The sequence below is a fragment of the Gorilla gorilla genome, chromosome 1, assembly GCF_029281585.2.
Source record: "Gorilla gorilla gorilla isolate KB3781 chromosome 1, NHGRI_mGorGor1-v2.1_pri, whole genome shotgun sequence".
Lineage (NCBI taxonomy): Eukaryota > Metazoa > Chordata > Mammalia > Primates > Hominidae > Gorilla > Gorilla gorilla.
In genome coordinates, this window is record NC_073224.2 from 21,428,343 (window position 1) to 22,581,775 (window position 1,153,433).

General features: G+C 40.6%; 5 protein-coding genes, 4 long non-coding RNA genes, 2 other non-coding genes and 2 pseudogenes across 22 annotated transcripts; 7 read left to right on the top strand and 6 right to left on the bottom strand.

Moving 5' to 3' along the window:
- Window positions 1-1,442: 1,442 nt before the first annotated feature.
- On the top strand, window positions 1,443-1,547 carry LOC115932242 (U6 spliceosomal RNA). The gene has a single exon (XR_004068557.1). It is a non-coding gene; the product is annotated as a U6 spliceosomal RNA (small nuclear RNA).
- A 17,453-nt stretch (window positions 1,548-19,000) lies between these two features.
- LOC115933577 (uncharacterized) lies at window positions 19,001-23,163 on the top strand. Its single transcript, XR_004069452.2, has 3 exons — window positions 19,001-19,022; window positions 19,600-19,818; window positions 23,033-23,163. It is a non-coding gene; the product is annotated as an uncharacterized lncRNA (long non-coding RNA).
- Window positions 23,164-28,004: 4,841 nt separating this feature from the next.
- On the bottom strand, window positions 28,005-43,860 carry LOC109029129 (uncharacterized). The gene is made up of 3 exons (XR_002008156.3): window positions 43,553-43,860; window positions 31,327-31,533; window positions 28,005-29,437 (listed from the first exon to the last, which is right to left on the bottom strand). It is a non-coding gene; the product is annotated as an uncharacterized lncRNA (long non-coding RNA).
- Window positions 43,861-107,534: 63,674 nt separating this feature from the next.
- On the top strand, window positions 107,535-159,176 carry MAP10 (microtubule associated protein 10). 6 transcript variants are annotated; one of them, XR_008674528.2, is made up of 4 exons: window positions 107,554-110,171; window positions 117,710-117,933; window positions 118,255-118,451; window positions 159,016-159,176. XR_008674528.2 is itself a non-coding variant. In XM_055372934.2 (2 exons), the coding sequence occupies exons 1-2, from the start codon at window positions 107,634-107,636 to the stop codon at window positions 118,288-118,290; spliced, it is 2,574 nt and encodes an 857-aa protein (XP_055228909.2). In that variant the 5' UTR covers window positions 107,554-107,633; the 3' UTR covers window positions 118,291-125,004. The 6 variants fall into 6 exon arrangements, 2 of the variants coding, with proteins under 2 accessions (XP_030871888.3, XP_055228909.2); XR_008674527.2 differs by lacking the exon at window positions 159,016-159,176 and adding an exon at window positions 118,994-125,004; XR_008674529.2 differs by lacking the exons at window positions 117,710-117,933; window positions 159,016-159,176 and adding an exon at window positions 118,994-125,004.
- LOC115932655 (U1 spliceosomal RNA) lies at window positions 132,769-132,939 on the bottom strand. Its single transcript, XR_004068880.3, has one exon. It is a non-coding gene; the product is annotated as a U1 spliceosomal RNA (small nuclear RNA).
- A 31,312-nt stretch (window positions 159,177-190,488) lies between the features above and the next one.
- Window positions 190,489-250,002, bottom strand: LOC129529114 (uncharacterized). Of its 3 annotated transcripts, XR_010134369.1 has the most exons (4): window positions 249,771-249,982; window positions 212,546-212,760; window positions 196,170-200,985; window positions 190,489-195,885 (listed from the first exon to the last, which is right to left on the bottom strand). It is a non-coding gene; the product is annotated as an uncharacterized lncRNA (long non-coding RNA). The 3 variants fall into 3 exon arrangements; XR_008674524.2 differs by lacking the exon at window positions 190,489-195,885 and having other exon boundaries at window positions 196,911-200,985; window positions 249,941-250,002; XR_008674523.2 differs by lacking the exon at window positions 190,489-195,885 and having other exon boundaries at window positions 196,911-200,985; window positions 249,771-250,002.
- Window positions 250,003-250,042: 40 nt separating this feature from the next.
- Window positions 250,043-278,328, top strand: NTPCR (nucleoside-triphosphatase, cancer-related). Of its 2 annotated transcripts, XM_004028605.5 has the most exons (5): window positions 250,043-250,243; window positions 255,041-255,203; window positions 255,826-255,922; window positions 269,379-269,588; window positions 277,708-278,328. In XM_004028605.5, the coding sequence occupies exons 1-5, from the start codon at window positions 250,210-250,212 to the stop codon at window positions 277,774-277,776; spliced, it is 573 nt and encodes a 190-aa protein (XP_004028654.2). In that variant the 5' UTR covers window positions 250,043-250,209; the 3' UTR covers window positions 277,777-278,328. The 2 variants fall into 2 exon arrangements, with proteins under 2 accessions (XP_004028654.2, XP_018887490.3); XM_019031945.4 differs by lacking the exon at window positions 269,379-269,588 and having other exon boundaries at window positions 250,072-250,243; window positions 255,826-255,926; window positions 277,708-277,973.
- A 4,643-nt stretch (window positions 278,329-282,971) lies between these two features.
- PCNX2 (pecanex 2) lies at window positions 282,972-627,362 on the bottom strand. 4 transcript variants are annotated; one of them, XM_063707871.1, is made up of 34 exons: window positions 627,230-627,362; window positions 562,801-563,006; window positions 561,887-562,007; window positions 561,127-561,163; window positions 557,866-559,182; window positions 552,476-552,623; window positions 552,189-552,334; window positions 550,574-550,667; window positions 536,820-536,955; window positions 527,216-527,361; window positions 518,011-518,164; window positions 517,879-517,911; window positions 508,508-508,679; window positions 500,146-500,256; window positions 498,942-499,033; window positions 479,118-479,227; window positions 477,858-477,954; window positions 461,650-461,742; window positions 460,660-460,810; window positions 438,716-438,857; window positions 434,029-434,206; window positions 395,093-395,201; window positions 389,402-389,531; window positions 356,701-356,759; window positions 353,735-353,950; window positions 324,627-324,880; window positions 316,379-316,612; window positions 314,132-314,244; window positions 301,025-301,184; window positions 299,800-300,030; window positions 298,609-298,883; window positions 297,767-297,954; window positions 285,621-286,069; window positions 282,972-284,010 (listed from the first exon to the last, which is right to left on the bottom strand). In XM_063707871.1, the coding sequence occupies exons 2-34, from the start codon at window positions 562,908-562,910 to the stop codon at window positions 283,837-283,839; spliced, it is 6,180 nt and encodes a 2,059-aa protein (XP_063563941.1). In that variant the 5' UTR covers window positions 562,911-563,006; window positions 627,230-627,362; the 3' UTR covers window positions 282,972-283,836. The 4 variants fall into 4 exon arrangements, with proteins under 4 accessions (XP_063563941.1, XP_055228859.2, XP_004028655.5 ...); XM_055372884.2 differs by lacking the exon at window positions 627,230-627,362 and adding an exon at window positions 595,209-595,634; XM_004028606.5 differs by lacking the exon at window positions 627,230-627,362 and adding an exon at window positions 595,209-595,633 and having other exon boundaries at window positions 301,025-301,169.
- Window positions 588,659-589,810, bottom strand: LOC101128991 (small ribosomal subunit protein eS7-like; annotated as a pseudogene).
- Window positions 627,363-627,720: 358 nt separating the features above from the next.
- MAP3K21 (mitogen-activated protein kinase kinase kinase 21) lies at window positions 627,721-685,196 on the top strand. The gene is made up of 10 exons (XM_019031947.4): window positions 627,721-628,846; window positions 646,372-646,552; window positions 653,751-653,899; window positions 654,802-654,977; window positions 662,031-662,271; window positions 672,008-672,130; window positions 675,875-676,025; window positions 676,389-676,486; window positions 678,882-679,661; window positions 682,257-685,196. The coding sequence occupies exons 1-10, from the start codon at window positions 628,030-628,032 to the stop codon at window positions 682,661-682,663; spliced, it is 3,123 nt and encodes a 1,040-aa protein (XP_018887492.4). The 5' UTR covers window positions 627,721-628,029; the 3' UTR covers window positions 682,664-685,196.
- Window positions 685,197-748,636: 63,440 nt separating this feature from the next.
- Window positions 748,637-748,702, bottom strand: LOC129530087 (uncharacterized; annotated as a pseudogene).
- Window positions 748,703-843,936: 95,234 nt separating this feature from the next.
- On the top strand, window positions 843,937-850,244 carry LOC134758324 (uncharacterized). The gene is made up of 3 exons (XR_010133384.1): window positions 843,937-844,012; window positions 844,879-845,034; window positions 849,852-850,244. It is a non-coding gene; the product is annotated as an uncharacterized lncRNA (long non-coding RNA).
- Window positions 850,245-918,324: 68,080 nt separating this feature from the next.
- On the top strand, window positions 918,325-980,044 carry KCNK1 (potassium two pore domain channel subfamily K member 1). Its single transcript, XM_031001026.3, has 3 exons — window positions 918,325-918,679; window positions 971,091-971,486; window positions 975,466-980,044. The coding sequence occupies exons 1-3, from the start codon at window positions 918,325-918,327 to the stop codon at window positions 975,723-975,725; spliced, it is 1,011 nt and encodes a 336-aa protein (XP_030856886.1). The 3' UTR covers window positions 975,726-980,044.
- Window positions 980,045-1,153,433: the final 173,389 nt, after the last annotated feature.

The window sequence follows — 1,153,433 nt, forward strand, 5'->3', positions numbered from 1 at the left end:
CGGGAGCAGTGGCTCACGCCTGTAATTCCAGCACTTTGGGAGGCTGAAGCGGGTGGATCACGAGGTCAGGAGATCGAGACCAGCCTGACCAACATGGTGAAACACCGTCTGTACTAAAAATAAAAAAATCAGGCCAGGCGTGGTGGCTCACGCCTGTAATCTCAGCACTTTGGGAGGCTGAGGCGGGCAGATCACAAGGTCAGGAGTTCGAGACCAGCCTGGCCAACATGGTGAAACCCCATCTCTTCTAAAAATTAGCCAGGCATGGCGGCATGTGCCTATAATCCCAGCTACTCGGGAGGCTGAGGCAGAAGAATCGCTTGAGGCAGAAGTTGTGGTAAGCTGAGATCATGCCATTGCACTCCAGCCTGGGCAACAGGGCGAGGCTCCGTAAAAACAAAAGCAAAACAAAACAAAAACACCTAGCCATGTTAAAATTATGACCAAGGCAGGTTTTCTTTCAGAATTTGTTCTATTGTTTATAATGCTTGTCAGAGGAGTGTTGATGGGCAGGGAAAAGGAGGAAGGCCTTCCATGATTTAGTGAATTTTTTGTGTTTATTACTTAGCTCCTGAATTAGCCAGGTTAAGGTTGATTATGCTGTTGTAATGAATAATCCCCAAATCTCAGGGGTTTAAATACTCAAAACCTTATTGCTGCTGTATTACACGCCTACCACTGGGCAGGAGGGGCCTCTGCTCTTTGTAATTGTTAAGGATCCCAGGCTGATGGGGGATCCATCATTTTATGACACCACTAGCTTCACACACGGTTTCAGAGTTGACTGGGGCAAGGTAACTGCTGCCCATATTCCACTGGCCAAGCAAGCCACATGGCCACACCTAGCCTCAAGGGGACGTGGGGATATGCACTTCTCCATGTACCTAGAAGTGAGCCTGTGGATGGTAGTTAATCCCTGAATCCTAACTCAGGCATCCTTTTCTATCCTGAACCGAGTTTTAAAAAGTCATGTGGAATAGAAAGGAAAAAAAAAAAGTATTTCTGCACTTCATCTCAATAACCGTTTTGTTTCTGATCTGGAGTTGAATAACAAATGTTTACAATAGAAAGTTAACACTGCCTCCATAAAGGACTCAGATCTGAGATCTGTGGAAAGAATATATTTGTTTGAGAAGAATTTACTAACACAATGCCTCCAATTAGTCAGGAATAGACCCTATGAGAAAGCACACTGGTGACGACACACCTTAAGTTAGTTGTGGTCGAGTGAAAGACGAAAATGTTCAAGCTATAGTTGTCACAGTAAGATGTGTGTCCACAGAACCCACAGTCGGAGTTTCTGAGGCATGTTTAGCATGCAAAATTGCATGAGGTTTAAAGCTAACTTACTCTGTAAGACAAGTACTTTAATGCTTGTTGCTCGCTTTCAGACCGTCGGCGAACCCCTTTAAAAGGCCAAGGTGTGGTGTTTGTGTGGATAACAAGTAATATTGGAAGTGATACTGAAAATTGGAATGACACAGAGGAAATTAGCATGGGCCCTGTGCAAGGATAACACACAAACTTGCAAAGCGTGTAATATTTTGGGGCAAGATAAAAAATGTTCTGTGGATAGGTGGTGGTCATGGTTGCACATCAATGAGAATCAACTTCATCCTACTTAACAGTACACATAAAAATGGATAAGAGAGTAAATTTTATGTTTCATATATTTTACCATAATAAAAAAATGTAAAATATCTCATCCATTTTTATATTGTTCACATTGAACTGAAAATATTTTGGATATGTTCATTAAATAAAATATATTATTGGCATTTTTAAAAGCCAGCCTGTTGCCTAAACACAACTGGGGCAGATGTCTACTGTTGCTGTCACAGGCAGTACTTTACAATATTTATTTATATCTATTTAAAGGGCAGATGATAACTAGCCAATAATAATACATTTTATTTTGAACACCAAATGCATGGCGAGCACAGGACTAATAATTGCAGATGTAGTAACACATTTATGTCTTGCAAAAACATTGACAGGGTTATTATCTCCATTTTACAGATGAAGAAACACAGCCCTTATGAAGTTGACTGGCCAGGCATGGTGGCTCACGCCTGTAATCCCAGCACTTTGGGAGGCCGAGGCGGGCGGATCATTTGAGGTCAGGAGTTTGAAATCAGCCTGACCAACATGGTGAAACTCTGTCTCTAGTAAAAATACAAAAATTAGCCGGGCGTGGTGGTGGGCATCTGTAATCCCAGCTACTCGGGAGGCTGAGGCAAGAGAATTGCTTGAGCTCAGGAGACGGAAGTTGCCGTGAACAGAGATCACACCACTGCACTCCAGCCTGGGCGACAGAGTGAGACTCCATCTCAAAAAAAAAAAAAAAAAAAAAAAAAAAAGAAAGAAAGAAATTGACTGATTCAAGGTCACATGGCTGATAAAGGCCAGGAAACAAACTCAGGCCAGTTGGCTCCAAAACCTGCCGGGTAAGTCGAGACTACCCATAGAAACAGGAGGAAATGGCAGCCATGAACTCAGGGCCTTGGGCAGGGGCTAGTACGGTGGCTGGATCAGCCAGGGCATGACAAAGCTGAAGTCCCAGAAGATGTGCATCTGCCTGAGCCAGGCTTTGTTACAAAGGCGGGCATCCCAGCTATATTGTCAGGAATGGAGGACAGATACAAAGAGCAGGGAAAAGCTTAAGCCCAAGTCAAAGATTTAGGGAACATGTTGTTTGTTTGTTTACTTCTTTTCTAGAGGAATCCTACCCTCTGGGGCTGCAGTATCAGTGAGCACAGAGCAGCGCCCTTTCCTGTGAGTTCCAGGTGGTGCTCATCCCTGGGCTGTGGGATTTCCTCTTCACGCCTGCAGGCTTGGGGGAGAAGCCACCTGCTGAGGGCAAGTGTCCCGGGTGGTGCAGCCCACCATCAGTCCACAAGTGAGTCCATTCAATGCAGAGGACCCAGTGGACTTGGTGACACTCACAGGCTACCCCTTCAACCACTGGCTGATAGAGGTGGTGAGAGCAATAATAGCTTTGATGGACAACCCACACAGGACTGGGAAGGGCTGGGATTGAGAGAACTCACACCTGCCTGCACTCCCGCACCTGCTCCCTCTCCACACCTGCCTGCGCTCCTCCTGAAATGTAGTTCCCCAGGTAACCACATACTCACTCCCTCACCTCACTCAGGTCTTTTTCTTTTCAAACATGCCTTCCCTAACCACTGATTTTAAATTTGGTCCTCTATCTTCAACCTGCATCCCTGTCTCTATAATTCCAGCTCTTTTTTTCCCTAACGTGCATTTCATTCACATATTTGTTTGTTGCCCCTCTCCTCCTGCTAGAATGTCAGCTCCATGAGGGCAGGGCTTTTTGTCTGTTATGTTTACTACTGTAACCCCAGTGCCTAGAACAGGGCCTGTTGAATGAATGAATGATGATATGCATTGTCTAGCACAGAGCTGAGCCTTAAACAATCTACGTACTTAAATACTTCCATCCGGCCAGGCGCTATGGCTCACACCTGTAATCCCAGCACTTTGGGAGGCCAAGGCAGGTGGATCACCTGAGATAGGGAGTTTGAGACCAGCCTGACCAACATGGAGAAACCCTGTCTCTACTAAAAATACAAAATTAGCCGGGCGTGGTGGTGCATACCTGTAATCCCAGCCAGTCTGGAGGCTGAGGCAAGAGAATCGCTTGAACCTGGGAGGCGGAGGTCGCAGTGAGCTGAGATCATGCCATTGCACCCAGCCTGGGCAACAGGAGTGAAACGCTGTCTCAAAACAAAAAAAAATTTCCATCCCTAATTTTTCCACTGAGCTGCAAACGTAGAGTAGATTCAACTGCCAATCTGACAACCTCACTTGGCTAAGAAGAATGACAAACTAACCTGGCTCCAGGGAAACTCTGACTGCCACTGACCCTCCTCCCCTAATAGCCCTGACTTGGTCTCCCTCATCTTATTTAAAGTTACCACCATCCATCCAGACACCTCACCAAAAATCTAGGCATCATCCTTAATTTCTTTCCTTCCCATCCACTCACATCCAATCCATCAGCAAACCTGTTGGCTTTATCTCCAAGATGAATCCCTGCTGTGTCAACTTCTCCTTATCTCCAGAAACTATTCTAGTCCAAGCCAAGCCACCAGAATTTCCTACCTGGGTTATGCATACTCTATTAACTATTCTTTTTACACTCACTTCTTCCTGTAATCCCCACCCTATAAAGCAGACAGGATGGTCTTTTAAAATGCAACGCAGACGATGTCACTTCCCTGTGGAAAATTCCTCCCAGAGTCACCACTGAATGTAGACTAAGATTTGGGCTCCTTTTATGGTTTCAATGCCCCACATGACTGGCTCTGCCTGTCAGATGAGCTCATCTGCTACCGCACACTGGATCACCTACCTTTCTGAGTCCAACACTCCCCCACGTGTCCTCAGAGCAAGTCAGGCTCATTCCTGCTTAAGGACCTTGGCTCCTGCTCTTTCCGCTACCTGGACTGCTGTGCTTCCACATCTTCACAAGGTGGTCTTCATATCCATGCATCATATCTTCACAATGCACCTTCGCATTGCTTCATATCAAATGCAACCTCCCTGGCTAAATCCTGTCACCTCCACCCTGGTCACTCTTTATCAAATCATTGTATTCTGTATCTTTGTTTCTTAGTTTTTTTAGCCTGTGTTACTATCAAAAATTACGAGGTAAATTTGTTTGCTTTGTTATTTTGTCTCCTCCTGTCCATTCCCACCCTAGGTAACATGTAAATTTCCTTCCATGTGAGAAAGAACCTTATCTGCGTAGTTTACAGTTTGTCACTGTGTCCCTAGTGCCTAGCACAGAGCCAGGCTTGTCAGAGGTGATCAATGAATATTTGTTGCGTAAATGGAGTCTCGTGGAGCTAAATGGAATGGCAGTGGTATTCCCATGTAACTGATGGAGGAATAGACACTTAGGGATTTCAGTCATTTGCCCAAAGGTATGCAGCCAGTAAATGGCAGAAGAAACTAGGGTTCATAGCTGGGAGCCAGTGCTACCTGGCAGAACGTCTTCTCTTGGTAAGGCTAACTTGTCAGGAGCATCTGACTTTAAAGACCTGAGGTTTTCGCCGGGCGTGGTGGCTCATGCCTGTAATCTCAGCACTTTGGGAGGCCAAGGCAGGCGAATCACCTGAGGTCAGGAGTTTGAGACCAGCCTGACCAACATGGAGAAACTCCATCTCTACTAAAAATACAAAATTAGCCGGGCATGGTGACGCATGGCTGTAATCCCAGATACTCAGGAGGCTGAGGCAGTAGAATCGCTTGAACCTGGGAGGCAGAGGTTGTGGTGAGCCGAGGTCATACCATTGCACTCTAGCCTGGGCGACAGGAGCAAAACTCTGTCTCGCAAAAAAAAAAAACAAAAATAGATCTGAGGTTCAGACAGGTGCCCAATTACCTACCAGGCTGGAGCTTCAGAGAGCTAGTGATCAGTCAGGGAAACCTGACCTTGAGAGAGTGGGGGTACCAAGGTAAAGGCAGGACTAGCCAGAGGTCTCACTGAATAATTCATAGCGAAGCCCACCATAGGGGCACCAGATTGGATGAAAGGTAGAAATCAAGTAAATTTGGCCACCAGAGTGAGAAGGATTCCATGGTAGCACTTCCCACTGCTGAAAGCCTGGCGAACACTTCCTGTTTCCTTATCTGGCTTTATGGTAGTCATTTTCCTCTCCCTATTTAGAAGACATCCCAGTCTTATCCTTCTGGGCCATTCATGCTTGGCTAAGTTTCCAGCCCTGTGTCCCCTAGTGACACCTGTGTCTTGGCATGACACAAAGAGCCAATATGTATTAAAACAGCTCTGTTAGTAACCTGTATGGTGTTTAAGGAGCCAAGTGAAATCAGAACTAATAGTATTATCTGTCTGCTTAGTGCATAAATGTAATGGCATAATCTCATACAAGGAGCAAACAGAGACAGACAGAAAAACATCAGTTTAAAGGAGTCTTGTTTGACCTGTATGTAGTGTGCAACAGCTTCCTGGGTGTTCATGTTGCTGGGTTCAAGTCTCCAAAATAGTCAGCAGGCAGAAAGTCTCCTCTGTTTGATAACAGTCCCAGATCTGTCAGTTCGGTTGCCAACCCTAATTTGTAAATTCTCTTCTGTAAAGATTGCACAATTGTGCTCATTTTCTGTTGACTGTGGGCCGGCTAATGGCTGCTAATGAGTCAGCTGCTAAGTGACTCAGCACTGCATCAATAAAACAGATCCCTTCGTCCCTGAATCTGCTGAAGGAAAGTGATGTCTTCCTTTGTCAATGAGTCCCTTTTGGCCCCTGCTGAGAACTCATGACCTGATGTATTGTGTAAAGCGTCCCATCCTTAAAGAGCCCACTCTATCAACTCAATGAAAACCAAGAGGAATATTCCAAGTTTTTGGTGTTTTTTTATGCTGGTTTTTGTTTTCCTCACTGCAGAATGTTCACACTTGCATTCTTTCTAGTAAACTAGAAAGTCTCATCTTTCTTCTCGAGTAAGGTGTACTATTGTTGATGGCACTCTATGGGCTCTGGGTGACTGAAGGTGTGTTAGAATAGATGGGTAAGAGGAAGAGACAATGGCCAGGCTTTGGTGAATCAGGGTCTGGTTTATGCCCAGATGCACAGTTGGCACTAGCAGTAAGACAGAAAATCTGGAAAAACTGAACAATCAGCTAGCCTTGGGGGATCTTTCACAATGTAATGGGTACTCAGCAACATAAGTGTCCTAACTGGCTGCCTCTCAAAGAAAACTAATACTGCATACACAAATATAAATTGGCAACAGCTTAAACACAAGTGCTGTACGTATCACAAATAAGATGTTTCACATAATAAAAGGTATTCTCTAGAGAGGGCCCTTTTCAATAATGTCAAACATCATTTGAAGTGTTCACATATTTCTCAGGATCCATCGGGAACAGGAAATGGGAACAGAGGAAACAGGAGCAGAGGACTCAAAGGAGGCATCAAGTTCTACCTCCAGAATTAGAACAGAAAAGAGAAAGGAAAGCTGCAAACCCAGTCAAGCCTAGCTGTGCGTGCATGAGAACCACACCAGCCTTCCACGTCTGAGATCCCGAGACAAGCTGCCTCTGAACCAGTAAGAGCCTCTTGCTCCTTCCTTCTGAGGAGCTACCCAGTGCCTGAGTACTGACTACATACTCTCCAGAGGCAAGTGTGTCTTCAGACTTTCCACCTTCATAGGCACAGTCCAGACCTAGTCGTGTTATTACTTCTTTGTTATGGGGCACTTTGAAATATAGAACCACGCCTTTATGTTCTAGGACACTGGTCTCTCCCCATTCCCTCTATGTTAGAACAGCACTATTGGTGCTGTGACATAGGTCACCCCCTCTTATGGACTTACACACTCCCTTTTCCATTCCTTTCATTCCACTCAAGAAATTTTGAAACAAGTGATTTCTAATGAAAATATTCACCTACTTTAATAATTTCATAATAGTAACAAATGACTTGTTAAACATTCCAATGTGTTGCAATATGGATGTGGAGAACTGCTCTTCTGGAAAAAACAATGAAGCTCAGAGATGTTTGTGACTTGCAGAGCTGGTAAGGACACCCAGGCCTGCTGACCCCCATCCAAGTGGCTTGTTCCTGAGCCTCACGGATTATACAGGATTTTCAGATTGTGAAAATGCGCAAGTGGTGGTGGACAAGAGCCAGTAGCCTGTACATTTTGTTACATTTTCAGCCTCTGAAAAGTCATTTTTCTGTCTTGCACTTCATTGTCCTTTCTCTCAACTCCAGGCTGCCTTACTTCCTCCTGAATACCCTTGACCTGTCTCTGCGCTTGAATCTTTGTTCACCTCCCTCTCTGGGATGAAAGGCTCTCTTCAATCTTCATTGGCTTCAAGACCTCGCAGGAGCACTACCTGCTCTCCGAAGCCTTTTCCCACTTCACGTCTTCTGGCGATCTCTCCCATCTCTCCTGCAGCTGTACCATCTCCATCACTCATTCAGGGCTTTCAGAATGTCCCTGATGCTGTGAAATCATCTTTAAAAATATTGTCGTGTCCTCTTGTTAGGATATACATTCCTTTTGAGCAAGTATTGTGCCTTGTACCATCAATTATTTTATTTTTTTATTAATTATTAATTTATTAAATAATGTATTATTCCAATCTACCAAAGATTTGAGATATCGTATGAAAATGATATAATCTGAGAAGATAAAATTAGCAGTGAAGGTAGTTCATGTGAAAGGGAAAACAAGAAAAGGAGACATGTTTTCACATCCCTAGCACCCCACAGAGTAACTGATCCAGGAACTCACTACTTTTTTGTTGCTTTTAGAGAATCTCTGGAAGAAACACAAAATCAAAATATTGATCCATTCTATTTGTATATCACTTTATAATTTTAAAGATCTTTACATCATTGGGGCTAAGCATTCTTAGGAATATATTTTTGATCTTTATTTTATAAATAAGAAAATTAAGACTCAGAGATGTGAAGTGACTTGGCCAAGTTCACTAGCTGGTTAATCTGGCAAGCTGCCACTGAAACCCAGTTTTCCTGTTTGAACATGTTGTGCCCTACCTGCTGGAAGAACAAACTTTGTATAGCATTTGTATTTGTATTAAAGACTAAGAGATGTGGAGAACAAGAACATTACTGAACCTGTACAGTGGGGTGATACCAGCCATCCGGGAGAGAGGAAGTAATCAGTTATTGGGTGAGAAACTAAGACGGATACCTCATGTTTTTTCAAAATCAAGTACTCTCCATTAGAACTAATGAGCCCTATAGAGATCATTCATGAAGCAGAATAACAGAGAAACTGAGATATGCCAGAGTGAGGCTGAGGGGCTGAGGACTCTGTGAAGAGTTACAACTTAGGGCCATCATAAATTCAGGCCATTTATTACCACAAGTTTGTAACCCCTTGTCACTATTGGTGTTTGCATTCAATCAATTTTATATTCAATTTTAGAATATAAAAAAGCAATGAAAAGGCTAACCAAAAAAAGGCTAAAAAAAAAAAAAAAAAAAAACAATGAAAAGACTACCAAAGATGCAATTCCTCACAATCCACTCTGAATGAAAGTGAAGTAGAGGACAGACATGGTGGCTTATGCCTGTAATCCCAGCACTTTGGGAGGCCGAGGCAGGCGGATCACTTCAGGTCAGGAGTTCAAGACCAGCTTGGCCAACACAGTGAAACCCTGTCTCTACTAAAAATACAAAAATTAGCCGGGTGTGGTGGCGCATACCTGTAATCCCAGCTACTCAGGAGGCTGAGGCAGGAGAATCACTTGAACCTGGGAGAAGGAGGTTGCAGTGAGCCGAGATCGTGCCACTGCACTCCAGCGTGGGCAATGCAACAAGACTCCATCTCAAAAAAATAAAAAATAAAAATAAAGAAAACAAAAAGAAACAAAAAAGAAAGTGGAGAATGTAAGCTGCATCCATGATCCATCAACATGATATTTTGTTGAGAAAATTGTTGGCAGTACCATGAAAGGGATGTTTCCATTGGTATCTAGAAGAAAACATTACTGCCAATATTGGGGACAAAGATTTTCATAGTTTGATGGAAAACCTTTATCTTTCTTTGGGCATTCTCTCCCCCTAGTCTTATTGGATAAAGGAATGTATCTACTAACCATGTCTACAGGCAGACCAAGCTCCCTTGGGAAGCTCTTTAACTCCCTGTACCCTGGGAACCAGTTGTGTAGCAGGGTAATCATGCACCTAGTACTCCAGACCAGCTTCAAACCCTGCCACCATGCTCAAGTCTTGTCTGTCCATGGAGAAGTGGGCCCTAATGCTACCCACAGGACCACAGTGATCATTCTGAAATACAGCTCTTCAAAAAGCCCAGAAGCTCATTGGGAAATAAAATAACATTTTTGAAATAGTCGATAAAGTTCTTTTTTGAAACTAGAGTATTATTGGAATTTATTTGAATCGAAATCAGAAGAGTATTAGAAGCTGAATGGAGTGGCATGGGCCATCAGTAAGGGGCATGCTCTAGGAATTTAGAGAACTAGGGCATGAGACCGATAAAAGTTATGTTATTTATTTAATTAATTAATTAATTTTGAGACGGAGTTTCGTTCTTGTTGCCCAGGCTGCAGTACAATGGTGTGATCTCGGCTCACCACGACGTGTGCCTCCCGGGTTCAAGCGATTCTCCTGCCTCAGCCTCCCGATTAGCTGGGATTACAGGCATGCACCACCATGCCCGGCTAATTCTGTATTTTTAATAGAGACAGGGTTTCTCCATGTTGGTCAGGCTGGTCTCAAACGCCCGAACTCAGGTGATCCGCCCACCTCAGCCTCCCAAAGTGCTGGCATTACAGGCGTAAGCCACTACGCCCAGCCTAAAAGTTATTAAGAAGGTGGCATGAAGAAATAGGGGCAGAGGCAGACCCGCCTGTGCTAGGATTCCAGCCCCATCCTGACTATATGTATGACCTTGGAAATGTTAAAATGTTACTTGACCATTTTGTGCCTCCATTTCTTGACTAGACACAAATCACAGTTTAATGGCAGTTTCTGAAGAGGTGGCTAAGAGTAGCATATATTTAGAAAACGTTACAAGACAGGAAATTAAAACCAACTTGGGAGTTAGCTTCTAGTGACAGCTCTGGACTGGAGAAGCACTTATTTTTAGGCTTTCTAAACCTTTGCAATTTATTTCAGGGGATTCAGGGAAAGAGCATGGATTTTCCCAAAGGGATGAAATGAGCTGCAAAGCATGAGTCATCACCTGACCTGTGTGATTGTCTTTTGCTGACTCTTCAGTTAAATGTTCCACAGGGCATTTCCTTGCTTCCTGGCAAAGTTTACAGTTTGGGGAGTGGAAGAAACATCAGGGACCTCTTCCAGGAAGACTATTGAGTAACTATGACCAGGTGCATCCCATGGCAACGGCCGCCCTGGGTGGAATGGTTAGGTCTTGCATTAGTGCGGTGTTACTTGATGAGGATCAGGGGCTCCCAGACAGGCATCTGGGTTGGTGACAGAAGATGGTGGCCCTCCCTGGAAGTTTAACAAGGATGTTGGGAAACTGGGAAATGAATTCCCTATTCTCAGCTCATCAGAGATGGTTACTTTAGGCTCTTCATGGAGCTGTCTGCACCTGCAGTTTAACTGTGCATCTGATGTCTGGGGCCCTGAGCTGAAATGGAACCTGCTGGTCCAGCCTACAGTCCATCCCCTGCTCACTCAGATGCTTCAACAGAGGAGCCCATGGGACTGGACAGATGCACATTAACCCACCAGGGCCATAAATATAGTCATAAAATGGTGGTTCAGACCAGATGAATAGCAAGCCTACACAGTGCTTCTCATTCTGTATCTATTAGTACAATATGAGGTTTTTTGTTTTTGTTTTTGTTTTTGAGATGGAGTTTGGCTCCAGTCACCCAGATTGGAGTGCAGTGGCATGATCTTTGCTCACTGCAACTTCTGCCTCCCAGGTTCAAGTGATTCTCCTGCCTTAGACTCCCGAGTAGCTGGGATTACAGGCACCCATCACCATGCCCAGCTAATTTTTGTATTTTTAGTAGAGACGGGGTTTCACCCTGTTGGCCAGGCTGGTCTCGAACTCCTGACCTCTGGTGATCTGCCTGCCTCAGCCTCCCAAAGTGCTGGGATTACAGGCATGAGCCACTGTGCCCTGCCTACAATATGGAATTTTTCATTGACTCAAGTGACCACATATTTCTATTCCTAAATTTTTATATATCACAGAGAAAAGTCAAAGTGCAACAGAAAAACAAAACAACAAACAATGCAAACAGACAAATAACATGAAGAACTTTCCACATATTTTTCTTACTTCAACCACTGCTGTATTATTTGTCCTCATTGAAATGCTCATTGTTTTTCTTATTTCGCTTCAGAATTGTCTCCTTTGGCTAAATTGATGGCAATCATGGCCTTGCCTTTCAATAGCTCAATAATTTTGGCTATTCTTAAGAGATATGGGTGCAATGATACATAGATATTTTTAAGTTATCTAAATTTCTGTTTTTGAAGATTCCATATACTGTGCTTTTATTACTATTGCTTGATAAATTTCTTAGCTAAGGAATTGTTGTCAAATTTCTTTCTCTAATCATGCATCTATGTTTGAAATGTCCTGGTATTTTAATCATATCTCAGATTCCTGGAGCCGCATTCTGTTACCCTTCTTTGAGCCATCAGTGAGTGTCGTAATCTCTCCCATCCCGAAACCAGAGCACCCTCTTGGGCAAACAAATGTTTTCCCAAGTTCTCATGGTGTTCCCAAACTACTTCCTCCCACTCCATGATATGCGTATATTTTATTCTTTAAAAAAACTAATCATCTTGATTTACTAGTTATTAAACACTTTCTATCTTCAGAATTTACCATTTTAATGGTCTTCTCTGCTTTTCTGAAAGCCACATTTCACTGGTATTTTTACTTAAGTAAAAAGCAATGAAAGGATTGTTTGTCAAATATAACTCAAGTATTAATTAAAATTCAGGTAAAAATATCTATTGCCACAAAAATACAGAAGTTACATCAAAATGGCAACCACCAGCTTACACCCTATTTATTTTAAGCAAAAAGTTAGTACTTGAAAATTTTAAGATATGGGCCAGCACCCCATGTGGCAACCCACTGTGGTGAGACTTGATTCACATCACATTAATTATAATTCTTTGTGGAAATAAATATTAACATACACAAGGCATGACCCCCTCCATTCACTTATTTCTTAAAACTGGTTCTGTGAGTTGTAACCAATGATTTAGTTACATTACATCCCTTATTGCAGTGTTCCTAACTTAATGTTCTCTCTCTCTTTTTCACCTGTCTCTTTCTCTCTTCCTCTTCTGTTTTTCAGGCTTAGACTTTCTGTCTTTTTCCTTCGGTGCGAACACAGTTCTGGAAAAGATCAGCTTGGCTTCACAGAATATATTGTCATTATTTCCCATTTTTCTTTCTCTTGGGACATACACAATTCAGATTCTAAAATGCATCACTGTGTACCTCTCCTCATTCAAAATGTCTGAGAATATCAGGGCAAGCTGAACTGCTCATGAGACCCCGCTTAAACGATTTGATACACTGACTGTGACATCTTATTATTTAATTTCCATGTGCTCATATCTTCCCCAGTAAATTGGAACTTTCTTGAGCCTGCAGCCTATTAATCTTTATAAGCACCTCCCACCCAAAGTCTAACACAATGTTTTACACTTAGATGCTCAGTATGTCTTTATTGAAGGAATAGCTGTCCCACTTAGCTGTAATTCTCTTCAAATCCAGGTGGACATTTTCCAGTTTCAAGACCTATATTCTGTGTACGTTTTAATCCATAGCCCTTGCCAAATTCTCTCCTTATAAAATAGTGATAAATCAATGTTTCCCCTGCCAATATTTCACTGGAAAACATGATCTAGGTAGCGACGGGTTAGCAGGCTGTGTGGGTGTGAGACACTGCAGCATTTCCCAGCTACTCTCTAGAAAACCGGCTTCAGAGCTCTCCCAGGATATGCCATTATTACTTCCCTGCCAAAACCTGCTTTTGCTTCTTCACTCTAGAAATTAGAATCATTTTGGATAGATCTTTAGGCTCACGATCTGGATTCATTACCATCCATCCCGCAATTTCATCTAATTGTGATTTTAATTTTTTATCGAAGTAACACAGAAACTGTTGAACAAAAACACTGTTTTATTATAGGACTTATAATAAAAGAGCAGTTCCCTCACCACACTTTTCTATTTCCCAATTCCCACACCTCAAATGGCATCACTTTTCACTCTCTCAGCTATGTCTTGTGATTTATACTTTGTCAAAGACAGATAGCACCTGGTCTTTGTTCCGAATGCTCTAACAAAATACACACCATAGACTGGCTGACTTATAAACGACAGACATTTATTGTCCACCGTTCTGGAGCTGAAAGTCCAAGATCGAGGCTACCTAAGATGGCTGTCATCTTACTCCAGACTCACATGGCTGAAGGAGCTAGCTGGCTCTCTAAGGCCTCCTTTATAAGGGCACTAATTCCCTTCATGAAGGCCTCACCCTCATGACCTAACCTCATCCCAATGATTCCACCTCCTAATCACCTTGGGGGTTAGGATTTCAACATACGAATTTTGTGGGGGGACATAAGCGTTCAAAACATGACAGATTTAAAAAAATAGTTTTTCATATTTCAAATTTAGACATTGTCTTTAACTTTCTATCATAAAAGATGGAATTTGGCTCTTCCCCACGACCCCAAAACACATATACACACTCCCACACCCCCACTGTCCCTGAACCCAGTTATGTTGTTAAAATCAATTGTGGGAGTTTATATTACTTTGATTGCGTAATTATTATTTACAGTTGAATCATGTAAAGCAATATTGTTACATCTCCTTTCTTGTAATTAGTGAAATTAATTCCTGTCTTTTTTGCTCATTTTTCTGTATTATGCTAAATCATCCTTAAAATTTCCCACAGAAATCTAAATCTAAATTTCCTCTCAAGGTATTAAAGCCATCAAGTGATTTTTTTCCATTTCCCTTTCCATTTATTAGTTTAATATTATTATTATTATTATTATTATCATTATTATTCAACATCTCTCTCCTGGAGCTGTCTTTCAGCTTCAGTCTGCCCTGGTTGTTCTCTTGGCCAGATACTCAGCTGACATCCAGGGACTCTCCTTATCCATCATCCTGTGAATTCCCTTTGCCCCTCTCCTGTGTTACATCACTGATTCCTAAACAACAAATCTCCTTTTTTAGTTTACTCTCTCATTTTGGTGGAAGTAATTTTTAATTTCCAGAGCTGTAACAGGAACAAATAGAGATAACTTTTTTGAAGGTCTGAATGTCAGAAAATATCTTTATTATATCCTGACACTTGCTTGATGGTTTGGCTGAATATAGAATTACAAGTTAGAAAATATTTCTCTTAGAATTTTGAAGACATTACTCAATTGTCTTCAAATTCCCTGTGTTCTTTTTGAGAAACCCAGGCCATTCTGATTCTCAATAATTAAATGTGACTTGAGGTTTATGTTTTGTTTTGTTTTTGGAAGATTTTAGGGTCCCCTTTATCCCTAAATTCTACAGGTATGCCTTACTAGTGGGCAAGGTCTCACTTAGGGTGGGTCCTTTCTCATTTCATCCATTATCCTGGAGAATTACTTTTCAGTCTGGAAACTCATATGCTTCTATTTGAGAACTTTTCTTGTATTATTTCTATGATACTTTCTTCCCCTTCACTTTCCATGTTTTCTCTTTCTGGAATGTCTACTAGTCAGATGTTAGATCTCCTGGATGAATCCTCCATTTTATTCATTCTCTCTCACTTTCCTTGTATTTGTCTTTTAGTTCTCACATTCGGAGAGAATTTCTTACTTTATTTTCTAATCCACTTATAATTTAGAAAAACCTATGTTAACATATTTTACTTACCAAAGTTCAGTCTTGTTTTATGAATCTGAAAACATATTTTCTTGCTCTATGGTTGCAATATATTCTCTGCTTTCTTTGAGGATAAAAATTATACACATTTTGAATATTTCTTCTCCTTGTGTTTCTCTGTTTCATATTTTAGATGGTGTCTGTTGCTATGTTGCCCAGGCTGGTCTCAAACTTCTGGGCTCAAGCAATCTGCCTCAGCCTTCCAAGTAGTTCCATTCCATTGTACATGGCTATTTATTGTTATCTTTCATAATAGAGATCTTGATCAAACGTCCAGTAAACCTTGTCTGTCTTTTTATATTTAAGAGAAAGGAATTAAAAAGCTGAAAGCAAACTCTGTATGTGGAGGGAGGATCTGTTGGCAGATGGGTTTTACCGTCAGAAAGCCAACTTTTTCACTGGGAGACACCAAAATGTCCATATATAGAGATTGTTTTCTATTTGACCATCTTTTTTTGCTTCTTTTCTTTCCTGCCTTCTTTTGGATTGATTACATATATGTTATGATTCCATTATGATTGCTCAAGTATTGGCTCAAGGAGTATACTTCTTGTCTTACTTTTCTATAAGTTGCTTTAGGGCTTAAAATATACATCTCTCATTTATTACAGTCTATCTTCAAGTAATATTAGACAACTTCCTAAGCAGAATTTTGTTCTCTTCTTCACATTCTTTCTTTCTTTCTTTTTCCTTCTATTTCATTTTTTTTGAAGAGATGGAGTCTTGTTATATTACCCAGGCTGCAGTGCTGTGGTTATTCACAGATGTGATCACTGTGCACTGTGGCCTCAAACTCCTGTGCTCAAGTGAGCCTCCTGGCTCAGCCTCCCAAGTAGCTGGGACTGTAGGTGCAGGCAATGGTGCTCAGCTGAGTTCATTCGCTCTTACTGAGTTCATTTTTCTCCCTGATAAATGTATGAAAACTATAAAATTCTCTCTAGGTGTGCTTTTATTATGTCCCTTTAATTTTGACAAGTAAATAACTCACAGTAATTCAGTTCTATGTGTTATAGCATTTCTTATGATTTATCTTTATCTCAAGTGTTTGGGATAGTATTTTTTTTAGTTTAGTTTGTACAACTTAGTTTTGGTATTTAATTTAGTTTACTTATTAGCTAAGTCATTTAGTTTTATTTGTTTAGTTCCTTTTAATTTAGTTTAGTTTGTTAGCATAGTTAAATTAGTGCTTACTAGTCAGTTACTAATTTTTAACATTTCAGTCTTTTAAATTATTTTGATCCACTATTTAAACATTTAGCTTATTATTTAGTGTAATATTTAGTATGTTACTGACATTTTTCAGATACCTTCAGTATTGATTTATAGTTATTGTTACTAGTATGATGTTTATTATATTTTATTATTATTATCTTATGATATTTTCATTTGGAATTTCTTGATGCTTATTTTATGGCTTCACACGTGACCAATTTTTCTGACTATTCCATTTTCACTCAAAAGAGAATGTTTTCTACATCTATTGAGGGTGAGTATGTACACATAGTACTTATACATTAATCTTATTGATTGTATTATTTAGATTCATCTATTTGTTAATTTTTTCAATGAATGTTCAGTGCCTGCTTTTTTGCTACACACTGTTCTCAGCATATGAGGTGGTGAGCAAAACTGAATTCCTGCCTTTCATGGAGGCAATATTTTGCTGGTGCTGATAATAAATTAGTAAACAACACATTACATCTTACACACATATATGTGGTAGCGATAACTGCATTGGAGAACAATAAAGCAGAATAAGGGTGAGAGAATTCAGGTCATACGTGGTCAGAGTTAATTCATGAAGGGTAGATTAGGAAAACCTCTCTGAAAAAAATGATAATTAAACAGATCTTTTATAGACGTATTTATTTTCCTTTGCTTGACCTGTTGGTTTGAAATGGTATATTAGAAATCCCCAAAAACAATTAGTGCTGTTTTCACCAGTATCTAATGTCCCTTTTTGATTGGTATGATATGTTTTTTTTGTCTCAAGTTCTATTTTGTCAGATATTAAAATTTGAATACCATGTCTGTTTTGATCCATATTTGTATATCTTTCTCAATCTGGGTCGACCACTTGGGTTTGAATCTCAGCTCTGCCACTTACTACTAGTTTTTTTTTTATCTTGGAATGATTATGTAACCTTTATGCTTCAATTTCCTTATCTAGTAAATGGGGATATTAATAGGAACTACATTATAGTATTGTTATGAGGATTAAATGAGTTAATACTTGGAACAGGCTTAGAACAATGCCTGGCACATAGTAAGTGCTACAAAAGTTAGTAGCTATAAAAAAAACAAAACCTTCGTTTCAAATCTTTGTTTTCTTTTGTTTCAAGTTTGTCTCTTGTAATAACATATTAGGTTCTTCTATTTTTTAAATCCAGTGGGTGCTTTAAAATCCATTTACATCTACTCTGATTACTTTTATTATAATAAAAAATACTTCTGACATCTTATTTAACATTTTCCATTTACTGTACCTTTTGAATTTTTTCCTTCATTTCTTATTTTTCATTGGATAGATGATGTTTTTCTCCCAGCTTGAAACATAAACTATTACCTTTTTGAGAAAATATGTCCTTCCCTTTTCCTAGTATTTCTATTATTTCTTAGTCATTCTCTGGTATACACATTTTGTGTCCTGTCTTATAAGTGGTTATGTATGTTTTGATTTTCATTCTCATAACAAATCCTCTTTGTTTGTCTTCTTATTTCACCTGCAGTACTACACAGTGCCTTTACACATCCATGGCTTTGACTCCCTTTACCCGTTAATGACTTGCACATCTATATATCTGGCTCAGATTTCTATCCCAATCATCTTAAACCAGTGCGTTCACCCAACCTGGGCATCCCATTTGCTTGGCCCTCAAACATTTCACACTCGAAACATCCAAAACTGAACATGTTGCTTGCTCTGTGTTCCCTTTCTCCAAAAATGGTAATGCCATGTTCACAGTTGCCCAAGCCATCACTTTGACCCCTCTTTCTCCTTCTTACTCTATGCCTAGTACATTACCAGGTCCTGTCAATTTTTATTCCTAAATCTGGCTTGAATGTATATGCTATTTTCCCTCCATCATCATGGGTCTAGATTACTGTAACAACCTTCAGTATGACATTTCTATGCCTGGACTTCTCCCCTGCCTACCCCAATACACTCTTCTACCCTACAAACTGAATGATCTTCACAAAACAAAGTTCTGATGATGGCATTACCCACTTAATGCTCTTCGATGTCATCATATTGCACTTTGGGTTTGTTAGAAATGCTTGTTCCCTGGTGCTGTAAAGAAATAGCACTTTAACATAAATTTAATCTCCTCGGCAAGCCCATTTTTTTACTTTCTGCAGAAAGGGTACACTCACCAGCAGTTTTGCCAAGAGAGTACACCGAACAAAGGAGACAGGGTAATTAATAACCTGACATGTCCACCCTATTGCTGTGTCCGGTTTCCATTGGCTGGAACGTGACCTCACATTCTGTGTTTGTCCCAACTGGCTAGCAACTTAGAACTTTTTAAAAGAGGCAAAGGCAGAGGAGAACAAAGAAAGGAGGAAGTAACCTGTGGTATGCTGAGAAAGGTAAAAACACCTTCAAATAAGGAAGAGGAACAGGCTATGACCTAATGCTTGCTTGTACCAGTATAAGCATGCCAGGGCAAATATTTAGGCTAAACTGTGGGAGTTAAGAACATAAAGTATATTAATTTCTTTATTACGGCTAGCAGATATCTAAGAATGTTAGCACAGAAGTTACTATTTATTCCTAATTAGATGGGAGGAAAGTCTTTGAAGAGGAACCTCTACTTTACTTTTTACAGGTTTAATGTTAACAGCTTTATATAGCTTAAAGGTCTGGGTGTGAGCTGAGGTTCCTGTTAACTCTCAGCTTTTCCTCTCCCAAACTTCGTAGAGAAATTTCTTCAGCCCCTCAAACATATCAGGATTTCCTCTTACCGTCATACCTTCTCATGAGTTGTTTCATCTTCCTAGAACACATTTTCCCCTCCTCTTGGTCTGGTGAAATTTAACTCAACCTTCAGAAATTTTACTCAACGTTTCTAATATTTCTACTATTTCTTATTCATTCTCTTGTATACACATTTTGTGTCATCTCTTATGAATTGTTATGTATGTTTTGATTTTCCCTTCCTCTCAGCCTGGTGAAATTGTACTCAGCCTTCACACCTCAGGTTAGATGTCATTTCCTATGAGAAGCCCGCCTCGTTCAGGACGTCCATGATCTCTCACAGCCTTCTGTGTTCCCTCCTCAACACGGTGTTTTATAGCTTTTTTAAAAATTCTGTGATCATATTATGCTCAGCAAACAGAGAGAGACTATTCTTGTTTCCTGTGCCTAGGATGTGCCTGATGTATGGTAAGTTCTCACTAAAATGCTTTGACTTGAATTGCATAACCATGCTGTACTGCAGATTCCTGGGATTCTTTTAACTCTACAAATTTCTCTCAAATTTATCTACTAATTGTCTTCTTAGAGACAACTAATACATTTCTAGTTGTATACTTTATTGTTGATATAGTTGGGAATGGGTGCTCAGTGTCGCAAAAATCAACGCTGAGACAAAAGACCTCTCAGCAAGGCTAGTTTACTTTCTGCAGAAAGAGTGCCGCTCACTAGCAGTTTTGCCATGAGAGCACACACGAACAAAGGAGGCAGGGTCATTTATAACCTGATGTGTCCACCCTACTGCTGTGTCCAGTTTCCATTGGCTGGAACGTGACCTCACATTCTGTACTTGTCCCTATTGGCTAGCAACTTAGAACTTTTTAAAAGAGGCAAAGGCAGAGGAGAACAGAGGAAGGAGGAAGAAACCTGTGGAATTCTGAGAAAGGTAAAAACACCCTCCAAATAAGGAAGAGGAACAGGCTATGACCTAATGCTTGCTTGGACCAGTATAAGCATGCCAAGGCAAATATCTAGGCTACTGTGGGAGCTAAGAACACAAAGTACATTGATTTCTTTATTATGGCTAGCAGATATCTAAGAATGTTAGCACAGATCTTTGAATAAATTTTGCTTCTAAGAGAAGTTACTATTTATTACTAATTAGACAGGGAGGGAAGTCCCTTTGAAGAGGACCTCTACTTCACTTTCTACAATATCTACATTTACAGAAGAATTCTGTATTGTTTACAAAGTAATTTTCCATGGATGATCTCACTGAATTCTCTGTGTTCCTGGGATGTAAATACGAATAATTAGGCTTCTAGTGATAACAGTGAGAGAACTGAATTCCAAAGAAGTTAGTGACATGCATAATAAGGTCAGAGTTGAGACATCTATTCAGGTCCTCTACTGTGCTCATTCTCAAAAAAATGTTTTTGGTAAAATATACATAACATAAATGTACCATCTTGATTTTTTTTTTTGAGACGGAGTCTTGCACTATTGCCCAGACTGGAGTGCAGTGGCATGATCTCGGCTCACTGGAACCTCCACCTCCTGGGTTCAAGTGATTCTCCTTGCCTCAGCCTCCTAAGTAGTGGGGATTACAGGTGCCTACCACCACACCCGGCTAATTATTTTGTATTTTTAGTAGAGACAGGGTTTCACTATGTTGGCCAGGTTGGTCTGAACTCCTTGTGATCTGCCCGCCTCGGCCTCCCAAAGTGCTGGGATTACAGACGTGAGCCATCACGCCTGGCCAATCTTCACTATTTTTAAGTGTACATTTTAGTAGTGTTAAGTACATTAACATTGTTGTGCAACCAATCTCCAGGACTCTTCATATTGCCACACTGAAATGACATTCATCAAACAACTTCCCTTTCCCTTCTCCCTGCAGCTCCATTCTATTTTCTGTCTCTATGAAGTCCCCTATTCTAGATATTTCCCAAAAGTGGAATCATACAGTCTTTTTCTTTTTTGTGAGTGGCTTATTTCACAGCATAATATTTTCTGTAAGTGTCATCCATGTTGTAGCATGTGTAAGAATTTTCTTCTGTTTTACCACTGAATAATTTTCCATTGTATGTATATACTGCATTTTGCTTATCTATTCATCCAACACTTGGGATGTTTTCACCTTTTAGCTGTTGTGAATAATGCTGCTATGAACATGAGTGTACAAATATCTCTTCAAATTCTTTCTTTCAATTCTTTTCAGTATATACCTGAAGTAGAATTGCTGTATCATGTGGTAATTCTATTTTCAATTTTTTGAGGAACTGCTGTACTGTTTTTCATGGCAGCTACACTGTTTTACATTCCCACCAACAGTGTACAAGCGTTCCAATTTCTCCACATCCTTGCCAACACTTATTATTTTATCTTTTTTTATGGTAGCCATTCTAATGGGTGAAAGATGGTTTTAATTGGCATTTCCCTAATGATTAGTGATGTTGAGCATTTTTTATATGCTTATTGACCACTTGTATTTCTTCTTTGGAGAAATCTCTAAGTCCTTTGTCCATTTTTTAATGGGATTTGTTTGCTTTTTTGTTATTGAGTTGTAGCTATGTTTTCTGGATATTAAGCTCTCATGGAATAAGGGCCCACAATCCCACAATATTCACAAATATCTTCTCCCATTCCATAGTTTTTTCACTCTGTTGATTGTGTCCTTTGAGCCAATCTGGTACTCTTGACATTACACTGTCTCTGTTTAGTTACAGAGGTGGTGGAAGGTATAGACGGAGTGATAGCAATAGGACTCCACTCTTGTTATCAGACTAGGTTCACAAGGTCAAAAAGCAGCAGGGAGGGGATAGACCCCGAGCCCCACAGTATGGGAATGTTGTGGGCTGGAGGGATGTGCTTTTATCCTGTCTAACATCAAGATTTATCATAGGGACTAAGGTAGTCCTAGGCCAATAGATGGGAGCCAAGTGATCCCAGCAGTGGTAAAAGAGGGGATGCCAGGCCAGGTATGGTAGCTTATGCCTGAAATCCCAGCACTTTGGGAGCCAGAGGCAGGGGGGTTGCTTGAGGCCATGAGTTTGAGATCAGCCTGGGAAACACAGCGATACTCTGTCTCTACAGAAAATCTAAAAATTAGCAAGGCATGGTGGTGCTCACCTGTAGTCCCAGCCAACTGGGAGGCTGAGATGGGAGGATCACTTGAGCCCAGGAGTTCAAAGTTGCAGTGAGCTATTCTTATACCACACCACTGCACTGCAGCCAGGGCAACAGAGTGAAACTCTGTCTCTAAAAAAAAAGAAGGAAAGAAACTCAAGGAAACTACTAAGAACCATCTAACCAAATGCAGGTCCTGGAAGAACCTGGTGTCCAGGTGAAGTTTATTATCAATTAAATTAATTCTAGCCTTTTACTAAAAGGACACTTGGGACCTCAGGCAAAGACATCACCAGCTTGATTGAGGTTAGGGCTTATTATTTATATACAAAGATGAAGCCAGGAATTGTATGTGTCAATGCCAGATTATTAGTGGAAGATTGGTACCATTCAGATAAAAGCTAAAGCTACCTGAATCAAATTAGGAATAAAACCCAGGTCACCAATGAGCCAGGATTGGTGGATCAAAGCTGGTTTAATTTACAGGAGACTTTAAGGTAAATTGGTTTGGTATCTGAAGTCATAACTACCATTCTTTCCCTATTTGTGTTTAAAGGATCTGTCTCCAGCGGGACCAGAAAACCATATGTAGCAATACTTATAAACTGCCTCTAGCTATATAGATTAATACAGAATCATCTTTCTTTATGAGTTTTCCACCAATAAACATTTGTAGATATAAGCAAAGCTTTCCATAAGAGCAAATTGTTTCAGGTCCCACTGCCACCAACAGATGACATCAGTGGCTGCATACTCAGCTGTCACACTGTTTTTTTTTTTTTTGAGACAGAGTCTCACTCTTGTTGCCCAGGCTGGAGTGCAGTGGCGTGATCTTGGCTCACTGCAACCTTTGCCTCCCAGGTTCAAGTGATTCTCCTGCCTCAGCCTCCTGAGTAGCTGGGATTACAGGCACATGCCACCACGCCTGGCTAATTTTTCTATTTTAGTAGAGATGGGGTTTCACCAGTGGTGGCCAGGCTGGTATCGAACTCCTGACCTCAGGTGATCCACCCACCTCCTTCCTCCCAAAGTGCTGGGATTACAGGCATGAGCATCCGCGCCTGGCCAGCTGTCACACTCTTTATTGGTCTGCGCTTATTATTGAGCTGTTTTAAGGACATTTTTAAATGCATACTATTTGAAAAGTACTATTGAGAAAATATTGAAAGCGTTCATACCTAGAGACTTAAGATTATAAGGAAAACAAAGTAAGTGACTTGTAAAAATTGAAAGTGGTGAGGAAATGACAAATGCGGCATATGCAGCTGAGATGAGTCATTTGACAGTAGGAATGATTCTCAAGGATAAACAGTGAAACATTGGTGAACAAAAAAGTCTATGCAACTGACAATAGTAGGCAAGACAAGGAAAAGAGGTGTACGTAGTTGAAAGATCAACCCTATTATTAGATGAGATAGCTTTTTAGGCTTTAGTTTATTAGACTAAGTATTCTAAAGCCAAGAGTTAGTTAGAGAACTTGAAGACAGAACAAGGTGATGCTACTGCCAAGGAAACTTCTGTCTCGAGCTGTGTATGGTTGAATGGGTTCATGGCCATTTGAATCTGCACGAAATCAAAGTGAGAAGAGACAAATATATGTGGGATGGCATGACATCTAAGGAGTTACCAGAAACTAATTTCAGAGATCCTCAGAGCTTCGGGTCGGGATTAACTGTCTCAAAAACTTTAGATGCTTACAGAACAAACATCAGCTAGGAAAATGTGTCTGGTTTTAACACTTCAAAGTCATGACCCATGTCCATTTTGGTAGGAATGTACCTGGAGGCTGCAGACTGAAAACAGACTCTCTTACTTTGGATTTATGAAAGGCTTTTCAAAGAGCTTTTTAGAACTGGAACATAATTGCATAGGTAGACAGACTTCTGAAAATCTATTGAATTTGTTTTCCCTTTTGCTGTACATTACTGCTGCAAATTCAACATACTTGCTTTCTCTGTTGTCATAGATATCATTAGTAAAATGCTCTACACATGACCAAGGGCAATGCCTACGGATGTGCAACTAGAAAAGCACTTCTCAGGATGTGCTCCATGAGTTCCGTAGAAAAAAAAAAAAAAGATTCCATGATCTAGTAGGTTTGGAAAATGCTAAAATAATCAGCTAATAAAATTTGAATGTGTTTATTTTTGAGGAAGGTACCTGAAAATGATTGTCATTAGAATACACCTACCTGACTTCCAACTACAGGGAGCATCAATGACAGTGGGCACCAGCCACTGCCCTCTAAACCTATCACCCCATTCGTGGTGGGCCAGGTTTCCCAGAGGCTGTTCTCAGGCAATAAACAAGAGCAATAGCATAGTAAGTTAGGCCCATTCCCGGAAGACACAAGACTCTTGGACAGCCAACTTTGGCTCAAGGACTTCCAGACAGCAGTGCTGAATGTTTAGACTTCACAGCAGTTGAAAACACTTCAACTCTATTTTTCTTGTCTCTCTCCTTTTCTTAGGGTCAGTCTTCATTATGATCTGACAGCTCTCCCAGCCTCTCCCAACTCCTTCTCCAATTTATTTCTTAGGCATTTCCCCTAATACAATTCTTCCCTATTCATTTCTATCTCGGTGTCTGCTTCTTAGACAACCCAGACAATTATAACAACTCATAAACCTCTGTGCACACAAAAAATAGCAGCTGAATATATGAGGCAAAACTTATTAGGAATAAAAGAACTGTATACAAGTGTAATATTACTGGGAAATTTTAATATAACTCTTTCATAATCAGTCATAAGTAACAGACAAAAATTAAAAACGTAAAGAAATTTATGAATCTATAATCTCTCAAATAGATAATAAAAATTATTTTCTAGGTTGATGGAACAAAGAAAGGAGAGTTTATTTCTATCATCATCCAATAGAGTTAGAATAGAGTTATAATAAATAATAAAAAGTGATGAAATCAATACTTTGAAATTATGAAATACATCCTTAGACAAACTTTGGAACAAAAAGGCAATCAAAACCGAAACCTAGCATAACTAACCCTCAGAAGACAACGTAGAAACTTAAATGCTTTTATACAAAGAGAAAGATTAAAATTAATGAAAATTAGTCCTGGCGCGTTGGCTCATGCCTGTATTCTCAGTACTTTGAGAGGCCGAGGCAGGTGGATCACTTGAGGTCAGGAGTTTGTGACCAGCCTGGCCAACATGGCGAAACCCCGTCTCTACTAAAAATACAAAAATTAGTCGGGCAATGGTGGCGTACGCCTGTAATCCCAGCTACTTGGGAGGCTGTGGCAGGAGAATCGCTTGAACCTGAGAGGTGGAGGTTGCAGTGAGCAGAGATCACGCCACTGCACTCCAGCCTGGGAGATAGAGACTCTGCCTTAAAAAAAAAAAAAAAAAAAAGTAATGGGCCAGGCACGGTGGCTCACTCCTGTAACCCCAGAACTTTGGGAGGCCGAGGTGGGCGGATCACGAGGTCAGGAATTCGAGACCATCCTGGCTAACACGGTGAAACCCCATCTCTACTAAAAATACAAAAAATTAGCCTGGTGTGGTGGCGGGCACCTGTAGTCCTAGACCCAACTACTCGGGAGGCTGAGGCAGAAGAATGGCACGAACCCGGGAGGCAGAGCTTGCAGTGAGCCGAGATTGCGCCACTGCACTCCAGCCTGGGCGACAAAGCGAGACTCCATCTCAACAAAAAAAAAAAAAAAAAAAAAAAAAGGGAAGGGAAAGGGAGGGGAGGGGAGGGGAGGGAGCCTTGTCAAAGTGCAGGTTAACTACCTCTGCAGTACACCTAGTGGCCACTCAAGTTGCCTTATTCCGCCCCATATCGCCCCTGTATTGCCCCACACACAGTGCAATGCCTAGTATGCAGTAGACGCTCAAAGTTGCTCTCCTCAATGTGTGTACGAAACAACAAGATTTAAACAAACTTTTGGTTTTGTCTTGGGAAAGAACGAATCAAAACTTCTATTATCTGGGGAGAATGCTTTAAAAATTCTCTATTTTCTCTCCCTCACTGAGAACACAGTGATTCCACACACAGTTGTGAAGCCTCTTGGTGTGCTTCCCCTCCTAACCTGCTAAAAGGGGGACTTTGGGCTGTCACTTAGCTTTCAGACTTGTAGGGAAGAATGTGATCCCAGATTAGCAGAACATGTAAGCCATGTTCTCTCCCACCCAAATGCTCAATTGGTCTTGTCTTTCACTATCTCCAGTTCCTAAGATGAGTCATCAGTACTGGGGTGGGGGTGGGTGGAGGGGGCAAGTACCTAGGGGAGGGGCTTGGAGATAGAGCTCCCCAGGCACTTCAGAAAGAGGTTCGTTCAAAGTGACATAGGGTTCTACATGGGAGCATTCCAAGAAAAGGGACACTGAGGACAGATGTCACTTCATGTCTTGCTGCACCTGTGAGCCCATGCCATCCTCTTGTAATTTGCAGGTGTGTGTTTTATAACTGCTCCCTGGGCAGTTCTAAATGACAAAGCATTCGTGCTGGCAGCACCCTCTACTTCTCACTTACTCCTCCAGGCCTCTGGCGAACACAGGGCTCAGAGGAACTACCTTCTTCAAGAATCACGGACGTGGCTGGTTTTCTCAGGAAGGGGTCTCGGTTGAGCATTAAAATAAAATGGTGCTTGGTTTTTGTACAGGAAACCTTCTTTTCCTTCAGTTTCAACAACCCCAGGCATTACCTACTGTAGCTGATGCTTTTGCTTTTACCGTATCCTGCTACCTTTCCTGTCTCCAAAGCCCTAAATAGATTCCTCAAGGAATGTCTTCCTAAATTCCCTCAGGCAAGAGGAGGAAGGGCTGTCTTTATTATGTCTTTACTCTAAAGTGTTTAGCATAAAAAAGCAGCTCTGGATTCATTTCATTAATAAAACAGAGTGAACAAAAGTCCTCCTGCATCAGTTTTACTCATGAGATCAAATTGCGTGATAACCACTCACCCATACCACAGAAACCACACAAAACTGGACCTGCCTAAGGAAGTTAAACTTAGAATCCCGTTTCCCCTTGGGGCTGAGTTTCCATTTTCTCATTTATTAAATAACTTGTAAACTATTTTTTAAATTAACTAGCTCTTCGTCCAGGCGCTGTGGCTCACGCCTGTAATCCCAACACTTTGGGGGGCCGAGGCAGGCAGATTACCTGAGGTCAGGAGTTCGAGGCCAGCCTGCCCAATATGGTGAAACCCAGTTTGTACTAAAAATACAAAAATGAGCTGGGTGTTGTGGCACATGCCAGTAATCCCAGCTACTCGGGAGGCTGAGGCAAGAGAATCACTTGAACCCGGAAGGCGGAGTGAGCTGAGATCACGCCACTGCACCCCAACCTGGGCGACAGAGCAAGACTCCATCTCAAAAAAATAATTAATTAATTAACTAGCTCTCTAAAAGTTCAATAAAACTTATCCTGAGCCGCGTGTTGTGCCTGTGTGGTCTCACCCAAGGGAAGGTGAGCACATTCATATTGGCTGGTGAAAATCCAGGCAATATGTCTGTATGGTTCTTAAAGAACTGAGAAACAGCAAGAATACACACAATATTTGTAAATAACTTGAGCCTTTATAAAATGATCCTTTTTTGGAAAATACACAGAAAAAGTTGTGCGCAGGTTTACCTGGAATGTCAATTGGAATGAAGACTGTGATGGCTTAGCCATCACAGGTCATTCTTATAGAACGAGCATTGTCTGGGAAAGGCTTTCAGGATTCATCCTTAGAAAGGGTTTATTTTCCTCTCACTTTCTCCACTGGTGTAAGATTACAGCTTTCCAGCGTCTCTTGGTGAGAAGGAAATACAACTTGATTCCTCTGTCTGATAAAGTAGGCTTGGGGCTTTTTTGTTTTTTTGAGATGGAGTTTCGCTCTTGTTGCCCAGGCTAGAGTGCAATGGCACGATCTCGGCTCACTGCAACCTCTACCTCCCGGATTCAAGCAATTCTTCTGCCTCAGCCTCCTGCCTAATTTCGTATTTTTAGTAGAGACAGAGTTTCTCCATGTTGGTCAAGCTGGTCTCAAACTCCTGACCTCAGGTGATCCGTCCACCTTGGCTTCCCAAAGTGCCGGGATTAGGAATACAGGCGCGAGCCACCGCGCCTGGCCAGCTTGGGGCTCTTAATGGCTCCCTCCTTGCTTGTAGGCAGGGCTGCAGCATCTGCCTTCCCTTCTTCCGCACTGCACCCTTCTTCCCTCGGACTTGAACTTTGCATCTTGGTTCACTCCTGGGTGTTCACGACTGTCCTTCTGATTGCTACGTCCAGCACCAGCACATGACCATCCAAAGGAAGCCACTGTCCCTTTAGAGTCATGCTGGACTTTGTCAGCAACATTTACTAGGTACCCCCTGCCTCTTTGCCATGAGGTCTTGGCAGGTACATCACTTATGACAAATTGTTTTCAGATTAAGAGAGGTCTTATTGGGAGCAAAGGAATTTAATTAAAGTCAAAGCCCAAATTCTGGCCAAATGAGTGTCCTCTGTATGTATGGCTGATGCCTAGGTTCTCTGTAAATACATCAATACCAGGGAGCTCACCCGTCCTCTTCCTTCCTTCCTGCTAATGGGGACCCTAAGATGTTTAGTGAGGAAAAAAGGGTAACTTTGTTTCTTTCCAAACTACCTTCACTTGGACACATCCATGATGATTACCCTCTCTCAATCATCTCTGAGCTCCAGGTAGAGCTCCCTATGAATGGACATTGCTGTGACCTCATCCAGATCTGGGATATTCCAGAGGATGATGTATGGAAGATGCTGTTTTTCCTCAGAATGCTCATTTGACTTCCAATGTTTGTTCAACTGCATCTTATATGACTTCTGAATCCAAAGAGTCATGGTCAGGAATCCACCAACCCCAGATGGGTCCACGACTAGCAGGGATTCTTCAAACTCCTTAAAGTTGTCTGAACTTTTCTGTATGTGATTTTTATTCTCCAGAGGCGAGAATCCACAGTGCTCATGGTGTATTCAAAGAGGTCTGCAACACTGAAAAGATTGAAAACAGATGTTTACTTGGACTACTTTTCTCATTCTGGTATCCCATGAGACTCTGATGATGTTTGCAGCTCTGACTCCAAACCCAAACCTAAAAAATATTTATCTGAGAGTGTCAGAGTAAAATTTCTGGGTAAAATCTCTGCCTGCTGAAGAAGGCACTTGTACTTCTAAAGAGGGCATGGCACGCCCCTACCTTGATATGATTAATGATTTCCAGCAATATTTGAGGCTTACTGGGCAGTACCACAAATCATTTCCTACTTTTCACAATAATTACCTTGATAAGAGGCTTCCTTAAGAAAGACCAAAAAAATTTATCTGGTCCCTGGACACTATCCTAAGATCTTAGTCAATTCTGTCCCAATCCTGGGCTTCCCCTGGGTCAGCCCTGTCTTCAAAGCTCAGAGTCATACTTACAGGATGGCAGAAGAATCACTTCATCCTAGGAAAGCTTCCTCAGAAAGCTGAGAAGGTGTCCCATGTTTGCAGAACGACAGAACTCACTAGAGGAGCATTGTATTTGCTAGTGTGGCTGGGACTTGGAGGGCCACAGCCTAAGATGGTCAATATGGTGGGTCTTATCAGTTCTGGGGGCTTCTAACTTCAGTTGCCTCTCTCTGTATGATCCCACCCAGTCTTTTAATACTTCCTGCTCTGATCAACATTAGGGGCTATCACCTTTCCACCTTGTGCAAATGCCTGATGATGTTTCTTTCCCCCGCCCATCCCTCCACCTTTTCTGAGATGGAGTCTCGCTCTATTGTCCAAGCTGGAGTCCAATAGCACGATCTCTGCTCACTGCAACAGGGTTCCAGTAATTCCCCTACCTCAGCCTCCCGAGTAGCTGGGATTACAGGCGTGGGCCACTACTCCTGGCTAATTGTATTTTTATTAGAGTTGGCATTTGGCCATGATGGCCAGGCTGGTTTCAAACTCCTGACCTCAGGTGATTCACCCACGTCAGGCTCCCAAAGTGCGGGGATTACAGGTGTGTGCCACCATGCCTGGCCTAAATGCCTGATGATATTTCTTTACTCCAGATGTGCATTCTAACTTCTGTTTATCATCACTGGGATGTCCCTTGGACAGATTAATCAGCATCTCAAACTTAGTATGCTCAAAACTTTATTCTTGATCTCTGGTCACAAATATGCCTGTTTTCTTGCGTTCTTCATTTAGTTATAAATGCATCTCTTCTTCCGGCTGATCATACGAAAAAAGTTGGGCGTTACCTTTGAAACTTCTCTCCGTGATCCTCCTTAACCAATACATCAACAAGTCCTGGCTGGGCGTGGTGGTTCATGCCTGTAATCCCAGCACTTTGGGAGGCTGAGGTGGGCGGATCATGAGGTCATGAGATTGAGACCATCTTGACCAACAGGGTGAAACCCCATCTCTATTAAAATACAAAAATTAACGGAGCATGGTGGCACACGCCTGCAGTCCCAGCTACTCAGGAGGCTGAGGCAGGAGAATCGCTTGAACCTGGGAGGCGGAGGTTGCAGTGAGCCGAGATGGTGCCACTGCACTCCAGCCTGGTGACAGAGGGAGACTCTGTCTCAAAAAAACAGAAACAAAAACAAAACAAACAAACAAAAAACAACAACAAAAAAAACAAGTGCTGTCTATTCTATCTCCAAATTATATCTCATATCTACCTACTTCTCTCCATTTCCACCACCTCCACCAGGTTACCATTGTGCCTGGTGAGAGGGTTACATTTCTGACATGATTCCATGCTTGTCCCTCTCTGATCCTTTTTACCTCATGCAGCCAGAGTGAATTTTTAAAAAGGCAAATCTAGCCACTGCCCTTGCCAGCTTAAAACACCAACAATGGCTTCTTATCGCATGTGGGATGAAGTCCAAACCTCTTACCTGCAGGTGACAGTTCCCATGAGATCTGACTCCTGCCTCTCTTGTCAGCCCCATCTCTTGTTCCCCCTGGCTTTGTGTCTGCATTCCAGCCACACTGGCCTTGCGGGACCTTCAACACGTTCAGTTTGTTCCTCTACAGCAATGGATCTTCATTCTCTCTCTCTCCTGACTTGGGATTAGTGGGAAGATATCACAGATCACTCTATTCTGTAAGGAGAGCAGAAAAAGAGCATCCTTCAGCTTGAGAAAGACCTAAAAATTCTCTCTCCTGTACCACACAGTGGAAGTCATTGATGTTATGACACTTGCTCTATTATGCTACGATACCTGGTCCCACCCCAGCTCTAGCGGCTTAAGGATTGTTGTTTCATCATTTTATATTCACTGAGTATGATCCCCAAAGGCAAGTTATTTTAAGCTACCACTTATTTAAAGAGCTATGTTCACAAATGGAAGGTAGCGCCAACCTATCTTTTCCTTTAGGGTCCAATTTGTGGGTGCACTAGGTCCATCGAGACCTCAATTCTACTTTTAATCATTAAAGAGGCCAAGGAGATGTTATCAAATTTTCTCCCATAATATTTAGAATAAATAAAATGATCTTAGACAATGGGAGAGAAACATGAACAGAATAATGTGTGTATAATTTTAACTTTTGGTAATGTAAGCATTTGAATAACGTTGGTTTTTAGAGCTTTCGTATTTTCCACTCTTTGCTATAAAATTATTAAGCACATACAAAAGTAGAAAATACTATAATAAACTCTCATGTATTTGTTACTTAGTTCAATAATTATTAACTTGTGGTTGATACTGTTGCACAAATGCCTCCTCCAATGTTCCATTGTTTCCCTCCCAAACTCAGTTCTTTTCCAGCAAATCCCTGACACATCATTTCATCTGAAAATATTTTGCTATGTATTTCTGCAAGTTACGGGCTTATTATTATTATTATTATTATTATTATTTGAAACAGAGTCTCGCTTTGTCGCCCAGGCTGGAGTGCAGTGACACAATCTCAGCTCACAGCAACCTCTGCCTCCCAGGTTCAAGCAATTCTCCTGCCTTAGCCTCCTGAGTAGCTTGGACTACAGGTGCGCCACCACGCCCAGCTAATTTTTGTATTTTTAGTAGAGACGGGGTTTCATTATGTTGGCCACGCTGGTCTCAAACTCCTGACCGTAGGTGATTCCCACCTTGGCCTCCCAAAGTGCTGGGATTACAGGTATGAGCCACCACACCTGGCCAAGGGCTCTTTTAAAACATGATCAAAACATAAATATTGCACATAAAATTATTAATAATTTCTTAATATCATAAAATATTCAATCTATTCAAATTTCTAAGATTATCTCAAAGTATTTTACAACAGTTGGCTTATTTGAATCAGGATCAATAGATACACATTGCATTTGGTTGATATAACTCTTAAGTTTCTTTCTTTTTAAAAATCTTTTTGACAGGGTGTCACTTTGTTAACCAGGCTGGAGTGCAGTGGTGTGATTTTGACTCACTGCAGCCTAGACCTCCTGGGATCAAGCAATCCTCCTGCCTCAGGCCCCCAAGTAGCTGGGACCACAGTTGCATGCCACCATGCCTGGCTGATTTTTGTATTTTTTTATAGAGACAGGGTTTTGCCACCTTGCCCAGGTTGGTCTCGAACCCCTGGGCTCAAGTGATCTGTCTGCCTCAGCCTCCCAAAGTGCTGGGATTCCAGGCTTAAGCCACCACGCCAGGCCCCTCTTGTTTATTTTAATCTATAGATTTCCCTCTCTATATTTTTCTTTTCAATGTGTTTGTTGAAGAGATTAAAGAAACAAGGTCATTTTTCCTATGAATTTTACTAATTGCATCTTCATGGTGTCATTTAACATATTCTGTTTTCTTAAAAGCTGGCAATTCGATCTGGAAGATTTATCAGATTAAATTTCTGTTTTTTGGCAGGAATGACTCATAGTTGTGTACTTTCATCAGGAGACACATAATGTCTGATTATCTCCCTTTATGGGATGTTAAGATTGATTGCTGGGTCAAATCTTGTTAGTCTTTCCATAATTTTAAAGTTCCCCATCAGTTTCTCATCTAACAGTTTTAGCAGTCATTGGTGATCACTGCCTACATCCATTACTTTACTAGGAGTTCTGAAATGATGTCATTATATTAATCCTTCTTCATTTAGTAGCTGGAGTGCTGCTATAAAGAAAGACTTTTCTTCATGAGCTATATGATAATCCCTAAGCATAATTTGTAAAGGAAAAGCAGAATAAATGCTTGACTGTTTTCTCAGTTTTAGAATAGTTCCCTAACATCTGCTAAATGTGACCAAAGACCAATGGTGGCTCATTTTCAGTATCGTTTTGAACTCATGAATGATACAATATTAGAAGCCTAAATATTATTTGCAATTACTATCCTTTTTGAGAACCCAACTGTCCCATCTTTAGTGAGGGTGTCTCTTTAATTTGGCTTCTCAACCCTTTTGACATGACCCTAGTGATCTTTAAAAGATTTCTCTTATGTTCTAGTATAATAAGATGCTCTAGCTCATCTTGTCTATTTCCTGAACCAGATCTGACACAGTCATTTCTCCAAAGAGACTTCACGTGCGAAACGACGTTGCGAGATCATAGTCTGAGCACTAGACGTGCTCCTTGCTCCATATTTCTTTGCCCCTTTCAGTGGACAAGGCTATATAAAATATGCACTTTTAAAAGAAAAGGATACCTTACGAGCATAGTGACATAGTCAGCTGAAATAGAAGACAGAGAAATTTTACTTTTTGATTTTATATTTGTGACTCTAATCACTTATCCTGAAATTCTTGGTTCTGGCAAAGTTAACATAATTATTTGTTTTTACCTTACATGTCTTAGTTTCAGAAAAATGATGCCCAAATCATTCAATATAAATATTGAATACAGTTTAAAATTTCTCTGCAGTAGGACACGCCTGTAATACCAGCACTTTGGGAGGCCAAGGCAGGTGGACCACCTGAGGTCAAAAGATCAAGTCCATCCTGGCCAACGTGGTGAAGCCTTGTCTCTACTAAAAATACAAAAATCAGCTGGGCGTGGTGGCGTGCGCCCGTGGTCCCAGGTACTCAGGAGGCTGAGGCAGGAGAATTGCTTGAACCTGGGAGGCGGAGGTTGCAGTGAGCTGAGATCACGCCACTGCACTCCAGCCTGGCGACAGAATGAGACTCCATCTCAAAAAAAAAAAAAAAAAAATTATCTAGAGTTTCTTTTTACCATTAGGATATATCCCACTTGGGACAGTCAGTCAAGTTACTGTATTTTAAATCACCTGAAATACTTTAACCCTTGTGTGGTTAAGTGGCTATTTATTTTTAACCCTCTGAAAAAGAATTGTTTTTGCTTACGTTTTTCTGTTTTCAAATAACTACAAAGATTTTCTTAGCATTATAAGAGTAATATTCTTAGAGGAGTGTAGAGCTGAGAGGAAACACTTTTGTGTTTATAGCGAAAAAAGTATATTGAAGTGGAATAGTTGGTCAGATTACACAGTGGAGACCATGGAGCCTGCTAAGAAGGTAAGACTCCCACACTTGGACTCACTTCAGCCTTCTTGTCAAATTGGCATTGGTAACTATGACACACTTACTGGCCACAGCTGTGGGAGAATATCAGTGCACTAGCAGAGATTTTTCTAATGAAACTCCCTGACGTACACAGAAAAATGGGTGACCATTTACCACTAGATTCCCTTCTAAACAGTCTACAAACATTCTTGTCTTCTACCAACCCCCAGAGTAAATTCACCCCTTTGCTCAAATTTTAGTTCACCCAGAATCTAATAAATGGTTAATATTATCTTTCTTTTATGATGGTGTTTTGTCAACAGATTTCATTATTTTGCCTTTAGTATAGAGCAAGTTTTGCTCTGTTCCCTTTGGGAATCGTAAACAAGGTGTACTAGCCTTCTGGTTAAATGGTGAGCATGCCACCCAGGTGAAGTGCATCCGCATCTGTGTTCTTTAAGAGATGGTAACTGGGATTCGCTGTTTTATATAAGAATCACCAGAATAGCATTTATGTAGCTTTCAATAAAATATTTTCTCAGGGGACAAACAAATAGTAAGTCATTTGGATATTAAACACTAGGAAGAGTTTTTTTTGTTTGTTTGTTTGTTTTTAAGTAATGTACATGGGTAGTGCTCTGCCCATCCTGATTTTTGTGTAAAAATTCTCCTTTCCATCTCTCAGCAATAAAAACTTATTATGGTCATACAGGGACCCTGCAGGGGATAGACACTGTGCACACGTAGCCTTCTTGCATTTTGGTATCATTACTTATTAAGCTGGTAATGTGCTTTGGACCTGCAGGAAGTCAAGTCGTCTTTGAGAGCTGCGGCATGACTCGATTAAGTGATCAAAGTCCTTAAACTCAGGGACTGAGAAGACGCATCTTAGCTCTACTCTGATGTATTGGGTTGTTTTGGACAAGGCACTTAGCCTGTCTATGCCCACCTACTATGAAAGCATGCTGCCTAGTATGAAACCTCCAGGGGCATGGTAAGAAAGTGTCCATGGTACTCCCAGGGTACACTTTTATGGACACTCAAGAGAAACACTTATCTTCCTCACTCTACATAAAGTCTGTTCTCTTGGTTTATGCTAATTTTGTATTTGCAACCCACATTTCTTTTTTCTTCTCCTCTTTGATTCATGATCTATTTGAAGGTTCTGCTCAAGAATCTATTTCTGACACTCCATTCCTGAGTGCCACTGCCAGTTTGGATTGTCTTTTTCTCCCTTCCCTTATTTTACAACTAAGCGATATAGATGTGGAGGGATTTATATCACCCTACAGAGGAGTTTTTTTTGTTTTGTTTTGTTTTGTTTGAGACGGAGTCTTGCTCTGTCGCCCAGGCTGGAGTGCAGTTGCACGATCTCGGCTCACTGCAAGCTCCGCCTCCCGGGTTCACGCCATTCTCCTGCCTCAGCCTCCCAAGTAGCTGGGACCACAGGTGCCCGCCACCACGCCCGGCTAATTTTTTTTTTTTTTGTATTTTTTAGTAGAGATGGGGTTTCACCATATTAGCCAGGATGGTCTCGATCTCCTGACCTCATGATCCACCCACCTCGGCCTCCCAAAGTGCTGGGATTACAGGCGTGAGCCACCGCGCCCGGCCCCAGAGGAGTTTTTGTGTCCTGCTGTGTCCCAGGCCCACGCCCCACTGCGGTGTGCTGCAGTGAGCATTGCTTGCATGTGAGCATGTAGGCTCTTTGGAGTCTTCCTGCGGGTTTCAATTTTGTTTATCATTTCATGTTTGTTGTGGTTTGAACATGACACTGATGGATCTGTTTAAAAACCTCAACCTTTTCCAACAGAATATCACATTTATAACTTGTAACGTTCACTTCAATCAGCAAGGTCAAAAAGTTATACGTTAGGTGTAATGACCATGAATGTACTATCATCCCACACATGTCAAAGGCTTCCTTGAGAGCTCCTATGTTTGCTGTGGCCACATTAATTATTTAGTGGTGTGATAGCTTACTTTCTATTTCTATGCTAATTTGAAACTTTGGAAAGCAACAATCACATTACCTCAGTCCTTTGCTGCCTGTTATTTTTGATGAATGATTGATTGTGGTGCCCTTTTTAAAAAAAAGATTAGCAGTCAGAACAAGATATTGGTTAGAGACAATGCCTACCATCACCTATGCAAGGACTAATTTCATAAATGTTGTGTTCCAAGAAGAGTTTTGTCCTGGCAAATAAATGTGTATGCCTTCTTTTATCACAAATTTTAAAATATTACCTATAAATATTAAAATATATTACAAAATATATGCACATATATTATATTATTCTGTTTTATATGAAAGAAAACTTTGGCTGGGCGCGGTGGCTCATGCCGGTAAATCCCAGCACTTTGGGAGTTCGAGGCAGGCGGATCACGCGGTCAGGAGATTGAGACCACCCTGGCTAACACGGTGAAACCCCATCTCTACTAAAAATACAAAAAATTAGCCGGGCGTGATGGTGGGCGCCTGTAGTCCCAGCTACTTGGGAGGCTGAGGCAGGAGAATGGCGTGAACCCGGGAGGTAGAGCTGGCAGTGAGCCGAGATCACACCACTGCACTCCAGCCTGGGCGACACAGTGAGACTCCATTTCAAAAAAAAAAAAAAAAGAGAGAAAGAAAGAAAACTTTACCTCAAGTTCATTACCAAATGCTGCTTCCTTTAAAGAATGGTGGGGATTTTTATTTTAAGTATCTGCATTTGTTTAAATCCACAAGTGTTTCCAGTCCTTTTGCAAATGACCGCTGCATATATACTGTTTTAATTTTTACTGTGGAACATTAGGTCCAGGGGAGTCATATAGGGTCGGGAAATAAATATCACTCTAGCATCTATTCACTTCCTTCTTGATTTTGGCAATTTTAGTGGTGAAGGAGAAGTTTCTCTATTTAAAAAACAAATTTTGTAGGTCTTCAGCCCTAAATTTTCTCCGTTTCTTCATAGCAATACCCCATACCATTGTTTCAATTCTTCTTCATAACATGATAGAAAAAGTGAACCATCTTTGTCCAAAATCCAACATCCAAATTGTCAAAAATCCAATTTGTGGCAGTTTTCTTGACTCCAGGTCATTGGACAAATGCCTTTAATAATGAAACCACAGTGGCTTGTAATATTTTGCCTTTTTGTTTAGGATCTTTTTCACTTCAAACAACCTCCACAATCCTGCTGTTAGGGTATGTGCAGTAACCAATATCCTGTATTTCCCGACTTGGCTGCAGAGAACAGAACATCCAGTGCACATGCTAGCCTAACGTGACAGCCCCTTAGAGAGACAGGCATTGTCTTTTTTTACTCAGATTTATTCCTTACCCTGCCCCCGAAAACAACAATTTTGCAGACTCTTGTGCCAACTGGTTTCTAACTAGATTCAGAAACAGAGAGGCACTGGCAGGAGCTGGGAGGGTGAGTGGAATAGAGAGGCCAGAATATTTCTCCCTCCTTCCCTGACACTCACCTGCTTCCGTGGCTTCTCCAGCAATGACTGAGTCTCCTCTGCAGTCCCAGATCCTACTAGCTAGGCCCTCCCTCCATGACCCTAGCCTCTTCCTGGGCCATCTCATAAATCCATCTCCCCCAAGTGGTCCTGGGCTTGGATTCTGAATACACTCTTCATATTAGTTTCTCAGGGCTGCTCTAACAATGTGCTACAGACTGGGTATTTTAAAACAACAGAGATGTATTGTCTCACAGCTCTGGAGGCTGAAAGTTCAAAATCAGGGTGTCAGCAGGGCGGTGCTCCCTCTGGGACTCTGCATAGAATCTGTCCTCACCTTTTGCAAGCTTCTGGTGGTGGCCACAATCCCTGGCATTCCCTGGTTTGCAGCTGCGTTATTCTAGTCTGTCTCTGTCATCAGAAGGCCGTCTTGCCCCTATGTCTGTCTCTGTGTCTCTTCTCTTTTCATAAGGACACTAGTCCTATTAGATTAGGGGCCCACTATTCCAGTCTAACCTAATTTTAACTTAAGTCATTACATTTGTGATGACCTAATTTCAATATACCTTTTTGAGGGGATACAGTTTGACCCATAACACTGCCTTCCTGTGTGGTCGCAGCTTGCCTCTATTGCTAATCTGATGTATCAAGTTGTTTGGGGCAAGGCACTTAGTTGAATCTCCTCTGAGATGGCCCTTGTTGGCCATTTCAGCTCTTCCAGCACCTTCCTAACTAGTTCCCCTAATTAAATCCTTAACATTGAACTCTTTCATCTGGGCTTTATTTTTCTGAGTAGACCTTGATGGCTACACCAATAGAAGAGATATTTCTCCTTGTTTGTTTCTTTTGTTTCATATTCCTATTATTCCCTTGTTAGTATTGGTTTAAAGAGCAACAGAGGATAGTGCCAAACCTTCCCACTAGCTGAAGAATTAGAGCAGGTGGCTCTCTCCCCCAAACAAGAGCTGCCAAAAAACATGTATTCACTTCAGAAAAATCCTTCAGCAGACTGATATACACCATGAGGCAATAATCATGATTAGCTTTTCTTTTTAAATTCTGAATGGGTACGACATCAGCTCTGAAACACAAAGGAGTGTCTAACAGATGTCAATCATTTGGCCTCATCAGAACGAGAAACAGAACAAACCAAAACAGTAACTTGGAATGTTTTTAATTTTCTTGGACTCCACTACATCTCCCACATGGCATTATTTCTCAGTGAGTTGCTTTTATTTTCATTTGGTGCAACCCTTTATTTTCCTACAGAAACGTTCATACCTGTGAAAGAGACATCACAGTAGAAACCAGCTATGATGCCCACAGAACAGCTGTGGCCAAGGAATACTGAGATTATCTTCTCTGTCAGTCCCTGCAGGCATGATGGAGATGCTCTCTCTTTAGGTCCACTGGGTTAATTTGGCTCCCTGAAGACCCTGACAAAATGCCTTCTGTGGTGGCATTTTTGTTCCAGGAAAGCATTTTGTTAATTTTGTGCTATAAAATACATCTTGGGGTACATGGGAAGTAAATGATGATCAAAGAATGGGCTATAAAATCTTTCTAAAAAATGGTGGAGGAAACTTTCAAAGGCTGGATCTCAATGCCAATAAAATAAGGGCATATGAAAGGACTTCAGTTTTTTAAACTTATTTTTAATCTATTTAGAGACATGGTCTCACTCTGTCACCCAGGCTGGAGTGCAGGAGTATGATCATAGCTCACTGCAACCTTGAACTCCTGGGCTCAAGTGATCTTCCCATCTCAGCCTCCCAAGTAGCTGTGACTATGAGAGTGTGCCACCACATCTGGCCATCTGACTATTTTGTTGTTGTTGTTTCGTAGAGATGGAGTCTCACTATGCTGCTCAGGCTGTTCTTGAACTCCTGGCCTCAAGTGATCCTCTCACCTTCAGCCTCCCAAAGTGCTGCAATTACAGGAGTGAGCCACCATTCCCAGCCCAGTTTTAAAATTATTAATGTTGTGCAGACATCTAAAGATAGCCCAGAATGGGTAATTTGATTCATTAATTAATTGACCATTCATTCATTCATTCATTCAGCAATGTTTACCCAGTGCCTGTTATATTTGAAGCCTGACTCTAGATAATGGGAATATATAGTGGAAAATAAGAAAGTCAGGGATTTTGCTCTCACAGATCTTAAACTCGAATAAAAGAAAAGACAGTTAATTAGTAAACAAGAAAATGATAGTGAATGATAAGGGCTTTAATAAAATTAAAAGAGGCAATGTGATAGAGATAGCTTGGGTGATTGCCTGGAAATCATCCTGGTTCCTCCCTTTCTCTTTGGGCAGGTGATATGGTTTGGCTTCGTGTCCCCACCCAAATCTCATCTTAAATTGCAGTCCCCAGGTGTTCAGGGAGGAACCTGGTAGGAGGTGATTGGATCATAACAGCAGTTTCCCCCATGCTATTCCCATGATAGTGAGTGAGTTCTCACAAGATCTGATAGTTTTATAAGTGCTTGGCAAGTTCTTCCTTTGCTCATTCTCCTCTTGCCTGCTACCATGTAAGACATGCCTGCTTCCCCTTCTGCCATGACTGTAAGTTTCCTGAGGCCTCCCCAGCCATGTGGAACTTTTGAGTCAATTAAACCTCTTTCCTTTATAAATTTCCCAGTCTTGGGTAGTATTCTTTATAGCAGTGTGAAAACAGACTAATATAGTAGGGCAAGCCTCTCCAAGGACATGTCACTTGGGCTGGGGCTGAATGACAAGGGAGGCACAGCTTTGCAAAAGATCTGGGGAAAGAACATTTCAGGGAGAGAAAATATAAAAATTAAATTCTGAAAAGCAGGAATAAACTCAGGGAGTTGGAGAACCATAAGCAGCTGGCACTCAGAGTATACTGAGTTGTGGAATATGAAATCAGATTAAGTCAGAGGCCAGTAGGCCAGGAAATGTAGGGTCTTGTTGGAATTTCAATTTTATTTTGTCATCAGTGGGAACTTTTTGGAGGGCTTTTAAAGTATGGAAGAGAAATTGTATAATCTAAGTGTGTAGAATATACTTCAGAGAGGAAAGAATGAAACAAAGGAGACCAAAGAATTGTCCAGTGAGAGATGGTCCCTGAATTGGTGATGGTGGCCCTGGCAATGGACAAATATGAACAAATGCAAGGAGCGTTTTGGGAGTAGCGTTCACAAGACTTAGCAATGAACTGGGTGATGGGATGTAGTAGGCAGACATTAGGATGACCTCTGTTTATCCTCACCTCCTGATATTCATGCCCTTGTGAAGTCTCCTGTGTTTGAATATGGAGTGAGCCTATGACTTGTTTCTAACAGAATATAGAAACAGTGATTGCATGGCACTTCTGTGAATGCAGTACATAAGATCCAAACATCCGTTTTGATAGCAGACTCTTTATTAGCTCTCACCCTTGCTGGCATTGATGAAGCAAGTTTCTGTATGGAGAGGCCCTTATGGCAATTAATGATGTCTGACCAATAGCCAGTAAGGACTTCAGGCCTTCAGTCCAGTAACCCACAAAGAACTGAATCTTGCCAATAACTATGAGGAATTAGATAATTCCCCACTTGAGCCTCAGATGAGACTGCAGCCTGGGCAACACCTTGATTGCAGCCTTATGAGAGACCCTGAAGCAGAGGAAGCTATGCCTGCATTCCTGCCCATAGAAACTGAGATCAGAAGTTTGCTTCAAGCCACTAAGTTTCTAGTAATATTGCTACACAGCAACAGATAATGATTATATGGAATAAACAGGAATGAGGAGTCAAGAATGACTTCTTGAACAACTGGATAGAAGGTAGAATAATTTACTGAAATGGGGAGGCTTGGGGAAGAATTCTACTCTTGAGAAATCAAGAGTAGAGGTTTCAAATAAGTGGTTGGATATGCACATAAGGAGCGTAGTAGAGAAAGGTGGTTGTCAGCAGCCTATCACTGGCATTTCCTTTATCCAGATGTGTAAAATCAATAGAGTAATTACCAGATCTCCCCTGCTCAGGAGTGCTGTGTAGGCTGGCCTAGGACATGGGTTCTTCTTTTCTGCTCCTCCCCACTTTGCTGGACTTTATTCCCCTACACAACGCTTTGGTACCTCTGCTATTACCATATTCTCATTCTGCCTGTCTCCCTTTGCTCTTCATATCCTCCTGTCCTAGGTCCAGCTTTCGTAGCATCTTTTACCAAGATTTATTCCAGACAGGGGATCCTTTCAGATCTTTGCATTCTCTCCTCATTTCCCAGCCTAATCAAAACATGCCTTTCGATGCTCATTCACCAAGGATTCTGCTACCACATAGCAAATATACGCTGAGAGGTGGTGCTGTGTACGGAATATGGATTTGGAGAAAGGTTGGAATTTGAACTGAAAATCTACTACTCATGGGCTGAGAAAGACACATAACATCTTCATTTTATCATCTGAAAAATAATGATAGCAATGATAGCAATGCCTACCTCCTAATGTTGTTTAAACATAAAATCACTGGAGACATAAAATGCCCAGTACAGTGCTTGGCACATAGCAGGTATGGTAAATCATACCTATTATAATCAAACTGATTTTTTCTAAAGTGAAAAAAATTATATCTGGCTAACATATTACCTTATAGCTCTTTTAGTCCCAAATTTAAAATAACCACATTCGATTTCTCTCAATGCTCTAGTCTATTTTTATCAGTATTTAAATGTGTTCCAGACACATCTGTCTTTAAAAATAATTTTTTTTCAATCACTCCACTTTCCTCACTAGACAGCCTCATTATCTCTCCCCTTTCCTTCAGAATCATGCATTATGAGCCTTGTCTGCACTGTCTTCATTGCCTCGTGGCTACTTGTTACATTCTGTACAGTGTTCTGCACCTACTGTGCCACTTTTTTTTTGAGACAGAGTCTCGCTCTGTTGCCAGGCTAGAGTGCAGTGGTGCGATCTTGGCTCATTGTAACCTCCACCTCCAGAGTCCAGGCAATCCTCCTGCCTCAGCCTCCTGAGTAGCTGGGACTACAGGTGCACCACAATGCCCAGCTAATTTTTTTGTATTTTTAGTAGAGACAGGATTTCACCATGTTGGCCAGGATGGTCTTAATCTCTTGACCACGTGATGCGCCTGCCTCAGCCTCCCAAAGTGCTGGCATTAGAGGCTTGAGCCACCACGCCCGGCCTACTGTGCCACTTTTAAGGTTGTACTTCCAATGTCACCAAAGGCATTGTTGTTACTAAACCTGATGGCTATTTTTCAGTCCTTATCTTACCTGAGCTCTTTGCAGCAATTAATTGTATAGACCACACTTCATTGTCGTAACATTCGCTTCCATCTGTGTTTCCCATAGGTGATCTTCATTCCCATGGCTTCAGTGACTGACTATCCGTGGGCTTATGTTTTCAATCTGACTCTCTCCTGGACTCCTGAACTGCAAACCTAGCTCTCTTCTGGATCCCCCAAGCTCTTGTTACTCAATCAAATTTACTACTTTCCCATGAAACTGCTTCTTCCCTCATTCCATCTGTATGAATGGCACTACGGAGACTCAGCTTCCTAAGCCAGAGACCCTAAAGCCACACACCCCCCCTACCACCCACTCCTTTTCCACTTCAAAGCCCTGTTGATTGTTGGGTTGCTGTGTTCTATAGATTCTACTTCCACAGCAACTGTGGAATCTCATGACTGATCTCCACTCTCCTGGGGTGATATGGTTTGGCTGTGTCCCCACCCAAATCTCATCTTGAATTGTAACTCCCACAATTCCCATGTGTCATGGGAGGAACCTGGTGGGAAGTAATTGAATAACGGGGACCGTTTTTTCCCCTGCTGTTCTCGTGATAGTGCATAAGTCTCACGAGATCTGATGGTTTTGAAAACGGGAATTTCCCTGCACAAGCTCATTCTCTCTTGCCGTGGCCAGGTAAGAAGTGCCTTTCACCTTCCACCAGGACTGTGAGGCCTCCCCAGCCACATGGAACTGTGAGTCCACTAAACCTATTTTTCTTCCCAGTCTCGGGTGTGTCTTTATCAGCAGCGTGAAAACGGACTAATACATGGGGCCACCTCATCACTGGCTGGATCACTGCACCTGCCCATTCCCTGGTCATCTTGCTTTCGGGTTTGCCCCTTTCCAGTCAGTTCTCTGCATTTAAGTGATCCTATTAAAATACAAGTCCACTCACATACTCCCCTGTTTTCAGCCTTTTCAGTGCTCCCTCACCCTATGTCTGATGTCCAAACTCTTTAGCATGGCATTTGGTGCCCTCATCATGGGGCTACTTAGTGACTGCCCAGCATTTTATTCATATCTTTCTTACCCCCATACTCCCTATTTCAGTCACACTCAACTATTTGCGGTGACCCCATATTTCACACTCTTTTGTGACCTTTCCTTTCTTCTCTTGTCTTCTTTTCTCTTTTCTTTCTTTTGACGGAGTCTCACTCGGTCCCCCAGGCTGGAGTGCAGTGGCGCGATCTCGGCTCACTGCAACCTCCGCCCCCCGGATTCAAGCGATTCTCCTGTCTCAGCCTCCCGAGTAGCTGGGATTACAGGCGCCTGCCACCGTGCCCAGCTAATTTTTATATGTGTAGTAGAGACGGGGTTTCACCATCTTGGCCAGGCTGGTCTTGATTCCCTGACCTGGTGATCCACCCTCCTCGGCCTCCCAAAGTGCTGGGATTACAGGCGTGAGCCACCACGCCCCGCCGACTCTTGCTTTCTTGTAAGTTATTTTCCCTGCCCAGTCTCTTCCCCATTGGCCTCATAATGTTTCTGGTCCTTCTGAACTCAGCACAGATGCTGTCTTCTCTGAGACTCTGCTGAGCCTATGCAGCTCTTCTGTGCACCCTCGCAGCCTCTCTGTAAAGCAATACCTACGTTGAAATTGAGTCCTCCATCATCTGCCTCTCCCACTAGTGTTTCCTGTTCCTTGAAGGAAGGTGCTGCATCTTCTTCACAATTGTATCTCCAGCCTGGTGTCTGGAGGCACTCCGGAAATGGTTGCTCAATGAATACACACTCAATGTGGTACCTTTTCAGTTCCTGGAATATTTCAGGCCTCTTCTCACTTCAGAACTTCTGCACTTGATTTTTCCCTATGTCAGCCAAGTTTTTCCCTGTCTTTTTGTATAACTGGCCCCTTCTAATTCTTCAGGATTCAGCTGAAATTTCACTGTGCTGGAGAAGTTTACTAACCACACTATCTGCTGACCTCTTTCACAACACTAAGCACTGGTTCTTATTATCTTCTATTTGTTTACTTGTTAATTGTATGACATCTCCCAATCCTCTTGCTAAAATATAACCTACGTAAGAATCAAAACAGTATCTGTTTTATTATTCACTGTATCCACAACAGTTAGAAGATGGCTGACATATGATACTTATTTTGAAAATCCTTGATGAATAAATTAATGAAAGCAATTGATGTTGACTAGCAAAGGGAACTGTTTCTAAGGAGGAATGGGAGAGACATGAGCATGTTCATAAAGCAAGGGGAAACTTTGAAAGTGAGCAGGTGAAAATATAACTTAGGGCCGGGTGCGGTAGCTCACGCCTGTAATCCCCATCACTTTGGGAGGCCGAGGCGGGCGGATCATGAGGTCAGTAGTTTGAGACCAGCCTGGCCAACATGGTGAAACCCCGTCTCTACTAAAAATACAAAAATTAGCAGGAAGTGGTGGCACGCGCCTATAGTCCCAGCTACTCAGGAGGCTGCAGCAGGATGATTGCTTGAAGCCGGGAGGCAGAGGTTGCAGTGAGCAGAGACTGCGCTGCTGCACTCCAGCCTGGATGACACAAGACTTTGTCTCAAAAAAAAGAAAAAAAAAAAGAAAGAAAGAAAGAAAAAATATAAGTTAGCAGGAGATTCTCGAGAACACAAAAGGCCACGAAGATAGGGCTATGTGTTGACAACTGAATCTGAAAAGTGAAAACAAAACCAAAAGCTAGGGCTCTTCCCATTTGGAAACTGGACAAAAGAAGGTAAGGTCAGTGTAGCAGATACTGTTTTTGCTCCATCCAGCTCTCTTTGGTCACACCAGGACTTGCACAAGGGGTCCCTGAGCATGGAAGTCACAGTGGTAAAGATGGATGTGACAGATACATGGGCCAAGAGCATGGGCTCCAGTTCACCAGACCTGCCTTGATGCTCTCAGTGCCAAAAATGAGAGACCTGCAGCAAGCCCTAGGTACGGCACCATCCCTTAAGGAGACAAACCATTAGTGCTAAATTAATTCCATGGGACACCTTCCACCCTGAAGTGAGCAGTAATTTGTCTTTATTCTGATACATATTCTGGGTATGGGGTCGCCATCCCTGCCTGCACTGCTTCACTCAGTATCATTAACTGAAGGTTTAAAGAGTCGTTTTCCAACATAGGATCTCACATTAAATTGCCATGAACCATGGGATCCACTTTACATGTGTTAGAAATGCTTGTTCCCTGGTGCCATAAAGAAATAGCACTTGAACATAAATTTAATTTCCTCAGCAAGGCCATTTTTACTTTACTTTCTGGTACACTCGCCAGCAGTTTTGCCACGCGAGGACACCAAACAAAGGAGACAGGGTCATTTATAACCTGACGCATCCACCCTACTGCTGTGTCTGGTTTCCATTGGCTGGAACGGTTCCTCACATTCTGTATTTGTCCTGATTGGCTAGCAACTTAGAACTTTTTAAAAGAGGCAAAGGCAGAGGAGAACAAAGGAAAGAGGAAGTAACTTGTGGAATGCTGAGAAAGGTAAAAACACCTCCAAATAAAGAAGAGGAACAGGCTATGACCTAATGCTTGCTTGGACCAGTATAAGCATGCCAGGGCAAATATTTAGGCTAAACTGCGGGAGCTAAGAACATAAAGTACATTGATTTCTTTATCATGGCTAGCAGATATTTAAGAATGTTAGCACAGGTCTTTGAATAAATTTTGCTTCTAACAGAAGTCACTATTTATTCCTAATTAGTTGGGGAGGAAAGTCTTTGAAGAGGAATCTCTTCTTTTTACACATGGAATGAGGTTTGACAATGGGCATGTTGCCATGAGATCCACTGGTCCTATCAAAAACTGTATTATTCTGGTAAGCTGTCAGCCTGAGAGAATATTGGAATGGCCCCTGAGAGGCTCAGTAAAGATGCCAGTGGTGTGCCATCCCATGTGGTTGGGGCAAGATGTGGTATACATTGAACCAAGAGCAATTATAGGGTGCTGTGTCCCCAGTAGCAAGAATATACAATCCAGAAATCAAGGAGTAGAAGTAATCTCATCATTTTCACTTCCAGAACTTACTTGGGGTTTTTGTGCATCCATTTCTAAAATTTTAAGGTCTATTGTATTAGAAGATGCGGCCTTCAGGGATGGAATGCTTCCACTAGGAGAAACAGGAAGGGTTCCACTGAACCTAAAGTTACACTGTAGCCTCGTTAATTTGAGCCTCCATGCTGATAGACCAGCAGCAAAGAAAGCATTTACTCTACTGGCATGAGTAACTCATGTTGGTTATGAAAATCCAGAGAGGCTCATGCATAAAAGCACAGGGATGACTGTACTTGGAACTCAAGAGATAGATTCTCTGGGGGTACTTCTAGTTGTTTCCATGTCTGCTGGTGACAATGAAAGAACAATTGTACCAACCAGGCCTGACAACAGGGGAAAGTCTCTAGAAGCTCAGACCCTTCAGGGATCAAAGTCTGGGTCACACGTGATACACTAACTAAGACCAGCAAAAAAGTCAGCAAAAGTGAGAAGAATCAAACACAGGTGGTAGAAGAGGGAGTCGACGAGTATTAATTATGGCCTCAGATCCAACTGCAGCATCAGGATATTGGCCCATCCCACTAACCTCCCTGTTATAGGTCTTCTTGGGTTTGCAAGTGGCCACCAATTTGAAGACTCAGTGACAGAACAGAAAGGAATTATTCTGGGGCACAAGTGGATCAGAAGGCTGCACGGTGGACTCCAACAAAGTCCAGGGTCCTCACCATGTTTCTTCCTGTCTGATGGTTTCTTGCCTCTCTCTGCCTGAGAACATATTCTTGCTGCAGAGTATGCTCCACTTGCATACAGGGGAGGCCTGCAGTGATGGAGAATTAATGTCCCCAGAAATGACCCTCGACCAATGAGAAATGGGAACTGTGGATCAATACCCCAACTATCTCACTGCTCAGTGCGGGGATTGGGAAGCATGGTCCACACAGTCTCTTACAGGACTGCCCAGTAGCCCACAGCACAGCGGCCTCTGATGCTCCCTTTGCTCGCTTTCCTTTCTTCTCACCCTTGCTTCTCCAGGCCGTCACAGTGACTCTTGGTGTCACCTCCCATAGAAAACTTGCACTCAAAGCCTTACATTGGAATTAACTTCTGGGCAAGCCCAAATTTTATTCATTTCGTGGGGCTACTGTAATAAATTACACAACCTGGGTGGTTTGAAACAATAGAAATAGGTTATTTTACAGTTTTGGAGAGTTTGCAATCAGTCTGGGCTGAAAGCAAGATGTTGGCAGAGCCATGCTCCCTCCAGAGGCTCTAGGGAGATTCTGCTCCTTGCCTTTTCCAGCTAGCATGGTAGTTACAGTGGCAAAGATGGATGCAATAGGTATGTGGGCCAACAGCATGGTTCCATTTCACCAGATCTGCCTGGATGCTGTCAGTGCCGAAAATGAGAGATCTGCAGCAAGCCCTAGGTACAGCACCATCTCTTAAGGAGACAAACCATTAGCACTAAATTAGCATTGTAGCCACTAATGGAGTTACTACAGTGCTGGCTGCTGGCATTTCTTGGCTTGTGGTTGCATCATTCCAGTCTTTGCATTCATCACATGGTTCCCTTCTCTGTGTCTGAGTGTCAAATCTCCCTCTACCTTATAAGGAAACTTGTGAGGACACGCAGGGCCCACTGTGATAATACAGGATAATCTCCTTATCTTAAAATCCTTAACTTCATATTTGCAAATACGCTTTTATTCAAATAAGGTAACATTTTACAGGTCCTGGGGATTAGACTTGCTCTCTGGGGGGCTGTGGTGGGGTAGGGGAGGGGAGATTATTCTGCCCAATACACAAACTAAGACTGATGGATATAGATGTAGATAAAAGTTGTGCATGGGGTAGCTTGGCAGTAGTGAGTTTACATTAGCTGTAGCAGTAGATATATTAGTGCCAGATTGTATAGACCTTGAATGTCAGACCAAAAAGACTGCCCTATACTCTTTAGATATTACAGAGTACAGTATATCACAGCGAGCATTATCTTCCTAAATTTATACTTGAAAGAATAGGTTGAGAGAGGTCAAGTAACTTAAAGTTTATGAAATTCACATGTGGTGGGTTGGAATCCAAAGCAAGGTCTATTTGGTTCATAAGCAATGCTTTTTTCCACTTTACCACACTGCCTCCTTCGCTTACCGGGCTCAGGCAATTATCCTGCCTCAGCCTCCTGAGTAGCTGGGATTATAGGTCTGTGCCACCATGCCCGGCTAATTTTTGTATTTTTAGTAGAGATGGGGTTTCGCCATGTTGGCCAGGCTGATCTCAAACTGACCTCAGGTGATCTGCCTGCCTCGGTCTCCCAAAGTGGTGGGATTACAGGCGTGAGCCACTGCATCTGGCCTCTTCTGCAGATTTTGTTGAAAGAAGTTAATTTGCAGAAAGAAATAGAAACACCACTAGATGCAGCTCCAGAATTTTCTATTAACATTAGCTTTTAACTGTCAGATACAGTAAGTCCTTTCCAAAGTTCTAATTTCTGACTTCCTCGTTCTTTGTTCTCGAGATCAACTTCTCTGTCCCTTCTCCTAAGCTACCTGCTTTGTAAACAACTTCTCCTGCCAGTCCCACTCTGTAAATCACATCTCTTCCTTATTTGGAAAGAGTCCTCTTTACTCCTGCCTACCCGTTCTGTAAACAGCCCCCTCCCACCGAAACTACCCTTCCTGCCAAAATTACCCTTCCCCCATTTGCCGCACCTGGACGTGCCCAAACATGCCTTGTACCATAACAGACAGCCACTCCCTTCCCACCTAATTAGCCATATTCAATTTTAAACAGTAGCCAGTCGGGTCAGTTTAGCCTGTGCAGTCCTACTGCAGCCAATGTGGACAGGACACCAAAGCAGGGACTAACCACACTGGGGATAAAAACCCCTTCCCTCCTTTGTTCGGTGTCCTCTCACAGTGGCCAGAAGTGCAAGCAGCATCCTTCTGCAGAAGTAAATTTGCCTTGCTGAGAAATCCTTCATTTGAGTGCTTGATTTCCTTGCGACTCCGAGCTCTTGTTTCTAACATAACTCTGGTGGTTTAATGTGCCTGTCACTCACTCACATTTTATAAATAAGTGGGGATTTATATTGAGATTTATACTTATATGCAGAAAATAGTTTTTTTTCCCCTGTAGGTGGTTACTTCGGCAAGAGACACACTATTTTTTGTTTGAGAGAGAAAGTATATGTGTGTGAGAGTATATATGAGAACATTACATGTATTTGAGAGTACAGTTGTGCATAATGATGTTTCAATCAACAATGAGTCACATATGCAATGATGGTCTTGTGGGATTATAACAGAGCTGAAAAATTCCTATCACCTAGAGATGTCATAGCCGTCGTTATGTTGTAGCACAACATGTTACTCATGTGTTTGTGATGATGCTGGTGTAAACAAACCTACTGTACTGCCATCATAAAAAAATCTAGCACATATCATTATTTATTATACATAATAGTTGATAATGATAGTAAACAATTATGTTACTGGTTTATGTATTTATTAGGCTATACTTTTCATCATTATTTTAGAATGTACTTCTACTTATATAAAAAAGTTAACTGTAAACATTACTTAACTGTTAACTGTTTACTGTTAACTGTAACTGTAACTTAACTGTTAACGGTAAACATTACTTAACTGTTAACTGTTTACTGTTAACTGTAACTGTAACTTAACTGTTAACGGTAGAAGCCTCAGGCAGGTCCTTCAGGAGGAATCCAGAAGAAGGCATTGTTATTACAGGAGATGACAACTCCATGCGTGTCATTGTCCCTGAAGACCTTCCAGTGGGACAAGATGTGGAGGCGGAAGACAGTGATATTAATGATCCTGACCTTGGGTAGGCCCAGGCTAATGTGTGTGTTTGTGTCTCAGTTTTTAACAGAAAAGTTTAAAAGTTAAAAATGCTTAAAATAGAAAAAAGCTTATAGGATAAGGATATAAAGAAAGAAAATATTTTTGAAAAGCTGTACAATGTGTTTGTGTTTTAAGCTAAGTCTTTTTAGAAAAGAGTCAAAAGTTAAAAAAATTAAAAAGTTTATAAAGTAAAACAGTTACAGTAAGCTAAGGTTAATTCATTATTGAAGAAAGAAAATTTTTAAATAAATGTAGTGCAGCCTAAGTGTACAGTGTTGATAAAGTCTATGAGAGTGTACAGTAATGTCCTAGACCTTCACATTCACTCACTGATTCACTGGAGCAAACATCCAGTTCTATAAGCTTTATTCATGGTAAGTGCCCTCCAAAGAAATATCTTTTTTGTGTGTGTCATTAATGCTGTATTATTACTGTACTTTTTCTATGTTTATAAATGTTTAGATACACAAACACTTACCATTGTGCTACAATTGCTTACAGTACAGTTCAGTAACATGCCATACAGATTTGCAGCCTGGAGCAATAGTGGGTGCCATGTAGCCTAGGTGTGTAGTAGGCTAGACCACCTAGGTTTGTGTAAGTACACTCTGATGTTCGCACAAAGATGTGTGAACACATTTTCTGCCATTAAGCCACACATGACTATGTGAGTGAAAGTACCTATGTGTGTTTATATGTGTAAATATATATATATACACATACACATAATAGTTTGTATGTATATATAATATGTATTATATGTATATATAATAATTTGTTTATGTATAATAGTTTATATATAATGTGTATACTTTTTTTACTTAATGACAAAACATTAGCACAGAAATATCCCTCTTGGTCAGAGTCAGACTCCTAGTAAACATTCATCTACTTGAATAAAACCTCAGGGTCTAGAAGCACGCAAAAAGCCTCCATGTACCTGAAACAGTTTACAGAAAGACACTTCAGCAAGCCACATTCTTCTTCTTTTAGCCCCCAGTCTTAGTGGCAATTATCCACAGTATATATTTTTGTAATATGCATAGCCCTGTGGTTTCCTGTTCCACAGAAAATTAGAAGTAGAAAGTTCAGCAAGAACACAGGGGAGCATTAGAAGTCATAAATGAAGAGCACAGGAGCTGCTTGATGTGGCCAGGTAAAATCAAGGACCAAGTTCACTCCATTACCACCCAGAAAGGGGAACATATTGTGACGATGATCTTGTGTAAATATGTGGCTAATGATGTTGAGTACCCTCTATTTAAGAAGGCAGAAAAGTGAATAACATAGTTGAAATGCTATTTACATCATAATGGTTAAGTTGTTTAAAGCTTTATTTTTGAATAGATGAGCTTTAGTTAGAAAATTGGCCGGTGGGAAAGAACTTCTTTCCTAAAGCAAGTAGGAGATTGCTACAGATAATGTTTCTCATCTAAAATGCTAAGTAGGTAGGTCAGAGCACACAGGTCTGCCACCCTGTACTTCCCATTTCACCCTGAATCCTTTCCAGTGACAGGAAAAGGGCGTCTTCTAAGACTACGTTCATGATGGCACAGGAAGAATAGAGGTGACATTGAGAGATCCTGAAATTAAAATGAATTTGGAAGATAGAAAGCAGATGGGATTACATTGACAAAAACAGAGAAAACCACAGCCCAACATGTACACAGAAAAAAAAAAAACCTACTAGGAAGACAAGAGCAGTTGTAGAGAAACTCCAAGCTGAGTATTAACAATTACAGAGAGCAGAAGGAGGCCCTTTAGCAATGATCAGGGTAATTAAAGAGCCGTCTGCAGAACGCAGGGCTCCGCTGCCAGTGACTCCCTCCTCAACTGAAGAGAAAACCCACACTGGCCACCTATGTGGTACTAACTCATCCAGTTCTTCATCCTTAGGCATAAACGGACATGCTTAAGGGAGGAAACCATTAAATTAAAAAGGAAGTAAGAGAAAGAGACAGAACATTGACCCTAGAAAAAACAGAAAATCCACAATAGAGAAATGAACTGCCAAACTTTCTATTTAATATCCTCCAGAGGATTCAAGATGATGTTGCCCCCTAAAACAAGAATAGGCTTCTATGGAAAAGAAACAGAGGACAAGCAATAGTTCTTAGGATTATGGAATTACAAAAATAGAGCACTTATTGGAAGGAATGAATAGAAGAACAGGCACAATAAAGGACAAATTAGTGTTCTAAAACAGAGGTCAGAATATTTTTTTTTTCTGTGAAAGGCCAGATTTTAAATATTTTTGGTTTTCCAGACTATGTTGTCTCTGTCACAACTACTCAATCTGCCAGGGTAGTAGGCAAGTAGTCCCTGACAATATACAAAGAGGAAAGGGTTTATTTACAAAATACTATACAAACAAGAAAGGGTTTATTTACAAAATTCACCTTTATTTACAAAAGTAGGTGGTGGACTGGATTCGGCCCATGGACTATAGTTTAGCATAGTTTAGTGACCTGTGACCTAAAAGATAAAGTTAAGGAAATATTCCAAAACATACAGCAAAAAGATAAAAAGATGGGGAAAGAGTTCAAAGACAGGAAAGCTCATTTCAAGAGTTCCAACATATCTAATATGGTTTCAGAAATAGAAAAAAATTAAATGCAGAAAATTATAAAGAAAAATAAAAATTTATCATAGCTGAAGAGAAACATAGATTTTTTTTACATAAAAAGAGCCACCCACATATATTATAAGAGAAATAATAATCCCTAAGCAATATAAATTGATAAGATGCATCTAGAATGTATCTTTTTTTTTTTTTTTTTGAGACATTCTCACTTTGTCATCCAGGCTGGAGTGCAGTGGTACCATCATGGCTCACAGCATTCTCCCACCTCATCCTCCTGAATAGCTGGGAACACAGGTGCATGCCACCATGCATGGCTAATTTTTGTATTTTTTGTAGAGACAGTCTCACTATGTTATCCATGCTGGTCTCATACTTCTAGGCTCCCACAATCTTCCCATCATGGCCTCCCAAACTACTGGAATTACAGGCATGAGCCACCGCACCCAGGCTAGAATGTATCTTTATGAAGTCTTAGAGCTATAGAGAATACAGAGATTTCGAAAAACTCCTAGAGGAAAAATAGATTACCTATGTAGAAATTAGAATTATGTTGTCATCGAAATTCTTATTGGCAAAACTGTATGTTAAAAAAAAATCTGGGCCGGGCGCAGTGGCTCACACCTGTAATCCCAGCACTTTGGGAGGCTGAGGTGGGTGGATCACAAGGTCAAGAGATCAAGACCAGCCTGGCCAACATGGTGAAACCCTGTCTCTACTAAAAATACAAAAATTACCTGGGCATGGTGGCAGGGACCTATAGTCCCAGCTACTTGGGAGGCTGAGGCAGGAGAATTGCTTGAACCCAGGACCAGAGGTTGCAGTGAGCCGAGATTGTGCCACTGTACTCCAGCCTGACGACACAGCGAGATTCCACCTCAAAAACAAAACAAACAAAAAAAAAACAGTCAGGCATGGTGGCTTATGACTGTAATTCCGGCACTTTTGAGGCCAAGGTGGTAGGATCTCTTAAGCTCAGTAGGTTGAGGCTGCAGTGAGCTGTGATTGCACCACTGCACTCCAGCCTGGGCAACGGATTTGGACCCTATCTCAAAAGAAAAACATTCTGAGATGTTCTGAGGAAAAATTGTTTTTAAACCAATTGTTTCATATCCAACCAAAAAGCATTCAAATGGTAGGGCAATGATATAAAAGTATTTGTAAACATTCAAGAACTCAGAAACAGACCTTCTCTAGAGTTAAGATTTGTTCAAAGATTATTTACTACAAAAAGACAATTTGATCTAAGAAAAAAATTACATAAAATATAGTTTAAATAATGGTGTATAAAGTATCCAGGATAATTTATAGGTAAGTTCAATAAAATACATGGTGATGCCATCAAACCCTCAACTTTTTCTTAAGCTCAGGTTGCAATTTTCCTCTCTACCCCACCCTCCCAACAGTTTTATGTCGTGTGTAGACATCGCGCCATTAAATCCAGTAATAAGTCACTGTCAGACATATTACATACGTGCTAGCACTTAGATCAGCATCTCTCTGTCCTGGATCCCCCAGATGATATGGAGGTGATCCTGGCCTGAATAAGGTTTGATGCCTGAAGTGGGCTGAGAATGACCTCAAAGGTATGTTCACATCTTAATTCTGGAAGCCTGTAAATGTGACCTCATTTGGAAATAGGGTCTGTGCAGATATGCCTAAGTTAAAGATCTTTAGGTAAGACAGTCTTCACAAGCATCTTTATAAGGGAGAGACAGACGCAAACAGAGGAGAAGGTGATGTGAAGTTGGAGGCAGAGACGGAAGTGCTAAGGAAGGCTGAGGAGGTGCAGCAATGTTGGCAACACCAGAAGCTGGATATGGTGAACAGAGAACTCCCTTAGACCCTCTGGAGGGAGCCTGGCCCTGCTGGCACATTAATCTCAGACCTGGCTTCCAGCACTCTGAGAGGAAAATTTTTGTTAATTTACCAAATGTGTAGTAATTTGTCATCATAGCCACAGGAAACGAATACAATACCCTTTAACTGACACCACACATAAATACACACTCTACGGAACTGTGTTACTCCCCATCTCCGGCTTTGTTATGCCTGTACTTGGCTATGTTACTGCCCATATCTGGCTATGTTACTCCCCCCATCTCTGGCTATGTTACTTCTCATATCTGGCTATGTTATTCCAACCATCTCTGGCTATGTTACTGCCCCATATCTAGCTATGTTACTCCCCATATCTGGATATGTTACTCCCCCATATGTGGCTATGTCACTCCCCATATCTGGCTGTGTTACTCCTCCCATATTTGGCTAAGTTACTTGCCACCAATGGCTATGTTACTCCCCTGATATCTGGGGAGTTACTTCCCCATATGTGGTTATGTTACTCTCTCCATATCTGGCTATGTTACTCCCCATCTCTGACTATGTTACTACCTCTATATTTGGCTGTTACTCCCGTCACATCTGAGTATGTTACTCATCATCTCTGGCTGTTACTCCCACATATGTGTCAGGGTTTCCCCATATCTGGTTATGTTACTTCCCACATATCTGGCTAAGTTACTATTCCATATGTGGCCATGTTACTCTCCCCATCTATGGCTATGTTACTCCCCTCATATATGGCTGTGTTACTTCCATCATATATGGCTATGTTACTCCCTAATATGAGGCTATGTCACTCTCCCCATATCTGGCAAGTTACTCTCCATCTCTGGTTATGTTACTCCCCCATATGTGGCTATGTTAGTCTCACCATATCCAGCTATGTTACTCCCCATATGTGGCTATGCTACTCTCCCCATAACTCGCTATGTTACTCCCCTTCTATCTAGCTATGTTAGTCTCACCATATCCGGCTATGTTACTCCCCATATGTGGCCATGTTACTCTCCCCATAACTGGCTATGTTACTCCCCTCCTATCTGGCTATGTTACTTCCCTAATATGTGGCTATGTTGCTCCCCAGGTAAGGCTATAACACTCTCCACACATCTGGCTAAGTTACTCAGTGTCTCTGGCTATGTTACTCCCCCATATGTGGCTGTGTTACTCTCCCCAACTTTGGCTATGTTACTCCCCTCACATATGGCTATGTTACTCTCCTCATATATGGCTATGTTACTCTCCCCATAGATGGCTATGTTACTCTCCCCATAACTGGCTATGTTACTCCACCATTTGTGGCTATGTTACTCCACCATTTGTGGCTATGTTACTCTCTCTGCATCTGGCTATGTCACTCCCCTCATATCTGGCTATGTTGCTCCCTACATAGATGGCTATGTTACTCTCCTCATGTCTGCCTATGTTACTCCCCTCATATATGGCTATGTTACTCTCCCCATATCTGGCTATGTTACTCCACCATTTGTGGCAATATTACTCTCCCCGTATCTGGCTATGTTACTCCCCTCATATCTGGCTATGTTGTTCCCTTCATAGATGGCTATGTTACTCTCCCTATATGTGGCTATGTTACTCTCCCCATATCTGGCTATGTTACTCCCCATATGAAGCTATGTCACTTTCCCCATATTTCTAAGTTAATCCCCATCTCTGGCTATGTTACTCTCCCAAATGTGGCTATGTTTTTCTCACCATATCTGGCTATGTTACTCCTTCATATGTGGCTATGTTACTCTCTCCATAACTGGCTATGTTACTCCCTCATATGTGGCTATGTTACTCCCCCATATGAGGCTATGACAATCTCCACATCTCTGGCTATGTTACTCCCCCATATGTACCTATGTTAGTCTCCCCATATGTGGCTAGGTTACTCACCCATATGAGGCTATGTCGCTGTCACCATATCTGGCTAAGTTAGTCCACATCTCTGGCTATGTTACTTCCCCATATGTGGCTAGGTTACTCCCCTCATGTCCGGCTATGTTACTCTCCCATATGTGGCTATGTTACTTTTCCCATCCCTGTCTATGTTACTCCCTTCATATATAGCAATGGTAATTCCACACATGTGGCTATGTTTTTCAATCCATATCTGACTATGTTACTCCCCTCATATATGGCTATGTTACTCCCCCATATGTGGCTATGTTACTCTCCCCATCTCTGGCTATGTTACTCTCCCCATCTCTGGCTGTGTTACTCTCCTAATATCTAGCTATGTTACTTCCCCACATGTTGCCATGTTACTCCCCCATATCTGGCTATGTTACTCCTCCCATATCTGCCTATGTTACTCCCCCGTATCTGGCTATGTTACTTTCCATCTCTGGTTATGTTACTCCCTCTATATTTGGCTATGTTATGCCCCCAATTCTGACTATGTTACTCCCCCCATATCTGGCTATGTTACTCACCCATATCTGACTATGTTTCTCCACCTATATCTGGCTATGTTATTCCCTATCTCTAGCTATGGTACTCCCCTCATATCTGCATGTAACTCCCCCATATGGCTCTGTTACTCTCCCCATATCTGGCTATGTTACTTACCAATCTCTGGATATGTTACTCCCTCTATACTTGGGTCTTTTACTCCCCTCATATCTGGCTATGTTACTCTCCATCTCTAGATATGTTACTTCCCCTATATCTGGCTATGTTACTCCCCCATATGTTATTATGTTACTCTCCCCATATCTGACTATGTTATTCCCCCCATATCTATGTTACTTCCCACCTCTGGCTATGTTACTCCCCCTAATGTGGCTATGTTAGTATCCCCATATCTGGCTATACTATTCTCCCATATGTGGCTTTGTTACTCCCCCATAGGTGGCTGTGTTACTGTCCCCATGTCAGACTATGTTACCCCCCAATATGTGGCTATGTTAGTCTCCCAATATCTGGCTATGTTATTCCCGCATATATGGCTATGTTACTTTTCCATATAAGACTTTGTTACTCCCCCATAGATGACTGTGTTACTCTTCCCAGGTCTGGCTATGTTACTCCCCCATATGTGGCTATGTTAATATCCCCATATCTGCCTATGTTATTACCCCATATATGGCTATGTTACTACACCATAGGAGGCTATGTTACTCTCCCCATAACTGGCTATGTTACTTCCCTCATATATGGCTATGTTAATCCCCCATATGAGGCTATGTTGCTTGCCCCATATCTGGCTATATTACTGTCCTCATATGTGCCTATGTTACTCCCCCATATGAGGCTATGCCCCTCTCTCCATATCTGGCTAAGTACTCCCCATCTCTGGCTATGTTACTCCCTCATATGTGGCTGTGTTAGTCTCCCAATATCTGGCTATGTTACTCCCCATTATGTGCCTATGTTAGTCCCCATCTCTGTTTATGTTACCCCCTCTGTATTTGGCTGTTATTCCCCCATGTGTGACTATGTTACTCTCCCCATATATGGCTATGTTGCTCCCTTCATATATGGCTATGTTACTCCCCCATATGTGGCTATGTTACTCTACCCATCTTTGCCTATGTTACTCCCATCATGTCTAGCTATGGTACTTCCCCATATGGTACTCTGCCCATATCTGGCAATGTTACTCCTCTCATATCTGGCTATGTTACTCATCATCTTTGGTTATGTTACTCCCTGTATATTTGGCTATGTTATTCCCCCCATATCTGGCTATGTGACTCCCCTATATCTGGCTGTGTTACTCCCCCATTTCTGACTATGTTTTTGTACCTTTGGCTATGTTATTCCCCATCTCTAGCTATCTTACACCCTTCATATCTGGCTATGTAACTCCCCCATATGTGGCTATATTATTCTCCCCATATCTGGATATGTTACTTACCAATCTCTGGCCATGTTACTCCCTCTATAATTGGCTCTATTATTCCCCTCCTATCTGGCTAGGTTACTGCTCTCCATATGGCTACGTTACTCCCACATATGATGTTGTGTTACTCTCCCCATAGCTGGCTATGTTATTCCCTTCATATCTGGCTATGTTACTCTCCTATATGAGCCTATGTTGCTCTCCCCATCTCTGGCTATGTTATTCCCTTCATATCTGACTATGTTACTCCCCCAATATGTGGCCCTGCTACTCTCCCTGTGTTTGGCTGTTAAACCCCTCATTTCTGGCTATGATAGTTCCCCATATGTGGCTATGTTACACTCCCCATATCTGACTATGTTACTCCCCTCATATCTAGCTATGTTACTCCCCCATATGTGGCTATGTTATTCCCCTCTTATCTGGCTATGCTACGCTCCCACATGAAGCGACTGCACTCTCCACATATCTGGCAAAGTTACTCACCATCTCTGGCTATGTTATTGTCCCACATGTGGCTATGTTAGTATCCCCATATCTGGCTATGTTACTAGCCCATATGTGGCTATGTTACTTCACCTATATCTGGCTATGTTACTCCCCCCCATATCTATGTTTCTCCACCTATATCTGGTTATGTTATTCCCCATCTCTAGCTGTGTTACTCCCCTCATATCTAGCTATGTAATTCCCCCATATATAGCTATGTTACCCTCCCTCTCTCTGGCTATGTTACTCCCAATCTCTGGCTATGTTACTTCCTCTATACTTGGCTATGTTACTCCCTTCTTATCTGGCTATGTTACTCTCCATTTCTAGCTATGTTACTTTCCCTATATCTGGCTATGTTACTCCCCCATATGTGGTTATGTTACTCTCCCCATATCTGGCTATGTTACCCACCCATATGTGACTGTGTTACCCTCCCCATATCTGGCTATTTTATTCCCCTCATATCTGTGTATGTTACTCCCCTCATATATGGCTATGTTACTCCCCCATATGAGGCTATGTCACTCTTACCATATCTGGCTGAGTTACTTCCCATCTCTGGCTGTGTTACTCCCCCGTATGTGACTATGTTAGTCTCCCCATATCTGGCTATGCAACTCCCCTCATGTATGGCTATGTTACTCCTTCATACGTGGCTCTGTTACTCCTTCATATGAGGCTATGTTACTCTCCCCATTTCTGGCTATGTTACTCCCCTCATATCTAGCTATTTTACTCCCCAATATGTGGCTGTGCTACTCTCCCCATCTCTGGCTGTTTTACTCCCAATCTCTGGCTATGTTACTCCCTCTGTATGTAGCTATGTTACTCCCCTCTTATCTGGCTATGTTACTCTCCATCCCTAGCATGTTGGTTTACCTATATCTGGCTATGTTACTCCCCCATATGTGGCTATATTACTCTCCCCATATCTGGCTATGTTACTCCCCTCATATCCAACTATGTTACTTTTTCATACGTGCCTATGTTACTCTCCCCGTATCTGGTGCTTTTACTCCTCTCGTATATGGCTATGCTACTTTCCCATATGTGGCTGTTACTCTCCCCATATGTGGCAAGGTTACTCCCCTCTTACATAGCTATGTTACTCCCCCATATATGGCTATGTTAGTCTTCTCATATCTCGCTGTGTTACTCCCTTTCTCTGGCTATGTTACTTTTCCTATGTCTGGCTACATTACTCCCCCTAAATCTGGCTACTATAGCTATGTTACTCCTCCCATATATGGTTATGTTACTCTCCCGGTATCTGGCCATGTAACTTATCCAAATGTGGCTATGTTACTCCTCCATATGTGGCTATGTTACTCTCCCCATATCTGGCTGTGTTACTCCCCATCTCTGGCTATGCTACTTTTCCATATGTGGCTATGATACTCTCCCCATATCTGGCTGTGTTACTCCCCATCTCTGGCTATGCTACTTTTCCATATGTGGCTATGATACTCTCCCTACATCTGGCTATGTTACGCTTCATCTCTGGTTATTTTACTTCCTCTGTATTTGGCTATGTTACTCCCATCATATATGGCTATGTTGCTTTCCTCATTACTGGCTATGTTTCTCCCCCATCTCTGGCTCTGTTAATTTCCATATAGTTGGCTATGTCAGTCTCCTATATGTGGTTATGTGACACCCTCTATATCTGGCTATGTTACTCTCTGTATATTTGGCTATGTTTCTCCCCTCATATCTGGCTATCTTACTTCCCTTCTCTGGCTATGTTACTTTCCTATATGTGGCTATATTACACTCTCCATATCTTGCTACGTTACTCTCAATCTCTCCCTATGTTACTCCCTTGATATTTGGCTATGTTACTCCCCATCTCTGGCTATGTTACTTTCCTTATATCTGACTGTGTTACTCCCCTCATATCTGGATATGTTCCTTCCCCTGTCTCTGGCTATGTTACTTTCCTTATATCTGACTGCATTACTCCCCTCATATCTGGCTATGTTCCTTCCCCTGTCTCTGGCTATGTTATTCCCCATCACTGACTATTTTACTTTCTCTATGTCTGGCTATGTTACTTGCCCATAAGTGATTATGTTACTACCCCCATATCTGGCTATGTTACTCCCCATCTCTGGCTATGTTACTCTCTGTTGTTGGCTATGTTACTTTCTGTGTATCTGACTATGTTATTCCCCCTATATCTGGTTATGTTAACCCCAGTCTATAGCTATGTTACTTTCCCTATACCTGGCTTTGTTACTCCCCCATATGTGATTATGTTACTCTCCCCCTATCTCGCTATGTTACTCCCCCATACATGGCTATGTTCCTTTCCCCATATCTGGCTATGTTACCCCCTGTCCCTGGTTGTTATTCCCAATATATTTGGCTGTGTTACTCCCCTCATATATGGCTATGTTACTTTCCTCATATCTGGCTATGTTATTTCCTATCTTTGGCTATGTTAGTTTCCTTATACCTGGCTATGTCACTCCCCCATATGTAGTTATGTGACTCCTGCCATATCTGGCTTTGTTATTCCCCATCTCTGGCAATGTTACTCTCTATATTTGGCTATGTTACTCTTCATCTCTGGCTATGTTACTCCCCCATATCTGGCTATGTTACTCTCCCCATATCTGGCTATGTTACTCCCTGTCTCTGGCTATGTTATTCCCCATATCTCACTATCGCAGTGCTTCTAATATTTTAGATTCTAGAAGAGTAAGATTTCACATGATAATTCTGGCAACTAACATTGGATTGCCCAATTTTTTTATCCTAAAATCACATGGAAGAATAAAAATCATCTACTATCATTGGTTCATAAATGGAAGGACATTTTAACATGATAGGTATTTACAAAAAGCAATTCTTTAACTTGAATACATTTAAATGTATGAGAAACACACACTGTTATCCTTACCGTCATTGTGCAATGGAGCAGTTGGAAACTTTGCGACAGCTGGGTCTTCACCTATAAATGGGCATTTGGCCCTACTGGCTCTGTTGGCTTAAGTCTGACATACCTGTTTCTTTACCTTCTTTACCCTACTATTTGCTATCCCAGCCAGCTGCCAAAGAAAGTGTGCAGAAATTCTAGAACTCTTCTCTATCCAGTTCCCTCTATAAATCAGATTTAGATCAATGGAGACTACAGTCAAGGAGTATCATTGTATATGTTGGTTAGCAAGAAAATCAGGGATTATCACAAAAGAATAACTTTCTAATTTTTTATATATTAAAAAATTATCTTTCCATTACTATGTTAAAAATATAACATTCTTAAGTTTTAAAGATTTATTAACAAAAGGAGAGAAAAACTAAACATATAGCAACAAGAATTAAAATAGAGATAAAGAGAAGTTTAAGAAGAAATAAGATAATATACGGTTGACCCTTGAACAACAAGGGCTTAAACTATATGGGTTCACCTATATGCAGACTTTCTTCCATCTCTGTCACCCCTGAGACCACAAGACCAACCCATCCTTCTTCCTCTTCCTCAGCCTACTCAATGTGAAGACAATGAAGATGAAGACCTTAATAATGATCTACTTACTCTCAATGAATATTAAATATGTTTTCTCTTCCTTATGATTTTCTTTTCTCTAACTTACTTTATTATAAGAATATAGTATGTGGCCGGGCACAGTGGCTCACAGCTGTAATCCCAGCACTTTGGGAGGCCTAGGCTGGTGGATCACGAGGTCAGGAGATCGAAACCATCCTGGCTAACATGGTGAAACCGTGTCTCTACTAAAAATACAAAAATTAGCCAAGTGTGGTGGCACGCACCTATAGTCCCAGCTACTTGGGAGGCTGAGGCAGGAAAATGGCGTGAACCCAGGAGGCAGAGCTTGCAGTGAGCTGAGATGGTGCCACTGCACTCCAGCCTGGGCAATACAGGGAGACTCCATCTCAAAAAAAAAAAAGAATGTAGTATGTAATACATATATCATACAAAATATGTGTTAACTGACTATTTATGTTATCGATAAAGCTTCCAGTCAACAGTAGGCTATTAGTACTTAAATTTTGGGGGATTCAAAATTTATATGTGGACTTTCTATTGCAGGGGGTGTGGTGGGCTGTGTCTATAAACCCCAACTTGTACAAGGGTCAAATGTATTGTGATGAAGATAAAAGGTGGAGATAACAACATAGATTCTGTTCATCTCAGAATCAAACAGCTCTGTTCTGCCTAGGTTTCCAGGTCTGGAACTACACTTCTCATCTCGCTGGGAGAGATGAGATTAAAAAGCCAAACTATTAACTTCCTGAATACCCTAGGCTAGAAGTCTTACTGTTCTTACATATGTTTCTGACAATTGTCATTAAGCCAGTGGGTGGCTTCAAAAACAACCCTCAATCTTAAAGCTATCTTCCCCAACAAGCTTTCCTCTCCCCTTCTTTTTTTCTGTATAAGCTCTAGTAACTTTTCGTGTTCTGCCATCAAGCTGATGAGGTATTTCCAGAGGAAAAAAATTAAAACACTTGCAATACTCTTCAAGAGAGAGGTACCTTGCTTTAGTCCACTGTCTCCTAAGGTGAGGTCTCCTCCTCAGCTCATATAGCTTCTTATATCTTTTTACCTCTCATATTGAAACTGACCCAATAGTCCCATAGATTTTTTTTTTTTGATAAACATAGAAATTGACCCTTCTGTTCTTAAAGCTTGAAACTTAATATTTGATTTATCTGAGTTCCTTCCTCAGGAAATGGTCTTCAGTCCTCTCAAAAAAAAAAAAAAAAAAAAAGAGAAAGAAAAAAAGTATCAAAGAATTGAAACTCACCACATCACCACATCCAGACAATGAGATGCCAGACCCCAGACTTATCATGACTGCTTCCTTGCCCCTCCCTAGTTCTTGTTTTCTTACACATTGATACATTCTTCTCTGCTATATAAATCACTCGGTTTAGCTGCTCAGGGAGATGGATTTGAGACTGAGCTCTCATCTCTTGCCTGCAGCACCCGATTAAAGCCTTCTTCCTTGGCAAAATCATTGTCTCAGTCATAGGCTTTCTGTGCAGCAAGCAGCAGGACCCAGACCAAACCCCTGCTGTTTCTGTAGCAATATTCCTTCAAAAATTCTTAGGTGACCCTGAAATCAACAAGTGGGGACCTCTGTTGTGAGTCAAATATCAAGGCAGATGAGTGACTTTAGATTCGAGAAAAAGGAATTTGGGATAAGGATTTGGTTTATTTGAAAATTTGCCTGTTTGCTTCTGTCATTGCCTTTAAAGACAATGCTTGGAGAACTTTAAAAATAAAAGACTAGAAAAGATTTGGGATTACCTCTTTTTATTATGTTGGAAACACCGAAGTTCAGAGAGGCCATGTGATCAATAGCATGCCTTTCCTCCTCAATCTCTATTTTTCTGTTTCAGGAAGTTGAAACATAGAAAGTTCAAGAACAAAAAAGAATCACTGACTTCAAAATGCTTTACATTGTTACATAATCTTAAAATGTGATTACACTGTCATTTAATCTGCCTACCTGCTCCATAACTGTAAATATCTAGTTACCTTATCCAAGAAGGCAAAGATACATTTACAACCCAAGGCTTCTCCCTTCTCATTTTAGGTAATGAGGTATTTAACAATTTACCAGACTGCTCCTTGTTAAACTGATTCTTAAATGTTGTTGCCAATTTGCCAAATAGCATTATTGTCTGTTTTTGCAACAATGTCAACCAAAACCAGGAGAAAAGCACCCTTGTTAAGAGCTTGGCTTACAGTCATTGATCTTGGTTAAAGTTTCAAAAAAGTAATCTGGGGACAATGGCCAATTTGAAAGTGGAATGGAATAAGACTGAGTGTGTTTGAGGTCCCTGTTTGGTGGTTTCATCTGGTTTAATTTTTAGGTTTATTTTTGCTTTTTAAGTCTCCAAACAAAGCAATTGAACTTTGGGGCTTATTCTGGCAAGATCTGTGTTTGCAGCTCCTTGTTAAATTTCTGTTTTATTGATTGTGGGTTTTACAGCTTTCCCTCCACCCTTTTTATAGCACCTTGGGTAGTTCTAAGCACTGGGACTGGGTTATTAGGATTGGAGCTTTTCTTAGGCACCAACAAGGCATGAAGTGTGAGCATTTTCTTCCATAGTGGGATATTCAGACCTGCTAGTACAGTTACATAACTGGGAACACATTGATACAGTTAAGGTTAATGACCTAATAACAACAGAAGGTACTTTTACGGACAAATGGTTTGTTGTAATTGTTGCAGCAATAACATACTGCACATGGGTGTTCAATCTGCCTTAGCACCACCCAGCCTGAGCATCATCCAATAGGCCGACTGGGGGAGGAAACACTTTGCTTTCAAATAGCTTAAACAACATCACTAGTGAATTCCTGAGTGCCGGAACACCTGTCGTAAAGCCTGCTGAGGCAGAAAATACCAAGTCCACAGTATTTCCCACTTCTCCAAGACTGGGGATATCAGTTTGCCTCAGATTTTATCCTGTGTGCAATTTGCACTGTGGGAGTTAAGTTGACCTTTGCAGAAGCAGCACCTACTCTTTTAGGTCACTTAATGAGCACCAATTAACTAATGGAAACAGGACATTGTGACCTCAGCCATTGTGTGTCATTTGCTACCCAAGTAACACGTTAACTTAAGGGCCCTATGAATACCCGGGAGAGTTGCCTTCTGTAGTCACGGGGAGCACTCTTCTAAATCTCAAGGTGAAATTGATCTTTCCATAAAAATGTTTCTGTTAACTAAAACGGAATGAGAAGGGTTTTCCCGAGAATGCAGTACCTATTTTGGAAAACTATCAGGCTGTCAGGATGCCCTTAAGTACTCTTAAGTAATTCACTTACTGGCACCCTGAGGCCTGGAAGAGTTAACATCCCTTTTGCACTGAGCTAGAGCCACATCTGTGACATTGGTAAAAGGAATTTTTTACTATCCCACTTCCTAGATGGGGAAACTACATTCTGAACATAGGAAATGGTGAAATTCACACCAAAAATTATGTTATAATAAAAACTAATCTAGGCGGGGCACAATGGCTCACGCTTGTAATCCCAGTATTTTGGGAGACTGAGGCAGGAGGATCACTTGAGACCAGGAGTTTGAGACCAGCCTAGGCAATATAGCGAGATCCTATCTCTACAAAAAAAAAAAAATAATGAATGGAAAAGGAATCTTGTTCTCATGAAGCACGGTTTCGGAAAACAAACAAGAAGTGTGGACTGATGCGGTCAGAGGAGTGTCTCACGTGGAAGGGCGGGTATCAGCTCCAGCCATCCCCTTAAAATTCCTTTTTAAATTATCGTTTTCCCCCTCTCCCTTTCTCTTTGTAAGGTTTTATTCTGTCTTCTTGCCCATGACAAGTTCTTTTCTACTTACTGCTTAATGTGAAGTGGTCTGAAGATGAGTCTGTGTTGGAGTAGACGTGGAGAAAAACACTCCTTGTTTGGGAGGTTTAATCATTTACCCGATGTGCTACTGATATTTTAAAATGTCATGCTCTTCTGGTTACAGTTTCCAATCTGGGGCCTGCAATGCGGTGTGACCCAAATCAGCCGTCTCCAGTGTGGTGACACATCACCTCGACATGGGGCAGGAGGCAGGTGGCTGCGTCTGGGCACCCAGCTGGGTGATTCCTCCAGACATGCTCTCCCTGTCTTCCCCTCTGGCCCTCAGCAGGAAGCCAGGGTCTATTTGAGCTGTTGCTGCAGCAGCCATGTGCATACTTTGCCCAAGAGAAAAAAAAAATCCTTGCTCTTAAACTTAGATATATTATTCTAACAAGAGAACACAAAACAGCTTCTTGGCAGGTGAGGACCCTGTTTGCGCGAGATCATGTATTTTTCCTTTTGCTTTTCTCCAACAGTTTACTTAAAGGATACCCACAAATAGAATGTCACAGTCCTGGGAAATTGTTTCACCAGTATTTCACTGAGTACTTGGGAACTGAGAAAGTACAAATGAATCAAACACAGTCCAGACCACAGCGTCAATGAGCAAATTATCTAAAAGAGGAGTTACAAATGCTAATTCTAAAGTCAGATAGAAAGTTCAGACAGAGAGATCCTGGAGTTCAAGAGAAGGAGCAGTGACTTGTAACTTGGAGAGTTCAAGAAGAGGTGGGAAGAGGTGGCCACTTTGAGGGTTCTGGAAGGCTAGTCCTATTTGTGTTTGTCTACTTGGGCAAGATGTCAGACGGTCTGGGCAGAGGAGCAAGAGGAGAACAGAAACGAAAGACCCAACATCTTATTGGGTCCAGAGGGTTTTCATTTCTTCTATCAGTAACACAGGTCCTAAATGGCAAAAAACAGTGACCACAGCTCATTTTCTGCAATATAGACATCACTTTTGCTTTTTCCTGACACATGTAACGAAGTTTGAATCTATTTTTCCTTCCAAAAAGCTCTAAAAAGTTTTCATACTTGTATTGTAAGGAGATTTAGTGAAATTAGTTTTTTTAAGACGGCTTGTTGCTTTGCTCAGCTTCCTGTACTGTTGTAAAGTGCCAACGCATAACCAGGCAGCAATAACAGTTACCAAGAGCATTCCCTCCACAGCAATGTGGCCAGATGGCACTGAGTGATCAGGCACAGCCCGAGGGGAAAGAGGGGCAAGGTCTTGGCATCTGCTTCTTTGTAAAGGTAGATCTGCCGGGAGTACTTGCTGCCGGCCTACAGGAAGTAAGAACTCTGCACCACCAACCCCAGGCACACCTCTGAGTCATAAGTGTTGGAAGACTTCTGAAAGTCATAAGTCATTAGAATTATGCAACAGGCTTTGGGACAAATGAGACGTTGGAGAGAGCTATTCTAAAATCTGAAAGAAAAAAGCTAGTTTTAAGAAAAAAATCACAAATGATAGTTACATCTTTGAATATTGTATTTTTAGGAAAATGCATACCCCATTTGAGAAGGTTAGCGACCTTGGCCTAAAGCATTGTTTATGTTAGACGTGAGGAGTTGACTGAAATGTGCTCTCATAAGCATTTCTAGCACCATATTGACAACGTTGGCCCACAGCCAGAATAAGACGTGATCTTCCTGTTGAACTAGGTTCATAGGAGCGTTTGTTCCTTAAATAACTCTAGTCTAGGCTGGGTGTGGTGGCTCACGCCTGTAATCTCAGCACTTTGGGAGGCCCAGGCAGACAGATAACCTGAGGCCAGGAGTTCGAGACCAGCCGGGCCAACATGGCGAAACCCCATCTCTACTGAAAATACAAAAATTAGCCGGGCAAAGTGGTGGGCATCTGTAATCCCAGTAGTCCCTGTAATCTCAGGAGGCTGAGGCAGGAGAATCGCTTGAACCCAGGAGGCGGAGGTTGCAGTGAGCTGAGATCGCACCACTGCACTCCAGCCTGGGCGACAGAGGGAGACTCCGTTTCAAACAAACAAACAAACACCCTCTAGTCTAGCAGAAGCCCATAATATGTTATTAGTTCTTCAACTCCATCAGTGCTTGGATCCACATATCTTCCAGGATCCTTCCCTCTTGAGTTTGATTCTGGCTGAACTTTCTCAACAAAAGAAGCCACGGAAAAAGAGGCAATGTTTCAATAACTGCCATTTGTTAAGCGAACTTTGTTTCCGGTTGTAATTATTCTGCTTCAAAATAGCATAACAGCACAGGGTGATAAAGTCATCCACAAAATTGTTTTCTCCATCCTCCTGCTTGATGGACAATTGTACTCTCTCTAAGAAAAAAAAAAAAAAAAAAAAACTTATTTAAAATTGCATTTTGCTATTGCTCGAGCCAAGAATGTCTTCCTAACACTTAGCCTATTTTTTTCTGTGGTGGTCAATTCCATAATTCCTTTTCTACACTTAGATGTAAAGGGAGACTCACCACCAATATAATATATCTGTAAAGCTGAAGTGAGCAGCATCTGGAAGCCAGCACATCTATATCTGTTCCAGAGTCAGAGAATCTATCCCTCAGCTACCACCTCATGGTATACAGATGGTCACAAAGGGCAGAGGTCTCTACATGATCTGAACTTTGTCAGCCCTTCCAGCCTTAGCTCCTACTGTATGCTTCTTATCCCCGCCATGCCCTGACAATGCCAGCCAGCACTCTTGAGGCTCTCAGAAGGCACAGGATGTGTCCAGCTTCCATGCCTTTGCTTGTGCTCTTCTCTCCATTCACCGTGGGAGCACTTACATACTGCTGGACACACAAAGCATGCAGCTCAAGAGCATGTGAATGAATTTGCACAAATCCATTATTGGGTGTGGTATGCCAACTCTCGCCAAACGTCAAGTAAATAATATATATTACAGGTTCCATTGTCAATAATATTTCTTGTGGAAATTATTACATATCTGAATATTTTCTACTGTAGATTAAGTATGGCAAAGACTTTCAACTTTTCTGCTAAGAATTAAATTTTAATTTCTTTAGTCACCTCTTGCCTCTCATCTGATCTATCTTTAAATAGATCCATCCAGGTTAAGGTTCAATTCTTCTGACCAACAGCTTTAGGAGACTACCCGATGCTTAACACTATAGTGTTAAGATACTTTATATTTTCTGAAACACAGATCAGGTTGAACAAGGATTTTGTATATCTTTTTTTGTACGTAAGAGGCAGTCTAAATTATACAGTCTAGATGCTATTAGGATTTCTTGAACATTATAAGAATTTGGGGACCACAGTATAATATCGTAATTGGAAATAGGACTGGCCTGGAAATTCTGAGACATATGGTTTCCCTGCCATGTTTCTGAATCTTACTGCTATATTTTCTTTTGTTTTGTTTTGTTTTTAATCTCACTACCTACCACAGAAAGGGGATTTTTTTTTCAATGTACATGGCTACATAAGACGTTTCAAAATCATACTTACAATGTTTCATTGAACAAATATCTAGAAACAAAGCAAGTTTTTTTAGTAGATTCCATACTACTCCAATTCTCTTCTTAGTGGATGAAAATAGTCTCAAGATTTAGGGATCCAGTTACCCAGACACACAGGGGATTTACTGAACCTAAATACCACCCAGGAGCTCTAATGGGATCTCCCAGCCTCAGCACCCCATGCATCAATTGGCAAACAGACTTCTTTTAGTGACTAAGGCACAACTACCTGCTGTTTTCAATTACTTCTTGCTTGACAAATGCAGTGGACGCTACTCGCACAGTTTTTGTAAACTCCACAAAGTGCAGGAAGAAATTTTCAGAAGTCTTCCCACTGTGGGGAGACTTTCAAAGGCATCTGTCATGACTGTAGGGGAGGAAGCTTGGAGGATTTTTTGCGTTAATAAAGACATCTTACAAGGGGACTTGCATTTAGGGCCCCAGAGTTTCTTCAAAGTGGTTTCTATTTTTGACTTCTCGCTCATCTGTGTTAGAGCCAAGACGTACATCAGGGATCTCAGACAGCAAATTTATGTTTCCTAAACCTTCTGTATGCATCAAGAAATGTAGTTTAATGACTTGTCGGGAATGTTCGTATAGGTCGTTTGTTGTTATTTGTTTGTTTGGCCCATTGCATCTTAAACAACACAATAAAACATTTGTATTGCCCTTTCCGAGAATGCACTGCCAGGTGGATAAAAAGTAAAAGAGACTGATTTAAATAACAAAGATACTGACACTCTCCTGTAGACTCTTTGTTAGACTTTAGCAACTTCTATGAGGGGATAATAAGCTATTGATCTCCCATTAGCATGATTTTAAAAGGTCTTATTTATTTAACCATGTGCATTGAAAAAGATTCTCTTTCTATCTTACATAGTAAGTAATACTCAAAACAAAAGAAAAGAAAACATAGCAATAAGATTCAGAAACACGGCAGGGAAACCATATGCCTCAGAATTTCCAGGCCTATTTCTAGTTATGATATTGGATACTGTGGCACTGCCTGGCCTCTCCATATACCATACGGAGCAGGGTCCTGACTTGGCACACACCATGATACTTCATGAGCCTACAAACAGCAAATACAGAGTGAGTTTCCCAGCGTAGAATCCCGGAATGCCAGAGTTGGAAAGGTACTTAGAGATGGCAGAATGCAGTCCTCTTTTGTTTTGTTTTGTTTTTTAAATAAGATCTGGGCCCAGGGAGCTGATGTCACTTGCCCAAAGATAACTGATTAATGGCAGAGTTAAAGCTAGAGACCCAAGTTCCTTACTCTCAGTCCAGACATATTCCACTCAGTGCCGTACATTCATTGCTTCTTTGGTGTTCATTGCTCCCAAGGAGCATGGGAACCAACGTTCTGGCTTCGTCTTATAAAGAAACACAGTGAAAGACAGAAAAGCCTGTCATCAGCTGCCATCTCATCACCAAAATTATCTCCACATCTCTAGGATTTCCTGAGCTACCCACAGGAACTAGGCAGTGGCACTGATCATTGTTATTACCAACAACCCTTCCCCATGAATCTCTGACCCTGCACCCCCAGCAAACAGGATTGCCACATGAAGATGATAAATAGAATTGTTATGAGTAAATGGTAATAATACTTGTAACCGTAATTATGGCTAAAACAATATTGAATATTTAGAACATTTTATATATAATGCCAATCACATGCATTGTCTCATTTAACTCTCATAGCAACTTCATGAAATTAAATACTTGTATTATCCTCATTTCCAGATAAGAAAAATGAGGCCTACACAGATAGGTGAACTTGCCTAAGCTTATATACCTAGGAAGTAACAAAGCAGGGATTTGAACAGAGACCATCCAGCTCCAAAGTTAGCATCTTCCTAACTGTGCTTATGAGATAGACAGGGAGGGGAAGGTAGGTGAAAATTTCAGGGGGAAAAACACAGTGTATGCAAAGATGTACAGGATATGAGAGCAAATGCTGTTCAAGGAACTACAAGGATTCAGTGTGCTGTTCAAGGAGCTACAAGGATTCAGTGTGCCCGCACCCCAGGGTGAGCGCAGTGAATCCAATGGCTGAGGCCTAGTTTGGAAAGGAGGAAGGGAGTCTGATCTTGAGAGCAATGCATGGGAGTTAGATTTTATCTCAGGCAGGAGCATCAGGGAGGAAGAAAAGAAGATCTAGTAAAATATTTGGGAAATAAAGTTACATAGGACCTACTGATTTCCTATTCATCTGTCTAAATCGCCTTCTACGTGACATGAAAAAGGTGACCTACTCCCCATACACATTGGTAGTTTTTCTTTTAAAAGATATCACAGTAAAAAATATCAATAAAGATATGTGACTGACCAGCCTGACCAACATGATGAAACCCTGTCTCTACTAATAATACAAAAAAATTAGCCGGGCGTGGTGGCAGGCGCCTGTAATCCCAGCTACTCAGGAGGCTGAGGCAGAAGAATCTCTTGAACCTGGGAGGCAGAGGTTGCAGTGAGCTGAGATACCACCACTGCACTCCAACCTGGGAAACAAGAGTGAAACTCCATCTCAAAAAAAAAAAAAAAAGTGACTATTGAAGATGGGAATAATTTTTCAGTTTTTTTGTTAGTTTCAAACTTGGTTCTTTTATTCCACTTCAAATTCAACAAATCTTATTAGAACAGACATGTGTTATTCAATTAAATTCAGGTTTCATTTTAACATTGATTAGATTTTGAAGGAGGGATTGTCTACATAGAAGAACCAATGAGTCAGATACAGCTAATAAGCTTCCAAAACTTGGAGCAAAGATGCTGTCTCATCTAGGAGATGTTTCATTCCAACAGGGAGATGGCATTTTCCACATTTTTCTTGATTATTTTCTTTGCAAGATTAACATGAGTAATTGAAAGAGAGTTGGAATTAGCATATTGAGGGGATTGTTTATTATTTATGAGATAGAAATCACACTCCTATATAACCAAACTCATTAAGGCTCACATAATGTTTTTTCCATCTTCTACAGACATAATTCCCATAACAAGTAAGTAGTTTACACATCCCCAAAGTACATGAAACTCTCTGAGATCCAAGTTTATGATCCAGGAGTGGATGGCATCATCCTGACCTGAGCCCTTTCTCCATCCCAGCGGTACTGCCCCAAAACATGCTTCCAGAAATAATACGTGGGAAATAGCTATTGCAAATTGATTTCCACCTGGCCCCAACATACGGGGACTTGGCTGTTCCTGCACATGCAGCTCGGACCCGGTAATCAGCTCTGCATCCTCTCATTGGCTCTGCCTGTCCCTTTTGTGCCCTGTTTGGCATCTCTAGCCGACTTCCCACTGTGTCCCCTCCCCTGGCTTACAATTCTCTCTGCCACCCTTCCCATCATTTAAGCCCTTGCTCTGGTGCTTGAGAATTTCTTCCTCAGTAGGCTCGAAAGACGAAACACAAAAATTTGCCATTCGTCCCCTTCCCTGGGTACTGTTACCTCGCCAGTTTCCTCACCAGTAAGATGCTTCTTCCAGGGTTGAATCAGTGAGCAACCCTGCTGTGCTCATGGAAATGATATGGACAGGAGACAGGGAAACACTGGGTAGAAGAGGGCGGTTCCCTGGCAAAGGCCCCACCCTCAAGCCTGGATACCCGCGGCCCTAAGTGAGAACAGGCATTCCTGTTTTTGCGCTCAAAAAGTTGCCTTTTGTCCCACCATGCCCCCTATCCTGTACCCATATAAACCCTGAACCCCACGCTCCAGAAGCAGACGAGGAAGACAAGACAAACGGCAGAACAGCACGGCAGAGAAGAAGCGAAAAGAAGGAACATCCGGAGGAGTTCGGCCGGGGCCAGTCGGAGAATCGGCTGCTGGACGGCCAAACTGCAGGGGAAGATCATCTTCCCACTCCATCCCCTGTCCAGCTCCCATTCCATCCCACTGTGAACCACCTCCACCAATCAATAAAACCCCCACATTCATCCTTCAAGTCCATGTGTGACTGGGACTCTATACAAGAGCTCAGGGTACAGAAAGCTATCACACTGGCCCCCTGTCCCTGCAAAAAGGCAAAGAGTCCACTGAACTGGTTCACCCTTAAGCCACCCGGGGACGGCAAATCTAAAAGAGTGCACTGTAAGATGCACCGACTTGGGCTTTGGGAGTCGCAGACACCCACCCCTGGATGCTGCCTTGGCGCCGGAGCCCAAAAGCACTTGCCTGGTTCCTGCACCTGCTTGTCTGCATGCATCCCCTCCTGTAAGGGGATTGAGCTCCAGGCAGCCAAACCGACAGCCACACCCCTGCCACATGTCCTGCGAGGTGGGTGCGGGGAACTCCCGTTTCAGTAAGTTCCAGGTGAGTCTTAGCCATCCACCAAAGTATCAGCTCCACAAAGGCAGGGATTTGGGTTTGTTTGGTTGGCAGCGGGGTCCCCAGTATCTAGAACAGTGCTTGGAAGACAGTTGATGTTCAATAAATATTTGTTAAATGAAAAAGTGAATGTATTCGTGTCGTAAGTTCTTAAGAAATAAAAATTTTACATTTAAAATTAATTAAATCTATTTATCTTTTCCCCTCAGGTGCCTGTTTTGGTGACATGATGAGAAAATTATTAACACCTCCAAATTTATGAAACTTTTTTCACAAATGCATGTATCTACTTAAAATCTGTATGTAATATAGCTACACACATATGTGTGTGTGTGTATATAGGGGTGTGTGTGTGTGTGTATACAGCTGATTCTTGAAGGGTTTTAACTGCACTGGTTCACTTATACACAGATTTTCTTCCACTTCTGCCACCCCTGGATAGCAAGACCACCTCCTCCTCCTCAGCCTACTCAATGTGAAGACACCCAGGATGAAGACCTTGATAATGATCCACTTCCACTTAGTGAAAGTAAATCTATTTTCTCTTCCTTATTTTCTTAATAACACTTTCCTTTTTCTAGCTTACTTTATTGTAAGGATGCAGTATATAATACATATAAGGTACAAAATATATATTAGTTGACAGTTTATGTTATCTGTAAGGCTTCTGATCAACTACTACTAATAGTAGGCTATTAGTAGTTAAGTTTTTGAAGAGTCAAAAATTACATGCAAATTAGCCACTGGGCAGGAGGTCGGCACCCTTAACCTCCACATTGTTTTAGGGTCAACCATATACAGAGATGGGGAGAATAAGAAAGAGAAAGAGAAAGAGAGAGGGAGAGGATTCAATTTCACCGAGTATTTTTTAATGTACCAGATCCTGTGAAATACTGTGTATGTATTTTCCCATTTAATCTTCATGATTTTCTTTTCTTTTCTTTTTTTTCTTTTTTTTTTTTTTTGAGATGGAGTCTCGCTCTGTAGCCTAGGCTGGAGTGTAGTGGCACAATCTCGGCTCACTGCAAGCTCCGCCACCCAGGTTTGCGCCATTCTCCTGCCTCAGCCTCCCAAGTAGCTGGGACTACAGGTGCCTGCCACCACATCCGGCTAATTTTTTGTAATTTTAGTAGAGATGGGGTTTCACCATGTTGGCCAGGGTGGTCTCAATCTCCTGACCTCATGATCCGCCAGCCTTGGCCTCCCAAAGTGTTGGGATTACAGGCATGAGCCACTGCGCCCGGCTATCTTCATGATTGTCTAATCATGACAAAACTTTGTGCCAAATATCATTACTCCCAATTTTTTTTCCAGACTAAGAAACAAAGCCTGGAGATTTAGATACCTTATCTACATTCACACAAAGGTGACATTTATATTTAAATTTTAGATTTAAAGTTTTAATCCACCATAAATTTATGTTGATATAAATATAGCTTATCGTGTAGGGTTATTTTCAAGTTCATGGCTTTTTGGCTCCAAAATCCATCAGAACTGCATGGAAGACTACACACACACACACACACACACACACACACGCACACTTGCCTATATGCAGAGAGAGAGAGAGAATGTGTGAAGAGGATCAATATCTCTCATCAGATTCTTTAAATGGTTCATAACCTGAAAATGATTATAGATCATCAGTCTAAGAGATGATTTTGTTCTAAATGGAAAGCCCAGTTTTCCTAATACTGTGTATTAAAAACCATCATTTTCCCTGGTAATTTAAAATGTTATCTTTATAAACAGCTAGAGCTCTGATGTCAGGAAGACCTGGATTTGAATCACAATTCAACCACCTGTGAATTGTGATCGTATGCAAGTGACTTGACCTGTCTGAAGCTATATCCACATCTGTAAAATGGGATAATACAGTATCTCAAAAGCCCAGTTCTGGGATAAATTAGGTAATATATGTAGGGTACTCAGCAATGAGTCTGCTTCATAGTAAACCTTCAATAAAAGTTAGCATTTATTAATATAATTCCCATATATACTGTGTTCTGGTCTTGAATTTTCTATATCACCCACTTGTGTGGATACGTTTGCCTATTACTCCAAGATGCGAATATTTAAAGGGTCTTGGCTATATTGCCACATTGCTTTCAAGGAAGTCTATACCAATTTACATCTGCATCCCCCATAGGCAACCTATCAGTGCCACATCTGCCACTCCTCAGCATAGTGCATTCTGATCTTAAATAATCTTTGCTTATTTGATGGATGAAAAGTCTTATGTTAACTTTAATTCATGGTTTTTAAAAAATTTATTTGTGTTTCTTTTTTTAGATGGAGTCTCCCTCTGTCACTCAGGCTGGTGTGCAGTGGTACAATCATAGCTCACTGCAGCCTCGAACTCCTGGATTCAAGCAATCCTCCCACCTCAGCCTCCCAAGTAGCTGGGACTACAGATACACAAAACCATATCTGGTTAACTTTTTTAATTTTTTCTAGAAACAAGGTCTTTCTAAGTTGCCGAGGCTGGTCTTGAACTCCTAGGCTTGAGCAGTTCTCCCACCATGGCCTCCTAAAGTTCTAGGATTTCAGGAATGAGCCACTGCAAGCAGCCCCATGTTTCTTTGTTTCCTAATGAGGCTTTCTATTTTCCCCAAGTTTATTGACAATGTGTATTTCCTTTAAGTGAATGGCAGAGATGGCTGTTCTCCCCTTTTATGGGAACAGCAAAGCCAGACACGTGGCCACAGGACCCAACACATTTCCCAGTCTCCCTTGCTGAGTGTGCATACGTCACCAAATTCTCAACAAAACAATGTGGGCAACTTTCATCTCACATGAAGAAGAGGAACTGTCTATTTTCTTCCCACTGGCTATGCAGATTTATCCACAGCCCGTCTTCAACCATGCAGATGGGGGAAATGCCTTATGGCAGGGGGAAGCAACAATCTGGAAGTCATCCAGGTTTCTGCCTGTGAGGAAAGGAGCGGCCCCGGGGCACTCCCTGGGACTGTTAGATGGCAGAGATAGAAACTTCTATGCTCTTTACGATATTTAAAAAAAAATTTTGTTACAGCAGCTTATTATTTGTATTATTAATAAATATTCTTTGTCCATTTATTCATTGGAATATTAGCACTTTTTATTGATTTGTGGGAATTCTTTGCTCTATTTGAGGGAAACATCTTTATGTAGTCAATTTCATTATGCTTTCTTGTGTGACATCTTCCTTTGCATTAGCTTAAAAAACTCTTTCTGGCCAGGCACAGTGGCTCATGCCTGTAATCCCAGCACTTTGGGAGGCCAGGGCAGGTGTATCACCTGAGGTCAGGAGTTCAAGAGCAGTCTGGCCAACATGGTGAAACCCCGTCTCCACTAAAAATACAAAAATTAACTGGGTGTGGTGGCAAGTGCCCAGCTACTTGGGAGGCTGAGGCAGGAGAATGGCTTGATCCCGGCCGGCAGAGGTTGCAGTGAGCAGAGGTTGCAGTGAGCCGAGATTGCGCCACTGCACTCCAGCCTGGGTGACAAAGCCAGACTCCGTCTCAAAAATCAAACAAACAAAAAACCTCTTTCCTATATAGACATTATATTTATTCCCTTTTTATGATTTTCAGACTTCTCGTTTAATTCATTGATCTAGCTGTTCTTATTATATTGAATGAGTGGATAAAATATTTCAACATCATTTTCCCAAATAATTAGTTTATTCTCACTTCTCAGCACCATTTATAAAACAATGCCTCCTTTTCCTGATGATTATGATGCTATCGTCATCATACTCTATATATCAGTTATCTATTTTAGGATCTGTTTCAGAATTTTATATTCTGAATCACTCATCAGTCTCTTCTAGCACCGGTTCTACATTGCTTTAATAATTGTAGCATAAATTTGGGCAAATCTCTTTTTATTACTGTGGCAAGGTAAGTCAGGGCATTTGCCACAATGTTGTAAAATTTAAAGAAAGCATTTTATGGAGAAACCATATAAATCAAGGATTAGCAGAGGAAGCACATGGTTCCCTGTTCTCCCATCATTCCACAGAGAAGTGTTCCAGTCCAGGGCACTGCTGGGCACACAGTGAGTGGGGCTGTGATCTAAAAGGGACTCTGCCTTCCCTACTCTACCTGGTTATAGTCAAGCATAATATCTGCTTTACATATGCATGTGCCCTGTACATTCACATTCACTCTTTTTCCTTCTTTACCCTTATATCAACAGAAAATCACATAATATATAATCAATTTAATATATGTTGTAGCCAGGTGTGGTGGCTCACGCCTGTAATCCCAGCACTTTGGGATCACGAGGTCAGGAGATCGAGACCATCCTGGCTAACATGGTGAAACCCCATCTCTACTAAAAAATAATAAAAAAAAAAATTTGCCAGGCGTGGTGGCGGGCGCCTGTGGTCCCAGCTACTTGGGAGGCTGAGGCAGGAGAATGGCGTGAACCCGGGAGGTGGAGGTTGCAGTGAGCCGAGATCGCGCCACTGCACTCCAGCCTGGGCAGCAGAGCGAGACTCCCTCTCAAAAAAAAAAAAAAAAAAAAAAAAAATTATATATATATATGTTGCAAAAAGCCAATCAATTTTAAACTTTCTTTTATTTAAGGAAAATTCTTTAATCAACTGATAGTCCCTAGACATAAAGAATATTTTAAAGCAATAGCTAGTCTCACATTAAACTGCTAAAAAACAAAACAAGGCCGGGAGCTCTGGCTCACGCCTATAATCCCAGCACTTTGGGAGGCCAAGGCAGGCAGATCACCTGAGGTCAGGAGTTCGAGACCAGCCTGGCCAACGTGGTGAAACCCCGTCTCCACTAAAAATACAAAAATAGCCGGGTGATGGCACACGCCTGTAATCCCAGCTACTCAGGAGGCTGAAGCAGGAGAATTGCTTGAACCCGGGAGGCGGAGGTTGCAGTGAGCTGAGATTGCACCACTGCACTTCATCCTGGGCGACAGAGGGAGACTCCATTTAAAAAATAATAATAATAAAAACAAAAGTAAAAGCTGGAGCATTCCAGTTTCAATTGGAAACAAAACAATGATACTTTTTTTCACCATTATTCTTTAACATTGTTCTGGAATTTCTAGTCAATGCAATAAAACCTGACAGAAATAAGACATTATTATTAGAATTGTAATAATACAAAGATATCAATATTTTCAGACAATATTCAGCATTTTCCAGGTATAAAGCTATGCTGTTTAAAGTCTGTCTTAGTCCATTCAGGCTATTATAATAAAATATCTTGGACTGGGTAGTTTATAAAGAACAGGTCTGGTGTAGAGACTCACACCTTTAATCCCAACACTTTCAGATGCTGATACAGGAGGATTGCTTGAGGCCAGGAGTTTGAGACCAGCCTGGGCAATTCAGCGAGATTCCATCTCTACAAAACCAAAACAAGGCCGGGCACAGTGGCTCACACCAGTAATCCCAGCACTTTGGGAGGCTCAAGAGGGAGGATCTCCTGAGGTCAGGAGTTCAAGACCACCCTGGCCAACATGGCGAAACCCCGTCTCTACTAAAATTACAAAAAATTGACTGGGCATGGTGGCAGGTGCCTGTAATCCCAGCTAGTCAGGAGGCTGAGGCAGGAGAATCGCTTGAACCCAGGAGGCGGAGGTTGCAGTGAGCCGAGATCGTGCCACTGCACTCCAGCCTGGGCGAAAAGAGCGAAACTCCGTCTCAAAAAAAAAAAAAAAAAAAAAAACAAAACTAAAAACAAACCAAACCCAAACAAACCAAAACAAAAATCCCTAGAATTTACTTCTTATAGTTCCAGAGGCTGAAAGTCCAAGATCAAGGCACTGGCAGATTGAGTGTCTTGAGAAGGCCACTTCCTCATAAATGATGATCTTCTCACTTTAATCTCACATGGTAGAAAGGGCAAGGCAACTCTCTAGGCCTCTTTCATGAGAACACGAATCCCATTCATGAAAGTGGGCCCCTCATGACTTCATCATCTCCCAGAGGCCCTGTCTTCTAACACCACCACCTTGTTTCAGCATAGGAATTTTGCAGAAGTGGGGGGTGGGACACAAACATTCAGATCACAGCAGTCTTATCAGAAAAGATAAACAGGTAAATGCACATAAGATGATTTTGGAAAAGAAAACTAATTATTAGAAACCAGCAAGATTATCCAGTGAATGATGATTGAAATCCCAGATTGTCAGGCTGTGAGCCAGTCAGAGCTGAAGACACCTCTTCCATCCTGGGAGGGACTGTGGCCAGGACTTGAGCTCTCAAGGTCTGGGTACTGTCTTTCCCCATAGCTCGAAACCACAAGGTGCCTGCAGTTGACCACTCCCTGAAGACCTAGCTTCAAAACACAGACAGCTTTGTGTTTAACTCTGGTAGTAAACATATCCCCCATACAAGATCACTCTCATGCCTGCACTATAAAAAGATAGAGTAGCTGGTGGGGAGAGGAAGTCTTCCCCTGGACACAGCATCTCGGTCGTTTAGCGCTGTGGACCCTGTACACCTCTCTGTGGAATGATGACAGAAGGGAAGATCTTGTGCCTTCTCCTGTTGATCTTTGGTGTGGACATTCCCCAATAAAGCCTGTTCCTTATAGCCATACTTCATGACATTTATTTAGTTAACGTCACCTGCATTTTCACCTTTAGTCCCCAGTACAGGGCAAATTCTGTTCATTCTAGTTAAGGCTTCTGGAATGACCCAGCCCAGGGTGGGAGATCACTCCTTGGGTGCAGGGGCAGGTCACCCGGCTGAGTGTGATTGTGGTACCTACATCACAGATCACAGGAGCCCTTGGTATTGGTTTCCATAGGAATGGGAGACTGAGGGAGATAAGACTGCCTAGGATTCAATCCCTTAGCTTTTCCTCAGGAATCTGTAGTTCTTTTAAGAGGTAAGGGTTAAAAAGGATGGGAGAAAGCCTCAAAACTACACTTCCATCCCATCCTACCCCCAATAGAAGTCCACAGTATCTTATTTAGGGTTCTTACATCATATCCTCTATAAGTAAACTTGGCCTGTGGTTTCATGTCTTTATTTATAATGTTGATATTTTGTTCATTATGGATCTTTTTGCACTAACTTTGAGTTTTTACAACACTTCATTTAAATGGTATTTATTCTGATTACTTCACTCTAGACTCTACACTTCCTGAAATTCTCAATTAGGCCAAGTCCTCTTTACAAATTGGAGCAGCTTTCCATCCCCTCTCTGAGGAGGTGAGTCTCTCCTGACCTGGAGAGACCACAATGGCTTCCCCAGAGAGGGGTGATGATCCCCGTAAGCAGTATCCCCACCTCCTTTCACCATTTCTAGCCCTATGACCAGACTCAAGCCAGAACTCAGACTAACCCATCTGGTGAGTACGTCCTGGTTGTTTAAAGTGGGCATCATGCTAATTGGACTGGCTTCTGTCCTGAATAGCCAGTCTTTGTCTGTTGTTAAATACGTTGGCTCTTACCCAAACATGTCTAATCAATGTCATAATAGTATGTCAAAGTGATCAGCATTTTTCTTTAAAAAGTCTATTTGATGTCATTGATATGTTGAATTCTCCTACAAGAATTGTGTTTCTGTCTATTGCTAATTTGATTTGTAGCAGTTTTGTCTCTAGATAGATAGATAGTTTTTTTTTCACAATTCAGCTTATAAAGTTTAGATGAAGACATTCACGTTTTCATTACCCATTTTTTTAAATTGGAAATTACCTATAAAACTGTCTGGACTGGATGATTGTAGAAAACTTGAAATAAAGAGAAATAAACAAAGAAAACCATAAAAATTCCCTATAATCCCTCAACCAGAGACAGGTCTTATTAACATTTTGGTTGTATATTTTATGAAAACTAAGATTACAAAGAATACAATACTTTGTATCAGCTATTTTCCTTATCCATCACACTGGAGAATCAAAAGAACTATCAGCTATCTGAAGGTGGCAAATTGCTTAAGAGACACATAAGCATATTATCTGAGCTTTGGAGGTAATCACCAGGAGAACCAAAAACAGAAAAGGTCAGGGATGGTGGCCTTTTGGGGTGGGTGTTCTGGAGTGAGATTGAAGGGACAGTTTATTTCTTATTTTGCACCCTTCTGTTGAATTTTGCATTTTATTGTGTTTATATATTTCTTCTTAAACGATAAAACATTTATAATAGATTTTAAAAATATATACATGTTTGAATATTAATAAAAGAGGTACAGGAAAATATGGAGAAAAGATGGGTATGAAGATACTGGACTTCAGCGTTCTACATATTTACATTCATATGTAAAATATGTACATACCACTTTAGAACACATGTCAGGAGCCAAGCTATGGACATAAATGCTTGTTTCATTTTATTCACTAATTCGTTTATTTTATTTTTAGTAACAGTAATACATATAATTGTAGAAAATGTAAAGTATAGAGAAGTATCTGTAATAATCCTATATAGCCACATCTAAAGTCAGATTCTATTAACATTTTATTGTGTATTTTATCAATACTAAGATAACAAAGTATATAATATTTTGCATCATCTTTTTTCACTTAGCAAATACATTAGAAACATTTTTTGCAATGTTCTTAATTATTTTTTTGCATTACCACTAGTAAATGCTTTCACAATAATCTGTATGCTATAACTGACTTAAAAAACTTCTTGTTTATGTGGTTGTTTTTTCCTTTTCTTTTTGCTGTTATATCAGGTTCTGGGGATAGATGGCTTGGATCCGTAACTTACTAATTGCGCATTTGTGAGTAACTCACCTAATGGCTAAGTCTGAGTAGTCTTCTTTGTTTTTTTTTTTTTTTTTTTGAGACAGAATTTCACTCTTGTCCCCCAGGCTGGAGTGCAGTAGTGTGATCTCAGCTCACTGCAACCTTCGCCTCCCGGGTTGAAGTGATTCTCCTATCTCAGCCTCCCGAGTAGCTGGGATTACAGGCGCCCACCACCACGTCTGGCTAATTTTTGTATTTTTAGTAGAGATGGGGTTTCACCATGTTGGCCAGGCTGGTCTCGAACTCCTGACCTCAGGTGATTTGTCCACCTTGGCCTCCCAAAGTGCTGGTATTACAGGCGTGAGCCACCGCACCTGGCCAAGTCTTCTTTGCTAATGAAAATTATAAACAGAGTGCCTCATGAGGTTTTTACAAGGCCGAAATGAGATAATGTATATTACAACTTTAGCATAACACTCGGCACATGGTAAGCACGGAATGAATGACAACTGATTGTATTCAAAGTATTGGCATAAACATATTTGTAGATAAATTTTTGTGCACATTATGAATTGTTTAGATGAAATCTTACAGGTAAAATAGCTGAATCAAAGATGTGTTCATAAAAGTTTTGATAGGTATGGCTAAGCTGTCACTGGGGAACATTAACAATATATCAAAGATTCTTTTGCCTGAAATACAGTAGTTGTAGGTAGCTTTCACTTCCTTTCTTTATCAGCTTGTATAATTGGTTAATTTAAAGTTTGTTATTTATTTATTTATTTTGAGATGGAGTCTTGCTGTGTCGCCCAGGCTGGAGTGCAGTGGTATGATCTCAGCACACTGCAACCTCCACCTCCCAGGTTCAAGCAATTCTCTGCCTCAGGGTCCCGAGTAGATGGGATTACAGGCACCTGCCACCATGCCCGGCTAAATTTTTTTGAATTTTTAGTAGAGACGGGGTTTCACCATGTTGGCCAGGCTGGTCTTGAACTCCTGACCTCATAATCCACCTGCCTCGGCCTCCCAAAGTGGTGGTATTACAGGCGTGAGCCACTGCGCCCGGCCAAGTTTTATTTTATTTTTTTAATTTATTTTTATTTTTATTTTTTATTTATTTAATTTTTTTTGAGATGGAGTCTCGCTCTGTCACCCAGGCTGGAGTGGAGTGGCATGATCTCGACTCACTGCAAGCTCCACCTCCTGGGTTCATGCCATTCTCCTGCCTCAGCCTCCCAAGTAGCAGGGACTACAGGAGACCACCACCACGCCCAGCTAATTTTTTGTATTTTTAGTAGAGATGGGGTTTCACCGTGTTAGCCAGGATGGTCTCGATCTGACCTTGTGATCCACCCGCCTCGGCCTCCCAAAGTGCTGGGATTACAGGTGTGAGCCACCACGCCCGGCCCACATGCTCAAATTTTTAAAATGATTTAATGAAAATAGACATAACTAGAAATTCTGGTATTCCCCTTCCTTACCCCAGTGGGTCATCCCAAACACATGCATGCCCCCACTTTGAAATCACCTACTTAGAGTTAACTAACTCGTCCATGGCCGTATGAGGGGCAGAACAGAACTAGAATTGTGGTCTTCTAGCCCCAAGTTGTATTTACTGCTACTACATTGTCTTGCTTCCTATCAAATATATACCCAACTTAGAACTGGGCCAAGGTGAACTGGGATAATAGTTTTCACTCTTGTAAAGTCTATATTTTGAAATATCTTATAACCACAAATAACTGAACTTTAGATTTAAGGCTAATATTAAAGGCACACTTGTGCTAACTTAGAATCCCCCACATTGACTTTAAGGTTATATCTGAGGAAAAGCTCCAAATTATTAATTTTCTGCCAGTCTAGCATAACCCTGACTTAAACCTGTGGTATATTCTTGGAAAGCTCCTCCACCCCTACCACAATACACTTCCTGAGCCATCTTTAAAAATTCTAAAATTATAACTCAAAGAGATTTCTTTAGGAACACAAGTGTGTCCTCTTGCTCTTGAAGAAAAAAAAAACAGAGGTCATATTTTTCTCAATCCAAATATCCTCACAGTTGCAAATAACTTTACAACTTCATAAACTGAATTTCTGAAAAATGTCTAGTTTGATATGACCAGAATTCTCCTTAACTAATATTATTAACTAAAACTGGAGCTTTTATACTTCAGAAAGAGCTAAGAAAAATAGAAAAGCTACAAGGTATAGATAGCTTCATGGAAAGTCCTGACTTTGTCATTGGGATGAACACGAAAGGTTCATCATTACAGCTCCGGGCACAGCATGTTCTTAGTTACTTAGCTCAAGCGTTTCTCAAACCGGGCTCACATTTATAGTCGTAGGGCTCTGAGTTCTCTTGAAGGATTGTGTGTGCATCTGCATGTGCCTGCGTGTGCATGCACTTTCAAAGCATGGTAATCTGACCTATGCTTGTGTGGGATGCATATCTGGACAGTCTGAATGGTCCTGTTAACCTCAAGTGCTACCATTCAGTTTTCAGGGCTTGGCTTTGCACTTGGGTCTGTGACTGCAGTGGTGCTGAGTAGGGCTGGTCTTATTACCGTGGGCTAAATTTGTCAGGACTCCATTGCCAATCATAAAAACCAAATCCAAACTAGCTGCTTTGCAAAAGAGACAGGGACACCTACACCACAAGCCCTCTGTCCTGCAAAGATCAAATATGGTTAATTGAGGAAAAACCTTTCAAGCCAGAAGTAACAGAATACACCAGTCTCCCAGACTTTCCTTATCCCGGTGAGAGATGTGCCAGGGCCAGGCAGTGCGAGAATGCACGCAGTATGCAGGGACTCCACATCTATAATGTGCTACATTTTTTTTATACTTTAAGTTCTAGGGTACATGTGCACAACGTGCAGATTCGTTACATATGTATATATGTGCAATGTTGGTGTGCTGCACCCGCTAACTTGTCATTTACATTAGGTGTATCTCCTAATGCTATCCCTCCCCCCTCCGCCCACCCCACAACAGGCCCTGGTGTGTGATGTTCCCCACCCTGTGTCCAAGTGCTCTCATTGTTCAATTCCCACCTGTGAGTGAGAACATGCGGTGTTTGGTTTTATGTCCTTGCAATAGTTTGCTCAGAATGATGGTTTCCAGCTTCATCCATGTCCCTACAAAGGACAAGAACTCATCCTTTTTTATGGCTGCATAATATTCCGTGGTGTATATGTGCCACATTTTCTTAATCCAGTCTATCATTGATGGACATTTGGGTTGGTTCCAAGTCTTTGGTATTGTGAATAGTGCCGCAATGAATATACATGTGCATGTGTCTTTATAGCAGCATGATTTATAATCCTTTGGGTATATACCCAGTAATGGGATGTCTGGGTCAAATGGTATTTCTAGTTCTAGATCCTTGAGGAATCACCACACTGTCTTCCACAATGGTTGAACTAGTTTACAGCCCCACCAGGAGTGTAAAAGTGTTCCTATTTCTCCACATCTTCTCGAGCACGTGTTTTTTCCTGACTTTTTAATGATCGCCATTCTAACTGGTGTGAGATGGTATCTATTGTGGTTTTGATTTGCATTTCTCTGATGGCCAGTGATGATGAGCATTTTTTCAAGTGTCTGTTGGCTGCATAAATGTCGTCTTTTGAGAAGTGTCTGTTCATATCCTTTGCCCACTTTTTGATGGGGTTGCTTGATTTTTTCTTGTAAATTTGTTTAAGTTCTTTGTAGATTCTGGATACTAGCCCTGTGTCAGATGGATAGATTGTAAAAATTTTCTCCCATTCTGTAGGTTGCCTATTCACTCTGATGGTAGTTTCTTTTGCTGTGCAGAAGCTCTTTAGGTTTTTTTTTTGAGACGGAGTTTCGCTCTTGTTGTCCAGGCTGGAATGCAATGGCACCATCTCGGCTCACCGCAACCTCCGCCTCAGGTGCAAGCGATTCTCCTGCCTCAGCCTCCCGAGTAGCTAGCATTGCAGGCATGCGCCACCACGGCCGGCTAATTTTTATTATTTTTTTATTATTATTTTTTAATAGAGATGGGGTTTCAGCATGTTGTTCAGGCTGGTCTCCAGCTCCCGACCTCAGGTGACCCGCCCACCTCGGCCTCCCAAAGTGTTGGGATTACAGGCGTGAGACACCGTGCCCAGTAGTGTGCTACATTTTTATAGGAGACATCTATGTGGTGCTGTAATGGTGGCAGCTCCTTGCTCAAGAACTTGGCATTTCTGGAAAGAGAGAGCCTCCGGGGCGCAGCAGCCAGTGTCAGCCAGTTCTATTGAGCTCACGCAGGCCTGCAAAGCCAACTCTTGTGAAGCTACTGAAAAGCTTCCTCCTCCGGAGGTGGAAGTGGGATGAGGGTGAGGTGTGGTGGGGATGGCCATATTAAAGCACAGGGTTTATAACACTCATGTGAAGCAACCTTAAAGGAAAGAAAGAGCTACATTCTTTCAGTAGCCAAGTATATAATACCACGGAAGGGATCTAATTGCACCTGCTGGAGTCACTTGCCTATTTACATGGCCAAAGGGAATGAGTGTTCTGCTTGTCAATTCTAGATCACGTGGGGACTCCTTTGGAGGGTAAGGCAATATGCTTTGCTGCTCATTGGCACAAAGGAGTTGCGAAAGAACAGCTATCCAAAAAAAAAAAAAAGGATGTTTGTGAGAAAAGAATCAATCAATGTCTTATACTTGGGGAAAGCAGAAGAGAACAGAGCAGGCTTAATTCAGAAGTGATGCATTTGAGCTGAATAAATGCCAGATGGCATTGCCTCATGCTATATAATTAAATGATTTAACTATATACCAGCCTATAATTTAAGTAGTAGTTTGAATAGAAGGAAGTGGTGGCAAAATTAAGTGATCTCATGGCACATGGTGGCATGCCAACTCTAAAAACAATAGCTTTATAGCATCAGTACCATATTCATACTGTAGGTTTATTTAGTTCCATCAAAGCAGAATCAGCCACCACGTTAAATTAATGTTATGCATTTTTATTGGCTTTTTTGTATTTAACTAATAGATATTTTATTTTTGCTTTTCAAATGTGTGCTTGGCTTTATGTTTTATGTATTTTGCTAACATTATGGTGAAATTAATCTCAGGCAATACCAGCCTTGACTGTTCTTCCTTTATCCATATATTACTTAATTTTGAGAAGTCTCACTAACATACCTATTTCATCCGAAATCCACCTTCTTTTCTTTTGCAGGCTAAACATTAGAATTTCCTCAACTTATATGGTATAGTTTTAAGTTCCTTCAGACTTGGAATTCTCTTGGGGAGTGATATTCTTTGGCAGGCATATTAGGATTGCCTGAGCAAACAGCACAGGTGCCCCTCACCTTCTGAAATGCTCTTCTGTAAGTGTGCGTGCCCCATTGTTGAGAATCACTGCCATAGAAACTCACTTTAACAATGCAACATCTCATGTGTCTCAAGAGTCCCAGGTGGCAAAAGTCATGGTTTTAGAACATGACTCCCTTAAGTGTAGTACCCAGAACTATAATGGTCTGTGTATGTTATAGTGGCTAAAAAGCAGAGTGAAGTGCTTCAATGAGATCTACAGTTCAATGAATTGCCTATCTAGTTCTCAAGTTTGTCTCTCCCTTTACTTTGAATCTCCTGCTACTGACTGTGGTAAGCAGGGAGTGGGCTGCCCTGATCCTCCTTAAAGGAAGAACGAGCTGCTCTGCTGCCAGCTTCTCCAGGATCTGCCTCTGTCACAGAGGCCACCTGGTCCAAGGTCCATGACCTTCCAGTGGGACTATTTGGCCAGCCAGGGCACACTCTGATGAGCAATCATAGCTCCAGAGCTTCCCACCAAGTCGGCCAAAGATTCACTAGGTCTGTATCACAGTTCAACATCTTCCTCTATTCACTCCTGCTTCCTCCACCTTCTCTTCACAGGTGTTGGTCTCTAATAAACATCTTGCACCTGTAACTCCACTTCAGCATCTGCTCCCGGAGAGCCCAGCTGCAACACCAACTTTGACCCAATACAGGCTGTGCTTTCCTGGCTGCCCTACAGCATGCTAATCTTGCCCAACAGTCTAGACAGTCCTGCCACTTTCTTGGCAACTCAGTGTACTCTGCTGTGACACTCACCTTGAGGATTCCCAGAGCAGATCCCAAGATACAGGGATAGCAAAAAGTATTTTCAAACCAGTAGGCTTGCAAGCATTGTTCTAATACTGAAAGATTCATAGTGACCTATATTTATTGGATATTTATCATGTGGCAGGCACTGTTTAATGTGAATTAATCACAACTGTATCATCCATACTATTAAAGTTTTTTAGGTGAGGAAACTGAGGCATGCTTCAGTCACCAGTTGGTGAGTTGGTGGAGCCGGCATTTAAATTTAGGCATCTTCACAGCCCATGTGTCTTACTCAATTTTCTCTTACTCATATTGAGCTTAAGCTCAAGTTTCTTATAGTTCTGGAGGCTGAGAAGTCCAAGGTCAAGGAGCCACATCTGGTGAGAGCCTTCTTCCTGGTGGGGACTTTACAAGGTCCCAAGGCAGTGCAGGGTATCATATGTTAAAGGTGTGCAAACGTGCTAGCTCAGGTTTCCCATTCTCCTCTTCTAAAGACACCAGTTCCCCTCCCATGATAATCCATTAATCCATTAACCCATTAATCCATGAATGGCTTAGTCCATTTATGAAGACAGAGCCCTGGAGATCTAATCACCTCTTAAAGACCCCACCTCTCGATACTAACATATTGGAGATTAAGTTTCCACATCAGTTTTGGAGGAAATATTCAAACCATAGCAGCATATTAGCCACTATACCAGTGGTTCCCCAGTTTTGGCCTGCACTAGAATCACCTGGAGGGCTTATTAAAACACAAATTGCTGGACCTCACTCTTAGAATTTCTAATGTAGTAGGTCTGAGGTGGAGTCTGAATATTTGCATTTCTAACAAGTTCCCAGGTGATGCTGACGCTGCTGTTTCAAGGACAACATTTTGGGAACCACTGTACATAATACAGCCTCTCAAGTACAATTTCAGTTGACATTATGTGAAAATGCGTTATAGTTTTCCTCATGATAAATAAGAGTTTCCAAGTGCAATAAATTTGGAAACCACTAATTATACAATCTTGTCATTGACTCTCCAGTTTCAGGCTCTCCTCTTCTTCCTAGTGCTAAGTCTTTCTCTGTTGCCCACATGTGTCCAAGGACATCTGGCAAGAGCATCCTGATTACAAAATCCAGTGTTGCTTTCCTTGGATATCAACAGAAACATGGAATTGATTAATAAAGGCTAACATACTTGAGATGCATAGTTAGGCACCATGAATGAGACTTTTAAAATAGAGTTGCCATTATTAGCTCTGTCAATGGTAAGGCCAGAAAATGTACAACATAGCCTCATACAGTTTTTTGTTTTTGTTTTTGTTTGAGACAGGGTCTCAGTCTGTCACCTAGTTTTGACTGCAGTGGTGCAATCACGGTTCACTACAGTCTCAAACTCCTGGGCTCAAGGGATTCTCCCGCTTCAGCCTCCTGAGTAGCTGGGAACACAGGTGCACACTACCACACCTGGGTAATTTTATAGAGACAGAATCTCACTTTGTTGCTCAGTCTGGTCTCAAACTCCCGGGCTCAAGCAATCCTCCTGCCTCAGCCTCCCAAAGTGCTGGGATTACAGGCATGAGCCACTGCGACTGGCCCCTCATACAGTATTTTAGAAATTTTGGGAAATAGATTGTGTGAAAGCACATTTAAAAAACAACAACATTAGGGTTAAAGTTAGGGATAAAAAAATACAACATTTTTTAGTTAAAAAATAAAATAAAAACAGTTAAAATATTTGTAATACTTCTCAATCTTAGAAACATTAAGGTGATTTGTTGAATTATTTTAAAACCATGAATCTTTTATTTGTGCATTAATTCATTTGATTAATATTTAGTAAGCACCCACCGGGCCACAGCATTGCACTTGCAGAATCATATGCTATTATACTTGTTATAGTAACAATCACTAGTGTTTTTATTGTCCTCACTTTCTGAGGTGCTTGAAATCTTTTCCAACCTGAGGTCCTTGGTTTTCACATCATCTCTGTGAAGTAGGATCACCTATTATGTTATTTTGTCCCATGTGTACCCTAGAAAGCTAAGGTCCTGAGGACCAGGGCTGCCTCCAGGTCGACTCTTGGTGGAATCACGGGTGGAACTTACAGAGCTGGACTTTCAGGCATCAACCTGCCAAACAATTTTCTATCTCTGGGGAATTTTCTGTCCTAGGTTTCTATGGCAAAATACTTACCTATCATTTTACTTCTTTAAAAAAGAAAATAATTCTATAAGGAAGTTAAAAATTAAGATTTGTTTTGACTTTCCAGTGATTCCAGACAGGAAATCTACTCCTTGTACTTGAAGCCCCAAGCAAAGGAACTGCACTTTGCCCTCTAAAGAATCTGTAATTTATAACCCTTGGAAAATAATATTCCAGGTTAGGAGAATTGTGAAGGAACTGAAAGGGGGAGTCACATTTATTTGTGGGATTGTAATATTATTATTCTTTTTACCCAGAGTGCAGAGAAACTGAATGGCATTATATTTGGCTTTTTAGAAGACAATGATCCTTCATATGAAATGATATATCCTGATCTCATTTTAATTAGGAAGGTGTCAAATTAAAAAGTTGCATTGACTCTGATGTTGCATAGGTCAGAAATTCAGTTCCTGATCAACAGAAGATGGTACAAAAGAAACCAGGAACTGGAGAACAATTCAATGTTAAAATGTTAAAATCTTTATGAGTGTCTGCAATTCTCAAGTTTTATAAATATGTCCATGATACATTTTTACATTTTGTCTGGGTACATTTTCAATATACTTAATACTTGTTTTCTTTAATTTGTAGTGAGTGCCAAGTTCAGTGATTTTTGCACTGATTATCATTTAAATATAAAAACCTAATAGAGAGCTACTGCTTTGTGAAAAGTCTTTGGGACAGTCCAGTACATGAATATACAATAAATTTTTAGAGCATGCTTATGGAATTCAGAGAAGCCACAATATAAAGGGACCAAGGCTACATGGTTTTTATTCAATTAGGTATTCAGCATTGAAATTATTAGTTAAGCTGATAAAATTAAAGAACATAAAATCCCAAATTATCTCTCTCCGTACCCTGCTTAGTACAAATTCATTAAATTAGTGACTTTTAGGCAATGAGGTTTTATACATCAATCAGTTGTCATCTAAAATCTAAAATCATGGAAAATCTAAATTACAAAATAAATTTACAACAAATGCATTCATATTAACATGTACACCATTGGAAAAAAAACACCCAAAAATGAGTCATACAATTTTCCCTAGGAAAAATCATGAAATCAAAAATCAAAACAGGTCGGGTGTGGTGGCTCACGCCTGTAATCCCAGCACTTTGGGAGGCTGAGGCGGGTGGATCACGAGGTCAGGAGTTCAAGACCAGCCTGGCCAACATTGTGAAACCCCGTCTCTACTAAAAATACAAAAATTAGCCTAGTGTGGCAGCGGGTGCCTATAGTCCCAGCTATTCAAGAGGCTAAGGCAGGAGAATCATTGCTTGAACCCGGGAGGTGGAGGTTGCGGTGAGCCAAGATTGTGCCATTGCACTGAAGCCTGGGGCAACAAGAGTGAAACTCTGTCTCAAAAAAACAAAACAAAACAAAACAAAACACATCTAGGTTTGGAGGATAAAATAAACATTCATAAACAATGTAATTCAAGGATATACAAGAATACTTCTTTAGGCCGGGTGCAGTGGCTCAATCCTGTAATCCCAGCACTTTGGGAGGCCTAGGCAGGTGAATCACCTGAGGTCAGGAGTTCAAGACCAGCCTGGCCAAAACCCTGTCTCTACTAAAAAAAAACAAAAATTAGCCAGGCGTGGTGGTGCACGCCTATAGTCCCAGCTACTCGGGTGTGCTGAGGCACGAGAATCACTTGAACCTGGGAGGCAGAGGCTGCAGTGAGACAGGACTGCGCCATTGCACTCCAGCCTGGGTGACAGAGCGAAACTCCATCTCAAAAAAAAAAAGAAAGAAAAAAAAAGAATACTTCTTTCAATGCCTGCTAGAGTAAATGAAATATAATATTAATTTCATTTTATAGAAGAGGCATTTTAAGAAAACATATTACAGTGTATTTTAATTGTTATTTGACAGCAATAATAGTCATTCACAAACACCCACAAATTAATTATAAGAATTATAAGCTAACTAAAGTAATCTCAAGACATTGATAGATCAAAGGAGCTATGAGTATATTAAAGAAACAAGAAAAAGTAGAGGGAAGATAAAGGTGAGATAAGGAATGGTGCTCTTTCAGCATGAAAGTATGTTCGGGGTGGAGGTGCAGTGTGTGTGAGGGTGATCTATCAACATGGAGGTGCTGTGTGGGTGGAGGGTGATCTATCAGCATGCAGGTGCAGTGTGGGTGGAGGGGGATTTATCAGCATGGTGGTGCAGCGTGGGTGGAAGGTGATCTATAAACATGGAGGTGCAGCGTGGGTGGAAGGTGACTCTCAACATGGAGGTGCAGAGTGTGTGGAGGGTGATCTATCAGCATGCAGGTGCAGTGTGGGTGGAGGGGGATTTATCAGCATGGTGGTGCAGCGTGGGTGGAAGGTGATCTATAAACATGGAGGTGCAGCGTGGGTGGAGGGTGACTCTCAACATGGAGGTGCAGAGTGTGTGGAGGGTGATCTATCAGCATGGTGGTGCAGCGTGGGTGGAGGGTGATCTATCAGGATGGAGGTGCAGAGTGTGTGGAGGGTGATCTATCAGCATGGTGGTGCAGCGTGGGTGGAGGGTGATCTATCAGCATGGTGGTGCAGCGTGGGTGGAGGGTGATCTATAAACATGGAGGTGCAGAGTGTGTGGAGGGTGATCTATCAGCATGGTGGTGCAGCGTGGGTGGAGGGTGATCTATCAGCATGGTGGTGCGGCGTGGGTGGAGGGTGATCTATCAGCATGGAGGTGCAGCGTGGGTGGAGGGTGATCTATCAGCATGGTGGTGCGGCGTGGGTGGAGGGTGATCTATCAGGATGGAGGTGCGGTGTGGGTGGAGGGTGATCTGTTAGGATGGAGGTGCGGTGTGGGTGGAGGGTGATCTATCAGGATGGAGGTGCAGAGTGTGTGGAGGGTGATCTATCAGCATGGTGGTGCAGCGTGGGTGGAGGGTGATCTATAAACATGGAGGTGCAGCGTGGGTGGAGGGTGATCTATCAGGATGGAGGTGCAGTGTGGGTGGAGGCTGACCTGTTAGGATGGAAGTGCAGTTGGGTGGAAGGTGATCTATCAGCATGCAGGTGCAGTGTGGGTGGAGGGGGATTTATCAACATGGAGGTGCAGTGTGTGTGAGAGTGATCTATCAGGATGGAGGTGAGTGTGTGTGAGAGTGATCTATCAGGATGGAGGTGAGTGTGGGTGGAGGGGGATTTATCAGCATGGAGGTGAGTGTGGGTGGAGGGTGACTCTCAACATAGAGGTGCAGTGTGTGTGAGGGTGATCTGTCAGGATGGAGGTGAGTGTGGGTGGAGGGTGATCTATCAGCATGGAGTTATGTGGTGGGTGGTGGACCCACACTTCTAGTAGCTCTTCCTCTTCTTATATGGAAACCCATTCTATTGGGTGTCCGTATAAGAACATAAGCTGAGAAGGACCTATGGTGTGGGGCTCCAATTCAACGTCCTGTTATCTTTGGAAGGCTTCATAGCTAAATACGGTACAGTCATATTAGGTGTTAGGGCTTTAATGTATGAATTTTTGGGGACACAATTCCATGCATGTCACCACCAAACTCATTTCCACAGCAGTTTCACTGTTTTATAATTCCACCAGTGGTACAGCAGGCTTCCAATTTCCCCACATGCTTGGAAACAGTTCTTATCTTCCGTTTTTTCGCTTGTAGCTATCCTAATGGATGGGAGGTATGACCGTGGCCCTTCATGTGGGTCCTGGGACATGTGAGTTGAATAGCCCAGCTCGTATATTAATTCTTTCTATTTATGACAAGTAGCACTGCCCTAATATACCAGGCTACGCAGGTGGGAAGTAGAGAAAAAAAAGAGAAGACTGACATTTCAAAGAAAGGGAGGAACAATTTAAGAAAATCTAAGCTGAGTGAACAGGGAGTCTATTTTTAGCTAGGCTGGATTACAGTTTCATTTGGAGGCTGCATCTTTTAAGAGTAATCATTTAAAAGGGGGCAGAGCTTCCAATTGCATGGTGTCATTTACAACCTCAGCCGTGGTTGCAATAGGGGTCTCATGCCTCCTGCTGTCTTCTGGGCACTGAGCAATCTTCAGAGAATGTTCACTTCTGGTGCTTGCACAGAAAGGAAACCTGCAGAGAAGTCCTGCATGTCATAAAATCAGTATGGAGAGAAGAACACTTAATCCTGTTTACTTTAACTACCTAAGGCTTTGGATTCAGTCAACCATAACTTCAAAATCTAAGGCAAATTGAACACAGTAGGGCCTCTTTGAAAAGTCCTGAACACTCTATGAGCTTCTCTGTGGTTTCGATAAAACACATTCTACACAAAGAACACTGCAAACTGGGAAGCATCATAGCTTTGTTTTAAATATTTGTAAGTTTTTAGCTTATTATATTTTCTGAACTTTGTGTTCTACACAAGCAAGTCCCATAAGGAACTATATTCTTCATGTATTAATTTATCAAGTATTGTATATACAAATACTATGTCTAGAAACAAGGTACTGTGTTCATTGCTGTAAGCATGCAAAAATCTAAAAATAACATTGTCGAGGTGCTTATAGAGAACTACAGGCAATAAACTCATGTGTGTAAGAGTAATAATACAAGACAGAAGTAATAGTTCACAAAGGAGATTAAGTGCAGCAGAGAAAAGAAAAGATCACTTACAGCCAGGACTACCAGGAAAGAATTTTAAAAAGATGTAGCATTTGATTTCGACTTTAAAGAAAGATGATGTTTAAGATCTGTGGAGAAGTAGAGGAGGACAATCAAGGTCAAGGGAATATAAACCATAGATACTAGCACTGAAAATAGGAAAACTGGAGTGTATAAACAAGGAACAGCAAATGGTAGAAATAAAAGTGGATAAGTTGCTTGGGATCTGGTCTTGAAGGTCCGTGTATTGATAAGGAGGTAAATTATTTCATGTTCTTGTTATTTAAAATTTGAAAATACGTTACTATGTATTTTATGCATTTTATGTGAGTTTTTTAATGCTGGCATTTTATGCTACATATATCTTAGTATTTTATGATACATATAAAGCATGGTACCAGCATTTTTCCAGCATTTTATGATACATATAAAGCATGGTACCGGCCAGGCGTGGTGGCTTATGCCTGTAAGCCCAGCACTTTGGGAGGCCGAGGTGAGTGCATCACCCAAGGTCAGGAGTCTGAGACCAGCCTGACCAACATGGTGAAACCCCGTCTCTAATGAAAATACATAAATTAGCCAGACCTGGTGGCACATGCCTCTAATCCCAGCTACTTGGGAGGCTGAGAGAGGAGAATTGCTTGAACCCAGGAGGTGGAGGTTGCAGTGAGCCGAGATCGAGCCACTGCACTCCAGCTCGGGCGACAGACAAGACTCCATCTCAAAAAAAAAAAAAAAAAAAAAAAAAGCGTGGTATCTACTGATCTGAATTTGCTTTTTGAATTTCCAGTTCAAAACATGATAAACACATGTATGTTTTAAAGAAAAATAAACTTGTCAATGTAAATTGTGGCTGTCATCCTAAAATAGCTGGTTGACAGGGAAGTAAATTAAAAGATAATATATACATACAAAAGAAGAGGGGATGAGGGTCCCCTTCCTGCCACCCTGTCCCCCCACCTTGAAGAGGCTGGCATTGAGAAATGAAGCAAGGGCAGAAGGAATTCCAAACATACTTGGCCTTTAAGACCTATAAAAAGGAGGCATGCTATTTATATATGACCTACTTACAAATACCCCTCATTTTAAGTAGCTGCTCAGGACAGCCATCAGAACTTAATTCTGGATATTCTAGATTCTCACAGCTCCAGCAGTAAAAAGCCGTTTCCCCTGGAAACATGATTATACATTGTGGTTAGTTTCTACAGTACTGATATCTGGCGCTATACTCAAGTTCACAGTCTTTCACGGCTAATCTGAAACTTGTGAGAGAAAAATCCACTATTAGTTTATAAAAAGGTTAAAACATCCACTAAAGTACAGAAAAACCATAAGTAACTCCATGTATTCCATATACCTACCCCACAGATTCCATAATTGTCAAGACTTTGCCACATTGGCTTTTCTTATGTCATTTTTCTCTTTCCCTGAGGCATCATAAAGCAAATTCCAGACATTGTCATTTCAGTCCTACTACTTCAGTTTGCAGCTCTTATCTGCATGAGTATTCTCATAGCTGTAAACTAAAAATAAAATCCTAAGCCCTCCAGCAACCAACTGAATGAAACCCTCCCCAATGGGCCAAGGGGACCCCAGAGCAACCTAAAAAACTGAAGCCCCAGCCATGACGGGAAGGGAGGCTGGACATGCCTCATTACACCCCTTCTTTTTGGAGTTTAGGCACCCCTGACCAGCTTTAACATTAAGACAGAGATCATAAGACTGAAAAACTGACTTTGTGGCACTAAGATACCAAATTCCAACCTGACTCTGGTATAGCATCACATGACAGAAAACCCTGAAGGACATAAAAATATTTTACCCCAAAATATATTTCTTTGACATCTTTTGAAATGGCCCTGAAAGCTGTCTTTGCTGGGGGAAATTTGTGTCTGTAGGCAATCTCTATTAATGCAGCCAGGCCATTGCTGGATCTAGGGGAGATGAACTAAGAGTCTGATACATTTTAAGGTCTGGAAAGCAACATTTATTTTCTTTTTTAAAGAAAATATTTTTCCTATTTTAAAGAAAATAGGAAAACATCCTATTTCCTTTAAAGGATGTTACCTGGAGTCTTCATCTACATAACAAGAACCTTCATCTTCACAATCCCCCTTATCATAATTCAAGCATCTCTTTCCACTGACTTCAAGTCCTGAGACAAAGCATAACTCTTTCAACCAACTGCCAGTCAGAAAATCTTTGAATCCACCTGTAAGGTCCCATTCCAAGATATATCCTGCCTCTTTAGGCTGAACCAATGTACACCTTTCATTTATTGACTTATGATTTTCCTACAATTCCAGTTTGCCTTGAATGTATGAAACCAACATGTAACCTGACTGCCTCAGGCACACTTTTCTCAGGACCTCTTGAGCCTGTCCCCCAACCCCTGGCCATGGTCACTCATATTGGCTCAGAATAAACCTCTTTAAATATTTTACAGAGTTTGGTTTTTCCATCAACATAGCTAACCTTCATGAGTTTAACACACCTAACCTTAAACTATAATTATTTTGTGTCATCTAAAAGCAGTCAGTAATGAAATCACGCCTGTTGTCTCAAACATGCCGTTTTGTTCAGATGGTTTATTTAAGAATTCAAAGAAGGTGGACAGGTTACCTTTGATGGTTGTGTCTGTTAAAACTTAATCTGGGCTGGGCTTGGTGGCTAATGCCTGTAATCCTAACACTTTGGGAGGCTGAGGCTGGTGGATCACCTGAGGTCAGGAGTTCAAGACCAGCCTGGCCAACATGGCGAAACCCCATCTGTACTAAATATACAAAAATTAGCCGGGCATGGTGGTGCACGCCTGTAATCCCAGTTACTCAGGAGGCTGAGGTAGGAGAATTGCTTGAACCGGGGAGGCGGAGGTTGCAGTGAGCTGAGATCGCGCCACTGCACTCCAGCCTGTGCAATAAGAGCAAGATTCCATCTCAAAAAAAACAAAAAAAACAAAAAAAAAACTTAATCCGGAGCAACCCCCTTCTCTACCTCCCCCTTTTACATGCTCCTAATTTGTTACTTAAGCTGGTTCTGTTTTCTTACAGAACATAAGATGTTCAGCATTTGCTTCTTTGTTTCCTTGTTGTATTATTAAATTGCTCCTTTGTACCCCCAAATACATGTTCCAATTGGATAGTGTCAGTTTCCTGTACATTAATACTTTCCTTGAGCATAAACAAATAAGATGAAGGAATCTAGTGGGATGAACACAAGCTATTTTTTAAAAGACAAGCAGAAATGTATTTTAATGATACTTTACCACTTTCTTGCTGTGTAACTTTGAATACATTATTTAAGCTCTCCAAGTTAGTTTCATTGGTTTCCTTATGAGTATGCCAATAATTTCATGGAGGTGCTATGAAGATTAAATACAGTCTGTAAGAGACCAAATGCAATGCCAAGCACATATGATAAGCTCGATAAAACTGGCAGCTATTTATAGAGTTATTTCAGTGTACCCCAAGCTCCCGTTTTTGGTAAGGGTCTCCTAAAGGACAAATCTGCTTGCTACAATTATCAAGACTTTTGATTTATTTCCCATATCTTACTAATTATGAAAAGAACAGCTGGCTATCTTTTAGAAGAATCTAAATTATGAGTGAGTAGTGTCAAAAGACAAAATCGCAACAAATTTAGTTTAAAGATCTCAGTTGGCTTTATTTGCTATTCTAGAATCAGAAAAAACTTCATTCCACAAAATAGAATCAGTGTTTCACGGAGCTGAGCCAAAGAGGTCAGCTTTATAGACAGAGAACAGCCCAAGAAAGCAGAACCCAAGAACACAAAGTGAATTGTTCATTTCAAAGTGACTTTCCTTGTAAGGCAGGAGCAGGGAAATGGAACAATAGAGAAATAACCAATTGGTTCACATCACGTTACTTTTTATTGTAAGGATTAAAGCAGTTATCCCTTTCTCCTGATAGAGAGAGTCACATAACTTAGTTTCAGTTTGGTGACCTGTAACTACGGCGCGAATGACAGCATTTTGATTTTTAGTCTAGTCTGTTGGGGCCTAGTGCAGGAGCTTAGTCCAAAACAATGGCCTCCTATAATTTTTATTTAACAAGTAATTTAAAATAAACCCAATTTAAACCTAATTCTATTACATGGGGCAACTATTTACAGAGCCTTGACAAGGTGGTCTAGGCCAAAATACCTAACGGTGTTTATGTGCATGGAAAGAAAAGAATTTATGAGCAAGATTTTATCTTTCAGCCCTCCCTGCTAACTGAAGGCAGGAGGGTACTCTATCCAAGGAACCCATAGTCAGCCTTTCCTGGTGCAGAACAGTGGTTTTGGTGTCTTGGCAGGCAGCGTTCTGCTTATAAGGGGGTTTCTCATAAACTACCTTCCTCTGGGGGCTTTCTGAAGCTTCTTCTGAGTACTTTATGGGAAGCTGTCTCTCTCTTAAGGCTGCTGTTGTTGCTGCTACATTGGCATCTCTTGGCATGGTGGCATGTTGACAGTAATGCTTCATTGCTAAAGGTTACCTACTTCATTTCTTCCATTTCACACTGAAAGTGTGAAAGAAGGAGCTATGATTACATAAATCTTTCATACTATTTTATTGGCATGATTATACTACTTGTTGTATATGATACTACTATATGATCAGCATATACTTGTTACACATGCAGAAGACAGAAATATGGCTATCTGCAATGTGCCAGAAACTAGGATGGTGGTTCTCAGAGAAAAGTCCAGTAACTCCCTGCATCAAACTCATCTGGGATGACAGTTAGAAATGTATATTTCTGGGCCTTGCCTGAGACCTAGGAAATCAAAATCTCTGGAAGATGGACCTAAGATTCTGCATTTTAACATGCACAGCATAGTTTGAAAATCTGTAAGATAACACGGGAGGAAAATTCCCCGAGTTGAAGAACCTGTCCTAGAATTACATGGGTATAAAATGGAGAAGCTGATATTTTAATCGAGGACTGCTCAACTTCAAAGACTATGTTGATTCCACTATGCTACATTTCTTTTCTTTCTTTTCTTTTCTTTTTTTTTTTTTTGAGATGGAGTTTCATTCTTGTCGCCCAGGCTGGAGTGCAGTGGAGTGATCTCAGCTCACTGCAACCTCCGCCTTCCAAGTTCAAGAGATTCTCCTGACTCAGCCTCTCGAGTAGCTGGGATGACAGGCACGCACCACCATGCCCAGCTAATTTTTGTATTTTTAGTAGAGACGGGATTTCACCATATTGGCCAGGTTGGTCTCAATCTCTTGACCTCGTGATCCGCCCGCCTTGGCCTCCCAAAGTGCTGGGATTATAGGCGTGAGCCACCTCACCCGGCCTCCACTATGATACATTTCTAATTGCCAATGACAGTCAAATAATTTTCACTAAACCACTCCTACCAATTGTACATACGATTTTGCTTATTAATGAACTCGTACATTTCCAATACCTTAGGATGCTTCATAATTTGTTTTTCCCCTTCCTTTCTGGTAGAGAGATTTATTGGAGTGGGGTATAGGCCATTCTTTCTCTTTAATCTCTAGTAGTTCCTTTGTTTACTCTCCAACCCCCAGCCCCTCCCTTCCTTCCACCCTCTAAGCTTTCTCCTTGTCCTTCTTCTCAAGTGAATGAATTTCCAATATCAAGTTCTAGCAAGTTTAAAATAAAAACTGAAAATGCAATGCACAGCCTTGGTACCATTTTGCAGAATATTTTTAGATTATTTGCATTTATTTACCACAGCTATTTTGTATCTGTGATATTGGAAATGGTAATCACGTTCTGATCATAACTCTGCCCCTGATTTAATGACAACACATGGAAAAGCTATGATTCCCCCTTTCCAGAAATTTAGAAATAGAAGGGAATGAAAAGACTGGAAAGAAAGAAAAAGATCCACATTCAAACACTGGAGATTTATTCTGAAGACAGAGTCATATCCTCTTTACCCATAATGAAACATGTCAAGGTGAATGTTATTAAAGTTCTGGTCATTTGTGGTGTTGAAGTTGTGTGAGGTCCATTTGTAACCCAGTTAGTAAAGAGGAAGATATCTGGCTTAGATTTCAGGAGCCTATAATCAGGTCTAGAGGCAGGGCAGCTTTCTGCTTAAAACAGGCTTTTATCTGAAGTCCTGAATGAATGACTAGAAATAGGCTTCTCCTGATTGAAATTGTTTTGCTCCAGAAATACAATATGTATCTAGAATCCTGAAATGCAAGTCCTTGGGAGACAACATAAGAGGACCTGAGGGAAAGAGAGCTGCCACAAGAACTCCCAACTTCCCAGTCTGTCTCTCAAGGAACTCTAAGAGCTAAGGTTCCCAGGCTTGCCATGCAAATGAGCATATGCTAGGGATTTTAAACCATGGTCGAGGGAAAAAGACTTTCACTTGGTCTTTTCACATTTCTATTTTCAAGATTGCAGATTACATTTTCTGGTTTTTTTTTTAAAGACATTTTCCTGTAGAATTATTTCTTATTAGGTCTTTCATTATTTTATTAAATGGCGGGTGACTGAGGTTTGGTGTACAAATGATCCCTTCACCCAGGTAGTGAGCATAGTCTCCTATAGGTAGTTTTTCAACCCTCCTTCTCCACCCTCTCCCCTCTAGTAGTCCCCAGTGTCTATTATCCCCATCTTTATGTCCAAGTGTACTCAACGTTTAGCTCCCACTTATAAGTAATATCGTGTGGTATTTGTGTTATATTCTTTTTGTTGGGGAAAGGAAACACTGGTGTAAAGAATTATTCTGAAATAAGGGATGTTGAATTTCATTTCCTCCTAGTTAGAACCACACAGGTTCTTCTTCGCTCAGCTCTGTATGTTCCACCTGGCAGGATAGGACGTCTTCAGTCCCCTCTGTCTCTGCCAATTATGGGTGGTTATACTTGGTTCTAGAGCTAATCCTGATGAAGCAAGGAAGTCTGTAGGCAGCAGGATGTCCCCGATAGTGAGACCTGGAATTAGTATTTGGTGCTTCTAGAGTAAGCCTTGGACATTTTCATGTCAACTAGACACACATTTCTCCTAATCAGTGTTTGTTCAGTGCACGCAACTGGCTAGCCATGTCACTTCCCTCGACAGCCCAGGAGCTCCTTTACATTTTCTGAAGCTAAGTAGATTAGGTTGCATCCATGACATGCACTTGGGTTTTCCAGCCCCCATGACATTTCCTATATATCTGGGCTTCTGCTCCAAACTAGACCAACTGCTCTCCCACTTAACTCCAATGACTGCCATTTTGTTACAACTCTTGCTACAATGATCCATCTGCTGAATCTATTCCTTGGGGTCCACAGCCCTATGAAAACAGGTTTGCCTCTAAAGAGCCAGACTCACACAGCTCAGTGAATTTTACTAATCCGGTTTCTGCTTCCAGCCCAAATTATTAGTCCCATCATGTCTTGAAGCTGTACTACCTTAGTTAATGATGCTGACTTCCTTTGCCCCTTTTCACCCCAAAGTTATTTCCCCTAGAAAAAGTAGTTAACATCATATCTGATCATCAGAGATCAACCCAAAATTCTTGCAACATGCACTGTTTCAAAGTAATTTACATAAAAGAAGAAAATAGTGTCTCATTGCTATACTAATTCAGGTCTTATATGAAGAAATTATGTTGACATCCAACTTTTGATGTATCCTTTCAGCCCAGATCTCTCTTGTAAGTTTCATATCCATATATCTAACTTAGATCTATCTACCTGGATGTATATCATGTATCAAACTCAGCATATCACACACTGAAACTCATACTTTTCACTTGTGTCCTTCCCTACTTCTTTCTCTAATGACAGTAGCTTTTTATAGTTCAATAATCCAGTCTCTTGCCTAGCCTGACCTTGACCTGTGAAAAAGACAGCTAGCTCCTGCATGAAAAATAAAATACAGAGCATAAAACCTTTTACAGATTGAAAATAATGGGCCCATGTTGGATAAATTATTTTTTTGCTAACTACAATAGCAGTGTTTTAAACACTCAGCTAAAAAGTGTGCCATGTGGCAAATAATAAATAAAACAATATTTATTTTAACAAATATTTACTATATGCTAGGCACTGTTCTAAGAGTTTTGTAAGTACTAATTCACTTAACACACATAATATTTTTATGAGGTAGTTACTGTAACTATATTTTTCAAATGAGGATAATGATTCACAGAGAGTTCAGAAACTAGTATAAGGTCACAGAACCAGGATTGGAGCCAGGTAGTTTGCTTCCAGAACCCAGGCGCTCAGCTACTGCACTGTGCTACTTCTCCATGTGTGGTGTAGAAACATGGGGAAAATATTTGTCATAGAAAAATTTTATTTGTTACTTTTAGCATTATTTACAAGTATAAAATATTATTCATATATTATAATACCAGTCATGTAGAGTAGCTGGGTAGAGAAGTTATTATCATTGCAGAAACTACATATTGCAGAAATAATGTCTTTATAGAAGAGGGACTTTGCTTTTTCTATTCATGTGTAAGAGACATACAAGTGCTACTAGTGCACACCATTAACCTTACTCAAAAGGCTAACTACAGGATATCTTCTAAGAGGAATTTTGTCTACTGTATTTCTCTGGTGCACATGGACTGAATACCTCATTGCTTTTCACTTGTGATGATGTCTTTTTTTTATTGCTCTACATCATCTATCCGTTGAGGATGTTGCTTGATATGTGTCCTCTGCAAGTATATAGCAAGATTCTCAAAGCCAAGAGAAGTATCTTGTAATTTTTTTTTTTTTTAGATGGAGTCTCGCTTTGTCACCAGGCTGGAGTGCAGTGGTGCGATCTCGGCTCACTCACTGCAACCTCCAACTCCCTGGTTCAAGCGATTCTCCTGCCTCAGCCTCCCAAGTACCTGGGATTACAGGCATGCACCACCACACCCAGCTGATTTTTGTATTTTTAGTAGAGACGGGGTTTCATCATGTTGGCCAGGATGGCCTCGATCTTCTGACCTCGTGTTCTGCCTGCCTCGGCCTCCCAAAGTGCTGGGATTACAGGCGTGAGCCACCGCATCTGGTCTGAGAAGTATCTTGTATTTATATATTGCAACGAGACTTCTCTCTCACGTCTTCACACTAAAGCATCATATCCCTCCAGTTCTGAATTTCTCTTGAGCTTCACAATGTTCTTCTGAGCACTGAAGCAATATAATTTAACTATAATTTATAAAGCTGAATAAAGCTGTACATATATAATGCGCAGCAGGTACCTCAAGCTCTACATATCTCAAAACTCAAAGTATTTTTTTCCATCAAATCTGTGCCTCCTCAATATTTTCACCTTCAGTAGCAGAAATTTTTCACCCATGACTTTTCTTTCCCATTCACCAAATTTTAAAATTCCTCCATCACAAATGCCTCTTCTGCCACCTCTTTTTAATTTCCACTAGTCCTGACCATGCGCAGGTCATAATTATCTGCCTCTTAGACAACTGCAGTAGTCTTCTAATAGATTGCTCTGAATCCAATTTCTAATTAGTAGAATCCATCCTTTGTATTCCTCCCCATGATACATTTCCAAATATTGCTATGATGTACTTATTCAATCAAAATAATTTGGACAGAATGTAGTCCAAATTCTTTACCATGGCATTCAAGGCTCTCCATATACTGGCCTTGGATTCCTAGCTGGCTAGCTCATTGAGGTTAGGAGTATCTTTCTTAAAATATCTGGATACAGCAGCAAGTTCTCTGTGTCTCCGTAGATGTGTGTATATTTATGTATACACATTTGTTTTATTGATGGAATCATTAACATTACTCTCATGCATCATGATTGCTTAGCTGGAAATGTTGTCAAATAAAAAACAGTAGTTGAAGTGGCAAAAACACTGTATTCAGGAACTACTGCAATAAGAGAAAAGAGACCTCAATACAGAGCTGGGCTGAATTCCAAATACAGCGTGGACAAGTGGGGATTTAAAGCCAAGGGGGCGTCAGGTCAAGTGGATGGAAACTTACTGATAGGGAACATCAGGGGTGGGAGGGTTCTGATTAAGCAGGCCTAATAGGATTCTTGCTGAAGCCAGGCCAGGGTGGTCAGATACCAATGGTAGAAAATGAAGAATTTGATCAGGTCTCGACGGTAATCAGGTATGAAGGGTTGGGGATTCTCTCTCAACAGCCGTAGCGAGACTTTTGCTACAACTCGGTGATTCAGGGTCCACAGGATTGGAAGCCAAGGTCAAAGCCTAGTCGGAAAGAAGGCTTAGATGAGCCTGACCAAAGTTCAGCCAAGGAGAGTTTTTGCCAGTGTATTCACACTCCGTGTGTGTGTGGTGTGTCTGTCTCAGTACTACTGTAATTTATGAGGCAGGGGCTCCCCGGCCATCCCAGCAGTGTCACCATCTTTTGGGTAGAACAGCAGACACAGAGATGGCCCACTGTGGACAGTTAACTAACTGGCTCTGTTTAGCATGGGAAAGGAAGGAGAGTCCTGATTTTCTTTCAATATTCCTCAGGTATATTGATCTGACCCCCAAGTTACATAAGATCTGCAGTGATAAAACCATTACCCAAAAAACTCACTGTCTTTTACCACTTATATCCTCAGCATTATCATCAATTGTCTTAATACAAGTTTGGAGGCAAAAAACGGCTCACAAATATGCATACAAAGGGGCCAAACACATTGAGCAGCAAAACTCCCAAAGCAGACACCGCCCGGGACCTGCTGGAGCGCTTCCGCAAATCTCGCGAGATAGCAGGCAGCGATGCCTTTTGCTCCGGTTTCTCGTGAGAGCCCGGGGCTTCAGCTTCTCGTTTGCGGAGCCCGCGGCGGCGTTTCCTGGGGCAACAGCAATGGCCGCTTCGCTGTCCGAGCGGCTTTTCTCGCTGAAGCTGCTGGTGCACTGGGTGCGTTTGGAAACCCGGCTGCTGCCGCCCCCCGCTGCCGCAGTGGAGCAGGAGGAGGAAGAGGAGGAAAAGGAGCAGGGGGCGGCCTCGTCGCCGCGCGGTCTGTGCCCCGCCGTGGCCTTCCGCCTGCTGGACTTCCCCACGCTGTTGGTTTACCCTCCTGATGGCCCCGGCGCTCCCGCCGCCGAACCGTGGCCCGGTGTCATCCGCTTCGGTCGCGGCAAGTCCTGCCTCTTCCGCCTGCAGCCTGCTACCCTGCACCGCCAGCTCCTGCGGACCCCGCTTGCCACCTTGCTGCTGCAGCTGCCCCCTGGGCGTCCGACGCCCACCCCACAGCTCCTGGGGGCCTGCGACATTTCGCTGGCCACCGCAGCGCACAGGGTCGTGGGGCCGGCCGCCTCCGGATGCTCCCACCGTCACCGGGGACGTTTCCCCCTGCATAATCGAGTGGGCGAGCGGACTGGGGACATTGCACTGGCCTACCGCCTGACTGACCTGGGAAGCCGCCTGCTGAGCCAACTTGAGCGGCCCCTCACCTTCACCCCCACAGGAGGAGGAGCGGAGGTCAGTCCCCAAAGACAGCAGCTGCAGCAGCCAGCCTCACAGCCAAGCCCAAAAGAGGCTGATAGGCCGCTGGGGGAGTTAGAAATCCCAGAGGCACAGAAGGATTTGAAGGAAATGGTTAAAAGTAAGGCCGAATGTGATAATGTGGGTTCTGTGGAGAATGGCAAAACCAATTCTGTTGTTACATGTTCAGGTGCTGGCAGTGGGAGAAATGTTAGCTCCCTAAATGACGAAGTCACAGAATTGGACATGGAGACCAATATATTTTGCCCTCCTCCTTTGTATTACACTAACTTGACCCAAGAAAAACCGCCCCCTGCACAGGCTAAAATCACCATTGAGCCTCAAATGAATGTACCTGAGGAAATGGATGATGCTTCTCCTGAAAAAAAGCGTGTAAATCCCCCAGCACACAGGAGTTGTCTAAAGCATCCAAGTTCTGCAGCACACGAACATCCTCCAATGCTTGTAAATCCTCCACATATTCAGAATATAGGAGCAACTAATCAAACATGTCAAACTGAACAAAATCGAATTAATACAATAAGGCAGTTGCCTTTGTTAAATGCTTTGTTAGTTGAGTTGTCCTTGTTATATGACCAACCTGTGACAAGTCCTGCTCATATACATCCTCACCTAGCCTGGTTATATAGGACTGAGGATAAGAAGTCACCCGAATCTTCTGCCAAATCCACATGCCGGTCTGAATCCAAGAAGGATAAGCGTTCTATGGGGGGATGTGAAAAGTCAGTGAGTCTTCAGTATAAAAAGAACCAAATTGAAAACTATAAGGAAGATAAATATTCTGAAAAGAGCAGTGGTGCCCTCCATAAAAGAGTTCCAAAAGGGAGGCTACTTTATGGCTTAACAAATACACTAAGACTGCGTTTAAAGCTGACAAATCCTGATATGTTGGTGGTACATGAAAAAAGAGAACTATATAGAAAAAGACAATCACAAATGTTGGGTACAAAATTCAGAATTCCGTCATCCAAAGTTAAACTATTAAGCTCTGCAGAACAAAGTCAGAAGCCACAACTGCCTGAAGATAAGTATTTAGATTCAGATGCATCTTTTACTGAAAATAGTGATACCTCAAGACAAATCAGTGGAGTTTTTGATGAGCCCAGCACAAGTAAAGAAACTGAACTGAAATGTGCAACTGAAAAAAAGACAGTTGAATGTAGTAAAAATAGAATCAATAATGTTTCATTGGAAGAAGTTGTGAGTCCTGCAAATTCCATTATTCCAGAAAGGCTTACCCCTACAAATATTCTGGGAGGAAATGTGGAAATGAAAAGCCAAAGTCCATGTGTTTTCCAACAGGACGCTGTTGTTGACAGAATTGTAGATAAGGAAATAGATATTAGACAGGTCAAAACCACAGATAATGACATTCTTATGGCTGATATAAGTGACAAGAGAACAGGTAAAAATAGTTGCTATGAAAACATCTCAGAACTGAAGTATTCAGATGATTTGTCTAGCCCTTGCTATTCTGAAGATTTCTGTACCAGTGAGGACACCAGCAGAAGTTTCAAAGCTCATGATAGCAGTTCAAGGACAGAAAATCCAAAACATAGTCAATATACAAGCAAGTCTAGTGACACAGGAGTGTCCAAAAAGAAAAACAGTAGTGACAGGAGTTCTATCCTTAGCCCACCTTTTTCAGCCGGGTCACCTGTACACTCATACAGAAAATTTCATATTTCAAAGACTCAGGATAAAAGTTTGGAGGAAGCATCTAGTATCTCTGCTAGTGATCTATCTTCAACACATTGGACTGAACAAAAAGAAAACCAGATAGATCAAAATAGTATGCACAATTCTGAAATTACAAAGAGAGGTCAAGACATCTCTGTTAAAACAAGAAGTAGTTGGAAATCTTTAGAAAAAAGCCAGTCACCACAAACATCCCAGGTGAGTTCTTACCTGCCTTCAAATGTGTCCGAACTTAATGTCCTGGATAGCAGTACATCAGATCACTTTGAAGAAGGCAATGATGATGTTGGTTCACTAAATATTTCCAAGCAATGCAAAGATATTTGTGAATTAGTAATAAATAAACTTCCAGGATACACAATGTAAAAATACATGCTTTTAAAAAACTTTCAACGACCTATGTGTACTGTTAGTGAAAAAAATTTTAAAGCTGTTTTAGTTCATGAATTATGTGAATAATTTTTTAAAGAAATAGGAATTAACGTTACTCCTTTGATGTTTAAATGGTATTTTACCATTAAATCTGATAATATTGATTATTAAATCATATAAACAGATTTCTTTTTAAATTGTTTAATCATAAGAATAAAAGTGTATCTTTCTAAATTGTCTCTCTTAAAGTGTCTAGTCTACAGTATTGATCATTCTAAAGCTGACTTCACGCACACCACTGAAAAAGAAGGCTAGTTAGTAAGGACATCCTCAAATTTTAATTGGAACAAATTATTTAACAAATATAGAAGACTTACTGTGTTAGATGCGGAAAGGTGCAGAATCTATTTATGATAGAGCCCTGCTGTTGTAAAAGCTTACAGTTGTATGTAGATAAGAAGTCTTCCTTGACATATACATATCCCATATCCCCAATAGGTGAAGTTGCTTTTATATGCAGTCATAGTGCTCTGCACCTTTTGTTTATAAGCCACAATGTGTGTGATTACTTGATTAAAATTTATCTTCCACTAGGCTTCAGTTGTGTGATGGGATCATATTTGTTTTACACATCAGTACATTTTTGTATCTAGCACAATTCCTGGCATGTGGCTGCAGTGCAATAAAAACATTTGTTGAAAAAAACCAAGCCCAGGCATTTAAAATACCTAATGGGAGGGTTTAGAATTAAGCAGCAAAAATAAGCAGATTCCCTAAAAATAAACCTGCAGAAAATCCTTATCGGAAATATATTTGACTGTAATATTTCTGTTTTGCTTGGTATAAATAGCCTTCAGGTGTTCTCTGAAATATTTGGAAAGGGAAACTTAAGAAGGTATCTTTTATACAGTTTCTGATATAGGAGTTCAGTTTCTTGTCATTTCAGTTTGTTCAATGGTTATTTTTAGTGTATGGAACTTTGTTTTTATGAAATCCAGTGATAATTTATAATTTATTCCATTGGTTTTATATTTAGACTTTATTCTGTGTTCAAATATTTACATATATTTTCTTCTAGCTGTGTTATACTTTAATTTTTAGACTTTTTAATATATCTAATGTTTTTGAATGTATGAAGTGAGGTTCTAATTTCCTTTCTTTAAAGGTAATTAATTATATAGGTATTCTGAATGATCATAATACTAGAATATAGATAGATGGTAAAAAGAGAGAAGAGGATGTTACATTTTGGGGAGCAATATGAATAAAAGAGTGATGGGAATGAGCCTGATATATTTATGGGACAATTTAAAATATTATCTTGAATAGAATGATAGACTCATGCTACAGAGTGGTAGAAAGGACATTTGTTGAGTAAGGAAAATGCCAGATTACAGAGAGCCTCAAATGCTAAGTATAATAATAGAATTCTAAGCAATAGGAATAACAGATTATTTTAGGTTATAAATGAGCACTAGTAAGTAGTCATGACATTTTGAATATTTTAAATTATTGAAAATAATAGGCAGAGAAATTATATCAGTTAAAGTTTTGAAATATGAAAGGTTTCTGTGGCTAGTGGCTATGATCTTAATTTTTCTAAAATATAAAGCATATAGTATAACATTTCACAAAATCAAAATATTGTAATGCCAGGTATTGTAACTAGATGTTTAATGATGTGAACTGTGTAAATTGTTTAATAGCAATTTGTCATTACTATGGAAGAGACAATAAAAATATAAGCAATATCAGAATCATCAAAGAAATAATTCCTTATAGACCAACGTTTTATTTGGTAGAGAGTAAGTCATTGTCTGTGGTAAGAATAGGTAAAATGATTAATTTAGCATGTCTAAGGTACAACAAGACCAAAGAACTAATGCACTTTAAATTACAAAGCTGAGTAGCAGAATCCGCTTCTCTTTGAGTTAATCCATGAATACTTATTTCTAGAATTGTGATAATTGTTTCTTCTAGTCTAATTCTAGTGAAAATATCTGTTTTCATGTATTTAGTCCTTCCTATTACATTCTACAAATTCTACTCCATGTTTTAATTCTACAATCTATAAGCTTATTTTAAAAGAATTTTGTAATAGATACTATTCATGGAGCCTTATTTATCTCCTTAGTTGCTTAAAATTATTGAAACATGAAACAGTATTTCAAGTCATAAATAAGGGAGACTGTCATTTCATTGTAAAACCAAGCTATTGCAAACCTTCCAAAAGGTCTTCTGAATATCATGGGTGTCTAAACTGCTATGGACAAAGCTGAGTGGGAGAGGGTCTAAAATGCAAAGTGAGCCACAGAAAAGATGGTAAGACCTACCTCTATGTAATGTTGAATGTTTACAGCTTAGGAACCAACCACCAATAATAAGTCCTCTGAACTGTTCCCATAAACATTTGCAGAGGGCTGTGCAGATGCATACAGTACGCTGGGTTTTTTCCCTTCACTTATAATGCATGCTATTGATGACATTTTCAGATGCAAAGAACAATGATATTAAAACTTCTATCATGCAATTATTATGGCTTTCTGCTGAGAGCCACTCCTTTACATGTCAATTAATTTAGATTTTTCTTCATGTACAAGCAGTGAATTTAGTATGGAATTACATTTAGGAACCAGACTTTTATTGGTAGCAAAATATAGGTCAAGACTGTTAATTAAAAAACCCAGCTTTTAAATTACCACACTTGTTGGCAAGGCAAATAAATTTCATAACAAAGCAACATATAAATAATATTTAAATTTCCTGCATCAAACTGTCCTTGGGCCTAGAGAAAGACATTCTTCAGTCGGTTTATGTTTTACTTTAGATTTAAATATTTAGGGAGTTGTGAAGAATGACAATATATAGGCCAAAACTTGCTGATTCATTCTTTTCTTATTTTTAACCTAAAACAATACAAGGAAAACTTCACTTGGTCAAGGACCAAGGCTTTCTTAAGTGATTTTCTCTGGAGACCTAACTGTCATGCCTGGAAGTAACAGACTTCAGGAGGATCTTCATTAGCTTGGAGTGCCAAGCCTTAGTGTTAGAAGCATTTCGTTGTTTTTAAAAACTCTTCTCAGATCTCTGTTATACTGAACTATAATAATTCTAGAAAAAAATTAGAAAACTTAGATAAGAGGTTTTGCTTCAAAATTATGTACTAAGGAAAGGTTATAGTGTTTTCCTTCCAAAATTCCACGGAAATGACAGACATAAAAATATGAATGCACCCAAAGTAGCCTTAGAAAACAAGGAAAATGCTGATGGTGGTCAAGACATCCAGTTTGAGGAACTTCTGGAAGACACAAAGCAGTTGAGGTTATGTTGATGAAAAAATTGGTTACAAATCCACTCTTCAGCACAGCCCCATGAGAGTGCTTCTGGAGAAATGAGAAGATGGTATTTTCCAACAGAGCCCCAGAAAAAGTTCAAGCTGGTCGGCAGGGCTTGGGCATAGGAGCAGGTTAAGGGACAACTGAGGGAAAAGCAGAACCCTGAGGACAGGCAAGAAGCTGGGGTGGGCTCAAGGTTACCTATTAGAATAGGTATTGGGACCAAGGAGAAAAACTATTTTTCACCTTTGACACCAAAACATATATTCAAACTGTCTCAATGTTATTGGAGCGACTACTAACCCTAGTGGCAAATTAAAATGGTATAAACCTGGTCATTGGAGACAGACAAATGGCGTTTGCATCCTTGATTATTTTACTCCTTGGAGACTTTCTTCATTATAGAATTGGTTTCAGGATTGAGTCAAATAACATATATAGCATATATGACAATGAGTGTGAGTGAGTATTAGGTGATGTATTTAATGATATTACAAAGAATGCACCGTGGTATCTGTATTCCAGCCTAGGCGGATGCATTTTCAATTAAAACTTCAGTCAAGAAATCAAGTCTTTCTTCCAGAAAGTTTAAACAACTTTCCTATAGCATAGCAAGGCAAAAGAAGTCCATGGTGATAAAAGAGTCAGCACAGACTTCTGGCCAGGCAAGAAGACTTTAGGTCACAGAGCACAGCCACAAAACCAAGCAGAAGAAGGAGCCCTTTTCAGAGTACTAAGCAAAATGGGGCATCTAGCTTTGTGCAGAGTACTTAGGAGAGGGGACTACAAAATGTCCTTACTATACAGAAAGAAAGGAAACACTGATCCAGGTCCCCAGTAAAGACAAAATTTTCTAAAAGAGCAAGAAAGTGGTGTATCAGTGCTGGGAAGCATACGTTTCCCTGCAAATCTAGGTAAGTAGCCCCTCCTATATGAGGTTGTTTTAAAACCTCCTAAACAATTTTTTTTCCTGTTTATATAGTCCATGTTTTTTCATAGTAGGTACACAAAAAATGTTTATTCTTTCCTTTGAATACCTTGAGGTCTGGGGTGGGGATGGGGTGAGTGGGGAAGGAGCTGTCATAATGCATCATAATAAAATAGGTAGAAACTTACAGAACGAGTTGGGAAGGGATGAGACTTAGCTTTCAGGCCAGATACTGTAACTGAGTAGTAGAGCCCTTGGTAGCAGAAATCCATGAAAAGATTTGGGTTTTAAATTGAAAGGAAGTTTGTGTTTTCCAGGAACAGGGCAGCACAGGAGATTAGATGAGCTCCTGAGCAATAGTGAGACAGGGTAACAGCTGAAGGCCATACTCAGAAAGAACATAGAAGAGAAGAGGTCCATGAGTCAGTAAGTCGGTGACTGCAGGATCAGAAACCTATACTTGTAGCTTGACTATTTAGGATACTCTATGTTGTGTCCCTTTCTATGTGCTTCTTGTTTTTAATATCGTTCTTTTTGAAGGATCTTCTAGTTGATCCATACAAGCAGTAGGAAATGACTTTTGTTGTGGCTATAATTGAGCAGAAATCCTAAAGGGAGAGCAGCATATCCCTAGAGTCTACATTATCAAAAGACTGAGAAAAAGTATATAGGGGCTTTTAGAAAGTCCCTTCTTTTTACCCAAAGATTTCTCGTTCAGCTTTTCTTTACTGAAGTCCTTGGAGCACTTCACAATTTGTTTTATTAAGGGAAGCTGTTCAATCACAGAGAGTCTCACACCCATCAGCTGCCTTGAGTACTGTATCTCATTACTTACAATTTCAGCGTCAACCTTGTGGAGTGAATTGGGACTGAATTCTGGACTCAGAATGACATAACAAATAGTGGATTGCTTTAGATACAGAGGAGTCTATTGTCAAAAGTGTTGGCCTGAAAATTGTTTATTGCATATCCAACATTTTTAAGACTATTTCCAAGTACTTTGGGATAGTGTTTATTAACCTGAGGGAAAAGATCTTTGTAATCGCCTGAGAAAGTCCAGCATGGGCGACAAAAGCGAGACTCCATCTCAAAAAAAAAAAAAAAAAAAAAAAGTCCTGAGTAGGAACATGCACGCCTCTTGTTAGCAAAGTACTCTGTATCCCTGATATTCTCTGTAATAGCCAGAAGCCAAGTATGTTGGACGGCAGAGCTTATATTTTCAGGGGAAACTTCCTTCCATTCTAGTGCTTCTTTTCTACAGTGATTTCTTGGTGCCCTCTTCCTACCTCACTGATCACAGTGTGAGTTCCTACTGTCAACCTCTAAAAACCAGTGTGAGAGGCAGGATCTTACTAAAATTATGGCTTCATTTTTCATTGGCAAATAGGATTGTTAATAATTTGTTGATGTGTTGTTGTCATTAATTTTAACACTAACGTCTTCTTATACTGAATAGCACTTTACAGCTTATGAAGGACTTCACTGTTTCACTTCATCTTTACCAGAACCCTGTGAGCTAAGTATTAATATAGATGAGGAAACAGGCTGTTTTCCATATTCATTGCCTTTCTCACTTTCATAGAGAAACTGAAAGACTTTCAGCATACATCTCAGAAAAATAATGTTTCTTCAATCCTTATAATATCATTTCCAGAATCAGATTCTATCATTAGATTAAATTCCAGTTTATTTTATTTTGTTGTGGTAAGAACACTTAATATGAGATTTACGCTTCTAGCAAATTTTTAAGCATACAATTCATTCTTGTTGACTGTGGGCACAGTGTTGCACAGCAGCTCTCTAGAGCTTATTAACCTTGCTTGACTGACACTTTATGCCCAATGATTAATAATTTCCCATATCCCCCTCATCTCAGCCCCTGACAACCACCATCCCATCCTTTGATTTTACACATCTGACTATTTTAGATACCTTGAGCAAAGGACCTACCTAAGCAATGCCTGGACTCCTGACTCATGAACACTATCAGAAAACATGGCTGTTGTTTTAAGCTGCTAATTTGTTATGCAGCAATGGAAAAATAATGCAAGTGGCCATTGAAAAACACCATGGCAAATCAAGAGGGGGAGACTTTGAAAGAAAGGAAAAAGCTTTATATTTTAGGTACTTTAAGAAAGATCTATTTTTATTCCTTTTTTGAGTAATAAGACCTACATTTTCATTTTTGACGGAGTGCCACAAATTGTATAGCTGGCCCTGGTTGTTACTCCAAGCTGGTAGAGGCAAATCCAATTGCTTACAGGTTTTCCATTGTGTTATCCAAGTACATACAGTATTTGGCACTACCTTTGTGGACATAGTTATGTGTATCATACTGGAGCATTCTCTGTTGGGGGCTACACATTTTCTCTTCAGAATCTAGAACATTATCTTTAAAATTTTAATTTTACAGTCTGAACTAAAATGCCTACATTTCACACTACTGACAAATTTGGCTTCTAACACTTGTATACAGGATTACTCATAGCAACTCTTAGGAGGTAGAGCTAATGTGATTCTGCATACAGTATTTTCAGTACGTAACATGAAATTATTGAACAATACATAATCATTTATTAACTGTCTCTGTTCTTGTCAGTTACGGTGATTTCCAAGGATTTTTATAAAGATTGGCTTTCTTTTTTTTTTTTTTTTGTTTGAGACACAGTCTCACTCTGTTGCCCAGGCTGGAGTGCAGTGGCACAATCTTGGCTCACTGCAAGCTCTGCCTCCCAGATTCACGCCATTCTCCTACCTCAGTCTCCTGAGTAGCTGGGACTACAGGCGCCCGCCACGACGCCCTACTAATTTTTTGTATTTTTAGTAAAGATGAGGTTTCATCGTGTTAGCCAGGATGGTCTCGATCTCCTGACCTTGTGATCCACCCGCCTTGGCCTCCCAAAGGACTTTCTTAATAATGTTTCTTTAGCACTAGTTGCAGACTTCTATAGTAGTGCTATGCCCTTCAAATGGGTTGTTTTGCCGATGTTCTTGGGATATGTAAGTGTAACCAGTATGGCCCCCTGCACTAGTGTGGGGTATAACAATCCCCCTTTTACATTCCAGTGGATTATTCTAGCTCCATATATTTATGTTAGCAGGAAATCCAGCACCAAGCTTTTATGAACTCCATCATCCTAAATGGTCCAAGATCCTGAGAAGCTTACTTGGCCTTATTTGCATGGTTGCTCTTGACAAATGCCAGGCCATGTTGCCCACCAACTAGACTTGGTTTTCAACTGCTGTGGCTTCTATTGCTGTGACACAGTGTTGCACCTAAAGACTGGTTGCCTCTCTGGTTCTGATCGCCACACAGATCTCCAAGGTACAAGTGATTATGGTTTTTACTCACGAGCTAACATTTATGGGGTGGCTGGGTCTGAAGTTGTCTTAAAGGCCTTCCTCATAATGATCTATATATTCTGTGTGGAACAAGGATCACTAGTGCAGGTTCTTACTTGCCTTGTTTTCTTGGGTTTTTAAGGTCCTTTCCTACAAGAGAACTTTGACTGACATTATCCTAAAACCTCAGAGTTCCTAATAATTTTAATCATCTAAAGAGAAAGTGTCATGGGCTTTATCTTATTCCTCACTGAAGCCTACTTATCTCCATGTAAATTTACTTTCCCTCTCTCCATTTCCACAGAATCACAAAAAGAATCGGAGATTTGTAGGCCGATAGATGTTGTCTTGGTTCATTTATGCTGCTATAACTGCATGCCACAGACTGGGAATTTAGATGAACTGAAGTTTATTGGCTCACAGTTCTGGAGGCTAAGAAGTACAAGATTGAGGGACTGGCACTTGGAGAGGGACTTCTGCTGCATCATAACATGGCCAAAGGTGAGTGACCGAGAGAGAGTCAAAAAAGGGGGACAAACTCATCTTTTTATAAGGAGCCCATTCCCATGATAATAACATGAATCTATTCATGAGGACAGAGCCCTCATGGCCTAACCACCTCTTAACCGTCCTTCTTCCTGATACCATTCCAATGGCAATTAATTTCAGCCTGAGTTTGGAAGGTGACAAATGTTCAACCCATAACATATGTTATTCTACTTCTATTTACATAACCAAGAGTGACCTTTATAGTGTTATGGGAAGAGTCCAAGAACTTTCCTTGCAGAGTTTTCTGTGTCCCCTTATGGAAAAGCAGTTGGCAGTGCTAACTTAAATAAATAAAATTAGGTTTACCTGTGCCAACTACCTGTACGGATGTGTATGTTGAGAATGTCTTATTCCATTTTTTTCTCCCTAATCACTAGCAAGGAGGCTAGCATAGTGCCTTCATAAAATATATTGTCTCAGTCTGTTTGTGCTGGTATAATAAAATACCACAGACTGGGAAATTTATTTAAAAAACAGAAATTTATTTCTTACAGTTCTGAAGGCTGGGAGTCTAATATCCTGGCACCAGCAGGTTCAGTGTCTGGTGAGGACCCAATCTCCAATTCCAAGATGGTACCATGTTTCTGTATCCTCTGGAGAGGATGAATACTGTGTCCTTACATGGAAGAAGGGACAGAAGAGCAAGAGAGATGAACTCCCTTCATCAGGCCCTTTCATAAGGGCACCGAATTCCATTTATGACATGACTCAATCACCTCCTAAAGGCCACATCTCTTCATATGTTGCATTGGAGATTAAGTTTTAACATGAATTTTGGAGCAGATGAAAGCATTCAAACCATAGCATATATGCTTCATGAATTTAGGTGGAATTGAATAGAAACAATAATCAACACTAGCATAAATTCTTATCTTACCAATTAGGGTGTTTCATACTTTGTCTACCTCACTGCTTAGCTAAGAGTTACTCCGCTATCCAGAAATTTGGAGGTTGGACGCTGGGAATAATCATCCATGAAACTAGCTTGCTTAGTCCCCTGCTATCTCAAGGTGTAAACCAAGACAGAACTATTTTGATAATCCCTCAAACCAATCCACTTGGCTGATAATATTTGGATCCACCTGGCTTAAGAATGGAGATGACCACAGACCAGGGTGATATCACTGCCCATTCTTGATGCTGCCCCATTGTCTGAATTTACTCTTGGATAAGTTATGCAAACTGACTTCCCCCAGAAGGATGCACTTTTGTAGCGGATGTTTTTCTGGCTGACAATGATTCCAACATATGGCACCTCCTAGGAGACACCAGAAGATTGAAACGCTCTGATCTCCATGCTTCAACTGTATTCCTTCAAATAGCTTGGTTATAAAACCCACAACAAATAAAACTTCCTTTAACACTATCAGAGTGTTAGGAAGAGCTAGACTGTGGTGTATATTTAGACCACTTTGTACCTGAATTTAAATTTTAACATTCTCTTTGTAGGCAACCAGTTTCACTATGTGCACTACACAGAACGATAATGCAAATGAATGTGGTCCCAGTAGCTTGTTTTTATTATGTAGCATTTCAAACATTCAGAAGAATAAATAACACAACGAACTCCTATGTACGCATCACCCAGATTTAACTCAGTGATGACACTGTGCTGTGTTTTCAGTCTTTCTTTTTCTCCCTCCCTCCCTTATTTTCTCATGAATAAACAGACACAACTGAAAGTCTTTTGTTTCCCCTCCCCATTGCTTTGGCCTCCCTTCCAAGGAGTAACTCTTGCTCTAGGCTTGCTGTATTTCCTTCCCATTTCTACTGGGGGATGCATAGGTTGTTTCCAGATTTCCCTTAATGGAAACAGTGCTGCAATTCATATTCTTGTCTCTCTGTTCACATGCACTCTAATTTCCTTAGGGTTTTATATGTAGAACTGGAATACCAGGCCCTAAGTTATGCATATCTTCAACATTGCCAAATCACTCTCCATAGCAGTTGAACCATTCACCATGCCACTAGCAGCATGTGAGAGTTCTTGTTTCTTCACCTCCTAGCCCAAAACTGGCAAAGGATAAATGTTTTCATTTTTACTGCTATATATTTAACTACCCTAGCTTTACAGTCAGTCTTGATATTCAGAGAGAAAAGGCTACCCTCTATTTTTCTTCCTTTTTATGCTAAGCCAGAAGTTCTCAAACTTTTGGTCTCAGGAACCCCTTACATTTTTAGAAATTACTGAAAATTCCAAAGAGTTTTTTAAATGTGGATTATATCCATCAATATTTGCTCTATTAGAAATTAAAAATTAAGATATTTAATGCTTATGTATGAATTCATTTAAAAGTAATATTAGCAAACCCATTACATGTTAATATAACATTTTTAAAATAAAGGTAATAAATTTTCCAAAGCAAACATTTAGAAGAATGGCATTGTTTTACAGTTTTGCCATTTTAAAAAATGCCTGGCTTAATAGAAGATAGCTAGATTATCATATCTGTTTAATTGAAGATAGCTAGAGCCTCCTACCCGCTTCTTCATTCACTCTATCATGATATCACATATCATGTAACCTCTGGAAAACTCCACAGTACACTATTGAGAGAGTGAGAGTGAATATGGCAAATAACGTTTCAGCATTATTATGAAAATGGTTTTGACCTCATGGACCCCGTCCTGACCCTTCCCAAAAGGTTCTTGGGAACCCCTAAGAATTTCTAATCACACTTTGAAAAGTGCGTTTCTAGACTCTTTTTGGCCCTTTTTCTTCCATGTGAATTATAGGGTCACTTTATGAAGATCAAGGAAATAGATTTCTTAACATATTGGAGTAATTTGTCCTTTAGGGGTTGGTAAAACTTGCCTATAAACATGTCTGGGCCTTGTGTTTCTTTGTGGTAGAACTTGGTGCTCACATTGTTTGGGGACCTGATTTTATTAATATATGATTAAAAATATCAATTGGACTGCTGTTGTTTCCTAAAGTTTTAAAATTTAGTGTACTTTATATACTTTTATAAAACATGTAAAGTTGTTTAAAGTTTTTTTTGTTTTTGTTTTTTTTTTTGAGAAGGAATTTCACTCTGTCACCCATGCTGGAGTGCAGTGGTGTGATCTTGGCTCACTGCAACCTCTGCCTCCCAGGTTCAAGTGATTCTCCTGCCTCAGCCTCCCGAGTAGCTGGGATTACAGGCATGTGCCACCACGCCCGGCTAACTTTCTGTATCTTTAGTAGAGAAAGGGTTTCACCATGTTGGCCAGGCTGGTCTCGAACTGCAGACCTCGTGATTGACCCACCTCGGCCTCCTAAAGTGCTGGGATTACAGGCGTGAGCCACCATATCTGGCCTAAAGATTTTTAAAAATATGATTTTGAAAAGTAAAAAAGGAGTCAAAGATTGTCTATTACTTTCACTGACTCCAGTGAACACATTCCTGTATTTATTTTACTGACCTCTCAGTTGCATTCAACATACTTACCTACTTACTATATCTTCTGCCACTTTCCATTCTTGCATTTCTTGACATCCCACTCTTCTAATTTTTCCACTACCTTTCTAGACTCTCACTCTACATCCAAATACTGGATTCTAGCTCTTACTCCTGCTTTTTTAAATCTCTCTCTAAACTGTCTCAGTTATCTCATCTCTCCTGTTGCTTTAAAAACAACCTAGATGCTGATAACTTCCCTATTTTAATTTTCAACGCAAATCTCTCTTCCGAGTTGTAGACTCATGTTTCTACCTGAAATATCAATTTATATTTCACAGATGTCTCAAACTTAATGAGTACAAAATGTGACTTTTGATTCCCACTCCCCAAAATAGTTCCTCTACTAGCTATCGGTACTGAGCATTCTCCACTTACACCCTCTATTCTCTCTGTACCTTTCTCCACCCTGTTTTGACCCCAGGATACTGCTATCTGTATAGGCTGCATCAGTGGTCAACTTTGGATTTCGGCTTCTATTTCGGGTTTGTTGGTGGTGAGGTCGGGCAGGAGATTGGAGGGCAGGAGGAGAGAAAAGTTGGGGTATTGAGTTCCCTGGCTCCCTTCCTGCCAGCCTTGAGTTGGTAGTGGCTGCATTTCTACATGAAAGTCACAACTTTCATGGAACTTTTTTTTGTTTTCTTTTTTTTAGCTCTGGCTACAACTACAACTCTCAGTTTCAGGAAGTGACTACTCCACTTGACCTTTCAGGCCTAGGAAGGATAATGGCTCCTTGCATTGGTAGTTCTGGAGTCCTTCACCATCCCTTGTTTGTTTCTCTTAACTCTGTCCACTGCTTTGTAAACAGCGCCTGCCATTAAACTTTCATCAGTGATCTTGTCTGAGTGTACCATCTGTTTCCTGCTAAGATCCTGACTGATGCATCTTCCCAGTTTTGGAGAGCCACCACCTCTCTGATGACTTAAGCCAGAAAACTGGCATCATTGTCCCTTCTATTCACCTTCCACATCCAATCCATCAACCCATCCTGGTGGCACTGCTTCCTACCCACACCTTGAAATAAGCCATGGCTAAGTGTTACAGCAGCCTCTTTACTGTTCTTCCCATTTTCAGCTTTGCCCCATTCAATCTATTCACTGCATGGCAGACAGAGTTATCTTTAAAAATATCTATCGGGCCGTAATTCTTCACTGCTTAAAACACATTAATGGCGTTCTTTTAGTATTTTAGTTCTTTTAGTATTTTAGTTCTTTTAGTTCTTTCTTTTAGTTCTTTTGGATTTTCAGTAAAATCCAAATTCTTGATCATAGGCTTACAAGCCCCCATATGGTCGGATCTCTACTTGCCTCTCCAAATGCACCTCATACCTCACTCCAACTTGCCCTCTGATGTTCCAGGCACACCGTCCCCGCTGTTGTTCCTTAAACATGGAGAACTCATTTACACCCAGGGCCTTTGCTTGAGCTGTTCCCCTTGCAGGGAACTCTCGATCTCCTACACAGAGTACTTATTACTCTGCTTTTCACATCCCCTTCTCATCTTTTAGGTTTCTATTTAAATGTCACCTCTTCAGAGAGGCATTATGAAAATCCTATCAAATCAAGTTTCTCAATCTCACCTTGCCCACACTGCATTATTTTCTATCGTTGCATTTGTTAATTCTTTTATAGTTTATTACAACATATAATATCAATAATATGTTATAATATATAACATATCAATAGCGTTTTCTATTTGTTTATATTTTTTATTTTTTTATTTTGTGTCTTCTTCCCTAGACTATAAACTCTTTGATGATAGAGACTTATGACTGTTTTGTCCACCACTGTATATGCAGCTTTTAGTACAGCTTCTATTAGGCTAGCATATGCTGATGTTTTGCATTCAATAAATGTTCGTTTAATGAATAGATACTTAGGCAATTTAAGAAAAAAAAGTAGTGTTTTTTAAAAAGGGTTCACAAAAAAATGGCAATGGAAACTGAAGACAGAATTTTCTTTACAACAACAACAACAATAACAACAAAGACTTACTCTCCCTATATATGTTTTTCCTCTTTTCCCTTGAGAAAATGATCAACATTTAGATGTTCTTAGCCTGTTAAGGATCCAGAAAAACCACTTAGTGGCAGAGAAAATTTCAATTACACAATGGAGATTAAAATTTCAGTACTTGGGAATAATTATAAAGATGTTTTCCATTATATATGTTCAAGAAAGAAAAAAGAAAGGCATTCAAACTCAATGGAAAAGCATTTCAAATGATAATCAACTTATTATCTTTATTGCAATCACAGGAAAATTATTTCAAAACCTCACATCTTGGGTCTAAGGCCCAAAGACAAATCACTTAACGGCATGGTTAAAACTCAAGAATTCAAAAAAGCCTAGATTGAGCAGGAACATTTTAAAGCATCATGCTATTACCAAAACCATTAAATGAAGGGATAACATTTGGCTAATCATTGAAACACACAGTGATGTTTTCTCCTCTGAGATGCATTTGTTGTTTGTACAACTAACTTACCACTTAGAATTCTGAGTCCTTAATTGCAATTATTTTTCATGTATCTGTAGTTTATTCCTTGCTTCTATGTGATAATTTAGAATTCTGAGTCTTTAATTGCAATTATTTTTCATGTATCTGTAGTTTATTCCCTGCTTCTATGTGATAATTTTGTGGCTAGGAATGCATTTTAAACGTCTTTTTATTCTCTAAATAATCTTCTAGAGGACTGTAGTGAACATCTATTAATTTTATCACCTAGAATCCCTTCACTGTTCTTTAGCTATAACAGTTTACTGTAATTTTCCTCTGGGAAAGCTCCTCAATCACTTCTCTTGAGCATTGTGATTTGAAGAGCTTAATCCCACCTCTAGTTTAAAACAGCAAGCATATTTACTCTTCCAGGAAGGGTAATTGGATGGCACATGATTTCACATCAGGAAATGTTTTAAAACTGTTCTGGGAGGAACACTGTCTTTTTCCCACTGGGTCTGAATGATGAAGTATGTTGGAACCCATCTTGGAAGCAATCACAAGAGAGATTCTTTCCGAGGAGGAGCCAACACCAAAAAATAAAAACACTGAAGCAGTCCTGGTCACGTTGAGTCTTATGTCACACATCTGAAAAGAGTTAATTCTTGGACTCTTAAATTGCATTAGCAAGTAAACTCATTTTTTAAAAAAAGACCATTTTGGATTTATAGGTCTCTCACTTGCAACCAGAATAATTCGTGTACACTGTAGGCATTTGATTAATGTTGTTGATTAATTTGCACAAGTTTCCTCTTTATTTCCAGCCCTCTTACAAAAATATTGAAAGACCCTCTTGATTTGATTAAATGGAAAAACAAATCTGTGTCATGATGAATGTTCTTTAGTTTTTCTGGATCAAACATCTCCGTCTGAAACACCAAAATTTACTGATTAATATAATGCTATTTCCAGGCCATTCTTGATGTATGGGAAACTTTCCCTCTCATATTTACAAAAACAAATAAGGAATCTTTAATTTTTTTTTTTTTTTTGAGACAATCTCACACTGTTGCCCAGGCTGGAGAGGAGTGGCACAATCTTGGCTCACTGCAACCTCTGCCTCCCGGGTTCAAGCAATTCTCATGCGTCAGATGCTCGAGTAGCTGGGACTACAAGCATCCACCACCACACCCAGCTAATTTTTTATATTTTAGTAGAGATGGGATTTCACCATGTTGGCCAGGCTGGTTTTGAACTTCTGAGCTCAGGCAATCCGTCTGCCTGGGCCTCCCAAAGCACTAGGATTATAGGCGTGAGCCACCACGTCTGGCCCCAATTTTATACTCATTTAAAATTAGAACGCATTTCTTTATTCTGAAGAAAGCATTTCCTTGTTTTTGTCAACAACAAAGAAATGCATTCTTCAGAATAAAAACCTGTAATCAAACAGGTCAATTTAGTTTAATGTTGTACCTAATAAAGGAGTTTAAAACCATTGAAAAAGTAGACATAATTTTCCAGAATTTAAGCATGACAAATACTTTTGTTTAAAACTAAATGATTCGGCCCAGTGCGGTGGCTCAGGCCTGTAATCCCAGCTCTTTGGGAGGGAGAAGCGCTTGAACTCAGGTGGCAGAGGTTGCAGTGAGCCATGATGGCGCCACTGCACTCCAGCCTGGGTGACAGAGTGAGACCCTGTCTCAATCAATCAATTAATCAATCAATAGAATTAAGTTATTCAGATGTATAAACAGAAAATGGAAATCACTTATAATCTCATTCCTAGAAATAATAGCTGATATTTCAAAGCATATTGTTCTAAATACTTTCTATTCATAGTTTTTTTGTTAAATGTCAAAAAATAGAAATATCCTATTATTCTAATAATTATTTAATAACAGTGACAATAGTGTGGCAGTCTTTCCATGTCAGCATAAATAAATATCATTTTGAATGACTGCTCAGTACTCTGTTGCATGGATATACCATAATATTTTTTAAAAACACATCGCTTGTTGAAGAACATTCACATTGATTCTCTAACATTAGTGTTATAAATGAGGTTAATAAATCATCACATATTTATATAATTTTTTTTAGAATACTATCCAAGAAGAGTAATAGCTGGCACATTTGAAAATTTAATACATATTGCCAAATTGTCTTCTAAAAAAGTTGCACCTTCCAGCTTTCCATATAATTACAAACTCTGTGAATGAACATCCTTGTTTATTTTCCTCCATCTATTAGACAATAAATGGTCCGACTTTGCTGGTTTAGTTTTAATTTCTTTGACAATGAGTGAATCTTTTTTATGAGTGAACTGGAAAAACACCCAAAAACTTAAGGCAATGATTCATTACTCCAGGGGTCAGCCAAGTGGTTCTGACTTGGTCTGTGTTGCCTGGGCTCACTAGTGAGTCTTCGGCTTGCTGCAGGCAGGCCAGATACTTTTGCTTCCAGAACTGGCTGTGAGCAAGCTGGGGCACCTTGGTTTTCTTCCACATGGCTCCCAGCATCATCAGAAAAAGTCCAAGCTGGTTTAATGGTAGTGGCATGGTTCCAGGAGAATGAACAGAATGTGCGAAGCCTCTTGATACTAGACTTGGAACTGACACAATATCCCATGCGCTTCATTCTACTTGTCAAAGTAAGTCACAAGGCTAGTTGAGATACAATGGGTGGGGAAAAACACACACACACAAAACAACTACACCTCTGTTGCCAGGAGCTACAAACTCACACTGCAAAAGGGCATAGATGCAGGGAGAAAATAATTTGAGCTGTGTTTTCAAACCATTTACCACCACATGTTTTCTTTAGATCAGTAAGTAGACCAAAAGTCTCATTAAGCACCCTTTCTTTCTAAAAAAAAATTATTTCCACAGGTTATTGGAGAACAGGTGGTGCTTGGTTACATGAATAATTTCTACAGGGTGATTTGTGAGATTTTGGCACACCTATCACCGAAGCAGTATACACTGCACCCAATTTGTGATCTTTTATCCCTCACCTCCTTCCAACCCTTTCCCCCTGAGTCTCCAAAATCCATTGTGTCTTTCTTATGCCTTTGCATCCTCATAGCTTAGCCCACACACATGAGTGAGGACATATGATGTTTGTTTTTCCATTCTTGAGTTACTTCACTTAGAATAATAGCCTCCAAACTCATCCAGGTCACTGTGAATGCCATTAACTCATTCCTTTTTATGGCTGAGTAGTATTCCATCGTGTATGTGTGTGTATGTGTATCTATATATATCTCACAGTTTCTTTATCCACTCATTGATTGATGGGATGGGCATTTGAGTTGGTTCCATGGTTTTGCAATTGCAAATTGTGCTGCTATAAACATTCATGCACAAGTATCTTTTTCATATGGTGACTTCTTTTCCTCTTGGTAGATACCCAGCAGTGAGATTGCTGGATCAAATGGTAGATCTACTTTTAGTTCTTTAAGGAATCTCCACACTGTTTTCCATAGTGATTGTACTAGTTTACATTCCCACCAACAGTGTAGAAGTGTTCCCTGTTCACTGCATCCATGACAACATCTATTATTTATTTATTTATTTTTTTGTTTTGTTTTGTTTTTGAGACAGAGTCTTGCTCTGTTGCCCAGGCTGGAGTGCAGTGGCACAATCTTGGCTCACTGCAACCTCTGCGTCCCAGGTTCAAGCGATTCTCCTTCCTCAGCCTCCCGAGTAGCTGGAATTACAGGCATGCACCACCATGCCTGCCTAATTTTTGTATTTTTTAGTAGAGACAGGACAGAGTTTCACCATATTGGTCAGGCTAGTCTCAAATTCCTGACCTCAGGTGATCCACCCACCTCGGCTTCCCAAAGTGCTGGGATTACAGGTGTGGGCCACCATGCCAGGCCTATTTTTTGATTTTTTGGTTGTGGCCATTCTTCCAGGAGTAAGGTGGTATCGTATCGTGGTTTTGATTTGCATTTCCCTGATTATTAGTGATGTCGAGCATTTTTTCATATGTTTGTTGGCCATTTGTATATCCTCTTCTGAGAAATGTCTATTCATGTCCTTAGCCCACTTTTTGATGGGACTGTTTGGTTTTTTCTTGCTAATTTGTTTGAGTTCATTGTAGATTCTGGGTATTAGTCCTTTGTCAGGTGTATGGATTGTGAAGATTTTCTCCCACTCTGTGGGTTGTCTGTTTACTCTGCTGACTGTTCCTTTTGCCGTGCAAACGCTCTTTGGTTTAATTAAGTCCAAACTATTTATCTTTGTTTTTATTGCATTTGCTTAAATGGGTTCTTGGTCATGAAATCCTTGCCTAAGCCAATGTCTAGAAGAGTTTTTCCTATGTCGTCTCTAGAAGTTTTATAGTTCAGGTCTTAGATTTAAGTTCCTGATCCATCTTGAGTTGATTTTTGTATAACCTAAGAGATGCGGATCCAGTTTCATTCTTCCACATGTGACTTGCCATTTTTCCCAGCATCATTTGTTGAATAGGGTGTCTTTCCCCTACTTTACGTTTTTGTTTACTTTGTTGAAGATCAGTTGGCTGTAAGTATTAGGGTTTATTTCTTGGTTCTCTATTCTGTTCCATTGGTCTATGTGCCTATTTTTATGCCAGTATGATACTGTTTTGGTGACTATGGCCTTATAGTATACTTTGAAATCAGGTAATGTGATGTCTCCAGATTTGTTCTTTTTGCTTAATCTTGCTTTGGCTGTGCGGGCTCTTTTTTGGTTCCATATGAATTTTAGGATTTTTTTTTCTAATTCTGTGAAGAATGATAGTGATATTTTGAGGGGAATTGCATTGAATTGTAGATTGCTTTTGGCAGTATGGTCCGTTTCACAATATTGATTCTACCTATCCACGAGCATGAGCTTGGGGGTGTGTTTCCATGTGTTTGTGTTGTCTATGATTTCTTTCAGCAGTGTTTTGTAGTTTTCCTTAAAGATGCCCACTGTCACCACTCCTCTTCAACATAGTACTAGAAGTCCTAGCCAGAGCAATCAGACAAGAGAAAGAAAAAAAGGGCATCCAAATTGGTAAAGAGGAAGTCAAACTGTTGCTGTTTGCCGATGATATGATTGTTTAGCTAGAAAACCCTAAAGGCTCCTTCAGAAAGCTCCTGGAACTGATAAAATAATTCTGCAAAGTTTCTGGATACAAAATCAATGTACACAAATCAGTAGCTCTTCTATACACCAACAGCGACCAAGCTGAGAATGAAATCAACAACTCAGGCCGGGCATTGTCTCTCATGTCTGTAATCTCAGCACTTTGTGAGGCTGAGGTGAGCAGATCACCTGAGGTCAGGAGTTTGAGACCAGTCTGGCCAACACGGTGAAACCCCGTCTCTACTAAAAATACAAAAATTAGCGGGGCTGTGATGGCATGCCTGTAATCGCAGCTACTTGGGAGGCTGAGGCAGGAGAATCACTTGAACCCGGGAGGCGGAGGTTGCAGTGAGCTGAGATCGTGCCACTGCACTCCAGCCTGGGTAACAGAGCGAGCCTCCATCTGAAAACAACAACAACAAAAAAACAACAAAAAAAGCCCACAAAAATCAGTAACTCAACCCCTTTTACAATAGCTGCAAAAAAAAATAAAATAGGAATATACCTAATCATTAAGCACTTTGGAAACAAATTAATATTTTGGAAAGTATTCAGATTTTTTTCCTCTATGTGAAAGGTAAATCATGATAAATTTATTTCTTCTTTTGTCTCTTGGGTCAAGAAAAGCACTAATTTAATGTCTTCTATTCGCTGTATCTTTTTTTCTGTCACTCCAGTTTTCATTTCAGGTTAATTGAAGTGTGGGTTTTCCAAATTGGTTTTTGCTTAGGCTCACTAAAGTTGATCCATTAGCTCTGAATTTCTTTCTGTACATACTTCAAAAGCTAGAATTATTGAAAGGAGTAATTTTTTCCATTTAAATGTACTTTGCTTATTATTTCCCAGGTTCTGATAGCAATATACTGCTCAGTGGGAAAAGATTTCTCCTATGATTGAATGTTCCTAGCATTGTGTTTAGGAAATTTCTTTCAAATTTTTCTCTTAATATTTTTCTAGTGCTGAGATCCTGTGGTTTGAAGGACTTTTATTTCAGAGACATAGGCCATGCTTAGTGGAGACGCATTCACAATGGAAACAAAGCTTAGATGCTGATTATCCAAATACCCTATTTTGAATATGAGACTCTTCTTACTGAAAGGACAATTTGGAGAGATATATGGTCAAATGACCAGGCTAAATTTATCTATATTAATTTCCTAAACAATGTAGGTAAATTGCACATTTTAAAATATTCCAGCATCTCAAAACATGGCACCTACCCTCAATATTTCTAATAATCATTCACTTGTTCAGCACATATACAGCACTTAACCTCATGAATGCTTTGTAAAAGTCTAGGGGAACATGAGAAATAAGTCAGACACAGTCCCTGTTGTCCCCGTTTACAATCTACTGTGAGACACGGATAATTAAGGAGGTGATTATAATCATGTGGGAAAAGCAGTTCTTCCTGTAGATTCAGACAAGAGATTCCAGATTTTGAAGGGATCTACATCTCAAACCCAAAGAAGTAAATCCCTCAAAGCATAATGGGGCAGGGCAAGATGGCTCAAGCCTGTTATCCCAGCACTTTGGGAGGCCGAGGCAGGTGGATCACCTGAGGTCAGGAGTTCGAGGCCAGCCTGGTCAACATGGTGACCAGGTCTCTACTAAAAATACAAAAATTAGCCGGGCCTGGTGGTACACACCTGCAATTCCAGCTACTTAGGAGACTGAGGCAGGAGAATTGCTTGAACCTGGGAGGCAGAGGTTGCAGTGAGCCGAGATTGCACCACTGCACTCCAGCCTGGGCAACAGAGCAAGACTCCGTCTCAAAAAAAAGAAAAGCAAAGAGAAAATAAATTGACCTCAGGTAAGGAGAGATGATATGCAAAAGGATTATTGCAACAAGGGTGGGGAGACTCTTGCTCTAGGAAAGGAAACTGCAGCATTAGGGAAGGAGACTATAGCAATGCAGAGAGTGCCATAACCATGGGATCAGTGTGCATCTCTGAGGTCAGCAGAAAAAGGTCTTTCTTTCATATGGAGTACAGAAGCCTACCAAGAACCATGTGGGGGAGTGGGATGAGGCAGTGGCATGATTAAACAGTGGCTCAGTCTCTGTTTGTGGCCATTGCATTCTCTGGAGCAGGTCTTATAGAGAGGCTGTTCTGCATTCCTACATGCAAGAAAGGACCAAAGTCCAGGGGCCTGGGGGAAGGTGAGGAGACTGAGCAGAGTTTGGTCAAGTCACATTGATGGCATTTTGTCTACACTGGCCAGTGGGGACCAATGGCTAATCATTCATGAGACACAGAATGGGAATTGGAAGGTCCGTGTCTGACCCTGTCATAGGTAAACAAGGAGGTCATCAGTGGGTTTTATCTAAATCTTATGGGGAAGGGGAATTCCTTGCAAGAAGTCATGTTTTGGAACACTGAAGGTGTGTGTTGGGAAGGGGTAGTTTTGTAATCTCCCCTGTTTTCAAGAGGCACAGGACTTGGAGAAAGTTCAGTACCACCAGTGCCTCTGACACAAAGTCACCTATAACCTTGAACACCAGGTGTTAGGATGAATGGAGTCCATGGTAAGTGCCATGACAAAAAGCCATCAGCCAGTAGTGTTGACATTACCTGGAGTCTTGCTAAAAATGCAGATTCTCAGACCTGTTGAATCAGAATCTTCATTTGCAGTTGAGTCCCGGGATGATCCATCCACAGGTGAAAGTTTTTGAAGCACAGCTCTGGGGAAGTCAGGAAAGCATCACTAGAAGAAATGATCCCCTAGTTAACTAATTCTCTTTCTCTGGTAATGCTCTGATTTGAATGTTCACACATTCATTCATTTATAGAAACTAATTGTTTTTCCAAGAAAGTTGTATTAGTATCTACATGTTTTAGTTATATATTGCTCTGTAAACTACCCCTGAATTTAGTGGCTTAAAACAACAACAAGCATTTATTATTCTCACAGTTTCTGTGGGTCAAGAATTTAGGAACAGCTTAGTTGGGTGGTTTGCAGTCAAGATATCAGCCATGGCTGAAATCAACTGAAGACCTGGCTGCAACTAGAGAACTCAAGGTGATCCACTCCCATAGCTGGCAAGTTGGTTCTTCTCCATGCTAGGCTGTCTATCCTGGGGCTTCTCCATCGGGCTGCTTGGGTGTTCTCACAACATGGCAACTAGCCTACCCCAGAGAAAGAGCCAGAGGAAAGCTGTCCTTTTTATGACATAGCCTTGGATGTCACATGGAATCACTTCCAACACAATGTATTCATTAGAAGCAAGTTATTAAGTCCAGCCCCCTTTGGGAGGATGGAGAGAACTAGGCTCCAACTTTTTTTTTTTTTAAACAAGGGAAAGCATGAACACAGTCTCCCACTGCCACACATTATGCAATTGAGTTTCCTACATTTGAGGAAATTGCAGGGGTCAGCACATTTGGAGTGCAATGGATGAGCCTTGCCCTGGGAAAACCACCTTTGTGATCATGGATCATGGTATCTCCCCTGCCAGGTAAGTATAGGCTCCAACTTTTAAAGGAAAGAATATCAGTGGAGTTCCGGACATTACACAGCATTGTACAGGTGGGCTTTGTAAAAGTCAATGATGTTTATCAATTTAATTTATTTGACATTTTGCTGCTGAAGACAGATAACTGATTCTGTTTTTCAGTCTCCAAAACTTACAAGAACATGCTTCATGCTATTTTAATAAGACAGAACATTTCAATTATCAGAATACTTTTGGAGAAAACTGTAGTTGTTGGTGAAAGTCTGTAATTCAAAGGTGGTAAGATAGAACTTTCGTGGGCGACAAGAGGATGACTTTGCAGTTTGCTTTGTGGCAGCATGTGGAGGTGGGAGGGACAAGAAAGAAACATAAAGAGCGGAGGGTAGAAGCCAAGAGATAGTGGAAAATCACCTGTTCTGTCCTGGTACTCCTCGCTGCTCTCCAGATTTTTAGTAAAGTTGTTGAGCTCATGTACAAGGCGAGTGGTGCTTTTTTTCAGACTGTGATAGGGCTAGGCTGTATATCTGGACTGAGTCGAACCAAACTAAGAAACACATGCAGATATGGAAGACCAACAGAGAGAAGCAAGAGGAAGTAAAGTCAGAGGAGTTTGCAAAATGGGGGTGAGAGGTAAGGTGGACCATGGTGGGTGGTGAAGGAAGCCTCTCAAAGGCCACGGAATAGAGGACTGCAGTCATTTTTAGCTAGGTCTCCAAGGGACAGAGGGACCTTAGTTGACATGTGGATGGCACTTGATTTCTGGCAATTCTTCTCTTTTGCTGAGTAAACAGCATGATCAGAATATTATTTACTGAATTTCAGCTTTTGATGCTGACTATTTTAAAATAACATTAGAAAGTAACTATGAAAAATATCTCAAGTTAGAAGAAAATTTTTATTCATTTATTTAGGTTTGGAGTGGCAAGGCGTAGAGCTTGAAATGTAATTTCACTTACCAGCAACATGTTTACATTGCTGCCTTAATGCTCCCTCTGGAATCAGAATGATCTCCAGCATTTAGGGACCTCCTAGTTTATAAATGCTGTGGCCCTTTTTTTTCTGTTTCAGAAGCACACTCTTTTAATCTTATAAAATCCTGGCCAGGAATGAATGAATTATCTAAAACAAAGGGTCAATGTGACCTTTTATCTTGCTTAATAGTTTGAAAATCTGTTTTGCAAAGCAAAATGACTTTCCTCACAAAGCTTTTCCTGTATTTGGGGTTATAAACACATATTTTTTGAGAAGACAGTACATTTCCCTGAATTTCGTTTTCTAAAGGCTTAAATAATTTTCATAGTAAAACAAAATTGCCTCAAGTGCTATTACCTCCCTCTCCTAGACACCCATTAATGTAAAATAAAACTAATCTATAATAAATGCTTGTTGTAAGAACGCTTGGCAGAAGCCAGGTAAAATTTCACATTCTGTACAGCATTCGGTGATGAAGGACACACTATTATTGTTTTGAAGCATTGCAGAAATTCTTTTTAAGCAAATCTTAGCTTTTAAAATTGAAGCTTAGAATTTTGCTCAGCCCATTTTGTTTCTTAGGTCCCAGATATTTGGCATCTGCAAACTCAAAATTGATAAAGTTAGGCATACAGAGACAGAATATTTCTGTTTGTAAATAAAAGCAAGTTTTGCTCAACCCAATAAAAGTACTCCTAAAAAAATTAGTAAAGGAAATAAATAAAAATGTATAATAAATTATTCAATAAAACCAAATCTAATGCATCCAAAGAGTTCACAGTCTAAATTCCTGGAGGGAAGAGTTGGGTGGGTGGGCTTTAAATTTCAAATGATTTTATTTCTTCCAATCCCTGTATTCATCTGTGCTTTGCCAAATTCTGCTTTCATGCTTCTTAATGACCTTTCAGCCCCCTTTTATAAATGGTCCAGCTGAACATTTTGATCTTATCACCAACTTACTGCTCCAACCCAGAATGGAAGCCAATCTCTCCCTTTTTCTGGCACCAGTAGTCTCTGTAGGTAACTTTTCTAGAATAGAGGTCAGAAAATGTTTTTTGTAAAGGAACGGTTAGTAAACATTTTCAGCTTTGTGAGCCATATGGTCTCTGTTTTGACTATTCAGCTTTGAAGTTGTAGTGAGACAGCAGCCACAGACAATATGAAAATGAATGGGCATGGCTGTGTTCCAATAAAACTCTGCACTTGGTCTTAGCCAAAAGGCCGAGAAGTGATTCCAATAAAACTTTATTTACAAAAATAGATGGTGGGCTGGATTTGGCCCACAGGCTGATGTGAAAGTTGTCAGAATCAAAATAGAGTCACTTGTGACAGCTGGAACTGGGAAAGGCCATAATGGGGGGGTTCTCATGCTCGTATGCCTGATAATAAGAACTATCACAAACAAACTCTGCAAAAAAGCACAACCTTGCACAAAGGCCACCAAAACCTTACAGAGAAAATACTTCTGCAAGGACATCTGTCCAGCAACTGCTTGTCCAACCTTGGACTGACACCACCCTTGTTATTGATCCTTACAGCCAAGGATAATTGATTCAAAACAACTTATGTAATTCTTTTCATTTTGCCTTCAAAAACTGTCCCTTGCCTCAACCTTCCTGATGATCTGCATAGTTTACTCTGGCACGTGTATTTCCATTGCAAAGCCATTCCCAAGTAAATATCATTTTCTTTTAGAGTCTCCTTCTCAGTCTGTTATGAAGCTTTGACACTGCATGTCCTACGGCATGTCCCCATTTGGTTTGACATAGGAGCTGGAGGAACTATTCCACGGTGAGGAGAGGGAAAAAGCCCAGCTGTCTTCACGAAGCCATGGATGTTTCTCCTCTCTCTCCCATCATCCTCCTCCTCATCCCACTCTGAGTTTTCTGCTCATGTTGATTGTGGAGGAGCACGGTAGAATGGAGGTTCAGTGAGGAGAGCAGAATTGATTGGAATATCTCTCAGACAGCCCTCCTGTAGATGACACCAGCTCCACTGTTTGCAATTTTTTGGGAATGCAGGGAACTGGAGGCTCCTTTCTGTCAGTTTTAGACCCAAGCCTTGAGCATAAAAGAGCCCTGCTCTACCTTCTGTGACACTCTTTACCACCGTGTTTTATTCCGTGGATCAGTGATTGTAAGGATGGATACAGTTCAGGAATATAGAAGTACAGTAGTAGTTCATCAGTGACAGCTGTTCGTTGACATTGTCCCAATCTCCGTCTGTCACATTCTTGACAAAATTCCAGGACTTTCTACACATTCTAGTGTTGCCTAAAATACGAAGTGTTTAAAAATGTAGTTCATGTTTCTTTTGCTTTACTGAGATAGAGGTTTTTGTTGTTGTTGTTCTTTTGTTTGTTTGTTGAATTTTTGTATGTTTCCAGTTAACTTTAGCTTTCCAGGCTGGAGTGCAGTGGCACAATCATAGCTGACTGCAGCTTTGACCTCCCAGGCTCAAAAGATCCTCCTGTTTCAGCCTCCCTAGTAGCTGGGACTATGCCACCATGCCTGGCTAAGATTTTTGAGATGAGGTCTCACTGTGTTGCCCAAGCTGGTCTCAAATTCCTGGGCTCAAGCAATCCTCCCATCTGTGAAAGCTCTGAGATTACAAGTGTGAGCCACCACACCCAGCTGGCTTGACATTTTTGAGTCTTCTCTTCTATCCCTTCTGACCCTTAATGAGCATTCTTCTCTTCCTTAATCCTGTTTTATTTCAAATACTTTATTTTTATGGCCTCCATAATAACACCTATTAGACTACTTTTGTGATTGTACTTTCTTTAAAGGCATATTTTCCCATCAGCCTAAGAATAACTTCCTTTAGAAATGATTCTTTCCCTTCTCCTGTCTCACTTGGATGTATCCCATGGCCTCACCTGCTGACCCTGGCTGCTCTGCTCTCCTCCTTGACTTAAATGAATTTTCAGCTCCTGCTATAAGCCACACTGTTCCACATCCTGGAGCTACAAAGATGTAGCTTCTGCCTTCAAGGAGCTCACAGTGCAGAGAAGTGAGAAGACAAACATAAAACCAAGCCAGTGACACCAGGGGCAATTCACTCTCTTTGGTGGACTGTAGACACTCATGTCTGTAAACTGGGCACACTCTTAGTTGTATGGGAGAGGTTCGGGCTGTGGTACATTATTGCACTCCAAGACAAGGACAGAGGAGTGGCACCTCTTAAACATGGAGGCTGAGCCAAGGTACTGTTAACTTGTGGCTCATGGTTCAAACCATTCATACCATGGTCATGAAATGTACTCACCCTCCCACCCCACCAAAAGGGCAAAGCTCTCTTGCTATGGGGCTATGCTGCCCCTGTTGGGCCCACTGCAATGAAGAATTTAAGTGGGAAATGATCAGGGTCATGTTGTTCCTAACAGATTCCAGATTCTTCTGATTACCCTATACTAGATCTTATGGGGGAAAAACCCAAAGATCCTGCCTTCAAATTGCATATGGTCTGTTTAGTAGAAAGGATAGTGAGGAGACACAGAAAAGAAACAACCAAATAATTTTTATAGAACAACATATCAGCCAGCACAAATTAGTCTAGCAGAGTGCCCACTGAGAGAACACAGAAGATGAGAGAATAAACAAAGATGGTCGTAGTTGCCTTCCAATTTGTTTCTAATCTTTGCTATTATAAGATATATATTATGATGAACCTGTTGATTCATAAATCTCTTACTATATTTTGGATAATCTTCTCAGGACAAATGCTCCCAAATAGAATTACTAAGTTAAACAGATATCAAGGAAATAAACATTTTTTAAGAGATTTTGATATATTGCCAGATAGATTCCAATTGCTGTCTAGAAAGACTATATAAATGTACGCTCCTCACCCCCAGCAGTGTATAGGCGTATCCATCTCACAAAAACTTGGAAGCATCAATAATTACAATTTTTTAAAATCTCTAATAAAGCAAGTGAAAATATCTAATTTTTTTCTATGCATTTCCTTTGTACTAGTGATGTTGAACATTTTATCATATGTTTATGAGTCATTGTTGTATCCTCTTTTACCAGCTAGCTGTCTTTTTTGTCTTTTGCTCCATGGGTCCTCTGTAGATGAGTTATATAATAGCAGTAGAACAGCATCCAAATCAATATGCTAGGTTATTTTATAACTTTAGACTGATAAGGCATTCAGAGTTGAAAGGTGTGGTTCTTAATACAGCTCAAGGAAGTTATGTCCAGATAAACACTCTCAGGTCAGGAAACAATTCTGTAAGGAGTATGTTAGAGTTCTACTAGAAACACAGTGAGGGTTACAAGTATCAGCTGCTGCCTAAGGTATGTATATATGTTATCCCCAGTTTCGATCAAAACATTTGATGAATAAAGAGGAACAGCAATGAGATACCATCTCACATCAGTTAGAATGGCTATTATTAAAAAGTAAAAAAACAACATGTTGCACGGTTGCAGAGAAAAGGGACTGCTTATACACTGATGGTGGGAATGAAAATTAGTTCAGTGCCCTGTGGAAAAGAGCTTGGAGATTTCTTAAAGAACTAAACACAGAATTACCATTCCACCCAGCAATTCAACGTTACTAGGTATATCCCCAAAGGAAAATAAATTGTTCTACCAAAATGATAACTGCACTTGTTGGCTGGGCTAGGTGGCTCACGCCTGTAATCCCAGCACTTTGGGAGGCCGAGGCAGGCGGATCATGAGGTCAGGAGTTCGAGACCAGCCTGGCCAAGATGGTGAAACCCTGTTTCTATTAAAAAATACAAAAATTAGCTGGGCACGGTGGCACGCACCTGTAGCCCCAGCTACTCGAGAGGCTGAGGCAGAAGAATTGCTTGAACCCGGGAGGTGAAGGTTGCAGTGAGCCAAGATAGTGCCACTGCACTCCAGCCTGGGCAACAGAGTGAGACTCTGTCTCAAAACAAAACAAAAAAAAGATACTTCCACTTGTATGTTCACTGCAGCACTACTCACAATGCAAAGAAATGGACTCAACCTAGATGCCCATCAATGGTGTATTGAATAAAGAAAATGTGGTACATATGCAATATGGAATACAATGCAGCCATAAAAAAGAATGAAATCATATTATTTGCAGCAACATGGATGCAGCTGGAGGCCATAACCCTAGGTGAATTACAGAGAAAACAGAAAACCAAATACTCCAACATGTTCTCACTTATAAGTGGGAGCTGAACATCGGGTACACACAGACACAAAGATGGGAGCAATAAACACTGAGGATTCCAAAAGAGTGGAAGGAGGTGGGGGCAAGGGTTGAATCCTACCTATTAGGTACTATGTTCACTTGGACACTAGAAACCCAAACCTCAGCATCACATAATATACCCATGTAACAAGCTTGCACATGTATTCCCTTAATCTAAATTTTAAAAAGTAAAAAAAAAAAAAAAAAAAAAAAAAAGACTAGTAGAATCAACAAAACGCATTCTAGTATAAAATGATACAGGTCTGTATGCAATTGTGGTTGAGCCCATCTTGCAATCTCAATTTGGAGGAAAAAAAGGAAGAATTTGGAATTGATTTCTTAGCCTCATAACATATTAAAACTGGGTACATTTTTACAAACTTAGCTTCCTGCCAAATCTTGAAATTAGCCTAGATTAACAATTAAGTTAGTTTTCTAGATATTTAGATTTTCCCATTGAAGATATACAGATGTGAAAAATATTTATTTTTTATTTTGTAGAACAAAAGAAGAAAAATGTGTTTGGATTACCAGATCCCTGACCCTCTGTGTTTGCTGTTGTTGATTATTAAGGCATTTTCATATAGGCTTAGATTATTTAAATATTACAGCTATATGCATAAGTATCAGTCATAGTTCTGCTTTTTTCTTATTAATAATTTTTAATTAAAAGAAATATAGAATTTAGCATGAAAAAACAAAAGGATGTAGAGTCTAGGCAGAAAATATCTCTAAGGGTCATGAAATGCGACATTGTAGAAGCAAATCTAACACACACAAAAATGAGTATGTGGAAATGAGTTTTAGAATATGGCACATGATTCAGGTTCTTCTGACTTTGTCTGATGGGGTGACATCAAAAGGTGATCTTTTTAATATTTCGTCATCTCTGCATTTATTTTGTTTTGTATATTTTAACAAGTGCTTTCAGGCTGCAGGTATCTGTTGGAAATATTTAGCTCTCTTCCAGCTAAATGAATAAATAATGATGCTATGCCCTTTGCATTCAAATGAAAGGTTATAAACCACTCTCAGTAGGGTCTAGCTTTGAGTCATTTGGCCAAGGAAAATGACAGGTTCTAATGTGGAGCACTTCATACTGTCTTTGAAAAACCCATGAATGCCAAGAAAGTGGCTCAGGATTTACCATGGAGGAGGGCTGTATGTGATGCAGTAAAGGCCGTGAGAAAGGACAAAGAGATTAGGGCTCATGGTCATCTGTATTGGCTCCATTTCTGATGTGTTCTAATATTGGAATCCTGTGCAAAGTTTGTTTGAAAATAGATATATGATTTTGCAAAAAAAAATTGGGGGCTGGGTGCAGTGGCTCATGCCTGTAATCCCAGCACTTTGGAAGCCAAGGCAAGCAGATCACCAGAGATCAGGTGCTGGGAACAGGCCCTCCAAATCTGGCCATAAACAGGCCCCAAAACTGGCCATAAACAAAATCTCTGCAGCACTGTGACATGCTCATGATGGCTATGATGCCCACGCTGAAGGTTGTTGTTGGTTTACTGGAATGAGATCAAGGAACACCTGGCCCACCCTGGGTGGAAAACCTCTTAAGGCGTTCCTGAACCACAAACAATAGCATGAGCGATCTGTGCCTTATGGACATGCTCCTGCTGCAGATAACTAGCCAGAGCCCATCCCTTTGTTTCCCATTTTAGTTAATCTGTAATCTATAGAAACAATGCTTATCACTGGTTTGCTGTCAATATATGTGTGGGTAAAACTCTGCTCATGGCTCTCAGCTCTGAAGGCTGTCAGCCCCCTGAATCCCACTCTGCACTCTATATTTCTCTGTGTGTGTGTTTAATTCCTCTAGTGCTGCTGGGTTAGGGTCTCCATGACCAAGCTGGTCTCGGCAATCAGGAGTTCCAGGACAGCCTGTCCAACATGGTGAAACCCCATATCTACTAAAAATACAAAAAAAAAAAAATTAGCTGGGCATGGTGGTGTGTGCCTGTAATCCTAGCTACTTGGGAGGCTGAGGCAAGAGAATCGCTTGAACCCAGGAGGTGGAGGTTGCAGTGAGCCAAGATCCTGCCATTGCACTCCATCCTGGGTGACAGAGTAAGACTCAATCTCAAAAAAAAAAATTTTTTTTTTTCAAACTACGCCTCTTATTCCATAATCTGCATTCCGCTGTACAGACATACCATCGTTTATCCAGTCTCCTGTTTATGTACACTTGGGCTGCTTCCAACTTTTCAGTATTACAAATATATCTTCTTTGAACTTTGTTGTATAAGTCATGTTGTGGACATATTTTTTCTTTTCTGTTAAGTCAGACCCAATGGGTCAAAAGGGGAGTCTATGTTTAAGTGTATAAGACATTGTCAAAATATTTTCCAAATTGATTGTACCATTTTAGAGTCTCATTTGCAATGCATTAGAGTTCCAGTTGCTCCAGTCTTACAGTATTTGGTGTTTTGTGGTAGCTCATTGGCAGGTTTTGATTTGCATTTCCCTGAGGCTTAATGATGTTAATTATATTTTCATGAGTTTATTGCCTCTGTGTTTATCTTCTTTTATGGAGTATGAAGTCTGCTCAAGTCCTATGCCCCTATTTTTATGGATTGTATTTTTACTTATTGTGTGGTAGGAATTCTTTATGTATTCTATATATGGGCCCTTTGGCAGATAAATGTGTTAATAATTTCCCCACTCTGGCTTGTCTTTCATTTTCTCAGTGGCATCTTTTACCATTAAATTTATCATTTCTAGCTCTTTCTCTGTAAGAAGTTTAAAAAGTTTTGATAAGGTTGTGTTTATCAAACTTTTGTCCTCTTTTATGAATAGTGCTTTTGCAGTTTAGTTCAGAAATATTTGAATAGTAGTGATGAGAGAGGACATCATTGCCTTGTCCTTGATTATGCCTTGTTCCTTGCTATTGGTTGTTAGTCATTAACAGCAGACATTTGCTGTTAGAAATGAAATTAGTTGCAGGTTTTTCATAGATGTCCTTTGTTAAGTTTAGGAAGTTCCCTTCTATAGTTTCCTAAGGATTTTTCGCCTGGGTGTTAAATTTTTACAATATGTTTACTGTATCTATTGAGATAATCATATGTTTTCCTCTTATTCTGGGACTCTGTTATTATTTACCATACTATTACATTAATTGCTTTTATAATTACATTGAGTAACTTTATAACATTAAAAACCTTGCATTTCTGGGATAAAACTCAAGGTTGTAGAACGTATTACCGTTTTCATTTTGTATTAGTCCGTTCTCACATTGCTATAAGAAAATAACTGAGACTGGGTAATTTATAAAGAAAAGAGGTCTAATCGGCTCAAGGTTCTACAGGCTGTACAGGAAGCATGATGCTGGCATCTGCTCAGCTTCTGCGGAGCCTCAGGAAACTTACATTTCTGGCGGAAGGTGAAGCAGGAGTAGGCATTGCTTACATGGCAGGAGCAGGAGCAAAGGGGCGGGGGGAAGTGCTACACACTTTTAGACAACCAGATCTTTTGATAACTCACACTCACTATCACAAGAACAGCAACAAGGGGATGGTGCTAAACCATTCATGAAGAACAAACCCCATGATCCAATAACCTCCCACCAGGCCCCACCTCCAACGTGAGATTCGGACATGCCCCACTGTTAAAAACCCCCACTGATGTGCAGTTGGTTTCAGGATAAGTGTAAACTCTTTAGCATGTATTAAATCCTTCACAGATATTCGAGGTCGTTTCTGATCATTACTAGTTATGTACCATAGGTTCCAGCCTCCCTGTCTTTTCACTGTTCTCTGGACACCCATCATCCTTCAAGCCTCTCTACATTTGCACATGTTGCTACTTTGTTTAAAATAGTCTTCCTTCTCTTTCTATCTGAAAAATTTCTGCTTATCCCTGTCAGAACCAAAGCTGAAGTTTCCCACCATAGCAAGCCATTCCTTCTAGTCCATTTAAAGTCATATGATCCTGTGCTGTAATTATCTGCTGACAAGTTTATTTCTCTGCTGGACAGTGAGTAGCTTGATGGTCTTACCAATTTTTTTTTTTTGGAGACAGGGTCTTGCTCTGTTGCCCTGGCTGGAAAGCAGTGGTGTGATCACAGCTCACTCTAACCTTGAATTCCTGGGATCAAGCAATCCTCCCACTTCAGCCTCGCAAGTAGCTAAGACTTCAGGGACACATCACCATGCCCAGCTAATTTTTGTTTTTTACTTTTGTAGAAGCAGGGTCTTGATATGTCACCCAGGCTGGTCTGGAACTCTGGACCTCAAGGAATCCTCCTGCAGTGTCTCCCAAAGTGTTGGGATTACAGGCATGAGCCACCTTGCCTGGCGCTGATCTTACCTTTGATCCTCAGCACCTAATAAAGGGCCTGGGATGAGTAGAAACTCAATAAATGTGACCAAATTAACAAAGGAAACAGATGGAGGATGGCATACAAAAGAAAACATGCCATACCTGCACATTTTTTAATGTTTTCCCTAAATGTTTTTATTTCCTTTTATGATAAAGTCAGAAGGAAATAAAACAGGGCCGGGTCACCAAAGATTGTACAGTTCATTTTCATTTCTGGGTTTTTCCAGCAAGAGCAAGATTATGGTTCTCCTATTGGGCTGCATCTGCGTTTAGTTTGAGTTGTCCTGTTTTCAGCAATACATATGATGATTAACTGCTAGAATTCAATAATGGGCAGTAAGATTAAGTGATGATGGAGGATTAACTTAAATACAGTCTGAGGTTAAGTGAGGAAAAGCAAGTATTTTATTTTTGTCAAAATTTGAAGTATTATTAATGCTGGGATCAGTGGTATAACTAGAAATAATAGATTAAAATTAAGAAAGGAAAATTTTTAGAGAAAGATAAAAAGTCTCTAGACAGTGAGACCTACTAGACTGTGAAATAGGCTTTCAAGTAAAGTGATGGAACACAATCCCTGGAGACATTCTAAATAAAGGGACAATGGACTAGAAAGTGTTTTGCAGCGAGGAATTCTGCATTGATGACTGGAGCTAGAAGGAGGCAGGGAAATGGGACGATGACCAGATGTGGCCCATGGCAAGGCCGTGCATTGTGAAGGGAGGAGGAGGGTCTGAGATCCGGGAGCCCTGCAGAGAGTTTGCTGAAGAGTGAAGAAAGGACGGCGTTAGTAATGGGAGGAGGGATACTGGAGTCCAAATTAACATAGCACACAGAGAGATATTCAGGTTGGTAGAAAAGGCTGGCTAGATCCAAACACTGACAAAGAAAAAGAAGCTTGGATGGAGAGAGTAGATCTCGCTCAGAAGATCTTGATAGATTAGAAGCGTTTAATCCTGACATAATTGGTAGCAGGAATAAAGTGCAGACTATTGAACTTGGAATTAGCCCTGTGCAATAGAATACTTATAGTCACTTATAGTCTCTCTCCTTATGTAAGGCAGGTGTAAGGTGGGGATGGGGCAAGATGTAGGGCTCTACATCTGATAGAGAATGGATATTTGCCGAATATTTGTTGAATGAAGGAAAGAATGACTGGATAAAAGTCACCTAATCAAAGTACAGTTGTAAAAAAGATTAGTTTTACAGTCAGGTGCAGGACAGATTAGAAGAGAGAGAAGCTAGAGATAGCACAACCATGGAGAAGCCTCTTGGAGCATGATATAGAGCACTGGCTTTCAAACTTCCTGTCCCAGTAAGAGATAAATGGCGGGGCATCATATCTTTCTCACATCTGTAATCCCAGCACTTTGAGAGGCTGGGGTGGGAGTACCACTTGAGGCCAGGAGTTTGAGATCAGCCCTGGCAACATAGTAAGACCCTGTCTGTACAAAAAATTAAAAAAAAAAAAAAAGAAAGAAAGAAAGCGGGAATGGTGGCTTGTGCCTGTGGTCCTAACTACTCAGGAGGCTGAGGTGGGAGGATCACTTGAGTCCAGGAGGTCAAGGCTGCAGTGAGCTATGATTGCGCTAATGCACTCTAGCCTGGGTAACAGAGACCCTGTCTCAAAAAAATTTTTTAAATAAAAAAAAAGTTATATTGTGACTCAGTGTACACATACACATGCCCACATACACAAGTATGTCACAAAGCAATACATTCACTATTGAGTAAGGAATGATATGAATGTTTTTTGTATTCTATTTTTTTTTTAATGCTGGCTGGGACATACTAAATTGACTTTATAACTGGCTAATGTAAATGCAGTTTGAAAAGCATTGATCTGAAAATAAATAACCAATTACTATAATCAAATGAGACACAATAAACAGGATACTTTTTGAAGACATATTGAAGTACAACTTTTTTGTTTTGTTTGTTTGTTGTTTTGTTTTGTTTTGTTTTTTGAGATGGAGTCTCGCTGTGATGCCCAGGCTGGAGTGCAATGGCGCAATCTTGGCTCACTGCAGCCTCTGCTTCCTGGGATCAAGCTATTCTCCTGCCTCAGCCTCCTGAATAGCTGGGATTACAAGCACACACCACCATACCTGGTTAATTTTTGTATCTTTAGTAGAGACTGGGTTTCACCATATTGGCTAGGCTGGTCTTGAACTCCTGACCTCAAGTGATCCATCTGCCTTGGCCTCCCAAAGTGCTGGGATTGCTTAAAGTGGGAAATTCCTGGCAGCTGACCAGTCATTTAGACCAGGGAGATGTGGTTAGTCATACAGAGGAAAGGTGCAGTGACCTCAGATACACTGTGAAAATTCTCCTTTCGAACCTGCCAGAGCCTTTGTTATACTTATATATCCCTCAACACACAAAACTCAGAGCACTTTTAGGAAACTTACTGGGGACTCTAGGTGTGGGAATCAGTTAAATACCCAATGGGTTGTTTTGATAATTCAGATTAATGTCAACATATGACACAAAGCTCAAAACAAAGTTATTATTATTATTATTTTGGTAGAAAATATGTCATGGACCTTCTAATCTAGGACAGAATTGAATTGAATTTTAAGGTTAAATATTAATCCCACCAAGCTTTTCATCTTCCCAATTTTTTTCTCAATGACACAGATTCATCTTATTTTTACAATTCCTTCCAGTCCAAATCTCTTGGATAAAGATGTTTGTAAGTTGTTCTAATTTCTGTTGCTCTTCCCACTGGCAGACAGAAAACTGTTTTGCTGTCTGAGCTTCCCAATAGGACCGTTGATCTAATTCTCCCTTCATTTCTTAATAGGTTTCGAATGATCCTCTCTGGTATTCATTTCTCTCCTGACACATCAGTAAAAGGCCATCTTTCTTCCCTTGACTCTGGCTGACAGTAATATATTCTTTTCTTTTCTTGGCCTTAATTGACACTGTTTGTACTCACAGGGATCTCTTATCCCTCTTCCTTCCTGGTAGTTTAAAAAACCCACCTATATTCACGCCTCATTTGTCTGAGAGCATTCCCTCGAGAAGCTTCGTTGGCAGTTACTTGGTCTTTTGGAAGTTCTTTTTAAATCTTGGCCTCCCCTCTGGGTCTTAATTACGTGTTTCTGAAAATTCTTCAGCTTTCTCAAAGACTTGTGGAGAGCAATGCAATGGAGTTTCAATTAATGGATCCTCTAGGAAAGAAGACCTTTATAATCCACTGTGTTTGTATTTTTAAAAAGGCAAAACAAAATAATCTTTATAAACTGGTACATGGTGTTGGTTTGCTATCTAGGCTCAAGGAAGATAGATTGCCCTTTGCTACCATTCTTGAAAAAGTGGAGAGAGATAGTGGATCCTTGTAAGGTGGAGCTAAAGGCACCTGAGTTTAGAGGTGGACACATCTGGGTTTTAGTACTGGGTCTGCCACTAATTTGCTTTGTGACTTTGGGCTGGGTATTTAGTCCCTCTGAGCCTTAGTTTCCCCATCAGTAAAATAACTGTAACACTATTTACTTTAGTAAAATAATGGATTAGATAGGAGGATGTATATTAAGTGCCTAGGACAGTGGTTCTTCAACTTTGACAAGTGTCATAATCACCTATAAATTAATAAGGAATACAGAGGCCCACTTGCACTGAGGTCAGCTAAGGTTCTCTGTATTTGTATCAAGATCCCCATGTGATTCCGCTATACACTGACGTTGGAAAACCTAGTCTAGCATCTTGTAGACATTCACTACATATTAGCCCATTGCCCCATTTTAACATTCAGAGCAGTCAAAAAGCAACTTTAAGCAATTTAAAGGAAATTAATTTTGATTTAACCTTGAGTTTCAAAGGCCAGAGAACTGGAGAGAAAAGGAGTAGTGTTGAAGATAAATCTATTTTATGTCTCCCAATCTGTAGCCCTAGAGGCCAGACCCTTCAGCCTCATATTGCAGCTCCCAGCTCTAATTGTCATCTTTTGCATATTGATAGGAAAGCATACTCTAGAAATATGTAGTTTTATACATTTTTAAATCAAAAGGTAAAATTCATCTGAATTTTTAAGTTTTTTCATGTTTGTACTTTTTACTACCTTGCAGTTCCTATTTAATGCTTTTAGGAAAAGGCCTCTATTTTGTTACTTTTTAACCAAGATTATCCTATATTACTTGTACCTCTGGTTGCAGTGTTGTTTTATTTTGTTTATCTCTTTATTTATTTTGTATTATGTTTTATTCCAAAAGCATTTGAGGAGGCTTACAGAAACTTGTTGTGGACCTCTGGCTTCTGCTGAGGATGTAAAAACCTGGAAAGAGAGCCTCTCTTTTTCTAATAACAAGAAAGAGTTAGATAACCTCCCAAATCATAATTTTCTTGAATTTATCAGAGATCTGAGGTCATAGGGCAATCAAATACCTGAAATCTAAGAAAAAACAAGCACTTCTGAGGAGCCATCATAACCCTGGCTTACCTGTGAGAGAGAAAGGAGACACTACCCCTGATATAGTTCAGAAGATTTCAGCCAAAAGTTTTAATAAATTGCTAAAGGTTGAGTATAAGCTCACACAACAGCATAGAATCCCTGGGAGTCTCAGATACAAGGGGAGTTCGCACTGGCTCACAGACTCTTCTCCATGAACCTCACCATGTGCTCACAAGAAAGATTCAGGGCAGACCCAGAAACCCAAGAAGGCTTCCCTCAGTGGTACACACTTGGAAGAAGGGGGTGGCCACCATTGTTGGAAGGCATGAAGTGCCCCTTTCCGCAGACTCGTTTTCTCCATCTCTCCTATAGAACAAAAGCCTTAAGCTATTGGGGGAAAGACGACAATCTTGTTCCCAGGACAGAGAGGAAGACACATCTCAGCTGGGGCAAACCAAGGAACAAAAGCCCTTGACACTTGAGGGAGAGGGAACAACACTCTGTTGTAGATTCTGATCATTAGAAATGTCTTACCACGGAGGATGGTGCAGGAAACTCACATAAGATATGTCAAACATACAAGATAGAGTTTGGCTGCCACAGGAAATAGGCCAGGACCATTTGAATTTTCCACCACTGAGACCCAATGACACAGGGCTTATCTAAGACTCTGGATGAATCAAAACAACAGAAAACATCCCCCTACTCCATGGTTAGCAAACGTCAAGTAACAAATAACAGCAAATCTACCACTGGGGAAGGAGCAAGAGCATGGAACAAAACCCTCTCTGAGGCCGGGCGCGGTGGCTCACGCCTGTAATCCCAGCACTTTGGGAGGACGAGGTGGGTGGATCACGAGGTCAGGAGATCGAGACCATCCTGGCTAACACCGTGAAACCCCGTCTCTACTAAAAATACAGAAAAATTAGTCGGGCGTGGTGGCAGGCGCCTGTAGTCCCAGCTACTAGGGAGGCTGAGGCATGAGAATGACGTGAACCCGGGAGGTGGAGCTTGCAGTGAGCCGAGATCGTGCCACTGCAGTCCAGCCTGGGTGACACAGCCAGACTCCATCCCAAAAAAAGAAAAAAAAAAAAGAAAAAAAACCCTCTCTGAGGTTCAGTTACACAGGTAAAGCTTAAAGATGACAGTGAAATGAGAATGTAGAGAATAATTCTTAAACATAAAATAATACTAGAAAATAATGCCTGTGGTTCATTGACCGTGATCATAGCAACAAAACTCAAATCCAGCTCAACAACTGACTAGATTGTCTCAGCCTTCACTCTAAAGACTAGCAGAAACAGGATGTGGCCAGGCCCAGTAGCTCATGCCTGTAATCCCAGCACTTTGGGAGGCTGAGGTGGGCGGATTGCTTGAGAACAGGAATTCAATATCACCCTGGCCAACAATTTACCAACAAGAGGCAAATTGATCAACAGAACCAGACTTAGAAATGAACGTGATATTGAAACTATCAGACAGAATTGAAAACAACAATGATCAATATAGTAATTAATAAGGTAGACATCATGCACAAAGACATGAGGAATTTCAGTAGAGCAACAGAAATTATAAGAAAGCAGGAAATAAAAATTTTAGAAGTAAAAATAGAGTAACAGAGATGAAGAATGTCTTTAATGGGCTAATCATAAACTTGACACAGATAAGGAAATAATTAGTATATTTAAGATAGGCCATTGGAAATAATGCCAACTAAAAAAAAAAGAATAAAAAAATGCCACATCCAAGAGCTATAGGATAATATTGAATAGTCTAATATTCATGTAATTGGAATCCCAGGGGGAAAAAAACAGAGAAGAGGAAAGAAGATATATTTGAAGAGATAATGAAGAGATAATGGCTGATAATTTTCCAAATCATTGAAAGATACTAAATCCCAAATCCAAGAAGCATAGAGAAAATCAAGCATTATAAATACAACACACACACACATACACACACACTCCTAGATGTGTCATATTCAAATTGCTAACAACAAAAAATAAAGAGGAAAAATGTGAAGATAGCCAAAGAAAATAAATACATATTACATATATACAGAGGAAATATTTTCCCTCATTTCGAGGGTGGCTCTTCACTTTCTTGATGGTATCCTTTGAAACACAAAAGTTTTTCATTTTGATAAGTATGATTTATCCAGCTTTTTCTTAACCTTTTTTTTTTTTTTTTTTTTTTTTTGAGATGGAGTCTCACTCTGTCACCCAGGCTGGAGTGCCAGTGGCTCGATCTCGGCTCACTGCAAGTTCCACCTCCTGGGTTCACGCCATTCTCCTGCCTCAGCCTTCCGAGTAGCTGGGACTACAGGCAAGCACCGCCAGGCCCTGTTAATTTTTTGTATTTTTTAGTAGAGACGGGGTTTCACCGTGTTAGCCAGGATGGTCTCGATCTCCTGACCTCGTGATCCGCCCGCCTCGGCCTCCCAAAGTGCTGGGATTACAGGCGTGAGCCACTGCGCCCAGCCCATAACTTCTACATTTGGTGTTATATCTAGGAAAATGTTACCCAATCCAATTCACAAAGATTTAGTTCTGTTTTCTTCTAAGGGTTTTATAGGCTTAGCTCTTACATTTAGAGTTAAAATTCATTTTGAGTTATTTTTTGTGTATGCTGTAAGGAAGGAGTCCAGCTTTATACTTTTGCATGTGGTTATCCAGTTGTCCCAGTACTATTTGTTGAAAAGACTATTCTTTCCCCCATTGAACTTCCTTGGCATCATTGTCTAAAATCAACTGACCATAAATATAAGTTTTTCTCTATAGGATCTCAATTCAATTTCATTTATCCATATATCTATCTTCATGTCATTAACATACTACCTTGATTATTATAACTTTGTAGTAAGTTTGAATCAGAAAATGTGGGTCGTCCAACTTTGTTCTTTTTCAATAGTGCTTTAGTTATTGTTGGTTCCTTCTATTTCCACATGAAGTTTAGGATCATCTTGTCAATTTCTGCAAAGAATGCAGCTGGGATTTTTTAAGAATTGCTTTGAATTTATAGTTGGATTTGGAGAGCATTGCCATCTTAACTATATCAAATCTTCCAGTTCATGAACATGAAAATGTCTTTCCATTTATTTAGATTTTTAGTTTATTTCAATGATGCTTTGAAGTTTTCAGTGTACAAGTTTTGCATCTGATTTAAAAAATTTATCCCAAAACATTTTATTCTCCTTGAGGATATTTTAAAATAAAATCATTTACTTAGTTTCATTTTTGGATTGTTCATTGCTGACATATAGAAATACAATAGATTTTTATGTATTGATTATATATCTGCATCCTTACAGATCTCACTTATTAGTTCAAATAGTTGGGGTTTTTAAAATTTCCTTAGAATTAGTTGTGTGTGTGTATATATATATGTATATATATGTATGTATATATAAAATTAGTTGTATATATGTGTGTATATATATGTGTATATATGTATTTATGTATATAAAATATTTCATTATCAAGCAAAAATAGTTTTACTTCTTTCTTTGCAATCATGATATCTTTTATTTCATTTTCTTGCCTAATTGTCCTGGATAGAACCTCCAGTATAATGTTTGAATAGAAGTGGCAAGAGCAGGCATCCTTGCCTTCCTGATAATCACAGGAGGAAAGCATTCAGTGTTTTACCACTTAGTATGATGTTAGCTATATTTTTCATAGATACCTTCTATCACATTGAGGAAGTTCTCTTTTATACCTAGTTTTTTGGTATTTTTATTATTATAAGCCATTGTATTTTGTCAAACAATATTTCTGTTTCTATGGAGATGATCATGTAGTTATTATTTTATTATATTAATGTGGTGCATTATATTAACTAATTTTGTATATCAAACCAGCCTTGCCTGTCTTGGATAAATTGTATTTGGTTAGGGTGTGTAATTATTTGTATAATCTTCATATGTTGTTAGCTTTGGTTTACTTATATCTTGTGGCTAATTTTTGCCTCTATATTCATAAAAGGTATCGGTTTGTAGTTTTCTTGTGATGGCTTTATTAGCTTTGTTGTCAGGATACTTCTTCCTTCAGAGAATGACTCAGAAAGAGCTCCCTGCTTTTGTAAATTTTGGAAGCGTTTATGAAAGATTGTTGCTACGTCTATTCTAAACATTTTTAAAATTTACCAGTGAAGCCATCTGAAATTGGGCTTTTCTTTTTTTGGAAAGTATTTTTTGCTGATAACTCACTATCTTTACTTGTTCTAGATCTATTTAGATTTCCTATTTCTTCTTGAGATAGAAGCCCATTGTTCCCTCTCCAGTGACTACTGTTCTTCTGGTTTTCATGAATATCTTGATTGACCATTTGTTGGTTTTTATGGATAGAGGGCTGGGGAGAGGGTTCTGAGAATTGAGCAAGTTATACCACCCCAAAGGTTGTTGTTTTTACTAAGATGTAACTGTTTTTCTTGAATAAATTCTCCTCAGATTTTTGCAAGCCTTTGATTATTTCCAAAGTTCTGAAAAAAAATTATTTGATTTTTTTCCTACAGTCCTTATTTCTTTGATAGAGGAACAGATTTTCAGATGTTCTTATTTGGCCATTCCTACTTACATCACTCCCAAAGATTTATTTGTATGTGCCATAATTAGAAGTGACCTTACAATTTAATCCAGGCCAAGTGTCTAATTTCATAGATATACAGCAGAAGAACAGAAGATGTAATCTTTCTTTTCTGAACTTAGGAGGTCCTAAGAGTGTCTTAACTTTGAGACCCTTAAAAGCAGGGACTTTTTCTTTCTCACCGTTTATCCATAAGAGCCTAGTACTGTTCAGCACGTGCCAAGTGTACAAAAAAAAAGTTGCTCTCTTTGTTTGTTTGTATATTTGAATAGTATCCCCATGTGTATATTTGAATAGTATCCCTATGCCACTGCATGCCTTGCAGTTTATAAATCAACTGGAAAAGTGAAGATCCCTAGGGCCAAGAGTGGGATGTGCCTGAGGTTAAATTCGGTGTCTCTCTCACATAGCAATACCAGACAACTGTCAATTATATGCAGAAGTCTTATAGACTCTGTAGTCTGGAAGTTTAATGTTAATGCCTCAGCCTATACCTGGCATAATATTGATTTAGTTCAATTTTCTAAATCTCTGGCCTGTACATTTACAATAATAATCATTTTAATAGTGGGATTGAAACCCTTGAAAAGCCTGAAGAACATCCCAAAAGATATAAGAACAATAATGAAAGAAAACTATTTCTTTCAAGATACTTTTATTGTGTACAAGTTTTTGACAGCAGCTAAATTATTCACTCATTTCTTTAACAGATAATTATTGAGTACCTACCGTATGCCAGGCCTTATGCTAAGTGCTGGGGTTATAATGGTGACTAAGACAAACATGGCTTCATTCCCTCTTAGAAAGTAAACGCTAACTCCAATCCAAGCAGAAAATGAGAATGGAATCACCAGAGTGCCTCATCCACAGCCATTCTGGATAAACAGATATATACTGAAATAATATCACTAGAATATCTTCTGGCATACTGCAAGCTCATGGGGGGTTGAAACCATTTTCAACTAATTTCCCTGTATTCCTCTCATTTTTCTTCATCACTTGGTATCTTACTTCTCCAAGACTTCTGGTGTGGATTTTCCACACCTTCTGTGGTCTCTTCACTTCCCCCATCTTTTCCATTTATTTTCTTCTTCATCCCCTCACAGAAAAGCCTGATGGCATGTTTCCTTATTTAAATAGTTTGTTCCTTAAATATAGAGTGCAGGGTAAGATGTAGGAATATGTAAAGAAAGTCACCAAGGGGATGGTACAGTTTCAGAGACTCCAGGACTTCTCTACCCCATCAATGCTTGGCACTGCGTAATTGGAGAGTCTTATTTCATTTCAGAAAGCTGTGGGATCTGCCTAAAATGCAAATACCCCTGGGGAAATTGTTGTTTGAGTCTTATAAGTCATTTCTATATTGAAGTGAATGAGCTTATTTAAACCTTTTCTGAGAACAGATTTTGAGTGGGAAAGATAGAAAAATTGTGAGCAGTAGGTAACTGAAATTATTGAGGGAGGAGGTGGAAAAGGGAGGTTGAGGATACCACCATTATGAAGGAGAAGCAAGTCAGCTTTTCACACTAGACTGAATTTCCTGTACTTTCAAACTGGACTGCTAAGTTCCTTTAAAATGCTCTCAGAAATTACATTAACGATTAAAATTATCTTAATGGTAAGTACTCAAGTTGCACTGAATATGACACTTGGGATGGAATGACACTTGGGTTATATGAAAGGATTTGGAATTCTTCCCTATGTATTCGGTGCCTCTGATGTATTTCTTTCCTGCAAACCCTTTCCCACCCCAATTTTAAGGGTGAGAATTCTTGGCTTTCTGAGTACAAAGTACTGAATACTAAGTCAGTGGATTCAAAACTGAGATTAAAGAAGAACATAAATGAGATTTTTAGAATGATCAAAAAAGCACCGAAATTTACAGTCAGAACAGAAACTAAGTGCTTATTTTATAGATGAGGATACAGGCTGAGGTTTGGTTAGATCATTTCTTAAAATATGTCACATTCCTTATCTTCTGCCATGCCTATATGTCAATTTCTGCCTCATATACACAAATCTAGATGTTTCTGTACAAATATTTTCACTCTCTTCAGGAATGCAGTTCAGATCATAATCATTAATTATTCTTTTAGTTTCAGGAGGACTGTTTTAATCATTTTTTCAATTTTAACTAATCAATTTTAATGATATATTTTACAGTAATATTAAACAATAGGGTTTTTAATATGAAAGAAATGTCTTGAATGAACTCAGCATTTAAATGAATAGCAGTTGTGTGAAACTGTGTGTGATACCATCCAATATAAAATATGTGGACATAACAATTACAGACCATCTGTTAAACTGGCATCTTGTTGTACAGGAATGAAATTTCAATTAAATTTTATTATCAGGAAGTGTAAATGACAGATCCCATATGAAAGTCCACAGCCAGTAAACTGTCTAAATAAAGAGTGGGATGTCATACAGTTAATGAGTTGGATCGAGTTTCCTGATTACATACTTTGTAAATAATGTGCTTGTTCACCAGCTTTTGGAAATGAGTACTGCTTGTAAGGATGGTGGTTGTTTTTAAAGTGATGCCCATATGGAAGGTAAATTGGAATGGTCGTGCGACACAGTCCAGTCATCTGGTTAATGTATGATTCACCACTTTAGCTGGAGAGACTGAAATTAAACCATGCATGAGATAAAAGAATGACTTGAAAGTGGAGAAACAAAAATCAGATCTCAACCATCTCTAAAGAATTTTGACTTACTGGAAGCCATGTATCCATGGCTCATAGACCAATTCGCAACTGCAAGGAACTGACGTCATGATCCAACAGCGGGTTCAGATGTGGGTTTGAATCATCACAGAGGGAGAAAGTCTAATATTATCAGCAAGTCTCAGGACAAGGGTCTGGATTATTAATGGGAGAACAAATGAGCTTATAGTTTTTAACAGTGAAATGTGTCTCATAACTCATTGGGCAAGTTCCTCATTTTCTGCTGTCACTGCTATTAATATCTATTGTTGCTTGGGGTAGTCAAGAAAAAAAAGTAATCATACCCAAAAATCCAATTGCTCCAGTGGCAACGTGGAGTGTTGTCAGAAAGAAGCTTAGTTCTCATTCCATAAAACAAGCTAAGAAGAATCTCAAGCCATTTCTCTTTACTATACTTCTGAAAAACACATAATTAAGTAGTGCTCTAATGGATCATAAAATGCATAATCCACAGCTGTGGACCCTTGGAAAGTTATTCAAACTCTTCCAGGACTTATGCTGAGTAATATCTGTGTGATTTAGTAGGCAGGATACAGCACAGGACAGGATTCGCCAGAGGCATCTTCAGCTGGGTGACCCGTCCACTCTGGGCCCTGATACTTCCACATTTCAAGGTTGCTGAAAGGATACCATATCCTAGAAAGGGAGCTCTTCTGTGGACTTTTACTGTTATGTTAGCTCTTCTAGCTTTTAATGGAGAGTGAAAATTTTTTTCTTCTTTGTATTGGCTTTTACTTGGATTAAGGCTATGTAAATCCACATTTTTTGGAGATGGGGTAGAAAAAGTAATATGCTATGGGGTACCTGGCACTAAGGCCAAGGCTAGCCTTGGGGTGACACCAGAATAGCAGGCAAGTGTCAAGATTGCAGATGAGATTTTACTTCATTTTTAAGAATTTTGTTATAGGATATAATTTACAAACAGTGAAAGACGCAGATCTTAAGTCTATGGTTCAATCATTTTTGACAAATTATATACCCATGTAATTCACACTCCTTTCAATATATAGAATATTTCCATGACACCAGAAAGTCTTCTTGTGCCTCTTCCCAGTCAATTCCCCTGCTCCTGACTCTCAGGAAACCACTGATCTGATTTTTATCACCACAGATTCATTTTGCCTATTGTAGAATATCATGTAAGTGGAATCAAACAGTATGCATGCTTTTGTGTAAGGCTTCTTTCACTTGGCATGATGTCTTAGAGATTAATCCATGTTGTATGTGGCATGTTTCAGTAATTTGTTTTTATTGATAAGGAGTATATTCTGTCATATAAATATAGCAGCAGAGAGCTTGTCTGTTTTTTAGTCAATGAACTCTTGTACTGTTTCTAGTTTGGAGCTATTATAAATAAAGCTGCAATGAACATTCTTGGATAATATTTTTGGGACATTTTCTTTTTCTTGAATAAATATCTAGGAGTGGAATTTCTGGGTTATAGGGTAGGTACATATTTAACTTTCTAAGAAGTTTTCTGTGTTCAGAGTCATCGTACCATGTTACATACTCACCAGTTAATCCACATCCTCACCAACATTTGATGTTGTTGTTATTTTCTTATTTCAGTCTGTCTCATGGGAAGGTAAAGGCTGAGTTACTTTCAAGGCATTAAAATACAATAACCACCTGGGTGCGGTGGCTCACGCCTGTAATCCCAGCACTTTGGAAAGCCGAGGCAGGCAGATCACAAGGTCAGGAGTTCGAGACCAGCCTGGCCAACATGGTAAAACCCATCTCTACTAAAAAGACAATGATTAGCCAGGCATGGTGGCACATACCTGTAATCCCAGCTACTCGGGGGGCTGAGGCAGGAGAATCGTTTGAACCCGGGAGGCGGAGGTTGCAGTGAGCCGTGATTGTACCACCGCGTCCAGCCTGGGCAACAGAGCGAGACTCTGTCTCAAAACAAAAAACAAAAAACAAGCAAACCACCCCAGACCTCTAAGGTCTAGAGTCTGGAAATAGAGGACCTGGGTTTGAAGCTTGCTCCAACTCTTCAGGGGTGAGGGCCTGGAAGGCCAAGGATAGAGTGCAGGAAGATTTGATTCATGAGAATTCTGAAGTCTTTACCCACACCTAAGGCAGATCTCTCACACTTCCTTTTACTCACTCTCACTCCCTGCATCTATCTGGGCACCAAATCCCATCGACACTCCCTCCCCACTGCTCCTTTTGCAGTTTCCACTCATCACTCCCCAGCTTTTGTGCTTCATTGTGGTGCTTCATTGTTTTTCCTCTGCACCACTGCAAGTTTCCTAATCACTTGACCTGCCCTGGAGAGGGATCATTCTAAAATGTGGATCTCCTCATAACACAGTCTGGTTTAAACTCCTTCAGTGGCTCCTCATTTCCTGTAAGATTTAAACAAATAACAGCTGATGTGTATTAGGAACTCAGGCTGTGTCAGGCACTGTATTAAGCACTTGATTCTGTTATTGGATATCTCTTTGAAATAACTATTCGTATTAGCACCATTTATATATGATGAACCAAGGCTTAGAGAGTATAAGTGACTCCCCATAGTCACACATCTAGTCAGTGGCAGAGTTTGGAATCAAACCCAGATGCATTAGACTCCCAAACCTGTGACCTTTACAGATACAGGATAAGCCCTTAATCAAGCTTCTTAGGAAACGTCTCAACAGGAAGATATACTTCCCAGACGGCAGCGTAAGAAGCAACTTGGGCCCACTCCCCAGTGAAAAAAAGCAAAACTATTGAAAATGAGAAAAAACAAACAACTATGTAAAATCTCTGAAAATTTTCCTAATGGTATAAACAGCAAATGACAAATAATTATTATCCCAGAAAGTCTACTAAAACTCAGGAAGAACAGTGTGTTTGTGGTATCTGAGCCACAACCACCTGCTCCCTCCCTCTCCCTTTACCTCCTCTCAGCTTGGTGGGTTTGACAGAAGCTGCACTCCAGGCAGGTAGGGACCAAGAAGGCAGGGCCTCCTATACCCTTAGCTCCAGTCAGGCATCACTATATCTCACTGGAAGGGCCAGGCTGCCATCATTTCTCATTCCTTCCAACCTCAAGTTGAAGAGGCTACACTCCTGGTGAAAGCCTAAATTCTCATTCCCCTGAGAGGTCAGGGTCTACCTTCCTCTATCTAGCCAGTCCTCAGGAAATGGAGGCTCTCCCCAAATCAGGGAAGGCTGAAAATACTGGGGTCCTTTTTTCCTCATCTCAACTTGATCATAAAGCAGTGATTCAACATCAGGAGAGGAAAGGTGAGAAGACCAGAGGCTATCTCCCAGCCAGCACAGAGTAGTGGCTCAGAAGTTTTGCTACGAGGAGAGGCAGTCAATAAGAAGAGTGCTCCAGAGCGTTCCAAAGGAACCGACTATTTGAAACAGTGTAGGGAAGTTCAAACCTAAGGGAGCTGTCAAAAACAACAGTTCCTTTTCAACTAAGAGCAACAGGACCAGGCGCAGTGGCTCACGCCTGTAATCCCAGCACTCTGGGAGGCCAAGGTGGGTGGATCACTTGAGGTCAGGAGTTCAAGAGCAGCCTGGCCAATATGGTGAAACCCTATCTCTACTAAAAATACAAAAATTGGCCACGTATGGTGGCATGTGCCTATAATCCCAGCTACTTGGGAGGCTGAGGCAGGAGAATCGCTTGAATGCAGGAGGCGGAGGTTGCAGTGAGCCAAGATCATGTGCCACTGCACTCCAGCCTGGGCAACGGAGCAAGATTTTGTCTCAAAAAAAATAAATAAATAAAAAATTAAGAGCAACAGGTTAGACCATGGGCCAGCTAGCTCACCAGAGCTAGCATAAAATAAACTTTGCTTCAGGATCTTGGGATGGGACGTAGGGGTTGGAGTGGGCAGAATAACTGGATGACTTTTCCCCTTTCTAACTCTAAATTCTCAGGAAAACACATCATATCTTGCACTTGGGTGGAAAAGAGCAGAAATCCTTGGTTAACAGGATTATACGCAATGGTGCAGAAAGCATTCTCTAAAGAAAAATCAGAGAGGAAGAAACACCACATGGAGAATCCAAGAAACACTCTAAGAATTTAAGTTAAAATGTCGGAGGTAAGAAAGTGACAATCCTTGGAGGAATATTTTTGAGCATTAAGCAGGTGAATTAGAAGAAACAGCAATGGCAAGATACAATTAGTTTTTCTTCTTTTCTTCAGAAACACTGAGTATCTATCATGTGCCATATATTGACCTGTAAATGAGGGTGTATAATGATAGCCATTTCTGGGTTGAATTCACACTTGCATGGCAAAGACTATGCGAGGTGTGTAAGCATTTTAGCTTTGCCTAATTCATCTGAAGACCCATTACTTTCCCTAGTGAGATGAACGAAGGTTTTTAACCTTTCAACTATGTGACATGGATATTTCTATTTATCTCAATGAAAATACATTTCTGGAGAATGCTAAAATTCTAGGACAATCGAAATGTAGGCAATCATTAAAAACTGAATTTTATTTTACTGCATATTGCTTATTTTCAGGTTTTGCTAAGTGAGCTTTTCTTTCTTTCCTTCTTTTCTTCTTTCTTTCTCCCTCCCTTCCCTGCTCTCCCTTCCTTCCTTTTTCTCTTTCTTTCTTTCTTTCCTTTCTTCCTTCCTTCCTTCCTTTCTTCTTCCCTGCCTCCCTTCCTCCACAACTATCTACCCAATATTTGGTAAAGAAGAGCAATATTATACAGAAGCTAACTACCTAGAAATCCTTCAGCCTCAGAGACAGAAGGGGTGGTGATACGTACAGTGAAGAAGACTGGACCCTTTTTAACTGAAAAAAAAAAAACCCCAGCAGATAGGGAGAAAGAGAATGATTTTAAATCACAGTTAGCAAATAGACTCAAGAGAACAGTTGGGGTAGGAGCAGGTTATCACTCCAGAAACTTTCTTTCAAACCATTTTGAAGGGAAATGTTTGAAAATGGCAGATAAAGAGCATCAGAGTGAGGGAAGGAGGGCAAAATAGAGGATGAGTACAATCGGGGACAGTGAATTGAGCTATGAAGATTTTTTCTTAACATGTAATTGAATATAGTTGAGAATAAAATGATTACTATACAATTATGTATTTCATTTCATGTTCTGTACTGAATATGCAAGCCCAGTCTTAAACTGGGAATGGAGATATGGATTGTTTAGCTCATACAAAAAATTCGAACAATTGTACCCAAATTATAATGAGATTTACAGAAAAAATTCCCAAAGGACTGTAATTTTATAATTTTCTGCTTTTGTTCTGTTGGGAAGGATTTGAGGACATGTGACAGTATTGTAGGAAATGACTTGCAATGGCACTGGGGAAGGATAATGATGTTCTGGGGTGAATGTGGCCCCTGAATGCACCAAGTCAGCCTGCTGCCCCCACACCTGGACTGCAGCTGCACCAGGGAGTCCTCAGTCCTGAAGGAAAGCCCTAAAGCAGGGGCCAGACGCCACTGAATGGTAGTAGAATCACCTGGTGGGCCTTTGCAGCTATCAACGCCTGCGGCTACTCTACACCAATTAAATAGCATCTTTGGGGATATGGACCAGGCACAGCTATTTTCTCAAACCTCCCCAGGTAATTGCAATTTCAGAAAGAGCTGAGAATTAGAAAGACTTGGGAGAAGTAGAACCACAAATGCAATTGCCTGTGGGACTGACTGGAACTGAATAGAGATAAGGTCTGTGGAAAAGGGGCCAGAGAAGATTAAACACAAGAGAGAAGGGCAAGGGAGGTTTCAGACTGAGTGACTGAGGAATGTTCACATTCTGTCCAAAGTGAGAAAGAGAGCTAAGCACTGCTTTTCCCAACACCCTGAAGCCCAGAAAGACAGCACAGGGCCCTGGATACTGTTAGAATTCCTTGAGCAAAGGAATCCTTAAGAAACTTGGAAATACAGTGGACAGTGGTTCCTCCAGACAAAGAACTTGAGTCTTATCACTTCAAAGAACTCCACATATCCAATAGCAAGAAAAGCTTTGAAGAGCAAGATTTCTCCACAGCATAGAGGTGGCTGCTGGGCAGAGCCAACTCTGTTCTTCCTGGAGGAGGTGTGAGCAAGGTAGTGGAGCGAACGGCCCCAAGCGTTAAGCTTTTAGTAAGAAAACAGACCCCAGAGGCTGCAATCTTCAAAAGGCATCTGTGAACTCAACATGGCATTTCAAATAGAGCTGCCAAGTCAATCACAGGACACCTGGGTAAATTCGTATTTCACATAAACAATGAAGAGCATTTTATAATTGTATGGGATATACTTATATTAAAACCTTATTCATTGTTTATCTTAAATTCAAATTTAACTGGGCATCCTGTACTTTTATTACTAAACCTGGCAACTCTTACTCCCAGTGAGTTTTTAGTAATTTCTAAAATATTTCTGGAAAGTGGGAAATGGCCAAGTCCTGGAACCGGACCCACCTGAGCACCCAGATGAGAGGGACCAGCTGAAAGTGCTGTGAAGTGGTGGTATGATGGGAAAGCATAGTGTCCAGTCAATACAGCCATCCATGCTCAGTGCGAGCAAAGAGTTCAAAATGGCGACAGAAAGACATGATCATGTCTTCCAATAAGAAGTTCTCACAAAGGGAGGGTGCTCTGGAGTGTGCAGTACACAGTCTTTTTGAATGATAGTCAGTGTAGCAGACATCTGTCTATAGGCTGCAGGGCTCTTGTCCCAGAAAGGGGACAGAGATGATATAAGTAGAAACCCAGAATCAGCAGTGTGCTGGGATCCTAGACCAGAACCTAGAAGTAATGCCCAGGAGGGAAGCTTGATTAGAGAAACGGAGTTACCACATCAGGTCAAAGTAGCAGCAACAGCAACAACAAACGTATGTGTATGTATGGGTGTGTCATGCATGTATGAGTGTGTCTGTGTGTATATATATATGTGTGTGTGTATATGTGCATATCCTTTAAATATCACCTTTGGAACTGGCCTAATGCCTCCTGCCTCAGACCAAAATTGATTCCAGGGACAAAGCACATTGCTGAGCCTGCAGTGAGAATTACCTGGTTCCAGCCATGGGGGAGAGAACAATCGCAAAGGCAGGATGGAGACCTGCGGCCTAAGCTGGCTGGGAGAATCTCTATAGGGTTTGTGGGCATCTTCACAAACAGGCTGGGTAAACTGTCATGATTCTTATTTGGCAGTTTATACAGTGGCAAATTGATTTTTTGTTTCTCATGGCTATCCACTGAAAATGCCCAGGGATGCTCAAGGATAACAGAAGAATGTGTGAAATCACTGACTCCTAAGCCTTGTTCTAATGATGATTGGTGACTGCTGGGCAGAGCTGGTGTCGTGCAGAATGGCGCAAGGTTGATTTTGCTTAAACAAGCCAGGGAATATACCTAGATGGCCAATCAAGGAATTTTCTATGTGAGAATGTTATTCTAAAAGCCTAATCTCTGTTTAATTTATAATTGTTTAAGATTTCCAGTAGCACAAGAATCCTGTTCTCTCCACGTTGAATGCAGATTCTTCTCATTGGCCATACCTGTAGAAGTGTCAGAGGTTCAACTCTCAGAAATAGTGAGAATTGGATTTTAACAACACTGTATGGTCTTTTAAACTTTCGTTTGCAAATATTTAAGCAACAATTTCCTTCTTGGTGCTCTGTGAAGCTGGAATAGAACTGAGAGTTCATGCTTTGTTAAGTTGTATATAAAATGTAGTAAGGTCACAATCATTTAGAAAGCAACCCTGGGGTCTCTAAAAACTACTAGGCCGCGCGTAGTGGCTCACACCAGTAATTTCAGCACTCTGGGAGGCTAAGGTGGGCAGGTTGCATGAGTCCAGGAGTTTGAGACCGCCCTGGGCAACATAGATAAACCCCGACTCTACTAAAAATACAAAACATTAACCAAGTGTGGTAGTGTACACCTGTCATCACAGCTACTCGAGGAGTTGGGGTGGGATAATCACCTGAGCCCAGGTGGTCAAGGCTACAGTGAGCCGAGATTGTGCCATTGCACTCCAGCCTGGGCAACCAGAGTGAGACCATGTCTAAAAAAGAAAAGTCTGGGTGTGGTGGCTCATGCCTGTAATCCTAGCACTTTGGGAGGCCGAGGCGGGAGGATTGCCTGAGCTCAGGGGTTCGAGACTAGCCTGGGAAACACGTTGAAACCCCGTCTCTACTAAAATACAAAAATTTAGCCAGGCGTGGTGGTGTGTGCCTGTAGTCCTAGCTTACTCGGGAGGCTGAGGCAGGAGAATTGCTTTAAGCCAGGAGACAGAGGTTGCACAGTGAGCTGAGATCGTGCCACTGCACTCCAGCCTGGGCAACAGAGCAAGACTGTCTCCAAAAAAAAAAAAAAATTTAAAAATTACCCAGGCTTAGTGATGCATGCCTGTAGTCCCAGCTACTCAGGAGGCTGAGGTGGGAGGATTGGTCAAGCTTGAGGCTGCAGTGCGCTGTGATTGTGCCACTGCACTCAGCCTGGGTGACAGAGTGAAACCCTGTCTCAAAGACAAAACAAAACGAAACCAACCAACAAACTCCACCACCAGCAACACAACTCTACTATTTGTGAAGGCTTTTAAGCTGTGTTTGCATCACCCTCCCAAACAGCTCATTTCAATATAAATGATCACTTGGAAGGATCAGTCAAGTTAATTTAACGGCTTGATTTAAATGTAGAACAATCAATGAACTGATTTGAAGTTGTATGCTCAGTGAAATGTCTTGAATAGGGCTTTGACTTCCATCAAAGTTTGGCTTTGTAATGCAATAGAATGGTATTGATTATGTTAGATCTTATTAGCAACTTTTGATATCTTTGACCTCCAGTTAGATAGTTAAACATTAGAAATCTGCCTGAATTAAGTACTAAACATGGATAAATTTTGTTCTAAAGTAGTTTCTATCTTTAAGAAGGTACAGAATGGCATAGTTCTGTTCTTCTTATAATTAATAAGAATTAAATGATCGACTGGTTTCTGAAGTTGGATGCTGGATATATCACAACCTCCTTGAGTATAAGCTAGCAGAATGGCTAGGTAGCAAAGGGCCGTAAAAGGGATGCTTGTAATCCGGGCAAAGGTGGCCTTAGAATTAAGAAAGTCTTTGAGTTCCCTTATCTTCTCTCTCACCTTTATAGTATATACCCAAAGACAAATGTACAGATTATTTTTACTGTTTTTATAATTGAAATACAAAAAAAGAGAAAATTCTGGCAACTTCAGAAACCACCTTGTTAGTTTATTGTGGGTATCCATCATTGTATAAACCAATTTAATAGGGTGCTGTGGTTGCCAAAGAGTCTGATCTCCAGATTTTCTCAGCACTTCCCATCTGCTCACACAATAGCCAGAAGACGTTTGCTTTCTTGGAGATAGCATAATGCTTTAAAACTGCCTGAAGAAATCTACCCACCCAAGCTGTTTTAATAAGGTTAAGTATATAAAATATTCATCCCACAGGATATATGCCCATATGCCATCTTATCATTAGTCATAAAAAACAAACACTTAATTATTCCGATCTCTAAGGTCCATCTTTGTGGTTAGGCTCCGAGGGACTCCATGAACCAGGCGGTCTTATTTATCAGTGACAGTGTCTCTATCCAGACTTACTCCATGTTGTCATGGTATTTTATTTGTCTAGCCATCTTATAAATGCTTATTCCTTGCTGTCAACCATCTCAACATGCTTGGAGGCAGATGGGCCCCTGGCACTCTCCATGGTATTCTTCACATCTCCTCTTGGGCTGTCATATGCTCTCAAACACGCATAGGGAACGCTGAAATTTTGCTCTTTCTTCTAGAGAGTCTAGAGAGCCAAGAAGGAAGTTGTTGCTTACAGACCTGCAATAAGAAGACCATAAACTGTGTCGGGCGCGGTGGCTCACGCCTGTAATCCCAACACTTTGGGAGGCCAAGGCAGGCAGATCACGAGGTCAGGAGTTCAAGACCAGCCTGGCCAACATGAGGAAACCCCATTTCTACTAAAAATACACAAATTAGCTGGGCATGGTGGCCGGTGCCTATAATCCCTGCTACTCGGGAAGCAGAGGCAGGAGAATCATTTGAACCCGGGAGGCAGAGATTGTAGTGAGCTGAGGTCACGCCATTGTACTCCAGCCTGGGCGACAGGCTGAGACTCTGTCTCAAAAAAAAAAAAAAAAAGAAGACCATAAACTGTTCCTTGGAATCCTACTTCCTCGGGCCTCTGAAAGACCATACGGTGATATTTCCCTTATGTCCTTATTCACAGTCATCACCCACATTAGGCACTGAATGGAGAAATAATAGGTGCATGTATCATTAAGATTACATTTTCCCAGAGGCAAAGTTGTCTGCACTTTCTTTTTGCAGTAATTTTAAATCAGCATGCATTTCAAATAGTACATGTATATTTCTACAGCAGACATCTTTATATACCTAGTTAGGTATAATAAAACTATTAGATACCTATTTATATCTTAAATAAAATATATTTATTATTATATATCTATTTAAATTACCTATTAGATACTTTAATATACTATTTATCTATTTTGATCTACTGAAGGTATTATTATATACCTATTTATATACCTAGATACCTATTTAAGTGTCTATCTATATTTGTATCTATACATATAGATCTCAAATGATGCCTACCTAAACATTAAAAGCAGTTCTCTCTAGGTGGTATAATTATAGATGGATTTCATTTCCTTCTATCGGCTTTTTGGTAGTTTTAAATTTTTCAACCAAAAATATGCTTTACTTGTGTAATGATGAAAAAAAAATGTTAAAACAACCCTTTCTAAACTAAAAACAGGATCTTTATGTGAGTGTAAATGATGTATGACTACCCCAATTATAAAAGCCATGGAAATCCAAAGATAGCCTCACGTCTGTCTCTCCCACAGAATGTACATCAGCAATGCACGCATGTGTTCCTTTTGCGCCGCATCACTGCTTCCCTGAAGAAGCCCGGCTCACACAAGGACAACAACAAGCACGCAGGAGAGAGTAGATTGGGGTCAGACAGAGCAATTGCAATCTTCCACTTTGATTTCCTGGGAAAATAGTGGTGGGCAGAAACGTGCTGTCAAAAAAGAGAGTAGGAAGAAACTAATGTTAGTAAGTGCCTGTGTACAGCCTGGGGATTGGATGTGTTTGTTGTATCCTTTTTTCTTTATAATCTGGCATCACTCCTGTTTTGCAGATAAGGAAACTGAGGCTTGGAGAGGTAGATAACTCACTCATTGTGACTCACTAACCTGTTGCAGAGCCAGCACTTGAACTGATTCTAAAAATTGCCACTCTTCCCACTCTACCTCATTGTGTTATGTTTTCCAACTTTAGAGAAGATAAGGCAGATCCATGCGACACAGACACATGTCAGCCACCTGTGACCACACTGCTTCTCTAGTGCTTTCCTACCGTGGGAGATAAACACCCCCCCAGACTCTATCTAAGGCTATGCTTTCATGAGCCTTTTGCTTGCAAACTCACCCAATCAACAAAATTCTTTTGGACTTTTGATAATAAAACCTGTGCATGGAAGATTGAGGTTTTGACATCTACCATAGTACAGTATGTGCTAACTAGGTCACCATCAGTAAAAATTGCCATTTGAAGTGTCACAAAATCTTGCCATGAAATCACTCATGAATCCTTCTAATCCTCCTTTCTTGACCCTGATTGATTACAACTGGAATGAGTGAGTATGGGAGGAATCTTTGATCCACTTTCCAATTGGCCAACTAATTTTGACTTGTACCTTGAATGTGACACTTGACTTGGAAGGAGCCCTAAAAATAGGCTGGTCCTACCTCCCAGGCTACGCCCAGAGGAAGACTGTTAGGGCGACTGAGGCATGTGGTAGGAGCTCTCCATGGGTTTGGGAATCCTCTCTTTTTTCCACCTGCAACCTACTTTCCAGCAGCCACCACTCAACATTGACAGAGGACAGACTCTAATACTGTCTCTTCTCATGTTTGAAGCTCCAATTATCATCTTTTCTCCAGGCAAAACTTGTAGTTACTTGAAGCCTATATAAGATTGAGTGTTTATTACGTGTTTTCCTTGTATTCTCTCTCTCCATTCTCACACATCTTATGGAGAAGGCACCATGGCTTCCAGGCCCCTCTCCATCCTAGTCAGCCTTGTTTAACCATGTTATAATTTGACAAAAGTATCTTAATACATGGGGCCTATCATCTAAAGTTAATCAAGTAAAAGGTTATTAATCTCACCTGTTTCCCTTCAATTTCATCCTTTCACAATGGTATGTATATAAATCTCCCTCTGTTCCTGTCTCTTTCCCTCCCTCCCTCTCTCTCTCTTTTTCTGCCTCTTTTGCCCAAAGTGTAACGTATTCCACATGCACAATATGGAAGTGTTCTTTTTTCACTAAACATATATCATGGATTTTCCTCTTGGTTAATGTATACAGACCTATTTTCAGAAGCTGAACAACAGCCATTATTTGGATGTAACATAATTAACCATTTTCTTCTTGAGGAATATTCCGGTTGCTTGTTGTTTCTTTTTCTTTTTCTTTCCTTGTGTGTGTGTGTATGTACACTTTACCTTCCCTCCTTTTTTCATTCCTTCTGTCAACTGAAAAATCACACAATGTATACATTTAGAAAGGAGACTTTATTTTTTATAAAGGCTTAGAGCCTGCAGGGTCCTGACAGGCTGGGAGGTGTAGCCTCCGGTAGAGGCCATGAGCAAGCACTGTGAAGGCGGAAAGGTGAGACAGGAAGGTATGCCACAGAGAGTTAATTCTGTCAGTCCTATGATCTCTGTGTTAACATTAATTCTGGGCAGTTGTGGCTAAACTGCAAAAGGAAAGGTGCTTAATGAGGCCTGCCTGACCTCCCACCCCATCATGTTTTTAAGATTTTTCTGGGGTCCCCTTGGCCAAGAGAGGGTCTGTCCAGTTGGTTGAGTGGCTTAAGATTTTATTTGTAGTTCTCACTTTCTTCCCTGTCCCCCATTCCCTCTTTCTTTCTTGAAACTCAATATATAAAGTTGCAATAAGCATCTAGCTCTTTTCCTTTTGTCTTTTGGCACTGTTATTTCTATAACACACAAATACTGCCAAGAAGCCAAAGTTTGTACCTCCTTCACCAACGTAAGCAGGTACTAATTTTTTCTACAACCTTAACAGTGACAGACATTATTACAAATTTTAAATTTTACCTAGTAGTTTTTTAAAGTTTGCCAATTTTTTACTGCATTATTTGTCCTTTTTGCATCAATATTTAGAAGGCTTTGACTATGAAGAATATTAACTGTTTGGTTGCCATATGTGTGTTCAATAATTTTTCCTACTATTTGATTTCTGGCATTATCTATGATATCTTTCATTATACAGAATATTTTAAATTCATACAGTTATATATGTCCTATATTTTCTTTATAAATCTTGAATTTCCTGTCACGTGTAAGAATGTTTTACTCATCCCAGGGTTATACAAATATTTGCCTATATTTTCTGATACTTTTATTGGTCAATTGCTGCATTTAGATCTTTCATTTATCTTAGGTTTGTTTTTGCACATGGAGTGAAATTGAAATCTACTGTATTTTATTCCTGACAGATAAACAATTAAACATCTTTTTTCTCACTGAAAATAATGTCACATTGATTATATATTCTTGGTATTCTTTCTTGTCTTTCTGTTCTAGTTCATTGATCTAATCATCCATTTCTTTGTCAACCCCTTACTATTTTGATTAGGGTTATTATAGTTTTATCTGGTAAGGTATGTTCCCCACCCCTCCAAACTAGTTCCAGAAAACACCAAATGCATTGGCATTCTGATTGAGATTACTTTCAAAACACAAATTCATTAAGGGAGATTGTTTTTCAATGGTAAGTTCTCCCATTGGGCACAAGGTAAACTTCCCAGTTCATTTTGGCTCTGGTTTTGTGCCTTTCAATGAGATTTTATAGCTTGCTTCAATGGGTTCTGCCCCCTCTTGCTAAATTTTAAAACTATATATAAAATTAAAACAGCTTTTTGAGATTCTGTTCAAGATTCTAAACTCTCTTCTTTACACTAGTGCCTCTTAAAACCACCTTCATTGGAATCACATTGTAAAACACTTATAAAAATGTATATTCTGGCTGGGCGCAGTGGCTCACGCCTGTAATCCCAGCACTTTGGGAGGCCAAGGCAGGTGGATCCTGAGGTCAAGAGATCGAGACCATGCTGGACAACATGGAGAAACCCCGTCTCTACTAAAAATACAAAAATTAACTGGCACATGCCTGTAGTCCTAGCTACTTGGGAGGCTGAGGCAGGAGAATCACTTGAACCCGGGAGGCAGATGTTGGCAACAGAGTGATACCCCGTCTCAAAAAAAAAAAAAAAGTACGTTCCTATGTCCCCCAAAACTTAAGTCAAAATCTCTAGGTGTGCCCTAGAAACCTGCATTTAAATGAATTCTTACAGGTGTCACCTGTGTACACTGAAGGCCGAGGGCACTGCTTTGTCTACTTTATCCAAATAGGACCAAACATGCAACCTCCCACACTTCCCTGTTTAACTGAGTTGGAATAGATCAGTTTCCAACACCTTCTCCCACTTGAAGTTTTTAACAAGCCCATCCCACTGCTTTGGGGCCATGAGAATTGATGTGTGCTTCTCAGGAGGAGCATACCAGCATCTCTCAGGATACATTTTTAAAATGAGCTGATAATGCCTAAGACCATCATTGTTGATTCTGGCAAGGCTTCAAATAGCAGCAACCAGCAAATATTTCGCCCTTCCTGTGGTTTCTGGCAGTGTTGCAGCTGTTGCCTCATCTAGTGAGCATGCCGGGCCTAAGGGCAAACAGACACTTAATTAGGTTAGGGTGAGCTTCAAAAACTCGAGAGTAGGCATAGCAGTAATGACCACCACACTTTCTCACTAAGAATACTCAATGCATGCAAAGAAATAATTATCCCAAGAAGCCATGGTTTCTTTCCTCTACCCCCCACCTTTTTTGGCTGTTTTATTTGAGATCCATGACCTGATAGAGTTACTCATTCAAAGAATGCAGTGGTGTTCAATCACACAATAGGAGCCATGCACTATGAAATACCTGAAAGCCAGTGTTGGTCTTTAGATGTGAGTTTCAGCATGAGCTGAGTTTCAACAACGCTTGGTATCAACAGCAGAGTCCTATTAACAGAAGAAAAACAGTCCAATCCTGGCCTGACAGAAAAATCAAGGTGAACATGCTCTTTTTCCTTTTTTTTTTGAGACGGAGTCTCTCTCTGTTGCCCAGGCTGGAGTGCTGTGGCGCAATCTCGGCTTACTGCAATCTCCGCCTCCCGGGTTCAAGCAATTCTCTGCCTCAGCCTCCTGAGTAGCTGGGATTATAGGCACCTGCCATCATGCCTGGCTAATTTTGGTATTTTTAATAGAGATGGGGTTTCACCATCTTGGCCAGGCTGGTCTTTAACTCCTGACCTCGTGATCCACCCGCCTCGGCCTCCCAAAGTGCTGGGATTACAGGCATGAGCCACTGCCCCTGGCCCAAAGTGAACATGCTCTAACCAAAAAGAGACTCAGTTTTCTTGAAAAATTCATGCTTGGTTGGTCGGACCATTGTGGACATTTTCAACATAGTTGACTCTATATTTTATTGATTGTTGTTGTACAAAATGACAACCATCTGCTACCTAGAAGCAAGGATCTCATATGGTCAAGCTGGAATTCAGGGGGCATCTTTTGTCTTTTGAGACTGGCCAGAGCAGCAGTACTTCTTTCTGTCCTTCATCTCAGTCACAGACTGAGGGGACCGCTGGTCCATCAAGGGCCAGAGGAAACTAGATCACAAATGCACATGTGTGCACATACATATTCATCTATTCTAGCCTCCATTTATTTGGTTGTCTCATTGCCTATGCTATTTCTTGTTTCATTGTGGTGTGTGTGTGTGTGTGTGTGTGTGCGTGATGCTGTTATGATGGCTTTGTGGTTTGTCAATTCAGCTAGGCTAGGGTACATTCCCCAGAATTTCCCAATATGTGAGAGGGGTGGGCTATACCAGATACTCTCTCATAAAGGGTGGAAGGGAAGAAGCAGGCATTCTGTAGCATGCATGCACTTTCTCCTAGGTGCTTCTGTGAAGAGACTTCACAGATATAAAGTCCTTAATCAGTTGACTTTAAATTAGGGAGATTATCTTGGGTGGACTTTAATCAATTGAAATGCCTTAAAAGAGGACATATGTCTTTCTGTGTCCGGAATTGGTGGGTTCTTGGTCTCACTGACTTCAAGAATGAAGCCGCGGACCCTCGCGGTGAGTGTTACAGCTCTTAAGGTGGCGCGTCTGGAGTCTGTCCCTTCTGATGTTCAGATGTGTTCGGAGTTTCTTCCTTCTGGTGGGTTCGTAGTCTCGCTGGCTCAGGAGTGAAGCTGCAGACCTTCGTGGTGAGTGTTACAGCTCTTAAGGCAGCGTGTCTGGAGTTGTTCATTCCTCCCGGTGGGCTCGTGGTCTCACTGGGCTCAGGAGTGAAGCTGCAGATCTTCGCAGTGAGTGTTACAGCTCATAAAAGCAGAGTGGACCCAAAGAGTGAGCAGTAGCAAGATTTATTGCAAAGAGCGAAAGAACAAAGCTTCCACAGTGTGGAAGGGGACCCGAGCGGGTTGCCAATGCTGGCTCAGGCAGCCTGCTTTTATTCTCTTATCTGGCCCCACCCACATCCTGCTGACTGGTAGAGCCCAGTGGACTGTTTTGTCAGGGCCCTGATTGGTGTGTTTACAATCCCTGAGCTAGATACGAAGGTTCTCCATGTCCCCATCAGATTAGTTAGATACAGAGTTTAGACACACAGGTTCTCCAAGGCCCCACCAGAGCAGCTAGATACAGAGTGTCAATTGGTGCATTCACAAACCTTGAGCTAAACGCAGGGTGCTGATTGGTGTGTTTACAAACCTTGAGCTAGATAAAGAGTGCTAATTGGTGTATTTACAATCCTTGAGCTGGACATAAAGGTTCCCCATGTCCTCACCAGAGCAGCTAGATACAGAGTGTCGATTGGTGCACTCATAAACCTTGAGCTAAACACAGGGTGCTGATTGGTGTATTTACAATCCTTGAGCTAGATATAAAGACTCTCCACGTCATCACCAGAGTCAGGAGCCCAGCTGGCTTCACCCAGTGGATCCCGCACTGGGGCTGCAGGTGGAGCTGCCTGCCAGTCCTGTGCCGTGTGCTCGCATTCTTCAGCCCTTGGGTGGTCGATGGGACTGGGTGCCGTGGAGCAGGGGGTGGTGCTCGTTGGGGAGGCTCGGCCGGCACAGGAGCCCATGGAGTGGGTGGGAGGCTCAGGCATGGCGGGCTGCAGGTCCCGAGCCCTGCCCCGCGGGAAGGCAGCTAAGGCCCAGCGAGAAATCGAGCACAGCGCCAGTGGGCTGGCACTGCTGGGGGACCCAGTACACCCTCCGCAGCTACTGGCCCGGGTGCTAAGTTCCCCATTGCCTGGGGCCAGCGGGGCTGGCTGGCTGCTCCGAGTGCGGGGCCCACCAAGCCCACGCCCACCCGGAACTCCAGCTGGCTCGCAAGCGCCGCACGCAGCCCGGTTCCCGCTCGTGCCTCTCCCTCCACACCTCCCTGCAAGCTGAGGGAGTGGGCTCCGGCCTTGGCCAGCCGAGAAAGGGGCTCCCACAGTGCAGTGGGGGGGCTGAAGGGCTCTCAAATGCTGCCAAAGTGGGAGCCCAGGCAGAGGAGGTGCCAAGAGCAAGTGAGGGCTCTGAGGACTGCCAGCACGCTGTCACCTCTCATTTCCTGGAAAGAGAGCAAGCAGTTCCTCTCTGTGGACAGTAGTTTTAGTCCATGCATGTGGTGTGTGTGCATTGTTTTTGTTTGTGCGTGTGTGTGGGGGGGTGTTGTGTTTGTATGTGATATATGTGTTGTATGGTATGAGTATGCTGTTCGTGTATATGTGTCGTGTCTGGGGGTGTGTGTGGTGTATATGCGCATGCACACTTCACCCTGCACACTAGACCAGAAATAAAACCAGGTTCATTTTCAAGACCTATTCCAGATTGAGCCCAAGGCCTTCCTGGTTCATTCTCAAACTGGGTTTTAGTGAGAGATACCAACATAAAATTGGGGTTGCTTGACCCGATATATCGTTATTCATCTGATGTCCAATTTATCAGTTGCTCAATTTTCCAGTCATTGTGGCATAAAATGCAAAACTATTCATGCAGAAACATTCACTGAATTCAATAGATCTTGGAATATTTGATCCCCTCAGGCCATCACCTGTCACAGATACGACAGATACATTAGGCTGTTTGCAAGTGAGAGAATTATATAGCATTTAAAAAATACCAAGAGAGGATCAAGTTTGTCAGGAATAAATTTTGTGTAATAACTTCTATGAAGAGAAGCTGATGTGTTCAATGGAGATTGACAAAGGAAGCCTAAATTGAAGGGGAAGCCTGACAAAATGACGGGCAGTTGCCCAGTCTATTCTGGAGAATAAGCAGGCCACTGCTCCTAGAATGGCAGCCTGCAGGACTGAGTGGACTGTGAACCTCCAAGAAGATACCCAGGCTGCTCTCTGTGCCTGCTGGAGCTTGCCACTGGAATGAGAGTCTCTGCTTTGTCTCTCTAAATACGTAAAGGAAGGGCTCTGTCTTCCATGACAGCTGACCACACAACAGGGTCATCTTTTCCAGACCAGTAAGATAATGTTGGCAGAAGGTTTTAGTCTCTTAAGAACAAAAGTGATGTGCATATGTAGGAATGGATTAACAACCACAGGGAGCGGATCCCTGCTTCTCAGATCTAACTCATTAAATATTGTGATGTAACTGCTGGCTCCCACTAATAAAACACAGATCCCAGTCAACACAGCCTAATAAGATAATCCTTTCTATTATGATAATATCTTTGAAATGAGTTTTTAATTATTATTTTTACAAAGCATCTGCAGGTGTTTAGCCTGTCACGTTGGCCCATTAGCTGAGCAATCCCAAACTGAGATTTTATTATTATTATTACTACTATTTTTGCTAGAGGACATAGCGCCTTCTTCATTAACTGTAGATCATTTCAACAAGGAATTCTTTTGACTGTATTTAAGTGCAGAGTTTTCTTTTTGCCCCCTTCCTCTTTTCCTAGCTTAAGCCAAAATTTTTAAATATGCAGATAAGACTGCCTCCCCCACCCTACATTAATAGCTGTATCCTCAAATAGTGTCTCTGCTCGTGCCTGTTGAGGCAGCTCTCTGGGCCATTACCCTAGAAGCATGCTGCCACCTGTTCAGTAAGAGGAGGATGGTTCTCACCTTAAGTAGGCTGGGCCCCACTCCATGGCATGGCTCTTGAGAATCGTTAGGAGATGGGGAGATGGGATGGTTAGTGACAGCAACTCCAGTCTGACAAGGTGGTTAGCTCATTGCTCATTCTTTTGTTCCTTTGACAGCTATTGAAGGAATGGAGGGATGAAAGAGGCTTGCTCCAGGCATGTAGGCATGAGCTGGACCATGCCTGGCAGAAGCAGCAATGTGGGGAGAGCCCGAGGTAATGTGAGGGCTGCAGCTTTGCCTCCTCAAGATTGCCACGGGGACCCTTTCTGAAAACCAGCAGGTGTCCGTAGACAGGACTTAAAATGTCAAGATGTCAGTATCACAATTTAGGGATTGGGGAGAGAGGAAAATTATAATAATTGCTGTGGAGTTTAATCCACATGGTACAAACGGGCAGCCTGTGACCTAAGTGTGACCCATGGACATTTTTTGGTTTTCCCCCACAGAGTTGAGCCACATTGTATATTTTTTAAAAAATATATATTCAATTGTGCATTACCACTTAAAGCAGATTTCACATAACATTTTCAAATTCCAGCTGACCTCAAAGAATCAGCAAATGTGGTCACCCTGGGTGCATGCTCCTACATGCAACAATGGCAGGTGCTGGGCTGCAGGAACTCCTTTCCACGGAATTGAATTCTCCGCTGGGGCTGCAGGAACTCCTTTCCACAGAATGGAATTCTCCGCTGGGGTAGTTCCCACTCCTCTCTGCCATCTCCCCAACACGGAGCTCACGCGTCTGCTCTCTGTCCCTGCACATGCACTGTTTATTGCACTGAAGATGAGGAAGACATCACCTTGTAGGAAGTGACAAGCAGTCACACAAGCTTAAAATGCAAACAGAGAATGTTGAAAGAACACAACATAAGGTGCTTTTATGAAACAACTTTGACCACTCTACCCATTTACATTATTATGATTTCCCCAGCCTTGATGGTATTAGGGGTTTTGAACCATATTTTTACTGGATTTGGGGACATCTTTTTTAAATGGCATAGAAGACAGGTGTGTTTTGATAGAGATGGGCATTGTGAGAATGTCCAGGGCAAAAGTTCTGCCAGGCAGGGGCCCTGAGACACCTGGGGAGGGCACGTTTGTGAGCTCACAGAAGAAGGGCTTCTGGAATTCAGGAGGAGGTAGGGTGGCCAACTGTCCCGGTTTTCCTGGATCTGAGGGGTTCCTGGAATGCAGAACTTTCAGTGCTCAATACAGGAAAGTCCCTGCTATATAGGGGTGGTTGGTCAGGCTAGGAGGAGGCTCAGCAAAGTGGCCAAGGGATCACTAGAATGATCCCTGCCTTCTTCACAACTTTGTCCAGAGAGAAACTCAGTGGTTACTCCTCTCACTCTCTTGGGCCTAGACGTGGCTGGTTCCCTGGGACCCTGGAGTCTCACTTGTCACTAAGGACCGTGCATACATAATGCTGGTGTGCCTAATTCCCTTAGTGTTCTGTGGAACAGATCTGGCCTGGGTTTAGGCTTGGAGTTCCTTTGAGGAATTCAAATGGTTAGTCAATTTGGTTTGCTTCTAGCTCATTAGTTCCCTGGAGTCTCCCCTGAGCTGGAGAAAGAGGGGCTGGGAGCCATTGACAGGCATGTTGGGTGCTAAAGAGGACAAGCATAACACTAAAATAAAGTTGCTTGGCCCGAAATATTGTTATTCATCTGGTTTCTAGTTTACCAATCACTCTACCTGAAGATTCCCTGAAGAGTCATTTTAAAGAGAAAACGATTAGTTACCCTTGGCAGAAGAGGATTTGTAGCATCACCTCTTTTCGGGGTCATTTTCTCCATGTCAAATGGCTGTTCCCCAAGCCTCCCCTTGCCAATCCCCATCCTTCCCTATTTGAACACAGCTCAGCATTCGCCTCCCCGGTGATTCCTTCCTAGCCCAACTCCACCTGGCTCAGTCACCGCCATCAACCTCCTGGTCCCCTGGGCTCCCCTGCATCCTGATGACCAAGCACCATGTTCATATGTAATTCAGATTTCACTACATTGGAATATCTGATAAGTCTATCTGGGCTCAGCTGAGTTTTATTGTGGCTTATATTTTATGAAAAAAGCCTTTCACAAAACAAACGAATACTGACAACAAAATTACATGCACGTTTGCTTTAATAAAGAGGACAATCTGCCAAAATTCTCTTCATGCTTTGGGGCCTACTTCAAATCCCTTGACATCTGTGATAAGTCTGGCACACAATGCAGGCTGGATGCCTTCTCTTTCCTCTTCTGGAAACCTTCCCTCATCATCATCCAGGCCTAATTGACCTCTCCCTCCTCTGATCTTCATGGCGGTTTGGGGCCTGGAACTTCTCTGAGTGTGAACTTGCTCCTTCTGTAGTCGATTTTCCCCAGTGTGTACCATACGCCTTTCCCGTGTCACTTCGGATGCCTTGGTTTCACACACCTCTGGTGTCTTCTACCTGCAGAACCGTGAGCCAAACAAACCTCTTTTCTTCATAAGTTACACAGCTTCAGACATTCCTTCATAGCCATGCAAAGGTACTAAGACAGCTTCTGCCTAAGATTTCACTGGGGAAAAGTAACTCTGTTGCTGAATTGTGTCTTTGGCCTCTTTCTGAACCAGTCACCATGTGGTGACCAGCTCTGCACAGGCTGTGACCAACTCCAGTCAGCACAGCCCCACCGTGGCTCACTCATGCCTGGAGCCTATGCCCTGTGTCTCCTTCCCAGTTGATGCTGAGACATGAGCTGTTGCATGACCCACAAGGTGACCACACATGCTCAACCTAAAGTGTGGGGGACACTCTGCAGAACAATTTATGACCAACAGGAAACAACAGCCAAAGGATGAATTCTTCCCGCCTTTCTGTCTTCTGGACCCATTGCTCTGAGGCATATTTAGCCTTATAGCCTCTGAAAAGATGGCCTCGTGTGACCGAGTAGTCAGTAGAGGTTGGTTGGTAGTGCATCCTGCTAGGGGCTCCCCATCTTTCCCTTTGCTCTTTCCTGCATCCTGGTAGGAGAATGCCTAGTAAGACAGTTGCATGTTAACTCTGGCCTCAGGTAGTATTTTTTGGGGAACTCAAGCATATATTTTTCATATACTCCCCCCTTCAGTCACTTTCTTCCTACCTTTTTTGAAAATGTCTTGAAGCCAAGTTAAGATGAAAACATGGAGGTTAATCCCAGGGATCAGTAAATGGGCAACTTGTTGAGTCTGTGTATGGCTTAGTTCAGGAGGAGGAGACACAAGGGCAGGATACAGAGAACAGATGGATGAACTGCGGTGTTCGTGGGTCTCATCACACACGGTACTTAGAGTTTTCTCTGTTTTTGTTTTCAACCAGGCTATTCTGGAAGGTTTAGAGGAGGCTGGGCATCTTCAGCAAAAAGATGATTGCCTGGGGCATCAGTTTCAGTTTTGAAAATGTCACTGGAAGGAAAACCTCAAGTGATACTGTGGCTGTTTCTCCCGCGTGTTTTTCACCAGCTCTTAATTGTAGAATTTTGCCTTATTCTACGATGGGAAAATATACATGCCGCAGAATTTACCACATTAATTATTTTTGGTGTACAGTTCAGTGGCATTAAGTACATTCACATTGTGCTGCGACCATCAGCACCATCCATCTCCAGAACTCATTCATCATCCCGAACAGAAACTCATACCCATTTAAGACCAACTCCCCATTCCCCCTCCCACAGGCCACCACTCTACTTTCTGTCTCTATGAACCTGACTACTCTAGACCTCATATTAGTAGAATCATACAGGATTTGTCTTTTTATGACTGGCTTATTTCACTTTGCGTAATGTCCTCAAGGTTCATCCACGTTATAGCATGTGTCAGAATTTCCTTTTGGTTTAAGGCTGAAAAAATCATAGGATTTCAAAGCTTAAAATTCTAAAAGTTTTCCTCTGGTCACTAAGAGGAAAATCAGTGGGGTGTTGACAATGCCATGCGTGGACTGAAACCCCTCTGAGGCTGCTGCCTGAGTGACAGTAGGGATTTACTGGGCTGGGGGAGGGGGCAGAGCTACTGTCTTCATCCACCCAGTACTGGGTTCCTAATATAGTTTGGATATTTGTCTCCTCCAAGGGTCTTGTTGAAATTCGATCCACCATGTTGGAGGTGGGGCCTGGTGGGAAATGTTTGGGTCCGTAGGGGCAGATCCTTCCTGAATGACTTGGTGCCATCCCCAAGGTCATGAGTGAATTCTCGCTCTATTAGTTCCTATGAGAGCTGCTTGTTAAAAAGAGCCTGGCACCTTCCCCCCAACTTCTCTCTCACTTCCTCTCTCTCTCATCATGTGATCTCTGCACATGCCTCCCCTTTGCTTTCCACCATGAGTGGAAGCAGCCTGAAGCCCTCCCCAGAAGTGGATGCTGGCACCATGCTACCTCTACGGCATGCTGAACCCTGAGCCAAACAAACCTCTTTTCTTTATAAATTTCCCAGCCTCAGATATTCCTTCATAGCAATGCAGATGTACTAACAGAGCTTCTGCCTAAGATTTCACTGGGGAAAAAGAATTCTGCTGCTAAAAATAGCTTGAAAACCTTTAGTCACTTACTTCTTCTCCTTTTGGCCTTTCCTTACATTTCTACATTCTCTGCCATTTCTCTCCCCATCTAATGATAGTTCCTGAGTCTATGTCATCCTGGCTCTGAAAAAAAGCCAAGAACCTACTGCCATTCAGACCTCACCATGGATAAAAAGAGGGATCCCACTCTGCCCTGGTTCAGAATGGGTGTAAACATGGCACCAAGGGTGATTTATGTCAGTTCCAAGCACACCGCACTACTAAAGAAACAGCACTGTTGTGAGATCTGTTCAGTGGACCTGAAAATTAACTTCACAGCTGAAACTGAACCTACTTAACACTTTTCCTCCCAGTGCCTACCTGGACTCCTCTCACACCAGGAAGAAAATCAGAGAGTGTAATAATTACAAATAGAAATGTCACAAGGTCCAAGCTGTCGGAATCAAATCCAGACTTATATCTTCCTTCATAGACCTAGTGGGCTACATAACTATACTCCCTGCCTTTCTTCCAAACACATCCTAAAGTTTCCTACTTTTGTTTACTGGATAAACATGTTTTCTTCATCTGAGAAGGGCTCCGTCTGCAGCATCCACCTACCACAGCCCGGACCAAGGGCCTGAAATGATGTTTTCACCTGGAGGTCCAGCTCCATCTGGGTCCTAAAGCCTGAGAGTCAAGCCTGGTCAGTCATTAGAATTCCTTCCTGACCAGCCGTGTGGGAGCCCCTGGAAATAGTCATCCTCTCTTGTCCCCAGAGTCCAGGGAGCTCCAGGAAGGATCTGGCACCTTGGGTTCCCAAATGGCAAGCAGGCTGCTGCTTGTCAATTCTACACAATCTGGGGGCAGCTTGTCTCCAAACTGGCATTTTGATGCAGAATCCTGGCAATTAGAATCTCTCTCCAGCCTTAATAGGGATGTGTGTTATGCCTGATCAGGAACTGAAGACTGGGGGAATGTAGAAGGATTTGGCCCTAATGTCTAGTTTCTGCTAGTAACTTTCCTTTATACTCTACTTCAGACAAAACTCACTGTTACATCCTGGGATGTCATTGCCATAAACTTTAATGAATGCTCTGCCCATTACAAGACCGTTGTGCATACTTAATTCCAAAGGATACCTTAACAAAGATGGCTCATTTTTTGCATGATTGTGAATGAATGAATGAGTAGGAGGGGCCTCAGCCACAGTCAGTTTAACAGCTCTTTCATCAGAGAATTCCCCTGTCTCCTGGACTTCCAACTGACATCAGCCAGTACTTTTGTGCCCAGGGTCTGATGGCCCAAAATGAATGGACTAAGTGGACATTCAGTAGCGAGGTGTTGCACCACCTACCTGAGTGATAATTTGATTTCAGCTTCTGCCGACCCACATTTCACTTCCAACTCTCTTGTCTCTAGTGATTATCTTTGGCTCTGTTTGGTTCTTCCCCTGGTCACCTGGTAATTGCAGCTGATACTTACATGCTTGAGCTCCAGGATGATTGGGCAGATTTGCAGGGTATCTTGTTATGTGCTTTAAAAAGGCAAATGGTGGGCTCCAGAGGACCTTCCCATTCCCTCCCTAAGAAACCAGCTGCACCTTTCTCCTAATGTCCTGTGTCCCTGTTAACCTCATTTCCCACGCGAAGTCCAAGCCTCCAGGGTCTTCCAACAACACTTAGACTTTTGTCTCCATATGGCTTCTTTGCACATCCCTTAATCTGACCCAAGTTCCCAGCTCTCTTCAATCCTCTAAACCTCTGTGCTGAGTTCTATAAAAGTATTGGTTTGTTATCAGTTTAAATCCTCTATATTCTTTTTTTTTTTTTTTTTTTGAGATGGAGCCTCGCTCTGTTGCCCAGGCTGGAGTGCAGTGGCGAAATCTTGGCTCACTGCAAGCTCCGCCTCCCAGGTTCATGCCATTCTCCTGCCTCAGCCTCCCGAGTAGCTGGGACTACAGGCACCCGCCACCACACCTGGCTAATTTTTTTTTTTTTGTATTGTTAGTAGAGATGGGGTTTCACCATGTTAGCCAGGATGGTCTCGATCTCCTGACCTCATGATCTGCCCGCCTTGGCCTCCCAAAGTGCTGGGATTACAAGTGTGAGCCACCGCGCCTGGCTTAAATCCTCTATATTCTTAACTGCTTCAATAAAAGCTCTCTCCCGTTGCTTTCTCCTTTTTTAGTCTTTATTTTGTTTATAATTGGCATATAATAATTATACTATGGGGTATAGTGTCATTTTCCATACATGTATAAATTGTGTGATGATCAAATCAGAGTATTCATCATATTCATCACCTTAAACATTTATCATTTTCTTATGATGAGAACATTAAAAGGAAGGATGGGGAGAGATTTGTTAATGGGTACAAAGTTATAGTTAGATAAGAGGAATAAGTTCTGGTGTTCAGTATATTGTGAACTATAGATGCCCATGGTTAACAATATTGCATCGCCATCTCTCTCCTGTTTCTTGCTGCAACTGAAACACAGCGCCCCCAGAGGACTCCGCTTCCTCTTCAGCCCTCTTAAACTGTAGCTTGCTTTGTTTCTCCCATACTCCATGCACTTGGACCTGGAGTGACAAGTGCCTTCTTGTTCCTCATTGCTCCTTGCAGACCATTTCTTCTCTCCACTGGAAAACAAAAGCAAACAAAACAAAACAGGAAACAGCCCAGATCCTTGAAGAAAATGCCATCTGATTATGCTGTCTGCCACTACTCCTCCTTTTTTCAGCATTCAACTTGCAGCCATGCACCCTAATGCATTAATGATCTTATACCTATCCCACTGCCTTTGCTCTCCCTCAATTCCTGTCTGCTTCTTGGCAACATCAACGTTCACATCGACAAGCATCCCAAACCCCGAGCCTCTCAGATCCTTCCCCTCCTTAATTCTGCCCCATCCCAGCCTCCCATCTCATGGTCATAGTCTGTCTTGTCATTATTCAGACCAGATCACCTCTAAAACCTTGATTTCCAACATTTCATTCTTTAACCAGAGCCTCTCTCACTTTTAGGCTCACCTGTCCTAGGTTCTCACTCCAAAAATTCTTTGCTTTGCTGGGACCTCTGATCCTTTGGTCCTTCAGACCACTGTCTGTCCAGATCTCTCCTAATAGCGTCACTTCCCTCCCATCTAGTTTAGATTTCATGGCCCATTATTATAATTTCTCTTCCCCTGCCACACTCACTAGTCAAAACCCCAAATATAGTTAATTCTGCCTCTCCACTTCCCCAACCCCTGCATCTGAGCCCCTGACTGTAGCTGCAAAACAATACAAGGGCATGCTGATGGATCTTGCTTTAACATTATGAACACAGAGCCCCAGGAGGTCCTCATCATGCCTCGAGATCCTACTACACTCTCCTGGCCATGCCACCCCTCCTGTCCGTGATGATCTCACTTTAACATTAAGAAAGTAGAAGTTCACAGGAGAAAATGTCTTCATTCACTCATCACCAAATCCTTTCAATGTATTGTTACAGTGGATGACAATAAGAAGAAAAAGAGCTAACATTTATTCACTGTTTCTTAGTCCACATACAGTTCTAAGTGTTTTATATGCATTAATGCACTTAATCCTCATCACAACCTTGTGTAATAGATACAATGATCATTTCTACTTCTCAGGTAAGGAAACTGAGGCATGAGAAGGTTAAGTTACTTGAGTGAATGGTGTATGCTTTTATCTAAAAAGACAACTCCTCCATTTGTTCCCTAAGTTTCCCTTCCTGTTTCTTGGTCATTGCTTCTTTTCTGATAGATCATTCCTATTATACAAATTTCCTGAAATACCTTCTCTGTTAAGTAAAATTATGTCCTTGTACCCCAGTTATTCGTTCATTTCTCTGCTCTCTCTGATAGTTAATGCCCTTGAGGAGAAGTTCACTTTTCCCCTGAACCCACTCTAGCCAGACTTTCCAGACCCATCACTTCAAGGAAACCCTCGTATCAAGATTGCCAATGACCTCCACGTTTCCCAATCCTGTTCTTCTCTGCGTCTCAGTGCTGTTGAACACAGCAACCACCCACTTCTCTCAACTTCCTGGGAGGCTGCTTGATCTTGGTTCTCCTCCCACCTCACTGGTAGCTACTTCTCAGACCCTTTGCAGGTTCCTTCTCATCTTCCTGACCTGGGAATATCACAGTCTTAGGCCTGTTTCTCTTTTCTTTCTATACTCTAAATCCTCTTTCTTCATCGTAGCTGTAAATACCATCTATTCACTCAGGAATGTCAAAGTTATTTCTCTGGCAAAGACCTTTCTAGAGTTCCAGAATCTTACATCTAAGCGTTCATTCAAACTTTCACTTGGATGTTGAGTAGACATCCCAAACTTGACCCATTAAACACTGATGATGCCCCATCTCTTTCTTCCCAGCCCATCTTCTTCACTCCAGTGGAAGATACCATCAGACACTCAGGCCTAAACCCTTGGCATCTTGATCAATTGGTCTTAATTCCCCTCTCTTCTTGCATGCCCACCTTTTATCCCCAATATCCAACCCATCAGCATGTACTGTCATCTCCATCTAAAATATACCACCCTTTCCACCACCTGTTAGTCCAAGCCATCAAACAGGTCAAACAGCCACCTGACAATCTCTCTGCTTTCATTTCTGCCTCCTCCCACCCAATTATAGTCTCATATCTGACAGCAGCCAAAGCATTTCTTTTAAAAAATAGAATAAAGCATGTCTCTCCTTTATTTGGTATTCTGCAATGCCTTCCAATACACTGATTTTTCCCTCCAAATTCTTACCAGGACTTACATGGGCTAGTTGTCTCTTCTGCCCCAGATCCTATATGTCATCTTCTTGCCCACTCCACACCATCCACTCTGGCCTCTTTGCTATTCTTCAAGGACACACAAAGTCATGCTGTCCTCAGGGCCTTCGCATTACTGTTTCTTCCTTCCTACCCCTCACCCCCTCATATTTGTATGGCTAACTCTCTCTCTGCTCAAATCTCAGCACTTTGGAAAAGCCTTCTGTCCAACCTCAAATAGTTCCTTGTTACTGTCTACCTGTTTACGCTGCTTCATTTGTCTCTACAAGCACATTCACTATCTGACATTACATTAGATGCTTGATTGAAAGTTTATTATCTGCCTTTCCCACAGAATGTAAGGTCTATGGGAGGAAGAGAATGCATCTTCTTTTTGCCACTGTATGCCCGGAGCCTAGAACAAACACCTGGCATATAGTGGGCTTCCAATAATACATGCTGATTGATTGAAATGAATGAATGGGAACCACACCCAGCTCTTCTTATATAGTGGGTTTCCCTATAGATCCTTAAGCAGTATAATTAATGCCCTTTTGAAAGATGGACAATTCAGCATCTTTCTGCCTTGAGTTCCCTCAATGTTGAGGGGTCACTCCACACTTTTCTACTTCTCCCTAAGCTGCACCCACTAGCAACTGGAACGTTGCCCAGTGCAGCTGCACCAGCATAGCAATGGCCAAAAGGAAGCTACAACTTGAGTCCAAGCAGCTTTAGGCTTCTCAGATGTCCTGGTCAATGCTGAGCTCACATTGCCTCACTAGGGGTGTGCATCTTGACTGACTCTCCTGTCAGCCTCATCAAGTTTCCTTAAAATTATCCTTAAATTCTGGTGTTAACACCCTGCCTTGGGCTTTGCTCCCACTTTAAAACTGCTTCTACTTCTAGTTTGATGCCCAAGAAATGGCCCATTTGTAGCTGCAGATCTTTATCTTTGAGGCTTCGGCTGGTCATTGTATCTGCTCCTTTAGATGGGCCAGGGACTTAGGTAGCACTCCATCTGAGCCCTCCATCTTTCCCTATTTTTGTCTGTTCTTCATTGCCTGGCACCTCTGCTGGGAGTTGGCATGCAGTTCCTAGAGTCATGCCTTGCACAAAGTAAACACTGAAGAAATAGTAATTGAATTGAATTAGAAGAGTGCTTCAGTCATCGATAACTTCAGAAAAAAACAAAAAAACCCACCCTAAAACAACCACTTACATTTCTCATGACTGTAAGAGTTGACCAGGCAGTTCTTCCCCATGTGATATCCACTAGGGTACTGGGACACAGATGCATGGCCCCAGCCCAGCATGAGCCAGCAGCCACCATCTGGGAGCTGAGGTGGGGCCATGGCCAAAGGCTTGGGTGTTTCTCCATGCAGCCTTCTCCACATGATGATCCAGACTTCCTTACAGCAGAATAGGTGAACTCAAGGCTTGGCTTGTTATGTGCTTCCTGACACCCATTGGCCAAAGCTAGTGACAGTCTGGGTGGGAGGAAGCTCTATAGAGGCAAGATTATTGGAATGTGGGCTCACTGGAATCCCTGAAGTAGCAGTCTACCACAATGACACCCTCTAACCCCTGGGGAAGCTTCCTCTCCTCATCCAACATACACTGCATTCCAGGTCTCTCTGCAAAATGGTTATGAAATCAGACCTGATTCATCTGTGAGCACATACATTGGCCCAGCCACTGCTCTACTGCTGTGTCATTAGTAACATCACATGAGTGGAGTACATGTTCTTCATGCTTGTTTTAGCTTAATCACCATAATTCTTTACATGTCCATTGCCTTCTAAGGATTCCCTAAATCTCCATCTACTCATCCCCATGAGTTGATGTCGTGAAAGATGGAAAGGAGGTAGTTTTCTGCTCTGTTTTACAAATGGAACCTCAGACCCCTTACCTGGGGTGATCACTATAATACTGTCGGGCAAAGAAGAATTTTAATTTTTTCTGGGCAATCTCAGTATATAGACTGTAGGCTAGCAACAGACTGTTGTTAATCATAGCAGTAGAGTAAGCTAGATTGAAAAAAATTAAAAACTCATCAACTAGGAAGAATATTATGGAATTAAAAACATATCATCTCTTATGAGCCCAGAGCCACTCAGCCAGGATGGCAAATAGATAGAAAGTCATTTCAGCTAATGCACTCTCTCGGAGTGGAAGCCAGTTCTGGGAAAGAGTCAAGTGCTTCTTAGCCCAATAATGCTGGGGTCTTTGTTTCACAAGGGGCAAGGTCCCATCTACAAGAATTACAGAAGCATTCTTTCCCCACTGTGAAATTAGATTGTGCTGTCTCCCAGAGAGAATTAATGCAGGCCTTGGCGGCATGTGCTTGCTTCTTAGACTGGTAAGAAAATCAGCCTCCAGACTCGCTGGTCAGGAGGCAGAATTGAAAAGAATTGGTACCTTTGCTCCAACTCCTAAGACTAGAGCCCTTCTTCCTCTCCCTCTCCCTCTCCTAGTACAGAGTGCCTGAAAGGGGAGAGAATTATGTGCATCAAGCCTGGGGCTCAGGGCTTTGGAATGAGCTTCAGAATCCCCCCCAACTTTTAGGAAAGAGTGGAATTTGCTGAGGGAAGGGCTGAAGCCACTAGCCTCAGGGACTTGAAAGAAAGGGCTGTAGAAAAAAGGATGTAGTAGCCTGGGCTTAGTGGTTCTTGCCTGTAATCCTAAGGCTTTAGGAAGCTAGGGAGGACTGCTTCAGACCAGGAGTTTGAGACCAGTCTGGGCAACATAGCGAGACCTCTGTCTCTACCAAAAATTAAAAAAATTAGCCGGGCATGGTGATGTGCTGTAATCCAAGCTACTCAGGAGGCTGATACAGGAGGATCGCTTGAGCCCAGGAGTTCAAGGCTGCAGTGAGCCTTGATTGTGCCATTGCACTCCAGCCTGGGTGACAGAGTGAGACTGTCTCTAAAAAAGAAAAGAAAAGTAAAAGAATGTAACATGGAAAAAAGAAAGAGAGACAGATTCAAGGAGTGCCCTCCATTCTGAACTCAGTCTGTGGTGGGTTCCTGCTGTCATGTGGCATAAGGGGACAACTACATTTGTCCAAGTTACAACCTCTGCTTGGAGATTGACCACTTTGAATTACCTCCATTGTAGTCATCTGGGTATTTGTGATCCTGAGGGTGTAATAGGAGGTCACAGCCATGCCAGGGAGACTGATAAAGCCAGAGGCACCAAGGAAGAGGAAAAGCACTCATAGTCATCTTTACTCTAGAGAACCTTGGCTGGGCTTGGGGGTAAAAACATATTCCTCTCCCAAAAAAGCATTATGCAGTGGTCAAGTCTGCCCTCATTCCAGGGCCTCCACTAACCCATGTAATGCCATTGTGCAAACTGAGAAAATGATGCCCCTCTGGGAAGATGACAAACTCTGGGAGAGGGGTGGGTTGGCTGGACTTCAGCCCCATTTTCAGCTCAGTGAATCAATGTGTAACTTGCACAATGCTCTACCTGATAGTTTCCCACAGAGTACTAAATTACCTGCATGGAGATGGAAAACGAAGGGCCCTGTCCCAGCTAGGTTATGTAACAACCATAATCATAATCATAATCCCCTTTGCTCAGAGTTTCCTAGAGGCCAGGCACTAAGCTAAGGGCTTTACTTTCATGACCTCACTCAATCTTCCCAATAAGCAGGTTGTCAGCCTCATCAGCTTGTTGGCGAGTGAGGATTCCGAGGCTTTGCAAGTTAAGCAACATTGTCCGAGGACAAACAGCTTGAAACCACAGAGCTCTGCTTACCAGCTTCTCTCTCTCTGGATGCTCTTTTTCCTCCAAATCATTCTTAAGTTTGGAAACCTGGCTCCTCTGACCGAATGGATGCCAACAGGTTTTATTTGTTTGTTGTCTGTCACTTATTTCACCAGTTCCCTTCAACTACCCTGCAGATTTCATTAAGTGCTAGGAAGTAGTAGATCCAAAAGGTGGATGTGGGTTGGCCTCCCAAGCCTGGGATCACTCTACAGGTGTCACTCTCTTCCCTCTAGCACCTTGGTTTGTCTTGCACCAGCCCAAGTTTAGTGACTATAGCAAAGGCCACCTATCCTGTGTGGCTGGTGGGGCAAAGCGCAGTGAAGCCATGCCCTCCCCACTCCCCTCGCTGTGGTCTAGCCTGGCTCCCCACTGTGGAGGCTGTGCTGCTCTTTCTTCCGCACAGCCTCCTTCTCTGCCTCCTAACACTTCTCTTGTTAGTAGTTCACTCCGGGGATTGGCTCCAGGGACATCTCAGATGGGCTCCATCTACTTTTCTGATTCTCTCCAGGCTGACTCAGCACTTGCTATGATAGAGCTCAAGGATAACTGCTTTCTCTGCATCACCATTTGCAAAGACATCATCACTAAACCATTTCATTTAATCATCTCTAATTTTTATTGTCAAGAATTCCCTACGTGCCTGTGACTGTAACTTTGTGGATATCGTCCACACCCGAGTGTCCCTCTGCAGGGTGCTGTGTGGCTTCCTCAAGTTCTTATCATCTCTTTGTCTATTGAAAGAACCATCTCAGAAGCAAGTCATACAGATGTATATATGTCTGTGGGTGTGTGCGTGTGCATGTGCGTGTAGTTCTTGATTCCTAAATATTACCAAATTATTGACTGTTTCAATCTTGTTATTTTTAATGAGTAGGTTATGTAGACATTAAGTTGGCAAAAAGCAATGAAATGTCTCAATAATTCGTTCCCTCTAATACAGCAAAGTGATGAGCCTAGTTGTCTTGCAGGCTCTGGTCCAGCCCTCCACACGGGAGTTAAGAGCACGGGGGCCTCTGAGTATGATACTCTCTCCTCTCGTTTTGAGGCTGTGCAACTACGGGTGTTTTGGGCTGTGTGGAAACTATCCTCAGAGGCTGCTGCAGGGTAGAGCAGAGAGCTGCTAGGCACCTCCAAGTGGAAAGACACCAGAAAGGAGACACTCTATATTTCTTTAAAGGCCCAAACACCTTTATTTGTGTGTTCCAATTCAGATTACGGGGGAGGGAGAAACAAAAAGCACGGCGTTAAAAAAAAGTCCAGCCGTGATGATTTATGTGTATCATTATGTAATTTAATGAGATGCAACTCGTATACAAATGCTAATTTTAAAGGGCAGGAAATTCTGCAGGAAAAGCAGGGTGGTAGAAAGGAAAGGTTCTTTCCCCAGATTGGAAGAAACTTTGCCAGGGTTGCAGAACCTCAGGGATGTGGGGAGCCCCTTCAGAGTCTGAGGGTTGGGCGCTGACCGCCCAAAAGCTCCAGATGAGAATCTCAAGGGCGACCCTGACTGCAGCCGCATGAAGTGCAAAGCCTGAAAGCAGAGCTGCCACACAGTAAATCCAAATACAGGATGCCCAGTTCAGTTTGAATTTCCAATAAATGGCAGAGGCCGGGCACAGTGGCTCACACCTGTAATCCCAGCACTTTGGGAGGCCAAGGCGGGTGGATTACCTGAGGCTAGGAATTCAATACCAGCTTGACCAACATGGTGAAACCCCGTCTCTACTAAGAATACAAAAAATTAGCGGGGAATGGTGGCACGTGCTTGTCATCCCAGCTACTCGGGACGCTGAGGCAGGAGAATCATTTGAACCCAGGAGGCGGAGGTTGCAGTGAGCCGAGATCGTGCCACTGCACTCCAGCCTGGGCGACAAAACAAGACTCTGTCTCAAAAAAAAAAAAAAAAAAAAAAAAAATTAGCAGATACTTTTTTAGTATAAATATGCCCCCAAGTAATATTTGGGGTCAACTTATGCTAAAAAAAAAGTATTTGTTGTTGATCAGAAGTTCAAATTGAACTCATTGGCTTATATTTTATCTGGTAACCCTACTTGCATGGCCCTTTCCTCATACCCCAGCTCATAATAATCAAGAGCACAGGATAAGAAAGGAGGTGAATAAGGAAGGCATGCAGGGAAAATCAGTGCTTTCTTTTTGGATAGCTGCAGGTAAGGAGTGAACAAGGCTTTGGTACTAAAGCTACTTAAAATGACTTTGAACAGTAATTAGAAACGGTTATATTTAGGGAGGTAATTCCCCAGTTTCCTTAGTTCTTCCCTCCTTCCCTCTATTCCTTTCTCCCTCCCTTTATCCTTCCCTCCCTTTTCCTTCCTTCTTCTTTATTTTCTTTGCTTTCTCTTGCTCTCCTTTCTAATTTTATTTCATTGAATAAACATTTATTGGTGATTGACTCTGCGCAAAGGAAATCTTCGAAATGTGATCTCACTCTTATCCAAGTGTATCTTTCTTTAAGAGTTTTTGAACAATTATAATCACATAGATAATCTAAAGTTTCAATAGAAACATAGCCTCAAAAAAGATGATTACTTCATTGTAAAATGTACCCTGTTGGACCTGGGAAAGAAGCAGCTAGAAATCAAAAGGCCGATTTGGTTGATTCATGACAACCTTGGGCAAGCTATAAGCTTTCTGCTCCTACAACAATCTAATGGCATTGCTAACTCGAAAAGAAAACGTGATTATTTTCAATGTAAACTCTAAAATGTGCTAAGCTGCTTCTAAACCTCCTTTTGGAAACACTTCAGTAAAAATGAAAAAGGATAACTTGGGTCATAGAAGAGGCAAAAGCCCAGAGCCAAGAAAATATAGGTTGTTTCTATACTTAATTCTTAGGCTAATCTTCCCTTCAGAAATAGTTTCTAATCAACTCTCCATCCTCGGTTGCCATAAGAGATATAGAATGAAATGTAGAAGGAAAATCATAAAAGCTGCTTTGTTTCCCTATTTTCCAATTGATCTTAGCCAAAAGTCTGAAAAGCGATGTTTCCCTATTTTCCAAAATTTTTGTCCAGATATTGGGCAAGTAATTTCTTTTTTTCTTTCTTTCTTTTTTTCTTTTTCTTTTTCTTTCTTTTTTTTTTTTTTGAGATAGAGTCTTGCTCTGTCGCCCAGGCTGGAGTGGCGTGGTGCCATCTCGGCTCACTGCAACTTCTGTCCCCTGGTTCAACCGATTCTTGTGTTGTGTCTCAGCCTCCTGAGTAGCTGGGATTACAGGCCCCTGCCACCATGGCCAACTAATTTTTTCTTTTTTTTTTTTAAGATGGAGTCTCGCTCTGTTGCCCAGGCTGGAGTGCAGTGGCGCAATCTCGGCTCACTGCAAGCTCTGCCTTCCAGGTTCATGCCATTCTCCTGCCTCAGCCTCCCGAGTACCTGGGACTACAGGCGCCCGCCAACACACCTGGCTAATTTTTTGTGTTTTTAGTAGAGATGGGGTTTCACCGTGTTAGCCAGGATGGTCTCGATCTCCTGACCTCGTGATCCGCCCACCTCAGCCTCCCAAATTGCTGGGATGCAGGCATGAGCCACTGCGCCCGGCCATGCCCAGCTAATTTTTGTATTTTTAGTACAGACAGGGTTTCACCATGTTGGCCAGGCTGATCTTGAACTCCTGACCTCAAGTGATCTGCCTGCCTCAGCCTCCCAAAGTGCTGGGATTACAGGCGTGAGCCACCACGCCCAGCTGGGCAGGTAATTTCTGATTCCAGGGCCTCCCAATGGGACACTGAGAGAAAACACAACTGGGTTGACTCAATAAACAGGGACTATTTGCCAGCTAACCTTTATTGTGCATCTCTATCAACTAAGCGCTCTGCATTCTCAAACTGCTGAAATCCCACATGTATGACAACCTCTTCTGTATTTGTGTATATCAGGCATGGACTCTTATTTTCCATGGAGTTTGAGTTTGCTGGCTTTCCCATTAGTACTTACACAAAGAAATGTCAGTCAGCCTCCCCAGGTTCCTCTTCCTGGCCCTTCTCATCCTCTCAGGGAGCTGTCACCATAGGCAGCCTCAAATTCACAGCCTGTCTCTTGTAGCTGTTTCTGGGCTTGATCCTCCTAAGCTTTGTACTTGAGCCCGTCACTTTGCATAAGAGGATGTTCTTGACTACATTGCCACCTTTTGTTCCTTTCATCAAATGGAAATTAGCTTTGTTATGAAATCATTGGTTGACATATAATTTACTCTTGCTGTGATCTGGTAGAAAATTGTACATTAAAAGAGAACCTCAAATACAACAGCACTCAAGTTGAAAATGTCCTATTATTTCCTAAAGAGAAGGACAAAAAGCGAAAGATATCAGAAAATATTGTGAACAAATGGAAGATTTTCATTAGTGTTGGATGACTAACTCAGCACCGATGGCATTCCAGTGGCTATAATTTAGCTCCACACTCAGTTGGCAGTATTAAATGCTTCCCTTTGGTGCACTTTTGTGGCTGAAGCGACGCCCTCCTATGTGTTTTGTGTGCAATTTCTCCTTAAATCAGCTGCCTACCATTTTGTTCCAGTTCACAGTGCCTTTTGGCCCCAGGATACAGTGCAAGTCCAAAGGAGGCACTAAAAGTGATGCGGTTGAATGACAGTTAAGTCATTTGCAAGGTCCTCAGCTCCAGCTATGAGGTTAGCACTAGACGGATCAACTTTTCATTCTTGGCTTGTGCCTCTGAGGTTTCCTACATAGCTAGCATTTTCAGTTGGTTAAATTCCTATTTATTTCATGGGTTAGTCATACGTACCAACAGTGAGGGTGCTTCTTAGCACAACGGAAAGTCGTTGCTGGAGGAAACATTGTGGCTTATCTAATCTAGTTGTTATTTTTTAGATTAGGACATTAAAGCCCAGAAAAAGAAAAAACTGATCAAGATCATATGCCTCCTTTTTTTTTTTTTTTTTTGCTTTAATTGATAATTCTTATCACAATGCCCCAACTGCCTCACATGGCAGGTGTCTTTTGTACCTTTTGTATTCCTCACAGAGGCCAGCTTGGAAGATGGTCCTACTCTGTTGAGTGCACATATATACTTGGAGGATAAATAATCACGACTACTTACTAAACATGAACTACTAGAAGTGTTTTTAAAATATTATCTATAGTCCTCAGAACCACCCTACAATGTATGTAAAAAACACATGTTACAGATGAAGAAACTGAGGTTGAGAAGGCTTAAATAACTGGAAAAAGATTGCACAAATAATGAATCATAGAGATGGGATTTCAACTTAGATCTATTAGCCCCAAAAGTGCATGCTTCTTTCACAATAACAGTCTCACTTGCAAACACTATAGGTTTTAAGATGCAGTTAATACCTATCATGAAATTAAGAAAAAAATAGTAAAGCAAAGTTTTTTAAAAAAATGCAGTTAGAATTCTTAGGATTTCAATAGAAGCAACATGGTTCAATTTGTGACTTTCTGTGGACAGTTATATGACCTGAATCCTAATATTAGCTCAAGAGAGCTGAAGACTCATAGTTTGTAAATAGCTTGCAACAGTCTCAACAAACAAAAGTAAGCTCTACAAGTCCCGGGGCTGAAGGGTTATGAATCTTGGAGGAAGATATGAGTTCATCTATACTTACTTGTACGGGTTGTAATTCTCTTTAATTTACCTTAGAATATGAAAGTCAGAATTACAGGAGCTAAATAATTGAAGGGTCTCGAAGGCTCAGTCGTATCTCCCTTAGAGTACTTTAACAAAAAGGAATAGCTCTCCAACATTAAAATTCCAGGATTCAGTGCACACGAGGAAGAAGTGGTTCTTAGAACAAGGGCATGGTTTGTTCAGAGTGATAGACAGTATACTGGTCCCCAAAGATGTCCCATCCTGGAATCAGTGAATCTGTTAGGTGATATGGCAAAGGAGAATGAAGGCTGCAGATGTAGCTAAAATTATGGATCTGATGACCCTGAGATGGGGGGATTATTCTGTACTATCTGAGTGGGCCCAATGTAGTCACAAGAGTTCATATAAATGGAAGAAGGAGGCAAAAGGGGAGGGTCAGAGGGATCTGTGATGATGGGAGTAAGGTTGGAGTGATGTGATGAGAGTACCCAACCTGGCATTGCTGGCTTTACCAATGGGAGAAGGGGCCATGAGCCAAGGAATGTGAGCAGCCTCTGCAAGCTGGAAAAGGCAAGGGAACAGATTCCTCCCCTAAAGTCCCAGGAGAACCATAGCTCTGTCGATGCCTTGATTTTAGGACCTCTGCCCTCAAGAGTTGAAAGATAATAAATGTGAGTTGTTTTAAGCCACTAAGGTACGGTAAATTATTACAGCAGCAATAGAAAGCTAATGCATCTAGCCTCCCTACTTACTCAAAAAGCTGACATTAGTTATAAGAGCAGTACTGTGTTAGGATATTGGTTTGGCTGACAAAGATGAAAATAACAATGGCTTAAATAAGATAGAGATTTACTTCTCTCATGTAAAAGTCCAAACTGATAGGTGGTGCAAAGTTCCTCTTCGCTCTGCGAGGCTCCACAGGGACCCAAGCTCCTCTTATCTTCTTTTTCTTCCATTTCTCAAGGTGATAGCCCTCATCAGCATGGGTGAAGGTAGTTCACTATTAGACCGTGGACTAGAATATGTGAAGGGGGAAGAAAGGAATTTGTCCTTTTTCGTAAGGGCATGAAGGGGGTATAGATTAAGTAGGGAAATAGTAGTCAGCCCCATTTCTGGAAGTCAGGGATCAGAGGTCAAATCCTGGCATTCTTAAAATTATCCCTGCTCGGCAGGGTGCGGGGTGGCTCACGCCTGTAATCCCAGCACTTTGGGAGGCTGAGGCAGGCGGGTCACGAGGTCAGGAGATAGAGACCATCCGGGCTAACACGGAGAAACCCATCTCTACTAAAAATACAAAAAATTAGCTGGGGGTTGTGGCATGTGCCTGTAATTCCAGCTACTCAGGAGGCTGAGACAGGAGAATTGCTTGAACCCGGAAGGTGGAGATTGTAGTCAGTTGAGATCGCACTCCAGTCTGGGTGACAGAGTGAGACTCTGTCTCAAATAAATAAATAAATAAATAAATAAAATAATCCCTGCTCAATATATCTGGATCAGGCTGATGACACAGTCACCAATTAAGTGGAAGATTCTAAATTGCTGCTACTACCCTGAAAAATGTAGCCATCCACAGGACCCTAAATGTCCCCATTAAAATGTAAGATATAGAGCTATCAGATGGCATCACATAATGCTAAATTGTGGCCAGGACAGGAAGGAATTTATACTGTACAGCCCTGTCACTCAGAATCTAAACCAGCTCTCTGCACATGCTCACCCCTGTCATTTCATTAACCTTGCAAAAACATGGGCCTGTATTTCACATCATCGAATTTTTTAGACATCAATTACTGTGAAATAGCTAGCTTTTTCTGTTTTATCTCCTTTAATCATCACAACAATGTTACAAGGGAGATACATTATTATTCCTATTTAACAAATGAGGAAAGGCAGACACAGAGACATGAATAACTTGCCCAAGTTTACATAGGTAATAAGTAATGAAACGAGATTTGAATCACCAGACAGTCTGGCTCCAGTCTTTGCAAAGGGAAGAATGGATACTGGAGGAAAATTAGCAGTCTCTGCCATAAGTTCTTGGACTAATGTGAGCTAAAGAAGACTGTAGTCACATGTAATTTTGCACCAAAGAAAATGTAAACACAGCCCAAAAGATCATATGCACTTGTTCAGAACTGAAAGCCAATATGAAAACTCTTCTAAGTCACTGTGCTATCAGATAAGCCCCTGAATGACAAGGGCTTATCTGACTATCCTTTAGCATGGGGTTAAGAAATTCATGCCGGAATTTTCCTTTCCATGCACGAGGCTGGATATATTAATCAGTTAATTTTTTCTATGTAATAAACTATGCCAAAACTTAGTAGTTTAAACAATAGCCATCTATTAGCTCATAATGTGGATTACCAATTTGGGTTGGGCTCAGCTGGCTGGTTGTTCGCTGACCTTGGCTGGGCTCACCTTACATGTCTGTGGTCTGCTACCATTCAGCTTGTAGGCTGTGTTTCTGCACATGGGCTGCCATAGGCCAGCAACAGGAATGAAGGGACTACATTCATGACAACCCTCATCCAGTAGGCTAGCTTGGGCTGACTCACGTGGTACAGGAAGGTTCCAAGTACAGCAATAGGACAAGTTCCAGTGGACACGTGCTTCCCCAGTTTCTGCTTACATGCCATTTTCTACTGTTCCATTGGCCAAAGAAGGTCACGCAGACAACCCAGACATAGGGATGGAGGAAGACTTCACCTATGGATGGGAGGAGCTACAAAGCTATGTGTAAGGGTGTGGATAACAGGGAGGAGTAGACTTGATGACCATTTGCACAATCCACCATAGTACTGAAAGTAAAAATAAGTTTGGCCCAAGAAAAAGGAGTGTTTCTCAGCAATATTTCATCTTGAAGGTGAGTTTTATCAATCTGAAATACAAATTGCATCTTAAAATACAATTAAAAGCATTTGTCCCTAAATAACCACCACATGGAACAAAAAAAGCAGAGAGAATGCCTGCAATATCATTATAGTGGGAAGAACTGGGTTCCCATTATCAACAGAAAGTTGAGATACTCTTGAAATAATCAATAACGATAACTGGATCAAGATCTCTATTCTTTATTTTTCCCCATTTAACATGTAGATCCACTATTAAAATCTCAGGGTCACAAGCATACATTCTGAAAATGTACTTCAATGGCAGGCCTACCTGGCAAAGGTGGTGATGCTGCTGGCCTCTTCAGGGTTCAGACTGCAGCAATCCTGTCTGGTACAACTTGCCAGCTCCATTCTAATTGCCTCACCACAGTGGCTGGAGTCACCAGGTGTCAGAAAGGCACCCCACTGATAAAAGAAAAAATGCTGACCTGGGAACCCTGACTGCCAGGCTCTGAATGTTTCAGTTAGATTGAACGAGGAAAATAATTGCCTGTCAAAACAGTTAATTACATTTGAGAAACCTTGTGTCCATCTTTCTTTTTGACAGGAGGCCTCGTATGCCTTCTTCTAGGAGGACTCTCAGCTGATGTCGGTTTTTTTAGTCTGTATGAGCGATGGACAAGCTGTCACTACCTGTTAGATTTTGGGTGGTCCCAGGGGACCATCCCAAGTTTGAGGAAAGTTGGCAATGGAAAAAGGAGCATCTGATAGGAGCAGTCAGTGAAGTCCTTGGGTGAGTGAATTTTTATTTATTTATATACCATTCTCCTCCCCATGAAAAGGAGATTTCAGGTGGCCTCCAAAAATATATGTATAACAGAATTTTACAAATAAATTATAATAAAAGGAAAATAGGGCAGAAAGAATTGTTAAAGTGAAATATTAATTGGGTACCGGGTTTTGTTTTGTTTTGTTTTTTTAAGGCAGGTCACATCAGGAATATATAATGTCAGGAAAGAAAGACTTCTTTTCCTCTTCCATTGTTAGGTTCATGGCTATAACAAAAGACAGATTAACAATAGAAAAGCATACAAATGTATTTAAGTTTTTCATGACATTGAAACCTTCAGAAATGAAGATCCAAAGAAACAGGTGAACTTGTCTATTTTTATATTTAGTTTTGAAAAAGAATGAACAGTTGTGGAGAAGTATAATTGGACAAAGGAGATGACCTAATGGTGATAACTAGGGACAACTTAGGAAGGCCTATTTGTTCTGACTCATCTCTAGCCCTGTGTCTTCACAAATAAGGATGTTCCTTTTCTCTGAGTATAAGGAAGGCACTTCTCAAATGAAGGTTTTCTGACCTGCTCCAGGGGAGAAGGGCAGGAGAAAGTCGAAGAGTGGTTTTCCTGGGTTTTATGACATCCATCAGGGAAGAAGGGTTGAGGGACAGTGAGAGGGACTTTCCTGCTTCTGCTGTTCCCTCAAATGCCAAGGTGCCGTATTCTGGGGTAGCATGTCCTGAACCCCATCAATAACCTATTTCATGAGTCCCAGTGTTCATGAGATAAAATTTAGCTGATTTCTCTGGAGAAGAGCATTTCCTATTACGCTTTGAAATATTCTCCAGAGAGTCCACATAGTGAAGACTCTGTATTACTGAGAACTGGTGCCTCACCACTCTCCTGTTGTAAATACTGGGTGACCAGCTTCACAGGTTAGGAAGCCCCAAGGGTTGGGCCTCTCAGCCCAGTTACCTAATGAGGCCCAGAAAGATAAGGCCCTGTGGGTCTGGATATGCCAGCTCACTCCAGGGGCATAGAAAGATCATCAGTAAGGGTTCAGCTGCCCTCTGGATTCCTGAAGGGTTTTTAGAAACATGCTAAGAATTCTTTTAAGGGAACCTAAAACTGGGTTCTCCTTTAGAAAAGAGACATTTACATGAAAGGCCATATACAAGTGTATGCCACAGGGCTGGTAAAGACACCAGGGAGGCTGCCCCACCTAGGCCTAGCTGGGACTGGGGCATGTGCCTTTCCAGGCTCACACAGACAGGGAGGTACGCCCAGCCAACCCTGATGAGATTCTGGACCAGATTTCTTTACGGGAAGTTGAACTTACAGGACTACTTGGGAAACCGAGAGAGAACAGGTGAAGTGACTGCAGAAGTGTTCTGCGCCCCTGATAACTCCAGATTTCTAGTTCTTACGGAGGCAGAGAGCATGCTGTTCAGGCGCAGATGCTGGAGTTGGACACACCCAGCTGTCAGTGTGAAAAGAAAATAAAATTCCGGGACCCCAAACTCAATACACCAAAGGGAAAAGGAAAGCTTGGAAGCTGAGTCACACAAAAAATCTGTCTTTTGTTTCTAAATAGACAGCTACAAGATAAAAGGACACATGTCTCTCCAGGTGGCCTCCCTCACCTTGACAGTGTGAATTAACAGCTTATCTTCATGGACATGGGACAAGAGGAGACTGGAAATCATCTCCCACACCACCCTCTCCAAGACAAATTCATATTTAACTTCTACTTCTGCTCTGTTGACTTTATCCTATGTAAAGTACAGATTTCCTGAGCACGAGACAAATGCATAATTGACTATTTCTTTACCCTCTCCTTTTCACATGCAATACGCAGATTCAGTGAGCACTAATCGAAATCTCACAAGAATGTGACCATCCTCTCCCTCTTTTTTGTCTTTCCTCCTTTCCTCTCCTGCCAACTTTTTACCCTTTAAATATTAAAACCCTGAAACTCCTCTTTGGAAAAAATGCAGGCCACAGGTCCTACTGTGTGTGGCTTGTGTCTCCCTTTCCTGGGCGCATTCCCAACCTTGGCAAAATGAACCTCTAAACTGATTGAGACTCATCTAAGTCATTTTCTTCAGTGTACACCAGCATTGCCACTGGTGGCCTGAGTGGCACTGAACAAGTGACATAACCTATCTGACATAACCTATGTTGCCCTAGACTCCTTATGATGGCAGGGGTAGCCCATCTGGGGTGGCCGCTGTGAATACGCTGGTTGCAATGGGGGAGGCACAGCTAGGGCTGTGCACTCCATGGAGCCATCCAGAGCCAGCAACAGGTGGGAGCCACACCCTCTTCTGAGTTGAAGGGGTGGGAGCCTCACCCTCCTGGGCATAGCTGCAGCCTCCCAGCTGCAGCTGTGGACCTGGGCATCCCTGTGCTCTGGGGCACCCAGGAAGGCCCCCTGCTCCCGCAGGCTTGGAAGTTCCTGCTCCTGCTGCTTGGCCTTTCCCCGCTCCTGGCGCCCACTCCAATTTTGGAGCAAAGTTGTGGCTGAGCCTGTGTGCTGTCACCACTGACCAGGTGTGTGTGCACTTGAGGTAGTGCTGATATACCAGCTCCCGGCTGCCTCAGCCCCCTCTGGACTTTGGGCACTGAGGAGCACAGGAGGGAGGCCTAGGGGGTGTTGAGGGTGGTTTTGTGTGGGCCTGCAGGCACTCCTCAGCATGAACAGCCTGGGCACCATGGGTGACATGTAGATGGTGGCAGGAGGCAGACAGGTTTCTGGGCAGAAAAGGGCAGGTCTCTGGTGAAGCCCACCTTCAAACAGGGAGGGCCTGAAGCCTGGGGGCTAGGCTGCCAATTCCATGTGGAGTCCACAGCCAGGAATGAAAACCTCTGGTGCTTTTTCTGGGCCACCCACAGACCAATCAGCATGCACTTTCTCCCTTCTGAGCCCATAAAAACCCTTGGACTCAGCTGGACTCAGTCAGACTCAGGGAGATGTCGGGACAACCTGCCTGCAGATAGGAGCTACCCACTGTGGGTCTCCTCTCTGCTGATCTGCTGAGGGCTGCACACTCATTGTGACGACTTGCCTGAGGAAAGGAGCTACCCACTCCAGGTCTCTTCTCTGCTGAGGGCTGCACGCTTGTCGGGATGAGCTGCCTGCAGATAGGAGCTATCCACTTTGGGTCACCTGAGAGCTGTACTGTCATTCAATAAAGCACTTCTTCACCTTGCTCACACTACAGTTCTCTGCACACCTCATTCTTCTTGGATGTCAGACAAGAACTTATGACCTGCTGAATGGCGGGACTGAGAGAGCTGTAACACAACAACACAACAGGGCTGAAACACACCCCTTGCTCGCCATGTTGTGGGCAAAAGGGAGAGAAGGAGAGAGAAGAGCTGCAGCCCCTTGGGGAGCCCAGACCTAGGAGCTCCCCGAGCCAGGGCTGTAATACCCTCTTTGGGGCTCTGCAGTTCCTGGCATCTCCAAGCTTGTGGGTGCCACTCTGTTCCCCAGTGCCTGCAGTGGAAGCCACCTGTGGTACACCTGGTCCAGCTGCAGCCTCTCAGGGAGTCAGGCACCTGCACCTGGAGCTGCCTTCCCTGCCACAGCCAACGTGCCTGGCTGTGCACAGTGGCCAGAGCCTGTGATCATTTACTCACACACCCCTTGCAGCATCACACCACCTGGCTCACCCTTGGCAGGCATGGGATCTGGGCTGGTAGCATGAGCTGGGTGCAGCCTGCCAGGCTAAGTGGGCAGAATGAGTCCAGTGGGCCCTAGCAAAACTTGGGTAAAGGCCACGGAGGTATCTGGTTGGAAAGGCAACACCCGAAGGATCCTGTGACACTTACATGACAAAGAGCTATGCATTTGCTAGTACATGGCTGTAAGTTACGGAGCATTCAACTACCAAACTTAACTAAAAAGGATGATATTCATCTCACACAACCAGGTGTCTGGGGGTCTAAAGTCCAGGGCTCGTGGAATGGCTCAGGAGAGAGATCAAGGACTCAGGTTCTTTTTAAATTCCTTTTCTAAAGAACTTTCTTCCTCATGCTGCTCCTCTGGGCTTTGTGTCTGAGTTCCAGGCAGGTAGAAGGCAGACAAGACCAATCCTTCTGAATAAGGCTTTGCTATTTTCTCCAGAGGAGAAGAAACTTCAGCTTGTATCTCATTGGTCAGAATCTGTCACATGGTCCTCCACAGCTGCAAGGAAGGATGGGAAGGCTGCTCTCCTTGCTCCTCCATTATGGTGGAGGAAGGCAAGGGAATGGGCCATGGCATGTGAAAAGCCATTCTGCACTGCATCTCCCAAGCCAGGAACATTTCTGTCAAAGCCCTTTTGAGGAGTGTCTTTGAAGCATTTAGCCCAGTACCTGGAACATAGAAAGCACATAAATGTTGCTATTATTCATACCACAGGGTAGACGACCCAAAAACACGGACTTGGCTAGCTGGACCTAGGGACTTGTCAACTAAATGTACCAGATTTTCAAGGTCAGTCATAATTTAAGTCATTTATTGTCTGAACATGCATTAGTTAATGAGCCGTGATTTAGGGCTCAGAAAATCTGATTAAAGTACCAAGAAATAGTTCTTGTGGCAAGAGCTGAAGTAAAAGTTGTTTGATACGGTTTTCAGGGAATCAACATATAAGCCTGGGAAATGCAAGAAATAGATCCGTGAGGCATTTCTATACAGAAATGCAGCAGCATAATAACTGTGCTCTGAAAAACAAACAAACAAACAAAACAGAGTTTAAATCTCTTGGGGAAATCCAGGCTTTATGGAATGACTAGGGTGTTTTTTCTTTGCCCGGTAAAAATTATATAGAGAGGAAAAAGGGTTTTCTTACAGAACTTAATATTAATTTACAGGAGCTAGGATTCAGAACTCTCCACTCCCCTCCAGCCTGGAGGAGACTGAATCTATGCCCCAGGCATGCATATTAGGAGCCATTTAGAATGCAGCCCCTGAGGGGTTAGGGTGCTCACCACAATTATTTCTGGAAACTGAGACAGGGGTGAAGTTCCTGGAGCTGCCTCCCTGAGGTCTAGCCCACCCCATTTCGTGGTCGGAAAGCAAGAAGGAAGCAGGGATAGGTAATGTTTTTATCACCCATCTACAAATAGTGTGAGCTGCCAGCCTTGCTATGCGTAGTACATGAACTTCAAAGGAGAGGACACGGGCCACAGAAATTGGCACCGAGGCTTGGCATTCTGGGAATCTCTGTGTGAAGGCGAAGTCGCTGCTAAACTTAGAAATTTGATCTATTTCCTTATTTGCGACAGTGTCCTTTTTAGTTCCCTGTGGAATTCCAGGTCTGCCCTGCTAATTCTAGAAAGCTAAGGGAGGGCTAGGAGGATGTCATATAATTGATACATAATGCACAGGTACTAATTAAAGATCAAACTCACAGGATGTTAAGGCATATTTCATTGTATGGGCCAGCCAAGTGTCACAGCCCAAGGCTTCAGCAAAGTGGGAGAGCCCTTTTCAAGTGCTCTGACCTAGAATCTGCTCTCTTTCTGTCAAATGCCAGAGCAGGCCATGTCACTTTCTCAACTGTTAAAACTATGCAAAGAGAAAGAATGCACAGAACGAAAGCAGGAAGCCAAGTCCTGGTAATAAGCACCTGCAGCTTTCACTTTAGGGAGATGCACCGAGAAAGGCAAATCCTCTTAAATGCCAGGATTGCACTGACTTTATACTGCTAATTTAGGAATAGAAGTCACCAGCGTCTGCCCTTTCTAGGGTCCTTCAAGCCAGCTCAGCCCATCCATTATAATCTGCATGCCTCTAATGGTGAAGTAGGGGCTGCAACATGTCACTTAAAAATACCACAGCCCCCACACCCCTCTCTCTGGAAAATATAGGAAAATATCATTTCAGTGCCTACTTGCACGGACAGGTTTGTCCCAGAGAACACAGAGAAGATTCACTGGGACACAGGCCCGGATTGAGGAGAAATAGGATCTTGAAAGGACTGGACTGGACTTTCTCACATCTTGCTTGAGGTCTCAGTGATTCCTTAGCAAGGAGGTAAGGCTGAGCCTGCTAGCTGTCCTTGTCTATTTTAGCCTGGCCTATATGGCTACCCATGTAACCGCCCAACGGACTCACTTTGCCCACTGCCTGGACATAGCCGATTTATCAAGACAGAGGAATTTCATAGAGACAGAGTAATTCACACAGAGCTGGCTGTATGGGAGACGGGAGTTTTATTATTACTCATATCAGTCTCCCTGAGCATTCGGGGATTGGCGGTTTCAAGAATAACTTGGTGGGTAGGGGGCAACCAGTGGGTAAGGAGTGCTGACTGGTCAGGTCAGAGATGAAATCATAGGTAGTCGAAGCTGTCTTACACTGAGTCAGTTCCTGGGAGGGTCCCACAAGATCAGATGAGCCCGTTTATTGACCTGGGTGGTGCCAGCTGATCCCCCAAGTGCAGGATCTGCAAAGTATCTCAAGCACTGATCTGAGGCTTTACAATAGTGATGTTATCCCCAGGAACAATTTGAGAAGGGTCAGAATCTTGTAGCCTCCAGCTGCATGAGTCCTAAACCATAATCTTTTGGCTAATTTGTTAGTCCTACAAAGTCAGTTTAGTCCCGAGCCAAAAAGGGAGTTTGTTTTGGGAAAGGGCTGTTATCTTCTTTGTTTTACCCTATAAACTATAAACTAAATTCCTCCCAAAGTTAGTTGAGTCTACACCCAGGAATGAATAAGGGCAGCTTGGAGGTTAGAAGCAAGATGGAGTTGGTTAGGTCAGATCTCTTTTTCACCTTCTCAGATATAATTTTGCAATGGCAGTTTCACCCAGAGTTAATTCTCTCCTGTCCCATACAGCTTAGTGTGGTTATATGATTGGATTTCAGCCAATGGGCTACAACAAGAGTAGTGGGAAACTTCTGGAAAGGGTCCTTAAAATGCTGAGGTACCAGTGTAAAGAGTCAAACTCTGTAAAATATTTGAAGAGATTTATTCTGAGCCAAATGTGAGGATCATGACCCATGACACAGCCCCAGGAGGTCCTGAGAACATGTACCCAAGGTGGTTGGTTTACAGCTTGATTGCACCATTTAAGAGAACCGAAGTTACAGGCAAACATCAATCAGTACATATAAGGTGTACATTGGCTCGAAATGGGAAGGGGGTTGGGGGGCAGGGGAGACTTCCTGGTCATAGATGGATTTAAAGATTTTCTGATTCGCAATTGGTTGGAAGAGTTAAGTTATTATCTAAAGATCTGGAAGCAATAGAAAGGAGTGTCTGGGTTAAGATAAGAGGGTGTGGAGATCAAGGTTCTTATGATGAAGCCTCCAGGTAGCAGGCTTCAGTGCTCTTATCAGATCTAAAAGGGGCCAGACTCTTGGTTAATTCTCTCCTGGATCAGGGAAAAGACCTGGAAAGGGAAGGAGATTCTCTACAGAATGTACATTTTCTTCACAAGAGACAGCTTTGCAGGGCCATTGCAAAATACATCAAAGAAATGTATTTTGGGGTAAAATACTTTGATTTCTTTCAGGGCCTGTTCTGTGTTATATGATGTTATGCTAGAGTTAGGTTGGAATTTGGTATCTTATTGCCACAAAGAGTCTGTTTTGTCAGTCTTAAGATATCTTTTAATGATAATTCTGGTCAGTTCTGCCTGAATTCCAAAGGGAGAAGAGTATAATGATGCATGCCTGACTCCCACTGCCCATCAAGGCCTGAACTACCTTTTCAGGTTTACTTTCGAATGCCCTTAGCTGAGAGAGGGATCCATCAGTTGGTTGATGGGCTTAGAATGTTACTTTTGGTTTACAAAGGCATTACCTTATTCTCCTTTCCTTGCTCTTGCTGTCTGAAATGAGCTGGTGATGCGATGACTGGAGCTGGGGCAGCCACATTGGACCATGCAGCGCCTTTGGGATCAAGGCCAGAGCTGATAAAGTGGCAAAATAGAACAAGTCTGGGTCCCTGAGGATTTTAGGAAGTAGAGGAAACATACCAGATCTGGACTGTCTATTTCCAGGTTTAAGTGAGTGAGAGAAAAAAATTCTGTCTTAAATTTAAGTTATTTTTATTTGGAGTTTTGCTGTGCTTGCAATTGAATCTGTTCCTTACTACTATAGAAGGAGGTAGGCTTATTCTAAAATCATGTTGTGGTTTATTGTATGTGCCCAGACATCTACGTAGGGGTATGTAATTAATAGCTTGAGAGCTTCTGTAACTTAAACCTCTAAAACCATAATAAAATTAACGACTGAACTCACTATACATAGTCCTAAACACATATACATGCATGCTGATATTCATATTATATTATACTAGAGTAAGCTACATATATTTTAGTCCATGGTGAGATGTCCTACATTCCTGGCCATTTTGCTGTTTGTAGAATATCAAGGTATCAAGCTCCTTTAGACGTTGATAAGAAGTGGGGTGTGACCTGGACATAGCCACTGCGGAAAGGATCCCACTGCCCCGCCCTGGGGACAGTGGCAAGTAAGGACTGTACTCTGTCTCTCTGGGCACTGCCCTGCTGGGAGACCATGCTTCCTCAGCTACATGGGATCACTTGGATGCCAGTGTGCCCAGGTGCTTGATGGCACTTATGACTAACTGCACCAGCTTTGCATGTCCTCCTTCCACATTTATGGGGTAAGTAAAATAAGGACTATCCCTCTGTATTCAAAGCACTGGTGTCAGGCTTTTTGATACTTGCTTTCAAACCCATTCTTGACAGATAAATCTCTTCTAGTAGAATCTCATTTTATTGAGGCTAAGGACTTCTCACTGGGCATAAGTTTCCCTGGAAACCCAGGCCCATTAGTGCCTCTGCTTCAGCCCCAGCACCTGTGCAGTATCTGCACAGACCAGCTCATGCATGTTGTGTGCTGAGTGAGTTCACGTTGCAGTTAGTAGTGGCAGTGAGGAGAGCTGAGTCATTCCACCACATCATTCTGTTAGCATACAAAGCCCATGAGTGAGCATGGACCCAGGCAGCAGACTTCTGAGCCCTTCTCATGCAATCCAGAAGGTTAGCTTCAAAACACATCCTTAAACTTCTTTCTTCTTCTTTTTCTCCTTTCTCCCTAGTCTCAAGATGAACCCTTGAAGCAAATTACAGAAACCTTTTCTTCCCTTAGTTTTAAAACATAGCCTTGAAATTTACTTTGAAATTCCCCTCTGTTCCCCACCATACACTCTTTTACCCCGTGCACATTTATCTAACTGTATGCTTGTTAAACTCATACCATGCACATTTATCTAACTCTATGCTTGTTAAGAAATTCCAGGGGCAAATTTGAAACAAATCAGGTGTAAAAGCCCCATTGTGGAATTCTCCCCCACTTGAAGACTGGACACTCTAAAGGCTGTCCATTGTTGAGATGGCACCAGCCTATGCTCCAGGTGGACCATAACTCAGGATAGGCATTGAAACAAGATATACATCCCCTATACCCCCACACAACTCCTGCATGCCTCCTATATCAAAGTTCCCTTTTTAAACCCCTGTACTCAGCCCAAACTTTTGAAGTGGTTCCTTTAGAGCATGAGCCTTGGCCATTTCCCTACTCCCAGTGCTAGCTTTGGAACTAAAGTCACTTTCCTTTCACTGCACTTCATCCTTGTTATTGGCTTTGGAAGCAGCGAGCAGCCGAGCCTGTGCTCAGTTACACTCAGACCTGCTGAGTCAGCATCTTCTGTCATGAGTCTTGAACTGAATCAGAGGAAGCTGAATTTGGGAACCACTGATCTCAATGACAGAATGGATATTCCTATTTCCAAGTCAAATGGTCATAATCTGCCTATTAGTAGATACTACTGGTTGCAAACAGAACACGTATTTTCTCTTTCTTCCTTGCAGTCAGAGCCTCAATTGTGCTCAGGTGTCTATCCATTCCCTGCTCAGCCTCCTGCCTCAGGAGGTGCAGATTCCACCACTAGCTCCACAGAAGAGCCAGCTGGGTTTGAGGACAATGATGTCATTTCCTGTTGCCAGGGTTGATTCAGGAGGGGACATGTGACTCCAGCCTCAACAATAAGAAATGAAATAAAGATCTCCAGGGGTTTCTGTCTCCTAAGAAAACACTTCCAGAGGAGACCATAGCTCTTTTTCATCAGCTGTTGGGTCTAGATATGATGTCTGGAATAGCTGCAGCCATATAGCTACTGGATCAAGAGCCGCAGAGAGGAGGCAGGGATATAATTTTGATATAATTGGGCTACTAAATCAAGTAATCCGTGAACTAAAAATAAAATTTGAAGCCCCTCAAATGACCAAATGGACTATCTCCTAGCCAAGAGAACCCCAGAGTAACCTTGAAAACTGAGTTCTCTGCCATGGTGGATGGAGGCTCAGACACTTGTTTTACCTGCTCCCTTACTAACCACAATTAGGCTTTCTTCTCCAAGGGCTTGACAGAAACAAGTCCTTTCCAAAGACTCCACCACTGATATTGACAAACTGCCAGATGCTACCTCTCCTTTTTTGACTGGTAAGAGACCACTGGCCAGGGAATGGTTCTGGCTAGTCTACGAAGAATGCACCACAGTACATGTTTTTGTGCTCTCTGCTTCACTTTTTGACATCAGAGGGCCCACTCCTCCCTCAGGTCATGTTAATGCTGCTATTTTTTGTATCTGGGACCCATGAAGGGGCATGAAGCTCAAAACGCTCACGTGCATGTTTCTCCTCCCATAGATATTCATGACTCTTCCTAGAGCTTATTAAATACGTATATTTGGGCATCCCACTCAGCATAAACTTCTGTTCCCTTTGTCCCTTCCTCACAGTGTCAGGCTGGCCCGCACTGGCCTGGCCGGAGGCTCTGCTTCCCAGCCTGTCAGGGTGGCCACCCTGCAGGCTGCAGCCCTTTATGAGAAATAAATTGCCTGATTTATGAACATCACCATTTTTCAGTTGACAGATCCTTAGGCACCCTTCCCCCACATATACACCTGCTCAGGGTTAGAAAATGTAGTTATCACAGAAGGGCTACATTTCCATCTTGAGCACCTGTGCTTGTCAAAGACCCTGTAACATCTCAAAGCTCTTTTCAAATTGTGCCTCCTCCACCGGTGGGGCCCATCACAATCTCTCTCTCCCTCATTGCACTCTCATTTCCCTTAAAATTTGTATCCCTATTTATGGTCATTCGCACACACATCGATCTTCCCTTCTTCACTGTGAAATTCTGGGAATTAGGGACTCGTCAATCACCTCCACGTCTCCACCCAACATCTACCCCAGGCATGGCAGATTCTTGCAGAGGCGATGAAAACCCAGTGCTGAATGGCACAAGGTGTGTGTGAGGGAACTGCACACTGCCTGTGCTTGTTGACAGGGTTTTGCTTTGCCGTGGTAAAGTCCCAAGTTAACATCCAACCAATTCTCACTAAAGCAGCCATGGAGAGGTATGATGGAGTTGTTCTATTCAGTGTTATTACACCTCCAGTACCCCGCACACCTGAGCAAAGACAATTTCACTAGGTAATTTTGGGGCCAGGGTTTCTTCTTCTTTGTTAATGTCATATTATTTGCTTTTCAGGAATCTGCATTTAAATGGATAAAAACCAGAATTTAATTTGGAACAAACCTGGGTGGAAGAAACATACTAAAAAATAAGAAGAAGAAGAAGAAGGAGAAGAAGTAGTAAGGGGGTGGGAAAAGAATCATCCTGTGGAAAATTTAGTTACAAATTGGATTTTCCTTTTTCTGGTACTTTAATTTGCTCCTTCCATGCTTTTTTTATTTGACTTAAAAAAAAAAAGCAAAAACCTTTAACTGGTAATAATAGTGCCTACAAGTTAAGTATTTCCTTTTAATAGTATCAATCATAATGGCAGCTACAAGTGTAGCTATTTTATTAGCAAATTAAATAATTTCTAATCAATCAAAATGAATTTCTTTTCCAACAGCTATTTTATTATCTTCATATTTTTTCTTTGCAGAGCTTCTAAAAAGCTTTTGCCCCAATCAAACAGATTAACTTACATTTTCTCCTCTCTCTTTCTTTCTCTCCATCCCCCTTGCTCTATTACTTAAAAGAAACATTCTCAAATGCCTTAAACTTTGGGTCTCAATAATGAATAAAAGGATATATTATATATTATCAAGGATAGCCTTTTCTAAAAATGTAATTTGGACACTGTTTCATGTTTTCTGGATGGTAGCCAGCAGTGGTAAGTAGGTTCCGACATGGATCACATCCCTATAGTCTATTTTTTTAAATGGTGCTTTTTAAGTCTCTGACTAAATTTGTCATAGAGGTTTTAATATAGGAAGCAGTTAAAGTTTTATTTTTCTTTAAAATATAAAGTGAAGCCTTCTACCCTGCAATATAACCAACCAGGAGCAAAATGGGGAGCAGTCATCCAGCTTTATGTTTCTTTTCCTCCTTTTTTTTTGTGTGTGTCAAAGGCAATGGCCCTCCAAGCACAATGGGGGGCTACTTTGACTGTTCCTGGCACCCAGGTGACCTGGGCATGCGCTGGCTGAGTGGTAAAGTGCAGGAGAGAATGTCAGTGAGAGGTGCTGCTCCTGGGGGCGTTTACCTGTGCTGCATAAAAAACGTGATGGTGCTGGGTGGGGGCACCTGCTGTTAGCTGAGACTCTGGGCTAGAAGTGTGGGGCCCATGGCACTCTGTGAAAATTTGCTGACTTGGGTTATTAAGTTGAATGAAGTCTTCCTCTAAAACACGCCTTGACAGCACAGAAAGAAAGACAGCACAGAAAGAAAGAAAGAAAGAAATCTGCCACATCAAGCATAAATCCTGTTAATTCATAAAGTAGACAGCAGCAATTTGCAAAGGGCATCAGCAAGAAGGGAACTTTCTGGAAATTGCCAAGTGGTAAAGACTCAACCCAGAAAGACTTGATTTTCAGTAAAGGGAGAAGCAAAGAAACAGTCCTGAAGGAGGAGGGGCCGTGGCAATGTTACGGTTCCCAGGGCTGGCAGGTAGGGTAGGCCTCATGGGACACACAGAGAGACCCTTCCCTTCCTCACTCTCAGCTCTTGTCCTTATTCTGTATTTCCCTGAGAAAAAAAGAAGCACCAGAAGAAGTCCTGCAAATCCCACTATGAAATCCCCCACTTCACCTGCCTGTTTCCAAGACAACATCCTTCAATCTTTCCTGTCATTGGCTTCTCCCTCCCTAGAGAATAAATGGGCAGCAAGAGCTCTCTTCCTAACAGCTATAATGACAGTACAATGATAACGGCAAAACCCTCCAGACCCCGCCACCTCTTCCCACTGCTGTGTCTTTTCTTTGCTTCCCTCAGCTACATTTCTGAAGTGGTAGTTATGACTGACAGCTGCCCATTCCACTGCATCTCCTCCCATCGTTCCATAAACCTGCCCTGACTAGGCCTTCATTCTTCCCGGTCTTCTCAGTGTACTTTTGTCCAGTTATCCGGATCTGTGCATTGCTAAATCCAGGGGTCAGTGTCCCAGTCTTGATGACTGCTGCCTCCTCAAAAGACTTTCTTCTCTGGGCCTCTAGGACACCTGCTCTTTTGGTCTCTGCCATTGTGAAGTGTATATTTGGTCTTTGGCCCACTTCCTGGCATATGAATCCTAATATCCCTGGAGTCTCCAAAGTGATATCTTTTTGTATGCTCATGAGTTGACTAATGGCTGGCGGCCCCTAGGTGGCTTCAGGATGGGTGCTGGTCACCTGAAAGACCACGGCAGGATTAGATGGGTGATTCAGCCCCACCCCAACCTGGGCTTTCTATAGGCATTGGAAACAGGGGGCAGGCTTGTGGACACAGCCCTCAACCTGAGGGATCTGATGCTACCTCTAGGTATTCATCATCAGAATGGAGTTGGATTGGAGGACAACGTGCTGATAACTGCTGCAGAATTGATTTCATGCTTGCTGGTAGGAAGAAATCCTCACATATTGGGTCACAGAAGTCTTCTGTGTTGATTATTTTTGAGTAAGAGAATAGACAAAACACTTCAAGTGTGTTTTTTCACACTCGGTGTCTCCTATAATACTTGATGGGCTACTCCTTCTCAGCCTCAGTCTCATTTGCGGGTTTCCTTCGTCTTTCTAGTTTCCAAAAACTAGCTTCTTAGGAGGTCTTTGATCTTTCCGTGTTCACCCCCTATCCCACAGCCTTAAGGACATCTACAGGAGGAAGACTTCCATACTAATATCCAGACCTGCCTTCCAAATTGCTTGCTCACACACTTAACATCTCCTCTGACATTCTATAGGCTCTCAAATTTTGCATGTCCAGAGCCGAACTCTCCATTTTTACCACAGACATGTTCTTTGCACAGTCCTTCACATCTCAGTTCTCATATCAACCTCATTCTTTCTAGTTGCTCATGTAAAAAAGGAAAAATTCTGGAGTCCATATTCTACATCCCAACCATCAGCAAATCCTTTCCATTCTGCTTCAAGATCTACCCAGAATCCAGTCGCTCCCACTCCCTCTGGCCTGCATTGCTGCAGTGGACTTTCAACCAGTCTCCCTGAGTCCATCCTTGTCCCTACCCACCCCACTCCTGAGAGTGGCTCTTGTTCTCAGCCAATGCTAGCTGGAGAGCTGGGGTACGTTATGGCTGGATTTAATGAGGATGACACGGGGAAATGGAAGGAACACTGTCCCAGCGAATTCCTGACTGCTAGACCAAAAGGAAAGCCACTTCCATGGTGACATTTCCTGCAACAAATAGCTCAAATTCTAGTTCCTTCTTTCTCTCCCATTTGAGTCTCTGACCTGGCAAAGGAAAGTTACCTAAAATGTATCTGTTCTCTCCTTTCTCCTTTTATGTGAGCCTGAAGATTTGAACCGTGAGCCATCCAGATACAGGCTGGGACTGACATACATGCAGACCTCCCTCCAGAAGGAAGACCAAACAGAAAACCACCAGATCTGCTAAATGATAATGTGGTTAATGCTAAGAAGCACATTCCCAGCAGTTAGAAAAAAGGTCTCCTAAAACACTACTTATTATAAAAAACACAAGAACAATTTGGAAATTGTCAAATTCAGGTCCTCAAGATGATTGAGGGGAACTTTACATCTACAAATCTACCAACACAAATTTGTAAACTTTCTTAAACCATTAGGAGATTTTGCATTTTTTTTTTTTGTTAAGCTCATCAGCTATCGTTAGTGTTAGTGTGTTTTATGTGTGGCCCAAGACAATTCTACTTCTTCCAGTGTGGCCCAGGGAAGCCAAAAGATTGGACATCCCTGCTCTAGAGGGACTGTCCCTCCAGGTTAACTAATTCCTAAAGATGGTAAACAACTCACCTGTGAGGACACCCTTCATATGCAAACCACAATACAAAGCCCACACTCGAGCTACTATCCACCCACCTGCCCTATTACCGCAGGGCAAGACATCAGACACTGAGGACATTTCCTATGCCCTAGAGTCTGCTGAAATTTTTCAAACTAGTAAAGCCTAAGCCTGCATGTTCTGCCTCACCCATTCCTCCCTGCAGAAATAATAATAAAAGCTCTGGCCCGCAGTTCCCCGGTCTCCCTGGCCCTCCTGATCCACCTTGGTGCTTCCCTATGGTGTGTGGTGTGTCCCTCCTCCTGGGAACTGTGAATAACAAACTGTCTTTTCAATGGCAAAATCTTACCCTAATCTGTTGGCATTACTATACTTCAGACTTTCTCTCAATACACTACATTTTAAAGCAAACACATCCACACAAAATATATTTAAAAACCGAATAGTAAAATATAAGCAATATAGAGAATCCTGGAAGATAAGAGAGTAGATGTAAGAAATAATAATTGGAAGAAAGTTTAGACAGTAGTGTCAGTTAGAGCACCAGGGAAAAATTTTTTAAAGAGATCAATATTTAATCGTAGCTGGGAGAAGAATTTGAATTTCGAGAATAAACTCAAAATTATGTAGATGTTCAGACAGGGATGCCTACAGAAATATAGAGAATAAAAAGCTACCTACCAAAGAATGAACAGACTTCTCTTCAGCACCCTGCTCCAAAACAGTGAACCGGCAATGGAATACCGTATCCAGCCAAAGTGTCACTTATGTGTGATGTTAACTGAAAGGCATTCTCAAACTATGCAAGGACCCAGAAAGTACATCACCTTCAAGCTCTCCTTAAAACAGTCATCTCTTTCTATACATTGGCCAATTGATGAGTAAATTTAAATGACCTAAAAAAGAGAGAGAGAACTATGTTAAACATAATATAGGTTTGGCCTCCCTTATCCTAGATGCTTGGGACCAGAAGTCTTTCGAACTTTGGATTTTTTTTTCAGATTTTGGAATATTTGCATTATACTTACTGGTTGAGCATCTTTAATCTGAAAATCTGAAATCTGAAATGCTACAATAGCATTTCCTTCGGGCATCATGTTGGTACTCAAAAAGTTTCAGATTTGGGAGCATTTCGGATTAAGCAGATTCAACCTGTGCTACTGAAAGTGAATTATTAAGCCCAACCAATTCCTTTTATTGTGTTATGATTGATGCAAATATCAAATAATCATTGAAAGAGATGTTGCAGAGCAGCCTAAAATTTTATATAATTTTGATCGATTGTATCATATTCCTCAGATTAAATTCAGATAAATAGAGTGAAATACAGGGCAGGGAATGCGGCTAAACCCGGAAAAGGACTATCCACGTCTAAGTAGCTCCGGCCAGATAGCAAGGTCATGTAAACGGCTGCAGTGGCCCCATTGCTGAGTGCACGGTAGCAGGGGTGGGAGGACAGTAGTTACCAGTTTAGGGAAGAGAGACACCTCAAAAAATAACAACTGCATGAGCCGAGATTGCACCACTGCACTCCAACCTGGGCGACAGAGCAAGACTCCATCTCAAAACAAACAAATAAACAAACAAACAAACAACCTGCAGAGGAGATAGAAAATGTTTTATTGCAGATGTTGAAAAGAGGAAAAAGCTAGTTTCTGAGTTTCTAATATACTTCTTGAGTGTCACCACTAGTAGAATAAGAGTAGAATGAATAGTTTCTAAATTTCTAGGCATAAAAATGTTCAGTTGTTTCTCAGGAACCTTTTGTTGACTTCAGAATTACCGAATTTAGGAACCTTTCCGAGAATTGTTAAATGACCGCCTGACCCATGAGGCCACTTTGGGACTCTGACTGTCGTGATTCCAGTACCCAGAATGGACAAAACCAGGTAAGCAGCACCCCTTGCAAAGTATTGTTTTAACAAGATTTATTCCTATCAGGGTCTGCTACAGATGATTGCGCCCAGGACTAATACAAGTACATGGGCTTTTTCTGAGCCTCTGTGGCAGACATTTCCCAGCTTTCTGGAAATTACAACATCCTGTTGTTTATTTGATTCCCTAACTTCCTCTCCAATTCCCTCCACCCAAATTAAATATGGTTTATTTATTTAGTTTTTAATGGATGGGAATTTAAATTGTTATTGTTCTGGAAATTTTTAGAGACTTTTACAATATCCTCTTACATAATGTGAGCTATTACTGGGTGCTGAGAGTCATAGCTTTAAGGCAATATTCAAAAGAAAGAAAGGATGCAGAGCCAGGAGGGGGAAAAAATAAATCAACAGAGAAGGAGTGTGACATGGAATCAGGAAGGGTAGAAATCAACAGAGAACTTAATTAGTAAAAGACAATGGAACTCCCAAATGTCCTCCAACAGAACCTAGGTGGGAGTGGATTTTTATATTCATGTAATTGCCAGGGAGATTGACTTTACTCAGTTCATTAATTCAAATAGAAATATTTCTGAACACACACTTGCAATGGTATAGGCAATTTGGCAGCTATCAAAGAAAAAAATAAAGATCAATAAAATAATGTTTATTCCCTTGAGGAAGTTTCTTATAGATTGTATGAGGGAAAATGAATGGGAAACTGAATCAGAGAACAATAAACAACTTTGTTCATGAAGACAAGACCACAACTCAGGCCCCAGTCATGCCTGTAGACTCTTTTGACCAAATAAGGCTCCTTCTCTTGTTATCAATGTTATTGGGTGTCAGAAGAACAGCTGCCCTGTTAATTACCCTTGTTTTGTCAAACAGCTTGGGAATCTCTCATTAAAACGAATCTCTCAAGGGATGAGCACAGAATACCCAAGGGAGGCCCCTGTTGATTTATCCACATTTATCTAGAAAAGAACTTGATTAAAAGGTGTTGATATTTATAAATTGATATCAATAGTTATATAGTTATATTAGAAATGCTTGTTCCTCGGTGCCGTAAAGAAATAGCAGTTGAACATAAATTTAATTTCTTCAGCAAGGCCATTTTTACTTTCTGCAGAAAGTACACTCGCCAGCAGTTTTGCCACTTTGTTCGAGAGGACACCAAACAAAGGACACGGGGTCATTTATAACTTGACGCGTTCACCTTACTGCTGTGTCTGGTTTCCATTGGCTGGAACCTCACATTCTGTATTTGTCCCAATTGGCTAGCAACTTAGAACTTTTTAAAGGAAGCAAAGGTAGATAGAGGAGGACAAAGGAAGGAGGAAGTAACTTGTGGAATGCTGAGAAAGGTAAAAACACCTTCAAATTAGGAAGAGGAGCAGGCTATGACCTAATGCTTGAGTGGACCAGTATAAGCACGCCAGGGCAAATATTGAGGCTAAATTGTGGGAGCTGAGAACATAAAGTACATTGATTTCTTTATCACGGCTAGCAGATATTTAAGAATGTTAGCACAGGTCTTTGAATAAATTTTGCTTTTAAGAGAAGTTGCTGTTTATTCCTAATTAGATGGGGAGGAAAGCCTTTGAAGAGGAACATCTACTTTACTTTTTTACGGTTATATATTATATATTATATAGTTATAATATTGATGGTGTATAAATATCTTGTCTGTGAAAGTGACTATAACCTGAACTTTTTTTTTTAAGAGGATGTGAAAGTTGTATGGATTTTTTGTTATCTTCACTTTACTGCATAGGAAACAATCCACCTCATCATTTAAAATGACATGGGTATCAGTTTTGCAGACCTTTGGGGTTTTTTTTTCAGGTTTAATTTCAGTTAACAAAATTTAAAACGTGACATCCCCTATGTATGGTTTCTTCTCTTTTTTAAATGTTTTTGACCATCATGTCACAGTTGTCAGAGAGAGTTTATAATACCCGGAATGTGCTGCATATCTTGTCTCAGTAAGTTTTAAGCAACATTTAAAAATATTAAAGCATGTTGCTTGACCTAATTTTTTAACTTTTGAGTTGTTCCATTAAATGGAGTATCTCATACATTTCAACTATTTTATACTTGCAGTTGTTAAGAGTTAAAAGGTAGATGGACTTGTCTCAGACAGTGAGTTAAGGAATCCTTTCACATTTTTCCCAACTTTAAAATTAAGGATTCTCAGGGCTCCGTGTAGAGCAGTGAAAATAAGACCTCGTGTGTGTGTGTGTGTGTGCCTGGAGGAGTATTGGTGTCCCACTTGGGTGAGAGGATTGGCTGTGAGCTTCAGACCAGGAAATGTGTCATCTTGCCAAGCACCTGGCTGAGTGTGCTGGAGTGACGATCTTGAACAGAAACTTCCTTTTATGTTATCATTCACTACAAAGCTAAAATGGCCAAATATATACTGTGAAAATTGGTTTCTTTTAACAAAAGATTAGATCCCTCCTTCAGCTGTACACATTTTAAATAAAATCATATTGAACTAAAAACATGTGTTGATATTGAGCATACTGCTCAGGCAGGTAAAGGAAAAGTAAATATTTAGGAAGGTGAAGGTAAAGGGAAATATGAATTCTCACCATCTCATAGCTCATAGCCTTACATCCTGTAAGAAGATGACACTGGCAGGGTGGAAGGGGAGGGAAGTTTAGAGCTGGGTTTCAAGACTGCCCTTACGTTTCATTTAGCAGGGGCACAGAACTCAGCACGATGTCTGCCCAATAGCTGGGGCTCAAAAATGTTGCATGGCTGGATGGCTGCCTAGATGGACGGGCATGATAGCTTTCTGCTAGTTAGTTCAGGTGTGGGTTAGTAAGTAGATCGCCACCTTCCCAGGAAGAATTCTGTAGCCTGAGTTCTCCAGTGAGCCATTTGCCAAATAAAATAAAGGGCTCCCTTAAGGAAAAGACGCTAACGCAGGCTCTTTTACATAGATTCCTACCTGAGTCTTAGGCTACTTCAAGTTCACTTTCTATGCTAATGATTCCTTCTGATAGAAAGGATCACTTTTGTGATCAAGGGCTCAAGCTTCTTGATCAACGGACAGAGCCCTTCCAGACTTCCTCCCAACTTGCTGTATCTCTGCCTGCATTTGCCACTCTTTCTTGCTATAGCTACTGCCTAAGACTACAACAAAGTAAACTTTCCCAGCAATCTCTCCAATCTAGCACAACCAAGATCACTTTTGTGTATCTCTTCCATAGGCATATGCCTTAAATAATTATACTAGTAGTGCTTCTACCTGCTTGTACCTAGCATTTATATTTTTCAAAATTATAACTGCTCCTAGGTTAAAATATCAAATCATTCTAGAAAGAAAAATAGCAGTTTCCTGCCATGCTCCTCCCCTCCCAATTCTCACTTCTGACTGGCAACATTTTTAACTTTAGCTGTTCCTTACACTGCTGTTTCTTGATAGTTTTAATAGTTTAGAAATCATTGCCATTTACTATTTTAAAAATGGTTTCACGCTCTTACTTCCCATATCTCTCAACATGTTTTTCTTTCCACACTCATATTCCTTTCTACCCAATTAGGTTGCACAGTAATCTTTACATTTAATGTTTATATTATGACCCTATAAATATTTATGGCTGAGCTATTTATTGAACCCTGACTATATTTTCTTTCTTGGACAAATTGCGTTTTTCTGGATGTAATATGTGTCTCTGCTGGAGGCATACCTCTCTCTCAATACTTTAGCAGAGAAAACCTACCAGCTTCTTTCTTATCCATGGAGACCTCCATCTTGCACCCTTCTGCCACCTTGCCCTGTATGAAGAGGTTGCCCTCTGGGCCTGTTGTACAAACACCATCTTCTGAGCTCTCTCACATCATCCTGGAGATGGCTTCACTCTCTCTTGGTGAAGCACCCGGTATATAAGTTAATGCCTTTCTAGATTTACTCCTATGTTTTCAAAGAGTACAAACAGGAGTTTCTTGAGAAAGCATGTGTGGGAGAGTTTTTCTTTTTGTTTTTCAGTATCATGCATACCTAAAAATGTCTTTACTGCAGAGGCCTGACCATGAGGCCAGTTCCATCAAGCCCGCCCTGGGCCAGCAGGAAGATGAGCAAGACTGAGAGGAGCTTTGATTCAAGCTGAAAGAGACCGGGGAGGTGCAGGACTTGAGGAAGAAACTAGACATGTGAGAGCTGTGGCCCTGCAGATGGGAGAGGGGGTACAAGTGGAGGCCACTCTAGTGGGTGATTTCCTTCAGATTAAGACAGGTAGTATGTATGTGGGGCAGGAGGAGAAGGGCATGGATGGGATCAGTAAAGAGGAAGACCTCCAGCCAAGGATGTCATTTTCTGAAGAAACCAACCCAAGGTAGGAAGGCATGAGCGTGATGAAGTACATGGAGACAAAGACAAAGCAAAGGAAAGGGCTCCTGGACCACAGGAACAGAAAATCAAACTGAAGAGTGCAGAGGACTGTCTCTATGAACTTTCAGAAAACACATGTTTGCTCCTCAAAGAAGGCCAAGGAGATGCTTCCCACCCAATGCTGGGTGCATCCCAAGGTGGATGTCTGCACTGATGCTGAAATAGAATGCATTGCCACCAAGGAAGTTAAGCCTGGCTGCTAGCAGAGGATCAGAATAAGAAGAAAGACATTGAGACACCCTGTGTGCACCAACATGTGTGATTATGTGTGGTACCACCCATTTGATCCCAAGGGCTCAATACCCTCATAGGGAGAAACAAAGAAGAGTCCAAGGCCTGACCCTAGAGTGGATGACACCAAGAAGCCTAAGCAGTCCCTTCCAAATCACCAGTGTCCTGCTAAAGAGAAGGCCACCGATGCCCATCACCATGAAGAGTTCAAGAAAAATGAACAGTCCTGAGAGCTGCTGAAGGGAAGATATGCAGGATGGGCTGTAAATAGCACCCCTCCCCTAATAAAAAAAGACTTCCTGGACCAAGGCCTACTGATTGGGAGTAGCAGACAGTCCCCCAAATCCACTCTATTAGTCCTGCTGCTCACCTGCCTGATTTCTCAAGCACTGGATGTGTAATCTTTTGAGACAAAACAATATTCAGTTTTCCTACTTGGAGGCAACTTCATTCTTAGGAGCATTGACATATATTTTGTATATGTATTACATACCATGTTCTTATAATGAAGGAAGCCAGAGAAAAGAAAGTGTTATTAAGAAAATGACAAGGAAGAGAAGATATATTTACTATTGATTAAGTGGAAATGGATCATTACAAGTTCTTCACCCTCGTTGTCTTCACACTGAATAGGCTGAGGAGGAGGAAGAAGATAAAGAGTTGGTCTTGCTGTCTTAGGAGTGGCAGAGGAGAAAGAGGTGAAGCAGGTGGAAGGGGAGGCAGGAGACGCAGGCATACTTGTAACTTTTATTTTTAAAAATCCACATTTAAGGGCCGGGCACAGTGGCTCACGCCTGTAATCACAGCACTTTGGGAGGCCGAGGCGGGCGGATCACGAGCTCAGGAGTTCAAGACCAGCCTGGCCAATATGGTGAAACCCCATCTCTACTAAAAATACAAAAATTAGCTGGGCATGGTGGTGCATGCCTGTAATCCCAGCTACTTGGGAGGCTGAGGCAGGAGAATCGCTTGAACCCAGGAGGCGGAGGTTGTGGTGAGCCAAGACTGTGCCACTGCGCTCCAGCCTGGCAACAGAGCAAGACTCCTCAAAAAAAAAAAAAAAAAAAATCCACATTTAAATAGGCTTGTGCAGTTCAAACCCATGTTGTTCAAGGGTCAACTGTATGTGTGTTTGTGTGTGTGTATACACACATGGTACCACTCTCTTTTAATTTACTGTAGTCTATAATAATTTATGATAACCAGCAGTGAAAATCATCCCACTTTGTTCTTCTCTAAGATTTCCTTGACTGTTATTTGTCGTTTGCATTTTCATACAAATTTTACAATCACCTTGCAAAACTTCATAAAATTCTACTGGAATGTTGACCAGAATTGCATTGAATCTAGAGATTAGTTTGAAAAGAAAGTTCACATATTTGCAAAACTGGGTCTTCTACTTCTTGAACTTGGTTTATTTCTGCATTTATTTATATTATCATTAACTTCTCTTAATGATGTATGCTATGATTTGAATATAGTTTGTCTGGCCTCACCAAGTCTCATGTTGAAATCTGATCCCCAGTGTTGGAGGTGGGGCCTTGGTGACAGGTGTTTGGGTCATTGGGGTGGGATCCTTTGTGAATGACTTGGTGCCACTATAGCAGGAGTGAGTGAGTTCTCACTCAGTTGCTGTGACAACTATTGTTAAAAAGAACCTGGCACCTCTTTTCTCCCTCTCTTCTTCCCTGTCTCTCCACGTAATGGGTGGCTCCCCTTCACATTGCTCTATGAGAAGCAGCTCCCTGAGGCCCTCATTAGAGGCAGATGCTGACATCATGCTTCTTGTACAGACTGCAGAACAGTGAGCCAAATAAACCTCTTATTTGTAAATTACTCAGTCTCAAGTATTCCTTTGTAGCAACACAAATGAACTAAGACAATATGTTTTTTCCTTGATAAAAGTTATGTAAATCTATCATTAAATTTATTCCTTTGTATGTGATGCTTTGATACTGTTGTAAATGATATCTTTTTAAGGTTTTTTTTCAGTTTGTTTACTTCAGTTATATAGAACTACAATTGATTTTTGTGTGTGTGTGTGTTGTTTTCTATTAAAGTTATTTAAGGTCTTTCAGGTGCATCTCCATTACTCTGGGTATGTACAATTGATTTTATATCCAGTCGCCTTGCTAAATTCTCTTTCAATTCTAATATTTTAGTGAAAATTATCTTTGGATTTCCTACATGCATGATCATGTCTCTTGTGAGTAATGACATATTTGTTTCCTCCCAATCTCTAAACCTTTATTTACTTTATCCTTATTCTTTTGCACGGCCTAGGACATCCAGTGCCCTGCTGGCACCTTTTTCCACCCCATCACAGTCCTGTCGATCAACTAAAGGCAAACATTAGGAAGAGCATTCCCAGGAAAGGAGTGGGAAGGGGTTTCTTTCTAAGGCTGAGAGCAGAGCTGGCCTAACCTACACAGTTCAGGCTTTCTGTGGATAATATCTCTAAAGAAAAGATCTAGGGAAAGGTTTGAGTTTTCAGATAGCACTTACCTTTGGAAACTCAAGACCATGAGGAAATTAATTCCAACAAAGAATCTAAAGAGAGAATAGAGAACTCCCCTTTGCCCCAGCTGGACCATGTGTGGAGCTGTAACTCCTTTCCTTGCTCCATTTCCTTACTTACTGAATGTACCTTAGGGACAGCGGTACAACACAATTGTTGCGGACTGAATGGTGTCTTCCTTTAAAATTTATATGTTGGAGTCCTAACCCTCAGTGCCTTAAAATGTGAGCTTATCTGAAAATAGGATTGTTGTAAACATCATTAGTTCAGAGGAGGTCATTACGGTGGGCCCTAATCCAATATAACTGGTGTCCTTATAAAAAGGGGGAAATTTGGACACAGAGACACACACGTGTGCAAACAGAGGACCATGTGAAGATGAAGACAGAGATCAGAGTGATGCATCTACAAGCCAAAAGATGACAAAAATTGCCAGAAAACCAGCAGAAGCCAGGAGAGAAACATGGAACAAATTCTTCCCCACAGCCCTCAGAAGGACTCAATCCTGCCAACACATTGATCTTGGACTTCCAGCCTCTTCCATTCCCAAGGCAGCTGCCACAAATGGGTCTCTTTCTCTCTGCACCTCATGGGAGTGGTCCAAGCAGCCACAATCATTTCATCAGAGAGTTGGTTTGAGTTGAAATATCCTTGTCATCTCTGCCTTAATGAGTATATAAAACTTTTTTTAGTAGAGGATATGAATAAATTTCATAGCTCATCTTTAAAAAGAATCATTAAAGCCCTATGAACTAAGATGTCCTCTTCACTAATAGATTAAGATTGAGGCTCCAAAAGATGGGTAGCTGTTTTTGTTTGTGCAAAAGCCTTGCAGCCTCTAGCAGTTTTCCCAGCACATAGTAGGTATTCAAAATTATTGACAGAATAATTGCGCAGAATTAGTCTTACCAAATAGAGCTAATGATGACAGTAATCAATGATAGGTCCAGCCTTACTCATGGATAACATAGATAGTCATGGGAATGATGTATGTATAAGTTCTCCAGACTTCCAATGAAACAACATTTCATATATATGTGTGTGTGTGTGTGTGTGTGTGTGTATCTTGTATATATATCCAGAGAGAGAGAGACAGAGAGAGAGAGAGATTTATTTTAAGGAATTGCTGCACTGACAGATGTGCCTGTTTTTGCTATCTTGGGATTTCTTTCTGTTATTTTAAGAAAAACTCAGTGAGCTTGATTTTGAAAGCTGCTGCTTTGGCCGTGGCTTAGTGTTTGAGGCTCAAAGTGTTGAAACTTCCTATAAATAGTATCCTTAGCGATGGGTCATCGCCATATGTATTGCTCCAACATTATGTTGGCATACATTTAAATGAAAGATTGATGTTGTTGACTACAGTTGCTTGTATGATTTGTGTTTGTAGTTGGCCTCCTTTTTATTTTTTTGTGAATGGTTGAGACCACAAGAAATGTTGTTTCACTGGAAGAGAAAAAGAAAGGAGAAAATACTCATTACCAAACTCAATTTGATGACTTCTGTTGGCATTCCCTAATGGGCTGCCTAACATGAGAAAGGGGAGAGGAGGTATGTTTTTTTGTCACAAGGTTTCTATTTCATGATTGAAACTATTTATCTTTTGAGGGAAAAAAGATTTATAATGTTTCCAGTAAAGTTGCCTGTATTAATCTATGTGAACTTTCATAACAAAATGTCATAGATTGAGTGGCTTAAACAACAGACATTTATTTTGCATAGTTCTGCGGGCTGAAAATCTATGATCAAAATCCAGCATTGTTTGGTTTCTGGAGAGGGCTCTCTTCCTGGCTTCTAGATTGCCACCTTCTCATGGTGTCCTTAGATGGTCTTTTCTTTGAGTGTACTTGGAGAGAGAGCTCTTTCTCTTCCTCTTAAAAGGCCACCAACCTTGTGTGATTAGGGACCTACACTTATGACCTCATTTAACTTTAATTACCTCCTAAAGGCCCTATCTCAAACTACAGTCATATTAGGGTGAAGGTTTCAATATTTTGGGGGGATAAAATTCAGTCCATGGCAGTTTCGATTACGTTGTAAAATAATACTGTTTTTCAAAGGCATAAGAAACTAGCAAGGGAGAATCATTATGTATTCACAGAGTTGAAGGAAAAGAGGGGTGATGTGGTAAAAATCGAAAATTACTTGCCACTTACCTCTCTCTCTTTTTATAGAGACAGGGTCTTGCTCTGTCACCCAGGCTAGAGTGCAGTGGCACCAACATATTTCACTGGAGCCTCAACCTCCTGCTTCAGCCTCCTGAGTAGCCGGGAGCAGCTATGTGTGCACTACCATGGTTTGTTAATTTTTCAAAAGAAATTTTTGTCGAGACAGGGTCTCACTATGTTGCCTAAGCTAGTCACAAACTTCTGGACGCAAGCAATCCTCCTGGCTTAGTCAGCCTCCCAAAGTGCTGCAATTACAGGCATGAGCCACCACATCTGGCCTACTTTTCTTGCAATAAAATCCAGACACAGTTTTAGGGTTTCTTTCTGTGTATAAAATATTGTGGTAAAATCTTTAGATTAATGACTTAATTTTTCAGGAAGTAAGAAGCATTTTAAGACAATGTACCACACATCTTCTCACACTATGGTATGTGAGGGTTAAAAATGCAGCAAAAAATATGGACCTTTACTTCACGAATTTAGAATTTTACTGGCAATATTGAGGTATGAGTTTGCTAATTCTCAAAGGAATCTTGTATGTGTCTATTCAGGAATAGTAATTTGATTATTTTGAATAAATGTGCCTGATGACAGTGTATTAGTCAATTTTCATGCTGCTGATAAAGACATACCAAGACTGGGAAGAAAAAGAAGTTTAATTGGACTTATAGTTCCACATGGTTGAGGAGGCCTCAGAATCATGGTGGGAGGTGAAAGGCACTTCTTACATAGTGGTGGCAAGAGAAAATGAGGAAGAAGCAAAAGCAGAAAGCCCTGATAAACCCATCAGATCTTGTGAAACTTATTCACTATCATGAGAATAGCATGGGAAAGACTGGCCCCCAAGATTCAATTATCTCCCCCGGGTCCCCCTTCACAACACATGGGAATTCTGGGAGATACAATTCCAGTTGAGATTTGGGTTGGGACACAGCCAAACCATATCACTCAGTAAAGTGAAAAGTATGATTTTCAAAAATTTCTTGTCTTGATTTGTTACAGGCCTAATTGACCAAATGAATTAATCTTTTGTCACAATGATGGCAAATTCTGTCAGTCCAATGATTGGTCACACATTCTATTTGTACTCTATGCAAGCATATTAGCTTTTCTTTCTTGAAAAATCAGTGTCTTCCTTGGCAATAAGAGGATGAAGGGGGAACTTTTATTTCGAATAATGCCATGTTTAAGAACTCGACAAATCTTGGGTCAGATTCATTCTCCCCTCCTGGAAGGCTGAACCAGGAAGTAGAGCCCAGCAATGTTAAATACTCATTAACTCTTCCAGATCACTCTTCCGGTCCCATTCAGTCAATTGCTACTTCAGACCCTTGGTTTCTGGAGAGAACCTGACTCATTTTCACTCTGCTTTAATCATCCTCTGAAAGTGGGCTGTGGGCCTGGAGCAAGGGTGAGTAAGGACATGTCAGCGCTCCTCTCAATCCAAGGGATACTAGGTGCAGCTGAGTTGGTAGCTCACATCCCTGCTGTGGCTATAAAGGGAGGGAAGATGGCACTTTATTGTGAACTTGCAGTAAAGGTGAATGACAGCTCTTCCAAAAGAGGGGCAGCTGCTAATCTCAAGATCAGATTCTGTGACACTGTTGTCACTTTGCTAAGTCAGGCACAGATACAGTTTTATGCATTGATGTGGTTAGAGCTTGCCAGAAACCAACCCAAGGGTGTGCTATCTTGCTTTCTTTTTCTTTGTCTTTTGGGGTAAGTTACATCTACCGTTTCAGTCTCTGGAAGCTGGCGGTCTTAAGCAAAGCCACACTTACTTCCTAAGCTGTTCAACAAATCAAAACCCTGTTCAGAAAGGCAGGAGGAGCCAGGTGCTGTGTGGGGAAGTCTTCCTTCACTGCCTGGCTGGACTCAGAAGCCCTCCAGTGCACTGCAGCAGAGAAGACTTTGATCTCAAAGTAATTTTCATCTTGATCTCATCTATAGGCCCTGAAGACTCTTCCTGGGTGTCTGTCAATGCAAGGAGTGGGCCTTGGCATTTGTTGTAACGAACTGAAAAATGACCACAATGTTGATGGGGACTATTTGTTTAACGGCATTGCTTAGGCCATTAAAAGACCCCTCGGGAATCAGGAAGGGGTGAAGATTTGAAACATTTTCATCCTTGGTTCAAGACAATAGAATTTGGAGATGCCTTTACCCCAGTGATGTGGATATCAAGAGTATCCAAGGTGAGAGGTCACAGAGTCATCCGCCTGACTGCGTCTGCACGAGCAAGGATAGACAAGATGAGACTGAAAATTCTTCGCTTCATTCATTTCTGTATTTCTGGGCCATGCCCTCCAACAATTGCAAAGATGAACTGCAGTGAATTGGAATGACCTAACATTTCTGTGACATCTGATTCTGTTGTACCTGAACATCCCACAGACCACACCACTCAAGGGAAATGTATATTTGGAAAATATCTTGTGAATGTCTCTAAGCCAGAAAATAAAAATGGACTTTTCAGAGGTAGCAGAGATCCACTTTCGAGCCTGATGCAGCCTCTCTGGTGATTTATAATGCATTGATAGTATTTCCCAGATAATTCTTAGAGCCCTCCATTACCACCCAATGAATAGAGGCCATCTCACTGGGGTGTCAGCGAGGTTGAAATTTGCTAAGAATTTACTAGCCCAGAGAAATGCATGAGAGAGAAGTGCCAGATGATACTTCTGGAAGGGACCACTGCTGATTCTACAGATGCAAAATCCCATGCAGTCAGGGTAGTGACTTACCTGGGACCACACAGCTAACCATGGCAATGGAAGACTAGCGTTCAGGTCTCTGAACACCCAGCTTTGTGTTTAAAGACTGCACTGACCACTAGGAAACATATGTCTGGTTAATGCACCATTGGCCATTCTGACAATGCTTTACTAACTGCCTGAGATAGACCAAGACTTCCTTCAGCAGTCAGGAAGTCAGAAGAGCAAGGAAGCAATTTGGCTCTACAGGGTGGAGACAAAATGCCTTCTTTTCAATAGGTTGCTAAGTTCTCCATTTAACAAGAGCCAAAGAAAAAGTTCATACCAAAAACACCTTATAAACAAAATTCATCCTTTATACAGACATCTGCTCTTCTTCAGCGGGGGCTGCGGGCCATTAGGGCCATGTGCTTGTCACGACGCTTGCAGCAGATGTTTGCTGCTACTTTAAGATCTCCCTGTGATGTGGTTATTGTTTAATTCTCCTGTAAGGAGAGTTTCGCTCAAATTAAACAGGAAGGCTTAAATGCGAACTAGGGTGCAATGTCCTGCTGTGCATTTGTTACAGTGGCACATCAAAGCTCTAAGAAAGGGGCTTGGGGTTTCTTCAATTTCACCAGAGGCCCCCAAAGCACTATGCCATGGTGAGTGAGAGAAGCTGTGTCTCATTTTCGTATGCATTTATGTTCAACTACATTGCAGGGTTGTTCTGTTAGCCCTATTGTGCCTTTTGTTTAAAAGGCCAGACTGCTTTGAAGTGAGCTGGCAGAGCATGATGACAGAGGGCCACTCAGGCAGGGCCCGTGGCCAGAGCCTGGAAAGGCAGTAGGAAAAGCTGTATTCTTCATGCCTGACCAGGTCTCTGCACTTCACATGAGCAAATGGAATCACTTTAAGAAAGGACTATTAGAAAGCCAAATGTGAGATGAAAAATGACTGTCCATTGTGACCCATGTGTGCTGAGACTGAGAGAGGAATCAATGGTGAGATCAATAAATATTTTATCAAGCACCTCCCTTGGTCGAGAAGCAAAAGACTGGGCAATGTTTGCTCTCCTGGGGGGATTACAATTTTAAATCCACTCTCTTACCACCTAGGAGCTAGACAGAACATAAACATGTTAGAAATTAAAGCGTGAAGGTTGAAAAAATATTTCAAGAAGAGAACAGAAGAGGGAGAGTGATTCACTAAATGAACAGTCTGTATTTGCCATGGGTCCAGGGAGAAAGAGTCTGGTCTGGCCGGGTAAAGCTTTCCTGGAGAGGAGAAGCTTCTCTAGTGGGAAGCAGTTGGTTTGGACTTTACTGGATGGTATTAGTTTCTGTGTCACATCCATGTTTATGAAAAAGTAAAGCCTTATTACTCTTCGTAAGGAGTTAAGAGCCACCTGACCGCCACAGACATTAATTCCTTTGTGATAGGATCCAGTGCAAATGAAAACACATGATTAATGATGGGATGGTCTTATTCTTAGGTGGCAGCAAGGCTCACAATTTTTCACATTCACACACACGACTGCATGGATTTTCTAACTAATAATTTGCCACCCACAGCAACACCTAGACAATGGATCTCCACTCACTCTCCCTTGTCACTCAGAAAAAAATCCACATGATTCTCAGGTTTAAATCCCATCAAGGTTATGATTCAGGTTCTCTTGGCTCCAGGCCTGATCCTCCTCTTTCCCTTCCAAATAATTATCCAGGTTCACAAAAATGGACATTTGTGGAGCTCTTGCCTTTTTCTCTCTTGGAAGAACCAGCAAGAATCTACCCTTTCCCAAACTTCCATTCACTCATTTATTTTTTTTTTATTGAGCACTAGCTATGTGTCAAGCACTGTACTAGGCACAGGAGATTCCATAATAAAAACATTGGAACATAGTGAAGTGAAGGGATAGAGGTAAGCAAAGAGGTTATGATGATACTGTCTGTGATGTGCAGTGATAAAGGGAGGACACAGCAGGGGGCTCTGGTTCCTGACTTGGGGTGTAAAGAAGGTATCCGTATTAGTCTGTTTTCATGCTGCTGATAAAGACATACCGGAGACAGGGCAATTTACAAAAGAAAGTGGTTTAATTGGACTTACAGTTCAACGTGGCTAGGGAAGCCTCACAATCGTGGTGGAAGGCAAGGAGGAGCAAGTCACGCCTTACATGGATGGCAGCAGGCAGAGAGAGAGAGCGTGTGCAGGGGAACTCCTCTTTTTAAAACCATCGGATCTCATGAGACTTATTTACTCTCATGAGAACAGCAGGGGAAAGACTTGCCCTCATGATTCAATTACCTCCCACTAGGTCCCTCCCACAACACATGGGAATTCAAGATGAGATTTGGGTGGGGACACAGCCAAAGCATATCAGTATCCCAGGAGGTGATGTCAAAGCTGAACCTAAGTGAGCAGAGCAGGAGGTGGTCAGGCAAAGTTGGACGGAGCAGAGGGCGTTCCGACCACACAGGCTTGCATAGGAAACACCTGGAGGCATGGCGGTCCTGTTGTAAAAGCCCAAATGCTGTTTCAGAGGATGGAGCCAAAAATGAGGCCATGGAGAAGAGCAGGGGTCAGTTGCTGAAGGCCGTATAAGAATGTCAAGAGTTTTGGCTCTCATGAGGGGACCAGGGCAATAACAGAGTTAGAAGTGCCGCATTGCAACAAGCTCAGAGTGACTTGCCATTTAACACTTACTGGGTACATTAATCTCTCTCAGCATTTTAAAGAAATGACTGCATCCCAGTGAAGTGTTAGCTGACTCACAGAGGAGCAAAGGTTTTCTCATTTTACAGGTGAGGAAACTCGAGATACATGGAGGTGCCAAGGCTCATGGAGTTCGTACAGGAACCAAGAGTAGAAGGTGAACAATCAGCAAAGTTTGTGACAGGAGAGGGGAAATGTAATAAGGGCACAATTAATGTACTGTCCAAGCTGAACTAAGCTAATGCACAGCATAAATTATTTGAATGATTTTTTTAAACCAAACTCTTTGCTTGAAACTTAATCAGGAATTTACTGCGGGACATTGAAGGTCAAGGTTTTAGAGTGCCACTACAAATAGCTCTTATCCTGAGTCCTAGTAATACAGCCAGACTAGGCAGTGTGTCAAAACCAAGAGCTCCCTTTGCTATGTAGAAATGCAGAAGGGAGAGCCCAGGATCACTTGAAACCAGAGGCAGATAGACAGTAGTCTTTCCCCTTGAGTGTACAAAGAGGTAATAACAGGATCCACCTCCTTACATGAGGACATGTGAGTTAATACATGTTGTAGTGTATTGAGCAGAACCTGGCATATGATAAGTGCTTGATTTGTTAGCTGTTCTTTCCTGTGTGTTCCCTTAAAGATACAGGTATCCAGTTTGAGAAACATGGTGGTACAAGAGTCTTCTAAAAGCACACAGCTTTTCTGTCATCTAGCAGTGCTATAATTGTGTAGTTAGGCAAATGGAATCAAGCTTGACAAGGAAGACGCTGTACCAAGTGTCCCTCAATACCCAGCACTTCTTCATCCCAACAGCATTCACCATGCACCTCCCAAACATTCACTGGTGTTAATGTGGAAGTGCAGAGCATTAGCTTCTGGTGTGGATCATCAGAAACAGGTGGCCAAATAAAAATGGACAGAATCTATCCCATGTGAAGAGGGAGTAAGCTGAAAGTGTGGTGTCCGGAAATTATTGTAAATTTTATTGCATTTGTAATTTCATGTTATATGTGATTTAATTAAACATATAATATCTAATAAAAGTCCCTGGGAATCCAGATATCTGAGTTACACACAAAAAGGAGGAAGAAAATATATTTTTTTACTTAAAAAGCCACCCTTTTCAGTGACTTATGTCAGATTATTATTATTATTATTATTATTATTATTGAGACAGAATGTCGCTCTGTTGCCGAGGCTGGAGTGCAGTGATGCAATCTTGATTCACTGTAACCTCCGCCTCCCAGGTTCAAGCGATTCTTGTGCCTCCGCTTCCTGAGTAGCTGAGATTACAGGTGCACTCCACATGCCTGGCTAATTTTTGTATTTTTAGTAGAGACAGGGTTTCACCATGTTGGCCAGGCTGGTCTCGAACCCCTGACCTCAAGTGATCCACCCACCTTAGCCTCCCAAAGTGCTGAGACTACAGGTGTCAGCTTCTGCGCCTGACCAACTTATGTCAGTTTAACAGGTCCATGCTGGCTGCCCTTCATTTTCTGACTAATCCTTTATAGCAATCTCTGAACCATCAATTCAATGAGGAATTAAGAAATAAGAGACTTCACCATTTTGTAGAAGCCTTTGGCATTTAGATGGGCTCTCCAGGGTGTAACTCACACAAAAACAACACAGATTAATATGAAACATGTTATAAATGGAAACAAACAAACATACACACAAATGTATATACCAGATGACATTCCAGAATAGGCAAAATGAAACTATTTTGGTAAAAATCAGAAGAGGGGCTGTTTGGGGTGTGTGTGGATGAGGGATTGTCTAAGAAGGGGTACAAGGAAACATTCCTGGGTGATAAAAATGCTGTATTGATATGCATTTGTCAAAACGAATTGAAGGGTAGGTATCCTTTATTTTAAAAAGTGGCTATCTCAGTAGGGTTGCTATGTGGATCAACTGAGATAATGCCTGTAATGCGTTAAGCATACAGCCTGACGCATAATAGACGCATTTTCCCAAGCAATATTAGAAGCATCTGGTTCCAAAATAGAAACCATAATAAGCTAAAGAGAAACAGGTATTGTAAAAGTTATCTATCTGTTTAAAACTTCTCCTGAAATCCCAAAGAGTAGAGTTATTATGAAAGCAACTGGGCGGAGAAAAAAGAGCTTCAAAGGAAATGAATTAAGGGGAGCAGGAAGAAGGAAAATAGCCTCTCTCAAAGAGACAGGAAGAAAGGAAAGATTAATTTTCTTTCTAACTTAAAATTGTCTTTTGTTTGTATAATTAAACTACTGCTTATTTGTAAAACCTAGTAGATAGGCAAAATATGCATGTTCTAAGTTTGCAATTTAACAAAACATGTTTTAAATAAAGCAAGAAAAGCATTAATTATAAGTTGTTGTTTTTTAATTGCAGGAGGAGACCATGAGGTAATTTAGTAAAGTGTTTCAGTTTTCTAAAAAGGGCTCAAGGCTTAAATTCATGAGTAGCTTAAAAGTAATTTATAACCATATAAACCTACACAGATGCCTAGATACTCTTGAACCCAGAGACCACTGGAACAATTCAAACCTTCTGGCACAGAGGAGAACTAAGTTAGCCTTTATAATGTGGAAAGGAAACTTGAGAATGTTTGCCTCACCCAAAAAGAAGTGAGATTAGAGCAAAAGTGCAAATTTCTGCCATATTCCTTGGTGTAAAAGTGGTTTTGAAAAGTAATTTGAAATAAACTCACGGAGCTCTTTATTTCTAAACCCTGTGCAACGTCTGCCTATGTCCCTTCTTCCTACTTTTGTTTTCTTTAGTTTTTGTAGGAAGATTTACACAAATGGGCTCCCCAAAGTATACCCAAGACTAGTCCTGGCTCTGAACCAACTGTGGGTTGGTATTAATTTATTGTCTTGCCAACTAGTCCTGGGACAAAGGGTGTCATCATAGGCACATAAGGTGTTCCCTAACCCATCCAGGCATGGATTGCATGCAAAGGCGGAGCCTCTGCAAAGCAGAGTGACAGTAGCAGACAGCAGGCAGACCAGCCACACACAGCCGCCATCAAATGTAAATGAGATGGTGCTCTTTGTGTCAAATATCTGTATGGGTACACTGCTGAGCTGTAAACTTGACTTGTTCTACAAGTGGGAACTCTTGTGACAAAGATGAGTCATTCCACTTACACAAAATATAACGGTTTGTAGACCCTGCGTCTGTCTTTCCTGGCCTGTCCTGGTAGTGGACTTGCTAAAATGACTATTTGTTGGCCCTTGATGGTTAGACACAGAGGAGGTGGTGGTGAAATGTTCTTTAGGCCAGAATGACAGTTGCAACTGTTGTGATGGAACTGGATTCCCTGAATTCACTGAGGATGATGGGATCCTGGTGGATCAGGGAATCAAGCTGAAGCTCTGAATCTCAGACGAGGACAGGTGGTGATGGGGAGCAGAGCCCAAGCAGCCACCAGAGTAGTCTAACCTGTAGTGTCTTTGGTGTTGATAGTGGTGTCCTTGAAACTGAAGTAGTTGAGCAGCTTACTGAAGTCTTCACCTGTATAGGCAAGAAAGCTTTACATCTGGGGAATAGAAGTCTAAATTGGGTCACCATGATAGACTGTTGCAACCTCTTGTCTAACTGTCAGACTCGAGTCAATTCAGGGCCTGGACTAGAGTGAGGCAAGAAGGCACCTGGGGTGCAAAATTTCAGAAGGCGCCCACTCCCAGGGTCATGCAGGTGCCCACAGGCAGGTGCCAACAGTAATCATCTCCTTAAGTTGTGTGCAAGAGTCCCTCTCTTACCTTACCCTAGTCCCAGGCCAAACAGAGCCCCTTGAATGAAAGAGAGGTCAAGCCTTCTGGAGGAAGTCCTGCTTTATGGCAGAAGTTTACACTAAATCTCCCTCCTAGCCTCCTTCAAAAGAACCTAGGGCCATTTACAAGAGTGACTATGTGTTGAGGAAGGGTAAATAATCAAACTTCTCAGGGAATACTGAACACAGGCTCTAAATGGAAATTAATTTCTGGAGCAAAAACATTACTCGTAAGAAGAGGGGCTTGTGAAGGTCAGGTGATCAATTACAATTTTATGTAAGTCCATTTCATCATAGACTTGGTCAGACCCATCCTTTGGTGATTTCCCCAGTTCGGACTGCAAAATTGGGATGCACATACTCTGCAACTGGCAAAACCCTGACATGGGTTCCGTGACCTGTGAAGTGGAGATGCTATGGTAGGAAAGACCAAAAGACAGCCACTAAAGCTGCCTCTACTTAGCAAGTGGTCAACTAACAGCAAAGCTACATTTCTGGAGGAATTTTAAGATTCATGCCACCTAATCAGGGACTTGAAAGATGGAAGATAGTGATTCCTACCATGTTCCATTCCACTCCCCTATTTGACCTATACAGAAAACAGGTGAATCTGTGAGAATGACAGTGATTATTGCAAATCTCATTTACTATGACTTCAAGTGCAGGTATTATTCCAAATGTAGTTTTATTGCCATATCAAATCAATACTTCCCTAGCAAGTGTATGCAGGCATTGATCTGACAAGTGCTTTTTTCTCTACACCTGTTATCAAGGACCATAAAAGCCATTTTCTTTCAACTAGCAAGGTCAGAAACATACCTTCACTATCCTATCTCACAGCTATATCCACTCTCTAGTCCTGTGTCATATTTTAGTCCTCAGGGAACTTTATCAACTTTCCATTCCACAGGACAACAAGCTGGCCCATTACATTTGTAATATCATGCTGATTTTTCCCGGGTGAACAGAAAGTGAACAGAAAGCAACAACTGTTGGGAAATAACTTTTTTTTTCATATTTCTACAGGTCTTGCAAATAGAGGAACTGACTGACTTTGTTCTAAACTACATTTTCAAGGAAGTTTGTATAGTGACTAGACTTGGAAGAAAGACACAGTGTCTCCCTACAAAGCAAAAGTTAGGCATGCATACTGTACAGTATAATAATAATGATGCCTGCTTCTGGAGCAAAGGGCAGATATGCTTACTGCCCGTTATAAAAGACTCAGGTTCCCAAAGCTCAGGGTTTTGTTCCTGTAATGGAATCCAATGTGTGTACATGTGTCGCATGTTCCTCTTTGTGTTGCTCTGTAGGAAGTGGGGCTTGGGGAACTGGTGCATGAAATGCTGATATTCTGGTTACCATTATTGCCATGAGGAATAAAGTCCTTTGTCTCTGATTCGTTAGTCTCATGTCTTCTACTGACCTCCATGAAACTGTGACAAGTAACGTGTTATCTTACAAGGAGGGTGAAATCTCAGAAGCTTCAGAATCCTTGACAGCAATTACTCCAGATATCTCAATATGACACAAAAGATGGGAAACAAATCCCACAAAAATCCAGGGGGTATAACAACCACCCTGAATAAATTTCTAGGAGAACAGTTGTTTCACTCTGTCAAGAAATCCCTTCCAAGAAAAACAAGTGGCTGTATCTGGCCCTTTTTTTTTTTTTTTTTTTTTAGAGGAGTTTCGCTCTTTCACCCAGGCTGGAGTGCAATGGTGCAATCTTGGCTCACCGCAACCTCTGCCTCCTGGGTTCAAGCAATTCTCCTGCCTCAGCCTCCTGAGTAGCTGGGATTACAGGCGTGCACCACCACACTCCGCTAATTTTTGTATTTTTAGTAGAGATGGGGTTTCACCAAATTTTTGTATTTTTAGCAGAGATGGCCAGGATGGTCTCGATCTCTTGACCTCGTGATCGGCCCACCTCAGCCTCCCAAAGTGCTGTGATTACAGGCGTGAGCCACTGCACCCAATCTGGGTGGGTTTTTTTTTTTTTTTTTTTTTTTTTTTTTTTTTTTGTGAGATGGAGTTTTGGTCTGTTGCCAGGCTGGAGTGCAGTGGCACAATCTCGGCTCACTGCAATCTCCACCTCCTGGGTTCAAGTGATTCTCCTGCCTCAGCCTCCCGAGTAGCTGGGATTACAGGCGCCTGCCACCACACCCAGCTAATTTTTGTGTTTTCAGTAGAGATAGATAAAAGGACTTTTTATCCTTTTTGGGGAGGAGGGTTAGCAAGTTTGTTTCCTTTGTACAAGGAATTGCTGCATCATTCTGGGCAGAAGAATGATCTCACCATCATCTTTACTTGGAGCTCCAGTTTGGTTACGTGCAGTGTATGTGGAAGCCGCCTAGACACTGGGAAGGCTGTGATGACTTTGGACTGTCTCAACCTAATGAAGGTGACGTTACATTTTCCAGAATTCCCTCCGCTGTACTTCTGGGTTAGCTTCGGCCACAGGAAGCATCTTGTGTAAGACTTAAAGGCAGCAGTAGAGGAGCAGCTGTGTGTTTCGCCCTTGGAGAGCCAGTTCAATCCCAGGGGCCTGGGGCAGCTCTGCATGTCTTTACTGATCAACCAACCAGCTCTCTTGTTGCTGTGGGGACACCTGGACTCTTGGCTCCTCCTTCAGCTCCTCCAGGCCCTGGGCCCATGTGTGTAGCTTTGAGGCAAAGGTGCCAGAATCTCCCAAAGGCCACCCACATCACCGAAGCAGGAGATGGTGTGAAACAGGCTCCAGTCTGTCCTTGTCCTCATTGTCTCTAACAGTTTCCCTTCCCAACTGCAGTTTGATGGACCTTTAGGGACAGCAGGCTCCACACTGGACACAAGAGGCAAGCTGGCCCCACCAGCTCCCACAACTGTGTAAGGATGAACCTTATGATAAATGCCTGACTCTCTCACCCAGAAACTCAGTTTCTCTGATCAAACTATATCCGGCACAGAAGGCAAGACTATTAGTGGAGTCATCTTTAATTAGAGAGAATTTCTTAAGAGAGGAAATGGACTTGAAGGAGCCAGAGAAGTAACCTGTGTGGCAGTGAGAGGTTTTTCAAGGCCACAGAGGCAGAGCATTGGCTAAGCTCCTTCGCCTGGGCAGGCCCCTCAGCGAGAGTGAGTGAGAGTGTCTGTCCATGGACGTGTGAATGAGTGAAGGGCCATTTACACGAGAGAGAAGGAAGGCCATCTGGCTCTGACCTCAAATGCTCTCCCAACACACAATCACAGCAATCACACAATGACAGGAACTGAAGATGAAGACAGATATCATACAACTTTAACTCAGAACAAGCTACTTGAAATCATTACCAGATCACATCACTCATGGTGATGGTTAATTGTATGTGTCAACTTGGCTGGGCCAAGGTGCTCAGATATTTAGCCAAACGTTTTCCTGAAAGTTTCGGTGTGGGTGTTTTTGAATGAGATTCACATTTAAATTGGTGGACTTTGAGTAAAACAGATTGCCCTTCATAATGCGGGTGGGCTTCATTCAATCAGTTGAAAGCCTGAATACAATGAAGACTTACCTCCTCATTCAAGAAGAAATTATCTAGCCTAACGGCCTACTCTGCAGATTTTGTGTGGGCCAATTTCTTAAAGCAAATCTCTCTCTCTCTCTCTCCCCATCCTATCAGTTTTGCTTCTCAGGAGAACCCTGACTAATGCACTCAGTAAGCTATAAATTAAATTTTGAATAATTGTTGCAATCATTTTGTGAAAAGCATAGTTATATGGGATCCCATTTCTGTTTTAAATTTTAATTTGGGGCCGAGGGTGGTGGCTCACGCCTGTAATACCAGCACTTTGGGAGGTGAGGTGGGTGGATCACTTGAGGTCAGGAGTTCGAGAGGAGCCTGGCCAATGTGGTGAAACTCCATCTCTATTAAAAATACAAAAATCATCCAGGCATGGAGGTGGGCACCTATTATCCCAGCTATTCAGGAGGCTGAGGCAGGAGAATTGCTTGAACACAGGAGGCAGAGGTTGCAGTGAGCCGAGATGGCGCCATGGCGCTCCAGCCTGGGCAACAAAGCAAGACTCCATCTAAATATAAATAAATAAATAAATAAAATAAAATAAATTTTAAACTGCTAAAGGTAATTTAAAAAAAATTACACAATATTTTATAATCCTCTTCTACTACCCTTTCTTTAGCTCACTCTGATCCAGCTATACTAGCTTCCTTCCCATTCCTTAAATATACCTCAAAGACCTTGCATTTGCTATTACTTCTGTTGGGAATACTGTTCCCTCAGCTTACTGCATGACTTGCTCCCTTGCTTTCTTCAGAACTTCAGTCAACTGTATTTGCAGTGAAGCTTTTCCTCCCCTCGACTCATCTTAAGCAGAGTTGCAGATGCAGTGCAGTCTGTGCATGCACATCTGTGCATGAGAGAAGGTCTCCTCTCAGCTCGCCCAGCATCTCCTGTGCCACACGCAGACTTTCAGCTGCTTTCCCAATTCAGTGCACAGAGCCCACATAAAGGGTTATGGCTATGCCTTTTCTTTAGTGACAGCCATTTTCAGGGCAATTACTGATCCGCAGTGGTAATGGATCTAAAGATGCCTCGATACATTTGAATTTCAGCAAAGCACTCGGTAGTCACAAAGGGAAATGAAATCAAATCAAGTTATGCATTAGAACAGGCCAGAAGATGTGCTTCCTTCACCCGATACAATGCACGTGTAGGGCATGAGTGTCCTTATTCCTGGCCATGTCTGAATCCCACAACATAATGTGTTTGTGTGTGTGTGCGTAGGAGTGGGGGTGTATATGTGCATATTTTCAAAAACGTTATTTATAATTTGGAAGACACTACATACAGAAAAGTATTGTGATGAAATTTAACTCATTTTCCCACAATTCACCCACATGACCATTACTCTTTCTGATGACTTTTTTCTGATTATTTTATGCAGCTGTTTTAAATTTTATTTTTATACACTTGTAATTACATTGCACATGTAATATCCTATGCTGTTTCGTGTACTCCACATTATTTCATAAGCATCTTTCCATCCTATCAGACTTTTTTTCTGATTGCCAAGGACTCTAACGATACCAAGACTTTATAATTTCATATGCCCCGAGGCAGGGCTGGCTTTGGGTGAGAGCAATTCGGTGGCTCAAACAATTACAAGGAACTTGGCTCCCTTTGTCTCTCTGCTCTGGCTGGACATGTGCTATCTGGCACAGAAAGAGGCAAACTCTGCCTCCTATTCATAAGGTGGGCAATTCCCCAAACATAGGAAAGAGTTTAGATGCTTGGCGGCTAAAATGAATGTTAAATTTGTACTATGATATTTCATAAGACTATTGTGAAATGTTGAATGAGATAATACGTGTACATGCTCAGCACAGTGTGTGGCATGTAGGAAGTGAGCCTGATAAACTTTCAGTTTTTTGATAATGATGATAAGAGAAGGAGAAGCTACTACTTGAGGATGATTAAACTCTACAAGCCTCACTTGTATCTCGACACATCAGGGAGAGGCAACGAGCACTTAGGCTCAGAAGCAGGTCACTGGGTCAATTTAGAAGAAATACAGGAACAGAGGGACAAGCTAAACAATGCCGTGGTGATATAAACACCAAAAACTGTGTGTTTGTATCTGCTGTGAAAACCGTACAGGACAAACCACTGGTTTCTTTAACAAAGAAACTAAGGAAAAAAGATCAGATGAAGGAGGTCTTTTATATTAACGGGATACAAAATGCATCACCAACTTGCAATGTATGAACCTTAAGCAGATCTAACTCAGTGCACAAGGGTCCTAATTGCTCCATATCCTCATCAACACTTGTTATTTTCTGGGTTTTGTTTGTTTGTTTTGATAGTAGCCACCCTAGTGGGTGTGAGGTATCCATAGTGTTGATTTTTATACAAATTTTACTTGTATCATTAACTAATTGTGTTATGTGCATTGATGTGTTTTTAAAATTAGATTATAAGTATTTTTAGGGTAAAGACCCTGTTGTATACGTCTTTTATTACCCCAAAATGCCTAATAAGCACTCTGTACTTACTAGAGGTGATTGGTATGATTGTTGACACTGCAATTCTATCTGTTCAGAGTGCTAGTGTGTGCAGTAGACTGCTACTATACGTTTGTAATTTTTTCCCCCAAAGACCTTTAACACAAAGGAGGAGTTCAAAAATGTTCCACTGAAAAATGAACTACTGAGTTTAGAAATTCATTTAATTAGCAAGCATTAATTGAACACCTAGATACTGGGAATTGAGTAGTGAATAAACCTCATTTAGTTCCTCTCTCATGAAGGTTTTTTCATTTTAGCAGAAGTGGAAGTCATTAAATAAATTTAAACAACTCATCATTCAATTACAATCATAAGTGAAATGAACTAGAAGTTCAGGAGGCTACAGGACGCTTGGTGTGGACGCAAAAGCAGCTCCATCTTGGATGTTCATCCATCCGCCATGTCGACTTCTGATTAACACTCATTCCAGGAATACCTCTAAGATTTCTACTTCCGGCCGGGCGCGGTGGCTCAAGCCTGTAATCCCAGCACTTTGGGAGGCCGAGGCGGGCGGATCACAAGGTCAGGAGATCGAGACCATCCTGGCTAACACGGTGAAACCCTGTCTCTACTAAAAATACAAAAAATTAGCTGGGCGTGGTGGCGGGCGCCTGTAGTCTCAGCTACTCAGGAGGCTGAGGCAGGAGAATGGCATGAACCCGGGAGGCGGAGCTTGCAGTGAGCCGAGATCACGCCACTGCACTCCAGCCTGGGCCACAGAGCGAAACTCCGTCTCAAAAAAAAAAAAAAAAAAAAAAAGGTTTCTACTTCCACCTACTTACTGTGAATGCTGCTCTTCGGTCAAAACAACCTTGATGTTACCGTAAACACATATTTACCATAAATCCTGTCCTTAGGCAAATTCCTTATGCTATACAAGCCCTGGGTCTGGCAGTAACATGCAGGGATCCACCATCACATCTTGCAGCCACCTAAGACAAGGTTTCTGTTCCTAAGTCCCTAGTAAATGCTTCTTGATGGGAAACTGGATTTGTCAGCCTCTTTCTTTGGCTTCTCAGCTCCCTTGGCCTTTAGGGGTAGGTTTGCACAGACCTGTTCACTATGAAACACTTTGTGTGCTCTAGGGGGTCAGGAATGATAAATATATGTTAGCTAGGGGACAATATATGGGAGAGAGCCTTTAAAGTGGCAGAAACAGCATGTGCAAAGGCCCTGTGACAGAGAGGAGTGTGGTCCCCTTGGGCATATGAGAATAGTTTGCATCTCCCCCATATGGAGCAGGAGCTCTAGGAAAGTCAAAGATTGGCCTATTGCTCCCATACAACAATGCCATCACCTCTATTCTTGTGCACTAAGGTTGTATGGAGACATTCTTAGCACCTTGCTAGACTGCTTCCAAGCACGACACCCAGCAGCCAACTATCCTTAGATATTCAAATGTAAGGGTTCGTGGGGCAGTGAACAGGGTGAGGCACCAGTTGTCTTCTTTTCCCAGCAAAGCTTTATGCTACTCTTGCCTCAGCTTGGACTCTGCTTATGAAATAAGGTGAGGGGTCAGGAGGTTGGGATCTCACGATGGGACAAGTCATTAAATAAGTGACAGACACTTGATTTCTATCTATCCGTCCACACTGGGGTGACAGAAATGAAAAATCTAGAATCCCTGTTTCACTAGCAGTGAACCTGCCCTAAAATGCCACAGGTTATTTATTAGTTAGATGCAAATCAATGTTTCACATATCCACACCACAGGTTTTGAGCCCACACATGGTGTTAAGAGGGGATGATGAAATTCAACCCAGGAGAAGAGTCAGTGCACATTGCCCCCTCTGGGAAGACTGATGATATACAATAAAAGGAAAAAGAAATGATTCCTAAAGTTCTCCCTTAATTTTCAGTCACAAAGCCTTTATCCACTTGTTGGGCAGATGGAGCTGAAACCATTCCCTTAACCAGGAATATACGAGAGGGCAAGTGAGGCTGTGTGGGGTGCCAATGTTGCTGTGGGGATGCACACAGCTAATTAAAACCACAGCCCACTTTCCCCGCACAGCACTCTGCAAACAATGTTGGGGATGATGCAGTCTGACCAAGTTAAAAAGCAATTAGTTTCCCCTGCAGAGGATTTACAGGGCAAGACAATGCACCTTGAATAAATACCATGGAGTTTACACCTACATCTGAAGACAGATACTTCATGATGTAGCAGATTCGGCTTCAGCTCAAGGACAATGACAGGGTCCCTCCAAGGACCTGCAGCCTCACACCCAAAGTGACTTGGGGGTGAGATGGTGAGCCTGCTTGGCCCTCTCAATTACAGATTGACCCAGGATTCTTCAAGTTGGCTTGCGTATGAGGACATACGTGATAGTAATCATTATTCTAGAAAGTCCTGGGGAGAATGAGATTAAAATAAGGCAGAGACGGTCCTCCATTATTTCTGTTCTCATAGCTATTATAAGAACTATTTTAGAACTCTTATCACAACATGATATAATTCTTGTTTTCCTAGAAGAAGGAAGAGCAACCAGTGGACCATGTCTGCAGTCCTTGTGTGACCCTTCTTGTTTTGTGATATTGCCCTCAATTAGTTTTCTGGACAAAAGTTAAAAAGCTGCAACCACGAACAGAAGTACAGTGTAGAGGATGAGAGAAAAGATTCTGGTGCCCAAATTCCTGGGTTTGAAGCAAATGTCAAACACATACACACACACACGCATATAGTCATGTACTGCATAATGGCATTTTGGCCAATGACAGACTACAAATACAAGGGTGATTGGGCATGGTGGCTCATGCCTGTAACCCCAGCACTTTGGGAGGCTGAGATGGGAGGATCGCTTGAGCCCAGGAGTTCAAGACCAGCCTAGGCAGCATGGTGAGACCCTGTCTCTAGTTTTTTTTTTTTTAAAAGATCACCATACTGTGTTTTTGGCATATCTTTTTGTATTTAAATATATTTAGATATACAGATACTTAACATTGTGCTATAATTGCCCATAGTATTCAGTACAGTAACATGCTGTGCAAGTTTGTAGCCCAGGAGCAATAGGCATAGCCTATATCCTGTACCCTGTGGCCTAGCAATAGGCTATACCCTATAGTCTATTACATCCATAGGTATAATAGGCTATAACACCTAGGTTTGTACAAATAGACTCTACCATGTTTGCACAGCAACAAAATCACCAAAGGACACATTTTTCAGAATGTATCCCTGTTGCGAAGCAATGCTTTGTGACGGTGTATGTAAATGCTTGTGCATGGATGGATGGATGAGTGAATGGATACAGCCTGCATCGCTGTGAATGCATACATGGACAAGTCCTTTAATCTCTCTGTACCCTGGTCTCTCCATATATAAAATGAAGAAGTGTTGTGATGATTAAACAAGTCAATAGAAGTTACAATGCTTTTAGAACAGAGCCTGGCACTTAGTAATCTCAGTGTGAATGTTAGCTATTATCATTTGTTAAATACTTGAAAGTATTAAAAGGTGGGTGGTTAAAATGCAACAGCAACTCTCTTGCTACACTTATTCAATAAGGTAGGTAATCTAAAAGGGTGGCAAAATAACTCTTTACCGTGGAGCTCAACTAAAGATATTCTCTTTTGGAATAATAAAAAAAATGGCAGCTCTTGGACATTTACATTTTATTTCAAAAATGGGCCTCAGGTATAAAAGGCAGTGTTGTTTTGTTTATTTGTTTGTTTGTTTTTACTGTCTTAGTCTTCTCATTACAGAAGCTTTGATCTCTACTATTTACCACAGTATCCAGAGCAAAACAGGAGAAGGAAGGAAGGGAGGGAGGGAGGGAGGGAGGGAGGAAGGAAGGAAGGAAGGGAGGGAGGGAGGGAGGGAAGGAGGGAGGAAGGAAGGAGAAAGGAAGGAATAAAAGGATGGAAAGAAAGAAGAGAGGGAAGGAGGCAGGGAGAAAAGGAGAGAGGGAGGAAAGGAGATAGGTATATTCAATATCCAGCTCTCTTTAGATCAGCTGTTGAATATTCATTAGACGCAGTGATTTTTTTTTTTTTTATCTCTACTCATCAGAGGCAGATTCAAACCAGAACAAGTGCCATGTTATTTTGCAAACAATAGATTCTCCACTGATGGGATCCAAGTGGAACGAATGAAAATGAACCTGAACAAAACGTAGCTGCACAGTGTCAGGATTCCTCATGACTATAAAGCCAAACAGAAGCTCTGCCAACAGGCCTCCTTTTCTCCTGTACCTCTCGGCTTGTCCCTCACAGCTCACCCTTATCTTTGTTTCCTGCCATTATTTGTTATGAGGTTAACGAGAATGTCCTTCATTTTGGCTGGTTCACCATTCTTTGTGGACACGTGCAGTGACGCTGATCGACTGTCATCTGCAAGGGTTTTCTGCAACTGCTCTGATAATGGGCCTGCTTTTTAAAAAGTACACACAACACAGCCAAAGGAGCACGCTCAGAGTGTGGCCCAGGGCAAGGGACACTGACCCTAGTCAGAAAGGTGTCTTTTATTTTCACTTATCTTCCTGGTCTTTACTATGAGCCAAAGCTTCCACAAAACTCCATTTTCCCCATCCCTGTACCACAACACAGTATGTGTGAGTGTGAAGCAACTGGTCAAATAAAGTGGGATGTATAAAAATATTTCCCAAACCTGTAAACCTCCATGCACGTGCTTGCATGCGCACACACACATCCGCACAATTATTACTCCTGTTACCTTGGAAGGCACCACATCTTACAGTAGATGCTAAAAGTGAGTTAGCATCTACTATTAGATGCTAAGCGTGAGTTCACGTCTCACCCTTAGCACCTAATACTTCTCTGACTTTTTGGGCAGGATACTCAGTTTTTCCAAGGCTTCACTTATTTATTTATAGAGAGGAGTTTAGGGGGAATTTCCCCTGCAAGGTTTATAAGAATTCAGCAGGTTAAAATACGTAAAGTGCTTCCTTCATGGGAGGTCTATTTTAAGGTGTAGTAGTTTTAAAACATGTTCACCAATTCTTTGATAGTCATCAAGTGCCAGAGCCTGCGGCTGTGCTTGGCTTGGAAAGGTCTCCAGTGGGGGTGCAGTTGTGTAGGTGGGATATTAGATTCTTATTGTTGCATCACCAACGTGAAATAAAGCTGTAAATAAGACCCCAAGCTCTCCAGATGACATGGGCTTCCTGTGGCTGATAGACACACCCACATTTGTAAAACAGAACCAAATGGCCATAGCAGGGTGAGAGAAGAGAGGTCACACACTCCTGTGTTCTCGGAAAGGCAGCTCTTGAAAAACATCCCACTTTCCACCCCTGAGCCAGACGGTTCCTGTAATCAAAGCAAGATAAACTGTGGCCCAAATGCCCCCTCCCCCCAGTCACTGAACCCTAATGTTTAGAAGAAACATCTGTCAGAGACTTCTGGTTTCAGGCTTGAAAACCACCCAATCAGGCCTCAACTATTTCCAACAGTCGGAACTGAGCAAATCTGAATCCTTCATTTGCATAAACAGACTTGATTGAGAACCGAGGCAGGAAACTTTTCTGATGAAGTCGGACCCTTCCTTTGTTCGTGGAAGGGCATACTTTCACTTGAATTAAAGGCTGTGCTTCCCCCAACCTTCACAGTGTTTTTTATTTTTATTTTTTAATGGAAAATGAAACTCTCCCTTTTTCCTCTGAAGAACTCATGGTCTTTTGTTAACACAAGTTACTACTAACGTAACAACTTAAAACTCCATCCCTTTATCAGGTCACAGTTCCGAAGGTCAGAAGCCCAGATATAGTGTGACAGGGTTTTCTGTTTAGAATGGCTGAGTTCTCATCTGAGGGATCTAGGGAAAATTCAGTTTCAAGCTCACCCTCATTCTCTGCTGAATTCAGGTCTCTGTGGTTGATGGATTGATGTCCTCATTTCCTTGCTGAGCTCTCAGCCCGAAGGTCCATCTGCACCCTTGCCACATAGCTCTCTCTCCTTTAAGTCTGCAAAAACGTGTTGAATCTTCAGATTCAAATCTCTGATTTCCTCTGCCGGCACCAGCCAGAGAAAACGCCCAGACTTTATGATAAGGTCAGGCCCATCTCGATGATCTATCTTAAAGTCAAGTTAAGGTCATATAACATAACCTAATCACAAGAGTAGGAATCTTCTATTATATTCACAGTCTTGGGAATTATGCATGGCATGTACAGATTGAAAGGCAAGAAATTTGGAATGCCATTCTAGAAGTTTGCCCAAAACAGGTAAGACTGCTGCTTCTCCCCTCAGCACCCCTGGGGATGCCTTAGAGCAATTCTTTCAGCTGGTCTTCTCTTCCCTAGTCTAGCTCTATAACTTCAGGTGACCTTTGTAAAGAGAGGTTGACAGGACAATGTCTGTGTGCTTGATGTGGCACCACAGAATTGTGACCAGAGACTTCCCAGTGGGGCTCCGCTGTTCCAATATTTAGTATGTTGCACCAACTAATACACAGTTTTTTGTTTTTGTTTTTTTTTTTTTTAACGGAGTTTCACTCTAACACCAGGCTGGAGTACAGTGGTGTGATCTTGGGCTTGGCTGTTCAAATATTTAGTATGTTGCACTAACACACAGTTGTTCTTTTTTTATTATTATTATTTTAGATGGAGTCTCGCCCTAACGCCAGGCTGCAGTACAGTGGCGCCATCTTGGCTCACTGCAACCTCTGCCGCCTCCTGGGCTCAAGCAATTATCCTGCCTCAGCCTCCTGAGTAGCTGGGATTACAAGCACGCGACACAATGCCTGGCTACTTTTTGAATTTTTAGTAGGGACTGGTTTTCACCATGTTGGCCAGGATGGTCTCAATCTCTTGACCTCGTGATCCACTTGCCTCAGCCTCCTAAAGCACTGGGATTACAGGTGTGAGCCACTGCGCCTGGCCCCGTTGTTCTTATTCGAAGGGGAACACCTAGTAGGTGAGTGACCTGCCCAACTTGCTTGGTCAGCAAAGTCTTATGCCTATCTCATGGGGACATCACCCAAGGATGATTATCGGATGGTTACCTCAATGTACCACCTGTCTTTTAAAGCTGGGAAGGCCTGTAGGACTTTCCTGCTGCTCTGCCTCTGCTCTTTGTCTTCCCTGACAGTCCCATGCTGTCTATGGGGATATAATTCATTTATTCACTCATGTGCTTAAGAAAATATCAGTTGAGCACCTATGATAAGCATGTGCCAGTAAATGCACAAACATTATTTCTGTAGCAGCTGGATTATTACAGCAGCATTCAGATTGGTCTTCCTGCTTCTACCCTTGCCTTTCTGTAGCCAATTTCCTACACACACGCCTGATGATCCTTTTAAAAGAATTTACATAATGCCATTCTTCTGGTCAAAACCCTCCAATGGCTTTCCAGCTGTTAACAGTAAAAGCTAGAGTCCTCACCATGGCCTATAAGGCCTGAACCATCTGGCCCCCTGCAGCCCCTCTGACCTTATCTCCTGTGCATCTCTCTCTCCTACTCTGCTCCAGCCACACTGGTTTGCTTGGTTCCTCCTCAGGCCACGTGTTCCCACGTCACGACCTCTGCACATGCCAATGCCTCTCTCTAGACCGCCGTCCCCCCGACACCGGCAGGGCTTGCTTCCTTCAACTCTCTGCTCAGATGCTGTATTCTCAGTAATATCTTCCCTGACCACCTTCTATGGAGTAGCACATCCACTTCCCTTTTCATTTCCCATCCTTTTATTTTTCCTCCATGGCCTTACTACTCTGTGGCATTTTATTTATGTACTTGTCTGTCTGTGTCTCCCACCAGAATATAAGCTATAGCAGCACAGAGGCTGTCTTCTTTGCTGCTGTATCTCCAGGACGTACATTTCCTGGTACACAGTGATGGATGAATGTGTTGTAAGTACCGTGCTATATTATGGGTATAAAGAGATGAATAGCACAAGATTTTTTAGATTCTTTTTTTTTTTTTTTTGAGGTGGAGTCTCACTCTGTTGCCCAGGCTGTAGTGCAGTGGCTCACTGCAACCTCTGCCTCCTGGGTTCAAACGATTCTCCTGCCTCAGCCTCCCGAGTAGCTGGGATTACAGGTGCCGGGCCACCACACCCAGCTAATTTTTGTATTTTTAGCAGAGACGGTGTTTCACCATGTTGGCTAGGCCAGTCATGAACTCCTGACCTCAAGTAATCTGCCCACCTTGGCCTCCCAAAGTGTTGGGATTACAGGTGTAAGCCACCGCACCCAGCCTAGATTTTTACCTTTGGAGGAGTTCATAACTGGGTGGCAGGAGAAGAGGCAGATGCCAGCAATCAGGGGGTGCTGTAAGGGAAGGCCAAGGGAGCAGGGGCTGGGCCTGGAGAATCACAAAAGCCTTGGGGAGCAGTAACAGTTGAGCCCATCCTGGAGGATGAGCAAGGAGTGACTGGGGAGAATGGGGGGGAGGTCTCTCACACCCCCTCTCACTTCCCTTTGTCCCTCTGCTTCAGTCATGGTGGCTGTTGGCTGTCCTCGATCCCCACTGGCTAGGGGTGGATGTGTTGCCCGGGTCACATGCTTCCTCAGAGTCAATCACTGAGGCTGGGAAGATAGAATGATCTCGTTGACCAGGCTTGGGTCATGTATTCCCCTTGGATAATGAGAAAGGGAATGAGGTTCACTCCTATCAATCACAGAGCCTGGGAGAAAGGGGGTTCCTAAAAGGAGAATTTAGCTGCTATTTCCATACAGTGAAATGAACAGTGGGCTGGCCGAACAACACAATGGTCTCTCTTCCCACTTGGTTATTTTCACATCCATACTTTTTCTTTGTTCTGTTTTCAGTTTTCCTGTACTTAGGAAACTGTACCCTAAATATGCCAGAACTCTTGTTCTGTGTCCAGCCAGGAAGATGCCACAGGATGCCAGTAGCAGCTGGGCGTGGGGGACATCCAGGCATGCGGTGTAGGAAGGGGTGGGGTGAGGGTGTAGAGTCATCTCTGCTTCTGTCCTACTGGGTTACTGGCAGGATAGAACATTGTTCTGCACAGAGATTAGAACTCAGGGTATGAATGGCTCAGACTTTAGGTACAGACTGCATTAAACAGTCATTCTATAACCACTGCTGACAAGACAACCAGCTTACAATAAAGTATTATTAGCCTTTGACTTGTTTGTAAGAAGGAAATATCTTGTTTAACCACATGAAACCTTCTGCTTTACTTCCCAAATGTTCCTTTAACTGTTTGATGACCATTCATCCTGGTTTGCTCGGGATTGAGGGGCTTTCTAAGACACAGAATTTGCAGTTTAAAAATTAGGACAGTTCTGGGAAAAGGGTAGATATGAAAACAAAATAAACAGTGTTTTTTGGACTTTAGGGTATTTTATAATTGTAGAGACTGTAGAGTTGTACCTACAAACTCTTTTAATAAAGAACTGTACTGCATCCTGTCATAAGTGAGGCTGCACCCAGGTGTTGCAGAAGAAATCTTTGGAATCACCTGTTCCTTAGATAATTAATTCTACCTTGTGTGTTAGCTCAGGCTACTGTAATAGAGTACCACAGATGAGTGGCTTAAACAAAAAAAAATTTATTTCTTGCAACTCTGGAGGCTGAAGTTTAAGATCAGGGTGCCAACACGACTGGGTTCTTGGGGAAGGCCCTCATCTTGGTTGACAGAGAGCAGTCTTCTCCTTGTATCTTCACATGGCAGAGAGCAGAGAGATAGAAAGCAAGTTTTCTCCTGCCTTTTTGTAAGGGCACTAATCACATTCATGAGGACTCCACTCTCGTGACCTGATTACCTAATTGCTTCTTTAAGGCCCCACACTTTAATACCTTCACCTTATGGGTTAGGATTTCAACAATATGAATTTTGGGGGGATACAAACATCCGTCCATTGGATGTTGATTAGATAGGAAGCAAAAGTTGGATTCAGTATGGTACAGTACTTTAAGATCCCATTTATTTTAAAATTTGTTTCAATTTATGCCATCTTCTTTTGTTGTTAATCTCTAAGAGATATAAGCTATTTAATTTTTTGTTATTGCTACCTAATAACTCATACAGGAAACTGTAGAAATTAAGCATCAAATCAGTGAATTTTCTAACAAGAAGATATCCGTGTAACTACCATCCAAATAATTCATTTTCCATGGATAAAGTACATTCAACTATGGAGTCTTTTTTTCTGTTTTGTGAGATGTTGATTCACCATATCTGAATTCCACGTATCTTTGAGCTACTTAAACTGATGCCAGAATTCCAGGCACAGCAACAAAAGAACCCAACTTCCGGCGAGCCTTGCAAATCCAAACTGCTTTTCAGTAATGGAAAATGCTACGTGATTAACATTTAAAACGAGTACTTTTGATGCAAGAGATACATATACTTTTTTCCTTTTTTTTGGAAGCTCCTCCTATGAATTTACTTTACTATATCAACTTTTCATTGTATTCAACATATATGGACTGCAAAATAAATCAAGGTGGAAGGCCCTACATTAACGGTTGGGATAATAAATAGTATACTGTTATAATAATAGAGCATTACAAATGTTGCAGAAGTGATGGTGATGACAGCTATATTTTACAAATCCGACTTTGTTTTTTTAGATAATCATTGGACTGGCATATGTCTCAGGCTAAAGGGAAACCAAGAGGTCCATGTGTGGGCAGAAACCAATTAAGTTGAGCACTCACTGAATTGCTTTCTCAGCCAGGATGGGGAACGATTGACTACAAATTAAGCTTTACACATGTTAGACTGAAAGAGTTTACAGGTGAATGTTGCCCAAGGCCACTGCCACGTCATTCGTTGGCTGGAACACTTGCAGTGGTAAAGTGAGACGGAGAAGCTATTTAATTCTTTGCAAGAGGAGATCTTTATACACTTTGCTGTGAAAGTAAAGAGGGAAAACTGGGCGTCCTATGCATGGCTGAGGACGGGAAGTCTGCCTACACCAGTGGTTCTCAACCCTAGCGCACTTCAGGAACTTCCTGGAGTTTAGAAAGAAGAAAAAAGAATACAGACGCTCAAGACTCGCTCAAGACCAATTACTCATGTTAAACAAGATTTATGGGAGGCCATTGTTTTGGACTAACCTCCTGCACTAGGTCCTAGCAGACTAGACCAAACCAGAATGGAGTCACTTGTGCCAAGTGCCATGTAACCAAACTGAACTTTGAAACAGGCCCGTTTTCCCAAAAAACAGGAGATTCTAGTTAACCTGAGTCAGTACAATAACGAAGTCCAATCTGTTTTAACCCTATAAGGAAAGTAACTTTGAAATACCCACTCTTTGTTTTGTTCTTCAGCCTTTTTTTGCCCATAAAGCCAACCTCCTCTGCACAACTCATTGGAACACTCTATTTGCTTTATGGAATGATCTATTTCTCGATTCTAGATCCTAAATATAAGCCAACTAGATCTTTAAAGTAAACTTGTTGTAATTTTGTCTTCTGACACTCCCTATTACCGCAGGTGAAACCCAGGCATCAGAGCAAGTTTAAAACTCCCCAGCTGATTCTATTCTGCAGGAACGTTTGAGAACAAAGTTGGAGTCATTAACATGGCATCCCCCTTTGAGGAATGCTTCCAGGTCACAAACCTTCTACAAAAGGGCTGTCCCGGCAGCCTTGGGCAATTTCAGCTCCTAGGTCCGGAGTCAAGGGGCAGAACTTGGGTGATGGCGCTGAGCAATAGTTTAATAATTGACGTTCTCACGCAGTTATCTCTGCAAATACCCCACAAAAGCCCTGAACCCAGAATAAAACTTACAGACCGCACAACCCGCTCCGCCTATAGGAACTGCCGCGGCACAGGCGCAAATGCGGAGGGCTGAATGCGCAGGCGCGGACCGGGGACTCGGGAGAAAGCGCATGCGTGGTCTTGAGGGCGGTGCTTCCGGGCGAAGCACCGCTTGGGGGCGGGGCCTACGACACGCGGTGGGCGGGTCCTGAGTCGCGACCCTGGTCCGGACCTGACCTGAATTGCGACCCCAACCCGGACTGCTCCCCTGACTGCAACCCCTACCCCTGCCCACCAGCATGGCCCGGCACGTGTTCCTAACGGGGCCCCCAGGTAACCCTGCGGGGATCCCCACCTCCGAGAGGTCGAGGGGGTGGGGGCGCGCGGGCTGCGGGCGACCCTGTGCTGTCGGGGAGGGTCTCCGGCTCCAGGGCTCCGGCCTCTGAAGTTCCCAATTTAAATGGCGGGCTTGGTAGTCTGAAGAGTTTGTACTCCTTCCCGGAAAACGTGATTTAAAAGACACAGGGCCTAAAGGATTAGAACACACTTGTGAGGGGGTCCTAGACTGGCTTCTTGATGAAGGGCTGAAACCGCAGGGGCCAGCGGCAGCGGTAACTCCTACTGTAGTGTTGACGATGTGGTCTGCACAAATGGTATTTCAAGAGATCTGCAGCAACCGCGATGTGAAGTGGAGATGTCTAATTTCTGTTGATAGTCACAGGTACTTCCTTACTGTGGGTCTTTGCTACATTGATCGTGCAAAAAAATGGTAAATTTTAGTTGGAGGAGAGCGAAACTGAAGTTGTAACCTTTCTTTCCCATCTAAGTTCATCCCCCCACCCCCATCCCCATCTCCATCCCCACGAATTCCCTCCACAGCTGAGGCCACAGGTGGAGAAGCTTTGGTACCTACAGGAGCCCTTCTCAGACGCTCTTGCTTGTTCCTGTCGCTGTCCCCTCCTGATGTCTGTCAGATCCCTCAACCCTGTGGCCTGTGGAGTTCTCATCTGAGAAGCAGGATGGCGTTGAGGTCAGATGAGAGGTGTAGGAGGAGGTGCTTTTAAATCAAGGCGCTACCCATGTATCAAGCATTACTAAAAAGGACAGTAGGCCGCATCAGATAGGCTAAAAAAAGACAGGTGGGCTAAGAGTGGAGAAAGTGATTTCTTCAGCTCCTTTGCAAGGCAAACCTAATTTTGAAGTTTAGTGTGGGTTCAGATATCAAAGGCTGTAACCCTGGATCTAGAATTCTCTTTCACTTTATTTTAATGATTATGTTTGGTTGTAAGTAGCAAAGGCTACAGCTAATATTGCAGACTTTGGGATTTTATCAGGCATTGGATGGGGGAGATGGGGAGCAGGGGGTGAGGAGGAGGAGGGTGGTTTGAGAAATGCCTGCTATCTAAAGTCACTAAGTATTGCAAAGAACTGTTTTCTGAAAGTTGGTTTGTCAATCCTTTATTTGAAATTTGGAATGCAGTTTGATACTCAGCAGGCTGACCCCAAGACGTCTGTGTGTTTTATAATGGAGGTGTCCTGTTACCGGGATTGTATTGATGGTGGTTCTTGTTTCTGCTTTATCAAAGTCTTATCTACACGTAGTTGAAAGACTCAAATAATTCTACAGTGTAGCTCTCTTAAACCTGTCCTCAAACCCACGCACCTTTGTCTTTTCTCCTTCTCTTCTTAATGTAGTTACAGCGTAATTTTCATTGTCAATGTTTACAGTATTATGGCCATGTAAAGACAATCACAACAGAGCCACATAGTAATCTATGATTTCTTTTCCATTTATTTAATTATTTTAGAGACAGGATCTTGCTCTGTCACCCAGGCTGGAGTGCAGTGAAACAGTTATAGCTCACTGCATTCTCAAACTCCTGGGCTTAAGTGATCCTCCCACTTCAACCTCCTGAATAGCTGGATCTACAAGAGCATGCCACCACACCCGGGTATTTTTTTTTTTTTTTTTTTTGTAGAGACCTGTCTCTTGTTATGTAGCCCAGGCTGATCTCCAACTCCTGGCCTCAAGTGATCCTCCCATCTGGGCCTCCCAAAATACTGGGATTATAAGTGTGAGCCACCTTACCCATCTTTTTTTTCCCTCTTCTTATTGAGACAGGGCCTCTCTCTGTTGCCCAGGTTGGAGTGCAGTGGCACAATCTTGGCTCACTGCAACCTCCACCTTCCAGGCTCAAACCATCTTCCCACCTCAGCCTCCCTAGTAGCTAGTACTACAGGCATGCACCACCGTGCCCTCTAATTTTTTTTTTTTCCTTTTACACATAACTTTTTTCCCCATTAGGAGTTATTGTCTGGTGTTTTTATTTGCCTAGTTTCTTTCTGTTTTCTCAATATGTTCAGACCATCAGGTAAAGTCTCCTCTCAAAGAGGTCACTTTTTGTTGCATATCCTCTTAGTGCCCCTGGCACTTAGCATTTTTTCCGATTTCCAACTGTCTGTACCCATGACTCATCTTGGAGGGCTTTCTCTGGTCCCTGGAGCCCACTTGGCCTGCAAACAGAGCAGGCCAGAAGAGCCAGGGAATTCCTGTGCCCTGGGATTAGCCTTCAACCTGTGATTGGTGAAAGTTAGTTGATAAATTCCCTACTTTCGCACTCCTCAGACAGGATAACTGAGCCACTTGCCCTGACTTGTCCCTTAGGATTCCCCAGTGGGATGAAGCTCCAGCTGCCCCCAGTGGAACTTGCTTGATAGTGCACCTCATGCTGGTGTCCTTCCCTTCCCTTTCTGAATTTCTTCCCTGCCAGTCCATCATGTTGTCACTGCCCAGGTTAAACTACATGCACTTGAATCTTTATCTGAGGATCTGCTTAGGGGAGAACCAGAACCAAAATAATTCCAGAGCTTTCTGATCTGTTTGTGCCTGGTATACAGCTATCATCTCGAGGTCTCCTGAAGCAGAGGTCATTTCTTATCCAGACAGCATTGGGGTAGCAGCTTAACTAATGAAGAAAAAATTAACTGAAAGAAGATTCCTAGAGCTGAAGAAGCCAAAAGGGACTTTGCCCAAATCCTTCCTATTTATTGCTCTACTATGTTCTACATAACATACAGTCCCCACAGTATACCCTTTGTGAACAGGGATAGTTACCGTTGCTCCATTTTATCTTTTTCAAAATATAAACGGCATTTTTTGTTAGGATAAGTGTAAGACCATTCAGTATAAGAATTAAAAAAAACAAGAAAAGTTTAAGGAAGAAAGTGACAATCACAGGGAATTTCAGCATCAGAAATCAACATTGTAAATCTTTGTTCTGTATTCTTCTTGACTTTTTTTTTTTCTGTAGACACATACGTACTTGACCATTTTTTAAAAAAACATAGTGGAATGGTTTCTGCTATTAACCTGCTTTTTTCATATATTATTTTCATACATTGTGGTCTATTTTCCATGCTAATAAATACACATAAGCAGTATATTTTTTAATGGTTGCATGGTATTTCTGTGTATTTATGTGCTATTATATACATGGTGCCATGAGTTAACATTCCCTTACAATCAACATTTAGGTTGTTTTCAGTGTTTTGCTATTATAAAGAATGTTGCAGTGAATGTCCTGTTTCACATTTGTACTGTTGACATTTCCTGAGGATGAATTCCTAGTCATGAACTACAGGGTGCTGTGGCAGGCGCATTGAAATTGCCCTTCAGAAAAGAAGTACCAGCTTACACATTCGGCAATGCCATTACTTGCATGAAACAGATTCTTTAGTGACTTTCCTAAAGCAGTTGTTACTGAGGGCCAGGGCTGGATGAGAATGTCATCATTTTATGTTCTACACAGTTCTACCAGCTGCATGCTCACTGTGGCTTACTGTAGCCAGAATCCTCTTGTGTTGCTGTTCATGTTCCAGAAAGCCAGGTGCCATTATTTTAATGTGAAGTGTGAAGATAGATACATTGAATAAGAATAATGGATCATATTTTATGTCAAGGAGGCTTAAAAGAGTGGGTAGTGTTAGAAATAGCATGATTGCAACTCTGTAGTATCTCAAAATAGCTCACTTGCAGACATGCTAGGAGTTTTCTCTCTCTCCATTGTTGGGTAGTCATGTTGCCACTTACTTAAATCCATATTGGGAACAAGGCTCATATTTTAAAAAGTCATGGTGACAGGTAAAGTCCCCTGTTGAAAGGTATGGTCCTTATGAGGGGTATAGCCTTGAGTAAAATACCTAACCACCACGTACCTCAGTTTCTTCATCTGTAAAACATGCATAAGGATGGTAATTGCCTCAGAGGATGGTTGTGAGGACTTAACCAAGCAAATGCTTCCGAAGTGTGCTGGAACAGTGTCTGGCTCCGTCATGTCAGTGATTACTATATTAGGTAGCACCTGTTGGTGCTTATAAACCAGTGAGTTCATCAGAGTAGTCAGCTGAGCAGGCTGGATGGAAAGGAAGGATCAAGGTGGGGAGGCTGAGGGGGCAGAGGTACATAGGTTCAAATTGGGGAAGGTGTAGGGGATAAAGGTGAAGAAATGCTTAGAGACCCTGGAGAAGATGATGTTGGAAGGAGTTGCCAACCTGATAGGCTTGCTGTTATGAAAAAGTTTGAAAGTGACCATTAACAGGGATGCTAATGATATTTAAGAGACACATTTTCAGGAGTTACAACAATGTAAGTCAAAGGAGGAACAAAGTGATTTTCCCACTGTTAAGTGTAGGTCCGTTTGTAATCTCTTGAAAGCTGAAATCTTAAATTCCCAGCCCCTGACTCAAGTGTGACCAGTGTTACTTCCCGGGCAGAAAAATGGGAACTGTAAACCATTTCACAGGATGCAAATGGCATGGGAGAATATCATCAGGAACCTCTCAGTTGATTCTGGGATTGTGTATGTGACAAAATTAACAATGTTTCACAATTTAAAAATAAACCTCAAGATATCATTCATGTTTTTATTATGCTTGTTTCTACTTGAAATTAAGCATTTTTAGCACCTGGAGCAATCAAAATTAAATTGAAGTTCATATTCATAAATCCATTTACAGCCCATTTCTCTACCCACCATAATTGCTGCCTCAGAGTCTGCAAGTGCTGTGTGTGCTCTAGTAAGGGAATGTTTCCTAATGGGCTTTTCTTCTTTTTTTTTTTTTTAATTTTAGGAGTTGGAAAAACAACATTGATCCATAAAGCCAGTGAGGTTTTAAAATCCTCTGGTGTGCCTGTTGATGGATTTTATACCGAAGAAGTCAGACAGGGAGGGAGAAGAATAGGATTCGATGTCGTCACGTTGTCCGGCACCCGGGGGCCTTTATCGAGAGTTGGGTACTGATATTTCATTTCTGTGGTGTTTTATTATCTAAGCTCCCCTTCCATCTGTGCTTTAGGAGCTTTTCAACAAGAGCTAAATTCACCAAAAGCAGATACTCTGTTGGGTCCTTGGATGCCCAACTGCTTTCCCTTTAGGTTGAGAGTGTCTCCCTGGGCACAGGGTTGAGCCAAATGTTGTCATCTATCCTCAAGAATCTTAGGCCTTTAGGGATTTCTCAGAGAAAGAAAACAGAATGAAACCATCACATGAAAAAAGTATAAGAAAGTGATATTTTACTTAAAACTTGTTCACCAAGTCATAAACTCCTCTCACTTTATAATTCTTAGTCCTGTTTCTGGTGCCACTTTTCAAAGACTGTTGATGCAGTAGCTGCTTGGACCTTAAGAAATAGCCCTGCCATAACTGCAAGGCCGGTTGTTGGAGGTGTGGACACTTAGGGTAGCTCTGTTCAAAGCAGAGAAAACCTGATCAGCTTTACAGACCACCGCATTTTGTGTTGGTCATTTTTAAGGATGATTTAGCATATGTGGAATGCCAGAGGCTCAGTGGAGCAGCTAAAAACCAGAAATCAATACAGGAGTTTTTCAACAAAGAACATAATGTCTTTTCCTTCAGGTTAGAGCCTCCACCTGGAAAACGTGAATGCCGAGTTGGGCAGTATGTGGTCGACCTGACTTCTTTTGAGCAGTTGGCACTACCCGTCTTGAGGAATGTGAGTACGTGGTTTCTGCTTTTTGAACCCATCTGCTCTTAGTGTATTGTGGGAATTGCTAGCCATGGAAACAGAATGCCTTTTGCTCTTAAAGGCCCCAGTTTTGCATTTTACAGTTGAAAAGATTGAGTCTTAATAAAGATAAACAACATAATTTGCTATCACTCTGAGCTACAGATAAATTCCTATAAATTCTGTACATATAAATATTTTATTTTGGAAAGGCTCTTGATGCCCAGGTACCAACATTCCCAAAGATAAGTCTTTCCTCTGTCTTCTCACAGTCATGTCTTAACCTGGTTTCACAGCACAACAAACATTTAGGAAGAGAAAATGTCATTATATGAACATAATAGCCAGTTGTTATTGAATGCCTACCAAGTACTGTAAGCAGTTAATGTATTATATTATTATATTACCTTTTTTAAAAAAGAAAAAAACTTTATTGACATCTTACGGCTTCTTTCTTTCTACTTTGAATGCCTTTTATTTCATTCGCTTGCCTAATTACCCTGGCTAGAACCTCCAGTCCAACATTGAATAAAAGTGGTGAGAGTAGACATCCTTATCTTATTCCTAATCTTAGAAAGAAAGTATTTAGTCTTTCACCATTATGTATGATGTTAACTGTGTCTTATTTGTATAGAGTTTACTCAGGCGTATTTTGTTAAGGATTTCTGCATCTTTAGTCACAAAAGATATGGTCTGTAGCTTTCTTTTCTTGGGATATTGTTGTTTAGTTTTGGTATCAGGTTAATACTGGTCTAATAGAGTTAGGAAGTGTTTCCTTCTTTTCTAATTTTTGGAAGAGTTTGTGAATGATTCGTATTAATTTTTCTTTGAATGATTGATAGAATTCACTAGAGAAGCCATGTGGGCTAGGTTTTTCTTGGTGAGAAGCTTTTAAATTACCAATTAAATCTCTTCTTATAGGTCTGTTGATTTTGTATTTTTTGTTGAATCAGTTGTGGTAATTTGTACCTTTTAGTAATTTGTCCATTTCATCTGAAGTATCTAAGTTATTGGCATATAATTGTTCATAGATTCACCCATAATGCTTTTTATTTTGTAAGATTGGTGGTATTGTCACTTCTTTCTTTATTTTAGTTATTTAAATCTTCTCTTTTTTCCTTGGTCAGTCTAAAAGTTTGTCAATTTAGATGATCTTTTCAAAGAACCAGCTTTTGTTTTATTGATTATGTAGTTTTATGTATCTGTTTATCAGATATTTATCAAGTACTGCATATACAGTCATGAACAAAACAGACATGTTTCTACTCTTTCAAAACTGTTAGTCTAGTGAGAAAGGTAGACACTAAGTAAATTTATACTTGTCATTGTCATTAATGCTGTGAAAGAAAAGAACAAGGTGCTATGAAAGGGAGGGACAGGAAGAACTTACTTTAGACCAAGGGACCAGGAAAGAGTTCTGAGAAGATGACATTTAAACAGAAAGGAACAGGTGAGAGGGCATTGGGGAGAGAGAGTTAGTATTGGGGTATTTGTATGTGTCAGGGTGGGGAGGTCTGGGGAGAATATTCTAAATGGCAGGAACAGATACATTCAGACCTCAGAGCCCTGGAGCAGGAGCAGGTGAAGAAGGTAAGTTTGGTGAGGTGGGGAGCCATGAGATGCAGGGCTCTGTGGACCATGTTAAGGAATGTGAGTGTCATTTAATGTATTACAGACTTACTACTTTGATTTGTGAAAATTAAATGATACAGACCTGTCTCAAAAACCAACTATAAACTATCCAGAGGTTTCCATGGCACCAAGAATAAAGTCCAAAGTCCTTCCAGTGGCCTAGAAGGCCCTGTAGCCCTGTGATATCTGGCCTTACTAACCCCTGACCTCATCTTGCCATTCTTCAGCCACACTGGTTCAATCAGACTTCCCACATATGCCAGGCTGAGGCCCTTGGCACTTGCCATTTTTTTTGGTGAGCATGCTGTCTTCATAGATCTTTACCTCTCTGCTCCTTGACATTCAGAGCTCAGCTGAAGTATGTAGTGATGGTTGCCCAAAGGCTGCTGAAGATTTTAGCTATAGCCTCTGAGGATATCCTCTAATCTCAGAGGGCTGGTGATATCTTATGGTCTGTTTCAGCAGGGGGTTGTGCTTCTTGGAACCCACCAAGTTCTCCTTTTCTTCCTACGCCCTGTTTCCTCCTCCCACCTCGTTCTTCCCCAATTCCTTCCTCTTGGAACTTACCCTCAGTTCCTGTGCTGGGGACTCTCGTGGCCACTGTGTTGTGCGGGAGCAGAGAACATGGTATTTTTCTTTTTAGCTGTTTTCCCATCACATACATTCCTCTCTACTTAAATGTTCAAAAGGCAAGTGAAATACTTCAGATGAAATTCTAAGTGAAGATTCTGGTTTTAGGAACTGACTGGGTCAATACAAAGAATTTTTTACTTACCGTGCTCAGACAGAGTAGACCAAATCCTGGGAGGAGAGTTTGCACAGGTGTTTAGTGTCTAGATGCAAGCTTATATAAGAGATCATATGCTGACCAGATCAGAGCATAAATCTGTTTTTTAATTAAAAGATAAAGAAATACAGACTTCTCCCAGCATTTTGTATTCTGATTGCCAAATGCAGACATGTACATTCCATGTAGAAAAAGTTCCTGGCGGGGGATTTAATATGGTTTGGCTCTGTGTCCCCACCCAAATCTCATCTCGAATTGTAATCCCCATGTGTGGAGGGAGGGACCTGAAGGGAGGTGATTGGATCATGGGGGTGGTTTCCCCCATGCTATTCTCCTGATAGTGAGGGAGTTCTCATGAGATCCAATGGTTTCAAAAGTGGCAGTTTCCCCTGCACTCTCTCTCTCCCGCCGCCACGTGAAGAATATCCTTGCTTCCCTTCTGCCTTCCACCATGATTATAAGTTTCCTGAGGCCTCCCCAACAATGCGGAACTGTGAGTCAATTACACCTCTTTTGTTTATAAATTATCCAGTCTCAGGTAGTTATAGCAGTGTGAAAATGGACTAATACAGGATTCTCACCCAGTCAGGGTCATGGATTTCTTTTCTGGAGCAGAAATTTTTCTCCCATCATACATATTTTATGGGAATGAAGAAAGGAGAAGGAACTAGTGTTTTGTCTTTATACTAAAGAAAAAAATGAAAAGAATATTAATTAAAATAATTAGGCAACAAAACTGGGGAGTATAAACACACCATTTTTGATACTGGCAATGAAAACAACCAAGTAAACTGGAAGTGTTAGAAACCCTTTATAAAGGGACACAGTATTAGTTCATAGTGCTGGAATCTGTGAAAACACAAATTCCGATAATAAGAAATATCCATTGTGTATAAGAAATTTCAATATGTATGAGTGAAAGATAGTTTGAGGGTTGTATGTATGTGTGTGTGTGTGTGTTTTAATACTACAAAAAAATAAGAAAAAAGTACTTCTCTAATTAGGCCAAGCAGGGCTATGCCTATTTGCAGGTGGGGAAGTAAGGATGTGGCTGGGACTGGTTGCAGCGGCTCATGTCTGTAACCCCAGCTCTTTGGGAGTCTGAGGTGAGTGGATAACTTCAGGCCAGGAGTTTGAGACCAGGCTGGCCAATATGGTGAAACCCAGTATCTACTAAAAACAAAAACAAAAATCAGCTGGGTATGGTGGCACACGCCCGTGTCCCAGGTACTCAGGAGGCTGAAGCAGGAGAATCGCTTGAACCCAGGAAGCAGAGGTGGCAGTGAGCTAAGATGGTGCCATTGCATTCCAGCCTGGGTGACAGAGCAAGACTCCATCTCAAAAAAAAAAAAAAAAAAAGTGGCCGGGAGCTGAAGAGCAGCTCCAGGAGAGGCTCAGGAGGCCCAGGCACAACCCAGGTTCACCTTGCAAAACTGCTCTGGTTATGTTTCTTTTTTCTTTTTCTTTTCCTTTTTTTTTTTTTTTTTTGAGACAGAGTCTTGCTCTGTCAGCCAGGCTAGAGTGCAGTGGCGCCATCTCAGCTCACTGCAGCTTCCACCTCCAGGGTTCAAGCGATTCTTGTGCCTCAGCCTCCCGAGTAGCTGGGATTACAGGTGCCTGCCACCGCACCTGGCTAATTTTTGTATTTTTAGTAGAGACGGGGTTTCACCATCATGGTCAGGCTGGTCTCGAACTCCTGACCTCGTGATCCACCCGCCTTGGCCTCCCAAAGTGCTGGGATTACAGGCGTGAACCACTGCGCCTGGCCTGGTTACGTTTCTTTAGGCAGGAATGGAGCCTGAGCATCGTGGTCGCTCGTGAGAAATAAAGAAAAATAGAGTGTGGTAAGTGTTCTAGACTCAGGAAGGTTTTTGGAAAGCCTCTAGTAGGGTTGACTGTTAATTTTTTTCATTCCATGAGTTAACTCTTTCCTTATTTGTCAACATTTGTTATTTTCCTGAGTATTCAAGTTCTAGATATTCACGGTTAAAAAAATTATAAAAAATGTAAAATAAAAATAAAAAACACAATGTGAATAACTCATAATCTTATCACTAAGTTAGCCAATGTTAGCTTATTTTGTTTCTGCCCCTTTTGTATACCTGGTTTATTTATTCAGTCATTCAAGATCAGGGAAAATGTTATGTATAGTTTCATAGGCTTGGTGTGTTTCCCTTAATATGATTGAGGGACAAGGGAATGGTCTCACAACATGCTAATCTTCAAAGCTGGGAGATTTTAGTGGTTTCATCCTATTTCATGGTATGAGTTTTCATCTTTGATTTAACTATTACCCCCTCAGTGTTGGGCATTCAGGTTCCGTATCACCATTGTAAGTAACCTTGCAACAAAGCACCCTTTATACATGAATCTTTTTCTCTAGCCAGGATTGTTTCCCTGGGGAGGGTCTAAAAGGTGAAGTCTGAGATGGTGGGATGTGAACCTTCAAGGTCTTGATGGTGCTGCGTTGACTTTGTGTCCCACTGTCAGGGTGTGAGTGTGCTTGTCTTGCTGCACTGTGCCAGCCCTGAGCGCTCTACTTATTTTCAACACACTGCTTTGTTTTGATTTGCATTTTTCAGTTACTAATGGAGTTAAATGTTTTTCAGTTGTTCATTAAGTTTTCCTTAATTATAGTTGTTCATCCATTGCTCTTCCCATTTATTTTCTTTGGGCTTAAATAGACGTTTTATAAAGCAGATAGCCTTTTTATATTATTGATTCTGTTTTTCTCAGTTTAGCACTTCACTTTGGTGATTGTTTTCCCTTCAACGTAGAGAAAAGTCTGTCCCTATTCCAAATTTATATAAAATTTTACCTATATATTTCTTTTTCTGCATGCTTTTTTTAAACATTTATGTTTTCAATCCATTTGGATTATGTTGAGTGTAATATGCTATGAGATTCTCAACTGATTTTCTTCCAGATGTTTAGCCAGTTTACTAAAACTGTTTGTTAAATAACCCATTTCTAATTAGTTTTTTATGCTTAATTAATTATATTAAAACTATGTGTGCTTGTATATGTAGTGTTTCAGAGTTATCTGTTCTCTTCCATTGATCTGTTTGATCCTTGCATCAGTACCATAGTATTTTAATTACCATGGTAATCGTTTTTCTTTTTCTTCTTCAAAAAATGGCCTTGTTCAGAAACTGTAGTAATGGTGGCACTAGTAGTAGTAAACTATTATTGAGTGCGAACTACGTGCCAGGCATGAACTCACTTAATCCTCAGAACACTATCACTCTATTCCTATTTTACAGATGAGGAAACTGAGGCATAGAGTGGAAAGTTACTTGCCCAGGGACACACTGATTGTGTAAGTGGTAGAGCTGGAGTGAGCTATAGAATCAAGACTTTACTATCCATTAAAAAAAGTGTCTTATATGGAGTGATTGGGACTATAGTTATTTTGACATAAAGGGTGTCTTAATTTTTCAGATAATCTTAATTCTCCACTGCCCAAAGCATGTTTCTCTTTATCCATTTATTTCTTTAAAATTTTTATTGGTGAGGTTATTCATAGGGCTCTCCTATTTTCTGGTGCTACTGGAATTAGGATTGTTTTTTCTGTTTTCTAATGATCAAGGCTGATAAGATAATGCTGACCTTTTTCATAATGGCCTTTTTGATAGCTACCCTGAATGCTTTATTAAAATTTGATGCAATGTAAGATGTAACATTTTATTGATTTTCAACGTATCTCCTACTCACACAAAATGGAGACAATAGATTATAATGTTTTAAAGAACAAAGGACATCTACTTAAAGCCCTGTTTTCCAGGTGAACAGCGTCATTTTTTACAAAGATCTGTGAAAGGAAGAGTAAGCTAAAATCAGAACACCCAGGGAAAACCAACATAGTTTGAACCTTGTATTTTCCTGTTTTGATTAAAATAAGGCTTTAAAGTATATTTGTTTTTGAGAGCAGGATCTACTTTTGATTCTGAAATAGGCTCTGCTTTGGAAAATCTTGGAAACTTCCTTTGAAGGCGAGAGGACTCCTGTCTAGGGAAAAGTATTTTGTTTTTGTTTTTTTTAGACTCTTGACCTGGAAGTGTTCCTTAGGTCACTCTCAGGCCACTTGGCTTTAGAAAGAATGTAGAAAAACCAAGTTCTAGTCAGGATCCATTCTTGAAAGATTGACAAGCTCCTCAGCATTGCTAGAATTTCCGTCATTGCTGTTAGCAAATGTGGCATTTGATTCTTTGTTCTCTCTCAGCTTCTGTTTCTCTACCTCATGTATTACAAGTACGTAATGCAGGATCAGCCAGGGAAATTAAAAGCTATCTGGTGCAAACAGAAAATCAGTTTTTAAACTGTCAGTAAGGACATTCCTGCAGTGAATCAGCATAAGAAAATGAAGTGAAAATTCAGCATGAGGTTGACTCTGCAGTTCATTTTGCAAGATTTGTCATGGCAAATCTTCATAATTTCTATTGAGCAGAGACTGAGACTTTATTATTTCTGATTGTTGGTGAGATTCTGTGGATTTAGATGCTAAGCAGGCTTTTGCCCTGGGTTATGACACCTTCATGTCTTTCTTCTTGCAGTCCACTCTCAAGAAACACAGAAAAGTTGCATGCTCCTTAAGTCACACGTCCCTTAAGCTGGACTGGGGTTGAGTTTGTATAAACTGTTGCCGTTTTTCTTTTTCCCTCTCACTTTGTCCCATTTCCAGCATTTCCTTCTGTCTCGCCTCCTGTGCGTATCAGTCTAAAACCACACTCCATTAGGAGGAAGTTCATACGGGGTGAGTTGGTTGTTTTCTTGAATCTGGTACTGAGCAAGTACATACGTGTGTGTTTTCTTTTTTTGATAATTTTTTTAACTTCATTTGGATAAAATTTTACTCTTAGAGAAAGTTATAAGTGTAAGAATAGTGCAAGAACACCTGTATACTCTCATTATCCAGAGTCACCTATGTTTATCATTTGCCTTGTTTGCTTATTCTCTGTGTGTGTGTGTGTGTGTGTGTGTGTGTGTTTGTGTGTGTGTATAAATATATAAGCTGGAAGGGGGTGACTATTTGAGAATACGTTGCAATCATCAAGGTACTTTACTCCTAAATGTTCAGTATATTTTTCCTAAAAATAAGGATATGCTTTTACATAATCAGTACAGTTATCAACCTCTGTAAATCTTACATTGAAAAAATACTTTAATCTATCGTTAGTGTTCTAGTTTCATCAGTTGACAATATTCTTTGTAACATTTCTTTTCCTCCAGATGTTACACTTAGTTGTCACATCTCCATAGCCTCCGTTAATTTGGAACATTTCCACAGTCATTCTTTGTCTTCCAGGACATTGACATTTGTAAAGAATATAGTTCCAATTTAAAAGAACATTCCTCTTTTGGAGTTTTTCTGATGTTTCCTCATGACCAAATTCAGCTGGAATACTCCGTAAGTCATGAGTGATGATGCATCCTTCTCGAGTATCTCATCTGGAGGTGTGTGATGTTTAGTGATATTAATTTTGATTACCTGATCAAGGAATTGTCCTATTTCTCCGCTGTATAGTTACTATTTTTTTCTTTGACACTAATGAGCAGTGAGTGGGGAGATAGTGTGAGACCATGCGCATCCTCCTCATCAGATTTCCCCTAGCCAATTCTAATTTTATCTAAACTTTATTAGATCATCTTAAGATAAAAATAATTTTCTCTTGAGGCCTTAATTGGCAAGCAGATTTAACTACTCTCTTTTGAAATTGTTTCTCTAGCAAGGTGAGCAGTAATTAACAAACATAAAATTACTATACATTGAAGCTGAACTAAAAAAAAAAGCCATAATGGTTAAGCTTTTTTCCACTCTAAGCTGTACTTCTCTCTATTTGTATCCGGTTACCTCCCCATTAGAAAAGCCATCACCATTTTATTATAGGAAAAACAATCAGTTCTTTCTCCTCAGGCAGTTTCTAATGAAAACGGTGTCAGGTATCAGAGATACTAAATGTTTACCAAAAGCTTAAATATTGATGAAAATTTTTACTAAGCAAGTGAAATTTTTTTTTATTTGGTTTTTGTAAACACTGGCAGGAAGGTGGACATATCAGGATACCTGGTCATAACTCTTCCACCGTCTGCTCGGGGTGTGCTCCTGGTAGAGGAGAGAAGTCCTTTTACTTTATCATATCTGCCTACTGCAGTGGGCCATTCACTATCCATACTTGATGAAATGGTTTTGGTGATATTATTCTCAGACCCAAAATATGAGTTCTTTTCGAGTAATTTAGAGCAATATGATTACTCCAAATAAATTGAGGTTTTGTGCCTATGCCTCCGTAGATCCCTAAACACCAGAGTGCTGTTCTTTCTTATTGGAGAGGAAAGCAGTTTCTTCAGGGTTAGGTCAGTTTCCTAGATGCTATTCTTTATTTCAGAATCAAAGTGTGGAGGCGTATTGCACACAGGGTGTGGAAGAGAGCTTTGAAGTCAGGTGATCTCTGGTTTGACTCCAGCTCTGTCACTGTGCTCTCAGTGAGTTTTGAGTAAATCCCTTAATGCCTAATTTCCTTTCCTCATCTGTGAAACAGATGCTGTTACCTGCTATGTGAAGTTGCTGGGAGGACCGAATGTAATGCTTGTAAAGTGCCTTGGCCCCTGGCTCCTAGGAGGTGCTCAGCAGAGCAATAGCAGTGATTATTTTCTTGAGGAGTTAATTGAGGTGGTGGATGGCAGTACCTTAAGAGGAGCCTCCCATCACAATTTGGTTTGTGTTTGCCAGGGAGCTGGGGTCCGGAGTGGGATAGTAATCTGTCATGGAGTCCCAGGAGCCCAAATGTGCAGGCCAGTCCCACGTGCTCAGAGCATGAGGAGGACAAGGAGTACTGGACCTCCGTCTCACTGGACTGACTGTCAGCCAGGAGGTGTTGTTTCAGTCCCAAGATAGCTTGGAAAACCCCATGGCTACCATTCAAGCGCTCTTCAGTCAGGTGACCATGTGGGTGAGCCCCTGTGAGTCCCGAGAGGCCATTTAGGACATCCAGGAAGAGCCTCAGAGCTAGTCTGTCTGTGTGCTGGGGTGAGGATCTCTGGCATGTCCGGGGGAGCAGCTTCTGCCCAGAGTATTCTTGACTGGGGAAGGGCCGGGTTACCAGGCGCCGTCGGACAGTCTAGACACCTTGTCCTGTCTATGCCCTGGAGACTCACAGTCCATATGCCACCAGACAGCAAAGGGATTATGAGACTTGAAGGCTTGGAATAAACACACATAAAATATGACCGGAGCCCTGCATTTTTAGCTAATAACTTCAGTGGGTGAGGAACTGTGGGCTGGCTCAGAGATGGCTGCTGTTACCACCATTTGCCTTTCTGCTTCCCTAGAACTTGCTGCTGTTTGGGGAAGGGCTGCAGTTTTGCTGCCTAACTTCTGAGAGACACTCCTTATTCACTTTCATGACTTTCAATACTTGCTGTCCCAGATGGGTAAGCTCAGGAGCTAGTCTGTGTGTCTGATATTGAAATAAAACAATCCAAACAGTCCTCCTAAAATTAACATTAATACCACTGGAAATATTTATTATGCAAATAATTCAGAATAAGGCAAAGACCACTTGGATTAGCTTGCTCTCAGTTTGATATTTTGGTTAAATGAAATTATTTTATATTTATATGTTCTTTGTATTTTTAAAAGTACATATAAAAATAAAGGACCCAAAAAAATCACACTATTTTCAGATCTCTGATATAACTGGTACGAAGATATTTGTTGTTCTAATCTTTCTGGAAAGCAAACTAGGTGAGTGTAACCAAAGTTATAAAATTATTCGTAGCTTCTCTTATCCCTGGCTGGTCAATTTTAGGACTCTAAGGAAATATCTTCTCTCCCGGAACAGGGAAACTAAAAGTGCGCTTCATGGCTGAACATTTATAATCAGCTGAAGTGGAAGCCTGTGAGGGGTGTGGCCAGGAAGGCTAGTGTGTTACATAGGACTGAGGTGTGGCACTAGGAAGCAATGCTGCCTGGGTTGTCCTCTGAGGAGAGGCTGTGAGGGGAGGAAAGGGTGCTCCCCAGTTGGTGTGTACACCCCAGATGGTGTGTACATCGTGATTCTGACCACGTGGCTGAGAGCCACCTACAGTTTTTACACACTCCTTACTCCAGCAGCTGTAGGTGGAGTTTCTCTGGGAGCTCATTAGGACTCTCCCCACACCGGGGGTTGGGGAGGGGTTCCTGACCATCTTCAAACCTGGGCCCCTGTTGTTCTAAGTCTGTGTCTCTATCAATTTAGAACAATGTAAAGGGGGTGAATGTTTGTTTACTTACTTATTTCTTTGTTTCCCTCTAAAGTTGCTTGAATTTAGATAGAAATAAAACCATGTTACACGTTATAGTGGTTCTTTTTTTAAGACCTTGAGTGTATGATCTTGTACTATTTAGAAAAGCAAGCTGAGCGTCTACATGCTTCACAGTGGCTCAGCAGCTGACATCTTTCTCTCAACTGAATATGAATAACTTGCATTTTTAATTAAAAATCACAGATTTATTTTTGAGATTCCTGAAGTTCTTGGATTATAAAATTCCCCAATTCTGGACAGATTGAGGATTTTATGTAAGCTAAGGTTTTAAAATGAGGATTTCCAATTGGTAGAAAGTAATGTATACATGTGTGTCCAAATTCTTTTGTGCTGAAACTTAAATAAATGTCGATGAGCTTTCACTGGTGAATGTTCTAGAGGATTGCAGGAAGGCTGGTTGTTGAAGAGCCACACACTTTCTACCTGTACGTGTGTATTTACACATGGCCACGTGCATTTTACTACCCTCATGTATATAGTCAAATAAATACATGTGCATGTGTACACACATTCTTTCATATCACTTCTTGTCTGATTTGGCACCTTCCAAAACTGTCATTTTGAGGTGCCAGAATAAGTTTTATTTTGGCTTTTAGATGACAGCCTCCAGAGGAATGGCATCCACAATTACTCTTCGTCTCTGGGGGCAGCAAAATGTCCACAGCACTTGGGAACAGTCGGGTCAGTTGGAGTGGCATGCCCCCAGGAAGACAGAAACCTTCTTGTACAGTTGTCTGTTTTTATTATCATAGACAGGTGGTTGATAGCTGTTTTATTTCTCCCAAATATGGCTTTCGTTTTGGAGGAAAAACTTGGAATAAGTAGTGACTTACTTCATAGATGCTCTGCCCTTCTCCCCGACCCCACCAGTGGAGGGTGACATTGCTCCTTCAGCTCCCCACTTCTCAGCTCTGGGACATTGGTGAGTTCCCCAGGAAGGATGCGGATGAGGACAACCATGTACCTGCCCTAAGTGGGAAGACCAGGTGTGTGTACAGATAAACTTAATAGAGAGGCAAAAATGAAGCGTGTCAGAAACACGGAAGTGTGGAGATTGTTCAGACCTCTCTTGGGTGATTACAGTGGACTCCTTATTGATCTTTTAGCTAATAAAATGAATGGAAAAATATTTCATAAGTGTACAATATGCAGTAGGAAAATAGAGTACTGTTTACTTAAAAGTCTGAAAAACACTGCTGTACTGCTTCCGTGCAATCACAACTGGGGTTTAGACACCCACTATCTTACCTTGTCTATTCCAAAAGGAGTCTAACATTTGTTTCTGACTCCACAGCCAGCAGTCTTTCTAGCACAACTTGTGATCCTCCCTGGATTAGACTCTTTCGGCTGTGGGAGAAGATTCCCACCTCTGTGTGTGCCATCAAAGGCCTTTAGGATCTGGGCCCGCAGCCCCGTCTGTCACTGGCTGCCCCTGGTTGCCACTGATCCCTACCACCAGCCACACTGTACCATACGCTGCTTTGGCTTTTGGAATTTGAACAAAATCTAGCTTAACTCAGACATGCCCTCCAGGACTATATTGCTGTCATCATTTAAGGAATCAGAACTGTAGTGAAGAATACTTTGTAAATCAGCTTTACATACAGTTTTCAAAATAATCATGTATACAAACATATATAAGGTGTATTTGTCATTCACCATTCATTGAAGTGTTTATTACATGTTCTGTTGTGTCCCTCCCAGGAAAGAATCAACCAAAGTCCTGTCAGCCTTCCCCAGGAAGGCTTTCTATAGAGGACATGTGTGTTAGTTATATGTTGCTATGGAACAAGTTATCTCAAAATTTAGCAGCTTAAAACAACAAACACATTATTGTACACAGTATCTGAGGATCAGGAATCCAGGTACAGCTTAGCTGGGGTTCTGAGGTTGCAGTCAAGCTGTTGGCTGGGGCTGTGGTCATCTGAGGCTTGCCTGGGAGGGCCCTGCCTCTAAGCTTGCTCATGTGGTTGCTGGCAGGTTCATTTCCTCTTGGCTGTTGGCATGAGGCCTCAGTGCCTCACCACGTGGACCTCACCATCAGCTGCCTGAGTATCCTCACAGCATAGCACTTCTCTTCCCCCAGAGTGAGTGATTCGAGAGAGGGGATCCAAGACAGAGATCAAGCTTTATATTTATATACAACCAGAAAATAAGTGTCACCCAAATACCTCAGGCTTAAAAAAAATGAGACAGCAAGCGTGGGAGCCTTTGTTGATAATAATGGCCTCTTTTTTCCATTTTGAGCCATATGAGATTCCCTACGTGCTGGAGGGGGAGATAACTGCTCTAGGCAGATGTTTGTGTATTTCATGATCTGGTTCATAGGCGTTGTTGGAAAAAAGTGAAAATTAAAAGGAAACGAATCTTGGTTAAAGGGGAAAAGAAAGTAAGTACAATTGCATCCTTTAGATCTCAGATTCTCTTTCTCATGACTTTATTCCAATTTATGTCCGTTACTTCCTTGAACATCCCACTGGTAACAGGCATAGCTGCCAGCTTCCAAGAGTCCTAATGATTCCCAGCTCCTGGGACTCACCCTTGTGCAGTCCCCTCCCACACAGTACCAGGGGTGGTCTGTGGGATGCTGTCACTTTTTGAAATCCAGTAAAAAGGTTTCTGTCTTTTTTACCTCATTGGTGAGTGATTGGGGAGTGGGACCCATGGGCCCTTTGATTAATGTGACTCTGATGTCCCAGTGAAAGTCTTTGTCATTCTCAGGCCGACCGCAGCAGTGGCCCAGGGCAAAGAGTGTGCGTCATCGATGAGATTGGGAAGATGGAGCTCTTCAGTCAGCTTTTCATTCAAGCTGTTCGTCAGACGCTGTCTACCCCAGGGACTATAATCCTTGGCACAATCCCAGTTCCTAAAGGAAAGCCACTGGCTCTTGTAGAAGAAATCAGAAACAGAAAGGATGTGAAGGTGTTTAATGTGAGTACAGCCAGTCCTCCATAATCAGTGGAAATGGAGCAGATGATCTAAAATAGCAGGTGGCTCTAAAATATATCTTTGGTTTTGAGTTAACATTTTTTCCCTTCCATGCTGAAATGTAGGTGAGTCTAATTTTCTAGAAATGTATAGAACTTAAATTATACTTCTACTTGATGAAAAAACAAACTCGCTTATGGGGGGGCCTCCTGACGGTTCCAGTTGTTCTGGCTGCTTTTTTCTTCCATCTCCTCACCAGACACTAGGACCTCTCTGGCATCAGAATTGCCTGAGCTAAGGTGCTTGTTCTAAGCTTATCTCTTCTCAGATTGAAAGGCGCCAGGTTGGGATACAGAGGCAAATATTTTTTTGTTTTGTTTTAAAGATTTCCCTTTTAAAGCTGACCCACTTGTGCTTGTGGGGAGAAGAGTCTGTGGATGTGTTTGGAGACACAGCTTCCAGGTGCTGAAGAGCAGCACCGTCCAGTTGAACTTCCCAGTAGTGAGGGAAATGTGCTCTCTGCGTTGCTCAGAACAGTAGCGACTAGCCACATCTGGCTGTTTATGTTTAATAAATTTAATCATATTTAAATTGAATTATTTAATCACATAAATAATCAAATTTAAATTGAATTAAACATTCGGATTCTCAGTCACACTGGCCACATCTGAGGTGCTCTGTGGTCTTGTGTGGCTGCTACATTCACCAGTGCATCTGTAGGGTGTGCTACTCAATGTGAGGCTTGCAGAATGGCAGCACGGGCATCACCTGGGAGTGGGCCTTGCCCTGGTCCAAGGAGTCAAACTCTGGGGGATGGCCCCATGATCTGTTTTGGCAAGTTCTCATGTGGTTTTTAGGTCCCCCGCACTTTGAGAAGCACTGCTATAGACCACATGTGAGAGATGAGGGGCTAGGGCTTGTTGACCAGTGGCAGCGTCTGAGCCAGTCGTAAGGGACTCATGGCATTGCTGGCACTTTGTCTAAATTCTTGCCTTTCTTTCCCTGTTGTCCCTCTGTTTTCCTCTCAGTCAGATATTGCCTCTCCCCAACCCCTGCCCTTAGTTTCTTTGAGTCAGTGGTAGCTGTGCTCTTGGCTGAGCTCTGCTCACACACCTCACTCCCCACCCCCAGTTTAAAAGCTCCCTGGCCCTGCAAGTGCCAAGTGAACAAGTCAGGCAGGCAGGGCCACTCCTATCAGGGGGAGTAGAGAGTGAGTACCCGTGAGCACCTTCCTCATGATCATTTTAATCACTGAGTAAAATGTCACCTTGGCCCACTGGCAGTATCCACATGTTGCCACCAAGAATCCTGGAGTATCCACATGTTGCCACCAAGAATCCTGGAGTATCCACATGTTGCCACCAAGAATCCTGGAGTGTGGTGGTAAATAGCCATTAGGGTTAGACCAGCCAGACTTGGAAAAATGTGTGTGCTTCTTTATTGATTTATTTATTCATTCATTTGGTCAATAGTGATTGAGCACCTACTGTATGCTAGGTGTCATTCTAAGTCTTGGGATACTGTGGTGAACGAGACTGACCAAGGCCCTGCTTTCATGGAGCTTACATTCTAATGGAGGAGCTGAATACCAAAAATGTGAACAGATAAGTTAAGCAATTTCAGATACTGATAAAGGCAAAAATAAAGAAACCAGGCAATGTGGTAGTTGGGGGCAGGAGTAGCAAGGGTGATCAGGGAAGGTCTCTTCAAGGAGGTGACATTTGAGAGCCCTGAAAAGTCTGTGGGGTTCTTCAGAGTTTCATGTCGTCTTCTCTTATTTTACATTTTTGGTTGTGATTATAGAGTTTCCATGGAAATCAAGGCAATGAATAGTGAAAGATCATGAAAGAAAATTAGTTTGGAGGTTAGATAGCTTCTAGGCTGGAAGACCGGGAAATTGCTAGTGTTAGACTCCAGGGATTGGCTAGTTCCACAAACTAATCTAATCTAGCAGTCCTAAGGAAGGATTGAAAGGAGCTGACTGTGATGCCCAGAAACAAACTTTGTGTCTTAGGATCATACCACATTTCTTCCGCTCTCTGAGACTCAAAATTATTCTCCAGGCAAGATAATCATTGCTTCTAATGATCTGTAAATAAAACAATTAGCTTTGAGTTAATTAAGTAAGAGATAGGGGCTGACATACCCTGTTTTTTTTTTATTGTTGTTGCTTTGCGGTTTGTGTGGTCCTTCTGTTTCAGTTTTATTTTATTTTTTATTTAACTTATTTTTTTGAGGGGGAGGGACAGAGTCTTGCTCTGTTGCCCAGAGTAATCTGTGCTGGGATTACAGGTGTGAGCCACTGTGCCTGGACATTTCCAGTTTTATAAATCAAGAACCTCATTTTCTTTTTTTCTGAGACAAGGTTAGTCTCTGTGGCCCATGCTGGAGTGCAGTGGCATGCTCTTGGCTCACTGCATCCTCTGCCTCCTAGGCTGAAGCCATCCTCCACCTCAGCCTCCCAAAAAGCTGGGACTACGGGCATGTGCCACCACACCTGACTCATTTGTGCGTTTTTTGTAGAGATGGGGTTTCACCATGTTGCCCGGGGTTGATCTCGAATTGATGAGCTGAAACAATCTGCCTGCCTCAGCCTCTCAAAGTGTTGGAATTATAGGCATGAGCCACTGTGCCTGGCCAAGAACCTCATTTTCTTTATCTGCAAACTTAGGTGTTGGATTAGATATATTTTTGGGTTCTTTTCATTGCTCACATGCAATAAAGTATCCGAATCCATTTTTGAGAGTGCCCTTCACATTCAGTACTTAGTCCATCGTTTAGGCACCTGTGAGGCATGATCTCTGCCCTCAAGAAAAACAGACCATGGGGCAATCAAAATCTAGGGGCAGGGAAGGGAGAGATCTATGTGAGCAGTGGTAGTGGGGAGAGGTGTCCAAAGGAAGGGGTTCTTGAGTTGGCTCTTGAAGGAGGAAATGGGAAAAAGAAGGGAGAACATTCCAGGTAAGAAAATGAGCTATGAAAAGGGGTCAGAGTCAGCATCCCCTTGCTACCAGCTGAACATGTGTAGTGTGAAGATGAGACTGAGCTCATGATATGGGGGAAATGTACCACACGAATTAGTAATATTATCTAGACTTATTCTTCACAATGTTGGGTGAACAGAGTACTTTCCAATGAATATGCATAGTGTGAAGATGAGACTGAGCTCATGATATGGGGGAAATATACCACACAAATTAGTAATATTATCTTGACTTATTCTTCATAACGTTGGGTGAACAGAGTACTTTCCAAAAACACCCGAGAACTCTTCCAGTTTTAGACAAGATAGAGTAGACACACTTGTGTTTATTTTTCCTGCTAAGGAATGTTATTTATAATACAAGCATAAAAAGACCTGAAAAGTGAAGAGAAAAAGACAGACTGGCTAGGAACCTAAGGACCTAAGGAACAACACAACAGACACAACTGAAAATCATTTGTCATGCCAAGAATCAGGAATACCTAAACCTGAGTGAGGAAAGGCCATCAGCAGATCTCAACAGCAAGGTGACTCAGATAGTGGAATTATAGGGCAAGGATTTGAAAACAGCTATCATAAAAATGCTTCATAAAATTACAGATACACGTGAAACAAATGAAAAATAGTCTCAGCAAGAACTGGAAAGTTTCAGCAAAAACCTAGAAGATAGAAGAATCAAATGAAAATTTTAGAACTATACAATAGCCAAATAAAAAAGTCACTGAATGGGCTCATCAGCAGAATAGAGATGACAGGAGAAAGAATCAGTGAACTTGAAGGTAGAACAATAGAAATTACCTGACAAAAAGCAGACTTAAAAAGTAATGAACAAAATGAACAGAGTTTCTGGGACCTGTGGGTCTATAACAAAAGATGTGACATTCACATCATTGTGGTACCAGGAGATGAGTGTGGGGCTGAAAAAGTGTTTGAAGAAGTAATGGCTGCATTTTTGTCATATTTGGCAAAAGACATAAACCTACATTTTCAGTGAACCCCAAGAGGATAAACTCAAATTCATGCCAAGACATACCATAGTCAAACTTATGAAAATTAAAGTCTTGAAAGCAGTGAAAGGAAAGCAGCACCTTACCTATAGGGTAAAAACAATATGAGTGACAGCAGATTTCTCAGCAGAAACCATGAAGGCCAGAAGGAGGTGGTACATTTTCCAAGTGTTGAAACAACTGTCGACTCATAATTCTATAAGACATTCACAGATGAAGGAAAACTAAGAGAATTTGTCATAATAGAACTGCTCTAAAAGAATGGCCAAAGGAAGTTCTCTTATCAGAAAGGAAATGGTAAAAGGAGACTTGGAACATCAGGAAGGAAGAAAGAACAATGGGAAGAGTAAAACTCTGAGTGAGTGTAGTGGGCTTTTCTTCCTCTGTTGACTTTTGAAGAATTATGTTTGACAGTTGAGGCAAAATGATAACATTCTCTGATGTGTTAAAAAAAAAATAGCTGAAAAAAGAAAAGAAAGAACAGTACCTGAGAAGGAAAATAAAATCTCACTCATACAATCTTTGGCACCTCCTATTACCTGGTAAAGCATCAGTAGAAGAAATTGGTGATGGAGTATTTTTATTCATCTATTTGGTAAATATTGAGCACCCACTGTATGTCAGGTACTGTTCCATCCACTGGAGTTTTAGCAGTGAACAATAGAGAGGGAGAACCAGACATCATTTTATCAGTAACCCAGTCCTGCCATAACTCACTCCCTCCCACTATAATGGCATTAATCCATTCATGAGGGCTGCCCCCATGACCTAATCACCTCTTAAAGGTCCCACCTCTATTTGCATGGGGGTTAAGTTTCCAACACATGAAATGTGGGGGACACAGTCAAATCATAGCAGGTGACTTATGGGTTCTTCAATAATTTGTTTTTCAGAACTCTAAGAGGTTATTACCATTGTATCCCATTGAGTTTTATCCCATTGTATCCCAATGAGTGTGTCATTGATTGATTTTGCTGCCTTCTAGTTAATGTCATAACATTGAAAATGTGATCAACAACTTTAGTTCTTTTTCAAGCTGGCAGCTTCATAGTATGACTAAGCCTCTTGTTTAGACCTTGGGGTGCACATGTTCTTGGCAGCAGTGAGTGGATATTATCTGATCTTCCAGGCTGCTTGCATGCTACCTCACTGCCTTCTAACTTGTTTAATATGATCAGTGTCTGTATGCCCTGCTCAGTCTCCCCTTCCCACTTCTTGATTGTTTAAATAAGAAGTTGAGGTGGTGATATCACAAATTTGTCTTCTCATCTGGTTGGCCTAGGTACCGCGAGAGACAGTACTTGACTCATCTGCTGGGCACCGATGCAGTACCAGATACTGGGTCCTGCTTATGTTCTGACTTTAACAACCCCAGACCTGAAAACATGGATGGAACAGGCAGGGGAAGAAATGCCTCTTAGTATACAACTGTGTGCAAGAAAGCAAAACAAAACCACGTGCATTGCCTTGAAACTGTGGGAAGGGCCCCCAACATTCCTAATAAGCAAGGGATTGGATCTGGAGGTCACAGGATGAATGAGATGTGGCCTCTGACCCCATGGTGCTCACAGTCTTATCTTCACTGTGCCCAGGATAAATTCTTACCAAGGGTCCCCCTACAGCCACTGGGCAGGTGCAAGGGTTCAGGTTCACTCAGCTTCCTTTCTTTCTCTTAAGGCTCCAGTGCAGAAAAAAAGAATGGTTGGGATTACTTTCTTCTTTCTGCAGTCTTCTTTATTTCCTTTTCCTGCTCCCAGCTCCCAGTTCCCTCTTCTAATTAGCTTCTCAGGAAAGGCTTTCTGCAACCAAAATTCTGGCTGTTGAATAAAAAGTAGACTAGAATTTCACATAAGGCAAAGACTCCTGAGGTTGGCAGATGCTGTGATCCTTGTTCTTGCATTTGGGAGTGTGCCTTCCTCAACAGGGAATATCATAAGTGAATACTGCAGAGAGTTGCACATCAACATTTTATTGCATAATTTTCAGAAATAATCTTAGGGAAATCAAAGGGAGTATCAAAATATTAATATTGGAATGTTTGCATTCTGCTCATTAATTTTCAAATTAATTTTTAATTTGTAATTGATATAATGTACATATTTATGGGGTACAGTGTGATGTTTCAGTGCATATATACATTGTATAATGATCCAATCAGGGTAATTTCCATATCTGTCACTTTAAATTATCATTTTCATGGTGATGACATTCAAAATCTTCTCTTCTAGCTATCTTGAAATATACACTACCTTGTTATTTACTCTGTAGTCACCGTACTGTGTCATAGAAGACCAGAGCAAATTCTCCAGGTGTGTTTCACAGTCCACTCTCACAGAGCCTGGCTGGAGGCAGAAGCTACTGCAATCACTGCTGAACTCAGAGTGGAAGAAAAGGGCCCCCGTGGTGCCAACCTCTGTGTTGCCTCCTTTCTACCTCAGGTGGATTCCTTGAATGCAAACAACAGGAATGGACTTTGGCTAATTTAAGTGAAAACAGCATCAAAAAGCCTTAGAGGCTTTGGAGCTGTCCCATGAAGCCAAAGGAAAAGCTGACTGTCCTCATTTCAAGTGGAGCCAGAGCCGCCCAGGATTGACGCAGCCAGGACCAGTAGAAGTGGGATCACGGGATTGACGCAGCCGGGACCAGTAGAAATGGGATCCCGGGACTGACGCAGCCGGGACCAGTAGAAATGGGATCACGGGATTGGCGCAGCCGGGACCAGTAGAAGTGGGATCACAGGATTGGCGCAGCCAGGACCAGTAGAAATGGGATCAGCTTCTGGCACTTGCTGCGTGAGCTCACTCCTCTTGGGGTGCAGATCTCAGTCACTCCTCTTGGGGTACAGATCTCAGAGAAGTTACCAGGGCCTGGCTTGCCCACTTGTTGGCTGCAGGCAAGTTTCCTAGACTGTACAGTCTCCTAGAGACGATCAGAGCACTCTTCCAAGAAGGGTGAGCAGGTGCCAGGAACCAGAATTGACGAGGTCCGCTCTGCATCTCCTCCTTGGACATGTATTGGCACCTACTGTATGCCAGGCCCCCTCTTCAGATACAACCACCCTGAACCTCAGAAGGCTTCCACATGCACTCCCCGCTCTTACCGGGAACCTTGGCTCAGCCCCTTCTCCATGGTTCACCTGTCGAAATTACATCCAGGCTTAAGCACCCCTGGAAGCCTTTCCTGCCCCTGATCCCCACACATGCCCCTGTTCCTGCCTGCCCCCCAGACTCCTTCATTGTCCTTGTTCATGCCTGTCCTGTCCTGGTCTGCGAGCTCCATGAGGTCAGGGTCATGTGGTGCTTCTCTATCCACATCTCTGTGCCTGGCTCCTGTTTGCCCTTCCACCCCATCAGCGTGTGTTGAGTGGATGGATATTATATGGGCCAAGTAGGAAGGCACCGTGATGGGAGCAGAGATGGCCCTTCCTTTACCCTGGGGCACTTGGGATGGTGTGGTAGTGAAAGAAAAATAAACAGATCATCGGGTAAAGCTCTGGTGAACTCTTCGTTGCTTTTGTTTGATTTTGTACTGGTGTAAGTGTTGGAGAACACACTGCGGTCAGGAGGCCTGAGTAACAGTCTGTACGGAGGCACCCTCACGTCTCTGGCTCTCCCACTTCTCCATCTTTCAAATGAGCACTTGATGTTTGTGGAGAGGCGAGTAGATGACTGAGCATCCCAGAATTCTGGGCGCTTCACTGCTGCTCTGCTGGTGCCCTCCTGGGCCCCGCCGGCTCCCAGGCTCTCCTCCTCGCTTCACTCCAACAGTTGAGTTCCTTCCATTCAGGACAGGTCGTGCTCAGGGGTCCTGCCTGGTCCTGCGTGCCCATCATCCGTCCCGGTGTGCCTCGTCGGACTCACTTCACAGCTCTCCCCATGGTTGGCTGAAATCTGTCTGGGCTCCAAACCCGCTTTGACTTTTTGAGCTGTCACTTGGCAGAAAGTGATGCTGGGACTCGGTGATACCTGTCCTGTTTCTGAGTGCTCCTGAAGAGCTGGGCCTCCTGCCTGGGTAACAAAACATACCTCACCCTCTCCCAGCCTTCCAGGCTTTTGTTTTAGAGAGTTACCTAGCACAAGATTGAAGAAGAGGAAAGGAGCTCTGAAGCCTGTTCTCTCACTTCTTCCCACAGGTCACCAAGGAAAACAGAAACCACCTTCTGCCAGATATCGTGACATGGGTGCAGAGCAGCAGGAAGTGAAGACACGTGCGTTCCTGCCTCCCATGAAGGAGTGCCCAGTTCAGGAGGAGCCTGATGGAGCCATGCCTGTCGAGGCTGTATGCCTATGGGGTTATGGAACCTTGTGGGCTTTTCTAGAGAAAACTCAACAGCTGTTTTCCATACAATGTTTAAAAGATCAAATTAGCCTTAGTGCTGGATTGTCTGTACAAGATTAACAATCCATTGTGGCTTATCTATGCTTAAAGATTTCTTGTTTATTTCCTCTTGCAGTCATGCCCATGATTTGGGTAAACTGTGAGATGAGAAATGGTTTTCAGAGTATTAGATGGAATTCACCCCCGTTGAAAGTTTATAAATGTGTTCAGGGGAAGGGGGAGGGAAGAGTTCACTGCCTAATCAGTTTTGCATGTCATGAAAATTAAATTCCTCTCCAGGTGCAGCTTCAGCCTCATGCAACTTAAAGTGATAACAGTTATTTGATTTTTTAAAAAATATTATTCCAAAAGAAAGCCATTTTAGGTCATCTCCCCCAACTCTGTTTGCTTACTGCTTAATAAATATAAAAATAAATCTGATGGTTACAGACAGGAGGCATTGTGTAGGAGGAATACACAACCTTTGGAAGTGTTGATAGCATCTGATATTCAGCCGACCAGATGACAAGAGCTCAGGCCCACGGGTTTGCATAAGAGCACTGCTTTGCCTTAGTTTACTCGGGAGCAATTTTGAATCTTTCTATGCCTAGTTTCCCTTCCAGAAAAGCAGGAAGTGGCTGTCATCTCAGGAGAGTGATGTCACACCACAGAAGGAAACTGTCCACCACTCCACACAACTGTGGAGAGTGCCCAGTGCCAGGGGCTGGGCTTATCAGGAATAATGGTGTAGCAATGCGGAGTTCAGCCCATAACAGGGGTACTATACAAATGAAGTAGAAAAGTAGAAGAGACCACTGAAACCCCAGAACTGATAGAGGATAAAAACTTCCCTCCAAGTGGTAGATGGTACTGGAGTGATACAGTGTTTTTAGGTCATTTTTGGTGAAGATCTATGAATTTCCAGGATTTTTTTTAAACAAATTAGCATTGGCTACAAACCCACTGGCATAAGCAGCAGTGTGCCTTCTCTCTAACTGTGGACAAGTCGGGCATGTGGCAGGTGAGGAGCCCTGGGCTGGGCACTGGGGCACGGTGAATGGGGCGGAAGGGGCTCACGTCAAAACCAAAATGGTGCGCAGCCCAGGACTGGTTCCTCCATCAGTGTCTGTTTCCTCAGCGCTTTTCTTCCAAGGTAACTTTGTGAAGCTTGACCTGGACTTGCCTAGCCTTGGAGGGACCACAACAGGGAGGCCTAATAGATTATGAACTAATCCCTCAAAAGGGCTACTTGCCCAGGAGGAGGAAGTGGGCATCTCCTTCCACAGTCCCTGCCTGGCGGGGCTGTTCAGGGAGACTGAGTTCCGAGCTCAGGACGTCTGGCAGGCTGGTTGTGACTTCCAGCCACCATCACCAGGACACCGGTGTGGGCTGCATGCCTCAGTGGGCCAGGAGAGGCACGACCTCCGAGTTGGGTAGAGGCTTCCCACAAAGGCCTGGGAACCTGATCCTGGCCGTAAATCTGAAAGTACCACAGCCCTCAGGAGAACCAAGAGATAGGGAGGCAGGCTGGGGAAATGTCATCAATGTGCACCCAGGCGTGGTGGAGCTGGTCAGCCCCAGCTGGAGTGAGACCCCATCAAGATGGAGCCTTTCCTGGCACCTCCGGGAGGCCGTTTTGTGTTTCCGCCCTTCATGCATCTGAAATACCAAGGGCCATGTTCCTTCTGGTGCTTGTCCTTTTGAGCTTGGTGTTTCAGCCGTGTCTGTTTTGTAGACTTTGATTTTGTCTTAAATGAGAAAGAAAGCGGTGAAGGTTATTTCAAAGTTAAATAGCTAGTCTGAGGGGCTTATCACTGAAGCCAGTTGTGCTTATGTGGGGTGGGAGTGTCACTGCCTACTTGAAAGTATGCACTTGTGTGGAACAGATTCAGGGTGGCCCCTAGCACTTGGGGCTGCGGGAGCTTCTGCACACTTTCCCTTTAACGGTAAAGAGACAGGCTTGGAGTGTTTAAGTGGTTCGTTCAAGAGCACAGTGATAGTGGTGACAAAGGAGATTTGAACCCACGTCTACGTGGCTCCACAGTTCACTCTTTCATCACTCCCTGCTGCGTCCTTCTGGAGGCTTTAGCATGTTTAGTGCGTTTTGTGCCCCCAGACCTCAGAGTTGACATTTAGCAGTGATAAACTGCTGTGAATCCAAAGAACGTTTAGTGTCTCTTGTGGTGAGGTCCTGAAATGATTATTGTATTAGTCAAACAGAATGATCATGGAGCATGTATGGAGATGTCAGATGCAATCCCTGTATTGTAAGGCAATGACATTTAATGAAGGGTAAGATGAATTCACAGATAACTAGAACTCAGGGCCAAACGCACACAGCCTGTAGCAACAGTGTCATGCTGAGATCTAAAGGAAGAAGAGGTGCTGTGGCAGAACTCCACGTGTGACCGTCCCCTCCCCGCACGCAGCCAGGATGAGAGGAGCAGAGCTGAGCGCCACCTCCCTGTCGGTGCCACGGCTGAGGTGAGGAGCTCTTGCCGGATGGTGGAGTAGGGGCGGCAGGGCAGATTGAAGTCAGGGATTCTCTTATACCTGAGTTTGGAATGCCTCCTATTCAAACAAAGCAAAATATCTAACAGATGGTTGGATATGAGTCTCAAGGAGGAATTCACTTTGAAAAGCACAGAATTAACGTGTATTGCTTATATGAAGAATCTCAGCTAGAATAACAAGGTCGGATGGGAGGAATCAGGACTGATTTGAAGAATGATTTACTAAATCATTCTTTCCTTTTCCTCCTTAGCAGATCATACCGCCAGCTGCTTAACACGTTAATAGTTTAATAAATTGTTTCTTCTTACCTCTGAGTGAGGGTAAGCACATGCAGGGAGATGGGTGAGTCTTTTAAATGGATAGAGTGTCATCTCTGATGATCAGCCTTGACAGGGAGAGATCCTAGTAAAGCTGCAAGTTCAGGCACTCAGTTCCCAGCCCTCCAGTTATCAAGGGGGTGGGAACGCTGGTGGGCTGGAAAATGTGGAACAGACCTGCTCCTCTTCTTTTCCTGCCAATTACCGTATTCATAGAAGGTTGTGTCTGTGTATCACACCTGTGTGTGTGCTGATGGCGGATGCTTGTGTAGCATAGTGACTTGGGACAAAACAGCATGCTAGATGAGGCTGGAGACGGGTGGGCTAAGTAAACAGGCATTGCATCGCACATTTTGTGGGCAAAGAAGTTGAAGCATCGCATGATTTTAACAAATTACTTGCCAGATGATTTCAACACACTGCAAAATTTAGAATCAATAATGCCAAACTGGCCACATGATTTATATAAAACCAAGTGCTATGGTTTTAATATTATCTTTAGAGGAGAAACCATTTTGATCTGTGTCCAAATAACTCTTTTTTTTTTTTTGAGACGGAGTCTCACTCTGTCGCTTGAGCTGGAGTGCAGTGGTGCTATCTCGGCTCACTGTAACCTCCGCCTCCTGGGTTCAAGCAATTCTCCTGCCTCAACCTCCTGAGTAGCTGGGATTACAGGCACCTACCACCACGCCCAGCTAATTTTTTGTATTTTTAGTAGAGACGGGGTTTCACCATGTTGGCCAAGTTGGTCTCGAACTCCTGACCTCATGATTTGCCTGCCTCAGCCTCCAAAAGTGCTGGGATTACAGGCGTGAGCCACCGCGCCCAGCCCCCAAATAACTCTTGAACTGGAAAATAACTCTTTAGCTATATACTGGCAGAATATTTGAACAACTCTAGCAAGAAATGTCAGTTTAGGGATGCCTCCTCTAAATGGGGGCTTAGAATGTAACATTTTGCAGGAAGTCCTTTCTGATACATAGCTGACTAGATGAAGGACCAGATTAACAAGTTCATGAGTTGTAAATACAAAAGTTGTGTACCACGATAAAAAAGAAAAAGAAGTATGGCTGCACTGTTGATGGCTGGTCAAACAGCCCCCAAGAATCCTGGGGTGACTCCAATACTGCCACCTTTTCTCTGTGGGTGCAGTTGCCTGCGGATGTGTGTGCACATCTGTGCCTCGGTATGCACACTCGAGATGCCCGCTCTCATAGACGGTGCAGAGCATCACTGCATTCCTATCTGATTAATGTGGCCTTAGTGTTGTAGATACACTGTGTCACTTTCATCCTCCCTCCTCCCCACAAAAGATGCCACGAGAACTCGTGAACTGTGATAAGCAATGAACAGAATAACCGTTGCAGAAGCACTTCATGAACCTCCCCAGAGAAACGGGATGGAGGAGCACCCAGGGTGCTCTTGCTCTCTTGCCTGCACTGCCATTTCCTTCCAGCCTGGGTTTCTAGCTCTTTGGGGAGATTCCCCGTTTTGTGGAATGCTTTCTGTGTTTCCTACTTCTGGATGCCTAAGGAGTGGCCAGTCATACTCCTGGCTGACCGCTGCCAGGCACCGTGGTTTTCCTCACTGAACTCAAGGAGTCACCCTCCATGGGGAGGCCACACTCACAGCTCCAGGCCTGCCATTTAGCCCTTGGGGCTTGGCTGTAAAGTTGCCCAAGAGGATTACAGGAGCTGCCAGCCAAGTTTAATTTGGCCACCTTAGAGAACTGCAGCAAGGCCCTGTCAGCTTCCCATTAGACAAACAACTGCATTTCAATTAAATAAAGTTTGCGCCTCTAGGGAGTGCTGACCTGAAAATAAGAACCTTCTGTCTGTGATTATAGAGTACACTTGCTTTTATTAATTGCTGATTCTTAGTTTACAAAAAAAAAATTAGAAAAGCATTACCATTTACTTTCCAAGGGGCAAGAGATTCTCTACAATACCCTTCCCCCAACCCTCTCCTCAAATTTCCAAATCCTAAATACTTTGAAGAAATTTGTGTGACTGTTTAAAATTGAGTATTTCCTTCTAACTGTTGTCTTTTGAAAAGGGATGGTTCACCAGGCCAGTGATACTCTATGGACTGCATTTTGGGACCTCTACCCCAGCAAGGATACAGGTTCCTGGGGTCTTGAAGATGGGAAAAGTTGTCTCAGAATTTACCCAAATGTCATTCTCACCATAAAAGATATACTTGTAGAAATGAGAAGCTTCAATATAACTCAAAACACTGGACGCAGCAATAACTATAAACATTTTAATTTCAAAAACAAAGGTGTGTGCGATGTTGTGTGCACAGTAAGGGTTGCGGGGCTTGGAGAACAAGCACGCGTCCCTGTGAAGCCCGCAGGGTGCTGGCGGCCCACAAATCGCTTGGACTACAGTGAGGAGCATTGTGTGACTCCGTGGTGGATTTCCATGCACCAAATGGACTCAGTTTCTAAACTCACATCCTAACGTATCCTGGCTTTTCACAGAATACTGGAGACATGACTGCATGCATGATCACGGTTCTTGTTGTGAAGCTGCCACCATGTTACGCTTAACAGCTGCATAAATATTATAAAGAAATAGGGTTTTCTTGACACTTAGATTTAACCTTAATGCATCTGCCCAGCTGATGGTATCAGACGTGCTGCTGTTCATTTCTTTTTCGTGGTAACTAATGTATAAAGTGCCGATGATGTAACATGCAGTTGTCTTATTTGCATCAGGGCATTTGTTTCATGGCTCTGCTGAGTTGTTTTAAGTTAGTAAATGGCTTTTGTTTGAGATTTCAGCTTCTGGAACATGTGTGGTGCTGTCCGTGGTGTGCCGCTCTGGGCAGCGCTGTGCCTGGCCAGGGAGGTGTGGTGTGGCTTCTTTGTTGCTTTTTTTTGTTTCCCCATCATGTGAGGTTTTTTTGTTGTTGTTGTTTGATTTTTTTTTTTTTTTTTTTTTTTTCAAAAACCTGAGATCAGTTCTGTGTTCTGGAACAGCTCTCCTTTTCCACAGGAGGAGTCCCTCATGGATCGCGGTATTGGTTGGTTGTGATTTGGGGAGCACGAGGGAGAGCAATGCAGGTGGGAGGTGTGGGGGAGCCAGCCTCCCCGCCCGGCCGCATGCCCGTCACTGCTCGTCTGACACACTTTGCTGCGAGGCCGTGTCGTCCAGGCCCATGTCCTCCTGGCTTGCTCTCCTGCAGACAACCCCGAGAGTGTCCGCCACAGCCTCAGCCAGACGTCGGTCACAAAGCTGCCCCTGCTCGGTGGCATCAGGGGGCTCACATGGCTCGGAGAGGTGCTTCCAAAGAGAAGAGAGAAACAGTGAACAGCTCAGCAAATGTTCACTACCCACTTCTAACTGGCATCACCCCCACCCGTGCTGTGGGAGCTAAAGGCTAGCGCTGCCATGTCCTTGAGGTCAGGTTCTAAAGTCAGGTCAAATGATAGAGGGCCAGCACAGTGGCCTCTGAGGACAGGACGGGCAACTGAAGCAGCATCTGAGACACAGGGGCTCTGCACATGGGCCTTTTTGGATGACTGCGCTGGAAAGAGCGGCCCTGGGGGGAAGGGGCATTTGTGCGCCTGGCTTTCTAGCTGTAGTCAGTGTCACTTCATGCACACTTAGCCCCTGTCACGAATGCTGAGTTCTAGCAGGCTTGACCCCAGTAGAACACAGAGGCCATTGTATTCTGGGGGCATGTGGTCCCAATGACAACTGTCCATTTTGGAGAGCAGGAAGGAGAATTTGACAGAATCCCAGAACTACACCCATAGACTGTGACTTTAACACAGATTGGGGCATGGAGAAGGGTGATACTTTGTACATTTTTATTGAGGAAATAAAAGGGAGAGGAAATGTATTCTTTTAGTTATCTAACTAAGGTCAAACTCCTGAAGTAACCAGCTCTTTCCTCTTGGCCAGGACAGCCTGGGGGTTCCAGGAAAGCCCATAAATCTCCCCTTCCATGAAAGGTGGCACCCATGGCTGCAATCCTGTGGCTCCTTGTAGGGCGGCCAGCCCAGCCTTGGCTTCCCCTGGCAGGAAGGTACTTCCCTGGAGAGCTGTTTCCCATGAAGGAGAGGGAGGGTGACACAAGAAATGTTCAGGTGCAGCCCCCCATCTCCACCTGCAAATAACCTCACCCAGAACCAGAGGCCAAGCCACTGCAACTCTGGTGCTTGATGGAAAGCATGAGCCATGGTGAGGAAAACCTGAACACTCAAAAGGAGTGGGGGAACTCTCCAAACCTGACCCATTTTTGCCTTGACACCATCGATTTTCCCTGTCTACCAGGTCACATAGGAGCACTGCTGGGTATTTATTTACTTTTTTCTCACTGATGAAGCTCAAGTATTCATTTCATCTCAGCTGGTTTGGGATTCTGGACAAGTAACAGCTTATTTGGGTGAAGTCCTTAGAACTCTCCTTGTCTAGTATTTAAATACCTAAAAGCAGTGGGCCATCTCAGCAGCTTTAAAGTCAAATCGATTGGCTGAGAAGCAATGAAGCTCTAACTCCAGCATTGACAGGTGTCCTTTCCTCTCCCTCAGGCCAGAATCATGTGAGAAGAGTCCTGCTGTGTGAATGGGTGGAGGGCATTCTCCCTCATGCCCCGGTGTAGGGCAGATGGCCACAGTTCTGCAGAACCTCTGTATCCGGTGACTCCTTTCAGTGCCTGCCTGGGCATTATCGTTTACAGGATATCTGCTCTGTATCTTGTCTGCTTTCAAGAGCAGCTAAGCCACTTCGTGTCTAATCACTGTCCTTTGTCACTCTGGGAGCCCCATAGAGAAGGGGATGGGGTTCTGCAGGCAGAAGGGTGGGAACGCAAGGCAGGTGCCACGCTCAGGCCAGGAGCCCGTGCCACCATCCCAGCCTGTCCTGGTGAGCCCTGCCCAGCCCCTTACCCGAGTGGCCTGGCTGGCAGCCCTGGCTGAGGGGCCCATCACGATGTTGACGCTGCTGGATGACTGGGTGTCACTGGTATTGCCCCCCTCCGCAGCAGAGAGTCCGGAAATGACGAGCGCGCTGGAAAAGCTCCTCTTGCCGAAGAGGAAGCTCAGGGTGGAGCTGGTGGAGGAGCCCAGGCTGGACCTGATGAGCGCCTCGGCCCGCTCACGGACACTCAGATGGCCGGTGGTGGTGACGGGCGGGGGCTGAGAGTGCAGGGACGTGGCCGAGGCGTGCAAGGAGAGCCGGCTGCCCGAGAGCCTCTGGGCCAGCTCGTGCACTGAGGTGGACGTCTGGAGGAATGTTTGGCGGCTCTCTAAGATGGGGCCAGATGAGCTCAGCATGGGCGGCCTTTGGCTTAGCGCTGAGTGTGCCTGCACGGACTGGCTCCTGCCTTTCCTCCTGCCTTTAAAAGAAAGCAGAACACAGAGTTGTAGCGGGTGGGTCATGAACATCGATACCTGTGTGGTGCAGCAGGTGGCCTGCTCTGCCTGGGCCCAAGGACCCCTCCTCAGTGCACCACCTGCAAGGCTGGGACAAGAGGTGGAAGCCTGACCACTGCCTCACCCACTCCCTCCCGCCAAGTCCAGGTCCTGAGAACCAAAGGGCCGACTGAAGGGCACCCAAGGGTGGGGGCTGGGGTTGGGGGTACAGTGTGAGAAGCTGCAGCCAGGGTGACAGATCTGCTCAGTTTGCCAGGACCGTCCTGGTTCTAGCACTGAAAAGTCCCACATCCCTGGAAGCTGCTTACTTCAGGCGAACCAGGACAATGCCAGCAGCAGAACTTGGGCTCATAAAGTAAACCCAAATATGATCCTGGCTCAGGACCTTGGTTCCTATGCTCATCTGATCAGCAGTGATAAAGGAAAACGTGCAGGGTTCTGTCATTTTTATTTGCCATGAAAAAAGAAGAAAGGGGAGGAGAGCTGAAAGCCCATGCCCTCGCTTCTTTTCCAGAATAGCTTTCCCTTACAGGCCCACAACTACTGGCCAGGCCCGGGCCTTGCTTCCCATGCTCTTCTCAGCCAGCCCCTTTGCCCACTGCCTCGCCCCTCAGGGGCCCTGCCACCCCAGCCTTTGCTGAAACTTGTCTAGACAAGGCCATTTTTGACAAAAGGGACTGGACTACCCCCAAAGATGTGGTTGTGTCCATGCTGCTGGAAGCAGGATAACTTCATGGGGTCTTCTGTGCGTGATGGCCCTGTGCAGCCTGTGGTTCAGCTTTGCAGTCTAAGCAGTCTGAGGAAACGGGTGCTGGCTAGAACACCGGGTGGCTTAACTTGAGCATCCATGATCACTAGGGGCTAATTGCAAAATATCATTTTGATGGGAACAGCTAGTGACGTCACGGTTCTATGAACGGCATCATGGGCATATCCCTGCAGCTGCTACAATTAGGCATTAAATAAAGACAAACAAGGGGGCGGAGGCATGAGTATCAGAAAGGACGTCCTATGCATTGCCTTGTGTTCCACCTCACCCCAAATGCCCATTATTCATTATGCATCTGGTGATTCTGAAGCGGGTGTGGCTGCCTCCAGGAGAACCCAAGAACTGACACATCATGTGAGAGGCAATTCCTTAGGGATACACATTACGAAGGGGATTCCAGGGTTCCTTCCAGCCCCACCCCACCCCACCGTGGCCTAGGCTGAAGGGGCCTTTCTGCCTCCTGTTGACCACAGTGCCAGTTTGGATGCTGTGATGGTCAAGTGCCCATTTGCAGAGGGCACTGGTGCTCCCATCTCACTTTCTCCTGCCCGTGTGTTGACAGTAAGGAGCGCTCGCCCCACAGTGCTGTGGGCTTCCGCAGGACGGGGCTGCCCTCCCTGGGACGAGTGTGCTCAGCCCCTCGCGTGGGGCCCACCCGCCTCTGCCGCAGGAGGGGTGCATTCGGGCCGGCCTGAAAGGTCCCGGCTGAGTAGTTGAATATATTCCTCTTACAGAGAAAAAGGAGAGGAGGAAAGGGACCCTGATGAATCAGAATGAAAAATAAGGAGGGCGATTTATTAGTTTATTCAGCATCTGGCAAGGCCGGACGTGTGTTTGTGATTTCTATCGTAAAGCTGATCACTGTCCAAAAATACTCCACATTTATCCACAAGTCAGTGATTGTGATGCTCAATAGACCACCCATACTTGGTGGGGAACTTCCTAGAGAATTCCAGGAACAAGGGGACAAATAACCCACTGTGTGTCAAAGGGAAGTGGCCTGCTGTAGTCTGTGCAAGACAAGGACTCCCCCGCCACCCGATTTCATTGCTTCAGGTTTTCTCATTGCTCTTTTTTTTTTAAATTAATTTTGCAAATGGAACAGCACTAAGGAAGCAAACCATGCTAAATGCATTTGTGCTACTCAAGATCATTATTTTACAATTTAACTTATTTTGCAAATTACTCTATTACCAAGTTATGAATGTTTCTAGGGAAAACCTTTTTAGAACCTGAATGGAAATACCTTACATATAAATCACCCTCCTTGGTTTATTATTGTGGCACTTAATTCCTTTGTCTTTGATGTTATCTGAACAATCGTGGTGTAGCTCCTTAGTAATATGAGAACACAGCCTCCCTCTCCAATCTGGGATTCGGATTAGTTATGAATTCCTAACTGCTCACCGGTAAGTAGGTCACCAGCCTCCACTGCTAGGCCAACTCCCCTTTCAGCTGTGACATATGCTTTTTACCCCAGCAAGACGATTGCAGGTTGTCAGGCCCTAGATGAGGCTGGCGTAGTGAGCGCCTGGCAGCTGGGTGCAAAGTGCTATGTGCACCAGCAGTAGCAGATGCACAGCGTGGCTGGCCTGGGGAGAGGAGTTCTGTCTGTGAGGTCTCAGGCAGGAGGGACCCCAGTCCGCTCAGCCTCTAGCAAGGGCTCAGGATTGGGATACCTGGCCAGAATTGAGGCAAGGACCAACGAAGGGTGGGGGCAGTTGGGTCCCCAGTTATGTGAGTTGAGTCTTGGTGACTTGGTGAGTAAAACAAGACCCTTGTGAGAATTTGTTTCAAAGTCGCCCTTCAAAACTGCTCACTCGGCCGGGCGCAGTGGCTCACGCCTGTAATCCCAGCACTTTGGGAGGCTGAGGTAGGCAGATCACGAGGTCAGGAGATCAAGACCATCTTGGCTAACACGGTGAAACCCCATCTCTACTAAAAATACAAAAAATTAGCCAGGCGTGGTGGCGGGCACCTGTAGTCCCAGCTACTCAGGAGGCTGAGGCAGGAGAATGGCGTGAACCCAGGAGGTGGAGCTTGCAGTGAGCTGAGATATCGCCACTGCAGTCCGGCCTGGGCGACAGAGTGAGACTCCGTCTCAAAAAAAAAAAAACTGCTCACTCTTTGCTACTTGGCTAAGGGTCTCTGTCATGCCCTTCCCAGAGAGGCAGGTCCTCCACTCTGCGAGGTCCCCAACCACCTCTCCAATGGCACTCAGCATACTGTGTTGTCACTGTCTGATGCACGGTCCTCTCCACTATGTGCCCTTTCTGCAGCAAAGGACCCCTGTGTCACTTCTATGAGCTCAGCACCCAGTACACTAACATGTAAGTAAAGGATACACAGGACAAACCTGCAAAACTGACCAGATGCCAAAACCCTGATTAGAAATCCAGTGAGTCTCAGAAAGTTCGGGGTGGGTACAGTGTTTCTTAAACTTGGCCATTAGAAGCATTTCAAAAAATTAATATCTTGACTAGAGGCTGAGACCCATAGGCAAGCACCTGTAGATGGGCCCAAGGGGCTGCCACTGCAGACTGGAGGGCAAGCTAAAGGTTAGGAAAATAGGAAGGTGATTCCTCCATTGTTCCAGGGTCAAGTCCAAAGATCTGGGATCAGGAATGTTCTCCCCATAGCTGGAGACTGGCCTCTAACGCCCCTGCACTGGCCAAGCAGGTCTCTGGCTTCCTTTCTGGGAGCTGTGTGTCTCAACTCGGACGGGCATGGTTGTTTTACTGAACTAGAAGGAGGGTGAGAAGGAGGCCAGAGACTGAAATCAAATCCAGTTATCTTCACATCCCTGAAGGGAATGATGGCCTGCTGGGAATGGCAGGTAGGTGGTTTCCGCAGTGTCCCGGGCAAGGCCAGGCAGAGCCGCCCCTCCCATTGTGGTAGCCTCCTTCTTGGGCTTGCTCTCCTTGGAACCCGGGCTACCTGCACACTGGGTCTCAGGTGCAGTGTCTTGAGGGGAGTGAAAGCTCTGTGCTCCCGGTCGCAGTCAGTGCTAGAGAGCCTTCTGGATAGTTGAATCACATCTTGGAGGGATTCTGGCAGGGGGATTGGGGCACCAAGGTCATGATGGTACATTTCAGGAGAGCCAACAAGATCAGCAGCTCTTGGCTCCACTGCTCTTGGCTGTGACAGAACCTGCCTACAGCTGCAAGTCTGAGACCCGAGGGCCTTGCACCCTCGCCCTCTAGGGAAGCTGTAGTGTAAGTGGCTGAGGCCAGGAGGGGTAACCATCCACTCATTCGTCCAACCTTTGTCTGCTGAGCCAGGATCATGCTTACCACCCAGCCCAGCACCTCAGAGGTTTCCCTTGGTGGCCCCTGCAGCCGTCTCTGTCCCCACAGGGCCAGGAAGCTGTGGAGACAGGAGCATGTCAACCAGCTCCCACCTACTCCTGCTTGGCCATGTGCTGGGTTCCCAGGACTCCGGAACTCCCTGCCCCAAACTGGAGCCTGCACAGGCCTCTTCCCCAGGGTCCTCTCCCAGGGCGGACCTTGGGCCTACTTGCAGGCATGTGCACCCCTAGACGGGCATGTAAATGGGGAGGCTCCAGTGCATGCAGGCAGCCCCTTGCCTGGCAAGATGTGGGAAGAGTGGGGAAGAGGGTGGTGCGGTCTTCACATGTGCTCCTGTCGCAGGCTCTGCAGAAGTTAGGGCTGCCCACCTGAGCGTCCGCCGTGGGCTGCACTGTCCTAGATGCCGGGCAGTGAGCAGCTCATGGGGAATTCCGACCACAGAAAAGGGACATGCATCAGGTAGGGATTGGAGGGGAGGAGAAAGTGGGGCAGGGGGATGGCAGTGCTGTATGGAAGGCTGGCCAGGTTCTCTTGGATAAGCTGGGATTTGATGGGAGGCTGTGTGAGTAAGCGAAGGAGCTACAAGCCTGGGAGAGGGACATTGGGGACAGAGGAGGCAGCAGCTGAGGGGACCCTGGAGAGGAGAATGCTTGCCACTATTGAGGGACAGCAAGAGACCATGTGCTGGGGATGTGGGCTCATAGGAGAGGGCTGAGAGAAGGGAGAGAAGGCATGAGAGAGACAGCAGGCCAGATGGGGGCCTGCGGGGGAGGGGTGCACATGGGATGCACATGGGTGTTCCAGGCTGAATCATGTTCCCTCCCCAGATTCCTCTGTTGAAGCCCTAACCCCCAGGACCTCAGGGTGGGGCCTTACTTTGACACAGGGTCATTGCAAATGTCATTAGTTAAGATGAGGTCATACTGGAGTAGGATGGGCCCTGAGTCCATGATGACCAGTGTCCTTATAAAAAGGGGATGTGTGGACACAGAGAAGTACAGGGAGAGCATGATGTGAAGACCAAGCCAGAGCTCAGTGGTGCTTCTCGAGGCCGGGAGATGCCTAAGATGGCCGGTGAACCACCACAAGCTAGGGAAGGGTCCTGGACCCCACTCCCCTCCAGCCCTCAGGAGGAACCAAGCCTGCCTACACCTGGATCTCAGACTTCCAGCCTCCAGAACTGGCAGACAGTAGCTTCATGCTGTTTAAGCCACCTGAGCCATGGTACTTTGTTATGGCAGCCCAAGCAGACTCACACATTCTGAGCTCAAGCCATCATTCAACAGAAGAACAATGTGAACTGATTTAAGTTTAAATAAAATCACTCTGACTTGCTTTGTGGAGATTTACGATTTTGTGTGTTGTCGGAGCTGCACGAAAGACCAGAGAGAAAAAGCAAGAGAGATGATAGCGAGAGAGAGGTTTTTCCTTCTTTTAAGTGGGAAAGGGGTAGCAGGCCTTGTTCAATCTCCCCTGTCTTCTTCTAGCTCTCTGACCCTCTGCTGGGGATAAAAGCCTTGGCATAGCTTCCTAGGCTGCAGTGCCTTCTTTCCTCAGCATGTCAGCTCCTTGAGCCAGAAAGGAACTTGAGATAGTCCCTTGCTCTGCTCCTGTCCCTCCCTGACCACAGTGAGAAAGTAAAGGAGCCCCTGCTGGCTGCTTCAGAAAGAACTGGGTGTCAGCTTTGCCTGCTCCTGGGGCCAGAAGGAAGATCATTTATAAATGGAACCCTTGCCAGCCAGGGGACAGGACAAAGTCATGCTGGGCAGAGACATGCCAGCTGCACAGATGGAGGGCAGGAAGCAAGGGCGGCACACTCAGTGTTCAGTAGTGCTTGTTTCCATCAACTCATTCCCAGGGCTGGGGACAAGGACACTTGAAGCAGCATCCCTGGGGCCAGGACAATGGGATGGTGCAAGGTGGCTGGGATCACAAGTTCTGGGGCCAGCTCACCTGGGAATGAATCTCAGACTGGCCACTGCCTGGCTGGGTGACACTGGGCAGTGACTTAAGTTTTCTAGGCCTCTGGTCTCCACCCAAATTTGATCTTGAATTGTAATCCCCATGTGTTGAGGGAGAGACCTGCTGGGAAGTGAATGGATCATGGGGGCGTGGTTCCCCCAGGCTGTTCTTGTGATAGTGGGTGAGTTCTCACAAGAGCTGATAGTATTAAAGTGTGGCACTTCCTTGGTCTCACTCTCTCCTGCTGCCATGTAAGACACACCTTGCTTCCCCTTCGCCTTCTGCCATGATTGTAAGTTTCCTGAGGCCTCCCCAGCCATGTGGACCTGTGAGTCATTTAAACCTTTCTCTATAAATTACCCAGTCTCAGGTTGTATCTTTAGAGCAGTGTGAAAATGGACTAATATGGAGAATTGGTACCAGCAGAGTGGGGTATTACTATAAAGATACCTGAAAATGTGGAAGCAACTTTGGAACTGGGTAATAGGCAGAGACTGGAACAGTTTGGAGGGCTCAGAAGAAGACAGGCAGATGAGTGAAAGTTTGGAACTTCCTAGAGACTTGCTGAATGGTTTTGACCAAAATGCTGATAGTAATATGGACAATAAAGTCCAGGCTGAGGAGGTCTCAGATGGAGATGAGAAACTTTTTGGGAACTAGAACAAAGATCACTCTTGCTGTGCTTTAACAAAGAGACTGGCGGCATTTTATCCCATCCTAGAGATCTGTGGAACTTCGAACTTGAGAGAGATGATTTAGGGTATCTGCTGGAAGAAATGTCTAAGCAGCAAAGCATTCACAAGGTGACCTGGCTTATTCTGAAAGCGTTCAGTCATATTTGTTCATGAAGAGATGGTTTGGAAGTACAACTTATGTTTAAAAAGGAAGTAGAGTATAAAGGTTTGGAAAATTTGCAGCCTGATGATGGAGTAGAAAAGAAAAGCCCATTTTCTGGGGAGGAATTCAAGCTCGCTGCAGAAATTTGCATAAGTAACAAGGAGCAGAATGCTAATAGCCAAGACAATGGGGAAAATGTCTCCAGGGCATTTCAGAGATCTTCACGGAAGCCCCTCCCATTACAGGCCTGGAGGCCTAGGAGGGAAAAATGGTTTCATGGGCTGGGCCACGGACCCCACTATTCTGTGCAGCCTCTGGATTTGGTGCACTGCATCCCAACCACTCTAACTCCAATGTGGCTAAAAGGGGCCCAGGTACAGCTTGGGCCATTGCCTCAGAGGGTGCAAACTCCAAGCCTTTGCTGCTTCCATGTGGTGTTGGGCCTAAGAGTGTGCAGAAGACAAGAGTGGAACTTTGGGAACCTCTGCTTAGATTTCAGAGGAGGTATGGAAATGCCTGATGTTCAGGCAAAAGTCTGCTGCAGGGGCGGAGTTCTCATGGAGAACCTCTGCTAGGGCAGTGCAGAAGGGAAATGTGGGGTTGGAGCCCCCAGAGTCCCACTGGGGTACTGCCTAGTGGAGCTATGAGAAGAGGGCCACCATCCTCCAGATCCCAGAAAGGTAGATACACTAACAGCTTGCACTGTGCACTTGGAAAAGCTGCAAACACTCAACACCAGCCCACGAAAGCAGCTGCGGGGACTGTACCCATGCAGAGCTGCCCAAGGCATCGGAAGCCCACCTCTTGCACCAGTGTGACCTGGACATGAGACATGGCATTGAAGGAGATTTTGGAGCTTTAAGATTTAATGACTGCCCAGCTGGGTATTGGACTTGCATGGGGCCTGTGGCCCCTTTGTTTTGGCTAATTCCTTCCATTTGGAATGGGGACATTTACCCAATGCTTGTTCCCCCATTGTATCTTTGAAGTAACTAACTTGTTTTTGATTTTACAGGCTCATAGGTGGAAGGGTCTTGTCTTGTCTCAGATGAGACTTTGGATTTGGACTTTTGAGTTCATGTTGTAATGAGTTAAGACTTTGGGGGATGGTTGGGAAGCATGATTGGTTTTGAAATGTGAAAGGGCATGAGATTTAGGAGGGACTAGGGGCAGAATAATATGGTTTAGCTCTGTATCCCCACCCAAAAAAAATCCCCATGTGTTGAGGGAGGGACCTGGTGGGAGGTGATTGGATCATGGGGGTGGTTTCCCCCAGTCTGTTTTCGTGATAGTGAGTGAGTTCTCATGAGAGCTGGTGGTTTTAAAGTGTGGCACTTCCTCACTCTTGCTCTCTCCTGCCACCATGTAAGATGTGTCTTGCTTCCCCTTCACCTTCCACCATAATTGTAAGTTTCTTGAGGTCCCCCCAGCCATGCAGAACTGTGAGTCAATTAAACCTCCTTCCTTTGTAAATTACATAGTCTCAGGTAGTATCTTTGTAGCAGTGTGAAAACAGACTAATACATTCAGTTTCTTTATCTGCAAGATGAGGAGGGTGAAACCACCTGCATCTCTAAGAGCCATGATGAGGATCCAGTGAATGTGCACATGAAAGTACTCAGGATGGTGTTGGTAGAGTAGAACCTGAGAACTGTTACTGTTATCAAATTTTATCACCCGCAGCAAGGATGCTGTGAATACACCTGGGGGCAGAGAAAGAGCAGGGCGGCAGCAAGGCGGGTGAGTTCAAAGCAGCTGATGCTTGGCCCAGGGCTTCATAAATCTCCCCAACCCTCCATCCCCCTAGCAGGACAACAACTGGTCTCAGAGCCTGGGACAAACTCAGGCTGCAGGTGTGGCCAAGGCATGTGGTGTGTGGGGTATTTCGCCAGGCATGCTCCTTTACTTATAAAATGTAGAAAGTCAGCGGTGGCCTTGGCAGGAAGTTTTAAGAAGCATTCATGAGAAATTAACAGCTGGTTTAGGCTTTAGTAGATCCTGCTCCAGAGTAAGCGTGTCATTTAAATATGTGGAGGTAGATGCCCAAAAAATACAAAGCAGCTGCAAGAGTTGGAAGCAGTAACCTCTGAGAATTAGGAATGTTGCTGGGGGGTGAAGGGGGGAAACCCATTATTTTTGTTTTAATCCAGGCAGTCCTTTTTGAGTTTTAAACTATGCTGATTGTATAGTTTGATTATTAAATTTTAACTTAAAAATCCAATTTAAAAAAAAGATCCTGCTCTGACTTCTTCCACAAACGGGAAGCTGTGATTGCTCCTGTAAATGCGAGGAACGCTCACTGCCTATGGTGTTCGGACTCCAGGGAGTGGAAGGAACACCAGGTCTTCCAGGCAAGGCCAGTTCCAGGTGCTGTTTTATAGGAAGAAAGGGAAGAAGGTGTTTCCAATTTCTTCCCCCTCCTCTCCCCCGACCCAGGCTGGAGTGCTGTGGCATGATCTCGGCTCACTGCGACCTCTGCCTCCTGGGTTCAAGGGATTCTCCTGCCTCAGCCTCCCAAGTAACTGGGATTACAAGCACCCACCACCACACCTGGCTAATTTTTTTTTGTATTTTTAGTAGAGACGGGGTTTCACCATGTTGGCCAGGCTGGTCTTGAACTCCTGACCTCAAGTGATCCTCCCACCTCAGCCTCCCAAAGTGCTGGGATTATAGGTGTGCACCACAGCACCCGGCCTCCAATTTCTTTTCTGCCAAGCTTCAAGAAACCAGGTCTGAAGCACTTCTGGAACCCCCACCTCTGACGCCTGTCTCTGACCCTGCCCACCCCGCAGCCAGACCCCCCTGATTCTGGACTTTCTCCAGTCCACACAAGTCACCTGGAAGTACTGGCAAATGACAGATGCTTAGGCATTTCACCATTTGGAAGCTACTTTGCATTTCCCCACCTGGAAAGTCACTCCCATGATCCTCAAACACATTTTTCATGTGATAAGAAATGTTAACTAAACAATGAGATACCGGAGGCCTGGGAGCTGCATGGGAGGCCTCCAGCAGGTGTCCTGTAGGGCCTCAGAGTAAACAGCATGGGGTGGGTGGGGCAGGGGGAGATCTTTTTTCCTTTCTTTTGAGCAGCTGATACCACCTATTTTATCTATTTACCTATCTATCTACCTACCTACCTTTCTTTCTGTCCTCTATCAATCAGTCCCTATCTACCTATCTAGCATCTGTGAAAGGAAAATAAAATCTCCCCAAACTCATATGCCAAAGGAAAATGTCAAGCCTGGGAACTAAGACATGCAAAACTGTCTCCCTCCCAATTTGCTTGCAGAGAAATTCCTTGTGGGCCCCAAGATCTTTACTCTAAAACAGTTCTGTTAAATTTCACCCTGACAATGTAAATGAACAGCTTATCTTTACAAATGCGGGACAAAGATAGGACTAGGAGTCCTCCATCTGCTCACCTGAGACAAAGGCACACATGACTCCTTCTTCAACTCCATGTTTACTTTATGTAAAAATGCAGATCTGCGGAGCTGGAGATGAATGTACAATTGACTGTTTCTCTACCCACGCTTTTTACATGTAAAATGTGGATTCAGTGAAGGTTGATCAAAGCCTCAAAGGCTGGTCACAGTGGTTGCAAAATACCCCTTTTCCTTATCCCCTGCCCCGCCTTTTTCCCCTATTGCCCATTCTTTCCCCTTTAAATAATGAAGTCCCCAAACCCTCTTTGGAAAAAGTAGCCACAGTTGGGTCTGTCGCTTGTGTCCTTTTTTCCTGGGCACCTCTTTAACCTTGGCAAAATAAACCTCTAAATTAATTGACAGCTGTCTCAGATACTTTTTGATTTATACATATATCCTCTCTCTCTCTCTCTCATATCTTGCTCATGTTTGCATACATCCTACTGTCTCTGTTCAATCCTCTGCCTTGCTCTGGGCACTCCCAGGAGGCAGGGACTGTAACTCCTGGCTCATTTGGTGCAGAGCTGGCAGGAGAAGCATGCACAGAGGCACTTATTAAATGCTTCTGGATGGTGAGGAAGAACTGAGGCCAAAAAGTAAAACCACTAACATGCTCCAGAGGGTAAAGCCAAGGACCAGCAGGAACCAGGGCAGAGCATCCATCTCTCTCACGTTCCCAGGACACTCATCCTCTGGATCTCCTTTTCTAGTCCAGCCACCTCCTCCCCAGTGCAGACCACCAGTGGAGTTTTGGAACTTCATCCATCTGGTGGAGTATAACTATTTGGGTGTTAGTTTAAACATAATTTTAAACTTTAGACTCAGCCAGGCTTGGTTGCAGCCACCTCCTAGGTTCCTATCTGTGGGCACCCTTTCTGCCCTCTTTTCTTCTGCTCTGAAATGTCAAGTCTAAGTGGAGGAAGGTGAGAATCAGTGAGAAGCAGGAGAGGGAAGGCAGGAGGCCTGTTTGTGTGCCCCACGGACACTTGCAGAAGAGGGAGACAGTACATGGGTCAATAGCTACAACACAGCCAGACACAGAAGGCACACCGTCAAACGGTCATAGAGTGAGAGATGGAAAGATGGAATGGAATGGAGCGACCCCTGGACAGGTGGACAGACAGATGAATGGCTGGCCAAGGTCATGGACAGATGGATAGATGGTAAAAGCTGAATCTAACAGATAGAGAATTGTTTTTCTGAGCAGAACCTACAAGAGTCTGCAAATTTCCGGCATCTATTGTCCCAATGCAAGAAGGTGCTCTCAGAGGTTTAAACAACATCATAACTCAGGGCATTGGTCACTGGGACCAAATAGGACTTCATCGATAGTTTGGAGGCCCCTGCTGCACCCACCTGTTCTCTGTGTCCCTTCATAGGATGACACCCCGTGCTGAGCACCGCCTTTTCTGGGCTGTTCTGCGCTGCTCTCCTGGCTGCCACCACTCGGGGCATTGTTGCCACCTGTCCTCGGGGCCCCTCCTCCGTCCACGTCTTCAATGTTGCCGCCACTGTGCTGGCGGGCATTGCAATCCTTCCGCATCCTGCGGGAGGGAGAAGTCCTTTGAGGATTCTCAGCAACACACTTCCAATCCCCTTAAGTACACCACCATGGCCTTGCCTAAATCGGGATCGAAGAGCGTGCTCTCCAGGTGAGTAGCCCACCTGGCATGCTGGTGGGAAGAGGGGCTGTTGTTCCCAAACCTCAGCATCTAATAAATGAACAGACTGCACCAGGATGAATGGGCTTCAGTCTCAACCTTCCATAAGAACACTTAGCACTGAGGCTCGATGGGGAGCTCTGTCGTCTTCAGGCAAAACTTCTTAGAATTCATCCCAACTGATTACTACATCCAGGTAAGAAGAGAAATGTGTGCTGGGGATGTTCTTCCAGTTCTTGCTAACAGATGTGGAATGGTTACTGCTAAAGACTGATAACCTTGGCAGCTCTGCAAGAACTCAGCCTGTGCCGATGTGGGGGAAAGAGATTCTCATCCGTATGAGATTTTCCATGGATTCATAATCTGAGACTGCTTGCTGAAACAAATGATCTGTTCGATGCCACTTGGGGGTAGCAGTTTTAATCATATGAGAAAATGGTGGCTGACAGTGAAATCTGAACCAGGAGTACAGAGCTCCCTGCATCCCCCACGCCTTCCCCCAGCATCTGGACAGAGGCATTTGTTGTAAAAACTTACCTTACCCACTTGGTCCAGAACCAGGTCCTAATTCTGTCCAAAGTGATGGGTCCACCCCAGACGTTCTTCAGCTGCCTGTGTGTCCCTAGGTAGGATGTGGTTAGTGGGGAGACATACATGGGGTACCCCAGGGGCTGATCGCAGGAGGAGTTAATCAAGTTCCGCAGGACCTGCTTATTGTTCTGGATACTGCCGCGCTCTGGATTGCGGTTGCGAAGAAATATAAGCTCCTGCTGCTGCCCGGCCCAAAGTCCTCGGACACATTCTTTGTTAACCTGCAGGTCAGAGAGGGAATGGGAAGAAAGGCAGAAGGCCTGTGTTTTCCAGTCTATTGGTTTTTTCTTTTTCTTTTTTTTTTGAGATGGAGTTTCGCTCTTGTTGCCGAGGCTGGAGTGCAATGGAGCAATCTCAGCTCACTGCAACCTCCGCCTCCCGGATTCAAGCAATTCTCTTGCCTCAGCCTCCCGAGTAGCTGGAATTACAGGCATGTGCCAACACACTTGGCTAATTTTGTATTTTTTAGTAGAGACGGGGTTTCTCCGTGTTGGTCAGGCTGGTCTCGAACTCCTGACCTCAGGTGATCCACACGCCTCGGCCAATCTATTGGTTTTTAACTACAATGAGAGAGCAGGACTCTGGGACTGAATATCTGTGACTACAAAACTTTGGTGTAAAGCTCTTTTCACAGTTAAGCCAGAAGAGCCATCCTGCAAGACGGATATGATGCCATCTTCATGGGGAAACTGAGAGAGAATGCAGAGAAAGTAGTTTTTGTTTTCACTTAGTGATTTGAAGCTATATGAAAAGAGGAGCCATTGGGAATAAGGCCTTCGGATCCAGGAATGGTTTATGAGAGAAAGGTGTGGGTTCTAGAGAATAAAAAGTCTTTACAAATAAGCTATATCCTGACTCTCACCTACATGTGTGTCTACTGGGTCTTCTTGGCAAAGTCTGTGTCTGTGTGCTGGCTCTGTGAGGTGGAGGGTGATCCTGCCAGGGGAACGCAGCACCCAGCCTGGCGCCATGCCCTGCCCCACTTGCCGGCCAGCGCTCCTTCCAGAACATCCCTCTGAACAGAGGATGCTGGCACAGAGACTCCTGTGTCAGTGCCCCCTGCCCACCACCATTCTATTTCTTCTCAGATAGAGAGACACGAGCCAACAGGGGACCCAGAAAGCGTGGCCGCCATACCTTGATCACCTTGAAGCTCAGGAAGCTTCTGTGGAGCATGATGACCTTGTACTCGTCGGCGCCCTCGTCCACCACGTGCCGCAGGGTGAGCAGCTCTTCCTTGTTGGACAGCACTGCGCCCCGCCAGGCCGGGTCACCCTCGTGGCAGATGACCACCTTCTTCTCGAAGGACTCGATGGCCTCGTAGAGGACTGCTGGGTCTTCATACTCATCAGGGCAAGTGAACTGGTCCTGGTGGGAAGAAGTGTGGGTGTGGGCTGGGCAAGGACTAGAGGAACTCACCCCCGGGAAGCATGCAGATGGCAACTGGCCAGTGACCTCCAAAGCTAAGTCCTTTCCTCATCTTCCTCTCTCCTGTTCTTTTTCCAAATCCTGAGCTCGGCACAGAGGACACCTCTTTATCTCATTGCCCTAACCAATGGAATGTGCCTAGAAAAGAGCTTCATGGCTTAGGTTCCTCTGACCTTTAGATATAGTTTTAGATATAGGTTGGGCACTTTTGCCAAGTCATTGTCTCTGCACAATACCCGTCTTTCTTCTAGTGGAATATCACCACCTCCTAGCTGCTCTTGACGGCAAATCACCATTGGCTAAAGTCAAGAATATCTGGACGGCTTCAATGCTTAGTTACCTAAGTAATAAACCCACTTACAGTGCCGTGCAGAGAAAGGGACCATATTTTTAAAGGCCATTTTTTCCCCTAAAGTTTCAGGCTGATCCTTTTTCTTTTTTTTTCCCCGAGAGACAGGGTCTTGCACTGTCACCCAGGCTGGAGTGCAGTGGCGCAATCATAGATCACTGCAGCCTGAAACTCCCGGGCTCGAGCAATCCTCCCACCTTAACCTCCCGAGTAGCTGAGTGATAGTTTTTTAAAAAAAATAGGTTTGGCCAGGTGCAGTGGCTCACGCCTGTAATCCCAGCACTTTGGGAGGCTAAGGCGGGCAGATCACTTAAGGTCAGGAGTTCGAGATCAGCCTGACCAACATGGAGAAACCCCATTTCTACTACAAATACAAAATTAGCTGGGCATGGTGGCACATGCCTGTAATCCCAGCTACTTGGGAGGCTGAGGCAGGAGAATCGCTTGAACCCGGGAGGTGGAGGTTGTGGTGAGCCGAGATTGTGCCATTGCACCCCAGCCTGGGCAACAGGAGTGAAACTCCATGTCATAAATAAATAAATAAATAAATAAATAAATAAATAAATAAAATAAATAGGTTTTTACCTGGTGAAGTTTCAGGGACATCCTGATAGCTGGAGCTACAACTTTATGCAGTAGGTCCATGTCAGCAAATACCCACTCGTCACGTGCTGTAATTCTGAAGTCACCTTTGAAGAGGGCATGGAGGCCATACAGGAAAGAATCCAGGCTGCAAAACAAAGTCCTAACTACTATTAATTCAAATGGAACGAATTTCACAATCCTGTCATTGTGAGCAAAGTTTGAGTCTCCCATTTGTCTAAGAATTATCTTAACATTTAGGCTGATATAGCAAGAAAATGAAGATAACAGGACTCATCCCAGTGCACCTAGTGCCTACCCCTACAGCCCATGTTTGGGCCCTCATAAGTGCTAGTGTCATGGCGTGGGCATTGTCTTCAGTCATTTTAGGAGCCACCAAAGTACTTGATCGCTGAATGTGACACTAGGATTCCAGGTCAGAACTGGCCTCACGTGTCCACTCAAAGTTAGAGTGCTAAAACACAGTTTCATCTACCCCAATGAAACCCCAGAGACAACCAGCTCCCCAGAGATGATGATGCTAACTGTGGAGTAATGCAGGAGACTTTCTTCTTCTTCTTTGCATTTCTGTGTATCATTTTGGGGCTATGTCATTGGATTCAACCACAATATGGAGAGAGGAAATAAAACTAAATGAAATGTTAAATGGGTCATTTAGGTTCTCAGAGAACATGCATTTCCCAATCCCACCATTTTTTTTTAATGATGAGAGGAAGAGGCAGAAGAGTGAGGCTTAAGAGGAAAGATTAAGCAACTTCAACAAAGTCTCAGGATACAAAATCAATGTGCAAAAATCACAAGCATTCATATACACCAATAATAGAGAGCCAAATAATGAGTGAACTCCCATTCACAATTGCTACAAAGAGAATAAAATACCTAGGAATACAACTTACAAGAGATGTGAAGGACCTCTTCAAGGAGAACTACAAACCACTGCTCAAGGAAATAAGAGAGGACACAAACAAATGGAAAAACATTCCATGCTCATGGATAGGAGAATCAATATTGTGAAAATGGCCATACTGCCCAAAGTAATTTATAGATTCAATGCTATCCCCATCAAGCTACCACTGACTTTCTTCACAGAATTAGAAAAAAATATTTTAATTTCATATGGAACCAGAAAAGAGACTGTATAGCCAATACAATCCTAAGCAAAAAGAACAAAGCTGGAGGCATCACGCTACCTGACTTCAAACTATACTACAAGGCTACAGTAACCAAAACAGCATGGTACTGGTACCAAAACAGATACATAGACCAATGGAACAGAACAGAGGCCTCAGAAATAATGCCACACATTTACAACCATCTGATCTTTGACAAACCTGACAAAAACAAGCAATGGGGAAAGGATTCCCTATTTAATAAATGGTATTGGGAAAACTGGCTAGCCATATGCACAAAACTGAAACTGGACCCCTTCCTTACACCTTATACCAAAATTAATTCAAGATGGATTAAAGACTTAAATGTTAGACCTAAAACCATAAAAATCTTAGAAGAAAACCTAGGCAATACCATTCAGGACATAGGCATGGGCAAAGACTTCATGACTAAAACAGCAAAAACAATGGCAACAAAACCCAAAATTGACAAATGGGATCTAATTAAACCAAAGAGCTTCTGCACAGCAAAAGAAACTACCATCAGAGTGAACAGGCAACCTACAGAATGGGAGAAAATTTTTGCAATCTATCTATCTGACAAAGGGCTAATATCCAGAATCTACAAGGAACTTAAACAAATTTATAAGAAAAAAACAAATAACCCCATCAAAAAGTGGGCAAAGGATATGAACAGATACTTCTCAAAAGAAGACATTTATGCGGCCAACAAACATATGAAAAACAGCTCATCATCACTGGTCATCAGAGAAATGCAAATCAAAACCACAATTAGATACCATTTCACACCAGTTAGAATGGCAATCATTAAAAAGTCAGGAAACAACAGATGCTGGAGAGGATATGGAGAAATACGGACGCTTTTACACTGTTAGTGGGAGTTTAAATTAGTTCAACCATCGTGGAAGACAGTGTGGCGATTCCTCAAGGATCTAGAACCAGAAATACCATTTGACCCAGCCATCCCATTACTGGGTATATACCCAAAGGATTATAAATCATTCCACTATAAAGACACATGCACACGTATGTTTACTGCAGCACTATTCACAATAGCAAAGACTTGGAACCAACCCAAATGCCCATCAATGATAGACTGGATAAAGAAAATGTGGCACATATACACCATGGAATACTATGAAGCCATAAAAAAGGATGAGTTCATGTCCTTTGCAGGGACATGGATGAAGCTGGAAACCATCATTCTCAACAAACTAACACAGGAACAGAAAACCAAACACTGCGTGTTCTCACTCGTAAGTGGGAGCTGAACAACGAGAACACATGGACACAGGGAGGGGAACATCACACACTGGGGCCTGTTGGAGGGTTGGGGGGCTAAAGGAGGGATAGCATTAGGAGAAATACCTAATGTAGATGACGGATTGATGGGTGCAGCAAACCACCATGGTACGTGTATACCTGCACGTTCTGCACATGTATCCCAGAACTTAAAGTATAATTAAAAAAAAAAGAATTCAATTCCACTGTCTTTCATATTTGGCCAACACTCAATTATATAAAAATTACAGCTCCACACACTTATGTATTTTTTTAAAAAAGAGGGATCTTTCAAGATTATCCGGGTGTTCAGGTTCCTAGGTTTTTCCTGCCTTGCTTCCATTTCCCACATGTCACTGAGTGTTGCCAGGATGGAGAACAGGGGTATCACCCAAGGGAAATCTCTCAGAGCCTGGGGCCTTTAAATTTTGGATGAACCTGGGGAGGAGGTTTGGGAAAGCAACTCATCCTGCATTCCTAGGAGAGGAAGAACAGTTTCTCCTTTTTTTTTTTTTTGCTTTGTTTTCTTTCTATAAATATTCTCTATCGCGGCCACCTCTTACAACCCTGGCCTCTCACATCCCCAAGAGGTAGTTACGAGGCAAGTACAAGAAACAGCGTCCCTGACAGGGCCGGCCTGGGACAGGATGAACAGGGCATGTGTGTGAAGGGAGTCTCTGAGGACGGCTGCTCCTAAGGATTTAATGAGTTGGCTCACTGAGCAAGGCTTCTGATTCAACACAGCACATTAGACCTGCACATCAGGGAAATAGTTCCACTGATTGCTATTTTAGCATTTCAACGTGAAATGTACCACTATCATTAATATCTAGGACTCCCTTGAGAAAGAGGCCGCCGAGGCTTCACGGCTTCAGAGCAGACTGCGGGAAACGGGAACAGCCAGGGGCTGGTCAGGTGGGGTTTGGGGTGCTGTGGCCTAGAGGAGCCTGGAATCTTCCAGAAAAGGATCCAAGAAGCTATCAAAAGCTTTCTGGGGCCATGAGCTTTAGCAACTGCCTAGGAGGCACCAAGAAGGCTGTTTTACAACAGCAGAGTCAGGCTGCAGGTAGGCCGATGCCGAGAGTGGAGGCTTCTAAACATGAATAATGACCGCTACCTGCTCTCAATAGAAAACATTTGGAAATGCTCACAGCATCAGATAGGAGAGCTAAGTGCTAAAATGAGAAAGCTAACTCCTGAAAAATGGGTGGGATTTATTCAGGAAAGGATTTGGAGGGGCATGATACTTGCTCAGAATGGCCTTGCATATGCATAAGAGAAAAAGCTTTCTCCAGATGTAGAGATGGGGATAGTGGAAAAGGAAGATTAACACCCAGATACCCAGAGCAACATCCACAGACAAAAGAGAAGAGCCAGGAATTGCAGGCATCAGCCTAGTGTTTGCCCAGCTGCGTGTGCCCGGCAGCCGTCAAGTGCTCACTCACCAGCAGGAGAAAGGCAGCCTCCACAGGAGCCTAAGAGGCTTGAGTTCCATTGAAGGCCACCAACAATGGATATTTCCCCTGTCATTTCTATTTTCAGAGAAAATGAGACATTGTGGTGCTTCAGGCTATTCCATTATTGAAATGATTCTCAATGTAGAAAACAAACTCTGAGAATTCCACTAGATCGGGGAAATTATCCACAGCACCTTAGAGATCAAGGCATCCTAAAAGGAAGGTGTTTCATTACCTGGCTTTTTTCCCCCTGAGAGAATGAAGAGGGGAAGGTGGTGAGCTGTGACAAGCCAAGCGGGGGTGGCGGGCAGCAGAGGTCCGCAGGACACCTGCAGCGCATTTCTGTTTTGGAGCTTCACAGGGCTATGTCTTTTCAAAGCTCTATTGAGAAATGACAGGCTCCCACCCTCAGGCCAACAGCTGGAGCTGGGCTTTTATTACTGGGAAATAGTGTTGCATCTGAGTCATTCAAGGTTGGCCTTCCTGGGGACTAAAACAGCCCCCACTCGCACGCCTGTGGAGGATGTCAGTGAAGCAGGTCATCTTATCATAGTCGGTCAGCTGGGAAGTCAGTGGCGTGGGATTACACAGGGGCAGAGAGGGCAGGCAGGGCCCTGAAAAAACTCGGCACATGTGCAATCATGTGTTAGGGGAGCAGGTCCACACATAGAAGACCAAAGACTATATGGCAATGAGATAACCTGGCACCAGCTTCCATGGCACCATGGAAGTGCTAAATACTGTCATAAATAAAAACAGCATTAGAAAAATGTCACGCTTTCTGATGACGATGAGGAGCTAACACTTGAGGACATTTCCTTTTTAACTGAAAAAAGCTGGAGTGTATTGCGTAGGCTGTAACACTGCGCTACTCGGCACAGAATGAATCCATCACTTGCTGTCCTTCTGGTTCCTCACCCACTTCCTATGACATAGCTGATGGCTGTGCGTGTAGAGGGGAGGCTGGGGCCTCAGTGCAAAGCACAATTGTTTACAACCTTCCTGGAAATGGCTGTTCTCTGGCTGGAGGCTGGGGCCATTTCCACGATGCCCAGGACAGCCCCCACCACAAAGAACCATACAGCTCAAAATGTCTACAGTGCCGCTGCTGAGAAACCCTGCTTTTTCAGAGAGACAGAGTAGCAGTGGAGGAGAAGGGCTCCAAGTATTGGACAATGGGGTCCTTATCCTAAGTCTTAATGAACCTTGGGATGCAGAGAGAAACAGCTCTAACGTGGGGATAGTTTCTGCAGGACTCACAGGGGGATCTCCAGCACAATGACTGATTTGTTTAGTTAATTTCCGAACAGGCCTGTACATACTATGTTATTTACAGATTAGCGTTGTGAAGCGCCTTCTGCTGCCACGCACTGCCATAAATGGAATGCTTGTAGAACATATGTAAACAATTAAGTGTGATTTGCAGGCCGGGTGTCCCATGTTTACTGATTAGTAACAGAAATACTCAGAGTGTGTGTGCCCATCTACCTTAGTCACTGTCCCAGGCTCAGATAGCATCTCCACCTTGGGTACTGCAGCAAGCTCTCTTCATGTGTGCCTTATTCCTCTCTGTGGAACCCAGCAACCATACACTGGTTTCACAGTCAATCCCATGCTCCTGACCACACTCTCCTGCTGCAGTTCCCCAAACAAAAACAATGATCCAAAGGCATGTACAGTCGCACATGCCTGTAGTCTCAGCGACGTGGAAGGCTGATGTGGGGAGTTCAAGGATGTAGTGCATTCTGACAGCACCTGCGAGTAGCCGTTGTACTCCAGCTTGGCAACTAGATGACTAGCACCATCTCTGAGCAACTAAAAGTGAAACAGAAGGAGACACCTTCCATTTGTATGGTGACTTGTGGGTCACTAAGCGCTTTCCATTCCATAGGCTCCTCTCATTCTCACGGATGCATGATGTAATTATTACAACCCTTTCATATGAGAAGAAACAGGCCAGAAAAAGTGGAGAAAGACAGTAAGATGGGTGGGAGCAAATACTCAGTATCTGATGCCACACTGAAGAAGCACAGGAGAAAACCCACAGCTGCTTCCAGGCCACCTACCTCTCTAGCAAACATGGAGTTGCTTTTATAATGCGTAACTGGAGTCATCTTCTTCTTTTTTTATTTATTTTTTTGAGACGGAGTCTCTCTCTGTTGCCCAGGCTGGAGTGCCGTGGCGTGATCTCATCTCACTGCAACCTCCACCTCCCAGGTTCAAATGATTCTCGCACCTCAGCCTCCCGAGTAGCTGGGATTACAGGCACCTGCCACCATGCCCGGCTAATTTTTTTTGTATTTTTAGTAGAGACGGGGTTTCACCATGTTGGCCAGGCTAGTCTTGAAATCCTGACCTCAAGAGATCCACCCGCCTCAGCCTCCCTGAGCAGTTGGGATTACAGGCACCTGCCACCATGCCCGGCTATTTTTTTTTTTTTTGTATTTTTAGTAGAGACAGGGTTTCACCACATTGGCCAGGCTAGTCTCAAACTCCTGACCTCAAGAGATCCACCCACCTCAGCCTCCCAAAGTGCTGAGATTACAGGCGTGAGCCACCGTGCAGGCCTTCTCAGCTGTGTGAGAATGAACTCATCCCTTTAAAGGCTTCAGTTGAGCCACAATACTGAAAGCACTGTGAGTATAGTTCTTGAACTCACCCCCATCTCACCCTCCTGATTGGTGTGTACACTCTGCACAGACCCTGAATTGAGTGTATTAATACTGCTTTCATGAACTCTTTATCCAAGAAGTTACTCCATTGGCTCTAAAATCAAGACAACCTCTGGTTGGGATCCCAGCTCTCTCCTACCTGGTAAAGAACATTCAGAAAGAACACTCGGTAAAGAACACCTGATGTCCCCCAAATAGCTCCAAGGTGCTTCACTTCCTCTAGAGTTCAGGTGCTGCACTGAGAAGTGGCATATGGACCTACAGGGTTGGAGGGATGGGAGCCAGGAGCTCCAAACTGAAGCTTAAATCTTGGTTCTGATACTTGTCTCTTGCCCTCATTATCATCAATTTCTTTCTGTGTTCACTCATAAGATCAATTACTGCCAGGCATATTTAGAGGCTTGGTGAGGGTCTTGCTAGGAATTTCTTTCCATGGGGGACCCAGTGTACAAGTGGGTTCTGCAGACAATGGGTGCCTGTTGGTGAGGGGATGGGACAATTCCAAATACACCCCAGTGTCCAGTGTTCACCTTGTCCTATGGGATCAAGCCTGTGTCTTCAATGACACAGTGGATGTGTCCAAGTAAGCTAGGCACGGAGGGTGCACAGTGGCAGCAACTCCTATGGGAAAAGCACTGGGCTGGCAGGAAAGGGCAAGATGCCATCCCAGGGTTGAAGCATCCCTGAGGTCAGGCCACCCAGAGCATCAGAGCCATGACGCCTGTAGCAGGCGCTGTCAGCAGCTCTCAGCATCACAACCTAGCACAGGACAGGTCCACAAGGAAGCGTGCATAGGTGAGAAGGTGGATGCCCTGGAGCAGCTGGGCCACCCCAGGGAAGTGTCCATGCAGAGCTGGGGGGAGTGTGGTGCGTTCCTGCAGAGCAGATGGAGATTAACTGCTGGGAGATGTTGTGGACAGCGGGACAGTGTGGCCAGTAGGAGCGAGGACTCTGGAGTCTGGGCATGACTCTATGGTGAGACTCGCACAAATCACTTCTCTGTGTTTCAGAAATCCCAGCTGCAAAATCGAGCCAATAATACCTATCTCATCATCTCTCATGCCTTCAGAGAAGACGAAATGCATTAACTCTCCTAACTTGCATTAGCACTCTGCCCAGTACCTAGTGGGCACCGCTGTAAGTGTTCACTGATACTGTTATTGTTATTTTCACCCCTGAACTAGTATATTTCAGCAATCAATATCCAGGCCACCTTGGCTTCAGATATAAACTAAGCACATTTGAATTGCAGGATCTCATATAATCACTGGAAATAAATTATGTTGGCTAAAGGATTTCAGTGATATTGGTGATATTGCTTCAAATAAATCGTAAGTGTGAAATAATAATTAACAAAAGAGAAATAACTAAAATGCAAAATTTAATTAAAAATATATTTGTAAAGTATGTTTGACCTCATGATGTTTTAACAGCAATAGTTCTCTGCTCGGAGGCTCCACATCAAGCGGATCAACTACTATTGTCTGGTGCAAAATCCTTCATAAGCCCGGCCTGATGACCAGGGTTGGGCTGGCTGTAGAAGAATCAATCACTCGGCAGCTTGTTGAAAATCACAGATTTCCAAATCCAAGATCTAGAGAGTCCATGTCACTGGTTTGTGATGGAGCTTGGGGTCTGTATTCTGATCAAGCTCCCTCTGTGATTCTGAGGTTTGGACTCACGGGACCAGAGAACCTGGGGTCTCCTAAAGATGGCAAGACGTTTCAGAGAAGCAGGAGCTGGAACCTGGAGGAGAGCCCATACGCCAGGCCCAGGTGGGAGGGGCCTTGCCACACTGCATTAGAATTTAAGGTCCCAGAAACTTCTGCTCCTTTGTAGGCTATCATTTTTTTCCCCTATGCTTTAGACTTACATATTTTTCTCATGTTCCAAGATTGTGATTTTAGCTTGATAATGTGATTTTAATCTCCTAGGTCAGATATTGCATCCTGTTTACTTTATTTATCAGATTCTGATTTCTGAGTTTCCTTAGTCTGGCAAGTGGACCTTAATTTCCCTTTACAAGATGACCCACTGTGACATGACAGCTGGCCCCCGTGCGGGCCTCATCTCCAGTGGAAGCTCAGGAGGAGAAGTTGAGATGATGTCTTGGATTTCTGAAGAGAATATTTCCTCAGCACGCTGTGGGTGGGAGGAGTGGGTAGATGGTAGATGGAGTGACCTCAGACCACAACAGTGACCTCCTGCAACAAGGCAGCTTGGCAGAGCACACTTCGGTCTGGCTTGTTTCCCTATCACTTTTCAAGATCAAATTTGCCTTAAATTTTCTATCCTCTTGGAAGCTTACTCTACTCTGAGTCAGTAACTTTTCTTTTACAAACAAACCTGTTGCTTCTATAAAATGCAGCCATCTTCTCCTAACCTCGAAGGATGGAGCATCAGCTAGAATCCGCCTCATCACCTTTCATGTATTTGAAGACAGTAATCAAACCATCTCATACTCTGTGGTCAGTGAAACTATTTTGACTTCCTACTAAAACATCCCATTATATCTAGATGGCTTTCTTCAGTGGGAGACACAGTTTTCCAAGAAGGTATGTCTCAAACCTTAAATCTAAAAAATATAAGTGTCTTCTTGTCACATCCATATGAACCCATTCCATCTCCATAACATATCAACATTTTATTTAAAGACAATTTATATAAAGGTAGTCTTTTGCTCACTTACATTTGGCATCTCATTTAAGATGAATTTCAATGTACTCATCCTCCCTAATTTTGCATGCATATGTTTTTCTTTCTTGAGGACTATCCATCAAATCTATGTCAGTTTTGTAAAGTCAAGACATTTCCCCCAACAAATTGGTCAAGTGAAGCGTATCTTTAAGACCTACCTGGAGAGTCAGTGTTCACCATCACCTGATGTGCTTTAGCACTAACTATGTAACAATGACTTGTTGGGTCTCCTACAGTACACCTAAGGACATACTCCCCATTTTAAAGTTATACAACCATACAGCACATATGCAAACACACAATTATGAGCCATTCTTACTTTGCACATGAATATAATCATACTAAAAGATTAGCAAATTGAATCCATCATTGTATAAAAACAGTAATATATCATGACCAAGTAGAGCTTATTTTGGAATTGTAAGCATGTTTCAACATGAGGAAGTCTACTAATGTAATACAACATTAATCTATTAAAGAAGAATAATATCATCCGAATTATGCCCCCCAATTCTATACAAATTCAACATCCTTTCTTGATAAAGCTTTAGCAAGCTAGGAAAAGAAGGAAACTCCCTGACTTCATAACAGTGGTTTCATAGAAACCTAAACCAAACCCCATTTTAAAAATTAATTTTAATTTTAAGTTCCGTGGTACATGTGCAGGATGTGCACATGTTCTGGAGAAAAGAATGCTGCACAGAGAGGCCAAGAAGAATCTGAGCAGACTGGCCTTGCTGGTTTTAGGTAATGCCCTTTTTGTCCAATCACATTTCTGCACAGCTGTCCAAGCTTTAATCATGGACAACCAATGACGCTCCATAAAAAGCCCAAAGGACACAGTTCCGGGAGCTTCTAGAGAGCTGAACATGTGCAGATAGATAGGAAGGTGAAGAAGAATTCATCCACCTGCCTGGAGAGTGGCACACCCCAACTTCACAGGGATGGAAGCTCCTGTGCTCAAGACCCTTCCAGACCTGGCCCTATGCATCTCTTCATCTGGCTGTTTATTTGTATCCTTTAAAATATCCTTCATAATAAACTAGTAAACGTGTTTCCCTGGATTCTGTGAACTGCTCTAGCAAATTCATTGACCCCAAAGAGGGAATTGTGGGACCCCTCATGTAGAAGCCAGTCAGAAGTTCAGGTGGCCCAGACTTGTGGGCCTCAACCTTCAACCTGTGGGTTCTGACACCATCTCTGGTTAGTGTCAGAAGTGAACTGGAGGACACCCAGCTAGTGTGCAGAGCTGCTTGCTTGCAGGAAGAAATCCCACATATATTGGGGCCACAGAAGTCTTCTGTGTTGATGACTGTTGTTTTTGTGTGAGAAGAGAGGAAAAACATGGTTTGAGAGTTTCTCCCTAAACAGTATCTATAAAAATTATGTGTAAAATTTGAGCTCTGTAGACTATTTTTTTCAAGTCAAACTATTTATGGCACCCTAGCAGATTCAATAGAAATCCCAGCTGTTGGTTGAAGAGCAGTGGGGCCCTGCCAGGCTCCAACCTCCCCTCCCACTGCATCCTCCACCCCAATCCCCAGGCATATCCAACTAGGTCAGAACTTCATGACTTCAGACCATGGGCTTAGGGTGGGATGTAAAAGAAGTTGTCTTTTGTAAGTGAAAAAACTGAAAGGAAAGCATCTTGGAGGATCTTTCTATGTGGTGGAACCTCTCGGTGAAGTGAACCAGTCCCAAATAGTCAAGTGTTTCCCTAGAATACTGAGAGAATTCTCCCCAGAGTTACCTCATCACCATGTCTGCAGCAAGTAGAGTTGACATTGAGTATGAGAAACTATCTGAAACAAAGGAAATCCCATCAAAACAAACTTTAAAAAAGCAGCTGGTAAGCATGGTGTTTAATTAAAGAAAAAGAAATAAAGCAGACCAAACAAGAAACGCCTGGATCAGGAATATCGGAACAAGTTACACAAAGAACAAGACTGAAAAAGCTTTTGAAAATGCCTTAGATATGAACTGAAATAATATTTGCAACTTGAAGTTTATAAAACATTTCAAATTGATCCAACAAAAGAGCTTATTTTAATCATCTTCCCAGGTGCTACGAATATCTCAAGAGTCATTTTGTGATTTCAAGTGCAAGATCCTATGAAGCCCTTCTCAAACACTGTTCTCTGCTTACAGTTTAATAAGGAGCCCGATCTTAGGGGCCACATCATAATGTTTTATGAAGCCCACAGAGGAGTCATCTGTTAGACCTGCGGCAATCATCAAACTTAGTCCCAGATGGCCACAAAGAGAATGCCCTGAGTCCAGTGTGAGACTGAGTCAGGTAAGAGGACAGGGAGAGACCAGAGGCCAGCCAGCTCCTCCCCAGGAGATTGGCCTAAAATAGGCATTAACATGAGACTTTAAGGGTCAGAGTTTTGGTATTTCTCACCTGTAAAAACGATCATGAAATTCTGAGACGTGGGAGTTGAAAGAGTAGTTGATATCACAAATCCTAACTACCCTCGGTTCTTACTTGTCCCTCTTGGTGACTCCAGGCTACTGCCTCCAGAGGAAAATGAAAAGCGCTGCCAGCCACACACTTTACCCTTTATCAATTCACAACTCTTACTTGATGATACCTCCCAACAACTTGCCACCAGTGTAGACTCACAGCTGCCCCTTTTAAGAAGGACATTTGGAAACACAGTCAACAAGGCTCCCTGGGCTTGGTTACCTGACAGCCCAGAACTGTGACAGTTGCTAAACAAATAGACAGGTGGGTTTTGCCCTTAACAAGCTTACAATCCCACCTAACGTCACAAAACTCACTCAAGTCAATATCAAAAGAACCTCTTTTGTAGAACACCATCAATAATATAATATAGACACAATGAAGCAAGTCCAAGTAGAAACAATCCCAGACGGGCAGAGGCTAAGTAGAGGCCCCCTTTCTTCTCTAAGCTCCCTAGGTTTGTGTTCTCAACCTTGGCTGCCCACTGACATCACCTGGGAGCTTTTGAAACTTGGGATGTGTGGTCCCACCCGCAGAGGTGCTGATGGAATTGATTAAATATCCTGGGAATCAGGATATTTGAAAGCCTGACAGGAGGTTTTAATGTGCACGTGGGGTTGAGAACCACTCATCAAGGTGATTCCACTTTGTGGGCAGACAGAGTTCAGCACCACAGCCCACAGTGCTAAAAAAGGGGACATCTGTGCAATGGCCACTGATTTGGGTGATTTGAAGCTGACTGATGAAATTTTAAGAGCAGTTTGGCATGAGTACTGTTTCTTTGGTGGACAACATCGCCTGAGTGACACAGGGTGCCAAAGAGCCAGCAGAGTTTGATTTTGTTTCTGTTCTTTAAAAAGACAGATGTGAGCTATTTGCCCACTGAGGGGAGAGACCCAGTAGAGAAAGGGTTTGAAAAACAGAAGGGGCATCCAATTCATCAAAGCTCCAAGGAGACGGGGTGAAGTAGGGTCTGGACTAGAGCTCAGATGTGAGGATTTTCTTTTATGAAGACAATTAGGGGAAAGGCACCTAACACTGAGCAGCAACTCTGTTAGGTACTGGGCTAGGCACTTCATAGGCATGATTTCATTGAATCTTCCCAGCAAATCTGCAAGGACCTCTGTAACACAGAAGGTCCTATATCCAGAATCCCTGGGTCTTGACTATTCCATGTGAATGATATTTCCAAATTGAATACTCCAAAAGAGCAGTGATCAAAAAAAATGTTCATGTAGGCCCAACATAATTTATTATGAAAAGAACTATCTGAAAGTAGTATAATAAGTCCAGCTTCAAAATAAAGAAAATGATTGACAAAATCTGTCAAACATGTGAAAGTGGGTGCCTGTACCTAAGAGATTCCAACTTCTCCCCCCAGGTACCTGATGGCCATATTGTGAGCGGCTGTTCCCAGAGCTCTCCTCCCCAGGGTGCACAGGGCGAAGGACAGAGTCACCAAGGGAGAGTCCTCGTCACTGTCCAGGGTCGTTGAAGGCTGCAAGAGCAAGAAGTTAACTCAGCTTTCACACAGGTTCCAATATGTACCAACACACAGGCATAAATGTAGAGTGACATTGGCTTTGTAAGTCAGCCACGTGGTCATCCAGTCCCCTCTAAGATGACCCCACAGACAGGGAATGCTCAGCTTCCTGAAGCAGTTTCTCCTGTGGTTGGACACGGAAAAAAAAATAAAAGTGGAAAAGTTATTTTAGGAGAGAAAAGGGCCTACAACGTGGGCTGATGATCTCCTTTTCTGGGATTTGAAATATGGCACTTCAGGTCATAAAGATGGGCAGTGATTACAGTCAAATGGGTGCCCACCTTAACACTCTCCAATGCAAAGGAGAGGCATGGTCTAGCAGGGAGAGAAAAAGAACTTGGATCCAATGTGAAGGAGAGTCCTCTGTTCTCCCTAAAAGAAGGAGCCCTGTGGGTTGACTGCTAGACTGTAAGTCCACAATCAACAACCAAATTAAAGGAATCTTTTAGCTCGGGCATGGTGGCTCATAACTGTAATCCCAGCAATTTGGGAAGCCAAGGTGTGAGGATCACTTGAGCCCAGGAGTTCAAGACCATCCTGGGCAACATAGCAAAACCCCATCTCCATAAAATTTTTTAAAAAAATTAGCCAGGTGGCCGGGCGCGGTGGCTCACGCCTGTAATCTGAGCACTTTGGGGGGCCGAGGCGGACAGATCACCTGAGGTCAGGAGCTTGAGACCAGCCTGGCCAACATGGCAAAACCCTGTCTCTACTAAAAATACAAAAATTAGCCAGGCATGGTGGTGTGCACCTCCAGCTACCCAGGAGGCTGAGGCAGGAGAGTCGCTGGAACCCGGGGGGCAGAGGCTGCAGTGAGCCGAGATTGCATCACTGCACTCTAGCCTGAGCAACAGAGCAAGACTCTGTCTCAAAAATAAATAAATAAATATAATAAATTAGCCAGGCATTGTGGCATGTGCTTCTAGTCCCAGCTACTAGGGAGGTTAGGACAGGAGGATCACTTGATCCTAGAAGTTTGAGGCTGCAATAAGCTATGATCATTCTGCTGCACTCCAGCCTAAGGAGAGTGAGACTCTGTTTCTTAAAAAGATTGTCCAAAGTCAGCTTTAAAAAAAAAAGGGAGGGAGAGTGGGGAGATGCAGAGGAAATTTAAAGTCAAAATATCTTTTGCAAGGAAAATAAAATAATTCCATGAACCATCTGAGGAATGGACAGAGCCATCATGGAGCTATAGCCGACAACATCAATCAATTCTTTGAATATCTCAACTGCTTAAAGAGGCCTGGCATGAGTTAAGATTATTATCACACCTTCTTTGTGGTTGGTCTGGAGAAAGCAGTTTCTGCCACCTGCTTCTTCTCCCACCTGTTTTTAATCACCCATAAGAAACTCACAGACCTTGGCTAGTGTCGTGGTTTGGTTTACTCTTTCTAGGACGTGCCACAGACTGCATCAGCTGCTGAGGAAGTTGTTTCTAACTTGTACCCACATTTTCCAACAACAACCCATGGACTCAGCTTTTCAAATACTAAGAAGCAAAGTAAACCTGCTCCCTTCATTTGCTCCCTCCCCCTTCTCCTCCTCCCCTGCCCCTTTCTCCTCTTTTTGTAAACTGTCATAATTCTTGATTATATTTCTAAGAGGCAGGATTCACTTCCAGAAGTGTTCTCAGCACATACGCAATAACAGCACAGACACACAAAATAATGATGACAGAAGTTAAGTTGGACCATCTGATTGCTAAATAGAATTTTCATGTCCATGATTCAATATGTTCAGTAAATCCCCCTGATTTCAGCACAGACACACTTGGTAGGGAAATCCCAAAATGTAATTTTAAACGAAGAAGCTTCAAATGTTTAAGTTATAATAGAGGCTTAAAACTTCGCTGGCCCTGAGCACTGCATAAAGGGATCTATATCTTTAAGTGTCGTTCATTGGAGACATGGTATATTGATTCTCCTATTTAATTTTGCTTACCTTCAATAAACATCTATCCAAATAGTGCTTTTTTTCTATCCTCTATGTTAAAAGTCTACCATAGAATATAAGAAAGAGATGGACATGACAATGTTCTTTATTTATTAAACTTACATTCCATGCCTCAGCCCCCACCTCCCTGACATACCTCTTGTCTTTTCCGTGCACAGTGTTGAATCCATTCTAGATAAACATTGCAGAAGCTAGCTCGTGTGATCCCCTGGAGACACGGGACGTAGTCATCATCAATGTTAATGTTGAACATTGCAAGGTCACGCTCAATGTAATGCCACTTGGCAAAGGGCTGCAGGGACTTCAGAAGTGATTCATTTTTGATCCAGGAGAGGAGTTTGGGAGACGTTACCATATAGTATATTATACTCTGCAGAGAAAAAGCAAGATTTTGAGCCCTCACAGCTATTCTAAAGCCAGGAAGATTTTATTTATTAATTTAATCTTAGAAAGTAAATAAACCTCAGGAAAGTAAGAGGCATGAAATCCCTACACGTGGTATCATTTGTATGTTCTGCTGGGTGTAATGCACAGAACTCATTCGAGACATTCTAAAATCTTTTTTTTTTGAGACGGAGTCTTGCTGTGTCACCCAGGCTGGAGTGCAGTGGTTCGATCTCAGCTCACTGCAAGCTCCATCTCCCAGGTTCACGCCATTCTCCTGCCTCAGCCTCCCAAGTAGCTGGGACTACAGGCGCCCGCCACTACGCCCAGCTAATTTTTTCTATTTTAGTGGAGACAGGGTTTCACCATGTTAGCCAGGATGGTCTCGATCTCCTGACCTCGTGATCTGCCCGCCTCGGCCTCCCAAAGTGCTGGGATTACAGGCGTGAGCCACCATGCCTGGCCTAAAACGTCCTCTCTTAAGGGTTATCTTCAACCTCAGGAAAGCAAGAGACATGAAATCCCTACATGTAGTATCACTTGTATTTTCTGCTGGGTGTAATGCACAGAACTCATTTGAGACATTTCTAAAATGTCCTCTCTTAAGGGTTATCTTAGGGAAGAGGAAAGTGAGAAGAACGTAATGCTAACAGAATGTAATGGAACAGAATTTGTATGATGAGGAAGAATGACAGTCAGCCCCATCCTTTCTGAGAAAAGCACACAAAAGCACCCTTTGCTGGGGTTGCTGTAGGCTTTGGTGGTTCCTAGGCTAGGTTGATTCAGCTGAAAGAGATTGGGGTAGACCTGCCTCCAGAGACCTAGCCAATGAGTATTTAATGAACTAAAATAACAGGGTTTTCAGTTTGTTTGTTTGTTTGTTTTTTGAGACAGCAGTGTCTCTCTCTGATGCCCAGGCTGAAGTGCAGTGGCACAGTCATGGCTCACTGAAGCCTTGAACTCCTGGGCTCAAGCGATCCTCCTGCCTCAGCCTCTAGAGTAACTAGGGCTACAGGTGCAAGCCACCATTTCCGGCTAGTATTTTAGTTTTTTTTTTTTTTTTTTTTTTTTGTAGAGACAGGATCTTGTTGCCCAGTCTGGTCTTGAACTCCTGGGCTCAAGCATCCTCCTGCCTCAGCCTCCCAAAGTGCGAGGATTACAGGGGTGATCCACTGTGCCCAGCCAAAACAACACAGTTCTTATGGAAAGCATTGACAATGTGAAATTGTTGTAACCTTCACACACTTAATCCTGAGTGCCCAGACAGTGGACATCTGTGATACGTTCACAAGTAACCCATGTTTCCTTCTTAATCAGACACTGTACTTATGAGTCCCACTTGGGGAAAATGCCTCCCCTGGGCTTGAGTATTATGAGTAACAGCTTTGTGGAAAGCCATTTTGTAGTTTTTGAATAAATTCCTCCATCAAAAAGGCTAGCACCTGGCCTCAAGAAATAGAAATGGGACAGAGGAAATGAAAATCCAAGCCTGATAGGCTTGGATCAGGGTGTGCTGCTGCGGAGTCCCTGCCAGCGTGCACCACAGTTCCATTATAACAGAAAAATGCAGGTGGTGCTCCAGGCTATTGAGGCTGAGGGGCACCCCTGGAATGAGGCTGCACATCTCACTGTGAAATCATGAGGGGCTGGAGGGCTCACAGTGTTTGATGCAAGGAGGCAGGGATGTGTGCTCCTGTTAGAAACAAACGCTTAATTGATGCTCTTCTCTGTTTATAAAAACATATTCTTTTTAAGTGAGAAAGCAGAAAACGAATATTGGGTGGACGGAAACAAAGTCTTCAGTGACTGACGCTTGTAAGTGGAGTGGGCTGAGAAACCCTTTTCTAGGGGAGCCCCCACCTTCCCTCTCTGGCTCTTCCCTCCCTCTGGCTGGGAAATAAAACCCAGAGCTCAAGGCCTCAGTTTACTTGGGTATCTGGTTTCAAGGTTTTTTTTTTAGGACTTTAGCAGGTGAAGAGACAGTCTGTGATTTCCACTAAACAACTGCAAATGCATGACTTAGGCTCTCTGCTGTGAGGACTGAGGACAGCCTGGACTTTGGGGAGGTTCCTCTGTGGTTCATGGCTGATGCTCTTCCTTCTTTTGGGCACACCTTCTATTACTCTCCACAGTCTACCTGTCCCAAAAATGAGGAAGTGGAAAAATGAAATCTGCAGACAATAACTAGAATTCAGTAGTGTGCCTGTTCTCCCATCCTCTGTAACACCCCACCATAACCATCCTGGCCTCAGGAAAGCCCTTCGATATAAGGAGGAAGCAAGAGAGGGAGTGATGGAGAAAGAGGTCAAGGAAGCTGAAGGCAGAGGCGGGAAAGAAAGACATGCTAATGATGCCCACGTTGCATGGCTGTTCTGAGGTTTAGAATGAGACAATGTATATGAGGAACTCAGCACATGGCCTGGCCCATTGATATGTGTATATGTGGAAAAACAGTCATGTCTTTGACATCTGTGACTTACCTACCCAGCAAGCAGGATGAGCGTGGGACTCAGAGGGGAGGCAGGCAGTGGCAGCAGTAGCAGCAGCCCAGGAGAGGTTGAGGCAGAGGGGCGAGGGAACAGGGATGGCATTAGGGGACAGGAGAACCGTTGTGTCTGTGGTGGTCACCAGAGTGCACATCTGATATTCACAAATAGAAACTTTGAATCTGGAGGGTTTTCTCTTGTCTCCTTGCTGGCTGGATCATTTAAAGACAGTTTAAGTCGTCGGCCCAAAGTTGCAAGCAAAAGAGAGTAACGATGCCCATGTCCACGAGCACCGCTTCTCAGCTGAGCGTTACAAAGGGAAGAAAGAAATTTGGTCTCTCTAAACATCTAGCTCTAGTGAACATCTGGTCTAGTTTTTCTGCAACATGGCCTAATCACATACCAGATAGGAATAACAAACAAAGACTGAAAGACAAAAGTTTACGTTTTCATTCATTGCTAGGGAGGAATTAAAACAACCCCACAACCGATGAAGTCAGAATAGTCAATGAGGACTTTGAATCCCAGAGGTTAACACTTCCTCCTCTCCGTCTGGCAAAACCCTGCAGTGCTGACTTCAGAACAGAACCCAGCTTGATGCTCAGTTTTCTAAATCACAGCACCGACACTTCTCACTGGGAGAAAACAGAACCACCCCAAATGCTTGCAAGTCATACCCTATCTCCATTTAATTTAGGCAGAACTTCTGTCACGGAGACACAGTCAATGAACACTGTAAAATCCTTCAGAATCTGTCAGGATGAAGTGGATACAACACTAAGTAAAACATAAATCGGGGCAGTGACAATGAATTGATGGGGTAAACCTAGACTGTGCTGAAAGCAGGACCCCTCCTGAATAAATTCACGATATCTGGCTCTTCCAGCAGGGATTCTCCTGGTTCCTCATTTTAATTGTAGATCAGCATATTCTTTCAGACAACTCATTCTAGGAAGGGGGGCCTGGCAGGCAGGCCAACCTGTCGGGTTGTTTGCGCCTCATTCTGTAAGGCCAGTGATAAGCGTGTCTCCTTTCTAAAAGAGCTGCCCAGAAACAATGACAGCAGGAGAGCCAGGCCCACACAGAAAGCAGCAGATTCCTTGACGGCTAAGCGGGTTTTGAACACTAGTCATTTGAAGAGAGATGGAGGAGACACGAGGGAAAACCTCAAGTCGCCAGGAAGGAAATGATTTCAAATATATTCATACAGGGTGGGGGAACTGACCCCGTTTATTAGGAGATTTCAAAAAATTCCTTTTGTAGTAAAGGAATTATTTCAAATTTGTCTTCCTTTTCAATTTGCCTTTCCAGTAAGAAAATAATAAACAGAATGAAATCAAACTCTTGAAACTTTAAGTCATTCAGAGCTACAAAGGCAACTTTGTTCACCTAGCAACCATGCCAAAGAAGAAAATCATCTTTTTTTTTTAACCCCAAAATGCTGTTTCTTCTGTTCTAATAGGCAGTTAGCCCTCCTGAAATTTCCCTTAACTAGCTGCACCGGGGAATGAGTGCAGGTTCCGAGCCACCCCTTGCTGAAGGGCAGAAAAGCACTGAGTGCTGTATTTGGAGGCAACCTCGCAGGATAGGCCTGGCAGTACCAATGTGAATTAAACACGGGGGCACCGTGTTTTTGGGCATCTGCCCAAAAATCTGAGCCCCATCCTGAGTGCTGACTTGGGAGTTAAGAACATTCTTGTTTCTGTGGGGCACAATTACGTCTGTAGTAGCTCCAAAGCCTACTTGTATATCAAATCACTTAGGAAACTGATTAAACAATATAAGTCCTTGGGTCCCGGGAGGTGGAGGTTGCAGTGAGCCAAGATCACACCACTGCACTCCAGCCTGGGCAACAGAGTGAGACTCTTTCTCAAAAAAAGAAAAAAAAGTCCTTGGGTCCCACCCCAGGCCCATGGAATTCGAATGTGTGGGTAGGACATGGGAATGTGTAGTTAACTAGCTTGCAGGGGAGGAGGGGAGTCTGCTCCAGGTTTGCCCTGGCTCTGGCTTGTGAGAGGCGCCATGCTAGGTAGCACACCCATGCCCTGCCTGCCTCTCCTAGCCCACCTGCAACTCCCATTTTGCCTTCACTCTCCTTTCTTAAAAAACAGAGTGGAGGGCATGGTTTCCTCACAAGCCAGCTATTACCCGGCAGGTTCTGGGGGAGTCTTCCTGAGCCCTTTTCCATTTGCACATGATCCTGGATTTGTCAAATGGCAAATTGTCATCTTAGAAATCATCTAGGGGACTGGGAGGCACATTTCCAGCAGTTAGGAAAAAAGAAAGGTGAGTATCAACTACCAGTCCAAGGAAAGAAGGCATCAAAAAGCTTGTCCAATCATGGAACCTCCAAGGCCTCTGTAAAAGCCAACAGGGTTAGGCCAGGGAGGATGGACCCAGACAGGGCATCTCACTCTCATCCCTCCTCCCTTCTCTCCCACTTACGGTGATCTGCTGGCCCCATGGTGATGGGTTGGGCCTGTCCACGTGTCTGGCTCATGGAAAGGCAGGGATGTGGCTCAGTATTGAACCCCAGTCCCACTACTCATGCCTGCAGCAGGCCACCAGACCCTTGACTGAATTAGGATCTCTTCTGTCCAGACTGTATGGCCCAGACTCCAAATCCATGTTCCCCAGAACCTTTGTCCATTCAGTACAAAAAAACAAATTGGGCCATGCAATTAACAGGTCATCAAGCAGAGCTCTGAGGACCCAAAGAGGACTCAGTTTTGGCTTCTCTGTTTAGCGAATTGCCATAGAGTGAAGTAGGAAAGTTTGCAGAGCAAGGGGAGAGGAATGCTGGGCATGGCCCTGGGCAGTCAGCTGGTGAGGAAGAGCTGTTGAGACTGAGGTTGGAAGAGAAGCTGCGGGCATGTGGAAGGGAGAGGAGAGTCCCTGCAGGAGGAGCAAGCAGTGTGCAAGCATGTGGGGCAGGGAGCACAGGTAGTGTGTGTACACAAAACAGTGAGAGATGGGGGAAGGGGAGTGGGAAACACAGCCAGTGGCAATATTGGAGGTCTCTGGGTAGCAGATGAAAGAGTCTAGCCTAATTCTTTCTTTTTCTTTTTTTTTTTTTTTTTGGGACAGAGTCTCGCTCTGTTGCCCAGGCTGGAGTGCAGTGGTGCGATCTTGGCTCACTGCAACTTCCGCCTCCCTGGTTCAAGTGATTCTCCTGCCTCAGCCTCCCGAATAGCTGGGATTACAGGCTTGTGCCACCACACCCAGTTAATTTTGTATTTTTAGTAGAGATGGGGTTTCTCCATGTTGGTCAGGCTGGTCTTGAACTCCCGACCTCAAGTGATCTGCCTGCCTCGGTCTCCCAAAGTGCTGGGATTACAGGTGTGAACCACTGTGCCCGGATGAGTCTAGCCTAATTCTTGAGGCCACAGGAAGATGTCAACTCCAGGGCTTATCTACGTGGCTGTCTAGACCCACACCGCTGGTCCTCACTGCCCCCTTCCAGCCACTTGTTTCACGGGGACCTGTGAGTCCTCTTGCTCAGTCAGCCCCTGGATCTAGCTGTTCCTGCAACCACCCTGTCCTGCCTCCTGAAAACTAAAGGAAATACTCAAGGGACACTTTCCTTGTTGAGGGAGATAACAGAGATGGCTAGTTACCATTTATCATCTGTTTTCTCCTTCTTCTGTGAACACACGATTTCATTCTGGGCTCATGGCTGCCCAAAGTACACTTTCCAGACCCTCTTCCAGGTGGCATGTGACAATGTTCCGGCTGATGGGATACAACAGGAGGATATTGTGGCAGCTTCCTAGAACCTCATTAACAGACCGCTGATGGATGCCCTTGGTCTTCATTTTCTGTGTCCTTTCCTCTATCCCTTTAAGCCTGTAACTTAAATTGTGGAACTCAAATTTTGGAAGCTACCATACCAACCATCATCAAAGTCCAAGAGAAATAAGCTTCTAACATGCATGCCACTCTTATTTCATGGCTCACTGCCAAATCTAACACAACTGGTATATTGAATTTGCTTAGAGTCTAGAAATAGAAGATAGGCATAACTCCCTGGTATGCTTCCCAAATCTTCCCCCATTTACATTAGGTTGGACAAAACATGTATAGTTTTGTATGAAATTTGAATATAATGTTTTGCATCTCCAGCACACACAAAGATGGTGAGCACAAACGGCTAAATCTGTTGTAAACATGCTGCCACAGAAAAGGGTTTTGCAAACATTTTGTGTAGCAATCACCTAGGGGATGAGATCTAAGAGCTATTTAACCTTCTGACTTTCACAGCCTATCTTCTGCTTCCATGTAGCTTCAGCAGCTATTGTGGATTTCGGGAATCCCCATTACCCAGGCTGGAGTGCAGTGGTGCAATCACAGCTCACTGCAGCCTCAAACTCCTGGGCTCAGGCAATTCTCCTGCCTCAGCCTCCTGAGAAGCTGGAACCACAGGTGTGAACCCCATATCTAGCTAATTTTTCAATTTTTTTGTAGATATGGGGGGTCTTGCTATGTTGCCTAGGCTGGTCTTGAACTTCTGGGCTCAAACAATCCTCCTGCCTTGGCCTCCCAAAGCTCTGGGATTACAGGCGTGAACCACCATGTCTGGATTTATTCCAAATTTCTCAATGCCATTTGTTTGTTAGCTGGTTAAAACTTTAGGTGCCAAGTTATCTTTTCATTCTGTGTTTCCTTATTTCTGCTGGACCACCTGTCTCAGCATGCTGGCAGAGGGCCTTGTGGTCTCCGATGGATGCGCTTCCTCTTTTTGAACAGCATTAAGATGTGACGTTCCTGTGGTCCATCCAGGACTTCCACCATGCCAAATCCCCCCAAACTCCCAGCATAGGACCCACAGGGAAGATTTCCTCTGCCACACGGCTCTCGCCTGCCCCTTCCCCTTCAGAAAACACCTCAGCCCGGATGAACACTACACATCCTCAGTCAGGTCCCACACTTGTTTTCCAGGAGACTTACTCCAAACTGCCATGATTTCTGAGGTTGAATACAGATTGGGCAGATGTAGGCACTAAGCAACTGAAAAAATATGTTATTAGTCTCCATGTGAATTAGGGGGAAAGGCTGTCACAGCCAATTCTGACTGGATGGTTTAGCTACATTTTGAGTTCTCCTTATGAGCTTAAAATATAATTCTGATTCTAAAGTGGACACTGTGCAGAGCATCTAATTTGACCCTTATATCTCAAACATGGAGGCTTAGAAATATTTATAGGGTATTTAAATTTGTCCTCATCATCAGGACAAGCAAATAATGCTGTGGTAGAAGAGACAAAGAAGACCTAGGTAAGAAAACAAACTGCTTATTGGTGCCTAAGCTTAGGATATGACCCAGGGCACAAATCTCAGGTTAAATCAAAGCCCTCTAGGATTTTTCCAAAAGCAATGGTTCCCCAGATGGCTGGGCTTCCAATTCGGAAGCTGAGGATGACAGGCTTCAAAATTTAGCTTTCGACAGAGCTCTTTCGGAGCTTCCTGTGCCATCCTAGCATTTCTGCCTTAGGTGTTTGGGAAACAGAGCAATACCTTGATGTAGTAGCGGATGAGGATCCTTCGGAGGTCAAACACCTGCAGCATGGTGGCCGCGTTGTTGTCCAGGATGCTGTAGCCCTCCAGGATGTACTGGGTCTGCGTGATTTCCCAGGTGAGCCAGCGGAGGTGAAAGGCAGCGTTGCAGGACAGCAGGTGAGGCAAGTGGCCTGGTTTGCAGCAGCAGCAGCCTCTGTCCTCCTCGTCGCCCTCCATGATGGCTTCTACCTCCCTCTGCTGGCAGTAGGTTCCTGGCCGAGCACAAACATGAAGGAAGTTTGAAGAGAAGGCATGCTAGAATGTTTGCTTCAACGGATTTCCCCATGCCTTCATCAGAGGGGAAGAGGCTGAAGGGAGTCGAGGAATCAGGAAGTTTGTTTGTCCTCAAATAAGTCCCCCAAAGAAGTCACAATTCTCATAATCATGAACTCTTTTATTCACTCACATTCAGTCTGAGTCTCTGTAGAAAATATATTTAAACGATTTAAAAATTTTTATGGAGATATGAGCTAAATGTCAACACAGAAGAACATCATTTCAGTGGGAGGCAGTACTTGACAAACAGGTTTTGAAAAAGGTAGTACATACTAGCTACTTGACTTTAGTCCATTTATTTAACTGGTCCAGGCTTGTTTCCTCATCTGTAAAACAGGCTATTGTAAGGATGAAATAAAATGGCATATGCAAAGTGATTAGTCACCATGCAAAAATGGTAGTTGTTCCTATTATTTTTACTAGATTGTGAGCTCCCTAAGGGCAGTGCCTGGCAGGTAGAAATTCAGTAAACACACAAACAAATAAATAAACAAACTGATGAGCTAGTGAATACATTACTTTACTCACCAAATATTGAGTGCATCCAATGCACTGTGAATACAGCAATGAAACAAATATATAAAATCCCTGTCCTTGTATAGCTTATCAGTTTAAGTTAAAGAAGACAGACACAAAAAAATAATAATAAAGCAAAAAAGGTCTGGAATGACAGGGTGGGAATAGCTATTTTAAATAGGGGATTGGAGAAGGCCTCCCTGGGATGTCTGAGTAGAGACCTGAAGGAGGTCGGGGGGAACTCAGCGCAGATAACTGAGAGAAGGGTTTTCCAGGCAGACAGATGACTACGTCCAAGGCCTTGAGGTGGGAACATACTTATTATATGTTCCTAGAGCAGCACGAAAGTCTATAGTGGAGGGCACAAGTGGGAAAGTAGTAGATGAAGCAGAGAGGTAGCCAGGGGCAGATCCAACTTAGAATGAGTTAGAGGAATGGTTGGATGGCTTTAGCTTAAAAGAAACATAGTCTGACTTATGTCTTAGGAGGACCACTCTGGCTTGCTGCCCAGAGAAAGGACTGTCGAGGGAACAAGAGTGGGAGCCAGGTCATCACTTGTGAAGCTGTTAGTGAACCCAGATGCAAGAGAATGATGACTTGGTCCTGGGTGGCTGGAGGAAGTGGTGAGAAATGATTAGATTCTGGATACATTTGAAAGCAGTCTGATGAGAATTGTTGATGAATTTCAACATGGGGTATTGAAAAGATGAGAAAAGAATGATGCTAAGGTTTCTGTCCTGAGCAGGATGAAGAATGAAATTACTATTTACAGAGGAGAGGAAGATTGCAGGAGGACCAGCCTTTGAGTAGGAGTGAAGGGAAGATCAGGGATTTACTTTTACATATGTTAAGTTTTAAGTGCCTAATATATCAAAATGGAGATGTCAGGGAGGCAGCTGGATTAAGGAATCTGAAGCTCTGGAGACAAGCCCTGGCTGGAGATTTATAAAATCTAGGAGAGTTATTAGCATGTAGGGGCTATTTCAAATCACCTATATGCTAATAAGAGAGTGTACAGAGAGTATGGAGAAGAGGTCTGAGAAGTAAACTCTGAGCATTCCGACATTTAAAGTTTGGACAGGTGAAGAGATCCCAATAAAGTGATAGAGCAGAAATGGCAAGTGAGTTAGAAAGAAAAACAAGAAGTCCCAAAAGACAAGTGAAAAAAGAGTTTAAAGGAAGAGGGAACATCAGTTACATCAAATGATGCTTACAGGTCAAATTACGTGAAGAATTAACTGTTATATTTGGCAATATGGAGGTGTATGTTGATCTTTGCAAGACGGGTTGTGGTGGAATGGTGGGGGAGGGGTAGTCTCATGAGAGTGAATTCAAGAAATAACGGGAGGGGAAAAAGCAGAGACGGTGAATGTAGGCAACAATTTCTGGAAGTTTAAAAAATCTTTTTGACTTTATTATCTTTCTTGGCACCTTATTGCACAGGCTAGGATCTCCTGTATGCTGCTGAGCAGAAGTGGTGAAAATTGGCATCCTTGATTTTTCCAAAGAAGCATCACTTAGTTTCATTATTTTTCCTCCAATGTTTCTCTGTTTTCTAGAGAAACCATAGATGTCCAACTCTTATCTCTAAAATTTTCTTCCTTTTACTTGCTTTGGATTTATATTCATCAGTTTTTTCTAGTACGAGGTGAAAACTTATGTCAAGGGTCACTAACGTTTTTCTGTAAAGGGCCAGAGAGTAAATATTTTAAGCATTGTGGGCCACATATGGTCTCTGTTGCAGCTGCCTCTCTTCCTCCTCCTGCTTCTCTTTCTCTTCCCCTTCCCCTCTTCCTTTTAAAAATGTAAAAGCCATTCTAAGCTCATGAACCCTAGTTTGCCAAACCCTGGCTTACATCTCGATTTTAAACCTTTCTTCTTTGCTAATATAAACTTTTACAGCTGCATATTTCTCTCTATGCATTGCTTTAGTTGCATCCCACACATTTTTTATATGCTGCGTTTTGTTTTCATTCAGTTCAGTTATTTTGTGATTAACTTAGTTATTTCTTTCTTGACTCATGAATTTAGAAGTATGTTGCTTATTTTCCAAATATTTGGGAATTTTTATGATGTACATTTTTGTAAGTTTCGAGTTTAATTCCAATGTTACTGGAGAATGAACACTTATTATTTCAGTCTCTTGAAATTTATTGAGAGCTATTTGATGGCTTAGCACATGGCGTATTTCGGTGACTGTTTCAAATGCTCTTGAAAACATCTGTATTCTGCTGTTGCTACATGAAGTGTTCTGTAAATGTCAATTAGTTTGAAATGGTTGACAGTATCATTCAAATATGCTAGATACTAATATTTTTGTGTGAATTTTCTATCACTTACTGAAGCTATAGTGTTGATGTGTTCAACTATAATTGTAGATTTTTCTGTTTTTACTTTTAATTCAGTCAGTTTTTGCTTCTTATAGTTCTGTTATCAGGTGTATGCACATTTAGGACTGTTATGTCTTCTTGATGAATTAACTCTTTGATTATTAAGAAATATACTTCTTTAGTGTGGTGATACACCTCATCTTGAAGTCTGATATTAATAAAGCTAATCCAGGTTTCCTATAATTAGTGTTTGTAAGGAATGCAATTTTCTATCTTTTTATTTTTAAATAGCACAAAACAAAATAGGTGTGAGGGTTCCTAAGACTCTCCAGATCTTTATAGTTAAAACATCTCTTGTAAACAGCATGTAGTTAGGACTTGCTTTTTTATCTAGTCTGATGATCTCCAATTTTTAATTATACTGATTAATCCATTTACATGTGATGTGGTTATTCATAGGACTGGGTGAAAGTCTACGATTTTCCTATTTGTTTCTATTTATCCAACTTTTTAAATTTGTATTCTTTCCAGTCCTTTTTTTTTTTTTTTTTTTTTGAGATGGAGTCTCACTCTGTCGCCCATGCTGGAGTGCAATGGTGTGATCTCAGCTCACTGCAACCTCTGCTTCCCGGGTTCAAGCCATTCTCCTGCCTCAGCCTCCTGAGTAGCTGGGATTACAGGTGCCTGCCACCAGGCCCCACTAATTTTTCATATTTTTAGTAGAGATGGGGTTTCACCATATTGGCCAGGCTGGTCTTGAACTCCTGACCTTGTGATCCACCCACCTTGGCCTCCCAAAGTGCTGGGGTTACAGGTGTGAGCCACCGCGCCTGGCCCAGTCATTAATTTTTAATTGAGCAACTTTTGGTATTTTATTTTTTATTCTCAATCAGCTTTTTAGCCATACCTCTTTTATTTTTGCAGTTTCTCTAAGGGTTATAATCTGTGTGCTTTATCTTATCACAATCTACTATGAATCAATTTCATATGAGTCCTCCAATGATATAAGACATTACAATGGAATATTTATCCTCTCATGTTATTTGTATTATTGTTGTCAAACATTTTACTTCAATATGTAATTTAAACCCAAATATACATTCTTATAATTTTTTGCTTAAACAATCAATTCTAAATGATTTTAAAAAGAAAAAAATCTTTGCTCACATATTTGCCATTTCTCACAATCTTCATTCTTTTGTGTAGAGTCGATTTTTCATCTAATATTGTTTTTTAGCCTGAAGAATGCCTTTTAATGTTTCTTATAGTGCAGGTCAGTTGGTGATTATCTTAGCTTTTTTAATCTGAAAATATATCTTAATTTTGACTTTATTCTTGAAGAATATTTTTCCTAGATGTAGAATTATGAGTTGATAGTTTTTGTTTTTGATTTTTCTTTATGCACTTAAAAATATTATTCCATTGTTTTCTGGCTTGTATGATTTCTTTTGATAAGTCAGAGATAATTCACACTGTTGGTTCTCTCTATATAATGCAAATGTGTTTTTAAACTCATGCTCTTGGTAAGATGACGATTACAAATCTCACATGTGCTTATAATTTTTCTTTACCTTTAATTTTCAGAAATTTGATTATTACACATTTAGGTTTGGTTTTCTTTGTGTTTGTCTTGCTTGGGATGTGTTGAGGGCCTGGGATCTATGGATTGATATTTTTCATCAATTAAAAAAAATCTGGATAATATGTCTTCAGTTGCTTTTCCACCCCTATTTCACACTTCTCCATTTAGGACTTGAATTACACATATGTTAAAATACTTGATATTGTTTCACAAGACATTGGGTCTCTGTAAGTTTTCTTTAGTCTTTTCATTATTTGCATCAGATTGGATAGTCTCTACAGCCTTGAGTTCATGGATCTTTTCTGTTGTTGTTGTTGTTAAGCCCACTTACTGAATTTTCATTTCAGACATTGTATTTTTTTCAGTTCTAGAATTTTAAGTTTTTGGTGTACTTTTCCTATTAATATTCTCCATATGTTCATTCATTATGATCATTTTTCCTTTGAAATCCTAAACATAGTATTACCTGGTGGAAACTTTTTTTCTATTAACTATAAAATCTTTGAGTGTGTTTGTATTTATAGTTTCATTTTTCTGGTTAAGAGTCACTTTTTTCTGCTTCTCTGCATATCTAGAAACTCTTGTTATATGCTAGATATCATTGATATTATAGTCCTGGCAGTGTGGACTTTTTGTCTTCCTTTTTAAAAGAGCCATGTTCTGTCAGGAAGTTAATTTATCTGCCCATCAGGTTGTCAGCTTGATCCTTTTAAAGCTTGTTTTAAATCTTTGGCTGGGAAGGTCCAGAGTAGTCCATATTCCAGGGGGATAATATCTCTACTCCTAAAGCCTGGTCTTTTGGGGGTCTCAACTAAATTCCCAAGATGTTCAGCAAGGTCTCCTCACAGGCTATTTGGAGCTTCTACATTTCTCAGCACTGCGTAGCCTACATAGTCTTTATTTATATCATGTCATTCCAGTTACCATTCTCTGTCAGGCTATGCCTACGCAAGAGCAGGTTAGTATTCATCTAATCACGAAAGGGGATCTCCATGCAGATTTCTGCAGCTCCTGTTTGCAATTCACTCCTGTCTGGTACTCTGACCTACAAAGTCCAGATACTTCAGCAGCCCAGGACTCGGATTCTATCCCCCTAGTTCAATAAGACCACAGTACTTTGTTTGGGCTCCACCTTCCTATACTGTAAACAAGAAAGCACCTCTAGGCAGAAAGCGGAGGCAGTTATGAAGCTCATTTTGTGTATTTCCTTTCTCTCAATGATAAGGGCCCTGCACTGCCTGTTGTCCAATATCTGAAAAGTATTGATTAATGTAATTTTTCAGTTTTATAATTGTTTATGATAGTAAGAATATTTCAGTACTGGTTATTCACTCATGGCCAAAAGAATGTCTTTGAATCTTTCTACATGTCTTTGGAGCCTTAATTAAAACACAAAACATTTCGCTTCACCCACTCCCACCCCTATTCATTATTCACTTTTTCTGGGATCTCATATCATTATTCACAGTGTCTGGTAATTAGTAGGCACTAACAAAGTTGTTGATGCAGTGATTGAATGGACAAATAAAACAGTTCTTATCCAGATCTCTGTCTGAACAGGAACCAATTGAGGAACTCCATAGCAGTATATTGTATTACCTTACATATGGTGGCAGATAAAGAAAGGCTATGTTTAGACCAAGCCTCTATATAGAACCCAGGAGTGAGATGACCATAATATGCCAGAGATTGAAAACTACAACCTTCAAATCATAATGCACATTCAGAGCTATTAGGATAACAGTCTATGAAATAGGAGTCCAGGTCAGGAAGGGGGAAAGCCCAGCCGGTTGCATACATAAAAAGGGAGACAGTTAAAGGCTGATCCCAAATCTTCGGATTCCATTTGTCTTTCTGCCAGACCTCCTTGCTTTGGCTCTTGGCTGAAAGCATTCTTTTTTTTTTTTTTTTAAACATTTCAAGGGTCTCTTAACTCATTCTCCAATATACAACTTTTCTTCCCTCTGGTGAAGATGTATAGAAATGCATACTGGACTATAAACAGTGAGGCATCCAGAGAGTAATGACCACCATAACCTGACTGCTCTGCACACTGGGACCCTTGGACTGCAAACCCTAGGCTCCAGTGGGGGTGGGGTCTCAGCCTGCCACAGTGACACATTAACACTGGCTTGCTGTACATTAATAATATAATTTAGGAAGAAATTCTCTTCCAATGGAGGAAATAAGACAGTTTTCTTTCTTTCTTTCTTTCTTTTTTTTGAGACGGAGTTTCACTCTTGTTGCCCAGGCTGGAGTGCAATGGCGTGATCTTGGCTCACCACAACCTCTGCCTCCCGGGTTCAAGCGATTTTCCTGCCTCAGCCTCCCAAGTAGCTGGGATTACAGGCATGCGCCACCACACCTGGCTAATTTTGTATTTTTAGTAGAGACGGGGGTTTCTCCCTGTTGGTCATGCTGGTCTCAAACTCCCAATCTCAGGTGATGCACCCGCCTCGGCCTCCCAAAGTGCTGGGATGACAGGTGTGAGCCACCGCACCCAGCCGACAGTTTTCAGAAATATATCACACAAGGAAAGAGCATAAAGAAGGATTTTAACTTGAAGAAATTAGCAAAACTGGTTAAACAGCAGACCTCAAAAATGTGAGTTTCATTCCAATTTTCCCCTTCCTTATTCTTCTATCCAGTTCTACCATTTATCACATTGAGCTGAAAGCCAGGGCTTTTTTTTTTTCCCCCTTTTCATTAAACTGGGAGGGCTGATTGCATGAGTATGTGTGTAAGTCTGTGGTCTGTGTATCCATACACATGTGTGTGTCTGTGTATGTGAGAAGATGGCGAATTTGAATTTCTGACCATCTGAGTGAAATAGCACAGTAGACTATGAGGAACACACGGGTATCTCTAAACTGGTGAAAGGGCAGTTGAGGAAACAGTTTGCCATGAAGGATGGCTTAGACTTGACAGATACATCGTAGCTGCCAACAGTTGAAAAGCTTAGTTCAGGTGAGTCTTGGGTAATCTGCTCTTAGGAGTGAAAGAGTCACACTCAGGATCATATTAAAAAAGAATATGAAAATAATAAAACCCAGTAATTTTGGAAAATGCACTAATTGCGTTGTCCAAATGTAAATCAAGGCCCATATTCTCAGGAAGACTCAGAAGGTTCAAGGCATATTCCCTCCAAAGGAAATGCTGAAGGTCAACCCGCCCACACAGTGTGACCTTTCGAAGCCCTGGCAGAGATGAATGTTAAGCTGGCAAGGCTGTCTCTGTCTGGTATTTCCATCGAAACTGACTCTTGGCACTTTTAATTGTGGCTGTGTTTGCATTGTCACACCTTTGTCACACCTACCAATGCAAAGCCCAGCCAGACTTATTTATTCCCACCTAATTTCAAGAAGGAATAAACTTAATCTAAAAGGTATACATAGTATGAAAGCAAATGAAGAAATTTAAGTGCAAATGAGAGGTAAGAAAAATACGAACACAGAAACAATGTCAAGGGTCCTAATTGCATTCTAGGATACCCAGTACATTTACTAAAAGTGATCCACAGATTTCACTCCAGGCTTTCCAGAAGCCAATGTAGAAAGAAAACATAAATGGTTTCTTGTGTCTTTAAGGCAAAAACAAACTAATTCCTTGGAAGGATCATAGCTATTTCTGGCAAAGACACCAGAGAGATGATATCCCCAGGATCCTCATAAAGAGAACATTGTGCAATATGGTGAACAACATCCTTAATAACATTACACAGTAAGTGCAAGCACAAGGTTTGCTGGGCTGTTTTAATATTTCACGGTGCAGGATGCTAGAATATGGTTGAAGTGCAATAGAGCAAAAGTATTTCTGTAGGTAGTCAAAACAAGTCAGCCTTACATATGGGGCTCTCCAGAGGCCTGGCATCATCCAAGAGTAGATTCTAGAAACTCTTGAGGACTGGGAGAACTGGATACCTTTCAGGAAATCTTTGAGATGTATAATTTCTGCAATGGACTGAATGTTTGTGTTTCACCCAAATTAATGTATTGAAACCCTATCCTCCAAGGTGATGGTATTAGAAGGTGGGGCCGGCTGGGTGCAGTGGCTCACACCTGTAATCCCAGCATTTTGGGAGGCCGAGGCAGGTAGATCATGAGGTCAAGAGATCGAGACCATCCTAGCCAACATGGTGAAACTCCATCTCTACTAAAAATACAAAAATTAGCCGGGCATGGTGGCGTGCGCCTGTAGTATCAGCTTCTTGGGGGGCCGAGGCAGGAGAATTGCTTGAACCCGGGAGGCGGAGGTTGCAATGAGCCGAGATCGTGCCACTGCCCTCCAGCCTGGTGACAGAGCAAGAATCCGTCCCAAAAACAAACAAACAAACAAACAAGAAGTTGGGGCCTTTGGGAGGTGATTGGGTTATGAGGGTGCGGCCCTCATGAATGAGAGTAGTGCCCTCAGGAGAATAGACATGAGGGCTTGCTCTCTCTCTGTTATGTGAGGACACTGCAGAAAGATGGCTGTCTGCAGACCAGGAAATGGGCCCTCACCAGACACTAGATCTGCTGGCACCCGATCTTGGGCTTCCCAGCCTCCAGAACTGTGAGAAATAAATGTTTGTTGTCTAAGCCGCCCAGTCTATGGTATAGTTGATGCAGCAGTCTGAACTAAGACAATTTCTCTTCATCTAGTTTTGACAATTCTTATGTATTGAGTGGCAGTGAATTTTAATATATTCTCTCTGAGAGGCACAGGATTGTAGCTAATTTGTGTGGCTGGTAGACACACCTGCCAAGATGGAGGCAGGGTTGGCATTTTCTTGGGAAAGTTGGAAACCGAAGAATGGTTGCCTGAACAGAAGGTCCAGCAACCAAAAATCAAACCAAAATATTCCCTTCTCTTGCATCCCAAAAGGCCTCATGAGAGGTACCTTCCTGGCTGGGAGGCCTGGGCCAGAGGACAGGATCCATGAAGAGTGTGAGAGTGGAAGGGAAAGCTAGAGTTCGATCAAACGGGAAACATTTGAACCTAATTCTGTAGGTAACAGGCAGGCAAAAGAGGTTTTCAAGTCCCAGGGAAACATGAGGAAAGCTGTACTTAAGAAAATTCCCCTGAAGCCTCTGGGATTAAGGGGAACAGACCAGAGATGGGGAAACCAGCCACCCACAGTCTCACTTCAGGGACAAAGTGATGGGGACCAGAACTAAGGTGCAGGCTGTTTACCAAGAGATAAGAGGAAACATGGAGATAATGGGACTTCAAAGGGACGTTAAACATGGTCCCCTGCAACAGAAAAGCTGCTTTGAAAGAAAAGGTTGGGATGATTTATAACCTTCCATTGAGAACACTGCCATTAAAGCCGAAACGCACAACACATTTTCAAGATTGGGCTTCTTGGTCCTTCAATTTCCCTTCTAGTAACTGATATGAGTACTTTGAGAAACAAACTGCAGTTTTTGTTCCCAATAATCAAATTGGATTCTACAAAAAGGAATCTAACTGGATTCATAAAAAAATCCAAAATTTCATCAATATGATTATATTTAAAACATTGTAAATGTTAAAAAATATGCTGAATATGTATTTTAGCTGAGTTTTAAAAGGATCATTGCCTTCATTAGCCATTGCAGCATGCCAGGCACTGAGCTGGCGTTCTGCATATATCTAGCAGTGAGGTGACCAAGGGGGATGTTAGAGAAGGGACAAAGCTCAAACCACCCACCCATAAAGCACAATCATGCTCTGACTCACAAAGTGGACATTCTTAGACATAGACATTGTGCTTTTCAAACTGCAGATGGGACTTATAGGCACAAACGTTGGGATACATATGTTGGATTATTAGAAAATGTATTTCCTTCTGTGGTCACATAAGGTTATTCCTGAATTGATCAGGGCTACAAAAAGGAGACCATCAGATATGGCCATTTCTGAGCTCTGAGCAGTTTACTTCCACAGCCCAGAGTGCGCATTACAGGCTGGGAACACAAGATGTGTGAGACAGGGCTCAGCCCCAGCGAGCTTCCTTGGTAGCCCCTTCTGATATCCTCCTGCATGTATAGTGGTAGAGATATTAACAGGAGGAAGGCCCCCATAACATTTTTCTTAAAGCTAGAATTCTAAATTCGTATTGCCTCTTGACAACTGGTTACATCAAGGGCTGCTTTGTGACCAAATGAAATAATGTCAAAAAAAGACTTTAAAAAGTTTTTGAATGATTGTCATTTTCAAGAAGGTCACAGTGGGATTCTCACCACCCTCCCTCCCTGCCCCACAGACTTCTCCTGCAGCTTCCATGTCATGGCGGGGAGGAACTTTCTCAGCTCCTTTTCTATCCACACTCATTTTCCCGGGACAGAATCCTAGAACATAAGCTTGAAGAAGATTCAGGTCATCTATTCCCAGCCACCTGCTCTTAGAGGACATCTCTGTATTTGTTAGACCTCACTATATTTAATTTGTGGAAAGAAAGAATTGTAAGAATTTTATATTTCAGGCTGGGCATGGTGGCTCATGCCTGTAATCCCAGCACTTTGGGAGGCCGAGGCGGGTGGATCACCTGAGGTCAGGAGTTCAAGACCAGTCTGGCCAACATGGTGAAACCCCATCTCTACCAAAAATACAAAAATTAGCCAGGTGTGGTGGTGCACACCTGTAGTCCCAGCTACTTGGGAGGCTGAGGCAGGAGAATCGCTTGAACCCAGGAGGCAGAAGTTGCAGAGAGCCAAGATCGCAACACTGCACTCCAGCCTGGGCAACAGAGCAAGACTCCATCTCAAAAAAAAAAAATTATATTTCAAGGAGCCTCCTTTTTCTTTAAGATTGCACAATAGAAATAAAATTCATGTAGAGATTTTCTAGGTCTTAAAAGATTTATTTTTCTATCTATTGGATTATAGTTGCAAACTTAAAATTTCTTATTCCAGTTTTAAATACTAGAATTTCTAAGAAATGAGCCCCTAGAGAGAGGTAAAAATGATTTTATTTACTCAAAAAGGAATTCAAGGGAAAATCCTTCTCTCGACTGCTGTTTAATTCTGATTCTGATGAATAGGGCTTTCCCTGCCATAGCAAAGACTCACCTTCCGGAGGTTTCAGCTTCCCTGAAACCATCAGGGCCAGACACAGAAAGACTGAGTCTCTCTTTTTGGGAGACACTCTCCACTGTAGGAGCCATGACTACTGCCATCATTACCATCACTAAGAAGCTGTCCTGGACACTTGCTATTCCCTAAGTGTCACACATCCACTTGGTAATCAATCCAGTTTAGATTAATCCAATCTTAAAGACAGGGAAACAGAGTGCTAATAGTATAGTTACATGACTAAGGCCACAGAGAAGAACCAAAACAATGAATAGGATCGGCTTGTTGAACCACTGAATGGATTCAGTTCTTTATTACCTTAGTGGCAACCTCTCCCCTAGTTCCAGTTTCCAGTCCTTCAGCAACACTGGACCTGTGTGTCTTTTTTATTTTATTTTATGTTTTGTAGAGACGGGGTCTGCCTCTGTCACCCAAGTTGGAGTGCACAGGTGCAATCATAGCTCACTGTCACCTCAAACTCCTGGGTTAAAGTCATTCTCCCACCTCAGCCTCTGGAGTAGCTGGGACCTCAGGCAGGCACAACCACACATATCTAATTGATTTTCTTTCTTTCTTTTTTTTTTTTTTAGAGATGGGGTTTCACTATGTTGCCCAGGCTGGTCTTGAACACCTGGCCTCATATAATCCTCCTGGGATTACAGACATGCACCACCATGCCTGGCCTTGTGTGTCTTTTAAATGTGATACTGGGAACCTAGAAGTGTATTGGCCCAGTATGCAATAGACAAAAAAGACAAAAGTAGGTTCAAATAATTTATAACTTGTTTGATTTTGTGAGCCTAGCACAGATTTTATATAGCAACAGTTTTACATCCCAAGGAGCCTCATATTCTTTAAGATCTGCCCACAGGAATAAAGTATTTTCTGTGAACTGTCTGGCAAGCCAGATTTTAAATGTGTTATAATACCTTTAAATGAAGCAGCATTGGTTTTTCACAGAATTTTTATTTCACAACACTATGTATTTATGTGACACTTATCAATTTAAAAAGGAATGCTTCAGAGTATCTCATTTGATGTACACATCAACCTGGTTATGCAGTTGTAATTTCCAGGGCACTGATTCTCAAAAGAGACTAGTCTTGTGGAAGGGTCTGGTCTTTTGAATTTAAAATCGTATTCTTCTTTTATCACACACTGTCTAATGAGGCTTGACAAATTACAAGCCAAAGTTTCCTGAATTTATTTATTTTCAACCAGCTCATGGGAGAAAATGAAATTAACCAAATCACTAAGTATACATTGTAACTCACATTGGGCAGTTTAGAAGCATAAGGATAAGAAATGTTTAAATAGATGATAGTTATCGCTGTGAGTGATAGATTTCCCCCTACTCCTGCCCCGTTTAAAGATGTGAAAACTAATGCACTCAACTCTACTCAGAAGAGTCCTTAGAATAAATATTCTAATTAAAGAATATTTAATTTGCAGTTGTATTACCTTCTTTTTCTCCCACGAATTTTTGTTTGAGTGCTGAATGTTAAGATATGCAGATCCTGTTCATGTTCAGCAAGAAGCCCTTTTTCTTCCCAGACTTGCTATCTAGACAAACATGGCTTCGTCTCTCCTATTAACAGGTCACACAATATGCAATGAAGAAAAATACGTGGTCAGGGATTCTGAATGGAGGACTCATTATTGTATGCATAAGTTTGGAACCAAGGGATTTGAAAGATTACTCAATTTATACAGACCTAAGAACTAGGCATTTGCTAATGATCTGAATGTTGTCACAGAGCAGAGAAAATTCTAGATAACTCCAAGATTAGTGGGAAAGCTATTGCTCTGCATGGATTAGCCAGCTATGATAAAGGTTTGGGTTGGATTTGCTTTAGATAAGATTCAGTTACACAGATATTTTTAAATGTCCCCACAGGCCAGTGATTATGGGGTGTTAGCCAAACTATGAGATGGCTGATAACATTTCACACAGACAGAAACATAAATCCTATTTTTTGATATTTTCCAGACCTGGTGGTAATGTGTAGCTACATCCTGATAATTGTGCCTTTTGCTTTCAATGTTCATTCTATAAGAGCCGTCTAGGTTTCATGACTTCAATTAAGTCTTGCAGAATGAACATTGAAAGCAAAATTGCTAAGACAGCCAATAATTCAAACAGCTGAGCTGCTAGAAGTGACCTACAAAGGTGCTACCATAATAGCCTTTAAGAATGAATTCTGGTAAAACCAACTGTTATTTGTTTAATTTCAACAACCAAAAATACTTTCTGAAAATGTTTAATCACTTTTTTTCTTTCATATTCTCTCCTTATTTAACCCACCTTCCTCCCTCTGTTCCTTCCCTCTCAAGCAGGGAGTCTACAGATAGGCCGTGGACCTTGGGGTCAGTCACATCTAGGTGTTCATGCTCCTCTACCACTGGTGACTGTGTGGCCATGGGCACCTTACTTAAATTCATTCACTCAGATTTCTCATGTCGACAGTTGGGTAATAGCACCTACTTACTTTATAGAGCTGTTATAAGGAATATTTTGATAATATAAGCAAAGAAACTAATATGGTACCTGGCATGTAATTGGTGTTCAAGAAACTTGCAACTGTCTACCTTCTAATCCAACCAATATTTACTGGGCATCCTACCATGAGCCAGTCAATGCACTGGGGAGAGTTACATGAATAAGCCATGAAGCCCCAGCCTTTGAAAGGCTCACAGTCTAATAGAGTCTGACTTAGTTAATTTTTCATCGTCTGCAGTAATAAAAAAACCTCAGTGCATAAACTTTGTAAGGCTATTGAAAACAAATTGGCTTTGGTTTTCAAATTATTATTTATTATGTTGTTATCAAGAAAACATGTATTGATTGTCAACCATGTGGTCACATACCTGACACTAAGGATAAGGCCCTGACCTCAGAGATTCATGATGAACACAAACACTCAAACACAAATATAACTTTCATCACAACTTTATTTTAAATAAAAGAACAAAGTAATCTCTATTATTTTTTGTTTGAACTATTAGATGAGCAAAAACTGTAAATATTTGATTGATGGAAATGTAGAAAATATATACAAATGCCGTATCACCTATCACAAGGAAATACTGAGAAATGAGTAAGTTGAGGAAAGGTAGTTACATAAATAATTAAAAAGGCAAATGCCCATATAACACCATGCATTTACAGTATCATTGTTTTTCTCCTGCTTTCCAAAAACTTGTCTTATTAGATGACTCTTTTCTATTTCCTAAGACCTACCTCCTCTAAGACGATTTCTGGAAAACAGATCTCACCATGAGAAAAATGTAGCAGCCTTACACTAATAAGGATTGTGCACACATACCTCCATGCCTAGATCAACTTCGTTTCAGTTGCCTCAAAGCTTTCCACGCACATGACCCAGCTTTAGATTACAGGATTGTCTTCATCCTCCCATGAGAGAATGCTGCTTTACCGCATGCAGTTCACGTCATTTGCTATGGGAAGCCCAGGATTTCCTGCAGTCTAATTTCCTTGCCTCTCTATAAATTACATTTTCTGATTCCAACTTAACTGTCCCACCCATCCAAATCTCAAAATCTTTTCACACATGTCTCCCACCACTTGGTCAGCACTGGAAAACATCCTCGTGTTTCTCATTGATGCTCTCAGACCATTCTCTCACCCTAACCCCATGCTCCCTCTCATTGCCATCTCCTATGGCCTCTCTGGTCATTCCCACTCCTTCTGTAAAGATTGTGGCTCTAGCTCAGTCACTCTCTCCACCACGCCTCCTGCCGTCACTCCTGGGGATGTCAATATACATAGAGATGCTCTTTCCAACATCCTGGTGCCCGGTCCAATCTCTACCCCTGCAATGATCTCTACCCCTGCCATGATCTCATCTTCCACTCAACCTCCGCCAGTCATTCCCACAGTGATAACCCTAGACTTCGATTATCAAAAAATTGCTTTCCCTCTAAAGATATCAGTTTGAAATATCCCATTTTCCAGTAACCACTTCATTTTTCCAGCTCATTTCCTCTAATCTTTCAACTTCAACAATCTTTGCACCCTTCCCAGATCCACGATTCATTAGTCCTGTTTCTTCCCTCTTTCACACCCTCACTTCCCTTCATCCTCAGCTTACACTCCATGGCCAAGTATTATAATCATTGTCACAACCTTACATATTAAATACATTCTCAGCTTCTTGACACTCAGTTGGTTCAACCCAGTCTTGGTTAACTCTAAGTCTGCCCTTCCATGCCTACATCCACAATGTTCAATGTGGCTTAGAGAAAACCACACAGTAATTAATCTTTACAGATCTCTCTTTAAAATAATGATCACTAACCTCAAGTGAGTGTTTCATGCTGCCCAGCATTCATACTACAGGTTGAACATCCCAAATTCAAAAATCCAAAATCTTAAATGCTCCAAAATCCAAAACCTTTTGAGCACTGACGTGATGCCACAAGTGAAAAATTCCACACCTGACCTCTCGTGATGGGTCACAGTCAAAATGTGGGTGCACAGCCTACAGTTTCTTCAGCGTCCCCAAGGAGAAAACAACCCTCTCGGCCATTTATAAAAGTCACCCAGCAGAAGGCCTCCTCATCCCTAGAGGACCCACTTCTTGGTCTGTCAACTGCTTCTGATGTTTCTTCCCACCTAAATAAATAAAATTCAGTGCACACTAACCTTTTAATAAAACCCAGCACCCTCGGTGGAGACTGGGAGCCTGCAGCTGTCTGCTGCTGCTCTTGCCTAACAGCAGATCCAGGTATTCTGGTGATGTCACTGAACTGCACAGTTACCCCAGACACAGTATTTATTCACTATATTAATGGTGTGTCACATTTTTTACTGTTAAGTCCTTATGTGTGAATAATTATAAGAAAATAAATGGTTATCAGTAGCACATAAATTCAGAGTCAGGAATGATGGTGATTCCAAACAACCACAGATTGCCCACACAGGTGGCTGAGACAGTGACACCTTTGCTGTCTGATGCTTCATTGTACACAAGTTTTGTTTCCTGCACAGAATTATTAAAAATATTGCATAAAATTGCCTTCATGCTATGGATATAGGGTTTATAAGAAACATAAATGCATTTTGTGTTTAGACTTGGGTCCCGTCCCCAAGATATTTCATTATGTATAGGCAAATATTCCAAATCAAAAAAATTCAAAATCCAAAACACTTCTGGTCCCAAGTATTTCAAATAAAGAATATTCAACTTGTATATTTCCCTACGCCCTTCATTCTTCCCCATTCCATCTCTGTAACATCTGCCCCTACCTGCATCTGTGCCATATTTTCTCTCTTCTCTTCCACTTCTGTGGATGAACAACCATGGGTTTCAACCTGCCAGCCTCATCCCAGCCCTTTGGATTCCCTCACTTGCCACTGTAGCAAGCCCTCCTCTTTCCTTTGCCTGAAATTCCTCCATTCTGCTTCTTCTCTGCAGTGGTCCTTCTGAAGCCCAATCCTATCCCCAGCTGATAGACTAATACTAAGGCGCACTGGCCTTTCTTGTTCTAGCAGGGATCCAGTAGTTGCTCAACTTCTGTGACACCAGCCATGGCCTCCAGTCATGGTATATCTCCCAACCTGGGAGCTATATCAATTATATCCAATCTCCTCCCTGGGAGGGAATTATCTTCACACTGTAACAGGGAGAAGTTCAACTTTCCCCTAAATATGTCCTGTGGTGGAATTCTTTTTTATCTCATGAACTGATGGACTGTCAAAGCTGGGAAGAAACTTAGGAATCACACTGAGGCTCTAAGGAAGAAATCAAGGTTCTGACAGGCCAAGTCCCTAGTGATGCTCTGTATATCCTGATAGAAAGTGAGGAGTTTTCCTAAGTGAAAAAAGATATGGACTTTTCAAGGGGCTATGCAAGTGACAAAATGAATTATACCCCAGTTATTTCACGTTTAATGAACTAAATAAACACTATGATACAAATTCCAAACAAATACCTGAAAGGAGGAATGAAAGAAGAAGGTGAAATCGTGAGGTGGAAGGGGCAGTCCTGGTTAAGAGACAGCCATGCGGGTTTGACTAGCTCTACCTCTAACTTGCTGTAAGCCTCAGGAAAGCCTATTCATTTCTCTGGGTTTGCTTTTCTCACAAGAAACTCCCTCCAACGCCTTCTGCTTTCTGTTCCTATTCTTGATCCTTCACCTCTTCAGACAGTATTTTCAAGTTGCCTGGCTCCTGCTGTTGGCAGCACGGTGATTCCTTATTCATTTTTCTCCTCTTCTCATAGAAATAAACTAACCCATCAGCCTAGGTCACTTGACTGACTAAAGAAGAGCAGAAATGGATAATCAACCCTCACTTTCCCATCTTTCTGTATCTACCTACACAAATGATGGTTAAATGGGATTTATGATCCAACAGATTCCATTTCTTTTGAAAACCCTTGAACTTGATGGCCCCCATTGGCCTTCTAACATGCATTATCTATTAATTTGGCTTAGATTTTTTAAAAATTATTATTATACTTTAAGTTGTAGGGTACATGTGCACAATGTGCAGGTTAGTTACATACTTATACATGTGCCATGCTGGTGTGCTGCACCCATTAACTCGTCATTTAGCATTAGGTATATCTCCTAAAGCTATCCCTCCTCCCTCCCCCCACCCCACAACAGTCCCCAGAGTGTGATGTTCCCCTTCCTGTGTCCATGTGTTCTCATTGTTCAATTCCCACCTATGAGTGAGAATATGCGGTGTTTGGTTTTTTGTTCTTGCGATAGTTTACTGAGAATGATGATTTCCAATTTCATCCATGTCCCTACAAAGGACATGAACTCATCATTTTTTATGGCTGCATAGTATTCCATGGTGTATATGTGCCACATTTTCTTAATCCAGTCTATCATTGTTGGACATTTGGGTTGCTTCCAAGTCTTTGCTATTGTGAATAGTGCTGCAATAAACATAAGTGTGCATGTGTCTTTATAGCAGCATGATTTATAGTCCTTTGGGTATATACCCAGTAATGGGATGGCTGGGTCAAATGGTATTTCTAGTTCTAGATCCCTGAGGAATCCCCACTGACTTCCACAAGGGTTGAACTAGTTTACAGTCCCACCAACAGTGTAAAAGTGTTCCTATTTCTCCACATCCTCTCCAGCACCTGTTGTTGCCTGACTTTTTAATGATTGCCATTCTAACTGGCATGAGATGGTATCTCATTGTGGTTTTGATTTGCATTTCTCTGATGGCCAGTGATGGTGAGCATTTTTTCATGTGTTTTTTGGCTGCATAAATGTCTTCTTTTGAGAAGCGTCTGTTCATGTCCTTCGCCCACTTTTTGATGGGGTTGTTTGTTTTTTTCTTGTAAATTTGTTTGAGTTCATTGTAGATTCTGGATATTAGCCCTTTGTCAGATGAGTAGGTTGTGAAAATCTTCTCCCATTTTGTAGGTTGCCTGTTCACTCTGATGGTAGTTTCTTTTGCTGTGCAGAAGCTCTTTAGTTTAATTAGATCCCATTTATCAATTTTGGCTTTTGTTGTAATTTGGCTTAGATTTAAAGCCAATGATTAATCTTTCCACTCTTGAATGTTTCCCTGACAGGCTCCCCATTTAGGTAGATGCAAGTAATACTCATGAACTCAAGAGCAGTGGGGGCACTACAATCCTGTTTTCTTACGTTAACAAGAAAATAATTTATTTCTATTCTGGAATATATGAGCCAAAAGGATAGAATAGAAAAACGGGGCTTCCTCATTTGTATTCTTTCTTTTTTTTTTTTGAGACGGAGTTTCACTCTTGTCGCCCAGGCTGGGGTGCAATGGCGTGATCTTGGCTCACTGCAACCTCCACTTCTCAGATTCAAGTGATTCTCCTGCCTCAGCCTCCCGAGTAGCTGTGATTACAGGTGCATGCCACCATGCCCAGCTGCTTTTTGTATTTTTAGTAGAGATGGGGTTTCACCATGTTGGCCAGGCTGGTCTTGGACTCCTGACCTCAGGTGATCCACCCGCCTCAGCCTCCCAAAGTGCTAGGATTACAGGCATGAGCCACCACACCCGTCCTATTTGTATTCTTGATATAGAATTTGTATCAGTCATTCATTATGGTACCAGACAACAGAAATAGGATGTGCCATGGACCTTGATCATTCTTTTGGGCTATCCAAGATCTACGTCCCTATTCTAGGTTTGGGCAATTTTGTACTGCACCAGAACTACCCCAGTTATTTTTTGTTCATCAAAGCCTTTTACTTTTTCTCCTGGGTACTCAGCTAGATAGCATTTCCTAGCCTCTTTTGTAGTCATGTCAATCGTGGACAGCAGAATGTACAAGGAAATGATGTATCCCAATCATTGGGAAGATTGTTAGGGCAAGCTCATAACAATCTTCCATGCAATCTTCCACTTTCTGCCAGCTTGGTATTGAAGTCCAAGGTGGTCTTGAAAGCAATGTGCTAGGAAATAGGTGGAGCTTCTATTTGCCTGAATCCTTGGTAGTGCAGAATGAAACCATCCCCTTCCCCACTACCTCCACTCACTGACTGGACTCTACATGAATGTGTAACAGACATCTGTTGCATCAGCCACTGAAATTTGGGGCCTAATAGTTACAGCAGCTAGCATTACTTCAATTAATCTACCCATTTTGTGACTCTCAGGGATAGGCAGTCACCACCTCCCATTATAGAAACTAGAGAGTCAGACACTTTCTTTCCCAGGCTCCCTTCCATCTAGAGCACACAGTGAAATCTTGGCTTTGTGAATCTGTTAAACCCACATCAGACATTGACTAATGAGCTGGAGACACAAAGAAGCAGGGTCATGTGGAATGCATTCTGGAAGGGAGGTGTTCATCCAGTTTCTGGGGGCAGCTGCGGTGGCAGTAGCAGTGTCCAGTGTCCAGGCTCATGGTATCAATGACATGATGCCAGTGTCTGGATTCAACAGCCAAGAAGTGACTCCTTCACAGCTGTGGTGTGATTTTAGACTTGGCCCTTGTCCAATAGCTGCAAAGCCTGCTTTGCTAGCCTTCTCAGAAGTCTGTGCCCTTTGCAACATCTTCCAACAAATCCTTCTTCTACTTAAGTTAGCTAGATTTGATTTTTGTAGCTCACAACCAAGAACTCTTATTGACACAAATGCATACCTTTCAGGGAGAGGAAGACAGGATACTTTCTTGGTCCACAGCCTTGGGGAGCTTGCCTCCTCTCTGGAGTGTATTTCTCATTTTCTGAGAAAAAGTCAGAATCTATCCTGTGAACATTTCATGTTTCCACTGATGGCTTCAGTAGACTTCAGGAGGGAGAACAAGCCCATCTATATATTGACTGCCTCAGGTTGGGGTGAAGTAGATTAAATTTGACCAAAATAAAGCCATTATTTTGGAAAACAGGAAACTGAAAAGGAAAATGCTGAAAAGAAAACTCTAAAAAATATCCATGGAGGTAAAATGAAACAGACCTTCCCTAGGAATACTGTACTATATGTTGCAAAGAGACATAAAACAGAACAGCCATTTTAGGTTAACTGGATTCTTCCCACAATAAAAGCATAATTTAGGTTTTGTCAAGCTATGTGCTCTTTTAAAGTCCCATGTCCCCAACTACAACTGAACTGGGTTTAAAAAAATGTATTGTTTAAGAGTGAGTGGTATTGGAGCAAGGGAACTATCATTTTTTTCTCAAGACATTGCTATGGTGCCAAAGTGGCCCTTATAGCCAGGTTATATTCCTACTGTGGCTGGCAGGAAGAAGGGATATCAATGAGCAATAGCAGAGATCCTCCTGGGCAGTCTAGTCTCACATAATCTCTGCCTCTATCTTGGGGATGGCTACATCTGTCAGTTCTGAGCCTCCTTCTGTATTTCATCTGATGAAGTTCAAGGAGTCTGGTATGTTGTTGTAATATTGACAAATAATGCCTCCCTGTAATCATACCACTGTGCAAATGAGGCAGAACCACTTTTTCTATCACCAGAATCTGAGCTGTCCTTGGGAATGGCTTTTACCACCAGAATGTGGCAGAAATGACATGGTGCCTGTCCAGGAAGCTGGGCTGTAAGAATCCTTGAAGTGTTCAGATATCCCCTTTTCAAACCCGAACACCACCTGGCTGTGAAGATGCCTAGTCTGGCCTCTGGGAGACTGAGTGGTACCATGGAGGAGACACAAGGCTCCAAGTTTGGCAGCCAGCCTCTAGACCTCCCAGCCTGGCTCATCTACCTGCTGAATGAAACTGCTCAAGTGGCCCAGGTGACAGCAGCAGCAGAACCACTGGCCAACCCATGCAACAGTGGGAAATAGTACAGCACTGCTATCCTAAACCACGAAGTTCTGTGGTGGCTGGTTATGCCTCAAGATATAATTGATCTAAGATGAGACCAGAACATTTATTGTGCTAGATTAAGAAGCGCTGCTTGTGATGAGGAGCTGACAGACAGAAAAAGCACTGCAAAATTCTAAGATCTCATTAACTTGGACCCTTTAAACTCAAAGATTGGTTAAGTTTGCTAAAGAAGCTAAAAATGGCACAGAACTTGTGATAGAAACTACCTCTCATAATTCAACTAGGTTAGCTCTAAAAGATTTTACCTTAAATTCCAGAAAAAACTGAAAAGCTTTCATCAAAAAAAGGAGCAGGGGTCACTGTTCTTATATCAGATAAAACAGACTTTAAACCAGCAACAGTAAAACAGGACAAGGAAGGGTATTACATAATGATAAAGTGTTCAATTCAACAAGACTTAACTATCCTAAATATATATGCACCCAACATTGGAGCACCCAGATTCATAAAACAAGTACTTATAGAGCTACGAAAAGACTAAGACAGCCACACAATACACAATTATGGTGGAGGACTTCAACACCCCATTGGCAGCATTAGACAGATCATCGAGGCGGAAAACTAACATAGAAATTCTGGACTTAAATTTGACACTTGACCAATTGGACCTAATAGAAATCTATAGAATACTCCACCCATCAACCACAGAATATACATTCCTCATCTGTAAATGGAACTTACTGCAAGATCAACCACATGCTCAGCCATAAAGCAAATCTCAATAAATTAAAAAAAAATGGAAATAATATCATCCATATTCTTGGACCACAGTGGGATAAAAATAGAAATCAATACCAAGAAGAACTCTTAAAACCACATACTTACATGGAAATTAAACAACTTGTTCCTGAATGACTTTTGGGTAAACAACAAAATTAAGGCAAAAATGAAAAAAAAAATCCTTTTAAATGAATAAAAACAGGCTGCGCATGGTGGCTCACACCTGGAATCCCAGCACTTTGGGAGGCCAAGGCAGGCGGATCACTTGAGGTCAGGAGTTCGAGACCAGCCTGGCCAACATGGTGAAACCCCGTCTCTACTAAAAATATAAAAAATAGCTGAGTGTGGTGGCACACACCTATAAACCCAGTCACTTGGGAGGCTGAGGCAGGAGAATCACTTGAACCTGGGAGGCAGATGTTGCAGTGAGCCAAGATTGTGCCACTGCACTCAGCCTGGCCAACAGAGTGAGACTCTGTCTTATAAACAAATAAATAAATAAAAACAGAGACACAACATACCAAAATTTCTGGGATGTGGTAAAAGCAGTGTTAACAGAAAAGTTCATAGTGCTAAATGCCTACCTCTAAAAGTTAGAAATATCTCAATTTAATGATGTAACATCACACCTAAAGGAACTAGAAAAACAATAACAATCTAACCCCAAAGCTAGCAGAAGAAAGAACTGAAATCAGAGCAGAACTGAACAAAATTGAGACCCCAAAATCCATACAAAGAGTCAACAAAACCAAAAGTTGATTTGAAAGGATAAAGAAGATTGATAGACCACTAACTAGAATAACAAAGAAAAAGAGAGATGATCCAAATAAGCACAATCAATCAAAAATGACAAAGATGACATTACAATTGATCCTAAAAGAATACAAAAGATCTTCAGAGACTATTATGAATACCTCTATGCATACAAACTAGAATATCTAGATGAAATGGCTAAACTCCTGGAAACACACACTCTTCCAAGATTGAATCAGGAAGAAATTGAAACCCTAAACAGACCAATATTGAGTTCTGAAATTGAATATGTAATAAAAAACTTACCAGAGGGATTCACAACTGAATTCTATCAGACATAAGAAGAAGAGCTAGTACCAATTCTACTGAAACTATACCAAAAAACTGAGGAGGAGGGACTCCTCCCTAATGCATTCTATGAAGCTAGCATCACCCTGATACCAAAATCTGGCAGAAACACAACAAAAAAAGAAAATGACAGGCCAATATCCCTGATGAATATAGATGCAAAAATCTTCAGCAAACTACTAGTAAACCAAATTAGGCAGCACATCAGAGTTAATTCACTATGATCAAGTCGGCTTCATTCCTAGGATGCAAGGTTGGGTCAACATACACAAGTCAATATATGTGATTCATCACATAAACAGAATTAAAAACAAAAACCACATGATCATATCACTAGACATGAAAAAAACCTTTCAATAAAATTCAACATCCCTTCATGGTAAAGACCCTCAAGAAATGAAGGATAGAAGGAATACACCTCAAAATAATAAGACTCATCTATGACAAACAAATGGCTGGAAGCATTCCCCTTGAAACCAGAACAAGACAAGGATGCCCACTCTTATCACTCCTATTCAACATAGTACTGGAAGTCCTAGCCAGAGCAGCCAATCCAGAGAAATAAATAAAAGACATCCAAATAGAAAAAGAAGTCAAAATATCTCTCTTCACTGATCATATGATTGTATAGTCAGAGAACCCTTAAAGACTCTGCCAAAAGACTCTGCCAAAAGCCTCCCGGAATTGATAAAATAACTTCAGGAAAGTTTCAGGATACAAAATCAATGTACAAAACTTAGTAGCATTCCTACACACTAGTAACATTCAAGCTGAGAGCCAAATCAAAAACACAATCTCATTTACAATAGACACACACACACACAAATACCTAAGAATACATCTAACCAAAAAGATAAAAGATCTCTACAAAGAGAACTACAAAAACACTGTTGAAAAATATTATGGATGACACAAACAAATGGGAAAACATTCCTTGCTCGTGGATTGGAAGGATCAACATAGGAGCTGAACAATGAGAACACATGGACACAGGGAGGGGAACATCACACACTGGGGCCTGTCATGGGGTGGGGGTCTAGGCAAGGGATAGCATTAGGAGAAATACCTAATGTAGATGATGGGTTGATGGGTGCAGCAAACCATCATGGCATGTGTATATCTATGTAACAAACCTGCATGTTCTGCACATGTATCCCAGAAATTAAAGTATAATAAAAAAAATGACCATACTGCCCAAAGCAGTCTATAGACTCTATTCCCATCAAACTATCAATGTCATTTTTCACAGAGCTAGAAAAAAACTATTCTAAAATCCATATTGAACCAAAAAAAAAAAAGCCCAAGTAACAAAAGCAATCCTAAACAAAAGGAACAAATCCAGAGGCATCAATTACCCAACTTCAAACTATACTCTAAGCCTATAGTAACCAAAACAGCATGGTAGTGGTACAAAAACAGACACATAGACCAATGGAACAGAATAGCAAACCCGGAAATAAAAAGTCACACACCTATAGCCATCTGATCTTTGACAAAGTCAACAAAAATAAGCAATGGGGAAAGGGCTCCCTATTCAATAAATGGTGCTGGGATAGCTGGCTAGCCATGTGCAGAAGAATGAAACAGGACCCCTACCTTTCACCATATACAAAAATTAACCCAAGATTGATTAAAGATTTAAATGTAAGAGCTCAAACTATAGGAGGAAAACCTAGAAAACATTATTCTGGACATGGGCCTTAGGAAAGAATTTATGACTAAGTCTTCAAAAGCAATTGCAAAAAAACAAAAATGGGCAGATGAGACCTAATTAAACTAAAGAGCTTCTGCACAGCAAAAGAAACTATCAATAGAATAAAAGACAGCCTACAGAATGGGAGATAATATTCCCAAACTATGTAACTGACAAAGGTCTAATATCCAGAATGTATAAGGGAATTAAACAATCAAACAAGCAAAAAATAAATAACCCCATTAAAAAATGGGTAAAAGATATGAACAGATACTTCTCAAAAGAAGACATACAAGTGGCCAACTAACACATGAAAAAAATGCTGAACATCACTAATCATCAGAGAAATGAAAATCAAAACCACAATGAGATACCACCTCACATTAATCAGAATAGCTATTATTAAAAAGTAAACAAAAAACACAAAACACAAAACAATAGATGCTGGTGAGGCTGCAGAGAAAAGGGAACATTTATACACTGTTGATGGGAATGTAAATTAGTCTAGCCACTGTGGAAAGCAGTTTGGAGATTTCTCAAAGCACTTTAAATCAGAACTACCTTTCCACTCAGCAATCCCATTGCTGGGTATATATACTCAAATAAAATAAATTGTTATACCAAGCAGACACATGCACTCATATGTTCACTGCAGCACTATTCACTATAGCAATGACATGGAATCAACCTAGGTGCCCATCAACAGTAGACTGGATAAAGAAAATGGGGGTACATATACACCATGGAATACTATGCAGCCATAAAGAAAAATAAAATCATGTCCTTTGCAGCAACGTAGATACAGTTGGATGCCATTATCCTAAGAAAATTAATGCAGGAATAGAAAACCAATACCAGATGTTCTCACTTATAAACGGGAGCTAAACGTTTGGTACTAATGGACATAAAGAAGGCACAATAGACACTGGGGACTAGTAGACATTGTAGGTAGAAAAGGGGACAAAGGTTGAAAAACTGTTGAGTCCTATGAGCAGTACCTCAGTGATGGGACCAGTCATACCTCATATCTCAGCATCACACAATATATCCATGTAACAAACCTGCATATGTACCCCCTAAATCTAAAATGAAAGTTGAAATTATATTTAAAAAGGAATATACTAAAATAAAAGAACTTTTAAGAAAAGCTCTCAAAAGAGCTGAGATTCAGAAATTCAGAGAGCAGGACAGTTCTATTGTATTATTGCACTGAAGACACTTAGTTCCACCATCTCTCGTGACATTTTCTGGCATCTGTGCTAAATGTAGGGGAAATATCCCTTCTGTGATTACTCTATAGAGTTTTATCACTAGTTCCCTGTTCAATAACCTTCTCCAAACTAAGCCCCCTAAATTAGATTCTTAAAATTCAGAAAAGTGCACGGAATGCACACCTAAAACACAGAACCTACCACTCTAGAAAAAAAATATTTCGTATACATTTATTTAGGAATGTGAAAAGGCATGGATATTCACAAAACTAATGCTAGAGATTCTCATCCAAAGAACCGAGATAACTGATCATCTTTAGATAATGGTGTTCAATCTGGGAAAAATTGACAACTTGTTTTTGGTAAAAGATGTCCTTTTGTCACAGTGAGGGTTTGAACAGGTATGAATTGGCTCCTGCTCACCTTTCTAGCATTACCTATAACCACTTCCAAACTACCTGCTGAGAACTACATCGGATGACTTGGTGCTTCTTTGTCATCACATCTGCTGCTCCTTAGCAGGTAAGGCCCTTCCTCTTTCTCCTCCATTGAGCTGACCCAGACTCCAACCTGACACCAGTGCCTCTCCTCTGGTCCTTAACATGGCCCTTGCAGGACACTGTCATAACACTCATTTCATGCCATACTCATTTCACATGAGCTCCTTCCATACCTGTCTTCTCTGTGAGGCTCCCAGCATCTTAAGGTGGGGGCTTCACTTCTGTATTCTTGGTACGTACACTAGCGCATGACATGTAATCAGTGCTAAATAAATGCCTCCTGAATAACTAAGAGACTGCATGTACTAGCTACTTGCACATTCACCTGAATGCCTCCACCACCAGACCAAAAAATCCTTCCAGGCTTCCCTGTTTTAGTAAACACACCTCTGCCCATGCAGACACTCGATCTAGAAACTTGGGGGGCACACAGAGCCTCCCCTCTCACTCACCCCTAACAGCTAGCCCGTCTGATTCCACCTCCCAGTCTCTGGGCACTTCCCTGTCTGTGCCATCATCTGCTTGGGTGTCCACAATGCAGTCCTAAATGGTTTCCCTGCTTCTACTTTTGTCTTCCCCCAGTATATTCTCCACACAGCCACCAGACCAATCTCTTAAAGTGTAGAGAGGGTCAACCATTCCCTCCTCCAGAGTCCCTACATGGTTCCCCATAACACAGAGAATAACATAGAGTCCCTGACACTGGCGGGGAGATCTCACATTACTGGGCTTCCAGCTGCCTCATGTCAAGTTGCCACAAGCGCTGGTCAGCCCTAGTCACTTGAGTCCTCCCAGATGCCAGGAATGCTCTGAGATGCTGCCTGACTCATGCATTTAGCAGGTATCAGTTCCTGCACTGGGGACATTCTTCCTCCTGCTCTCCTCTCGAGGCCTTCCTTGACCATCCCATTGAACGTGGCACCTCCTCACCCTCATCCTCTGCAGTGACTTTGGGTTCCAGAACCCTATTTACTTCTTTCATAGCACTTGCTCCAAGCTATAATAAGTTTGCCTGTTTACTTGTTTACTTTAGGTGTCTCTCACTGGGGGTAAGCTTCATGGTGATAAGACTCTTTTATGTCACGTGTCCATTGCATCTCCAGTATTGAAACACTGCCTGATACAGAGATGTTCAGAAAACATGCAATGAGTAAAGGAATAAACAACATAGGAGAAGGCAACAGGTACATCACTTATGCCACTTTCTGCATCCCGCATAACTCCAGCTCCTCATTTGCGGGAAAACTGGGGTTATACTTTCAAGATTCAGGCAGACTCAATAACCACAAAGCAATGAGGATTCATGAAGTGCCTTCTACATGATCTCATTTAAACCACACAGCAACATTATAAGGCAGCCATTCTCATTATTATTATTTTGCAGATAGGAAAGAAAAGCTCTAAGACCTTAAATGATTTGCACACAACAGATCCCAACACCTGTGACCCACAGAACAAGGTCGGACTGACTCCATTTGGAGCCCCAAATGATGTTCCCCACAACCTCCTGTGGCTTCTGAGTTTTTCCCAGAAGGATTAAAATCAATATCCTGATTTGCTAATAAAACCAATGTCCTGGTTTGCTAATCCACAAGTTTACATGCCATTCTATGTTTTATGTTTTTATTCCTTCAGATGACTGTAGTTTATTTATATCAAGGTAGTGGTGGCAAGCTCTCTTTCAGTAGGAAGACATTAAGTTTTTTCTGTTTAACAGTGACTTCTTCCTAAAGTTTTGCTTGATAATTAACTCAAGCAACCAACTTTCAACAGTTTCTACAATGAAGAAATTCTTACCTCGGAATTCCAGTCCTCGAAGTTGAAAGGTGACAAGACCATTTCCAATTTCAATCAGGTGAACAAAGGCATTGAGGTCATCTGAAGCCAAAATAAAGCAATCGCCAGAGCTGTAGTTGCCCCAACGACCAAGAACTAAGTCTCCACAGAGGGACTCCTGGAGGGTCCTTGTCAAGTGTTCATAAAAAATGGAATTGAGATTGTTGTCATCATTCCCTAAAGGCAGACAAGAAATATGATCAGTGAATGCCTACTCCTTGCTGTGTATCCAGACCTAGGAAACAGTGAGTTGTCATCTGATTAAGGGTAAAATCAGACTCTTTATATACATAAAAGAGGAAAGATCTGTTCTTCCCACATTTTAGTGGATTATATGAGACCCTCCAATTTTTTCCCTCGATATTCTCTCTGTATAATTTATAGGCAATAAGCAGCATCGATTTATATATATGTGCTATAATATATAATACAAACAATCATTGCTAGTATTATTTGTTAAATACAAATACATATTTGACATATTATATAACATATAAGTTATTATACTATATATAAATGGATACCATTTGTTCTTAAACTATATATAAATTAAAAATTCAGGTTTATTGAAGAATAATTTGTGTAGGGTAAAATTCATCCATTTTAGTGTACTATTCTATGAGTCTTGAAAAATGCACATAGTCATATAACCAGCGCTTAGAAGAATGCATTCATCTGTTGTATATATGAGTGTGTTCTGTTTCATCTTTGAGTAGTATCCCTCTGTATGCATGTGCTACAGTTTGTTTATCCATTCATCTGCTGAAGGACACTTGGGTTGTTTCCAGTTTTGGTGATTATGGGTAAAACCACTACCAAGAGTCATGAACAGGAGTTTGTGTGAATATGACTCTCCCCATTTCTCTTGAGTAAATGCTTAGGAGCAGGACTGCTGTTCTCCAAAGTGGCTGTACCCTTTTTGCATTTCCCCAGCAGTGATTGAGAGCTCTAATTCTGCATCCTTGCCAGGACTTGGAATTGTCCATTGTTGCTTGTTTGTTTAACTTTGGCCATTTTAATTGGGTGGATAATGACATCCAAGGAAGGGTGAAGGAGGAAGCAGCAAAGGAGATGGAAGGATGGAATACCTTGCTTCCCAGTGGACAGCCAGGGGTGCGTGTTGAGTGGGGGTGAAATTAGGAGTGCGTAGTGCATTTCCTGTATCCTCCCTGCTGAGCCCTGACTCTTTTCCCTCCTTTCATGGGATCTCTCAAGATGAGGGATATAAGATTTTTTAAAGAGAAGATTGGATAACATGGGAAGTCTTCCTGGTCTGTGGTCCTGTGGGTGGAGTAAGCATTGGGAGAAGCCTAGGAAAAATGTTCACGTTCACGACTTTTATTCTAGGATTAGCTTTTCTTTGGGAGAGGAAATTATGGCTCTGGAAAGCCATAGGCATAGTTGTCCCAAACAGGAAATGCCTAAAGCAAAACCCAATGCTCCCTCCTGGATCGTCTATTTGAGTGGAGACAGACAATCGGGGAGGACAGGGATGAAGACTGCAGATCTGACCGAAGCATCCCTGCTTTGTATCCATGGGAACTGGGGCACAATCAGGGTGCGGAAGGCAGGGAGTGGTACAAGAAGGTGAAGATGCCCCAAGTGCGCTTACATAAGGAAGATCACCAATCCACCTCTAAGAAATCTACAGAATAACACTATCAAATTATGAGTATCTTTGCTGGCCACTCATGACAGTTGAAAGCTGAATCAAAACTAGAGCATTTATAACTTAATTATGATTAATGGAAAGAAACTGTTCTGTGGGCTGACTCATGCCATGTAGTCTAATAAAGTATCAGTATGCTTAATCTTCTATGCAGATGAAGCCTCCTTGACCTGCACTGTATTCATTTTTCTCTGATGAAGCAGCACGCATCCTGAGACACTAATTAAAGACACCTTTCAGTCTCTGGCACTTGGAAAGGAAAGGCCTGAATGAGAGAATTAGCCTTTGCTTAATTGTTCAAACTGTCCAATGTTTAAATAAAACAAAACAATTGAAATCACTAAAAGTAGAGATTCAACTCAGGGCATCTTTTTAGAACACATTGACCACACATTTGCATAATTAGATTAAAATGAGACAGCAATTATGATTAACCAACAGCACAATGTGCTTGGGAAACTGTCCCTCTGCCTTGTATCAATAGGCTTGTAACATCACAGTCCCACAGCTGCACCTCAGAGATATCAGTACCTCTCCTCCCTCATTGTACTGACATAAAGTTCAACAAAAAATAAGCCTCTCTCTCCAGGTATCTCAAATTTTGAATTCTGATTTCAAATTAATCATGTAGATGCAATTCAAATATAGATAATGAGCATGATACAATTGTTCCTAGACAGATTTTGGGTCACAAAGAAGGGAGTGAGGAGGATAAAAATAGAGAACAGTTAAAATTTGCATTCTAATATGAGGAAAGAAGAAATAGAATGGTTAAAAAAGGAGATTGATTATGGAAAGAAAAAAGTAAAATAATTTTCTAGCAGGTACATCCTTTCATAGCTTAATGTTGACCAAAGTTTCTGAAACCTTCTAGATCCTGGATCATGGAATGCTTTGCCTTTAAGGATATTATTATGCTGATGTTTTTCCAAAGAATTTTTTTTTTCCTAAAAGACGAATCTCAAGGTTTATAGTCTGTGTTTGAGGTTTACTGCACACGAACTAAAATGTCTTGATTAACAGGGGTATCCAATACTGAGCAAGGTCCTAATCAATTCTTAACAGCGGAGCAATGCATTGTCAAACCAAATCAGGTTGCTTGATCACTCTACCTGCACAGTTTTATTCCACGGTCAGCATATTAACTAAGATGTGCATTGTCTCCACAATGAGTACAGAGTGAGTATTTAATTCTTCCTTTTGAGAATCCATCCATACAACAATAAATAGTTTAAAAAGAGAGAAGAGATCTTCTTACCTGGATCTCTTTCAATTTGGACTGCCAGTCTTGTGTTGGAATTATCCACTCGCCTTGTACTAGAAGAGGCCACAAAAGGGTAAAAGGTCATGATTAGATCCCCCCAAGTGGAAGAGTTGTTTTACAGAACCAGCTGCATGAGTGGAAAATGCAAAGGTGACAGATCTCACAGGTTAAGACGATTGCTGTAGTTTTACCACACTGCAGGAAGAGAGGAGTCTCATGAAAAGAAATGGAACAGTACAAGAAACACATGGAGGGGAGAGATGAGTAGCTCTCTGATTTGGAGAGAACGGTCTTGTGTCTTAATCAATTTGGAGCACCAGATCTGCAAAATCAAAGCAAGTATTTAGGCTGAGCACGGTGGCTCATGCCTGTAGTCCCAACACTTAGGGAGGCTGAGGCAGGCGGATCCTTTGAAGTCAGGAGCTTGGTACCAGTCTGGCAAACAGTGTGAAACTCCATCTCTACTAAAAATACAAAAAGATTAGCCATGTGTGGTGGCACACTCCTATAATCTCAGCTACTTGGGAGGCTGAACTTGAATCCAGGAGGCCGAGGTCGCAGTGAGCCGAGATTGCACCACTGCACTCCAACCTGGGTGACAGAGCAAGACTCAAAAAAAAAAAAAGCAAGTGTTTAAACTGCCAATGTAATGCCACCCACTTTCAGAACTTAAGAACAGTGTCCACATAGGTATCTTTCTCTTCAAATTGATTTCAGGAAATGGTGGTGAGTAGTCAACGTCTCCACCACGTGCTTTCAAGAGTCGGGTATACTCTTATAGACGTTTCTTAGGTTGAACCATGAGAATGAAAGCTCTCGGATCATCTGCAGCCATGGTAACAAGTGGCCACTAGAACCAGCTTTGAACGTATTCCATCATGTAAACACCCCTCAGTGCACAGCTTTTGTAAGGCAGCCAGTCCATGACAACCCCTGGCTTCTGAGAGTTAGCCGACTCACTGCAGACTTGAGGGGCAACTGATGAATAACAGGCTTTTCAAGTAACCACCTATGCAGATGCCGTCAACCCATGTATGCCTCCAAAACCTCACCAGTCCTTGGACTCCACACATCCCCAAAACCCTTTGTAAGTGCAGCGATCTGCTCTCTTGGAGAGGCTATGCCAGCCTACCTTTGTCCTTTTATTTCCAACAATGAGTGGCGGTCTTTAAAGAATGAAATATGAAATTGACATCAGGCCTATGAAATTGACGATAGTCAACTGTTTATTATCACCTACGAAATGGCAATTTCATATGGTTAAATCTGATATATTCGCCATTAAGAAACGGCTTCCACAAATATATCAGCACCACACATAGGGTTTACTTAAGGATTTGGGCATAATGAAGGTCCCACTGACAATTGTAGAAAGCCTGGTCTTGAACACATCTGGCTCCTGCTTTTTCTTTTTCTTTTCTTTTCTTTTCTTTTTTTTTTTTTTTTTGAGATGGAGTCTCGCTCTGTTGCCAGGATGGAGTGCAGCGGCGCAATCTCGGCTCATGGCAACCTCCACCTCCTGGGTTCAAGCGATTGTCCTGCCTCAGCCTTCCCAGTAGCTGGGATTACAGACACGCGCCACATGCCCAGCTAATTTTTGTATTCTTAGTAGAGACGGGGTTTTACCTGTTGGCCAGGATGGTCTCGCTCTCTCGACCTCATGATCCACCTGCCTTGGCCTCCCAAAGTGCTGGGATTACAGGCGTGAGTCACAGCGCCTGGCCAGCTCCTGCCTTTTCTATCACTCCACCCTTTGCTTTCTTTCCTCCAAGCCTGTTGGTTTTCCTTTTCCACCCCTTCAACATGCCCAGACCTCTCAGTCCCGTCATTCCTTCCTCTCCAGTATCCTTTGCAAATGTTCCCTCTACTTAGGGATCCCTTTCCATTCCCACTCATTTTTCCTCATTGACTCCTCTCATCCTTCAAGTCTCAGCTCAAGTATCACCTTCTCAGGGAAGCTGACTTGACTCCTGTGCTGCTTGAGATTCCTTTGTCATGTTCTCTTTCACGCGTTGTACCTGTACCTCTCTTTTGGAGCACCTGTCAAGGCTAACATCAATCACAACAATGGCAGCTAACATTTATGTAGCACTTGCTTGTGTCATGTGCCTGTTCTAAGTACTTTATATGTATTAGCTTATTATTGCCTCAAAACTACCCTCTGAGGTAGGTACTCATTATACCCATTCTCACAGCGGATGAGGCAGAGGCACAGAGAAATTAAATAGAGTGTTCAAGGTCACAGATCTAACAGGTGGCACAGCCAGAATATGACCTAGGGAGGCTGGCTTAGGAGCCTTTACTTTACACCACATCATACATCTCTTTGTGTAATTATCTGATGATATCTGACTCTTACATCAGTCCCTCCCTAAGTACCATGAGAGTAAGTTTGTTGCTCACAACTGGCACATAGTAGTCACTCAATAAATATTTGCAGAATAAATTATTGAATGGTCAAAGATAAGGCTACTTCTGAAGTTCTTGTCCTTATATTTGCTAAGAAGAAACAAGACTAGCTGCCAGTCAATGCTGCATATGTGGCTTATGTTTAAACATGATCATTGACATATTCTGTATAATTTAATAAATGAAAAGCACTTGTCAGAAATGGTGCTTAAGAAGAAACCTAAGAATGCAGCCTTCTTTTGTGAACTTGTCTTTTGGGAATCAAAACAGATAAAAAGATATTTGGTTGGAACTATAATTTGAATAAATGAAAAGGCTTGTCTTCAGGAAAAAAAAGTATTCTTTCTTTTCGTGTATGTCTTAGACATTTGAGAACCATCTAGGCAAGATCCTGTTGAGTTCTGTGATGCTACGGATGGATTGGAGAGAAGAAATACCGTGTTACATTTCAGAAAGGCTGTGAACCCAAGTATGCTGTTCTATTACAGCTTTAGTTTTCCTTACAAATACTCTCATAGCAGCTTTGAAAAACGAAAGATCTCAGGGTAGCAGAAAATACAGCAAACAACAACATTCTTTCTAATGAAGGCTGAAATCCCACGTCTGCATAGTTAGTCCCTAAATGGAATTTTAATTTCACCTTAAGACCTACCACAAATGGAATTTTCAAGCAGCAGAATAAACAATTTTTAAAGGAGGATTAAGACAAAAGAAAATCATTTACTAAACTCCTTAGGGAACTAAAACACCTTCTAAAACTATGTTCACTGGAAAGCTATCTTTTCAGAAGCCTATAGAACACAGTCTAAATTCTGATGAGCAATAACTAAGTTAAGCTGCCGTGTACCCCCAGGACCTCTGGCTCTCCACACATTCTCTAAGAGGGTGGACTGTCAGCCACACTGGGTAATTTGAGTTTTCTCCAGTGCTTTCCTCCTGTAAATTTGGTGCTTACCCCTCAAAGGTGCTAATTAGCTCAGTAATTGGATTTCTGCCTTAACTGTCCAATCAAATGAACATCAGCTCTGTAGCTCAAAGAGGAAACAGGGCTTATAGCTCACTCCCCAATCTCAGTGGGAACATGCAATCCTGGTACACATTAGGCATGCGTCTGCATGCATGGTCTTCCTAGCACTTGCCTGACAAAGTCACTGTGCATTGCTGGCTAATGCTGTCCTGAGCACTACAGAACAAGAGTCGTGTTACAGGACTCTCCAGAGAAGCTGACTTACTGAGAAGCACCCCTCTTTTATGTTAATAGAAAATGCAGAGAGCAGAGCTGGCTTCTTCCCTTCAAACTTGGCCTTTCCACCCCCTGGCCAGTCTCTCTAGGTCAAGCACCTTCTCTCTCAGTTTCATCTGAACAACTTAAATAATTTAAAAGTAATTTTCTATATTGATAATGCTTCAAATTCCCCTTTGTCAGTACACACAGTCTATGGTAAAAGTTGCCTTATTTTTTGGTGAGGAAATACTGCTGGCCGGAGTGAGAAGTTTGGTGGGAGTCTGTTCATATAGCAAATCCAAGACAGAGTTAAAAATAGACTGTAATTCTATTCATAGGCAGGCCAACCTTAAAGAAATCTGGACAATGAAAAAGCAGCCAGAGTTTAAATACAGGGGTACTGTCTCCTTTAAAATTGATTATATGCACAAGGTACAGCTAGGTTTGTTTTTCCGCCCTTCATTGCTGCTGCTACTAACAATCGTATTAGCTCTTGCAAAGTCAGTGGCACTCTGCTGTCACCACGCAGCTCAGAATGATTTGGCACAAGACATTTCCTGAGGACATACTGCTGTACACCCATCAGGGTGAGCACTGCCTCAGGTCAGGGACTTCAGGTGACCTCCAGCCTTACTGGGCCTGGGTTTTGACTTTTCATACATTTGCCCTACAAGACCACAAACATAGCTCAGTTTGGCTGTTTCTTTTTTCAGGTTTGGCAGATGGTCTTGAATAAAAATGGCTATGAGTGTTGGGTGCTTTCCTTCTACTGGATTTTGATCTGAATTTTCAGTACTTTGAAGGTTTTGAGCAACCAACAACTTTGAGTTTAAAGAAAGTGTTGTTGGTTTTTTCTTTATATTTCTTTTTGTTGTTATTGTTTTGTTTTTTTTTGAGACAGAGTCTTACTCTGTCGCCCAGGCTGGAGTGCAGTGGTGCGATCTTGGCTCACTGCAACCTCCGCCTCCTGGGTTCAAGCAATTCCCCTGCCTCAGCCTCCCGAGTAGCTGGGATCACAGGCATGCACCACCACGCCCAGCTAATTTTTGTATTTTTAGTAGAGATGGGGTTTCACCGTGTTGGCCAGGCTGGTCTCAAACTCCTGACCTCAGGTGATCCACCTGCCTCGGCCTCCCAAAGTGCTGGGATTACGAGCATGAGCCACTGCACCTAGCCCTTTTCTTTGTATTTTACCCAGTTTTCTTTAGCTGCCCTCAGTAGGGAAAATTGGTTGTAAACACCTAGCATGTTATTACTAGAAATTGAACTACTATTGTAGTTTGTAAGAATTATGAAAGTGAGCTCCTTTTTAATTGCCTAATATATAATCAGTGTTTCTTCATATTCCATGGGCACCTGAAAAGGTTGTTTTCATTTTCTATATGTATATGTGTTTGTGCATGTGTGTATATATTCTGTAATATATATTGAAGTTACATTATGTTATTTATTTCTTCTATATGCTTATCTAATTTTTGATCACTTGATGGGTCATGAACTAAGAAAAGTGAGTCACATTTTCTACCACTAATGTGTTTCTATTTTTTAAATAAAATTTCCTTTTTTTTCCATATAAGTTTTGCTATGTGACTTAATGCATTGATATTCATAGCTTATATTTTCATTGTGAATTTTAGTCTTTGGCATTATAAAATGTTTTTAATCCTAATGGCTTTTGCCCCAAATACATCTGTGTTCAATATTAAGCCACAACAGTAGCTTTAATTTGTTTGCACTTGCCTAATGCTTTCACTTATTCTTTGATTTTCAGCTGTTCCAAGTCACCATATTTAAGGTATGTCTTTTCACTGGGTGTCCAGGCAGATGTATTTGGTCATATTCCATCTTCATAGTTTATTATGCTTTCTAATTGTATTGTTTCTTTGATTTTTAAACACATTACACTACAGTCTGATTATAAAATTATAAAGACAATTCTACAGAATCAGAAATAATAAGGCAATACTATGAACAACTTTGTGCCAATAAATTTGAAAACATAAATGAAATAGGTAATCCCCTGTAAAGCTGTAAAATACTAAAAGTAACTCCAGAATAAAAACAAAAGAAGAGGCCGGGCACGGTGGCTCATGCCTGTAATCCCAGCAATTTGGGAGGCTGAGGTGGGTGGATCATTTGAGGTCAGGAGTTTCGAGACCAGCCTGGCCAACACAGTGAAACCCTGTCTCTACTAGAAATATGAAAATTAGCAGGGTGTGGTGGCACACCCTTGTAATCCCAGCTACTCAGAAGGCGGAGGCAGGAGAATCTCTTGAACCTGGGAGGCGAGGCTGCAGTGAGCCAAGATTGTACCACTGTACTCCAGCCTGGGAGACAGAGCAAGACTCTGTCTTCAACAACAACAACAACGAAGAAGAATAGCCCTGTAATTATTAAACAAAAAGAATCAGTAGTTAAATAAATACCAAACATACAAAAATATACACATTTGATGAGAATTATTGTTTTAAAAAAGGGAAAAAAGGTGAAGGAGAAAGAGAGGCAGGGAGAGAGAATGAGAGTAGGGGAGAGAAAAGAGAGCTAATAAAAGTTAACCATACTGAAAAACAGGAGTACAACTACATATTACTCCATTGTTGCTGTGTAGAATTCCATTGGTCATACATACTGTTATTAATTAGTATCCATTCTTTCTGTTGCTTCTGAATACTTTAAAGATCTTTTTTGATATTAGTGCTGTGAAACCTCACTATTTTGTGTAGAAATGTGAATTTATTTTAGTTTATTATGGTCATGACCTAGATTCCTGAAATTGAGGATTCATGTCTTTCATCAATTTTGAAAATTGTCTATTATTTTCTCTTAAAACTGTGCTTCTCCCTATTTGTTTTATGCCTTCTTCCAGGAACTTCTAGACATCTAGTTGACATCTTTCATTTTGTCCTCTAAGTCTCTTAACCTCCCTGGAATATTTCCCATTTCTTTATCTTTCTCTGCTGCATTCTGGCCAGTTTTCTTAGATTGACTGCTTTCTAGTTTAGCTGTGTTTAATTTACTATTTAACTTGTCTATTACAGTATACATTTTAATGACTATATGCATTTATTTTTATAAGCCATTTGTTCCAATTTGTCTTTTTCTTCATAACATCTTGGCCTTTTAGTTTTATTTCTTCTTATACAACTTTTTATTCTAAATATATATATGATTATTTCTTTACTTATCTTTAGTTTTGGAGAGTCGAAATCTGCTATTTATTTTATTTCCTGGTTCTTGTTCACAATGAATATTTTTCTTTTGTATTGCGTAGTACTGGATTGAGAGCTCCTTTCCAGTCAGTTTTTATTGTGGAATTAGTTGAAGATATGTCATGTCCTTTAAGAATAATTTTACACTGGCTTCATCAGCACCTCTAGGGGTTTTACACACCAGTACCATTTTTGTGTTAACTTCTCAATGTGACAATTTCCAAATATGGGTAGTATAGTTTTGAACTCCAAGCCCGCATGTGACAAAAGATTAGTATTGTCCATTCACAATGGAGACTTGTCCCCACTCTTCCCTCTCTCTGACCAGTTGAGATTTCTTGTTCCTTCTCTGTATTGGGTGTTTCACTTCTACACTGATGGGGAAGACCTTCAGGGCTCCAGCTTTATGTGGAAGTCTTAGTTGAAACTTTCTGCTTCTGTAGGACTAACGCTTCATCACCTAGCCTGGCATAGATTTTAAAATGTCAGTCCCTATGTTACTGAGACTCACAGCCCCGACCAACCACCCACCCCATTCTTCCCAGGCAGTGATAATGGGTTTTGCTGTTTTCTGCTCCCTCTTTCTTTCTAGCCCTCGGGAATTTTCTAACTTTATTATTATGCTCAAACATGTATCTAGGAGGAATTTTACCATCTATCATTTTTTGATACTTTTAGCAGGTGTAAAAGTTTTGAGATTATCTAGTCTGCTACATCTCTGGAACTGAAAACTTCTAAACCAGATTTTCATAAAGAAAAGATAATACAAGTCAGCCATACTGAAAAAATAGGAGTACAACCACATATTACTCCACTGTTGCTGTGTAGAAGTCTTCTGATCTTTGTGAATTTTAGTCTTAGTTATACAACTTTTTAGTTTTAGTCTTTTTAATATATACAAATGTATATAACATATACATTTTTAATATAATGTTTAATAATAAAATATAAACATTTTATGTTTATAAAGCTTGCTGAGTTTTATACCACTCTCTCCACAAGGATCTTTTCATGACAGGGTCTGAATCAACATTTTTTCTCTCTGTTTACATTCCCTCAATGCTTTTCTGGTTTCTTCTATTCTCCTATAGATAAACTGTAAAATACACTCGGCAACCACACTGTGTTCAGCCTACCTCAAGGTGAAGTTCCTAAGATTCTGTGTAAACATACATGTGTGCTCACAGGCAGCCATATGGGCATAATGAGGCAATTCTCTTACCTCCTAATGTTATTGTAAAAGTCTATTTCCTGAAAGTCTATTTGAGGCCTGCAATGAAAGAATACCCTATACAGAATACTGGTATCCAAAATATTATGTTTTCATCATACCATATGAAACTGCAGTAGAGAAAGCTAAGCACCAATAAAAACAATGAATACATGCAGATTGGTTGTATTCTTCTGGAAAGATGGAGTTGGTGTATTTTTCCTTATTCCTCTACTTGGTACAACGAAAACCCTGGATTTTACATGTAATAAAAACACCTTCTGAAATGTAAAAGGAAAAAGTAGAGCATCTGGGCATTATGGGATCCAAGGAAAAACACTGTGGTGAGTTTCTCTGTTTTTATTTTTGCCTCATGTAGCCCAGAAACACCTACAGAAGCAAAAGAAAAAAAAAAAAAAGCATCAACAAACCCCTGATCTGTCTAGCCTGAAAGTCAGGAAAGGCACAGCCTAAAAAGACAGAAAATTGTAGGTCATAACCTCTCTGTAACAGCCAAATACCACAGATAAAACCATAGCCCTATGCCTACCTGTACCAGTGATAGCAGCAGAAGGGAGACAAATTCCTAGGCAGATAGGGGTGGGTCCCTGGTGAAACGCAACCTTCAAACCAAAGACAAATTAAAGCCTGAAAACCAAGCTGCCAGTTCTAGATAAAGTCCCCAAACTGCAGTGAGAACTTCCTCCATGCCTTTCAGCCAATTGAATGGTGCTTTTTGACCAATCAGCATGCACTCCCCCATTCCGAGCCCATAAAAACCCTGGACTCAGCCACACTTTGGGACTACCCACCTTTGGGTAGGGGGTACCCACTTAGGGTCCTCTTTCTGCTGAGAGCTGTTCTGTCACTCAGTAAAACTCTTCTCTGCCTTACTCAGTCTCTGATTGTCTACATAAACTCATTCTTCTCAGACACAGGACAAAATCCTGGGACCCGCCAAATGGCAGGTGTGAAAAGCACTGTCACACATCTCTGACCAGCTCACTGAGCTGTGGGCAGTGACATGCTCCTGTTCACTGGACCATGGGAAAGAAGAGCTGTGATCCTTCTGGGGGCCCAGACCTCCAGGCTTCCTGAGCCAGAGCTGTGACAAAGCTATAACACCCCCTTGGGGCTTTTTCTGGTTGCTGGCATCTCTGAGTTTTTAGGTGCCACCATATTCCCCTCATCCAGCGAGGGCACTTAAGGCAGAAGCTGCCTGTGGTATGCCTAGTCCAGCTGCAGCCTCACATGAAGGAGGCATCTGTGCTGGCATCTGGAGCTGCCTGCCCAGCCCCACTGCAGCAGCCTGTGTGCCTGGCTGTGCACTGTGGTCAGACCTCACACCCACTTGCCCACACACCCCTCACCATTCTACCCAGGATATGGGATCCAGGCCAGTAGTGCAAACCAAGCACAGCCTGCTGGGCTGAATGGGCACAGCCTGGTGAAGTGGCCTCCCAAAGAATCCTGTGTCACCAGCAAAGACTGAGTGAGGAACCTAGACTTCCTCCCTTGCCAGGCAATAATGAGGTGCCCCTTCCCCTCCTGCTGAGATGGTGTCAAAAGAGACTGAGTTCAGACTTTCATAATTTTCCGGGGTAAGGAGGCCACATGGGGAGCAGTAATGAGGTACCACTATCCCTCCCATTCAGGAAAGTATCAATAAAGGCTTAGTGGGGAATCTGAACTCCCATCCCCTATCAAGCAATAACAAGAAACTTTCCACCCTCTCCCATCTCAAGAGTCAATAGAGGCTGAGTAGGGAACCTGGACTTCTAACCCCATCTGAAAGTAACAAAGCAGCAACCCCTTTTCTCCTGCCAGAATGGTGTCAGTAACAGCTAGCTGAAACAAAGGTGTAAATATTATCCAGAGGCTCATAATACATAATAGCACCCAAAATGTCCAGAGTTGAATACAAAACTGCTTACAATCAGAAACAAACAGGAAGATCTCAAAATGAATTTTAAAAGACAATAGATGCCAAAATTGAGATGATGAAATTATCTGACAAATATTTTAAATTAGCCGTCATAAAAATGTTTCAATGAGCAATTAAGATCACTTGAAATAAATGAAAAAATAGACCTTCAGCAAAAAAAAAAAAAAAAAAAGCAAGACTTGGCAAAGAAATAGAATAAATAAAGAAGAATCAAATAAAAGTTTTACAACTGAAAAATACAGTAACTAATTTTTCTTTGAGACAGAGTCTTGCTCTGTCATCTGGGCTGAAGTGCAGTGGCACCATCTCAGCTCATTGCAACCTTCACCTCCAGGGTTCAAGTGATTCTCCCACCTCAACCTCCCAAGTAAGTGGGACTATAGGTGCGTGCCACCACACCCAGCTAATTTTTGTATTTTAATAGAGATGGGGTTTCATCATGTTGGCCACACTGGTCTTGAACTCCTGAGCTCAAGTGATCCACCAGCCTCGGCCTCCCAAAGAGCTGGGATTACAGGTGTGAGCTGCAGTGCCCGGCCAATAACTAAAATTTTAAAAATAAAGTCCCCAACAGCAGAATGAAGGGAAGAGAAAAGAATCATTGAACTGGAAGACAGAACAACAGACTGCTGTCTGCAATCTGAACAACAGAGAGAAAACAGACTGAAGAAAACAAATGAACAGAGTCTCCAAAACCCATGGGACTGTAATTAAAGAACCAAAATCAGGGTCCCAGAAGGAGAGAAGTTGGAAGTAAAGTTGAAGAAATTCACACCAAAACACATTATAGTCAAGCTTCCAAAATATAAACACAAAGAAAAGCTCTTGAAAGCAACAAGAAAGAAACACCTTATCTAAAAAGGAACAATTCTGAATTATTGCAGATTTCTTATTAGAAACCATAGAGGTCAGGAAGAAATAGCACAATATGTTTTTAAGTGCTGAAAGAAAATAATTGTCAGCCTAGATTCCTATATACAGTGAAGATATTGTTTTGGAATGAAGAAAATTTCATTCCAAGGCATTCTCAAAGGAAGAAAAACTAACAGAATGTATCAAAGGAAGAAAAACTAAGAGAATGTGTCAACAGATGTTCTACCCTGAAATAATAGGTAAATAATGTCCTCTAAGAAAAGAAAAGAAGAGAAAGAAAGAAAAGAGTGAAACTTAAAACATCAGGAAGGAAGAAAAAACACAGTAAGCAAAAGTATGGGTAAATACAATAGACGTCCTTCTCCTCATGTGTCTTCTAAATTATGCTTAATGTCTGAATCAAAAATTATACAGTTGTCAATATAGTTCTAAGTGTACATACAGAAAATATTCATGACATCATGGTACAAGCAGGGGAAGCTAAAGGGACATGAAAAGACTTCTACACTTCATTTGAACAGGTAAAATGACAGTACCAGTAGATTTTGAACAATTATTTATATATAATGTAATACCTAGAGCAAACACTAAAAGATACACTCAAAAATATATTATTTATTTAATAAATCAAAATAGAATTCTGAAAAATGTTCAAGAAACATACAAGAATCAGGAAAAAACAAACGAAAATTACAAACAGAGCAAACAAAACAAAACATTAGTAACAGATATAAGCCCTAATATGTCAATAATTACACCAAACATAAATACACCAAAACAAATTAGCAAGTAGATTAAAAACTATGACCTATGCTGCCTACAAGAAATTCAAATATTCTTACTTACAAGAAATTCAAATATTACTACTTCAAATATAGTAACACAGCCCAACTGAAAACAAAAAATGAAAAATATATACTACGCAAACATTGATCAAAGAAAAGCAGAAATGGCTGTTAATATCAGATAAAGTAGACTCCGTAACAAAGAAGTTTACCAAAGACAGAAACGAACATTGTATGATAAGAGGGTTAATCGGCCGGGCGCGGTGGCTCACGCCTGTAATCCCAGCACTTTGGGAGGCCGAGGCGGGCGGATCACGAGGTCAGGAGATCGAGACCATCCTGGCTAACACAGTGAAACCCCGTCTCTACTAAAAAATACAAAAAATTAGCCGGGCGTGGTGGCGGGCGCCTGTAGTCCCAGCTACGCGGGAGGCTGAGGCAGGAGAATGGCGTGAACCCGGGAGGCGGAGCTTACAGTGAGCCGAGATCGCGCCACTGCACTCCAGCCTGGGCGACAGAGCGAGACTCCGTCTCAAAAAAAAAAAAAAAAAAAAAAAAAAGAGGGTTAATCCACAAAGAAAACACATCAGTCCTAAATATGCATAAGTCAAACAACTCAATTGCAACATACGTGAACCCAAACCTGATAGAACTGAAAAAGCAGACAAATCCACAATTATAGATGGAGACTTAAACACCCATGTCTTAACAAACTGATAAAAAGGCCAGACAGAAAATCAACGATAATATAGAAGAACTCAGTAACACTATCAACCATCATTACCTATTCAACATTTACTGCACACTCCACCCAACAATGGTAGACTACACATTCTTTTATAGTGCCCACAGAGAGTGTACCAAGATAGACCATTTTTCTGGGACATAAAATGATCTCCACAAATTCTTAAAAAATGAAATCATACAGAGTTTGTTCTCCAACCATAATGGACTTAAACTAGAAATACATAACACAAAGAAAACAGGAAAATATCCAAACATTTGGAAACTGAACAGCACAATTCTAAATAAACCATAGGTCAAAGATAAAGTTTCAATAGAAATGGAAACACACACAAAGAAAAGAAAAAAGAAGAAATAGAAATACATTGAACTGAAAGAAAATGGAAATAAAGATATCAAGATTTGTCGAACATAGCTAAAGCAGTGTTGAAAGACAAATTCACAGCACTAAATATACACATTAAAAAGGTATCAAATTCATAGTCTATGGTCCCACCCAAAAAATCTAGAAAAAGAAGAGCAAAGAAAACCCAAAGCAAGCATAAGAAATGAAATAAAGAGCAAAAATCAGTGAAATTGAAAAATAAATGAAAAAATCAAAGAGCCAAAGAGCTGGTTCTTTGAGAATATCAATCAATAACCTTGAAAAATCTCTAGCCAGACTGACAAAGAAAAGGGGAGAGAAAACACAAATTACAAATAACTGTATACACTACAGACCCTGCCGGTATCAAAAATATAATAGGGAATATTACAAATAATTTTACATGCATGAATTTTACAACCTTGATGAAATGGACCAATTCCTCAAAAAAACCCACTAATTGCCATAACTTGCTCATTATGAAATACATAATTTTAAAAGCCCTATAACTATTAACGCCATTTAATTAGTAACTTAGAAACTCCCCCCAAAATGAATCTCTAAGCTGTGAAGGCTTCATTGAAGAATTCTACCACATGTTTAAAAAATAACAAATAATAATTATACTTAATATCTTTCAGAAATTATAGAAGGAAGAGACACTTTCCTATTTATTTCATGAAGCTAGTATTTACCCTGATACAAAAACCTGACAAAAACAGCATGAAAAAAATAAAATTAAAGATCAATATCTTCCAATAATATAAATCCAAAAATCCTTAAAAATATATTGCAAATAAAATTCAGCAATATATAAAAATAATTATATACCATGACAATGTGGGTTTATTCCAGGGATGCAAGACTGGTTCAATGCACAGAAATCAGTCAGTATAAGCCACCATACTCACATGGGAAAGAAGAAAAATCACATATGCATGTAGATAAACACAGAAAAAGCAAATGACAAGACCCAATACTATTCATGATTTTTTAAAAAAAACTCTCAGAAAAATAGAATTAGATGCAAATTTCCTCACTTGATAAAGATCATCTATAAAAACCTACAGCTGGCCAGGCACAGTGACTCACGCCTGTAATCCCAGCACTTTGGGAGGCCGAGGTGGGCAGATCACGAGGTCTGGAAATCGAGACCATCCTGGCTAACACGGTGAAACCCCACCTCTACTAAAAATACAAAAAAATTAGCCAGGTTTGGTGGCGGGCGCCTGTAATCCCAGCTACTGGGGAGGCTGAGGCAGGAGAATGGGTGAACCCGGGAGGCGGAGCTTGCAGTGAGCCGAGATCATGCCACTGCACTCCAGCCTGGGCGACAGAGCGAGACTCCGCCACAAAAAATAAAAATAAAAAAATAAAATGAAAACCTACAGCAACACTGTACTTAATGGTGGAAAATTGAATTACTTCCCCATAAGATTGGGAAAGCTTCCAGGATATCCACTTTAGCTGCTCTTAATCTCTTTATCTTTTATCTTTTAAGTTCAGGGGTACATATGCAGACTTGTCATATAGGTAAACTTGTGTCATGAGGGTTTGTTGTATAGATTATATCATCATCCAGGTATTAAGCCTAGTACCCATTAGCTATTTTTCCTGATCCTCTCCCTCTTCTTACCCTCCACCCTCTGATAGGTCCCAGTGTGTGTTTTTCCCCGTGTCCATGTGGTCTCATCATTTGCCTCCCACTTATAAGTGAGAATACGAGGTATTTGGTTTTCTGCTTCTGTGTTAGTTTTCTGAGGATAATGGTTTCCAGCTCCATCCATGTTTCTGCAAAGGATATGATCTCATTCTTTTTATGGCTTCATAGTATTCCATGGTGTATATGTACATTTTCTTTATCCAGCCCAACACTGATGGTACCCATGTCTTTGCTACTGTGAATAGTGCTGCAATGAACATACACATGCATGTCTTTAGGACAGAGCGATTTATATTCCTTTGGGTATATACTCAGTAATGGAACTGCTGTGTCCAATGGTATTTCTGTTTTTAGGTCTTTGAAGAATTGCCACACTGATTTCCACATGGTTGAACTAATTTACACTTCCACCAACAGTGTATAAGCATTCCTTTTTCTCTGCAACTTCCCAGCATCTGTTATTCTTTGACTTTTTAGTAATAGCCATTCTGACTAGTGTGAGATGGTACTTCACTGTGGTTTTGATTTGCATTTCTCTAATAATTGATGATGCTGAGCATTTCTTTTATCATATGCTTGGCTGCATGTATGTCTTCTTTTGAAAAGTGTCTGTTCATGTCCTTTGCCCACTTTTTAATGGGGTTGTTTTTCTCTTGTAAATTTGTTTCAGTTCCTTATAGATGCTGGATATTATACCTTTGTCAGATGTATAGTTTGTAAAAATTTTCTTCCATTCTGTAGGTTGTCTGTTTACTCTGTGGATAGTTTCTTTTGCTATGCAGAAACTCTTCAGTTTAGTAAGATTCCATTTGTCAATTTTTGCTTTTGTTGCAATTGCTTTTGATGTCTTCATCATGAAATCTTTGTCTGTTCCTATATCAAAATGGTATTGCCTAGGTTGTCTTCCAGGGTTTTTATAGTTTTGGGTTTTACGTTTAAGTCTTTAATTCAACTTGAGTTAATATTTGCATATGGTGTAAGGAAGGGGTCCAGTTTCAATTTCTGCATATGGCTAGCCAGTTATGCCAGCACCATTTATTGAATAGGGAATCTGTCCCTCATTGCTTGTTTTTGTCAGGTTGTAGGTGTGTGGCCTTATTTCTGGGTTTTATTTTCTGTTCCATTGGTCTATGTGTCTGTTTTTGTACCTGTACTATACTGTTTTAGTTACTGTAGTCTATCACTGATGGCCATTTAGGCTTATCAGATTGAGGACATTCTTTTATCCTAGTTTAATGTTTTTATCACAAGGTAGTGTTGTATTTTGCAAAATGATTTTTCTGGATCAATTGAAATGGTCAAGTGTGGTTTTCTCCCATACTATTAATATAATCTATCATATTAATTGATTGTTATGTGTTAAACCACCCTAGCATTCTCATCTGGTCACAGTGTATAATCCTAATAAGCTGTTGAATTTGGTTCGATAGTATTTTTTGAGGATTTTTGCATCTACATTCATAAGAGAAATTGGTCTGAAGTTTTCTTCTCGCATGATGACACTCTCTGGCTTTGGTGTCAGGATGATACTGGCCCCACAGAATGAGTTAGGAATCGTTCCTTTCTTCAGTATATTTTGAAAGATTTGAGAATAATTGGTGTTAATTCTTCTTTCAACATTTTATACAATTCATCAGTGAAGTCAACTGGTCCTGGGCTTTTTCTTTGTAGGGAGTTTTTAAAAAAATTACTGATTAATTCTTTTTATTATACTTGTTATAGTCTTTAGATGTTCTGTTTATTCTTCAGTCAGCTTTGGTAGTTTGTATGTCTTTAGGAATTTCTCAATTTCATCTAGGTTACCTAATTTGTTGAAATACAAGGGGTCGTAGAATTCTCTTATAGTTTCTTTTAATTATGTAAGGCTAGTAATAATGTCCTCACTTTTATTAGCAATTATAGTACGTTGAGTCTTGTTTTTAACTTGGCCATTCTAGCTAAAGGTTTGTCAATTTATGTTTTCAAAAAACAAACTTTTGATTTTATTTATTCTGTCATTTTTCTACTCTTCATTTTCATTGATCCCTAGTCTAATCATTCTGTCTGCTTGCTTTGGATTTTGTACACTCTTCTTTTTCTAGTTCTTTAGGTGATTTATTTGAGATCTTTAAAAAAATTTTTTTGAGAAGAGGTCTCACTATGTTGCCCAGGCTGGTCATGAATTCCTGACCTCAAGCAATCCTCCTGCCTCAGCCTCTGAGTAGCTAGGATTACAGGCACAGGCCACCATACCTGGTAATATCTTTCTTCTTCTTCTTCTTATTCTTATTTTTAGAGGCAGGGTCTTGCCCCTGTCACCCAGGCTAGAGTGCAGTGGCGTGATCATAGCTCACTGAAGTCTCTAACTTCTAGGCTCAAGCAATCCTCTAACCTCAGCCTCTTCAGTAGCTAAAACTACAGGTGTGCACCACCATATCCAACTAATTTAAAAAATTTTTTTTGAAGAGACCCATCTATCACTATGTTGCCCAGGCTGGTGGTATTAAACTTTTGACCTCGAGTGATCATTCTGTCTTGGTCTCCCAAAGTGCTGCAGTTATAGGCATGAACACCACCATGTCTGGCCTTATTTTAAAGATCTAGGCATTTACAGCTATGAATTTTCCTCTGAGAACTGCTTTTCCTACCTTCCATAAGTTTTAATAAATTATATTTTATTTTCATTCATCTTGGAGTAGTTTTTAATTTTCTTTGAGATTTCTTCTTAGAACCATTGGTTGTTTGTGTGTTTTAATTTATATATATTTGGAAAACTTTCAAATTTGCTCTTGCTATTAATTTTCTATTTTATTCTATTGTGGCCGGAGAACATTCTTTGTATAATTTCAGTTTTTAAAAATTTATCGAGGATTGTTCTATGGTCTAGTAGATGGTCCATTGTGGAGAATAGTTTATGTACGCTTGAAAAGAATGTGTACCTAAAAAACTTTTGCTTTGCAAAACATTTTGTTAAGAGGATGAAAAGGCAAGCTACAGACTGGAATGAAATATTTGCAAAACATATATCTAAGAGAGTACAACTATCTGAAATAGGTAAGAAATTCTCAAAATTCAACAGTAGAAAAAAAGTCCAATTAGAAAATGAGCAAAAGACATGAATAAACATTTCACTGAAGAGACTATAGAGATGGCAAATATGCTCAAGAAAAGATAATCAAAATCATTTGCCATTAAGGAAATGCAAAGTACACCCAATGAGCTGTCTCACTGTATACCCCTCAGAATGGCTAAAATAAAAAATAGTGAAAACATGAAAATACTGCCAAAGATATGAAGAAACTTGATCTCTCATACATTGTTGGTGGAGATGTAAAGTGGTATAGCCCCTCTGGAAGAGTTTTACAGCTTCTTTAAAAAAGAAAAAGAAAACTAAAAAAAATACTACATTATGAGACAGCAATGGCATTCTTGGAAATTATCTCAGAGAAGTGAAGATTTATGTTCACATAAAAACGTATAAACAAGTGTCCAAAGAAGCTTTATTCATAATAGCTCCAAACTGGAAACAACCCAGAAGTCCTTCAATGGATGACTTATTAGACTCTGACACATCCATACCATGGAACTACTCAGCAATATAATAAAATAAACTACTGGCACACACAACTTGGATGAATCTCCACTGAATTATATTGTGTGAAAATAGGCAATCCCAAAAGGTTAAACAGTGTAGGATTCCATTTATATAACATTCTTGGAATGACAAAATTATAAAGATGGAGAACAGATTAGAGGTTGACAGGAGTTATGAAGGGATGGGGACAGGAAGGAAGTATGTGTGCTCTCCAACAGGAGAGGTCTCTGTGGTGATGGAAATCTTCTGGTTTTTTGTTTTTGTTTGTTTGTTTGTTACGTGTCACTAATTTGAAGCTTGGATAGAAATCTTCTGTATCTTGAATGTATCAACATCAATATCTAGGTTGTGATAGTTTTGCAAAATGTTATCCCTGGGGGAAACTGGTAAAGAATACATGGGCTCTGTCTCTATTATTTCATTCAACTGCATTTGAATCTGCAGTTAGCTTAAAACACACACACACACACACACAAAACAGAAAAGAAATCTCCATTGCGAATAGCAGGCCTGAACATAGTGACTACCATGCATTCATCTACAATTTGTATCTCTGATTCTAACGTGCTTACACCTTAAATTAGTATTATTTCTTCCATTTCAGCAAGAAAAATCCAAGACTACTCAATATTTTAAATACAGAATATGAACTTCAACTATTCATTCAGTGGAAAGTCATAAATATTTAGGGGGTGAAAAATGTTTCTTCTCTTTCTGCAAATGCAACTAATAAAAATAGTAATAAAAAAATCCAAGTTGCTTGCTGTTGGGAAAAAAGTCAGCCAACTGGGAAATTGAATAAATGAAGAGGCAGACAGTTTTAAGTGATTCATAAAGATTAAATTATCAGAGTACTGCTGAGTTTTCCCCCAAGTTTAATTTGACTGATTTAAGGTTTCGACTTCTGGCTGTTACATTCTTCTGGTAAAAGGGGAGGTCCAATGCCATTTATTTGAGTGTTTTATTTAGAGTTGTGAGTGAAACTTCTCCTGGGGATGAAGACATGTTTATTTCATTCATAAGTTACCTGTGGTGTATACAGGATTTGGATCAAGATGAACCGGGCTTTTGACATGCATTTCCCCATATAGCAAAAAGAAACTACGATCTTTAGCAATGGAACTGCAGTAATTTGTGCAGTGACACATTCAGCTGTGATGAGTTAACTCAGGACCTTCAGTTTTTGTAGCCACTTGTCTCGGGAGAGGCAGCAACTTGAGAAGACACATTCTCTGAACACAATGCCCATTATACCCGGTGCAGTTTTCTAGTTGAGGGATTTGGCGTTAATAAAATCACACAGCAATGTTTCTTGCTCAGACAGACCTCACTTTTCCTTTGCTATTTCCTTCACTCCTAAAGTGTAACACTGTACTTCGCTCACTTTAAATCTTAAAATCTATTACCAAATCAAATCCAACTAAAATTACACTCCTTATTCTACAATCATCTTGAGACACCTTGTCAAATCATTTACACCTTGACTAAACTTATAAATGAAGAAATTTATTATATGCAAGTTTGACATCTCATGTTTGCATTTTTATTATATGGTACCCCATGTAAAATAATTTGGCTTGGAAACATTGCACTAATGATAAGGTGAGGGGAAGGGGAGTGCCCAAGAACAAGTCTGCAGCTGTAAGTCAACAAACATGATTTCTGGTTTTTCATTTGATTTATGACTTATTAAATTATTTGAGGGGTGTAAAGGAGAGAATCACCTCATTATTCTGACCCCCAGTTTTCTGAATGTCTAAAATAGCAAATAAACATAGCATAGGGCTTTTGGTAGGAAATTAAAACACAGAGCCGCATCTATGACTGCCTACTGCAAAACTAAACAGGTAGTCACTTTAGCCTTGTAACAGACCAGTCACCCAAGGGAAGGATAAGTGACAAAGAATGAATAGGAAATAGTTTTTTGTCACTGCATCAGTACATCTGGGTATAGATTTTATTTTGGTGGGGGGAAGGAATAGTATTTTTCATTCTGACAATATTTTACATTTGTTTTTAAATTAGATTTTTCAAATACTAAGATTATGTCAAATCTTGACTCTAGGAGCACAGGGACAAAATTTGACAGAAAATGAGTTCACTCATCTCTCCTCAACCCTCACCGGCGTTTTTCCTAAAACAGCCTCTTGGAAAACAGTGAAAAACACCCTCAGAAGCCTTCCTCAATGGCTCCTGTTTACCAGTGATAACGTTAACTATCAAGTGAGTGCTCTACTATTCTGCACTACTCCTAGAATTAGGCTTTTTGAAACTTTTCCTACCCAAACAATTTTCTTTAACATCTACTAAGATCTCTCTTTCCTTACTTTCTCCCATATCTGTCCTATGCCTCTCTCACAAAGTCTTCCCTGACTACAGGCAAATAAGCTCCAACTACGCAACCTCTAAAGCCAATAATAATCAATTTAGAAAGCACCCTACTAAGATATTACAAAATATAAAAAGAAATATAAGATATTAAATTGCCCTTATTTTTACTGGGTAATTTTTTTCTAATTCTCATGTATATAATTATTGTGACATTACTGGCCACTTTTCATTTAAAAAATCATGAAAGGGAGCATCTATTTAGTTTAGTTTACAGGGAGAGCCAAACACAGCCATCCATAGGTGAAAGAGCATTATAAGCCGTATGGAGTGGAGATGACGACAGAATGCTTCCAAAGCGACAAGAAAAATGAGAGAATGGTTTTGTATATTCACATTACATATTAATTCCACTCATGAATCAAGAGCACTGTGTACCAAGAAGCAGCAACTCTATGTAAGGCCTGGGCAAGGTCTTTGCTTTCAATAAAGTAGGATTAGAGTCAGTCTTAGAAACATGCTCAGAGTAACAAGATTAAACAAGCACATACATGGCTATCAGAATCCTACAGAATGAGTCTCACAGAGCCTCAAATGCAAAAGCCTCCCAGTACCTACAGTGGTCCGCTGTTATAACACAGAATGAGAACACAGCGTGGAGTGGCCTGTGACAGTCACTTGGAGTATTGGCCGATCTCAGGGAAGACGTTTTAATTAGAAATGCTCAGGATTCTTGGCCTTGGGGATTAAACCCTCACTGTCCAGATGTTTCAAATCTGCCTAAGAAATCTCCTGCATCACATTTATTTGAACCACGTAGTAAAACAGTTTAAGACAATGTAAATTTAAAAGCTGCATATGTCCTGCCTTTCTTTGTTTAGAATAAATCAGTTCCATCTCTAACACTTTCCTAAAAGCTGGACGAACTAAGGATCCTCCTCTCACTTGCTATAGTGATTTAGAACAGGGTTCTGCCCTCCTGCTGTACAAGGCTTACACTCCCTGCGACCATCCATCAACCTGAATCACTCAAAAAGCCTCGCTCCTGGGTGACCTTGAAGCATCAGCAGCAGCAGACAGCTGGGAAGCAGCTGGCACGTTCAACGCTTCCCTGCAGTCGCATGGTCGGCTACACTATTCTGCACTTTTCAAATACTTTAACTGCTCAGCAAAAACTAACAGGACCCTGAGTAAAATTATGCACCACAGCACAATGCATAATAAGCTCAAAGCAATGCTGTTTGAGAAATTCAACATACTGGACTTCCTCAAAAGCATCAGTTTTCTGGAATATATGTGTATAATAGTTCATTTCCATACCTCACGTGTCAAACCTTACATGCAAGAGTTTTTCCATCTGTCAGCAAAACAGTGGGATGGGGTCAAGTTCATAATTTGGCTTCTCAGAAGTAACAGCATTCAGACACAAATTCTAGGTGAGGAAATCTGAGGCAGAGAAGGGAAGCGGAAGGACCGGCCTAAGTCACAGGGCACATTGGTGAATGGGCAAGGGGAGCTTAAAGCTCTTTTGTCTGCCACTCAGCCCTGGAGGTACAATAGAGGATGGATGCCAGCACCTTCTCTGGCATTCTAGGCTACTTAGTGACACAGAATTATGGCAATAAAGGTATGCTTTTGTGCCATCACTCCCTAAAAGTAAAAGGTGGCCGGGCGTGGTGGCTTACACCTGTAATTCCAGCACTTTGGGAGGCCGAGGCGAGCAGATCACGAGGTCAGGAGTTTGAGACCAGACTGGCCAATGTAGTGAAACCCCCGTCTCTACTAAAAATACAAAACATTAGTCAGGCATGGTGGCAGGCACCTGTAATCCCAACTACGTGGGAGGCTGAGGCGGGAGAATCACTTGAAGCTGGGAGGAGGAGGAGGTTGCAATGAGCCGAGATCGTGCCATTACACTCCAGCCTGGGCGACAGTGCAAGACTCCGTCTCAAAAAAAAAGAAAAAGTAAAAGGTAAGGGAGAAGGATTCCTTTGATAAAAGCCATTACTTTTTTTTATTAGGAGTCTTTTGATTTCAAGTGACAGAAAACTCAACTCAAAATGGCTTAAGTGAAATAAAGAATTCAGTGGCTCACAAAGCTGAAAGGCCCTTTTAAGCCTTGGTGGACTCAGGGGATAGGGGAGTGTCATCATTCTCTGTGTCCCTCGGCCCAGCCTTCCTTTGTGTTTGCTGTGTCCTCAGGACAGTTCTTGCTTTGTGGTGCCAAAGGACTGCTAACAGCAATAGGCTTGCACCCCACACCACCAAGTCCACTGGGAAGGAAGGAAATTCCCTTCCCTGCTGGTCCCCAAACACTAAAGTCCCGGAACTCACTCTGGCTAGACAAGAACAATATACCTCTGGGACGCCAGGCTTCACACCTTTTCTTTCTCTGGCTTTGGCCCTCTTGACCATAGTCTCACGAACTCGTTTGTTTCCCACTTGCTTGTGCCCTAATGTAAGTCTTCCCAGAGTGAAATGAAATAGGAGGCAGGCACTACCCTGCTGTCTGTTCCCAGGTTTGTCCCATATGTCCCCAGCCAGTTGGGTGAGATTTACTGACTTCAAACTTTGATCTCTTTTCCAGTACCTCAGTCCATCTTGACATTTCTATGTTATAATACATAACTATGATTTTTTTGGGCGGCTGGTTTCTCCTTATTTCTATTTCTTTTGGAAAGTTCAAGAGTTGGTCCATATTCCTACTTGGGCCGTACCTGTCAATCCCAGTACCTGCTGTCTCCCCAAACATGGTCCTGTAGTAGCTAAACCATGTTAATGCTGAAACAAGTCATTTTCATCCATACGCACACACACACACACACACACACACACATGCACGCATCTTGTCTTAGTCACTTTAGGCTGCTCTTTAAAAAATACCATAAACCAGGTGGCTTATAAACAACAGAAATATGTTGCTCCAGTTCTGGAGGCTGGAAGTCCGAGATTAGGGTGTCAGCATGCTCAGGTTCTATTAAGGGCCTCTTCGAGGTTGCAGAATGCCAAACTCTCACTGTATCCTCCCATGGAGGAAAAAGGGGCTAGAGAGCTCTCTGGGGTCCCTTTTATGAGGGCACTAATTCCATGCATAAGAGCTTCACTCTTATGACCTAATCACCTCCTGAAGGCCCCACCTCCTAATACCATCGCACTGTGGGTCAGCATTCCAACCTATGAATCTGGGGGAGAAGGGACCCAAACATTCAGTCCACTGCAATCCTCAAAGTGAATCTCATGCATTTTCATATTTCCCAAAACTTTCATTTGTGTATCCATCTGGACAACTCTGAGTTCTGCCTGGGGAGGAAGATTCCTGAAGACTCCCTGTTAGCTCCCAGTGAAAATAAAAGCATTTGAAAATCCCTTTCCCAGATGTGTGAAGTTATTTAACACCCTAGAAAATCAAGGGCAGGTCATAGCCTCAAATAGGGATTTCTCAAATCACCCATTTAAAAAGCCACCACATCTGGGCCGGGTGTGGTGGCTCATGCCTGTAATTCCAGCACTTTTGGAGGCCGAGGCGGGTGGATCACGAGGTCAGGAGTTCAAGACCAACCTGGCCAAGATGATGAAACCCCATCTCTATTAAAAATACAAAAATTAGCCAGGCATGGTGGCAGGTGCCTGTAATCCCAGCTACTTGGGAGGCTGAGGCAGAGAATTGCTCAAACCTGGGAGGCAGAGGTTGTAGTGAGCCGAGATCACGCCACTGCACTCCAGCCTGGGCTGTAAAGTGAGACTCCATCTCAAAAATAAAAAAATAAAAATAAATAAAAAGTTGCATCTGTATTAATTAGCTCAACCCCCTTTCTGGGCCTGAGACTGTATTCAGAATCTCAGATGGTCACTTGTTGTCCATGAGGATCATCGAGGCCTCATTCCTGTTCTTATGCATCCCTGCTTAGCATCTGGAGCTGCTAAGAACCAGGCCGGGGCCATGGGGAAGCATCAGGAAGCCTCTCTTCAGGAAAAGGAAAATACAAACATGCAAGCTGATGACTTGCAAAGTGGCCACTCACCATGCTTTCTTGCAGCCTGAAGACAGGGACTCCATTCTTTTGAGCTATGAATGTTTTGTGGTCCAGTGATGAGTATGAAAACTCAAAGCTCAGCCTAATGATTCTAAGGGTGGTCTTGGCAAGCTGCATTGCTTCTGACCTGCAGTGGTTCTGACCTGTCCTACTCTGAGCAAATGCCTCGGGGCTCTGAGCTGCAGCTGCTTTCCTTTCCAGACAGGCCTCTCTGGCCACACAGGGCTCTTGTGATGGTGCCTTCCTTTTAAGGCTCTCATGGGCAAATGCATTAACTGGCATTCTGTGTGTGTTTGTGTGTGTGTGTGTGTGTGTGTCCTCTGAGAGGCTTCAGGATATAACAGGAAGCATGTTATGGGCTTGGAATAAGATCAGCCCTGGGTTAATATCGTGGCTCAGCTGCTCACTTGTTCTGTGACCTTGGGCAAGTTCTTTAACTTCCTTGAGTTTCTTTTTTCTGATGTGTCAAATAAGAAAAATGAAAGTCTACTTCCAGAGTGAATGTTAGGACTGGAATGAATATATTAGAGAAGATGAGCAGATGTTCAATAAATACAAGAAGATGAGGATCGCCATTGTTACTGCTACTACTGCTGCTCCACTCCTACTACTGTTATTATTACCATTAAGAATAATAGATCCAGGGCCCAACGTACAACCTAAGTATGGGTCTGAAAGCTCTAACAGACTTCGGATTCCTGATAAAGGAGATTCATGACATTTATCTCAGCAGTAACTAAAACAAGGGCATCGAACAAATACAAATGTGTTGTGTTCCTTGTCATGGCATATCCAGGCACCTTGCAAACGTATCCAAATAAATTATGGGGTAACTTAACTGCAAGTCAATATATGTAAATCCCTCCCTGGCATAACTTTAAAGGAAGGGCAGCTTTTAATTACAGGGTTGCATTGTACTATTAACCCATAAGCCAGAATAAGCGGCCTGCTTTGTACTTAAGAAAAAAAATTGCCTTTTGAGAAGCTCAGTGCTTTGCAAAGATCTTACAAGTCACCCTTAAAATGCTTAGTGGGTAGGAAGCATTCAGCAATATTCATTTGGAAAAAGTTAAAAAATAAACTGTGAAGTTGAGAACTTCTTTCTTTGATTGCCTGATCAAGCCAGGTATCCCTGGCTCCATCCTGTTCACCATCATTAACAAATCATGAATGAAACTCCAGATGGTGACAGGTAATCCCATCTGCTGCCAAACTGAGGGGGCTGGAGGGGTGAAAGATGACAAGAATGAAACTGACCTCTATGGGCTGGAATATTGAGTTAAAACCAATAAGAGGAGAGTTGATAGCGGAAATGTAAACTTCCTCTTTTCAGTAAACCACACTCACGCATAAGATCAGGATGAAGAAGGGTCAGCTCAGCAAATATTTTGTAAAATAATGAGACATTTTAGATTTTAAGAGGCATGAATGAGAGCAGGACACCTGGTTTGCAGAATAGGTCCTTCTACTGAGAACCAATTAGATGACCTCTGGAGCAAGGTGAAGGTGGGGAGGGTTAGGGGCAATCCACTGAACATCTAGATGAGGCCAACTAGGATTTCCAAGGTCTAGACCATTTCACACAAGGAACAGTTTGTACCATTTGGCCTGAAAAAGAGGGTGGCAAAGGAAGAAGAGCTGCCTCCAAACTGGTAAAGAGCAGCAGGTGTAGGACTCAGCGTCTTGATGCTGTGTCAGCAGGGGTATCCAGGTGATATCACAAGGAGCCGATTCAACTCAATGAAGAGCTCACAGCTGTAACAGCACTCACAAGGGCTGCCGAGCAAGGCACAAGATCTGCTCCACCAGCAGCGAGAAGAGGCTGGATGGTCCAGAGCACAGAGGGGCTACCGTAATTCCTAAGGGTCCGTGCTATACTCATGTCTATATTACAAACCAACAAGGCGCTGGAAAACAACACAGTGAGATTTACGAGAGCTTAAGACTAGTTACAATATTTTTATCATTTATTTTGTTGTTAGATAAACCACAAAACCGTGGGACTTAGAGAGCCTATTATTCCATAAAGGCAGCTGTGATGCTCGAAGAACAGAACTGGAGCTCAGTGACTGGCCCAGGTATCAAAATAAACACGGTGCCTGAAGGGAAAAATAATATTTATAGGGCACCTCACAGCAGGCTGGCTATGGATGTGATGGTACACGATCTATATAATGTGTCATTTCCCCTGTTGATTTGATTGCCTTCTGCCGTTTCAGAAAGGACTTCAGGTAGATTGCAGGGATACATAATATATGTCTAGTTACAACTAGATTAAAAGCTGAATAAGAAAAGATAGAAATTTAGGAAAGGAAAATGAAATGGGGTCAGGAATAAGGATAAGGTATGTTGTACATAGAAATGACTTACACATTTACCACAGCAAACCATGTCTCTTTTGGTGTGTATGACTTCTGAGGAGTGATCGTCTCATTTTACAGATGAGTTAACTGAGGCTCACAAAGTAACATCCCAAACACCTAACCAAGCGTATGTGCTGGGATTTTAACTGTGGTTTGACCAACCACAAAGCACAAAGCCTGTGCTTTCTGATGTTCTACCGCTGCCTCAGTAAGAGATGAGGATTAAGTAGAACCAATTATTCCTTGCTGAGAAAGGCAGGTCCAAGGATACAGATGCAGAGCTGATACTTTTACAGACCAGTCACACAGAGTGATTCCTGCTAGGTAAAGCCTAGCACAGTACACTCGCATAGATGATGCTTAATACACACTTGCCATAAAGGATAGCACCCAGAACAATGTAACATTTTAAAACCGATCTGGATAGAATTCTAGATATGTAACCATCATGAAAGCTTTATTTCCCTTTCATCTAGCGCCGTAGGTCTAATGTATTTTACATTTTATAGAGGGTTTCTGACATATCAAAACAAAATCTCTGTTAATGGGAGTTTTCATTATTTTAGAAAGCTGAAAATAGTCAACTCCTTTAGAACAAAGATGTTTGCTGAGATAATTGGGCACATGTATCATGTAATTTCTGGCCTAAACATTTGTTTCATGTTAATGACAAAGTTTGGTTATTTAGTGACTGTTTATATACAAAGAGCAGGATGATAAATCATAATATCAGAATGTATTTCTAAAGCTTTCTAAAATGCTCTGACATTACGGGGATGTATAAACACAAAGCACTATTATACACTGCATTTGCTATTGTTGCCTGGAATTAAAATAAAGACACCAGGCAGAGCTCATCAAGACAGATTTTTAAAGACCTCGTTAGTCAAGACCACCTCAGTCTAGCAGTGAGTGTTCTCACCCCAGCAAATGTGAAGCCAGATTAGGATTTCTATTTCCTCTGACATAATACTGTTAGACTTAATTCACTTAAGAAATATTTACAGGCCAGGCGTGGTGGCTCACGCCTGTAATCTCAGCACTTTGGGAGGCCGAGGAGGGCGGATCACAGGATCAGGAATTCAAGACTAGCCTGAACAACATGGTGAAACCCCATCTCTACTAAAAACACAAAAATTATCCAGGCGTGGTGGCGGGCCTCTGTAATCCCAGCTACTCGGGAGGCTGAGGTAGAAGAATCAATTGAACCCGGGAGGCGGAGGTTGCAGTGAGCTGAGATTGTGCCACTGCACTCCAGCCTGGGGGACAGAGTGAGACTCCGTCTCAAAAAAAAAAAAAAAAGTACAGAACACCTGCTTTTTGCAGGGCCCCATTAGGCATACAAAAATGAAAACTAAACAAGTTCAGAATTGAAGGTATATATAGACTACACCAATCTTGGGTAGAATTTACTGATGGCCATAGCAGCAAATTTATTTTTCCAAACATGACTGCTACAGTACCTCTCCATCCTACAAACCACCCTTGAATCTTACCATATATCCACCAAGAGGCAGAATATAATTCCCCTTTCTTTGAATCTGGGTGGGTGAGTGACTTACTTGTAGAAAATAGAATGGGAGAGAATCGATGCTGCAGAACTTCTGAGGCTAGGCCAGAAAAATCAATGTAACTTTTATTAATACCTTACTCACTAGAAAACTTTTGCTGAAGCCCTGAGGCCACCATGCTCTCAGGAAGCCAAAATTCTGACTCACCTAGAGATTACACAGAGAGGTTCTGAGGCTACATGAAAAGAGAGAAAGATGTCCAGTTAGTCCCCAGCAGTTCCGATTCCCTATTTCAGTCCCAGTCACCACCTTTATAAGGGTCTTCAAATCACAACCACTCAGCCCAGCCCTTCCCAAATTCCTGACCCATAGAAGCCATGAGATATGATAAATTGTTTCCTGTTGTTTTAAGACAAAAACTAAGGTTTATAGAGATTTGTTATTGAGTAATAGACAACAAGAACATAAAGGCAAACTGTTAGAGGAATTTAGGAAAGGAAAGATAATTTTTAATTGGGGTGATCAGGACAACTTCATGGCAGAGTTGCCATTTAAGTTGGGCTTTGCCGACTAGGTGTGGACAGGAAATGAAAAGGTTGAGGGAGGGAAGGTCATTCTATTTGAAGAGTAAGATCCAAGGAGAGGTTCGGAGTGGAAATTCACAGTATATGATGTGTGGGAAAGTGTTGTGGGAGATGGGCTAGAAAGTTCGAGAAAGAAGGGTCTATATCTGTGCTTTCCAATATGGTAGCCTCCCATGACAGGTGGCTATTTAAATTTAAGTGGATTAAAAGTAAATGGAATTTAAAATTCAGTTCCAGCCGGGTGCAGTGGCTCACGCCTGTAATCCCAGCACTTTGGGAGGCCAAGGCGAGTGGATCACAAGGTCAGGAGATCGAGAACATCCTGGCTAACACGGTGAAACCCCGTCTCTACTAAAAATACAAAAAAAAAAAAAAAAATTAGCCAGGCATGGTGGCAGGCACCTATAGTCCCAGTTACTCGGGAGGCTGAGGCAGGAGAATGGCGTGAACCTGGGAGACAGAGCTTGCAGTGAGCGGAGATCGTGCCACTGCACTCCAGCCTGGGCAACAGAGCAAGACTCCGTCTCAAAATAATAATAATAATAATAAAATAAAAATAAAATAAAATTCAGTTCCTCCATCAGACTAGCCCCATTTCAAGTGCTTGGTAGCCCTATGTGGCTGGTACCTGCCATATTGGAGAGCACAGACATAGAACATTTCCATTATCCAGAACTTCCTATTGGACAGTGCTGGTCTACATGGCATTTCTCCGTTTTCCTCAGGCACAATGAGCCACTGCAGGCTTTTGAGGAGAAGAGTGACAAGCTGAGAGCTGTGTTTTAGGACAGCTATCCTAGAGCTATGTGTGGGCAGAGAGTAGCAAGCAGGTTAGTGAGGAGGCTAGGGTAAAAAGGCAGACAGGGGACACATTTGTCATATGCCCTAGTGAGGCACAGAATCAGGGAACAGGAGGTCTGCAGGTTTCAGGACAGGCCAGTTCGGGGAGAAAAGGGACTAGCCGTGATTATCAGGTCACTGGTGATTTATTTATGACTTCCTTGAAGTATTAAAATGGTTTTGTTACACTGCAACTCTCATTAGAGACCTGCACAAACAAAAGTCAGCTTTAAAAGATCTGTAATAAAAACCAAGGGACTGGAAAGTGAGGGAGCAGAGGTGAAAAGAAAGAGGAAGCCAGGAGAGGGGACTGCTAGGTGGCCTCCAACACACACCCCCAGGCTGGTGGCGGCAGTTCATGGTGGTAAATGTGCTCACTAAAGCTCCAGATGAGAATGTCTTTTCAGGCAGCCCTTTTAAAGTGATGGAACAACTAGTACAAAATTAAACAGGATAAATGACGTTAACTGACTGGTCCTTTGTATCAGACTCAAAAGATGGTAATTAGAATGGCCACATAGAAACTCTGCAGTCAGAACACTAAAACTCATTAATTAGGATTTGAAACTAAAAAAAAGTTTTAAATAGATAGAATGAGCTTTCCAGAGTGTTTGTAAGGACCAGAGGAGATTTCCTGTCACTTCCTTTCCTGGTACCCACCACTCTACTGTTGTGATTTCCCTCGACTGATCTTTTCAGCAGATGGGCCAGAGGACGCTGCGTTCTGATGCCTTCACAAAAGGCAACAATAGACCTTCAGCAGACTGGGTTTTGCACCAAGAACTCTCTCCCGCAGCGGAATTGAAAATTTCCTTCCACTTGGCTCCTTCGGAAAGACCTAGGAAAGGGCAGGTTTCCTTGTACATACCCACAGACCCTGAAGCCCTCTTCCAACCCATGAGAAGGGCAGCCAGAGGCGGACACCCCACACACACATACAGGGAACCTAGTGCTAATATCTGTGTTATTTACTGATGAAAAGAATAAACGTGGCAGAATCACTTCTTTGTGGGACTGAATAAACATAAATCTTGCTCTAGAAGCCCGTATGTTTAAGTAACCCACATAAACTGACAATTCAGACCCAAACATCTCACTCAAAGATGGCTGAATTTTGGAAGTGAGGAGACTAAATAACAAAACACCTAACTCCTTTTGCGCAGGTATTAGAATGCCTCCCTCCAATGTCATCTCTGCAAAAAGATTCCCCTTTCCACTGGGGACACTTAAAATCCTTTCTGACTCAACTGAGAGGTGTTTTACTTCTATTGAATCTTCCCATGCCAGAAAGACGGATTCCCTATCTGAGAATAGGAGGCAAAAAGAAATCTTTTGTACTGAGGACCAAGTTTTAAATATGTTGTACTTTCCTTTCCTGTTTAGGTGAAAGCATGAGAAAATGCCCCTCCTCTTATTTACAAGTATTTGCACTTTCCAGAAGCATGACTTTCAGAGCTCCAAAAAGGTCCCCCAAATTATTTTCTCCTAAAAAAGCTTAAAGAGAAGCCAACTGTGGTAGTTTTTTTTTACTCTCTGGCTCTGTAAATATGCATGTCTCTTTAGACAAATGCAAATGAGCAGCCTTGTTATGTGTGAATTTCAAGACAACTTTACTTTTATTGCAAAATCTACCTCTCTTAGAAGACAAGAAATCTGCCAGAAACCTGAGGACCTCCTTCAACTCCTCACGGGCCCGAAGTAGGGCTCACTGGTTTGGTTAGTTTTCACCAGGGCACCCCTAAATGTGAGATTGTCTGAAGGAGATCCCCCCGAGTCATGGTAAACACCTACTAGCAAGGGTCAAGCTGGGACAGGAACCTCCCTGCGGAGCAGTCAGAGAATAATCATCCTAGCTCAGGCCCACGTGGTGCTTACTTTGTGGCAGGCCCTGTTCTCCGTGTTTTATGTATGTTAATTCATTTTCTCCTCACAAGTCTATGAGGTAGGTCTTATGATTTCACTTCCATTTTACAGATGAGGAAAAGGAGGCCTGAAATGATCAGTGTTAAGTGGGAGAGATGAGGTGTGAACTCAGGCAGGCTGTGTTCTAATCCCTAAGCCACACCACCTGTGCCAGAAGGATGCAAATTTTATAAACCATCTCTCGGGAGAAACATGAAGCCAAAGGTCTAACTTAATGATGGCCTCTGTGAGACATAAAAGACACATTGTAAAATGCTAGCACTCTGCAAAATGTAAACAAATTACGGAAAAAGGATTAGGGTTTAAAAGTAATAAATAGCACAAGTATGGCTAATAAATTAGGGCAGAGGAGATTGAAATGGAAGACCTGCCCCAACACATGGAGCAATGCAAAGGTCTCTGTCCCAGCTGAAGACCTCCAGGTACACATGCTTTCCTTCCCTGCTAGCTATTCTCAAGACCTTCCCCACAAATCATTACGAGGTCTTTACGATTACTTGGTGAACCATTACTTCTCTCTTCTCACCTTCCCGTAAGAATAACACTCCTACTTCATCAATCACCAATTGCTTAAGGAAATTTATGACAGGTCCAAATAGTGAAGAAAAGGTGAAGAAATCATCTTCACTTTTATGCCGCAAGTTTTATGGCACTTAGAAAAGTTGGTGGTCTCTTTTCCATAGAGCTGTGATGGCTGCCCACTTGTACAGGACTGTATATTTAGAATGCTCACAGAAGGGATGCTACAGACAGGAAAAAAGTATGCCATCCAGGGGCCATCTTGGCATATCAAAGGACATTAACAGTGGCTTGTACCTTCCCCTAGGTCACCTACGAAAACTTGGCAGTGATAACTCACTTTTCCTTCACAACTGGTGAAACCTGGACTAGTATTCATTGGCTAATTTGAAATCAGTCATGTTCTTTCCAGATCCCTGAGACCCAAGAGCTGAGTCAATGAACTGAGGAGGTCATCAAGAGAGACAGGTTTGGCCTGGCCCCACAGCAGGGGGAAGCCTGGAGCCAGGGACCTCCTAACAGAGGAAGGCAGAGGAGCCTTCTAAAGTGCAAACTGGAGAAAAGCAATTGAGCACTGATTTTAGGATCTTACTTGTAGTTTTTCTCCCAGAATTTCACTGGCCTGACATACGATGTGATGAAAATGACACTCCCAAGAAATGGGCTCAATGGGGTAGAAAAGATTGATGTGGCAATCGTCTGAAAGAAAAGCATGGCAGAATCTGAGAATGTTGAGTTAAGGCAAAAAAAAATTATGATTCTTAGATTTTTTAAAATATTATTTCAAATTTTGATGAGTTTTCACTGAAGTCATTTTTTCCACCAAAGAAAGAACAAAGAACACACACTTAATCTCTCTATGTATAGATTTATAAATATAAAACTTTCAGTAGTACCCTGCTAGGTCTCATTTCACCACCATGTAAACCAAATGATTCTCATAAAAATCTCAGCAGTCTTAGTCTGATTCATGGCAAAGGTTTAATATCTAAGGATTGAAAAGAACAGTTTCTTTTCACTAAGATTATTAGCTGAACAAAACACACTAGGGTACATTTGCTAAAGTATCAAGTAGCTTTGTAAATAATTAATATTAGATGATACTTTTTGAAAATAAATAATATAATTGTTTGGGAAGGTAGCATCTCTGTTTCTTGAAGAATGTTTTCCCACTGTTTGAAATATCTATCCATCTATCTATCTAGGTAGATGGATACACAGATAAACAGATATCATATATTGAACACCATTGGTTCAATTCAAGTCATATCTAGTTTTTAAGCAAAAAACACCACATGCACATGAAGTAAGTGTTTTGTGGGCCAAGTTGCTTCTTTAGGCATTCTTATATGAGTTTCTCATGTACTGGCATGCATCAATTTCACACACCTTGCTTGATCAAAGAGGTAATTGCTCAATATTAAACTTAGCATGTCTGTTGCTTTTGGCTTAAGCCCAACGGATCTTTGGTGATTAGTCGCGAGGAGCCAGAAGCAACAGTTCTCTGAGCAAGCTGGTCCCTTCAGGTCTCACTCCATCACTGGAGACTCCCAGCTGCCAATCACTCACCATCATTGTGGTGCAGAGGTTCTGTGGGGCCTGTGGTTGGAAGCACAAGAGAGAACTGCTGGCCAGAATCCATGGGGGTGGCAGAAGTCAGTGGAGAGCCAGACTGCCCAGGTCGTATAATATCGACATCCTTCCTGGTCCTAGGGTATTAGGACTTGGATCATTCTACTACAGATCTGATCTGACCTCCTACAAGGCTGATCTTCCTGCTGGGAAGTTGTTGACAGCTGTATCTCTCTCACTGCTGAACTAAGGAGGATCTTATTTCTGTAACCCATGTTCCAAAAATTCTGTCAGAGAGTAAAAAAGAAATGCTTGGCACAGACAGGAAGACTCTGCATTTCATTATCAAGAATATATAAGTAACTCGGACTTCTAAGTGGTTTAACATAACGTTAAACAAATTATGTGATAAAGGGGTGGGGGTGGAATTGGGGATTCCCTAACAGCCCCATTTATATGTAAGATATAAAAAAGGGAGGGACTCTTGTGCTGTCCACACTTTCACGTACATTTTCGTAGATTTAAAATCAGATTAAAAAAACGTAGCCAGGCATTGTGGTGCACACCTGCAGTCCCAGCCACACAGGAGGCTGAGGTGAGAGGATCTCTTGAGCCCAGGAGTTTGAGGCTGCAGTGAGCTAGAAGTGCACTGTTGCACTCCAGCCTGGGCAACAGAGTGAGACCCTCCCTCAAAAAAAAAAAAAAAATCATGATTTTTTTTTTTCAAGAGTGACTTTTTTTTTTTAACTTTCTATTTACTCCCAAGCATTTTCAAGAGTAAAATGTCACATCCTCCATTAATAATCCATTCCAATGTTGAATTGTTTAGGTATCAAAAAGATCTCTATTGTGCTGCAATTTAAATCCAATTCTTTTTATTTTGACCTAGGTTCAAATAGAGAACTACAGAACAATATGCTACTATGATATCTATTATCACCCATCAGTTTCCTCTTCTGAAAGCTGAAAATACCTAAATACTTCTGCCACAAAACACAACAAATTAGCTATTATGCTCCTCATCATTGGAAGAAAAGGGAATTGCATGCAAGATATCATTGAGTGAAGGTATTGAAAAAAATATTAGAAAGCAGAGTCAGGTCAGAGGTGGAGTTTTCTGAGGGGCTGTGTTGAGAAGAAAGGAAGAGGGAGAAGTCTCCACATCAGGGGACAGAGGGTGTGATGGGGCTTGCAGAGGAACCAGGACAAAACCAAGTGGAGCCAGGGCTGGGCAGATGTGCTAATATGTGATCATCTGGCTAAGTCTGTCTAATTTTTAGAAGACAGTAGTCTTGCATGGTCTCTACACATATTAAAAGGGGGGCTGATGTGGCTCTTGTTTTTGATTCTAAAATTTCCCCAGAGATTACATTGTACATTTTTTAAATGCCAGAAACAATTATCCAAAATTTAAGAAGTGAGGAAACTGTGCTAGTCTAAAAATAAAGTTCAATGTGGTAGGAAAGGAAATGACGTTTAACAGGTTAGAGGGAGGGTGGCAGTGAATAGAGAAGATCTTTTTTTGGGGAAAGATCAGTAAAGAATTATAGCACACTCTGGGCAAATATGAAAGGCTGTCACTACTACTGGCAAGGCAGTACCAAGAAAGAAGAGCTACTAAGAGGAGTAGGCACATAAAGCCCTCTTTATTTCTTTCTAAGAGAAATAGCTGAGAGATTAACCTGAGGGGTAGATGATCACTCCTTTAAAAGCACACTTAAAATGAAAACATCAATTATTTGTTTTGTTTGCTTTTTGTTTTTGTTTTTTTTGAAATGAAGTCTCGCTCTGTCACCCAGGCTGGAGTGCGGTGGCACCATCTCAGCTCACTGCAACCTCCGCCTCCCAGGTTCAAGCGATTCTCCTGCCTCAGCCTCCCTAGTAGCTGGGTACACAGGCACCCACTACCATGCCCGGCTAATTTTTTTGTATTTTTAGTAGAGACGGGGTTTCACCGTGTTAGCCAGGACGGTCTCAATCTCCTGACCTCATGATCTGCCCTCCTTGGCCTCCCAAAGTGCTGGGATTACAGGCGTGAGCCACTGTGCCCAGCCAGAAAACATCAATTATTAAAAGATTTTAAAAAATCATTAGAAGCGCAGAAGGATGCACCAAGTAGAAAGCAGCCCTCCCAATCTCCGGGTTTACTATAGAGAATCTGGCTAAGTATTTCTAATTATTAGAAGACAATGGTCTTGCATGGTCTCTACACATATTAAAAGGGTGAATATTCTCATCTTTCCCTGGAGGTTACAAGCTCAGAAGCTAACAGAGGCTATGGAGGGAGAAAACATGCTAGTACTGGAAAAAGCAATTTACCAAACAGTGCCCTGCTGGCCTGAAAGCTAATTCAATTCCAAAACAGAGCAAATTAGTCCCTTTTCAATGCTGAGATGGAGCCCACAGCTTCTTAATAGAGTGATAAAATAATTAACATTTCAAAATAAGCCAAGATCCAGGGCTGACACTTAATAACTTAATAGCTTTGTCTGGGTGGCATGTATATCTAGTTTTTCAACTATTGATCTCATTATATTCTGAACAGCATGATGTTGGACTCCAAGGAACAAATATCTACCTTTACAACTGATGAAGGATGAGGGGGCCGTCCATGGGTACGGGGGAGAGGGTAAAGATCCTGTCAGTGGCCAGCCTCCAGCCTCCAGGGAGGTCAATCTGAAGGCTCTGTATCTTAGCAGAAGGGGTGGAAGTGGGTGTCACTAACAGGGCCAGGCTTAGGAACAAAACAAGGGGATCCACTGAGTGCTGTAAAATGGAACCACCAAATGCCCAATAAAATCTGCATCTCGAATGTTTCCATGTTGTAAGACAATTAGTCTGTATATCGTGAAAGTATGTAAATTTAATGCTCACTGTGCACAAGCTGAGATAAATCCTAACGCTGTCTTTATTCTTATAGGACTTATTAAGTGCCAAATACCATGTGCTCATGTGTGAACCCTCAACACGAATATAGGGCAAGTATTTGAAAATTATGGTTCCCACAACAGTCTTAATTCAGTCGTGGAACTCCAAGGAATAATCAGTAATATTGAACTCACCTAACAAGGCATAAACACCAATAAGAAATGCTACAGACAGATGCAAGTCCAAAGTTATGACATCAGGAATTATAACCTCAAGTTTTAAATTCTTGGTGTAACTCCTCAACAACAAATTTGCATTAATCTAATCATTTTCATTTAATAAACATGCTTTAAATTCTAAATAGGAAACTTTAGAAATACGTCAGAAAGAGATTAAAAATCAACTCAATATTTCACCTGTTTTTGTTTTAAAGGACTCTGGAAAACTGAAATTACTGGCTTTATAGAAAATGATTGCAGCTAAAGGGAAAGGGTGGTGCACAAGCTCAGGCTTTACAAATATGTATATAATTTTCCTTAGCTTGTTCTGCCAAATGACCTTGAAACACTTTAGAAATATCAACGCACATCTAAGAATAGCAACATAGAACAATGTGTATTGTGAGATCCACTCTTCGTATGCTTAACATTTTTTTTTTAAAAAAGTTAGGGCCTGGAAGAAATCATTTTTCAAAATATAAAATATATTATCACTCAAGGATTATCCTAAGTATGTTTCCATTCCTGTACACTAAGTTAAGGTCATAGAGATTCCTTAAGAATTGTCTTAATGAGCCTTATGTAAATATCATATGGAAGAGAGTTCTGAGTGGTCATTCAAGTTAGCTAACAGCAGCCCTGATGGATTGCCAGAGTTTAGAACTGTGGTTCACACACACTGATGGCATAAGAATCACCAAGAAAGCCTGTGGAAAGACAGATTCTAGGATCCCGCCCAGTGAAATTTGATTTAAAAAGTATGAGTTGGGTCCAGGAATCTACTTAGTTAATTAGTTCCTCCAGGGATTCTGATGCAAGTGGTCCCTGTTTCCTGGGAAACACACAGGTTTAAAAACTCTCAATTCACTGGGAAGGAAAACCTTTGAGGACATATTTTAGGCCTGAGTCAAATTTTAATTAATCTCTTTCTTCAAGAGTATTTTTAAAGCAATTTCTCTCTCCACTTCCCCTTACCCACACGTGCACATATATAAAACTTAGCTATCAATGTCAAAGTGATGTTTAGAAGGAGCATCTCAAAATTTGTTATGAAGTAAATTAAAACTATTATGTAAACATTGTAAAACACACATGGAAACCAAGGCTTCTTGGCTAATAGCCACTAAAAGACCATAATTTAATTTTTTAGTCTTCCCAATGCTGTTTGTACCTAATCTTGTGTTTCTGAATATTACTGAAGTATAATATGATAACCATACTATAAAATAATATACACTTGATAAAAATGTATTGAATGCATTAACCCTATCCACAATGCTTAATAACAGCAAGTTTATTTGCACTATTTTGCACAAGGCAACCCAATCATTTAAGCAGTTTAAAAGACAGGGTACCTTAATGCAGATTTGGGCATGGGAAATGGAAGGACCAGAAAAAATAAAAGTAAGTCCTGAATATGCATTAAGAAGCAGGAAGAGTTCAAAATTAAGAAATATCTTTTAAGGCTAAGTGGCCTAAAGGGATCCAAAGTGCCTCTTCATGTCCCCATTAAAATGTAATCTTAAAGAATTTAAAATCTTTTTATTGCCAGGGGTCAATGAAAAGCTTGCTTCCGTAAAATGTGAATCTCAGCTGGAGGGTGAAAATAGAAGCAGAAAGGATACGAGGAATGGCAAAGAGCTGAGCAAACACGTGAAACGAAGAACCCCAAGCCATCTGCCAAGGAGCCACATATGTCAGGACGAACTGTAACTTGTGAAGCAGGTCCCCGAGCTGAAAGTAAAAGAAAAAAAATTCATCAGAGAGGACAATGACAACAGTGGTAACTACATCAAGGTCACTTAAAGGACATTTGTCAAGGTTAGGAAGGGGCAGTGAAACTACTGTCTGCCCTCTTACTCTGATCTTCCTGCATCTCATGTGGAATGCAGCCATTTAATGATATTTTGAAACAGCAATAGGCTGATCAGAAGAAATCTTGCATGGTTAATCTCAACGGATTTATTATTTCGACCTATATATATGGTGTATCTCTTTGCCTTTCTCAGAAGAATAATCACAGCTTGGTCTTTCCTCCTTCATATTGGATCTTTTGGAGGGAGTACACACAGAAACCTATCATCATTTGACATTGTTGAGGTTTTTGCGTGTTAATTTCATTTTACCTCTTCAGCTGCTCCTACTGGAGAAAATAGCTCCATATCATTGAAATGCAAGTTATAAAGTACTTTAGAAAGCTAAGACAGGATATGAAGCTATTGCATTGGCCAGACAAGCGAGCAGAAGGAAAAATCGAGTTTTGGGAAGATATGGAAAATACAGAAGAGAGACCTCACATACGGTGAACAGTTCAGTGGTTTGACTGGAGATGGAGATGATGACTGTGTAGGGAAGGATAGAGAAGGATGGACTACTCTGTCTTTAGATCTCTGCATTGTGGTAAGAAGTGACTAATGAATCCCAGATGCAAAATTCTGCTGCTGTCACTTCTAGATGTGGTCAGTCAGTATCCCACCAGGATTTCTCTCCCCAAAATCCACATCTGATCTTCTTCCATAATGAAAACTTCAAATAGCATGCCATGTTTGTTCCTAGACTGACTAGCATTTGAGACAATAAAATACATTCACCAAGGCCATGATGTGAAATGAGAAGAAAAAATATAATTTTTAATTAGGCTCAATAGCCATTATATAAAACAGAAGGTCACAATGAAAACAGGGCAAGGGTTGGGCAATGGGGCCATTAAGAAAGTATTCAAGGAACCAAGATAACTGAGCCCTTCCGTGAAAAGCCAACCTGGTGATTTTGGAACCCAAAGATGAGGTGACCCTGATTTGTTCCATGAAATGTAATGAGGCAAAAGGAGGTTAATTAGAATCCTCTCCAAATCTCTGCCTCACTTTTCTGGTCTCTACTGATTCTCATAAATATTCTGGTTTAGGAGAAAAACTTTAAAGTAGAATAAAACATTATTGGGTAGGCCATAGTATATGAACCAAGAATAAAAGGTCTCTCAAAGGCACAGCAAACAGAGAGAATCCTTAAGAAGTCACAGGCATCTGGTTATGCATAGAACCCCTGACCTAAAAACATGTCTACCAGAGCCTCTAGTTACAAACCTAGCACTGAGTTTTAGGTGAAAGCTGAAGAATTTTAGATAGAAGAGAATGGAAGAATGATAGGGAGTGTGGCAGACAGTGAGAGGGAAAGAAAAAAATAGGGGAAACAGGGAAGATAAAGGGAGGATTAAAAAAAAAAAGCAAAGAAATGAAAAATGACAGGAAAACTAGATGATGTGATCAGGCTTGGGGAACTATAAGGAAATATCAATTCCAGGAAAGGAAAAGAGGAGTTTGTTTTTTGCTCATAACTTTTCACTTTCTTTACTCTTACTCACTTGCATCAACCATAGAGGACTGATCTCGATTGGTTTCCAAGATCTTTCAGAAAGGCCACTTTTGTTTTAATCCTGGAGTTGATTTCAGCCTCCTGAATCCATTTTAGATGGGACTCCACAGCCCCCAGTGCCTTTGAGAGTATGTCAGTTGAATGAGCAGCCCGTCACTCTGTCAACCTGAGGTCCAGTCTTACAAGTTTACATAAAATATAGTCATTTCCTACCATCTTACTTTTTACCAGTCATTAGGTGACTCCTACAGATCAAGAAACAGATAGTTCTAACACAACTTCAAACTCTTGACTCACTTCTGTGAAGAGACACGATTTGCATTAAAAGTGAATATCATTTCCTTTTATCTCCACCATTAACCCAACTAGAAGGGGAACACATCAAGTGCCCAAGGGAAGACATGACTTCTGGGTTACCAACCAGAGCAAAAGTCTTGAAAAGTGGTGGTGGGCTCTCCTGCACATGTGTACCTAATCAAACTCTATCAGAAAAAATACCTCTGGATTTGAAATCTTCTAGTCACCCCCCTATTAAGAATTCTTAGTCGAGTTATTAAGAATTAATCTTGTGACTCATGTCTAGGTGAAAACTGCAAGCATGAACAAGATTACCTCATATGATGTATTGCCCCCAAATGCCCTAAAAATGAATCATGAGTTATGGAAAGTTACTCCTGTTAGGCTTTCTGTGTATTCTTGTATCCTGAGAGGCATTTAAGCCACCTTTTGAAAAAGCTGATAAGTAGGTCAGCTACAGCAACTACAATCAGACTGGCTGCCCCAGGGAAACCTTCATCTGCAAGTTTGAAGCTCTAACAAGTTAAACTTTGCTGCGTTATGATTAAATGAATCCATTACAATTATTTTCTGCTTAGCACAGCAACTTGTATTTACACATAAGAAAAACCAGTAATCAGACATCTAAGGATTCCAGATATAAGTACTCTCCTGCTCTAATTGCAGCCAAAGCCCCAGGTATCCTTGTTCTTTTCCTATGACTCTCTATGCCTTCTTTTTTTTCCATGAACTTTGTGAAGAATAAAATACATGCTTTGTAAAGCTTTTCAACATGAAGCTCATAAAATAGACTCCACTGTTCTCAATCATTGAAGAAGCCAGATCTCCTGAATGTCATTTCTTTATGTAGTAATGAGTCCTCTACAACACAGTAATTTTAATGCTCCTCTATGAAGCCCACCAGAAAAAGGATGTGTTTTAGATGAGTCAGATGCTAACGCATGCCAATATTTAAAAGCATGGGCTTGAGGGCACGCTGCCTGAGTTTGAATCCCAGCTCTACCTCTGGTCATACATTTCTGGATCTATAAAATGGAGATGATAATAGTACCCCCTCAAAGTGTCATCTGAGGATAAAATGGCTTCATCTTTGTTAAAAGCTTAGAACAGTGCCTGGCAAACATAAATGTTACAAAAGAGTTTGATAAATGTTAGGACAAGTGGATATCTTATTCACAACCTAGTAATTTTAGAGCCCTCTTCTTCCCAAAACTGAAACTTACCAAGTCCAGGTCCTCTCATTTTTCAGAGAAGGAAACCAGGCTCAGAGAGGTTAAGTGGATTGCTTAAGTCAGACAGCAAGTTATTGGCCCATCTGAAACCAGAGATCAAAGTTCCTGATTCTCCACCCAGTGATATTTCTTTCACCCAACTTTACCATGCCTCCTTGAGGCCATGGGCCTTCTGTGAACTACAGCAATAGGAAGAACCTGCCTGACATGCAGCAGCTACAGAAAGGTCCCCTTTATCCAAGATTTCCTGCTGACAGCAGAGGGGCAGGATCACAAGCATGAACATCACACACTATAGCAGCAGCCATGATTCAGGAAAATTATGGCTGCAGCCACGTTCTTTCATGTACACAGTAAAAAAGGACCTGATCTGCCCTGAAACATCCTTTTCAGTAAAAAAGCCTAATTAATAAAATATGATACTACCCAAAAAGCCTGATGACACTCGAGGGATCTCAAAACGGCCGACTGCTGGCTTACTTGTGCTTCTCGAATGTACAACTCCAAGAAGATCGATTTGGCTCATGTATTTTATTCTTACAATGTGGAGAGACATGATCCAGGTTTAAAAAGACTCAACTTCATATTTTCCCTTTACACTTTCCCCTTCTCTTTAAGGGTAAAATCAGGTAAAATAATTTAAAATGAGTGTGTATCAAAACAGCAATTTCTAAGCACAAAAGAAAACCTAAATATTGATCATCAATGAGAAAAGTATATGAAGAGGGACCTCCTGCACCACACTGGCCATTGTGTATAAAATAATGAAACATTTAAGATAAGACTTAATGGAAACAGCCACACCAACACCTTTCCAGTAAGCATGGCCACAAGCATTATAATATTGTATTGAAGTACTTTAAATAGAAATCTCATTTAGATTAGCTATGAACTTGCATCTCCTTAGACAGTTCGAGGTCTTTGTTTTTATGAAGCTTATCTCACTCCTAACATTCTACTTCCAAGATCTTAAATCTCAGCCCTATGAAAATGCATAATAAACTTTACAAGTTACTGGAATATAAGAGAAAACAAAATCATTTGGGTTTTTTTCCACTTAAAACACTAGGAAAAGAGTAAAGAAAATCACAATGAGGGCCGGGCGCGGGGACTCACGCCTGTAATCCCAGCACTTTGGGAGGCCGTGGCAGGCAGATCACCAGAGGTCAGGAGTTCCCGAACAGCCTGGCCAATGGGGTGAAACCCCGTCTCTACTAAAAATACAAAAATTAGCCGAGCGTGGTGGCTCGCACCTATAATCCCATCCCAGCTACTCAGGAGGCTGAGGCAGGAGAATCACTTGAACCTGGGAAGCAGAAGTTTCAGTGCGCTGAGATCGTGCCACTGCACTCCAGCCTGGGTGACAGAGAGAGATTCTGTCTCAAAAAAAAAAAAAAAAAAAAAAAAAGAAAATCACAATGGAGTAATTATGGCTGTTTCCCAAGGAAAGCCACCATAAATACTCTCATTTCAAATGACCTATTTTGGAGATATCTTTTCAATTAGACCTAGACATGCTGTTATATCTCTGCTATAGATAGTAAATACACAAACCAGCTTGAGAGAAATGTCTCCAAATAAAGGTGACCCCAAAACTTTTCTTTGCTAATACACTTGCAGTAAGGCATATGCTATCTTCAGTCTGGAGACACCCCTCCCACACACACTGTCCTTCCCTCAATGAAATAACTGGCTACTTACAGAATTTTCTTATATTTGGGCATTGTCTTAGGAAGCTATACATCCATTTGATTAAAGTGCAATTTTCTCTCCAAATCCCACTCATCACCTTTTCGCCTATTGCTCCATCCTTACTAATCTCCCAGATTCATTCTATCATTTGCCATTTTTTGCATTTTGTTGTATTCAGTAGTTCTTTCTCAGCTTCAGTTAATTTCACCCCAAATATGGAATTACCAATATTTGAACTTAAAAGGGGTATACAAGGCTGAATGGCATCGCAGAAACTGGCTGCTGAGTTAAATATGCATGCAGTTCAAAGTGAGAGAACAGGAAGAAGCTGAGGCTCTCGAGTGCTTGGAAAGGAGCAGACAAGATGAGAAGAAATTTGGAGGTTCACAGGGAACCACGTTAATGAATTGAGGAGGGAGCCCAGCTGAGGGATTAAAAGCCGGGAACAAAGGAATTGTGGAAAACCATCAGATGTTTTGAGGCATAGGTGGTGATATGGGGAAAAGAAAAATGTTCAAGAAGGAATAGAAAAAGTAAAGCTAGTGACATCTCAAATGTAGGCCACCATTTCTGGGGGAGGGGAAGCACCACTATTCCAGAATAACAAGTTGTTAACAGAAAATATGATCATTCAATTTGGGGATATTAAATATTTCCAAATAGTAGCTGACAATATGAGATAGAATTTTGTAAAGTAAAAAACATCTTCAGACAATGGTTATAACTCATTACAAGAGTGACTCCCAGGCCAGAAGCAGATTCTGCCTCAGTAGACAATGTGTGTTGGGAGCCCATTAAATAGCATCCATCAGACTTTGCAAAATATTGATAGGCTTCATGGAGCATGGTAATGCATAAGGGATACCATCCATGATAAAAATAATATAATCAAAAAAGTTGTAAGAAAAAAATAAATTAATAGCTAACTCAAAAAAGGGGGCACTCCCCCAGCCCCTGTAACAGTCAGAAGCAAAGAGGTAATTTGAAATAAGAATGGTTAAGTCTGAACTGACACCATGCCGACCCAAAGGGAACACAGACATGGATATAGGTCTTAGGAGCTGAGGAATTGGGTTTTAGCATACTTGAATAGGTTCCATGTCCATAAAGAGCAAATTATAAAAAACTTCATTTACCAGTGCTGGAAAAAAGCAAAAAGAGTTTGCCTTCTGCCTGCTGTAGAGTAGATAAAAATCTGTCATCCATGATACACCAAAACCTCAAGTCCTCATAATACAGGGCAGTGGGATTTAAATATAAATTCCAGTAAGGTGAAAATTTAAAAACAAGAAACTAATGTAAAAAATAGTGGAGGATGATAAAACTTCCTCACAGGAGTAAATGCATGAGATTCATTTCTCTCTTTTTTTTTTTTTGGCTCCCATGAGTGACAACATACAACATTTGTCTTTCTGTGCCTGGTTTATCTCACTTAACATAATGTCCTCCAGTTCCAATCATGTTGTTGCAAATTGACAGGATTTTATTTGTTTTATGGTTGAATAAATTCCATTGTGTATATATACACGGTTTCTTTATCCATTCATCTGCTGATGGGGACTGAGGTTGATTCCATATTTTGGCTGTTGTGAATAGTGCTATCATAAACATGGGGGCACAGATATCTTTTTAATATGGCGATTTCTTTTCTTTTGGATAGATAGCCAGCCTTGGGATTGCCAGATCACATTTCAGTTCTAGTTTTAGCTTTTTGAGGACCCTGCATACTGTTTTCCATAGTGACTGTATTCATTCACATTCCCGCCAACAGGGTATAAGTGTTTCCCTTACTTGCTAGCCTTTGTAACATTCTGATAACAGCCATTTTAACTGGGGTGAGATGATACCTGACTGTGGTTTTGAGTTTCACTTCTCTGATGATTAGTGATGTAGAGCACTTTTTCATATACTTGTTGCCCATTTGTATGTCTTCTTTTGAGAAATGTCTATTCAGAACTTTTGCCCATTTTTAAATTGTTATTAATTTTTTTTTGCTATTTAGTTGTTTGAGTTCCTTATATATTCTGGTTATTAATCCCTTGTGAGTTGAATATTTTGTAAATATTTATCTCCCATTTTGTGGGTTGTCTCTTCACTTTGTTTATTCTTTCCTTTGCTGTGCAGAAGCTTTTTAGCTTGATATAATCCCATTTCTCAATTTTGGCCTCGGTTGTCTGTGCTTTTGAGGCCTTACTTAATAAATCTTTGCCCAGTCCAAGGTCCTGAAGCATTTCCCCAGTGTTTTCTTCTAGTATTAATTGTTTCATAGTTTCAGGTCTTATATTATTTAAGTCTTTAATCTACTTTGATTTGAGTTTTGTGTATGGTGAGAGATAGGATGAAACTAGATGTTTCATCCCTCTGAATATACATATCCAGTTTTTCCAGCATCATTTATAATGTTTTTAAGTTTTTAACTTTTGTGAGTGCGTGGTAGGGGTATATATTTATGGGATACATGAGATATTTTGGTATAGGCATGCAATACATAATAATCACATCATGGAAAATTGGGTATCTATTCCCTCAAGCATTTATCCTTTGTGTTATAAATAATCCAGTTATATTCTTTTAGTTCCTTTCAAATGTACAATTAATTTATTATTGACTACAGTCTCCTTGTTATGTTATCAAACACAAGGTATTATTCACTTTTTCTTTTATACCCATTAACCATCACCACCTCCTCACAACGTGCCCTTAATACCCGCAACCCAGCCTCTGGTAACCATCCTTCTATTCTCTATCTCTAAGAGTTCAATTGTTTTGATTTGTACATCCCACAAATAGATGAGAATACATAATGTTTATCTTTCTGTGCCCAGCTTTTTTTACTTAACATAATGACCTCCAGTTCCATCCATGTTGTTGCAAATGATAGAATTCTTTTTTATGGCTGAATAGTACTCCATTGTGTATAAGTACCACATTTTAAAAAATCCATTTACCTATTGATGGACACCTCAGTTGCTTCCAAATCTTGGCTATTGTGAATAGTGCTGCAACAAACATAGGAGTGCAGATATCTCTTCAATATACTGATTTCCCTTCGTTGGGGGCATACAGCCAGCAGTGGGATTGCTGGATCATATGGAAACTCTGTTTTTAGTTTTTTGAGGAACTTCCAAACTGTTCTCTACAGTGGTTTACTAATTAACATTCCCACCAATAATGCAAGAGGGTTCTCATTTCTCCACATCCTCACCAGCATTTGTTATCACCTGACTTTTGGATAAAAGCCAGGTGATGCTGATGCTGCCAGTCTGGGGACCACATATTGCAAATCATTGCACTAAAGGGCTAGAAACACAGTATTCAATTTTCAAAGTACTAGAGGAAAAAAAGGACCAAAAAATTTCATTTTGTTCAATAGATAGTAAGAAAGAAAAGGTGGAGAGACAAAGAAAAAGCATCATGAACATAAAGCCAACAAAAAATACCATGGTAGAAAAAAGTCCAAACATATCAGTAATCTCAGTAAATGTAAACAGATAAAATTTGCCTATCAAAATACAGACTCTCAGTCTGCCTTAAAAATAAAAATCTTGTTAGATTTAGAAGAAATATTAAAGTCACCTAAAAATTTTAGGTAAAATAATTTTTAAAAAATCAATACATTTTTACCAAAATAAAGTTTCCTTACCTCTTTTAATAGTAAGCAAAATATTGAGGCTTTTACTCAAAATAGAATACATAGCAGTACATAATGATGAAAGGAGAGTGTCATCAGGAAGATAAAATAATTGAAATGTATACACTTAGCCATGTAGTCTCAAAAATATCTGAAGTAAAAATGGGTAGAATTACAAGGAAAGATTAATAAATCTGTAATCATAGGGGAAGCTTTTAAGATACCTAGCTCAGAAAATGATAGTTCAATTAGACAATAAATAAGCATATGAAATATTTGACCAACAGAATTAACAAGCTTCATCTAAGAGATATGTGTATTAGAACCTTACACCAACCAAAAGAGAAAGAATATAATTTTCAAACATAGGTACATTTAAAACAATTGATGCCTTACTAAAGTACAAAAGTAGTCTGATCCATGCCAAAAATTAATATCATGCACACTGTTTTACAATTAAATTAGAAGTCAATAATAAAAAGTTGGCAAAATAACAACTGTAATAATCACAATCCTTTGGATTTACATGTAATAAAAACAATGGAAATAACAGTTAAGAATAAATTATAATGAAAATTAGAACATATTTAAAAATGAATGACAATGAAAAGCAGTAGTACCAACTAGAACTTTTAGAACCCAGGTAAAGCAATCTGTAGAGGAGAAGATATTGCCTTAAAATGTGCATCTTAGAAAAACTTCACAGTCCATATTGGCAGGCTGTTTCCTAATGTAAAAATTCGACAAGGATATTATGAGAAAGAAAATATATTCTTATCTATGAATATAAATGAAAAAACTCTGAATGAAATATTTACAAAATGAATCTATAAATGTATAAAAACACATCATCATCAAATTTGGTCCACTTCATAATGATATAGTATTAGGAAAAGATGTTAATGTAATTCACAAAATTGAGAAAGTAAAAAAGAAAAACTGTATGTTGCTCAATTGGTGCAGAAAGGATGTTGAAAAATAAATTCAACACCCATTCATAAACATCCCTTACAAACTAGTAATAAAAGAGTTCTTTTTAAACCTCATAGAGGATACCAGAGCTATATTGCAATAAACACTGTATTTAGCAATAGAATTTCAGGATTATTCAGACAAGAGGCATTAAGCAAGATGAATCTGATTAACCTAAAACAGAAGAGTGAAAAGAAAATTCCTAAGGGAGACTGAAATATAAGGAGAGAGAAAGGAACATGGGGCAATAGTTTATCACCTGTGAAATACAGTTTGGGAAATTTTAACTAAAAAGAAAAACAGAAACAATGCAGGGATGATAGTATCCAGCAGGAATAGGCTACTTAGGCAAGTAAATGTGGCGTTAATAAAGGAAACGCAACAAGCCCTGATTCTTTGATTAGCTGACCTTATGCAGCCAGACACATTCAGACCCTTAAGAGAACACAATAGACAGAAAATATTATTTTAAGGTCATATTTCATGACTGCTAATTAGTGTATCCATAAACGCAAATGAAGTCGACATTGCACATTGAAATTTTATAATCTACCAAGATGTAGGAATGCACAAAACTCAAAGGTCTCCTCTGGACTCCTGAGAATTAGGATCTAAATGTAATCCTGTGTCTGTGTGTTTCTGCATGTGTTGGGGTCTGGAGCTTTAGGTTAAGGATGTATGAGGAGGTGGGACATTGAGGAAGGAAGCAAGGGTGGACTTCAATAAAGAAGAAACAGGAGATAATGAAAGTGACTGACGAGGGAGAGATGCTTTTGTTCTCTAAGTATCCTGCTCATTTCACCTTGGAGTGAAGTGGTAGAAACAACACAGTTTATGCACACATTCTGTCTTCCTTTACAATTTCCTGCATCTTTAATTCCATGTTAGCCTTCCTCTAACTATTCCATATATGAAACAGCTTCTCCATCTTTGAGTTGTATTCTATTTAGCTCTCTCTTCCTTGTGGAGAAGAAGCAGCTTCCTGGATTCTGCTTTTGGGGGCTTCCTCTCCTCCCTCTTTTTTTTTTTTTTTTTTGAGATGGAATCTCGCTCTGTCGCCCAGTCTGGAATGCAGTGATGCAATCTTGGCTCGCTGCAACCTCTGCCTCCCACGTTCAAGCGATTCTCCTGCCTCAGCCTCTCGAGTAGCTGGGACTGCAGGCACGTGCCACCACACCTGGCTAACTTTTTGTGTTTTTAGTAGAGACGGGGTTTCACCGTGTTAGTCAGGATGGTCTCGATCTCCTTACCTCGTGATCCGCCCGCCTCAGCCTCCCAAAGTGCAGGGATTACAGGCTTCCTCCCTCTTACAGGTCTTATAATCTTGTGTGTAGCGAATCCTGCCCTTGGGAAATGGGTATGACAGCCAAGTTCATTCACCTCCTATCAGGATACATGCTGCTTGCTTTTACCCACGTGGTATTTCAGCAAGATAAACAATGTTAATGTATGAGCTATAAGGCAACTTTTTGTAACGCCCTCCTGTCCCTCTAATCTTCTGCATACCTCTCTGGATATCTAACTTACACATTGTGCTGAGATTTTTCTATTTGTAATAACATTTCATCAATCTAGTACATATAGGAATAAGATGGTTCATGCAGTGATTTTTCCATATAACTGAAGCTTTCTCTTGTAAACACTGAAACTTTCCACATTTATGCTTTATGCTCTTTAAAACAAAATATAATACGAGTTAACTTAAAAAAAAAGTACAGAATTACACAAAGTGTACAGTGAAAGTTTCTGTTATCTGCTTTACTCTGACCTAACTTCCAGTACCAATCACAGTTAATGACTATTTGAGGAGTTATCCTTCCTGCATTTTCTTCACTTGAATATGTACTATACACACACACACACACACACACAACCATGCACAGCCTTTTTATGTAACTTGAATTAACAAGGTTGGGTGCAGTTTGTAGTCCTAGCTACTCAGAAGACTGAGGAGGAATCACTTGAGCCCTGGAGATCTAGGCTGCAGTGAGCTGTGATCAAGCCACTCCATTCCAGCCTGGGTGCACAGTGAGATCCTGACTCGAAAAACAAACAAACAAACAAACAAACAAACAAACAAACAAAAAAGAGCCCTGCTAACATTGTTTGTCCTGGGTAAGGCTATGTCTCAATCATGATCCACACTGGGACATTCCAGCTATGTGAAGCAATATAGTTTCAATTTTGAGTTGTATTTTTGACATTTGCCAACAAAAACCTCTAATATACCAAATTTATCCAAATTTCATGTAAAATTAAAATACTTCAAAAGGCTTCTGGTTTCTTCTCTGGGATATACAAAGCTGTAAAGCATGTTTCTTCCACCCTTACAATGAAAAAAAAAAAAAACCCATAAACTTTAAATACATGACTTTTCTAAAAATCTCATTACAGAACTGAGTTGTAGAGCAGACAGCTCTCAGAGGCACGTGAACCAGAACAACTGCATGTTGAATAGGAGCTGAGTAAAATGAGGCTGAAACCTACTGGGCTGCATTCCCAGACACTTAAGGCATCCTAAGTCACAGGATGAGATAGGAAGTTGGCACAAATTACAGGTCATAAAGACCTTGCTGATAAAACAGGTTGAGGTAAAGAAGCTGGCCAAAACCAAGATGGCGATGAGCGTGACCTCTGTAGTCCTCACTGCTACACTCCCACCAGCGCCGTGACAGTTTACAAATGCCATGGCAACGTCAGGAAGTTACCCTATATGGTCTAAAAAGAGGAGACATGAATATTCCACCCCTTGTTTAGCATATACTCAAGAAATAACCATAGAAATGGGCCACCAGCAGCCTTCTGGGCTGCGTTGTCTGTGGAGGATTCATTCTTTTATTCCTTCACTTCCTTAATAAACTTGCTTTCACTTTCTACTGCAGACTCACCCTAAATTCTTTCTTGCGCGAGATCCAAGAGCGCTCTTTTGGGGTCTGGATTGGGAATCCTTTCCTGTACCACACCTAGTCCAAAATCTGAGGAGAGAAAGATACCTTCAGGGAGAAAAGAGACAATAAGCACTCACTCACCTGGGGCAGATGCAACCAAAGCTGGTGGGAAGATTTTGGCCAGTGGAATTGATGAGTTGGTGAACACAGCTATGTGTGGGCTGGTGGGACAGTGTAAAGCCTTAGGGAGCCATAGAAATTGCCGGCTCCTTCTCTCAGAATTCTACAGGGTGTTCACAGAAAAGACTGGTGAGCACCCTAAGAACATGTCTGATGTGGCGCAGACCTGAAGGGAGAAAAGGCAGACATGCACAGGAGCACACGGCTCAGCCGGGCCCTTCCGCCAACTCTCCAATGGAACAAAAATTGTAATCTGTGGAGGAAAGGTCAATAAATGCTGTTGTCTTTAGGGCACTGATGAAAACTCACTGCAGCTGGGGGAGAAGGGATTGTTTAAAAACGAGAAACTCTCCTTCTGAGGAAGGGGCAGGAACACCTGCTGGGCCCGGGATTACAGACAGGGGAGAGAGAGGAAAGCTCAGGATGCATCCCTGAGACCAAGGGGTTTCATTAGAAAATTAATCAGAATGTCCTCCGTGTCCCACCCCCTGCCACCAAGGTAACAAGTTTCAAGTAAAGAGTAAAACATATACCAATGGGAGAGGGACAGGAAAGGTATAAGAGCATGCAGCCACTCTGAGGTGCAGCCTGAAAGCTGGGGACCCAGCAGACTTCACTCTGGCAACCCCGCCTCACTCTCCAACCTGAACACAAGTTATCCCTCCAGGAATTCAGGGTCCATGATGCCCTGAGGATAACCACAGCAACAACAAAGCTCAACAGTGTCCCACTCGCCAACCAGGTTCATTCAACTCCTCCCCCCATATCAGAAGTCTAGCAAAGGAAATTTATGCACATTTTCAGGCATAAAAACTATTTACCTCATTCTCTATGGGCCTCCACAGAACATCCAGCTGTCAACCAAAAATTATGAGGCACACAAAAGGGCAAGAAAAAAAATTCACTCCTAGAAGATAAAGCCGTAATCAAAGTAAGACTCAGAGATGACACATATAGTGGAACTATCTGACAGGGCATTTAAAAGAACTGTGATTAATATGTTAAGGGCTGTACTGGAAAACAACGCAGGATGAAAGATTGAATGGGTAATCTCCGCAGAGAGATGGAAACTATAAAATAAAAAGTCAGGTGGAAATGATAGAAGTGAAAAACACAGTCACAGATATAGAAGGCTTTCTTTCCACAGGTTCATCACACTGGACACAGTCGAGGAAATAATCAGTGAACATGAAGACAGGTCAGCAGCAATGGCCCACACTGACACACAAAAATACAACTGAGTTCAAAACTGCAAACATTACTGAGTATCCAAAACCTTCAGAGCAATACCAAATTGTCTAACATAGGCATGTTTTGAACCTCAGAAAGAGAAGAGGAAGAGGGCAGAACAAAAGAAATATTTGAATAAATAATAGCCAAGAAATTTCCAAAATGACAGACACCAAACCACAGATTCAGAAGATCAGGCAGGGCGCAGTGGCTCACGCCTGTAATCCCAGATCTTTGGGAGGCCCAGGCGGGCAAATCACCTGAGGTCGGGAGAAACCCCATCTCTACTAAAAATATAAAAATTAGCCGGGCTGTGGTGGCACATGCCTGTAATCCCAACTACTCAGGGGACTGAGGCGGGAGAATCACTTGAACCCAGGAGGCAGAGGTTATAGTGAGCTGAGATGGTGCCACTGCACTCCAGCCTGGGCGACAGAGGGAGACCCTGTCTCAAAAAATAAAAAAAATCAAAAAAAGGAAGATCAGATAGTACCAAGGAGCATAAATATACAAATGAACAAATGAATAAATAAACAAACAACAAAAACCATATGCAACAACTGCTGGAAACAAAAGACATATATTCAAACTGCTGAAAACAAACGACAAAAAGAAAATCTTGAAGGCAGCCAGAAAAAAGACATATTCCACAGAGAAGAACAAAGGTAAGCCTTGCAGAAGACTCCTCAGAAACCATGCAAGCCAGCAGGTCATAGAGGGACATCTATAAAGTGCTAAGACGGCTGGGAGAACTGCCATCTTGTGGAACTGTCAACATAGAATTCTATTCCCAGCAAAAATATCTTTCAAAAATATAAGAGAAATACTTTCTCATGCAAACAAAACTGACAAAATGTCTTGCCAATAGGCCTACACTCAAGAGCTGTTCAAGAAAGTTCTTCAGGCAGAAGAAAACTTCAGGTCAGAAACTTGGGTCTACACAGAGATAAAGAGCATTGGGAATGAAATAAATAAATTAAAATCACGTTTAGACATTTTTAATTGCTCTAAAAGAGCAATTTTGCTCTAAAGCAAGAATAGTAAACAATGGATTGTGTGTTCTTAGCATATGTAAGAATAAATATATGACAATAATAGCACAAAGGATAGGAAGGAGAAATAATGTTAAAGTTCCTCACACTACATATAAAGTGGTATATTATTTAAATGTAATATTATTTAAATGTAATATATATTTAAATTTATATTATTTAAATAATATACCACTTTCTGTGTAGTGTAACAACACCACACATATACCTTTAAAGGCAGATACTGATGAATTAACTTTTATATTCCTAATATAAGAGAATGACTTTTAAATGGCACAAATAATATGTCAGTAGAAGAAATAAAATGGAATAAAGAAGTAGTTCAAAGTGACATCCCCTCAAAGATTATCCTGTTATCCTTCTCTCCACTGCCCTGATCACTTGCCCCTTCTAGAGACTCTTAAAATATTTGGCATATCATTTTTTATCACACGGAAAGTCGTACAGAATCTTGGCAGCAAGAATGGGCATTGGAGTCAGACCCGGGTTCTGATGCTAGGTCTGCCTCTTATTAGTTGTGAGATGGGTTTCAGTCCACTGAGCCTCAGTTTTCTCATCTGCACAGCAGACTGGTGCCTACCTACCTCAGCAATTTATTGTGAAGATTGAATGAGGTCATCCATGTACATTTTTAGCTCAAGAACCAGAATATTATAAGTACTCATAAATACAGGTTATTTTACTGGTTGCACTTATGAGATTGTTTCAAAATTATTTATTTTTCATTTTTTATTTTTTGAGACAGAGTCTTGCCCTGTTGTCCAGGCTGGAGTGAAGTGGCATAATCACGGCTCACTGCAGCCTCAACCTCCCAGGTTCAAGAGATCCTCCCACCTCAGCCTCCGAAGTACCCTCCCAAGTAGCACCACCACACTTAGCTAATGTTTGAATTTTTTGTAGAGATGGAGTCTCCCTATGTTGTTCAGGGTGGTCTTGAATGCCTGAGCTCAAGCGATCTGCCCACCTCGGCCTCCCAAAGTGCTGGGGTTACAGGTGTGAGCCACCACACCCAGCCCCAAATTATTTTTTATATGTCTGTCTCTCCTGCATCCCCCATTAGAATGCACTGTCATTGGCAGCAGGCACTGGTATTATTTAGTTTTACTTTTATCTTCTAGAAGATTTGTAGGATCATACTAGGTATTTCAGTAAATGCTTTTCAGAAAGTGAAACAAGTGACTGAAGGCCTCAGGTATTGTTCCAGTTCATCACGCGCATAGGCTATAGGAGCTTGGGTTCAATGGAATTTTTCCTATTACTTCATGATTCTCATTTACATGTCACATCTTTGCAATTGCCACTGCTTTTTCTGATAAGACAGGTATTTATCCTCTCTTCCTCCCTGGATGTTTCAAATTTTATAGTAACTATCTCAGTCTCATTCATAGCCTTTCTTCACCTAAGGTAGAAACACCATGGTTTGGACCACTCAAAGTACTTCCAAAACTGCTAGTTCAAGGAAAGAAAGAATGGGAAAATCTGTGACCTTGAAGATCTTGTCCTAAATATGAGCACCTGGTATAGAATTGAAATCTGCAGGTTCTAAATGTACATCCTATAAAACAAGATGCCTACAGCCATCACAGGAAGGCACATGCCTTCCTGTGCAAGGAAAAGGCCTCCCTGGCGCTTCACCAGATTGAGTTCTCTATTCTGGAAGCACTTTAAGGAGGGCCTTTCAGAGGGCACTCCTAGGTGCTGAATGAGGAAGGTTTTCAAAATTCTTTCAGCAAGTGAGTCTAGAGTTGTCACCTGTCTTGAATTCCTGAAGCCACTCAAGTAGCCTTTGTGCCTTAAGCACACCTTACTTCCCTGCTCCTTAGAAGATTTACCAGCTCTGGCTCTTCAATTCTCTCTATTAATGAAGGCACATCACTGCCCAGAGGGACTGCAACATTTAACCAGTGAGCAGGCTCCTTCAGCAGAGAATGCTGCAAACTTTTTAAAAAGATGGGCGTTTGTAAATACTTCTTTGATGTATTAGCGGGATGAATGTGCCTGTGTAGATCTTTGAACAACATAACTAAATTCACATATTTATTATAGTATACTTTGGCATGAGAATTAAGCAAAAATGAAGAAAAAAATTTTAAGTCTTGCATGCTAGGCTTGATGTCCCAAATGGGGAGAAAAAGCTGACTCTTACTTTGAAGGCTGAAGGGCAGAGGAGTTACTAGCGTGTATTTCAGCCCCTCCCATGAGATGAACTGCAGTAACTTGCGTGGTTTGAGTTAAGGGAAATCATCCTCTTTGTGTGTGGGTGCCGTCCTAGGGAGGAGAAGACAAGAAAGTGGATGTGTTAGGCTGTAAATCTTTAAGGGATGTGTAGGGTCTGCGCAGGCACTTTCCTGCAATTACACAATACAACACTAAGAATGCAGCCACAGGCTGTGGTCACAACGCAGTGAGCTGGCCAGTTGGGTGACATCAGCTTGTCATCACCAGGGTAAATTTACAGCTAGAAGCAGATTGTGGTTTATTCTTCTTGGTTTTGCAAGAGGGATTCTGATGACTAGACAGCACAGAGCAACAAACTCACAGCTCTACTGGCCCTGTGCTAACTCCCCACTGTGAACAGGACAGCAGGCAGCAGCTAGACAGCTGAACAAGATTCATAAGAAGCCAAGAAAATCAAAACATACACCTTGAGAAGCCAGAGGAGGAAATCTAAGTAATCCATAGGCTCAGTCTAAAAGCCTTGCTTCTGCCCGTACTCCCTTTCCCCACCACTATGAGTCAGCATCTCTCTAGAATAATAAAACGCCACCCAACCCCTGCATCCAAGCTAAGAGTTTATTTCTCAAAAAACAGTTTTCCATCTCGGAAGCTCTCAAATGAATTCAGTCAATATGTGCTGAGTAATTATTACGAGCCTGCCTCTTGTAAGATGTTGTGTAAGGTAGGAAAGAAAGAAATACAGCAGTGGTCTCACCACTGAGGCATTTCCGGTCTTCCTGGGAACACAGACGCACTAGAGGTGTGTGTTCTTTGTTTTCAGGCATAGTGCAGAGCTTGTGAAATTCTTTCCCTGAACCATCCTGGGTGGCAGCTGAGAGTGAAAATGTATCCCTGAAAGCCCAGAAAATGTGTTTTGCCTATGCAGTGGCTGCATGGAACCTCTGCAAACCAGTGCTTACTCCTGAGCCTGTGCAGACTCGAATAGCACTGAGTTCAAGTCAGCCTCTGTAAGTGACTTAGGATATGCTAATGAACAGTCATTGTAAGAGAGCAATATTCAACATTCCGGAGTTTTATTTCATATCTACTCTGTGCCTGACTGTGTTCTGCAAATTGGGGTTCTATCAGTAACCAAAAGAGACAAAGATCTTTTCCTTCAAGGAACTTAATAATAGTGGGAGATACAATAATATAATAAACAATTATAAAGTATGTTATAAGATGATGACGGCTATGACAAAAAGGTAAAAAGTAGTGTAAGTACTTAAAAGGGTGAAAGGATTGGAAACCTGGGGTGAACGGTGAAGTAGGGTAAAATTACAATATGAAACTGGGTGGGTCAGGGCAAACCTGACTGAAAAGGTGAGATCTGAGCAAAGGCTCAAAAAAGGATCGAGTCCAGTAGATATCAAGGGAGGAACATTTAAAGACAAAGGAAACAGAGCGTGGAGTCTCCAGTGGCAGCACATCTGGCATAGTGGAGGAACTGCAAGTCTACCTGGGTTGGGCATGAGGAAGAACAGAAGAGGAGGTCAGAGTAAGAACGGAGACCAGTTGGTGCTGGGCCAGTGTCATGGGTTTGACTTTTACTCTGTATGAAGTGGTGAGTCATTACAGGGTTTTGGGCAGAGAAGGTACAAAATCTGGCTTGTGATTTGAAAGAAAGACTTGAGAGACGTTTGGTTTCTGCTTGTGGCATGTAAAAAGCTTGGAAGTTATTTTTACAAGAAGAAGAAGCTGGATAAGCAGAAAACTGATGGCTCGTCTTGACCCATCAGATCACTGATATTGCAGCGGTCACAGAAAACTCTGGACTACGGAGCGACAGGCGCATCCAGAAAGTCACAATGGAGATTAGCTTCTGTGGGGCAAAAGTTGCTGTGGCCATAAACTCCTAGGAACATTTAAATGATAACTTTCATGAAGTTATACAGGCTGAGGGTGGCCTAGCATGAGATTAATAAACTCACAGGCACCACGGTCTTAGGGAAGGGCCTACACTTTCAGGGGTTTTACTTCCAGAAACCCCGCTAGGTTCTCATGGTGAAGATCAAGAAACATCCCCTCACGGCTCTGGTAGAAGGTGGGGAAGATTAAACAATGCAAAACACATAGGCTTATCCTCCAGAGCACAGCACTGCACAGGAGCCGATCCCACGTGGGAGAAAGAACTTCCTTCCCTACCAGTTTACTCCAGTTTATCTCACTGGAAAGAGGAAGGGAGGAAGAAACATAGTCATTGGGTGTCAGGGCTTCAAGGAAATAGATTGAGACTACTACAACCAGGGAAGGAAGTCGAGGGCATTAAAAAAAAAAAGTTTACCACTTTGGAAACATTTGTGAAGGTTACAGCCCGGAGACACAGGCCCAATTAAAAACAGATTTAATTGGAAGATAATAGAATGCTCCCCCTACCCCACACCTTACCAGCACACCAACAGGAACTCAATATAATAACACTAGATCCCAGGTAATAGAGCTACAAGACATAAACCGTTTCCGAACAGAAGCTTTAAGGGAAACCAAAAGTCAAGGTGAGACAAAAACAAGGACACTAGAAAAATCTAAAGCCTCTGAGACCCACAGCTAAAGCAACATTAAACATGGTCTAACTCTTAGAGTAACATAAATTCTCAAACTAAATGCTTTCTTACCTCAGTTCCTGTTACCTGATACAACAGGTTCAACTTTGAACAAAAGATTAAGGGCACAGCAAAAGGCAGGAAAAAATGTAGTTTAGAGAACTAAAGGGCCAGCAAGCCTCAGAATCAGAGTCATATATAACATAGATGTTGGAATTATCATACAGGAGATGTATGAGAGTTCTAGTGGAAAATGTAGTTCAAATAATCCATGGCAAAAAGAGAGAAGATAGAGAAAAAACAAAGTGAAAACTATAACAACAAAAAAGACAAACATAAACACTACCATATCAATAATTACATTAAATGAAATGGTCTAAATATACTAAAGACAAATATTGGCAGAATGGAATAACAACCATAACTCAACTATATGCTGTCTATGTAATGATATGAACAGTTTGAAAGTAAAAGGATGAGAAAATATGTATTATGCAAATATCAACCAAAAACAGGAGCAGTGATATCATTATCAAATAAACCTCAGAGAAAGCAAAGAAATTACCAGAAAAGACATTATGTAATGATAAAAGCATCAATCCACCAAGATATAACAATCATAAATGTGTATATAACAAACAATAGAAATGCAAAATATGTGAAGCAGGAACTGATAGAACTGAAAGAAAAAACAGACAAATCACAATTATGATTGGAAACTTCAACACACCACTCTCAACAATTGATAGAATGATTAGACAGAAAAAATAACAATATAGCAGAACTCAACAACATTATAATGCAACAAGATATGATCAACTTTTATTGAATACTCTATCCAAGAACAGGAGAACGCACAGTCTTTTTAACTGTCCATGGACAGATACAAAGATAGACCATATTCTAGGCTACACACACACAAACACATAGACATTAAAACAAACAAACAAAAAAACTCAACAAAATGAAAAGAAATGAAATCATACAGTGTACTCTGACCATAAAGAAATCAACCTAGAAATGAATAATAGAAAGATAACACAAAAATATCCAAACCCTTGGAAAATGACACACTTCTAAATAATCCATGGATCAAAGAGGAAGTCTTAAGGGGAATAAGAAAAATACATTGAATTGAATGAAAATGAATGTATAACACTTGAAAATTTGTGGAGCACAGCTAAAGCAGTGCACAGAAGGAAATTTATAGCACTAAATGCATACATTAGAAAAGAGGAAAAGTCTCAGATTGGTAACAACATCCCACCTCAAGAGCCCCCCGAAAAAGAAGAGCAAAATAAATCCCAAGCAAGAGAAGAAAGAAAATAATAAAGATAAAAGCAGAAATCTATGAAATAAGACAAAAATAAAGAAAATCAATGAAACAAAGAGCTCTTTGAAAAGATAAATAAAATTAAGAAATCCCTAGAAAGACTGACAAAGAAAAACACAAATTAATAATATCAGGAGTGAAGCAGGAGGTATCACTAAGGAAACTGCATATGTAGAAAGGGCAATAAGGGGATACCATGAACAACAACACACAGTACAACAGAACAATAGTAAATTTGTCAATTTAGAAGAAACAGATCATTTCCAAAACACAGCTATCAGAAAACCCAATATGAAATAGGTAATTTAAATATCCCTACAACTATTATGGAAATTTAACTTATAAATTTAAAAACTCCCTCAAAATATTCTCCAGACCAGATGGCTTAATTGGAGAATTCTAACAAAGGTTTAAAGAATTAATGCCAATTCCACAAAATCTCTCCAGAAAATAGGAGAGGATGGGATACTACAATTCATTTTATGAAGCTAGTATTACCCTAATAGCAAAACCAGACAAAGACAATACACACAAAAGACCACAACCCCCGGCCTGGCGCGGTGGCTCACGCCTGTAATCCCAGCACTTTGGGAGGCCGAGGCAGGCAGATCACCAGGTCAGGAGATCTAGACCATCCTGGCTAACACAGTGAAACTCTGTCTGTACTAAAAATACAAAAAATTAGCCGTACTAGGGAGGCTGAGGCAGGAGAAAGGCGTGAACCCGGGAGGCGGAGCTTGCAATGAGCCGAGATCGCGCCACTGGACTACAGCCTGGGCGACAGAGTGAGACTCCATTTAAAGAAAAAAAAAAAAAAAGACCACAACCCCCATACACAAAAATATAGGTCAATATCTCTCATGATATAGACCAAAATTCTTAACAAGATATTAACAAATAGCATTCATAAACAAGAAGAATTATAAACCATAACCAAATGGGTTTTGTTTCAGGGATGCAAGGTTGGTTTAATTTTCAAAAATCAATCAATGTAATCCACTTATTAACAGGTTAAAGAATAAAAATCACAGAATTACATCATCCAATATAGGAAAAGCATTTGACAAAATGGAACTTTCATTATGTAAAAATGCTTAGAAAAATAGGAATAGAAGGGGAACTTTCTCTACTAGATAAAGACCTACAAAAAACTACAACTTACTCATACTTAATGGTGAAAGTTGTATGCCTTCTTTCTAATGTCTGGAAGAAGGTAGGGATCTACTCTCACCACTCTTATCTGACATAGTGCTGGAGGTGTTAGCTAGTGCAATAAGACTGGCAAAGGAAGTAAAATGTAAGCAGATCAGAAAGGAAGAAATAAAATGATCCTTACCTACAGATAGCATAGTTACCTACATAGAAAATCTCAAGGCACCTACAAACAAACAAAAAAAACCCTCCCAAAACTGGTAAGTAAATTCAGGCTTACAAAAATCTATTGTATCTCTATATGCTAGCAATAAAACCATACATTCTGAAATTAAACATACAATTCAATTCATAGTCACTCAAAAAAAGGATCACATAAATTGTAAATCTAACAAAACTTGTGCAGAATTTATAAGCTAAAAGTTACAAAAACTCTAATGAAAGAAATCAAAAGATAAATAAATGGCTACAGTAGTTACAGATTGGAAGACAACATAGAAAAGATGTCAATTCTCTCTAAACTGATATAGAAGCTTACAATTCCTATTAAAATCTCAGCAAGTATGTTTTTTTACAGATGCAATAAAAATTAACCTAAAATTTATAGGAAAGGCAAAGGTAACTAGAATAGCAAAACAATTTTGGGAAAAGATAAAGTGGGAAGAATCCATCTACCCAATTTCAACTCTTTCAGTACAACTAAAGTAATCAAGACTTCTTGGTATTGGTGAAGGGATAAACAGATGGGTCAACAGAATAAAATATAGCACTCAGAAATGTACTCACACAAACATGAGCAACTGATTTTGACCAAGGTGCAAAAGCAATTCGAGGAAGGAAAGACAGTCATTTCAACAAATGGTGCTGGAATAATTAGATATAAATAGGCAAAAAAATTAAAAACAAAAGCAAAACAAATAACCCTTTACCTAAGTCTCATAATTCATATTAGCTCAATAAAGATCACAGACTTAAGTATAAAACGAAAAGTATAAAACTTTTAGGAAAAAAAGGCCAGGCACGGTGGCTCACGCCTGTAATCCCAGCACTTTGGGAGGGCGAGGTGGGCAGAACATGAGGTCAGGAGATCAAGACCATCCTGGCTAACATGGTGAAACCCCGTCTCTACTAAAAATACAAAAAAAAAAAAAAAATTGCCGGGCGTGGTGGTGGGCGCCTGTAGTCCCAGCTACTCAGGAGGCTGAGGAAGGAGAATGCCGTGAACCCGGGAGGCAGAGCTTGCAGTGAACAGAGATCCCGCCACTGCACTCCAGCCTGGGTGACAGAACGAGACCCTGTCTCAAAACAAAAACAAAAACAAAAACAAAAACAAAACAAAACAAAAAAACAAAAAAATGGTTTAGGAAACAAACAAACAAAAAACAGGAGAAAATCTTGGGGTCTAGAACCAGGCAAAGAGTTTTTTGCACTTCACACAAAATTATGATCAATAAAAGAAATTATTGATAAATTAGACTTCACTAAAATGAAAACTTTTTGTACTACGAAAGACCCTATTAAGAGAAGGAAAAAACAAGCTACAGAGTGGGAGAAAGTATTTGCAGATGACATATCCAACAAGGGAATCAAATCTAGAGTACATAGGGCTGGGCGCGGTGGCTAATGCCTGTAATCCCAGCACTTTGGGAGGCCGAGGCGGGTGGATCACCTGAGGTCAGGAGTTCGAGACCAGCCTGGCCAACATGGTGAAATGCTGTCTCTACTAAAAATACAAAAATTAGCCAGGCGTGGTTGCACGCGCCTGTAGTCCCAGCTACTCAGGAGGCTGAGGCAGGAGAATCTCTTGAACCTGGGAGGCAGAGGTTGCAGTGAGCCAAGATCACACCACTGCATTCCAGCCTGGGTGACAGAGTGAGACTCCACTTCAAAAAAAAAAAAAAAAAAAGAAATAAAAAGAAAAAAGAAAAAAACAAAGAGTATAGAGTATATAAAGAATTCTCAAAATTAAACAGTAAAAACCCAAACAATCCAATCTAGACCATACAAAAACTGTATGAAGCCAGTTTACCAAAGAATATATACAAATGGAGAATAAGCACCTAAACAATATTCCACATCACTAACCTTTATGGAAATGTAAATTAAAACCACAATGAGATATCATTACACATCCACCAGAGTGGTTAAAATAAAACAATAGTGAGAATAGAAAATGCTGACAAGGATGCAGAGAAAATGAATCACTCATGCTTTCCTGGTGGAAATATTAAATGGTATAGCCACTCCGGCATTTTCTGTAAAAATTTAGCATGGAACTACCTACGGCAAAAGTAAAAGTACCTACCCATGAAAAGTAATGACTTATCGATCTCCACAACAACCTGGATGAATAATATTGTGTGAAAAAGTCTTAGAAAAGTGAGTGAAAAAGACAATCCCCAAAAGTTATATATTGTATGATTCCACTTATGCAACATTCTTGAAACATCAAAATTATAGTTACAAACATGATAGACATTAATTTAACTTTATCAACAATCAATTTAAATGTGAATGGTCTAGATACACAAATTAAGAAACAAAGTGTTAGAGTAGATGAAAAAATAAAAGAAACAACAACAAAAACAATTTTTTTAAAAAAAGAACCAACTACTAACTATAAGTTTGATACAAAGAAACTACTCTAAACATAAAGATTCAGAACAAACAGTCCAGGAACTAATAAGTCAGCATAGCAAGGCTGCCCTATATGAAGTCAATAAACAAAAGTCAATTGCTTTCTCATATGCCAGCAAGGAACAATTGGAGTTTAAAATTAAAAAAAAAAAAGATACACCCTCCACGATAGCACCAAATAAAACAAAATATGTGTGTATCAATATAATAAAATATGTACAGTATCTATATGCAAAAACCTATAGAAATCTGATGAAAGAAACCAAAGACTATCTAAATAAATGGAATAATATTTCATGTTCATAGACTGGAAGATCGAATATTGTTAAAATGTTGATTCTTTACAACCTGATCTACAGATCCAGCATAAACCCATTCAAAATCCTAACAAGATATTTTGCAGATCTAGAGAACTGATTCTAAAATTTGTATGAAAGGCAAAACAACAACAGTAAACAAAAATGAAATAGCCAACACAATACTGAAGAAGAAAAACAAAGTTGGAAAAATCACACTATTTCAAAGCTCACTATAAAATGATAGTTATCAAGACAACATGGTATTAGCAAAATAGACACATATATTAATTGAACAAAACAGCTCAAGAAAAAGACCCATACAAATATGGTCAACTAGTTGTTGTTAAAGGCATAAAAGAAAGGCAATTCTATGGAGTAGAAGGTTCTAGAACCAATCCCCCACAGATACTAACGGGTGACTGTACATGCGAATTGGAATTGAACAGTTAACTAAATGGATGACAAATGGTAGAAGCTAAGTTTCTCACTATTGGAATGGAAAGTTACACTAAACAAGGGGAAAAGGCTAGAATGATTCATGTAGTAATAGATTAGATTTGAAAACATCAATTTGAACTCATGTTTAGTTTAATGCCGATACAGGTAGTTACAGACATACAGACATATTTCTAGATATGTGTATATACAGATGATATACACACATATATTTCCTTGCTCTTTCAGCTGAGAATGCCTAGATGCAATGACACCCCAGTATCAATAAGTACATCTAGTACCCAGATCAAACTGTTTTCCAATAAAATAGAACAGGGCTTCCTGGAGAAATGGCTTATTCTAGGACTGATTCAGGAAGTATGTGAGGATGAGCCTAGATCATCCTGTAGTGACAGAAAGTTAGAAAGTACACACACACACACACACACACACACAGAGGGAGAGAGAGAGAGAGAGAGACAGCGAGACATGGGATTATATCACAGAAGCTGCCAACTGGAGAGCCCCAAGTAGCCAAAGTTGAAAAAATTGGGGAAACAAGATAAATAAATAATAGATTATAACCTAAGTATAAAATAAATATCTGAGCCCATAGTGATATGAATGAATGAAGAGACAAATCTCCCATGCAGAAGAATTCAAATAATTTAGATACTTTCCCCCAAAGGAAGTGAAACATAACTTCCCATTCCTTCAATGTGGGCTGTGCATAGTGGCTTTCTTCCAAAGAATATAGGATGGAAAGGAGGACAAAAGGGTAACATTGCAGTGGAAAAACCTTATGAACAATACTTAAGCCAGTTAATCATGCTTAACATTAATGGTAATATGATGATTCATGTTAACATTATAAATCTTTTTTTCTTTTTTTGAGATGTAATTTCACTCGTTGCCCAGGCTGGAGTGCAATGGCACGATCTTGGCTCACTGCAACCTCTGCTTCCTGGCTTCAAGCAATTCTCCTGCCTCAGCCACCCAAGTAGCTGGGATTACAGGCGGCTGCCACCATGCCTGGCTAATTTTTTGTATTTAGTAGAGACGGGGTTCCACCATGTTGGTCAGACCGGTCTTGAACTCCTGACCTCAGGTGATCCACCCACCTCAGCCTCCCAAAGTGCTGGGATTACAGGCATGCACCACTGTGCCTGGCCATAAATCTTTGATATAATGTGATGAGAATGATACTTGACCTACATGGTCTTCCTCCCCAAAACACATAACCCTAATATAAATACGAGGAAAGCATCAGACAAATCCCAGTTGAGGGACAGTCAATAAAATACCTGATCAGTACTCCTCAAAACTGTCAAGTCATCACAAACATGGAAAACATGAGAAACTATCACAGCCAAGAGGAGCCTAAGGAAACAGGATAACTCAATGTATTCTGAATGGGATCCTCCATCAGAGAAAGGACGTTAGACCAAACTCAGGATGTCTGAATAAAGTATGAACTTTAATAGTAACACACTATTTGGGCTCATTAATTATGACAAATGTACCATACAAATATAAGATATAAGTAACAGGGAAATAGGGTGTGGGGTGTATGGGAATTCTCTATACTATCTTCATGTCTTTTCTGTAAATCTAGAATTATTCCAAAATACATCTTTTAAAAAACATCTGGCCGGGCGCAGTGGCTCACACCTGTAATCCCAGCACTTTGGGAGGCCGAGGTGGGCGGATCACGAGGTCAGGAGTTCAAGACTAGCCTGGCCAACATGGTGAAACCCCGTCTCTACTAAAAAAATACAAAAATTAGCCAGGCGTGGTGGTGGGTGCCTGTAATCCCAACTACTCAGGAGGCTGAAGCAGGAGAATCACTTGAACCCAGGAGGCAGTTGTTGCAGTGAGCCAAGATTGTTCCATTGCACTCCAGCCTGGGCGACAAGAGCAAGACTCTGTCTCAAAAAAAAAAAAAAAATCTTCTTGTAATACGAATGCAAATGAAAGACAGTTGTGTCTATCACAACTAAGTGGAATGCTTAAGTTAATGACTTGATGAAGGCAAGTCTCTAAAGACATTGTTGTGGACCTAGATATGAATGAGAAGAGATTTGGGAAGAAAGAAAATGTGGACTACTTTCAGACTGTTTCACAAGGAATCTTCATCGTCTCAATTCAAGTAGAATAAAAAACAGAAATGGAAACTGAACACCCTAGAAAATGTATCATGGGCATAGTTCACTGAAAAAGACCATATAGTCATTCTGTAGATTCCCACTCAAAGAGAAGTCCTTGCCCTCCATCAGAATACTGGTAATGGAAGTTAACATTTAGTTTTTAAGTTATTGTAATAAAGACAAGTATATAGAGGTATCATTTATTATTTCTTGCTTAATTTTTTTCAATTAACCAACCAACCACCTGCCAGATTTAGTTGAATATAAAGTTTCTACTGCACTGGTCCTTCTCCTCATTCTCATTCTCGTTTTCTCTCTCATTCTCATTCTCATTTTCTGTCTCATTATTTCTTTATCATCTATACTTTCAAATGACAACCAAGTGGCTAGTATGTAATCCAGACAAATTTTCCATAGAAAGCTGTAGACAATTTTAAGTTTTATCAGAGCAGATGTACTTTCTTAAGGATGGGATGCTGTAGGGTATGAAGAACACTAGGCCTTATGAACTGATGTTATTATGGGGGTTAGTCTCATCCAGCAGACAGCAAACTGTGAAATGACCTTACTGACAATTCCAGAATTATGAAAAAGATCAATAAATCTGACAAGTCCATTCTTCAGTGCAGTGAGGGAAAGTGAGCTAAAAATAAACTGAAAATGGAGCATGAGTCAAAACTATCTCACCAAAAAGATAATGTAGGGATGCTATGACCACCACCTTATTTCAGGATAATGAGAATTAGTCAGTCCACATACTGACTCTGTGAAGGAGGTGGGTGCAGATGTTACCATCCAGAAACTTGGAGGAAGCAGAGGGAAACACGGTAAGATTAATGGCACCAGAGGAAATAACATTTGTTGTTCATGGTTTTCCTGGCTGGGAATGCCTAAGGACTCAATTCTTGTACTAAAAGTGTCAATGCTTGCATTTTAAATGTAGAGATGGCATCATTACATCATTAAGTGCACATTGCAGACTAGTCTTTGCATCACACATATTTAGCATGTTTATTCCTGCAACGGCAGTAGACTAAATCCTTCATAGGTAATAAAAACATCATATTTAACACCATTCACCTCTTCTGGACCAATAAAGAATCAACAGCCCTAAAGTGGTTGTGACTGTAGAGTTTTCCCTGAAAGACAGCCTCATTGAATTCTCCCAAATACCCACATTTAAATACACTGATCTGTGATCAATGAATATACTTGGTCATTTACAAATAGGTATTGAGAGCTCACCCTACTAAGGGCACTAAAGAAAGCACAGAGGATACAAAGAAGGAAGAACAGAGTAACTGACCTTGAAGAACTCACTCTAACTGTTTCAGGACCACCATGCTGTCAACCTCACCAGTGGCTTCTCTGTTGCTAAATCTAGTAGTGGCATTTCAGTGTTTCAATGTTGAGCTTTGATCTCTGAAGGCTCTGGCATTGCTGAACTATTCCTTCTTTCTTAAAACTGTTTTCTTTCTTGCTGTTATACTGTACTTAATTTTGTTTCACGGGTCACTTCTCAATATTTTGTTACATCTTCCTTCCTCTGCCTGTTTCTTAAATGCTGGTCATCCTTGTTAGTAGCAACAGTGTTTTGGAATGATTCTCTATTGAGACCCTTTCAAGAGCATCCTCTTGACCCAGCAAGTCCAATCCTGGCGGTCTATGCTTCTAAAACACTCACATGCACCAGTATGTTAAACATGACCTTCTGTGTAGTCCAATGCAGTGGCCACCAGCCACTTCCATCTGCTTTCCCTGACTTCTAGTCCCTGTGATTTGGTTGAAATTCCAGGGGTGGGCAGGCAGTCCAGGACTCATCAGCTAGGGAACCCATATCCCTCCTGCCATTGTACCTGGTTCAAGAATGAACATGTGACACAAAACGTGAATGAGACTTCTCCCCCACCCCAAGACTTTGGCTGAAACTATCAAGAAAGATACTCTCTCTTTTGGGGGAGGATTATTAGTTATAACAATGCTATAAATGTAGAACTGCTAGTGACCACAATTACCACCACGTAGAGACAGCCAGTCTAACTATGAAGTCAACAGATGGGAGAGAAGGAGAAATAAAAACAGATCTTCAATGCCATCATTAATGCCTTTGGGTCATTCAGTAACTTACGTGAACTGTTTAATTCTCTTTTGTCAGCTGGGCGCAGTGGCTCATGTCTGTAATCCCAGCACTGTGGGAGGCCGAGGCAGGCAGATCACCTGAGGTCAGGAGTTCAAGACCAGCCTGACCAACATGGTGAAACCCCATCTCTAATAAAAATACAAAAATTAGCCAGGTGTGGTGGCGTGCACCTGTAATCCCAGCTACCCATGAGGCTGAGACAGGAGAATCGCTGGAAGTTGGAAGGCAGAGGTTGCAGTGAGCCGAGATCACGCCACTGCACTCCTGCCTGGGTGACAGAGCAAGACTCCGTCTTAAAAAAAAAAAAAATTATCTTTTGTCATTAGGCCAGTTTCATTTGGGGTTCTGTGGTTTGTGACCCAAGAAGTCCCAAGTACCATAGAAAAGCTTGGAAACAAACCAGGTGCCTGTTAATAATGAAATAACTCATCAAATTATGGTACATGCTATAGCATTCTCTGCAGGGGTCAAAAGGAAGAGGCAACATGATACGTACTGTCATGGAAAAGTCTTCTAACACATATTTTAAGCAAAAATGGAGGTAAAAGGCAGGTACAGACTGAACCTATTGATATTTTAAATTTGTATGAGAGTGTGTGTGTGTGTGTGTGTGTGTGTGTGTGTGTGTATGTGTAAATATACTGGAGGACTGGGAGGATTTATTCCAAAATACTTACAATAGTTATCCATAGGAAGAGATTAGGGTTAAGCAGACAGAGATATGCATTAAAACAGACTTTTTTTGTATTTTCCATTGCTTTTCTAATTTTATCATGATAAGAATATATTTAGGTATTACTTAAGTAAATTTAAAAAATTATTATAAAATGAGAAAAATCCTTTTCTCAAGGTTTTTATGTTTGACCTTTATGGCTCTCGTTCCACAATCTAATACATCAAAGCTAACATCCTTTTCCCAAAAACGTCTTTCTCTTCTTTATTATTCCCTAATCTAGTTAATGACACCCCCTTTCATCTAGCCACTGAAGTATACTGAGAGCTCTCCCAGAGGTGGCTTTCACCCGCACTGCACTCTCCCCCATATCTATCTGATCACTAAACGTAATCAATTCTGTCTCAAACGCCTTCTGAATTTGTTCCCTTCTTCCCCTCACTTCTGCCACCTCGGTTCAAGTCCTCATGAGTTGCTTGGATGATTGCAATAATTTCCTATTCAGTTCCACGACTCCATGTCTTCTCATTGTTTATTCACTTCCACAAAGAGATATTTCCAAAATGCAATCCTGATCTGTTTTTCCTCTGCTTAACAGCCGTCAGCTGATATAGGAATGAAGTCCAAACTCTGTAGCACGGCATGCTGGGTCCTTCGAGATCCATCTCATAGACATCTCCAGGTTCATCTCTCACTTTCCCAACCATCCACTCCCATTTCCAGGTTTTCACACTTCCCAAATTTCTCACGGTTTCTGGAATGTGCCAACTCCTCTCTTGCTTCTGTGCCTTTACACATGCAGCTTCCTCTGCGTAACTCACTCCTCCCTGCCTTCTTTGCCTGACTTACTCATTCTTCCTGAAAGCTTAAGGTGAGCACTGTATTTGGTTCTCTCAGGTTAGACTGGGCACTTGTGCTCCTGAAACTCTACCACTATCACCTCCCTTATCATCCTTTCTTGTAATTATCTCTTTACTTGTCTGCCTCTTTTTCCAAACTCTCCAAGCAGGGAAGGCAGTATCACAAAATACAGACTCATAGCCAGACTGCCTGGCTTTGAATCCTGCCCTACACTGTGTAGCTAAGAGACTTTCTGGCAATTCACTTAATTTCTGTGCCTCGTTTTCTCACCTGTAAAATGAGGCGTATCCACCCACAAAGCTGTTGTGAAGATTACATATGTTATTATGCACAAAGTGTTCAGAACAGTTCCTGGCCCACAGAAAGTACCAAAGATTTGGTATCATTTGTAGTACTAATAATCTTTGGATAATACCTAGCGCAGTGCCTGGCAGGCACCCAGTAAGTGCTCAATGAATGAACAATTGCTTTTTTGAACAAAGTATTTTGAACAAGTACTTCTGTATAAGTATGTATTTTTTTAAAAAGTGGCTCAATTTTAATCCAAGACTTTCTATCTGTACTCACAAAATAAGGAAAACGCCATTTAGAAACTTCAATTTCAAATAACTTGAACCCCCAGCATGGTAGTCCATGACAAAGCCACACATCACGGTTCTGGTGCGATCATTCATACAGCTTTATCATAAATACAACCTCATACATTAATTTTCATCTCCTAAGTGGCAAAAGTGTTATGTCCCATGTTGAACTAATGGCCTGTAGAATTTTATGTCTAATGTATTCTGGAAATGCTGGCAGAATGATCCTATGGCAGGATTTTTTCAAGTTCTGCTTTTACATCCTGTGACAACCCAAAGTTACCATGATTTTAAAAACAATGTTTTTTTTTTTTTTTTGAGACAGAGTCGTGCTCTGTCGCCCAGGCTGGAGTGCAATGGGATTATCTTGGCTCATTGTAACCTCCGCCTCTGGGGTGCAAGCAATTCTCCTGCCTCAGCCTCCCGAGTAGCTGGGATTACAGGCATGTGGCACCACACCCAACTAATTTTTGTATTTTCAGTAGAGATGGGGTTTCACCATGTTGACCAGGCTGGTCTCAAACTGCTGACCTCAGGTAATCCACTCACCTCAGCCTCCCGAAGTGCTGGGATTACAGGCGTGAGCCACTGTGCCCGGCCAACTATGGTTTTTAAGAACTTTTTCAGGGCCAGTGGGAGGTCATGAAAGAGTATTTGTCATCTTTGCTCCTGTAACAGTCAATATTCCTTGCAACCAAATATCCTCATCTGCATATTTTACTGTACCCTAAAGACCGAGACAACCAGAAATGTCACCAATGAATAACAAAAGTTCTTAAAAGAATGACTGAAGAAGCAAGATAAAGAGAGGGAAGGGATCGAGGAAATGAAGGAGCAAGGAAGAAGGATGTATGGTTGGAGGGTCCCATGTCTCAGGAAGGGACATGCAGAGACCATTCTTTCTCACTGCCCTCCTGACAGGTGACAGCGTGCTGGCAGCCCTCGCTCACTCTTGGCGCCTCCTCGGCCTTGGCATCCGCTCTGGCCATGCTCGGGGAGCCCTTCAGCCTGCCACTGCGCTGTGGTGGCCCCTCTCTGGGGTGGTTGAGGCCAGAGCCGGCTCCCTCAGCTTGCCGGGAGGTGTGGAGGGAGAGGTGCCGGCGGGAACCTGGGCTGCGCATGGTGCTTGTGGGCCAGCTAGAGTTCCGGATGGGCGTGGGCTTGGCGGGCCCCGCACTCAGAGCAGCCCCGGGCAGTGAGGGGCTTAGCACCCAGGCCAGCAGCTGCAGAGGGTGCGCTGGGTCCCCCAGCAGTGCCGGCCCACTGGCACTGCCCTCGATTTCTCACCGGGCCTTAGCTGCCTCCCCAAGGGGCAGGGCTCCTGACCTGCAGCCCGCCACGCCTAAGCTTCCCCCACCCCGCCCCACCCGCGGTGGGCTCCTGGCAGCCCAAGCCTCCCCGAAGAGCACCGCCCCCTGCTCCACGGCGCCAGGTGTCATCAACCAACCGCCCAAGGGGTGAAGAGTGTGGGTTCACAGTGCGGGACTGGCAGGCAGCTCCACCTGCGGCCTCAGTGCGGGATCCACTGGGTGAAGCCAGCTAGGCTCCTGAGTCTAGTGGGGACTTGGAGAAACTTTATGTCTAGCTAAGGGATTGTAAACACACCAATCAGCACCCTGTGCCTAGCTCTGAGTTTGTGGATGCACCAATGGGCACTCTGTATCTAGCTGATCTGGTGGGGGACTTGGAGAAACTTTGTCTAGCTAAGGGATTGTAAACGCACCAATCAGCACCCTGTCAAACGGACCAATCAGCTCGCCATGAACCAGACCAATCAGCTCTCTGTAAAATGGACCAATCAGCAGGATGTGGGTGGGGCCAGATAAAAGAATAAAAGCAGGCTGCCAGCGCCAGCAGTGGCAACCCGCTGGGGTCCCCTTCCACACTGTGGGAGCTTTGTTCTTTCACTCTTTGCAATAAACCTTGTTGCTGCTCACTGTTTGGGTCCACACAGCCTTTATGAGCTATATAACACTCACTGCGAAGGTCTGCAGCTTCACTCCTGAGGCCAGTGAGACCACGAACCCACCTGGAGGAATGAACAACTCCAGACGCACCGCCTTAAGAGCTGTAACACCGCGAAGGTCTGCAGCCTCACTCCTGAAGCCAGCGAGACCACAAACCCACCAGAAGGAAGAAACTCCGAACACATCCGAACATCGGAAGGAACAAACTCCGGACACGCCGCCTTTAAGAACTGTAACACTCACCATGAGGGTCTGCAGCTTCATTCTTGAAGTCAGTGAGACCAAGAACCCACCAATTCCAGACACACTCCTACCCCCTCAACCCCCCCCCCCACACACACACACACCCACGCATCCACACACATGCAAAGCCAGGCCATTCACTAGGACGTGTCTCACCCACTGTCTCAATACACGGCTGCACTTAATTTGTCTGGTGGGTTCCAGCCTTGGAACTCAATATTTCTGTCCCCTAACTTTTGTGTGTGTGTGTGTGTGTGTGAGAGAGAGACGGAGTCTTCCCTTGTTGCCCAGGCTGGAGTGCAGTGGCGCAATCTCGGCTCACTGCAAGCTCCACCTCCCGGGTTCCTGCCGTTCTCCTGCCCCAGCCTCGTGAGTAGCTGGGAGTACAGATGCCCGCCACTGCGCCCGGCTAATTTTTGTATTTTTAGTAGAGACGGGGTTTCACCATGTTAGCCAGGATGGTCTCAATCTCCTGACCTCATGATCCGCTTGCCTTGGCCTCCCAAAGTGCTGGGATTACAGGTGTGTGCCACTGCGCCTGGCCCCCCCCCCCTTTTTTTTTTTTTCCAGATCTGGCAGACTTAAGAGACTAGGCAATATTCATCCTCCAGACCTCAGGGGGAGTGGGGGATTTGGGGGCTTAGGGAGGTAGAGAATATCATGAGGGCAGGGCCTGGGCCCTCTGGAAGCTGTCTGTTTCCTTCCTTGGCCTCCTGGCGCTTTGATCTCACTCTCTCACTAATCTCTTCTCTCCTCCCTTTCTACCCATAAAGCCCGAAGGATTAGAGGCAACCAACTTAAAACAATACTGTGTCCTATATTTGGGCAGCTCCTTTCTTCCGAGGAAACTGAGTGCCCATCCAAATGTTGCTTCATTAACCTCAGAGCCCTTCTGTGAGGGGGGCTGCCAGGCTAACAGTAATTCTCTATTTAGTGAAACAGGAGCAAGGCTGAGGGAAGGGCTGGGGGACATCTGCAGTGGTCAGAGGACAAGACCTGTCATAAGCAAGACTTCCATGAGTCTAGTGGACAAGTAACATTTCACATTGTGCAAGGAATCGTCCCAGAGAGCCGTACTACCTGTAAGCACAACAATGGGGCCTTCTAGAAAGCCCCTAGGAAATACATTCAAAGAGACTTTTTTTTTGGGAAAAAAAATATTAAAATGAGCAGAATGAAAAGGAGCTGTCAATTAGGACTTTCAGGCAGAATCTTTACAGGGGACCTTAACTGTGAACTTCTCCTTGATATAATCATCTTCTGTCACTAATATCCACTGGCTTTTTTCCAGGAAAATCACAAATACTCTTTCTTTCACTATATTCTTTTTCATCAGAGAATAAAATCTTGTTTCTCATTCCAGAAAACTCATTGTCACCAGCTCTCTGAAGATAAAGAGTGATCCGGCATTAGCGGGAGGTGAGATGGGCCAGGATTCAGAATCCCCAACTTTCCGACTTGCTGCCTACTTTCCTTGCTTTTGTCTCACTAATTTTTCTTTTTTTTGACACTTAGCCATTATCCCAGCCTAAGAGTGGATTATTCAAATAATATGTGCTAATGCTCCCTCAATTAGAGAAAATAAGAAAGCTGCCACTCTGGTTCTATCTGAAATTATTCATATTTTAATTGGTGCTTCAAAAAGATGATGGCAAAGTTAGTCAAATGCCTGCACAACTAAGCTTTTGTGGATTTCGTTTTAGATCTTTTTTTTTTTTGAGATGGAGTCTCGCTCTGTTGCCCAGGCTGGAGTGCAGTGGTGGGATTTCAGCTCACTGCAACCTCTTCCTCCCAGGTTCAAGCGATTCTCCTGCCTCAGCCTCCTGACTAGCTGGGATTACAGACACCCGCCACCACGCCTGGCTAAATTTTTTTTGTATTTTTAGTAGAGATGAGGTTTCACCATGTTGGTCAGGCTGGTCTCGAACTCCTGACCTCGGGTAATCCACCCTCCTGACTTCAGGTAATCTACCCTCCTCGGCATCCCAAAGTACTGGGATTACAGGCGTGAGCCACTGCGCCTAGCCTAGATCATGTCCTTGTCAGGTTCCATCCTCCCCATTCTGCACAGGATGTCGCTGAATGTCTGCACCGACTAGAAGGACGACTGACAGCCATTCTTACTCCCTTTCTTTGTCCCTTGAAAGCCCCTTTGGTGAGATACCCACTTCAAGCCACATATTTTTGTCAGTGGACTGCTGTCAGTGCAGAATGCTGTCAGGATGAGGAAAGGTGGCCTGTGCTCCCATAAATGAAAGCCACTCTTCTTACTACAGGTATGGAATTATTTAGAAGCCACGCCTAGGACTCTTACAGAAAGAAACCTCACTCCTCTTCTGTTCACCTGGGGCCAGTCACTAATACAAGGTGATATGAAACTGACAGTTCAGTGTGGAAAAGTGGCCACATTCCTTCACAAACACAGTGTGTCACTTCCTTTTTCTAATTACATACAGCTTTAAAAACACGACCTTCTATTGGAGAGTATGTTCTACTTAACTTTTTTCAGTTATATTGACAAATCCTCTTAAATGACTTGCCATTATTATTTTCCATTTTATAGGAAACTGAGGCTCAGAAAGGAATATAAACATCATCATGTCAAAATGTAAATAATGCCTGAGTCAGGATTGAACTCCTCTGGCACATTTTACATCTTTTTTTCTTTTTTTTTTTTTTTTTTTAGACAGGGTTTCATTCCTGTTACCCAGGCTGGAGTGCAGTGGCGCAATCCTGGCTCACTGCAACCTCCACCTCCTGGGTTCAAGCAATTCCCCTGCCTCAGCCTCCTGAGTAGCTGAGGCTACAGGGGCATGCCACTACTCTTGGCTAATTTTTGTAGTTTTTGTAGAGACTGGGTTTCGCCATGTTGCCCATCCTGCTCTCGAAATCCTGATCTCAAGCAATCTGCCCATCTCAGCCTCCCAAAGTGCTGGGATTACAGGCGTGAGCCACTGTGCCAGGCCACAATTTACATCTGATGATAAACTCTTATCCCTGCAAGCAGTGAAGTAATTTCTAGTAACTTCACAAATAGTTTAAAGATTATAGGATATAATGTTACATTTATTATGTGAGATAACAGAAATTGATAGTTAATGAAGGAAAATAGCTTATGGAAGCCTGTGATTTGAACAGTAGAAAAATGGGATAAGTTAATCAGAACAGAACAGAACTCAGCAAACAGGAAATAAATGTTTGACCAAGGCCAGGGTCTACAATAAAATACAGAAATTGGGGCAGGCTGCAGAAGTAATAGTGAGAAACCAATGGAAGATGACACAAGAGGGATGTAGGTGACTGAAAATTAGTGCCCAATTGGAGTTATAAGAGGAAATTGGGGCCAGGTGCAGCGGCTCATGCTTGTAATCCCAACACTTTGGGAGGCCAAGGTAGGAGAATCACTTGAGGCCAGGGGTTGGAGACAAGCTTAGGCAACATAGCAAGACCCTATCTTTACAAAAAGTTTTTAAAACAATTAGCCAGGCGTGGTGGTGCATGCCTGTGGTCCTAATTACTCAAGAGGATGGGGCAGGAGGATCACTTGAGCCCAGGAGTTGGAGGCTGCAGTGAGCAATAATTATGCCACTGCACTCCAGCCTGTGAGTGGCACTGTGTTTGTGAAGGAGTGAGACTCTTTCTCTAAAATAAAAAACAAAGAAATTCACGTGCAATGATGGGGTGGTGGCAATTACTTATGAGGCCTCTTTAGTACGATACAAGAGTTTTTGATTTTTGTTACCTAAGAGAATCCAAGAGAAAGGCAGTAGAAGGAAGAGGTAAGTAATAGAAATAAAGATGAACAGAACTGATTAAGAGGTGAAAAAATTTTTTAAATTTAAAATTTAGAAAGACTTACAATTAAAAAAATTATTAACTAAAAGGGGAAAGGTGTTGCTGAAGTCAGTCTCCAGAAGAAACCCCATGGCTGCTCTATTCAACTGCCAGTGTGAGTGTGAACACCACGTGGAAGAGGTTGTATCATCACTGAGTTTATTTACCAAGAGTTGTTCCAAATTTCTTTCTATTTCTGCTTACAAACGTAGGTTTCATTACAGTGATCAGGCTAGATATGGTCATGGAGAACTCCCAAGTATCCAGAGGATTTCATTTCTCTCCCACTGATTAAACATTAGATACGAGCCCCATATATTTGCCTGAATTATAAGTAGGATTTCTCATTGCCCATGTATGAAGTTGCTCAACAGATGAAATCTTGACTTCAGACAAACTAAGCGTATTGGAAATACCCCAAGAGACCCTGCTCTTGGGTACCAGTTCCTTAAATTTATCTCAAGAGGCAAAAAGAAAAGAAAAGAAGAAAGGAAGGAAAGCAGGAAGGCAGAGAGGCGGGAAGGCAGGCAGGGAGGGAGGCAAGAAGGCAGGAAGGCAGGAAGGAAGGTAAGAAGGGAGGGAGAGAGGGAGGGAGAGACGGAGGGAAGCAGGGAGAGACCAGCGAACTTGGTTGCTAATCTTTAATTCATAGCATTTTAAGATCTAGGGAAATCTTATAATGAGATTGTTAACAGAGAAGAAGGTAATAAAATTTCAAGTCACACTAATGGCTAATTCATTTTAATTAGTGATTTTTAGCAAATAACATGGCATACTTACATTCCATGGGCAGTTTTCCCCAAATGGTAGCAAGAGTTTAACATACATGTATAATTCAATTTCATATCCTCCCATAATTTTTTTATAAAGAATAAGTTTTAAACTCTTAAAACATTTGATAAGAACAGCCCCCTTTAAAATGTTAAAATGAAGAAAATAGCTGATTCACTTGCCTTGCTAAATAAAATGGACACCATGAAGAAATCCAGTAAGAAGCTCTCTGAAATATCTTTGTAGTCAAAGTGGAAAAAGATGACAGTGAAGCTCAAGTTAATAAACTGGTAAACCGGGTTGCAGAATGATGTCCGCAACAGCTTCATGCCAGCAATGATCATCAGAAAAATGTCCCAGCTGTTGGAAACAAAAGAAAAGATGCAATCAATGACAGCGTGCACACTGCTGGATGAGTTTCATTCGCTAACACTTCTCCAGGATTGATGGTTCATTAAGCACTTTACAGGCACAAAAAGCCAATCTAAGGGGCCCCATTATTGTCTGCATTTTACAGGGGTATAAACTGAATATCAAGGAATTTGAGGAACTTGTCTAAGGTCTCAAAGGGGCAGAACAAAAATGGAAATTCAGTCCTGAGTGACTCTCAAGCACATTGTCTTTGCCATTACAACAGACATTTTCTTTCCATCACATGCTTTTCAAAGTCCCTCATGTTCTCCAGCAAGGGCACAGAGCTCCTTCTGAGCTTGTCTGAATTCACTACTGCAGTGATGACGGACATTTCCTAGAAATCCTAATGCCAAATGAGAAAACAGGCAACATGCCGCCCCTGCTAGAGTCAGCTCAGTGTATGCCTCTTCATGAGAAAAGAATCCAATTCGAACAGTGACATAACAACAGATAGGAAATTCTGAATAGAGAAAATAATCCAGTATCTTCATAAAGCCTTTTCTATTTCTACATATTAACTTCCAATGTTTCTCAGCATATTTGTCATCCTAGTGAACATAAGGTTTCTGTTCTCCCTTTTTTGTTGTTTAAAATCATATCATCAATGTGTTTTTCCCCCATAGAATGGGCCTTTTCAGTTAAGGAGCTCAGCAAAACAGGCAAAGAAATACCCTTCTAGGATTTTGCTTTGAGGACTGAAGTCCTGAGTGCTCTTGCCTAAGGAGTCAGATTATTATTATTTACCCATGTAGGGAGTATGTGTCATGTGTACAATTCTCCAGATGATAAAGTCAACAATGAACAATCCATCTTGAGATTGGAGGGCAAATGATCACATGCCAGTGTAGCCCAAGAGAGCAGGCAAGTGCCTTCTTGAAGGGCCTGGCTTTCTGAAGAAAGACACTGCACATTTTCACCAGATTCCCTCCAATTCTAACATGCTATGATATTTGGCAACTGCAAGGCAGAAGTGGGAAAATTTCTAGAAAATGGTTGCACTTCTAAGAGAGGCTTTCTTTCCTTGGCTCAGTATAGAAAACTGGCGCCATGCCTCAATTTCCCTAAACCTAGAAGAATCTTGGACTCAGGAACCTTATCAGCATTATGAATATCTTATCTCAGAATGAGGTTATTTAAGAAGTACAAAATTGTCATTTTTGTCATAAAAAATACAATGTTGGAAATTCCGTGTGCCTCAATCTGCTGTTTTTTGTGCCTTCAGACCTAGGACTACAGTTGTTTCCACCTTGCCCCAGGATGTGTGAGGTGAGGTTTGCCCAAGGCCTTGTACCGCAGGCTTGGATTTGCTTCTGAGAAAAACTAGCACTTGATTCCATGCATACATCACATGGGAAAGCCTGTCTTTAGCCTCAACCTAGAGCGCTCTGTGTTCCTGCGGCAAGGCTGAACATTGCTCCATAACTGGCCTTCCTTTTCCAGCGCGCAACTAATGCCCAGGATGAAAATACAGTATGAAAAGATGACGTCAGGTCCAGTTGCCTTTGACAACAGCCCAAGGTACAAAAACCTAAAAACCCCTGTGGGACAGCCAAAGCCCTGTGGAGAAACCCCAATGATAAGGTATCTGAAGACTTAGGGATATTTTGGTTTTCAGGGGAGACTGCTGATTTTCTGGGTTATTCAGGCAAAATCCAGTTGAGAAGCAAATCTAACTTTCTGTTTCTGTGACCAAGGTTCCATGAACTGCATCCATTTTATGTTTAGTAGGGATGACTGGTTCAAACTGTGGGAGATCTTAAGGACTCATGTGCATGGCCTTTATAACACTGCAATAGTAACTGCTACCATTAATGACTCATAGATCATTGTATACAGCAGGTCCTCAAATAACGTTGCTTCATTCAATGTTGTTTCAGTATAACATTGATGGGAAAACAAAACGGATTCCTGGCCAGGACCCCACTGTCGGTGTGGAGTTTGTACATTGTCCTCATATCTGTGTGGGTTTTCCTCTGAGTTCTCCAGTTTCCTCACACATCCCAAAGGTGTGCACAGTAGTTGCACTGATGTGCTGACATGGTCCAGTGTGAGTGAGTGTGAGTGTGGGTGTGAGTGTGTTCTGCGATGGGAGGCATCCTGTCCAGCATGGGTTCCCACTGGGCACCCTGAGCTGCCAGGACAGGCTCCAGCCACTGGATGCACTGAATTGGAATATATGGGTAAATAATTATCTTAATTGTTTGTATTAATCTTTCCTAAATGTATGTATCATTCACATTTATTTCAATGTTTAACATTAAAGGTGTTTTGGTCTTTATTTAGAAGTTCGGTGATGTTTTTGTGACCAGAAATACGCTATGGAACATAATTCTTGTTTCTATCAATTAGCCCACAGTAAACTTTGTTTTATTTGGTTTTGTATTTGTTTTGATTAAAGTCACAGTTTTCAAGAACTTATCCAGCATGTTACGTGAAGATAGACTGCACTTAGCTGAAGGTTTTATAAAGGCTGAGGTAGCAATTGGTGAACAATGCCCTGGAACAGATGGAGAGCATCCTCTTAGATCAGGCTAAGAAACAGAAGCACCTAACAAGATACCCCAGTTCACCGACTCATTGATTTACCAGACTCCTACTTGGTTGTTCATGCATTCATCCTTCTGACACTTACTAGTGGTTTGCTACTGAAAAGTTGAATAAGAAACAGTGCCTGCTGTTGAAAAGTTCACTCTGTGACTATTTAGTACAATGGATCTCAAAAATCACAGGGAGGGGCTGGGCTTCTCTGGTTTAGAAAAGGTCTCAAAGTGATACCAATATAGAGTTTCCTGCTATCCTGTTTGAGAACAGTTGGTCTAGTAGGGTGCCTGAAACCTCGAAAAATGTTTTGTTTTTAATTCTACAGATGCATCAGGAATAGAAAGGAATTTCCACCTTTGGGTTCTGAGTGAAACAATTGCTGATGTTATCATCTGGGAGTTGAGGATATTCACAGCTATACAGATAACGTGCACCTTTCTGACTTTAGTGTCTGGAAAAAAATTACAGGGGATGGAGAATAATATTACTTCCAAATGGACCCTCTCTGAACTATTTATTTGACTCTGCTAGAGTCTTAGCCCTTGCATCTGCCTTCTCTAACAACTTGGCCTCAACCCCACAGGCTTAGCTCAAGGTCCTTGTCCTGAAGTTGAATAGGGAAAACTTTAAATCCTTTAGCTCAATTTCCCAGAGTGGCACTGGTACCTTCTTTGCTATTCTGGCTTTGAATATGTGTTCCCATTCGAGAAACTGAGGCTCTGCCTTGTTCTCAGGGGGAGTTGCAGGGTCAACCAGGACTGTACCATACTGGGAATCCCTGCCCTAGAGAAGCTCACAAAGTTCTAAATTCTGGTCATCTCCTAGATTGGGTCCCACTTAAACTGTATAAGGGGTCTGAAGTCCAATCATCTGCTTTTCTAAATCCAGTGAAACTAATTCTCATCCCTGGATTTGAAGTCTAGAATTTTAAGTATCAAAGAACATAGAATTCTTGCCCTGGTCTGACAGAAACAGGTCTGGACTAGAAGGAAGGCAGAGTTCAATAAGGACAGGTTATGGGATCATTTCATTTAGTGTCTGCTTTGTGTGATTATGAATCTACTCAAAGTCCAACAGAGTATTAAAATGCCTTTTATCTTAGCCTGCTCAATCTTTGGAGAATATTAATTAATTTGTCCTCATGACACCCTGAAAGGAAGAGCAGGTTTGAATTAGCATGTTTGGGATTATGCATCAGGGTTGACTTGGATACATAGTGTTTAAGCAACGTGACTAATGAGCAAATCTGGGAAAGAATCTCTTTTATATCCTCCTACTCTAACAACTTCTTTGACCAGCAACTTTTGCCTTTCATCAGAATGACAAATCTACAGATTATCAAGGAGATTTCCATGTTGTAAATTCAGAATTAATTTTAATATATGAAACCAATAACTCGACTGTACATTGTTAATGCTTTGAAAGACATGGGCATCGTGACAGAATGAAGTCTCTGTGCCAGTCTCTTGATAAATTCAGAGACAGCAGTGACAGTGATTAATTTCCCCCTCCCACAAGCACAAAATGATAGAGTATTTGCTAAATGAAATGACACGAGGCAGTTCATAAAGCTCTAAGCATGATGTTAAGAACTCCAGGAATCCTGGACTCACACTGTGCTTCCGTCTTCTTATTAAGGCTCACTGACTAAGCTTCTGCAGGATGATTTTCAAATCTACTGACATTTATTCACAACATCATTTCAAGCAGATCTAACTTCATTTGCACCCCAGTCACTCTACAATAACTGTCTAGCTCCAGTGGGTTTTGAGTAAAAGACCACCATGGCTTATTTTTACATGGCCAATCACAGTCGGTAAAGGTTGGCTTTTTCTGCAGATTGTTTACAGAAAATTCACTCGATTTTGAAAATGTGACCCAAATCATTATGAAGATAAACCATTAACCACTTACTGGGTACCAAGTCTCCGGTGATTGCTTATTAAAAATGCATCAATAGTGAGGGCATTCAAAATTAGCGCTGGGTACAAGATGTATTTTTCAAAACACTGAAGCCAAACATAGAGTCTTTCGAACCACATTAAATGGGCGACATCTGAAAGAAATATAAAAACCACTTAGAACAACCACTGATCAAAGTATTTTTCTTTAAGTACAGGTAATAATAAGTAATATTCCCCCCCTTTAATTCAAAAGCTGCTAATTAAGAACTCGTGATACTAGACATGATATACCATTTTTTTCCAGGCAGCAACTGTTAGCTTTGCTTCTACACAGTTCATAAATAATAATATACATACAGTAATATAGGCCAGCATCCCAATTGTTCAAGTCAATTGATTTCTTCATATATAATTTACTGAGACCAATGAATGGGCTGTCACATAGCATCAAGTCATCTTAGTGTAGTAAGGGTGGAAGGTGAAGGATGAAGGGTTGGAAAAAAATCCCTTATGTCTGTCTCCTTTTAAGCTAGGGTCCACTTCTGTGGCTGAAGCTAGTTTCTGGGCTTTCTTCTCTCTCTTTTTAATCTTTAAACCACAAACAAATCCCTAGGCAATATATGCAAATAAGACACAGCTGACTCCCAAACCCCAGCCACTATGAATCTATTACCTTCTTCTGAGTGCTTACAACAAAGGAAGTACCATAAAGATTGAAGTCTATTTCCATTAACGGCTAAGGTTTTAAGTTAGACCAACCTGGGTTTGCATTCAGTCTCTACCAACCACTAGTGAATGACCTTGAATTATTAGCTTCATCTTTTTGAGCCTTAGTTTTTTGTGTCCTGCCCATCCTCTGAGTCTGCTGATGGGGAGGAGGTTCTTTCCACCTCCTACTCCTCATGGCAGGAGATGGGGTAATGAGGAATGCATGCTTGCCCATCTGGGGAGCCCGTGCTTTTCTCTCTGGGGAGGAGGAGCAGCTGGTGTGAGTGGTCAGAGCACAAACTTCCTTAGGTCACATTCAGTGGTGGGGAAATGCTTCATCCCTGCCTCTTGGAACTGGAACAAGAGCCAGGACTCTCCTCTGCTTCCCAACTTGAGGAGAGCACAGCAGGTTCAGGCCCAGGGCCCTCGGCTAGGCCCCTCTCATTCCCTGCCCCCTCCTCTCTGTCTGTCAGTAATTGGGAGGCTGCAGTGGGCCCCCATCCACCAGCAAATGAACCAGCTCTGCTGTGGGCTTCATGCTCTCCACAGCAAGCCTCAAAGCTTAAATCTGCAAGGTGCCAGGCAACTCCATTACACCTCTGGAATCACATTCTTCAACAATTTATAGTAAAAAAAAAACTATACCCTACAATGACCGAGAGTTAAAAAGAGAGTTATGTAGTTTTTACATTGGGTTGCACAAGAACAACTCACAAAAGAGAAAAAGTTCAAGCTGACAAAACAGCCTGTTCCTTCCAGGTCTCTTATCCAAGATTAGCATACAAATTGTCTGTTTCCAATCAGCTTCACTGGGGCTCTGCATGACAGATCTCAGGAAGTGCCATAAACACACACACACAAATAGAAACTATTTTACTTTCTTTTTTTTTATTATTATTATTATACTTTAAGTTTTAGGGTACATGTGCACATTGTGCAGGTTAGTTACATATGTATACATGTGCCATGCTGGTGCGCTGCACCCGCTAACTCGTCATCTAGCATTAGGTATATCTCCCAATGCTATCCCTCCCCCCTCCCCCCATCCCACAACAGTCCCCAGAGTGTGATATTCCCCTTCCTGTGTCCATGTGTTCTCATTGTTCAATTCCCACCTATGAGTGAGAATATGCGGTGTTTGCTTTTTTGTTCTTGCGATAGTTTACTGAGAATGATGGTTTCCAATTTCATCCATGTCCCTACAAAGGACATGAACTCATCATTTTTTATGGCTGCATAGTATTCCATGGTGTATATGTGCCACATTTTCTTAATCCAGTCTATCATTGTTGGACATTTGGGTTGGTTCCAAGTCTTTGCTATTGTGAATAATGCCGCAATAAACATACGTGTGCATGTGTCTTTATAGCAGCATGATTTATAGTCCTTTGGGTATATACGATGCAAGGCTGGTTCAATATACGCAAATCAATAAATGCAATCCAGCATATAAACAGAGCCAAAGACAAAAACCACATGATTATCTCAATAGATGCAGAAAAAGCCTTTGACAAAATTCAACAACCCTTCATGCTAAAAACTCTCAATAAATTGGGTATTGATGGGACGTATCTCAAAATAATAAGAGCTATCTATGACAAACCCACAGCCAATATCATACTGAATGGGCAAAAACTGGAAGCATTCCCTTTGAAAACTGGCACAAGACAGGGATGCCCTCTCTCACTGCTCCTATTCAACATAGTGTTGGAAGTTCTGGCCAGGGCAATCAGGCAGGAGAAAGAAATAAAGGGTATTCAATTAGGAAAAGAGGAAGTCAAATTGTCCCTGTTTGCAGACGACATGATTGTTTATCTAGAAAACCCCATTGTCTCAGCCCAAAATCTCCTTAAGCTGATAAGCAACTTCAGCAAAGTCTCAGGATACAAAATCAATGTACAAAAATCACAAGCATTCTTATACACCAACAACAGACAAACAGAGAGTCAAATCATGAGTGAACTCCCATTCACAATTGCTTCAAAGAGAATAAAATACCTAGGAATCCAACTTACAAGGGATGTGAAGGACCTCTTCAAGGAGAACTACAAACCACTGCTCAAGGAAATAAAAGAGGATACAGACAAATGGAAGAACATTCCATGCTCATGGGTAGGAAGAATCAATATCGTGAAAATGGCCATACTGCCCAAGGTCATTTACAGATTCAATGCCATCCCCATCAAGCTACCAATGACTTTCTTCACAGAATTGGAAAAAACTACTTTAAAGTTCATATGGAACCAAAAAAGAAACTATTTTACTTTCTACTTGATATGGCTTATATTTCTATATAAGAATATATCATCTTGGTAACTCAAAAACAAAACTACTTTCATTTGATTAAAAATATGAAGAGAGACCGGGTGCGGTGGCTCATGCCTGTAATCCCAACACTTTGGGAGGCCAAGGTGGACAGATCACTTGAGGTCAGGAGTGGGAGACCAGCCTGGCCAACATGGCGAAATCCCGACTCTACTAAAAATACAAAAGTTAGCTGGGCATGGTGGCATGTGCCTGTAATCCCAGATATTCTGGAGGCTGAGGCAGGAGATTCACTTGAACCCGGGAGGCAGAAGTTGCAGTGAGCCGAGATTGTGCCGCTGCACTCCAGCCTGGGTGGCAGAGAGAGACTCCATCTCAGAAAAAAGAAAAAATATATATAATGTGTGTGTATATATATGTGTGTGTGTGTGTAAATGTGTATATATATAGGTATATATGTGTGTGTATATGTATATGTGTGTGTGTGTATGTGTGTGTGTATATATATATATATGAGGAGAGACTTGGCATTCAGAAATCTTACTTGAAAAGAATTCATTCGAATGGGCTAGGAATGGTGAGAATAGACAGCGTGAAAGTCCTTCAAGATATTGGAAATAAAGTACTATCAGTACAAACACTCCAACAATGAGCTTAATAAATAGAAGAGACAATGAGAAATCATCCAGATAAAAATAAAAAGAAGTTTTAGTGACAGATGAAACAGGGAGGAAGAGTGGGAGGAGAATAAAGTTCAAAGAGCAAGGATGTTGGGCAGGAATTCAATGTTGAATATTCTTAATGGACAAAGTATAATTTTTTCTGGAGTAGATTTGGAAATGTGTTATTTCATAATGAATGTTTTATACACAATAAAGTCTAGACATATTAGACATTTTACATATAGATTAAAGGATTTTAATCTGTTGTGAAAGTATATGGGCTGTCACATAGCATCAAGTCATCTTACAGTAGTAGAGTAGTAAAAAAAAATCTTCAAGACCACTCCTGCATTCCCTCCCAGCAAATGTCTTTGACCTCCACTTTCAGGAGAAAATCAAGTCTATGAGGTACAAATGCCCTCCAACTACAAATTCATTTATACTCATATCTACTACTGGCTCCTCCTGAAGCCAAGCTCCATCCATGTCCTGCATCCTGTGCTCCTGCCATCTTGGTTCAGTAGCCACTCCCTGCCTCATCACTAGCTCTTTCCCAAGGCAAGTGTCAAGATCCCAGTCTTCTCTGTGTGGAAAACTCACCTTCCACCCTGAACCTCCTTCTAGAGCTCACTCTGGCCTTTTCTGTACCTCTCAGCTTCTTGGAAAGCTTGTCAATATCTGATGTTCCCACTTCTGTGTCTCACACTTACTGGGGACACCTCTGCCCCTGAGTATTTGCAGCTACCCTTGCCCTGACATGCATGTGGCAGGACCTCTTGTGACCTCCTGATGGTCAAATAACTGATACTTCTCAGTCTCTCTTACTGGACTTTTCTGAGGCATAAAACGTCACTAAATCCTCCCTTCTTTTGAAAACTCGCTCTGCCCTTAGCTTCCCCATCCCACCATCCCCGGCTTGTGCTCAAACCTTTTGCTCTACTCTTCTCCCATTTCCTCTGTCATCTCCTCTTCCCCTATCCCTGGTCATCTGCTTTCCTTCTCCCCCTATTATTTTTCTTATCTTCTTGAGCTAATATCTTCAACACCCGTAACTTTAATTATTACTTCCATGCTGATGACACTCAAATCTATAACTCAATATCTCATCTTTCTCCTGGACTTCAGATCTAAATAATCAACTGAATAGCTTCATCTGATGTCCCAAAGGAACTTTCAAATACAACATGTCACAAACGTAATGCTGTCAACCTGTACACACCTTCTCTTCCTCATACATTCTTGCATTCACTTAGCCATGCAGACAATATACCCAGAGTCATCCTAAACCAGCTCTTCTCACTTCTCATAGCTGTACGTTGAAATCACTTCGGGGCAAAGCTGAAAAACACTGTCCTAAATGGTGATTCTCAAACGTCAACATGCAAATAAGTCCCTTGTTAAGATGCAGAGTCTGATGCAGTAGGTCTGGAATGGAGCCAGACATTCTACATTTCTAATAAACTTCTAAGTGATGCAAATACTCCTGGACCTCAGGGAATACTTTCAGGAACAGCAGAGCCAGCAGTACCAGCATCCCCTAGGAATGTGTTACAAACGCAAATTCTCAGATTCAATCCTGGACCCACTGAGTCAGAAATTCTGTGGATTGGGCCCTGGGCAAGGCAATCTGTGTTTTGACAAGTCCTACAAATGATTCTGATACATGCTCCAGTTTGAGAACCATTTTCTGGATGATCTTCCTCTATACATGGAGACTAAAGGACTGAAGGACTAAACTCGGTTGATTCCATGTGCTCACTCTCTGCATGTCTATCCCTTCTTTTCTGTCTTCCATGCTCTTAATCACTTTTGACTAAAAAATTATAATTATCTTTTATGCAGATAAACTGTTTCCTAACCCAGCCAGATGTGTACACTGTATTCTAATCCTTCTTATCTGTCTACTTGAGGACTTGTTTCTTGCAATGATCCCCCATTCTCCTGCATTACTTGGATTTTTTTCTCTTTACCGAATCATTCTCATCAGAAAAAAAAATTGCTATAATATCTTCCATTAAAAATATACCCCAAGCCTGGGCAATATAGGGAGACCCTGTCTCTACAAAAAGTTTAAAAATAAGCTGGGCATGGTGGTGCATGCTTGTAGTCGCAGCTACTTGGGAGGCTGAAGTGGGAGGATTGCTTGAACCCGAGAGGTTGAGGCTGTAATAAGCCGTGATTACACCACTGCACCCCAGCCTGGACAACAGAGCATAGACCCTGTCTCAAAAACATGAAAAAAATACCCTCTTTTGGCCTTACATTTTCTTTCAGATTCTGGTTATTTTCCAGGTACTACCCAGAAAATATTTTCATTTTTTAAAAATGTAGCTACACTCATTTTCTCAACAACCTTATCTTCCTTTTCAAGTTTACTTCAGTCAGGTAATTTTTAAGTTTACTCCAGTCATCAAAACCTAGTTATAGAGTACATAACTAGGTGTAGAATTCATAGGTTATCAGGTGTGCATATAGCAAGCTTCAGCAGACAATGACAAATAATTGTCCAAAGGTATTGTGCCAATTTACACTCCCGCAGATGGTACCAGAGAGTTCCTTTTTGTTCCACATCTTTGCCAAAATGTTTTTTCTCTTCTTAATTTTTGCCATGCTGCCCTGTGTAGAGTGGTATCATATTATGGTTTTATTTAACATTTATTTAATGACTCATGCAGACGAGTATCTTTTTACATGTTTACTGGCCATTTGGATACACACTTTTGTGAAGTAGTTCTTCATTCTGTTGCCTGGTTCTTTTTCCTATTGGATTATATGTCTTTTCCTTATTGATTTCTGGGAGTTCTTTATACATCCTAAGTATGAGTCTTTAGCCAGTATATGTATGAAGAAAATCTTCTCCCATTTTATGGTTAGATTTTCACTCTCTTAATAGTATCTTTTATAAAAAAGAAATACATAATTTTAATATATTACAACTTCTCATTTTTTCCCATTTAGGGCCTTTGGTGCTATTTGTTGTTGTTGTTTTGTTTTTTTTTTTGTTTCTTTTTTTTTTTGAGATGGAGTCTTGCTCTGTCATCCAGGCTGAAGTGCAGTGGCTCAATCTCAGCTCACTGCAAGCTCCGTCTCCCGGGTTCAAGCCACTTTCCTGCCTCAGCCTTCCAAGTGGCTGGGACTACAAGCGCCCGCCACCACGCCCGGCTAATTTTTTTGTATTTTTTAGTAGAGACGGGGTTTCACCGTGTTAGCCATAATAGTCTCAATCTCCTGACCTTGTGATTCGCCTGCCTCGGACTCCCAAAGTGTTGGGATTACAGCCATGAGCCACTGCGCCTGGCCGGTGCTATGTTTAAGAGAAAAAGATCATGATCACATTCTCCTATGGTTTTCTCTAAGACCTTTATTGCTTTATCTTTCACATTTAGATCAGCAAACTATCCAACATTGATTATTGTGTATTGTGTAAGACAGGGGCCAAGACTCATTTTTTTCCATGTTAATATCTGATTGACTGCCACCATTTATTGAAAACAACTTCTATTTCCCCCAGCACTGGAGTGAACTGTGATGTTTTATGTGCCTCTACGTGTGCTAGATGCTTTCCTGGAATGACCCTGAGTCTTTCCTGCTTGAGAAATTCCTAATCTGTTTACAGGACCTGGCATCTCGCCTTCTGGAGACCTCAGGCCCCTTTGAGCCCCCTGCTTCCAATACAGTCACTACTGGAGGCTGCCAGGGGCAGGGCATTTGAAGCATCATTCTGGTAGGAGGAGGATTTACCACTGACAGTGTTTAGAATTCTCAGTACATGGTAACAGTAAAAAGGGGTAACTTTTAATTGGTATTTTTATTGTTTTAAAATTCTTTATAAGCCATGCACCCCCTTGCTGACTGCTCCTGGGCAGACCCCACCACTTCCTTACCTTCGGTGCTCTACTGAAGTCCCATGTATGGAATAACCATTAGGTGTCTGCCAGACATTGAGCCAGGTGCTCTGTATATACTGGTCTAGCATCTCAAATCCAAAAACCTGGAATCTGAAATGCTCCAAAATCCAAAGCTTTTTGAGCACTGACATGACACCTAAAGAAATGCTCATACGCCACAATCCAAAAGAAACCATAATCAGAAATACGGTCCCAAGCATTTTAAATAAGAGGTACTCAACCTGTATTATTACTTCTAGCTTCAACGCAAAGAATGTTATTCCTTCATGCCATCACTGTACCCTGTGAATTCTACAATTTAAGTGTCACATCATAGAGTAATTATTCACTTAAATACGAATCTTCCCACTAGATTCTGAATTTGTTAAGGGTAGGTACTATGTACCTACTAGAATGTCTGCCAGAGTTGGGGTTTGGTAAATGTTTATTGCCTTATCATTTTTACTGGTTGAGGGAATTCTGGATAATTACATTTAACAGAGGTTCTAGGGGAAAAAAAGCAGTCTTTTTGAAGTACTTTTCTGATTACGAAATTAAAAAAGTAACTAGCGTATTAAACAACATTTCCTATTTTAATCTCTCATAAAGTACAATCAGTTACAGTTAAGTTTCTTTCTGTACAAAATTACTTTTTCTGATTTCTCAGTTTATAAGAGATCAACAGTGTCAGATTGAGGCCATCACATCAAATGCAATTCAGCCTGCTTATAAAAATACATTTACAGAGTTCTATCAACATTTGTCACCAATTCAGAGAGACATGACAACCTTAGCTATATTCCTGCAAAAAAATGTAAATGAAGAGAAATATAAGCCAATCTCTTCCCAGTGCTATTAGAAAAACATATGAATTAAAGGAAACATTTGAGTGGCTGGGTCACCACTGTAGAATAGCCTGGGCATCATTTGGATGGGGGAGTAAGAACTAGATTTTCAAAAGCTTGTCATATTTACTTTTAGAAAATGACATTTTCCAGTGAGTGGAGATAGATTGATTTGAGTGGAGGGACATAATCCCATTACAGTCTACAAGGATTTACCACAGGTCATGGCAACAAAAGTAGGTTTTTCATAAGAATTTCAGTTTACTCATCTCAGAAACACATAAAACAATGAATTTCAAATAAAAGAGACAGCACTGATAAGCTCTGAATTCACTATCCATGCCTTTCCAAATATTTGAGAGTCAAATACTTATTCAGTGAGATTCTAACCATCTGAACTACCTGGGGGGTGTGTTTGTGAGCACGTGAAACTATGGTTGATCCTTGAACAATGGGGAGGTTAGAGACACCAACGCTTGCACAGTCAAAAGTGCGAATTTAACGTTGACTCCCCCAAAACTTAACTACCATTAGTCTAATGTTGATCAGAAGCCTCACTGGTAACATAAACAGATGATTAACACATATTTAATCTGTTACATGTATTATATACTGCATTCTTATAATAAAGCATGCTAGAGAAAAGAAGGTGTTATTAAGAAAATCGTAAGAAAGAGAAAATATATTTCCTGTTCATTAAGTGGAAGTGGATCACCATAAAGGTCTTCCTCCTCATCATCTTCACGTTGAGTAGGCTGAGGAGGAGAAGGAGGAAGAGGAGGCGGTAGTCCTGCTGGCTCAGGGGTGGCAGAGGTGAAAAGGTGGAGGAAGTGGAAGGGAAGGCAGGAGAGACAGGAGCACTAGGTATAACTTTTACTGAAAAAAAAATCTATGTGTAAGTGGACCACACAGTTCAGACTTGTGTTGTTCAAGGTCAACCGTATATCATAGACACAACTTTAACGCAAGTGATTAAAACATTTAATCTTTAGGAAGACTTGGACTGTAAGTACCATTCTGCTGTCTGACATTAGAACAGCATTTTGTTGGCAGGCCCTGCATTCTATATGGCCACAATAACACATATGGAGATGGGCTGAGGCCAGGGATCTTTAAGAGGTGATAACTGAATCTCTACTTAGAAGCAAAGCAAGATGATAGCTATAAAGGAGCTCTACGCTGGACTTTCGAAGGGAAAAAATCTTTTGGGGAACTGGAAACCAGTTAATTCATAAGTTACAAAACCTTTACTATTATTTTTATAGGAACAGGAGAGTCACAAAAAAAGACTGAGTTAGAAACCAGGTTGAACTGCATAATTCAGCTCTAGTTTACTGCCCACGGTACTTCAAAGGAATGAAAGTGACAGCTTCTGACATCTAAATGTCATATAAAAACTACCACTACTTTCCATGGATTAATTCTGCATCTCTAGATGAGAGGACAGCAAATGTGTTTACACTATGAGCACACACCAGCAAGTGGAAATGAAATAAAACATTTCAGGTAAAGATTCATCCCAAGGCACGGTTTTCCTGGTGGGTGTTGAGTACAACATCTAGTCAAAGCAGAGATGGGAAAAGGTGAGGAAACAAGTTAAAATAAATATCAAGAAATGACAAAGTAGAGAACAAAACCCAGAGATCACCAAGCCCAAACTTTTGACTTCAGGTTCCGTTAACGCTGCATATTGACAAGATATTAATTTCACTTTTTTTTTCTTTTTTTTTGTTTTTTGAGATGGAGTCTCACTCTGTTGCCCAGGCTGGAGTCCAGTGGCGGGATCTTGGCTCACTGCAACCTCTGCCTCCCAAGTAGCTGGGATTACATGAGCGTGCCACTACGCCAGGCTAATTTTTTGTATTTTTAGGAGAGATGGTGTTTCACCATATTGGCCAGGCTGGCCTTGAACTCCTGATCTCAAGTGATCCACCAACCTTGGCCTCCCACAATGCTGGGATTACAGGCCTGAGCCACCATGCCCGGCCTTAATTTCACTTTAATTCTTACTTATCTTAGACTCCTCCTACCAATCTCAGCAATTTATTCTAATGACACGCTTCAATCTCTAGATGAGGAAAACATTTAACAGATAAATGAAACTCATACTGAATGTTTATAGTTGGAAGTAGAAAGGGACACATTGAAAGATGAATAATAATGTAAGAAGAAGCTAAAACAAAAGTGTAAGTCCAGAATTCTGATTCCTCAAAGATTAAACTTACTCCTTTCACATACAACAACAATGAAAAGCTAGAAAAAGGAGGGCTTGCCCATGCAGCAGCATGGCAAATGTGCTTCCTGCATCCCCAGATTGTGTTAGGGTTCACACAAATTAAAGTCAAAAAGAAAATCTTTGCAATGATATTTTGTAACTGCCTTTCTGTAATGTCCCAAATATGCAAAGAGACCATAAAAAAACCAATACTTTAGCATGATTATTTCTCTTTTCTCTGGAATATTAGGCCCTTGAGAAAAAGAATGCAAACTAATTATACCATTTACAAGTTTATATATAACTCATTACAAGTAAAAGCTTTAAATTTTCTTAAAGGGTTTCAGGTTGTGTTTTGTTTAGACTCTTTATGCTACTAAAATAAGTTCTTCTCCATAATTAAAAGTTAATAAAAATCCTCAGGATGTTTTCAGCTTTAGAAAGACAGTCTTCACCAATTCAAATCTTGAATTAGGATTTAAGCTGCAAGGATAGAGGGCTTCCTGCTGTATAAGGGCCAGATGCATTTCAGTGGGGGTACAGCTTGAATCAACTATCCCTGGTGTCACCCCTGAGGCATCTGAGGCAGAGAGACTCTGCAAAGTGGAATGAAGACATCTGTGCTGTTACCATCTCCTTATTACAGACAATTGCTTTTTTCTGTAAGCTTTTCTCACTCTCATCTGTCTTCCTGGGTCAAATCTCAGCTATCATCAAGTTCTTAGCACTAACATGTACACATATTGTTTATTCTCTAGAAATAGGATTCACTTACAAAAGCAGTAGCATGAATGCAGGGTAAAGGAAGTCATATCATCCTTGCTGCTCAAAGACCTTGATCTCCGTTTAGGATGAACCCATGGTCCATCATTTTTTCTTTTTCAATTAAGCGAATTCAGGGCTGCCCATGTCCCAGTCCCATGCCCTCAATCCTCTTCCTCCACTTATCCTTAGGCCTCTCTCTCTATATATATATATGTAAATTTTTTTTCTACTCCATTTCCTTTACTTAGGCCTCAATTTAAACGTCACTTCCTCAAGGAGCCCTTCCTTTCCCCTCAGATCTAAATGAAGACTCCCTTGCACTCCCTCCCAACCCCCTATGTGTTTCTTTCATTGTACTTTCTTCCGTGAGATGAATGACCATTTCTCCAGAGGGCTGCAGCTGCAGCCAGTGGGGCCAGGACCGTCCTTCTCAGTCACAGTCAGCATTCAGACTTTGTCCATAGTGGCCACTCAGGAAATCTCAGGTAACACACCTGATTAACTGATGGATTAATAACTTAATTAAGAAGATGCCTAGCAGAACAAAGTCTGAGGAGAAGCTGGTGCTTCCCCACGGTGGGTACTGCTTCTTTTGGAGGGTACTGGGTTTGCTTCTGGCCAAAGCATTTCATTTTCTCAGAATATCTGCTCTCCAGGTCCCCAGCATCCTACACAGTCCCAGCAACACAATAAATATATTTTGAATGAATTGATAGACATTATTCAGGTTCAACATCATGGTAAATTTCTCAAAGAAATACAAGGTAGGGAAGAGCAACGTGAGAGAATCAGAATATTAAAGTTTATGTTTTGCAAGGAATAAAAACTTTCATTTGTTTAATTAGTGGGTTTTTACTTTGGCATCATGCTTAGAAAATTATTTTTCTTTTCCTCAACCAAGATGATATAACTTGACCTACATTTTCTTGCAGTGCTATTCTGGTCTCTTTCTTCTTCCTTCATTTTAAAAAACATTTTAAATCTTTAATACATCTGGAAATTCATTTGATACAAAGTCTTACTCCAATTTTTTTAATGTTCATTTCCCCAAAACCATCCCATTGATTTTTTTTTCATTAGTTCAGTGGGAATAAAAATGTGTCCTTCACATTTCCTCAAAAAGCGGGAGAAACTCGGCAGAATCAGCGTGAAATGTGCCTTCTCTTCTTGACAGAAAGGTCCTCAATTAACACCAAACCATAATAATAATATTTAAAACTGAAAAAGCGAATAGAACCACTTGTACCTTTTTCACATGAAAAGGTTAGATCAACATTTTTACATGAAGAGGGCTAGGAGAGAATTCCAAATGCTCTCACTGTGGCCACAGTGTAGACAGAGCTTCTCGTTAGAATAACCGTCTTGCCAAGAGCAAGGACAACATGCTTACTTTTGCATCCTCAATGCCCAGGACAGTGTCTAGGACATAGCAGGTGCTCAATAAATGTCCAATTCAGAAGAAATCCTCCCTCAAGTAAAGTGTAATTTGTATGTTATTTAAATTACAAGGTTACTTAAAAACACCATTTCTATTTTCTCCATGGCCTATCCATATATCATCCTATCATAGAGAGCTATGAAGGTTAAGCTACTTCTGATAAGATTCCAACAGACCTACTTTAGGGAGACTGAGTCAGGGCTCAGCACAGTGGCCATACCGACTGCAGCTGAGAACTAACATCATTCTTCAAAATGCTCTCTTTAGCCTTTTCCATGTTTGTTGTGCTAATAGCCCAAAGCCACTGTAGGACCACTGTGCATATATTGCATGCTGCATATTAAAACTTCCTGATTTTTAGTGTTAGTTGTTTAAGTATCCCTCCCACTACTGACCATTCATTTTAGCTCCATATTGCATTAGGTTTATCAGCAATTTAAGAGAATCCTAATGGGTCTTGGATAAACACCCTGTGGCTTGCTGGAGAGCTGGAATCTGAGGCTGGCAGCTAACCATTGAGCTCTGTCCCAAGTCCTGTCTATTTTTTTTTTTTTTTTGAGACAAAGTCTCACTCTTGTTGCCCAGGCTGGAGTGCAATGGCACAATCTCTGCTCACTGCAACCTCCGCCTCCCGGGTTCAAGTGATTCTCCTGCCTCAGCTTCCTGAGTAGCTTGGATTACAGGCACCTGCTACCATGCTCGGCTAATTTTTGTATTTTCAGTAGAGATGGGGTTACAGGCGTGAGCCACTGCGCCCGGCCTTTTTAATGCTAGCCCAGTTTTGCCTGAGCTTCTCCAGACCTCCCTCTGCCTCCCTCTGCTGCAAGCAGAGGTAACTGATTTCCACTTTTCTTTTTCCTCCCGCTGCAGTGTAACTTGGCTTCACTGCCAATCCCCTGCGGCCACCTCCAGCCTTGTGGAGACTGACGCAGGAAGATAAGTTTCCCACTGGACTAGAGGAGATCAGCCAGAGTATGAGAGTGCCTGGCAGGGAGGAAGGGAAAATGAGGGGAAGAGAAGGTGCAGGAAAATAATAGCAACAGAGAGAATAATTAATAAAGCAGGCTTCCAACTGACAGGCTGGTTTCTAAAAACTCAGCTCGAAGTCATTTATTTGGCATTTGAAATGCACTTTCCATACCAGTATCATAGCACATGATGACTATGTTACTTTGCTAGTACTAGTTCAGTTTATGCTTCAAATTATTTTAGTAATTTTGAATTAAAAACACTGGAGAGTTTTCCAAGTCTCTAACTACTTCCTGAAGCTAGCATCTTTCTTATGTGGGGAAAAAGGCTAGGTAAGGAATACATCCTTCCTCCTCTAGCCACAGCAAAGAAAGCCTCTTTCCAAAGACCCCCGCATAGTTTTATGTTCCAAAATCAGACAGTGCCTCTCATGCCATACTCCTTTAACTAACACTAGATACATTTGAAAGCATTTTTACATATATTATTGAGTTTCACTTAATTACTGCGCAAATTCTGTGAAATAAGGCATTCAGATAGCACTATGACCTATTGATGAAAATTTCAAAACTGTATGTATGACGTGTACATCCAGATTATAAAGGGCCACCAACTGCCTAGCACAATGGGTGCCAGGCACCTACCTCAGCCTCCCAAGGCACAAAGTCAGGTGAAAATGATGAGACTTCAGAACCCTGGGAAGAGGAGGAGGATGCACTTAGGGAGCGCTTTCTGTCTGCCAATGACTATGCTAAAGGTGCTACATTTCTTCTTGGATTGATTTTATATTTAATGTAGGAATTCCCAGTTATAGAAGACAAAACTGAATCACAGTGGTGAAGCACTCTTAATATGTGACAGAACCAGGGTTTGAGCCCACCCAGTCTTGTCCAAGGCTGGGCCATAACATTATAATTATCTCCTAAACTTCCCAAAAGCTTTCTGCAGAGAAAAACCTAGTCACATACAAAAGACGAAGAGTCAAAAAACCTCAGACTTTCTAGCAGCAGCAGTGGATGCTGGAAGACAATGGAATAACGCTTACACCCTGGCAGGCTACACACTACAAACTATCTGAAGTATGAAGCAGAATAAAACACTTTGAGCAGAGGAGCTCTCGAAAGTTTCTTCTCATGTGCCTCTTCTCAGGGGCGACTGAGGACAAGCTTCACTCCAAAAAAGGGAGTAAACAACAAACAGAAACTTGCAGCAGGTTCCAGGAGGGAGTCAGGGAGGGAGGACGGAGCTAATAGATTATGTGACAGATTCGTCTGTGTGGAAAGCTGGAATGAGAAATATACTACATAGCTATTGGAATGGTGAGCAAATACAAAAACAAACATTTGAGTAAGAAATATAATCAAGGTCTATACTACCGGACTCAGAGGTGAACAACGTTTAGACTTAAGAGTCAAAAAAGAGCCTGAGTAGAAGTTCAACAAATATATTAAAACTATATTAGGAGAAGGAGGAAAGTGAAAATGCTAATGCATAAGCGAAGATAAGAGAGATAAATTCTTATCTTTTATAATGGAAAGTCAGTAGATAAACAAATCTAAAATACCAAGAAGTAGCAGAACACGCACATGATCATTATTTAGAAGAATACCAGAAGAGATACCTTAAAGAGCAGAAAGTATTTTTTTTCTGTACAGGGAAAATCAGAAATGGGGCAGGAGGGTGGAGTTGACAGGAGTCTGCTGCTTTTCATTACAACTTGTTCTATTTGATTTTTAATACTATGTATTATTTTGATATAAGTGAAAAATACATTATAAAAAGCAAGAGCTCTCAGAATCATGTGTATCACATAGAAACTAGTCTATCTATAAACTGAGAGACAAGATTTGCTAAAATGCAAAGTAAATCTCATTTAAGAATTGCAAATTTGGGACCCATTAGGGAATGTTTTGTAATAGTGGATTTTTTAAAATTACAATTTAAATAGATGTTTAATTGATGTGTTTTTTTGTTTTGTTTTGTTTTGTTTTTTGAGAGGGAGTCTTGCTCTGTCACCCAGGCTGGAGTACAGTGGTGTGGTCTCGGCTCACTGCAACCTCTGCTTCCCGGGTTCAAGCGATTCTCCTGCCTCAGCCTCCAGAGTAGCTGGGACTACAGGCGTGCAACACCAAGTCAAGCTAATTTTTTGTAATTTTTTAGTAGAGACAGGGTTTCACCGTGTTAGCCAGGATGGTCTCGATCTCCTGACCTCATGGTCCACCCACCTCAGCCTCCCAAATTGCTGGGATTACAGGTGTGGGCCACCATACCCGGCCTATGTGTTTTATAATTTATATTATCTTTTTAAATTTATTCTAATGCATCCAAAAAGTATAGCTTAAGCTTTTCAGTATGGTACAGAGGTACATGTGAATCCTCCAAACTACCCTTTACTTCAAGAGGCTTTGTATGCCCTTATCAGCCTATAGAAAACCTTCCTTTAGTGAATTTACAAAGCATTAATCATTAATTTTCTCCTCCAATGTTTATTGACTATCTGCCATGCACCAGATATCAATGCAACATTTAATTATATAATTCCACATATTTTCCATTTTATATGCATATCAATAAGTTGGAAAGATTTAAGCAATGATACATGAAATTAATTGTAAGCTCCTCACTTAGGATATTAGCCTTCTACTTCTTTCTTTTTACTTTGTTTTTTAAGAGAAAGAGTCTCGGCCCGGCACGGTGGCTCACGCCCGTAATCCCAGCACTTTGGGAGGCCGAGGCAGGCAGATCACTTGAGACCAGGATTTAGAGACCAGCCTGGCCAACATAGTGAAACCCTGTCTCTACTAAAACTACAAAAATTAGCAGGGTGTAGTAGCACACGCCTGTAATTCCAGCTAGTAGGGCAGCTGAGGCATGAGAATTGTTTGAACCCAGAGGGTGGAAGTTACGTGAGCTGGGATTGAGCCACTGCATTCCAGCCTGGGCAACAGAGTGAGACTCCATCTCAAAAAAAAAAAAAGATACAGAAACTCGTTATGTGGCTCCAGCTAAAGTGCGAGAGTGCGGTGGCTATTCAACAGGCGCTATCATAGTGCACTACAGCCTCTAACTCCTGGGCTCGAGTGATCTTCCTGCCTCAGCCTCCCAAGTAGCTGGGACTACAGGCACATACCATCATGCCCAGCTACTGTTTCTTTGTCTTTCCTGCAGGGCGGAACCTAGTGTCACGGCCCACATTACTGTATGTGTGTAGCAGTCACAATTCTTCTATGGTGACACAGCCATAGGCTTATTTACCAGATTATAAGCTTTTTGATGACAGGAACTACATCTTAGTCATTCCTACGTCACTGGTTCACAGGGCTGGGCATCTTGTAGGAACTCAATAATTATTTTCTGAATGAGTGAATAGTATATCCATAAGCATTTTCTACATGAATAAACAAGTAAATAAATGAATCTCAATACCGTACTTATTCCTTGTCTCAATCTCTTTTAACTCCATTGTAATCCATTTTTATGGTAAGAGTACAGTCATCAAATCAGGTCACTATTTTTAATTCTTAAAAGCCAAGAATCATAATATTATGGAAACATTACATTGGAGGACCATGTGAAAAGTGACTCAACCCCAATATTTGCTTTTTGAAATAATTCCTTTGGAAAGTTTTAAGATAAAATAAATTTTCAATCAGGTCCAACTTTGTACTTCTTTATGACTGGGATCAATCAATAAAGCCATTTGTCTGGAATCATTATAATTCAGGAAAATTAATTTGCTTTATTTTCTAAAAATATGAGTGCTCCTTTAACATTTAGTCTCAAAAACCCCAAGCTAGAATAATATGCAGTTGCCTATTGTGCTGTCTTCATGTTCAGCATGATTAACTTAGCTTGGTGGGAAATATGGCAATATTTTAAAAGAGCAACTTCACACATACACATTAATATAACTCAGTTGTGTCCCCATGACCATCATGATTCATCTGATGCTGAACTGTACTATAAGTGATAGAATTTTATTCTCCTAATTCAAATATTGGTGAAACAGCACATCAAGGTTGGGAGGAGATAATATTTACTTTCAATAAATTAGTCTCAAAGGTAAAGAACTAAATTGACTAAAAAAGATATGTTTCAACATGCAGTCTTCAACTTCAGTTATAATATCTATTTCCATTTATCATAGTCTGAATTTTATACCAAAATTATTTGTTATCTCCACATTCTACCAAGTAGAAGTACATATTCAAAGTATGTAGAAAGGAAAGTAAGCCAAAAGGAAGTATATGCACCAAGTTTAAAGTTTGTTCCAGCGACTACAGAGTGATGATGGTTACATTAAATGCAGTTCAGCATTTGTGAGCCTCCCTCTCTACACCCAAGCACTGCCGTGAGCACTGGAGGAGGAGTATGCGCTAGCAGACATGGAGCTCAGTCTACCTTAGGCACCAGTGGTTTCAAGTGGTTATGGAAGGGAGGCTCAGGGAGCAGTGGGGAATCTATTCAGGTTTAGGTGGTCGGGGCAAGACTTCTCTGGAGGGGCCGATTTTAAACAGACCTAGGCTGGGCACGGTGGCTCATGCTTGTAATCCCAGCACTTTGGGAGACCAAGGCGCGCAGATCACTTGACGTCAAGAGTTCAAGACTAGACTGGCCAACATGGTGAAACCCCATCTCTACTAAAAATACAAAAATTAGCTGGGTGTGGTGGCGGGCACCTGTAATCCCAGCTACTCAGGAGGCTGAGGCAGGAGAATCACTTGAACCCAGGAGGCAGAGGTTGCAGTGAGCCGAGATTGCGCCACTGCACTCCAGCCTGGGTGATAGAGTGAGACTCAGTCTCAAAACAAACAAACAAACAAACAAACAAACAAACAAACAAAAAACGCAGAGACTTGAAGCATGAGCAGCCTGGTGTCAGTCTAGTGAAGCTGGAGGAATGGCATCCTTAGTCAAGGGAAGAGCAAGGAGAGCAGAGTGTTTGAGAAGCCACAAGAATGCCTAGAATCGATTGTGGAAAGTCTCTATCAAATCAGGGAAGCCTGGTAGTGTTAGCAAGAGAAGATAGCGTGTCAAACTTTACAGGACCTACTGTGACTGTAGCCTTATGGCTCTTCTGGGTAGTGATGATTGCAAAAACAGCCTGACAGCCACATTCAGGCTATACATGATTGCCCACCCAGAATGAGAGCAACATGGGTAGTGAAATGACCTGGGCTCTAGTCACTCACTGGCCACAAAATCAGTGGGACCCAAGTTATGTTTCTGTCCCTAGGCTTCAGTTTCCATCTATGTAAAATGGTGGGATAGGATTATATAATAAACTCTAAGACACAGGCAGCACATATGCTTTATCTTACTGTTCCAGTTGATTAGAAATGTCTGCCACCAGCCCAGTTCTAGGACTCTGTTCTTGGTTAGTGATGTCTGCCTTGGAACCACTGTGTCCCAGCAGTGGGCTACACACTAGCTAGTCCTGCTCTGCCCTGCCTTCTTTCCCAGTGACAATATTCTGTGCTCCTATGAGAAAGAAGATGTGAGCATCACTTTCACATGAAAAGCTGTGTGCCTGGCCTGAGTTTCCTGTACATGTTTTGCTGCTGGTGGAAAAAAAATGAAGAGTCAAAACCTAAGAGGCAGAAGAAGTCCAGGAAGAAGAGGCAAGGAAATTCAGGACACAGATGGCACCAGAATGGGTAACTGGGCTTAAATCATTTTTAAATTTTTTGTCTGTGGGTTTTCCTTCTAATACACCTAATTTTGAAATGGAATCTGTTTTTTGTCATGTGCCTAATTTGTCTAACCTGTGACTCCCGGCTAGATTTCAGGCTGCTTATAAATAGCTAGTGTAGGTAAGTGAGAAACTTCCACAGAGCCTCGCCTGACACTGTGTAAGCAAGTGTGGACCCCTCCCAGCCTACTTCTATGGGATACACAAGGACTCTGTGTCACCCACTCATTTGCCCTCCGAGAGGGGAAGTCAGAAACACAAACACACTCACTTTACTTGTTCTTGAATCTTGTACTAAAAAGAGCCATGGAGGCTTGAAATAGCTAAATGATTTTAATTTAAATGGGGCTGTCTTAGATACAGGAGAGAAAAACAAAACAAAACAAAAAAACCAGAAACCGAGTTGTTAATGGCCCACTCCTATCTTTCACTATTGAATTCTACACTCTGAACTGCCACACACTAAGGGAAGCCCAAGTCTAATCTGTCTCATTTTCCTTTCCTTCAGCTTCACAGGTTCTCTTTGCTTACCCCAAGGTATTTAAATATGTACATTTAACATGGGCATAGGCATAGTTTAAGAATAGGTATAGGGAAAGGCACAGGTATAGGTGCAGATAAAGGTAAAAGTATAGGTATAGTCATTGGTACAGGGAAAGTTATAGATACAAATAAAGGTATAGGTATAGATAAAGGTAAAGGTATAGATACAGGTACAGGTAAAGATTAGGTATAGGTAAAGATAAAGATATATAGAAGTAAAGGTAAAGGTATAGAAGTAAGTATTGGTATGGGTATAGGCAAATGTGTAGGTTACAAACAGGTAAAGGTATAGATATAGACAAAAGTAAAAATATAAGGAAATGTATAGGTAAAGGTATTGGTACAGGTACAGGTACAGATATAAATACAGACATAGATATGCAGTTAAAGCTTCTTACTTCAAATCTTCATCAACTAACTTACCAATAATGTCAAAATAACAAACCCCAAAACACTCCACTAATTTCACCAACACTTAGTCTTTCTGGAGGTTTTTGAATGAAAGGGAAATATAACCTGAAGGCTGCAGAAGTTCTGTAGAAACTGGTCTTTTTCATCAGGGTCCTCTATGTATCCACAAGCAGTCACCTGTTGGGGTAGGGACTTTCCTCTACAAGTGGACTAAAATATACAAACCATTATAGATGGAACCTTCTCTGAGTCTATCTTCTTTCAGTTTTTCTAATACTGATAATAATTTGCATTTAAGTAGCACATGGAATTGTACAGAACATTTAAAACTATGCAGCTCCAACTTTATGCTAGCTCCTGATTCTGCAGGTGGGAAGCGTTAAGTCTCCAAGGGGAGAGAAGTCTGAGTTACCCTCCCTGCACTTCTAAACCCCAGCAGCCCGACGAGGTCATCTTTCTCCACTGAACAAGCCAGTTTTTCTACTTGGGCTGTTTCTAACTAAGGTGGCTCCTTGTGCCCACCCAGAGATGCTCCTTATGGAAGCACTCTCTATTCTGGACAGCATCTTCAGTGACTCTTGCATATTTATTTTAAAAATTATTTTCCCCCTTTTCCTTTTGTCACACCAGTCTACTGAAGTTGCTGGTGACAAATTTGGCTGAGTTCAGTACTTTAAGTCCACAAACCTTGGTGCCCCTCACTTCTCTTTATGCTTGGACATATAGACAATTAGATAACTCGCTAACAACTGAGAAGTTACAATAGGCTAAACAGCTCTGTGCAGAATCAGCAGCATTAGACAGCAGTTATAATCTATGAGCAATAACTTTGATGGGTCTAAAACTGTGGATAAATCAGTCTTCTTCCATCCATTCAAGCACAGAACAGGGAATTACAGAGCAAGGAAAGATCTAGCAGAAAAATTTCTAGAAGACTTCTTATCTAGAAGAAATCTATTTCTTCTCTAAGGCTGTGAAATGGTTGTGATTACCAGGCTATTACATGATCATGGCCAGAGACACCCATGGAAATTGCTAAGTCAACCACGTGTAGATACAGGTGTAGGCCTAGATGAACAAAGCAAGCTAAAGAAAATGCAAGTGTTCAGGAGTGCGTAAAGTTATTGGTCAGGCCCTGCTCCATCCCCGTCATTTCATGAAGGATGGGAGCATGGTCAAGGGATGCTCTTCCTAGGCCCCAGTCCGTTTTTGTGGGAACAGCATAATCTCAACTGTGAATGATATAAGTTTTCCACAATACCAATAGCCAATTAATATTTTTATAAAACATTCTTCTGATTCACCTGGCTTTAACTTTCTTGTTATGGTTGGCTAGAATATCTGGGAACAAATACCATATACTCTAAGGTACACGTTCTCCTTTTTTCTTTTTCATTGTGGTAAAATACACATAATGTACCATCTACCATTTTCAAGTGTACAGTTCTGTGGCATTAAGTACATTCAGACTGTTGCACATGCTCTCCGGTTTAATGTATACCTATCCCTCCTTTTTTGTTTTTTTTTTTTTTTAATGAGGGATATATTACTCACCTCTCACTTCCCGTTGATGATACTCTTTGTTTTTGAGAATGGGGTGTGAAATCCACATCCAGGGATGATGCTTGCGGAGCTGAGGGAGCACGTAATGTGTTACAAACCCGACGGCTCCAGCCAAGGCAAACAGCACGATGCTGAGAAATGGCTGCGATAAAAATGGGCAGAATCTCATTACTTAGCCTAGAGGATGGGGACAGGGATGCCCATGAATAATACATAACATCACTGTCCTTCCACTTTTTTCTCTTAACGGATAGCCAGACTCAGTTCTTGTTTCAGGCCTCTGAAAATGTCTTCTGTATACCATGAAATTGGTTCATGTGTTGGAAACCACTATGAGGGTGAGGGAGAACTAGCCTATGGAAGTACAGAGGCCAACAGAATTATGCCCCTTGGAATACATTTTTAAAATTTTCCAATGAGGAGGTGAAGAATAACCCATGCAGCTCACAGACATTTCCTCATGAAAAGGGGAGTTCATGGATGGACAATATTTTTGTATAGAGAAAGCAACTGTCTGGAAGGACCACAGCCAGGAATCCCATCTGGAGCTCCCCACTTTGTTTTTCTAACTGAAAATCCTTTTCCCATAGTCCTTTTGGCTCTGTGACCTCTGCCTCACCCCTGATACGGTGACTCCTCTTTTCTCTACTCATAGTAGAGCACTGTTAGCCCACCCTATGACTATTAACTGTCCTCACAGTGGATTCCACAAGATGTGCCATCACTCTTGCAAACAAAACAGCTCCCCAGATGCAGGAAAGGGTAAGGATAAAGCAATCGAACCCTATCTGTGATGTGGACCAAGTCACATCTTGGACATAACTGTTCACAGTACATGGATTCATTCCCTAAGCCTCTCAGCGGGCATTTTGTTTTCTTTCACTGGCTCACGTGTCTTGTCAATACCCTGTAGCTCCATGATGGCTTTGTTATTAAGGAGAATAAGGGGGCAGGAAGAGTACAAAGTTGGTGGATACATACTCGCAATGACAGGAATACAGTGCTGGCGCTGACTGCAAATGAGAGGACAGCAACCACTGCGCAGACGATGAGATCCCATTTTAAGACATCCGCCTGGAAAGAGAAAACCAGCGGTAAAGGCGACTCTTCATTTCTCTCAGCAACTCTGTGTGACCAGGTAAATCAAGCAGCAGGACATTGACCCAAGATAAACTGTTTTTCCAGCCCATCACTTACCTGACACACTCATTGGCACATACTGGATGGGCTGTTCATTAGCTCCTGCTTAGGGAATTTCAGGAAGACTAAGGTGGGCAGGAGAGTGGTGGGGGAGAGGAATCACGCACTGCAAGGTTAGTGTATGCGTGCTAACCACAGAAAGAAGAAAGGTTTTCTACACAAGTAAGAGGCATGAGGTTCTTGTAAGGTTCTTGTATCTGATCTGTGTTTCCACAAACATAGATCAGATATGAGATTCCCAGAGAGCTCCCCAAAGGGACTTAGATAAGGTCTGATAAAGGAGGTCAAAGTGCTAATCATCTCTACATGGCTTTAGGGTGTCTTGGATTTTAACATTCCAAAAACCTGGCTAAAACAAACAGAAGCCTCTTATACATTTCTTATTGCTTTGGACTAGACCAGATTTTGCATTTTAATTTACCAGTCAGATCACTGGTGAATTAAAGAAACCACTTCAAAATTATTTTTATATATATATATTTATATATACATATATATTTATATTTTTATATATACATAGATATATGCAAGAGGTACACACATTACATGCAGACAATGAAATGTTCAGTAACTCACTAATACTTTTTCATACAAAATTGTAGTGTAAGCAGTGGCTAGGGAAAACAAAGCAAATTTCAATCTGAGAATGCTGTGAATGCAGATAGATGGAGAATGGCCTGTTAGCTCCAGTGGAGCACAATATTGCTGGCTGAACAATCTAAAGCAAACAGGAGGAACCATCACTTCTTTTCTCTCTGTAGAGGTGGATTAGTTATATTACACAATTATTGATCATTTGAAGGTATCACACTGTTACCTGAAAAGTCTGAAACCTTCAATACATTTATACCTCCCTTTCTCATATTGAAGGGATTTATGCTTTTTAAATCACTGTTTTTTAAATTAAAATGTGGGGTTTCCTGCAAGTCATGCTCCTTCCTGGCTTGCTGACCGTATTATCATCCAAAGTGATAAAAAGAAACAGTGAAAAAGTCGGGATCCTAGATTTATTCATAGTAATTAATGGTATCTGATTTTGGGGCAGGGATAACCATAGGAATTTAATTCTGAATCTATGAAATGTTTGTGATCAGAGAAATTCACCAAAAATTTACTTTAGCAACAGGCCATATATTGCCTCCTATCATTCCAAATGCTTAAGAAAGACCAGACCTTTCTAGAGGAACATTCTGTAATTCACTGCATCTTTTGGCTGTGGGGAGATGTTAATTCTTCTCTCCTATTTTTCATTAACATGGTTTTATGTCATTTAAAAATTACTGAATGTTTATCTGAAAGAAGATAAACATTTTCCCGAATATTCTAATTTAAAATCATGTGTTATGTTTAACTGACTAATCGTCTTTGTCTAAAGGGAAAATAGTCGGCCACCAGTATGACTGCTGGAGTGGGGAGGAAGGAAGGCTGCATTTCTAAGTTTCTTAAAGCAGAAGCAGGAATGAGCTCGAATTATTATTAACCTTTTTTTTCACAGTTGGATGATATATGGGAATTCCACTGTGATTTCTATCAGTGTCATGAGTATCCCGTGTAAATACAGACCATTACACAGCCTTTCTCTATTTATTAAAATGTTCTCTCCACCCATTTCTTTTCTATATTATAATTTCTAAATAGCTTATTGAGATAAAATTGGTACCAAAAAGCCACATATATTTAAAGTGCACAACTTAGGCCGGGCGCTGTGGCTCACACCTGTAATCCCAGCACTCTAAGAGGCCAAGACAGATGGATCACTTGAGGTCAGGAGTTCAAGACCAGCCTGGCCAAACATGATGAAACCTCTGTCTCTACTAAAATACAAAAATTAGCCAGTTGTGGTGGCTCACACCTGTGGTCCCAGCTACTCCGGAGGCTGAGGGAGGAGAATCGCAGAACCCAGGAGGCTGAGGTTGCAGTGAGCCGAGATCACACCACTGCACTCCAGCCTGGGTGACAGAGCGAGACTCTGTCTCAAAAAAATAAAAGTATACAACTTAACAAGTTTATATGTATATTTTACATGTATAAATTATATAACATATATATAATTCTGGTTATGGTTTTATGGGGATATATATAAATTATGGGACTATATATATCCCCATAAAACCATAACCAGAATTAAGATAACTAGCACATCCATTACACCCCAATGTTTCCTCTTTTGCCTCTTCCTAATCTATCCCTTTCCTCACTATAGCCTTGACTTTCTGTCTTTAGCGATCCTTCTGCCTCAGCCTCTTGTTTTCATTTTCTAGAATGTTATATACATAGATTCATAAAATATGTATGGTCTGGCTTCTTTCACTCAGTGTACTTATTCTGAGATTCATCCATGGTGTCGTCTGTGTCAATAGTTCATTCCTTTTCATTGCTGAGTAGTATTCCTCTGTATGGATATACCACAATGTATTTATCTATTCACCTGTGGGTAGATGTTTGAATTTGTTCCCAGTTTTTGGCTATTTGCAGCTAAATAAAGCTGCAACAAATATTCATGAACATTTCCCTGGACATGTTATTTCTTTTCTCTTGTGTAAATACCTAGAAGAATGGCTGGGTTATGTAGTAGGTTTAGTCTTAACTTTTTAAGAAACTGCCATAATCCAATTAAAAACTGGGCAAAGGACGTGAATAGAAATTTCTCAAAAGAAGACATACAAATGGCCAAAAAATATTTTAAAATGTGCAACGTCACTAATCATCAGGAAAATGCAAATCAAAACCACAGTGATATACCATCTCATCCCAATTAGAATGGTTATTATCAACAAATGCTGGTATGGATGTGAAAGAAAAGGAACCTTACACACTGTTGGTGGAAATGTATCTTGATTGCTACAGCCATTATAGAAAGCAGTATGGGGAGTTTCCTCAAAAAATTGAAAACGGAACTACCATATGATCCAGCAATTCCACTACTGTGTATTTTTCGAAGTAAATAAAATCAGTATGTTGAAGAGATATCTGCACTCCTAGGCTTAATACAGCATTATTCACAATAGCCAAGATATGAAATCAATCTAAGTGGCCATAAACCAATAAATATATAATATATATAATCACATTTTATATATGATACCACATTTTTTACATATGATATATATGAAATATATATCATATATAGAAAATATATAGAAAATGTGATATACACAAACACACCCCCATGGAATACTATTCAGCCATAAAAAAGAATGTAATCCTGTCATTTTGCAGCAGCAACATGGATGAACCTGGAAGACATTATGTTAAGTGAAATAAGACAGGCACAGAAAGACAAATACCACTGAGTTCACTTATTTGTAGAATCTAAAAAAGCCAATCTCATAGAAGTACAGAGTGGAATAGTGGTTGGTAGAGGCTGGGGAGGGGAGAAGGAAGGGGGAGGAGAGATTGTTCAATGAATACAAAATTATAGTTAGAAAGAATAAATTCTGGTGTTCTACAGGATAGTAGGAAGACAATAGTAACAATATCATAATGTGTATTTCAAAATAACTAGAAGAGAGGATTCTCAATATTCTTACCACAAAGAAATGATAAATAAGTGAGGTGATATTTTAAATACCATAATTTCATCATTGCAGAATGTATACATGTATGAAAACATCACAGTGTACCCCCATAAATGTGTACAATTATGGTCAATTAAAAGCAAAATTAAAAAAAGAAACTGCCAAGCTGTTTTCAAAGTAGTTGTAACTATTTTACATTCTCAACAGCAGCATGTGTGAGTTCCAGTTGCTCCATAGTCTTGTCAATAGTTTTTAAAATTTTAACCATGCTAGTGAATGTATGCCTCCTAGGGCACATTTTGCAGTATCTGGAGACATTTTGGTTTTTACAATTTGAGGAAGGGAAGAAATAATACTGCCATTTGGTGGCTAGAGACCAGGGATGCAGCCAAACATCCTACAATGCACAAGACAGCACCCCCAACCTCCACTTCCCTGCAACCAGGGAAATATTCTGAGGCTCAAAATGTCAACAGTGCTGAGGTTGAGAAACCTTAATTGAGTGGTATCTAATTGTGGTTTTAATTTGCCTTTTCCAATGACTAATGATGAACATCTTTTCATGTACTTAATTTAAAGTATTATTTATAATAGCACTAAAAGTATATTTAGGGACAAATTTGAGAAAAAAAATGTGCAAGACGGAAACCACCTAACATCAGTAAAGAAATGAGAGAAACTAAACAGATAAACTAAATAAATAAATGGCGAGATATACTGCATTCCTGGATTTGAAGATTCAGTATTGTTAATAAGTCAATTCTCACAAAACTGATTGATAAATTCAATGAAATTGTAATGAAAATTCTAGCAGAATTTTTTTTAGAAATGAACATGCTAATTTAAAAATGTATATGGAAATGCAATAGACCCTAGAATAGCTAAAACGACTTTGAAAAATAAAAAGTTGGAGGACATACAATACCTGGTTTCAAGGTTTATTACAAAGCACAGTAACTATGGTATTGATGGTATTGGTGCAAATACACATCTAGATCAATGGAAAAGAATAAAGTGTCCAGAAATACGCCACAACAGATATATGACCAATTGATTTTCGACAAAAGTGCAATGGTGAAATGACAAATCCCCTAAATGAAGAAAAGGATAATCTTTTCTATGAAAGGTGCTGGAACAATGGAATAGCCATCTATAAAAATAAATAAATAAATAAATTAAATTAAATTAAACAATAACAAAAACATCTTGATACTTACTTTGCTGCACATACAGTAATTAACTCAACATCATGAACCTAACAAACCATCAAACTGCTCAAAGCAACCATAAGAGGAAATCTTAATGATCCTGGATTTGGCAAAGATTTCTTAAATGGAGCACTAAAAGTTGGAACTATAAAAGAAAAAATTAAATAAATTGGACATCACAAAAATGTAAAACTTTTGCTCTTCAAAAGACACTTACAAAAAGGCAAGCCAAAGACTAGGGAAAAAAACATTACTACTCATAAAACCCACATTCAACAAAGGACATTTACCTATAAACAAACAACACGCTCCTACATCCCCAGCTGCACATGATAAAAAGTTCTGAACAGACGCTTCACTGAAGGAGATATACAGACGGCAAATGGTAATTACTGAGCTTTTTACTCTTGATGCTAGTTAATGAAACTAGACTGCTCTCCTAATATTGCTGAAAATACCATCAGCAAAATCAAAAGGAAACAGTTGTTTTTCCCCAAAGCCACCAAAAAGCAGATATTATTCTGCTCCAAAAATTTTATCCTGGAAAATAATATATATATATTTTTTGGTGGGAATGTAGATAGGTGCAACTCATTATGAAAAGAATATGGAAGTTCTAAAGAAATTTAAAAATAGGCCAGGTGTGTTGGTTCCCGCCTGTAATTCCAGCACTTTGGGAGGCCGAGGTGGCAAGATCGCTTGAGGCTGCAAGTTCAAGACCAGCCTGGGCAACATAATGGGAACCCATCTCTATATTTAAAAAAAAAGATATTAAAAACAGAACTACCATGTGCCCCAGCAACCTCTCTTCTAGGCATATACCCAAAGGAAATGAAATCACCATGCCATAAAGACATCTGTGCTACCACGTGTATTGCAGCACTGTTCACAATAGCCAAGATGTGGAAACAACCTGAGTGTCTGTCAACAGATAAATAATGGATAAAGAAATTCTAATATAAACGTAAATGGAATATTTTTCAGCCTTTATAAAAAGAGACATCCTGCCATTTGCCACAACATGGATGAACCTGGAGCACATTTTGCTAAGTGAAATAACCCAGACACAGAAAGACAAATACTGCATGATTTCACTTTTATGTAGAATCTAAAGAGAGAGAGAGAGAGTCAAACATACAGAGATAGAGAATAAAACAGCAATTAACATGGGCATGGGGGAGGTAGAGATGGGGACATGTGTGTTAGAAATTATAAAGTAGCAGATATGTAGGATAAACAACTCCAGCGATCTAATGTACATGAGAACTATAATTAATAAAACTGTACTATATTTGGGATTCCTGCAAAATAAGTAGATTTTAGCTGCTTTTGCCAAAAAACAAATAAAAATGGGTAACTATGCGAGATGATGGATATGTTAACTTACTTCACTATAGTAACCATTTTACTATCTATATGTACCTCATGACATTGTGTTATATACTTTAAATATACACAATAAAATCTCTTTAAAAAATAAAAATATCTTTAAAAGGAATCTTGTAAAACACCTGAACTTCAGAGCTTGCTACTCTGTCCTGTGAAAGCAGCCTTTAATAAGCTCTAACAAGTTTGTAATTTTGGTTGGTTTTCTTGTTAAATAACTTTTTGCTCATTTAAATGTATATACCTTTCCACCTTCTATAAGATATAAATATATGTAGGTTTTTTCAGGTAGGTATATTTTATTTTGATCCTAGTTTTGTAATATAAAAAGAGAATTTACTGGTACTGCCCTCTTCCTTCACGTTTGAAGGTTAAAAAAATCTGGGACTCTGTTAAATTACTTATCTAAAAAACAAGAGCTTAAGTATCTGTTTCCTTTTAATAAATGTCCTATGTCTTAATAGTGAATTCTACTATGTTAGATATTACAAAAATGAGTGTGAAAGGGAATATACTGCAAGATGGAAGCAAAATGCAAATTTAGGTCTTTGTAATATTTATTATTAAGTTTCCCATTATAGAATAACATAACACTGCAGCACCCTAGAACATAGAGAAGAGAGGGGGAAATCATTCACAATCATTATAGCTGACATTAACGGTATTAGCATTTTTGTGTTTTCTGAGCCAGTATTTTTCCTGTTGATGTTAAACCAGGCTCTAGCTATAATCATTATGTATATGAATATTTCTATGCATATTTTATAAGTATCTAATCTTAGTGCAAATAATTTTCTACCTTTTCCACAGTATTTTCTTTTGTAAGCTATATATACATAATTGTATAGGCTCACTAATATCATTTAGTGGTTAAATAATTTTCCATCTTCTGATATCATACACATACAATGCCATAGTGATCACTCAAAACACTAATTTAGTGAATGAAATTGAACGACTCATAGTGCAAACATCCCTTGACTGCTACTATTAGGTTGCCTTCCATTGTTTACCATGATGAATTATGCTGAAATCATTATCTTTATATACTAAATTTTTTTCATATTTTGAATTAATTTCCTAGAAAAACTCTAGCAAATACATTTACTCTATCGTAGGTTGTAAGCATTTCACAATCCTTGATAAATTATGCTTTTCCAGATGATAATAATTTACATAAACACAAATGATGTCTAAGAGATTTCATCTTGACACAATTGGCACCATCACTAATTTTTCCAGTGCTAATGATGTGTACAAAAAAAAATGCCATCTCATTTTAATTTGCATTTTTAAATTCGTAATAATGGTAATTATTTCATACATTTACTTAATTTGTTCCTAAATTTTATATAAAATTTCAAATGGCTTCATTTTGGAGCTCAGATATATACATATTTGTATACAATTATATACAAATGATACATATATAATTTGCCTATAGGGTTTTAAAAATCAAATTATAAGGGTTGTTGGTATTAGAAAGATATTTAACTTTCCTAAGTTTGCCACAAGTACTGTATCAAATTATTTAAATTTTTCCACCTTTTTTTACATACAGAAATTTAAAATTTTTATGTTCTTAAATCTAACTCGGGGTATTGTGTGTGTGTTATTTATTTTATGGATCCTAAGTCTGAAAAATCATTTTCTCTGTATATTTTGGATAAATATTTGATTTTATTTAATATATTTTTTGAAAATTTATTTTACTGTTTTAAAATGTGACACAGGTAACCATAAAGTGCATATAATAAGTATGTACAGTTTAATAATTATAAAGTGAACACCTCTGTAACCACCAACTAGTTCAATTAATCTAACATTTCCAGCATCCTAGAAGCTTCTTGTATGTGGCTATCTGATCAAAAATCCTTCTCTCGCCTCCTGGAGGTTCCCATCAACAATCCTGACTGGTGAAAATCATTTTCTTGCTTGAAAAAAAAATTATTTCACTACTTACGACTTAGGTATGCAACTGTAAGCTGTTTAATTTTGCCCATTTTTACTCAATATATTGTACCATACTATATGCATTATTTTGTGTCTTGCTTCCTTTGCTCAACATTACGTGGTTAAGATTCACTCATGCATTGCATTTAGCTGTAATAAGTTTATTTCCTTTGCTGTAGAATACTCATTTGGCACTTTCATGAAAAGGTGCTATTATGAACAATTTTATATGTGTATTTTGGTGCAAATGTGCAAGACTTGCTCCAGAATAAGTACCTAGGAGTAGAATTGCTGGCTGCAGTCTATTCATGTCTTAAACTTTATGTTATCAAACTTTTGTCCAAAATGTGTATACTAATTCACACTCCCACCAGCAATACATGAGAATTCTCTTGCTCTACACTTGTCAACACTTAGTACTGTGAGAACTTTACATTTTTTTTAGTCTGGTAGTTTTGAAATGGTAAGTCGGTGTGATTTTAATTTGGAGTTTTCTGATTATTAATGAGGTTGCCCATATATTAATGGTTTTTGGCCATTTATATTTCCTCATTTGTGAAGTGTACGTACAAGTCTTCTGCCTATTTTCAATGGAGATATCTGGTTTTCTTATTAATTTAGAGGAATCTTATATTCATCTAGACACTAGTCTCTTTTCTGTAAAATTTAAAATAATAAATCAAAGGTCATAATTTTAATTAATTTGAATCTTTTTGTGTTGTTTTAAAAAATTATTTCCTACACTGCTATCGTAAAAGTAGTTTCCATTATTATGACTCTAAGTGCTTTCAGGTTTTATTTTCTCATATTTAGGCTTATAATTTACCTGGAATTGACTTTTAAGTATAGTATGACATATTAGTCCAATTTCCTTTTGTTATTTGTGAATAACTTCTATTTTTTAGTTTTCTGTTTTTCCCTCTGTTTGGATTTGGAAGCTACATGCTTTGTTTGTATTCCTTTAGTAGTTGCACAAAACATTCCAACATGCATACCTAATTTATCACAGACCAAAGTTAATGGTACAGGCTGAGCAGCCCTCATTTGAAAATCCGAAATGCAAAACACTCCCTTCCTTTGAGCGTCACGTTGGTGCTCAAAATGTTTTGGATTTTGAAGCATTTCAGGTTTTGGATTTTTGAATTAGGGACATTCAATCTGTATCTTTATTCTTCTCTTGGACATTAGTAAGACCTCTGACGACTTGAAGTTCATTTCTCCTCTCGTCTAAACTTGTATATTATCATAGTCATGTATTTTCATTCTACCTTACATTTTTTAAGCCAACTATATAGCCTTATCATGGTTTAATGCAGTTAATATTTACTCAGGTTTGCCAACGTACCTGCCACTTTCTTTTCTTTTTGTTCACTTGCAAATCAGATCTTCCATCCAAGACCACTTTTTTTTAAAAATCTTTTGCTTTTCTCCTCAAATTACTTTTAACACAAGATCACTTTCTACTGAAAAATACCTTCAGAATTACATGTAATGAGGGTCTCTGAGCTTTTGTTTTTCTAAAATTTATTTTGCCTTTATCCTTAAAAGATATTTTCACTAGGAGTAAAGTTCTAGCTTGGTAGTTACTTTCTTTACACATCATTAAGTATATCCAACAACTGTCTTCTGGCTTCCATGAGGGATCTTGATAAGGGAGCTTGCAGCCTCTCATCCATTTGAATGAGATCTGTTCATTCTGTTTACCTGCTTTAAGTTGGTCTGTGTGCTTGGCATGCTGCATTTTCACTATGGCTTGTCTGGTGCGGATTCTTTTTTCTTTAATTTACCCTACTTGTGATTCACTGAAATTCCTGAATCTCAAGATAAGTGTCTTTCATCAATTCTGGTAAACTCTCAGATATTATCTCATCAAATATTGATTATGCTTCGGTCTCTCTTTTTCTAGGAATTCTGATTGGATATGTTTTAGATTTTCTCACTCTATCCTTCAAGTCATTTCTCTTTCATATTTCTTGATTTTTTTTCTTTTGTCAATTAGTGTTACGTTCTGGGTACTTTCTTCTCTCCTTATCTTTCAGTTCACTAATTCTCTCTTCAGAGGTATCTAATCTCCCATGTGTGGGGTGTGTGGTGGTGTATATTTCAATTGATTCATTTGTTTATTTGTTTGTTTAGGAAATTCTATTTGGCTCTCTTTCAAACATGCTGGATTGTTTTAAATATTTTCTATGGTCTATAAATTTTAAAACTTGCCTTTTACTTCTTCAAGCATAATAAGTATAGTTGTTTTAAAATCTGTGTCTGATACTTCCAATATCTGAAATATTTGCAGACCTGTTTCTGCTGGTTCCTTATTTCCATGTGTAGGTTACAATTTTTTTATAGTAAGCTGTGCATTTTCTGTAAAAAAACTGGTTTGGGAAACATTTGGACAAGGCAACCCTCTAGAAAGGATTTATGTTTGTTTCTGCCATGAGGCGTTTCCAATTGGGTACCACGTTAAATGTCTTCATAAATTGAGGGATTTGGTGCCATCTAGTTGTTTGAACTTGTGCTGCAAATCCATGCAAACTTATGACTTCTCAAGGATTCTCTTATTCTGCTCAATCATGAGATGAGTCTGCTTGCACTTCCTGGTGTGGAGGGTGGTAGAGATGACTTCCTGAGGATCATCCTCACTCTGAGAGTGTGGCACTTTGGTGTCCCAGGCTGATGATCCATGGTCTGGCATTGGACACCCACCTGGGCTTCAATTCCTGTTCTCCATAGTTCGAGGTCTGAAAAACAAGGCTTAAGGTCCCCAGGTTGGGCAAATGCTCTTGGGGAAAAAGCAGCTTCCTGCCCTGCTTCCTCCAGGTACTCCTGTTCAGTAAGATTTTTAGCTGATAATTCCTTATTGTTTTGTCAGGTTTTTTTTTGTTACATTCAGGAAGAGTTTTTTTGTATTTTATTCAGAATTTTTAGTTTTAATCAGCAGTAACCTGCCATAATATCAGAAATGAAAAAGTCCCACGTGACTTTCCTCGTTTCCTTTTCCCTCTTCCTCTCTCTCACTTTCTGAAACTCTTAAATCCCTCTCTCATTTACATTGGTGTCTGGCGAGGGACTAGCACATAAGATTCGTTCTTCTTTCCCACTGCTAAACAATTACCTCAACACTAGACTCTGAAAATCAATTTTTGATTGTGACATTTAATTTTGACATAATACATTCATAAAAGAGTCTGTCTCCTTTCTGTGTTTTTCTGATCCACTAATCCCATTCTCTGATCTTGGATAGTCTCATACTTTTCTCTGATTATTCAGTCTTCACTCTTTTTTTTTTTTTTCTTTTTAAAGACAGAGCTTCACTCTTGTTGCCCAGGCTGGAATGCAGTGGCGCGATCTCGGCTCACTGCAACCTCCACCTCCCGGGTTCAAGTGATTCTCCTGCCTCAGCCTCCCAAGTAGCTGAGACTACAGGCATGTGCCACCACACCTGGCTAATTTTGTATTTTTAGTAGAGATGGTGTTTCACCATGTTGGCCAGGCTGGTTTCGAACTCCTGACCTCAGGTGATCCACCCGCCTCGGCCTCCGAAAGTGCTGGCATTATAGGTGTGAGCCACCATGCCCAGCCCAGTCTTCACTCTTAAATCTAAAAGTGCTAAGTTCCTTTTTCTTATGCTTCTTTCTCAAGTTTTTAAAAACTATTAGCTGCTATTCTTCTAAAGGAACCTTAGAATCATTTCTCAATGTTGGGAATATAATGCCTTTGGAACTGTTTTGAATTATATGAAACCTACAAATTCATTACAAAGAATTGGCATTTTGTAAATCTCAGCCTTCCTATCCAAAATCAGGTTATATCTATCTCCACTCATTCAGAACATCATTTACATTTTAATAAACTGCGGTAGTTAGTTTACTTTATTTGTGACACTACTTGTTAAAATCATTTCCATTATCAAATCAGATATTTTGTTGGTATTGTGAGTTGGATCACATTTTCATAGGTTATTTCTGGTATGTTAGAAAGTTCTTGCTTTTCTAAATTTTCTTTTCTCTGGTTGTATTTATGAATCCTGTTTATCATAGTTGATTATATAGTATGCACAGAAAAGTTTTATATACACATATAAATCAGCATTTTTTTCTTTTTCTCTTTGCTCTTTACTCTTTACTATTTTGCTTTCCATTTTATATATACATAAAACATAAATATATAATTTAAATTTTATATATAATATATAAAATTATATATAAATATATTTAATTTATATTTTATATATAATAAATTATATATTATATGTAATATATAACTTATATTTTATATATTATATAGTATTATAATAAATATGTATTTAATTTATATTATATATTATATAAAAATTATGTTATATATTTAATTTATATTTTATATAAATTATATATAATATGTAATAGATAATTTCTATTTTATATAATGTAAAATAGCAAACTATTAATATTATTGAATATTGTTTTAGAAGTTCTGGCCAGTGTAAGTCTGCAAAGAGAAAAAAATGAAAAATTTATATATAAATTTATATATAAATTTTTGGATTTATGGTAAATCCGTGCATGTTTAACTAAGAAATGTATTAGCTTTTCATATACTGAACATTTTAAATTTACTGTGGCATTTTATATAGTACTTCACACTCCAACTCTCAAAGGAAGCTTAAGAACCCCTGTTCCAACATTCCACATCTAGCAGCATGGGACCAGAAAAATCTAGATATTATAACCAATGATTTAGGAAAAGACTGTTTGAATTTTACACATAAGAATTAAATAGGCTTTTTTTTTTTGTTTCTAGGAACTGAAGAAAATTGATACAGTCAAACAAACAAATCTAAACATAATAAAGGGTGTTGAAAATGACAAAGATATGAAAGTTAAAAGAGTCTGTGCTAATAAGACAAACAGAAAAAGACTAACCAGGTAAACCACTAGTGGAAAGTTTATATCTTTATTAAGTAATGAATTTTGGTGATAAACTTTGTGTGCATAACTTATCTTGCTCATATGCAAATGTATAGGCCCATTGGTATATCTCTGTTTCTAGATCAATGTTTCCTGAAGTGCAATCTGTGGATCACCTAAACAGAATCACCTGGGTGAACATTCTTGTTAAAATGAAGATCCTCAGACCCCCTCACAGGCCAGATGAATCAGAATATGGGCAGAGGGCTAGAAAACTGAAATCTAATGAGGCTCCCTGAGGGGTTCTCATACAAACTAAAACTCAAGAAGAGAGACAGACAGATAGAGAAAATAAGAGCTGGAGACACAGAGAAACAAAATCAGAGATAATGGGGGGGGTGGTGTTTATGCTTGCACAGTGTCACAGAAGGTATTATATCAAACTCTAAAAGCTGAATGTGATATTCCCATTAAAATATTATAATTAGGCCAGAGACTTTTCAGAGAAATTAACACAAACATCTTATTAAATCACCTAACAAGTTATGTGCTCCACAATGTACAAAGCATTTCAAAGGGCATGAAAACCAAGGGAGGCAACACCTAGCCCATCACATCTAATTATACCAATGAAATACTATCAACCTCTGCTGGGCAAATTTCTTGTCAAATTTCTGTGTAATTCCTACATTTTTTTTAACAGCAATAAATCAGAAAGTAGAAATGCATCTTCATTAGTCATGAAATCAAGGAAGATTGAAGGGCATAGTTTTTCTCAGATATCCATGGGGAGACTTTTGGGTAGACTCTGGGCCACCCTACGGCTTTTACAGAAAATGCTGTAGGAACGTCAGTTTGACCTTCTCCCTGTAAGTCTCCTGGTATAAATATTAGAGGTCAGGTTGTGGATGCTAGGCTTATGTCTAATATTTCTCTTTTTTTAAAGCTGCCGTCTCATCAGGCCCAGCTGCTTTGACTTTTAACCTGCTTTTAAATGTATCTCTGCTCCTAAAATTCATGAACTATGCCCTTACTCATATTAAGTGATTTGTCCTTTGATTCCCTTGTAGTGGAAAAAAAGCCTTAATACTAGTTTGAATTCTGACCACACTCAAAGGCACAAAAGCTGAGTATGAATTTTTTTAAGGCTATCATGTTGGCTGTGAGTCCTAGACATCGTCTTGAAATGGCGGACTGCAATTAAATTCATCGAAATTCCATGAACTGTACTGAGCACCCACTGTAACACCAGGCACTGGTTCTGTGGATATCAAGACAAATGCGACACAGTCCTGGCTGGATCAACAGACTATTCTCTTTTCCTTTTATCTGTCATTCCTAAGAAAACCAGGAAAAGTGTGAGTCAAGGACATCAGAGGCTCCAAGCTCAATACTCAGATGTATGGGAGCTTACACAATTAATGAGCATTGTGTTTCAAAGTATGAATGTTTGTAAGTTGATACCAAAGAAACTACATCTGCTAAGAGAATTTTTGAAGCTGTCCAGAGCCATTATCCTGGTGAACAAGGAAATGGCATCATTATTTTATAGTTGTAGGATTATCTTGTTCCTTCCTTTCTCTCCTTCTTCCTTTTCTTCTCCCGTGCTCCACCCAGTGTGGTTGCCCCCTTCTCTGTGACCCAGCCATAAGTCTAAAGTCCAAGGGCCCCAAGCAGTGGCTATGCAGACAGCAACTTCGAAAGAATGCTCTGAACTAAGCATGGTGCTTAGGGGAGAAGATGTGGAGAACAGCTGTGTGTGGACCACATCAGGAGGGCAGGCTGGCTAAACGTTTATCTGACAAGCTTTCATTCGTGCAGAGCCCACCTGCTGTTTGGTGCCAGCAATACACAAAACGGACTGAATGTGATTCATGTGACTATCCTGGCAAACTGCAGCCACCTGAGGGCCACCTAAGTGGCCACACCATGTGTGCACAACAGCCACCATCAAGATGCTCTAGGCTGGGGGCAGTGGCTCACGCCTGTAATCCCAGCAATTTGGGAGGCTGAGGCGGGCAGATCACGCGGTCAGGAGATCGAGACCATCCTGGCTAACACGGTGAAACCCCATCTCTACTAAAAAAATACAAAAAATTAGCTGGGCGTGGTGGCGGGCGCCTGTAGTCCCAGCTACTCGGGCTGAGGCAGGAGAATGGTGTGAACCTGGGAGGCGGAGCTTGCAGTGAGCAGAGATCATGCCACTGCACTCCAGCCTGGGAGACAGTGAGATTCTGTCTCTAAAATAAAAAAAAGATGCTCTAAAGGGCTTGTAAAAAAATAAAGCAAAGGTTCCTCTTCAAAGACTTTCCTCCCCATTTAATTAGGAATAAATAGTAACTTCTCTTAGAAGCAAAATTTATTCAAAGACCTGTGCTGACATTCTTAAATATCTGCTAGCCGTGATAAAGAAATCAATGTACTTTATGTTCTTAGCTCCCACAATTTAGCCTAAATACTTGCCCTGGCATGCTTATACTGGTCCAAGCAAGCATTAGGTCATAGCCTGATCCTCTTCCTTATTTAAAGGTGTTTTTACCTTTCTTAGCATTCCACAAGTTACTTCCTCCTTCCTTTGTTCTCCTCTATCTACCTTTGCTTCCTTTAAAAAGTTCTAAGTTGCTAGCCAATCGGGACAAATATAGAATGTGAGGTCCCGTTCCAGCCAATGGAAACCGGACACAGCAGTAAGGTGGATGCGTCAGGTTATAAATGACCCTGTCTCCTTTGTTCGGTGTACTCTCATGGCAAAACTGCTGGCGAGTGTACCCTTTCTGCAGAAAGTATAAAAATGGCCTTGCTGAGTAAGTTAAATTTACGTTCAAGTGCTATTTCTTTACGGCACCGGATAACAAGCATTTCAAATAGGGCTGCACCTGGCAGGCAGCTCAACAGCCCAGTGTGCCAGGTACCAAGCGAGGTGTATCTTTCTGTCCTAGTCCTTCTCATGTCCACCTGCCTAGAGCTCCATTGAGAGCCTGATCTCTGCTGAAAGATGAGGCCCTCCTATGCTACATTACACAATGCAAATGTCTCACCACTGAATCTTTCATCTTCTTGGGGAGAGGGTCGGCAGCTGACTCTTCCAGATTTTGATGTAAAAATTTAGGAAACAGCCTGCATTGGATGAAGGACCTGAAAGTGGAAAAACACAATACTTCATTAAAGATGTTCCTGGGACAGTGTTTTCGGTAAATAACTTCACCTTAGATCTCACACCCACACATGACAAAAACAAGTGCTCTCTTCATTTAAAAATTTATAATAAAAAGAGGTGCATGTTCAAGTGATCATAAAGATAGTGTTTTGATTTGTAAATTTCATCCTAATGAGAGCAGTCAAGTACCTTAGCAGTATCATTGCCCTCTACTGTCAGCAGTGGGACATGGGGAAGGTCCTCCATCTCTGCTAGCCCACTAGGGCTTCATCTTCACAATTAGCAGCAGAAAGTGAACATTGCACTAATACAATTGACACTAAAAATTGTGTGAACCATGTTTAACTTTTCTTTCCCCCATTTTTCATGCCTTTCACACTACTGCACCTAATAGCCTAAAATTATGGTGTCTCTGGTCCTCAAAGAGTTATGGTTATCTTAAAATCTTTCATAAATTTAAACAAATTACATAAGATGCTACTGTCAATATCTTAAACTCACTGTGGCATCACATGAAAGATTTCCAGTTGCCAGAGTACACGTTACCAAAACTTAAAGATATGATTAAAGGGAAGATTGTAATGTATACTTTCACATTACTAAGGATTACGTTAAATACATTTTAACACTTTGGTGCAAATTTCACTTTAAATCCAGAGGACATTGGCCAGATTGGGAACAACAACAACAACAAAACAATAAAATCAAACAAAATCTTTCTTTTCAGAGGTGCTGGTTTAGTCTCCCCAGGGTAACTGCCTAGAGTAAAGGCAGGGATGTAGTTAATGGATCTAGAGAGGGTATTGTTGAGGAGGTAGCTTCTTACCCAGCTCACTCAAGGGAAAGTCACAACAGGGCTTGGGTGCTATCGGCCATCTGTTCCTGCCACTGTGCATTTTACTCCAAAATCAAAAGAGCAAAATTAAAATGTTTGCTAGATGTTCACTTTTAATTGTTATTAGTTTCTGGCTGGTCCTGTATTTCTCCTTCCCTCCTCTAGTGAGTGACCAGTTAGTTTAATAATGAGAGTCAAATCACAATGGGCAGTGAATTGCTGTCTGCCCATCTCAGTCAGGGCACAAAGCTGCAGGAACTATGCCCCCAGCTCAGTGATGAGAGAGCACAGGCATAGACCACTCACATGAGTACAGATGGGTCACTGCTCTGACGGCTCAGATGGTAGGAAAGGGCGACCAAGAGGCCACAGAAGGCCGAAAACAGTGCCGGGATGTGTTGCATGCTCCACGGTTCCTAAAGAAAAGATGTCAGTTAGCCAAGTCACTCCACAGCTGTGTGAATAGCAGGATCTCTATCAGACATTTAGAAATATCCCCAAGGTCCAGCTGGATGGATGAGTTATTCCCATGATCATTCCTGCCCATGGACATATAAGCATCTGGTGGGCACACAAAAAACTCACCTGTTGGTTTATAGACATTGATTTTGATAAGGAACTTTTTGACTAATTATACATACTTATAAGAATAAAACTGAATCTTTCCTGAAATTAAGCTTAGAATGTTCTATAGAATGTAATATTAAACATGTGTCACTCCTCTGAATTCAATATAATAATTAACAATTATAATAATTGTATTTCTCAATGTTTATTAATTGATGGTCTAAATGGCATAAAAAATGTAAAAATGACATGAGATTAAATAGACTAATGAACTGAAAACTTGATAAAGATTGTAGAAAGTAGAAAAGTTCCTCTTCAAAGCTTGTCTTGGTTTAAAAATAAAATAATAGACACTAGGAATAATAGCTTCTTACTCTAAAGCCTCCTATCAACTATCAGTTCTTACGCTTTAGCCCAGTTAGTTGCTTTGGCTTACTCAAGCATGTCTGGACAGGCCCAGGCAAGTCTTAGCTCATAGCTTATGCGCCTTCCCTATTTGGAAATGTTATTGCTTCCTTAAACCTTTCATGAGCAACTTCCTCTTCTTTGTTCTCCCTTGCACTTACCTATTTAGGAAAGTGTTAAGCTATTAGCAAATAGGGTATCTGTTTAAGACTGTGAGGTCCAGCTCCAGCCAATGGATGCCAGACACAGCAGTAAGGACGACCCAAATGTGTAAGGGATAAATATGTCTGCTTTTCCTTTGTTCAAGCATGCTCTCGCCATTGTTCCATCTGCGTAGAGCACCCTTTCTGCAGAAAGTAAAAATGGCCTTGCTGAGAGAATTAAATTTATGTTCAAGTGCTATTTCTTTGTGCCACCAGGGAACAAGCATTTCTAACAAAGATTAAAGATAATCACCTGAGGAAAGAGCAAAGTTATTTGAAATGAAAAGAGGCACTTCAGGTTTAATTTGATAGAAGCACAGATATCAGTTATCAACACATTGTATTCGGCCTGGCAGAGCAGCACATGGGAAATACATGTTACCACCCCAACCAGTGTGGTGGCCTGGGACTGCAGCTCCTCTCCCACACATACCTGCTGCTCCCACCAACACAAACATGTCTCTCATACACCAAGAAGAAAATGTCTACATATTTAATCTTCTCAATCACCATCAGCAGAATCACTGATGCCTTCTGAAAGCTGAATTTAGTCAAGAACTTAAATACTTTTCTGTCAAGATTTTTTTTTAAGATGGGTTAATTGTGGTGCTTATAATGAAATCTACAAATGAATGAGTCAAGTGTGCTTAGCAGTTGTCCACTGTAACTGCTAAAATAGTCTGGAAAAGCAAATGATACACTGGATAGAGCAAGTGATTTTATTTTTACATGCTTCATTTTCCTAGAAATTAAAATGTATTTCTTTTATCTTCCCCATTGTGGAAGTCTAAATGCCTGACAGCAGTACCTGGAAAGCAAATTGCAGGGAGCTGAGTCTTCCTGAGGCTGCTGAGCTGCATGGCTACAAAGTCAGGAAGTAAGACTCACTGCCTCCAGACGCACTCTCCACACAGCTCCCCACACCAGGACACCCTGCATGCCTCTCAGATCAGCTTCCCCGAGGGTGGGGTGCCTTTTCCAGCACTCTAAGGTACCATGTCTGCATTTATTATTTTTCTAATTCTGTGCAGACGTCTTCCCCACCAATTTTGTTGAAAAGCTCCAACCCAGTGATGAGGCATCCTGCACGGACCTCTTCTTTCTTTGGAGTTTTCATCAGCAACGCCTTCCCTTCCAGTGCCCAAGGGAGAGGTGTACTTCCTCCTTCCCTGAGCCCAACTCTCCCCTCACACTAGGATGTCCTACTCTCTTTTCATTGGTCCCCTCTGCCCCGCCTATAAAAATGCTCAAGTTGCTTTTTTATTTTTTTTTTGAGCTGGAGTCACTCTCTATCACCCAGGCTAGAGTGCAGTCATACAATCTCAGCTCACTGCAAACTCTACCTCCCGGGTTCAAGCGATTCTCATACCTCAGCTTCCCAAGTAGCTGGGATTACAGGCACACACCACCACACCCAGCTAATTTTTTATTATAGTAGAGACGGGGTTTCACCATGTTGGTCAGACTGGTTTCGAACTCCTGACCTCAGGTGATCTGCCTGCCTCGGCCTCGCAAAGTGCTGGGATTAAAGGGTGAGCCACCATACCCGGCCAGTTGCTGACATCTTTAACAAATAAAAAAAGTCCTCCTTCCCCTTGATCCAGTTGCCCTTGAAAGCTACTGTACTCTCTTAGTCTGTTCAGGCTGATATAAGAAAATATCATAGACTGGGTGGCTTATAAACCACAGAAATTTATTTCTCACAGTTCTGGGGGCTGAAAGCCCAAGGTCAAGGTGCAGGAAGGAGAAGGTTTGTTGTCTGGGGAGGCCCTGCTTCCTGATTCCTAGATGATGCCTTTTTGTTGTGTTCTCACATGGTAGAAGATGCAAGAGAGCATTCTAGGGCCTCTTTTACAAGGACACTGATCTGATTCATGAGGACTCCTCCCTCAATATCTGTAATCACCTCACAAAGCCCTCGCCTCCAATACCATTACATTGGGGATTAGGTTTCAACATGAATTTTGAGGGACACATTCAGTCTATAGCATAGACTATCCCTCTTTTTTATTTCAGTGCCATCTCAGCCTTTTGAAGGTCTGAGCTCCACATTTCACTCCTGGTCATCAGTGAATGACTCAGTAGTCTCTGTCAAGCCGGGTAACTCCCATGAGTGGAGGTCCTACCATGAGCTGTGTGACACTGGCTAAGTTACTAGACATCTCTGACCATTGGGTTCCTCTTCTTTAACAAGGGAAAACAATACCTACTCAATGGTTGTTGTGAGGGTGCTTTTCTGTAACCCAGGTGATTTAAGTTTTTGACATGGGAGGGGTCAATGCAGCCCCCACTTGATGACAGACACCTGAGAGCTGTTTCTTTCCCACCGTCTCCACAGTCTCCTGATCCTTGTGTGCCATCAATACACCTTTTCAATGCTGCTCCGATCTGCTGCTTCTTTCCATTGCATCCTGTCTGGTTAAGGCCTCCACTGTCTTGTCCTAGGACTACTGTTAATGCTTCCTAATGGGGACTCACCCTTCAGTATCCACACCCTACCCCACCCCACAGATCCCACACTCTGTCCTTTGTATAGTGACAGAGTGGTTCTCCTTTCCAAAAGGCTAATCGGATCATGTCTGTGCCCTTCACTCAGTATCTTTCAATGATTCTTCATTACCAACCAAATGAAATCTACTCCACAGGCAGATGCATAAGCCAACCTTTTCAGCATCCTTCCTCACATTTAGGATATACACAGCAGCAAAACCCAAAAGATGAATTGCTCCCTGCCCTCCTGCCTTTGCCTACATGGTTCCATCTGCACAGACGGCTCTTCTGTCCTGACTCCATTCCATTCCATTCCATTCCCCTCTACCTGGTGAACTCCTACCCATGCTTCAGTGCCCAGTATAAGTTCCACCTGCTCAGTGCTGCCTCCTCTGACTTCCCAGGCAGAACAGAATCCTCCTCCTTTGTGCATCAAAATCACCTTTAAACATTTCTAGGGTAGCATTTAAAGTGTCTCTTTTTTTTTCAGGGGCATAGCTGGGCTCTGACCCTCAGCAGAGAGCACCTGCCCACAGGAGTTGTGCATACACATCTGCTAAGTCACAAGGACAGAGTAGCTCTTCAGCATGTTTCACTGAATTAATGGTGGAAACACTTTTACTATGTTCTTTTATTATGTTTGGTATGAAAACGACCTGCAATAAGACTTGTTAGCTCGAACTCAAAGGCAGCTGGCAACTTTATCCATGTTAGAAAAGACATTCTGGGGCAACCCGATGGCACAATCCCCTTCAAGATGCTACCGGCATCACCATCCCTGAAGCAGCATCTCCTATGTGTGCCCATCCCCCATGACACCTTAGGCACCTCTCACTGAGTCCCACCGTTTACTTGTCTGCCTTCACATTAGATACTGGACTCCCCAACCAGGGGCAACCTTGCATGTTTCTTTCCCCGGTACCTGGCACAAATGTTAGCACCCTGACATATCCTTGCGAGAATGACTACAAGGTCTCGGCTTTCATAATGACTCATGTGGACAAGAATTTTCAGCGAGAAAAGAAGATGAAGGAATTGAGTAGCTTACATCAAATGTGGATCAGACAGTGAAATGCTGCAGAAGTGATGAGATTATCAGAGAAAAGGCAATCTCCTGACTATGTGCTTCTCATTATTCCTTCAAACAGCACCCCCAGCAATAGGAAAGTTATTCTGAAACTTGAGTTTTATACTTTCCTAAGAGTCCACGCATCAAACATTCATTCATTCCTACAATGTGCTGGGTACCCAGAAGCATAACCATGAACAGGACAGAGAGAGTCTTGGAAAGGAAAAACACATGGATAACTGCAGTCAAGTATGACAGATGAGGGGACAATGAGCTGCTCACAGAGCACACGAGGGGCTACACAGCAGGAAGCAGAAGCTCACATGAGTCAAAGGAATGGCATTTAAGTGGATCCCTGCACACAAATGCAGAACGTGGTCCTTCCGCTGCAGGGGCTTCTGGAAGAGCCAAGCAGGGCAGATAGGGCTGGCTCTTCCATCCTTACATCGACTTCACCCTGCTCTGTCCATCCATCTAGGGCTTCTCTTATTTCATTTCATACTTGACCATTACACAATAAACACAAAACGTTTTCGAAAGGAGAAGAACCTGCTAACTTCTATTTCTTGTCATTGATTCATCTGCACTAATCAGCGCTGTGTATTTAATTCATGATTTTGTGAAGGTGCAACCTTTTCTCTCACATGTAGCCCATACATATGAAGACCCTGGAAGAAATTCCTATGAGAAATGAGTAACTAAGACCCTAGAAATAATTCTCATGACATGGATCAGAGAAAAGGTCAAGGGAACAAGTGTTGGCAGAAGTTGGTTCCAGGCTCACTCATCGTTGAAATGAATTGTTCCGTGGAAGGCACTTAATTTCTCGGTGGTTCAGCTTCCTATTCTGTAAAAAGGGGATGACGACACCTTTCTTAATGAGATTTAAAACAGCCTTGTCCCCAGCAAAGTTGAATGTCAGTGTTAGTTTTTCATTAATCGGAAAAGAAAGGGTACCCGTGATGGATGGTCTTTGCTGACAATAAATTAAGTCTAGGCTCCAAATATATTTTGATAATTGAGTTTACCTACTTTTATTCCCTCAATACTCCTTGCCTAAATCTCCTCTCATTTTCTCTCTACTTCGATATTTAATCAAACATTTCCAACAAAAACACCAAGGACAGCTGTTACACTCCTGGTTTCTGTCCTATATTAATAGAAGTCTGTATTCATTCTTCCATTACATATGATTTCTTTTAAGGATAACTAATAGCTTCAGGGTAAATTGTTGAACAGGAGTAAATGGCAATGTGGCCACAGGGGCAGGAAGAAGGATGTTTATGTCCTTCAACAAGAAAAAGCAAAGTGATGCCAGCGGGGCACACTTATTCTTCCAAGAAAAGGGTGGGATACAAGGTGTTATGGAGTCCATATTCCAGGTGCTAATTTTCATGTTTACTTGCCCAACCTCACACTTCCACACAACTCTTTCTCAGAAAAAAAAAACTGACCTTCCCTGAGTTTTGACACATGGTAACAAAGCAAACCACCTGGATCTTCTGAGGCTCTCTCCTGGAAACACCCTCATTCTCCAGGTTACCTGTTCACTTTTTCAACTAATGCAGATGTATACATACATAAACACACACACACACACGCACACCCCTCAGATTGGAGGTTGATTTCTCAAGTAAACAAGGACAAGAGAGATTACTTGATTATCAACATCACGGGTTATCCCTTCATATGCAGACTGCCATTTTCCAAAACCCACTATCTTCAAGAAAGATTACTTTAGAGTTGGAAGGAACTTCATAACTGAGATGGTCTCACCTCAAGTTATTGATCAAGCAAGGAGACAGGAAGAAAGAGACTTGCCCAAGGTGGTAAGACCAGTACCAGCCTCCACAGCCCTGAATTCAGTGCTCCATGTACCCCACCACCTTAAGTGTGTATATAGCTAACTGTGAAAAATATGTAGACATCTCACCACTTTTCATTTAAAAAAAAAGGTTAGGATGTTTTAATAATCACTGTAACTTACAAGTTCCCAGCATTACAGGCTGTTTCATCCATTTATGCATCCATCCACACAACAGTGTTTGGAAATCTATTGAGCTACCTGCCTATTTCAGTGCTTGTTGCCTATTTCAGGGCTTGCTGAAACACATGTAGAGCAACGGCTCAGAGGAAGAAGGGATCAATTTTATAAAGATTTAAAATTTACAAATGTATATCTAAAGATATAAAGATTTTGGAAAGAGATAAAGTTTTAAATGGTCTATTGCCCACAGATAATGAAGCATTTATCATGTGACAGTTTGCTTCAAAATTAACACCTCTAATTGCTCTGAGACACATCTCATGGGCCTCAAAATTGGGAATGATAAGGATTGATGAGTGCTGGTTTCATAAAACTCCCACAGGTTTTGAAATATTTTTGTGAGGTAGTAATAAAACTGTCTAATAGTCCTATAATTCTGTGGTAGATTTCACATGCATTTGGGAATTATCTGACGAGAATGCATAGGGCAGTTCGGCTTTGTACAAAAAAGCACACTCTGAACACAGTCTGAATTCCAGCATTTTTTTCCTTAGAAGTTTTAGACACCTCTTATGTTGGAATTTATGGGACAGACTAACTGAGGGTTTGGTTATAAAGTGAATATCAACAGGCCGGATTCTCGCTTTGCTATGCCTTTCATATCAGGTTTAAATACTTTCTTTTTAAAGAAACTGATTTTTTTATCGCATTAAACATAGGGACATTTTTGAGATTGAGGTTTTATACATCCTAAAATAAGGACGAGATTGTACCATTTTGACTCTGTATAAGTCCTATTTCTAGGTCTATTTTTGACATGAATCCCATCTTTAAGTAAAAGGCGCGCTGGGCCCATAAAGTTCCTGAAATTTAGTAGGGGAAGATGTGTCACCCAGTCCCTGAACTGTGCTCTCTCTTCTTACTTCACACACGGCCTGCGGAGTGTCATGTGGCCGGCACGTGTGGGTGTGCAATGGATACCTTCTAGGCTCTGGCATCCCCGAACCCCTAGAGTGCACCCCTGTAGCAGCTCTTGTCCATATTCCTCATGGACCTTGAACACCCCAGAAGGAGCTCCCCCAGTGCCTCGCACTGACCCTAAATTATAGGTCAATATGTGCCCCACAAATAAATGAACAATTATGTGAACACATATGGCAAGTCAGACTTCACTATCTGCTAAGAGTAGATTCTTCTTATTTCATACTTTTTTTTCATTTTGGTGAAAAACATGATATGTTTATGAATCAAGACAGTATTTCACTTTTAGAGATAGGTACTGAAGAAAAATGAGATTGTTAGCTGGCAAGACAGAATAACGGGTCCCATGTATCCAAGTCTATCTATAGCTACATGGATAAATACATAGAAATGCACACACACACACACACAAATACATGTACTTCAGGGAAAACATTAACATTTACTTTCCTTCTCATTGCCCTTTTGCAAGTTATCTGTAATTATTCAATCCAAGATTTTTTATAGCATACCTTTTATGTGACACACTAATAGGACATAAAAAGAAGCATATATAAACCACAGTCTGTGACTTCAAGGAGCAATGAAAAGTGTGCACAAGCAAGAAGAAACACAGCAACAGCTCCCATGCATTCGGCAGCGACTACCTGACTTGCTGCTTAACATTCACGACCACACGTAGTTTTTAAAACACATCGAAGGTAAAAGTATTGCCCATTTTACACATGAGGAAACAGGCTTTTACTAGTTATTGTGGTTAAGTATCTATATTTTTCACATAGAATTGATTACATACAGAAAAAAGCAAGGATTGAATGAACATCAATAGGACAATGTTGTCCTCAGGATTCTGGAAGAGAGGAGATAAACTTTGGCTGGTGTCACTGAAACAAGTTTTGTCTTCCATCACTACTAGGGTCACAACAGCTCAAATTCTGGGCCTAGAATGCTGTTTTCCACCTACCGTCTCCTCTCTGTATCCCTCACTCCCCATCAGTCACTACACTTCTGGATTTGATCCCAGCATGCTCTCGGGGCTTACTACCAAAACCCCCAAGTCCAAATCTTACTTCACTCAACAATTGCAATTCCATTTTGAACAACTTCTGAGCTATCAATATTCTTCCTGTTTTTTCCCCAAATCAGTGTCAACTGACACCGTCAAGCTTGAGGGTCATAATAATCCAGCAGTAACTAGGTTTGAGGGTCAATTCTACTTTTTTGCTGACCAGGAAGGGAAGCATGGCAGAAAGCACGAGCTGGCTGGCTGAGATCAGTTTCCCCTTCATCCTCAGCAGCAGATACTTCCTTGCAATTTGTTCAGACAGCCAAAAGACTTATTATTCCTGGTCTCTTGCAGCTAGAAATGATACAATTCTAGTCATAAAATATAATGTGAAGTCTGATATAAGTAAAAGTGAGTTAAAACTTAGGTTTTACTTTCAAATTTATTACTATTAGCATTATTAACATTGTGGTTACAGTCATCATAACCACCAACTATTTATGCTAAGAATAGTTATCGTTGGTATTCGCTTTCTATTGCCGTGTAACAAATTACCACAAACTTAGCAGTTTAAAATAACACAAATGTATGATCTCACAGTTTCCTAGGTCAGGTGCCTGAGCAGAGTGTGGTTGGGTCCTCTGCCCAGGGTCTCCTCGACTGAAATGTCAGTGTTGACTGGACCTCTGATCTTATCTCACACTCGGGGCCCTCTTCCATGCTCACTGGTGGTAGGCAGAGCTCAGTCCCCCCTGGCTGTCGGATTGCAGTCCCCATTTCCTGGATGGCTGTCCACTGGGACCTGTTCTAGCTCCTAGAGGCCTTTGCTCCGGGTCTTTGCCATGTTGCTACCTCCATGAGCAGTTAATAACCTGGCCGTTTACTTCTTCTAGGCCAGTAAGGGAGGGTCTCTATTGCTTTTTCTGTCCCTGCCCTCTGGACCCCCTTTTAAAGGGCTCTTCTGATTAGGTCAGACCCATTCAGAATAATCTCCCTTTTTAGGTCAGACCCACTCAGAGAAATCTCCCTTTTTTTGAGACGGAGTCTTGCTCTGCCACCCAGGCTGGAGTGCAGTGGTGTGACCTCGGCTCACTGCAACCTCTGCCTCCTGGGTTCAAGTGATTCTCCTGCCCCAACCTCCCAAGATTACAGGTGCACGCCACCATGCCCAACTAATTTTTGTATTTTTAGTAGAGATAGGGTTTCACCACGTTGGTCAGGCTGGTCTCAAACTCCTGACCTCATGATCCACCCTCCTCAGCCTCCCAAAGTGCTGGGATCCCAGGCATGAGCCACCACACTGGGCAATCTCCCTTTTAAGTTAAATTTTAATTTAAGTTAAAGTTACCTGATTAGGGACCATAACTACATCTGCGAAATCCCTTCAAGTTTGCCAGATAATGTAACTTCATCACAGGAGTGACATCCCATCCCCTTCACAGGTCCTGCCCACATTCAAGGGGAGGAAATTGTACAAGGCATGTATGCCAGGGGATAGGAGTCTCGGGCCATCTTAGAATTCAGCCTCCCACACCACTTAACAGGAACCTTTAGCCAGGCACTTTATAGACATTATTGATTTGATTCTATTTGCTTCTTGAAACATCCACATGCGGTAGGTACTACTAATCCTTTTTACAATGGAAAAAACAATGTGAATTAGTCATGCACCCTTAGGCAAATAAGCATTCTGTGTTTCAGGTTCACCACTGGAAAATAGGAATGTTGATATCTTCCTTATCGATTACATAGAGATATAGTAAGGGGCAAATGAGAAGACACTTTGGAAATTATTTTGTAGATTAAAGAACCATTGATCTGCAACTGTCTTATATGCTGTGAACTGTTCTTTCAACTAGACAAATATATTTATACTTCAAGTGTGGTAGTGAGGATGGCACAAAAGGAAGACTGAAAAGACACAGATCTGGGACCTGGGGTGTGTGATGTGGAGTAAATTACTTAATCTCTCTTTGGATGTTCACTTCCTCATTTTAAATAATAAAATGAAGGAATTGGACTAGGAGGCATCTCAGGTCCACTTCAGCATTAAATAATATCTAGAACTATGAGTTTGTTTTACATTTATGATTAGATTTTAAACCCTGAGTTCCTGTAAAGCAGCATGATGTTAGGCTGCAATCCTGTGGGACCCAGAAGAAATATAGGAAAAGCTCCCCCGCAAGCAGTTGTTAAGGATACGTGGGAAACATTAAATTATAATAATGTGCTTCAACCTCTGGATCCCCTTGCCATCAATAAAAAAGAATCTCTTTGTAAAGGATAATAAAAAATAGAAATCACAGTTTATCCAGACACAGAAAGCCCAGTTAATTAACTACTGAGCTATTTCTCCAAGGAGCAAATATTCTGGTTGTTTCTGTAGATCACTGTCGAATACTATTTAAGTCAATGAGGGAGTCCATTTATATGTTACCTGGTACCATCTTGGACGAGTCAAAGAGAATATGAAATTAAAAGAGGAATCAAATTTTCTTTCCCTAATTAATATTCCAGAGGACAAAATTAACTCATGGTCTCTGAATCTGCTTCTACCAAGTGATAATAATAAAAATTAAGGAAATAAACACATATATCATGACCCATATGGAAAACTGTATTGCTAGCAAGGCAGCTGACATGCTGAAATGGTTCACAAGGATCCATCAATCCATCATGATGCACTAGAGATGAAAGGGAAAAAAAAATCAATTCCAGCAACGCAAAGAGTAAGCATAAAAGGTATAAACAAAAGCATCGTTAAACAAGAAGTAGAATCACAGCTCTGGGTAAGTGGGAGTTAGACTGAAGATGGGTGAGCTTTTCTTGTTTCCTAAGGACCCTCTTGACAATTTGCTAACCATATTCATTCAATTCACAGCATTTAATAGGTGCTGCGTCTTCAAGTGGAGAGTCAGTCTGAGACCATTAGAAAACTCAGGACGTACAAATGAGAAGGAAGAAATTCAAATTGCTCTATTTTTACCAAAAGGTGTTTTAAAATACGGTTAGAACATTAAGGTTTGTTTGTTTTTTGTTTTTTTTTTTACTACAGACTATAGTATTTATTGCAAATGTTCTTTGTTCTATGCTGAGAAAGAGAAGTCAATACCTCCCTGAGATGAAATAAACCTTCCCAAAGCACCCCAGTTTCAATTGGTCAAAGCCTGTTTCAACACCTAAGTAAACCCCAGAGTTCTTGAAATGTTTCTTTCCATCACAGAGTTAACGGCGTGCTTTCAAAATGGAATCTATTTACTCTGATCCAAAAATGACTTACACCTGTAACAAGCCATAAACTGAATAGAAAACAGAAATAAAAGTCTCAACCCAGGATAGAGAATAGAGTTTATCTCTTGGGCTGGCTCTGATCAGTTGGCACTGGCTGACTGTAATATCTCCTGGGCAGCCCAAGGTACTACTGACCTCGGTTAGAAAAAAATGCTGTGATCAATTAGCAATGTCTGACATGAAAATGGAGCCACATTTGGGGAGGTGAGGGAATAACAGTATCTGTCCAGCAACTAGGTAAAAACCCAAGATACTCTATTTTTTGAATACCAGATTCTTCAGTAGTTTCTAAAACCCTTTAAGAATTTTGCAAGAAAAAGTTGTGTAACAATCCATGAATGCACATTACTTTTGAGAGTATCTGAACTGATAATTATGGGTGTTCAGCATTTGTCAAATGCATGTTAAGTTCCTGAGGAGAAAGGAATGTCTTTTCCTCCTCCCATATCTTTACAGTACCTGGCAGAGCTATTGCTGAACAAATAAATATGTGTTGACTATCACAGAATACGAATGTTTCAGCTTCTGCATCAGTTACAGAGAGGGTGCATGTTTCCGTTTCCATTAATCAAGTACAATGATATTTACATCAGATGCTGTTTGCTATTCAGGGTTGCCAAGAAGGGTTAAGTGTGGGGTCCCAGTCCAAATGGCATCAAGAACATCAAGAACAAGATCTCCCTCTCCCTAGAGCTCATTAAGTGTCCAATAAAATATTCAAAAAGAGAAAAGCCTGAACCCACACTGGGAACCAGAGCAAGTTACTCGTGCACAAGTCATAGACCCTGAGGAATTTATGCCAGACCTTATATTATAGATGGGTCTAGACTGAAAGAAGATTGTAAGGTCTGACTCCAACTCCTCTCTCCATTTGAAAGACAGTAGTGCACTGAGGAAGTAAACAGGAAAAGACCTCTGCTAACATCACCTAAATGAGAGGCAGAAGGGCTGGAAGTGAGTATAGACCAAGGGGTTAGCAGACATTTTACCACTTGGCCTTGCACGTCTGTGGATGGGCAGTCTGCAGCAACTCCTGCTGTCGTAGAGGCGGCAGCATTTATTCATTCAGGTCATGGATGTAGAAGTTAGAGCCAAGAGGGTAAAACAGAGATAACCACTGTCCCAGGCATTTCTTTATATCTACTGCCTGTGATGAGCTTCCTGATATAACTACCCCAAACTCCATCAATAAGACATTTTCCCTGGGAAAAATCATCTCTGAACTAGTAGTGTATTACCGAAACATGTTTTGTTTCATTTTCCTCTCTTCCTGTGTTTCAGACATGAGGTACCTCTGAAAAGATCTGACCAAGGAGTCTTACAATTCCCTAACAGAAACCAATTCAATTCTTTCTTGACTATAAGACAAAAGTCATAAAATCTAACATCAATGTGGGCAGCCAAGTGACATAAATACATTATGTGGCTCAGGCATAAAAAATGATAGGACATGATGAGACCTGTGAGTTTGCGGTAGCTGTGAGTTACTATTCAGTGTCAGCAGGTTGTTACCTAATGGGAAGGTCAGCCCAGTGTTGCCGGATCTTCACATTGTTTAAGAGAAGTAGGAGAATCATATTTTTACACTGACTGTCCTAATATTAAATGTTGGCTCGAAAAAAATTTTAAACACTCTACAGGCCAAACACAAAACAGGTCTATGAACTGAACAGAGACGATGCTAGGTTATCAAAGACATATTCTCACTGCGAAATGAGGAAAAAAAGCACATAACAAACAAAAAGCATTCTTAAAATGAGATATTTCTCTAAAGGGACCACTTAAAGAAGCTTTCTAAAGCACATTTACATGAAAAAAAAAAAGAAATTTTTAGAAAATATCTGATTTAAAGTCTCAACTTTAAAGCTAAGCAAGCAATTATGAAGGTCGAATAATATGAATGCCAAATTTCAAACTGCAATTTATCAGTAGACCAAACAGCAAACAATGCAGAAAATAAAATTTATAACTGTAAAATTAGGATAATAGTACTTGTCTCAGTTATGCTATGTGAAGTAAATTATACAAAATATATATAATAGTGCAAAAGAATTCTAGAGATCTGCTGTATAACATTATGCCTGCAGATAACAATACTGAATTGCACACAAAAAGTTAAAAGGATAGATTTCATGTTAAGAGTTCTTACTATAACAATAAATACATTTTAATTTGTATTTATTATTTAGACATATATATAATTATATATTATTTTAATATATTTCAATAATATATAAAATTTATATATTATATTATTATAATTTATCAAATTATTTTACATAATTTATATTTTATAAATTATATTTTATAACTAGTATATATATAAACTAGTATAATTTCTAGTACACAATAACTTCTCAATAAATATTTGTTGGTTTCTTCATTCTTGAAATGAGAAACTCTAGAACTGTACCAGAACTCAAAGGAAAACTATAAGGAGAGGAAAATCATGAAAAAGAAATGAGAGACATGAAAGACAGCCAAAAGTTAAAGTCTGTGAAAAATTAAATCATATTATGTGAACAGAATCAACAATGTCATTAATCAAAACATAACAGGGAAACTTTTCCTCTAGATAAAGTCTTCAATATGAAAAGTGAAAATGGGCATGGTGCTCCAGAAAACTTAAGAGAACCACACCTAATCATAGTCCACTAACTTCTTTTAAACTTCAGACTGTAGGAAAGAATTCTACAAAAATTCAACAAAGAAATTTTAGCCCTATTGTTTTTCTCTTCAAAACTAAACACTGACAAGTGATACCAATTCAGATGTAGAAATCCACAAGTGTCCTGCTCACAGCCTGACAACAAGAAAAAGCCAGATAATTTACAAAAATCTCAACTTTAAAATGACTATGATTGATATGTTGAAGAATCTAGTGACAGAAATGGACATCATTCATGCGCAGATGGGTAATTTCGAAAGAAAAATGAAAACTATCTACAGACATCAAATAGAAATGTTGGTTCTTTGGTGAGTTTATCATCGGACTAGACACAGCAGGAGAAAGAACTGGTGAATTTCAAGATAGGTCAGTAAAATTATTAAAACTAAAACCCAAAGAAGGAAAAAAGAGTGGAAAAAAAGACTATAGCATACAAATGATGTGGGGCAATATTAAATGATCTAACATGTATATAATTGGAGGCCCAAGAAGAATAGAAAAACAGAACAAGGCAGAAGACATATTTGAAATGAGAATGGCTAAAGATTTTCCAAAACAACTCACAAATCAAACAGTTCAGAGAATCCTAAGTAAAATAAAAAATAAACGCCATACACTTAGTCACAGCATTGTCAAATGGCTGAAAACAAAGACAGAGAAAATCTTAAAGGCAGTCAGAGAAAAAAGAAACATTACTAACAGAGAAACAAATATTGGAATAACGGCAGATTTTTTTATCAGAAATTATACAAGACAAAAGAAAACAGAACATGTTGAAAGTACCAGGGGAAAAAAGCTTTTAAGCAGAATTCTGTACCAGTGAAGATATCCTTGAAAAGTGAAGGCAAAATGAGATGTGTTTCAGACAAAGGCTGAAAAGTTTTATTATTAGCAGACCTGCACCATGAGATTTCTTAAAGAAAGTTCTTCAGACAGGAGAAATATGATGGCAAGCAGAAAGATGAATCTACACAAAGAAATGTACATTGCAGAAATTATTTTTTAAAATAATGTAAAGGAAATATAATTTTAAAGATTTTTAAATATCTTTATGAGATAATTGACCACTTAGAGTATAAAAGAATACATTTCATCTAAGAGATCAATAAAACCAAATATTACTATATAAAAAAGTTCAGTAAGAACATAAGCTATTTTATATGAGCTCTTTTATAATATAAAAGGAAACACTTTCCAACTCATTTTATCAAGCCATTACATAATGTCAAAACAAGACAAAGCATTACAAGAAAAGTTAGGCTGGGGGCGGTGGCTCACACCTGTAATCCCAGCACTTTGGGAGGCCGAGGCAGGCGGATCACAAGGTCAGGAGATTGAGATCATCCTAGCTAACATGGTGAAACCCCATCTCTACTAAAAAATACAAAAAATTAGCTGGGCGTGGTGGTGGGCTCCTGTAGTCCCAGCTACTCGGGAGGCTGAGGCAGGAGAATGGCGTGAACCCAGGAGGTGGAGCTTGCAGTGAGCCAAGATCACGCTGCTGCACTCCAGCCTGGGTGACAGAGTGAGATTCCATCTCAAAAAAAAAAAAAAAAAATTAGAGAACTAGAAACTTCATAGACATCAAATTTCTCAACAAAATATTGGTAAATAAAATTGAGCAATATATTTAAAAAGACAATATGGCATGACCAAATGGGGCCCATCCTTTAAATGGAATGTTGGTTCTACACTGAACAATTTATGTAATTCTTCCTAACAATTGCTTTAAAAAAAATCAATATGGTCTTCTCAATAGATGCAGAAAAAAAGTGACAAAATTTAACATCATTTATGATGATAACTCTCAGCAAATTAGAAATCTAAGGGAAATGACTCAGCCCAATAAAGGGCATCTGGAAAATTTCCATAGCTAACTTCATACTTAATGGTGAAAGACTTTTCCCCTAAACTTGGGAGCAAGGCAAAGATGTCTGATTTCAGCACTTTGTCAACATTGCTCTGGAGGTCCTAGCCACTGCAATAAAGCAAGAAAAAGAAATCAAAGGCATACAGGCTGGAAAGGAAAATAAAATTGTGTTTATTGATAGACATGACAATCTATGGTAGACAATCTTAAAGAAATTACTAAAATACTACCAGAACTAATACATTTGTTTAGCAAGCTTGCAAGATAAAGGCTGAAATATAACAAAATAAATTGTATTTAGTATTACTTAACAATTGAAAATTTAAATTATAAAACACAATGCCATTTAAAACAACATATAATGCACAAAAAGGTGCAATAGTTGCAGGTTGAAAGATACAAAATACTCCTGACCTGAGAACGAAGTAACAAAGACAAAGACGGTGGTATATGGAACAATATACCATGTTCATGGATCAAAAAGTTACTGTTAAGATGTCAGTTCTCCCCAAATTGATCTACAAATTCATCATAATCCCAATGAAAATTTTTGTAAATTTTGGTAAGAATTGTCAAACATAGTGTAAAACTTACTTTTAAAGAAATATGACCTTTAATAGCAAAAACAATTTTGAAAAAGAAGAATAAAATTGGGAGACACACTATCTGATTTCAAAGCATATTATATAGCTGCAGTAATAAAAACAATGTAATACTAACATAAAGAAAGGCATGCAGAACAATGAAATGATTAATTTTTGGTTCTAAAGGTTCCATGATAATTCAATGGAGAAAGGTTAGTGTTTTCAACAAATGGTACTAGTAAATCTCAACCTTCACCTCATGTCATACACAAAAATCATCTCAAAAGAGATTTCAAATCTAAGTATAAGTATATTCAAATCAAATCTAAATATAATACAACTATAAAACTTGTAGTACAAAAATATTTGTGACTTAGGGTTAGGTAAATGTTTTCTAGGTAAGACATTTAAAAAACCCATAAAATAAATATTAGATAAATTGGACTTCATTGTAACTAAAAACTTCTGCTTTTCAAAATATACTGTTAAAAAAATGAGAAGACAAGCCACAGCCTGAAAAAAAATGTGTGTAGCATATATCTGTTAAAGGACTTGTATCTAGATTATGTAAAGAACTCTTATGTCTCAATAATATGGCATACATATAATTTTTAAATGGACAAAAGACAAGCAAATTTTTCATCAATGAAGTTATACAAATGTAAAACATACAAAAAGATGTTCAACACTACTCATTATTGGAGAAATGCAAATTAAAACTACAGTCAGATACTGGTTCACACGAGAATGGATTTAAGAAAAACCTGACAGTACTAAGTGTCAGCAAGAACCTGGAACACTTGGAAATCAAAGATTATGTGAGGGTAGGGAAAAGAAAAATGGTATAGAAACTGGACAACAGTTTGGCAATTTCTTATAAAGTTAAATAAAAACTTACCATGTGATCTAGCAATCTCACTCAGGTATTCACTTAGGATAAATAAAAACATTGTGTGGAGAGGGGACTGACTGCAAGTGAACACGAAAACATACTTCTGGATGGGGGAACAGTTTGTGTCATGATTGTGATGGTGGTAACTTGTCTACACACAGTTGTCAAAATACATCTAACTGTACACTTGAAATTAGTGGATTTTATTGTATATACATCATGCCCTGACAGATTTGATTCCAAAGAAGCTTCAAAGACAGAAATCTGATGAATGGTGGCCAGAGGCTGGAGATAGGGGAAGAGACTGACTACAAGGAATTCAAGAACATTTTTTGAGTTGGTGAAAATGCTCTCATAACTTGATTGTAGGATTATTTATTTATTTATTTATTTATTAAAACTAACCAAACTGGACATTTTTAAAAGCTGAACTTTAAACCTGACTTTTAAAAATTAATGAACAAGCAAACAAATAATTCCAGAACACAACAGAGCAATATACTAAGGTGCCTGCAGAAAAACACCTGTGACCCGAGAGTTGTATAGGCAGCCATTTTACCAAAAGACAGTGGAAAGATGTTCTCAGAAATACAAGGACTCAGAAAATACCCATCCAAGTACTTTTCCTAAATGAAGTATACCTGGGATCCTATGATTAAATAAAGGAACATAAGTCAAAAGAAAGAACACCAGAAACAGTGTTTAGATAATTGTTGGTCTACATGACAGGATAAATGTGGTAATAAACGGGCCACTACAAGCACATAAATTACCTTTGTATATTAGATACAGAAACCTTCCTCTCAGGCCCCTCCCCTTTTTTTCTAAAAGAAAATATCTATATGATAGGAATAGAAAGAGCAAGATAATTACTCCATTGATTACTGTGAAATATCGAGAGAGAAAAATGTTGAATTCATTCTCTTTCACAAAGGGAAATAAACAATTATCTTTCTGCCACTGACATTGATCAGTTTAATATGATTTAAGTTAATCTTTTAAAAAAGTGAGTTAAGAAATGTTACGTGATTTATATTAAAAACACTTTGGAACATATATTATTTTTATTTACTCTTTTACATTTAATTTTTGTTTTATCAAAGGAGTACCTGTGGTTTAAACTGTTAAACCGTAAGTCCAGAAATATGTATAATATTAATTTATTTGTTACTGATTGAAGATGCCCCTGAGGACATTATGTATACTGTTATTTTTAGACTTAATGGCCACTCTACAGCTCTACAACACTGAAAACAAACAGTAGTGGTCCCCACCTACACAAACCCCTGCCCTAATTCCTGCTTCCTGAAGGCAATGACTCAGCTATTTCTTCTCCATATTTACTTCCATATTTTCAAATAAAATACTTGCTGTGCTATTTCTTGATTTTTATTTTCAATTTTAGATGTTATTTGCTGATTTTCTAATATGGAAGACAGGATTTGGAACTCCTCCATCACACTTCACGTTCCCCATTCTTCTATTAGTGATATAACATGATGATTACTCAGATTACTATATAAATATGGTTCACAGCTGAGCCAGGTACCTACAATAGATACGTTTCTTGCCTGACACAACTTTGTGTTTTCTGAAGTTAGTGTTTACCTTGTTTTCTCATCATCTTAGGCTTCCCTTGCTGCCAGGTTAGGTTTGCATTTTCCCCTTCTGGGTAAGTCTATAGTCCCTCTGTTTTCTAGATTCTAACATTTTGTGGCTGTCATATCCTCTTCTGTCCTCTTGTCTATCTAGCTTTAAGCAATTGTATTCCTTTATTGTCTTTTGAGTGGTATTTCAGGAAATGAAGGCAGACACATGGGTTCCATTGACCAACATGTTAAGCAGCAGCCCCTCCCAGTGTCACTAACCGATCTTAGCAGAGAGACATCTGCAGAGGGGAGGCCAGGCCAGGAGTGGGGGGCCTTTCACATTAGGGCCAACCACGCATCCTGACCTGTCTTCTAACACTACTGAGGCCTCACTCAGCCACACAGTCACTCCCTGATTTGCACAAATCCAATTTCTCTTGTAATTTTGGAGAAAACATTCATTTGTTTAAAAAAATAAGTTAATTTAATGAATCGAGAAGGATGAGGGCCCATGGTCCTCACACCTACCTTCACTGCACTGAAGCAGACCGCGTGGAGCAGGGCGGCAGCCAAGACGCTCCGGGCCACACTGTAAACAGCCGAGGTTATCCCAGACACAGCTGGAACACAAACATCAACAGTTCTTTTCTAGACCGGCCATTCTTAAAATCAACAAATGTAAAACAGTGAAGAGATGGTTGCACATTCGCATACAAGATGCCTGCTGAAGGGGTAAAGAATACATCTATGGGATCCATCAAAAGGCACTGGGTGACTCACAGGTGCAAGAAAGGGACTACCATTAACTAAAAATTCAAGAGGAAAGTACTCAGAAAGAATGCTTTACAATGTTCTTAAAAGACTATGTGAATGTGTCAGAATGACGGTAGGGAGACCTCATGGCTTACAGTTGAAAGCTGGTGGTCAAGGAAAAGGTCCTAGATAGCAATTCAATAGAATAAATGGGAAGGAGAAGGAGGGAGAAGGCAGGAGGAGAGAGGAGATGGGAAAGGGAATAAGCAAGTGTCCCTATGTAGTGTGTGTGTGTGTGTGTGTGTACGTGTATGTGTTATGGGGGTGGTAACAGTGATTGCATTATGCACATGATTTCATTTACTCTTTATAGCAACCCTATGAGGTCATGATGTTTATTTCCATTTAGAGAAGAGAAGAGTAGGCTGAAAAGTTAAGCAATTTATGTCACGTCGTGAGATTATATCCACCTTGGTCTGAATCTAAAGTATGACATTAAAAGGGTCACAGTGATGGTTTAGGGACACAGGTCACCTGTCTCTATAGGTACACACACAATACACAGCACAGTGTCAACCCACAGGCTCACCACATTGATGCACTCCCAGACTTGAGCATGTATGTGCTCAAATACACACACACACACTTATATCCACTCACACATGCTCACACACATTCACACACATGGAGTGTTTTTTTAGGGAATAGTTTGAAGGGCCTCAAACCTATTCCAAATCACAGAGAATTCTACCCTTCCTTGTCTCTGTGCTTACGCTCAACCAAGCTAAGTGGGCCTCTTCCAATTTGGCTACAGGAAATCTGGACAGGCCCATCATCACCCAGACTGATCCAAACCGAAGTCATTTAAATGCTCAGGACAAAGAAAACCTAACTAGCCTCTCATCTCCTGCCTAAGGCTATTTAGTCTTATCTGAACTCTGAATTCCTTTACAGGAAGAATAGAATGTAAACGACTTACCAGAACCACCAAAAAACAGCATGTCAATTTGCTCCAAAAGATAAGTGCAGAAAGTGTTGATTTGCGGGAAGAGCCCAAGGAGGGAAATAGCAGGGAAGCAATATAAAAATACTGAAAATGAACAAACAAAATTGACGATAAGCATGGGGAACTGTGTTGCCAAGGCTCCTGCTGCAGTGCTGTCTCTCTCCCCTTCCAAACCACCCCACCCAGGAATACTGGAGGCAATCTTTTTTTTTTTTTTTTTGAGATGGAGTCTCGCTCTGTCGCCCAGGCTGGAGTGCAGTGGCGCGATCTCGGCTCACTGCAACCTCCATGGAGGCAATCTTAGACTCCTCTCACCCAGAGGAAACTGGAGGCTGAGACGGAAATGTGTCTGTGGATGCAACAAGGAGCTGATCCTGATGAGAAAGAAGTACCGATGAAAGGAACGCACGCAAGCCCAGGACTGAGCAAAGACTTCAGGGGTGGTGAGTGAGAGTAGAATCATCTTCAGTCTGAAAGAGTAGACTTGGACATGGGGGAGATGAGGGCAAGAGAAAGGAAACTGGGAAAACTACAGGAACATAAAAAAAACACAGGACAGGACAGGCACGGTGGCTCACACCTGTAATTCCAGCACTTTGGGAGGCCAAGGTGGGCGGATCACCTGAGGTCAGGAGTTTGAGACCAGCCTGGCCAACATGGCGAAACCCCACCTTTACTAAAAAAAAATACAAAAATTAGCCAGGCGTGGTGGCGGGCGCCTGTAGTCCCAGCTACTCGGGAGGCTGAGGCAGGAGAATGGCGTGAACCCGGGAGGCGGAGCTTGCAGTGAGCCGAGATTGCACCACTGCACTCCAGCCTGGGCGACAGAGCAAGACTCCGTCTCAAAAAAAAAAAAAAAAAAAGTTGGTATACCTATGTAATGAACCTGCATGTTCTGCACATGGATCCCAGAACTTAAAGTATTTAAAAAAAAAAAAAAAAGTTGGTTAAAATTCACTATGGAACAAAGTACTGAGGAACTGTTCCAAGTCTTTGTGAAAGTAAAATTTTATGTCATGAACATGGCTATCTATAATAATAGGGGCTGTGGTTGGTGTTGGAGCCATGTTTTGATACAGGTGGTGATTTTGTTGTGATAATTTTTGTGGCAAGATTTCAACTATATTGTAAAAAAGTAGAGCATCTGAAAGCAGTTTATTTCTCAACCAAAGCAGACAAAAAGGCACAAATACTGATATGCTAGACATAACTATATAAGACATAATTTCTTTTTCAGTTTCTATAGAAAGGAGAGATACAAGAAATAAATAGAAATTTAATTACAGAACATATAGTCATGAGCATAGAAATTTTAATCCACAAAATTCCATAAAATTTCAAACAAACTGAGAAGAGCTTCTCTTTACTTTGGGGTCAAAATCCAGCAATGACAATTTTGTGCTACGCTATGTCTGCCAATTCCGGATCAGGGCAGAGGGAAGGTCCAATGAGATTTATTATTTGCCTTTCCAAATGCTGTATGTGTATGTGACAAAAACTACTCTGAGAATGAAGAACCACAGGGAAAAGTCTAGGTATGGAATGATATGAAAGGCAAAGCCAGATATTGGGAGCTATTTGGTAAATCAAGGATAAAGAGATATTCTGTATAAGAAATACATTAGCCAGTGCAACAAAACCTAAAGAAATGAAAAGAATTGGAACAAAATGAAAAATGGCATGAGGAAGATAAAATGGTAAGAAATACCAGAAAGTCATCCCTGGAGATGCTCTGGCTGTGGGTGTAGAATTGGAACTTAATGAAACAATACAGGAAGAACAGCAGTCAACAGGGAGGTCCATGCACTAGATCCTCTCCAAAACATCCTGGAGGAGGAAAGCTCTAGTCTTTAAAATAAATGTCGTGGAGGTGGAATGGGAGGAAGAGGGAGTCCATGTGTCTCATCTGTCAGGTTGCAGTGAATGTGAAGGAAAAAGCAGCCAAATGCTTGTTATGTTACCAGGACTTTAGGAAAATGACACTTGAAATTGCTGAAATTATTTTGTCCTTTTTTTTTTCAGAAGTAAAAAAGTCTTTGTGGCTGTTCATAATTTTCCCTGTGAACAAACATTTTCTGTTAGCATACCACTGAGTGGGCCTATAATTTTCTCTCACTTCTTCCTAACTTCTTATTTTCCTTAATAATTATAGTCAATGCAGAAACTTCTGGCACAGTTCCATTTCTTTTTAAGCAAAATTCATAAATAAAAATATAGTAGCTTAAGCTTATTTCTTTTATCAAATGTGAGTGATATAAATTACCATATTTGCAGGTTTGAGGGGCAAGCAGGCAGAATTAAAATGGCACAGAAATAAAACTACAGCCTATGAAGTCAATGTGAATGTATATATTGTGTGTCTTCAATGTGCCCTATCTGTGTATTAAATAAATGTCCTCATATGGACTGACACCAAGAAATGAGCCTTTAAACAAGACATAGGAATGGGACGTCTGGGTGTTTAGGGAAAGGTGAGTACAATCCAGTGATCGGTTCTAAAACCTCCACTTATCTCCAAAGTACAGTCTCCATTACTGAAGATGCATTGTTTTTGGCAGGGATTTATAAACCTAAGGACCAAAAATAAAACATAAAACTCCCAGGTCTGAAAAAAACAAAAACAAAAAAACACACAGCAGAGGCCATTTGATAAACAACCCATCCAGTGCTTGGACCTGGGCTACAACTGATGGACATTTCATCGTGCCTGAAGTTTTTCCATGCCAGAGAACTCATTTCACTAAGCAACCTATTCTACGGTAGGGCAGCTCTAACCGAAACCGTTTTACTGGCTTCTTTGTACTGAGCTGTAACCCATCTTCTATCTGCTGGAACTAGTTATTATGGCTACAAAAGAGAATAAAATCCCTCCCCTGCAACCTGGCAGCATTTTAAGGATCTGAAGCTATTGTGTGTACTAGCACTCAAGTGTTTCTTCCCTGGGTTGGACATTCCCAGTTCCATTACCAAGTTTCCAGACCCCATACAGGCCATGTGGCTACACACTCCTCTGGGCATGCTCTAGTTTTGTTACTGCCCCTTTTGAAATATGGTAGACTAAGATTCAGAGACCTTTTGCCTTTCTCACCCACAGGATAATTTCAAAGCCAGTCTCACTCAGAGGTTTTTGCTCAAGGAAAGTAATGTAAATTCCAGCCAGAGGTCACCAGTCTCAGACTGAGCACAGGAAATGAGTGTGGACTAATAACTTTCACCTTATTCCTGGGGATAAAAATAAAGAATATTTTTTCTTATAATGAAAGGAAAAGTGCACAAAGTAATATTCTGAACATATATGAGGGATCATAAAAGAAAAAGAAATTACATAGGAATATTATTCTGTGCTTCTACCTCCTTATTCACCTGAATTTCTCCTCCTTCAATCATCTGATATTTCCTTCTTCCTTTGAGATGTTTCTCTCCTTGCATTATACATGACAAGGAGTTTCTCCAACCTTCCCACCTGCCCCATGTCTACCTGACTTATCTCATACCACTGGCTCAGGCATTTGATCTCTTCTGCACAAGGAGGCAGAAGGAGATGCTGATACTGGACTGGCCTCGCTCCTTGACTGTCCCTCTCCTCTGCCACCTCCTCCTGCCCTGACAGGGTGATGGTTTAATTGCAGAAACCAGGAGTGGCAGTGGGTAACCCATACATCACCAACAAGACACTGCTCTAGGAAATACTCCATGCTCCCTAGCATCTGCCAGAGGAGGACCACTTGTACCCAACACAGCATGAGAAGCACAATAAATCGATGGGAAACAATGCCACATGGACCTAATTCTTCTCCCTTGTCCTTTTTCTTAAACGCTCCTCGTTACAAGTTGAATTCTGTTCCCACAAAAGATGTTGAAGTTCTAACTCCCAGTAACTCTAAATGTGACCTTGTTTGGAAACAGAGTCTTTGCAGATTATTGAGTTAAGCTGAGGCCCTTAGGGTCCATCTGGACCCTAATTCAATATGACTGGTGTCCTTATGAAAAGGAGAAATTTGGACACAGAGGCACACAGGGGACACCATGTGAATATACAGGAGAAGAATGCCATCTACAAGCCAAGGAGAATGGCCTGGAACAGGTCCTCCTTTAGTGCTTTCAGAGGGAGGATGGCCCGGACAACACCTTGAGTCTGGACTTCTGGCCTCCAGAACTGCAAGACAATAATATTCTGCTGTTCTAAGCCACCCAGTGGGGAGTACTCTGTTACAGCGGCTCTAGGAAGTATTACACTTCCCAGAGCTGTACACTTCTTTTTCCTCCTAATAACCTTTCGTTTTCTCCTAATGTTTTTCTTCTCTCCTTGCTAGTTCCTCCATATAGCAATGACAGCAGCTTTAGACTACTTACATCCCTTGCTAGTTGAGGGAATAGACAGTGAATAAGTTCCACAAGGAAGAAATGACTTTAAGTAGCCCTTGTGTTCCCACATAAAGTCAGAAAAGTAGTGTAAGCCACTATCTCTTTCCTTTCTCTCCCATTTGTTCTAAATTTGTTTCACAACCTTTTCCTGCTCAGTGCAAATTAGTATGTTTAACACATTCATCCCATCGGGATTGCTATTGTTCTATTTTTCTATTTCTCTTTACCCCAGAAGTTATTTAATCGGCTTGCTGGATTATTTATCACCATTTTTACTTGTCACTGTTGACAAGCAAACAAAAATATGTATTAGGCAGAAGCTTTAACGAGAGAAAGGGAATTCCAGTGGAAAAGATAAGAATGTTCCCTCTCCTGTCCCTAATGAAATAGATTTAAAAATAAAATAAAATAAGAATATGCATAGCTAGTAGGATATTCTAGAACAAGGGTTACTGCTAAAAGTAAAATCTTAGGCTTTTAACAATTATTTAAGACATTAAGGTCTTATTTTTTGAGCTTTAATAACACCTCACATCCCAATGCCATTGTAAGTCTGCCACACCAAGACAACTACACTTATTCCAAAGTTGACTTTTTTACAGTAGCAAATAAAAAATTTAAAAACCAGGAATGAGGGAGATACCCACGTACAGAAAAGCAATTTGTAAATGGAAGACACATCATGCTCTTCATGCCCCAAACCTCTTTCTACAGATTATTGGCAAAAGGCACTTTTTAAGTCCCTGCTTATTCTAAGGGCTGAGTTAAACGGTCCAAATGGACTATAGCCTTATCTGACTTATGAATGGGAAGTATTCCAAAAGTTATTTGTACATAAATATCTTTAGTACTTAAAGCAGACTTTCGGCCGGGCATGGTGGCTCATGCCTATAATCCCAGCACTTTGAGAGGCCGAGGCGGGTGGATCACCTGAGGTCAGGAGTTCGAAACTAGCCTGGCCAACATGGTGAAACCCCGTCTCTACTAAAAAATACAAAAATTAGCTAGGTATGATGGCACGCGCCTATAATCCCAGCTACTTGGGAGGCTGAGGCAGGAAGAATCGCTTGAACCCAGGAAGCAGAGGTTGCAGTGAACCTAGATCGTGCCTCTGCACTCTACTGAGCAACAGAGATAGACCCTGTCTCAAAAACAAAAAACAAAAACAAAAACAAAACAAAACAAAAAACACGGACTTTAATGTTCATTAGCTCATCCTTTCAACAAATGTTTATTTAGTGCCTCTAAATGCCAGACACTGCTAAGGATTGAGTGGTAAGAAAGCATGCAGGGTCTCTGCCTTGCCTTTTCTGAGCGAATAAGCTAGTGAGAGGGACAGGCGTTATTTTGGTATTACAAATGTGAGCAGATTGCTACAAAATGGGCTAAGGACTATGAAAGTGTGGGTAGTGAGAGGACAGACAATGGGGCCAAACTCAGGGAAATGAGGTGTTATGAGCCAGCATAATGAAGGACGGGGGAGGCCGCAGAACAGCTTCCAAGTGGAAGGAACACAATGTGTGAGAAGGGGATGAGAAGGGGCCACAATAATTACGGCTCCAGCTCAAGCCACAGATCCCTGGGACCTGTAAGAGGTGGCACTCTATCAACACTAACCCACATTCAAGATCCCAGGAAAAGATGGCTGGGGGTACCCAAGAGGGAGGGTGGAGTGCAGAGAGAGAAAAGGCAGCATTTTGACATAGACAATTGTTTCTTGGACATCTTCCAAAATTATTTTATGCTTTCTCCTTCTCTAATCTCCAGGTCCTCATGTGCCCTTGAGCTGTGGACTCCAACACTGCTATCTGCAAAAAGAAGATGGCAGGAAAGGATGGCCCTGCAAAGTGTGCCATCATGAGTGAGCATCTCTGTCTACTCAAACTCTGATTTTTTCATTGCAGCCGACTTAGTGAGGAATATGGGCGCACTAAGTTATAAAATATAAGAATGACAGAAGGCCTTTCTTGTTGTGTATGTGTTTGTTCCAACTGATAGGACTGAAAAAAAAGTAAAGTAAAAAATGTCAGGAAGGATAGAAGCAAATATTCTTGGACAGGAGGGCACTGACTGGGAGGTCAAATTATGGATCTGTTCTTATTTTTTTTCCAACATGTTTCTGTTTCCTAATTGAGCTCAGAGGTTCTCTGAAGCATGGTGTGTAACCCTTTGGCATTAAGAAGCTATTCTGGCCAGGCACGGTGGCTCACGCCTGTAATCCCAGCACTTTGGGAGGCTGAGGTGGGCGGATCACTTGAGGTCAGACCAGCCTGGCCAACATGGTGAAACCCCGTCTCTACTAAAAATACAAAAATTAGCCGGGCACGGTGGCACATGCCTGTAATCCCAGCTACTTGGGAGGCTGAGGCTGGAGAATTGCTTGAATCCAGGAGGTGGAGGTTGCTGTGAGCCAAGATTGCGTCACTGTACTCCAGCTTGGGAGACAGAGCGAGACTCCATCAAAAAAAAAAAAAAAAAAAAAGAAGAAGCAGCAGCTACTGTGCTTCTCAAATGATGTAACAGGAAAAGATGTGTTGAGGATGCATAGAAAGGTGGGCTTGTGGTGGGTTGGGCACTGGGGGAGTAAGAATGAAGAGTTCACTATCAAAGCAGCAGGAAGAGGAACGGGAAGCCAGAGGGTAGAATGCCTAGCAGGGTTTTCACCTACAAGGAGCACAAACAAAGCTTACACCATACCTGGGCACTCTCCCTAGTTCCACTAGAGAGATTCAGGGGGGCTGTCACAGAGGTTGGGAAAGGATGATGTGGGACCAAAGGCTTTGACAGTCTCTTGAGTAAGATTTCCAGCTGGCAAGCGAGAGATCCAGCTAGTGATGTTGGTAGAAGCTGCCCTTTATCAACTCAGCTGGTCAATGTGATCACAGACAATAACAAGTTGGCAGGTGTGCAAACCCCTGGATGTCTCTGCAAGAATTCTCAGAGCATATGCAGTCGGGTCAATACCGGAGCAATCACTTTGCATAATAGGGACAACAACAGCTGATGCTTGGTGCCCAGCACTGCTCTCTATGTCTAAGTATACCAACTCATTTAAAATTTTCAGTAATTTCTGAGGTGGCCAATATTTTTGCCTTTATATCACAGTTAAGTTTTGCTCAAAGTCATATACCTAGTGAAGTGGCAAAGCTGGGATTCAAACAATCAGCAGTTTGGCTCCAGAGTCAGGGCTCAAAACCATACAGTATGGAGGTGACTTGTTTAAACAGAGCATTTTATATAAAATACTGCCTAAACCTTAAGTCAAGCAAAGGGATTGGTGGAAGACTGGGTGATCTGAGTATTCAGGACTCCACCTGGACTGAGAACCGTGCCCATTCATGCTGCTACCCTGATGGCAAAACCATCCCCAGCAGGCACCATAACAACCATTCTTCAGATGGGCATTTATTTTTATTTTTTTTTTTGAGAAAGAGTTTCACTCTTGTTGCCCAAGCTGGAGAGCAATGGTGTGATCTTGGCTCACCGCAACCTCTGCCTCCCGGGTTCAAGCAATTCTCCTGCCTCAGCCTCCCGAGTAGCTGCGATTACAGGCATGTGCCAACATGCCTGGCTAATTTTTTGTATCTTTTTAGTAGAGACGGGGTTTCACCATGTTGGCCAGGCTGGTCTTGAAATCCTGACCTCAGGTGATCCACCGGCCTCGGCCTCCCGAAGTGCTAGGATTACAGCTGTGAGCCACCGTGCCCAGCCCGGATGGGCATTATTATAATGGACATTATAGTGCTGCAACTTCTTGGTCATAAATATCAAAATCCTTTAAAAATAATTCCATAGTTGGATGCTTTGAGGCTTGGGTTCCCAGACAGTCTTCGGTAGATATGCAAGCCAAGAGGAAAATGCACATCTCTTCACCCAATAATCAAGTAAGAAAGCTTAGAAATTCAGAAGACAAAGGGGAGACATACCCCCAACCCCCATATTCTTCCCCACAACCCCATAATTAACTCACCTATTAAGTAGTCCCTAGCTGATTGTAGAAACACTGGAGAGAAGAGCTTCAGACCATACACAACGTAACTGGGAGGGTGCCTGGCTTTGGCCCCTGTATCAAGAAGCAAAATAAGGCCACACAGCACACAAAAATAGATTGGTCTGCTATATGTTATGATTTGGTTGTGTCCCTAGAAAACAAACACAATTTCTGAATGGTACCTCTTACTTTGATTAAATGAAAAAAGCCTCATAGTCAATAATTTACACTATATCATATAACTTATACATATAACACATTTTCCCCCAACCACCACAATTCATATACAAAAAAAAAAAAAAAAAAAGGAAAAAAAGAAAAGAAAAAAAAAGTCTGATTCTTATTCTGTCAAACCAGAATGAGACTATCAAAAAAAAAATGTTATGCCTATCATTCTCAACAAGAGTTACCTGAAAATTTAATTACCATCCTGAGAGAAAATCTAGATCTAATTCAATGCTTTCCCCAACAGTGAAACTTCCATTCATCTTGTTCATTTCAAGTGCAAAACTAATTTAAACCACTGTTTGCTCTACACTTGGGTGCCACTATTAATAAGAAATAGAATTATCATTTGTGGGCTTTAATTTCCCAGTCTCTTAGAAAGCAAGACAATATGGGTATGAAGTTATACCTGCAGAGATTACATAAAATGTCTTAGTGTGCACAGTGGAATCATTCAGCTTAAAAAAAGTGTTATTTATACTATGTACACAGCATTTTCCTGTGAGGGATACCAAATATTTAGCAGACCTGATCTTATCCCTATGCCTATTGTTATGAGGCAAAGTAGAATTATTTTTTATTCTTCTTGAATTGAGAGAAAAATTAAGGAAAAGATACAACATCAACTTTTCAGGGCAAAAGCCAACAAAAAATTTACATCTTATAAATCAATGCACAATTTATAAGATTCGGGGGAAAAAAACAATGAAAATGAATTGGGAAAAATGTCTTTTGCAATTCATGAACTGCCTTGAGTATAAAAAGGAAGGATTAAAGTGATATGGTTTCAGATGTGAATTTTTAAAGTCACTGCCTTGAACATGTTATATTTAGAAATGCAATTTAAATTGCCACTGCTTCTATAATAGAAATCGTCCTATTCTGAGACCATCTTTTAAGAGGAAGGAAAACACAGTCTGTCCATGGAGGCTGGCTATGCTTGGCCCAGAGTCCAGGTTCAGTCTTAAGAATACTTGTACTCTTATGAAATTTCCTTTTGAATCCAACTAGGTCATAGATTAATGGGTATGGGAATACTTTTGTTGCATTTTTAAAAACTGAAGCTAAAGCCCAAGTTCAATCTAAATGTATTTCTCATCAAGTGAATAGCAAAATAAATTTGTTGGTATAAATAACGATGCAGTATACAAATACACATGTATATGAGACATTTCCTCAAACTGGCATGGTTTAGGAAATATCATTAAATAGCTACTTTCCACTTGCTCTGATTTTTTTTTCTTTGATTAAAAGGTTAAAAATACATTATTCTAAAAATTAAAAGTCTTTGGCCTTTAACAAGTCTGAGATAGTATTTTGAATCTTCCAAGTCAAACTTTACTGGGCATGGGAAGGTTTTCTCTGTATTTGTAATTTATGAAACAAAACTTATAGCACTGTTACAAAAAGCCTGCCCTCATCACCATGTTACTGCTTTACCACATTTTCCCATTCTATGTTTTGGGTCCCCAAACCATACTAAGCATTTTGCTAATACAAGGCACATAAACCACTTTTTTTTTGAGACCGAGTCTCACTCTGTCGCCCAAGGCTGGAGTACAGTGTTATGATCTTGGCTCACTGCAACCTCTATCTCCCAAGTTCAAGTCATTCTCCTGCCTCAGCCTCGCGAGTAGCTGGGACTACAGGCACCCGCCACCATGCCTGGCTAATTTTTTGTATTTTTAGTAGGGATGGGGTTTCACTATGTTGGCCAGACTGGTCTCAAACTCCTGACCTCAGGTGATCCACCCGACTTGGCCTCCCAAAGTGCTGGGATAACAGTTGTTAGCCACTGTGCCTGGCCACTACTTCTATTTGCCTTGATTTCTGAAAACACCTGCTAATAAAATGTCCCTGCTCTTCAATTCCTACTGCCACATATGAATCAATCATCAAATCTTCTAAGGACTGATTTTTTAATTTTTCCAATAGAAAAATTCCAGTAGCTCCGCCAGCTGAAGTCTGATCATAATCTCTTAAAAACTCATTTGACACCATCAGGCCCCATCTGCTTTTAACCTTAAAATACACTGTAGGGAGCACCAGTGGAATTCAGCTGGGGAGCATCTTGCAAGGCTATTGCACAAAAGCAGATCTCTGTGCGCATTTGCGTTTCCCATCAGCGCTACCTCCATAAGCCGTCTCATCACCCAAATGCTAGTCTCAGTGCAGAGAAGGAGCAAGGTTCGAGACTCGAACAAAAACTCCAGGAGTCCTGCCTGTGGCAAGCAGTGGTGCCTGTGGCTAAGTGACGAGGCCATCCTAATTATCCTCTTAGAGACAGTGGAATGGTCAGCTGCTTCGAATGTTCTGTTGTTGTGAAGTGGGGAGAAAGGTTTTTGTTGTAAGGGAGCTGGGGTGTCTGGGAAAATTGTAGAGGCACACGGCTTGGCCTCAAGGGGAATGACCTGAGGTCTGTGCACAGCCTGGCCAGGCTGCCTCCATCCTCTCTCTCAGTTCTGCTGCATGTGCCAGCTCCAGGCTTCATTCCCTGGGACAGAAGAGAGCGCCTGACATCTGCTGAGTTGACAAATGTTCCTGTCTCCCCTACATTCAGATTTTTTTTTTTTTTTTTTTAAAGAAAGGATCTTGCTTTGTCACCCAGGCTGGAGTGCAGTGGCATGATCATAGCTCACTGCTGCCTCCCTCTCCTGACCAGCTGTTCTTTTTGACAACTGATATAAAACAACAACAGCCACAACAGCTAATGTTTGTCTGGCCTTTCCTGCATTCCAGACACGGAGTGTCTTACCTACTTCAAGTGTATTCATGTAGCGAACCCTCAGAATACCCTGAGAAGCATATACTATTCTCATTTTGATAAGAGTAAACTGAGACATAAGGATGAAGAAACTGTCCCAGGCCTCACCAACAGAAAACAGCATGGCAGAGTAAGGACTGGAGCCCCATTTGCCTGGCTTCCTCTACCAACCATGGGGAGGCATGCATGTGGCACTGGATTCTCCAGACCCAAGGACTCAGCCTGACATCACAAAATTTCATTCATACTCACCACTCTTTAAACACAGAATGTGAACATTACTCATGTGAAGCAAATTCGGAGAATGAGGGAAGCATCCATGATAGTCTTAGGGTGTCAGTTTTTTCAAAGGACTCTGGGCAGAGAAAAGGGCTCCTAACTTGCAGAAGGTGTCGAAAACCCAGACATTCTCTGCCCATTTCTCGGCTGTTGCCCTGTGACATTATGGTCACGTACATTGAAGTCTCATCACTGCAACAAGGGTTTGCTGTGTTTTATAGTTTCTCACAGTGGTGTAGGTTAGTTTAATTAAACATTATTTTTTGGTGGCTGTTGATGATTTCGTTTTTACTTTAGCTTTAGCAGTTCACTTGTACATTCAGAGCCATCCTAAATGTTCATAATGCTCTTTGGTTCCCCTTGTATGTGGAGCAAGCAAGGACAGCTGGGGGCGGGCACCCATCACCCCACTGTGACCCTACACAGCAACTATTTTATGATCCACACTTTGTATATACAAGAGAATCCAAAATATTTTAAGGAATTCTCTTCGTATGGAAGACAAGCAGTAGCCAAAGGGTTAAATAATTCTCAACAGGTTACTATTGAGATATTAAGGTACAACGTCAATTTAAATATAGCAGAAATGTGATAGGCTACTTTAAAAATTGAAAAGAAATAGGCAAATAAGATTCTTTAAGCTTAGTTTATCGTTGAATTCTACAGAACAATTTATGTTAGGTCCAACTTCGTAACTTTCAGATCTGTGAATCCTGACAAAATGGCAGATGCAGTTGTCCAGGGAAGAGGGCAGTGAAATGGGTATCAAAGTGTTCATCAAGTGCCGTCCAGGGCACTCCACTCCGCTATCTCCTAGTTCACGTATTTTCCTACTGTCTCAGCACTGCCCTCAAAGGCAGTGAAAGAGAGCAGTAAGAGTGGTGACCTACATGCTGCCTTTAATCAATGGTAGAAATTAAGTATCATTTGAAATGGTTTCTGTTTTAACTACTACTGTTTTAAGCAAAGACACAATTGAATATTATTTGAGAACTTTTCATCAAGATCCATAAAACTAAGTTGACCTTCTTATTTCTTAGGATTGAGTATTGAGAAATTATTTCATGTCATTCAAAATCATTCCTCTGATAAGCACTACATTAGCCAGGTGATCAAGGTCAACATCAACAGAGATAAGTCATATTGATAATTTGTCCCGTTGATGTGATGTGATCCATCATGTTACCTCTGTGGTTTTCCTCCTAAAATCCATAATCCCTATCTTATCGTGAGATAAACATCAAAAAAATCCCAACTGAGAAACAGTGTACAAACTACCTGACCAGTCCTCCTCAAAACTGTCAAGATCATCAAAAACTATTAGTATATTGGCATATTAGTATATATGTTCCTTGGATTTCTTCCAGTATCCACCTCACCCTATATATTTTTTTTAAGTTTCCCAGAAACTGTTTCCTTTTAGAATCAGACTAACAATTTTCAGGCTTAAGGAAAATCTGAGAAATGGTCACAGCCAAAAGGAGCCTACAGAGACAAGACAGCTATTATAATGTAATTTGGTGCCCTGGATGGGAACCTCAAACAGAAAAAGGGCATTAGGTAAAAAACAAGGAAATCTGAATAAAATGTGGACTTCAATAATAATGTATCAATATTGGTCCATTAATTGCAACAAATGTATCACATTGTGACTAATGCTTGAGGTTAATGCAGCGAAACTCGGAATGGGGTATACAGACACTCTTAGTACCACTTTCCCAATTTTTCTGTAGATTTAAAACTACTCTAAAATAAAAGGTTTACTTACAAAAAATAATCTCCAATAATTTCTACATAACCTGAAGTGGATACCAAATGTCTTCCCTGAATAGTAGCAATAGTTAATTGAATAGAATGCATAACAAGCTGTAGCCCTCACTCTTTGGAGTTTGTACTGTAAGGAATCAAGACACATATGTAAAGAGAAAGGAAACATTTACAGAGGACTTAGTATACTTAGTATACGCTAAAGCCTGCACCAGGCATATTACATACATTGCCCAGTGCACTTTTTTTTTTTTTTTTTTTTTGAGACAGAGTCTCACTCTATCGCCCAGGGCTGGAGTGTAGCGGCGCGATCTCGGCTCACTACAACCTTTGCCACCCGGGTTCAAGCGATTCTCCTGCCTCAGCCTCCCGGGTAGCTGGGATTACAGGTGCCTGCCACCGTGCCCGGCTAATTTTTGTATTTTTAGTAGAGACGGGGTTTCACCACCTTGGCCAGCCTGGTCTTGAACTCCTGACCTTGTGATCCACCCTCCTCGGCCTCCCAAAGTGCTGGGATTACAGGCATGAGCCACCATGCCTGGCCACCCAGTGCACTCTTTATTAAATCCAACTGATGTTATTCTGATTATCCGTATTTTGCACAAACACAAAAATACTGCTAACAATTGCTAAGTGCTTCAGGGCCAGATATGGTGCTAAACACTCAGGGACACTGCATTGTTTCATTCTCTTGCAATCCTGTTTTATTATTTATTCCTCTTTTGCAGGCGAAAAACCTACGATTGAGAGAAGTAAGTTTCCCAAGCTCTCACAGCTTACACATGGTAAGGCTGCATTCAGATATGAACCCTGTATGCATTTGGTTACTCCAATGTTTCTCAAAGTGTGATCTGTGATCGCCTCCACCATAATGACCTGGGAGTGTGTAAAAATGCAGATTACCGGGTGCTGTCCCAGCCAGTAGAGGGGAGGGGGGAAATCGAGCTCTGCCTCTGGCTTGCCCAGCTGATCCCGGGCACACTGCTCTAGTTTTTCACTGTCTCTTGGATATTCTACTGAATTTTGCTTTCTGGGTTATTATTAGTGGTTACTGTCAGTTAGACATATATGGACACCCGTGTAAGCAAATTAATATCTTCATTCCCCATTAATATATTGCAATCTCTGATCCTCAAATTGCAAAGTTTCAGTTAGACAGTATCCAACTCCTAATCTTTCTAAGCTCTCCCAGACCTATTTTCTTTTAGAATCAAACTAATTTCTTTTGAGCCAAGGGGCTACTGTATCATACCTGTTGCCATGCTATTATTATTCATTCTGCATTTAAAATTGAAATACACAGTGCTATGCAAAAATTTTATTTTCATCTCGCTATCTTCTGATTTTAACAACTTGCTCAAAATATGCCACCTGTGCTCTTAGAAGCACGCAAAAAAGAAAGGTCTGTCAATCACTCTAAGAGCAAAAATTGGCTGAATTTATTAATAGCTACCCTCCACAAATGTGCAAAATAGTGCCGTCTGAAAAGCAGTTTGGTTCCTTTCACAGCCCCTTATGAATAAAAATCAGCAGCAAGCTTGAGAACCGTCTCTGTGTCCCAAACCTGGGTTCCCGATCCTGACCATCTCCTTTCTAAAGCTTTCTATCTACAAATGGGAGGTAATAAATCTGTCTTCTAAATACCCACATGGTTCAGTCAGATTGCAACAAGAAATATTTTATGGCTACCATATTTTGTTTCTTCATTAGAAGTACTGGAGAAATGCCAACTCAAATCAGAGACTAATCTACTTAGAAATCTGTGTAAGCAAATTAATTACTGCAATAAGCATAGTTAAATGTCTGACTATGTCTTACAAAAGTGATTTCTTACTGTCTCACTATACGACATGCTTGCTCAGATAAAGGAATAGCAGCTTGATTGATTCCTCTGGGAACTAAATAATATAACTCCAACCGAGAGCAGTGGCATAGGGGCCATAGTAACAGACATTACAAATCCACAAGGATTATGCAGCTGTACTTGCCATCCACCTTTACTGGGATGTCCTGCATTATTTCTGAAAGGATATGCAGGAAAGGAATGTTTAACAGCATAGAACACCCCTCCCCAGAGTCATGCAGAAAAACAGCGACACTGAAGTGCAGTTAGGAGTGAGGAGAGTTGACTGAGGCAGGAGAATGGTGATGTGGCATCTAGGGTGGGCTTGAACAAAAAAGCTTCAAAGCTGTACATCTCTCTCACACCACCTAACCCAGATTTCTGACGATAATCACAACAATACATCTCAATACCCTAATTATGCTGCTTCTACTTATCTTGACATTCAGACTCTAGGATAAAAGAAGATGTATTACATGTAAACCAATTATGGGGAACAGAGGAATTTAACAAGATAGCAATGTATGCCATGTGATCGTCCAATTATAAGCTTTTCTTAATTACTATGAGCTAAACAGGAGCTATCACAGATTGAAAAATGGGTCCTAAATCCTGGATATAATTTTTTTTAAAAGCATAATAGAGGGAAAAATCAAGCTTTCTTTCATTGGGAGGGTTTTCCAGGGCTACAGGAGATTGCCACAACAAAGGAAAGCCAGTTGCTTAGCGAGCTGGGGAGTCTACCTGGCGGCGAACTCGGTACAGAGGCATGTGGCTCAGATGCCTGCAAGGGGCACTGCCTGTCCCATAGCACCCACCCCGTAGGCCACCATGGATGAGCAAAGGGGCAGCAGGCTCAGAGGAAAGCACATGTGTGTGTTTCAGAGTTCACAAAATAATGCCAGGGCACCAACAGATCAGCATAGGTGAGCTCAGAGTCTTTGTTATGAATTAGCTCAAAGTTACTGAGATGAAAAGTAACAATATATGTGAAAATGTGGAATAAAGAGATTAGCTTCATGTAAAAAGAATAAACGATTCAGGGAAATGCAAGTTAAAACCACAATGAGCTATTACCTCATGCCTGTTATGATAGCTTTAATCAAAAAGATAAAAGATAACAAGTGTTGGCAAGGATTTGGAGAAAAGGAAACCCTTCTATACTGCTAGGGGGTACAGAAATCGGTACAGCCATTATGGAAAACAGTATGATTTCTCAAGAAAAAAAAAATAAAAATAGAATTTTTAAGTCTATTTGAATATGATCCAGCAACCCCACTTCTGAATATATATCCAAAGGAAATAAAATCAGTATGTCCAAAAGATATATGCATCACCATGTTCATTGCAACACTCTTCACAATAGCCAAGACATGGTATCAACCTAAATGCCATCAACACATGAATGGATAAAGAAGATGTGGTATATACATATAATAGGAATATCATTCAGCCTAAAAAAAGAAGATCATCCTGTCATTTGCAACAACACTGATGAATCTAGAGGACATTATTAGGTTAAGTGAATTAAGTCAGGTGCAAAAAGAAATATACTGCAGGATGTCACTTACATGTGGAATCTTAAAAAGTTGAACCCATAGAAAAAGAGAATAGAATGGTGGTTACCAGGAGGCAGTGGGATGGGGAATGAGGAAAGACTGGCTAAAGGGTACAAAGTTTCAGCTGGACAGGAGGAAGGAATTCTGAAGATCTTCTGTATAGTATGGTGACCATAGTTAATAATAATACACTGTTATACTCAAAAACGGCTAAGAGAGTAGATTTTAAATGTTCTCACCAGAAAAAAAAATGATAACTATATGTGGTTATAGATATGTCAAACAGCTTGGTTTAATAATTCTACAATGTATACATATATCAAAACATCACCCTGTACCCCATAAGTATATACAATAAATTTTAAAAATAAGAATAATCATTCATGCCCATATAATTATATCACTAATAATAAGAGCTAACCTTTATTGAGCAATCTCTATGTGTCAGGTACTGTTATAGCACATTACATGGATTATTTAATCCATGTAGGCATTTCCATTAGACCTATTTACACACAGGGAAACTGAGGCATGCAGAGGCCCAGTATGTTGTTCAGTGCCAAACATTCAGGTGGAGGAATCAGGACACAAAGACAGGCAGTCTGATGGCAACGTCTGCGGTCTTCCCCCAGACTGCTCGGTCTTTGTTGACTTGAATCCAGTGGGATAGGAAAGACTCTGCACACACTCTCCACCCCCTACCCCACACCTTCCCCCATACCACCCACACCATGCTCTCAGATCTAGCTGGAAGCTGGCCACCATGCACTTATTATATATATTTGATGTTTCTATTTTATATTCAGTATAGAGAGCTAGGTACAGACTTGGCCCTTTGACTAGATTTTGGCTTTTTCCCTGTCTTCAACACAGACAGACAAGAAAAGCTACTTGCCTGTATTTGGAAACTTACATGTATTGGTGAGGCGGGGTCAGGCTGAACACTCTAAAACACAAATCAGAAGTGTCTGTGTCATCATCTCATGATTTCAAGGCTACATTAGTGACAGCACACGCTACTGGTAAGAATTAGATGTGGTCTTGCCTTTAGCAGAGAGTACTGGCAGCTGGCCATGACGAGGCAGAAGAGGAGCACCCACATATCTTTGCAAAAGCCTTGGCTCAAGGTCAGAAATCCAAGGAGGGAAACCAGGACAATGAGTAAAATCGCCAGTACATTCTCCTTGATGTCTTCAGTTCTGTGCAAAATATATACATAAGAGCAAAAAAAAAAAAAGAGTAAGTTTTGCCTTTTTTTTTTTTTTTTTTCTGAGACGGAATCTTGCTCTATCGCCCAGGCTGGAGTGCAGTGGCATAATCTCAGCTCACTGCAAGCTCTGCCTCCCCGGTTCAAGCAATTCTCCTGCCTCAGCCTCTGGAGTAGCTGGGACTACAGGCACCCGCCACCAAGCCCGGCTAATTTTTTGTATTTTTTTTAGTAGAGATGGGGTTTCACAATGTTAGTCAGGATGGTCTTGATCTCCTGACCTCATGATCTGCCCTCCTTGGCCTCCCAAAGTGCTGGGATTACAGGCGTGAGCCACTGTGCCCAGCCAGTTTTGCCATTTTTAAACAGAATGCCTTCATGTTTCCAAAAAAATGAACCATGACAACACAGTAGTTACCTTAAGCAAGACTTTATTCCCCTATTAGATTTTAGGGTTTCTTTCTTTCCTTATTCCTCATGCTATATAAACAAAATCCAACTTAATACCAGATTTTTGTTATTGAAGCAAATAAAATCTCATCCCATTGGATCTCCTTGGCCACTAAACTGGGTTTACTGGCAAAACGTAGTTAATGATTCCATCCATGACCATGAAATGTGTTTCAGATAAAGAGCTTCACCGGTTCCTTTCAACGGAAGGGGGTGGTAAGGGGGATGCATTCACACCTGGCCTAAGCAGACAATCATTTCCAGATAAAACTTTTGGTGTCCGAGTTTACTATCAAATTTCAGGAGCCAGGAGAGCTCCAGCAGGAGAGTTGAGGGTGAGCTGCAATTTCCTGACAGTGCAGAGGACCTGCCCTGGGGTGTGTCGGGTCCACACTGTCTCACTGGGTGACTCTTGTATGGACTCCCCATACAAGGTATAGGGTAGAGAGGTGGGGTCATCCAGAGGTGGAGTGTTATCAGGTGGGTATGCAAAGGACAACGTAAGGCTGTTTTAGGATAGAGATAGGAAGGGGCTACAGGGCTGGATCATGTAGCCTAGGTAGAATAGGGAGGAAACTGAAGATGGCAAGGGCTGCAAGGTAAGAGAAATATGGTGGGGCAAATTGCTGGAGAGGACTGAGGAACATTTGAGGAAGTGAGAGAGAGATACAAAGGATGAGCAGAGACAGGATTATAATGTCAGAGGTGGAAGACTTCTGTGAGAGGATAAGATGCAGGGTGAGGCCATGGAAGGAAGTGGCAGAAACGGAGTCACAGGGGATGGCATGGACCACAGGGTCAGGGAACAAGGGGCCTGGGTGTTTGGGTAGGTCATTCACAAGGATTCTGAGTATACTTCTCACCTTTCCAGTTTTTGCTCATATACCTGTTTTTCTACCCCACTAAGCTGATATTTTTTTTTAGACAGGAATATTTGGCTACTTTGTGCCTAGCAAGTAGGCAATTGTGAACATTTAAAAAAAATCAATAGGACATATTGTTGAGAGACATTTGTGATTCACAGCAAAACTGAGGGGAAAGTACAGAGTTCCCACATAGCCCCTCCCCACAGACACATGCACACAGCCTCCCCCACCATCAACATCAACTGATGAACTAAAATTAACACATCATTATCCATCAGTATCACCCAAAGTCCATAGTTTACATCCCAGTTCACTCTTGGTGGTGTACATTGGGTTTTGGCAAACGTATAATGACATGTCTCCACCAAATGAGAACTCTAGTGAAAGTTCCACTGCCCTAAAAATCTGCGCCCCATCTATTCATCGCTCCCCTACCCTAAGCCCTGGCAACAACTGATCTTTTTATTGTCTCCATAGTTCTGCCTTTTCCAGAGGGCCATATAGTTGGAACCATACGGTATGTAGCCTTTGCATATTGGCTCCTTTCTTTAAGTACTATGCATTTAACGTTCCTCCATGTCTCTGTGGCTTGGTGCCTCACTTCTTTTTATCTCTTATAGCATCTCATCGTATGAAGATACCACAGTTTGTTTATCCACTTGCCTTTTGACGGATATCTTGATTGCTTCTGAGTTTTGGCAATTATAAATAAAGCTGTTATAAACATTCATGTGCAGTGTTTTGCATGGACGTAAGTTTTCAACTCATCTGGGTAAACACCAAGGAGCATGATTGTTAGATCGTGTGGTGAACAATATGTTTAGTTTTATAAGAAACTGCTGAATTGTCTTCTAAAGTAGGTGTACCAATTTGCATTCCCACCAGCAGTGAATGAGCGTTCCTGTTGCTCCACATCTTCACCAGCATTTGGTGTTGTCAGTGTTTTGGATTTTGGCCATTCTAACGGGTGTGTAGTGGTATCTCATTGCTGCTTTAATTTGCAGTTCCCTAAGGACTATTGATGTTGAATGTCTTTTCATATGCTTATTTGTCATCTGTATATCTTCTTGGTGGGGTGTTTCTTTAGGCCTTAAGCCCATTTTCGGGTTGTTCCTTTTTCTTACTGTTGAGTTTTAAGTGTTCTTTGTATACTGGATAACAATCCTTTGTTTTTTAAAATATTTTCTTCCATTCTGTGGAACATTTTTTAACGAATGAAAAAATGAGTGAAAAAGAACCCGAATCTAATGCTGACACTTGATGCTCCAATAGCTAACAAAAATGAGAGAAACAGTAAAGAGAAAACATTTGAAGAAATGAACAAATGCATGAATCATTTGATAGGGACTTTCTATATATAATTTCAGATAGATAGCTATAGAGATGATTGATAGATACGTATACAGATTTCACAGATTCAAAGAAATAGAAAAATAAATAACTATAGTAAAATAAGTTTGGAGCTGGGGCTGCCGAGAGGCATAGCCTTGGGCCTCCTAAACAAGGAAGGATGGGAAACTCTGAGGACAACAGCCAGAAGGAAAACAATGGGTGATTTGGTTGACTGAACTGCAGCTGATATATTACAGAATAATAGAATAGGGTAGAAAGATAACATAGAAATATACAGAAAGGCTGAGTATTCAGATAATCATGAGGCTCAAGTTGAATTTTTTTTCAAGTTGAATTTTTTTTTTAATTGGGGGAAACCAAAATATATTTGGCAAAAAGGAAATTGTGGGTATCTTTTATTTTCCACTGTGCACTTTTAATAGTGCTCAATATATTTGGTGTGTTGAGGTCCATGAAATTCATGATCTCATAACATTTTGATGGATACTTAAAAATATCCAAAGGTCTTTGAAATAAAATTTCAAAGAAAAAAAAAACCTTTTTCTGTTTGGGGAGGGCAAAGAATAAGGTTCCTAAAACATATTTTTCCTCCAAATTCTCCTCTGCCAGGATTCAATTCCTCTGCCCCCAGGTTCCCACTCCTCTCTCCCTCAGTTTCTTTTTTATCTATCTTTAAATATCGGGTTAAAAAGTTTACTTGCCAGGCAAAGAGTGACATGACTAAGGCTGTACTTTTGAAAGATTTATCATGCAGAGGTTTACAAAGTGCACTGGATGGGGAAGAGAACAGAGCAAGGATAAACAAAACTCCCAGGAGAGGTAATGAGGGCCTGGGAAGCTCACATGGCTGTGGAATAGGAAAGGACCCCTGACTCGAGGACACAATTCAGAGTGAGGCTGACAGAACTCCAAATGGATTATGGACAACGAAGGACTGATTGAAAGAATAAAGATTACTCCAAGATTTAAAAACCTGAGAAGTAAAGGATCATAGCAGAATCCACGGCAGAAATTAGGAAGGGGAGCCAATTTGCAAAGGAAAATTGGTTTCTTCCTTCATGTAGCAAAAGTGCTCCACACTGCTCTAGCTGCTTTGACATCAGTGAACAAAAGAGATGGGAGCTTCCTTTCCTGTGAGTGGTGCCATAAGTAAGTATCAACAAAAAAGTTCAGTAAAATATACAATATGTAAACATAAATGCAACAGAAAAAAGAATAGAACCAGGCGAGAGAAAAGGTGAGGGAGTTGGCACTGCAAACGTCTGGGAGACGAATGTTCCATGCGCAGGAACTGCCAGTACAAAGATCTTAAGCTGGAGGATTGCCTGGCATGCTTGAAAGACAAAAGGAAGGCCAGTATGGATGGAGAAAAGTCCACAGGGATAGTAGGAGATCAGGCCAGAAAACAAATTAGTGGCTACAGCATGTGGGACTTGAGGGCATTGTGAGCACTTTGATTTTCATTCTGAGTGAAATGGGGAGCAATTGCTGGGCGGTCGGTAAAGCAGTGACTTTGAAAAGACATATTGTGTTGGGTTAAGAATAGTGTACAGGGGCTGAGCATGATGGGCACCTGTGATCCCAGCTACTTGGGAGGCTGGGGCAGGAGGATCACTTGAGCCCAGGAGTTTGTGACCAGCCTAGGCAACGGTCTAGGCAAATGAGTCTAGCAACGTGAGAAGCTAAAAAAAAATACTATACAAAGAGAATGAATGGATAGAAGCAGGGAAGATGCTATTGCAGTAACCAGATGAGAGATGAAATGGCTCAGACCAGGTGATCACATTGACGCTGAAAAGATGCAATAGATACACTTGGAAGGAACAGCGAAAATAACTTCCTACAAGAGACTGAATGCAGGTGTGAAAGGAAAGAAGACTCAAGGACGACTCCAAGATATTTAAGCAGAGAAACCAGAAGGATGGAGTTGTCATCACCTGAGATGGGGAAGACCACAAGTGGAGCAGGCTTGGGTGAGGCTGAGATGAAGAGCTCAGTCTTGGATGTGAGATGTCATCCTGATATCATGAGATGTCAATTTGGTAGTTAGATATACAAGTCTGGAATTCAGGAGATGAGTCCAAGTTGGTGATATAAATCCGAGTGTCACTGGCATATTAAAAGCCATGAGACTGAATGCCATCACCAAAGAAAGGAGGGCAGATAGAGAAAGAATGAAGACCAAGAGCTTTGCAGCCACTGGGGACTTCAACATTAAAGGGTCAGGAGGCAGAAAAACCTGTAAATCTTCCCTTCCTATGTAGCAGTGACCAACAAGGCAGAAGGAAAACCAAGAGAATGCTGAGTCCTGGAAACCAAGAGAACCTCTACCAGGCAGTAGGAGAAATTAACTCTGTCAAATACTCCAAATGAGTCTAGTAACGTGAGAAGAAAAAGATGGAATCAATGGTGACCCTGACAAGGGCAGGTTCAATGGAGTTTTGGGGTTGGGGGAGCCTGAATGGGACAGGATTATTAGAGAATGAAAGAAGAGCAAATGGAAACAAACACAGGCAACCCTTCAAGGAGTTTTGCTGCAAAGAGGAGCAGAGAAACAGGACAGTGGCTGGTAAAAAAGTGGGGTAAGACAGGATTTTTTAAAAAATACTTTAAGTTCTGGGATACATGTGCAGAACGTGCAGGTTTTTTACATAGGTATACATGTGCCATGGTGGTTTGCTGCACCCATCAACCCGTCATCTAGGTTTTCAGCCCCGCGTGCATTAGCTATTTGTCCGAATGCTCTCCCTGCCCTTGTCCCCACCCCCTGACAGGCCCCGGTGTGTGATGTTTGCCTCTCTGTGTCCATGTGTTCTCATTGTTCAACTCCCACTTATGAGTGAGAACATGCGGTGTTTGGTTTTCTGTTCCTGTTAGTTTGCTGAGAATGATGTTTTTAAGACAGGATTTTTAAGGATGAGAGCTATAAGTGTGTGTTCTCATGGTAACTGATGACAATTAGTTTAGTTTGAGAAGCATGAATGATTTCCTCTTTACTTGCCATATAGCTAGCTACCTCTCATTTTATATCTCAGTTTGTGTGTATCTTCCCCAGAAAAGCCTTTGCCAACCACCAGTTCGAACATCAGTGCCCTTCCCTCTCAGGTCTCTCTATCTCAGGCCTTCATGTGCTTCCTTCATGGCACCTATTACAGTTTTCTCTCCTCTCCCAGAAAGTAAGTTCCATGAGGGCAGAGACAATGGCTGTTTTATTTATCACTCCATACCCAGTGCCCAGTACAGATCCTAGCACGGAACAGGTGCTTTGGTTAATATTTGTTGAATGAATGAAATGTTGAAATAATGCACAGAAGGGCAACTTCTTATTTCAGATACTGACCTGATCGACTAGATAAATGAAAATAAACCCTCAGTGTTTTGCAGGAAAGGGTAATGGCAAGATATGAAATCAGAGAATATAAGTAAGGAGAATACGACAAGTCCAGAAACATCTGAGTAGAATAGGTGGAGAACTGCAGGCAAATAGCTGGAACTGCAACGGCAGGAACCATGAAACTACTGCCCAAAGACTAAGAAAACATTTTTAAGGAAGAGCAGCCTGACTCTTTTGAAGAATGTCAGGCAGAATGACTTAATCTATGGGAGTTTATAGCAATGATTAGCGCAATTTTAGTGCTTGTTACCCACTGCTTTCTTCCGCTTCCTGCCTAGCTCTTACAGTTTGTTTCTATTATGCACATTATGCATTTTTACCCAGCTTCCCCAATGATTCTGACCCACAGCCCTGTTTGGGGATTATGCTCTCCTTGCAAAGGTCCCAAACAGCTCAGTTTTTCTAGGTCAGTATTTTGGGTTTCTTCCTCCTTCCTCACTGTGAGCTGTGAGTTCATGTAGTCCCTTTCCTTATTTTAATTGACTCTAAATTATAAAACCAGATCACCAATCCTGCTAACTGATGACTTTTGGTAGGCTTATATGGCTCTGAATTAAAAGTGATGTTGCCTCATTCTCAGCAAAGTAACACAGGAACAGAAAACCAAACACCACATATTCTCACTCATAAGTGGGAGTTGAACAATGAGAACATATAGACACAGGGAGGAGAACATCACACACCGGGGCCTGTCAGGGTTTGGGGGGCAAGGCGGGGGAGAGCATCAGAACAAATACCTAATGAATGTGGGGCTTAAAACCTAGACGACGAGTTGATAGGTGCAGCAAACCACCATGGCACATGTATCCCTGTGTAACAAACCTGCACGTTCTGCACATGTATCCAAGAACTAAAGTAAAAAAAAAAAAATGTTATGTTACCTATGAACTAACAGTTTAAATTTTAGTGTCTGGATTTGACAACATCTACTTTAGCTATCCTAATTTTATTTATTTTTCATTTTTCTTCTTTCTGGGAGCTGGACCACATTCCAAGTAATAATAATAATAATAGGAGCAACTAATATTTAAAGAACTCTTTCAATGACTAAATTGATTTAATCTTTACAACCTCCCTGTGTATAGATTATACCCATCTATACACAGATGGAAACGGATAGGAAACGGACGCACTGAAAGGTTTCATAGCCATCCTAAGATCATAGCACTAATAAGTAGTAGGGACCAGGTTTAATTCCCAAGGCTGACTCGAGTCCAGGGATTCCCCAACCAGCTGAAGGATCTATGGATAAGGGAATGGTGCTATTTCTAGGTCATCCCTAAGCACAACATTTAAAAACCCATTGTAACTTGCCAGAAAGGTGACTAAAATAATGAAAACATAAGCTTTTAAAAAGTGCGGTCATCCTCATCATCCTTCTTAGACCTCCAATGGATTTCCATTGAATTTTTTGTCACCAAGTAGATTTTAAAATAACAGACAAATCTATAGATACATTTATTTTTGTTTTGACATGAAGGGTTAATGCAAGCTAGTCCAACTTTCAATAATTTCTTTTTAACAGAAAATAATTAATATTTCAAAAATGCCTCATTTACCAGAATATACTATCTTGGATTTTTAGTTAAGTATTAAATGTTCCTTCTAAGTGTGTGCCCCTTGGGTAACATAGTGTTGTTAGGAAAACCATTCTAACTCCATTCCCTGACTTGTGGATCCTGAAATTTACTGTTGTAATTTTGCATGACTATAGTTTTTTTCATATGTGATCACACTATTTAAGACATTACTATAAAAACCAGTCACTGGGGGACCAATGACAACAAGACAGGCAACCAGTTTTTCCACTGCCCCCAAGGGCTGGCATTAAACTGTGAAACTCAGCAATTGCTTATGGCAGCATTAGTAATAGCAGCTGAAATTTTCAAGCCAACCGTGTAGTCAGTGCTGCTCAGCCCCTGAACATCATAAATTGTTATGTGCAAATTTTGAGGTAGGAAAAGATACAAATGAGAAGCCCCCGCTCCTTAGGCCCATCTCCATCATGTTTTCTTTTTTCTGGGTGGGGGGGGAGATTAAGTTTTGCTCTTGTTGTGCAGGCTGGAGTGCAGTGGCACAATCTTGGCTCACTGCAGCCTCCGCCTCCTGGGTTCAAGCAATTCTCTAGCCTCGGCCTCCTGAGTAGCTGGAACTACAGGCATGCACCACCACACCCGGCTAATTTTTGTATTTTTAGTAGAGATGGGATTTCACCATGTTGGTCAGGCTGGTCTTGAACTCCTGACCTCAGGTGATCCGCCCACCTCAGCTTCCCAAAGTGCTGGGATTACGGGCTTGACCCACCATGCCCAGCCTCCATCATGTTTTAACTAACCTTAACTTCTCCTCCTCTTTCTCCCTACCCAGTAACCACAGCTCCAACCCCACAATGTTTTGCTGTATAGAACAGTGGTAGGAGGAGGTGAGAAAGGGGAAAGGAGATTAAAGGAAAAATTAACATTCAAGTGAGTGTACATCAGATACAAGTGAGCAATAAGAATCCAAGGTGTCCGGAAAAGAGGCAGAAATCACCCTACTTCATCTTCCCTCCTCTCCCCATGCCCACACCCAGTCAAGCCAGGCCCTGTGCTACAGATGGGCCTCAAGCTTTCCCACAAAAATGGGGCAAGACGTGAGTACACCAAAGCATGCTACTGTGCCCAAACAAACCTTAAATACAAACCATTTCTTATTTCTTATTGTAACTTATTATTTCTCATTATCTCTTATTATTAATTAATATGTTAATTTATTATTAATAAGAGTTACTTATTGTAACTCTCTTATTTCTCATTGTAACTGCTAAACTACAATTTGTTAAGTTGTCAGGATCTTTTTGCTTTAACTTTGGGTTGTTAGCAAAGGAAGCGTACAACTTGAAAATGTGCAAGTGACAATGTTCTCTTTGAAAGCATGCAGTGGGCACTGTCACGTCCCCGGTGTGCCTTCCGACAGTGTGTGTGCATGCTCAGTGGCTTACCGATCAAGTAATGCCAGCAAGGTCAGTCGATCATACCAGACTTTAATCCACTTGCCAGGGAAAATGATAAATTTGTAAAACTGCTCTCGGTTAAATTTTCCTTGTGTTGAAGAACATGACGAGGCTTCCAGATCCTGACTCACATGCTTTTAGATACCAAAAGAAACAACAGAAAAAAGGGCTTTATGTTGTCATGTCATGGCCACAAATATATATATATATATATATACACATACACACACATATATATATGTACACCATAATTTAAAAATACAAAAAGCAGATGTTCAAATTCTGATATGTAAACCAACATATTTCATTTAAACTAAATACTCTAAGAAAAGGATAATGATCAACAAAAAGCGCTTTTCTTACCAACATACTTCAATTTCTTTACAATGTACCATTAAAATTATGCTACTCATCACATCAAAATGCTACTGCTCATTAAGGCCAAGAAACTGCTATAAAAATAGTTCTTATGAAAAGTAGGAATTCAATAAAAGATCTTAAATGACTTCATTTCTGAAAAGTGTGTTAATGTTGAGATACATATTCAAATTTTACTAAGAGTAAAAAGATTTTCATTGGCAATATCTAGGTTATTGGTGAAGCCTGCTATAAGAAAAACTGAAATATTTATTGAAAAACTCTAAATCATTAAAACTAAAATGTGGAGAAATTTAGACCCAGATAGTAAAAGTTTTAACCCCTAATTCATCTCTTATTAGCTCTAATTCAGTGGAAAAGAATTCAATTTTGAAAAAAAAAAATTAGTCTTCATTGATCTGTCTATCAAATACTTAATAAGGGATTCTTAGGAGCCTGGAACAAGGTTGGGAACATGCAGTTTTCCATGCAGTCCCCCTAGTGAAGATGTTGGTAATAGAATGTGTTTAGTTAATCCTAACAGTGAGGTCCCAGATGAAGTGGGGAGCCTCCTATTGGACATCCCCCCTGTGTTTTGTTTCCCGTTCTCCGTGTACAGAAGCTGTTAAAACCAAAGCTCCCATGCAGCTCCTCCTTCACTGTTTGACCGTTTGCTTGTCACTTCTTGCTACTATCTTAAGCCTTCTCTAGATACCCCAGCCCCCTGCAGAGCTTCTATTTCTAACCTCTATATATCTTTAATTGTGGGTGAAAAACAAATATCATAAAATTTACCATCATAACCATTTTAAGTGTAAAATTCAATAGTGTTAACCATATTCACATTGTTGTGCAACAGATCTCTGGAACCTTTCATCCTGCAAAACTGAAACCCCAACTCCCCATTTACCCTCCCCCCAGCCTCTGGTAACCACCTTTAGGTACCTCATGTAAGTGAGATCATACAGTAGTTGAACCTTTTTGTGACTGGCTTATTCCACTCGGCATAGTGTCCTCAAGCTTCATCCATGTTGTAGCATGTGTCAGAATTTCCTTTCTTTTTAAGGCTGAATAATACTCCTTGTATGTCTGTATCACGTTTTGTTAATCCACTAATCTGTCAATGGATATTGAATTTGCTTCCACCCTTTGGCTTTTGTGAATAGTGCTGCTAGGAGCACAGGTGTGCAAATATCTCTTCGAGCTCCTGCTTTCAATTCTTTTGGATATACACTCAGAAATAGAATTGCTGGATTATTCTAATCTGTATTTTTGTTTGGTTTTGCCTTGCACTTTTCCAACATGGATTTAAGGTTATGATTTCCTCTAGGCTGACAAATATAAGACACAGGAGATTAAAAAGAAGGGCAAAGACAAGAAAGGGATGAGTATGGGACAAAGAGCAGTGGTGGAGGTGACATTGGCTTTTAAAGGACTTCTACATTTGTCTTTGGCTTACAAAGCACAAGGTTATACATGGGCAGACAGCACAACTTTTTTCCTAACTTAGGAGAAGTCACTGATGTCAAAGTGCCTGGCATGCATTCATTACAGGCCACAGCAGAACTCTCCAAGAAAGCAAATTTTACCGTCTCTTATTTCCAGATGCTAATCTGCTTACTCAGCCTATGGAAAATGGAGTTACTCCGGATATCAAATATTAATGCAAAAGGCATCTGAAGGGAAAGTTGATCTATCATGAAGGCAATATACAGGATGAGTTGGACTGAATGATAACAGGAAAGTTGAGATTGTAAGTGCTACTTGTGCCTGGAATTCTATTTCAACACAGAAGAGAGCTTTGTGGAAACTGCCTGGTGTCATCTCAGCAGGAACAGCTTCTTTGCATGATGATGAACTTGTGGTTTATAGTAAACCTCCCCCGACAAAGGAGTCCTTTTCCTTGAAGCCACATGGACAAACAGTGTAAATAAGAATCAGGTGCACAGGAGCCCATGGTTTACTGTCCTTGTTATGTAAGAATCCATGTATGAGGCATAAACAGGTCAAGGGTAAGCAACAGCTGAGAGCATTCCTTCCAATAGGAAGAAAAATGCCTTCTTCAAGCGGGGTTTCATATGATACCCTTAGCTGTCAGGAAAAGTCAGTATGTAAAAAATTACATGAAGACTATGCCTGCATCTTTTTAAAAACTTATTAAAGATTCCAGCATACTGTGCTGTTTATTGCTGCTTAAATGAAAATCCTTGCTTAAAAAAAAAAACCTCCTCAAAAATTAATGAAAAAAAGAAATGATTTCACTACTTTTATGGGAAAAAAAGGTTCATAAAATTTTATTTTTTGCCTTAGATATCAAAGAAGCCCAGAGTTACATGTTTTGGTGAGTAACAGCAATTATTCTTGGCCTATTTTCTGGTACCAAATTCAAATTCAAATATTTCTCATCATTTTAATATCATTCATGTTTTCACTCATTGAAGAAAATAGTTATTGTGTAGGTTATATAAACCAAATGCTATATGTAATATATGTTGAAAACTGAAAACTTAACGAGAGAGAGTTTCTACCTTACAGGGGTTTAGAAATTTCTGGGAATAGGCAAGCAAACCAGTCATGATAACATCATCACACATGCATAAACGTATCCACATCTGTACCTATGTATGGAGAGAGAAGTGAGTCACGAGAGAGTGTAGGACTGACATCCTGGGAGAAGGCATGGAGTAAAGGGGTCTTGGGCATTCCCTGGAGTGCATCAACAATTAAGGGGCTTGCGTGAGGACCCTCAGTGGAGTCTGAGAAGGAGTTTCATATTCATCACTTTTATCTTTCACTGTAAGTGATCTAAATAATGAAAAAAAAGAATGCATGGACAAACTGACAAAAAAAAAGATGTTTATGTCTCTGATTCATTAAGCCTTGCCAAAGAATAGGGGCAGTCACTGATGTCAAAGTGCCTGGCATGCATGAGGGCAGTGCAGCTGCTTCATTAAATGCCACTGCAGAACTCTCCAAGAAAGCAAATTTTACCATCTCTCCATTGCCCAGTAAGTCGGGCCTGCAAGTTTAATTCTATTATTCTGAGAAAGAGCTTAGGAAAAGCGAGGACAAAGGAAAGGATAAAAGTTGAACTTAGGTTCTTTTTAAAAAACAAGATAATTGCATTTACACACACTCCCCATATGGATTAGTGTTTATATCATAATATCCAGTGTTCATTTAATGAATTTGAATTATCAAGAACAACTTACATTATTATCAGTATATTCTTCTTAAGAAGGCAGGGCAGGATAGTGTACCTTTTAGAAATATTTTTGGTGGAATTTTTGAAATCTAAGAATAAAAGACTATGTCTTCTGAGATACCTGAGAAATTCTACTGTTCAAATAATGCTACTTTCAAGAGTTCCAGATAACAAATAAGATTTTTTGATGATATTAGTAATTGCCACCAACTAGTAAAGTCATAATTTTGCCACATATTATCTCTAATCCTTAAAAGATCACAATAGCTCAGTTTCCTAAAAGAAACTGAGGCTCTGAGAGGTTAGGCCACTGGCCCAAGGTCCTAGATCAGGAAGAGATTTGCTGGAAGCCAAAGTCTGGGCTCTTTCTACAATCATGCTTAAGGGGGCCCAGGTGAATCAACACATCAAGCAGCGCTCATCAGTAAAGAGAAAGCTACCTTCACAGCAAAACAAATAGAGTTCAAGAGACAATACATATAGTCTCATTGTGAGAGAACAAGTTAACAACACAAATTTGAAAAGCAAACTAGATAATGGAAACTGGCAAAAATAAGATGAGGAATAATGGGTTACAAATAAAAAGTTATTTAAAACAAACAAAGTCAGATTTGTGATTTTGAGAATGAACCATATCTAATAAAAACGAAAACAGATAATAGGCCCTGTTATGTGAAAGAGAGTAAGTGATCAGCTCTATAGAACCTCCCCAAAGTCAGAACAGGCACAGATGGTTTTAAATTATTGGCCTGTTTTCTTGGGGGGTGGATATTGAAAATAATTAGAGGTTCTCAGCTTCTCAGAACGTATCTGTAGATTTTACCTGAAAGGGCAGGGGAAAGGGAGAAGGAGTAGAAGAGTGAACAGTAGACAGAAGAAAAAGTGGTCCTTTGGGGAACTACGTGTAACTCCTAACAGCTATCAAACTCAGCACTGGGAAGGCAGGGTTGGTAGGGACTCTGGTGTCAGAAATCGAATTTTGAGAAATCACAGAGTGGTTGCCAAGGAGGATGTGAGCATTGGAGACCCTAATAGTGACAAAAGGACAACTAGGAAGGAACACTGGGTCAGGGTCCCTTCAATACCCCAAGTTCCAGTACTCTCTGCACTGCAGTTTCCTTAGATATTCAATCCCCAGATGAAATAATGCCTAACCTGAAGACTTCTCTTAAAGCTAAAATGACATCAAATATGAGAGTACCTAGCCCAGTGCCATGCACGTAACTTGTGTTCAAAACATACAAGTGGAATGTGAATTATAACTGGATGTGAGCAAAACTTTGAGGGATAAAACATATTTTTTTAAAAGTAGAATTATCCTATTATAACACTGGCTATGTTTAGCAGCCAAAATTAATAACAAATCATGTAGATTCTAAACCTATTACAGATAGTCTCTGACTTACAACGGTTCAACTTACGATTTTTTAACTTTACAATACTGTGAAAGTGACAAGCATTCAGTAGAACATCAATAAATGATATGAGATATTCAATACTTTATTACAAAATAGGCTTTGTATTTGATGATTTTGCCCAACTGTTGGCTAATGTAAGTGTTCTGAGCATGTTTAAGGCAGGCCAGGGTAAGCTATGATATTCAGTAGGTTAGTTGTATTAAATGCATTTTCAACTTACAATCTTTTCAATTAATGATGGATTTATAGGGACATAAACCCATTCTAAGTTGAGGAACATCCATATTTAAATGAACTTCTGAACATGATAAGTGAAAAAGATGCAAATGTTACTTTTTCTTTTTAAAATATTAATATACTTTCAAATAAATGAATATGTATGATGAAAAATAAATGTTACGATATTATAATTGATGTCTCCTCTTTTTCATCTCTAAAATTATTTCAATTGTTTCATCTTTTAGTAAATGCCAATATTCTTATAAGTTCTTGTTAATGTTTTAATGATAGTAAATTGTGATATAAATGCTACCTTTATATCTACCTAGAATAACAGTCAGCCAGGCCTAGCACTGTGCTTATCTTTGCAATTCTCACCAATTCTCATCAGTTTAGGACCAATGCAATGCTTGACCGTCATGCTATCCATAATGATAATAATAATAATAATGCCACTATCATAGACTTGCATAGAGCTTTAGAGTTTACAAAATACTTTCACATACAATACTATCTCATTTTTTAATGTAAGACAAGCTGAATGAGTTGGAGACCATATCCAGGTGAGAGTAAATGGAAGCGGAAAATGCTGTATTCCTACAGATCCTATGCTGCCCTTGGGTAGACTGCACCTGCCTCTCAACCAGCAGTGTAATAAGCAAAATGTTTCAAGGTGATTACCCAGGTACTGGCCCATAACATATTGGGCCAATGTAAGATTTTAAAAACCATGGTAATGAGTCTACAGAATATACTCTGTGGGGTTAGAAGCACATGATGGATAAACTTAGTGACAGAGAAGTACCAGTTTATAACATGGATTCATGCAACATTTTTAATTGGTAATATTCAAAACCCCTGAATGCCAATCTTGAGTTCAAACAACAAGTTTTCACCAATTCCAACCATGCCCCAAGCTCTGCCCTTTCCTTTGTGCTTGAGAGCTAAACTCTACAGCTATGACGACGAAAAATAACCTCCTCTTCTCCTGTGTGTGTGTGTGTGTGTGTGTGTGTGTGTGTGTGTGTGTGTGTGTATTTTAAGTGAACAGCCCTTCATAAAAGTGACAGCCCTTTCTGGGAGCTCCCCTTTCAGCGACACTTCATTCCCTACACACATACTGTATTTGTACCAGGGAGGAATTTCAGACAAGTCTTCCTCTGGCCTTGGCTCACCTCCTGACCACCCGCCCATTAGAGCCTGCAGAATTCCGTCCTTTACTAGAAAGAGCTTGCAGAAAGTTGCGGGGGAAGCACTCCCAGAGCTCGTGTGCTGCACTTGAAGGAGAGAGGCAGGGAGGATGGGGGAAGGAGGGGATTAAAGTCTTGTCTTCCGAGCCTTATCTCCTGCTTGCTTTTGCTAGTCTCTTCTGAGAAACAGCTCCCCTGTGCCTCCAGGCTCCAGTAACACTGAGCACACCTGCTTTCAGCCTCACCTCCAGGCCCCTTTGGCCAGGTCGTTTCTCTGTCTAGATACTCTTATCTCCTTTTATTTGGTTAACTCCAACTCATCCTCCACATTTCAGCTGAGGTGTCACCTTGCTGAGGAAGCCTCTCTGATCCCCTATTTCCTGGCCTGGAGCTTCTCCTGTGTCCCACACCACCAGAGCCTATTCTAATCAGAATTTCTGCTGTATAGAGTTGAATTGGTTGACTGGCTGTTAAACTTCTTGTAGGCAGGGACTGAGTCTTTTCACCATTGTATACCAAGCTTCTAGCACAAAACTGCAGGCATAGCCCGCCTACAGCAAATATTTGTTGGATAATGACAAGAAAACCTATTTAATTTTTATTTTGTGGCTGAAACATAATTTAATTTCCTGGTGATATCAATTATATTTAGAAATCAAATAGTAGAACTACATTTTTTTCCCAGTATGAGACTCTGTAAATATTTTCTTAGGGTCTAAACATGAGCCTGGTTAGCAATCTTCGTTTTTCCTCCTCCATACCTATATATATTAGAATATAGAACTTTAAAAATTTTTACTTAAAGTTTAAATGGTTGAAGCAATGAATTTGGTTAAGTGTCTAACAATAAAACACTACAGATGAGCTGAGTTTTTATGCATCATCGTGACATTTATAGGATTACAAATGTAAAATAAGGAATGGCAGGACTGTTTCTGATTTATTCTTGCAGTATTTACTTATTTTCAAGTTTCTGCTCTAACGGGGATATTTTTGAGATATTAAATCAATGGATGTATACCTTTGATAATCTAAAGTTTCTAGTTTCCTCTAGCTCTTCTACTCATGAAATCAATGGCATTCACATCTTCCCAAGCTATCCTGATACTTTCATGGAACCTTCTTGAAGGTTCAACACTAATGTTCTGGAGGGTGGTAGGGAGTTAGCGCTTCCGGGCTTATCTCAGGGGAAAATGCAAGTCCCTCAGGAAAGCCCATATTCCACAGGGCCCCCACATACCAGGGCTGTGGTGAGAACTACATACTGGCAGCTGGGGGTGGGGTTGGGCAGAGCTCACAGACCTCATATGGGCTGACAGTGTGTGCAGAACATAGCTAGGGCAAATGGCAAGGTCTCCGGTGGTCAATGAGTGGCAGATCCAGCACCTCACCCAAACCAGGCAGGTACAACACACAGTACACCCGGTGACTGGACTAAGGGGATGCTCCCCTCCTCAGAAGTGCCCCTCTCAGGTCCACTTCCACCTACAGGTTTAGGAATCCTATCCCTAACACACAGAGGCCCTGGAAAGGAGGAGGAGGAGAGCCTGAATACATGGAAGGGAAGAGAATAAACAGTCCCAAAAGACTGATTCTTTGAATAAATTAAACACTTGTTCACACACAAACTCCAAGACTGAAAGGGCTGAGTTACCCTAATTAGCACTTTTTTTGTTTGTTTTGAGAGAGGATCTCACTCTGCCACCCAGGCTAGAGTGCAGTGGTACAGTCATAGCTCACTGCAGCCTTGAACTCCTGGGCTTAAACTGTCTCCCCACTTCAGCTTCCCAAAGTGTTGGGATTACAGGCGTAAGCCACTGTATCTGGCAAGTGGCACTTTTAAGTTAAGTCGTCCCTACACTCCCCACATCAACAGGAATAAGAGCTCAGAGCAATATGTGGTCAGCTAAAAGGTAACTCAACATTTTCTTTGCACAGCTGGGTAATGGTGTATAAATTTCAACCCACTGTATTTTGTGTTTGTTTGTTTGTTTGAGACAGAGTCTTGCTCTGTTGCCCAGGTTGGAGTGCAGTGGCACGACCTTGGCTGATTGCAACCTCCGCCTCCTGAGTTCAAGCAATTCTCGTGCCTCAGCCTCCCAAGTAGCTGGGACTACAGGTACGTGCCACCATGCCAGGCTAATGTTTCTATTTTTAGTAGAGATGGGGTCTTGCCATGTTGGCCAGGCTGGTCTTGAACTCCTGACCTCAGGTGATCCATCCACCTTGGCCTCCCAAAGTGCTGGGATTACAGGCGTGAGCCACTGCAGCCAGCCACATTGTATTGTTGAGCATCCTTTGGAAAAATGTGGCAAAGCAATCATAAAAAAAAATATATATATAATTATATTATTTTTTCAAAGATGAGCTTTTCTAGAATGAACTGAAACATTTCCAGGAAAAAGGTAAACAGAAATAAAGAAACTTGACACTCACATGACATCATCCCATCTACAATCCTCTTCTCTCAATCTGTACCAATGGAAACCAATCTTTCTTCAGGGCCTAACCGAAGTATTTCTTCTTCTAAGAAGCCTTCCCCATTACCCCTCCTCCAAAATGCCCAAAATTGAATCCGCAGCTCTAACTTCATGTCTGCGTGTTTCACTAACCTCCCATGTTATCTCTGGCTTTGAATCCTTGGCTCTGCCTCCCAAGAGTCTCATTAAAGGTCGACTGGATAAATGAATGAACATTAATAAGTTATCTCTTAGTAAAATAATGAAAGGCTTCACATTTTTAGACCTCTTGATGATAATGTTACTTGCCCCAAGAATAAAGTCTCCCTTTAAGTCAAACATTTAAGAATCTTTGAATATTTAATATACAAGGCAATAATACATTAAAAAAAAAAAAAGATACTTTCCAAACCATGGGAGAAAAAGGCAACCTAATCCAGTGAGCTCTTGTGAGACTTATGCATCCTGGCAACCAAAAATCAATGTGCATGAATTTCTAATGCATTTGAAAAGCAACAGAGACAGTGGCAATCCTGTTAATATCAACCCAAGGTTAGCTGCTATCTATCTGATTTCCTTTCACATTCAGTCAGTAGACTGCCTTGCAGTGATATATCAACAACCCGTGATGCAAAATTCAGGGAAAGAGCTGACTAATCCTGTCAAGTAATCCAACCTGGAAAAAGGTTTTAAGATCCCCTGTTTCCAGAACATCCACAAACAGCAATTCTGGAATGTACGTACCCGTGGGGTTTCTGACTGGGTCCTGCGAGCCACCATCAGTAACAGCTGTTGCTGAAGGGCACTGACGGCAGGGTCCCCAGAAGATGGATCTTGACTCTCAGAAGTTGTGGTACTGGAGGAGCTGACCTGCATCTCTCTGAGGATGGGCAAAACAAAAGCTTTGGTTATCTGGTAATATCAGAAGTCATCTATTTATTATACACAAACACAAGGACAATAGGAATGCCCAAAGCAGGTAGTGGATGAGTCTTTACAACCTTACATAAACAGTTAAGAGTTTAAAATTATGTATACAAGGCTACCTTCAGGTAGAAGGTCAATTACCCTGCATACATTGAAATTACTCAGGCTACCCCAGGTTGCAGTGTGTCATAGGGCAGGTAGGTAGATGCCTGGTGTTCTACAGATGACAACCTTAATTTTTAAAAATATTTAATGCCTGGGGAGGCCTTAGCAACAAGTTCTAGCCTCATATTTTATAAAAACAAATAGTGGGCTTGGTAATTCTCCAGACACCAACCAGGAAGAAACAGAGATGAACACCTCTGCTACCTAGCTGCATCTCCTCTCCACCAAACCGCAAAGCAAGGTAAGTACTTATTAGACAAAAGAAATGTCTTGGGTAATTGATCAAGAGGACATTACAGAATTAGTTGTGATCTATATCTAAAATAGTTTTATCTTTAATCACACACAGATTGACAAGACTTAAATTAATAGTAAGCAATCTCATTTTTACAAAGGAAAAAATCCTGGCATTTTTTTCCTTTGCCTCAGAAAGCAAAAACTAGGACATACTTCTCTATCTGATTTTCTAATAGGGTATCTATAACTTTTAGGAGACAATGTTGGCTGCCTACTCAACAGACATTTCTCACAGAATGTCTCCTAACATAACTCCATTTTATTAAGTCATCCAAGACTGTGTGCTTTGGAAGAGACATGAGGTCCTTCCCTAGCCCCAGGGAAAAATCCTGGTCTTTAAGCCATTCGCCCTGGCCAGAGCTTGGCTTTGGAATGAGAAAGAAACACAACTCTAAGAGGTCACTGGGGAGCAAAGAAGAGTTGGCTGGGATTAAGAGAGCTCTCGGACAAATTTTTCTATAGTTCTTAAGTAGTAACAAAAGTAAAAGACAGTCTTTCTCCAGGCCTTAACATGATTCGTGAATAATAAATACTGCTATCGTGATGGACAAACTTGAGTACTGGAGAGCTGAGTGATGGAAGGGAACTAGTTTTTTGATGACAGCATTAAACCTCCGAATTCACCAACCTTGAACAGATCATACCTTTGGGCTTCTTGTGTTCTGACATAATACATCTCATCGTGCAGCCCATTTTGTTACAGAAGGTTACTTGTAGCCCAAATCACACTGTCTAACACAGGCTCCTTAAGAATGCAGATGCTACAGTAACAAAATTCCCTTCTGATTTATAATCTACACCTTTCATGATAAAGTTTCTGACAATCTTTTGGATGTTTCTTTTTCCTAACTCCTTCCTATCATATTCGTAAACACACCAATAGTTATTCTGTGAGAATGGTGTTTAAAATACTGTCATACAGCTGGGCGCAGTGGCTCATGCCTGTAATCCCAACACTTGGAGAGGCTGAGGCTGGAGGATTGCTTGAGCCCAGGAGTTCAAGACCAGCCCTGGCAACACAGTGAGACCTAAGCGCTACAAAAATAGAAAAAAAATTAGCTGGGCATGGTGGCACATGCCTGTAGTCCCGGCTACTTGGGAGGCTGAGGTGGGAGGACCACTTGAGCCTGGGAGGTCTAGGCTGCAGTGAGCCATCATCATGCCACTGCACTACAGCCTATGTGAACAGAGTAAGATCCTGTCTCAAAAACAAAAAAAAAAGCAACTTTCATACACACATGTAAATAAACATAAACTTCAATACATTCAATAAAGTCTTCATATAAAGAACCACTTAGGAAACATAACACGATGAAGTCAGGGTTTAGGACGTAAACTAGGCAGAGTAAGTACATGGAGTTTGAAAACTTAAAAATCCTGTGCTTCCATTATTTAATGTTTGCTCCTAAAATAATGCTTTTCCTTCTTGTCTATATTAGTGGCATAATCTCTGTCATTAACAGAGAAAAAGATTAGTTAGATTTATAAAAACAATGTTCATTCAAAGTCTTCTGCGTTGTACGGAAGCCACTGAGTAATGTAACTCTGTCATTTCACATCGAAATACAATAGAACTGAAATTGCATTGTTGACACAAATTCAGAGATATCTTAAACGGAGCACATGCCAGAACTTCACTAAAACCAAAAGATTAAGCTAACTACATTGTAGGTAATGTAGGTAATGATCATAAATAGGCAAGAGTGGGAAAAGAAATGTATGCTTCTGTGCAAAAAAGTAGAAGGTGTACAGCACCCTCTATCGCCAACTGAAATAAACTAAGAATTGACTACGACATAATGTGTAACGAATGACTGTTTTAGAGCAGTCTTCCTCCTACTAAGGTGTCCTGCTAGGAAACATGATACAAAAGGAAGTGTCAATCAATACATATCAGCTTAATTTTTCCATATTTCTTAGTACATTTCAGATTGTAAAATAATAATAATAATAAACATCACTTTCCTATGTAAGCCATTTAAATATCCTTTAAAAAAATCTATGGGTTGATTTTCTATTTAAAATCTTTTGGGTCAGTTCCAGAATTAAACAGAACTAGGTTAAAGTATACTACTCACTATCTGTGACTATAAGCATGTTGTCTTCCTACCTTAAATCCTCCCTATAAAATCAGGAAGATATTTTCCTCGTAGGGATCATTGTGAAAACTAAACCAGACTATGTATGTAAATCAGTGAACACTGCCTTTCACATATTAGGTACTTCATAACCATCCCTGGCCCTTTTTACTTCCTTTTGTTGATATAGGTCTTGACTTTGCTTTTTCTTATATTAAATAGCAACATAACTCCTATGCTTTTACACAAATGGTATATTAATTTCAGGTGTCTCTGTTAGCAGGCATGGGGGAAGAGTATCTTGCCCTCAAATCACACCTAATCTTCCTTATTTTATAAAGACAGTCTCAAACAGCATATTAACTTCCCTCTTAATTAACCTCTTTTATAAGGGTTGAGTATTCTAGACAAGGCATGGGCATATTAAGAAAGATTCTCTTCTGAGCTTAATGACTGGTATATGTCTGCATCAGAAACCTGTATTGTCATCTGTATTGTCATGTGTATATGGGATCTCCATTTGGCCAGGAGGAAATGGTTACATGCTTACAGTAAGCATTGCTCAAATGGAGACGTTTCCCTTATGTGATATAATTCTCTGGTGTCCTGAGAGTGTAGTTATAATCCACCTTGCCCACCCAAGTACCAAAGAGAAGACGATGTCCACAAAAATCACTGACACGGACAGGTGGACAGAAGCGCAATCTTTGAATAATTCCAAAGTCTATGTTCTTTGCTAGTGTCTCTTCTCCAAGTATTTGCTGCTTATTCTCTCTCATTTTTTTTAAGTTATAGACTGTGAGCAGCATAATCATCTAAAAAGACAGTATCTTAGTAACTTAAAGCCAAAGCGTTTCCCACATTAATACATATAAAGTGAAAGCGTTAAGTTTCAAGAGACATTTTCTCTTTCTTCAAAACAATAATGGAAATGGAAATATCCCAAGCCTGTAGTAACTATTCTGTGAACTACAGTACACGATACTTAGCACATCTGGTCTCAATTATCCCACTCTCTGGTGAATCTTTGGTAAACTAGTTTGGTTCAGGGCTATAGCAGAGATAAGTTTATTTAAGCTAGATTGAGCTCCAAGCAATAGCAGAAATAGTGATTAATGGTGGAAATTTCTAAAAGTGCTGCCACTAGAAGGTAATAAAGATGGGCCTGGGGCTAGGATCTAGTCTGGGCCAGAAGAGTGCACTTCTGTATGGAAGGAGTTGGGCCTCAAATTGACCATGACGATATTCCACCATACTGGACTCCCCAGGTTTCCACCATCTGAGCTTCTACAACAAGCAACAGTCAAAATACATGTGCTTCTTCTACACTGTCTCACTGATATTGGAAAAACATTTCTTGAAATTCTTCATCTTCCCCAGAGTTTAAAGACGATAGCCTATCACTCTCAGAGAGAGGGCCTCCCTTTTTCTGCCTCTTTCCTTGTTTTTCAGGCTTCCTCCAGGGACATGGGCACAAGGCGCACAGAGGGACACAGAAATGAAAGTCGCAGCAACATGTTCAATATGCAGGATGTTTAACTAACGCAGCACTGTTCTGAAAACCATAACCTGTTATTTTGAATTTTAACAGGGATTCTTGTTCAACTCTCCTTTTATGTGACAGTAAAATTTGTGTGAGTATCGGAGAAAAAGGCAGCAACACCGTGGAAGTGAGGCAAGGCTGGGAGCATGGGACCTGACTGCCATCATGTGGCGGCAGTGGCTGTTGCCACCGGAACAGAACCACACTGAGCGGCAGGGCCAATTCTCAAGCTTTCAGAGAAAATGCCCCAGAGAACAAAAGTCTTTCTAGAATCAACCTCACAAACCTTTCGTCCTTATGACTCTATGCCTGGGTGAAAGTACAATCTCTTTCTAATACGTCTAAGGAAACAAGATAAGAATGACAGTGAAAGGAGCAAAGAGTAAAAAGTGAAAGCCAAAAAGAGAGGACATGGAAATTTGGGAGGGCAGACACTATTCCAAGGCAGACCCAGGTGATCATCTGCTTCTTGCCAATCTTTTCCACCTCCATGTGATCAAAGGCACCAAGAACCCACAAAAGTTTTTCAAATTTGAAGCAGCAAATACCTATCTCTCTACTATCCAAATTAAGTGAGGCAGCTATATGCATATCTCAAATATTTGTAATAAAAGACGAAATTTCTAAACTATAATTGAATGGCACATGGTACTGGGTATATCTAATATTCAGAGAAGTCACAACGTTTTACTCTTCATTTTGAATATCTAGTTGACTTGTTTTATTGCCTCACATTCCTGTTCAGCTATTCCAAGTCAGAGTGTCACTATTATTTCTTCTGACTAAAGTTAAAAACACAGTCTAAACAGACATGATTATTTATTGCTGTTTTCTGCCTGCTTATCTTCTTTGGGAACCAGGTAGATAATTAAACATTGTGGCTTTAGAGGACTTTCCTGAAAGTTAATCCCAATAAGTAAGAGGTTTTGTTGAGATAAGGGTCAGAGAAGCTGATAATGTCAACAAAAGAGTAAGAACTCTGAGGAGGTAGTAAAGATTAAGTACAGGGCTTCAATCCACCTTTGGAGTATGGTACAGTGGGTTCAGAGACATATGGCAGCTTTCAAACATAAGCCTAATTTATAAACTAAAAATATCTGCTAGATCTTTGCTACGATAATTCAAAAACAAAAGCCATGAATAAGTGAATTCAGATATTTATATTACCATCCTACTCTTATTTTTTAAATAAAAACAAGTTGAAGTTCCATCCTTGATATAAAAATCCCCCAAAAAAGTACTGCAAACAAATTTGCTACAGAATGACTCTTCCATTCAGTAGACTACCATGCCTACTTTCTGAGTTATAGATCCTCAAAATGAATGTAAATATCATGTCTTTCCAATCAGATTTCACTGGGGAGCAGATGATATGCATTTTGCATGCATTTCCATTAGATTGCTTATGACACTGGAAAAGCCAGATTAATACTTAAACATGGTTATAGATTGTCCATAGAAGAAAGCTCTGCTATATTACTTGGATTAATTTATACACAAAGAAATACAAATATTTGCTGAACAAAAAAGAGAAACTATCAAGCTTTAATTACAAGATCTACTGAGTAGTAATAAAAGTTCACTCTGCAACAAACCCTCTGCACTCAAAAACACATTTCAACTTTCTAAGCAGCTTCACCTCCAACTTCCTAGGCAGATAGCCTACTTCCACTTTGGTTTTCCAGGCAGATTAGCAATTCCAACTTTCTGGGCAAATTAGTTCATTTTGGCTCTGAACTACTGAATCAATCTTGTGTTCTGGGTAATAAAATACTCAAGTGGATTTATCCTCTGGCAGTTTTTCCTACTAGCAGTTCTAAAGGCTGCAATTCAAGCTGTAGTTTCCTCATTCTGGTTTCTGGGGAAAGCAGAACTGTGTTAGGTAATGTTACCAAAGGTACCTGCTCTATGGACAGCTATTGTACAACCGGAAAATGCTGCTTATGTTTCTGCAGCAGTCCACAAGAACCGCACTGGTTCCCACAGTGACAGTGGGGCAAAGGAGAGAAATTTGTTTCCTCTCCCAGTTTCCTTCAGGAATCCCCAAAGAGACATGGAAGTTACATTACTAACAATTCCCTATTCATACTTGGGAGTCAGGGATATAAAACTGTCACATGGTAACAAGGCTCAACAATAGCTAAGAGGAATGGCTTTTTTGCTAATAACAAGAATCAGCCATTTAATGGCCCAGTTGGAGACAGTCCCAGCCACTGAAGTCACCTTATGGGGAAAAGCCTGCTTTTCCAATATATCTTCCATGGCTGAATGGCTTACAGCCCCAAGTAGGCATCCTTCCAAGTTCAAAATCAAAGTTTACGTTTGTTTACTGTAATAGAAAACTTAAAATCTAATTGCATTAAAAGCCAAGGACATAATATTAAAGGACCTACTCTAAAATTATCATACATGCCAAGATGTTGGAATACAACAGGTATTTAAGGGGAATGCCTTAAAATCACATAAACCAACTCATAAAAGCACTAGAGGAAAGGCTTCCACCTGGCCAAAAGTCTCTTTTGTTATATAAAATCAGGTATTTTGTTATAAAAATCAAGAAACAAAAGTCAACATCTTTTGGTATATCAAGTCACAGTGCACTTTACCTGAAGTCCTTCTGCTTCTATCCAAAGACAGTAACAACAGCTAACACTGACTGAGGACCCTCTATGGCAGGCACTGTCCTAAGCACTGCATGTGTACTATCACCTTTAATTTTTTTTTTTTTTTGAGACTGAGTCTTGCTCTGTTGCCCTGGCTGGAGTGCAGTGACATGATCTCGGCTCACCACAACCTCCGCCTCCCAGGTTCAAGCTATTCTCCTGCCTCAGCCTCCCAAGCAGCTGGGACTACAGGCGTGTGCCACCATGCACAGCTAATTTTTGTATTTTTAGTAGAGACGGGGTTTCACTATGTTGATCAGGCTGGTCTTGAACTCCTGACCTTGTGATCTGCTCGCCATGGCCTCCCAAAGTGCTGGGATTACAGGCATGAGCCACCACACCAGGCCCACATTTAATTTTTAAAGCAAACCAGTGAATTAATTACAGAAGTATTATCTGCATTTTTTGGTTAGAAAATGGATACTTAAGATGGTTAAGCAAGTTGCATAACGTCAAACAAAAAGTAAATATCAGTGCTGGAATTTGAACCCAGATAAGTCCGAGACAAAACTTGTGTTCACATAGCTAGATACTAAACCTCTGATTTCAAGGAAGTAAAATTCTCAATGTCAGATTTTCCTCTGTTGTTAGCTTTCATACAGACAGAGAAAATTGTTTCCTTATGAACTAATAAAACACAGGGCTGGACTGGGTGCGGTGGCTCATGCCTATAATCCCAGAACTTTGGGAGGGTGAGGAGGGCAAATCACTTTGAGGCCACGAGTTCGAGACCAGCCTAGCCAACACGACAAAACCCCGTCTCTAGCAAAAATACAAAAAATTAGCCAGGTGTGGTGGTGCATGCCTATAATCCCAGCTACTTGAGAGGATGAGGCAGGAGAATTGTTGAACCCAGGAGGAAGAAGTTGTGGTGAGCCGAGATCACATCAATGCACTCCAGCCTAGGCCACGGAGCAAGACCCTGTCTCAAAAAAATTAAAAATAAAAATAATAAAAACTCAGGACTGGAAAATTTAATTTGAGTCTCCACCTCTGATTTCTATGTAGATTGGTTTTAAAAGGGTCATTTTACATGTTTCATTTTGCTGTACCTTCCCACTTATAAAAGGAGAAGATCACATTCTGTGTTCAAATGCATTGATCTGGCAAACTGCTAGTGCTTCTGGCTCTCCCTCCAACCGTCCCACCAAAGATGAGGGATTTATTTGTTGAGGTCGTTTTGATAATCCCACATTCATCAGGGTTGTTTTGCTCTGCAAATAGATTCCCATCACTCCTGCTGCATAAAGAACAAACCACACTCCTCAACCGGGTTTCATGGGCCCCAGGACCCTACTCCACCCCTCCTGTTTAGCTTCTCCTGCTGTCCCTCACCCCAGAACTCCAACTGGGCCATCTTTGTCATTTCCAATGATTCATTTGATTTAATCCCACATTTATTGAGAACCTACCTATAAAGGGCTAAGCAAAGGCTGGTTATAGATGTATGCAATCTAGAAAAAGAGATGAGAACCCTCTACAAATAAATGAGATACCAGGGAGACTGTGATCAGCATCCTCCTGGCAGCAACTTGAAGAGATGAATTTCAGAGAGGACTAAGAAGGAAAAGAAGCATAACAGAGGCAGATTGTAACTTGAGCTTTCAAAGATGAGAGTTTCAAAAGGGAGCAATGAGTGGAGAACTTGGCAAGGTGGTTTGGAGGAGCCTGCAGTGGGAATCACCTAGGGGCATCTGGATGCCGCACATGTGCGCAAGAAGGGCTGAGGGAGCAGGGCAGAGGCTGCTTTCCCACTGGAGGGGGCAGGGCAGAGGCTGACCACAGGTAGCTCACAGGCCACAGCCAACCACGCACAACCTGTGGTCTGTGGTGTTGTTAAAAAAATTAAAATCGGCTGGGCGTGGTGACTCACGCCTGTAATCCAGCACTTTGAGAGGCCAAGGCAGGCGGATCACGAGGTGAGGAGATTGAGACCATCCTGGCTAACATGTTGAATCCCCGTCTCTACTAAAAATACAAAAAAATTAGCCCGGGTGTGGTGGCGCGCGCCTGTAATCCCAGCTATTCAGGAGGCTGAGGCAGGAGAATCACTTGAACCCGGGAGGCGGAGGTTGCAGTGAGCCGAGATCGTGCCACTGCACTCCAGACTGGGTGACAGACGGAGACTCCATCTCAAAAAACAAAAAAACAAACAAAAAAACAAAAAAAACCTTAAAATCAACAACATGAAACAAAATACACTTTTAGATACAAATATGCATTTCTAGCTCCTTGTGGAAAAAAATGGAAAATCCTATCACCTGGGACTTATGAGCCATCATAAGTAGACTAACAGAGCAGCAGCCCTTCAGATGGGATAAATGTCCTTCAGATGGGATAAATGCCCTTCAGATGGGATGAATGCCCTCTGATTTACTGCAGTCATCACCACTCCTCTCTACCATTCCACACTGGGCCAGCTTCACCTATTTATCACATCTGCCTGGGCTCTGAGAAACCCTGAGCCTGTGACGCCACGGTGGGGGATGGGAGCAGGGAGGGAGACTCACCTGTCCACTGGCCACTTACTATCTACATGAAGCTGAGCACTTTTGGCAATCAGTCTTAGTTTCCTTATTTGTAAAATAGAGCTAGTGTCACCAGCCTTAGTTTTGTTGCGCAGATAAAATTAGATAATTTAACATTTAGCTTAGTGTGTAAGTGTTTAACAAATGGTGGCTGTTACTACCCGAAACTACTGAAGGAAAGTGCCTCGTTCAGGGCCACGAACTGCCATAATATTGCACATGGGAACACAGGGGTAAGGTACAAGCTACTTGGTCCTTCCATGGGGCAAAATCCTGACCTGCTGGCATTTCACTGGCTCTGCTCTGGTTCCATTCTTTACCTCTACCATTAGAGATACAGCGATGACACCCCCAGGTGCACATGAACTCACACGAGTGCACACATGCACTAGTATGTTAATTCAGAAATTCAAAAATCTAAATTGAGCCTGATAGCTGGTTCTTATTCTGCTTTCTGAGAATTCTTCTTTCAGATAGCCAACCCAAAGATTCCCAAATCATCATTACATCATGGGCTTCTGCAAAAGACAAAGCTTATTACAAATCCAAAGAACTTAGCCCCCTGTGAATGGGTAGCACAGTTTTCCATGTGTCAGAATCTGGGGAGATGTTTGAGACAATCGGAATATCCACCCTAAGCCTGTCAGACAGCAGTTTAAATCCAGAAGATCATCTGACTGACATAGGACTGACTCGTTTTTCCTGAGCACGAATTAAACAGATGGTAGTGCCTTAACTGCTTTTCCAGAACTGCCTAGGGAACAGCTTCAATGCTGTAATTTTGCTAAGTGAAGGGACTGGAGTTTTGTGCTCATGCATCTGACACGAAGCACTGTATATGTCCTGTACCCAAATGGGCCGCTGAATGCCACAACACCGCATAACAAAGTCCCCTCTATTTTCTATCTTAAGGACTAACTATACATATGATAGCAAACCGTGTGTATTATTTCACTTTATCTTTGAAGCACAAGAAAGAGAAGTTACACATGGCAATGTGTCCTTCTTTTCTAGAACTCTTCTTGTTTGTTGGTGTTTTTGCTATGTTTTGTTTTGTTTTTTGTAGAGATGGAGTCTTGCCATGTTGCCCAGGCTGGTCTCAAACCCCGGGACTCAAGTGATCTTCCCACCTCAGCCTTCAAAAGTGCTGAGATTGTCAGGTGTGGTGGCTCACGCCTGTAATCCCAACACTTTGGGAGGCCAAGGCTGGCGGATCACGAGGTTAGGAGTTTTGAGACCAGCCTGGCCAACATGGTGAAACCTTGTCTCTACTAAAAATACAAAAATTAGCCAGGCGTGGTGGCAGGCACCTGTAATCCCAGCTACTGGGAAGGTTGAGGCAGGAGAATCACTTGAACCTGGAAGGCAGAGGTTGCAGTGAGCCAAGATTGCATCACTGTACTCCAGCCTAGGTGAGAGAGCAAAACTCCGTCTCAAAAAAAAAAAAAAAGTGCTGAGATTACAGGTGTGAGCCACCATGCCCAGCCCTTTTCTAGAACTTTTAAGACCAACACCCTGTCAAATAATGCTGGAGAAAGAGCAGATAGTCAAAGACCCGGAAGTTGCTATCTGAGACTGGTGGACCAAGACCTTGCCCATTGGAGCATTCACACATGAGAAAAGCTAGGGGTGACTAGGGACATTCAATAAAGATTTTCTTCAAGGGGAAAGTTGCTCGCAAAAAACTTGAACATTTTTCTCTTTACAGGAGCTCAGTAATTAATTCAGTTGCCTTTTCACCAGAAACAGAGTCCTCGGGGTCACCTGTTGATTTTTGCTGCCTGGCTTTTATCCACAGAACTCCAAACATCCCTCGGACAGCCAGCCCCTTCCAGTCTCGGGGGAACCTCGAATCCAACTCTGTGTGTGTACGTAAGCCCAGGCCAAGTGCTTGCCTGGTCTTAGTGACTGGGCTCAGGGAATATGGCTCAGTCAGAACCAATCAGACACAATGAGACCTTCCATGGGATCTATGGGAAAGAAGCATACTGTTCTTGCTGGACTTAGATGAGAGAAGACACAAGATCTAGGGTAACAACAGCCGTCTTTTGACCGCCGGGGTGAGGTGTTTGAGAACGGTGTCAAAACAGAGGAGCAGGAGAGCGATGGAAATGGCAAAACTAGGCCCCAGTGACTCAATCTGAACCTCTTTATCTAGACACTCCTGAAGACAGATGGACCCAAGACTGTTCAGTTACATCACCGCAAAATCCCCACTTTGCTTAAACCTGTTTGAGATGGGTTTCCTTCCTCTGTAACAGAAAGGGGTCTGACTATTCTGTGGACTTGAAAAGGCATGTAAGAAAGGGCCTGGCATTCTGAGACTCTCCACCAAGCCACACGCCTCACAAGAAAGTTCAGCATCAACACATTCAGTTGCCTCTCAGTCCAACACCCCCGCAGCACCCCAACACAACCTCACCAAAAGCCGTTTCACCAAGGCTGAATGCACTGCGGCAAACCTATGTCCAGGCAGCTCTGGAAATGGAAGGCAGGTTAAATATAAAAGAGCTGTAATCTGGAAAGGAAATGCAGAGGAAATGAAAGAAAGCAGAAGCTGGAGGAAGTTTAATAAAGAGAGAGAAATTTAAGGGGAGAAAGCAAGTTAACAGGTCATGCTAGAAGAGGCAGAGCCTAAGGAACTGAGGCTTAATGAAAACACTATAGGTCCTCTCTCTCATTTTTACTTGGATACTATAAATTTTCAGTTCTTTAAGGCTCTGGATATATGGCCTTATTCTAACTACCATTACTGACAAATGCAGTTCAAGTGTCTAACCTAGGGGAAAAATGACATATATTTATCCTGGGGGGAAAAAATTAAAAACAAAAATCTTGTAACTTTACTTTGGGATAAAAGAAGAATTTGTTCTAAATTCAGCTTAGAAAAACTTCAACTTTTAGCTGGGAATTGCAGAATAATATGATAGTTTTCAAAGCTGCGTTCTCATGCAATTACATATTTTGTCTGAGAAAGCTGCCATCTTAGATGACTAAACTCATCAAACCATCATAACGTCTAGAATGTCCTGGAGGTTAGAGTAAAGATGTGGACAGCAAACCTCCCTCTCCTCTTGGGTGTCCACTTGCATGGGGACTTTGCATGCTTGTTGGCTGGAGAAGAAGAAGTTTGTGCCGTTTGGATTGGTCCATGGTACCTGAGGGAAAAGGAGGAAGAGTGGACGGCAAGTGGGGCATGAACAAGATTTCTGTTTCCCCACAGGAGTGACTTTGGGCACATGCAGTCTGCTTTAATGCAAAGCTTGGGAAGGACTGCATGGCGGGAGAGAGCCATCACCTACGGTTCCCATCAGACCTACCTGAATGGCACTAGCATTCCTAAGCAGGTAAGAAACAGTAGTGGCGTTAAAGAGAGAATGCCCTAAGAAGCTGGTACACGACAGCATTCCACCTGGAGGCCAGAATGCAAGGACAAAGACAGCCTTTATTCTAAGCACACAGGACCCTCCCCCTGAATTTCCCATAAACCCTTGGGAACACTTTAAACTTGGAAAGACACATGGGGTCACAGACTCTGAAATTAAGGTTTAGATGTGAAGCACAAGACATTCCAGTTACACCGTGAAAGTCTCCCATAAATCCTCAAATATACATATAATTCTAAAGAAGCATACATGAACAATTTACTTCCACACTTAGAGCAACCAACTGAGACATGGCCATATGGATTATCCACAAAGAATCTTGAAGCCCAGGATGAAGGATGAATTCCATCTGCCACTGACAAGACGTACAGTTTTCCCAACGCACTATTAATCATCGTATGTCCCAGATATGCAAACTAATTTAATATCAACTTCATCAACTAATTTAATATCAGCATAATTAAGAAAGTTATTCAAAGCATTCTGAAGTAAAATAGAAAAGATGTGTATCTATCTGTAAAACAGTTTGCCTTTATTACTGTAAATGAGAATAAATGAGAACTAACCACATTTCTAGTCCACTCCTTGGGACAAATTTAATAATGTGTTTGAGAGCTGCATCACCATCTTTCTTGAAGGGAACATTATTATGTTTATACAGAGTTCCTGTCTATTTATACTACCTACATGTTATCTTCATTTTTGGAAGCAGCAACAATGAAAACGGTTTCATTTATTTTTCATTATTTCACAATGTCAGATTTTCTTTTTCTTTCATACAAAACCACATGCCTTAACAACTACAAAGGGATTAACACATTTCTTCTAAACCAGAATCCTCACTTTATCTTCATCGCTGTGTCTCCCAGCAATGCAACAGCTCTCAAGCCTGGAAACAAAGCTCCACTCACCGAGCCTGAGAGAGACAGTCACTATTTGATGGTAGAGGCTGTAAAGGGCCTTCTTTCTGATTTCCAGATTTTAAATAACAGGATCTAATTTCCCCTGTAAAATCAGAAAATTTCAGCAAAGAATATGACATAATTATTCATATAGAATCGTTTCAACTTATACAATTTTCAAGTTAAAAGGAAACTTATTTTGGTCTGTTATAATAACTGTTGACAATTGGGGTCCATTCTTTATATTTCTGCACAGAACATGTATCATGAGAAGTTGAAGGATGTCTGAAAGGAACTTTACTAAGAAAATTTTCTTCGACCTGCTTCCCTGCTAATATACTTAGACAAGTTTTGACTTGGTTACTTATTATTTAATTGCTTTTGATAGACTTATTTGTATCATCTCTTAATTCACTTTACATACGTTCTCTTCATGTGTCAGCATGATCTGTGCTAGGATATAACCAGATTTTTTGGTATACGAATACCTCAGTATCATGTGCAAAAAGCAGCTTATTAAGAGTACAGTTTTGATTGGTGGACCGCATGAGACCATCTCTGCCTCCAACTGTGCAGATGAGCAAGTGTCACAGCACACTGACTGATGTGTCAGTCTGTTAATGAGGAAAAGCAAGAGATGGAATTAATTTGCAGAGCTCAATTAGCTCCACTAAAGCAGTTCAGGATACTGAGGTGTGAAAATCCGGTTTCTGCCCAGAAGAGCTCCTACTAGTGCCTTCTTCAGTTGACACAGGAAGCATAATTAACCTTGTCTGTTGTGAGCAGCTGGAAGGTGGCCCTCCAACTCAAAGGTGTTTTCCACCAAGAGAAACTGTAATGACAACCGCAGCCCCTGTGGAGGCTTTCATGTAAGTGCTAATGTTGTTCTTTAGGATGTAAAAGTCCCTTATATTTCTGCACATGCAAAAGCATTTAAAACTATAAACTACTGAACTCCAGATAAAGTAACCATATAATTTACTCTCCAAACCAGGATCCTTTTGCGAGTAAAATAACAAGCACTACTGGAGCTATATGATACATAAGCCAAGACCCATCCCAGAAAAACTAGGACCTATATCCCTTATCCTTTGAACTTTGAACTTGCCACTTTATAATTCTCTATGTATACTATTTTAAATCCTTTTTATACCAAGGTGCTGAAAAAATATATCAAGGTCAGGTGTGCAACACAGGTCCAACAAATATTTAGTAAGTACTGGGCATTGCCCTCTTGAAGTTGATAACTGTGAGGGGGAAATGCCATTAATCAAATTATTATACAAGCTGTAATATTATCAAAGAACGAAAGAGATGAGTGTTAAGAGAACAACAAAAACTGATGAAACTGATTAAGTCTGGGGAGTTCAGGAGAGGTGTCCCTGAAAAACTTACCTTAGGACTAAGATCTGAAAAAATCAATAGCACACACTGGGGCACAGCACGTGTAAAGGCCCCGAGATGGGAGGCAGCACACTCCATTCAAAGAACAGTATGTGGGCAACCACAGGGTTAAGTCTTCCAGTTCTCAAGTCTAGCACTCATGCTAAGGTATCACGCTGAGTCCTGAGAAAGCTGACAGTTTTCCCTGCTTGTTCATTAGTAAAGAGCTCCAAAGACTCACCATGTTCATCAATGAAGACATGCATAGCATCCACAGATATCTCTTCTTGTACAGATGTTTCAGGCCCACTGATGACTTGCAAGACAGAACTATCTTGTTGGGAAGTTACCCTGTAGATTATCTGTCTTTGTCTATTGCCCTGGAAACTTAACACATATAAAAGTTTCAAAAAAAATGATTAGAAGTTCCTCCTTATCCTTGATAAAGCATTAAAAGCAGAAGCCAGTAAATGAGGCTGTCTCATGCTTTATGACCAAGTGAAACTAAATTAAGTAACTTATCCTTACAAGGCTGTGGTCTTGGCAGGCTGAGTGCATGCGGGGCCGGTGCTAGTATGGTCTTGACTTTGCAAGTCTGGTTTTCCTTGCTTAGAACTGTGTCCACTGGGCTTTTCATTTTCCAGGATTTCCTCCTTTTTTTCCTGGGAACAGTTATCTGAAAAACATTGCTTTACTTGTTAATTTAATATAAAATAAATCAATGTGAAAGCTCTGGGAAATAAGTTACCAAAACTGAAACAAGAATAGAAAGAAAATCTAAGCAGCTCCTCTGCATGCAAAAGGCTTTTAAATAATTTTTCATTTTTTTAATTATGGAAGTACCTACATATATGTGAAAAACAGAAGTATGTATAAGTTTGAGACGTGTTATTTAGGTGTCTACAAACACCTACTATTTTATATACAGGTTGAGGGACTCCCTTGAAATAACTCGGTGACCACACATGTGCCCAGCTGGAAATCATCCATTTAGGTTACATAGGTCTGAAAGGTTCATATCTCATAAATGAATAACTTCAGATTTTAAAAAATTACAAAAACAAATCTGGCTATTTCAGAACAAGGTCCCCTTTACCATTTATAAATCTTATCAGTCTTTCTTCTCACTCTCCAAAACTGAATTTTCAAGCTAAAGCTAGAATTGTCCCCTTCATAAAGCAAATACTTGTTAAGTATAGCTGGGGGCGGGGGTTGTTTTTGTTTGTTTGTTTGAGACAGGGTCTGGCCCTGTTGCCAAGGCTGGAGGCTGGAGGCTGGAGTGCAACGGTGGAGTCATAGCACGCTGCAGCTTCAACCTCTTGGGCGCAAGTGACTCTCCTATCTCTGCCTCCCAAACAGCTGGGATGACAGGCACATGCCACTACATCCAGCTAATTTTTTAAATTTTATGTAGGTATAGGGGCACGCTATGTTGTTCAGGCTGGTCTTGAACTCCTGTCCTCAAGTGATCCTCCCACCTCAGCCTCCTGAAGTACTGGGATTACAGGCATGAGCCACCACACCCGGCCAAGTATAGCTGATTTTGAACAATATGCTTAGCACTGTGTAGGACACAGAGAGCTACAATACCTATTCCTTGCCCTGAGAACATTTTAAGATGAATGAGAATTCCAAGATCAACAGGTACTGATTGTTTTTATTTTTTGCATTTTTTGAATCCTCTTTAAACAACAAACCACTAAGGGTCTCAGGTTATACCATTATGCCAAATGGACTGCATATGTCCCTGAGGATCAGCCCTTCCTTTTCTGTGGACACATTCCAACAGTCACTTTTAAGATCAAAAGGACCATTGTACTCCCATGACTTACTCTGAGTAAATGATTGGCTCTTAAGCTCAACAGCCTGTGCCTGAGAGAACAGAATTGAGCCTGAACCTACAAGTTCTTTCAAGACACACCATTAGAAAAGTCTATCAAGATCTGCCTAAGCCCTCAGAAAGCAAAACTGTGTTAGTGTCTGTGGGATATAAATCACATCCTTGCATATATAACAAAGTTATTCATCCTTAAACTTCAAGTAATTAGAGGAGCAATGCTGGCTTCTCTGTGAGTCCTGAACATAAACATTTTCAGCACATCTGTGAAACTACCATAAGAATTTCCTTGGTATGAAAATGTTTGCATTTCATGTGACAGCCTGTCAAGATAGAAGTTTTCACAGTTTTCCAGAAACACATTTATAAGAAAGTGCTATCATAACAAATAGCTTTAGCCAGTAATCATGCCTCATAAAAAATCGCAGGAAGGCATATTGACACAGCTCTCCTGCTTCACACTAAGTGTCTTTGAATTCATTTGTTCACATCTCTTTATCATATCTTAGACTCCTTTTCTCTTAAATGGGTACATTACATAAGTCAACATATGGACTTTTTTTTCCTTTTTTCCTTAAAAAATACATTTATAGAAATGTTTCTGTTTATAAAAATAGTACACAGTCATTGTATGTAATTTAAAACTATACAAAAGAAAAAACTTTGAATCACTCTTAATCCTGCCATCATGATATTACCACTGGAGCCAATTTGATATATATCACACCAGTCTCTTTTTCCTAGATATACGCACTTTTTTTTTTTTACAAAAATGAAATCATAATGCAGGTATGGTTTTATACCTATATTTATCTTAAACTATTATAAATATTTAATGTTATTGGATATTCATCTACATCATCTAAAAATAGTAGTTATATAATATTACACTGATAATGGTATAATTTAAATAGACCCTGACTATAAATTTACATCGTTTCAATTTTCCATATTATAGACAATTTTTCAATAAGCATTTCTATATACATTCATGATTCTTTCCCTAGAAATTCTTAGAAGTTAGGAGACTGAATATACAAATGGACAATAGGCAGAAACCATTCATAAAAGTAGAACGCTGACCAATAATCTGCAGCAACCAGGTGAGAAAATCAACCCATTATCCAGAGTAACCAGCCCAGGAAGCCAATATACTATGCACAAGTCAGGCTTGTAGGAAGTCAGACCACTATTTCTGGCAAACAATCCAGGAAGCCAAACAATAACCCCCATAATAATTAGCCCGAAATGGCCAGGACTTGATTCATAACTGACAGCTTCCCTAATGTCTGTCCCTGCTTCCAACTTAGGACCACCCAAAGAAAACCAAACCAAACCAAGCACATAGGATGCCTCACTCCTAGTCCAGCCACCTCCAGCTTCCTAATGCCCATAACCTCCAATCAGGGCACATCCGAAGCCTTTCCTTTTTTTCCACTATAAAGCTTTCTCATTCAAGTTGCCTTTAAGTCTCTGCTGAACCCAAGCGATGACCGCTGACTCCCTTGCTATAAGCAAGCTCTGAATAAATAGACTTTGCTTGTTCTCATGTGGGCGGTCCTCATTTATTTCCACAAAGTAAAATAAAGTTGTGTCAAACAAAAAAGCAAACAAACATGGTTTAAAGGCTTTTCAAAAGTGTGTGGTTTTCCATAGCCTTGAATTCTAGGATATTTCTGAGACCTGAGAATAATCCTAAGGCGCTTTGTGAAGAGAACCTGGGCTGGAAATAAGAGTACATTAGAGAGAACTGGAGAATTGTGTGTCTTTTTCTAGTCAGATCCAAGTTCAAGCACTGTCCTACTAATGAGCAGGAAAAAGATTAGAGACCATTTCCTAAGCTGCTAATATCATTAAACACCATCATGTTGTTTTATAAACACACTCAAAAACTGGGTTTTCAGATTACAATAACAAATACTTTAGTGAAAGAAGAGTAAGAGGATATTACCAGTCTCAAAGATACATGGCATCACTGAAAAACCATCTAATTTGCCACCTTTGACGTTGATGGCCTTCTAAGAGCTAAAAGATTCACTGTCTCTTTCTTCCTTCAATTAAAATCCTCTGTCCTTTCCTAAAAGAAGCATGGAATTCATTCCAACTCCTCCCTTCCTGCTGTACCTTCAAGTTCTTGATAACTAAGCCTATCTCTTCCCATAGAATACCTCATATCTCCCTGCACACAACCTCAATTTCCAATTTAACCCTTCTGATTGAATGTGGCTGGCTGAAAAAATTAAGAAGAGCAAAAACTCAAGTAGGCAAACCAAATAAACTTTACATACAACCTGAGGGGAAAACAAAAATAAAAGACTAAAATTGATCAAATAGCAAAATTTTTCACACATTTTCCTAAGTGAATCCTCACAATAAATCTATAACATATTATGATTCCCACTCTGTAGAAGAAACTCCAACACAGATGGATTTGATCAATTGTCCAAGCTCAACCAGCTGGTGTTACTGAACCAAAATCTGGCCTTGGGCTATCTGGTTCCAAAGTCAGTGCTCTATCCACTGGACACACTGCTTCTGGGAAGGCCTTCATGTGCTCTGGGTTATCACTGGCTAATACAGTAGCCAATAGCCACATGGCTACTTAAATGAATTAAAATCTAATGAAATTAAAAATGCCAGTTCTCATCTGCACAACCCCCTTTTAAAGTATTAAATAGCTACATGTGGCCATTGGCTACCATATTGGACTGCAGATATGGAATATTTCTATCACTGCAGAAAATTTTATTGGACAGTGCTAGCCTAGAGGTATGAATCTTTATATTAGATAGATGATAAACACCCAAATCTTTAAACACAAAAGTTTTTATCTCAGGTTACTCCTGCTTTATATACCGCCCTGTCTGTTAAAAAGTTTAACTGAATCAGAGAAAATTGCTCAGAGCAACCAGTACGGAGCCAGAGGAGCTCCTGGCTGTCCAGAGAGCAGAGGAAAAATCCCAGCACTAAGAAACGTTACTACCTACAGCACAGAAAATGAGCCACCAGATGCAAACACAACTTTCCGTCAGCATTCCTACCATACAGATGCTATCTCAGTACAGATCTATGTAGAAATGATATGCTCAGAAATCACAGCAGTAACAGGATTTAAAGCTAAAAGACCTTATGAAAGCTCTAGTCCAGTAACATCATTTTACCCATGAGGAAACTGAGGCCCAGAGACATTAAGTGACCTGGAAATAAATGTACCTTATCTTCATATAGGAAATATCATTTAATTTTTATGAGCAAGGACTGTGGAACAAGACTGCCTGGAATCAAATCTCAGTTCCAGCACCTCCTGAACTTACTAGATACTTGGGAAGGCAAGTGAAAATGTCTGAGACTCATCCGAAGAACAGGAAGGATGATGGTATATCCATAACGTAAAGTTATATAAGGAGTAAGTGAGTTAACATGAGAGTAACTGTATAATTTACCATCTAAACTGGGGACTCTTTTGAGAGAGAAAGTCAGTGCTCTTAATAATTATGTTGGCAAAACATGTGTAAATGAGGACCCTTCCAGGCAAACCACAAGGTACAGTCACCCTCGTTAATACATGCAAAGTGCTTAGAACACTGCTGGCATAAATTAAGAGCGGCAGAAGTGTTTGTTATTATTATGTGTACAACATGGGATAATTAGCGGATTCTGTATTTTATAATAGAACTCAGCAGGGAAAGTAGATTCACTTCACAGAAATTTGTCTTAGAATCAACTTTCCCAGAAGGCATCTATTCCATAAAGTAAGAAATATCTATTGCGAGTACTTGCCACAGTAGTAAAACATAATTGCTTATTTCTCTGGGAGTAAATAGTCTTGCCTTCTATAGAGAAGCAAAAAAATTATGACAATGCCTTAAGTGTCCTGGTAGAGTAGGACAATATATGTATACATGTTCATCACAGAGCTTAGTATCGGTACATTCAGCAAATATTGATGAGACAGCCAAGCAACAAACAATTGCCCAAGAGTTGTCTCACTATTTGCAAAATCAAATTACACAAGGCAAATGGCAAAAAGGTGTATTGTCCTCTATGTCATCATCAGAACGGAACTGACGTGGAATCGCACCTCGGAGAAGCCCACTTTCTTCATTCTGCTCAGCTGAGCCATTCAGTTGATTGGATGCTGTCATCTTGGAAGTATTAATGGATTCTAACAGGGAGACAAATTCCAGGAAGTTGGACTCATTTGGCATTTGTCCTTCCTTAGCCTCTAGGTCAGATTTGGAAGTTGGCATTGTTTTCTCTGTATCGTTAACAATTTCTGCAGAACTTTTACTCAAGAAGACATCTGTCCCACTGTCCACACTGAGCACCCGGGCATGCCTCTTTTCATGGCTGGACTTACAAGACGATGGGTCAAGGTTAGTCTGGGCTTCCTTCCCCACCTTAGACTTGGAGGCTGTATCAGGTGTAAGCCGGGACACCGATTCCCAGGGTTCCCGTGATGAAGAACTGTGATCCTTGATGGCATTTCCCCCCTCCCCAGATCCGTAGCCACAACACTGATTGGTGGATACCCTCGTCTTCAGTCTCTCTGGAGTCCTTTCACTTCCATTGCCTTTGGGACAGGGAACACCTCCTCCCCCACCCTCAGGCAGGTCCAGGGTGATTACAGGAATTGAGATCTGCTCGGCATTTGGAGAACCGGCCGCCCCTGGGTTAGTGGGCTCAGCGTCAGACTTTACACCGGTTTTCTCTGTTCCCACCACCCTCAGGTGCAGGGAGCTTTCCAAATCTGTCATGGAGTTTGGGGTACTGCTCATCGTGATAACAATTTTTATGGGCTCATGTAGACTCAGTGGGTCTCCGGGTTGAGAAGTATCGATGAGAGTAACAGCTACCTCACTGTCTGAGGAGTCCACTTCCTGGTGCAAGGGCAGGTCCACCTGGCAGGAGGTATCTACCTGACAGGATGTGTCTGCTGGCTCCTCCACAGGCTTGGCCACGATGGTGTCACATTGAGGGCAGCTGCTGCTCAGGCTGTCCTGAGGTGACTTGCTTTGTACCCATTCCCTTACGGAGCCCTGGGGACAACTGACAGGTTCTGGAATCAGGACTGAATTCTCACTCCCCCACGGCTGGAAAGAAACATCTGTTTCTAGTAAGTCATACTGAGACAAAGACAGGTGGGGCAACTTCTTCAAGGGTCCCTTATCCACTAAGCCACCCTCAGATCTGTGGCGCAAAGGAGGCTGCCCCTTGCCTCCTCTTTCCTTTCCTTTACCATTGATGAGAGTTTCTGTGGCAAATGGTTTTACGGGTATTACTGACTTGGGCGTGGTTTCCAGCATGTGTGCTTGAGACGCAGGTAAGCTTTCCATTTTGATACCAGGTGAGGTAGATGACACTGGTGCTATGGGATGGTCTTCTAATAGAATGACACCTGAAATGACACACGGCAACTTTATTAGCATCAGAAATGAATGAGTAATGCCCAAGAGCAAGACCTAATGAATAATAACAAAACTAAAACAGCACCAGCAACTAATGGAATTAGATACTTTTTTTATTTTACTTTTAAGTTCTGGGATACATGTGCAGAACATGCATGTTTGTTACACAGGTATACACGTACCATGGTGGTTTGGTGCGCCTGTCAACCCGTCATCTAGGTTTTCAGCCCTGCATGCATTAGGTATTTGTCCTAATGCTATCTCTCCCCTTGCCCCCCACCTCCGACAGGCCTCAGTGTGTGATGTTCCCCTCCCTGTGTCCATGTGTTCTCATTATTCAACTCCCATTTATGAGTGAGTTTAGTTTTCTGTTCCTGTGTTAGTTTGCTGAGGATGATGGTTTCCAGCTTCATCCATGTCCCTGCAAAGAACATGAACTCATTCTTATTTACGGCTGCATGGATACTTATTTTTTAAAATAACACTCCCACTGTGAAATTATTCTTGAAACACAACAATAAAAATAAAACAAATGAAAAGCAATACAGTATAACAACTATATATATAGCATTTACATTGTATTAGGTATTATAAATAATTTAGAGATAATTTAAAGTATACAGGAGGATGTGTGTAGGTTACAAGCAAATACTATGCTGTTTTATATAAGAGACGTGAGCAACATCCACAGATTTTGTTATCCACGGGGGTCCTGGAACAAAATCCCCTAAAATACTGTAGAACAACACCAACTAGGATGGTATCTTTTATAAGATTTGACTAAGGAAGAAACAGAATTCTTTGCTTTACTGCAGTGTTGCTAAGAAACACTGGATTTAGTAGCCAGGTATGGGTTTAAATGCTACCTGTACATTTTACATACTATGACTCAGAATGAAATAATGTATGTAAAACTTCTACTGCAATTCTTAGTACAAGTAAAAAATATAAAATTATTGTTTTAATTGGAATGGTGAAATTAAAAGGTAAAAATACATACCAGATATTCAAAGTATGTAAGATTATTATAGCACACCTAATCTGGAAGAATATGTTTCATATGAAGAAAAAGGTATGTGCTTGTATATGTGTATATAAAACACATAAAGTAACGTTGTTATGAAGCTGTACGTGCAACTAAAATATTAGAAATCTAACTCGTGGATTTATTTTGATAGCAATAATATAGAAAAAATATGGATAATCCTTTACATATTGTTATAATGGGATACAACTGAATGATGAAAAAAGAAACTTCATTTTAGGGGTTCAGGGCTATGGTGCTAATTTCAGCTGTTTTCTAGAGCGAATTAAATTTTACACTATTTTCAAAATTGAAATAGTGCACAAAATTTGTCTTTGTAGTAGTGGAAAAGAAAATAGAATTATAGAGAAAGAAAGGAATTAATTCAGGCCTCCAAAAGATCTTTTCTAGGCCTTCTGCAGGTAGTCAAAAGAAAAAAAAAAAACTTAGTAAAAATGTAAAACAAAAATTGTTTAAGTTAAAAGAAAGATCCCCCAAAACAAAATCTGTAACTTGAAAGAAAGGCAGATATGCAGAATGCTGTACAATTTATCCTGTCATTTTTTGATGTATATGCTATAATACAAATTTTTATATGGATGATAATTTATCATCAATAAAAAACTTATATGTCTGCTCTTTATAAGCCATATGAAATGAGGCATAGACTGGAGAAATGACAATGAATTATGATCAACAAAATATCACAATTTGAATTAAGACTTGATATACAAATACCGATGAGAAAAAATTAAAATTAAGAGTTAAAGAAACAAAGTCAAAATATAACTATGCAGTCTTAGTTATAGTTCTTATTTTCAGTTAATCCACTGGCATTCTGTTTTATAAAAATATTTTTCACCTCACTGAGGATAGTGCTGTGATAAAATATAAATGATTAACAGTTTACCTTTGAGATCTTCTACGGTTTCCTGTGCTGACAACTCCTACACAAATGAAAGAAACAAAAATCAATAGATGACTCAGCTGATCGTCCATTTCCAGACAGTCGGCAATAACTGACAGCAGTCACTGATTTTCTAAATGGCATGTAGGGGAGAGACAATACAGTGTTCACTCTCCTTAAGCTTCTATAAAATGGGGCCCAGAATGGATACAAACACACGTAAATGTGGACATTCAACCGAGACAACTGTACTGTGACAAAGGGAGATTTGCTACTAAGAAAGTAAACAAAGAAGGAAGAAGCCACTACTTACACTATAGTGAATGGAGCTCAACAAAGTTAATCTAGAAAAAAGGTGATATATTGACTTCCCAAAAAGACAAGTGTGATTTAAAATGGAAAGCAGCGGTGATATCCATTTCAGGTGGACGGCACTGCAGATATGATGATTTAAATGAATGACAACAGAAAGAAGCAAAGGCCTATAAATTGGTTCTCTGCCCAGTGTGGTTGACCCAGCAGCGCAGGTGGACGGCAGAGAAGGCCAGAGAGTGTGCTTTGAACACATGACTGGGCATTTATTTTATGGTCCCAAGGGCACCCTTCAGGCCATTTCCAGACCCTGGGATGTGATATTCCACTGTACACGGGCCAGTGATTACAGCATGCAAGCTACAATCACTGCTGCTGAACACTCCCATTCTAGGTGAGATCAACATCTAAACCACATGAAGAGGGTGAAACAGGAAAAAATACCACTAACCAATGGCCCAGAAGAGTGATGAGAGGTTATGCTTTGCCCTCTGGAGCTGCAGCGGAGGGGAGGCGTGGAGAGGTTTCGACTGGCCTCTTCCTTTTTGCCATTGTGAATCTGCCTATTATTGCTAACCCAACATGAGAAACACAAGAGCAGTGAGCGATATTATCAAACAGAAGCATGACTCTTTTAGTACTCGTCTAAAAACTTTTTTTCCTAGAGTCCATTTTGTTATATTCCTTACATATAAATCTTTTTTTGTTGTTGTTAAGAGACAGGGCTTCGCTCTGTCTGGGTAGACTGGAATGCAGTGGCATGATCATGGCTCACTGCAGCCTCAAGCTCCTGGACTCAAGTGATCCTCCCACCTCAACCTCCCAAAATGCAAGGTTTACAGGCATAAGCCACCATCTGCAGCAGATAAATCTTATAATAAACATTATTTTTAAATTAGAGGACATGCTATCTTAAGGAGCTATAAGAAATAATACAAGAATGGTGAAAAGAATGCTAACTCAAGAATTACTCTTAATATTTCAGTTCTATGTAATGTATTACTTTTATATCAACAAACACAAATGCTGTTCTTTAAAATACTCTGGCATGCTCTAAGCATTTAAATAACAACATTAAAAGCAGTGAAGGGAAATTTTTTGCAGTGCTAAGCCTAAGGCAAATGAATTCTAGATCTTATGAGAAGGTCATATTGACTTCCCAAAAAGACATTTATTGGGAAGCCAGTTAAACCATCTTGATTATGAATATCAATTTTATGCTTAAGTATATGCTGAAATATAAGAAAAATGCATATATTTCTGTCTGCCTGTACTAGTAATTTCATAAACAACTGATAAAAAACTTACTTTAATCAAGAGCAAAACATTTAAATTTTGAAATGTCACATTAATTGAAAATATTACCTTGGATTTTTGTGATTAGTTATGTGTTCACCTTTGGCCTCCTTGTCTTTATTTGGCTTTTCTTCCTTTCTGGAGGGCTTTTGCTGAATTACTTCTCCTTTGTCAAACATGAGGTGTAGGCGATAACTGACCAATTTGATTATTGTGAAGAATATAGTCACTGCACTGCAGTAGAAAAATACAATGATCGCATTTGGAGGAAAAGCCTGAAGAAGGGAAAAGAGAGAGAAAAATCATTTGCTTTTAAGATTTTCTTTCTGTTTTAAATCTGGAAGCATTTTTAGACTATATATTGAATATAAATTAGGCAAGATTTCAAATTAGACTAATTTTGTAAGTTTTCCTGGTTAAAATACTTGAGGAGAAAGAGCTGCTTTTTATTTTTTGAAGTCTTTTTTGTTTCTCAGGTTCTGTAGTAGTTGCACTGATAACCAACATTTGATTTGCAGGCAGGAACCCCACAGAACAAAAGATGTATTCGAGGAAACCTCTCCATTTTTTCTTTTTTTTTTTTTTTTTTTGAGACAGTCTCACTGTATCACCCAGGCTTGAGTGCAGTGGCGAGATCTCGGCTCACTGCAACCTCCGCCTCCCGGGCTCAGACAATTATCCTGCCTCAGCCTCCCGAGGAGCTGGGATTACAGGCATTCGCCACCACGCCCGGCTAATTTTTGTATTTTTAATAGAGACAGGATTTCATTATGTTGGCCAGGCTGGTCTCGAACTCCTGACCTCAGGTGATCCGCCCACTTCGACCTCTTAAAGTGCTGAGATTACAGGTGTGAGCCACTGTACCTGGCCTCCATGTTTGATAAGCTCTTATCTATGGCCTAATCCAATGCATCTTCCTATGCAGCTCATCTTAAAGGCCAGAGATATATTTTGTTTTCATCAACAAAACACAAAAAGCCTTGTGGAGAACAGAAGGAAAAAGAAGGGAGAAAGGTTAGGGTAACCACTCCCCCATTCCCCTCCCTAACCTCCCACTGCGATAACGCCTGCAGGCCATGGATTTCCTAGGGTTGTAATGCACACAGGGAACCACAAAAGGGTACTACTTCCAAAAGGAAGAGGGATATTTCCAGCAGAGACAAATGATCTGAGCATGGCAACCATAGTGAGGTTCAGCTCAATTCTATGCAATCCCCTCAAGAAACAAAACGAAAAGAATCACTGGGACCCGTGGAGTTGTCCCACTCTGTAACATCTCCCATATACCTTCCTAATTCTCTCCAGGACCATGGACTATCACACATTCTCTGGTCTTTCCTAAACTACATTCCTATTCTTTGGGATGGAAAGAGATCCCCAAGTGTCCCAAGGTGATATCCAGGACAGTCTCAATGATTCGCGAGACCATTTTATCAATGGACTGCCCTAAAGAATATCAGAAATCCAGTGATCCGTGTAGCTGGTGCCTCAACCTAAACACAGCTAGGCTTGCAGACAGCAGGGCCCAGTCCATATCTGCGCCTAAGCAGACCCTGTACAGCTTGCCGTGGTCCCATGCAAGAGTCTATCTTCCAGGTTGGACTGTCCCTAAAATGGAATAGCCAAACAGAGCACAAAAAAGAGAGAGGAAGATGATCAACAAGTAAAAGATAAAGTCAGAGATTTTCACCATCACTTAACTCGCTCTTATTATGTCATGGGGGGAAAAGTCCACAAATAAATATAAAGCAAGCAATAAATAAGTGATGGAATAACTATATAAGATGATACGAGCTAGATAATAAAGCCAGGTCCACTACCTGGCAGCAGATAAGGTTTATATTTACAAAAGGTGCATTTGTAAATATAAACCTTATATTTACATACTAAATACTACTAATATGTTAAAACACTACTAATTTAAATACACTAAATTAAATACTACTACTACTACTACTAATAGTTTTTTTTGGGTTTCAAAAATTTAAGTTAAATCTAGAGAGTTAATTTGAAGAAAACTGACAAAAGAAGGAAAAAGAAAACCCGCAGATGTCCATGAGAACAGATTATTGTTATATAAAAATGATATTCCACCAGGCATAGTGGCTCATGCCTGTAATCTCAGCACTTTGGGAAGCCAAGGCAGAAGGATTGCTTGAGCCCAAGAGTTCAAGAGCAGCCTGGGCAACACAGTGAGACCCCCCCCGCATCTCTACAAAATTTTAAAAATTAGCCAGGTGTGGTGGCATGCACCTATAGTCCTTGCTACTGGGGAGGCTGAGTTGGGAGGATCTCTTGAGCCTAGGAGTTCAAGGTTACAGTGAGCTATAATCATGCCACTGTAATCCTGCCTGTGCTACCAAGTGAGACCCTCTCTAAAAAACAAAAAAAAAAGGAATTACATTCAAGAGTTTGTTGAATTTTCATGTAACTAGGGTTTCATAGTACTCTAGTCAGCAAGGGTAGCAAAGAGAGTTAGTGCTCACTAAATAGTCCATCCTCTCCTCTTCATTTCCTAGCTTCTTTTGCAGTGAGGCTGAGGCCATATGACTACTTTTGCCCAATGGACAATGAGCACAAGTGCTGGCTTAGACAATTATGAGCTAGGTGCCTCCCGCATCCCACTCTTTTCCTCTTTACTTGGTGACCTCAGAAGACATGTTTTCCAGATGATATGTCTATAAGATGATGCAGTTTCTTTCAGACTAGGTACCTGAGTAACTCTGCAGAGCAAGGCCCCTATAAACCCAAGATTAGCCCATAACGGAATAAGTAGTAAACTTTTGAGTCATTAAACCACTGAGATTTGGAGTTGTGGCTGCTGTGGAAGCTAGCAATACTTAATTAATAACACGGGGGTCCATTTTCATGAGGAATCTTCCATTCAAATTAGATTAGAGATAAATTGAGAAAACCCTAAGGCATTGAGAAAAGAATGGAAGGGAAGAAGAGTAAGAGATAAAAAATTGTATAGGGCTCTTGGGAAAATTCACTTAGAAAAAAACTGGCATGCCCCAATATTCAGAGAGATATTGCTTTTCAGTTTATCCTCATAAATTTAGGCTATAGTGTAAGCTTGGTAATACTGAAATTAAGTGAGGGCAAGAAGTTAGAATTTGAAGTTACCATGAGTCCTAGCATCTAGCTAGCAACCCAAGTGAGAACAGGCCCTTGCCTCATCCTCTATAAAGGATCACTTGGCACTTTGTCATATCTGCAGCCCATGGACCTGACCAGACCATAGTGGGAGACAGAGATTTTACTGAAAATTTTCTGGAAGAAAGGTTTTACAGCATGCTATGCATGATACGTTGTTTCTCCCCAAACTCCCTGATCTCATAATTCCTTTAAAAACCTCTCCCTAGCCAGGTGCAGCAGCACGTGCCTGTAATCCGAGCTTCTCAAAAGGCTGAGGCAGGAGGATCTCTTGAGCCCAGGAGTTCAAGACCAGCCTAGACAACATAGAGAGACCCTGTCTTATTCATAATTAATTAATTAATTAATACCTCTCCCTTCAGTAGACCCTCCAAATTGAATCTAGCATCTCCAAACACTCCTTTCTTACGCCATGCAATTATGCTCTTCCGAGGCTCCTCCAATTCCACATGCCCAGGGACAACCCTGAAAATCACTTGCAAGGCCATTTGACTGCAGACATCATCATACTCAGGAAACAGAAGACCTCCAGCTTCTAGTATTTTCTCTCCTTAGAGGTGTGAATGCAGGCAGAGAAAGAGGGCTTAGGAAGAGATTCGCCATAGATGAGCAGTTATGAATTGTTCCTAAATTTTCCCCTTGATGTAAGGTATACTCATATTTTTGAATAGCCGTTTTCTTGTTCTAAGGGAAATCATAAGTTCTTATTTCTATGAACTTTTCATTTTAACACATTCTAGTTAACAATGGGAGGCAACATTTTTCAACATCATATCCTTGGCCAAAGAAAAGTTTTATGTTGTTTTCTTACCCATTATTAATATAACTAGTATTATAATGACTCATTTGACCAAGGTTTTATGACAACATTTCATGAAAAACAACACACTGTTACCAACTAAGCAGTTACAGTTCTTCCCATTGGACCAACCTCTGTCTGTTCCTTCAGGCTCATAGCTCTAGCTGCCTCACAGTCACTACTCTGTTTTGTTTCTCTCTTTTCTTTAAAACTTTTGTGGCCAGGCACAGTGGCTCACACCTGTAATCCCAGCACTTTGGGAGGCCAAGGTGGGCGGATCACCTAAGGTCAGGAGTTCAAGACCAGCCTGGCCAACGTGATGAAACCCAGTCTACTAAAAATACAAAAATTAGCCAGGCGTGGTGGTGCATGCTTGAAATCGCAGCTACTCGGGAGGCTAAGGCAGGAGAATCACTTGAACGTGGGAGGCAGAGGTTGCAATGAGCCAAGATCGCACCATTGCGCTCTAGCCTGGGCTACAAGAGCGAAACTCCATCTCACAAAAAACAAACAAAAAAAACTTTTGTTTTACTGTGGTAAAATATATATAATACAAAATTTACCATCGTAACCATTTTAAAATGTAGAGCTGAGGAGTAATAATTACACTTGCCTGTGTGCTACCGTCACCACCATCCATCTCCAGAATTTTCATCTTCCCAAACTGAAACTGTACCCATTAAACACTAACTCCCCATTCTCCCCACCCCCCATCCCCTGGCAACCACTGTTCTACTTTCTGTCTCTATGATTTTGACCACTCTAGATAAATCATGTAATTAGAATCATATAGTACATGACCTTTTGTGACTGTCTTACTTCACTAAGCATAATGTGTTTAAGGCTCATCCACGCTGTAGCCTGTGTCAGAATTTCCTTCTTTTTTAAGGCTGAGTAATATTCCATTGTATGGCTAGACCACATTTTGTTTATTCATTCATCCATTGGTGGACATTTGGGTTGCATCTACCTTTTGGCTACTGTGAATAACGCTGCTCTCAACATGGGTGTACACATATCTGAAGCCCTGCTTTCAGTTCTTTTGAGTATATACCCCAAAAGAGGAATATCTGGATCACATGATAATTCTATGTTTAATTTTTTTTTTCAAGACAGTCTTGCTCTGTTGTTCAGGCTGGAGTGCAGTGGCACAATCTTGACTCACTGCAATCTCTGCGTCCCAAGTTGAAGCGATTCTCCTGCCTCAGCCTCATGAGTAGCTGGGACTACAGGCATGCACCACCAAGCCTAGCTGATTTTTGTATTTTTAGTAGAGACGAGGTTTCACCATGTTGGCCAGGCTGGCAGCAAACTCCCAACCTCAGGTGATCCACTCGCCTTGGCCTCCTAAAGTGCTGGGGTTACAGGCTTGAGCCACCACACCTGGTTTATGTTTAATTTTTGGAGGAACTGCCTCACCGTTTTCCATAGCAGCTGTGCTGTGTTACATCACTCTGGTTTTTAACTACAGGCCAATGGGTTTTGCCTCCCATCTCTTGAATGGCCTGGAGAGATAAAAAATCTGGCTGAGTGAGGATTAGCTATAAGTAATGCCCATGCCCAGTGAGAATCAACCGCTGCTGAGGGTTTCTGTTTGCAGACATAAAGAAGGACACTCTTGGGGACTCATCCTTTACTAATGTGTACCTCATAAGGGTACTTCATCACTCGGCTTTCACAAGCTAATTTTGAAGAGGTCTTCTGGAAATGAATAGATTCATTCTGCACATAAAGAAGCTGGGTGTAAAGTGGGTCATGCTGCAGCGCTGATGAGCTCATAGAACTCCTCCTTTCTGGAAGTTACCTACCTAGCAACTTCAATGACCTGACTGAGAACCAGAGACTCAGGAGAAAGTAATAAAAGTGTGGCCTTCCTGGGCAGTCAGAACACATCACTGTTAGAGGGAGACAATTCCTCCCCACTTCTCGGTTTCAAAAGAGGGGATGATTCTCTCTACATAGCCAGCCTCTCCACCCCAATGACTTGCTCCTCCCTTAGTGACTTCTGATGAGTGATTTGGGAGCCAGAACTGGGCATGTCTTTCTCATGCCCTCCCCTTCTTCTCTCTCAGGAGCCGGTTGGGCCAAGAAGGTGTGTCTGGGTGGCTCCTATACTGCAAGGCCTCCAGTGTCAGGCCCCAAGTAAAGAGGCCCAAGGCTGTGCATGGTGCCCCTGACCAAGTGGGTAAGTCTCTATCACTCTGGGGTCCACAGTGAGGAAGTCCACTTGCCTGCAGATATTAATATCAGTCACATTCCCAAATATCAGTTCATTCACACTAAAGGTGATCTTCTGAATTCCTTATGTTTGACTCTTTTGTCTCCCTTAAGTGCCTCAGAAAAGGATGTGTTATCTATGGGGACACCAAGTCTATGAATAAAGTTCTTGAGCTTAACTGGAAAGGGAGCTGCTCAGAGCTTCACTAGATGTTCTGTGCTCTTGGTCTAAGCATAATTCATTTACCTGGCACATAATAAGCCTAATAAACTCAGTTTCCCAGCCCACAGCAGAAACTAGAAGGGAAAATGAGGAATGAACAGAAGAAGTAGGCACAATAATGTAACAAGACCTAATAAATGGCAGCTGAAGTCTTGGGATAAGTAAAACTAGAAAAAAGAAAACACACCCATAAAAAAGCAAAGGCACTTCTACAATTATTTTCTGAGACACAAATACACCTCAGTTATGTCTGAGGCTATCACTACAATAGCATAATATCTAGGATTACAAAGAAAATGGTCTGTGATATTCAATATACTGTCAGAGAAGGCAGGGACATTTAAAACTATCCCATCAACGTGGTTAAAGTAAATTGAGTTTTCCTGCTTAAAGGTTAAGTTTCAAATAATTTGGAAAATGTTTTTACTCAGAATATGTGGCCTAATAAACGAAGCATTAATCTGCCAAATATAACACTCACACTCAAGTTTGACATTTATATGCCCATCCGAGACTGCTGGGATGATTGTGCTGTATGCCAGAGCATTTCCTCTGGCTGTGGTGAACTGCTTAGTCTGGTTATTTATGCCATCCGTGGGCTTTAGAACCTCCTACTCAAGCTGCTGGAAGACTGACAAGTTCTACAACTATTTGAAAACCACAGGTTCATCCAAAAAGATAGAATTCAGACTGAGCAATATGAGTTGTCTTATCTGCTTCAGAGTCAACAGAGATTCTTTTCTGCTCATCCATTTTATCAAATTAAGAGAGAGCACCTTTGTCCATCTGGTCATCCATCCCCATTCATTCATTCATTCATTCATTCCTTTCACAGGTAAATGTTAGTATCTTGTCTCTGCCATTCGAGTATGACTCTTGGGTCCTATTTAAGTAAGTTATAATTCCTTGAGGGATTGAGGACAGGTGTGTATACAAAAAAAAGCACATGACAGAGAAGTGCTATCATTTCTTTGTGTTTATATATGTGAAGGGAGTTACAAGTTTTCAGATTCAAAATAATATTTCTTACATATTTCATGCATTTCTTTTATGAAAAAATAAACTAAACAAATTTAGTATTTTATCAGAAATTCTGGAACTTGTGATTATATGTTGAAAACTAGAACAAGCCCAGCAGAAGTTTGGATCACAGGAATATAAGCCAAGAACCCCTGGACGTAGATGTGTACAGATGCATCCTGACATACAGGAACCTGCCCCCCAACAGGTTACGGACAGGGGGTCTCCATGCAGCTCCCTTTAGATATAGGCCCCCCTTGCAAATACCTGCTTAAAAATGATGAGGTAGATGGAATCAAAACATTTGACAGTTTCTCAAAATTTAGCTCTATGTGAACGTCTATCCTGCAAAGTAAGATGAACAAAAAAGTAGAATAGAACACTTTCTCTTAGGCCTGCTATTTGACTTTTGTTGGGTTTGCTGTCTGTTTCTTATGAAATCTGCTCTGATTTTGTTGAGCTCCTGGACCTCTTTCTTAGTGTGCAGCTTTGATGAGAGAAATTGATGATAGAGAGGTGGCAAGTGAGTGTCTGGACCGTTAGGATGGTGCTACAGGGAATGGTAAGATGAAAAAAACAGCCAAAGGTTAGAAAGTTAGATTTGACCATATCAGCAGAATCATTAAAATGAGAATCATTGTAGACTTACTCACTTTGAAAATTATTTAAAAAGCTGCACCTTTCTCTCTTCTCTTCTGATAGAGAATATTGAATGGATAACTTAGTAAATGAATGTTTAGTTTAGTCAAGAAATTTGAACTCATGTTGTCGTTTTCATTTTAAATGGCCATGGTAAGAGTTAACATAATACTTATATTTTTAATGTACACTGAGATAAATAGGATGAATCAATAAGTTTATACAAGACAAAGTTATGTCAACTTCAATGCAATGACAAAATCAATCATAAATTTGTACTGAGGTTGTGTTGGAAATTCATGTCACATGTCTCCTAATAGAAATGTGCTATTTAGAATTAAAAATGAAAATTAAATATTATGAATGTTTATAAAATATAACCCATACATGATCAACACCATATTTTATATATAATCTAAATCAAGACTGAATATTTTTCATAAGGAATTTTGGAAATAGTTTTGGCTTGACAAAGTCAAAAACTTACTACTAAAATGTCTTGAGTTCATTACCACCAAGTTCCTTAACTCTGTTTATTAAGTGCCCTCAAACCCAAATGATATAGAAAATGACAAGTGTCATGAACTTTCAAGCCTGTATCAATTAATGTTCAAATTTAATGAAGTATATTACAGTTAATTTTAAGCAACATTCTTCAAATTCAATTTTGTTAAAATATTAAAATCAGGTCTTAGGTTTAAGTCTTTGATCCATCTTGAGTTGATTTTTGTATAAGGTGAGAAATGAGGATCCAGTTTCATTCTTCTACATGTGGCTTGCCAATTATCCCAGCACCATTTGTTGAATAGGGTGTCCTTTCCCCACTTTATGTTTTTGTTTGCTTTGTTGAAGATCAGTTGGCTGTAAGTATTTGGCTTTATTTCTGGGTTCTCTGTTCTATTCCATTGGTTTATGTGCCTATTTTTATACCAGTAGCATGCTGTTTTGGTGACTATGGCCTTATAGCATAGTTTGAAATCAGGTAATGTGATGCCTCCAGATTTGTTCTTTTTGCGTAGTCTTGCTTTGGCTATGCAGGCTCCTTGGTGGTTCCATATGAATTTTAGGATTGTCTTTTCTAGTTCTGTGAAAAAATGAAGACCTGAAATCCTTGAAAATAACATTAGAAAAACCCTTCTAGACACTGGCTTATGCAAAGACTTCATGACCAAGAACCCAAAAGCAAACGCAACAAAAGCAATTGTAAATAAGTAGGACTTAATTAAACTAAAAAAGTTTTTACACAGCAAAACAAACAATCAGCAGAGTAAACAGACAACCCACAGAATCAGAGAAAATCTTCACAATCTATACATCCAAAAGGGACTAACATCCAGAATCTATAGGGAACTCAAACAATTAGCAAGAAAAAAAAAAAACGATCCCATCAAAAAATGGGCTAAGAACATGAATAGACAATTATCAAAAGAAGATATACAAATGGCCAACAAGCATATGAAAAAATGCTCAACATCGCTAATGATCAGGGAGATGCAAATCAAAAACACAATGCAATGCCACCTTACTCCTGCAAGAATGGCCATAATCAAAAAATGAAAAAATAATAGGTGTTGTCAGGGATGCAGTGAAAAGGGAACACTTCTACACTGCTGGTGGGAATGTGAACTAGTACAGTCATTATGGAAAACAGTGTGGAGATTCCTTAAAGAACTAAAAGTAGAACTACCATTTGATCCAGCAGTCCCACTACTGGGTATCTAGCCAGAGGAAAAGAAATCCTTATATGAAAAAGATACTTGCACATGCATGTTTATAGCAGCACAATTCGCAGTTGCAAAAATACGGAACCAGCCCAAATGCCCGTCAATCAATGAGTGGATAAAGAAATCGTGGTGTACATATTTACCATGGAATACTATTCAGCCATAAAAAGGAATGAAATAATTGCATTCACAGCAACCTGGATGGAATTGGAGACCATTATTCTAAGTGAAGTAACTTAGGAATGGAAAACCAAATACCATATGCTCTCACTCATAAGTGGGAGCTAAGCTATAAGGATGCAAAGGCGTAAGAATGATACAATAGACTTTGGGGACTTGGGGGAAAGGGTGGGAGGAGGGTGAGGGATAAAAGATAACAAATTGGGTATAGTGTATACTGCTTGGGTGATGGGTGCACCAAAGTCTCACAAATCACCACTAAAGAACTTACTTATGTAAGCAAACACCACCTGTTCTCCAAAAACCTATGGAAATTTAAAAAATCATTAAAAAAACTAGAGAGAATATAAAAAAATAATAATTTAAAAATAAAATATTAAAATCAGTAATAATCATTTTTAAAGGAACAGTGAGATGAAAATGAGTTGCATTAATAACTTTTTCTTTACACATTCTGCTTAACAAACAAGCAGAAGCTGCAGTGCTGTGTGAGCCATGGAAGGAGCAGTGGCCACAGCTCAAAGTGGGAGGGTCCTTAGAGGCTGGGCTAGAAGGGATCCCTGTGCAAGCTCCATGCCCACCTGCAGATTTTGCATTCCTTCTCTTGCCCAGTCTGCTAGTCAGCATCCTAGTAAGAAGTCAGATGCTGGTATGTCTCAGAATCCTTCTTTCCTTCTATCCAACTGCAAATGTGTTTAGTTTGATTCTTGCAAAGGCCATACCTACCAAGGATTGTCCAATAGGTTTCTGCTGCATCCCATTCAGTGGTTTTCAATAAAATAGAAGTTCTTTTGGCATTTTTTTTTTTTTTTTTGATAGAATCTTACTCTGTCACCAGGGCCGAAGTGCAGTGGCGCAATCTCGGCTCACTACAACTTCCTCCTCTCGGGTTCAAGCGATTCTCCTGCCTCAGCCTCCCAAGTACCTGGGATTACAGGCGCCCGCCACTACGCCCAGCTAATTTTTTGTATTTTTAGTAGAGACAGGGTTTCACCATGTTGGCCAGGCTGGTCTCAAACTCCTGACCCTGTGATTTGCGTGCCTTGGCCTCCCAAAGTGCTGGGATTACAGGCATGAGTCATCGTGCCTGACCTCTTTTGGCATTTTGAGCCTAATAATTTCTCAATTATTGTGTTACAATTACAAATAATGTGTAAGATGTTTAGATTCTCTGGCTCCCATTGTTTTAATACTACTAGGACATTTAACTTAAATTACATTGTGATAAAGTCATTGAGATAAACCCAAAAATGGTCCCAACAAAATCTGTCAATGCCCCTTGGGGGAAGTTGTTGCTCCCAATTTAGAACAAGTGTGCCTACTTCAATATAATATTTACAAGTGGGTATTAACATGCTGCAGCAAAGGTCACTAAAATCATGGACCTCATCCACTAATATTACATAACAGTCACCTTCCTTCTTTAGCCCAGGGCTTCCCAGTCTTGACACTACTGACATCTTGGGCCAGATAGTTTTTTGCTGTGAGGGGCTACGTAGGTGCTATGCACTGCAGGACATTCAATAGCATCCTTAGTTTCTACATACTAGGTGTAGTAGCAATCCCTCCAGTGGTGACAACCAAAAATATCTCTAGACAGTCCCAGAGGGGGTGCAAAATCAACCCTCCCCACAGTTGAAAATCACTGCTTAGCTCAAAAACGTATTAAAGTGTACCAAGCATAAAGACAAAAGAAACATAGTCCCTATACATACCAAGTTCAAAAGTCAAGCATGAGAGTAGATGTGTAGAGTAGAATTCCAAAGTAGAGTGGCAAGTGCTGTCATTCAAGCAAATCAGGTGTGCCTAAATCAGATTGAGGAATGGGGGTAGCAGACCAAGAAAACTATTTCAGAGAAGTCACACATTTGAAAACTATAAAGCATGCTGAGAAAAGCCAGGCAGAGGAAACAGCATGAGAAAAGCAAAGGGCCTTCCAGGAAGAGCAAATAGTTTGGAATCACAGACATGCGGTATTTGAAGTCAGAAGCAAGTGGTAAGAAATGAAAAATCTTGACATTAGGCTTAGGACTTTGATCTTCCTGATGAAGAGCACAGAAGGCTAGCGAAACATAGAAGCAAAAAGTTGGTATCTACATTTTACAAACTCATCCATGTAGATGGACAGATGGAGACAGAAGTAGAACCAGCAATGAGGAGATGACGAAAGGGCAATCTGTTTCATGGAATTGTTGCAGCGTTTGATGAAATCACATTTGTGAATGCACACTGTGAAACATATACTGACTTTCTATAAAATCACTTCAAAAACAGTAAAGTGTGATACAAATGCAGACAGAAACTATTCCCACGGCTCTTTTGCTAGTGTTAGAATTTCAAAAACATTTCTAAAAGGAAGGTCTGAGACCACTAGGATTAATGGCAAGATCGTTCAAATAAATGAATACTGTCTCTTTGATGGAGTCTCGCTCTGTCACCCAGGCTGGAGTGCGTGGTGAGATCTCGGCTCACTGCAACCTCTGCCTCCTGCGTTCAAGTGATTCTCCTGCCTCAGCCTCCTGGGTAGCTGGGATTACAGGTGCATGCCACCATGCCCAGATAATTTTTGTGCTTTTAGTAGAGACGGGGTTTCACCATGTTGGCCAGACTGGTCTCGAACTCCTGACCTCAAGTGATCTGCCTGCCTCGGCCTCCCAAAGTGCTAGGATTACAGGCGTGAGCCACCGCACCCAGCTGGAATAAATGAATACTCTTATAAGGTGATACTGAAAGGAAGTAACACATGTTAAGTTGATATATTGTTATTTTAAAAAGTATTTACACAAAACAGTGTGGGACTTCTTCAAAAAATTAATAGAATTAACATAGGATCTGGCAATTCCACTTTTGGGTATACATGCAAAAGAAATGAAAGCATGGTCTCAAAGAGATACTTGTACCCCCATGTACATAGCAGCATTATTTATAATAGACAAGGGGTGAGGCTGGGCTCAGTGGCTCACGCCTGTAATCCCAGCACTTTGTGAGGCCGAGGTGGGCGGATCATGAGGTCAGGAGATCGAGACCATCCTGGCCAACATGGTGAAACCCCGTCTCTACTAAAAATAGAAAAATTATCTGGGCATGGTAGTGTGTGCCTGTAATCCCAGCTAATCGGAAGGCTGAGGCAGGAGAATCGCTTGGAACCAGGGAGGCAGAGGTTGCAGTGAGCCCAGGTCGTGTCACTGCACTCCAGCCTGATGACTGAGCGAGACTGTCTCCAAAAAAAAAAAAGAAAAAATAGACAAGGGGTGGAAACAACTCTAATGTCCTTCAACAAATCTTTGAATAAACAAAATGTGGTTTATACATACTATGGAATATTATTCACTCTTGAAAAGGAGGGAAATCCTGATATATGCTACAACATGAATGAACCTTGAGGATGTTATATTAAGTGAAATAAGGCAATCACAAACAAGCAAATTCTGCATGGTTCCACTTATATGAGGTAATTAGAGTATTCAAATTCACAGAGACAAAAAGTAGAATGGTGGTTGCCGGGGGCTTGGGGGAGAGAGAAATGGGGAGTTATTGTCTAATGGGAATGGAATTTCAGTTTGGGAAGATAAAAATGTTCTAGAGATGAAACATAGTGATGGTTGTACAACAATGTGAAAGTACTTAATGTTGCTGAACTGTACACTTAAAGGTGGTTATGATGGAACATTTTATGTTATATACATCTTATCACAATTGTTAAAGTAATTATTATTTTATAACACTTTGGATTACACATGACATTTTTCAACTGAGAAATATGAACAACCAAATCACCACACTGGGTCCTGCTGTTTGAATACGGAGGTTAAGAAATAAGCAGAACCAGTTCCTCAGAGAGCTCGCGATTTCCCTTCTAGAATATCTCTCAAGTTCAAATTTCATCCATGCAACGTGTTCACTGCCAAGAGTAAGCTACAAGCAGAAGTCCCACGTTGTTAGCTGGATCATAAAGATGATCAAGCTCCATGTTCATTTAGCCTTTCGGGTGCTCAGCAAGTACTGTTCCATATTCTGTGCCAGGCACTGTGCATGGCACTTTGGGGTAGAACTGTGACTGCAACAGGCAAACATCTGTCTTCAAGTAGCTTCCAATATAGCACACACTAGTGACAACTAATTTTAAAAGTAATTTATTTTTGCCCAGCAAGGGAACCTAACCTAGACTAGAATGTCAGGGAATAATCCTTCAAGGAACTGGTATTGAACTTGAGCAGTGAAGGTGAACTGGAGTTAACTCAGAAAGGTGAGCATGGAGATTCCAGACAATGGGCCAAAGTGTGCAAAGGATACAAATCAGCATTAGAGACACAAAGAAAGCCTGTGCAGCTGACTGCCTGGGTGGGAGGGCAGAAAAGAAGAAAGGAGTGGGATAAGTCTGGGAAGGTGGGACTGTCAGATGACACACCGCTGAGCCCTTGAGGTCCTCCTTCAATCCCTGCTGGGAGGCCTGGCGTGGCCTGCTAGCCAGTCTCCTCTCCTCTGCTCTACAGCTTTCAAGATAGTGTCTCTCAAGCACCATTTTAATCACATCACTGCCCTATCAAAATACCTACAATTAATTTTCTCCAGCACTTCTTATGCTAGTTTCAAAGCTTTTCATTGTCAAGACCCCTTGAGCTTCCAGGGTTCTTGGTCATTGCATCACAGAAGTGTGCTTGCTGTCCTCTACCATGGGCAGGGCCACAAACCAACATGGCCTAAGGGAGTAAACACCTAAATGGGGAGATCAGATTAACATCGGTAAAGTAGTATTTAAACACTACAGAGGGGCACACAACTGAAGGGCTCACTCAGGTAAGCTGTCCTATCTTGGCGTCAAGGCAGTTCAATTAGAGCAGGTGGAGAAAACCAAAGAACAGGGGCTGCTGTTGAAGGCTCCAGAGGTCCCTGGCTTCAACCGTGATGCAGAAGTTGCATAAGACATGGAGGGGAGTGTGGAGGAGGGCACCGATCATTAGCACAGATGCAACAGGCGAAGTCAACACGGTGCCTTGACTCTCCACAGGAGAAAGGAGATCATGAAATATAGAGACAGACTTGAAGAGAAGACCCATATTTAAGGGAAAAGGGGAAATGGAACCAAGCAAAGAACACCAAGAAGCAATGAATGACTACTGAAAGATGAGGAAAGCCTGGATACAAACTTATTTTCAACATTACTGATTATGTTTATCATTCTTTATTGATTAATTAGTAAAGGGTTCAGTGTAAACTATGTGTTAAGCACTCTGATGTCCAAATCAGCTATTATCTGCACCACTCATAGACAGTTATCACACTTTTATGGACTCTGTTTCAAGTAATTATAAACTCCCCAAGTCTACTCTTTGTGTCTACTCTCTGTGTGCGCACAGTACCTGACATGCAGTCAACACTGGGCCCTTTCTTGGCTGCAGCAAGCATGTTAAGCCCTGGCCTCCCACACACCTATTTTCAAGGTCCACAAACAGTGGCAAGGGCAAACTGTGCCTGCCTCAGGAGCCAACAGAGCCAAGAGGAGGGCAAGTCTGCAGAGAAGATGCTGACTCACAGCAAGGCATCAGGGCCCCCAATCTGGGCTGCTGCTTGATAGGCCTGTCTGGGGACTCTTGAGATGTAAAATGCTGGAGGAGAGAGAGGATCCTGCAGCAGTGACATCATGTCAATGGGACAAGCACCTCCTGAGGTGTTTTATCACCATGATGGAAAGGGGGTCACAAGCCCTAATCTCATGGGTCAGAGGGAGGAAATGTCTTGAGAATTATGCCTGCTGATGGGAATGGGCATTTCTGTACAGGGGAGTGGAGATTTCTAGAAAGGTTTTCTGATGAGCAAGGGACAGGAGTCAGATCATATGTCTCTTCCTCAGTGTCAGCTCTGATTCTGCAGTTCTTCATAGCTGGAGACACTTGCCCTCCACTCTGTCCCATGCCAGAGCCCACCACAATCTGGTTGGAGGCCTGTGAGCAAGTCTTGTTGCTAACATACCATCTACTCTGGGTGGCAGAGATGAGCCCTCTGGCATCCAGTTTTAGCTTCCTCTTTACAGTATCATTTCTCCCCTTTCTGTAGGATGCACCCCACTCCTAAATGCATATCATTGTATGATGATCTCACTGGGGCTCAAATTGAACATACTTGGCCAGCATCTATAATCTTACTCTGCTATCTTTTTAACATGACCCTAGTATTCTTCAATAATTCTTCTTTACTTAAAGACTCCTCTTGTTCATTTTCTTGCCCAGACCTGGAATAAACCATTTTTTCCAAAGAGCTCTAGTTTCTTTTAAAAGAAAATGGAATTCAGAGACTAAAATCTGAGTTCTAGATCTGTCTGTTCTCATTGGGTTATCACTGATTCTAGGTTTTTCAGTAGAGCTCAAAAATATATTTTTTTAAGAAATAAATAAGTTATGATTTCAGAATGACATTGCTCTTTTTTTTTTTTTTTTTTTTTTTGTTTGAGACAAGGTCTCACTCTGTTGCCCAGGCTGGAGTGCAGTGGCATGATCATAGCTCACTGCAGCCTCGACCTCCCGGGCTCAAGTGATCCACCTCAGCCTCCCAAGTAGCCGGGATTACAGGCATGTGCCACCATACACAGCTAATTTGTGTGTGTGTGTGTGTGTGTGTGTGTGTGTGTAAAATATTTATATATATGTGTGTGTATATATATATATTTTATTGTAGAGACAGAGTTTCACCATGTTGTTCAGGCTGGATTTGAACTGCTAGGCTCAAGCAATCTGCCTGCCTCAGCCTCCCAAAATTCTGGGATTACAGGTGTGAGCCACCACCCTAGGCTGATATTTATAATTTTAAAGATTACAAGGTTCTATGTAACTCCTTTGATTTTGTATTTGTTTGTTTTCTTTTATTGCTGAAATCCTTATTCCTAAATATTATAACATGATTTATTATTTTCTTTACCCTGTACTACATATATAATAATATCAAAATATGTATCAAATCTTATTAATAAGCTTACTGAATGCAATTTAAGATGTCTTTGTGGCTCTTTTGCCTTTATGTTGTATCAGGAGGCCTAGAAAGTCATTAAAGTCATATGAAACAGATTTTGTTTGGTTATGCCATCAATCGATCAAGGTTCATTCCTCATTTCCAGTCCTACTGCCTTCACCTGTTCTTTACCTCCTTCTGTAGGTAACTATGTTCTTATTAATGTTTTATCTTTTGAATGTGTCTCTTTGAAACAGAATTGCAGGTATGCTTCATCTTTCCCTCCTTTTTAGTCTATATATATCTTCTGCTTTTTTCTCTTAACAGTGTTATCTGGAGATCCCTCTACAGCAGTCTATTTTCTCATTCCTTTTTTACAGCTGTGTACTACTCCACTGTAGGATGTACCTTAATCCATTAAGCCAATTCCTTCTCAATGGATACCTGTTTCTAGTCATCTGCTATAACAAATAGTGCTTCAGTGACTCACTTTGAACATACATCCCTTTGAATTCTTGAGAATGGTTATTTATTTAAACCACATTCTATATTACCTTTTTTTTTTTTTTTTTTTGAGACAAAGTCTCACTCTGTCACCCAGGCTGGAGTGCAGTGGTCTTCTCAGCTCACTGCAACCTCTGCCTCCTGGGTTCAAGCGATTCTCGTGCCTCAACCTTCTGAGTAGCTGGGATTATAGGCATGCGCCACCATGCCTGGCTAATTTTTGTTTTTTTAGTAAAGACGAGGTTTTGCCATGTTAGCCAGACTGGTCTCGAACTCCTGACCTCAGGTGATCCACCCGCCTAGGCCTCCCAAAGTGTTGGGATTACAGGCATGAGCCACCGTGCCTGGTCCTCTTCTACTGATTCTTATTTATTCCTAGAGCCATGTAAAAATGGTAAGTCTTATGAGGATGAGGCCAGGTCTGTCTTATTCTCCATTACACCCTCAGCACCCAACTTGGTATCCAGCAAACAGCTGGTCAAAAATATTGGTCAACAAATAAACATTTATGATAGTAACTTTATATTACATCTTTTTTTCTCAATTTAGCAAATTGTACAACCTTTGGAAGTTATTTAGCCTTTGTAAATCTGTTTCTTCTGTGAAATGAGAAAAATAACTTAATAATATTTTTACAAAGATTAAGCACAATAAGTATAAAATAATTAATACACTGGCACATAAAAAGCACTTAAATGTTCACATCTCTCACGATCATCACCATCATGATCATCATCATTATCTATTCATCATTCATCAACACTACGGAATAATAAATTCAGATATGCTGTTGTAAGAAGGAGCCAAGTGCAACAGAGCAACACAGCAAGTGTTTCATTGCCTGTGTACACAGTCAGAGGGGTTGATATATAGTAAGAAAAAGTATTTCTGAAACAAGCCAGACAACTATTTTCTGAGTGAAATATTTGTGTCAGGGATTACTCAGGGACATTTCTTATATTCAGGAATTTTTCTTCTTCCCTGATTATTAAGTATCTAATTGTAGTCTTGAAAACAGAAATAACAAAAGATAAGTCTAGCCTAGAAAGAGGTGTCTATTGATAGGGAACTATATCCCAATGGGCTACTAGTTATCTGGCATTTCTTCTGAGATGGTAAAGATTTGGGGAAAGAACTGAAACACACAGTAAATCCAATCTAAATGTTTATATCAGAGACTAAGAGATAAGAATAAGAAATGCGTAAGGTCCTTCACAGTCCAAAGCTTCTATACTTCCCTTCTATACTTAATATCAATCAGTAACAAGAAATGAGGTAAAATTTATTTTTGCCTGATTCAATGGTCTATAATTTTTTAAAGTCCAAGTTTCCCATGATAGAAAAAAATTAACTTATTATATAAGTACCACAAGGAAATACATAATTGCTACATAAATAATAAAGGTCATCTTGAAAGCAATGGCAAATTGAACTTCAAGGCAAGCCAATTCCAAGAGTAATGTCTCTGTTTTTCAGCTCCATTTTTAAAGATCTGGATTCTGGCCACAACCTTGTGGTGAGTCTACTGAAATGGGTCTGATCACAGTCTGTAATATGCACTACCAAAACTGTGCCTTCCCTTATGGAGTTAGATTCCATTAATGCAGAGTGATTAGATTATCTGCTATGTATAAAGCACCATTCCAAGGACCAATGGGGATTCAAATCACAGCCCTACTCTCAAGGACCTTCTGATCTTGAGGGAGGAATAAACCCCCTTGACTCCAAACCTCTCTCCAGATAGTGTGCCCTTTTTCTGCTCCCTGCTTGAAAGAACTGTCTTCACCTCCCACTGCCTCTTAAACCCACAGCAGTCTGGCTTCTGCTCCCCAATACACCACTGAAAGTTTCTCGTCAATGTCTCTAAAAACAAAAAATAACCACAATTTCCTGTTTTCTCAGCAGCGAGCAACACAGTTGCTCACAATGGAAATGCTCTCCTTGCTCTTCCCTTGTCTCCCAACGCCTCCTCTTTGCCCTGCCTCTGAGTGTAGCGCTCCTGGGGCCTCACTGTTAGCACTCTTTTCCCGCTCTACACATTCTATTTAGGAAGTGTTACCCAGTCCCTTGGTGGTAAATATCATCTCTATGTTGATGATTTTCAAATCTGTATCCCTAGCTTAGATTGTTCCTTTAAACTCCCCACACCTATATCCAACTATCTACTCAACATCTCCACTTTGATATCTAAAAGGAAACTCCAAACTACTATGTGTAAAACTAGGTGTTCGGTTTCCCTACCAACTATCCTCTTTCATCCTTCATCTCAGTCAATGGCACCTCATACACCTCTGGTTCAAACCAGATAATCAGGCATCTCTCTTGATTCCTCCCCCATCCTTACGCCTCTACCCTAAAAATGAACTGATCATTAAATCCTATCAAAATCTATCCACAATTCTCCATCTTTACTGCCACCACCATCTCTTGACTGGGTGACTGAAATAGACACCGAACCTCTCATTTCTATTTTTGTCCTTTCTTTGATCTACTTTCCATCCAACAGTCAGAGAAACCTTTTGATAAAGTAATTCAGAATATCTTTTTATATGTTTTGTGAACTCTGTTACTGTTTTATACCTCATGTTGGTATAAATTATTAAATCAGCAAGGATGGAGGAAAAGCTAAAATTATATAGCTACAAGTGAACCTAACTATATATCAAATGATAGCATAACCACAAAGATGAACCAAAAAATAATTGGAAAATAATTCATCTAAGTAACTTTCGAGCATGTTACTCTGGCAGTACATTACTGGTGATGCGTATTCTAAAAATAATAATAATAATAATAACTTCTAAACAGTCTTGAACTTTTCCTTAAAGATTTGTCTATGGTGGTGTTATGGGAGTAGTAATTCGTGTGTATATTTTAGGACTGAGCAAATGATATTGTTGTGAGCTAGAGTTCTCACTGTGGGAGAAGGGAGATATAAATATGAAATAATGGAAGGAGAGGAAGAGTCCTTTGATATGGATTGGATTGAAGGTCTCAGAATAAACTTTAACTGATTATTCAATCATTCAATCTATAGATTGATCAATCTTTTAGCTGTATCTACTGAAAGGGGCTAGAGGCAAAGACAACTAGTAGCAACAAATGCAACTACTGCAGCCCTAGATTTTGGTTTCCAAATGTAATTCCCCACCAAAAGGATCATGGCTCCTTGGTGAAATGTCTGATTCTTCCAGGGCTGGGGCAGGGAAAGTACCAGCTAAGCCAGGAATATCTTGTTGGGCAGAAAGCAATAACGTGCTCACAAACTGATGAGGATATATCCAAGAAAACTCAGGATGTGCATGAAAAAGGTCTCACTTGCCAAATTTTTGGTCATTTGAACATCAAAAAGAATGATGATAGGAATAGATTATACTCCCATTGAGTTAAAAAATGAATTTATGGGACCACACTAAAAAGTGCAAAAAAACTACAAGGACAGGGGAAAAAAACTCTTCTTTACAGAAGAGTACCAATTAATAAAGGTAGGAAGAAAATTAGAAAATTACCATTTTGCAACCACCATTGTAATAATTATTTTAGTCCAGAATCATCAATTTATACTATAACTATTGGGTGAAAGACTTTTGGAAATACAATATAAACAGTTTCCAGGTTTCACTCCACAGATTACTCACTAAACTCAAAGGGGAAAATTGGTAATTTTACAATAGGGACATCTGGCTGACACTACCCTTAACCAATGATGCGGGTTGGGGAGAGGTGGGAGAATTCTGTCCCTCTGATGTGATGGATGACAAGGACACAACACTGACAAAGAGGCTTAGATAACTCATTTTAGAATAAGAACAATCAAGATAGGTGGCAACTAAGAGCCATGTTTGATCCTTGTTTGAATCTTGGATACAGAAAAACAAAACCAAAAACCCCAGCTCTCTAAGACATTACTGGCTGGCATAACTGGAAATTTGGATAGGAACGATATATTAGACAATACCATCATATGAATAACTTTTCTGGGTGTGATAATTACATGGGAGAATGTTCTTTTCCTTAAGAGACACCTGTTGAAGTTTTCAGGGGTCATGTGTCTTGATGTCTCCCATATATTCTTAAAGGGTACAGCAAAACTAGCCAGACTCTCACACACCTTAGAGCTTTAATACATGCTGTTCCCCTTGCTTAAAATGCTGTTCCTCCTCTACTCATCTTTGCTTGGCTAACTCCTACTCATTCATCAGACTTCAGATTAGAAGTTACTTCCTCCTCTGGAAAGCCTTCCCTAAGTACTCATGCCAAGATTCCATCTCCCATCTTTACTGTACAGCACCTGCACTTCCCCTATGGTAACAATGATCACTGTGTTATTCATGCCTGTTTATCTGTTAACTGCATGGGAGAAAACATCAATCCACCTTGTTCTCCTGCTGCCTCCACAATATCCAGCAGAACATCTGGCACTCAGTCTGTTGTCATAGACATAAGTGCTCTCCAACAAACATGTCCAGTTAGTCTCTCAGGCACAGGGTAGAATTGCACTCTCCTTCCCCTTTGAAGTGAGGTGTGCTCATGCAACATTCCCTGACAAAGCAGTCTGAAGGCAAGAGGTATTTGCCATTTCCAGGCAGGAGCCTCCAGAGCCACAGCATGACACCCACTCAGTGTCCCTCAACCATAGTGACTGGTATGATCATCCAGGGTCATGGGGGGGGATGATAGCAAGTAATGCTCCCACTCAACCCAAAATGAAGACTCAAACAGTCCGTGTTCCTAACTACCTATAATGAGCAGGACCCCCTGCTAACCATACCCCTGACATCCCAATGGAGCATGTTGGACATGTAGTATAAATAAAAAATAGGGCCGGGTGCAGTGGTTCACGCCTGTAATCCCAACACTTCAGGAGGCCAAAGTGGGAGGATTGCTTGAGGCCAGGAGTTTGACACCAGCCTGGGTAGCAGAGCAAGACCCCGTCTCTACAAAAAATAAGAAATTAGCCAGATGTGGTGGTGCACGCCTGAAGTCCCAGCTACTCAGGAGGCTGAGGTGGGAGGATCATATGAGCCCAAGTGTTTGAGGTTGCAGTGAGTTACAATTACGCCACTGTTCTCCAGCCTGAGTGACAATGAGCCCTATCTCTAAAAAGAAATAATAATAAAATTAAAAATTAAAAATAAACTTGGTGGCCAGGCTCAGTGGCTCACACCTGTTATCCCAGCACTTTGGGAGGCCGAGGTGGGCAGATCACAAGGTCAGGAGTTCGAGACCAGCCTGGCCAATATGGTGAAACCCTGTCTCTACTAAAAATACAAAAAATTAGCTGGGCGTGGTGGTGCATGCCTGTAATCCCAGCTACTCTGGAGGCTGAGGTAGGAGAATTGCTTGAACCTGGGAGGCAGAGGTTGCAGTGACCCGAGATTGTGCCACTGCACTCCAGCCTGGGCAACAGAGAGAGACTCCATCTCAAAAAAAACAAACAAAAAAACTTGGTAAAGCCAAACACATGTTTAGGTTGGTTATTACTTCAGCATAAGGTAGCACATCTTGACTGATCCATATACAACTAATGGCATTAGGTTAAAAATCATCTGAAAACCTAAATATTCTTCAGTAGTGACTAGTCAAATAAGTTGCCCTTTATAGAAATAGTGGAATACCATGCAGACATGAATAATGAGTAGGCTCTTTGGGTCATGATCTCCAAGATGTTCCGTCAAGAGGGGCAACAGGGCTATGTATGCATAAATGATTACATATTTGTATAACACTTTTAATGAAAGTGTTGACCAAGGAACCAAGGTAGGATGGATAAGAGATTCCAATGCAAATTCCTGGGACAAACAACAGACATTTCTAGATAGATTATGAGTTACGTGATCCTAAATTCCTTACTCAAAATGATGTAATAGAATTTAGAAAAAAGGGTATATGAAGATTTTTGGAAAGGCCTGCTGGTGTGCAGCTAGTCCTGTGTCCCATCCTCTTCCTCAGTCAGAAGAGAAGGGCTTCAGTGGGACCACTTAGAAACTTATAAGTCCCCTACCATTTGGGTGGGGGTACAAGGCACCTAATATGAGTCCCTTACCATTTGGGTGGGGGTAGAAGGCACCTAATATGAGTCCCCTACCATTTGGGTGGGGGTAGAAGGCACAGTGGACTGCTGTCTGATTCCCTCCTAGAAAAGGTGAAAGATCAGAGACTGGCTGGCTAGCTGCTCTGATGGAGGTATGAGCTTGGCCTGCCCTCCTAGAGTGTGGTGGGAAAAAGAATATGTGGACATTGACATGGACTATGTATGCAAGAATCTGTATAGATCTGCTTTAGATCATGTCTGAATGGGTTATGGAGCAGAGGAGACTGGAGCAGAAGAAAGCTGGAGGTGGACAGAGTAAGCAACCAGACAGGGCAAAGACACAGCAGCCCTCATCAAGACAAGCGCCAGAGAGACAAGGCTGGCAAGGAGAACGGAGTCTCTGAGGGTGTAGAAAGGCAGCTCTCCAGAGAATCAACCAGGAACACGTGCCACGCTCTGAAAGCCCAAGGCCCCCTTACCACCGTGACAGTCAACAAAGAATCTTCCTGCTCTCCAAAGCCAAGGACATCAGAAACATCAGTCAACGCATGAGGGAGGAGCAGAGCAAGAAAGACTGTGCCATCCTCATGTCCCTTCCTACCTGGAAATGACTGGATGATGGTAGCTTTGGTTATGCCATGGAACTGCACATTCTGTGATCTAAATCAAGTCTGTATTTTGTTGCTAAAAGCCATCATAAAATTTGTATAAGCTGTGATCTGAAGTCATGGGGCTTACCCATATTTTTATCTGGGATATGGGAAGAAAACTCCTGTCCAAGGCAAATTGAAAGGAACAGTGGAAGACAAATAAAGTTGCTTTATGATTACACTCAGGACCCCTTACATTCAAACTTCCACTCACATGTGTATAAAATACCACTGCAAGAAAACACAAGAGGCTGTGTATAGTGGTTCCATCTCAAGTGGGAAACTAGAAATAAGTGTGAGAGGGAAGTTATATTTTTACTATATGTCCTTTTGTACATTTTTAGTGTTTGTATGTCTTCATGCCAATGTGCAAGGAATATATACCCATTGGTATGGTTTGGCTGTGTCCCCACCCAAATCTCACCTTAAACTGCAGCTCCCATAATTCCCACAGGTCATGGCAGGGACCCAATGGGAGGTAATTGAGCCATGAGGCAGGTCTTTCCTATTCTGTTCTCATGATAGTGTATAAGTCTCATGAGATCTGGTGGTTTTATAAAGGGGAGCTCTCCTGCACAAGCTCTCTTGTCTACTACCATGTAAGACGTGACTTTGCTCCTCATTTGCCTTGTGCCATGACTGTGAGGCCTCCCTAGCCATGTGACACTGTGAGACCATTAAACCTCTTTCCTTTATAAACTACCCAGTTTTGGGTATTTCTTCACAGCAGTATGAAAATGGACTAATACGCCCACATTGTAAAATGACCTGTTAGAAGTGATATGGCCGAGCAGGTAAGAACTCCAATGCTTGGGCTTTAATCCTAGTCAGGCCATGACTAGCCATGTATTCATAAGCATGTTAACCTACCTCTCTTTGCTAGTTTCATTGACTGTAAAATGGGAATAATGATGGTGCCTCACTGGGGCACTATGAAGGTGAGATGATTTCTTTCTTGCAAAGCTCTTACAAAAAAAAAGTGTCTGCCTCATATGTGCTCAGAAGCGTTGGCTGTGATTCTTACCTATTCCAATAATAGTAACATAATACAATTGTAAATGCTAAAGGAAGAAAATACACCAGACAAAAAATGTGGAAAAATCTGAATACCATTAAAAGTGAGTCCATTTTCTTCTTGCAGAGGGCATAGGAAGGAGATTTAGAGAAGATGATATAGCAATAAGACACTTAATGTTTAAAATTTACCATTTAGGAGACCAAATGATTAAAGCCAGAAAATAACAATCACCTAGTTAAGTATTAGCTTCTATACAAAAGAAGTAACACCAAGTGAATTAGATTGTTCAATTAAAACAAAAATAATAGGGTATTAAAATATTAGACATTACCCTTGGGAAAAACACCATGTATCTGAGGAGTGAACCATTCAAAATACAACCAGTCACTAATGGGGGGAAATCTCAAGAACCCCTGAGAAAGCTGGGAGTGGGGCAGGAGACATAAGTTTAACTACTAGAAAATTTGTCATGAACTTGTAATACCAGAATGGAAAGAAAAAACAAACACAGAAACACAACCTGAGGACATAAATCCTGACCACAGACATGCATGTATCTAATGGCAGAAGACGAGGATAAATGGGAGGAGCTGTGCAGAAAGAGAGCAACTGACTCAAGAAAAGAATTATCAATTTGAAAAGACTGCTGCCCCAGCAACAAATGAAGGTACTCCAGGAAAGCAGAGCCCTCCACACAGGCAAGCCCTCTGTACATGCCGTCCACAGAGCCATCTGGAGAAGCAAAAATTGAGAGACAACTGCATGGGATGGCATTCAGCCCAAATCTGGAGGGACTGAGTCTGTAGTTCTTTTGGAGGCCCAGGACCCAGGAAAGATGCCTTTTTTTTTTTTTTTTTACTGTGAATATATATTTTTTATTTAGTCATTTTTGTTTACAATTGAAACTCTTGGAATTCAAAATTAACATCCTTGCCCATGAGCTTCTTATAGACACCAGAAAAAGTTTCATCCTTGTGTTCCACATTGTTCTGCTGTGCTTTGTCCAAATGAACCTTCATGAGCCGGCTGCCATCTAGTTTCACGTGGATTCTCTTGCCCACAATTTTGCTTGGGAAGACCAAGTCCTCAAGGATGGCATCGTGCACAGCTGTCAAGAGTATGGCTCCTGGGATGCTTTTGCTTATATTTTGTACAGCTTTTCCGAGTTGGCTTAGGCAGAATTCTCCTCTAAGCGATAAGGACAACATGCTTCCCACTGAAATTTTTCTCCAATTCACGTACTAGCCGGACTTGGATTTTCTGGAAAGATTTCAGTTGAGGAACGGGAACAAAGATTATGATAGCTTTCTGACCACCACCAACCTCAATTTCCTTGGCTGCCATAATATTCAGCTCCCTGAGCTGAGCCTTGAGGTCCGAGTTCATCTCCAGCTCCAGAAGAGCCTGGGAGATGCGGGACTCGAACTCGTCCCGCTTCTCGCCATTAGGCTTCACGATCTTGGCACTCGAACTGAACATGGCCTTCTCCTGGGAGAACTTGCCGAGCGCCGGCTTAGGAAGAGCGGAAGGATGCCTTTTAAGCAACTCCATGCTGCAGGCTCTTCGCCTGAAATACAACTCTGCTTCAGGCAGGTGAGGGCAGGAGGCAGGAAGCCAGACATTCAGGTAAATTATGGAGATAGTGCAAAGGATCAGGCATCTCAATGCAAGAATAAATAAGGCCCCCAGAAGTGGAAGGACCAAATATCAAGGTTCTGGGAGTCAAAGGAAAGAAAGCATGGACTATGTGATCGATTAACACAGACAGCCTTTCTTTTGAGGAAATTGGATATAAATGCTAGGACTGACTAGAACAGAGGTAACCTTTGGAGAACGGCAACATGCCAAGCAGTTCAAGAGAATAACAACAATCATGTGGAATGGGCCAAGCCTGCTATGTGAGGCTGTGCAGGTTGCATGCTGCACAAAGGTCTCCTGCTGACAGGATTAAATGGGCCAGGAAAGGCTGCCTCTTTGGAGAGGCTACCTTTCCATAATTTACACAAAGTCATCTTATATGTTAAAAGTAGGAGAGGAAGTCTAGGTGAAGCCTGGGGGGCGGGGGGAAACAAGTAAAGGAGGAAGGAAGGGTGGTCAAAGAAATGCAAAACCTTAAATTCTACTCTCAAACCTCAATATCCAATTGGACCTTCATTTCTTAGGCCTCAGAAAGGGGGTTAGGGGTGTTAGGGGGTTAGGGGTGTGAAGGAGTAGAATAATCCAAGATGCCTAGAGCATGGGGCCCACAACCAGAGCTCCATGGCAACTTTCTTTAAAATGTATATTTAAATTTCTATCAAACTGTAATTTATTATGCAAGGTGAAATATTTAGGAAGAAATAGACTGATGTGTGCAGTTTACTTTGAAATGCATCAAGAAAATAAAGTAAAATAAGGGATCGCTAGAAGGATGGACAAATGGATAGAAAGGTGATAAAGCAAGTAGAGTAAAATGTTCATGGGGTAAAATCAAAGTGCTATGTATATGGCTGCACACAGTAAAATTATTTCAGCTTTGTTGTATGTTTTAAACTTTTTATAGTAAAATCTTGGGAAAACATTGATTGAAAAAAAGAGGAATCAAGATCTAAGAAAAAATAATGACATACCAGAATGGGAAATGGCTGCAGACTCTCATAGAAATGTCACCAATTAGCTGTAATAACAATTAGAATGTGTTGGGTGCTTACTATTTGCCTAGTGCTATGCTAGTGCTTGACAGATAATCCTATTAATTATAATTATAGCAATTAGAAATGATGTAGGTCTTATCAAAGAAGGTCTCTAAGATTAAATTTTAAAAAGCAGAACTGGAAACAGAACAAGTCTGGCTAAAGTTAAAGGAAAGGAAACAGAAAGCTCCAGCCATAGAATGAAAGACAGGCTTTCTGTCCACAAGCGGAGAAAGGGCTGCCCATCCAAACATATATGCCAGGCCTGGAAAATCAAGTCTAATGTTGCCCTGCATGGGGTCTTGAAGGATGTGAAAGTTCCAACCCATTCTTCCCACCACTCAACTCTTCCTCTCCAGTGGAGTTGACCACGATGCCACTGGCATAATCATAATTCCACTGTAGGTGGCTCCACGGTTTCACAGCCTTCAAAGTGCTCTTATATGTACTATGTCAGGCAGCATAATGTCCTGGAAGGGCCAAAGACTCGGATGCTACAGGACCTCAGCTAAATGCTGAATTTTACCACAGACTATCTAGATGACTGTGGGCAAATAGCTGACTCTCCCTGGACCTCAGTTGCTAAACCTATAAAATGAAAGTGTTGTCCCCATTTTCCAGATGATTAAACTGAGGTCTGGAGAAGTAAGGTGACTTGCACAAGGCCACGCAATTGATAACAGGAAGAACGAGCTGGGCATGGTGGCTCACGCCTGTAATCCCAGCACTTTCGGAGGCCGAGGTGGGCGGATCACCTGATGTCGGGAGTTCACGACCAGCTTGACCAACATGGAGAAACCCCATCTCTACTAAAAATACAAAATTAGCCAGGGTGGTGGCACATGCCTGTAATCCCAGCTACTCGGGAGGCTGAGGCAGGAGAATCGCTTGCACCCGGGAGGTGGAGGTTGCAGTGAGCTGAGATTGCACCATTGCACTCCAGTCTGGGCAACAACAGCGAAACTCTGTCTCAAAAAAAAAAAAAAAAAAAAAAAAGAGGAAGAATGGGAACTGTGTCTTTTGACATGAGGGTAGTGCTCTCAGAACTTACACAGGCCAGAATCATGCCCATATGCCCCTGCTGTAAAGAAAACTCTGCTCTGAATCTCCATTAATTATCATCTCAAAAGAATAAAGACAAAACACACATAATAAGTGACAATTTACATATCTCTCAAGACTAACCATCTTTCAGTTTGTCCAAAAGAAAAGGAGGTTGAATGGGAACTGTGTATTTGACATGAGGCTAGTGCTCTCAGAACTTACACAAGGCCAGAATCATGCCCTTATGCCCCTGCTATAAAGAAAACTCTGCTCTGAATATTCTTTGCAAGTTATCCAAATTGACTTACTGTTTTCAGTTGTACATTTCCAAACATTTCTCACAAATATATACATAGTTTATAAATGCTAATTAATCACTATTTTCCACATTATCACCCAGATCTAAGTACATTCTAGGGATTAGAAATAAATTTGCCTCAATCATTAATAATAAAAATATTTAAAGTACTCAAAGTATCTGTTATATCAAAAAGTGGATCCTTTCAATAGTGAAACTTTCTTTCTTTCTTTCTTTCTTTCTTTTTTTTTTTTTTTTTGAGATGGAGTCTTGCTCTGTCACCCAGGCTGGAGTGCAGGGGCGTGATCTTGGCTCACTGCAACCTCTGCCTCCAGGATTCAAGCGATTCTCCTGCCTCAGCCTCCTGAGTCACTGGGATTGCAGGCATGCACCACCACGCCCAGCTAATTTTTTGTATTTTTAGTAAAGACAGGGTTTCACTATGTTAGCCAAGCTGGTCTTGTGCTCCTAATCTCAAGGGATCCACCCAATTTGGCCTTCCGAAGTGCTGGGATTACAGGCATGAGCCACCGCACCCAACCAAAACTTTCTTAAACATGTTTAAACTAAAATTGTAAACAAAAAAAACCAGAAAAGTTCACAGAACTTTGACTAAGCCCCTGCTGTCAGTAAGCAGTCAGGTATCTTCTTGGAACAAATGATTGTACATGAACAAATTGAAAAAGACTTAACAATCACAGGCAACACTGAAGTGCAGAGGAATATATTTAAGCACGAAGATCTGAAGAACAAAGCCTCCATTTGGGGAAGAGGGCCTTTTATCTCAAGGGCACTTTCAGAAACCAGAAGACCAAGGCAAGAAAAAAATAACCTGTCATGTTTTTAATAACACAGGCTATATATTAAAAAGTAGCATAACAGTAACTGCACCCACATACAATTATTCTATAATAGTTAAAGGCATGCTGGCATAGAGATATAAAAATTTGGGCATATCTGTTTTTTTTTAAAAGTCTGATATAAAAGCAAAATTATTTAAGGTCTCAGACTTTACTTTCTAAAATTTTGAGATTTAGCTGAAAATTACATTTAAATATCACCAAAAAGCAAATTAATGAAGGACAATTTCCTACTCACAAACACAAGATCTAAATCAAGCTACTCAATAAAGCATAGTTAGGTAGAAATTAAGGGTTCTGACCATACGTAGACATCAAATCTTAAGTAGAGTTTTATAAAAATGAGCCCATATGCATAGGAAAAAACATCTGCAGGAACACAACATTAAATGCAAATGTGGTGGTTTCCGAGGAGTGGGATTATAGGTGGAAAATATATTGCTTTTATTCTTAGGAAATATTCAAAAAGTATAGTGAGGTAGACTATTTAATGCTAGTTGGAAAAGAAAGAGACACACAAGTTAATTATACATGAGATCAGTGTTACCAAATGCAGAGCACTCTGCTATGTACAAGGAAAAACCAAGATGAATAAACAACATAAAAATCCATGCCCTCAAAAAAGCTTATGATCTAGACGTAGAAGTGAAATACATGTTCCAACAACTAAGTACCAGACAGAATTCGAAAAGTGCTATTAATGCTAATAGTCTAACTACAGAATGCTGTAAAACTAATAGTAAATACAGAATGGTATAAGGGCAAGGGAGAAGAGAAATTAATTCTAGCTAAATCAGAAAACATAAGGATGGAGAGATTTTAGAAGATGGGGAAGGAAAAAAAGGGCTATCTCTTACTGAGCACTCTCTGTGTGACAGGTACTAAGAAGTACTTTCATCTATTAATTCACTCAGTTCTCATATTCACCCTATAAGGGAGGTACTATAATTATCCCTGCTTTACAAACAAGGAAGGTGAAGCTTGCTCAAGCTCATATTAGGTCTAGTAAGCAGCAGAACCAGGATTTCACCCTGGTGAGGGCTGTGTTCCTCATGACTTTGCTATGCTGTCCCTCTAGGAAAAGAGAAAACACTGGGGCCCATAGGCTAAGGAAAAATGGGTTAAGAAAAATGGTGCAGAGAATCAGAAAGAAGAAATAAACTTGCATTTATTGCAGGGTTTCCAAGCAGTTTCTGTATTTAATGCTTTTTATATACAATTTTGGTTAATTTTTCTGTGAAGTGGTGATTATGATGATCACATCCATTTTAATGATATGAATGCTAAGTTTTAGAAAAGTTCAGTATCAGACCAAACAGCTAATAAGTAGCAGAACAGAATTGTAAACCCAAGGCCTGAGTCCAATCTCAGGTCAAGACAGACCTGTGGCTTTATATGTACTATCTCATTTAATCCCTAAAACAATCTGTAAATCTGGTACTATTACTTTTGCTCATTTTACAGATAAGAAAATGAAAAATGAGATATGGTAAATAACCTCCCCAAGGTCACAGAACTGGTAACCAGTAGACCCAAAATTTAACCCAGGCATCATGACTTCACACCCAGAGTTCTGACCCTTTGGATACACTGCCGGAAAAGGAGTAAAGAGAAACCCAATCACAAATGTCAAACTCGGAATCCATCAGTCATGCAAACTCATTGACGATTTTTGCTGTAAAAAAAATGATCAAATAATGTGTTAGGAATAAAGTCCTCCAACTGACATACCAAAATTAGATTCTTGGCACGTAAAGTTTAATAAGACATGGAACACCTTACCTGTACAGCTTTTCAAAGCAGGTAAACCATTGTTTTAATTACGTATAATTTACCTAAGAAGGCCATCTATGTAGTTCTTCAGCAAGCACTCACTTACCATAACCCCACTAAAATGTCAAGCCCCATCTAATCGTTGTAATACTTTGTTTAGCATAAAGTACATTAGATTTATCCATTATTATATCTTCCTACAGATTTCTATACATAGTGGTGTAGAAATTACAATGTGAGTAATTGATAACTGAACTGCCTTCTCAAAGCAAAACAAGAAAGAAGGTGAGGGGGGAAAAAGAGGCCAATAACTGAAATGAGTCTGCTTTTTACATTTCGTTTTGCCTCTTGGCTACAATCTACAGCATTTCACACCAAACATTATCCCAAGCTACCCAGCTCTAAGGCCTAGAGTTACCCACCTACAAAACAGGCTGCACGCTCCCTGCCACAAGCAGAGTGACTCATCCTAACATCCGGCATCAATTCTTAATGAGTCCCCGAGCCCCCGCAGTCCTGTCTACTTCTTTTCTTTTCCAGTGAATCCTCACAGTCCCCTTTCCCTGCATGTTCTCTGTCCCAAATTTCTGAAGCCCTTCCCTTTCCGTCTCTTAAGAATCTCTACGAACCTGAAAGCCCGTGAGGCTGATGGCACGTCTGTGGTTCCTTTCTCCTTCTTCCCTCCATACCCACAGCTCCCCGGGACCGGACCCTCCCCACTCACCAGGTGCAGGGCCAGGGGCAGCAGCAGGAGGAACAGCCACAGGTAGAGGTGGCAGCTGTTGGTGAACTTGCTCTGCTCCGGGTCGTGGTACCAGCCCCCGGTGAGCGCGGCCCACACGCCCTGCCGGAGCAGCTGCAGCACCTGGGACACCATGCCGGCTGCGCCCCGGGGCTGGTGAGCGCCCCGTTGCACCCTGCGCGCCCCGGCCGGATCTCCAGGCTCCCTCAGGTCTAACACCCGGTCCCGCGGGCCGCGCCCCCGCCGTCGCCGCCGCCGTCGCCCCCGCCGCCTCCTTCCACCCCACGTTTGAAGCTGGAGCTGCTCTTCCGCCCGGACCCGCGAACCGCGGCGCCGGAGCCGGCTGCTGCCGCCGGGCAGGTGAGCGCCATGTCCGAGGGAGGAAGGATTTTCCCGTCGTGCTCAGAGGCGGCTGCTCAGAGGTTGCTTCCGAGGCTCCTCCCAGCGCCCGCCCAGTCCCTCCTTAGCCTTCGCTGGGGGCCAGAAGGATTTCTGTGAGTGCCTCCAGACTTTTCTTTCTCTCTTTCTCTTTTTCTCTCTTTCTTCCTTTTTGCTTCCTCCTCCCTCCCTCTCTCTCTCTCTTTCTTTCTCTCTTTTTCCTTCCTCCTCCCTCCCTCTCTCTCTTTTTTCCTTCCTGCCTTCCTTCCTTTCTCTCTCTCTCTCTCTCTGTTTCTCGCTCTTTTTTTCTTTCTTTTTTTTTTTTTTTTTTTTTTGCCTCTCCCCTCTTCCCTTCCCCTTCTCTCTGATCCTCCTATTAGGGGACGTGCAAGGGTGTTCTCATGCAGAAGGCACAGACCAGGACACGTTCCTTGTCCTTGTCCTTTTTTGCACCCAAGTATTTACCTCATACAAGGTCCTGTCACACAGCACTCAAAGTAATTTCTTCTCCTGAGCACTTCCTGCACGACTTCATTCTCCTTAATTAAGGGCTGACCCCAGACGTTCTATTAATCTAAGTTCTACCTGGTCCTCTGCCACTGATCTTCTGTCCTCCCTGACTGTTTCTCCTCCACTCCCTGTTGTCCAACTTGGTGGAGAAAGAAGATAACCACCTTCCTGATAAAATGTTAGGAGCTTCAGTTAGCCTTAGTTTTTTATCTCTTTCCTAGAACATAATCCCAGGTATTTAACTGGCTATATAGAACATTAGTCTAAATCTCTCTATGCTGTTTAGACAGGAAGACCCACTGGACAAAAAATTAATAATCTTTAAGCTATTATATATTTTATCATTTACAGTGGATACAGTTCAGATTCTCTTTTGAGAGTGGGTTTTGGAAAGGGAAGAGATAAAAAGGAGCTTGTCTTCCTTTGGGATGAGGAGCAGAAGCCCTGTGTGAGCTAGAGCCTTAGGGAGAGACAAAGATTAGAGGGCTCCATGATTCCCAACACGCCTTCCCTGCATCATCCTTACCTGGTCTGTCCCAACACATCACACTCCTCTGACTTGTGTGCCTGCCTGTGTCCTGGCCATGTTCTGGTCTGCAGCAGCACTTACTTGTGGCTGCCCTAGTCAGGCCCAGTAAAGGCACACCAGCCTTCCCAGGCTGAAACGAAGATAAGGACAGGCCCATCATGAGGAGAGGGCCCAGGACATGAAAGGCCACTGAGTTACAGCAAAAGCCTCACTATGGTGTGTCTGCCATCAGCTATAACCACTCTTCCTTCTACTTTACATTCATCAGTAGGAATGAATCATCAAAATGGAATATGGCTGCTTTCTATACTGGAAGAGTAATTTTCTTAAAGACACAGCTTGTAAACCAATGGGCTTTTTTGTATATCTGCTCAAAATGCTTGTAACCTACCAGGTGCTGTATAAATGTTTAATGGGTTAATCAACCAATCAACTCCATACTAAAGAAGCACTGTCACGTGCATGGGTACAGGAGGAAAGGTCGTGCAACAGTCTGTTCCCACATGGAGGTTGTGTCCTTGTTCACTTGTCCTGATTCATCAAATATTTACTCAACACCTTCTGGGTGTCAAGCATTTTGCAGAAGACTAAGAAAGCAAATGTAAGTCAAATATAGTCCCTACCATGAAGGAGTTAATAAACCACAAGAGGAGGCAGGAAAATCAAAGACTTGCAATAAAATGTGCTGCCTGTTATCATATTGTAGAAATGGACACATATCCACATATATGGAAGCACTGGGGCACTGTGGAGTGCAGAAGACATGTGTAAGTCTGTGAGGGAGGGGTGGTGTCAATAAGCACCAGGGAACTGGGTCTTAAAGCTAAATATTAGCTCTCAAGGCATGTAAGTGTGAATAGTTCTCCAGGCACATGTATATGTGGAAAGAGGAGCATGGCAATTTGGGGAAAATGTCAGGATAGTCTAACATGTCTGGAAGGTAGGGCTGGGAATGGGATAAATGGAACAGTAGGAAACTTAATGAGATAAGCAAAGGTCAGTCTCCTGGGCCATACAAAGTTCTTCAGATCTTATCCTAGGCAATGGACAAGAATTGGAAGGCTGAAGCATGCGTGTGACATGATCGATAGTACAGGGGCAAATGCTGAACACCTGAACCAGCAGGAAGGGACAAAATGTTGAGGGATCATATATGATCTTAAGGCTTAGAGATCAATTCAATGTGGAGATAAAGGGATAAGGAATGTAATGATTTTCCATTTTGGGTTGAGATGACTATACTGTAAAACTAATCCATTTATAAGATATAGGAAGATTAGCAGTGAAAGATGACTACACTGAATTTGAGTTGCTGAGGGACTTTGCAAGCCATCAGGGAGAGAATGTTTCTGAAGCTTAGGAGAGGTTTCTGAAATAGGATTTATACTTGAGAGAGATCAGCAGATAGTCCCATAAAACGGGATGATAATGTCCCAGAAAAGAATGAAGCCAAGAGGGCTGTGAATTACAAGGATTAAACACACAAGCAGGACAAAAGAGGGAGGAAAGGAGGAAAATAAGGTGAATCTGATATTAGCAAATAAATGGGGAAAGAACAATTCAAGAAGGACGTGATTAATAGTGTCAAGTGCCATAGAAGAGGCCAAGTACAAAGGTTGTTATTAGGACACAGCCATTAGGAGTGACCTAATGTGACATAGCCTCAGCCATTTTGAGGATTAAAGATGATAAAGTGGGAAGGTGCCTAATTGTGTTGTATTACAAAAGATTGAATGTGTAGTGAATGCAAAAGTAGAGGGAGGCAAAGTCAGCTGCTCCTTAGAGGAGCCTGGCCATGGAGGTGAGCGTGATCTAAATGCAGGTGCAATGGTCAAGAAAGTGTTTGTTTTGACTGATTGGCTTTTAATATTAAAACCTAAGTATGCTGGCCAGTCATGGTGGTTCACGCCTGTAATCCCAGCACTTTGGGAGGCCGAGGCGGGTGGATCACCTGAGGTCAGGAGTTCGAGACCAGCCTGGCCAACATAATGAAACCCCATCTCTACTAAAAATACAAAAACGAGCCGGGTGTGGTGGTGTGCACCTGTAGTCCCAGCTACTAGGGAGGCTGAGAATCGCTTGAACCTGGGAGGCAGAGGTTGCAGTGAGCCAGGATCATGCCACTGCACTCCAGCCTGGGTGACAGAGCGAGACTGCATCTGAAAAACAAACCAACAAACAAAAAACTAAGTATGCTTCTTCTTGACTACTTGTTTCCTGGCATCATTATAGCTTTCACTATAATGCATATGTTGGAGACTCTAAAGTCTTTATCTTCAGCCCTAACTTTTTCCTGAATTTCGATTTAAATCCAGTTGGGTGCCCTTCTGCCCATAGGCCCTCAGCATGTTCAAATGTGAACTCACTGTCTTCTCCCTTACTGCAATTCCTCCCATTGGCCTTTTGTATTTTGATCTCAGCCGATGAAACCACAATCCACCCAGTCACTTAGAACCAGGAGGAAACCTAAATTCCTCCTCCTCTCATCCTCCTTTCTCTCACTACCATATCCAGTCAGTGACCATGTCTTATCGATTTTATTTCCAAATGATAATTAACTACATATGTTTGCTCTATCCCTGTTGCCATGACTTCAAGTCATCCTCAGAATTTCTCTCTTGAACTATCAAAGTGGCTTCCTAACTAATTTTTGTATCTCCAGCTAAACCTTCTATATCAATGAAGGGAAGAAAGGAGCAACTCTAGCTTTCAAAGCATACATAAGTTTACACAGGAAATGAGAAAGCTGAAAAAGCAAACAAGGGATCAGACAAAGCAGAATATGCACCTACCACTCCTAGGACTGGAAGAACAGTGGGAACAAGTAGTATTGGTAGAAGCCACAAGCCAGAGGTTGGTGGCAAGAGATAGATCCATGGCAGGGCAGTCTGGAAAGAGCTGGAGCCTTGAGGACCTGCAGCGGCCACAGGTGGTACGACAGAAAGGGAATGAGGTTGAGTCGGGAATATGCAGAAGGGAGGAGCAAACATGAATACTCTGGTTTCTACTCTTTTCCAATCAGTTACCTGTCTCTTCCATTGGCTAAACCCACCTGGAAGTTATAGTACAGGGAAGCCTGGAAAATGTAGTTACCTATAATACAGATCACAGCATGTGAAAGGGAGGCCAGAGTGCTCTATATAAAATAAAAATCCAACCTGATTATTCCTTCTTAGATTCTTTCCATCACATTCAGAAAACAACAACAACAACAGTCCAAGTGCCCTCTACAGCCCTGCCCTCACCTAATCCCTTTAAACTCATCTCTGAACTCATCTCTGAAAACCCAAAGTGCTTGTACTTCTTTGCATACTGCATGTTTCTTCATGAGTCTACACCTTGGCTGATGATATTCCCTCAGCATGTCAACATATCTATACACATGCACATAATCTGGTGGGATTTGGAGTGGGATTGTATTGACTTTACCAATAACTTTTGAGAGAACTGACATCTTTTCAATATTGAGCCTTTCCATAATGAACAAGATACATCCTTCCTTTATTAAGATTGCTCAATAACGTTTCATAGTGTTCTATGTAGAATTTTTGCACATCATTTTCTGGCACCCAGTGTTAGCCATGATTGAATTGGCTAGGGATGAGAGAAACAATGTAAAAGTTGAAATATTATGCAATTGAGAATAATTGGGATGGAAATGTTGAAATGATATGGGAACTAGAACAGTACTGCTTCGTGTTCAGAGACATATCCAGGCTTCCCTTGATAGGAGTTGCTTGCTAAGCAAAGTGTGTTTACTCTAGTAGCCCCTAGGGTGGGCATTCTGCCTGGAGAGAGAAGGGCAATGACTCAGCTGTGTTCAAGACACCACAACATAAACAGTGGGGTTGGGGTAGAGTAAGGTAGCTTTGCAGAGCAGTAAAATTCCCTAATGTGCCACAACATAAACAGTGGGTTTAGGGTAGAATAAGGTAGCTTTGCAGAGCAGTACAATCCCCTAATGTGCTTGATTTCCCAAGGTCTCCTTCAGTACATCCCCCTGTCAATTACAACTCCAAGTAAACACAGATCTCCTTATGATCGTACTAGCAGAGGACTGAGATATGGCTATGCCAAAGAGCAGACCCTCATGATCATGTGAAGCAGTCTAGAGCCCTGGACAAGGAGTAGCTGACTAAAGTATCCACCCCAGCCTCTGTCTTGGTGTGCCCTGCCCACTGAGACTAGTGAAGAGGTGATCTTGCACCATGTAGCTCAAGAGAAAGCCCTCATCTGCCAGTTTGCTTTTAGTCCATGGGCCCCCATGAACAGCTGGACTGCAAGCCATTCTTGCTCACTAGCTTTATTGTGGATGAAAGGCTCTTTTGTAACCCCCTAGAGGGCTCTGAGTATAAGCAAGTAGGAGAAGTCATACCTGCTAGAGAAGTGAAATAGAGATTTATAAAATGTCTCACAGAGGTAATACTAGCTGCTAATCCTCATATATCTAGACTCTTATTTATAAACATTATACAAGCAAAATATCAAAAATTGAAAAATGTTGAAATAACTAAAAGTTCAAAGCTAAGTACTCTAAAAGAATGGCTCCCACTAAAATAGAAAACATAAAGAAAACAAGAAAGGTCCTTTAAAATTATAATTGATATTCTTCAAGAGATTTGAGGGAAGAATTCATCGAGTAAAATAGCAGGCCAGTATTACAGAGAAGCAATTGGAAAGTAAAAGAGAATGTTGACCATCAACAGAGCTTGTGACTATCATATGCAAATGCTTTCTGAAAATAAAGGGAAAATGCTTGCCAACTCGCTATATAAGGCAAGTATTTCCCTGATACCAAAGCAGATAAAGACATGACAGGAAACGAAAACTTGACCATGTATTATCCTGCCTTAACAAAAGCAAAAATCCTTAAAAACATATTAGCAATCTGAGTCCAGCAACATATAAAAAGGATTACATATTATGACCAAGTAGAATTCATCCCAGGAATTCAACGTTGGCTTAACATCCAAAAATCAATTATATATTTGAGGATAGCCCTAATCTGTGTGATGGAGGGCACCACAAATAGCTGCTACACTCTTGTACACCCTTTCTCAGAGCTACTGGAAAATATGCTTCATTAAAAGGAAAGAATATACTAAGAAAGATAAAGTCACAGGACCAAGGGAACAAGCTTTTTTTTTTTTTTTTTTTTTTTTTCCAGAGTCTTGCTCTGCCACCTAAGCCAGAATGCAGTGGTGCAATCTCAGCTCACTGCAATCTCTGTCTCCTGGGTTCAAGTGATTCTCATGCCTCAGCCTCCTGAGTAGCTGGGATTACAGGCATGCACCACCACCCCCGGCTAATTTTTATATATTTTTTTCTGGTAGAGATGAGGTTTCCATGTTGGCCAGGCTGGTCTCGAACTCCTGACCTCAGGTAATGCCCCCGCCTTGGCCTCCCAAAGTGTTGGGATTACAGTGAACCACTGCGCCCAGCCAAGAACAAGCAATTGAAAAGAGAGAAAGAAAATTAAAAAACAATCTCCAGGACAACAGTTCACAAAACAGCAGGCCTAGAGAATAACGAAATCAGATGAAGCATTGAGATAAATTTTGAATGTAATATCTTTAATAATTTTAGATCTAACTGATTTTTTTACTTCTTTTATCTTTTTGGTAATTATATTTTTTTCTAGGAATTTGTTCATTTGATCTAAGTATTCTACTTTATTGGTATAAAGTTTGTCATACTATCCTCTTGTGATTTAATAAAAATGTCTGTGCATTTTTATGCACAGTGGTCTGTGCCTTTTCATTCTTAAAATGAATTATTTGTGCCATCTCATTCTTTCATGATTATTCATTAGGAATTTCTCATTTTGTTTAGTCTTCTCCAAGAAAAAATTTCAACTTTTTCATCTTCTTTATCAAATGATTTTTTTTAATTTTGTCAATTTATGTTCTTTATGTTTCTCTTGTACTGTGTCTCAGCCTTATTTGTTCTACTTTTTCTATCTTCTTGAGATGTATGCTTCACCTGCATTTTTTTTGCTTCTTCTTCCACCATATATATATATACAGTTAAATCTATACATTTTCCTCTAAGTATGACATTAGTTGCATTCTCCAAATTTCAATATATTTTACTACATTCAGTTCAGAATATTTTCTAATTTCCATTAGGATTCCTTTGACCTATACATTATTTCGAAGTATATTGCTTCTAAGTATGTATAGACATGTATGAGCACTTCCTAATAATCTATATCCTCATTTAATTCCAGAGAACATACTCTTAATAACTGTCAGTCTTGATTTATGGCAAAGAATATGATTAGTTTTGTAAATGTGTGTGTCAGCTTAAAAAGAATGATTTTTCTGCACTCTAAAAGTGCAGTATTCTGTAAATGTCCCCTAGTTAAATCTGCTAATCATTTGCTGAAATATTTTTCATCCTTACAGACTTTTTGTCTGCCTTTCTATCAGTTAATGACAGAGGTGTCATTCTTTTTAAGATTTGTCAAACACAAATGCACACACACACACACAATGGACCATATTCTTTAACATAAATCAAGCCTCAATAAATTTCAAATAATTAAAATTATTTAGAGTTCAGAGTACTTTCTACAGAACTAAGTGAGAAATCAAAGATCATTATAAAATCATATATAGTCCCAGCACTTTGGGAGGCCAAGGCAGGCAGATTGTTTGAGCTCAGGAGTTTGAGACTAGCCTGGGCAACATGGAGAAATCCTGTCTTTACAAAAAAATACAAAAATTTGCTGGGTGTGGTGGCATGTGCCTGTAGTCCCAGCTGCCTGGTGGGCTGAGGAAGGAAGATCCTTTGAGCAGGAGAGGTTAAGGCTTCAGTGAGCCGTGTTCACACCACTGTACTCCAGCTTGGGCAAAAAAGTGGGACCCTGTCTCAAAAAATCATATATGTACATATATATCTATAAAGCCATATATACATATTATATACACACTATGTTAAATTAAGTTTTTATATCTTTCTGAAGAAATGAACCTTTTATAATCATGCAGAATATCTCCAGGAATTTTGTTTTATTATACTTTAAGTTTTAGGGTACGTGTGCACAACGTGCAGGTTAGTTACATATGTATACGTGTGCCATGTGTTGGTGTGCTGCACCCACTCCAGGAATTTTTAAAATTTAAATTCTATTCTATCTGATATTAATGCAGTCACCTCAGGGTTCTTCTGGTTAGTGTTTATATGGTTATACATTTTTGTATCATTTTACTTTTAACTTTTCTGTGTCTTTATGTTCTGTCTTCATGTTTGTTTCTTATAAGCAGCATAGAGTTGGGATACGGTTTTTATTTGATCTGATCATCTTTGACTTTAATTAGAATATTTAGTCTGTTACATTTAATGCAGTTGTAATAGTACTGGATTTAATCATATCATGATTTTCAGTTTGTCTTTTTTCCACTTTGCTTTCTCCTGGCTTCTTTGGAATGATCTATTTTTTATTATTCAATTTTACTAGCTTAAAAGTCATAAACTCTTAAAACTTTTTTAAAGGGGTCAGAAATATAAAGTGATGCATTTCCAATAGAGGTGGAATTATACAGTGGACAGGATGGTGTCAGCACATGGGGGACACATATGAAGAAGTGGCACAGAGGAGCATGAGCATGGGGTAGTATTATTTTGTGTAGCAGTTAGAGGTAAAGCAAAGATTATTTATAATGATATGAGGATCTCACAGAACACAACTGAAAGAATGTGGAGGGGGCAGAGAAAAGGTAGGCTAATCCTCATTCAGTTAGCACAAAAAAAGGAAATACAGACGACAAAAAGACTATGTTAACGAGGAAATGCCTAATAGGTAGAATACTAAACCTTTACTCCAAGATAATTTGATATTTTCCCAAATGTGTTTAACTCTACCCAAGAGTAAGCATAAAAAATAAATTACATCTTTTGGCTCTTTTAAGCACATATTATAATTCAGACAGTGAAATGTGAAATAGAAAATGCCACTTATTATGAGATGAATAAAGGGAGGGAAAGGAAGGAAGGATGGGCAGAGGAGAAAGGGAGAAAAAGAAAAAGCAGAGTGGCTTTTACTCATTTGTAGCACTAGGTGGCACCAGAACACTGCTTAGAATGTAGTAAAATAAAATACGTTATTGGTATTGCAAAGCAAGGAAGGATTTTAACAGGGCAAATTCAATATTGCAGAAAGCTTGTTCCCCCAAATGACAGGTCTGCTTTTCACCTAATTACATTTTGTGAAGATCACCTTCATATCTTGTATGGTCAGTGTATACTGTATGTGTGTTTTGCATGTGACTATTATCATTTATTTTTAGGTTATTTTTCCTTAATCTTCTACACAAATTAGTGTTCCTGAATAACAGAATAGAAATAATGGAATATAAGGAATATTATTTGTTATAATTGAAGAACTTCTTCAGAAACAAAAGAGGACTTTAACTTAACCTAAACATTAAATGGATATATCATTCCTCATCCCCAAAATGACAAAAACAATGATAATAATAACATGAAGAAAGGTTCTAGGGCAACTGAATTCTGTGTAGTAGAACAAGTTTCTTTATGGTATAAAAATATTTTGTATATAGCTCCTTTATTCTCATATTTGTTTTAAAAGACAAATCGTAAAGCAAGAATTACAAAACTATGTTGAAGGACTTATAATGTATAAAGATACAATTTGTATAAAAAAAGCACAAAGGAAATGAGATAAAATGGAGTTATATTGTTAGTTTTTATATAATGTTGAAATGAAGCTAATATTAATCTGAATTAGATTGTTTTAAGATGCTAATTGTAATCTCTACGGCAATCACTAAAATATTAAATTTCATTTTATTTTTCTTTTATTTATTCTTTTGTGACAGGGTCTCACTCCATCACCCAGGCTGGAGTGAAGTGGTGCAATTATGGCTCATGCAGCCTCAACCTCCCAGGCTATAGTGATCCTCCCCCACTCAACCTCCCAAGTAGCTGAGACTACAGGCGTGTGCTCCCACGCCCAGCTAATTTTTATAATTTTTATATTTTTTGTAGAGACAGGATCTCACTAGGTTGCCCAGACTGGTTTCAATCCCCTGGGCTCAAACCATCCACCAATCTTGGCCTCACAAAGTACTGGGATTACAGGCATGAGCCATTATGCCCAGCCTAGAAACTAAATTTTAAAATACAGTAAAAGAAACACAAGAATGAACTAGAAAATATCCACTTAACAATAGAGGAGGCAGTAATGGAGGAAGAGAAAAACAAAAACACACATGACATATAAAAACAAGTATCCAAATGGCAGATGTAAATTCACCTTATCAGCAATTACACTAAATGAAAATGGGTTAAACACTAAAATCAAAAGGCAAAGTTTGCCAGGATGAATTTAGAAACATGATCAAATGCTAGAAAAGACACACTTTAGATTCAAGGATATAAACAGGTGGAAAGTAAAAGGGTAGAAGAAGCAAACCAGGAGAGTTAGAGTGTTTTGTGGGCAGCTATTATTATTTATTTGTACTAATATCAGACAAAATAGACTTTGATACAACAGTTTTTACTAAGAAAAAGAAAAGCATTTTATAATGATTAAAGGGTCAGTTCATTAAGAAGATAAAATAGTTTATAAACCTATATGCACCCAACAACAGAACCTCAAAACGTAAATAACAAAAGCTGACAGAATTAAAGGGATAAGTTAATAATTCAACAACAATAGTTAGAGACTTTAATATCCTGACTTTCAATAATGGATCAAACAACTAGGCAGAAGATTAACAAGGAAAGAGAAATCTTGGGCAACAACATGTAGATATCCTGTACTGGTAGCATGAAGCCCCATCTAAAATTTGGTTTGGATATCAACACTAGTGACATCACACAAACAACACAAGGTTCTGAAAAAGCTTATTACTTAATCAATCTATCTGGGGAAAGCAGGGCACATCTTTAAGCAAGTCTGAAAAGGCTCGAAAGAGGTCAAATATTTTTATTGGGTTGGGAAACATACATGTTAAATGGCTGAATTGTATGGCATGTGAATTATACGTCAATAAAGCTGTATTCAAAAAAACAAATAAACCAAAATATGTGCTTGAAGGTATCTGACCACCTTCACATGATTGTGAAGAATTATTCATTTTAGATTTTGAGATTTGATTTTCCCTTGGTGTGTTTATCAATTCTGAAGGGGCAATTTATTCTGAGAATGTTGTGATTAGGAAGGACACTCAGAGGGCTTCTGGAATATGAAAACATTCTGTATGTTTACCTGGCTCATGATTACAAGAGTATTTGTTCTACAAAAATTTATTAAGCTGTGTATATATGTTTCATGCATTTTTCTCTACAAGTACTCTACCTTAAAATAAAATAGTGATTTTTAAAAAGATATACATTATGGTAAAGTTACCAAAATTTGAAGATAAAGAATCTGTTGGGTAATCCAATAAAAAATAGATAAAGAAATAAAGTTACATATAAAAGGAAAGTGTTAGCTTGACCTCAGAATTTTCTTCAGAATTATATAATGTGAGAAGTTGATGAAATTACGGTTACAAAATCCTCTGTGAAAGATCAATGTACATATTTGCTACTTAATATACTTTGGATATTTGTTCCTTCCAAATCTCATGTTGAAATCTGATCCCCAATGGTGGAGGTGGGCGTGGTGGGAGGTCTTTAGGTCCTGAAGGCAGATCCCTCATGAATGGCTTGGTGCCATTCTCAGAGAGAGTGAGTTCTCACTCTTAGTTCCTGGGAGAATTGATTGTTGAAAATAACCTGGCACCTCCCTCCTCTCTCTCTTGCTCTCTCACGCCATGTGACGCACCAGCTCCCGTTTGCTTTCTGTCATGAGTGGAAGCAGCCTGAAGCCCTCCCCAGAAGCTGATGCTAGCTCCATGCCCCTTGTACAGCCAGCAGAACTGTGAGCCAGATAAACCACTTTTCTTTATAAATTACCCAGCCTCAGGTATTCCTTTACAGCAACACAAAAAGACTAAGGCATTGTTATTATGGTGGATCTAAAAATTTTGTAAGAGATAGTGGTAGCCTCCATTGAATAATCTCTCTGTGTCTGGTACTATTATTAGCATTCCACATCTATTCACTCTTTGAGTCCACAAAACCACTTTTTGAGGAAGGTGCTGTAATCATTCCCGTTTTACAAGCAAGAAAACAAGCACAGAGAGGTTAAGTAAATTGTCTGTGTGCTAAGGGATTGTGGCCAGTTTCAAACCTCAGCAGAATGAGTTCACAGCCCACGCTCCAGAGCTGCATCTGAACCACTGCATTACCTCCAAGCAAAACAGTCACTTAAGCATGAAGGCCACATAACATGTGAGAACTCAGAAGACAACATTCACGTGAGTCTTCTTGGAACAGGTCACCAAAGGATGAACTTCTGTTAACCAAGTAATGAATTGAGAAACTGACAAAAAGCCAGATGTGAGAACTGAGTCCATATAGTATAAAGACTAAAACAAAGTTATGGCTTATGATTATAGAACAAAACACAAATGATACCAAATCCATACATGAAGAAATGATATAACTAACTAAAGTTATCAAAAGACATAGGAGAAGAAGCTGGGCGTAGTGGCTCACGCCTGTAATCCCAGCACTTTGGGAGGCCGAGACGGGCAGATCATTTGAGGTCAGGAGTTTGAAACCAGCCTGGTCAACATGACAAAATCCCGTCTCTTCTAAAAATACAAAAAAATTAGCCAGGCGTGGTGGTGGATGCCTGCAATCCCAGCTACTTGGAAGGCTGAGTCAGGAGAATTGCTTGAACCCAGGAGGCGGAGGTTGCAGTGAGCTGAGATCGTGCCACTGCACTCCGGCCTGGGCGACAGAGCAAGACTCTGTTTAAAAAAAAAAAAAGAAAGAAAGAAAAAGAAAAAGAAATAGGAGAAGAGAAAAGGTAAGAAGCCCCAAAATATTTAATTCTGACACACCAAATAATAGATGTATAAAGATATTTAGTGGTATAAGAGTAAATCTTAAGAAACATAAACTTATCAGATAAAGCTGGGTGGTAGAGAAGAAAAAGAAGTGAAACTAAACTATTTTTAACCCTGTTTATAGTAAGAAATCAATAGAGAACATCTAAAAAGATTAAATTAACATGTTAAATTTAAAAAGATAACTCTAAAGCCAAAAACCATAATCCTTTCAAATTTTCAGAAGCTGCATAAAACAAAATAATAAAAAAACACAAACTACATAGTGAAAGATATTTTTTAAAGTAAAAGAAACGAAGCACAAAATGTGATATAAAATGACACAAAATATGTTGGTAATATCTATAAGTGTAAATGGCTTTAACTTACTTATTAAAGGACAAAAAGAATACAAATGAGTCTTAGAGAAAATCCAAGCATTGGTTATTTATAGGAGATACACCTATGAAAGAGTGTCTCAGAAAAATTGAAAGTAATTAAAAGAGGCAAAAGTTCCTCAGACAAACAGGAAAAAATGTTGGGTGGGTGTGTGATAAGGGAAGCTCAAAATCTTGTTATTAAATAAAATTAATGAAATAAAATTATTAAATGAGATAATCTTCATAAAGAAAGAAATTCACAATACAAAATTTGAAGTTATGAATATCCATGATCAAAAGAAAAGAGCACCAACATTTATCAGCTAAAATATTTGGAATATGGCCGGGCGCGATGGCTCATGCCTATAATCCCATGGCTTTGGGAGGCCAAGGTGGGTGGATCATTTGAGGTCAGGAGTTCAAGACCAGCCTGATCAACATGATAAAACCCCACTTCTACTAAAATACAAAAATCAGCTGGGCGTGGTGGCGGCCTCCTGTAATCTCAGCTACTCTGGAGGCTGAGGCAGGAGAATCCCTTCAACCCAGGAGGTGGAGGATGCAGTGAGCCAAGATCATGCCACTATACTCCAGCCTGGGCAACAGAGTGAGACTCCCTCAAAATAATAATAATAATAATAATAATAAAATTAAAAAATATATACAAAACTTAATTTAGCCAGGCACAGTGGCTCATGCCTGTAATCCTGGCACTTTGGGAGGCTGAGGAGGGCGGATCCCCTGAGGTCAGGAATTCAAGACCAGCCTGGCCAACATGATGAAACCCCGTTTCTACTAAAAATACAGAAATTAGACAGGCATGGTGGTGGGCGCCTGTAGTCCCAGCTACTCAGGAGGCTGAGGTGTGAGAATTGCTTGGGCCTGGGAGGCGGTTGTTGCAGTGAGCTGATTTTGCACCACTGTACTCCAGCCTAGGCGACAGAGTGAGACTCCGTCTCAAAATTAAAAAAGAAATAAAAATAATAAAAATTTTCGGAATAAATAAGAAACAACCAAAAGAAGGATTCAATTCTCCTTTTTCTGCCCATTACACATCAAATAAATAATAAAGTTATTAATAATTCCTAAATAACATAATTGATATGTGTATGTCAACTATGAACTCCACTTATATACAATGTACCATCATTTCAGACATTCTCAGAGCACTCACAGAATCTGAGTCTATATTCATAAAAGAAAATCTCAATGAACTCACAAGAGAAAAAACAATATAAATAGTATTTTCTGATCATAGTTTAATAAAATTAGAGGCTAATAGCCAACTAGGAAATAAACCAATATCTATCATCTAGAATTTTAAAAAATTTTTGCTCAAAACCTGTTGGTTCAAAAAATAAGTAAAGATCAAAATAATGAAATATCTAATGTATCTTATGGAAAACTGATAGTATATCAGTACCAATAGGATCCAAAAAGGGAAAAAATACTAGTGCTCAAAGGAAAATATACAGACCCAAATAATTATGCTATCAAAAATATGTAGAGGAGACCACTGGTTGTCTACCAGAAACCACCGTCCCCTTCTTGAAGAATAATGCGGACCACATTTTCCAGAACATCTTTTGGGGAGTTGCGGCTATGCAACTGAGTTCTGGAACAGTAGTAGGAGAGATGTGTGTATCCTGTCAGGCCCAGCACATTCAGCTTCCTGGATGTTCTTCCAGGTCCTTCTGCTGGCTGGGTGCTCATGACAGTAAAGTTGCTGTGAGGTGTCTGTCCCTGTGTATTGCTGTAAAGGAATACCTGAGGCTGGATCATTTATAAAGAAAAGAGGTTTATTTGGCTCACAATTCTGCAGGCTGAAAAAGAAGCATGATGTCAGTATTTGCTTCTGGTGAGGGCCTCAGGCTGCTTCCACTCATAGTGGAAGGGAAAGGGGAGCTGGTGTGTGCAGGTCACATGGCAGGAGAGAAGGCAAAAGAGAGAGGAGGGAGATCCCCAGCTCTTTCTAACAATCAGCTCTCTCATTACCACAAGGAGTGTACCAGGCTGTTCACCAGGGATCTGCCCTTATGACCCAAATACCTCTGACATCGGGATCAACTTTCAAAATGAGACTTGGTGAAGCCAAAACACATATCCAAACCATAGCAGGAAGCCGCAAGTTATGCTCAGCGTGGGTCTCTGACTATGAGGAGAATATCCACATGGCTGAACTGAGTTCCTGCCCAGGTGTTCTAATAAGCAAGATAAAATTTTTTATTGTGTTAAGCAACTAAATTATAGGGATTTCTTTGTTACCATAGTATTACCTACCATAACTAACCCAGAAGCTATTACCTGGAAATAGTGTACTAATATAATAAAACCTAAAAGAGCCAACATTGCCTGAGCAGTTGTTGAACAACTAAGGAACAAGGAGGCATGGCAGCCTGCCTGGAAAGATGGAGACCCAAGTTATGAGGAGATCAAAGACTTTGCAAAACTCACCTTTGGGAATGTGGAGGACCTACCAACAACTACCAAGCCCGTGGCTCCAGAGGGGGGAGAAATGTTTGTTTATATGTGTTGCCAGTTCTTGGCTCCATTTTGCAAATTATAATAAGAAGAAAGAATTAAAGTTTCAAAGCAGAACACCAAAGCCTTGAATAACTTCAGTATGGAAAAACTGAGTAATACACACAAATACCCGCTTCTTACATGGAAATAAATTACAATAGAAATAAATGAGTTTTTACTGCATTAAGTCACCAAAATTTGGGGGATCCATTTGTTACTGCAGCTTAGCCTATCCTAATTAATACAAGAAACAATAAAAATAAACATATTAGACATTGAAATCAAGAATTAAGAAAAATAATAACAAAAAACCCAGGGAAGGCAGATGGAATGTATTGATAACTATAATTGCAGTAGAAAATACAAAAACAAATAGAACTTAAAAATAATTACAGCCGGGTGTAGTGGCTCACGCCTGTAATCCCAGCACTTTGGGAGGCTGAGGCGGGCAGATCACCTGAGGCCTGAGGTCAGGAGTTCGAGACCAGCCTAGGCAAGATGGTGAAACCCAGTCTCTACTAAATGTACAAAAATTAGCCAGGTGTGGTGGCGGGTGCCTATAGTCCCAGCTACTTGAGAGGCTGAGGCAGGGAGATTTGCTTGAACCCGGGAGGCAGAGGTTGCAGTGAGCCAAGACTGCACCACTGCACTCCAGCCTGGGCTACAGAGCAAAACTCTGTCTCAAAATAACAATAATAATAATAAGTACAAAGCTGGTGGGAGTGGGCATAAGAAACAATAAAATAGATAAATTAATAGCCAACTTAAGCAGAAACAAAGGGCAAAGGACAAATAGACACAAAGGAAATGAAAAGGAGAAAACAAACAGAACAAGAAGAAATATAAACATCGTAAGAGAATACTTTGCTTTTGAGTATTCAAATAAATGTAGAATCTAGATATAATTGGATAATTATCTAGAAAAATATACATTGTCAAATCATACCCCAGAAGATACTAAAAGTCTTTATTTATTGAAATAAGAGAAAAATGATCTGGAGAAGAAATAGAGAATATTATTACAAAACTATAATTTCAAGAAGCACCAGGCCCAAGTTATTTCACAGCAGATTTTTACATCAACGTTTATGAAATATGAAATAGGTAATTCCAATGTAACTTAAGCTATTTCAGAACACTAAACAAGAGGAAAAACCCTTCCAAATTCTCTGTATGAAGGTAGCATAAAACATTCCAAAAATTCAATAAAAATCCATAACTACACTCAATCACAATTATGAATGATGATGTAAAAATCCAAATTAGGTATTAGAAACAAATGTAGCAACACATAAAACTCCAAAGAGAGTTCATTCCCAGAGTACAAAGATGGTCAATATGTAAAGGATGCCTAGTAAAATAGGGAAATTTTGGATGTCCATTAGTAAGACTATTATTTATATTGTTCTGGGCCATCAGTCAATGGATTAGAAAAAAAATTCATATGAAGAAAACCTTAAAATGTAATCGAAAGAAACAAAAAAGACTAAGCAAATAGAAAGGCATAGACACTGTGTACCCAGAAGATTCAGTGTCATACTAACTCTTGCTAAACTGACTTATAACTCTAACATTATCTCAATTTTGAAAACCTAAAGGAAAAAACTAAAATTACACATCACAACACGGATGGATCTTAGAAATAAAATGTTGATCTCAGTAAGCTCAAAGGAGTATATGATTCTGTTTATATGAAATTAGAAAACAGGCAAACTTAATTTGCTCTGACAGGCCAGCAATTAGAAGGAAGCACAGGGAGTTTCTGGGCTTCTGGCAATGCTCCGCTCCTTGATCTGTGAACTGCTCACATGCATGAGTGTAGTTTGTATTCAGTATGAATAAATAAGCAAAGAAGAATTGCCAGGAAAATTCTAGAAAAAAATATTAGCCAAGATTAGTCCTAGCAGACACTATAATATTGTGGCATGGGGGGGATAGGTAGACAGACTAGTCAGTGAGATGGAACAGAGAGCCAGGAAGTGGTATGGAATAGAAGAAAACCTATGGAAAATAATTTTCAGTAAATGGGAAAGACTATTTGTACTACAACTTAGAAACAATAAAGGAACAGATTCAACAACAGATTCAACTATGTAGAAGTAAAAGCAAGAAAACAAGCAAGCAAGACAGAAAAAGAGAAAGTGGGGAGGGAATGAAGAAAGAAAGAGGAAAGAAAGAAAAAGAAAAAATCTAGACAAATCAGGAAAAATATGTGAACCTCATGACCAAGACATATAAGTTAGTATACACAGACCTCCTAAACATCAGTAAGAAAAGACCAACCAAAAATGGACAAAGAAATAACAGGTAGTTCACAGAAAGGGTAATTAAATGACCCAAACATAGGAAAAAATGTGCAATCTCACTCACAATAAGCAACGCACTTTACAACTATGGGAGACCAGCTGCCACTATCAGACTGGGAAAAGACAAGTTGTTGCTGTGTTGAGAAAGGTGCTGGTGGGAGTGTAAAGTGTCCCAGCTCCTGTGGAGGCCCATTTAGCCACCTCTGTCAAAATTACAAATGCATGTGCCCTTTGACTCGGGAATCCCATTCCCAGGAATTTAACCTACTTGTATGCAGGCACTTGTGCAAATGGCAAATTATGAAGATATTTGCTGCAGGGCTGTATGTGATAACAGAAAATTGAAAATAGCCTAAATTTCCATCAAAGGCAGTCATTAAAGAAACGATTATGCAGCAGACAGTGAGTACTACGGAAAAGTTAAAGACAATGAGGCAGCTTTTAATGTCCTGCCTTTAAATTTATATGATACATATATATTTAGAGAGAGAGAGAGAGATGCATACATCTATCTCTGGATGTATTGTGTACATCTATTTCTGGAAAGATACAAATTAAATTCTTAAGCAAGAAAATGGATGGCTGGGAAGTAAAGAGTGTGGGGGAGAATTTTAACTTTTCAAATTATCCTTTTGTGTATATGACCTTTTCAAAATGTGTATTTTATTTCATTTTATTTAAAGATATGTATATAAAAATAACTAAGAGAACACACATACAAGTTTTTCTAGATTACTTCTACGTGGAAAACATTTAAAAATATGGAGGCAACTGATCAAGAGAATAATTAATAGCTAAGAGAATATTAACTTTGCTTTCAAAAGTAGGGTTAGAATCCATCTAAGTAGGAAAAATAAAGTTTTCAGTACCAAAGTTAATATGAAGGAGAATCAATATTCTGTATAAATGGAAGTGTGGCTCAAAACCATAATTTGTCAATATTTTTTCAAGATGTTTAATTTGAAATCTTTGCATTAGGCTGGGGGCTTTTATTAAAAAAAAAAAAAGATATTCTTAGGTTATTACAGAAAACCAGTTTGTCCAAGATAATTTTCAGGTAAGGAAATACCCCTGAAAGGGATACTTACTGGAAACTTTCACTCATTGAACCCTCACCTTTATCAAGTGACGTTGTAAAAGATTAGGAAGACTTCAAATGACCCTGTGATTAAGTAGCAACCACAAATAATACTTCAGATTTATATGGCACATTATAGTTTTCAAAGTACTTCACATTCACCAGTGCCTTCAGGATAACAAAGACGACCCTATAGGGTAACAACAACATCCATACATTCAGGAAGGCCACATCGTAATGCAGATTCTATGTCTTTGGGCACTGAAAATTCTTACAGAGAATAAGTGATAACCATGAGGTTAGATAAAGCAGCAACGGGAATGGATTCAAACAGAGCAGTCACGGCTGGTATGTTCCGCATTCACATATAAGAGAAGAAAAGGTCAGATCAGTTAATTTAAGAGTGCTTTAGAAATGTCAGAAAATATTTTAAAATACTGCAGAAAAAACAGAGATTATTTCATGAAAGAAACCGGAACTACACAGATTGTGCTAAATTAACATATGCTTCATGCATTAACAAAATAAATGACTGGATTTATTTAGTCTTTCTTTTCTGAGAATTTCAAAGGAGCTGTTCAATTTTATCATCTCATTACTTCTCATTGTAGTCATTATATAGTATTCTTAAAGGGGTATGTTAATATTAGTCTAATTTTATATGTGGATGAAAAATTTGGAGAATTGAATAAAATCTCAAGGTCTCTAAAATGGTCAGTGGTGTAAGTTCAGCTTTTAATGAATGTCGCAGTCCGCTTTGAGGGAGTTACACCTCCCAAAAATAGACCTGATATACAGAAAACCATCATTTTCATAGAACAAATAAGATATAAGGCACTACAGAGTAAATCTGCGCAGGGAAGGAAAGTTAACTCACAAAAACAGGTAGTATGACCAACTTTTGGCATTTAAAAAACAAACAAAGCAAGTATAAACCAATTTCTCTATGATTTATTCTCTGTGACCTTAGAAGGATGACTAACCTTTTTTTAAAAAAAAAATCTTTGTCCTCTGTGTCCTTTGTTTAATATTTCTAGCAGGTTGTGAAGAATTAGTCATTATGTTTGAAAAGAGTCCAGTGAATTGTAAATACAATAAAACCAATTTTCATCAGACAAATGTGCAAAAACGGCAACTCAGGGTAAATGGCAGCCGTCCTATCTCAGGTCCAAGGTCATGAGCTTGATAGTTTACTTCAGAAAGGATATCTTCCTGGGTTTACAAAAGATCTGGGCTTTCTGGAACCACTCAGGTTTTTACATTGTTGCATTACTGAATGAAGTAGCTCATTGTCCATTTCAGCGGCCCTTGCTATAATCTGTAACTTTAAGCATGAACAGGCAGGGCTCCAGTCCTGTCCACTGATTAAAGTTACAGAAATTCTAAAAATCACAATTACTCTGTCTAAAGCTGAAAGGTAGCTAAAGCTATGAGAATAAAGAGTAACCTAACACAGACTGAATTCAAAGCTTTGACACTAACAACAGATGCCAATAAATGTTAACTTATTACTGTTACTGTATCATCACCACCATCAGCATTGTTGTCATTATTCTTACTTGTTTAACTGCACTTTTTTTTCACTTGTTTGTTTGTTTTAACCTGTCACTAAACTGAAGCTCAAGACCCCACATCTTTAAATGCATGAAAATGAACCAGAGAAGCAGATTCAAGAGAAAAGGGCTAATTTACAAGCTCACAAGACCTTCAAAAAGAACTTCATGCTACTTTTTACTAACACCTCCTTCATTTATAATTACTCAGCTGTCATACTGACGTAATGAACTGGGCCTTCAGAGAATGTGAAAGTCGAAACACTCCCTTGTAGTATTTGTTCACTTAAACTTTCTCCAGATAATTGCTTGCCAAACCCCTCCTGTCCCTCAAGTCTTTGCTCAAATCTTATCTTCTCAATGAGGCTACTCTGTCCTCCCTACTGAATACCAGGTCAACCCCCTCCCCATTCCTGGCTCATCTTACCCATCTTTTCTAACACTCCTTTTAATTTTTATACAGAAATTATCAAACCTAACATACTACATAATTTACTTATTCATCCTGTCTGTTTTTCATCTAATCCTGCTAAAATATAAGCTCCATGGTAACAGGCAACTTTGTTTTATTCACCATTATATTCCAAATAACTAGAATTAATGCTTGACGTTCAAAAAAATAGGTATCAAATGATGAACCTAATCTTTCTGTATATTCTGTCCAATCTCTGTTACAAACCAAGTGAATATACTTATTACTTGGATTTATTGCAGCATTGTTCATGATGAGTAAGTCAGAATACTGGTGACAACAGGGCTGGGCGCAAAGGCTCAAACCTGTAATCCCAGCACTTTGGGAGGCTGAGGCAGGCGAATCAACTGAGGTCAGAAGTTCAAGACCAGCCTGGCCAACATGGTGAAACCCTGTCTCTACTAAAAATACAAAAATTAGCTGGGCGTGATGATGGGTGCCTGTAATCCCAGCTACTCTGGAGGCTGAGGCAGGAGAATTGCTTGAACCTGGGAGGCAAAGGTTGCAGTGAGCTGAGATCGTGCCACTGCACTCCAGCCTGGGCAACAGTGCGAGACTCCGTCTCAAAAACAAACAAACAAACAAACCAAACCAAAACAAAAAAAAACTGATGACAACAAGATAAAAGTTACAATTAATCTCATATATGTATAATTTGCTTTGCTCAGAAAACATTATGTTTTTAGATGTGATATACTTGAGAGTCTTGGAAGTTACTAATCCAACTTTTAATTCTGACTATCCTAAGGAAAATGTTTAAATTTTTTTGGCACAGTGAAATTGATCTTTGGTGTAGGAAAATATACCAAATGAGGGGCGGGGGGAGAAGGGATAAATATACCTTCTATTGAATTTTCTGTTTCAATAAGTCCTTCATAAACAATACCTAATATTAAATAACAGCTAATATGTATTAGCACTAGTTAAATGCTATGCTTTAATGCATTAGCTCAATGAATCCTCAAAACAACACCACAGGGCAGATACTATTATTCCACCATTTTACAAAGGGGAATAAAGACGAGGTTTCAAGTAACAAAGGCGAAGCCAAGATTGGAGTCCATGTCTTCCTGCATATGCTTGCTGTTAATCGCAGTGTTATATTCCCTTGTATTGCTCAGCAATTGATGGTGGGTTACACCAAATTATACCATCCAGGTAAAACACACACACATACACACTTGCCCTATCTCCCAAGTGTAATCCAAGGTAAGTATGACAGCTGGCATTTCCAAAGTTTCAGGATACCAATCCAGATGCTTTTTGTCTCAAGAAGTTTGGCACGGGGCCTGATATGGGCAATCCTATTGAGCTATTAATAATCTCTAAAATTGTGTGTTTTACCTCTAGAAATGGAAAGGTTTGGGGAAAAATAACTAAAAGTTGGGGAAAACATTTTATATCCCAAAAAGTTTTCCATTTTTTAAAGAATTCACATACAGTTTTTGAGGGACTATTTTTCCTCACCCCTCCCTCTAACCACTGCAGTTTTTCATCTCTCCTCATATCCAGATATCTCAGACCATTTTTAAGGTCTTTCTATTCTTATTTCCTTTCTCAGCTCCTTCCAAGAAAATATCCTTTTCTCTAGTTGAGTGACCTCAATGGCTGGTGAACCCATAATCATTGTTCTGTGTCTCTAGGAATAGTTTCTTCCTCCATCTCCTCATGATTGCATCACTCCCCCACCATCTTTTTCTTTTTCTTTCTTTTTTTTTTTTTTGAGACAAGAGTCTCACTCTTGTTCAGGCTGGAGTGCGGTAATGCAATCTCAGCTCACTGCAACCTCCGCCCCCGCCCAGGTTCAAGTGATTCTCCTGCTTCATCCTCCTGAGCATCTGAGATTACAGGTGTCTGCCATCATGCCTGGCTAAGTTTTGTATTTTTAGTAGAGATGGGGTTTCACCATGTTGACCAGGCTGGTCTCAAACTCCCGACCTGAAGTGATGATCTGTCCACCTCAGCCTCCCAAAGTGCTGGGATTACAGGCGTGAGCCACTGCGCCCAGCCATTCCCATCCCTTTTCACTTACCTACTCCTACCCACCCAGAAGTCCCCACTTACGTTTCATCTGCAAGACTCTCTCATACTGAGGGTGACCAGCCATCCCAAGACTTCAGCACTGAATGTCCTGTGACCAGGAATCCAGGACATTTGTTCACCTCACACAACCCTCCTCACTGATACCCACCGTCTTTCAGCTGCTCCACAACTCCATCCATTCCACAAAGCCTGTCCCTCTCTCGGGTTGCTATCTCCTTATACTGGTTTATCTTGACTCTGTAAGACCCTCGATGGCAAGGACAACTCTGGATTAATGCCCACCATCTCCACTTCCTCATCCCTCATTTTTTCACTGTAAACCACACCCCCCCATCGTTTTGAACTACTGAAGCTGAATTTGTAAACGTCAGAGGTTTCTTCACCACCAATTCCCATGGCAACTTTTTCCTCTTCTTCCTCTCTAGGGTCATGACTGCTCCTGCAGGTAGATTAGATCTCCTATGAAAGGGATTATCTTTTCTGGCATTAGCTACTGAGGCTCCTTTCAGACAGGAAACTGAAGTCAAAGCAGGTGCAAGAGACAGGAAAAGCATAATCATGCTCTGAGCTTATGGTCCTCAGGTCTAAGTGGAAGCCCAAGAGAGAAAGCCAGGTGTTCTGGGTTAATGTGAGGGCTGAATTCCATTTCGTAGTCTCATTTGCCTTTAGTAACATCTTGCTTAAATGACCCAGCTTTGTCTGTACTGCCCGTGTTATCACAAGGTATTGAACAAAGGGTCTTATGCCCTCACTTGAACAAGTGTTTTATCGGCAGAGTTTATTTCCCTTTGTGGACAATTCTCAAATTTTTTTGATCTCAGGATCTCTTAATGTGCTTAAAAATTATTAAAAACCTCAAAGAGTTTTTGTGTATGTGCTTCATAACTATCAATCACTTCTGTATTGGAAATTAAAACAGAGACATCTAAAATATTTATTTATAGCTTTATTTTAAAGATAACATTAATAATTCCATTACATGGTAACATTAAATACATTTTTAGAAATAATTCATTTTCCCCAAACTAAAACATATAGGTAAGTTGACTGGTATTGTTTCATATGTTCATAAATTTCTTTTATGCCTGGGTTAATAGAAGACAGCTGCATTGTCTTATATGTTTCTGCATTCAACGTGTTGCAATATATCATCCTGGCTGAAGTATATGGAGAAATTCTAGCCTCATAAAGATATGTACTTGCAAAAGGCAAAGCATTTTTTTAACTTTTTGTTTGGATGGAGTTGTAGGTTTACATGCAATTGTAAGAAATAATACAGAGGAATCCTAAAACTCTTCACCTGATTTTCTCCAATGGAATTATGCATAATTATTATGCAATAATTATGCAATAATCATGCATAATTACCATACAATATCACAACTAAGAAGTCAACATTGATAAAATCCAATGACTTTATTCAGATTTCACCAGTCCTACATACATTCGTGTGTATGTGTGTGTGTATTTAGTTCTATGTGATTTTATCACATATGCAGATTTATGTAACCATCATCACAGTCAAGACACAGTACAGTTCCATCCCACAGGTCTCTCATGCTACTGTTTTTATACCTGTTCCTTTCCTCCCTTTCTCCTTCCCCACCTCTCTAACTCTTGATAACCACTAATCTTTTCTAAGGCAGATGTATCTTTAACAGCCTTTTCAGGTAACCATGGATATTCTTTGATACCATAAAAAAGTAGTAGTCGCTTAAAGATTAGTTGCAGTGTGGAATGTGAAACCATTGTCAATGAACTTTTCTTTAATACACTTTGAATGGATCTTTTTGCATACTTTGGAGATACCAAAATGACATTGGTCGTTTGGAACATATTGGTTCTCTGAGCTATTTAGATTTTCCAAATGTTGTCACATCTCATTACCCAATATCAAAAATCTCATTAATTGATATCACTACCAATCTTATCAGGAAAGTCTTGTAAGTATTTGAAAAGTTGTTGAGCTCATATTAGCAGCTAAAAGCTTTCTAAAATCCTGGTTGTTGCTTGGAAGCTCAAATTTTAACACTGGTAACAAATACTGCCAGTGGTTTTCCACGGAATAAGAGATTCACTTTGTTCATTTTCAAGAAAATGTCTTCTTTTTTTTTTTTTTTTTTGAGATGGAGTCTCACTCTGTCGCCAGGCTGGAGTGCAGTGGCGCGATCTCTGCTCACTGCAAGCTCCGCCTCCGGGGTTCCCGCCATTCTCCTGCCTCAGCCTCCCGAGTAGCTGGAGCTATAGGTGAAATGTCTTCTTAATATCCAAGTCTGAATAATTATAATTTGTCTATCATTCTTTCAAGTAAAAATGGTGTTCCATTAAAAAAGCAGGTGAGATCAATGTACAACTCAAAGAATTACCCAAGTGCTTTTTCTTTCTTTCTTTTTATTTTTATTTTTTTGAGACAGCGTCTTGCTGTGTCACCCAGGCTGGAGTGCAGTGACGTGATCTCGGCCCACTGCAACCTCTGCCTCCCAGGCTCAAGTGATTCTGCTGCCTCAGCCTCCCAAGTAGCTGGGATTACAGGCGGGAGCCACCACGCCTGCCTAATTTTTGTATTTTTAGTAGGGATGGGGTGTCACCATTTTGGCCAGGCTGGTCTGGAACTCCTGACCTCAAGTGATCCGCCCACCTTGGCCTCCCAAAGTGCTGGGATTATAGGCATGAGCCACCACATCCGGTCAAGTGCTTTTTCTTTAAAATGTCATCATACTTGGGTGTGCAGAAATGCTTTATATGCATTTCTCATTTTGTCATATAGAATATTAATCACCTGTACTGAGGATTTGAGAGTAAATAAAATCGGTATTTTTTACTGCTTTGTCAGGGACATTTTAAAGTGAACCTGGCATTTTTCTTATACTGCATGTGCGTGACACTGAAGAATACTACAGTTTGAAGCCACTACCTTGGTTTGTGCAACTCATCCTTGCTTTTTGCATCATCAGTGCAAATGTCAACAGAGTGAATAAAAGCAAATAACATTTTCCTAGAATTAGGAAAACAGTTTTGACCTTGTAGACCCCCTGAAAAGATCTCAGGGGTCTCTCAGGGGCCTCGGATCACACTAAGAACTGCTGAGCTAAGATAATAAGCGAAGCAGTAATTAGTTAAAGATTCCCAAACAGAAGGTGGTTCTTAAGGGTTGATTCTTCTTTCAAGACCAGCATTGGAGAATCCAAATACATATATAAAGAGAGCAACCCCATACAGCCATTCCTTCTTTCCTGGACACTAACTTTTTGTCCTCTTTGTCTAATTCTTTTAAACTCTTTCCTTTTCTCATTCTTGCCACCATCTGTTTAAATATACATTTGCCACCTGATTTCTGTCTTAGCTCTCTGTTCTTGTGTTGCGATAGATGTCCTTGGTGGATTGTGCTGGGCTCGAAACAGCAGATGTGGTTACAGTACATGCCTATGAGTAGGGCACGACACCAGTGCTTTTCTCCAAATGCCAGATTTGGGGGGTTAAAAATAGCACCGAAGCAACAAATGATACATTTTAGGATAATCAAGCACAAGACAGACTCTCATCTGGGACAGTTTCCTGCTCAGAGGTACCAGATGGGGAACAGGTCCCAGATAATCACACTGGTCTGTGATCAAGGAGGAGGAATCTGAGTTGTGGTGTGGAGGGTTATAGACACTTGGCACTCCTCTTAGTACCAGGCGTTCGACTCAAGAGAGGGGTGAAGTCTACCTAACCCAGAAGATTCTGCAGACTGGATTCCTCTGGAACGTGATGAGATTTGTTTTGGCAGGCAGCAGAAGGGCAGAGCACAAAGAGGCAGCCAGTATGAATGAAACGGATATAGTTTCAGATGGACGTTCTAAGTCAAAGGCACCCCCACCCTGCCCCAGCACTTCCCCACCCTCGATCTCTGCATGACCCAAGAGCGAAGTTTGCTTCAGTACCTGACATGCTGCTTAGGACACTTCTTCCAAAATACGATTTCCTCTACCCTTCTTCGTCTTCCTGAGTTCCTGGTTCTCTCCCATTCCATCTTTATAATCAGTTGCCTCAGAGCAACACACCAATAAATTACCTTTTCTCTAAAACAATATTCCAGGTCATTACATATCATTAATGTCCACCTAGTTTCCCAAGCTCAAAGCCTGGGAAGAAGTATCTTGAACACTTCCCATAAACATCCACAATTCTAAAACCCAGGAAGCTCTGAAAATAAAAACCTGTTTTTGGAAGGTGGCACCAGAACTCATTTGGCATCAAAACTTGACTTGAAATGACATAAGGCTGTTTGTGGTGTTGATTTATCCCACTTGCTGAGAATATTCTTACATTTTAGGACAGAAATATTAATGTGTTTGATTATAGGGTGCTGCCTCATACCCCACTGGGGAAAGTGTTAATGTTTTTTTGTGTACTATCATACTAAAGTCCCCCAAATTCTAAAATCATCAGATGCTCAAGTCCCATATGTAAACTGGTATAGTATTTTCATATAACCTATGCACATCCTCCTGTATACAGGCATGCTTCAAATTATCGTGGTTTGCAGATACTGCATTTTTTACAAATTGAAGGTGTGTGGCAACACTCCAAGAGCAAGTCTCTTGGCGCCATCTTTTCCAACAGCATTTGCTCACTTTGTGTCTCTGTATCACATTTGGCAATTATCACAATATTTCAAACTATTTCATTACTATGATATGTGTTATGGTGATCTGTGATCAGTGATCTTTGATGTTACTAATTGTCATTGTTTTGGAGCACCACAAACCACACCTATATCAGACAGTGGACTTAATAAATGTGATAAATGGCTGGCTCCACTGACTGGCTATTCCCTGTCCCTTTCCCTTCTCCTCAGGCCTCCCTATTCTGAGACAGGACAATATTGAAATTAGGCCAATTAATAACTCTACAATGACCTCTAAGTGTTCAAGTGAAAGGAAAAGTCATACCTATCTCACTTTAAAGCAAAAGCTAGAAATGATTAAGCTTAGTGAGGAAGGCACGTGAAAAGCCAAGATAGGCTGAAAGCTAAGCCTCTTGCACCAGTTACCCAAGTCATGAATGCAAAAGTTCTTGAAGGAAATTAAAAGTGCTACTCCAATAAACACATGAATGATAAGAAAGACAAACAAGCTTATTGCTGATATGAAGAAAATTTTAGCAGTCTGGATAGAAGATCAAGCCAGCTACAACATTCCCTTAAGCCAAAGCCTAATCCAAAGCAAGGCCTTAACTCTCTTCAATTCTAGAAAGGCTGAGAGAGGTGAGAAAGTTAGAAAGCTAGTAGAGGTTGGCTTATGAGGTTTAAGGAAAGAAGTCATCTCAACGTAAAAGTGCACGGTGAAGCAGCAAGTGCTAATATAGAAGCTGCAACTAGTTATCCAGAACATCTAGCTAAGATAATTGATGAAGGTGGATACACTAAACAATAGATTTTCAATGCAGACAAAACAGTCTTCTATTGGAAGAAGATGCCATCTAGGACTTTCATAACTAGAGAGAAGTCCAGACCCGGCTTTAAAGGACAGGCTGACTCCCTTGTTAAGGACTAATGCAGCCAGTAACTAAGTTTAAACCAATGCTCATTTACTATTCTGAAAATCCTAGGGCCCTTAAGAATTATGCTAAATCTACTCTGCTTGTGCCATATCAATGGCACAACAAAGCCTGGATGACGGCACATCTGTTTACAGGATGGTTTACTGAAAAATTTTTTTTTTTTTTTTTTGAGACGGAGTCTTGCTCTGTTGCCCATGCTGGAGTGCACTGGCGTGATCTCGGCTCACTGCAACCTCCACCTCCCAGGTTCAAGTGATTCTCCTGACTCAGCCTACAGAGTAGCTGGGATTACAGGTGTGCACCACCACACCTGGCCAATTTTTGTATTTTTAATAGAGATTGTTGGCCAGGCTGGTCTCAAACTCCTGACCTCAGGTGATCTGCCCACCTCGGCCTCCCAAAGTGCTGGGATTACAGGTGTGAGCCACCACGCCTGGCCAGTTTATTGAATATTTTAAGCCCACTGTTAAGAGCTATTGCTCAGAAAAAAATGATTCTTTTCAAAATATTACTACTCATTGACAATGCATCTGGTCACCCAAGAGCTCTGCTAGAGATGCACAAGGAGATGAATGTTGTTTCCATGCCTGCTAACACAACACCCGTTCAGTAACCCATGGATTACAAAGTCACTTTGACTTTTAAGTCTTATTATTTAAGAAATACATTTTGTAAGGCCATAGGTGCCAAAGATAGCAATTGCTCTGCTATGAGATATGGGCAAGGTAAATAGGATTCACCATTCTAGATGCCATTAAACACACTCATAATTCATGGGAGGAGATCAAAATATCAACATTAACAGGAGTTTGGAAGAAGTTGATTCTAACCCTCGTGAACGACTGAGAAGTTCACGACTTCAGTGGAGAAAGGAACTACAGATGTGGTGAAAATAGCAAGAGAATTGGAATTAGACGTGGAGACTGAGGCCAGGCACGATGGCTCACACCTGTAATCCCAGCACTTTGGGAGGCCGAGGCGGGCGGATCACGAAGTCGGGAGATCGAGACCATCCTGGCTAACACAGTGAAACCCTGTCTCTACTAAAAATACAAAAAAAAAAAAAAAAAAAAAAAAAATTAGCTGGGAGTGGTGGTGGGTGCCTGTAGTCCCAGCTACTCGGGAGGCTGAGGCAGGAGAATGCCGTGAACCCGGGAGGCGGAACTTGCAGTGAGCCGAGAAGTGGAGACTGAAAATGTGACTGAATTGCTACAATCTCATGATCAAACTTGAACAGATGAGGAGTGGAGTTGCTTCTTATGGAGAGGCAAAAAAAGTAGTTTCTTGAGACGGAATCTACTCCCAGAGGAGATGCTATGAACACTTTGAAACGACAAAAAGGATTTTGAATATCACAAACTCGGTTGGTAAAATAGCAGCAGGGTTTGAGAAGGATCACTCCAATTTTGAAAATAGTTCTATTGTTGTTAAAATGGTATCAAACAGCTTCCCATGCTACAGAGAAGTCTTTTGTGAAAGGTAAAGTCAATCCATGTGACAAACTTCATAGTTGCCTTAAGAATTTGCCATAGCCACTCCAACTTTTAGCAACCACTGCCTTGACCAGTCAGCAGCTATCAACATAGAGGCAAGACCTCTGCCAGCTAAAAGATTATGACTTGCTGAAGGTTCAGATGATCATTAGCACATTTTACCTATAAAGTACTTAAAATTAAGGTATAAACATTCTTTAGACACAGTGCTATTGCACACTTTATACACTACAGTATACTGGAAACATAACTTGTATATATATGCACTGGGAAATCAAAAAATTCATGTCACTTGCTTTATTGCAGTGATCTGGAACCATACTTGCAGTATCTCCAAAGTATGCCCATACTTTAAATAGTTAGATTACTTATAATACCTAATATAATGTAAATGCTCTATAAATAGTTGTTATGTTGTATTTTATTTGTATTATTTGTACTGTTATTTTTTGGGTGTTTAAAAAACATTTTTAACCAGCTGTTGGTTGATTCTGTGGATGCAGAAGACCCACTGTAAAACTATTAACTCATTTAGTCTTCCTAAAAACCCTAAAAAGTAGGTGCTATTTATTATATTCCCATTTTAAAGATGAGAAAACTGAGTCATAGAGAAATAAACTTGCTCAAGGTCACACAGCCAATAAATAGTTTGATCTGAGAGACAAAGAAAGCTGAAAAGACAATAAATTTATCTTTATGTAACTCAGAATGTTACTGTATGTCCTATCCTCATAATATCTAAAATTGTCCCTCCTGTTATTGGAAGTACAGGATCCACACGTTAGGAAACTCTGGCCTACTACAGGATAATCTAATATTTTAGAATTTTAATAATTAAACTCTTCTATCTTTTTAGCCTCATCACCTGCCACAGTAACCTGCCAACGTCTGGCACCCAGCCATTGCCAATGCTTCCTAAACCCAAACCTGTGGGTTTCCAGGGAGACTGGGGCATTTTCCATCTGAGTAGACAGTAAAAATAAGCAAGGGATTTACCATCATGGAGCTTCTGGGACTATACTGACCACGGGTCACTCTGCGCTGCGATCTGTAACCTAGTCAGTTCTGAGATGCACGGTGGCTCAAACGCACTTAGCATGGTGACTTGCCACACGCACTGGCCCAGGTCTGGCACCGCGCTACAATTTCTTCTGTAGCCCGTTCTGAGATTCTGTCACTCTCCCTGAACTGCAACTCCCTCTCTTCCCGCCACACCCTAAAGCCCCACATCTTCTCAACCCTCTCCCACCGCTTCTTGGAGAAGCGTCCCCTCCCTCAGTCTTACCTTTGGCTTAATTTAAACTCTCCCGAAAATTTATAGCGGATGACGGCCGATCCCGCCTCCCAGACCATGTGGGCGCGGCTCACCATTGCTCCGGAGCACCTGCGGCGGGGGCGGGGTGGGACCAGCCAGGCGGGCCCAGGGGGCGGGCCCGGCCCAAGGTGGTGGGGGACAGGCCCGGGCGCCAGGGGCGGGACGAGGCTCTGGGGACTGGCACAGAAAAGGGAAGTGAACCTGGCGAGGGCGGGGCGGGATGGTGCAGTTGGTGGGGAAGGGTGGGGCGAACCTAGGAAGGCGGGCCCATAGGGCGGGCGCAGACTGGGCGCCCGGGGCGGGTCAAGGAGGGCGGAATGAACCTGGAGAGGGCGGGGCGGCTGGGGGAGGGGCGGGAAGGCCCTGGGGACTGGCCTAAGGGGCGGGCCCGGGGGGGTGGGGGGCGGTGCGGAATGGAGCCGGAGGGGGCGGGGCGGCCCTGGCGCGGCTAGGGTAGGGTGGGGCGTCCCAGGCTCTGGCTAAGGAGCGCGCGGCGGGCGGGCCGGCCGCAGGGCCTGGGCACAACCATGGTGGGACGTCGCCCGCGGCTGCGGGGACTGCTGCGGCAGCAGAGGCGGCTGGCCAGGAACGCGGGCCGAGGCTGGGCCCTTTGGGCAGCTAGCCCGTGATCTCTGCCGTCACCGATCGCGATTCCTCCCCCCTCGCCTTCCCCCGGCGCCGACGGCCACACCGCCGGACGATGCGCGCCCGCGGCCGCCCGGGAGGCTGAGCCCAGCTTCCCGCTCCGCCTTCCCCGCACAGCTGCCCCCATGGCTTTGCCGGGCGCCGCGGGCGCGGCCGACACCCCGGTGTCCTCGGCCGGGGGAGCCCCCGGCGGCTCAGCGTCCTCGTCGTCCACCTCCTCGGGAGGCTCGGCCTCGGCGGGCGCGGGGCTGTGGGCCGCGCTCTATGACTACGAGGCTCGCGGCGAGGACGAGCTGAGCCTGCGGCGCGGCCAGCTGGTGGAGGTGCTGTCGCAGGACGCCGCCGTGTCGGGCGACGAGGGCTGGTGGGCAGGCCAGGTGCAGCGGCGCCTCGGCATCTTCCCCGCCAACTACGTGGCTCCCTGCCGCCCGGCCGCCAGCCCCGCGCAGCCGCCCGCGCAGCCGCCCCCGCGGCCCAGCTCCCCGGTACACGTCGCCTTCGAGCGGCTGGAGCTGAAGGAGCTCATCGGCGCGGGGGGCTTCGGGCAGGTGTACCGCGCCACCTGGCAGGGCCAGGAGGTGGCCGTGAAGGCGGCGCGCCAGGACCCGGAGCAGGACGCGGCGGCGGCGGCCGAGAGCGTGCGGCGCGAGGCTCGGCTCTTCGCCATGCTGCGGCACCCCAACATCATCGAGCTGCGCGGCGTGTGCCTGCAGCAGCCGCACCTCTGCCTGGTGCTGGAGTTCGCCCGCGGCGGAGCGCTCAACCGCGCGCTGGCCGCTGCCAACGCCGCCCCGGACCCGCGCACGCCCGGCCCCCGCCGCGCGCGCCGCATCCCTCCGCACGTGCTGGTCAACTGGGCCGTGCAGATAGCGCGGGGCATGCTCTACCTGCATGAGGAGGCCTTCGTGCCCATCCTGCACCGGGACCTCAAGTCCAGCAACAGTAAGTAGGGCCAGAGGGAGGTGGGGGAAGACTACCTCCGTGCCGGCCCAGGCGGGCTCCACAGGACATAGCAACAGATGGAAAGAGGTGGGAGTCAGCCTTAGGGCGCCAGCAGCAACTCATGCCCAGGCCTTCAGGGCTCGGAAGTCCAGCTAGTCCTTGGTTACTTGCTTTGGGGCTGGTGACACGCTTAACCTTGACTTGCCTTTGGGTGCTTTTTAAAAAAGTTCAGACCAGACTTGCTTGTAGAGGAAACATTTGTAAAATACCTGGATCTCCTAGAAACCTCAGGGGGCAGTCTGGCCTTTCAATACCAGAGGTGATTCATCTGGGTAGGACTTTGCAAACCGAGGCCTTCTGCAGATTATATGGAACCCATGACCGTCTTCACCCGGTGGTCTTCATCAAAGTCCCCGAATGCACTCGGGGACGTCAACTTTACAAGTGCTGTATTGAGGTTGCTGTTTGCCTATTCAAAATATGACTTTATGTCTCTTACCTTTTCCAAAGACTGTTTTCATTCAAATGTCTCTCTATGGGCCAGGCGCGGTGGCTCATACCTGTAATCCCAGCACTTTGGGAGGCCGAGGCGGGCGGATCACCTGAGGTTAGGAGTTTGAGACCAGCCTGGTCAACATGGCGAAACCCTGTCTCTACTAAAAATACAAAAATTAGCCCGGCGTAGTGGCAGGCGCCTGTAATCCCAGCTACTCGGGAGGCGGAGGCATGAGAATCACTTGAACCCGGGAGGCGGAAGTTGCAGTGAGCCAAGATCGCGCGCCACTGCACTCCAGCCTAGGAGATAGAGTGAGACTCTGTCTCAAAAAAAAAAAAAAAAAAAAAGTGTCTCTACGTGAAATATGATTTTATTATTGGTTCAATGGCTTCTTTTCTCCAGACAAGAGGCACTGGTGTGCACCGTAATGCACTTTTGGGTTAATAACAAGTGCATTGTCCTTGCACAGGTACTTGAAACCTTGAAGACCTGGCCAGTGTCATTGACTTTGTTTATAAATCGGGGTGGATTTTCCAGATGTCAATAAAGAACTGACAAATGACTTAAATGCAAATCCTATGAAACTTTGCTGTATAAAAGAGCATATAGAATTGCTGTTTGATGTTGGTTCTTTAATATTGAAGATCGCTTCATATTCTTAGAATGAGATGAAATCCCAGGGAAGGTTAAAGGATGCAGCCAGACCTGGCATTGGCCTACAACAGCTGGAGGTCTTTCAATCCTGTGAAACCTGCTAGGATAGGAGCTAGCTCAAGTGAAAACATTGTCCCGAAAGAAGAGTGACAAGAAGAAATTTACTTGAAAATTACTAATGTAGCATTTTCACTGGGAATTGTAAATAATTGGAATGTTGTAGCTAAGCATAAGCATTAGGTTTTATTTCATGATCCTCCTTCCCCCCAAGTCTCTCTATAATTTAGATTGCATCTGCTTAGGCGATGAGAGCAAAGTCTAACGAAATATGTTGTTAGTGGTAGTGGTGTATTCTTAGTACTTTGACAGACCACATGAAGGACTATAGGATTGCTTGCTTTTGAACTGTGTTACAGTAAAAACAGAGTGCAATTTCCTAAAATATACTTTTCTTTCGATAATATATATATTTTTTTCAATAAAAGAAATGTCTGACCAGGTGCTGCCATAGAATGGGTGACTTGTCCATGTGTTCCATAAGCCCTATTTCCAGTGGTGTCCTGAAAGCCTGTGTCTGTTAGGAGTTTTCTGCAGAACCAGGTATTTTAAGGACATCAACAGCACCATTCATTCTTTCCCCTGCCTCTTGGCAGTGGCAGCAACTCTGTGACAACACAGAACCCAACATTCTGCAAATGTATCCAAATCATCAACACAAGCAAACACCTGGGTTGTACTGGTCCTTAGGCTAAAAAGTTAAAGGGCCTATAGCTATTACTTTTACACTGTACTTAGTTTTGTTTGGTTGCAATACTTTTCAAAGTTCATACAACACAGGGTAGAGAATGTTTGCTAGTGTTTTTAAAGCATGTTTTAAAGGATGTTTATCCATTCCTATGGGTTAATCCATAGGATTTATGGATTAATGAACAATCCATAGCAATTATTGCAAATAGTAAATTTTTATAAAGTTTTATAAACTTTTATAAAATATAAATGTTTAAAGAACTCCTAATATTATTAAATGGTAAAAAGAAATAACACGACCCTGGAATAATAACTATGGCCGAACAGTTTTTACTGACACCAGAAAAACTTGCATAGTGGAGTATAGACTACTGTGTATTCCGTAGATATTACATAATTTGATGGTGATTACATGCTGCTACTTAGTTTTTGAAAGACTTTTCAGTCTCAGAATAAATTGCCAAACTTCCCGGAGTATTTTAATTTCTATAATTGTCAGGTAGGATTCCCTTTGCTTTAAATTGTTGCACTCTTAGACTTAATTAGCTAGTCACTAGCCTGGCCAAGTATTTGTTACAATATGACCATTATCATAGTTATTTAATTACTATCAAGTGAAAAGTTTGACTGGGGTCTAGAATGTGCAAACCATGGTACCTCACACATGGTCTTTATCCTGAATGTCTGATTTTATTTGTTCAATGAATAAATGCAGATTTGAAATTCTCTGCTGATATATGAAGCTATGACTTCTTGTTTAGACTTTTGAGTATAACAGATACTCTATTGCAGTATGTTTTGTTTGATTTTATTGGATATTTGCTAATGGTGGTAGTGAGTTAGTGATAACGTAAACAAGGTTTTAAAAAATCAATATTGAATTTTATTTTCACTCCGAAATGTACTCATGTACCAAAGAGCTAATAGAAGACTACTTGGAGCCAGTTCAGTGGAAATTACTGTTTTAAACAAATATTTAAATTTGTCTAGAGAATATGTTACTCTTGACAGATTTTCTTTTATCTTTTCTAGTAGATCTTCTCAAGTTTTATCATATCTTGTGAGGGAATGTCTATGTCTAGATAATAGCTGATATGTTGTGAATGATATAAACAACTTTGTCCCTTTTCTAACAGGTAGCAACAGGTTGAAAGTTGTGCCAAGTTAGCAAGCTTTAAGCAACATTTATGTTTTAAATAAATACTAGGCCCTGTAACTCCCTCCTGGATGCAAAATAAGTAGAAAATACTTTATATAAGTCTACCTATAGGCACCCCCCAGAGAACAATACAAGGCAACTTTGAGTTACTGTGAAAATCGCCAGTGTTATACGCATTTACAGAAGAGAGAAACATTGTGGAGAGCTGGAACTCATTCAACACTGTTGGAATGCCCACCCTGTGCCAGTCACTTCTGGGCCTCAGGGACACTGGCAAGCCAGACATCAATGACAACAAATCTGCCATCATAGAGCTTAGTCTAACGGGGAAGATAGATGGCAGTCACGTAATAACAAATAGATTAGAAAGTGCCGTCAAGAAAATTAAGCATGGTAAGGGGTGGAGAGTGGTAGAGTGGAGGATGGGGGTGCTGTTTCACACAGGGCCTCTCCAGGGAAGGCGCTCCGAGGAAGGACCACGAATTCGTCAAGCAAAGACCCAGGCAAAGGAAAGAGGAAGCAAAAATGAGCCTTCCATATTGGAGGCCTAAGGAGAAGGCTGGTGAGGAGAGGCCTGCGTGGGGCAGGCCTGGCAGGCCTCCCTCTGCTGTGCACATGGAGGTTTCACTTGGAGTGATGGCACTGGCTTCTGTGAAGAACGGACTGCAGTGGGCTCAAGTGATGGCTTTCAAGGTTGTCTATATGAGAGGAGGCACCGACTCTGCCCAGAGTGGTAGCAGTGGAAGTAGTTTGCAGGGAGGTTACCAGGGGGCAGTGAAGATAAAATGCTGCAATATAAGAATTACTAAGGATGGTTTGAAATATTAGAATTTTGTTTAAGAGTTTTATTTATCAAATTGCAGAAGTGCAAGATTGAAATAAGATTATGTGGTATCATGTATGGTTTCCTTTTTCTTTTTGTGATATTGCTTATTGTGTTCTATTTTTTTTTTTTCTTAAGAGGAAATAAACTTCCCATGGGGAACTGAGCCACAAATTATGGTAGCTACTTACTTTTATACTTTTTATGTCAGTGATTAAGCATTTATTATCTCAATTTTTTTAGTCTTTTAGGAATAATTATTATCTATCTACAGTATTATTTACAACTACAACTACATCTACAATAGTTGTATTTATTATGAAATGCCATTTGGAGCTCTTACTATGACAAACTGCAAAAGGAATATAAATTTTATTTTAGCTTTTTTCATTAGTACTGTGTAAATAAAAGAACTATCTGAGAAAATTATGGAAAATGTAATCTCCAAATAAGATGTTTAAATAGCTCATCAGAGTGATTTGGGGAAGCTACTAATTTCACTATTATCAGTTATAAGACATAAGTTCCTTCTCTCTTCTGTTCTTATACTCAGGACACGTAGCTTCATGCTATAGCTGCTTCCTGTTCCAGGAGGCACAGAGAAGTCAGTCCAGATGTCCCAATGGTAACTGAGATCTACATCTGCTTTTGAAACAAAGTTAGTGAAAGGTTAGACTTTTAGAAGAATAGCAATCACAAAAGAGTTACCACATCTTCCCCCATCATTTTCATGTTTGCATATTAAAAAGTAAGTAGCTGGCCAGGTGTAGTGGCTCATACCTATCTATCATCCTGGCACTTTGGGAGGCCAAGGTGGGAGGATCGCTTGAGCCCAGGAGTTTGAGACCAGCTTGGGGAACATGGTGAGACCCTGGACTACAAATATTAAAATTAAAAAAAAAAAATAGGCAATGTCTTATTTTTTTTGTAGTTGTGAGGGGTATAGCTAGTTAGTTCTGAATTATGCAAAGTATCCGTATTTGATCAGTTTTGTAATCATTATCAAGTATATCAAAGCAGGGTAAAGGAGACAGAGGAAGGTATTTATCTGCTCTACCCATTTAAGAAGGTCATTTGTAAGCCCTGCTTTTTCACACTAGCATTTAAGTGCTAAACCTACCAGAATAGTGCAGCTAAGGGAAAGAGCATTGGCTTTTTTGTGTGTGTTTTTGTTTTTTTGAGACGGAGTCTCGCTCTGTCCCCAGGCTGGAGTGCAGTGGCACGATCTTGGCTCACTGCAAGCTCCGTCTCCCGGGTTCACGCCATTCTCCTGCCTCAGCCTCCCGAGTAGCTGGGACTACAGGCGCCCGCCACCATGCCCAGCTAATTTTTTTTGTATTTTTAGTAGAGATGGGGTTTCACCGTGTTAGCCAGGATGGTCTCGATCTCCTGACCTCGTGATCCGTCCGCCTCGGCCGCCCAAAGTACTGGGGTTACAGGTGTGAGCCACCGTGCCTGGCCTTTTTTTTTTTTTTTTTTTTTTTAATACAAGGTCTTGCTGTGTAGCCCAGGCTGGTCTCAAACTCCTGGACTCAAGCCATCATCTTTCCTCCTCAGCCTCCCAAAGTGCTGGGATTACATGTAAGAGACACCACCTCTGGCTCTATCTAGCATTGCCTTTAAAGTCAGTCAGATCTGGATTTGAATATCAGTGTCCTCATTTACTAGGTGTGTGACCTTGAGCAAGTTATATAACTTCATTGAGATTGATTGTCTTGATTTCTGATACTGTATTCGTTTCTTGGGAGATTTGTCAGAAGTCCTGTAGGGAAAATCCGTTTAATGTTTCTTAACCCATTAAAGCCAATTAGGTAAATACTGGCATAAAAACATATGGCTTTTTCAGGGAACAATGAGTAGTTAGGTGTAACTAGAATGAAAAGTGGAGAAAGGGTTTTTTTTGGGGGGAAGGAAACAGGCATTTCACATGTGGTCAGGCAGTGAGTGCCATGGATGCCATGCTAAGATGTGTGGACTATTTAAGAGGCAAGGGAGAGCCATTGATGGTTATTGAGGAGTAGTGTAGTATGATCTGCTGCAAGAAAACACATCTACAGAGAGAGAAACATAAGCTTGCGGTCATTGCTTTATGACTGTACTATCATAGATTGTCAGAATGGCAATAATAAAAACTAAAATAATTTACTTAGACATTGGTTTGACCACATTGTTTATCATTTACAATTCAAGCCTAGTTTTTAGCATCACAATTTGTTTACTGAATTAATTTAGACTACATTTTCTCTCTGATTTCTTTTTTTTTTTTTATTATACTTTAAGTTCTAGGGTACATGTGCACAGTGTGCAGGTTTGTTACATTTCTAACTACTTCCAAAATTGGAAAATATTCTCTAGCTTTACCGTGTCAGGCTGATGATCTTAACTCCAAATGTTAATGACTGTCCCCAAACTCTCTGAGGCTCCCCAAACCCTCTGAGGCAATCCAGGGCTCCCGAAAAATAGAAGCACCCCAATGAAGGAATTTTAATGGGCAGAGGGTTTTGTGGGGGACCTGGGAGAGCTGTGATGGCTTTATTTTGGAGCCTGAAACTTAAATTTGTGCAGTTGACCCCTTAGCAGTGTGAATTTAGTTTTTAAAATTCATCTTCTCCAAATATTGCTTCATGTTGAGTGCTTTTAACTAAATAATAGTATTAATAATTGCAAAACCACAATTACTTGTACACCAACCTGATAGTAACAGGATGAGTTTTTAACATTTATTTAGGGCATATTAGATGCCGAGCACTACTCACAATTTATCCTCATTTATTTGTCACTACAACCTTTCGAGGTGGCACTCTAATTATCCCCAATTTACAGGTGAAAAAAAAACTGAACTCAATGATTAATTGATTTGATCAAAGTCATTCAACCCATCAGAGGGGAGTGCTAAGAATTAAATCTGGGACCTCTGATCCTGGAACTTGTGTTTTATTGTCTCCGTATATTGCCTGGATTAACAGTTCTCAAATATTTCCTTTCAGGACTCCCAAAGAGCTTTGGTTTATAGCAATTAATATTTATCATATTAGAAATTTAAAATGATACATTTTAAAAATGTTTAATAATATGAATATAACAGTAGACCCCATTACATCTTAACGTAGCATTTGTAATTGGAAAACCCCCATATTTTCCCAAACAAATTTAATGAGGATGGTGGCATTTCTTTGCACTTGTAGAGTTCACTTTAATGCCAGACTTTGGGAGAAGACAGATCGATGTTCATATCTGCTTCTGCATTCACACTGTCAGCATCTTAGGGAACCCCAGGGATCCCTAGACTATACTTTGAGAACCTCTAGGCTAAATGATTAGTTCTGTTGATCCAGAATGACACTCTTTAGCAGTAGTTCCCACACCTATTGTGGTGTCAGAATCTCTCTGAGAACTTTTTAAAAATTACACGTTCTGCCTCATTTTTGGATATTCTGCTTCAGTGAACCTTAGGATTAAGCAATGCATTTTTTCCCTAATATTTTATTTGGAAAATCTTGGAATATATAGAACTGAAATAGTTTTAAGTGAAAATTAAAATTTTACTTAAGGCTGGATATGGTGGCTCACACCTGTAATTCCAGTACTTTGGGAGGCTGAGGTGGGTGGATCACTTGAGGTCAGGAGTTCAAGATCAGCCTGGCCAACATGGTGAAACCCTGTCTCTACTAAAAATACAGAAATTAGCCGGACGTGGTGGTGGGTGCCTGTAATCTCAGCTACTTGGGAGACTGAGGCAGGAGAATTGCTTGAACCAAGGAGGTGGAGGTTGTAGTGAGCTGAAATTGTGCCACTGCACTCCAGCCTGGGTAACAGAGCCAGATGCTGTCAAATAAATAAATAAATAAATAAATAAATAAATAAATAAATAAATAAATAAAATAAAATAAAAAAATCCCTTAAAATTATTCACTTACAAAAATTATTTCACTTATAATCTCACTGCCTAGATTCTACCATTAACATTTCACTAATTTGCTTTAACATAGATTTAACCCATATGCATTCATTAATCTGTCTTACTTTATGAGGAAACAATAATTTTTCTTTGAAGATTCCAGATGATTCAGCAAATATAGATATACAGCAAAGTTTGAAAGCTACAGTTCTGAGGACCAGATTTATGGATTCCTTCTTATATGTTATCTGGGTTGATACAGAAATTCTTCCATGGCTACAGACTATATCCAAATCAAGTAACTGTCTGCTGATAAATGTATGGTAAGTCATAGCAGGAGCCAGGTGACAGTATGCCTGATGTATTCTGGCATATGACTCTGGGAAAAGGAACATCTCAGGGCGTTTGTTCCTTTCACATTGGAGGACAAATGGTGTTATTTGTGGTAGTAGGTTTGAGCTCTGTCTGACTCCACTAGCTTTTTGAATAGGGTGACGTGAGGATTAAGTGAGATAGTGTATGTCTGGGGTCAGCAAATTTCTCCTGTATAGGGCCAGATAGTAAATCTTTTTGGTTTTGCAGCCCATATGGTCTCTGTTTGCAACTATGTAATTCTGCTGTTGTAGCCAAAAAATCCTTGACAATATGTAAACGAATGTGGCAGTGTTCCAATAAAACTTTATTTACAAAAGTAGCATTGTGCTGGATTTAGCCTGTGGGCTCTAGTTTGCCAATTCCTCATATATGTCAAAGAATTTAGTAAACTGTATGACAAAATTTAAATGCAAGCTGTTGACTATATTCATTTTAATATTTTACTTAGAAACACTTCAAAGTGTTTTACATTTAAAATATTTGTGCTTTAAATATTTCCTAATGTTGGGTGTGTGTGAACTCATTGATACCTAAACATTTTCTACAACTCTTTACAGCCTAATAACGTTATTATTTTTATTCTTTCTGCAAAATCAGGTGTCACTTAATCAGGTATTTGTTCATCTTGGTTGGAGGTGAGGGTCTTTTTAATTTGGCTAACTTGGGTGATTCCAGGCAGCCTGCAGTATGAGGAAACAGTTCTGAGCCTTGTTCCCTGCAGGTGCACTGAGATCTGTACACTTTGGCAGGCCTGCTGGTGACTTGGGTTGATAAGTTGGGTCAAGGTGGAGGCATAAAGTATTAAATTGCTCTTGTAACTGTTTCACTACCATGGTTCATTACTAGTTTGTGCATTTTTTAAGCTATTGGAAAAAGAGCAAATCACATTCCATTTCGGGAAGTATCTTGATGGCATATAGGATGTTTGAGTTGTTACTTCTGAAGATTTGGCTTCACGTGATTTTAAGTGGTTTATTTTGTTTCAGATTTTCTGCAAATAATGCATCTAGTTGTATTAAATATGTTATGTTCTTACTAATATATTAATGTAGAATATTATGAAAGATTTCTGCCTCAGTATGCTTTATTATGTACCTTGACTATTAAAATACTAACATGATAGAAATTTAGAGCTAGACTTTACATACAATGAAATGTAAGTGATTTTCTCATTAAAACTGAGTATACTACATGTCCATGTAAAGGCTTGTCCCATGAAAGATGGATTTTATTTCAGTATATGAGCAATGTGAAGTTCTGTTTTAGCTTATCACATCTGTTTTTTCTTTACAGAAGCCTGTCTTCTTGTATTTGGTATGCTAGCTCTTTCATTTATACAACAGTTACTTGGTGATTCATATATTATATGCGGAACTCTCCTAGGCACTTGGTATTGTGTAGTGAACAAAGCAGACACAAATTCCTCCCTTAAGGATCTTGTATTCTAGTGAGTGAGACAGACATTAAGCAAAATAAATAATGTGTAGTATCTTGGAGAGTGGTAAGTGCTTAGTATACAAACTAAAGTTGCAAAGGAGGATGGAAATGTTGAGGTGAGCAGTCAAAGATTGTGTGTCTAAGCAAAGTCTTGCAGAAAAGATGGATTTTCAGCAGTATCTAAGTAAGTGAGGAAGTGGGTCATCTGGGAAAGAACATGCTTGTTACAGAGAACAGAAATTGCAAGATTTCTAAAATGCTGGGAGAAAAGTGAAGGTGGGCAGAACAGCAGGACATGAGGGAGAAGCAGGGATCCCTCAGACTATGCAGTCTTGGGGGCCCTACAGGGTCTTTGACTTTTACTACGACACAAGAGAGTTCTGAACAGAGGAGAGCTGTGGTCTGATTTACATATTAACAGGACTATACTGGCAGCAGTTTTGAAAGTTGATGAAGGGGAACGGGTTGGAAATATGAATGTGAGAGTCATCAGCATGAGAAGGTATGTAAAGCCCTGAGATTGGCTGAGATTATCTAGGGAGTGAGTGTAAATAAGAAAAAACTAGACAGAGGTCCACAGACTGAGTCCTCGTAGTCTCCAGTCTTTAGAGGTCAGGGAGACAGGGAGGACCCACGAATAGCTAGAAGTAAAGGGGAAAATCAGGAGTGTGGAGACCAGTGAAGAAAGTATTTCAGGGAAGAATGATCAACCGTATCAAATGCCACTGATAGATCAATATTCAAATAACTGTTTTGCTACAATTATTTTTAAAACAATCATTTCTTCTTCTTCTTCTTCTTCCTGTTCTTCTTCCTCTTCTTCTTCCTCTTCTTCTTCTTCTTCCTCTTCTTCTCCCTCTTCTCCCTCTTCTCCTCCTTCTTCTTCTTCTTCTCCTTCTTCTTCTCCTCCTCCTTCTCCTCCTCCTTCTCCTTCTCCTTCTCCTTCTTCTTTTTTTTTTGAGGCAGGGTCTTTCTCTGTTGTCCAGGCTGGAGTGCAGCAGTGCTATCACAGCCCAGGACAGCCTTAACCTCCTGGGCTCAAGTCATAATCCTACCTCAGCCTCCCAAATAGCTGGGACTATATAGGCGAGTACCATGACGCCCAGCCAATTTTTAAGTTCTTTTGTAGGAGTTGGTTCTCACTGTATTGCCCAGATTGGTCTTGAACTCCTGGGCTCAAGTGATCCTCCCGCTTTAGCCTCCGAAAGTGCTGGGATTACAGGCTTGAGGCACCACATCTGGCCAAGAGTCTTCATTTCTTAATGTCCAGATCCTAATACATTTTTAGGAGGATAGAGGTGAATCGATTTTCTGTAATTAGCAGCTGACTTAACATGAAAGAAAAAGCTTATAATAATTCATCTTCTTCATATTCATTCTTCCCCTAAGACTATTCATTATTAATTTCCTCATTCATTCAGCAAACACTTGAGCCTGTTAAAATGCCAGTTGCTGTGCAGTATTAAAAAAAGATTAATTAGGCACAAGTTCTATCCTCAAGCTGCTTACAATTTAATAAGATGAAATTGTAATAAGGAAGATAAGGCAGGATTTAAGTGTAATAGGCAAGGTACAGTCTAAGTGTATTAGAATGCAGAGAAGTAGCTGAGGTTAGGCAAAAGGCAATGGGGAGATGTTGCTTATAGACTCATCTAATATTGGAGCAGGAAGTGTCCAGATTCCAAAGGCCAGTGGACTTGTAAGTGGCTTCACAGTTAATGCCATGGCAGCCTGGACCAAGAGCTCAGTGCTGGTGCCCTGATTGAGTGGGAGGTCCAGTAGGAAGTGTGAGTTTTATAGAGGGTGGAAGAGGAAGGCATTCCATTCTGTAAGGAGGCACAGGGCGGTGGGGAGACAGAAAAAGGCAACGCTGTAGATTTTAGAAATGGCACACGGAATTGTTAGAATACAGGGTTCATTCAGGAGAGTACAAAAGAGAGCTGGAAGGATCATTTAGAGTGAGATTGAGAAGGGACGGAGGCCAAAATGAAAGTGTGGGCTTTACTCCCTAGGCTGGATAGTGAGTGGGGTATGTGTCCGGGGTGGGAGTCAGGGGAAGGGGGAGGCAGATGGTGCTAGGGGTGAAGGGGAACTGGTGCCACTAGGGAATGGGTGGAAAGAAATATGAGAAACATTCTATGCTATGTGATAAATTGAGAAAGTTATCATTCATATAAATATATATGTATATTGATATATGTATATATGATATATATATTCATATCCATATAAATTGTGGATTGTCCTCAAAGTTGAAATTTATAAAGTTTCTTGAAGTTTTTTGTTAATATATTCTTTCACATTATTGCTTTTCTCAACTTGTTTTCTTGCTTATGACTTTTTTTGGATAATACATTTCCAGTTAAAGATTAATCGAAACTCATTTGACTCATTAAATAATTTGGACACAGTGATCCCATCAATGTTGAGAACATGATGTACATAATAATTGCTTTTTTAAAACTATACATTCTATACTATAATTCTGAAAATACCAATGTGAAACTTCAAAGGAGCTGAAAAAATTCTGTGCCTCATGGTTGAATAAGTAGGCTAAGTACAAGGTTGTAGAGGCCAATTGTTAAAGAATGGGGCTAACGAGGGTCAAAAATCTTTACTGAAGTCACAGGAAAGGGTGCTCAAACAGTTGTTGCTAGGATACTCACAAGAATTTACCATTTCTGTGGCCAAAAAGGTTAGTTTGCCTGGTTTGTACATTAAAATCAGTGGTGACCAGCTAGCGCACTGTGGTTCTTCCTGCGTGAATGACAGGAAGCGGAAGTTGGCTGCCAACCGTGTGTCTTTAGGCTGAAACCTGGCAGTGTGCCCCATTATATTACCTGTTGTGAGATGGGCTATTTTTGGTTTCAGTCACTTTGTCCAAAAGATATGGAATTCCAGGAATTCTGCTGAACACCTCTGAGATGGAATCCAAAACAATGGGCCTTTCATGGTACCCTAAAGGGTTGACATTTGGAGTGTGATTTGAACTTGTTTTCTGTGAGCCCGCAGTGTGGAGGTGCCTGGCTCCTATGGAAACTCTGGACCTGGGGAATGGGGGCTGGTGTTCTGAAACTGTCAGAACCAAGTCTGCTAATATCATACGCTGCCATCCGTTTATTTGGGAATGAAGTTTGTTAGTGTTTAGTTTTTAGTTCTCACTTTTGACTCTGTTTTTATTATTTAGAGCAGCCTTTCTTTGACCTTTGCATCGCAAGGGCTGCCAGCCCTTACTTGGGGTCTGGGTGTGGATAAGGAGGCAAGGAAGTGTTTTGAGGCCTATTTTCATCAGTCGTTTCTCATGTCTGCCTGTCTGGAGGTTTGTAAGAATGAGGAGATAATGTGTATAAAAGTGCTTTGAGAAACAAAGTTTTATAGAACTGCAAGCCATTTTGATCATTAATTTGGGGTCTTTTGGTGATAGGAACAATTATTGTTTAAAGGTGAAATTAATGGTATTTCTAGAAGGAAAACATAATGCAGCTGATGAAAAAAAAAAGCTAATTAATTCCCCTGTATTTTGTTGTTGTTGTTGTTTCAGCTTTCTGTGGTTTCAGTATGTAGGGTTTAAAGGATTGGGGATCTAAATCTCTTTTTCTGTAGGTATTTATTTTTCTTTATATTCATAGGGAATAAAGACTGAGAAATAAATATATCCTTAACTGATGTGGATGGAACATTCAAAAATTAATCTCACAGAATGAGATTTCTGGTTGCTTTGCCCTCTTCTTATAACCAATAGCTTCTGAGCAGCACAGAAAAGGGCTGGGGATGAACTCCAGCTCTGTGTTTCAGCCCTTTGATCTTGGATAACATTTCTAGGCTCTGAGCTGGAGATTATATTCCTGCCTCGTAGACTAGTGTCACAATCAAATGAAATATTAAATGTGTGGAAACGACTCTGCATAGCAGAGGGTTGGTAAATGGTGGGCAATATTCTTATTATTTGAATTGGTGATAAGTATCATTAACAAAAGATATTCCATTGAACATTGTGATGTACAAGGAACTATGTTAGGCGATATGGAGGATTCACAGAATGCTATAAAATACATTTCCTGCGATTAAAGTAGCTTGTACATAACTTTGTTAGAGAAGTCTTAGGTAAAAAGATAACTGAGAAAATAATGTCATATGTGAGTAACAAATGATAGGGAAGATAAAATCGTTCACAATTTTGTGGAATGCTTAGGGGGTTTTTCTAAGGAAGCTGGTCCTTGAAAATTGGGACAGTATAGATGGATAGGAAGAATGAAAGGTTATTTCAAATGGAAGTGGGTCTCTGATTTCCCTCCTCCCTGCCTGTCTCACCCTCCTTTTCTCCTTCCCTCCCTATGTAGTATAGCATTAAGAGTAAGAATGGTAGCATGTTGGCCTTACTGTTTAGCCACTGTGTAACCATGGACATATAGCCATCCTAAATCGGATTCTTCGTATCTGTAATGGAAATAAGAATAGAACAGATGGTTCTTGCTCTCTAAATTTCAGTTACAAGATGACACGGGGAAAAAAGTTGTAACATAACAGTATTTATTCAGTATCAATTACTTACCTAGTAAGCCCCTACTCAAATAACCCTCCACATTTAAACCTAGTGTTGGTTTCCTCCAATTGGGTTCCCTCCAATTGCATTAGCTCCTATGACTGCCTGATATTGTAAATGTTTGACAATATAATACAATCAAAATGCACATCCATTGTGAAATCTCAAGCCTTGAAAAAGAGGCAGGATTTCCTGAAGTTCATGAAATTGATTTTGAAGGCTTGCTAAAAACACTTTCAAACCCATTAATAAAAGTGTGTGTGTGTGAAATTCTTATAGAGTGCTTACCATGTCTCAGCCGCTGTTCTGAGCACTTTACATGTATTCATTTACTCCTCCCTACAATCTTATGATGTAGGTACTATGGTAATTCACAAGACAAGCAAGGAAGCAGAAGCACATGGGATCCAAACCAGGCAGGTTGGCCCTAGACTGCATGCAGTTCCTCACCACTCTACACTGCCTCTATTTAGATCAGTTAATAATTGACCAATGGCAGGAAATCAAAAGGGAGGAGAATGGGCACCTGCGTAGAGAGAGATTTCCAAAGGATAAATAAAGATTTTGTGAAAAATTAGTAAAAGCTGTCAACTAAATGAGTACATAGTGGTTAGGACCATAGGCTCTTGAGTCAGACTGCTTGAGCTTCACTGCTCCTTAGCTCTGTGACCCTGGACAAATTACTGAACATCTCGTTCCTCAGTGTCTTTATGTATGAAATGGAGAAAATAGTATCTACCTATAGCATTGTCATATGGGTTATGTAATTAAAATACCTACAACCTCACCTGACAAGTAGAATATACTCAGAAGTGTTAGTTTTTACTAAAACTAACATTTGAAAAAAAATGACCCTCTTTATGATTATGTTCTGCAAACCAGATACCCTCTCCTCTTTCTATAGAAGGGATTATCTAGAGGAGAGGGTGGCAGCCTCCAGCTGCATTAGAGCCTCGTGGACAACCTAGGGAACATTTCTGCGTGGTTCTAGGCAGAGGCAGATCAGCCAAAGGGAGAGGAGCTGAAGGTGCTGGGAAGGGCCAGGTAGGAGGGTGCAGGTGAGGAGTGAATGAAATGCTCATGGATAAGAAGAATCAAAATCATGAAAATGGCCATACTGCCCAAGGTAATTTATAGATTCAATGCCATCCCCATCAAGCTACCAATGACTTTCTTCACAGAATTGGAGAAAACTACTTTAAAGTTCATATGGAACCAAAAAAGAGCCCACATTGCCAAGACAATCCTAAGGAAAAAGAGCAAAACTGGAGGCATCACACTACCTCTCTTCAAACTATACTACAAGCCTACAGTAACCAAAACAGCATGGTACTGGTACCAAAACAGAGAGATAGACCAATGGAACAGAACAGAGGCCTCAGAAATAACACCACACATCTACAACTATCTGATCTTTGACAAATCTGACAAAAATGAGAAATGAGGAAAGGATTCCCTATTTAATAAATGGTGCTGGGAAAACTGGCTAGCCACATGTAGAAAGCTGAAACTGCATCCCTTCCTTACACCTTATACAAAACTTAATTCAAGATGGATTAAAGACTTAAATGTTAGACCTAAAACCATAAAAACCCTAGAAGAAAACCTAGGCAATACCATTCAGGACATAGGCATGGGCAAGGACTTCATGACCAAAACACCAAAAGCAATGGCAACAAAAGCCAAAATAGACAAATGGGATCTAATTAAACTAAAGAGCTTCTGCACAGCAAAAGAAACTACCATCAGTGAACAGACAACCTACAGAATGGGAGAAAATTTTTGCAGTCTACCCATCTGACAAAGGGCTAATATCCAGAGTCTACAAAGAACATAAACAAATTTACAAGAAAAAAACAAACAACCCCATCAAAAAGTGGGCAAAGGATATGAACAGACACTTCTCAAAAGAAGACATTTATGCAGCCAACAGACACATGAAAAAATGCTCATCACTACTGGTCATCAGAGAAATGCAAATCAAAACCACAATGAGATACCATCTCACACCAGTTAGAAGGGCGACCATTAAAAAGTCAGGAAACAACAGATGCTGGAGAGAATGTGGAGAAATAGGAACGGTTTTACACTCCCACTGTTGGTGGGAGTGTAAACTGGTTCAACCATTATGGAAGACAGTGTGGTGATTCCTCAAGGATCTAGAACTAGAAATACCATTTGACCCAGCAATCCCATTTCTGGGTATATACCCAAAGGATTATAAATCATGCTACTATAAAGACACATGCACACATATGTTTATTGCAGTACTATTCACAATAGCAACAACTTGGAACCAACCCAAATGTCCGTCAATGATAGACTGGATTAAGGAAGTGTGGTATATATACACCATGGAATACTATGCAGCCATAAAAAAGGATGAGTTCATGTCCTTTGCAGGGACATGGATGAAGCTGGAAACCATCATTCTGAGCAAACTATCACAAGGACAGAAAACCAAACACTGCATATTCTCACTCATAGGTGGGAATTGAACAATGAGAACATTTGGGCACAGGGTGGGGAACATCACAAACGAGGGACTGTCATGGGGTGGGGGCAGGGGGAGGGATAGCATTAGGAGAAATACCTAATGTAAATGACGAGTTAATGGGTGCAGCAAACTAACATGGCACATGTATACCTGTGTATCAAACCTGCACCTTGTGCACATGTACCCTAGAACTCAAAGTATAATAATAATAATAATAAAAGCACATTTGTTGTAGTTGCAGAGCTACACAAGAGCTCAGGGACAGATGCTGGCATCAGCTTCACTCCCGGGAGTTCCCCTTGTGCATCCTCTACATTGGCAGGAGGCTGGCATTGAGAAAACCAGCAACTGGATGGCCGCTGTGTTTACTTTTTGCTATATTTTGAGCTCCAGTAAAGCAATTGTATCTCCTACATTATCTTTATCAGTTAAAGAATCTATAAGCACTTTGCAAATTTAATGTAAGATAATGTTTGATAATAATGAGCTATGATAATATATCATCTAATTTCAATATTCTCCACTTCAGTAGAAAACATTCTGTACTTAGGTCAGAAAATAATATATTTTTTCATATCAGGTAAATTTTTACAGACTTCTGATCCTACTTGTGATATCTCAGGAAATGTTTCTTGCTCTTAGAAATCATTTACTTTCTCAGAAAGAGAACTACTCATAAAGAGCATTAAGTTGTATCTTAAAATAACTTGTAACTTCAGGCACAAATAACCCACTAAAGACTATAATATCTGTGCTGTAAGTAAAATGGTAAAATGCAAGTTTATTCTTGTTTATTCTGCCAACTACAGTGAAGATTGTGTTTTACATGCCATAGAAAAATTGTGACAGAAAAATTAAAAGAATATGCAAATGTCTCACTTTTGATTTTTCTTTAGTTTTGCTACTTGAGAAGATAGAACATGATGACATCTGCAATAAAACTTTGAAGATTACAGATTTTGGGTTGGCGAGGGAATGGCACAGGACCACCAAAATGAGCGCAGCAGGCACCTATGCCTGGATGGCCCCCGAAGTGATCAAGTCTTCCTTGTTTTCTAAGGGAAGCGACATCTGGAGGTGAGCCTTTCCTTTTGCAAACATCGGCAGAAACTGCTTGCTGTGCTTTATTTCATTAAGTCCCAAAGTATTCAGTAATTCTCAGCATAAATAGTCGAGGCCTTTTTGAATGAATTTTTATGGTTTTGATCAAAATAATTGTAATGACAACGGAACAGATAATTTGATGTTTGCATTGTCATATGACTCCATTTCAGAGGAGAACTTTCTAGTTAAATCACAAGTTTAGTTAAAACTGGTTATAATTTGAATTAACACCAAATTCCCAAGATTTTGTAGGATGCACCAGTAAATTAAAGTGAATTTTCCGTGATGCAATCATGGCTCATTGTAGCCTCAACCTCCCAGGCTCAAGTGATCTTCCCTCCTCAGCTTCCTGAGTAGCTAGGACCACAGGTGTGCACTACCATGCCTGGCTAATTTGTGTGTGTGTGTAGAGGAGCGGGGGTTTAGGAGGGAGGGTGTCCACTATGTTTCCCAGGCTGGTCTTGAACTTCTAGGCTCAAGTGATCCACCCACCTCGGCCTCTCAAAGTGCTGGGATTACAGGTGTGAGCCACTGCACCCAGCCTGAATTGACATTTTTAACAAACTTTTGATTCCTTGTGACTCACAGGCAATATTAGCATGGAAGGAGTTTAAGAAAAAAATGTAGACCTATCCTTCATTTTATAGATTGCATCATCTAAAGATTAAAGTCTCCTATTTGAAGACTGGGAGCTGCACTCAAATGGATTACCTGGTTATTTTGACTTTCCATTCAGCTTTGTCTCATTAGAAGGATGCTAACAATTACAAAATAACAAAGAAAAATCACACTGTTTAATAGTTATGATGCACCTAGAACTTACTTGCCATTGTTTAGTGCTCATAAAATCCTGTTAATAAAGAAAATGTGGTGCACGTACACCATGGAATACTACACAGCCATGAAAAGAGTGAAATCATGTCCTTTGCAACATGGATGCAGCTGGAGGCCATTATCCTAAGTGAATTAATGCAGGAATAGAAAACCAAATATCACATGTTCTCACTTATAAGTAGGAGCTTAACATTGGGTACTCAGGGATATAACGATGGCAACAGTAGACACTGGGGACTGAGAGAAGGTGGAGGGAAGGAGGGGGGGAAGGGCTGAAAAAGTAACTCTTGGATACTATGCTCAGTACCTGGGTGACAGGATCATTTGTATCCCAAACCTCAACATCACACGACATACCCAGGTAATACACCTGCATGTGTACTCTGTGAATCTGAAATAAAAGTTGAGAAAAATTTAAAAAAAAGGATAGATGTAAAAAAACAAAATAAAATCCTGTGTTAATCATTAAAGTTCCATTTTTTCTGTTTTTAACAGCTTTGTTGAGATATGATTCACATACCATGAAACTGATGCATTTAAATTGTACAGTTTGATGGCTTTTTGTATATTAGTAAGTTTTGTGTCCATCATCCCAGTTGATTGTAGAACATTTTCTTTCATGCAGAAAGAAAACCTGTCACCCCTTACCCATCATCCCCAACTCCCCCTTCCCTCTCAGCCCTAGGCAACCACTCATTTATGTTTTGTATCTTGAGATTTGTTTATTCTGGACACTTTATGTCAGTGGAATCTTAGAATATTCCTTTGTGACTGGCTTCTTTCACTGAGCCTAATGATTTGAGGTTCCTCCGTGTCATAGCATGGATCAATACTTCCTTCATTTTTATGGCTTAATCTTAGAGTATTACTGTACCACATCTTGTTTACCCATTTATCTGTGGATGGACATTTGGGTTGTTTCCAATTTTTGGCGATTGCAAATACAACTGATAACAAACATTCCCGAACACATTTTTGTGAGAACGTGTGTTTTCAGTTTCCTTGACTATATATCTAGGAGTAGTGAGATTGCTTGGCCATATGGTAATTCTGTGTTTAATTCTCTGAAGAAGCATTAGACCATTTTCCAAAGTGGCTGCACCTTCTTTTTTTTTATTCCCACCAGTAGAGTGTCAGGGTTCCGATTTCTCTCCATCTTCCTTGTCGCGTGTCATCTGACCTTTTGATTCGGGCCATCCTTGTAGGTGTAAAGTGGTATCTCATGGTTAAAATTACAATTTTAGGATTTTATTATTACTTGTTTTTTTGCTTTTTTTTACATAAAAGAAAAGCTGGGAATGAGAGAGAAAAATACTTGCTAAGAGTCCAGTACTTGTAAGTGCTGGAACCTTTTAAGAACCCAGATCTGCCTGGCTCTCAGATTCATGCTCAACAAAAATTGTTTTTCCTTTTAAATCTTTGGAAACACTAGAAGTTAGTCCCTCAAATTCACACATGAAGTCAGTGGCAGAGACCCCTGTCAGTAAAAGTTCCATAAAACTGCCTTCCATTTAAAGCTTATCTTCTGCATTTAAAAGTATGATTCAATTGTTCTACTTAAAGCTTCTAAGAAATTTATCAGTTGGATCAGGGTTCTATAGTGTCTTAGGGCCAGTCTGAAAAATACAAGTGCTTGAGCCTCACCCCTTGATGAATTAGACTGTCTACTGGTGAAGGCTGAGCATGTGTGTTTTTATAAACCGTTAAATGTGTTTTCATTGAGTTAATGACTAATTTTAGTAATTTAGTAATTTAATTTAGTAATTTTCTAACCATATGAAAATATCAAATTACGTAAGTGACATTGGCTATCTTTTTAAGATATTATACTTCAAGACTCTAAAAACTGTTAAAATACATCGTAAATCAATTTTACATTCAAAGTAATGTATCTTAAGACTATGAGATCTTATTACAAACTATGCTTTTATTAGAAACTATGTAATTACCAGGTATACGAATGCTGTGCGGTCATGCTTTATAGCAACCTTGTCTATCATAAACATAGGGGAGAATCAAGAAGTAAGCAGAAAAGAAAAAAAGGAAAAGGAAGTTGCTAAAACCAACCAAAATATGGGCCTTTAAGCCCCACACACTCTCTAGAGAAGTCACCTCTCAAAACTGATTTATTTACAAAGTGCGATGATCTGATTTTCATTAAAAGCAGAAGATACCAGCCGGGCATGGTGGCTCATGCCTGTAATCCCAACACTTTGGGAGGCCGAGGTGGGCAGATCACAAGGTCGAGAGATCGAGACCATCCTGGTCAACATGGTGAAACCCTGTCTCTACTAAAAATACAAAAATTAGCTGGGTGCAGTGGTGCACGCCTGTAGTCCCAGTTACTTGGGAGGCTGAGGCCGGAGAATCACTTGAACCCTGGAGGCAGAGGTTGCAGGGAGCCGAGATCGTGCCACTGCACTCCAGCCTGATGACAGAGCAAGACTCTGTCTCAAAAAAGAAAAAAAAAAGGCGAAAGATGAAATACAGAAATGGTCCTCTGTATTTAATGTGTTTTTCTTTCCATTACCTACTTTTCACCTGAGGTTTTTTTCCCATTAGTAGCTTGGCATCCCTCTCCCCTCTTCTAATTAGCTCAAGTCCCTGATGTAAAAAGGCATAGTGTTTGCATATAGCCTGTGCACATCCTCCCATGTACTTTAAAGCATCTCTAGATTACTTATTATTACCTAATACAATGTGAATGTGGTGTAAATGGCTGTCGTTCTGTATTGTTTCTAAAGTTGTATTGTTATTTTTTGTTGTTGTTTTTTTCTGAATATTTTCCACACGTGGTTGCTTGAATCTGCAGATGTGGAGAGCTGACTGTATTATGAAAAAAACTGAGAAACTACTGATCCCTGGCGCTGCTTAGTTGTAGGGTCAAACATTTCTGCATATCTCCGGAACCCATTCATATACAAAAGCACATTGTAGGATATCCGGATGGGCAAGAGCAGGGCAGGTCATCTCTCTGAATTATAGATACCATTGCTGTAAAGTCTCTTAACATGATATTTCCATAAAAAAAGTTTCATTCAAAAAGCATGGCTTTACCTATGCAGTGCTAGGGATTGGTGATTTTATATTTCTTGATTTTCTTCTCTTCTCCTCCCTTCCTTCTAACAGTTACTGTACTACAGAGTAATTGTCTTATGCACTTAGATATTGTTATCTAATTTTTACAGCTCTTATTATCCTGGTTTTGCAGGTTAAGTAGCCGAGGCACAGAGAAGTTAAGAAATTTGCTTAGAGTTGTAAAACTACTAAGAAGCAGATTTTAGGTCCAAGGCTGAGATCCATGACTTCCGACACCACAGCCCTGAGTCATTACAATTCTGAGTTCTCAGGAGAGGGCTTCATTATACTATCTTCTACCTGGTTTAAAAGAACAGAAAAATGTGTACTATACTTTAGAAATAGTTCCATTGAAATAGTTACATTTCTTTTCACATTGGTTTTTCATGGGATAAGCCCTCCTCTCTCTGGAAAGATGATCCATCCTAGATTATTCATTTCTTGAAACTTGCAAGAAGCAGAGTTATATTGCTATTTTTTTAGTTTTGTTATTTGTTAATAGGAATTTCTTTGAATTTAGACAATTTTAGTTATTCTATGTAAGTTTTTTTTTGTTTTTGTTGAATGATCTATGAGTTAAGTTTACTTATTTTTGAAATTATGAAGATGTCTCCTATAATTAACTATAATATAGATGATTTTTAAGAAATCAAAAGGAAACACATAAGCTTTGGAAAATAATGATTTTAACTTTAGCTAATAGTTACAGCATTGTATAATTTACAAGTAGTACGTTAAATATGTTATATATTTCCTTTTTGAAATAAAACAATGTTTTGAGATGGTAGAGTGGATCTCACTATTATTTGATAGAAGAGTTCACTGAAGATCAGCTTTAAGGGCCTTGTTAGTGGAGAAATAGCTTGTGAGCAGTAATACCAGCACTTTTGGAAGCCAAGGTAGGTGGATCACAAGGTCAGGAGTTTGAGACCAGCATGGCCAATATGGTGAAACCCCGTCTCTACTAAAAATACAAAAATTAGTTGGGCATGGTGGTGGGTGCCTGTAGTCCCAGCTACTACTCAGGAGGCTGAGGCAGGAGAATCACTTGAACCCAGGACGTGGCGGAGGTTGCAGTGAGCTGAGATCGCGCCATTGCACTCCAGCCTGGGAGACAGAGCGAGATTCCATCTCAAAAAAAAAAAAAAAAAAAAAAAAAGTTATGTATAACCAACACTTACACTTAAGAAATAATTCAGTGGCTTCTAAATTTCACATTTTAAAAAAAGTTAAAGCTAATGAGGTTTTAAAAGATTAGGAAAGTGAATAGAGCTTCACTAGTTATATTAGTAGAATTTAAAAGGAAACCAAATATGACTGTTCCTTTTAATTAATTTTTATTTTATTTATTTAGCTTTGAAACAGGGTCTTGCTCTGCCACCCATGCTGGACTGCAGTGGTGCAATCACAGCGCACTGCAGCCTCATCCACACAGGCCCAAGTGATTTTCCCACCTCAGCCTTCTGAGTAGCTGGGACTATAAGCACCTGCCACAATGGCCAGCTAATTTTTGTATTTTTTTAGAGACGAGTTTTACCATATTGCCCAGGCTGGTCTTGCACTCCTGGGCGCAAGCATTCTGCCCACTTCACCTTCCCCAAATGCTAGAATTACAGGCGTGAACTGCCATGCCCAGCTATTTTTATTTTTTAATTGAAATAATTGTACATATTTATGGGGTACATAGTGATGTTCCAATACATACAATGTGTGGTGATCAGATCAGGGTAATTAGCATATCCTTCATCTCAAACATTTATCATTTGTTTATGTTGGGAACATCCTCTCTTCTAGCTATCTGAAACTATATGATATATTATTGCTAACTGTAGCCATCCTACAGTGCGTTAAAACAGGGGTACTTATTCCTATTATCTGGCTGTAATTTTGTGTCTTTTTTTTTTTGAGTCTTGCTCTGTCACCCAGGCTGGAGTGCAGTGGCGTGATCTCGGCTCACTGCAACCTCTGCCTCTGAGGTTCAAGTGATTCTCCTGCCTCAACCTCCCGAGTAGTTGGGGCTGCAGTCACGCGCCACCATGCCTGCGTCATTTTTGTATTTTTAGTAGAAACAGGGTTTCACCATGCTGGCCAAGCTGGTCTTGTACTTCTGACCTCAGGTGATCCACCCACCTCAGCCTCCCAAGGTGCTGGGATTACAGGTGTGAGCCACTGTACCTGGCAATTTTGTGTCTTTTGACAAGACAGTGTTACTTATATGCTTATGTGTTTCAATTTGAAGTCAAGTGAATCATCTGGAGTGACTCTCATTCTTTAAATTTACTTAACAAAAGATATCTGCGTGTACTTTATGTTTCGAAGAAGAATAAGAGAAAACTAAGGTACTGACTTGGATAGCAGAAGAGAATAAATATATACAATGCAGAAGACTCATGCCTATGTCCCTGTGTACTAAATTGAATTTGGGGTATCAGTCTGTGGTATGGATGTGGTATGGATATGTAGTGAAATTCGGGTCTTCATGGTAAACATTCATGTAGAAATCCTCTTCTGTGCCTTTGCTTGTTCTTGTTTGTGGCTGTATCTGCATCACATGTGATGATGCTTTGGAGAACTCAGGGACTGCAGTTGTGCCTTATTTTTTATTCCCATTTCACCCTGGCTTCCTCCATTACAAAAAAGAGACGTATGTCCTGCCAGCAGGTGTAAGAGGGCCCACACTGATGTCTTTCTGTTCTTTACTGTTCAGCAATATGGTAGAAACATTAGTAACACATCTAAATATAAAGAGAGAGGCAGGAAGATAAACAGTTTCAAAAAGCTATTTAAAAATAGTTAATCAACGTGATTCCATGTCAGCCCTGTGGCATGCACCATGAGATCTCTGTGGGGCTGTGCTCTTTGGTGTCCTAATAATCCTCAAGAGGTTTTATTTAAGTGTGGGAAAAATGAGATAGAAAGAAACAGAAAACAGCCACATTACTCCTAAAGTGTGACCTGGTTCTGGACCCTGTTTAATTCAATTGTGTACTACTCTTACGCTTTCCTATTCATGAAGTAGTTTTAATTCCTATAATGAATGCATACTGGATTTCTGGGATGGAATGTATTTACATGTGTTTGAATTGTTGATGGGAAGAATTCACCTCCCACCTTGGGATGTCAGCCATTTAGGGGCTTTTCTGGAAAAGAGTGTCCTATTAGGAATGGATGAAGGTACTGAAGGGTTTACCTCACTAAGTGTGTCATAAGGAAAAGACACTGTTTAGCCCATTGAACATATGAAATCCTTGCTTTCTAGCTATGGAGTGCTGCTGTGGGAACTGCTCACGGGAGAAGTCCCCTATCGGGGCATTGATGGCCTCGCTGTGGCTTATGGGGTAGCAGTCAATAAACTCACTTTGCCCATTCCATCCACCTGCCCTGAGCCATTTGCCAAGCTCATGAAAGGTATTTTGTGTGTGTGTGTGTGTGTGTCTTTGTGGGGGCAAGAATTTCTCATTAGAATATCATTTTTTAAAAAACAAAAAAAGCATTTTCTGTGACTCTAATTTCCAAGTACTTTTAAGTAACGCTAGTATTTTAAGAATTAGAAACCTAGTCTTTGATCTGGAATGTCTTGTAAAGTTTTGAAGAACTAAGTAGCTTACCTACAATCCAGTTTTATCAGTGACTTATTTATGTATAAAACTCAACTGAAAAGTAGTAACATTTTCACTAGGTACATGAGTAGAGTTCAAATACAGTACTGAATTGGCTCCAAATCTGCTATTTTAAATTTGAATTAGTGATCAGAAATGCCTTATGGTCTTAACAGGCGTGATTTTGCCAGGATCATGTCTATTTTATCCTTATCTTTAAAAATTGTTAACTAACTCTTTTTGTAAGCCGCAAGTTGCCTTCCTTCATTGTTAGGCTATTTTTGTTTTTTAGAACTTCTCATGTGGATATAATATTTTAGAGGCTTTGTTGAGTTACATGACTCCATATCAGTAAATCATCTGGTTATGGTGGCTTAACCCCCTGAAACATGGTATCCACAGTAAAGCATGGGAAGCACACGTCCGTTTATCAAATGTGGTATAATATAGACAGCAACAGCCTTCTCTAATAGTCATTATTATGCATGCCTGTGACATGGACACTATGTAAAATAAACTATTCAAACTATTACCAATGGATTCTTAAAATCTTCAGGAGCAGATACTATAAATGGAAGCTTCCAGTTTGGAATGACAAATGTTAAGTTGAAATACACTTCAGTGTAAAACATTTCTTAGCAACTCTGATGTCTTGGGGATAATCTGAACTGCGTTGAGAGATGGTATTAATGTGATTTTTGTTTATTTTAGAATGCTGGCAACAAGACCCTCATATTCGTCCATCGTTTGCCTTAATTCTTGAACAGTTGACTGCTATTGAAGGGGCAGTGATGACTGAGATGCCTCAAGAATCTTTTCATTCCATGCAAGATGACTGGAAACTAGAAATTCAACAAATGTTTGATGAGCTGAGAACAAAGGAAAAGGTGAGAGAAATTTTTAAATAGCATAATGTACTCAAATTTATGAAAACTATGGAAAATATGAGGCAAGAAGCACTGTTAGCATTATTCAAAAATATCTTTAGATGTCAATATTTGTTGATTCTCACCTTCTTTCAGGTTAAAAATAAAACAAAAATAAAACAGAAGGGTACTCAATATGTATAATTGGGGAAAATACCCTTTTATTAGAGGAATTTTCAAAGTAAAAAAGAGAGAGAGAGCAAATAGCATAGTAGACACTTTGTATGCATTAATCAGCTTCATTTATTGTCATTATTTTATCATTTTATTTGTCTCCCTTCCCCATTATCTCTTGGCATGCTGGCATAGAAATTAATACAAAGTATGTCATAGGCATTCCCTGAAATACAGAATGTTTTCTTAAAAATGCGATTTAAGAATGTGTCTGTTGGAGATTGTTTTGAGTTTCAGCGTTATGCCATTTTTCTTACTACATGCTGGGACAGTGCCAGAGTCCTAGAACTCAGAGATGGATGTGGTGTTTGTACCCTTGAATGATTCTTTGAATGCCAGGCTAGTGATTTGGACCTTGTTGACAAGTTTTTAAAAGGGGCTGCATATAATCTCTTGAAGCCAGACATTGAAGCAGAAGCTCCCCCGACTCCCGCTGTGCCTTCCCTCCTTCTTTCCCTTATTTGTGATAATGGGATCACTGTTCTCCCAGGTACCCAGTCTCAAGGGTCTTTTTGCAGTGTTCCTGTGGTCTTCTGTGTGACAAAGACCATCAGTGGCAATTTTCTGCCCTAATCCCTGCCAACCTCACTCATCACCAGCATGGCTGCTGGACCATCCTTACTGGGCACTCTCTGTGCAGCCTTGCTTCCCTCATCTGTCCCCTTCTCCTTCTAAAATGCAAATCTGATCAGCCTTGCTTCCATTGCCCACTTTTTTGCCATGTTCACTCCCTTTCTCCTCACATATTTTGCCTTACATCTCCACCGCCTCTGTCCCCAGCCATACTGAATTTCTTCCAGTCCCCATGATGTCATGCTCCTGACCTGTAACCTGGGCACATGTTCTTTCCTCTGCTGAGGATCCTGTTTCCTCCCTAGCTTCTGTGCCCACTTCATGAATGGTGGCCCCTCCGTTCTATCAGTCCCTGATAGCTCCCTCCCCTACTCTACTCCATCGGGTAAACTGTGGGTGATCAGAGTATCTTGTGCTTCTCTTATCATGGCATAAGTCATACTGTATTAATACTTGCTGACGTAATTGTTCTTGATCTGTCCTTTCTGCTAGATAATAAGTTTATGAACTATGCTTTTACATTCTTCTTCATTTGCATACACAGCATTGAACATGGGACTCAGCACATGGCAGGCATTAATGAACCTAAGTACAGTTTGTTAATATATGCCTGATGTCTATTTTAATAATCGAGATAGTGGCCATTATCATTATTATTACTGTTTTAATGAGCAATTATTATTATTATTTTTATCGAAAGTGAACAATGAATTTTAAAGTATATACATATTATGATTCCTGTTATGAATCTTATGCTGTAATAGAGGCATATGACTCAGCTGTTCCACTTCCACTTATAGATTCTTCAGAAACTCACACATGTGTCCAAGGAAACGTGCTTAAAGTTGTTCACTTAGGCATCATTTGTAATAGTGCAAAGCTTAAAACAACCTGAATATCTATTAACAGGCGAATAGATGCCTAAACTATTGTATTCTTATGCAATGCGAAAACGTATAGTTCAGTAAGTCCTCACTCAATGTTGTGGATAGGCTCTTGGAAACTGACTATAAATGAAATGATGTATAATGAAACCAATTTTACTATAGGCTGATTGATAGAAACAGTTAAGTTCCCATGGCATATTTCTGGTTGCAAACACATCTCCAAACTTTGAAATAAAGACCAAAGCCCTTCTGATATTAAACATTGAAACAAATGTGAGCTATACATAACATTTAAGAAAGACTAATGGCCGGGTGTGGTGGCTTACGCCTGTAATCCCAGTGCTTTGGGAGGTCGGGGCAGGTGTATCACCTGAGGTCAGGAGTTTGAGACCAGCCTTCTTCTAATCAACTTCTTCTAAAGACATTTTTTAAAGTAGACATAACCATCATTCTCAGCAAACTATTGCAAGGACAAAAAACCAAACACTGCATGTTCTCACTCATAGGTGGGAATTGAACAATGAGAACGCTTGGACACAGGAAGGGGAACATTACACACCAGGGCCTGTCATGGAGTCAGGAGAGGAGGGAGGGATAGCATTAGGAGATATACCTAATGTAAATGACGAGTTAATGGGTGCAGCACACCAACATGGCGCATGTATACATATGTAACAAACCTGCACGTTGTGCACATGTACCCTAGAACTTAAAGTATAATAAAAAAAAAGAAAAAATAAAAATAAAAATAAAAAATAAAGTAGACATACAGGTAATTCACTCTGTCCCTTAGATTTTTCAGTATTTGGTTACATTGAAAAATGCACAACAGGTAAATGCAACATAAGACCATGACACCACTAATGAGTACTTAGAGTTCATCAAGGAGAGGCACCAATCCCATCTGCCCTGTTCTGTTCAAACCCATGGAGTTGCGTCTGACCGCGAGCATCATGTCTTAAGGAGCCTCCCGGCATGCATGGGAGAGGATGGGGAAGCCTGGGAGTCCAAGAACAGGAAGAACACACAGCACACAAGGGGGTGGGGACTGCTGGGGCTGCCCATGCTTGGGGAGGACTTTCAAGTAGGGAGAGAAGAAACCAGTTGCTTGTTATTCCAGAGTTACGCAGTAGGACTTCTGGGTGAATGCTGCAGGGATGGCAATCTGGTCTCCAAGTCAACGACTTGCTAGCCCTTGGAGCTGGCTGACAGAGAAATAGACTGCTTAGGTGACTGCCTGTTTCCTTCTCCAGGACAAGACTGAATGGGAAGTCTTTATGGGATTCTGAAAAATATGATAGACCTCCCTCACCCTCCACCAGGAACTCTGAGCCAGACAGCCCTGTTGGCATTCGGGCTCTTGTGCCTGATGGGGTTTTTTTTTTTTTTTTTTATACTTTAAGTTCTAGGTGTGCCTGATGGTTTTGAGGCCTCTGACTCTGTTACTCTGTACCTCCTCATCATTGGAGCCATCACTGTAACCCTGTGTCCCTCAGGGCTGGGGCGGGGCTTAAGTGAGTCCTGTATGCAAAGCAGCCAGAGCCCTGCCTCTTAGTACCTGCTAAATTAAGTGTTAGTCTCAGGAAAAAAAAAAAAAGAAAGTGGTGACCTTTCACAGAAGCTGAGTTTCCCTAGCCCAGGCGTTCTTGGAAAACTGGCTGGAGCACCACTGACTGGAATAGGTTTGACATCCTGCAGTTCTTTGAAGCATTACTACCAGTGATATCATTGACATGTTTCTTGGAAACTTTTATGCACTTTGTTGACTTAAAATGATACAGGAAAGACTCTAATTTGTTGTTTTTGTTTTTTTTTTTAACACTTCCCCAAATTGTTTTCAGGAATTCTAAAATTAGGTGTTTAATTACAAAAATGAAAAAGATTTTGAAGAGCAGGAAAAGTGTTTGAGAAAGAAATAAAGCTTCAAATCATAGAATCTAAAATTTGGAAATGATGTTACTCACAATTGGTTACTGGCTGGGTGTGATGGCTTGCAGCTGTAGTCCCAGCACTTTGTTGGGGGCCGAGGTGAGAGGATTGCTTGAGCCTGGTAAGTTGAGGCTGCAGTGAGCTATGACTAAACTGCTGCACTCCAGCCTGGGTGACAGAGCAAGACCCTGTCTCAAAAAAAAAAATTATTATTATTGTTATTATCTGGAGACAGAGTCTCACTCTGTTACCCAGGTTGCAGTGCAGTGGTGCGGTCTTGGCTCACTGCAACCTCCACCTCCCGAGTTCAAGTGATTCTCCTGCCTCAGCCTCCCGAGTAGCTGGGATTACAGGCGCCCACCACCACACCCGGCTAATTTTTTTTGTATTTTTAGTAGAGACGGGGTTTCACCATGTTGGCCAGGCTGGTCGCAAACTCCACATCTCAGGTGATCCTCCCACACTGGCCTCCCAAAATGCTGGGATTACAGGCATAAGCCACCAGGCCCGGCCTTATTTTAACGTATTTTAATTATTGACAACTATTTATAAAACTGGAAGATATAGGCATCTCCAGTGAGTTCATAATTATATGTTGTATTAAAATAAAATCATGCTTCAAGGGTGGTTGTCAGCTCTTTCTCTACTTTGCAATTTGTAGTAATTTATTTTTTGGTTGATTTTTGAGCTACCATGTAGTAGTGTCTATTTTTACTTTGTGTTTTATTTTTGTGCATTGTTCCTTGAAATACAGCATTTATGGTACCCTGTAAGCCTTTGGATTTACAATTAAAGAATATATAATACTTTTTTTTTGGCTTAGAAGTTTCCAGCTGCATCTTTTTTGATGAAGTAAAAAGCATAGTGTACGTGCCCTATCTCCCTTTCTTGTCCACAGATTGCTTAAGGTAGGAGGCATCAGACTTGGAATTAATGGTGAGTAACTTGGCTGTGGTCTGTGTTATTCAGTAAGCCGTAGCCTCCGTAGATACTGGGTCCTCCCTAAACTCCTGGCTCCTTATCTCTGTGTGTCTGTATTTGTGCATTTTGTGCACGCACCTGTCTGTGACCCCCACACAGAGGCATGCCACCGTTAATGATTAACAGCCACAGCCAGGGATCTGGATTTGCCATTACCAGAGTGGCCTGTGCCAAGCAATTCAACAAATATTACTGCTAGTAATCTCATCAACTGAAAGAATGTTTTTGTGCTTCATACTTTCGAAGTATTCAAAGGGTTCTAATACCCCAGTTTTAAAATTTACTTTTGAATGTGTTCAAATTTATTCAGAAGGAAGATTACTTTTGCTGCTTTCTCTTCAATCTTATTTTTTTCTCTTCTGAAGTCTTAGGCAAGTGATTTTTTGTTTATTATTCACAAATTTGTTCACAGGGATTCATGATTTAGCTTGGGACCTGGAATTAAAAATTTTTTTTATTCAATTACTATCGTAGCAACACACAATCTACTTGGATTTGCTGTTCTGATCGCTTTCTCATGCCATCTCATTTAACAATAGCTAATTGGATTGATATCAACATCACTGAAAAGTAATATCTTAACAAAAAGTTTTAATGAGTTAGAAATTGAAAGGTGACTGGAAATTATCCTCTGCCTCCAAATACACTATAGTAAAATGTCCAATTTGGACAAACTAGTTGAACAAAAGTCACTAGTTAAAAAATGGATTACAGATTTTTTAACATGTAACATTTTCCCCTTTTTTTCAAGTAGTAAATAATAATTTATATCTGACACGGTGTAATGAAGAAACACCCACCTGGTCTATAAATAAAAACCAACTGATAGGCATATTAGCTGAAGTGATTTAAACATCATTTGGTCTAAAACAAATCATTTCTCCTGCAGTTTTTCTTGTGAAATTTGTTTAAAGAAATAAATTTAAAGAGAGTTTCAAAACTGAATTTCAGTCCACTTTGGTTAGAATCACCCCAAATTCATAATCAGTTTGACCTGAATAAATACATTTCTTTATTATTAGCACTCCCTAGTCTCTTCATGATATTGTCCCATTTATCTGTGGGAGGATGGTCTTCCATGTTTATTTTCTTTACGATAATTGTACTGATAGGCTCAGATTACTCTTTGAGTCCATCTGTAAAAAGTCCAAGTATTAGTAGATTTGAATTGCATTGTAGTCCCTTGGTTTGGGTCTAGTTTCTTCCAGGAGCCCCAATCTTACTGTGTTTTTTCATGGATCAGCATTGTTGAGGTGGGCCTATTTAAAGTGTGGCCTGTTTATATAAAGTAGGAAATGTTTGCACAGTACTCATAGCTCTCAAGGCTCACAGCCCAACGCTCCACCTGAGAAGGCATCTGCAGTTTCTAACAAAGATTGTGGTATTAGGGTATTCTAAGATTAAGTTTATCTGGAACAGTGTAAATAAAAGCTTGCAGATGCGTTGATTTTTATGTGAGTGCTTGATTTCTTAGCAGAGTAATTTAGAATAGAAAGTAGTTCAGCACTGCAAAGAATATTTATGTCTCTGGTAAAGAACAGAACACTTTATGGAAATGAAATAAAAATGGGGATATAATTTTAAAACTTTGTAAAGTCCTCAGTTTTACTGTTTAATAATTTTTCCTAATAGGAATAAAAGTATTTTTAATTCTTAGATTTTCTCTTTCTTAGAAGTTCAGTACTTCAAAAACCAAAACCAAGAGGAGGTCTAACTTTAATCAGTATCATAAGAGGAACTTTTGTTAGCTAACTCCTGAGATGTGTAATGAAGTGATCATTTCCATGTATCAGTGGGATCTGAAAAGTTCTTTGTATACAGAATATATTTTCCTTTGGCTTGCAATTTTAGAGGTGGCTTCATTTTCATTTCCAGCAGGTCTTCAACAGACTCCTAACGCCTTAGCTTGATTTTCTCCCTTACTCTCTCCACCAAGATGTTTTATTCCTTAAGCAAAGTTGTAAATACCCTAAAGAAATTCTAAGTCGTCTGAACTGCAGTCTTGTGTAACTAAAATAATTATGCTTTAATTAATTGAGCTTGAACTTTTGGCTTTATTTTGAAATGGGTCATTCACATCTGCACTTTGTTGCCCTGTGTTAATGCATATTTTATGTGTCAGGTGAGAGATGAAGAGGGAGAAATGTTAAAAACCAAGTGTAGAAAATTTATGATGCCTCTTTTAGGATCATAAAACTAACAGAGGAGACTGGCGTTTGTGCAGAGGCCTGGGCTTTCATCTAAGTGAATAATCCGCTGAAAAGGTTTCGGCTTGGGTTGTCCTGACTGCAAAGACCTTCGTCCCATGAGGACCTGAGCGACCAGGGCTTGAGCAGAGGAAGAGGGAATTTCAGCTTCTCCTTGTGCACAAGAGGAGCCCGTGGCCGAGGGGTCGCCAGTGTAGTGTAATAGACGGAATTCCATTCTTCCTGCTGGGAATGATTCCGGTGGGTGTGAATCTTTGTCGCAGGAGCTGCGATCCCGGGAAGAGGAGCTGACTCGGGCGGCTCTGCAGCAGAAGTCTCAGGAGGAGCTGCTAAAGCGGCGTGAGCAGCAGCTGGCAGAGCGCGAGATCGACGTGCTGGAGCGGGAACTTAACATTCTGATATTCCAGCTAAACCAGGAGAAGCCCAAGGTAAAGAAGAGGAAGGGCAAGTTTAAGAGAAGTCGTTTAAAGCTCAAAGATGGACATCGAATCAGTTTACCTTCAGGTATGATCTTGTTTTTATGTTTTTGAAAGATTTTTGTGTGTCCTCCTTTTAATCAGTTTTCTTTGTTCATCAGAACCAGGAAAGAGATAGGGAAGTAACTTTGTAAAACAGTGAATGAATGAGTATCTTCAGTTGTAGGCTTAGATTCATGGTTCTAATATAATGGCCTAATGAGATTCCATGTAGGAAACAGCATTAGGAGCACATGGTAGTCACAGCACACGAGGATCTAACCCTCAGCGTACTTTCATATTGATGGATTAACTGATTGACTCCTTTTGAAATTGAAGCAGAACCATTTTTTAGCTGAGCGTACTGAACCAATGTCATGTGGCATTGTGAAGATGCAAAACAACGAAACTGTTAATATTTCATCATTACTTTCATTGCTTCCACAAGGATCTAGGATGTCATCTGGTATCTGGGACACTGATATTGTTGTCACACTTTCAACAAAATATATCAAGTACCCTGAGGTACTTTCCCATGAAGGTTTAAAATCCTTCAGACACAAAAATCACCCAGTAAATCTAGGGAAGCTTTTTTAAACATTGTGATAACAACATACAAGGATTACTAAATCATTTTAGTAATGTGTTAGGAGAAACTAAAGGGAATAGAAAATAATCAATCAATACATATAGATATTATTGACTGATAATCAAAATATATCGATCAATATAGCAGACATAGCTTGATTCACTAAATTAAGTTCTTTAATATTATATATTCTACTTGTTGTAAGGAAAAAACAAATACCTCCATGGTATTTTGTGATTCTTTCTAGTACCAGAGCAGGATGATGACAGAGCAATGCAGACTTCACTTTTATATAATCTGTATGAAATATCTCTATGTCTATGTCTATACCTGCCTATGTGTTATATGTATTATATATTAGAGTGCTCGGACGGATCCTAGTGTTTTCCTAAGATGTTTGTTAATGGCATGGTAATTTGGTTTAAAGTGCAACAGTGACAGTTTTGTTTTATGTCGAGTGTGTATAAATTGTCTTATAAAATATGTATTATGAAACACTGGAAAGCTTGCAGAATCCTGTGACTAATTTAGGTTATTGCAGATGTCCTCAGTTGATCAGAAAATTGCTAGTATGACATCTGGGTGCAGTGGCTCATGCCTGTAATCACAGCACTTTGGTAGGCTGAGGTGGGTGGATCACCTTCGGTCAGGAGTTCAAGACTACTCTGGCCAACATGGTGAAACCCCCTCTGTCTCTATGAAAAATACAAAAAGTAGTCGGGCGTGGTGGCAGGTGCCTGTAATCCCAGCTACTCAGGAGGCTGAGGTGGGAGAATCACTTGAACCTGGGAGGTGGAGGTTGCAGTGACCCGAGATCACACCATTGCACTCCAGCCTGGGTGACAAGAGCAAAACTCTGTTTTTTTTTTTAAAAAAAAAGAAGACTGGGCATGGTGGCTCATGCCTGTAATCCTAGCACTTTGGGAGGCTGAAGTGGACGGGTTGCCTGAGATCTGGAGTTCGAGACCAGACTGGGCAACACAGTGAAAGCTTGTCTCTACTAAAATACAAAAAAATAAAAAATAAAAAAATAATTAGCTGGGCATGGGAGCGGGTGCCTGTAATCCCAGCTACTTGGGAGGCTGAGGCAGGGGAATCTCTTGAACCTGGGAGCTGGAAGTTGCAGTGAACCGAAATTGTGCCATTGCACTCCAGCCTGGGCAACAGAATGAGACTCTGTCTCAAAAAAAAAAGAGAAAAAAAGAAAAGTGCTAGTATGAGGTGGTCCTCATGAGAGTCCAGTATATGTTATTGATTATTTGGTTTGATGGGGTGAGAATAGACTGTGGATCCTTATCACTTTTACCTTCAACCTCTCTGGGGTTGGGTGTCGGGGGAAGGTCCCTTTCCAGGCTCTCTTCTGATGTTTTCTCTTAGCTGGAGTGTTGCTTGCAGGGTCACTGACTGGTCTGTCTTACGTGTCAGTCAGCCATAGAGAATAGACTATTTATTTATGATGAGGCTTCTGCCTTCACACATAGATGAAAGAAAAATCCAGAGGTGCACTAGATGTGAGTTTTCTTCTCCATTTTTCAGTTATGTCAGTTTTCTTCTAGCTGTGATTTGATTGTGTTATCCAAATTAGTATTTATTGTTTCCCTTGGGAAACTTTGGGGAAGGTGGAAAGGATTAAGAAGCTGATGGAAAGGGAAGTAAATTTGGGATAAAAAATGAAAATCGTTCCAATGATTCTTTCCTCATCAGTGGTAAAATGATTAAATCAAAATCTTAGCATTCCTGAGGTCAGATTTTCAGTCTTGCTTTTCTTCTCAAATGTTCCTTGGCTAATACCCTGAGTTTATTCAAAGCAGACTGAATATTATTTGACTATTTTTACCAGATTTTTTTTAAATTCCTGTATTGTATTATACAGCTTTTCTTTTCCTGAGAAGAGAGGAGAAAATTTAGTTACACATTTATTTACTTTTTGGCACTTAATGAAAGATTCCAGTTAAAACATAACCAAGAAATCTGCTGCTATAATCCTGACCCATCACCAAGGAATGAAATTTGGTTTCTGGAATTTTTAGCATGACAGTTACCTCTTCTGCCCACAAGATGGCACTACATTATCATCTTAATATTAATAATACTGGTACCAATATGGAAATTTTGATTAGAATGCTCCAACGCTAAACACACACACATGCACACATATTTACTTGTACAATATCCTAGAATGGGACAGACATCCAAAAAGGGAAATGATAACTATAAAAATAATTATTTTTTTCTTGAAGCATTCCGCTTAGTATAGAAGAGAAAGCAAGCATGTGTAACTTAAAATCCAGGGAGTTAGTTGCATTCAATATTATCTGCTAGAAAATTCTTTAAGTTAGTATTGTTTAATAGGGGAAACAATTCAGGACATGGGCCTAGGCAAAAATTTTATGACTTAAGACTTCGAAAGCTCAGGCAACAAAAAACAATAATAGACAATTGGGACTATATTGAACCGAAAAGCTTCTGCACAGCAAAGGAAACAATCAACAGAGTGAAGAGACCACCTGTAGAATGGGAGAAGATATTATCAACTATCCATCTGACAAGGGACTAGCGCAGAATATACACAGAACTCGAATAACTCAATGGCAAAAACACAAATAATTTGATTTAAAATTGGACAAAGGAACTGAATAGACATTTCTCAAAAGAAGACATAAAAATGGCCAGCAAGCATATGAAAAAATGCTTAGCATCGCTAATCCTCAGGGAAATGCTAATGAAAATCACAGTGAGCTAGCTCACCTTAGTTAGAATGGCTGTTATCAAAGAGACGAAAAATAGTAAATGTTGGTGAGGATGTGGAGAAAAGGGAACTCTTACACACATTCTCTTGTAATTTTGTCTTTGAGAATTATTGCTGATCATTTAAAATCTTATGGCTATCTATAGCTAGTGGAAGTGTAAGTTAGTACAGCCATTGTGGAAAACAGTATGGAGGTCTCTCAAAAAAAAAACTAAAAATAGAACTGCTGTATGATCCAGGAATTCCACTACCGGGTATTTACTCAAAGGAAAGAAAATCTGTATATCAAAGGGATGTCTGCAATCCCATGTTTATGGCAACACTATTCACAATGGCGAAGATAAGGAATCAACCTAAGTGTCCATCAATGGATGAATGAATTAAGAAAATGTGGTGTGTTTACCTGATGGAACACTATTCAGCCATAAAAAAGAATAAAATTCTATCTTTTGTGGCAACGTGGATGAGCCTGGATGACATTATGTTAAGTGAAGTAAGTCAGGCACAAGAAAATAAATACTGCATGTTCTCACATATATGTGGGAGGGAAAAAAATTGGAGTCCGTGGAAATAGAGAGTAGAATTGTGGTTATTGGGGTGGGAAGGGCTTGAGGGGAGGGGAGGTTGCAGAGAGGTTAGTTAATGGATACCAAATTACAGCTAGGTAGGAGGAATGAGTTCTGGTATTCTGCAATACTGTAGGGTGAATATGGTTAACTGTAATTTATTGTATATTTTCAAAAAGCCAGAAGAGAGGATATTGAATGTTCACAACACAAAGAAATGATCAATACCCAAAGTAATACATATGCTAATTACTCTGACTTGATCATTATATATTGTAAACAAGTACCAAAATATCACTCTGTACCCCATAAATATGTATAATTTTTATGGGTCAACAAAAAGACGAAGAGAAACAAATTCTAATACTGTTAAATGGCACACTGTTCAGGGAGAAACATGTGATAAGTGGTAGATGGAACAGCGATGCTGTCCTTTCATGGAGTTACCAACTTCTTGAACTCCTTTTGCAGGATTTTTCCCTATGCATAATAAGCTTAGAGAATTTCTCCGAAACATATTCTAGAGTCCTCCAAGCTGACCTTTAATATTTGTGCCTGCAGATCTTTCAAAAATTTGGTATTAAATATGAATCATTACATTCTCTTGTAACTTTGTCCTCGAGAATTACTGCCGATCGTTTTTAATCTTATGGGTATTTATAGCTATGGTGATTTAGCGATAGAAACCTCAAAAGTGATTTTTTTTTCCTCCTGGAATTTCTTCATGGCTGGCTACCAAATAAGGAAGATTAATGCTTAAAAAGTAAGACAGTAATAATCTAGGATAATAATTTTAAAACAATACTTTGTGATTATGTAGTATTTTTCTTGGAATTTGCAAGAGAAAAAAGCATGGTCACAGTGCATCTTTTTATTTTGTGAGTACTCTATATTGATTGCTCCTTCTGTTTATGTTTACTTTTAACTGAAGTTGTGTTTTTTGGACACGTTAATACAAGACAAAAGCTTTAAAGCCTCCAAAAGTTGGTATGTCGCTAAAGCAGTGGCATTCTAACTTTGATTGCTTCAGAAGTGTCCAAAGCCTGCAAAAACCATCTACCTCACAGGTATGCGAGTGAGTAGAAGGGTGGATGGGAGAGAGCATATAACCTCACCTGGATTCTTTAGAGAATACATTGCTTTTCATCTGCAAATGGAAGCCTCCCACTGAGGCAATTAGCTTTGTTAGTGAAATGTTCATATTGCCAGCAAAAATACTAGGATAGGTTTTACTCAAGGCTGTGACTGAACTATAGCTGCTATGACCAGGCATCTTGAGAACCATTATTCTAGTGAGTACAAAGAAAATCTGAGCACAGGCCACAGGCATTTTAACAATTCAGCTTTAGTTTTCCCAAATGTTTAGCTGGCACAGACTCAACCTTTCCCTGCTTCAAAGGGACAAGGATGTTTACGATAAAGAGTGTTGGCTGGGCGTGGTGGCTCACGCCTGTAATCCCAGCACTTTGGGAGGCCAAGGCAGGCAGATCACCTGAGGTCAGGAATTCGAGACCAGCCTGGCCAACATGGAGAAACCCCATCTCTATTAAAAGTACAAATATTAGATGGGCGTGGTGGCAGGCACCTGTAATCCCAGCTACTCAGGAGGCTGAAGCAGGAGAATTGTTTGAACTCAAGAGGCAAGGTTGCAGTGAGCTGAGATCTCGCCACTGCACTCCAGCCTGGGCGACAGGAGCAAGACTCCGTCTCAAAAAAAAAAAAAAAAGAATGTTTTCTTTCTGTTTACAACATAAAGTATGCTTTTCAAGTGGAAGTATTTAGGTGTTTTTGGAAGGTTGGAAGCACTCTGAATCTTAGGTGTTGTTAAAATGCAGCCTTGTATCTTTGCTGCTCTCACCCGTGGCTTTCCACGTGTTCCATGTTGGTTTCCTGATCTGTGCTTAGTATTTATTGTCCCATCATTTGTTCCAAATAACTTGTCAATGAGATCCTGTGGCTTGGTTCTTGGCTTTCTTCTGCTATTGACAGGAGGGCTCCTCTTGCTGTAAAAGTTCTCAGAGCATTTGTTTCTGTCGTGTTGTAACAATCAGGGGGCTAGCTGAACATTTATAAATGACTTTAGTCTAAACTGTTTCCTTTCTATGGTTAAGAATTTTTTTTCTTTGACCACCTCTTTCCCCCAACTACCACCACCTAGTCTAGTCAATTTTTTACCTCAACTGCTCTGCCCTGGTCAAGTCTTTCAAAAGGAATGACTTGGGGCTAGGTGCAGTGACTCACACCTGTCATCCCAAGCACTTTCAGAGGCCAAGGCAGGTGGATTGCTTGAGCCCAGGAGTTCAAGACCAGCCTGGGCAACATGGTGAAACCCCATTTCTACAAAAATATACAAAAATTAGCTGGGCATAGTGGTGCATGCCTGTAGTACCAGCTACTCAGAAGGCTGAGGCAGGAAAATTGCTTGAGCCAGGGGAGGTCAAGGCTGCAGTGGACTGAGATTGCACCACTGCACTCCAGCCTGGATAACAGAGTAAAATCTTGTCTTAAAAAAAAAAAAAAAGTATGACTCAGCAGATGGAGGAGCCTCCCATTTGGTCTTTCCTTTCCGTTTGGTTTGTCTTCCAAATCTCCTCCAGCCTGCTGTGTATTCCTCAGCAACTCACTTCAAGCACCAGCCTGATCCTGTAGACGAACCCTGCATAACTTTCTCCGTCAGCAAACACCTGAGGATCTGCTGTGTCCCCAGTACTAGGGGTGATTATAAAACATATATGCAGTCTCTGCACTCATGTTTCCCACAGAGAAAGTATTCATTCAGCAAAGTTTTCTAAGTACCTGTAATGTGCAAGGCACTGTGCCAGTCTGAAGTCATGGAGACTGTCATGGTCACTGCCCATAGAGCACTTACCTTATATTGAGGGAGGGGGCAGAACTTAAGCTAATAATTCAATACTTATTTGCTTCTATAATCATTAGCTGCTGTGAGGGAAAAGTCACATGACAGTGACTACTGCAGAGATGTAACCTGGTCTAAGGTGATCATAGAAGGCTTCCTAACGGAGTTTGAAACCAGCCTGGGCAACACGGTGAAACCCCGTCTCTAGTAAAATACAAAAAAAAAAAAAAAAAAAAAATTAGCCAGGTGTGGTGGTGTGCACCTGTAATCTCAGCTACTCAGGAGGCTGAGGCAGGAGGATTGCTTGAACCCGGGAGGTGGAGGTTGCAGTGTGCCAAGATCACGCCATTGCACTCCAGCCTGGGCGACAGAGCAAGACTCCATCTCCAAAAAAAGAAGTAACATTTAAATTGAGACATGATATGGGAATTTACCAAATACAGAAGATGAAGAAAGAGAATAGGCTGAGAGCAACTTGATTTCTTCCAGGAATTGAAAAAAGTTCAGTGTGGTTTGAACAGGGTTCAGCACACTGCCCTATGGGCCCAATCCCGCCTCTACCTGCTTTGTACAGCCATGAGCTCAGAATGGTTTTTACACTTTTAAATGCTTGAAAAAAATCAAAGAGGAAGAAGAATACTTCATTGCACCTGACATGATATGAAACTGATATGAAATTTCAATATCCATAAAGATCATTTTACTGGGACACATTCATCTTTGTGTTGAATGTGGCTGCTTTCTCTCACATCAGCAGAGTCAGGCAGTTGTTACAGAGACTGTGCGGCTCACAGAGCCTAAAATGGGGCATTTTGCAGAAGAAGTATGCTGACCCCTCTTCTAGGCTGTGATGAGTGAGAGGAGAATAGGGCAAGATGAGGCTGGAGCAGAAAGAAGAACTCAGACTCAGGTTTGCAGGGACTTCCAGAATGTGTTACAGTTTTAATCTGTAACTTAAGAATCATGAGAGGCCTTTGAAGGATTTTAAGCAGGGGAATGACATGTCAGTCAGGCATATTAAAAATGCATCTGGCTGCTGTGAAGTGGACTTGGGGGGCCAAATGTGGATGCAGGAAGATGGACACAGGGCATTGTAGCAGGCTAGGTATGACATGGTGATGGCCATGCAGATGGAGAGAACAAAAGGAAAAAAACATTTATTGAGCATTTATTATGTCCCAACCCCTGTGGTAAGTACTTTTTATACTTCTTTGCACTGAATTTTTCATAGCAGTCCTGTGAAATAGGAATAATTAGTTCTTTTCCATTTTTGTCAGTAAAGATACTGAGACTTCAAGACCTTAAGTTACTTTCTTGAAATTCATATGTCTGTGGTATAAATGGGATTCAGATCCAAGTTTGCTAACTCCATAACCTGGAATATAAATTTCTCTACTGCAGAAAAATATATAGCACAGAATTTACCTGATGTTTTGTGCTTGGTGGATATGTAGGGTAACAGAAAAGACAATATCAAGAAAAGTATTCAGATTTCTAGTATGACTAATTGGATAGCTGTCTTTGCCTACCAACTTCCAAATCCTCTTCATCTCAAATAGCAGTTCATTCATTAAAGTTCTTTAAAGTATAACTTCCAAAAAGGTAAGTTATAGGTCTCTTGCAAATATGAAATGAACATATGTCAAAGATTTTTATTAAACTCATTAATCATTGAGGAATCAGGTAGAACCAGTTCAAATGAGAATTCGAGGAGTGAGATATTTATGGGCAAATTAATAGAGGAATGCAGGATTAGATTGCTGGGTTAAACGCAGACCTGGTTGATGTCTAATGTGGCAATAAACCGTTTGGGATTGTCTTTTTCTCCAGACAGAAGTTATATGCATCATCACCAGACAAAATCTACAAGTTAACCTCTGCTCTTACCTAGTTATAAAAATAACTCAGTCAACAGAAAAGCAGTCAATCAAAGGTTAAGCTCAGCTCTGCACTGAAAGAATATCCAGTAATGTCTTTTACCTCCTTCCAAGTTGTTAATGATTTTCCTGATAGTTTATAAAGTTTCCCCAGACACACCCCTCTTTCCTCTGGTAATATTGCTTTCTCTTCCATATGAACCTATAGATCTTGGTATATCTCTACCATATTACAGTTAGATAATAAGAGCCAGCATTTGTAGAATGCCTAGAGCACAAAATGCTTTTAATTTACATTTTCTGTTTTATTCACCACCACAACCACCATGCGAAATATTGTTGTTCACTTTAGCAGGTGAAGAAACAGGCTCAGAGCAGTTCCTTACTGGTTTGAGGTCCATAGCGTGTTATGTTATGAGAACCAGGACTCATTTAAATCCAGGGCCATTTCAATTTAATTTTATTTATTTATTTGTGTATTTATTTGAGACAGAGTCTCACTCTGTTGCCCAGGCTGGAGTGCAGTGGCACAATCTCAGCTCACTGTACCCTCCACCTCCCAGGTTCAAGTGATTCTCCTGTCTCAGCCTCCCGAGTAGCTGGGATTACAGATGTGTGCCACCATGCCGGCTAATTTTTGTGTTTTTAGTAGAGATGGGGTTTTGCCATGTTGGCCAGGCTGGTCTCGAACTTCTAGCCTCAAGTGATCTGCCCACCTCAGCCTCCCAAAGTATTGGGATTTCAGGCATGAGCCACCGTGCTCAGACTTAATTTTAACTATCTCAGACTGAATGCAGATAACTCTTTTTTCCCAGGTTATAAATTCTTCAATGATTCGTGGCTTTCATATTTTCGTGTGTGTGTGTGTGTGTGTGTGTGTGTGTGTGTGTGTGTGTGTGTGAGACTATATCCAACATATAAGCTCTGATTCATTATTTGTGTGACTATATCGAACATATAAGCTCAGAATCATTATTTATTGACTTGAACCCCAAGAAGTAAGAAAGCAAAATGAGAAGTCAATCCTGCAATATACTTTGCAGTTAGGGTCTGACCATTTTTGTTTTTATTGCTGAGTGCTAAAGACATGGCTATGAAGATAATGGAAAACTATGAAATATCAGTTCTCCCTTTTTGCCTCCAACAGATTTCCAGCACAAGATAACCGTGCAGGCCTCTCCCAACTTGGACAAACGGCGGAGCCTGAACAGCAGCAGTTCCAGTCCCCCGAGCAGCCCCACAATGATGCCCCGACTCCGAGCCATACAGTGTGAGCTTTCTGCACTGCCACGGGGGCTCCTGTGTTGACTTCTCTCCTTTCACTTGACTTGGATTCAAATTGAGCAGATGTGTTTTCATAGCAGGTTGTAGAAGAGTGTAGGACATTTCGTAGGTGCCACAAGTATTTGAGAAACAAAACTTGAGCATAGGTTCCTTAGTCTAATTTTCTTCTACTCACAAAAAATGAATTTTAGATGCTGTGCAGTTGGTGATGCGACCTGGCCCCGGAGTAGAAAGTGAAACACCACATCTCGAGACATTCTGCAACGTTAGCATAACCTAATTCTATCATCAGCCATTTGTGTCAGGGTACTTTGAAAAATGAAATCAGGAATTCAGGATTACTTCTGTTTCTTTCTTTGTTTCGTGAGGGGAAAAAATTTTTGCTTTTCAGGATTTAACTTTAATTCACTTTAGGTTTGACCAACCTAATACTTAAAAATTCGTTGTAGTGTTTTGGTTTTAGAACAAGCATTCATCCTGGAGGAGACAGTACAGACAGCTGATTTGCCTGGCACCTTTGCATTGTGAGAGTTTCATTTAGGCTATGAATCAGAATGTAGCGGATGAAATAAAATTACTAATTTTTTTCAAAGGTGAGTCCAAATAAACCCCTAAAAGTAGGCTAAGCAAAAGAAGAATGTGATTAATGCGTATGTCTGTAAGTAATGTGGTAATTAGCCTAAGTCTGTGTTAAACCATTCATTTGGATCCTCTCCTTCCTCCACCAAACTTAATTCCCTGCTGTTTACTCATCCTTATTTGGAGAAAAAAAAAATCCAAAAGAAAATTTTGTCTAACGAGGCTTGCATGGAATCTCATTTTTTTTTTTTCTCTTTTGATAATGAAAACCTTGGCACCAGCAGAGATTTCTTTTGCAAGTTCTCGGACACCAGGATCCCCACAGAGAAACTGGATCTAAATGAGGCTGTAGTTTTAGAGCTTAAAGGACTGTCATTTATTATAACTGATTTGGTTTTCTGAGAAGGCATTTTCATAAAACCGTACTTCAAACCTTGCCTTTGCCTAGGCAAAGGCCTAATTAACGGAGAGAGAAAGGCTCCCAGGCTGGTCTCCCAGCTCCACGAAGGGATGAGCAGATGGGACACCGTGCCACCCCTGCTTTTGCCTGGCCACTCCTCTGCCCTCTTTCCTGTGTCTTCACCTTCTGCTCTGGGGAAAACCACCTCACAGAAGCCAGGAAGTGGTACTGGGAAGGCCTGGCTGGGCCCAAGATGTGTACCAGTTAAAGTAAATAATTTGGGACTTCAAATGAATTCCAACCCTCCAAAGTTGAAATGCAGCCAGCTTAGGGAGGCGCATCCTTGGCGCTCCTTCTCAGAAGTAACATGGTGGAAAGGTTCTAATCGGGACAGTCCACACGGCCAGCTTTGTGTGTGGCAGCTGTTGGCTCAAGTTCTCCAGCCTGGATGTTGCTCATCTTCATTGTGACCGTGGGTGCTCCAAGGATGCCTCTTGTCTTCATGTGTGTGCACACCCCTATTCAATTCTGACAGCCTCATTGAGTGGACCCTGTTATGATCCCCAAATGCGGGACAGAGAAGTTACCATTAACCTGACCCAAGTTGGTAGCTACTAACTGGTGAAGCTGGATTCAGACACATCTGAGTGTAGATTTCACCATCCGTTTCTGGCCTCTTAGTACAGGAAAAGTTCAATCAATGTGGAAACAAAAGAGAAACCAGAGGAGCAAATCAAGAGGGGAAGGAAAGTAGGAAGGGACGAAGGTGAGGAAACTAAAGCCGAGAGTGTAGATAGCTCTGGGAGTGTAGATCAGTCAGTCAGTCATATAGCCGAGATGAACTTGGGTCTAATAACCCCCAGCTGAAAGCTTTTCCGGTTCTGCTGCCCTCACTTAAATGAAAACTGCTGATCCGTTTATCTGTCATTCTACTGTAAAACTCTTTTAATAAAAAGAATGAACAGCTCATTCAAGATTGTTACACATGCACACGTACATTTAGGCATGCATCTACATTTTTTTTTTTTTTGAAATGGAGTCTCACTCTGTTGCCTAGGCTGGAGTGGTGCCATCTCGGCTCACTGCAACCTCCGCCTCCTGGGTTCAAGTGATTCTCCTGCCTCAGCCTCCCGAGTAGCTGGGATTACAGGTGCCCGCCACCACGCCCGGCTAATTTTTGTATTTTTAGTAAAGACAGGGTTTCACCACCTTGGCCAGGCTGGTCTCGAACTCCTGACCTCATGATCCACCCGCCTTGGCCTCCTGAAGTGCTGGGATTACAGGCGTGAGCCATCGCACCCAGCCTAAGCACATTTATATGCACAGACACGTGTATATACACACATACATGTGTATTTTAAAATTTGGAAAATATTGAAACACATGTAAGTAACCAAACATCATCCACAATGTGTCCAATTTTACAAAGTGATATAAAGGAGTTAAATTTCCCTCTACATAGCAATCCTCTCTATTAAATTTAAACACTTTAGTAAGTTTGGTATCTGTGTTTAGTAACTTCTCCTCTGTGTATGTATGTGTGTACATACAGGCATCTATAAACACATAATTTTTAATGAAAATGTATTTATTATATGTAATATTAAATATAATATAAACATTATCATCTGTACCTCATTTTTATTATGGTCACAGAGTATTCCATAATATTTCAAACATCATAATATTTCAAACTGTTTTTAGAACATCTAGTATGTTTCAGATATTTTTCCCGTAAGTGTGTAGTAATAACAGCAATTTTCCCCAGTGATTTCCAAATCCCATTTTTTTTTTTGAAACGGAGTCTCGCACTGTCACCTGGGCTGGAGAGTAGTGGCGCGATCTCGGATCACTGCAACTTCTGCTGCCTGGGTTCAAGCAATTCTCCTGCCTCAGCCTCCTGAGTAGCTGGGATTACAGGCGCCCGCCACCATGCCCAGTTAATTTTTTTGTATTTTTAGTGGAGACTGGGTTTCACCGTGTTGGCCAGGCTGGTCTCGAAGTCCTGACCTTGTGTTTTGCCCGCCTCGGCTTCCCAAACTGCTGGGATTACAGGCGTGAGCCATGGCGCCTGGCCCCAAATCACTTTCAGGTGCACTTAAATTAGAGGGACAGCATCTAAGTGTTTAGCAAAATGTGGATATTAAAGAGGAGTATACATCGTCCTGAGAGGTAGTGAAAAAAGCAAGACGTGGAAAACTGTTAAATATTTTCAAGTTTTAAAAGGCAACCGTAACCAAAGTGTTGTCATGACTGGGCAAAATTGTGATGACCAAAAAATAAAGAAAGAAATAAATTGTGACGACTTATGAAAAATTAGTTGAAATTACAATTTAAAAATATATGATGTTTGTGCCTCTAGGTCAAAACTTTAACTGATTTGGTTAAAAAATTAGAGTACTAAGTTCATTTTAAGTTACAGGTTTAGTTTGGTGCTTTCCCCCCCAATTACAATGAAATCCTAATTGTTGCAAAATGCTAAATAAATAGATTAAAAAGTAATCAAATCTTTGCTGCTAATTTACCTCGAATTTGTATCTTTTCTGTTAACTTACTCCATTTTTCTTGACGTTTTTATGATCAGAGAAAGAAACTTACCAGAGATTGGGTGAAATAAATAATTTTCTCATTGTTTTCATGTTTTGAGTAAGGTAGTTTCACAACTGATATGATTCATTTAGCTTTTTTAACGAAGCCAATATTGGTTAATATGATTGTTGCGGTTAATATGGTTAATAATGTTCTCTTTAGTGACTTCAGATGAAAGCAATAAAACTTGGGGAAGGAACACAGTCTTTCGACAAGAAGAATTTGAGGATGTAAAAAGGAATTTTAAGAAAAAAGGTTGTACCTGGGGACCAAATTCCATTCAAATGAAAGAAAGAACAGATTGCAAAGAAAGGTGCGTGTGTGGTATCTGGTGGTATTCATTGTGTAATATGACAAATCCATTCCTGTGTTAATATCACATCAGCCAGACTTTCAAAAAGCAAGTAAATTAATAGAGAGATTTATAAATATCAACAATTTTCTAGGATGAATTTATCATGCTAAATTAACTATTATTTAGTTAAGCAGTTAGAATATTTCTGAGATTTTTCCTGTCTCACTTTCAGGTATTATTTGTACTTTGTCAGCCCTTCAAAACTGAGTACAAATGTGTTCTCTTTACTACCTTAAAAATATTGTTGGTCTGTATCCACCAAAACCTAATTGGTGTGTTGTGTGCTTCTATCTTATGAAAAGAAACATTTTTCTCTTGTAGGATAAGACCTCTCTCCGATGGCAACAGTCCTTGGTCAACTATCTTAATAAAAAATCAGAAAACCATGCCCTTGGCTTCATTGTTTGTGGACCAGCCAGGTAAATGTGTTTCAGGAGGTAGGATTTGCTTGAGCAGTCCTTGGCATCTGATTGTGCTGAAGCTTTGCTTTTACAGTCTTACATGGTCATTAAAGTAGCAGAGGGGAGATTAGCAAGTAATGGCATTTCTTATAGCTTTACTTAAATTCAGAAGTTATTTTCCGTCAAGTATTTATGGCAGGAAGTAATTAGGCTTCACGTGGTTTTGGGAATTTGTGACTCTTCTTCCTTACCAGAAACATTATTATCATCATTAATTATGTAAAACCAAATTATAGGAAATATTAGATGTAAAAATATAGACCCCCCTGAAAGTTCTGCTGAGATTAAGGGGTATGGCTTCTTGCTATAGTGCCACCTGTTGACATGATGAAATCCAATGAAACAGGTTAACTATGAAAAACTCACAAAAACTAGCCGGCGTGGTGGTGCTTGCTTGTAATCCCAGCTGCTCAGGAGGCTGAGGCAAGAGAATCACTTGCACCTGGGAGCCAGAGGTGGCAGTGAGCCAAGATTGCGCCACTGCATGCCAGCCTGGACGATAGAGTGAATGAGACTCCATCTCTAGATAATAAATAAATAAATAAATAAGAAAAATGACTCCTTGGAGAGTTTTACACTGGAATTTCTATTTAATTTAAATGAATCATAATGATTTACTTTCAATATTCAATATTTGTATTCAGTATTTAGTGTTAAAAGATTGAAGAGATGGAAATCATTGAAAAACTTCAAGCACGGTTACTAACACAGAAAATAAAATTGGTCTTTATACTTGACCATTTAGGCAGACTCTTTGGTACTTTGATCAAATTAAAGATGCTTTAGCAAGACACAATGTAAATTTATTGAATTTGTTATTGGTACTGTGCTCAATTTCACAAGCACCTTTGCACTCACTACCTGGGTTCAGCTTCTCCTTCTGAAGGTTCTCCTTTATGAAGGAAAAGGGAGCTTGGGTCAGCAACGTCAGGGAGTGGAAGGAAAACGAGGGTACCCCAAACAAAAGGCACCACAGGGAAGAGCATAAGGTTCTTTGGAGAAAGAAAGCTGGCACCCCAAATTGTCTACATCAGCAGTCCCCAACCTTTATGGCACCAGAGACCAGTTTCATGGAAGACAGTTTTTCCATGGACCAGTGGGGTAGGGATGGTTTCAGGATGATTCAAGTGCATTACATTTATTGTGCACTTTATTATTATTACATTGTAATTCATAATGAAATAATTCTACAACTCACCATAATGTAGAATCAGTGGGAGCCCTGAGCTTGTTTTCCTACAACTAGATGGTCCCATCTGGGAGTGATGGGAGACAGCAACAGATCATCAGATCCTAGATTCTCGTAAGGAGCAACCTAGATCCCTTGTATGTGCAGTTCACAATGGGGTTCATGCTCCTATGAGAATCTAATGCTGCTGCTGAACTGACACAGGGCGGAGCTCAGGTGGTAATGTGAGCAATGGGCACTGGCTGTAAATGCAAAAGAAGCTTCACTCGCTCACCTGCTGCTCACTTCCTGCTGTGCAGCCTGATTCCTAACAGGCCACGGTATCAGTCCATGGCCTGGGGTTCAGGGACCCCTGGTCTAGATCATCAAGCATGTTTAGGTATACTAGGATGTAGTGTTGGAAAAAATTAGAGATGTTATTTGGAAATCAGATTAATGAGTTTGTTGTTTAATTATGCACTGTCACATTTGTGATAAGAATGTTAGCTTCCTCTTAAGCGGGTATAATTTGTAACCTTTGGGATTCTGTAACCTCTTGGGAGAATCTTCTATTTTAATGGTCCCCAAACTTCAGTAAAGGCTTGCTGAAACACAGACTGCTGGACTCCACTCTTCAGAATTTCTGATTCCATAGTCTGGGGTGGGCCAGTCATTTACATTTCTACAAATTCCCAGGGGATGCAGATGCTGCCAGTCCAGGCCACACACTTTGAGAACTGCTGATCTGCTACAGAACAGTTAGTTTATACACAGGAAAGCTGTAGATAAGGAGCCTGATGCATGTATTTAGGTGAAGTGAGGAAAAGAGCACATTTGGTGACATATTTAGTGATTTTGTGCCTATGGTTGTGCATTTTTGTGTTTTGATGGCTGTTTCTACAATAGTGTCTATTATTGAAGCTGATGAAGAACAGCTTCCCGAAGCATAGGAAACAGCAGATGGCTAGCTTGCTGGTTCATCTGCAGGGAACCTTAAGTTGTAGGGCCCTAGACTCTTGCTCCATGGAGCCCTCCTGGATGAATCATTTGCAGAAATGAAAACGGCTGCATGTGTTTTGATTTAAAATATGTATTTATTATATTTTAGCTTTATTTTACAATCTTGTTTAAATGACTTTTGCTGTAAAATGATACTACAGTGTATGTACTTATGCCTTTATTTAGGGTCCTGTGAAGAGCCAAAACTTTCCCCTGATGGATTAGAACACAGAAAACCAAAACAAATAAAATTGCCTAGTCAGGCCTACATTGATCTACCTCTTGGGAAAGATGCTCAGAGAGAGAATCCTGCAGAAGCTGAAAGCTGGGAGGAGGCAACCTCTGCGAATGCTGCCACAGTCTCCATTGAGATGACTCCTACGAATAGTCTGAGTAGATCCCCCCAGAGAAAGAAAACGGAGTCAGCTCTGTATGGGTGCACCGTCCTTCTGGCATCGGTGGCTCTGGGACTGGACCTCAGAGAGCTTCATAAAGCACAGGCTGCTGAAGAACCGTTGCCCAAGGAAGAGAAGAAGAAACGAGAGGGAATCTTCCAGCGGGCTTCCAAGTCCCGCAGAAGCGCCAGTCCTCCCACAAGGCTGCCATCCACCGGTGGGGAGGCCAGCAGCCCACCCTCCCTGCCACTGTCAAGTGCCCTGGGCATCCTCTCCACGCCTTCTCTCTCCACAAAGTGCCTGCTGCAGATGGACAGTGAAGATCCACTGGTGGACAGTGCACCTGTCACTTGTGACTCTGAGATGCTCACTCCGGATTTTTGTCCCACTGCCCCAGGAAGTGGTCGTGAGCCAGCCCTCATGCCAAGACTTGACACTGATTGTAGTGTATCAAGAAACTTGCCGTCTTCCTTCCTACAGCAGACATGTGGGAATGTACCTTACTGTGCTTCTTCAAAACATAGACCGTCACATCACAGACGGACCATGTCTGATGGAAATCCGACCCCAAGTAGGTTGCATTAATTAGGTAAAAGCATAAAACACTGCTGTAGAGATTAGTATGTGAAACAGTATGGATTTATGATTTTATCTTTTCCTGGTGATGACATTTAATAATTTGTTTTTACTGTTCATGTAGATCTTTGAACCTTACCCTTCTCTTATTTGATTTTAACTATGATTTGGATTCTGGGAAAAGTGTAATTGAATTTCAGTTAACTGAAGCCTATAATAGCATATCAAAGCAGAAAGAACACATGGAGAATAACCACTCAGCCCCCTCACGTTACGGGAAAGACAAGCCAGCTGCCCCAGTTAGAACCACGGATGAGTGGGAGGGCTGGAACTGAAAGTGGCCTCTCGCCTCCCTGCGGGCCTTGTCTCCTCTACTGCTGTGCATGTCATTGCTCTGTTTCTGTTGGGACTGTGTGTAGCAGGTGATCAGCCTGCTAGGGCTGCCATAACAGAGTGCCACAGCATGGGGAGATGTTCAGCACAAACTCATTGTCCAGCAGTTCCGGAGGCTGGAAGTCAGATCAAGGTGTCTGCAGGGTTGGTTCCTTCTGAGCTCAGCCTGGCTCCTTGACTTCTAGACGGCCATTTTCTCCCTGTGTTCTCACACAGTCTTCACTGTGAGTGCATCTGTGTCCTAATCATCTGTGTCCTAATCTCTTTTTAGGACATCAGTCACATTGGATTAGGGCCCACCCTAATGACCTCATTTTACCTTAATCACCTCTGTACAGACCCTATTCCACATACAGTCACATCTGAGGGACTGAGGGTTAGGGCTTCTGCTTAGGAATTTTGTGGGGACACAGTTCACCCCATGACAGCAAGTATTACCCTGTTGATGTATGTTATACCAGACAGTTCCATGAGGTTTATATCCAGATGTGGAATCTCTGAAAGAAAAGAAAATCAAATTTTTAAATAGTTTTTTAGTCTATTCAACAAGAGGGGCTTGGGCAGAAGGCAACCAGTGGTATTTCCACGGCACTTTATAGATGTTAAAGCACTTGGACATAAATTGTCTCTTAGTTTTTATGGCAACTCTATTATATGCAAGAGAATTCAAACTTACGGAAAATTAATGTTATTCAAGATCACACAATTAGGAAGTAGTGGTGTCAGAATTTAAACCCAGGATCCTTCTGCTGTATCACAGTGTCTCACTCCTCCTCACTGCGGTATTTTTTCCATTCCTAAAATTCAGTGAGTATTGATGTGACTGGATCATGCTATCATGTGCTAGAATGTACTCAGCTTTGAGATTTCTGGAGTTAAGTGGCACTTAAGTACTGACATTTGAGGAGATAATATGGGTACTTTGGAAGAATGGGGGATTTTGAGTCATAGGACAAAGGTTCAAGTTCTAGTTGTACTATTTGGTAAGTTTGTGATGCTGGGAAAATTACGTAGACTGCTTTCTTGTTTGAATGTCTTAAAAAGCATTGTAGTGTCATGGTTAATAGTATGGAAGCTAGCTGGGCTCATATCTCTGCTTATATGCTGAGTGAATCTGGGCGAATCACTTAAACATTTTGTGCCTCAGTTTCTTCATCTATAAAATGGGGACAGTAACAATATACACACCTAATACTATACTTACTTAATCTGTACAATTGAGATTGTGGTAAAAGTCAGATGGCACACTAAGTGCTCTGTAGAGCTTGAGTATTATTTATTTTGTATGTGAACATAATTGCAATAACCTTATATACCTGTCATGAATATTAAGTGAGGTAATATATACAAAAAATGCTTTCTAAATTGTAAAATGCTATGCTAGCATTGGTTATAAAGCTATATTAAGACAAACTGCTTTCATTCTTTTTATCTTTTCCTTTATTTCTTTTTAAATATTATATCTGGATATGATATTTTCCATATTATTGTTCATTGCCTTTAGATAAATTGGTTTGTTATCTTTCTGTAGGTCAATAAGTATTGGTAATTTATAATTGCACAAGGAGAAATTCTAGCACAGTAATCCCATATGAAAGCATATTTTTCTCTAACTTATAAGCCAATAATTATTTGCTAAAGTGGTAATAACATTATTCAGTTCTTCAGTACAAACAAGAAAAGAGGTGACGTGTAAAAGTCTAACTGCTTTTCCATTTTCATCAGTTTTGGCAAATCATAATCTACAGTGAAGTTTAATCATGTTGACCATCATTTTTAAACCTCTTAAATTTATTCCAATCTAGTCCATTTTGAAAGCTACCCTTATAATATCATTTTAATGACTCATAATTTTTATTGGCCTAAGCACTGTGAGGATTATTTAGCTCTGTTTGCAAATATAATTTCCATAGGTTGAAGTACTCTTTGCAAACTTGCAAGACTTCAGCCAGGTGTGGTGGCACATGCCTGTGGTCCCAGCTACTCTAGAGGCTAAGGCAGAGTTCCTTGGTCCTTAAGGCCGAGAGTTCGAGGCTGCAGTGTGCTATGATCATGCCTGTGAATGCATGTTTTTTGTTGAAGCTCATTTTAAGGCTATCACTTTGTTGAATTGCCATCATAATTATTTTTTTTGATATTCATTGTTTTAGAACTCATTTTCTTTCTAACTGCATACTGTCTTGGCTTTCTCAACCAGCTGGTGCAACTATTATCTCAGCCACTGGAGCCTCTGCACTGCCACTCTGCCCCTCACCTGCTCCTCACGGTCATCTGCCAAGGGAGGTCTCACCCAAGAAGCACAGCACTGTCCACATCGTGCCTCAGCGTCACCCTGCCTCCCTGAGAAGCCGCTCAGGTCTGCCTCAGGCTTACCCACAGACAGCAGTGTCTCAGCTGGCACAGACTGCCTGTGTAGTGGGTCTCCCAGGACCACATCCCACCCAATTCCTCGCTGCCAAGGAGAGAACTAAATCCCATGTGCCTTCATTACTGGATGCTGACGTGGAGGGTCAGAGCAGGGACTACACTGTGCCACTGTGCAGAATGAGGAGCAAAACCAGCCGGCCATCTATATATGAACTGGAGAAAGAATTCCTGTCTTAAACTAAGTGCCTTACTGTTGTTTAAGCATTTTTTTAAGGTGAACAAATGAACACAATGTATCTACCTTTGAACTGTTTCATGCTGCTGTGTTTTCAAAAGCTGTGGCCATGTTCCTAACTTAGTAAGATATATCCAACTTCTCAAAAAATGTATATGATTGCTGTTAGCCATTTCTATTGTTTTTCCTCTGGATTCTTTTCTTATAACTTGGAATACACAAACGTGTAAAACAAGAGATGTGCACCAATGAAAACTATGCTAGGTCGAATTACCTTCAGCACAGTGTTAATGTTTTCGTTCTCATTTATGCCTTTGTCCATTTGCACACAACAGAAATTGTAATGAGCTTCACTATTTTTGTTTCTTTCCTTCCTTTTTTTTCTTTTTTCCTTTCTTTCCTTTTTCTTGTCTTGTTTCTTGTTTTTTTCTCTTTTAGTTTCTTTTCTTGTCATTTTTGCAACAAAAAGCCAAGAAAGAGCTTTAGTTTCTTGGCAAGAATAAAGTGATATTAGTAAGTAAAGGTTTTTAAAAGTCTTATGACTGGAATAGATATAAAGTCCTGTTTAAACTACCTAACCTTGGCTGTGGGCCGATAATGCATAAATATGTCCAGTTCTCACTTAAATTATGCAATGATATTTCTCTCTGAGGAAATTATACGGAATGTAACTTATAAAAGCTTTACTGAATATAAGTTATAAGCATTTTATTCATTAGAACTCCAAAATAGATGTTCAAAGTTCAGTCCTTGCCATTTGACTGAGACCACATGGTGTGCCCCTTGAGCGAGGCTCATCTTTAGGTTTTTCCTATAGGAAACGTTCTTCCTCCATCAGTAGCCCTTTATTTGATATTCAGAAGTGGAAAGCTTTTTCATTCTCCAGTAGAACTTTTAAAAATTGTTACAGATACCTAGCTCTTCACAGATATCATGTATTGTAAACAGTCATGTGTCTTAATTTTATTTTCTCTATTTGAGTGCATAATTATCCTAATAATCCCAAAGACACTGACAACTCAAGGAACAGCAGTACAGTACTATTAGAAGTTAAGTATGTTGTTGTTATTTCACATTTCATTTAATTGTGGATAAATGTTAGACATCTGTTGAAATAAGCTCATATGGTGGAAAGGACAACTATATTATGAATTATTTTCAGAAATGGATCTTTGAAGAGCAGATCAGGATTTCAATAATAAAATTATCTATGAATCACTTTTATGGTCATACATATATGATACAAATCTGGAGTTATTGGTGCAGAAATGGCTACCCGAGAGCTTGGTAAATTTGCCTTGGTTTCTTATGTTAAATGTATTGTGCTTCCCTTCTGTCTCTAGAATGTGGCTCTTCAGAAGACAGACAATCGACATTTAAATTTTTCCAAACAATGAAAAACTAAATTAAAAACATTGCTTGATATTTCATTTAAAATTGCCCCTTGCGTAAGGTTTACTGAATAACTGAAATGTCAGCAATTTAAAATAAATTCAATCGTGTGATAAAATATCTCACCTATAATAGAAGAAAAGGAAAATCATATTATTTGGCAATTTTGCAGCATTGTGGTTGCCTAACAGGTATATCCAGCAGATGAGAAACAGTATGAAAGGATTGTATTAACATGGTAAGTTTTGCCCTAAGGAAAACGATCTTGCATTCTGGATTCTTGCAGCAAAGTCTCGGGTACTTAATACGTTTTCTTGTTTTATCATCCATTCTATGATTCGGCTTCACTTTGGGTGGTTATTGAATTATGTAACAGAGATTTGGTTTTCCCAAAATGTTATCACATTTGAAACTATGATTGCTTTGTGTTCAGTCCTTTTGGAACACGTAGCTTCCAGCTTAAGGGTAGAGGAAATATATACCTAAAATCATCAATACATGAAAGAAAAAGGATGGAAACTATGTCCTCAGTTTTACTTCTACCAAAACATCCCTGTATGTGTGTGCGTGTGTGTTTGCGTGTGTGCGTGTGCATGCATATTAGTAAATGTGTGTTTGCATGTGTGTGTTGGGGAGTGTATGTGATCTGGGTGTTTGTTTATCTCTGTTATTATTCCCCTTTAGCTTTATTTTAGTCAACTCTACATTATGATGAATTTCAAAATGAAGCTGTATTAAAATGATTGTAATATAACAATTCAATCTCACATGTTACTGCAGATAGTAAACTTTTGCTGCAATCTATTGTACATTTGCAATTTTCTGTGTTAGTAAACTTAGCAGAATCTGGTTATTTATTTTTGTGTAGGCTTAATGTTCACTGAAAGATAAGCCAATTACTATTAGTAAAAAAGGTGCTCTCACTGCAGAGATTTAAGGCCTGGGCCTAATGTGCTGTATTATGAAGCCTTGTGACTGAAAAATATGTTTACATATGTTGTCTATTTTTTTAATAAACTTTTATAGCTGGTCTATTTGCTCAGTAGCTTTGATCCTCTCCTGATTATTGTGACTATAGTTTGCAATGGTTTATTTTGTATTCAATAAGAAAAATTATGTTAATAAAGATTATTGTTTAATAAGCCAGGTATTAACCTGCTAAATTTATTAAACTGAAAATCACTAAATGAGTCATTCAATTAAATACATCAAAAAAGGTAGAATGAAATGTTTTATTTCAAATTTTTTTGGTTTACATATGCATTGAAAAGTTATATTTCATGGTGAGCCTTTTGCAAGTCCAGCTTTTCAGAAGACACACTTTTGCAGAGTGAAATGAGTATGAGAAAAAAATCTCAGTGATTAAGGAGACATGTTGATTTTATTGTTTAATTTTATGTTTAAATCAGAAGAATTTAAAACACCAGTTAACATGTAGAAATTCTTACTAAGTGATAAAAGCTTGAGTGAATGAGGAAAGCAGATCGCAGGACTTCATGGAGATCATAGCATTACCCCACCACATGGGAGGGAGCAAAACGTAATGTGCATTGAATATCTGTTAAGTATGGGGAACCCTCCTAGGTGCCTATAGAAGACAACTCCTGTAATTCTCTTTAATAAAAATTGTGAGAGAAAGCCAGGCATGGTGGCTCACGCCTGTAATCCCAGCACTTTGGGAACCTGAGGTGGGTGGATCAAGAGGTCAAGAGATCGAGACCATCCTGGCCAACATGGTGAAACCCCTTCTTTACTAAAAATACAAAAAATTAGTCTGGCATGATGGTGCGTGCCTGTAATCCAAGTTACTCAGGAGGCTGAGGCAGAAGAATTGCTTGAACCTGGGAGGCAGAGGTTGCAGTCAGCCGGGATCGCACCATTGCACTCCAGCCTGGTGACAGAGTGAAACTTAGTCAAAAAAAAAAACAAAAAAAAACTGTGAGATAAGTAATACTACTCCTATCGCATTAGATATGAAACAGACACAGAAAGGTTTGGTAAATTTCCAAAGACCCAGTCTGAGTCAAGTGATCACCATCTACCTGTTCACACCTGTGGTTAATAGTTGTAAGCATGGTGTAGAAGATGAGGACATCTTGCGAAAGAGCTTTGTAAATGTTATCTAAAGCTAAGGTAGTTTCTCTCTCATCGAAAAGTTCAAAAGTCTAAAAATGTGAGTACCACTGAAGTTAAATAAGATATAGAGATAAATATTGAAATTTGAAACGTTTTATTTAGGAAGCAAGAATTGCAATTCAGGACATACACAGAGACCAGGTGATCTTCAGTATGTCCAAAGAACAAAGAGACAGTTAGGAGTTTTATTAAAGAATTGTTACATATTGTTTTGAAAGAAAGCTCATTGGCACTAGAGAAGCTTTTGGACTCTGGCAAGCTCTGGTTGGTGAGTCACGGCAGGAGTTAAAACAAGTCTTAGAGTCACAAATTGTTGCTTCAGCAGCTACCAGGTAAAACTGGCCCTGGGGTGACAGCAGGCCATTTCAGCAGCTGGGCTTGGAGAAAATACATTCGTGGAGTAGGTGCTATGTCCCCCACGTGTGTTTTCCTCTCTGGCCCCTCAGTTCTGATTCAATTGAGTATGTATGACAAGAATTGCCCAATTTGTATTATTAACTTTCACAGTACTTATTTAAAAATAAAACACTATATTAGCTAATAACACTTAATACAATGGAAAATGCAATAGAAAGGAGTAAAATATGCATATCTGATAGATCAACTCAGAGAAATGAGGTATTCTGTTCAATAGGTTCATAAATGCCATGGTCTGAATATGTCCCTCAAAATTCCTATGTTGAAATCGTAACCCTCAAAGTTTTGGAATTAAGAGGTGGGAGGTAATTAGATCATGAATTCTCATGAATGGGGTTAATGCCGTTTTAAAAGAGGCCTGAAGGAAGCTGTTATCCCTTTACACCATGTGAGGACACAGTGAGAAGTTGCTATATATACACTAGGAAACAGGCCCACAGCAGACACGGAGTCTGCCAGCACCATCATCTTGGACTTCCCAGCCTCCAGAACTGTGAGCAATAAATGTGTGTTGTTTAGAAGCCACCTACTTTATGTTATTCTGTTATAACAGCCCAGATGGACTAAGACAATAAATATGGTGAAATTATGTAAGAACTGCAATATACACATAAAATAGTTTAATTGGGCTTAAGCTGTCTCTATTCTTTACTTCTGCAAAGATCAACATGCTGAAACATAGTGAAAGATGAAGTATTTGTGAATGAAACAATGTAATCGGTACCAGACAGTGGAACAAAAACTAGCTATTGTTTGTCGTGGCAGGTGCCTGTAGTCCCAGCTACTCGGGAGGCTGAGGCAGGAGAATGGCATGAACCCAGGAGGTGGAGCTTGCAATGAGCTGAGATTGTGCCACTACACTCCAGCCTGGGCAACAGAGCAAGACTCCATCTCAAAAGGAAACAAACAAACAAACAACAACAAAAAAAAAAACTAGCTATTGTTTTTACAACCAAGCAAAATATAGCAGGTCCACACATAACATTTTTTCATTCAATGTCATTCTGTTATGATATTAACAAGGAAAAAAAATTGATTCCCAGCCAGGGCTGCTGTCTGTGGGGTGTGCACTTTCTCCCCATGTCTGTGTGGGTTTTCTCAGGGGACTCTGGTTTCCTCCCACATCCCAAAGACATGCATGCCAGGTTAACTGGTGTGTCTCAATTGTCTGAGTGTGAGAGTGTGGGGGTGTGTGTGAGTGTGCCCTGCCATAGAATGGGGTTGATTCCCACCTTGTGCCTTGAGCTGCTGGGATGGGCTCTGGCCACCTGCGACCCTGAACCAGAATCACGGGGTATATAATTACCTTAAATTGTTTTTATTAATCTTAGATGTAGGTATAGATAACATTTATTTCAATGTTTAGTGTTAGAAGTGTTTGGGGTCCTTATTTAGCAACTTAGTGGTGTTTTCGTGACCAGAAATATGCCCTAGGAACTTAACTGCTGTTTTTATTAATTCACCTGTAGTGAAATTGGTTTTGTGTTACCTTGTTTTGCTTAAAGTCGCAGTTTCCAAATACCTATAGACAATGTTAAGTGAGGACTTCGTGTAAGTAGTTTAGATTGAGGAGCTTCCACACACTGACAAACTCGTTTAGTGGCTACTGTGTTAGGCACCACGAAAGAGACACCAGATGTAGCGGAGAGCAAGGAAGATGAGGCTTGTCCCCTGCCTGGATGGTTTTAATGAGAAACTGTGCTTAGGGCAACTTCATGGACATCATGTGACTTGTGCAGTCACACAGAGCCTCACACTCAGATGGTCCCTGAGCCTGACTTTCATGCTCTGTGAACGTCATCTTGAAATTCTTAATAATTTTTAAAGAGGGAGCCCTCATTTTTATCTTGCACAGGGCCTCACAAGCTATGCGGCCAATTCTGACAACAAGCGAAGGGAGTGTTAAAAAATGGTGAAGTCACTAGGGCTTTGATAGCATTAAAGGAGTTCATCTAATCTTGGGTGGGTGGGAGGTGTCAGGGAAGTGTCTGAGGAAGCCAGGATGTCCACTGGATGAGGGATGCTCCATGCAGAGTTGCTAGCTTGTGAAAAGTCCTAAGTCATTTTTTTTTGTGCTGCATTCCATATTTTCTCTGTTTTGGGCTCTTAGCATTTTTGCCATGACACATCTAGTTATGGATCTCTTTGCATATATACTTCTTGGAGTTTGTTGAATTTCTTGAATGTGTAGATCCATGTTTTCAGCACATTTGAGAAGTTTTCAGCCATTATATCTTCAAATATTTTTTTCTTCTCCTTTTCCTCTCTTCTTCTGCTACTCCCATTACACATGCTGGTGTACTTAGTGAATCCAGCATTTGTCTGTGGCTCTGCTTATTTTCATTCATTCTTTTTTTTCCGGATTATATGATCTGTATTGATCTGTCTTCAAACTCTGATTCTTTAGTTCAAATTTAGTGTCAAAACATTAGTAAATTTCTCATTTGGGCTATTACATTTTCATCTCCATGATTTCCATATGGTTCTTTTTTTATCTCTGTATTGGTATTTCTCTATTTGATGAGACATTGTCACCAGACCTTCCTGTACTTCTTTAAACATGTTTTCCTCTAGTAAATTGAACAATTGATAATGGCTGCTTGGAAGTCTTTGCTATTAAATCTGAAATCTGGGCCCTCTCACAGGCTATTTGTTTGCTTTTTCTCCTGGTGTATGGGTTTTGCTTTCCCGTTTCTTTGTATGATTCATATTTTTTTGCTGAAAACTGAACAGTTTAGGTAACTGTGATATTGTGAAATATATATTTGTTCCTCATCCCTGTCTCCCTGCATACAACTTTTAAAATCCTTGCAGTCTCCAAAACGTTAACTGCCTTTTTGTATGCTAATGAGTTGACTAGCGGCTGTCAGCCCCTAGATGGCTTCAAGATGGGGCTGGTCACTGGAAAGACCAAGGCATGATTAGAGGGTTGAGGCTTTCAGCCTCAACTAGTGCTGAAGGTTAAGTTGGTTGCCAGTGGTCAATGATTTAATCAATTATGCCTATGTAATGAAGCCTCCTTATAATCCCAAAAGGACAGAGTTTGGGAGCTTCCAGAAAGCTGAACTTGTGGAGGTTTCTGGAGGGTGACACACCCAGGGAGAGCATGGAAGCTCCACAAGCCTCCCCCTTGACCTCCCCTTAAACATGTCTTCATCTCTCTCTTTTGTAATATCCTTTACAGTAAACAAAAAGTGTTTTTCTAAGCTCTGTGAGCAGCTCTAGCAAATTAATTGAACCCAAGGAGGAGGTCCTGGGAACCCTGATTTACAGCTCCTAGGTCAGAAGCACAGGTGAAAAAAACCCTGGGGCTTGCTATTGGCACCAAAATTAGAGAGCAATGTTGTGAGACTGAGCCCTCAACCTATGGGATCTGATGATAGGTATGATAGACTGAGCCCTCAACCTGTGGGATCTGATCTCCAGGTAGATAGTGGCAGAATTGGGTTGAATTAGAGGACACACATCTGGTGTCTGCTGCAGAAATGATTACTTGCTTGATGTGTCAGAAAATCCCCCCAAGCTCCATCTGGTGTCAGAAGCATGTTGTGAGTGCACAGTAGAAAAAATTGAATTTCTTTCTTCAATTCAGTAATACAGTTGACCCTTGAACAACAGAAGTTTGAACTGTGTGGGTCCACTTTAGCTCAGATAGTTTTCAGTAAAGGTTATACCTAGTGCACCTGCCTCTCCTTCCTCCCCTTCCACCTCCTCCACCTCTTCCGCCCCTGCCACCTCCGACACAGCAAGACCAACTGCTCCTCTTCCTCCTCCTTTTCAGCCTATTCAACATGAAGACTATAAGGATGAAGACCTTCATGATGATCTACTGCCACTTAATGAATAGTAAAGACATTTTCTCCGCCTTATGATTTTCTTAATAACATTTTCCTCTAGCTTACTTTATTGTAAGAATATAGTATAAGATACATATAACATACACAATATGTGTTAATTGACTTTTTACGCTATCGATAAGGCTTCCAGTCAACAGTAGGCTATTAGTAGTTAAGTTTTTGAGAAGCCAAAAGTCTTGTGTGGATTTTCAAGAGTGTTGGGTATTGGTGCTCCTAACCTTCATGTTATTCAAGGGTCAACTGTATAATGTAGCAGCTGTGGATGCTAATTCCCTTCACCCTCTCTCCAGGTCTTGTTTTTGTTGCTGTTTGCTCATTTGTATGGTGATTTGCTAGACTATTTTAGTGAAATCTATTTCCTTCACCAAGTGAAGCCTTTGAAGCCTTTGGTGTCACACCTTAGAAGGTTCAGGCTTGGCCTTGCACACAACCCCCTGGGATGACATGGTTTTAGCACAGCTCTCTTTAACTGTCTCTTTCCGTGATCTCTCTGATAAGCTGTCTGCTTCATTTGACATCACACCAAGTAATTGCTGGCTGATTACTCTATTATTTTTGCTTATGCCCTGGGGCATACCTTGCTCCACAGTCTACTCCAATTAATTTCAGGCAGGGGTAGTTTTGGGACTATCTTTAAGGCTTGTTCTGACCCAGGAGGGGTCCTGTTAACTTTCTTTTTTCACAATTCTCTCTGATAAACTCCATGGCCTATGGTTTACCTTGTTGCTCTTAATGAACAGCATGGTTTTGGAGACTCTTCTGAGGCTTGCACGTCACCACACTTTCACATAAAATCAGTTCCTTTGGTGACATCTTTGGAACTCTCTGTTCCTGTGAAATATCTTTCCCTCTGGCCAAAATATTTGAGCCATATGTTGAGTGTTGGGTGGGATGGCAACTTCTAATCTTCTTGGCTTGCCTCTCCCAGAGTGGAATCTCTGCTCTCCAAGTGAGCTCATGTGAGGACAGTCGGGAAACCAGGATTCTTCCTGGGATAGAGCCTCCACCCTGTGAGTAGAGCCTGGATGGAGGAAAGGAGACTTTGACCTCTTGGTCACACTCACCAGAAATTTAGCCTCTTAAATGTGGAGTTGGAAGAGATAAGAAATGCTGGTGTCCTGTGTCACCCAGTGAAATGCCATATCCCATGGTTGTGAGCTGACGGAACAGAAAGTCCTTTTTGTCCAAATCTGTCTGGAGTGGAGTTTCTGCCAAGCTGAGTTGGGATTGGGGGTGGGGATGTAGTGAGGAAGATTGCAAGGATTTTAGGAGTTGTATGCAGGGAGACAGGGAGTAGAACATAGCTCAAATGTCATGGACTCTTGCTGTTTTTACCAAGATTTAGTAGGTTTAAAAAATAAATAAATAAAGATGGCTTCTTTTGCTATATGTCCTTAAGACAATTTCCAGACGCTTTAAATGTGTTTGTTTTTCCAAATAGTTTTTTTTTCTTAACGAGTTATGCTTGTTTCCCAGGAGACTGGGTTCAGAGCTCCTCACACTGCCATCTTGTAAGTTGGTAATATTTCACAAAGCTGATCACAAATTCCTTTTTGAAGTTTTTCTTTCTGATTGGCCCATGTTAACATCACACATCTAAATTCACGTTTTTTATCCCATAGGCTTCAAATACATTTTTTCCCCCAAATTTCTGTCTCTCAACCCATCCTATTCTTAGAACTCCACTTGTATATATCCTGCTGCTTAGCCGTTGCCTCTTCTTGGATATCTAAGAGATATCTCAACTGGACACAGCCCAGATGAAGTTCTGGATTCACTCCCGCCAATGAATTTTCTCTTCCTTCAGTCTTTTTAGTAAAGAGCAACAGCATCTGGAAATTACAGGTCTCCCTTTACCAAGTCACTCTGAAGTTGCAATATCATGAATGTATTTGTATCATTAAGAGTTGTTCAGTAAGTTTTTGTAGAATGATTGAATGAATTACTCCCATTTTATAGATGATGAAATGGAAGCTTAGAGAGATCAGATAAATTGCTGGATTTGAATCCAGCCTGAGAAGCAATTATTATTATTATTTTCTTCCTCTTCTCCTTCTTCTTCCTCTTCTTCTTCTTCTTTTTTCTTCTTCTTCTTCTTCCTCCTTCTTCTTCTTTCTTCTTCTTCTCCTTCTCCTTCCCCTTCCCCTTTTCCTTTTCCTTCTCCTTCAGGGGTTCAAGACCAGCCTGGCCAACATGGTGAAACCCTGTTTCTACTAAAAAATATATATATACAAAAAATTAGCTGGTGTAGTGGCGGGCCCCTGTAATCCCAGCTACTCAGGAGGCTGAGGCAGAGAGCTGCTTGAACCTGGGAGGTGGAAGTTGCAGTGAGCCAAGATCATGCCACTGCACTCCAGCCTGGGCGACAGAGCGTGACTCTGTCTCAAAAAAAAAAAAAAAAAAAAAAAAAAGGAAGGAAGGAAGGAGAAAGAAAGAGAAAGAAAGAAAGAAACAAAGAAAGAAAACAAAGAAGGAGAGAAATTAGCTCACATGTTTGTGGAGCCTGGCAAGTGTGAATTGTGCAGGGCAGGGCAGTAGGCTGCAGACCCAGAGCAGAGCTGCTGTTGCAGATAGAGTCCAAAGGCAGTCTGGAGGTGAGAGATCCAAGATCAACAAGATCAAGGTGTCTGCAGGGCTGGTTTCTCCTGAGGCCTTTCTCCCTGTCTTGTACTGTGTCCTAACATAGTTTTCCCTCTCTATGTGTCTGTGTCTACCTTTACTCTTATGAGGTAATTAAGGTAAAATGAAGTCATATCAGCCCACCCATATGACCTCATTTTTCCTTATCACCTCTGTAAAGGCCCTATCTCCAAATACAGTCCCATTCTGAGGGGCTGGGTATTAGAACTTCAACAGATAAATTTGAGGGGTACAAAACTCAGTCCATAAAAAACAACGCAGCCCATAACAGAGTGCCATATATTTAGTATGTCAAGTAGATCTGAGAAGGGAAAACTGGAGCCATTGAGGAAAAGATTTTTTTTTTTTAATCAGCTTTTCTAGCAAGAATAAAGAGGACTGGGGTATGTGAGAGGAACCGCTCAACCTCCAAACAGCACAACTGGCTGTGGAAAGCAAAGAACAAGAGGTTCATTAGGGCAGAATGCTGAGTCAGCTGGGAGATTCTGGGCCACCCACAGGAAAGGAAACATGAGGAGATTGGTGCTTGGTTTTGGACAGGCAACGTCTGCAGTTCTGAATGGTGGAAAAAGTTACAGGTATCCAACGAGCAAATTCCAGGTGGAGCTGGAATTTGAGACAAAAGTCGGACTTGGACAGAGATTCTGGAGTCATCGGAATTTTGGTGATAGTTGAAGATGTTAAATAGCTCAGGGAAAGAATGTAAAGAGAAAAACACTGAGGAAAGCTCTTTTGGAAAGAGTAAAAAGAACCAGAGGAGATGCAAAGAGGAATGATAACTTGTGGGTAAGAAAGACTCAGAAAGTAGAAAGCAGTGAAGATCACATCAAGCTTCTCAAATACTTTTCTTAATTCATAGCAAAAGTTTTTGGGCTAATATTATCTAAGAATTATGCCACTCCCTGGAGCTATCAGCACTTAATGTCCCCGCTAAGTGGAAGTGGGAAGAGAAGCTAGGTGTGCATCGGGTTTATTAAAAGCAGCAGCCCTGTGGAGCTCCACCTACCTACAAAATCCCAAGGGGGCAATGTCAGTCCAGAAATATGACAGCATGACTTAGATCATGCTATCACTCCTTACTTTTTCTCCTTCCTGTTCTTTTCTCAAGTGTACAGAGAGAGCGAGCATACTGCACACACCATATTTGAAAGTTCCCCATTCCCCAAAACTATAGGTCAGAGAACCAATATTTTATTTGATCATCATTTGACCTCAGACATAGTGATTAATTTTCCAGGCCTCAGTGGCCACCTTGCCCCACCCCATCTGCTGCCTACAGATGGCTGCAGGATCTCTGTCAGCAATGTCATGTCCCTCCTGGTGTTAGTCTAGCCTGGCAGTAGTTGCTTAGTAGCAAGAGATACTGCTACATCACATCTATAAAAATAGCCAAAATCTGGACTACTGACAAGGACCCAGGAGGTACTATTTTATCACTCTAAATGTCAAAAAGCCAGAACATATTCTAATACACCCTCTCCAAAAAGTTTTAGTGTATTCTATTAAGAAATGTTTTCTACAGAAAATACAAATTTAAATGTATTGCATAAATCTATAGGAAAATGTTATTTGTTTGAAAAAAAGATTCTGTCAAAAGACCAATAAGTTTTTTTACTTACATTTGATCATGTGAGCCATAGTGACCCATGGTTGTGTAAAAACTGGAAAAATGTGTAGGTCTTATTGCTTAACAGGTATTGAATTTTTCAAATAGCCAAGTCTTTTTCTCTGAAACAGGTAGGCATTTATAGAACGGCAAACATGATTTCGTGAATTTGGTAATAATTGTTCCTCCCATCTCTTTATCACCCAAACTCAACATATCTGTTTGCAAACATGAAAGACTCCTGTGGAACCCTTTGGGCTGGGTTTCTGCTGTCTTCTTTCTGATCACTAGATGGCACTCTATTCTTATTACTTCACAGACAAGGAAGCCCAACACAGTGGATTATTTGAATTGCAGCCGAATTTATAGCCTTAGAAGAAAAGAGCATAATAACAGTGGAAGTGATTTAGAAAGATACTGGAAAGATGAGGGGAGCAAAGGAAGTGGTTTTTCAGTAACAGTTACACAGAAACAACAGGGAGGTGTTTATAAACGTATCTTTTCTGTACATCTGTTCTGAGTAGGGAAGGAGTTTCCCAGCTAGGTTAGATCTCCAAATTCAGCCTAGGTGGAAGTGAACCAAAATGTTTCAAGTAGTAGGTGGCCCATCACCCTCAGACACAGGATGAAAGCGGACTTCCCTGCTGCACTCAACAACCCATCTAAAAATAGTACCTGCTTAAGAAATGTCCTCTAATAGTCATTCTATAAATGAAAACTGGTCACAGGCTGTGTCTTATACTGGACACTGGGAGCACACAACACACACTCACAACACGCTATTTACTTAGTGGCAATGTGTCTGGAATTGGTTCCTTCCGGTGGGTTCTTGGTCTCTCTGACTTCAAGAACGAAGCAGCAGGCCCTGGCGGTGAGTGTTACACTTCTTAAGGGTGGTGTGTCCGGAGTTTGTTCCTTCAGATGTTCAGATGTGTCCAGAGTTTCCTCCTTCCGGTGGGTTCATGGTCTCGCTCACTTCAGGAATGAAGCCACAGACCTTCGCAGTGAGTGTTGCAGCTCTTAAAGGTGCTGCCTCTGGAGTTGTTTCTTCCTCCCAGCGGGTTCGTGATCTCGCTGACTTGAGAAGTGAAGCTGTAGACCTTCACAGTGAGTGTTACAGCTCATAAAGGTAGTGCGGACCCAAACAGTGAGCAGCAGCGAGATTTACTATGAAGAGTGTAAGAACTAAGCTTCCACAGCATGGAAAAGAACCCGAGCGAGTTGCAGATGCTGGCTCCAGTGGCCAGCTTTTATTCCCTTATTTGGCCCTGCCCACGTCCTGCTGATTGGTCCGTTTTTACAGAGTGCTGATAGGTGCGTTTACAAATCTTTAGCTAGACACAGAGTGCTGATTGGTGCGTTTTTACAGAGTGCTGATTGGTGCGTTTACAAACCTTTAGTGAGACACAGAGCACTGATTGGTGTGTTTACAGTCCTTTAGCTAGACAGAAAAGTTCTCCAAGTCCCCACCCGATCCAGAAGCCCAGCCGGCTTCACCTCCCAGCAAGAGATACCCCTACTTCACATCTATAGACACAGCCAAAAACTGGTTACTGACAAGGACCCAGGAGATACAATTTTATCACTCTAGATATCACACACACATACACACCACACAAACACACAAAAGACACACACAATGCATAATATCCATAACACATATACATAACACACACCTATACACACACTTATGCACACACCATGAAAACACACAGAACACACAATGCACACTTATACACACAACACACTCATAACACACGTAAACACAAACACACACATAATACATACACACTTATATGCACAATGTACACGTAAACATAAACAAAACACTTAAACTTATAACACACTTACACACACCCAGTATACACAATGCATAAATACTCATACGCATACACTCACATACACTCACACCCCAATATCAAGATTATTTAGCTTACCAAAATGATTCACTTTCAAAGGAGGATAGCACTTAAAATGACAGAGGGTGGAGAAGGGACTCCTTAGACAACAAGTCTCCTTCACCTCTGGTCATCATCTCCTGCTTACAGAATATGGAAATTTTTCTCACTAACAGAAGATTAACAAAATTAAAGAATGCATTAATATTTTATGTAGTTTAAAGATGGTAATCTCTCTTGTGCATCGTAAAAATATATGTGAGATAATGGTAGAAATCTCCCTCAATTTGCTTGTTTCACATCACTGCATTTACGATTCTCTTTGGTGCTTTTAATTATTACAAATCATCCTGAAATGTTCTGGGAGGGTGTAGTTCCTTTCCTTCTGAAGTTTCTTTTTTTCTCTCTTTTTTCTTTTTTTTGAGACAGAGTCTCACTCTGTCACCAGGCTGGAGTGCAGTGGAGCGATCTCAGCTCACTGCAGCCTCCACCTCCTGGGTTCAAGAGATTCTCCTGTCTCAGCCTCCCGAGTAGCTGGGACTACAGGTGTGCACCACCACGCCAACTAATTTTTGTATTTTTAGTAGAGACGGGGTTTCATCATGTTAGCCAGGCTGGTCTCGATCTCTTGACCTCGTGATCTTCCCGCCTCGGCCTCCGAAAGTGCTGGGATTACAGGCGTGAGCCACTGCACCTGGCCCTGAAAGTTCTTTATAAAGCGTGTCCAGTGTTATAACAAGACCTATTACATTTGGTGTCCAAGGATGTGTGAATTGATGGCATCACTGTTTTCCATCCCAACACCCCATGTCTTACTGATCCAGGTCTGGCAGTGCATCAGTTCTTTTGATTCCGTTATATGTCATTCGGAATTTCGTAATTATTAACAGTAATGCAAAACGACACAATTCTTCTTTTAAGGTAAAGACAGGTATTGGCTTTATACATGGTTATTATGCCTGAGGATACTCACTTTCCTGGGACCAATATCACATATTAAAGATCCATGAGCACACACTCCCTCCAAAATAAATAAATAAAAAATCGAGAGGAAATGAGGTTACATAAACTACCTTTTATTTTTATTTTATTTTATTGTTTTTTTGAAAAGGAGTCTCGCTCTGTCGCCCAGGCTGGAGTGCGGTGGTGGGATCTCGGCTCACTGCAAGCTCCACCTCCCGGGTTCACGCCGTTCTCCTGCCTCAGCCTCCCCAGCAGCTGGGACTACAGGTGCCCGCCACCACGCCCGGCTAATCTTTTTGTATTTTTAGTAGAGAGGGGGTTTCACTGTGTTAGCCAGGATGGTCTCAATCTCCTGACTTTGTGATCCACCCGCCTCAGCCTCCCGAAGTGCTGGGATTACAGGCGTGAGCCACCGTGCCTGGACAACTACCTTTTAAATGTGACATTTTGTCCACAAATCTCACTAGCCACTGAAATGGACTGAAATAACAGTACTGCTGTGTTCTATACGATAATTACAAAAGAGATAAATCTAAATTGATAAAATATGGACATGGCAGTAAAGCACAAAATAATGTGAAATTATATCACCTAGAGATAAACACTGTTAACATTTTAACATTTTTGTCTACTTTTTTCCATTTTCTTTCTTTATGTATATAGTTACAAGAATAGGCATTTAAAAGCAAAACATACTGCTCTTGTTTTTCATGCAGCCATCTATGGAGAACATTGCCATTGTCAATCAACATTTTTCTACAACTAGAGTTTTAATGGCCATATGGTACCCTATCTTATGGTTGTATCATAACTTAGCATTTATCGCCATTGTATAAAACAGTCTGATAAGCATTCTTTTTCAGCTTCTTGCAATTGTTGAGTCCAGATCTAAGTCAGATTGCCTGGATTCAAATTTTCACAGTGTTATGACCCTACTAACTTCTGTGTCTTTGGGTGAGTTTTATAAACTCCAAAAGCCTCATTTTGCTAAGATGATATAACAATAATAATAGTATATATCTTATACAGTTCAAATGGGGATTAAATAAGAAAATGCATGCCTGGCACAATCCCTGGCACACAGTAAGCCATCAGTCAATATTAACCATTACTCTGATTAAATATCTATCTGCTTACATCAAATATTACCTTTGGATAGATTCCCATGCATGATAATGACTTGGTCAAGGGTATGTGCAGTTATTGATACCTATTTAAAAGTTATCCCTTTAATGTTAAAAAGTGAATGACACCTAACACTTTGGGGGCACTGACTTCTTTGAGTATTCAATGGAATCCATGGGCCTTCTCCCCTAGAGAAAAATATTTATGTACGCAAAATTTCAATATCATTTTGGGTGATCCATGGAACCCCTAAAGTCCATTTATGGGTCATTTAAGATTGCTTGGCTCTCACATTAAGACACACTGATTTCAATGTGTAATCAACTACCTTTTCCATGTTGTAATATATTTATAGGGAATTGTATCTATATTTATTGTCTGAGGACACTTATACAGCATCAACATTTCCTTTGGTCATGCAGTCCCATCAGTGATATTTTCCTCTTAATTTCAGATGGGCTTTTTATGACAATAGAAAATGAGATCAATAACTTTACATTATGTGTAAGTATTCAAATCATGGCACTTAAACTTTTTTTCTATTTGTTTTCCACCAGTTAGGGGTGCCTAGAACCTTTCTTGAAACCAAATGGTCAGAAATTAGAGCTTTCTAAGAAATGAATTGAGGTTCCATATTTTCTAACTTTTTTTTCAGCTGTAAAACCTTTTTATAAAATGAAATCTTTGGTAAGGCAAATAAATTTTTAAATGCTTTTTTTAATCAGTAAAAATATTAGATATGTAAAATTACAACATGTATCTTTTATAAAACTGATGAGTGAGAACTATGTCTTTTTTAAAGAACATAACATTTTAAATTGAATTAGTAAATAAAAGTTGTGGTATTAAATTAGTAATAGCATACAATTAATTTCAGTAGTTTATTTTGGTTAAACCAGAATTGAGAAAATCCTCATTCGAACATAAGTAACAACTAATGGAAAGATTTTGCCAAAAATTAGCTTTGCAATCTCAAAACACATTTTAAGTTGGCTTACCAGCATGAAAAAGGAATAAGAATTATTTTTCTTTAGATTTGATGTATTAATTATATCTCATGATTGATGCATTTCATATCATAAATATAAAAGTCAGCAAGAAACCTAAAACTTACAATAAGTGCTGAAGTTATTATACTTTCTATTTTCTCAAATTGTGCTGCTGAACCTTATCTTTAACGAGAGCATGAGCCATGCAGAGACTCACCTTTCTCTAGCAATTATTTGAGAATAAAGCATGTGTACCAGAGTAATAACTTGCACATGCAATTTTATGTAAGAAGTTATGCAGAAATCTGTTTTTTAGATACAAAGTACAGGACTTTATTCTTCAAATGGTACAACAATTGTAATAAATTCAAGAACAGATACATAGATGACAGGAGACGTTTGCTACCAAGCGCAAAATAAGCTAACTTACATAGGTGGTCTCCAAACTCCTGTTGAGTTTTTGGCTAAATCCCAATTTGCACGTGCATTGGAAAAGTCTCCAAGGAGGCCAGAGGAACAAACAACTTCCAAGGAGATAGCACTTGCTGGGAGCTGAAGGCCTACTCATCCCCAGACACACAAGGTTATGAGCTGTTTACATTCACCAAGCTATAGTAGAGAGACCTTACTGAAAAGAAGACAGTCAGTAGAGACCCCAGAAGGGCCATCTATTAAGAGAGGAGCTAAGCCAGCCCCTGAATAAAGGCTACTATAGATCCACTTTAAAAATGAGTCTCTAAAGGACCAAACAGATCTGTAAATAATGAAGTGGCCTGCCAGGAAAAAGCCCAATATTGCTTAAATAAATGCAACAAAATTTAGAATTCATCAATGTAAAATTCACAATGTCCAGCACCAACAACAAAAATTAGTGGGTATGCTAAGAGCAGGAAAATACAACTCATTATTACCAAGAGAAAACATAATCTCTAGAAATAGATTCATAGATGACAGAGATGATAGAATCAGAAAATGAAAGTTAAAAAGCTGTTATGAAAATGCTCAAATATTTAAAAGAAGACATGAGCATAATGAGAATAGAAATGGCAGATATAAAAAACACAGTGGGGCCGGGCGCAGTGGCTCACACCTGTAATCCCAGCACTTTGGGGGGCTGAGGCGGGTGGATCACCTGAGGTCAGGAGTTCGAGACCAGCCTGCCCAACATGGAGAAACCCCATCTCTACTAAAAATACAAAAAAAAAAATTAGTCGGGCCTGGTGGTGCATGCCTGTAATCCCATCTACTTGGGAGGCTGAGGCAGGAGAATCATTTGAACCCGGGAGGTGGAGGTTGCAGTGAGCTGAGATCGCACTACTGCACTCCAGCCTGGGCAACAAGAGTGAAGCTCTGTCTAAAATAAAATAAAATACACAATAAGTACTATCAACAGAGTATAAAGGTAACCCCAGAATGGGGGAAAATATTTGCAAATCATCTATCTGTTAAGGGGTTAGTACCCAGAATACATAAAGAACTCCTGCACTCAACAATAATATACTGACAATTTATTTTTTATAATGGGCAAAGGAGGAGAATAGACATTTCTCCAAAGAAGAACACAAAAGGCCAACTGGCCAGGTGTGGTGGCTCAGGTTTGTAATCCCAGCACTTTGGGAGTCCAATCCAGGTGGATCAATTGAGTTCAAGACCAGCCTAGGAAACATAGCAAAACCCCATCTCTACCAAAAATACAAATACAAGTTAGCCAGGCCTGGTGGCGTGTGCCTGTGGTCTGAGCTACTTGGGAGCCTGAGGCTACAGCCAGGGAGCTGAGGCTGCAGTGAGCCGTGATTGCACCATTGCACAACAGCCTGGGTGACAGAGCAAGACCCTGTATCAAAATAAATAAATAAACAAAAAACAAATGGTTAATAGGCACATGAAAAGATATCTAATGTCATTAATCATTAAAGAAATATAAATCAAAACCATAAGATATCACTTTGCAACAATTGGGATGGATATTATAAGCAAGCAAACAAAAAATAACAAGTGTTGGCAAGGATGTAGAGAAACTAGGAAACTTGTGCACTGCTGGTAGGCAATGGTGCAGCCACTGTGGAAAACAGTATGGCAATTCTTCAGAAAATTAAAAATAGAATTACTATATGATCCTGCAACTCCACTTCTTGTTATATACACAAAATATTTGAAAGCAGGGACTTGAACAGATATTTGTATACCCATGTTGATGCCAATGTTATTCATGATAGCCAAGGAGTGTAAGCAACCCAAGTGTCCATAGATGGATGAACGTATAAACAAAATGTGATATATCCATACAATGAAATATTATTCAGTCCTAAAAAGGAAGGAAGTTCTGAAACGTGCTCTAACATGGATGAAACTTGAAGACATTTAGTTAAGTAAAAGAAGGCTGTCACAAAATAACAAATACTGTATGATTCCACTCATAAGATATTTCTAAAGTAGTAAAATCCACAGAAACAGAAAGTAGAATGGTGGTTGCCAAAGGCCAGAGGGGAGGAGGAAATGGGGAGTGAGTGTTTAATGAGCATAGAGTTTTAATTTGGGATCATGAAAAAGTTCTGGTGGTGGATAGTGGTGGTGATGATTGGACAGCAATGTTTAAAACCATTGAACTATACTCTTAAAAATGGTTAAAATGCTAACTTTTTTGGTTACGTATATTTTACCACAACTAAAACAAAGTACAACATAAAATGTCTAAAGGTGGAAAATACAATAATCTAACTTGAAAAATATATTGAATTGGATTAACAGTCAATTAGGATGTAGAGAAGAAACGATCAGTGAACTTGTAGTTATGGCAATAGGAGCTATCAAAGAGAGAAAATACCAGAAAAAATGGAGCCTCCATGACAGTATCAAGGAGCCTACCATGTAAATGGAGTCCCAGAAGTAAGAGAAATGAGAGGACGGAAAAAAATATTTGAGAAAAAAATGGGCTGAAATAAAGGCTTTTTCAAACAAACGAAAGCAGAGAGAAATCACTAGCAGATCTGCACTACAAGAAACATTAAAGCAAGTTATTTACCGAAAGGAAACCAGGTGAAAATATGAATCCTTAGAAAGATATGAAAAGCATCAAAGATAGTAAGTCTCTTGCAAATAACCCATATATTAAAAACATTTTTCTCATTCAAAAAAACTTTTGAAAGGTTATTTACCACTTAAAGTAAAAATAATAAAGTTTTATTTTAAAATGTTTTTGTTATACATTTTACTTCTACATGTTTTGTAAAGGTTTCACAAAACACATAGAAGTGACGTATAACAATGATAGTGCAAAGGATTACAAGAAGAAATGGAATTATAAAGTTATAAAGTATTTAGATTAAATGTGAAGGGGTATAATATTATTTAATTATAGACCGTGAAAATTTAAACACGCATATAGCTAACTATGCAGTTATTATTATGAAAGTAAAACAAAGAGGCATAACTAATAAAACAATAGCTGCAATAGTCGAATACTAAATATCAATCAATTAATTCAAAAAAAGGCAGAAAAAGAAAAAAAACAAAAAGGAAGAGAATACAGATTTATTTTAACCATACTGATATTTGCAATAAATAGAAATATTCAAAACGTATTAAAAACAGAGATTGTTAGTCTGGATTTAAAAAAGTAAGTCTTCCTGAAAGGAACCCAGTTGAATAAAGATCTGTTACACAAATATAAGGATGCTGGAGGAACTACAATAATACAAGCAAAGTAAACTTTAAAACAAGGGATGTGGCTGGGTGTGGTGGCTCACATCTGTAATCCCAGAACTTTGGGAGCCCGAGCGGGGGGTGGATCACCTGAGGTCAGGAGTTTCAGACCAGCCTGGACAACATAGTGAAACCCAATCTCTACTAAAAAAAGGAAAAAAAATACAAAAATTAGCCAGGCATGTTGGTGGGCACCTGTAAGCCCAGCTACTCGGGAGGCTGAGGCAGGAGAATCACTTGAACCTGGGAGGTGGTGATTGCAGTGAGCCAAGATCACACCACTGCACTCCAGCCTGAGTGACAAGAGAGAAACTCCATCTCAAAATAAATAAATAAATAAAATGAAACAAGGGATGTTACCAGGAATGAAGGGAGACATTCCATAATAATAAAGGAAACAATTCATGAAAAAGACATAAAAATCCTAATTATGTATGTGTCTTTGATATCCTTTGAATATTTGTCCCCTCCAAAACTTATGTCGATGTTGGATTCCCAGTGTTGGAGTTGGTGCCTGATGGGAGCTGTTTGGGTCATGGGGGTGGATCCCTCAGGAGTAACTTCGTGCCACCTTGTGGTAATGAGTGAGTTCTCACTCAATTCATTTCCACTAGAACAGGTTGTTGAAAAGAACCTGGCACCTCTTCCCCCGTCTCTCTACCTGTCTCTCTCCATATGATGCTTGCTCCCCTTCACCTTCCACCATGAGTGGAAGCAGCCTGAAGCCCTCCCCAGAAGAAGATGCTGGTGCCATGCTTCTTGTACAGCCTGCAGAACTGTGAGCCAAATAAACCTCTTTTCTTCATACATTACCCAGCCTTATGTATTCCTGTATAGCAACACAAACAAACTAAGACAACCTGGTAACAGAACTTCAAACTCATGAAGCAAGAATTGGTAGGATTGAAAGAGAAATAGACAAATCCACAATTATGGTCAGAGATTTCAACCCTCTCTCAATACTTGACAGAAAAAGTAGGCAGAAATTTTATTAAGGATATAGAAGTCTTATCATTTGACTTGGCTTAACATTTATATAAAACTTGATTCCAAACCCAGAAACTACACATTCTTTACAATTGCATGTGAAACATTCATCAACATAGACCATATTCTGTAACATAAAACAAGTCCCAAAATATTTAAAGAATTGAAATTATATATTGATTTCTGACCACAACACAATTTTTTAAAAAATTACAGCAGAAACATATTTAAACAATCCCCAGATATTTGGAAATTAAACAAAACATCCAAATAGTCCATAAATAAATATTATTTATCACAATAAATCACAAAAGAGTGAAAAATAGTTTGAATGGAATGAACGTGAAAATACAATATATGAAAATTTATGGGATGCAGCTACAAAGGGAAATTTGTAGATTTAAATACATAGTATAGGACAAAAAGTCTGAAATCAGTGATCTCAGTTTCTACCACAGGAAGCTAGAATAATAAGAGCCAAGGAAGAAAATAATAAAAAAGAGTGGAAATCAATCACCTAGAAAAGGTCAGAATATGGAAACCAAAGCCAGTTATTTGAAACAATAAATAAAATTGGAGAACTTCTTTAGAATAAGAAAATTACCAATATCATGAATGAACTACAGGATGTTATTATAGTTCTGACAGGTATTAAATGCATAATAAGAAAATATTATGAATGGCTTTATGCCAATGATAAGCTAAATGAAAGGGACAAATTTTTTGAAAGTCACAATTACCAAAATTGACTCAAGGAGAAATTGAAAACCTGCTCTATATAAATTAAATAAATTGAATTCATAGTTAAAACCTTACAACACATTAACTCCAGATTCAGATGGCTTTACTGGTGAATATTATCAAACATTCAAGTATGCAGTATTATCAATTCTACACAAATGTTTTAAAACATAAAACAAAAGAATAAGAAACACTTTCCAGTTCATTTTATATGATCAACATCCTCTCATACAATAGCCAGACAAAGACAAGAAAAGGAAACTATGCACGGATATCCCTCACGAATATCAACACAAAATTCCTTAACGGAGTGTTAGCAAATTTGATCCAGCTAAATATCAATAGGATCATACCTATTCCAGTGGGATCACTTGAATCATGTGGGATTTATATTTAAATTGTAAGGTTAGTAAAACATTCAAAAATCAGTGACTGTAATTCACTGAATAGAAGATTTTTTAAACACACCTATATGATCACCCCAACAGATGCATAAAAAGCATTTGATGAAGTTTAGCACTTCTTAATAATCAAAACTCTAAGCAAGTTAGGAAAAGAAGAGAACTTTCTCAACCTGATAGTGGGAATCTATGCAAAATCTACAGCTCATATCACAGTTAATAGTGAAAGACTGAATCCATGATTCTAAGATCAGTAATAAGAAGACAAAGATGTTCACATTCGTCACTTGTCTAAGAGGTCCAAATTGGGCAATTTGACAAAGAAAGAAAGCAGACTACACCCCTACTGGGAAAAACAAAAAACAAAAAACAAAACCTGTCTGCATTAACATAACATAAACTGAGAGAAAGAAGCCAGGCAGTACATGTTGTATTTGGACCTCAAGAAGAGAGTTAGCAGGTCATTTGAATTGCCTGGGGCTAGAGGTGATATGGAGTTTGACTGGAAAGTGGCAAAAATGGTAGACATGTTCCATTTTTATATTTTGGCGGGGGTTATATAGGTGCATATTTTTGCCAAAATCCATTGAGCTTTATGTTTAAAATATTTGTATTTTGTCAAATGTAAACTGTATCTCCATCAATATCCTCCATCCAGGAACACACATGCAGTTGAAAAAGTTAGTTTTATTGTTCACTGTAGCAAGGGAGAACCCACACCGTAGGGACTGTGGGGTGTCTCTGAATGGCCCTTCTAAGAGGCTGTTAGAAAGTGCATACATGATTTGAGCTTGCATTAGGTGGTTTTGGGGAGGGTTTAAGGAAGCAGGGCTTTGCCCTGGAGAGTATAGTATCAGGCAGCTGGAGTAATTTTATTTTTGTGGCCTGAACAGTGTGCATGCTTTGCACGTGTTCAAACATGATTATGAAATTGTCTGGTTTATGTCTTGATCCACCCCAGTCACAGAATAGCCTTGTCTGATGTTGATGTCAGGCTTAACCAAGGCTTACCTTTGAGTGCATGTCTGCTCACAGCTACACTAAGACCTGTCAGTGAGTACCAGGCTGGCTCCCAGGGTCAAAGGCTGCTTTTCTGCTTCTTATCTCAGTAAAGTGATTTTAAAACTTCATTTTGAAACAAGCAGAACCTTCAAAGCATCCTGAGAATGCAACCTAACACCATACGCTAAACTCTTGATGCTTACTCTGTAGACGAGATCTTGTGCACTGGGCAGACGCATTTGCGGTATTTACTGCTCTAACATCAGATTCTGAATTCCTGCTGATATTTACCAGCTACTGGCTCAAGTTGCCTAGCAATGATGAATATTTCTCTTTCATTGGTGTACACATTGTGAAAAATTCATTCTTTATCTAGCTGTTGTCTATCATAACTCTTGGTGGACTTTTAATACCAAAACATATTTAATTTAGTGACTCTGTGTCTTGAGGGGAAAGATTGTTTTCTGGTATGCAATTTATATTCTCATCACAGAAGGAATCTTTAACAGTTAACGTAGCCAGTGAGTTTCCTGCTGAATAACGAAATGTGTAACACAAGAGCCTGTAGATATATTTGTGACGTCATTCTTTTGAAATTCTACCACATGGTGTTCTGAGTACTTTCATTCTGGCTAATTCAGAGAATTCTCATTCTTTAATGAAATATTCAAATGCTGCTTGTCATTCATGTGGTGGAATGACACATTTTCTTTACAAGGAAATCAGGGTTTTGAACATTTTGTTCTCTTGGTAATTGAAAATAAGTTTCAGAAATTTCCTACTGCTCCAAAAAGCAAAGTGTCCAAAAGTCTATGTTAGCCAGGTGCAATGGCTCATCCCTGTAATCCCAGCATTTTGGGAGGTCGAGGGGGTGAATGACCTGAGGTCAGGAGTTCAAGACCAACGTGGCCAACATGGCAAAACCCCGTCTCTACTAAAAATACAAAAATTAGCTGGGTGTGGTGGCACACACGCCTGTAATCCCAGCTACTCAGAAGGCTGAAGCCGGAGAATCGCTTGAACTCGGGAGGCGGAAGTTTCAGTGAACCAAGATTGCACCTCTGCACTGCAGCCTGAGAGACAGAGTGAGACTCCATCTCAAAAAAAAAAAAAAAAAAAACTCAGAGATTAGCAGGTCTTGTTTTGTGCCCCTGTAATGTACCACCTAAGAATGAGGGGCCAGAGGAGCACTGGTCTTTCTGTCTTATCTACCCCTCATCAAATTCAACTCAAATAAACATGCAATCTAAATAAATGGTGTTCTTGGCTTGGCCTTAGCTGCCCTTGACCCTGGAACTTAATAGTGCCTGGGGAATGGGTAGTTATTTCTACTTTTCCCTACCTTGTCTGAAACCATAACTCAGACTTCCCAATTCATGAATTGTTCTTTGCTCAAACTGTGTTACCTCTAATTTGTCAGAAGTTCTTCTTTTTAGCAATACATAAATGAATACATTTAGACCCCTACCTCACACCATATATGAAAATTGACTAAAAATGAATGACAAACCTAAATGTGAGAGTTAAGATAATAAAATTTAGAGAAAGCTTATGACCTTCGTGAACTTGGGTTAGAAAAGTGCAAAGAGGCCGGGCATGGTGGCTCATGCCTGTAATCCCAGCACTTTGGGAGGCTGAGGCAGACGGATCATGAGGTTAGGAGATCGAGACCGTCCTGGCTAACACAGTGAAGCCCCATCTCTGCTAAAAATACAAAAAATTAGCTGGGCATGGTGGCAGGTGCCCATAGTCCCAGCTACTCAGGAGGTGAGGCAGGAGAATGGCATGAACCTGGGAGGCAGAGATTGCAGTGAGCCAAGATTGCGCCACTGCACTCTAGCCTGGGTGACAGAGTAAGACTCCATCTCAAAAAAAAAAAAAAAAGAAAGAAAAAAAAGAAAAGTGCAAAGAATGTTTTCCTTCCTGCATGAATTAAAATCTTGATGTCTCAGGAATTAAGGAAGGAGATTATAAATAAATACTCAACTATGACAGCCAGGAGCAGCCTTCAAACCAAGTCGTCTCCTCAGAAACATTTTACAATGTACAGGTGTTAAAAGTAACAATATGAAATTAAGGAAACCAGTACAGAAAAAGGTAGCAAGATCTGTTTTTTCTTTTCTTTTCTAGGTATCTGTAGATATTTGTTTTTCTTCTTCTGGCCAGAATTTTTTATTTATAGCATGAATCTTAGTAAAAACCCTGGCTCTTTCAATATATTGCATGCTTTCACAGCAATTTTTGTTACTATAGTTACTTTTTGTTTAGAGTGTGATATGGTTTGCCTCTGTGTCCCCACACAAATCTCATCTAGAATTGTAATCCCATGTGTCAATGAAGGGAGGTCATTGGATCATGGAGATGGTTTCCCCATGCTGTTCTCATGGTAGTGAGTGAGTTCTCACGAGATCTGATGGTTTTATAAGGGGTTCTTCCCACTTTGCTCTTTGCTCGCTCTTGCCTGCTGCCATGTAAGATGTGCCTGCTTTGCCTTCCACCACGATTGTTAAGTTTCCTGAGGCCTTTCCAGCCGTGTGGAACTGTGAGTCAATTAAACCTTTTTTCTTTATAAATTATCCAGTCTCTGGTATTTCTTTAAAGTGGTGTGAAAATGGACTAATACAGAGTGCATTGTTGAGAAGGCAAATACCAAAAGTATTTAAGCTATGCCCCACCCTGAAATTGTATTGTTTCCTTTTTCATTTTCCTTTTTTTATCTTTAATGCCTTTGGTGCTTTTTATTTTAAATATACTGTGATTATAATCTATGTCTTTCTTCTTTTTACATTCATGCTTGCGTTTCACATCCTTGATACATGCAGTCACTTGTGTAGTCATTGATCTTGCTGACAAAGCCCTCACTATATGTGTGTTTCCTGTTTTTGCTTTTAATTGTATAAAACTGTGAACTCTCAGTTTGTAATTTAAAAAATAACACTTGCAGAATGTAAGAATATATTATAAACTACTCTTATTTTAATCTATTCACTTTTTTCTTCTAAAAATGGTCCCAATTCTGTTGGTAAATTTGCTGTGGGATACATAGCTGATTATTTTGAAATAATTCTTCTCAATTGTAAAGTAATTGGGTGAGTAGCTGTGAAAAATTTTCTAGTACCAACTAATTTTCTGCCGTTAATGCTGACTACTACCTCTTTAAAAATCATTTCCTGGTTCCTCTTCTCAGTGTAGTCACACTGTCTGGTAGGAAAATCTATTTGTGTTGATTATAGAAGGAAAAAGTTAAAACAAATATTTGCCAGTTTTCTGTTAGCATTTTCTCACATTTTCCAAGAATGCACCTGTTGTCAGCTTTATATTTACTTCTGCTTGGTTTCTATTTTGGTTGTTTTTCTCTGGGTCCACAGCTCTAGTTTTAGAATCCACCATAGTGGTTTTATTTTTCATCTGAAACTTAATCTCACCTTTCCTACCTGATTGAAAACCCTGGAGTCCAGTCATGTGGACCTACTCCCTGCTGTTTCATAAATTGACCCCAGCCTGCCACCGTGGAGACCGTCTTAATGTTCAGCATGAGTTTGGAAATCAGCATCATAGACAGGTGGTGGAGGTGCAGATGAGATGATACTTTGTTGAAGCCGACTAAAGTTTTACTACCCCAGGAAAAAATAACACAACCTCTTAACTAGGGAATTAGGCTGGAATCTGAGGACACTGAGGGGATCATGACAATATGAAAAATTCTTTTAGAGAAAGAAGGATTAACAGACTCTCTTCTCTTTTAGTCAAAGTTTGCATTGGCACCAAGACAGACTTTATCAAAATGGTGAAGCTATTGATTCAGGCACAGCTGAAAATCAGAAAAAGTGGCAAAAAGGCACATTGGATGTTTGGTAGAAAACACCTTTTATTTCTAACTTCCACTGGAAAATTGTATAAATGTAAGCTGTAGTAGATGTTTGGAGTGGTAAAACCAGAAGCTAAGTTTCGATGTCTTTAGTTTTATAGAAGTTTTTTTGAATGATGGTAATATTTGATATACTCTTATGCACTCAAATCAATATGTTTGTATTTTCTTTTGCTCTCCTCTCCCCACTCACCCCAGCGTATATGCACATGCACACACACACATATGCACAATTTTTAATATGAATAAAGAATTAACATTCTTTATTGGTGAGTATAAGATGGCTAGAAAATCAGGGCTCCAGGTTTCCTTCCAGCTTCTTCCAAACCCTGCATTTGACCACAAATTTTAGTACCACTCTTGGACCCAGGAAAGCTTCCCTCCTGTCCAGGTCTTGTGTCTGAGGACCACCCATCCCCAGTGCATTGGAGTATCTTCCTTGAAGAAATACCCTCTCCAGTGCCTGGGACTGGCGAGGGCATCCAAGCAAGGCACTTGGTCATGTGTGGGTCCCGGTTGCTGAAAGTGTCTTCCTAGAAATTTCCTAAGGCTGCATTCAGTGCCTGCTCTGTACACCTTTCCCTCCTGCCCCAAACAGATAGTTCCTGTTGGCCAGTATGGTATTTCTTTTGTGGGATTGGGTAAGATTGAGCTGTAAGGAACAGTAGTTAGTTTGGGGTGAGTCACATTGGAAGTGAGGAGTGCAGGGATTTGGATTCCAACAGTTCACTGCCTACTTTTGCATTCTGAGCCAAGTTTGGGCCCATCTGTTGACTCCCAACTGACCACAGGCCCTTCTCATCTATAGCTCCAAGGCACTGGGGTGGGGGTGTTGGTAGGTATCCTTTACCCTATGCCCCCACTCCCCCATGGCAGGGACCTAGGGCAGTCACCTTCTGCCCTCTGCAGACTCCATACCATATCAGGCAGTTTTCTGGGGATGGCCTTACCTATCTTTTCTGCACCTTCTCAAGGCTTTCAACGTCATTGTCCATAAGCTAATAGTCCCCTCCAACTGATGTCCTCTCTCACCTCCAATTGATGTAGTGATAGCATGCTCTTCCTGGAAGTCTTAAGGCATTCCAAATAAAAGATGGACATTCCTTGAGTAAATGGTACTGGTCTTCTATACTTCCTTGCTGGTGTTGGTGGGTAAAAGGCAGGGTTTACTCCACACTGAAAGAAATCACAGCCTAGGAATGCACCCAGCCTGGATGGCCTACAGAGTTGAAAAGAAGACACAGTTGGAAGTTGTATTGCTCTACATCTATGCTAAAAAATTCCAAACAGTACATTAACATGACCAAAAAAAAAAAAAAAGAATTTTAATTCAGATTTTCCTGCAGGTAAGAATTGCATTTAGTGGTCATTATTGTGGAGCACGACAACAACCTTAGTGAGAACTACTGACACCCATAATCGTAAGTGACATGGTGGGCAGAGCAGTGTCGGGAATGATGATATACCCAGCATTAAATACATGCTATTAGGGAACTGCAGAAGCAGGAAGGATGATATTGCTTCAACCCAACAACTTCCAAAGAACCATGGCATTGTGAGTAATAACAGCTTTGCTACTTCTTTCTTGTGATTGGAGCTATAAAATGAGCCAGGAATGACACATTTAACAACAAAGAACATAGTGATAAAATGATAGCTATAGACCTGTACAAGAAGAAATGATGGCCGGACACTACAAAGAATCTTCATGTTCATGAATAGAACAATAAACATCATTCTAAATCTTCATTAATAAATCACTATACCTCATATGAGCTCAAGAACTTTGCAATACATTTTTTAAAAATAAAATTGTGTATATAAACAGGGGCCCTACCTCTATATGCTGAGTCTAAACATGCCAATATAAAGATGAGAGACCTGTTCCAGCCCCTGTGGTTTTCATATTCTCTCTGAATTCATTATTCCTCTCAAAACAGTGTTTATTATCTACCCCTAGTCAATAGACAAATACATAAAAATCAAAAGAGAAATAAAGCATAGGCTTCTTTCATAATTGGAAGAGAGCTGTGAGCAAGATGAATGATCTATGGAGACCTCCACTGCAGATTACAGCAGAAGGCTTGCAATTACTTAGAGAAAGAAATTACATGTTTATAGTAATTGAATAGAAAGAAGCGTCTCAGTGCTATGCTCACTCATATTCCATGTGGATAATTTGATAGGATTCTTTAAAGTAGTCTTGGTTATGAACTTTCTCTCTTGTATAAAAATGTTTCTAAGTCTTTCTACCAAAATAAAAAAAGAACATTCACACTTTTACAATCCTTGGTATTAACTTTTTCTGCGGCAGCGATAATCAGGGCACTGGAGTTGTGATTTGTGAATCCTGGATCTGCTTTAGGGATAAATTTTAATAGAAACTTCAGGCTTTAGTTTTAAATAATATTTAATTAAATAAATCATTAAATACAGGTCATGGTTAATACTGAGTGTCAACTTGATTGTATTGAAGGATGCAAAATATTGTTCCTGGGTGTATCTGTGAGGGTGTTGCCAAAGGACATTAACATATGAGTCAGTTGACTGGGAGAGGCAGACCTACCCTTAATCTGGGAGGGTGCCATGTAATCAGTTGCCAGCACAGCTAGAATTAAGCAGGCAGAATAACGTGGAAGGACTAGATTGGCTAAGTCTTCCGGCCTTCATCTTTCTCCTGTGCTGGATGCTTCCTGCCATCGAACATCAGACTCTTTAGCTTTTAGACCGTTGGATTTACACCAGTGATTTGCCAGGGGCTCTCGGGCCTTCAGCCACAGACTGAAGGCTGCACTGTCAGCTTCTCTACTTTTGAGGGTTTGGGACTCGGACTCGCTTCCTTGCTCCTCAGCTTGCAAACAGCCTATTGTGGGACTTAACCTTGTGATTGTGTGAGTCAGTTCTCATTAATAAACTCCCTTTCACATATACAGCTATCCAATTAGTCCTATCCCTCTAGAGAACCCTGACTAATACAATGCATTTAATATAATTTAATAAAATTTGACTAAAATGAAAATGGCAATGTAAGACACAGACTCAAGGAGACCAATAATTTGTTTATTCTTCTTTAGGGTATTCAGACACAGAACAAAATTAAGAAATTTAACAGTTAATTTGTGATTTCCGTAGCCACTTTGCAAATGAATGTTAAAACAAATGCATTTCTTTTTCACTTAGAAGGAATTGGATTTAGTGGGATTCCATCCCTAAAAATACTAATTTTTTTATCTTGAAATATGAAAAGTTATTTATTCCCTTGAATGTGCCATAGCTTCCCACCTCTGTGCTATAATTATCTCTGTGAGTGGCTCCTGTCTTAATAATCTTAACCTCCTGATGCTCACTTCTGTGATTTCCCTTCTCTGCCAAAACTTTGTGTCATCAAACTGATCTTTCTCTCCTTATTCAGTGTATTTCTATCTATTGAGTCTATAATGGTTAATTTCATGTGTCATCTTGACTGGGCCAGGGGGTACCCTAGACATTGGGCTGAACATCATTCTGGGTGTTTCTGTGCAGGTGTTTCTGGATGAGTAAAGCACATTGCCCTCCCTAATGTGGGGGTCGGGGGACGCAATCCAACCAGCTGAGGTCTGAATAGAACAAAAAGGCTGAGAAGTGGGAACTCTTCCTGCATGATGGCCTTCAAGCTGGGGCATTATTTTTATTCCTTCCCTTGAAACTCAAACTAAAACATCACTTTGGGGTAAGTCTCAAGCCTACAGGCCTACGGACTGAAATTATATCATCAGCTCTCCTGGGTCTCTAGCTTGCAACTCAACCTGAAAGTCTTGGGACTTAGCTTCCATAATGTCATGAGCTAATCCCTTATAATAAATCTCTTTTGATTTATCTAATACAGGGTCATTTTCTATATTTAAAAAAATAAAGAAAAGAAAAATGAGTGAGTCTTGTTTCTTCTTACAAAAAGAAAACAAAACAAAAAACCAGAAACAAATTTATAATTTTATTGGACCCCAGTGCCGCCTCTGGTCATCATCTTCATTTTCTGATGTCGTTCTCTATCTTAGGTATCAGTGGTCTGTGGCCACAATCCTATGTCCTAAATGCTGGATTTTGGATCCTTTACAAATCTGGCTTTCCCACTCCACAGAAATTGTAGTTCTGAGGAAATCAGTGACCTCTTGATTGCAAAGACCTGTGTTCCCCTTTCAGTTCTTATTCTTTTGGCCCCTTTTGTGTTAACATTGCTAGTAAAATATTTCTTTAAAATTATAAAAGGCCAGGTGTGGTGACTTGTGGGAAGAGGAAGGCAGAAGGGTCAGAAACAGAGATGGCATCATGATAATGACCTTATGGCCACTGTTTACTCTTTGCTTTGAAGATGAGAGAAAGAGCATGAACCAAGAAATGCAGGCAGACACTAGAAGCTGGAAGTGGCAAGAGAACAGATTTTCCGCATGAACCCCCAGAAAGAAACTCAGAGATGCCTACACCAGCCAGGCATGATGGCTCATGCCTGTAATCTCAGTACTTTGGGAGGCCGAGGCAGGAGGATTGCTGGAGGCCAAGAGCTGGAGACCAGCCTGGATAGCATAGCGAGACCCTGTCTATATAAAACAATTATCCAGGTATGGTGGTGTGCAACTATAGTCTCAGCTACTCAGGAGGCTGAAGCTGGAGGATGGGTTGAGCCCAGGGTTCAAGGTTACAGTGAGCTGTGCTCATACCACTGCACTACAGTGTAGACAGAGTGAGAAACTATCTCTTAAAAAAAAATTACAAAAGTTTCACTTAGGGACATTTGAAAAGTGCAGAAAAGGTAAAACCTCACCTGTAATTACAACACCCAGAGACATTCATTGTTAGTATTTTGGTTCATATTCTTGTGATATCTTTCCCATAATATACACATTGTTTTAAATCAAAATTGGGATCACACTACATATTCTTTGATCATCTGGTTTTTTATGTTTGATGTATTATGGATATTTTCTAGGACATCCTTCACAGGATGTTTAGCAATATCCCTGGCTACTACCTATGACATGGCAGTGGCACCCCTGCTCCCAGTTTGACAACCAAATACGTCTCTAGATATCTCTGGCCAGTAAATACTATTCTTCTGCATCAGCTTTTTTCATGCCAGCAAATGTGATCAAACTGATACATTAAAATCTATTTTTATATCTTTCCCATTGTTAGGCATTTAGGATATTTCCATTTTTAAAGGATATTATCAGTGTGGCTGAAACTTATGTAAGAGTAATATCAACCAATGGGTTTGTAGATGAAAAGAGTCAAACTCTGTAAAATAGTTGAAGATATTTATTCTGAGCCAAATATGAGTGACCATGGCCCATGACACAGCCCTTGGGAGGTCCTGAGAACATGTGCCCAGCGTCTTCAGGGTGCAGCTTGGTTTTATCTATCTTAGGAAGGCATGAGACATCAATCAAATACCTTTAAGAAATACATTGGTTTGGTCCAGAAAGGCTGGAGAATTCGAAGTGAAGATGGGCGGGAGCGGAGGTGGAGGGGCAGGGACTCCGGGTTACAGGTGAATTTAAACATTTTCTGGTTGACAATTTGTTGAGTTTGTATAAAGACTTGGGATTGATACAAGGGAGTGTTCAGGTTAATATAAAAATTGTGGAGACCAAAGTTCTTTTGAAGTCTTATAGTGGCTGCCATTAGACACAATAGATGACAAATGTTTCCTATTCAGATCTTAGTTAATCTCTTTAGGATTCAGAGGGTCTGGAAGAAAAAGATCTAGCTATGTTGATAGAGATTCTTTACAGATGTAAATTTTCCCCCACGAAGAACAGCTTTGCAGGGCCATTTCAAAATATGGCAAATAAACATGTTTGGGGGTAAAATATTTTGATTTTCTTCCTTGTCTCATAATGTTATGCCAGAGTCAGGTTGGAAAGTAAGTCATGATATATAGGGTTGAATAAAACCCATCTGATGAGAATTTATGATTTGTAGGACATGACTTCCCAGACCCCTTAGATAGGAATTTGGGAAAGATAAAAAATTCAGAGTTTAATCCTAGGTTTCTTACAGATTCTCTTGGGAGAAGAGCTGGCAAGGTCCGAATTAGACATTTTAAGCACCTGGCCTTCTCTATCATTCTGTCCTGAGGTGTGTCTAGCCCAAAGAGCATGAAAAACCTACTTCTCAAAGCCAAATTAATCCAGAGTTAAGATGTATTGGGGGTTAGATGACCAGAAGAGTGGGCTTGGCATTGGGAAAAATACCTTTTTCTATCTTTGGTTAAGTATTCTATTCAGGAACATTCTATCCTGGAATAAGGTGGGAGCGTTTACAAGTCCTGTGAATGCTATTAGATAGAATTTTAGCATAGAAATAGATAGCTCTAGCCCACGCCTGTAATCCCAGTACTTTGGGAGGCCGAGGCGGACGGATCACGAGGTCAGGAGATCGAGACCATCCTGGCTAACACGGTGAAACCCCGTCTCTACTAAAAATACAAAAAAAATTAGCCGGGTGCGGTGGTGGGTGCCTGTAGTCCCAGCCATTTGGGAGGCTGAGGCAGGAGAATGGTGTGAACCTGGGAGGCAGAGTTTGCTGTGAGCCAAGATTGCGCTACTGCACTCCAGCCTGGGCGACAGAGCAAGACTCCATCTCAAAAAAAAAAAAAAAAAAAAAAAACAGCTCTGAAGGAGTTAATTTGCCTCTCTGGGTTTCCGTTTTCTAGAATCTAATGTGAGCATGTGAGTTGAGACATTCTCTAAGATTCCTTCCAATCCTGAAATTTTGTGACCCTGTGCACAGAAATAAATAAGTTCTCCTTCTGTCTCGTCTCATCTGCGTGGACTATCCTGGCAGCTGCCCATATCTAATTACCATGTTTCAAAGAAACACGCAGTGATGGGCCATGACATACCTGGTGGAAACTGGGTTTTCACAAGAGGAAAGGATAAACTGATAAGCAGCAAAACTTTCTGGGAATTAGAGGAGCCAAAGTAGTTTTATCAGATATAAAACAAGAAGGAAATGAGTAGTTTGGGTTACTATAGTAAAGGCCAGTGGAAGGGTCCAAGCCTAGAATCAATAAGTATGAGACTATAGAAAGGCATTCTTTAAACCATAGTTTTTCAGCCTTGGCACTATCGACATTCTGGGCCTGATAATCTTTCATTGTAAGGAGCTATCCTGCGCTTCATAGGATGTCTAGCAACATCCCTGGCCACCATCCATGAGATTATCAGTAGCATCTTCACTCCCAGTTTGACAACCAAAAACATCTCCAGGTATTTTTGGGGAGCAATTTCCGCCATCCCCTCCTTGTGAGGACATTGATTTAAAACTCTCATACTTTGCAAAGAGAGGCATTCCTAGAGACCTTAATTTTGTAATGTACCACTAAGTTAAAGTAAAATTATACAAAAAGGTTTTCTTTGTAAGTAAATTGTTAGTTTGTAAAAGCAAACAGAATGGATTAATTCCAACAAATTTAAATTATCTCTTAACAATGTATGATATGTAATCTTAAAAAGAGGTGTTAATATTTAACCTTTTAAAGTAATGTAAATAAACTATCTCTGTTTCAATAAGGATTAGGAAAGGTACATAGAAACCATCCTAGGTGTTTCAAGTAGAAAGAGATTTGGGGTAAGAATTAGGTGCTTATAAGACTGTTGGAAGGGTGAAGGAGTAAAAGTAAGAGGGACTACTACAATTTTTTTTTTTTTTTGAAACGGTGTCTCGCTCTATCGGCCAAGCTGGAGTGCAGTGGCACAATCTCAGTTCACTGTAATCTCCACCTCCCAGGCTCCTGCCTCAGCCTCCCAAGTAGCTGGGACTACAGACACCTGCCAACAGGCCTGGCTGATTTTTGTGTTTTCAGTAGAGATGGGATTTCACCATTGTTGGCCTGGCTGGTCTCGAACTCCTGAGCTCAAGTGATCCCCCCACCTCGGCCTCCCAAAGTGCTGGGATTACAGGCATGAACCCCCGTGCCTGGCCCTAGCTGAAGGCTTTTTAAAATTGTTTTAATCATGTAGGTGAAGGCCATAGACAATAGTGATTACAATTTTTTTATTTCAAAATTAAATTAATTATCTGAAAATTAGCATGATCATTGTTCTGACATAATCAAAGCCTTCTTTTTCTTTTCTTTTCTTTTCTTTTTTTTTTGTTTTTGAGACAGAGTCTTGCTCTGTCATACACGCTGGAATGCAGTGGCTCAATCTCAGCTCGCTCCAACCTCTGCCTCCTGGGTTCAAGTGATTCTCCTGCCTCAGCCTCCCAAGTAGCTGGGACTATAGGTAGGCATGGCTAATTTTTGTATTTTTAGTAGAGACAGGGTTTCCCCATGTTGGCCAGGCTGGTCTTGAACTCTGGACCTCAGGCAATCCACCCACCTCGGCCTCCCAAAGTACTGAGATTACAGGTGTGAGCCACCGCATCCAACCTATTTTCTTTGTGCTAGTAAGTTAACATAAGGAGCAGTTTCCTAGCATACCCTAAAAATAATGCCACCAAGAATATTTTTTGCCAGAGCCTGTTAGTTACCATCATTTATGAAAGAATAAACTGCAGGCTATCAGACTATTGCCCATAATGCTAGTGGATGCAGTTGTGTCTTTGCTGGCTTTGAAGAAACTATGAAGGGGCTGAGGAAAATAATCATATGCAAAGTTGAAATATACAAGTAGAGAGTACATGCAAAGAAATGGTCCAATTTGAATATTTTATACCATAGAGATTTTTCTAGTTAGCTCAAGTGATGGGATAAAATTCACAAATTATTCTCAGAACAAAGACTTATTCAAATTTAAATATATATATATACTCATAATATTTTTTAATGGGAAAAGACTTGTTTCTCCAAAGAAGATACAACAACTCTTGAAAGTTTGGAGGGTCCTTGATTAGTGTAACTCTTATCTGTCTGAATACTTGATGATATTTGAGACAGATACATTAAAGAGACAGCAGTAGTTTTTAAGAGCAACAGTGCACAAAACTGCTGCCATCAAAGCAAATTTTTATCTTGCTGGGTACCTCTAGGTACTCAGAATATTCTACTGACTGTGCTTAAGGAAATTTTTCCTAAGATGAGAAATAGTTAAACTAAATTCCCTACCCATTTTACAGCAAATATATATCAGTTTGAAACAAGCAGAATTCCTGAATTGTATGTTTAGTTTTTTTTTTGTTTTTGTTTTTTTTTTGAGACAGAGTCTTGCTCTGTTGCCAGGCTGGAGTGCGGTGGCGTAATGTCGACTCACTGCAACCTCCAACTCCCTGGTTCAAGTGATTTTCCTGCCTCAGCCTCCTGAGTAGCTGAGATTACAGGCACACACCACCACGCCCAGCTAATTTTTGTATTTTTAGTAGAGACAGGGTTTCACCGTGTGGGCCAGGATGGTCTTGATCCCCTGACCTCATGAGGCACAAGGATTACAGGCACGAGCCACTGCACCCGGCCGTTTAGTTTTTTTTTTTTTTAATTAAGTGTTTTATCTTACTATAATTCTAGATTCACATGCAAACATAAACACCCATGTACTTTTTATCCATTTTCCCCTAGTAGTAACATATTGCAAAACTACAGTATAATATAACAAGCAGGATACTGACATTGACACAGTCAAGAAACAGCATTTCCATCTCTACAAGCATTTTTAATATTGTTCTTTTATAAACACACTCACTGCTCTCTGCATCTCCTCTTCCCTCCAAACTTTCCCCAGCAACCAATAATCTATTTTCCATTTGTACAGTTTTTAAATTTTAAAAATGTAATACAAGTGGAATCATACAATACGATGCTGCCTTTTAGGATTAGCTTTGTTTATACTCAGCATACTTCACTGGTTGTGTGTATCAGGACTTGATTCCTTTTCATTGCTGAGTAGTATTTCATAATATGGTGATACCACAGTTTGTTTAAACATTCACCCATTGAAGGAAATCTAGGTTGTCTCCAGATTTTTTTTTTTTTTTTGAGACAGGGTCTTGCTCTGTCACCCAGGCTGGAGTGCAGTGGCATGATCTCGGCTCACTGCAACCTCCACTTCCCGAGTTCAGGCGATTCTCCCACCTCAGCCTCCTGAGTAGCTGGGATTACAGGCAGCCGCCACCATGCTCAGCTAATTTTTGGACTTTCAGTAGAGACGGGGTTTCACCGTGTTGGCCAGGCTGGTCTCAAACTCCTGACCTCAGATGATCCACCTGCCTTGGCCTCCCTAAGTGTTGGGATTACAGGCGTGAGCCACTGTGCCCGGCCTCCAGGTTTTGACTATTATTAATAAAGCTACTATAAGCAACTGTGTATAGGTTTTTACATGAACATGAGTTTTAATTTTTTTGAGGGGGGGGTAAATATCCAGGAGTGTCATGGCTGAGTCATATGATAGCTGCATATTTAGTGCTTTTAAAAACTGCCAGGTTATTTTCCACAGTGGCTGTACCATTTTACATTCTTATCAGAAAGGTGTTAGCAATCCAGTTTCTTCTCATTCTTACCAACACTTGGTGTTGTTACTCTTCTTTTTTTTTTAACTTTAGACATTCTAATAGGTGTGCAGTGATATCTCATTGTGGCTTCGATTTGCATTTCCATACTGGCTGATGTTGTTTATCATCTTTTCTTGGATTTATTTGTCATCTGTATGTTCCCTTCAGTGAAACATCTCTTCATGTCTTTTGTCTATTTTCTAAACTGATTTTTTTTTCACCATTAAGTTAGGAGGGTTCTTTACAAAGTGAAGATACTAGTCTTTCATTAGATATATGGATTGAAAATATCTTTCCCAGTCTGTAGTTTGTATTTTTATCCTCTTCTCAAGGGTTTACACAAAGCAAAAGTTCTAAATTTTGATGAAGTCCAATTCATCAATTTTTCTTTTTATGAATCATGCTTTTGGTGTTCAGCCTAAGTACTTTGGCCTAGCTCTACAGCCAGAATACTTTCTCATTTTTTTCCTTTAGTTTTACATTTGACATTTAAGTCTATGATCCATTTTCAGTTACTTTTTTTATTAGCTATGAGACTTTGATCAGGGTTCTTTTTTTTTTTTTTCTTTTTGACTGTGAATGCGCACTTGCCCTTTGTGCCTCTGGCAAAAATTCGTTTGGGAATATTTGTGCTGGTCTGTTTCTGAATCCTCTATTCTGTTCCATTCATTTATGTGTCTATCCTCCTTTAATATCACAGTCTTAATTACTGCAGATACATAATAAATTTTGAAATTCGGTAGACTGATTCCTCCAATGTTATTGTTTTTCAAAATTGTTTTACTATTCAAATCCTTTTGCTTTTCATGTAAATTTTGGAATAATCTTGTCTCTATCTACAAAAAATCTTTTTGAGTTTTGATAAAAATTTAATTAAACATGTATAACAATTTGGGGAGAACAGACATCAGTAAAGATGTTGAGTCTTTCAGTCCATGAAAATCCAAGTCTTTCCATTTATTTAGTTCTTGATTTCTTCCATCAGCATGTCATAGTTTTCAACAAACAAGTCCTGTATATATTTCACTAGATTTACATCAAAGTATTTCATTTTTCTGAGCAATTGTAAATTTTATTGTATTTATAATTTTGGTGTCCCTTTGTTTGTTCCTACTATATGGAAATACAATTGATTTTGTATGTTTATCTTATAATTGTGTGATTTTGCTGAATTCACATATTAGACCTGGAAGGATTTTGTACATTGCTTGAGCTTTTCTGCATGAATAATTACATCATTTGCAAATAGAGACAGTTTTCATCTTTTATTTCATTTTTTCATCTTTTCCTGTTCGTATGCCTTTTATTTATTTATTTTTTTTCTTGCCGTATTGCACTGGCCAGGACTTCCAGGACTATGTTGAAATAAGAAGGGTAGGAGCAGACATCCTTGCTTTGTTCCTACCCTTAGAGGAAAGCATTCGGTCTTTCACCATTAAGTATGGTATTAGCTTAGGTTTTATGTATATACTCTTTATCAGGTTGAGACAGCTCCACTTTAGTTCTATACTGCTGAATTCAATTTGCTAATATTTAGAGTCTATAACTACAAGGAATATTAGTCTGCAGTTTTCTTTTGTTGCACTATCTTTGTCTGGTTTTGGTGTCAGGATAAAATTAGCTTCTTAAGATGGATTGGGAAGGTTTCCCTTCTCTTCTATTTTGTAAAAGAGATTGTGTAGAATTAGTGTTAATTATTTAAATATTTGATAGAATTCTCTACAGAACCTATCTTGACTTAAAGATTTCCTTTGTAGGAGTTTACAATTATGAATTTCCTTAGTAATTATAGCATTGTTCAAATTGCTGATTTCATATTTAGCAAGCTGAATAAGTTGTGTGTACATGTTTAGAGATTGATTAATTTTATCTAAGTTATAAAATTTATGTCTGTAGAATTTTTTGCAGCATTTGTCTTTTATCATTTCCATGCTTCAGGGCCTGTAGTTATATCCCTCGTTTTATTCTTGATTTTGGTAATTTGCATCCTCTCCCTCTCTTCCTATCTCTCTCAATCTCTCTCAGTCTTGGTAGGGGTTTGTCAACTTTACCTATCTTTTTAAAGAATTAGCTCTTTGTTCTTTGTTTTTCTCCCGGCTTCTCTGTTTTTAATTGCATGGATTTCTGCTATTATCTTTATTATTTCTTTTCTTCTGCTTGATTTTTGTTTATTTTGCTCCTATTTTGTAGATTCTTGAGATAGATTTAAATGATTGCTTTGAGACTTTTCCTCTTTCGGAATACATGTATTTTAGTGCTGAGACTCTCTTTCTCAGCACAAGTTGAGCTGTGTCCTACAAATTTTGATTTTCATTTTCATTCAGTTCAATGCATTTTTAATTTCTCTTGAAATTTCTTCTATGAATCATTTATTATTTAGAAGTATTTGTTTAGTTTCCAAGTGTTTGGAATTTTTCTATAATTTTTTTATAACAATTGTCTTAGTTCATTTGTGTTGCTATGAAGAAATACCTGAGACTGGGTAATTTACAAAGAAAAGAAGTTTATTTGGCTCACAGTTCTGTAGGATATACAAGAACTATGGTGCTCACCGTTCTGCAGGCTGCTTGTCCTCTGGTGAGGGTGTCAGGCTGCTTCCATTGTGGCAGAAGATGAAGAGGAGCCAGTGTGTGCAGAGGTTACATGGCAAGAGAAGAAGCAAGAGAGAGCTGTTAAAAAAAAAAAAAACAGACAAAAAACCAAAAACAAACAAACAAAAAAAAACAGTTCTCTTGGGAACTAACAGAGTGAGAATTCACTCACTGATGCAAGAAAGGCACCAAGCCATTCATAAGAGATCCACCGCCATGACCCTAACATCTCCCATTAGGTCCCACTTCCAACGTTAGTGATCAAATTTTAACATGAGGTTTGAAGGAGTCAAACATCCAAACTAAAGTAACAATATATCAATAGATCAATAAATCAATTGATGTATTTATCAACAGAAAAATAATAGGTTTCTTATTTGATTCCATTGTGATCAGAGAACTTTTTTATTATTTTAATTCTTTTACAATTTTTGAGGTTTGTTTTATGGCTCAAGATACAATATATATTGGTATATGTTCCATGGGCAATTGAAAATAATGCATATTCTGTTGTTTTGGGTTGGAATATTCTGTAACTGTCAAGTGGAATTTATCTGTTGATGATTTTGTTGAATTTTTCTATGGTTGCTGATTTTCTGTTGCTGTTTTTAAATCAATTATAGAGGGAGGGACATTGAAGTCCCCATCTATACTTATAGATTTGTCTTTTTCTCCTTTCATTTCTATCAGTTTTTGCCTCACATATTTTGCAGTTCCGTTGTTTGGTATATACACACTTAAGATTACTATGTCCAGTTGGTGCATTGATCCCTTTATCATTATATAATGTCTGTCTCTGCCTCTGGTAAATTTTTTTGCTCTGAAGTCAACTTAATCTGATTAGTATAGCCATTCCTACTTTCTTTTGATTAATGTTTGCATAATATACTTTTTTCCATCTTTTTGCTTTCAACCTACCTATATCTTTACACTTAAGGTGAGTTTCTTGCAGATAGTACGTAGTTGAGTCATGTTTTCTCATCCACATTACTAATATGTCTTCTAATGGTATACTTGACTATTTAATTTAAAGTAATTACTGGTATGTCAGGACTTAAGTTTGCCATGTTATTTTTTATTTTCCATTTTTACTTTTTCGTGTAGTTAAATTTACATAACATAAACTTTATTATTTTTAAGTGTACAGTTCTATGGTATTGAGTACATTCACACTTTTGTGTAACTGCTACCACTATCCACCCCCAGAAATGTTTTATCTTCCCCAACTGAAACGCTATACTCGTCAAAGATTAACCCCCATTCCTGAACCCCTCAGCCTCTGGCAACCCCCATTTTACTTTCAGTTTCTATGAATTTGATACTCTAGATATCTCAAGTAATTGGAATCATACAGTGTTTGCCCTTTTGTGACTGACTTATTTCACTTAGCATAACATCATCAAGATTCATCCGTGTTGCAGCATGTGTCAGCATTTTCTTTCTTTTCCTAAAGCTGAATTTCACTGTATGTGTGTATAACATTTTGTTTATCCCTCCATGTGTGGATGGACATGGGTTGCTTCCATCTCTTGGCTATTATGAGTACTGCTGCTGTAAACATGCATGTACAAATATCTATTCTAGTCCCTGCTTTCAATTATTTCGGGTATATACTCAGAAATTGAATTGCTGGGTCATATGATAATTCCATGTTTGATTTTTTTTAGAAACTACCAAACCATTTTCCATAGTGACTGTACTCTCCTACATTCACATCAGCAATGCACAATTCTCCATATCCTTGTCAACTTATTTTCTGTTTTTTAAAACTAATAATCATCTTTCTGCTATTTTTTGTTTCTCTAGTTTTCTTTTACCTGCTTTCTTATATGTTATTTGAATATTTTAAATAATTTCCTTTTTAATTATCTGTGGTGGTTTTGAGTGTATCCTTTTACAGAGCTTATTTAGTGTTTGCTCCAGGTATTACACTGTATAATTTCTCATAGTCTACTGGTGTAGTCATTTTACCAGTTTGAGTAAAGTATAGAAACGTTTCCATACTTTACACATCTTTACTCTTCCCTGTTTATAATTGTTTTAAATATTTCCTCTATATTCATTTAGAACCTCATCAGATAGTGCCATTTTTTTCCCTTACAACTTCAAACATAATTCAGCTAACTAGAGGGAAGAATGAATATCTATCATATTTACCTATATTTTTGCTTACCACATTCCTTTTTCCTGCTGGTTGTCCTGATATGGAGCCGCAGGTTTTTCAGTGATGTTTAGCTAAAATAGGGTGGTTCTTGTCTAAAAGTATTCTAGCTTGATAGGCCCCTCCTTTCCTTCTTTTATTATTTTCTTTGGGTTTACATTATTTTCTTTAGCCATTCTTTTAGAGTAGATCAGTCAACAACAAATTCTGTTTGCTTTCATTTGAGAATGTCTTGATTTTCTGTCATTACTGAACATTATTTGGATATAAGATTCTGAGATTGCAGTTCTTTTCTGTCAGCACTTGCAGAAAAAATTGTGCCACTTCCTCCAGATCTCCAGTATATTTGATGAGGAATTGGCTAGCATTCAAATTGTTTTCACCTATAGGTAATGTATTGCTTTCTCTGATTTCTTTTGGGTTTTTCTTTGTCTTTGTTCTCAGATGTTTAATTATGGTGTCTTGACGTGTATTGGGTTTACCCTGTTGGTGTTTGCTTAGCTTCTGGGTCGGCAGGTTTATATCATTTGCAAAATTTGGGAAATTCTCAGCTATTATTTCTTTGAGAACTTTTTCAGCCTCACTTTCTTTCTTCTCTCTCAAATGGCAATGACATGAATGTTAGATCTTTAGTTATAGCCTTACCTAGCCCTGGGGCTCTTCATGTTTTGTTTTGTTTTGTTTTTTTTCCAGTCTATTTTCTCTCTGTATTTCAGATTGGGGAATTTCTGTTGTTTAACTTCCCATTCACTGATTCTTTCCTCTGTCCCCTCCATTCTGCTATTGATCCTATCCATGAGTCTTTTTTTTGTTTTGAGACAGAGTTTCACTCTTGTTGCCCAGTGCAATGGCACGATCTCGGCTCACCACAACCTCCACCTCCCAGGTTCAAGCAATTCTCCTGCCTCAGCCTCCCAAGTAGCTAGGATTACAGGAATGTGCCACCACGCCCGGCTAATTTTGTATTTTTAGTAGAGACGGGGTTTCTCCATGTTGGATAGGTGGTCTCAAACTCCCAGCCTCAAGTGATCTGCCCGCCTTGGCCTCCCAAAGTGCTGGGATTACAGGCGTGAGCCACCGCACCTGGCTGATCCCATCCATAAGTTTTTAATTTTTTTATGTCTGTATGCTGCTGAAGAGTGTCTAATTTTGATCATTGCATTTTTCAGTCCTAAAATTCTCATTTGATTTTTCTCTATATGTTCTGTTTATTTGGTGAGACTTTCTGTTTCCTTGATGAGGCTCTGTTCTTTGTTTGTTCCAAACATATTTGTAATTATTTATGGAAACATTTTATGATGGCTGCTTTGTTAGATAGTCTATCAGATTTGTTAATTTTGTAGAATCTGCTAGATAATATATTTATCAGATAATTCTAACATACCTGCCATCTTGTTTTTGGTATCTATTGATTACCTTTTTTCCATTCAATTTCAGATCTTCCTGGTTTTTGGTAGAATGAGTGATATTTTTATTGATAATTAAACATTTTGGTTATTACATTGTGAGATTCTAGATCTTATTTATACCTTCTGTTTTAGCTGGTTTCTTCGGACACTGCTTTGACAGGGAAAGTGGGTCACTACCTTGTTATTGCCAAGTGGGGGTAGAAGTCCGTGTTCCCCCTTAGCCTCCTTTGATAGTTAAAAGTCCTGACTCTTCACTAGGCCTCCCCTAATACCAGTCCAGCAGGAAGGAGAGGGGCATCACATTACTGTTGGGTGGGGGTAGACAGCTTCCAACATGGTCTCCACTGACAACTGAAGACAACTTCATTACCATCTGGTGGAGATAAAAGCTCTAGCTCCCTAATAAGCCTTCTCTGACACTATGGCAGTGGGGGAGTTGGGGACCCTCTTTATCACTGGGCAAGGGTAAAAGTCTGAACTCTCTACTTGGTCTTTGCTGGTAGGGATGTGAGTGGAGGTACAGTTTTACCTGTGATATTTGTTGAAGTAGAGTGGTAGTTGTGTAAAAGTTTTCTGGTTTGCTAGATTCCCCTTTTCCTTGGCTTTTCTAGGAACTTTTGTGTCAGCATTTGATGGGAATTCCAGGTTGCTGGCTTCTTCATCTCTAGGTCTGGAGTATATAAAGCAAAAACAAAATGAAACAAAAACAGAAGATGAAGCAAACAACCCCAGGGAACTCACCATCATGTAATCATGTGATCCTTTGGATCTTAAGGTCCCTGGACAGACTGCCTCCTTTTTGTCATTGTTTAGAGTCTTCTGATATTTGTTTTATATATAACTCTTGGAGGGGGGTGGTTAGTGTATCTAGTAGGAGGAATAGGTAAAAGTACATCTACTCCATGGAAACCTCGGCTTAGTTTTAACATCTGTCAGTAGGTAAGAAGGTCTTCCCTCTTTCCTTCTTCTTCATAGGAAGTAAGAGCTGGCATGTTGAGATAGCAGCAAGAATGTGAGCTTAAGTCATGTGCCTCTTATGTTAGATAAGATAAACTTGAATAAGCCTCTTTTCCTCATTTCCTCTATGGTAAATCTTAAAAATAATATTTTAGTTGCAGCAGGGTATTAAACCAAGAGTTAAGGCTACAGGGGCCAAAGTAAATTTTTCCTATTTAACATTTCTACATTGGCAATTCAGAGTTTGTTGCAGGCAGCTTTTGAAATGAATCCCAACAACTCTCCCCTTGGAGTATTCATATCCTTATGCAATTCCCTACCCTTGAATGTGGGCTGGTCTTAGTGACTGACCTAGTGACTGCTCTAATAATAAAGAGAATAGGGCAAAAGTGATTGGATGTTGCTTCTTAGATTGGGTTACAAAAGACCATGTCCCCTTTTGTTTACTCTTTCTTGCCTTGCCCATGCTGATGGAAGCCAGCTGCTATATTGTGAGCTGCTCCATGAACAGGACAAGACACAGAACTAAGGATGGCCTTGGATCAACAGCCAGTGAGGAATTGAGGCCCCGCACACCAACAATCCTAAAGGAACTAGTCTCGCCAACAACCACTTGCGTGGGCTCGGAATCAGGTCTACCCCAATTCAGGTGCGTGTTTCTTAAGGATTCCAGCATTCTAGCTACCTTGGGGCTTATCTGACTGAGTCAACACAATGTCCACAATGTACAACAACAATGTGATGTTCTGCAGGATGTCCAAATGGCCTGGATCTCATCTGACTATATTATGATGGAGGGTGGAAGAGTGAGCACAGCATTAGAGCAAAACTGTAAATCACATGCTGCAAATCAAATCTTAAACCGGAAGTCTGTATACATGTAGACATGTTTCTGAAGTCTAGTTTGTTCTATTTGTTTATCCTTCAACTAGTAAGTGTTAATTACTGTAGTTTAAAATAAGTTTTAATATCTTATAGGAATTATAACTTAGGTTTTGTTCATTTTTTTATTATTCTCAACTCTCTATATTTTCATATAAATATTAGAATCAGCTTCCCAGTTTTGAGACACACACACACACACACACACACACACACACACACACACACACACACACGTTGTGGGATCTTTTAAAGTTGGGATTGCTTTGGATTTACATCAATTTGTGAATAGTTGACATCTTTACAACTTTGAGTCTTCTGATCTACAAACATAATAAGTTCCTATATTTATTTAAGTTTTCTTTAATTTCTATCAATGATGTTTGGAAGTTTTCAGTGTTGAGATTACGTCTATATATTCTTAGGCATTTGATGATATTTTATACTATTGTAAGTGGTATTTAAATTTTTTTCTTTTGTTATTGGTATGCAGAAATAGAATTGCTTTCTATATTGAATAAGAATACAATGATTTATTAACATCATTTGTAAACTATAATTATCTGTAGAATTTTTGGATATGCTATTAAAATGATCATGATAATATTTTTCATTTCCAGTATTTATTCTGTTATATATTTTTGTTGACTTGTTAAAGTCATTAATATTCCAGGACAATGTTGAATAGCAGTGGTGCAGATATGTAATCTTGTCTTGTTCCTGATCAAGGTGCAAAAGGTGGAAAAGTGAAAAGCTCTTAAAAACTCATCTTTATAGCTGGGCATGGTGGCTCATGCCTGTAATCCCAGCACTTTGGGAGGCTGAGGTGGGCAGATCATCACTTGAGGTCGGGAGTTTGAGACCAGCCTGGCCAACATGGTGAAACCCCATCTCTACTAAAAATACGAAAATTCGCCAAGAGTGGTGGCAGGCGCCTGTAATCCCAGCTGCTCAGGAGGCTGAGGCAGGAGAATCGCTTGAACCCGGGAGGCGGAGGTTGCAATGAGCCGAGATCGCACCACTGTACTCCAGCCTGAGCAACAGAGCAAGACTCTGTCTCAAAAACAAACAAACAAAAACAAAAACAAAAAAACCTTCATTATTACAATGATATTCACTGTAAGTTTTTGTTGATATCTTTGATCAGATTAAGGAATTTCCCTTCTTTTCCTAGTTTGATTCCAAAACAGGTGTTGTAGTTTACCAAAAGATTTTTTCTTTATTTAAGATAAATGCACCATTTTTCCTCCTTTTTTTCTGTTAACATGAAAATCACATTGACAGTTTTTTTTAATATTATACCATGTTTGCAACTTCAGAATAAACTAATTTGGTCATGATGTATTTTTCTTTTTATATAGCACTGGGCTTGACTAGCTGATAGTTTATTTAAGATTTTTGCAACAATGTAAGTAAGGGTGATTGGTGTATAATTTTATTTTCAAATCGTTGTTAGGTTTTTAAAATTCCAGTTTGTATTGTTTTCTTAGCCAGACAGTTAATTTCAAACAGGTTAACCCAGCATTGTCATAAGCAGAAAACAAATAGCTCTGATATCTTCCATCTCCCAATAGCTAAAGCATAGCTCCATTACTTGAAGAAATTAACACATCCACTTATCCACAGATAAGTTACTTTTTATCCTTCAAATCATTAACATACAAAGATGGGTTTTGTGGCATAATTTTTCCTCTTCTATACTCAATTATTGAGGTGACATTTTTATTCTAATAATTTTTTTAATTTTACTCATCACTGTGATATTAAAGGAACTAGGAGTTGAAGACAAACCTTGGCAGGGTGTTGTCTATTAAATGCCTGCTTTAGTAGGGAATATTTATAAAAGTATCAAAATGAGAAACCAGAAAGCCTGTCTTTGTCTTAATGTTGATTTTTTTCTTTTTTAAACACCAAAAGCACTATTTAATGAGAGATTAGAATTCCATCACACCTGGCAGGGCACAGTGGCTCATGCCTGTAATCCCAGCCCTTTGGGAGGCTGAGGTAGGTGGATCACCTGAGGTTAGAAATTCGAGACAAGCCTGGCCAACATGGCGAAACCCTGTCTCTATTAAAAATACAAACATTAGCTGGACGTGGCGGTGTGTGCCTGTAATCCCAGCTACTTGGGAGACTGAGATAGGAGAATCGCTTAAACCCAGGAGGCAGAGGTTGCAGTGAGCCGAGATCGTGCCACTGCACTCCAGCCTGAGCGACAGAGTGAGAATCTGTCTCGAAAACAAAGACAAAAACAAAAGCAAAAACAAAAAACAGAATTCCATCACACCCACACTGTTGCTATCATAAAATGTTGCCACTGTAACATAAGACAAAAAAGAAAGGTGAGGTAGAAGAAAGCCAAGTGAGGAAGAGTCTTGCCAAAGAAAATGTCTATGAAGAACTTTAAAGAAGAATGTTATTGAGCAGCAAGTCATAGAGGAAAGAAAAGACAAAGGGAAAGTCGGTGCTGCTGTTCACCAGCTGGTAAATGTTCCAAGTATTGATAACGTGCTGTGAATATCAGGGCTAGCTACAGAATTTTATTTTACATTTTGAGTAAGGAATTTTCTTACGTTTGATAATATATCGAAGCCCAAATTTCATTTATTTATTTATTTTTGACGGTTTTATAATCTTTATTAATGTTTTTTGTATGTTCGTTCATTTGTTTTTTGTTGTTGTTGTTTGTTTGTTTGTTTGTTTGTTTTGAGGCAAGGTCTCACTCTGTCATCCGGGTTGGAGTGCGGTGGCACAGTCATGGCTCCTTGCAGCCTCAACAACCATGGGCTGAATTGATTCCCCCACCTCTGCCTCCTGAGTAGCTGGGACTACAGGTGCACACCACCATGCCTGGCTCATTTTTGTAGAGATGGGGTTTTTGCCATGTTGTCCAGGCTGGTGTCAAATTCCTGGGCTGAAGTGATCCGCCTGTCTCAGCCTCCTGAAGTGCTGGATTATGCACATGAGTCACCGTGCCTGGAAAAAAAATCCAATTTTAGATTCATGGGGTACATGTGCAGGATTCTTATGTGGATATATTGCATAATGGTGAGTTTTGGGCTTTTAGTGAACCGTCTCCCAAATAGTGAACATCGTACCCAATGGGCCACTTTTTAACCCTGAGCCCCTCCCACTTTCCCACTTCTAAAGTCCCCAGTATCTATTATCTCCATCTGCATATTCATTGTTTGCTCCCATTTATAAGAGAGAACACAGAGTATTTGATTTTCTGTTTCTGAGTTATTTCACTTAGGATAATAGCCTCCAGCCTCATCCATTGCTTCAAAGGACATGATTTCATTCTTTTTTATGGCTGCATAGTATTCCTTGGTGTATACATTTTCATTATCCGATCAACCACTGATGAACACTTAGGTTGATTCCATGACTTTGTTATTGTGAATAATGCCGCAATCAACTTATGATTGCAGGTATCTTTTGATAAAATGATTTCTTTTCCTTGGGTAGATACCCAGTAGTGGGATTCCTGGGCCAAATGATAGCTCTATTTTCAGTTCTTTGAGAAATCTCCATGCTGTTTTCCATAAGGGTTGAATTAATTTACATTCCCACCAACAGTGTGTAAGTGTTTCCATTTCTCTGTATCCTCACTGACATATTTATTTTTTTACCTTCTAATAATAGCCAATCTAACTGATATGAGATGGTGCTTTCTTGTACTTGTCTTTGTATTTCTCTGATGATTAGTGATGTTGAGCATTTTTTCATATATTTGTTGGCTGGTTGTATGTCTTCTTTTGAGAAATATCTTCAGATCCTTTGCCCACTTTTTAATGGGGTTGTTTGTTGTTTTTTCTTGTTGATCTGTTTGAATTCCTTATAGATCCTGGATATTAGTCCTTTGTTAGAGGTATAGTTTGCAAATATTTTGTCCCATTCTGTATGGTATCTATTTACTCTGTTGATGGTTTCTTTTGCTGTACAGAAGCTCTTTAGTTTAATTAAGTTCCATTGCCTTTTTTTTTATTGTTGTTATTGCATGTACTTTTGAGGTCTTAGTCATAAATTCTTTGCCTAGGCCAAACTCTAGGCCAAGAGTTTTCCCTAGGTTTTCTTTTAGAATTTTTATGGTTTCAGGACACACATTTAAGTCTTTAATCCATCTTGAGTTAATTTTTGTACATGGTGAGAGATATGGGTCCAGTTTCATTCTTCTGCATATGAGAAAGCCCACATTTTGGCTGAGAATCAAGGTACTATGGTATTTCCTTGTCCCTGTTCCCAGTTTTTCCTTTCTTTAATTATCTAATTCTTGTATTTTTTTTTTCACCGTAAGTAAAAGACTGTCAGAGCCCAAATATCTCTAGTCTCTAATTCCTGGAAATCTGTGCTCATTCAGTCAGTGAACATCAGTTGTCAGCCAGGTCTGTGCTGGCTCCTCATGGAATGATAATAACACTTATTTGTCAATGCCAAGCACAATTTCTCCAGATCATCTGCAAAGCCTTTTATTAGAAAGTTTAAAATTGCCTGAAGTCTGCTATCACAAATAGGTGAGGCATTTATTAGCTGCCAAGATCTTCTTATTTGGGAATCACTGGGCTTTTGAAAAAGAGAAAAAATGTAGCAAATTGCTATGGCCCAATCTATGTTCCAATGTCTTAGAAGTTAAACCCTCCAGATGAGACAGCACTAACCAATTTCACTTATCAGTCTGGTCTGATGTCCTTATCCAAACGAATTCCTTCAAGCTTAGGTTATGCCACTTAAAATAAAGAGTCAATTCTATCAGCTAAAAGCCTATGATGCAGTAAAGTCTGCTTAATAGTTTAGTGTAGACATACTCATTATTACATGTGTAATTGCCTTTTGAAACCAGAAAACATGTCTTCACTGGTTTTTAATTCACATTCAAAAGACTCAAAATTCATAAAATAGATAAAAATCAAGTAGATAATCCTTTGCCTTACAAAAACATTAAGCTTTTGAGTTATTTTAAATAGATATATTTGCTTTTTGGTTCTGGATTGCGTTAAAGATGTTAACCACTGACAGGAAGGCACAAGGCCACTGCAGCTTCCAGGGGGTGGAGAGTCAGAGAAGTTACTGCTGAGGGAAAGTTAATCAACGTGACGACGTAACTGCCCAGATAGAGCTGATTTATCATGACAGGGGAATTGCAATAGAGAAAGAGTTTCGTTCATGCAGAGCCAGCTGAAAGGGAGACCGGAATTCTATAATTACTCAGTCTCTCTGAAATTTCGGAGCCTAGGGTTTTTCAAGGATAGTTTGGCAGGCCAGGGAGTCATGCACACAGGAGTAGAGGGGATGGGGGTGTGGTTGGTGGGGGTTAGTGGGTCCAGGTGGAGCCAATGGTCATCAGAAATGCAAAACCCGAAAAGACATCTCAAAAGCCCAATTCTAGGTTTTACAATAGTGATGTCATTTGCAGTAGTAATTGAGGAAGTTGCATATCCGTGACCTCTGGAATAATGACAGGTCATTGTTTATGTCTACACCTTAGCAGAATTCAGGCTCCTCTCATCCTCCTAGTCTGGTAGTCTCTCATTACAAAGGTGGCTGAATTTTGAGGAAGGGCTATTATCATTTAAACGGTAAACTAAATATCTCCCAAAGTTAGCTTGGCCCAAGCCCAGGAATAATTAACAGCAATTTGAAGGCTAAAGGCATAATGGGGATTGGTTAGGTCAGACCTCTTTCACTGCCATAATTTTCTCACTGTTATAATTTTTTTATTTTTATTTTTTGAGACAGAGTCTCACTGTTTCACCCAGGCTGGAGTGCAGTGGCACAATCATGGTTCACTGCAGCCTCGACCTCCTGGGCTCAATCAGTTCTCCCACCTCAGCCTCTTGAGGAGCTGGGACTACAGGCATGTGCCACCATATCCAGCTAATTAAAAAAATATATTTTATAGTGATGGGATCTCACTACATTGCCCAGGCTGGTCTTGAACTCCTAGACTCAAGCAATTCTTCTGCCTGGGCCTCCCAAAGTTTTAGGATTACAGGCATGAGCCACTGCACCCAGTCTGTTACAGTTTTTGCAAAGGCAGTTTCAAAGATAGAGCAGACTCAAAATCAACTCTTAGGTATATGATGATAAATTTATAATAATAATGGTAACAATGAACCTTCCTAAAACACAGTCTGATCCTGTATCCCTTTGATTTAAAACATATTAGTGTCTTCTATCAGTTACAGAATTTGGCAGTAGTTCCATTGGCTTGGTGTGGAGCTCCTTCATTAGTGGCGGCTGGGGTTTCGAGCCATGCCTTCCACTGCTTTCTTATTCCCCCACATTTCCAACTTGTGGCTCCCTCAAATTGCAATGCGGTTTCGTACCTCTGACTATTGCACAGACTCTCACATCTGCCTGGGCCGCCTCTCCTAACTTTCCTTCATCTCATGTCTCTGTCTCTTCCCTCCTCTACTGCTAAAGTACATCTTGTTCTCGTGGTGAACTCCTACACATTGTAGCCAGTTGTTCTGTCTTTTGTAAGCACCCAATACATGTTTGTTGGATTAACATAAAAAGGCACACAAGTGAATCAATCCCAATTGTATAAACTCTCATAGTCCTGAATTTAAAATTCTCATAACTAGGTATTTAAATATGAAGTCTAATTTAGAGCCTTCAATAAAAAATAATGAAATAAATGTAATTTAATACTGTGTTTTCAGAGCTTATTTGAATTTTCCACAGCAAACCTCTTAAAATGTCTTATTTTGTTAATTGGGGAAGTCAGGCTACCAAGCCCACTATGATTTACTGAAATGCTCCAATTTTATGGCTTTCTCAATACTGACTAGACTCTTTTTTTTTCTTTTTTTAAATACCATTAATTACATAAATCTAGACCTGAGTGAGCTTGGAAAGTTTCCAGGCATATCAACCATCTGGCTTTACTATATACAGTTCCAGAATCTTGGGAAGATTGAAGAGAATGTAAAATAGGGTCACTTTCCAGTAATTTCAAGTTGAGCTGAATCAAGGAGGATAATGCTGTCTTCTTGACCTTGCTCCCTGTGGGTAATTCATAATATGCTGTGCTGGTGATGACCCAAGACTATTTGGAATCCAATATTTCAAGGAATGCGGTTTGAACAATAAGTATATCAGTGCTCCTCTCACAAAGAGAGAAGAAGGGGAGTAGTGATTAAAAAAATTGTTTGTAAAAGAAGAGGGAGAGAAATGAAGACATGCAGGTGGAGATGCTGTAGATCTTATTGCCTACCTAAATTTATATTTTTTAAATTAAATTAAATTTAATTTAATTTTGAGATGGAGTCTTCCTCTGTTGCCAGGCTGGAGTGCAGTGGCGCTATCTCGGCTCACTGCAACCTTTGCCTCCCGGGTTCAAGCGATTCTCCTGCCTCAGCCTCCAGAGTAGATGGGACTACAGGCACCTGCCACCACACCCACCTGGTTTTTGTAGTTTTAGTAGAGACGGGGTTTCACCGTGTTAGCCAGGATGGTCTTGATCTCCTGACGTCATAATCCGCCGTCCTCAGCCTCCCAAAGTGCTGGGATTAAAGGCGTAAGCCACGCGCCCAGCCCCTAAATTTCTATTCTAAAAGCAACCAGATCAATGGCAGCAGTCCTGTACTTGAGTAACCAAGCAAAGAGATCATTTTAGATTAGTAGCATCACAAGCAGCTTGATTAACTCACGGTTTGACTTGGTGAAGGTAAAGGTATGTTTCCTTCTATTACATATCTCTTTGGTATTTCCAGATTACTCTATGCTATAAGTGTTATCCATTCATTGTTTCAGTTGACTGAGCTGTAAAACTTGATGAGATCAGGAATTTGTTCACTCTGGTACCTCCAGCAACTAGCACAGTATTTGGTATATGGTAGGCATTCAGTAAATATCAGTGGGATTAACTGGTGTTTATATGATGTCACGTTATAGTTTTGTCTCTCTCATTTGCTACTGTATCTCTAGCACCTAAAACATCATCAGCAGGTTTGAAGTTCTCAATAAATATTTCTTTCTCTTTTTTTTTGAGACAGAGTTTCACTCTTGTTGCCCAGGCTGGAGTGCAATGGCAGGATATCAGCTCACTGCAACCTCTGCCTCCTGGGTTCAAGCAATTCTCCTGCCTCCGCCTCCCAAGTAGCTGGGATTACAGGCATGGGCCACCATGCCTGGCTAATTTTTGTATTTTTAGTAGAGACAGGGTTTCTCCATGTTGGTCAGGCTGGTCTCGAACTCCTGACCTCAGGTGATTCGCCTGCCTTGGCCTCCCAAAGTGCTGGGATTACAGGCGTGAGCCACCGCGCCCAGCCGATGTTCTCAAGAAATATTTCACAGGTGAGTGAGTACCTATATTAGACATGGTCTTCTCCACCCCTCATCTTTGAAACAAAGACATAATGCACGTGCCTAACACAGTGCCTGGTACATAGGAGCTACTTGCCATGTGTGTTTCTTCTTGCCAGTATGGAAAAGCAAATGAAGGTGGCCAGGTAGGAAAAAATAAATAAATAAAACTCTTTCTTATTAGCATATGGCAGACTCTTGGAGGGAAATGACTTCCATCAAACAAATAGGACATTTATCACCTAAGAGAAAGATCTGTGTTAATAAGATCCTTAAAATTTTTATTGATATTGGATGTTTACAATGATAGAATGGGGAGCTGAAAACACCCTAGGAGATGATGTAATCCATTCCCTCCTTATGTAATCCATGAGAAAATGAAGGCCCTTGGGAGTGAAGCCACAAGTTCACACTGATGGCTGAGCAGGGGACAAAATGCAGGTCTCCTGTCCTCTAATCTGGGGTTCTTCCCATGATACCAAATTGCTCTAATACTAACTTACATAAAATAGAAAGAAAAAGGCCTTCCTATCACCCATGTACTACATCACTTATCACCTGCATAGATGATTCTTACCTAGATATATTTTCCCCTAAAAACCAAGAGAAAAGGACATTACTTCTAAATGCTTTTTTTAATGTGAGTTGTTTTTGGAAGAAATTTGAGAGAGGAAGATAGCTGTGTGATCAACTTATATCTCACATGATCACAGATTTTAACATGATCTCAAAGGTGAAGCATTTAATAATTAGTGGTCCTGAAGCTCTATCTCCAGCATATAAGGTGCTAGTTATCTGATGAGGCTAAAATTTGTACTTTTCTTTAAATATTGTATTAGTCCGTTTCCACACTGTTGATAAAGACAAACCTAAGACTGGTAATTTATAAAGAAAAAGAGGTTTAATGGACTCATGGTTCCATATGGCTGGGGAGGCCTCACACTCATGGCAAAAGGTGAAAGGCACCTCTCACACGGGGCGGGCAAGAGAGAGAATGAGAGCCAAGTGAAAGGGGTTTCTCCTTATAAAACCATCAAATCTCGTGAGACTTCACTACCACGAGAACAGTATGGGGAATATCGCCCCCACGATTCAATTATCTCCCACTGGGTCCCTCCCACAACACATAGGAATTATGGGAGCTACAATTCAAGATGAGATTTGGGTGGGGACAGAGCCAAACCATATCAAACATCCACAAGGGAGCCTGAGGTATGAGAATTGTTTTAGAGCAGAGAACCTCATTTAGGAGTAGGTAGGGAAATGATCTTCAAAGGATTGTAAGCCACTGCCAGGGGAGGGTTAGCCCCAAAAGCTGATAATGCATTTCTGAAATTACGCTTATTGGAGGCAGAGAAGAGTCTTAACAACAGTGAGTTTTCTGGAGTAGGAAAGACTGGAGTCTCAATTCCAGCTCTATGTCATTTACTACTTTATCTTGGGCAATATTTAAAAGCTTCAAAGCTCAAATTTCCAAAATTTTTAAATGACTCTGATAATAACAAAAATTTGTATGAAGTATTCATCTCAGTGCTGGGCATTTAGTGAGGATAAATTGTTGAAAATTTTAGTTGCAAAATATTCCATATGCATAGAAATTTCTAGGAAAAGACCTATTCAGTCAAGTCAAGTTCCACTCAGCAGAAACTAAATTATACATGATCTCCTGGAAGGTAAGGAGCCCTAGAAACTGAGTTTCTGTGTGTAGATGGCTCAACCTGGTGCTGAACACCCAGCAGGTGATTTAAGGACAATTACTGATGTCGTGCGTTCCTCTTATCTTTTCCTCCACAAAACTCTAGTCTCTACCACAAGCAGAACGGACCTCAAGCTCCTTAATTTGACCTTCTAGACTGGCCTCTTCTGACCTTACCTTTGTTTCTTTAACGTCCTTGGAGAGCGTCATGTGTAAAAGCCTCATCTTCCAGGAGTCCTTCTCTACCAGACAAGGGATGAGAAGGTATCATTTCCTCTCAGAATATCAGCACCTCTGGATCTGCACATTCTCCAGTGCCCTCATGGGTGGGAAACATGGCCATATATATATATTTTGAGACAAGGTCTCACTCTGTTGCCCAGGCTGGAGTGCAGTGATGCAGTCATGGCTCACTGTAGCCTTAACATCCTGAGCTCAAGTGATCCTCTCACCTCAGCCTCTCGAGTAGCTGGTTCTACAGGAATGTGCCACCACACCTGGCTAATTAAAAAAAATTTTTTTGTAGAAATGGGGTCTCACTATATTGCCCAGGCTGGTCTCAAACTCCTAAGCTCAAGTGATGCTCCCACCTCAGCCTCCCAAAGTGTTAGGATTACAGGCGTGAGCCACCATGCCTGGCCAGGGCTGTATTTTAAGTACAGTCTCATTTTACTACAGTTAACTTTTCTTTTTAAAAATATGTATATTCCATCTATTACCTGCCATGCCTAAGTAGAAGCTACACATCTCAGGAGGCAGCTCACAGGCCCATGAACATTGGAGACCCCTGTCCTTGCCTTCTGAGCACAGCTGCCAGAAAGGGGAGGGAAAAGAGAAGAAACTCAGTGTCCTATTTTTTGGGATTCTGAAGAAAAATTCCTGGGAAACCCACTTAATGCTGAATATTCTTGGAAAGGGCATCAATGAGTCATATTCACAACATCTGAAGAAAAACTGTTCCGTGAATCCAAAGAATGTACAAGTTGTTCAGAAGGCAAAAGAAAATAAGCATCTAATTTTCACAGATGCTTCATCGGGATGTGTTCCCAGGGGAAATTCTTGGGATTGGACCTGGGCACAATGGGCCATACGTGGTTTGTTTTATTTTTGTGTGTGCTTTTTGTTTGTTTCTTGGGACAGAATCTTGTTCTGTTGCCCATGCTGGAGTGCAGTGGTGCAGTCATAGCTCATTGTAAACTTAAATTCCTGGGCTTAAGCGATTCTCCAGCCTCAGCCTCCGGAGTAACTAGGACTACAGGCATGAGCCACCATACCTGACCAATTTTTAAAAATTTTTTATAGAGATAGGGTCTCACTATGTTGCCCAGGCTGATCTCCAAGTCCTGGCCTCAAGCTATCCTCCTGCCTCAGCCTCCCAAAGCACTGGGATTACAGGCGTGAGCCACCGCACCTGGCCTGTTTTATGTATGTTTTTACTTCCTGACTTTCCACTTTCGTCTCAGAGAACCTGAAAACCAACATTGGCTTAATATCTTTGTTCCCACAAGAAAGAAGCTAATAAATGAGTCTCGGTTGTTTAGGGATTTAAAGCTAAGTCAAGCTTTAAATGGTAGTGGTCTTGCTGGGCACAGTGGCTCATGCCTGTAATCCCAGCACTTTGGGAGGCTGAGGCAGGTGGATTATTTGAGATCAGGAGTTCAAGACCAGCCTGGCCAGCATGGTGAAACCCCATCTCTACTAAAAATACAAAAATTAGCCGGGCGGTAGTGGCGTGCACCTGTAATCCCAGCTGCTAGGGAGGCTGAGGCAGGAGAATTGCTTGAGCCTGGGAGGCAGAGGTTGCGGTGAACTGAGATCGTGCCACTGCACTTCAGTCAGGGCGACAGAGTGAGACCCTGTCTCAAAAAAAAAAAAAAAAAAGGGTAGTGGTCCTGACAGTAACCCCTACACCCTTTTCCATACGCACACACGTTACTTGATGTCTGATCTCAGAGATAAAGACTGTGGACAAAAGCAACTCTAACCCTCTAACTCTTCTCTCTCTCCTTCTCTTTCCTTGTAAAGCAGCTAAACCTTTCTCACTGCTCTGTTAACTCAACAGAGAAATTGGGTTTTTCCGAAACCAAGACTTTTAGATGTGGTCTATAGATGTCGCTGTTGGACTCATCTTACCGGGTTTCTCTGCTTAAATGCAAGGTTTCCTGTGCTTCCTTGAAACAGAGTTGTAGAAGGAATGGCGCCTTTGGCCTCAAGGCTAAGAGCTCTGCTGAATGCTTGCTTCGGAAAGGCTTTTCTCGGGAGGCTGACGTGAGCTTGTGATGAAGGCAAGAATTAGGTTTCTTTCAGTCCATGCTTCCTTAATTTAAAACAAGCTTGGCCCCTGCTGAACTTTCTGGCGTCTCACCCTCTGGGGCTAGAGGAATTACTGTGCAGTTCTCTTAATATGGAAGACCCTCTCTTGCCTCTAGGCCTTCGCCCCTGCTGTTCTGTCTGTGGGGCACCCCTCCTTCCTTTCCCCTGGATGACTCTTGATTGTCTTTTAGCACAAGTGCTCAAAGTATGGTGCACACACCAGCTGCCGGCCAGGACCCTTTGTTACTGGTTTACGACAAGATGAGCTTGCGTCAGAACCTAAGTGAACTAAATCTCTAAGCAGACCATTTATTTCAGTTCGTTCTCTTTTTTAGTGAGATTCTCTTGACGAAGGAAGCGGTGTACTGATTTACGTTTTGACACAAGCTCTTGTCACAGCCTGGCACTTTCAGTGAATCTGCCTTAGTACAGGGCTGAAACACTCTCCTCTGGGAAACCTTGCCCAGTCCTCCCTCGACCCTTCCACCTTGACTATGTTTGTACCCTCATCAAAACACCTGGCACACGGTTTTGGTAACTGTCTGTTTTCCCAAGGAGTTTAGAAGCATCTTTACATCATGGGTCAATTAGCTGCTGAATGGGCGGATGAATACATTTTCAATATCTTAAATTCAGATAATTTATTTAGTATAGGGTGAGAATTGTTCATGTTTTATGCAGTTTTGAATATTGTACTGTCTTCCTAATGTGTTAAAGCTGGAGTCAGGTTTCTGAGATAGAATAGAGGTAGTTCTTTAAATTCAAAACCCTTTCCACAAATACCATACAGAAGCTGGAAGGTTAAGTCACGTTCACTTGAAAAGGAGACACCTACTTATTACCACCATTTTAAGTTGTAAATATGGTTGAACGTGGTGTCCAGGATGCTGGCTGTCTTATCCTAGTTCTTGGCTCTCTCCCATCTGTCTGCCTAGCTCAGCCAATTCTTGCCTCAGGGCTGTGAAAGGAGGTTAAGCAGGAGCAGAGGTTTTATCCTCCCTTAATGTTTCCAGAACATTCCTGGTTTCTTACTAAAGCCTGGATTTCCTTAAAACAATCTGGAGTTTTGGGGGATGTACCAGGGACTTGCCAGAAGCTGTCATTTCAAGAGTGTGTTTGCTTTTCCCATTTTTTCCTTCCCTTGCTGGTGATAAGCCCCCCCTTCTCTAAGACAGTAGGTCACCCCGAGCCCCAAGTTTCAGAATGGTAACACACTCACTACCCATTCTGTCAAAGCAGTATCTCCCCACCAAAACCAAAGTGGGTGAAAGAACATGAAAACTCCCCAAGAGAAAAACATCCATGGCTATAAAGAGGTCCTGATTCATCACATTCCTCAACCTCTGTCTCTTCACACAAATCTACATGCTCATTTCTTCCTCCATGCTGTGTATATTCATCCGAATACTGTGTACGTGTCCATGTGCATGTGCCAGAATGCTTTAGATAAATACTACAGGTGCAGCCACAAAAATTGTTTTAATATTAACTCTCACTATCCCTGACCCTGGTTCACTACTAAGCATTTTTTTTTTTTTGAGGCGGAGTCTCACTCTGTTGCCCAGGCTGGAGCACAGTGGCGTGATCTCGGCTCACTGCAAGCTCCACTTTCCGGGTTCACGCCATTCTCCCGCCTCGGCCTCCCAAGTAGCTGGGACTACAGGTGCCCGCCACCACGCCAGGCTAATTTTTTGTATTTTTAGTAGAGACAGGGTTTCACTGTGTTAGCCAGGATGGTCTCGATCTCCTGACCTTGTGATCCACCTGCCTTGGACTCCCAAAGTGCTGGGATTACAGGTGTGAGCCACCGCACCTGGCCACTACTAAGCATTTTAAGGCTAAAATAATCAGAAAAAAACTTGAGATGGTTGCTCTAGCATGTTAATTGCTTTCTGGGTGGTGTTTCACTCTGCATTACATGACTAATTCAATAAATTTAATTTTCTATTCCAAGTTCCTCAGAGGAAACTCGCTTTCCTTCAGAATCAGCCTTCCAGCCAGGAGGATCCTGGATTAAAGTCAAAAATATTACTCAGTTGTTGGCAGCCTTTGAACTGTTGCCAGAGGGGACTTTCATTGGCAACAATTATACAAATCTGACATTTACAAAGGGATTCAAAAATGCATAAAGTAGTTCCATTTCTATGACTTCACCTGATCCTTCAAAAGAGCATATATTTTCATCATTTTAAGAATGAAGAATTTGAGACTCAGAGATTTCAGGTATTTAGCCCCAAATCTCACAGACAGTAAGTGGCTAGTCAGGACTTAATGGCACACATACTGACTCTGGTTCTGGTGTCTTCCTCCCATGCCTTTGGCCTAGTGAAAGGCCATGAGAGGCAGCCTCCAGAAAGCCTCTTGGAGCCAATGAGGAGTAAATGCCAACCTCATGACAGATGACCTCAACCTGTCCTTTCTTCCCCAGTCAGCCAGGGTGGATTGAAAGAAACTAGCTCCCCTAGGCTGCAAGGGCAGGGTCTGATAAATGTCACTACCATGGGCCTGGTGGACCTTGACATGCACCTGCTTCTCCGGAGCCTAAGCAGCTCTCCGGGGATAGGCCAGAGCACCTGCACCAGCTAAGGCCAAGTCCAAAGCAGCTCTGTCTCTACAGCCTTCCTTTTCTTCCAATGACTAGGATAACAAAATGTGACAAACAGTTACTTCCAATTGTCACTTGTCTTTAGCGTACAAGATGAGTTTAAGGATTTGGAGATGAGACTGGGAGCAGCAGAGACTTAATCACACTTTTTTTTTTCTTTTTCTTTTTTTTTTTTTTGAGATGGGGCCTCACTCTGTTACCCAGGCTGGAGTGTAGTGGTGCCATCTTGGCTCAGTGCAGCCGCAATGCCCTGGGCTCAGGTGATTCTCCCACCTCAGCCTCCTGAGTAGCTGAGACTACAGTCACGTGCCACCATGCCTGGCTCATTTTTTGCATTTTTAGTGGAGACAGTGTTTTGCTATGTTACCCAGGTTAGTCTTGAACTCCTGGACTCAAGTAATCTGCCAGCCTCAGCCTCCCAGAGTACTGGGATTACAGGCGTGAGCCACTACATCTGGCCTTTATCACACATTTGAAAAGTTCTGTGGCTACTATTAAAAACTCAAACAACAACAGATGCTGGTGAGGTTGCAGAGAAAAGGGAACACTTATACACTGATGGTGGAAATATACATTAATTCAGCCACTGTGGAAAGCAGTGTGGAGATTTCTCAAAGAATTCAGAACTTCAATTCAACCTGGTAATGCCATTACTGGATATATATTCAAAGGAAAATAAATTGCTCTCCCAAAAAGACACAACCACTCATATGTTTATTGCAGCACTATTTACAATAGCAAAGACATGGAACCAATCAGAAGCCCATCAGTGGTGGACTGGATAAAGAAAATGTGGTGCATATACACCATGGAATACTATGCAGCCATAAAAAGGAATAAAATCATGTCCTCTGTAGTAACATAGATCCAACTGGAGGCCATTATGCTAAGCAAATTAATGCAGGAATCGAAAACCACATGTACTGCATGTTCTCACTTATAACTGGGAGCTAAACATTGAATAGACATGGAAATAAAGACGGCAAAAATATCACTGGGGACTGCTTGAGAGAAGAGGGTGAGAGGCCTGCAAGCAGTGAAAAACTATTGGGTACTATGCTCACTGCCTGGGGGATGGGATCATTCATACACTAAGCCTCAGTGACACACAATTTACCCATGTAACAAATCTGCACATGTACCCCTGGAACCTAAATTATAAGTAGAAGAAGAAAAAAATTTCTATACTTTCACTTAGAAACGATATGTCTTTGTTATAATTTCCTGTGGAGCTCAGGATTAGCAGCTGAAATTTTCTTAGAATTAAATATACAGATTATGAGTTCTCCATTAACCTTGTCAGTTGGAGGTAATTTCACTGGAGCTATAACACAGCTGAAAAATATTACATCTTTCAACATGGAAAAAAAAAGAGTCTGGAAAAGTCTACTGAAAATTTCATTTGATTTCACAGAATTTGCTTGTGAAGGTTTCGGTGAAAAGGAAACATAATTACAATTAACATCTGAAAATCGCTTATCATTGTGCTTGCCCAAACTACACGGATTTCTGTCTGAAGCTCTGGAAACTGAGTGTTTTTTAAATAATGCGTTTGCTGAAAATGGATAAGGATAAAAGCTTTTGTTTCCCGTTGTGTTTTGATTGATTAGATTCCCAACTGTTGGAAGATTTCAAAATTAGTTTTAGACAGTAGCTGGACCAGCCCATTTCCCTCCCTCTAGGGCAACAGAGGCAAGAGCAGAACTCTCTGCTGTCAGTCCTTTGGCCTCAGGGAGAGTTCAAATACACAGTCTGCAGGAAATAGGGGTCAAAATCAAAATCAAAAACAAAAACAGGTGGAAATGGAAAATAATTTAATTCTAAGAAGATTTCAGCTACTAATATTGAACTTGGTAGAAAATTAGAACAAAGGGATAGTTTGTAAATGAAAGTGTTAGACTAGGTAGTTAGGCAGACATTTGCAAGACAGGAGAGGGCCTCCCCAGGAATGTCAGGCAACCATGAAGAGATGGTCAGCTGGTTGTTAAACTGTCTGTCTGAAATGATAATTGGTCTCAGCCAGCTCCAGAGGAAGATGGTCTCCCAACAGATAGAAAACACCTCAAGATGGTGATCAACAACATCTTGATAATATCTCAAGAGCTGGGTAATCAGGCCCATCCATGCACGCTAAGAGGCAAAATGGTGGATGTATGACCTTCCTCTGAGGGCATTCCACCAGTAAAGGAAAATCGCCCCTAGAAAGCATACATACAACCTCAGTAAATGCAGTACGCATGCAGTCACCATCCCGAATGCTGACTGACACTGCGCATGTGGCAGTTGAGTGACAACACACCTGAAGGGAAGAATGACAGGAGTAGAAAAGAAAACCATGAAACCATGCCAATGTACCAAACCCCAAGCCAAGGGCTGAATGGGGCCCTTGGATCTCAAGTTGCCTGCTTGGCCCTCTTCCAAATGTGCTTTGCTTCCTTTTACTCCTGCTCTAAAACTTTTTAATAAACTCTCACTCCTGCTCCAAAACTTGCCTTGGTGTCTCCCTCTGTCTTAAACCTACTTTTGCCACTTAGCCGAATTCCCTCCTCTGAGGAGGCAAGGATCAAGTTTGCTGCAGGCTCACATGGATTTGCCACTGGTCACAAAAGTACAGCAAGTATAGAAAAATGAGAGACTAAAAGGAAAAATAAGAGGTCCAAACCACAAAGTCAGCAGTCACTGAGGGCAGGAGATTTCCTGCTTCAGCCAGAAGGGTCTGTTTTATGTGTGAGTCTCTCATCTTTATCATTCTGCCACGCGAAGTCACCACTGTAGGAAGGGACAGATGATGGTAATGAAATGGGAAAGATCCACTGTCCCCCTCATAGGGCCTGCGATGGGGGAGTGGCTTAGTTCTTCAGTGCCCCACTGCTCAAACCTCTAGAGGGGCATACAGATGGGCAGGCTGTGGGGCTCCGACCCCACAGCAGTGTTTAGGGGTGAATGCTTACAGCTTCTGAGGCCCCAATGGGTGTGTGTTTCAGGGTGCTTTTTCAGTTTGCCATCTATAGGGAGCTTGTGTTAATCAGCTCAACTAGACCCTGTACCTTGTTGCAAGGACAGAGGGCTTTCTGTATCCTGGGTTCTTGCCTTGGTGTACCAGAAGAATCAGATCACATGTGGGCTTGGAGAATGAATGAAAAGTTTTATTGAGTGGAAGTAGCTCTCCGCCTATGGGGGAGCCAGAAGGGAGATGGTTTCCCCTGGAGTTGGGCCGCTCAGTGGCCCTGGCTCTTCTCCAACTGCTCCAGCCAAACTCCACCTCGTCCCATTGATGGATGGCCTGCCAGCGTGCCGGTGTCTGTCAGTGTGTTCTTCCACTGGTGTGCTCCCTAAACCTCCTCTCACCATCCAGCCACTTGTGTCTTCTTCCGCCAATGTGCTGCTCTCAACATTTGGAAGCCTGTGTGTCTGCCCACTGGCACTTGGGTTTTTATAGGCCCAGGATGGGGGTGTGGTAGGCCAGGGTGGTCTTGGAAAATGCAACATTTTAGCACGAAAGCAGGAGTGCCTGTCCTCACCGAGGTCCATGGGGGTAGAGACTTAGCCAGGGACCCACCTTTCTCTACCTATCATTTCCCTGCCCCACTCTTGTATCGGTGACACAGCAGCCAGGCTCCTGAGCAGGCAGGACTGCTACTGACCAGGGCCACATTAAATTTATAACCTCCAGCCAGAGCCATGCAGACCTGTCAAGGCTTGTGGGCCTCTAATTCTGTCACACAACAGAGGGAGACCAGACTTTTGGACAGGAGATTCCCCTGTGCATTGTAACCAAGGACCCCCTCATTCCCATGAGATACCCTGCAGCTGAGAAAAAGAATAAATAAGTCTGTGTCCTGACAAGGAAGCCTATTCCTAAGAGACTGTTGAGAGCAGCAACCATGTTTGAAAGATTCCCTATTATTTAATGTATTCACAATAATCATATGTTCTTTAACTTCTTAAAAATACACACATATTTTGCAAAGGCTGTTTAAAAAATAAATAAAATAAAAAATAAATCCACACATAGTTGGAGTTTCCCAAACTAAGAGAGGAAAAAAAAAAAATAAGCCATGGGCCTTTATTCAGGTATTACACTTGACTCTGTGATACTTCTGTCTGAATTCTACAGAACTGGGCAGTGAGTGCTGCCTTATGCGGTCAACTCCCAAAAGTAGCTCATCAATATCTCATCTCTACCCCTTTTCTATTTTATGCCATTTCAAAGAGCCCAACTGTCATCTGTGCACACCAAAACCACTCCATAAATGCTAGTGGGATTTGTGGACCTCAGCTCCATACTGATATACAAATTACTGCAGCTGTTTGAGGTTATTTGTATTTACGAGGCCATGTGAACATTTTATTTCTTAGGCCAGTACAGCTAGAAAGACAAAATGTGGTCTCTAGTGAAAACCAATTGCCCATTAGTTAGAATTTAAGCCCACATTTGCACTCAGCATTGTGCGAGATTTACAAGATCCATCAGGGATAATTGCTGCCTTTTGGAAATTTGCACTGTGAAAGAAAAAGCATATAAGTATAAATAGGGAACATAGGTATCTGAAAAAATTTAAACTGCCCTTTGGCAGCTGTCCATTGTCACCAGAGAGGAGAGATTGCCTGATGTTTCCCCAGAGGCCTCACATGGTGGCCCGCCATCTCTTGGCAACTTTCCCCGGCCCAGCCTCAGCCTACAAGCTTGGAAATTTAATTTTGCGCCTGTCTCTTAGAGGCAGACTAATAAGCTCAAAGAACTGATAGTAAAAGGCTGAACACCAACTTATTTATTCATTTGAGAAATTATTAAGGAAACAGAAGACTCACATTTGCATGACCAGTGGATTTTCTGACTATTGAGGGTCTTATGAGGCAAGCCTGCTCAGTTAGCAATAATCGTGCCTTGGATAAACCTCACTGGCTATGATACTGCCACTTCACAAAGCTGCCAGCTTGCTCAGGATGCAAAGGCTGTTGAGGTGGGTAAAATCAGAACAATGGAAATTGATCAGACAAAGATTCGATGGCATCCGGCTGAGCTCCCCTGAGAATTCATCTCCTGTTGGGGATGGCCAAGAACTCACTTGTGAGACCAAATTGCCCACTGAGGAGTGCCCCATGGAGATGAGACATATACTGAGCTGAACTGGTGAAGTAGGTCCTGCTTATTATGGGGTCCAAAAGGAATACATAACCAGGTTACTGGCCTCAAGGGGAAATATCTATTGGTGGAAGAAAGAGAATTGTTTTTATAACATTTTTTCAAATATTGGGCTGAATTCTATTCCTGATGTTGCTGGCTAATAATCATGTCAATGGTAAATCCCCTCACATATTGATGCCTTAGTTTCTCCATCTAGGAATGAGATCTATGTACTACTTGTCGTCTTTGGCTTCCTCAGGAGTGCAGGGTACAAAGTTGCTTATACTGTTACAGTAGGTAGCTAGTCAGGCATGAGTGGGGCAGGAGAGGGCTCCCCTCACCCACCAGGAATGTCAGGTGACCATCAGGTGATGGTCCAGCAGTTGCTACACTTGCCTCTCTAACATGATAATTGGTGGCAGCTGGTGCCAGGGAAAGGCAGTTTCCCAATAGATAAAAACACCTGAAATTGGTACTCGGCAAGTTCCAATAAGATCTCAGGAATTGGGCAAGTGGGCTCGAGCATGCCCATTAAGAGGCAAAATGGCAGCATGCTCACCTTCCAAGTACAAACAGGAAACCATGCCTGTGAGTGGCTCACCCTAAGGGAACAACCAAGGGAAAGGGGCACAAGATGCTGGAAGTGGGCCAGCATATAAAATCCTAGGTTCAAGGTCAAATGGAACACTTGACCTCCAAGACGCCTGCTTGAGCCTGTTCCATGTGTATTTTCCTTTCTTTTGTTCTCCCCACCGCCTTTTTTTTTTTTTTTAAAGATGAAGTCTCACTCTGTTGCCCAGGCTGGAGTGCAGTGGCATGATCTTGGCTCACTGCAACCTTCACCTCCCAGGTTCAAGTGATTCTCCTGCCTCAGTCTCCTGAGTAGCTGGGTCTACAGGCATGCACCACCACGCCTGGCTAATTTTTGTATTTTTAGTAGAGACGGGGTTTCACTATGTTGGTAAGGCTTTCTAATAAACTTCCATTCCTGCTCTGAAACTTGCCTCTGTCTCTTTTTCTGCCCTATTCCCCTTAGTTGAATTCTTTCTTCTGAGGAGGCGAGAATTGAGGTTGCTACAGGCACATAGAGATTCACTACTGCTAACAATATTTGCAATTTACCTTAATCTCAGAGAAAGGATAGAAGGGCACCAAGAACAGGAAGATGTACATCTATCCTTTCTCTGAGATCAAGGTAAAGTACAAGCATTGTAGGCACATCTCAGTCTTTAGGCAACCAATGCTCTGTGAAGCCCAAAATTAAAAAAATAAATAAATTAATAAAGAGAGGAAGTAGCGGAGAAATCTGAGTGATAAAATAATCACCATCAAGAAAAACAAAAAAAGCCCATGCACTTATTCAGCAGGAGAGACTGTTAGGGACTCATTAAAATGAGTCTTTAATTGCCCATTTACATAATACACACATTTAATTGACTAGTTTGCTGGCACAAATAGTATTTGATTGAAAGAGAAAACAACAATCAATTCTTGCTATTGTGGCTTCAAAAAAATAGACAAAAAAAAGATAAGTTAAAACTATGCAATTAGGCACATGAACTGAGATTGTAGTCTGGTGCTGTTTTCTGCAGAGCATGCTGCTCCTTACTGGCCCCAGATTATCCCAGTATTAGTCTGTTCTCATCATGGTGCTAATAAAGACATATCTGAGACTGGGTAATTTATAAAGGAAACAAGTTTAGTGGACTCACAGTTCCACATGGCTTGGGAGACCTCACAGTATGGTGGAAGGCATTGGAGGAGCAAAGTCACATCTTACATGGCGGCAGGCAAAAGAGCGTGTGCAGGGGAACTGCCTTTTATAAAACCATCAGATCTCACGGACTTATTCACTATCATAAGAACAGCACAGGAAAGATTCGCCCCCCATGATTCAATTACCTTCCACCAGGTCCCTCCCTTGACACATGGGGATTATGAGAGCTACAATTCAAGATAAGATTTGGGTGGGGACACAGCCAACCCATATCAATCCCTCTGTCACAGTCTGGGGGCTACCGGCCATCACACTTGGGATGCTGACTCAGGGAGGATAAATATTAAATTAACATTACTATACCTCACCTAAATATTCAAAGGCTGAATTTAAAATACGTTTTTCCTACGGCTCAAGGACATCAGTTAAGAAAAAAAAGGAAATACATTTTTTCCTAACTGATTAGAAATGATTTAAATAAGTACTTAAAGGGTTATGTTTTCATTGACTGCAAAATTCACTTGAGTGAAATGGCTTATTTTCTATGATGCCAAATAAATGCAAGGGAAAATTCTCTTTTTCCTTGACTCCAATCTCAACTATCTTAGCTTTGAACTCGTATTTAGATTTTTTTTGTCTTCAAAGTGTATAAAATTTTCAAAATCTTCTTATGTGCCTTTAAATTTCATCCTCACAGAAGAAAGGGTTGCATACATTTAAAAAAAATAGCAACAACCAAAGGATAAAATCTTAAAGGATATAATGCTACAAGAGCTACAGAATGACTTATTATTTGGGGGAGTTTTTAAAATGGGCTCTCTTTATAGTATCTGTATCAAGTCAACAAGTACCTTTATCTTCAAGGTGTCCTCATTGTTATGTTAAAAAGCATTGCAAGTATCCACACTAGGAACATTACGATGAAGTCTGAGACTAAGAGAGGAGTCCACAGAGAAAAGTCAGGTGCAGCAGGAGGCTGAAGGTCAGGGGATGGAGCTGGGGTGCTCCTAGCAGACGTGGGGAATGGGTATAGGTTGAGGAGGAACGTGGGAAAATGAGATTGATTTAAAGTGAGGACTAAACTCTGATCTTTTATTTTTTCTCTTGCCCAAATTGCTATCTAAGTGGTCTGGGGAGTCATGCCCTACAAATCATAACATCTCTTTAGATGGGATTTTATTAACCCTATATAATGTGGCTTACTTTCCAAGCTGATTCTGGTATAGCATCACATGACTGCAGATCATAAGATAAATCAAAATATTTTACCCTCACATACATTTCTTTGACATATTTTGAAATGACTGCTGCAAGGCCAGCAGACTGAGGTAGGGAAAATTATTATCTATCAATAATCTCCGTTAATGCAGCCATCTTTCTCTTTTCTACGTCTTTCCCAGATCTAGGAGAGATTGAGAGTCTGACACTTTTAAAAGTCTGAAAAGAAACATGTGCCATCCGTTGTCTCTGACGGCCACCACCTATGAGGCTTCACCTACATAATAAGAACCTTGGCCCCCACAACCTCCTTACCTTAACTCAGGCATTCCTTTCTCCTAATTTCAAGCCTTTCAACAATAGCTTAACTCTTTCAACCAATTGTCAACCAAAGATTTCCTAAAACTCACCTATGCCTTGCAAATTTCTGCTTAGGTGTCCTGCCTTTTTCGACCAAACCAAAGTATGTCTTCCACATACTGATTTGTGGTTTTACCTGAAATTCCCATCTCCCTGTAATGTATAAAACCAGGCCATAACCTGACCACTTTGGGGACACTTTCTCAGAACTTCTTGAGATTGTGTAGTCCAGGCCTCTGTCACTCATACTGGCTTAGAATAAACCTCTTTAAGTACATTTTGGCAGAATTTGTTTTTTCCATCATCAAAAGTAGAGGAGGTATAAGCAGACAGGGAGGATCTCCAGCAATTATAGAAATTTAATCAATTTGAGCAATCAGCCTGTTTTACAGCTTCCTGCCCTGCAGTCTGTTTCTTCCTAAGTCCAGTGTGGAATGCAATCACCTACTTGGTGAAAACCAGCTCCTGACAGATTCCAGCAATTTACAGACAAACCTAAGTGAAGTTTCCTCATTACCATGCTAAAGTCTCCACTCCAGGGAGGAGCTATAGCTTCATTATCATAACATGCAACCTATGTGCTGGAGCAATGACTCACTGTGGCTGTGCCACTGGGACACCTCCTCCACATGCAATGACACACCCTCCCCCCTCTCCATCTCCCCATAAGACCCTCCTGTCACTTTCCTTTCGGGAGACACTGCCTTGGAGCATACCCCAGCATCCTCCTGTGAACCAAAAATAAAATTCTAAGCCCCCACAGCCAACTGGATGGACCCCTCTTGGCCAAGGGTATTCCAAAGTTAACCTGAAACACAATTGAGGCTGTGATGGGGATGGGTGATTGGACTTGCCTCATTATACTCTCCTCTCTTTGGAATTTAGGTACAACTGACCAGCATTAACATTAAAACAGAGACTTTAAAAAGGAGACTCTGTAGCAATTAGAAACCAACATGAAAAATAGCAGTCCCTGAAAGAAATCAAAGCATTTTACCCCAAAATATATTTTTTTATATACTTTGAAATGTCCCTGCAAAGATGTCTTTTGTGGGGAAAAATCTACATTCTGTAAAGAATCCCCTTCCCTTTCCAGGTCTTTTTCCTGATCCAGAAGCAAATTAAGGGTCTGGTACCTTTTTAAGTCTGATAACGAGCATTTACAATCTATTCTTTCTGAGGCCTGCTACCTGGAAGCTTCATCTGCAAAATAAGAACTTTGGTCTCCACAACCCCTTATCTTAATCCAGACACTCCCTTCTGTTGATTCCAGGTCTTTTGACACACTCTTTCAACCAATTGTCCATCAGAAAATCTTTGAGTCCACCTATGACCTGAAAGCCTCTGCTTAGAGTTGTTCCACCTTTCCTGACCAAACCAGGTCTTGATTGATATCTTATGTCTCCCTAAAACCCAGCTGCAGCCAGACCACCTTGGGTACATGTTCTGAGAACCTCCCGAGGCTGTGTCATGGGTGTGTCCCTAACCTTGGCAAAATAAACTTCCAAATTGATTGAGACCTGTCTCAGACACTTTTTGGTTTATACTCCTTACTTGTACCAAGTAATAATTATCCTATGGGCCCAGGTGCAGTGGCTCACGCCTGTTATCCCAGCACTTTTGGAGGCCAAGGTGAGAGAATCACTTGAGCCTAGGAGGTCAAGGCTTCAGTGAACTAGTTTGCACCACTGCACTCTAACCTGGTGACAGAATTAGACCTCCTTTCAAACAAACAAAGAAACAACTGATTTAAAAAGACCCTGCATTCTCTTAAGGAGGCATTTGTTACTTGCCAGGCAAATGAACCCCGGTTTTTTTTTGGGTAACAGAGGGAGTGAATCAAGAGGCTACCAAGCAATAAAGCAGGTTAGGGCTTGGATTGATGGCCAGACAGAATGCAAAGGTTTTGCTCTCCTATTCAACCAGCCTTAGGAGGGGTCTGGAGTCACTGGCTCACTGGCAATCTGGCATTTTGAGGCCTGGGGGAGTTCTGAACCGGGGCAGGCACTGACGATACAGGCCACCTGGTCACAGCGCACCTGAGTGGTGGAAACACGGGGGAAGCCGAGTTATCTTTGAGGGAAAGTCAGACATAGAGTGGGTGGCTCAGGACCTGCAGATCCTTACTGAATCCTGACTGATAATTAAAAATGATCATAAATTCTTTGCCATTCCTCCTATGTACAGATGCAACCTCTTGGTCCACCTCTCCATCTGGGCTGGCCCCGTGACCACTGAGACTGACAGAGCACAGGAATGCCGTGTGCATCTTAAGCTGGGGCCTCGAGAGGCATTGCAGCTTCCCTCTTCCCCTCTTGCAATGCTGTTGCCTCCTGAACAAGGTAGGGAAAATTATCATCTGTCAATAATCTCCACTGAGATTATCTCCAGGCTGGCCTCCTTGAGGAAGAGAAATCATGTGCAGACAGAAGCCTGTCTCAGCGGAGGCCCCAAACGTGCAGATGAGTCTGGCTCAAATCAAGCAGCAAATCAGTAATTGTCACTAAATTCTGAGTTGGTTAAATCTTTGATACCCTAAATATTTGGAATGGTCTTTTCCGTTTCTGGCCTGGGGGCTGCCACAAGCTCTGCTACTTCTCCCCGCCCATAATGTGTTTTAAATCTCTTCCCAGACCCATTGCTGCAGCTGGGGCTCTGATGGTCTGTCTTCCAGCTGCATCACTGCAACGGCCTCACAACAGGCTTTTGGCTCTAGTCTTGGGGAACAAACTGCAGTTTGCCCCTGCTTCCTGACACCCCTCTTTGAGAAGACTCCCCTCACCCGCATGTGGGGCACAGCCAGTCTGTGCGCTGGAATCTCCCCTGGGCTGGTTCTCAGCAGCACCTTCCCATAAGGTCAGCTGTCACCTGCGTTCCCCATGGACCCAGTCTCTTTTGTTCGAAGGGTCATAGTCTTTATTGCTCTCGCCCCAGGGCTTGGCATGTAGTAGGTGCTCAACACACACTTATTGGACAAATGAATGGGCTAAGGTTGGCCCTTGCTGCGGGACAGACAGTGATGCCCACATTTTTTTCTGAGGTCCCACTTAGCTGGTTGTAGTCGATTTGTGAAATGCAAGGAAGTGAAAATATGATCTTGTCACATTTTGCTTGTTCTTTGTTAGCTTATTTTTAACAGTGGGAGTTGCCATATATAAATGGAGCAGGGCAGGGTGCAGTGGCCCAAGCCTGTAATTCCAGCACTTGGAAGATGGGAAGATTGCTGGAGGCCAGGAGTTTGAGACCAGCCTGAGCAACATAGTGAGACACCATCTCTACAAAAAATTTTAAAAATTTGCTGTGTGTGGTAGGGTTCACCTGTACTCCCAGGTATGTGAAAGGCTGAGTCAGGAGGATCCCTTGAGCTCTGCAGTTCAAGGCTGCAGTGAGCTATAATCACTCTACTGCATCCCAGCCTGGGCAACAGAATGAGAATCTGTCTAAAAAAAAAAAAAAAAAGCAGGTGGGGGTGGGGCAAGAAGGCATTTTGGGGAGGAAGTCTTTTTGGCTCTTTTGGGGTCAGCCCTGAGCTTCTCTGGGTGTTCAATTTTGTGGGCTGACGTGCTGGTGACTTTGCATGCAGTGCCCTGACTGCCTCGAACCCTCAGTTGTGTTAGAACAGTGTGTGCCTAGACAACCTCATGTGGGAGGTGCATTGTCTCTAACAGCAGAGATGGGAGAGTTGTCTCCACTTAAATGTCGGGTGAAAATGGAGAGAAAAGTGTATCTGCAGACCACACACCACTCCGAGAGGAAAGTACAGAATGAGAGACCTGGCTTCTATCACAAAATAAGTTAGTCTATGTACGTATGTGGGTTTGTATGGAATGTCTTCTAAGTTTTGCTTCACTTTTAACATTGTAAACACCTGTCTACTTCTTTTTTCTTTTCCTCTGCTTCTCCTCCTCTCATCATCCTCCTTCCCCACTGACTCTTTGTATCTCTGCCCAAATTCTATTTCTTCTGATTCCCCTCAGCACGCAATGGACAGAAAGAATAATTTAGTAAAAACAAACAAAAGACAGGCCAAAATAATTAATTGGTAAAAATAAATATTTTCGGTCATTTTTTCATTCTTTGATAACTCTTATGGATTGTGGAGGCTGTTTTTGTCAAATAATTTATGCTTGTAATAACTTTTGTCTACATTTTGGAATTTTCCAGGAGCTTGTTGCTAACTTTGGTGAGATTATCACAGAGTAGTTTTCTTCCTTTTGGCATTGTCCTGTTTGCAGATATTTCTTGATGTGCCTTTGGCAATGTTTTCATGATTTTTTTTTTTTTTGGCCATCTCCAGTCTTATTAGTTTTTTTTTTCTGAGACGGAGTCTCGCTCTGTTGCCCAGACTGGAGTGCAGTGGCGCAATCTTGGCTCACTGCAAGCTCCACCTTCCAGGTTCACGCCATTCTCCTGCCGCAGCCTCCCGAGTAGCTGGGACTACTGGCGCCCGCCACCATTCCCGGCTAATTTTTTGTATTTTTAGCAGAGACAGGGTTTCACCGTGTTAGCCAGGATGGTCTCGATCTCCTGACCTCGTGATCCGCCCGCCTCGGCCTCCCAAAGTGCTGGGATTACAGGCGTGAGCCACCGTGTTTGGCCTGTCTTATTAGTTTTTATGAGTTTTAATGTTGTCTTTGGAGCAAGATAAAAAAATAAATTGGTTGAAAATGCGTGTTTCCTACAACGAGTTGAAGCAGTGATAATTCATGTGGCCCTTAGGTGGTTTTGGGACAACCCAGTGAATTTCAATCTAGTTTTGCCATTTGAAAATTCACTTTAGCTCTCAACTTGATCTTTTAAACAATGAGATATCAGATTAAGGGAGGCATTTTATAAGCTAATTCCTGCCCTCCTGCCCTCCTGTTGGAAGCCACATACCTCTTCTGTGGAACGTTTCCTGACACCCTCAGGGACAAATGGGCTCTCTCGTGTAGCCACCACTCTGGCCTGCAACTGAGGACACTTTATTGCATTTATTTGTTTGTCAGTCTCCACCTTCTAAACTGTCTATCTTTAATTTAGAAATTCTTTCCTTGTTCCTCACACATAGTTGATGTTCAATAAACTTTCGTTGAATGAATGAAATGAACTTCTGTGAAGTTATATCCACCCTCTGTATATAATAATAATATTGCATTATTGTGGCATGTCCACTTTGTGCCAGAGCCTTTTGAGATGTATCTTCCCAGCAGTGCTAGTAGGACGACATTATTATTATCATCTTCGTTTTACAGATAAGGCAAATGAGGCTCAGAGAAAGCAACTCAAAGTCGTGTAATGAGCAAGTGGCAGAGCTGGGATCGGAACCCAGATCTCTCTGGCTTCAAAATTCTTCCAACTAATTTTAAAATCAATTAATTAGCTAATTAATTAAGTTTCCCGATTTATTGAGGCATAATAGATAAATAAAATTGCTTATATCTATGGTGTACAACATGAGGTTTGGATATATGCATACGTTGTGAAATGATCACCACAAGCAAGCTAATTAACATATTCACCCCTTGCATAGTTGCTATTTTTTTATGTGTGTATGTAGGGGTGAGGACACTTAAGATCTACTCTTTTAGCAAATTTTGAGTATACAATACAGTATTGTTAACTAACTACAGTCACCATGCTGTACATTAGATGTCCAAAATGTATTTAACCTGCATAACTAAAACTCTGAACCCTTTGACCAATATCTCTCTAATCACACCTCTCCCCTGCACCCCATGCTAGCCCCTGGCAATCATCATTATCTTCTCTGCTTCTATGAGTTCTACTTTTTTAGATTCTCTATATAAGTGAGATTATGCAGTATCTGTCTTTCTGTGCCTGGCTTATTTCACTTAACATTCTGTCCTTCAAGTTCATCCATGTTGTCATAAATGACAGGATTTCTTCTTCTAAAAGGCTGAATAATATTACACTGTACGTATATACCATATTTTCTTTATACATTTTATCCATTGATGGACACTTAGATTGGTTCCAAATCTTCGCCATTGTGGACAATGCTCCAATGAGTTGTTCTAATTATTATGCCTTTTTAATCCATTGAGGTAAACGAGAGTAGATCAGAAATATGTTCCCTGCAAACAACTGTTTTTGCCCTATTTGTGTTTTCTGAGCAGTGGATTAGTGAAAAGAAGACTGGGTTGGATAAAAACTTGGGTCTTTGCACTGATTGTTACACTAACCAACTGCTAGGCGGCCTTTTATCAGTAACTTTACCTCTCTAAGCTCAGTTTTGTTTTGTTTTGTTTTCTGTAAAGTTTGGATAATGATATTACGTATCTCATGGTTTTTGTAAAGACAGATAACATTAGACAATGTACCATAAAATGATGCTTTTTAAAGTAGAAGTAAAATTAACTAAATATTTTCCCTTGGTATGTAGCAGCGTTTATTTTCTAAATGCTGGTCTGGCATAGCTGTGTGAAAGGAACGGTTTAGATCTGTGTCTGGCCCAATACTATAAAGAGAAATGAATGTGCTGGGGCAGTGCTTGATAGGTGCTCAAAAAATAAAAAATTATATTTTTTTCTATTTGGACTGCAGTAAAGGTATATATAGGAGCTTTAATTTCTCAAGTACATTAGCAAAATCTAGTTTACCTTTTAGTATGAGAGATGATCCTTTAAGAGATCAAGGAATCCAAGACCTTTGCAAAATGGAATAGACTCAAGCCCTGTTTATTTACTTATTTTTTTGAAACAGAATCTTGCTCTGTCACCAGGCTGGAGTGCAGTGGCGCAATCTCGGCTCACCGCAACCTCCACCTCCCAAGTTCAAGTGACTCTCCTGTCTCAGCCCTCCGAGTAGCTAGGACTACAGGAGTGTGCCACCACGCCCAGCTAATTTTTGTATTTTTAGTAGAGACGGGGTTTCACCATGTTGGCCAGGATGGTCTTGATCTCTTGACCTTGTGATCCACCAGCCTTGGCCTCCCAAAGTGCTGGGATTACAGGTGTGAGCCACTGAGCCTGGCCAAGCCCGGAGTTTCGAGTCTCAATGTCAGGGAGATAGTGGACAGGGAAGGCCTGAACTGTGTCCAGTGACAGGAAGAGAAAATAAGGCCCCAGGTGTAAAACAATCTTAAGTAAAGAAAACGTCAACATGGTATGGTAACCATGCATTTTATGGTCTGTGTGCTGGTGCTTTGACATCTGGGGCCTTGCTGACCTTGGGGAGACTGCCATCCCAGGGTTTGCTGATCTCTAGAGAGTGTCAATCATTTTCCCATGAGCATGCTTTTCAAATGCAAATCAACCAAACCAGAGCTCATACCCCTAGCCATATTTTTTTCCCATGGGTTCTCCTACTCTGGGACACTCTCCACCTACCCTAATCACCCCAGACAACTAGGGTCAGCTGCTACAGCCCATAGCCCTCTGAAATTATTCAAACCAGCCAATCATAAGCCCATGTGCCCTGCCTTACCTGTTCCTTCCTGCAGAAACCACAATAAAGTCTTTTACCCACAGTCCCCTGCCCCCTCTGCCTCTGACCAGCCCTGGTACTTCCCCAGGTGGCCTCTCCTCCTGGGAACCTTGAGTAACAAATTCTCTTTTCAACAGTAGTCACCTTGTGATCTGTTGGCCTTACTCGACTTCGAATTTTTAACTAATACACTGTATGTTAAAACACACACTGATGGCCCAGGCTGAAGACAAGGGCTTCAGCAGTCATGGAAAGGGTTGGCTTGTGTACAGAATAGCACTTGGAAGGTGTTAATGATCTTTTGGAACCTGCCCCTGGGCTCAGTGGTTATGTTTCTGTGACTACATGTAGACACGTGAACTAAGAGAGCATCACTTGGTGCCCTGTTGTGCTATTTCATAGCCCCCTGCAGGAATGTCAGGAATGTGGACCAGCAAGGCTGTGCTCAGAGCAGACAAGTGTGGGTCTCGTGGCTCGGGGCCAGTATTCGTCAGCAACACTACGTGGGGGTGATGAGAGGCCACAAATGGCCCCAAAGACACCACTTCTCCTCCCACTTTGGTCAACTTTGCTTGGATCAAACCTCCAGGGTGCTTGGGCAATTTGAGGGAAGAGGGGAGAAAGACTCAAGAGAAGAGTCTTAGATTTCCTTCTAGTAAAGCATGTTTGCTTAAGCAGTTAACAAGCAAGAAGAAGAGTCATGATCATAATAATATAGATCCCATTATTGTTACTCAGTCGCTAGGGCTGGAATATGGTTTTTGTTGTGGAGATTAGTAGGAGGGAGAAGCCTCAGGGAAACCTGAGAAGTGGAGAGGGGCATGGAAGGCTAAAAGATGGGGCAGGCAGGGGGCCTTGTTCAGCATCACACCTCTCTACCCAGAGCTTCTCCTTCTGTACCTTCTCTCTGCTCAGATCACAGACTTTGCAGCCCAGAAGCTGCTTCTTGGCAAGTGCAGCCTGGGGCTCTGCCCCTGAGACTTGCTGCCACGTTTGTTATGCTTGGAGGTCCTGGGGATCCCAGACTGATGAACCTGGTCGTGTCTCACAGTGTACAGAGACACTTTAGAGTGTTACAATTCCAGAAAGGCTGGCCTTTGCCCCACTGGCCCAGCACTGCAATATCACTGTGCTGAGTACTGAGTGTGAAGAGTACTGAGATGCTTCTTTCTACTCAAACATTATAAACATGTAGTTTCTTTCTCTAAGTAATTGCAAGCCTTCTGCTGTAATTTGTAGTGGAGGTCCCCACAGATCATTCATCTTGCTCACAGCTCTCTTCCAATTACAAGAGAAGACTGTTCCTTGTTTTCTTTTTGATTTTTATTTATTTTTGATTGACTAGGGGTGGATAATAGACAGTGTTTTAAGAATAATGAATTCAGAGAGAATGTGAAAACTACAGGGCCTGGAACAGGTCTCTCATCTTTTTTTTTTTTTTTTTTTTTTTTTTTGAGATGAAGCTCTGTCACCCAGGCTCGAGTGCAGTGGTGCAAAAATCTCGGCTCACTGCAAACTCTGCATCCTGGGTTCAAGTGGTTCTCCTGCCTTAGCCTCCCAAGTAGCTGGGATTACAGGCGCCTGCCACCATGCCTGGCTAATTTTTGTGTTTTTAGTAGAGACGAGGTTTCACTCGTCTCTACTAAATTAGATGTCGTCTCTATTAAATTAGATGTTGGCCAAGCCAATTTTGAACTCCTGACCTCAAGTGATCCACCCGCCCTGGCCTCCCAAAGTGTTGGGATTACAGGCGTGAGCCACCGTGCCTGGCAGTCTCTCATTTTTTTATTGGTATGTTTAGACTCAGTATTCAGAGGTAGGGTCATCTCATCAAAAACAAGGTGATATAAATAGAGCAGGAATCATGACCCCAAATCTCCAGTGGCTCATTCAAATAATTAAGGAAGTGATTAATTAGATTCTGAGATGAAAGATAAAACATGAGAAAAATGCTTTGTTACTCTCTCTATTAGTCAGGATTCTCCAGAGAGACAGAACAAATAGGAGATGGATATAGACATAAATTAGATATGGATGTAGATATAGATAGATAGATAGGAGAGGATTTATTAGGGGAATTGGCTCAAATGATTATTGAGGCTGAGAAGTCCCAGGACAGGTTGTCTGCAAGCTGGAGACCTGGGAATTCTGGTAGTGCAGCTCAGTACAAGTCCAAAGGCATCAGAGCCAGGAGGTGATGGTGTAACTCTCATTCCAAGGCCAAAGGCCTGAGAACCCAGGGGTCATTGGTGTAACTCGTGGAGTCCAAAGATCAGAGAGCCTGAAGTTGTCCAAGGACAGGAGAGGGACAGTATATCCCGACTCTAGTAGAGAGATTAACCTATTTGCCCTTTCTGTTTTTGTTTTCTGCAGGTCCCCAGTAGACTAGATGGTGCCTGCCCACATTGAGGGTGGATCTTCCCCGCTTAGTCCTCTCAGACTCACATGCCAATCTCCTTTGGAAACACCCTCACAGACACACTCAGAAAAAAAATGCTTTACCAGATTTCTAGGTATTCCTTATTCTAGTCAAATTAACATCAAAACTTAATCATCACGCTCACTTATTTTTGTTTTCCTAATTGTTTCATGCATGTAAATAGCTCTAAGAGAGTCCATCAAAACCATGAAATCTCTTCCCTCCCAGAACTGGGTGGCACAGAAAGTGGTGGAGGCTGGTGTCACGATGCAGATGAAATACGGACCCATGTAAATACAGACCTGTAGTCTGCCACTGCTACAGAGGCTCCACTTCATTGTGGGATGTAAGATGCAGGTGCAGACCGAAATAGGGAAACTCTGAGCCAGAGGAGGAGACAGTGATTTGGGCCTCCATATGCTCTGCGGGATATAGATCCTGAGCTCCACTGACCCCCATTCCAAACTTAGGAGGCTTCCTGCTTTGGCTGCCATTCAGGGACAAATTCATGAAGACTTCCTCATAGCTCTTCCTCCCAAGACAAATCCATGGACACCCTCCCCTCTGGCTCCCCTCCCAATTGGTGGAGGCTGGGGGAATGGATCTAAAGTAGGAGGGACCTCAAATCTGATAGTTATTCAGGTCTTACTGGAGCTTCCAGAGAGCTGGGCCTTGGGATCTTCATTTATAAAATGAGGGGTTTGCACCAGGCAGTCCCTGCCAGCTCAGATTCTGCAAACATGATTTCCTTTACCTATTTATTTCTAAAGTAACGTGTGGGCCTGCACGATGGCTCATGTCTGTAATCCCAGCACTTTGGGAGACCAAGCAGGAGGATCATTTGAAGTCAGGAGTTCAAGACCAGGCTGGCAAACATGGTGAAACCCTGTCTCTACTAAAAATACAAAGCTAATTGGGTGTGGTGGCATGCACCTGCAGTCCCAGCTACTCAGGAGGCTGAAGCAGGAGAATCGCTTGAACCGAGGAGGCAGAGGTTGCAGTGAGCTGAGATCGTGCCATTGCACTCCAGCTTGGGTAACAGAGGGAGATTCCATCTCATAATAAAATAAAATAATGTGTGCTACTTAAAAAGCCTCAAATAATACAACGTATATAAAATCCCTTCATGTGTTTTGAACTGTGACAATGCAAATATGAAGAATGAGTAGGGCTCATCTGACTATGTCTATGACTACGTCTCCATTTGACGGGGACAATTTCCATTTGCACCTATTGTCTGTCAGTCATTGCTAACAACACTCCTTTTATTCTCAAAATTTCCCAGTTGAAATGATTATTTATATGGACCACACAAGCATGGACAGCCCTGAGTGTGGTGCTATGCCATGGCTGGCTGATGAGAGTAGTTTCCCATAACTATAGAAGACATGGGCAGAGCTTTAGTTAAATAAGAAAAAGAGACTGTATAAGCTGACTTCTATGATGTGTCAAACGCACCAAGGCCTAGAATCCTATGTGATGTCCCCAAAACCCTATGTAAAAAAGAGGGGGATTCTGAGACGAGTGAATGCCCAGTTATAACCCTAAGGTAAGGGGAGAAGGAGGGGCATCTGGGGAGTCAGTGGCCCTTTTAAGACTTGTAGACATCAAACGAACGCCACTCTCTGTGGGATTAAAAAAGTGGCAGAGAAGTTCACACACACACATACACACACACACACACCACACCATACACCATTTCTTGACCCTACCTCCCTCTCCAGTTGTCATTTTATTCCACGCTGTCCCTCATCACCTGGTTTTCTGAAAAATAACCCTGTCCTTATTGTTTCTCCTCTTTTACTTTTGTCAAGCTTCTGTGCCCACTCCTCACTCTCACCAAGATCATTAATGAAGCACTTCAGGTCCTTGTTAGTTGACCTGCCTTCTTGCAGTGCGGGATGCTGATTGCTGTCTTTTTGAAGTCTTCCTTTTCCAACCTCTCTAGTGCTCCTTCTCAGACATCTTTGCTCCATCCTTAGAGTTTGGGTTCCCCAGTGTTCTGCCCTCATCCCATTCAACAATTCTTCCTGAGGCTCTTGTCCACACCAATTCAACTGTTACCTACAAGCTAGTGAGTTGAAATCCCTATCTCCAGACGTTTCTCATGAGTTCCATGCTTACATACCTGACTACCTTGAGACACATTCCTATAGTTTTCCCCAGGCACCCCACTTCACACGCTTAAACCTGAGATCATCAACTGCCTTCACCATTTCCCAAGCCTATCTTGACTCTTGCATCCCTAATCTTGTGGAATCTCACTGCCATCTACCCCGTTCCCAAGGAAGGTCTATATAAACTATCAACTTTATTTTCCTTTTACTCCTTACATCGAAACAGTCAATAGATGCTGTCAATTTTATGCTTTTGACCTATATCATGCTTCTGCCCTCTTCTCCATCCCCACTTCCCTTCTTCAGGCTTCTATTACTTCCCATCTAAAACACTACCTGGGCAACTTCATTGATCTCCCTGCTTCTAGCTGTGTTCCCTTTCGGTCCAACCCTGTGTACTCTGACATCAGAGCAACCTTTTGAAATCCCAAATCTGATCACTGTTGCCACTTTATTGGAGTTCCTCCCTATGTAGCTCTGTTTTCCTTGGGGTCCTGGAATGATATTGGAGAAGGCATGGATCAGACCAATAGCTATAGGAGAAATGGCACATAAAAGCCAAGGTCTTATAGGCTCGGGACACTCTTTATATATTTTTTTTCCTGCACACTGTTTGGATTCGCCCCATTAAGCTGAGCAAACACCAAGATTCTTTTACAATCGGAAAAGGGTCCTAAGAAGGAGACCCTGGGGTTCCAGTTAATTTGACTGTGTCGTGGCTCAAGAAGCTAGTTTGAAAGATAAGTGACCTCATTTGTTTTCCTAAACTGATGAAGGGAGCCTACAGTTACATGTGAATAAGGAACTGTAGCAATGAATAAAGAACTGTAGCAGAGAGAAGAGACAACCTGGCACATGCTGGTTGGACTCCAGTCTTCCAGGGTTGGGAGATGCTCCTCCCGTACTGCATTCTAGTGTTTCCCTCTAAACTTCTGGATTCCATGATGTCTCTGCTAAATACACTTCAAAGCTTCCTTCAGGATTAAAGCAAAATTCTTGAGACTAGCACATGACATTGTACTTGGTCTGGCCTCTGCCTTCCTCGCTAGTCTGCCAACTGTATCTCTTACTCCAATTATGACAAATCATTTTCAAAAGTGCCACACTTTGGTCTTGCTCCATGTTTTCTCTGCTGGGAACCTCTTTATTCTCTCAGGGCTTCTGTGCCTCATTCCTTCTTTGCTGTTTGGATGAGATTTGTTTATCCCCGTCAAACCTCATGCTGACATTTGATCTCCAATATGGTGACCTTGGGAAGTGGAGCCTAGTGGGTGGCGTTTAGGTCATGGAGGGCGGGGAATGAATCCCTCATGAATGGGAGACTGAGGTGGGAAGATCACTTGAGCTCAGGAATTCAGGACCAGCCTGGGCAACATAAGCAAAGTCCCGTCTCTAAAAATAAAATTAAAACAGTTAGCTGGGCATGGTGGCACATGCCTGTAGTCTTAGCTACTTAGGAGGCTGAGGCAGGAAGATCTCTTTGAGAGGTGACAACATGCTAGCAGCCCTCGCTCACTCTCAGCGCCTCCTCGGCCTCGGTGTCCACTCTGGCTGCACTTGAAGAGCACTTCAGCCCACCGCTGCACTGTGGGAGCCCCTCTCTGGGCTGGCCGAGGCCAAATCTGGCTCCCACTGCTTGCCAGGAGGTACGGAGGGTGAGGCCCGGGCAGGAACCAGGGCTGTACATGAGGCTTGTGGGTGAGCCCGGGTTCCGGCTGGGTGCAGGCTCGATGGCCTGCAGTCGGAGCGGCCGGTCGGCGCCGCTGGCCCAGGGCAGTGAGAGGCTTAGCACCCAGGCCAGCAGCTGCGGAGGGTGCGCCAGTTCCCCCAGCACTTTCGGCCCGCCTGCGCCATGCTCGAATTCTTGCCAGGCCTCAGCTGCTTCCCTGCGGGGCAGGGCTCAGGACCTGTAGCCCGCCATGCCTGAGCCTGCCGCTGCCCCTGCCCTGGACCCGGCCCCAGCCCTGGCCCCAGCCCCCTGCCCACCATCTTCTTGCACGCTGTGGAAGCTTTGTTCTTTCCCTCTTTGCAATAAATCTTGCTTTTGCTCACTCTTTGGGTCCGCACTGCGTTTATGAGCTGTAACACTCACTGCGAAGGTCTGCAGCTTCACTCCTGAAGCCAGTGAGACCACGAACCCACCAGAAAGAAGAAACTCCAGACACGTCTGAACAACTGAAGGAACAAACTCTGGACGCACCATCTTTAAGAACTGTAACACTCACCGCGAGGGTCCGCGGCTTCATTCTTGAAGTCAGCGAGACCAAGAACCCACCAATTCTGGACACATCTTGAGCCCAGAAGCTCTAGGCTGCATGGAGCTATGATTATGCCACTGCACTCCAGCCAGGGTGATTGCATCAGATTCCATCTCTTAAAAAAAAATGCCATGGAGGTTATGCAAGACAATGTCAAGGTCAAGGAACCATATTTTGTCACTGAAAATTCATTATCTCCTTCAACAGAAATATTTACAATGTAGCCCAGTGTATGGCTAGATTCCCTTTCCCAGTGTCCTTTGCAATTAGGTGTGTCATGTGACTGGTTTTCAATAGGTTGTGCACAGAAGATACTAACATTTCTGCACCAAGGATTTTAAACAGTGGGTATGATACATCCTTAATTACTCTTCTTTTCTTTCCCAGCTAAGTGCAGAAAATGCCAAGACCCTAGGGGATGGTGGAATGACAAGATTGTAGGAGCTATCTGCCATCCAGAACACATATCTTGAACTGTTGTGGGAGCACGAAACAAACATCTGTTGTATTAGCAACATGGTACATTATGTAGCCTATTAGTTATAGCATCTTGGTCTACTCTAGATAATGTAGAAAGCTATTTAAAGTTGTTGATGATAAAATGGTAGTAAGAATTGGTTGGCAGGGGTGAGACTGATAGAGGATATGGCAATGGTTTGAGATGGCTGAATCCACAAGACTGATTAAGTGACTCCATGCAGAGGGTGAAGGAGAAGGAAAAGGTGATGATGACTCTAAGGTTTTGCATGGGTGATTGGTGATATCATTCACTAAGGAAGGGGTTCTATCAAGGAGGGTGGGAGACAAGGAACGGAAGGTGTCAGGGAGTGGGAAAAGGGCAGTCATGATGTGGTTGAGGTTGAGGTGTCAGTAGAAAATCTATATGGAAAACTCTGGTTTGCAGGTGAACGTTTATATGTGGAGGTCAGGACAATGGGGTCTAAGCTGAAACCCAGGTGTTGATGAGGTAATGACATATAGATGATAATGGTAACAGTTGGAGCATCCAGGGAGACTTAGTGGGCCAGAAGCAGACCAACGGCTGACTATGAAGGAAAATCAGCATTCTAAGAGGGGAGAGCCTTAAAATACCTAGACATAAGCCTGAAAAGGCCCATGTGACAAAAGACCTGAGAAATTCACAAAAAGTTGAGACATACAAGTCTTAAATAAATGGAGACATTTATCATGTTTGTAAATTGGGATATCAAGACTGCAAAGAGATCGATTCTCCTCAAGTGATGTACAAAATCAATGCAAGCATAATACAAATTATAACATGACTTTTTCATGGAATTTGGTGAAGCCATTCTAAAATCCATGTAAGACAGTAAGTATGTAAGAGAGGCCAAGATAATTTTCAAAACAAAAAAAATCCAAAGTGTGTATGTGTGAGAATTGTGTGTGGGGAAGGGATGGGGGGACCATAGCCCACTAGGTGTGAATGTGTTACAAAGCCAGAATGACTAGGACGGTGGCATAGTGGGGGATTAGACAAATGGACATAGGGCCCAGACATACATGAATACATCTAAGGGAATTTAGCATTGGGAAAATGTTTTATTTGTGTAAACAATTTACATGCAATCACTGCTTTGAACCATTCACACAAAACCAAATTGCAGATGGTATAAAGACCAATACATAAAATAAATAAATAAATAAATAAATAAATAAATAAATAAAGGCTATGAAAGCATTGTAGGAAAAAAATCAGAAGATATTTACTGATAACCTTTATTTCTTTATTAGACAAGGCACAAATGCAAAGTCAGAAAGGAAAGACATGTTATTTGGAGTACAATAAAAAAATCTTAATGGCAAAATATATAATAGTTAAAACACATGGACAGGGAGAAACATTTGTAATATCCATAATAAAGAACACATGCCTAGATGAAGGCTGTCTTAAAAATGCCTAAAAATAACAAGGGAAATGCAAATAGCAAAAAAGATAAATAAGCAAAGGACAGAACAGATAATTCACAGAAGCGAGATTACAAGTGGCTTAAAAGCAAATGAAAATGAACTTAATAATTGGCACACAGAGAAATGCAAATGAAAACAACGGGATGCTATTTTACAGCCATCAGAATGGCAAATATTAACAAATTTTATGCTATTTCACATTGGCAAGTAGGTGTTATAAATGAGCATACTCACAAATTGTAGTGTAAATTTGTATGTCTATCTGAAAACCATTTTGGAATATCTATTAAAATGTAAATACCCACCCTAGAGAAACACAAATGTGCACAAAAACTATACACATACAGAGAGCTCAATGCAGCTTTATTTATGATCATGAAATATTAGAAATATCTTACAGGGACATCATATGAGAAATTTTAAACTGACAGTGGAACATAGATGTCATGTAGCAGGTAAGAACAGGAAAGAAAATAGCTTGGTTTATATTAACTGGCATTAAACAATCTTTAAGGAAAAAATTATTACCTAGAAAAAAAATGTACAGTATAATTCCACTTAGAAAAAACAGGACCCAAAGCACTATATATTCCTATAGAAATATGCATTTCATCTATGTATGTGAAGGCAGAAGAAATGTCTGGAAGGAAACAAAGAAAGCATTATCGACTTAAAAGGAAGAGGCTGAGGCATGTAATGTTATTTAGAGAGTTTACTTGAGCCTAAGAGAGGACAACTGCCTGGAAGACATAGGCCCAATTAACCTTGGATATGAGCTCCCTTCTGCCTTTGTTACAAGCAGGTTTTTAGAGGCAAAAAAGAGAGACAGGGAGTGGGCTAATACAAAGTTGTTTGTTAGGAATTTTCATTGGTTTCTAGAAATAACATTGATTAGTGATACACTGCTAAGTTACGGTGTGGGTTATAGTGTCCAGTGCAGCATTATTAGGTTAATTTATAGTAATCTGTGGCAACAGCAAGCAGTTTCAGCAGAAGAATACATAGCTCCAAGGGCACAGTAGGACACAGTTGCTGTCTCATTTTAATGTCTCTCTGGGCCTGATATTTTGTTTTAATTGCATAAATTTAAGGAGTACAAGTGCAGTTTTTTTACATAATATATTGTATAGAGGTAAAGTCTGGACTTTTAGTGTAGCCATCACCTGAATCATGTCCATGATACTAACTGAGTAATTTCTCACCCCTCACCCACCTCACACTCTTCTGAGACACCAGGGCCTATTAGTCCACACTCTACATCCATGTGTGCACATTATTTATTAATAGCTCCCACCTTTATAAGTGAGAACATGTGTTGTTTGGCTTTCTGTTTGTAAGTTGCTTCACTTAAAAATAAATGGCCTCGGCTGGGCCCAGTGGCTCACGCCTGTAATCTCAGCACTTTGGGAGGCCGAGGTGGGCAGATCATCTGAGGTCAGGAGTCTGAGAACAGCCTGGCCAACATGGTGAAACCCCATCTCTACAAAAATACAAAATTAGCCGGGCATGATGGCAGGTGCCTGTAATCTCAGCTACTGGGGAGGCTGAGGTGGAGAATCACTTGAACCTGGGAGGTGGAGGTTGCAGTGAGCAGAGATTGTGCCACTGCACTCTAACCTGGGCAACAGAGCGAGACTCCGTCTCAAAAAAATAAATAAATGAAATAATAAGTAAATAAATAAATGGCCTCCAGTTCCATCCATGTTGTTGCAAAAAAACCCGAAAGTCACATGACTTTATTGCTGAATAGTATTCCATTGTGTATATATACCACATTTTCTTTATCCAACCATTTGTCGAGGACACAGTTTGATTCTGTATCATTGCTGAGTCATTTAAAAGGACTCACATTCCTCAAACGAAAATTATTTTTTCAGCCGATACCAGTGGTTGTCTCTGGGGATGGACCTGGGCAATTGAAATGGCTTGTTAAGGAGAACTTTACCCTTATCTGCAATGTTTAACTTGTACACTTATAGAAATGTATTAATTATATAATTTAAAATTCATCACTTAACATGTGGGTAGAGAAAAGTCAGCATGTGAAGGAGACAGAGCAGAAGCAGATGGGGGCAAGTGGGAGGACGAGTGCTGAGGTAGAGCTTCAAGAAAGAGAAGGGAACCAGCAAGTGCTGCTGGCAGGGAGGGCCAGGTGAGGGGACTCAAAGTGATCCTCAGTTCTGGCAGCTGTGTGCTCACTGAAGACTTTAGCAGGAATTCTTTCCATGGAATATAAAGAATGTAAACCATAAATAAAGTCCTAAGTCCCTCCAATCAAATAAACACACTCCCTCTGGGCCAAGGGTATCCCAGAGAAACCTGGGAAAATTCAGAAAAACTGAATTCCCATCGGTCATGATAGGAAGTGAGGTTAGACACGCCTCGTTATACCCCTCCTTTTTGGAGTTTAGGCACAATGGACCAGCATTAACATTAAAACAGCGATCATAGGACAGGCAAAACAGACTCTTTGTGGCAATAAGATATAGCATATCCAAACCAACTCTGCTATAGCATCACATGACAGACAGCAGACCCTGAAAAAAAATCAAAGTAGTTTACCCTAACAGATATTTCTCTGACATATTTTTAAGTGGCCTTGCAAAGTTGTCTTTTGTGGGGAACATTTTGCATCTGTAGGGAATCTCCATCAATGCAGCCAGGCCTTCCCCTGATCTAGGAGAGATTAACTGAAAGTCTGATACCTTCAGGGTCTGAAAAGAGACAGTTACCATCTATTCTCTCTGAAGCTTGTCACCTATGAGGCTTCATCTACATAACAAAAACCTTGGCCTCTACAATCCCCCTTATCTTAATTCAAGCATTTCTTTCTACTGACTTCAAGTCTTTAGATGAAGCCTCTTTCAACCAATTGCCAATCAGAAAAATCTCTGAATCCACCTGTGACCTATAAGCCCCCACTTCAAGATATTCCACCTCTTTAGGCTAAACCAATGTACACCTTCCATGTATTGATTTGTGGTTTTACCCGCAATTTTTGTCTCCCTAAAATGTGTAAAACCAAACTGTATCCTGACTTTGAGAGGCGTTTGAACCAGAGCAACTCTATCTTGAATAGGAGTTGGGTAAAATGAGGCTGAGACCTACTGGGCTGCATTCCCAGTCGGTTAAGGCATTCTAAGTCACAGGATGAGATAGGAGGTTGGCATAAGATACAGGTCATAAAGACCTTGCTGATAAAACAGGTTGCAGTAAGTAAGTGGCTAAAACCCACCAAAACCAAGATAGTGAAGAGTGTGACCTCTGGTTGTCCTCACTGCTACACTCCCACCCGCACCACGACAGTTTACAAATGCCATGACAATGTCAGGAAGTTACCCTATATGGTCTGAAAAGGGGAGGCATGAATAATCCACCCCTTGTTTAGTATATAATCAAGAAATAACCCTCAAAATGGGCAATCAGCAGCCCTTGGGACTGCTCTGTCTATGGAGGAGCTGTCAGGGCTCTGAGCCCAAGCCTGCACTTATAAATCCAGATAGCCTGAGGCAACTGAAGAACCACAAAAGAAGTGAAAATGGCCAGTTCTTGCCTTAAAGGATGACATTACCTTGTGAAATTCCTTTTCCTGGACAATGAGTCTCAGAAGCTCCCCCCACCGAGCACCTTGTGACCCCTGCCCCTGCACGCCAGAGAACAACCCCCTTTTACTGTAATTTTCCACTACCTACCCAAATTCTATAAAACTGCCGCACCCCATCTCCCTTTGCTGACTCCCTTTTTGGACTCAGCCCGCCTGCACCCAGGTGATTAAAAAGCTTTATTGCTCACACAAAGCCTGTTTGGTGGTCTCTTCACATGGACGTGCGTGACAGTAGCCATTCTTTTATTCCTTTACTTTTCTAATAAACTTGCTTTCTGTTTATGAGACTCGCCCTGAATTCCTTCTTGCATGAGTTCCAAGAACCCTCTCTTGGGGTCTGGATCCAGATTGCTTTCCTGTAAACTCACCACCTCAGACACACTTCCTCAGAACCTGTTGAGATTGTTCTCTGGGCCATGGTCTGTCATATTGCTCAGAATAAATCTCTTTAAAATATTTTACAGAGTTTGGTTTTCCTGTTAATATAACATAAGTCACATTGGAGGAAGTTGAAGAGAGAAAATTGAAGTAAGGAAGTAGAGATAGCAAATATAGACTACATTTCTCAAACTTTCACTGTGCAGGGAAGGAGGTAGAGGTTGGAGAAGAGTCTCTGTTTTGCAAAGATGCTGAAAGTTGAATGCCCTGAGGAGAAGGAGCCAGTGGAAAAGTGTGTCACGTGCGTCTGTGTGAAGAGACCACCAAACAGGCTTTGTGTGAGCAATAAGGCTTTTTAGTCAACTGGGTGCAGGCGGGCTGAGTCCAAAAAGAGAGTCAGTGAAGGGAGACGGGGGTGGGGCCGTTTTATAGGATTTGTGTAGGTAGTGGAAAATCACAGTCAAAGGGGGTTTTTCTCTTACAGGCAGGGACAGCGGTCACAAGGTGCTCAGTGGGGGAGGTTCTGAGCCAGGAGAAGGAATTTCACAAGGTTAATCGCTCAGTTAAGGTGGGGCAGGAACAAATCACAGTGGTGGAATGTCATCAGTTAAGCCAGGAACCGGCCATTTTCACTTCTTTTGTGATTCTTCACTTGCTTCAGGCTGTCTGGATGTATACGTGCAGGTCACAGGCGATATGATGGCTTAGCCTGGGCTCAGAGGCCTGACAAAGTGGGCATGGGAAAGAGGGGGTTAACTGGCAAAATACGGTCATGCGTGAACCCTGTGGGCCTGGGGAGATTGACAAGAAGAGGCAGCCTTCTCTGACAAGAGAGCAAAGAAAGGAAGGACAGGGTCAGTGACATTAGGTTTGTAAGGGTATGGAGTTGAAAGTTTGTGAAGTAAATCCAGGCAAGATTTTCCACCAAAAAACTGTACAATGGAGGAGATAGAATTTCAATATTTACATGAAGATTCACTATTAAGACATTACTTTACAGGTATATAAAAGTATATTATCATGAGTGAGTGATGACTATTGGGCTGCTGGTGTAGGGGTAAAAGAATTTACCAAGACGGTTGTAAGTAAAGAAAGGCAGATTTATTGGAGAAAGAATGAAAATACATTGCGAGGAGGCAACGGGCAGACCAGCAGAAGAGGAGCTGACTGCAAGGAAACAAAGGCTTGCAGGGAATTTTATAGGGTGGCTCTTAGGGTGCAGAGTGCTACGTGCAGCACTGGTAACATCTGAGGCAGGCTCCTTTCGCGGGGGCACTAGCTGCTGGGTGTCTGTTCCTGCAGACCCCTGTTGGCGACAGATGAATAAAGTACACTGACACACAGGTATCCTGCTTTGCCAGTCCAGCTCAGGGTGCCAGCCACTTACAAGCTCCAAGCTGAGTTCTGTAAACAGTTGCAACTTGCCCCATCAGATAGTGAGGCTCGCATTTATTCACCAAGACTAATTAACCAAAGTTGTGAGTAAACACCAGTAGAGGGTAAAGATTAAAGGCCAGGTTCCCGGGCCTAAAGCAAACACCATTTGCGGGTAATAAACTTCTGCCCACCCCCGAGTAGGAGGCAGGAAAGTACCTGCAGTAGGACAAAGGTCAGTCTTAAGCCCATATAAGTAAACAGGTTAGTAAGATAAACTTCCCACATGCCTTTGTACTTGCACCCTAATCTTTCTGGCTCCTATAAAGAGACCCCGGCTGCCTTCAGCCAAGCAATCTGAAGCTTCACAAACTCAGACCTTCAAAGAGAGTTTTGTGTCTATTTCTATAGCTATCTCTAATATTTTTCCCACCAGCCTGATTGAACCCCAACAAACACCAAGGTTGCAGTGAGCTAACTTGCAATGGTGATATCTGGGTGCAGGAAGATTGTGAGTTATTTGCGCAGGTGGGCTATGTGTCCTGAACCATGAAGAAAAGAGGCTTGCAGCTTATCTGCCTTTTCTTTCTGCTTTCCCTTAGTCATACCAGACTAACTCTTTTCCCTTACTTAGGATTACACATATATGTGAAGAGCTTCAACTGCTTCACTTGCAAATTAGAGATGATTCAAATTCATGAAGTAATGACTGACTACCCTCTATCTTTTAAGCAGAATGCTAAACACTAAAAAGGTGAAGATGCATAAGATGTTGCTGAAATGTTTTCTTGTTACAAAAGCAATTCACAATCATTGAAGAGCATTTAAAATATGGAAAGCTACAATGTAAAAAACAGAAATCATCCAAAATCTTAATTCTCAAAAAGGAAAACTTGATATTTTTCTTTCTGTGTTTTTTATGCACATACATTTTTTCTAATAAGATAAGATGACATTATACTTAGAGATTTCCATCCTATTTTCCCCTCCATGTTATTAACTATTTTTGGAAATGCCATTTTAATTTCTGGATAATTATGCATCATGCAGATGCATCATAATTTATTGAGTAAGCATGATCTTAACGAAATACACAATATCTATTTAAATTCAGCGTGAGGATCTTATGCTGTAATACTCCATAGAAAGTAAGAATTAGAAAACTGAAGTAGAGAATCAGCTGGTCAGCCAGTAAATATTGGCCCTATACTTTATGCTAATATTTCTTCACATTTTTCCTATTATTTTTTGACCAAAACAATACCCAAATTCTGTAAAATATTTAAAGGGGGTTTATTCTGAGCCAATATGAGTGACCATGGTCTGGGGAACAGCCCCAAGAGGTCCTGAGAAAGTGTACCCAAGGCAGCTGGATTACTGTTTGGTTTTATACATTTTAGGGAGACAGGAATTGTAGGCAAAAATAATAAATCAACACATGGAAGGTATACATTGGTTTGGAATGAAAAGGAAGGACATCTTGAAGTGGAGGGATACTTCCAGGTCATAGGTGAATTCAAAGATGTTCTGATTAGCAATTCCTTGAAAGAGTTAGGCTTCATCTAAAGACTTGAAGTCAGTGAAAAGAAATGCTTGAATTAAGATAAGGGAGGTTGTGGAGGCCAAGGTTCTTGTTATGCAGAGGAGGGCTCATAGGTAGAAGTCTTCAGAGAGAATAGATAGTAACTATTCTCTGAAGTTATCAGACTTTCAGTTAATCTCTCCTAGATCAGGGAAAGGCCTGACTGCATTAATGGAGATTCCCTACAGATGCAAAATGTTCCCCACAGAAGACAACTTTGCAGGGCCATTTAAAAATATGTCAAAGAAATATCTGTTAGGGTAAACTACTTTGATTTTTTTTCAGGGTCTGCTGTCTGTCATGTGATGCTATAGCAGAGTCGGGTTGGATATGCTATATCTTATTGCCACAAAGAGTCTGTTTTGCCAGTTGTATGATCTCGATTTTAATGTTAATGCTGGTCAGATGTGCCTAAACTCCAAGAATGAGAGAATATAACAAGGCACGTCTAACCTCCCCTTCCCATCATGACCAGAAATTCAGCTTTCCACGTTTCTCTGGGATCCCCTTAGCCAAGAGGGGATCCATGCATTTGGTTGGAGGGCTTAGAATTTTATTTTTGGTTTACATATCTTTTCTCTAAAGTAAAAGATAAATTCTTTAAATCTATTGGTCTGGTCATAATCTTTCTGTTTTCCTATTGACTGATGTAGACAAAGAATTAGAGAAGTAAAAATGCAAAGTGTATACCTCCACAAGTACTTGTCTGCACAGTACCCATCCATATTAAGCAGGGCTGGCTATGGAATTTGTAGGGTCCAGGGCAAAGGAAAAAAGCGAAAGAAAGAACGTACCAGTAAAGGTACTAAAATACACATTTCTTTTCTTTCTTCCACAGTTTCTGTCTCTCGAGTTGTTCTGGTATTTTAAAATTTGTCATTTAATGATGTTCTAAGTAATAAAAATTGTGTTATTGGCGTTAATTTTACCATTCATATTTATGTTGTTGAATGCTAGTTTTAAATGCAAATGTAACAGCATTTAACGGATATGCAAAATCACCAAGATTACACGATTCGTATTTCTTAGCTCATATATGCATATGTATTGAGGGAAATAAAAATACTTCATCCGCAAAAATACTTTTTTTGACACATTTTGAGATGACTATTCAGAGAGACTGCAAAAAAGAAATAAAATCACCTTTGCAAAAATTGTGATAGTGAAAAAATTATGGCAGTGGAAAAATTAGGACAGTGAAAGAGATCTGACCTAACCAACTCCATCTTGTTCCAACCTCCAAGTTGCCTTTGTTCAATCCCAGGCATAGGCAGAACTACCTTTGGGAGGAACTTAGTTTATAGTTTAACTTTGAAACAAAGAGGACAGCCATTGCCTGAAACAAATCTCCTTCTTTCCTGGGGACTAGACTGCCTTTGTAGGACTAACAAATTAGCCACAAGATTTGCAACTTCCCCAATTACTTCTGCAGATAAGTCACTAGTGTAGAATCTAAGATTGGCCTTTTGAGATGTCTTTTCAGGTTTTAGCATTTCTGACTACTGATGGGTCCACCCAGACCCATTAACCTGTCCTGTGGCCCCACCCGGAAGTGGACTCGGTGCACACAAGGACCATTTCCCACACCCCTGTGATTACGCCCCATCCAATCAGCAGCACCCATTCCCCAGGCACCACCTCCCCCCAAACTATGCTTGAAAAACTCTAGCCTTCAAATTTTCAGGGACTGATTCAAGTAATAAAACTCCAGTCTCCCAATTCAGCCAGCTCTGCATGAACTAAACTCTTTCTCTATAGCAATTCCTCTGTCTTGATAAATCAGTTCTATCTGGGCAGTGGGCAAAATGAACCCGTCAGGTGGTTACAGAAGTAGCCTTGAAAGGTGTTTTCTGTGGGGGATATTAGCCTCTTTAGAGAATCTGCATTGATGGCACCAGGCTAGGAAAGATTATCTGAGAGTCTGACACTTTAAAAGTCTGAAAGAAACATTTAGCATCTCTTCTCTCTGAGAGCTGCTACCTGTGAGATCTACCTGTTATCCACATAACAAGAGCACCTTTCCCAGCCACATCTCATCCTCTCTCCCTCTCATAACCTGTTTCACCACCATAACCTGATTTACTAAGCTCCAACCCCCTATTTTTTCCTGTAACCTCAAGATGGCATAAAAGCATCAGCTATCTGCCCATTTCCTTGAGTTCTTTCATTTTGTAGGGCTCTTCTGCATGTTAATTACCTTTCCTCCTATTAATCTGTTTTTTTTTTTCTGTTCAATTTTCAGCCAATCTTCAGAGGGTGTTTGCCCTTCACAAACAGTATTTTGTTCTTAGCAGAACAGTGAAAACTGCACAAAACTTACTCAACTGTTTCTATGTCACTTCTGAATAAGTACAATTGCCACCAGCACTCTTCACTTTTGGCTTACTGATGAGCAAGGAAGGACAGAAAGAAAAAGAGACTATAGTTGCCCTATCTTTCTTTTTCCTTCTACGTCATTTTCGGCATAAGTGGTTGGCTAATATAGGGAAGTTATTACGCAAGTAAGAAAGATTATAAGAGGATTTCTTGGTCATTTGGGTTTCTTAGAACTCCATTGTCTTCTTTCTATGTTCAAAGCAAGCTCTGATTTGAACAGAAAGCATAGCTTCTCATGGCTGTCATAGTCTTTACTTACTCAGGCATAGACATAACATATTCACTTCTTTGAGTCTCCCTGATTCCCACGAATTCCGGGTCCACTAGCATTCTGTACTCATGGAACCTTGGGAATGCTATATGTGAAAGGGGTGGCAAGGAATAGGGGTGGACATGAATGTCTCCTGCCCATATGCATGCTCCATTAACCCATCCACTTTACTTCCAGACACTAGCTGAAAGACAAAATTATTAGGAGTTTCTAGATGATGGCTAACAGTAGAGCAGCAAGCCAAGAAGTGGGCTTGTATTAGTCCATCCTTATGCTGCTAATAAAGACACACCCAAGACTAGGTAATTTATAAAGGAAAGAGGTTTAATTGGCTCACAGTTCAGCATGGCTGGGGAGACCTCAGGAAATTTACAATCATGGAAAAAGGGAAGCAAACATGTCTTTCTTCAAGATGGCAGGAAAGAGAGGAATGAGAGCCGAGTGAAGGGGGAAGCCTCTTACAAAACCATCAGCTCTTGTGATAACTTACTATCATGACAACGGTTGGAGGAAACTACCCCCACGATACAATTATCTCGACCTGGTCCCTCCCATGACACATGGGGATTATAGGAACTACAATTAAAGATGATATTTGTGTGGGGACAGAGCCAAACCATATCAGGGGCTCCTCTGAACATAAGCACTGGACAACTGTACAGGCCACATGCTGATGAAGCCAGCCCTGATGTTAAGGCATGGATGCTGGCCAGGCCTGTCTTGATGATGTGTTTGCTCAGACTAAAAGCAGGTTTCCTGTGAAGCTAGCAAACCTTAAGCTTCAGAGACTCTCATTTGCCCAAGAGCTCACCAGCAGGGAGCCGATGGGAGCCATAGAATGTTCTGGGTGGAAAGGAAAAGCCAGGGTGAAATGAGGAGGCATTTCTCTGTAGATTTCTGGCAAATCTAAAGGGATCTGAGGAGAAAAAGGCCTGGAATTTCTAAATTCCTGTAATTTGTTATGAATTCTTTATGCATTCCTAAAAAAGTCACTTTTGAACTCAATTTTGTATTTTTTTCTTAAAGAGATGTCTTAAATGATATTAGCTTCAGGCCTCACAATACCTAGATCCATTGCTGTGCTTAGCTCCGTAGTGAAAACATATTTGACTAATTTGTTTGTTCTCTTCCTACTAATGAAAAATCCAAACTGCAGGAGCCCTGTATTTCATTAACTTTACACCTGCTGCACTTGCCCTCTAGACACAAAACAACATTTTATTCCCATTCAAGGAATACCCTGCTCCTCTCCTCCCTCATGCCACCATTTCTTATCCACCAGGGGTCCACATTTGCCACTGAAGCCTGTCGCCATTCCTGTAATGATAGTACCACTGTTTACCTCAGTGACACACACTATGTTTACAAGATTGTTCCTGAGTGCCATAGGGCCAAAATTAGCTATTTTTCCAGGGGAAAAGACTTCAAACTCATTATCTTTAGGAAATCCAAAATCTATTTAGCTAGAACAACCTAGGAAATTTAGTAAGTTTCTGAACATTGGCATCAAGTATTAAAAACAGAAACAAGACCTTCACTAGGTAAATAACCAGCCTCACTAAGCAGTGAGTCAACACATCTTTGGACCTACTGAATATGACAAATGAGATCTAGGTAGGGCTGTCAAAGAGAAATGGGCAGAAACGGAAGTCTGGCCACCCAGAAGGCAGAGGGTAGGGTGGGTCTGGTGAATTTCAAAAAGAGCTCAGAAATCTGTTGGATCGAATATTAGACATACAGGTCGATATCAATTTTGATTCTTTAAATCTGTCTGCCTGTGGCAAAAATTCCAGGCAGCTGGGAAGGGACAGACAGACATGATCTAGTCTCTGATGAGAGGAAGAGGCAGGAAATAGTTAAGTTGGTCTAGTATGATCACACTTTCAACAAAACAAGGAGGATTTCTCAGGAACACTGGCAACTGAATTTTGATTTAATGATTTGGACATTTAAGTTTGTAATCTTACCAAAACAGAGCACTGAGGTACATGGAATTTGAGCCCCAACTTCCCACACCTATAGTTGTATTGTAGGTTTACAACCTCACTGTAGTTTCAAGGTAGGGAGAGTGTACTTCCGTACCCCTTAACTTTGAATCTTGCCATTTGACTTCCTTTGGCCAGTAAGATGTTGGTGAACATGGTTCAGACAGAGACATTCAGATATGTTTGTTCCTTTGGGCTTATATCCACACAGCATGGTAGCCTGCCACAAGCAGAACATGCTCCAAGTTCTTCCTTGCCCTCAGCTCGTGTCTGAGAGGGAGGCACATGGAGCCAACCACATGTCCTGGCCGGTTCCTACATTAAGAGGCATGGGAGGCATGTGGAGCCACACTAAACCCTTACGAGCCTGGAGTCGAGCCAAGCTCAACTACATTGCACTCAACCCACAGACCTTAAACTACACATTTTGGCTTTTTCAGCCAATGAGCGTTGAGTATTTTTATGCATCATTATTGTGGAACTTGCTGACTAATACCGAAAATGGGGTACTGCCATAACAAGAACCAAAATTTCTGGAATTAGTTTTGATAATAAGAGGCAGAAATCAAGCCAACTGCCATGGAAGGCTAAACAATGGTAACCCACACACCATGTAGTGGAAAAGCATTTGGTAAAACTGCTTGCTTTTGGGACTCTGGAAAAAGAAAACACACCTAAAAAACTTTTAGTTTTGGGTGAGGAAGTATGAAGGAAGAATGTTGAAAGCAGAAACTGGTTGCTACTAGATGCGCTTCGTGAGGTACTGCAGGTAAGGAGAGAGAAACTCAGCAAAGAACCAGCCAGTTTGCAAACAGAACTGAGAAGGATATTAGTGAGTTCAGAAATTGCAGGGCAGAGTTACACAATGAAATTGTTTCTTACAAAACAAAAGATGTGGCCATTGTAACAGAGCCTCAGGGCGCAGACCAAACCCAAGGTGCTGCTAATATGACACAGCCTTGGGGTGAAAAGTGTGTCAAGGGTAACATCCTTTGTTAAGACATCTGAAAAGGCTTAAGATGGCAGCTAGTAGGTCTCTTCAGGTGGGCAAAGAGGCTCTTAGAAAAGGTTATAAGACTTGTTCCTACAGAAGTCTGATGTCTCAAAAGTACCCATAATTAAGTCAACTCCCAAATGGAGTTGACTAAAATCACTTTCATAGAAAATCCACATTTGTGAGAGAGCTCTATTGGCAAAAACCCTGCCAGCCTGATGAAAAGAGACGAAGACTGTTAGAGATGTAAAAACACCTCTTGGGCAGGTGCTCACACCTCTAATCCTAGTGCTTTGGGAGGCTGAGGCAGGAGAATTGCTTGAGGCCAGGAGTTGGAGACCAGCCTTGAGCAACATAGTGAGACCCTATCTCTACAAAATTTTTTTTAAATTAGCGAAGCATGGTGGCACACACCTGTAGTCCCAGATACTTGGGAGCCTGAGATGGGAGTATCATTTGAGCCCAGAAGTTCCAGGTAAAAGTGAGCTATGATTGTGTCACTGCACTATAGCTTGGGCAACAGGGCAAGACCACGTCTAAAAAATAAAGAACTTTGCCATCCAATTTTCTTTCTTTTTAAAATTTATTTATTTTACAGAAGCATCAGGTTAGTGAAAATTTTGTTAAAGTTATTTGTGTATTTTTACAAAATACCCTCCAACTTTCCATAGTTAGAAAGCCTATACAGAAATCTGCTTATTGCCAAGAAGGGCATATATATATATGTACACTTATATATATTTTTGTATAAAAATATGTGTTTATAAATATAAATGTTTTTATATATAAAACATATCTATAATATATACTTATTTATATATTTATATATAATACATTTGTTTAAATGTGAATGTTTTATATGTTATATAAACATATAAACTATGTAATTATATATTATATATAGTACATATTAAATATATATTACACATATATATTTGTACATAAAATCTGAGGCCGGGCGCGGTGGCTCACGCCTGTAATCCCAGCACTTTGGGAGGCTGAGGCGGGCGGATCACGAGGTCAGGAGATCGAGACCATCCTGGCTAACACGGTGAAACCCCGTCTCTACTAAAAATACAAAAAAAAATTAGCCGGGCGTGGTAGTGGGCGCCTGTAGTCCCAGCTACTCGGGAGGCTGAGGCAGGAGAATGGCGTGAACCCGGGAGGTGGAACTTGCAGTGAGCCGAGATCGCGCCACTGCACTCCAGCCTGGGCGACAAAGCAAGATTCCGTCTCAAAAAAAAAAAAAAAAAAAAATCTGGACCTCATGAGGATCAGATTTGTTGTCAAGTGCTGCGATTGGATGAGATTTTGTGGGTCTAATGATGGAAAGTGAGTGCATTTTGAATGTGGGGGTATATGTTAATAATTGGGGCCTATAGGGCAGACCATGGTAAATTAAATTGCTGGTCCCAATTCTTCACTCCATGGTGGCAATGTCTTATATCTACACACTTGCCATCACCATGGCCTCTAAGAGGGTGGATACACTTCCCTGCATCTTGACTTTAGTCTTTGGCATGTGGCTTGCCTTGGCCAGTGAGATGATCGTTGAAAAAATGTGAGCAGGCATTTGCTCCTATGGTTAGACTTTTACTCGTGTGCTCCAGTGAAAAACATTCCCAAAGTGAACACTTTAGCTGCTCCCTTAGACTGGGCCCAGGACTGAAACCCATGGAGCAGATTATATGCACCGGGATCTGCTGGGTTTAGAGGTATGAGACACTCCATGCCTGAGCTCGGGATGGAGAAAACCTGAGTGCACTAGAAGCTTGGTGCTCAGAACTGAGAGCTCCAAGGCAGGAGTCCAGCCTATCCCAACCTGCTGATCTTTGATTATGTGAAGAAATGAGAGTTTTTTAAGCCACTGAGTTTTGGGTGTTTTGTTATCCAACATTGCTGCAATAATAGCTTGATAATACAAGTAATATTAGAGTACTATATCAAAGCTATTTTTTAGACTAATGGCTTTAATTTCAGTGTGAGTAGCATTATTACAGAAGCATCACACTTCCAAACTATGGTCACCAGAGTGCCCAATCTTTTGGCTTCCCTGATTCACATGGAAAGAGAAGAATTGTCTTGGGCCACACATAAAATACACTTACACTAACGATAGCTGATGCACACACACCCAAAAAATGGCAAAACAGTCTCATAATGTTTTAAGAATGTTTATGAATTTGTGTTGGGCCACATGTGGCCTGTGGGCCATGGGTTGAACAAGCTTGGTCTAGAAGCTTTCATAAGTATCTGGAATTTCTCTGTTTGGGAATTACTATCAAAAGAAGACATGCAGCTGTATCACTAAAGTCGGTTTCAAGTCCGAAACACGAGCACAAATTATCCCAACCTGAGGAAAATTAAGATGACCTTTGCATGTTCTTTTCCTCCATGAGGTTCCTCTCCCAGCACGTGCAGCCAGATGGTGTTTGGTGCAGACAATGGAAGTGGCAACCCAGATATTAACAAAAGACAAAAAGTGTTAAGCACTTAACACTAAGTTGTAGGTTCCACCAGCTTTGGTGACTGGTTACCTCTTTGAAGGCATGGTTGAGAAGCCCCAGTTGCAGCTGTGGTGGTAGGACTTTTTGTTAATCATAGTTTTGATTTCTACAGGCTTTTTTCTTTTTTTCTCTCATTTTTCCTTTTTCTAAGCCAACTGTTTTTATTTTATGGGTGCAATATCTTTCTTGTTTCTCTGGGTATTCATTATCATTTGTTTTGTCGTTTTAGTTTTCTTCTTTTGTCTGTGCTGTCTCTGCTTTCTCCGAGTTACTTTTCTGAGGCTGCTGTGGTGGTTTTTCTCCTTTTTGTTTGAGGCTTTCTTCAAATGCTGCGGTCCTTAACTGTCCACTCCTGTATAAGAGTGAGGCACTAAAAGGCTGATTGGAAGCTCTATGTGTTTGATGGGACTGATTGACTAGTGGGCTTTCTTCCCGGGGATCACCTGGGATGATGGGTCAGTGAACTGAACTTTTCACTGGGGGACCATTACATGACAGTAGGTGGAGAGTTTTTCTCCACAGGAGACCGTTCAGTTTCTCCAGAGAGGAGTTTTCAACATCTTGCCTGGGAGAGTATGTTCTGGCCTGTGTGTCATCATGGAGCAGGGTTAGAGGAAGCAAGTTGATGTGGCCTGGGTTCAATATAGAGATACTCACTGTTCCACCTGCGGTCTCACAGTCTCACCCCACATCCCTCTGCACCCAGTGTCACAGAGTTCTAGATTTCTCCAGTTAAGTTTTTCTAGAAAATGAACCTCTGTTCCCTTGCAGGGAAGAAGAAGGAAAGTTTCTGACAGTAGAGGTTTGGGGAGGGCCAACAGCCCTGGGTACAACCCAAGTTCCCCGTTTTTAGTCTTTTTTGCCCCACATGGCACCTCTAGCTAATAAGCCTGTAGGGCCTTCTGGGGAACCCACAGCCTCACTCCCATGGGATGTCCTTGCTGAAAGGACTGACATGTAGCTCACTCTATCTCTAATTTTCCAAACTTTTTGGAAATTCCAAAAGTAAGTTTGACTCTTTCATATGCTTCTGTCACCTCTCTTATTATTTTTGCTCTTTTGTGATAATAATTTGGAACATTCTCTTTCATTTCCTTCTAGCAGGGCTTTGGCAAAGAAAGGACCTAAACATCCATGGTCCATTTGCCATATTGAAGCAGAAGTCAATTTTCAACTTTTCACATATTCTCTGAAATTTCTAGTACAATAATGTATATAAAATAACCACTCAGAATAAACTTGTCAACAAACATAGGTATGAAAACATGAATATAGCCCTATAGGTTTGTGTGGCTGTGTGTATGCATGTATGTGTGGAAGTATATCTTCTCTAAGTAGTGCCTAGGCTCATCAGGCCATATACATTTATGGAAAAATTGCAATAACTGCAAATTTCCATATATTCAGTAACTCAAGACCATTTTCAAAGTGACTCCTAGTTATTTGTTTCTAGCATTTTAGTTAAGTGTGATATGTGCCTGGAAACAAGACTCTTTTCTATAACCACTATGAGACATGCAGAGTTCCACCGCCCTGTCTGCTGTTCACCACGGCCACTGTGTTCCAATTAAGAGAAGCCAAGGAAATGATCTCATGATACTTGCCAAATGGTCAGCCACTGGTGTGCTGGACCACTTCTGGGTTCTATGTGGGCATGTACAGAAATGCCCTCTTTCCATCTCCATGCCCTATTTTATGTTTTTGTTGTTCTTGTTATTGTTTTGTTTGTTTGTTTTTTGAGATGGAATCTCCTCTGTCACCCAGGCTGGAGTGCAGTGACTCAATCTCAGCTCACTGCAACCTCTGCCTCCCAGGTTCAAGCGATTCTCTTGTCTCAGCCTCCTGAGTAGCTGGGATTACAGGTGCATGCCACCATGCCCAGCTAGTTTTTGTATTTTTAGTAGAGACCGGGTTTCACCATGCTGGTCAGGCTGGTCTCAAACTCTTGAATTCATGATCCACCCGCCTTGGCCTCCCAAAGCGCTTGGATTGCAGGTGTGAGCCACCATGCCCGGCCCCTATTTTATTTTATATAGACTTCAAGTCATCACTGCTTATGCCTGGAGTCTTAAATCATGTATATGAGAACAGTTCCATCTGTCTCAGCCCTTACCTAGAGTTTCCAAAAATCTCTTATGAAAACAGGTTGCTTACCACTGTGGCTCATCTTCTTAATTACAGTTGCTGAAATTCAGTCCAAAGGGAGAGAGCAGATGCCATGGTTCTTGTATCCTCTGCTGTCTTCATTCCTCTTCTCCTTCTGAGATTTACCCATTACTAAACTCTTTCACTTTCCCAGTTTTAAACAAATCCCATTGCATATGAGTGGATGCCACCACAGAAACCACCAATTAGAGGGGTGGTTATTTAAAGTAGGAGAAGCTGAGCCTCCCATCAACCCTCCATATTGCTTGGAAGCATATGTGTGTATGTGTGTGTGTGTATTTGTGTGCACATACATGGGTGTTTCTTTCCAAATTCTCCTATGCTTGGGGCTGGTGGTTAAAGAGATAAAGACTTTCTTTGGTTCATAGTTTTCAGCAGTCTCTTTAGACTGTTGAATAGTATAGTACATTTTCTAGATAACCCTTTTATTATTTAATTAAAATTTTCCTGCAAGGGTAAAGAAGATGATACATAACTAAAGCAAATGTGCATTCCGTTTGCTGAGATTAGAGATTGACATGCCTTTGGTTTGTCCTACAATGTCATGATTGAGCTGTGGGCACATGGTCCAGTTTCTCTTTAGTAATGACACAGTAGGGCCTATAAGAAAACTAGGTATTCTAATTCTTACGAAACCTTGGATCAATTTGAAAGAGAAATAAGAAACCAGAGGGCAAATAGGTATGATTTTCAGTGCACTGAAAACTCTAGCAAGCAAATATTGATTTCAGTGCCTAATCCACAAATGAGTATATCTATCCTATCCTTTTTGTTGAAGGTGCCAAGTTTCATTTTCTACTCAGTTGACGACTATAATTTAGGAGTAGGAGGCCTGATTAAGTGAGCTGGTGCAAGTCTAATGACTTACTTTTAAGATCCCATGGTGTGCTCTGACTTTTGAAAAATCTCAACATCCTTTAGGCCCGGAAGGATAAGGAAACTTCATTGATTCTTTTAACAGTGGTATTAAAACATTACCAGCAATCAAAAGGGACCTCATTAGAAAAAATTTAAATGATGACATCCCTAGGAGGCATTTTTGTTCTCCAAATTGCTGAGCTTTTTTCTCTTGCTTCTCACAGCAATAACTCTGATATTCCAAAGAGGAAAACGAAAAAAGTTGCTCAAACTATCTCATGTTGGCCTTTCATGATATATTGTGACAGTTGTGGGGATAAAGTTGAAACTGCTTTTGGAAAATCATGGCAGTGAGGGAAAGATGACATAGTTGATTCCATCTTGCTTCTGATTTTCAAGCTGTCCTTGGTCCAACCTAACTTTGGGAGGAATTTAGTTTATAGTTTAACTTAAAAGCAAGGATGATAATAGGTCCTCCCTAAAACTGATATCCTCCTTGTTCAGGGACTGAAAACACCTTTGTAAAACTAATGAGAGGTCACAAGATTATGGGAGGAGGAGGGATGCACTTGAATGCAAGTTCCTGATATCTTTGGAAATTGTGTCATTAGAATAGAGGGAAAACTTCCAGGATGCTCACGGAGAGATAATGCATCCGTAAGGACTACTGTCCCAATATCTAGTAGAACAGGAATTAATTGCATGACCTGAACTAATGGAAGACTGAAATAATCTTTTTATAACTTTTTGCTTAAAACGTTGCTGATTCTTGGCTCACGTCTGTAATCTTAGCACTTTGGGAGGGAGAGGCAAGTGGATTGCCTGAGCTCAGGAATTCGAGACCAACCTGGCCAACATGATGAAACCCTGTCTCTACTAAAAATACAAAAAATTAGCCGGGCATGGTGGCATGCGCCTGTAGTCCCAGCAACTTGGGAGGTTGAGGCATGAGAATCACTTGAACTCAGGAGGCAGAGGTTGCAGTAAGCCAGCCAAGATTACACCACTGCACTCCAGCCTGGGTGACAGAGTGAGACCCTGTCTTAAAAAACAAAACAAAACAAAAAACAAATGTTGCTGATTTCTTTTTGTTTTGTTTTCAGAGTCAAGCAAGATTCTTTTGAGTAATTTACAGTTTTTGACAATTGAGTAAATACTCCTGTGAGCAAAATTTGAAGCACATTTTTTCTCTCTACCTGATTTTGAGGCAGGATAGGTAGTCAAAGAAGTGATCATGTCCTCGGGACACAGCAACCATGGTGATTGTACAGTTAACACAACAAGCCTCATCATTCATGTTGTAATAGAGCTCATACAAGCAAAGCGATCTTCAGAAGGGACTTTCCCTTCTAGAGAGCATGAACATTTTGATTTTACCTGTCCTCAAACTGACCCTTTCCTCATTATAATAGTAAAAATCACACCCTAGGTGGAGATTTAAGATACCAATGAGACATGCAACATATGAACAAGCAGGTACAGCTATTGCACATGTGCACCCAGAGGACCACCCAGAACATGCTTACTAGTTACACCTGTTTCCACCTCCTTATGAATAATCATGTAAGACCCCCATAAAGAGAGTATCCCTAGAGCTGGTCTTTGTTGTCTCATCCTTACAAGCAGCCTGCCCTGAATTCTCTCTTTCAGGGTGTACTGTCTATTCTGCACCTAACTTTCAGAATATTCCTTTTCTTTGGCAATAAATTACTCTATGCTGCATTTCTTTTGCTGTGTGTCTCTTGCTTAAATTCTTTTAAACCAGGAGACAAGAACTGAGGTATCACATCCGACATTAAAAATTTCTCCAGAATTTGGAAACGATATGTGAATAATCTTAACTTATGGCAATATAGTTACTTGCAGAAGTTCAATAAGAATCAGTTTTCTTTTGTAGCAGGACACATTTGGAGAGACTGGTTATTTTATCAAGGCTCTGACTGGAATGACATGTCTTCAGATTGCTTTGAGGAATTGAGGTTGACCTATAAAGCCAGCAAAAGCCCTTTGAAAAAACTGGCGTCATACCTTATCCTGTACAGAGTTCCTGACCTGTGGCAACTGTAGCATGTCACTTTTTGACAGACCCCGAAACCCCAAGCTATTTTGAGACCTCAAGAAGAGAGGAACTCACCCAATTCATACAGGTATTTGGAGGCACAAATAAATCCTTGTCTGGGATCAAGACGCTTTTAAAAGGCCTAATTTGAGATTCTTTATTAAAACAATTCCAAAAAAAGCCACTTTTTAAAAAAAAGATCCTATACCGCAAATAATTATTTTTGTTGTACTTTATGCAAATAATCAGGCCACATATAATGGGGTTGGAACTTATTTTGCAAATAAATTTGTCCTACTATGATTTGTCCTTGATAAAAATGGGCGACTGGGGAGAGAAAAATTCTGTAGGAGAAAAACTATAGTATACCTGTTATTAAATTCCAGCTTTGTCCATTGTTGTTGAGTCTCTGCTGATTACCTCATATCTGATTGGTTCTTGGGGGTCATTCACCTGGATCCCTTAAGACTTCATATCAGTTCTGCAGGAATTCCTGAAGCTAGAGTTTTCTCTCTTTATGTTAGGACTCATTATTTGTCTTATAGCCCACTGCTTACTTGAGTGCTGTCCTAAAGCTCTGGATAAGAGCTTTTTGTCATGAAGAACTTGGGACTCCAACCAGCCACCCATGAATACATACAGACAACTACAAGATGGTTTCACTCCTCTTACCCTGGGGGTGACCCATACCCCAACTATGCCTCCTGTCAACAGGAAGAAGTTAGAGAAATTTTTGGCCTTTTCTTATCTCCGTAGCTCACAGCTCTGGATTGAGGTGTGCTGAAGCACAAGCTGGGATTTGAAAACACATTTGCAGAATTATGACAGCAAGAGAAATATGACATTGTTGACTCCATCTTGCTTCTGACCTCCAAGCTGTCCTTGGTTACTCCCGGGTATAGGCAAGCTACTAAATTTGGGAGGAATTTAGTTTATAGTTTAATTTGAAAGCAAAGATGATAATAGTCTCTCCCTAAAATGAACCCCTTCCTTGCTCAGGGACTGAAACTACCTTTGTAAGACTAATGAAAAGCCACAAGAATAGGATCACGGGAGAAGCATGAACTCTGCTAAGACGTAGGTATAGTTTCTATAATCCTTTACTGCTCAGGAATCGTGTGGCCAGAGGTCACAAGATTTGTGACTTCCTCAATTGCTCCTATAGATAACATCACTATTTTAGAACCTAAGATTGTTTTTTTGAGATATCTTTCAGACTGACCCCACCCAGACTCATAACTCATAACTCCACTGCACCTGTGACCTCCACTCTGAAGGGGACTCAACACAGAAGTATTGTTTTCCACAACTCTATGATTTTATCTCCAACCAATTAGCAACACTCATTCCTTAGCCACCTGCCCACCAAATTTTCCATAAAGACCGTAGTCTCTAAATCTTTAGGGCGACTGATTTGAGTGGTAACTCCAGTTCTGTGTGGGCTGGCCTTCTGTCAGTTAACCTCTTTCTCTACTGCCATCCTGCAGTCTCAGTGGATTGATTTTGCCTGTGCAGCAGGCAAGAGGAACCCATTGGGTGATTACAAAGTATTATTCAAAACAACTATTTAGCCAGAAACTAGTCTATGCTAGGTATTCAATACACATACTTTCAATATTTAGGGTGAGAAGAACATATGAAATAAAAAAAGCAATTTTTTGTATATTTCTTTACTTTATTTCAAGGTTACAAAAGCATCCCTTACAAATCAATGGTGATTGCATTTCAGAAATCAGACGAATGCAAAAACTTTGGTCTCATCTGAGAATAGAGGGTGCCATTGCAGAGAGAATAAAATAATGGGGTTCACATGCAAGTGGAAGAATTCAGAAGACCTTTCTTCTAAGGAGGACTCCCAACTAGGCAGTTACCAGGTTTCTTCTGTGAACTCTGTGTTGAAGTTTCCTGGTTTCATAAAGATTTTAAACTCTGGAGGTACAGGAACAGGTATGGAGGAGATTTAGAAAAGGAATCTTTTTTTTTTTTAAAGAATAGCTGAACAGTTACTAGTTAGTTTGGTACTTATGGCCCTGAGCTGCTGGCTGGAGGACGTGGCTTCTGCTTTTAGCTACACTTGCAGTAATAATAATGAGCTGGGTTCCAACATGGGGCACCCTCTCTGGACTCATATACATTTGTTTGAAAGTAGCAGTGGAGAGGAGTGGTTGTCTCCTCCTTCGCTCTTCCTCCTCTCTGCACCACTGTAGCCCTGGGGTGTGCTCAGCAAGGTGCCTGAAGCTAAGGGTGATCAGATAGTCAGGGCTTGGGTCTGTTCCCATGGAGACCCGGCTTTTACTGCACAGACCAGGTGGCTTTTTCTCGGCCACTGCACCAGGCACAGAGGGTGGCAGCCCACACCCCCTTCCCAGGAGCAGAGAAGCAGCAGATGGCCATGTGCTTCTCAAGGACAGAGCCTGTGGGGTTTGCCAGCCAGTTGCAAAAATGAATCTAAATGAAAAAGAGTTTTTAGGATAAAACTGAAAAGATTATGCTCTTTATACTAAAGCAATATGACTTTTTGGACAGAGAAAAAAGTATAGAGCTGAACATTAACGTGATGGGCAGGCTAGAAAGACCAATACAGTCTCTCAGTGTGCATCTTGAAATCCCAAGATGCCCTGAAGTGAGCGAGAAGAAAAAGAGGTTGATTTTCCAGGGTGTATGTTTCTCATCCTTTACACACACAACAAAAACAGAAAACTTTTAAATGGAATACCCCTTCAGCCTTTTCAAATATAATTTCCAAGAAGATACAATAATTAAGATGGGTAGTTAAGAATAAAAATCGTGGTGAAGAAGAAAAATGCTCTTTGAGGAGGGAATAGATTAAAGGCGCATGTATCCAGAACTTAGTACTGCTAAATTTAGGAAGCTGCTTCATACCCCAATAGCGATCACGGCTCACATAGCCTTGATCTTCCAGGCTCAAGCTATACTCCTACCTCAGCCTCCTGAGTAGTTGGGACAAAGGCATACACCACCTTGCCTGGTTAATTATTTTCATTTTTAATAGAGAAGAGGTCTTGCTATGTTGCCCAGGCTGGTCTTGAACTCCTGAGCTCAAGCAATCCTCTTGCCTGGGACTCTCAAAGTGCTAGGATTACAGGCATGAGCCACTGTGCCTGGCCGTGTTTTATTTTTGTAGCTATTGTAAATGGAATTGTTGTCTTGATTTCTTTTTCAGCTACTTCGTTATTGGTGTATAGAAACATGACTGATTTTTGTGTGTTGATTTTGTATCCTAATACAAAATACAATTGATTGATACAATTTGTCAGTTTCAGAAGTGGGGATGAAGAAAGATTGGTTAATAAGTATAAACATACAGTTAGATAGAAGGAATAAGTTCTATTGTTTGATATTATAGTTAACAACAATATATTGCATATTTCAAAATAACTAGAGGAGAAAAATTAAAATGTTCCCAACACAAAGAAATGACAAATATTTGAGGTGATGGATTATATAATACTAATTACTCTGATTTGATCATTACACATTGTATGCATGTATCAAAATACCACATTACCCCATAAATATGTAACAATATTATATATCAATTAAAAACAGAGAAAGAAAGGAAGGTTTGCAGTTGAAGTCTTGAGAACCACCACTGATAAAGTCTTCTGAGCTCGGAGTGAGTTGACTTTGATATTACTCCCATTAGTAACATAGCTGCTTTTAGGGGAAAGGATCCTACTCCGAGCTCACCCCTGTAAGAGCATAAGCTCCCTGTGCTCAGGTAACCAGCAGCTCACACAGGACGTGGCACCTGTACGCATCTGGTAACCATCTGTGGAATGTTGACCTGGCAAGAGATCACCTGTTTTCTCTTTTGTGGGAAAGGAGTGAGGCAGGCATGTAAAGAAGCAGTTTAGTTTAGCTATACTGAATATCTTTATGGGGGAAAATTCAGAAATCAATCCCCAGACCTGCTTCCCATTTAGCATGGCAATCCCCTCTGGCCTCCTTACCCCCACTCTGCAATTCTAATTACTACCGCATGTTGAAACAAAACCTCACTTCTCTTAGCTTTCTAAAGTAGATGCTGCTTCTAACAGCAAACAAATCTGCTGTTTTACCAGACAACTCTCCAAACATTTGAAGGCAATGATCCTATCTGCCTTCAGTTTTCTCTTGTTGGGGGTAAACAAGCTACTTCTGCTTCCTAGATTTCTAACTACACCTTCTCTGAGCATATCATACTGAGCAAATATTTCTCTTAAAATATAGAAATTAAAATGGAACAGGTAATGTTACAGTTACAATAGATGGGCATAGAATTTTGATCTATAATCTTACTTTCTATCCCTTGGACACAAAGGATGACAATATTGGCTTTTTTGGCAGGGAGGGGCAGGGAACAGGGAGGTGGGGGTGAATTAATTACCTCATACAATTGACCCATTTTAAAATTGTGGCCCCAAAAATGTCAGATTCCTTTTAAAATGTATTGCTGCAAAGTCAGATCTCTTTCATTTTGTATTTGTGATTCTAATTTTTTTATATTAAATGCCAGATTATGTTTTCATTTCTATTGAGTATCCTTTCATTGGTTTCAATCTCTTTGGTAGGATGATTTTGACTTTTGAATTAAGAGTTTACCGTAGGAGATATCCGTCCAAACGATGATGCACATCTACATTTATCGACTTTGCTTTGTCTTCAATCAAAAATAAAAATGGCAAAGGACCTAGGTCCAAGAAGTAAGTCTAGGTCAAGCTCGGTGGCTCATGCCTGTAATCCCAGAACTTTGGGAGGCCGAGGCGGGCGAATCACCTGAGGTCAGGAGTTTGAGACCAGCCTGGCCAATATGGTGAAACCCTGTCTCTACTAAAAATACAAAAAATTAGCCAGGCATGGTGGAGGGCACCTGTAATCCCAGCTACTAGGGAGGCTGAGGCAGGAGAATCGGTTGAACCTGGGAGGCAGAGGTTGCAGTGAGCTGAGATCTTGCCACTGTACTCCAGCCTGGGCAACAGAGTAAGACTCTGTCCCAAAAAAAGAAAAAAACAATGAGTCTAGAGATGCTTTGCTAGAGACCTTTTACAGGTTGAAAAGGAGCCATCGGATAATGTCTCTGCCAGTAGCTTTCTTTAACATGATGCATCTAATAAAAACAGCTGTCTTCCTACCCTCCCAGCAACTCCTTAATCAAAGGGATATCACAGGGCTTTCTGTTGAATGGTATGCTGAACTCAAATTGTATAGTAGCCTTGGTATACCTGTAATCTATCCTAAGCCTAATGACAAAGAAATCATTATTTTAAATATCTCGTTCTTAGTAAATCCATATTGGACTCCAGGAACAACCCATTTTTTTTAATGGATCACAATCTGTTTATTTAATAACTTATTCTCAATTTTTCCCAGAGATGAACGTCAGTCTCAAACGTCTTCAGTATCTGAAATCTGGTCATTCTCCCCATTTAGAAAACTAGAATCACATTTGTCTGTCTGTCAGCTTCTCTGAATTTCTCTCTCATGTATCTTTCCTCCTTATTTGCCACCATCTTCTTTCTAGTTCCTCATTAACTCGTCTGTAACTTGCTATACACTTAATTTGTATAAACAAAATTATTCATTATGCTTTGGTTCTAAATATATTAGAAAAATATTTAAACTTTTAATGTTTGCTATAGGGAGGCAACTGTCAAGCTGCTGCGTTGAATATTAAAAATCATACTGAGATTTTTATAGCATTGGGGGAAAATGACAAGATTTTAAGTGAGAAATTATTTTTTAACACCCCATTATGTTTATTAAAGTTTAGCTACATTGGAAAATAGTTAACAGTAAGAACAATCATTGCCTTCTGTCCCTGCCATATTTTATTACTTCTCACAATTGTCTAACCATGTTCACATTTTGGATGAATAATAAAGCAATTCAACAGTAACAGCAATCTGATTCTTGTTTTGCATTGAAGGAGAGGAAAAACAACACAGGAAATCTGCCTTCTATGATCAAAGAGTGGAATTTTAGCCTTATTGGAAATGTGTTTCAACCCAATTACTTAGAAGCCTTGTTTTTTGTTTGGTTTCCTGGGTGGTTAATATGCAGTATCTTTGGCTTCTCCGCTAGAAAAAGAGGAAATGATTTACAACATGGAGCCAAAAATAAATAAAACACTTTTTCACTCCAAGGGACTTGCTTCACTAACTCTTTTCTTTCTTTTTGTTTTTCTTTTTTTTTTTTTTTGAGATGTAATCTCACTCTGTCACCCAGGCTGGAGTGCAGTGGCACGATCTCAGCTCACTGCCAGCTCCACCTCCCAGTTCACGCCATTCTCCTGCCTCAGCCTCCCGAGTAGTTGGGACTACAGGCGCCCGCCACCAGGGCTAATTTTTTGTATTTTTAGTAGAGACGGGGTTTCACCATGTTAGCCAGGATGGTCTCGGTTTCCTGACCTCATGATCCACCCACCCCGGCCTCCCAAAGTGCTGGGACTACAGGCGTGAGCCACCGCGTCTGGCCAACTCTTCTCAATTAAAGCTTATCTGCTGCTTAAAGTAGTATTGGATTATAACCCAAAGTATGAAATAAGCACCTATGAGTCCATACTAACCATGACAAAAATATCAGATACATTCTAATACAGGGCATTCTACACTATACCTGGCCAGTACTTCTTCACACTGTCAAGATCATTGAAAACATGGAAAGTCTCAGAAACTGTCACAAAGACGATCCTAAAAAGTCATGCCAACTAAATGGAAGGTGCTGTCTGCATGGGATTGTTGAACAACAACAAAAATGACATTAGGAAGAAGCCAAGGAAATATGAATACTAGTTCCCAATAATATATCAGTATTGATTCATTAATTATATAAGTTAAAAATTAAAAACTATCAACATTATGCATGCATATTAAAAACCTTAAAGGATGCAAGTCACCAAACTCCCTTAAGAATCTGATAGCAGCCATACTATACATATGAGGATTACAGAGTGGCCTCTGCTCTGGTCTTACATACATATATATATTTGTTTGGTTGTTTGGTTTTTAGATAGAGTCTCACTTTGTCATCCAGGCAGAAAGGCAATGGTGCAATTTCAACTCACTGCAACCTCTTCCTCTTGGGCTCAAGTGATCCTTCCACCTCATCCTCCTGAGTAGCTGGGACTACAGACATTCACCACCACACCTGGCTAATTTGTGTTTTTTATGTTTATCGTTTGTAGAGATGGGGTCTCACTATGTTGCTTGGGCTGGTCTCGAACGCCTCAGCCAAGGGATTCTCCCACCTCAGCCTCCCAAAGTGCTGAGATTACAGGCATGTGCACCATGCCCAGCCTTATATTTTTTTCTGTTGATGCATGCTACACTACTTTATTCCACTCTTCCTCTGCTGGAAAGTCTGCTTCTTGCCTTAAATCTGCAAATAGTCAAAAATTATCCCAACTGATCTTTATAGATCAATGTATTAGTTTCCATTTGCCACTGTAACAAATAGTCACAAAACGTGGCTTAAAGCAACACAAATTTATTATCTACAGTTCTGGAAGTCAGAAGTCCAAGATGGGTCTCACTGGGCTAAAAATCAAGGTGTAGGCAGATCTCTCTGTCTTCTTCTTTCTCTTTTTCTTTTTTATTTTGAGACAGAGTCTGGCTCTGTTGCCCAGGCTGGAGTGCAGTGGTGCTATCACAGCTCACTTCAGCCTTGACCTCCCCAGGTCAAGTGATCCTCTTGCCTCAGCCTTCCAAGTAGCTGGGACTACAAGTGTGCACCACCATGGCTGGCTAATTTTTTCATTTTTTGTAGAGACATGATCTCACTATGTTGCCCAGACTGGTCTCAGACTCCTGGGCTCAAGTGATCCTCCTGCCTCCGCCTTCCAAAGTGCTGGGATTACAAGAGAGAGCCATCATGCCTGGCTGGTATAGGCAGTTCTAGGTTTCTTTCTGGGGGGTCTTGGGGGATAATCTGTTCTTTGACTTTTCCAGCTTCTAGTGTCTGTCTGCATTTCTTGGTTCATGTTCTTTCTCTCATCTTCAAAGCAAACGATGGCCCATAGGGTCATTTTCATGATGCCATCTCTGTTTCTGACACTTCTGCCTCTCTCTTCACCATTTAAGAACTTTGAAATTACAATGTGCCCACCAGCATTTTACAAAATCATCTCTCCAGCCCAAGGCCAGCTGATTAGCAAATGTAATTCCACCTGCAACCTGAACTCCTCTTTTCCATGCAATGTACATATTCACAGGTTCTAGGGATTAAGACATGGATCTCTTCGGGGGGCCTATTATTCTGTCAATGACAAGCAACCTTTTTAGAAGGTTTTGCAGCTCGCCATGTTCTGAAGGAAACTGGCTTAAATTTCTGTTGTCCATATTGCTTTTACTCCACTGCATTTTTTTTCTGAGCACTTTTGGATTATTTTGTTTTTCCTCTGGAATCTCCCTGCCAGCCTTCCCTACTTACTTTGGCGATGGATGGTTGCTTCAACCTTTTTTGGCCAGCAGAATTTAAACTCCCCTTGGAGCCTGAGTCATGGTTGTTATTTGTTTTTGGGTGGGGGGCAGCATCGATTCTCAAAAGACATACCTTAACAAAATGGAAAGAAAAATAAATAGTAAATCAGAATAGTTTGGTATATATTAAAATAACCAGATCTATTATTTAAAATGTTTCTAGGCAAAGCTTTTCACTGTGACGACTTAGGCAAAAAACTTGACTGAAAGCAAAATTACTGGAAGCTGATTCAGTTTTTGAGGAAACAATATTTCCAAAGAAACCCCAGTCTATCTTGTGACACTGTGAAACACAGTCAAATGTTGCTTAATGACAGGGACACATTCTGAGAAATGCATCATTGAGTGATTTTAGCGTTGTGTGAACATCATAGGGTGTACTTACTCAAACCTAGATTGCATAGCCTACTACACACTAGGCTATATGGTAGATAGTCTATTGCTCCTAGGCTACAAACCTGTACAGCATGTTACTGTACTCAATACTGCAGGCAACAGTAACACAATAGTAATTCTTTGTGTATCTAAACATAGAAAAGGTACAGTAAAAATATGGCATTATAATCTTATGGGACCACCTTATTATATGAGATGCATGACTGTATATATTTGTTCTTCATCCCAGTTTCTTGACATATAGATCCTAAAACCCTTGGAATCTCAGGAGTAATAAGAATGTCTTTTGAATGCTAATGAAATAACTATGTGCCCCTAGTCAGCTTCAGGATTAGAAGGTTGAGACTTTCATTCTCATCCCTAACCTCCAGAGCAGGAAGAGGGGCTGAAGATTAAGTTGATCACTGATGACCAATGATAATCACTGGTCATTAATCATTCATGGCTATGTAACTGACCACAGGTTCTTGGCTGTTGTGTTACAGAAACTGACATGAGGTCTAGCAAGTTTCCCAGACAAGGCTTTTATTGGGTTTTATGTTTGAATACAAGGGAGGCAGCACAAGCGAGATAATTATCTGGCTGGCTCCCTGAAGAGAGTACGGAGAGTAATTTTAAAGGAGCTAAAGTGGGCTGGGAGTGATGTTTAAGCATGTAGAGGCTGGAAACTTCCGGCACCTGCACAGTTTGATAATATGCTTCTTCATGCATTGCCTGTCTCATTCACATGTTAAATCTCCACCCCTGGACGTGATTTTTTAGTGTTATAATGAAGCTAAGGTAAAGGATTGGTCATTCTTCTGGTCTTGTACACATGCAGGAGATAGGGCTAATGCCCTTGAGTAAGTTTTAAAGTGGGAGCTGCTTGTTTAAATTTCCTCGAGGTCCCACAGTCAGTGAGTATGGCACCTTGAGTAAGACTTATGGCGGGCCATTTCTTATCTTAGTCTCCTTAAGGCCCCTTGATCAGTGAGCATGGCACATTGAGCAAGATTAATGGTGCAAGATCTGGATGGTCCTTGCTGACCATGGCTCCCCTCCCCACCAGCTTACATTAGGGGTCCTTGGTGGGGTGCAGTGGGTGGGAGGCGAGTCTTGTATCTACTCTGTCTCATCTGTGTAATGAATTCTCTGTAAAAACCCCAAAAGACAAGGTTCAGGAGCTTCTAGGTAGCAGAACACAGGGAGAGTTTTGGAAGGTGGTGTACCCAAGGCGGGCATGGAAGCTCTGTGCCCCTTTCTTCATACCTTACCTTGTGCATCTTGTCATCTGTATCCTTTATAACATTGTTTGTAATAAGCTGATAAGTGTGTTTCCCTGAGTTATGTGAGTCACTCTAACAAATTCATCAAATTCCAGGAGGGAGTTATCGGAACCTTGATTCATAGCCAGCCAGAAGAGTAGTTGACAACCTTGTACTTGTGACTGAGTCTAAGTAGGGAGCATTCTTGTGGGACTGAGCCTCTGACCTGTGGGATCTGATGCCATCTCCAGGTAGATAGAGTCAGAATTGAATTGAATTAGAGGACACCCAGCTTGTGTCTACTGCAGAATCCACTACAGAATCTGCAGGATTGTTTTTTCCAGTGTGTAGGGAAAACCCCCCATACATTTGGTGTCACAAGTGCTATTGAGTGACTATGTGAGAGTGTAGAGTAGAAAAACGTAGTTCAATTTTTCCTATAGCCTATATTTGGTGTCAGGAGTGTGTATAAAAAAAGAAAAAACACTTTGCTTTGGGTTTCTCTTATCTATTAATGCATTAATAGTCTGTCGATAACCAAAGCAATGAATTTGCCCTGCCCCTACCTCTCCTCCCCTTGCACAAAATGTGCTGCAAATCTTGAAGCCTCAAGAAGAGAGTACTCTCCAATGCCTGCCTTGGATACAGACACGGAGGAAAGTGGAAGAGGGTTATGCTGAGGAAGGACCTCACAGAGGGCAAATGAGAAGCCACAGAGAACGATGCCCAAAGGCACTAAAAATCCAAGAAGTGAAGAGACTGCGGCTGGTCTACCCAATATACCTATTTCCCTTCTTCCTTAGAAAACCCTAACTTACTCGGGGCAACTGACATGACTGCAACACTAGCTCCCAAGTTTCAGAAGGATACTGAGAACAGAAGATAAGCTAAGAAGAATGAAACAGAAAGGCAGAAGGAACCTGGGTCCCCAAAGCTCTGAATCTTCCTACCCTCCCTGTTTCTCCTCCCATAGGCTTCTTTTGTGTTCTTGTGTTAGCTGCCTTTCCCCCCATTGTCTGCCAGTAGCAATTAAGACCGATTTAAAAAGATATATTCATTTTCTTTATTAAAGGTACCAACTCTCTCAGAACTCTGAATGTTGTTTGTATTGTGGTGAGCAGATTCAACCTGATAAACCAAGTTGTTTGCTAACAATTTCTGAGCTATAGAAAAGTATAAAGCACCCAGGTGAGGTGTGGCAAAATTAAAAAGAAAAAAAGAAGAAAAGTATAACGCAGTTCATTTCCAAAAGTCCAGATACTTTCTATGATTCACATAGAGATGTAACTATTCCTTCAAATGTATCATTGTGAGGTTATATTTTTCTTCAGTATAAATTCTGCTTTTTAACATAAGAAGGATACCCCATTCTGGTTGCATTCTGTTTAACTAAGAGTTGTCATTTGTTTTGTTATTTAATTACCCAAAGACTTAGAAATCAGTAAAGTACATTGACCATACAAACCTCCCCTAAATTAGCTGGGCATGGTGGCATGTGCCTGTAGTCCCAGCTACGCGGGAGGCTGAGGCAGGAGAATCGCTTGAACCTGGGAAGTAGAGGTTGCAATGAGCCAAAATCGCACCACTGCACTCCAGCTTGGGTGACAGAGGGAGACTCCATCTCAAACAAACAAACAAACAAACAAACAAACAAACAAAAAACCTCCCTGTACACCATTTCAACTCTTGAATAATACACCAGGTCTATAGTAGAATTTTCTCTTCGTTTTGCTCTTTTGGCAGGACTCTGTGTTTATTTGGAGCCAAATGGGCTTTTGATTCAGGAAGGACATACGAATTAGGAATGCACTTGGCTGTGATTAACAGCAAGTCTATCAGCGTTAGATTGTTATGGTTAAAAGTCTGGTTGTAGGAAGTTTAGGCTACTACAGCAGCTCCTCAAGTTTGCAATCAAAGGCACAGGTTCTTTCCAGCTTCTACTCTGCTCTTCCTAACATGTGGCATTTGTCCTCCTAATTGCAAGATAAATGCTTTACATTCAAATTCCTCGCAGAAATAAAGGTGAAAGTTAAAGGCCAATGGGCTTTCTCCAAATCAAATATTACTCAGGAAAGAACATGCTCTCCAGGTAAATCTGCCCATACCTTATGGACCCAAACTGTGCCCCATGGCAAACCCTAGCTGGAAGGAGATCTGAGCAAATAAGTATTTTTAGTTCAGCATATTGACGCCCCCAATAAAATATGGTTCTCTTTTCTCTTAGAAAGTATGTGGAAATTGGATAGCTAGCCAGAATATCTGCCACATAGGATGATTGTATTCTCTTTATCCTAGGAAAGTCTCAGTTGAAGAAGATAGAAAGGCTTTCAAGGAAAAATAGAATGGAAGGAGAAGTGCAATACAAATGTTTTAGCCAAATAAAATTGCTCTAAGTTGAGCTGTTTTGATGACTGTAAACAGTACTATTTCTTTTGTAGATTGTCCTTTTCTGTGACATCACTGATCTGAATTGCAAGAGACACAAGTACACACGCAAGTCACAGCCAACTGAAAGCAAAGCAAGGGTTAAGGACACTGAGTAATTGCTCCTGGACAAGGCTAAGGAGGACTATGCGTCATCCAGGACAGCCCAGTTCTACTGAGCCACCTTAATGAAGAGTAAGGTTGTGGAATCTCATTGGCGCTCATGGATTAAACGAGATTGTTAATGCTTTGGGTGAACGACTTGAATAAAAAATTCTTTTCCATACATTTTCCATATTCTCCAGGCTTAGGGCCCAGCGAGGTAAGGACTATATATTCTTAAGAGACGTAGTCAGCTTTTAGGCAGTGGCTGTTTCTGCATAGCAATTAGAAATAACTTCTCTTTTAGCTATATGGGAATAAATTTAACAAACACCAACAGATGGCCTTTCAGACAGGAAGATTTCTACAGAATTCTAATCTCAACACTAATTGGTCAGATCTTCCAAAGCAAAGAAAACAAGATCAGTTATCTTTATAATTCATACTCAAACCTGATTTCTGCCTGATCAATGTAACAGTGCTTTAGACTAAATTGTCCAAATGAAGTCATCAAGCATTAGCTTATAAACATAAAAGTCTACACTATGTGAAAATTCCTTTACGCACTGAGCATACTGACAACACATATTACCTGTGTTTTGTCTTTTTTAAAAAATTGAAGTCTTTTAAATTCAATACAAATCTCTCCTTTTTTTGGTTTTTGTTTTTAAGACAGGATCTCACTATGCTGCCCAGGCTGGAGTGCACTGGCATGATCACAGTTCACTGTAGCCTCAACCTCCTGGGCTCAAGGGATCCGCCTGCCTCAGCCTCCCTTAGTAGATGAGAATACAGGCACGTGCCACCACATCTGGCTAATTTAAAAAAATTTTTTTGTGTGTGGAAACCTGTCTCCCTGTTCTGCCCAGGTTGAGTTAGAGTTCCTGGGCTACAGCGATTCTCCTTGCCTCGACCTCCAGAAGTGCTGGGATTACAGGCGTGAACCATGGCGCACAGCCAAAAAATGTTCTATTTTAAGAAAACATTGGGGAAATTTCCTTAAAAAGTTGATCCTTTGCAGGTGAACAGTCCTGCCTTTAGACCTGGGTATGAGAGGCTCCCACCCCAGTACTTATGCTTGAAAGGGTCCCACTCCGGCTATCCTCCAGCGAGAACTCCTCTCCATGGGTCCAGGAGTCAGCAGAGCCAAGGACACAACCCCAGTGGCTGCTGTCCCCCTCGAGGCCACACTCCAGGAACCAGAATGCTGGAATTCCCTGCCACCAATCCAGGTGCACTCCTTCAACCTACACAGGACTCTTTCTAGGCCCTTCCATCCAAGTGTTTGAAGAGTAGCCAAGAGGCAGCTTTTATTGGGACCAGAGCTTGGACAAATGAGCTGTGCTACCACACAAGGGTGTGAGGGCCCTCTGATTCTGGACAGCATAGAAGGAAGGTGGGCCAGGGGCCATGTCTCTTCACATCCTGGTGCAAGACTCCATTGGTCCGAAAATTTTACATTTAAATCTAGCCTTCCATGACACTATGTCAAGGTAGAACATATTGCACTTAATGGTTTAAGAGCTTCACTAATCATTTTCAAATATTTAGGCATGCAACATGCCTTCATTTCTATTTCCCCTCCAGGTCCCACTCCTGTCCTGCAATAATCATCATCCTCAATACACATATTTTGAAAATGTAGATTATTATATTAGATCTTGCTGAAAGCAGCACTCAGTTCAATAAAAGTAGCATACACACACTTTTATTCTTTCTTTCTTTTTTTTTTTTTGGACGGAATTTCGCTCATGTTGCCCAGGCTGGAGTGCAATGACACAGTGTTGGCTCACTGCAACCTCCACCTCCCAGGTTCAAGAGATTGTCCTGCCTCAGCCTCCCAAGTAGCTGGGATTACAGGCACGTACCATCACACGCGGCTAATTTTTTTTTTTTATTTTTAGTGGAGACGCGGTTTCACTATGTTGGCCAGGCTGGTCTTGAACTCCTGACCTCAGGTGATCCACCCGCCTCGGCCTCCCAAAGTGCTGGGATTACAGGCGTGAGCCACCGTGCCTGGCCCACACATTTTTATTCTAAACATTTCTTTGAATAGTACCTCTTTATCTTCCTGAATGTAGTAGGGCACACAGGTGAATTGTTTTCTATACCTGTGACAAGGGACAATTTGAAAGTAATGAAGCATAGCACATTAAACGCCTTTCTTCAAAGGAATCTATGAAGCTTGGCCTAAAATCCTGTGGTTCTCTGTTTCAACACAATCTCATATCTTTTAAATTCTGTTTGTAAACTATTTTTTTAATTTTTTGAGAGCATGTCAGTGAATAAATTATTTTAGCCAATTCATAGATAAACTGAGCTTCAAAGAAAGCATAAGGTATTACTCTGTCTCTAACAACATTGTGTCCTGGGCCATGAAGTCAGAACTAGGACATGAAGTATAAATTAAAGATAAAACTCCTCTATGGGAACCTGGCTTTCTGCATGCAGGCTGGACTTCCCAGAGCCATTTCCCTAACTTTCCATGGCTGCTGCATTCTGGAGCCATCTGTGCTCAGCGCCGCTCCAGGTCAAGGGCTGTGTCAGCAGCACGTGACGCTGAGATTCCAAGTGGGGGCAGATCCGCTTGAAACTGGGCTTTGCTGAAATAGATCAATTCTTTCTAATTATATTTTGACCAAGCGTGCATAAATAAATTTCATCATTTTGGCATCCACATCACTCATCTCTGTCAATACCATATTCCCAACACTGGCAGAGCTGCCTGTGACTAAGCTTGAAACATAGGCTCTCTGGACCTTACACCACTGTGGCAGCCATGACATGAATTTTATTTTGTGAAATATTTATAACGTTTCCCACCACCATCATCATTCAATGGGGGCTTTGGCAGCCTGCCACAGAGACAGAACCAAAGGCAAAGTGACTTCTGTGTGAGAACGGCAGGTGCTTTTTGTGTGTATGTTGGGAGGGGGTGCATTTCAGCTTCTTTCTAAAGTCTGAGATTATCTACTATTTAGAATTAGTTATACCATCTCTCACCCACTAACTGAATATGTAAGCGGCTCAGGGAATTAGTAATCAAAGTCCCAGATCTTCATTTCTCTTACCCACATTGAGTTTCAATTGTGTACATTGTGTCAATAGGGACGTCATATTTTTCTGAAGAGTTGTAATGAAGTGGGCTTTGTGAATCTGCACTCATTGAACCTAGATATTTGTAGGGCTTGCCCGTTTTATCACACCACTCCTGCCTTAAGAGGTACTTCCTGACCATCCACTTTAAATTACACCTTTCCGTAGTCAGTGCTACAGCATCACCCTGCTCTGTTGTCTCAGTGGTATTTATCACTATCCAAAATTTCATGGAATACTTATTTGTTTGCTTTTTGTTTTCTCCATTCCAATCCCACTACATTCAGACATTTTAGTTATGGAGTCCTATTATGAAGAAGGACCTCCTGTATCTTCTAAAAAATGTAACAGCTTTATTGAGATATAATTCACATATCGTACAATTCATCCATTTAAAGTGGACACTTCGATGGCCTTTGGTATATTCAGAGTTGTGCAACCATCACCACAGTGAATTTTAGAACATTTTCATCATTCCAGAAGAAAACTCACACATCGGCCCTCTCTCCTCATTCTTCCAACCCCTTTCCCTAATTTCTAACCAACTCTTCATCTACTTACTGTCTCTTTAGATTGGCCTATTCTGGATATCTCACATAAATGGAATACACAATATGGGGTCTTCTGTGTCTGGCTTCTTTTATTTAGTACAATGTTTCAACATCCTAACATGATATCAGTACAGTCATCCCTGGTCCCTAGGTATCCGTGGGGGATTGGTTCTAGGACACCTTGTGGATACCCAAATCCACAGATGCTCAAGCCTGTTATATAAAATGGTATAATATTTGCATATAACCTAAGCACATCCTCCTATTCTCCTATATACTTTAAGTCATCTCTAGATTACTTATAATGCCTAATAAAGCGTAAATGCTATGTAAATAGTTATATCGTATTTTTAAAATTTGTATTATATTTATTGTTGGTTGCTATTTTTTATTGTTTTTTAAAAATATTTTCAATCTGCATTTGGCTGAATCTGTGGATGTGGAACCCACAGAAAGGGAGAGCTGATTGTACTTCATTCCATTGCATGACTGTATCACACTTTATTTATTCAATAATCAGTCAATGACATTTGGATTATTTCCACTTTTTGGCTGTTATGAATAATGTGCTATGAACTTTCATGTACAAGTTTTTGTGTTGACATATGCTTTCATTTCCCTTGGGTATACACCTAAGAGTGAAACTGCTGGGTCACATAGCAACTCCATATTTAACCCTTTAAGGATCTGCCAGATTGCTTTAGAAAGTGGCTGCACCATGTTACAATTTCCCTGCCTCCTTACCAACATTTATTATTATCTGTCTTTTTTATTAGAGCCATCCTCAAGTGTGTGAAGGAGTATCCTACTGTAGTTTTAACTTGCATTTCTCTGATGGTTAATGAGATTGAGCATTTCATCTTGTGCTTATTAGCCATTTGTATATTTTCTTTGCAGAAATATCTGTCAGATCCTTTGTACATTTTTAAATTAGTTTATTTCCAATTTATATGTTATAAGAATTCTTTATATATCAGGATACAAGTCATTTGCCAGACTTATAATTTGGAAATATATTCTTCCATTTTGTGAAGTTTCTTTTCTTTTTTTTTTTCTTCAACTTTTATTTTAAGTTCTTGGGTACATATGCAGGATATGCAGGTTTGTTACATAGGTAAATGTGTGCCATGGTGGTTTGCTGCACAGATCAACCCATCTGTGTATTAAGCCCAGCATCCATTGGCTATTCTTTCTGATACTCTCCCTCCCCCTGCCCCCGACAGGTCCCAGTGTGTGTTGTTCCCCACCACGTGTCCATGGGTTCCCACTGTTCAGCTCCCACTTATAAGTGAGAACGTGTGATGTCTAGTTTTCTGTTCCTGTGTTAGTTTGCTGAGGATAATGACTTCCAGCTCCATCCATCTCTCTGCAAAGGCCATGGTCTCATTTATTTTTATGGCTGCATAGTATTCCATGGTGTATGTGTACCACATTTTCTTTTCTATCATTGATGGGCATTTGGGTTGATTCCATGTCTTTGCTATTGTGACTAATGCTGCAATGAACATATGCATGCATGTATCTTTGTATTAGAATAATTTATATTCTGTTGGGTTTATACCCAGTAATGGGATTGCTGGGTCAAATGGTATTTCTGCTTCTAGATCTTCCACAATGGTTGAATTAATTTACACTCCCACCAACAGTGTACAAGTGTTCCTTTTTCTATGCAACCTCACCAGCATCTGTTGCTTCTTGACTTCTTAATAATTGCCATTCTGACTGGTGTAAGATGGTATCTCATTGTGGTTTCGATTTGCAGTTCTCTAATGATTAGTGTTGTTGAGCTTTTTTCATATTTTTTTTGGCTGCATGAATGTCTTCTTTTGAGAAGTGTCTGTTCATGTGCTTTGCCTAGTTTTTAATGGGGTTGTTTGTTTTTTTCTTGTAAGTTTGTTTAAGTTATTTGTCAACTCGGGATACTAGACCTTAGTCAGATGGATAGATTGTGAAAATGTTCTCCCATCCTGTAGGTTGTTTTCTCTTTCTTGATGATGTTCTTTGAAGCACAACAATTTTTCACTTTGATGAAGTTCAATTTATCTACTTTTTATTTTGTCACTTGTGCTTTTGGTGTCATATATAAGAAGGCTTTGCTTAACCCAAGGGCATGAAGATTTACTCTTATACTTTTTTCTAAGTTTTATAGTTGTAGCCTTTTCATTTAAACCTATTATTTATTTTAAGTTAATTTTTGTGTATGGTATGAGAGGAGTCATTTATCTTTTTTATCATTTCTCAGTGCCTAGAGTGTTTGGAACACAATAGATGCCTTATGAATATTTCGTGAGTGAAAGATTCCATGATGAGAAAAATGGTATTCGCCTCATGACGAATGATGTTCAACATATTTTCATGTGCCTGTTTCTTATTTCTACATACCTTTCTGGGAAGTGTCTTCTAATATTTTGCCCTTTGTTAAACAAATTGTTTGTTTGTTTTTTTTGCTATTGAGTTTTATGAGCTCTTTATATACTCTGGATCCACATTTAGGATCAGATATCTGCATTAAGAATAATTTTCCCAGTATGTAGCTTGCTTTTTATCTCAATGGTTTCTTTAGAAGAGCAGATGTTTTTAAAATTTCTTGAGGGTTTCTCCCCACTGTACCACTCCTGATGCTGGTGAAGGCTTGCAGTGACTCATAAGCATCTTCCTCATGCTCCATAGGTGTACCGTTTCCGGGATGCCTTCCCTGGCACACGGCCAAATATCTTTCAAGACCATGTCCCACATTTCACACAGCGGGCCTTCTGGGTGGATGAGCTGGGCTTGGGACTCACTGTGACTCTCCTTCCACAGAATTCCTCTGCTGAAGGTGCCTCCTAAGCCTCTGTTTCATACCAACAACGAGAGAGTGGGCACATGGCTGAGCTGTAGCACAGGGGGAGAGGCTGACCTCCAACATACTCCTCTGCAAATGGGTTTTACCAGTGGTGGGGGTGCTGAACACAGTGCAGAGGTGGTGCCTAGACTCAGGAAAATCTGACTGCAACTGACAAGCTGGTGTCCAAGGACTGCTAAAGGCATATGTGCATACCTCCAGAGACATTCAGTGTAGGCCAGTGTTTGAGAGCACAGGGGTGGGTTCTGTCCCAGGCCCTTTCTCTGAGGCTGAAGCATGAGATCTCCCTCATATTCAACTTGGGCAACTACATGAGACTTAGAAGATGCAAGTCCCAGTGAGGCCATGGTGCAAAGTTCTCTAGCATCACATCATGGTATAGGAGTCTCTGAGCATCACCGAGGAACCTTCCCTCCTCTTGGGAGAAATACATGGCCATGTCCTCAAAGTAAATGTTTTTACAGAGGTGGAATCCTCTTCTGTGTGCATCAACACGGTTGCTGCCACAGAAATCTACAGGCAGAGTGGGGAAGTGGGAGGCAAGAGACCAGAGTGGAGACTCAACACTGTCATCTTCACAGGGCCTCAGCAGCTGAGCCCTAGACCTGTGTAGGTGCCATGGGGATGATGCTTCCTTTTGTGCCTTCTCCCATTACCTTGGCTTCACTGAGAGTTCCAGAGCCTCTAATGTCAGTGCTGTTGTTTTTATAAATTGCTGGTTTCAATTGGTTGATATTTTGCTAGGGAATTTTGTGTCTATGTCCAAGAGGGAGAGTGAGCTATGGTTTTCTTCTTTTTTTTTTAATAATGTCTTTCTCTGATTTTATAACCATGGTAGCCTTGGTAACATTAAATAAATCTAGAAAGCATTGCCTCCTCTATTTTTTGAAAGAGTTTGTGTAGGATGAATTCTACCTCTCTCTCTCTCTTTTTTTTTTTTGAGATGGAGTCTTGCTCTGTCACCCAGGCTGGAGTGCAGTGGCGAAATCTCAGCTCACTGCAAGCTCCGCCTCCCAGGTTCAAATGATTCTCCTGCCTCAGCCTCCTGAGTAGCTGGGATTACAGACATGCACCACCACACCTGGCTAATTTTTGTTTTCTTAGTACAGATGGGGTTCACCATGTTGGCCAGGCTGATCCCAAACTCTTGACCTCATGATCTGCCCTCCTCGGCCTCCCAAAGTGCTGGGATTACAGGTGTGAGCCTTCGTGCCTGGCCCTCTATCTCTTTTTTTAAATGTTAGAGAGCATGCATCAGTGATGCTGTAGAGGTCTGGAATTTTCTTTTTTGAAAAGTTTTTAGATTACAAATGCAATTTTTAAAAATAGACATAAGGCTATTCAAATGTTCTTTTGCTTGTTGAGTCAGTTTTGGAAATTTGTGTCTGTTAATGCATTGTTCCATTTCTTCTAAGCTATTGAATTTATTGATACAAATTTATTTATAATATTCTATTATCTTTAATAGCTGTACTATCTATGATGATGTCCTTGCATCACTTTAAATTTCTGATATTGGAAAACATGTCTTCCTTCTTTTTTATCAGTCTAAATAGAATTTTATTAATTTTGTTTAATTTTTCAAATAACCAGCTATTGTTTGTATTAGTTTTATCTGTCATGTGCTTTTTATTTCACTGATTACTTCTCTTATCTTTGTTATTCTATTTCTTTCTACTTTTCTAAAGCTTGATTTGCTCATTTCCCCTCAATCTTTAAGGAGGAAGCTTAGCTATTCGAATTTTCTTCCTCCTTAATATATGTATTTTATGCTACAATTTCCCTGTAAGCACTGGGTTACTTGCATCCCAGAAAGTTTGATATTTGTGTTTTTATTTTCATTTAGTTTAAATTTATGTGTGTATTGATTACTGATTGAGTGATTTTCCATATGAATATATATATATACACACACACACACATACAAAGTGATTTCTGACTTAATTTAATTGTGGTTAAAGAACTCTCCCTCTGCCTTTCTTTTCCTTAGCTGTTTGGGAGACAGTATTAGTTTCAGAATAAATAGAGGCATAGATAGCAGAATTAGGGGAGAGGGTAAAAGTCAGTGTGTGTGTGTTCGTGTGTGTGTGTAGAGAGAGCAAGAGAGAGAGTGAGAGGGAAAGCGTGCATCTGTTGCATATATTACTGCAACCTTAGAAGGCATCAAGCACCCCATAGACTTGTGCTGGAGGTTTTCAGCTTACCTCCCTGCATGCACTCTGCCTTTCTTGAGTTTGCTTTGTTCCTGGGAGGCTGATTCATTTGCGCTGCATCAATAGGTTCCTTGTTCTCTGGTTTCTTTTAGAGTTGGACCATTGCAAGCACTGAGAAGAGGTCAGAGAGTGGTAGAAAGGCAAGGTCAAGTGCATTTTCTGGATCCCTCTCTGCCAGGATACCCTGAGTGAGTGCACACCTTCATCAAAGGTCATACTCCCATCAGCTGGCCCTTTCTCCAACCTCAAGTGCCCTCTGAGCTCCTCTGTGGGCTCCCTCTGCTTGTCCCTTGGGTCTAAGGGTGGCAATAGCCCTACAAGGTACAATAAACCCCTTGTTGGTTTTCATCGACCTTCACATAGTTTTGAAGTAGCCCCTTCATTAAAACTCTCCTCAGTGATGCCCCTTGGATGTGCTTTTATATATATATATATATATATATATATTATTATACTTTAAGTTCTAGGGTACATGTGAACAACGTGCAGGTTTGTTACATATGGATACATGTGCCATGTTGGTGTGCTGCACCCATTAACTCGTCATTTACATTAGGTATATCTCCTAATGCTAGCCCTCCCCACTCTCCCCACCCCACTACAGGCCCCGGTGTGTGATGTTCCCCTTCTTGTGTCCAAGTGTTCTCACTGTTCAGTTCCCACCTATGAGTGAGAACGTGCGGTGTTTGGTTTTTTGTCCTTGTGATAGTTTGCTGAGAATGATGGTTTCCAGCTCCATCCGTCTCTTTCATCCTCACATCTTGACTGACATTAGAGAGAAGGCCGCCCCTTTTCTGATGGTTACAGATAATTTGTTCTTAGCCTGGAGGCAGATGTTGGGAGAAGGAAAAAGGCTTTTTCCCTTTTTTTTCAGTCTTCTTGCAGGCAGAAATTCTGTATTAATGTATTATATTTTTCTTTCTATTATCACCAGTTTTTCAAATCCAACATGCCTCACTGTTAACTCCATTTCTCTCCAAAATAAAATAAAGTTACCTACACTTTTGTTACAATGTTAATGTTTTCCCTGTGAGTAGGTTTCACCAGCCGAAGCCCCATTCATTTACACCTGAATTTCTGGAAGGATGGAAATCTCTCTCCTTCACTGGCTCATCAGTTACTCATTTACATTTCAGAATAAGGAGGTTTCAGAAGGAAAATGATGTCTGGTGGTTATTTAAAGAGTAAGGGCTGCAACTAATTGGCTGTTTGGCACCAGCGTCTTTTTCATGACAACATGGGCGCACTTGCTCTTATGACCTGCATCTATTTTATTGTATTGAATGTGATGGTGGTTGTAAACGGAAACATGTTTCCCACTTCTGCTCTAAATAAAAGCATTGTAAAATGCCATGGAATTCCCTGATCCAAAATATTTGGCTCATTAAGAGTTTTCTCACATCTGTTAATGATTTAATTAGCAAAACTCCTCAACTTAAAACCTTTATCAACATTAACTGTTGGCAGAGATACAAAATTCTCATCCTTACCTCTCACCAAAGTTCATATAGTAACATGAGAAGAGCAATTTCCTATAAATGTTAAACAATAAATTTCTTAGGAACTTTCACTTCCACTTAAAGGGCAGCCAGGGGGCAGGAGGAGGGGGTGAAAATATTGCCCACCAGTGACTAGACTCTCTAAATGCACTCCTGTCGACTGCCTACATGCCTGTTTACAATTCTTTTTTTTTTTTTTTTTTTTTGAGATGGAGTCTCGTTCTGTCACCCAGGCTGGAGTGCAGTGGCGCGATCTTGGCTCACTGCAACCTCCAACTATCGGATTCAAGCAGTTCTCCTGCCTCAGCCTCCTAAGTAGCTGGGATTACAGATGCACACCATCACGCCTGGCTAATTTTTGTATTTTTAGTAGAGATGGGGTTTCATCATGTTGGCCAGGCTGGTCTCGAACTCCTGACTTCAGATGATCCGCCCGCCTCGGCCTCCCAAAGTGCTGGGATTACAGGTGGGATTACTGGGCCACCACGCCCAGTCTCTTGTCTACAATTAGTAAAGTGTAAAATCATATCATGTCTATTTGCAGCCCCGTTATTTATTTAGAGATTTGTTCTCTTTAAAATATCCTAGTGCAAGTTGAGCAGTAAAATGCTCCTCAACTCCAGTCAAAAAGGCCTTGTGGGAGGGCAGGGAGTATATTGAGAATAGGGGCAAATTCAATAGTCCATCTCTTCCAAGTAAAATTTTAAAAATATATAAAATTGTGCAAAAAGAAACCACTATGCAGGCAAACAGGGATGACCTTAAAAATCTTTCATCACTGGTACTGCAAGACACTGTCAATCAGAACAGACATCAGCCACCAGCAGCTACTCCTAGACTAGTGCAGATTTGGTAAGACAAGCATCATCCATGACATACCAGGGTATGTGTGTGTGTGCCAATATGTACGGCCTGTGTGATTTGAGAAAGGAATGAGATTCCTTTCTATGTTAAATGGAGTTAGCACAGACCAAGAGGAGAGAGGAAAGAGATGGAAAGGTGACGGAGACTGCGTCCAGCCAAGTTTGGCTACAGGGCATCGCCACGCTTTGCTCATTACAATGATTTCCATATTTTTGATGCATTTAGCTTTTCATGGTGCTTTCATCCCATCTCATTTTATCCTTAAAGACAAATATAGCAATATTCTTACTTTACAGCTTAAGTAGTAGACTGGAAAGGTGAGATTATAAGGGTGTCTTAATTCTCAAGTCAAATACCTTCTTCCTCTGTAAGAGGCCTTGGAAATAAACATGTGTCTCAGATTCTGGATTGAGATATTCTTGCCCTTACACTATGTGAATTCAGTCTTCCATTCAAGGAATTGAAAGAGGCCCTGCTGCAATAAATTTGTCTTTGCTTCTTCTGCCAGCCCCTGTGAGCTCTGTCCTTGGATCAGTCCTCACAGTCTGATTGCCCTGCTTCCTCTAGGTGTTGGCTCTGATCCTGACCTTGGCCCAGCTCAGTTTTAGATGATCCTCCCGAGGATGCAATCTTAGTCCGTACCTGTTTTTAGTACTATTGACATGCCTGTGTCAATCTTATTTGCTCAGTGATTCTTGCCTCTCAACATGACTTAAGAAAAGCACCTTATTCTTCCTTTTATCGTGGGCATGGTTACTTTTTTGTTTTTTGCCAGTAGGGAATGTGAAGCTTTGTGTAATTCATTTTTCTCAGATCTTTTCGTCTGAGAGTCAAAACAGAGTCCCAGGCTGGGCGCGGTGGCTCACGCCTGTAATCCCAGCACTTTGGGAGGCCGAGGCGGGCAGATCACGAGGTCAGGAGATCGAGATCATCCTGGCTAACATGGTGAAAACCCGTCTCTACTAAAAATACAAAAAAAAAAAAAATTAGCCGGGCATGGTGGCGGGTGCCTGTAGTCCCAGCTACTTGAGAGGCTGAGGCAGGAGAATGGCGTGAACCCAGGAGACGGAGCTTGCAGTGAGCCGAGATCGCACCACTGGACTCCAGCCTGGGCGACAGAGTGAGACTCTGTCTCAAAACAAACAAACAAACAAACAAACAAACAAAACAGAGTCCCAGTTACAGTTATAACCACGAAAAAGACTGCTTTCCTTTCAAAGACCTGCTCCTATTTGGATCTATTTGTAGGAGGCCTCAGAGGGTGTCTCACTTAGCCTTCCATATGACATCCATTAATTTTTTTCCTCTCCTTTTCTATACTCTGCCCACCCCTGTTTTAATATGTCTACAACTGGGTACATCAATGATTATATACGTTGTGAGAATTTCCATGTCTGGTCAGCATCAAGGGTGCTATTATATATGTCAAAACATTCTCACCCCCACCCCAACTTCTTTCAAAGCTTCTTTTTACTATTTCTGTCTTAGAATACTCAGGCTGCTATTGCAACATGCTTTAGACTGGGTAAGATTGAGTAACTGCAAGCAATGAAATTTGTTTCTCATAGTTCTGGAGGTTAGGAAGTCCAAGATCAAAGTTATAGCAGATTTGGTGTCTAGTGAGGGTTCATTTCCTAGTTCCTAGATGGTGCTTTCTCTCTGTGTCTTCATGTGGAAGAAGGGGCAAACAAGCTCTCTCAGGCCTCTTTTATAAGGGCATTCATCCTATTAATGAGCACTCTATCCACATAATTTAAAAGTCCCCATCTCTTAAAACTATTATTGCATTGGGGATTAGGTTTCAATATATGAACTTGGGGGTGACACAAACATTCAGACCATAGCAATTTTAACGACATTTGCTGCATCTTGCTAGTACTAAAGCTGTTTTTCCAGATGCCCATTTTCAGGCTCTGACCTGTGACAGTCACGTGCTCTGGATGTGTCCTTGCAGGGATGCAGTTATCAATGTGCTGAGGCACTCGAGGTGCTAGTGGCCGTATCCTATAAAGGCTCCATGGGGCCAGCTATTTTCTGGTATAACAGGAAAAATCTTCTTCCTCCACTGTCTTTTTTTTTTTTTTGAGACGGAGTCTTGCTCTGTCGCCCAGGCTGGAATGCAGTGATGCCATCTAGGCTCACTGCAATCTCTGCCTCCCGGGTTCAAGCAATTGTCCTGCCTCAGCCTCCCAGGTAGCTGGGACTACAGGCATGAGCCACCACACCCAGCTAATTTTCTTTGTATTTTTAAATAAAGATGGGGTTTCACCATATTGGTCAAGCTGATCTCCAACTCCTGACCTCAAATGATCCACCTGCCTCGGCCTCCCAAAGTGCTGGGATTACAGGTGTGAGCCAGTGCACACCTGGCCCTTCCTCCACTTTTATGCTGATCTCTGTTAATTCTCTGGACTTCAGAAACTGGGAAGTTCTTGAATCTTATATAATCAGAAAATCCACAATATGGGTTTAGAATCTTCAGAGCCTCAACAATGTTAGACTCACTTTTGCTCTTTCATTTTCTTCGTTCCTCCCTCACTCCCTCCCTCCTTGGTGTCAATATTTATCTCCACCCATTTCAAAGCCCCACATCTCTCTCTTTCTATTGCTTTCATTCCCACTTGCTATGAAGATATTTCTTTCATGGGGAATGTGATGAGTTTGTTGAGAAATGGCCTGCCATTGACCCAGACTCACATCATCCTAGCTTAGCAACCTTAGAGGAGGGATACTGCTTTTTCTCTTTCAAAGCAATGTGGTTGCCACCATAGGTGGGACCCCTGTGACTCGAGTCCCCTGTGCCTCGAGTCCTGGGGCAGCCGACTGTGCCACCCCCACCCTCACGCAGCCAGGCGGGACCACTCCCAGGCCCGGAGCCTCCACTGCTCCAGACTCTGGCCCTACGTCACTGCTGTCACCCCCTGCCGCTGCAAGGAGAGCATGGGGAGGAGGTGGACAGTCCCCGGAGCCCCCCGTCCTGTGGGCCGCCGTGATGGGGCCGGGCTGAGTCTCCAGCTGGTGGGGGAGCAGAGCAGTCGGGTACGGAAGGGGCGGGCAGAGAGGGGCCCTGAGGCAGAGCTGGGCCTGGAGTGGTGCCACGCTCGCACACGGAGTGTGGGGGCTGTCAGGGGGCGGAGCTGGGGCCATGCTTCAGGGGCCCGGGGTGGGAAGTGAGAGGGGCTCCCACTACAGGAACCAGGGAGCAGCCAGCCACCGTGCCCACAAACCAGTCATGCACCTTGGGAGAAAGCTCTGGTGGGGCCACCCAGGGCCACGTCCTCAGGGTCTGCCCCACATTGAGGTGACTGCCGAGCCTGAAGCTCCCGAAGGCCGGACTGGTGCCCATGATGGGCTCCCAGAGGCACACCCAGGCAGAGTTGCCAGCTGGGTGAGGAGGAACCCCAGGCCTCCCCTAAGCCCGGGGACACAGGAAGAACTCACAGCAACGTCACCCTTCCCCCAGTTGCCAGGCTCCTGCCCCAGGCTGCAAAGAGGTGTGGCGAGGTCACTCCAGGGAGCTGGCAGAGCAGGGGACAAGTGGGAGCCCTGCCCCTTTCTAGTTGGTGGGGTGGGAACTCCCTGGGTGCTGCTGCAGGTGCCCTGCCATGGCTGCTGACCCAGGCATCTCTGTGCTCTTCGGGGTCTGGGAAGACCCCCTGCCTTCCACAGGCTCAGAAGTGGCTGCTCCCACTGCCTGGCCCAGCTGTTGGTGCCTCTCCCAATCTCTGAGCAAAGTTGGGGGCTGAGCCTGCACACTTTTGCACCCCAGCTGTGCTCACACACTCAGGGCAGCACTGACATGCAAGCCCCCTGCCACCTCAGCCCCTGTGGACTTCGGGCACCAATAAGCATGGGAGGAAGGCCAAGGGGGCCCTGGGGACAGTCCCACACTGGCCTTCAGACGCCCCTTGGCATGAACAGCCTGGATGCCATGAACAGCCTGGGTGCCATGAACCATAGTGGAGGCAGATAGCCTCCCGGGCAGAATGGGCTGGTCTCCAGAGAGGCCCCACCTTCAAGCAGGGAGGACCTGAAGCCTGGGAGCCAGGCCATCAGTCTGGTGGACCAGAGGGGGATCTTATGGTGCTTTTCCCTGTGCCCACCCATGGCTGCCCATGGACAAATCAGCATGCACTTCCTCCCCTCTGAGGCCCATAAAATCCTCCAGACTCAGCCAGACTCAAGCAGAGGATGGAGAGACAATGGGGAGATGACAGGAGGACCAGCTGCAGAGATGAGCTACCCTTTCTCCTGAGAGTTGAACACTTGTTGGGACACCCTGGCTAGGGAGAGAAGCTGCCCACTGCCAGTCTCCTCAGAGCTGTTTCATTGCTCAATATAGCTCCTCTTCATTTTGCTCACCCTCCACTTGTTTGCATACCTTATTCTTTCTGGTCAAGGGACAAGAACTTGGGACTTGCCAAATGGTGAGGCTAAAAGAGCTGTAACACAAACAGGGCTGAAACATGCCCCTTGCTTGCTATGTTGCAGGTGAAGAGAAGGAGAGAAAAGATGCAGCCCTTCAGGGATCCCAGCCCTGGAGGCTCCCAAAGCCAGGTCTGTGACTCCCTCTTTGGGGCCCTGTGGTTCCTGATGTCTCCAGGCTTCCGGGCACCACTGCATTCCCTGGTGCCAGCCAGGGAAGCTGCTTGTGGTGCACCTGGTCCAGCTGCAGTCTCACAGAGAGTGGGCACCCATCCCAGCACCTGGAGCTGCCTGTGCCACGGCAGCAGCTGTCGTGTCTGACTGTGTGCAGTGGCTGGACCCCACACTCGTTCACACACCCCTTGCTGTTCCATGCCTGACTCCCACTCGGAGTTGTGGGGTCCAGGCTGGTGGCGTGAGCCGGGTGTGGCCTGCCAGGCCAAGTGGGTGGAATGAGCTCAGTGGGCCCGAGCAACACTCAGGCAAAGGTGCCACCAGCCACAGAGGTTTCTGGCCAGAAAAGCAACGCCCCAAAGATCCTGTAACAATATGTAAAATCTTATCAAAGATACTGTTTGATACAGTTTGGGTCAGGTGCTTTTGCTTGCATCAATCATGGTGGCCAGAGGATAAGATATTGAAATGGAGAGTACCATTAAAGCCTCACAAAAGAGAGGGTAAGAAAAATTCCACAAAGAAGGAAAGGTACTGCTATCGGAATATGAAAGTAAGGGATGCTAGGCAGAAAAAAGCAATAAATGCTCAGTTAAAAAAATAAATATCTTACAGAGCTTTTGGTGAGAAAAATTGTAAGTTTTTATTTGCTGCTCATCTCTCTCTAGAACTCAGTGATGAATCCATGGAGGTACGTCAAAAGAACAGTTTGGTCGCTGACTCTACTGAGTCTCCTGTCCCATACTGTGACCAAGGCTCTAATATTAGACATAGCTGTGTACCAACTCTTTTCCTGGATGTATTCTTTCTCAGGAGACTCTTTCATCTTCCACTCTATAAACCCATGGTAGCCATCCCAACACAGCCCTATAAACAAACATGCTCAATCTGTCTAAATCCTAAAATGAGTACTTCTTAGGACAGTGGAAGATGTGTAATATCTTGCTTTTTCCATAATTATAATGGGAAGAATTATAATATCTATCAATGTCTAGGGTTCCTTTTATTATTAATTACTCAGAGCTTTTGTAAAGTGTTTCAAGGTCATTTCAAATGAGGATGATGTAAGTAGGAAATATCTAATTACTATATATCATATTATTTTTGTCCTGTTAAAGAAATTTATGAATGTCTCAATATTTTGTATAATGCCGCATTTTATTAAAATGCCATGAAAAGAAACATTCTCTCTTTAAATCAAGAAGAATAAAGAGAACAATTATATTTCTGGGATTATTTCTATATAGTGCTTACTGAAAGAAAACACATGGAACAGAGGACATTTAGAGATTCTTCCCCTCATTATGCCAAGCCCTAAATTTATCTTGCCACACTGAAACATTTTATTTGGATCGTCCCATTTCTTTCTAAATCTTTCATTATCAAAATGTTGAGCAAAAAGAAAAATTATCTGTACATAGCCTATGTAAAATCACAATCATAGCATGCTTTTACATAGCTCAGTAAGGAAAGTATTCAGTGTTGATAATTTAGTTTTTAATTCTTAGTTTGGTTTCCTTTGTTTATGGAAACAAATCAAGCATGGTAATTATTGAATCTCAAATTTCTACCCCAGCTTCAACCTCTCCTTCATCTCTTGGTTGTATAACCTGTTCTCTCCCCAGCATCTCCATTCGGCATCACAATAGATCCCTCAAATAGAAGTCTTGATTCTTCCTACCAAAACATGCCCCCGAATCCAAATTCTATCAGCTGTTAAGCTATCTCTCAGCTTGAACCCCACCTGTCTCCTCACATTTGTTTAGCCAGTGGGTCCCTGTTAGGCTTTGCCAGGAGGGGGCGCTAGAGAAAAAAACTTTGACTCTGGAGAAGACAGAAGGAACTTGCTCCTCCTTCCTTTTGGGTTTCTTCCTGGTTTACTTTCTCTTCCTGTTTTGACTTCCTGTTCCTGTCAATCTAACCCTGGCAATGCTTTTCCACCTGGCAGCAGTGGTTTATCCTGATGCCAGTAGTGATCACAGTTTTTCCCAGCTTTTGTTATGTCTTCTTGGAGAAACCAACACCACCAATCGCCTGGGAGGTCTGGGTCCCAGCTCTGCAGTGCTTTTCCTCTAAGCTGAGAGACAATAGCACCAGCTAAGCAGTGCCCCCTTCTCATCGTACTCAGCTACATCGGACCTGCTTCCACGCTTCTGAGTATTCATAATTCCAACCCCTTCTGTTTGTTTTCCCATCCCTGGGAGTGGTGGTTGCTTCCTGCAGTTGCTACCTCAGTGATACCATGGTGTTCACTTTGCCTAGGTTATTTTTTAATATTAAATTTTATATTAAATAATCTCTGTTAAAATAACAGGTATAGTTTCTTCCTCCTAACTGGATCCTGACTGATACAGTCCCCATCTTGGTGAAACAAACGATCATCCCACTTGCTCATGCCAAATACTTAGAAATCATCTTTGATTTATCTTTCTCTTATACCACATTGTCAATCCATTAGCAAATCCTTAAAGATCTACCTCTGGAGTACATGTTGCACTTGAGCACTTCTTGTCACCTCCATTTCTACCACCTTCATCTAAGATGCCATTACTGTTTGCCTGGATTATTGTTTTAGCCCCTACCTGATTTTCTGAATCTGCCCTTGCCCCCAATTGTGCATGTGTCAGTGGAAGTGATCTTTTTTTTTTTTTTTTGAGATGGAGTCTCTTTCTGTCGCCCAGGCTAAAGTGCAGTGGCGCGATCTGGGCTCCCTGCCAGCTCCACCTTCCAGGTTCACGCCATTCTCCTGCCTCAGCCTCCAGAGTAACTGGGACTACAGGTACCCGCCACCATGCCCAACTAATTTTTTTTTTTTTTTTTTTTGGCATTTTTAGTAGAGCCGGGGTTTCACCGTATTAGCTGGGGTGGTCTTGATCTCCTGACCTCGTGATCCACCTGCCTTGGCCTCCCGAAGTGCTGGGATTACAGGTGTGAGCCACTGCACCCAGCCTGGAGTGATCTTTCGAAAACTTAAATCCGATGATGTTACTCTTCTATGCTCAGCTCTCAATGACTTACCATTACACTTTTAAAAATCCAAACTCTCTGCCCAGGCCTGCAGGTCTTAAGTGATCTGGCTCTGACACTCTCTCTGACCTCATCTTCTGGACATCACATAGTGGCTTTATAGCAGTCATTATGCTGCCTCCTAGGTAAAGCTGAGAAAGTTAAGACTCCCAAAGCCCCCCTCCCTTGATTGCCCCCTCAGTGTGCTGGCCTCTCTGCTTCTTGTGCTGCATTTTTCCTGCCCCTCAGGGGCAAAACTTTCCTGTCTCGGACCACTCGCCCTGAAAAATGAGTTTGAGTTGTATCATGTATACATTAGTGGGTTCTACTCCCAACATTACTATTAATCTTAATTCTTTAAAAAAGACATTTTAGAGACAATGCTTTTAATCCCCAAAGTTATTCTAATGGTGGGAATAAAAGGTTTCCAGCAGTACCATGGTGATGAATGTCAATGGTTGTGATCTTTTGACCACTCTCAAATTCATATCATTGAGGGCTATTCCTCATTAGTTCTGGGCTCTAAATAACCAAAGTGTGGCTCATTTGATTACAAGTAACAGAAGCTGACTCCTAGTAGTTTAAGGGACAAAATGTATGTATATATGTATATATATTCTTCGACAGAATAGTAGCATATTCACTGAATTCAGGGAAGAATTGAGCAACTCAGCCCTGTTGGGAAGGGTAAAAGCAGATTCTTCCCGGGAACTCAGCCAGTTTGTGGACTTTTCCTCTCTAGCACTGCTATTTGCATGATTCAGCCCCAGATACCCCATTCTTTATGTGCTTTCTCATGAATTTCCAATTTTCTAGGAGAGAGAATCTGATAGAACCTGTTTCACTAGGACCAGAGACCCAAAGTGACATAGGAAGCTGTGATGGCTAATATTAGGTGTCAACTTGACTGGATTGAGGGATGCCTGGATGGCTGGTGAGGCATTGTTTCTGGGTGTGTCTGTGAGGGCATTTCCAGAGGAGACTGGCATGTGAGTCAGTGGAAAGGCAGGGGAAGACCTGCCCACGTTGTTCAATTGGCTGGGAGCTTGGTTAAACACAGCAGGCAGAAAGAGGACAAGCAGTTTTCTTAGCTGCTTCTCTCTCTCTCTCTCCCTTCTGGAGCAAGACACCTTTCCTCCTCCTGCCCTTGGACATCAGACTCTCCGTTCTTCAGCCTTTGGACCTGAGACTTGCACTAACAACCTCTTGGAGACTCCTGGAGGCTCTCAGGCTTTTGGTCTCAGACTGGGGCCTGCACTGCTGGCTTCCCTGGTTTTGAGGCTTTCAAACTGGGACTGAGCTACCTACTGCCTTCCCTAGGAGCCACACTACCAGCTTCTCTCATTCTCCAGCTTGCAGGTGGCCTATCGTGGGACTTTGCCCTTGTAATCGTGTAAGCCAATTCTCCCTAATACACTGTCTTTCATATATATACATATTCTGTCTCTCTGGAGAACCTTGACTGATGCAGAAGCCATGGCTGATGCAGGACCACTCATGAATGCCAGGAGCAGTTACCAATAGGGAGAATTGCTTCAAAATGCCTCTCTGAAATCACACCTGTGGGCTACCCACCCCAATAAACTTTTCTTCTCATATATCCGAAGGTGTCTTTGCCTAACATAACCTAATTATTGCACATAAAATCACAAGTTTCACATCATCTCCTCAACCTGAGACAACTCAAAGTCACATCCAGCTCTTGCCTCCAGGTGCATCAACGTCACTAGGCTCCTGTGCCCCAGACCAGGATCTCAGTTTGATATGAACTCTGCTAGTTCCATTGTGATTCTGTCTAAAATCACTAGGACTCTGGAATAAAGAGTACATTTAACAGTAAAGGAAAGAGATGAAGATGAAAGAAAAAAATCATGATAATTTTTGCTTAATATAATTTCTGCTTAATATAATTATATTATATGTATAATATAATACAGGCATGGTGGCTCACGCCTGTAACCCCAGCACTTTGGGAGGTCAAGTCTGATGGATCACTTGAGGTCGGGAGTTTAAGACCAGCCTGGCCAACATGGCAAAACCCCATCTCAACTAAAATTACAAAAATTAGCTGGTCATGATGGTGAGTGCCTGTAATCCCAGCTACTTGAGAGGCTGAGGCAAGAGAATTGCTGGAGCCTGGGAGGTGGAATTTGCAGTGAGCAGAGATCATGCCACCGCACTCCAGCCTGGGCAACAGAGGGAGACCCTGTCTCAAAAAATAAATAATTAATTTTAAAAATAAAATAAAATGGAGGTAGTAATTGTTCATGCCTCAGAGACTGCATGAGCAAGCAAAGGAATAGCAGGGGAGGCCAGAAGCAGTCATTTCTTGAATGGGCCATGAGGTCATAGCAGCTGTTTACAATTTCCCTCTTGTACTCTCTGGTCCATGTTGCCAATACCTCTGATCCAGAATCAAGGATTGACAGAAACAACAATTTGGACTAGGTTCACATTTACTTTTCCTTTGATTTACTCCTAATGCAATGCAAGAATACGCATGACATGAGGAATCAAGTGGGAAATCAAGGCTCTCCTTTGCCTCTTTAATATTCTCATGGAGGTGTTACTGAAATTTGGCAGTCTAGATGGTGAATATAGAAGGAAAGTTAGCCATGTTAGATGGTAAGCTTGATGCTTTTATACTCAAGGTCATATACCAGCAACCAAAGTGATTTTTAGTTCAATGTGAAATAAAATATCATATGATGCAAATATGTAACACTAGGACATTCTCCCCTTATCTGCTCCAAAGCAGAGGCCTGCGAGTTTTCCACTTATATTCATAAAAGAGCTTCCTATGGATAGTTCTAACCTTAGTGGGCCTCAGCTTAACTCGTACCTAATTAGTTAGCCTTTTCTGCTAATGGAATTAACCCAAAAATTATTCCCAAGAGATCTGAGCATTTGTTGATTCTGCCTGTGAGTATGGAGTGGTTTTCTACTAACCTGACGTAGAAATACAATGATCACTTCAAGTTTCTTTATTTTTTGTTTTTAGAGACAGAATCTCACTCTGTCACCAGGGTGGAGTGCAGTGAGTTGATCATAGCTCACTGCAGTTATGATCCTTCAACTCCTGGGCTCAAGCAATCCTCCCCTCTCAGCCTCCCAAGTAGCTGAGACCACAGATGTGCACCACCATGGCTGGCTAATTTTAAAATTTTGTAGTGAAAGGGAATTGCCATGTTGCCCAGGCTGGTCTTGAACTCATGGCCTCAAGCAATCCTCGCACCTGGGCATCCCAAAGTGCTGGAATTGTAGGCATGAGCCACTGAGCTCAGCCCACTTCAAGTTTCAACCATACTTCCCAGGGTGGCTTCTCCAATGCTGACTTTAATGACTGATAGTCAAAGGCCAACACCCCATCAAACCAGTAACATTTTTTTTCTGATTCTCTTAGTCATATTAAGATATTAAGAACTTTTAATGATGAGATGGCATTCTCAGCTTCCAGTTCATTGAAACTTTTATATGGAGTGCTTTTTCTTTCTTATTCTTTTATAAATTAAGAGATGGACTCTCACTCTGTTGCCAAGGCTGGAGTACGGTGGCACAATCATGGCTCACCACAGGCTCAAATTCCTGGGCTTAAGTGATCCTCCCACCTCAGCCTCCCACGTAGCTTTGACTACAAGTATGTACCACCATACTTGACTAAATTTTTCCTTAGTTTTTGTAGAGATAGGCTCTCCTTATGTTGACCAGGCTGGTCTTTAACTTCTGGCCTTAAGTGATCCTCCTTCTTTGGCCTCCCAAAATGTTGAGGTTATGGGCGTGAGCCACCACACCCAGCCTTGAGTACTTTTGAATTGTATCCTAGATGTAATGAATGCTGTGTTGTGAAGGCCTGTATTCTGCTACATTCCTTTAAAGAATGTTTTTGTTGTCATTGTTGTTGTTTGAATAGGCAACTAACCGTGTTGGACTCAAGTTGCAAGTTAGGCAGCAGCTCAACTCTTAGTTCAACTCTTTAGTCCTTAACTAAGGAAGTGGAAGTCTGCCACTTTCATGTGTATTCGGGGGTCAACCAAAGGCGTAGAAAAATTTCATATACTTGGTGTCTCCCTCTCTGCCCTTTGCTCTCCAGAGTTTTCTCCTCACTTTCTAGTGAATATGAGTGTCCTGAACTCTGTTCCCTGGTTTCTCAAACCACAAAGACTGTGGGTTTTTATCTGGGTTTTAGTTGCCCTGTGCAGCACCAGCTATAGCCTGACATTAGGCTAAGAGCCATTTCAAAATGAGAAACTGACTCTGTGCCATTTCCTTCTTCCAACTGTTGGCTTCTCTTCAGAAGCTGCCTGATTTTATTTACTCTCCAAAGTACTCAGGTTATTATTTTATTTTATTTTATTTTTTTGAGATGGAGTCTCGCTCTGTCACCCAGGCTAGAGTACAGTGGTGTGATCTCGGCTCACTGCAACCTCCACCTCCCAGGTTCAAGCAATTCTCCTGCCTCAGCCTCCAGAGTAGCTGGGACTACAGGCACCTGCCACCATGCCTGGCTAATTTTTGTATTTTTATTAGAGATGGGGTTTCACCATATTGGCCAGGCTGGTCTCAAACTCCTGACCTCATGATCCACCCGCCTTGGTCTCCCAAAGTGCTGGGATTACAGACATGAACCACTGCACCTGGCCAGTTGTTATTTTTATGTTGCATCTGGTATTGATAATTGCCATCTTTAGGCATAGGAAGTAACTTCCAGACCATCAATAGAGCTGACTGCTTTGGTTCTAATCCTGCTGTATCACTCATTACCTGTGTGAACTTAGGCAATTTACTTAATTTGCCTATGTCTTAGTTTCCTTATTTATAAAATAGAAAAAATATTATCCATATTTAGGGTTATGGAAATAATTATATGACATAATTCATATAAAACACTTGGGAAAATTATCATTGAATATCTGAGAATGTTATTTTTATGCCATTTTTGAGATTTTTCCTAATACATTTAGCTGTTTCCTCAATGAATAATAATTGTGATTCATTTCAAATTTTCAGACGATCTATCATCTTGGATAGCACTAGATGAAATTCACTAATAAATTTTCACAAATGTATTAGGTTGCAAGTTTTAAATCATCATTCTCATTTCAGGTGATGTTTCCCTCATTACTCAAATATTAAATTATATTGTATTTTATTTCCAGTCCCCCAGATATTGTGATGTATAACTACTTTATGAACAGTGGAATTGAATTTATAGTTTTTTTCCCAAGTTACTCTCAAACATTAATTATAGTCCTTATTATTAAATAAAAAAATAATGTTCAAATCGGTGTTTTTACTCCTTTGTGTCATTTGTTGGGAAAATATTTACTGACTGCTTACTATTTCCAAGAACGAAAATGATAAGAAAGTGATGCCTACAAAAACCTTGTAATATTTCAGTTGATGTTCAGAACATTTATTTTATAAATTTGTCTTATTTATATTAGAGAAACTATCACCTAGAATAATATGTAAATATAATTGCATAGCAGTTCATTAGCATTCCCTATAGCATTTAGCAAAATCTTTCAGGCCAGAAATTTAAATCATGTATTCCTCAAGGCATGGATAAGAAAAACATCCCTTGTTTCAGTCAGGATTTGGAGCCAATAAATGAAAACTCTGACAACAAGGGCTTAAACAATGGGGCTTATTTTTCTCATGCATTAAAAATCTGGATGTACCAGCTTGAGGCTGGTGCAGGCTCCTAAGGTGATCAACAAAGACCCAGTCTCCTTGGATTTATCTGTTCTTCCATTATGAACATGTGGTTTTTGTTTTGCTGCTCATGAGATGACTGCTACACCTCCAGAGATTGTTTGCATTCCAGGGAGACAAAGGAGGGAAAGTGAAAGACGAGGGGATGTGCCAGCTGAATTGGTTCCATTTTATCAGAAAAACAATTGCTTCAAAAGACAGGCACTCCATCCCCATCCCAGCAACTCAGTTTAGATTTCATCAGCAATAACTGGGTCATAATGCAAGTCAGTCTTGCAAGGTGAATATTTTAGCTGTGCACAATGCCCCAAAGGAAACTGGGATTCTGTTAATAACAATGGAAAGAAGAGATACTGAGAGGGCCGAAAGGTTTCACCCACTTGTAGGCATAGCTGTGGGACTTTCCAAGAAAATCTTGGAAATCATTTTCCAGTTTTTCAACTTCCATGGATATAGTGTGTTCTAAAAGTGATCTATCTACAAAAGCATCTGAGGCGAAGGCATAACACCAATTCTAATTTACCATCCCCACTTTTTAAGCAGCCCTCTTCCCACCTTGCAAAGGAACTGCATGCCTATCACCACCCTGAATTTTACTGGGGTGTGTTGCCCAGGGGATATAAAAACCTCCAGGATAAAGTCAAAGAGACAAAATAATGGTACGAATAGCCTCAGTAGCCTTCTTTATTTAAAGTTGAATCATCCCGGTTGGACTTCTAGACTTTACACACATTATGCATATTTCTGTTCAGAGCAAATCATGGTATTAGAAATGAGGGTTTTAGGTTTAAAATGTTGTCAATGCTTGGAGTACAGCTATATTATTGAATGGAATAGCAGAATTTTAACAACTTTTATTTGCGTGTGTCCTGATGTCTTCCCTCTTTTGGTCTTGTCAAAGACTGTATTGCTATTGAGGATGAGTCTTTGAGGGCAAAGCAAAGAAAATATCTATAAGGAATATTGAAGGCAAGGGTGTGTCACTTTTATAGCAACAAAGGTGCGTGTCTTCATCTAAATCTATTTATTTACCTATCTATCTTAGAATTATAATTTAGAAGACAGTTATCAAAGGAGTGCATATCAATAATGTTTATTTGAATTAAAAAATAAAGGAATATTTTTCTGACAAAAATTATTCTGCGTTTTGCTCATTAATTTGATAATGGGGGTTGGACTTGGCAATTAGATTATATAGTGAGTATTTTTCACAGTTCCCGTTAGGTCAATCTGTACCAATTTATTTTATGAGTCTAGCAATACCCTGACTCCAAACTTGAGACATCAAAGAGGTAAATTATAGACTATATCTGTCATGAGCATAGATGTATAAGTCTTTAACAAAAATTAGTAAATCACATCCAGCCTTACATAAAAAGGATAACATACCATTTGCATGACACTTAATTCAAGAATGTAAGGCTTACTTACATTCCAAATCTGCATATTTTACTACATTAACTGAATAAAAAATCTTACGAGTAACTTGATAGATACAGAAAAGGCACATGACAAAACTTGACACCTATTCGTGATTTTTTAAAACTCTCAGAAAACTAGGAATAAAAGCAACTTCTTTAATCTATCCTAATATCTATGAAAAACCAATAGCTAACATCATAACTTATGGTGAAATATTGGATATATTTTACATGAAACCAGAAAACAGTAATGACACCAACTCTCATAGCTTTTATTCAACATTATGCTGATAGTCATAGGTAGGATGATAAGGCAAGAAAAAAAAAGCCATATAGGTTGGAAAGAAGAGATAGGCCTATTTTAGTGACCTTAAACAAGATTTACTACAAAACTACAGCAATCAAGGAAATGTAGTATTTGTATAAGGACAAACCAAATAAATCAATGAAAAAGAACAGGGTCTAGACATAGACCTGCAAATTAACCAATAATTATTTTGTGTCCAAGTTGCCAAGGAGTCTTTTCCATGCAAACAGTTAACAGGCATATGAAAAAAAAAATCCAACATCACTAATCATCAGGGAAATGTGAATCAAAATCATAATGAGATATCATCTTACACCAGTTAGAATGGTTACTACTAAGAAGTCAAAAAACAATGGATATCGGTGAGGATGCAGAGAACAGGGAATGCTTATACACTGTTGGTGGGAATGTAAATTAGTACAACCTCTCTGAAAAATGGTATAGAGATTTCTCAAAGAACTAATACTGCAACCTCCATTTGATCCAGCAATTCCACTTCCGAGTATCCACCCAAAGGAAAAGAAATTATGTAAAAAAAATACCTGCACTCATATGTTTATCACAGCTCTATTCACAACAGCAAAGTCATGGAATCAACCTAAGTGATTACATAAAGAAAATGTGATAAAGGTATACAATGGAATACTATTCGGCCATTAAAAAGAATTAAATCATGTCTTTTGCAGCATCATGGGTGGAACTAGAGGCCATTATTTTAAATGAAACAACTCAGAAACAGAAAGCCAAATACCTCCTGTTCTCACTTATAAGTGGGAGCTAAATAATGCGTGCATAGGGACATAGAGTGTAGAATAACAGACACTGGAGATTCAGAAAGGTAGGAAGGTGGGAGGGGCAAGGGATAGAAATTACTTAATGGGTACAATGTACATCATCCAGGTAATGGGTACACCAAAGCCCAGACTTCACCACTACACAATATATTCATGTAGCAAAACTGCACTTGTACCCCTTAAATTTTTATGAAAGAACAAAAACAAAAAGGAGCCTTATAGACAAAATGTATTGGAACAACTGAATACTCTGTTGGGAAAAAGCTGAACATTGTACCCTACTCACTCCGTGTGTAACAACTAACTCAAGATGGATCAGAGCCATGAATGTAAAAGCCTGAATTAAAAAAAAAAAAAACTTCCATAAAGAAACATAAAAGAATATCTTTCCACACTGAGTTTAGCCAGATTTCTTAGAAAAAAAGAAGCCTTAATAATGAAAGAAAAAAATACATAAATTGAATTATGTCAAAATTAAAATTTTTTCTCTTAAAAACATATCATTATGACAATAAGAAGGTAAATCACAGTCTGAAAATATTCATTATATATCTAACAAAACACTCTTACTCATAACATATTTTAAAAATTTCCTGTAAATCAATAATTAAAAGAAAGACCCAGTTTTGAAAAAAAAATGAAACAGACAAGGTCTCAAAAAGACCCTAGTGAGAAGAAGCTAACTCAATGACCAGTAAGCACAAGAAAAGGTGCTCAAAATCACTGCAGTCAGGGAAATTCAAAATAAGCAATAATAAAATACCACTTTACATACACTAGGTCAGCTATAACAGAAAGACTGGGTATAGCACAGGCTGGCAAAGATGTGCAGCAACTGAGCTTCCTATATCTTGCTGTCAGAAGTGAAAAATAATACAACCACTTCAGGGAACGATTTAGCATATATAATGTTAAACGTGTATCTACTCTATGACCCAGAAATTCAACACTTAGGCATTTACCCTGAGTAATATTTAATTTAATATAATAATAATATTTACCCTGAATAATAATAAAAACATATATACAGGCTGGGCACAGTGGCTCATGCCTATAATCCCAGCACTTGGGAGGCCAAGGCAGATGATCACTAGAGGCCAGAAGTTTGAGACCAGCCTGGGCAAGATAGCGAGATTCTGTCTGTGCAAAAAATTTTTAAAAATTAGCCAGGTGGGGTGGTGAGTACCTATAATCTCAGCTACTCAGAAGACTGAAGCTGGAGGATCACTTGAACCCAAGAAGTTGAGGTTGCAGTGAGCTATGATTGCATCACTGCACTCCAGCCTGGGTAACAGAGAGAGAGACTCTTTCTCTGAAAAAAAAAAAAAAAAAAAAAAGAAAAAGAAAGAAAAAGAAAAATAGGAAACATATTTCAACAAAACAACTTGTGCAAGAAAAGAATGTTAGCAGTTTTATTAATAATAGCTTGAAATTAGCAATAATCCAAATGTCAATCAACAGGAAAATAGCTAAATATATTGTAATATATTCATACTTAGCAATCAGAAATCTACTAGCTTAATATATGCAACAATATGGATGATGAGTCTCAAAAACATTAAATTGAGTGAACATGGCAGATGCATAGGATGAGATGTCATATAATTTCATTGATATACCATACAAGACAGGCAAAAGTAATCGATGCTAGATTAAGCTAGAAATCTGCTAGAGTTTAGAAATGATTTTCAATGGGAGGTGGGGAAACTTACTGGAAGGGTACACAAAAAAACTTTCAGGAATGTTGGAAACAATATCTTGTTGTATGAAGTGGGTATACAGGTATATACATTTGTCAGAACTCACTAACTTCAATACCTAAGCATTTCATTTTTATATAAACAATGCCATAATTTATAAAACAAGGAAGTTAAATAATACAGTGTGAAGAGCAAAGGGTGTAATAAGAGTTATGGCTTCTATTTATGCGCCAGGCACTCTGGAAGTGATTTAAAAGCTAAGGGTTACTCTGTGCAACCCTGATAGCAGTGATGTGTTTTAAATATCATTACTACTTTGCAATTGAAGAAACTGAGATTTAGAAAGGTGCAGTGGCTTTCTAAAGTCACAAAGCTAATGAGGTGCAATTTCCTCACTAGAAGAGAAAAGGGACAAAAGCTGGGAGACAAATCTGACTGGCTCTATTCCTAAGTATTTATCCTGGAGCTCAAGTACTTCAACCGGCAAGTGTCTGAGCGGCTTTATATCTTCTTGTGGTAGAGAAATGGAAATGAAAGATTCAAAAGTTTGAAATATACTCTGCTTTAGGGAACAAATGTGGGAAGAATAAGTCTCCACATTGCCGTTGAAGCTGCAATAGCCTGGTAGCAATTTGCAATGCTTATAAGCTTTCCTCCCCCAGATCATCAACATATGGTTGCATGAGTTAGATTGGCAGCCTTGGATGCATTCTATGCCCTTGGGGTATAATGAGGAATTATTTACATTTATATAAACCATATTCTACTGCCAAAGGCAGCAAAATATAAAGGAGAGAGAGAGGAGAGTAGAAAATTCAAAAAAGGAATGAGCCAATTTTGCCAAAAAAAGTTTTTCTTTCACCGTTGAGATTCTCTGAGTCTATGTAATACGTGAATTTGACTTATTCCGTAGATGTTGGGGATAATAAAGTTGCCAGATTAGAGGAAACTTATAACATGTGCAAGGTGGACAAAATACCTCTTCTTTCCAGATTGTTGTTTGCAAGTTAGTGATTATCTACAGTTGTGCCCGTACCATCCACTTTTATCAGTTTATTTGAATTGATCAATCTACCTTAAACAAAATGGATATATTGCAACAGCATCCCACATGAGAAGAAGTACATGCAAGTTCTTCATAAATTGTCCTAAACTTTTTATAATTATTATTCTGTTTCACTTTGCATCCCATTATGATGCTGATACCAAATAGCCTCTACATTTTTAAAAATAAGAATCCTGAGACAAAAAAAATTCTCAAAGTCATCCAAAGTTAGTACAAATGATAAATGGTAGAGTTGGTATTTGAATGCAGACACTTATGTCTCTAAAACAGTAATTATTTCTTTTCTGCTTCTTTAATTTCCCCTCTACCCATGATGCATCTTAATTAGCGCAGTTTCACCCAGCTAAAATACTTTCTACACTGCAAATGCATCTTCCAGTTTTCAGTGACCTGGGTCTTCTGTGAGATCTTACAAAACATACCATGCCCTTGTAAGTTCTCACTGCCTTTTTCAGGACTTAATGATCAGTTCTTTTGCAAGCTCTGCCCTCACCTTGAGTGAGGGGCATCATTCCACCCACTGGGCTCTTCTACGGAAGAACAGGGTAGATTCTTTGTTGAAATCCGCATCCTTTAAAAATCAGTAGGGTTGCCACTGTTCTACTGAGTTCTCGTTTTGTGTGTGTTTTAGCCGTGGTGAAGAGGCCAGGTTAGACATCAAGCTTCTTGAAAGTAAGGAAATGCTGCCTTTGTGAAGGTAAACCAAGGTGAGCACTGTCAACAGATTCCTTGGTCAGAATGGGCACCCAGACTCCAACTACTCCCCAAGATTCAGTGTCTAGTAATTATATTGTTAACACTTTCAGGAAGCCTTCAGGCAGAGAGTGAGAGCACCTTTAATACTGTCCTGCTCACCTTGCTGAGATCATGATGCTAGCACAGACCTTTTTGTTCCTATATAATTTTACTTCACTGATCTGAATATCTCTTCTAGTTCCAGAATGACATGTCTTTATTATTGTCACTTTCTAATGCCCTCATATCTGATGGGAAAACAGCTGACCCTTGAGTGGATTATATTCCTCATGACTGTCTGATATTTTCTGCTCATTGTTAATGAATAAAACATGGTGCCTTTCAATTCTTTAATTTAATTAATGCTCTCCATGTTCATGTCACAAAATCAGGTCAGTTAATCAATTACCAGTAATTAACAGCTTGCTGTGCCCAAAAGTTTAGGGGCACAAAAAAATAGAAAATACAGTTTAAAAAGATGAAGAATCAATTGCTTTACAGCACATACATGAGTATTGCTCCAGCAAGAGCAGAGAGGTGAAAGGTATCCTGTTAGGTACAGGATGTGAGATGCGCTTTGTTCTTACTAAGCACAGCTATGAGGTGGTCAGTGGTAAGGCTGGGTAAGTGGAGAAGCAGTACCATTGACAAAGAGCTCGTGCCCTGGTCCTCACATATTAGGACATGCTTTTCTTGTTGTTCTTCCCCATGGGGAGTATGCTCTGCAGGACCAAGAACACGTGTCCATCTGGAACCCATTGTCCTACCTTCCAGGTCATGCTCTGGGTCCCGGTGTCCCCAGAATTCCTTCTATAATGGCCCTGCATCTGCACCTGTGTCTTGGGCAGCCTCTTCCCTGGGTTCATCCTCCAAGGTCAGGACATTCCACCAACATGTATTCGTAGACATGGTGAGTAGCCAAGGGGTGGCTGTTGGTGAAGGGTTGGAATGGAGTTTGAAGTGGGTTGGCATGATCCCTCATGATATGAAACAGGCCAGGGATAAAGAGAGAAGGGGATCAGGTGCAGATCAGGGACTTAGGACTTGGTACATGAACACAGAGGGCATGGGTACCAGCTTTCCTCATGTAGAAATGTTCTGGCCTGAAACTCTGAGAAGTCTGAGAATTCTAAATTTGGGTCTGGATTTCTAAGGCAGGAGAATATAACATATTTTATTTCTCAGTTTGTTAATGTGACTTATAACACATTTTATGTGGGCCTTAATTTCATTCTTGGCCCTAGTATTCTTTAAGGTGAACCCATGAAACTGTCTCCATATGGTAAGGAAAATTACATGCCAGACTTTAGGCAAAAGTACAGTTAAGCATTAATCAGGTAGCCTTCTGGCCTATGTCCCTATAGCTATTCTAGCATTAGATACTGACCATTTGCTTCCCCATTGTTTCTATAGATAGAATCTCTAACGTTAAAATCATAAGACTGATTTGCTTAAAAATTACTTAAGATGTTTTTCAGATCCTGAGTACCAGCAAAATGGCTGACGCCGGCTAGTCTGAAGACCCCAAAACTAAGTCAACACAAAAATACAGTTTCTTCATCTCCCTGTCCCCTGATTTCACCTTTTACTCTTTCATTAATCCATGACCCCAGGTCCACAACCCATCCTAAACCCCTTAAGATCCCTATCCCCAAACTCCTTGGGAAGACAGATGTGAGATTTCCTCTTACCTCCTTGTTTGAATCCCTGATGATTAAACTTCTTTCTCTGCTACAATTCTTCGTGTCTCCATGTATTGACTTGCCACATATTGGGCAATGGAGCCTGGCACGATTACACCTGGAGAGGATGGCCTTACGTGGAGCATGGGCCCTACCTGGGGCAGTGAACATCTCTGAAGACATTTCCTTCGGGTGGTGAGTCAGGTATACAAGGATCCCCTTCTAAAGTGTGGAGCTTGGCATTGAGCAAGCAAAGCTGGAAGAAGGGAAGCCAGTCAAGGAGCTGTTGAAATAATTTATGTAGATGTCTGTCCCACAGACCCTGACCCAATGATGAATGAATACAGTACACTGACACAGATATTCTGCTTAGCCAGTTTGGCTGAGTGTCTGGGCCACTTACAGACTCCCAGAAGAGTGCTATAAACAGTTGCGACCAAGGTCTCGGCTAGCCAGCGAGACTGGCATTTATTCAGTAAAGATTAATTGACAAAGGCTTGAGTCAACACCACTAGAGTGTAACTGACATTGCGGACTTCCCAAATAGAAAGTAATTAATCACCTGTGATAAATCAAAGGTTAGTCTTAGGACCATATGAGTAAACAAGCTAGCTAGATAAACTCCCCACATTCCTTCGTTTCTACTCTAATTTATTTAACTAAGGGGACAAAGCTGCCTTCAGGCAAGTACTATATGTAATAACCCCCAGGCCTTCCAATAGGGTTTGTGTATATTTTCTATAACTAAAATTTTTCCCACCAGCCTGACTGAACCCCCACAAATTTACACCAAAGATGACAAAGGCTTAGACTGAAATGGTGACAGTGGGAATGGAGAGTCAGAATCTGCAGGCTATTTAGGAGTGGTAGAGAAGGTGCTTCCTCTATCCCATAGGTAGGCACCAAGGGCTAAGCTTGCAGACCATAGCCACAAGTTGCTGGTGGGTGTCTTTCTCAGGGCCTGCATTTCAGACACAGTGGTTCCTATGCAGAACCATTTGCTCCAACACCTATCTGTTTTAGTTTCCCAGGGCTGCTGTAGGAATTTAGTGATTCTCAGTAAATTCTCATGATTTTAATGACTTAAAGCAACATAAACTTATTATCTTGTATTTCTGGAGGTCAGAAGTCTCACATAGTGCTGAGCTAAACTAACATCAAGGTGTTGGCAAAGCTACATTCCTTTCTAGGTTCTATGGGAAAATCATTTTTTTGCCTTTTCCAGCTCCTAGAAGCTTCTCACATTTCTTTTGTTTTGTTTAGTTTAGTTTTGTTTTGTTTGAGAAACGGTCTCACTCTGTCACCCAGGCTGATGTGTGGTGGTGTTATCCTGACTCATTACAGCTTTGACCTCCTTAGGCTCAAGTGATCCTTCTGCCTCAACCTCCCAAGTAGGTGGGGCTTCAGGTGTGCACCACCATGCCCATTTAACTTTTCATTTATTTTTGTAGAGATGAGGTCTTGCCATGTTGCCCAGGCTGGTCTCAAACTCCTGGGCTCAAGCAATCCTCCTGACTCAACCACCCAAGTAGCTGTGATTACATGTGTGAGCAACCATGCCTGGCTAAGTTTTGTATTTTTTGGTAGACAGGTTTCTCCATGTTGCCCAGGCTGGTCCTCAACTCCTGAAGTAAAGTGATCCACCTGTCTCGGCTTCCGAAACTGTTGGGATTAGAGGCGTGAGCCACGTCTCTCAGCTCTTCTCACATTTCTTGAGCCATGATCCCCTTTTGCCATCTTCCCAGCCAGCAATGGTAAATTGAGTCTTTCTCATAGCATATCACTCCAACCTGTTCTGCCTCCTTTTTCCAGTTATAGGGACCCTTATCATTATGTTTGCCTCATCTGGATGAACTATAATAAATCTATGTTAAGGCCAGCTGATTAGCAACGTTAATTGCATCAGCAACCTTAATTCCTCTTTGCCATGTAATGTGAATATATTCCCAGGTTCTGGGAATTAGGACGTGTACAGTTTTCAAGGCCATTACTCTGTCTACCACACCTTCTTATAACTTGTTTTCTGCCAATTTAGTTTCCATTCCTGGGGACACTTATTATGAGTGATTTGGTTAAGCTACTTAGGCAAGATATTTTGACGTTTTATAGAATTTGGTACAAAATCCATTTTAATTATGTTTTAGAACTCAGTATAGTGTTACCTAAAAAGCCTCATTTGCTCCAAGTAATTTGAAGCTGTAGAACCCACGGGACCTGCTGCCTGCTGAATGCATCCCCAGGGCTTGTCTTCCTGTGGCTGAGTAGACAACACTATTTGTAGGGTGATTTGAAGGCACTTTCTTTCTCCAAATCCTTGTTCCTAACCCAGGCCATGATTACAGGTCATTTCTATGAGTTAGGTATCTGTCATTCCAGAAGAGAACACCTGTTAAAATTCAGTCTTCTAAAACTGGTTACCTGATTATTTTATATGCAACACAATGAACATGGCCCTCATAACCATTGCCTGTAGTCAGAAGGAGGGAAGAGGAAGAGGATGTTTAGACTGTGAGGTGGGGTGCTCTGAGAGTTGTGGGGTACGATTCTAGAGAGCACAGGGGTGCACCAACACAGGAGGAGGAGGCGAAACTGGGAGCGCCAAAGGCAAACATGGATGACCTCATCGTTCTGGATCCTGCCCCACTGGTAACCAGAGTCTTTGATTCATTAAATCATTTTCTCCTCTAGGCATTCCCTAGGTAAAAAAAAGTCAGATGCACTATTTTTATTGTTTTTTGATGCTTTTCCTACTGGGGAAGGGGAATAAGGATTTAAAATTCTGTCCAAAGAATTCAGCTGGAATCCCATGGAGTATGAACTGCATGGTCAGGGGAAGCAGCTGAAGGTGATAGGAGCCCACAAGGCAGCCAGCCAGTCACCACACTCTTCTCAGGCCGGGCCCTGACCCCACAGCAGAGCCTCAGGGAGTAACTCACTGCATCATATGCAATAGTTTATGCAGAGCTTTACCGACAAAGCAATACGCGTGGTACAAAGGAAAGACATAGAGCCTTGGACTTTTAGATGTTCATGAATATTTTCATAGTTTGGTTTGGTTCTGGCCCTGTAATTACTAGGCTGCTGAACAACTGGAGATTTATTGTGGAATTACTAATGTTTCAAATGTAGTTTCTATTGATTCCCTCCTCCACGTCTTTCTCTCAAACCTAAAAAATAAAATTGAAAAAAATCTATTCAATGTGTTAAGGGGGTTGCCAATTTAAGTTAACTTGAAACACAGAATGGTAAAAAAAACCTTTCATGGTTTCTTCTTATGCTGAAGACAATTTAACCAAATTGTACATACAAAGTATGATGCTTTAGAGTACTAGTTATGCAATCAAAGGTCAAATTCATTATTTAATATAACAGTGGTGAAAGCAGTAATAAAAGAGTGAAGAAACTTCACTCTTTTATTATTTACTAAATCTCCAACTGATATTTTGAAATTTCAAATGGAATAAATGATCTTTTGACAAATAAACAATCTGTGTTGAATTTCAATAATTTCAATAATTTTCTTTTGCATACCTAAATTAATTTGTTTTACAGATTAGAACCTCCAAAAGTAGTGTTCACTGTTGTTTATACAATGTCATAAAATGTCATAATATTCCCTGATTTAAGTTACCTGATTTGAGATTGGGCTGTGAGAATGATGTTGCCGTCATAAATAATGCTACAAAAATAAAAGACAATTATGTAACCTAATCATAGAAAGTATACCAAAGGGCCCAGTATATGTATAAACACATTGCAGATTTGTCTTATTTTTTTCCATCTTTTTCTAACTTTATTTCATTGCCACTGAAATTCTCTTTGCAAATATTTTAGAATAGAATAACTTAAAATTTTTCTCTTGAAAAATACAGAAGGAAAAACACATTCAGAATGACAGCCTTGTTTTGATTCATTAAACTCTGAGTTTCTCAATGTCAGCATTATTGACATTTTGAGCCTAGTACTTGCTGTGGGGGACTGTCTCATTGATTACAGGATGTTTAGCAGCATCCCTAGCTCCTACTCACTAGATGCTTACTATCAGCAACCTCCAGGCATGACAATTGAACACGTCTCCAGATATTACCAAATGTCCCTTGAGGAACAAAATCAGCCACAGTTGAGAACCATTTATTTAACTTTTTCAAATAACTAAAATAAATGGATATTACTGGATATTGAATGATAACAATTGTTGAAGTGGCTATGTTGTCTGGGGTATATACCTTGGGGTTTGTCATTGCACGCCAGGAAAATTGAGGATGCAGACACACATAAGGAGTTTAGGAGCAGACGTTTAACAGGCAGAAGAGAAGAGAAAGAGAAATAGCTTTCTCTATAGAGAAAGGGGTCTCTGAGAGTAAAGAACCGGTGAGTGATGGATGGGCTGAGTTTTATAGTCAGGTTTGAGGAGGCAATGTCTGATTTACACAGGGCTTATAGATTGGTTCAATCAGGCATGATGTTTACATAGGATTGGGAAGGCTGGCGGCCCCACACTAATCATACTATGCAAATAGGCTTTCCAGTTGATCCCTGCCATCTTGTCTGCTCTTCTTTACTGTACATGTGGCTCACAAAGAGAAGGGAAGCTAGAGCAGCCATCTTGAACATGTCTAGGCCCTAGTTCCTGCCAGCATTCCCCCGTGCAAGCTCCCAGTTTGCTTGTCTTTGACTGCAGCTCAACTTTACAGGCTGCTCCTTGTTAGAAAATGATTTGGGGACAGGCGCGGTGGCTCACGCCTATAATCCCAGCACTTTGGGAGGCTGAGGCGGGTGGATCACAAGGTCAGGAGTTCAGGACCAGCCTGGCCAGGATGGTGAAACCCTGTGTCTACTAAAAATACAAAAATTAGCTGGGCATGGTGGCGGGTGCTGGTAGTCCCAGTTGCTTGGGAGGCTGAGGCAGAGAATTGCTTGAACCCGGGAGGTGGAGGTTGCAGTGAGCCGAGATTGTGCCACTTGCACTCCAGCCTGGGTGACAGAATGAGACTCTGTCTCAAAAAAAAAAAAAAATACTTGGGGCTGCTTTTTATTAAAGAGAAAAGCCTTACTGAGTACTCCCATACCCTTACTATCTGCCTAAATGATTTCTTCTTAACTCCTGTATCATTGTTAGGGATACAGAGAGTATGGGGACCAGAATCCTACATATATTTATCCCTTTTCCTTCTGCACTTTTTGCCTGGGAGAACATGTGAACAGGAAATAACTGCCAAATGAGAAATGAAGTGTCACTTGATCAATATCAGTAAGTTTATCAATCAAGTTTTTTATCTTCTAAGTTGAAAGTTCTGGCTTACGTTTGAAACCAAGGTGAGGTCTCTTTCTTCCTCACTCACTCCATAATCTAAAATGGCCATTGCCTTAACCTCTTAATTGCAAATTTAGAGGACTTGTATCAGAGTTGGGATAGGGAGAGGGGCTTTGGCCAGGTCTGCTGAGGCTCTGCTTACTTTAGAAGCACTAGAGGGAATATGCCTCTCATCAGTCTTTCTAAGGTCCTGTAACTCTGTGCATAGTAAAGTGCTGCTCACAGAATTCCTTAAACACTAGACAAACAGAATAGAAATTCCTTCTCTTGTGGTGAATGTGTTTGAGGTGGGGTGGGGGAGGGGGTAGCCAATAAAAGGAGTGTAGAGAAAGACAGAAGTACAGGAGCGTACAGATGACCCCGGAAAGATGGAGGGAGCAGAAGTAATGTTCTCTTCATTGATGATGCTGATGACACTGATGTAGAGCAAGGCCACTTATTTTCTCAAGGAAGTACAATTAAATTACATGGGCAAGAATTTAAGGGCTTCCCCAGGGTGCACAGGAATCCAGGTGTGTCAGCACCATTCTGACAGCTCGATCTCATGCTGTCCCATAAAAGAAATACTGCACCAGTTAGTGGACATGATCTGCTCTCCATGATATTCTCAGGGAACTGAAGCTGGCCACAGGGACCAGCATGGCCCCATAGGTACAAGCCCCAAACTTTCTTCTGCCATCTGGTCAATCCTATTGTATGATAGGGAGTTACAGAGTTCCTCCAAAAGAGAAATTAGAATCTGTCTCCATGCAGGTCTCAGTCCAAGCTTGAGATAGTTCTCCAAGACAGCACTGGAGAACCCAGCCAGTCCCAAGCACTGAAGGGAGATTTCGAACATTTCAAGGAAAGTACTCTGAAGTGCACGGTCACTTGAAGCACAGGGCTCAAGACAGGGAGCTCAAGACAGGGGGCTCAAGACAGGAAGCTCAAGACAGGAGGCTCAGGACAGGGGTCTCAAGACAGGGGGCTCAAGACAGCCCACTTGGCTGAGTCCGTATGCAATAACTCAAGGAGCCAGGGGAGAATCAAGAGCCAGAAGTCTGAAAGTGTTTATCAGAGATTTCAGCTGATGCCTATCACAGGGGAGATACAGTTTGGGAGTGCTAACATAGAGGGACTTGGTATCACTTTGAATTTACCATTGAACCTAAAAGGACCATGCCTTAACAGTGCAGACGGCATCCAAGGGCTAGGGAATAAATCCTAGGACTAGGGGCAGAACTGAAGCTAATTTTGCCCGAAGAAAACCTCTGCAAGTTTAAGATGATCCATCAGTAATTTAATTGCCTGCTAAAACAAAATTCAACACTTTTCATAAGAAAATAAAAGAATCCAGAGTCTCTACAACACATGATTCAGAATTTCTGTTACACAATAAAAAAATTACTACAAACATAAAGAAAGAGGAAAATGTGTCCAATGGGCAAAAGAAAAAAAAGACAAAATAAACAGACCCATACATGCCTTAGATTTTGCAATCAGCAGCTAAGGACTTTATGCTAAATATATGTAAAAGTCTACAGGAAAATATTGATAAAGTGAGTGAAAAGCCGAGAATGTCAGGAGATGTTTGAACAGTGACAAAGATAACAAAAATTATAATTGGAAAACACATCTGAAATCAATAATTCATTGGCAGCTTAAACAAAACAGAGGAAAGGACTAGTGAACTTGAAAGCAGGTCAACAGAATAATTTAAAGTGAAGCACAGAGAGAGAAAGATTGGGAAAAAATGAATAGAGCATTAGTGACTAGTGGAACAGTATTAAGCAGTCTAATTTATGAGTATGGGTAGTCCCAAAAGGAAACAAGGGCTAAACAGAATGTTTATATACCCCCGAAGTTCTTATGTTGACTCCTAATCTATAATGTGATGGTATTTAGAGATGGAGCCATTTGGAGGTGATTAGGTGATTAGGAATGGGATCAGTGCCTTCATAAAAGAGACCCAGAGAGTTCTCTTGCCTCTTCTCCCATGTGAGGTCACAGCAAGAGGATGGTTGTGTATAAATCAGAAATTGGATCCTCACCAGACACCAAATCTCCTGGCACTTTTGCGTTTGACTTTCAGTCTCTAAGACAGTGAGAAGTAAGTTTCTGTTGTTTATAAGCTGCCCAGTCCATGGTATTTTTGTAATAACATCCCAAACAAACTAAGACAATGAGAGAGAGAATAAGACAGAAAAAATGTTTCAAGAGTTATTGGCTAAATGCTTTTCTTTTCTCCAAATTTGGTAGAAATGCTGACCCATAGATTCAGGAATCCTAGACAGAATAAGGACAAAGAGCACCACAGCTAGATTCATCATAATCATACTCCTGAAAGCCAAAGATACAAAAGCAAACCTTAAAAGCAACAGAGAAGAAAAGACACATTACCTAAAGAGGAACAGCAATAAGGATGCAGTTAACTTCTCATGGGAAATAGTGGAAACTTGATGTTACTGGAATGGTATTTTGAAGTGATAGGAAAAATTTTAACCTAGATTTCTATATGTCTGGCAAAATGACATATTTTCAGATAATCAAAAGCTGAGATAATGTGTCACAAACACACATGCCCTATAAGAAATGCTAAAGCCAAGTTCTTAAAGCTGAAGGGAAATGATACCTGATGAAACAATTGAATTTATTGGAAATTGTGAACATGTGGGTAAATATAAAATGTTATTTATATATATTTTTTAAAAATTTAAAACTTAATTGGCAATTTAAAGTAAAAATAATACAAATATATTAAAGGTTTACAACACTTGTAGAAGAAAGTGTGCTATATTTCACAAATTAGAAGACTCAATAATATTAAGGTACAAATATTTCATGAATTAATTTATAAATTTGACACTACTCAATCAAAAACTCAGCATGCTTTTTGGTAGAAATTGACAAGCTGATTCTAAAATTTATATGGAATCACAAAAAAATTGAGACTAGGCAAAACAATCTTAAAAACAAAAAGTATCATTAAAAGACATTAATTTATTACTATAAGGACATAGACATCAAGACTTTATAATACTGGTAAAAATAGATAAATTGATCATTTGAAAAGATTTACAGAGCCCAGAAGTACATACATACATACATACATACATATATATATATATATATATATATATATATACATATATATATATATATATAGTGGTTGTTTTTAACCAAGGTTCCCAATCAATTCAATTGTGCTATATCAACTGGATATTCACAGGGCAAAAGAATGAGCCCTACCTTATTCTACACAGAAAGAGAAATCATAGTTCTACACATAAAAGCTAGAATCATAAAGCTTCTAGAAGGAAACATAGAAAAATATTGTGAGCTTAAAGTACACAAAAAACTCTTAGGACACAAATAACACTAATCTCAAAAAAATTCTACTTTATTTCTACTTCATGATAAAACAAGGACTTATACTCTTTTTAAAACACTGTTAAGAAAGTTGAAAGGCAAATTAGAGAGTAGAATAAAATATTCTTAATACAAATATCTAACAAAGGACTCATATGGAGAACATATAAGTGACTCATACACCTCAATAATAAAAAAGGCAAACAACCAATATTTTAAAAATAAGCAGAAAACTTGATCAGGAAATTTAAAAAGGATGATATAAAAATATCTAATAAGCATAGGAAAGTATGTTCTAACTGTGTTCTAATATGATGTTCTAAACTAACATCATCAGTTTTCAGGAAAATGCAAATTAAAATTATCATGCAAATTAATATTATCATATCACTTTGTAGAAACTAAGATGACCAAAATTTAAAAGACTGACAAAACCAAATGTTGGCTAAATTATGGAGCAACTGGAAGGCTCCTAGGTTACTAGCAGGAGTATAAAATGTTACAAGTACTTTTTTAAATACTTTGGCAAATACTTATAAAGTTAACATACATCTACCTTATGACACATCAATCTGACTCCTTTCCCAAGAGAAATTAATATTATGCCCACAAACATCTTGTACATGAATAGTCATAGTAATTTTATTCATAATAGCCAAAAAAGGGACAGCGCTGACATGTTCCTCAACAGGATGACGGATAAACAATTATGACATAGCCATGCAATGAAATGCAAATTAGCAATAAAAAAGAATGCATTACTGATATACAAAATGACATAAATCAATCTAAACAATGCACAAAGAAGTCTCACACAAAAGACTGTAAACGAAAAAGTGTCTGAGTGGAGTCTCAATCCGTTAGAGATTTTAATTTGCCAAAGTTGAAGACATGCCTGGGAAAACCACAAATCACAAGAGCATCTGTGATCCATGCTTTTTCTAAAGAGGGTTTCAAGAACTTCAGTACATAAAGGGTAAAAGGCAAGCAGGAGGGGAAAGAGAAAAAAATAAAAGGAAGGAGGGTTGGGTGTATTAGTGCATTTTGCCTTGCTATGAGGGAATACCTGAGGCTGGGTAATTTATATGGAAAAGAGGTTTATTTGGCCCAAGGTTCTGCAGGCTGTACAAGCATGACACTAGCAGCTGCTTCTGGTAAATCCTCAGGATGCTATTACTCACGGCAGAAGGTGAAGAGAGAGCATGTACGTCACATGGTGAGAGAGGGAGTGAGAAAGACACTAGATATTTTACCAATCAGATCTCATGGTAATTAATAGAGTGAGCACTCCCTCATTACCTTGGGTAGGCCGCCAAGCCATTCATGAGGGATCTGTCCCCATGACCCAAACCCCTCCCATCTGGCCCCACCTCCAACATTGAGGATCACATTTTAACATGAGACTTGGAGGGGACAAACATCCAAACTAAATCAATAGGCAATGAGGCAAGCGGTTACAGTCTTGAGAGGCTTTAATTAACAATCAGTAAATCTATATTTTACTTGTGAAAAGAAGGAGTAGAGGAAAAAGTCAATTATGCATTCATTTCCTGCTCTGTAAATCTACATTTTACATGAGATAAAGTAAACATGTGATAAGCCGAGATGTGCGTTCATCTGTGGGGGAGGGGCAGAGGGATGATTTCTACTCTAGTCCTTGTTCCATACTGTGAAGATAAGCTGGTAATTGAAATTGTCAGGGTGAGATTTAACAGAACTCTGTTTCAGGGCTACTTTATAGGGGGATTATGTATCTTGAAAGATCTGGGGGCCCACAAGAAATTTTCTCATGAGCAATTTGTGAGGGAGACCATCTAGGGAGATATGCAACCTTATATTGTTGTGAGAATCTGGTTTATATATGTGAGGCTGTGACATATGGTTGTGAAATTTCAGCTATCTGTTTGGGAACAAAAGGAAGGCAGTTTTTGCTTCACTCTGTTTCCAAGCTTAACTTTCCCGTTGGCATGGTAAGTTTGGAGTCCCAAGATTCTATTTTCCTTTGCAGGAGTACATACTATTTTGTTTTATTTCTCTGAAGTTCTAGAACAAGCAGAACTAAACTATGGTGACAGAAAGACAAATTTCACATGTTCTCATTCATGTGTGGGAGGTAAAAACTGAAACAACTGAACTCATGGAAATAGACAGTAGAATGATGATTACCAGAGGCTGGGAAGGGTATTGGGGAGGGAGGACAAAGTGGGGATGGTTAATGAGTGCAAAAATATAGTTAGATAGAGTAAATATGACCTAGTATCTGACAGCACAAAAAGGTGACTATAGTCAACAATAATTTATTGTATATTTTCAAATAACAAAGAGAGTAGAATTGGAATGTTTCTAGCAAAGAAATGATAAATGCTTGACGTGATGGAAAAATTAAAAAAACAGAAATCAGAATAGTAGTGGCCTCCGTGTGTGGGAATGGGGGTGGAAATTGACTGTAAAGGGTGATGGACATATTCTATACTTTGTTTTGTATATGGTTAAATTTGTGTTCATCAAAATGTACACTTAGATTTGTTTTTGTTTTTGTTTTGTTTTGTTTTTTGAGACGGAGTTTTGCTCTTGTCGCCCAGGCTGCAGTGCAATGGTGCGATCTTAGCTAACTGCAAACTCTGCCTTCTGAGTTCAAGTGATTCTCCTGCCTCAGCCTCCCAAGTAGCTGGCATTACAGGCCCCTGCCACCATGCTTGCTAATTTTTGTGTTTTTAGTCAAGACGGGGTTTCACCATGTTGGCCAGGTTTGTCTCAAACTCCTGACCTCAGGTGATCCACCTGCCTCTGCCTCCCAAAGTGCTGGAATTACAAACGTGAGCCACTGCGCCCAGCCTTAGGTTTGTATTTTATTGTATGTACCTCATGATTCAAAATCTGGGTTAATTTGTTGCTTTATGGTAAACGAAATCTCATGAACAAACCGCCTAACTGCCATTCCCCTCTCCTCTACCTTTTATCTTTTTCATCCGAGTTAAGAAATCTACCATCTTGGCAGCTCTGGCATATCGGGGAATGCCAACTTGAGTTCAACTTCAGAAGACACAATAGGCTTCCTGGAGGGAATATAGAAGACCTCAGGATACACACTTGGTCACTGGATTGAGATTCTTGAATGTTAGAAGAAAGATCCAGGTAATTGCTGTCTTGGATGACTAAGAAACTCAATCTATTGTGTGTTTACCTTCATGGACAAGAAAAAGGAATTCTGTCAAAATTAACTGACAAGCGACAAAAAGAGCAGTTTTGGAATGTGATGCTGTGTATCCCCAGGGAAACACATCATGTGTTCATAAAGAAAAAGCACTGCAAGAAAACTTCAGCAGACAAAGCTAGATGACAGCCAAGATTCTCTGAGCCATTCAGTTTTCTTTGCCTGGTGAAAATGATCCTTAGGGTCCAAGCCATTTACAGGGTATTCGGGGTCAAACACTATTTCCCTATTGTTTTCTCTTGTTATCTCTTTAAGGTCTTGAAGAAGGCATGATAATATCATACTTCTATTCTTCACCAGCATTATGAGCCAATAGAGAAATGGGATAAATATCAGGTGAATTTTTATTGAGTAAATGGCGTTGGTGAATGCAGCTTAGATCTGCAGGCAAGTAGGCTTCCTAATACTTAGCTGCGATCCACTTAGGGGATTTTGGGGCTCAGAAACCAATACTCCAAAATACGGCATTTTGACAAACTGAACTAAAGCAGCCTCAAGGTCCCTCAGACCTCCCCCAGCCTCCACAGTTTCTCCCAAAACATGGGAAAAAGCTGTTCTCTGAAGTTCCTTTATCTGCCTAAAGTCCAGAACCACCAAGGAGAACAATTGGTTTTTCTTCTCTTTCCTGTTATCTCATTATCTACTGCAAGAAAGCAGACCCACATGTGACCACACCTGAACAGATCCTTTATAAGACAATGTCTGTCTCTCCAACTCAAATTCCAAAAAGAACTACTTACCAGTTAATCTCTGTTCCCCCTCCCTTCATTCTCCCTAGTAATCACATATTGCCCTTCAACAGGGTTCCTCTCCTCCCCCTTTCCCATCCTTATTTTGTCAGGATCCAAGCTCCCATTCTTTTGTCACCTCAAGATGCTATATAAGCTTCTGTACCCACTGTGGGGCTGGATCTTCATTCTGAAGCTTCCCATGTATATATATTAGATAGATGTGTATACCTTTTATCCTCTTAATCAGCCTTTTGGGAGTTGATTTTTCAGTGAACCTTCAGGAGGCCCAGGGCCTGGGCCCCTGCAAGGCAGTGCTGGGTCACTCTGCCCTCCACCACCAGGCAAGGCTTCTGTGTGTAAACTTCTGCAGGGCTGACAGTAATCAACAATACGTTCTCTCTGCAGTCAGGTTCCCTTTCAAAAAGGAAAGAATAAGAGGATTAAAATAATGCCTTACTTTTCTTCCAAACTCCCAATCAGGGAAGACTCTCACTTTCCCTGGGTGAGGCTGGGAGTGTTTTGCTGATGGAGCTCCATCTACGTGGGAGTAGGGATGACACATCCCTCCCATTAACATTCTCTGCGATCAGGCTTGACAGTCCTTGACTCTCCACACCCGGGCTTGTTCAGCCTCTGGAAGCAAGGATGACTCATGTGTTGCTCTAGTCATCCCTAGTACTGTCTTCCTGTTGCAAATCCTTTCCATTAAATAACCCTGATTTGATCACCTATCTTCTTGGCACTATGTGTATACCACAGAGACTTTTTTTTTCTCATGTGCCAGGTGGTATCTTCTGCCTCTTGGTAGACCTTAGTGGAACCAGGGAGGCAGTATCCTGGCACAGTTGAGGCTCTGGAGTCAGACCAGGTTTGGATCTCATTTCCAGCACTGCTTATCAACATCAGCTGGGACAAGCGCCTTAACACCCCCTGTGTTTAACTTTCCTCATTTGCACAAATGGGATAATCATAGTCCTTACTTCACAGGTTTGTTCTGGCATATAACAAGTGCTCCATAAATGTGGTCCTCCCCCAACAAACTCTAGTCCCATGCAAGGAACACACTATTTGGCATATTGGTTAGACCCTTCTTTCATCTTTTGCAGTGTTCGAGTTTCTATCTTCCCAGTCCCTAACTCCTTGATACCTTTGGCTTTCCCTAATTTATGTCCTTATGCAAACTGCGACTTCGAGCACCTTGGGCTCTTGGCATCACCTAGCAGCTCCCAGCCTCCTCCTGATACCTCGTGACTCTGATTTTGGACCACAGCCTTGGACCTGGCTGCTGATTTTTTATTTTTAGTATCAACTTCGTGTGCCCTCAGGTTTCACTTTTGTTCTAGGCTGCTCAGCAAGGTACTTGTCTTTTTGTTCTAAGGAAGAGGTACTTCTGTTCTGACTTTTGTTGAAAACTCCTTCCCTCTGCTCCTGATTCACATCCTCCAAGTTTTCCTGGTTCCTTCTCCCTGTGCCGCTGCTTGGAATCTTCAGTTCCTCCCTGTGTCATCTTCTCTTCTCAGCCATTAAGTTGACCACTTCTCCCATAGATGAAAAATAATAACACATCTTCCCTGCCTCTCCCTTACCACTCATCCCCTTCATTGGCAACACACTGAAAATACTTGTCCGAACCTGTGTCTCTCTGGCTGCCTATCCTCTCACACTCAGCTCACACTTGCCCACCTCTAGTTAGGGCTCCGCTAAAAAATATCCTGTGTGACCTTGTGCCATACCCTTCTCTTTGGATATCAGATACTCTGACAGATGATGCTTCCCATCTTCTGATTTTGGTTGGACCAAAAATCTTGTTTTTGTTTTTTTTGAGACCAACTCTTGCTCTGTCACCCAGGCTGGAGTGCAGTGGCGTAATCTTGGCTCACTGCAACCTCTGCCTCCTGGATTCACGTGATTCTCCTGCCTCAGCCTCCCGAGTAGCTGGAATTGCAGGCATGGATGGTCACACCTGGATAATTTTTGTATTTTTAGTAGAGATGGGGTTTCACCATGTTGGCCAGGCTTGTCTAGAACTCCTGAGCTCAGATAATCTGCCCGCCTCTGCCTCCCAAAGTGCTGGGATTACCAGCGTGAGCCACCGCACCCGGCTCTGGACCAACAATCTTTAATGCCCCTTTCAGTTGTGTCTAAGACAGATGAACATGGTAAGGTTGGTTTTTGCTGTTAATCTCATTGCTTCATTTATAGTAATTCTCACTTAGATTAAATTTTTAAAGTAAAAAAATTCTAAAGGAAATTGTTCATAAGAAAAGGAATAAAAATGAGCATCATTTCTTGTAATGGAATGTAATACTATCGTATCTTGCTGTAATACTATGGGGTGCCTAATGCTTTGATATTTAGTATATTTCTGTGCCTGGAAGGCTGAAATTTGTATTCACTTTGTGATTTTAGTCAAATAAGAAAATGACATTTATTGATCTATTGGCCTGTTATAGCTGAATTTAAGGCAATAAAAAGAAAATGGCAATAGTATATATATTGTCTATAGAACAAATAAGAGAAAATGTGCTATCTTATTCTTACTTGAGTCTCAAATTATTTTATATTTTTCTAATTCTGCTCATGTGTATGTAAATATAGCTGATGATCACCAGGAAATAAGCTGGTTCTTAGTAAAAGTAACACATCAAATTTATGTTTGAGAATTATAGGCTAGAAAAATACATAATTCCTATGTTATGTAGAACAGTGACGATTTTGCTTCTACAAGAACAAGTCTAATAGTATTTCTATTCTCTTCTTCCCTATCCCATTCCACTGGCTAAACTAGCTGTTTTCTAGTCAGTACCCCCAGGATGCTCTTCGGATTCTCTCGCTTCTGTCCTGGGGCAAAAGAGCCTTTACCTTTGGAACTTGAATAGGGAACATCTTGCTAACTCTTACAAACACCATCCCTGTAAAAGTGGGGAGAAATCCCAGATGTCTAAAAGGGTAAAAGCTTTATAAGTGAGGAGGAATTCCAGAAACCTAAAACCGGAAGTAGGCAGTGTCGATATTTCTTGTATATAGTCTCTTTCAGAGCCAGTCCAGTGTAGAAATCTTCTCTCTAAAAGATGTCAGACGGGTGGATCACGAGGTCGGGAGTTCAAGACTGGCCTGGCCAAGATCGTGAAACCCTGTCTCTATAAAAAAATACAAAAATCAGCTGGGTATGATGGCGGGCGCCTGTAATCCCAGCTACTTGGGAGGCTGAGGCAGAGAATTGCTTAACCCGAGAAGGGGAGTTTGCAGTGAGCCAAGATCACGCCACTGTACTCCAGCCTGGGTGACAGAGCAAGACTCCATCTCAAAAAAAAAAAAGATGTCAGGAGTAGGCATATATGAGAACAGATTAAAGATGATGAAAATGTTTTACATTTGCATGTTACCTTGTAATTTTATATATCATGTTGACTGCATTTAGTTATTTGACCAGTATGGGCAGTCACTCACCCCAGTTGAAGTTTTTGTTATATTTTGTGTATGGTTGTTTAAGGTGTTTTTTTTTTTTAAATCAAAACAATATGATAGCACTTGAAAGCAGAATATGCCACTTCAGCGTAAGGATTATTTTGAGCTGAAGGCAATTGAGAAGTAGATACAAGAAAAACTCTCTGCTCTGCTCTTATTTGCCTAAAAAAGCAGGACCTAAATTTGTAAAGTCATCCTCCTTTCCCCTCTACCAAGAAGGACAAAGGTTTCTCAATGGAGATGACTTAGGTTCTTAGCCTGAAAACCAGTACCAGAGGAATTTACATAACAAACTTTACTAACCAGCCTTTATCCACCATATTTGCCTTCCCACAATTTGCTGCCTCTAAAGTTTCAAGATCCTTTTCTTTTGTCCTCTAATTTCTTCAAAAATTTCTTGTTCTTTGTGAAGATGTTATATAAGCCAGAGTTCTAAGCCACCTGTTTGAGAACCACTGATTCTCTCTCTCCCATGTATATATGAGATATACATGTTAATAACTTGTTTGTTTTTTTCTTGTTGATCTGTCTTATTACAGCAGTTTCACTGACGATCTCAAAAGGTGATGATGATTCATTAACAAGATGGCTTAAATTGTTTCATCCATCAGCCCTTCTCACTTCTTAGTTTTTGTTCAATCTGCTGCTTCTGTCTAGAATGACTCATTCAGCTTTATCCATCCTTCAAATTTCAATGCAAGCACCACTCTCTTCAAGAACCATTCCAGACACCTTCTCCCTGCACTGTTGTGAGTAATCTCATCTTCCCCTGGAATGATGCTTGATATCCTAGTGGATATGAACTGTGTCTCAGCCATCTCTACTGCTTTCATTACGGCATAGTCTTCTGAACATGATACAAACTCATCCCATGTTTCTGAAATGGATATATTTAAGACAAAAATGTTAATAGCACCTCCAGGATGCTGGTTTCCAGGATGAATAACTGCCAATGCAAAAATTAGCAAAGTCAAGTATAAATTTCCTACAAGAAAAAAACTGAGAAATAAAGGTTATAGCATGCAGAATAAACTGGAATGCAAATAATCAAAGATCAAATACAATGTATTGAAGAAAGTGCATTGTTTATTTAATGTGTTTAATGTTATATTATTTTAGAGACTGCATTTTCTGTATCAGCAGCCACCCAAATGACTTCCACCTCCTCCACTTAGCTTAGTCTTTACGAAGATGACAATGACAGAATTTTCATTTCCAGCCTACCCACTTTCTGTATCCACACAGAATTAAGTGCATGGTGAAATAGTCACCTCCTACACTCACAGTCCTTTTTCCCAGGTGGCTGTGGAACCAGCAAAACAAGAACTTCCTTTAAAGAAATCACAGTGTGGTGGTGATTACAGTTATATTATAGCTTTTTGCCTGTGTGGATAACATTCAAATGATGAATTAACTGTTGATCCATTACTTGAGAATTTTTCTATTAATCCACTTCCCGACAAATCTAAACAGGGGAAAATGTCTTTGCAAATTGCTGTTGAAAGTCCTTATTCTAGCTTCTGTGGATAGACTCACTTTCTAACTCTGCTAGTTCCTCTCAGGTTCCTGACATTTGCTTCCATTCCATCATCCTTGAAAGAAATCAAACCCTGTATCTACCCAACCGAAAGAAGCACGGCACAGTTTTCTTGCTGTAGTTTACAACACTGTTTTATGGATTCATTTGTTTCTTACCAAGCATTGGCCAAGTAGGGAGGCAGGGAAAACGTAGAAGTCCAACCATGTAGCAAAGCCCTGCTCTGTGGCCAGCTGAGACTTTTAGTTGCAAATTATTGAGCATATCATGAGGCCTTAAGCCAGCTCCTATGTTGAAGTTGTTGGCCATCATCACTGGCTACTATTTTGCCTTTGTTATTAGTATCCCTTACTTGCCTGATAATGAATCAGACATTCAGATTGGACGTTTATTGGTTGCTCTCACATCTGTCTGAACATGTCAGTCATCATAGTATTTCTGCAGGGTGGGCATTACTCACCCCTGGGCTCAGAGAAATGAAGTGACTATTCAAAGTCTATTAATGAAAGGAATAGAATTGCAACCTAGGTTTATCTGACTTCAGATGAAACAACTGTATGATCTTGAGCTCAGATCCTTCAAAGTGGAGAAATATGAGCCCACATCTCCTCTGACACTCAGACGTTTCATTGCATTCCATTGTGTCTCTTGGCTATTTTTCACTTTTTTCCCCAACCCTGTGAACTTTTCATTTGCATTCTCTTATGTTGTGAGTACACATCCCAAATTAATCTTGGGAGGAAGGGCAGGTAGAATAGGAGGATGAAAAGGAGGATTAGGAGTGGTCCCACCAACATCCTCCCTTGTACAAGTAAACAAAATGTTTTGCAGATTTCTCCTGCCTAGCTACAGCTTTTTCTTTTTCTATCCATGCTCATGACTAATTCTCCACACAAGCTCCCCAATAATTCATATATTAAGCCATGGGGCAGACACCAAAGTGCTGTAAAATTCATGGGATTTTTGTAGAGTTCCGTTGCCACAGGGTATAATTACCATGAAGACCTTTATGTGATTCACAGCTGTCTTTAGTAGAAAAAAATCTATTGATTGTATTGTTTCCCCATTCATCCTTGCTCTGGTGTTGGTAAATTGAATTCAAGCACAGTCTGTTATCAAAATGTGAAAAATCTACGCAGACATGCAGATTTAGCATTAATCATGCTAAGAACTAGACAATTTTCCTGGATACATAAGGGTTTAATAAGAGTGAAACGTAAAAGATATCTAAGTTCCTCTAAATTTTATGTAGAGTTCACATGTGTGATATTTTATTCTTAGTTAACAGATGCAGAAAGACAAGGTGAAGAAAGGAACTTAATTTAAATGACTGTTTCTCTAGCAAAGGCCATTTCCTCTAGTCAAAATGAAACCTCTTTAAAATTGAATTGGGAATATTTCCAAGTCTTCTATTTATAGGACATGAGAATTGTCCTCTGGAAATGACTCCACCTGGGTACAGTTGTCATTATCCACGAACAGAGGATTTTGCTGTGTGTTATGCACTGAACTGTGTACCCAATCTCCACATTCACATGTTGAAGTCCCAACCCACAGTACCTCAAAATGAGGTCTTATTTGAAAATACGGCCTTTAAAGAGATGATCAAGTTAAGATAAGGTCATTAGGGTAGGACCTAATCCAGTATAACTGGTGTCCTTATAAAAGGGGAAAATTTGGACACAGACAGCCATACAGGAGAACTCCATGTGTACATGAAGACTGCCACCTACAAATCAATGACAGATCCTACCTTCACAGCCCTCAGAAGGAATTAACCCTGCTGACACCTTGATCTGAGACTTCCATCCTCCAGAACTAGGAGAAATAAATTTTTCTTGTGTAAGTCATCCTGAGGCAGGATAGGTAGTCAAAGAAGTGACCACGTCCTTGGCATGCAGCAATGGTAGTGACCATACAGTCAACACGATAAGCCTTATCATTTGCATGGTAATCGAGCTCATTCAAGCAAAACTATCTTCAGTAGGGACTTTCCCTTCTAGAAAGCATGAGCATTTTGATTTTACTTGTCCTCAAACTGACACTTTGCTCATTATAATAGTAAAAAACACACCCTTGCGTGGATATTTAAGATGTTAATGTGACATGCAATCTATGAACAAGCATGTACAGTTACTGCGCAGGTGCACCCCAAGGACCACCCAGAACATGCTTACCAGTTACACCTGTTTCCATCTCCTTGCGAATAATCCATAAAGGGAGTCTCCCTAGAGCCAGTCTCTGCTCTCTCATCTTTATGAGCAGACTGCTCTGAATTCTTTCTCTCTCAGGGTGTGCTGTCTATTCTGCACTTAACTTTCAGAATATTCTTTTTCCTTTTCAATTAATTACTGTATGCTGCACTTCTTTTGCTGTGTGTCTCTGTTTCAATTCCTTTAAACTAAGAGGACAAGAACTGAAGTCTCACAACATTCATCAATAATCTAGCTTGTGGTACATCATTACAGCCACCCTAGCAAACTAATATACCATGTCCCTCAATGTTCACATTCACACAATAATTCCGTGAGGAATTAACAGATGAAAAAACTGAGGCTCACAGGCTCACACAACAAACACCATTTCTTTGTTCTAACATGCTAACAATTATAATGCTGACATTGGTTTAAGAACAGCTATTCCAGAAGAAAAGAAATCTTCCCGGCTGGGCGCGATGGCTCACGCCTATAAACCCAGCATTTTGGGAGGCTGAGGTGGGCGAATCACGAGGTCACGAGTTCGAGACCAGCCTGGCCAACACGGTAAAACCCCATCTCTACTAAAAATACAAAAAAATTAATATGGTGGCAGATGCCTGTAATCCCAACTACTCGGGAGGCTGAGGCAGGAGAATTGCTTGAACCCAGGAGATGGACGTTGCAGTGAGCCAAGATCGTGCCACCAGATTCCAGCCCAGGCAACAGTGTGAGACTCCATCTCAAAAAAAAAAAAAAAAAGAAAAGAAAAGAAAAAGAAAAAGAAATATTCCCATATTAAATATATTAGCAATAATGAGATTTTATGATAGTATTAATTAATATTTTTGAGTGCCAACTGGTGTCAGGCATTGTTCTAAGTGCTTTACATGTTTTCTGGGCTTTTTGGGGTCTTTTTTTTGAGACAGAGTCCTGCTCTGTAACCTAGGCTGGAGTGCCGTGGCATGGTCACGGCTCACTGCAGCCTTGACCACCTAGGCTCAAGCAGTCTTCCTGCCTCAGCCTCCTCAGTAGCTGGGACTACAGGTACACACCACCCCATCTGGTTAAATTTTTAAAAAATTTTTGTGGAGACGGGATCTCCTACTATGCTCAGGCTCATTGTGAATTCCTGGGCTTAAGTGATTCTCCTGTCTTGGCCTCTCAAAGTGCTGGAATTACAGGCATGAGCCACCATGCCCAGCCTAACAAACTTATTATTAAGTAAGCATTAACACAGACTGTGATGCACATCACAGGTAATATGCTAATGAGATTACAAACCAGAAAGTAGTCTGTCTTTTTAATATAGCCAAGTAGATGCAATCTATCACATGCATGTTCCCAGGAATAATGATAAACTGTCCTTATGTAAGAGAACTTGACAAGAGCCATTTGCTTAATATTCACCTGGTAATTGGGGTAGACATCTGTGCTGGTTAATTGCTTTATTTGAAAGAAAATAAAATTTCTCTTATCTCTAGGACAAGTATCAGTCAAAGCTTACAGCAAGCTCCCACAGGAACCAGAAAATAGGGGCACTATCTTCCTTAATGTTTATATTTCCAAGAAATGCCTCTCAGGCCCTTAAGAAAAACATTTATGGGTTATAAAGCTCACAAGAAATTTGTTTAGCCTTTAAAAAGATTTACCTGTATATCAAGGGGACAGGGGAAGGATTTATAAATACTAGTTTTTTTTTTCCTAAGAAAATGTTCTGAAAAAAAAAAAAAAAAGAGGGGGGGAAGTCATTTTCCCTTTTAGCCGCAGGGAAATGTCAATGTTTTTACTCTTGCACAGACAAATGAGAATATCCTTTATATACAGGGAGTTCTTACAAATCAGCAAGAAAGAGATAAGCACAACAATAGAAAAACAGGTAAATGGTTTGAAGAGATGATTCACAAAAGGAGAAACTTAAATGTCCATCAAACATGAAGGCAGATTATTGCATTAATTATCAAAGAAGTGGACAATAGAATACGATTTTATAATCACATGGCAATCTGACAAAAGTTTTGGAGTAAAAGGTAATACTCAATACCGACCCCAGTGTAAAACTTTCATAGTCTTTTCCGGTAGGAGCATAAGTTGGCACCACTTTTCTGGTGGACACTTTAGCAGGGAGTCTCAGAAACATTTTATGAATGTTCAAAATTCTGCCATTATGGGCTGAATGTTTGTGTCCTCACCCCCAAAATTTTGTGTTGAAATCCTAGCTCCCAAGGTAATGGAAGTAGGATTTGGGGGAGGGTTTGGGAGGTGATTAGATCATGAGGGTGGAGGCCCCATGAATCGGATTAGTGCCACTACAGAAGAGGCCCTGGAGGGCTCCCTCACCCCTTCCACCATGTGAGGACACAGCGAGAAGATGCCATCTATGAACCAGGGAGCAGGCCCTCACCAGGCACCGAATCTATCAACACCTTGACCCTGGACTTTCTAGCCTCCAGAACTATGAGAAAGACATTTCTGTTTTTTATAAGCCATCCAATCTGTGGTATGCTGTGATAGCAGCCTGAGCAGATGAAGACATCTGTGTTCAGTGGCTTATCCAAGAAGAGTATCAAAAATGTACATGATTCATGTATATTCTCCAAGGCATTTTTTAAAATATTGAAAAATGAGAGAAACTTTAGTTAAATTTTGGTATATCCATATGACATAATTTTGTGTGCTATTAAAGTCTAATTTTCATAAAAAGCTTAATGACCAAAAAATATTTACAATGCATGTTGGGTGAAAAGGGCATGAAGGCTGGAAACAGTGGCTCACACCTGTAATCCCAGCACTTTTGGGAGGTCAAGGAGGGAGGATTGCTTGAGCCCAGGAGTTCAATACCAGCCTGGGCAACATAGTGAGATCCTGTCTCTACAAAAAATGAAAAAATTAGCCAGGCATGATGGCATATGCCTGTAGTCCCAGCTACTTGGGAGGCTGAGGTGGGAGGACTAATTGAACCCAGGAGGCTGCAGTGAGTGATGGGTGATCACGCCACTGCACTCTAGCCTGGGTGACAGAGCAAGACTCTGTCTATCACTTTAAACAGAGAGAGAGAGCGATAGAGAGAAGAAAACAGCATGAAAAGGAGATAAATAGTTGAATTTATTAATAATCACCATCACTAGGTAATGGAGGTAATTATGATTTTACTTTTGTTTATTTTCCTCTCCAATAAATAGATATTTGTAATTGAGAAAAAACCCACATTTTAAAATAGAGTTATTATGCAGAGACAGGCTCACAAAAGGATTGAACCAGCTCACGCTGCGGTGCTCTTCACCTGAGCTTCTGTCAAATTTAGAATCAGTTAGAGGTCCAGGCAGCATTCTTATGCCCGTGACCCCTCCACAAAGCCTTTTTGACAACTCCAGGCTGTGGTGACCTCTTTTTCTTTCATATTCTTAGAGCACTGCTGTGCAAACCATCTACTTTGCCCCAGTATAATCTTGTGTTGAAATAAAAATTACAGCTGAAAAGAGCTTTGAAGGTCATCTGGCTCAACCCCAAAATGTTGCACTGAGGTGAGTGAGCCCAGAGAGACTGATTAAGTCAGCATTTATTTCTATATTTAGGTTTTCTTTAGCATGCAAGGGAACACAGGGTACTTAGATTACCTCAAAGTAGGAGTCTATGGGTCACCTCAAGGTAAGGACTTGGGAAGTGAGAAATACAGTGGCATAGCTGGGCTTCAGGGACACTGGATATAATTAGGTCATCAGGAGGTAATTAGTGATCAGGTCATCTTGAAGTCTCTTTAATCACCGGTGGTCTCTACTCACTACCCCATTACTTTATTATTACAGTGATTCAATTGCTCTACTGTGACTAATCATTTTTCTCTACTGTCCTTCTCTTTCTCTGCTGGTTGTTTACTTACTCATAGTTTCAACTGCTCTCGGGCTTCCACTGTCTTTCTAGATATCTTTCAGCATCTGTCCATACTATTAGTGATTATGAACTTTCTACAAATCAAATTCAAACTCCTCCACCACCCCAAAAAGTCTGATGGGTTCAGGAAGTTAACACACTGCATAGATGCTCCTCCTTTGCCCATTGAAGGATGCCAGGTCAGGCAAATTCACATTTTCAAAGTACTGAGGCTCTTTGAGGTATACAGAATGTTGGCCAATTTGTCAGAAATTCTTCAGAAGAGGGCTGATGCACACAGGTGCTGAGTCTCCCTGAAGGGGACGATACAAGGTGCAGATTCCTCGTTTAACTTCCTAATACTAGATCCAAACTTTTTCTTTTTCTTTTTTTCTGCTGGAGTCCAATGGTGCAATCTTGGCTCACTGCAACCTCCACCTCCTGGGTTCAAGCGATTCTCCTGCCTCAGCCTCCCAAGTAGCTGGAACACAGGTGCGCTCCACTATGCCCAGATAATTTTTGTATTTTTCTTAAAGACCAGGTTTCACCATGTTGGCTAGGCTAGTCTCAAACTCCTGACCTCAAGTGATCTGCCTACCTCGGCCTCCCAAAGTGCTGAGATTACAGGTTTGAGCCACCGTGCCCGGCCCCAAACCTTTTCTAGCATGTCCTCCCAAGGGAATTCCAAGCACTCTAGCTTTCCCTTCAATTGCACTGGAAATGCAAAACTCAGAGGGTTGCACAGCTCCTCTCATTTACTGATAAAAGCAGTAACACTGCAACTACTATTGGTAACAAATAATTTGGGACCCAGTTGTTAATCATTTTTTTGACATGACTGTGACTCAAGAAATTAATAAATTTTCCCAAAGTCACCTAGCTTGTTAGTGGCAGGACCAAACTAGAACTCCTGATTCTCAGCTCAGAATTCTTCCCTGGGCATCATAATCAGGGAGAAGTCCAATGTATAGCTCTGTGCTACAGGCTATTGATTTCTTTTTATTTTTGATTATTTATTTATTTATTTATTGAGGTAGAGTCTTCCTCTGTCACCCAGGCTGGAGTACAGTGGTGTGATCTCGGCTCACTGCGACCTCTGCCTCCCGGGTTCAAGTGATTCTCATGCCTCAGCCTCCCGAGTAGCTGGGATTGCAGGCACACACCACCACGCCCAGCTAATTTATATATTCTTAGTAGAGACGGGGTTTCACCATGTTGGCCAGGCTGGTTTCGAACTCCTGACTTCAGGTGATTTGCCCGCCTCGGCCTCCCAAAGTGCTGGGATTAGAGGCGTGAGCCACTGTGCCCAGCCTGCTATGTGCTATTGAACTGTGAGTCAAGGTTATTATTAGAACAGATCACTATCTTTAGAGTCTTAGACTCTGTTTGGGGTTACACAATGGAAACAAATGAAATAATTAGGAAATTATGAAATCAAATCTCAAAAGCAAGAGCTGTGGTGTCTAATTCAAGAGATGCTAATTACATGTGTGTATTTAAATTTATTATTAAATTGCATAAAATTTAAAATTCAGTTCCTCAGTTTTGCTAGTCACATTTCAAGTTCTTAATAATCATATGTTGAGGCTAGTTGCTACCACATTGGATAGTGTAGACAGAGAACATTTGTATCATTTCAGATAGTTCTTTTGGATTGTGCTGGGCTGGAGACCAAAAATCCAATGGGAGTTTAAAGATGAGAGAAACCAAACCATATAAAAGTGTCTTAGATTTCTAATTAAATTTCTTCAGAAGTTCTGCATTGCTTTCTGAACTTAGTGTGAAATCCTTGTCAGTGCAAAGGAATCCCCTTGAAATCTTATCTCTTGCCCCTCCTCATTTCCCAACTCCACAGCCAAGCCACTTTTCTCTGAATAGAACATTCTCAGGATTAAACTTTGCTTTGACAATAAAGGTACAGTGAGGTGGTCAGCTAAACATGATAGATTAAAAACAAAAATTTGTCTCTTGAATCATACTAACGTGACAGAAAATGAATTTTTTTTTTGTTTGTTTGGTGGTTTGTTCGTTTTGAGATGGAGTCTCGCTCTGCCACCCAAGCTGGAGTGCAGTGGTGTGATCTTGGTTCACTGCAACCTCCGCCTCCCGGGTTCAAGCAATTCTCCTCCCTCAGCCTCTGGATTAGCTGGGACTACAGGTGCGTGCCACCACATCCAGCTAATTTTTGTATTTTTAGTAGAGACAGGGTTTCACCATGTTGGCCAGGCTGCTCTCAAGCTCCTGACCTCAAGTGATCCACCAGCCTCAGCCCCAGGAAGTGCTGGAATTACAGACGTGAACCACCATACCTGGCCTAATAGTTTTAAATAAACGAATGAATTTAAAAACCAAAGGCATAAACACACAAGGAAAAAAAAGTAAACACGCTTACCAACTTTGGGAAGATGGAGAAGTGATGGACAAGTGGTAACTGAGTGGCAGTCAAGCAAAGATGAATCCTCAGCCTGTGGAGAGTTGGTGTGTGGAAGCCAACAAGAAGCAAGCTGGTTGGAAACACAGAACTCTGGAAAGATCAGGAATGAAGGCACCAGGTAAAGCTGAAAGCATGGGCACATGGTGGATATGAGAACTAGGAGAGCTGTCTAATGTCTTTGGAAAGAAACAATCCGCAGATCCCAGTTCCCACTCTACAGAGTCGGGCTAATATCCCTCTCATGTAACGTAGCTCATGAGTAAACTGTAACACTTGAAGATTAAAGGGGGCACTAGTCATAGTTAATGCAGGAACAACGGAATGATCACATGACAAACAGTGTGCTAGCACCAGAGTCACAGAAGAGATATAAACTATGGTCACTGCTCTCAAAGATCTTTCAATCAAGATCTTTTATTCAAGATCTCCATAGCATTCAACCAATTTTACCATTCATTTATGAGTTCTATTAGGTAGAGAAACAAAAGGGAACACTAGGACCTGAAGTTACTGGAGAAAGATCAGAGACAAAGGGTGATTTGATCTTGAGGGTGGTAAGATTTGGACAATGCATTTCTACCAATTATTTCTAAGAAGTCAGAATTATGTAGTGAATCCCTTTATTTGCACGCTCAAGAGGTCAAAATGAACACCCTCTATTCTGTGGCATGCAGGTGAACTGAATTTATTAAAGAATGATAGCCTGCTTCAAACCTTGCCCTCCTTTGGAGAATTTCACAAATAAATGAAATCTTTAAATTTTGTGAAATTCTTTTATTGCTAAGAATTATTTTGCTGTGGATGTAGTCAGTAACTTGTTTGTACTAAGACACTGAGCTCAGTTAAACCAGAGAAAAGGGGATGGGAAATACAAATGAAACTATTCACATTCACAGAGGCACCAGGAAGCATGTCAATACAGAAAACGGGACCAATTCCTAACCACTGAAGACCAATTGTTTTACCTATGAATTCAATTTCAGGATAAATATCCTAGCTCCAAATGGTTCTATATCAGGGCAAAATATGTGTAAAAATATTCATTTTTTTTAGAGAGTAGAGTTGGGGGCCATTTAAAAGCTATTATTATTTTTAATTGTGGCAAAAAACCACATAACATAAAATTTCCCATCTTAACCATTTCTAACTACACAGTTCAATAGTGTTAAGTATATTTCCATTGCTGAGCAATAGATCTCCAGATGTTTCATCTTGCAAAACTGAAACTTTCTGCCCATTAAACAATCACTCCCTCTTTCCACCACTCTCTAGCCCCAGGCAAACAGTATTCTACCTTTTCTTTGTATGAATTTGGCCACTCTAGATACCTCATATGATTGGAATAATATGGTATTGTCCTTTTGTGATTGACTTATCTCACTTAGCATAATATCTTCAAAGTTCATCCATATTGTAGCATGTGTCAGAATTTCCTTCTTTTTTCTGGCTGATCAGTATTCCATTATATTTATATATCACATTTTGTCATTTATTCATTTGTAGATGAATGCCTGGTTGCTTCCACCATTCAGATACTCTGACGAATGCAGCTATGAACATGAGTGTGCAAATATTTCTTCCAGATTTTGCTATTAATTCTTTTGGATATATACCCAGAAGTAGGATTGCTGGATTACGTGGTAATTCTACCTTTAATTTCTTGAAGGTATATGTTTTCCATAGTGGTTGCAACATTTTATATTCCACTAGCAGTGGGGCAAGGGTTCCAGTTTCTCCATATACTTGCCAACAGTTGTGGGGTTTTTAATTTTGTTTGGCTTTTGATAGCAGCCATGATAATGGATATGAAGTGATAACTCATTGTGGTTTTAATTCACATTTCTTTAATGATTAGTGATGCTGAAAATTTTTTATATGCTTGTGGGAAATTTGTATAACATCTTTGGAGAAATGTCTATTTAAATCCTTTGCTCATTTTAATGGTGCTATTTGGATTTTCTTTGTTCTTTATTAAAAACAAACAAATAAACATACAAACAAACAGGATCTCACTCTGCCACTCAGGGTGCAGTGCAGTGGCATGATCATGGCTCACTGCAGCCTCAACCTCCCAGGTTCAAGTGATCCTCCCACTTCAGCCTCCTGAGTAGCTGAGACGACAGGTGCATGCCACCACAACTAGTGGTATGGTTTGGCTCTGTGGCCCCACCCAAATCTCACCTTGAATTTTAATAATGTCCATGTATCAAGGGCAGGACCAGCTGGAGATAGTTGAATCATGGGGGCAGTTTCCTCCATACTGTTCTAGTGATAGTGAGTGAGTTCTCACGAGATCTGATGGTTTTACAAGGGGCTTACCCCTTTGCTTAGCTCTCACTTCTCTCACCTGCCACCGTGTAATATGTGTCTGTTTTGCCTTCTACCATAATTGTAAGTTTCCTGAGGCCTCCTTAGCCATGCAAAACTGTGAGTCAATCAAACCTCTTTTCTTTATAAATTATCCAGTCTCAGGTACGTCTTCATAGCAGTGTGAAAATGGACTAATACACCTGGCTATTTAAAAAAATTTTTTTTTCTAGAGATGGGGTCTCACTGGGTGGGTCAGGCTTTTCTCAAATCCCTGAACACAAGCAGTTCTCTCACCCAGGCCTCCCAAAGTGCTGGATAATGGGCATGAGCCACCATTCCCAGCTTAATTTTCGGTGTGAGAGTTCTTTATATGTTTTTGGATGTTAACTACTTATCAGATATATTATTTGTAAATATTTTCTTACAATTCATAGATTGCCTATTCACTCTGCTGATTGTGTTATTTGACACACAGAAGTTTTTAAATTTCATACAGTACCATGTGTTCATTTTTGCCTTTGCTGTCGGTGCTTTTGGTATCATTTCCAATAAATCATTACCAAATACAATATTATGAAGATTTCCCCTATGTTTTTTCCTAAATTTTATAGGGGTTTGTCCTACTTGAGCTTTTAAATCCATTTTGAGTTTTTTTCTTTATGTTTTAGGATAAGGGTCCAATTTCATTCTTATGCATGTGGATATCCAGTTTTCCCAGCACCATTTGTTGAAAAAAACTGTCCTTATCTCCAATGAGTATTCTGGTAACCTTGTCGAAAATCATTTGATCACATATGTGAAGGTTTATTTTCTTCATGTTCTTAACTTGCTTAAAATTATTTATTGAATTTCCCTAATACCAAGGAACAAAGAGTATTTTTAAAAATTGTTCAAGTTTGTTCAATGGATGCCTTTTTTCTTCAGCAGTTTTTTTTCTTTTTATGTCACACAAATATAAGACTCATCAAGATGAATAACACCATTTAAAAATTCATTCAGGTACAGATGTAATTATCTTTAACCAGACTCAACGAAAATTTGGATTTCCACAAATGGCAAATCAGAAATGATCATTTATCTTACTGAATCACCTAAATTTCCTTTTAAATATCAAAATTATAAAAAGGAAGAAAAATTATTGAGTTTATATTGTATTCAAGGTACTGTTATCTCATTTAATCTTACTGCAACACAAAGAGGTGGCAACATGGGTTTCTCTTCCAATGGGGAGTGTATATTTGGCTTACATTTGTGCAACTAAAAAGCCTACCTTAATCTGAGAGACGATGGCAAACTAGAGATGCAAAGAAGAACCAGCACAACAAAGAAATAATTGTATTTCTGGCCAGGCGCAGTGGCTCACGCTTATAATCCCAGCACTCTGGGAGGCTGAGGCAGGATAATTACTTGATTCCAGGAGTTCAAGACCAGCCTGGGCATTATGGCGAGACCCCATCTCTACAATTTTTTTTTAAATAACTGCACTTTAAATAGAATGTCTAAGGGAGACCACTGAAGTTCAGCAAGGGAGAGACAAAAATCCTCTGAAACACAGAAATTTGGGATAGCATCACAGAGAGGGAAGTAAAGCACCTATTTGAGATTGGCTTGGAACTAAGAGAGACTCCCCACTGGAGGGAAAGTGTAAGTGTGAAAGCTCCATCAGTCCCCATCTCCAATGTGGATGGCTGCAATTCTAGCTACAGAAGGGCCTTACAGTCTGTGCAGGCCCTGAGATCAGTATAGAGAGCTGTCTGGATCCATGCAGGTGTATTACTCCAGAGAAAGAACTCATGTTTTGTTCCCCCCCACACACACCCCACCAGGACTCAAACTGCTATGGCATGGCACCATTTTAAGAACAGAGCTACTGCTGGAGTGCGTCTTATCCTGGAGCCCAACAGCCTTTACAAAGCTCTGCCATTGTACTACCGTGCCCTCACAAAAGGCTGCAATGCTAAAACCCCAGGTAGACTCAGAGGTACAGCCATGACCCCAGCATGCAAGTCCATGCAGCACTATATACCCCAGGGAATAGGAAGTCCAGTACAGCAGGAAGGCTACCTCCAAGACCAGTGAAGCCTATGTATGTGCTCTCCAGGGCCTGAGAACTGCCAGATCAGCAGACACTGCTGTCAGTGACTGTTTCTTTAGCCAGTGGGGCTGCTACATACCACATGTGCCTCCCAGGGGCCAGGAGGTGGCATACATGGTGCCAGCTGCCACTGGCAACCCAACCCTCACAATAAGCAGAGCCATTGCACCTGATGCACACCCCTCTACCAAGGCTTGAAAACTGACCTGCCTTTGGGCCCTAACCCCCAGTGTATCCACACCACTGTTTCTACAAATATCCAAATTCTAGACCACTGAGGAGTTCATAGATACTGCTGACTTTGATTGCAGCTAAAGAAATGAGAAGGAGACTAAACTACTGCACCTACCCAAAATCAAAACCAAAGCACCTTACCCAACTGACACGATAGGAAACACCTATAAGAACAAGTTTTTCCCTACTAAAGCTACTTCATAAAATTGAAAGAGGTGACTATTTCACCAGATGGGCAGATATCAATGTATGTACACAAGAAGCATGAAAAAGCAAGTAAAAAAGACACCTCCAAAAATTCCTCATTAACAGACTCCAAGGAAAAAAATCTATGAAATTCCTTTGCAGGAATTCAAAATAATGACCTTAAGGAAACTCAGTGACATAGAAGAGAATAAAAATAAATAATTATACAAAATCAGCAAAAACAATTCATGATCTGAATGAGAAATTCAACAAACAGATAGATATCATTGAAAAGGACCAGATAGAAATCTGGAGCTGAAAAACTTAATGAATGAAATAAAAAATAAAGTCAAGAGCTTCAACAACCAACTAGATCAAACGGAAGAAAGAATTTCTGAAATGGAGATAGGGCTTTTGAAATAATAGATAAAAAGAAAATAATAAAAAAATTAAGAAAGCCAACAGAACACCATTAAGTAAACAAATCTTTGTATTGTGGGTTTTCCAGAAGGAGAAAAGATGGGAAAATCATAGAAAGCCTATTTAATGAAATAATAGCTGAAAATTTTCTAAGTCTTCAGAGAGACATGGACATCTAGAGCCAAGAAGCTTAAAGGTCTCCAGATAGATTCAACCAAAAACCTTCTCTCCAAGGCACATTTAATCAAACTTCAAGACAAAGAGAATTCTAGAAGCAGAAAAAGAGAAACTCAAGTGACATATAAGGTAATTTACATTAGACTAATAGCAGATTTCTCAGCAGAAATTTTACAGTCCAGGAGAGAATGAGATGATATATTGATAATGCTGAAAGAAAAAAACTGCCAGCCAATAACACAATATTGCTCAAAATTATCCTTCAGAAATAAAGCAGAAATAAAGCAAAAATTAAGGGAATGTATCACTGCTAGACCAGTATTATAAGAAATGCTAAAAATATTTATACATATAGAAGCAAAAGGAACAATGACTACCATCATAAAAACATGTGAAGCTGTAAAACTCACTGGTAAAGACACCCAAATGAGACAGAGAAAAGAATCAATTCTTATCACTATAGAAAACTACCAAAGCACAAAGATAAACCATAGATAAGGAAGAAAGAAATAAAAATGTGCAAAATAACAATAAAACAATTAATAAAATGGCAGGAGTAGTTTCTTGCCAACAGAAATAACCTTGAATGTAAACAGATTAAGTTATCCAATTAAAAAATATAGACTAGGTGAATAAACAAAAACAAGACCCAACTATATGCTGCCTATGAGAAACTGGACTTTGCCTGTTAAGACATATAGACTGAAAACGAAGAATTGGAAAAATATATTCCACACAAACAGAAACCAAAACAAGTAGGAGTAACTACACTTACATCAGATAAAATAGATTGTAAATCAAAAACTATACAAAGACACAAAGAAGATCATTACATAAAGATAAAGGTATAAATTTAGCAAGAGGACATAATAGTTGTATCTATGTGTATATATGAATTCAACAGTGTAGCACCCAAATAGATAAAGTAAATATTTTTAGATCTAAAGGGAAAGATCATTCTCAATACAATAATATTTGGGAACTTCAACACCCCACGTTTAGCACTGGATAGTTCATCTAGACAGAAAAATCAACACAAGAACATTGGATTTAAATTACACTCTAGACCAAATGGACCTAGCAGACATTTGCAGAACATTTCATGCAACAGCTACAGAATACATATTCTTCTCATCAGCCCATGGAACATTTTCCAGCATAGACTACATGTTAGGCTACAAAACAAGTATCAGTTTTATAAAGTATCTTTTCTGACCACAGAGGAATAAAACTACAAACAAACAAACAAAAACAGTAACATGAGGACCTTTCAAAACCATACAAATACATTGAAATTAAACAACATGCTTCTGAATGACCAATAGGTCACTTTAAAAAGTAATAAAGACATTAAAAATTTTTGAAACAAGTGAAAACAGAAACAAACACACCAAAACCTATGGTGTACAACAAAAGCAGTACTTAAGAGAATAGTTTATAGTAATAAACATCTGCATCAAAGAAGTAGATAGAAAGATTTTAAATTAATGACGTAATGATGCACCTCAAAAAACTAAAAAACCAAGAAAAAATCAAACCCAAAATTAGTAGAAGGAAAGAGATAATAAAGATCAGAGCAAAAGTAAACAAAATATCAACTAAAAATACAAAAGATCAACAAAAGAAAAAGTTGGTTTTTTGAAAAGATAAACAATATCCAAAACTATTAGCTGAACAAAAAAAAATAGGAGGCTCAAATAAAATCAGAAATGAAAAGGAGACATTACAACTAGTACCACAGAAATATTTTAAAAAATCATTAGTTACTGTTAGGAACAACTATATATCAACACTTTCAAAAACTTAGAGGAAATGGATGCATTCCTGGACACATAGAACCTATCAACATTAAACAAAAAATAAATAGAAAACCTAAGTAGACCAATAATGAGTAACAAGATTGAATCGGTAATAGAAAGTCTCCCAATAAAGTAAAGCCCAGAACCAGATGGCTTCACTGCTGAATTCTATCAAACATTTAAAGAAAAACTAACATTAATTCTTCTCAAATTATTCCAAAAATTTGAATGAGAGAAAATTCTTCAAACTCATTCTACAAAGCCAGCATAACCCTGACACTGAAATCAGACAAGAACACAGCAACAAAAGGAAAACTGAAGTACAATATTCCTAGTGAATAGAAATGCAAAAATCCTCAACAAAATACTAGCAAACCAAATCTTAAAACACATCAAAATATTTTTATACTATGATCAAATAGTATTATTCCAGGAATGAAAGGATGGTTCAACCTGTGCAAACAATAAACATAATAGATCAATAGGATGAAGTACACAAACCGTACGATCATTTTAATAGATGCAGAAAATGTAACTATTTCTTTATGATAAAATATCTTAACAAATTAGGTGTAGAAGGAATCTGCCTCAACACAATAAAGGCCACACATGACAAAACCACAGGCAGCATTATAATGAATGGGGAAAAGTTGAAAGGTTTTGCTCTCAGAGCTAGAAGACAATGATGTTCACTTTCAGCACTCCTTTTCAATATAGTACTGGAAGTCCTAACCAGATCGGTTAGGCAGGAGTAACAAAGAGAGGGCACCCAAATTGGATAGGAGAAAGTCAAATTTTCTCTGTTTGTAGATGATATGATCTTATATATAGAAAAACCTAAAGACTCCATTTAAAAACTCTTAGATTTGATAAATAAATTTGGTAAAGTTGCAGGATACCTAATTAACACACAAAAATCAGTAGTGTTTCTATATACCAATAATGAATGAGCTGTAAAAGAAATTTAAAAAGAATCCCATTTACAACAGCTACAGAAAAAAAACCTAAGGATAAATTTAACAAGGGAGATAAAAAAATCTGTATAATATATATATAATACTGATAAAAGAATGTGAAGAGGACACACACATAAATGGAAAGACACCCCATGTTCATGGATTGGAGGAATTAATATTATTAAAATGACCATACTATCTAAAGCAATCTACAGATTCAATGTTATTTCTATCAAAATCCAATAACATTCTTCACAGAAATGGAAAAAAACAATGCTAAAATTTGTATAAAACCACAAAAGACCCCAAATAGCCTAAAGCAATTTTGGGCAAAAAGAATAAAGTGGCAGGCATCACAATATAGTCTTTCAATAATGCTGCTGGGAAAACTAGATATCCATATTCAGAAGATTAAATTAGAGCCCAATCTAGCACCATATTTTTTAAAAAATTGTAAAATGGATTAAAGACCTAAACATAAGACGTACTAGGAGAAAACATAGGGAAGATGCTTCAGGAATTGGTCTAGGCAAAGATTTTATGGACAAAGCCCCAAAAACAAAAGAAACAAAAGTAAAAACAGACAAATAGGATTATATCAAACTAAACAGCTCCTGTACAGCAAAGAAAACAAGCAACAGAGTGAAGAAACAACCTGAGGAATGAGAGAAAATATTTCCGAACTATTCATCTGACAAAGAATTAATATGCAGAATATACAAAGAACTCAAACAATTCATAAGAAAAAAAAACCCACCCTAAATTGTCTAATTTAGAAAGAGGAAAATGATCTGAATAGACATTTCTCAAAAGAACATATACAAATCAACAACAGGTATATTTTAAAATGCTCAACATTACTAAACATCTGAGAAATGCAAATCAAAACCACACTGAGATATCATGTCACTCCAGTTAGAATGGCTATCATCTAAAAGACAAAAAAAAAATTGCTGACAGGGATGTGGAGAAAAGGGAACTCTTTTATACACTTTTGGTCTGAATGTAAATTTGTATGATTATGAAAAATGGTATGGTGTTTCCACAAAACCTGAAAATAGAACTACCATGTGATCCAGCAATCCTACTACTGGGTATATATTCAAAAGAAAGGAAACCAGTATGTCAGAGTGACATCTGCTTTCCCATGTTTATTGCAGCACTCTTCACAATAGTCAAGATATGAAATCAATCTAACTGTCCATCAAGAGATAAATGAATAAAGAAAATGTGATGTATGTGTACAATGGAATACTATTCAGCCATAAAAAATGGAATACTATTCAGCCATAAAATATGAAATCCCATTGTTCATGGTCACATGAATGAGCCTGATGAACATTATGTTAAGTGAAATAAGCCAGGCAAAAAAGGATAAATACTGCATATTCTCTCTCACATGTGAAAGCTAAAAAAATTGATCTAAGTTGATCTCATAGAAGTAGAGAATAGAATAGTGGTTACTAGAGGCTGCAAAAGGTGGAAGGGAGGTGGGGATAGGAAGAAGTTGGTTAATGTATACAGAATTACAGCTAGATAGGAGGAATAATTTCTAGTAGTGTTCTATAGCACTGTAGGGTGACTATAGTTAAGAATAATTTATGGTATATTTTTAAATATCTAGAAGAGAAGATTTTAAATGTTCTCAACACAAAGAAATGACAAATGTTTGAGGTGGTAGATATGCTAATTGCCCTGATTTTATCATTACACATTGTATACATGTATTGAAACATCACACTGTGCCCCATAAATATGTACAATTATTATATAGTAATTAAAAATATTTTTTAAGTCTTTTTTGAAAATTTCCAAACAATACAATAGCAACTCAAAGTGCTATTAAAAAAAGAAGAGAAAATTTCCAAACTAACAGTGTTTGTAACAAAAGAGATGATATCTTTACCACTAAAACCTCAAATTATCAGTAACCTCACACTGATTAGAAATAGATTGACTGTATGGGATAGTACAAAATAACTGGCTTAACCAAGATAAAATGTACTATTCTCTTATATAACAGAAGTCCAGAAATAGATATTCCGGGAATGGTGTTGCATCTCCACAGGGCTGAGAGCCCAGGCTTCCTCTTTCTTGCTGTTCACCATCTGCCTCCCAGCAAGGAGGAAAGAGAGAAATACAAGTACCTTCCCTGAAAACACCATGGCTACTTACAACACGTTGGCCAGAGCTTAGCCCCATGACCCTCCATAATAGAACAGTGTCAGTAGTTAGAAAAGCTTCAACAATGTGATAAACCCCTAATACTTTACTGGACAAACCCTGGCCAGTGTATGTGAGTTATCAACACCTTTTCCCAGTAATCTTTCTGCAGCTTCCTGACTTATAACTACAATCTCCACCTTTTCCTTCCGGTGAGTAGAACCAAGCCTTTTTTGCTTTCTGCTATTAAACACAGGGACCTCTGTCCCTAGGTCATCACAAGCAATTCCTAGAATGGTTCTTAAATTAAACTCCTTACAAAAGAAAGCCTGGAATTTTGATATATTCAGGAACAAATAAAAATCTTAATTTAAAATCTGATTTTTGTATCTTTGTTCACCACAATACCTAGACCCATGCATTATTAAGAAATGTAGTCATTATTCCCTCTGTCCATAGATTCTATTACTAAAGAAGAAAGAAAAGATTAACACTGGGAAGTAACCACCAGTGTTTTCTATATCTACACCCTCATGGCCTTTCCTTGTTATAATTCAAATAAAGGCAACAATAATAGAGTCCTTCCTTGTGATGCATCTGGTGACAAATCCTGTACGATATACCAAATTCAATAGGATATTCAAAAGAGCACAAATCTCAGCATGTCCCTTGCCTGCTTAAATCCTGTCCACACCTCCTCAACGCCCTTCAGAATAAAGAGACATATGACATACAAGGCCATCTTTGAATTGTCTACGTCCACCCCTAACTCAAGTCTCATCACTACTTCCATTCTTTGCTCCAATCTCGTCCCTGTGTCTGTCCTTAGCGTCATCACTTGCAATTCCTCACAACTACCCTGTATTTGGGCCCCTCAGCCCTGGCACATGCTGGGGCCTCTGTCTGGAAGCTCTTTCCTGTTCCTTGGCTGAGTAACCACCATCTCATCACAGACCCTCAGTTGTAGACTACACTCGAATGCTCAAGAAAATCACCCTGCTTTTTTGTATGAGGGGGAAATGGTGCCCTTCACCAAGCTATTGACCCTGGAGAATCGAATCCCATGTGAGCACTTCCTGGGTATAGCAGCCATGAAACGAGAATGTGACTCCTTCATCATTTTGGTGAACTTCTCAGTCATAGCAGGCATAAGGCAGAGGTAGGGCTGGGTAACAAGACATGGTGGGGAGTGGCTGAGCGCTTTATAATCCCTCGCTTGCAAATCCAGAATCCAAAATGATATGAACACCAATTTTTTTTTTTGAGATTCATTGGACAGCAAAATCTCACCTCACCTGAACTCATTTGGCAGCAAAAACTGACTTGAAGTAATATGAGGCTACTTGTAATCTTTATTCCAGTTGGTGTGGATATTATATATGAATGTGTTTGATTTCAGTGTGTTGAATCAGGCATTGCTGCGAGTGAGAGAAGTGTACGCACACATTTTAGAGAAAGCAGCAGGGAAGGAATTGACCCTGTGGGAATGTAAAGTAAGATCTTTGACCAGAAGAATCAAGTCCACCCTTTACTATGTGATTTGGTATCAATGTCCCCTGGCTGCATCTTTGTCTTTTACTCTTCAGAGTGAGTTTGTTTGCCAATCAGACAATGCAAAATGTGTTGAGAAGTGAAACTTATTTTGGGAAATCCTGGGTGTTTTAGCCCCTGGGGGCCAATGCTCAGCTCCAATTCTTTTTTTTTTTTTTTTTTTGAGACAGTTTCGCTCTTGTTGCCCAGGCTGGAGTGCAGGAGTGCAATGGCGCTATCTTGGCTCACTGCAACCTCCGCCTCCCAGGTTCCAGCGATTCTCCTGCCTCAGCCTTCCGAGTAGCTGGGGTTACAGGCACCCGCCACCACGCCTAGCTAATTTTTTGTATTTTTAGTAGAGACGGGATTTCACTATGTTGGCCAGGCTCGAACTCCTGACTTCAGGCGATCCTCCCGCCTTGGCCTCCCAAAGTGCAGGGATTACAGACGTGAGCCACCAGGCCCAGCCCAGCTCCAACTCTTTCAGTTTTCCCTGAGTCCCCATGCCCTGCCCTGGGGGTGCTCCAGCATATCAGGCAGGCATGCGGGTTTGCAATTCCTATAACTTTGCTTGCTTTCTGGGATATGCTCCATACTTGCAAAGAGGGGGGAAAAAGCACCTTTCTAAATATTCACATGGCTAGAGACTTACTTTAGGTCTTGCATGCTTCATTAACAGTGCTCCATTAAATTCATAGAATAAATGATGTGCTAACTGCATTAAAAGCAACCTTATACATTTAAAAATCAATATGATTTCAGTACAGCCTCTAGAAGCAAAAATCTTTTTATAGATTTACTCAAGTGCAGAGACATGGTGTATGTTTTCTTGAACCTGGCAGTATGTGACCAAAGCAAAAACGATTAACATATTATTAAGCTATCACACAAGGACAGCTATGAGATTAAATTAGAGCTGTAATCCTATTTCTTCTGATTTCTGTGATTTCCAGACTTTAATTACTTACTCATCCTAAGGAAATGAGATATTTCAGATAATAAACAATGATTATCACAGTCAAAGATTTGCTAATATTTGGTAATAGTTATTCCCAATTTATTAAGAATAGCTACTTAAAAAGTCAGAGAAAAATTCCAATTCTGCATAAGGCTGGCATAGTGCCCAGGAAATGAGCTGTTTGCTCAGAGGTAGCTTTAGCTTTTTCAAGAAATGTGTTCATTCCTTCAACATACACTTCCTGAATCTTTACCACATACCAAGCACAGAATTCAATATTGGAAATAAAACAATAAACTAGACACTATCTTCTCCCATGAGGAAGTTGAACTTGAAAACATTGAAAACAAGAATAGAAGGAACAAAACACCTTTAGGACTTAATGATGCGCTGTCCTTGTACTATATTTTAATTTTCTATTAAAGGGTGGTGTCCATGCCTTGTATCTTTTCTACTAGTTCCCAGAATAGTTTTGGGCTTACAGAACAGTTGGGATAATTAATTGAAAGGCAAAAAGTGTAATAAATTCACCATTAAGTGAACTACAGGGAAAGCCCCTAAAGGCAGACAACGTTTTTCTTTTTCTTTTTTTCTAACTGTTCATCTCACATAAAACTTGCCTAGTACTCCAGGGAGCTCTCAAAAATACTGATGCTGTGAATGAGCTGGAGTTTTTCTGTTATTTTTTTCTTACAGCTAGATTGCTAAACCCTATCTTTATGCACACAGGGTTCTGTGATGGTACTACTAGATTTTTTATATATGCACTCTGCTGGGTTACCATGGTGATTATAACTTATCACTGCCTTCCCCGTTATTTTGTTTTCTAGCTTCAATATAACCGCTTCTGTGTTCCATATGTGGAAAAAGAGTTGGCAATACAATGACAGGTCACTATTCAAACCCCAGCACCATTTTAAAACTAAGAAATAACATTTTAAATTGTGATGCCATGTCTTTATAATGTCTTTTAATCCCCAAAGTTGGTTTTCATCTATAATTTTACACACAGGCATACCGTCTTTTATTGTGCTTCACAGATACTGCATTTTGTGTGTGTGTGTTTTGCAAATTGAAGGTTTGTGGCCACCCTGCATTGAGCAAGTCTATTGGGGCCATTTTTTTCCAACAGCGTGTGCTCACTTTTCTCTTGCACCTTCAATCATTATGTTGCTTTTAAAACTCCAAAATAGGAGCAAGACAGGATGATAGTGTGTGGTGAAGGGGATTGTCATAAAAGAGAACAAATGGAGTATGCGTTCTTCTTGGATGGCAGCCTGTAAGAAACTAAGATGGCTTGACATGTTTTAATATAAATGGATTCAGATTTGCAAACTTCAAAGGCAAAGCAATTTTCTCTGCAGTAAAATGCAGCCATATTTAAAGTAGATCATTCTTTTTTTATAGTTAAGAATAAGGAAAATAATTTCAAGATAGAACAACAAATTAAAAGTTTAATGTCCTGGTTACAACATCAGACTGACTCCGCTTTTAATATTACCTTTTTGGGAGTTCCTCATTTCTCAGTTTCAGCATAGAAAAACAAATTAGTGTAGATTTAAGAGATTTTAATCAAAGAAATGCAAAAGGAATGGAAGAGGGGAAATGGGGTGAGAAAGTAAGGAGGAGAAAAAATAAAGAAATGCGGAATGAGGAATTTATAGGTTGCATCCCTCAGCTTAATGCCTTCCATTAATAGTGTACCTTAATTAATATTTATTTCTCTGTTGCTTCTTCACAATCAGGAATCAAGCATAAGTTATCTGACATAAATATAGTGACAAACGTTCCCCTAACCCCTGCCCCAGGCTTGCAATATAGAGCTACATAATAAATGTTTCAATACTTTGGAGCAGAGATTTTTCAGATTGTTCCGTTAGATGCTGCAGTTTCCAGGTATAGTAATAATAATAGCTAATACCTGTGTAACTCTTACTGTGTCCAAGTCCTCTTCTAAGAACTTGCAATATATTGTGTCTGTTAATACTGAAACAAGCCTGAGAGAGAGGTATACTAGTAGCATACCCGTTTCATAGATAAGGAAAGCAAAGCACAGAGCAATTAAGGTTAAGTAGTAAGTAGCAGAGTTGGGGGTTCTGCACCAGTATCCTTGCTCTGAACCACAGTGCTACACTCACTCTCAAGGTTTGTCTCAGCACTTTGGGAGGCTGAGGCGGGAGGACGGGCTGAGCTCAAGAGTTTGAGACCAGCCTGGGCAACATGGTGAGACCTCGTCTCCAAAAATTACAATTAAAATTAAAAAACAAATAAAAAAATTAATAAATAAAAGAAGGTTTATTTGATAGGCAGCCCCCAGCTTTGGGTCCCAATATTGTAGTATTGGATTCCAGAATACAAGTATGGTGAAGAAACATAAGAGAACTCAAAGAGGTCTGAAAAGCAAGATTGATCATAAGAAATTTGACTTATATTTATTTAAAAATTTCCACAGTGATTTGGCTTTGCACAGCATGAGGCTCTGACAATGATCTCTCTTTACCTGTCAAGGAAATTGGAGGTATGAGCAGTGTATATAAATATTTAGGAGGAAAGCTGAGGAGAACACCCAGAGCGGACAATCAGGAGTATATTCTGTGAAGGAAAACCTATTTCTCTAGGATCCCTAGGCTCTTTATATCTTGACCATTTTAGTGTGTAACAGTGCTGCTAAATATAATCAGGGGTATTCACAGGACATACTTTTTCACACCAGACAAACACTGTTTTAGGCATTTTAGGGAAATGCTTCACTAAAGATACACACTGTTTTAGGCATTTTAGTGGAATGCATTTAGTGAAAGAATTGTAATTCTTAATTCCCAGAAAGGGTTGATAGAGGGTGAGTTCCAGAAAGGCTTGGGTTTCAGTACTCAATAACTGATGCATGGGCTACTTACTATGTGTAAGGTACAGGTAGAAATTGAGGGACAGAAAACCCAGAGGCTTCAAGGAGCTTATATCCACATATGAGGAACTTATGTACTGTCTAAAATTGTGTACACTGTATAAACATGTATTACTTAAAAAAATTAAACCTGCTTTTGGTTCTATTTTAATATTTGAAAATTTAATCAGCATTTAGAGGGGGTTGGTAGAACAGCCATTTTGCTCAATTGAGACCTCTGCTTACCCCTTGGGTTCTTATAAAAGATATAACTTATTCAAATAACAACAACTGAAGATGAAATGACTCAAATTGCCCTCTTGGATCTTTCTCTCTAAGGTCCTACAGATGTACAGTTTGTATCTTGAAACTTAGCACTCAGTTCTGTATCACATTTTGTTACCTGTTTCTTAGTTTTTCCCCCCAAATAAATTTTAAATGCCCTGATTTCAGAGACCATGTCTCATACTTATGCAATATTTATAAAAGTATGGCTTCTGTGCTTCAGTCTCAGAAAGTATTAGACCTGAAGGTTGTTGTGTAAAGTCCACACACACACAAAAGTCTTTTCTTTTCTCCCTTTCCCTTCCCTTGCTTTCCCTCCCCTCCCCTCCCCTCCCCTCCCCTCCCCTCCCCTCCCCTTCACTGCAATCTCCACCTCCCGGGTTCAAGCGATTCTCACACCTCAGCCTCCCGAGTAGCTGGGATTACAAGCGCACACCGCCACACACAGCTAATTTTTGTATTTTGAGTAGAGACGGCGTTTCACCATGTTGGCCAGGCTGGTCTCAAACTCCTGACCTCAAGTGATCTGCCCACCTTGGCCTCCCAAAGTGCTGGAATTAGAGGCGTGAGCTGGCCACAGAAAGTATTTTCAATTAACTTGTCTTTTGCCTCTGTTGATTAAATACCATGAAGGAAATACAGTCTTCAGCCATTTTTTTTTAATGCTCCCTTTCTTTCTCTCCCATCCCTGCCATCCCACATCACTACAATTTCTGCATCTCTTAAATAAAAGACAAACAAAATTCTTAATTCTAACTCAATTCTAACTTTTGCATACATATGTCAAAAGACTTTTCTTATCTTCTTTTTTTCCCCTTCCTTTTCAAAGTCAAAATAAGATTCACATAACCACAAAACCCACCCTTTTAAAAAGCATACAATTTAGCAGATTTTAATATATTCACAAAGTTGTGCAACTATCACCACTGTCTAATTCCAGGACATTTTCTTTACCCCAAAAAGTAGTCTTGCACCTATCAGCAGTCACTCTGCATTTTCCCTCCTCTAGTCCCTGGCAACCATGATTCTACTTTCTGTCTCTATGCGTATGCCTATTCTGGACATTTTATATACATTGAACTGAATCAAAAACATATGGTCTTTCATGCCTGCCTTATTTCATTCAGCATAAGGTTCTCTTTTCTTTTTTTTAACTTTTATTTTAAGTTCTACATGTGCAGAATGGGCAGAATTGTTACATAAGTAAATGTGTGTCATGGGGGTTTGTTGTTTAGATTATTTCGTGACACAGGCATTAAGCCTAGTACCCATCAGTTATTTTTCCTGATCCTCTCCTTCCTCCCACCCTCCACCCTCCAGTATGCCCCAGTGTGCACTGTTTCCCTCTATGTGTCCATGTGTTCCCATCATTCAGCTCCCACTTATAAGCGAGAGCACAGCCTAATGCTTTCAAAGTTAATCTATCATGCAGTATGTATCACTATCTCATCCCTTTTTATGATTACATAATATTCTATTGTAGAAATATTTTACTTATTCGTGCATCAATGGATGGACATTTGGATCATACTTGCATTATTTTTTAAATAAAATTACTAAATTATATTAGTTGTCTGTTGCCTCATAGCAAATTGCCCCCAAACTTAGGAATTTTAAACAACAAATACTAATTATCTCACATAGTTCTCTGAGGGTCATAAATCTTAGCTAAGTGGTTCTGGCTAAGTGGTTCTGGCTCAGGGTCACTCATGTGGGTTCGGTCAAGTTGTGACCTGGAGCTGAAATCGTCTGAAGAAGTCATCATGAAGCCCCACTCACATGGCTGTTGTCAGATCTCAGTTCCTTGCTGGTGGTTGGACAGAGGCTTCAGTGACTCCCCACATAACCTACTATACTCCACCTCCTGCTCCTCAAATGTTCACATTTGTTCCATGTGCAAAATGTGCTTCCTTTAACACAATATCCCCAAAATTTGCAGCCCATTGCAGCATCAACTTAAAGTCCAAAATCTCATCTAAATTATTTAAGCCAGATATGGGTGAGACTCTGGATATGAGCTATCGTAAGGCAAATTTTTCTCCATTTGTGGGCCTGTGACACTAGAAAATATGAGAAAATATTTGTGGTTTTTTGTTTGTTTTTTGTTTTTGTTTTTGTTTTTGAGACGTAGTCTCACTGTCGCCCAGGCTGCAGTGCAGTGGTGCGATCTCGGCTCACTGCAGGCTCTGCACCCCGGGTTCACGCCATTCTCCTGCCTCAGCCTTCCGAGTGGCTGGGACTACAGGCGCCCGCCACCTCGCCCGGCTGAAAATACGTGTTTTTTTCAAAATACAAAATGGTACAGGTATGAATACCAGTTACAAGCATTCCTGTTCAAAAAGGGGATAAATGGAAAGAAAAAAGGAATCATCAGTCCCAAGCAATTTCAAAATTAAGCTGGGAAAACAACATTAGGTTTAAGTCCTTCAGATAAACCTCTTTGGTTCACAACTCTGCCCTCTGGGCTTAGGGTTTTACTTTCTGGACTATCAGCTCTGCCCTCTGAGTTATCCTTTGCAATGAAGGCTAGCACGTGTTTGCAGCTGAGTAGTTTTACGGCCTTCTTTCTACCTGTAGACTTTTAGGAGTCCAATAGCCTTTCATTTCATGCTGTCTCCTTCAGTCTAAGTTGGCAGTGTTTTTGCTGGTATAAAATTCTCAAGGACAATGTGAGTCACTGGTATATGTCATGGAGATTTACTCATTAGACAAGAGGCTCATCCACACGTCGTTTCTAGATAACCCCATATCTACTTTTGGCTTCTGCTGAGATAGCTAAGGAAATCCATGAATCACATGCCTACTTCCTTCAAAGATGTTTTGTTCCTTCCAAACCACTAGGGAAATGTTGTCCAGCTACTCCCGTGATTTGCCCTCCAGAGCAAGCTTTCCTGTGATTCTTTGAAGTTTAGCATCTTTCATAACCTAGAATGACTGGGAATTTTCCAAATCATCAAGTGTTGATTTCTTTTGGGTTAACAGTTCTCTTTCCTCTCACATTTTATAATGAAAAGCAGAGAGAAACCAGGCTGCATATTCAATACTTTGCTTGGGAATATCCTCAGCTAAATATCCAAGTTTGTAACAAATTCTGTTTTCCACATAACTGTAGAATATAGTTCAGCTTCACATTCTACCACTATATGACAAGGTTGTAATTTCCTCCAGTCTCATTGTATTCATTTCTTCCTGAACCCTTATTAGCAATGCTTTAGCATCCATATTTCCACCGATAGCCTGTTTATGACAATTTATATATTCTATAAGACATCATAGGTTTTCTCCAACATCCTGCTCACTTCTTTCTGAGTCCTCACTAGCAGTCATTACATTAATATTCAGAATGAAGAAACACTTACAAATGTATGTTATCAGGCTAGTATGACTCTGACACAAAACTAGAAAAGGACATTACAATAAAGAAAAATTATAATGCCAATATTCCTCAGAAACACAGATGCAAAATAACAGTAAATCAAATCCAGCAATGCATAAGAGGATAATTTATTATGATCAAGATGCATTTATTCCAGGAATTCATAACATAAAAGAATCAATCAATGCTATTATGTTAGTAAGATAAAGAAAAAAATTATAGGATCATTTTAATATATACAGAAAAGGTATTTCACAAATTCAACACCTTTTCATGATGAAGTTTCAGAATAAACTAGGAATAATTTCCTAACAGCATGGTGAAGGCACTCCAGGCTTTTTCTATAATGTCCCTTAAAATTCCTTCATCCTCTACCCACTGCCTAAGTCCAAAGATCTCTCCATAATTTTAAATATTTGTTACAGCAGCAACAAAAGTATACAGTATAGAGTATTGGTATCAAAAGTATGGAGTATTGGAACCAAGATCTATGTTAGTTTCCTATTGCTGCTGTAACAAATTACCACAAGCATAGTGGCTTAGAACAACAAACGTTTATTATTTTACAGGTTTAGAGGTCAGTAGTCCAAAATAAGTCTTACAGAGTTAAACTCAAGGTAGCAGCTGAATTGCATTCTTTTTGGAAGTTCTAGGCAACAGTTTATTTCAGTGCCTTTTCTGGCTTCTAGCAGCCACCTGAATGCTTTGATTCATGGTCTCCTTTTTCTATCTTAAAAGCCAGCAATGTAACATCTTCCTGACCCTACTTCTACCCTCATATCTCTTTCAGTAACCAGGTTCCCTGATTTTAAGGACTCATGTGACTAGACTGGGACCTTCTGGATAATGTAGAGTAGTCTTTCCATCAAAAAGTCTATAACTTTATCACATCTGCAAAGCCCCTTTTGCCATGTAAGGCATTAACTCACAGGTTCCAGGGATTTTGACATGAACATCTTTAGAAGGCCATTGTTCTTTCTACTATAACATCTTCTATTAAATTTTTGCTAGGCATTTGATGTTCTTTGATGCTACTGGAAATGTTTTTATAATTTCAATTTTAAATTGTTTGTCTCTAGGAAATAGAAATTTAGTTGATGCTTGCATATTAACCCGGTGTCTAATGATCTTTCTAAGTTCATTTACTACTTCAAATATGTGTTGGACTTTTGTATATTCTATGTATATAATTATATTGCCTGTGAATGACAGTTTTAAAGTTCATGTCATTTATAATTTATATGTACTTTGCTTATTATGCTAACTAGAAACTCTAGTACAATGTTAAATAGAAGTGCTTAATAAGGAACATCTTTGTTTACATAACTCAAGAGGAAAGCATTCAATATCTTACTATTACTTATAAAGTTAGTGATGAGTATTTTATAGATAACCTCCACCAGAAGATCTTTCTGGCTGTGTCCTGATATTCCTAGTTTACTCTAAATCTTCATCAGGAGAGGGTGTTGATTTTGTGAATACTTTCTCTGTATGTATTAAATGATCATATAAATTTCTCTTTATCTTATTAACATGGTCAATAAGATTGATTTTCTTATGTTATGAATTCCTGGAATGAATGCATCTTGATCATAAGAAATTATCCTTTTTATACTTTGCTGGATTTGATTTGCTATTATTTTGCATCTGTGTTTCTGAGGAATATTGGCATTATAATTTTTCTTTATTGTTATGTCTTTTCTAGTTTTGTGTCAGAATTATACTAGCCTTATAACATGAGTTGGTAAGCGTTCCTTCATTTTGAATTCTCTCTGAGACAGATAGGCTGAGGAACATCACCTCATTCCAATTAGAGCTTGAGCAGGATTAGGACTGGGCACAGTTTTAGTGAGGCTCAATCCACATCAGTTTCACTTCTATTCATTTCTTTCTTTCTTTTTTTAGAGTTGGGATCTCACTCTATTGCCCAGCCTAGAGTGCAGTGCCATGATCATGGCTTACTATAGCCTTGAACTCATGAGCTCAAGCGATCCTTTCACCTCAGCCTCCTGAGTGGCTAAGGCCACTGTGCCCGGCCTCAAAAAAAATTATTTTTGTAGAGATGGAGTCTCACTATGTTGCCCATGCTGGTCTTGAACTCCTTTCTCAAGCAATCCTCTTGCTTTGGCCTCCGAAAGTACTGGGATTACAGGCATGAGCCTTCATGCCTGGCCCTCACTGCTTTCTCAGGCATGAACCTTACAGAATTTTGATTGAAATACTGGTAGTTCTGTTTCATGAGAATCCTTCATTTCAAAAATTTAGAGCTGACTCTTTAGTCTCTCACCTCATGTAGTACAGAATCAAAATCAGGCAAATGTCTTAAAGGGATGGAGTAGGGAGTTAGTTTTGTTTTGTTCACAGTGGGACATTGTTTCTCAAGCCCAAATGGGGGATATTTTACTCCGCCTTTCCACATCAGGCTCCTAGCTTCCTGTACACCTTGAGACTTCAAGAAGCATTGTGTGTAGGGAAAATAGCCAAGTATTTTTATTTCCTCTAGTGTCCAATCTGTCACACCATCCTGAAGCAACTGTCAAGAGCTTTTCTGTTTTTAATTTCCCTATATGTTGTGTTCCTGCATGGGCTAAATATGACCCTCAGCCCAGGCCCAGACTTGGCAAATGCCACCAGGGAAGGAAACAGCTGGTGGTCATCAGCTCACCTAGAATGGGCTCTTCTCTCCGCAGAATGTTAGTTCACCTGTACTTGTTACTTCCAACATTGCCTGTTGTATTTAACAATTGATTCTTGTAATTTATCCATTTTTAATCAGTTCTTATAGATAGATAAAATGTTAGCCTCCCATGACCGAACACATCTTATCTAGAATCAAAAGTCTTATCTTTAGATATTTTGGAATTTATATACAGTCATGTAATTGTTTAATAGTCAGAAGCATTTCCCAGTTTTAATTTTTATATGTCTTTCTTTTCAATTCTTATACCTTTTATTTATTTTTCTTGTCTTATTGCATTCATAAGACCTCTAGTATAATGCCCTATCTCATTCAGACTATCAGAGGGAAAGTTTTCAATATCTTAAGAAAGTTGCATTGTATTCCTGGTGTCCTAAAATATGTCATCATTCATTTTTTTCTTAATCTTTGCACAGGCTAAGCACAGAGACATTTACAATCACCAAGACAACTCCAAAAATCTTAACACAATGGGTGCAATTTTAACACATGAGTTTTAGAGAGTAATGCGTTTGGAATATCACCTACATAAACAGAAGTGATTTTGGTAATTAAAATCTGCCTTTTATATTTAGATACCGTATTAGTTTGTTTTCACATGGCTATAAAGAACTGCCCTAGACTGGGTACATTATGAAGAAAAAAGGTTTAATTGACTCACAGTTCTGCATGGCTGGGGAGGCCTCAGGAAACTTACAATCATGGCAGAAGGCAAAGGGGAAGTAAGGCAGGTCTTTCATGGCAGCAGGAGAGAGAGCTCGCAAGGAAGTACCACACTTTTAAACCACCAGATCTTTAAACCACCAGATCTTGAGAGATCTCACTCTTACCACAAGAACAGCATGGGGAAACCTCCTGCATGATCCAATCCCCTCCCACCAGGCCCCTCCCCTGACACATGGAGATTAAAATTCCACATGAGATTCGGGTGAGGACACAGAGCCAAACCATGTCAGATAGGTACAAAGTCTATGTAATATTTTCCAAAAATCATGCTCCATGTATACATTAATCTTATGTTTTATTCATAACAAATAATTAGTACAGATCTGCTATTGCTAAAAACAGATAAGGATTCTCCTGCTAATAAATACTGTTAGCGTGCTTCCTAGGTGTTCTGTTATTATCAAGTTTATAAGGGGATATGACTAGGTGAACCCCTTCTTCCCTGGACATACCCCTAGAGAGGGCAAATAGCACAACTGCTGCCTATTTCTTACTTAATTTTCACATATTAAATCAAATGTATATGCCTAGAATAGGCTGCATTTGGCCATGATGTATTGTCATTGTTGTATTTTCCTGGGTTCTGTTTGCTTTTTTTCAGCTTTTATTTTTAAATTAGAAAAGTTTCAAAAATATTACAGAGAGCTCATGTAAACTCTTTCACCCGGCTTCCCCTAATGTTAACAACTTACATAGCCATCATGCAATGATAAAAACCAGGAGATTATCAATTGATATGATCCTACTAAGTAAACTATGGACATTATTTGAATGACACCAGTTTCTCCTTTTGTCCTTTTTCTTTTCCAGCATCTAATCCAGGATCCCCCACTGCATTTGGTGGCTGTGTCTTCTTCGTTCCCTCCAATCCAGGACCCTTCCTCCATCTGTTCTTGTCTTTCATGACCATAACACTTCCGGCAAGCACTGGTCAGCTGTTTTGGAGAATATATCTTAACTTGCATTTTTCTGAAATTTCCTCATTATTATAATGACATTACGCTTTTTGGGCAAAAATAATACAGAAGTGATGTTGTGTTCTTTGGTGTACATGATCTCAATATGTCTCATTACCTTAGTGTTGTCCTTGATAACTTGGTTAAGTGACGTCCATCCAATTTCATTACTGTAGAGTTACCATTTTTTCCTTTTGTGATTGATAAACATTATGAGAAAGAAACTTTGAAACCATCTTAATACCCTGTTTTTCCTCAGATTTTCACTCATTGATTCGAGCATACTTAGGAGGATGTTGCACGCTATTACTTTGGTGTATTTCTAATGGTGATTTTCTTCACTGTTTCCCATCCACTGTAGGAAAAGGAATCCTTATTCTGTAAAGGCAGAAAGTTTAACAGAATTTTTGTGGAAAACAGAATGTGTCATGCTGAATATATAGCTCAGGAAATTTCAAAGCAAAGATTTGAAGGTGCTGCCTGGCTTCTTTTTGGCACTTGTAATATGCAAGAGGAGGAAGATAAATTGAGGAGAGAACAGTTCAACAACAATAAAAAGAAAAAAAACAAGACTAGGAGATTTTGAAAATGCTCAGCCTTTCCAGATGGCATTAGGTGCTAAGTGTCAGAAAAGACTGCTAAAAGTGTGGTGTAGAGAAAAGGCTGGGTGTGTGATTGACAACACAACTTTTTCTAAAACCACAGAAATATCAAGAGATCACACAAAAGGCCCCATCAAGAGATGAAGGGTGTGCCCCTCAGATCCTCTTAATCAACACAGAGGGCCTCTAGCAAACTTACAGGGCTGCCCCTCAGCTATCTCAGCAGAAGCCAAAGGTAAAGAAGGGCTCACATAAAAAAAATATTAGGAGTGCGGGTTTTGTCTAACGGAGTGAATCCCTGTGAAATAAATTCAGGATCCACAATGTTCTTGAGAAAATTGCTTCAGCAGAAACACTACCATCTTAGACAAAAAGGAAAAAAGAAAATATACAACGAAAGGGAATGTGGGATCCCCCCAAATTCTGCTAGCAGGAAGCAGGCTGATAAATAACTCAACTGCAAACACCTGCTACATTTTATGAATAATTAAGGATGATTCAGAGGATGGAGCTATGATTGCGCCACTGCATTCCATCCTGGGTGACAGAATGAGACCCCATCTCTATAAAAATAAAAATAAAAATGAAATTTGTATTCCAGCACAAGTGATGGAGAAGGAGTGAGACGGTGTGCACAGAGCCTAAAGGGTAAAGCCAAGTGCTTAGAGGGCGGGGTTAAGAGCCTAGAGGGTGGAGTCAATCACCAAGAAGGCAGAGCCAAGAAACTGGGGCGTGCGGCCAAACACTACAAATGATTGTTCTCAGGCGATGTTTGTCCATTTGTGTGGCTGTAAAAGAATACCTGAGACTGGGTAATTTATAAAGAAAAGAGGCTTTTTTGGCTCGCAGTTCCACAAGCTTTATAGGAAATGTGGTGCTGGCATCTGCTTTTAGTGAGGGCCTCAGGATGCTTACAATCATGGAGGAGAGCAAAGGGGGAGCAGGGGGGTATCATACGGCAAAAGAGGGAGCAAGAGCCATGCCAGGCTTTTTTAAACAACCAGCTTTCATGTGAACGAATAGAGTGAGAACTCACTCATCACCAAGGGGGTGCTGAAGGGAACCACACCCAGGATCCAACACTTCCCACCAGGTCCCACCTCCAACATGGGGGATTGCATTTCGACATGAGATTTGGAGTGGACACACATCCAAACCACATCACAGGCCTTGAAAAAAAAAATCAACATTTGCTTTGCTCTATTTCAGAATTTTATAAGCTAGTGATTGTTTTTTACCTCCCATTTTTTCACTATTTGTGCTATAATTGTCTATAATTATCCTGCACGAGTCCCATCATATTATTTTCAGTGTGTTGGAGCCAGACAACTTGTCTCTTTAGTTCACAGGTCAGTGGATGGATTATACCCAGGGGACTCATTCACAGCTGGGTTAGATGATTTGAATGAATCTGTGGACTTTGAGATAATGCTATAATGGGATGAGACCCTGGGGAATCTTGGGAGAGTGTGAATGTGTTTTGCATGTGGGAGGAACAGAAATAAAAGTGAAGAGAAGGGAAGATGGCTTCAGAAGGCACTTCAAAGAAAGTGGGAGCAATCCTTTTTGTTAAACTCAGGTGATAAATATATCAGTTTTCATTCTACTATTTTTCTTTATATCTTACACACATAAATGCTTTCTTACTTAATATTTAATGAAGACAATTTATTTTTAAAAAATCAAAAAAATTTAAAACTTCCAGTTCAGTCTCACTACATAGTGGAGACTGCCAGTTGTTTGTCAACATTCAGTCTTTCTTTTCTCCATAGTGGTAGACTGATAGCTGGGTTAGTGTGCCTGTTACTATAAGTTTGCCGGTGGCAGTGGAGTGAAAATGAAGATGTTGCTTTCAGACTTGGGCCTTCTCACTCCTTCACCATCTCTTGTGCTGGAATACAGAATTTTGTTCATTATTAATATTATTTTATAGACACGGGGTCTTGTTCTGCAGCCCAGGCTGGAATGCAGAAGTGCAATCATAGCTCGCTGTAACTATGAACTCCTGGGCTCAAGTGATCCTCCCTCCTCCTCCCACCAAGTGACTAGGACTACAGGCACACACCACCACCCCTGCCTAATTAAAAAAAAAAAAGTCTTTTTAGAGATGGGGTCTCACTATGTTGCCCAGGCTGGTCTAGATCTCCTAGGCTCAAGTGATTCTCCTGCCTCAGTCTCCTGAGTTGCTGGGATTACAGGTGTGAGCCACTGCACCTGGTTGGAATACAGAATTTAATGGAAATTCAATGGTATGGATGAGAACAATGCTAGTGCCTGGCTTTTAAATTCTTCTCCAGTTGGCAGCATCTGCATCAGCAGCAGCTCCTGCTCATTAAAGATGCAGAATACCTGGCACCTCCATAGACCAACTGAATTAGAATCTGCAGTTTAATAAGACCTCCAGCTGATTCCTATGCACATTAACATTTGAGAAGTGCTGCTCTAGGAGATGGTGTAGAAACAAGATAAGAGGACCTCAAGTCCCTGAATGACTTCATGGAGCAGAACTGGACTGTTATGTAAGAGAAATGAAATTCTTGATGTCTAAGGCACTGTATCAATGGGAGACTTTGCAATAGTGATAGGAACAGGAGGCAGAGAAATTCTAGGCAGAAAAGGGCAGGCTCCCTGGCAAAGCCCCACCCCCCAGCCTGGAACCATGGCCCAAAGTGAGAACATGCATTTCTGGTTTTCCCACTCAAATGTTGCCTTTTCCAAAACCACCATGGCCTGCCCTGCTCCCCGTCCTATACCCATAAAACTCCTGACTCGACTGCTAAAGGGCAGAGAAGGGGAGAAAAGGAGAAGCAGCTGGACATTGGAGACTGTGGTTTGACATCAGAGAGAAGCAGCTTGACTTCAGAGAGATGGCTTGATGACGTTGCTTCAGAGAGGAGTCTGGCCGGGACAGCCGGACTCTGGGGGAAGATCACCTTCCCACTCCATCTCCCTTCCAGCTCCTCTTCCTGCTGAGAGCCACGTTCATTGGCAATAAAATACTTTGTATTCATCACCCTTCAATTTGTTTGTGTGACCTGAATTTTCCTGGACGCTAAACAAGAGCTCAGGTGCCACAGGTGCAGACACTGAAGGCTGTCACACTGACCCTCTGCCCTTGTGAAAAGGCATAGGGCTCACTGAGCTATTTAACACTTAACCCATCTGTGGATGGCAAAGCTAAAAGAGCACTGTAACACACACCTTCTGGGGCTTCAGGGATTGCAGGTACCCCTCTAGGCGCTGCCACAGAGCTGCACAAAGTTTTGCTCCTGCCAGCAACCAAAAGCACTCATTGTGGCTCCTGCACCCACTCACCTGTGGTGGGCTGAGTAAGCAAGGCACCCCTGTCGCGAGGCCTGCAAAGGGGTTAAGGAAATTTTCCTGTGTCAATAGCAGATTAGCTTCACTGAGCACAAGTGGTTTGCCTTCCATCCTCAATAGTCCCCAGCTACTCTGGAGGCTGAGGCGCAAGAATCACTTGAACTCTGAAGGTGAAGGTTGCAGTGAGCCGAGATCATGCCACTGCACTTCAGCCTGGGCAACAGAGTGAAGCTGTCTCAAAATAAATAAATTAATTAATTAATAAAAAATAGCCCCCATTAGCGAGTCTAACTGAGAGACTGAACAAAATAAGTGAAAGTTGAGGCTTCCAATGTAGATAATGTTGGTTCTGAAAGTAAATTCCTCTTAGTTTTTGGAATCTTCAGGGACTATAACTCAATAGCTTGCTACCTGTCTTCTTGCCATCAGAAGAAGCCAAGCAAACAGTCCCCATGTTCACATTAAGTTCCCAATCAGTATTTCCCATCAAGAGAGAAGCTTAGGCTGGGGAATCCTGCATACACAATTCATACCCATTATCTCAGGCTTGCTTTCTTCAACTTAAGTAGATAGGTGTATATAAAGAGACCACAGCATGAAGGAGAAAGATTAAAATAAAGATTAAAATGGGCCCTGGAGGAAACAGATAGTGCAGAGCACATAATGTAACTGAATAAAACCTTTTGCTCTGATGCTTAGCAAGAATCAAAAGGATATTTCAGCCATTAAACAATAGCAAGTCTATGAAAACAGAACAATCAGAGAACATAATTTATGTTTTTAGACATCAAGTTTATGCTTTTAAGTTAAAAAATGAGTAAAATAGAAAGCAAAGTAAAAGAAATCTCACAAAACACAGAGCCACAAGGAAAGTGATGAAAAAATTGAGTAAAAAATAGGCCTAGGAAATTCTGGGTTTGAATAATAATGGGATTTCCTATTTTTGTTTTTGTTGCATTTACTTTTGGGGTCTTAGTCAAAACTTTTTTGACTAGGCCAATGTCCAGAAGAGTTTTTCCGAGGTTTTCTTCTAGGATTTCTATAGTTTCAGGTCAAGCATTTATGTTTCTAATTCATCTTAATTTTTATATAATGGTAAGAGGGCTGGAGTTTCATTCTTCTGCATACGGCTAGCTAATTTTCCCAGCACCATTTATTGAATAGGGTGTTCTTTCCCCATTGTTTATTTTTGTTGACTTTGTCAAAGATAAGTTGGTTGTAGGTGTGTGGTTTTATTTTTGGATTCTCTATTCTATTTCATTGATCTATGTGTCTTTTGCACAGCAAAATAAATAATCAACTGAGTAAACACACAACCTACAGAATGGGAGAAAATATTTGCAATCTATGTCTCTGACAAAGAAGTAATAACCAGAATCTGTAAGAAACTTGGACAAAGCAACAAGATAAAAACAAACAATCCCATTAAAAACTGGACAAATGATAGGAACAGACATTTCTCAAAAAAAGGCATGCAAGTGGCCCATAAACATAAAAACAATGCTCAACATCACTAATCATCAGAGAAATGCAAATTAAAATCACAATGAGATGCCATATCACACCATTCAGAAAGGCAATTACTAAAAAGTCAAAAAACAACAGATGTTGATGTGAATGCAGAGAAAAGGAAACACACACTGTTGGTGGGAACATAAATTAGCATAACCTCTATGGGAAACAATATGGAGATTTCTCAACTAAAACTAGGACTATCATTTGACCCAGAAATCCCCACTTTGGTCATCTACCCAGAGGAAATTAAATCATTATATAAAAAAGAAACCTGAGCTTGTATGTTTATCACAGCACTATTCACAAAAGCAAAGTCATGGAATTAACCTATGGGTCCATCAACAGTTGATTGGATAAGTCAACTGGATAAAGAAAATGTGGTGTATTTACAGCATGGAATACTATGCAGCCATAAAAAAGAATAAAATCATGTCCTTTGCAACATTAAGGGTGGAGCCAGAGGCCATTATCCTAAGTAAAATAACTCAGAAACAGGAAATCAAATACCACATGTTCTCACTTACAAATGGGAACTAGACAATGGGGTATACATAGACATAATGATGAAAATTATAGACCCTGAAGACTTCAAAAGGGACAGAGCAGGGGGAGTGAGGGTTGAAAATTTACCTATTTCGTATCATGTTCACAGTTTGAGTGATGAGTATGCTAGAAGCCCAAACCACATTGTTAAAAAATATATCCATGTAATAAACCTGCACATGTACCCCTGAATCTAAAATCATAATCATAATTATAATGGATTTCCAAAAACAGTAGATAGAATGGAGGCAGAAATTATCAAATAAACAGGTGACTTTCATTAGAGCTGAAAAAAGACCTGTCTTCAAATAGAAAGGACTTATTAAGTGCCAAGCAAGATGGATATTTGAAAAGCTATAGACACTGAGAATAAAGAGAAAAATCTTAAAATTTCTCCAAGAGGAAAGCAAGTCACTCAAAACAGAGGAGGAGTGAACCCTGACATCATATTTCTGATCAATTTCACTGTGTGTTGGAGAAATGGAACAATGCCTTCAAAGCTGTAATAGAAAATGATTTTATGCAGCATCGTATGTTTCGGCCACACTAGCAACTCGAAGACTGAACTGAAGATATTTTCACACATTTGAGTTAACCTCTCATTCTTTCCCTTTTCTTTGGGAGCTACCTGAAGATGTACTCTAGAGCACTAGAAAATCACCCCGGAAAGTGGAAGGTATGGGGTACCAGAAACAGGGGTTTCTGCCAGGAAAGCAGCAAAGTCTCAGAGTGAACACTGTGCTGCAGAGCTAAAGATTCACCAGCGCTGTTTGGAGTAGGAAGACCGGAGCACCAGAGGGATTGCCAGGGAAAATGTCACTCCCCAGAACAACACGTAGTGTGATTGAAAGGATAGAAAAACTTTTTATAATAAAGGTACTTAATGCAAGGTGGAAGAATAATGAAAAACTTCAGGATGACAAAAACGATAGTGAAAAAAACCCACTTGTCCAAATAGAAAGCAAACTGAAATGTGGCCTAGTTGTATGTAACTGATGGAGGATAATAAAATAAAATCCACTGATTTAATAAACATTTTTCTTTAAGTGGTTCTGGGATCCTAACATTGGTCTCTTAGAGAATGAAACATGCTAGCATACTCCTTGGCCCTGCCGTGAACAGTATTTACAAAATCATAATAATGTAAATATTATTTACTAGAATTGAACTTCTAGAACCAAGTTATGGACAGAGCACTGAAGATTTGGTCATAGTTTCAGAATGGAATTCTTCCACTGAAGGATGAAGGAACAAGTGGTTACTGTTTGCCATGTACCATCCCAGGCTTTGAGGATACAGCAATGAATAAAGATGGAAGAGAGAGAGGAGGAGGAGGAGGAAAATCCCTAAGTTCATAAAGCTTAAGTATATTAGCAGCTTTGACAGCCTGTTGTTTTAGAGCGCTGCCAAAACCCCCTCCCTCAGCTGGGTGGGTCCTAGAAAGTCCGAGTCCTTCCTGGGACCTACCACTTGACAGCCTTAGCACCGCAAGAGGGGACACAATGATTGCTATCACTCCCCTTAATGAGAAGTACCAATCACAGTGAAATTGACTGTATTTTGAAGGTCTCACTCAGGTGAATGGCTTGTCACTCAGAGGCGGAGAGGGGTAACCTGTGCCTGGAGAGGGGTAACCTGTGCCTGGGGGTGCACTGGATCAGTGCAGAGGCTGAGCAGATCGCAAGAGGGACATCACAGTCTGACTGCCCACTGCGTTAGTGAGGCAGTACCGACAGAGGTCCTGGCACGTTGCCGATAACAATCTCTCTGTGCCGCCTTCGTTTGCTTCATTTGCTTTCTCCCTGACTCTAAGGGACCTTAATTACGACCCTAATTAACTCGCAACAGGGGCCACTCTGGACCACCAGGAGCTCGTCAGGTAAACATCAGAAGAGAGAGGAAAAACATTTTAGCCGCTTCTAAACACAGGCCATTAAGGTTTTATTTAAAAGAAAAAGGAAGAGAAAGGGAGTGATAATCTGGTGTTTACTGGCATCCCAAGAAGAGGCTACTGCCTAGAGGCACCCGGCTGCTTACCACTCTTTTCCTCTCATCAACCAGAGACAGAAACCAAAATTGCTGCTTCCAGATTTAAAAGCCTAAAACAACAGCAATCTCCCAAACAACAACAAAGCTACAAGTCCAAGGATTAAAAAAAAAAAAAAAGGGAAACTTAAAACATTTTCTACCAAGCAAATGCGAGGTCTCGCACATATAATGCAATGCTAACCCTAGATTATTTACTGGTTTGTAAGCAAACCCTTAGATATGGGGGGGAGGATAAAAGGTAATTAAATCAATCATATATACATATACAAAATATTTTAGTATAAATATATGATAAATTCTGTATATGTATATATAATATATAGGTAAATGAAAACAAAGTTCTCTAATTATTAAATCAGAAATCCAAAATTTATATAGTAAATTTATACACTCAATAATTTATGTAACAAAAATGATTTTAAGAAGCTCTGATTGACTTATGTATCTATACAACATAGTTTCTAACTTAACTTCAACATTTGCCAAAATGCACTGATTGACAAAAGTTCGTGGACTTAATCAGTGTTGGAACTTGAGTTATAATTATACCTGCGGATCCCACTAAATGTTTAAACACAGTGCTTAATCTTAATAGGGTAACTAACCGTAATATAGACAAAAGTGGATATGCCTCACTTTACCCGTAGCCTTGCCTAAATTTCTCATAGTCATAGTACCCATTGCTCTAAGATATGCCATATTGGGCAGAGATGTTCTGACATAATGACTAATAAATTAAAATTAACTTTTTGGCATTTACAAATTGGCTTCATAAAACAGGACCCTGTGCACTCCCAATTAAAATAGTTAATACGGCCCAATGTAAGTTAAAACAAGACCTCCAAGGATTAAAACAGTATACATATAAAACTTAATTAATGAAGAGGTAATTATCTCCACTGCTTGTCCATTTGAATTTTGCCTGTTCTCGAACTGGGAAAAATAATAAGTGCCTTAAGATGGATTACTACAACGTTAATGCTGTGGTCCTATCCATTAGGGACCTATACCCAATGTCCAATATTATTAAAATTATTGATTCTATTCAATCAACTACCAGTAAATATTTTGCTCTATAGATTGGCTAACATGTTCTATTCAGTTCAACAGCCTTTCAGCTGCGGTTTGTCTCCACCTCCTAAGGGACATAACACAGCTTTTCCAGACCATCCATGGAGTACTGAGCAGCCTTGCCATTCCACACAATCTTTACAAACAAGATCTCAGTGACATTCACCTTCTCCAAGAGCACAGGCAGGACACTAAGTCGTCGATGACATCCTGTTGCAAGGCGGTATATTTGATGCACTCACTAAAAACATAAGCCCAATATCCCTTAGTACTTTTGGGTTCTGGTGGTAACATCTTCTTTATTTACAAACTTTACTTATAAATTAAGATCAACAGGCACTCCTCTTAGTGCCTTCACAAAAAACACTCCTTCACTGTAGAGGCATTGGTAATCTCTTCTGGGCCTCCTGGAGTCTCTAAACCCTGCATTATGGCCATTAGTGGCCCCAAGGCTCCTGATGCAAAAAAAAAAAAGAAAAGAAAAAAAAGAAAAGAAAAGAAAAGAAAAGTGTCCCTCTCAGCCTCATGCTATGCACCATTAAAATAAATGGATGGCCACTTAGGAGCTTTCCTGGAAATAGAGTTTTTTCACAGACCCTGAGCCTAAGGCCCTCCATGCCTCACTGTCCATTATGCTTTGGGTCATGGAAACAGCACCCCACAAGCCAGGCATGGCCACCAAAACCTTCTTAAGACAGGATGCAGCCAAACCTAGGCTCCAGGACATATTCTACCTGCAGAAGGGTGTAGCTTCCTTTAATTTAGTCTCTTACCAGATGCCAGGGTATTGGAGGGAGTCACCCTTCCCCCAGAGCCCTTGATCACCTGCAAAGCCCCTTGGGATTAACTGAGTGAACAGTAATGGGAATTGGTAGGCAATGCAAATGTCACTGTTAACCATCATACACATGGAGCTTAGTGGAATGTGGCTGCTTTCCATTGCTTAACCAGGATGTCCCTGATAAAGGATGGGATCCAAGAAACAACACATTTGATCAAACTTCAGGCAGTCATCTTAGCACTGGATGCCCTGGTCAACAAATGGCCTATCTTCCCATTTATTATAAACTGTTGAGCTGTTACTTGAAAACTATCCCCTTTAAGGTAAAAAAACTCTGGGAATCTCTTGCCTCACAGATACTAAAAATAGAAAGCAAAATCACATCTCCACATATATTAAGGCCTTCCTAGTGCAAGCCTTATTCCATTCAAAGTTGCAGAAAATACTGGTGGTAACCAAGATCACATTTTACTTCTTGGAAAACTCAATGAATCAATACTGGGCTCTTACAAAAGGTGTTCAATAGAACTTCCATATCCCTAATTGGTCCCAGGTAACCGGTTTAACAGAGGGACATAATAATCTCCTCAAACAACTTTTTCAAATTCCAATACGACAGATAAACTCCCAAAGTTATCTATCTTGCCCCAGGCCTTAACCTATTATTTAAAATGAATTTATATTTTATTCCCATCCCATAAGGCCTGGAGGCCAGATAGAGGGACTCAATAACCACAGATTGTCTCACAGGTCAGACAGCTGCTCATCTCGTATGAGACCCATTTGAACCGAAACTTCCACCAAAAACAAACAAACAAACAAACAAAAATACCTTTTTGGGTGCAGTTACCCACCATTTTATTAACTGTTGGTCTTATTAATACTGGTTTGGGTGCTTTTATTGGTTACAATCCAGAGATCCCAACCCTCCTGAACCCCATTGTTTCAACCAAACATGGCCATTGGTGAGGCCCGTGTCAACTCAAGTGGGTACCCACTTGAAAAGGATACCCCAGTCCCACATCTCAGACAGCGACATCCTGGCCCAAAATCTCACCACTGGAGATGATGGAGATCACCTCAGAAAACATCATCCCAACACAAGATCTCGCCACTGAAGGTGATTTTGCCCCCTGTGTCAGAGACTGTTTTACCCCAGACATTAAAACCTCTGTCCCAGCAAAACTCATGGACTGTCTCTCTTAAGACATGAATTGGACACAGGACATTTTTCTTCCCACAGAAGGCACCATCAGCCTTACATCAGAAAACCCCTTGATCCCCAGGAGAGATAGAAAAATAGAAAGATAAATGTATTCTGCAATAATTCATTCTAACCTGTGATTTGTCTTTTCATTTCCTTTGTAGAAATTGGGTTCCACTATATTGCCCAGGCTGGTCTCAAAATCATGGGCTCAAACAATACTCCTGCCCTGGCCTCCCAGAGTGCTGAGATTGCAGGTGTGAACCACCATGCCAGGTGTGTCTTTTCATTTTCTTAATAGTGTCTTTCACATAGCAGAAGGTTTTGATTCCAGCAAAGTGCAAATGAGCAATTTTTTCTTTCATAGATCCTGCTTTTGGTGTTATAGTAAGAACTATCACCAAACCCAAGGTCCCAGAGGTTTTTCTCCTGTGTTGTCTTCTTGAAGGTTTATATTTTGCTTTGTAATGATCTCAACAGTATTAAAACATTTACATAAATTATCATTATAGATCTATGATCCATTTTGAGAGAATTTTGTGACAGGTATAAGGTCAGTGTCTAGATTAATTTTTTTCTACATGTGGATGTCCAGTTGTTCTTGTACAGAACTAGAAGATTATTCTTTCTCTGGTGCCTTGCCTTTTCTCCTTTGTCAAAGATCAATTGACTTATAATTTTGTGATTTTATTTCTGGACTCTGTTCTGTTCCATTGATTTATTTGTCTATTCTTTCACCAATACCCATATTATCTTGATCATCATAGCTTTATAGTAAGTGTTAAAGTTGGGTAGTGTAACTTCTCCAACTTTTTTCTTTATTCTTTAGTATTACGTTGGCTACTCCAGGTCTTTTGCTTATCCATATAAACTTTAAAATTAGTTTGTTGATGTCCAGAAAATAACTTGCTGGGGATTTGATTGGGGTTGCATTGAATCTATAGATCAAGTTGAGAAAAACTGATCTTAACAATATTGAGTCTTCCTAGCCATGAACATAGAATACCATTTATTCCATTTCTTAGAAATTTGATTCCTTTTAACAATTTTATAGTTTTCCTCATACACAGTGTATACATATTTTGTTTAATTTGTTTCTAAGTATTTCATTCTTGTTGGTTCTAATGTAAATGGTACTGTGTTTATAAATAAATCTCTTTTAGTCAGAATTCATTTACTCATTCATTCATTCATTCATTCATGAAATGCAACAAACAAACACATGTTATGATTTCTTACCTCTCTTTCTATGCCCTGGTGGGACACATTAGAAAACACGAAATAGTGTATTCACTAGTTCTAAAGCAAAACTCTGCATTTTCTCCAATTTAAGTTAAATTAGGAAAATTGTCAGCGTTCTCAAATTCACATTTAAAAACTAAAAGCAATGTTTAATTAATGGGCTAGTGAGGATTAAGAGAGAATTAGGAAAAACAGATAATATTTTCCAATGAAGTGTAATGGGGAGTTTATTTGTTCTTTTTTCATGACCCACCATGCCCAGCCTGCTTTGCTGAGTTTTGACAACCTTATACATGTGTGTAATCTAAACCCCTGTCATGATATAGAAGATTATCATCACCCCAGAAAGTTCTCTCATTCCCTTTCCCTGTCAATTTTCCTTTCGTCTTCCCATGCTGTCCTGTGTATCAGCCATCTCTCTTTTCCTTTACATTGCCGAGTAGTATTCCAGTGTGTGGGAAATTGAGTTTATTTATTCATTCTCTTATTAATGGATACCTGTGTGGTTCCCAATTTTAGCTGTTTTATAAATAAGCCTGCTATGAAGATTCTTACCAAAGTCTTTGGCGGGGGGGCATATATTTTCATTTCTCCTGGAATGAAATGGCTTATGCCTATAGGTTAACTGTGAGTTTAGTTTTATAGGAGACTTCCAGACCTTTTTCCAAAGTGGTTGTGACATTTTAAAGTTCCACCAACAATGTTTGCTTTAGGTTCTTGCCAACATGTGGGTCTTCTTAATTTTAGCCATTCTGGTGGGCGTCAAGTGATAGCTCATTATAGTTGTAATTTGCATTTTCTTGATGACGAATGATATTGAGCATTTTTTCTGTGCTTATTGGCTATCTGTACATCTTCTTTTGTGAAATGTCTGCTACAATCATTTGGATGTTTTTATTGGGTTGTTGTTTTATTATCGATTCGTGGGATTTCTTTACGTATTTTAGATGTCGGTTCTTTGCCAGATATTACATCTTGTGAACATTTTACCCTTATCGGTAGCTTGCCAAGCTTCTCAACAGTGGTAGCTTTCATAGTTTCTTAACAGTGGCTTTTGACGAATGAAAGTTTTAATTTTTATGAAGTATAATTTTAAATTTTTTTAGTTTTTACTTTTATTTTATGGTTATTGCTTTCTATGACCTAGGAAACTTTTGTCTATCCCTGAATGTATTATCTAGATTCTCCAGAGAAACAGAACAAATAGGGTGTGTGTGTGCGTATATGCGCATGTGTGTGTATGCGTGCGTGTGTGTATATATATATGTTGTTTAATTTGTTTCTAAGTACTTCATTCTTGTTGGTTCTAATGTAAATGGTACTGTGTTTATAAATAAATCTCTCTTAGTCAGAATTCATTTATTCTTTCATTCATTCATTCATTCATTCATGAAATGCAACAGACACATGTTATGACTTCTTACCTCTCTTTCTGTGCTTTGGTGGGACACATTTTATGTGTGTCTATATATATATTATGTATATATACATAAATACATATATATATTAATGTATATATACATAAATACATATATATATATTAATGTATACATACATAAATACATATACATACACTATGTATACATACATAAATACATATACATACGCTATGTATACATACATAAATACATATACATACGCTATGTATACATACATAAATACATATACATACGCTATGTATACATACATAAATACATATACATACGCTATGTATACATACATAAATACATATACATACGCTATGTATACATACATAAATACATATACATACGCTATGTATATCTATACATAAATACATATACATACGCTATGTATATCTATACATAAATACATATACATACGCTATGTATATCTATACATAAATACATATACATACGCTATGTATATCTATACATAAATACATATACATACGCTATGTATATCTATACATAAATACATATACATACGCTATGTATATCTATACATAAATACATATACATACGCTATGTATATCTATACATAAATACATATACATACGCTATGTATATCTATACATAAATACATATACATACGCTATGTATATCTATACATAAATACATATACATACGCTATGTATATCTATACATAAATACATATACATACGCTATGTATATCTATACATAAATACATATACATACGCTATGTATATCTATACATAAATACATATACATACGCTATGTATATCTATACATAAATACATATACATACGCTATGTATATCTATACATAAATACATATACATACGCTATGTATATCTATACATAAATACATATACATACGCTATGTATATCTATACATAAATACATATACATACGCTATGTATATCTATACATAAATACATATACATACGCTATGTATATCTATACATAAATACATATACATACGCTATGTATATCTATACATAAATACATATACATACGCTATGTATATCTATACATAAATACATATACATACGCTATGTATATCTATACATAAATACATATACATACGCTATGTATATCTATACATAAATACATATACATACGCTATGTATATCTATACATAAATACATATACATACGCTATGTATATCTATACATAAATACATATACATACGCTATGTATATCTATACATAAATACATATACATACGCTATGTATATCTATACATAAATACATATACATACGCTATGTATATCTATACATAAATACATATACATACGCTATGTATATCTATACATAAATACATATACATACGCTATGTATATCTATACATAAATACATATACATACGCTATGTATATCTATACATAAATACATATACATACGCTATGTATATCTATACATAAATACATATACATACGCTATGTATATCTATACATAAATACATATACATACGCTATGTATATATATACATAAATACATATACATATATTATGTATATATTCTGTATATATACGTAAATACATATACATATATTATACACATAAATTATATTATATACATAAACACATATACATATATTATGTATATGTATATATACATAATACATATACATATATTATGTATATGTATATATACATAATATATATACATTATATATGTATATATACATAATATATGTATATGTACATGTATATATACATAATACATATATACATAAATACATACACATACACTATGTATATATACATAAATACATATACATACACTATGTATATATACATAAATACATATACATACACTATGTATATATACATAAATACATATACATACACTATGTATATATACATAAATACATATACATACACTATGTATATATACATAAATACATATACATACACTATGTATATATACATAAATACATATACATATATTATGTATATATACATAAATACATATACATATATTATGTATATATATACATAAATACATATACATATATTATGTGTATATATACATAAATACATATACATATATAATGTACATGTACATTATATATATACATATATAATGTACATGTACATAATATATATACATATATAATGTACATGTACATAATATATATACATATATAATGTACATGTACATAAATACATATACATATATATTATGTATATATACATAATGTGTGTATATATATATACACACACATATAGGGGGAGAAAGAGAGAGATTTTAAGGGATTGGCTTTCAAGATTGTAGAGGTTGGCAAGTACAAAAATCTGCAGGGTAGACCAGCAGGCTGGAGACCCAAGGAAGGGATTGATGCAGCTCAAGTCCAATGGCAGAATTATTTCTTCTTCAGCGGACCTCAATCTTTTATTCTAAAGGCCTTTAACTGATCTTTAACTGATTGAATGAGGTCTACCACATTATGGAGGGTATCTGCTTTACTCAAAGTCTACTGCTTTAAATCTTAATCTCATCTCAAAATACCTTCACAACAACATCTAGACTAGTGTTTGACTAAATATCTGGGTAAGATACTGTGGCCTAGCCAAGTGGATCCATACAATTAAAGATCACAGCAAGTAATGAAGAGACTCTCCTCTTTTCCTTTGAAAGCATTATGATTTCAGCTTTTATATTTAGGCATATCATCTACCTCAAATCTATTTTTGTATATGGTGAGAGATAGAAGTTGAGCTTCTTTTTTTTTTTTTGAAACAGAGTCTTGCTCTGTCGCCCAGGCTGGAGTGCAGTGGCGTGATCCCACCAGTCTCCTGCCTCAGCCTCCCGAGTAGCTGGGACGACAGGTGCCTGCCACCATGCCCAGCTAATTTTTTTGTATTTTTAGTAGAGGCGGGGTTTCACCGTGTTAGCCAGGAGGGTATTGATCTGCTGACCTCGCGATCCACCCACCTCAGCCTCCCAAAGTGTTGGGATTACAGGCGTGAGCCACCGCACCCGGACTGAGCTTCATTTTTAAAAATATGGATATTGGCTGGGCGCTGTGGCTTACACCTGTAATCCCAGCACTTTGGGAGGCCGTGGTGGGGGGATCACGAGGTCAGGAGTTTGAGACCAGCCTGGCCAACATGTTGAAACCTCGCCTCTACTAAAAATACAAAAAATTAGTCAGGCATGGTGGCACGCACCTGTAATCCCAGCTACTCAGGAGGCTGAGTCAGGAGAGTCGCTTGAACCTGGGAGGGGAGGTGGAGGTTGCAGTGAGCTGAGATCGTGACTCTGCACTCCAGCCTGGGTGACAGAGCAAGACTCTGCCTCAAAAAAAAAAAAAAAAAAAGGATATCTAGATATTTCCGTACCATTTGTTTAATAGTACTTTCTTTTTCCATTGGATTGCTTTGGCTCCTTTGTCAAAAAGCTAATAACTATATACACTTATATACAATCTTTAGTGTAGCTGAAATATATTTGTGCTCCTTAATCAGTTCTGTATTCATGTGTCTTCTGTTTTATTTTGCGTTTTCAAAATGTATTTATTTCAGAGACAAGGTCTTGCTTTGTTTCCCAGGCTGGTCTTGAACTCCTGGCCTCAAGTGAACCTCCCTCCTAAGCCTCCCAAAGTGCTAGGGTGACAGGTGCAACCCACATGCCTGGCTTGTCTTGTGTTTTAGAAGCTTTCTATAATGAAGTTTTGTGGGGAGGGTGGAATGCAGGCTAAAACTTGGAAACTGAACAGATATTAGTAAGCTTCTTATTTATGACTATATCTTTAATGAAAATTTGTATAGGATTCAAAGAAATATTTAATCAATTTGCAATGGACAGCAAGAGGACAACAATAAAAAAGACTGAATTTAGTAAATTGCCTGGCTGAATTTCAACTCAGTTTGGTAGTGACCTAGCTGTCATTTCATTCTTTTTCACTGTTTATATTTCTATCAGATTTCCACAACAGGACATTTACACGTAATAACCATGGGTTGTCTAAATCCAGTTCCTATATAACATTTATTTAAAAATTTCTGTGGACTTGACAAATTCAGACAGGAGTTTATAGATAATAGTGATATGACTATTATTGCAGAATGAATTAAAATCATGTTTAGGACAAATGCACTTTAATGCAATAGATTGTGGTTGGTTGGAATTAAATATTTAGTAGAAGAATTCTGCTTAATATTAGTGTAATTAAAGGGCACTGATGTAGGTAGGTATGCATATATATATACATATCTAAGTTATATAAAGGACTTTATTAACCCTTAATACAGGATATTTGTACATACATAAATACGCTATTATCTTATATGAAAAACTACAAATCCTATTGGTTGTATTTCTGTTTATTGTTAATGTTTCTAAAACATTTGGAGAAAATGATATTACTCTTATAATGCATTCTTTGTAAGCTTCTCATGACAGAGATGTTGTAATCTCTGTCAGTTGGTTGATTATAAAGCACAACCCATGTAAATATCTGTACTAGATGAGTTTGTTGATCATGGGCTGATGAGATTTTGACTTCAGGTCCCCTGTCTTCCTTTCCTCATATCATCATTTAAATTCTTTAAAAGAAAATCGTCAATCGATTGTCAAAGGTGGAATGCCAAAATCTGCTGGAAATCTTGAATGTACACTATTCTGGGATGAAGAATGGAGATTATATATATACATATACAGATAGATATAAAACCACTATTAGGAACACTATAACACGCATTGAGGTGATGCATATTGGCCAAATAATCATGCTTTCATGTGAATTATCTCTGTTAACTTTATAGAAAAATACAGATGTGAGGACGATTGTTATTGTCACTTCAGCTGTGAAAAAAATGACAAATCATACTGACAATTTAGACTAATGTTCAACGTAGGTGGTTAGTAAAATGGGAAGGTGATTCCTTGCTTCTGATGAAGAAGCCCAATTATCTGGACAAAGATACTTGCAACTGTAATCTTGCAAGTGAAAATTTTACACATATAAACTCAGCATCAAAGTTTCCATGGTGATATTTCATCAGTCTCCTGATGCATAACACATGTTTAATCATTTTTTTTTGTTATGTGAACCAGCTAACCACAGTATATATTTATAGCATTTCAGATTATGTAAAGAAATCCCTCAAGCTGGGTATGATATGATGCTGGGGTGGTGGTGGTGGGAGGAGAGGAGTATTTTATTCTTGTTTCCCTTAACTCTAGAAAAAGCAACTAAAGGAGAGGACAGAGTTTGCATTGTTTATTTAACACTTAAATGACTATGGCTGATGAATAAATATAAATCAATAATGCGTTAGTTGATTATAGCTGGATTTAAGAATTTCTTGGGCAGGTTTTTAGGTTTCTTAATTGTTTTCTCCCTTCTCTCTGGATGACAGGTTTCCTCTAGGAAATGAACTGTGGAGCGTGATCTAGATGTGGAGAGGAATGTCAGCCAAAGGATCAAGAGTCCAGGCGCAGGCTGGGCACGTTGGCTCACACCTGTAATCCCAGCACTTTGGAAGGCCGAGGCAGGCATATCACCTGAGGTCAGGAGTTCGAGACCAGCCTGGCCAACATGGCGAAACCCCCGTCTCTACTAAAAATACAAAAATTAGCCAGGCATGGTGATGCCCCTGTAATACTAGCTCCTGAGGAGGCTTAGGCAGGAGAATTGCTTGAACCTAGGAGGCTGAGGTTGCAGTGAGCCTAGATCATGCCATTGCACTCCAGCCTGGGAGACAAGAGAGAAACTCCATCTCAAAAAAAAAAAAAAAAAAAAAAAAGAGTCCAGGTGCAGATCTTTGATGTGTGTTTGTATGAGCCTTACAGATTACCTATCTTGAAAAAAGAATAAAAAATTGAGAAGGAGAACTGAAGATATATTTCAGGTAGCATAGAGGAGTGTGTATCAAAGAATGAGATTTAACTGTCTTATATTTTAGATAAACATTACTTTGAACCGTGTAATTGCAGGTAGACCATCATTCTACCTACAAAAACAACAATATCATGAGTCAGGTGAATATTGTAAAATACAAAATATTTACTAAAAAGCCCAATAAAGATTTGGGATCATTACAAGTTGATCACAATGTATATGCTGAATCCCTAATTGACATCTGTTTTGCTTTAAGGGATGAACACTTTGGGTATTTTTACTTCTTATGATTCTGGCCAAGTATGTTTAGATAAGATTGAAAACAACCATGAAAACCTTCCTTCTTCCCAGATCTCCAAACATGTTAAGTGCCGAGTTCATTCTAAGAGTTGCTCATTCAGGAAGTTTCTAACTTTTTAAAATCTGGATTGAAAAGGCAGTTACTCTCTCAGAATGATAAAAATCTTAGAAGCACTGGCTGAGGTCCATCAACTCCTATTTTTCAGAGACAACTGTCACCTTAAACAGACTTTAAACGTACTCATTGTTTCCAGCGCAGCCACCACACTTTATCATTCTCGTGATTGATTATCTGTCGCTGTCATCTGCATTCATGTGGTTTTCAGAAAAGAACAAATATATTTCTCAGTGATTTAAAAGTCCTTGAAAGATGACAAAGTAATAGTGACAGAAAGCTATTATTACTAAACTCTTAGGTTTCATTTTTAAATATATCACACAACGGCATCATAATCATTTTGCATGTTTCAGAGTAACTCTGTCAGTATGTGCTGTGACTTTGCAGTTCAAAGGACAGGCCCTTCGTGACAACGAAAGAGCATTGAACTAAAGATGCCCTTGAAAAACGATTTCCCAAAGTCTGAGTTTACTCATCTGTGGAAATTGAATAATGCTGCCTGGCCTGCTTAGTTAATGTAATGAAATTACAATAATGAATTTGTCTAATGAATTATTTCATGGAAATGATCTACAAACTTTAAAGCATGAAATAAAAGTGAAGTCATTTAAGAAAAAAAGCAAAGAGACAAGTGAAAGTATTTAAAAGAAAAATAAGTGCTCTGAAATTAAGTGACTGGGACATCCAGAATGAAAATTTCTAGTGTGCAGCCTGCATTAAGGGAATAGTAACAAAGACCAGCCAAGGTTGGCGTTTGGTTTATGGTGACATTATTTCTGAAGTTGAAAGTGACCCTGTTCTTGCATCCAGTGGGGCCTGGGGGAAGACTAGGTGAGGGGGTAGAGGACACCGGATGGGTTAGCAGAAGACACTGCCTGCTAGCCAGGTGGACCGTGGCCAGGGCCACTCAACCTTGAGCCTCAGCTGCACTTCATTCAAGCTACCACAGTTGACTTTGAAACCTCGAGACCAGTTCATTCTGTGCGGCAGCATTTCTCTGTCTTGCTCACCTTGCAAAATGTAAACTCTCCATGTATCCTTCCTCTCCTCTGCTCCCACCTGCAGTTTCTTCTGGGCTTCCTCTCCTGTAACTAGAGTTCCCATGGCTCCTCTCCTATGAAAAGTTTTCCATGTACCCTCTGGGACCCTTTAGTCAAATCCATTTCACCTACTTCTGCACCTACGCCTACACAGAATACCTTCTACCTCTTCGCCTTCCTGAAGCTCGGTTGTCCTGGAATAGTCCTGGCATCCCTTGGAGGAGGATGCTCATTTGACTACCCCTCGGGGCTGCAGATGGGATTCGCATCCTTCTAAAGTCCCTGAATCAATTTTCAAACAATTGCCCTTCGTTTCTTCAGTAAAAGGACCCTCAATTGGCCAGGCACTCCTGACCGCAGTATTTCTTCTTTCAGCCACTGTCTCTATCATCCACTAACCTCCCACTCATTCTTGAGACCCTGAAGATTTCTGCTCTTGCCATGTTGGCTTCCTCTCTCCCGGTCCAGGCATCTTCAACGTGGATAAACAGAACACTAGACTTGCAGCCCCTCTAGTGACTTTCTTCCCTCCACTTTGGCAATAGCTAACTGCTAGAGATGGCCATAACCCAGGACTCACCCCTCTCTTCTGAACTAAGTCTTCTCCCCTATGACTACAGCTTCCTCTGTTTTCATCTTTCATTCCCATCTGCCAACTATAATCAGTCTCCCACCACATGGAATCCAGCAGCTGTGTAATTCTTCCATTTCCTTCTGATTTCTTAGCTCTTCACTGCCTTTATTTCCTTCTCTATGCAGTGTAGACACTGTGGTCCATTATTTTAACTAATCTCCTTTTAAAGAGGCCTTTCAATTCACTAGTTCCTTTACTCTTCCCCTCACCTAGCAAATCTCTATCTTCATGTCACTCAAAGAACTGACAAGTGCTGCAGAAAATGGCAAAACTGGGCTGAGCACGGTGGCTCACGCCTGTAATCCCAGCACTTTGGGAGGCTGAGGCTGGCAGATCACGAGGTCATGAGTTTGAGACCAGCCTGGCCAATATGGTGAAATCTCATATCTACTAAAAAAAAAATACAAAAATTAGCCAGGCATGGTGGTGGGTGCCTGTAGTCCCAGCTACTTGGGAGGCTGAGGCAGGAGAATCGCTTGAACCTGGGAGGCGGAGGTTGCAGTGAGCGGAGATCATGCCACTGCACTCCAGCCTGGGTAACAGAGTGATACTTCGTGTCAAAAAAAAAAAAAAAAAAACAAGAAAATGGCAAAACTGAAGAGATGATTACCACCGCACGTGTGCAGTCTCCGACTCAGTGGTGTTTTCAACACATCTCAACATTCTCTTTTGTTTCTTGTCAGTTTTCTCTCCCATCTATCTTTCCTCAAGCCCGCTACTCAACCTCTTTTTAATCACTCTTAGCAATTATCTCCCCTCCTGTTTCATAGATAAAATGGAAGCTACTGGGCAAATTCCAGGTTCCACTTCCCACTTGTTCTCTGTGGTAGACTTGGCTTGTTTATATTGCCTAAATTTCTTTCCTATTCTTTTTATGAGAGCATCTTGTAAGAGATTTTCAGCCAAGGAGAAGAGATGGAGAGATAAAAAGGTGCCTCACAAGCAAGAGTCATGATGCCAAATGAATGACCGCCCTAAGCACTGCAGGAGTTGAGGTCAGAAGTGGAAGACATATAGGGAAACTTTCCTGGAGGAGTCAGGAGACTTGGACTGGGGTTTACCAGAGGAGAGAAGGACAGTCATTTCAGGCAGAGAGATGCCTCAGCAGGAGGGAGAGTGGGAATGTACATGGAGCTCTTGGAGACAAAGAGGCCATCGCTAAGAAGTGCTTGGCCAGAGGATGAAAGACAGCAAAGGCAGAGGGGAAAACAAAGTAAAGCCAGCTTTGCTCCCACTGAATTCTTTTTAATTTTTTTTTTTTTTTTTTTCAGATGAAGTCTCGCTCTGTCGCCCAGGCTGGAGTGCAATGGCATGATCTTGGCTCACTGCAACCTCTGCCTCTTGGGTTCAAGCGATTCTTCTGCCTCAGCCTCCTGAGCCTGAGTAACTGGGACTACCCTGCCGCCACGCCCAGCTAATTTTTGTGTTTTTAATAGAGACAGGGTTTTCCCATGTTGGCCAGGCTGCTCTTGAACTCCTGAACTCAAGTGATCCGCCCGCCTCAGCCTCCCAAAGTGCTGGGATTACAGGCATGAGCCACCACGCCCGGTGGCTCCCACTGAATTCACACTAAACAGTCCCCCCACCCCAATACCCTCTTCCTACTCTTGGCCTCCTCCTGATCCCTCCATGTATTCATTGCACAAATATTTATTTCTTGCCTGCTCTGTGACAGGCACCACATACAGTGCTGAGATTCCACGCTGGCAAAACAAGGCAGCCCTTCCTGTTTTGTAACTTTACAAGGGAAAAAATTTATAGAGCACTTATTCTGTGTCCAACATTGTGCTAAGTACTTTACAAGCATACCTCGTTTATCTTCCCAATCCTAAATGGTTGGTATGGTTATTATTGCCGTTTTTATAGAAAAAGAAACTGAGGCTTAGAAAGGTTGTTTCATTCTACAAAGGCTGCACTAAGAGTAGGTGGCTGCAAGCGGTAGTTGAGCCTAAATGATCTGGCTTAGAATGCCAAGTTCTCAGTTTTCATATCAGCCTGTTAACTGTCTACAAAGTTTTGCCATTATCAATTGTCTGTTTATATTCTTCAACCTCTATTATTTGTTAAGGACACAGCAGACATTGATAATTAAATGCCTAATGGAGGAATTTTGCCTTCCACTGGGTTAAATAGAACGCAAAAGATCTTTTTTATACAGCTGACCCTTGAATAACATAAGAGTTGGGGTACTGACCCTTTATGTAGTCAAAAATCTACGTATAACTTTTGACTCCCCCAAAACTTAACTATTAATATCCTGCTGTTGACCAGAAGCCTTACCAATAACACAAACAGTCAATTAACACATATTTGGTGTGTTATATGTATTATATACGGTATTTTTACAACAAAATAAGATACAGAAAAAATGTTATTAAGAAAATCATAAGGCAGAGAACATATATTTACTATTCATTAAGTAGGAGTGGATCATTTTCATGTTTAGTAGATTGAGGAGGAAAAGGAAGAGTTGGTCTTGCTGTCTTACAGGTGGCAGAGGTGGAAGACATGAAGGTGGAAGGGGAGGCAGCAGAGGTAGGAACACTTGGTGTAACTTTATGGAAACGTCTCATAATTTCTCTCTGTCTTTCGCTTTTTTATTTCTCAAAAAGTGATTCTATCGCTTGAACCTGGGAGGGTGAGGTTGCAGTGAGCCGAGATTGTGCCACTGCACTTCAGCCTGGGTGACAGAGCGAGACTCCATCTAAAAAAAAAAAAGTCTATATGGTATCAATCCTTCTTCTGCCATTTGCTTTAGTTTCAGTGCCCATATCATAGATGGTTCACGTCATACAAGAAGCCAAAATGGTCTTGAATAATCAGAACGCGCCTGCCAGATTATCTAATGTCAATTTGTTTTCTGGCACTGCACTGTTTTTTCTATGCCTTCTTTCTCATCATCTGGCACTGGTTTGGAAGCATTCATCTGCATCAAGTCATCGTCTGTTAATTCCTCCGGTGTGGTGTCTATTAGCTCTTGAATTCCTCCAAGATCCACATCTGGAAACCCTTCACCCCTGCCCCCCACCTTTTTGCCATCTCCACAGTCTCTTTTATGATTTTTTTGATTGGCTCTATCATAAATCCTGGGAAGTCATGCTCAATATCTGGACAGTTTTCCCCAGCATAAATGTATTATTTCAGACTTGATGGCTTTTGTGGCTTTTTCTGTAATAACAATGGCATCTCTGATGGTGTTATCCTTCCAGACAGAATAGATGATGTTCTGTCTATCAGGGCTCTCTTCCATAGCATTGACAATCCTTCCATAGAGTACTGTGTATAATGAGCCTTAAAGGTCCTTATGATCCCCTAATCTAGGGACTGAATTAGAGACACTGTGTTTGGGGGCAATTAGACCATTTCAATGGCTGCCATGTTGAATTCAGGGGATTCTGGGTGCCCAGGAACATTGTCCAATATCAAAAGAACTTTAAAATGCAGTCCTTTACTGGCAAGGTACTTCCTGAGTTCGGGGACAGCACTGATAAAACCAATCCAGAAAAAGCATTCCCACTTTTCAGGCCTTCTTGTTATATAACCAAAAGACCGGTGACTGGTGTTTATCTTTTCCCTTCAAGGCTCAGGGGCTAGTGCCTTTATAGATAAAGGCAGTCCTGATCATAAACACAATTGTATTTGCACAAAACAGCAGAGTTATTCTATCCCTTCCTGCCTTAAATCCTGGTGCCTGCTTCTCTTCTGTACTAATAAATATTCATCCTTTGCGGCATTATTTTTCCCCAGAATAAGGCACTTTTATTTGCATGAAGATCCTGTTTAGGCAGATATCCTTTCTCCTCCATGATTTCCTTACTGGTGTCTGGGAACTTGTCTGCTGTCTCTTGGCTGGTAGAAGCTGCTTCTCCTATTATCCTGATCTTTTTTAAACCGAAACTCTTTCTAAAATTATCAAACCGTCCTTTGCTGGCATTAAATTCTCCAGCTTTAGATCCTTCACCTTCCTTTTTATTTAAGTTGTCATATAATAACTTTACTTTTTATTAAGTCATATTAGACTCTACAGGTATGCCTTTCTTATAGCAATCCTGCACCCACAAAAAAGCTGCATCTTCCTTCCTTCCTTTCTCTCTTTCTTTCTTTTTTGAAACAGGGTCTCACTCTGTCACCCAGGCTGGAGTGCAGTGGCATGATCTCAGCTCACTGCAACCTCTGCCTCCCATGCTCAAGCAATTCTTTCACCTCAGCCTCTGGAGTAGCTGGGACTACAGGTTTGGCACCATGCTCGGCTAATTTTTGTGGGTTTTTCTGTAGAAAGACTGAGTTTCACCATGTTGCCTAGGCTGGTCTTGAACTCCTGGACTCAAGGGATCCACCTGCCTTGGCCTCCCGAAGTGCCAGGATTACAAGCGTCAGCCACTGCACCCAGCTGCTGCATTTTCAATATAAGATAAAAACATAGTTTGCATAAAATGCAAGATTTTCACACATGGCAGTTTAACTGCAGAAATGGCTTTACACATTTTTTTTTTCTTTTTTTTACAATGGTTCTCAATGCTTGATTCTTTTATCTTGAAATGGTGGGCAAACACAGCTGCAGATCTCATTCTATGGTACATATTAAGCAATTCAGCTTTTTCTGGTAGTATCATGAGCTTTCTCTGCTTCTTGTGAGCACTCCAAGCATCACTAGTGGCAATTTTTATGGGCCCCATGGTGCTAATCAAGGTTTATTATATTGCACTACACATGACGAAAAATATGTGAGACTGTGAGATCACTTTTTACTGCAATATGCCATTTACTGGAGAGATGAACTGCTCACTCAGAGATGATTAGCATCGTATGGCATTTTCAGTGTTTGATACTCCCAACCCTTGAGCTCACTGCAATAGCAACAGGAGGTGGCTACACAATTTTTAACTGCATAAATTTAAGATTTAAACTACAAAATTTTTAATTGCATAAAATTCACTGTAGTGAGTACTACAGTGAATTGTATGAAATTATGATTTAATACTGCATTTTTACATTGGTTTACATTTCTTTCAATTGCAAATGATGCCATATATGGTCTAAGTATTTGTGTGTGCAACTTTTCATAATTTTTAACTCTTAATATAATAGTTTGTATATATTTTAAGGTAGTAAGTGATAAAATAGACTAGTATCTACATGTATGTTATGCATTAATAACATACCTAAATTTTTCTTAATTGAAAAATAATTCTAGACTACGCACCTCATCTGTGAGATTTTTCAAATTGCTGTAGTTCTCTGAAAATTTTTCCAATATACTTATTGAAAAATATCTATGTATAAGTGGACCTGCACAGCTCAAACTCATGTTGTTCAAGGGTCAATCATATATGGAGAATCCTAAAATCCAATAGAGCAGAATCACTCCGCAAATAAATCATTCCCTGTCTAGAACTCCTTGGGCATGTCCTGTGCTAAAAGCAAATTTCCTCACATTAAATACAATAACAAATATTTAGGCATAAGCACTGGGTGGTTAACCATGGTTCTACAGATATTTCCCACTGAACAATACACTGCTGCCTGAGGGAAGTGTAATTATTGTGAATATTTATTAATTAAAAAATGAAAAATATTTACTGTATACATATCACAGGAAAGAATATTATAGAAAATAAAAAGAACTAAGAGATGCAGTAATTAATTGTACAATTCAGCTTTGTTTATTTTTAATGTTTTTCCTGATTATAAAAACAATATATATCCACCATAGAAAATTTGAAAAATATTAAAAGGTACCAGAAAGGAGAGTCATCTATATACTCTACTGTTACCCAAAGACAACTGCTAGGAGCTAGTTTTATTCCTATGCAGTTGATTAATAATGCAGATATTGTTTAATTTTGTAACAAAATACAAATATTTTACGTATTTGAGATTCTACACAATTTTGCTTCAATAGTCTTTAGACACATTTTTAATGTGTTTCCTCCTAAGAGTGTACAATCTAGTGGAGAGACAATACATTTGCTCATAAAAATAACAGGCTGGGTGCGGTGGCTGAGGCTGAGGTGGGGGTGGGGGCAGATCATGAGGTCAGGAGTTCGAGACCAGCCTGGCCAATATGGCGAAACTCCGTCTCTCCTAAATATACCAAAATTAGCCGGGTGTGGTGGGACTACAGTGCCTGTAGTCCCAGCTACTCGGGAGGCTGAGGCAGAAGAATCACTTGAACCCAGGAGGCGGAGGTTGCAGTGAGCCGAGATCATGCCACTGCACTCCAGCCTGGGCTACAGAGTGAGACTCCATCTCAAATAATAATAATAATAATGATAATAATAATAATAATACTAACACTAGGAGGTGCATGTTAGGGACCTAGTGACTAACAACACTAGGAGGTGCATGTTAGGGACCTAGTGACTAACAACACTAGGAGGTGCATGTTAGGGACCCAGTGACTCAAACAGAGAGCATGTGTAGCATGAATTCAGACGGAGAGATGGGTTTTTGCATGTTTACATAGTTAAAGGAGGTTACCTGAAGGGCCAATTCGAATGGGATCTTGAAGTAACGGAAAGTTCCAGTGAAAGTGGCACTGAAGAGGGAAGGAACAGAACTGTTCTAGGATCTAAGGGAGTTGCTAATGTAGCAAACTCAAAACTGTATGGAGTGAATGTTTGCAGATCTCATTCAGGCACTAGAATTCAGCAGGAGGAAGTGGTGAATCCCAGTGTCCCCAGATCTGAAAAATTTTTTTCTGAATATGCAGGTTCCTGAAAAGATAAAAAGCTGACTTTCAGCATCAAACTACTCTCTGCTGGCAAGCTTCCTGATGCCACACAGTGCCCTGTGTTTGTGCTGCTGACACGTGTCACATGCAAATACAGTGGTTTATGAAGTGTATTGTCCAGTGTTGTCAAAGACCTTACAGCTCAGGTGCTGTTCATCCAGGTGTCAGCCCAGTGCCCATAAGACTCAGTGCACAGATAATAACTGGCAGCCAGGGCTAGACTGCTCCAGGAGGCAAAAAAGATCATCCACCTTTTGTGTTCTTTCTCTTTTTCAGCGTCAAGACCACCGCCCCGATATAGTCATGGTCTGAAATCCTGAGAGCAAACAAGTGTGGGTGAGCCCATTCCAAGCGCTGACACATAGGGCCTGTTTGGGAGAAAGCAATGAGGCAGCTGAGTGAATATTGAGATGACCATCTCACTTCAGCACGGGAGTACTCTGAGGACAGGGAGGGTGGGGGAGTGCATGGCTGGGCTGGGGACACCTTCCAAATATGCATGACAGGACAGAGCAGTGGATGGCATTGGAATACCCTCAGCTCCTCCCCCTGTCATTTGATCTGTTTCTCATCCATCTTTCTTCACTTGCTTCTAGGACAGCCCTTTCTTCTTTTCCTTCCTCTCCTTACCTCTCATACCCATGGAGTGTGTGTTGAATGAGAGATGAGCAGGGACCAATTATGATTTAACACTCACAGGCAAAGTGTGATTGGAAGGCATGGGTAAGAGACAGTGATGAAGGCAGGAAAATGATAAGCATCACACAGGCCACCAGTGGTCAGGCCACCATGGGCCTGTGTGGGCAGGAAGAGGATATGAAGGGGCATCATCTGTCACTGCTGCCTCCTGGCAGGCCCTGTCTGGAGGCTGAGCCCTGATCTGCATGCCTCAGAGCATAGCCACCTTACCACAATAAGAGGAGTTGGCAACACCCTCAGCCAAAGGTAACGGAGAAGCTGAGCGCCTGCTCCGTCTGTATTCCCTGACAACTGGACGTGGCACCACTGGGGAGTTAGAGATTCAGGGCTAGAACATTCTGGGCATCCCTGCTTGTGAATCCAAAAATTTTCAGAGGCATCTCAGGGTGACTTTTTGCTTCACCTGGTTCATTCTTTCCCTCCCCCTCCCCTTGACCTTATAGATGCTGGAACCATAACATCTCAGACTTGGAAAGAACCTTAAATGACATCGGCTGAATGCTCTTCATTCTACCTCTCTAATTTGTCATTGTTTGCCTTCGGCTTGAACACTCATGAAAGGGAACTCACTGTTCCTAGAAGCAGCTCATTCCATTGACAGTCAACTCAAATGAATAGAATGTTCTCTCGTACAGTGAATTTTAAATGTTACACTCTGTATCTTCCACCCATTAATCTTAGCACTGCCCTTTGAAGACATACAAAATAAACTCACATTTTTTTTCCATGTGTAGCTACCAGATCCTCCTAAGTTTTCTCTTCTCAGGGAAAGCACCTGGAATCCTTCAGCCACTTCTCTAAGCAGAATTTCCAGACCCATCACCAGCCATGTGCCTCGCATCTGCGTCTGTGCCAGTTCTTTCAGGTTGTTTGTACTGTGCCCCACCTGAACCACCCAGCACTCTCTGGAAACGGTGGCTGTCTGCTTCTTCAAGGGCCCCATGTCACAGATAGGGCCTGGGAGCACATCAGCTGGTGGGAGAGCTTCAGCTTGCTATTAATGCATGTGGCCCCTCTGTCCATCTGAATGCTAACTTTTTTCTTTTTTTAGAATTGCCATAAAATACACATAACATAAAATTTAGCATTTTAACCATTTTTAAGTGTACAATTCAGTGGCATTAAGGACATCCACATTGTTATGCAATCACAACCACCATTTATCTTCAGAATTTTTTCATTTTGAACAATTGAAATTCCATACCCATTAAACGATCAATCCCCCTTCTCTCTTCTGTGTGCAACCACCATTTCACTTTCTGTTTCTGTGAATTTCACTACTCTAGGTACACATACCAGTGGAATCATATAGTATTTGTCTTTTTGTGAATGACTTATTTCACTTAGCATAATGTCCTCAAGGTTCATCAAATGTAGAGCAGGTGTCAGAGTTTCTCTCCTTCTTAAGACTGAATACTATATAGCTGTATGTATGTATCATAATTTTTATCCGTTTTTCTGCGGATGGACGCTTGGGTTGCTTCCACCTTTTAGTTACGGTGAATCATGCTGCTATGAACATGAGTATACAAATATCCGTTCAAGTCCCTGCTTCCAATTATTTTGGGTACATACCCAGAGGTGGAATTGCAAATGCTAACTTTTTGTACTTGTTGCTGATTGACTGGATTTTCCCAACCGTGTATTTGTAAATTTCACTTTTTGATCCCAAGTTCCTATAGAAACACTGTCTCTACAAATTATTCTCATCATCTCCACCTGTTGAGGTCATGAAGCCCATTGATGCCCAAGTATCATACAACACAGTAGTGATCATTTACATCATTAGCTCTACATCAGATTAACTTGCAAGTCTCTGTGCCAAGCCCAGAGTTTGTTTCTCAGAAAGCATGGTCACCAGTCCACAAATTATGTCAGTTAGAGGGGACACTGATGCAGGAAGCAGAAAGAAGCCATGGCCTCTTCCCCCACTCTCTTTACTCCCCCACTCCTACTCCCCTTGATCCCCTCTTTTGTATCTCTGCACTCTTCTCTGAGTTTTCTTCCATATTCCCATTCTCTTCTAAAACATGCTTGGGGATAGCGTGTGGCATGCTAGGTGGGGGTGAGTCAGCAGAAATGTCAGCTTGTATGGTCCCTTTAATCCGTGTTGGGAGGTCCAGAGAGAAGTAGCTAGTCAGCAGTGAGTTACACACAGATCATGTGGGGTAAAGATTTCAAACTTTAGAAGAAAAAATTCTAACATTTCCGAGATTGCTAACTTCTTTGAAGACAGGAGCATCTGTCTAGAGCAGTGGCCCAGGACGAGGAAGGAAGGCAGCCAACCTGTGTTATCAGGATTCCCATCAACTCAGACAGCCAGAACCACAGAAGTCTTTGCATTTCCCAGCCCCACATCCAGGCTCCACTCAACGTATCTCGTCCTGCAGGATGAGATCTATGCCCCCATCAGACCACTTCCATGATATTTCCAGTTTCTACTTGTAGTCTGAGGATAATATGATTTAAAAATATTTGGTATCCTTGGCCTAGTTGTGATGTAGAGCTGGGGCAGAGTCTCAGCCAGAGAAGTGAACTATGGAGAAAATGGCAAATTTGTCTGAAGAAAACTTCTAATAATAATTTTTAAAATTCAATGTAGTCAAGATGCATGTTGTTCCAGTTATCTATTATTGTATAACAAGCTAGCCAAAAACTCAATGGCTTAAGACAGCCATCTGATGATATCTCAGGATTCAGGCAGAACTCAGCTGGGAGTTCTGTTCCTGGGTAGACAGACAGAGGTAAGACACCCAGTGGTATTCAGCAGGTGGATGCCCTGGTTTGAGAGTTGAAGATGGCTACACTCATCTATCTGGTGTCTTGGCGAGAATGATAAGGAAGCTGGGCTCACTGGGCTGTCCCTTGAAACACCTACATGTGGCCTCTCCAGCATGGCAGCCTCAAGTTAATCAGACATCTTATGTGATGGCTCAGGGCTCCAAGAGAGGATTGTTCCAGTGAACAAAGTTGGAGGCTGCTGGTCTATTATCATCTAGCCTTGGAAATTACCTAGTATCATCTCTTATGTACTCTGTCAGTTGAAGTAGTCACAAGTTTCAAGGATAGGGGACAGAAACCGTACCCTCTGGTGAGGGACTGTCAAAGAATTTGCAACCATATTTCAAAGCTGCCATATACATGTTGGGGGAACCAGCCCCACACCAACCGGTGGGTACCCCGAGTCCAGCGGAGACACAGGAGTTAGAAAGAGACAGAATAAGCATTTAAAAGATGGGTCCAGGGGACCGTTGTGTAGGAGGCTTGCTCATGGCCCAGAACTCTTGGGCTCCAACTAATTTACAAGCTCTTTGTTCTTAGGGCAGTTGGGAGGGGGAGGAAGGGATGAGGAAAAGGATTAATCAGTGAAGGAGAACTTGTGAGTCATTCAATAAGATGTACAGCAGTGGCGGTCTCTGTGAATTTCCTTGAGCAAAGGCGTGTGTCTAAACTACTTAAGATCTTTAACTTATTGGGACTGAAACGGGTGGGAGCGGGTTTCAGGAGGAGCCAAGATGTTTGATTATACTCCACTGCTTCAAGGGAGTGTTATCTCCCTGAGCAGCCTGTGGAATGCCCCCGAGCAGTTATGCTCTCAGGGCATAAAGACATGAAGGCAATAAGGAGACTTTTCTCCTCGGAGGTCACCCATGTCTCCCCATGGGTGTCTCACACAGGGGAGACCAACTCAACTGGCACTCCAGAAACTCTTTTTCCCACAATACATGTATGTATATTTGAGTGTGATGATATAACCACACCTGCACCTGCAGTTCATCACAAGTACCCCACACAATCTGGCATTCAAAGGGTTGTATGGCTTGGGAAGAGGAACTCACATCCTGTTGGGGAATCAGAGGTTTCATGAGTGAGCCAGGTCCTGAAGGATATAAACTGTGTTACAGATGGAGATGGAGGAGGAACTGTCCAAGCAGAAGGAATCAGGTGAGCAGAGACATTGGGAGAAAAATGATCATGACAGGCAGGAGGAGAATTCTGAGGGTCTGCTACGGCCGGGGGTAGCCTCATGAATGAAGAGGTCTCTGAACAGGGCAAATAGGCAAAGATCAAGGATAGGATAGGGCAAGCAAGGGTTACAGATCAGGACAGGGAAGGACATTGTAGGATGGAGACTTGAGGGAGAAGGAGGAATTCAAGTTCTAAAAGAGTAGGGCACTTGCTGATGGGGAAGGGTTCCCAGAGGCGGAAGGACTGAGAGTGGTAAGTGCTTCCTTTCACCTTGAAAATAAGGAGGTACATTTTTTCCTTGGGGGTAAGAGCAAAGGGAAGAAATGGATTACCGATGAGTAAATTTTGAAGTACAGAGAAGTAAAGTGGAGGCCTGGCTTCAATCTTTTGAGTAACGTAGGAGGTAAGGCTATTGACTAAAAGTGAAAAATCACTGATATATATGTTAGACATTTGCACAAGTTTCTATGAAAATACAAAATATGACTTGTTTAGAGAACTTCAGTAAAGTAGGCAAATGTTCAGCTAGGTGTTGGAATGATTAATTGTACAATACAGTTTTGTTTATTTTAAATGTTTTTCCTGATTACAAAAATAATATATATCCACTGTAGAAAATCTGAAAAATATTAAAAGGTACAAGAAAGGAAAGTCGTCTATATACTCTACTATTACCCAAAGACAACTGCAAGGAGCTAGTTTTATTCCTATGCAGTTGATTAATAATGCAGATGTCATTTTATTTTGTAACAAAATACAAATATTTTACATATTTGAGATTCTACACAGTTTTGCTTCAATAGTCTTTAGACACAACTTTAATGTGTTTAATGTCTATATGGTGTCCATGCTGTAGAGATGCCATAACTTATTTAACCATTTTCTATTTTGGAATATTTAGATTGTTCTGAGTCTTCATTATTTCATCTACACCGTGTGTGTGTGTGTGTGTGTGTGTGTCCCACATGTGTATGCACTATATTATACAACTACATGTATGTATATATAGATACCGTCTATGACCAGTCTTTGTAAGTAAGTGCCTCTCTGATTGTTTTTTCTTAGGACATATCACTGAATCAGAACAAATAAACCCTTTCAAGGTTCTTGAGACGTATCGCTAAATTGCCTTTCCAGAAAGGGTGTACCAATTTTTATTTTCATCCACAAGCAGGCGGCTCGCTGACCCTCGCCCACATTTTTGTCACTTTAAAGAGAACTGACTGTTGGGAAAGCTCAGTTTCTTCTGGCAGTTGACACATTTGGGATGTTTTTTCACCATAAAACCTAAGGTCACGTTTTAGAAAATTCGAACTCAGAAATAGGACTTCTCTGAGACTCTCCTTTTCCCTCAAGTCCTTTTTGTGAGGGGGATGGGTGGGAGAGAGGAGACTGATTCAAGGTGCCTTCCAACTCTGATGTTCTGGTATTTTCACCATCATTACTGGCACCAGATTGCTCAATCCTTCGACCAATAAGACAAAGCAGGAAAGTACTTCAGCGCTTGCTATTTTGTAATACTGGCTTTGATTGGGAGAAAATAAGTGGGAAGCAAGAGTAGCTTGGACGGGGGCTTGGACGGCCAGCGCATTGACCAGAAGCGGCCCACAATACACGCGCGCGATCACACACACACACACGCACACGCCGCGCGCGGTTAGCTAGAGTTTGGCTACTGGACCCAGGAAGGGAGGGAGCGGGAGGAGCTGGTGGCGGTCGGGTCGGGGTCTGGGCGCCACCGAGCGCCCGCCCCACCTCTGGAGTGCGCAGAAGGCGGTGCGTCCCGGGCCCCGGCAGCCCAGCCCAGGCGCTCTGGCCAAGTTTGCGCGCGGTCTCCGCTGACTCTCGGGTTACCTGAGCCGGCAACCACGTCAGCGCCACATCATCTGGGCTTTTTATATTGCAAGGAAACAGGAAAAGAAGGAAGAAAAACATCGCCCGAGAGAGCCAATCGCAGGAAGACGGCACTGCCCGGAGGAGCAGGGCGGGCGGGCGCACGGGGGAGCGGGCGGCGGGCGGGAGCCAGGCCCGGGCGGGGGCGGGGGCGGCGGGGCCAGAGGAGGCGGCGGGCCGCGCTCCGGCCGGTCTGCGGCGTTGGCCTTGGCTTTGGCTTTGGCGGCGGCGGTGGAGAAGATGCTGCAGTCCCTGGCCGGCAGCTCGTGCGTGCGCCTGGTGGAGCGGCACCGCTCGGCCTGGTGCTTCGGCTTCCTGGTGCTGGGCTACCTGCTCTACCTGGTCTTCGGCGCAGTGGTCTTCTCCTCGGTGGAGCTGCCCTATGAGGACCTGCTGCGCCAGGAGCTGCGCAAGCTGAAGCGACGCTTCTTGGAGGAGCACGAGTGCCTGTCTGAGCAGCAGCTGGAGCAGTTCCTGGGCCGGGTGCTGGAGGCCAGCAACTACGGCGTGTCGGTGCTCAGCAACGCCTCGGGCAACTGGAACTGGGACTTCACCTCCGCGCTCTTCTTCGCCAGCACCGTGCTCTCCACCACAGGTAGGGTATCCTGCGCGCCCCCTGGCCGCCCCGGCCACCTCGCCCACAACCCACACACCACGGCCCCAGCGCCCCGGGCCCCTCTAACCCTCCCACCCCACCCCCCACCTTTCGCCATCCTGGCTCCTCCAGCCCGCCTCCTCTCACTGTCCTCCCGACCCTCCGACCTTCCCCTTACTCGCGTCCCCGGCCTCTGCCTGGGTGACTCGGGAGGGCAAGCCCTGCGGAGCCGGAAATCAGAGAGGTGGCTCCAGACGTGACTTGGTTGTTGCCGTCCGTAACTCTGGGGAAGTGGTCCCTAACTTCGGCCTGGGTGGCTGCAGGTGCTTCCTCCCCTTGAGTTCTTTTTTCGCGACCCACTAAGCCAAACTGTCGGGTTTGAATGTGTAGCAGCACCTGGCCGCCGTGCGGCAAGGCAGCGGGATGATGGAAACTCACCACCTTCCTCCCGACCCCATCCCAGAGGCCGAGGCTGCAGTCTGGTAATAATACCTTCTAAAGGGTCACCTTCCGGAGTCTGCCGTCCCTTTGGACCATGCACAGATATTCCAGCTCTTTTGTACCTTGGAGGCAGTTTTGGGGGTAGCCGAGTGACATCACTCTGCTCTTCCCAGGTGACCTCTGGGCGGACAGGCCGATCCGGTTTCTTTTCAGAGTAGGAGGAAGGGTGAGGGAGAGTAAAGGAACCGTAGGATTGCCTAAGATCTGACTTAATTGGGGCACCCTGATTCAGCAGTTCCTTCAACTTGAGGTGTGCGAGGCTCCCCATAAACTTCGAAGCGCCGCGTCCCCGTACGACTCACCCGCGGGGCGCCCGGCCATGGAGGAGCCTCCTCAGGTGAAAGATGAGGCCGGGCGCATGCCCCAGGGCTCGGTCACTGTGCCAGATCAGATGAATGAAGGCCGAATTTCCCCAGCCGGACCTAGTAAGGCACATACCCAGAGTGGAGATATCAATTGGTATTTGGACAGTGGGAGGAATCTGAAAGAGCGTTCAGCACAGTCCCTTCTTTTGATCTATGAGATCCAATCTTTGAAATAATCCATCTCGTCATGCACAAGGTCACACACTTCCTAGTTACCAGTGTCGTCCTGGAACCTGGGCCTTGTGATTTCTCTGCCAGGACCACTTTGTAACCCCCCACCCTCAACCTTTACAGGTGAATCACATCCCTTTGTGTGACTCCCAACTCTTCCTTCCTCCCCACCCCCCTCCACCACCCAAATTATTGTGTATAATTCCCTTTGGGCTATATCTTGTTGACTATCTTGGTAATTACTTGGTAATGAGTAATAATACACTATTCATGTAGATCACATGAAACAATTATTCAGAGGTCTGGGGTGAATTACTAAACTGATGTAAATCTACCCTGAAATAAACAGAAGTGGAATTCTAGCTTGTATTGTGAGATCTAAAAAACTGTTAAATATAGCGCTAGACAAGACAGACCTGTTATCTCACTTTCCAAAGAATGCCTGCTCCCTTGCCAATACAATTTAATTTTTCTTTCCATAACTCTGCCTCCATTGTCTTTACCTAGTTCTCTGTTCCTCAGATCATTTAGGAGTCACCATGCCTTTCCTTTGGAGTATATTTGTGCTATATTGATAGTCATTCATTCTTCCCAGAAGTAAGTGTTTCCATGGGGCTACAGAAAGTTTACAACTGGGTCACAGTGTTGGGTAAACATTTCGAAGGATGATTATAGCGTGTGGTGTTTTCTTACTAATGATATTGTGAGGATAGAACAAGAATAAGAACAGTTTCGAGGAAAAAGGTTTGCTTTTATCTGGGTGGAATTTTTCGTGACTCATGTATAGTCTTAACATCGTATTGTCTAATTAAATGTTAAAAATTAGTTTATAATCTTGAATAGATGAAATATTCTTCCCAGAGGAGAATTAGAAAAAGGGATAGTTTCTGTTTAAGAAAGAGGTGGGGTGGGAATAGACGTCTTATTATTGGTATTCAGATTGCTTTGTAGTTCCTAAGAAAGTCTGTATTCATGCAAAACAAGTGTTCATTTAAGAAATCAGTGCAAGGGGCACTTAAGGATAAACTAAATGAAAAAGGTGCCTCTTGGTTTGTTAAGTTAGCACATCAATGAATTCTTGTTATATGAATACAACTATTCTAAATGAAAAGTACTCTTCTGTTGGCTTTGTACTGCCCCATTATTTGACACATTTGATATTTCTTAAGGTTTCAAAATTATAATTACCCATTATTTGATTCATTTGATGTTTTTTAAAGTCCTCAAATTATCATAGGTGCCCTGGCCTTGAATCTTATAATGGGTGAGAAATCTTTTCTTCCCTACAAGGGGAAATAAAGAGATGTTAAATTGTGTGCTGGAAACAAACAATATTTTAAATCACTTGCTGGAAACAGACAATTTTTTAGAGTAAAGCTGATGTGCTTCATTACTAGGAAAATATTTTCTGGAGAAGTGCCAACCAAATAAAATGAATTGCAATCGCTTTTCGTTTTTTGGGTGGATATTAGACATGTTGTGCTTTTTTTTTTTCTTTTCTTTTCTTCTTTTCTTAACACTTCTAGTCCTTTTGAAGGCAAATCACTGAGATAATTGTTACCTAATTAATCAGTACAGTCAATCCTTGACTTATTCAGAATACTAACAATGAGCATTACAAAGATGCTGTTATTGGTAGTCATTGTTGTAACACAGGCCCATGAGGGCTTTTATGTCAGAATCTTCTCACCCCAGAATGTACAAACTTCCATTTCTGGAAGGAACTGAGTAAAGTCTTCATGGTCTACTTGGAAGAAGGCTTAGGTTGGTAATTCAGCAATAGTCTTCTCATTCTGTGCTTTGCCAAAGACTCTGAATTATTTCCAGCAAACAATTTAACATCTCTTTATTTGCCTTTGTAGGAAAGAAAAAATTTCTCACCCATCATAAGGTTCATGGCCGGGGAACTTATAATAAAATGCAAATTAACAAGATAAAAGCACACACATTTAGTTAATGTAAGTTTTAGATGACATAGACGCCTTTAGAAATAAAGACCCCAAGAAACAGGGAAGTTTATGTATTTTTAGGGACAGTTGTGTAGACGAATGATTGGAGAACAAAAGGATATGGTCTGACTGAGCGCGGTGGCTCACACAGGTACTCCCAGCATTTTGGGAGGCCAGGGTGGAAGGATTGCTGGAGCTCAGGAGTTCAAGACTGCAGTGAGCTGTGATTGCACCATTGCACTCTAGCCTGGGCAGCAGAGTGAGACCTCATCTCTACTAAAAGTTAATAAAATTAGCCCGGAGTGATGGCGTGTGCCTGTAGTCCCACCTACCTAGAAGGCTGAGGCATTGAGTCTAGGAGTTTGAGGCTGCAGTGAGCTGTGATTGAGCCACTGTGTTTCAGCCTGGACAACAGAGCAAGACTCTGTCTTGGAGGGGGAAAAAAAAAGAACAAAGAGGATATGATCTAAAAAGCTAAATAACTGGAGGAATTTAGCAAGGCCTATTTGTTCAGATTTTTCTTGGAATCTCTGTGTCGTCAAAGACAGAGCATTCCTTTTCTCAAGATATAGGATGGGCTCCCTTGTAATGAGGGTCTTCTTCAAAGGAAGGGCAGAGCTTCAGGGAAGAAGGTTAAGAGGAAGGCGAGAATGATCTTCCTGCTTCTGCTGTTTTCTCAAATGCTAAGGTGCCCTGTTTGGGGGTCGCATGCCCTGAACTCCATCACCCTTCATTCTAAAAGATACAGCAACATCTGCATAGGAATCTTATGAGAATGAGTGAAACACTGCAATACAGTTTTGAGCTTTTCAGAAAGAAGTTGTATACAAAAAAAAAGGAAGTATTATAGACTGCAGAATTTCCCACAGAACTTTTATACTGTGTTTTTTTTTCCCCAAGGATTGAGGAAATAATGTCCAGGTGATATCTGGGGAGTAAGAAATAATTATTAAACTTTGGTAGCCATCTAAAACTTTGGACAGTGTCATTCATTCTTAAGAACAATTTGTGATGTTGATTTACTAAAGTTTACTTCTTTATTCATTCCCCAAAGCAAGGCCATGTTATGATGACAACTGTTGGGTAAAAATACAGTTTTTGCCCAGGTGCGGTGGCTCACGCCTGTAATCCCAGCACTTTGGGAGGCCGAGGCAGGAAGATCACGAGGTCAAGAGATCAAGACCATCCTGGCCAACATGGTGAAACCCCATCTCTACTAAAAATGCAAAAATTAGCTTGATGTGTTGGCATGCACCTGTAGTCCCAGCTACTCAGGAGGCTGAGGCAGGAGAATGGCTTGAACCCGGGAGGCGGAGGTTGCAGTGAGCCGAGATCGCACCACTGTACTCCAGCCTGGCGACAGAGCAAGACTCCATCTCAAAAAAACAAAGAAACATAAAAACAAAACAAAACAAAAAATAATTTTTGTATTCATGCAGTATACAAACTTTTAGTACCTTTTGCTGCTTTGTAAATGTGGGATCCATGTGACAGCTCAGTTCCTGTTCCTTTTTGTTTATTTTTATTTTTTGGAGATAGGGTCTCGCTCTCTCACTCAGTCTGCAGTGCAGTGACACCATCACGGGTCACTTCAGCCTCTAACTCCTGGGCTTAGTTGATCCTCCCACTTCAGCCTCCTGAGGAGCTGGGACTACAGGGGCACACCACTGCACCTGGCCAATCTTTTTATTTTTCTTTAGAGAGGGTGGTCTTGCTTTGTTGCCTGGGTTGGTCTCAAACTTGTTGCTTTAAGGTATCTCCCACCTCAGCCTCTCAAAGTGCTGGGATTACAGGCATGAGCCACCATGCCTGGCCCCTGTTCCTGCCATTGGTAGCCCTGGTGCCTTTAGCCAGGATGCCGCTTTATCCCTATTTATGAAGAGATGCATTGAAACTCTAGTTAAAGTGTTCAGTAAGTGAACTTAATTGGGCTTGGTGTGCAGTGGCTTTTGATTAAGGCAGGTAGGGAGCTGCTACAACATAGGTAGTTTTCAAATAAAGAAGATGGGAAGAGGCAATGGGGGATGCTGGACTGATCCTTAGTTGTCAAATTATTTTCAGTAGTACAAATGTGTTGTTACCATCAACAAATACTTGTGCTTTTAGAATAGAGTGAAGTGGGCCAGACACAGTGGCTTATGCCTGTAATCCCAGCACTTTGGGAAGCCGAGGCAGGCGGATCACGCGGTCAGGAGTTCAAGACCAGCCTGGCCAACATGGTGAAACCCCATCTGTACTAAAAATACCAAAATTAGCCAGGTGTGGTGGTGCACACCTGTAATCCCAGCTACTCGGGAGGCTAAGGCAGAAGAATTGCTTGAACCTGGGAGGTGGAGATTGCAGTGAGCCAAGATCACGCCACTGCACACCAACCTGGGCAGCAGAGCGAGACTCCTCCGTCTCAGCGAGGGGGGCGGGGGGGGCAGGGGGGTGAAGAACAGAACGAAGTAGGCGAACTAGGGCCCCTGGACCTAATCTAGCCTATCACCTGTTTTTGTACTGCCTGAGCTAAGAATGGCTTTATATTTTCAAATGGTTGGGACAAAAAAAAAAAAAAAAAGAAAAAGAAAAAGAAAAATAATGTTTTCTGACACAGTCAAGTTTTATGAAAATCAAATTTCATTGTCCATAAACACAGTTTTATTGGTGTGCAGCCACACCTGTTTGCTTCTGTATCATTTATGACTGCTTAGCGGCTAAGGTGGCAGAGTTGAATAGTTGAACAGAAACCATGTGGCCACAAAACCTGAAATATTTACTGTCTGACAAAAAAAGTTTGCTGACATCTGCTTCAGAATGATACTTGAAAGGTACGCTAAGAGTATTCTGAATATTTCACTTTCTTCTGGGAAACTTTGTGTAAGAAAGTTCAGCTTCTCAGACTTCTTTGTGCTGTTGTTCTAAGTGGTATGCAACATTGAATAAATTATGTATCACCACCAACCACTTTCAAAACAAATGTTTATTTCAGATGCCACTTACTTGTGGTCCAATTTGTGTCACTGCTTTTTTTTTCCTTTAATGATGACAGTCTACACTTCACATTGTGATTATCTTATCTAAAATGTGCAATAAATACTAAATTATATCTACTATAGAATTTACGTAAAATTAAACAAGCAAACTCTGTATCAGCCGGAAGAGAGATCCAAAATCCCATATTCTGATGTTTGTGCTCTATATTCACAGGTCTTGATTTTGAGCCTTTACATTTAATTCTAGAAGTTTTAATTATCTGGTTTTCAAGCCTATAATATAAGAAATTACAGAGGGAAAGGCACAGCTATGGGGAAATACATGGCAAGTTATAAAAAGATAAATAGTTAAAAAATTCCAAACTAAAATTTTATTTTAAAATAACATCTTTATTGAACCCTTTATATGTGCCAGGCAATGTTTACACATATTCGTTTCCATGCATTGCAATAAACTGATGAGATATAGGTATCATTTTCTTCACTTTACAGAGGATGAAACGGAAATTAATAGGTTGAACAACTTCTCTACTTAGGTCCCAAAGCCGGAAGTGACATGGTCTTAATTTGAACGCAGTTATGTCTAAGAACCTGAGCTTTAATAGCATCTGGGCATCGGAGTTTGTTATGGGCCAAATCGTCTCCCTCAAGTTCTTATGTCGCAGTTCTACCCTCAGTATTTCAAAATGTGACTGTATTTATAGGTAACATCTTTAAGGAGGTGATTAAGATAAAATGAGGCCACAGTGAGAAGGTGGCCATCTGCAAGCCAAGAGAGAGGCCTCAGAAGAAATGAAGCTTGTAGACACATTGATCTTGAACTTGAAGCCTCCAGAACTTTGAGAAAATAAATCTCAGTTGTTTAAGCCACCCACTTGTGATATTTCGTTAAGGCAGCCCTAGCAAACTAATATAGAGGTACATGATAGTTTTTATTTAGTTGCACAAAACCCATACAAATAGCGGAGGACAAGAGACAGAATCTTTTAAGTCTTTAGTCTTGTAACAAACAATTTTATATACCTGAATGGGACATCATTGTTTTCGAGCGCAATATAGTAATCCACGTCCTTGAATCATCAAGAAAAATATCTCAACATGTTTCTACTTAAGAAGGCAGGTAAGTGTATAATAAATTCTAGAAACATTTCCACCCAATAATGGTCAAAGAGAAGAGATTCTTAGTGTTTAAATCTGTTAACTCATACCTGTCTATAAAACATACCAGTTTTTAGTATTTTGAAGGTTTGGGGGTTTTTTTAAACTATAAATTTGTTATTATCTATGCCTATTTTATAGCCCCTGGAAGATACTGCTACTATTATCAATAACGTGGAAGAAATGATGTCTTTCCTTTTATGACATAACTGTGAGTCCTATCAAGGACAGAATCTTCGATTGAACCAGTATCCTAAGGGAACTCTGGTGCTCTCAGAACAAGCTATTTTATGACATTGCTCATTGGAGTGTTACTGTGTGTGATTGTCATTTTATAGCCCCCAGAAGATACTGCTACTATTATCAATAACTTGGAAGAAATGATGTCTCTTCTTTTATGACATAACTGTAAGTCCTATCAAGAACAGAATCTTTGATTGAACCAGTAACCTAATGGGAACTCCGGTGCTTTGAGAACAAGTTGTTTTATGACATTGCTCATTGGACTGTTGCTGTGTGTGAGTGTCTATTGTCTTTGGAGCATGTGAATTGCCAACACTCAATTGTTTTGACCCATAAAAATGGCAATTCCACAAGGTTCAGTTTACTACAAGGTTGATTTCAGGGACAGAAATCTCATCTGCCTCATATACTCTGACATACTCAGAGTTGCACTGTGCTGGGTTTTATTCTCCAAAGACATCTTCCAATTGTATTATTGACAAATCTGTGAAATACTAAGGTGCTGAAGTTCTCCATTGACTGTGTCATGCCCAGGTGGCTTATTCAAGGCAGGAGATAAAGGTTGTCACTTTACTGGAAAGCAAGCAACTTTTGGGGTGTTTTATTGACTCTCGTGATACTTCTATCTCTTAGACTCAGTCTGTACTCTGACTTTCTTTGTTTCCTTTGCATGGATCCCTTATTTTTTGTTCAATCCCCAAAGTTGGTGGCCCACTCTCTGTCAGCAGCATATTGCAAGGTGATGCCCCCGATCTGAGGCTGAATGGAGGAAGAAAGAGAATAGGGAGTTGGAGATGTAGGGTTTGTGCACCTGAAAGGACTGTGGGATTGTCTCCTTGAACTTGAGTCAGATCAGAAGGGCTTATCTGTGACTTTCTACTGGTTTTCATGTTTGCATTCTTTAATTTGTAAAACAGCTGATTGTTATATTGATGAGATTAATTTGCTTAGGTTAGACATGGGAGTGTTTTTAATTTGCTACCATCTGCTCGATCCCAGATCAGAGTCTAACTTTTTGCATTAGCTCCTCTGACTGGGATTGACCAACTTTGTGAAATAAAAGCCTGCCCGCTGCTGCCTCTGAGACTCAGTTATTAGTACCCATGGAAGGGCTTTAGGCAGAAAGCTCTCAGGGAACTCAGAGAAAGTCGGTGAAATCATGGCTGATGCATTCAGAGGACAGAAAGCCAGGCACAGAGTGTTAAATACAACATTTTCTCACCCATATGTGGAAGCTAAAAAAAGTTAATCTCAAACAGTTTTTCTAATGTACTAACTTCTGGGATTATCTTTTCAAAAAGAAACAATGGAAGATAATGAAAACAAATGGAAATGGTTAGCAAGAAAAAAAAAGGTTGGCTTTATAGAAGTGAAAAGTAAATGGAGCATACTAGCATCTGGGAAGGGTACGGGGAGGGGGGATGGGGAGAGATTTGTTACAGGATACAAAATTACAGCTAGATAGGAGGAATAAGTTCTGGTTGTCTATACCACTGTAGAATGACTATAGTTAACAGTAATATATAGTTTCAAGTCGCTAAAAGAAAGGTATTAAATGTTCCCAACACAAAGAAATGATAAACATTTGAGATGATGGATATGGTAATTACCCTGATGTGATCACTGTACATTATGTGTATTGAGGTATCACTGTGTACCTCATAAATATGTAAAATTATTACGTGTCAGTTTTAAAAAGAAGAAAGAAACCTTTTGTTTTTTGTTATTGAGACGGAGTCTCGCTCTGTCACCCAGGCTGGAGTGCAGTGGCGTGATCTCAGCTCCCTGCAACCTCCACCTCCCAGGTTCGAGTGATTCTCCTGCCTCAGCCTCCTGAGTAACTGGGACCACAGGCGCATGCCACCACGCCCGGCTAACTTTTGTATTTTTAGTAGGGACAGGGTTTTGCCATGTTGGTGGCCATGCTGGTCTTGAACTCCTGGCCTCAGGTGATCCACCTCAGCCTCCCAAAGTGCTGGGATTACAGGCGTGAGCCACCGCACCTTGCCAAAAAAGCTTTCTTTAAAAAAAAGAAAGTAAACCTGAAACTATTCAAGTCAAAAAACAAAACAAAAGCAGGTAGAATGTTTCTAAGGGATTTAGAGAAAGTAAAACATGTTAGGTTTCATTTCTCTGAGTATGCTCAGTAGAGTTGGAGTGGAGGCTCCAGTTGTTTACGGTCATCCCTTGTTATGTGGGGGGCTCTGTGACCTGAGTTAAGCTATTTACTCAAGTTGATGCCCCAGTTCCCTATTCACTCTGCTTCACTGAAGCCTCCTGGGGCTTATTCAGACAGTGGTTTCATCATTTCATCTGAATAGAGTCTGAAGAGTCTTTGGTGGAAGTATGCACTGAGGATGGAGGCGGCAGAAGTGCCCTATCCCAGGAAAGTGTGCTCCCCAGGGCACGCTGAGCCAGGCACACACAGGACTTGGGGCTACTGAGAAGCAGGTTCTTTTCAGGTTCTGTTGTCCCAGGCACCTCCTCCATTTCTTCCTGCTCTTTCTCTACAGCACTTAGCTTTCTATCTGCTGGTTTCCGTAACATCTGTCTTCACCTGGCCTCACCTGTCTTCACCTGGCCTCACCTGGCACCTGGTTCCCATAGCACCTCTCTTGGCCTCACTTGGCATCCCTAGCACTCAACAGGTGCTCAAAAGGAGCAACTTAAGGCACATTTCTTCACATGTCTGAATCTGTGTCCTTTTCTGAAAAATGAAGAAGGTTCTAAAAATGTTACTTCTATTCAAGAGACCTTAGATATAACTTTATTCTCTTGATGAGGAAACAGAGGCCTGCATTGCCAAAATGGGTTTTGAAGCTATTCATATAGAAACAATGATATCTGGGGGGCCTCATGTGTACTCAGTGCACCACAAAAGGCCCTAAGTGATATAAAGAGAAGAGAGGCATTCATTCCTCTCTGAGTATTTGTGGAGCACTTTGGTTACTAGGTACTACTCCAGGCACTTAGGGATATGTCAGGGAACAAAACCACAAAAATCACTTTTGCCCTCCTGGATGTGTCAGTCTGGGTTGGGATCGGAGATACAATTGTAGGGGCCAAGAGAAAACTTCTCCTTCACCCTCTGAAGGTTCACTGAAAATCACCTGATAAAAGGCAGATTAATAGGAGAAAAGGCATATACAGTTGCTTGATCATAGTTTATGTGACATGGGAGCCTTCAGAATGAAGACCCAAAAACACAGGGGAAACCATTCACTTTTATGCTTAGGTTCAACAAAGTATAAACAGGTGTGTAAAAAATAGGATTGGACCAAAAGGGAATGATCTAAATCTTATAAGACCAAGCGGGGAAGCCCAGCAAGGCCTGTCTGGAATCTTCTCGGCCTCTCTGAGCATGTATTCCTTCCTTCTGGGTGTGGGGCAGCACCCTCTCTGGAATGGGGATTCTTCTGACCTACAGTCAAACAAGATGGGTCATATAATTTCATTGGCCAGTTTTACATAGAAAGGTGGAGGAAAAGTTTTATGGTTTTATGGCTGGCTTTGGGGAAATGGGGTTCTGGTCTCTAGGATCCACCTTGGGGAAGAGGTATTCCAGATTTTATGGCTAGCCTGGGAGAGGATGAGGGGTGAGAGATAGGAGGGCAGGAGAAGGTCAGAGAAAAACTTTTGCTTCTGGGACCTTGATTTTGGGTTATTATTTTCTGAGCTCCAGCATGAACAAAGAGATAACTAAGGGAAATGCACAGGATGTTAGGTGGTGATAGGTGCTCAGGAACAACAATGCAGAGCAAAGGAGATGGGGAGTGTGTGATTAGTGTATGGTGAAGGGGGCAGAGTCCAGGATCGTAGTCTTCCATAAAGTTGCCCGTGAAAGCCTTACTGAGAAGATGGCACTTACGTAAAGAGTGAGAGGAGGTGGGGAGTGCCTTATGCAGTTTTCTGGGGAGCTGTGTTCCAGAACAAAGGCACCTATTGGAGGTGCAGCTAGAAAGTGACTGTGGCTGGAGCTGAGTAAGAGGGGAGTGATGAGGTCAGGAAGAAGGGGAGGGAGCAGATGCTGTAGGATGTCCTAGGCCACTGCAAAACATCTGGCTTTTATCTGAGCTAGGGGGAAAGCACCAGGAGATTTTGAGCAAAGGGTTGACACAATCTGACTGACTGTTCCAACGCGTTCACTCTGGCTGGTGTAGGAGGGCAAGGCTGAGGCTGAGACCTAAAAGGAGGCTCTTCTGATGACCCAGGGGGTCATTGGACCACCGATGCCTCTCGGTGACTCAGAAAAGTGGTGATGAGAAGTGGTCAGATTCTGGATTCATATTGTTGGCCAAACCATCTGGCTTTGCTGATGGATTGGATGTGAGGGGTAAAAAAAAGAAGAGTGAAGAATGACCCCAGGGTTTCTGGCCTGAGCCCCTGGCAATGTGGTTCTTCTTTACAGACCAAAGGAAGGCCATGGAAAGAGAAGGTGTTGGGTAAAGAATCTTGAGCAGGGTCCGGAACCTGCTGAACTTGAGATCCCTTTTGGGTGTCCAGGAGGATCTATCTACACAAGGCACACAGTAAACCCTAATGGGGCGTGATGAGGGCCACACTCGGAGTGTAGGTGACAGTGCCTTCTGTTGGTGCAGCATGCCGTGATGTCATGTTGTATCACATACATCAATTAACTCACTGCAGAGGCTGAAGAAGGCTTTTGGGGGTGATATCTGATTTTGACCTTGAAGGAAAAATAGAATGTCAATAAGTAGAAAAGAAAGAAGAGGTCATTCAGACTGAGAATGTGAATTCCCTGGGCTGATCTGCCATTTAATGAATACATTTAACGACAGCGTTAAATACTTCCAGGCTAAGAAAGAGTACCTAAACTGTAATATTGTTTTCTAATTTAATATTACAAAAGGTTGTTTGGGAAACTGTAGAGAAAGCCCCCAAAAGAAGTATTTGCTTCATATTTTCTTAAAATTAACAGTAGGATATTTAGTATTTGATATAATCGTTTAATAAAAATTATATTTTATATAATTCAAAGAATAAATAAATATCTCCAGTACTCTTTTAAGGAGTAGCTAATATTAAATAAAGCCACCAAGGAATGAATCTAGGTGGTTTCTGTTTTTAGGAAGTAAGTAAGTAAAACATGATTTTTTTTTTCACAAACAATCTAAACATTTTAGGAGTATGTCAGGTTCAAATAAACACATTGACGATTTTTACAGTTTGTAATGATGGGAGGATTTTCATGTGACTCTCAGAAAAACACCTGAGTGATTTTCATTTTTACTGCGTTGTTGCTTTACTGTTTGAAATGATCCCATGAGTATAACAGGGCTGGCTCCTTGCTCATTATTGATCATCTAGACATCTTCTTTACTTCCCTCATATACTGTATTTTTTATGAAGCCACAGCTTGTAAATAACAGGAAGGGAAATAAAGTGTTTTAAACTAGAATTAAAAGGTTAAAATATGGTTGTAACTAACATTCTTCAAATGTTTGAACACGGGTTACCAAGGCACTTAATTATTTAAAGACCATGGTTAGATGGATTAAGTTAATTAAAGAACCTGGAGAGGCTGTTCTGCAGCTGCCTACGTGTCAGACTGACTCAGAAATTCTGACTCAGAAATTCTGAGTAGCAAAGCGCCCACATCGCTACCTACCTGCCACCCAGTGCTCTGACACGAGCCATCTCAGAAAAACAGTCTGTCGCCCACGGGCCAGCTCCAGCAGATGCACCTCGCAGTGGGAGGGTGGGCGGGTGCGGATGAGCTGAGCCGTTTCGCACCCCCAAACAGCAGGGAAGAGCACTGTTGTGTGGATCCACAATCTGTCATCCACTGCTACTCCCATCTCACCCTCCCCTCCACTGCAGAGCAGCTGATGTTTGAAAATCCAACCAACCAAGATGGAATAAAGAAAAAAACCTAAAATTTTAAGAAAGTTGGGGAGCACAAAAAAGCAAATTTCTGTTAGTAGTTGATGGGACGTGACCTAAAGCAATATTTGCTCTTTCAGCAACTCTGGTGGAACACCAGAGTTATTTGTAATCTGAAAGAGGCTAAAAGGACATGTTTGGCACCTGAACTTGCCTGTCTAGATTTTCTGTTTCACTTCACTCAGAACTATGTTTTGTGCGTTGACTTGTGTTAGTCATCTCTACCCAGATGTCTGGGCTGCGTCGCATTGACCCAGTGGCAGTGGAGTATGTGTGCCCTCAGGATTTCTTCTGCCTGTCTTCAGTGTCCCAGTCTCTACACAAGCTCAGCTAAGGGTGGTGCCATCTCACAGGAGCATTCCCTCATAACCATCACTGTCTTGGGAAATGGAGCTGGCAAATCAAATTGTCATTGGTGATATCAGACTGAATGAATACTATTGAAAAGTCCAACCTCGAAGATGGAAACAGTAGGTATTGGAGAATCCAGAAGAGGGAAGGATGGAAGGAGGGCCAGGGTCCAGAAACTACCCATTGGATACTATGTTCACTATTTGAGTGATGAGTTCATGAGAAGCCCAAGCCTCACCATTATGCAACATACCCAAGTAACACACCTGCACACGTACCCCGGAACCTAAAGTACAAAAGAATTGTAACAATTTAAAAAGTCGGCCGGATGTGGTGGCTCACGCCTGGAATCCCAGTACTTTGGGAGGCCGAGGTGGGCAGATCACCTGAGCTCAGGAGTTCGAGACCAGTCTGGCCAACATGGTGAAACCCTCATCTCTACTAAAATTCAAAAATTAGCCAGGCGTGGTGATGGGTGCCTGTAATCCCAGCTACTTGGGAGGCTGAGGTGGAGAATCGCTTGAACTTGGGAGGCAGAGTTTGGAGTGAGCTGAGATTGTACCACTGCACTCCAAGCCTGGGCACAGAGAAAGACTCTGTCTCAAATAATAATAATAATAATAAATTTTAAAAGCCCAACCTAATGTAGTGAAAAGTGAGAATCATGAATTATTTTTAGGGAAAATGTTTATGTTCAGAGATACTGAATGACCTTACATAGACTGAAGTGAATGTGCGGATTGGAAGTGTGAAAGCATTGAACTGGGGATTGGTGGCCTGGGTTCTCTTCAAACAAAAATTCATTGTGGATTTCTCTAGATTTCGGTTGCTTCACCTATACAATGAAAAGGCTAAGTAAGACCCCCTTCTGGCTCTAACATTTTATAATCCTAGGTCTTTGGAATATTTAATGAGTGCATCCCAACATGTGGGGGTGCATTAAAAAATACTGTAAAGGGATAATCACTGAAATTAAAAAGCCCACAGCCAGCTGGGGAGACTCGACTGAAACATCAAAGTCCCAGAAAGCTGCATAGGGTGTAGAGACCTAACTGTTGAATTGTATGGGACCCCATGGTAATTGGGTAATTGGGTAAGTGGGTAACATCTGTAGGACTTTGACAGGGAGATGGCTGACGTGGTCAGGGAAGCTTTATGGAGCAGGCGCATTGAGATAAACAGGCAGTATGGTAAGGTTAGGTAGAGTGGGCCGGGGAAGAGGGCTGTTAAGGAAAGGGACATATACTCAGCACACACATCCAGAAGTGGAAGGCGGCCTCGCCTTAGAGAGACCGTGAGGGTGCCAGCCTCTCAGAGCCAAAGCTCCCTGCTGGCACACAGCAGCAGGCGACAGGCACTGAAGGTGGAGGTGAGACGTGGGAAGCAGATCTGGCACTTGAGTCAGTAGAAAATGGGAGCCTCTGTAGGCTCCTGGTCCTGCACCGTGATAAATAGCCTGTCCTGCAGCCTGGCTTAAAACAGGGAAAGCTGGAGTTAGGCAACAGAGTGCCTAGCTTTCTCAGTCATTCAAACACAAGCACGGAAGAAGAGATTGCACTGACCAGAGGACCGCCAGGGTGTGACGCTCCGTAGTCGCAGGGATGAAGGAAAGCCATGGGCAGAGCTTGTCATGGACAGCTCCTAGGTGGACATAAATGGAAACTCATTGGTTCTGGGGCACGGCGGGAAGAGGGAGATGGCCCTGGACGGCCGCACCAAGAATTTCACAACCCAAACCCGACTAGAAAGCCTGGGTGAGTAGCGAAGTTGTTGCTGTATGTAGGAATATAAGTTTTTTCTGGATGTGTATGTGGCAGGCATATAGAAGGGAACAACCCCAGTTCTGTGTCTCTTCACCTCCTGACACCTGTGTGGGCCGGCCCGAACCCAGACATCAGGTGTTCTTCTGAGAGGTGGGCAATGGGAGCTGGTTCCACCATCCGAATTCTCATGGATTCAGCCGTAAAATGATGAGTAAGCTCTCAAGGGTGTACCTGTAGGATGCTGCTTATAATTAGTGTGTCAGTTAGTTACAAATGGGTACTTCTAAATAGTTTTGAAAGCGTTTGAGTAGTTGCTCCAATCGTGTTTATACTGTTAATTGGCTTTAAATAAATTATTTTTGTCAGAGCAAAACCCCAACTTCAGTTCAGTTCCTACGTCACTGAGTTGTAACTTAACTAAGCTTTAGTTTACTCTCATCTTTAAAAGAAACAGGCATTCTTTGCATTTTGTACAATGCTTTGCATTTTGTAATTGTTCAAGATAACTTCTTAGTACATTGGCCTCAGATTAAGGATGTCTGGCTTCTCTTTAATCTCTTAATATTTTCATTTTTGCTCTAGGGCTCCCAATATTACAAGTCTGTTCTTGACAAGGAAGTTGGGATGACGGAACTACTGTATGAAAACTCAGAAATGCTCAGAAGTGCAGACCTTTGGTTCCGTTTTCTTCCTCATCAGATAGGAATTTTTTTAAACTACGCACAGAATCACACTTGCAAAGTCTTCTTTTCCTTCTTGTTACTTTATTTAGAAGCTGTGAACTCAAGAAGTAGGTCCCATGTTGAATCTACATGTGCGCAGGTGATTCTTTTAGCCAAGTCATTTCCACACTCATGCCCAAGTCTGGAGATATACAGGTATGTGGAAACGTTTGAAAAGCAAAGCCAGGTTGATGAGACTTTCAATCTCTTGATAACCTGTCATCTAACCTCTGAGGGTCCACTCTGGTAAATGTCAATGTCAGACATGCTACCTCTCCAGGTCACCTTGGTCAAGTGCACTCTCAGAGCAGTGAGAGCACCATAGAAACTTGATACATAGCTTGTTTGCAGCAAAAGAGAGAGGTAGATATTAGCATTTCCAAAAGAGCTACTTAAAACAATTATAGTAGGTTGAATATGAGCCCTATAATAATGTCACCCTTCTGTTCTTACATGTTCTAACAAGGAAAAGACCGTGCCTCATCTCTGGCTCTCAAAATTGTCCATCATCCACAGTCTATTTTATTTATACCTACGTGGTAACTGCTAACTCAAATAGGCGTGATGGTGACCGATTATCATTGTGTTTCCCTTTGCCACCAGGTGCGGGATTCTGACAACATCAGGATATGCCTATGAAAAGTTGTCACTCACTGAACCCCTAATACCTGTTTAACTGTTGGGGAAGAATGGGAATCACTGCCCTGAGACACAGAATTTAATTAGGCCTGCTTCTTTATGTTTCTCTTTAATGATAGGATTTTAAGCTCAACGGTTATCAGCTCAAAAGCAGAAAATGTTCATTCCCGTTTGTGCCCTGGTGTCTTGAAGAATGTGCAATAGGTGAGCTCGCCATGAATCTAACTGAATTTCTCCCTGCTTGTAGACATTATGGTTTTGAAAGCAGCCTTCTAAGAGTGCACTAAAGTTACCCTCACTCATCATCTCTACTCTGCAAGTCTAAAAATGTGGCGTGTGTCAGGGTACACAGTAAGACAATTCATTTATTTTTAAGTGTTTCCATTCTCCACTCATTTCCTCATCTGTGCAGTGAGGCTGAGCTAGAATTTAGCTGTGTGTTCCTAAAGAAATGTGCTCACTGTTTTCACACATTAGCCTTGTTCCTATGCTGGGTCTGATTACATGCTGATAGATTCTGCTTTTTTTCTAAGCAAGTAATTCTCCTTTTCCCATTAAATGCAGAGGTAGAGGGAGGAGTTTCATCCGGAAATGTCCCTGATTGAGACTGTCTTCTAGGTTGGTCCTCTTTGGCTCGAACAGAGGGAACCACTGCATTAGGTTTGACAGAGGTCTCATAGTTCAACCTGGCTGTAGCCCTGAAAGTCAGTTGGACAGCAGTTGCCCAAGATGCCATGACAAAATTTACCCATCCTGTTCCCTCTTCCACATGCGTGCTGCTGTGCTTACTGGAACAGGAAAACATTGCGTTGTCTTCTGCTAAGTGGGAATAGAACATTTGGCTGAAATGCTTCTTAGCATTTGCTAATATGTGCTCTGTCCACTCAGGTCAGGGAACTCTCTCATTTTATTCCCACAGGCTGCTGCTTAAGTTAATGATTTCTTTGATGACAGGTTCTGCATGAATTCACTTTAACATCGTTGCTCTGTTTTCTACTCTTTTTTTTCTCCCTAAAAATGTGAGCTCTAATTTGAAGCTAATAAGTTTTGACATGCAAGCAACCAAATTACTGGATAGAGCAAGGAGAATATTTTATTAGTAATTTTGACCAGATAGGATGGTAAGGTCAGTTAATGAACTAATGAACCTCAAGGTTCATTTTTTCGTAACCCTACCGGGACTGGATTTCTTTCTTTCTTTTTTTCTTAAGCTGCCAACAGTTCTGTCAGGATTCAATGTAGATGCTGCTGCTGGCTGTCCTGGTGGTGGTTTGATCTCTGTTGTGTGGGCTTCACAAGGGGCTCTGGTTCAGTGATTCCAGTAATGGCTACCACTCAGTGACCACATAGTGTGTGCTGCACACTGGATGTGACTTCTTTGTCCTTCCCTTCATTGGTGCTTCTGCTGTCCACTCACTGGTCTTAGAGGTCCTGGCTATTCTTCCTGAGGATCGTGGGTTTGTGCCTCTTTTCAGAAGGAGCCCAGTGTGCAACTTCCTGACTGGCAACTCTGCTTTCTTTGTCCTCCTGCTGTTCTCCCTCATCAGGCTCATTAGCAGTTCAGCTCTCAGGACTTAGTTTTTTGGGGCATCCCATCTCTTACGCAGTCTTTTCATGTAAAGACATTCGGAAGGAGAGCATCCTCTATATTCTCAGAAATGTTTTGAAACCTGTTTTCTCAGTGTCTTGTGTCTGCCTGCAGCTCCCAACCAGATCTTCCTCCTTGGCCTTTACAAAGACGAGGTTCATTTTTGTTGACTTGGGTTTGCCTCTGTCTGCCATTTCAATGATAACTGTGTTGATTTTTAGTGAGTGAATCGTATGAAAATAGCAACGAGAGCCTGCAGAAACATGGGGTGGAGAAGAGGAGGTTACAAGCAATACTGTTTTTTTTTGTGACCCTGAGAAATCTATCCCATACTAGATGGATTTGCCATTTGCCTTCTTCTGACAGGTATAAAATTGTCAAAGTATGTAAAAAAACAAACAAACAAACAAAACCACACCACATTTTTAGAAGAAAGCTCCATTGGAGTATGTATTATAGGGTTCTTCTGCAGAGCATTTTCATGTAGGTTATCATGTTAAAATAAGCTAGATTAACATAATGCTCTTGGGAAATGATGATAGCCCAATGAACTTAATGTTTGTTTTTCTGAAGGATTCAAGGAATATTCTTGAATCTGAGAATATGTGATTTCATTACACTCCTAAACCACCAATGCTGTAAGGTGAAATTTGAAGTCCTATTATCAAATAGGCCTATCTCTCTAGAAAAATAAAGTCATGGTGCTAATTTGTCTAAAATCTTGATTAATGCCCTGTAAAATACTAAATTTATTTAGTGTTTAGGAAAACTCTGAAAAGGACACAAGCTTTAGTATTGCAGTTTCCAGTGTCTAAAATTCCATGTTTTTTTTCATTTTAGGAGGGATAGTTTTTGGTGGTTGTTTGGGGTTGGAAGAGAAGATTTTAAAGGAAGAGATACAAACAGCCCATGATTTAAGAAGAAAACATTAAGCCTCGTTAATGGTAGGTGTTAGGGGAAAACTCTAACATTAGCCTTTAGTGTAAGGAGGGAGTGAAATTAACATAGTCGCACATCTGCAACACAGCAGTAGTGTATTCATTTATTAATAGCTGGGTACAAAAAAATTGTGAAGACGTGCTTGGCAATGACTACGATGAGAAGGGGACTATGAGAAATAGACACACACAATAAGAATATTTACATTTTGGGCCGGGTGCAGTGGCTTACACTTGTAATCCCAGCACTTTGGGAGGCCGAGGCGGGCGGATCACAAGGTCAGGAGTTTGAGACCAGCCTGGCCAACACAGTGAAACCCTGTCTCTACTAAAAATACAAAAATTAGCTGGGTGTGGTGGAGGGTGCCTGTAATCCTAGCTACTTGGGAGGCTGAGGCAGGAGAATTGCTTGAACCCAGGAGGTGGAGGTTGAAGTGAACTGAGATCTCGCCACTGCACTCCAGCCTGGGTAACAGAGCTACTTTGTCTCAACAACAAAAAAAAAAAAAAAAAAGAAAAGAAAAAGAAAATACATTTTGGTATAGCTTTTCAGGTTCTTAAACTGCTCTCACAAACTTCACTTCTCTTGGTAGTTAAAATGTTTATGTGTGGACAACAGGGCAGACACTAATGACTCCTGTTTCTCAGATGTGAAATCTGAGGCCAGAAAATGTATCAATAAATGGCTGCTTAATGTGCAGCAGTTGGAAGTGGCAGTACAGGTACTCAAACCCAGGTGCTCAGACAGTCCCGGATGGAGGCTGTTGGAGAGAGTCAACGAGGTTGAAGGCAGAGTTTTTACAAAGCAGGGCTCATGGGATTGTTATGCCCACCAGATGCTCTGCAACAGTGACTTTAGCTTTATTAAGTGCCCTGGTTATTCTTTAGTAATAAGCGTCACTAGGGAAACTTCTGTTGCTAATGCTCATGCACTTACACTTCCTTAGAATCACTTAATGAAAAGCTGAAGGAAAAGCAAGATCATCTGTTGGGAGCAGACAGAAGCCTGATTAAGTTTTTCAATTTGCCAGTATGTCCTGCTGAGGCATACGAGTATGAAGTGGTCATTATGTCCAGACAGAACACTTCATCAAAGAAACAAGTGTTTCTTTTCCAAGTTAAATTGATATATATTATAACCCTCACTGGTACTCAAGGCTTCTACTCCTTGGCCCAGCTCCAAAAGAAAGAAGAGTGTTTACTTATAAATAATTCTCTAGTCCAAACTATGGACCGCTTAGGCCAATTCTTTAAAACAGAATTCTCCTAATAGCCAAAACAGGTAAATATCCAAGTGTTTTTTTCTTTTAGAAACTACTTTAAGATTGTGTTAACAGCAGTTATCAATTTGTGAAAGGAAAAATTATCATCTTTTTTATATAAATGTTTTATGTATGTACTTGGTTGGATGGGGAATATCCCTGAGGGTATAGTCACCACAGAAAAGCACAATAAATAATGATATTTAACTAGAAAATAAAAGCCATATTTAGTGTTTATTCAGGTCACACATATATTTTGAGTTCCACTGTGAGCCTGTCTCTGCTAGGCTTGAAATATGGTAATAAACAACAGATAGTCTTTGTCTAAAGGCAACCTGGAATCTGCCTCCAAGATCACAACATTTTTGTTGCTTTCCATGCTTTTGAATTGTTGAGTAAAAATGGAAGCTTTAAGCCAGTAGGACATCACGACTATATATTTTTTTATTTGAAATTATAATACTTCTTTACATATGATTTGGTTAATAACATGTTAATAAGCCATAAGCCAATAATTTTTTTTTGTTAAAAGCTAAGCTATGAATTTGCTTTTGCCTAATGAAATTTATTCAATCATTTGCTGATCCATTTATCCATACTTGGGCAAAATATCTTGGGGGCACCTACTGTGTGCCAGGCATGTTTTTAGATGCTGAGGAACATCAGGGAACAACAAACTAAAATTCCTGCTATGTAATATCTATTTCAGAAGGCAGGAATGACAATAATATAAATAAATAGAGCATAAAATATTTTACATAAAATAAGTGTGAAGAAAAAATACAATAAAGCATTGAAAGGTGATATAAGGTTTGCATTGAAGAGAACGTTGATATTTTATATACAGTGACTTGGGTAGGCTTCTCTGAGTAGGCGACCTGAAGTTGGTGAGTAAGCCAGCTCTGTGCATAATAGGGGAAAGACCATTCAGGCCATGGGGGCAGCCACGTGCAAAGGCCCTGAGCCAGGAGTATACCTAGTATCGAGCTAAGAGGCGAGTGTGGCTGGAGCTGAATAAACAGTGGGGAGTCGTAGCAGATGAGATTAGGGAAGTAGTGGAGTCAGATCATGTAGGACCTTATGGGCCCTGATAAGGGTGTTAGGTTTTGTTGTAAGCCAGTGAAGTTGAGGAGTAACATGATATCCTTGTTTTCTTAGGTTTGCTGTGGCTCCTGTTTATGGGAGGCTGGGGCCGATCAGGGAGACCAGCTGGGAAGCTATTACTGTAATCCTCAGAGAGATCTCGGTGGCTTGGGCTACAGCAGGAGAGTGAGAGTTGGTGGATTCTGAATGTCATTCAATGGTAGAGCTAGTAAGATTTGCTGGTGGATTGGAAATGAGTGAAAGAGAGAACAAGAGATAAGTGAGGCTGCAGGATTTTGGTTTGAGCAACAGCGAGAAGAAGGTGCCACTGACTGAGAAGAGCTAAACCCCAGTAGAGCCAAGTTGGGAGGTGGTGAAAAAAATCCAGGCGCTCAGCTGTGGATGTGTTAAGTTTAGATGCCTGTGTGATGGCCAAGTGGAGATGCAGAGGAAGAAGTTGGGTGTGTGGGTCTGGTCTCCCTCACATTAGATATCTGAACAGGGAGGAATTGGATCAGAAGACTGGGGGGTGGTTAGTGATGTCACAGGAAAAGCAGGTGATTGCAGTGTCCTGGAGGTCAAGGGATCACGAGAGAGGTGGAGAGGAATTGAAGGCAGCAGGGGGATCATGGTTTCTACATGTTGTCCTGCAAAGGGGCACAGGAGAATGGGCAGTAGGTGGTAGGGAAGTGGAGGATCAAGAGATGGTGTTTAAGATGGTGAGATGGGGCCAGGTGTGGTGGCTCACGCCTGTAATCCCAGCACTTTGGGCGGCCAAGGCAGGAGGATCATGAGATCAGGAGATCGAGACCATCCTGGCTAACATGGTGAAACCCCATCTCTACTAAAAATTCAAAAAATTAGCAGGGAGTGGTGGCGGGCGCCTGTAGTCCCAGCTACTTGGGAGGCTGAGGCAGGAGAATGGCGTGAACCCAGGAGGCGGAGGTTGCAGTGAGCCAAGATCGTGCCACTGCACTCCAGCCTGGGTGACAGAGTGAGACTCTGTCTCAAAAAAAAAAAAAAAAGAGAAAAAAAAAAGATGGTGACATGGAAGAGCAGTAATGGTTATGGAAACAAGGCAGGTTCACTGGGCTGTGTTTTTGAGCCGGTGAATGGGGCTAAGACCCCATACCCAGGAAGAGAGCTGGCATCAGAAACAGAAAACTGAGGTCATTTTTATGGATGGGAGATGTGCTGGTGGGTTTTTAGAAGAGCTCATGTCAGTTGGCATCCATTTCTTCAGTAAGGTGAGAAGGTAAGGAAAATTAGAAACAAAGGACTTTTAAAAACTCACCAATATACATACCAGTTTTTCTGCCTATCTCTCAATTTTCACCGTCCTTTCTTTCAAGCTAGACTCTCAGCTCCTTCAAATTAAAATTTTCCATCTGGCAGTGCAAGTTTATCTTTTCTTGAAGACAGAATGACCAGCCTTTTGATGGAAGCTTTTATGACTCTGGTGTCTTCCAATGACGTGACCAGTGATGAGGTTTGCATCTGTGTAAAACCTACAGATTGGAATTCTGCTTTCTGGTGCAATGGAGTGTTAGAATGTAATGTTGTTTTGGGAACCTCAGGATTGAGAGCAAACCCAATTCAATCATTGGAGGAGCAAGAAACTCATTTTACGTTTTAAATGGTTCTATTCACTGGGCTGAATAGACTCAATATATAAAACCCTTAAGACCAGTGATTCTCAATGGGTTGTGGAGGGAGAGGGATAGGCAATTTGAAGACTCAGTACTGTATTTAATATTTACTATTTATCATGCAATTTACAGAAATGAATGCTTGACAATGTCTTGGGCTGTGGAAAAATGAAAAAAAAAATACAGGGTTGTCCTCTCCTGCTTCTGTTATATTTATTTTTGTTATGTTGTTTATCCAAAGGGGGCATTGATTATAACAGTTAGTAAAATACTGGTGTGGATATTCACCTTTGTTAGCTTATATGTCTTAAGTGGTAAAAACAAAGCCAAGTAAGTGTCTGATGTGAGATCCTTAAAACCGGGAGGCCTGGGCGCTCCTTCTTCCCCTGACTCCAGTATTCCTGCCCTGGACAGTGAGCCCACCTGAAGCTCTTTCCTGAGGTCCCACAGAGAAGGGTCTGATGGTTTTATCAGGAAAAAAAAAATTAATTTTTTAAAATTTTAAATGGAAAAAATTAAATTAATTAAAAATTAAAAATGGCTCTTTTCCTTGTTTCTCTTGTTTTTTGATGACCAATACCTAAAAAAGAGAAAAAAAAAAAAGAATGTAATTGTCAGCTCAAGAAATGAGGGTTTTGCAGAAGGGAGAATGTTTTTCTTCCCCAGGCCTGATTGGACTGGAGCACTGCAGGGTAAACTGTGCTCTGCAGCAGCTTTGTGAAGCAAATCGTTGACCAATTGTGGCGGCTGCAGAGCAGTGATGGCCACGGTGACGCCAGCCTCAGGGCCTCCCCTTGAGGAGGCTCCCTGGGCCATCCTTTTGGGGCTGAGTGACCATATTGCACAGGTGCAGGGCTGTGGGGAGCCAACCGAGGACACACAGCATGTGATGAACACTCCAGCTCTGCATCCATGGGCTCGATGACTAAGTGAGGCCATCCATGTGCAGGAAAATGTTTTATGCCAGAGAGTAATATTTTTGGAAAGGGAGGAACTCATATGATTCTACTGAGCAGCTTGTTCTTCCTCCATTTGGCTCTATGGGGTAGTGTGTATGTCTGGAAGTGGCAGATACATGTTTCCCACTACCTCGGGGTAAATGTCCACAAAGAAATAACACTCACTGTTTGGGAAAATTAAAAAATAAGCCTAGGGATGATTAGGTTCCTCTGATCCAAGTCTTTGGAAGTCTTCTCTCCACATTTGTGCACCCATGTGTGGGTTTGTCCTGGCTGATGGGCTCCAGTCCTAACGCACCCAAAAAACAGATGAATATATAGGGCTTGAGTTTTTCACTCATATGATCCTGAATTACGACAAAGTCCAAAGAAGGGGCTAACTGACCTCACACAGTGCTTGCTCTCCTTTTTCTTTCTTATGTAGCATATTTTTAACGACTCATTTGGCCCCAGTATCCTGTTTTGCATTTTTAAATGTTCTTTGCGTTTTGACTCTACAAGTATATTTTTCATAAGACAAGAACATGGATCTAGTCCTGTGTTTCTTTGAAGAATCTGCAACATTTCAAATTGTTGGATAAATAGTAGATATGTCATAGGGATGTGAATATCAGAACCAAAGTGCATTCCTGTGTATTTTGATTAGATATGAGAAGGGTTGATTTTCTGACTTTTATGTTGCCTAATTGAATCCATTTTTCCCATAAGCAGCACCTTCTTTTTCACTTCTAAGCGTCCTTCTCATTTATCTGGCAAGAGTATTTAAACTAGAAGAATCCTAACGTCTGACAAAGCATTGAACATTCTTTCTATATTTGTATCAAATACTTGATTCTCTTTCTTGTTAATATCATAAGGGAGACAGTTGATGCTTCTTAAGCTGTTCAGTTACAAAAAAACAACAAAGAAAACCACACAGCTGTGAGGCAATTGGTCATCTCGTGAACGTGGCATTGTGGTTTGCATGTTTGCTTATTTTTGCTTTTGTACTCCTGGCATTTATCCGGAGAGCTCCTTCCTGCAGAGTGCCTGAATGCTGGTTCCTTCTTACACATGAGCCACGTCAGAACACACCTGGTGGGACTCCTCTGTGGGGCTCTTCCCATGCCTGTTTCCTCCTCTGGGCAGTTGGTGGTCTGGGGCATTGGGACATATAGAAAAGAAGCTGAGGAGGAAAGGCGTTGTTGCTATTACTTCAATATTCTCATTTTTCAAGTGAGGATTTACAAAGGGGACTGTAAGCGTTCCATCCGAAGAGAGATCTGAGGTAAGAATTCTTTTCTCCAAATGAGAAAGACTGGAATCCCACCAGGTGTGTGGGAAGCTGCAGTGAGAAAACCAAATAATCCTGGTTTGAAGAGTTAAATATTCTTGGTAACATTTGAATAAATTGGAAACATATTCCTCTGAGAATTTTTTTTTTTCACCATAGATAGTTTCTAAAAGGCGTGGAAACATTTATAAGAAATACCAATTATGCAGTGTTGGTGTCAGTGTGGACTTAACTGCTGAGACTGACTTATTGCCAGGTGGGCAGGTGAAGTAATAAAGAAATAATTGGAATTCTTATTGCTGAACTCTAAAGGACTCTCAGGAAACCTAACCTTGCTTTTGACCTACTGATTAGCTTGAATTCAGCGGACTCTTTATATTCTAATTTCATCTCCATTGAAAGATAAAACAGACTTAGAAGTAATTAATTATAGTTAGATATTAATGATCAAGTGAATTGACTTCAAAAGTCATTTTCATGTGAACTGATTTCCCTGTGATGGAACTTTGGTAACATTTTACATTTGTATTTTTAATCTCTTAAGTAAGTACTCCTGTAAATTGTTCCAAAAGAAGTGGTTTTCTGGGATAACATAGAGAATGAAGGTCAGGTCTGGCTCTTGTGCTATGGTTCTGCTTTTCTCTCTCTCTCTCTCTCTCTCTTTTTTTTTTAGACAGGGTCTCGTTGTGTCGCCAGGCTGGAGTGCAGTAGCTCAATCTCAGCTCACTACAGCCTCCACTTCCCAGGTTCAAATGATTCCCAGGCCTCGGCCTCCCATGTAGCTAAGATTAAAGCCTTGTTCCACCACACCCGACTAACTGTTGTGTTTTTAGTAGAAACGGGGTTTTGCCATGTTGGCCAGGCTGGTCTTGAACTCCTGACCTCAGGTGATCTACCCGCCTTGGCCTCCCAGAGCGCTGGGATTGTAGGTGTGAGCCACACTGTCCCTGGCCAACAGGCTCTACTTTTCTCATAGGCGACGCCCGAGGGTGTCGGGCTAAATTGGCATCTCTCTTAAAATCTAGTGAGTTTATCCTGAGATGGTAAGTTTCATCAGCAAATAAATGGAAGCACAAACAAGCCGGAAGACTTTCTATGTAGGACACTCTGTAGGTCCTTACAGTATGGCTCTCACCAGGTGTTTTCACTCTACTTTCTGCCTGTCGGAGGGCTGAGTCACAATGAAGAATCTTCAGCCAGAGCACACCACCTTCTGATTAAAGTGCTGCTTTCCTCTATATTTTGAGTCCTCTCAAATTTCATAGGCTTCTACAAGCTTGCTCCATGCAGAGCCCTATGCCAGGGTTTCAGGGTTAGAGATACAAATAGACTCAGTAATCAAGCAGCCCGTATCTTAGAGAAACATCTAAACTGATTGTTGTAATACAAGTGATGTACAATTAAGATTGCTCGCAGCTGCAGTAAACAAAAATCCCAATTTATAATGGCTTAAATTTATAGGAGGGACACGTAAATCTTCTCACACTGTAAGGTCTGGCAGTAAGCAGATGGGGTGTTATATCCCCACTTAACACGGCAGGGTCCTGTTGGCACTTCCTGGCTTGCCATTCCTTCTTCCTGTGCTGGGGTCAGGGAGGAAATGGAATTTCTCCTCAACCCTCATAAGTTCATAAGTTGAAGAGACAGATCCCTGTAACAAAAGATAGATTAACAAGAGAAAAACAAGCAAGTTTATTAACACAAGTAGTGCATGTCCCATGAGAGAAACCTCATGAATGGTAACTCAAAGCAGTGGCTTAGATAGCATCTTCAACAAAGAACAACAAATTCAAGGCAAGTGACAGGACAAAGGAAAAGGATTTTGAGTGTCTGCAGGGAGCAGCTTGGGCAGAAGATGAACAAATGGCAGGGCAGATAAAAATTAGTGAATAAAATTTGTTGATATCAGTTCCTCTGGTGTCATCTCAAGTTTGATGACGGTCAAAGCTGTCTTCAGTGGTTAGCTTTTGGTGGAGAGGTGGGCAGGATACCTTATGTGTTTGTCAATCATCTGTCTCCTGTTTTTAGGCAAACAGAGGGAGGGCAGAGAGCTCCCCTGTGTCTTCTTCATTGTCTTCAGCTCAGCAATTTTTCCTGCTTTTGGGGAGTCATGTTCTGGTCTCTCACTCTAGGTTTGACCTCATGCTAGTCACTCTACCTCATGAGATGCCTGCTTAGCTGCAGATGTGTTGTTTGTGTTAAAGGCAAGAAGAAACAAAGATTCCCCCAAACCAACTTCCCTCCAGGTTTCCACTTGTATCTCATCAGCCAGAGCTCTGTCATGTGGTCACTGCAACCTTCCCAGGAGGTGAGAAAAGGAACTGTGTAGCTTTCCTCTGCTCCATGGTAGGGACAGACAGGAGACAAGGGCAGGTGAGCAGATACTGGCCCTGAGGGGCTTGAAGACAGGTCAGAAAGATGAAAGGGAGCAGCATGTACAAAATCATGCAAGTGTGAAAGGGCAGGGGGTGTTCTGAGACCACGTCCTGGTTCTCTGATGCAGGCGCAGGCAAACATTGAGGCTGGACAAGTGGGCAGGGCTTGTTTGTGAGGGACACTGAGAGGACCTGCAGGATCTGCCCTTTAGCCTGTGGCCATGGGAAGTGATGCTGTGGGGGATGGACGGGTAGAACAACCCAAACTAAAACACAGCAGCGGTGATAGAGTAAAAGCAATGAATTCGGGAAATCATTCCAAAGTCAGTGGCTCTTGGTGCCATTTTTTTTCGTTTGAGACAGAGTCTCACTCTGTCACCCAGGCTGGAGTGCAGTGGCGTGATCTCGGCTCACTGCAACCACTGCCTCCTGGGCTTGAACGATTCTTCTGCCTCAGCCTCCTGAGTAGCTGGGACTACAGGCATGCGCCACCGCACCCGGCTAATTTTTTTTTTTTTTTTTTTTGCATTTTTAGTAGAGATGGGGTTTCACCATGGTGGCCAGGCTGGTCTCGAACTTTTGACCTCAGGTGATCCACCTGCCTTGGCCTCCCAAATCGCTGGTATACAGGCGTGAGCTGCCGCGCCCAGCCTCTTGGTGCCACTTTAATGTCAGTGATGAGGAAGGAGGAGTCAGGGAAGTAGAGCTGATCTCTGAGCCACAGCAGGTTTGAGGGGAGCTTGCTAGTTCAGTCATGCATATGTGGGGTTATAGGTGGCTATGGCACATCCACAGTGGTTAGGAGTAGAGGACTGGATTTGGTGAGAGAAGTGGGGACTTAGAGTATAAGTAAGGGACTTTGAGCAGAGAGTGGGGAGGCTGTGGGTACTAGTTGAAATAAAATGGCCAATGGGCATGTTCAGGGTGAGCAGCTGGTCCACTCACTACACTCTAACTGGAATCCATGTCTATGTATGAGCTCACGGTTTTGCATTTTCTTTCACAGTAAAACGTTTTCTGTGATGAGCTTCTATTGTGAGTGCAGCACTTTCCCTATGGTCAGTTCTCTTTAAACACTATACCTCCTCCCAGGCAGTGCTTCTCTTTATCTTATCCTCAGGCTGTGTTTCCTGTTGTTTCCTATTTACAGAAGTTAGAAGAAGAGAGATGGAGACTTGGACCTCATAAATGGGTGTGGGCTGCCCACCAGGTCTTAGACCAGGTTGGCAGGAGGAGCCAAAACTGCTTCACTTCTCCTTACTTAGTGCATGAATGTGGTAGGGCTGGATTCACTTATACCACCACTGGCAGCATCTCCAGACAGGGCAGCATTTAAATTCACCTAATTCCTGTCCACCCCTCTACCCAACCCCAAACCCAGCCTCCTGGTCATAGTCAACAAATAATATTTAGAATATGAAAACAGAAACAAAAACAAAAATGGTATAACAAAACAAAAATTACCCGGGGTCCCACAATTCTCAGACAACTGTTGCAGTTCACATTTCTTTGCAATAAAATTGCCACCCATTTCAGGAGGGTTCATGGTGCTTCTTAAACAGACCACTTACTGTCCTGGTCCATTTGAGGTTGCTGTAAGAGAATACCACTGGGTGATTTATAAAGAACAGAAATTTATTTCTCAAAGTTCTGGAGGCTGGGAAGTCCAAGATCAAGGTACCAACTTCTGATGAAGGCCTTCTTGCTGCATCCTCATATGGCAGAAGAGCAGAAGAGCGCTAGAATAAACCGACTCCCACAAGCCCTTTTTATAGCAGCTTTAACCTATTAATGAGGAAAGAGCCCTCATGGCTTACACACCACCCAGAAGGCCCCACCTCCCAACACTGTTGCACTGGGGATTCAGTTTCCAGGACGTGAATTGTGGGGGACACGGTCAGACCATAGTACCTACTAATTCATGTATTCAACTAATATTTGTTAAGCACATACTTCTGACTAAGCAGCTCTTAGCACTTAGGCATACAATGATAAACAAGACAAACAAGTTCCCTGTCCCCATTTTAGTTGAGAAGGCAATCAGTACATAATTCAATTAGATAGTAGTAGGGGCTGCAACAAATTGAAGCAGGATACTGAGCTTGAGCATGACTGGGGAGGGAGTGAGGCTATTTTAGGAAGGGTGACCAGAAAGCCTTCTCTTGGGACAGTGATATTGGTCTGAGGTCTGAGTGAAGAGAAGGTGCCAGTCTTGTGAGACTGAGTGCAGAAGGCATCAAACCAGGGGAACAGTGAGCACAAAGGCCCTGAGCTAGGATCTCAAGCTTTTTGAAGAGTAGACAGAAGGCCCTTCTGTCCAGAGGGATGTGGTAAGAGGAACAGTGGTAAGATATTTGGTCAAAGAGGTTGTTGGGGGCCAGATCTTGTAGAGTTCTGTAACCCATTTCAAGAAATTTAAGATTACATTCTATTTCCAGTATTTGCAATGGGAAATCATTGGAGGATTTTAATTTAAAAAGTAGACTGGGCAAGGTGGCTCACGTCGTAATCCTAGCACTTTGGGAGGCTGAGGTGGGTGGATCACAAGGTCAGGAGATCAAGACCATTCTGGCCAACATGGTGAAACCGCATCTCTACTAAAAATACAAAAAATTAGTTGGGTGTGGTGGCAGGCGCCTGTAGTCCCAGCTACTCAGGAGGCTGAAGCAGGAGAATTGCTGGAACTCAGAAGGCAGAGGTTGCAGTGAGCCGAGATCGTGCCACTGCACTCCAGCCTGGGCGACAGAGTGAGACTTTGTCTCCAAAAAAAAAAAAAAAAAGGAGAGATATGACATCATTTTTATTGTTAAAAGATAAGTCTATAGTGTTGTGTTGGGTTTAATGGTGACTCTAAAAAGATGGGTGCATACCCTAACCTCTGGAAACTGTGAATGTGGCCTTCTTTGGAAAAAGCATCCTTGTGGAAATAATTAAGTTAAGGATCTCCAGATAGGGTTGCCCTGGATTATCCAGATGGGCCCTAAATCCAATGAGAAGTATTCTTATACAAAACAGAAAAGGAGAAGAGACAGAGGGAGAAGGCATGTGGAGACAGAGGCAGAGATTGGAGTTATGCAGTCACAAGCCAAGGAAGCCTGGAGCCACTAGAAATTGGAAGAGGCAAGAAAGCCTTTTCCCCTACAGCCTTCAGAGGGAGCAAGGCACTGCTAGTACCTTTATTTCAGATTTTTGCCCTGCAGAAATCTTGAGACAATACATTTCTGTTGCTTTAAGCCACTAAGTTTATGGTAATTTGTACAGCAGCCACAGGAAACGAATACCAGTGTCTCATAGGCTTGGCATACATTAGGGGGTGGAGGATTGGAATCATGGGGGAAATAACAGAAGCTGATAAATTAATCCAAGAGAAAAATCATGTGGCTTGCATCAACGGCAGTGGGAATAGCGAGAAGTGCTCTATTTAGAATGTTCTGAAAGTAGAACCAACAGGATGTGCTGATAGATCAGATGTTGGAGACAAGGAAAAGAAAAAAAGCTTCTTGGTATTTGGTCTGAAGAACTAAACAGATTGCCTAATACTGTTACCTGAAATGAGGAAGACTAGGGGAGGGACAATTTGGGCTGAGGTTTTCAGGGTGAGAGGTGAGAGGTGATGGTGGGGATGGAGGTTGCCTAGGTCAAGACTTCTTTCATGGACGTATTGATTTTGAGATGCCTACATCACATTCAAGATGGAATTTTGAATAGGATGTCAGGTATGAATTTGGAGCTCAGAAAAGAGGTGAAGGTCAGTAAGTTAGGAGTCATTTGTGTGTCGATCCGTGAATCTCAGCCTTAGCTCTATAATGGAGTCTCTTGAAGAGCTTTCCAAAAAAAGATACCCATACTTGTGCTCCATCCTGGACTGATTAAGATGAAATCTCTGAAGTATTTAAGAACTCTCCAGGTGAGGCTAGGGGCAGCCAGGGTGGAAAAACCACAGATGTAAGCACAGTATTTAAAGGCATGGGTCTGGACGGAATCACGCAGGGAGAGCTGCCTAGAGGATAAGATGCTGCTAATATGTCACAGGTAGACCAGACTGATCCTCCTCAGCTCTCAAGGTGGCCGCAGTTTTAGTGTTGGCACCATTATTATTATTATTATTATTTTGGTAGGCCATGAGGTGAAAGAGATAGGAAAAGCTGAGTGCAGGGAGTGAGAGCAGATGGAAGGTCTGAAGGCCGAGTCCTGGAGGGTTCTAATGTGGTGGGGTCACCAAGAAGAAAGAAGCAACATGGGAAACAGACAGAAATTCTTGAACTGGGAGGTAGCAGTGAAAATGTGGCATGTGTGAAGCCAGAGGAAGAAAGTGTTTCAGGCAGAACAGGGGACTCAGTTTAGTCAAGTGGTCCTTAGAAGTTGAGAAAGATGAGGATAGAATTAATTCAGGGATTTGTGAAGATAGAAGCCACTGGTGGCCTTGAGACGACAGACCTGTTTGAGAAGAGTGGCTTGGATGGAAGCTCACATTGAACCAGCTGAGGGGAAGCGAGTGCATTTTGAGCCCATAGATCTTCCCACCTAACTCGAAGCAGTGAGTGACGCCTCTTATTGGCACATTGCTTCTGCTATTTCCCCTTAAAATCTGGCATTTCTGAGAGTTAGAAAATTTTATTCAAAATGACTTTATTGAACCAGATATTTAATCTTCTGGAATGTAGTACATGGATCCACTTATTAATGTGTCAGTTTTATAAACGGCATGTCATCTGTGCTTCTGTTTCTTTCCTCTAAATCGTTTTCTTCTGACTTTGTTCCAGATGAAATCCTCTTGGTATTTTCCTGGGTGTGTGTGATTGTTTAGCATTGCTAGCCATTCATCTTGAGAGGTTGTTCTGGTTTAATGAATCACAGCTGCTTCAGACATGAATGTCAGTGGTGCTGTCAAACCTCATTGCCTAGTATGTAGTTGGGGCTCAGGAAACATGAGTTGAAGAAACTTAGGGTGAAAGTAACCCTGTGGTGGACACTGCAGCTGCCTTGGGGAGGGTGAGGTGAATGTTTTGAGGTTCCTTCAGAGGAGGGCACAGGAGCCATGGCTGTGGATTGGAGAGTTTCCGCCCTTTACCAACTCCTGTCCTTGTTACCTGCTCATCCTCTGTTCAGTCCTCGGTGCTCTCCTTAGGGCCTCACGATGCTCAACAGGGAGGGAGGGCTGCCTTGTCATTTAAGTTTTGGCTATGAATTGTCTGCTCCACTCTGGCCCTCTGCTCTGGAAGGATCCTGGTGCATCCATGGTAGTTAACAGGATGTTGGAAGTTGGATTCAGCAGGTGTGGGTGAGCTCCTGTAGCCTTAGTGAAATTGCGTTTTCTGGAGCACTGCACACCAGGAACAGGTTGGTAAGACCAGGAGGTGCTCCCTGGTCTGCACCCCTCCAGCCTGGCAGATGAGCCTGGGCTCTTCCAAGAATTCTGTTCCATGTTGCACAAGAGCTGACAGCTGATTTACTTTAAATCTCTGCAAACTGTACTGAGGAAAAAACCCCAAGTATATTCTCCTCCATCCATTTGGCCCCTGTGCTTTTGAATTGCTTATAGCCTGGGAGTTTGTGCTCTCAAAGAACATTCCAAACATTTAATTCTTCCATCTGAAGATATTATGGAATCATCACAGATTTGGAGGGTTTCAAATTAAGAAATCACATTTGACTATTCTTTAATGTTTTGTAAGTGCCATACCTCTGTATTCTAATTCATTTTCTGTTTATGTGGTAAGGTATACTTGTAGTACTGTCTCTATAAAAGCAGAATTTTAAGGAGTAAAGAAAATCTAGAACTTCCTACTGAGGTTGTCCAAATGAAAAACTGTGTTCCTATGTCCATATTTCCAAGCCTCAACTTTTTAACTTTTTATTATGGTTATTTTCAAACATATGCAAAATAAGAGAGAATTAGATAACAAATACACAGTGCATACACAAGCCAGCTGTCAACTGTCTGAATCCTGCCATCCTTGTTTCATCCATCCCACATACCTCACCCACTTTCTTTTTATTTTTTTCTGGCATGTCAGTACATTTTTTTTTTAACCATGAGATGCTGTAGTAACATGGTCCCAAACTCTCCATGGGTTATAATAACAAAGGTCTCTTGCTTGCTTGCTTGCTTGCTTGCTTGCTTTTTTTTTTTTTTTCTTGAGACAGAGTCTCACTCTGTCACCCAGGCTGGAGTGCAGTGGTGTGATCTTGGTTCACTGGGCAACCTCCACCTCCTAGGTTCAAGCCATTCTCCTGCCTCAGCCTCTTGAGTAGCTGGGATTACAGACGCGCACCACCACACCCGGCTGATTTTTGTATTTTTAGTAGAGATGGGGTTTCACCATGTTGGCCAGGCTGGTCTCAAACTCCTAACCTCAGGTGATCCACCTGTCTTGGCCCCCCAAAGTGCTGGGATTACAGGCGTGAACCACCATGCCTGGCCAACAAAGGTCTATTTCTTGCTCAAGTCACATGTCCTTTGTGGGTACAGGGGCCCTTGCTCCATACCTTCTTTATTCTGGGACCAAGCTGGAGAGATGAGTCTCTATCTGTGGAAGACCTTGGAAGACCTCACTCAGGGTTGTTCTGAAAGGGATCTCACATGGATTGAGCCATAACCTAGAGCCAAGAGAAGCCAAATTTGCTAGGAGAAGGTCCTGTCAGCATAGTCAGACACTTAGGAGGAGTAAAAAGGTGTATTTTTCTGCATAGATGGTGTGATCACATTTTTTTCAATTAATCTGCACCCTAGGGACAAAGAGTTAACATTTGAATTTTTCTAAGTAAGAATCTACTCCTCAGGGAAAGTTAGCATTTGAAAGACTCTAACTAGAAATCCACTTTCCAGAGGCTGTCTCAGCAAGTGCTTAAGTATCTAGACTAGAAATTCCCTTCATAAGCATGAGGAGTGCTGGAAGTGATTTTTCATTGGTGAAATGGGTGGTTTTCAAGTTATGTAGATGGACTGGAGATATTTTTCCTCTACTCTTGCATGAAGAAATATGTCTTAATGTAGATAGACTGGAGATATTTCCTCTACTCTTGCATGAAGAAATATGTCTTAATCCCTTTGGATTGCTATAACAAATTACCTTAGACTGAGTAATTTATAAAGAATACATTTGTTTCTTCTGGTTCTGGAGGCTGGGAAGTCCAAGATCAAGGTACTAGAAGCTTTGGTGTCTGATAAGGGCTTGCTCTCTGCTGGTGCCTTGTTGCATCCTCATGTGGTGGAAGGGGCAAATAGGCTCCCTCTGCCCTCTGATATAAGGGCACTAATCTCATTCATGAGGGCAGAATCCTTATGACCTAATCACCTCCCAAAGGCCCTACCTTTTAATACTATTGCATTGGGGATTAGGCTTTAACATATGAATTTGGAAGTTGGGGGAACACAAACATTCAGACTGTAGCAGGGAATGAAATCTTTGGGCACCCAGCAAATGGATATCTTTAAGAACAGGATTCTAGGTCTAGAACACCATCCTCTTCTGTGTTCTGCCACTAAATGATGGGTCCTGAGGGTTTTATCTCCTGATTTGGTTAGAAGATTGTTGAATCTGGCTGTGAGAGCCTTTCAAGTGCCTAAAGGAGAGAGCTTGAACTTCCCTGAGCGTACACCAGGTGATGTGACACTTTCTTGTCCTTGTAATATGCCACCTAGAAGAGAACTTTTAGGAGAGGAGACCTACAGTTCTCACCAACCTTTAATCATTAGAATTTACCAGCATCTACTGATAAGAATGTGATCTTGGTGAGCAGCTATCATAGTGGGTCAGTTTGCAATGAGGGGAGCAAGAATTTGAGAGAGCGCATTTGGATTTTTCTGTTGGGGAGTCATTGTAGTCATTGTAAACTACAGAGTGGCCACACAGTTCCTCTATATCAGATTGATTCCCAAGCACTGTTGTTAAGTCTTTAATTACTGTCAGGGACCACTTTAATAACATCTGTTAGTGTGGAAGAAGGTCTCTTGAAGGACTTGGGGAATATTAAAATGTGTGCAGAGAACAGAGGGGAGCATATAGTTCATTTGTAACTAGTATAGCTAGGAAGAGTGTGGCCAATATGAAAGGGTGTGCCTATTGTGGAGATAATTCAATTAGTTTTTTCTTTCCACAGCAATAGAAAAGTTTACCTTCATGGTACTTCCTATGTGCAGCATCTGTACTAAATGTTTTACATGGATTGTTTCATTTAATCCTCATAACACCTGCGTGAGATAGGAAATAGTCTTCACATTTGACAGATGAGGAAACTAAGGCATCAAATTTTTCAGGGCGACATAGCTAATAAGAAGCAGAACCAGGATTCAAATTTAGCAAATATGATTCCTCAGCCTGTTCCCCTAAATAAAGTCTTTCGAACAATAGAAAAAAAAAAACAAACTGTTGACTTCATTTCAAGAGTGTCTTCCTCCAAAAGATATAGAGATTCCCACCAAGGCAAAATGGACACCATGTTTTCCTCCCGGGGGCACCAGAAGCCTTAGCAAGTGGCTGTTCTGAGTTCCTGTGAATGGAGGCGCAGAGGTTTGGTTTGATTCTACAGAGCATCTAGGGTTCCCGGATCCCTTTACATAATATGAGAATTTAGGACTACTTTGCTTTCTAGTCTCAGTTAAGCTTTGGGACCAAGCAAGAGCTATATTGATTACCTGCAGGTTTGGAGTGTGGAAATTCAGCATCAAGTAAATGGTGTGTCTTCTTGTCATCCAGCATTTGCCCCCATTACCTTTGCAATCTGTCTTCCATTGGGCAAAGTGCACCAACTGTTCTTGAAGGAAAAGAAATCTAATCCTGAGTTGCCTGCACAGCATCTACGCCCCAGCGAAAAATACCTACAGCACGAATTTAAAAACCTCATTCTAAAAGTGCATTACTGAAAAGGCTTCATAGTATAATAACTTTTAAACCTAAGGGTAGTGATGGCTGCAGGATAATTATGTCAAACCTGAAAGCAAACCCAGAGGAGGTGGCATGTGGAAGAAATACCACTTTGGTTAATAGATTTGCAACCTCGTTTAAAATATTGAGGCTTTAGGAAAAACTAGATTTATCCTCTCTGTTAGCTTCTTTATCTAATCTTCACTCTGTTGTCCTGTTGTTAAAATTTCTAAGAAATGGTAAAGAAAGTGAGAGGGGAAAATATCAAAAAGAAAGAAAAAGGGGCATACTAGAACATAGTTTATGATTCTTCCTTTGCTATTCTGTTTTATGCAATAATCAGGGTCAGGTTTCTAACTCTCTCTTCAAATGTCCCAGATAGAAAGGTGGGTCTGTGTTTGATAGACAGGCAGATGGGAGCAGGACGTGTGCAGTGTGCTGACTCCTACACAGAAGTGGAGGTAGGTGCTGTCAAATGCATGGCAGCAGGAGCTGGTGTGAGAACGCCAGGGCACGTTGATGGCATTGCCTCATCTCTGGCAGGCTGCTGTCTCCTACAAGATGTTTATGTGGATTACATTCACATGAGGTTGTATAAACCCTCTTATTCCTATTCTCATGGAATTGGGAACAGGAAGACAAGGGATGACCTGGACATTTCATCTAGATTAGACCAAAGGTGAACAAAGGTGATGAGGCAACAAAGGTAGCCTTTACCTGAGAGTAACCCCAAGGCAGAGGCCACCATGAGTTAAAAGCAAACAGGGCCAAGCAACAATCAGGCTCAGATCCAGGAAGGACTGGACAGGTGTTCTGAAGCTGTAGCCTAATTCTTACTGAAGGCCGTGGGATCATGGAGGCTGAGACCTGTTTTTCCTGGGAGCTCCTGCTTGGGTGGGTTAGATCTTTGGTTGTTGTCTTAGGTCCATTCTATCTCAGAGTAACCCTTTATTCTGGAAACATCCAGGGATTTCTTTCTCCAGCTTTTATTTTCTACATTGGCCATCACCCCTCTTTGATTTTTCCTTGTTCTTCCTTACCGCTACCCCTGAGGCCAGACATAATAGATTGATAAACCCATGGTTCAAATCCTGCCCCCATCATGCATCTGCTTTCAGATCTTTGGAAAACTATTTAACCCCCTAGTCTCTTTATTTGTAAAATAGGGATATGCATGCTTATCTGAAAGAGCTGATGTGAAGATTAAAGGAGGTCATGCCTTTAAAGCATAACATACCAAATGCTTTCCTTTCATTTTCTCATTGGAATGCTCTTCACAGGTCTGGAGTGAGGGGGAACAAGAGTTAACAAGTAACAAACATGGGGGTGATTTAAAGGTTTCAGGAGCTCATGCTGTTCATGCCATAACTATCCATAGACCACATTCCCTGACTTTTTCCTAAATGCTTTCAAGCACGTCTCCCCTATAGCTATCCAGTACACTGGATGCTTCCTGGTTTGGTTACTAGAACAAGCTCCTCAGGGTTGGGTTGGGACTGTTTCTAGGCCATGCTGGTGGACATGCCTTTGCAGAGTTTGGCTCTGGTCACACACTCCTTCCGTATTATCTTTTTATTCTGATGCTTTGACATCTTGGGCTTTGCTGACCCTGAAGGAACTGCCCTTCCCAGGGCTGGCCAATTCCTAAGGATAGTAAAGGACTCACCTGTGAGCATGCCTTTCCTATGCAAACTGAACACTCTGGAGCCCCATCCCCCAGCCATCTTCTTTATCAGGCTTTCACATTCTGAGCCACTAATGCTCTGCCTCAGTCACCCCAGAGCCTGGTACCAGACAACTGGGACAACTCCTATATTCCAAAGCTTGCTGAAATGATTCAAACTAGCTAACCCTAAACCTGCTTATGCTGCTTCACCCATTTATTCCTGCAGAAACCACAGTAAAGTTCCCCCCTTGATTCCTTTGTGTCCTGACCAACTGATGTTTCCCTAGGTGCCCTCTCAGCATGGCATGGCATGCCCCACTTTTGAAACCTGAACAAGCTGTCTTTTCAATTGCAGATATCCCCTGGTCTGTTGGCCTCACTATACCCAGATAATAATAAAACTTACATTTCGAAACCTCTTCCCTGACTGATGGTTAATTGTTGTGTCAACTTGACTGGGCTAGAGGATGCCCAGGTAGCTGGTAAAACATTACATCTGGGTGCATCTGTGAGGGTATTTCTGGAAGAGATTAGCATTTGAATCAGTAGACTGAGTAGAGAAGATCTATCCTCACCAAGGTGGGTAGGCGTTATCTAATTCATGAAGGGCCTGAATAGAACAAAAAGGGAGAGAAAGGGCTATTTGTCTTTTGTTGAGTTGAGACTTCTGTCTTCTCCTGACCTTGGACTGGGAGTTATGTCATTGGCCTCCATGGTTCTCAGGCCTTCAAACTTGGGCAGAATTGCACCACTGGCTTTCCTGGTTCTTCTGCTTGCAGATGGCATGCGAAGGGACTTGCTGGCTTCCGTAATTGGATAAGCCAATTCCCATAATAAATCTCTTCTTATATATCTATATATATCCTATTGCTTCTGTTTCTTCAGAGAGTCCTGACAAATATAAAGATTGATACCAAGAAGTGGGAGTGCTTCTAATGAATACCAAAAAATGTGGAAGTGGCTTTGGAAATGAGTAATGGGTAGAAACTGGAAAGAGTTCGGAGGTGCACACTAGAAAAAGCCTACGTTGCTGTGAATTGACCTTTAAAGGTGATTCTGGTGAAGGCTCAGAAAGAAAAGAGGAGAGCTATAAAGAAAGCCTTAATCCTCCTAGAAAATACCTAAGTGATCGTGAACAGAACGTTGGCAGAAATATGGGTAATAAAGGCCAGTCTGATAAGGTCTCAGAGGGAAATGAGGACTATGTTATTGGACAATGGAGAAAAGGCCATCGGGGTCGGGGGGAAAGGGAAGGGAGAGCATCAGGACAAATACCTAATGCATGCAGGGCTTAAAACCTAGATGACAGGTTGATAGATGCAGTAAACCACATGTATACCTGTGTAACAAACCTGCACGTTCAGCACATATATCCCAGAACTTAAAGTAAAAGAAAAAAAATTTTTTTAAAAAGTGTCAGAGAACTTGGCTGAATTGTGCCTGTATTCCAGTGTTTTGCAGAAGGTAGAGCAGTGAACACTGAAATTACATATTTGGATAAGGAAATTTCTAAGCAAAGTGTGAAAGTTGTGGCTTGGCTTCTCTTGACAGCCTACATTAAAATGTGAAAGGAGAGAAAAGATTTAAAGACAGAATTGTTAATCAAAAAGAAGCAGCACTTAAAGATTTGGAAAATTCTCACCCTAGCCATATTATGGAGAATGAGATAACGGGTACAGTGGTTCATGCCTGTAGTCCTAACTGTTAGAGAAGTGGAGGCAGGAGGATCCCTTAAACCCAGGAGTTTGAGACTTGTCTGAGTAACATAGTGAGAGTCCATCTCTTAAAAATAAATAAATAAATGAGAAGGCACATTGGGAAAGAACACCAAGGGTGTGGCCAAATGACCATCTGATAAGGAGATTAGTCAACCAAGTGGAACCTATTGCTCAAGGTGATTCAGAAGTAATTGGGGCTGCCACCTCCATCACAGCTCCAGTGTGCAAAAGCTTGAGCAGACAAGCATGGGACCTCCACAGAGAGCCCTTACTAGAGCAACATCCAGGATAGCCGAGTGGTAGGACCACCCCAGCAGCCCCAGACCTGTAGAGTCAAAGACACGATTCTAGCTCTTGGAGCCACAAGGGCACAGAGCAACCTTTGGGGAGGGCCACCACCCCCATGGGTTGGGAAAGCAGGACCACAGCCCTAGTGGGCCTGGGGGACAGAGCATTGAGCCAAAGAAGATTATTCTCCAGACACAATTTTGGACTTTGCTTGGGACCTATCCTTTCTTCTTTTCTTTCTTTCTATTCTTTTCTTTCTTTTGAAATGGAAATGTCTATTCTATGCCTGTCCCACCATTGTCTTTTGGAAGCCCCTTGACTTGTTTAATTTCACAGGGTCACAGCTGGAGGGGAAATTGCCTCAGAATGAATCATACCTTGCGTCTCACCCGTATATGATGTAGGTGCTGTTTAAATGAGACTTTGGACTACAGACCTTCAAGTAGATACTGGAATGAGTTAAGATTTTTGGAACCATTGGAATGGACTGAATGCATTTTGCGTGTGAGAAGGACATGAAATTTTGGGATGCCAGGGGTAGAATGTTATGGTCTGAGTGTTTGTGTCTCTCCCAAATTTATATGTTGAAATCCTAACCCCCACCCTCTCAAGGTGATGGTATCAGGAGGTAGAGCCTTTGGGAGGTGATTAGGTTATGAGGGTGGAGGCCTCGTGAATGAGACTCGTGCCTTTATAAAAGAGACATAAGAGGGACTCCTTCCTCCTTCTGCCTTGTGAGATTAGAGTGAGAAGTCTATGAGGAAGCAGCCCTCACCAGACACTGAATCTGCTGGTGCCTTGATCAGAGACTTCCCAGCCACTAAAACTGTGAGAAATACATTTCTGTTGTTTATAAGCCTGTGGTATTCTTTTGTAGCAGCTTGAACAGACTAAGATACCCTTGGATGAGGAGCAACTGAGGTAACAAGTGGGAAAAAAAAAACTGCTCCAATGCCAAGGGCATACTAGACAGCTCTTTAACTTATGCTTGGTGGTTGCTTCTCATCATTTTCAGTTCATCGTAAAGCATTCTACTTTTGTGGATTTCAAGTCCCTAGGAAAGGATGCTGAAGGAAACAACAGTTTTGTGAGACCATCAGTAATTGTAATGTTGACACCTCTGCATTCAAATGGGTTACAGGATTAAACAAGTGTCATCCAAAGGACCATCAGGATGGCTAGATAACAGAAAAGAGAGTTTCACTGGCAATACTGGTTTACAAACCTGGAAGAGAGAGTCTCCGGTGTGAACTGAAAATGCTCTCTCTGAAGAACAAAGAGAAGGTTAGAGGTTTTATAAAAAGGAGAAATGTTGCATATTGCTCATTGAGAAGTTTCACTGGCACCAGTAAGGTTTTGAGGAGCTGGCAGGCTTCAACTGATAAGTGAGGGTGGTGCGTAAACCCAGTCTGAGAGTTGCAGCAGGTCGTCTCAGTAGTCGTTAGACAAAACTGGTTTCGGGTTACTGCAGGCAGTGTCAGCTGCCAGGCCTGCAGAAAATTATGTTTTTTGGAGCAATGTTCTTTACCCTGAGTGCTTTTTCCCCTTGGCTTATTGATTCTGTCTTTGTTGGGTATGACAAGAATGACCCATTTCATGTGATCAGCTTTCACACAAGGGTGACAAAGCTTCAATTATTTATTTCTTTATTATTTATTTATTTAATTTGGGACAGAGTCTCTCTTGTCGTCTAGGCTGGAGTGCAGTGGTGCATGATCATGGCTCACTGCAGCCTCAACCTCCCAGCCTCAAGTGATCCTCCCACCTCAGCCTCCTGAATAGCTGGGACTACTGGCACATGCCACCATGCCCAGCTAATTTATTTAGGTTTTGTATAGACAGAGCTCACTATGTTGACTAGGGTGATCTTGAGCTCCTGGCCTCAAGCGATCCTCTCACCTCAGTCTCCCAAAGTGCTGGGATTACAGGTGTGAGTCACCATGCCCAGCCCAAAGCTTCGTTTTAAGTCTCTTTTATTTACTTTTTTTGGTCCTAGTCATAACACATTGTAAGTATACTCTGTTAGAGAATTAGATAGCATGTTGTTTTTTAAGTCTTTTCTAATTAATCTGTTCATGTAATTTAGTAAGAAAATATTAAAGAGGAATCTTGCCCGAGAGATGGCCAGTACTGAGTAAGAAGCCCATTTGGTTTGTGCCTGGGAGGATGGGCAGTGAGAATGAGTGAGGATGAGTTTAATTTAGCTTTGGTGAGAGGGGGACAAATCCACCTTTTCACAAGAGCTGCTTTCTCATCGCTTTTTGTCCCCCTTCATCTGCAACCCCCGCAACCAAGGCAGTGTCAGTAAATTTTGGGATGGAAAAGCCTTAGGTAGGATTCTTATGTTTTTGAAATGTGACTGCTTGGAATTGGGGGAAAGCTGTATTAAAACTGTGAAGCAATGTGGTTATTACCCATATCCAGTAGTGGGTCATGTTCCTATGCTACGATGATCTGCCCGCAGTAACCTAGCAAGACATCAAATCGCAGTGTTCAGTAGATGGTACCGTTGAACAAGCCAAGCCATATTGTCTGCAGGGATCTGAGATGATAAAGAGATTATTACAGAATTTATTTTCATAAGGAACTGTGTAATTACGATGATTAGCCAAAGAAAGAAAGAAAGAGAGAGAGAAAAAGAAAGAAAAGAAAAGAAAGAAAAAGGAAAGAAGAAAGAAAAGAAAGAGAGAGAAAGAAAGAGAGAGAGAGAGAGAAAGAAAGAGAGAGAGAGAGAAAGACAGCCTGGTCTGTTACCTATGCTGTCCTACTATAGCATTTAATATCTTACTGCAAATTTTACTAAGTTATAACTTAAAAGTGTTAACTTTTTTTTTTTTTATCACTTTGACAAACTTAGCCTCCTACAGCAGAAGGTGACTGATCAAAAGCTGGACTGTAAACCAGGTACTCACCAGCTTAGACAGAATGGAGAAAAGGAGTATAAAGAATTTGAATAATTGTATGTAACATACATGTTTCTTTTGAAATTTCAGTTTTAGGAAGCAAGGCATGATGAGATGATCTTCATTTGTGAGAGTATGCAGAGGGTGGTGTGAAAAGACATGGCAGGGATCCATATTTTTTAAATGGACGGAAAAACAGTTCTAAAAATATGAAAAAATAAGGACAAATAATCATAATTTAAATTCTCAAGCTAAGAAAGGTTCAACACATTTCAAAGTTAAATTGTAAACAGTGTTAGGGAAAAGAAACCATATAGAAATGGGACAACAGGGATCCATTAGAGTTGGATATCATTCATTTACTAGTTTGAGGGGCAAAATAAATAATTATATGTGTTTTAAAATCATAGAGAATGAACTCTGAAAATGTTTAATGCTTAGAAAAGAAAGCATGTATAATAGAAATTTTAATTTGGCCAAATTGCTTACTTTCAAATTAGAAAATTCGATTTTTTGATTGCGTAATTTTGGACATATAATTAATAAGCAGGTAGATTAAAAGGAAAAACTACATATTAAGCAAAAATCATCTAACAAAAACAGTTCCTTATATAAAAGACTGTATGCTAACTCCTAGATGCCAAGAGAGAAAATGAGACTACATGAGACTACAGTCAAGCGTCACCTAACGACAGGGATACGTTCTGAGAAATGCATCCTTAGGTGTTTTTGTCATTGTGTGAACAACGTAGAGTGTACAAACCTGAATGCTATAGCATATTGCTCTAGGTTACAAACTTGTATATCATGTTACCGTACTGAAGACTGTAGGCAAGTGTAACACATGGTATTTGGGTATCTAAATATATCCAAACCTAGAAATGATACAGTAAAAATACAGTATAAAAGATTTTTTTTAAATGGGACACCTGTATGAGACACTTAGCATGAATGGGGCTTGCAGGAATTGAAGTTGCTCTGGGTGAGTGAGTAAGTGGTGAGTGAATGTGATGGCCTCGGAGATTACTGTTCACTACTGTAGACTTTCTAGACACTGGACACTTAGGCTAAGTTCAGTTATTTAAAATTGTTTTCTTTCTTCAATTTATTTTCTTTCTTTAATTTATTATATTAATCTTAGCTTTTGTCACTTGTTTACTTTATAAACTTTTTAATGTTTTTAATTTTGATTCTTTCGTGATAACGTTTAACTTAAAACACGAACATATTCTACTGCTGAAAAAATATTTCCTTTATATTCTTATTTGGTAAGCTTTATTTTTAAATTTTCAGTTTTTTTTTACTTTTTAGATTTTTTTGTTAAAAACTAAGACATGAACACACACACTAGCCTAGGCCTACACAGGGTCAGGATCTTCCACCTGCACATCTGTCCCACTGGAAGGTCTTCAGGGGCAGTAACACGCATGGAGCTGTCATTTCCTATGATAACAATGCTTTCTTCTGAATTCCTCCTGAAGGACTTTCCTGAAGCTGGTTTACATTTGACATTTTTTTATTTTAAATATTTTTTATTAAAAAAAATGTCAAATGTAAACCAGCTTCAGGCAAGTCCTGTAGAAGGAATACAATCTAAAATAATGATAAAAATTAGTAAAAAATTGTAACTATATAAACCAGTAACAGTCATTTATTATCATTGTCAATATATATACATACACTATAATCGTATGTGCTATACTTTTATGCAAATAGCAGCCCAGGAGGTTTGTTTACACCAGCATCACCACAGACACTTGGGGAATGCATCGCCTTATGATGTTACCATGGCTACGACATTGCTAGGGGATGGGAGTTTTTCAGGTCTGGTATAATCTGATGGGACCACTGTCATATATGTGGCCCATTATTGACTGAAACGTCGTTATGTGGTACATTGACTATACTGCCGGCAAGCTCCTATTTAAGTAAACAAACACAATAAACACAAACAAACATGAGAAGTCCAGAAGAAAGGCCAAGGATGATAAGAGAACCTTCTTAGGAAAAGGAAGCTACATCAGGGCAAGGGGCCAGTTCTCACCTGGAAGACACAGTACTGCACATTGCAGCCAGATGAGTGCCATTTGAACATACACCACACAGGCACTGTGTGCGTGTACCCCCTGGGAATGGCCTCTGCCAGGAGCTAGTGGGTTGTTAGAGCTTTAGGGGAGTTATTTTTAACTTTCTGCTAATAAGCTCTATTTTGAGCCAAAAATTTGTGTAGTGCGTAAGGCTAGCAAAGAATATCAGAGATTGTATGGCCCATTCTGTTATACTCTTCTTACCAGTGACTCAGAGGACCTGGCGAGGCTGTCTTTGACTTGTTTCTAACAGTGAATAATTGGAAACACTCTAAATGTCCTTCCATTGGGGGGTGGATAAAATAAGTTATGGTGCTAGTATAGAGTAGAATATTGTGTTTAAAGAACAGGGAGCTTTTCATGTTTCAAAATGGAGCCATCTCCAGGATATACTGTTAAAAGAAAACTCCTAACAGTAACCTCTGGAGAGAACTAGATTTGAAGAGGACATGAGTAGTCAAGGGGACATTTGCTGCATCAGTGTTGTTTGAATATTTTACAATGAAAATATACTTATGTATTGAGTAATTTAGAATCATAATGTACAATTTCGATTTCTACTTTTACCTGATATTTACGTTAATGTCTTTAGAATATAACTCATTCTTTGGGCTGGTGGACATCCTATCTTACTTAGCTGGTATCTCTGCAATTAGATATTTATTTATAAACAGGGATTCCTTGAGAGTTATCATTTACATTAAATAGTTAAATAGGAAGATAAGCATTTTATCAGAATTTAGTTTATGCTTGTATCACTGGTATTAATTATTGCCACAGAAACTCTACTTTTGAAGGTCACCACTAATTTGTTATGTTTCATGTTTGTTTGTCACAATTTAGGGACAGTCTTTATTGATGACCTTACTATTTACCGTAGAAGTTCATCTATGTGGCTCCAAACTCTATTTCAAGAATATGAAAGGCATGTAGATTATGCCTACGTTCTCAGACCCTTGATAGATGTTTTGCTGACCCACCTCCTGATATCTGTAGAGTTACCCTAGGCTCCACCTTCCACCAACCAGTTCTGTGTGTGAGTTGCACGGTCCTTTGTTCATTACTAAACGTTGTTTTTGCGCTCTCCTGTCCTCTCATTTCAGTCTCACTATCTTAGAATCAACTTCATGGAACCACAGGAAAGACATCATTGTTCTTCTTTTGCAGGTAGCGAGTAACACCACCCTCTCACTGAGAGCACCTAAGAAATAATGTTAGGACTTGAGTTGACTTTTGATGCATCCATGTCCTTTGTATCATATAATATATCTGGAGTGGTAGAGTACAAAGATTATGGGCTCAACTTGTTATTTGTATGACTTTGAGCAAATTGTCTAAACTCTCAAATACTCAGTCTTTTTATTTATAGAGTAGAAATCACAACTCTAGGATTTGGAAATTGTTATGAAGATTCACAATTATTCTGCATACACTACAGCTTATACACATATGGCAAGTAGCAAGGTGTGGCTGTTTTTATTGAGTGTTTTGAGCCCGTTTTCCTCCTTTCCAGAACCTACCTCCTCAGACTGATGGATGCATGATGAGTTCCCCTTGCCTAAGTTATTATTTCTAACTGTTCTTTCACTGCGCTGCCATTTTTAGTGGAAACTTCATTGCAAAAAGTGCAAGGTTCTCATCTGTGGCACTTGAGTTGTTTGCTGGCTCCCCTGGCTTTCAGGTGTGGTGTATTAATTTAGTCCTTCTCTCAGATGTCCACTGTAAGGTAAAGAATTGATGCCATGTCCCAATTAGGAATGCCATTGCCTCTCTGTCTTTGCTTGTTAGCAAGAAACCATTCATGAATGAGTAGAAACAACAATAAGTGTTTAGAAAAGTATTAAATGAATGAGGCAGTAAAAAGTGATCCCAAGAAAATCCTAGACCACTTGCACCTGCCATGACTTGTTACCTCTGTGACCTCTTACCATCTGTGCCTCCTTGGTCGTGTGTATTGACTGTAGCCCACTTTCATTCTGTCAGCATTTCTCTTCAGTCTATTCAGAGCTCCCTTGAGCCTTCTCTCTCTGGCAAACTTCTTTTTATAACATAAGCAAAATAACGGAAGATGTACGTTCCTTGTTGTGTGCATGGCATGGATGGGAAGGATGAACAGAGTTTATCCGTGAAAAGTATGGCTGTCAAAAAAGGGAATTATGAAGACCTGTTGTATGCAAGATATCTTGAAGTTAACTTTTTAAAAATATGAAACAACTTATTTCCAGCAAAGTGCAAAATGAAAATCACGGAAAAAGTCAACCTGACCTGAAGCTTATTCATCACCGTGCAATGAGTTTCACCATACAGTGAGTTTCTGACCCATGTGACACTGAAGTCACTAACAGCACCGGTGTTACGGTTCACTGTAGATTGGACAGCACTGTGTTTGGGGATCCTGGAGAAATTTAAAGTAGGAGAGGATGTGGTCTACCTCCAGGGCCACACAGTCCAGCGGGAAAGAGATAATTAATAAGCTGAAGTCGAGGACTGCAAAGTAAATTCTGTTTTACAGAGGGGGAAACATTGCGACTGATTTCAGTATCTCTGCTGAGGTGGAGAGGCTGAGGTTCTTCTTTCGTAGCTGCTGCTGCTCCTGCTTCTTCTTCTTCTCCCTCTTCTTCTTCTTCTTCTTCTTCTTCTTCTTCTTCTTCTTCTTCTTCTTCTTCTTCTTCTTCTTCTTCTTCTCCTCCTCCTCCTCCTCCTCTTCCTCTTCTTCTTCTTCTTTTTGCATGTATCAAGCTAACTTAATGGAGAATGTATACATTGTTCCATATCATACTAAATAATGCAAATAAGTGATACTGTTACAGACTCAGGGTCACAACTTGGGGCCATTGTAAGCTACACCTTTCTCAAAAGCATCTGGTGTATGTGAAGAAGTTGCATATCAGTGACTTGCTCTGATGTACTCAATAGGAGCCCACAAAGGTTCTCTGTCTTGGCCCTCATTAAGGAGCATTTAAATACCAGAAAAATCTAGCGAAGCATAGCCCCTGATTGGATATTAGCCAGCATAGTGTCAGGGCCGTTGTAATTAGAGTAGCCAGATGGGAAGGCAAATTTAGTAGGGGATTGTCATCATTACAACCACCCATTATACGTATACTCATACATGCCTCACAGACGCAAGCTCATAACAGGAAACCCAGCAGTTGTGGAGTCGGAGGCTAGAATACAAGAACATTAGTGAGTGAGAGCTTTGCCTCAGGATTATAACTAATTTTGAGGTCAGTTTTTTCAGCAGTCTTTGTTATGTTCAATCTTTTGGTTCCAAAAATTATGTGATGACTGGCCTTAGAAAAATGTAACCCAAGTAAGCCTGGTCTATTAACATTTTGCTAAATTCTTCGTGGTTTGTAATGGAGTTAAATATGATTATAAGATTTAAAAATATGAATTTTGCTTCATGATCTATCTGAAGGTTCAATTGACTGGACTTGAGTAAATTATTCACGACTTCATTAAAATTCAATAGGACTGAAAGTTTCCGTCAGATGCATTAAGCCGTCTACTGCAAACGAAGCGCTGTGTTGTAGTTGGTGCAGAGGATGGTTTACTCAATGTGGCCTGTGCTAAGTGTATGGAATGCAAATGAGATGTAAATTTTATATTTTACTTTCCATTACCAAAAAATTATTTATGTACACATCAGGAGAGGAAAATTACTTTCAGTAAGGATCTGCGTGGTGGTGATTTTTAATCTCTTAGTTGGAATATATAATATTTTTATAGTACTAGCATAAAAATGCCATTACTGCAGAGAGAGGTCTTAGAGTCTTATAATGATTATCTTTATTGCTTGGAGATAACATTTTAGTAAATGAGATTTAGTTAACATTCTAATGAAAAGAGCTATCATAATTTGAGAGAAAATTCCTAAGCTAAAATATTTTTAAACTAGAAGTTTGTTTACTTTTTTTTCTCTACTAGAACCTAAATTATGTAATTTATTGCAACAGATGGTATGGAAAATTTGGATTGTGTGTTACAGTTTTAGTAAAGCTGATTTATAAAAATTTATAAAAAGGCTACCAAAAAAAGTAATAAAATCATAGACTTAAAGGCCTTCGTGGAGTCCAACTGACTCAGCTGATCTTATGTTTTCTCGACAAAATCAGTGCCAAAGCTAAATTCATCTCTTGCAGTTTCTGTTTGACCTTCTGGTCATGTGAGCACTGTTATTAATATCTCCTAACACTTTCAGTCACAAGCTGGTAACTACATTTGCGAATCGCTTTCCAGTTGGCTTTTTTTGGGGGGTGGGGGTGGGGACAGAGTCTCGCTGTGTCACCCAGGCTGGAGTGCAATGGCGCGATCTCAGCTCACTGCAAGCTCCGCCTCACGGGTTCAAACAATTCTCCGGTCTCAGCCTCCCAAGTAGCTGGGATTACAGGTGCCCGCTACCATGCCCGTCTAATTTTTGTATTTTTAGTAGAGATGGGGTTTCACCATGTTGGCCAGGCTAGTCTCAAACTCCTGACCTCGTGATCCGCCCGCCTCGCCCTCCCAAAGTCCTGGGATTATAGGGGTGAGCCGCCGTGCCCAGCCTTCAGTTGGCTTTTTTATGGTTAAGTAAAGTTCCATTTTTCAGATTCTATTTCCAGATCTCTGCAATCATTGGATCATCCCTCCTTGGTGCCTCGCTGAAGTTGTAGCTCCCATTAGTTCAGGTGGTTCTGTGATATCAGCTGCTTTCCTCAGAACGAGTCTCATTCTTCCTTCACATATTTTTTTTTCTCAAAATGAAACATTCAGAGGCTCCTGCTTCCATATGTAGCATGAACATTATTTGGCACCATCCTTCATGTTATTCTCAAGGCACTCTCCAACTTGCCCATTTCCCTCTTTCAATATCATGCCCAAAATTAGTCACCGCATTCCAGGAGCAGTTGGGTGTGCAGGGACCAGATGGATTCAGGAGCCAACACTCAGAACAAGAGTAGTTCTTAACCATTTGAGGACATGTACCCCTTGTGAGAATCAAAGCCCTGGAATCTCTCCATGGGAAGGTGGATGTACAGTCTCAGAGGATTCCTGGGCCTTGCTGTAGTTCATTCATAAACTGTGTACCTTCTGGGACAGTGGGTCAAGAACCCTGCCTCTGCCGTGGTGAGGCCGTACATGGAATGATCAAGGAAGCTTTTTAATAACCACATACACTTGTATAAGCCTTAAGTATAAGGCAGAGAATTTGGGGGATTTGCAACTAAGGAGTTTGTTTATTTTTAAGCTGAGTGTATTTTAGAGATCAGATTTTGAAACTACTTTTCAATTATAATCACCTATGTGGATTTTTCTCAGAATCCAATTTCATTTAAAAAAATGTATTTAGCTGGCTTTTTCCTGAATTGACTTGTTCAGACATGTTAGTTCTTTTAAGATGAAGTGCTCATGAGATTTTAAAAATAGCCACCAGGCCCCATGCCCAGGTGGGTTCTCTGTTGGCGTTGGTTGGATGAAGAGTCGCCTGATTAGCTAGATTTGGGAAAAACTTCAACCAGGTAGAAAGTAAAACAGACATGTGTTTCAACCGCTGGTCCTAATGTAATTTTTTCGATGTTTGTGGAATTTATGACATCTTTGAAAATACAGAAATGACCGGGGGTGGGTGGGAGAAATGTGTCAGTTTATGAATGTGCCACTTAACCGGATAACTGGGCAAAATATTTTACAAGAAGTATTCTCATGAGTGGTATAGAGTAAGAGATAACCACGTCCATGCACATTTGTGCCTTTCCATAGTGTCACACTTTTACTGATGCTATTTCAGTCACAAAAGCCAGGAGCTGCATGGAATTCCAAGGAGGGAATTCTCCCTAGTACCTTCTGTTCACTCGGTAGTCAGAGCTGCAGGCACACAAGCCACTTCACAAGTCAATTGTATTGCAAACCATACATAATAGTATATTTAATCAATAGATAAGTGTTACAGATCAAACATTTCACAACAAACAAAGTAACATATAACATCAAGAGAAAAGGGACAAGAAGAAGGGTTAACAAACCAGTCAAGGGAGACTGGGAGAGCAACAAAGACCCAAAGAATCCCCTGGTCGGGGCCAGGCAAGTGGTCCACAGGTTTTGCAACGAAGAGTCTTCAGTGGGGGCAGAGCCTTCCCAGCAAATGCCAAGTGCTAATCACAATTGACAGCAAGGCAGTGTCAGTTGAGATGGCCGTTTTGAGCTACCGATGTCCTGCTCTTTTTACGGCCACAGAGTCCTCTGGCGAGGACTGATAGTGACAGAATGTGCTTGTTTTTGCCCTTATCTGGTTGGATGCAGACTTTATTTATTAAGCATAACATCTTGTCCATGTTGGCAAAGTGCCCTATGAAATGTAAGATGGAGTCTTTTTCTAAGATGGAGTTACTCATGTCAAGGGTGCTGTATACAAGTGCTTGATCCTGTGACATGGCATGCTTTAATCTTCATTTTTCTTCTGCTTTTTGATATCTCTATCTTCATTGATTCTACTCCACCCTCTTACTGGACTCATATTATCTTGGTTCTATTCACACACCTTTATTTGTCAGTCATTCCTGTTAGAACATTCTGAGTAGTTTGGGAGGTGAGTGTAGACTGAGGTTTACACACTAATGAGGATCCTTGGGGAAAGTGAACTGAAGGGGTGGAGGGGATAGACTGGCCCTGGTGAAGTGGGTAGCCTCGGATGAGTTTTTCCTGATGGTCTAAGATGAGTGTGGGCCTTAGCTTCTTAGCACACAGAACTTGTATTTGAGCCTGATAGTGAATTCAAGACCAGAGACCCTGATGTGTTGGAATTGCTAGTTGGATTTGACAAAGAATGGTGGATTTTCAAACTTATGGTGACCACTGTTGAATTTTACTGGGACATGACAATTATACTAGAGCCCCTAAAGTGGCAGACCTGAAGTCTCGCTGTTCTCTTTGGTTTGAGGGGAATAAGGGCAGATGATAGGCATATATTGTTTAAAAACGTGTTTGCCACTTTGTCTCTTCCTCTTCGCCTCAGTGACCTTGTTCTCCTTGCAGGTTATGGCCACACCGTGCCCTTGTCAGATGGGGGTAAGGCCTTCTGCATCATCTACTCCGTCATTGGCATTCCCTTTACCCTCCTGTTCCTGACGGCTGTGGTCCAGCGCATCACCGTGCACGTCACCCGCAGGCCGGTCCTCTACTTCCACATCCGCTGGGGCTTCTCCAAGCAGGTGGTGGCCATCGTCCACGCCGTGCTCCTTGGGTTTGTCACAGTGTCCTGCTTCTTCTTCATCCCGGCCGCTGTCTTCTCAGTCCTGGAGGATGACTGGAACTTCCTGGAATCCTTTTATTTTTGTTTTATTTCCCTGAGCACCATTGGCCTGGGGGATTATGTGCCTGGGGAAGGCTACAATCAAAAATTCAGAGAACTCTATAAGATTGGGATCACGTGTGAGTATTACAGCTCCCTGGCTCCTCCTTCTGTCTCCTTTATTTTATTTTATTTTTTTTTTTTTTGAGCCCAGCTCTCACTCTGTTGCCCAGGTTGGAGTGCAGTGGCGCGATCTTGGCTCACTGCAACCTCTGCCTTCTGGGTTCAAGGGATTCTCTGCATCAGCCTTCCAAGTAGCTGGGCTTACAGGCTTCTGTCTCTATTTTGCCATTGAAAGCTCCACTTCACCTCCCAATGAGGGGTCATTCATAAAAGCACTGATTGCTTTCTTCTCATTGAGAAGTTTTCTGAATTTACCACCTTCTCAACCATTTCATTTTATGATTTCCTTCAAAACTCTTTATGCAAAAATCTGATTACTGAGATTTTTTCACAACACCTTAAAATTACAGATGAATTTCTTACTAATAATGTAGGCGTTATAAATGACAGTGTGAAAATACATCATACAGAATGTACTTGATAACCGTTAATTAAAAAAAAAGATTGCTCTACTTTATTAAATATTTTAAGGCCAAGAAAACTAGGCCTCGGATAGAGCGTGTTATCAATCATGCTCTTTAATTTACCAGAAAAGTCTTAAAAGAGCTGCTTACCTCATTTGTCCATCTGGTTCTTTTTAGAAGAAGTTCGCCTCTATTAACTGTTTCCAGAATTTTGTGTGTGGAAAATAAAATGGGCATTCAAATTCAGATGGTCAGGAACTTATAACTTTTTAACAGTTTTCATTTTAAATTCAATGTAATATCATAGAAAACTTAACCATCCATTTTCAAGAAACTGTTCATTTCTGTGTGAGCCCTCCTGTCCTTTTCAGGATGCACACAGTTGCAGTTATAATGTACCTACTGTTTTCATTTCTGTCTTGCCTTCTTAAGAATTTTTCAATTTATGACTTGGCTCAGGTCACGTTTTCTAGGAAATCATAGTAGATACTCAAGCAGCCAGATGCTCTGTCTTGGCCCTGTCTTGTAATTCTTAACCCTACAAAATGCTTAGTTGAATTGTGTGTATTTTGACATTTCCTTTAAACCATGGGCTCAGCCAAAACAGACTTTACTCATAAATCCCTAATGCTTTGAACAGTTCCTGGCTACCATACAAGTTCGATAGACTTTTTTTTGCCAAATGGTTACTTAGGATAATTTTATATTTCCTGTAGCTACCATAGGTATTATTTTTAGAGCCCATATGGTATTCACCAGGTGGCAAAACCATAATCCAATCATGCCTCTATTGCTCACTATTTAGCTTTCTTCTAATTGAGGGGTATTATAAATGACACTGTAGAGAACTTCCTTTTTTTTTCTTTTTTTTTTTTTGAGATGGAGTTTCATTCTTGTTGCCTAGGCTGGAGTGCAATGGCACGATCTCACTGCAACCTCCGCCTCCTGGGTTCAAGAGATTCTCCTGCCTCAGCCTCCCAAATAGCTGGGATTATAGGCACCTGCCACCACACCCGGCTAATTTTTTGTATTTTTAGTAGAGACAGGGTTTCACCATGTTGGCCAGGCTAGTCACGAACTCCTGACTTCGTGATCTGCCCGCCTCAGCCTACCAAAGTGCTGGGATTACAGGCGTGAGCCACCCCACCTGGCCAAGAATATTTTTGTATATATACACATTTCCTCCTCTGATATTCTTCCAAGAAATGAGATTTGCTGGTGCAAAGTGAATACGCCTTTTTGTGACTCATAGAACATAATGACCTGGTGCTTTCCAAATGTTGTTATGAGTTGACACGTCACCAGCATTATCTGAGTGTGACAGTTTCAGCACTCCTGGGGTGGTGATGGCCAGTAGCATTAGAGATGTTTTTTGTGTATGTGAGTTTAATAGCCAAATAAACATTATCTTAACTTTCTTTTCATATAATAGGTGATTGTTTTGTTTTATTTTATTTTATTCTGTGACTTGGAAAGTAGAATGTTTCTGTAATTATGTTTGCTAGCTACAATAATTTTCTCTTATATAAATTGTCTTCTCATAAATTTTGCCCAACCACTTAACTTCTTCAGTGTTTCATATAATACTAAATCCTTGCATAACATTTTATCACTTCTTACAATGTGGATCATTTTTTAAAAAGCAATCTACATAGAATTAGTTTATGTTTTGAGCATCAAGAACTTGAGTATCTAACAAATGAATGTTCCAAAGATATATTAGATGTGAGCAGGATAAAATACCCCTGTTTTTGTCTGAAACCCCATGGATATTTTTGTGAGCATTCAAGAGTTTGACAAAATAATTATAAAGGAGGCTGGGCACGGTGGCTCATGCCTGTAATCATAGTACTTTGGGAGACGAAGGCAGGCAGATCACTTGAGGCCAGGAGTTCGAGACCAACCTGGCCAATATGGTGAAACACGATCTCTACTAAAAATACAAAAATTAGCTGGAAATCACTTGAACCTGGGAGGCGGAGGTTGCAGTAAGCCAACATCATGCCACTGTACTTCAGCTTAGGTGACAGAATGAGGCTCTGTCTCAAAAAATAGTAATAAGAATAATAAAGGAAAAGACACAGAGATCCATCAATTAGTCTAACAATGTCATTACTATTTTTAAAGTACAGGAGAGCACATTGAATGCACGATATTGTTTTCAAAACCTATAGTCAGATTCTGAAGATACTAAAACTTTGTATTCTTGGGTTAATTAGTTTCCTTATTCCTGTTATGCTGCCAATTTTAGCCTCCCTACTTCATACATTTTCGAAAATCCTTCTCAAATGTTTTACCACTGGGACATAAAATCAGAATTTTTGTTATTCTTGGAGTTTTCATCTTCACGTTTCTGTTCCTTTTTATGATTTTTTTTTCTGAAAACTCATTTTTAAAATGATGGAAGGAATTTTAAATCACCATTTCCCATCACAGATTCCAAGCAATACATTTCACTTGAGTCAACAGTTATCCTTTATTTTCCCAGTAAGAAACTGGTAATGTTGGCCAGTGAATAGTCCACATGTCCAAAAACAACTGAGAGATAATGAAGAGCTTGGCTTTGTTGCTGGATTTAGGTGCAAGTGTAGATAGCCATGCACAAGGACCTATTTAGTATCAACATACATTCTTACATTTTTGATTTAGTGTAGTGTATTAGTCTGTTTTCACACTGCTGATAAAGACATACCCAAGACTGGACAATTTACAAAAGAAAGAGGTTTAATTGGACTTACAGTTCCATGTGGCTAGGGAAGCCTCACAATCATGGTGGAAGGCAAGGAGGAGGAAGTCACGTCTTACATGGATGGCAGCAGGCAAAGAGAGAGAGAATGTGTGCAGGGGAAGTCCTCTTTTTAAAACCAACAGATCTCGTGAGACTTATTCACCATCATGAGAACAGCAGGGGAAAGACTTACCCCCATGATTCAACTACCTCCCACCAGGTCCCTCCAACTACACATGGGAATTCAAGATGAGATTTGGGTGGGGACACAGCCAAACCATAGCATTTAGACTGCAATTTCTATTATAAACTCTTATTCTGTAATAGAAATTGTAAGAGTATTGAGTGCTTAAAAAGATATGAAGCTTTCTTCCGAGCACCCCGTGATAAAACAAAAACTTTTCTAAAACATCACTGGCCTTTTGTGAGCCACTGATTATAAAGCAGAGGTGGCAAACCCGCCTTGCATAAAATATCACACTTGGGTAAGTGCAGTATGTTATGTGTCTTTAATAATGCCACATCAGCCCCAAGTATTTTTTTTTTTCTCAAAAATTACAGCCTGTGATTCTAACTAATCCAAGTTCATAGGAGGTTAAATCATTCTTCATTATTTCACTCTTTAATAATGGGTAGTTCCTCTTTGAACCATGAACTTAAAAACACTTCTAAAAATTAAGAAACTGGCAATGAGTTTATTCCTTAACAAACACTGTGTTGGCATGAGGTGGGGAGGTAAATCACTCGCTACTTGATTTATCCATGTTGAGATCACACTAAGACAGTGTCCTGTTTCTCACACAGGTTACCTGCTACTTGGCCTTATTGCCATGTTGGTAGTTCTGGAAACCTTCTGTGAACTCCATGAGCTGAAAAAATTCAGAAAAATGTTCTATGTGAAGAAGGACAAGGACGAGGATCAAGTGCACATCATAGAGCATGACCAGCTGTCCTTCTCCTCGATCACAGACCAGGCAGCTGGCATGAAAGAGGACCAGAAGCAAAATGAGCCTTTTGTGGCCACCCAGTCATCTGCCTGCGTGGATGGCCCTGCAAACCATTGAGCGTAGGATTTGTTGCATTATCCTAGAGCACCAGGGTCAGGGTGCAAGGAAGAGGCTTAAGTATGTTCATTTTTATCAGAATGCAAAAGCGAAAATTATGTCACTTTAAGAAATAGCTACTGTTTGCAATGTCTTATTAAAAAACAACAAAAAAAGACAAATGGAACAAAGAAGCTGTGACCCCAGCAGGATGTCTAATATGTGAGGAAATGAGATGTCCACCTAAAATTCATATGTGACAAAATTATCTAGACCTCACATAGGAGGAGAATACTTGAAGCAGTATGCTGCTATGGTTAGAAGCAGATTTTATACTTTTAACTGGAAACTTTGGGGTTTGCATTTAAATCATTTAGCTGATGGCTAAATAGCAAAATTTATATTTAGAAGCAAAAAAAAAAAGCATAGAGATGTGTTTTATAAATAGGTTTATGTGTACTGGTTTGCATGTACCCACCCAAAATGATTATTTTTGTAGAATCTAAGTTAAACTTACTATTTATAATGCATAGGTAACCATTAACTATGTACATATAAAGTATAAATATGTTTATATTCTGTACATATGGTTTAGGTCACCAGATCCCAGTGTAGGTCTTAAACCAAGACTATAGATATTTTGTTTCTTTTGATTTCTCTTTATACTAAAGAATCCAGAGTTGCTACAATAAAATAAGGGGAATAATAAACTTGAGAGTGAATAACCATAGTATTCTGCTGCAATAAATGTTTCTACCCTCTTGCGATAGAATGGTGTCAGATGTCTAACATGTTTATAAACATTTTTTTGAATTGAACAAGTTATGAAAAGGATTTATTGAAAGGTTAAGATACTTTGTTTTGAAAGTACATTGTGATTTGCAGCCACCTAGCACTAAAGCACAGAACTTAAACACAAATCCCTAAATGAACAGATTATGTTACATTAATCTGAGAATTTTAAATTTAGAAGCTAAAATAAATAAAAATCACAGCTGGTTGTAATCCTATGCTTTCATATATCAGAAGTGTGCCTCTATGTAGAATATATATACATATGTGTGTGTATATACATATGTATATATATACTCCTTCATAGAAAACATAAAGGTCACATTTAGATGATGTACGCAGGATACTATTATATTAAGGATTTTAGAAAAGAAAATGAGAAAGCCCCTGTGTGATAATGAATGTCCACTGACCCCCGCAATGGAGCCTTACCTCCCATGGGTGGCTGCCCAGGAGCTGGTGGTTGAGGGGCTGGTAAAAATCAGTGCAAAATCAGCGCCCTCTGATGAGCCAGCCAAGCACTTTGATTATGGGCCAGTCTCCTGACAGTGGGTCACTCGCTCAGTAACCTCCTACCTTCTGTACCATGTGCTGCCATGAGCAAATTATTACCAGCTGCAGGGCAAAGGGAAAGCGTCCCCTTACCCTTCGGAAGATTTGCTGAAAAATCAACTCACGAAAAGGCAGATTAATGAGAAAAGGCATACACATTTATTAACCACCATGCACACAGAAAGAATTACAGAGTGATTGTCCAATATCTCAATGGGGGTTCACATGCTTAAATATCTTGCTGATTAGAGGACCGGGAGATGGAAAAATGTAGGTGATTTTAGAGGGATAGTATATGATTTTTAAAGGCATCCAAGTGTGCTGCCCTGTAAGCATATTTCGTCCCTGCTGACCATGTCCCTGCAATAGAAGACTGCTGTCATGAGGCCAGATCATTGGTTAAGGGTAGAATAGAGAATCCTTGGAGAATAGAGGCATGCATCCTGCCATAACTGGATCTGCGACATTTCCGATGGTCACAAGGCTTGGTGTGGAGCAGAGTCCTGAGATGCTCATCAATATAAATCACAGAAGCTGGATTACACTTGGAGAGTGTTATTGTATTTTATGCAATGCAGGAAAAAATAATGGCTAGTTTGCTACAGCTGCTTGGCTCTAACATGAGAGGGAAGTTCAAAGTCCAGAAAATGAGGAAGGACATGAAGAAAAACTTCTGAATCAGATGTGATTAATAAGTAATAGAGTGTAGTACTTAATTTTAGGAACTCGTTTGAATCCGCAGAGAACACATTAAACCTTAATGCCCTTCAAATTGTTGTTGTTAATGTGAAGGGCAAAGTAGAAAAGTAGGAGCAAGTTTTGCCTCGGCCCCCACCCTAGCAGGCAGGAAAGTAAGGGAGGATGTCTTCCCCAGGGTTTCTTTTTGTCTTTGGCCGATGATGCTGCCCTTTGGTCCCCAGGGAGAAGCGAGCTTGGTCACCCAGGAGGAGCTCTGGGTCAGCCTCTCAGAGAACAGAAATTCGGCTTGCTGCAGGCCTGACAAGGAGGTGGAAGATGAGCAGTGTAGCTAAGCCAGAACTGACCTTGGGAACACTTTAGTTGGAGGCGAGAGAGTGGGAAGTTGGAGGTAAAAGTGACTACTAGAGAATTCTGGGTGATGAGTACAAGCTGAACTCACTTGCTTAGCTTGAGCCTTCAAGATTGAGTTCCTAAGACGCCTGCGGAATGCCCTCAGGGTAGAACAGCAGCAGAAAGCCTTATCATTCCAGGACATGGTCCTGTGTGTGAACTTAAATGTGACACGTGTCTGGTAGGGATGTTGATTTCAAAGTAGCAGATACACTCCATGTGAGGAGAGAACACAGAGTATCTCAGAGTGGGAGTTCCTAAGCTCTCAGAAATCCAAGGGAAGAGAGACCAAGGGGTGGGAGTAGTCTCTAAATGAATCATGTAAAAGATTCCCAGGACAGATAAAGTTTAGCCCAGATCACTCCATTTATGACACTGGTTTCTTTCTATAGTAATCATGCCACCAAGATATTTTGAAAGTATTTGTTCAAAAGTTGAAGAAGACAAGTGGGAGAAAAAAGAAACATTTTCTGAAGACAGAAATTTGGTCTGACTTCAAAAAAAATCGAGTAATGTTTAGATTACTGACATGGGGTCACTTTTTTTTTACCTGAGAAAAAAATCACACTCATACTTTCTCCAAACCAGCTTTATGGGCCTTTTGGAAAATGAACGAGGAGATATTTACAAATCTGGAGACCTCAAGATAACGGAAATAGGCAATGCAAAACCTTCTTAACTCTTTAAAGTACACTGACCTCTTACTAAAAACAGCTATTTGTTTCAAAGAAGAAAAGTTTTAAATTGGCAGAAGCACATGTTGGAGAATTAGAACAGTATTATCTGTCTCTTATTCAGAATTCAGTGAGAGCAGAGCCTCCTGATTGTCTGGCATAATACATTTATTTTGGTATTTGTTGTTGTTAAAGCCTCCATGCTGGGAAGAGCTGTGATAAATACTGATATCCTCAATTTAGGAAGGCAGTCCCTTCAGGATGTAGTTTCAGCAATGTATATATGGCAAATTTAGAAACAAAAGTTTCTTAGCAACTTATAGTTGAAATTGAAATGAGACAGTATACCATTTACTTTATTTGACTATGCCAAGTAACTTTTTACATCTGTCTCTGTAGCATGTTTAAGATTTTCCTATTGTGACTTTTTTTTTTATTTTGCAAGGGTTTTACATTGTGGAAATTTGGTGCATCCAAACCTTTTGTGTGAGGCAAGATGTAAAATTGCTGAAGTCAATTTTCCTAACATCTCTCTTATCTAATATGTACTGTCAGGCAAACTCAGCTTTTTGGAGTGCAGTAAAGGACCCAGAAGTAAATAAAAATGCTTTTTAAAGTATTTTTCATGCCCTGGTAGGAAAGCACATTTAAAAAGAAGTAAGCCCTCTCTTTGCTTCACTCATGGCATACACATACTTACTTTGCACACAGTTCTAACAAAATTATTACTCTGTTTTTCCAACCCACAGAAAATAAAGGAGAGAGTTGTATTAAAAGGCAAATTTAAGACAAATTAATTCAACAGAGTTTATTTGAAATTAAAGGATTCATGAATTGGACAGCATTCAAAGCCTGAAGAGGTTCAGAGAATTTCACTGTAGCAGCAAGAGGTGTGGGGTTTTATAGGCTGAACATGCAAGCAAAGCAAAGCAATTGCTTGATTGTCTACAGCTACGTATTTGTCTTAATTGAATATGATCTACTGGAAAATCCCTGGGCTTGTTGGTGGTTTCTGACTGGTAAAGGTTTTTTGTTTGTTTGTTTGTTTGTTTGTTTAACTGTTTATGTTGAATTGGGCTTGGCTGGATTTGTTCACCTAGGAAACAAAGGGCTCTGGGGCCATCTCAGCCTAATGGCCTCTCAATTATTTTAACAATTGCTACCCAAATTTTGTGTCAACATAAATGACGTTACAATTTTTGGTGATACAATTAAAGAATTTAAAAGTCTCCATATGCAACTTGGCAATAATTACTGTGCAATCACTTAGGCGGCCTTAAAATAGTAAGCAGTCTCTCAGTTTCTGTAAAAGCATCCACAGTACTTGCACCATTCCCTTAGCATCCTGTGGCACTCAGCATCTGCGTAGAACAGTCTGACCACTCTATTTTATACTGAGAAGGAGAAATGGTCACACCCTCTAGAGACATGACAACCTGTCTTACTGAAAGCAACTTTTGACTAAGTCTGGAGCCTCACTTACATGTTAGCATGGCAGCTAACATGCTGCTCTCAAAGGGGGCGCCACAGTGTACTCAGAGCCACAAACCACACACAGGTGGCCTAGCAAATTTTTGCCAATGTGGAAAACCCACATTTTAAGCCAATGACAGAACGTACTCGGGTCAGTATGATTACAAAGTATGAATACTTAACTTGTGGAAAAAAATGGATTTTCATTATTTCCATAATGATTTCACTACTTTGATAAGATTTTCATTATTTTCATAATGAAATGTTAACACAATTTTCATGACAACATTAAACTATGTTTACAGACATAAAGTAAGTGAATAGTATTTCCATGCAAAATGGTTAAAATTTGCTTTAAGATGTTTCCTTTTTAAGTGGTAATTCTCTTTGCTTAGAAAATTCCCTCAGGCTAAACATCTTATCTTCCACCATGACGTAACTTGCTGTCTACATATGAAGATGACACTACTGCTAAAATCTTGCATAAATAAATGTCTATATTATTTATTTTAGGTGAAGAATTTAGCTTAGTTTTGAGAGTCTTTTTCATCCTCTTGGTTTTATTATTTATATAAATGACTGTAAGCCAAAAAGTATCTGACACAGGTTCAATCAATGCAGAAGTTTATTTTGTCAAGGTTACGGACATGCCTGTGACACAGCCTCAGGAGGTCCTGATGACAGGTGTCCAAGGTGGTTGGGCTGCAGCTTGCTTTTATATGTTTTAGGGAGACATAAGACATCAACCAATACATGTAAGATATACATTCGTTTGGTCTGGAAAGGGAGGACAACTCAAGATGGGCGGGCTCCCAGGTCATAGGTGAATTCAAAGATTTTCTGATTGGTAATGAGTTGAAAGAGTTTATCTAAAGACCCAGAGTCAATAGGAGGGTGTGTTTGGTTTAAAATAAGGGGTGAAGGAGACCAAGGTTCTTATTTTGCAGATAAAGTCTCCAGGTAGCAGGCTTCCGAGAGAACAGCTTGTAAATGGTTTCCTATTAGACTTAAAAAGGTGCCAGACTTAGTTAATTCTCTCCTAGATCAGAAAAAATACCCAGAAAGAGAAGAGGATTCTCTATAAAATGTAGATTTTTCCCACAAGAGACAGCTTTGCAGGGCCATTTCAAAATATATCAAAGAAATATATTTTGGGGTAAAGTATTTCTATTGCTTTCAGGGCCTGCTGTCATATCAGCATCTTATTGCTACAAAGAGTCTGTTTTGTTAGACTTAAGGTCTCTGTTTGAATGTTCATGCTGGTCAGTTGTGTCTGAATTCCTTCCGTGGAGGCATGTCCACCCACTCATTTCCATCACAGCCTGAACTGGTGTTTCAGGTTAACTTTGGAATGCCCTTGGCTGAGAGGAGGGATCCATTTAGTGGTTGGGGGGCTTAGAATTGTATCTTTGGTTTACATTCCATGTGTAAATGCAAACATAAATATTTTCACCCACATAACTCAGCATTTAATTTTCGCTTCTAAGCAATGACGAGACACCCCGAGCCCATCGGCCACCAGATATTCAGACCTTCCAGTGAGCTCATGGGTGTTCAAAGACATCAGCCTAGTTGACCCCAAACTCCTGCCTTACTTTGTTCTTGCCCTGCGTAAACATCTTTGGTTTAAATTGCTGCATTCATTTGGGCTAAGTGCCCTTTTTGATGTTCTCCCTTGCATAACGAAAGCTTTCCTCTAAGCGGTTGTTACCAACTTAGTACATGGTGTGATGCATTGCAAATTAGGACAGTGTGACCTTAAAAACTGGAACCAAGCCTATTCTCACCCATTCAGCAGTGACCAAGCGAGATTTTAAAGGTCACTGTAATTTATGGCACATGCTATAGCTGGCAGAACTCTATTAAAAAGTAAAATAATAGATTGCCTTTTTGTCACAGTCTATCATTTTTCCCTCAGATTTTGGGGAACTGAAAAGGAGATCAGGCTGCCCCAGGGACCCCTGTCTTGGGAGAGTGAAGCAGAGCCCAGGGAATGGGCACAGCCAGACATTGACAGCACACATTTCTGTTGGTGACTCCCTCCAAAAGGGGCACTGGCTGGAGAAGGACGACAAGCACAGTGGGTCAATGTGGAAACCTAGCTGTGCCACCTGGAACACTTCTCGGGTCACTATGGAGGGTCTTAAAGAGCCTAATCACTGCACTCACATTTGTTTTCTTTCCAGCTGATCATCTGTGTTACTTACGTCTGTAGATTTCAAGGTTCCATGGCTATATCTAAGGTAAAAAGAGGAGAAGTATTTTATGAGTGTTACGCAGAATATCTGGCCGAGTGATTATGAAATAGCTTTTCACTCAAGTTGTAAAATGAGAGCATCCTGTGTATTTATTTCCCTTCATACATAATATGTAAAAAGTCCAGTTGCAAGATGCCACTCAGACCCAGTGAAATCCACTGAGAATGGCAAGACCCCATCTTTATGAACAATTTTAAAAATAGCTGGCTGTGGTGGTGCACACTCAGGAGGCTGAGGTGGGAGGACCACTTGAACCCAGAAGGTCAAGTCTACAGTGAGCCGTAATGGTGCCCCTGCACTCTAGCCTGAGCAACAGGGCAAGACTTTGTCTCAAACAACAATAAAATAACCCCACAAATTAAAAAAAATTGACCCAGCATAGTTACATGTGCAGGTAGTCCCAACTAATTGGGAGGCTGAGGCAGGAAGATCGCGTAAGCCCAGGAATTCAAGGTGGAAATGAGCTATGATCATGCCGTTGCACTCCAGCCTTGACAACAAAGCAAGACCCCGTCTCTGAAAAAAAAATAATTAAAACAAACAACCCACTGAGAAGAGATGGATGTGAATATGATTTTCCTGACAATTATACCTGTGAACCAAGGAAAAAGAAAAAGATGCAATCAATGAGGCTAGAGAAAGAATGTAGAGTTCACTGAATAAGTGAACACTTTTTAAGGAACATTCTAAAAAATTCAATTTAAGCTACTACATTCATTTAAAAGCCTGGGCTTATTAAATTTTTTTAATTCTAAGCAATGACTAAAAATCAGTATTCTGAGACAACTATAAATAACATAACTGTGAATCATTATCTTTATGGGTAAATAGAATCTCTGTGCAAACAATTCAGTGTAATATTACACCATTTGCACACTTAAGTTATGGGCTGTCGCTCCCAGTTCCTTTGCATGTGGCTATACATTTCCAGACCCCTCAGATCAGCCATGGAGCCCCTAGTCAGCTGGTGGAGGCCGTGAAGGGGTCCGCGTTAAGCGCTATACCCCCATCTGTTCTACGACAATGGAATTAAATGGTTTCTAAAGGGAGCTTAGTTCTTCTGGAAACAGGTAAATCCAAGCGTTGTCTAAAAGTGTTAGAGCTCAAGTGTTAAAAGAAGGGAGCTTTTCTGGGGGCAGATTGTAATAATGAATGCGAAGCAATCAGTTTGCTAACTGGTGCTTAGCAAACACTTTTCACAATTGTTAGCTGCTACTATTAAAACCAATTTTAGTCATTTTTCTAAAACACAAAATGATACCCGCTGCTGTGGAAGTGAAATGTGGCACAGATCTTCAAGGAAATTGCCCGTGTTTTATTTAGAGTATAAACACACACCAATTAGCAACACAGGGTCATGAAATTCCAGAGCTAGTTGGTGTCCTGCAAGGAGTCAGCGAAACAATAAACTCAAGGGAGGGGGAGGTCCCTGAGGGTTCCGGTGGATAATGTCAAGGCCAAAGGAAAACTTCTCTTTCCGAAGGTTTGTTGAAAATCAGCTGATAAAAGCAGCTTAATAGGAGAAAAGCATACACAATTATTCGATCATAGTTTTATGTGACACAGGAGCCTTCAGAATGGGGACCCAAAGAGACAGGTAAAATTGTCAGTTCTTATGCTTTAGTTCAACGAAGTATGGATGGCTGTATAGAAATATAATTGAACCAGAAGGAAATGATCGAATGCTAGTAGACTAAGAGGGGAAACCCAGCAAGACCTGTCTGTTTAGATTCTTCTCAGCCTCTCTGAGCACGCATTCCTTCCTTGTGGGTGTGAGGCAGCGCCCTCCCTGGAATGGGGGTCTTATGACCTACAATTAAATGAGATAGGTCAGGAAATTTATTTATGTCCAATTTTTACACAGAAAGACTGGAGGGGGACACTAAGTCATATTTTTCGGTTTTATGGCTGGCTGTGGGGAAAAGAAGTTCTGGTTTCTATGACCTGCCTTGGAGAAGAGGGATTCTAGTTTCTATGGCTAGCCTTGGGGGAGTTGGGATTGAGAGACAGGATGGTAGAAGAAGGTCAGAGGATAACTTTTGCTTCTGAGGCCTTCATTTGGGGTATTGTTTTCTGATTCCAACATTAGGAAAGGTTTTGTGGGACACCTGGTCCTTGGAGATTGAGAGTGAGGGCATTTGAGGAGGCCAGTACAAGCCAAAGTGAAGGCCCCAGCCAGGCAGCAGTAGAATGGTCACTTGGGATACAGCATAGTGGCTCAAGGTGGAGATGCCACCACCAGGCACACCTGTGCCAGTCTCCAGATGTGGCACCCTGGGCAAGCTTCTCAACCTCAGCTTCCTCATCTACTAGCCACCCCCTTGGGGGATATAAAGATCATAGTGACTTCTTGGAAAGCGCTTAGCACAGTGCCTGGTCCATTATGTATCATAATACAATTTAATTGCCAGTGTTATCGAATGACCATTCTGAATTTTTTCATTCAGCCTGTTTATTAAATGATAATATTGGCAACTAAAGTATGTTGAGGAGTAGTGACAGATCGCATCAGTTCAGGAGAGTGAGAGATGGGGCTTTTGAAGACTTGACGGAAGTTCCTCAGTTCTTTGACCTGAGGATTGACCTGAGTCCGGAGTGCAGTCAAGTGAGACTGTCATTAGTGTGTAGAAAATGAATATGGAAGGCATGGTGTTAGGAAGGCTGGCCCACCCAGTGATGCACAGGCTGGATCATTGAGCGGGGTACTGGAGCTGGCAAATACAGCTGGGACCCAGTTCTAGTAATGAAAGTCCGAAAGGGAAGCAAAGAAGAGCGGATAGAAGGGGGAAATAATGCTGAGGGCAGTTTTAACGCATAATTAACATGTCTTCCTAACCCGTAATGATTATGATGCAGAAACATACTGAAGTTTCCAACCTGAAACTAAGATAATGGTGCTTTAACAAAAAATGTAGGGAAGGGAAGGGAAGTTTGTTTCATGGTAATGTTGGGTTTGGTATAATGGAAACTTTCACACAGATTAAATTAGATTACCTGGGCTAAATACCTATCACAATGCCTGACCTGACTTTTTTCTTTTTTTTAGTGATGGGATCTTGCTATGTTGCCCATGCTGGCTTTGAACTCCTGGGCTCAAGGGATCCTCCTGCTTCAGCCTCCCAAGTAGTGGAAGCACAGGCATGCACTGCTAGGCCTGGCTACAATGTCTGACATTTGGAAGGAAGATATTAAGACTCAGAAAATGGTCAACGTGTCAACTGCTGAAAAATGTCCAAATAGGTTGATGCAAAGGACATTGGATTTAACTACAAGGTGGACTTGGTGACTTCTGATAGCAGAATTTGAATGAAAAGACTAGGAGAGTCTGTGTAGATACCCAAATTGAAGGGATAGTGACCATAATAATTGCCTACAAGATAATAGGTCTGATAAACATTTCAAATGGTATAATTTAATGCTTACCTGTACTTTCTGAAATTTTTAGCAATAATTCAAACATTGTGTTTGTGTCCTGCATAGAATTCCAGTTTACCCAACACACACACACACACACACACACACACACACACACAAATGTAACATCTAATACCATTCTATTTTATTCTTATGTGGTTATGGTGTTAATTTCAGAAGGCTTATTTGGTAAAATGTTCTCAGCTACTTACAGAACCAATTGCATCTACAGATATTTTATAATAATGCATTATGCAACATATTTTATTTTTATTTCACCTCATTTAACCAGTGAAGGTGATTTGTCAAATGTATCCATTTCCAAAATTATTTGTCTATCCAAGACACCCTGCAGACTGAGCATTTGACACGAGATGCCCTTGATATGAGTTCAGACTATAGAAGTCACCCCCAGGGCCTGCAGTGAGAGCTAGCTCTTCAGTCCTTGAGGTGAAACCTGATCAGAGTGAAGATCACTTTAAAAATCAGTTATCCCAAGGGAAAGATTTCCCCACATAATTCTAAAACATTTCTTTATGCCCCATCAGGATTTAAATGCTGTAGTTTATGAGCTGTATTTCCAGGTAATAACAAACAAGCCGCCAACTCGGAATTTATTTGAACTGGCTCTTGCTGCATACTGATAATTAGTGCTCACAAGTGATCCCGGGACCACACAGAAGATGGCAGTACCTTCTGAAGCATCAAAGAAAGATATCCAGTAGAGTTATAGTCGTGCAGGGACCTCAGTGCACACTGATTCTTTGATAATGAATAGTTTGGGTTACTCTGCTAATTGCATACACTATTCCTTAGCCACGTCTACATAAAATAATGTACAAATATGTACCCGTGAACATTCCTTAAAGTTGCCTAATAGCACTTAAGAACTGCAATGTCTCTGATTTTTCTTTCTTTTATTGGATATCTGTGGGAACATTGCTATGAGAGCCTGGGAGGAAAGAGCCAGCATTATAATTACAGGAAAGCAGACGGTTTTGTATTTTTATACTATCATATCCAAAGAATTTGTTTTGTTTTTAAGGTAAGGAAAAAAGAGAGGGGACATTCTCTGTTCTTTAACATAAATTTACATCTCCAGTAGCCCTTCTATCTTGCACCTCTCTAAAATGAAGGCAGTGTGTTTTCATCTGCAGATATGCCCAGAACTCAGGAGATTTCCACCTTCTCTCTCAATAATACTAGGTCTGTGTGCTGAGTGATGCCAGACTGGCTGCCTATGTCTTCATTAGTTTAATTTATTCTTCCTTAGAATGGAACAAATACCAATAATCTCTGAATTCATCGGGACAACACTGAACAAAATTAATTAAGTAGCCATTTTAGGCATATTCATAAAGATTGAGAAGGGATAGAAAAACAATTTTTTTTTGGTGAAGGAGAGAGATGAAGGAGGTTATTGAAGGGCTACTGCATTTAGGAAGTACAGAAGCACAGCATGCAACGAGCTACGTGGAGGGAAAAAGGGGCTATTTTTATTTTCATTGTTTTGATTTTTAGTGTAAGAATGAAATGTGCCAATGAAGTAAAAAATCATGGTTGCCAGGAAAACCAAGTTCTCTGTGTTTCATATTTTGTCTTAGAATCTTATATTGGGAGTGATTACTTTCATGTGCGTCCGTGTGAAGAGCCCACCAAACAGGCTTTGTGTGAGCAATAAAGCTGTTTATTTCACCTGGGTGCAGGTGGGCTGAGTCTGAAAAGAGAGTCAGCGAAGGGAGATAGAGGTGGAGCCGTTTTATAGGATTTGGGAAGGTAATGGAAAATTACAGTCAAAGGGGGTTGTTCTCTGGTGGGCAGGGGCGGGGGTCACAAGGTGCTCAGTCGGGGAGCTTTTGAGCCAGGAGAAGGAAATTCACAGGGTTAATCACTCAGTTAAGGTGGGGCAGGAACAAATCACAATGGTGGAATGTCATCAGTTAAGGCGGGGCAGGGCCTTTTCACTTCTTTTGTGATTCTTCAGTTACTTCGGGCCATCTGGGCATATATGTGCAAGTCACAGGGGATGCGATGGCTTGGCTTGGGCTCAGAGGCCTGACATTCCTGCCTTCTTATATTAATAAGAAAAATAAAACAAAATAGTGTTGAAGTGTTGGGGCAGTGAAAATTTTTGGGGGGTGGTATGGAGAGAGAATGGGCGATGTTTCTCAGGGCTGCTTCAAGCGGGATTAGGGGCGGCGTGGGAACCTAGAGTGGGAGAGATTAAGCTGAAGGGAGATCTTGTGGTAAGGGGTGATATTGTGCGGTTGTTAGAATAAACATTTGTCGTATAGAATGATTGATGATGGCCTGGATACGGTTTTGTATGAATTGAAAAACTAAATGGAATAAGAGAAGAAGAAAAACAGGTATAAAAGGACTAAGAATTGGGAGGACCTAGGACATCTAATTAGAGAGTGCCTACGGCGGTTCAGCATAGTCCTGCCAGCAAAGATTATTTATTTACTTCAAGAGTTAAGAGTGGCAGTTTGGGGATAGCACGAGGAGATATCAGCTGTGATGGCTTGGAGAAACAGTGTAAACCGGCAGTGTAAACAAGAGCAGGGCATGTATGAGTAGTTGAGAATGGTGAATAGGAGTATGACTAGACAGAAGATAGTAGGGATGACAAGTTATTTGGAGGCACAGTTTAAGTTGGTCTGGTGTCTGGAATGAGACTGGGGCCTAATAAAAAGGAGCTCAAATGGGCTGTACCCTGTAGCATTCTGAGGACAGGCCTGAATTCTGAGAAGGGAAAGTGGTAAAAGTATTGTCCAGTCCTTTTTAAGTTGGTGGCTGAGCTTGGTGAGGTGTGTTTTTAAAAGACCTTTAGTCCGTTCTACTTTTCTTGAAGATGGAGGACCGTAAGGGATATAAAGGTTTCAATGAATACCAAGAGCCTGAAAAACTGCTTGGCTGATTTGACTAATAAAGGCTCGTCTGTTATCAGACTGTATTGAGGTGGGAAGGCTAAACTGAGGAATTATGTCTGACAGAAGGGAAGAAATGACTGCGGTGGCCTTCTCAGACCCTGTAGGAAAGACCTTTACTTATTCAGTGAAAGTGTCTATTTAGGCTAAGAGGTATTTTAGTTTCCTGACTCAGGGCATGTTGAATAAAGCTAATTTGCCAGTCCTGGGTGGGGGCAAATCCTCGAGCTTGATGTGTAGGGAAGGGAGGGGGCCTGAAGAATCCCTGAGGAGTAGTAGAATAGCAGATGGAACACTGAGAAGTTATTTCCTTGAGGATAGATTTCCACGATGGAAAGGAAATGAGAGGTTCTGAGAGGCAGGCTAGTGGCTTGTACTATAGTATAACCTGCCTTTGCTGGTGTGTGGCGATTAGGCTGGATGGAACTGCCATCAATAAATCAAGCGTGATCAGGGTGAGGAACAGGAAAGAAGGAAATATGGGGAAATGGGATGAATGTCAGGTGGATCAGAGAGATACAGTCATGAGGGTCAGGTGTGGTATCAGGAATAATGTGGGAGGCCAGACTGAAGTCTGGGCCAGGAACAATGGTAATTGTGGGACTTAGCAAAGAGTGAGTACAGCTGAAGGAGCCAGGGAGCAGAAAGTATATGCGTCAGGTATGAGGAAGAAAATAGATTTTGGAAGTTATGCGAAATGTAGAGCGTGAGTTGAGCATAGATTGTGATTTTTAGGGCCTCTAAAAGTATTAAAGCTGTGGCAGCTGCTGCACGCAGACATGAGGGCTAGGCTAAAACAGTAAGGTCAAGTTGTTTGGACAGAAAGGCTACAGGGTGTGGTCCTGGCTCTTGTGTAAGAATTCTGAGCGCACTAACCATGCCTAGGAAGGAAAGGAGTTCTTGTTTTGTAAGGCATTGAGGTTTGGGAGATTAATCGGACACGATCAGCAGGGAGAGCACGTGTGTTTTTATGAGAATTATGCCAGGATAGGTAACAGATGAGGATGAAATTTGGACTTGACTGAAGTAATGGGGGTTGTCTGTGAAGCTTTACCGCAATACAGCCCAGGTAATTTGCTGAGCCTAATGGGTGTCAGGGTCAGTCTAAGTGAAAGCAAAGAGAGGCTGGGAGGAAGGGTGCAAAGGAATAGTAAAGAAAGCATGTTTGAGATCCAGAACAGAATAGTGGGTAGTAGAGGGAGGTATTGAGGATAGGAGAGTATATGGGTTTGGCACCCAGGGTGGATAGGCAAAACAATTTGGTTGATAAGGCGCAGATTCTGAACTAACTTGTAAACCTTGTCTGGTTTTAGGACAGGTAAAATGGGGGAATGGTAAGGAGAGTTTATAGGCTTTAAAAGGCCATGCTGTAGCAGGCGAGTGATAACAGGCTTTAATCCTTTTAAAGCGTGCTGCGGGATGGGATATTGGGGTTGAGTGGGGTAAGGGTGATTAGGTTTTAATGAGATGGTAAGGGGTGCACGATCGGTCGCCAAGGAGGGAGTAGAGGTATCTTATACTTGTGGGTTAAGGTGGGGGGATACAAGAGGAGGACACAAAGGAGGCTTTGGATTGGGAAGAAGGGCGGCAATGAGATTCAGCTGTAATCCAGGAATAGTCAGGGAAGCAGATAATTTAGTTAAAGTGTCTCAGCCTAATAAGGGAACTGGGCAGGTGGGGATAAATAAAAAGGAGTGCTTAAAAGAGTATTGTCTAAGTTGGCACCAGAGTTGGGGAGTTTCAAGAGGTTTAGAAGCCTGGCCGTCAATATCTACAACAGTTATGGAGGCAAGGGAAACAGGCCCTTGAAAAGAAGGTAATGTGGAGTGGGTAGCCTCCGTATTGATTAAGAAGGGGACGGGCTTACCTTCCACTGTGAGAGTTACCTGAAGCTCGGCGTCCGTGATGGTTTAGGGGGCTTCCGAGGTGATCGGGCAGTGTCAGTCTTCAGCCGCTAAGCCGAGAAGATCTGGGAAGAAGTCAGAGAGCCTTGGGCCAGAGTTCCAGGGGCTCTGGGAGTGGCTGCCAGGTGAGTTGAACAGTCCGATTTTCACTGGGGTCCCACACAGATGGGACGTGGCTTAGGAGGAATCCCGGGCTGCGGGCATTCCTTGGCCCGGTGGCCAGATTTCTGGCACTTGTAGCAAGCTCCTGGGGGAGGAGGTTCTGGAGGAATGCCTGGCTGCTGCGGTTCAGGCGTTTGGAAGTTCTTGTGTGCTGGAGATGTGGCTGGGGTTTGTCTCACAGTGGAGGCAAGGAATTGCAACTTTTTTCTATTATTGTACACCTTGAAGGTGAGGTTAATTAAGTCCTGTTGTGGGGTTTGAGGGCCAGATTCGAATTTTTGGAGTTTTATTTAATGTCGGGAGCAGATTGGGTAATAAAATGTATATTGAGAATAAGATGGCCTTTTGACCTTTTAGGGTCTAGGGCTGTAAAGTGTCTCAGGGTTGCTGCCAAATGAGCCATGAACTGGGCTGGATTTTTATATTTGATGAAAAAGAGCCTAAACGCTATCTGATTTGGGATAAAGAAAAAGGAGCATTAACCTTGACTATGCCTTTAGCTCCAGCCACCTTTTTAAGAATAAATTGCTGGGCAGGTGGGGAAGGGCTAGTCACGGAACGAAACTGTAAGCCAGACCGGGTGTGAGGAGGGGAGGTGATAAAAGGATTATAGGGTGGAGGAGTGGAGGCTGAGGAAGAATTGGGACCTAGCTCGGCCTGGCGAGGAGGGGAGAGGTCAGATAGGTCTGTAGAAAAGGAAGATTAGAAAGACTCAGCAACACTTGGGGTTGGGACTGAGGGGACAGGCGGGAGGGAAAGAAGGAAGATTTGGGATGAGTTCCATTGGGCACACAGACTAGGAAGGGACTGATGTGTAAAAGAATGCCTGGACGTCAGGCACCTCAGACCGTTTGCCTATTTTATGACAAGAATTATTTAGATCTTGCAGGATGGAAAAATTCAAAGTGCCATTTTCTGGCTATTTGGAACTACTGTCGAGTTTGTATTGGAATCAAGCTGCATTGCAGAAGAAAATAAGGCATTTAGGTTTTAAGTCAGGTGAGAGGTGAAGAGGTTTTAAGTTCTTAAGAACACAGGCTAAGGGAGAAGGAGAAATGGAAGGTGGAAGCTTGCCCATAGTGAAGGAGGCAAGCCCAGAGAAAAGAGTAGAGACACGGAGAAGGGGTGGGGGGTTCTTGCCCTCCAGAAAAGCAGAGAAGCGGTCGGGGCACAAAGATACGAGGTCATGGCGCGGAAATAAGGGATTGGGGCACAGAGATATAAGAGGTTGGGGCACGGAAATAAGGGATCGGGGCGCAGAGATATAAGAGGTTGGGGCGCGGAAATAAGGGATCAGGGTGCAGAGATATAAGAGGTTGGGGCACTTGCCCCACTCCTAGAAAAGCGGGATTTGCCGCTAAGGGTGAAGGAGAAAGAGAGAAGGAGAAAGAGACAATGAGAGAAGGGGTTGGGGTACTTGCCCCTCCCCCAGAAAAGCAGGACTTGCCGCTAAGGGTGAAGGAGAAGGGGTTGAGGGGTTCTTGCCCCTGCCCCAGAAAATCAGAGAAGGGGTAGAGACATGGAGAGAAGGGGTTGGGGTACTCTCCCTTGCGAGATCAATCCCCTGTCCTCCTGCTCTTTGCTCCATGAGAAAGATCCACCTATGACCTCAGGTCCTCAGACCGACCAGCCCAAGAAACATCTCACCAATTTCAAATCCGAGTCAGGGCACCAAATTTCATGTACGTCCGTGTGAAGAGACCACCAAACAGGCTTTGTGTGAGCAATAAAGCTGTTTATTTCACCTGGGTGCAGGTGGGCTGAGTCTGAAAAGAGAGTCAGCGAACGGAGATAGAGGTGGAGCCGTTTTATAGGATTTGGGAAGGTAATGGAAAATTACAGTCAAAGGGGGTTGTTCTCTGGTGGGCAGGGGCGGGGGTCACAAGGTGCTCAGTGGGGGAGCTTTTGAGCCAGGAGAAGGAAATTCACAGGGTTAATCACTCAGTTAAGGTGGGGCAGGAACAAATCACAATGGTGGAATGTCATCAGTTAAGGCGGGGCAGGGCCTTTTCACTTCTTTTGTGATTCTTCAGTTACTTCAGGCCATCTGGGCATATATGTGCAAGTCACAGGGGATGCAATGGCTTGGCTTGGGCTCAAAGGCCTGACAATTACCAAGATCAGAAATATTTGTTGAATGAATAAGTGATCTCCCAGCACTTCATCAAAAGCGAATTAGGAAGACTGATTTGCCATCGGTATCAGAATTCCCAAGGTTTTCTATCTTCCTATCTCTGAATGGATCAGACTCACAATGGAGACACAGATCACAGTGTCCTCTCTATACTGTTGACCTTGCTTCTGATCCAGAAAGCCTGCAATTCCCACTGAGTCTACAGTTTTGAAAAGATAGACAGTCATTCCAACACCTAACAGGAGTCCACAAATCACACCATCTCCATGTTTTCACGTGAATGGGAAAAGAGTGGGAAGAGAATAAGAGGTATGCTGGCGATAACAGGATAGGCCCAATAGAGAGCCCTGAGATCAGGAATCTGAACAGACTTGCAGGGTTAGCAGAAAGGGCTAAGTAGGTCAGAAACCAGAGGATTGATGTTGAAAGAAAGGGAGGATAGGACCTATTTATAGAAAGTAGAAATGCCAAACTAAAGTCAGTATCTGACTCCTTCTTCATAGGCTTAGCCATGTTCCAAACGGGGTTGATACTGGCCCATTTAAGGGTGAGCAGAGTAGTGAAGTAATTCCAGCCAATCCCTGGAAAACGGATTATTAGCAGAGCATGCCAACAGTTTTGGTGAGTTCTGTTCTGGGTCAGTAAACAGTACTTAAGAATATTAAAGGTAGAGTGACCAACTGCCCCAGTTTTCCCTGAACTGAAGGTTTCCTGAAATGTAGGACTTTCAGTGCTAAAACCAGGATAGTTCTGGGCAAACCTGAATAGTTGTTGCCCTAATTAGGGGTCACAGCAAGACTGGATTCATTTTTTTTTTTTTTTTTTGACGAACACTTACTGAGATCCTGCACTGTGCCAAGTACTACACTAAGCCTTTATAAAACAAAAGTTCCTCGAGAAGCTTGCAATATGGTGGTTGAGTAAGGCATTGACTAAATAACACAAATGCTGTAGTGCACCCTGCAGTGGACCCCTTCAGGACTGAGGCCCTTCCTTCCCTAGCTGGTGGGAGTGTTGCCTACTAATGGCTCACTGCTGAGTCTGTTCTAGTAATTACCCTCTACTGAAGAAAGCTTTCCTGCTCAAGGTTGTATCTCCTACCTGGAGAGTCTTGATGCAGTGATGGCCAATGTGAGTTACAAAGGTCCAGCCCTCCTGTTCCATTCCAGGCAACTTCAAGGGCCATTGTAGCTCCAGTGCACCCTATTGGCTCATGAGATGCCTGCTTCAACTGCATCACAGTTCAACTCCTCCTTGTGCCTCTCTCACACACATTGATTGTTCCTAGGATTCCTCACCAACATACCTCTTTTAAACAAACTTCAGAGTCCCAGAGTCAGTCCCCAGGGAAGCCAACCTGTGACCAACATCTAACATTGCAACTGTGCCAGGTGCTCAGAGGGAAAGGTGCCTAGCACTGTGGGAACCTGAGAGAGAAAGAGATCTGACCTAATCAGCAGATCATTAGTGAACAGGAATTAACTAGGCAAACAAGAAAGGCAACGTGTTCTAGGCACAGCCAATGGCATGAACAATGGCCCTGTAGTGGAGAAGACCATTATGGTGATGAGGAGGGACCGAATGTGACCCAAGCATTGACAGTAATAGGAGCAGGCAGGCTAAAAGTTAAGGCCACAGAGGCAGCCCACCAGGTCAAGGGATGGAGGATTGTCTATATCCTAAGAGCAATGAGAGGCCAGTGAAGGGTTTTAGGCAGGGGAGTAACAGGACCCTACAGATCCCCAAGTGTAGGGGATGAAATTTGCAAGATGCCACAGTTACCTTAGAGCCAGTAGCAAGCAAGGATGATAGAAGGCTGGACACTGGCCCAGGTCTTATGCGCCAACCCCCTCCCCCGGCCACTCCCCCAACACCTAGGGCCAGTATCAGTCCAGTTTGGAACATGGCTAAGCCTATAAGCAGGGGGTCAAAGAGCTTCTGCCAAATCAATTAAAGCCTGGAAGGAAAGAGTCAGCATGATAATTACAGGAAAACAGGACTTTACATTTTATACCGTCATATCCAAAGAATGTGTTTTGTTTTTAAGGTAAAGAAAAGAGATGGGGGTGGGGGAATTCTCTATTCTTTGACATCAATTGACACCTCCAATAGCCCTTCTCTTGTCACCTGTCTCTTTTGCTTTGCTATTCCCTCTCACCCTCCATTTCTTCAATTAATATTTATTTTCTGAATGTTATATGCCAATTATGGGGTGATGAGCCTCTGAGGTCCTACCCTTCGTGGCATGAAGCTGCTTTGCCTATTCCCCTGACACCCCATGTAGGGCCACTGCAGAGCTCATGAGCAGGTCTTCCATGGTTTCTCTGCAGCCTCAGGGCTGGGAGCCTCACAAAACATTTTCCTCTTCTGGATGGTGCCCAGGCACGTGCAGTCTGAGTGGACATCACTACTGGTTCCAGTAAATGTTGAATGAGAAAGGGAGCCGTGTGCACTGAGGGTGGGTACAAGGCCTGTTAAATCATCTTGAGCTTGAAAACTCATAATGTGATCCCTGAGACATTGCCTCTAGAGCCCATCACTTTGCGGGCACATAGATGTTTGGGACCTTTTCCAAACCCTCCCTGTGTCAAAAAACCGTGCTGAAATCCCTTACCCAGGAAAGCAGAAAGCCTTGCTGTCAAGAGAGGGCTATTGTGTGTGTGTGTGTGTGTGTGTGTGTGTGTGTGTGACACAGTCTTGCTCTATCTCCCAGGCCGGAGTGCAGTAGCACAATCTCTGCTCACTGCAACCTCCGCCTCCCAGGTTCAAGCAATTCTCGTGCCTCACCCTCCCAAGTAGCTGGAATTACAGGCTCCTGCCCCCACGCCTGGCTAATTTTTGTATTTTTAATAGAGAGGGGGTTTCACCATGTTGGCCAGGCTGGTCTCAAACTCCTGACCTCAGGTGGTCCGCCCCTCTCAGCCTCCTAAAGTGCTGGGATTATAGGCGTGAGCCACCGCGCCTGGTCGAGAGGGCTATTAAGTGAGAAGAAAGGTAAAGTAAGTTTGTCGTTGAACGTTTTGCTAAGAGTACTTTCCACAGAGATGAGTGAATCTGACTTTCTGTTTCTGAAGGGAAAAAGCTGGGAACTTTTACCCTTTGGGTCTGGAAAGATCTTAGTCCTCCTGAGAGAAGAGAGGTGTTGTCAGATTAGGGCACGTAGATGTCAGAGAGACAAAATTGTAGAAAGAAATGCAGGAGCAAAGGATGGTGTGGTTAAAAAATAAGTAGGAATGTTTTTCTGGACCAACCCCGTCAGTATTTAATTGTTCTCATCCTGATATTGCATTTGTTTCTGTGATTTTTTTTCTAGCCATCACCAGGAGATCTCAAAGCAACTTACAAGTATTCGATTTTCAGGTATGAAACAATTGTAACTTAGGAAACCAAGACAAAAAGAAACAAACAATAAAGCAAGAAAATATGTTGTCCAAAATACAATTAGTGACATCAATAAGCAGAACCAAGTTTTCTGACTGACATCTGGTCGTCCTCTATGTAGCACTTGACTTGTCACCTGGCTGATAAAAATCATGTGCAGATGAAGAATTATTTGTTGCCTAAATCACAATTAAAATTGAAGCCATATTACATCACAGAATGCAACTTCTATTATATGAGAATAAGAAAAACAACCTCAGGTCTAGGTCTCCTTGTGGATGATAAGTAAGTACTTCACATACACTTTATTTAAATTAATGCCCACAGGCTGGGTGCGGTGGTTCACTCCTGTAATCCTAGCACTTTGGGAGGCTGAGACAGGCGGATCACCTGAGGTCAGGAGTTTGAGATCAGCCTGGCCAACATGGTGAAACCCTGTCTCTACTAAAAATACCAAAATTAGCTGGGCATAGTGGCACATGCCTGTAATCCCAGCTACTCAGGAGGCTGAGGTAGAAGAATCACTGGAACCCGGGAGGCAGAGGTTACAGTGAGCCGAGATCTTGCCACTGCACTCCAGCCTGGGTGACAGAGTGAGACTCTGCCTCGAAATTAATTAATTAATGCCCACAATCTTTCCATGAGCTAAGTCATTGTCATTATCTCAGGGGTAAAGGCAAAAATGTTCCAAAAAACATAATATGTATTTAGTTTTATCCATAGAGATAAATGCTTGTGTGGTACTGGCTTGTTCCGACATGTTTAGAGTAAGCAACATTTTTCTTGAGAGCTGCTTTCCTTCGGCATCCTTGACCATGTGGCCGTCTCCAGGCTGAAGAAACAGAATCTGACTTTTTAGATCCTCCATTCAGCTACTTCCAACCAACTGCATGAAAAAGCTGTCTCCTTTTGTTCTCTTCAAGTGAGGCATTATTTTATCTCTCTGAGCAGCTCTCTCACCTCGTTACCCTTCATACTTCTTTACAACAACATACTTTGTAATAAAATACAATTAAAACATCATTTGAGTGCTCCTACACTAGGTCTCTCAGCCTTTTTAAATGGATGCTTTCCTTAGGTAAAATTAAAAAATGCATGCCTTTTATTAATTAATTTTTTTTTTTTTTTGAGACAGAGTCTTGCTTTGTCACCAGGCTGGAGTGCAGTGGCGTGATCTCAGCTCACTGCAACCTCTGCCTCCCGAGTTCAAGCAATTCCCCTGCCTCAGCCTCCCAAGTAGCTGGGATTACAGGCATGCGCCACCAAGCCCAGCTAATTTTTTGTATTTTAGTAGAGACGGGGTTTTACCATGTTGGCCAAGATGGTCTTGATCTTCTGACCTAGTGATCTGCCTGCCTCGGCCTCCCAAAGTGCTGGGATTACAGGCATGAGCCACTGCGCCTGGCTAAAAATGCATGCCATTTAAAGTGCAACTTGAAGTTCAAACTGTATTATCAGGTCTAAAGATGAATAAGAGCAATTGGGCAGAGAGCATGTTGGCTTCCCAGCCACAGAAGCTTCTATGAGATTCCAATATACTGCCGAGGGGAAGAGATGTTTTCCCAGCACCACAACCCACTGCTTCACCCCACTTTAGTGAATTCTGAGGAGTACACTTTTCCACAGGGCATTCAAGGAGTGTTTATTGTCATGGTTTTCTATTTTTTTTAAAAAAGAACTTCAGATGTGGCAGGAAGGAAGGCTTAAAGTTCCATCTGTCAGCTCCTGAAACCGCGTCATTTCTATTCTAGGACTAGACTTGGAATGGTCATGGCAGCTGCCAAAGAGCGTTTGATAAGGAGAGCCTATAACCTCAGCTCTTTATTAGCCTGGAAAGCCTGGGGTCTTGGAAGCTGTGAACTCACTTTGTTAGCTAACTGAGGGGACTCCAAACACTGCCTGGTCACCTCAGATATTTCTGCAACCCAGAGATGGGTGCTGCTGGATTGTCCCCCAGATTAATTCTGTTCCTGACTCAAGCCAAAGGGGTCTAACCTGGGGGAGAATCTCCTTAATATTATGAAGATCCAGGGAAGCTTTTGGGAATGATGCGCAGACAATATCTGGGTAGGGAACATGCTTGTGATGTGGCTACAATAACCTAAAAGCTTAAATGTGGAGGAGATGTTGCAGGGCAAAGTCTTTTGAAATGTCCGGGGGCTCCCTCCCCGTGACTTCTGTCTACTCCTCCCTAGTGTTGGCATCTAGTTAAAGAGCTCATTAACCATATATTTGATTTCTCAAACATGAATAAATCCACTTACCAGCTTGCTTCCTCAAAACCTTTTTTGTAACTTTCTTTTCTCAAATTTAGACTGTCTCCTCACCTACTGAGAAGTTGTGACACTTTCATGAGAAGGGTGACTTAAATTTAGAATGAGGCACAATCTTCAGATACAGCAGATTCAATTCAGGCTTTGCCACAAGCTCCATGGGTGGTCTCACTATTTAATTTTTATTTTCCTCATTTCCAGATTTGTCTTCCCCACTGTTTTCTTTGTTATGAACTTTCACAGTCAATTGAGAATTCTGCATCCAGGAACAAAAATTGTATACAAGTACAATCATCCCTGGGTGTGCTCAGAGAAATGGGTCTGTGCAGTTCAAAACTGCTCTTTGAACAACAAAGTGCAACTGTACTTTTCCCTCTGTTCTTCCCTCTAATTACCACCCTGGATGTTAAATATGAAATAAACATAAGAAGATGTCTTAAAGGTGGAGAGAGGAATGCAGACCAGCTATGGAACTCAGGGTCCAAGGAAGACACATCAAGCAAACAGCACAGAAAAAACTATGGTCCTACAGTGTCCATGATAGCAAAGACTGAGTGGGGAGCCTAGACTTTGACCCTCACTAGGCTATAATGAGGTATCCCCAATGTCCCTGTCTGGGTGGTATCAGAGAAGGCCAAATAGAGAGCTGGAAACTACTCACCATGTGGTAGTGAGTCTCCACTTTCACCCCAGCCTACCTCCATACACACACAGTGTCAGTGCAACGTGACTTCAACTCCAGAGGCATCTTTTCCTCCTGCTGCGATGAAGTCAGAGAAGGCCTAGCAGAAAGTCAGGACTTTCAACCCTGCCCAGTGGTAATGGGACCAATCCCACCACAATGTCAGTGGGGAGCCATAATTCTCACCCTCCACTAGCAGTAACAACACCTTCCCCTGGGGAAGTGATGTCAGACATAGCCAACTAAAACAGAAGGTTTAAATAAGATGCAGTTTCATGACACAATATTAAAAAAAATCATACCAAATGCAAGGAAGATCTCAAACAGAATGAAAAAGACAATTGATAGATGCCAACACCAACAAAACAGATGTTAGAATTGTCTGAGAAGGATGTTAAAGCAGCCACTAATTCAAAGTTTTGATGAGCAGTTATGAACATGCCTGGTCATAACTGAAAATGAAAAATAGAAAGTCTTAACCAAGGAGGAAACTGCCTCAACCTGATAAAGAGCATCTATAATAAGCCTACAACTAACAGTATACCTAATGATGAAAGACTGAAAGCTTTCCTCCTAAGATTAGAAACAAAGCAAGGGTGTCTGCTCTCACTGATTTTATTCATCATAGTACTGAAAACTCTAGCCAGTGCAATAAGGCAAGAAAAGGAAAGTAAATTCATACATATACAAAAGGAAGAAATAAACTGTTCATATTTGAAGATGACATGAATGTCTACATAGAAAATCCTAAAGATCACAAATGACCTAGAATCTTCAAACAAAAGAACAAATTTGAGCCCTTGTCTTACCCCATATACTAAAATTAACTCAAAGTGGATCAATCTAAGTGCAAGAGTTAAAACTATAATGCTCTTAGAGGAAAACACAGGGAAAAATCTTCATGACACTGAATTTGGCAATAATTTCTTGGATATGACACCAAAAGCATAAGCAACAAAATAAATACATACGCAAATTAAACTTTATCAAATTTCAAAACTTCTGTGCATCAAAGGACACTATCAAGAGAGTGAAAAGACAACCCAGAGAATGGCAGAAAATATTTGCAAATGACATATCTGATAAGAAATTAATTATTCAGAACATACTTAAAAACTCCTACAACTCAATTACAGAAATATTACAAACAATCCAGTAAAAAGGGAAATGCAGTTAAAACCACAATGAGATACCATGTTACTTGTATTATGATGGCTATTATTTAAAAAAACAGAAAACAATAAGTATTGGTGAAGATGTGAGGAAATTAGAACTCTTAATGGGAATATAAGACAATGTAGCTACTGTGGAAAACATTACGGCAGGTCCTCAAAAAATTAAACATAGAATTACTATATGTTGCAACAATTCCACTTCTGGGTATATACCCACAAGAATTGATAGCAGGGACTCCAGGAGACAGTTGCATACCCATGATAATAGCAGCATTATTCACAGTAGCCAAGAGGTGGAAACAACCCAAATGCCCATCAACAGATGAACAAATAAACAAAATGTGGTATATCCCTACAGAGGAATATTATTTAAGTTTAAAAAGGGATGAAATTCTGACACATGCTGTGACATAGGCGAACCTTGAAGACATCATGCTAAGTGAAATAAACCAGTTACAAAAGGACAAACACTGCATGATTCCACTTATATGAGTTACCTGGGATGGTTAAATTTGTAGAGATAAAAGGTAGGATGGTAATTACCAAGGGCTGGGGTGAGGGCAGAATGGGGAGTTATTGTTTAATGGGCACAGAGTTTCATTTTAGGGTGATGCAAAGGGTCTGGAGATGGATAGAGATGATGGTTGCATAAGGTATTTATGTACTTAATGCAACTGATGTGTAAACTTAATGATTATAATGATGAAATTTATCTCATGTATATTTTATCACAATAAAAAAACTAATGAGCAAGCTCAGCAAAGTCATAGGTTACAAGATAAACATACAAAAATCAATTTTATTTCTATACATTAGGACTGAACACGTAGACAACAAAATTTTTAAACAATACCATTTACAATTGTTCAAAATATAAAATGTAAGTGTATAAGGCTTCTTTTGTTATACATGTATAACAAAACATGTATAAGGCTTCTCTGCTGAAAACTAAAAACCATGATGAAATAAATTAAAGACAATAGCTATAAACCGAGAGATATACCATATTCATTGATTGGAAGATCAACATAATAGTAAAGATGTCAGGTCTTCCCTACATTGATACACAAATTTAAAACAAATTCTATCAAAATCCTAGCAACATATTTTGTAAATATAGATAAGACTACCCTAAAATATATATGGAAATAAAAAGAAACTAGAATAGCTTTAAAATATTTTGAATATGAATAAAGTGGGAAGAATTCTACCTTATTGTAGGATTTATTATCTAGCTAATCAAGAGGGATAGATGCAGTGATCAATAAAACAGAATAGAGAATCCAGAAATAAACTCATACAAAGATGCCAAATTGACTTTTGACAAACTTATAGGAAGAACTCAGCGGAGGAAAGATTGGCTTTTAAACAAATAGTGCTGGAGCAATTGACATTTATAGAGAAAACAACAAAAACAGATAAATCTTGACCTTAACCTAAATCTTACACATGGACTCAAAACAGATTATAGACTTAAGTGTAAAACATAAATAATGCATTTAGAAAAATAATTTTTAAAAGATACTTGGGATCTAGGGCTAGGCAAAGCGTTCTTAAATTCAACCTCAAAAGCATGATTGATCCATAAAATTTAAAAATATTGATAAATTAGATTTTATCAAAGTAAAAAATTTTGCTCTATGAAAGACTGCTAAGAGGTGTCTCTTTTTCATATACAACATTAGAAGGAAATGTGCACACATTTAAATAGAACAGACAAAAGTGGAGTTGAAGATTTTTATACACAGAAAATGGGTGTGGGACTCAAAGAAAAGAGCCCTTTATTTATTATACATCCCAGCTTCCCTAAGAGTTCCATAAAGGATCTTTGCAGAAACTCTAGAGCCCTAGAAAGAAAATGTAGAAAACCTCGGTATGGGGAAAGAGTAAAGTAAATAAAGTGGTGATGTATTAGTCTGTTCTCACACTGCTGCAAAGGAATACAGAGGCTGAGTAATTTGTAAAGGAAAGAGGTTTAATTGACTCACAGCTCTGCATGGCTGGGGAGGCCTCAGGAAACACAATCATGGTGGAAGGGGAAGCAACCACGTCCTTCTTCACAAGGTGGCAGGACACAGAAGTGCAAGCAGTGGAAATGACAGACGCTTATAAAACCATCAGATCTCTTGAGAACTTACTCTCACGGTCATGAGAACAGCATGGGGGAAACCGCCCCCATGATCCAAACACCTCCCTCCAGGTCTCTCCCTAAATACGTGGGGATTATGGCGATTACCATTCAGGATGAGATTTGGATGATGACACAAGGCCTAACCATATCAGGTGGAAAGGCAGGATTGTACAGAAACATTAGAAATGAAGATATATAAAAAGTAGGTGTGATCATAATCAATACAATTAATTCAACTGTTAAAACACATCAATTCTTTAGCATTGGAAAACAACTCTTCATGAATATTTTCACATTCCTGTACAGTCAAAACCTAGTGAGCAAAAATTTCTGGCAACGTGGGTTAAAGCATGATTGAATGGCAAATGTGCCTTAGAAGTTAGACATTGTATATTTCCCTGGCGGAATTTAAAGTCTTGCCTTCTCTGGAGACATCTGCTAGGGACATTCCTCTTCTCTCTCCAGAGAATATTTGTTTACCTTCCAGAGCGGAAATCTTTTTCTCGCTCTTCCCCACACCCTGGAGGAAAGGAAGGGCAGATGTGTCAATCACCTGCAGATGCTCAGAGTTTAATAATTTTGGAGTTCGGCCGGGCGCGGTGACTCACGCCTGTAATCCCAGCACTTTGGGAGGCCGAGGCGGGTGGATCACGAGGTCAGGAGATCAAGACCATCCTGGCTAACACGGTGAAACCCTGTCTCTACTAAAAAAAATACAAAAAAAATTAGCCGGGCGTGGTGGTGGGCGCCTGTAGTCCCAGCTACTCGGGAGGCTGAGGCAGGAGAATGGCGTGAACCCGGAAGGCGGAGCTTGCAGTGAGCCGAGATCACGCCACTGCACTCCAGGCTGGGTGACAGAGTGAGACTCCATCTCAAAAATAATAATAATAATAATAACAATAATAGTAATAATTTTGGAGTTCCTCTTCTGTGCTGCATCCCCTGAACATGCAAGTACATCTGGTCCTCAACCTGCCATCCCCTTGGGCAACGGGGGCATGAGGAACAATGCTATGAAGGTGCTCTGTGAGCAATAGTCTGTTCTTTGATCCAGACACTTCGTGTTTCCTGTCTGAATAAAGATAGAGATTAAAACTTATCTTGTAAGACGAGTCTTACTTTCTGACAGCAATCCTATTTTTTAACATTTCAAAGGTTGAGAGTGCATGTTAAACTTCTCTACCAGGTTGCAGGTTCTCATTGATTATGCACAAACTGAAATCTACTTACTGCAGACCTTCTTCTACCTTCCTCTCATTTCTCTGGAGCACTGGCACACTAATCTCTGACTTATCCCACACAACAGATCTGCTCCTTCAAAAAGTCCTATTATTGATACACAGCTACTTGAGTAGGGGATCCTTGCACTCCTTTAGAAATTGCTTAGTGCTCAAAAAAGCCATAATTTATATTCTTTTGTTTATTCCTTCAAGGTATTTGGGGGAAATAACAAGCATGTTATTGGAGGGGAAAGAAACCTGCCCTGTAAAGACTGTATATATTACTACGGAAGAGTGAATGCAGGGATTAATAAATGGGTCTTAGACTACATGTTCATCTGTCTAATTTTAAATTTACTGCCACTTCAGGTTCTATTTGCTTTCTTCTTTATTTTCTGCCATTATTGGCACCAGCTCAGTGCCCATTTGTCCTGACTGCAATCAGCTGCTGTTCTAATAGCCTAATCCTATTCCAGTGCCAGCTTTCACCTCGCTGTCTGTGCTAGTGCCAGCCCTGTCCCTGCTGTTTCTAATTTTCTCTTCCCCCCGCCTCCTTTCTACCCCACCACCTGCTATGTACCCACATCATAATCATTTCTAGATTCTTTCATTGTTTCAAAGCTGCTCCCTTGAGTCGTGCTGTTCAACTCCAATATTCTCTCTTAACCCCTTCTCCCACAGGGATTGGCTACATCTCACACTATGTCTTTCTTTTTTGTTTTGCCCAGGTGGATTTTAATATTTTTCTATTAGATGATTTGTCAAGCCACTAAACAGGAGCCCTTTCTCCTTATTTCTTGTGTCCAGCAAAGGTGAGCTGAATATACACCAACACAGGCAGGATACATGGTGAGCAGAAGCGTCTCAATGTTAGGTTCATAATGAATGAAATATTTAAAATGGGGATTGGGAATTAGTATTCGTGTTATCAACAAATATGTATTGAGTTCCTACAATGCAGCATACACAGTTTTAGGTGCTTGGGACCCAGTAATGAAGAGAAGAGACAAAATTCTTGTTCTTAGGATGCTTACATTTAAGGGGATACATACTACAGGCTAGGCTCAGCTTAGATAATGTACATGAGTTATCTAATTAAATCCTCACATGAACCCTATAAGGTGGGTGCCACCCCCAAATAACACTGAGAACCTCTTTTGTTGCCTGTTTGAATCTTCACTTTGTCATCTGTGACTGGCGGCCAATGCCTCCCTCATAAGATAAATGTCAGGGGAAGACATTGATAATTGTTGAGCACCTACCATAGCCTGGCGGTTTTTTCCAGGTGTTTTTTAAGCTTTTCCTCATCAGCCCTATGAAATGAATTGGCTTCTCTCAATTTTCAGGTGAAAACCCTAATTATCAGAATAGTAGAATAGCTTGTTTAAAGTCACATAGCTACTAAGCAGCAGAGGTGAATTTAGACTCACTCCTTTCCAATTCTGCTGCTAGCTCAGAAATGAGTTCAGGTGGAAGTTATTGTTTGTTGAGTATCCTTCATGTAAAATGTAATATAACACTACTGAGAAATATTTACACTGAAGAAGATAAAGTTCTTGCCATTAATAACAATATAGTCTAGTCGGGGTGAAATGTTTCATCCCAACTGTTATAATTAAAATGATTTGCTAGACTGCAGAAAGGTGGGATACAGTCCAGGTGAGTTGATTTAGGACACATGGAGATTTGTCTTCCACCTTGGGGCTGATGCATATTGGTTTGGAGCCTTTTGGACACATTTAAAAGTTGATGGCCAAAACACAATGAGGGGCATGGCTGTAGATTCCAGGTATGAGACCCAGCAAATCTGTGGTTATGGGAAATGAAGCTATGGAGTGATGGAATTGTCCCAGACGGGGTTGCAGAATAGTAAGTAAGGAATCTAGCCCAGACAGAAGAACCCAAGGACACCAATATTTAAGGCAGTGGTCCTCAAATTTCATTGTGCATAGCAGTTGCCTAGAGCCTGGCACAGTGGCTCATGCCTGTAGTCCCAGCAACTCAAGAGGCTGAGACAGAAGGATTGCTTGAGGCCCAGGAGTTTGAGGCTGCAGTGTGCTGTGATCGTGTCAGTGCACTCCAGCCTGGGTGACAGAGCGAGATTCCATTTCTAAAAAAAAAAAATTAAAATGAAATAAATTTTTTTAAAAAGTTACCTAGGACAGTGTTTCCTAGACTTTTTCACCTCATGGATATTCACAGAAATGATCCTGTGGGTAAGGTACCTGAGAGAAATGAATGAGGCCGTTCATGCAGGAAGACAATCAGCCCAGGGCTTGTGCCTTTCTTTGCCACAAGCCACTAGAAAGCTGAGGGTGTCTATACTTCTTTAATTCATTTATGGTAAAATCATTGGGAAGTTCTTACCTAAAAAAATGTCTGCTAAAAATTCAGATTCTCAGGCTATCTCCTCAGCAATTCTGGCTTCGTGAGTCCAGGACACTACATTTTTAATTAGCCCTGAAAGTGATTTTGATCCAGATAGAATGAGGATCTTTCTTTAAGAAACCTGATTTTAATAGCTTTAAAACAAAATTAAATTTTAAGAAAAGCAATGCATAATAATCAAACATTATAACTGTATATCTACTTGGTGATATAACCTCATACAGAAGAACCACTTCAAGAAAATTTAAAACATATCAATATTATTGTTCTTACCTAGTAAAATATTCTCTAGGGAAAAAAGTGTACCCCCAATAAGAAAATATTAAAGTGCTTGTAGATATTACCATATAATGCTGATGGTACTGTTTTCCTGAGACTCTTATATGTGTATTGCGGGATAATCAAATGAGTAATTACAATGGTGTCACTGAGAAATGAGTTTTCTGGCAATGCTGAAAGAAAGGAAAGACGTGAGATTGATCAGGTTAATGGGCATGCTTAGCACCCAGAATGTTGCATCTAAATACATTTCTCACTGAATGGTTCCAGAGCTCTTTGGAGAACTGGCTGTTTCCCAGTATGGGACAGGAAATTATAATCCTGGAACATTTTGCCACAAAAAGGATACCATCAAAGACAACTAGAGTCATGTCAAAGTGACCCAGAAATCAACATGAATACGCTGCCGCAAGCCAAAGGCAGGAAAATTTGATTATTAATTGGAATAACTGCAAGGGATTGAAACAGATTGACTATGTTTAATCCCTGAGCTCATAAAATCATCAATAATTTTTTTAAAAGTCTTTTGAAATCTTTAGATAATACTAGGGGGCTACTTTTATTATTTTGAATACTAGTTTAAACAGAAAGTATCAGTAGGTTATCCTGTTTTTCCTATACAATCATAACTCAGGACAACCAAATACATGATGAAAAAAGTTTCTCTTTTGGAATAATACCAGAAAAGAAATTTATTTAATGATTGGAGTAGATTACCATATTCAGTGGCTGCTAGCATCACAAAAGGAGAGAAAACCAGATGGGTATCTTCTGATGGAACTTCACAAAATCACCTATGAAGGAATCTTTTTATAATTCCACCTAAATCTGATCAAACCTCTAGATATAACCAATAATTTCTAGAAAATACAAGGAACAGAGATGCATGTTAAATAATGCCAAAAGGACACCTTCACCAAATTGCAGACCCCATGAACTTTATAAGACAAATGACCCAGAGTTTTCAACTGAATCAAGATAAAATGCAAGAAGAGGCAGGGAATATAGTAGGACAGCCTATAAACTGAAATACTTAAGGGACATGTCAATGAATCTTTATCTCTGTATCTTATTTAGATTTCAATTCAACAAAATTAATTTTTAAAAATCTACAAGAGAAGAAATTGTGAAAACAGGATGGTTATTAGACTGATATTAAGGAATTATAACAACTACATTTGATGAGATTATAATATTGTGATTATCTTTTCTTTGAAAGAAATACTCACTATATATAGTGATAGAGATCTATATATTCCCACATATATATGATGAAATATTCGCAGGTTAAATAATGTAATGTCTGGGATTTGATCCAAATCAGGGAGCGGGGAGAAAATGGATGAAGTACAGAAAAAGTAATATGAGTGTGTATTGCAGTCATGTGTACACCTAGTTCATTATACTGTTCTCTTCACTTTTATGTATGCTTGAAAATCTACCCCTCAAAAGTTAAGATATAAAAAATAAAGAAAGAAACATGATTCTTTCTTGATTCAGGGTCAGCGGGAAAAAGAGGAATGTTAATTCTCTGTAAAGCAGTGTCCAAAACAGGAAAAAGAACTAGAAAAGCATGATATTGTGAAAGCCAAGCAAACAGTGTTCCAGAAAAGGAGATGGCGAGTCATGAGTGCTGTCGAGAAGTCAGGGAATATGCAAACTTAGAAATGTGCTTTCAGTTACCAGCAAGAGGCAGTGACTACAGCTTTCAGAAGCTCAAAGAAGCAGTGCTCACTGCACAGGAAGAAGAGAGCTGAGGGCAGGGTGGTGGGGAGCGGGCTTCCTATGGTTAAATCAAGGGCTGTGCCTTGACTGTTTTTAAAGATGGAAGGCACTTGAACAAGTTAAACGTATGAGAAGAAACCAGTAGCGGGGAAGTGATTATAATACATGAGAAAGATGGGGCAATCTGAGAGAGAGAAGTCTCTGAGAGGATGAGGAATGGGGAGAGTTGGGAGGGGTGCTTAGTCCAAAAAATAGCTGTCCTCATTTTAGGAGGGCCATTCATTGCTGCACTTCCCCAAATGAGTCATCATCAGAATCACTAGGGAGCTTAGAGAAATCCAATTTCTCCTCTTCCTCCCACCTTGAAATTCTAACTTTATATATTTGGAGACCTCAATATAATAAAAATACAGTAACTATATTATTTAAAGGCCTCTGAAGAAGTCTGCTAATTAGCCAGGCTTTCCGACTATTGACTTTAATGAGCATTAAATTCATGAAAAAAGTACTTTTTCTTCATCTTTCTCAGAAAAGAGACATTCAGACTCTTGGAGTGAAAACAGTATGTTCTGGGTCTGAGTACCTGGGGGAGGAGAACAGGCTCAGTTAATCTTTGTTCAAACAACACTTAAATACCAAGATTGATCTGTTTCCAAAACATAGCAACAGCTTTTTTTTATTGTGGGGCACAATGATCCTAAGCATGCTTGTATTTTGTCATTTATGGTTGTGGGAGTATGGGGATTAGAAAAATCTATTTAAGAAAGTACAGCATGCAGATGAGGTTATCCTTAATTTCACTGCACAGAAACCCAAATAGAGCCTGGGGATAGGATAAAGACAACAGGAAAATCAAATAACCAAGGGCTTTAGCATTTGGAGCAAAGAACCAGAGGGGCAACTGTAGAAACCTGGTTCTAATTCCAGTTCTGCCACTACCTACACATGTCACTACAGCCTGACATCAGTTTTCTGATCTACACTATTGTGGGTACTAGTTTCAATCCCTAACTGCCTTCTGGGAAGGTCACAGCATGAACAGGACATAACAGATGCAATGGTATTTGATATAAACATGCTGTGTAGACACAATTATTGTGCTGGTCAACGGCCTCAGTGAAAAATTTATCACACTAAACAATTGGAGAAATTAAGCTGTAAATTTTGAAAGAACTTGGCTTCGTAGATACATGCCATTTCTATCTACTTCCTGTCAGAATGAAAATGATGTAGAAGCATTTTCTGGGACTTTAACAGTTTACTGATTATGGTGACATAGTATGCATATGACATAAAAATACGTGTTAAAAATAGTGTTGACCTTATTCTATTTATTCAGCTATTAATTTCAGGGATTTCTGGTTTCCTGATGGATATGGAGCAAAAGTCTTCATAAACCTTGAGTTTTCACTGAGTCTTAAGTCTCCTCTTAACCCTCCTTCTCTTAATTGTCACTTAACATATATAAAATATGTCTGAAATGGACATCTTGGCAACCTGAAATCTCTCCTATCTCAGTAAATGGTATCATCACCCGTTTTTAATTAAACTAAAACCTCAAGATTTATCCTTTTGCCCCCCTGAAACCTCATATCTTTTTCTCTGTCATTCACCAACTATAAACATATCAGATTCTTTTCAGTTGCTTAGATAAGCACTAAGCTTGTTTAACACCTCTGGGCTTTTGAACTAATATATTGATGCTAAGGCATGTATTTTAACATATTTTAATATCATTGTTATCAAAATGTGTTTTACAATCAATTTTGTAATTTACAATTATAATTACAGTTTTTTTTCTTTTAGAGGTACAATAGTGGCGTCTTAAATCCAATAAAAAACAAAAACAAAATGGTAGTGCCCTCTTCCCCTCTCCAGATCTCCGTGTGGCTGGCTCAGTCCAACAGTCCTTTCTGTTGAGCTCAGCTCACTCACCCTCAGTTCAGCTTCATGCTCTGATGCCACCTTACCTGAAGTTCTCCTCCCCTCATCTCATCCCACTACTTGTTTCCTTTATAGCACTTTTGCCACTTAAAAACATGCATTTGCTTGCTTGTTTATTTTCTGTTTTCTCTACAGCCTAAAGCTCCTCAAAACAGGAGCTTTGTTTTGTTCTCAGCTACACCCCCAGATATGGTGCGTGATCAGTGAGTATTTGTTGAAGGAATTGTATGGCAAAGGCATCTCTTCCATAGACATTTATGTGGCCCATCCCACTATCTCAGTAGTGTCTGAGATGGGCAGCTCCCACCTTATCCTCAATGTTCCCAACCCCAGCCCCGCCACCACCACAAGCAATCGCTGTTTTAATCTCCACCATCTAAGAAGTGGCAGGACTTCCAGTGTAACAGACAAAGGCCATGTATAGAATTTCTACAGCGAAAGGCATTTGGCAAAAAAACCCACTATTTGAAAAGTCTCTAGTCTTAAATCCATCGTTGGGATGAAGGGCAAGTATATTAGTCCATTTTCACACTGCTATAAAGGAATACCAGAGACTGAGTAATTTATAAAGGAAACAGGTTTCATTGACTCACAGTTCCACATGGCTGAGGAGGCCTCAGGAAACTTACAATCACAGCAGAAAGGGAAGCAGGCACCTTCTTCACATAGCAGCAGGAGAGAGAAGAGAAAGCAAAGGAGAAAGAGCCTTTCATGAAACCATCAGATCAAATGAGAACTCACTCACGATCATGAGAACAGCATGGGGGAAACCGCCACCATAATCCAATCACCTCTCAGTAGGTCCCTCCCTAGTGGACCTAGCAGCTGATGGAAGCAGCCTGGAGTTGCATAGTTCCAGGAGGAGGCACTGGTTCCTGTGTATTCTTCACTTTGTCCTTATCTCCACCCTCCGTGTAGTCCAAACTGTCTCTCCAACTGATTGTTCTGCAGTGGTCACATATTGCTGTGCAAGGGGCCAGCCCTGCTGCAGCTTCCAGTGAGATATTTCAGTTATGTGGAGCATAAGCAAGGGAGATAAAGTAAAATCCCTATGCTCCTGACAGCATTGCACGGGGCTTCCAGAATGTCACGAAGCCAGCTGCTGGCACTGTTCTCAGGAGAAAAAGGACTTTTCTCTGGAATGGCTCTCGCGGTGTAAAGCCTGGTGGCACATTAATAAATCATACACTTACGGTTTAGATTAAGTCATATTTGAATGAGTCATTTCTCTACACAAATCTCCACTCCCTGTGTCAGCAAGGCTGATGGGCAGAGGAGGCTGAATGTTGGCAGGTGGTGTTATGTGATCAAGTGTTTTTACTTTAATGCCTAAGGAAGACTCTGCTAGCCAGGTGCACAATAGTCTGCACTGTTGGCCTTGGCTAATCTAATCTTAGATACCCTGTGTAATTGGGAAAGAAGGAGAAACTCTGCAATGAGTCATCCAGCAACTTGATCCCCTGGTTTGTTTTTCATTTTGTCTTAAGATGGGCTCTAAGGTCAGGAGAATTAAGAAGTTGGATGTCTGGAAGGGGAGACGTTTTGCCCCGGAAAGAGCTGCAGAGATGTTTGCTGGGCCTGACAGCCAGCTGTGGTCAGCCAGAGAGACACATGACAAGTAGAACTCAGGCATCCCTGCCTTGGGAGACCAGGGCCAGGGCTTCTGTGACATGCACTCACTTGGAGTCCCATTGATCCCACTGCCCGTCTGGTAGTAGTCCTGTCTTCAGCCCAGATGAGGACTCCCAGAGTTATCCTTGGAAGCTTCCTTCAGTTAGCAATTACTCTGCCTGCTGTCCCGAGACTAGACAATGCCTCCTAACAGGTCACCCCTCTGAGTCCAGCCCCTCCTCACTTCCTGCTCTTTATTAAGAACATTTGTTTGTTCCAAAGCTCTATAAAAGGCGGCTTATAATCTTAAGAGTACCCCTAAATCACTAGCTTTTAATGAAGATAAAATTATCTGTACAGAAAGCAGTGTAACATCACCATTCATTCTGCAATTCCAGATTTCTCCATTGCGTTGTCATTAAATCCATATTACTATGCTAATAAATTTAAACATCTTAGAAGGGGCATAGAAGAAAAGGGAAATGTGTCATAAAATTATTAATAACTTCTTTGTCACCTTGGCTACACAATTTATGGTGGTAATCTCCTGACTACAAAAACAGTGGCTGGCCGGGCATGTTGGCTCATGCCTGTAATCCCAGCATTTTGGGAGGCTGAGTCAGGAGGATCACTTGAGCCCAGCAGTTTCACATCAGCCTGGACAACATGGGGAGACCCTGTCTCTACAAAAAATAAACAAAATTAATCAGGCATGGTGGCATACGCCTGTAGTCTCAGCTATTTGGGAGGCTGTGGAAGGAGGATCGCTTAAGCCTGGGAGGTAGAAGCTTCCACTAACTGAGTTCATGCCACTGCATTCCAGCCTGGGCAACAAAGGAAGATCCTGTATTTAGAAAAAAGAGAGAGAGAGAGAAAAGAACAGTTTTTGCAAAAACTTACCTTAGATACCTACATAATGATAACATCAGGGATGATGACGGAGTTTGCTATGTTTCTATAAAGAAACTAGTTATAGTTGTTATTTGTCACATTCTACACAACATGCGGTACACAGTCATGGAACTCATGCCTGCCCCTTCTCTTTCTCCTTCCCTCCATTCCTCTCCTTTTCCTGTCCTCTCTTCCTTGCTTCTTTTTTCTATCTTACTTTTTATTACAAAATATGACTTTACTAAGTGCTTGTAAGTTCCTCTAAGTAGGGAAGATACCTTTTTTCCACTTCATAATTGTGGCTACCCCCTGCCATTGACAAAGAGAAAACTTGGCACAGGCTGTTCACAGTGGCTCACATCTGTAATCCCAGTTCCTTGGGAGGCTGAGGTGGGAGGATTGCTTGAGGCCAGGAGTTCAAGGACGCAGTGAGCCATGATCGAGCCACTGCACACTAGTGTGGGTGACAGAATAAGACCCTATCTCAAAAAAAAGATAAAGAAGAAAATTTGACAATAAGGCATATTTGCATTTACCCATATATTAAAAACTAAACCTATAGAAGAGTATCCAGTGGGAAGAAGCCAATTTTCCTCCATGTTTCCTGACTCTCCCAATATCACTTACCAGAGATAACCATTATGAACTTTAAAATATATATATATCCTAACATATTATACATATATGTATGTATATATACCAATTATATATACATACATATGTGTATATGTATATATAAGAATATATGTATACATATACATACTTTTAATATGTATATGTTAAATATGTATGTATATGTACATATATGTATAATGTAAGGATAGAGATACGTATTTGTGTGTTTATATGTATATGTAAGGATACACTTATGTATGTGTGTGTACGTATAAGGGTAGATATATATTTTAAAGTTAATGATTATTATATAGCACTGATGTTTTTATCTAAAGCTATATTATGGTTAGATGTATATGTGTATATGTAAGGGTAGATACATATTTTAAATTTAATAATGATTCCATATAGCATTGATGTTTTTATCTAAAGCTATATTTTGGACTTCTTTCCATTCTTCATAATTGCTGCATAGTGTCATTGTATGGATATACCATAATTAGGCTGCTACTCCTTTTTTTAAAAAAAAATTTCCTGTTAACAAGTCACTTATGTTCATCATTGAAAACCTGGTAAACATAGGCAAGAATTATAGAGTAAAATGTATCCATGATGGTGTATTACACTTTGGGACTACTCGATAAGGCTGCCCAATGGAAAGCTGTCTCTAAGAAGACCCATTGTCCAGCCCTCGAGAGAGAGAGCTGTTGATGAGAGCTTATCTCAGGGGCTCAGATGGGCCTCTAAAATACCATTCCACCTCTGAAATCAGTACAAACTGTATGAGTGACAAATGTCAAAAGAAATTGTTAAAAGGCATATCAGGGGATTGAGTATTTCTTTGGTTTAATCAGTAATAAATTCCCTCCCAAGTACTTGAGGTGGTGGCTTGGGTTTTTCAAAGAAATACCGTGGGGTATAACAAAAAATATATCTGGTCTTTGTGGCTGGTTATCAACTTGAGCTTCAAAAACCCTTGAGCTTTCCTGACTGACAGGAGTGCTCTTACTATGCTATGGAAGAAACTCCTGATGGGCCCTCTACATTGCTTCAGGATGGGGGCTGGTCCCCAGAAAGATCAGCCACGTTATTAGAAGACTGACACTTTGGACCAGCTTGATTGATTTAATCATTCCTGCCTCAGTAATGAAACCCCAGTAAAAACTCTGGACACTGGGGCCATTTACCTACATTCCATCTCCAGCACAGACCCCAAAATCCTGTGTATGTAAACTCTCTTATTTCTGGGGTATTTAATATGGGTGCTTTATTACATTTCTGCAATAACACAATCTCTGTGAGGCTAACTACACAAAATTATGCTTCCTGTTAGTGTTAAAAAGTATAATGGGAACTAGTAGACCTAGATTCTAGTCTTTTGCTATTAACAAGGCATGTAATGTATATAATTTACTTAATTTGCCTATGCCTTAGTTTTGTCATTCATAATAAAGGGGGGGGGGGGTTGTACAGTGAAAACTGAGGAACAAAATGAAAGAGTGTGAAAAGTGCTTTGAAATATTAAAAAGTCTCCATCATCTTCAGTACTCAGATTAGCCTAGTGTTGGCTCATTGTGATGGATCTCAGGACATGACAACTGTCTATTATTTGTATTTGTATTAATCTTTTTCTGAATGTACATCTAGCTAAGATTAGTGAGTGCTTAGTTTTGGGTAGGTAATTTGCTGTGGAATTTCTTTTGTAATTTTGTCTTACATTTCACAACAGATCTAAAAAATAGACACCCTTATGTTCTCATTTTATAGAGAGAAAAAATGAAGTTTAGCACAGAGAAAAGTCAATTTCTCAATGATATGTAACCAGGGAGTGACGGAAACCAAGGTTGTCTGCCTCCAGAGCCCTTGTCCTTGGACACAGTCCTCTACACCTTCCAGCTGATGTTCCAACACACCAGATCTCTGCTCTTGTAAATGCTCAAGGAAGACAGAGAAAAACAAGCTGGTTGCCAATCATGCTATCCTGATGTTCTTCATTTTCATATATGTCCCAGCAATAATCTATTATTCACAATATGTTGTCATTTTGCTTTGTTGAAGCACTTGGAAGCTTATTTTTAAGTAGCTTTTCCTTAAGAAGCATTATTAACCATTTTGGTTACCAAATACCTTTTTTCTCAAGGCATCAAAATTATACTTGATTGCACTCATTTTAGTTCATTGCACAGATTACATAATAGTTCATTATCTCCTATTATATCTAAATTCCTCTGCAGAGGCTACGCTCTGTTATTTTCATGGAATGGACTGTATTAAACAGAAAGTCTATCATTTACTTAGTAATTCCTATGCTACCAACAAAATAAAATCTATAAATCCTATACCTATGTGATCTTAGAAATTACCCTTGATTTGTGAAGGAAATTATATAGGATGAAATTTTTCATCATAAACATTTTTTGGCTTGTATATGTCAATGCACTTTCAAACGTTACTAGGCCAATTTTGAGAGAGCATTAGTTTCCAGATGCTGGCTGAGCATACAGTATGCTGGGGAGAGGTGCTGTGGTACACTCAGTAGATCCACATTCATAGTATTTGCATTGTAACAGTGTCATTTGAAATAATATAATTCTTTTCTATTCTTCTGGGATTATAAATCTTCCCACCACAATTATCAGAAGCAGAAAAGAGAAGTAAAAAGTCATTAAGTTTAAGAAGATGAGGGATTTGCTAGGGCCCTGTATTAGTTAAGGTAATGAAAGCTTCTGTGAAAATAAATCTAAAAATCCAGAGGTTTATACAGTAGAAGTTTAAGATGTAACAGTCCAATGTGTGTTGAGTGGGTGGCTTTTCACATAGTGATTCGAGATCTAGGCTCATTCAATTTTGTGACTCCACTTTCATGTAAGGCTGTAGAGTGTTTCATTTCTAACAGAACACAATAGTATTTTAAGGAATATTAAAATTTGTCTTAATGTCAATAGAACTTGAATAATCAGTGGATGGCTTAGGGAGAAAAGAAGGAAAACAAGGGATGTTATTTATGTAATATGAATATTCAATGTCATCAGGCTCTGAAAGCTTGTTATGTTCACCTCCACAGCAGAGATGTATAAAGGTAGAGTGAATCTTCTTTCTGACTGTGATGGTTAATTTTATGTGTCAACTTGATGGAATTAAAGGATGCCCAGATAGCTAGTGAAACATTATTTCTGGGTGTGTCTGCAAGGGTATTTCTGGAAGGTGTTTCAAAATAAGCATTTGAATCAATAGACTGAATAAAGAAGATCCTCCTCACTGCCCAGAGTCAGTGAGCACAATCCACTGAGTGCCCAGATAAACAAAACGGTGGAGAAAGGGTAAATTCTCTCTTTTCTTATCTGGGCTATCCATCTTCTCCTGCACTCAAACCGAATGACTTCCTGGCTTTCCTTGTTCTCCAGCTTACAGACAGCATGTTGTGGGACTTTTCAGTCTCCACAATCATGTGAGCCAATTCTTATAATCTCCTCTTATGTATCTAGACATATCCTATTGGTTTCTCTTTCTCTGACTAATAAGCAGACATTAGTTGAATGGTGATATGGTTTGGCTGTGTCCCCACCCAAATCTCATTATGAATTGTAGCTCCCATAATTCCCACATGTTGCGGGAGGGACCTGGTGGGAGACAACTGAATCATGGGGGCAGTTCCCTCCATACTGTTCTCGTGGTAGTGAATAAGTCTCACGAGATCTGATGTTTTTATAAGGGGCTTCCCCTTTCTCTTGGCTCTCATTCTGTCTTCCCTGCTGCCATGCCTCTTTTTCTTTATCAATTACCCAGTCTTGGGTATGTCTTTTATCAGCAACATGAAAACGGACTAATACAGATGGATACTGCCAACTTTGAGACTCTCCTTTTTCTCTGCATCCTTGCTACCCAACTCCTTCTGACCCAGTCTTTTTTTTTTTTTTTTTTTTTTTTTGGTGTTTGTTAACACAAGCCTGCCATGTTTAGTAGGCTGCATGCAGCATTGATAAAGGATAGAGGTCATCAGCATCACTCTAAAGCAAGCACTAGTTCCATGCCCATCTCTTCCTCCTTGGCAAGGACCCCCCCAACACACTGTGCTCACATTAAGTAGTTAGGGGGATATGGGTCATGTTCTAGAATTAAGTAGATCCATCACAGCTATGGACTGAATGCTTGTGTCCTTCAAAATTAATATGTTGAAATTATAACCCTCTAGGTGATGGCATTAGGAGGTGGAACCTCTTGTAGTTGATTCAGTCCCTGGGATTAGTGTCCTAATAAAAGGGACCCTGGAGACTCCCTCATCCCTTCCACCATGTGATGACACAGTGAGAAGATAGTCATCTGTGAACCAGGAAAAGGCCATCACCAGACACTGAATCTGCTGGTACCTAGATCTTGGACTTCCCCACCTCCAGAACTGTGAGATATAAATTTCCCTTATTTGTGAGCCACCCAGTCTATGGTGCTTTGTTATAGCACCCTGCCCAGATTAAGAGAATCACTAAAACAATTCTAAAGAATGCAGAGAAGATATAGAAATCAGCCAATAAACCTTTAATGGCATTTATATTGTGTATATATATATATGTATATATTGTATATATATGTATATTGTATATACCATATACCATATATATATATACCATATAATAAAATGCTGTAAATATTGTAGATTCACAAGATTTATTAATGTGTATCACGAGTCTGTTTAGCACTGGGTCATTAAGTTTTCTATTTCCAGGACCACATTCCCACTTCTCAGTGATTATGTCAGGATGTGCATTTCACTTTCAATAGGTTCATCAGCCATAGATCTCAGAGCTCTGTCTCCTTAACAGGAGCTTATGTATCCCTGCTGTGATACAGAGGGTTTATTTCTAAGTACTTTAGGCACCTCACTGTTGCCCACTCTCACCCCCACTCTCAAGAGACTACAGGTGACTTTCAGTAATTATTTGTTGTCATCATTAATGATGATTTATTGCAACATTTAATAAGGTATTCTATGCCCAAGAAAAAAAATACTCTATAAATGCTACTAATGGGAAATTAAGCAGTTCTGTGGAAAATGGCTAAATTAAGAGTCATTTTCGATGAAGTTAGTGCCATGGCATTGGACGATGTTTTGGGATGACCCTGGGAGAGTGAACAGCTTCCTGAGTTGAATATTTTGGGAGAAATCAAAAGACCCAGCTGCCTAATCACTTCAAGCTCTGATTAAGCAACTCTCAGTGCCTGAAATCTACCCTATTGAGCTCAGCTCTAACTGACCTAAACTATTAAAGTGTGAGTGTTCTGCATAGTTAATAATAATTGGCAAATCTAACTAACCCCTTAGAGTCCAGCAGAAAAAAGGAGCTGAGATCACAGGCATGACCATTTTGAAGACTAAAGGTGTGGTGAGGAAGAAAGCACTGGGCTTTCGGGAACTGATCCAGTTCATTTGGCTAATTGAGTTGGCATGTGTTTCTGGTAAATGTGGGTATCCTCTAGCAATGAGAGGAAGGTAGGGTTTAAATATCCCTTCCCTGATAATGTTGTTTTCAGACAGTAGATTACAATGAAAGCAAATATTTGATCAAATTATGCCAAGTGTACAAACACTTTCAGCAAGCAGTTGCAGAAACCTCAGACAACCTTTCTTGGAAGCTCAGCAAAGCTCTACTCTGTTTTCAGGCACTCCAACAGGCACCTGGCATAAATTGTTTGCTCCAAAGTCGAGGCAATAATACTCTGAGGGCAAGGTCAGCCAGCCATAGAATCAGATCAGGTGACAGAGTCCTCCAAGGAGTGGAGGGCTCTGACCAATGGGAGCACCAGGAACTTACACTTCAAGCCTGCTTTGAACATATAAGGCTGCTGGGTCTGTCCCTTGTTTAGACCTTGGTCTTCATGTATAAGCAGGGGCTGGAGAATCTTTTTGGTCCACCAAATATTTTCAGCACCACCTATTTATAAATATAAAAATTATTTCTAAAATCCCTTCAAATTATCAAATCCCTGGATATGATAGCCATACTGGGAGGTCCTAAGTAAGCACCTCAAGTCATGATCAGTTGTGACCAGACCATGAGCTTTACTGAGGCAGGTGCTTTAGCCTGTTTTGTCTCCTAGAATAGTGCCTCAACAACTTTAAGCAGTTTGTACATATTTGACAGTTGAATGAATGAACAAGTACATGTCAATGGATGGTTAAGAAACTTTGCATGCTAACTAAGCACCTTTCATGTTCAGATTAAAACTAATTAGCACACACATCACATGTTTATTCTAAAGAATTTTAAAAGTAAGTTACCATACTGACAATGTAACAGGAGCACTATTGGGGAATGGCCACAACATAATTAGGCAGGGAAATGATACTGGAGGTGAGAGAGAAAGCTCTGTGAATTTGCACAAGTATTATAATTTTATTTATGTATTGAATGTCTGATATCGTTCACCAACTGTATATGGATACATTTTAATAGTTTAACAACTAAATGGATACCCTTTAATAATACTTCATTTAATAACTGTACACAGTTCCTTTAAGTACTCTTCAGATTCTAAGAATACCTCTGCCCACCCCAATTAATCACTTCAGCTCTCCATTATCCATGTGTGCTCACATTCAGCAGATGGCCGATAACTATCACTTTCACCATTGTTAGTTGCTAGAAAGTTTGATTCTGCACCTATTTTTAATACAAATGCACTTTATTCCTTATATCCTGTGCTTGTACAAAAAAAAAACTCTTCAAAATCACCTGGGGAGAATAAAGGTGGGGTATGCTTATCACACGTATTTGCTTTTCTCCACCTTCTGCTGCTGGCAATTACTCTGGGTGTCTATCAAAGAACGTTTCTCTACCAAGGGCTCCATCTTTCCACTTGCAGCTGAAAAGCTAGTCTCACTACTCCAATGTTCCAGAGCCACTTATTTTATTATATTTTAATAGGACACACACAAACTGAGCAGCAACAAAGTCACACTGAAAATGAACCGAAGCTTAACCAAAGTGTAACCCAAGAGAAGGCCCCCAAAGGAATAGCAACATCCACTACAAGTAAAATAATGGGTTCCTCTATGCAAGGACTTAGCAATAACCCCTAGGCTCTGGGTCTATGTGAGTCCCAGACTGTCTGGATCTTCTGTCCCAAACCCCATATCTCCCCATTTCATCAGCCAGAAGCCCCCCTCACTAGTAAATTGTTAGAAATGTGCTGACAATAATGAATATTAATAGGTGATCATTGCTTTCACTCATTTATAGGACAAATATTTTTTATCAACTACAGTCATGAATGACATAATGATTTTTGGCTAATGACAGATAGCATATACAATGGTGGTCTCATAAGATTATAATACCATATTTTTGCTGTACCCTTTTTTTTTTTTTTTTTTTGGAGACAGAGTTTATTGCCTGGGTTGGAGTACAGTGGCATGATCATAGCTCACTAGAGCCTTGATCTCCTGGGCTCAAGCCTCCTGAGCAGCTGGGACTACAGGTGCACACTGTTTCACCAAGCTAACTAAAAAACAAAGTTTTTGTAGAGACAAGGTCTTGCTATGTTGCCTTGTTGGCAAGGATGGAGAGAAATCAGAAAGCTTGTGCACTTTTGGGGAATCGGAACCCTTGTGCTCTTGGGGAATGTAAAACAGTGGAAAACAGTATGGAGGTTCCTCAAAAAACTAAACATAGAACTACCTCATGGTCCAGCAATCTCAGGTCTGGATATGTTACCCCAGAGAACTAAAAGCAGCATCTCAAAGAGATACTTGTACATCCATCCTCATAGCAGCATTATTCAGAATAGCCAGTAGGCAGAAAAAAACCTAGATATCTTTGCCTAATACAAGGTCACAAAGATTTTCTCCTAAGTTTTTTCTGTAAGTTTTACTGTCTTAGCTCTTACATTTTGGTCTGTGATCAATTTCAAGTTGATTTTTGCATATTCAGGTAAGTGAGAAGGTTCTATTTTGCATACAAGTTTCTGGTTAGGTCTCAATTTTCTTGTCTACTAAAGAAGAATAACATTAACTACCTTACAAAATTATTGTGAGGATCAAAATAATTGTAGCTCATGGTTACTGAGTTTGAGTTCTTAGAATATTTCACATGTAGTGACTCATTTCATTCTCACAATAACCCTATCAGTTATTATCTTCATTTTAAAGTTTTAAAAATTAAGACACTGAAAAGCTAAGTAAGTTTTCCAGGGTTGTACAAATGACAAGATTTAGGGGTGAAAATTAATTCCAGACAAATAGGCTTCAGAAACTATATTCTTAACCAAAATACTGTATCAAGAAACCACCAGTATGCCGCTAAAAACATTTCTAAGGGCTTGATAATTGCATTCATTATCTATTGCTGTGTCACAAATTATCCGAAAACTTAGTGGCTTAAAAAAACAAAAACATTTATTATCTCACAGTTTTTGTGGGTTGGATATTTGAGTGCAGCTTAGCTGGGTCCTTTGCTCCAGGTTTCTCACAAGGCTGTTGGCTGAAGCTGTGGTCTCATCTGAAAGCTTGCCTGGGGAAAGATGTGCTTCTAACTCACACATTATATTGTGAGTAGTTCTACTGAGAGACCTGCATATCAAGGAATTGATGTCACCAGCCAAATAGCCAGCAGGTGGGCTTCAGTTCCTCACTGGCTATTGGCTGGTGACATCAATTCCTTGATATGCAGGTCTCTCAATGGAACTACTCACAACATAGCAGCTTGGTTTCCATAGAGTGAGGATCAGAGGGATATCTGAGGCAAGTGGGGAGGTGGCAGTTTACACATTAGGTTACACAGTCTTTTTGTAAACTAATGTGAGAAAGGACATCCCCTATGCCTTTTGAATAGTCAGCACTTTTGTCATATTCTGTTTATTACAAGTGAGTCCCTAGGCTCCTGCCCACACTCAAGGAGAGGGTCTTGCTTAAAGGCATAAATGTCCAGAGCCAGGGATAACTGGGAGTCCTTTTAGAGGCTCTCTATCATGATAACCATTGATCTCTTCCCCTACATTTTAAAATTATTTTTATTTATTTTTATTTTATTTTATTTTATTTTATTTTTTTGAGATGGAGTTTCACTCTTGTTGTCCAGGCTGGAGAGCAATGGCGCAATCTCGGCTCACTGCAACCTCTGCTTCCCAGGTTCAAGCTATTCTCCTGACTTGGCCTCCTGAGTAGCTGTGATTACAGGCATGTGCCACCACGCCAGGCTAATTTTGTATTTTTGGTAGAGGGGTTTCCCCATGTTGGTCAGGCTGGTCTCGAACTCCCAACCTCAGGTGATCCACCTGCCTCGGCCTCCGAAAGTGTTGGGATTACAGGTGTGAGCCACTGCGCCCAGCCTCTTCCCCTATTATTATCTCAAAAATAGGGATTAGGTTTTTTAGAATGATTGTTTTCTTTAAACATACTTTTGAGGACTAAGAACTTGATTATCAGTTTTTAGAGACAATTCTTTCCAATTTCCAAGGAACTAAATGTACAGATTTCTACCTCTAGTACTTTTAAAAAAAATATGAAGTATGGAGCACTGAAGGATTTACATGCATAAAGATTTGAGCAAAGTTCTGTGTAGATCTCAGCAGAGTATATTTCTCACATCCCATCACTGAGACTCTGTCACCTTTTGATGTCAAGGCTTTAAAATGACATTTCCAGCTTTTTAGAGGTTAAATAAAATAAAATAAAATAAAATAAAGCCAAAATAAAACTCTTTTGCCAATTAAAGGAATAAAGAAAGAACACTCAACTTCTTGGTGGGATGAAGAAGAAAGCATTTTAATTTGCCTTAATCCTTGAGCCCTCTGAAGAGTCAAGCTTCTTGATGATAATTGATGATAATTCAGCTCCTAAACAACGTTAACAATCCCTCCCTCTTATTTATGATCCTCTTCCAAAGAGAATCTCAGCTAACTTTAGAGGTATGGCAAGAGAAATCACCTGATCAACAGTATTAACAGCTTAAACTTTGGAGTTCTTTCTGTGGATCTCTCAATACTGGCTGGGATGCCTGCTATGCTTCAGTGTATATATTTATTTCAAGTAAATAAGACTATTAAATGGAGATTTTGTGTCCCTAAGAACCACTTTCAAGCAGCTCCAGAGATACCAATCACCATAGAATGTGGGTGGTCCCTTCCATTAGGGGATAGGAGTCACTACTCCAGGACTGCTTGGCTGCTGGCTGTGCCTTTATTGGTGACTGTTTTTAGAGGCTCAATATCTTGCCAAAGAAAATTTGAACCACCTGAGTATCTACCTCAGTGCCTTTTGAATAGTCAGCACTGAATAAGTATTTGTTGGCCGAATGAATGGATGTCCTATGGGTTCATGCAATTGTAATCCTATTCAGGATACTGTATCTAGGTTCCTTATCCTACCTTTCCAGACACTGTTTCAATGAGTTAAAGGAACCTCCTGCCAGGAAGGATCATTAACTACCTTATTTGATCTGATCTTTGTTCTGGAAGGCCCAGAGCTAAGGACAAAACCTACAGCTCCCTCTGCATAAGACTTGGATACCTTTAATTCTGTCTGCCCCGAAGTGCCTACAGTCACATGTCAGCCACACTGTGCTCAATCCAAGGACTCATCTGCACAGCCACACTGCACCTCCTGAGGGCTCCTCTGACTCCCATCACTGCTGTCACTAAAGTGTCTAACACATCAAGGGAAGGACTTGGGACATACTTACGAAAACTGTTCAAACATTTGGCACTTGGTTCAAAGACAGAAACCTGGCAAGTGCCAACCCCTATTCCTTCTGGGCATTCATTAGGCCCTAAATATCTGAGTTTTGGCATCATCTGATTTGCCCACCACAATCTCCTTGAAGTTCTCTAGGAGAGAGGAACCAGGCAATAGCAAGTTATGGTTCAGTATATGAGACAGCCTGTTCCATTCATACAAATAAGAGCAACATTTTGCCAAGTACACGCGGTACACCTGCACCCCACAGAATCTGGTTGTGCTTGCCTGAGGGATGACAGGCTCTCCTGGACAGCTGGCCCTGGCTTCCGGTCACGAGTGAGTGCTGGAATTCATGAGTGAATGCAGATCATGGGTGAATTCTTTCTGTGCCTGTCCCTGTCTGTACAACTCTGCACAGTTAAGGTCTTCAAATTGCCCTATGCTCTGTGCATTTAGAATATCAGCTGTTTATCCATGATTTACCACATGCCAGATACATTTCTGAACACTTTGCACATTATTAACTGACTTAATCTTCAGTGCAACCCTATCTATGAATGAGCATTCTTTTTGCCTCCCTTTTTCAGATGAGTCATAGAACTTAAGCAACTTGCCCAATGCCACCTTGAAAATGAGAAATGGAAATGAATTTGAAACTATTCAGGCACCAGAACTCATGCCATAATAAAATCTTGCCTCTCATGTTTCGTATCTGACTCAGTTATCTTAGAAAGCAAAAATATGGGCCAGGCACAGTGGCTCATGCCTGTAATCCCAGCACTTTGGGAGGCCGAGGTGGGTGGATCACCTGAGGTCAGGAGTTCGAGACCAGCCTGGCCAATGTGGTGAAACCCCATCTCTACTAAAAATACAAAAATTAGCTGAGCGTGGTGGCGGACGCCTGTAATCCCAGCTACTTGGGAGGCTGAGGCAGGAGAATCACCTGAGCCTGGGAGGCGGAGGTTGCAGTGAGCCAAGATCATGACACTGCACTCCAACATGGGCGACAGAGTAAGACCCTGTCTCAAAAACAGAAAAAAAAAAAAAAGAAAGAAAGAAAGAATATGCCTGTGCATATTTCTTTGTACATAATTTAGTACAATGACACAAGGATAGAAGCATGTGGCAGATTTTTATTTTGATGAAAAGCAAGCTTTGTCTATCTTGTTAAAGGCGTTTGGATATGATGCAATTCCAAATCAGGCTGTTCTCTTTATTCATATGCCCAACTCACCTGTGGAGACCTCTGAGGAAGCTCAGCTCATTGGCTTTGATTCAGCAACCAGTTTTCCTGACTTTGGAGTAGGAGTCACATGACAGGCTAGGAGGTAAAAGCTGTATCACAGAGAAATAACTCCTCGTCAATTTCCAGTTTCTGCCATTACCTAAAAGGGACCTGACTGAGTGACACTGTGTGGCCTAGAGTGACTTTAGCTGAAGAGTTCACTTTACTGGCTTCTAGGCAATTTATTACCATTATGAACAATCTGCTCTTTTTTTGTCATGCTCTATCATTTCGTAACACTTTCTCTTCTCATAGCAACATGCTCTTCCCCAGGATGCCCTTATATGGTAGCTATGCCCAGGGCAATGACACTAGCTCACAGCTGTTGTTTACCTTGTGCAGGGGTGAGCAAGGAAAGCTTTCCCCTTCATCCTCTGAAGGTTCATTGAAAATGAACTAAAAAAAGGCAGATTCATAGGAGAAAAAGGCATACACATCTATTTTAACATGTATAGCATGGGAGAATTGCAGGAGAATGATTATTCAATAATCCAATGGGGTCCAGGTGCTTATAAACCTTTCTTCATAGGAGAAGGGGTGAGGGGAATGCAGGAGTAAATAAATTTTAGGGAGAATGAATGCACCCAATATTCAGATAGGGATAACTAAATAATTCTCTTAGGGAATTGAATGGGACTGGAGAACAAACACAGTTCAAAGTTTGTCTGAGCTCTAGGTTTGGTGTTTAATTTTTAGTCTTTTTCTCTGTGATGAGTTTTAATCTTCCCTGCTTAATGAAATTTCAAGGAAGGGATCGCAGGCAATTGGATTTCTCTTTGGAAGTCTGGTTTCTGGGTAGATAAGGGAACTTCAGAGGATAGCCTCGCCATCTGCTTTGGGAGAGACAAAGGTGTGAGAGATGGGGGTCGGGGAAAGGTCAGAGGGATCTTGAGACTTTTTGTTTAGTTCCATATTTTGGGAAGTCATTTCCTGAGCCCCAACACTTTTTTATAAAACCAGATTAGTCACTCCAGCCTGCTTTCGGGGCTGCTGTGAAACAGGGATAAAAACAGTTACATTGGTCACCTGCAGGGAAATTATGCCAGGAGGCAAGATGCACATAATTGGCCATGGCAATTTCCAAAGATACGCTACAAATAATCTTTCTCAATTCCATATAGGTCCTTGAATCCTCAGATAGTCCAGTCAAAGCTGATCCTTTGTCCTTGCCAGTGACCGGCAGGTCTTTCCAGACACTCAGAGCGGCCAAGACAGCATTTTTAAAAGCGCCACTCTATATTTAGCAGTCCAAATTGCCTATGGCTTCACTCTCCCTTTGTACTTGCATCACCTAAAAAAGCTCCCCTTCGCATGCAAGGTCAAAGAGACGAGGCAGACATTGATTTGTGTTGCCTGTAGAACCCAGAATAACTCTACTACTGAAAATGTTGCTCTAGGGTGGAAACTGAAAAGAATGGATGCTATTCAATTCAACTTTGGCAAAGTGCAGAGGCAGGAGAGAATTTTAGCAAGGTTAGTGCGCAGAGGTCCTGGCTTCCCGTGTCCAGAGAATTTCAAGTTCACGTCAGGCCAGGATGATGCCTTGGGATCAGAGGTTTGGCACAATGCCCTGAAGTTCCCACTCTTTCCCTTTTACTTATTTTCTCTTCTTTTGTTCTCCCTTTTCCTCCTCCCTTCTTTCTTTCCTTCCTTCCTTTTTTCCTCCCTTCTTTTCTCTTTCTTCTTCCTCCCTATTTTCCTTTTACTCAGTTCTCAATTAATGAGTTTTTACTGTTTTTGAGCAAATGGGCTCTCTGCCTGATGTAGACAGAAACCAAGAACCATGGCACCAGCTTTTGAGAAAAGGAAGGCTTTACTGCAAAATCATCAAGCAGGAAGACAGGAAGGAGGTTCAAATCTGGCTCCATGACTTGGGGTCTGGGGAAAGTTTTAAGGGATCAGAGGCTAGGGATAGAATTTAGGAATGCTGACGTGACAGGGTCTGATTGGAGGTATGTTGAGACAGATTTTAGCACGAGATCTTCCAGGCCAAGGAACCTTTTGCTTCTGAAAGAGTTCCAGTATTCAGGTTCTGGTCATATCCTAGTCTTGGTTCTGAGAAAATTGGCTGGTTACGGACATTATCAGAGGTCAAAGCTTTTTCCCTTGAGCATCCTTGGGCTATATGACATGCAGTTATTTCGCTCTGTTATACCTACAAGGTAACTTGACATGTTGTTGTCATGAGAGTAGGCCCAGTTTGTTCTGGTCCCACAGTTACATTATTAAATTTTGTGCAGTGTGCAAGGCATCAGGATTATTAAAGTTATTAATAAAAATCACTGACTTAAAAGAGCTCACCTACTAGAGGGCTGGACAAACAAACAGGCCATCATAATACAGTGTCATACTAGGATGACAAAGAAGGAGAAAAGGCATTCAGCTAGCCTGAGAGGTGCCAGGGAAGGCTGCCCAGTTGGGATAACAGGGAGCTGTGTTACTTTTCATCCCACCAGATAAGAGCTGGCCCTGTGAAGAGCATGCCCCTTATTTCTCCTCTTTTAAGCTTGCATGGCAAATAAGAAAGCCATGTCAGTGGCACTTCAGCCTGCTGCATTCTGCATTGAGCTCCTGTCTGATTTACCACCTTAGCCTCCTTTCACCGTTGGCATTCTCATTCCTCTGGCCTATGGTTATAGGGTCACACCATCTTCTTTGAGCTTAAAAAAAGGTCTATAAATAAAATAAAATCTCAAAAGGTAAATAGTAATTCTGCATTACATGAGGCAAATATTTAAAACATGATCTACTTTTTCTTTCTTTTTTTTTTTTTTTTTTGGGGGGGGGACGGAGTTTTGCTCTTATAGCCCAGGCTAGAGTGCAATGGTGCGATCGCAGCTCACTGCAACCTCTGCCTCCTGGGTTCAAGTGATTCTCCTGCCTCAGCCTCTCTAGCAGTGAGAGGTGAAGCCGGCTGGGCTTCTGGGTTGGGTGGGGACTTGGAGAACTTTTCCGTCTAGCTAAAGGATTGTAAATGCACCAGTCAGGGCTCTGTGTCTAGCTATAGGTTTGTAAATGCACCAATCAGCACTCTGTGTCTAGCTAATCGGGTAGGGTACTTGGAGAACTTTTGTGTATAGCTAAAGGATTGTAAATGTACCAATCAGCACTCTGTGTCTAGCTAAAGGTTTGTAAAGGCACCAATCAGCACTTTGTTAAAACGGACCAATCAGCACTCTGTAAAACGGACCAATCAGCACTCTGTAAAATGGACCAATCAGCTCTCTGTAAAATGGACCAATCAGCAGGATATGGGTGGGGCCAAATAAGGGAATAAAAGCAGGCCACCCGTGCGCGCACCAACAATTTGCTGGGGTCCAGTTTCAGTCTGTGGAACGTTTGTTTTTTGGATCTTCTTGGTGAATCTTGCTGTTGCTCACTTTTTGGGCCTGCGCTAATGTTTATGAGCTGTAACACTCACTTGGAAGGTCTGCACTTCACTTCTCTTTAAAGCCAGTGAGACCAGGAGCCCACCGGGAGGGATGAACAACTCTGGAGCACCAGCTTTATGAACTGTAACCCTCACTGCAAAGGTCTGCAGCTTCACTCCTGAAGTCAGCGAGACCACAAACCCAGCAGTAGGAAGAAACTCCAGACACGTCTGAACATCAGAAGGAACAAACTCTAGACACACCATGTTTAAGAACCTCACCGCAAGTGTCCGCGGCTTGATTGTTGAGGTCAGTGAGACCAAGAACCCGCCAATTCCAGACACGGTAGCTGGGGATTACATGTGCTTACCACCACACCCAGGTAACCTTTTGTATTTTTAGTAGAGACGGGGTTTCACCATGTTGGCTAGGCAGGTCTGGAACTCTTGATCTCAGGCAATCCACCCGCTTTAGCCTTCCAAAGTGCTGGGATTACAGGTGTGAGCCACCATGCCCAGCTGCATAATTATTTACATTTTCAGGGAATAAGAGTGTTGGGAGTTAATGGTGTGTCTGGTGGTTGCAATAAGTCAAAAACTGCTGCAGGCTGGGAGTGGTGGCTCACACTTAGCACTTTGGGAGGCTGAGGCGGGTGGGTCACCTGAGGCTAGTGTTGTAGGAAAAAAGCCAGGTTCTTTTCACACGACCAGGAAAAGTTAGGCACACAGACACTTTGAAGGGGAGAGGGAATGGAATTTATTGCGTGAAAAGGAAGAAAACCTCTCAGAAAAGTGAGAGAAGTTCCTGTTAACAGGCACCCATTTCACAGTTTGAATCCCAGGTTCTACCCAGGAACAGAAGGGGCCAGGCTCCTCCAGTGCAAACAGCGCAAATTTCCCGAGACTCCACCCCATCCCTCCATCACGCAGGCTGGTGGGAGATTCTCTGGGGATCTTCACCCTTGTCTTCCTCCTGCAGCAATCAGTCCCCCTTCTGAAGTACATCTCACTGCCATCAGAGTAAGGATAAGGATGAAGATCAATCTTAACTGCTTCCTGCTGACAGGGGGCACTGTTTTGAGGAAATGGTAGTCAGAGCTCCCTCAGAGGCCTATGTAAGGGTCCTTGGCAGAAGGGGCCAGCATCCAAGGCTTCAACTGCATGACTATTTGGAGTGGGATGGCTTGAAGGCACAAGAGACAAACCGGGTTATTAGTAAACATGTATCAAAACGAAAAAAGGTTTGGGCTGGGGGCGGGTAATGACAACTCAAAAATCCCAAGGCCTTTTACCAGTTTGCACAGGGAAAGAGAAGCCAAAGGCCCATTTGGGAGCATGTCAGGTTTCTGGGTTCTCTTCCACTCAGCCCAATCCTAAGGCAACCAGTTTAAGGTTTGGGAAGTTAACCGTTTCCAGGTTAGAGGATGCATCTCAGGGGAGCGTCCTGTAGTACGGAGACACAATTACTTATCAGTAAAGAGGGGACAGAAGAGGAGGAAGGAAAAAAAAAACAACATTCATTTTCAAAGGAGTCCCAGGGGTTCAGGATGCATGTGAAAGCAGTACAGACTGAAGATGAATGGCTACTCCTCTAGAAAGAGTGCAGCAGGTGACCCTGGTTTCTTTCTCTTTCTAGCAAAAACCTGGGGTATGTGAGGGAGGGAAAGTGAGAACTTCCCCTTTCTTTGTTCTGACCTTGTATCCCTGAGTCCTGGTGACTGCGACAGGGTGCCACACATAAGTGTTAAAGCAGCTTTCACCATATTAACAGGGGGCTTAGTAGGTGGGAATATCTGCTCTTACCCACATATGCCCAATATCCTCTGCAGTCAATAGCCTTGAATTCCCTAGACTTCGTTTAAGGATGAAGTGTGATACTAGTGTGAGCTTTATCCATGAAATGGGAAGCTTGGCTTAACTGGCAGGAATCAGCGATGTTCACCTGTGTTGTGCATTTTAATTTCTGTTATTATCTGCGTCTGGATCCCTCAGATCCAGTTTTCTTTCCTAGAGCTTTGACTTGAAGCTTGACATTGAGTTTCAGACAAAAATTTGTCTCGGGGTTTGCGTGGACTCCTTATCGTAATCCAGATGCTAAGGTGAGCTGTGGAATTGAGTCCTCCTCTATCTAACAAGGGAGAAAAAAGGATGTGTTGTGACATGCCCAGTTAACTGGTGGCTATAGTTAATGCTTTCTAACATTTGGGGGTGTGGTGCTTGGCTTTGGTTAACGCTCCTGCTCTTACTTTCCCAAAAAAACAAAAACCTCAAGGGATGGGCATCCTATTTATTCCCATCAGCTGATAGGATTTGCAGGATAATTGTTTAGAACTGGAATATTGATCCATGTTTCTACATTACCCATCCCTTTTGTTCTTTCTGAGCTGCAGCCAGAGATTGCTGGTTAGTTTACACAACCAGGTAGGGTTAGTCTAAAATGCATGCAAAAACTTAACAATAACTAATGAGTTTAGAATTTAATGACAAATGTAAGTTTTGAAACATAATTTCTATCTCTCAGGTCCTCATTTTTGTTTAAAAAAATGATAAGACTATGTTGTTCGCAAAATAAATTTAGGCTTATACTTGGCCTGATTATTTGCATAAAGTGCAGCAAGAATAACTATTTCTACATAGGCCTTTTAGACTGGCTTTGATGAAACTCCGTTCCACAAGGAATCTCAGATAAGACCTTTTAAGCTGAGCCCAGCCATGGGTTTACAAGACCTTTGAAGCCAAGGCCAGCCATGGGTTTGTATCCTCAAATACCTGTGAGTTGGATGATCCTCTCCTCTAAAGGTCCCAAAATAAACGTGGAGCTCCTGGGCCTGTTAGAAAGTGACGTGCTTTACTGACCACAGGCCAGGAACCCTGTACAGGGACTGTGTAGACAAGGGTATGAGGCCAGTTTTCCCAAGGGCCTTTTATTGGCTCTGCAAGTTGAGCTTGACTCCTTAAAGGGAAGCATACCCTTCCAGTCAAAGCCTTGGTAAAACAACCAGTTTCTCTAAATTGAGTTTTTCTCTAAAAAGAGAAAAACCAGTTTTCTCTTGCAAAAGAAAATGGATTCTTAATTGCATTGATGCAAACAACTATATTGCCATAAATTAAGAATACTCACGATAGTTTCCAAATTCTAGAAGAACCAGGCAAAGAGAAACAAACATACTCCAAATTTTGTCCACAGGAGTATAACTTACTCAATTATTAAAGGCCATAAATAGTTCAAAATAAGTTTCCTTGACTCTGAAAAACAAAACAAGGATTAGCAATATTCCAAGCAACAGTTAAAAAGATCGGTTCAGCATTCTGAATTCAGTCTATCATTTAGTTAACTCCTTGTTTTGCTTGATACTTGTCAAGATTTTAGCTCTTCATGAGTCCTGTACATTTTTCTTTTATTCCATTGTCACAATCTCCCTAAGTTATCAGAAACCTGTATTTGAGAGCACCTGTCCGAGTCCTATAGCTTACTATAAACCATCTTTTGAAAAGGATTAAAACAAGACAATGATTTTCTGTGAATAACAAAATGTCCAGGGTAGTTACAGTTGGAAACACAATTGAAAAGGAAGTGTGGTTATCTCTGTAGTTTACAATAAATTAACATAACCTTAATCATGGTTAATAGCATATATTTTAGACATTAGAATTTTAGAAATCCCATACAATTTTGGAACTTACGTTAGTATCATTCACCAAAATTTAACCTAAAGATAATTGAACGCCATTTTGGCAATCCCATGTACCTAAACATGTCAAATAATCCTGTTTACCTCTTTTGGATACTCCAGGGGCCCTCTGAGCATCCAAAAGCCAGGGGTGAGGAAAGACAATTTTGAAACTGAGGTTTGATTTTTGGGAAGCCTGTTAAGTGTTAGAGATTTAAAATACTTGATGTTAGGAAATAGAATTCCAGATTATCATAAATTATTTATTTTGCCAAAATGATGACTCAGAAATTTATAAAAAGCAAAAACTTTCTATAACCTTTTAAAAATTTTGCTAGCACAGATTCGTGTCTTAAGAGTACCTTGTTGTGCCTTTATTTCAATGTTCAATTTACAGAAAAGCCATATAATACCTTTTTGAATTTATCCATATGTTCACACACAGAATTTTTGCAAGATTAATTTTGACAGTCTTGCCACCACTTATTCAAACTTTTAGCTTTATTCTAATTCGAAACAATCCTTTAACCCTAGGCAAGAATTTACATTTCCATGCCTTCTTATAGTCTTACACTAAAACACATTTTACTGTTCCTGCACACCTAGCATATAAATTTATTTCCAGTAGTTTCAATTACATGTTATAATGGTAACTCCTAGCAATTTTTAACTTTAACGTAAAACTTGGCAAGTTGTTTTGATTGTGTGCTAGGTGCAGCGAAGGTTTTACTCCTTCCAGCATAATTAATTGTGTGATTAGTTCTGTATGTCCTCAGGCCTTACCAAATGTGGAGAAGCCAAGTCAAACAGTTCTCAAAATCCAAAAAGCAGCTTATAACCTTAAAACATTTAGCAAACCCGGCATCTGACCTGCATAATTTAACCAATCTATTTATATTTTGACAACATCTGCTTTTAGCCAGTAATCTTTAATACTGTTTTTATTTCTCAAAGATTAAAGTCACATGAACTGAAAGGTACCACAGCTTTTTATCTTCCCTTTAAAAAATATTTGATCTAAGCGGTTATCTTCCTTTAGGTCAATTAGAGGTCTTTTTATAGTCATCACACACAACACATACATAGCTACAGAGACAGGCAGAAGAAAACCTAGTGACCATATGATCTTTCATTTGCCAATCTCCTAATTGGATTATTGGCCTCCGGGTGGAGCCCTTTAAGAAACAGGGCTGGCCGGGCGCGGTGGCTCACACTTGTAATCCCAGCACTTTGGGAGGCCGAGGCAGGTAGATCACGAGATCAGGAGATCGAGATCATCCTGGTTAACACAGTGAAACCCCATCTCTACTAAAAATACAAAAAAAATTAGAGCCTGGCGTGGTGGCGGGCACCTTATGTAGTCCCAGCTACTCGGGAGGCTGAGGCAGGAGAATGGCGTGAATCCGGGAGGCGGAGCTTGTAGTGAGCCGAGATCGCGCCACTGTACTCCAGCTTGGGTGACAGCGCGAGACTCCGTCTCAAAAAAAAAAAAAAAAGAAACAGGGCTAGGAAAACATGCAGCTTCTAAGGCCTAATAAACAGCCATAAATGGGGCAAAAAGATTTTGAGAGGCATCTATCCACTTTTAATTTCTGGGCTTCCGTGAGGAAAACAGAGGTCTCTCTTCTCTCATGTATGCATTGAGAGTGGCAAGGCAAAATGGAGAAAAATAATTCAGTTGACTGAGAAAAAAACCTCTTTCTAGCAAAACAAGATCCAAGAAAAGAAAAACATAAAGGCCTTTTAAATATACTTATGACTTATATCCACTTATAATTAACTTGGGTCTCTTTAAGAAAATCTTTTTAACTCTCTTATAGCCTTAATTTAGCCACGCCAGGAGGCCAATATTTCTGGCTTTCAAACTTTATTAAAGGCTCAGAGAAAAGAAAATTCAAGGCTGTTTGTGGAGGGGAAGAGAACAGATAGCAAAGGTCGCGTAGATACCAAACCAGAAAGGACTCATTCCCTACACCAGGACTGAACCCCAGGCCACCATTGTAAAATGGCGGAGGCCAAAACAAAACCATTGTCACGTGGTTGCAGGCCACACTCCCAAAGATGTGAAACAAGATGGAGGCCTGCCACAGAGTTTGCTGCGGACTATACAGAAAGATACGGAAAGCACACCAGATTGGCTACAACTCAAGACCAACCTCATAAATCCTTTTTCATAATTAAAACTTTACAGAGAATATAAACAGTGATCTCTATTATTTTTGGCACATCAAAATGTCTTCCAAAAGGGAAAAAAAACCTCACTTAAAAGTCAACTGCTGACAGGGTAGGGAAAAGAAAAAAGATGCCTGGGGAAGAACCTTTTATTCTTATGCAAATGAGTTCCTCCACCAGGGAGAGTAACTTAATTGCTGTCCGATGGAGTGGGACCCCTTGGCTGGGGGAGGGGAAGGCTCTGTGGCTGTGTGGCAGGGAGCTGGCCAGCCTGCCATTGGGCACCCTTGGGCCATGCATTCCAGCCCTGGCCGGGAGGGGAGCAGGAGAGCCACCATTCACTGATCTATCCCACGTGAACCTGCAGCTGTTGTGGTGGGGTGGGGTACAGTTTTCTCTATCCTCAGAAGAGGTATGAGGACAAAAAGGCTTAGAAGCAAAAGAAAAAAATGATCTTTTGGTTTGCATGATACTCACCCTCCCTCACGCCCTATGTCTGGATGCCAAAAGTATCATAGAAAAAAAAAAAAAACCTGCGTTCTTGTCACACGACCAGGAAAAGTTAGACACGCAGACAATTTTAAGGGTGAGGGAGAATGGAATTTATTGGGTGAAAAGGAAGATAAACTCTCAGCAAAGTGAGAGAGGTTCCTGCTAACAGGCCCCCATCTCACAGATTGAGAAGGAACCACGCTCCTCCCCCTGCAAATGGCAGGAACTTCCCAAGGCTCCACCCCATCCACCCAGTGGGCAGGCCAGTGGAAGATTCTCCAGGCCCCCTTATCTTCCTTCTGTATCTCAGGAGTTTGAGGCCAGCCTGGCCAACATGGTGAAATCCCGTCATTACTAAAAATACAAAAATTAATAGGGCATGGTGGCACATGACTGTAATCCCAGCCACTCAGGGTGCTGAAGCATGAGAATAGTTTGAACCTGGGAGGTGGAAGTTGCAGTGAGCCAGTGAGCTGAGATCATGCCACTGCATTCCAGCCTGGGTGACAGAGTGAGACTCTGTCTCAAAAACAAAAACAAACAACCAACAAGACACTGCTGTACAAGTGAACTGAGATACCTAGTACAAAATAAGCTTTGGGCCAGGTGCAGTGGCTCACACCTGTAATCCCAGCACTTTGGGAAGCTGAGGCAGGTGGATCACCAGAGATCAGGAGTTCGAGACCAGCTTAGCCAACAGGGTGAAAACCCGTCTCTAGCAAAAAATACAAAAATTAGCTGGGTATGGTGGCATTCATCTGTAATCCCAGTTACTCAGGAGGCTGAGGTGGGAGAATCGCCTGAACTGGGGAGGTGGAGGTTGCAGTGGGCCAAGGTTGTGCCACTGTACTCAGCCTGGGTGACAAAGTGAGACCCTGTCTCAGAAAAAAAAAAAAAAAGAAAAGCAAGCAAGCAAGCTTGTTTATCCTAAGAAAGGCTTTTTAATAAGAGGGTTTGCCTTTTTTCAAAGCTATCTTAAAAATTAGACCTTTTAGTTTATTTGTACAGTCATAGGTTAGCTCTGATACTGGTGAGACTGATCTGGGGCTGAAGTCTCCTGTATCTTATGAATATCTTATGATTCTGTGAGTGAATTCTGTGTGAATGCTGATGTATGTCGATGTCAAAAAAAGAGCCAAACTCTGTAAAACATTTGAAGAGATATATTCTGAGCCAAATATTAGTGGCCATGGCCCAAGGCACAGTCTCAAGAGGTCCTGGGACATGTGCCCAGGGTGGTTGGGTTACAGCTTGGTTTTATACCTTTTAGGAAGACATAAGACATTAATCATTGATACGTGGTTTGGTCCAGAATGGCAGAACAATTTGAAGCGGAGGCTTACAGGTCATAGGTAGATTTAAAGATTTTCTGATTGGCAACTAGGCGCGGTGGCTCATGCCTGTAATCCCAATACTTTGGGAGGCCGAGGTGGGCAGATCCCTTGAGACCAGGAGTTTGAGTCTAGCCTGGCCAACCTGGTGAAACCTGATCTTTACTAAAAATACAAAAATTAGCCCAGCATGGCACATGCCTGTAATTCCAGCTACTCTGGAGGCTAAGGCATGAAAATCACTTGAAACCTAGGAGGCAGAGGTTACAGTGGGCCAAGATGGCACCACTGCACTCCAGCCTGGGCAACACAGCAAGACTGTCTCAAAAAAATAACCAAAAAAACACACACACGCAAAACCAAAGAATTTTCTGATTGTCAATTGGTTGAAAGAATTAAGTTATGATCTGAAAGCCTGGAATCAACAGAAAGAAGTGTCTGTGTTAAGAGAAAGGGTTGTGGAGACCAAGGTACTTATTATGTAGATCAAGTGTCAGAACTGGCCACTCTTAGAGATAATAAGTGGCAAATGTTTCCTATTCAGACCTGTAAAAAGTGCTAGACTCTCAATCTCTTCAGGATTGGGAGGGTCTGGAAGGGAAAATATTTCATTGTGTTAATAGATTCTTTACAGGATGCAAATCTCCCCCCAACAAAAGACAACTCCACAGAATCATTTCAAAATATGGCAAAGAAACATATTTTGTGTTAAAATATTTTGATTTCCTCTTTATTCGTCATGTGATGTTATGCCAGAGTCAGATTGGAAAGTATTGTATAGGGTTAAATGCAACCCATCTGGCAAGATTTTATGGTATGTAGAGTATGACTCCCAGGCCGCTTAGATAGAAATTTGGGCAAAAGGCCGGGCGCGGTGGCTCACGCCTGTAATCCTAGCACTTTGGGAGGCTGAGGCGGGCGGATCCTGAGGTCAGGAGATCAAGACCATCCTGGCTAACACGGTGAAACCCCATCTCTACTAAAAATACAAAAAATTAGCCGAGCATGGTGGCAGGCGCCTGTAATCCCAGCTACTCGGGAGGCTGAGGCAGGAGAATGGCGTGAACCCGGGAGGCGAAGCTTGCAGTGAGCCGAGATCACGCCACTGCACTCCAGCGTGGGCAACAGAGACTCTGTATCAAAAAAAAAAGAAAAAAATTTGGGCAAAAGAGAAAAAAAGGACAGAGTTTAGTTCTCATAGAGATGGGACATTTTTCTGGAAAATGAACTTTTCTTAGCTCCAAAGTTCCCACTTAATTCTGCCTAGGAAGATTTGGTTTCTTTGGTTTAGAAGTACATCCCGTTTTGGGGTAATGACTCACTCCATCCAAGCTTTAAACTTAAAGTTCAGATTCTCTATCAGTTTTGTTGTGTATTGCCTGTCTCCTAGGATGGCATCTGTGTACAGCAGGGTTCACGTCCTGGTGCTGTCCTCTGGGTCCTACCAGCTTTGATCTGCATAAACTCTTGATCTTTGTAAGGTGATCTCTAGTCCTTCCGCACCTGCTGCAGATCTCCTTGGTCCCACCTAGTCTTCCAGAGGGGACAGTGCACCTATTGCTGATATCATTTTTTTTCTGTCAGGTGTGGGACCACAAAGTCTGCACACTCTGCAACATTCTCTTGCCAGCCCCAGGCCTCTTCCAATCCACCAATCCCCTCTACATTCCTTCGACCCTCACTAGACTTGCGGAAACACCTGCCTCTCTCCTCATTCAGGCAGGCCAGAGAGGTACTATTTTGAGCTTTTTTTCTCTGCAACCCTACCAACTACCAATTCTAAGTCACTGTCCCAACCTGTCATAAGTATGGGGAACCTTTTGAGATGGTTTCCTTCCAATAGTTCCAAACAAAAAATAAAAAACAAGCCCTATCAATTCTTTAATCTATCATCTGCTGCCCCATCCCTCATACACACACCTACACATATACACAAGGGCCAGGGTGGCTGAGGCACTGGGTCCCTACTCAGTCTACCATCTGCTCCTTAGCTTCAAATATCTCCTGCATCCTTGTGCAAGTCAGAAAAAGTTTCCATGCCTTCCTTTTGTCAGAGGTGTTTGAACCAGAGCGACTCCATCTTGAATAGAGGTTGGGTAAAATAAGGCTGAGACCTACTGGGCTGCATTCTAAGTCACAAGATGAGGGACAAGGTCAACACAAGAGTGTGTTCCCCTCACTTATGACAGTTTGGGACAGTGACCTAGAATTGGCAACAGGGTAGGTAAAACAGCATGTGGTAAAGAAGTCAGCGAAAACCTACCAAGATGATGAACGTGACCTCTGGTCGTCTTCACTTCGCGATCTCTGGTGGTCTTCACTGCTCATTTTGTGCTAATTATATTGCATTAGCATGCTGAAAAACACTCCCACCAGAGCCATGACAGCTTGCCAATGCCATGGTCAACGTCAGGAAGTTACCCTATATGGTCTAAGAAAGGGAGAACTCTCGGTTCCGGAAATTGCCCACCCCTTTCCCAGAAAACTCATGAAAAATCCACCTGTTGTTTAGCATATAATCAGGAAATAACCATAAAATAGACAACCGGCAGTCCTGAGGGCCGGTGGAGTAGCCATTCCTTATTCCTTCACTTTATTAATAAATAAACTTGCTTTCACTTTACTCTATGGACTCACCTCAAATTCTTTCTTGTGTGGGATCCAAGAACCCTCTGTTGAGGTCCTGATTGAGACCCCTTTCCGGTAACATTTTGAGCCAGGGAAATGTTCGAACATGATATCCTCATCTTTCCTACCTATGTTTAGTTTATAAACCTAGATTCCAGGAAGCTTTGGCTCACTGGGACTTGAAAATCTCTTTTTCTCTCAAAAAAGTCTAGCTCTAGCTTTTTGCAACTATTGTCTCTGAAAAGGGCTTCAAGAGTGCTTTGAATGCCAAAAGGGGGCCATTTAATTCCCTTGCTCTTGTTTAGATTTCATCTTCTTTTGAAGCAAGGAGCATAACTCAGCCTTAATGTCTGGAGAGCCTCAGGACAGCAAAAATGCTAGGAACAGAAAATGCCCTAAGGTTGTACTCCAGAATAGCAGCTCTCAGACTGGACCTTCCCCACCCATGGCCAGCTGACCCCTACCTTTTGTTCCCATACCCTTGTCTCCCCATCTAGGGCTCCTTCGCCACAGGAGCACCCTTCATGAAGTGGGGAGGTGGCTGATGGTGTCAAGATGCCCAATCCAGTACTCGGCAGCACTTCCTCCATCAGAAGAGGGGAAGGGGTATTATACGGCCAACATCATAGCTTTTATCTAGGTCAAAAAATGCATGTGCCTTCCATATGTTAAGGCAACATTCAACCATATTTGATAGAAATACCAAAGTTTAATTGGCGGAACCAACAGAAAGACAAAAGAGCTGCTTAGGAGAATATTTGAGAAACAGAGAATTATATGTTCAGTTGAGAAAGGAATGTCTAAATAAGATTGCTAAGTTAGATACAGGAGCAGTTCCCTTTCTACAATAATGCCTCGGCATAACTTCTCTAACAGGTTATTAACATATATCTTATCTCTTCTGAATCACACTGACTGGAAGCAGTTAAGTGCCTCTATCAGCTGTGAATATTAAGCAAATATGTGGTGACAAAATACAATAAAATGCTACAGGCCTGTCTGATGATGGCTAGTTTACAAAAACAGAGCCCTGTTTTTGTTTGTTTTTTATTTTTTGAGCCAGAGTCTTGCTTTGTCACCAGGCTGGAGTGCAGTGGCATGATCTTGGCAGAGCCCTGTTTTACTGAAACATTAGCATGGTATAAAAACCGAAGCAATGCAAATTTTGTAAGTTTAGTACACATGTATGTATATATATCCATGTATACCTATATATATAAAATGGTATATATATCCATGTATATATACATACATGTGTACACACACACACACACACTTCTTTCCTTTCTCACATATGTAGAAGGTAAATCTCCAAAGTATAGTGGAAGTTACTGTTGAGGAGAAAGAGAAGCAAGTTGCAAGGAGACTGGTGTCATTTACCCCTTTGAACCTGCACATCTCAAAAGGTATCCTTTGATTGGTTCATTTCCAGGTGACGCTGCGTGAATGCATACTGATTTTATAATCCAGCTCTCCTTTCTCCTCTGGGAAATGCACCTTCTTCTGTTCCAAGCATATTGATTTAGTGGGAGCAGCTTTGTCATTAGAGAATACACCTGGGCAAAGGGAAGAAGACGGAAGAGGACTGGTGACCGTCACCAACTCAGAGTCTTGCTTTAAGGATTTCCCAGCTGAAGCCAGAGGAAAAAAAAACAGCGTCTCTCTGGGGCTAAACCTAGGAATCCCAGTTTCACCACTTTTATCTGTGTGACCTTGGGCAACTTATTTTGACTCTCTTTCTCTTAGTTTCCTTCTGTAAAATAGGGATAATAATAGCACTTAACCTGATAAAGTGGTGAAATTTTAGTGAATACATCTAAAAAATTTAGAACAATATTGGGCACACAATAAACTTTCAGTACATTTTGTGAGAAATGGTAGCTGCCATTTCCCATCCCTGTTCGCTGCCCATTGGAGAAAGATAATCAGAGCTAAGAAAAACTACAGTGGAGAAAGTAAGAGGCCAGAGACAGACAAAAACAGATAGCAATGCCTTACTACCACCCTGTATCCCTGGGTTAGCTTCTCCCTGAGGCAAGCCTCATCCCTGACTTTCCTGGGGCTATGTTAGGTACCCCACAAATTTCTTCTTTTGCTCTAGTTTTGTACTTTTCATTCTTTTAACTACTTACAAGTTGTACCTCTTTTAAATATGCTTTAGTATTTAAAGTGGGTATCCCTCAGACACCATATAGTTGGGTCTTGCTTTTTGGGAACATGATAACAATGATGATGATTAATAGCTCTTTTACATTAAATTGTTGTAAGAGCTTACACTTTTACTTCTTCACTTGAGGAGAGGACTGAAGCATAGGCAATTAATTGGTATGCTGAATAACTTGCATGTAGCTGAGTGAAGCTAAGACAAGATCCTCAGGGCTAGAAATACCCCAATTGCTCTTTTGTCTTTCCCAACCACATAGTTGTTATAAAAGATAAGGTGCCAGAACCTTATAAAGCAAAAGTTAATAGGTAAAAACCAATGGTAAAGATTTCAAAAGAGGTTACTGCCGTTAGGAAAAAAGTTACCAATCGCTTTTGTTTCCAACCTTAGGAAAGAAATCTTCACCACTGGCTTCTACTTCTTTCTTAACTTTTGCTTTTTCTAGACCCAGCATATTTGTCAAGCAAAGATCAAGCCACATCCAGAACCTCTAAAGAGTTTTTGGTGCTGCTTATGTTTTGCTGTACTCTTCACTGTCCTTTCCTTCCTTATCTCAGATATGCCCACCAGGATTCCACCAAAGGAGAAGTACAAATAGCTTTCCAGGCCTCCTCAGGGGAGTTCGCTATAGTTGGCATTGCACTTGATCTGGATATTAAAACTATTCAAAGAAGATACAGATATTTTGAATTTCAGCCCTTGCTCTGTAACACTTTTGTGAGAATGACTATTTTTCTTTTATTTATTTTTCCCATGAACAGTAATTGCACATATGCTATATACCAAGCACATTCTGGGCATCAGGGTACAGCAGTGAGTAAGACAGATAGGGTGCTTGCACCTATGGACAACCTTCTTGTACTACCTATGCAAATGTTTAATTACAGTTCACTCAAATGTGTACTGAGTGTCTACACAGGGCGCTGGTTTAAGTACTAGGGACACAGTTGTGAACAAAATAGACCCCTCTGCTCAGTAAGTGATACTTTTAAGTGAAGAAAACCTCATGAAAAAGGCAGCATTTCTTTCCCTGCTAAAGTCCCTGAATATTTTAGCCACTTCATCTCGTCTGAATCCTTGTATGATAACCTAGCCGGAAAAATAGAAATAAAATAATTCCCTTTTAGGGTTTACGCTGTCACCAAAGGTTTCAATAGAGGGGAAAATTCAGAGAATGCTTAGTCCAATTCTTTTGTATTATATTTGTAGACACAGAGATCCAAAAAGGTTGGAAGTCGCCCAAAATCCCTACCTTATAACACAGCCAACACTAGAATCCAGATTTCCAGATTGCCAGCCCCGTATGCATTCTCCTAGGTCCAACTACTCACGTGAGAATAGCTGCTAAGGCCATATTTACCATAAATGCCGAGCGAATGAGCTTTAAAATAAGAATGGACATGATAATTCATAGGAAAAAATGTTTTGAATAGAAATTAATTAAATATAAGAAAATTAGCCAGGAAGTTTCTATCAGAAACACGGTTATTCACAGCAAATGTTAATGATCAAAACTTAAAACTGGAAAATCATCATGGTTTCTCATAAAGACAAAAGGTAGCCAAGAGTCCCTGGCGAAACCCCGCCTCCAAGTCTAAAACAGCCGGAAGGCGGAAAAACCTTACTGCGGGTCCCGGATGACTCCCGCCCTTTCCCGTCTGATTCTAAATAATGCCCACCCACGGGCTGGGAGGATGGGGTGGAGCCTAGGGAAGTTAGCATCGTTTGCCCAGGGGAGGAGCGTGGCCTCTCACATTCCTGCGTGGTGACCTGGGGTTCAATCTGTGAGGCGGGAAACCTGCTAACATGACTCTTTCTCGCTTTGCTGAGAATTACTTTTCCTTTTTTTTGAACAGTACCTTCCATTTTCCTCACCCTTCTATGTGTCCACGAGCCTAACCTTTCCTGGTCGTGTGACAAGAGCCTGGTTTTAGCCGAGTTAAGAAAGTTCTGCAACATTTCCTGAGCGATTGATACTTGGTTGTGAGAAGGATGTTTGGGGATTCTTTGATTCTAGAATTAAGTCATTACCAATAAGCGATCATGCCTAGTATTAAAGATTTGTAAAGCTATGTTCTTGGGTTTGAGAGAGGTTATTATTTGTTTATTTGCTTATTTTAAAAATTACTTTAGGCGATGGACGTGTCACGGAATGCGGAGTTAGTAGACAAACACCTGAAGCTTCCTTAGAGTCACCTAGAATGACAACATTTGCTATCCAGGGTCCAGAATTGTAAGGCCTAACTCAAAACTTGTATAGGAAAGGAAAAGGCTGAAGGAAGATGGATGCTCAGATGTGCGTTTTAGGCTTCAACTCAGTTTCGGGGACACTGGGGAAACCATTCCAAGCAGAGAGCTGCCCCTCTTGGAAAATGGATGGTAAGTGGGGCGAATCTGAGGGATTGTGGAGCTGAACTGCAGACTGACAAGTGAGCATCCATGCCGTGGCCTGTGGTAGAAGCAGCACATGCAGTTGTCCTGAGGACACTACCCTCTTCACTACACCAAAATATCTGTGCCCTTCAAGGGCGTGGCATCCTGCTTTCTCAAGCCATAGAATGCACTTACGCTTCAGGCCAGGCACGGTGGCTCACGCCTGTAATCCCAGCACTTTGGGAAGCCGAGGCAGGTGGATCACCTGAGGTCAGGAGTTCGAGACCAGCCTGGCCAACATGGTGAAACCCTGTCTCTACTAAAAATACAAAAAAAAAAAAAAAAAAATTATCCAGGCGTGGTGGCGTGTGCCTGTAATCCCAGCTATTCGGGAGGCTGAGGCAGGAGAATCACTTGAACCCGGGAGACAGAGGTTGCAATGAGCCAAGATCCTGCCACTCTACTCCAGCCTGGGCAACAAGGCAGAAGCTCTGTCTCAAAAAAAAAAAAAAAAATGCATTTATGCTTCAAGGGAGATGATATGGCAGAAGCATCAGCCATTCATAATTTAATTGTTACATAACTTTTAAGTACTTCATTGGGATAAAATAAAATACACCCATTTAAGCATACTACTTAGTGAATTTTGACACACATGTACACCTGTGCAATCACCACCCATAGAGATATTAAAACATTTCCACTACCCCAGAAAGTTTCCTCACCTGTTCTTTTGGTCAGTCCTCTCATTAGAGTCAATTACTATTCTGTTTCCTAATAATATAGCTTAGTTTTGCCTGATCTAGAACTTACAAAAAATTGAATCAAACGTTACACACTTCTTTGGGGGCCTGGTTTCTTTCACAAAACATAATGCTTTTTACGATGCATTCATGTTGTGTTGATAGTTTATTGCTTTTTTATTGCTGAGTAGGATTCCAAATGAAAGCCATTCACTTGCCCTTTTAGTAGTTTCTAAATTTTTGGCTATTATGAATAAAGCTGCTATGAACCTTCTCTCTGTTTCACAAGGCTTTTCAGAGTCATGTCTTTTCACTTTTTAATTTTTGAAGAAATACGTAAGAGTGGAATTGCTAAGGCATAGAATAGATATATGTTTGACTTTCTTGGGTAAATTGTCAACATTTCCAAAGTGGTTGGGTTAACTTACACTCCCACTAGCAATGTATGAGAATTCCATGTGCTCTGTATCCTACTAAGGTTTGAGGTAGTCAGATTTTTGTTTCTTTTTCTTTTACCATTATACTGGTGGATAGTGGTATCTCATGGGGGTTTTACCAAGCATCCTCATAATAACTAGTAACTCTGAGCATCTTTTCATGTGCTTACAAACATTTCATATTGTTTTTTGTAACGTGTTCATTTTAAGTTCTTTGCTCAATTGACATTGGGTTGCTTGCCTTTTAAATATACATATATCTATGTATATATCTATATGTCTCTATATCTATATCTATGTCTATATCTATTTTTGAGACAAAGTCTCACTCTGTTGCCCAGGCTGGAGTGCAGTAGTGTGATCTTGGCTCACTGCAACCTCTACCTCCTGAGTTCAAGTGATTTTCCTGCCTCAGCCTCCCTAGTAGCTGGGACTACAAGCGTGCACCATCACATGGCTAATTTTTATTTATTTTTTATTTTTTTATTTTTATTTTTATTTTTTTTCAGTAGAGACAGGGTTTCACTATGTTGGCCAGGCTGGTCTCAAACTCCTGACCTCAAGTGATCCGCCCACCTTGGCCTCCCAAAGTGCTAAGATTGCAGATGTGATTCACCCCACCTGGCCTAAATATTGATTTATAGGAGTTCTCTATACATTTTGGATATATAGTCTGGATATATTCCTGAACATATGTCAGATACATGTATTGCAAGAATTTCACTCTGTGTCTCACCTTTTATTTTCTTAATGGTGTCAAAAAAGATATTTTTGATTTGATGAACTGCAATTGACTAATAATTTTTATTTTACAGTTAGTGCTTTTGATGGCCCACCTAAGAAATTTTTGCCTACTCAAAGCTGCATAGATAGTCTCTGCTTTCATCTGTAAGTTTTCCAGCTTCATGTTTAAGCTTATGATCCATCCCCAAGTAATTTTTGTTCATAGTCTAAAATAGAGATCATGGATCACATTTTCCTATATGTTTATTTGATTATTGTAGCTTTGTTTGTTGAAAAGACTTTTGTTTTTGAATTGCCTTGGTGCCTTCTTTTGTTGAAAATTAATTGAATATGTGAGTCTATTTCTGGACTCTTCCAGTAGCATTGATCTACTTGTCTGTCTTATATCAGTATCAAACTATCTTAAATACCGTAGTATTATAATTAGTGCTTAAATCAATTGGAGTAAGTTCTACTGAGTTCTTTTTCAAGATTCTTTTGGCTAATTTAGAACCTTAGCATTTTCATATACATTTTAGAATGAACTTATATCTACCAAAAAAAGCTACTGGGAATAAGGTGGTGATTGTATTGAACCAGTAGCTTTGGGGAAAATTGACATACTAAAAATACTGCCTTTCAATCCATGATGTTATATATGTCCTTTTACTTAGAGCTTTTTAAAATTTCTCTCTACACTTTTTGCATGCATTTTGTACTTTTTAGCATACAGGTCTTGCTTGTCTTTTGTTAATTTTATTCTTAAGCATTTAATTTTTAAATAATTTTATAAAAGGTACCACTTTTAAATCTTAATCTCTAATTGTGCCTATTATGTAGAGTACAATAAATTTTTGTATCTTGACCTTGTATCATGCAATCATGTTAAATTCACTTAATTCTAGTGGTTGCTATGTAGATTTCTTAGCATTACTTATGCAGATGACCATGTCATCTATGAATAAAGTTTATTTCTATTTTCTAATCTTAATGCCTTTTATTTATTTTCCTTCTCTTTTACTGATTAGGATCCCATTACACTGAATAGAAGTTATGGAATTGGATATATGTATCCAAAGATTGTTCCTGGTCTTTGGGCAAAGCATTCAATAGTTCACCATTTTGTATGATGTAGGTTTTCATAGAGGTTCTTTTTTTTTTTTTTTTTTGAGACAAGGTCTCGAGTGTCACCCAGACTGGAGTACAGTGGCATGATTGTGGCTCACTGCAGTCTCAAACTTCTGTACTCAAGCAAACCTTCTGCATCAGCCTCCCGAGTAGCTAGGACAATAGATGCGCACCACCATGGCTGGCTAATTTCTTTTGTAGAGACAGGTCTCGCCGTGTTTCCCAGGCTGGTCTCAAACTCTTAGCCTCAAGTGATTCTCCCAGCTCAGCCTCCCAAAGTGCTGGGATTACAGGTGTGAACCATTGCACCAAGCCTCAAATTATTTTCTAATTGTCTTGTGATTTCTTTTTTGACCTATATCAGTTATTTAAAAAATGTGTTGCTAAATTTCTAAATATTCTTCAATTTTCTAGATATCTTATTATAATTTAATACCACTGTGATCACAGAGCATACTCTGTATTATTTTGATCCTTTGAAATGTATTTCATGATCCAGCATGTAATCTATCTTGGAGAATGTTTCAAGTGAATTTAAAAAGGATGTTTACTCTCCAGTTGTTGGGTGCAATGTTCTATAAATTTCAATCAGATCAGGTCGATTATTAGTGCTGCTAAAATCTTTTATATCCCTATTGGTTTTTCTAGCTAAGTGCTCTATCAATTACTGGATAGGTGGGGTTTTAAAATATCCCATCATAATTGTGTGATTGTTTTTTTCTCCCTTCAGTTCTGCTGATTTCTGCTTTGTGGCACACTTATTAGATGCACAGGCGTGTAGGATTTTTGTCATCTTCTTAATGAGTTCAGCCTTTCATTATTACTGAAGACCCCTCATTGTTTTAAAGTCTATAATGTTAGGTATTAATATAGACACAGCAGTTTTTTTTGCATAGTGTTTTAAATTTTTAAAAATTTTCCTAGTGATTTCCTTCTTTGACCCATGAGCTTCTTTTGAAGACTATTGCTTCCTTTCAAATGTCCTTATTATTGATTTCAAGTATAATTATGTTGTAATCAAAGAATATATGTGTTATATGAATTCAGTACTCTGAAATTTACTGGGACTTATTTCATTGCCCAACATAGGGTCTATCCAAGAGATAGACTGGAAAACACCCTGATCTTGTTGTATGGGCATGGTTTTAAGCTTTGTTAGAATAGGTCTTTATTTTTCCTTTAATGCTGGGGATAGGGCAAATCTTTTAGTCATGAGATGACAGCTTTTCTCGTCTAAGGCATGTCTTTTCTGACGTCTAATAAAAAGCAAGATGCGTTTCCCAAGCCTTTATAACTAAACTGGACACAAACTGAAACTTGGTTTCCAGAAACTACTATTCAGCAACTCAGCCTTTCAGAGTGAATTCTTTGATTTATTCCACAGACATGTAGTTCAGCTGTCAGTCAAGGACTAGGGGCTCCCCTTCCCTTAGTTTTTTTCTATTCTAGGATTTTCTTCCTCTGTTTTCATTTCCTGACTCCTTAGGCCAATGCAAGTGGACTTTTCTACTTGAGTTCTGTTTGTTACAGACTGTACAGACCCAGAAGTGCATTGATATGGTTTGGCTGTGTCCCCACCTAAATCTCATCTTGAATTGTAGCTTCCACAATTCCCACCTGTCATGGGAGGGAACAGGTGGGAGGTAATTGAGTCATGCGGGCGGGTCTTTCTTGTGCCGTTCTCGTGATGGTGAATAAGTCTCACAAGATCTGATGGTTTTATAAAGGGGAGTTTCTCTGCACGATTCTGTTATTGTCTCTTGTCTGCTGCCATGTAAGATGCGTCTTTCACCTTGCGCCATGATTGTGAGGTCTCCCCAGACACGTGGAAATGTGAGTCCGTTAAACCTATTTTTCTTTATAAATTACACAGTCTCGGGTATATTTATCAGCGTACTAATACATGCACTTAGGCAAAAGCTAAATAAATGCGCATCGCAAAAATGTAGTTACCTTCTTCGATCACATCCTCTCTGTTGTCAGCTTGCTTTTCTTTGTCTATTAGTGTCTTCAAGCAGTTTTCAGTATTTTATCCCAGTGTTTATAATTGTTGTTTATAGAAGGGTAGTCAGATACAAGTTATTCCACTATTACTGGAAGTTGGAACCTGTGATTTAATTTAAAAGGCAGATCAGGGGTAGATTCTGCATTTGCAATCTTGACTTAGACCATCTGGGTTTGCATCCTGGCCCTGTCACATTTAGTTATGGGATCTTGGCCAATCTTTCTGTGTTCTAATATTTTCATCTGTAAAATGAAGGTGATAAGAGTTCCTAAGCTACAAGGTTTTTGTGAGAATAAAATAAAATTTTACATGTAAAGCTTTTAGTATAGCACCTGGCTCTGATGTTTCATAAATATCAGTCAGTGTCTACTGGGGACCCCTTCTTTTTCTACTGTGAACAGAAAGCACTGTATCTTTAGCTACTTCTCTGACTGAATTCCAGAATGTGATTCTGGTTAATTAGGGTTATATTGAATTACATAACGTTTGCTAGTTCCTAATCCACTATACTGCCCTTGAGATAAACGGTATTGTATAAATACTTGTGATACCAGAAGTGCTCTTATTCATGGTGTAGATAGTTCAATGAATTCTTCCATAGATCTTTTCCTCCTGAAAACTTACAATTTACTTTCTAATGGAAGGTATATTCAATGTGCTTGTCTCTTCAAAATGCATATTAAAAAATCTTCAAAGCTGACAGTTTGTAAACAACATACTAGAGATAAAGGAATCGTGATTTGCTGCCTCATATACTTTTTAAAATAGAACCAAGGTAATGTTTTTGAACTCTATTATCTCACTGCTAAATTGAAGATTTTAATTTTTTATCTTCAAACAAGCACTTTTGTTTTGGACTAAACTTGAAGTAGCAATAAATCACCACATTAGTAAAAGCAAGTTCCAAATTCAGTCAGAGAAGACAACAAAATACACTGATGTGGTAGGTTAGCATGTAAATTCTGTGAGCTGGCAATCAATATGAAATGTCTTGTGTAAGGTCTGAGATGCATAAAAGTCAATGCTGATAGGAGAGATTATTTGTCCATTTACTTTTCCTGTTGGGGGAGGATGGAGAAGGAAAGCAAGGTAATTCAAAGCCCCTCCAATGTTAGCCATGACAAACGTGAGGCAGGCAGGACATCATATGTGTTACATGAAAGGTGGTAAGGAAAATGCCTGCAAAATTGAAAACTCACCTCTCCATGAGTTTGTGTGGTCACATGGATACAGCACCAGACTGGACATCAGGAAGGAGTCTCTTCACTATGGACTTCAGGATATTCAAATGGACCTACAGGGACCTCAGTGTTGATAACAGAAATCAATGGATGCAGAGTAGCTTCTCACAGCATCTTTGTGAGAAAAAGTAAAACAGATGTAACGGATTCAGAAAAAATGCAAAGCACAGTGTAAAATAAGATAACATAATTGGGGCCAGGCACAGTGGCTCACGCCTATAATCCCAGCACTTTGGGAGGTTGAGGTGGGCAGATCACGAGGTCAAGAGATCGAGACCATCCTGGCCAACACAGTGAAACTCCATCTCTACTAAAAATACAAAAATTAGCTGGGCAGGGTGGCACACACCTGTAGTCCCAGCTACTTAGGAGGCTGAGGCAGGAGAATCACTTGAACCTGGGAGGAGGAGGTTGCAGTGAGCCGAAATCGTGCCATTGCACTCCAGCCTGCTGACAGCCTGGTGACTCCGTCTCTAAAAAAAAGAAAAAAGAAAAAAAAATAACACAATTACTTGTTTATATAAAGCAGGAGTTTCCACGGCCAGGCGTGGTGGCTCACACCTGTGGTCTTAGCACTTTAGGAGGCTGAGGCAGGAAGATAACTTGAGCTCAGCCTGGGCAACATAGTGAGACCTCACCTCTAAAAGAAGAAAAGAGCAGTAGTTTTCAGTTTAGGAATTAGTCTTGTTTTTCTATCTTTCATCACAAACTGTGCATATTAAATGTCTTAATACCTGGAAAAATGTTAATTTTCCTGAGTCATATAAAAATTAACAACAGAATCATATCTACCACTCAAATCTCTTATCAATGTCTAATCCAGGAAATATCATTTTTTTCACAATGTTCTGTCCTTCTAACGATATTATTATTATAATAGAAATTCCGGTCAGTCCCCTATTATTGCTGCCTTAAATGTGTCACTCTCTTCATCAGGGGCTACTTTCCCAATGCCTGTATTTTTCCTCTCTGTCTTTCCTGCTCGTATGGAATAGCGTTGCTGATACAATACAGGATGCTCAGTTGAATTTGAAATTCAGATAAACAATGAATAAGTGTTTAGTGTAAGTAGATTCCGTGCAAAGTTTCGTCCTGTGTTTTCTTAATCTAGCAACCCTAATTTAGAAGCTTTGCTGATCCTGAACAGATGAAGGACAAGGACTTAGACAGTCAAGTCTCAGCACAGGAGCGGCTGAATTTTGTCTTACAGCCAATATTTACTATAATATTTTAAGTTGGAAAAGGACGGTCTATGATAATAACAAATTATGAAGACTGTGTATATAGAAAGAGAGTTTAATGTTTGCATAAAATAAAATGTAGTTGACAGAATCTGGCACAGACCTTGTTATTCTACAATCCAGTAATTAGAGTCTAGTGAAAAATTCTTTTTCATAAATGAGAATTACTAATATTGTATTTATATAGTGAAATGAAGCATGTCTGCACAAGGTTGAAAAAGACAGCCTTTGCAAGGGGATAAGGAAGCTGAGGGTAGAATCACTGAGCTCTGGGTTCTCTCTATAGCATGTGCTTGCTGCACCTGTCTCCCATTTCCAACCATCTGATTTTTTTTTTTTCTTTTTGAGGCAGAGTCTCGCTCTGTTGCCCAGGTTGGAGTGCAGTGGTACAATCTCGGCTCACTGCAACCTCCATCTCCCGGGTTCAAGCGATTCTCCTGCCTCAGCCTCCTGAATAGCTGGGATTACAGGCTTGCACCACCACGCCTGGCTAATTTTTTTTGTGTATTTTTAGTAGTGATGGAGTTTCACCATGTTGGCCAGGCTGATCTTGAACGCCTGACCTCAGGTGATCTACCCACCTCGGCCTCCCAAAGTGCTGTGATTACAGATGTGAGCCACCATACCCAGCCTCCAACCGTCTGAATTTAATGAAGATGTGCTTCTGCTTTTCCTTAAGCTGCACTGACTCTAAGATGTCAGGAACTAACTTGCTATCATTCCAAATATGTGGAAATGGAAGATCTTTAAAAAAAAAAAAATCTCCTTGGAATAAGCTATGTCTCTGGAAAAATTGGGAAATAATTTGCTGTCTCCTCACCCCTTACAATAGCTGCCGTTGTTTCTTTCTCTCTCTCCATATCCCATTGCCATGTGACTTCGCAGCCTATTCTGTCAAGAGCCTATTTTCCACCCCCTGACTCTGGGCTAGAATTTCCTCTTGCTTTGACCAATACAAATGCTGCAGAATTGAAGGCCCCAGAGTTTGATCTCAGAAAGCTTTGGGTGCTTCTGCATGTCTGGCTCATAAGTCTGTCCAGCTGTTGTTTGTTGAGTCTGAACTGGTGTGCTAGAGGGTGAGACCTCATGGATCACAGAAGAACTTTTTTCAGCTGAGGCTTCATTTGACAAGCCCCTTCTAGCTGAACCGGGAGCTGACCGTGGATACATGAGTAAGTCCAGCTGAGACCTGCCAAGCCTGGCCCAATCACCACTCAGACTTGTGGACTAAAGAAATCATTGTGGTGGCTCACACCTGTAATTCCAGCACTTTGGGAGGTCGAGGCGGGCGGATCACCTGAGGTCGGCAGTTTAATAGCAGCCTGAAACATGGAGAAACCCCATCTCTACTAAAAATAAAAAATTAGCCGGGCATGGTGGTGGATGCCGGTAATCCCAGCTACTCAGGAGGCTGAGGCAGGAGAATCACTTGAACCTGGGAGGCGGAGGTTGCAATGAACAGAGATCATGCCACTGCACTCCAGCCTGGGCAACAAGAGCAAAACTCCAACTCAAAACAAAAGAGAAAAAAATCACTGTTCCTTCATCCCACTTATTTTGGTAGTGGTTTGTATAGAAGTAACTAGCTGATATAAAAACTGGTACCTAGAAGTGGGGCGCTGCCATATTAAAAATCCAAAGTATGAGGCATTTGTTTGAAGACCAAATGATAAGCCAGTGATCATTTTGTTATAATTCTTATCGCTTGGAAATACAATAAGCCAGGGCCCAGGGGAGTTGGGAAAATAAGTAGCTGTCTCTCCATCCCTACTTCCCTTCAACAAAGTCTTCTCGAATGTATTATATTCACAGATAGCCCATACTTCTAAGGAATCAGTAGCTGGAAGGATGATGGTATAGTTTGGATGTGTGTCCAGCCCAAATCTCATGTTAAAAGGTAATCTCGGGCCGGGCGCAGTGGCTCACGCCTGTAATCCCAGCACTTTGGGAGGCCAAGGCAGGCGGATCATGAGCTCAGGAGATCGAGACCATCCTGGCTAACACGGTGAAAGCCTGTCTCTACCAAAAATACAAAAAATTAGCCGGGCATGGTGGCGGGCACCTGTAGTCTCAGCTACTTGGGAAGCTGAGGCAGGAGAATGGCGTGAACCCGGGAGGTGGAGCTTGCAGTGAGCCGAGATCGCACCACTGCACTCCAGCCTGGGCGACACAGCAAGACTGTCTCAAAAAAAAAAAAAGTAATCTCCAGTGTTGGAGGAGGGGCCTGGTGGAAGGTGATTAAATCATGGGGGCAGATTTTTCATGAATGGTTTAGCACCATCCCTTTGGTGCTGTCCCTGTGATAGTGAGTGAATTTTCACCAGATCTTGTTGTTTAAAAGAGTGTGGCACCTCTCTCTCTTGTTCCTGCTTTTACTGTGTGACATGCCTGCTTCCACTTCGCCTTCCACCATGAGTAAAAGCTCCCTGAGGCCTCCCAGAAGCTGAGCCATGTTGGTGTCATGCTTGTATATCTCACAGAACCTTGAGTCAATTAAACCTCTTTTCTTATAAATTACCCGGCCTCAGGTCAAGAACTACCTAACACAAATGAATAAGAAGGGACAGGAATTCAAGAGTCATAAGGTTTAAAAAGAACTATATTTTCATGATAGTGTAATAACAGAATTTAATGAGATTGTTGTCCTAACATGCAATGTAAAGGTGCACCGTGGTGAGGCCAATCCTGGAAGGAATGCTGTAGTAAAAGGAGGCTGAGATTAAACAGACAGCAACAGTACTGTGCTGACCTTTAAAAGGGAGAGTATTGAGGGTGCTAGGAAATCTCACACACACACACACACACCAATAAGGACAAGCCATATACTCAGACATTTTTCAGATCCCACCTCCTTCCAACTACCTTAGCCTACTCTTTGTGGAGTGGTGAGGGGCACATATGGGCAGTAGTGGAGCATCATCAGAGAGCTGGCTGTGTATTATTTAACTGGAAACCAAACTGGGAGACACACAGAAGTCATGATCCCAGGCATTCTCTGTGCTGCACTGAACTTGCATGCGTTGGTAGAAACCATGCTTATAAGGATTTACTTTAAGATGAGGTCATCAGAAATTAATTTTCTCTAATATCAAGAATTGCCTAGCTCTTTTAAAAATGACATCCTAGAAATCACTCTCAAAGCTTCTTATTTGTTCTTCCTTTAAGTTTCCATAGAAAATTTAGATTCATCTCTGTAATCTAGAAAGAAAAATATGACTCAACAATTTCATAAAATGTGACCCAAATTGTGCCTTTGTGGAATCTATCCCTGTAAGAGATTCAGAAACAATCACAAAAGGAAATTCCTGAATGACTGGCAATGTATTATGTTCATGTGCCTCAAAGCCCTACAATATGGGAAAATAATAGATCTTACGCAGAATAGAATCAGTTAAGGAATGAAACATCAAACTCAATCAGATACTCCATGTTTCTGGCCTCTGGTCACCATTTTGCAGCAATCCTTTTTATGACCTCACTTCATCCTTCACTTAGCCAGATGAAATTGGCTATTTCCAAAAGAGAGTTAGGCCCAAGCCTGGCACAGTGCTTTAAGAAGGAACCTGCATCAGGATGCAAAAATGAGACACCCTGCTGATCTGTTTTTCATTGACTGCATTTTAAATTGCTTCCATTTTGCATCTAGTCCAAGTGGAGAAGAGCTGAAAATAAAATGTAAATCACTCTGTAATAGTTTTAGGAATTAGAAGAAATAGCAGCAGCCATCTGATTATAGCTCTGTAAGAAGGGCAAATTCTCCCAAAGCAGAGAAACTGTGATGTTGTTGACTCTGTGAAATAATAAATGACAGTAGCCTCAAGAAAAATGTCAGAGTGAAGCTCAGCTATGTTTGTGCATGCTAGAGGATCAATGTGTCCATGTAAAAGCTATACAATGGATTTAAAACCATCAAAGCCATATGAAAAAATGAAACCCAGTGTTATTATTTTAAATATACTTCTTTTGATGAGTTCTATACACATCATAGCCAAATCCAGTCAAAGTTCACATTTGTACAATAGACTTGTGTTTACATATATGTTATCATTCTAATGTTGTCTTGCTTCTGAAGTTTTTGCACATGAAATATTTGACGCAGATTTACCTACCTCTAAAAATTTTTTCCTAATAATGGGAATAAATACAAGTTAAATTTATTATGTTTGTAATGTCAGACAATACTATCTCAATTTTTAACAATATTGAAATGTAATTCACATATTATACAATTCACCCTTTTAAAATATACAATGTGATAATTTTTAGTATATTCAGAGTTGTGTAACCATTACTACAATCTAATTTTAGAACATTTTTGTCACCCCAAAAAGAAATCTCATACTCATTAGCAGTCACTCTACATTCCCCTCCCAAGCTACCTCACCCCAGTCCTAGGAAACCACTAATCTATTTTCTGTCTCTTATAGATTTTCCTATTTTGGACATTTCATATAAATTCAATTATACAACATGTAGTCATTTGTGACTGGCTTCTTTCACTTAACATAATGTATTCAAAGTTCATACATGTGATAGTATAAATCAGAGCTTTATTCTTTTCATGGCTGAATAATCTTTCATTATATGGATATAACACATTTTATTTGTCCATTTATCAGTTTATGTACATCTGAACTGTGTTCACTTTTTAGCTACTATAAATAAATGCCACCATGAACATTTGCATACAAATATTTGTGTGAATATCTGTTTTTAATTCTCTTGGGTATATACCGAGAAGTAGAATTGTTGGCTCATGTGGCTCCTCCATGTTTAACATTCTGAGGAACTGCCAAATTGTTTTCCACAACAGCCGTACCATTTTACATTTCACCAATAGTGTTTGAGGATTCCAGTTTCTCCATATCCTTGACAATTTTGTTGTCTATCTTTTTTATTATAGACATCCTAATGAGAGTAAAATAATACCTAACTGTGCTTTTGATTTTTAGTTCTCTAACGATTAATGATGTTGGGAATTTCTTGTGTACTCATTGGCAATTTGTATATCATCTTTGGAGAAATGTCTGTTGGGATCCTTTATCCATTTTTAAATTGGGTTATTTATTTTTTCATTATTGTGTAAGTTTTTACATATTCTGGTTACAAGTCTTACAAGATATATAGTTTGTAAATATTTTCTCTCATTCTGTAGGTTGTCTTTCACTTTCTTGATAATTATTTGCTGCACAAACGTTTTTAATTTTTATAAAGTTCAGTTTATCTATCTTTTCTTCTGTTACTTCTGCATTTGGTTTCTTGTGCTTTTGCCTAACCCAAGTTTGTGAAGATTCGCTCTTACATTTCTCCTAAGAGTTTTATAGTTTTAGACACTTACATTTATGTCTGTAATCCATTTTGAGTTAATTTTTGTTCATAGTGTGAGGAAAGGGTCCACCTTCATTCTTTTACATGTGGATATTCACTTGTCTCAGCACATTTGTTTCGAAGATTATTCTTTCCTCCATTGAGTTGTCTTGGCACTGTTGTCAAAAATCAATCAACCATAAGTGTAGGGGTTTACTCCTGAACTGTCAATTCTATTCCATTGATATATATGTCTGTCCTTATGCTACACCACAAAGTCTTGTTTACTGTGGCTTTGTAGGAAGTTTTGAAATAAGTAAGCATGAGTCCTTCAACTTTGTTCTTCTTTTAAAATATAGTTTTGATTTTTATGAATTTATTGAATTTCTATATGAATTTTAGGATTAGCTTGTCAATTTCTTCCAAAAAGGCAGCTGAGTTTTTAAAAAATAATACTTGCATAAAATTTGTAGATAAATGTGAGGAGTATTGCCATCTTAATAATATTGTCCTCTCATCCATGAACATGGGATGTATTTCCATTTATTTAAATCTTTTTTAAGCAACATACTTTTTATTAACACAGTTGTTGAGCCTCAGAGAAGTCAGTTAATCTCTCTGGATGTCAGTTTTATGACTTATGAATTAGAAATAAAAATGTCTATTTCATAAGCCTATTGTGAGATTTAGTAATGATTCCCATAAAGACACCCACTAAAGGGTAACATATACATGACGCCTAAAATTAAAATAAGATAATCAAAGTGAAGAAGTTCTCTAATTGCCTAAAAAAATAAATGGAGACAGGAACCCTACTTTTGGAATTTGAAAGTATTCTTATTTAAAAGTACAATCAGTGCTTAATTATCCAAGTGAATATGCTACACAGACAGCAAACAGTATTATTTATTGATATTCTAAAACTATTTTTAGCTAGGAAATTGCAAAGTTTAATCTCACTAAACCATAAACATATGGTAAGTGCAAGTACCAAAGCTGGCAAATTGAATGACATCTTTGATTGATATAAAGGTGAACTCTCCAGAAGATGACTGAGAAAATTGATGGTTGCTAGATAATACTTTTTGTGCATGCTGCATCTTTACAATAGGTTAGGAGAAAGCAGTAGTGACTTGTGATTACTGTACATTTTTTAATGCCTTGAAGTTTTGTTCAACCCATAATTTACTCAAGCTTTTCTTCAGTCCAAGCTCCAAGGGCCTCTACAATGTTCTCATTAAATCTTTATTTGCCATTGCACTCATTTCATAAATGCACTGACATGTGGTGAGGGAAATACCCACACTCTTCACATTCATGCCTATTTCCCCCACTATTTAGCCCTTATCCTAAAATATCTACAGTATATTGTACATAATATATTCATACTGAGCATGTATTACATCAGAGATAAATGTGTGAATGAGAGAGATATATCTTTTCATTCATTATCATTTTATTTGTTCATATGTGCATGTAAATAATTTTTTTTAGAAATGGGTCTCCCTGTGTCACTCAGGCGGAGTAAAGTGGCAACTTCTTAGCTCACTGCAGCCTCAAACTCCTGCGCTCAAGCAATCCTCCCACTTTAGCTTCCTGAGTAGCTGGGACTACAAGTCCTAATTTAAAAAATCAGGTGGACCATCATGTCCAGCTAATTTTTTTAAATTAAAGAGAACCAATGTTGGATTATTTCATTGTATAGCAATTTATATTACAGGTTAAGTGTTGAATAGTTTTTTCACCCAAACCTTTTTATACATTTCTATGTATGTTAGAGGGAGACTACTCTTTGGTTAGAAAACATAATTGTTTTGATTTGATGACAATACAGAAGGAAGTATTCCGTATGTAAAAATATTCTCAAAATACAAAGATTTCTTTTTATTTAATATGTAGACATGCATCAAATCAATGGTTTAAAAGTCTATCTTAAGAAGCTACAAAAAGAAAAGCAATTAAAAACCAAAGTGTATACAAGGAAAGCAATAAAAAAGATTACACAAACCAATGTAATAGAAAATAAAAAATTAACAAAGCCAAAAGACAGTCTTTTAAAAAGATCAACAAAATTGATAAACCCAAAGCAAGACTGATTTAACAAAAGTAAGAAAAAGAAAGGTAAACACAAATCACTAATATCAGAAATGAAAAAAGTTATCTCTACAGACCCCACAAACATCAAAAGAATGTTTAAGAAATATAACTGTTTGAAGTTGACAGTTTGCCAAATTAGATGAAATAGGCAAATTCTTTGAAATCTAAAATTTACAAGATGAGAGAGAATGTCAAAATTGCCTTATGTCTACTAGAGAAACTGAATTATCAAAAACCTTACCTCAAAGAAAACTTCAGGCAAAGAGACTTTCAATAGTAGATTTTATCAAATAGTCAAGGAGAAAACAATACTAATCTTATGAAACTTATTTCAGCAAATAAAGGAAAGAACACAAGGAACACTTTTTAACTAATTTTATGAGACTAGCATAATCCAATAACAAAACTTGGCAGAAATAAATAGAAGAGAAAACAAATACAGACCAATATCACTATGAACAAAGATACAAAATTCCCTAACAAAAAAAATTAGCAAATCAAATCTAGTTGTACATTAAAGGAATAATACATCATGATCATGTAAGGTGTATCTCAGGAATAGGAGCATAATTTAAAATTCAAAATTAGTCATTTAATTTGTCATATTAATAGAATAAAAGAGAAAATCATGATTATTTCAGTAGTGGTAGTAAAAATAATTAGCAAAATTCAGTATCTTTCATAATGTAAGTGCTTTGCAAATCAGGTTGCAGGATACAAGGTTAAATGTATCTTTATATACTAACAGAAAACAACTGAAAAATAAAATTGATAAAAGTTTATTTTTAAGACCACTAAAAAATTATTTAGGAGTAAGTTTAACAGAAGTCACTGCATTGAAGACTCCAAAGAATTGTTGAGAGAAATAAAAAAATAACTAAACTAATGGAGAAGTATGCCGTGTTTATGAATTAGAAGACTTCATGCTGTTAACATCATAATGAATGTCAATTCTTCTTAATATAATTTATAGATTCAGTGCAATCCCAATAAAAATCCCATAGATATTTTTTGTAAAAATTTGCCAACTGAATTCTAAAATTTATATAAAATGCAAAGGACTTAAAATAGCAAAACAGTTTTGAAAACAAATAGAGAAATGGCATCACCTGATTTCAAAACTTACTACAAAGTTTCAGCAATTAAGATAGTGTGCTCAACATTCTTTGTCATTAGAGAACTGCAAAACAAAACAACAATGAGATAACACTATACATCCACCAGAATGGTTAACATAAAACAACAACAACAAAAAAAACCTAACAATATCACACAGGACTCTCATATATTATTGTTGAGCATGTAAAGTGGTATAAACTCTTTGGGTTCTTACAAAACTCAACGTACTCCAAATTCTACTTCTAGGTATTTACCCAAAAGAAGTAAAAACATGTATCCACAAAAAGGCTTATACAAGAATGTTCATAGCAGCTTTATTTATAATTGCCCCAACTGGAAACACTCCAGTATCCACCAATAAGAGAATTGTTGTAAATTCATGCTGTGAAATACTACTCAGCCATAAAATAGAATGGACTACTAACACAAAACCTTATGGATGAATGTCAGAAGTGTTATGCTTAGTGCAAGAGTACATGCTGTCTGATTTCATTTATATGAAATTCTATAATAGGTAAAATTAATGTATAAGAAAAAAATCAGAACTTTGAAGGAATGGGGATGGAGAGTTCATTTCTAAGATAAAGACAATATACTTGATGAGGGTTTGAGGTTCAAGTAACATGCTTAAAAGGTTTCTGCACTTTCTCAAAAGAAAAAAATATATAAGCAAATATTGATTCTCAATACTGATGCAAATGCTGAAGTTTTTGAGGAGGAGAGCTTGATGGTTTTTATTTACTTTGAAATGCATAAAAAATAAGATGGCTTGATGGTTGGATAGAGAAATGGAGAGATGGATAGATACATAGTAAATCAAGTAGAGAAATTTTAATTGTTGAGCCAAGGTGGAGAGTATATAGGTGCTTAATGTAAAATTATTTTGACTTTTCTGTATGTTTGAAATGTTTCATAATAAAATGGAAGGAATTGAATGATGATATCAAACCATTTGGTATTTAGTTTACATAGGACATAGAAGATAAATGCAAAGGTTATGTTTTGAAATCACAATATTGTAAACCAAAAATAAAATCCTAAACCCTCCAATCAGCTGAATGGATATTCTCTACCTTTTGGAGTTTAGACAAAACTAACCAGCATTAATGTTAAAATAGAGATCTGAAGACTGACAAAACAGACTCTTTGACAACAAGAACAAATTCCAACCTGACTCTTGTATAGCATCACATGATCATGAAGGAAATCAAAATATTTTACCCAAAATATATTTCTTTGACATATTTTGAAATAACCTTGCAAAGCCATCTTTTGTGGCTGATATTTTGCATCTGTAGAGAATTTCCACTAATGCAGCTAGGGCTTTCCCCAATCTAAGAGAGATCAACTAAGAAACTTACACCTCTTAAGAGAACAGAATACCATCTGCTCTCTCTGAAGCCTGCTACTTGGAGGCTTCATCTACATAAGAAGAACTTTGGCTTCCACAACCTCCCTTATCTTAAGCATTTCTTTCTACTGACTTCGAATCTTTAGCTCAACTCTTTCAACCAATGCCAATCCAAAAATGTTTGAATCTACCTATGAGCTGTAAACCCCCATTTCAAGATGTCCCACTTTTCTGGGCTGGACCAGTGTATACCTTACATGTATTAATTTATATCTGCCTGTAACTTCTGTCTCCCTGAAATGTATAAAACCAACCTGATCACCTCCGGGACACTTTTTCAGGACTTCTGAGACTGTTCCCTAGGCCATGGTCACTCATACTAGCTCAGAATAAGCCTCTTTAAATATTTTACAAAGTTTTCTTATTATGTTGACACTATGTAAAATACTGTAAAAGTTATACCCCTTGCAACTATATAAACTTATGATAAAAATTTGGGGTGCCAACCTAACATTCTAGGTGATAGATTTTACAAATCTTTCAGGTTTAACAGACAAAGAAGTTTGAAGACGGATGCACTAATACTCACCTGAAGCCAGTCATGTGCATTGAGCATGACATCTGGACTTGGTTCCTCTGCACAGAATTTCTTACTTAGGGTGTTTCCCATCCCCTCCCCACTTCCAGCCCACATCTGAACATTTCCACCCACTTTCTTTCTTTCTTTCTTTTTTTTTTTTTTGAGATGGAGTTTCACTCTTGTTGCCTAGGCTAGAGTGCAATGGCGCAATCTTGGCTCACTGCAAACTCCGCCTCCCAGGTTCAAGCGATTCTCCTGCCTCAGCCTCCTGTGTAGCTGGGATTACAGGCATATGCCGCCATGCCAGGCTAATTTTCTATTTTTAATAGAGACAGGGTTTCTCAATGTTGGTTAGGCTGGTCTTGAACTCCCGACCTCAGGTGATCTGCTCGTCTCAGCCTCCCAAAGTCCTGGGATTACAGGCATGCGCCACTGTGCCCAGCCTTCTGCCCACTTTCTATTACTGCAAAGACAAATTCTCTAATATAACAATTACTGTAGTCAATACGTGAATTGTTGCAAGCATTGGCTCTACATCCTCTTCCAGGTAACGTGTTTTGCAATAATGCTGTGAAAAAACGTATTAACCCAAACCAATGACTCTACGGATGGAAACTTAAGGGATCTTGGAAACCAGCTGGAGAGTCATTTAGGGCAGGCAGACCCCAAATGAAGCTTCCTCAGTCTATGTCAGTGTATTTTGGAAATGTGTATAAGCAGTTCTTGATTGTCACAATAATTGGGAGTAGGGTAGATATGGCATTTAAATATGGGCTAAGAATGCTGTATAATCTTCCACCCTTGAGGCAGTCATCCCCAGTAAAGAACTGTACCACCCATTCTGCCTGATTTTCAAGTATCCCATTGGACCTCTATGCCAGTGAAAGCATGATTGATATTTATCTAAGTCAATGCTTAGATAAGATATACTTATACCACAAGAATATACTTTGTTTTGTCTAGAACATAAATCAGGAATAATTTATGGTTTCAGAAAATTCCATTGCGTCTGTCATTGCCCTGTTGGCATGTGACTTATTCATGTAACACACCTCCATCACTATTTTTGTAACTGTTGCATTCCTGGTCACTCAACAAAGAGCTACAAATATCCAACCAGTATACTCTGTTCTTAAGTGTAGTCAGACCTGAGTATTTGTGTATGGAAATGCACATCATTTTATTATAAATGATTTTTCTTTTGGTTTAATTTACACCATAATTTAAGTGGTTTATTTGATTGAAATTGCATGGGTGGTAATATTATTTACAAATCTCATTTCAGAATAGTAATGAAGATGTTACAATTTATTTGTTATAGGAAGAGATCACTGGTCTGATGGGACTGAGAAACTCCAGTGTGAATTGCCCTAAACTTCATTGCCCCTGCAGTGGAAGCACACTACACATTCTTGCTCTGGAAGCCATTGCTTCACAAGTTAACATACCCAAAGTAATGCCTACCTTACTGCTGACCTTTCTCTGGGGATTCTTTTGGGCACTTTGCTGGACTGGTGGTTGGGCTAATGTCCAGTGACACCTCTGTGGCAGCTTCCACAGGTGCTCTTCTTGTAAAAGGAAGCCCAGCCAGGTGCATTTCAGCACCATTCAATATCCCTTAGAGATCTCAAACCCACCGTAAGTAAGGCAAGAAGATATCCATTCTGCATGTGCATGCGATTCCCAGATAGCCTAATGAGATCAAATGTGAGCAAAACAAGCACAGGCAAATGTGGAGCAGGAGCAAATAAACACACGTGGTTATGGAGCTTGTCACCATATCCCTGCCAATGCCTCCAAGCCATAGGCAAGTGTCTGAGTGTGTTGAGGGATCTCAGGGTAAGAAAATGCAGAAAAGCTTTGATCTCATTATGCCAATCAGATGGCTACCTGCCAAGTTTCACATTGTGAGAGAAAACCAGGTTGTTCCTGCCTTGAAGCTGTAACCCAGTGGGATGAGGCTGAAGCAAATCTCAGGAATGTGGAACATCATGATGCCAGTCTGGGGTGGAGGCTGAGTTGCCCCTGGCACCAGGCAGCCTTTTGCATAAATTGTGCAGAAGTTTGCTTTTTCAAAAAGGATTATCAGTTTTTACTCACATTGATTATTAGATCTTATGATACTATAGATTGCATGAATATTTTCTAGCTGTTTTTATTAATTTTTTTGGATAGGTAATAATTGTATATAGTATGAGATTCAAAAGGTACAAAAGGTATGTGAAAGATAAGTCCCCCCTCACCTTTCTTGTCCTCCTGCTAAGTGATTCTTCCGTTTGGATGCTAACACATGCCAATAGCGTTTTGTGTATTCTTCCAGAGGTGGTGTTTGTGCATATGTGTAATTGCTTTTACACAAGCCATTGCACACTAGTCACACTTGTGCACGTTGCTTTTTTTCACTTAACAATGTATTATTTCAAAGATTATCTTATACCAAAATATATAAAGTTGCTTTGCTCTAACAGTTGATGGAATTGCACTGGGCTGCTGAACTATGACTCATTAACCCCTTCATCCTTTGATGGCTATTTAGGTTGTCTCAAGCGTTTTCCTATCATAAACTTTGCTGCAATTGGTATTCAAATTTTTGTGTATGTATGTATATATATGTGTGTGTGTATGCCATTTTGCACATGTGAATATCTGTGAAGATCACGTTCTGGTGTGTGGAATTGCTAAGTTAAAGGGGCTGTACCTTTGTAATTTTGACAGCTTTTGCCAGGTATTTCTTCAGGGGAAGTAATAACAGTTAACATTCCCACAGACAAATATGAGAGTTCTGGTTTCCCCCACGGTCACCAGCACAACGTACTATTAAACATTTTTATCTTTGCTAATCTGATAGGTGGAAAATGCTATCTCAATTGGCTTAATTTGAATTTACAAAAATACCATCATAGCCATCCATCTCTCTTAATGTACATCATTACCCTGTTAAATACACATAATTTTGGCCATTTTCCTGATGAGAAACTCTAAGTTAAGAGCTTGAATGATTTGCAGACAGTCACACAAATAGAACTAGAGCACAAACTCAGGTGTTCTGTTGCTGAAGGCAGTTCTCTTTCCACAAGCCCACAGTTGCCTCCTGTGGGTGAAAATGGCTGTGGCTTCAGGTGGTTGCAGGAAGCCTCTGAAGTCTAGAGGACTGTGTAGCTTTGCAACTCTTAGCCCAAGGAGAACTCAAACTTGGCATTCATTTACGTGAGTCAGAAGGCAAATCCTGTAGTACCCAGAGAGCAACAACTGATTCTTAGAGGGTCAAGGCACTTCAGGAAAGGACCCTTCCCAGGAAGCAAAGAAGCCAAAAGGGACTGTGCACTTTCCAGAACTTAGAGTATAGGAGAAGGCTGGACTCTGAAGATGTTCATAACGGAGAAACCCTAGGAAAAAACAAGTCTGCCTCTGGCTTCTTGTAGGAGCTTTGGTTTTCACTCTGCTCCTCTTGAGACCTTTGGAAACTCCTGTAGTAAATTCAAGACGACTGTCCAGAAATTATGATGGTTGCTAAAGAATTGCTAGTGCTGAAGGGCGAAGATCAGGGGTTGGCTGGTCTTACTCCTGTTTTCCTCAGAAGTGGACTCCTAAGACAAGGGTTCAAGTACAAATAGTTTGCCTGGAAGGTACAGGGAAGACAAACAAAGGTATGGGGAAGTGATACAGGGATGGAAAATTGATTCCATTTCCCAATTGATGTGCGTTAGTAAGTCAGCTACCACAGGGGGCTGTCAGGGCTTACTCTTGTAGGGGAACTCTGAGAAGTGGTATAAAACACACATTTCAGAATTATCTCATCTGAGAGATGAGAAGGCTGGAGTACTTATACACTGGCTACCAAGAGTCACTGGTTAAGGGAGGCTTCCAGGACAGGTGCACTCCTTAGTACTTTGGGCTTGGCATGCAAGGAGACAGAGCTGTCTCTCTTGGTTTTAGAAGAGGGCATGGATACATAAATCTGGGGGCTGAATGTTGGCTGGAGTGCACAGAAGTAGCACAGCCTAAGGGGCAAGGGCAGGGCACAGATGGGGCTTGATGGTTGTGCTCCTCAGGTATCACTACTGGAAAGCGCTCCAGGCTCCAGGCAGTGATAGCGAGGGCAAGGAAACGCACAGTGCACCCCTGTTCTGACCAGGGTCTAAGCTGGTCTTCTGTCTTCACAATCCCACTGCCCCTCACCTCCACTCCTGACTTGACCATTCCTAGCAGTACTATTGTTGAGTAACTGCAGGAGTACCTGAATCAGGTGACAGTTTGATGAAAGTTAAACTTGCCTACATAGATATCACATTTTGAAGACAATTGCAGAAGATCATACGCGGACCCCTGGGAGTTCCTTTGAAGCCCCAGATCAAAATGTACTCAGCATGGCTGCCTGCCTAGCTAATAGCCAGGTAAACCCTTATCCTGGTTCCCAATTGTCAAACAGTCTTGATGTCTCATCCCTAGGAAAACTGATGACCCAATGGATTGAACTGCAAGGTAATCATTTGGAAGGTTTTATTTTTTGGATTTCACAATATGATCTTCTATTTCTAAGTTTTCATTAGGGGAAATCAAGAGCAATTATTCAAAAGTTCAGCCAGGAAATACATGACAGCTTGTAATGAGGTGTAGTCCTAGCAATCAAAGAGTCTGAATTTAATTTGTGTTCTTCTGTTATGACTTTTTATAATGTGCATTTGGAGAGCTTTTTATAAACATCCAAATTGCAATTTTATGCTACTGGTATTGAGTTGGGTTTTTCTTTATTGTGTATGTTACTAGTGTTATTAACTAGGGTATGTGAACTACTGATCCTCTAAGAATTTAGTGGAATAAAATACTGACATAATAGTGTTACTATGCCTGAATAATTACAAGATTGACAAAATGTCCTTAGCATGTGGGCTGTGCCTTAATTTCTCCATTTGTAACTCAAGAAGAGTAATGTTGGTTTAACTCTGAGGAGAATTGGTTAAATCACTATTGAATTTTCAAATTGCGTTTTCAGGTCAAAGCAAAGAAAGCCTAACTTAGAGGAAAGAACAAATTGTTATAGAGTAAAAATTTAATCATTTTCTATGTTATAAATCTCTCCTATAATATGCCTCTTTGTTTTTTCACTATAGAGCACGTTGGGAATTGGCAGAGAAGGCAGAGATTAAATGAATTTTGTCTGAAAAAAGATAAGGCAATATACAGCCAAATGATGTTTGAATTTAAACATTGGGTTTGCCTGGCCGGGCATGGTGGCTCACACCTGTAATCCAGCACTTTGGGAGGCTGAGGTGGGTGGATCACCTGAGGTCAGGAGTTTGAGACCAGCCTGACCAACATGGTGAAACCCCGTCTCTACAGGCACCAGGCGTGGTGATGGGTGCCTGTAATCCCAGCTACTCGGGAGGCTGAGGCAGGAGAATCACTTGAACCCAGGAAGCAGAGGTTGCAGTGAGCTGAGACCCTGCCACTGCATACCAGCCTGGGCAATAGGGCAAGACTCCATCTCAAAAAAAAAAAAAAAAAAAAAAAAAAAGGGTATGCTCTAGAAATATAGGCTAAACAACAATTTAAAAAAGAGGCCAGGCACAGTGGCTCATGCCTGTAATCCCAGCACTTTGGGAGGCTGAGGAGGGCAGATCACGAGGTCAGGAATTCGAGACCAGTCTGGCCAACATGGTAAAACCCCGTCTCTACTAAAAATACAAAAGTTTGCCAGGTGTGGCAGTGGGTGCCTGTAATCTCAACTACTTGGGAGGCTGAGGCAGGAGGATTGCTTGAACTCAGGAGGAGGAGGTGGCAGTGAGCTGAGATCGCACTACTGTACTACAGCCTGGGCAACAGAGCAAGACTCCATCTGGAAAAAAAAAAAAAACTCTGAAGGATCCAGCCCATTTTCCAGTTAACTTCCTGCCAAAAAAACTCAACACTTTGTACAAGAAAATAATATTCAAACTCTCAACAAAGCAGTATTCACAATGTCCAGATACACTAAAAAATTAGTAGTGCTAAAGCAAAAAAAAAAAAAAAAAGTGACTCATAACCAGGGAAAATAAACAATAGGAACAGATACAGAGATAACACATCTGTTGGAATTAGCAACCAGGACTTTCAAGTAGCTACTACAAATACGTCCAGGTTTAGTGAGTCACTCACCAGGTAAATTGTTGAGATGGATGAAAGGTGCATCTATGGGTACTATTATGCATACTTGTGTATACGTTTACATTTTTCCGCATTACATCTCCAGAACCTGATTACTTCTCACCACTTCTATGCTATAACACTAGTCTTAACATGAAGACTTCTCTGCATTAGTTGCAACAGCCTCTGAACAAGTTGCTCTCTTTCTTTCCTTGCCCCGCTACAATCCATTCTCCTTAGTCCTTTCAAAACAGAAGCCAGATTATCTCACTCGTTTACTCAAAATCCTGTAATGATTCCCATCTCAAAGTAAAATTCTACAGTATCAGACAAGGTCCTCCAAGGTCTGGCCCCTCATTATGCCTCTATGCTAATGTCTTACTTTCTTCCTATTACTTATACCACTTCAATCACTCTGGACTCTTTATTGTTCTTTGAATGTTGCAGCCGTGTTCCAGGTTCAGGGACTTTGCACTGTCTTAATTACTTTCCCTGGATGTTCTTCTCCTAGACATTTTCAAGACTGACCTCACAGCCTTATTCAAGTGCTTGCTCAGTTTTTACCTGCACCGTGAGGTTCTTTGAAGCAGATTGGAATATAGTTTGCAACTCTTCACTACCTCTCTGCTACAGAATTAAACATTGATATCTGGGTGATCAAATCTCATTAAAGTAGGGGGTGGTATGCTTCCTTCCTACCTGGGCTTATTTCATGGGACTTGCTTATCAATTAGAATGCTAGCAAAAAAGACACAGAGGTCTTGAATATGTTTAGGTGATTTGGCATTGACCATGAGAAAAACACATCCTTGTTCAAGAGGAATGAGGACATACATGAGACAGACCTGAACTCGACCCACAGCATAGTCCAAGTCCAGTTGACCCACTGACCAAAGATTATTGTAAACAATTGAGATTTGTGGATTATTTTCTATGTAGCATTATCAGGGAAATAGGTCAGTTGTGTACCCTCCCTGACCAACTATTTAAAATTGTGCTCTTACGTCTATCATTTCCAATAATCCTTACTATTCTCTATGTTTTCTACAGATTTAACATTTTTTAACACGCAATATCTTAAAGTTTATTGTCTCTTCTAAATGTAAGCTCTACTTTGGGCCAAGCTCTTTATCTGTTTTCTTCTCTGCTGTATCTGTGGCTCTTGAAACAGAGCCCAGCATATAGTAGTTGCTCAATAATGGAAGGGGACAAATAAGTAAATGAATGTTTATTGCACTTTTGCTTGATAGCAAAAACTTGAAAGTGACAGGAGAATGAATACATAAATTGTGGCTTAGTATAGTCTCTAGCAGTTAAAATGAGTGAACAAGGGCTATATTATCAAAACAAAAATAAATCTTAAAGATATAAAGTTGAGGGGAAAAGCAAATTGCAGAATGAACCTAACATTTGGATAAATTGTGAAGAACTATTATAATGTTGTTTATGTATATATACATAGCTATATACATATATAATTAAAATATATCTAAGGAATGATAAATATTAGTTCAAGAACATGGCTGCCTCTGGTAAGCTAGGAAGAGAGATCAAGGAAGGAAGGTGGGCAATTCAACCATGTCCATAGCAAAATGTTCAGATCTGTCAACAATAAGTGTTATTCATTCAATGCATGAATGTTGTTTATAATGTTCTCTCTCACCATGTTTAAATATTCTTCATTTAAAATTCTAAACACTTAATTTTATTGATTAATAATATTTTCACATGGCACGAAACTCAAAAGATAATGATAAGTTATGTGGCAAAAATTCTATCTTCCAACCCTATCCCCTGGGAAGCCATTTACTTCCCTGAAGGCAACCAATTTTACCAGTTTCTTATGTATCTTTCCTGTGTTATTCTGTGCATATTCAATAAAGGTCTGTGTTCTTTGTTATTTTATAATTTACAAAATTTGTAGCATATTATGAACATTATTTTGCATTTTCTTTTTTTCAGTGAAAAATATACCGTGGAGTTCCTTCCATATGAATTTGTACTTGGTTATACAGCACTTCCTTATCCTTTTTATTAGTGGCGTAGTAATCCATTGGATGGATGCATCAAGATTTGCTTTATTTCTTGATGAGCATTTTGGTTGGTTCCAATCTTTGGTATTACAAAAAAAAAAAAGTTACCAGAAAAAACTTTATACAAATTAATTTTATTCTATACCTGTGTATGTATGTGTGTGTATTTGCAGGATAAATTTCTAATAGTGGGATTGCTCTCAGTTATACTATAGCAAATGCTATTGTATTTTTAGTTCATAATTTAAAATTTCTATAGATATGACAAATTTCCCTCCCACAGACAATGTAGCAATTTAGACTCCCACTGACAATAAATGAGAGTGCCAGTTTTCCCATATCCTTGCTACACATGGTGTGTTCTCAAACCTTGTAAGGTAAAGAAATATTAAAGATAAAGATTACTTTGACTGAATTGTGGAAAATGAACTCAAGGAGAGAAAGTCTGAGGGCAAAGAAACTATTTATAGAGTCATATACTACAAATGAGGTAAATATGGAAATCACAGTGAAAATGGAGAAAAATGGATGGATTTGAGAGATAATTAACAGTTATCACTGACAAGATTTAGATTTCATTGATTTTAATGCACAAACATCAATTTTATCAACATTTGTAAAATCAAAAATGGAAATAACCTACATGTTCAAAAATAGATGTTTTAAATAAATTATAGTCTATACCTATGATGTTATGTCACTCAGCAATTAAAAAAATAAGCTGTTAAAGAACAAATCCAATGGTGAGAAAATTTTCTAATATAAATACAAAAAATTAGATGCGAAACTGAAAATACAGCATGGTCTCAATTTTGCTGATCTATCTATCTATCTATATTTTTCAAGAAATGCACCAAATACATTACATTTTTCTGAATAATGAGATTACATTTTTACATTTTTCTGAATGATGAGATTATAATTTTAGTTTTTACTTATGTTCCACATTTTCTTTACCAACATTATTTTCTATGAGAGAGAAAGAACAATTGCATGAACAGATTATATAACAAACACTGTCATTTCCAGTTTGACATCATTGGCATAAGTTACAGCCATCCTCACTTATTTTTCTCCAAAGCTACTTTATCTTTAAGAATTTCAAAATGCAGTTGAATTATGCTGCCTGTGAGAAGATGATTATGATACTTGTAAAATGCAAGGTAAAAGTCTTGCATGATGTAAGTGATAGAAGCAAGTCCTCTCATTATACATAAGGACCCTTAAAGAGCTTTCATAAACTCAGACTGTTTAACTCCTTTTACAGTTGAACCAAGCAATTTCAGTTCTCAGTTTGTCTGTAATTATACAGTTTTACCAAGAATCTGATTTATTATCTAGTACAGATGATGTGAGAACATTCTGAAAAATCTTTTTGTTTTTGGTTTCTGCACTTAGTTCACAAAGTTGTTGCAGTAGATTTCTTTTTAGTGAATTTACAATTAAAAGAAAAAACCTAAGTTAGATTATTTTGCCTATCATGGTATTTTGGTATAGAAAAAGTACTTTATAGGCATTAACAGATTAATTCTTTGAATTATGCTATAAATAGTAAGTAAAGAATCATAGAGACAGAAGTTAATGTAAAGTAAAAGTTAGGTTTAGTAATAATTTGATCCTAATACTATTTTAAAATATAAAGTTTTCCTTTAAAAAAAAAAACTCTGCCCTAAAACTTCACCCCTAGAATATGTTCCTAATAAATATGACAAACTCTAGCTATTAAACAACTTCATATTTAATTAACCAAAAAACACATTTGTCCAATACCACACTGAGGTGTTTTTTTCTTATATATATAGCAGGTACTTAAATTATCCTTCTCTAAGCACCCAAAATAAAAGTATACTGTTCCTTTTTCCAATTGCTTTAGCCCAATCACTCTCTTCCATTTCATCTCTGCTGTGACTTAACAGATGACAGTCTTAACTTTGGAGCAGCCTTCACCTGTAGAAGAAGACAAAATAAAGTAACTCAAGGCCTTGAATTTATTGACATCTGTTCTTTAAAATGTAAGCCTGAATGATTTATGAACTATTGATGTCTGTGAAGGCACATTTATGAGTGTATATGCCTAGAAGGCACAAGCTATTGTCAAAAGAGCTGAACAATCATTTCATTTGGGTCTGACAAGACCATCGTCATTCTTTAACAAAATGTCAATCACTTGTAATAATCTATTTTAGCCAAGTAGAAGTGAAAGCCTGACATTTGCAGGCTGTACCCTGAAAGGTGTTATGGAATTTTCATTTTTTAATAATTATGCTGTAAGTTCTAGGGTACATGTGCACAACGTGCAGGCTCGTTACATGGGTATACATGTGCCATGCTGGCCCGCTGCACTCATCAACCCATCGTTTACATTAGGTATTTCTCCCAGTGCTATCCCTCCCCCGGCCCCCAACCCCATGACAGGCCCCGGTGTGTGATGTTCCCCGCCCTGTCTCCAAGTGTTCTCATTGTTCAAATTCCCACCTATGAGTGAGAACATGCAATGTTTGGTTTTCTGTCCTTGTGATAGTTTGCTGAGAATGATGGTTTCCAGCTTCATCCATATCCCTGCAAGGGACATGAACTCATCCATTTTTATGGCTGCATAGTATTCCATGGTATATATGTGCCACATTTTCTTTATTCAGTCTATCACTAATGGACATTTGGGTTGGTTCCAAGTCTTTGCTATTGTGAATAGTGCCACAGTAAACATATGTACGCATGTGTCTTTATAGTAGCATGATTTATAATCCTTTGAGTATATACTCAGTAATGGGACCGCTGAGTCAAATGGTATTTCTAGATCTAGATCCTTGAGGAATCGCCACACTGTCTTCCATAGTGGTTGAACTAGTTTACACTCCCACCAATAGTATAATAGTGTTCCTATTTCTCCACATCCTCTTCAGCATCTGTTGTTTCCTGACTTTTTAATAATCGCCATTCTAACTGATGTGAGATGGTGTCTCATTGTGGTTTTGATTTGCATTTCTCTGATGACTAGTGATGATGAGCATTTTTTCATGTGTCTGTTGGCTGCATAAATGTCTTCTTTTGAGAAGTGTCTGTTCATATCCTTTGCCCACTTTTTGTTGGTATTGTTTCTTTTTTCTTGTAAGTTTGTTTAAGTTCTTTGTAGATTCTGGATATTAGCCCTTTGTCAGATGGGTAGATTGCAAACATTTTCTTTCATTCTGTAGGTTGCCTGTTCACTCTGATGGTAGTTTCTTTTGCTGTGCAGAAGCTCTTTGGTTTAATTAAATCCCATTTGCCTATTTCGGCTTCTGTTGCCATTGCTTTTGGTATTTTAGTCATGAAGTCCTTGCCCATGCCTATGTCCTGAATGGTATTGCCTAGGTTTTCTTCTAGGGTTTTTATGGTTTTAGGTCTTACATTTAAGTCTTTAATCCATCTTGAATTAATTTTTGTATAAGGTGTAAGGAAGGGATGCAGTTTCAGCTTTCTACATATGGCTAGCCAGTTTTCCCAGCACCATTTATTAAATAGGGAATCCTTTCCCCATTTCTTGTTTTTGTCAGGTTTGTCAAAGATCAGATGGTTGTAGATGTGTGGTGTTATTTCTGAGGGCTCTGTTCTGTTCCATTTATCTATATCTCTGTTTTGGTACCAGTACCAAGCTGTTTCGGTTACTGTAGCCTTGTAGTATAGTTTGAAGTCAGGTAGCATGATGCCTCCAGCTTTGTTCTTTTGGCTTAGGATTGTCTTGGCAATGCGGGCTCTTTTTTGGTTCCATATGAACTTTAAAGTAGTTTTTTCCAATTCTATGAAGAAAGTCATTGGTAGCTTGATGGGGATGGCATTAAATCTACAAATTACCTTAGGCAGTATGGCCATTTTCACAATATTGATTCTTCCTATCCATGAGCATGGAATGCTCTTCCATTTGTTTGTATCCTCTTTTATTTCATTGAGCAGTGGTTTGTAGTTCTCCTTGAAGAGGTCCTTCACATCCCTTGTAAGTTGGATTCCTGGGTATTTTATTCTCTTTGAAGCAATTGTGAATGGGAGTTCACTCATGATTTGGCTTTTAGTCTGTTATTGGTATATAGGAATGCTTGTGATTTTTGCACATTGACTTTGTATCTTGAGACTTTGCTGAATTTGCTTATTAGCTTAAGGAGATTTTGGGCTGAGATGATGGGGTTCTCTAAATATATAATCATGTCATCTGCAAATAGGACAATTTGACTTCCTCTTTTCCTAATTGAATACCCTTTATTTCTTTCTCTTGCCTGATTGCCCTGGACAGAACTTCCAACACCATGTTGAATAGGAGTGGTGAGAGAGGGCATCCCTGTCTTGTGCCAGTTTTCAAAAAGAATGCTTCCAGTTTTTGTCCATTCAGTATGTATTGGCTGTGGGTTTGTCATAAATAGCTCTTATTATTTTGATATACATTCCATCAATACCTAGTTTATTGAGAGTTTTTAGCATGAAGGGCTGTTGAATTTTGTCAAAGGTCTTTTCTGCATCTATTGAGATAATCACGTGGTTTTTGTCGATAGTTCTGTTTAAGTGATGGATTACGTTTATTGATTTGTGTTTGTTGAACAAGGCTTGCGTCCCAGGGATGAAGCTGACTTGATCGTGGTGGATAAGCTTTTTGATGTGCTGCTGGATTCAGTTTGCCAGTATTTTATTGAGGATTTTCACATCGATGTTCATCAGGAATATTGGTCTAAGATTCTCTTTTTTTTGTTGTGTCTCTGCCAGGCTTTGGTATCAGGATGATGCTGCCCTCATAAAATGAGTTAGGGAGGATTCCCTTTTTTTTTCTATCGATTGGAATAGTTTTAGAAGGAATGGCACCAGCTCCTTTTTGTACCTCTGGTAGAATTCGGCTGTGAATCCATCTGGTCCTGGACTTTTTTTGTTGGTAGGCTATTAATTATTGCCTCAATTTCAGAGCCTGTTATTGTTCTATTCAGAGATTCAATTTTTTCCTGCTTTAGTCTTGGGAGGGTATATGTGTCCAGGAATTTATCCATTTCTTCTAGATTTTCTAGTTTATTTGTGTAGAGGTGTTTATAGTATTCTTTGATGGTAGTTTATATTTCTGTGGGATCGGTGGTGATATCCCCTTTATCATTTTGTATTGCGTCTATTTGATTCTTCTGTCTTTTCTTCTTTATTAGTCTTGCTAGCAGTCTATCAATTCTGTTGATCTTTTCAAAAAACCAGCTGCTGGATTCATTGATTTTTTTTCTGTCTCTATATCCTTCAGTTCTGCTCTGATATTAGTTATTTCTTGCCTTCTGCTAGCTTTTGAATTTATTTGCTCTTGCTTCTCTTGTTCTTTTAATTGTGATGTTAGGGTGTTGATTTTAGATCTTTCCAGCTTCCTTCTGTGGTCATTTAATGCTATAATTTCCCTCTACACACTGTTTTAAATGTGTCCCAGAGATTCTGGTATGTTGTGTCTCTGTTCTCATTGGTTTCAAAGAACATCTTTATTTCTGCCTTCATTTTGTTATTTACCCAGTAGTCATTCAGGAGCAGGTTGTCCAGTTTCTATGTAGTTGTGTGGTTTTCAGTGAGATTCTTAATCCTGAGTTCTAATTTGAGTACACTGTGGTCTGAGAGACAGTTTGTTGTGATTTCTTTTCTTTTACATTTGCTGAAGTGTGCTTTACTTCCAACTATGTGGTCAATTTTGGAATAAGTGCAATGTGGTGCTGAGAAGAATGTATATTCTGTTGATTTGGGGTAGAGAGTTCTGTAGATGTCTATTAGGTCCGCTTGGTGCAGAGCTGAGTTCAAGACCTGGATATCCTTGTTAACCTTCTATCTCGTTGATCTCTCTAATATTGTAAGTGGGGTGTTAAAGTCTCCCATTATTATTGTGTGGGAGTCTAAGTCTCTTTGTAGGTCTCTAAGGACTTGCTTTATGAATCTGGGTGCTCCTGTATTGGGTGCATATATATTTAGGATAGTTAGCTCTTCTTGTTTAATTGATCCCTTTACCATGATGTAATGGCTGCCTTTGTCTCTTTTGATCTTTGTTGGCTTAAAGTCTGTTTTATCAGAGACTAGGATTGCAACCCCTGCTTTTTTTTTGCTTTCCATTTGCTTGGTATATCTTCCTCCATCCCTTTATTTTGAGCGTATGTGTGTCTCTGCAGGTGAGATTGGTCTCCTGAATACAGCACACTGATGGATCTTGACTCTTTATCCAATTTGCCAGTGTGTGTCTTTTAACTGGGGGCATTTAGCCCATTTACATTTTAGGTTAATATTGTTATGTGCGAATTTCATCCTGTTATTATGATGTTAGCTGTTTATTTTGCTCATTAGTTGATGCAGTTTCTTCCTAGCAACCATGGTCTTTACAATTTGGCATGTTTTTGCAGTGGCTGCTACTGGTTGTTTCTTTCCATGTTTAGTGCTTCCTTCAGGAGCTCTTGTTGAGGCAGGCCTGGTGGTAACAAAATCTCTCAGCGTTTGCTTGTCTGTGAAGGATTTTATTTCTTCTTCACTTATGAAGCTTAGTTTGTCTGGATATGAAATTCTGGGTTGAAAATTCTTTTCTTTAAGAATGTTGAGTATTTGCCCCCACTCTTTTCTAGCTTGTAGAGTTTCTGGAGAGAGATCCACTGTTAGTCTGATGGGCTTCCCTTTGTGGGTAACCCGACCTTTCTCTCTGGCTGCCCTTAACATTTTTTCCTTTATTTCAACCTTGGTGAATCTGACAATTATGTGTCTTGCGGTTGCTCTTCTCGAGGAGTATCTTTGTGGTGTTCTCTGTATTTCCTGAATTTGAATGTTGGCCTGCCTTGCTAGGTTGGGGAAGTTCTCCTGGATAACATCTTGAAGAGTGTTTTCCAACTTGGTTCCATTCTCCCTGTCACTTTCAGGTATACCAATCAAATGTAGATTTGGTCTTTTCACATAGTCCCATATTTCTTGGAGGCTTTGTTCATTTCCTTTTACTCTTTTTTCTCTAAACTTCTCTTCTTGCTTTATTTCATTAATTTGATCTTCAATCACTGATACCCTTTCTTCCACTCGATCAAATCAGCTATTGAAGCTTCTGCATGCGTCATGTAGTTCTTGTGCCATGGTTTTCAGCTCCATCAGGTCATTTAAGGTCTTCCCTACACTGTTTATTCTAGTTAGCCATTCATCTCATCTTTTTTCAAGATTTTTAGCTTCCTTGTGATGGGTTCATACATCCTCCTTTAGCTCGGAGAAGTTTGTTATTACTGACCTTCTGAAGCCTACTTCTGTCAGTTCATCAAAGTCATTCTCCATCCAGCTTTGTTCCATTGCTGGCGAGGAGCTGTGATCCTTTGGAGAAGAAGATGTGCTCTGGTTTTTAAAATTTTCAGCTTTTCTGCTCTGGTTTCTACCTATCTTTGTGGTTTTATCTACCTTTGGTCTTTGATGTTGGTGACCTACAGATGGGGTTTTGGTGTGGACGTCCTTTTTGTTGATGTTGATGCTATTCCTTTCCGTTTGTTAGTTTTCCTTCTAACAGTCAGGTCCCTCAGGTGCAGGTCTGTTGGAGTTTGCTGGAGGTACACTCCAGACCCTGTTTGCCTGGGTATCACCAGCGAAGGCTGCAGAACAGCACATATTGCTGCCTGATCCTTCCTCTGGAAGCTTCGTCCCAGAGGGGCGCCTGCCTATATGAGGTGTCAGTCAGCCCCTATTGGGAGGTCTCTCCAAGTTAGGCTACACAGGGTTCAGGGACCCACTTCAGGGGACAGTCTGTCTGTTCTCAGAGCTCAAACACCATGCTGGGAGAACCACTGCTCTTTTCAGAGCTGTCAGACAGGGATGTTTAAGTCTGCAGAAGTTTCTGCTGCCTTTTGTTCAGCTATGCCCTGCCCCCAGAGGTGGAATCTACAGAGGGAACAGGCCTTGCTGAGCTGCGGTGGGCCCCACCAAGTTTGAGCTTCCCCAGCTGGCTTTGTGTACCTACTCGAACCTCAGCAATGGCAGACGCCCTTCCCCCTGCCAGGCTGCTGCCTCACAGGTCGATCTCAGACTGCTGCCCTAGCAGTGAGCAAGACTCCATGGGTGTGGGTCCTCCCAAGCCAGGCATGGGATGTAATCTCCTGGTGTGCCGTTTGCTAACACCATTGGAAAAGCATAGTATTTGGTCAGGAGTGTCCTGATTTTCCAGGTACAGTCTGTCACGGCTTCCCTTGGCCAGGAAAGGGAAATCCCCTGACCTCTTGAGCTTCCCAGGTGAGGCAATGGCCCGCCCTGTTTTGGTTCCTCTGAGGGCTGCACCCACTGTCCAACCAGTCCCAACGAGATGAACCAGGTACCTCAGTTGGAAATGCAGAAATCACCCATCTTCTGCATTGATCACACTGGGAGCTGTAGACCAGAGCGATTTGGCCATCTTGGAACAGAATCCTGGAATTTTCAACATTTTTCATTTGGCTTATCTTTCCTTTGGTACTAAAAGAAGTTCAAAAGTCATGGTAATGATATGTTTTAAAAAATCTATAGGTGATTATTTATTGATGTTAATTAATGTTTACAATAAAACAAAGGAAACAATACATATCAGTTCCTACAGTGTGCTCTCATTTATGTGTTCATACATATATACATGCACAAATGCATACACATCCAGAAGGTACTAGGCCAATGCACTTTGTTTAGTTTTGGCTTCGGTTTTTTTAAATAATTGCTTTTAAGGATATGGCATAAATAATAGTAACATTTCTAAAATTGAAATTTGTCTTTGACTAGGAAAAAAAAATAAAGAACTCCCTTATAGGATACATAATGAATTATGATATCTTCTATGGTTTGAATGTTTTTATTCCCTCCAAAATTCATGTATTGGAAACTTAATCATGAGGGTAACAGTGTTGGGAAGTGGAACCTAAAGGGAGGTGTCTAGGTCATAAGGGCAGAGTGGATTCATGCTGTTATAAAAAGTGCTCCTGGGAGTGTGCTCTCTCTTGCACTTCCACCTTCTGCCATGTGAGGAAGAAGGTCCAACACCAGATACTGGTAACTTGATCTTGGATTTCTCCGCCTCTGTAACTGTAAGAAATAAATTTCTGTTCTATATAAACTATCTAGTCTCTGGTACTCTAGTAAAGCAGCACAAAACAGACTAAAACATTATTGTCAAGAATTCAATGGGTAATATTAGTGAAACATTCTTAGAACAGAATGAATCATGAGAAAAAGTGTAGTTGTTGATAATGTTTCCTTGAAGTATACCTCTCAGGATATATTGATATTTAGTAAAAAATAGCTTTGGTTATTTTTCATTTTAAAAGGAACAGAACTACCTCTCATTTGTATAATGTGAGTCTCCAAAAAATTGTTAGACAAGAAAAATTTAAAAATTCAATTATTTTCAGTTTAGCGAAGGCTGTTGAGTACGTGTTTTACGTGCTAGGGTCTAAAGGGAATAATAATAGAATAAAACTTTGTCTTTGTACAAGCACTTGTACAAGCCCTGAGTATTTTGGATCAACTATTTTGTTTGAGACCCATAACTAATAACCACTAACTTATAAAGCACTTATAGGATGTCCAAACATTATCCTAAGCAGTCTATCTATTTCATTCTTACAAGAACTCCAGTGAAATAAATTTATTAGCATTATTTTAAATTTGGGTAATCATTTTACATTGTACAATTGATGAAGCTAGATTGATATGTCATCACTCAAAGTTTAGTTCACATTAGGGCTCACTCACGGTACATTCTATGGGTTTTGAAAAATGTATAATGCCAGGTATGTTAGTCCACTTTGTATTGCTATGAACGAATACCTGAGACTGGGTAATTTATAAAGATAAGAGGTTTATTTGGCTCACTGTTCTAGAGGCTGTACAAGAAGGCACCAGCATATTTATATTTTGGTAAAGCACAGAAAGTTAACTAATGTGCCCAAGGCAGCATAGCTATTAACTGGAAAACCAGGGACTCAATTCTTGCTAGTCTAGCTCCAGAGTCTGTGTCCTTTAGTCATGTGGTATAGGCATGAGTATAGACACTGTGCTATACAACTTCATCCCGAAGGCTCTCCTCCTCTGTTATTCTACTTCCAGAATCCCTGTATTAGTCAGGGTTCTCTAAAGGGACAGAACTAACAGGATAGATGTATGTATGAAGGGGAGTTTATTAAGGAGTATTGGCTCACATGATCACAAGGTAAAGTCCCACAATAGGCCCTCTGCAAGCTGAGGGGCAAGGAAGCCAGTCTAAGTGTCAGAACCTCAAAAGTAGCGAAGCTGACAGTGCAGCCTTCAGTCTGTGGCTGAAGGCTGGAAAGCTTCTGGCAAACAACTGGTGTAGATCTGAGAGTCCAAAAGCTGAAGAACTTGGAGTCCAATGTTCAAGGGCAGAAAACATCCAGCACAGGAGAAAGACAGAGGCCAGAAGACTCAGCCAGTGTAGTCCTTCCACATTCATCTGCCTGCTTTTATCCTATCCATGTTGGTAGCTGAATAGATGATGCCCACCCAGGTTGAGGGTGGGTCTGCCTCTCCCAGTCCACTGAGTCAAATGTTAATCTCCTTTGGCAACACCCTCACAGACACACCCAGGAACCATACTTTGTAACCTTCGGTCCAATCAAGTTGACACCTAATATTAACCACCACAATCTCCATTGTGGTAAACTAGTTCTAGCTTAAAAAAGCATTTTGAAGACTCATTTCCAAGGGTTTTTGTATTTTTATGAGTTTTATAATTATTTATTTTACTATGAATTTTTGTTAAAAAATCTTTTATAGTTTTGGGTTTGTCTTTGTGTTGGTGATTTATGTTTTACATTTTTCTTCCTTTCTGTTCTCATCCATCTTCACTATCTGTTTTTCTCATCCTCATGATTCCTTGTATTTTTTTTAATGCCATTTTAGTTGTCATTCTTTATTTTTGTTCTTTTACACTTTAAAGTTATTTGTATATCTTTTTATAAAGAGATGTTATTTTTAGAACAGCTTTAGATTCCCTGCGATACTGAACAGAAGGTTGAAGTTTCATGTACCCCCTGCCCCCACATATGCATAATCTACCCTATTATCAACATCCCCCACCAGAATGGTACATTTGTTGCAATTGCTGAATCTACATTGATGCATCATCACCCAAAGTTTATAGTTTACATTGGGGCTCACTCTTGGTGTATATTCTATTGGTTTTGAAAAATGTGTAATGATAGGTTTGTTAGTCCATTTTGCATTGCTGTAAAGGAATATCTGACACTGGGTAATTTATAAAGAAAAGAGGTTTATTTGGCTCACTGTTTTCAGGCTGTATAAGAAGCATGGCACTGGCCTCTGCTTCTGGTCAGGATCTCAGGAAGATTTTACTCATGGCAGAAGGCAAAGTGGGAGCTGGTGTGTCACATGGCAAGAGAGAGCAAGAGAGAAGGGAGCAAAAGAGGGAGGAGGAGGTGCCAGGTTCCTTTAAACAACCAACTCTTGTGTGAACTAATAGAGCAAGAACTCATTACCATGGGGAGGGCACCAAATGATTCATGAGGAATCCTCATGACCCAAACACCTCCCACCAGACCCCACCTCCAACACTGGGGATCAAATTTCAACATGAGATTTGGAGGGGAAAAACATCCAAATCATATAAATAGGAATCCACAGCTGTAGTATTACACAGAGTAGTTTCACTGCTCTAAAAAATCATCCCGACTCCACCTAGTCATCCTTCTCTCCCCTCTAATCCTTGAAAACCCGCTGATCCTTTTACTGTCTCTATAGTTTTACCTTTTCCAGAATGTCATATATTTGGGATCTTATAATATATGGCCTCTTTCATTTAGTAATTGGTTTCTTTCATTTAGTAATGTATCTTTACATTTCACCCATGTCTTTTCACGGATTATAGCTCATTTCTTTTTTAACATCAAATAATATTCCATTGTTCCACATACCACAGTTTAATTATCTGTTCACCTACTGAAGAACATTTTGGTTGCTTCCACTTTTTGGCAATTATGGATAAAGCTGCTATAAACAACCATGTGCAAGATTTTATATGGGCATAAGTTTTCACATCTTTTCTTTGGGTGAACACCAAGAAGTATGATGGCTGGATCATATGGTAAGAGTATGTTTAGATTTGTAAGAAACTGCCAAACTGTCTTCAAAAGTGGCTGTACCACTTTGCATCTCCACCAGCAAGGAATGAGAGTTCCTGTTACTCCATATATTCTCGCCAGCATTTGGTGATGTCCATGTTCTGGGTTTTGACTTTTCTAATACATGTGTAGTGGTGCCTCATTTTCATTTTCATTTCCCTGATGACATATGATATGAAGTATCTTTTTATAGCTTATTTGCAATCTATATATCTTTTTAGAGAGGTATCTGTTAAGGTCTTTTCAAATCAGCTTGTTTTATTTTTATTCTTGAGTTTTAACAGTTCTTTGTATATTTTATAAAACAGTTCCTGATCAGATATATTTTCTCCAAGTCTGTGGCTTGTTTTCTCATTGTCTTGACAGTGTTTTTCACTGTCAAGTGAAAAACATTTTACATTTTAATGAAATCCAAATTGTCAATTCTTTCTTTCATGGATTGTGTCTCTTAGTATTGTATTCATGATATCATTTGTTTTTCTATTCTGCTTAGGTCGTTTTGCCTTTTTTGCCTTTATTTTTAGGTCTTCTTTATGTGAAATGTTTATTTTAAATTTTGTTCATTTTAATAACTTAGAAGACTTTCATTTTCTGAAACTTTTATTTATTAGTAGTATTATTCCACTTTCTTAGTGTTTTTATTGTTTTGGAAATGATGGGAGTCTGAAGTTTGTTGTTTTTCTCTGGATCTCACCCTTGGAGATCACACACACACACACACACACACAGCAGGCTGGTTAAAGAAGGCCTGAGAAATGAATGTAGACATTCATTTCTCACTGGAGGAAGTCCTCAGGGACATCAAACTGGGTAGGGATAGCTTTGTCTACAAACATCTTCTCTCTCTGATGCTACTCTGAGAGGTGGATGGCCCTCTTGTTTTTATTGCAGTGCAAGAGCTACACCAGCCTAACATCAGCAGGCTGTGGAGAACATGAGAGCAGCCCTGCACATTTCTGTGCTGAGCAGAAGGCAGTAGGCATAGGGAGCCTGTATTAGTCTGCTCTTGCATTGCTATAAATAAATACTTGAGACTGGGTAATTTATAAAGAAAAGAGGTTTAATTAGCTCACAGTTCTGCAGGCTGTACAGGAAGCATGACACTGGTATCTGCTTGGCTTCTGAGGAGACCTCAGGAAACTTACAATCATGGTGGAAGGAAGACAAGTTGCAAGCACCTCAAATGGTAGGAGCAGGAGCAAGAGAAGTAGAGGAGGTGTTATACACTGTTAAATGACCAGATCTCCCAAGAACTCACTATCACGAGGATGATACCAACAGGGGGATGGTGTTAAACCATTCATGAGAAACCTGCCCCCATGATCCAGTCACCTCCCACCAGGCCTCACCTCCAACACTGGGGATGAAAATTCAACATGAGATTTGGTGAGGACACAAATCCAAATCATATCACAGCCTAACTAGATCCAGAGCAGCTTCAATTTTGGCGGAAGGTGAGTCACATGGTTAGACTTAAGTTTTTATTCTTTTCAAACTGGATGTATAATTCTCCTAAAGCTGTATAAAGTCTTAAAACAAAAAATCCTAATAATCAGCCTCTTAGATATAAGGGTTGACAGAGTTGTCGAAGATGGTTCTGGGCTGGGCACAGTGGCTCACGCCTGTAATCCCAACACTTTGAGAGGCCAAAGAGGGATGATTGCTTGAGGCCAGGAGTTCAAGATCAGCCTGGGCAACATAGTGAGACCCTATCTCTATAAAAGATGTTAAAAATTAGCCAGGCATGGTGGCATGCACCTGTAGTCCTAGCTACTCGGGAAGCTGAGGCAGGATGATTGCTTGAGCCCAGGAGGTCAAGGCTACAGTGAGCTGTGATTATACCATTGCATTTCAGCCTTGGGTACAGAGAAAGACCTTGTCTCTAAAATAATAATAACAATAATAATAATGATGGTTCTGAATTCTGGAGTCTGGAGCCTGGACAGCAAAAAGAAATGAAGCTCTCTAGAAGACAATCTACGTTTTTGTTTTGTTTTGTTTTATTGTGTAGGGGACAGAGGGGAGTGATGCATGGTTCATTATCAGAGTTTGAGGCAATGTTGGACTATCATGTGTAATCCCTAGGAGGCAATGTAATTTTGGAACTTTGAAGAGAAAGTGCCAGGCTGGTGGTACAAAGGAGGAGAGATGGAGGGTGGAGGTGAGAGGAAGAATACGTTTCCACATGATAATAGGGAAAGAGAAAAAGAGCATGAGAGAAGACAGGTGAGAAAGCAGGATTCAAATCAAAGCCAGTGTTTTGTTGTTGTTGTTCTTTGTTTGTTTAAGAGACACAGTTTCACTCCACTGCCCAGGCTGGAGTGCAGTGCAGTGGCACAATCATAGCTTACTGTAACCTTGAACTCCTGGGCTCAATTGATCCTCCTGCTTCAGCCTCCCAAGTAGCTAGGACTACAGCTGCATGCCACCACACTCTGATAATTAAAAAAATTTTTTTTTGTAGAGACAAGGTATTGCTATATTGTCCAGGTTGGTCTCAAACTCCTGGCCTCAAGCAATCCACCCACCTTGGCCTCCCAAAGCACTAAGATTACACACATGAGCCACTGCGCCTGGCCCACAGTGTTTATTGCAGAGAGAGACGCTGGTAGAAAGGAGACCACAGAAAGTGCCCACACCAATTTACCTTTACATTTGTAATTTAGGAAATTCCGAGTGGAAATCACTAGCTTAGAGGCAAAGTTGATACCAATGGCTTGCAATGAGAGGGGATCATTTGAAGCAACCCCTGTAGCGACTGCAATATAAACAAGAAATAAATCTAAGACAACCAAATGGAATGAGAGACAAAAGGATAAACAGGGAAATTAAGTTAGATGGACAGAACAGCTTTGCAAGTACTGATAGCAGCAGTTGCCACCTCTCTCCACCCTTTGGATGTGTCTCATCTTTGGATCGCCTTCCCTGGCCCACCATCTGAGCTGATGAGATTTGACAGGTGGCTGGCTTCCAGTAGTTCTTTTCTCCTTTATGCCCTGTGATTTGAGTCAACACAGAAACTCTGACTCAATGATATCTTCAGTGGTAGGTACAATAATCACAATCTCTGCTGTCCTTCCTTCAGACACTGCCTCTGCCACAATTCCTTTCCATCATGACTCCCCAACCCTTACTTTCAGCCATCCTAAACTTTCCTAGGATCTTCTAACATTTAGTCTTGACAGATTCTGGAGAAACTTCATGAGTAGCATTTTGAGAGATGTTGTTATTTAGAATGACATAAAGAATGTTTTCCCAATGTCCAGATGGATTCCATAGCCATTATCTCATTTGATCCACAAACTGGTGAAGAGGTAATTCTGCTGCCCAGTCACAAAACTACTTAGCAACAGATCAGAACCTAGAAACACCAGGTATCCTAGTTGCTGGGTTTATACCTTTTGTTGTTGTTGTTCATATTTTTTTATTGTTACCAAAAAGGACAGTTTGATTTAGAGGTACAGTAATAATGTTCTCCAGATATTGGTGCCCAGAGCCAATATTTAACATTTTTGAAAGAGTAAGCTTGATAGAAACTGCATGTTCTTACCCCAGTTGGAAAAATCAGATTCCCAGGAGTCTAACTGAGCATTGAGGTTCCGTACTTCAGAGCTGCTAAAAACAGCAATTACACAGGGCACAACACTGATTTGCATTCACACAGCTCTTCTTTCCTCTGGGAACCTCAGAGCCTATAACAAATACTCACTTATCTATTTCCATGTTGAGACAATGCCCCCCTTTCAAGGCACCCAAAGCAGTTTGCATATATTAATCTACCCAGTAAACAATTACGGCATTAATGAGGGTTAAAAGAAGTTGAAGGAAATCTAGATTTCCAAACCTGCTCAAATTTAGGGGTCATCTGACCCTTTAATATGAGCAGACTCTCAAGCCAAATGTAGTTAGATTTTCATAAAAGGTGCTACTCGAGACAAGTTCATTATCAGTGGGCTCAGTGGACCACCCCTGTTAACATTACCTGGGTGAGCCAAATGTGGTGGCATGGGCCTGTAGTCCCGACTACTCTAGAGAATCACTGATCCCAGTACTTTGAGACCATCCTGGGCAACACAGTAAAACCTCATCTCAGAAACAAAACATTATCTTGGGTGCTTAGTAAAAATGAGGGTTACTTGTCTCCACCTCAGACCTACTGAATCAAAATCTCTGAGTGGCAGGAACCTGAAATCTGAATTTTAACGAGCTTCTTTGATTCTTGTGTAACCATCGCCTGGATAGTGTACATTGTACCTCTTGGGTAATTTCTCATCCCTTAACCCCCTTCCACCCTCCCACCTCCAATGCCTATGATTCTCCTCTCAAAGTCCCTGTGTACACATTATTTAGTTTCCACTTTAAGTGAGAAGATGCAGTATTTGAATGTTTCTGAGTTATTTTATTTAACATAATGTCCTCCAGTTCCATCCATGTTGTTGCAAAAGATATGATTTCATTCTTTTTTATGGCTGAGTAGTATTCTATGGTATATATATATATATAAAATATATCAGTAGTATTCTATGTATATTCTATGTAGTATTCTATGGTATATATATATGTATATTTTATATATATATGTATATTTTATATATATATGTATATTTTATATATATGTATATTTTATATATAGCATATTTTATATATATGTATATTTTATATATATATGTATATTTTATATATATGTATATTTTATATATGTATATTTTATATATATGTATATTATATATATATATATATATATCGGTAGTATTCTATGTCTATATACCATAGAATTCTACTCAGCCATAAAAAAGAATATATATATATACTTGAGCCTGGGAGTATATATATATTTATATAAATCTTGTCTCTACCAAAAAATTTTAAAATCTGTCAGAGTGTGTTTGCATGCACCTGTAGTCCTAGCTACTTGGGAGGCTGAGGCAGGAAGATCAACTGAGCCCAGGAGTTCAAAAGTTACAGTGAGTTATATATATATGCCACATTTTCTTTATTCAATCATCCGTTGATGGACACTTAAGTTGATCCTATATCTTTGCTATTGTGAATGATGCTGTGATAAACATACAAGTGCAGGTTATCTTTTTGATATAATGATTTATTTTCCTTTTGATATACAACCAGTAGAGAAATTGCTGAATCAAATGGCAGCTCTATTTTAGTTCTTTTAGAAATCTTCATACTGTTTTTCATAGGGTTTATACTAATTTACATTCCTATCAATAGTGGATAAGCATTCCTCTTTCTCTGCATCCTTACAAACATCTGTTGTTTTTTTGCCTTTTTAATAATGGCCATTCTGATTGGTGTGAGATAATATCTCATGGTGCTTTTAATTTGCATTTCTCTGATGATTAGCAATGTTGAGCATTTTTTCATACATTTGTTGGTCATTTATATGTCTTCTCTTAAGAAGTGTCTGTTCACATCTTTTGCTCACTTTTTAATGGGATTATTTGTTTTTTGTTGTTGAATTATTTGAGTTTCTTATAGATTCTGGATATTAGTCCTTTGCCAGATACATCATTTACGTATATTTTCTCCCATGCCATAGGTTATCTGTTTAGTCTGTTATTTCCTTTGCTGTACAGAAGCTCTTTAGTTTCATTAAGTCCCATTTGTCTATTTTTGTTTTTGTTGTATTTGTTTTTTAGTTTTTAGGTCTTAGTGATAAATTCTTTGCCTAGGCCAATGTTTTTCCTAGGTTTTATTCTAGAATTTTTATTGTTTTTACTCTTACATTTAAGTTTTTTTGCTTTGTTTTGTTTTTTTAAGATGGAGTCTTACTGTGCCACCAAGTCACCCAGACTGGAGTGCAGTGGTGTGACCTCAGCTCACTGCAGCCTCTGCCTCCCAGGCTCAAGTAATCCTCTCACCTCAGCCTCCCGAGTAGTTGAGACCACAGGGCATCATGCCCAGCTAATTTTTGTATTTTTGGTAGAGTGAAGAATTCACCATATTACTCAGGCTGGTCTCAAACTCCTGAGCTCAAGCAATCTACCCACCTCAGCCTCTCAAAGTGCTGGGATTCCAGGCATGAGCCACTGTGCCCAGCCACATTTAAGTCTTTATCTTGAGTTAATTTTTGTATATGGTGAGAGATAGAGGTCCAGTTTCATTCTACTGCATATGGCCATCCAGTTTTCTCAGGACCACTTATTAAATAGGGTGTCCTTTCTCCAGTGTATGTGTTTGCCTACTTTTCAAAGATCAGTTGTCTGTAGGTATGTGGCTTTAGGCTTTATTTCTGGGCTCTCTATTCTGTTTTATTGATCCATGTGTCTATTTTTACATCAGTACCATGCTGTTTTGGTTACTGTAGCTTTGTAGTATAATTTAAAGTCAGGTAATATGATGCCTCCAGCCTTGTTCTTTTTGCTTAGGATTGTTTTGGCTATTCAGGCTCTTGTTTTTTTTTTTTGTTGTTGTTGTTGTTTGTTTGTTTGTTTGCTTTCACATGAAATTCGGATTGGTTTTTCTAATTCTGTGACACATGATGTTGGCGTTTTGATAAGAATTGCATTGAATCTGTAGATGTGAGGGAGTGTTGACAGAACATGGCTGTGTTATTGTCCGAATAGTGGGGGAGGGAGTGGCAAACACATGCACATAAGAGCCTGGCAGAGTAGCATGAAGCCAGAGGTGGGAAGAGAAGAAGCTGGGCCAGAGCTATGGGTCTGGGGCCAGTGTTACCTGTTCCATCATCTTCCAGCCCAGAAGAGAAAACAGATTTTAGCTAAGGTGATTGGGTTGGCTTTGTCACTTATATGTTTTAGTCATCTGGTATGTAGCCTGTATTTGTACCCTTGTCCTAGACTGTGCAAGTGTTGGGATGAACCTGAGTGTCTCGTGAACATGTTTTAGTTTTAAGGATTTAGACTTCGGAAAGTGCATTATTCTTTCTCATTATTCTAATTTCTAAAACCTGCATCGAGTTTACTTCACAAGCAATACCCATGGTGAGTAGCTGTGTTCCTAAACCATCTGCACAGACCTCAAACTCAGTTCCTCGATAACACAGCCCAGATTGACTAAGACAATCCTGGTTGCTTCTTTTTTTCTGAATTTTTAGGGCATTTTACCATCTCTAAGTTTCATTATTGTTCTTAAGCATATGCTCTATCACAGCAATATTTAAATTTCTTGTATGTACATCTTACCTCTCAGTTTAATGTTTAGGCTTCTTGTACATCTTTCCTTGCTTCAGCCATGCCTAGCACATTTGTACTTAGTGAATACTTCTACAACAGTGGGTGACCGTCGATTGCTGGACAAACAAGCAAGCCTGGTCCATGCTAAGCTGGAAAATTAGTGTTCTATTTTCCTGACTTCCAGCCCAGGAACTTGATTAGCTGTGAAGCCCTATGCAACAATAAGGCAGAGAGTGAGAGTATCCAGCCCTGTTTCTATGCCTCCTTTACCCATGCATGCTCAGAGGTCTGTGCATTTGCGAGAAACGTATTTCTTGTACCAAATTTTCCAATTATTTTCATTATGTAGATGGAAGTTCTTTCAAGAATTCATGTTTTACCTGACTGTACAGCACTCCAGACTCCGATACATTTGTACTTAAATAATGTTTTTAAGGGTGTTTTTAAGGGTATTTTTGTTTTCTTCAATCACGATTTAGGGAACATCACCCAGGCTGTATTTGCAAAACCACAGATGCTAATATCCAGCCATCTTGTTTGAAAGCAAAAAGTAATTATCAAAAGAGAAACATACAGGCCAGGCGTAGTGACTCATGCCTGCAATCCCAACACTTTGGGAGGCCGAGGCGGGTGGATCACCTGAGGTCAGGAGTTGGATACCAGCCTGGCCAACATGGTGAAACCCCGTCTAAATACTAAAAATACAAAAATCAGTCAGGTGTGGTGGTGTGTGCCTGTAGTCTAAGCTACTCAGGAGGCTGAGGCAGGAGAATTTCTTGAACCTGGGAGGTGGAGGTTGCAGTGAGCTGAGATCACGCCACTGCACTGCAGCCTGGGCAATGGAATGAGACCCCATCTCAAAAAAAAAAAATGTACAGAGAGAGACAGCCATATTGTCATATGATTTTTAAAGACAGGGATACATTCTGAGAAATGCTTCATTAGACAATTTTGTGATTGTGTGAACATCATAGTATATTCACACAAACCTAGAAAGTGAAGCCTACTACACATCTAGACTCTGTGGTATAGCCCATTGCTTCTAGGCTACAAATGTTTTCAGCACGTTACTGTACTGAATACTGTAGGTAATTATATAACCCACTGGTGGGTATTTATATATCCAAACATATCTAAACACAGACATGGTACGGTAAAATGTGGTATAAAAGATTAAAAATGATAATAAATGTATAAGGCACTCACCATGAATGGAGCTTGCAGGGCTGGAGGTTGCTCTGGATGAGTCAGTAAAAGAGTGGTGAGTGAATGTGAAGGCTGAGGACATTATTGTAATGTAGAATTTACAAACACTTTATACCTAAGTCACACTAACATTTCTACAAAATATTTTTCTTTCTTCAGTAATAAATTAGCTTACTATAACTTTTTTTTACTTTATAAACTTCTAAATTTTTTTTAACTTTTTAACTCTTTGGTGATAACAGCTTAAAACACAAACATTGTACAGCTGTATGAAAATATCTTGTGTGTCCTTATTGTATAAGCTATTTATCAATTAAATTTTTTTTTAACTTTTTACACTTTTTTGTTACAAACTAAGACACAAACACACACACTAGCCTGGGCCTCCACAGGGTCAGGATCATCACTATCACTGCCTTCCACCTCCACATCTTGTCCCACGGGAAGGTCTTCAGGGACAGTGACACTCATGGAGCTGTCATCTCCTGTGACAATAATGCCTTCTTCTGGATTCCTCCTGAAGGACCTGCCTGAGGCTGTTGAACAGTTAACTTTTTTTTTTAATGAGTAGAAGGAGTACACTCTAAAATAATGACAAAAAAGTATGTATGATAGATACATAAACCAGTATGCATTTAACACTGGTAATAAATGACTAATAGTATATATTTACCTTACCATACTATAAGTCATTTTTTACCATTATTAAGTATTATGAACTATACATAATTGTATGTGCTATATTTTTATACAACTGGCAGTGCAGTGGGTTTCTCTACACCAGCATCACCACAAACACACGAGCAATGTGATGTTATGACGTTGCCATGGCTACGACATCACCAGGCGATAGGTATTTCTCAGCTCCATTATAATCTTTTGGTACCACCGACACATATGCAGTACGTCACTGACCAAATTGTTATGTGGTGCACGGCTGTATTACCTCTGAAAGCCATGTTTGCTTTAAAAAAATTATATCCCAGGGACTGGCAGAGATTAAAATATAAATAATCCAACCCACCTTTCAAAATGTGCTAACCTGTCTCAATAAAATAAATAAATAAATAAATAAATAAATAAATAAATAAAGGCTTGGATCATTCAACACATTTAAGGGTCGCAGAGAGCTGTTCACAGTAGGCTGAAAAGCATACACTCAGTATGTGCCTGTGCCTTCTGCGAACCATGCTCATGAGCTTCTTCCTTGGCCTAGTTTCTCAAAATTTAGACAAAACAAAGTAGATGGCAATGTGGCAGAATTCTATCTGTTTGGTAGGTCCTCAATTAACACTGACCACCCAGGTTCTGGTGGTTATTTTTAAACCCCTGTTGATGAGATTCTCCATGTTTAAAAGGATAAAAATTGTTTGTGTTTCTGGTGGCTGAAACACAAGAATCGCTTGAACCCGGGAGATGAAAGTTGCGGTGAGCTGAGATCGCGCCATTGCACTCCAGTCTGGGCGACAAAGTGAGACTCTGTCTCACACACACAAAAAGAAATATCCATGAGGCGCTGTCCTTCCTGCAAAAAGTGGCAAGCAAGTGGGAGAGAGATGCACTCACAGAAGCCTGAGATGAGCAGAATGTGATAGGTGCTGTAATGAGCTACCAAGGGCACAGGAAACGAAGATATTCATTACAAATTGGTGACAGGGTGTGGAAAATTGAGTAAGAATTCCTACAGGAGCTGACATCTGAGTTGAATCTTACAGATGAGGTGAAATTTCATCAGGAAGTGATGGGAGAGAGGAGGATGTGCTACAAAAGTAAAAGTGCAGACAGAACAAATGTGGGGACACAGGTGTCTGCTGGGTTTGGAGAACGCCACATCTTCTGTTACAGTTAGAGAAGAGAGGGAATGGAGTTCGGTGAGAAGCAAAGCAGCTAAATAGAGGTTAGGGAAGACCACGCAGAGACAGAAATGCGTGACAGTTTTGTGGGCAGTTTTACTTCTGTGGCAGTTACACAATTGGAAAGTCACCCAGTGGGGTGTGCATAGGTTCACATTATAAAGTGGCAAGGCCGGGAGAGATGCTCCTAGAGATACTAAGATCGGGGCAACATTGTGAGAGCATTGGTATGTCAGGGCCATGATTATCCTATGAAGAGAGCTTGGGTACACCTGCTAGCTTGGTATTTATACTTACCATGTGATCAGTGGGTAAAATATCACAGAGGCAGGTGTGTAAGTGAATGTTATGCGTGGATAAAAGGTGCGGTCCATGTTCATAGATGAGCCAATGATAAAACAAAACTCCAGCTTGTGACTATAATATTCTACCTCCACCTGTATCACTTACCTTGCACTTTCCCACTCTCATTTTAATGTCCCCTTGATTGAAGATTGTAACTGCAAAACTGTTGCTACCTGGGTCATCTAGCCTTCTATCACAGTGTTTCTCAGCCATTTTTTTCACTGTTGCATTGCTAAAGAGAAAAATTAATTAGGCTTAAATTTAATTTAAATATTTATTAAGTTAGCAAATTTAAATTAAATTTAAATGTTTACTGAATAAATTAATTTAGATTTAAATTAGGCTACCTTTCTTTATAATGAAAGAAGCTTAATACTAAGGAATAAGACTTTGTTCATAGGGTTGAGCTTCCAAGAGCCACAAACCATTATAATATGCTAAGATTTTTTTATGTGCTCCCACCAACCATGAACTGGTTTTCACCCTGCTGGTAGTGATATCACCCCCATTGAAAGTGCATGTTCTGTGCCCACATATGTTTACGGTAGACTATTTACAATAGAAAAGACTTGGAACCAACCGAAATGCCCATCAATGATAGACTGGATAAAGAAAATGTGGCACATATACACCATGGAATACTATGCAGCCATAAAAAGAAGAGTTCGTGTCCTTTGCAGGGACATGGATGAAGTGGGAAGCCATCATTCTCAGCAAATTAACACAGGAACAGAAAACCAGATACTGCATGTTCTCACTCATAGGTGGGAGGTGAACAATAAGAACACATGGACACAGGGAGGGGAACATCACACACTGGGCTTTTTAGGGGGTGGGAGGCAAGGGGAGGGAGAGCATTGGGAGAGATACCTAATGCATGCAGGGTTTAAAACCTAGATGATGGGTTGATGGGTGCAGCAAACCACCATGGCACACGTATACCTATGTAACAAACCTGCACTTTCTGCACATGTATCCCAGAACTTAAAGTAACATAAAAAAGTGCATATTCTGTTCTAATGGGTGTATGCATGTATATATAAATAAATACACACATATTTTATCATAAACCATTCTAAATTTTTCCACATACAATTTCAGTATAAATTATAAACACCATTTACGACATAGATGCAATAAACTTTTGTGAAGCAGAGGTTGAATTTTATATACTACACTTAGCCAATGGGCTCATTTACAAGGGAAACATCAGTCTGTGAATGATTCATTACTCAAGGGGAATGTGAGCCTTTATTTTTTAATTGCTACTATACCATACTATGCAAAATGTTCTAGGACTTTCCAAAGAACATAAAAATAAAATTTTAAAGTAGCATTGCCATTTTACAGGGAAGTCTGGAATGATGTGTACAAGTAATACGGCAATTTGAACCGCTGATGCAAGGCACCAGCCTGGAGTTCAGTAAAGTCAAAGGCAAGGAAGATAAGAAAGCATTACTCAAAGAGACATTCCACTTAATTGTAAATGAAATTTGAGTTAGAATTGTTTAATGCCAAGCAAAAACAAAGGGTGCTTCTCTGTCATGAGAAATCCAACACAAGTTAGTCCCAAAGTTCCTGAACGTGAGGGCTGGGTGACTTTCAGCTGAACAAACTCGATGGCAAGACTTTTTCTTCTTTGCAAACTACAGGAAACATGCTTCACTTTTTTTTTTTTTTTTTTTTACAAATCAGAAAAAGAGTGCATAGCTTCTGTAGTTTAGTGAAACAGGAAAATTATATAGAAGACACTTAAAAGTAATTCTGAAATGGCCCCCTTTTTTTTTTTTTTTTTTTTTTTGGAGACAGAGTCTCACTCTGTTGCCAGGCTGGAGTGCAGTGGCATGATCTTGACTCACTGCACCGCCTCCCGGGTTCAAGTGATTCTTCTGCCTCAGCCTCCCGAGTAGCTGGGACTACAAACGTGCGCCACCACGCCCAGCTAACTTTTGTATTTTTAGTAGAGACGGGGTTTCACCATGTTGGCCAGGATGGTCTCCGTCTCTTGACCTCATGATCTGCCCACCTCGGCCTTCCAACGTACTGAGATTACAGGAGTGAGCCACTGCACCCGGCCCTGAAATGGCCTCTTATACCCAACTGCTACTAGGCTCGCCCTGGATTTACTTCCTTGTTGTTTTTTGACTTATGTTTCAATATATAATTAAAAAAAATAAAACTGGGATAATACTAGACAAAGCTTTAAACCTTTGAACAATCATGTAGTTAACATTTTTTCATGAATTTAAATAATTTTAAATCAAGATTTTCAGTGGCTACGTCATAATTTATCACCTACAGGTGTAATATTTCATGTAACTATAAGCCATCCTATTGCATATTTACTTTGATTCTAGCTTTTACTAGAATATATAATGCTACAATAAATATCCTTGAGAATAAATATTTGTTTGCATCTCTGGTTATCTTCTTAGAATAAATTCCTTGAAATGGAATTACTAGGTGAAAAGATATGAATAAACTTTTTAAAATGTCTTTGATATGGAATAGAAATCATACTTTATTCTTTCAAAGTTTTTAGCCAAGTGTCCCCGCTCTTCTTCCCTATTCCCTTACGTACACACACACACACACACACACACACACACACACATTTTAGTTCAGCCCTTTTTTCTTTTCATTTGTCTCCTTTCCCCTTCAACACCTTCATCCTACCACATCCACGTATGTGTGAACCCCATTCTTCCCCCCCAGATCACCTATGTTGACAACAGAGTTTGAATCCTTCAATATTTTAGTGTAATGAGAACACCTGGACATAGGGTGGGGAACACCACACACCAGGGCCTGTTGTGGGGTAGGGGGAGGGGGGAGGGATAGCATAGGAGATATACCTAATGTAAGTGACGAGTTAATGGGTGCAGCACACCAACATGGCGCATGTATACATATGTAACAAACCTGCACGTTGTGCACATGTACCCTAGAACTTAAAAATATAATAAAAAAATTTTTAGTGTAAATATTTTATATATTCCAAATTTTCCTTCAAAAATTTAAAACCAATTCACTATCTTACCAATAATGTATTAAGATGACCATTTCAGGCCAGGCACAGTGGCTAATGCCTGTAATCCCAGCACTTTGGGATGCTGAGGCAGAAGGATGGCTTGAGCCTAGGAGTTTGAGACTAGCCTGGGCAACATAGTGAGGCTCCATTTCTACAAAAAATAAAAATAAAAAATTAGCTGAACATACTGGCACGTGCCTGCAGTCCCAGCTACTTGGGAGGCTGAGGTGGGAGAACCGCATGAGCCCAGGAGGTTGAGGCTGCAGTGAACCGTGATCATGCAACTGCACTCCAGCCTGGGCAACAGAGCAAGACCCTCTCACACACACACACGAAAGATGACCATTTCACTGGGTATTATATTTCAATTGGAGCTTCTTTTATTACTAGTGAGCTAGTCAGTTCAAACATTTTTTAGGTCATTCGTTACTTATATAACTCTTTTTGTTTTTTAAACAAATGTTCTATTCTTGCTTTGTTGCCTGCTTTCTTTTTTGTATTGGGAGACATTTATTTTTCTTATTAATTTACAAAAGTATCAAATAGGGTGCAAATGTTGTTTCTCAGTTTTTTTGCATACATTTAAAGTTTGACTACTTTTTTTTGAGATGGAGTTTTGCTCTTGTTGACCATGCTGGAGTGCAATGGCACGATCTCGGCTAATTGCAACCTCTGCCTCCTGGGTTGAGGCGATTCTCCTGCCTCAGCCTCCCTAGTAGCTGGGATTATAGGCACCTGCCACCATGCCCAGATAATTTTTGTATTTTTAGTAGAGATGGGATTTCACCATGTTGGCCAGGCTGGTCTCGAACTCCTGACCTTACGTGATCTGTTCACCTCAGCCTCCCAAAGTGCTGGGATTACAGGTGTGAGCCACTGTGCCCAGTGACTACTTTTTTAACATAGAAAATTTACTTAACTTTTCATTAATTTTATTGATCTTTATGTTCATGCTTCCTTTATTGTAAGATTACACAAATGTGTATATTTATGCTTCCTTATAGCTTCATTATTTAATGGTTAAATATTGGCCCATCTAGAAATGCAATTTTTTAAACTGTATGAGGTAGGGGTATAGTTTTATATTATATAAATGTATATACTTTCCCTGAGAGTTAAGCAGTTGCCCCGGGTTCAAATATTGATTAGTTTTCTTTTCCCAACTCTTCTCTTTCAACTTTGAAGATTTATTTCATTATGTTATCTTTGAATTGGCTATTAGTACTCATAATTGGGTAATTTAAGTCATATGTAATATTATTCTTCCCCATACAAGATTCAAGTTCTAGAGAATGATTTAGACTAAGATGTGGAGATCTTCTTTGTTTAGACAGAATGACTCATATAACTTTTCTCCAATTAAATACCAATAAAGCCAGATTCTGTCAAACCAGTGGTTGATTCATTTCAATTTTTGAAAGTCACTCCAAGAAATAGCTTATGAAAGACTGTAGGAATGCCTCTTTATTACACACTTCTCCTAAGTTGTTGTCCTTTTTTGACACTTCTTTAAGTATCTAGTAATAATACATTAAATCCATGCGATTTTTGTGCATGTTTCTTAAATCCTCTGCACCTCAGTTTCTTCATTTGTAAAACTGGGATAATAAGAAATAAGAATACTGGCTGGGTACATGGCTCATGCCTATAATCCCAGCACTTTGGGAGGCTGAGACAGGAGGATTGCTTGAGCACAGGAGTTCCAGAACAGCCTGGGCAACACAGCGAGACCCTGTGTCTACAAAAATTACAAAAATTAGCTGGGTGTGGTGGTGTGTGCCTGTGATCTCTGCTGCTCAGGAGGCTGAGGTGGGAGGATCACTTAAGTCTGGGAGGTTGAGGTTGCAGTGAGCCGTGATGGGATTGTGCCACTGCACTGCAGCCTGGGAAACACAGAGAGACCCTGTCTCAAAAAAAGGAAGGAAGGAAGGAAGGAGAAAGAAAACTGACCTTCTCTGTTTGTGAGTGTAACTATGTTAATATGCAGAAAGCCTCCACTACTGAGTCTGTGGTTTGCTATTACTATTATGAATGCTATCCAATGTCAAACTTACCTAGAAGTTCATTCTGCTACTGAAGACCTCTGTAATCTTTTGCTCAACTCTCTGTCCCCGTTATCCTAAGTTACCTGTGATTTCCTCAAGGTACTTTTTCCCTCACATCTCAGCACTATGGATACACTGCTCCCTTTGCCGAGAATTCCCCACGCCACCTCTTCCAACCACCCCCATCTCCCCTGACCCCCACCTTGCAGTCAGCCTTCAGGACTCAGCTCAGGCCTTAGCTTCCCCCAAGAGTCACAGTGCCTCCTACCCCAGCAAAAGTTATGTATCTCTCTTTCATGATTCCTCAGTAGTCTGTACTTTCTTCTATCAGGACGTTCATTCATTTGTTCACTCATTCATTCATTTAACAAACACTTACTGAGTGGCTGCCACGTACCAGACACTGAATTATCTGTCCGCCTGCCCCTGAAGAGCGTCTTATCCAACTGGCATATAGTCTGCACTTTGTAAGCGATGGCTAAATGAAAAAATGCCTTCCCAAAGAGGTACTGCCCCTAAAATGGACTTTCTGGGCTCCTTTTTTAAACCATCAAGATCCTTTTAGGGAATTCTAACATACTCTGTAGTCTAATTTGAGTATAAAAAAAGAGGGATCTTCCTTAGTAGAAAATAGATGAGAAAGTGATAACATAACCTGGACATTCTATTTTCTTCCTGGGAGAAAAAAATTACTTATCAATTTCACCAAATTAGTGTAGATGGTATTTCCTAGGAACCTATTGTTTAAAAACAAACAAAAGGCTTCCCTGCTGCTGCTCTCACTGGAAAACTCTTTCTGGTTGTTAGACTTCAGGAGATGTTTCCTGGTTGCTGATCTGACAAGAGACATCAGAAAGAACCACATCAATCAGAGAGTTTGTGTCCTGCTCTACACACACACATACATTCACACCTCCCTTTCTCTACTACGCTTCTCTCCAAAGGTGCTTGCTGGATTCCACATCAGAATCCATACCCCCACCCCCACCCCAGGAAGGGGTAATTGGACACATTGCCCTTCTTGAGGCCTGTGTGTCTCTGGATGCTCTGCCCTAAAACTCCTTAACCGGATGATACAGCCCTGTATCATCTTGCTGTCAGCTCTTGATGTGCCCTAGAATTTCCAGGAATCAAGGGCACTCTGATGGATAGTGATGTCCTTCCAGTCCTATGACCTAGTTCTTTTCCAGTTCACTCAGTATTTTTGCAGAACAGGTGCCAAGATGGATGCATGCTATGTCCCCCCCCAATCAAATTGTGAGCATCTTCAAAGATGCCAAGTGCTGAGGACAGGGCATGTTAGCTAACTTGTGCTCCCTCTAGTGGCACTGCAGGAGCATAACACAGATGTTCAGATAATGCCATAGGGGATGACAGCTATTCCGCACCTTGTTTTCCTAGTGAGTTAGGATGGACATGCTTTAAATGGCCAGTTATTTAAGATTTCAGAGTCAATGGTAGGAAAACCATACCATGTCATTTAACAGTAAAAACAGTCAAATTTGGAGTTCAACCTTCTTGGATTTTTTTTTTAATTATTTCACTTTTTAAAAATAGAGGTCACAATTTGAACATAATATAAATGGGAATGCAAAATTCTAATTTATGCCCTTGGGTCTGAGTTGGTCATTGATCCAGAATAGAGGATAATATAACATGCTTATATCACGTGCTTTTGAACTAAGTGCAACAAGGCAGAAGTAAGTGGTAATTTTCAGCATTCAAACAAAGTGAATGCACATCACGTGTGAATGGAGATGTTGAAATGTGTGTTCTGTCCAACCTGGCACTAAAGTTCTGCATAAGGCTTTTGATGTTTTGTGTCTCTCCCTCCACATACCAGATGCTGCAGAATCCACATGGCCTCCAAGGCAGCCCAGCCATGTGTCCTTGATGCTTCACAAACAATCATAAATTAGCAAGGCCCGCAGTGGCTCCCGTGACATAAGGTGGCACACTTTATGGGCTCTGCCCTCCTCGCTTCAGTGTTATTTATTCAGCTCCATATACTGTGCACCGCTTGCTCCTTTTATTACTCAGCAGAGGTTTGTAAATACATAAACTCTTCCCCAAGCCATTTTCTGAAACAGATGACTGGCCGAGTGGCATGTCCTTTGTCAGAGTTTGCGCAGTGCTCACACTGCCTTGACAACAGCCATATTTCCTTATGCTCTAAGTCCTTCCTTAAATGTCTTGTGCAGGGGTCAGTCTTTTAAGATACTTTCTAAGGACTCGAGTCATGTAATTGGTCAAATGCATTGGGATATGTGACCAGATAACCAAAATGCATTTCTTAAAATCAAGCAAAACAAACAAACAAAAACAAAGAAACAAAAACACTCCAACCAATAATAACAACAACAAAAGCAGTTTTTAGAAATTGGACGTAAGGGCCAGGCGCAGTGGCTCAAACCTGTAATCCCAGCACTTTGGGAGGCCAAGGCGGGTGGATCACGAGGTCAGGAGATCAAAACCATCTGGCCAACATGGTGAAACCCCATCTCTGCAAAAATATAAAAATTAGCTGGGCATGGTGGCGCTTGCCTGTAATCCCAGCTACTCAAGAGGCTGAGGTAGGACAATCACTTTTACCCGGGAGGCAGAGATTGCAGTGAGCCCAGATCACACCACAGCACTCCAGCCTGGTTACAGAGTGAGACTCTGTCTCAAAAAAAAAAAAAAAAAAGAAAAGAAAAAAAGAAAAGAAAAGGAAAAAAAAAGAGAAACTGGACATAAGACAGAGTGCCAGGGAGGGACAGTTCAGTGCAGATAAAAGGACACTGGCAGTCTGGATGAGAGGCCCTGTCTTCATAAGTCCTGAAATGCTCAGAGCAGAGCCCCTTTCCTCACCTGGTGACTCCAGAGCTCCCATACTCAGCCCTTCTCTAATGCAGGAAGTAAAATTAGGTCCGAACAGAAGACAGCGAGAGTTGCTTTATCTAACTATTCATCTTGTTCTCAGCCAGCTTCTCCTCCCCTCCAACATTCACCTCCAATGTTGTTTCTGTTTTTTCTGTAAACTTTGTTGGGGACATCGGGGACTGAGAGAGCCCAGGCACAGTCTAGGGAGTCCTAAGTCTATGGAAATGTTATAAAATTTGTTAAAAGCTTTTATTTACAAAGAGTCAGTGACCTCAGTAATTTCACAAAATATTTTGACAAAAATAAAAAAATAAAAACCCAAACTGGTGTCACTTTGTACAAGAGAAAGTTTTAGACTCACTTGGTTTTGTTCTAAGACTTTCTAGGATCAGTGGTGTCAGTGCTCTCATATTCAAACCTGTACATGAAGGTACTGAAGGAACATGTCTCAAAATAATAAAAGCCACCTATGACAAACCCACAGCCAACATCATAGTGAATGGGCAAAAGCTGGAAGAATTCCCCTTGAAAATTGGCACAAAAAATATGTCCTCACTCACCACTCCTATTCAACATAGTATTGGAAGTCCTGGTCAGGGCAATCAGGCAAGAGAAAGAACTAAAGGACATCTAAGTGGAAAGAGAGGGAGTCAAACTATTCCTGTTTGCAGATGACATGATCCTATATCTAGAAAACCCCATAGTCTCAGCCCAAGAGCTTCTTAAGCTGATGAACAACTTCAGCAAAGTCTCAGGATACTAAACCAATGTGCAGAAATCACTAACATTCCCATACACCAACAATAGTCAAGCCGAGAGCCAGATAAGTAATGCAATCCCATTCACAATTGCCACAAAAAGAACAAATAACTAGAAATACAGCTAACCAGGGAGGTAAAAGATCTCTAGGAGAACTACAAAACACTGCTCAAAGAAACCAGAGATGACACAAACAAATAGAAATACATTTCATGCTCACAGATAGGAAGAATCAATATCTTAAAAATAGCCATACAGTCCAAAGCAATTAATAAATTCAATGCTATTCTTATAAAACTATCATTGAGATTCTTCACAGAAGTAGAAAAAACTATTTTAAAATTCATATGGAGCCAAAAAAAAGACCCCAAATAGCCAAGGCAATACTAAGGAAAAAGAACAAAGCTAGAGGCATCACCTTAGTAAACTTCAAACTATATTACAGGGCTGCAGTAAATAAAACAGCATGTACTGGTAGAAGAACAGATACATTGACCAATGGAATAGAATAGAGAATCCATAAATAAGGCCACACACCTACAACTGTTTAATCTGACAAAAACAAGCAATGGGGAAAGGATTCCCTATTCAATAAATGGTGCTGGGATAGCTGGCTAGCCACATGTAGAAGATTGAAACTGCACCCCTTCCTTACACCATATACAAAAATTAACTCAAGATGAAATATAGACTTAAATGTAAAACCAAAATTTAAAAACCCTGTAAGACAATCTAGGCAATACCATCCAGGGCATAGGAATGGGCAAAGATTTCATGACGAAGATGCCAAAAGCAATTGCAACAAAAGCAAAATTTGACAAATGGGATCTAATTAAACTGAAGAGCCTCTGCACAGCAAATAAAACTATCAGCAGAGTAAAAAGACAACCTACAGAATGGGAGGAAATTTTTGCAAACTATGCATCTGACAAAGGTCTAATATCCAGCATCTAGAAGGAACTTAAACAAATTTACAAGAAAAAAAAACAACCTCATTAAAAAGTGGGCAAAGGATATGAACGAACACTTTTCAAAAGAAGACATACATGTGGCCAACAAGCATATGAAGAAAAGTTCAACATCACTGATCATTAGAGAAATGCAAATCAAAATCACAATGAGATACCATCTCACACCAGTCAGAATGGCAATTATTAAAAAGTAAATAAAACAACAGATGCTGGTGAGGTTGCAGAGAAAAAGGAATGCTTATTTACTGTTGTTTCGAGTGTAAATCAGTTCAACCATTGTGGAAGACAGTGTGGCAATTCCTCAAAGGCCTAAAGACAGAAATACCATTTGGCCCAGCAATCCCATTACTGGGTATATACCCAAAGAAATATAAATCATTCTGTTGTAAAAACACATACATGCATACGTTCATTGCAGCACTATTCACAATAGCAAAGACAAAATCAATATAAATGCCCGTCAGTGATAAACTGGATAAAGAAAATGTGGTACATCAACACCATAGAATACTATGCAGCCATAAAAAAGAATGAGATAATATCCTTTACAGGAACCTGGATGAAGCTGGAGGCCATTATCCTTCACAAACTAATGCAGGAATAGAAAACCAAATACCACTTGTTCTCAATTATAATTGGGAGCTAAATGATTAGAACACATGGACACATAGAGGGAAAGAATACACACTGGGGCTCACCAGAGAGTGGAGGGTGGGAGGAGGGAGAGGATCAGGAAAAAGAACTAATGGGTACTAGACTTAATACCTGGGTGACAAAATTATCTGTAAAACAAACCCCCAGGACACAAGTTTACCTATAGAACAAATCTGCGTATGTACCCCTGAACTTAAATAAAAGTTAACAAACCCCACAAATCCCTACATGAAAAGACAGGGCTAATTAGCTAATTGGTAGTAATACTATTAGCAGTGTTTACTGAGTGCTTGTATCAGCCAGACACTGGTCTCAGAGCTTGAGATGCTTTAGCTCATTAAGTTGATTGGCCCATGAGTTGGGTACCATTACTGCCCTCCACCTTACAAACAGTGAACCTGAAGCAGAAAGAGTTTAACCTCAGGGTCACCCTAGTGGACATCTTGGATTTTGAATATAGGCTTTATGGTTCCATCTTGTATGCTTTGAACCATCCCACTGCCCCTCTCACAGGATAAGGCAGGAATCACCCCGTTTGGTGTTGTGAGGACACTCAGGCCAGCCTGTGTTGCTATAGAAAAATACCTGAGGCTTCATGATTTATAAAGAAGATAGGTTTATTTTGTTCTTCAGGCTGTACATGAAGCTTGGCACCAGTCTCTGCTTCTTCTGAGGACCTCAGGAAGTTGTAGCAGAAAAGGCAGGGAAGCTGGTGGGCCACATGATGAAGAAGGGAGCAAGAGAGAGGGGGATGGTCCCAGGCTGTTTTGAACAATCAGCTGTACCTTTTGGGGTGAGCTGACTACACAGAAATTTATAGGTGATCTTTCTTACTGTGAGAGTGGTTATGCACAAGGACTCTGTTCCTAGCTGAGCCATCACAGTACTTGCAGAGAGGCCAAACACTGGTACTCAAGGTTGTGTCTTTTTTAATATCACACAGTCTCTGGTGTGGGTGAGGACCTAGTTGCCAAAGAGAGAAAAATTGTATTGAGTCTCTGATTGGCAACTTTACCAATAAGCACACTTGAAAGCATGTTTTTTAACCCTGTGGTTGAAATGGCTTAGACACACCATGTTTGCCTCTGTCCAGGGATGTGGTCTGTTGGGCAGGTTTCACGTTCTCCTTCACTGCCTTCCAGTTCTTTATCACCAGCCCATTAGCTTTCGTCAGCTGGAGGATCCACACGGATGCCCACACACTGGGCTTCCCAGATGAGCTGCCTTCAAAGGCTGCTGCTGCTGCCTTTAGAAATGTATGAGTCCCTTCTGTCATCCTTCCCAAGATGGTGCATGGCAAGGCCCATGGTTGTTGTGAAAGAAATATGTAGAATGAATGGTTGGCAAGGCAGCATTCCTTACTCTCTCACCACTTCCAATAAATCACATTCACAGGACAGTTTCCACAATGAGAAATGGGAAATCGTAGTTTCTCCAGCTTGCTTTTCTGTCTTAAGGAATGTTAGAGAGACACTACTTGCAAAATGAAGTCGTCTTTCGGTGCCTACAGGGGATTCGTTCCAGGAGGAGGCTCAAGTCCCTTACGTAAAATGACATGGCATTTACATATAACCTACTCACATCCTTTTGTATACTTTAAATCATCTCTATATGACTTATAATACCAATACAATGTAAATGCTATGTAAATACTTGTTATATTGCATTTTTAATTTGTATTATTTTTTATTGTTATTTAAAAAAATTTTTTTTCTAATGTTTTTGACCTATGGTTGTTTGAATCCATGGCTGCAGAAACTGAGGATACCAAGGGCTGAGTATGCTTAGGGTTACCTTAGGAAAATGTTCCTGGGGCACTTTCAACGTAAGTGTTTATGATTTTGGAGGATTTACTTTCACCAGGCAAATTTAGACTGATCCATATCCCAGAGCCAATCAGAAGTTAAAGGAGGCCCAGAGAAAATCATAAGAAGAAAATCATAAGAAAAATGTGGGCCCCTTCCTGCCACGTAACTCTTCTGCATACTTCTCCTAGGGCCACCGTCAGTGGTGGCTGTACCCAGAGGTGGGATCCCACCTGTGGCAGGGTCTTAAATCCTCTGCATCTGACTGCAGCCCTGTCCTGGTTTGCTTCATGGCCTTTGCCATCCTCCTTTCAAGACCTCATCTCACAGCTGGCATCAAAGAAAAGGTTTCCTTGCTTTTTTGGCCTTGCAAATGCTTCTCTCCCTGATATAGACACCCCTTCACATTTCCTCACTGTTTCTAGGTTCTTTAGTCATCCCAAAGGGCAAGCCTGCTATGTGTTCAGGTGTAGCTTTGCCAGGGAGGTGCCTTTAGTTTAAGGGTCAAAGGCATAAAGGTCTACAGGAGGAGTTAATCTGGCTTGGATGCTGGGCAAAATTTCTTTTTTTTCTTTACTATTTTTTTTTTTTTAAGTTCCAGGGTACATGTGTAGGATGTTCAGGTTTGTTACCTAGGTAAACGTGTGCTATGGTGGTTTGCTGCACCTATCAACCCAGGCAAAATTTCATAGAGGGGCAATTTCTGGGTTTTCTAAAGCTGGCCAACTCTCCATGAGTAGTTAAAGCTGGTTTAGGGTTCCAGACTCGTTCTTGCCAAGGGCCTCCCTGTGGTGCATGGGTTCCTAGAACTCTGTGATGTTCAACACTAAGTTCATACTTCAGGCTAAAGACATTTTCTATTAACCATTATTGCATCATAAAACCATAACAGCCATGGACTAAAAGAGTGTTGAACAGGTCTGTGTAACCTGATGACACTAAGATGAGACTGAGACTTTTAAAAATATTTAATAAAAAAAGACTGAAAAACAATTGGTCTAAACAAGGGGAAGCCCAATCTGAACCCAGAGTGGGGCCTCTAAGGCTGTTTCTGGTTTGGGGGTATATTCCAAGGCTTGGTTATTGCATGATTGTTTTGTTGGAACCACAAAGCCATTCCAGAGCCCCTGGGTGTAGGTTCAAGTTTCTTGGAGGGAATGATTTTATGCTATTGATCATTCTGGAAAGAGATCACTCTTGTGCCGGAAAATGACTCTAGAGGCTGGTCTTAGACTAAAGGACAGGAAAAATGTCCTTTTTCTATGGCAGATAGAGTCACTGCTACAAGGGACTCATCATGGATATACCAGCATGCTTTCTAGCAATGAAAGTGGGCTGTTTCCCAGCATTATGAAGAGAAAGTAGAACAAAGAGACAGGCCGGGGGAACTCTGAGATTGAGAGTCTTTGTTGCAAGTACAGACTTGTCTTTGTATCATGAACTTCCCTTCCATCAATTTTTGTTAGAGATTAAATCCAGGTCTCAGGCAGCTGCAGTAGATGAAAGAGAAAACCTTAGTCTTGTGATTTGCTGCTAACCTGGCTCTCCCAATCTCCAGCACTTGCCAATTTCTGTGGTGTAAATACTCCCACTACAGCCTATTTCAAGGTACCAGTGGTTTAACATCTGGCTTCAGAATTCCCCATTACTTAACAATGTGTCCTTGTGAGCCAGCACATGCTGAGGAAACCACCTCCTCCTGATTCCCCCATCCAGGCCAGAATGGACACAGCAGGGGTGTAGGTAGGGGACAGCTGTGTCCAGAGGGGCAGCCCCTCATGAAGTTCATTACCAGAGGAGGTAGCAGAATTGGTCTGGGGTTAGTATCAGGGGAACCTGCCCCAATAATTTAACGTTATTTCACATAGGTTCTTTTCTATTTCCCTAAGTGTTGGCCAGTCTGAGAAATAAAGGGAAAGAGTACAAAAGACAGAAATTTTAAAGTTGGGTATCTGGCGGAGACATCACATGTCAGCAGGTTCCATGATGCCCCGCAAGCCGCAAAAACAGCAAGTTTTTATTAGTGATTTTCAAAGGGAGGGAGTGTCCGAATAGGGTGTGGGTCACAGAGATCACATGCTTCACAAGGTAATAAAATATTACAAGGCAAATGGAGGCAGGGCAAGATCACAGGACCGGGGCAAAATTAAAAATACTAATGAAGTTTCATGTCCCACTGGGCATGCATTGTCATTGATAACATCTTATCAGGAGACAGGGTTTGAGAGCAGACAACTGGTCTGACCAAAATTTATTAGGCGGGAATTTCCTTGTCCTAATAAGCCTGGGAGCGCTACGGGAGACCAGGGCTTATTTCTTCCCTTATCTGCAACTGTAAAAGACAGACATTCCCAGAGTGGCCATTTCAGAGGCCTATCCCTAGGAACGCATTCTCTTTCTCAGGGCTCTTCCTTGCTGAGAAAAAGAATTCAGCGATATTTCTCCTATTTGCTTTTGAAAGAAGAGAACTATGGCTCTGTTCTGCCTGGCTCTCAGGCAGCCAGACTTAATGGTTATCTCCCTTGTTCCCTGAACATCACTGTTATCCTGTTCTTTTTTCAAGGTGCCCAGATTTCATATTGTTTAAACACACATGCTCTACGAAAAATTTGTGCAGTTAACGCAATCATCACAGGGTCCTGAGGCAACATACATCCTCAGCTTATGAAGATGATGGGATTAAGAGATTAAAGTAAAGACAGGCATAAGAAATCACAAGAGTATTGATTGGGGGAAGTGATAAATGTCCATGAAATCTTCACAATCTATGTTCAGAGATTGCAGCAAAGACAGGCATAAGAAATTACAAAAGTATTAATTTGGAGAACTAATAAATGTCCATGAAATCTTCACAATTTATGTTCTTCTGCCATGGCTTCAGCTGGTCCCTCCATTCAGGGTCCCTGTCTTCCCACAACAGGTTAGGAAGCTGGAACAGGTCATGGTTTGGGCAGCAAAGCTGTCGTGTGCTGATAACCTTGAAATCTGGGCCATATTCAGTGTTGAGCTAGAGTTGGCCTATACAGATTCCTGAGTGCTGATTGGTAAGTATCTTCAGGAATTCTGCCAGCTTATGCATGTCACATGAATCACTTGAAATAAACCATGGTGGAAGTACTTACTGATACTGGGAAATGGTCAAAAGCTAGACATACAAGGCCTTTTATTTTTTGGAAATAGTTTTGTTGTTGTTGTTGTTGTTTTCCTATCAGGCTAGTTTTGGTTGCTGGAAAAGGTGACTTCACAGGTATCAGAGTGAGATAAATACAAGACAAACACAAAGAATCTCTCACACTTCCATTTTCTCATTTAATCCTTGCAACAATCTTGTCAGATACCCAGAACGAATATTAACCTCCCCATTTTATCATACAAATTACTAAGGAACAGTGAAGGGGGAAAAAAGAGGAAAGAATACATAAACTATTTGTAAAGATTACTACTTGTAAAGAATACAGAGACTATTATAAAGAAGGGTCAGTAATGAGTTCAAGTGATAGGAGGGAAACAGTTCCCACAGAGCTGGTGACATGCAATGAGAATGAAAGTGGTCTGAGACGTGAAGGGATGGAATGGGAAATGACTTACTGGGAACTATCTCAGCCTGAAAGCTCTGAAAGAAATTCTACAGCCTTGTTTGTGAAGCCCCATGGAACAGAAAGGTAGATTCATGCATTGGAGCTCTGCATTTCCAATATGTAGTACAAAATTGTGGAAATATACATGGTGCATAGCCTGGATGAATCAGGTGGTTACCCAATGAGCTTAAAAAGTGAGCCAAGTCTCCCAGCAGTCTCCTTCCACCTTTTTTCACTTAAAGAGGGCTCTGTCTTGATTTCCTGGGAGCAGACCTTGTGTTCTCTGTGGTCTGCCCTGTCCACAGGAGACCAGAGGACAGCTTGAGGGAGAAGGGGAGGTGGGGATCTGCTTGCTTCATGACTGGGACTGAGACCAGGCTGTCAGTCCACTGATTTTTGCAAATCGTTCTAAAGCTTCATTAATACAGAACCCAATTCTCTGGAATTGTAGGATAATTCAGCCAGATTTACAGAGGTTTGCCTTTTTAACCATGTGACTCTACAGATGTAAGCAAGATTGTGATGGGAAAATTTTACATGAGAACATACTTTAAAGAACATCAGTGACTCATATTCCCATAAAAACAAGAGCGTGCTGACACCTTCATGAAAACAGGCTCAGCAACCTAGATAACTCGAAAGCTCCTGTTATTGTAAATACATGGAAGTAATAAAATGTCCGTTAAAATTGGTCTGCAATTCAAATTCCCACAACTCCTAGCTGGTTCTTATCTTTTCAGACTCAGTTCAATTTAATAATTAGATATTGGAAATGAAAGAGCCATCCCCCCCACCACACACACACAAGAGCTAACAAACAAATGATACTTATTTGACTCCTTTCCCTCAAGTGATGATGAACACGTCTTAAAACCTCTTCTCGTCTTTGATGTGGAATTACTGTTTTTCCCCAAGCATCTTTAATTCTTCATTTGTAAAACAGAAAAAACAATTTATGATTGCTCAGAAAACAATTATAATTTTTAAAAACTTGTACAGCATATCTGGAAGAGTATTTTAATCTATGAAAGTACTGACTCGTTATAGATAATGTCTGAGAAAACAAACACTTTTCTCCTTTTGAGGGAGAGTGTCTCACGATAAATAATCATGTTCCTGGCTAGGGTTTGATCTCATGTGAGCTCCTAAGGGAACTGAGAGAAAAGAGAATTTAATCTTTATTCATGATCCTCTTTATTTCTCTGAGAGAAAAAAAAAAAAGTAAGATGAACTGCAATGGTTCCGGTCTTTTGGAAATGTTCCAATGAAATGAGTTAAGATAACAACAATTATTTTGAGCACAGACGCTTTTTTGCTTAAAAGTTCTGTAATTTTCACCTGGAGGGGAACAGGGGCGTCAAACATCTATTGAAGCAATTTGTGATAATGTTTGTTCACAGAAGTTCAGAATTAGAGCAGTAGTGGGTAAATGGCCTCCCAGCATTAGAGACAAGAGGGATGACAGGCTGACTGGTCTGACAGACCCTCTCCAGGATTCATCTCATGCCCCATTCCTCATATATGAGAGTCCACATCGGTGACGAGGCTGCCATAATGAATGAATTGTCTACCACAGAATTTCTGGTCTCACAATCACTGGCATCACCAAAAACCTGGGAAGGGGCCAGACTCATTTCATTTCAGTTGGTAATATAGATAGAGCAGCCCTTATTTCTCCAGACACCAATACCATTATTATAAAATATTTCCTAAGGGCGCAAGGACTTCCTGCCACTTTGCTAAATTATTTTCCAGCAGAGTTCCTTAAGATTTCTGTGTTCTGGCTATACTCTATTTTATGGGAGTTCATGTTCTACCAGAGTTTCTTGTCTTCTCCTAGAGAGTATTTCTCTCACAAAGATGCTCACAGACTTGTTTTCTGATTTCAGTAGGAAAGCTGGAACATAGTGCTAGGATTGATAATGAGAACTGCTTGGCTTTGTTTGAGATGCACCCCTTCCTCCAGCACCCTCAGCACACTTGCTAACTAAATCAGTATCTGGTCTCATAGTGGCTTTCCTGACATCTCAGTAGAACAGCTGTTCTTCTTTCTGGGATCTTCCGCGTGATTCTGGAAAAGTGAAATCTGGGCACTTTGGCAGATCCGTCCCACTTCTCAGGTCTGATGGCCCAGTCTTGGGCTGTGAATGATGAGGACTCCACTAAGTTTCTCTTGTGTGTGTCCAGTCACTAGCTTATTTCAAACATTGCTTGGTCATCACATTTACCCAGTGGGAGAGGAGGAGAAGGGGAGCCAAGAACACCTGAGCTGAGCTGAAGTGCTTCCTGCTCCCAGGGGAAAGACCTTTCACTCCTGACACGACTGCTCCACTCCTCAGACTGTCAATAGTGCCTTAAAATACCTGTAGATTCAATGGGATTCAGATAAGAGGTGACAGTTGTTTCACTGAAGTAAATAAATTGTCTTTTCATCTCTTTTGTTGAAGGTAAGAATTAAAGGCAATTTGAAAAGGGATTTAGATTGAAAACAAGAAATCAATTAAGAAAAATCAACAAAACTAGAAGCTGGCTTTTGGAAAACATCCAATAAAATTGATAAAGTTTTAACCAGGTAAGAAAAAAAGTAAGAAGACACAAATTACTGATATCAGAAATGAAAGAGGCAGTAGCTACTGATTCCATGGACATTAAAAGGATAATAAAGGAATATTATTAAGGAAATCTATGTCCAATTTTAATCTAGATGAAGTGGGCTAATTACTTGAAAGACTTGAAAGGCAGAATCTACCAAAACGCACACAAGGATAAATAGATAATCTGAAGAGGGCCATATCTATTAAAGAAATTAAATCAATGATCAATTATATTTCAAAACAGAAAACACCAGGCCTGGATGGGTTCACTAACAAATTCCACGTTTAAGGAAAAATTAAAACCAACTCTCTATATTCTCTTCCTGAAAATAGAAGCAGAGGAAAACTTTAACTTATTCTATGAGGCCAGGCTTACCCTAATACCAAAACCAAATAAAAATATTACAAGAAAGAGAAACTAAAGACCAATATATCTCATGAAAATAGATTCAAAATCCTCAACAAAATATTAGCAAATCACATCCAATAATTTATTTTTCAAAATTATACATCATAACCAGTAGGATTTCTTGCAGAAATACAAGGCTGGATCAATATTTGAATAGCAATTAATGTTATCAATCACATCAACAGATTAAAGAAGAAAAATTATATGATCATATTAATAGATACAGAAAAAGCATTAGATAACATCAACACCCATTCATGATTTTAAAAACTTCCCAGTAAACTAACAGTAGGGGAAAACTTCCTCAATTTGATAAAGAATATCTACAAAAAAATACCCTATAGCTAACATCATATTTAATGGTGAAAAACTCCAAGCTTTCATCTGGGTGCAGTGGCTCATGCCTGTAATCCCAGCACTTTGGGAGGCCGAGGAGGGTGGATCACGAGGTCAGGAGTTCAAGACAAGCCTGCCCAAGATGATGAAACCCTGTTTCTACTAAAAATACAAAAATTAGCTGGGCGCAGTGGCAGGCGCCTGTAATCCCAGCTACTCGGGAGCCTGAGGTGGGAGAATCGCTTGAACCCAGGAGGCAGAGGTTGCAGTGAGCCGAGATGGCGCCACTGCACTCCAGCCTGGGTGACAAAGTGAGACTCTGTCTCAAAACAAAAACAAAACAAAACAAAACTCCAAACTTTCCCTCTAAGATGGAAAACAAGGCAAGAATGTGCCCTCTCATCACCCCTTTTTAACATTGTACTGGAAGTACTAGCTAATGCGATAAGACAAGAAAAGGAAAAGGTATACTGATTGGGCAGGAGCAAAAAAAACTATCTTTGTTTGCAGATGACATATTATGTAAAAAAAAAAAAACCCTCAAAAATCAACCAGAAGTCTCCTAGAACTAATAAGAGATTATAGAAAAATTTCAGCATATGACATTATTACACAAAGGACAGTTCTTTCTTATATACCAACAATGAACAACTGGAGTTTAAAATTAAAAATGTAATGCCACTTACATCAGCAATAAGAAATTAAATATTTAAGTATAAATCTAACAAAATAGGTACTAGACCTATATGTGAAAAACTATAAATCTCTGATGAATGCAATCAAAGAAGAGCTAAATAAATGGAGAGCTATTCCATGTACACAGAAGACTCAATATTGCCAAAATGTCACTTTTTCCCAGCTTGATCTATAGATTTAATGCAATCCCAATCAAAATCTCAGAAAATTAGTTTGTGGATATGAATAAAATGATTTTGAAGTTTATATGGAAAGGCAAAAGATTCAGAATAGACAACACAATATTGGAGGAGACAATCAAAGTTGGAAGACGGACATTACTAAATTTCCAGGCTTACTGTAAAGCTGTGATAATCAAGACCATACATGTTAGCAAAAGAATGCACAGACAGATCAATGGAGCCCGATAGTGAGCCCAGAAATAGGCCCATGCAAAAATATCTAACTTATCTTTGACAGAGGAGCATAGGAAATTCAATGGAAAAAATTAGTCATTTCAACAAATGGTGCTGGAATAACTGGACTTTCACATGCAAAACCAAAAAAAAAAAAAAAAAAAAAGAATCAAGACACAGACCTTATACCTTTCACAAAAATTAACTGAAATAAATGTAAAATCCAAACCCAAAAATCTCCTAGAAGATAAAATAGGAGAAAATAGGTGTCCTTGGGTTTGGCAATAACTTCTTAGAACACCAAAGACAAAATCCATGAAAGAAACAGTAAGTTGGAAATTATTAAAATTTAAAACTTCTGCACTGTGAAAGACATTGTTAAGAATATGAAAAGATACACCATAGACTGAGAGAGAATATTTGCAAAACACATATCTGATAAAGGACATCTCTCTAAAATATGCAAAGGACTTTTAACACTCAACAATAAGGAAATAAACAATCCAATTTAAAAAACAATTAAAAACCAAAGAAGATATATAGATGGCAAACAAGTATATGAAAAGATATTCAACATCTTATGTCATTACTGAATTACAAATTAAAACAACTATAAAAGAATACTACACACTTACCAGAAAAGATACTCAACATGTTATTTCATTACTGAATTGCAAATTAAAACAAGAATAAAATAATACTACACACTTACCAGAATGGCCAAAATCCAAAACACTGACAACGTCAAATGCTGATGAAGATGTGAAACAACAGGAATTCTCTATTCTTTGCTGGTAGGAAAGTAAAGGCCGCTTTGGAAGAGAGTTTGGCCATATCTTACAAAACTAGACATACCCTTACCATATGATCCAGCAATCATGCTCTTTGGTATTTACCCAAATTAGCTGAAAACTTATGTCCACACAAAATCATGCACATAAATGTTTATAGCAGCTTTATTCATAATTACCAAAATGTGAAAGTAACCAAGATGTTCTTCAGTATGTGGATGTATAAATAAAGTGATACATCCAGACAATAGAGTATACATGATTTTGTGCTAAAAAAGAAACGAATTATCAAGCCATGAAAAGACACGGAGACATCTAAAATGCAAAATGCTAAGTAAAAGAAGCCCATCTGAAAAGGCTTGTATGATTCCAACTATACGACATTCTGGAAAAAGCAAAAGTAGGGAGGTAATAAAAAGATTAGTGGTTGCTAGGGTTGAAGTAGGGGGAGAAAGGGATGAATATGTAGAGCACAGAGGATTTCAGGGCAGTGAAATTATTCTGTATGAGATTATATAATGGTGGATACATGTCATTATATATTTGTCAAAATCCATAAACTATACAACACAGTGAACCCTAATGTAAACTATGAACTTTAGTTAAGTAATATTAATGTATTAATGTTGGTTCATTCCTGGGAGACAGAGGTTGCAGTGAGCCAACATCGCACACACATATGTGTGTATATATATGTGCATGTGTGTGTGTATATATATATGTGTATATATATGTATGTGTATGTGTATATATACACACATATTTTTGCATTGCATGGGCATATATATATATATACATGTTTATTAATTGTAACAAATGTTCTACACCCATGCAAGATATTAATAATAGGGGGAAATTATAGGGTGGGCAGAGGCAGCGTATGAGAACTCTGTACTTTCCACTGAATTTTTCTGGAAACCTAAAACTGCTAAAAAAAAAAAAAGTAGTTTTTGAAGATTTTGTACTTATTCACATATATGAATTACACATATCCTAGAATCCTTGAATGCTTAATTTTATTTCTTTTTCAATGTTTTCTGCAGACACAGGCACAATCCTTCTCACTGAAACCGTGTTGCAGCTGCCAGTTTTTACAGATTCTAATGGCCTTTCCAAAAAAATGAGAAGAGTAAGCCAGCAGAAATTCCTGTGATTTGTCATGGAGTAATCCCTGTGTATCTGCCACCACATGTGTTTTCTGATCATCACTGCAAATTCTGCTTCCCAGGTGTCCAAGAAAAGGATTTCATTTCTGGGATGATGCTTCTGAATCTGCTCATTTAGCTAAGGTAAGAAGTATGAATGTTATCATTCCTTCTGCTAACAGGGACTTATGCATTTAGTTCAGGGAGTATGATTAGAGCGTGCTAATAGACAATCCTGTCCTTGTTCAAGTTCATTTCTTCATTCCCAAAAAACTGATGAATTTTCACCTTACTGTTTACATGCTTGTGTGGTCTTTTTATCTATCTGCAGGCAGTTTTCAACCCTTATTAATAAACTTAACTAACTTCCTTTTTTCCTCTGCCAAAGAAGATCCTTTACTAAAGATCATTCCTAAAATGATTTGATCTTGCAGCTTTGCTAATGAAGACTTGAGATTCTTTTTATGAAGTCTCTTTCAAGAAATGAGACTCAGTTTTTTTGTCTTTTTGTTATTGCCCTTGCCTTCTCTTCCCTTAGAACTGAAGATAATAGATTGAGAATCTTCTTCGTCACCATAGAGATGTGCATTTGGAGGAATTTGATATCTAAAATGTTGAAGTGAGGTTCATTAGCGACACTTACGAAGTACACATTCTGTGCAAAAGCTGTACTATTCACCTACTAATACAAACAGAAATATCAAGAAAAATCTTGTTCTTCTAAATATTATAATGAAAAGATAATGAATAGTAGAGAAAACATGGGGAAAAATCAAATGTTTACAAAGGATCAAATAAAAATAACTTGTAAATTACAGCTATTTGATTCTTTCTCCAAAATTCTACCATACATATTTCTTCAGTCTAACGCTCTCCCAACTGAGCTATTTCAACAAAGACAACCATACATATTTCTATTCTGATTTTGAGACTTAAAGTATGCTATTTTATTTTTTAATTGTTTCATATGCAAAAGACATGAGCAGTACAGTTCTTCAATGAGAACCTTGTCCAGGCTTCCAGAGTATTCCCTGAAGCACCTAATAGGATGCTAAGCACATATAGACAAATTCTTGATTGACTAACACAATCTATTGAGTTTGAAAGCCAAATGGTGATTATCTTATTTAAAGAGGATTACAGCTCTGGAAAGGAAGCCTACCTCCCATTAAGAGCATTGGTAGGTAGTACAAGACGTTTCTCTTTTCTTTCTCCTTAAGGAAATCTTACATCTATTCTTCAAAATACAGTTCTACTGTCCCCTTCTTTGTGAAATCTTGCCAGATACTCCGGCAAAGAATTTTATGTACCTATTTTCTCAAATGCAGTTATATTCTAGCACATTTAACATTGCATTGAAATTATTTGTGCTCAAGTTCCTTGCTTTCAAAGACAAAGGCAGTGTATTTTTCACCTTTATAGCCCTACCAGCTTGGCACAAGTAGAACCTCACTAAAAGTCTGTTGAATTCATGAATAAAATAATAATACAAGTTGGATTTCATCTTCATGTTGACCAATTCGCTTTTCTCTTATCCTCAGTTACAGACTGTGCCTCTAATCCTAGTCCCATTTTGGATCTTAGTGAAGTAGCCAATATGCACATTATCATTCCTAAGGGATTGTGGACATTTCTCTGAGAATCTGTCATCATGGCTAAGCAATGGGAAAAGTGAACGGACAATGATAATAACCACAAAACCCAAAAACAACAGCAATGACAAAAAAATGCCAAATAAATATTCTCCTAATGTCAGATCAGTAGCACCTTCTTTATGTAGGTAGAACAGATTGTATTATTTATTTAAATGGACAAGTCATAACTTTTAAGCCTGAGTGATCATAGTCTCCTTAGGACTTCCCAGCCTATGCGTACATTTTTTTTTAATGTTACTACCTCCAGGCCCTACCCACGTAGCATAGACACACCTCACCTCTTCTCAAAGTCCCTCAACTCAAAAGGAATTGCTTGAGGTCTCTAAATGCACGTCTTCCCTCAGGCCCCATGTTGGTGTCCACACAGGTGCAGTCCATGATGTACACCAATGGTGGCTGTTCATGCAGGCAGTGCTGATAGACTTGCACCAGCCCTTTACTGGTCCTTTGAGGTCACCCAGTGCAAACCCTCACAATGTCAAAGCAGTATCACACTCAGAGCTGCGGCCAAGAGGAGAGAGTCTTCCTCCATCCTGCATGAACAATCTTGCTTTTGTTTCTGGTTTCACCAAGCTCCTGTGAAGACTCCTTGACTTTGCCTATTGCTTGCTCTCTACAGGGCTCATGAAATAGTTCAGGGAGTAGGGTTAGTCCAAACAGGAGAGAGAGAGGTCCCCTCTCCAGATCTCACCTCTCTCACCTGCCAGTAGGAACTCATGTACGATCTACCTTGATAAGACTTCTACTGCAAAAAAGAAAAAAAAAAAAGATTGATTTTGCCTTGTCCATGTCTGAATTACAGTCTAGTCTCCATGAGGACCGCTGTCACAATCACAAAGCTTACTATGTCTTTACATATGAATGTATGGATTTGATATTCTTAGATATCCTAACAGCATGAAACTGGGCCTTCTGGGTCCAGCCTTGATGCCAGTCTCCCCGTTGTGTAGCATCCAGACGAAATACAAAATAGACCTTCTAAAGATCATCAAGAACTCATCTTTTTCTAAGATTCTTTCATGAGGAGTGAAGAGAGTGTTTATGTTGTACATCACCCAGCAAGACTTTCAGGAAATACACTTTAGACATCTCTATCTGTTCCTAAGATCTAATCCTCAGAGAGGCGTCATCTTTCTCAAGTTTCTAACAAGTCCATGGCTGGGGCTGGGGTAGGTTGCACCCAGCACAGAATTGGCTCTCTCAACAGCCTCATGTGCTTTTGGCATCAGGAAACTAAAGGTACCACATTTCTATTTGGAGAAAAACCTTGGTAAAAGTATCGCTCTCTTAAAATCATTGTTTTCTTCTCAAAAACCCCACCAGCAAGTAGAAAGCTGTTAATTTTTTTAAGCACTAAATTTTAAGGACAAAAATATGTGCATTTCATCCCAATCCAAGATATTCAAACAATTTTCACATTTAATAAATACAAATTTCGATAAGTTAACACACCAGCCTTGGACGGCTGTCCTGGGAAGGGCACCCTGTGGAAGGTTCCAGGACATGCTGTGCAGGTGACTCCCCTGGTCCCAGAGTCTAAGCCATCTGCTAGAGGAGAAAGATGGATTTTCACAGAGTTCTTTCCTCTTGAAGACAATCTGCCACCAGGTGTTTCTTGTCACCACAATCATGCCAGACTGCACAAGGATATATCCATTGTCCCAAGTCATGAGCAGTGCTGGGTTTCTTACTGAATATGTTCCCTGAAGTTCTAGAACGTGAAGCAACAGGGGCTCAGTGACCAGGTATTTATTATTACCCTTATTACCTGGAAGTAAATTAGAGGCACAGTGTACGATCCAAACCAGATGGCTCACGGGTGGAAGGCACTGATTTGGTCTGGGAGAGATACCTTTATTTTTTTTGAGACAGAGTTTTACTCTGTTGCCCAGGCTGGAGTGCAATGGTGTGATCTCAGCTCACTGCAACCCCTGCTTCCTGGGTTCAAGTGATTCTTCTTCCTCAGCCTCCCAAGTAGCTGGGACTACAGGCCCCCCCCCCCACCACACCCAGCTAATTTTCATATTTTTAGTAGAGAATGGGTTTCATCACGTTGGTCAGGCTGGTCTCAAACTCCTGATATCAGGTTATCTGCCCACCTTGGCCTCCCAAAGTGCTGGTATTACAGGCATGAGCCACCATGGGAGACACGCTTTTTACCATTTGTTAAGTCTTTGTCTGTCAAAAGTTTGCCTTCAGCATGCTGTGTCACACATATGACACTTTCCCCCCAGGTCTACTCTACTCTAGCAATTTTGTTCCCAGTGCTGTTATTTGCTCTTGTTTTCTGAATACAGCCATTATCATCTTTGTCTAAATTAGCTTTGCAAGTGTTCAGAATTCATACAGTTTTTGGAGAAGAATAAGCATTTAATGTAACTCCCAGCTATAAATTGCTCCTGCAGTGACCTGATGCAGCTATGTCTAATCTTCCAAACCTTGCTCCAACACAGGGGTTCTCAACCTACTCGAGTCCATGCCCTCATGGCAACTCAGTAGTGGTCTCAGCCAGGATACTGGGCAATGGATCCCAAGGCAATCAAACACCTATTCCCTTCCTATGATAAATCCAAATTCTACAGAATCATCCACTCCCCCAGAATTCTGGACAAATACTAATTTCCAGCCTGCATTCTTGTGAAGAATTTTCATAGACTTTCCTAATCTTAGAGTGATAAGTTACACGTCCAAGCAAAGAAATATTTGCTTCTCATAACATACATGGAGGCACTCACCGTGCATTCTCCCAAAAATGCCTTTCTGAATTCAGAGTAGTTTCCTCGCTTCCCCTTCTACTTTGAGGGGGACTCCAAGGGACATCCCAAACTGTGCTTGTTACTGCCTAAGCTCTTCCACACTGTAAGTCCAGCAGTTATGGTGAAATTGCTCTCTTGACCCAGTTCTAGGCTGACGATTTAAACAAAGGCATGGTTGGGTACTTAGGTTCCAATTCCTGGTTGACAGTCCACACAAAAACAAACAGGCTCTTTCCCCCTGCCTCGAAGGTAGGAGCACAGCATGGCACAGCATCTGAGGAAACAAAATCCAATACAAGAAAAGCACTGAAAAACAATGCAGGTTTTTTGTGGAAGTGTCCTGGGAGCTGTGGAGTGTAGGTGAGGTGGAACTTACTTCTTATAACATAAAGAGACGCTTCTGGAAAGCCTGCTTAGATATCTCTCTCCCTGCAAAGTATTGTACAGCGGTTGTCCCCAACTCCTCCTGCCCTCTGCCTCCAAACATTCCCAAGCCCAGTCACCGTTTTCTACTCTCTCTTACTTTGGCCAACCTTCTCTAAGTCTCTCCCTGCCTTTCAAATTGTTGTCGTGGTTGCTGTTGTTGTTATTGCTCCGGGTATCTGTCTTGATGACCTCTCTTATGTAGATCAGTTCAACCTTTCTCATCTTCTCCAAGCCTGTATCTCCAGCTCTCACCCTATTCAGGGAAAACAAGACCTAGTGTGTGAGGCATGAAAAAGTGGTTTCCTCTGAAGGGATTCGAGGCTACACACAGTCAGCATTTCTGTCCCGATCATGCTGAGTTCAACTGCACTTTGAAAGGCTAGGTGAGGGCTGGTAAAAATGCTCACAAGCTTTTCTTGCCTATGGACTGCTTAAAACTCTCTTGCTCTATTTAGCTGATGAGAAACAACTTTTCCCTCCCACCGATGAAAGAAATCTGCCCAAGCACTGCTACACTTCTTGGCTCTCAGCTTGCTTTCTGTTTCACACCTTTGCTACAGATGAAGGATGTGATGAAGTGTTTTGGTTGAGAGATGTACTCCCCCAAAACTCCTTCCTTTCTACTTTTAACAGAGTGGAGGCATCATAAATAGTGTTACTTGAGAAGTGGAATTAATATTGCCACACAGGAGTTGAAAATAATGGGTACAGTCACTAGGCCAGAGTGGAGATAAGAAATTGCCAGAATATGAGAAGTTCTATATGTCAGTTTGAGTGCAGCAGAGATACTCGAAAGACCCTTTAATAAGGGCTGACTGGGATTTGTTTGGGAGAGCTTCCTGGAAGTATGTTTTGATCAGTATTTCAAAGAAAACAATGTGGTGTTTTAAAAGAAAGAGGTGGAAAGCAGATTTCAGGGATAGATGCATCGCCCCATAGAATTCTTTATCTAAAATCTTTGTACCTTACAGAATGATTGACATACAGCAGGTATCAGGAGATGATCATGAAGTGAATTGATTAATAACTGAGATTGCATGCTGCCTAATTAGTGTTCTAACCTGTGCCCAGAACTGGGTCACATGAGGAGAATGAGACTAACCAGGTACAGGGACAAATGAAGAGACATTTAATGAGGGTCTTTGGATAACATTTGCTGGTTCCACTCCAATGTCAAAGGAACTTCAATGTCAAACATATTTCCTATTTATCTCACCTCAGACAGATGCCCTAGGATGTAACCACTGAATTCTTAATTTTCTGGACATCAAAACAAGAATTGTTAAAAGAATGCTGTTTGAATTGTAAATGACAGAGATGGAACTGAGTGAAAGATTGCTGAGGCTGGTGGGCTGGGGTGGGCAGGAGAGTAGTGTTTGGTGGGAGTTAGTTGAGAAAGACCATATGGCCCCTCTCGAAACTCGGTATTACAGCAAGCTTCTTCCAAGTTTCCTCCTGGCTCTCCCTAGAATTTTGGTGTTAGTGCCATATGAATACAACTACTACTTTACGAAGGGTATAAGAATAGAGTGTTGATTTAGATTATTTTGGTCAGTATTCGTCAGTTCTCCCACTGCTATAAAGAAATACCTGGAACTGGGTAATTTATAAAGAAAAGAGGTTTCCTGGGCTTGCAGTTCCACAGGCTGCACAGGAAGCATGGCTGGGGAGGTCTCAGGAGACTTACAATCACAGCGGAAGGCAAACGGGAAGCAGGCATATCTTACACGGCAGGAGCAAGAGGCAGAGAGAGAGAGAGAAGGGGGAAATGCTGCACATTTTCAAACAACCAGATCTTGTGAGAACTCTGTCACAAGACAACACTAGGGGATGGTGCTAAACCATTAGAAACCATCCCCATGATCCAGTTATCTCCCACCAGGCCCCACCTCCAGCAACAGGGATTATAATTCCACATGAGATTTGGGTGGGGACACAGAGCCAACCCGTATCAGTCAGTCTTTGTTTCCTTTGCCATATTTGGAATATTCTAAAGATTAATAGTGTGTTTGATAATATTAATATCTCATTGCATATAATAATTTTAGATGCAATTATGAAGGATAATGGGATTGACTCTGGATAAGGAAGAAGAAAAGTAAGGGGCATATTGCTGGATGTTAAAATGGAATCTGTGTGTGTCTGGGGGGGGTGGGAGGGCAGTCTGTAAATGCATACACAAGTCAGCTGACCTGTGGCCAATTTTCAAAGAGAAATTTTGCTGCTATGGTTAGAGTGGTTAGTTACCAACTTTCTTTTTCTTACTACTTTCTTATTCACTTATTGTCTAATTGGGGTAAAACTCTTTCCCCTCGATGTGATCTTTCCCTCCTTCACCGTATCCTTCGGATCAGAGGAAAATATATCTATCTCTATGTCTATCTTTGCTACTGTGCTTCACAATAAAAACTTTTTTCAAAGATTAAAAAAAGCTACTTTTATCTTCTCACACATTTCTAGAAAATTATCCAAAATCAATCATCTTGTCCTACCTCATTCCTTTCAAATAAATTTAGATTTTTACTGTTCATTCTCACCTGCATGCTCATAAAATAACTAAAGCGGCGCAGCCTGGAGGTGACAGCTTGAAGCTGCTGGCCAAAGCCAGTGGGTGTGAATGGCAATGTGGAAATAAATGGAGACCCACCGAATGAGAACAAACAAAGGCTGTTATTATTCAGAGCTTGCTACAGCAAGGGAGTCAGCCATCATCACTTGTGTTTTAGCAGAGGCTAAAAAACTGGCAGAGGACTAGGAGAGCTTCATTGGAAACATCCTTCAGTGGAAGGCTTCAGGTGTGCCCTGATTGGAGGCTACTGGGAGAGGGAAGCAGGAGGTGGCTGGCTAGAAGCAGGCAACCTATGTGATTGGTTGGGGGAGCGTATTCTACATTCTCTGGTCAGTCCTAAATTAGAAGTGGAAACTCAAATTAGGGAATTTGTCAATTAGGAATCACATTAAAATGGTCAATAAGTATTTGAGAAAATGCTCAACATCAGGAATCATCAGGGAAATGCAAATCAAAACCACAATGAGGTATCATCTCACCCCAATTAGAATGACTATTATCAAAAAGCCCCCAAAATAACAAATGCTGGCATAGAGGTGGAGAAAGGGAACTTTTAACAAAATTTTTATTTATATTTATATATTTTTAAGAGACAGGGTCTTGCTCAGAAGTACAGTAGTGCAATCATACATAGCTCACTGTAACCTTGAACTCATGGCCTCAAGTGATCCTCCCTCGTGCTCCCAAAAGTGCTGGGATTAAAGGCACAAGCCACTGTGCCCAGCCCCAAAGGAAAATACACAGTTGGTGGGAATGTAAATTAGTGCAGCTACTGCAGAAAATAGTATGGAGGTTTCTCGAAAAACTGAAAATAGAACTACCATGCAATCTGTCAATTCCACTATGGATATTTATTATCCAAAGAAAAGGAAACCAGTATATCACAGGGATACCTGAACCTCCATGTTTATTGCAGCATTATTAGATATAGCATAGATATGGAATCAACTTAAGTGTCCATCCACAAATGAATGGCTTTTTTAAAAATGTGGCATGTATACACAATGGAATACTATTCAGCCATAAAAAAGAATAAAATTCTGTCATTTGTAGCAACATGGATGGAACAAAGGTCATTATGTTAAGTGAAATAAGCCAGGCACATCAAGAAAAACGTTGAATGTTCTCACTCACATATAAGCTAAAAAATGTTGACCTCATGGAGATTGTAAAATGATAGATACCAGAGGCTGGGAAAGATGATATGGGGGCAGGGAAAAAGAGAGGTTGATTAATGAATACAAAAATATGGTTGGATAGGAGGAATAAGTCCTAGTGTTTGATAGCACAATAGGGTAACTATAGTTAACAAAAATATATTGTATATTTCAATAGCTAGAAGAGAAGATCTGGAATGTTCCAAATGCAAACAAATAATAAATGTTTAAGCCAATGGATGTCCTAAATACCTTGATTTGATCATTACACATTGTATGCATGTATCGAAATATCACATGTATATACAATTATTATGTATCAAAAATTAGTAAGTTTTAAAAAAAGACTTATAAAGCAAAAAAAGATTAGCCATGGCTTTTTGGGGCCAATTGTTACAGGGGTTCTTGTTTGACTTCCTGGACTGTTGCTAGACAAAGCAACCTGACTTTCCACAAGTCTGACACAGCCGGCTGGCTTCCTGGGCTGGCTACTGTGTTGGCTTCCTGGGCAGGTTGCTGCAGGCTGTAGGTCAGAGTTCTGTCTTTTAGGCATGGTCTGGCTGTTTTCTGTTTATCTATTCAGTCTCTTATTAGTGTTGCCAGAACCAGGAGGTAGAGCTTTGCCCTACCAGGAAAGGCTAAAATTCCTGAAGGCACAGAAGCTCGGACTGGATTATTCATCCATTTACATCATTTCATGTGTCAGCCATCAAAGCGAGGTTGATGCTTGAGTCTTGGGATCAAGCCCTCACTGACTTACCCCACCCCAGACATTTGGTGGTAGGTTAGGAAGGGCAGCTGTTCTCTCTGAGACCCACTCACACTGTGGCTCAAGTAGCTTCTGAGCCACAGCAGTGCTCAGCAAGGTAGTGGGAAAACTCCTATCCCTTAGGCTGTAATTGCTCTGCAATTTATTCAGAAGGAGGGCATGGTGTATTCCCAATGACAAGCAGCAGTATTGAAAAGCTATCAGCAGACCATGAGCATGTTGAATGCATTTCCTAATCTCCTTTTCCATCTGCCTGGGTTGACCTGACAGTCTGACTCCCTGAAAATAAGAGAGCATACTGGGGAAGCTGTTTTTCTTCTTAATTTCTTAATTTGATCTGGCCTGCATCATCTCCTTTCTGTGTCAAACTCTGGGATTCTGAGGTTTTAAAAAATAACAGCAAAGATTTACTTGGTGCTAGAGATTTAGTATCTGATCAGATGGCTAAAGAGCAACTGTGAAGCAATTAATGTAAATATTCATTTAATAAATGACCGAATAAAAATGAACTGAATAAATGACTGAATTCAGAACTCATCTTAGATTTCACGGCACCTCTGGGAAGTTCGTCACACCTTGCTGGTCAGAGGGGTGGCCTGTGGTCCCCCTGGCTTCTGTACCTTAGTGTTGAAAGACAGCGCTGTTGAGTGGCTATGGTGTTCCTACCACTCTCCTCCTTTACTCTGTAAGCTACTTTTTTGGAACAAGTATTCTTATTTTGTTTCTGCATCCCCAGCACTTGTCAGTGAAACTGCACAGAGCAGGAATGAGTCTAGTGTTCATGAAAGGAACATGGAAACAGTACAAGAAAAAAGCTTGGCAATTTGGTAATACTGAGGAGAATTTTCCTAGTATCATCACCGTTCCTTTCTTCACTGCCTTTAAGGATTAGCAACTTTTTTTTGTAAAATTTCAGTCTGCAGCACATGAATCATTTATAAAAGGCTACCAAATGATAAAATACTATCTTATCTCTGTGAGGTAGTTGGATCTGAGCAGGAAAGTAGGCTCTGTTGATAGATTCAGGTAAACAGAATTAGTGCCAAATGAAATGTCTATATGAAGAAGTGGTTGCTGGGGTGTGAGGCATTTGGGTGGGCAAGTAAGAGAGAAGGTTTCCAGCTGGGCCATCATGGTGCCATCTGGAGAAAGAGGAACGCAGGAAGTTGGGGAGACCAGGATAAAATCAATCCTGGACATGGTGAGTTGGAGGTACTTATCAGACATCAAAGTGGAGTGCAGAAGAAAGATTGTGCTGGAGTTATTGATTTGGGAGTCAGTAGCACTGAAGAGATCACTGAAGCCTCAGAGTGAGTTCTTTTGTCCAGGTACAGTGAAAACTAGTAAAGAAGAAAGAGCAGAAAGCCCAAGGCTGAAGAGGGACCTGCTACGGATACAGAAAAGCATCCAGAAAAGGAGAGGCCAGATATAGGAAACCAGGAGACATAATGTTTGGAGATTGTGAAGGAGAAGGCTTGGAACTGTGATTGCCCCCAGACAAAGAGGCTGAGAGTCAATCCTGACCTTTATGATAAGAGTTGCTTATACTGATCAGTAATTTCTGCAGGAAAGAGAAAGACATGAACATCTATTTCTAACTCAGATGACTCTTCCAAAAGCCCAGCTGGCTAAAAATATAGAAGGTAGTTGAAAAAAATACAAATAGGCAATATATAAGTTTTCTTTGCCTGTGAAATTCTAATATATACAATCACCTACTGTTCCTAGATAATCTGTCAGTGAAGTAACATGTTTCCTTTCATTTTATTTTATTTTTTTGTATTGATGTGGTCTTGCTATGTTGCCCAGGCTGGTCTCAAACTCCTGACCTCAAGCAATCTTCCTGCCACAGCCTTCCAACTTGCTGGGATTACAGGCATAAGCCACTGTGCCCAGCCCTGTTTATTTTAAAACCAGAAAAAATAGTACAAAATAACTCACATAATTCCTATAAAACATAAGATCAATCCAGACATTTTATAAGATTCCAGTGGCCCATAATGAAACCAACATTGCCTATACAAATTGTGTTCCCTTGATGCAGATCAGAAACTGAGGTATATTTGCACAGAAAAAGACTGTCCTAGAATAAACCCTGTGGCCTAACGTTTCCTGTTATTTGACAAGATGGTGAGCTAGGAGAGATATAATAGAATGCAGTATTGGTGGAGGCAGAGAGTCCTCTACTGTGGCCAGGGACATGGAGAAAAGTGTGTGAGAAGGTGCAGAAAAGATTATTGGTTTGGTAGTAGGAATTTCAAGGACATTTTTTCTGGTAGCTGCTATTTTCTTTGAAGTAGGAGGTGAGGTAATTTGCTGAGAGTGAGCAGAGTGGGAGTAAGGATGTATGCATGCAGAAAATGCAAAAGGTTTCAATTTTTGGTTTAGTTTTTTTTTTTTCTTTTTTTTTTTTTGGTGGAGATCAGAAGAGAAAGATGACTTAGGAAAACATAGGATGGGTAGGTAGTTAATTTAGAGGGGCACCAGCCTTAGACTTTCCTCTTCAACCAAAACAATTTTAAGTCCTTCTGTCTACCGCCACAACAACTGAGTTTAACCTCCTTTTCTTACAAATAATACTTATGTGTGTTTCTGAAGAATTGCCCTTCTGCAAAGGCACCTGTGGTTTAAAGCAGCTACCTTCCTTCTGATGGTTCATGATGCTTCTCTTTGTGTAACTACTCATATATATAGGCTCTCCTTGCCTTCCATCATGAGTAAAAGACTCTTGAGGCCGTCACCAGAAACTAGGCAGATGCTGATGCCATGCTTCTTATACAGCCTGCAGAACTGTGAGCCAAATAAACCTCTTTTTTTTTTATAAATTACCCAATCTCAGGTATTCCTTTATAGCATGTAAAATGAATGAAGTAACATATTACTCCTGTCTAGTTAATATCATAGCTGACAGTTATACATATTTATGGGGTACAATGTGATGTTTCAATGCATGTACACATAGTATAACAATAAGAGTAATTTCCATATTCATCATTTTAGACATTTATCCTTTCCTGGCAGTGATGACATTCAAAATCTCTTCTAGATGCCTTGAAATACATACTACATTGTTATTTGCTATAGTCACCCTTCTGTGTAGTTGTGGATATTTTTAGTGTTATTGAATTTCCTGATGGAATAGGAATAAAGCTTTATATTTCTTTCCTACTGATTTCTTCTACCATGTTGCACTAGAGAACACAAAGTGCAAACGATGATGATAATAATGACGCTCTTGCTATTTTGAAAACCATCCAAAATACAGGCAATATCAACTGTGAATGCAAAGAACTTTCACTTTAAAACAGTATTTAACTGGTAAACCCTCTGCAACCTCTCTCTAGACGCACTAAAATATTTGTAAAAATAGAGAAAGAGATAACATTCTTTTTTATTGCTGTAAGAACACTTAACATACAATCTACCCTCTTAGCAAATGTTTAGGTGTTATAATATATTATTGTTAACTATAAGCCCAATATTGTACAGCAGATCTCTAGAGCTTAATCATCTTGCATAGCTGAAATGTTACACCCATTGAATAGCAGCTGTTCATTTCTTCCTCCTCCCTGCCCCAGAAATCATCATTCTTTGTGCCCTTTATATATCTCATAAATATTGCTATCATGCTTATTTCACTTAGCATAAGGTCCTCAAGGTTTATTCATGTTGTCACATATGCCTCAAGGTTTATTTATGTTGTCACATATGGCAGGATTTCCTTCATTTTTTAAGGCTGAAAGATATTTCATTATATGTGTATACCACATTAATATGGTTTGGGTCTGTGTCCCCAAATCTCATGTCAAATTGTAATCTTCAGTGTTGGAGTCGGGGCCTGGTGGGAGGTGATTGGATCGTGGGGGCAGATTTCCCTTTTGGTGCTGTTCTTGTGATAGTGAGTGAAAGATTGTGAGATCTGGTTGTTTAAAAGAACGAATAGGCACATTTTCTTTATCTGCTCATCCATTAATGAAGATTTAGTTGTTTTTACAACTTGATTACTGTGAATAATGCTGTAATGAACATGGGAGTGCAAATATCTCCTCAAGTTCTTTTGGATAAATACCCAAAAGTAAGACTGATCATGTGGTGTTGCTATTTTTAATTTTTTGAAAAACCTCCGTATTGTTTCCCATAGGGGCTGCACAATTTTGCATTCCTACCAACAGTGCACAAAGGTTCCAATTTCTCCACATCCTCATCAACACTTACAATTTTTTCTTTTTTTTTTTTTCGACAATAGCCATCCTGACAGGTGGGAGGTTATATCTCATTGTAGTTTTTCTTTATATTCCCTTGATGGTTAGTGATATTGAGCACCTTTTCTGTTCATTTGATTTTTGGTTGGTTGGTTTGTTTGTTTTGAAACAGAGTCTTGCTTTGTCGCCCAGGTTGACTGCAGTGGTGCAAACATGCCCACTACAACCACGACCTCTTGGGCTCATGTGATCCTCCTGTCACAGCCTCCCAAGTAACTGAGACTACAGGTATGACGACCACACCAGGCTAATTAAAGACAAATTGTAGAGCTGGGATCTTACTATGTTGCCCAAGCTGGTCTCAAACTCCTGGGCACACACAATCCTCCTGCCTCAGCCTCCCAAAGTGCTGGGTTTATAGGCAAGAGCAAGTGTGCCTGGCTGAGCATCTTTTCATGAACCTCTTGGTCATTTGTATTCTTTGGAGAAATGTTTATCAAGTCTTTTGCCCATTTTTTAATTGGGTAATTCATTCTTTTGCCATTGAGTTGAAGGAATGTCTTATATATTTTGAATATTAACTGTTTATCTAATATATGGTTTGCAAATATTTTCTCCCGTTCTGTAGTTTGCTTTTTCACTCCATCAGTTGTTTCTTTTGCTATGCAGGCACTTTTTAGTTTGATCTAGTCCCAAATGTCTATTTTTGCTTTCATTGCCTGTGCTTTTGGTATCATATCCAAGAAGTCATTGGATGAAGCTTTCCTTTATGTTTTCTTCTAGAAGTTTTAGTTTTAGGTCTTATATTTAAGTCTTTAATCTATTTTGGGTTTTGAGTATAAAGTTTAAGTTTAAATTTCATTCTTCTGCATGTGGCTATCCAGTTTTCAAATACCATTTGTTGAAGAGACTTTCCTTTCCCCATTGTCTATCCTTGGCATCCTTCTCAAAGGTAAGTTGACAAAGGTAAGTTTCTGGGCTCTCTATTCTGTTCCGTTGATTTATATGTCTGTCTTTATGCAAATACCAATTTATTTTAATTATTGTAGGAAGCCTGTTACCTCCAGGCTTTGTTCTTATTTCTCAAGACTGTTCTGGCTATTTGCGGTCCTTTGTGATTCAGTATGAATTTTAGGATTCTATTTCTGTAGAAAAATGCCACTGAGATTTTGTTGGGAATACATTAAACCTGTAAATCACTTTGGGTACTATGGACACCTTAACAAACATAAGTCTTCCAATCCATAAGCACAATAAATCTTTCCATTTATTTGTATCTTCTTTAATTTCATCAATTTTTAAAATAGTTTCTGATGTACAAGTTTTTTTCACCTTCATATTACATGTATTTTAAACATTATATTTTTCTTAATGGAAATGGAATTATTTTCTTAATTTTTATTTTAGATAGTTTCTTTCTAGTGCATAGAAATTGAACTGATTTTTGATATACATTGTGGTGGCTGGCAAGATGGCCGAATAGGAACAGCTCTGGTCTGCAGCTCCCAGCGAGGTTAATGTGGAAGGCAGGTGCCTTCTGCATTTCCAACTGAGGTACCTGACTCATCTCTTTGGGACTAGTTAGACAGTGGGTGCAGCCCACGGAGGGCAAGTTGAAGCAGGGTGGGGCATCACCTCACTCAGGAAGCACAAGGGATCAGGGAATTCCCTCCCCTAGCCAAGGGAAGCCGTGAGGGACTGTGCGGTGAGGAATGGTGCACTCCAGCCCAAATACTATGCTTTTTCCACGGTCTTCACAACTCGCAGACCGGGAGATGCCATCGGGTGCCTACACCACCAGGACCCTGGGTTTCAAGCACAAAACTGGGCGGCCATTTGGGCAGATACTAAGCTAGCTGCAGGGGTTCTTTTGTTTTTGTTTTTTTTCTCATATCCCAGTGGCGCCTGGAACACCAGTGAGACAGAATGCTTCACTCCTCAGGAAAGGGGGCTGAAACCAGGGAATCAAGTGGTCTAGCTCGGTGGATCCCATCCCCATGGAGCCCAGCAAGCTAAGATCCACTGGCTTGAAATTCTCACTACCAGCACAGCAGTCTGAAGTCAACCTGGGATGCTCGAGCTTGGTGCGGGGAGGGGCATCCAGGATTACTAAGACTTGAGTAGGTGATTTTCCCCTCACAGTGTAAACAAAGCCGCTGGGAAGTTCGAACTGAGTGGATCCCATCGCAGCTTGGCAAAGCTGCTGTAGCCAGACTGCCTCTCTAGGTTCCTCCTGTCTGGGCAGGGCATCTCTGAAAGAAAGGCAGCAGCCCCAGTCAGGGGCTTATAGATAAAACTTCCATCTCCCTGGGACAGAGCACCTAGGGGAAGGGGCAGCTGTGGGCACAGCTTCAGCAGATTTAAACTGCCAGCTCTGAAGAGAGCAGTGGATCTCCCAGCACACCACTCAAATTCTGCTAAGGGACAACCTGCCTCCTCAAGTGAGTCCCCAACTCCCATGCCTCCTGGCTAGGAGACACCTCCCAGCAGGGGCCAACAGACACCTAATACAGGAGAGCTCCAGCTGGCATCTAGCAGGTGCCCCTCTGGGATGAAGCTTCCAAGAGTAAAGAACAGGTAGCAATCTTTGCTGTTCTGCAGCCTCCGCAGGTGATACTCAGGCAAACAGGGGCTGGAGTGGCCCTCCAGCAAACTCCAGCAGACCTGCAGCAGAAGGGCCTGACTGTTAGAAGGAAAACTAACAAACAGAAAGGAATTGCATCAACATCAACAAAAAGGATGTCCACATAGAAACCCCATCCAAAGGTCAGCAACATCAAAGACCCAAGGTGGATAAATCCACGAATATGAGGAAAAACCAGCACAAAAAGGCTGAAAATTCCAAAATCCAGAATGCCTCTTCTCCTCCAAAGGATCACAACTCCTCACCAGCAAGGGAACAAAACTGGACACAGAATGAGTTTGATGAATTGACAGAATAGGCTTCAGAAGGTGGGTAATAACAAACTCCTCCGAGCTAAAGGAGCATGTTCTAACCCAATGCAAGGAAGCTAAGAACCTCGAAAAAAAGTTTAGAGGAATTGCTAACTAGAATAATCAATTAGAGAAGAAAATAAATGTCCTGATGGAGCTGAAAAACATAGCATGAGAACTTCGTGAAGCATACACAAGAATCAATAGATGAACTGATCAAGAGAAGAAAGGATAACAGAGATTGAAGATCAACTTAGTGAAATAAAGCATGAAAACAAGATTAGAGATAAAAGAATGAAAAAAAAAATGAACAAAGCCTCCAAGAAATATGGGACTATGTGAAAAGACCAAACCTGTGTTTGATTGGTGTACCTGAAAGTGTCAGGGAGAATGGAACCAAGTTGGGGAACACTCTTCAGGATATTATCCAGGAGAGCTTCCTCAATCTAGCAAGACAGGCCAACATTCAAATTCAGGAAATACAGAGAACACCACAAAGCTACTCCTCGAGAAGAGCAACCCCAAGACACACAATCGTCAGATTCACCAATATTGAAATGAAGGAAAAAATGTTAAGGGCAGCCAGAGAGAAAGGTCAGGTTACGCGCAAAGGGAAGCCCATCAAACTAACAGATCTCTCTGCAGAAACCCTACAAGCCAGAAGAGAGTGGGGGCCAATATTCAACATTCTTAAAGAAAATAATTTTCAACCCAGAATTTCATATCCAGCCAAACTAAGCTTCATAAGCAAAGGAGAAATAAAATCCTTTACAGACATGCAAATACTGAGAGATTTTGTTACCACCAGGCCTACATTACAAGAGCTCCTGAAGGAAACACTAAATATGGAAAGGAAAAACTGGTACCAGCCACTGCAAAAACATACCAACTAATGCGCAAAATAATCAGCTAGCATCATAATGACAGGATCAAATTCATACACAATAATATTAACCTTAAATATAAATGTAAATGGGCTAATGCTCCAGTGAAAAGACACAGACTGGCAAATTGGATAAAGAGTCAAGACACATCAGTGTGCTGTATACAGGAGACCCATCTCATGTGCAAAGACACACATAGGCTCAAAATAAAGGAATGGAGGAATATTTACCAAGCAAATGGAGAGCAAAAAAAGCAGGGGTTGCAATCCTAGTCTCTGATAAAGCAGATTTTAAATCAACAAAGATCAAAACAGACAAAGAAGGGCATTACATAATGGTAAAGGGGTCAATGCAACAAGAAGAGCTAACTGTCCTAAATATGTTTGCACCCAATACAGGAGCACCCAGATTCACAAAGCAAGTTCTTAGAGACGTACAAAGAGACTTAGACTCCCACACAATAACAGTGGGAGACTTTAACACCCCACTGTCGATATTAGATCAACAAGACAGAAAATTAACAAGGACATTCAGAACTTGAATTCATCTCTGGACCACATGGACCTAATAGACATCTACAGAACTCTCCACTCCAAATCAACAGAATATACATTCTTCTCAGCACCACATCGCACTTATTCTAAAAGTGACCACATAATTGGAGGTAAAACACTCCTCAGCAAATGCAAAAGGATGGAAATCATAACAAACAGTCTCTCAGACCACAGTGCAAACAAATTAGAACTCAGGATTAAGAAATTTACTCAAAACCTCACAACTACATGGAAACTGAACAACCTGCTCCTGAATGACTACTGGGTAAATAATGAAATTAAGGCAGATATACATAATTTGAAACCAATGAGAACAAAGATACAACATACCAGAATCTCTGGGACACAGCTAAAGCAGTGTTTATAGGGAAATTTATAGCAATAAATGCCCACAGGAGAAAGCAGGAAAGATCTAAAATCGACACCCTAACATCACAATTAAAAGAACTAGAGAAGCAAGAGCAAAAAAATCCAAAAGCTAGCAGAAGACAAGAAATAACTAAGATCAGAACAGAACTGAAGGAGATAGAAACACGAAAAACCCTTCAAAAACTTAATGAATCTAGGAGCTGGTTTTATGAAAAGATTAACAAAATAGATAGACTGCTAGTGAGACTAATGAAGAAAAAGAAGAATCAAATAGACACAATAAAAAATGATAAAGGGGATATCACCACTACCCCACAGAAATACAAACTACCATCAGAGAATAATATAAACACCTCCATGCAAATAAACTAGAAAATCTGAGGAAATGGATAAATTCCTGGACACATACATCCTCCCAAGACGAAACCAGGAAGAAGTCGAATCCCTGAATAGACCAATAACACGTTCTGAAATTGAGGCAGTAATTAATAGCCTACAAACCCCAAAAAAGTCCAGGACCAGACGGATTCACAGCCAAATTCTATGCGAGGTACAAAGAGGAGCTGGTACCATTCCTTCTGAAACTATTCCAATCAATAGAAAAAGAGGGACCCCTCCTTAACTCATTTTATGAGGCCAGCATCACCCTTACACCAAAATCTGGCAGAGACATAACAGAAAAAGAAAATGTCAGGCCAATATCCCTGATGAACATCAATGCGAAAATCCTCAATAAAATACTGGCAAACCGAATGCAGCAGCACCTCAAAAAGCTTATCCACCATGATCAAGTGGGCTTCATCCCTGGGATGCAAGGCTGGTTCAACATACGCAAATCAATAAACATAATCCATCTGGTAAACAGAACCAATGACAAAAAACACATGATTATCTCAATAGATGCAGAAAAGGCTTTTGATAAACACCTCTTCATGCTAAAAACTCTCAATAAACTAGGTATTGATGGAACATATCTCAAAATAATAAGAGCTATTTATGACAAACCCATAGCCAATATTGTACTGAATGGGCAAAAGCTGGAAGCATTCCTTTTGAAAACCGGCACAAGACAAGGATGCCCTCTCTCACCACTCCTATTCAACATAGCATTGGAAGTTCTGGCCAGGGCAATCAGGTAAGAGAAAGAAATAAAGGTTATTCAAATAGAAAAAGAGGAAGTCAAATTGTCTCTGTTTGCAGATGACATGATTGTGTATTTAGAAAACCCCATCATCTCAGCCCAAAATCTCCTTATGCTAGTAAGCAACTTCAGCAAAGTCTCAGGATAAAAAATCAATGTGCAAACATCACAAGCATTCCTATATACCAATAATAGACAGAGAGCCAAATCATGAGTGAACTCCCATTCACAATTGCTACAAAGAGAACAAAATACCTAGGAATACAACTTACAAGGAATATGAAGGACCTCTTCAAGGAGAACTACAAACCACTGCTCAAGAAAATAAGAGAGGACACAAACAAATGGAAAAACATTTCATGCTCATCGATAGGAATAATCAATATTGTGAAAATGGCCATACTGCCCAAAGTAATTTATAAATTCAATGCTATCCCCATCAAGCTACCATTGACTTTCTTCACAGAGTTGGAAAAAACTACTTTAAATTTCATATGGAATCAAAAAAAGGCCCACATAGCCAAGACAATACTAAGCAAAAAGAACAAAGCTGGAGGCATCATGCTACCTGACTTCAAACTATACTGCAAGGCTACAGTAACCAAAACAGTAAGGTACTGGTACCAAAACAGATATATAGACCAATGGAACACAACACAGACCTCAGAAATAACACCACATGTCTACAACCATCTGAGCTTTGACAAACCTGACGAAAACAAGCATTGGGGAAAAGATTCCCTATTTAATAAATGGTGTTGGGAAAACTGGCTAGCCATAGGTGGAAAACTGAAACTGGACCCCTTCCTTAAACCTTACACAAAGATTAACTCAAGATGGATTAAAGATTTAAATGTTAGACCTAAAACTGTAAAAACCCGAGAATAAAACCTAGGCAATACCATTCAGGACATAGGCATGGGCAAAGACCTCATGACTAAAACACCAAAAGCAATGGCAACAAAAGCCAAAATAGACAAATGGGAACTAATTAAACTAAAGAGCTTCTGCACAGCAACAGAAACTATCATCAGAGTGAACAGGCAACTTACAGAATGGGAGAAAATTTTTGCAATCTATCCATCTGACAAAGGGCTAATATCCAGAATCTACAAAGAACTTAAACAAATTTACAAGAAAAAACAAACAACCCCATCAAAAAGTGGGCAAAGGATATGAGCAGACACTTCTCAAAAGAAGACGTTTATACAGCCCACAAACATATGAAAAAAACTCATCATCACTGGCCATTAGAGAAATGCATATCAAAATCACAATGAGATACCATCTCACACCAGTTAGAATGACAGTCATTAAAAAATCAGGAAACAACAGATGCTGGAGAGGATGTGGAGAAAGAGGACTGTTTTTACACTGTTGGTGGGAGTGTAAATTAGTTCAGCCATCGTGGAAGACAGTGTAGCAATTCCTCAAGGATCTAGTACCAGAAATACCATTTGAGCCAGCAATCCCATTACTGGGTATATACCCAAAGGATTATAAATCATTCTACTATAAAGACACATGCACATGTATATTTATTGCCGCACTGTTCACAATAACAAAGACTTGGAACCAACCCAAATGCCCATCAGTGATAGACTGGAAAAAGAAAATGTGGCACACATATACAATGGAATACTATGCAGCCATAAAAAAGGATGAGTTCATGTCCTTTGCAGGGACATGGATGAAGCTGGAAACCATCATTCTCAGCAAACTAATACAGGAATAGAAAACCAAACACCGCATGTTCTCACTCAGAAGTGGGAGTTGAACAATGAAAACACATGGACACAGGGAGGGTAACATCACACACCAGGGCCTGTTGGGGGATGGGGGGCTAGGGGAGGGATAGCATTAGGAAAAATGCCTATAGATGACGGGTTGATGGGTGCAGCAAACCACCATGGCAGGTTTATACCTATGTAACAAACCTGCATGCTCTGCATATGTATCCCATAACTTAAAGTATAATAATAAAAAGAAGATAAATATTTAAAAAGAAATTGAAGTGATTTTGGTATGTTGATTTTGTATTCCACAATTTTATTGAATTAATTTATTACCTCTAGCAGTTCTTTGGTTTCTTTTTTGTTTGTAGCCTTTAGGATTTTCTACATAGAAAATTATATCATCTGCAAATAAGATAATTTCATTTCTTCCTTTCTGATATGTATGTCTTTTATTTCTTTTTCTTGCCTAATTGCTCTGGTTAGGACTTTCAGTACTGTTTTGAATAGAAGTGATAAGAATGGGCATCCTTGCCTTGTTCCTAAATGAGAGAAAAAACTTTCAGTTTTTAGTCACTGAGTATGATGTCATCTGTGAGTTTTTTATATAAGACCTTTATTATGTTAAAGTATTTCCTTCTATTCCTGGTTGTTAAGCTTTTTCATTATAAAATAATGTTGAATTTTATCAAATGCTGTTTCTGATATGAAACGATAATGTGGGTTTTATCCTTCATTCTTTCAATGTGGTGTATCACATTAATTAAGTTTTGTTTGTTGAAACAGTCTTGCATTCAAGGGATAAATCTCATTTGAGAATTGGATAATATTGTAAGATACTTTTTAATGTCCTGTCGAATTTGGTTTGTCAGTATTTTGTTGAAGATTTTTGTATCTATGCTCACTAAGGATATTGGCTTGTAATTGTCTTTCTTGTAGCATCTTTGTCTGAAATTGATATTAAGGTAATGATGACTTTATAAAATGAGTTTAGAGGTGTTCTCTCTTCAGTTTTTTGGAAGAGTTTGAGAAGGATTGGTATTAATTCTTCTATAAATGGTTGGTAGAATTTGCCAGTGAAGCTATCAGGTCCTGAGCTTTTCTTTGTAGGAAGGTTTTTGACTATTGATCCAATGTCCTTACTCATTATCATCTCTTCAGACTTTCTACTTTTCCATGATTCAGTCTCAGTAGATTGTGTGTTTCTAGAAATTTATCTATTTCTTCTAGGTTTTTTTTTTTTGGTGTAGAACTATTTATACTAGTCTCTTATCATCTTTGGTATTTCTGTGGTATCAGTTAAAATATCTCCTCTTTAATTTATGATTTTATTTATTTTTCTCTTAGTTGAGCTAAAGGTTTGTCAATTTTACTTATCTTTTAAAAAATCAACTCTTACTGTTGTTGATTTTTTTTCTTTTGATTTTCTATTCTCTGTTTAGTTTCTCTGCTCTATTCTTCATTATTTTCCTTCTTCTACTAACTTTGGTCTTAGTTTGTTTTTCTTTTTGTAGTTCTTTGAGGTATAAAGTTAAGTTGTTGGAGATCATTTCCAATGCAAGTATTTATTGCTATAAGCAGTCCTCTTATTTCTGCTTTTGTTGCATATCATAAGTTTTGACATGTTGTGTTTTTGTTTTTATTTGTCTGGAGACATTTTCTAATTTCTCTTTTGGATTCCTTTGGCCTATTTGTTGTTTAAACATGTTTAATATCCACATATTTGTGTACTTTACAGTTTTTCATTTGCTGTTGATTTCTACTTTTATCCCATTATGGTTGGGAAAATTAATTTTTTCAAATTCAGTCTTTGTAAATTTGTTAACACTTGTTTTATGACCTAACATAGGATCTATTTTGGGGACTATTCCATGTGCACTTGAGAGTATATTTTCTGTTGCTATTGGGTGAAATGTTCTGTTTATATCTGCTAGGTTCATTTGGTCTATAGTGTTATTCAAGTCTGCTGTTTCTTATTTATTTTCTGTCTAGATGCTTTATCCATTATTGAAAGTGGGTGCATTAATCCATTCTCACACTGCTATAAAGAAATACCTGAGGCTGGGTAATTTATAAAGAAAAGAGGTTTAATTGGCTCACGGTTCTGCAGTCTGAACAGGAAGTATGACTGGGGAAGCCTCAGCACATTTACAATCATGATGGAAGGTGAAAGGGAAGCAGGCATATCTTACATGGCAGGAGCAGGAGAAAGAGAAAAAGGGGAGATGCATCATACTTTTTAAACAATGAGCTCTTGTGAGAATTCAGTCACTATCACAAGAACAGCAAGGGAGAAATCTGCCTCCATGATCCAGTCATCTCCCACCAGGCCCTTCATCAAACATTGGGGATTACAATTAGACATGAAATTTGTGTGGGGACACAAATCCAAGCCATGTCAGTGAGATATTGAAGTCTTCTAGTATTATTGTGCTGCCAGTTCTCCCTTCAATTTTATCAACATTTGCTTTATGTGTTTAGGTGCTTTAATGTTGAGTGCATATATATTTATAATTGTTATATCTTTCTGGTGAATTGATTCTCTTGTCATTATATAATGTCCTTCTTTGTCTCTTGTGACAGTTTTTGACCAACAGTCTGTTTTGTCTAAGTATAGCCACCTCTGCTTTTTTTTGGTCACTGTTTGTATGGAATATCTTTTTCTGTCTCTTCACTTTCAGCTTACATATGTTCTTCAATCTAAAGTGAGTCTCTTGTACACAGTATATAACTGAATGTGAGTTTTCAAAATTTATTCAGCTACTCTGTGTCTTTTGATTGTGGAGCTTAATTCACATGCATTTAAAATAATTATTGTTAGAAAAGGACTTACTACTGTCATTTTGTTAATTGTTTTCTGTTTGTCTTGTAGTTCTTTTGTTTTTCTTTACCTCTCTTGATATCTTCTTTTGTGTTTTGTTTATTTTTTATTGATATGGTTTGATTTCTTTCCATTTTTTTGTTTATCTTTTATAGGTTATTTTCTTTGTGGTCACCATTGGCTTTACATGCAACAACTTATAGTTATAAAAGTCTATTTAAAGCTGATAACTTCAACAAATGCAAAAATTCTGTTTTTACTCCTCCTCCCCCCACACTTTGTTGTTGATTTCATAATTTATATCTTTTTCTGTTGTGTATCTACTAACATATAGTTTTAATTTTTTATACTTTTATATTTAAACATTTATACCAGATTTAAAAGTGATTTACCTACCACTAGTACAGTATCACAGTATTCTGTACTTGTCTTTATATTAACCATTACCAGACAGTGTTGTACTTTTACATGCATTTTCATTACCATTTAGCATCATTTTGTTTCAATGTAAAGAACTCCTTTTATTATTCTTATAAGGCAGGGCTTGTGGTGATAAACTCCTTCAGCTTTTTCTTAGCTGGGAAAGCCTATCTTTTCATTTTTTAAGGGCAGTACTGCCACGTATTATGTTTTCGGTTAGCAGTTGTTTATTTATTTCAGCACTTTGAATATATCTTCTATTGTTTTCTGGCCTACAATGTTTCTACTGAGAAATCCACTGGTAGTCTTATGTAGGTTTACTTGTACTTGGTATGTCACTTTTCTCTGGCTTCTTTTAAAATTCTCTCTTTGTCTTTGACTTTGGACAATTTGATTATAATGTTTCTCATTAATGGTTTTTTTTATTTTACCTCATTTGGATTCCACTGGGCTGCTTGGATCTGGATGTCTATGTCCTTCTTAATATTTGGAATGTTTATGATCACTATTTATTTGAATAAGCTCTCTTTCTTTGTCTCTCTCTCTCTTCTCCTTCCTAGATGGCTATAATGAGTATATTGGTCAGCTTGAAGGTATCGCATAAGTTCCTTTCTTCACTTTTTTCTTCTTTTTTTTTTTTGCCTCCTCTGACTGAATAATTTTTTTCAATAACCTTTTTGAGTTATCTGATATTTTCTTCTACTTTATCTAGCCTGCTATTGAAGACTTGAGTGAATTTTTAGGTTCAGTTATTGTATTCTTCAGCTCTATAATTTCTGTTTTTTAATATACTTCTTTACACTCTCACTTTTGTTTATGCAGTGTTCTCCTGACATCATTAAGCATCTTATGGTTGTTTTCAGTTATCTATTAAATATATCATATATCTCTGTTTCATTAGGGTCAGTTTCTGGAGATTTATTTTATTATTTTGTTTGGAAGATATATTCCTGTTTCTTCAATTTTTTTGACTCTTAGTGTGGCTCTGCCTATTAGACAAAACAGCCAACTCTCATCCTTCATGCATTTTTCTCATATGCAAAAGACCCTTAATAATCAGCCCAGTCAGAGATTCTTGGGGCCTCTTAAACCTTTGTGCTAGTTCAAACCACCATCTTTATTCTCGGTGCCCCTCAAGTGTCTAGAATATGCTGAGTCCTGTAAGCACTCTAAGACAGGTAAGATGAAAGGCAGTGCCTTGGGTAAACTTTATTTAAAAAATAAATATATGGTTTCTTCCTTTTTTTCCATCCCCTAAGAGTAGCCAAAGAGCTGTCATTTTTTTCACTTTCTTGCTTAGCACTGAGCTAGGGGGTGAGACTGTGGCACCTGCTAGCTTGCTAGTTCAATTTATGGTCTTTATTCTTAGTGGCCCCCAGGTGACTAAAGTTTGCCAGGTCTCTTAAGTGCTCTGAGACAGGTGAGACAAATTCCAGTGCTTCAAGTAGCTTCCCAAAAATGAGAATATTGGACATATGGTCCAGCTTTTGCCTTCCCTCTCCCATGGAGAAGTTGGAAGCTGGGGATTCCCTTCTGATCATACGGTACCATGTTGGGAGAAAGGCTTATGGCAAAAGGGTGTCTCAGATACTCCCACCAGCTTTGGTGTTGCTAGTTTCACACTTGCCTGGGATGCAGGAGCCTCTCAACTAGTTTCTTGATTTCTCACTCTGTATATTTTTGCTAAATTGATGTCTCTTGAGGGAGAAGGAAGGGTCAGGATTTCCTATTTTGCCATCTTGCTGACATCACTCCAGAAACATATTTTTATCAAAACTGAAGTTTAATACATATAGTTAAGCTATTGCCATTGTGTTTGATGTGGCCAAAGCCTGTAATCAGAGACAAATTCATAGCCTTGAACACTTTCATTATTTAAAAAAACAAACAAGGAAAGAAAGAAAAAGTGATAATGACAGAGGTATGAACTACCCATTCTATGCAAAATGATAGGAAAAAAGATAATAAATATGACAATAGTAGGGAAACTCTGTCAATAAAGGTAAAATGAGAAATTAATTCATCAAAAATGTTCAAAAACATATAATTATTTTAATAAAAGAACCTTTCCAGGAAATGAGTATATTCTTAAAAATATAATTTGGCTGAATTGACTCCAAATAAAGCTGAAAACCTAAACAGAGAAAAATCTATGGAAGATTTTGGGGAGAACCTTGAGAAAGTTTTTTTCTCTGCTGATCTTTTTGGTATTGTATTTAATATTTCATATGTACTTTGAATCTTTATGGATGGGTTAGTACATAGAATTCACAGGGTTATTTGATTTTGAGAATTTACTGTGGAAGCTGTGTTCATGAAAAAAATTAGGAAATGCCGCTATCGATAGACTTCACTATGAATGTAGAAAGGGTGATTACAAAGTACTAGAAAATTAAATTCAATGGTATATTAAAAGAATTCAAAGTCTGTTTAATATTAGGCAATCTATTAAATCATCACTTTAATACCACCATATGCTAATCTTAATATATTGCCTAAAAATGAGTAAAATTTCTTTATTTACACACTTATTTAAGGTTTCTTAAAGCTTTTAGAAAATAAAGAATATAATATACTCTTCATGTGATTCTCTTTTTTTTTTTTTCTTTTGAGATGGAGTTTCACTCTTGTTGCCCAGGCTGGAGTGCAATGGCGCAAATCTTGGCTTACTGCAACCTCTGCCACCCGGGTTCAAGTGATTCTCCTTCCTCAGCCTCCCGAGTAGCTGGGATTACAGGCATAAGCCACCATGCCCGGCTAATTTTTGTATTTTTAGTGGAGATGGGGTTTCTCCATGTTGGGCAGGCTGTTCTTGAACTCCCGACCTCAGGTGATCCACCCACCTCGGCTTCCCAAAGTGCTAGGATTACAGGCATGAGCCACCACGCCTAGCCTTCTTTATGTGATTCTTAATCCAACAAACAACAACATACTGAATAGTAAAGAACACTTTAGAGCATCATTTTCATGTAATATTTTGGGAAGTTCTGGCCAATGAAATATGTATGAAATATATATGAAATGAGTGCTTCTGAAAATAAGGAAGAAAATTTTAATTTGCTTATGTTTTGTGGGATAATATATCTAAAAACAGAAAGTCAATTAAAAAATGCTTACAAGCTTAAGTTTAAGGGGCAAAACATGAGATAAATATGTAAATAGTAGTAGTTTCTTATGTTAGTAATAAGTTATTAGATGGCATAATAGGAATAGATTTCTTTTATCAAAGCTACAATGAAAAAAATTTATAAAATACCTGGGAATGATCTTGAAAAGCATAGGGTTTAAAAGCAATGAGTGGATTAAGAAACTGAGAAAGAGAGAGAGAGAGAGAGAGAGAATTATATATTATATATTCCATCCAATATATTATATATAATATAGAATATATATTTATATCCATTATATATATTTATATAAATATAAATATAATATATAATACATTTATATTCCATTTTATATGTAATATTTATATATGATATATATTTATATTTACCCTTTCCCCCAAGTTCCCCAAGTCCATTGTATCATTCCTATGCCTTCGCATACTCACAGCTTAGCTCCCACTTATGAGTGAGAATGTACAATGTTTGGTTTTCCATTCTTGAGTTACATCACTTAGAATGGTAGTCTCCAATTCCATCCAGGTTGCTGTGAATGCCACTGATTCATTCCTTTTTGTGACTGAGTAGTATTCCATTTTATTTTATTTTTAAAATATCTCTAGTTGTATTTTTATAACTCCCCAGTTTATTTTGAAATATATGATTTTGACATTATCTCAAAATACACATAAATTACCTATATCTGCCTATACATTTATTAAAAACTGATGAAGAATACTTAATATTTAAGCATGCCAAATAATAAAACTATTCCCAACTTTTTAAATTTAAATTATTTTTTAAAATAAACCAATTTATATTGGATATTTGGGTTACATGTGCATATAAAAACAGTCATATTCCTCAACTGACCATAGATAGACTAGCATACAAGTGTCCTTCTTTCTGGATGTAATTAAGTTTCAGAGGCAAAGTGGTTCAGATGGAAGCCAATGAGCTGACTTCCTCATGAAGTAAACTCGACAAAAATCATGAAGTATTGGTGCTAATGAGTGATTCCATAAATGTTTCCCTCTTCCTTATCTTTTCAATATACAAGTGTGCACTATGGGTGTGTATAAATTAAAACACTTCTAATCTAGACTGTGAGCTCCTATGGAGGGGACTACTGTCAATCCATAAAAGGCCCTGGGGAAGAAAGAGGTAGCATAGGGGAGCAGAGGGCACCTGCCCTCCATCAGGCCATCCACACAAACCTATTGAAGAGGTAGACTCGATTATCTAAGTCTCAATGGACTTAGATGTTGACTTGGGCCTTCAAGTGAGGTTTTCCTTCATTGTGTTTTATGTTGCTTTTTCTACTATTTTTGTAATTGGGGCAAGTGAGATGTTCAACTAGTCTAAGAATGCTTAATATATCCCATAAACTGTCTGAATCAAAGATTTTTATTTATTCTTCTGCCAGACACAACTGATTTCCATCTACAATTATTTTTTAAGGTAAGAAACAGTAAGTCAACTGAACAAAGAGCTGGGGCTTTGGGCTCTGGAACATGATTACACACTGACTGAGAAATGCAGCACCTCAGCGTTGGGTCTAGTCAGGCTGGCTGCAGCAGGACACGAAGCTGCCTCAGTGGGCCTTCTCCAAGAACGCTCTGTAGCACCTGACACACTGCTGGTACACCATCTGAAAGTCAGAGTCATTCCCATAATAGGGATCTTCAATAATAAGTTGTTTTTGTGGATCATAGCTCCCAAGTAGCTCAATTTTAGCTTTGCAGGTTTTAACTTGATTACTTTTTCTATTCAAATCTCTCAGATTGCTATCATCCATACATGGTATATAATCAAATTTGGCAAAATCTTCTTTGGTAATCTGCCGGGCAACGTGGCTCATGGGAATGCCGTGCCTCTCCGTGAAGCTCTGCCCTCGGGAGTCAGGAGGGGTTCCCTATCTCCTACCCGGAAGTCGCTGGGTAAGAGATAGGGAATTATAATTACATATAATATAAACATATATATAATTATATAATATATATAAATATAATATATAATATATAAATATAATATATAATTATATAATATATACTTATATATAATATATAGATATACAATATATATTTAGATATTTTATATAATATATAATAAATATAAAAATATTATATATAATATACAATATAAAAATATTATATATAATATATTATATTTACATTTATTATATATAACATATTACATATTACATATAATAAATATAAATACATATTGTTTATATATTGTTATATGTAACTATATATAAATATTATATATAACATGGAATATAAGAAAGGAAATAAAATAAATATATATTATATATATAAAATGGAATACTACCCCGCCATAAAAAGGAATGAATCAATGGCATTCACAGCAACCTGAATGGGATTGGAGACTATCATTCTAAGTGATGTAACTCAGGAATGGAAAACCAAACATTGTACATTCTCACTCATAAGTGGGAGCTAAGCTGTGAGTATGCGAAGGCATAGGAATGATACAATGGACTTTGGGGACTTGGGGGAAGGGTATGGAGGGGTAAAGGATAAAAGACTACAAACTGGGTTCAGTGTATACCACTTGGGTGATGCGTGCACCAAAATCTCACAAATCACCATTAAAGAACTTACTCGTGTAACCAAATACCACCTGTTTCCCAAAAATCTATGAAAATAATTTTTTTTAAAGAAAGCAAATAAAAGTTACTAAAGCTATTAAAAAATTGAATAACTGTCTCCCATTGCATATGAAAATCTTTGGTAAATAAATAAAAAGATTTATGCCACAGTAGAAAAAAATGAACAAAAGCCATTTAAAAATAATTCACTGAGGGAATACAAATGGTCAATCAATATAATGAAAATATTCAACCTCTTAATCAGAAAAATAAGAAGTAAAATAAAATGGCTATAAATTGCTAAAATTAGATAATTTAAAGTATAATACTCAATACTGATGAAGATTAAGAGAGAGGAGCATTCCATTATACTGCCAATGGAATTACAAATCGGGACAGTTTCTCAGGAAAAATAAATTGGCCATATAAGTGAAGAATCTTCAAAATGTTCCTAGCCCTTGATCAGTAATAACATTCCTAACAATCTAACTCAAAGAAATAGCGAGAGATGAGGTCAAAGAGTTATGTACAAGGTTTTAACTGCAATATTTATGACAGGGAAAGCAGAGCTAATAAATTATACAACAATGGAGAAATTATAAATTGAAATACATTCAAAAATGAAAAATTGCATAGTCATTATAATTGCATTTTTAGGGAATATCAATAGAAATGGAAATTAACCATCATATAATTAAACTAAAAAGTACTCCATATAATCAAATATATATTATGCATATTATATAATAAATACTTAAAATTAAAGTTTTGTTCAAAAATTGTATGTGTGATTAAAATTTTAACCCTTTAAGATACAAAATAGAGGCTTAAATTATATTTTTATTTTATTCTTTATATTTGTCTATGCTCTATAAATATCTAGAATGAGCATGTAATACTTCTAAAGGAAGAATCATGCTATAAATTTTTTGAGTGTCTATAATCTATTAAAAATAAAATTGGGGATAATGAAGATGGCTATAATGTATAAAATAACTGAAAAACAAGCATTTGCAAAATGAAAAGACAGTAAGATGGAAGGAAATTAGCTTAAAGACTTTTAAACATGAACATTGGGTATAAGAATACAATGAAATATAATTTGACTCAGCAATCCCATTATTGGGTATACAAATGCCCATCAATGATAGACTGGATAAAGAAAATGTGGCACATATACACCATGGAATACCATGCAGCCATGAAAAAGGATGAGTTCATGTCTTCTACAGGGACATGGATAAAGCTGGAAACCATAGTTCTCAGCAAACTAACACAGGAACAGAAAACCAAACACTGCATGTTCTCACTCGGAAGTGGGAGTTGAACAATAAGAACACATGGACACAGGGAGGGGAACATCACACACGGGGGCCTGTCGAGGGGAAGGGCCTTAGGGGAGGGATAACATTAGGAGAAATACCTAATGTAGACGACAAGGTTGATGGGTGCAGCAAACCATCATGGCACGTATATACTATGTAACAAACCTGCACGTTCTGCACATGTATCCCAGAACTTAAAGTAAAAAAAAAAAAAAAAAAAAAGCAAAACTGTTTCACAGTAATACAGTATAAAAACATCTAATAAAAAACCTTTAATACACATATGAGAGTCTTGTGAGAAAATACCAAAAATGTATCAACACTAAAAGCTTTGAAGGACTGACAACCCACAAGAAATACAGCCATTCTGTACAAAAAGCATAAGAACTTTTTCTTAATTAATAATTCTTTATCAACTACTCTGACTATATGTATGTGTATTGTAACTCTGAAAGCCTGATTCAGTCTTTATAAATACATTCATATTGCTAGTTAAGGACAAAAGTTCTCCGTGATGCACTTAATATTTCTCCTTCTTTAGGGTCAGCAATCCCAGATATGACAGAAAATCCATGCAGTGGAAAATATTATGTGAAAACAGCGTTGTAAAGCTTTATTTGTTTATGTATTTTTATAAGAGATAAGTTCCCACGAACTTATCTATTCATTAAACGACCTATTCATTAAAAGACCTAAAAGTTCTATTCATTAAAAGACCAATTTTAAACATGGTAGCTATGTATTATATTCATGTTTTACCTTTAAAGTGAGCATGTGTGGATAAGGAACTGGGAACTAACCCAAGAAAGAACGCACCACATCTCTCTGCCTGAGACCTGAAGAGATGACAATCATAGTGATTCACATTTATTCCGTATGTTTATTCACATTTTTCCTATTTGTTGTTTTTAGGCTAGAATATAGAATAAGTAACTCCATCTACAGGCAGACCAAAATTGCATTAACTTTAAAAAACTGCATAAAATGTTTATTCACATAGACAAAATCACTTTAAATATTTCAGACACTCAGCTCCACTAAACCATATCTAAGCAATGATTAGTCTAATGATATCGGGAAGACTGTGGCACAAGTCAAGTAAATGACTTGCTCCACCCTAAAACAAAGTAGCAATATGGAACGCAAATAAAAGAATTATAAATAATGTTTTCAGATGCCTTCAAGTTGGTATAGTTAATGATAAAACGGTTGTCTAAGTCAGTCTTTTCCCCCTTCTCCTCTTGTAAGTTACACAAAAGCGACAAAGAGGAAAAAGTACCCCTCCAAATTGTATTTTTCCAAGCTGAGGAAGATGTAATTTACAGATTCAAAATTATATGTATGGGCTACAAAAGGCTGACATTGGGCCAAATCTAGGCAGAGAGAAAGAAAGAGAAATAATGTAAAAAGTAGCAAGAGGATTCAGAGGAAGATCGTCCATTGCACACAGGGTGATCAAAGACAAAAAAAAAAAAAAAAAAGAAAAGCCACCTTCTCATCAGAAACAATAGATGAGAGAAAACAACAGCAAAAAGTGAATGACAGTTTTAGAGTGCTGAAAGTAAAAATCAGCCAACCTAGAATACCAGTGAGAATATTTTGCAAAAATGAAGGTAAACTAAAAATTCACGGTAAACAAAAGCTGAGAAAATTGTTTCCCATCAGATCCACCTTGAAGCAAATGCTGGAGGACATATTTCAGGCTAAAAGAAAAGGATGTCAGTTGGGAACTCCTGCCAAAAAACAGATCCAAAAGAAGACTGAATCATTGATACGGTAAATTATTTGTGAATATATGAGAAAGATGTCTTCTTTACTTAATTTATTTAAAAGAAAATTGATTATTAAAAGCAAAAGTATTAGTAATGTGTTGCAGAATAATTAGAAGTAAAAATATCACAGCAATAGCACAAAGGGATTCTACATATCCTACATTATGTAATGTTCTTATGATATATGAGAGGTAGTTTAATATTATTTCAACTTGAACTGTAATAAGTTACAGGTAAAAATTGCAATCACTAGAGCAATCAATAAAAAATACAAATAGTTATAGGTGAAATACCAGTAGATGAGATAAAATAAAATAATAAAAAGTTCTTGATTATCTCCCAAGAAACCATGACAAAGCAATATACATATTTAATATAATGAATAATTATATTAAATGTAAATGGAATAAATACTCAAACTAAAAGGAGGATTTGTTCGATACAAATTTTTGAATTTGTTGAATAATAATGTAAGTTACAAATATATACTGTCTATAAGAAATACACTTTGAATATAAAGACACAGGCAGATTGAAAGTAATATGTGAGAAAAAATATACCACACAAACACCAACCAAAAGAAATCTGGAATACTAACAATTGACCAAAATAGTCCTTAAGAAAGGGAGCATTACCAGATATTAAAAATTTCATAATCATAAAAGGGTCAATTAATCAAAAAGGTGTAACAATTTTAACCGTATAGAAAATCCTAAAAAATTTATGAAAAATCCTATTATAGCTAACATATTAATTCAGCAAATATACAGGATACAAGGTCAACACATAAAAGTCAGTTATATTTCCATATACTAACAAGAAATGATGCTAACAGGAAATTAAGAAAAAAAATCAAGTCACAAAGAGAATCCAAAGAATAAAACACTTAGGAAAACATTTAAATAAGAAGGTGCAAGACTTGAATACTGAAAACTATAAAACTGCTGAAAAAAATGAATAAAATCTAAGTAAATGGAAAAACATCCCATGTTCATGAAATGGACAGCTTAATATTATTCAGATGGCAGTACTATCCAAAGTGATCTACAGATTCAGTGCAATCCCAATAAAAATCCCAATGGCCTTTTTTCTTGCATTAATGGAAAAGCTGATTCTAAAATTCATGTGGAATTGCATATGACTTCAAAAAGCCAAAATAATCTTGAAAAAGAAAAAGAAAAATTTGGAGGATTCATAGATTCTGATTTCAAAACCTACTACAAATCTACGACAATCAGTACAGTGTGGTACTGGCATAAAAATAAAACTATAGGTCAGTATAATAGAACTGAGAGTCCAGAAATAAACCCACACATTTATGGTTAATTGGTTTATGACAAAGATGATAAAGCCATACAACAGGGAAAACATAATTTCTTTAACAAATGGTCCTGGGGCAACTGGGTATCCACATGCACAAGAGTAAAGTTGGTTCCCTACTTTACAACTTCAAAAAATCACCTATAAAATTGTAAAACTCTTAGAAAAAAACATAGGAGTAAATCTTCATGACCTTAGGTTTGGCAATAGTTTTCTAGAAATGATACCCAAAGCACAAGCCACAAAAGAAAAAAAACAATAGGTAAGTTGGACTTTATCCAAATTAGAAGCTGTTGCACATCAAAGGACACTGTCAGGAACGTGAAAAACAAAATAAAACAACAGAAAAATGAAACCACCTAAAGGGTAGGAAAAAGCATTTACAGATCACTTGTCTGATAACAAATAAGGTTCTAGTATCCAGAATGTATAAAGAACTCTAACAACTTGACAACAAAAAGACAAACAACTTTATGCCTTGTAGGATGGCTAAAATAGAATAAAGTACAAATGGAAAGCAAAAGTTGCTAAAGATGTGGAGAAATTGGAACCATCATACATTGCTTGGACTGTAAAATGATGCAGCCATAGTTTGGCAGTTTCTTAAATATTTAGCCATTAATTTATCATACAATTAAGTAATTCTTAGATATCTATCTAAAAGAAATGAAAACAAATGTCCATACAAAGACTTTCACGCAAATCTTCTTAGCAGCTTTTCAAAGACAGTGATGCAGAGAGAGCGCATGCAAGATTGCTAGCTAGATGGAGGCTCACGTAAGGTAAAGTAATCACGGGATGACAACCTCCCATAGCCTTTGTTGTATTCCATCAGTTAGAAGTAAGTTGCAGGAAAGGGTGTGAACACTAGAAGGTGGAATGATTAAGGGGTCACATTTGTGCCCATCTGCCAGTTTCCTTCTCAGTAAAGGATTCCCTTATCATTCCACCCTCATCTACTCTCATCCCTATTACTCTATGTCCTCTGTCCTGTTTTATTTCTTCTCAATAGTACTTATAAGTCCCTATCTGACATTACTGTACATATTTGTTTGCTCATTGTCTTTTTCCTATGCTAGAATACAAGCTCCATGGGGCAAGGATCTTCTCAGTTTACTATTGTATATTCCAACCCCTAGAAATGTGCCTGATGCATAACAGGTACTTAATAGTTGAGAATGAATGAATGCATGACTTTAAAGCAAGGTATTTCTTTAAAGCAGGGCATTGTGTAAACTGTATTCAGGAAAATTATTCTGGCTACTTGGGCAGGAAAGAAGAAAGGCTAAAGGCAGAGAGATCAGTCATGTGGCCATCACAGCAGTCGAAATGCCTAAAAGCAGGGATTTGAAGGGAGCTGAAGCCCAGGCAATGGCAATGGACCTGAGACACAGCAGGGGAAACGAGTTTGGTGGGTGTGTGGACAGAGGTGACCAGCTGCATCAGGGCATGGTGGGGAACGTCTAGAACTCTGAGAGGCTACCTCTTTCCCTCTCTACTATCCACTTCTGCCCCAGCTCATCCCCATTTCCCAAGTCATGGCAGCTGTTTGGGCTGCCACACTCTTGTTGTAGTGAGAGGGAAACTAGCTGTGTTAAGTGAGGGCCAAGTTCTGTCCACATACTGCCCCTCTGAAGACAGGGTGGGCCTGTGATGGGTTAGGGAATTGCATCTTTTTACAGGGGAGACTGGCTGGGGCAGACAAAACCTCCCTCAAAGCGAATCTTTTTAAATTTTTTAAATAAATTTTTTAGATACAGAGTCTCACTCTTTTGCCCAGTCTGGAGTGCAGTGGCACAATCATTGCTCACTGCACCCTCAAACTCCTGGGCTCAAGTGATCCCCCTGCCTCAGTTTCCTGAGTAGCTGGGACTACAGGTGTGTACCAACATGCCTAACTAATGTTTAAAATTGTTTATAGAGATGAAGCCTCGCCATGTTGCTCAGGCTGGTATTAAATTCCTAGCTTCAAGTGATCCTCTTGCCTCAGCCTCCCAAAATGATGGGATTACAGGCATGAGCCACCACACTCAGCCAAAGTAAATTTTGACTGATGTCTGCAACCACCACCTAGGGAGCATTCCAGCTTAATTACGTCATCAGATCTGGAAGCGTGATTTAGTCATGGTTCACGGGCTGTCTGCAGTCAGCAGTGAGCATCTGTCGTATTTACGGAACAGAGCGGGAAGCACCATAAATTCATTAGCAAGACTTGGTTTTGTACCAGTGGACATGTAGAAACGCCAAAGTTTAAACTCAAGGTGGTTTTTGGCACTCAGCAGCCTCAAAGATGCTTGGAGCCACTTCCTCATGAGGTCTAGCTATGCCCAGAGAAGTAGGTAAATATGCCCTGGTGTACTGACCTGGCAGAGAGAAAAGAGATGTGGGTGGAAGGTGGTGAAGTGCCGAACACAGCTTCCAGACTCTGACTGGAAGCTACACTGTTTGGGACTGAGACTCTTCTGAGCCAAGTGACCCTTTCACATGATGACTGTCCCCATAGTATCTCCACATTATCCAGCAGTGGCCAGAGGTGATGGAGGAGGAACCACAGATCAAAGTGCTATTCAAGTGTTGCAAGCGCTTTCCCCCTGAAAAGATTCAGGGCACTTTAAAATGTACGAGCCCATATCCAAGGCCTTTTTGTACCTACCTGCCTATTTACCGGTAGCTAAAGGCAAATATATGGACAAGCTAAGGCTCCTACGGGAAGACAGTATAATAAAGTGGTCAAAAGGATCAAGTTTTTGGAGTCAGCCTACTTGGGTCTCAGCTCTGCTATTTATTAGTTGCATGACCTTGGACAAGTTACTTAATTTTCCTCTCACTCAGCAATTTTTTAAACTTCAAACTGGGAATGACAATAATAATAGCAACTTCATAGCATTGTGGTGAGGAGTGAAGGCTTAGAAATACTGTACTTACCTTCTTTAGAACAGTCTTTAAGTGGTTAGAACCGTGTCTGACAAATGAATAAAACAACAGATGTTAGTTATTTATTAAATGTTTAAGTCACTTAAATATTCCAGAATTAAAAAGAAAGAGATAAATTAGGCAGTATACCAACTTTACAGCATTCACACAAAATTGTAGGAATGAGAGGCTATGCTCACTCCTTCCTGGACCCTTAAAAGTAGATTCAGATCACACACGCATAGGAAACCCCAAATCCCAGTCTTGGCCACAGCTATGTCTTTTGCCCTGACAAATGCATTCTCACTGTCCTTTCCTGTCTGCTGAGCTGTCTGCTGTCCCTGCTTCTTTCCTGACCTCCCTAGATGTGGCTTTGCAAACTACCTCCTGATGCAGCCTTTCCTCTGACTCTCTCTGGATATGCTCCTCTGATTTACTGGTTTTTCTTTCCTGAGAGTTGACGTATGGGCCTCTGCTGCTCCATCCATCATAGTGTCAGCTGAGAGCTGCTTGGGTCCCATAGGACAGGGAATGTAGCCAGTCTCTCTCTGATGGGAGAGGGATTAGACAGGTAGAAGTTTCTCATGTTATGAAGAAACTGAAAGGTAACTTCTCATGGTCTTCTATTTTTTAAGATATTGAAAGACAACCAGCATATATCAATAAAAAGGGAGATGTATAAACCACGTGATAAAGATTGTACTAAAGAAGGTACATACAGTGCTTGCAAGCCTAAAAGTTTTAAAGGATGCATTATTATTTCAAACGCTCAATTTTCTTATTCACTTTTTGAACTAGAGTTGTCAGACTGATAATGCTTAAATGTACCCTTAACATTTTTAAGGTGGAACCAAACTACAATAGCAGACCCTCCTAAATATTTGAAATGTTACAGGTCAAGTTAGCCAACTGTTAAATATGTTTTATGCTTCTGCATTGACGAATATATCTTTCTAATTTTTGGAAAGGCCAACTTCAAATAGAGTTTCTTTATTCCTTATATTCCACACTTGAACGTGGCCATAATGAAAGGGCTGTTCCCTACCCTTTCCCTACTGAGGCTCAGACTTGCACCACAAAGAAATTTACAAGCATGCAGACCTAGAGACACCCATTCCACTCATCTAAATGTCATCCACAATGTCCCAAGGCAGCCCCCTATTAGCCACAGTCCTAGGTAGACAGAGTCTATCCTCAGGAGAACCAACCTGGGAGAAGAGACCTGTACCGGTTCTGAAAATGTGATTGGAGCCAATTGAGCAGGAAATTCCTGGGTCCTAAGTACACAGTGAGTGACCTGGGTCTGGGCCTTAGGTAGTCCTGCTCCTTCAGCTTGGTTTTCTTTTTATCCCCAGCCTGAAGCGGTCAGATGGTGGAAGACAAGAGCAGAGCCTGCTTAGCCCTGGTCTAAAACCAGTGCAAGGGTAGTATATTAACCACTCTGCATGTTTTTCTTTCCAGTTGCTCTTGAGTCCCAAAAATGTTGTGTTATGTAGTTTGAGTTACGGTTTTAATGTTTAACATTTATTACAATTATGTCATACTTTTAATCTAAATGACAGGGTATTCTGTTTCATGAAAAAG

Bases quoted from the DNA above. Each gene is read 5' to 3' on its own strand.
- MAP10 (XM_031016028.3), top strand. From the start codon at position 107,634: ATGGCCGCTTCGCTGTCCGAGCGGCTTTTCTCGCTGAAGCTGCTGGTG.
- NTPCR (XM_004028605.5), top strand. From the start codon at position 250,210: ATGGCCCGGCACGTGTTCCTAACGGGGCCCCCAG. The intron at 250,244-255,040 runs GTAACCCTGCGG...TTTTAATTTTAG, and splicing joins GTTCCTAACGGGGCCCCCAG to GAGTTGGAAAAACAACATTG. The intron at 255,204-255,825 runs GTACTGATATTT...CTTTTCCTTCAG, and splicing joins GGGCCTTTATCGAGAGTTGG to GTTAGAGCCTCCACCTGGAA.
- PCNX2 (XM_055372884.2), bottom strand. From the start codon at position 595,361: ATGGTGTCCCAGGTGCTGCAGCTGCTCCGGCAGGGCGTGTGGGCCGCG. The intron at 477,955-479,117 runs GTGAGTGGTCTA...TTCCACTTTCAG, and splicing joins AGTGACCCATCTGTACTCAT to GTCCTTCATCCAATGCAGGC. The intron at 395,202-434,028 runs GCAAGTGAATCA...TTTTACTTTCAG, and splicing joins TGTCCATTTTATTTAGCAAG to CTCGGGGACCTGCTTCACAA.
- MAP3K21 (XM_019031947.4), top strand. From the start codon at position 628,030: ATGGCTTTGCCGGGCGCCGCGGGCGCGGCCGACACCCCGGTGTCCTCG. The intron at 653,900-654,801 runs GTATTTTGTGTG...TGTTTATTTTAG, and splicing joins ATTTGCCAAGCTCATGAAAG to AATGCTGGCAACAAGACCCT. The intron at 679,662-682,256 runs GTAGGTTGCATT...TTTCTCAACCAG, and splicing joins TGATGGAAATCCGACCCCAA to CTGGTGCAACTATTATCTCA.
- KCNK1 (XM_031001026.3), top strand. From the start codon at position 918,325: ATGCTGCAGTCCCTGGCCGGCAGCTCGTGCGTGCGCCTGGTGGAGCGG. The intron at 918,680-971,090 runs GTAGGGTATCCT...TTCTCCTTGCAG, and splicing joins CACCGTGCTCTCCACCACAG to GTTATGGCCACACCGTGCCC. The intron at 971,487-975,465 runs GTGAGTATTACA...TTTCTCACACAG, and splicing joins CTATAAGATTGGGATCACGT to GTTACCTGCTACTTGGCCTT.